At 40.5% G+C, this 990,050-nt stretch overlaps 8 protein-coding genes across 24 annotated transcripts; 3 read left to right on the plus strand and 5 right to left on the minus strand.

Moving 5' to 3' along the window:
- Positions 1-212: 212 nt before the first annotated feature.
- Positions 213-199,101, plus strand: OSBPL6 (oxysterol binding protein like 6). 3 transcript variants are annotated; one of them, XM_084642916.1, is made up of 27 exons: positions 213-402; positions 12,476-12,566; positions 49,363-49,497; positions 89,942-90,207; positions 111,339-111,434; positions 116,004-116,126; positions 120,756-120,809; positions 122,375-122,488; positions 122,619-122,789; positions 123,363-123,495; positions 124,755-124,858; positions 125,934-126,026; positions 131,834-131,908; positions 135,719-135,884; positions 150,395-150,525; positions 165,217-165,324; positions 169,560-169,697; positions 177,973-178,060; positions 178,288-178,541; positions 182,925-183,062; positions 183,428-183,491; positions 183,982-184,060; positions 185,352-185,496; positions 188,103-188,247; positions 190,402-190,528; positions 191,268-191,390; positions 192,312-199,101. In XM_084642916.1, the coding sequence occupies exons 4-27, from the start codon at positions 90,106-90,108 to the stop codon at positions 192,418-192,420; spliced, it is 2,880 nt and encodes a 959-aa protein (XP_084499042.1). In that variant the 5' UTR covers positions 213-402; positions 12,476-12,566; positions 49,363-49,497; positions 89,942-90,105; the 3' UTR covers positions 192,421-199,101. The 3 variants fall into 3 exon arrangements, with proteins under 3 accessions (XP_084499042.1, XP_084499043.1, XP_084499044.1); XM_084642917.1 differs by lacking the exon at positions 125,934-126,026; XM_084642918.1 differs by lacking the exons at positions 125,934-126,026; positions 131,834-131,908.
- A 26,072-nt stretch (positions 199,102-225,173) lies between these two features.
- Positions 225,174-249,100, minus strand: PRKRA (protein activator of interferon induced protein kinase EIF2AK2). Of its 5 annotated transcripts, none has more exons than XM_084643273.1 (8): positions 249,082-249,100; positions 243,434-243,603; positions 235,137-235,218; positions 234,209-234,287; positions 231,265-231,382; positions 229,110-229,207; positions 227,719-227,893; positions 225,174-225,996 (listed from the first exon to the last, which is right to left on the minus strand). In XM_084643273.1, the coding sequence occupies exons 2-8, from the start codon at positions 243,591-243,593 to the stop codon at positions 225,839-225,841; spliced, it is 870 nt and encodes a 289-aa protein (XP_084499399.1). In that variant the 5' UTR covers positions 243,594-243,603; positions 249,082-249,100; the 3' UTR covers positions 225,174-225,838. The 5 variants fall into 5 exon arrangements, with proteins under 5 accessions (XP_084499399.1, XP_084499397.1, XP_084499396.1 ...); XM_084643271.1 differs by lacking the exon at positions 249,082-249,100 and adding an exon at positions 248,918-249,071 and having other exon boundaries at positions 227,746-227,893; XM_084643270.1 differs by lacking the exon at positions 249,082-249,100 and adding an exon at positions 248,918-249,071.
- A 3,535-nt stretch (positions 249,101-252,635) lies between these two features.
- PJVK (pejvakin) lies at positions 252,636-270,129 on the plus strand (the record flags this gene model as incomplete). 2 transcript variants are annotated; one of them, XM_084643268.1, is made up of 6 exons in its annotated part: positions 252,636-252,846; positions 255,929-256,124; positions 258,704-258,845; positions 262,184-262,301; positions 264,266-264,361; positions 269,755-270,129. In XM_084643268.1, the coding sequence occupies 6 exons, from the start codon at positions 252,636-252,638 to the stop codon at positions 270,054-270,056; spliced, it is 1,065 nt and encodes a 354-aa protein (XP_084499394.1). In that variant the 3' UTR covers positions 270,057-270,129. The 2 variants fall into 2 exon arrangements, with proteins under 2 accessions (XP_084499394.1, XP_084499395.1); XM_084643269.1 differs by lacking the exon at positions 264,266-264,361.
- A 4,253-nt stretch (positions 270,130-274,382) lies between these two features.
- On the minus strand, positions 274,383-281,243 carry FKBP7 (FKBP prolyl isomerase 7). Its single transcript, XM_084643178.1, has 4 exons — positions 281,024-281,243; positions 279,511-279,662; positions 275,352-275,485; positions 274,383-274,662 (listed from the first exon to the last, which is right to left on the minus strand). Exons 1-4 carry the CDS (start codon positions 281,239-281,241, stop codon positions 274,501-274,503), a joined length of 666 nt encoding a protein of 221 aa, XP_084499304.1. The 5' UTR covers positions 281,242-281,243; the 3' UTR covers positions 274,383-274,500.
- Positions 281,244-281,394: 151 nt separating this feature from the next.
- On the plus strand, positions 281,395-307,043 carry PLEKHA3 (pleckstrin homology domain containing A3). Of its 3 annotated transcripts, none has more exons than XM_084643177.1 (8): positions 281,395-281,480; positions 293,890-294,006; positions 295,363-295,518; positions 297,936-298,072; positions 299,040-299,204; positions 301,376-301,419; positions 302,347-302,459; positions 305,160-305,383. In XM_084643177.1, the coding sequence occupies exons 2-8, from the start codon at positions 293,985-293,987 to the stop codon at positions 305,285-305,287; spliced, it is 765 nt and encodes a 254-aa protein (XP_084499303.1). In that variant the 5' UTR covers positions 281,395-281,480; positions 293,890-293,984; the 3' UTR covers positions 305,288-305,383. The 3 variants fall into 3 exon arrangements, with proteins under 3 accessions (XP_084499303.1, XP_084499302.1, XP_084499301.1); XM_084643176.1 differs by lacking the exon at positions 281,395-281,480 and adding an exon at positions 282,137-282,477 and having other exon boundaries at positions 302,350-302,459; positions 305,160-307,043; XM_084643175.1 differs by lacking the exon at positions 281,395-281,480 and adding an exon at positions 282,140-282,477 and having other exon boundaries at positions 305,160-305,384.
- Positions 307,044-312,257: 5,214 nt separating this feature from the next.
- TTN (titin) lies at positions 312,258-619,574 on the minus strand (the record flags this gene model as incomplete). Its single annotated transcript, XM_084642843.1, has 337 exons — positions 312,258-313,530; positions 313,662-313,949; positions 315,083-315,236; positions 315,328-321,275; positions 321,402-321,995; positions 322,086-322,391; positions 322,483-323,058; positions 323,302-323,601; positions 323,702-324,007; positions 324,137-324,718; positions 324,839-325,141; positions 325,459-325,761; positions 326,232-326,531; positions 326,655-326,942; positions 327,046-327,639; positions 327,969-328,250; positions 328,351-328,656; positions 328,930-329,235; positions 329,329-329,628; positions 329,754-330,044; positions 330,134-330,439; positions 330,526-330,828; positions 330,932-332,998; positions 333,081-333,380; positions 333,476-333,763; positions 334,850-335,146; positions 335,256-337,022; positions 337,134-337,439; positions 337,571-337,873; positions 337,978-338,277; positions 338,386-338,673; positions 339,432-339,728; positions 339,863-340,165; positions 340,254-340,841; positions 340,949-341,245; positions 341,580-358,685; positions 358,800-359,102; positions 359,197-359,784; positions 359,893-360,189; positions 360,277-360,474; positions 361,001-361,105; positions 361,195-361,785; positions 361,962-362,249; positions 362,345-362,635; positions 362,755-363,042; positions 363,888-364,193; positions 364,302-364,604; positions 364,693-364,989; positions 365,081-365,368; positions 365,499-365,798; positions 366,115-366,417; positions 366,509-366,808; positions 366,907-367,182; positions 367,964-368,266; positions 368,642-368,941; positions 369,159-369,443; positions 369,555-369,875; positions 369,982-372,948; positions 373,046-373,339; positions 373,490-373,789; positions 374,060-374,341; positions 374,428-374,736; positions 374,827-375,129; positions 375,221-375,520; positions 376,037-376,318; positions 376,424-376,726; positions 376,817-377,119; positions 377,223-377,504; positions 377,593-377,743; positions 378,824-378,972; positions 379,069-379,383; positions 379,960-380,259; positions 380,371-380,667; positions 380,780-381,097; positions 381,186-381,485; positions 381,581-381,710; positions 381,801-381,833; positions 381,949-382,097; positions 382,833-383,141; positions 383,754-384,183; positions 385,523-385,713; positions 385,807-386,115; positions 386,229-386,528; positions 387,060-387,353; positions 387,449-387,733; positions 387,837-388,133; positions 388,225-388,524; positions 389,379-389,681; positions 389,773-390,147; positions 390,258-390,560; positions 390,661-390,960; positions 393,719-393,997; positions 394,099-394,404; positions 394,508-394,704; positions 394,883-394,988; positions 395,082-395,381; positions 395,635-395,934; positions 396,030-396,145; positions 398,658-398,844; positions 398,959-399,255; positions 399,349-399,636; positions 399,735-399,856; positions 399,959-400,136; positions 400,254-400,401; positions 400,540-400,691; positions 401,011-401,295; positions 401,869-401,983; positions 403,262-403,449; positions 404,594-404,896; positions 405,011-405,313; positions 405,570-405,839; positions 406,977-407,243; positions 407,335-407,459; positions 407,576-407,984; positions 408,084-408,362; positions 408,455-408,721; positions 408,842-409,108; positions 409,204-409,372; positions 409,540-409,637; positions 409,780-410,046; positions 410,643-410,766; positions 413,475-413,617; positions 414,422-414,548; positions 415,397-415,536; positions 415,640-415,906; positions 416,549-416,815; positions 416,918-417,184; positions 417,294-417,420; positions 417,542-417,681; positions 417,777-418,040; positions 418,192-418,458; positions 418,568-418,831; positions 418,921-419,047; positions 419,555-419,694; positions 419,848-420,123; positions 420,938-421,213; positions 421,424-421,819; positions 422,639-422,689; positions 427,084-427,164; positions 427,439-427,492; positions 427,911-427,991; positions 428,583-428,687; positions 430,362-430,442; positions 432,703-432,780; positions 433,763-433,858; positions 434,280-434,423; positions 435,394-435,501; positions 435,681-435,764; positions 436,052-436,156; positions 436,440-436,544; positions 437,186-437,269; positions 438,577-438,648; positions 438,928-439,011; positions 440,058-440,141; positions 440,862-440,945; positions 441,284-441,370; positions 442,104-442,184; positions 442,442-442,519; positions 444,387-444,470; positions 445,054-445,137; positions 446,021-446,140; positions 447,898-447,996; positions 448,189-448,269; positions 449,011-449,094; positions 450,086-450,169; positions 450,387-450,488; positions 451,665-451,745; positions 452,407-452,841; positions 453,039-453,140; positions 453,344-453,427; positions 453,648-453,725; positions 455,212-455,295; positions 455,559-455,669; positions 455,961-456,044; positions 456,972-457,049; positions 459,497-459,811; positions 460,040-460,123; positions 462,568-462,639; positions 462,962-463,045; positions 463,953-464,036; positions 464,263-464,340; positions 464,697-464,771; positions 465,020-465,103; positions 465,385-465,465; positions 465,649-465,729; positions 467,508-467,591; positions 467,817-467,894; positions 468,244-468,318; positions 468,575-468,655; positions 471,140-471,265; positions 473,551-473,622; positions 473,929-474,012; positions 475,323-475,397; positions 475,963-476,049; positions 477,935-478,012; positions 478,431-478,553; positions 478,686-478,769; positions 479,322-479,405; positions 479,760-479,837; positions 480,369-480,452; positions 481,091-481,171; positions 482,120-482,197; positions 484,354-484,620; positions 486,386-486,463; positions 486,593-486,649; positions 488,339-488,386; positions 489,282-489,308; positions 489,417-489,494; positions 489,596-489,805; positions 491,419-491,679; positions 491,777-492,044; positions 492,145-492,234; positions 492,667-492,850; positions 493,209-493,494; positions 493,616-493,708; positions 495,616-495,903; positions 498,316-498,606; positions 499,182-499,469; positions 499,629-499,916; positions 500,580-500,858; positions 500,950-501,228; positions 501,317-501,595; positions 501,755-502,042; positions 502,614-502,892; positions 503,006-503,287; positions 503,386-503,664; positions 503,948-504,229; positions 504,748-505,015; positions 505,116-505,205; positions 505,637-505,820; positions 506,191-506,473; positions 506,595-506,687; positions 508,884-509,171; positions 512,772-513,062; positions 513,642-513,929; positions 514,095-514,382; positions 515,027-515,305; positions 515,401-515,679; positions 515,768-516,046; positions 516,207-516,494; positions 517,054-517,332; positions 517,446-517,727; positions 517,839-518,117; positions 518,395-518,676; positions 520,725-521,012; positions 521,153-521,440; positions 521,557-521,835; positions 521,940-522,218; positions 522,333-522,611; positions 522,793-523,080; positions 523,199-523,477; positions 525,393-525,704; positions 526,226-526,513; positions 526,679-526,966; positions 527,524-527,802; positions 527,893-528,171; positions 528,700-528,987; positions 530,451-530,729; positions 530,843-531,124; positions 531,236-531,514; positions 531,792-532,073; positions 534,169-534,456; positions 534,597-535,253; positions 535,358-535,636; positions 535,751-536,029; positions 536,211-536,498; positions 536,617-536,895; positions 537,057-537,338; positions 537,449-537,727; positions 538,755-539,036; positions 540,044-540,331; positions 540,477-540,764; positions 540,885-541,163; positions 541,262-541,540; positions 541,635-541,913; positions 542,128-542,415; positions 542,507-542,561; positions 548,811-549,043; positions 549,158-549,436; positions 549,541-549,819; positions 549,928-550,209; positions 550,372-550,650; positions 550,768-551,055; positions 551,192-551,470; positions 551,566-551,844; positions 552,324-552,602; positions 552,700-552,981; positions 553,526-554,089; positions 555,236-555,514; positions 556,301-560,206; positions 561,100-561,212; positions 566,087-574,094; positions 575,182-575,238; positions 575,825-576,148; positions 578,344-578,931; positions 579,546-579,920; positions 580,627-580,815; positions 583,838-583,963; positions 584,066-584,350; positions 585,153-585,384; positions 585,883-586,048; positions 586,138-586,279; positions 586,375-586,635; positions 587,518-587,778; positions 587,924-588,184; positions 588,282-588,545; positions 589,051-589,311; positions 589,724-589,984; positions 590,081-590,344; positions 590,463-590,735; positions 590,840-591,106; positions 591,411-591,692; positions 591,795-593,485; positions 594,079-594,247; positions 594,348-594,512; positions 594,615-594,838; positions 595,502-595,746; positions 596,344-596,574; positions 596,721-596,926; positions 598,012-598,154; positions 598,961-599,170; positions 599,288-599,348; positions 600,332-600,590; positions 601,066-601,131; positions 601,448-601,726; positions 602,771-602,896; positions 603,026-603,292; positions 605,595-605,732; positions 607,022-607,159; positions 608,768-608,884; positions 609,378-609,521; positions 609,756-610,056; positions 612,319-612,563; positions 612,642-612,730; positions 614,272-614,559; positions 615,484-615,687; positions 619,484-619,574. The coding sequence occupies 337 exons, from the start codon at positions 619,572-619,574 to the stop codon at positions 313,232-313,234; spliced, it is 118,767 nt and encodes a 39,588-aa protein (XP_084498969.1). The 3' UTR covers positions 312,258-313,231.
- Positions 619,575-629,164: 9,590 nt separating this feature from the next.
- On the minus strand, positions 629,165-781,163 carry CCDC141 (coiled-coil domain containing 141). The gene is made up of 29 exons (XM_084642594.1): positions 780,985-781,163; positions 778,716-778,838; positions 751,378-751,569; positions 748,151-748,259; positions 742,657-742,910; positions 727,638-727,757; positions 710,285-710,479; positions 698,304-698,476; positions 693,594-693,735; positions 691,560-691,679; positions 689,152-689,343; positions 687,760-687,936; positions 684,456-684,635; positions 682,323-682,448; positions 681,162-681,350; positions 680,677-680,856; positions 677,938-678,087; positions 666,573-666,713; positions 665,689-665,883; positions 662,450-662,633; positions 660,007-660,119; positions 654,162-654,287; positions 653,351-653,437; positions 647,867-648,753; positions 645,325-645,497; positions 635,183-635,337; positions 634,954-635,083; positions 634,705-634,870; positions 629,165-629,407 (listed from the first exon to the last, which is right to left on the minus strand). The coding sequence occupies exons 1-29, from the start codon at positions 781,084-781,086 to the stop codon at positions 629,278-629,280; spliced, it is 5,211 nt and encodes a 1,736-aa protein (XP_084498720.1). The 5' UTR covers positions 781,087-781,163; the 3' UTR covers positions 629,165-629,277.
- Positions 781,164-800,513: 19,350 nt separating this feature from the next.
- On the minus strand, positions 800,514-925,948 carry SESTD1 (SEC14 and spectrin domain containing 1). 8 transcript variants are annotated; one of them, XM_084644119.1, is made up of 21 exons: positions 925,338-925,578; positions 922,035-922,113; positions 921,142-921,249; positions 903,074-903,126; positions 898,376-898,455; positions 883,173-883,281; positions 875,787-875,877; positions 871,849-871,962; positions 853,623-853,736; positions 849,099-849,196; positions 847,637-847,692; positions 829,379-829,590; positions 819,398-819,520; positions 814,227-814,421; positions 813,327-813,441; positions 811,648-811,807; positions 808,783-808,864; positions 807,984-808,106; positions 807,048-807,239; positions 804,914-805,035; positions 800,515-801,223 (listed from the first exon to the last, which is right to left on the minus strand). In XM_084644119.1, the coding sequence occupies exons 5-21, from the start codon at positions 898,428-898,430 to the stop codon at positions 801,094-801,096; spliced, it is 2,091 nt and encodes a 696-aa protein (XP_084500245.1). In that variant the 5' UTR covers positions 898,431-898,455; positions 903,074-903,126; positions 921,142-921,249; positions 922,035-922,113; positions 925,338-925,578; the 3' UTR covers positions 800,515-801,093. The 8 variants fall into 8 exon arrangements, with proteins under 8 accessions (XP_084500250.1, XP_084500245.1, XP_084500249.1 ...); XM_084644124.1 differs by lacking the exon at positions 903,074-903,126 and having other exon boundaries at positions 800,514-801,223; positions 829,388-829,590; positions 925,338-925,579; XM_084644123.1 differs by lacking the exons at positions 921,142-921,249; positions 925,338-925,578 and adding an exon at positions 925,834-925,948.
- Between the last annotated feature and the right edge of the window lie 64,102 nt (positions 925,949-990,050).

Genomic DNA, 990,050 nt, shown 5'->3' on the forward strand with positions numbered 1-990,050 from the left:
AGGGCGCTGCTGCCTCCTCCATGCGCGGCCTGCGCCTCCCCCGCGGCTGGGCTGCAGGCTGGGCGGGGGCAGGGTCAGCGAATTGGCCGCGCCTCCCGCCCGCTGGGCAGGGAGAAGGGCTTGGCTCTGAATCCCGCTCCGTGGCCGCCGCACTCCAGGCGTCCGCGTCTTGGCAGAGCCCAGCCCGCCTCTCCGCTGCCCTGTGCAACGAGGCAGAGACGCCCGGCAGTCGGCGAGCACGGCCCGGCGGAGGAGCCCGCTGCAGCAGCACCCGCCCTGCACACAGCTCAAGGGCGGGGACCCCCCCGACCCCAGCCTCTCCGTGCGTGAGGGGACCCGGCCTCAGGCAGCCCGCCGCCGGCATCCCCCGGCTGCAGCGACTCCAGCGCGCCGCGCTACCAGGTGGGTGCCTGCAGTGGGCAGCGGGGGCTGCAGCCTGCACAGGCTGGGGCTCCTCGGCCAGGGGCTGGGTGTGTGCGCGCCGGGGGGCATGGCGGGCGGGCGGGCGCACATTTCAGGTGACTGCATAGCCTAGGGGGAGCAGGAGGGTGCGCCTGAGGTAAGGGGATGCTGCAGCAGCAGCAGTCCTCCTCCCCCACCCCAGTCGATGTCAGACTGGCCGGGAATTGCAGCTGGATGGAGAATAACTGATGCATGTTACCGGAAAAGCGGAAAGGAGCCGGTGAGCTTCATTGCCTGGACTTCAACAAAAAATCTACGCGGGATCCAGGTGACCGAGCCTCTGAAGTTCTGCATTGTCGCCTTCTGGCATGATGCGCACAACAGAGGGGACCATGGATGCTTTTTTTTTTATCAGCACATACTGGGACAGAGAGACACAGAGATGGGGCCCAGGCTGCATTTGCCGGCTCAGACTGGGACAGACGGGCAGACATGCGCGTGCACACATACAGGCCATGGCTGCATGTACAGGCTGGGATGTGTGTGTATGCTCGCACACACACAAATGGTTGAATTTCTCAGCTCACACTGAAGACTGAGAATGCCACACACACATCCAAGGGCATGTCTGTGTTTTCCATCAGGCATTGGTGGGGGCAAACACACAATCACTCATGTACATAGGGACAAGTCTGTTTCAAACTGGTGGGAGATAGATACATTACAATGGCTAACGTCTGACTTTCCCAGTTTCTGTTGGTGGGGTGCCTACACACACTCACGCAGGATGATATGTCTTCATTTCCCAGCTGATGCTGGAAAGGAGGAGGATGATGATGATGATAGGAATAGTGTTTGCATTGCAGTCAAGATATGTTTCCTGCATAGAGCAAGTTTTCTCACTGCATGCACTATACCACCAGCAAAGCTAGGAATGAAGAAAGATGCTATGCTTGTATCTAATAAAAGAAGCTGGATATGGATGCTTTAAAAGTTGTGATATGGTACTGTAACAATGGCTGGGATAAACCTCTAGATGAAGCTTAAACATCTGGAACTGGCTGTAGGGCATGGTATTATATAACTGACTCAGTGGAAATGGGGCAGAGCCATTTAAAATGTTTCTTCATAAATTGTGTGTGGCTTTTGTTAACATGAATTGTAAATGAAAATTTTACTCAGGAAGTTGCTACACTATTACAGACAGTAGCTTTTCATTTTTTCCCAACTGGTTCCCAAAAGTAAAAGAATGCCCTGTATTTTTAATTTGTGAGGAGTGCTACAAGAGCATAACAAGCTTCTTGAGTTTGTGCAGATTATTTAAAACTGTGTGTTTTGGAAATCATTCCCCCAACCCCCAAAGTTCTAATGCTTAACATGATCATCTGACCTGGGTTTTGTCACTGTCCCCCCTTCAGGTATATTTTATAACCACTTCAGCATTCTGGAAGTCTGCACTGTTGATATTCCTATCAAATAAAGCAGCAATGCAGATATTATGGACTAATAACCAGTGAAACAGAAGACCTTGCTGTGCTTCTCAAAGTGAATTAGGTTTCCAAGGTCGAACAACAAACTGCAGTGTAACTTGTGTATGTTAACATATTGGTTCAGAAATATTCATGAACCTCACTGGAGGACTAAAGAGAAAAGTCCTGCTTAGGCAGGCTTTTAAAAAAATAGAGAATATTCTTCTTCTGCTACTAGTGTATACTCTAAATTATTTATTACTTAGTTAAAGTGCAAGAAACTGATTAAATTTATTCCCCAAATATCCATAGCTGAGTTTTAATGGAACTAGTTTATTTCACTGCATGACTAACAGATTTTCTATTCACTAGATGAGTAACTTGCAAGATGACACTGGCTCAAAGATTAAAGTCTCATCAAATATATTGTATTTTCTTTATAATGTAGTCCTGGTTGGATTGTAATATTTATCATATATAATAACTAGCCTTTGTTCTTATATCCATACCTACCACAATTAAACTTTTAATCTTTATGTAAATAACATGACCTTGACTTTTAGAGGTTACCCAAAGGTGGCTAATATAATCTGAAACAACTGTAATATTTCAGAAATTCAATAAGATGAAATGGTGAAGTTCAATTTAGTGTTACTTGAAGAATTAATGACCAGAGTTTTTTCTTTTCATTTATTAAAGTTGACAGAGGCAGAAGACTTACTACTTCTCTCATATCCATTTTAAATAAATTACTTACATTTGTATTGATTTAAGCGTCAAGTATGAGATTTAGTATTTGCATATTTCTTTAGAATATATTTTTAATCAACATCTTTCCAATATAGATAAATGGTAAAGATATATCTGAAAAAAGAGTTTTCCCCAGGTGAATACATAATTGGGACATAATATAGTACTTGTGATTGAAAAGTACTATACAGTAGAACCTCAGTTACGAACACCTCAGGAATGGAGGTGTTTTGTAACTCTGAGCAAAACGTTATGGTAATTCTTTCAAAAGTTTACAACTGAATGTTGATTTAATACAGTTTTGAAACTTTACTATGCAGAAGGAAAATGCTACTTTTAACCATCTTAATTTAAATGAAACAAGCAGATACAGTTTCCTACCTTGTCAAATCTTTTTTAAAATTACCCTTTTTTTAATAGTTTACATTTAACAGAGTACTGTACTCTCTCTCTATCTATATATTTTTAGTCTCTGCTGCTGCCTGATTTCATAGGTCCAGTTCCAGATGAGCTGTGTGGTTGACTGGTTAACACTGGTATTCGTAACTCTGAAGATTCTACTGTAGTCGGAAAAACTCTTTCTCTCCTCTCAGTATCTCTCCAAGCTTTCACCAGTTTCCTTAGCACACTCCTGGCTCTTTATGGTGTTGGCTGCCTCATTTACCATTTGGCCCTTTGTGCTCAGTTGCCTCATGAAACTGACTTTTTTCCTCAGTCCTCTGATGCTCAAAGGTTCTGATACAACTTTTTTAGACTTCTGATTTTTATCTTGGCTCCATTCCTTTTATCTTCTTTAAGCTTAGGAATGGTTGTACCATGGCAGACCATTGGTCATCTGTTCCTGTAGAAATACATTTTAATTTTAGATGCTGATACCTGAAGGGGTCTGCTTAACAGAGTATATAATAAAACGTTTCAGAATCTTTTAAAAATACAACTTTGTCCACAGACAAATACTAGAACTTATGTAAAAGTAAACTTAATAACCCGTCACACCTAATTATAATGAATATTCCCCACCAACTAACCTCAACTAAAAAGGAAATACAATTCTTTAGTTTCTCCCTGATAATACCACAGTTCAGTGTGGCGTCCTTATTAAAGGGAAGAGCATTCTAATGTTATAGTCTGGCAACATAGGAAGCCTTGCCCCTTCTTTTCACGAGTTTTCCCCTAAAGACAGCATTGCTAATCTCCATGGCTACTTCCTTACTCCAGTGCCAGTGCTTGATGTCAGGTGAAGGGAGAATATATTCATAATGCTAATTGTACCTAATTCACTTTCCTTTAGTTTCTTAATCTTGGTGTATTTGTATAGAGAAAGTTCTATAACCACTCTTGGGAGACTGGTGATTTGCTTCAGTACCTTCAGATTTTTTGGGGAGTGAGGGCTTCTGATTCACTTCAGATTGGTTTCTAGGTTTGGGGGAGGCTTCATCTTTGGTTTCTCAGGGTGCCTTCAGCTTCAATTCTTGGGTGAGTAGAAGGTTTTCTCAAATAATTCTGTTATATATGGCTTAAGGTTTCTACGTGTCTGTGCTTTTAGCTCCACGGAACATCTTTATCTCACTAGGGATTGTTTCTCTGTGGAAGGCTAGCTGTTTGGTTCAATATTCCTGTGCTCTTCTACCATCTGTATCAGATTTGCAGTGGGTAGGGAAACTGGATGCAGCTCAACTTGCTAAAATGTTTCTACTGTTGTGTGGACTAAGCCTGCCCTGATCAGGGGACTTGCCTTATATACGGAGAAGTGGATAAATTGTTTTAGCATTCCTATCTCTCCTGAATTTTAATGTTTTCTAGACACCTTTTTCCAAAAGATCATTATGAAAGATTAGGGGTGGTATCCTGGAATTCCTGCAGAGCCCATTTTTCAAACATGTCCTGTGTACTTGTTATCTGCTAAATTTGAAGTCTGCTGCCCTCCTGGAGCGGGGAGAGATGGTTGTTCCTGGAGATGAAGTTGAGGGGGATGATATTCTGATATGGGGGATTCACCTCTTGTTCCCTAAAGGTTCTCTTGGGTATTTTCCCCTAAAGTTCCTAAGGGGTTGTGGTTCTTTATCTGAATTTGATTTGCCTCGCTTACTTAAAAAGATTACTATCCTCTGCAATAATAGAATGAGTGTACTCAACCTCTTTCTTTGGTTGAGCATATTTTGCTACAGCAAGGTTCTAGTCCACTAAGCTCGTAGCAAAGGTCCTACATCAGTGTGCAAACCTAAATACATGTGCACAGGGGCTGTAATGGTGTTGAATTATTGACATTTCAGAATGTGGGTTTGATGGTGACTATGGTTAGACAAAAATGAAAAACACTATTAGAAGTTACAGAAATCTGATTTTTTATTAACAGTTTCCTTAAGATTTGCATTTAATTGTACTATCTTCAGATTGGGATAATTTTCCAGTTTGTAAATATGAACTTGCAATGTCCAGCTACCTTCCATATAGACTTTGAGGCAGTTGTGACTCATTACTATATACTAGTTCATCAATTCTGGTTAATGGAAATTCTGTTATGTTCCTCCACTAGGGAGGTTTGTTACAGTGATGGCAGCAGCAAGGGTCTGAAGGGAATGGGTTTTGAAGTTTCTCTTTGAGGGAAGGATTAAGGGAAGGTTATCAGATGATCTCAATGTGAGTTCCCCAATAGCCAATTAAAAACAAGTCCCATATACCTTACTTTTTTTGTGCACTGTTAGATAAAATTAAAGGCAGAGGAAGCTTTCAGGAAAAAGACTGCAACAGGTCAAATACTGTTAAGGACAGGGCTTTGGAGGAAAGCTTGGGCAAAGTGGCTGTCCAGATGTAGCTGGTGAGTTTTCAGGGCCCCTCTCTTTCAGTTTCTAAAAACTTTCTTGCTTGAGATTTGATGTTTAAAGCCTTACTGCTACTAACAGAGAAAATGAGAGCAGGGAGGGAATTGGAAGTTTCAGCTTTAAAAACCACCAGAAAGTTAACCTCTTATCTTTAACGTGAAGCTCAAGTCCTGTCAGGAAATTACAATTATATTTTATTAAAGATCAGGAGGATTTGTATAACAACCTTTTAGAAGTGCCCCAATGTAGCAAATAGAATAGCTGTAGTTTTAGAAACCAAATTCAATTATTTGCCTCTTGTTTTGAATTCTCTAGAGCTAGGTTTATTTTACATTTTAAGAAATTACTATTTTTTCAACACAAAATTAATTTTGTTTCCTGAAGAAATAATATATATTTTAACTTATAGTAAGATAAAAATAAAATGTGAATTAAGTAAGACCTCTAGCCGGAGCTGGAAGACTTAAGCCTTCTTAAAGTAACTGAGGTTATACAGAATATTATTATTGGGGCTTGAATTAGGCCCTGCTAGCTAGAGGAATAAATTTAATAACCAGAGGTAGATATTGCCCTGGTGAGAAACTCAGCCCTCTTGTCATCCTCAGCTGGAGAGTGTTGGTATTCCTGCCAGAGTGCTATCCCTGGGCATTGCTTAGGGACTCCATCTCTCATAGCCTCTGGTAGTTGGTGTCTGATGAATTTGGCCTTTAGAGAGTGGGGCATGGGGAATGTGAGGAGGAAAAGATGACCTAGCAGGTGCATGAGAACTCTTTTCCCTGAGTTATTTAGGGATTACTGAATAGTTAGTTTATGAATCCCTGTGATCTCATTCACACAAACAATTCACAGTCCCTGCTTCCCCTCCTGCTCCTTCCCCAAAATACTGTAGTGAGTAAAATTTCATCTCACATGAAGGTAATGGTGCTACTTTGAGGATGATGTACTGCCTCAGGTGTGAGAGAAAAGGATTCAGATAGAGAATGGCTTGCTCTTCTTTCTCAGGAGAATGGCACTAATCAGGCTGTGCTGAGGTCTGGGTTTTCACCTGCACAATAAAAGCTTCTCCAGTTTTGAGCCCTGAGGAGGGGCACCCTAGCAAAATAGCAGGTGGAAGCTGCTTTTCCATGAGTACTAGCTATCAGATTACTGCCAGTTAGGGTGGCTAGCAGCACGGGAAACAAGAAAGCTAAAACCATGGAGATAGGGGGTATAGAAATTAACAAAAATATACTAGATACAAGAAAAGAAGGTACAACCTGCAGATCCAAAATGGTCTCCATACAATAGCAGCTGATGGGCCAGCTGCCAGAGAAGGTGACCAGTGGTGTGGTAAAGGCAATAGATAAAAGGTGGGAGTTTAGATGTAAAGCAGTTAGTTGGAATCTGACTGTCATTGAGAACACAACTCTAGCTGACATTGGTGAGGACCCAATAGTTAGGGTCAAGGTGTGATATACTAGCATCACATATCTATCCTCAAGGAGAGTAACTGTGTTTTGCTTACATCGGGTCTGTGTTTTTTGTTTGTTAATCTATGTTTTATTATGTAAACATTTTTTTCAAAAGATGCCTATGTCCTTGTTTTTGCTTTTTTACAAATATTCCAAAAGAAATTAAAATATCACAGTCAATAAAAACAGAAATAAGGGCTCAATATGAAATACAGAAACAGGTGAAATCACACAATGATTCTGATCCACAATACCATCACTGTTGGAAGACTGGTTCCATACTTTCAGAAATTCCATATGCTTAATGTAATGGTTTTCCCAGCTTGAGATCCCACTTCTTTTCATTTCTCTGTTCCTTTCAGCTAAATGAAGTCTAACTTTCCAAATTCATTTATATCTGAGACCTCTGCTTCTTTCAGACATAACTCCTGCTGATTGTAGCTTGGTATTAGCCGCCAACCTCTTTTAGTTTTCTTTGGTGCGAAGGTCATGATCAAAACCAGACTGTTCTCTGATTGAAAATTATAGCATTTCTGTAACAGTCTAAGGCTCTACACTGCATCTATCTGACTATGCAAATCGCACAGACACTTACCCTGTATGTACAGACACAAATGACAGTTTAATGTAGCCGGCTTCTCTCTGTCTCTGCTACTGTTGCTGATGTAATCCGCATGTAAAATCACTGCTCTGTTACCACATTGACTATATGCAGCATGTCATTTGCAAAAGTGGTACATAATGCAAAAAATGTATCTTTTTTTTTACCATGAGTTTTTGGAGACATAATTCAGTAGCAATTGCACATTATACAGTGGGGTTGAAGCCCAAACTCGTGACCACTACAAACAGTTGTGTAAGATTCTTCTAAAGAAAAAAGAGACTGAGGGACTTCTGTTGTATTCCTCTAATTAATACTGGTCTTGTTACATTTTCTCATTAAATGTAACTTCAGGACTACTAGGATAGACTGAAATGTAATCAAAAGATTAGGGTTAGAATCAGTCGAACTGGCTAACCCTGAGACTTTCACAAGACTTTGATAAATCTGCCTACGTATGTATTATAATTGAGTTTAGGGATATAGAAATAATTTTAAGCTGCAGCTATGATACAAGGTTAGTTATTACCAACTGATTCCTATTTCCTCCCTCCAGTGATTCAAAACCTGCTTTTGAAATTTGTAAAATGGTTGTTCGCTCTTGTCAGTTGCCAGAATGAATGAAAGGAGACAACTTGTATATGCATAATGGCTGCTGTCCATCCACCTGTGGAAAGAAAAAATATGCACTACCAGTTTTAAATGTTTATTTCTATTACTAATAGTGTACTTGCAATAGGAGGAGGCAGAATCTATGGGTTTCAAGTTCACAAATTCCACGTCATGATTTTATTTATTTTGTACTGTTTTCCTGAGTTTATCAGATTCATGGAACAGTAATATAGATGTAATTTAGGTGAAGGAGGTGGTGGATGGGATTTTGTTAATTGCTTGATCCTTTTCAAAAGCCTACAGTACCTTTTCTAATTTTGTTCACTCCAGTTTTAAAAGACCCAAATATGAATGCCACCTCTTGCTTCTCTCAAGGCTTTTCCACGGCTTGTAAGAGAACTCACTGCAAGGAACCTTCCTGATATTCAACCCTTTCTGATTTCCTCTTGTTGTTCCTAGTTGGAGCTTCCTTTACGATTCTAAATAATTACTCTCCCTACTTGTTGTTTACATTCTTCAAGAGTGTTATTCAGTGTATGAATTCAGTTTACAGAGGGACTGTTATATTCCTGCTATGTGATGTAATGCCTGTGACTGTGCAGTTCAAAATTGTCCTGGCCTTTATAGCTGCCATCTCATATTGCATATTCACTTATAATTTGCTGTCTACTGTCACTGCACATCTCTTCTGGCATAATTGTTTTCCAGGTTTCTCCCCCTTATTTAAAACTGTTTTGTCTTCCTTTGGGAGGTATGGTTTGGGGTTTGCCACTCTTCTTAATTTAATATCCTCTGAAGTTGTTAACTCCTTCTTTCAGATCATCATAAATAGAGATGCTAAATAAGATCAAATACCAATCTCTACTGCACTTCCCCCAGTTAGATATATTACCACTTTACATTACTCTTTATTGGCCTTCAGCCAATGTTCCTACTACAACCAGCTTGCATTAATTTAAAAAAAATGGATAAGATATACCAGGGGTTCTCAAACTGGACCCCTCAGGGGGTCGTGAGGTTATTACATGGGGGGTCACGGGTTGTTAGCCTCCACCCCACTTTGCCTCCAGAATTTATAATAGTGTTTAAATATAAAAAAACTTTTTTTAATTTATAAGCGGGGGTGTTGCACTCAGAGGCTTGCTGTGTGAAAGGGGTCACCGGTACAAAAGTTTGAGAACCGCTGAGGTATACTATTCTTTACTTAAATATATTAACTATTGCATTCTAATAATCCACTAGCATTATTATAATTTATTTTGTACCTACTGCATTTACATGTAATACTTAAGATTATGAAAAATGTTAGTGGGGAAATAATATTTTTCCACTCTTTTTAGTTTATTTACTTTGTACATTTGGTAGCATTTTGTTTATAATTCGGTTTCACTGTTACTCTGTATAATCATTTTCTCATTTGCTAAAAAGATCCTTATAAACATCAACAGGGGAGCAGAAAAACTCTGAACAGGATTTATAAGGAATTACTAAAAATATAATGACATCCTGTTTAAAGGTACTTTATTAGAAACTAAAATAATTGAAATGGGTCAATTTGTGGAAAAATTAAGTTTACAGAGACCCTTTAAGGAGGGATTTGAATTAAGAGAGTGGCTCTAATTGTGTAGTTACGTCAAAAAAGAAATCAAGTTGTCTAGCACGATCCATTCTCTATAAACCATACTACTTTTTAGTACACGGTCCATTATCTTCTCAATGTTGGATTTATTTTTTTCTATTTGTGAATAAAATTCCCGATGAGAATGTGCAGGCTAACTTATTTATGTGGTAGCATGAAGAATTGGTCAATGTTTTAAGCCTTTTATAAGCATGGTTGTAAAAACTTATTCTAAGATCCACTTTGGACATAAGTGGTGAAATCCTGGGACCATTGATGTGAATGGGAGCTTTGCCATTGACTTCACTGAATTTCACCAAATTAAAAACAGATTTAGTCATTTTAAGACACTAAATATAAGAAAAGGTCTTTGTATAAACAGCATCTACTAAAAATAAATATTTTTGGCAATCAATTAGGACCTGGTTTAATAAGCATTATTTATTTACTATACGTACTGATACCACACATCCTGGGTGCATAATTACATGGCAGAAATAATAAGGAAATAGGATATAAAAACTGTTTGTAAATAATAATAAGGATCTGATATAGGTCATAATGTACCCAAACTCAGAAAAATAAAATAAAAACACTTCTCAACTTATATGCCTTTTATATAATATATTACTCCTGGTGGAATTCTACGCCACTGTGCATGCACAGAATTCATGTCCCCCCACAGATTTCTTTGCTTCCCTGCAGAAAAATGACTTTCTGACAGGGAAGCAAAGGGAAGCTGCAAGAGCAGAGTCACGCACCACTCCCTAGCTGCACAGGTACATTTTTTCAGGCACCTGGAGCAGCCACTGAGAGGTAAATCATTGCTGGGCTGGGGATACCCAGCCAGTGCCTCCTACCCTGAGCCAGGATTAGCTGCGAGTCCCAGCTGGGCTGGAGGCAGGAGGGTGGGATTTCCTCTTTCCCTGCAAGGAGTGGCTGGGGCTGTGTCAGACCCACCCCCAGAAACCTCCACCAGCTGCAGCTGCTTCCTGCCCCCATCGCTCCTCATCTGCGGGGTGAGGGGTCATGGTATGGGGAGCTGCTCCCCTATCCACCCAACCCGCATGCATCTGGACCTCCCATACCCAGACACTGCCCCCCAAGACTCACCTGGTAAATCCGGAACCTCCAGCCTTCCATACCCGAACCCCACCCCATTGAACCTTAACACTTCCTCTGGAGCACCCTGCACTCCAGGCCCCCACCCCTGTACCCAGACCACCTCCCACTGAATACCCTGCACTCAACCCCTGCCCCCCAACAAGCCCTGCCCCACCCTGCGGCACCACCCTGAGCCCCCAAATCCGGACCCCCACACCACTGACCCCCAGTTAGCTGCACCCAGAACCCCACCCCACCAAGCCCCACTCCCCCAGCACTCAGATTCCTCTGCTGATCCCCAATCACTTTCACCTGGAAGCCCTGGCAGAGTCTCATTGCCCTTGCACCTGGACCCCACCCAATAAGCCTCTGTGCATCCAGATCCCCCCACACCTAGACCCCACACTGAGCTGCCTGCACCCAGGGTGTTTCTGGGGCAGGCCCAGGCCTTGTGCTGTGTCAGGGTTGGATACAGCTTCACCACTGAGTCCGTGTTTCTGGGGTGGGGAGGCTGCAGGGTGATCTCCCACCTTTGTGCAGCCAGTGGCCTGTGCTCCCCACTGCGATGCTGGAGCCTCTGCATTTATTTATTGACGAATAAAACTGGCAGAATTTTAAAATAGTGTGGATAATTTTTATTTTTTTGGCACAGAATTTTTATTTTTTGGCACAGAATGCCCCCAGGATTAATATATAGTGAGGTGAATTAAAGATGGTAGGCCAAATCTTCAGTTGTCCTAAATTGGTGTGTAGCTCCAGAAAGGCTAATAGAATTATGCTTTTTTTACAGCCGCTTTGGAGCTGGCTCGGAGTGTCTATTTAACTTTGGATTTTTTAGCATTAGTTGGTGTAACTCAGACTCTTAACACTATTGTAAAAGTCCATAGTATCTCACAGTAAAGCAAGTGCTGTTTCTTGGCATCAGAACATGTTTTCAGTGGTTGCTGTACAGTTTTTTCTTTCTTTTATTTGTTCTCCTCTCATTTCATTTGAGTTGTGGACTTTTTATAAGTTGTAAGAGATGTGAGTTTTATGCTGGGAAGTGATAATGTGTTTGTGGGTGGTATGACAGTTTTATTCCATTTCATATATTCCAATGTTTCTGGCAGCTTTACCACGTTGAAAAGTTGGCTGAAACAAATTGCCATGTATGCTGCAGGTATCTTGAATTTGCACCTCTTATTGTGTACTTCTAAAAATGATCTTGGTTAATTAGAATCTAAAAATGTGTCAAAAGGGTGTGATGAGGTATTTCAAAAACAAAACCTTAAATGAATCTGTTTATGGACTGGGGTTACTTGCTGTCTGCAAAAAAGATCTTTTAGCTGTTTGTACTTAAAGTCATTCAGATAATCTTATTTCTCATTTGCTTAAGAAATTTCCAAATATCTGCACTTGTTGACAAATTAGATAAGAAATAATGGCTAGTATTCAAAACAATTGATAAAATTCAGCTTGAAATATATGCAGTCTCTGAAAGATATTTTATTATATAGAAATCCATTATAAACAAAACTTTAATGGAATCACTGAGATGTACACATAACCAATATGAGTAACTGTGTTTATCTTTGTTATAGTTTTCCTTGTCCTCTCCACCCTTCTCCTATTATTATGCTCATTCCTACTGTCGTCTTTAAATTTAGGCCCAGATCTTGCAGTACACTGATGGATTACATACATGGTAGGAGGGACCTTAGGATCTGATCCCGCAGACACTTCAGTTGAACTACTCATGTGAGTAAAGTTAAGCAAATATGTAAATGTTTGCAGGACTGGGGCCTGAGATTATGAAATCATTGGGGCAAGGGCAAGTCTTTTTAATAGATTCAAGGATATTAAGGTCAGAAGGGACCATTATGATCATCTAATCTGACCTCCTGCACAATGTAGGCCACCAAATCTCACCCACCCACTCCTGCAATAAACCTCTCACCTATGTCTGAGCTATTGAAATCCTCATATCATGGTCTTTTATTTGTTGGGTAGTAAGCTTTTGGGTGTTGTGTACAAAAATAATCACAAACTGGATGAAGTGTTGGGGTCAATTCTGCAATCCTTGCTTAAGCAAAACATTCTTTGATTTTAATGGCAGTTTTGAAGAGTTGGTCACACATTCCTTATGTTTTTGTAAACTGACTGAAGGGAGAATGATTAAAACAACCCTCTCCAAGCAACCACAAATTCAGTACTAGAGCCGAATAAGCTATATGATAATACTTCAGAGGTACTTTTGTATGCACTTTCCCACTGAGTGGGATTGTTTAGATTGTAGTATAAAGAATTTCTTTACATTTTATAGATTATGAGGTGATTGATTAATGAATCAATTATTTGTATAAATTAGAAACTCCATATGGTAATTTATTGGATCACTGAAACATTCAAAAGTTGCATCCCGGAATATCAAAAGTTCATTAGCAAACAAGGTTAAATTGTATGTTTCCAAAATTATTCACTTAATCCTCATAAGTATATCGCCTTACCAAACAGCAGAGTTAAGTATTTGATCAGTTTAGATTAAAGTGATCATTTACTACTTAAGGAGCCTTTGTGTTTGGGCTGTAAAAGTACATTGCACCTCCCTCTCTTTCTCTTGTGTACATGCTGAGGAGACACCCGTCTTCAAAAATTGTTGTGAAAACCCTCAGGAGGGTTTACCATTAGTGTCACGTACAGGTCTTTAGGTGACCTAATCATCTAGAGTCAATGAATGTGTCACTTCTACAGAGGAGAGAGGTCTCAATGTCTTTTTGTTTTTGCATAATTTTGTTTTTCACATACTGGAGTAGCAGTTCTTCCACACACACATAGTTACAGTCTTGGCTTTCAGATCCTGTTTATTACTGAATTCTGTACAATAAAACATGATTACACACACAAGAGTTGTGTGTTTCTCAGGTTCTCTCTCTGACCATCTTCAACACCAGTGTAATGTGCTGAACTCATCTTATGCTCCTCCTCTCGGGCAGGACTTACAGATCTCAAAAGAACACTGGTGAGTCCCATATGTATAGAGCCCTGCGCAGATACAAAAATGTGGATCTGCATCCGATGAACATCCACCAGGATCAACCTGCGATCGGCTAGCTGTGTTTTACCTGCATCCGCATCTGCACCCGCAGCAGCAAGTCATCTCACAAGGGCTAGCAGGGGGAATTGGGGGAAGGGAGTGAGTGGGGAGGTGGGGTCTCGCAGAGAAGAGGCAGCGTGAGGATGGGGTCTTGAGGAGAAGGGACAGCACTGGGGAAGGCTTGGGGGAAGGGGCGTCACATTGCGTGCTGCTCCTGAGGGCTCGCGAGCGATGTCACACGGCGGCAGCAGCAGTGCGTTTTGCATCACAGTGAAGTGAAGGAGTGGGGGCGCCAGGGCCCCGCCTACTCCAATACCTGTGGCGGGGGGCGGGCCCTGCTGCCCAGGAACTGGCAAGCCCAGGACTGGGAGCACGGCCAGTGCTGCCTGGCCAGGCCGTGGTAGGGATGCTGGCGCTGCCCAAGGGGCCGAGCTGTTGGACAGGAAGTGGTGCGGTGAGTGGGTGCTGGACAGTCCCGACTCTGGCCTGCCGCCCAGCCACTGGCTGCCAGCTCCGAGCGCGCTGAGCCCCCCGGACTGCCTGAGCTGGACGCTGCGGGCCAGGCGCCTCCAGTGAGTAGAGCCCTGCGAGGTTGTATCTGTATCTGATCCACTAACTGCAAAAATGGTTCGCGGATATCCGCATCTGTGGATGTGAAGCGGATATCCGGGATTTGCAGGGCTCTACATATGTAATGCTAAAAGATGGGGAGAGAAAAGTCTTCAGCTCACAAGTAGCATAAAACTGAACAAGTAGCATAAAATTGGAGCGGGTAGCATAACGGTGAAAAATTTCATTAAAATATTTTTACTAAAATTTGAAAACCAGTTACTACTTATTCATACAGCAACGCTGGGTGGCATGGTATGGAATGCATTTTTAATAATGACTTTGGACATTTTTTAGTCTTTTATAAAATTTGGAGAGAATATTTCCAGTATTGTATTCCAAAATAATTGCTTTATGCAGTAATTGTATTTGGATTTTTACATGTAATTTTTATTAATAGTAATGGGAATTACACAGGTAATTCTTTGATAAACTATGGCAGAACACAGTTGTGCACACATCTATTCAGGGGACACCATCAGAGGGCCTGATCAACCACACTGTCAGAGGCTCATTCACCTGCACATCTACCAATGTGATATATGCCATCATGTGCCGGCAATGCCCCTCTGTACATTGGCCAAACTGGACAGTCTCTACGTAAAAGAATAAATGGACACAATCAGACGTCAAGAATTATAACATTCAAAAACCAGTCGGAGAACACTTCAATCTCTTTGGTCACTCGATTACAGACCTAAAAATTGCAATGTTGCAATAAAAAAACTTCAAATCCAGACTCCAGTGAGAGACTGCTGAATTGGAATTAATTTCCAAACTGGACACCATTAAGTTAGGCTTGAATAAAGACTGGGAGTGGATGTGTCATTATACAAAGTAAAACTATTTCCCCACGTTTATTCCCCCTTACCCCCCGTTCCTCACATATTCTTGTCAACTGCTGGAAATGGCCCATCTTGATTATCACTACAAAATTTTTTTTCCTCTCCTGCTGGTAATAGCTCACCTTAATTGATCACTCTCGTTATAGTGTGTATGGTAACACCCATTGTTTCATGTTCTCTGTGTATATAAAATCATTCTACTGTATTTTCCACTGCATGCATCCAATGAAGTGGGCTGTAGCCCACGAAAGCTTATGCTCAAATACATTTGTTAGTCTCCAAGGTGCCACAAGTACTCCTGTTCTTCTTTCAATGGTGAAAGGGTAGTGAAAAGGTGGTGTAGCTTTTCTAGCCACTGGCAAACCAGGAAGCGAGGCACCTTATTTCTGATCTCCTATAAGACGTGTTAGAGTGTTGGGAAGATGCACTTAGAAAATCATTTTTTTTATATAGTTAACTAATTTTAAACAACTACAAGCTTTCTGGTAGATCCAGCAACAAAGAATGGTCCTGTTGGATGTTTGCCATAACTTGTGGCCGAGTGTTGGTGTTAAAGTATAGCATGGTCCTTGTCTTGTGGAGGCTTGGCACAGCGGTTATAAATATACTCCCTGACCCTTTAGAAATAAAAGTCCACTAGTGGGAGCGGTTACATCCACCATATAGTGAATCTGGTGATATTGCTAAATACTTCATCACCTTTGAGAGGCTGTGCCTGCTCCATGCAATTCCTGATCATCAAAAGATGACCACTTTGGGTGCAAAATTGACTGGGAGAGCTTTGGACATATTCAATAAGATGCCAAAGGGTGATGCTTCCAATTATGGTAAATTTAAGGAATTGGTTTTGAAATAGTTTCAGATTACACCTGACACTTTTAGAGTAAAATTTAGAAGCCTTAAGAGAGGGGCTGGATTAAATAATGTGGCTTATGTGAAGCAAATGAGAGATCTACTGGATAAGTGGGTGAGGGGAAAAGGTATTATAAACTTTGAAGGAATGTGTGATTTGGTTGCTCAGGAACAGTTCCTGAATATGTCTAATGATGATGTAAAGCAGTGTTTATCGGATAAAAAGGTGGAAACAGCCAATGAACTTGCAGCTTATGCTGATAAATTTGAGCAATCCCAAGTACCTAGTAGGAATAAATCACAGGCAGAGGGGTTAAAGGTCCCCATTTTACGCCTGGGATGAAGGAAGGTGGATGGGAGGCTGGACGCTCACCTTCCCCAAGTTCATTCCTCGTCCCAAATCTCCTGTAAAAGCAGAAGAGCCTAGAAGCTGCTATCGCAATTCCACTGAGCACCTGAGGAATAAATGCCTTGTGCTGAGTGGGAACAGACAGCAGCCAACTCATGGAAATGCTGTTACCCAGAGTACAGAGGTACCTCAAGCAGTTGCCACGTACCACATAGAATTTGTAAAGGTTGCCACTGCACAGCCAGGCAGTAAGCACTTGAAGGCTGTCAGAATAAATGGCAAAAAACTCCCTGCATGGAAAGATACTGGTGCAGAAATCTCTGTGGTCAGGATAGACCTGGTTCAGGAGAAGGACATACTGCCAAGACCAGATGGCAGAGCTTTTGTTAGTAGGAGATCACAAAATCCTTGTGCCTTTGGCTAAAGTGCACTTGGAAACTGGGGATTTGCAAGCTGAATTAACTATTGCTGCAGTCCCTCAGAATCCTACACAAAATCTTTTGGGGAATGACTTTTTTAATGTGGCTAGGGCTGTCCAGGGGTCTATCAGAAGCCAGGAGGAATCTTGTGCTGAACCCCAGTGTGAAGGAGCAAAGCTACAGAAACTGCTGAGGAAAAGGGAGAGTGTCTCTTTAATTCCTCTACAGCCCTGCAAAGCAATTTGCTACCAAATGTGGAGTTCTGTAAAACTAGCTCCCGTCAGGCGGCTTTCCCCTCAGGGGATGGGAGTGTTTTGCCTGACAGTAGGGAGTCTCAGAATAGCAGCCGTGTTAGTCTGTATTTTTTCTGCAAAAAGAAAAGGAGTATTTGTGGCACCTTAGAGACTAACAAATTTATTTGAGCATAAGCTTTCGTGAGTTACAGCTCACTTCATCGGATGCATACAGTGAAGTGAGCTGTAGCTCACAAAAGCTTATGCTCAAATAAATTTGTCAGTCTCTAAGGTGCCACAAATACTCCTTTTCTTTTAGCAGGGAGTCTGTCCAGGTTGCTGGCTGCCAGGATGTGGCAGTTAAGCAAGGAACAGAACTCACTCTATAATGCATGGGAAAATGTGTCATAGCAGAAAGCCCAGAGAAAGGGGGTGGAATCCTGGGGACCGCTGCGGTGGTTAAGGATTCCGTGGACTCTGTGACTGGAGGCAAACCCAATTCGAAGGGGGAAGAGGGTACAAAGCTTACCAGTGAAGGGTCTGTTTCTGCTGTTAGCTGTGAGCCCATGGCTGAACAGGGGGCAGATTCTGCTCTAGAGAACACAAGTGTGTGCCTTAGAGGGTGGCCTGGAGAAAGATGTAAGAAGGAATGTGGGGGAGTATAGGAGTGTCTCCCCACTTATTACAGGAGAGGGTTTACCCAGGAGAAATTTGCTGGATCTGCATCTGCACTCCTAGGTGCCTCACTGGTGGCTCAGGTTTTAACAGAGAACTGTGTAACTGACCTCCCTGAGGGGAGCAGCCATACAGCTGACCTCTGGGGAGCAGAGAGAGGGGTGACCAAGGGTGCCCTAGTCCAGGTTCCACTATTGAAAAATGTTTGTACTTGAGAAAACCGACTTTGTCCTTTTAAGGTGGGGGCTGGAGGGTGGATTCTTCGCATGGGCTTAACCCTGGAGAAGAAATGCAAATCCACAGGGTGTAGGCCAGTAATGTATAAGGTCCCCATACACCCTTTCCTTCAGGGTGGATTTGATTTAAATCAAATTGATTAAAATCACTAGTCAGGAAGACTCGATTTAATCATGGATTTCTACATAAAAGTGCATTTTTGTGGCTGTTTATAACCTTAATACACACCGGTATTCTTCACAACTCAGAGATAGATGTAGGTTTCATTTTTAGAAGGTACACACTATACATTTTTAAAGTGATTTATTTTGAAAACTGTTCAGATTAGTTTTACATCTATATCAGAAAATGAATGATTGTTTGGTTATTTCATTTAGCAAAGGTAATTGAAGCAGATATTTATGAAATCGTTGGGAGGTGAACTATCTCCAATTCAGCAGATTAATCGTTAATATTTGGGGGATTTTCTTGCTATCCTGTATTAGGAGGAGAACATCACCTGACAGACATTTAAATTGTTTTATTTAACTAAAACAACAATGTTATGTATTCTGGATTTTTTTCTTCAACAGAAAACACATAATATTTTAACAAAACAAGCATATGAATTTTTTAATTTAGTTAAACATCCAAGTTTTTTAAAATCAGGTTTGTTTTTGTTAAAATTGTTTTTAACTAAAATAGTTAAATGAAATCTATTTTAAAAAACCCCAAAATTAAATAGACTGTGTCAGCGAGGTCAACATGAGAAACTTAAAATATTGGCTTCTGCAGCTAACTCGATCGTCTTCACCTTCATTTTCCTGTTTGTTCATAATCTGGAAAAGAAAAATAAGCTTTCCTGCTTTTTCAGGTCCCAAACGATTTCTTAATTTGGGATGAATTAGTCCAAAAGAAGAAAGTATTCTTTCTACACTGGCAGAAGAAGCTACTGCTGTTAAAAGTGAGATTATCACTTCAACTGTCTCTGAATCCAAGTGCTTAAGTGACTTCCACCAATTCACTGGTGTGACGTTCTTTAAAACATTATCAGCAAACATATATTTCTTGAATGGTTCACCCTTAGCTCTGAAGTTTATTATAGTTGGCATTATGGAGGGATGATTGCTGGATGTCCATGTCATAGCCAACTCCTCTTCTTCAGCAGTTAAGGTTTGACCCTGGTACTGAGTATTGAGAATTTTTGCGAGAAAATGAGCTGGAGATAGTGCTTGTCCCATTTGTTTTTTTAATGCTTGTAATTTAACTCTGTCATTGAATATTTCTCTTTTCAACATCTATCTCAGTTCCTTCCAAATTTCAACAGCATCAGCAACAAAACTGCTATTTCCCTGCATTTTGTTCAAGGCTACAGAAACTTCAGGGTTCTCAGCATGTGTTCAACATTTGTCTTCAGCCCAGTGGTGAGAACTTTGGCTGTGACAGTGCCATCTGTTTTTTCACGATTTTGTTCACAAACTGTCATCAGATTAGGCCAGTTCTTGATATCGTGTTCTAAACAGTCCACTACTGAGTTCCATCGCACGTCTTGTGGGAGAGTTCGCTTGGTTCCTCCCACTTTTTTCAGAGCAGCTGCTGCAAAGTGATTGTTATGGAAGCATTTTGCAATTTCAACAACATTTGCCTTTATTTCTGGAACACAAATGAGCACTGCAACCGTATGTTATTAGCTTGGGACTCTTTTCACTCTCTTCTAAATAATTTCTTCTCATCTTGGACACGTTTGCAGCATTGTCTGTGACCAAGCTGCGTACTAGACATTTGGATTTTTTTCCCCACAGTATGTTATAGCTTTTACTGTTACTTCTTGTTAGTATTCTGCTGTGTGTGTGCATTTCCTGATGTATCAGTTGTTTCTGTAAGGAAGACATTCCCTTCTTCTGTTGTCACACAAGCACATACAACAGGATCATTGTGGACATTGCTCCACCCATCAAGACTCAGGTTAACAATTTCACCCTCTAGACCTTTAGCACACTGCTCAATTTCTCTTTCATACACTTGATCCAGCAATTTTCCTGCAACATCTGCTCTGTTGGGTGGACTGTATCCTGGTCTTAATGACTGAACCATGTTAATGAAGTGTGGGTTCTCAAACATCTGGAAAGGAGAGTTTGTTACATAAACAAACCAGGCAATTTTTTCATCAATTACCTCTTTTTGTAATCTGCTGGTTCTTATCACAAATTTATCTATGTTTTTTTCTCGATGATGCAGATTTTTTTTTCTTTTTGCTACAGGTGATATGCTGTGGCTATGTGACATACATGATGTGACTGAAACACTATCATTGGCAGATAACTGAAACTATAGAAAATGATGGTGACCTTGCAGGTGGATTGTCTTCAGAATCCTGTATGTTGAGGATGGATTCTCCTAAACAAAATAAATCAATACAGTTATTTAATTATTGTTACCATATTGCTCATTTAGTATTACTCATTGCCAGGGCTGTCCCTAGCTATTCTGGGGCCCTATGCAGACCCCCTGTGGGGAGTGTGTTGGGGCCCCAGGCCTCTGCTGAGGGAGCAGGGCTGGCTTGGGGGAAGGGGGGGAACCACCCTCCAGCACTCACTGGCAGCGTGGCTGGGGCTAGGTTGCTGCACTTCCCGCCATGGGTGAGTGCAGGTCCAGTCCTGCCCGCACTGCTGAGAGGAGTGGGGGCAGGGCTGGGGGGGGAAGAGGTGGGGCTGGGGTAGGGTCAGGAAGAAGTGGGGCTGGGGCAGGGACCATGGGGAAGAGGCGGGGCAGGGGCTGGAGCAGCATGCGGCTGCACAGGGCACCAGGAAATTTGGCACCAAATTTCCTGGTGCCCTATGCAGCTGCGTACTTTGCGTATGGGTAAGGACGGCCCTGCTCATTGCATTCACTGATACTCAGTACTACTTTAAAGGTGAAATTGTAAATGGAAGATCTGCCTATTTCAGCTATTTATTTTTTTATCACAGCTGCATCTAAAATGATAGTACCATAGAGTAACAACTATATTTTTTGCTCAAACATGAGAATTCAAGAATAGTCCAGAAGGAAGACAGGCAGTCCTTAAGAAAGAAGTATGAAACAAAAAAGTTTACCAACCTGAAGATCCTGCATGTTCAGACATGTTCCTTTCATCATCTTCAGTGCAGCTTCCTCCTGAGAAGGAATGCTTCTCATGATGTTGTTTCATTTAGGAAACCAGGCCTTGCATTTCTTTGTTGCACTGTTTGCATTGTGCACGCATGCCTGTCTTACCCACAGGTAGAGAAACTTCCTTAAAATATTCCCAAACCGGGTCTCTTTTACGGCCTGCTGTCATTATAGGTTTTCCCGTCTAGTGAGAGAATGGTATAGTAGATCTCAAATCAATGAATTCTACACTCAGAAAGACCTCAAGACTTCTGGAATATGCTGATCAAAGTTTCACTTTTGTTTCTACTGCCTGTCCCTCCCTTCTCACATTTATTTCCAGACTTCTTCTCCTTGTCCAGATCTATTCTGCCCCCAACAATCTTCTGTTCATTGAACTTTTTGAAACTTTGCACTTTTAGAGAGAGGTAAGGGATTGACTCTGTGTACACAAATTTGCAGAGGGACAATAGGGTTGAGGGCTGTTGTTTCTCACCTCTATATATTTATTTATTTAAAAACATTTTTGCTAAGAAGCATGTTATCTCTGGAGACACAAATCCACAGTTTGAGAACTGTAAAACTAATCATCTCTGGTGGTATCTTCTAGATTGAGCACTGACTCCCATTGGGTATCATAGAATCATAGAATATCAGGATTGGAAGGGACCTCAGGAGGTCATCTAGTCCAACCCCCTGCTCAAAGCAGGACCAATCCCCAATTAAATCATCCCAGCCAGGGCTTTGTCAAGCCTGACCTTTAAAAACTTCTAAGGAAGGAGATTCTATCACCTCCCTAGGTAACGCATTCCAGTGTTTCACCACCCTCCTAGTGAAAAAGTTTTTCCTAATATCCAACCTAAACCTCCCCCACTGCAACTTGAGACCATTACTCCTTGTCCTGTCCTCTTCTACCACTGAGAATAGTCTAGAACCATCCTCTCTGGAACTACCTCTCAGGTAGTTGAAAGCAGCTATCAAATCCCCCCTCATTCTTCTCTTCCGCAGACTAAACAATCCTAGTTCCCTCAGCCTCTCCTCATAAGTCATGTATTCCAGACCCCTAATCATTTTTGTTGCCCTTCGCTGGACTCTCTCCAATTTATCCACATCCTTCTTGTAGTGTGGGGCCCAAAACTGGACACAGTACTCCAGATGAGGCCTCACCAATGTCGAATAGAGGGGGACGATCACGTCCCTCGATCTGCTCGCTATGCCCCTACTTATACATCCCAAAATGCCATTGGCCTTCTTGGCAACAAGGGCACACTGCTGACTCATATCCAGCTTCTCGTCCACTGTCACCCCTAGGTCCTTTTCCGCAGAACTGCTGCCTAGCCATTCGGCCCCTAGTCTGTAGCGGTGCATTGGGTTCTTCCGTCCTAAGTGCAGGACCCTGCACTTATCCTTATTGAACCTCATCAGATTTCTTTTGGCCCAATCCTCCAATTTGTCTAGGTCCCTCTGTGTCCTATCCCTGCCCTCCAGCGTATCTACCACTCCTCCCAGTTTAGTATCATCCGCAAATTTGCTGAGAGTGCAATCCACACCATCCTCCAGATCATTTATGAAGATATTGAACAAAACCGGTCCCAGGACCGACCCCTGGGGCACTCCACTTGACACCGTTGCCAACTAGACATGGATCACTACCTGTTGAGCCCGACAATCTAGCCAACTTTCTACTCACCTTACAGTGCATTCATCCAGCCCATACTTCTTTAACTTGCTGATAGATGATTAGAATGATTAACCAAAATAATCTATACAGAAGCCCCTGGAACCCCATAAGATTTGGTCCCTAATCCATGAACTACTAGAACTCATTTACAAAGCTTTTCTTAAACATGACATGAATATATTGTCTTACACTCTAGAATTAGAATGTATAATCCCTATTCCATGATGAGATATCTTTGAGCTATAATGTATCTGAATTAAAACTATCTTTAGGTAGGTTTTTGCTCAAAAAGCATTTTATCAACAAAATCCGATTTAAATTAAAAAAAATCTGATTTCTTTTTAAATCATTGATTTTTATCCACCCTGCTTTCCTTGCCAAACCCCAAAGACATACCTAAACTAAGAACCTTTACTGAAGGGATGAGAAATATAATAAATGCTGAACAAACTGATCTGTGTAGACAGAGGGCATGGTATGGTAATAATACTTGGAAGTGCCTCTCTGTCATGAATTTGCTGATAATTTTATGTCTCTTTCTACACTCTCTGTGGGTTAAGACAAAGAATTTGATACTGGTGGTAAATACTTCAAAGATACGTGACATGCATGATTTTTGGAAAAATCTTTGGTACAAGACTGAGTGGCAAGAAGAAAGACTTATAAGAATATTGCTTCTCAGCTAGTACCTGAAAAGAAGCTTGGAGCTTGGCACAGCAGAGAAAACATAACCAATCTAGACTGCTATGTGGAAGGGGAAACTGAGGCACACTGCCTCATGGCATTGTTGGCTAAATGCCAAGACACATACACTTTAAAATATATTGATATCTGCATTATGTTCACAGTGCTACACACCAAAATGTTTTCAGGTAACCTGGGAACAGAAACCAAGAATTTTGCAGAAGCACCTATGGATGACACTACAGCGTTTGGTAACACTTGGAGGTTGTATAACCAAGCCAAAAAGGGATTTTAGGTATACTGCCTCTGCATTGGTCAGTGACCAATCCCCTGGAGTCAGGTGGCGTAGGTGCCTGAAAAGTGTCTTGTGAGGAGTCTGCTTCAATCCACACAAAATGGCTGGAGGACAAGGTGGTGCCCACTTCATAATTTGTAGCTCAGTGGTTAGAGCATTCACCTGCAATGTGGGAGACCCAGGTTAAATTCCCCCCACTGCCTAATGGGGAGAAAGGATTTGAATGGGGGTTTCCCATATTTCTCAGGAGAGTGCACTGACTACTAAGTTATGGAATATTCTGGTGTGCGTCTCCTTCAGTTTCTCCTGTTGAAGCTGTTCCACTTTGGCTAAATAATGAAATAGTCATTAGAACAGGTGGAATGGAGCCCAGGTCTTCTACCTCCCAGGTGAGTGCCCTACCCACCAGACTACGGAGTCACTGTCACGCTTATTCTCCCTCTGACCCAATGACTCTTTCAGTAGTTATACACAGTGGAATGGCTTCAACAGGAGAGACCAAACGAGCCTCACATCAGAATATCTATAGCTCAGTGGTTAGTGCACTCTTTTGAGAGGTGAGAGAGCCCTGTTCAAATCATTTTTCCTCCTGAGGTGGAAGTGGGAATTGAACACTGGTCTCCCACATCACAAGGTGAGTGCTCGACTGGGACAAAAGTTAGAAGGTGGGCACCAGCACCATCTCCTCCTTTTGGCTAGATTTTGAATGGGACCTGATCTGGTAGGTGGCCCCTTGAGCACACCTACGGGATTGGGCCCAGTGGGCAAGATAGGCAGACAAACACGTATCGTCCCGCACTTCTGGGATTGCTCTGGGACTTAGGTACCTGAGTACCTAGAGTGGGGCAGCAGTGCATATGCTTGGAGGTAGAAACACAGTCAGCTAGAAACCTTTATTGAAAAAATGTGGGCACCAAGTGAGATTAGGTGGCTACAGGGTTAGGCAGTAGCCAAGTGGAAGTTTTGTGGGTCGCAGTGGAACCTACGACTGGGATTTAGGCACCTAAGTATCTTTGTGGATCTGGGCCTCAGATACAAATTGGGCACAGTATACAATCTGAGATGGATGATGTAACAGACAAAAGAATAAAAATAGCCATGACTTTAGAGTCTGTTTGAAACCAACAGATAGTTCTTCTTGTTGTGGTCAGGTTGGCAGGCCAAATATACAATGGGGAAATCTCTTCAAAACAAGAAAGCAAGACTGCCCTATCTGGGCTCTTCTCTGTCCCAGTTCTTCAGCTGACAGCCCAGAAGGGCCTGCTCGGTATTGCCAATCCCAAAGTGTTCAAAAACCATGACTCAGTCCTCAGTAAATTATGAGATTGGCTTAAAAATAATGGAATTTTATAAAAACAATAAAATTGGGGTTCTTTTTATTTGCCTTCTTGATTTTAAACCTTTGAAATATACTCGGGCTATATTTCCAGGCCTTTCTCTGCAACCCATGAGGTCTAGAACTCTTTAAAAAAAAATGAAAGCTGAGATTCTCACTTAGTCACATGACTCTGAGTAATGGAAAATCCTTAAATACTCCTCCCCCTTTTGGGGTGCCTTGTCAGGTGCTGAGCAACGGTTCCCAGACGCTTGCTCAGGCTGAGAGGTGTTCTAGCCCTCCTTGCACTTTGGGATTGTGTCCTTGAGCCCAAAACAGTGACAGGGTTTCTTCCTCAACTCCCAGCTGCCTTTCTGAGGCCACTTCCTCACACTGAGCCATATTCACTGTCCCACAGGTATGTTCCTTACAAAAAATCCTTGAACAGGATAGTGCTGGCCCCAGTGGCTTTCTGTGCTAGCTTTAAAGGGCCAGTACAGCCTGTTAGAGGTATTTGAAATTTTAAGCACATTTCACTATCACCTAAAAATATGATCATATTGTGAGTTCTGAAAAGTGTTCAGACTAACAGCTATGATGTATTTCTGTTTTTTTAAAAAAGCTGCAAAAAATTACATGCATTGTTACGTTCCCACAAATTGCAACGTAGGAAATCAGTTCTTGTTCAGTTGATGCCATTGAATATTTTCATTTAAAAAAAAAAAAAAAAAAAGAACATGGCGGTGTGAGTGGTCCCTATATTTACCAGCTAGAAATAACCATTCTCAGTGCAGCCAGTCTGCATTTTGTCTTTGCGTTTTGCAAACTCTGTGCTTAGATATTTATCAACTTTTTTGTTTTCAAATTTATTTTGGATTTAAAAGATGAACGCTAAAAGGATGATAGAATTGAGATGGATCTTGCAAACCTTCTCTTGCATGTTATGTTTGGAGGGGAGACAGTATTTTATTTGAGGAAAATATGACACCTGAAAATGAATGTCTTATCACATGCTAGCTTTTCTAATGCAGTGTCTGATGCTATGTTTATAGTCTTCGTAGTATAGTCTGTGTGTGCTCTCAATAAATACTAGTTCTACTGTGGCATAGTTCTTCAATCTATTTTTTCCAGATTAAAATATTACTATTTATTTATCACCAACAAGGAGGTTCTCTTCTTAATACATAGACAGCAAACCAAATGTATTTTCATTTTGTTCAGTGCTGTTTAAATCATTTCCCAAATTTCCCCCACACTTCCTTCTGAAATATCCTCTGAGTTAGTTCTATATTAGGAGTGGCTTTTAATTTTTCCGTAGTCTCTCAAGCATTGTACACCTTAGATTCCCATTTCACATACTTAACAAGAGTGATAGAGGACCAGATAATCAGTTGGTAAAATGCAGATTCAAATGTCAGACATACAGCAAAAGTCAAGTGGCTTTTCTCTCTTATTAATTTTGTTTGTGCTAGGTAGGGGATTGCTGGCATCTGAGCAGGATGCAGAAGGCAACAGGATTTGCTTCACCAGATTAAAATTAAAGAGATAAAGCATCTTAGGGCGAAGGTATTCTATCCTATGAAGAGGTAAATCTTGCAAACAGTGGCATTCAAATTGGGATAAGCTTTAGCAGACAGCACAGGATGTTCATATTTGCACATTATTGCAAAAAGTACCTGAAGAGCCTAAATGCTGGAGGGGAAAGGGCCTATGGTATGTGGCTGCATCACACTTTTGTGCATTAAGATAATGACTATTATAAAATCTCATGCTTCGGAGCTTCAGCTGGTCACCTGCAGGGGTCAGGAAGGGATTTTCCCCCAAGGCACAGTTTATTGGCTAGAGGTATATTTTTTTTCTAGTGCAATATAATTTGTATTTTTTTCCTTCTTCCTTTCTTTGAAGCATCCGAGATTAACCTCAGCTGAAGATAGGGTGACCAGGTGTCCAGTTTTTGACCAGATCGCCCGGTCGAAAAGGGACCCCGTGGGTTCCAGTCAGCACTGCCAACCAGGCTGTTAAAAGTCCAGTGGGCGGCGCTAAGGCAGGCTAGTCCCTACTTGCCATGGCTGGCAGCACGCTGTGCAGTGGAAGTGGCCAGCAGTTCAGCTCCTAGGCAGGAGGGCCACGGGGCTCCGCATGCTGCCTTCAACCCAAGCGCCAGCTTCACACTCCCATTGGCTGGAAACTGGCCAATGAGAGCTGGGGGGGCAGTGCCTGCGGGCGAGAACGGCGCATGGAGCCTCCTGGCCCCACCCCTGCCTAGGACTCGGACCTGCTGGCTGTTTCTGGGGCATGCGCAGCGCAGTGCCTGGACAGGCCGCTAGCGTACCTTGGCCTCCCTGCTGCGCCACTGACCAGGATCTGCCCGAGGTAAGCCCATGCCTCAACCGTGAGCCCAAACCCCTCATCCCTGGCCCCATGGCAAAGCCTGCACCTCCAGCCCAGAGCCCTCACCCCCCTGCACCCCAGCCCCTGCCCCAGCCCAGAGCCCACTCCCACACCCTGAACCCCTCGGCCCTGGCCTGACCCCAGAGCCCTCACCCCCTCCTGCACACCAACCCCCTCCCTCAACCCACAGCCCCATCCCACCCTCTGAATCCCTCGTCCCCACCCCCCAGCTTGTAACCCCCTCCTGTACCCCAAACCCTCATCCCTGGCCCCAGCCCAGAGCCCTCACCCCCTCCCAAAGCCAAAGCCCCTGCCTCACCTTGCAGCCCCCTCCTGCACTCAGAATCCCTCAGCCCCACCCCCGAGCCTGGAGCCCCCTCCTGCACCTCAAACCCCTCATCCCTGGCTCCATCCAAGAGCCAGCACCCCCAGCCCAGAGCCCTCAGCCCCTCCTGCACCCCAACCCATTGCTTTAAACCACAGCCCCCTCCCACACTCTAAATCCCTCGGCCTCAACCCCCCAACCTGGAGCCCCCTCCTGCACCCCAACCCCCTGCCCCAGCCCAGTGAAAGTGAGTGAGGGTGGGGGAGAGTGAACCACCGTGGGAGGGAGAATGTAGTGAGCGGGGGGCGGGGCCTTGGGGAGGGGACGGTGCTAGGGTGTTCGGTTTTGTGCAACTAGAAAGTTGGCAACCCTAACTGAAGATGGGACACCAGACAGGGTGGACCAGTGCTCTGTGGTGTTACAGAGAATCCTTTCTGGATGCTTGGCTCATGTGCCTTGCCCATTGCCAGATTTGGGGTCAGGAAGGAATTTCCCCCAGGTCAGATTGTAAGGAACCATGGCAGTTTTTTCACCTCTCTCTGTAGCACAGAGTGTGGTTTGCTTATTGGGATCATTTGTGGATGTCTCCTCTAATCAGTTCCTTACCATTGCAGGGGTCCAAGGCATTGATAGCACCTTAGTGTCTCCTGTTCTCTGCCTGTGGCAGACAGTTTAGTTTCCTGAGGACTAGAATCTTTTAGTGTCAATAAAGTGTTTGAGCTTAATATTGGGGTACCTAGGTGAAATACTATGGCCTGTGATATACACCCAGTCAGACTAGATGATCTATTTTGGCCTTAAATTCTGTGAAACATGGTAAACTCTAAATAATGCCATGCACACACACTGCAAAAAGTCTGCATAAAGAAGAATGGGGAATGTGGCACTTGGAAGATGGGAAGAGCCAGGAGAAAATTGAATTACCATAAATGTGCATTGAGCAGCCTCTGCACCTCTAGAGTTCAGAATAAAGGGCCAGCAACTTACACCACACAGTGTACATCTTCAGCTCTTGTGTTTACTAGATTGCAAGGGGCTTGGAGTAGTTTGACAGGTACATTGCACACTCTTAGTATCTTAAGCTGCAGCATACATACATGCTAGAGCACAGAGCTGTGCAGCGTCTGAAACAGAATGGGATTTGATAGCTATTGCCATTGTAATATCTTACAAAATGGTTTGACTGGGGACTTGAGGTGTGCAAGTTATTATAGTATTTTTCATAGTAATTATTTCCTTTTCACCCATTTCAGCATGTTTAGCCTCATGTTGCAGTTCCATCCACAAAACAAATCTTATTACCTTTTTATTGTTAAGCAGCTAATTAAAATGGGCATAAAAGTAAAAGAGCTAAGAAGGTGTTAAAGAAAAACACACAACTTTCGATGGAGAGGAAGAGGCTGAAAGAAAGCTAGAATTCAGGGGACCCTTTTCTAGTGGTAGTAGATAAAAGAATAAAATAAAAGACTGTTTACAAAGGTAAATAAACAATTCTAAAAGATGAAGCATAGATATCTGAAAGCTTCTTATACAAGAACAAAAAGGAATGAACCACAGACTTCAAGCTCTGGCAATAGTCATTTGTCACAGTTAGTGTTACACCTCATTGTCTTGCTAAGCTTTCAGGCTCTGATTGGAGTCCTATAGAATTTAAACACCAGTTCTGTGTATAACCAAAAAAACTTCTTCATAATAAAAAAGCAAAGTAACATTCATATTGGAATTGGCATTTCTAAACATAATAGGTGACAATTTCCTAACTCAAAAAGTGTTTCAGACAACACGAGGAATTTCTATATTAGACTGTGTCCTTGCAGATAAAGAGGAACTGATTACAGAACTAAAAATTAATGGTAGCTTAGGTACAAGTGATCATGAGTTGATCATATTGATAATATGCAAGGAGAATAAAGTCCAGACCAGTCATGTATATATACACTTGGTACTTTAATTTGCACAATTTCATAAAGCTGAAAACAATTATGAGCCAAATGAACTAGGAGGAAGACCTTAATCAGAAAAATATGAATGATAATTGGGACTAATTTAAGAACACCTTACAAGATGCCCAAAAAGCCACAATCAAAGAAGAAAAGTGTGCTGGTCTGTTTAAAATAAAAAATAATAATATAAAAAGACCTGGTTTAGAGGGGAATTGAAGGCAGCTGTAAAAAATGAAAATAAAAATACATAACAAATGGAAGAAAGTTGAAGTTGATTGTAATGATATTAATGAATATAAATCAGAAGTTAGGAATAGTAAAAAAAAATAAGGGAAGCAAAAGGATACAAGGAGAAATATATGGCTAGCAGAGTTATGTAAAACAGAGAAGGAGGTTTTAAAATATATTAGGAACAAAAGTCCAAGGAAAGATCAGCAAAATAACTCGTGCCAATCTTTTTAACTTGACCGTGCTTCCAGTGATGTTATATGGCAGTGAAACATGGTCACTGACAAAGATTGAAGAACATCAACTGTCTGTCACACAGAGGGCGATGGAACGGACATTTTTGGGCATTTCGCTCTGTGATCACATCCCCAATGAAATAATTAGGCAGCAGTCTGGAGTGCGAGATGTTGTTGTTGAAAGCAGGCTCAGCAAAATGCGGTGGGCGGGACATGTGGCCCGACTCAGCGACAACAGATGGACCGCAGCTATATCCGAGTAGTATCTGCGAGAACAGAAACGGCCACGTGGTCGGCCTCCAAAGAGGTGGGATGACTTCCTGACAAGGAGGTATGGACAAGTATGACGAAGGATGGCCAGAGCAAGAGAAGATTGGAAGACGTGTTGTGATCAGCTCACTCTCAACTGATGAAGGACCGACAGTCTACACAGGAACAAAAAGAATCCTGACTGGTATTCGTCCATTACTAGATGGAAATGGTAGAATTATCAATAATAGAAAAAAGGCAGAAGTGTTCAATAAATATTTCTGTTCTGTATTTAGGGAAAAAACAGATATGGTCTCATCACATGGTAACGATAGCACTCTTTTGTTCTGCTAGTATCTTTGGACAATGTTAAACAGAGGCTAAAGTTAGACATTTTAAAATCAGCAGGTCCAGATAACTTGCATCCAAGAGTTTTAAAAGAGCTGGCTGAAGAATGTGCTGGACCATTAATGTTGATTTTCACAAGGCTTGCAGTACTGGGGAAGTTCCAGAAGACTGGAAGGGAGCTAATGTTATGCCAGTTTATAAAATGGGAGAACAGGATAACCTGAGGAATCATTGGCTTATCAGCCTGACGTTGATCCTGGGCAAAATAATGGAGTGGCTGATATGGAACTTGATTAATAAAGAATTAAAGAAGGGTAATGTAATTAATGCAAATCAACATAGGTTTATGGAAAATAAATCTTGTCAAGCTAACTTGATATCTTTTTTGATGAGATTACAAGCTTAGTTGATAAAGATAATAGTGTTGATGTAATATACTTAAACTTCTGTAAAGCATTTGACTTGTATTGCATGACATTTTGATTTAAAAAACTAGAATGATATAAAATTATCATGGCACACATTACATATTTTAAAAACTGGTTAGCTGATAGGTCTCAATGTAACTGTAAATGGCAAATTGTCATCAGGATTGATTCTTGGCCCTACTCTTAACATTATTTAATTGTTTTTATCAATAACCAGGAAGGAAACATAAAATCATCGCTGATAAAGTTTGCAGATGACACAAAAATTAGGGGAGTGATTAATAATGAAGAGGAGAGGTCACTGATTCAGAGCGATCTGGATTGCTTGGTAAACTGGGCTCACAATATATGTTTTAATACAGCTAAATGTAAATATATACATGTAGGAACAAAAATGTAGGCCATACTTCCAGGATAGGAGAGACTATTCTGGGAAGCAATGATTTTTAAAAAGATGCATAAACAGGGGAATCTTGACTGGAGTAGAGAGGTTGTGTTACCTTTGTCTTTGGCACTGGTGTGTGACTGCTGCAGAAGTATGTGTGTCTAGTTGTGGTGTCCACAGTTCAAGAAGGATGATGATAAATTGGAGAGAGTTCAAAGAGCCATGAGAATGATTACATCACTAGAAAACATACCTAATATTGATAAACGTAAGGAGCTCAATCTGTTCAGCATAACAGAGAGAAGATTAAGAGGTGACTTGATTACAGTCTATAAATATCTACATGGGAAACAAACATTTAATAACGAGTTCCTTAATCTAGTAGAGAAAGGTATAACACAATCCAATGGCTGGAAATTAAGCTAGACAAAGTCAGACTGGAAGTAAGGCACACATTTTTAATAGTGAGAGTAATTAACCACTGGAACAATTTACCAAGGGGTTATAGTGGAGTCTCCATCACTGATAATTTTAAAATCAAGATTGGATGTTTTTCTAAAAGATCTGCTATAGGAATGATTTTGGGGAAGTTATATAGCCTGTATTATACAGGAAAGCAGAATAGATGATCATAATGCTCCCTTCTGGCCTTAGTATCTATCAGTAAGGCTACATTTTAGTCATGGGTATTTTTAGTAAAAGTCATGGGCAGTAAACAAAAATTCATGGCCTGTGACCTGTCCATGACTTGTACTATATACCCCTGACTAAAACTTGGGTGCTGTGGGTCAGGGGGCAGCCCAGGGGCGCTGGGGGTGCGGTGCGGCAGGCGGTGGTGCATGGCTGAGGACTCTCACTACTGCTGGGGGGTAGAAGAGGGCTGGGGGGGGCCCCCGCAGGCTCCCTATCCAGTTCCATGCGGCTCCAGAAAGTGGCTAGCATATTCCTGCGGCCCCTACCTAGATGGAGTCGGAGGTAAGGCCAGGGGCGGGGTCCGCACGCTGCCCCCGCCCCAAGCACCCACTCAGCAGCTCCCATTGGCCAGGAACCAGGGCCAATGGGAGCTGCGGGGGTGGCGCTTGTGGGCGGAAGCAGCGCGCAGAGCCACCTGGCCGCGCCTCCACCTAGGAGCTGAGGGAGGGTCATGTTGCTGCTTCTTCCAGGGAATCCCCCCGAGGTCAGCGCTGCCCAGAACCCTTACCGCACCCTAACCCCCTGCCGCAGCCCTGAGCCCTCTCCCACACCCAAACTCCTGCTGCTGCTGGGGGACAGGGCCACAGTGGCCTGAGACTGCCCCAGCAGCGGTCAGTGTGTCTGGCCCGGGGGCCACCTGCTCAGGTGGCCCCTGGGCCAGCCACACTGGCTGCTGCAGAAGTCATGGAGGTCCCGGAAAGACACGGAATCCATGACTTCCATGACCTCCATGACAGACTCGCAGCCTTATCTGTCAGTCTCTGAATCATCTTTTTTCTTGATGAAGATGCAGTGGTTCTCAAACTTTTGCATAGATGACCCCTTTCACACAGCAAACCTCTGAGTGTGACCCGTCCATACATTAAAAACACTTTAAAAATATTTAACACTATTAAAACTGTTGGAGGCGAAGCGATGCTTGGGTTGGAGGCTGATGGCTCACCATCCCCCACATCATAACCTTGCGACCTGAGGGGTCACGATCCCCAGTTTGAGACTCCCATCTTAGTGGATGTGTGTGAATTTGTGAACTGGTAAAGCAGGTGCAGGTTTCCTCTTTCTCAGACTGTTGTTATAGTAGGGACTTGTCAGATATTTCCTCCCACAAAATCCTTCAGACTTATATTGAATATATAAAATGTGGAGTGTTACACATTTTTTGGGAACCAGTACACACAAACCATATGTTGTAGAACTGGTGTTCTGACAAGTGAAATCATGCTATTCCTTTATTTTTTCTTCTAAATAGCTATTATTTGGGAAGCAGTTTAAAAATATAGTTATGCCAGGAGTCACCAGATGGTGCTATTACAAGGTTGTACAAATTCTTATCATGTAAGCAGTGTACAGGCTTTGAAGAAATGATGTACTGTTGTTTTATGATACTTTTGGGGAAGGTGTTGCAAATAGCAAGAGAGTTTCCTCTCAGTCTTGATATCTCTAAGTAGAGTCAGTTCTTGGGGCAGAGCTGCTGCCTTGAAACTGGTTATTGGTCTTTTGGCTGAGATTTCTGAAAGAGGAGTTTGCTTGAATGTTGTTTGACCACCTCTGTCCAAAGACTCTTGTATATAGAGTAAATAAATCAAAAGACGCCAGGAAAATATGCAGACTAGCATTACTGATTTCTCCCCTAGTGGGAAATCTGCCACTACATGGCAGAGTGGTGACAGTACTAACAAAGTATTTGATGTCAGGGGGATGTTGGTTTCTCCCAGAGGGGAGATTGGCAAGTCCATGAAGTGTGTCTTCAGAAATGGTGGGTAAATATAATACTTTAAATGTTTGTTCAATAAAAAAATATGTGATGGAAAATGTAAATAGAAAGCTATTGATTAGTGCATATCTTCTTATGAAGGGATTTCAAAGTATAGTGTTCTGCAATTCTTTATTTTTAAGAATACACATTTGTAACTTTACGTAATCTTAATATCAAAGTGACACTGTTATGAATGGGCATACATGGTACAATATGCTGATTTTATGTCAAAGTCTAAATGCTTGCTGTCAAGCTGTCTGGAGTGACTCATGATGGTTAGTGCGAACCCCAGGGCAGACTGTCAAGAAACAGTGCATGAACCCCAAACTGGTTGTGTATTCTGTACTTAGATTTCACCAACCAAGTATCAAGTGTCAACTTCTGAAGCACTATAACAGCCTTAACATGGAGTTACAGACAGCCCCTTTGGGCACTCTAGTCTATCTTGCCAACCAGGTAAGCTTGACCTTTGTGGTAGATGGTCCCTTACCCGAGTACTGATGTGATTCTTGGTGCAACTCCCACTCACTTACCCCAGGTCAAGAGCACCTTAGATCTCTCTCCAAAGACAATGCTTGTAGCCAATTCTATAATAAACTAACTCTTCCTAGTGTATGCGCAACGTGCCTCAGGTGGAGAATGAGATACAGTTTTAGGTTCCAAAGGTAATAGTAGCTGCTATAATATGCAAGCTTTATATGTTGTGTAGAACTAACCGAAGCTAAACAGCTGGGGACCCTTGAAATCTTAGTCCCTCAAGCAGAGTTCCAGCAGCACAGGGATAAAAATTGCACCTTATCAGGGATTTTTATTCCCTTCCCCAGCATTCAAGCTGGTATGGGATGAGTGCTTGTGCACATGCCCTCTGCTTCCCCCCAACCCCTGAAATCGATAAAGTGTTTTGTCCATTGATGTTCTACAGTGGCTTGTCTGGTGTCCATGGGCCTTCTTTTGTTGGGAAAGAGATAATGCCTCTTGTGGTAAACTAGTATTTAACATTGGGGCAAGTCTACACTACGGCGCTACACTGGCACAGCTGCACCTCTGTAGTTCGTCTGGTGAAGATGCACTGTGCCGACAGGAGAGCACTCTCCCGTCAGCATAATTACTCCACCTCTGTGAAAGGTGGAAGCTGTGTCGGTGAGAGAGCATTTCCTGCCGACATAGCGCTGGTGCGTACAGTGCTTAAGTCGATGTAAGCTGCATTACTCGGGGGGAGGGTGTGTCTTTTTCACACCCTGAGCGCTGTAAGTTAAATTGACTTAAGATGGTAGGGCAGACCAGCCCTGTATAATGCTTCTCCCCTGTCTGCGGGGGTTTGACAGTCTTAGCAAACATTTTTATAGTTACAGAGCAAACACTTAAACATTAACTTATAATATGCGATACATACTATAAGTAAAAGCAATACATGCAGCATTCTACAAGCATTCTATAAAGTCTAAACACTCAACACATTTGTATAACTCTAATATCTATGTTAACAATGCTAACACACAGGTGAGCCAGACTGGTTTCCAGCTCTGCATTTGTCAGTGTTCAGTGAGGCCCAGTGGCCTTGGCATGAGATGGCATCTGATCTGCCAGCGTCACTCTGGTCACTGTTTGAGGATAACCTATACAGCATATTATAGATTCACAGATTAGACAATACATGGCTCAAAGTGAATACAGCCTTGTAGTTTACTCGAGGGAAGTTGCAGATGTCAAACTGCACTCTGCATAAGTTGAGCTCATAACCTGTGAATGGGTAGCAAAGAGAAGAGAGAAATGAATTGTAGCCATGTTTTCATTTTTTACCCATTTATTGTTGTTTTTAATGTGATGGCATTTTATTATGTACATTTTAGTATTCTTTTGGATGTAATAAATTTCTCAGAACCACTGAGTGGTTCACTGTTTGCAGACATAGCTATCTAAAGTTAGGGCCCTAAATCAATGTGACCTGATTTTTCAAAAATGCTGAATGCCTACAGTCCGTATAAGTTTTGGGTGCTCAGAGCAGAAAATCAGGCCACTGTGATTTAGGTGCCTAACCTTAGGTAGCCATGTTTGACCATTTTTGGTCTTGGCCTCTAGTAATGAGAAACTCTTTTTAAATAAAGGTGCAGAAGGCTTGAAAACATTATTTCCCAAATACCTTTGGAAACTAAGCTTTTACCTGATCAGATACCTTCTCATTAATGCTACCTGGCACTTTAATGTAGCATTTCCATCTTCAAAATGTCTTATGAACATTCATTAATCATTACAATACTCCTGCAAAGTAAAGATAATTTTTTTTCATTTTACAGATAGGGAAACTGAGATGTGTTAAATATTGTGTCCATGGCAACTGAGGGTGTTGGTGAAATTAAGGTTAGACTTCAGCCATTCAGGGATGTATAGATTCTAGTGGCTTCCAACTCTATACTTAGACCACTAACTGTACCTCTCAGTGGGGATATGTTGCACTGATTATATCTGATCCATATTTACATAGCCAGTACAATTCTACTTGGGCTGAAAAATCTTCACTTTGTTGCAGAAGCTCAGCTTGGGTGTCAAATACCTAGGCCATGTCTATAATAACAGCTAAATCGGCACTGCTGCGATTGATGCAGCAGTGTTGATTTATTGGGTCTGGTGAAGACATGCTAGGTCGATGGGGAGCACCTCCCGTTGACATAGTGCGGTGTAGACACTGCTGTAAGCCAACCTAAGTTACATCGACTTCAGTTACATAACTTACATAACTGAACTAGTGTAATTTAGATCAATTTATAGCGTTAGTGTAGAGACCAGCCCATAATCTCTGAATGTCTTGATACACTCAAACTGCAAAATCCAGATTGATGGCGAAGACCCAAAATTAGAGCACAAGAAAAACAGCCATGTACATTGGGCAAACTGGACAGTCTCTACATAAAAGAATAAATGGACACAAATCAGATGTCAAGAATTATAACATTCATAAACCAGTCGGAGAACACTTCAATCTCTCTGGTCACTCGATTTCTGATCTCAAAGTGACTATCCTTCAACAAAAAAACTTCGAAAACAGACTCCAACGAGAGACTGCTGAATTGGAATTAATTTGCAAATTGGATACAATTAACTTAGGCTTGACTAGAGACTGGGAATGGTTGATTCATTATAAAAAGTAACCTATTTCCCCTTGTTTATTCCCCCCCCCCCACCTGTTCCTCAGACGTTCTTGTTAAACCCTGGATTTGTGCTGGAAATGGCCCACCTTGATTATCATACACATTGTAAGGAGAGTGATCACTTTAGTTAAGCTATTACCAGCAGGAGAGTGGGGTGGGGGGAGAGAAAACCTTTTGTAGTGATAAACACCCATTGTTTCATGTTCTCTATGTATATAAATCTCCCCACTGTATTTTCCACTGAATGCATCCGATGAAGTGAGCTGTAGCTCACAAAAGCTTATGCTCAAATAAATTGGTTAATCTCTAAGGTGCCACAAGTACTCCTTTTCTTTTTGCGAATACAGACTAACACGGTTGTTACTCTGAAAACTAGGAAAGAATCACTTGTTCTGGAAGTACTAGAGGTTATTTTGGTCTGCTTGAAAATCTACTCAAACAAAAACTTAAACTGGACCTCATGGCATGTGTCTAAATTAAACTGAATCCCCAGGGAACCACTGACCTAGACCTCTTTAAAATCACTACCGTTTGTAAGAATTGTTCTCAGATTTTGGTAAAACAAGAACAATCCCTCTGTGAAGGAATTTAAAACCTAGTAAAGAAAGCATCATATGAGAGAATCACATTGGGACAGGTTGGATGGCTTTGAAAAAGTATTTTGGTCATTCTTAAGATCTAGAGAGGTAAAATAAGTCCCTCTCTTCCCTCTCCCAGTAAAATAATATTAGCAAATAGAGAGTGCTGTACAGAAGGCTGCTATGGCATGTGTAAGTTTTGGGAGAAGCTAAGATAAAGAAGTAATACACAATATTGTGGGCTTTTTTATGTGAGTGAGTGTTGCTTTATTTATCAGGTTGATGGTTTTCTTATGACTTAAAATGTGTAAAGTGACACGCGCCCCCACACATTTATTAATTTTAAAGGAAAAATTGCTTATAAGATTTGTAATAGAGTGCACAGATAATATGACAATTTTCTTTCTGTCCTTACATGTTAATATCAATAAAGGAAAAATAAAAGGAAGAGTCTACACTCTTCAAAACTGTGAAGCGTGTGAGGAGAGGAAAAGACCTTTCCTCCTTTTCTAGTAGTTGCCACGTGTCAGGATGATGGGATGTTAATCGCTTCAAAGTATCGAAACCACAGATCACAGTTAGAGCTACGTGTTTACTAATTCTCTAGAAGCACCCACCCACCCAGTGTCTTTAAATGCTTTGAGATAAGAATAATGAAACTGTCATATGAAGGTGTGCTTTTGAGCTTTTTTTTTTTTTTTTTGGTAGGGCTGGTGGATCTGTGGGTACATGGATCCGGTGGCCATTCATGATTAGGGAACTCTGCGTGCAGTGGTCCTGGTCAATGAACAGAAAATACATGCTCGTGAATGTACACCCAGTTTTTGCATAGATGTGCACATGCTTGTTACTTGTGTCTTTCAGAGTAAAAATAGAACTACAGTCGGAGCGGTGGGTTGAACCTCTAAGTTTTGTGTGTGATGCCTGACATCTTGGGTCTGAATCAAGGAACTCCAGAACTAAACTCATGAGGCTGTATAGCTTGAACTAAAGAGCCAGACTCTTGAAGTGAGAGCTGGGGCACATCCACATCCTGTGTGGATCAGGCCTGGAAGGGGACATGCAGTGCACACACAAGAAGTTTGTTTTTTTAAGTGAAAATTATAAAACGAGTGGGAGCAACCTAATGAGTTTAAAAGACTCTCCATACTTCCGGTTTTGAAATCTAAGGGAGGTTTGTCTGGTTGATACAAGCTAGCCCTGTTTGCTTATCAGATACACCTGGGAAGGGGTCAGGTAATCCCTATAAAGGTCTGCGGGAGGAAGATGGGGCTCGTGCAGTAGGCCCTGGAAGAGGGAGATTGAAGAGAAGGATGTGTCTTCCTTTAAGCACTGAGAAAGGCAAGAGGAAAAGCCTTTGGGAGCTGTAGCCCATGGTGGATGGAGGAGCTGCTTTGATCTGATATTTTGCCTAAGGTTTACATTTAAAGAATAAAACTGCCATGAAGGAAAGGCCTGAAAAGTGTCTGGTTGTGGCATTAATCCGCCTTGGGCTGGGGAGAGACTCCAGCGGCCTAGGTCACATCTTTCTTTTCGGATGCTTCCCTGCACTCCTTGTGGTTTCTTTCCCTGGTTCATGGCAATGTAAACAGGATGTTAACCGAGTTCCCAGATCATTCTAAAGCTTTGGGAGTGGATTCAGCCGGTTTTGGAAGCAGTGTTATGGTTCCCTCCTCAGTGTTACCCGCTCAGAGTGCTGTAACCAGATCCCTTGTCTTTGTTGTATTTGTAGTGCAGATGGGTTCTTAATGGTGATGGAAATGTTATTGAGCTTTGGTCTGCCTGATGCTTTTTTGATCACCTTGCTTGCTGCTTTGTTCACCCGTACTTAATTGTCAGAGTGTCAGGGTGACCTTCAGACAGACCAGGAAAATATCTTGTTTGCCCAGCGTCCCAGGACAATTAGAGTGTTGCCCTAGCAACATAACATCCCTATCAAATACCTGAGGGACGACCAGGAAACCAATTGGAGCATTACTTCTGAAATGACAAGCTCCATGCTCAAAGCAGCAGAGGATTCAAATATTTTGTCATTTGCAATCCATTTTCACCGTGCTGGAGCTCTGTTGTCTGCTGGAATCTGATGAAGAGCTATAGAACTGGCAAGAAAATGAGAATAAGCAAGGGGAAAAAGATGCAGAAAAATAGATAAGGAAGGGAATGTAAAAAGGGAAATCAAAATAACAAGAAAAGAACAGAGTGGGAAATAAAAGCACTAGAGAAAGACTAAGCAATATGGAGATGGGAATAAACATTAAAAGAAACCAAGAACAGAGGGAAGCAGTTTAGGAAGCATGGAAAACAAATGAGAACACAATTTAATAAGGCAAAGGACGGCAAGAGAAGAAACCAAAAGAGGAAAAAGAGTGGGGAAAAAATGGAAGAAGAGTTTTAAAGAAAGTGAGCACTTGTTTCTTCTTTGTCATCCTAGTTTAACCAGCTGTGGAAAATTTAGTTCTTAGAATAAAAGCACGCATTGCTTTGTGTCATAAAATTCATTTTAACATATGTGTCTGAAGGCAGAAGTATTTACCGGCTACGCTGTAACTATGTGCAGTGCTACACTCAGCACAATCTTGATCTTTGTTTACTTTGGATTTTGTTAGACTGTCAGCATGCTTCAGGACTAAATATTTTCCCCGTTACTTTTTAAGATTAAAAATAAATAAACCTCTTGGAGCCCTGACACTTGACATTTTGTGTCCTTGTTATGAGGGGTTTTTTATTTGTTGCATGTACACAGTGCCTTCTAACTGCAAGATTGCTCACAGGCATAGGTCCTGGGCTGAGTTAAATTGTTTTTAATTTTTAAGATTAGTTAAGATTTTTTTTATGAATTAAAGTAAAAACATAATTATCTGGATTCAAACAAATAGGTTATTTTTAAAAGGAGGTTAAGTTTCAGGCCTTTAAGCCTTGATGTTAAAGGACCTTAAGAAAGGAGGGCATGTTTGTGGTTTTAAAAAAGAAAGCAAAGCAGCAACAAGAAGAGAATGAGTGGGAAATAAAAGAACTCTTGCAATTGTCTTTTTGATAGAGAATGTGTTTTTGTGTGTCTAGCTATGTACTTGTTGAGCAGTCTGTTTATTCCTGCACTTACATGTTGCTGTCTCAGTCTCTTCATGTAAATTCTTGACAGAGAACATCTGTTGTTACCCACAGCTCTTTCTAGTTTTCCTTGTCTGCTTGTCCCTCTAGAGTACATTCAGTCACATTTGTGTCATTTCTGATATCTTCTGTAAGGCTGTTTCCTCCAGTCAGATACAGTAGAACCTCAGAGTTACAAATATCAGAGTTATGAACTGACTGGTCAACCACACACCTCATTTGGAATTGGGCGTATGCAATCAGGCAGCAGCAGAGACCAAAAAAAAAAGCACAAATACAGTACAGTACTGTGTTAAACGTAAACTACTAAAAAAATAAGGTTTTAAAAAAAAGATTTGACATGGTAAGGAAACTGTTTGAGTGCTTGTTTCATTTAAATCAAGATGATTAAAAGTTGCATTTTTCTTCTGCATAGTAAAGTTTCAAAGTAGTATTAAGTCTATGTTCAGTTGTAAACTTTTGAGAGAACCACCATAACGTTTTGTTCAGAGTTATGAACAACTGCCATTCCCGAGATGTTTGTAACTGCGTGGTTTTACTGTAGTTCAGCATCATCAGAAAAATCTGTTACATTGACATCTCCTCTCCTAATCCATTAAAATCTAAAATTATTGATCCCCAGTGTGCCAGACAAAGAACAGTGATCTGTCAGCTGCTTATAATGTATCTATCTGCTGTAGTCACTATTATAAGAGAAATCACACACACATACAATTGGTTCTAGAACCCTCGTCCTTTATCTTGAAAAATCACAGGCTTCTATCTCTTCTGCCATTGGCAATAGTAATCTGCTATTCTCTATGGGTCATTCACTAGATGGCAGTATCACTTATACGTATGGTTGAGAGCTGAGTGCGGTCCACCTCTTACCATTCATACATGCTTTAATTTACATTAGGCTTTGGAGGATCCCAAGCTTGTGTTGTCACATGGTGGTGTGATGTCAAGAAGTTCTGTTTATCTATCCAGGTTCTTATGTTGGCATTCATTACCATGGTATCTGAGTATCATGAGACTATTGCCTAAATATATTTAAAGGATGTACACCAAGACTTCTCCTTCTTGTCTTTAAGAGTTGATCTACAGTTATGCAGACTTTCTCCCCTCCTCCCCTCCTCAGATTATCTGTCTATTTCTTTAGGAGATTCTGGACTTGATTTTCCCCTCACTAACGTGGTTATAAATTCAGAGTTTCTCCATTTATTTAAAGAAGTAAACCTGGTGTGAGAGGATCAAGGATCCTCTGAAAGACTCTCTGAAAGTTACAAGTATGCCCTTCCTATGCCACACGTATCTTCACTGGACAGAACTCAGTAAAGTTTAAACCGAGCCCCTGAAGTTGGTATTTAATCAGTAAAACATCTTCTCAACATTTAAATTTGAGTAGGTTCCACTCTTAGATCTTTGAAGGGCCAACTCACCAGGCAGGCTTTCTGCTTTTACAATTTTTTTTACTCACCATGTTCATTTCATAGGAAATCAGCAGCAGTATAGTGAGTGCCCCAGAAGTACTGCAGACATTGACCTCAATGTGAACTGCTGGGTGCCCAGGACTCTTGTCAATCAAGCCACTAATATACATGCCTGAACATGGATTCAGGACGATAACTTTAGGCACCCATTTCTGAAAATCTTTCCTTTAATGTTTACAAGACCCTAGTGAGGTAGGTAGGAAGAAAATGTTCTCTCTGCTTTACAGGAGGGGTAGCAAACAGAGAGATGTAGAGACTTGCCCAAGACCATAGGAGAGTGGGCATCAGAACTCGAGTTAAAACTCGAGTACAGAGCTTATTGCTTGGTGTTTTGGAAGTGGTGGGAAGGACAGGGGAACATGGTGCACATCTTATAGTTCCATTTCTTCATATTTTATGTACTTTATTGCAAAATTTAAAGGGATGATGGGGAGTTTGCTGAGGGTGGATTAGGCACTAAACTACACCTTGCTCTGATTTATGGTCAAATTCTACCAGTCACTCTTTTTTTAACTCTAATTCTAGCCTTTTTATTCAACTTGTTTCTGTCCACTTTATCATTAAAGTTTCCCGTGATGATACTTAAGAGGATTCATAGTTTGTTTATCAATTTATATGTTCTCTCCCCAGTTCTTCATTTTCAAACAGTGTCTGGGTGATTTTTTTATTTTACAATGATTTGTGTTTTACCAATGGCGTAATGAATTCTGCCTAGTACTTTGAAAGACTTGTATTTTAGCCAGTCCTTGTATGATAGTACTGAAGGAGTTACAATCATTATAATATTTGTTTAAAAAGAGAAAATGACCATTCTCTAATGGAAGATATTTTCCCCCTTCCCTCTTCCACTCATCCCATCTAGTTCCAACCTATTTAATCTTCTTAGTTCCATTTTTCTGATCCCTTATCAGATCTATTGTTTCCTAAGAGATTGTTATGTATGATATTATTAATATCAGGCTACAGTAGAATTCCTGAAGCATACTTTCCACACATCCTCTATTAATGTAATGGGAGCAGGGCTCTGTGAGCCATTGTTTTTTGATCTGTACCCATATGTTGCAGTGTGTGGTCATGAGTAATTATGCAAGCCAAGTGGGTGGTTGAATCAGTCTGTTACCTAAAATGCTGTTCTATTCAGAAAAGTGACTGTGTAAAATAGAGTGTCTTACTCAACTGTTTTTTTGTATATATTGAGTCACATCTGTGCTTACTTTACTGACCAAAATAAATTTTACTGCAGGTTAGCCCTGCAGGGGGAGGGTGAGCTGGATTGTTTTTGGGCATGCACATCAACAAAAAAAAGTGCTAATTAAATTCCAGCTGTAGAATCTTTATTGTGGTTGTGGATGATGCGTGGTACTATCTGGGCATGTTTGCAGCACCGGTACTTTCAAAAGACACATCTTTTACTTGCAAACGGAGTAAATTTAATATGGAAAATTAGTAAGAGGAAAATTAACATGGGACCCACAATGCCATTTTTACAGACATTCTTCAGAATAGGGCTCTGCTTTGAGATACAGTAAGGAATTCAGAGAATTTAAGACCAAGGGACATTTTGATTATCTGGACTGATCTACTGCATAATACAGGCTATGGAACCTCACTGAGTAATTCCTGCATCAATCCTATAATTCATGGTTTAGCTTAACCGTATCTTTTAGAAATAAATCCAGTCTTGACTTTGAAGACAAGAGATGGAGTGTCCACCACATGTGTAGGTGAGTTGTTCCAATAGATAGTTACCCTCATGTAATTTATGCTTTATTTCTAGTTTGAATTTGTCTAGCTTCAGCTTCCAGCCACTGGATCTTGCTATGCTTGTTTCTGCTGGATTAAAGAGCTGTCTATTATCAGAAATCTCTTCCCCATGTAGCTACGTATAGACTGAACAAGTCACCTTTTAACCTTCTCTTGGATGAACTAAATAGACTTAGTTTCATAAGTCTATAAGGTATGTTTTCCAGACCAGCTCTGAATCTGAATCTCTTCCAATTTTTCAACATCCTTCTTGATGATTATTATAAGAATGTACAGGTACATGTCATTCAGGCATATGTCAGGATTAAAGGTGAGTTAGTTGCAAGTGACAGTCAAATATATTGAATTTAGGAGCTGTGGCAAATGTGATCATATTTAATTTGAGAATTAAAAAAATGTTGTCGCAAGAAGGGGCCCCAGGAATTTAGTATGAGGTTCCCCTGACTTCAGACAGGGTGTGTTAGGGGGCTTATTCCTTCCCCACTTACTTCCGTGGTCCTTCTCACATGAACAGAGAGCAACAATACCCGAAGTCCAAAGGTGCAAACAATTCAATGTTTATTGGGGTGAACTTCCAGCCAGCATGATTCCAGTTTCCTTCCTTAGTGTCCCCCTTCCCAGCTCTGACACCACAGAGCCTTACCTGTGTCCCTGTTCCCATTTCTGCCCTTAGCAAAACATGATTCCAATTTCCCTACCCCCATTCCCTGTTCCCATTTCCCTCCTTAGCAAAACATGATTCCAGTTTCCCCACCCCCATTCCCTGTTCCCATTTCCCCCACCCACACACTTCCTGATTGACTGCAGATTATATAGTAAAACTTGAGTTCTGCTTAGCTATACCTTAACCAATCATTTTCCTGAAATTTAACTAACCAATCCTAACATATTGTAACATGATTATGTAACCAGTTATATCCCACCACCTTAATTAGTTTATATCCAGCAAAATTAATTATACAGCAAACAGAAACAATCACAGAACCAAACAGAGACCATGCAAATAAACAATAGAAAAGTGGGAACTATAATGACAAGACAACACAGAAGTGAGGATTTCACATCGCAGCTATTGATAAGTGAGTTCTTGCCAGACAGAATGCTATAAAACTAAATTTTCTTTTACATTTTCTAGGCACTTCCCTTTCTCTGGAGGCGATAGGCATTATCAGGACAGGATTGTATTCCTAACAGCCCAATAGCACCTTATTTCAGTGTGACTAGTTTGGAATGTGAGGATGTGACCATTCGCTTACCAGCTGCTGGCTGCCTCTGCTGCTTAGCCAAAGATCTTAGCCTAAGCACAGGGTCTCAGACTGTCACAGTAAGAGAAAGACCTTACACCGGCAGACAGTGATTTTGATTCTTTCTTTTATACCTCTATAACTAGCCAAGTGATAAGAATACACCTAAATTCTTAGAGTATAGGCCTTTACAGACAGGCCTGAATATCTATATCCTAACAGAGTGTATGCTAGAGGGGCTCTTGTCTTCCTGAATAAATTAATTATTGATCGCTGCTAGTCCGTTCTTGAATAGTGGAGCACAGTGGGAGGAACTCCAGGCAGCACCATAATTACTCAAACAATAGAAAGGTTCCATAGACTTTTATTATCAGCACATTTTCTCTGCTGGCTCCTCCTTGCCCACCTCCTCATATACAAGCTCCTGGTCCTTACTTTCTTACTTATCTATAAGGCCCTTCACATTTTAGTCCCTCCCTACTTATCCACTCTTTGTCATATCATATTGTTCCCTGTCCCTTCTGTTCCCGCAGCTATGCCAGCTGCCATCACCTGTTTATCAGTTTCTTCCACCCAGATCTCTGCGCTTTCTTGCATGCTGACCTTTATATTTGGAGGGTGAGATTTTGAAATGTACCTAGGGAGTTAGGCACTCAGCTCCCATTGAAAGTCATTAGGAGCTGGGTGCCAAGCTTCCTTTAATGCTTTTGAAAATTTCACCTGGAATGCCTTTCCACAGTGGCAGTGTAAAATCACTACCCTGTGCTTCAAATCCTTCCTCAAGATCTGCTTCTACCATGATACCTGCAGGAAACTGCCAGTAGATGTCCACAAGGGACTTCTGATGTTTACCTTATTAGGCCTGTATAAACACATGTTCTTATTTTTACTTCCCTTATTTATTATCCCCTATTCCTTCCAATTGTTTGTGTTTGTTTTATTAAACCAGTTTGTTGAGGCCTGTGCTCAGCAGTTAGCAGACAGTTTTTATTTTTGGGGAGGTAAGGGTCTCTGGAATCCTTATTTAATTCTTGACCCAAATTCAGTAGTTCTGAGTCACAATGACCGTGTTACTCTCTGGAGATGGTAGGTTATGGTTTCATCTAGAGCCTGGCAATAAACATGGTACTGAGCATTAGCCATGGGTATTTCCTCCCAAAGGGTGAATATGCCTTCACTGCTATAAAATAAATTAAAAAAAAAAAAAGCATTTTTCACCTCAGGGTAACTGATGTATATGAAAAAAGAAAAGGAGTACTTGTGGCACCTTAGAGACTGACCAATTTATTTGAGCATAAGCTCTAGCTCACGAAAGCTTATGCTCAAATAAATTGGTCAGTCTCTAAGGTGCCACAAGTACTCCTTTTCTTTTTGCGAATACAGACTAACGCGGCTGTTACTCTGAAACCTGTCATGATGTATATGAGCTATCCTGAGGTAAAAACACAGTAAAGATAAGGTGCTTTAGTTTTGCTGCCAGGTAAACTGGGTGAGGTCAACCCCAGGCAGAAGTATAGGGCTGACCCTGATGAGTTTACCTCATGGTTAAACTCAAATACTGTCATACATCAATAGAAATGGGTTTTTGAGACCAAGTGAAAGAAATAACAAAATATTTTATGTGAAAAAATATTGATTTTGGCAGGAAAAAAAGTAAATTTGTCAGAATGAAAATCATCATTGAAATCTGTCGTATCAGAATTTTTTGGTGCATGACACGTGATTTTTTTAATTCTTGGAGTTGTAAATAATTTGTATCTACATTCCATAAAAATTAAAGAAGATGTTTGCTTTTGAAAAATTGCCTTTTCTGTAGTGAAGACAAGGATTCTTTAGCATTCTTAACCCTGTTGGCTGGATATCAGTCTCTGATTTCTCACATGGCTGCAAAAGATATTCCTGGACAAAGCCCCTTGCAAGGTATAGGGCTGATAGAGATTGAGGCTTATTTGTGGACTGTTCATAGTACAGTTCAAGGATAATATTTGGAGTCCATTGTTTTGTTTTGGTGCCTAATAGGCTCAAAATGGTTGATTTCTTACCTAAATTTGACTCTTGGTGAATCTGACCCAACGGGGAGACTCGGTGGTCAGAGTAGAGGACTCACTAGATGTCAATAATCCTACAAATCAGAATGATTAAATCAATTAACAGCTTCCCTCCTTTCACTCTAGACCTGAAAAATGTGTTAAAATATCAGGAGTTTATCATCCCCCCCCTTCAAAATTTAGAACAAAGTCAAATCCAAATCTATGTAAATGAAAGTGACTAATCATATTGGCTACTGGGGACCTGTGCTGCGTGTTAAACTTTAGCTTCATGCGTATTGTTACTCATTGATAAGGAAATGATTAGATACCTTTGTCTATAATGGCACTGCCATAATAATTGTAAGCTACTAACTATTTTAATTCCAAAGCTATAAAAGGTCTTAAATATTTTACAGTATGTTGATGCTGTTATCAAATGCAGCAAATAGTGTCCTTCCTTGATTACATTTTGGTTAGGATCTTTTCCAGCATCTGATAAGCATACGCTAATGTGCAGAAAAACGTTGTTAGAACCGAGGGAAAAGCAGGGTTGCAAAACATATTAAGATGATTGATTTTGTGAAATTCATGTGGAGAGTGTGGGAGACGGATCTCAGGGTAGCTGGGATACCTGTAGAATTTGTATTGATGTGATTATTAAGCTATGGTAGCCAGAGTGCTGAAACTGAAGCCAGATCAGGTGTATATCCTATGGGAAATCTCTTAAATTTGTAAAATATTTTTGCTTAGTCTGCAAATGTTTTTCCAAATGCACCACTTGCCTATGATCTATCTGGTTTGCCAGTAGTATTGTCATAATCTCCTCTAATTATTATCTTCAAGGCTAATAGTAATTAATTAATAACAAAAATTAGGTTTAATTTTAATAGAAGGAGAAGCAAGGGCAGCATGTGCAATCATATGCATTGCAAAATGTAGTCAATTTAATTTAATCTTGCAATGATGCAACCTGCTGTAATCTGTTGTTTTGTTCTGAGGGGGTTTTTTGGGGGGGAGGGAGGGATATTAGTGCTCTTAATGTGATTTTAAAATTCTCTAAATGTTTACGCAATATTAGGACCTTTCAATTTAAATCTATGTGTATTCACCCTAATTTTTCTGTTGAAAGATTAGATTATATGATTGTTGACAGGAGATTTTCAGATTCTTAATTTCTTTGTAAACTCCAGATGAGAATGTTTGATTGGCAAAATATATCACAAAATATGATCATACTTTTAAAAATTATGACAGTGAATATAATACATTTTGATTCAAAAGTAAAATCATACTTGGATGGTGAGTCAGAAAATATTCTGATTTATATTTTAGGTAATGTTCTAGCTGATGAATACAGTAGGGACTTAGTCTCCTTAGAAGTGAAATGTAACCCTGCAGAAATAACCATATAGAACAGCCCCTAAATTTCTAATTGCATCTTTGCAGCTGATATGAAGCATCAACATATTTGACAAATATAGGGGTGCTCTTCATTGAGACTGCATCTGGATCTATCACTAGCATAGGACTTCTGAGTTATGTATTGGGATGATGTAGGGATCTATCTGGGTGGTAGAACCTAGGGCAAGAACAAAGAGGCCCTTTCTAACAGTCAAGTACCAGCTTTCACTTAATGATTGTTCAAATACATTGCTATAGCCAGTTGCCTATGGATTGCTATTATGAGATGGACGTACCTTAGATAAAAGAGCCATGTACAGATCGGTGGTTGTTTTGAAATAATTTCTCTCTGTTTTGCTGCAACTGCTAAATGAAAGGATTCTTTTAACGTTGGTTCTTCTCACTGGTTGTTGGTTCTTCTTACTGGCCACAGGTTCCCAAAGGGAGGATCAAGTAACTACCCAAACTGAGATGGGCCTGCATACTGAAGAGTGATTGGTACACGCAGGGGAGTGTACACTGGGCCTGTCCTAAGAGTGATAGAATTGCGGAATTCCCCCCAGATCAGGTAAGGGCTAGAGACCCAAGACTTGAGGAGGGTGCACTGAGAAAGATGAAACTGGGACAGTGGTGCAGCTAACCCCCAAACCAGGAAAATTGTATTGTTAAGGGGTTGTCTAGGCAGGAAAGTTTTACCAGCATATTTAAACAGATATGGTTATACCAGTATTAACCTCCATTGGGACACTCTTATTCCAATTATAAGAGTGATGCTTTTTCAGTTTTACTTAAATCTCTTCCCACATAACATAAACTAAACCAAAAAAAAGGCTGTCTTCTACCAGAATACAGTGTCCACATCAGAATTATACCAGTGTAACTACAGCAGTTTAAATTCAAGCTTAGTTTATATTGGTATAACGTGCCTGTGTAGACAAGCCCTAACTGTGAGGGGGGTGGGGGGAAGGAGAAATAAACCTAATAGGCAACTTCTATTTTCATACTCAGCAGTTGGATGATAAGGAAATCCTTTCACTTTTCCAGGAAACAGCAACATTTCAAAAAATGCCCCCCTCAGTCTGGCCTCTGTTTGGGGCTGCACCATTTTGCACATACTTTTTGAATACCAACCTTGAGGACCCTGTTGGTAGATTCACATTTCGGCAAGTGCAGGTGTTGAGTTTTGTGCATATAAAGGTATCTCCCTTGTGTGCAAATGGACATTAGTGCCAGAATGTTTGTGTTTATCACAGAAAAGTAGCACATATGCTTTCATTCACAAATCATAAGACACTATGGCCAGACTGTCATCTACAGCTGAGCAGTGCATAATGCAGCTTGGGAGGAGGCATGTAAAGGTGGCCTTTGTGCTCCCATGAGCCTGGGCTGGTGTGTGTTGGTCTGTTCCTTGGTATAACATAAAGCAAACTGAACACTGAAGGCTATTTTAAGCTATGCCAGTGTCCTCAAGGGGTCAGTGGGGGTAGTGACATAGAAGCTACTATGCAGGTTCTTAAAGCACTGACGCTTCCTTCTGGTGCTTAGTGGTTGTCCAGTGTCTTTAAGCTGATGTAGTTGCCACTTTGCACCATATTCAGGCCTATTGTCCTATTAATCTAAACTGCCTCATGGGAGACCTCTGTATGCAGCACTGGTCATGTATGCCATTGGCATGAGCTTTGTACAACCACAAAACTTCTCAAGTGTCTCACTATCCCTGTATATAATGTATAGTCAAAGCTTCTTCCAATGAGGAACCATTAAATTTGGTTTTTTTGGGGAATGGTTTTCTTCTTTAATGTATGGTAATACTTCTAGGAATGAATCAGTTTTCTCCTTTCACAGTGTATTAATATTAGTGCTCTGAGAAAAGAATTTGTGTGTCTTTCATTTATCTTTTAGAATGGGAAGTGAAGTAGTCTCATTATAATACATACTGAAATCCACACAGTCTCATATTTTGATAAAGTACAAATATTTATGCAAATAACATCATTAGGCCAATTATACAAAGTCATGGACAGCTTAGTTTATTGTTTATAACAGTTTTGCAGTATTGCAAGAAGACCTTATTTCCCAAAAGATTTTCTAAATGGATTATTGTTTTTGTAGACTTCTGTGAAGAATGTTAGGTGTTTGCAGACTTGTGGTTCTCTTGCCTTTTTTCTTTTTATATGTGAATTTGAGCTATCATACATGATTAGTTGTGATTAAACCAGTATTTTTACAATTGTCATACTGAACAATTGCATTGTATGTAGCAGAGGCCATGTAATGATGATTTCCTGTGTCCCCTTGAGACTTTATCATAGAATCATGGAAATGTGGGGCTGGAAGTTACGTCAAGAATTCATCAAGTCTAGTCTTCTGTGCTGAAGCAGGACCAAATAAACCTGGACCATCCCTGACAAGTGGTGTCCAGCCTGTTCTTAAAAACCACCAATGATGATGATTCCACAACCTCCCTTAGGAAGCCTATTCCATAGCTTAATTACCTGTATAGTTAGAAAGATTTTTCTAGTATCTAAGCTGAATCTCCTTTGCTACAGATTTAGCCTATTACTTCTTGTCCTACCTTCAGTAGATGTGGGAACAGTTGATCACCCTCATTTTTATAACAGTCTTCAAATATGTTCAGGGTTGTTATCAGGTCCCACCTCAGTCCTCTTTTCTCAAGATTAAACATGCCCAGTTTTTAAACTTTTCCTCGTAGGTCAGGTTTTATCATTTTTGTTGCTCTCCTCTGGATTCTTTCCAATTGGTCCACATCTTTCCTAAAGTATGGCACCCAGGATTGTGATCCAGTATAACCCCTACATCATTTTCAGCAGTATTACCACCTATCCAGCTAGTCCCCATTTTGTAGTTGTGCATTTGATGATTTTCCTTCCAAAGTTAAGTACGTTGTACTTATCTTTATTGAATTTCATTTTGTTGAATTGAGACCAATTCTCCAATTTGTCTGGGTTCTTTTGAATTCTAATCCTGTCCTCCAAACCCCTCCGAGCTTTGTGTCACCTGCAAAGCTTACAAGTATCAAGTCATTAATGAAAATATTGAATAGTACCTGGACCCAGGACTGACCCCATTAAATCTGACCTCCCAATCTGACAACAAACCATTGATAACTACTCTTTGAGTACAGTTGTTCAACCAGTTATGGACCTACCTTATAGGAAATTAATCTAGACCACATATCTGTAGTTGGTTATAAGATTGTAGGAAATGTAGTTTCATATGGGATGATTTGTTCCATACTATTATCCTTTTCCATACTATTATCCTCTAGCTGCTTACAATTTAATTGTTTAATAATTTGTTCCAGTATCTTTCCATGTATTGAAGTTACACTGAGTGGTCTGTAGTTTCTTTTTAAAGATAGTACTAGGTTTGCCCTTCTCCATTGCTCTGGGTCCTCACTCATCCTCCATCAGTTCTTGAAGATAATTGCTAATGGTTCTGAGATTGCTTCAGCTAGTTTCTTAAGTACCCTAGGATGAATTTCATGAGGCCCTCCCGACTTGACTTAACTTAGCTAAATATTCTTTAACCTGTTCTTTCCCTATTTTGGCTTGTGTTACTTCCTCTTTATTGTTAATATTAATTGTGTTGAGTATCTGGTTGCTGTTACCCTTTTTAGTGAAGACTTATCCAAAGTAGGTATTAAATACCTTCACCATCTTGAAGTTATTAGTTTCTCGTTCCCCACTAAGTAGAGAACCTAGACTTTCGTTTGTCTTTTTCTCACTCCTAATGTATTTAAAGAACCTCTTATTTTTCTCTTTTATGTCCCTTGCTAGGTGTATCTCATTTTGTGCCTTAGCCTTTCTGATTTTGTTCCTACATGCTTGTTGCTATTCTTTTGTACTCCTCCTTATCAATTCATCTATGTTGTAACTTTCTGTGGGTTTTCTTTTTGATTTTCAGGTCATTAAAGAGCTCCTGAAGGAGCCATATTGGCCTTTTACTATTCTTCCTGTCTTTCCTTCATGTTGGGATACTTTGCAGTTGTGCTTTTAATATTGTTTCCTTGAGAAGCCGCCTGCTCTGCTGAACTCCTTTATCCCTTAGATTTTCTTCCCATGGGACCTTATCTATCCGTTCTGTGAGTTTGTTAAAGTCTGCTTTTTTGAGGTTCATTGTCCTTATTCTGCTGCTCTCACTCCTTCGTTTCCTTCGAATCATAACACCTATCATTTCATGATCACTTTCACCCAAATTGCCTTCCTCCTTCAGATTGGCTACTAATTCCTCTCGTTTGGTCAGAATCAAATCTAAAATGGCTGTTCCCCTGATTACTTTCTCCACTTTCTGAAACAAAAAGCTGTCCCCGAAATATTCCAAGAACTTATTGGAAATTTTGAGTTTTGCTGCATTACTTTTCCAACAGATGTCTGGGTAGTTGAAGTCTGCTATTGCTACTAGGTCTTGTTTTTTTAGATATTTTTGTTGTTCATTCTAGAAATGCCTAATCCATCTCTTCTTCCTGAATTGGTGCTTTGTAGTAGATCTTTACTGTGATATGATCCCTACTTTCCCCCGTTTTTTTTCTTTATCCAGAGAGTTTAAACTTCTTGGCTTCTTACCTCCTTGTGGACCTCAGAACAAGTCTTGGCACCAAAATAGCTTGACCCTTTGAGACATGAGGTTTGGGAAAAAGTACTGATAAGTGGATGACCTGACTCTCATGAAACTCGAAAACTACTTTAGGGATGAATCTGGGATAGGGGCATAATAAGATCTATTCTTTACAGAAGGTAATACATGGCGGGTCTATGATGAGTGACCCTAACTCCCTGACTCTTCTGGCTGATGTTACAGCTATTAGAAAGGCCACCTTTATAGATAGATAGATGGGCCACAGAACATGTGGCTAGAGGCTCACAGGGTGGTTTAGTGAGAGATGATAGAATGAAACTGTGGTCCCACCGAGGTGCACATTCAACACTGGTGGAAAGGATCTGAGAAATTAATCCTCTTCAGAAATCTCGTTGTGACAGGATGAGTGAATATTGTTCAATTATCCACTAGAGGATGGAAAGTGCTGATCGCCGCTAAACGCACTTGCAGTAAGTAGATACTCCTAAGATAGGAGTGATCCTGAGAGCCTCTAGCCACATGTTCTGTGGCCCATCTGTTTTTCCTAAACCTCATACCTCAGAGGAAGAGAGAAGGGTGCATTCTCTGGATGTCTGAAGGGTTTGGCCTTTTACCTACAAAGAACGAAGGACATTAGAAAGACACCTAAACTATTTGTTCCCAAACTCCTTACGTTTGTGTATAGACATCGAAGATGTTGAGCAGATTCCCCTATTGAGTTCCCTCTTGTTGCTCCTATGACCCTACTGTAATTTTCCATATCCCCCACAAAACCTAGTTCTTGGTTAAGGTTGCCTTTTTATAATTACCTGTGGGCTTTTGTCACCTTTCCCTTTGAACCTAGTTTAGTGCCCTCCTCACTAGGCTGGTGAGTTGGTGTGCAAGGTTGCTCTTTCCCTTTTTGGTCAGATGGACCTCATCTCTTCCCAGCAGGTCACCTTCCTGGAACAGCATCCCATGGTTGAGAAAGCCATAGCCCTCATTTATTGAGTCATGTCTCCCAACTAAGGATTGAAGCCTTAAATATTTTAAAGTTACAGAGCTTAGCTGCTTTCCATAGTAAATTGAGCAAAAATATTTCCATAGTATTGCTATGGGTAAAAACTAATTCTTTTTCTCCCCACTCCATGTGGTGTTATCTGGGAAAACTGGTAATGGTTGGAAGTTCCAGGACAAAGATGATACATTTCAAAATGAGATATTCAATGTCTCTTACTACAGTTAAAGTATTCTCAAATTTGTGTGTGAATTTAGGGCTTAGGCGGGTGCCAATTAATAGCACTGGAGACTAAACTCTGTGTAGGTACAGAACAAGTGCTGTAGAGCATGGGCAGCATCAGTGTAATGTGTCCTATAAACATGCTTTTGTCCTAATGTTGGGAGTGAGGATAACCTAAGCTCCATGCATGCTCCAGCCTTGCCTTCTCTGCTGGGACTGTCGTCCAAGGCAGATTACAGACTGTTGTGGTGGCTTTTGTGGTATGCATGCTTGTGTATTGGGAACTGCACTGAGACCTCCAAACTCATTTTGCATATTGCAGAGCACCAAGTAATGTCTGATATTAATAGCTTTTGGTCAGTAATGACCTGGTGTGTTTGAACCTGCAACCTAGAGGTGAATGTCTCTGATTCCCCTGGAGTTATCAATATCAGTCCTCTGAACCAAAGCTGAAATAGTAAGAGATGTGCCAACTCAATTGTAGTAGAAAATTATTAAAACTAATTTAATAAATAGCATGGTAGTAGTGGGGATTTTTTTATATGGGAGTGCTTGAAAAAAAGCTTTAAATTTAAGAACCCTTCTGATAATTTCTGTCATCCTGTCCCCCCTTTCCTGTCCAAATATATGAAACCTAAACTTTTTACTGTATTCTTTTAGACAAAATCCGTAGGTTGAAAAGTGCTGTTGTTGGTAGAGAGAGATGCAGTCTCTTCTTCCTTTTAAGTTCCTCCATTTTCTCCAAGTGGTTGACAGTTAAACATATTTTGGATATTTACATTGTTTATAGATATACAAACAGCTGCCTTTGTTGTGGCCAAAACACAGTTGGAAGACGGTTTAATGGTTCAATATTCTCCTGTCATTAAAATGTAATAAAATAAATACAGTTTTGTAGGGAAAATGCTGTACCACTTAAGTAACACTTTTGTTTTCAGCTGCACCTTTTCTGCTTTGAAAATCTTGTTGTGAATTTAGTGGGTTTAAATTTTAATAATCTCTCATATGTTCGCTATTACTGCAATAGAGATAAATTTAATTTCATGTTATTGTTTTGTATGGAGTAATAGTTAACACTCCTGAGGTGAATTTTAAGAGAACTACTGAATGAATAATTCAGCTATGTTGAATCAGGTGGGAAGGGGTCTGATGCTAGGAAGGGGTTGGATGTTCTCATCCAGGCCAAGCTCAATTACTACAACATTCTTTTTGTTTGGCCTTGAAAAAAGCAGTCTTGCCCCACTTGTATCCATTCAGAATACTGCTGCAAAGTTCGTTTTCTTAACCCATCTGTGTCACCATATTACCCCTCGCTCTGCATGCCTCCATTTTCTCCCCTTTCTCTATTGCATCAAACATAAGCTACTTGTCTTCATTTTCAAGATCCTTTGTGACCTATCCTTCTCACCGACCATCTCAGTCACTGACAAGAGGTCAGCCCCTGCCTCTCATCAGCCCATGATGCCAGCCTCCGTCACCCATTTGTTAAATTTTCAAACAAGCAGTTTCGTGTTTTCTCCATATTGTTGCTCATGCTTGGGAGAAGCTCCTCAAAGCTACCTTATTATATTCCTTCAAATCCCTAGAGCCCTGCATAGATACGAATTTATAGCTGTGGATGCGGATATCCGTGGATATAAATCGGTATCCGCGGAACTGCAGGGCTCTCCCGGGAAGCGCAGTGGTGAAAGGAGCAGAATGTGTAGATGCTGGCTTGCTTAATGTACCTTTTATAAAATAGAAGAAGTTGTGTTTCTCTGATTTTTTTTTTAAACTAACCATTCCAGGACCAGAAATTGCAAACCAAGGAATAAAAATTCCTAAAGAAACCTACAATTTATACCCATTTTGAACAGACATAAGGTTTGTAGCTGGAAGATGGCCTTAAATAAGGCACATAAGGATTTTTTGCTTTATTCCATTTCATTGACGGTTAAAGCCTTAGTCTTCTGAACATTTCATCCAAATTGAGGTGACAAGACACTTCTGTCTCTGGCAAAAAATATAAAATGAAAATCAATCTGCAAAACAAGTTCAGCTATGAAAATGATAAAGATAACCAGGGCCTAGAAGAAAGATATCAACTTGGCTTTTTGGCTCTGACCCTCTTTCAAAGACTGTGGGTTTTTTGGTTTGTTTGGATAAAGTCCTTCCAAAAAAAAAAAATCACCAACAACCTCCTCCCCTTACCCCCCAACTTCAACTAATGGCACTTATAGCAGCTAAAAACCCTAAATCTAGATAGTGAAAAATATATGGTAACAGACACCATTTAGTTAAATGGTTTTGAAAGAATTCTTGTTATATTACAAGCCAAATTGTACTTGGCTTGATGAAATGTAGTGTACTGTAGATATCTTTCTCCCTCCCTATGATTTCATGTTGAGCAATTAACATATTCTATATATTTTGCACATTAGTAGTCCCTGATGGTTCTTGGCTACTGTGTAGGCACACAAAGGCAGTGGAGATGTAACAAGCACCCCCTCCTTTATCTGCAGCCAAACACAAACTCAGGCCTTGCGCTCCTCTGAGGGTGTGTGTACACTGCAAGGTAGCGCGGGTAGGCATACGTCTAGCTTTAATCTAGTAGCATGGATAACAGCAATGAAGATGTGGTGACATGGGCATCAGTGCAGGCTAGCTGCCCAAGTAGAAGCCAGACGGGGACCCAGAGTACATACGCAGGTTGCTAGCCTGCCCTGAAGACCATGCTGCTACATCTTCGCTTCTATTCTTAACTGCAGTAGCTAGATTAAAGTTAGCATGGGGATGTCAACCTGCTGTACAATCACATCTTTATTTGCTGGGTAAATGTGTCCTTTGTGCAAGGAATGTTCCATCTCGGAGAGCCCTGGGGCAGAAGTCACCACAAGGAATTGTGTATGTGCCAGAGAAGGAACAAGCTGTACATTCCCATTCATGCCACCCTGGGACAATAGGCCTTTACACAAGCCCCAGCATTGCATATTGCATAAGTGCTACTGTTGCGCTCTGTCATGACCGAGATGTGAGTGGTCTGGCTAGTGGGTAGGACCAGGAATCAGGCCAACTGATTGCAGCAGGAGTAGTGCCTACTGATTGAAGTGGGTGTTGGCGGAAAGGGGTCAGAGCCAAAGTCAGAAACCAAGAAACAAGCTGAAGGTTGGAACCAGAGTCAAGAATGAGGAGTCTAGTTGGAGATCATAGCTGGAGTGAGGGACTAGCAGTCAAGCCAATGGTCAGAGCCAAAGAACGGTGTTGTGGTCTGATGCAGGGAATGAGAGCAGGGTCTGTTGTAGCAGCAGGTTGGGTATTGGTGGATCGCACAAACAGGTTCCTTGAACTTCGTCCATGCTTAAGTAATATGCCTGGACCAATCAGAGGTCGCGGGGAGTGCTGCCAATTGGGTCTTCTGTCAGCGGTGCTTCCTGTGGTACTTAATCGCCCATGGTTTACAGTCATTGATGGCAGCACTGCCAGGCAGTGGTGTGGAAGCAATGGTTGCCCGGAGCTCTGCTGAGCCATGTTTTAGTTCTCTAGATCCTTGGAACCTCATTATGTGATTAGTGTGGTCACATATATGTATATACATCCTATACATGTAGTATGTTTGGTACTTTTAGCCATCACAAACACACTTTCACATCCATGAAAGTATCCTTGCTTTTTGATTTTGGGTGATATTCCAAACAATTGTAATTGGACAAAACATTCCAGAGGGAGAGAGAACAAACAAACATTATGCATAGTCCCATGTAGTTCACAGGAGATAGGCAAACATTTTCAATAAACTCCACCTATTTAATAATGTTAGTCCTCTCTTGTAGCCTTTGCTGGTCAGTAGCCTTGGTTTCACATTTTAAAGCTGAAAAAAGCAAATATTTTTCTGCTAATTGTGAATAGAGTAAATATTAAATAATAACATTTTGCTTCATGTTTCTTAGCTGGTGTAAGTATCCTCACATCTTCTTGTCAATTGACTAAATGGGCCATCTTGATTATCACCATAAAAGTTTTTTTTTCCTCCTCCTGATAATAGCTCATCTTAATTAATTAGCCTCTTACAGTTTGTATGGTAACTTCCACCTTCTCTGTATGTGTATATATAACTTCTTACTATATGTTCCATCCTATGCATCCGATGAAGTGGGCTGTAGCCCACGAAAGCTTATGCTCTAATACATTTGTTAGTCTCTAAGGTGCCACAAGTACTCCTGTTCTTTTTTAAGAAATATATGTTTACTTTCTCTGGAGCAAAACGTTGCTCACTGCTTGTGTGTGCCATATCTATTTTTTTCCAGTGCTTTTGTCTTCATACTGTATTACTGAAAAAGAAGCCAGCTGTGTCAGTAACAGCATCTCAGTAACCATAATCTGTCATGTTGGCAATTTAATCCATCTTCCAATAAAATTACATGGATTCTGTAAAGGCCTTAAAGCCATTTTGGATCTGAAGGCTGTTTCTAATCACAGACTGCTTTGCTTGAAGCAGTGAAAACCCAGGACAGTGCTGGATTCAAATTCCTGTCTGTGCAGTAGAAGGGTCTCTTATATACACTGACCCAGATGTTGAAAACCACTGGAGGTTTCCTTGAGACCTTGTACTGTGCATAAAGTAACAAAGACGGGCCCTTCCCCCAGCCCACTCACTTTAAGAGCTGTTAAACTTATTGAATTTTTTACTGTGCAGGTTTCTTTATGATGATGCTCATCTCCAAGTGCAGCTGACACCACTGAAAATGTGAAAATTACCATTTGCTGATAATTATTGTGGTATCTCTGGCATTCCTGTGTTTTGAATGAATTTAGACTGTGGAATAATAGATTACTGTAAATATTTTAGTAGTGGCACCACAAATAGCATAGTAAAGATCAAGTTGCCAGTGATGACCACTATCAATTGGAAAATGCTGTTTAAGCAAAAGATACCACAAACATATATGGTAACTTTAATTTTATAGATAAAATATATTTGCTTTTCTATAGCTTCCTTCTTAGACTTGAGCAATGAGTTAGGAACTGGCAGATCAGCAGTAAGGCAGGCAAATGCAGCATCCATTTTATGGTCTGTTTGCAACATTACAATCTATTTTTTTAATGTGTGAGACAAAATATTGGCTAAGATACCAGGATGTCCTCTTTTTCAAAAAGTGTCATGGGATCTAACTGCAAGGGACCTTGGGTTAACAGCACTTCATACAGTGCAGCATTCTTCTAGTATTCTGTTAGTGGTGTAATGTGAGGAAATGCATTTTATACAGATTACGTTGACAGCATCCATTAAATTCCTGGGCTGAAACCATGACACTTTGTTTTTAACCTTTTTGTTTAATTGCTTTTAGTGGACTAGTGATGTAAGATACAGCACCTTAAGGTCAATCAGAAATAGTTATAGGGCCACATTCTTCGCCAGTGATAAGGCTAAATGGCCATCTGGGATTCTCTTGGCAGTCTGGAGCTCTGCCCCATACCCATCCCGGGGAGTCGGGGCAGACTCGGACAGTGATGAGGAGAGGGCATGGCTGGTATCCAGTGTGCTCTGATAGGCCTGGGTGGCGGCAGTGGAGAGCTGTTGCGGGCAGATGCAAGTTGAATTAATCTATGAACCATCGTCTGTATCTTAAGTTATGATGACAGATAATAAATTGAAAAAGTTTTTTAGTCATTTACATATGATACAGTCACTTAGATGAGAAGTGTGTAGGAAGTTTCACGATTAAAAAACACAATAAAATAAAGCCCCTCTCAAAAAACTGTAACTGGAGCTATGAAAAACAGTGTGGTAGGGGAAGGATCCTAGGATGATGTAATGGTCCTCACTTGGGGTCTGGTTGGGGAGCATGGCCTAGTGGTCACGGTCACAACCCCTGACTGCCAAGGGGGTTGTGGGGAGGGGAGCCCAGGCTCTCCCACTCCACTGGGCTCCAGCCAGGGCCCTTTGGGCTAACAGTGGTCTGGCAACCAAGGCTGCTTAAGGCTGTCATCCCTCGGCCCCTTCCTCTCACCTCATCTTCCCCCGGTGTCAGCTTAGTCCAAGGCTTTCCTCTGGTAGGAATAAGTAAGGGGAGGTTACCAGTGTCCAAGGTCCACAGTATACTCCCCTCTCTGGTGTCTCTGTGGTGGGTCCTCCCTTTCTTTAGGGAGGGCCCCTTTGGGCCGCTGTATATGAGCCTTTAGGCTTCCTTCTGTTCTGTGGTGCTGGAGCTGTGGGCTGCAGGTCTGCTCACCTCCAGCTCTGCCACCCAAATGAGCTAATTCCCTGTTTTTTAATTCCTCCAGCAGATGGAGCATTTGCTGGCCAAGACCCAAATAATCCCTTAACCCCTTGTTGCCTTTGTACACTCCATCACAGATGATTTTGCCATTCATAAAGAAATATCTCTGAAATGTCTAGAGTAGTCATGCAACCTTATTTTTTGGAACCTGTCTGATATAAGAATTTTTAATAACAAATCAACCAGGCTTCAATAGCCCTTGTTTCAGTACAACTTCAGTTTACTGCTCTCCTTCACACTGTAATAAACCTGATGGCTTGTACTGGGCACCTTCCCTCTACCCCTGCTGAGCTGCAGGGAAAGAACCTAGCCCGCTCTCAAGGCCCTTGTGTTATGCAGTTCAAAATACAGCCAGTAGAGGGCTCCATTGTCACCAGGGTTCAGGACAAAGATGTAGATGGGACCAGGATCATGAGGGAGTTGGAGGTTGCAGGAGAGCAGGTGCAGCAGTCTGGCGGTTGCAGCCTGGGGGCTGGGTGTGAAGGGAAATCTGGACAGTGGGCAGCTTGAGTAGGGGGAGCGTGGAATGCTGAGAGATGGGCAGACACAGTGCAAAGGGCCACGGGTAGCAGCAGTGGGAGGATACAGAGTCCTATCCTGCAGTAAGGAGGATGGTGTAAAGGGACAGTTATCCTTATACCAACTCTAGCAAAAAGGGGAAACTGATACTGGTTCAGGCCTGTAGGCACTGCTGTGATACAATAAAAAAATCATCATAATATGTATTTTCAGTTGAGATTGAGTATGAGATGGAGAGTATATGAAGCAACTAGTCAGAGGGACACTGCTCCGGAACACAGGCAATGCAGAGTGCAAGGAAGGCTCCTACACTAACAGTTGTTACAGTTTTGTGGCAGGACCAAAACAAAGACCTCGCTAGAGGAGCAGAGGGACGGGGAAGGGGAATTGAGACAGTCTTTGAGGTAAAGTAGATTGGAGAGTTATCGTGGATTTTATGGAAACAACTAGAGGAAATTTGAAATGATTAGGGAGCCTGCATATGGAAGGGTGTGATATGATACTTCATTTTACACTTGAGAACACAAATAGTTGTGCCACTAGAACGGCACAACTGATATTGACTTCATTGGTACAGGACTTGGTCTTTGATTTTGAAATCCTACATTTATTAGCCCTGGATAAAGGCATGGACAGATTTTTTGATCTCAACATTTCAGAAGTATGGGGAGGGTCATAGTTCTTTTGCTAGCTAACCCAGATTGCAAATTCTTCATATGGATGATTCTGCACTTTAAGGTAAAACTGATTTGTTGTATCCATTTAATATCCACTGGCTGGGATGATTTAGTTGGGGATTGGTCCCGCTTTGAGCAGGGGGTTGGACTAGATGACCTCCTGAGGTCCCTTCCTACCCTGATATTCTATGATTCTAATATAGTCAGATTTAAAAATCCCAGAATAGGGTTTTTGCAAATTATAAACCAATTATTTTTGTTACATTCTATTACATTTATTGTAAAAAGCTTAATTGTTTAGTCTCCAACCTGGTAGCTGCTCAGCATCCTCAATTCGTGTTGGGAGTTGAGGGAACTCTGAACTTGTGCAATCAGGCCCGGAGGGAAAGTCTACACAGCAAAGAAAAAAACACTGCTGATCAGAAGCAGCCGACTGGGGCTTGGGCTGTTTCATTGCTGTGTAGACTTCTGGTCTCGGGCTGGAGCCTGGACTCTAGGACCCTGTGGGATGAGAAGGTCCCAGAGGTTGGGCTCCATCCTGAGCCCAGAAGTCTACACAGCAGTGAAACAGCCCTGCAGCCCAAGCCCTGAGAGCCCAAGTTGGCTAGCACAGGCCAGCCTTGAGTGTCTAGGTGCTGTGTAGACATACCCTAAGTGTTCATGGAATATAAACTGCATAGGGTGTGTATATATCTGCTGCAAACATTCTGTTGACATATTTTTAGGATGCCATGTATTTAGCAATGAGATGACTTTGGTTTTTCTAGTAGTTTAAAATTGCACATCTGTGAAACGTGTCTAAACATTTCTTTGCAATAGCCCCCCCTCCCTTAAGCAGAAACAGGCATTTTCCTCTCTGGTAGACTACCCTGAATCCAGGGGATTAGTGAGGAAAGTTAAAATACTGCAAAGTCATACTGACTTCATTGTATCTGCAACCAGCTTAGCTTGTATTTGCTCACCATGTTTAATGCAGAGGGGTAATTTTATGATATTTGTTGCTTGCTCAATCTGAGAGTTTTGCTTGTGTACTTTTTCAACAGAGAAATCAAGATGAGAAGGTATGTTGCAATCAACGGAGTATTAATAACACATTTTTGTAAATTGATTGTTGGGTTATGTTATTTTTTAAAATCACATTTTCCAAATTGCATTTTATAAATAGAGCTGCCTTATCATTTACATTTTAAGGTCAAGAACAGATAATAAGTACCAGGAAAGTCACTTATTTGTCTAGCTGTCTTACAGAAGATTTGTTGGATGATTCAATGTAATTACTTAACCAGGATGGAAATGATGAAGAACCCTTTAGAAGTATTGTAGTTGAAGGGCCAAATCCAGACTCTTGTCAGACAGGTGTATGGTTGATGTAACCGCTTGTTCTAACTTGTCTGCAGCCTTGCACAGAACACCATGTGAGGTAATCCTGTCAGAGGCTGGAGTAAATCGGTGCAAAATATGAAGTGACTAGGTCAGGGAGTGGCTGTGCTAAAATTTGATGACCATGCTTCCTAACTCCAGGCCCTACCACCGACCATTTCTCTATGGCTGTGGTAGGGGAGGACTTGTGGTGTGTGAATTCTGTGCGGGTAGGGGAACCCCAGAGCAGGGAGCAACAGAGGCATTCTGTTTAGTTATGTCTCTTCCCACTTACATATAAGTATAAGAAGTACTCTATATTTGGCAAAAAGATGGCATTTAATTAAACATAAAAAGGAGAATTTCTCTGTTGTGTGGTGCAATTTTTTTTCCTGTTAGAGAAGGTTATGTTCATAAATGTTATTCTATTTTAAGTTTTATGAAAGGAACAAGCAGTGAAGAGATTAGTAGCAAATATGCCTTAACCTACTTGTATGTAGTGAAGAGGTGCGTAGGAGTTTACACAGTAAGATATGAGGGAAAAAAAAGACTTATAATTAAAGCTGTGAGTGGCAGTATGAGAGTCTTTCATTCCACACAGGACAGAGTGCCATTCAGAAAGAATCTTGCACTGAAAGATTTGTCATTGCCATGCCATATTTTCATGGGAGTGAACTAAAATAAGAACTCCTAAGAACAAATCACCCTTGCTTCATGTGTTCTGAGTAGTTGATTCAAATATATGTGACTGGAGGAGGGCTTAGGTAATTGAACAGCCCAGATAAAGATACTGAAGGGCAGATGTCTCATTTTCAACTGTTTATAGGCTGGGGGTGGCAAAAAGGATTACAGACCCCAAGCCTGTGATCTATATCCTGCACCTGATACCTTTGTACATTCAGTGCCCTTAGATTATGTAAACCAGTGTTTCCCAAACTTGGGACGCCGCTTGTTAAGGGAAAGCCCCTGGCGGGCCAGGTCAGTTTGTTTACCTGCCGAATCCGTAGGTTCGGCCAATCGCGGCTTCCACTGGCTGCGGTTCGCCACTGCAGGCCAATGGGGGTGCGGGAAGTGGCATGGGCTGAGGGATGTTTTTGTTGTCCTTAGACATATTCAGTATGTATGTCTACATGCAATAATAATTTTTTGTTTTTTCTTAATGTGGTCAAAATTGTCTATGTACAGTAACTATTCTCTAGATTTTGTTTAGCTAAATGTAAACATACACTGTATTTCCTTTATCCACTAATCCTGGTTTTCTCAAAAGTTATTAAAAATGAAGAGAATTAAATGTAAATCAGTCTAAGAAACACTGTATGATACAGTCATGATAGCTGAATGGCACCATTCTTTTGTTGACTTTATCCTGTATTAACAATTCTAAAGTACAAAGAGAGACCTGTTTTGCTGGCCTACTTATAATTCTTAGTGAGATAACACTGGCAACTATATTACTTTCTATTCAGTAACTGAATATTCTGTTATTTAACTTTATTTGTTTTATTTTTGGATTTATTTGGATTTATACATGAATTTAAGTTCTCTACAAGTTTCAGCAATCAGATATTGAAAATACTTAGGAATGCTTTTAACCTTCAAAGAGCTTCACAAATAATAATTAAAATTACCCACTTCACTCAGATGTTTGTGAGGATTAATTTGTTATCAACCCTTTTTTACCGATGGGGAAACTAAGGCAGAGAGGGTAAGTGAAGGATTGAAGGAGTCTCTGTTACAGCTGGCATCAGAGCCTATGAGGTTTCCACTCCTCTGCTCAGACCACCAACCTCTAACGTGGTTGCTGGACTGTGTACTCTTTCAGGATCTGATTCTGTTCTCACACCTCATGAATAACTACAGTGAAGTCAATGGAGTCACACAGGTGTAACAGTGTGCACAAGAGTAAGAGCACTGTTTGAACTGAATCCAAGGCAGCATTTTTTTTGTGGGATACCTACTGCATACAGCTACTACAAGATTATAAAGTGTGAGTGATAGTTAAGTGAGCTGAGCACTTAGGATCTACAGCACTGATGGACAGAGCCGATATTTCTCTTTCAATGTGTTAACTGTAAGTATGAAAAGCCACCTTTTAGCAATCCGTGTAGATAACAAAAAGGCTGCACGTTACTGACTTGTGAATTACCATTTTATATTTGAAAAATTAAGTGGTGATTACTGGGTGATGGAGATGTAAGTATTGGGACTGCTCAGTGCTAGAGTACACCAAACCCTCAGTGTGCCAGGTGCCTCTCTACTTAGAGGCAAGCACTGTAGGTGCTTCAACAGCTAGGCTGGGTCGGCATTAACCATGGTGGGTCTCAGTAACCATTCAGACATGTAACTAAATGAAAGGGTATTTTACTAGGGCTGGCAGGACAGAGAAAGCATGCAGCTACCTTCAATACAGAGGCTTACACAGTTACAGTTCAAAGTGAGCAATAGCAGTAAGTATTTGGACCCTTGAGGGCGGTCCAGTCGAGAGTCAGGGCTCTTCAGACGTAGTTCCCGGCATGCTTGCTCCATTCCAGTCGCTGTTCAAGCAAATAGATACCTGCAGGCTTCCAGTCCAGGCTCTGTGTCTCTCATTGGGGCCCCTCTGCACTGGCTCCCTGCCCAGCCACTGCTGCTCCCTGTTAAGTCCCACTCAGACTTGCACCCAGCTGTAATATCAGGTAGTCACAGTCAGTTCCTCATGTGATTCTGTATACCATTTCTGGGGATTTTTTCCTGCTTCCAGCTTCTCTGCAGCTTAGGTGGCCACCTTGCCATGCCTGGCCACTCCCTGGTTCAGGATCTTTCCCCTTACCTAGCCAGGATGAAAAGGATGTTCAGTGGGGCTGGGACTGATGGGAGTTTTAGTTCCCTGCTTAGCAGCTCCATCACAGAGGCAGTCCAGTTCTGAAGGTGTTTTTCAGAACCTATACTTAGTACTGATTTTGTGTGAATAATTCCAGCCCAAGAGAGAAGCTGCAAGGGATGGGAGGTGAGAACATCATCTCCTCCTCTCTCCAGGGTGGTTTCTCTTGGAGGCTCTTACTTGAGCAATATTATTGTGGGTAGCCATTAGGTTTTGTTGCTATGTCCTGTGGACTTTGGTTGTTAAGGTGGTTTTGGCAAAGAAAAGCCTTCCTGGTTGAATCCTTTTTTCCTTTTTTGTTCTATTAGTTTGGTGCTTACCTATAATATTGTGTGGTGAGTCTCGGAAGGAAGACTCTTGGTTTCTTTTGTGTGACTATAGTGCACACTTTCCCCCTTTTCTCCTAACCAGCAATTTCTCCTTCTGTCATCTCCTTGAATCCTTCCAATCTTTGGAAGGGCTTTGTAAACTTGCTAGTTTCAGAAGCTAGTTATCAAAATCAGTGCAAACCCCCCTGTTTGCAAAGTGTCAGTTTTAAAATAAAAACTGTGAACAAAATCAAGTTCAGATCTGCATATCTAAAAAGTCTTTTATCTATCATTCCTAATACCCCAAAAAATAATCTATTGGGGTGGTGATTTGTTTCACTGTTCTCATCTTTTGTCATTCCAATTCTTCTGTCTGTGTGTGTGTGTGTGTTAAGAGATTTTTTTTGCTATGTTAGGTTAAAAAATATTGTGGAATTTTAATCCAGCACTGAATAATACTAATTATTTTAATCCACATGCAATGGATGTTTTAAATTTGATATGTCATCACATGAAAATCAAAGCTAGAAGTAATCTCAAGGATTTATTATTTTTAATCAGTCTTATTAAACACTTCATTAAAAAGTCTTTATATTCAAATGTATCTCTGCTCATTCACATCAGCTGAGTCAATCTGGAGTTCTGTATAGGGGGATGGCTAGCAAAACAGCACCAGTGATTTTTTTTCAATTGCTGAAGCCAATTTATATCCCTTAAAAAGATTAATATAATTTAATGTTTTCATAAAATATGCATACTCTTGGAGTACTGCTTCCCCACCTCAGAGGGCCAATAGGGGCCATCATGGCAGTGATGAACACTACACTCCAATCTGACCTTCTGCTGACCCAAGGGGAAAGACATCTAGAAACTAGGTTCAAATTTAGATTTTCTGTATGGCAGTGTATGTGCTACCTTTAGGCAGTGGTGCTAGCTCATAAAACCTGTTTAAAATGTAAACAATTGCTACTGAACTATCTTCAGTGACAGGAGACTTGGAAAGTTATCAATACCACAAAATTCTCTTTCCAAATAAAGGGGTAGTTTCAACCATGTATGCATGCTGAATAGTAGCTTTCTCCATGACTAATCATATTGAAATTAGTACAGCTACTTGTGGATTAAGATGAATCTTCAGATAAGTAATGTTGACAGAATCTAGCCCAAAGACGATTTACAGACAAAGGGTGAAGTCAAGAGAGTTTTTTGCTGTTGTCTTCAGTGGAGATAGGATTTCATCTAAAAATCAGATGCAAAAAAAGTCAATTGATATATGCAAAATAGACAGCACATAACCTGGAAACTCAGGCCCAGGCCCAGACGTTCTGTTTAACATAGTTTTAGTGTGCCCTTAGTATGATCGCTCCCACTAGTACCAAACTTATTCAACATGCGGCAATCTAGTTCACAAGTGAGTTCTCTCACCTGAGTTCCTAGGAAGAGAATAAATAATACATAGTAATTTTTACTTCCAGATTGTAATTAAATGTAAGTTGTAGAACAGCTGCTATCTATGCAAATCTCTTCACTTGCCTCAGATGTAATTTTGAGCCAGTTATGATAAAAATATATTGAGAAAGTATAAGCCTACTTATTTTTTCTAACATTCTCTGGTTAGTAAGATAAAATACTTGCTTTAACATGCATTTAGCTTTGATTATATTTAGTCTGTTGTGGTTCTAGTGTGCATGCCATGTATTTTCTGCAGTGAATTTGGGGAATTCACTGTACTTGGAGAATAGTTCATTCCCTTACATGTGTACTCTTCTACATATCTATATAGCCATATATAAATGTGTTTTATCTATATTACACCCACACACAAAAACTGAATTAAAAGAACATCAAGGTTGTAAAGTAAAGCACTCAGATGGAAGAAAATGCCAGAATTAAGGTTGTCTAGGTGACTTCAGTTTGGCCCCTTTGTGTGTATGCATTGTGATACAGTCTGTAATCCTTTTTTCTCCTATGTCCAGATGCAGGTCTTCAGATTCTTTCTTTCTCTCCTCCTTTTACCATGTCCTGCCAGTAGGCCTTGTATCAAAGCTACCGAGTCCTGGATAAAGATTGGATGGGGCCTCTCAAGGTGTGGACCATATGGACTTTACATTAAAGAAGCCTCATATCATTTCAGACTGATTCTTATGCTATTTCTGTGATCCCTCTTTTTTCATTTTTTATTTTAAAGGCTTGTGTTCACCAATTGGGAATTGATAGATTAAACACTCTGATTAGTGATTAATCTTCTTCTCCAGGAACAGAGCACACAGCCACTGCCAGATTTAGGGAACAATAGGTCAAACATCTTAACATTTTGTTTAGAGTGGTGTATGGCTAGAGCCCAGATGAGTTTGGGGTTCTAACAGCAAAGTGCAGCTCAGCTGTGGGTATTAAACAAGGCCTTATAGTGAGCCTGGAACAGCTCACAACAAATGCCCCTGGTTCTCTGGGAGACATTACATGAACAGACTCAAGAACTGAAAACTAAGGACAGTGTCTCTTGCCTTCAGTGCCATTTAAACCGTGGTTCTGTACACAGAGTCCCATCAGAATGGAGTCCGGGCATTGGGTTCATCCCTGTAGATCCCAGTCTGTAGTCTAAGCACTTACTTTTAAAGTCTGGCTTCTCTAATGAAGCCTATCTTTCAGGCCCTCTCTTCAGGACAGGCAGCTCTTATGCTCTCTTTGGGCAGAACAGGTATTTTTCCACCCCTGCAAGGAAGTTTGTATCCTTTCCTCACTTTGCTGGGATGAGGTACACACATCTTGTCACAAGTGGTCCTACATGGTCAACATGCCTTATTATTATTTTGGGCAATTTTCTACTGAATATCTTTTTAATAAAATTTGCAAAGAGCAGTGCTGTTTGGAAAGATTTGCTGTTTGGAATCCTATCAAGTTGAGAGTAAGACTTAAATTCACCCTAATTATTCAGACAGATTACTTTCAAGTTGTTCTCTTAACAATTTATACTCCTATTTTTCAAATACACAGAATACAAAATAAAGGCACTATGTAAATCTGACTTGGAAGGCTCACAAAATTAAATTAGAGTAATGTTTGAGGGTAGGTTAGTGTCTAATGTATTCATGAAATCAATTTTCTTTTCAAAAAAAGATTGAATTTCATGTATGCAGTTCAGCTGGTGAATCAAGCTTTCAAAAATCCAGAGCATGATATGAGGTGCTGTATTTATCCGATAACCTTTTTAATGAATAACAAGTACTGAATTTCTAACAATCTATACCAAGTTTTTAATATTTGATGATACCTTCCTAACCCAATAGGATGCCTTATTCAAAAGAAGCTCTAAACCTTGACTTAGATCATGAAGATAAAGAAAGGGGTTTGTTTCTGGCTGGCGAGGTTAGTGAGATATTGAGGGCTATTTAAAACATTCTGTTTAAGATAGTCAATTTGGAATTTGGTGACATTTTCATTTCACTTCTTGAGATCGGTCTGTGAATCTTGCATTTGGGCACATGTAAAAATGAGTTTAGTTTTGCCTGAGTTCTCAATACGTTTTCTCCAAAACTACAAAGCTGAACACAATTTCATAGAGTTGGTAGCTTCTCTCTGGGAAAAGACCAGTACTTGAATGGAACATTTGCTTCAAGTTAAGATGGAGAGATGGAGCTGTTTTGGCAATAGTGATAGGAACTTGCAGATTGTCTGTATGTGCTGTAACTGATTTGAGCCTGTGCTATCATAAAACTTCCTCTCTTTTTCTGAAGTGCTTTGTGATGTATAGATGAAAAGTGTAATGTAAGTGCTAATGCTGCTGTTGACATTCATTATTATTTTAAGTCCCTCATTAAAATTATATTTCAAAGATTCACAAAATAGTTTGTGATGAGTAAGTAAACAGGGTCAGTAAATTGTCAGAGCCAGACAAGGAAACAAGGAAGAACTGGGACACTGAGCGTCTTGCTGACACAGGACTACACTGGAAACAATAGATTGCAAGTTAAGTATTTATTTTTTATTTTTCTCCAACTGAAGGAAGCCATGTTTTGTTGGACCAACCTGAAGAAAGCCCTACTCCTGACTCCCCGGACCTTGGGCCAAGGCAGAGAAACCCTGTGTGGAGAGGTGCATGTGCTTTAAAGTGGCAGGGCTCAGTAGTATGTTTCTTTGTCTCGCTTTTTCCCTTTCTTCTCTAACCTGTGATCAAGGCCACACTCATACAGAGCTGTTTTCATGGGTATAGAAAATAACATTTTAAATTGCTTTAAAATGTTTACTGATGTAAGTGCAGCTGCTGCTGACTCCAGACTGTACTGCTGTCGTGGCTGGGCTGAGCAAGAGTTGCAGGGCATGTATGGAGTGAGGGGTAAGAGACTGGGGGGAAATTCAGGGGGCAAGAGTCCATGAGGAGACATGAAAGGAGCAGGCATGCAGAGGAGGAGAGGGGACTGCGAGGAATGTGTAGTGGGCATTAAGGGCCTGGGAGCATATGGAGAGATGGCATGGAGCTGTACGCCCTGGTGTCAGGGGAGAGGCAGGATGGAATGCACCGAATAAGGGACATAGAGAAGGGGCATTGATGGGGATGGGACCACGAGGCTTGGAATGCAGTGCAGGGAACGGGGTTATAAATAGAAACCTTGGGGCAAGATGTTAGGGCTGTGTTCTGACTTCTCTGGGCCTGTTCCCCATGCTTATCTGTTAGGCCTATGGCTCTTCTCTGCTGGGGAATCCATGGGTTGTTTGTGGTATTTGGGGATAGGGACATTACAGAGAGTGTCAGACCCTGCACTGGCATATAGGTTTTTTTGGCAGATCCTAAATCTGAATGTCAAATAGGGCCACAGAATTACCCTCCTCTTTAACCATATAAAATAAACAAGTTTTTCAACTGACAAACTGAATAAAGTACCCTCCCTTCACTGACACAGCAGTAATTTCTCAGTGTGTGCTTGGTTTGATTGAACACAATGTGTTTGTGCTGAAGTTGCCATCTTTGAAACCCCAATGTCATCTTGCTTTCATATCCTTATATCTTCCATTGCTAGTGACATTGTCCACACTCTGGCAATGGGACAAGGAGCACACTCTGGGCTGTCACATGCCTAAAGGAGGAAAACTAATTTAATGCCCACAAGTTGTACTAATGCAGAAGATCTTTCAATAATGATCATTACTCTAAGGTACTGGAGTGTTTAAAGGCAAATCTTCCTAAACAGAGATGGGTTTTAAGCAGGATTCTCAGCTGTGCATTACTGCCCTGGGGCTTTCTATGAAACATCAAAGGGCAACTAAACATAAATGCTCTGGCTCTAGGTATGAAGGATCAGGGATGGGACTTTCTTTGTATTAACTACAAAGGTAAAAAGTGCTGTCTGAGGGGGTCTGAGAGGAGCATGTTTCCTAACACACTAGGAAATATTTGAGTGATTCATCCCACAAAGATGACAAGGTTACTGCAGCGCTAAGTTACAGCAATGCAACCTTTAATTTTGACAGACATTTTTTAAATTATTCTGCAAATTCATGCAGCTTGATCACTCACTGTAGGTCCTCCTCCTCCTATACTTAGATTGTCACTTTTTAAAAGATTTACAAAATCCTTGCACTGCATTCTGGGAGACCATCTCTATTTGCTCCTAATAATCTATGTAGTAGAATAACAATTTTGCATAAATTTGATTTTTTTTTAACCTTTCTGTTTCTATAGTGTGTGACTACTAAACCTGTGTGAGATGCAGCTATCATAAGAATAATAGCTCATCTATGTACCTATCTATGGCACCATTAAAGCAAATCATGCTGCAAAATGACTAGTTGTTCTATAGGACTCTGTTCAGCAGAAATTGTACCACAGAGGTCACAACTTGAGCATTCCAGTATGAACTATTCTGCAGGAAACCAAACCATTTTGTGAGGGTTTCTTGTAAATAGCCGATTGAGAGTGGAGACCATTTAAACTATTCTCTCAAACTGCTGCAGACTCTCATATTGATTAATCAATGCCAAAAATTGGCTCATTGAGCCATAGAAAGATTTTTGATTTAACAAAGAAGTTTAGCTTTGAACTTTCCCAACACAACTCTGGAGCCTATTCCAAGTTGGCAAAAATTATAAGAAGTTTTTAAAATGCCTCTTTATGTGGTCATGGGTCATTCATTCTTTACTGCTTTGGAAATCTCTACTGCTACTTACCCTCTGGGACTCAGCTCACAGGGTGAACATGGGCATGCTCTCAAAGACAGCATATTATATAAGACTGTATAACAGGGGGAAAATTTCCATATGTGGCCATTGGAAAAGGTGGGTAAAAAGACTTCACCTAATGGAGAACAGAATGAAAATCTTGACATAGTCATGTGAGTGGAGAAACAAGTTCCTCCCCTCCCCTTGAGCTAGGATTAGGTGCATGTGGGTGTAGGAACAATGGAAACTCATTTTGCCTAGCACCTGTGAAAACTTAATAGCCGTTGAATAGAACTGTAGATGATTAATACTCAGTGGTAAAGAGAAAGTGAAGTCAGTAACACCTAGGTGGTGTAAAGGAGCTGTGAATTTTTCTGCTATTCTACTCAAACTTTTGACAGACTAGTGTGATGGGGAAGCCTGAAATGCCAACTGTCCTAGAGAACTCAAAGTAAAAGCTTTGTTTCTCATTTTGTTCCTTTTTAATTTGAGGTAGGAAAGGCTAGACAGAAGGCACACACACCTTTTCTAATGTTTGTGATTTTTCTCTTCAAATTTGTTCTTGCCTTCCTTGTCTTCCCACCACTCCCTTCTTTCCATGCAACCATACTTCTCTCTGCTTCCATTTGCAAGCAGAATTCAAAGTGTAGGAGCAGGCATTTATAAAATGAGACCCTCTCTTGGTGGGGTTGAGATGGTAAGAAATATTGGTGGTGGAGCCTAGTGTACTATAATACAGCTCTGGTCTTTAGAACACTCTCTATGGATTCGCTCTGGAGCTGGGAGAAGCTCAATAGGACTTGTATGCTGACTGTAGGTTGATTGAAGCCTAGACCTCTCTAGCTTCTTTCTCCTCCAAATCTAAGCCATACGAGTTGTTTTCAGAGCCAGGACTGTATATAGGGCCCTGTGGCAGGATGGATTAAGTCTGGAGGCCCCCTGCTGGAGGCCTTGCAGCCCTGCGTCACTCTGCCCCAGAATAAAGCAGAGAGTAGTCCTCCAGGCAGCCTAGAGTGGCTGCAGAGGAACAATCAATCAGAGGGGCTGATGGAGCAGCCAATCCGGGGCCAGAAGAGCTCTATATAAGCCAAGCAGCAGAGCCTTCAGTTGCTGTGTGGAGCCCGACCAGGGAGGGCCAGGTGCCTGGCTGGCTAGGTGAACAGCAGCACCACGGACAGCTCACTGCAGAGAGCTCACCAGACAGAACCAAGCCCAGGGAAGGCTGCCAAAGGCCAGGTGCCTGGCTGGCTGGATAGAATAGCAGCAGGACCATGAAAAGATCAGCGTGAGCAGGCTGAAACCGGGGGACTGAGCACAGAACCTGGCCATACCAGACAAGGGTACTGAGATGTGCCTTGCTGGTCTTGTTGCAGACAGCCCATGCAGAGCTGCTGAAAGGACACTAGCAGAGGGTACCGAGATGGGCCCTGGCTGGGTGTTGAAGAAGGCAGTGCCTCTGGGAAGAAGCCTAGGAGCTATGGCTCCATACCAGGGCCGAAAAAGAACTTGGGACTGTATACCTTGGAAGGGGAGGACAGTGTATGCGGCTCAGCCAGAGGGCTATCGCTGAAGATCTGCTGAGAAAACCATCAGCTGGCAGGTGCTCCCGAAAGGTGTGTGTCACCCGTTATAAGACCAAAAAACAAAAACAGGCTCACACCCAACCGAGAAATGGGGGGCACCCATGAGAGGTGGATGCCACCCCATGAAAAAGAACTGTGTTTGCACCCAACCAGAGAAAGGGGGCTCTAGAGAAAGGCGGGAGCTGATCCCATTATAGTCCCTTGTTCCACAGCCTGTTTGACTATATATGAACATATAAAATAAACAACTACAACAGTGTAAATACATTTTTATGAAATAACTTTCTATGTATATAATGGATACTGGACATTAGACTATACTTAAAACATATTTAAGTGTGTTTCTCTCCTTTGTACACTCAGAGAAGAGATGCCACACAGCATAATAATCTGTGAAATAGTCCTTTGAACAATGTAAGTTTTCCACAACAAGAATATCCTAGAGACGATAAGACCATTCCCATAGCGAGGGTACCTGCGGGCATTTTCATTTTAGTATGATAACATGATTAGCACTCATTAGCAAATGGGAACACAGCTCCTAATGTAGTGTAACTTCTGCTGAATTTATGAATAGGTCTAGTAGATAACCAGCTGGGTCCAATGGGAAATTTGGTTTTGGGTTTTATTTTTTTACGTTGTTCTATTGTCGATGCAAATAAACATTCATAAATTAATATATGAAGATACAGGGAAAACCAATGCCGATTTCACAATTTATGATAGATTTAGTGTTATGTACTCTGACAAACAACGTGGTAAGAAATAGTTCACATTTTCCTTTTTGAAGAATGTCAGTAGAGGTAGCCATTTGTCCAGAAAACAAGTCCAGTTTTTGTTCTTGATTTGTTCCATCAGGAAACCATTCTTAATTTTAGGATTTTACCCAGTTCTGTATCCGTCTTAATTCCTAATAGACATATTTGAGAATCCTTTAGAAATCATTTTGATTTTATTTCATATTGTAAACTATTTGGGGCAGTGCTGTGTGTTCTAAGGCTTTGGTAAAGTGCATAGCATGTTTTGAATGCTTTCTTTCCATAAGCAGTAATTTTCAGCTGTTATTGAGATATCTGGTCTCCATTACTGTCCCTGAAAGGTACAAATTTAAGATATAACCCCTAATGATTAAGTTAAGTCCTTTGCGCTCTTGTAACCAACTACACCAATTTTAAATTATTAAGTTGTGCCTATAGCTGGGCAAATACTATTAGAAGGCAAAATATTAGTAATTTGTTGCAATCAAAATGTATAACACATGACCAGAGCTTGGTACTCCTTTGTTTTGTTACATATTATGTCATAATTACTATAAAACCTGTTTTAAAGGATGTTTTCTCACTTTGAATTCACTCTTGCCAGTTCTCATATTTGTGGCGTTTATTAAAGCTTCAGCTCCTGAAATAATGCGATTATGTGAGAATCTGTTTTTAAAAGAGCCATTTTGGTGGCAGAGAAAAGATGGGACATGTGACTGGAGTTCGCCCTAGAGGCTTAAGTAACCAGAAGACACATGAAAAGAAGAACCCAAAATGTATTATTATTTTAAAAATCTCATTAGTTTAAGCCAATCTCATGATATTTTGTGGTTGACAATAACTGTGAATTAAACCATTAAAAATAACCCTGGAAAATGCAGAGTTATGGTATACCACAATAAGGAACCCCCACACTTCCCCAATAGGGTTTGGCAGCAGGATTTAAAATCCTGGACCTTCGTATTCTTAACCTAGAACTCTAACACTATAACATTATCATTCATGTGGGCCAGCCACCGGCAGGGAATGTAACATAACTTTTCCAGTGAGTTACAGAAATATTTGCTAGGCAGGAGTAGAAATATGGAAAATGGGACTCCTGGGTTCTATCCTTGGCATTGGAAAGGGAAGTGTGTCCTAGTGGCTAGAGCATTGGTTACAGCCAGTATAGGGAAGAGCATAACTGTGGCAGATTCTTGCTAGGAGCCTGAGTGGATAAGTGTCAAAAATAAAGGGAAGGGTAACCACCTTTCTGTATACAGTGCTATAAAATCCCTCCTGGCCAGAGGCAAAACCCTTTCACCTGTAAAGGGTTAAGAAGCTAGGATAACCTCTCTGGCACCTGACCCAAAATGACCAATGAGGGGACAAGATACTTTCAAATCTGGAGGGGGGGAACAAAGGGTTCGTCTGTCTGTGTGATGTTTTTCCTGGGAACAGATCAGGAATGCAGCCTTACAACTCCTGTTAAGTTAGTAAGTAATCTAGCTAGAACATACGTTAGATTTCCTTTTGTTTAATGGCTGGTAAAATAAGTTGTGCTGGATGGAATGTATATTCCTGTTTGTGTGTCTTTTTGTAACTTAAGGTTTTGCCTAGAGGGATTCTCTATGTTTTGAATCTGATTATCCTGTAAGGTATTTACCATCCTGATTTTACAGAGTTGATTCTTTTACCTTTTCTTTAATTAAAATTCTTCTTTTAAGAACCTGATTAATATTTCATTGTTCTTAAGATCCAAGGATTTGGGTCTGTGTTCACCTGTACAAATTGGTGAGGATTCTTATCAAGCCTTCCCCAGGAAAGGGGGTGTAGGGCTTGGGGGGATATTTTGGGGGAAGACGTCTCCAAGTGGGCTCTTTCCCTGTTCTTTGTTTAAAACACTTGGTGGTGGCAGCATACGGTTCAAGGACAAGGCAAAGTTTGTACCTTGGGAAGTTTTTAACCTAAGCTGGTAAGAATAAGCTTAGGGGGTCTTTCATGCAGGTCCCCACATCTGTACCCTAGAGTTCAGAGTGGGGAAGGAACCTTGACAATAAGACTGAAGTTTCTCATGTTAGAGATATGTGTTCTGTTCCCACCTCTGCTGGAAGTGACGCTGTGCAACCTGTTAGCTTGTGTGACTGATACTGGTTTGTTTGTTTTTGGTTATTGTAAACCAAAACACTTCATTTTTTGATTAAAACGTGAGAAATTATAATGGAACCAGACATTTTAATGAGAAAATTTCCATTTTGTCAAAAAGCCGGTTTTTGTCACAAAAAATGTCAATACATTTTTCAACCATGTCTAGATTGTACACTTAACTGGAAGCAGTGGAAATTTTTCCTATTATAATTTAATGGAGAACTGATGGGCTGTAGTTAAAAGCTTTAAAAACATGCTCTCACCGTGTGGTTACCTCTCTGTGCTCATCGCATGCTACGCTACCTCTATTCAGAGTGTGTACGTGAGATGCTTCTACAATATGGCACATATATCCACACAGCTGAAACCTGTGACTCAGTAATATCTTGTAATTGCAGCAGCCTGAGCGAGGAGAAACAACAAATAAATCCTAGGGTCCCTTCAGCTATCGAGTCCATCCTCAGAGAATGAAAATGAGCTGAAGGCTCATTTCCAAATGATCAGTTAAGCTGGAGGTTTGAATACACTGGAACTCCACTAATTACCATATATGCTTCAGGGATTCTGGAAGGGGAGAAAATTATCCTTAATCGTGTAGGCAAGCAGAAAATAGGAAAGACCGATGTTGTTGTACTGACCTCTCGTCAGAATCTGATTATCTGTTGTTTGACCTGCTCCATCCATTTGAGATCATGATTGATGACGTCAGTCTTCGCTATGTATTTTAAAGCAGAATTAATTTCCTTTATACGGTTTTGGAATACATCTGAACCAGGACTGAAAAACGGAGTGGTACTCACTGTTATAGAAATCATACTGAGTGTAAAGTGTTTTGGGAGTATATAGGAACTGTGAGTGAGTACCAACTTAATGAAACCTGGTTGAAGCTGATAGTCTAAGCAGAGTACGCCTCATTACTTCCCACTGATATCCTTTGAGGAGAATTGAATTTTGTGTGTTCGAGAGTGAGGAAACAAGCATACTTAAAAAAATCAACTGCATTAACAAACAATACTTTGTCAATTTATTTAGAGAAACATAAACTAACTGTAATTATTTTGATAATCTTTAATAGAATTACCAGAAAATGTACTTGGTACATCAGGCAAGGATCAAAAATATTTTTCTTACTGATTTAAGACCAATAATAAGACAAGTTTGCTGATTCTGAAAGCATTTCCTAGCTCTGTCAGGTTGTGAAATACAGGACCTGAAAGCATGACTGCTACCTAATTTAGCAGTTTTTAAAGTTATTTTGCTGTGTTATTAAATATCAACCATGCAAAACTTCAGTAGTTTCACAAAACCTAATGTTAATATTTGTAACTTTGCTGAAATTTCCCTTTCCCAGCAAAAACTGAGAGGCTGTTTAAGTGACCTCTCATCTATTGCTGACATTATAAGCAGTTCCTTTTTCCATGTTCAACAAGAACTACAGTGGCCCAAGTAAGTGGACAAAATAAGCAATTTCATCCATTTTTCTCTATGACCAATTTTTCTTCACCTGACTGGATGGTTGTAGCACTTCCTGAATGTGGGATTGGCAATGTTTTATGAAAATAGCTACGTAGTGCACACAGTAACTTAAAATTAAGTCTTGTGAAAGTGTGTTCACTCACTTAAAAGTCAGTGTATTACAGCTATTCTCTTCCTTCCCCACAGCATACACTCCTCAATTCCAGCATAATTATAAACACCTGTAGTTAGAGATGAATGTTTTATACTGTTCAAATCTTGGAAATCCAGTTTTTAAAGTAGCTGAAAGAGATGATGGTAATCAGATGAGATTGTTAATATCTTGCATCTCACAAGCCCTCAGTGCTAAAAATGATTTCCAAGCTTTCCAATGACCAATCATTTCTTGTCTGCAGAGTTCATAAGGGATATGATGTTAAATGGGTTGCTGGTCCCTTGAACCATTTTGTCACCAGTCCAGGACTTAAAATAGCAAGACCTGGACCTCAGACCAGGGTAAATTTTGATCCCTACAATAAATCTTTGCCATATAATACAGCATATATAACAATATAATAGCACTGTACTGTAAAATCTTTACTATGTGGTATGGGAAAATGAGGGTTTTTTGATGCAAATTATTGAATTTATGGATTATTAAAGAGAGGATAATTGAGGTTCTTCCATATTGTAAATATGCTACAAATAATTAGTACTTCTCCAGGACCTTCATTGTTGATGATACAGAGCCTGCTATTAAATTACATTTTTGTAATGGAAGGACTGAAAATCATTTAAACCTTGAGTAAAAATGTTGGCTATCTCCTGTAGTAATAAAAGTTATGTGGAAGGTCCTGGGGATTTTTTTTCACAGTTCCAACTGTAGTTTTATAATGTTAATGCATTGCTTGTAACAAGATGTAAGAGTACATTAAATATACGGCTCAGTGGATGTATAGGTAATGTGGGATGTCTACTTCTCATTTCATCAGAGGCAGGAACTCTTCTAGATGTGACACTTCGGTAACAATAATCTCCTGGCATTGGGGGTTGGCCCATTCTAGGGAAAAACGCTCTGTTGTGGGCAGCTTTGTATGTTTGGGGTTGGGTTCTGCATAACGTGAAGTATGTTTAGCTGAGGTGTCTGCCTCTGTTAATAGTCATAGCTTTCTCAAAGAGCAACCGTAAAGTGGAAATCGTGTAATTCTTGTTCTCTTAGCTCAAAAGATTCTGAATAAAATGAAAGTAGTGAAAACTGAGTTTTGTTTGTTTTCACTGTACTGCAGCTTTGCTAAATTGTGAATAGCAGAGACTCTGGAGTTGTCTATCTGCAGACTCAGGAAGACAGTACTGCACTGGTTTACATTTAGTTCAACATTTGACATTTTTGCAACCATATGTGAGACTTTTTTTTTTTTTCAAATGAAGACTTAGAATCATCGGAAGTTAATGGTAATTGTCCCCTTTGCATCCCTCCCTCACCATCCATACACACACACAATGGGAAGTGTACAATTTGCTGTGGTGGGCAGATGAGTGGAACTTTTAAGCCCTACAAAGCCAAATCCTATATTCCTTACACATGACTTAGTTCCCTGTGCATTTCACCTGAATAAGGACTGCATGATTTGCTCCACAGAATTTAAATAGTACATTTTAGAGTAAACCAAATTCCTAAAAGAAGAGTATCAAGGTATTTAGTCTCCCACATTGGCCTTCTTTGACCACATCTTCAATCAATGTGATGATGAAACAAGGAAGGAGATGGTAGAAGGATGAAAGATCAGTCAGAGGTGTAAGCCAAGTACTCTGTTTTGTTGGCTTTGGCAAGCAAATACTCTTGGGTATACCAACTATTTGGTGACTCAGATCTTCACTTTCTGCAAGTTAATGAAAGACCAGTCATTAATAAGGTTACCATGGCCCATAATTTGAATAGGTGTCAGAGCCATGACTTTGCATGTATAACTAAGACCTGTCTGGATGGGGCTGCAGGATCAAGCAGATGCTGGGTTCAGAATGGCTCAAAAAAGGGTAGGTGAGGAGGAGTGGCTGTGCTTTAGCATCTAGCCTCAGGGGTATGAGGTTAAATAGTCCAAAATTGGACAATGATATATTAAGGAAATCCATCCAGAGAAAAAAATCAGCTTCTAGTACCTTAAACAAACCAATAAAGACAGTGCAATGACTGAGAGACAATTAAGCTAATAGGAGTGTCCATTTAATATGTTCCAGTGTCCTCAAATATAAAATGAAACTGCTAGTTGCATATTTCAGCTATTTTAATTAGGTGCATGGGAATGTCAGACCACCTGAGTATATCTCTGCTCACTTATTTAAAGTATACGTTGTGTTTGTTTCAGGTACAAGATACTCGGTAGCTAGACCTGAAAAAAAAACAGAGGAGTTGTTTTCTCCGTTTCTGTTATTTATGAAAATAATTAAATGCAGTTTCTGAATGTAAAAACATGGGCCCCTTAAATACATATTGAGCAAGAAAGCATAGAATGTACTTAAGGGAGAGCATACCCTTTATTTCTTTTCAAATAGTTCTGTAAAGTAAGTATTACTAGCAATATGTATCCCATGTTTAGTGTTTAATGACAGCTGGAGAAGAAATTTACCTAATTTTAAATTCAAACAAGAATGGGGTCAGGATATGGGATTTGTTGTTATGTTGCACACTGATCACCTATTTGTCCATTAGTGCTGAAAGCTAATCCACGGGCTTCTCTTCTTCAGAGATCAGCCAGTATTGACCTCTGTTATTTTAGGAGGAACTCATTTGCACTTCAGAGATCTTTTAAAAAAAACATTTACAATCAAAAGATCAATAGTAATGCAGAACTCCATCAATAGTTGTTATTCTACCTGTTTCTTTTTTCAGATTCAGATGAATGACCAATACCAGTGTTAATTTACATCTTTAAAATATGTTAACATATTGCTTTTTCTTCTTTTCTGGTTTGCATAATTTAAAAGCTTCTTTAAGTTCTGTAGGGGTTCGTAGGCCACGTCTACACTACCCGCCGGATCGGGGATAGATTTATCACCTCTAGTGTAGACACGATAAATCGATCCCTGATCACTCTGCTGTCGACTCTGGAACTCCACCAGGGTGAGAGGCAGAAGCGGAGTCACGGGGGAGCAGCGACCATCGATCCCGTGCCGCGAGGACGCGAAGTAAATGATTCTAAGTCGATCTAAGATACATCGACTTCAGCTACGCTATTCTCGTAGCTGAAGTTGCGTATCTTAGATTGATCCCCCCCACCCCGCCAGTGTAGACTAGGTCTTAGACAGCTAAGGCAACACCTTGGGTTCTGATGTTGTTGTAGAAACAGGGTATATTCCAGAGATCATTTTCCAGAGGTGAACCTTAAATGCTGATGATGCTGATCCTGAGTTAGTGGGTATGAAGTGATTGATTCCCTGTTTTATAACAAAGACAAACTGCTAATTTCCTGTAAGCAGGTTATTAAATCACTGGTATTTTGCCACATTATAAAGATGTTTCTTATTTTATTTTTGTATTTGCAACATCTATAATCCATTGTTATGAGCTGCAACAAAAGCAGGATTATGATTTTACTGCATTGAAAAAGATCACCAGTGTGGGGAGAAACTTTCAATAAAATATGCAGTATGGTTTACAGAAAAAGGATTGGCCCCCCTGAATTGTGGTGTACAGATTTGGCTTTTGTTTTGTACATCCACAAAACATACAAACGTTCCTATCCATTGTCCCTCTCCAAACACAAAACTGCCCCTATTGGTAGACCAATCTGTAGAAATACTGAGGTTGAAATAATTCCAGTTTTAGAGACAGAATCCCCATTTTTTTAGTTCATTTTTGTCTAGAGACCTAATCCCACACTGTAAATTGTATACCCAAATTATTCCTGAACTGCATATAGATTCTTTGTGCTCCTCCACATAAATAGCCAGTGCGGAGGAGCACAAATTTTATCAGAGGAACATATCATTTGAGATTGGATTTTATTTGGAGCTATCCAAATAGAACTTTCAAACCCAGCCCTTTTTCTGTTGCAGATGGTAACCCTGTACCTCGTATAACACTGGGCTCTGGGCAGGTCAGACATGTATTGGTACCTTCTCATCACTATTACTAATAATTGTTTTGGCACATGAGAAATCTTGATTCTGCTGCTTCTGGGGGAGCACATGTTAGCCAGGGCTTCAGCAGCATGGCCAGGCTCCATGCCCTTGGAATACTCTCCATTTCTGAGGGTGGAGATGGCTTTTCCTTAGCAATGTCAGTGAGGTTGCTCATAGCTGCCCAGTCTAGAGTGTAAGACTCTGTCTTCAGGACCTCCCACCCCATTTCTATTTATAGCAGAGAAATTGCTGAGAGGTGCATAGCTTCCAAGAGTTAACAAAAATTAATTCAGGGGCAATGCGCCAAATAAGCAGAGGCCTGGGGACTGCCAAATGTTCTTGTTTGGATCCTAGAGAATAACACGTTCTTTTAAAAGAATATCCTAGTTCAGAGCATCAAATGGTTGCATTTTGACTGTTTCTCTGACTCTGTGGAGTCCATCCCATCCCTTGAGGTGTTTGATCGTTAGATTCTTCTCTTGGAATCCTCATTTCCCATGGCTGTTTCTACTTATGATGGTAGCTTTAAGGTGGGAGACCCGTCCAGTAGGCTGAGAGAGAGGAGAGCTGGTCTGTTCCCCTGACCTGGAGGTATCTTCAGGTGGCATCTTTCCCTCTTTCTAATCAGTGGGAAAGTCAGCATAGGGGTTCTCTACTTTCCCTTGAGGTGATACAGGCTTCTCCTTTCTTTCATTTCTATCTGGGATGAGCATGTGGCTTCTTCCTAAAATCTTTCCTTGCTTCCCCACACTGCTCCTCCTCTTGTCCCTCATATCTATCTTGTCCTTCATTTGTTTTTTCCAGTTTATATGTCCAACCTTTTCCAAATTGTGCTCCTTTGTGTATTGTCTAATATTGGCTCCCTCATTTGTCTGCTGCCATTAGTATAAACATCCTCCTGTTAATCTAAACATTATCCCAATACACCCTTCAAGCCCTTTTTTTCCTATAAAAATAGTTGACCTCTCCTGAATCTCTGTTTTGTTAAATCTCTTCAGAGCAATCGTTTGTTTCCTTTCACTTGTTTCCTTGAACCTTGTAGCTTTTAACATACAAATACCTCACATCAAGTTTTAGAGTGTATCTATAGTTGCATATGAATTTCATGTATTTTTTAAAATAAAAATTGATCAAAATAAATTGAAATAATCCCTGGCCGGTCAGTTCAAGGGATAGAGAATTTATTTATGGCAAATCAATATCTTTTTTTTATACTTCTTCATAATTGTTCTGTGTACAAGTTTCCTAAGAAATTATTTCAAGAATGTTGATTTGTGTGCATTCTTCCAATCCAGATCACAGTTGGAGATAAATCAGTAAGTAGCTCTCAGTGCTTACAGATCTTTCAGACTGTTTAATGCAATATTGACACAGAAGATAAGCCAACTGCCTCATAGCTCAGCCTGAGATTGACCAGTCACTATGACTCATCTGCTTTAATTCATGTTCTTTCAGTTAGTAGACAGCAGAAGGGAGGACTAATAGGTTAACAAAGAGGAATTTGTACTGCAGAACCATAGGGCAGAGACTTTAGAATTCTCACATGAGAAATCGAGGAAGGAGTGTTTGTGATTATATTTCCTTCATTTCCCAAAACACAACTGAAATCCTTTGAGAAATGGAATGATGGAAGTAGAAAGTGATTTAGTTTTCATCAGTGTCTAAATCCCAGTTAATATTTGATCTTAAGCACCGAGAAAAGTGTACACCAAAAGTGGAAAACTATAGCTGAGTGAGCAGATTGTAGCTAAATCTAGGGTAAACAGCACTTCCACACAGCTCCCACTCGCCTGGACTGGGAGTTTCTCCCTCTGCTGTAACTAGTGGCTAAATCTGATATATTCTCAATATTAAAGCTAAATTAGGAAGGGGATATAAATACACATGGGAAAATTCCAAATATTAGAGAAAAAGGCCAACTTGAAGTTACTGAATTCAGTTGAACATAGCGTATCTCATAGCGTATCTCTTTATATAAAATATAATTTAAATTAAATAGCAATGGCAAGGAATACCAAATTGAAACTAAACATGAAGAGGTTTTTACCCCAGAAAGAATTGTAAATGGGTGAGATTTACTGCATAAAATCAGTGAGACAGGCAAATTGGGCACAGTCAAAATGTAGATGACAGCTATAAGGAAAGTGAATGGAAGAAGAATGAACTTTAAGGTCTAATGGTCTTGTCTTGATCATGAAATATTTTTTTGTTTATATCTGCAGAAGAGATTAGGAAGTCCTCAATAAATATTTAAGAATGGACACTAGCCCAATCCATAAAAAAATTATAACTTACTTCCCATTATAATGCGTATACAGTAAGTATTGTATTTGCATGTCTGTACCTATAAGTAAAATTTACTTGCGTGAACTCAATGGGCAAGATTAAACAATAAAACAAAATAAGGAGAGGGTATATGAGGAAATGCTTCTCTCCACTGAAAAATGTGTAGTACACTACAATATATTTACATACAACAGAAGAGGAAATTTATATGCACCAAAAGGAGCTGTTGGTGCTGAGTATCCCTGGCAACCAACAACCAGACCATTTATTAAGGTGTCTTTGTATGGACTTGGATGTCTAAGTTTATGTACCCACATTTGAAAAATTTGACCTAAGTGATGTGCTTGGGTTGAGGGCTGTATGGTTTTTTGGATTAGGCACAGGACTAGGAATCAGAGGAGCTGATTGCTAGTCCTATGTATAGGGCAGAATTGGACCTAAATAATTCTGCCAAGAAACCTCCCCATAGCTAGTCATGCACGCTAGTTGTTGCCAAGAAAAAAGATTAAAACCAACTTGCAGTTATTACTAGTCAAATAAAGCTGGAAAAAATGTTCATAAAGTGAACTTCACTTTTTGAACTTTCATGTTTCCTGAATGTGTTGTCTGATTTTTCTTTTGCCTCGTGTTGGCTAAAAATATTCTACCCAGGCATATGGCTTGATTCTGCTCCCACCAAAGTCAATGGCAAAACGCAGAGTGACTGATGGAAAGGGAGCAGGCCCATCTGTGACATTGCAAGAGGATTGGTTTAATTTTGGTGAATTTAATGGGAAGATCAAAAATTAGGTTAATTTATTAATAGAACTCCAGCTTCAATTTTAGCTCTGGAGAGACTAAGATCTCATTACATTTGGAGAATTGTTTTTTATTTTAACTCTTCTAATGTGCTGTAAGGAGGATACGATGATGCTTAAATGATCAGGCAGAATTTGGGAAATAAGCCCTAATTATTGAAGAGGAATGGATCTGAATTTATTGCAACACAGGAAAGCTCAAAGCTGGTACACCATTTCTGAGATTTTTCATTACTTTCTAAAATACAGCTGTTGATCACAGTGTAGGCACTGACTCCGGGGGTACTCAGGGCTCAAGCACCTAAGGAAAAAATTAGTGGGTGTTTAGCACCCACCAGCCACAGGTGTTCAGTGGCACCGCTGATCAGCTATTCAGTGGTGCTGTTTGTTTGGCGGCTGGGGAAGGCGCTTAGGAGAGGATGGAGAGCAGCGAGTGGTGGACAGGCAGGGTCTTTGGGGGGCAGCATGGGGGCGAAAAGAGGTTGAGTGAGGGCAGGCCTTGGGGAAGGGGTAGATTGGGGGCAGGGCCTCGGGAAGAGTGGGAGTGGAGTACCCCGGGGAAAAATAAAAGTCAGCGCCTATGGATCATAGCTTGTGTTCGTAATTTCTCCTATTGTGCTTATATCTGCCTATTTTTCAGTCATGTTTCTCTAATTGATTCATTAATTCTTTGTTAAAATGTTAGTAATATTGGTGCTAGAAATATTTAATTTTGTTAACACTTGTAATATTTACTGAAGTGTCACCATTGAACAGATGCTGATGCGCATGTATGTTATAAACGTTGTTATATTGTAAAGTTCTCTTTATAAGCTATATTGTGTGTGAACCAATCTTTACATTCATGTTCAGGGGTGCAATTTTGTGAAAATATATACAACTAGGTAAGCAATATGTAAGCAATAAAACTGTCTGGATTGAGTTTGCAGTCAGTTATTTAACAAGTTTGAGTTTGGTTGTCTCAGCTCTGTCTCTTGAGGGAATTTGTGCACATCAAAAAAGCACCACTGAGTCTAGCTCAAGTGTCAAGATTTATTTATTTATGTAAAGCTTTAGACTTGACTAGAAGGCATTTCACAATAGCTCAGGACAAGAGACCATAGGTAAAGCTGTTGTTCTTGCATGCTACTTACTAGCACCGTTGGCTCTAACAACAGTGCATACTCTTCCTGAACACCTTTAAAAAGGATTGACACTCTTAAGTGTCAGATTACTGTCTTCCTCTGCCAATGCTAAATATAATTATTTCTGCATAAGTGAACTCAGTGGAGATCAGACATGTTAAAACCCATTTGATTTTCATTTACCCAAAAGCTACAATGCTAAAAAATATATTTAAAAGACCTTTATCGTTCAGCATAAATGGCTAAAAACTTGTTTTTAGCTATTACATGACTGAACTGATTGTACAGTTCTGTGAACTGGGATTATCATCTTTGCTTTCTGCTATGTTAGATCTTTCTAAAGTGCAGCAGTTTTAAACATTAACATTGATTTTTGATTTGTATTAAATTGTATAGATCTTGAAATACCAATAGTGATATAAATCTCTGCAGCACATACTTATATATCATATTTATACAGTATGAAAACATTGTAAAAATGGACCAGCAGTCCTTGCCACACTAATGTGAAAGGGGGGAGAACCCTTTTGTTGCACAAGTTTGTTAGTTTTTCAGCGTCTGGGCTGAAGAAGCCTAGGACTATCATAGAGATCTATTTGTTTCTTGTAGAAACCGTATTACAGGCTGATACACAAACGCAGTATATGTTTGTTTTTTTTAATAAAAGAGGTATTCCATTTGTTTGTCAGTACAGAGTATCTACTAACCCCTGTTCATCTGTATTGTAAGAGGGACAAGTGCATATCTGTTGCGTTCTGAAGAATTGTGTCTACTTATACCAATGTGAATTTGGCCGTATATTTGATGTTTTAAAACTCAGTATTTACCTCTCCCAAGTATTTATGTTACCAATATACTTAAAATAAGAAGGTACTATGGTCACTACAGGTATCTGGAGCATTAAATACTGTTTTTAATGGCACCCACCATATGTGTGCTTTAGCTTTAAACAAACATGAATAGGACTTTTAGTGGCAAGCCATGGGTTAGAATTATATCAGCTTGAGAAAGTATTTCACAAACAGGGTACCTTGAAGGGCCCTGCTCTATAGTGTGAAATCACTAGCATGGAAAGAGCTTGTTGAGGCAAGGGCAAAGCATTTGTAATTGAGTTCATACAGTAATGTCTTAATAACATGGGGCTAAAACCTCAGACTCTAAAATCCAAGTGGTAGATGTTTCCAGCTCACTGGAGAGAGAGCAGGCGCAGGATTTTACTCTCGTCTAGACGTAAGATTTCTAGAAGATGCCTCAACTTTTCTGCACTATTCCTCCATCTTCGGATCTAAATCTTGTACTAATCTCCCTTACTAAGCATCCTTTTTGATGGTGTGGTGAGAAACACCCTTGGATTTTCTGTCTTTTACAGGTGGTCATTCTGGTTGCAATCTCTTTGGCAAAGGAATCTTTTTGGAGTTAAGGTCTTATTGGAAAACAGCAGAACTGTATCTCTGATGAGGGCAAAGTTATGTTAAGAGTTAACACAGGCTTTATTTCCAAAATAAACCCAGTTACAAGAAATGTGTTCTGTTTTTCTTCTATCCTTTTTTTGCCCACATGCAAAACATCCTTTAAATAAATAAATAATTTAAAAAAACAAAACAAAGCCAATCAAGCAACCTACCAACCCCCTGAACACACACACCTCTGCCATACTCTTGATGTCAGCAGGGCTCTAATAATCAACACTGAACGTGGCACACAATTCAAAAAAATTCTAGCTTTGCTGATCTAACACTTATCATAAAAAATAAAACAAACAAACAAAAAAGCTGCCAAGGCTTCAGTTATTAGATGGCTAAATTGGTGCTTTTCAGAAGCTTTGAAAAATAGACACCACCTTTCCCCCTCAAACGTTTATGGTCATTTTTTCAGAGTCATGGCAGCTTCCTGGCTTGAAGGATTATTTGAAACATATAAAGAGACATGTGGAGATGGTCTCCTGGACATGTTTCTGTACCTCCTCTAAGTTTGACAAATGAGATGTGCAGGTCTCATCAGTCCCTGCCATTGGAAAGAGGGATCTGTACAATGCTCCCCCAATAAATTATATTGGGGTAGGGGGAGAGGATGCATCTGTTTCCTCATTCATCTTTTCTTTTCCCCCGGGGTGACACACATTATATATCCCATTGTAATGGATCTGCTGACTTTCCTGGCGAAGAAGAATAAGAACATTTATCTGATTGTCCCTGAACATTTCCTTTCTTCTAGTAGGAAAGTCTGCAGATTCAACCCACCTGGCACAAGGCTTATAGTTCTGAATGAGGCTTAAATTGTTGGTTTCTCCTCAATTTTCTTTATGGGCACAATGTATATATGTTTGCTTGTAGTTGGAGTTAAATTTGAAGTTTTTCTTCAGTAGCGAGTGTTTGTGTGACTATCCTGTTCTTGCTAATAACCTATGAAATAAAGTTTGAAGCAATTAGTTCTGTGAAGCAACTTTGGAAATACTTTGAACTGGCTGGGTCTTCACAGGTCGAGATTGACAGATCTAGTTCTGCATCCAAGGTGCTTCAAGCCATGGTAAAATGCATTGTAATGCATCTGTGGGCTTTCCTTCTGGAAGAAAGGAATATTTAAAATCTTCTTGTCAGAGTGAAAAGCAACATTTGTACAGATATTGGGTAATGTCAAGCAACCATAGGTAAATATTTGTGAAATCCGTTAAATGTATTGATGAAACCATATTATAGAACAATGACTACAAGTGAATCTTTTTGTTTGCTTACAGATATGTAATGAAACTTTTTTTCAGAGTGAAAGTGATTCATTCTCTCTCTTTTTCTCTCCCATTTTTGTTTTAATTAAGGTGAAGTTTGGATGCCCTTTGAGTTCATCTCCTCCTTTCCAGAAGATAAACTGTGAAACTAAATAATGTGGAAAATCCTTCCCCTCTCTTTTTGTATGTGAGTTTGAGACAAGATTGGTATGGTCTTAAGAGCACAAGATCATCTCTAGAAATTAGCTGCAACTATGAGTTCAGAGGAGAAAGGTGTATCTCCTGCTCACAAAACATCCACTCCATCACATAAAAGTGCCTCCTCTTCATTGTCATCTCAGAGGGACAGTAAGCAGGTAAGGAAAAGATCCTAGACAACTGTAACTCTCTAACTTGTAACGTTTGGTGGTTTTATTAATTCATTCTTCCTCATGGTAACAAAGCCTGATGCTCAGCAGTTAAAGTCTTTTGATAATAGAATTGTGCATTTCCAATGCAGGTAAGATATGTCAATGTTTCAGTAAGTTCCTTATTCCTTTTCTGCTGTGTCTTGGAAAAGACATGGATGTGGAAGCTATTTGGGGGAAATAAACTCCAGACCTATGACATAGATGCAGGGTGTTAGGTAAGAGGGTTAGAATTATGTGGGCATGGGTAAGGAAGAATTCTTCATAAGTCTTTCTCCTTTAGTTCTGGGAGGCATTTTCCTTAGAGGTGTTAACTTATGAATGCTTAAATGTTTTGCTTACTGTGTGTGAATATTTAACTTGAGATCTAACTACAGACATGTGTCATCTGTTCCGTATGGCTTGACTTGCCAGGCTGGGAACAAGCTTCTCTTTGAAAAGGTGCATTGTATCATAAACATTTTGTAGAAACCACAAAATTTCTGAAATTGATCTGATTTAGTAGGGATTCAGGTAGAATGCTCCACATTATATTGTACAATCCCAGTTATGCTTGGCTTCCATTGCTAATATGCTCCCCAGGATCTGTGCAGTTGGAAAACCTCACCCTGGGTCAACTCCATACATCTTTAGGGCCCTACCAAATTCATGGTCTATTTTGGTCAATTTCACGTCATAGGATTTAAAAAATAATAAATTTCATGATTTCATCTATTTAATTGTAATTGCAGGGGTCCTGACCCAAAAAGGAGTTGAAGGGAGTTGCAAGATTATTGTAGGGCGAGTTGCGGTACTGCTACCCTTACTTCGGCAGTACTGCTGGTGGTGGCGCTGTTTTCATCATGGTAACTGGTAAAGTACATAAGCCAACATTTTTTTAAGTGGGCGCTTAAGGCTAGGTTGCGAATTCCAGATTTCAGCACATAAATATATAGCATGAAGTTTAAAAATGCTGAGCACGCAGAGGCTTCACTGTACTGAACACTTCAAAAGCAGGTCACATATTTAGGTGCCTGAATATGGACTTAGCATCCTGATTTTAAACACTCATTTTTGAAAATATTGGCCATAATATTTCAAACACATTATAATGTTATAGGAGAGGAATCCATAGGAGCATGAATGGCTTGTGAGTGATTAATTTTGAAGTGATGTTGAGCTAGACCATATGATAGCCACTGAAGGTGTTAGTGTACACAAGACAATAAACACCATGAATGTTGTTCTTATTATACAAAAATGTAGAAGAGAGAATAAATCACCATATTTTTGTCCTACTGTCCCCATTACGATTGCAGTTTTAATTTATATTTCCTGCTTATTGCATTGCTTGTGTTTTTATTATCTTTCTTGAGAATTAAGAAAGAAAAAAAACTAGAAAAAGTGTATTTCTTGTTTAGCGGGGTGGTCACCCGCTCCGGCCTGGAAGGGGTTAAAACAGCCCTGGGAAAGGGCTATCCCAGGGAGCCAATAGGCTAGGCTGACTGGGGAAGCAGCCGTACCTGGGGCCACGCCCCAGTCAGGCCACAGCTGGCCCTATAAAAGGGCTGTGAGCCAGGAGCTCAGAAAATCTTTCTGTAGTGGTAGAGAGAGAAGGACGTGGCTGCCTGAGAGCTGAGGAGGGTGCCTGAGTGGAGCAGGGCTGGGGAAAGGTTAGAGGAGCTAGAGAGCTCCAGCCTGGAGAACCCCCAGGCTGCAGGCCTTGCTAAAGGCCAGGAAAGGTACTGGGGTTGCAGAGGTGCAGCCCAGGGTTAGGCAAAGGCAGCAGGTCCAAACTGCCCTTGCCGATGATGAGTGGTTTACAGACTGCAGTCTGCCCCAGTGAGTGGGGGTCAGATGAAGACTTGCAGTAGCCGCTGAGGCAAGGTGGGGATAGAGGGTTGGGGTTCCCCTGGGTGGGGAGACCCAGAGGGTGGGTGTACTGCCAGGGGGCAGCACCCCAAGGTAAAGGAGCACCCGGGTCTGGGAGGGACACGGGGGCCAGTGGCAGGCGAGACACCGGCCTGCAGAGGTCGCTCCAGGCTGGAAGAGCTAATTCCTGAGACGACCAGCAGGAGGCTGTGCCGGTGAGTCGTCGCACCGCTACGCTTGCCATGAGAGGCCTTGAAAATGTTGTGCTGCTGCCTTCTTAGACTTTTCATAAGTCATTTTGGGAGGTGGCAGTTGGGTAAATAGCGGTTTCCTCAATGGGGTAATCTGTGTGGAAATGCAGTGCGACAGGACTGGATGCAGTGTCAGTATGGATTTCATTGTCACTGTGAGGATAACATTTGATATTTCTGGTCTGTGAATGATTGAAATCCTCTTGTCATACAATCCCTATCAAAGTCAAACTAGCAATTATGGAACAGTTTTCCAGTAAATTATGGTGCAGGAAACTGAATGAGTGTGAAGACAGCTATGACAAATCATTGCAGAGAGCTGGAAAATTTCCTGCTGTGTAAGTATGCAGGCATTTTAATGTAGGTGGTTTATTTGTGCAACATACATCATCTCAGTGAAGTAGTCATCAGAAAAAAGCTCTGACATCGCCACTTTGCAGACTCCAGAACTAAATAATTGATAAAGAGAGTCTACTGCAGCCAGCAGTAAAAGAGAAGCTGGGTTCAAATTTTAATCAACATGGAGACTTACCATCATTCAGTTGTAGCTGAACATCGCTAATTCACAGTGATGACCAGGGAACCCATTACAAATTAGGGTCAAAATGTAACATTTAGCCACTCACCAGGGTAGGGTTGTTGTGAAGTCCTACCTAGCAGCCTGTGGGGAGCTCTTCAGGATGGTTCAGTGTGCTTCCCTTGGTGCAGCTCTCTATTCTGAGAGCTAGTGCTGGGCTGTGGGTGGGCCAGAGCCATGAGCCCTTGTCAACTCTGCTTCCTTTGAGGCACCAGGGCTTCCCAGCGTGCACCAGGAGAGCAGTCTCTGCAGTGTATTGAACATAAGGACTGCAATTGTGACAGGCCCTTCTCTGGGCCCCACAAGTAGGGAGAGACTCTTGTCACCACCCCACAATTAACTCCGAAAAGGCTAGTCATAATCTAATGCTCAGCAAGTAAGAAATCAGAGTTAAGAGCAAATATCACGAAGCATGTGCTGTCCATTTGTAACAGTTTTGGGTTAGTTTTAAATGTATGGTAATCATAATGTGGTGTTAAATGTACGATCACATGCTTCAAAAATAAAGATGTCTTTGTATTATATGCTCTCACTCTAACACATCGGTATTAAATCCTGACTGAGAAGGCAGGAAGAGGTTAGATTTTTTTTTTAACAAGTTATAAAGGATCTGATCTTGCAAACACTTACATATGCAAATAACCTTTCACATGTGAGTAGTTCCATTTAAGTCAATAAGACTACTCACATGAATAAAGTTAGTCTTCTATGTAATAGTTTGCATGATCAAGCCAGATATATGGATGTTCGCAGGGATCTATTGTATTATTTAGAGATAATATAAGCCAAGATTTTCAGAAGTAACTTGTGATTTTGGGTGCCTAACTTGAGATACCTTGAAGGACCTGTTTTCAGAAGGTGGGTCTCAACATTTTTTGATAAACAGGCCCCCTTGAAGTATCTCAGGTGGGTATCCAAAAACTAAGGCATGAAAAATCACTGATCACTTTTTGAGAATCATGGCGTGTATATATATTATATATATATTACATCACATACACAAAAACTATGTTAAAAGAACATTACTAATGTTGCAAAGTCAAGCACTGAAAAGTTAGGAGATGACAGAATTAAGGTTTCCTGTGCATCCTTAGTTTGTCCCTCTCCTGCGTATGCCTTATGAATAGAACTGGTCAGACAATGTATATTGAAACAGTTTTCCATCAGAATATGCCGTTTTTTCATGTAATCATACAGATTTCATTGAAATTTCCCAAGAAAATTATTTTGGAAACAAAAGATTTTTCACTGCAGAAATATTGTTTCAAAATGTTTTATTTATATATTACTTTTATTCATCATACTTTTCTTTTACATAGTAGTCAAAATATTCTATTAATTTGTTTTATTTTTATATTTTATTTTTACAGTCATTAAGGGCAGCTGCTATTTAGTACTGATTGAAACATCTTATTATCTAGATGAGTGTCTCCTATTTATATTATGATTTAATATTTTGACACTTTGAACAAGAACAGAAAATAAGCACTCACTGTTGTAATAAATGAGCAGCAGTTTTAATACCCTAGAAAAAGTAGTCCAAGCTAACATGAAAATATTAATATAAACACATTTTGAAATAATATTTTGTTTTGAAACAAAAAGTTAAAATGATTCCAAACCAAAAATTTCCAAAATGATTTATTTTTTTGAAACTTTCATTTCACAGGAAATTTTGAAAATGTTTGTTCATATTCTGATTTAGAAATGAAAACAAATTTTCAGGAAATTTTCATTTTTTGAAAGCAGAAATTCAGTTTTGACTTGCTCTAATTATGGTAGTCTTTAATTACATGAATCCATACTATTTTCCCCCCCACGAACCTCTGCTTCATTCAGTGCACAGGTGCACCTGTTCTGGGGAGGAATAAAGGTTGTGTAGTAAAAGAGACTAGTGAATGAAGCAGGGGATTGCAGGAGGAGGTTAGACTAGATGATCATAATGGTCCCTTCTGACCTTAGTATCTATGAATCTAAGAGAAAAGATGACTTAGTGCACAAGAAACACATTTCACCTCTAGTATTGCAGACTGGGAACAGTCTGCTTTGTTCAACTCCATAACAGAGATGGAAAACAGACACTAATTAAAGAGGAAGTAAGGTGGGGTGGAGCATGACTCCAACCCATATTATGCTGAGTAACTCAGTTAACCCTTTGAGGACCACTTTACTACAGATGGTCTCATGGCTAAGATAGGTGACTTCTGCCCACAGAGCAAGTACAGCACAAGCACTGGCAGGCTTCTCCACACTGTCCTGCTTATGTGCCTCAACCCTGTTCTAGGTGTCAAAGGGTATTCCAGGCTGTGTAACTGCTGAAGGCGCTGCTGAAACTGTCTGGAATGTGATTATGTGGCTGGAAATGCCACTGGGCATGGTAATTGAAATGCTGAATTTGTGGTGTCAATGCTTATCCACCACAGGCCAGCAATACAGAATTCAGTGTCCAATGTGTTCAGGCTTAGGTTTTGGTGGTGGGAGAAGTGTAGGTTTGGGATGTGCTCTGAATGAGCCCCGACTGTCCACGTGCTGGTGGCTCTTGTTTATTGATTCTCACTCATGAGTCTTTGATTGTATTCTGTATGTTTTTCTTTGCTTTTCTTGAGTTTTTCTTTCCCCTTTTCCCTGTGCTTCCAGAAAACTAACACTTTATCTAGTTCAGTGATTCCCGAACCTGTTCCGCCACTTGTGCAGGGAAAGTCCCTGGTGGGCCGGGCCAGTTTGTTTACCTGCTGCGTCCGCAGGTTTGGCCGATCGCGACTCCCACTGACCGCGGTTCGCTGCTCCAGGCCATTGGGAGCTGCTGGAAGCGGTGGCCAGTATGTCCCTTGGCCTGCGCCGCTTCCAGCAGCTCTCATTGGTCTGGAGCAGCGAACCGCGGTCAGTAGGAGCCGCGATCGGCCAAACCTGCGGACGCGGCAGGTAAACAAACCGGCCTGGCCCGCCAGGGGCTTTCCTTGCACAAATGGCGGAACAAGTTTGGGAACCACTGATCTAGTTAACAAACATCTACAAAACAAAGAATGTTTGAAAAATAAAGAGAAATGGAGGTTTTAAGGTGAGATCTACAGAAGAAGTAACTCGGTGACCTGGAGGGAGGACAGGTATATCTGACAAATGGGGTGGTACTAGTTGAGGTATGACCCCAACTGTGAAGATCTGCTATCATAGGAGGTGTTGGAGGATGGATATTGTGATGATGGTTAGAGTGTAGCTGTATTGACCAGCTCCTAAAGAATGGGTGGAGGAGTACCTGTTTTTCAAATGAGTAGCTTTTCTATTTTAATTTCTCCATTTCTCTTTTTGAGGCTGATTCCCCCATACCTGAAAACTGTTATCATGTCATCCCTCAGTCTTCTCTTCTCCAGACTGAACAAATCCATTTTTTTCGATCGTCCCTCATAGGTCGTGTTTTCTAGACCTTTAATCATTTTTGTTGTTCTTCTCTGGACTTTCTCCAGTTTGTCCACATCTTTCCTGAAATGTGGCACCCAGAACTGGACACAATACTCCAGTTCCTTCTACCCCCAGTCCCCACCTGCCTTCCCCGTTCCTCTTCAGGGACTCCTCTCATGAGAGTCTCCTCATGCAGAAGGTAAAGGGTTTACTACAGCTGGGTGCTGGGGTCTGTTCCCAGTACTTTTTAATCCCAAGGGCCAAGGGCGGTCTATGGTGCATCCTGGACCTGCGAGACCTCAGCAAGTATCTAGAGAATTTAAAGTTCCGCATGGTTTCCCTGGCTTCTGTTATCCCCTCCCTGGATCTGGGAGACTGGTATGCCGCCCTCAACTTGAAAGACGTATACTTCCACATAGCGATCTTTCAAGGGCAAAGACGCTTCCTCTGGTTTACAGTGGGGCCCCACCACTACCCGTTTGTGGTCAGCACCGAAGGCAACAACACCAAGGGTGTTTACCAAGTGCACATTGGTGGTAGCGGCTTAGTTCAGGCGCTGGGGTATTCAGATCTACCTGTACCTCAATGACTGGCTCGTCAAGGGCAGCTCCAGGTCTCAAGTCCAAAGGGATGTTGCGGTGCTTCAGGCCACGTGCCACTCTCTGGGCCTACTGATAAACGACAAAAAGTCAACGTTAGTGCTGGTGCAGAGGATAAAGTTCATCAGAGTGGTCCTCAACTTGACCTGTGCCAGAGCGTTCCTGCCGCTGGAAAGGTTCCACACATTGACGAACCTCATTGCGGAAGTCTCTGTGTTCCTCCAACTACATCTGTCTGCGTCTGCTGGGTCACATGGCAGCGTGCACTTACATAGTCCACCATGCAGGAGTCTGCAACAATGGCTGGGAATGGTCTATTCCCAGTCCCAGAGACCCCCCTGGAAAAGATCATTCCCATTCCCCAGGCGATATTTACCTTGCTGCGATGGTGGACCAGCTACAGGACAGTCCTGGAGGGAGTTCCGTTCGAAACCCCCCTCACTCCATTGAGGTAGTGTTGGACGCCTTGGCAGGGGTGCGTATCTCGGCAACCTCCAGACACAGGGGATGTGATCCCCGGAGGAGGTGAAGTTGCACATAAATATCAAAAGAACTCCGAGCAGTCTGGCTGGCATGCAGAGTCTTCCTGCCTCACCTGTCGGGCAAGGTGGTACGAGTCCTCACGGACAACGCAACCTCGATGTTCTACGTCAACAGGCAAGGGGGAGTGGGCTTGGCGGCTGTCTGTCAAGAGGCATTCAATCTGTGGGACTTCTGCATCAGCCACGAAATCTATCTGGAAGCTTGTTACCTTCCTGGTGTCAAGAATATGCTGGTAGACCAGCTCAGTAGCGGCTTCTTCTCTCACCACGAGTGATCACCTGCATGATCTTCCAAAGGTGGGGAACTCTCCCAAGTGGACCCGTTCGCTACCAGACAGAACAGCAAATGCCACCGGTTTTGCTCTCGGCAAGGTCTGAGCAAGGGCTCCCTCTCCAATGCTTTCTCCTGTAGTGGTCAGGGAGCCTGATGTATGCGTTGCCTCCGATTCCACTCATTGGCAGGCTCCTGGCAAAGGTCAAGATAGACAAGGCACAGGTTGTCGTGATCACCCCGGCGTGGCCTCACCAACATTGGTTCGGCACGCTCATGAGCTTTTCAGCGGCCCTCCCCGCTGCTCCTACCCAACCACCCAGACCTGCTGTCACAGGACCACTGCCAGCTCCTACACCCCAACCTCGAGTCTCTCCACCTCCTGGCGTGGATGCTGTGTGGCTGAACCTGGAGGAATGGACCTGTTCGGAAGGAGTCCAACAGGACCCCCTGGGGAGTAGGAAACCCTCAACCAGGCTTACTTACTTGGCCAAGTGGACGAGGTTTTCCTGCTGAGTGTCTGAGCGTGGCATCTCTCCCTTGTATTCTTCCATATAGGCTGTCCTGGACTACCTGCTCCATTTGAGGAACCAGGGCTTGGCACACTCTTCCATTAGAGTGCATCTAGTGGCCATCTCTGCTTTTCACCCGCCGATCCAAGAACAGATGGTGTTTCCCATGACATGATGGTCAGTTTCTTGAGAGGGCCCGATAGACTCTTCCTGCAGGTACGGACTCCTGTCCCGCAGTGGGATCTTAACTTGGTCCTCTCTAGGCTCGCCGGCCTGCCCTTTGAGGTGTTCCCTTTCCCATCTGTCATGAAAGGTCATGTTTCTGGTGGCGGTGACGTTAGCAAGATGGGTCTCTGAAATTAAAGCCTTGATCTCAGAACCTCTGTACACGGCCTTTTACAAAGATAAGGTTCAGTTGCAGGCTCCCCCACCACTCCCAGCCTTCCTGCCAAAGGTGGTCTCCAACTTCCATATGAACCAGGACATCTTCCTCATGGTGTTCTGTCCCAAACCGCACAAGACTGGTGAGGAGAGGCGTCTTCACGCCCTGGACATCCGGAGGGACTTGGCTTTCTACTTAGAATGTACCAAGCCTTTCCAAAAATTGACTCAATTTTTCGTCGCTACAGCAGATAGGATGAAGGGTCACCCAGTGTCCTCGCAGAGGATTTTCAATAGGATTACCTCATGCATAAGGACCCGTTATGACCTGGCTGGGGTTCCGCCGCTGCTGATTGTCAGAGCCCACTCAATGAGAGCGCAGGCGTCTTCAGCAGCCTTCCTGGCGCACATTCCTATCCAGGACATCTGTAGAGCTGCAATGTGGTCCTCTGTTCACACATTTACTGCTCATTATGCCATCACTCAGCAGGCCAGAGACGACGCTGTGTTCGGCAGAGCTGTATTGCAATCTACACGTCGGTGAATTCCTACCCACCTCCAGGGATACTGCTTTGGAGTCACCTAATATGGAAAGGACATGAGCAAGCACTTGAAGAAGAAAAGAGAGTTATCTTATCCACAGCTGGTGTTTTTCAAAATGTGTTGCTCATGTCCATTCCACAACCCGCCCTCCTTCCCCACTGTTGGAGTTTCCAGCAAGAAGGAACTAAGGGTCGGGGGGGAGCTGGTGGCACCCCTTATACTGTGCCATGCAGGCACCCCTCCACAGGGCGCCAGAGCCAGTCCCTTACAGATACTGCTGAGGGAAAAATTTCTGGCACTTGTGCATGTGGTGAGCACACACAGCTAATATGGAATGGACACGAGAAGCACATCTTGAAGACTATCAGTTACAGAAAAGGTAACTGTCTTATTTTCAGCTTTTAGCAGGCTGGGCAGAAACGCTGTCCCACCACAAGTGATTTCAGCTCTCATTTAAGCACTTAAAAGAACAAAGGCTCCTAATGGAGCCTATTTTCTCTATCTTTGAACTGTGGGGAGGAACAGATTAAACCAGGCCGGGAACACTTAGGGAGAGTTCACACCTCCTGACTGGGACACCTGTCCCCAGCCTTCTGACTTTCACAGGGGTCTGGCATTCGAGCCCCTGGCTTAACAAGATCCTCTCTGCTGAGAAAACCTGAATTCGTGCTGGAAATGGCCCACCTTGATTATCATACACATTGTAAGGAGAGTGATCACTTTAGATAAGCTATTACCAGCGGGAGAGTGGGGTGAGGGGAGAGAAAACCTTTTGTAGTGATAAACACCCATTTTTTCATGGTCTGTGTGTATAAAAACATCTTCTGTATTTTCCACAGTATGCATCCAATGAAGTGAGCTGTAGCTCATGAAAGCTTATGCTCAAATAAATTGGTTAGTCTCTAAGGTGCCACTAGTACTCCTTTTCTTTTTGCGAATACAGACTAACACGGCTGTTACTCTGAAATCTGCTGAGAGTGACCCCTCATTTGGGACAGGTTAAGCACAGTTCATACAATAAAGACAACAACATTGATAACAACATTTCACTACCCCTGCGTTCAGTACTAAAGTGATTTGTAACCCAACACCAGCCAAAGTTGATCACTTTGAGCAACACAGCTCAATCTGCTGGATATCTTGGCAGAGTAGGTGTGTTCATGTAAATATAGTTTGCTCCTGAAGTCTCTCCCCCTGACAGCTAGCTTTCAGGGGAGACCCTGCTTACACTTACAACACTCCTGCTAATACATCCCAGAATGATTTTTGTTTTTTTGCAATAGCGTTACACTGTTGATGCATGTTTAGCTAGTGATCCACTATGACCCCCAGATCCCTTTCCACAATGCTCCTTCCCATTTTGTATGTGTGCAACTGATTTTCCTTCCTGTGTGGAGTACTTTGCATTTGTCCTTAATTAATTTCATCCTTTTTACTTCAGACCATTCCTCTAGTGTGTCCAGATCATTTTGAATTAATTTAATTTGTTTTTAATTTGAATTTAATTCTATCCTCCAAAGCACTTGCAACCTCTCCGAGCTTGTTGTCATCCACAAACTTTGTAAGTGTACTCTGTATGCCATTATTGAAATCATTGATGAAGATATTGAACAGAACCAGACCCAGAACTAAACGCTCCAGGACCCCACTCGATATGCCCTTCCTGCTTGACTGTGAACCACTGGATTTCCAACCAGTTATGCACCCACCTTATAGTAGTTCCATCTAGGTTGTATTTCCCTAGTTTGTTTATGAGACGGTCATGCAAGACAATATCAAAAGTCTTACTAAAATCAAGATATACCACATTTACTGCTTCCTCCCATCCATAAGGCTTGTTACCCTGCCAAAGAAAGCTATTAGGTTGATTTGACCTGATTTGTTCTTGACAAAACCATGCTGACTGCTACTTATCACCTTATTATTGTCTAGGTGTTTGCAAATTGATTGCTTAATTATTTGCTCCATTATCTTTCTGGGTATTGAAGTTAAGTTGACTTATCTATAACTCCCTGATGTATTCTGTAGTAGGGTATTACAGTGTAGCCTAAAGCTGAGAGATGAGCAATAGAGGGTCAGTAAGTGAGATGAGGAAGACAAACTGGATATTGTCCAAGCAGAAGTGTTGTTCAGATTTGACGTTAGCAATCAAATGTCATGGAGTGAGAACATGGAAAGAGAAGACACGTCATAGTGGAACGGATGAGGGGGGAAGTATACAAGTCTTCACCAGAAATGAAAGTGATGATTAGAGTATTCAGACCAATAGAAGAGTCACAAGGACAGTGGCTTCCTGGTGGAGAATGATATAATGACTGGTATAATTGAAAGCCATACTGAGATGAGAGAAGATCTGTGGTTGGTAAGGAATTACAGTAGTTACTAACTACCTGTAGAAAGACAATCTTATTACTCTTGAAGGAGCACAGGCAGACAGAAAACTTTCAAGGAGATTTTACTGGGAGAGTTGGTTTTGAAATGAAAGGAAACAAATTTCTCTGGAATCTTGTTGAATAAAGAGGTTGGAGACAGGATGGTCATTTAGCAAGTGAGGAAGGACCAAGTGAAGTTCTTTTTTTTCCAGAAGAGAGTAATATCTAGTTTGTGTGATAGGGAGAGGTGTATTGCAGATGCGACTGACTCAGAGAGTGATGATTTAGTCCTCGATCCAGCAAAGGACTTAAACATATGCTTAACCTTAAGCATGTGAGTAATCCCACTGAACATCAAAAGGATTACTGACATGCTTTACTTTAAGCACATGCTTAAGTGCTTTGCTCACATGGGGGAAGAATAGGAAAGCAGATTGCAATTGATGTTAGAACAGGGCAGCACATCTCTGCGTAGTGAAGATGAGAGAGCTCATAGAGGCATGAGTGGGAGAGGAGAGAGTGCCCAATTATAGGAGGATTAGTGGAGAATGAGGTGTCAGGTCTGAAGGCAGGACTGGATTCACCTGTTGTTTTAATTTGTCACACTCCCCATAGCACTTGGGCTGGGGCTGGAATAAGAAATTACACATTCAGAATAGACCTTGTGAGTCATCAGTACCCTGCAAATGTGGATCAACATGTGAAAGTGTTTTTTCACAAGCCATCCAGAGGGTCGTATAGTAAACTGTGCTTTCCATATGTCCCAGTGGATAATGAGCTCCAGTTTTTCACAGATGTCTTGCGGGGTGCCACCAAATACTGTATAAATGAGTTTACATGGCTTATCCATGTACCAGGGTGATGGGAGGTGCAGAAGGAGAAACGATGCGATTAGAAGTGGAGCAAACTGGTAGAGCTAGGTAGAAAGTGGTAGGTATTGACATATGGGTTGGGGACATAGGGCAACCAATGAATGTTAGATTAGATTAGATTAGAGGTGATCAGATAAGAGAGAACTGAGTGGCCCAAATGTTTTGTGGGATGATAGTACAACAAGGAAATAAGTGGGGGATAGCTTGCAGAGAAAAAAGTAAAAACTGCTAAGAGAGTGATTGCTGCTGGCAGTGAGGGAGAAGGAAAGAGGAGTTGGCATTTGTGACCATTGGAGTGGGCAGGAGAGTTGATAGATGTGTAACAGGTGCGGAATGTTAGCTTATTTGTTACTGATTTTTCTAGTTGCCTTGATGTTCAATAAACTTTTTCTGTGTGGCTATTCTAAGATATAGTTATTGGATTCACTCTCTCTACTTTCCACATTTTCTTAGGGAACACTACCACAGATCATCTTTCCCATTAATTTGATGGTTGAGTTTCTTTTGTGATTTCTGCTACCTGTTAAGCGAGTCTTTGGCTTCTAATTTGAAATAGTATGTTCCTTGTTTTGTTTTTAAAACATTTAAAATGTACTGCATTTTAGTTCCCTTCCAGGAGACTTGGAATAAAAGTTTGGACATATACACAGTACAGTGTGATATTTTGTATTATATTGGGATTTGCAAAAATTCTTAACTTACTATTCAGTCATAAAAAGAGATGCAGGTACAGAAGACATTTTTTGTGAATTCATTATAGATTTCTGCCTCATAAGCAGTGGCAATATAAACTGTTTGGTCTACATGCTATTTACCTATTTATAAAGTGTGCCTTAAGAGCAGTGTTTATCACAGGAGATTATAAAGCAGTACAAAGTAATATTTTCTACGTGAAGAGGCGGTCTAAGGTTATTATTGACGGACATCCTTTAATAAAATGTATCCCTTTTTAAAAAAGATGAGAAGAAACGAGCATGTTCACTAATTGCTGATAGCTTTGAGAGTCTCAGATGGACAGTGCTTCTAAGTGCTACGTATTATTATTACTGTGACATATAGTTCTCTTCCATTTTGTCTTCTCTATACTGATAATAAAGCTGAAGCACTGTCAGAGACTCGGGTCTTAAAACAAATAACTTAAATAGCAATATGTCACTGAAAAAATAGTGTGTTCATTCAGGGATTTTGAGGGAACCAAAGAATGAAGTGGCTGAACTGCTAGCAAAACTGAATCTCAAAACAAAATATGAGATTTTGGCCCTCCCACATTTTTAAAATTCATTCATTAACGACTGAATTAGCACATCAAGCAATATTTTTCTTTCATGTATGGGATTTTATTTCTCTTCCCCTACCCCCTTCAATTCATCAACATTAATGGAGTGAATTTCCAGCTCAAGACTATTAAGAAAAGCACTATCCATCCTTTTATTGTAATGAGCCTGTAATCATCATCAAACTTCCTGTCATATACCATCATTTGAATTCTCATTCAGCGTTTGCCAGCTTATTTGTTTGCTTTGTTTTGAGTTAAACATATCACATCTGGACCACAGAAAAAGAAAATCGTCATCAGAGGATCAGATTCTCTCTTACCTGGAAATCATCCCAAACAAACTATTAACACCTAATAAGGGAATGTTCCTTTTGCTGAGGCTAGTTCTTTGTTGTAGCTTTTGCTTTATCTAGTTCTGCTGATATTTCTCTCTAAACCTTTATCCAGAGGTGAAAGCTCTTACTCTTATTAAAAGTTCATCTGAGAAAAGTACTTTTAAAGCCAAGTACTCTTTCTCCCTTGCACGCAGTCGCATCACTAGTAAAGTGGCACATATAATACAGAACCAGACTTCCATAAAGGGCAGATAGTTGATACTTGAACGAACATATGCTTGACATTTCTGGAATACAAGTAGTATTATAGAACATCTCCTGAGGAACAGACATAGAAACACATACCTGGATATTATTGTTGTGCTACAGAAATGTGGCTGGAGACAGATTTATCTTGTAGTGAAAAGGTGACAAGGAGAAAATGTTTACGGGTGGCAGTTTTGCTGCTCAGCACGTTACTTTACAAGACCAGCATGTGCTAACAGAAGAAGAAACGGTCTAAAGAACTTTGCATGTGTTAGCCATAAAGATATTTGGGATTGTTATTCCTTTGTGTGGTGGTTGGTGACCCAGACTGTACGCAGTGGGTATGGAGACAGAGAATACAGGGTCAGTAGAGGGGAATGGCGATATGAATGGGACAGTAATTTAATCATAACAAAAAAGGGAGATTGCCAGAGAATACAAAGGAGTAGGAGGAGGAATAAATTGATGGAGATGCACTTACATTTCTTCCTACTCAACCTTCCCCTGAAATAACTTTCAGGATTCTCTCTCTCTATTCCAACATCAGCAAAAAGAAAGCAGAGGAAAATGGGAATCAGCATAAGAACTGGGAAGCATATCTCAAGGTTGTTCTGTTTACAGATATTATTATTGCAGATGAAACAATGCAGATAAACTCAGTTTATATAATATCTCTAATTAAAAGAAAGGTTAGAGTCACTATACCTGCAATTGTATTTATTTCTTCTCATATTCTTACTGCTGTCCCTCATATGACTGCAATAATATGTGTTTTTTTAGATATCTTGAAACTGTTTAAACTCTCCCAGAGGATGAAACCCCTGGTGCTAGGAAAAATCTCCATGGATAACATCCATGGGTCACTGGATTACACCAACAGTACCAATGATCTCACCACACATGAAGCCGTGTGAGCTGTTTTCTGGCTTGTTGGAAAAGTTGTGTGCCCCTTTTAGGGGCCAGAGAGCTTCAGAGTGATTTTCTGCTGCAGCTGCAGACCAGGTCAATGTAGGGATGCTGAGCCATCCCTTCCAGGTAACCAGAAGAGAGGAGGGACTATATAGGTCCATGGCAGTGCAGGAAAAGCACTCTTTTACTTGGACCAGGCAGAGCAGCATCCACTCTCCCACCCATGGAAGTGGTGAAATACAGGTTTTGTCAAGATATGCTGTGGGTGTTGCGTGGGGGCAGAGGAACCTGGGAAGGAATTTTCCCCTCACCGCCAGATTGGCCAAGGTGAAGTGGGTTTTTTTCCACCTTCCCCACAATGAGTTTGTGGGGGAGGGCTTAGTTGGGATGAACATGAAATGGGAGTTAGCACAATGGTGTCACAACTTATTAATGTAAATGTGGAGAGGATGTCCAGTGCAGGTACTCCATAAGGAAGGGATACAGTGGTCAGATAAAGTGGATTGGTAAAGGATTTAAAGGAGATATTATTTAAAAGGAGCGGAAACAGGGATTTCAGGACTCCTTTGACTGGTATGGCAGGGAGCCAGTGTGCCCCCCCCCGCTCCAGCTTCCTCTCAACCCTCATTAAAGGGGGGGATGGTGAGGTCCCAGCAGTGGGTTGGCTGGAGACTAGGATGGATAAGGGGGAGGGCTGACAGAATCCCCTGGATATTATTGAAATGATTATGGGAAGTACCTGCACTGTACACCTTTAATGGCCGGGTTCTCCCAGACAATTAAGAAGAAAGTTTGCAACCTAATTAAACCACATCCAGGTCTCCTGACCGTCTTTCAACATAGCCGGACAATGCATCAAAGCTAGTAAAACAGGCACAAATTAATCTTCTGGAGATAAGGGAGTAAATACCTTCCTATTTCATACCTCTCGATTCAGACAATATCTTTCCCACTTCCTTGTGTGCAGCTCCCAAGGATTACAGGTTCTGTTTTATTCAGATCATTGCCACTGAAGATGGCAGTGCTGTGAAGAGACAGAAAGTGACTGTTGCCTCTGCTCCATTAATTAGCCAGCAGCTGATTCTTATGTATGTTTCTGTGCTAAATGGAGAATTCCTGAGCCTGTAGGGCAGTGTGAGTGGTAGTTGCTTTGCAGAGCTCTTTCTCCCTCCTCCACCCCCAATTACGTAAATTTAATTAAAATAATTAATTGTGTAAAATAATTAAGCAGCAAAACTGGGAAGAAAACACAATGCCAGATTTATTCTACTTTGCATTTCCTGCCTCCCTCCCCATGAAACATCACTTTGAAAATCAAATCTGTGCCTTCTGTGAATAAGATTCATTAAGTCATCTACAGTTACTTTCATTATCTAGGAGATTTCCCTCATCCCTCTGATTTGAGGCAGGTTAGCATAGGAACATGCAGGCATTCACTTTGATGGTGAGGATATTCTCAGATCATTGAACACCAACACAGAAACAAAGTTTTATAAGATTAAAGGGACCATATAAAATACATTTTTCCAGCCTTATTCTCCAGAGCAGATAAGCAGCTTTTCGCTGAATAAAGGTAGTGAAGACGCAACATAAGTAGGGCCCTACCAAATTCACGGTCCATTTTGGTCAATTTCATGGTCATAGGATTTTTAAAATAGCAAATTTCATAATTTCAGCTATTTAAATCTGAAATTTCATGGTGGTGTAATTGTAGGAGTTCTGACGCCTGCAGAGCTGAGCCCCCAATCAGCAGCTGCCCCTCTCCGGCCGCCCAGGTCTGAAGGAGGAGCTCAGAAGTAAGGTTGACATGGTATGGTATTGCCACCCTTACTTCTGCACGGCTGCTGGTGGTGGCACTGCCTTGAGAGCTGGGTGTCTGGCCAACACCTGCCGCTCTCCAGCTGCCCAGCTCTGAAGTCAGCGCAGAAGTAAGGGTGATAATACTGCGGCCCTGCCTACAACAACCTTGTGACCTCCCCTGCAACACCCTTTTGGGTCAGGACCCCCAAGTTGAGAAATGCTGCTCTCTCCCATGAAATCTGTATAGTATAGCGTAAAAGCACACAAAAGACCAGATTTCATGGGGGGAGAGCAGATTTCCTGGTCGGTGATGCGTTTTTCATGGCCGTGAATTTGATAGGGCCCTAAACATAAGGATCAGCTCTTCACTAGCCCTCATTCTCCTTAGGGACTGTGCTTGTCACAAGCTCACCTTCCTGTTGCTGCACTTTGGAATTTTGAGGGAGGGGAGGTGCAGTGATGGGGAAGGCGTAGGTTGGGTCTCATTCAGCTAGAGGTTCTGTGTGCAATGGAATGGAGTATTTTAAGCCCCCTTTGTGATCACAGATGAGGTGAGTTGTGATAGTCTCACTCTTTCCCAGCTTCATTAGAAAATTATTCCTGGGATAAAGTAGAGGGAGGGATTGCAGTTAGGGTGAAGGGTTTGGAATGGGCATTGCAGAAAGAGCTCAATTAAACTCCAGGGGTAAAATCCTGGCCCCCATCTTGCCACTGACTTCTACAGGGCCAGGATGTCACCCCAGGACTTCAAGTTAACTGAGAGAAGTTTTGTGGTGTGAGAGGAAGCCCAAGACTAAATGATGGCTAGATTAATTCTCCTCACACCCGCAAGATAAGGTGGGGATGAGAGTCCCAAGCAAACTGGTGCTCCTAGAAACACAGATTACATTTTTTTTTTTTGGTTGTATGAATGCTGTTGGTTCAAATTCCGATAACTTGGTTGTTTCCTTGTCTTGTTTGGCCTCTTCCTTCCTCATTCTTCACCTTACTTTTTAGTTTACTGTTGCTGTCTATTCCTCTAACTGTCTGTATTTTTAATATTTTAAACCAAAATTCAGTAACAACATTTAGGGCCAGAGTGATAGCAAATAAATAAATAAAGGTGTTCCCTTGTCAAATATTTCTGTCTTTCAGGACGTCAGACAATCTGCATAATTTCTAGCTGTAAATTTGAGGAAGCATAACACACAAACGTTTTCCCTTAATGAAAAGCATTCCATACTAAATAATGGCCCCATGGACTTTATCCCAGCAACACATTGCAAAGTAGAGGTAGTTGTTTTGTGTCAAGGTATAATAGTCATGACAGAAAATAACTGTAAAGAAGAGCTGTACAGAAAAGTAGAGGACAGTTTCTGAAATAATTTAAAGAAGGTAATTTTGTTTGAAAAGAGTTAATTTTCTTGTTTCCAAACAAATAATCGAGTAAATTAGTCTTCATTAGAGTGCTACTGGCTAATACATGTGCCACTCAACCCAAGTGGATCTAGAAAGATGAGGGCTGCAAAAGAGTCATTTGAGTTAAAAACAGATCATGGAAAGGGTTGCTGGAAATCTGGCAGCCAAAGTTCTGCTGGGTTTCTCCATTCTAAATATTGTACAAAAATGAAATTGCAGTTATGCAACATCCTACTACATTGGCTGTTCCAAATGAGCCCTTCTGAACATCTGTGGTGGGCAAAGTTCCATCTCAAAACGGAAGGATTCTTGCCTGCCAAACAAAACTGGCGGTTAAGAAAGTAGGAAAATCATCTTGATTATTATAGTCAAGAAAGACAGTTGCTACCTCCTTAAATGACTGGACCCATGTTTTATGGTTTATTGTTTTAAATCTGATGTCATGTAAAAGTGTACGGAATCTCAACAATCTCAGATTTTTCATTAGGGTTCTTTACTGGAGTTTGTAACTTGAAGGTGCTAAACTCCTGTGAGCACATGAGATTACTCAGCATGTGATGTGGGATTTTTCATTGAACCAGCATTACAAGTACAATGCACAAATGTTTGTCCCAGATTGGTAGCTCAGTTTGAGCACTGGCATTGGACTATATGTTGTAAAGCAGAAGTTTCCCACTTGCAGTCTGCAGAGCTTTTGCTGGTGGTCCCTGGAGAGGTGGCTGGTCACATGATGCTGCATCCCTTTCTCATTTCTAGCTGCTAAATGACATTAAGAGCAGATGAAAATACATTAACTATTATTTTTTTCATGTGATTAATTGCCTAGGGGATGTTTTGTGATTGCAAGTGGGAATGGAGGTAGTCTGTGCTATTCTGAGTGGATGGGAGGATGGTCTATACAATTGTAAAAGACAAGAGTGGAGGCCCATGAGACAATCTTTCTATCAAGCTGTGACCCACACTGTGAAAAAATTTGAGAACCCAGGTAGTAAAGAGGGGGAAAGGTGATCTTGTGCTTAAGGCTTAGACTGGGACTTAGGAAATCTGACTTCTGTTTAACTGCCACAGACTCCCTGTGTGACCATGGGAAAGTCATTTAATATTTTGGGGACTCAGTTTCCAATTTGGAAATTGGGAAGGGTAGTCCTTAAAGTCAAAGGGGTATTAGAAGAAGACATTCAGTAATTTTTGTTAGGCGCAGGGACACTGTGATGATGGGGGATGGATAAATTTCTAGATAGGAATTTGGCATGCAAGAAACATTTTTAAATTATAAATAAAGAACAGTGTTGCGCTTCTAGTAACACAGTATGCAAGAATTTGATATGTGGGCTGCTCCCACATCTGTTGGTGAGGGAAGAGGGCCAGGGATCTAAAAGATGTCAGGCCAGCCTGTCAATAAAAATATGGCAATAAATGTGAGTGCAAATGGAATCGCTAAAGGTACTGGTATTGTTCAGCTGGAAGAGGAACTGGGAGACTTTTCTTATGGTGTTCACAATAGGACTGAAGACTAAGATAAAAAGGATATACCTCAATATGATCTCTTTTCTTTGAGACTTCCAAAGAAACTACAGAGACTCCTACCCCCTTGCTGTACTCTTATGCCCAAAGATGGTCCTACCCCAATACATACTCTTTCTCCTATTTTTGGATATTATATTTTTAAAAAGTCATTTATTTAATACTTTACATATTCATATATGTTTTGGAGGAAGGGTTTTGGGTGGGTTTCTATGAACATCTGTGTGTACTTTTTTTTGGTTGTGATCATTGTGAACACAAGGTTATGCGAATAAAAATTTCATTGTACTAAAGCTTCTAGTTATGTTTAGGTTTGATCTTGTTGTATGTATTTTTCTATTCCCTAACAGCTTCTGCCCTCATTTATGTCCGTGGAATCTGAACCTTCAATGCATGTAAACAAATTTAACAGAACAAAATGTAACTCTTGTTTGAGTTTGGAGCATATCTTTCCTGGATACTTTCCCCTCTTGCAGGATTCTCTTGTAGTAGTAGTTTTTTCATGTATAAATGAGAGGTGACTACTTATACATGGTAGAAACAAGAATAGAACATTTTGTGCAAAAAAGCCAGTACTGTCATGTTCTGGTATTACCCCTACCAATTTATATTGACAGAAACAGTAAAATCCCACCCTGGAACAAATCACAAATCTAAACACATTTGATACAGGCAAAAATTGGCTATTCCCCTCCCCCTCCAGCCTCCAAGTTAAATGCTTTTTACCTGCAAATATAGGCTTTAATCTTTGCTGGAAAATAGAAAAAAGTTTGACAGAATTTCTAAATGTTTTGCTTTTCAAAAACTTTGGGCAAAATGTGATATTGGTGACATTTGTTTTGTTTTGTAGGGGATGATAATACCTACCCCACAAGGTTGTTGTGAGGACCAGATAGTTCACATGTATACAGAGCCTTAGAGGTGTGGAGTGTTACTGAAGTGCTAAATATATTAGTTAAAGTTTCCAGCTCAATTTTCTCATGCATTAGTCGGAAAATGCAATACATGTAGTCAAGAACATGTATTCCACTTTGAAGTCTCTCTAAATGAGAGCCAGCTGAGGCAGCATCTGTCCTTTCCTGGCACTTAACCATTTTCTAGGCATTGCTGGGTAAAAGTGCATCTTGTTTAGAAATCAGTAAGATTTAATTCCTTCTTGAGAGCATTTCAGAGAAACCTGCATGGTTACACTGAAAGAAAAAAGCATGTCCAGGAATTGTAATACAGCAATGGATCACTCAAAAAGATCATGTTGTGCTGTTATGCATGCAAGCGTTTGGTACTCATTTTAGCCAGTCAGGGCACTGTGCCACATATTTATGTTTCCTGTAAACTGTGTAACCCTCCATTGCTCATAATTTAATGTGTTTTTTCAGCAGACATGTTCTGTGACTGAGCACTGAGTTTTCTTTATTCTTATTTTAGAGTGCTCATGTATTAGAGCGAAATATTTCTTTTGGAAGTGCAGACTCATCTGTAAGCAAGCAATTGCTCGAAACTGAGTCCGTCTCTCTGTCTAAGGTCAGTGTGGGAAGGGAGGATCTCTGTGTGCCTACTTTGCATGTTTTTTAAAGAAATGCTTTAACTAGTAACTTTGTTGTGGCACCTTTTGTGGGTGGGCTGTCGAGTATGATGCAGTTCCAGTCCTACAGCTTCTGGTTCCCCAAATGAGACTAGGGTAAAGCATACCCTTAGCTGTCAGAGAAGAAAATTTCTAATAGGGTTCACACTAACAAAATGAAAGATTTGAATTAGTATAATGTCCTGAAGCACCTAGAAACAAGCATGTGTTGTTAATGAAAATGCAGGATGCCTAGCTCTCTTTTTCAATGGGGTGAAAGAGAGAGACATGGGCAATTTGGGGAAGAGTTGCTTTAAGTATAAGGAAGCATGTAATCTGGTGGTAGATTAATGCCATAACATGCAGGGGATAAGAGACTCACTCTGAATTCACGTTTTCCAGGGCAGTGGGGACTAAGATAGCTGTGGAAACAGCACACAGTCCCAGGGAAGGGAGAACCTTGTTTGGGTTGATTTGCCGCAGACCTCTCTGGTTGACTTTGGAGCAGCATTGCTGGGTTCTGGAAAGAGTCATATCCAGAACTCCTTTTCTGGATGGGTAGTTGGCAAAGCACAGGGGTACTAAGAGTGTGTATATGGATAAAAGGGAAAAACTGAGAGGTGGGGTGTCTCAGTGCATCTTGTGTTTCATCCATTTAGGTCTGAATCTTGAGCTCCCTGGAAGTCAACAGGGTCGATGCAGATGCAGAGCTCTGCCTGCACAAAGTTCAGTGATTATAAGATCCTTATGGTTGGGACCATATCTTCTGTTATGTTATTATGTAAAGTATCTGGCAGAAATTCTCCTCTTAACAAACAATACATATTAATTCCATAAAAAACTGCTATTTGAAGAAGTGGGGTTTTTACCCACGAAAGCTTATGCTTATGCCCAAATAAATCTGTTAGTCCTTAAGGTGCCCCCCAGACTCCTTGTTGTCTTTGTGGATACAGACTAACATGGCTACCCCTCTGGTATTTTTTTTGAAGTGTATTGTAAAGGCAGGGTGCAGTGGAGAGTAGTGATATGACCATGTTCTTAAAGATCATATGCGCACACACAGGAAAAGAGTGAAGGTTGCACAGGCAATCTTGTCTTTGCCATTTGCTGACTTTGGAATGTTTCACTTTCCAATCTTAAATGTTCTTTTAATTTTAAAATGAAATTTCCTAGGTTTTTTAAAAATAAATTTTTATCATATGCAACTGTTTACATAACACTCACCTGTGCATTCCCTAGATCCTGCTGCTGCTCTGTGCAGGGCCGGTCCATTATGTAACTTATGGTGACACTCTCAGAGGACGAAAAATGCAGCTGGGAATCAATGTTAGATGAAGGTGTCCCAGCCATATCATAGAACCATGGGACTGGAAGGCACCTCGAGAGGTCAGCTTGTCCAGCCCCCTGCACTCATGGCAGGACTAAGTATTATCTAGACCATTCCTGACAGGTGTTTGTCTAACCTGCTCTTAAAAATCTCCAATGATGGAGATTCCACAACCTCCCAAGGCAATTTATTCCAGTGCTTAACCACCCTGAGAGTGAGGAAGTTTTTCCTAATGTCCAACCTAACTCGCCCTTGCTGCAATTTAAGCCCATTCCTTCTTGTCCTATCCTCAGAGGTTAACAAGAACAATTTTTCTCCCTCCTCCTTGTAACAACCTTTTATGTACTTGAAAACTTATCCTGTCCCCTCGCAGTCTTCTCTTTTCCAGACTAAACAAACCCAATTTTTTCAATCTTCCTTCATAGGTCATGTTTTCTGGACCTTTAATCATTTTTGTTGTACTCTTCTCTGGACTTTCTCCAATTTGTCCACATCTTTCCTGAAATGTGGTACCCAGAACTGGACACAGTACTCCAGTTGAGTCCTAATCAGCGCAGAGTAGAGAGAAAGAATTACTTCTTGTGTCTTGCTTACAACACTCCTCCTAATAATACATCCTAGAATGATGTTTGCTTTTTTTTTCTTTTCTTTGCCACAGTGTTACACTGTTGACTCATATTTAGTGTGTGGTCCAATATGACCCCCAGATCCCTTTCCACAGTACTCCTTCCTAGGCAATCATTTCCCATTTTCCCCATATCGCCTTTCAATCAGCCCATGCCCCTTTGTCTTGCTCTTCTAGCAGCAGAAAGGGGGAGTGATGGAAGAATCCCTGTGTTGCGTATATATCATTGGAGAATCACACGTACACTGGCGTGACTCTCAGTGAGTCAAGATGGCTTTAGGATCAGATTATGGCATTGGTGAAGCACAAAGCAGAGCATTGCACTGGATAATCTGGCCCTTTTTATTTGCCAGTCTCTGACCATTTGTTTAAATTAATATATGTATGAGTTCTTGTTGAAAAGTATTTAATGCCAGTGCTACCTTGCAGATCAAAGACCTTTCCCTGCAGCTAAGCTTGTGAAGGAGAAATCAATGAGGTGGGGATCAGTAGACATAAAGCTATAGAGAGAGATTCTGTACTTACCTCATGGGGCTAATTAGTTTAAATTTCCCCCCCTCAGGTGTTAGTATTTTTTATTAGGGAAGACTTTTTACACATGTAATAAGCTCTTCTACACCAGGGAGAAAGAAATAATCATCTTAAAATAAGGTGAAGTCAAAATAAACCTGGTGGTCTTCAAAACCATGATACATACATGCAAGAAGAGAGAACACTGGGAAAGTGTGAGTTATGGCTTCTGGAGACAACACTAAATTGTCTATGCATTTGCATGGGCATTTGATATAGTTATTACTTTATTGTTTAGACAGGTGTTTCTAGCAACCCCTTTCCCAAATAAAAAAAATTTGTGATCCCCTTATGGTTACTATGAAAGTAAGCATCTGTGGTAAAAATAAGCTTATCTAATATAATTTTTTTTGTGTGTTTCAAGAGGTAGACCGTATACTTGATCTTGAAGGTTGAGGGTATGCAGGGGTGGCGTGGGAGGGGGAGGATGAGAGTGGGGTTTTCTTTGCTTTAAGTTGTAATACATTTTTCAGTGCCTCACAACCCCCCAGTTGCCTTTTGTGTCTCCCCCAGAGGTTGCGACATACCAATTGAGAAACGCTGATGTGAAGCCATGAGAAATAGTATTAGTGAGCACATTATTATGCAGGCACAAGTAGCATTTTAAACTAGAGCAGACTTTTGTGGACCCGAGTGGCAGCAAAGGGGTATAAATAAGGGCAAAACTGTTTTGCATAGGCACCTTATACTTTCGTTGCTCTCTTCCCCTTCAACATATTAAGCCATAATTTTGGCTTGAGTCATATAAGTCGTAATTCCTGATGGCTGCTAAGTGTGGAGAAAGTGGACTAAAGAGCCCTCACATGGGCATACAAATTATAGGGGACATAATGGAGTTATATAGAATAGTCAATCATATAGAGAAAGTAAATTGGACACTACTATTTAAATGTCTTATAATGCAATGAAGCTGAATGGGAGACGCTGTAAAAGGAAATACATTTTCCTAAAGGACAATGAGCCTGCGGAACTCTGGACCACAAGGTACCACTGAGGTCAAGCTCTTAGCATGATTCAAAAAATGATTAAACATTTCTATAAAAAACAGAGACCATCCACAGTTACAGCAGAGAGGATTTTAAAAAACCTTAAAATTTAGAAGGGATGTAAACTCTCATGCTTCAGGGCACTAACTGACAGAGGTTAGGAAGAATGTCTTCTATGATCAAGTTATTCTATAATTTGCCCACTTTTGGAGTTTCTTGTACCTTCTTCTGGAGACTTTTGGCCTTGGCCATTGTCAGAGGGAGGATATTGGACTGGATGGATCACTGGTTTGATCTATTCTATGCAAACATAGTGTTAATATGTACACATAACTTAGCTACGAGAGTGCCTTGTACGGTTCTTCACACAATCCATTGTTTCTAAGAGAAGGAATAATACCAGGTTGTAAGTAGAGACCACTGGTGAGTCAGGAAGTATAAACATTCTAACAGGAAGACTGTGCCCCTGACGACTCCACCATATCTGCTAAGCCTTTCTACATTTCCTATTGGGGAGGGCGTGTTGAACAATGTCTACAGTTTTAATAGATGGTCAGAGTTAGGACAGCCAGCTGTCATCTTGCATTTCCCCTTCTGCTTGCAAATTGGTTGGTGTGTGCCCACTGTACGCTTACCCCTTTCAGAATTTACCGGACTAATATACAATTAATAAATATGAAATGCCATTTCTTCTCTTAACACACAGTCCTGCCATACACAGGTATGAATCTGCAACACAAAGTTCTTGGCTGCTTATAGTGCCAGATTTTTAAAAGAGTGCGGCTTCAGTGTAGTTCGCTAAATAAGGTCCAGATTTCCAAAAGTGCTCAAAACTCAGTAGTTCCTACTTCTGAAAATCTGCCCATTTATTTTGGTGTCTAAATGGGTGCTGAGCAGTTTTGAAAGTCTGTCCCCGATGGTGTGTTCTGAGCACTTGAAAATCTGGGCCACATAATATGAACAGTTTTACATCATATATATATTATAAATTTAAAATACTATTTTTATACTTTTCCACCAGGAACCTGACAGCTGGGAAATCATAGAGGGGCTGAAAATAGGCCAGACTAATGTCCAGAAACCAGACAAACACGAAGGTTTCATGCTGAAGAAAAGAAAATGGCCTTTAAAAGGCTGGCACAAGGTAAATGTCTGTTGGGAGGAGCTAGTTAATATCAATTAATTGTGTGTGTTTTAATCTTTGGTTGTTAAGCCCATGCATTGTTAAATAATTGCATTGGTTGAGACAGGGCATGTGACACTCCACCATTCAGTTACAAGTCACGAGACTTTGATGATAAAAAACACTTTTGCAAGGGTACCTCTTGGCTGAGAAAGGATCATGCGAACGTCTGACTTGCACCAAAGAAGGCGTAACACAGGTTAACCCTGAATTTGCAGCACAATCTTGGGAAAGAGAGACAGACTTATTCTACAGACCATGCAGCATTTGGGCACTAGTTTGATATAGATGTCTGCCTGGTATGGCTAGTCTGACCTTTACAGTCAGAGTAAGGACATCTGCATTTCTGTATTGCAGTGAAATCTTTTAATAGCGGTGAACTCACTTTTCATTGAACTTTATTATGAGGCAAATTCTACTCCCTCCTCTGTGGATGTAGTTGGCCCCACATGAAACAGAATTGCTGTCCAGGTGGGGTACGGATTGGGGAGGCTACACGAGGAGTGTGCACACGCTAGGCAGGGAGGAACTAAGACCCAAAGGGGCATAGGAGTGCTAGGACTGTGGAGCCGACTCTGTCTCTTAGGGCTAGTCTTCTCTACAGGGAGATTGACGCTGCTGCAATTGACTCAGCAGGGATCGATTTAGCAGGTCTAGTGACGACCCACTAAATTGACAGCAGAGTGCTCTCCGGTCAACCCCGGTACTCCAGCTCTCCAAGAAGAATAAGGGAAGTCGACAGGAGAGCGTCTCACATCGACGCAGCGCAGTGAAGTTGCTGGAGTAGCGTAACTTAGGTCGACTTGCCTCTGTAGTGAAGACAAGCCGTTAGGCTGGAATAAGTAGCTCTGAGGCATGGCTGCTTCCACTCCATGGCCTCCCACCACAGGAGCCAGACTAATTACTCAGTTGAAACACAGGGGTTAGGGTTTGAGCAGAGGGCTCACTGTGGCTAACATTGCAGTTGGCACATTACCATGCATTGTAACAATTCGAGTTTTTCATCCTACTTCACTTAAGATGAATTTTTACTCTGAGTTCACCATGAGTAGTTTGTTTGCACTGTAACTTCACACTGTTTGCACTGCTTCATTTGGCTGTTCTCTTATTACTGAGATGTAAAAAACAAATAAAAAACCTCTCCTGCTTGCTCCTTCATTTTGTTGCACTGATTGCCTGCCCACTCTACCCTCTGGTGTTTTTGCTTGCTGGGCTGGTGACTGGGTTCAGCTATGAGATGGAACTATGAATGCACAAAAGCAAGGCCACCTGCCCAAAATCCATTCTTTCCTTCAATTAGTTTGGAGATATTGCTGCCCGTATTTAATTTTATTAGCTCCAAAATTGCTGTTATTCGATTTAGGTCACTATATTTATGTCAAAACAATTATCATCTTTTTGTTTGAGCAACAAGCTGTGTGCTGCAAGGACTGACCCGCCTCTCTGTGACTCAGAGTAATTTTCCAGTACAAAATACATGTTGCTGAAAGAAACAGAAAGACCTGCTTTTATGCGCAGTTTTTTCTGGAAGAGCATTAACCATGGTTTTGCTAAGCAGTGTGGGCTGTATTCATAGGTGAGTCTAAAATGGTGGGTGTAAGTAATATTTTTCTCCTCCTCCCCACACACTATATATTACACTGACTTAGTCTCATTTGTGGTTACCAAAATGTAACTTCCACACATTTGTCCCTTTGAATCCTGAACACCTGTTCTCTTTAGGTTCCCCCCCAATAGTGCCTATAAACATAATATTTAAGTGCTGAAGCATGATCCTGAATTTGACCACCTGAAAGTAAGGGAGTTTATGTTGGTGTAACTCAGACACTAAAGGACCAGAAGAGAAGAGTTTATCAAGAAAAACAACATGTAAGAATGTATAGCATAAAGCAAGGCATCTCCTACTTCAATATGCACTAACTTAGGCTCCTTCGCAACACGTTATATATTAGTAAGGGATTGTAACTGGATAACTGGCTCCTTAAATGGAATCAGGCTCAGCTCTCCTGTTCCAATCTAGTTGTGACCTAGTTTGATGTAATGAGGCAGGCCAGGCTGCCCCTTGGTGTTATAAATGGGAGATAGCACAAAGGTGAGAAAGTCCAGATCCCAGAGTTCAGAGAGGGAGTGTTGGGAGTTTGGAACCCAGAGAGGGAGCTCAGACGAAGAGCAGAACTGGGTTGAGAGCTTCAGGGCAGGTACCCCTGAAGGAAGATGAAAAGGTCAGAGTGCCTAGTTGAGCTGTGGAGCCACATCAAGCTGGTGAAAGCAGAAGGTGGAAAGGTAGCCGGGGGTGGGAGAGCAGGGGTGTGTGTGTGTGTGTGTGTGTGTATGAGTGAGAGAGAGACAGAGAGACCTACAAATTTGAATGTACTGCTTGGGCTATGCTGGGGAATTCTGGATTATGACTGTGGTATTCCTGTAATCAATTAACCTTACAAAGGGCTATTTATACTTGGAAAGCTTGCATAGAGTTACTGGGGACTCCAGAAGAAAGGGGAAACTGAGGTAGAAACACCAGTCGTGCTGCGGCCTGCCACTGGAGGACATCCCTGATGGGGCAGCCTTCTCACTGGGACTCCAAGAGAGTGAATCTAAGGGAGTCTAACCTTGTATCACTTCCAATGGCCAAATTATCAGCCCCTTGCGCATATTGGTGAACAGTTATATTGACTTAAGTGGGTCTACTCATGTGAATATCTGTTTATGAATGTGAATAAATGGGTCACAGTCTGGCCCTGGATCTTTATCCCATTTTTACAAATCATATACAAATATGATATTCTCAACTTGCATTCAAGAACTGGTTTCATTAAACTGTTTTTCAGAGTGTCTATATGATGTGTAGTCTCTAAAAAAAATACAGTGTGCTGGGAGATGGTGAAAAATTCCCTAAAGACAGTAATTGCAGCACACGGTACAGCACTAATAATACACTAGCAGCTTACATTTGCTGTATGCAGCATATTTCATCCTGAAGGGTCTCAAAATGCTTTGGTAACATAAGAGATTCCTTTGTATAATTTGTATATTAGTTTATCCAGTATCCAAATGCAGCATGCTTTGGAGTGAAATGATGTGGCTTTTTCCCTACAATATTCAAAACTGCACTACAGTTTAGAATAGGAAATGGGGGGAAAAGACTTTTATCCAGTGGAAAGTGTGGGAGAAATGTAGAAAGGCAGAATTACCTGCTACTAACATCTCTATCCTTACAAAAAATTCCAAGCAGTCTTTATTGGCCATAATTTGGTTGTACATCTCCTCCAATTAATGTCTCCAGCAACACAGTTCCCCACATACCAGGTTGAGGCATTGGTGTCACCTCCTGAGTCACTAGCATCACTTCATGCAGCACTGTCATGAGGTACTTACAGAGGTCTCTGGTTCAAGTACTGGCCCTGCCCAGGTTGTTAGATTTAACAGGATCACAACACAAGAAGTTTGTCATTCCTCTCTACTCAGTGTCCTCAGAGGGCTTGTCTAGACTAAGGTAAAAGGTGTATTTTTAAAATTTGTTTTAACATGTTAAAGGTAGAACTTGCCCTCTCTACACTAGGGTTTTTAAAAATGTGTTAGGGCTTCTCTAGATTATGATCTAAAGGGGTGATGTTAGCACACGTTAGTTAACATCTTTTAAAAGTCTAGTGAATAGAAAGCACACTGCCTTCAACACGTGCTAAGATGGTTAAAATAAAGCCCACTGCCTCGTCAATGCTACAGTTTCAGAATGTGTTAGCTAATCCATTCTAACAACACATCTTTTATCCTAGTAAAGACAAACCCTCAGAGTAGAGAATATTGTTCTCTGCCCATCCTCTGTCATGCGGGAGAGACATATGGTGGTGGAGTAGTGAGTCTCAGCATGGATCCCTTCCCAGCTGGAGATCAAAGGACCACAGAGTTAGGTGGTTCTACCTTTTGGTCTAGGAATAGCTTTGGGTTTCCTTTTTCCTGGATGAGGAAGCTAGAAAATCCATTAATGTGGAATGTGACTAATGTGGGTGGGAAGAAAGCGATGGAGAGCTTGAAGAAATCAATGACCTTCTTTTTAAAAATGACAGGTTTCAGAGTAGCAGCCGTGTTAGTCTGTATCCACAAAAAGAAAAGGCGTACTTGTGGCACCTTAGAGACTAACAAATTTATCTGAGCGTAAGCTTTTGTGAGCTACAGCTCACTTCATCGGATGCATCTGATGAAGTGAGCTGTAGCTCACGAAAGCTTATGCTCAGATAAATTTGTTAGTCTCTAAGGTGCCACAAGTACTCCTTTTCTTTTTAAAATGGTAAGCCGGAGCGTCAGCCCCATAGACTCTCTGAACTAGTCAGAGAGCAGGAAGCTATCTTGGGCTACCAACCATTCCCAGGGCAATTCCTGAGAGACCTCTCTGTTATGCCTAGAATATAGTTGCTGCCAGAACAAATGAAAGCAAATAGTCAGTTCAGTACTGCATTTACAGGCTTTTTTCTGGCTCCAGACTCTTGACTGCAAGGTGCAAAGGGATAACAAACTTGCTTTCAATAGATGCGATTTTACTTAGTTAAAATTGTATTTGATCACTAAGAAGGAACTGTATTTTTTTTCCTGCAGCGCTTTTTTGTCCTGGATAATGGAATGTTGAAGTATTCAAAGTCACCAATTGATGTAAGTAAAACTGAAGGCCATTCTTAAATTTTGATTGAAAGCTTCGCCTGCTATGTGATTAAACCTCATTGCACTATGGATTCTTAAAGCAGCACAAACTAGCAGATCATGGCTGATGGGCTCAAAATGGGTAGTGCTGCTTCCATGGAAGACTTCTGTGTGTGCTCTGCATGGATTTAGGATGGATGGAGAAGATGCAGGGCCGAGGGTGGGAGTGGGTAATGCTGGGGACCACTGCTGTTCCATAACATAGTCTCTTCACTAACTCACTGGGGCTATCCTGGTGAACTGATGTTGACTGGGTCAGCATTAATTTGCATAGCTTTCCACTTTGCTCAGTGACCTACCCCAAAAGAGCAGGTTGAGCTGGTCGCCAGGAACACCTTTGAAGAATGGCTCATGGAGGAGCGAGGGTGGTGGCTGCAGGAGGCACTGCAGAGGCTTTTGCTCAGATGAACCTAACCTCCAATGAATTCATCACGATATATGAGTTTCCAGGCCTAAAACCTCTCTCCCAAAGGGAGAGTGGCAGGGAAACTCTGCAAGTGCAAACTAGAAGTTTCCAGTACCCTACATGGGAAAGGAAGATGTTTTCCGTAGTTATCTGTATTGCTCATTTATATCTATGGTATCGGGTACCTCTGGATTTATTAAGCTACTAATGATCAAATCCAGCTCGCCTAATTCATACAAGTGTCCCCATTTAAATCAGTCATGGGCATGAAAAAAATGTGTAATTAAGGCTATCAGGATTTGGCCCTCTATCAGATATTTGCCATAGCAGAGGTATCTAATATGTTTACCATATTTTTGGGTTTACTGTTGTAGCTGATGTACAGTTACAGTATGATGGGTGAAAAAATTAGGACTACGTCTGTGACCATTATAATGAAACTATCCCCTTACTCTTGTAGCCATGTTTTATTAAGATTATGCAAGTTTATTGTATTGATAATCTTTCTGCATTTAGTCAAGACTGTGTTCTATAGCTTTTTTTAAATGTAATACACTGTGGACTCTCCCATTTCTTGTAATTTAACCAAATTTTTCAGACAAAATTCTGCCCTCAGATTCACTGTGCATTTTTGACTGACTGTTGGTTTTCCCATTGGGAAATGCACACATGGACAGAGAATAGGTTATTAGTCGAGTTCTATCCCAGAGCAGAACTCTGCCTGTCCTGACTTTTATGAAAGTACAGAATAGATTAATTAAAGAGTTATGTATTTAATGAAGGGCCTTGACTGATCAGCTGGATGTAATTTTTAACTTTTTAATTTGGTGTCTATTCTGTACAGAATCAAAATGGATCATTTAAACTTAGTTACACTGTGGTGAGTCATCAAGGCTGTTTAATGGAACTGATTCTGGAGTGAACTCTTCTTGGGGAGTAGGGTACTCTTTTTCTCAAAAGAAACCTAGTGTGCCATCTGATGGGTACTGTTTTCTCTTGTTTTACATTAAAATCTTCCCTAAAACAGGAAACAACTACATCAGTATTATTTCAGTGAGAGACAATAAAGCATTTGATGTTACCAGTCTCTTAACATGTCTTCTGATTTCAGATTCAGAAGGGCAAGGTACATGGAAGCATTGATGTTGGCTTATCAGTTATGTCAATTAAAAAGAAAGCTCGTAGAATAGACCTTGATACAGAAGAGCATATCTACCACCTGAAAGTGAGTAGTGTTGCAACAAGTTTTTCTTCTCTTTTCATTCACAAGGGAAATGCTTTCAATAGTAGCTATAAAGGATGAGGGAAACAGGATATCTTTATGAACAGATAATTGACCATGGCTCTTCTTTTAGGTGAAGTCCCAGGATTCATTTGATGCATGGGTATCAAAACTGCGCCACCACAGATTGTACCGTCAGAATGAGATTGTAAGATCACCAAGGGATGCCAGCTTTCACATATTCCCTTCAGCCTCTACTACAGAGTCTTCACCAGCTGCTAATGTTGCTGTGTTAGATGGAAAGGTATACAGCATCTCTTATGTGGAAACTCATCTTGAAGTTAGTGTAATACTTACAGCGGACTGGGTTCCCTAGTGGACAGAGGTGGTGGATTCTGGCTATAAAGCTGGTGTAATCAGCCATGGAAAAATCACCAAATTAGGTAACACTGGCCAGCAAGCATCTGTGGGTATGTAGCTGAAAGGTTCATTGATTCAGCACATCCCTACGGCAGCTTTCATCAGTGGGTTTCCTATAGAGACCCCATTAGAGCGCTAAGCTTCCCTAAAACAATTTACACTACCCTGTGCCAGCAGGGGTTAATTTAGCTCCTTATTGTTTGATAATGTTCTTCTTAGCAAACAGTTTTTCAAGCTGATGCTCAGGAAGTTTTGTTTTTTCCAGGGGACCTGTTTGGTATTCTAGTGTGCTGTTCTGAAAAGATACTTCTCAAGGACTGAAAAGTTTGTTTCAGATATATCATTTAAATTCAGATATAGAATTTAATTTCTGATTTAAAAGTTAGTGTGAAGATTAGACCTGTCAGCAAAGTATGGATCGTACCAACATATTTTAAATTTTCTTGTGTTGTTTTAGGTTACACAAAATAGCTTTCCATGGCAACCCCCCATACCATGTAGTAATAGCCTTCCTGCAACATATACTACTGGCCAAAGTAAAGTAGTAGCTTGGTTGCAGGATTCCGAGGAGATGGACAGATGTGCAGAAGGTCAGTCATTCTCTTTCATGTCTTTCTTTATAAGTGAGACTATTGATATATTATAAAAAATAGTAAACAAAAAAGGCTAAGATACTTCTGTATGTTAATATAAAATGGCGCAATTAAAATAATAAGCTGGTAACATTTAAAACTGTTCATTGTGGTGGAGTATATTCTTTGTTTTCACATTTCTGGATGTCACATTTTAAATTTTATTTTTGATTGTTAAAAAAAATAATGCCATTCCCCTTTTAGGGCCCAGTCCTGCTTCCATTGTCCTCAGTTGGAGCAGCAGGTGCTCAGTACTACTCAAAATTGGGCCACTTATTTAGGTGCCTAAATGGGAATTTAGGTACCTAACATAGTACTCAGGCTTGGAAATCTGGTCTCATTGTTTGTCTGAAAATTACAATGATCATAACTACTGGAGTAAATCTATTAAGATTCTTCATCTTTAAATACATGTACACGGCATACTGCCACTTTTTACTTGTTTCATTCACCTCCATCTCCAAAAATATGAAATATAATAAAATTTGGTAAGAAGACGGGAATTCCTCTTGTTTCATTATGGTTTATTCTGTGTCTTATTTTTTTGCCACCAAAATTATTTATTTAAACAGAATCAAATGGCTAGCAAAGTTAGCTGAGTGGAAAATCAAATGGCTGGCAGAGTTAAGTATGCAGTGAGTGAACTCAGTGGCAAATAAAGTTGATTGGCAAAATAATAGCCACTAGGGACTATTTTCCAAATGGTGAAACTGGTTATTAGACTTTGAGTAATGTATGTCAGATACCAAATGAAGATACTGGAAGAAAGCAGAATTTGGAGCGTTGTGAGAAAACATAAGCCTCAAACCCTGCAAACGCTTACACATATACTTCCTTTTATGCACATGCACTAGTGTTTGCAGGGTTGCGGTAATAGTTGCAGAAATGCCTAGTGATCCTATTAACTGCTGGGGCATAGAAGATGGTGGCTTTATGCTGATGGCAGAAGAAGAGGGTAGAGATCCAGCAAGTGGGTCTGAGGGCTAATTGCCTCCTCTGGTGCCTGTCCCCCTCCCTTTTGCAGAAAGATGAGGTTACCAATTGGTACATAATCCTTATTATAGAGTCTGGACTGCATGAAGGAGCAAATTCCAGTCTTTGATTTCTTTGTAGTGTTATAGTGTAGACAAGTGTGCTCTCTGCTGGTTTATGATACCAGAGTAAAAACTGTCTGTCAGTCAAAGTACTTAATGTATTTTCCTTTTTATATGTATTAGATCTTGCACACTGCCAATCAAACCTCGTGGAACTTAGTAAGCTTCTTCAAAATTTAGAAATACTACAGAGGACTCAATCGGCACCGAGCTTCACAGATATGCAGGTAAAATGTATTTGCAAACTGGTTTGTAGATGCTCTAGTCATTAAATGCCTCTGGGTTTGAAACATTTCCTACGTATGGCAAAGGATGTTGCATTTTAAATCAGACTACTTTATGTTCTGGAATTTTAGTACTCCTCTGGTTAACAGGATAATTTAATAATGATTGCACCACATGTGTCTACCCCTCTTCCTCCCTCCCCCTAACCCGCCACGAAAAACATCTTATTGATATAAGGTCTTTTACTAATTTGAGGTAGATGGGATTACTCCTATGTCCTTTGCCAAAAATATAACTCAATAAAAAAATATGCGGAGTGCTGTTATACTGCTGTATACAGTATGTTTAAGTAGCAGTGAAATTTAAGGGGATGGGAGACCCAAAACTGGAAGGTATCAAGCACCTCCCGAGTAATGTTGAACGTTATCAGTGCCTGAGCACTCCAGGCAAGTGGGAGTTCAGGGTGCTCAGCACATTACATGATTGACTCAGTAATGTGGACAGTCACAGACAGCTGAGAGGACTGATTCTGTTCCCACCAATCAGAGTGAGTCTGCCACTGATTTCAGTCGGAGCAGCAGCAGGCCCTAAATCATGAAGATTTCATTAATTTTTTTATTCAGTCCTTGCTCATGTAAAACTCCTGTTGACTTCAGTGGGGGTGAAATCCAGGCCCATCTAAACTCAGTGTGGGTGTTTCCTAAAGGTGTTTTGCAACTGAATTTTCTGGGGCCTGGATTTCATCCTGGGAGTTTTCTCTGAGTAATGACAGTAAAAATCAATAAGAACGCAGGATTTTGCCCTAAATAATTTGTTCTGACAAATAAAATATACTTGGTAATTTTGTTAAATATACAGTTAGTTATGGTATAATGTTTGTCTCTAGTGCTTAGTGGTCTTGTTTTAAATATCCTGTGGCTAACTTTGTAGGTAGATCAACAGAGTGACCACCAGAGTTTCTATTCTGTCCTTACTCTCCTATATATTGATGTCTAACATTATGATTCTATACTAACTGCTGTCCTATCTGTGTCAACTTATAGTGCTTTGTTGCTTTTAACTATTTGTGTAATGTAGGCTAACTGTGTAGATATTGCAAAGAAAGACAAGCGGGTCACAAGACGATGGAGAACAAAAAGTGTCAGCAAAGATGCAAAAATACAACTTCAGGTACTGAATTCGTATTGTTTGCCTTTCCATTGTACTTTCAGATTAATTTACGTATATGAAAGCAATTGATTCAATGTGCTGATTGTTTTATACCTGATGGTTTGATTTCAAGCCTGAGTTGGTTATTTAAACCCAAAATAAGATAGTGAGAAATATATTGATTTTACTCTCATTGGTATGAAGACATTGCCAGCTACAGAAAGGTGGAGGGACTGAGTGCCAGTGTCAATTAGGATACAAAGAAGGCAATTTGTGTATAATGCTCAGCATATTAAGTAGGTAGCTGCTGTGGAGGGCAATTGGACTGGAGGCACTGAGATAAAGATAGAAAACAAGAATGGAATATACAACAAATGTAGCCCTCTTAAGCCATGTCTGCAGGGAGCTTTACCAGTGGGACTTCCACCCCGAAAGTTCCCTGGTTGTAGAAAAGGCCATTCTGTGAATTCTTAGTTTCCATGACACAAATTTACAAAGAATTCATTATATGAGGGGAGAGCAGTGTCCCTTTTCTTGTAGTTGAAGCATAAGGCACTTATAAGAGATGGATTGTGTACTGAAATAAACACTTTACACTGGTGTTTTAGTCAGCTCCACTATGCCTTCCTATGTTTTGAGTGAAACAACTGTGAATTTTGGGGCCTGATCCAAAGCCTATTTGTTGTAATTCTCCAGCAACAGGTAACAAACAGTGTGTTCAGCATTATATATCCATCAAAGTAACTTCTTGTGTGTGGCTACGTAAATGACTGTTAGATATTAATTCCTTATAACAGCTTTTGCTCCATTTAAATACCCTGAAAGTAGTAAGAGCTTTGCAAATCTTTGCTGTGTCCCCTAGAGTCAGTTAAGGAGCTCACTGTGATTCATTTGAAATGGACAGCCTGAAGCATAAAGTTAAATAATAAAGTGTAAACGGTTACTGTTTCCCGGCATTAGTGATGTCTGTTCACCAGGTCTTCACTACACTACATTTTCAAAATGGGTGACAGAGCTAATTATATTAGTATTAAAAGTCTGCATGAAAGTAGGATTCTGGTTGATTTACATTTCTAATTGCCTTGTTCTCAGAAGATAATTGTCATTTGAGGCCGTATGTTCCCCTGCTGCTGCACAGCACAGAGGCAGCAAAAGTGCAGGAGAAAGGACTTAAAGGTCCCTAAAGGTGGAAGTGGAGCCAACTTCTCATTTATTACCTTACTCTTGGAGAAGCCTCTGTGCACAAAAGTCACATGGGCTCTGTGAGTTCTGGAGCATGTAGAGGAGCTATAAAGCAGCTACTGAATGTGGCATTTTCTCTTCCAAAGCTAGCGAACTCGTTTTTCAGAGGGGGTAACATATAGCCATCAGCAAGACATTTCAGTGGGCCATGCTTCCAGCGAGTGGGACATGAGGGAGCAGTGAAGATGGATGACCTTCTGTATGGAAGGCCTGAGACCTGTAGGTATAGATCCACACTTAGATCAAATATAAGATGCTGTGAGGGATTTTGTCCCCCAGTCTGGCATCACTGGATAAAGAAGCCCACAAGAGGGCAGGGGAGAATTCCCCCAGTGCAGGCTACCATAGTCCACCCTGCGCTGGCCCCCTCACAAGCACAGGGGCATGCTGGGGAACAGCCATGGTTGGAAGGGTCCATAGTGCACAACGCTGTGGTCATTCTGGCTTGTGTTGCAGTACCAGAGAGGCTGTCATAACTTGCAGCCGCCTCCCAGTCTGCTTTAGTTATGCTGAGGGCTGTTTCCATCCCAGAATCAAGAGGGCACACAAGTGATTTAAAGCACTGTTGCCTCTGTCTCCCTGAGATGTGCTTTCTGTGCTGCATCTCTTTGCAGCACAGCTCAGAATCTGACCCATCCTGTCCTGAAGGCCACACTCTTTGTTCTTAGCATAGCCACATTGTTTCACCCTGGTCTACACTATAAACTGATGTCAGTATAACTACATGGCTCAGGGGTGAGCGACGTAATTCTACCGATCTAACCCCCCTGTGTAGACAGTACTATGTCAACGGGTGGGCTTCTCCTGTCGACATAGCTACTGCATCTCAGAGAGAGAGAGTACCTACACCGATGGGAGAAGCTCTTTCGTCAGATGGATAGCGTCTTCACTAAGTGCTACAGTGGCGCAGCTACATCGGTGCAACACTATAAGTATCGACAGGCTCTTCATCTTAAGAGGTGATTGCCTCAGAAACCCAGGGTTTTTAGGATAATTTGTCCCTGTTATGTTTTGCCTTAGGGAGGGGAATAGAACACTTGTGTGGGTCTGCTAATGGGACATTGGGTCTATCCCACTGCTGTATACAGGATAGACTTTATTATTCATAAGCCTTCCCTAATAGATGGGTGTTTGATCTAGCCTTGAATATTTCCATTAAGTGGAATTCCACAGTCTCCTTTGTCAGCTTGTTTCTATTGCCTAACAATAGAAAAGGTCTTATTTTCTTTGTCGTAAAAATCAAACAACTTTTTTTTTTAAAGAAACAGTAATGCTTTTCAAAGTAGTCATATACCAGATCCATGAATTTGAGTGGCTTCGTACCTTTGGCTTTGTGTCTTATAATAGTTGCTTGAAAATGGGGATCTAGGGTATCTGCATTTAAATTGATACTGCTTCTATATAGTGTCAGTGGCAGAGTTGGAATTAGAATTGGGGTCCCAGATTTCTATTCCTGTGCTCATCCCTATAGACAATATGGACACTATCAAAATCTCTTCTAGATTTCTATGTACTGTGTTCTACATCTGTTTTTGTAAATAACATTGCTTTTGTTGTATTCCCTACTAACATATATTTCTGGAATATTCACTCTAGGTATACATTAAAACACATGTTTTTTTTCCTGGGACGCAAGTCTTGCTGCTTGCTTTAGTTTCTGCTAATACATTTTCATCAATTTATGTCCCAGTCTCTCAAAGACTTCTACACATGCTTAACTTCACTCACGCAAGTAGTCCCACTGACTACAATGGGCCTAATCTTATGAGTAAAGTTATGTATATGCATGTTTGCAGGATTGAAAACCTTTTTTGTTAAATTAGCAGCCCAAACCTGCATACATTTACTTCAGAGATTAGCACTTAATCAGTGGGTATGCTTCTTGGATAAAGGGCTACATGCCTGAGAAATGATGTTCAGAAACAGGCCATAAAGTACAAAATGTTCCAAGATTTGTCTAAATGAAATTATGTAACACAAAAGTCTGGTTGATCTACCTTTTGCCGTTCTGTTAATGGAACTTTTGTACAGGGAAGCTTGGTTTTTGTATTCTTTTTTCTGTGTTATGAGTAAAATGTAAATTTGTAATTCTCGTGATAGGCTAAGGGTTTTCAGAAGAAAAAAAGATTGTGTTTTGTAACTGGAGTTCCATTTTTAGTGTTCTTAAGTTGACTTTTTTTTTTAGCTCAAAATAATAAAATTGCAGGCTTGTTTTACTAATAAAAATTGTTTTAAAGATAGTCAAAAATATTTATCTACATTCTCTGTGCTAGGCCATCTTGGAGAGTTAGCTTGCTGTTATGAAGCTCTTAGCATAACAGTAGAACCAAAGCAAAGTGACCCTTCCATCCCCAAAGACTACTTTGACTCCCCTTCTGATTAATATTACATGTTCTGGTTCGCTACTGGGATTTCATGTGTTATCTCACTTTGTAATGTATTCTTGAGGCCATATGAAGTCCGTCATTCACATTTTAGCCTGCGTGCAAAAAACGCACATTTTCTTTATGAACCACAGTACGTGTATCTCACGTAGCTAAATTATAAGAGGCTATTTTTGGCGGGACTTAGAACAGAGGTTCTTTTTTACAGGATGGGGTTCTGCTATAGAACAAAGTCTGTGTTACAATCAGTACAATCTTTCTTACACTGAAGGAGATTTTTTCCCTAGTGCTGGTGTTATATAAAATGGTGGTTGTGGCAATTACTACTCTGTAGGAGTAAAAATTTGATTAATAGGGTTTTTCCCCTTCCCAGTGCCATCAATGCTGCAACTAGAATCAACCAGTCTGTATAAGAAGCAGCTGTCTTCCCATGCACATCACTTTATAACATACCAGCTGAACTTTACTGAGCTCAAGGAGTGGAAGATTTGAATGAATTCTCAAACAGGTTGTCCTATACATATGTATAGCAGTGTCCACAGGCCACCAATCTGGACTGTTGTTGTTCTTTTTGTTTTATTATTTCAAACAATTATTTGGTGCCCAGGCTATATTTTGAATACATAAAAGTGTATAGTTCTAAAAATACCCCAATGCCTGAAATGGGAGGAGACGTATGGAGGAACGTATGTGTATGTATTCTTTTCTTTCACATGTACAATGGGAATTGTGCATGAGGAGAAAATACATCTTTAGGCAAGAAATCAGATTTTCTAGTCTTATAAAATGTTGAGATTTCTCAAAATGGCATTACTTGCAGGTAAATATGAAAGGAGAATGTTTTGTGACAGGTATGCAGCTATACTGCATTGAAAAATTACTTCCTTGACTTTATGTCAACAGTATGAATTTTAAAAAGTCATTTAGAGTCAGTTAAAAGGTGAACCTGGGCATAAATCTTTTCAGTATCAGGGATTCAGAAGTGCAAATAAAAATATGTGACAGGGTATATACCAGGCATTTGATGTCCCTTGCCTTGCCTGCCCAAAGCCGGTGTCCTTTTGGGGAAAAAGAGAAGCACATTTAGACCTCCAGGAGCTGTTGAGAGACACCACCCAGGATCAGTTGCTTGTGGAACCACTGAGAATTGGTCCTCCAGGAGCTAAAAAGGCCGGAATGGTGTGGAAGCCAATCAGGGCCCAGCAGGCAAGATAAAAGGGCTGACTGCATCCTCCTCTGGGAAGCAGTTTGGGTAGGCTGGGACAGGGGAGAAAGAGTCTCCCCTCCCTTAACTGAAAAAAGCTTAGTATAGTCAGAGGCCTACCTATGACCAATCCTTTTATGGTTGACTCAGCGGAAGACTGTGGTGTTTTACTTTTGCGTAATTTAAAGCCTAGGTGGCCATCTTGAATTTGACATCAGTTGACTTCAGGTTGCCTTGTGAGATGCCCCAGTGGCTCAAATGAACCTGTAACAGTGTATTTGTTAGTCAAAAAAATCATTTTCATTGCTCTTGCTTCACCCTGAGGTAATTTAATTTGTTCTGAAGAACCACAATAGAACTGAAATGAACGGAAATTTTGTACGGCATCATTCATTAACATGAAGAAGGAGGAATTAGAGGTTGAGGAGCTTAGTGGCTGGATAGAGGGAAACTGAACAAATAAACGTGGAGAAAGAAATCAGAGAGAGCTAGAACTGTCCACAGAGAAATGTTTAGATTGACAAACAACCTCTCAAGTATACACTTGTACATTCCATGATTCTGCTGCATAATCTTCTAGTTTACAAACCATAGTGCACGTACACAAACAGAATTAAATGCTCTCTATAAAATTCATATAATAGATGGTCAGATGACCCAAAATATTAAGTTCTTATTTTGTGTTTTCTGCCATTCCATAGTATCATTTTGTTTTGCTATCCCATAACTGCATTATGACGATGAAAAAATGTTAATGGAATTTATTTTTCAGCATTAGTGAGTACGTATTAGTCTAACTACTCTGGAGATAATTTTAGCAAAATAACTAGCTATTTAAGCCCCAGGCATACATGCATGAGAACATGTGAAGTTAGTGAAATTAAAATCCAGTTAAAGACTTCCCCTCTCCCTTCTCTGATCATTTTTCATCTTCCTATGTCCCATCTTCCCTACCCCTCTCTTTTTCTATTCCCATCTCTTCTCCCCTTCACTGTCAGGAAGGGCCAGCGCTGAAGGGCCAGTTCAGCACAACACGACGCCGGCAGAGACTAGCAGCAGCTGTGGCTACAACAGTGAGTGGATTTAAAATCAGGGGATAGTTTTAAAGATGGGAAGCTGTACAACTTGAATATGTAATAACAATACTGAGAACATCACCTGCACTTTCTACAGGTGTCCTCATTACCCACTTTTGGGTAGGCCATTTGTGAAAGATGAAGTCAACCCTGATGCGTGAAAATAAATTTCATGAGCTTGGGTCTCATATCACTTACATCAGGTGTATATCAGTGTAACCCCATTGTCTTGAAAGGAATTACTTCTTCTTTATACCAGTGTAAGTGATATTAGAATCGGGCCCTGTTCCCTCAGTATTTATGGCATATTCTGTATACATATACAATATAAATAATAAAAAAGCAACCATAAATTTCTAGGATGTAATCCCATCAAAGAATTCTGAAAACAGCACACACCAAGAAAGCAGAAGTGAGGTGGCTTGTTATTAAGCCCAGCATGAAATTTCCTTGTGTTATGCCATTGCATATTTTAATAATATAAGGCAAGCTTTTTTCATTTGAAACACTTTTTGTTTACATTCCATAATCCCAAAAAGTCATATTACTACCACTAGTATCTCTGTTCCATTTTGTTAGTCATATGACTGCTTCACACAAAATATGGGTTTGGGAAATGGAAATGAGAGCTGCTAACTGGACAAAGTTCTGGGACCCTCCCACCCCACAGGATCCTAGAGCTCGGGCTCCAGCCTAAGCCCAGACACTTACACTGCAATTAAACAACCCTGTAGCCCAAGCGCCAAGAGTCAAAGTCAGCAGGCACGGGAAAGCCATGGGTTTTTAATTGCCGAGCAGACATACCTTAAGTGTGGCAGCTGCTCACCCCAACAGTAGTCATGACACGGAAGCTGCTGTTTGTGCAGACTGAGGAATACAGCACTGTGTCAGTTACATTCAGGTCACATGTGGAGGGTTCTCTTCCCAACTCTTTGGGCTAGGAACATCTTACCTTTGACAATAAAAGCTTAGATTCTGCGAAAGCTGACAGTACTTACCCAGGAAGGATGACTGTTCATGGTGGCTGAGTGGTTATTTCAAGCCTTGGGTTAAAGTAACTAAAGGAAATGTGGATAGATTTGAAGTTATGTTTAGCAGAGTGAGGAAAACTGTAGAGGGATAGGTGGGAGAAGGCAAAGAGAAAAAGTAGAATACATGATAAATAACAACAGAAATGACCATGAACAAATATGTGCCCAGTTATGAGGGGAATTGGAGAGTAAGGTGTAGGAAGCTAGTGATGAGAAACATAAGGAAAAGTTTAATCAGTATTTCTTCGTCTGTTGGGAGCCAAGGTGGATGAAAGATGTGGTTTAATGTGTTTTTTTTCATCTGTTGTTGAGAGTAACTTGGAAATTCTGCTGAAGGAAACAGAGTTCATGTCAATCAGCTATTTCCTTATTTCTGACTGCTGTATAGTGTTCTCTCAAGCAGTCAGCAAAGTGTCTACTTATTTTTTTCATGTAAATGGGTATTTCCTGCAAAGTGTGTGATTATAAATGCTTGTAAAAATGCAAATGCTGATTCTAGGAGACATTTTAAAATGTTATTTACCCAGGAAGCCTCATTTCAGATGTATTATCTGGTTTTCAACAGGGTCCTGTTTTTATATCTAGTTTTTCAGCCTGACCAGTTGAAGTACAAGGCTCTAGAGTTGGGGTTCTGAACTTGGGGTCATGAAGAGATCCAGTGAGATTGCTACTTTTCCTTTCTTTCTAGTAGATCGGATGGGCGCCCTGAACCTTTTATCTCCTGTAACGGGGCCACAGAATGGAAAAAATTGAGAAAAAATTACACCTGTTCTAGGGTGTAATTGCTCAGTCTATGATGGAACTTAATAGCCAATGTGTGCCTTGTACATTTTTCTAAGCTCTAGGTGGTAAAGCCTTTGAGATTAATTTACATTATTTTCTCTGTTGTGAGGATACTAGCATCTGGTGGGCTTGAGTGATTATAGGTTGACAGAATTCTTAGCAAGGAGATTCTGCAACTATGTTCTCTGACCTAAGAAATGGAAGGCTTTGTAAAAGAAGCGCGACTGTCCGACTCTCTTTGTAAAATAGGGAAGTTCTGGTTGACTGTTGAGAGAAGTGGTGTTAGCATAGTACAAAACGGAAGGTTGCTGAATGGATTGTGATAGTTCTGCAGTTTGCTGGAGAAAGGGGATTGTTTTGTGTTCCCTGTTAATAAAGAAATCGTTCATTATGTGAGCCTAAAAATAAAATCAGATGAAAAATTGTCTTTGCTTGCGTAGTTAAAAATAAGAACACGTGAAAGGAGCTTAGAGGAGAAATTAAATTTGCAGTAGACAGGTGTTACAAGACCACTATTTTGCACACAGTAGATACTTGGAAATCTGGGAAGAGTGAATAAAGGAAGATACGCTGATATAGTGTACCAAGGGGTGGAATGAAATGTGATAGTTATTTAAGGATTCCACCAGGGAGTGAGAAACATATAATGTATAGTGATTGGGCACAGTTCCCTGAAAAGATCAAAAAAGCTGTTGTCCAACCCAGTCAGCTAATCAAGTTCACGAACTAAGGATCCATTGCTAGTGTTATGGTAGTTTAACTAATCTGTTGATAAAGTCTATAGTAATATGACTTTTTATATTGCCTGCTCCTCTGTAGGAAGTTTCAGAAAACAACCTATATTTTGGGCCCATTTTTCATATTTGGATACATAAATTACACTCTGGAATGTGGGTTTTCATCTTCTGCATTTGAGGAATCTAATCAGTGCATGAACACCTAAAATAGATATTTAAGTGTTTAACTCTTATCTGAGTGCCAAAATATGATTCTAAATGCCTTAACTTTGACACTCAAGTTTGAAAATTGGGCTCCAGGAATCAGATGTTTATATATGTGTATATAATGTAATACAACATAAATAAAGTATTCTCTCTCTATATGTATATAGAGATTTTTCACATGCATTATATATGCAACTATATAATATACAAATGTTACATATCTCTACATTGTAGATAAAATACACAAACATATTATATATGCACACATTTACTATATGTGCAAAAATACAGAGGGAGAAAGAAAAGTGGAAATATATAATAAAAGAAGCATATTTGTTCTGTTTGATACAAGAGACTTAATATGACTTGGTAAAATATCTCTTTTACTGAATTTTATAGTAGATGTGCTTCAAATGAAAATGAGGGGTTTTTTGTTCGTTAAAAAGAGTATTCATACACAAAAAGAACCTACATGATTTTCTATATTGTGTGATCTGCAGATGATTTATTCAGTGAACTGAATAATAATCTCAGGGTTTACCAACACTCTTCAAAGTCTGCAAATAATATTCTCTGTGGGAATATTTAGCCACATTTCCAGGTTGATCGAGAAACTAATACATTTAAAATGTTGGCATTATGACCACCAAATCATTCTTTATAGGATACCAAAGGTCAGAATGTAAAGCAACATTAGTGGTTTAATTTTCCAGCGCTCTGCAAATCTTATGAAATGCTATGTTAGTGTAAATGCTATAGTTAGAGCTAAAGTGCATCTTTGTCTCTCACGTTAGCTATCACCCCTCCCTCTCTCTATCACTTGTCTATGTTTCAATGAAGGATTTTAAGAGACCTGGTGAATTTTGTACAGCTACTAAAACTTGAGACACTAAAAGATTTATATTCTCATAATTTTTTAAATCTCTCACAGTGAAACTATTGTGTTTTGTTCTGTGAATAAAGTGTGTAATGTTTTTATTCCGTGTATTCTGTGGAAGGTGGATACAGTCCTATACAGTAGCTATTTTTGTTGTTGAATCTCCCCATAGGTCCCTTTCAGTGCTACAATGTCACCAGTTCGCCTGCACTCATCCAACCCCAATCTTTGTGCAGACATCGAATTTCAGACTCCCCCAAGCCAGGTAGCTGACCCCTTGGAATGCTCCATGGAGTACATCAAACTTCAAGAAGAGTTTTGCCTCATGGCACAGAAAGGTAACTAAAAATGTAGAATCTGCATCTTACAAAAACTGCTATATTTACATTTACACTATTCATGGTCAGAACTTTTGTCTGGATCAAATATAAATTATATCAAAATCTTTTATCCAAATCTGGTTCAGATGAAGATCATATAGGTTTAATTTTTAAAATATTTTCTATGCATCAGGTACAGATATAGGGATGGGTGAATCCTATGTCATTGGAGATTTTGTGAACCTCCTGAACCATTACAGGGGCTTGCAAAACTTGGCTGAATTTGCACACATTTTTTCCTTTTTATAGAAACCTGTGTTCTTTCCCCTAAGATAAATGAAATTCCACTGTCTCTAATGATCTTGTACAACTTTATGAATGACACACCAATGGAAGTTAGAAAAGGTCCTGCTCGTACAAGAATGGATTTCAGAAATGTTACATTGTATCACCAATGAATGACTGGCTTGTAGGCTGAAAATTTAAGTTTTTAAAAAGGCTTTTAAAATAGTGAAATATAAAATGAAGGAGTCATACATAAGCCACACCAGCATGTGCAGGAATTGATGCCCTTCTCAGGTGGTTGAAAGATCTTGCCTCATATTTCACACCTAAGCCATTTACTAATAGCTTATTAATGCACATGCTGTTGTGGCTATTGTCATACACGCACTGTGGCCATTTCTCTGTCTTGTGTGTAATACTATATACTTTACAATATCTTTTAGTGTTATTTATTTTTTACCTCTGTCTACAGAATTCACATGCAATGCTGAATGGGTTAAGATTGAATGATATTCAAAGTGCATCAAAGAACAGTTTGTTAGAGATTCAGACAGCAACAAATATCACTGTTTTGGAGCATTCCACTTTTGGAGACATTTAATGAAAATCAGGAATAGGATGAATTAAGCTTGTTTGAAAACCAGATCTATTTATCTCTATGGAAAAATGAGCTGGATTGCATTGTGCCTTGCTCACCTTTTCCAATGTCTCTGCTTAGTTCTTATTGTAGAATCTTTATTACCGGTGATAAGGTAAAAGGTAGAAAGAATAATCTGATTTTATTATTTATATTATTGTAGCACTTAGGAGCCCCAGTCATGGACCAGGACCCTATTGTGCTATGTGCTGAACCAACATAGAACAAAAAAGTCCCTGCCCCAAACAGCTTACAATCTAAGTATAAGACAAAAGATGGATACACCCAGATTGGGGGGAAATAATGAGACAATATCGGTTAGCATGTTAGACTGTGGTTTCAGCACGTTAGCAGTCTATTGATTGGTCAAGTTTTGTAGGCTTCCTGGCAGAGGAGGATAAGGAGTTAGTTTTGTGGATGTTTACAAGGAGCTTCTCCCAAGCTCGAGGGGCAGTGTGGGAGAAAAGCACAAAGGTGCTTGTTTGAAAATTTCCCACATAGAATTTGCAGAGCTAGAGTTAGGAAAAAATAATCTCTCTTTAGTTATAAGCAGAGAAAACAACTGGAGGCTGTTGAGAAGGAAGAAATACTGAACTGCCTAAAGTCTGCTTTATACACACTTTTCTGATTATAAGTACATTTTATATTTTTGTTTTGAAATGTTCTTTTTCCGTTGTCTACACACTAAAGATTACTTTGCAAGTATTCATTGACCTCTGTACCCTCAGGGTTGCATCACTCTAGTGGTACACAGTCTGTAGTATATCTTCTAGACATATCACTTTGCTGATGTCCCATAAACAATAGATTCAGTGGGGAATTAGCTAAATAATAATCTTTCTTTAAAAGCTTAATGTAATTTGTAACATGACTAAAGATCTCAATCACCTTGTGTCTTGGTTGACTTTCTGTATCTATTGAAATTATATTTTTTTCCATTAGTGCAGTCATAAAAATGTCTATAATCATACGTGTGTGTGTGTGTGTGTGTGTGTGTGTGTAATATAAGAACACAAGTAGGTTTGAATAATCTTTTTTCCAATATTAGTTATTTCCATTTGACTAGCCTCCCTGCTGGTTCCAAGATTTAATGTATTGTATTTTAAGATTAACTTTAAACAGTCATGCATCATCATTTTTCATTAGTTTTTTAGCCTGAAAGAGTGAAAATGGCTTCCATAAATACTCCAAACTAGTGCTTCTTCAGTGGGCTCATTATGAGGTTATTGTCTTTGGTTCCTCAAGTTTCCTCTTAGGTAATAGTTAAATAAGAAATCATATTTATGCTAGAATTAACTAGGAGTAAAGAATAAAATGTTAGTCCTGTTGCTTACAATTTAATGTCTTTGAACAAGCATTTCCCCTTAAAAAGTAAGGGCTCACATGAATACATACAAAATATTAACAACTATATGACTTTAACTAAATGCATGTTAATATTCAAGTATAAATTGTTCTTATATTCCTGATTACTTTATCATTTTAAGTCACGTCAAACTTGAAATATTAATGCTTTAAAGTATTTCTCACACAACATTGTGAAACCAACAGTCTCTGTATTGATTTTCCTGATCTGTGACACAAAGTAACACCAGTAGGAAACTAAATTTAGTACCTTTTGAAATGTATTTGTCTATGAGATGGACTACAGTTATCTTAAACAACAGGTTAGGATACAAAATGAAAAAATACTGTGCCCAGTTGAAACTAGAGCAGGGATTTAGGTAAACAAAATGTAATTACCTAGTTTGAAATTTGATCAGAATACATGGGTTAACAGCTGTACTCTTGGCAACAAGTGTCATAATCACAAAAGGAGGGACTTGTGCTCTCATTGGAAAAGACTGCTGTGTGTGTATATACCAGACAACACCAATGAGGTAATAGATCGTGCAAGCCACTTAGAACAAATCCTTTTGCCGCCAGCACTATGTCCAATGCCTGATGGTTTTGGAGGGCCATCTGTCGGATTGCCCCTGTTTCTTTGGCCAGGGCTCTTAAACTTCGTCCGGTTTCATTTGCCATTATTTCAACTACTGCTTGTAACCTTAGGAGCCTTTTTGTATGGTGTATTACTCCCCCTAATGGTATTAAGGAACTGCCAATGGCCTCTTCCCAGGTTAAGGGGCTTATGTTATTTACGTGCCGTTGGGCATCTGTTAAGTCCCTTCTTTTTCACCTGAAATTGCGGAGGCGTTCTTGAGGGAAGGTTCCTAGCACTCAGAATTGTGGGAAGAGTCGGGGGGGGATAACAGATTCCTGACCAATTAGCTGTTAGTTCGGTATAAGCTCTGGTCCCACACACCCAGTGATGGCCTATTAAAGCCAGGAAGGGTCGGTTGCACCCATTTGTCATATAGGTGTTTGCAAAGGAGGAGGAGTATCCCCCAAAGCATACAGGGTAATTCTCCTTATGAGGAGTGGTGTTATTTGCATGACATTGAAAGATTGTATTGTTTTCTGTAGGTTACTGTAGGAGGAACATGAGATTGATTTCTCTGTTTGATCCCGGGTTGAGAAAAAAATTCATCTCTCTATACCCGGCCCCCACTTTTTAGTTTTGTTTGAATAATCCCATACACCATTGGCCACAATATGCTGAAGGCAACGGCTTTTCCCCAGATCCAGCCCTGTCCCATTACACACCCAACACCAATGACCTTTTCCCTCCACCACACTTATCCATTTAGTTGCATTTATTCCCACTGCTTCCCAAGTGTCATTGCTGATCCATATTTTGTTAAACGGACGAGGCCCTCCAGTGAGGTCTGGGGACTTGAGTGGGATAGCCAGACAGGAACGCCAGTTTGAGAGTGGGCTGGGATGTGGCTGCAGACCCAGCAATTAGAAATATTAAGGGTCTGAGCTATCCACACCTGCTGCTGGATAAAAGAATTGTCATGGTGGTCTCCCCAGACCATAAGATACCAGCAGCCGAGGAACAGAGTCTGCTTCTGGCAACCCTTACGAGAGCATAGATTGTAAGGTATTGCAGACTGTTCTTCTACATCTTCTTCTGGAGTCAAAATTGACTCTGCGTTGTCCTGAGGTGATGATTGGTTCTCTGGGGATGGTGCCTTTTTACACTGAAGCATGTATCCACCCAGCGATGCCAGATAGTCTAACAGCCATCTGTGTAGTGAGCAGGACCTGATGAGGACCCTTCCACTGGAGCTCCAAGGCGTGCTTTCGATGATGGCGCCATACATAGACCCAATCACCTGGCTCGAGGTTGTGGCAAGCGTTGGAGGTGGGTTCCGTGGGCCAGGCGACTCAAACCTGTGAATGGAAGCGACTTACAGCTTGCATTAGTCCCTTGCAATACTGAAGGAGCACACTGTGAGTCAAGTTCAAATCTGGAACGGGAGTCATAGCTCGCATAGGCTTAAGTACACCATTTTGTCTTTCAACTGCACCTGCACTCTGTGGGTGGTAGGGACAGTGCAACAGGTGTTTGATATGCAACATATGGTCCAGGTGTTGAACAAGTTTTCCAGTAAAATGTGTACCCTGATCAATGGACAGAGTAGCAGGAATTCCCTTGGCAGGCATAATATGATTTAAACAAACATTTGGCAACAGACAGTAAGTCAGCCTTGCAACAAGGAAAGGCTTCAATCCAACCAGAGAATAAACGTACCATAGCCAATATAAATTCATATTGTCGACACTTAGGCATTTGTGCAAGAATAGTGCTTGAGGCAGGCCCTGGAACCCCTGGGCCACTTTTACAAAACCAATATTATGGCTTTGTGGTACAGGCTGCACAGTGGCGGGCTGCAAAAGAGCTAAAATGGGGGGCCCCACCATCCTGTCTTAGTTACAGCAGAGACCATCCCCTCCTTTCCGACATGCGAAACACCGTGTAGCAGGGTGGCCGGAGACAGGTAGAGTGAAAAGGGGGCTACAAAGGCGCCAGTAGGCGAGCGCCAAAAGGAATCGGGATGTAGAGAGCAACCTTGGGCAACCCAGGATTCTTTCTTGGTTTCTGGGGCAGAGTCTTGAAGCAGGGTGAGGTCAGTGAGGGACCAGGAGGGTAAGAGGAGAGCGGAGAACAAGGGAATCAGACGTTTCGACTAGGTGCGCTGCAGCAGCCACAGCACACAGGCAGGGGGGTAAGCCAAGGGCAACAGGGTCTAAAGTGGCAGAGAAATTAGCCACTGGGCAGTTCTTTTCTCTGTGCATCTAAGTGAGAACTCCAAGCACACACCCAGATTGTTCGTGGCAGAAAAGGGTAAAAGGCTTAGAATAGTCAGGCAGCCCTACAGCAGGGGCAGAAGCCAAACCCTGTTTGAGGGAAACAAAGGCAGAATTGGCCTCAGGGGGCCACGGAATGGGGTCAGGCACAGAGAATCAAGTGAGTTCCTGGAGAGGTTTTACAAGGGAGGCATATTGGGGAATCCATTGTCTGCAAAATCCAGCCATGCCTAAAAACTTCCGGACCTGGCGTGGGGAGCGGGGTCAGGGAAAGCTAAGGATAGCTTGGACGTGGGTGGGAGAAAGTGCACAGGAACCCTGGGAGAGGAGAAAGCCAAGGTATGTGACAGAAGCTTAAAAAAGTTGTAGTTTAGAGCGAGAAGCTTTGTGAGCCTTATTTGCTAGGGCAGTAAGGAGCACTAAAGAGTCAGTTTCAGAGACAGACAATGAAGGGGAACAGAGGAGTAGATCATCTACATATTGGACTAGTGTGGACCTGGACAGAAAAACAAGGTCAACAAGGTCTCGCGCTAATGCTTGGGAAAAATATGACTGACTTTCAGTATACCCCTGGGGCAGTGTGGTCTATGTGTACTGTTGCCCCTTGTAAGAAAAGGCAAACAGGAACTGGGAGTCAGGGTGAACCGGGAGAGAAAAGAAAGCAGAGCACAAATCAACAACAGTAAAATGAGTTGCATCTGGTGGGATAGAAGCCAGAATCTTTGAGAGAGGCAAGTTTTGATTCTGTCCACTTACGATTTGCCTCTTCCCACCACTGCATGAAGCAATCACTCTCCTTTTGCCAATTTAGTTGTAGGTTGGTCGAGTTTGTCTTTTAAGACGTCTACTTGGTCTTTGTCCCAAGATCCTAACAGTGGCCACTGAATTTTAGGATTCTCCTGAGTTAGCCTTTTGCATTCCCATACACATCTCCCACCCATGTCATGAGGTTCTCTGTTCATTAAAACACAGCAATGCTAGCAACAAGACAAACACCACAAACAAACACAAAACATAGATCCATGGTATTCTGAGTTATTCTTCCGCTGGTGCCAGCTTGCTTGTAGACTCTAAAAACAAGAGAAACAATTTCCACCCCCACCCCTCCCCCCGGTGGGGACAGATTATTGCTTAATAATAATACCACTTTCTTTTACAAATTTCCTTGCTAATTGCAGGAAAAACAGAAGAATTACCTCCAGGCTCTCCTTATTTTGTTCTATAGTCAGGCTAGTGACTTACCCCACTCACTGGTCATTTATGAAATTCATGAGGTGGTGTACCTCAGTTTCCCCTCTTGTGCAACAGACCATGTTTGCAATAGTTTCTCTGCTGTACCAAGCTATAAATTTATTCTCAGATAATAGCAGAGACACAGCTTCAGATTTTAGCGCTATACACACACACACAAAATTCTCTTTTGTCTAACATCCCTTGCACTGTGATTACTCTTTTACACAACTGTACCCCGATTACACTTCCATCTTGTACAACTAGACACAACCAGGAGCAGCCAAGTTAAGTTCCAATAGAAACCCCTTACATCCTTTAGTGATTTTGATTATATTACCCAATAGTCAAATAATTTTGATCAGATTCTCTCTCTGCCTGCAGCAGTCCTTTATAGACCATTTCTGTGGGAAAAGGGCCCATTTTCCCTCAGAATAGCTGTAAAGGCTTCTGGGGACAGAAGCGTAGTGGTGGTAGTAGCCACTCTACCTGACCCCCTTAGCCTAGACCATTTTTCCAGAAATTTACAGGAGTCCGGACTCTTCCTAAAATACATAAACTGAGCCGGCGTTCCTTTAGGGAACTGTCCCAACTTAGACATCTGGTTACCCATACAGGATGACTTTACACACCAATCACACAAGAAGGAAAGTCGGGTTCGTCAGAGCGACGCCCAGTGCAACACACAAAAGGAGCCCACAGGCTACTGCCTCAATCACCCTTGCTTTCACACTAAGGGTTTTACCCAAGGCACGGTGCGGCTGCGATTGTGCAGATTTCACTCACTCAGACCGTGGGGAGAGGAACCTTTTGGTCAGCCAATCCCCGGACGGAGACGGCGCCCAGACTCAAACACACCACAGGGGGGACGGATAGACACAGAGACAAGACAGTCCTCAGTCCGGACAAAACACAGAAATAATTACCTGACCAGATTCCTCATGTCAGATCCCGGGATCCCTACCAGAACAAAGTGGGAACCAACAGGTTCGATAGTGTAGACGTCACTGTGGTCATGTACCCTTCCGTTCTGGCGGAGGACCGCTCGGGCCAAATGCCCAGGTGCCAGCTTGCCACGGCCATCCTAAGAACAGTCAGGAGTCACATGGCCCCAGTGAAGACGGTTGCCATCTCAGTGGAACCTCCAAATTGTCAAAGTCAGATTCAGGACTCATAATTTGTCAGACCACTCTATTTATTATCAAAGTGCTTTGCCAATGCACCCAGATGTGAGCCCCCCTCTGAGGCTCAAGATAACTTATTTTTACAGCTAAGCCAAAGCCAATTTAACATAAGAGACAAAAGAAAGCAGAAACTGACAAATATACATATATATCTTATTTGCATACTAACGTTTACCAATCTCCTAGCTCAGAAGGAGCTCTAAGTTAATTAGTTTGAGGACCCATTGTCTCACACTCCTTAATGTTTCTCTTCCTGACAACTATATTTCAACAAACCCTTCAAGTAGCATTTCTTTAATGAATTATAATTTCAATATAATTCATTCTACTTTCACACCTTAAAAACCTCTAAGGATGGAGATTCCACCACCTCCCTAGGTAACCCATTCCAGGGCTTCACTACCCTCCTAGTGAAATAGTGTTTTCTAATATCCAGCCTAGATCTCCCCCAGTGCAACTTGAGACCATTGCTCTTTGTTCTGTCATCTGCCATCACTGAGAACAGCCTAGCTCCATCCTCCTGGGAACCCCCCTTCAGCTAGTTGAAGGCTGCTATCAAATCCCCCCTCACTCTTCTCTTCTGCAGACTAAAGCCCAGTTCCCTCAGCCTCTCCTCATAAGTCATGTGCCCCAGCCCCCTAATCATTTTCATTGCCCTCCACTGGACTCTCTCCAATTTATTCACATGCTTTCTGTAATGAGGGCCCCAAAACTGGATGCAGTCCTCCAGATGTGGCCTCACCAGTGCCGAATACAGGGGAATAATCACATCCCTCGATCTTCTGGCAATGCTCCTACTAATGCAGCCAAATATGCAGTTAGCCTTCTTGGCAACAAGGGCACACTGTTGACTCATATCCAGCTTCTTGTCCACTGTAATCCCCAGGTCCATTTCTGCAGAACTGTCGCTTAGCCAGTTGGTCCCCAGCCTGTAGCAGTGCATGGGATTCTTCCATCCTAAGTACAGGACTCTGCACTTGTCTTTGTTGCACCTCAGATTTCTTTTGGCCCAATCCTCCAATTAGTCCAGGTCACTCTGAACCCTATCCCTACCCTCCAGCGTATCTACCTCTCCACCCAGCTTAGTGTCATCCACGAACTTGCTGAGGGTGCAATCCATCCCATCATCCAAATCATTAATGAAGATGTTGAACAAAACTGGCCCCAGAACCGACCCCTGGGGTACTCTGCTTGATATCGGCTGCCAACTAGACATGGAGCCATTGATCACTACCCATTGAGCCCGACAAGCTAGCCAGCTCTCTATCCACCTTATAGTCCATTCATCCAGCCCATACTTCTTTAACTTGCTGGCAAGAATCCTGTGAGAGACAGTGTCAAAAGCTTTGCTAAAGTCAAGGAACAACACGTCCACTGCTTTCCCCTCATCCACAGAGCCAGTTATCTCGTCATAGAAGGCAATTAGATTAGTTAGGCATGACTAGCCCTTGGTGAATCCATGCTGACTGTTCCTGATCACTTTCCTCTCCTCTAAGTGCTTCAGAATTGATTCCTTGAGGACCTGCTCCATGATTTTTCCAGGGACTGAGGTGAGGCTGACTGGTCTGTAGTTCCCCGGATTCTCCTTCTTCCTTTTTTAAAAGATGGGCACTACATTAGCCTTTTTCCAGTCGTCCGGGGCTCCCCTAATCACCCTGAGTTTTCAAAGATAACGTCTAATGGCTCTGCAATCACATTCAACCAACTCCCTCAGCACCCTCAGATGCATTAGATCCGGACCCATGGACTTGTGCATGTCCAGCTTTTCTAAATAGTCTTTAACCTGTTCTTTCACCACTGAGGGCTGCTCACCTCCTCCCCATACTGTTCTGTCCAGTGCAGCCGTCTGGGAGTTGACCTTGTATGTGAAGAGTGAGGCAAAGAAACATTAAGTTCTTCAGCATTTCCCACATCTGTCACTAGGTTGCCTCCCCCATTCAGTAAGGGGCCCACACTTTCCCTGACCGCCTTCTTGTTGCTAACATACCTGTAGAAGCCCTTCCTGTTACCCTTCATATCCCTTGCTAGCTGCAACTCCAATTGTTCTTTGGCCTTCCTGATTACACCCTTGTATGCTCAAGCACTTTTTTTTTTTTAATACTCCTCCCTAGTCATCTCTCAAAGTTTCCACTTCTTGTAAACTTCCTTTTTGTGTTTAAGCTCACTGAAGATTTCTCTGTTAAGCCAAGCTGGTTGCCTGCCATATTTGCTATTCTTTCTGCACATCAGGATGGTTTGTTCCTGCACCCTCAATAAGGCTTCTTTAAAATACAGCCAGCTCTCCTGGACTCTTTTCTGTGGTGGTTTTCAGGGTACCGAGAATTGAGAGTCACCTTGTTACCCACTGCCTCCAGCAAGAGGAAGACTTGCTTGAGCTTAATTTGGTGTCAGCTCCCTGACATCACCAGCCTGTTAGCCACCCAAACAATCTCCTCTGGACTCTGCCACTCCTATGTTTGATTTTCAGGTTAACAATAGGTATACCTTGGTCCCTCAGTCCCCTGGGAGCATCCCTCTGTAGTGGCCAGCCCCTCATCTACTGTACACTCACAGTAATATCAGATCTGCTGTCCACAAAGGAACAGTGCACACACCAGCTTGTATGATTAAACTCAGGATCAGCTCCTTGTGTAATGCTGAAGAACTCAGATATTTATAGTGAAGATTAGATTATTATCAAAGATTTGAGATTCAAGACATAATGAGTAAGGATTATGGAAAAAAAAATTACATAGAAATCAAAATCATAACAATTTCTAGACACTAAACTTAACAGGCTAACCTGCTGTCTATAGAAGTTTATCTCACCCAAATATCCTTTGCAGTGTTTCCAATCAGGGTATGTTGTGATCCCATTTTCATGAATGTAATCACATTGCCTGATTATTTCCTTGGTGCAGGCTCAAGGGATGTCATCCTTGCCTTCTCCTTATATCTCCAGAAGTTCATTGTCTGTACCTCAGAGTCAGGATGACCCCAGTAGCTTATTCTCATGTGTGCTGCCTCCCAGTTAATTTCACACTCACCCTCCCCTCACCCATTGATTTCCTTTGTAAATGACTCTCCATTGTGTTAACTTACAATGCTTAATTTACATGCCAGAGAGACAGGTGAATAACCATCTTTTGTCTGAGAGAAAACTTGCCTTGATACAGACCTTAGGAGCATGTTTCAGGTAAACGTACATAACTCCTTACATAGTATGAGTACGTACAATGATATTAATGACCAGCATGACCCTGGTTTTCACTTGAGATCTCACATGATTTCAAAATGGCCTTGGCAAACTGGAGAAATGGTCTGAAATAAAGAGGATAAAATTCAATACGGACAAATGCAAAGTACTACACTTAAGAAGGAATAATCAATTGCACAAATACAAAATGGGAAATGACTGCTGAGGAAGGAGTACTGGGGGTTATAGAGGATCACAAACTAAATATAAGTCAACAATGTAATACCGGTAAAGCAAATATCATTCTGGGATATATTAGCAGGAGTGTTGTAAGCAAGACATGAGAAGTAATTCTTCATCATTGATCAGGCCTCAGCTGGAGTTCTGTGGCTAGTTCTGGGCACTACACTTTGGGAAAGATGTGGACAGACTGGCAAAAGTCCAGAGGAGAACAAAAAAAAATATTAACGGTTTAGAAAACATGACTTATGAGGGAAGACTGAAAAAATTGGGTTTGTTTTGTCTGGAGAAGAGAAGACTGAGGGGGGACATGATAGCAGTCATCAAGTATGTAAAAGGTTGTTATAAAAATGAGGGTAATTGTAACCAGGTTGGCACCTGTCCCTTGTGAGCACCTCCTTTCTTTGGCCGATATGCCTGCCATCACAGTCTTTTTCATGGGGTGGCACCCACCTCTCGCAGGCGGCCTCCCCGTTGGTGGGGTGTGAGCCTGTTTTTGGTTTTAGTTCTTACATCGGGGTGGCACTTGCCTTTCGTGAGAACCTCCTTCCTCCAGCTGATGGTTCTCTTGGCGGGTCTTCAGTGACTCAGCCTGCAGCTGAGCCACATATACTGTCCCCCCCTTCTGGGGTATACAGTCCAAGTTCTTATCTTGGCGCTGGTGTGGGGCCGTAGTGCTAAGGCTTCTCCCAAAGGCACTGCCTTCTTCAACCACCAAGCCAGGGCCCATCTCAGTACCCACAGCCGGTGGTGTTTCAGCAGGCTTCCCTGGGCTTAGTCTTCAACCAGTCCAGCAGGGCCCATCTTGGTACCCTCGCTGGCCTGCACAGCTTCTGTGCTCAGTCCCACTGGGCTTCACCCTGCACTCAGTGACCTGCTGGTCCTGCCGCTTTGCCAGTCAGTCAGTCTTCTCTCTTCAAGCTCTGCACAGCAACTGAAGGCTCTGTTCTGCTGCTTGCCTTTTATCTGGGTCTTCTGAATCCTTATTGGTCGCTGCAGCAGCCCCTCTGATTGGCTTCTGCAGCTACTGTAGACTGCTTGGAGGACTTCTAGCTGCTCTTTTCTGGGACAGGATGATGCAGCACAGCAAGGCCTCCAGCAGGGGGCCTCTGGCCCTAGTCCACCTTGCCACAGTAATAAATTGTTCTCCTTAACTACTGAGGGCAGGAAAAGAAGTAATGGGCTTAAATTGCAGCAAGGAAGATTTATGTTAGATGTTAGGAAAAACTTCCTAATTTTAAGGGTTGCTAAGCACTAGAACAAATTACATAGGGAGGTTGTGGAATCGCCATCTAACCTGTTCTTAGAAATCTCCAATGAGGAACACCTGTCAGGAATGATTTATATAATACCTAGTCCTGCCTCAGTGCCGGGGACTGGACCAGGTGGCCTGTCAAGGTCCCTTCCAGTCCTAAATTTCTATGATTCTATGATGGTCTTTGGGGAACCAGAATGTACCTACCAGGATCAGGATATTCTTATAACCCCCTTGCCAGTTGGCATTGGGGGAGTTCTTAAGGTCACACAAGCAATTAAAGTAAGGGCTGATCCAGTATCCATTGAAATCAATGCAAAGACTCCCATTGACTTCAGTAGGCACTGGATTGGGCCCCAACATAACTGAAAACATTTTACTAGATAAATCAGTAAGTCTGGGGCTGGCTGGTTTATCATGTTAGCAAGCTCATGGGACCTGCAATAAGCAAAGGGGTGTGTGAATTATTCCCCTAAAAGAAGAGTATGTTTGAAACTCATGGGGGAGGGCGGGGAAAGGGGGGGAGACTTGAAATATGTTGAACTCATTTCACACAAAAAATATGTCCCAAGTACTGAACTTTGAATTTGCAGGGACCATAATTGATGGTGTCTGTAGCCAGGTCCACAAAATGAACTTGATGCACCTGATATAAAATGTACATTTTGAACTGAAATTACATGCATTTTTAGGCAATTCTGTTTTAATATGCAATGATTTGTGTTTAATTTGATCATGAAATGATAAATGTATTTACAAATACCAGATTAAATTTATTGCTGACGTAAGTGAGAATAATGAATTCAATGGAATTGTCTCCATTTATGAGGTGGAGAATTTGGCCTTCCATATGTAACACCCACATTTTGGGTCACATTTTTCAGAACGGTCATAAAAATTTGGGATGAATAAAGCTAAGATTTAAGATCACGAGCTTTCTATCTGAATGGGAATAAACATTTAGAAATCTGTAAGATTTATTTTAAAGAGAGATAATAATGTCAATATTTACAGAAATAGGGAGAAGTACAAGTGTTTAACGAAGGAAAACACTTCCATGAAGAGAAGGAAAGGGAGCTCTTTAAGCTCACATAGGAGCAGTTAGCATTGCATTTTATTCCGTCTTCAAGAATTTGAATGAGGAAGCAGTGAACATTTCAGTGATTCTTGTCTAATTAGTAAGGTTTCAGTAGTCACTTTGTATTTCTTGATTCTATACTTCAAATCTAGAGGGCTAAAATTAAAAAACCCTATAAAAATTGGGGAGAGGTAAGGGATGAGAGGCAGAATTTGCTTGAAAAAAGGTTTTTATTCCTTAATGTTTCGTAATTCCAAAAAAGGAACAGCATTTTAAAGAAAAACATAGCGGCATACTATGTATGGGAAAGGTCAAAGTTTATTTTCCTTCATCCTTTGTGTTTCTTTGTTGAAATTGTCAAAACTGTCATTCAGAAATGTTTCTCATATTTTAATGTTCCATTTCTGAGCACATGGGCTGATTATTTCAAGTGTTGAATATACTTAATGAAAAAGAAATTGTTTTATTTTAAAGGGTTTTTTGAAAAATACAAGGGCGTTTCTAATAGCAAGGAATGCATAGCCAAACCACATTTAGCAATGACCAGAAGTGTTATTTTTCCTATTGATGGATTTCCTTTTATATGTTTGTTTGCTTGTTTGTTTTGAACAAAGGCTTTAGATAACTGGATTTGAAATAATCACACTGTAACACCATGCAGTGATGTTTATGCAGCAGTGACCATGAGCTGCAAACAGTCTTACACAACTTACGTTGTATGGGCTCTGTGTACTGTAATGTTGGCTAATACATAAAATGGGAAAAACATACTACCCACTGCTTCCCTCCACAGTGTTAGATCATCAAAGTTTCAAGATCAAAGTAATCCTCTTTATTAATGCAGTATTAAATCACTGCAGACCATAAATGCAGAAATGACATACATACTACACTATTTGCAGAGAAAAATTAAGGAACAGACTAATTTGCTTTACAGAGAGGGGGGAAAAATAGCTTTAGGCCCAAATATTCAAAAGAACACGCACACTTTTACACATACCCAACTTGCATGTGCACAACCACCAATATGTGCACGTAAGACAAGTGTATGTGCACGTTCACATTGTGTGTGCGTGCCAAACTCAACTGATGCATGTGTGCAATCTACTTGGGCACGAACTCTTGAAAATTTGGGCCTTAGTTTCTTATTTCTGTAAATTTGGGGGGGGGGTCACGACCTTTATTATTGATTACAAGCAAGGTGTAGTACTTTGTCTCAGGAAATATTTGTTTTTTCTTTCCCCCAGTTCATTCTCTTTTGAAGTCTGCCTTTAACAGCATAGCTATTGAGAAGGAGAAGCTTAAGCAGATGGTTTCAGAACAGGACGTTGCAGGCCACAATTCACAAATAACACGTCTCAGACAATCACTTTCTCAGGTATGCCCTTGCTTTGATTTCAAGCACATGTGGAATTCTATGACTTGCCAAATGCCTGTTTTCTATACTGTATTTGTATAAGCGGCAAAGAGTCCTGTGGCACCTTATAGACTAACACAGTGGTCTCCAAACTGATGTGCACGAGATGATCCCATCAGCTCAGGATTAAACAAAGACTGTGTATGGCTAGTCAACTACAAAAGCAGTTTCTCCTCCTATGGTGTTCACACCTCAACTGCTAGAAGAGGGCCTCATCCTCCCTGATTGAACTAACTTCGTTATCCCTAGCCTGATTTTTGCTTGTATATTTATACCTGCCTCTGGAAATTTCCACTACATGCATCCGACGAAGTGGGTATTCACCCATGAAAGCTTATGCTCCAGTTTGTCTGTTATTCCATAAGGTGCCACAGGACCCTTTGCTGCTTTTACAGATCCAGACTAACGCAGCTACCCCTCTGTATTTGTATACACTTCCAGAGATGGCATGGAAAATGTCAAATCTTGCAGCCAAATATTTCCTCATTAAAAATTAAATAACAAAATGTGTTAGTGGTCAATTCAAACCTGCTTCTCTACCCTTGGCTTTTTGTTGCAAATATGTTAGAGAGCAGGAGCAATATGAATGAGTCCCAAGAAAACTAAGAAATGTAGATGTGAAAGATTAAGTGTCTCTTATTTCCTTGTGTGTGTTCATTGTGTTTAGTGTCTGAGCTAGATCTGAGGTCTGAAATATTTTATATGAAAATCTTAGATATATTTCTTAAAACCACTGACAGCACATTCAAGGGTATTTTTATACAGTTTTCCTTCATTAATTTAAAAATGATGAATGAACATTCACAGATACATTCCATAAATCCATTACTCCAATTGCAAAAATGATCATAGGCAACAAAGTGAGCATTTTACATGTATGAGCATCCAGGGATTAGATTTCTTGCTATTCCTAGCTTCCCGCAAACCAATGTTAATGAAGTTTAATTGCAGTATATTGATTGTGTAACTTTAAGGTGGGATTTCCAAAAACACTTGGTATTGGCCAAACTGTGCTCCCACTGATGTCAAAGGGAGTTTTACCAGTGACTTCAGTGGGAGCAGAGTTTGGCCATTGCTGAGTGCTTTTGAAAATCTTTCACTAAAAACCAATCAGGTTAATAGGCTCTTTACTAAGTATCTTAATTCTAAAAATGTAATCTGAAAACCAGGTTCAGTTTATGTAATACAGGAATAAGAAAGTATACATTAAATCAATTCAGTCTGACTTACTTCCTCAGCTTGCAAAATAATCCCACTTCTGGAATTCATGGGTCAAGAAGAGGTACCTAGTTTTTCAAGGGTAATCAGGGCCTATGGTATTATTCTGTTGCCTTCACTCTGAAGAAACATGGACTAGCAGGGAACACTAAGCATGTAAGAAATAGAAAAGAACATGCAAGTTTAAATGCAAACTGTAATTTACCCAGGTTTACATGTAGTTTCCTAAACTGTTATCTTTCTACTGTAAGATTTGTAGTGTTACATAGATATAAAGATAATGGGACAGGAGAAGGGTACAATTTTTTGACCACATAGTAAATCTGCCAAAAAAAGCCATTTCAGGGTTATCAAAACTATTTGTAATTTCAGGTAGAATTTGGTGAACAATTTTCGCCAAATAAAGAAATGAGGGGAATTTTTTTTAAAGTGAAAATGGTTCGTGCTGACATTTTCTAAATGAACCATTTTGTTTCGAAATGTTGTTTTGACTCAACATTTTGTTTTGAAATTTTATCTATTTTTGTTTCAGTGAGGGGAAAAAGTTCAGCTTCAGTTCTAAAAGAACCAAATTTTTTTTTCAGAATTTTTTTTTTGGTTTGGCCTTTGACCTAAAAAATCAATTATTTACTCAGCTCTAATAAGGAATGTTTCTCTTCTGGGTCTCTGATACAAATCCAACCCAGATCATTAGTGACTTATAGCTGTATGTTGTGAAATGGGTTGATGGCCTCTCATTCTAGTTCCTCTTAACAAAAGTCATTGTGACAATGGGAAATTCTGATGGATGATCTCAGTGGAGAGGAAATGGAGAGGAAATTTCCCTTTCCTATTGGTGATATTTCCAGTTCAGGTTTATGTGAGGGGGAAACTCAAACTGTGTAATGTCTGTTTTACTGATAAACGAAGGACTTCAGTCTTTAGAGCTCTCACTCTAGCAGCTGTCTCAAACACTAAATCAGGGGTTCTCAAACTGGGGGCCGGGACCCCTCAGGGGGTCACAAGGTTATTACATGGCAGGTTGTGAGCTGTCAACCTCCACCCCAAACCCCACTTTGTCTCCAGCATTTATAATGGTATTAAATGTGGTCACACACAGAGGCTTGCTTTGTGAAAGGGGTCACCAGTACAAAAGTTTGAGAACCACTGCACTAAATCCAGATACATTTTTAAAAGAAGCAGAAGAAAAAGAATTTGACGCTCATAGTTTCTCTCCCACACTTACACTTTTTTATTATCCACATCCCATGTATATTTATAAATAAAGCTCAAGAGAGCAGATTTTTTCCATGCCCAGTTCTAGTCTTAGTAATGAGTCCCTGGATATGTACAGATCAGCTCTGAGGCCACTGGTGATTCATGTTGGGGTGGGGGTGGGGGAAGATGAGAGGAAGCAGTACAGAATGTGCTTTAAACTTCTTGAGTTTACCACTGTTGTGCATGTATATTTCTATAGTTATATACAGTATGCACTTTGGCTAACCTATAGCTGGTTGAATCTTACAAACAAACCCAAAAAAGAAAAGTTAATGAATACCATGGGTTTGAGTCAATTGAATTCCTTTGTTATTAGTTTATTCATGAGGCTTTGAATGCACAGTGTCTTGAAATGAACACATGCATTCAAGTATATCAGTTTGATCTGAATAGATGTGTTTTAATGCACACGTTCATTTCAGTACTGCTGACTTGGAGGCATAGCCTCTCACATTCTGCGACTGCTTATGTTTCTCCTGTCTTTCCCTTCAGCGTGAGAGTATGAAAAGGAGGGGGGTATAGACTGTATGGTGGAGTTTGGGCATATGCTGTGCAGATACCAGGGTGAGAAAGAAAAAGGAGGCATAGTTATAGGGAAAAGGGGTGAAGAACTCCCTATGTGTATCCTATGGTCAGGAAACAGTTAAGATTGTAAAGATACCGATAACACAAATTACTGCTATTCTCTAGAGCAGGGGTTGGCAACCTTTCAGAAGTGGTGTGCCGAGTCTTCATTTATTCACTCTAATTTAAGGTTTCGCATGCCAGTAATACATTTTAACGTTTTTAGAAGGTCTCTTTCTATAAGTCTATAATATATAACTAAACTATTGTTGTATGTAAAGTAAATAAGGTTTTTGAAATGTTTAAGAAGCTTCATTTAAAATTAAATTAAAATGCAGAGCCCCCCGGAGAGGTGGCCAAGACCCGGGCAGTGTGAGTGCCACTGAAAATCAGCTCGTATGCTGCCTTTGGCACACATGCCATAGGTTGCCTACCCCTGCTCTACAGCCTTCTTACTGAGGCATCTAGCCCCCTGCAGATTCCTGTCACTATTCTTCACACAGACTCTTGAAGTGACCACTAAAGAGCATCCCAATATCTATGGGTAGGGAGTGGGTGAGCAAGATACCCCTGCCCAGGGATCCTATCCTATGGAGGATGGCATGGGGAGAGGTGGTATAGGGAAGGAGGTATAATACTGCCAGGAAGTGAGCAGAAAGAGCTATCCCCCTCACTCAGGAATCCCACTGTTTTAATTTTCTGAGAGACTTCATCTATCTGGGTGGGGATGGCTACTGATGTGTCTAGCTTAAAAAAACAAAAAACCCTTCCCACATATATACGATTTACAACAAGCCTTCTTGATTTGTCTAGCTGTATGTTTATGCAGCTGAAATCAAATTTAGCCTTCCCCTACTGAAGTCTCCAACCTTCCATCAGATACAGTATGCAGAAAAGGAAAAAGAGTTTTTTAAAGAAAGTATTAAAATTCATATTCTGCTAGACCCAATAGAATTGAATGGCTCCAAAGAGGAACTGTACTATCTTTATGCAGTTAAATGCACATTTTCCAAATAAATTATAACCCCCCATATTACTGACTTGATTGGAATATTGGTATAGAAGGGTACAGCTTGCTCAGGAAGGACAGGCAGGGAAAAAAGGGAGGAGGTGTTGCCCAGTATATCAAAAATCTGTATGTGTGGACTGAGGTTGAGATGGAAATAGGAGACAGACTTGTTGAAAGTCTTTGGGTAAGGATAAAAGGGATAAAATACAAGGGTGATGCCATGGTCAGGGTCTACTATGGATTACCTAACCAGGAAGAGGAGGTGGATGAGGCTTTTTATAAACAACTAACAAAATCAGCAGGACTTGATGGTGATGGGGGACTTCAACTACCTAGACATTTGTTGGGAAAATAACACTGCAGGGCGCAGATTATCCAACAAGTTATTGGAGTGTATTGGAGACCTTTTTTTTTTTTTCAGAAGGTGAGGAAAGCTACTAGAGGAGAGGCTGTTCTAGATTTGATTTTTACAAATAGGGAGGAACTGGTTGAGATTTTAAAAGTTGAAGGCAGCTTGGGTGAAAGTGATCATGAAATGGTAGTGTTCATGATTTTAAGGAATGGTAGGAGGGAAAACAGCACAATAAAGATAATGGATTTCAAGAAGGCAGACTTAAGCAAACTGAATGAATTGGTAGGTAAGATCCCTTGGGAAGCTAGTCTACGGGGAAAAACAGGTCAAGAGAGTTGGCAGTCTTTCAAAGAGAAATTATTAAGGGCACAAGAGCAAACTATCCCACTGCGTAGGAAAGATAGGAAGTATGGCAAGAAACCACACTGACTTAACCAGGAGATCTTCAATGATCCGAAACTCAAAAATTAGTCCTACAAAAAGTGGAAACTAGTTCAAATTACAATGGATGAATATAAACAAATAACACAAGTATGTAAGGACAAAATTAGAAAGGCCGAGGCACAAAATGAGATTAAACTAGCTAGAGACATGAAGGGTAAGAAGAAAACATTCTACAAATACATTAGAAGCAAGAAGAAGACCAAGGACAGGGTAGACCTGTTACTTAATGAAGAGGGCAAAACAATAACAGAAAATGTGGAAACGGCAGAAGTGCTAAATGACTTTTTATTTCAGTTTTCACCAAAAAGGTTAGTAGCAATTGGGCATCTAACGAAAATGCAGGGAAAATGAGGTAGGATCAGAGGTTAAAATAGGGAAAGAACAAGTTAAACATTAGTTAGACAAGTTAGATGTCTTAAAGTCACCAGGGCCTGATGAAATACTTCCTAGAATACTCAAGGAGCTGACTGAGGTGGTATCTTTGAAAAGTAATGGAAGACAGATGAGAGTCCAGAGGACTGGAAAAGGGCAAATATAGTGCCAATCTATAAAAAGGGGAAAAAGGACAACCTGGGGAATTACAGACCAGTCAGCTTAACTTCAGTACCTGGCAAGATAATGGAACAAATAATTAAGCAATCAATTTGCAAACACCTAGAAGATAATAAGGTGATAAGTAATGGCATGGATTTGTCAAGAACAAATCATGTCAAAACATCCTAGTACTTTCTTTGACAGGGTAACAAGCCTTGTGGATAGCAGGGAAGCGGTAGATGTGGTATATCTTGACTTTAGTAAAGCTATGTCTACACTACCAACCTTGCAGCGGCACAGCTGAGCCACTGTAAGGTCTCCTATGTAGACGCTCTATGCCGGCAGGAGAGAGCTTTCCCATTGGCATAATTTAACCACCCCAAATGAGTGACGGTAGCAATGTTGGCAGGAGAGCGTCTCCCGCTGACATAGCGCTGTCCACACCAGTGCTTTTGTTAGTGAAACTTATGTTGGTCAGGGTGTGTTTTGCCAACAAACGTGCTAGTGTAGACAAAGCCTAAGGTTTTTGATACTGTCTCGGATGACCCTTCTCATAAACAAACTAGGGAAATGCAACTTAAATGGAACTACTATAAGGTGGGTGAATAACTGGTTGGAAAACCATTCCCAGAGAGTAGTGGTGGTTCACATGGGAAGGGCATATCAAGTGGGGTCCTGCAGGGGTCAGTTCTGGGTCCAGTTCTGTTCAATGTCTTCATCGATGAAATAAATAATGACATAGAGAGTACACTTATAAAGTTTGCGAACGATCCCAAGTTGGGAGGAGCTGCAAGTGCTTTGGAGGATAGGATTAAAATTCAAAATGATCTGGACACACTGGAGGAATGGTCTGAAGTAAATAGGATGAAATTCAATAAGGACAAATGCAAAGTCAGGGCCGTCCTTTCCCATACGCAAAGTACGCAGCTGCATAGGGCACCAGAAAATGTGGGGCACCACATTTCCTGGTGCCCTGTTCAGCTGCGTGCTGCTCCAGCCCCTGCTCCGCCACTTCCCCATGGCCCCCACCCCGGCTCTGCCTCTGCCCCACCTCTTCCCTGCCCCAGCCCTGCCCCCACTCTCCTGAGCTCTGCAGCAGGGCCGGGCTGGGCCTGCACTCACCCCCACAGAGGCCTGCCTCCCTCCGGGGCGGGGCGCTGTGTAGGGCCCCAGAATAGCTAGGGACAGCCCTATGCAAATTACTCCACTTAGGAAGGAACAATCAGTTGCATATATACAAAATGAGAGATGACTACCAAGGAAGTAGTACTGTGGAAAAGGATATGGGGGTCATAGTGGATCAGCAGCTAAATAGGAGTCAACAGTGTAACACTGTTGCAAAAAAAGCAAACATCCTTCTGGGATGTATTTGCAGGAGTGTTGTAAGCAAGACATAAGAAGTAATTCTTCCACTCTCTTCCATGCTGATTAGGTCTCAGCTGGAGTTTTGTGTCAAGTTCTGGGCATCACATTTCAGGAAAGATGTGGACAAATTGGAGAAAGTCTAGAGAAGAGCAACAAAAATGAGTGAAGGTTTAGAAAGCATGATCTGTGAGGGAAGATTGAAAAAATTGGGCTTGTGTTTTAGTCTGGAGAAGAGAAGACTGAGGGAGGATATGATAACAGTTTTCAAGTACATGAAAGATTGTTACAAGGAGGAAGGAGAAAAATTGTTCTCTATAACCTCTGAGCATAGGACAAGAAGCAATGGGCTTAAATTGCAGCAAGGGCAGTTTAGGTTGGACATTAGGAAAAACTTCCTAACTGTCAGGGTGGCCAAGCACTGGAATAAATTGCCTAGAGAAGTTGTGGAATCTTTGTAATTGGAGATTTTAAAGAGCAGGTTAGGCTAATACCTGTGAGGGATGGTCTAGATAATACTTCCATCCCCTGCACTCGAGGCAGGACTGTCTAGAAGACCTCTTGAGGTCCCTTCCCATCCTATGATTCTGTGATACAGATTAATTGTTCCAAATGGATCAGTTTTATCAGTCTGCATTCAGCATATACTCATATGTAGACTCTAGCTTGGGCTATCTCAGTGTAAACAAATGACAGTCTGAAAAGTAGACACTGTAAATCTAGAATGTCTAATTTTCAGATATTAATTCTTTTAAAATTTTTCAGAAAAATGCCAAAAGACCTAGTTTACATAATTTAAGGACAAGGATACATTTGATTTATTTTATGTGAGACTGTTTAGGGATAAAAATGGTGAAAGATGTGAAGTGATGAAGTGAGCTGTAGCTCACGAAAGCTCATGCTCAAATAAATTGGTTAGTCTCTAAGGTGCCACAAGTACTCCTTTTCTTTTTATAAAATACTTGTTGTTTAAATCAACAGTTCTGACACTGGGTCAGAAGATGCAAATAGCTACTGTCAGAACACTCTATCATATCATTAACAGGTACTTGATTGTGATACTTATTTACAGATTCATTGCCACATTGGCAAAACTATTGTCATGAGGGCAGAGATTCTTTTCATATATACTTTTCATGTATACCCATTACACAAATTGAATCTATTTTCCTAAGTTTATATATATATATGTATATATATGTCTTCTTACTATACGTTCCATTCTATGCATCCAATGAAGTGGGCTGTAGCTCAGAAAAGCTTATGCTCTAATAAATTTGTTAGTCTCTAAGATGCCACAAATACTCCTGTTCTTTTTTCATATATAGTGGGAGGATCCTAGAATATTATTCAGCCAAAGAATCCTAGATGATAAATTCACTCCAGGGTTCTCTTTAGACAGTTTGCCAAGAGGACTGACTTTAAATGACCCATCACTCGAGTTTTTAAAATAGGACTTCATTGTGTGTGAGTAAAGGATTAACTCTGAGACAAACATGGCAGTTTCTTTGTTTGAGAGCAGTGTTTCAGAAGCAGTGTGGCAGGAGGTTTTGAATGCAGAGCTGGGCTTTGTATGAAACCCTACATGAGACTATATATTTGAAAACTTTGTTGCTGTTTTTGTTTTTTATTTCATTTTTGTTTAAGATAGTAATATATTACTGTAATGTACATATTGTAAATAAAATACTCAGAGAAACTCTTTTTGGTCTATCTCTTCAGTCGCTTCCTTCCCTACATATGAAAGCTCCTCCACCATAACCAGAATGACATTCACAACAACTACCCCTGTTCCCTGTCTTTTTATGGCCCCATCTGCCTGCTCCAAAAAAACCCCATACACAAATTCACAAACTCAAACTGAGAGTTCTATAACCTGAAAAGACAGAAGAAGTCAGAGACTCCATGAAGTCCACTAGTGACTTCGCAGTTGTGGATTTATTTAATGTGCTCAGATACTATGGTGATGAGCAGCTGTACAAAACTAAGATAGACAGAAGCAGCCCAGCCTAGATAACTGTTCTTCACTGCTGTGGAGCTTGGATAATGCACGTTTCTTCAGTGCATTTTTATTTGCCATATTTCAACATGGAGGAAATTTATATAGATTTCTAAAAGAGTCATTTTCCAGATAACTGTATCTGTAGATAGTTTCTCATGATCCGAAATTGTCACTAGAAATAATCAAAATCAGCAGTTAAAAATTCGAGAGTATCCCCCTCAGTGTTAATTTCAGTATGCATTGTCCTCTCAACTCCAAACAATGCACATATATTCCCTAGTATTGATTGCAATAGTGTTGTGAGCTACTGTTAACTCAAATTGTCATGCAGCCCACTGATCACATTTCCAAAACTGCAAGAATTATCGTTTGAAACAGATTAAATAATACAGTTGAAGAGTTAGAGAAAACCAAGGGTTTTACTTTTTCAAAAATTGTATGGGCAGTTTTAAATACTGTGGTAAAAGTAAAAATGGCAAATATTATATAAGAAGTAAACATTGAAGTTTCAACTTTCCTATGGCTGTGAATGGCTCTGAATTATTTTTGCCTGAAGGCTTCCAATTGTTTAGTAGAAAGCAAGACTTAAGAGGAAAGATAGGAAGGCGCTTGGACTGCTTTGAAATTAATGGGGAAAGTATTGAACCTTGAATGCTGTTTTTTGGGTACATTTTGATAGAATAATAACCTAGTCATGCAGGTCAGTATAGTTTTGTCAGTTTTGTGCAGAAGTTAGTTATAGGTAAATAACTGGCACCTCCCAAACTGAGAATTGCCAGGACACTCATCAGATGACTTCTCAGAGGGTAGTTGGCATCTAGAGATGAGATCTGATGGAGTGGTGGAATAAACATGGGTTCTCAACATGGGGATCATGTCTACCCTACTTTTCCCATATTGCTAAATGAGAATGGGGGTCTTGGCTAGATCCTGCTAGATGAGAGAGAGTTATGGGTGAGGGGGTGTCCCAGGAAAGATTTGAGAACCATATGAACCAAAAGAATTAGGGAAAAGGGAAAGAGGAAAGAGATGCACCATTTCTCTGGGACAGTGGTGTAGACACCTGAAATTCCTGAAAGCTAGCTGGCATTGGAATAAACAAACAAGTTAAGTTAAAATACATGGCATTTCTTTTAATAAAGTGACATGTACTTAAAAATGGTGCTCAGTCCCGAGTTTGTCCCATTGACTGCAATGCAGAATGAATTCCATCCTGTCCTAATTTCTCTCGCTCCCTGACTGTTAGTAAGAAAATTGCAGCCATCCTGGAACAAGATCAGTGGGAGCCACAGCCATAGCAGAGGCTGAAAATGTTCTCTCTTTTGTAAACGATAATGCTAGTTCAAAATAATGAATTTTATTTGACTTTGCTGCAGATCTGAGTAGTGTTCAGTTTGGGCAGGGGAAGGGACAGAGAAAGAACTGGAGTTTTCTTTTAAATAAACGTTATGGCCTGGGGAGAGAGAAAGCAAGCAGTGCTGGCAGTAGAGAAAAGATACACCATGATTTTTCATCTGAGATTAGACATGCAGGAGCTGAGGAGGATGAGCCTTGTGCAACAACACTGGAGTGTGTCAAAAGGGTTAAAGATGATGAGGTTAGAACTAGAGAAGGGAGGGAAGTGGGAGAAGAGCAGTGAGAGTCGAGGAATTTGAGGACGTTTGGAATGTGCAGTTTTGAACTGGATCCTGAAATAAATGAGTAGCCAGTGGAGATATTCAGGGGCATGGTTGTGCTTTTGGTGTATGACTGAATATGAGTGGTAGCAATGCTGTGTAGGGAGCTGGGGGTTGGGAAGGCCACGGACAAGGGAGTTTAGAGTAAAGGTGAGAGGAGATAAAGGCAGGCAGAGGGAACAGCCAGAAGTAAATGAATCTACTGTCACTGTGATACTGTGGAACAACTGCTACCGTATGAAGGGGGAAATGCATGTGGACACTTTATTCAGTGCAAGGGCTGTATTTTGGCCATCCAGCATATATTATAAATAGAACTATACAAATAATTGATTTTTTCAGTTTTCTGGCCAAACCAAAAGCTCAAAAAATAGAATAGTTTCAGGTAGACCCAAAACAACAAATTTTTGATTTTCTTGATGAAAAGAAAAACTGAATAAAACAAATCAAAAAACCTCAGTTTGGGTCAACTGAAATGTTTAGTTTGACACAAAATGTTTAATTTCATTTTTGGTTTTTAAGCAATTTACAAAAATTAAATTTAGGCAACATTTTGATTTGTTGTTTCAAAATGTTCATTTTGAAATTATAGAAATGCAGTTTTTTTGACTTTTTCTCTTGACTGAAACTCTTTGCTCAGTTTGACACAAAAAGTTTTGGTTGCCCCCTAACTGTATATTTTGGTGAATAAAATATCTGCCTGAAAAATTTCACTCAGCTCTCACTGTAAAACATTGTGATTTGAACGTGGAGATCTGTTTTTTCTAAAGTGTTGTTTAATGGAGTGCATGGGTGGCGAGTAATGGAGGCTGGGGGAGGCTAAGCCTCCCCAAAACCTCCACTAATGCTCCCCACTGCAGCCCTGGGACCAGGCCATGTCGGGCCTCAGTGCTCCTCTGGGAAGCTCGGGCTCAGGACTCTGCCCTGGCTGGCTGTGGCTGTGGGCTCCTCCAGATTGCTCCGGGTGCCAGCAGGCTGGCCAGGGTTCGGGGCTCTCTGGGCACCAGCGGGCCAGCCCAGGCTTGAGGCTGCTCTGGGTGCCAGAGGGCTGGCCAGGACTCGAGGCTGCTCTTGGCACCGGCAGGCTGGCCTGGGCTTGGGTTGCTCCTGTGGGCTGGCCTCCGAGAGCAGGGGAACAGGGGGAGCCTCGGATAGACGGGGCGGGGTAGGGGGCTAGCCTCCCCAAACTGGGGTGCACACACCTCCCATGATGCTGCGGTTCTCAAACTGGGTTGGGACCCCAAAGTGGGTTGCAACGCCATTTTAATGGGATCACTAGGCCAAAGCCTGAGCCCAGCTCCAGGGGCCGAAGTCTGAGCCACAGTGCCTGGGGCCGAAGCGTGGGCTCAGGCTTCGGTCCTCCCTCCTGGGCTCATGTAGTAATTTTTGTCATCAGAAGGAGGCTGCAGTACAATGAAGTTTAAGAACTGCTGGTTTAATGGAACAGTTTGTTAAAGATAGTTGTGTATATCACATAGAGTGGTGACATGCATTTATCATCAGGAGTTAACGGTCCATTAGCACTTCATACCAGGAGTTCTCACAGTCAGTGAAAAGTATAGTTACAGGAATTTGTAGAAACTTTTTGGTCTCCCGTTCATTTCCTCCTTTTAAATATACATATTTGCAGTGACTGATTAGCCACTGGGCCAATGGGGTCTGTGCCCTGGGGCCCTGGCTAATTGTAGGCCTCCCAGAAAAATGGGTGCCTCTGTGTCCCGACCCGCTCCACCCGCCCAGTGCTTCTGCTGAGGAGAGGGGTCAGGGTGCAGGGGATTGCCCCACTCCCCCGCCCACCCGGCACTCCTGCCGGGGCAGGGGAAGCCCCAACGCCCCAACCCTGCTCCCTGGCAGGAGCTGTGAGCAGGCGGGGGAAGCCCCCGCTCCCCAACCCCACTTCCTGGGCAGGAGCGCCGGGTGGGCGGGGGAAGCCCCTATGCCCCAACTGCACTTTCCGGCAGGAGTGCCAGGCGGGCGGGGGAGACTGCAGGTGGAAGGGGTGGGGAGGGGCCCCACTCGCTCTGGCCTAGGGCCCCACAAACACCTAATCCACCTATGCATATTTGTAATATTTTCCTTTGTCTTGAGTAGTAGCGGCTTAACAGAATGCCTCAAACAGAAAACAAAACAAGAACAGCCACACGTCAGATACAATTAATTACTTTAAAAATCAGGAATAAAAGAATTCTATTACTGCATTACCGAAATTCTATTGACCCATCTGTCACTGTGCTTATTATTGCAAAACTCTGTTGACTTTAAAAATCAGGAATAAAAGAATTCTATTACTGCATTACCGAAATTCTATTGACCCATCTGTCACTGTGCTTATTATTGCAAAACTCTGTTGACTTCTATAGGAGAAGGATTTGGACACTAGAGAGCAGAGCAGATTCCTACATCAGATGAGCTGAGATCAGACAACAAAAATAATAATATTGCCCCTTTTGCTCCACTAAAGTGTCACAACTAATCGCCCGCTTTGGGTATGTTTACACGGCAATTAAATACTCATGGCTGGCCCTTGCCAGCTGACTTGGGCTTGCAGGGCTCAGGGTAAGGGTACGGGTAAATCTATGCTGCAGTTAAAAACCTGCTGCTGGCCCATGCCAGCTGACTCAGGCTTAGGCTAAGGAAGGGGATGTTTAATCCGATGAAGTGAGCTGTAGCTCACGAAAGCTCATGCTCAAATAAATTGGTTAGTCTCTAAGGTGCCACAAGTACTCCTTTTCTTTTTGCGAATACAGACTAACACGGCTGTTACTCTGAAACCTTTAATAGCGGTGTAGACCAGTGATTTTCAATCACTTTTCATTTGCAGACCCCTAAAAAATTTTGAATGGAAGTGCTGGACCTCTTTGGAAATCTATTGCCTGTGTATATACAGTTGAATTAGTTTTCAGTCTAAGTTTTTGTGGACCCCTTAGGCATAGTGGGGGTCCGCAGACCACAGATTGAGAATTGCTAGACATTTGAGCTTGGGCTCAGGTTGAAGCCCAGATTATAGGTCACTGTGAGGTGGGAGATTCCCCGAGCCCAGATGTCTACACTGAAATCAAACAGCCCCCTGAACCCGAGTCAGCTGGCATGGGCCCGCTGTGGGTATCTAACTGCACTTTAAACCTAAGGGGCTGTTTAACTGTGGTGTAGACATTCAGGCTTGGGCTGGTGTCCAGGCTCCAGGACTGTGAGGTGGGAGGGTCCCAGAGCTTGATAGCAACTAAATAGCCCCTTACCTGGAGCCCTGTCCGCTGGCTTGGGCCAGCAACAGGTGTCTAATTGCAGTGTAGACATACCCTTTGTGATTTCTTGATCTTGTCTCCATGCCTTTTCTGTGTCATTGTCTTCTCCTGGAACATTTTACTGACCTCCCGCCCCCAGTCCCTCCTTAGAGCACACAACTACCAAAAGACCTGTACAACCTAATCCTCGCCTCAGAATGTGTTAATAAAACAGACAACAGGAAATGAAAGTAGAAAGAAAACTTGAAATAAAAATTGTGTAATTACAATATATGAACTAAGTTTATTGCTACTTCCTGTTGCATCCCATCCCCCCATCCTATGTGTATATAGAGTGTGAACCATTTGGAGCAAGAATCTTGTCTGTGTATTTATCTGTAAAGGTCTTGTTCACCTTGGGCTGTGAATAAGTTGACACTAATGTTTCTGTATATGCATTGTATGTTTCCCTTAATGTGAGTATTTTGAAAATCACGTCATGAGCCAACTGTTCTGTTTTTGCATTGGGGTTAGCTGTTTCCTTTGATTCGCTCTTCATGCTGGCAGCCCAAGCTTAGTACCTGCCTCAAAGCTGTAACACAAGTGGTGCCTCTTTTGGCCCGTGGGGGGGGGGGTATCTCCTTAGTAATCTGATGCAGCTTCATTCGTCCTTGCTCTTTTCACACCCCATTTTCAGAATGTGCATAAACCAGTGGTATATCTCCCAAACACTTTGAGCTACACAAAGAACGAAGACGGGCAGAATATCATTGCTGTGTAATGGAAGAACATCACTCTCCTTAACATGTGAAAATTACTGAAATCAAAGGAAAAAAAAACCCCGATATGAATCACATACCTGATGGCCAGAAAGGGTATAAAAATGCAGCTAAGGAGATTCTGTAATTTATTAGGACACTTCTGGGAAGTATGTAGTTCAGCTGCTGGTTTTTTTGGCTCTGTTTTATGCTTGCTTTTTCATTTGAAATTAAATGTGCAATTTTTATTTTAAGGCTCTCAACCAGAATGCTGAACTAAGGAGTCGCTTGAACAGAATACATTCTGAGTCTGTTATTTGTGATCAGGTTGTCAGTGTAAATATTATCCCTAGTCCCGATGAGGTAAGACTTTGGCCTTTAATGGAATTAGTGTACAATCGAACCTAGCTAATTCTCACTAATAACTGAGAGACCTTGTGCAAATTATTGAATTTTGCAAATTGTAAGTTGTACAAGCACATTTATATATTAAAAGCAAGGAGGATATATTCTGGAGTACCTTTCATGAAAACAGTGAAGTTTTAGCCATGTGAGATCTCACTGGAGAACTCTGCTATTAAACCTCTGCTGAGAAAGGGAGAGACTTCACTGATTTTGAGTATAAATTATTGCATATGGATTAGTGAAGTGGGAATTAGTGAGATTCTGTTGTATTTTTATGTAATCAGATGAGTACCTGAGAATGACTGTATCTTGGTTGCTTGCAGTGTATCAGGGCCCAGTCCTGCAAATGCTTATGGGGCCTGGTGCTTATTACTGTAGATGGTCATAAGAACGGTCATACTGGGTCAGACCAGTGGTCCATCTAGCCCAGTATCCTGTCTTCCAACCGTGGCCAATGTCAAGTGCTTCAGAGGGAATGAACAGAACAGGGCAATCATTGGGCGACCCACTCCCTGTCATCCACTCCCAGCTTCTGGAAATCACAAGCTACTGATACTCAGAGCATGAGGTTGCATTCCTGACCATCTTGGCTAATAGCTGTTGATGGACCCATCCTCCATGAACTTACTAGTTCTTTTTTGAACCCCCGTATAGTTACGGCCTTCGCAACCTCCTCAGGCACTGAATTCCACAGGTTGACTGTGTGAAGTAGTACTTCCTTTTGTTTGTGTTAAACCTGCTGCCTATTAATTTCATTGGGTTACCCCTAGTTCTTGTATTATGTGACGGAGTAAACAACACTTCCTTATTTACTTTCTCCACACCATTCATGATTTTATAGATCTCTATTTTATTCCGTCTTAGTCATCTCTTTTCCAAACTGAAAAGTTCCATTCTTTTTAATCTCTCCTCATACAGAAGCTGTTCCATATCCTCAGTCATTTTTGTTGCCCTTCTTTGTACCTTTTCCAATTCTAATATATCTTTTTTGAGGTGTGATGACCAGAACTGCACACAGTATTCAGTGTGTGGGTATATCATGGATTCATATGGTGGTATTATGATATTTTCAGGCTTATCATCCATCCCTTTTCTAGTGGTTCCTAACATTATTAGCTTTTTTGACTGCTGCTGCATGTTGAGCGGTTATTTGCAGAGAACTATCCATGACTCCAAGATCTCTTTCTTGAGTGGCAACAGCTAATTTAGACCCCCATCATTTTGTATGTATAGCTGGGATTGTGTTTTCCAATGTGCATTACTTTGCATTTATCACAGTGAAGTCAAGGGGATCACTGAACAAAGTAAGCACTATGCTGGCAGTAAGTGTTTGCCAGATCTGGTCCTTAATGCCTCTCTATCCTCAGTCAACAAAAAATACCCTCTATTGAGTATTTGTGTGAATGGCAGTTCAGTTTACTTCACAAGAAGAATAGATCTGAATTTGGGTATATATCAGAAATTACAAATTAATGTTGTGTGTCTATCACTGTTGTCTGTGTTGGTATTTCACCAATATGTTTTCCATCCGGCATTTCCATTCAGAAGTGTGTTTTTCAGATGTGTCAAGCCTTTTCCGTTGAGGCACCATTTGTCTCCTAATTATTTTCCCAACGAGAAAGAATAGTCTAAATCTATGTTAAGATATTTGTGTGTTTGATTTTGGAAAGTCCAAAATACAATTTGATTGGAACCCAGCATTGTGGAATCTGTAGATGGAGGATAACATGTCCGACAAAGGAAAGGCACAACGGTCTGGAGTTAAAGCTTTAACACAGACTTTTTTTTAATTCTTTTTATTTTGTTTTTGGTGGTTAACATTAATGTTACTTAGTTATTACTTTTCAATATATACACATATATTTTGGCATAAATGTGTATTGACTGTTGGAGCTCATAGAGTTGGACCTGTTTCATCAGGTCTGAATTTGACTCCTTCTCTTCATCTCTCTGCAATGTAGTCATATGTACAGTGTGGGTATATTTTTAATCAGGCTAATATGTGGCCTCCCTGTTTGCACCTGCATTTTTGTACCCCAAAATGAATTATATGCAAAAATTTGAGCAGCTGCCCCTCCAAGCTATTCAAATTATTACAGCAATTCATTGCGCAAGTGACATTTGTTCCTGCTGAAGGCAGGCTGTGTTTCTGAAAATGCACTCCACAGTATTTTTTTAAATCAAGTTTAGAAAAAAGTATTCACATTTTGGCATATTTACAAACATTTAATACTTTGTTTAATTTGATTTCTTCAGCACTTATACTTGGCTCTGGTGCATTACACTAATTAGCAAAAAAAAAAAAAAAAAGTACAGTCCGTGCAAAATTTTAAAACTTTGATGGCCTTCTTGTATAAATAACAACAATAAACTAGACCCCTCTGATGATTATGATCAGTCAAACACCATAAAGCATCAACAAGCTCACAAAAGCCCCATCACTTAAACACTCATTTTCCCAAACATCAGTGGTGAAAAAAAGGTGTTTAACTTATATTTTTTGTATTTATAATTAACTATTGTACAAATTGAGACAACTTTGTAAAATAGTGTTACAGTATTAGTAGCTTGTGTAGACTAACATGTCAACAAAAAAGTTTTCAGGGTTTCTGTGCTGAGGTTAGTAAGGAGTGCACTTGTACTCCGAACAGGAATTGTTTCACTGGGTCCCAGGTGTATTGTATCTCAGCAACTTTTGTACTGCATCAAATGTACACAATTCAGAAGTAAAGATATATTTTTCTAACTGCCAGCCCTGTAAGCTCCCCCTGGGAGTTGAGTGTCAAGTTGGCCCTTTTCTTGTTCAAGTATCATCATCATTAATTATAACTTGGAGCCAAATTGTGGGCCCCAGATCTGTTCATGTTCCTCCTTTTCCCAGATGCCATAGAGGCTGCTCTGTAGGTCTGGGAACCATCACACGAGGACAAGATGATAATTTTGTGCAGTCTCTCCACACCGTGGAAACCTCCTTTAAAGGAGTATTTTGGGGGCAGCTTGTTGTGGAGGAAGCCTGGGCTAGATGGCATCAGTGGAGCCACAATGCTAGAGAGTTGGGCAAGTGACAGGAGGAGCGGGAAGGGCTTGTGCGGAGTCACAGGGCCTCTGTATGCCGGCTATGGTCTTCTGCAGAGTCTTCACTGTCCTCATGTGTCTCAGCAAGTATCTGGGGCGTGTGGGAGAGAACCCTCTTGTTCATTCCGCAGTGGAGCAATCCTGACTCCTCTCTCCACCCCAATGGAAAGATATAGGGAAAACCTCTCTGAATTTTTTTCTCCCTCTCTCTGGGTTGTCCCATGGAAAGAGTAATGTATCCCATAGTGTACAATTATATTGATTCAAGCCATACCAGCTCATTCTCCTTAGCTGTATTGGCTCTTTGGTGCTAATATCAATAACCATTTATTGTTATCCAAAGTAATCCGAATATGACTCAGAGTACACACAGGGAACTGCTGTATGGAGTAAGAAGTTGCAGTAATCACTTTTCTGAACATCGCCATGTTTCAAGAGATTATTTTGTCACTACTGAAATTAAGAGGGGCATTAATTTGAAAATAATAATTAAAAATAACCCCTCAGCCTTTTAAGCCATTTTTTTGTTTTGATGAAGGATAGTTGCCATGTGGTTAATGAAAAATATTATGAAAGATGTCTCAATCCCAAACGTCTTTGGAGCTCATAATTGAAATGCTTTAGCACTATACAACAAAAGTCCACAAAGCTGTTCCTCTGGGTACAGAATCCAGATCCGTGATTATACACGCTACTGAAGCTTAAAGAACAAGAGGACTTGTGGCACCTTAGAGACTAACAAATTTATTTGAGCATAAGCTTTTGTGAGCTACAGCTCACTTCATTGGATGCAACAAGTGCCACAAGTCCTCCTTTTCTTTTTGCAGATACAGACTAATACAGCTGCTACTCTGAATACTGAAGCTTACTTACTTCTGCTTCTGAGTAGGACTGTATCTCATTTTGATGGATGTGTAATTATTCAGAGGACTAGATTTTTTTTTTGGTAATATTTCAAATCTCGTTTGTTAATTGTATGGAAATGTTGGCCCAAATATGTACTTCAAATAAGTGTTTCACATGGATAATTTTTCCTACGCTCCATCTCTTACCCCGTATGCACTAGTTTTGTCTATTAGAAATAGTATTTTAAGTCCTTATGTTTGTTTTGTTTACAGACTGGTGAACAAATCCATGTCAATCTCCCCTTGTCTCAGCAAGTTTCTCATGAGAGCAGGCTCTCTATGTCTGAATCTGTCTCCGAATTCTTTGATGCACAGGAAGTGCTTTTGTCCGCAAGCTCATCAGAAAATGAGGTAGGCCATAGCACTGTGTCATGTGCTGTTTGTCAATAATCTTAATAACAATGGGATCAGATAGCATAAGACAACAATTACCAAATGAACCTTTGACCCTAATTCGGAAATGTTCTGTAAGTAGCATTGACAAGTAATCCTGAGACTCTTAAGTGTTCCATGGAGAGTCACAGCAATTAGAATTATTGTGTAGAAATGCAGTGTATTTGGTATCTATCCTTGCTAGACAATGCAAATCTCCATATAAGGGTAAGATGGAAGGGATCCATAATGTGTGTCTGTGGGTGGCCACTAATCTGGATGAAACCATCTGAATTAAAAAAAAAAAAATTACACAAAGTCACTGTCTGTGACTGAAAGTATAGGTAGTATCTGGAAAACTGGGCAAGGGGATTGTTCAACTGTTGTGCAAACTACAGCAGTCAGGAATAGTTCAGGCCACAGAATAATGCTGCGATCCCTGACTCTCCTGGGTTGTTCCAGATGTTTACGTGGCATTTGGAATGGTGTGCTGAGGATTTACACTGCAGAATTCTCCCATGCTTGGATGAGTGGCATGTGGAACTTCCCTTAATTTTTTCTTCTGTTTCTGCTAGACAGTGTCTCTAAATCCCCTACTGTGGTTTTTGTGGATAATCATGTGCTTTTAACTACGACTTTTTAAAAGTGCTATTGTAGAATTTCTAAATGGAATCACTTCATCTTTCCAAATAGCATCACTGTTGAATCCTGAGCCCTTAGTGATAAAGTTTGCACGCACATTCTTTAAGAGCTGCAATAATCCTCTTCTGTCTAGCCCCTTGTTGTTACCTTGCCTGCTGTTAAATTACATTGCACTTGTACACCTTTTCAGGCTTCATTTTCCTAACCCTACACTATACCACACAAAGAAAAGTGATTTCACACTTCAGGGGGAGGGAGCAACATCCTGTTGTTACATAGCAACTGCCTGATGTGAAAGGGTTGGGAGCAAGTGGCAGATTTCTTGCCCTGAACACCCAACCTCCTTAGGAGAGCAGTAGCGTCTTTGCAGGGTGCTGATTCAGCAGATTTCTCAAGACTACAGACTAGCTCAGAGAGTGAATTCCCCAACTGGATGCTTCCATAGCTGGTACCTTGAAATTAAAATAAATAAAAAATAATTTTAATCCATTTAAAACATATAAGAACAATGTTGCTCTTTAGGATGCATAGACAAATAAGACCTTCAAATTGTTTACTGAAACCAGCAGCTCCAGGTTCTACTTCAACCTCAGTCAGAGCATCTGCTGTGAGGAGCCTTTAATGTTAACATGACGCAGACTAAAGCACCCCTGAAGAGAGACACAGGACACTTAAAACTCTTTTGTATTCTACTACCCACTGCCACATGTAAGGCTTGGAAGTAGCTGAGAGTAAAAGCATCTTTTAATAAAAGAAGAAAATAGCTAGTTTCTCTATTTAAGGCAACTTGAGAGCCAGCGAAAATAACTTCATAGGCTTCACAGTGGAGATCCCACAACTCCACCAGGTGAAACGCAGTCTAGGCCAGTGCTTCTCAAGCTATCTGATGTGGAGGACCGGCATTTTTTTTTCCAATGTGCGTGCAGACCGGCAGCCGATGGCTCGGGGACCGGCAGCCGGTCCGCGGACCACCACTTTGAGTAGCACTGGTCTAGGCTACTATCAAATTTAGCAAAGGGAACAAATCTTCAAGGATTGAAAGCATGCAAAGGCCTCCAGTGTTTTTGTTATTTATCTCAAGCGAGCTGCTGGATGCTTAGCTCTTTGGAAAATCCGCCTTTAGTTTAAAAAACAGACTCTTTTCTTTAACTGTATTATTCGACTTGCCATCAAAATAAATAGTTTATTTTAGCCCCTTTTGGAGATAGGAAAAACCATAATTTTCTTCCTTACTCCCCCTAATCTCAAGGCCCCGGATTGCGGTATTTTCAGTCCTTAAGGGCTGGAATCTATAACCTGAGCTGCTCACAGGAGGGTTCCTCCAGGAACCATTCCCCAACTAATGTAATTGTTTTCAGCACTTTGAGATCTATGGATGAAGAGCGCTACAAAAGAGCTAGGTTTTATTATTTTTACGGTTACTGTTTTAAACTGAAAATCTTTTAATTTTATAATTGGAATAAACCTCTCCAGGGAGTACAAATGACTGTGCAAGGCTTGGGAGTTCAGCTTCCTGCTTCACTGAGCACCTAGCCTGTGCTGGTGTCACCTAATACCGAACCAGCTTGTTGTTGCACTGCATCCATTGTGATGGTCGGCAGGAAAACCGCTTCTTACGTCGTTCACCCCAGTGAGCAGCTCTTTTAGTTACTATCTGCTGACCAATCGATACAGAGAGAGGAGAGAAACCAGGGAATGCCTGACAAAATCAATTCATTTATTCAAGGGGAAAATATTAATGAAATAACAAAATAACCAATTTTTTCCCTTCTCTCATTCATGTGTGTGCACATTAATTAATTTTGAGGAACAGAAAGTGACTGGGAGGATACTTAAAAAGTTTTTGCTCCTGTTCTACAATAAATACCATTCTGCATATGCTCTTGTCATAGGGCAGTGTGAGGTATTTTACAAGTTCAGGACTGGCCAGTTTATTTGGGTTTGGCAGTACCCAATAAGGGGCATCATGCCAGGGAAGACGTTGGGTCAGTGGCTAATTGGAAGTGAGACCTACCCAGGAATGGTGGGAAGAGCCAGTCCCAAACCATCCCCCTACCTCCCTTGCAAAGAACCTTTTCCCCCCAGTTCTTCTGCCTGACCTCTCTCTTTCCTGGTGGCAAGCCCTATCCCCTAACTCCTGGATGTAAGAAGCAGGGGGTGGATAGCTCTGAGTAGTTTGAGCAGATGTAGAGTGGGGGAGTTCCTGGCACAGAGCCCATAGCAGCTCCATCCCAATGATCAGGCTGGTGGGAAAGGTCAGTTCTGTGTAGAATGGAGCCTGTGCAGTCGGCACTTCCAGCACCTGTGCTAAGAGGGGAATGGCCTTTGCTAGCAGGTAACCAGGGAGGCCTTAGGAAGGTGACTGGGGACAGGGCATGGGAGAAAGAAAGAAGATGAGTTTCGTACATTCCCATCTTTTGTCTTAGAACATGACATTCATGTTAAGGGTTAAACTCCTCTCTTGTGATGTGGCATTCTGCAGCTGCCACCACTATAGTGCTCTGCTGCTATCTGCCCAAAAGGCAGGTGGGGGATGCTGCTATTACTTACAAAAGTCAAGTTCTGCCCTGGGCTGAGCCATGTGTATTTATTGGGAAGAGGGGGTATGGAGCCTATTACTTCCAATTTCCCCCTGAAGCAAGTGGACAGAATCTCTATTACAGCCACTGAGGGCTTGTCTACACTTACATTTTATAGCGCTCTAACTTGCTGGCTCAGGGGTATGAAAAATCACCCCTCTGAGCGCAGCAAGTCTGAGCACTTTAAAGCGCTAGTGTAGACCAGCTCCGAGCTAATCCCCTCATGGAGGTGGATTACCAGGAGCGCTGGGAGAGCTCTCTCCCCGCGCTTGCGCACGACCACACTCGCACTTCAAAGCACTGCTGTGGGAGCGTTCCCGCGACAGCGCTTTGACGTTTCCAGTGTAGCCATGCCCTCAGGAGCACATCACGGGTAGGACTTGGCCTCTGTCCTGGCCGTGCACCCATGGGGATATGTTCTGCTGACTAGCATGTTTAGCACCCCAGAGTATACGGGCTGCTATCTAGGATATCCAGCATGGTTAGGCCGCCTGCTGAATAGCACATATGCTGTGCCTTGCACTGGCAGGATGGCTCTTTTACAGCGACATGCTGGCACTTTCTGTTCCCCCAGCCCATGAGTCAATGAGGCAGGATTTCATAATTATCTAGTGTCAGTTTCTCTCTAGCACAATAGTCTTTTAAAACAGAGGAGGTAAAATTTTAGTCTTCATGCGGAGCTTGGTGAGTAAGGTACAGTGTGCCATATGTGCTCAGTTAAATTTGAGAAGCTAATTCCTTCCTTCCTTCCCACTTTCTCTGTGGAGCTTGTAATGTGGGGGATTACAAAGGAACACCGAACAGATGCTGAGTTAGTTCTCCTGTTTTATTCTTAACAAATCTGAATTACTGTTAAGATTTTTGACGATATTAAAAAGTTAAGTGAAGCATCATAAAATATTTTGGGTGATGAAAAATGAATGTCTTCTTAAATGACCCTTAACAAATATGGGTCCAAAAAGAATGCTTCATATCCAAGAGCATAATTTTGTTTTGGTTAGCTTGCTGTATGCCACAGAAGAAAGTAATTACTTTTTCTCTGTGTGTATTAAAGCTTTAAAAATATTGCTTGTTCAGTTTGGTAGGATTTTTTGAAACATTTCTCCCTTATCTGACATTTGGAGGGCGACGGGGGCAGTATTAAAAATACCTTGACTAATTCTTTACATTTTTTTAGTCTATTTAAAACACAGTAATGAAATGATGTTGTACAATTGCCATATTTTCCCTCCATCTTTTCGGCATTATTAGCTTACTCATGGTAGAGTGTGCCAATGTACTGTACCTTTGACCAGGAAAACTCTCAATTCTCTGGCACAGGATGCTACAAGAACAGTGTGGCCAGGGTTCTCCATCTGGAGAATAGAATTTCTTAATTCAATTTGTAGATCTACCAGGTGTACAATGTATTGTTACCATCTCCCTCTGGATCAGTTACATAGACATGAACAAATTTCAGCATATTTTATAACATTTAAGCTTTGATTATCTTAAGTCACACTAATAATATATGTCTGACAATCATTACTTTGCAGTTTTCATGCATTGTGTAGTATTTTGGAATTTTCAACTTTTTAGGAAAAGAAAATTTTGTTTGGAAAGACCAACACAGATGTTTTTTAAAAATAATAATTTGCAAAATAACCTAACACTGATATCAGCTGAATGGCAAAAGCAGCTTCAAAATCAGGAATTTCTGTTTATATAACTTTGCTGTCCCTTGAGCTGTGATTTATTTTTTGTTCTATAGGATAAAAATATGCTAATTAAAGAGAGCTTATCAGGCAGGTTAAGCCTAAAAAAAGTAAAAATAACTCTTCTTAAAAAAACCTAACGTCATTAATAAAGAATGAGTGCGAATTTGTGTGAGACAAGATGGATGGATCTTTTATTGGACCAACTTCTGTTTGTGAGAGAGACAAGCTTTTGAGCCACACAGAGCTCTTCTTCAGAGCGTATGTGTGGAACTATACATTATGTGGTATGTAGATGGAATGTAATTCTACTTGCTGTGACACTGGATCAGTCTGTTGCACACAATATGATAGATCTCAAGTGGCCTGGTCCAGGGAGCAAACCTCGATGCTCCTTTTCCACTTCACCTTTGAAAGCTGACTGGCTTTCTAATGTCTCCCTAATGGCACATGTCCTGAGCTCCCCATTGTTCAGCTAAATGTTTCAGTCCCCAGATTACAATGGCACTGGCTTCTACAGGACAGTGTACTAGACAGGAAAACTGAAAGCAGGAAATTAACCCTGGGGCTTGGTTACATATAAAGTGGAAACTCAGCCATTCTGAAGCAGTATGGGAAAAGTTGTGCTGCATCACGGCTAAGTGATCCATCATGCAATTCCGTTATCTGCCGATAACAAACACTTTCCTGCCAAGCCAGGACGGCATTTCATGAGGAAGCAAGTGGAAAGGAAAGTTTAGGAGGAGGCACTAGCCTCATATTTACAAGTGCATGCAGGGCACAGACATATTTCTACCCTGAGCCATACTTTGATTATTGTTATGACGTGCTCTGAAATACCTGCTTGCAATATAAGTTAGGAAGATTGATTGTAATCTTTAAGGACCAGAGAGCATTTTGTGATGCCTGTATGATAAACTAATGAAATTGTGAGACACGTTTTTTAGAATTGCATGTATAAAATTACTATGCAGGTTTTTTTGCATGCCCAATTACTGTGATTGCAAACTCCAGGTCATATGTCTGTACCATGCATTCATATATACGTATATGTGTGTGCCTTGTATGTATGCACAGAGATCTAATTAGCTATTTGCATATGCAGTTACCACACTTGTGCACCCAGTCTTGCCCTGTATGACTGAATAGCCATACATTTGAACGTGTCAAACTACACTGTGCTCTGTTGCCATGTACAGCTATGTATTGTACGGTGTACTGCACTGCACAGCAGAAAAAAATTCTTCAATTTTATTTTTAAAAAATGCTCAAAATCTAAATGAAATGTTATGTTTCAAGCCAAACAAAACATTTAGTTCAACCAGAACTCATTGTTTGGACTTTTCAATTCACCAAAAGCTTCAAAAAAATTTGTTTTGAGTCTGCCCAGAAGTAATTTTGGGTGGGTTTTTTTGTTTTTGTTTTTTGGAACTGCCAGGAAACCAAAATAATCAGTCATTCACATAGCTCTACTTATAACAGAAGAAAAGCATTGAGAATATATTAACCTGGCAACCTCCCTTTGTCACTACCATAGGCAGACTTCCTGCTTCAGTACAGTGGTAGTAAAACCGTTTTTTTGGTTGTGCTATGACATTTAAGTGTGAGCAGGCAATACAACAGTCTCACAGCAGCAACTTTGGTGACTTAAAATGGAAGGAAATAAAATAGGTCAAATTATGGTAAAAACTGGCTTGAACTCCTGATTTGAAATTCCTTCATCTGTTGGAGTGATGTTAGCAATAAGTCAGTTTAAAATGAGAGAAGTAATACTTGTGTTCATTTTTATTTTTCATTGTATGATACCTACCTGTGCAAAAAAACTCAGCAAATGTATTACATTTATTCATATATACACACACACACACACACACGCAAAAACCTAAGTGAACTGGTTGCTCCATAACCTGAAAGTCAACAGATTTGTACTCTGATGGATGCACAGGGAAAGCAAATTCCAGAGCTCGAGGGCTGTGTACTGTGAAAGCCATGTTTCCAAACCTGATATTTAAAAATAAGGGCCTGTTAGCAAAAGAGTCCCAGCTGACCTCAGGTATTGTGATAGAACATGGGGAGAAAGACACGTAAGTAGATGAAGATGGACTGTATTAGCATTTTCGCTCTTTTAGGGCCTGATCCAACTCCTCTTCTATGTAGGTGCTTATACCACACTCATCACTGCAGTATCTGAGCTCCTTACACTACTGCATTAAGCAATGTGACTAACATCTAATTAAGTGTTGTTTGTTCTCTTATCCTCTCCCTAGGGCAGGGGTGGGCAAACTTTGTGGCCCGCGGGCCACATCAGGGTTGCGAAACTGTATGGAGGGCCGGGTAGGGAAGGCTGTGCCTCCCCAAACAGCCTGGCCCCTGCCCCCATCCACCCCCTCCCACTTCCCGCCCCCTGACTGCCCCCCAAAGAACCCCTGACCCATCCAACCGCCCCTGCTCCCTGTCCCCTGACTGTCTCCTGGAACCTCCTACCCCTTATCCAACCTCCCCGCCCCTTTACCATGCCGCTCAGAGCAGCAGGAGCTCGCAGCCACACAGCCTGGCGAGAGCCAGCCATGCTGCCCACGTGGTGGTGTGGCTGCGGAGGAGGGAGGACAGCAAGGGAGGGGCCGGGGGCTAGCCTCCTGGTCGGGAGCTCAAGGGCTGGGCAGGACAGTCCCGCAGGCCATAGTTTGCCCACCTCTGCCCTAGGGGGAGACTTCAACAGGAGTGGGCGTGGACACACTAAGGCCATGTCTTCACTACCCGCCGGATCGGCGGGTAGTGATCGATCTATTCGGGATTGATTTATCGCATCTAGCGTAGACACGATAAATCTATCCCCGATTGCTCTGCCGTCGACTCCGGAACTCCACCAGGGCGAGAGGCAGAAGTGGAGTCGACAGGGGAGCAGCGGCCGTCGATCCCGCGCCGCGAGGATGCAAAGTAAGTGATTCTAAGTTGATCTAAGATACGTCGAATTCCGCTACGCTATTCTCGTAGGTGAAGTTGCGTATCTTAGATTGACCTCCCCCCCAGTGTAGACCAGGCCTACGGGTGAACAAAGTCTAAGATAGAGTCATAAGTGAAATAAATTTGAAGGTCTTTGTTTGGCTCCATAACACTTAATTCAGTAAAATTCAATGAGCATAAAATTTCTCTTGGTGCTATTAGGGGATTTGTTCTTTGCACATGCAAACTGAATCAAACCTGGTAGACCTAATTTTAGCTCTGCCAGGCTAAACGTGGTTCCTTTGAATGTTTGTTTTGCTTAATTTATTTGTGTTTTTACTGTATAAGTGATGTCCTGGATTTCATTCACTAATTTTTAAATTTTTTCTTCTGTAGGCTTCTGATGATGAATCCTATATCAGTGATGTGAGTGATAACATATCTGAGGACAACACCAGTGTTGCAGACAACGTTTTCCGACAAAGTATACACCATATTTTTAAAAAACTTCAGAAAATTACATTTGTTTTCAGATCATGAGCCAAATTTACTGCTGGTATAATCAGGCACAATTCAGCTGAAATCAATGGAATTGCACCTGTAGTGCAATTCCAGTGGTGAATTTGGTCCCATGAATGAATTTTGTTATGTTTTTAAAGGGGAGATTTCAATACAATTATATTTTCTTCCTCTTCTTCTCCCCCCATGCAGTTCTTAATGGTGAGCTAGCAGGAGGTGCATTCAGGAATGGACGTCGGACTTGTCTCCCAGCTCCCTGTCCTGATACCAGTAATATCAATCTGTGGAATATTTTGAGAAATAATATTGGCAAAGATCTCTCCAAAGTCTCCATGCCAGTTGAACTAAATGAACCTCTTAATACTTTACAACACCTTTGTGAAGAACTGGAATACAGTGAACTCCTGGACAAAGCTGCTGAAACTGATGATCCATACGAACGCATGGTAATAAATTTAGTACAGCACAACTTTGTATATGCAAAAGCTTAGATTTTTCTCATCTTCCCCAGGGGCTCTTGTGTGTATCCTGCACAGGGTTCCATTTTGTCATTCCCCTGGTTCATTGTATATGTGAGATTGCCCAGAGAAATTGCGAGACTTTTGGAACCGTAATTCCATCAGCATCCAGATGATGCTGATCTCATCAGAGGCGCCGTCTTTCTGAGTTGCCATAGGGTGCTCGATCCCCATTCCGCCCCAGGCCTTGCCCCCACCCCGCCCCTTCCCCAAGCCCCCACCCCACTCCCGCCTCTTCTCAGCTGTGACCCCGCCCCACCCTGTTCCGCCCCCTTCCTCCGAGCACAGCCCACCATCACTACCCTCACACCACAGTACCTCCTGCACGCCGCTGAACAGCTGGTTGGCAGTAGGCGGGAGGGGAAGGAGCTGATCGACAGGGCCCACCGGCGAGCAGGAGGCACTGGGGGGAAAGGGCAGAGCTGACTTGGGGGGGGGGCTGCTGGTGGGTGCTGAGCACTCACTATTTTTTTCTGTGGGTGCTCCAGCCCTGGAACACCCATAGGGGCAGTGCCTATTCGTCTACAGTCTCATGGCTTTCTAATTTCTGGATTAAAAGAGGTTGAAATGACAATGCACTAGTTGAGGCTCAGTCCAATGAGGTAGTGAGAGAAAACACCTGAATTAGTTGATGAGGATTGCCTGCTTCCTCTGTTTGAAAGCATATGTCTGCACAGGTGGTGTATTCCTCCGGGCCCCAGGGATGCTCCACCCCCCCGCCGCCACTCCGCCCCAGGCGTCACCCCCACCGACTCTCTTCCCCCAAGCCTCCACCCCTGCTCTGCCCCAGCCCCCATCCCCACTTCTCCCAAGCCCGCACCCCACCTCTTCTTCCCCCTGCTCCACCACTGCCCCGCCTCTTCCCGCCCAGTTCCACCCCTGAGTGCGCCCCGTCCCCGCTCCTACTCCCTCTTCCTCTGCGCCTCCTGCATGCTGCAGAACAGCTCATCGCTGCGGATGGGAGGTGCTGGGAGGAAGCGGGGGAGCTGGCTGTCAGTGGGTGCTAAGTACACACTAATTTTTTTTCCATGGGTGCTCTATCGCAGGGCTCTGTGCTCCGCTCAAAGTTCCACATCATTTCAGGATGCAATTCCAGCTATTAGTTATGATCTGATAACCCTGAATGATCTAGTACCTGGCTGGATTAGGCATTTCTCCCTACTCCAACCCCATTTCCTATAATTACAGTTCATATGGGGATTGGTTCCTAGGATTGAATAAATGGGGATTGGTGGCCATAGGATTTCATTTAAAAGTCCTTGGCTATACAGTTTTCTTCCTTGGTTTATCAGTGTCCAGTGTGTACACCATTTGTATAAGATATTTTCCTGAGTTTGAGAGTAACAACTAAGTAGTTTGCTGTTGGTACAATAGGCAATGGTGATTATATCTTTGTCTTGGTTTGCTTGCCCATTGTGGACATCGCTTACATTTATATTCTATAGAGAGTGTCTATAAGTATTATTGAGTTTATACCTCACTAAATCTCACTAATGACTGGGAAGCACATTGTGAATTTTGCAAATTAGTGAGTAAACACCCAAACACAATAAAAAGCTTGGGGATATTATATCTGCATACTTGTACATTTATTTAGTTAGTGTAGTTTCTTATTAAGGATACCCACACATAAATGTTAACTGTGAGTGAAGGTTGTTAGACTGCATAGGCCACCAAGGCAAACTGTAAAAAGCAAGGAAATAAGCAGTGATATAATTCAATACCCCATCCACACTTCCTTCGTCGGTTCGCATTCTTGCCCTCAGCAACCTCTCTTTCCTCAAGGCGCTAAAGACGATGGATCTGTGCCAGTGAGTGCTGCATCCTGCTTGGGGCTTGGTGGCAGAACTGGAGGAAAAGAGACTGCGACTGGGAGCCAGTAGGCAGGGGTAACATAGGTGTGGGAGTGATGGGAGGCCGGGGAAGGGAAGAGTCAGATTGGATGAGGAGCTGAGTGGGATTGGCTGGGCAAGCAGCCTGGTGGGGCAGGATGAGACTGGAAGAGGTTAGGATAGGGAGTACAGATGCGGGAGACTGAGACTGGAATGAGAAGCCTGAAGAATGGAGGGTGGGATTGGTTAGGAGAAGAGAATGGGACTGGGACAGTGAGCCATGGGGCGGGGGGAAGAGACACGAATAGGGCAGGGATAGGCTGGAGGGATAGGGCCAGAAAGGATCATGCTTGGGGGGAATGAGCAGATTAGAGCACATTCCCCTCCTTAGCCTAGAATGGAACCCAAGATTCCTGAGTCCTCTGTTGTCAGCAAATATCCGTGAAACCAACTGGGAAAGTGTCTCATCGCCCTCTAGTGCTAGTCCATTCAGAGGATGACAACCAGCTGCTGCTATCATTTACTCAATTAGCTCAAGTAACAGAGTGTTCTACAATGGATCTAAAGGTTCCAATCCTGCTGATGAATCATGTGGGTGTCACTACGATGCTGCATGATGGAATTTCTGTTTTTGCAGTTTGCTTTTTTAAAAACCTAGGAAATTATACCAAAAAACCTATGATGAAAGAACATTAAGATTGAAAACTCAGTTAGTTTATCCTGAATGAGGAGAATATCTTTTTATGGGCCAGATTGTCCACAGACCCTGAGCAGAGCTCAGGCACAAAAGGGAAGGGCAGTCCTGGACCAATTGCAACTCCCCAATCCTGCACCATCTGGCCCTAGCCTAAGTTACTGCTAAGGTCCCTCAGGGTATGTCTATACTTGCAATAAAACACTCACAGCTGGCCCACGTCAGCTGACTCTGGCTCACAGGGCTCGGGCTGCGGGGCTATAAAATTGCAGTGTACATGTTCAGACTGAGGGACTCTACTGCACCGTGGTGTCCCAGAGCCCAGGCTCCAACCCGAGCCCTAACGTCTACACTGCAGTTTTATAGCCTTGCAGCCTGAGCCCTGTGAACCCAAGTCAGTTGACCCGGGCCAACGGCAGGTGTTTTATTGCAGTGTAGACATACCCTAAGAGACTTCACGCCAGTAGAGAACTAGGTATACTTTGCTGCATCCCTGAGATGCCCCCTCCTCCTCTCCCTGCACTGGGGTGGGGGGACATCTGGTGAAGGAGGCAGCTCCCCACCTCTGCCAGCTTTATGCCAGCGGAGAGTGAGAGGAATTATCTTCTAGTCAGTTATGGCTAAAATACAGCCATTTTGTACTGCCTGGGTGGCCCAAAACAGCAGACATGTCTACATTGTCCCACAATTCAGATTGTGGATGTGTGAATAGCAGTGCGCCCCAGAGTGCTTCCCTGTATCTCCCTCACATGGATGCTGCAGGTGCGAACTAAAACGTTCCTACTTTGTATTAACATAGACCTTAATGTGAACCGGGAACCTTTTAGTTCATGTCTGCAGTGTCCACACAGGGGAGTTACTGCACGGCACTTTTGTGCACACTGCTGTTCGCAGCCCTGTAGTCCAATCTATAGGGCAGTGTAGACATGCCATAAGTGTAAAGTTCAAAAGTGGCCTATGTGCAATGTGACAGTTGGGTCTGTGTGTGTGTGTGAGAGAGAGAGAGAGAGAGAGAGAATTCTGAAGTTTGTGGGAACTTTGGTTGTTTAGCTAGAAGAGCCCAAACAAATGTGAGGAAGAACAGAACAAAATTTCAAAATTTTGAAAATCTGGCCACAACTGTAAAGTTATTAAATATTTTATCAAAAATATTACATAGAAAATTCAGTTGTCCTCTGAAGAATTATTGTGCCAAATTTGGAGACAAAATTTAATCTGAATTTAAAGGAAGAAACAAAGGAATCTTAATCCTTCTCTAAATGAAAATATCAGTACAACTTCAACTGTGAAGTCATCATTTCCAATGCCTCTATAATGGCACTTCAAAGCAAATAGTGAATGTTCTGTAGTATATTTCGTAAACGTAATAAATTCTTAATATTGTGAGACTTCAGCTAATACAAACTCTGCCATTAAACCTCTGCTGAGGAATGGTGAGAGATCATCAGTTTTTGTTTGTGAATTATGGGCTGTATAGATTAGCAAGATCCTATTGTATTGTTTTATGTTTTCTGTGTGCCCAGAGGCTATGGTGATGTGCCGCCCAAAAGTTTGTGTATTATTCAGACACATAAATAACCAGATGCTGCAGGCTTTCCTTTCCATTCATTACTTTGCAGGACATAGATAGTTTTCTGTTACTATGTAGCCCTTCAAATAGTGAACGAATAAAGGGGCAATTAAGTGTTTTTAAATGATACATTTATTCACATTGCTGCCCACACAAGTGACAATGATGAGAGAGCATACCGAGGAATCTTTAGCTGTTTTTCTGTGTTTTAACAGGTTCTTATAGCTGCCTTTGCAGCTTCAGGGTATGCCTCCACTTACTACAGAGCAGGAAGCAAGCCATTCAATCCAGTGCTCGGTGAGACTTATGAATGTATTAGGGAAGACAAAGGATTCCGATTTTTCTCAGAGCAGGTAAAACCTGTTTCTATGTAAATCTTCATTTCTTTGGACAGCGGAGTGACTTTAATTTCTCTTTATAGTTAAGAGCTTCTATTCCCACTAGAGTAAATAGAGTTTGACGTGAAAGTTGTTAAATCCAGAAAAAAATGTAAAAGAAACTAAAATGATTTATGTAAAATATATTCTTTAATGTAGGAGGCTGTAAAAATAAAGTCTACTTCACGTTAAACATGCTGAGGCTTTTTGTGTGTTTGTTTTCTTGTAATATACATGACTGTACAGTTTTTAACTTGAGGTAACTGTCGGGTGCACTGATTTTTAAAAATGAAAGACTTCTTTTGTGTTAAACAAGTCCTCACTGTAATTTCTTTTTCCAGGTTAGCCATCATCCACCCGTTTCTGCCTGTCACTGTGAATCAAAGAATTTTGTGTTTTGGCAAGGTATATATTTTAATTCAAAAGCCTAAAGATCAAGTTTTTAATCATATAAAAATGTTATGATCTCAAAATTATTATAATTAGGGATGTAGTTCTCTTGAATTTATTTAAGAGATTAGTAGAGTTATTATATTAAGTTATGCTGGCTGTTGCTCTAAAGTGTTTCAATTTTAAACTGTAAGGAACGAGCTGATGCAGTATTTTATCATCACTGCCAGAGTGACTTGAATTATGTTTATTTGTTCGGCTGTCTTTATTTAAAGCTTTATACAGAACACACTGTTATCTGTTAGAAGACAAGGGGTACATTAGCCTCTCTGACATAAGGTGGTCCCTCCGGAATAACCCTTTTTCTGTCTTCAAAGCAGGTTAATGTTCTGTTCAAAACAGGCAGTCTGGCATAGATCATCTGGTATGCCATTTAGTGGCATAGATCTCTGAAAGTATAATATTTTGGTCTTTCGTAATTTTCTAATATTTCACTATTATTTAGATATCAGATGGAAAAATAAGTTCTGGGGGAAATCAATGGAAATCCTGCCAATTGGAACACTGAATGTGACTTTTCCAAAGTAAGTTACTGTCTTGTTTCCTTCGGCTGTTTTTTGTTGTTGTTGTTTTGTTTTAAATCTAGGCAGTTACTCTTCCTTCTGAGGGCTGGATGGATTGTGAAGGGGGGAGTAGAGATCCTACATGATTAGCAGCTGGCAGGATGTGAGCTCCCTGCTCTGATCTCCCATTGCAGGATGAGGTGATGAAGCATTGTTGGAGGCTGAAGGCTTAGTCAGTCAGGCACTTGGAGGGAAAACCAGGGAACTCTCTAAAAGCATCTCACTGGTAGAGGAAAATAGGTGCATGTGAGGAGGCATAACTCCATACCCAGTCGTTGGAGTGCTGAGCTGCCCGGAGCAAATCCGTTCAACTCTGTCGGCAGCTGGCGCTATGTCTGCAGTAGGGCTCTCAAGGGTGCTAATGCTGGGCTCATCTGAACCAGGATTAACACAACAGGGAAATGTTTCACAATCTTCTGTAGTGTAGACAGGGCCAAATGGCTTCTTTCAAGCCCTCAGGGAGGGAAGAGGGGATTTGGTCACAGAGGTCAAGCAGTGTGTGGCCTCCCAAACCCCATCTGCAGATCTTAGATCTTGGGTGCACTCCGCCCTTTGGCAGCACAGCTTCTGTAGGGAATCTTTCTTACATTTTCCTCCATCTTGTCACAAAGTGGAAGCTAATACCAAAAGATCAACGTCGCCTTCTGCATATATCTATTGGCCTGGCTATCTGACAGTTTCAGAGGGGAGCATGCCATGTATAGCATCTGCTCTCTGGCTCCATCCTCCCAACCCCCAGGACTGGGGAAGCTCTGACTGCGTGGAGTTGCCAGAGGAATTCTCAGGAAAGGGGACAATATGCCATTGAGTTACTGCTCCCCACTTCCTCTCTATTCTTTCTATTTCAGACCTATTTTACTTTTATTAGTTCCCATTGCATCTGAGAGAAATACATGGTAACCAGGACTCTAGTCCACCACAGCATTGTAGATCATGCTGAACTTTAAATCTAATGCTAATGAAGTCGCTGATCAGGACCAAAGTGTTCAGTACTACAGGGATTGAGCCTTTAATGCAGGACTTTAGTGGTCCACAGAGCCTCTCGTGAATTTCACCCATATAGAATAATTTAGGATTAATAATGGGGAATAATAGTGTGGAATCCACACTTTTAATGAGCCAGACTACTGATTCAAATGTTTTTGAGGGATATCTTATTTTGTGTATGTGATTATCTGGCTGGATTTCACTTTTTGTCAGTAATATTGAAATGTAATTTACATTACCAATTATATACTAACATTATTCCCAGGTATGGAGATTACTACGTGTGGAACAAAGTCACCACCTGCATACACAACATCCTTAGTGGAAGGAGATGGATAGAGCATTATGGAGAAATAACTATCAGAAACACAAAAAGCAGTGTTTGTATTTGTAAACTCACATTTGTCAAGGTAATTTATGATTTGTCATGCAACGGTAATATATGACAAAAAGTAAGCAGAACTATTTTCTTAGCCGAGACCTGGCTACAGTTTCCTCTGTCTTCTCAGTCGTCTGCTGTTCCCCTAAATTCCTTCTTCCCTGTTCTGTATCGTCACTGCTATCTTATCGGGTAAGAAGCCCAATAACAAAACTTCACCTAAATTGTGATCTGAGATGTCTGCCAGTATTAACATGTCTCTGTTGTTGCTGGACCAGCCCATTTGATGTCAGTGTGTGTCTGTGCCCATTTGATGTCAGCATCATACAATACATTACTATTTTTTTAATTTTAAAATGCAAATGGCCAAATTCTGTTCTATTAGGCCAGTAAAAACCAGGAGGAACTCTGTCCTTCAGAGCAGTTACTCTGGATTTAGACTGTTCTAATTTGAATTTGATCCTAAGTTTCGTATCTATTTAGAATAATGGTGTTCTGCTTCATTGTATTTATATATCCTGGTGATAGTTCTGTATAAAAACAGTAAGATGGATCTGCTAGAGCTTAATTTTTTTGTAAAAATAATTAAAATAATGAGTTTATTATCACTGGTGTTGCTACATACACTTCAATGTCAAAAGGCCCACCTCAGTTGCTGCAGTGATGCATTGTAGCTTGTCTCAGGTCAGGACTTGGTCAGTGCTTCGGAACCAGACTGTTTAAAGGTAAAAGGGAAGGGAATAGAAATGCCTGAGAAAAGGAGGACATAGGAGAGAATGAGAGAAAGCAAATACAGGGTGCTGTGGGATGAAAGTAGTCCCCCCCCCCATTTAGGTAACAGGATCTGGGCAAAGAATTTGCCAGTCTTTAGAGTGGCAGTGGCAGCAGCTTAGGCGTCTGGGAAGAGAAAAAATATACGTCTGATTTTTTAACTTTAAGGAGCGGGTCTGTTCCTACTACAGAATGGTGTAGGAATCTGACTGGTGAAAAGACTATATATTACCAGTGTGCACAGATAATTAAATGAGCTTGAACCCTGTTACAAACAACCAGACTGCTATTTTCACCAGAAAATACTGCTATGTTCAGTAAACATATATATGTTGATGCACCTAGTATTCCGATTTTCTTTGTTTTAAATTGCAATCATTATGGGGATTGGCAGTAGATTGAGGTGGGACAAAAGATAACTTTGATGCAGAATCTGGAACCACCCATCAGTGGCAGATAAGAAGCATTTGTAATATATATAGATTCTTATGCAGAAACATTCTGTTATGTTATTAGTTAGTCCTGCCTTGAGTGCCAGGAACTGGACTAGATGACCTATTGAGGTCCCTTCTAGTTCTACACTTCTATGATTCTGTTGTTTTCCTATTGTGACAAAGCTCTGACCTTGTCTCAGTGGGTCCCGCGCTTCCTGGCGGATTATGCTAGCCTCAGAGGCTCACTGTGACCCTCCACGTAGCCCTTCTCTCTCTAGAGGCAAGGGTCACAGCCTACTGAGCCATTTTCATCATAAGCCAGCAAGGGAGGTGAGGAGAAGCTATCTTCCCTCGCACAGTCTCTGTTGTCTCCCAGTCTCAGTGATTAGTTGCGGGGGAGAGCCCAGGCCCACCCTCTACTCTGGGCTCCAGCACAGGGACCCTGATAGTAGCATCACTTGGTAGCTGACATTTTGGAAACAGGACGAGTACAGTTCCCTGGGTCATTTCCCCAAAGCAGCCCCCACTTCCTCAATATCTACATCACCCTTACCTCACGGCCTCCTTTCTTGTGCCTGATAGGGTTTGTACTGCTCCGTTTCTCCAGCAGCGTGACTTCCTCCTACAGCTCCTGACACCCCCCCACACACACACCTGACTAACTGGGAGGCTTTTAACTAGTTTCAGCCAGGTGTCCTAATCAACCAAGCTGTCTACACTGCTTTCTGGAAGGATCTTAATTGGCCCCAGGTGTCTTGATTAACCTGGAGCAACTGCCATTTGGTTACCATGGTAACAGGGATTTGTTTAGCCTGGGGCTAACACACCTGTTTCTCACTACTTTCCTATAGCCTTCTGGCCTTACCCTGTCACACTATCTATAAAATATTGTGAACCAAACATTTTTCATTGTAATCCACTTGTTTAAAAGTATGTTGAGATATACAAGGAAACTTTTCCCTAGTTAATTTTTGAGATCAACACAAAAGCTCAGCATATTATGTTGTTCCAGAATGTTCCAGGCTGCCATTTTCTGTTTTGTGTTTTAATGTAAATGATATTTAATTGGACTAAATTCTAATTCCTGAGGTGCCAACAATGTGCCGGGTACTGGAAAAAAGATACCTAATGATGGAGTCACAGCCCATTAAGACTTTATAATCTAAACAGGGTAGACGTCTGCTAGGCAAGCTAATTCTGTATAGATTTGCTGAGATAATTTTTGTAGCAGAATTGCAAAGATGTCATATCCTTATGCATGTCTTCAATTTCAAGAAATTAATAGCCTCTAATTTTCCTCTGTTGAGGATCTGGCCGCAGTTGACTTTTACGTGTCACAATTTTTAGAAGAAGTATGCAGTGGGATAGTGTGATATACAGTGTGACAAGGAAATCAACTTTGTTCACTTTTTTCACTTTGGTACATTTTCAGGTGAATTATTGGAATTCAAATGTAAATGAAGTCCAAGGGATTGTCATGGACCAAGAAGGAAAGGTGGTGCATCGCCTCTTTGGAAAGTGGCATGAAGGGCTGTACTGTGGGGTTGCACCTTCAGCAAAATGTATATGGAGACCAGGTAAGAAAATTCTGGTCAACTGAAATCCTTCAGGTGGCTTTAGTCTCGTGAAAAGCTGCTTTTAGCCTCCCTTTTTAAATACAAACGGAGAAACAGAATATACAGCTAGATAAATAATGAGGAATTGGCAGAGCAGCTATCGGTATCTTTTATTATAAATGTAAAAGTATCTAAAAAGTTTGTGTGCTCCATCTCATGAGTCATTTTTTAGATTTTACTCCAAATCTGAGGCTAAAATTTGGTCACGGGTATTTATCATGTTGGAAACATAATCTGAGGAAATAATTTGATTTTGGAGAAAGGAAAATGTAAATGTTAGCCTTATCCTCCTCTCACAGCTGTGCAGATCAGGGTATCTTCATTGGATTAAACGGAATTACATTGGTGTAAAACCAGTATAAGTGAAAGGAGAAACAGGTTCGTGTCAATCCCTTATTGCCCTAATGGTCTGGTTTTAAAAGATAGTGCGCACTTGCGGTTCCCATTGACTTAAGTTTCTTAAAAATTGCTTACTTGCTTAAAGAGACAATGAGGATTCAAACCACCATTACCATGCACCTCCTTACTCTAGAGCAAAGTGGGTGTGTAGCTGTGCCTTTGTGGGTCACAACTGAGAATAGCAAATTCAGGACAAACTGCTGAGAAATAGGGCAGATACACCCCAAAACTGGTGGTTATTTTCCCTTAAGATAAACCAGACCAGCAACAAAAGTAAACTTTTGTTTCACCACACTGGCTAACAAGAAGTCAGATTACAGCTGTTTCCTTAGGCATTCCAGCCCTTGTATCATCACCAAAAACACTAGACTTAATGATGAGTGGTTCCTTACAACCAGTTTCATCAAATGAAAGGTTCTTCTGATCCCGAAGGACCAGCCATGCACCCTGGTCAATATATAACTCATATCCTACCCAATAATCATGCTATTGCCTATCCTTTAATATCTAAAATCTAAAGGTTTGTTTATAAAAAAAAATAAAGAAAGGTGAGAGTTAAAATTGGTTAAAGGAATCAAATGCTATACAATAATTGCAAAGTTCTTGGTTTGGGCTTGTCGCAGTGATGAAATAAACTGCTGGCTTAAGTCAAGTCTCTGGTTGCTTCCAAATCCTTGTTTAGAATGCTCCCGTTAATATAAGTCCAGAGATTTGAGCAGGAAAGTGGCTGGAGCAGGAAAGAGGCCAAATGGAGATGTTTCCAGGGCCTTTTATAGCTTCTGACATGTGGAGGGAAATCCATTGTTTCAAACAAAGCTCTTAGCACAGCTAGTGGAAAATTACAGGTAAAAGATGGAGTTTGGAGTCACCTGGGCAAGTCACATGTCCCTGCATAATTTCGCTTAGTCATAGCAGGAAAGTCCATTAAGTGTAGATAGGTGTCTCCCATGGTCCATTGTGAGTTAAGTGTTCCTTGATGAGCCACTTAATTTGAATAGTCCCTTCAAGATGTGCAGGCTAAATACCTTGTGGCAGTTATCCCAGGAGCAAACATTTGAAATCCAGTTATAGAGCCAATACTCATAACTTGAAATACAAAAATGATACATGAATAAAGATAGCATAATCATATTCAGTGAATCATATCCTTTCCATAGACATCTTACATGCCACATTTTGTACAAGATTTGTAGTAATTATATAACAGTGATGGCAGCAATGATCTACATGGTCATATTTTATCAGATAACATCACAGAGTGTAAACAGTCCGTATTCTAATTTGATGGCATTTTACACCCATTTTGCACTGGTGGAGAGGAGCCGTAGGGCAATGGTGAATCACACACTATGAACCTGTTTAGGTACCAACATTTGGAGGGAGACCCAGTAAATTTGCTTTTGTGGAGACTGATTTATTTTTTAACTTGAAAGAAGAAATATTTCAGATATTTCCCAAAAGCAAAGAAAGATTTTAAAAGTCTTGATCTGTTATGTAAATAACTCTACTGTGTAATAAGTTACCATTCATATTAAATGAAAGACGTTCTACCTAGAAAATAATATTTGATACATTTTAAAATTATATCAAATAAAGGAATTAGAATGTATAAATATTTTATTGTCTATTATAGCTTTATAAATTCATTGGGCTCTGTGTATGTGTTTATAAAAATAGTAAAATAAGCATTTTTCTTTCTTAAATATGTTTATACAGGCTCCATGCCAACCCACTATGAACGTTATTATGGCTTTACAAGGTTCGCTATTGAACTCAATGAGTTAGATCCTGTATTGAAAGATATTCTTCCAACAACAGATGCACGATTCAGGCCAGATCAGAGGCAAGAAAGCTCATTTATATGTTTAATATTTATGATTGTTTTATGGCAGAGTTTGAACCCCAGCATTGAATTTTTCCCAGATCTGCACTATAATATGTGCTATGCCTTAGATTTTGCTAGAAAAGAAAATGTTAAATGTTACAGTAAAAGTCTTGGCTTATCCAGCTCAGGAAAGGGAAGCATACAGAGATCCTGGTGCTATGGGGATTCTTCTGGCAGAGGAAGAATTCCAGAAAGTTCCAGCAAATACATGCTCTGGCGTGTCCTTTCCTACTCCCATGAATAGGAGCAATGTTTGCCCATTGGTAGTACTTGCTGTTGGCAGTATCATATGATAGCTGGAGAGATGCACATGCCTCACTATAGGTCATGCATGTGTAGCTGGTGAGCCAGCATATCAGCGATTCTTGTTTCTTATTATTCTCTTGCATGCTAGGGAAGGATCCTATCCTGTTGTTTGTGCAGAGAGTAGAAGGCTTGCTCTGAGGAGCTGAAAATGTAAACAAGACTAAGAAATTATATTTCAGATTCCGAAGTATAAATTAAATAATTTTACTTTTTGAATGGCCTTAAAGCTGGTGCATAGAACTCAGTAGCTCTTTTCAAGGACAAATAGCTTTTCTAGGCTTCTGGCCTTGTTTTCTGGGATGAATGTTTTTCTGGCAATGTTGTTACACAATGTGCTTTTACAGAAGATGAGATTGTATATTTACTAAAAGATCCATTGTTATCTGTATAGACTTTTGGAAGAAGGAAATGTAGAAGCAGCAGCCACAGAAAAGCAAAGAATAGAGGAACTCCAGAGAAGTCGAAGGCGGAACATGGAGGAGAACAACATTGAATACAAACCAAAATTTTTTAAGTGAGTAAAGTGATTTCAGTAATAAGTCTATAATTTGTTTTCTGTGCAGCCACCAACATAAGAGGTCAATGCAGAGGGCATCTGCCTCTTAAATAGGCAGGCCCAGGGTAGTGTAATAAAGAAGTGAAAAGATGGAAACAATCCAATTCCAAGAAATATTTTCGGATCTCTGACCCATATCTGAAGCAATTTTAACATATTTTTAAATTAATTTAATACTGGTTAACCAAACTAGGAAGCTGACGTTCCCAGTTAGTCCACAAGAGAAGTAAGATGTGGGCAATAGCCTTAAATATTTCTTCAGATCACCCTGCCAATGTGCCTCAAACTTAATAGTGGAGAAGGAAATACCAAAGGAAATGTATCAACTCATTTTTGTCCTAAATTTAGCTGTGTAATTTAAAAAAAGAAAGTGGTGGTGGAAAGAAGGTTTAAAACAACTTGAACAGAATTTTTAAGGTCGTTTTTCAAATTGTAATTACTCTGGTTTTTGTTTTGTTTTTGCGGGGAGAGGTAGTGTGGTTTCTTTTTTTTGTTTGTTTTAATTAAAACATTCCCTTAACTGGTGAAAATGATTGGCATAATTTTATTGTAGAAAATGAGTGAAATGCAGAAAGGAAACAAACAGCACAAATGGTGGAAGTAAATCAGGCTCCCAACTTGCAATTTCGTCTACATGGTTGGACACATACAGACACACAGAGTCCATTGAAGTCTTCACATGGGTGCAGGGTTCTATGAATCAGATGGTAGAATTGGATCCTTAGATATTCTAAAATGCCTTCACTTTTAACACAGGTTATGAAATTGTTTTATTTTTAAATCTCTGATGTTTATGCTTTATCCTTTTAAAATATTAAATCAAACCTTTATTAAGACAATTTTCATCTGGGTTTGTTTTGTCTTTTTTTGCTTTTGCAGAAAAGTTATCGATGCCAATCAAAGAGAGAGCTGGGTTTCTAATGACACTTATTGGGAACTGCGAAAGGATCCTGGCTTTAGTAAAGTAGAAACCCCCATACTCTGGTAAACTGAGAATGTAGATCTAGTAAACATATCACTCTCTGAAGAAAAAATTAATAACTATGCACAATATGTTTCTTATAGCTAAATGTGGTTTGTGGGTCTACAGAAAACCTACCATTTGCTTTTATATTCATCTTTATAATGGACTTTCGAAAGTGCATTAGACCAGGTCCCTGACCACTTTTGGATCCTTTTTATTTTGCAGCAGCCATTTAAAAATAACCTTTAAAGTTTCATGTATTTAAAATGCAAAACAAAGGAAGCAGATACATTATCCAAAGTTGTTCAGAAGAGGTTGTAATACACAAAATTGCAACTGGTGCTTAAAACAGACATTGAGAGTAACAACAAACAAACAAAATGCAAGAAAAAAAAATTTTGTTTTAACTTATTTTGTTAAAAACTCTTGTGTTACAACAGTCTATCATTTCCAGCTTGAGGCTAGTCCTTTAGTGGGATGTGCTTGGACTGGCCTTGTCAAAAAGACATAATGCTTTTCTGGAAGCTCTTCCCATTCATATGCCATTGTTCATGCCTTAAACAAAACATGAAGATATCCAATCAGTCATTTTAAAATATGTATTCTTAGGCTTGTGTGAGCAGCAGATTTTATTCATATTCTAAATATTGGCGATCATGTATTATTAAAAATAAAATCCACCTAAACTGATGAGAAGGGAAAGTGACCTGCTGTACATGCTTTAGCTTTGCGAAGCTGGTTATGTAATCAGACTGAAACAGGAAAACTAGCTAACTTTGTGACAGTTTTGGTAAATGCATCTGGGTTGCTAGTCAGAAAATTCATATCCAACATGCGTAATGCTGTGATATATTTATCATATGTGCCACTGATTTGACATGGCCTCACACTTTCTCACATTTCCCCATAACTGTTTATACAATTAGAATTCACTATAGCTTTGCAACAGTGTTAGAAACACAGAAGGATTTAATAGGAGGTTTTCTGGTTTCTCTCCAGGCGCTGGATAGCACTATAAACATAGCGGGCACTTTCTATCATGCACACTATACTTTACTGGTCTGTTTGTCTGTGTCCGCTCCCAACTTGAATTTCTTAGCTGAATTTGTTTGGGGGATGGGTAGAGGCACTCATGCATACTGGGTTAATGGCTTTTTGTGTTGTCAAAATATCTTTTATGCAAAATTAATTTTTACAGTTTTTCATAAGGTGATTCTATAGTTTTTGATTGAGAAACTGGACTCTTAAATGTTTTTATGCCACAGTTCAATGTCTATGGAAGGAGGCTGGGCACTTCCTATCTGAAAAAATGACTGAAATGCATAACCACAGAGGGCAAATATTATTAAAGAAAGTTTTATTAGATAAAAAATTTTATTCCATACTATGGGATCTAGTCTTCTATTAATGCATCTGGTGTTTAAGTAAATTACATTTACCTGTATACATCTTCTGAATGTCCTGATGACACTTCTATGTGTACACATGTCTCACATCTTTTCGCATATACATGGTATATTTACTTTTTCTGCAGCTCAGCATTTCCCACAGTTCTGGACATCTGGGCTTCTCTTCTCTCTCTGCAGCTCCGTGGAGGCAGATCAGTTTTTTGGTGCCTCATGCTCTGGACAGGATCCCTCTGCTCCTTCTTACCACCAGGTTCTCTGCCTCCATGGCAGCAGATGGTGTTGGTTTCTCTTGCGCTCACCCTTACCTTTCAATTTGAGTTGTTTCTGCCCAGTTTTGGGGCAGTGGGGAGCAGTGTTCTCCTCTTCCCCTTTCCTCCTCCTTCCTGGGTCAGTTACACCTTCAGTAGTTTAACCCTCGCTGAGCATCCACTGCAGTGTTTCCCTGTTGGCTCTTCTGCTGCTATGTAAGCATGGCAGAGCAGCCAAGAAAACACAGGGTTAAAGCCAAGCAGTGCTCTGTTTGTGAGGCAGCCTTCCCAGGCTTGGCAGACAGTGAGTTGTGTTCAGCCTGCACCCAGCCAACCAACCCTAATTCCATTAGGGCCGAGGGCTGCTAATCGAAAAGGTAGGTGGGGTATTCTTCCCACCAAGGCAGCTGTGGCTTCAACCGGGGAAAAATGTACCAGAACTCCCAGTGCAGAGCAGGGAGAAGCTCTAAAAGCAAGGAGGACCCTGATCACTTGAGTCAGGGATAAGTAACAGAAACCCTTGCAGAACAAAGAGGAGAGGCTTGCGGGGCCACCAGTCCCTCCATCCAAGTCTTAAAGTGGATCCTGAGCACCCTGGGGAAAGAAGCAGGGCCTTTCCTCCCAAGCTAATCAGGAAGGGTTGGACAAGAATTCCCGCCTTCCCCTGGGAAATGGGACCCAGTGAGGGAGGATTATGAGGAAGACCTCTTCAGAGGGCTCCAGACCCTGAAGAAGGTAAGCCACAAAAGGCCACACCAAAGCTGAAGCAGAGCTTCAGCACTCCCACAGCACTCTAAAAATGTTAAAAAGGCAAAAAAAGGGAAAGAGAAAGGACAAAAAACCAGTCGATATGAGTCCTTTGACTCCTCTTCTGTTCCCCCAGCCCCTTCCCAAACAGTATGGGCAACAGTTTTTTCGCTTGAGAAATGTCAAGCTATATGTAACAAGATTCAAATCCAGCCTGTTCAGCTCACCTCAGATGACTTTGGGGTATGGATGAGGGTCAAACCCAGAGAAGAAAGAGGTGATGGAGCTTGGGAGAAGCAGCTGGAAGAGGTGTAAGAGGTAATATCAGCATAAGCATAACCAGCAAATTACAACCTTTCCATAGACACCTTACTTTACCTCCTTTGTACAAGGTTTGGTGCATCTATAGGGGACCAACAATGGTTGCAACAATGATCTATACGGTCACAGTTCATGTCAATAACATCACAAGCAGGTTATGGTGGATACCCGCTTTCTCTGGGTGAGGATATGTCACACAGGGGTGGAGCATGCTCTGTCTATCTCCAAGCTCCATCCAAAAACCAAGCTGTGGGGTGAAGATGGCCAGGTTTGGGATGTCAGAGTTGGCCCCAGTCCTGTGTGAGGAGATCAGGTAGTGTGTGGAGGTGAGGTGACATTCGGGTGGAGAGGTTCAGGAGGTCCATGAACCAAAACTGGCGGGGCCAAAACATGGCTCGATCCCGGCGAATCTTGCGTAGGATTTGCGGGAGGGGGATATGGGAAAGGCGGAGTGGAGAGAGTCCATCCAGGGAGGAAAAGGGCATCGCCCTGCGAGTCCTCCTGCACAGCTCCCCTGGAACAGTAAAGCGGAAGTTTGTGGTTCTCACGAGTGGCGTAGAGATCCCATCACAGTGTGCCCCACTTGTGGAAAAGGTACCAGAGGGTGTTGTCGTGCAGTTCCCACTCGTGATTCAGGTAGAGCATCCTACTGAGCACATTGGTGGGTGCCAGGGAGATACATAGCCTGGACTGTGACATGATGATTGATGCTCTAGTTCAAGAGATGGATGGACAGAGGGAGGGAGTTCTTGCCCCGCTCTGTTTGTTGATGTAGACCACCACTGCAGTGTTGTCAGAGAGCAATTGGATGTGTTTGGCCTGTATGTGGGGAAGAAATGTCTGGCAGGTGAGATAGACTGAACGCAGTTCTATGAGGTTTAAGTGCATCCTGGCTTCTCAAGGCATCCAGATGCTGTGCGTGGTGTGGCTGCCTAGAAAGCGCCCCCACCTGTGAGGGAGGTATCTGTTGTGAGCCTGGTTTGTGGTGAGGGTGGCTTGAAGGGAGTACTGACCAGCACGTGAGTGGATTGGTCCACCAGATGAAGGACAGCAGTGCCGGCTGGGGAATCAGGATCTTGCTGTCCAGGTGGTCACATTGTGGTCTGTTGACAGAGAGGAGCCAAGCTGCAGGCAACGCATGTGAAGACGGGCATGTGGCATAACTGAGGTGCACACTGTCAGATGTCCAAGAAGGGGGAAGCAGCAGCAGATAGTGATGCGGGGGTTGCAGCGCAGTCCTGCAATTTGATTCATGATGGTGGCGAAGTGGTCAGCCAGAAGGAAGGCCCATGCTGCGATGAAGTCAAGCCAGGCCCCAGTAAAGTCTATCGTCTAGGTAGGGATGAGGACTGACTTCTCCTTGTTGAAGCAGACCCTGAGAGATGCATGGAGGGTAGAGGATGGCGGAGAGTAGGCGGGGGTGGGAAAGTACAACAAGGAGCCATTCTTCCAAGTAAGGGAAACCAGAGTAGCTGAGACTGCACATCTGTGTTGCTACAACAGCGAAGACTTCGGTGAATATGTGTGGAGCCATCGCTGTGCCAAAGGGCAGGACTTGGAATTGACAGTGGCTGTGCCCCAGTGTGAAGAGGAAGAACTTGCAATGGGGCTGGGTGAATATCGATGTGGAAATAGGTGTCCTTCATGTTGAGAGCCAGACCACCAAGGAGTTAGGGGTGGGTGAGTAAAGAGAAACTCCACGCCTTTGGCGGGGACAAAGTACCATCTCTCTGCTCTCTTCGGGTCAGGGGCTCAGGAGGCAGAGGTCTGTCATATCATCTGAGCTGGTTGCAGGATAGCCTCGTTAATGGGGAGAATCATCCATGAGGATACTTGGGGTTGGAGGATGTCCAGCCATTGGTGCTGTGTAATAGTTCCTGATATTGGTGGCAGTCGTCTGGTGGGGACAGAGAGGTCGGAATGAGTGCCTCATCTGGGAAGGAACAGGCCACTGTGAGAACTGGCAGTCCCGGTTCCATCTCTCCTTCCTCCTTCCCATACACAGAGGGCACCGGAGGGCACACTGGGGACAGCTGGTACGAAGCTACAGACAGGACAGGGCATGCTTGGTAAGGATCTTAAGGTGCCCAGTAGTAAGGGTCTCCGAGCATGGATGGTCTGCACCAGGATCATAAGGGGGCAAGTGAGGAGGTCTGTGCCATGACTCTGAATTCTGTTGTGGGGCCGGCGAGAATGAAGCCCTCGAACTTGGAGGACAGTTCCAGCAATGGCAGTGCCATTGGTACCAGAGGATCGAGGTGGGGAAATCTGATGCACCACTCCAGCAGCAGCAATAATGGTTCATCTGCCAGGAAGGACAGAGATGTTCAGTGGTCCAGGAAGCAGAGGAAAACCAGGGTACAGGAGCAGCAGTTCTTCAGTAGACATCAGCGGGTTAAGGCGGCTAGAAGTACGAGGAGTTGCATGGGATGACCCCGAGGGTCCAGGCGGCATCGGCAGTACAGGCAGTAGGCTTGCAGGTGCCAGTGCAGTGATCGGAGCCGGCACTTGTACTGTTGGCTTCCACAGGCGCTTGTCCTTACCCTTGAGCCGGGGGAGCTTGGAGCTGGAGCAGCCAGGTCGACATGTGACTTCTCGCCTGACTTTTCACTGCTTGGAGAGGCAATGCTGCATTTTTGGACAGTCCTGGACAGGGATCTGCCCTTATGTCCGTGGCCCTGTTTCTTCTGCTCATGGCAGGCTTGTCCGGCTTTCGCGGTGCCATTGGGATCTGTGCCTGAGAGATGCTCAGCAGCGCTGACCGTCTGTGACAGCTGGTGCATCAGCAGTTTTGCCGGTCTCAGATGGGAATGCACCCATGGGCACATGGCATCTTCCATGAGGAACTCCCGAAGTCAAAGTTCTCAGGAATCCTGCGTCCGGGGCAGGAAGGATTTACAGATTGCACATTGGATGGCGATGTGGGCCATCCTGAGCATTACAGCCCTGGTGAAAATGGGTGCAGGCAGGAGGCACAATTCTGGAAGCCTGGATTCCAGGGCATTGTCCCGTTTGGGGTTCCCCCCGCCTCTGAGGGCGAAGAAAGAAAACTACACCAACTACCTGTGAACTGGAAGCTACAATCGGAGGTGGATTAAGATTTACTGGGGCCCTGGGCACAAAGAACATTTGGGTCTTCCACATCCCATTAAAAACACAAATGTATCAAAATGCATTAATACAAAGACTCCATTCAGTGTTTACACACTGCATTAATAATAAAGCAAATCATATCCCAGTTCAGTATGCCTAAATTAACTGCTCAATTTTTCTACATAGAAAATGAATATGGTTTTGGAAATATGGTTTGGCTTAGATGCATGCAATATATGTAAAATAACTCGAAATGAAATAATGTTAAAACTTTAGTGCTCTTGTAGACTCTTATTTAAGAACTATTAACACCTGTGAATATCCTCCCTGTTATCTGAGTAGCAATGAAACATTAAAACATTTTTTTTAACATCGCTCACTGTGGTAAACTACAAGAAAAACATACAGGCCAAGCCAATAGTCTCTAATACAAGTTCACCAATACCTTATCTTAATTAAATTAAGCAACACACCATCCATGTCAATTGTTTATCAGGCCTGAAACATTAAACAACAAAATACTATATTTATTTGAGTGATTATTTAAACAAACCCTCTATAATCCATTTTATTATTTCACGTTCGGATTGATTATTCTCTGATTTAGTAAGCACATCCTTAAAGTTTCACATTCCTTTTAAAGAGATTACGTGTTGTTATTATTTTGATTCTGTGATGTTTATCCCATCAAAGATCCCTTTTGCCACCATCTATTGAACTGGGAGAAGCTTAGCAAACTGATGACAGGCCGACTTTGCGTGTCATTCCCAGGAGCATCTGTACATAGCAATGGGAAAAATGTGCTACACTTAATATCCTGTAAATGTCTCTCTTTTATATACCCATTAAATTTACCTTTTAATAATACTATCACATTATGTAACCAAAAATACAAAAACATTAAACATAATAAAAAATATGTCTTACCTTTCAAATGATCGTTTTCTCCTGAGTTTTGGGGGAGGAAAAATCATGTATAATGTCACCAAAGTCTATTTGTCAAACCAGTTCTGACTCAATTGCCATTAGAGATAATGCATTCCGATGCTTTTACTGCATTGTTGATCTCAGTTCATTTTTTATCCTTGCCATCTTCGAAAACGTACATTCTCCTTCACAATTTGTAACTGGTAGGGTCAGGAAAATTCTGAGAGCAACATTCACATTAGGGAATATCGATTGAAGGTCGCTTTGCCTGAAAACTTTCATTTGTACAAAGAATTTGAACTGTATGAGTTCATTGGGAAAATTTTTGTTCCAAGTCACTGGGGTAAACTGCAGCAAGTTCAGTGGTGCACTTGTGAATGTCAGAAATGTCCAGCAAGTTGTTTTCAAATAGTACTCCAAAGTGGTCGTTCAACAACCTATATGCATCCAGCTGGCAATGAAGACAAGCTTAATAACTGGTCGATTACAACCGAAAAAGTCTCAGTGTGAAACTTTTATATTCCCTCAAATAAAACCTCAGGTTGTCCCGAGTCATCTGCTGTTTTGGTTTTTGAGAGTTGGATCACTTTGATATTTCTGTGAAAGAGTCTTGCATGTGTTTTTAGCAGCATTTTCAAAATTCTCAAATTCTTCTCATAGAGAAGCCACAAATGATTCTAGTGATTGCAGTAACTGAACTACTGCATTCAGGTTGATGTCACTTTTCTGTAACTGCAAGCTGGTCATTTTAAACCCTTTTAAGAACAGTGTCCCAAAGTTATTCCATTGTGGCAATGGAACGTGAGTCCATGCTCACTTAAGAACTTAATAACTGCTACAACATGCTTAAGGACATCTCTCCAGTACTGACATTCTGCCTGAAACTGCTGAGCTAGGCCCACACCAACTGTACCTGTTGCCTTTGCATGCCGTATCCATGCCAGCATACAATTTCAGTGGGCCAAGCTTTTCTCGTGTTCAGAAAAACATGCAGGGTGTTCCCAATCACTCAATTGTTCAATAAAGGCATATGTTTTGGTTGAAAGAAGTTTGCAGGCAAAGCAGTAAACATTTCCAGTGAGTAAATAAGCAGTCTCACATAACAGATTCACTGTTGTGCAGCTGACAAGAGAATAGGTCTTCAGACAGCCAACACTTCTTCTGTCCAGTCACCCGAGCAGAAGCAGAGAAATTTTTAACGTTTTTGTTTTGACAAGAAGCAGATGAACCCACAGCAATCCAAAAAACTCCTGAAATTTTCATCAATGTTATTCCACAAGGCACGATCGCTGCTAAATTCATCTGATTGCATTGCATTTGTCTCACCTGCATAACTCAGTCCTGGCTTGCCTGCCTCTGGCAGGTCGTGATCTATAGTTTCCTCCTCTTGAAGGCCAAGGCCACCACTGCCAGCAATAGTGGCTGTCAAACCGACCTTGTCATCTTTATCCACTGTTTCTCCTTTCTCTCTCTCTCCTTGAAGTATTGATTTATTGTCAGTATCTTTTGTAGCAAAGCAACTTCTTTAACCTCCTTTGCTTGTTTCAGCTTTCTCTTAACACTCCTTCTTAAGTGACACCAAGCTGTACTCTGGGTTTCCTAAACAAATACAGGGACGGTAAGATTCTTTTTTACTGTCTGTCAATTCTAACGGAAACTGTTGGCATCTGACCAATCATGTGGCAGGTCATTTGCATATTGCAACAGGAGTGTCTCAAAGTTTGTTGAGAAGTGACTGAAAAAGAATCATACATACTACATATTTAAAAGCAAAAACCCTGGAAAAATATTTTAGCTTATGTACTTAAAATTCAAAAACAGCTAAAAATAAACACAAGATTTTTGTAGGGGCCCCCAAATTGGCTGGGGCCCCTGGGCTTGAGCCCCATGCGCCTGTGTGTTAATCCACCACTGAGTACAACTAGATAACACTATGAACAACTGTATACAAATATCTACACGTAGCAAACAGACAAGAAATCACACTCTCACAAAGCTGAGGGTGCGAATGGACAGGGGTTCTGACTCTAGCCATGCGGCAATAAGAGGGAAGTGGAATGGTGTCGACCCTGCATGGCCTGTTGTAGCCTCAGCTGCAGATATGAGGTGGACGTACAATGCATGTGCCGGTCAATGGACGCTGCTACAGAATCTTTCGGCTCCAGTGCATGGCTCACATGTGTACACACGTTTGGAATCCATATAGGGACCAGCACTTGAAGAAGAAGGTATATTACCTTGTTTTTTCCTCAATTCATGCTTCTGCTTGACTGAAGAAATGTATGCCATAGTAACTAGCTAGAACTCCACTTACCCCCATGCTAGCAGCAGTAAAATATTGATGCATAAAGAATATGAAGTTTAAATTATGAAGAATTTCCAGTAAGAAACGCTGCTGATGAAGCCTTGATAAAAGAGTTTACATTAGGGATTGAAGGACTAGTTCCAAAGAAAATATTGAACCATCCAGAAATACTGCCTTCCTCTCTCTTCTGTCTTAACTATGCATGATTTTTTTTCTCACCTACCCATCTTTCTCCTTATCTCTCACTATTATCCTATTCTGTACTTCAGGCCATATGTCTGCCTGAGTAAATTGTTCCCCTTCTCACACACCTATTCTGCTAGCCCCACTACCTCCTCTCCATTCTTAAAATGCTCACCTAGTTGTCATGCTACTAGTCGTGCCTTCAGAGTTCTGTGATACTGTGATCTTGGGGCCCATAGTATTTGCCTGAAGTGCTTCAGAATACAATCCATGCCAAAGAAAAGCAGTGTAGAGTATAGGATCACATTAGCAGCTGACAGCAAGATTTACATCAAGGGCAAAGATAACGGGGAATTCTAAAATGGTAGAGGAAAGAGAAGCTGGTTAAGGGGAAATTGAGAATGAACGGGTCATAGAGACAATGAGAATAAGCCCTATAGGAATGTAATAGGGTTTAATGTGGTCCAGTTTGTAAAGAATACATTAAAGGTATAAGTAGGATGTTGGGTCTGGCCTGAGACTTTTTACGGCAGCTGGAGATGAGCAGAAATCTCAGTACATTCAGCTTTTCTCAAAAAGTTCAGATAAACATCCAGATATTATAGTGCTCATCCAAACCTTTCCGAATCTGAGAATCTGTTGAGGTCTTTGGGTCCCTGAGAAGGCTGTGATTTCTCCTTATTGTAAACATTAGAAATGTAAAGGAGAGTCTCAGCTTTCATTTTAAAAAGTCTGTTTCAAATGAAACTATAAAACAAGGTAAACTGATCACTAAGGTTGAAAGGATCAAACAACTAGGTTCCACTTCTGCAGCAGAAGACTAAGGGGACCAAACAAAGCACAAATACACACTTTTTAAGTCATGTAAAATGCATCCATTATATCTGAGGCATATCTCAAAGAACCACCCAGCTCACCCTATCCATAATCCAGAAACTAGCATTGTGCACAGTGGGGTGACAGTGATAGATAGGAATTCATAGTGTTGTGGTTGGAGAGGCTTAGCAAAATAAAAATTTGCAGGTGTAATCAAAAAATGCTCAGGCTGTCTCTGTCTCAGGGTTTGCTCATCACTAATTAGAATGTCAATGAGAATTTCAAAAGAGCCTTAAAGAGAGAAAATATAATTTTACCATGTAGAAAGTAAAAACAACTGGGGAAACTTGGATTCTGATCCTCGGAGGTGCTGAGCACCTGCAATGCCCATTGGCTTCAGTGGGAGTTGAAGGCACTCAACACCGCTCAGGATGGGGCTCTTTCATTTATACATCAATGTAATAGTTCCTCTTTTAGCATTTTGTTTTCCTGTGAGTGCTTGAGATATAAGCTATTTGTCTAGGAGGTTTTGACGAAGAATATTTTTTTTTATCTTGTAGTCATTCACATTATTTTTACTTTAAAAGAAAGAAGCATGGACTAATGGAGAACTGTTCATTGTTGCAAGATTGCATATTCCATCTGACCGAATGGGTAGGCAGCAGGTCTGCAGAAAAGGACCTAGGGGTTACAGTGGACAAGAAGCTGGATATGAGTCAACAGTGTGCCCTTATTGCCAAGAAGGCCAATGGCATTTTGGGATGTATAAGTAGGGGCATTGCTAGCAGATCGAGGGACGTGATCGTTCCCCTCTATTCGACATTGGTGAGGCCTCATCTGGAGTACTGTGTCCAGTTTTGGGCCCCACACTACAAGAAGGATGTGGAAAAATTGGAAAACGTCCAGCGGAGGGCAACAAAAATGATTAGGGAACTGGAACACATGACTTACGAGGAGTGGCTGAGGGAACTGGGATTGTTTAGTCTGCAGAAGAGAAGAATGAGGGGGGATTTGATAGCTGCTTTCAACTACCTGAAAGGGGGTTCCAAAGAGGATGGATCTAGACTGTTCTCAGTGGTAGCAGATGACAGAACAAGGAGTAATGGTCTCAAGTTGCAGTGGGGGAGGTTTAGGTTGGATCTTAGGAAAAACTTTTTCACTAGGAGGGTGGTGAAACACTGGAATGCGTTACCTAGGGAGGTGGTGGAATCTCCTTCCTTAGAAATTTTTAAGGTCAGGCTTGACAAAGCCCTGGCTGGGATGATTTAGTTGGGGATTGGTCCTGCTTTGAGCAGGGGTTGGACTAGATGACCTCCTGAGGTCCCTTCCAACCCTGATATTCTATGATTCTCTGATCTCTTTATATAACCTCTATTTAATCTCATTGTGCTAACATAATCCCATTCACCTCAGTAGCATTACACCATGGATGAATTTGGCCCATAATATCCAAAATAGTAATGAACCATTCTTTGCCACTTTACTTAAGTGGCATGTCTTATTAATCACATGGGCATATAATGCCCCCAGTCTGTGTATGCAGTTCCCACTGACATCAGTCTGAGTTGAGCGTGTATAACTGATACCATGATTAACAGGAACAGAAGCTTTGTGTGTTCAGTACCTTGTGACAATCAGATTTTAATTTAAGTGCATAACTTCAGACACCAAGTTTGGAAAAATGTCTCAATTTTTCATTAATGCCATTCTTCATGGGGCAAAGTTACATTTTATGAACCCTACAGGTGCTATCACTGACCTAATTTTGTTTAATTATAAGCACTATATCATTTATCAAAGGGAAAAATCATTTAAAAAAAATAGCATGAAGCCCGTGTATGGCATACTAAAATCTCTCATATTCACATTAATGATAGGGACACTCATTGCAAATTACCGAATGTTAGGAATGAGCAAGGAGATGAACACGCAATAAAAAGAGCCCCAAAGAATAATGCATCACAGAATATTCTTTTTTTAGTTTGACAGTTGTCATTGATCAGAATTCTTAATGTACTATAGAATAGTTTGTTAAAATAAGGAATTCTTAATAATACAAGACGTCTCTACAGAATCTGCTATTAAATCTTTGCTGAAGAGTGAGACTAGCACACTGTATTTTGTGTGACTACTAAAGTGTATAGACTAGCAGAGGGCAGATTTGTGAGGTGCTACTAAAACATTTTAAAATAATTTATAGCAGCCCTTTTTTTAGGAATGTACACCACAAATGTAAAGAACTTCCTTCCTGCAATTTGTTCTCTGGCACAACTCTCCTTTGATTTAGTTCATGTTGTCTGAAAAAGGACTGTAAGGTCAGTCCACAAAAACAGGCTTGCCTCATTACGTGGTCAGGACCCCAGTCCAAGGAATATACATGAGTAACTTCAGGGCTTGTATATACTGTGCCGTAGTGCAGTCTACAGGGATATGAACTGCAGCATGCACCAAAATGTTGCACTCCAACTGCCTGATGTGGATGCTGCTGGTGTGAACTAAAAGGAAGCTAGTTTGTATTTATGTAGTTCTCTTCAACAGGACTATGTTAGTGTGAACTAGGTGCCATTTAGTTTGTCCCAGCAGCATCCACATTGGGCAGCTAGAGCACAACATTCTGGTGCGCGTGGGAGTTCATGGCCTAGTAGTCCATACTGCAGTGCAGTGTAGAGATCCCCTTACCTATGTGAGCAGTACTATTGACTCTGAAGACTATTACTACGTGAATACAATATTGTCCATGTGCATGTGTGTTTGTAGGCTCAGACCCTTAGTCCTTTAGGCTGGTATGAAAAGAAAAAGTCCATAAGGTGAAATCCAGGTTTCATTGAAGTCAACAGCAAAGTTATCGTTGACTTCACTGGGGCCAGGATTTCACCCTCAAGTCTCTATTTGTGCCAGATCTGTCTGACTCTAAAATGCATCCTTCTATCCAGGAATTATGGGTATTAGGTAGCTAGTAGAAATAGCAGAATGAGAAACAAGTTTCTTTACAAAACAGGATATGTTCAAAACCATTTCCATCATAACCCAATATTAATGAATTAAAGATAGCAGACAAATCCTACCTGCTTGACTTTGTTATGAAGCATGTCTCCACACTGCAGCTGGGAGCATGCCTCCCCGCCCAGTTAGACAGACACATGCTTGCTCCGCTAGAGCTAATGCACTAAAAATAGTATAGTATGGACGTTATGGCCCAGGCTGGCCATCTGAGCTTGGAGCCAAGGGGATAGGCACACTTGTCCTCGGTCAGTTAGCCTGTGCCACTGCCCGTTATCGCAGCATTCACCCCACTATTGTTAGCACGCTAGTTCAAGCACAACTAGCGTGTATCTGTCTACGTTCCCACTTATCCGGGTATGTTCTCAGCTGCCGTTTAGACATACCCTGGCGATTTAATTAGACAATTATAAATGCTTCCTTGGTTTGTAGGTTTTATTTTTGAAATAATTGGAAAGTGATTTTAAAAATATGAAGGCATTTTATCAACTCAATAGAAATAGTTGATTTTTAAAAACATGAGGATGTTTTAAATTATTGTGGCCTGCACTACAAAGAGGTATCCATCCTGGTCACATGATATTGTTTTACATTGCATCTTAGTAAAATGCACAATCCTTGTGCTTTAATTTTCACAGTGGGACATTATACTTACATTAACATTTTGCAAATGTACCTTAATTTGTTCTGTGCTCTAATGTTGAGTATATAGGCTTTCAGTTTATGTCCCAACAGTAATTTCTCTTAAATACATAGTTTTTGCAGCATTTCTTTCTGTTGTCCCAAGATGGCAGCTTTTTCTGCATGGTAGAAATAGTTATCTTGCTGTGAGATGCAATTTGAACATGAATTGATTTGAAGATTTCTTACAATATCATTGCACTAAAAGCTAACAACCCTGCCCACCCCATTCTGGCTTTAGGCATATGTAAAACGTATGAAAAAAATAGTTAATCTATATTTGGCTTTAATCTAAAAGCAGCCTCTTTCCAGTTTCCTATCCCTTTGATCTCAAAAATAATGTTATCTATTTATTTCACTTTTGAACCCATACAATATTAGGCTCTGAATGGACAGGGATGTACTTTTAGGTCATTTTGAGGGTTTTTATTTGCGTGTGACAAATTAAGCATATGTAAAATAGGCAGTATTTATGAATGATTAATCAAGATTTAGCAGACACTGCAATGAACTTCCTACTGAATGAGGTATGTCATGGATTCAAATTATGCAGAGCTTAGTTGCACATTATCTGCTACAGCAATCTGCCAAAATCAGTAGATCCCAATTATGTATTTCTGCAGAAGTGTCTATGATGTAAATTCTCCTATGTTACATTTCCAGATTGGACAGTTCAATTCTTCTCTCCCTTGAGCCTCTTCCTTCTTCTGTGAGTCTGTATTTTGGGGAGAATCTCAAGAAGATAAAGTTTGTATAATTTATTTCCTCACAAAAATGATTTTAAAATCATTTGAAGTCATTGAGCCGTAGTGTCCCTCTCAGGATATGAGTCTGCATTCCATTTGTATCCTAAACATTCTGTGATGGGAAGGCTCTTCCTTTCCCAGATATTCCCATGAAAGTACTATAGGAGTTTCTCTTCCTCAGTCCAGCCAGGGTCTTGTGGAATCTGTAATGGGCAGAGCAGGTCAGGTTGCTAGGGGTTCTCGTAAAGGCTGCTGCCTCTGGAAGCTCCCTTCAGAGGATAGCAAAGCATGGAGAGAGAAAGCAAGTAAGGTTTAAGCATAATTTTACCCTCAGAAGTTCCCTGCATTTGGGAGACAGACAGATGTGTCCATAATGGGTTTGGTTTTTGTTGGTTTGGTTTGGTTTGGTGTTTTTTTTGGGGGGGGGTGTAGGGGGGAGATTCCCACCAGTGGTGTTGCCAGCGCAGCTCCAGTTGATAGCAATGGTGGAAGTAGACATGTAGGCAAGGTTTCCATGGGCCCTGGTTTTTAAGAACTACATTTTGTAACCCTGCTCAGAGCATTTGTAAACGTTATTTTGTTTAAAAGAGCAGCAGCTGCAGTAGTAGCTTTGTCTACGTTAGGGTTCCTACCATTGCTACCAATGGTGGACCTGCACTGGTGGTAGCAAAGGGGGTGGAAACTTTACATAAAACCTCCCTAGGATACATAGACAAAGATCAGAAATAATTAGGGAAAGGTTGTCCCACTATTTGCAAAAAATATGTACTAGATATCTTAGAAATTTGTTGTGTCTCATAAAGCTACAGTACAAATTCATTTTCTTTATCTATGAATGGCCACTAAAGAAAATAGATTAAATTCAATTTGTCTTAATTTCTCATCTTGCTGTTGAACTAGTAGTGCTGAAAAAATAATATTAGGTGTTTTCCTGTTGTCTGTCATGAAATAGTGTCACAGCTGTGCAATACTTGGATTAATTCCCTTGTGCATATTATAACGCTGGTGAAATAGTGGTGATCAGGGAAATAGTTGCTGCTGATTTATTCGTTCACCTGCTCCAATTTTGTATGTTTATGCAGCATAAAATAATTTCACCTACTGCTTTGCTGAGCCTGGTTATTGTGCTGCTTTTCCCCTACTCTGGATCAGGCAGGAGACGTAGATGTGTTTTTGGATGGGATTAGCTTTACCACCACCACCTGATGCGGGAAACCGAATATGTGGGATTTCTGCTGGTGTCAGCTGTGAAGGCTCATCAGTCTTTCATGGCTTGGCACTAGCCTCCATATATGGGTGCATGTGAGAGTGAGGAAGGGCTTTTGTCTCTTTACAACAGGTATGAAGTTAGTAATCTCTTTGTCTTTGGGTTTCCAGGCCTCCTCCTCTTCCCTTGCAGAGACACTTTAAAACCACTCACTGCCTTTGTTTGGCAACCACAATGAACACTCTTGGGTGTCCACCCAAAGGGAGAATGCTTTCTGAGTCTGTTTGAAAACAACTTTGATTCCAATCAGTCTTAGAGTGCCTCAGAGGGAAAAATAATTCAAAGCAAAGTTTAATATAGCCTGGCTGCAATGATGCCAAGTCCCCTGGAGGCAGGAGATAAAGTCGAGGGACGTGCTTTTAAGACACGAATGTGCATTCATCTGAAAATGCAGGGGCTCTGCAAAAGTTCATTCAGTCTTTAAAAATGTTCATGTTTCAAAAATAATCACGGTATCTGTGGAAGGATAGTTCTGGAGTATGTGCAGGGCAGCACAGAGGAGCAGGAGTGAAGAGAGATTCATTAACTGACGACACAAAATTTTCTTCACTTTCAATTGGCTCTTTACAAAAACTTTTCCTTCACCCACCACTGTGTTTCCAGGGCTTGCCTTGTTTCCTATTGATCCAGACAGGTGCAGAAACTCTATCTGTGACCTGCTAATACACTGTAATTTCTGGCATGGAAGATTGTGAATCTTCTGTAGTTAATATTATTCCTAGGTGAGTAGTTTCACTAAATTCTTCAGAACAGACTGGCTACTTAACTGAGAAGTAATATAAATTGTCAGAGGTTTCAGCACCTGGTAGATTCACTGTGAAGTAATTCCAGAAAGGTGTCTAATGCCTTAAGAACAACTGTGTTCAGTTCTGTTTGTATACGTGGGCATTTTAGTATACAAATGTCAGTATGTGCCATATCTTAAATATGCGCTATGGATAGTGAATTCTGGGAAGCTTTTTTACAGAAAAGCATGTAGCTAACTTGTCCTAATGAAGGTTTTAATTATACCTGAGAATGTCTTTTGTGCCACTTCAAAACAGGAATTGTGCCTCTTTAATGAATGTTGTACACAGGCATGTTACATTTGTAAGAATAAGGGCATTTCAGTAAATTCAAACAAATGACCTATTTAATGCAGTTTGATTTTTTTTTTAATTATATACTGTATTGTAAGGGATCAACTTACAAAATGAACACATCTCTTACTCTTTAAAACAGAGAACGAAAAGCAGGTTTCAATAGACGTTAGCCCTAATATAACGTATATCTTCCTGTGCGTTTCACCACGCTGCAGAACTACTGTCTGTGACCATCCTCAGAAGGACAATTTTGATATGAAGTGTAGAGAGTTTCAAAAAAGGGAGTTAAAAGTAGTTGTAAGTGCTTCATCTGCCTCTGTGCCTCTGCCAGTTTTTGAGGTTTTATAATCACATTCTCCTGTTTTTAAAAATGTTTGGGCTTCCATTTAATCTGTGACAGACCCGCTCAAAAACCAGGAGAAACTGACTAAAAAGAGGAGACAGTGAACCTGACTTTACACAGTGCTATCAATCTCATATTAAGTGGGGAAAAAAGAGGATATTTTTCTTTAATCTTTTATTATAATTAATTGAGATATTACTTACAGCAGTAGATGAACAAGTTTCATCCAGAATGTGATTAAGTTAACAGTGTTCCTTTATTTTCCATTGATCATTTCCAGCATGAAAAACTAGAGGAGTGGGTAAAATCATCTCTGGATGATGTACTTTTATTATAGGGGGAACTCTTTATTCTTTTTACAATAATAATAAAAAAAGACATGAAACAGGATTTAGCCAATTGTGTATTTGCAATGTGTGCAAAGAGTGGTTTCATTTTCCCAGGTAAGGAAACAGAGGAAGTCCTAATGTGCAGTCTGAACTATGTGGTATTCTGTCTGATCATTAAGGCTACGATTTAGTCATGGGTATTTTTAGTAAAAGTCATGGACAGGTCATGGGCAATAAACAAAAATTCATGGCCCTTGACCTGTCCATGACTTATACTAAAAATACCTGTGACTAAATCTTGGAGGGGAGGTGCCCGGGGCTAGCAGCACCAGCTGCTGGGGACCATGGCTGCTCCAGTCGGCCGCCCAGGGACTGCTGCCAGGGCCAGCAGACCGCGGCTGCTCCAGCCAGCTGCCAGGGATGGCTGACTGGGGAATGGACCGCAGATGCTCCAGGGGCTGCCCAAGCAGTGGCTGGTGTGGCTGTCCGGGGGGCTGCTCCAGCAGCGGTTGGTGTGGTCGTCTCTGGGGCCACCTGAATCAGATTACACACATGCTCAACTTTATACATTGAAATCAATGGGACTACTCACAGTGTTTAGTAAAGCATGTATGCACGTCTGTTCAGGATTGGGCCTTATATTTTTTCAGTAAATATTGTTCTTCAAAATGTAGGGACACAACATTGACATTGATAACAGTTCAAAATAAGGTAACCATAAGCTTCACAATACTTCATTTTTAATCCTCATGCACTGAAAAAAGTAACCCCTTGCATGTGTCTTCTCTTGTGCCACCTTTGATATAGCTAAAACCTTGAGCCTGCGGTTTGTTTTGTGCAGCTGGATCTCTGGCCCTGTTGGGAGCCCTATTGACTTCAGTGAGATTCCATGGCAGTGGATGTGTTTACCTGCCTGAATCAGCTTTCAGGTTTGGGGCCTAAAGTGGATATTTACTCTCCAGTTGTGCAAACAGCTATGTGCGCTTTATTTTATACACATGAGTAGTCTCAATGAAGTCAAAGGATCTACTCAGATGTATGAAGTGCAGCAAGGGTTACTCTTTGCAGTATTAGACCCTTGTGCTGTCCTCTCACCTCTGATGCTGTGTTGCATTTATGAAAATCACTCTGAAACTCGCGATGCTTTAGGAAACATTTAACTTTCCCTCACTGTAAATTTCAGTTAAGAAAGAATTTTCTTTTGGAGGGAGTTTTTGGAAAATTAGATAAATTATTGACTTTATCAGTTCAGATCTCACCTTTCCAAGCCTGACTGTAAAACCATGTACAATCCCTATTTCTACCCTCATCAACTTTTCCTGAGGACCCCACTACTACAGAGTGGTTACTAGTGCTGTATGCCGGTGAAACAAGGAGACTCCGCTTAGCATTCTCCAATAATATTTTTGAGTTGCTAACATGGGGGTGGCTTATTTCAAATCTCATTGAGAGGCATGTTCCTCACCTCAGTCAAGGAACACCTTATAAACTAGAGAAAGTGCCTGCCCTCTCTTCTTTTAGACTCTAGCATATATAGTTGTTTTTGCGGTATATACGGCTCTTTCTGGCTGACTTCAAAGACTGAAGCCAGGGAAAGAGCTGTAAGAGACAACAGACCCTAAAGTAAGGGGGTGGTGTAAGTTCTCTGCCTTACACTGGTGGAGTATATCTATGTTGGGGGTTTGCACTGGTGTAGGCACGCTGGTGCAAAAATGCCTTATGCAGACCCTGATAGGCTCTCCACATCTGCTGCAATAAATAACAGAAGCTTACAAAGTCCTAGAGGTTCAATAAGTTATCTTGACTGGCAAAAGAAACCTCTGTTGTTCAATTCCCTCTGGAGGTCAGGAGGGGGATTCTAAAACTGAGGGCATTTAAGTCTGAAATGAAGAATTTCAAAGTGGTGAGGTATATAGTATGCCCTGTATCCTTATCATCAGACCCATCTGAAGAGAGGTCTTACACCTTTTGTTAGGAAATGAAAGTGAACTTGGCTATTCTGTAGTTTACATTGTGCACTAAAATGTAACAAAAGGTACCATCTACTTCCTTCAGGCTGAGCCTGATTTACCTGCATATTTTGTTAGAAAACAAAGATGTAAGTTCTAATTTTTTGAGGAAACATGATGCTCTTTTACCTGTTGCAATGTAATTGGATAATGCATGTATAGATGACTTGTTTAGCCTGCCGATGAATGTTGCTAATGCCTTACCACACAAAAAAAAAGTGTATTTTTTGTTTTTATTTTTCCTCAGAGGCAAATCCAAACAATGCTAGATTTGGGAAACTGTTTGCTGAAAAGCATTTTCTAATAGATCTCTGAAGAAGTGCAATTGTATAATTATTGTTGTTCAGTGCACTCAGTTCATTGCCTCTTCATCACTCTGTGCACTGCTGCTATTCATGCTTGTTCTAATAAATCTCAATGTACGCTGTTTAAGCTGCTGTAACCTCTGTGGTTTGATTTGTTAGTTCAAGATCGTTTGGGTATAATTCATAAAACCAAAAATCCTACATATATCTTTACACAGTTGTGTGAATTTATTGCTGAATGCTAGCGTGCAGTTTGGAGGATACAGTGTACAGATGGTTATACACCAGTTTAAAAGATAATTCATATTTAGAGTTACGGAGTTGTGATAGGCTTAACAGCCCTTTCGCCAGGAGCACTCTCCTTGATGACTTCCGAGTCTGTGCTAACTTTTCCCACTGCATAATAACCTTCATATAGGAAGACTATCCCCAGCATGCCTTTCTGAGGCTTGCACTTTAAATCTGGCAGAGTCAAACAACTGCAGCCTAAAGTAACTGATTTCACAATTGGCAATTGCTGACTATATCTTTTTGTTACAGTTGATAAGTACCTGTTTGTGTCCGTTTCCCTCCCCCCCCCATTGTCTTTTTTATGAATAAGGGGATTCTCAGAACATGGGTCTCAAGTTTTATGGGAGGGTGTAGGAAAGTTGGCATAAAAACATATTAGCTTTTGGTTTAGATCTGCAGAGTAATCAAATGTACAGAATGGAATTCACCCATTACACTTAATTTTGGAATTGCACAATCCTTAAAAATTGATCTAATTTTTAATAATGTAATTAAAACTGAGTCATAGTTTGTAGAAAACAAAGAATTTGTTCCAGAGGAGGATTTAAGATATTTGAGCATTTCTTGGCATTGTGCAATGTACAGGAGTTCAAACAGGTTCCTGGCGTGCTGCCCAGATGGAAACACCAGAGAATGACAGCTGCTTTTCCCAAGCTTGGCAATGCTGTTGCTATGCTGCAGAGCACAGAACTAAGATCATCCAAATATATGCCTCATGCTTGTTTGTGTACGAGAGTCTGTTCTCTGTTAAATCAATTATTTCACTGGAGTTACTCAAGATGTACAGTGGTTTAGCTGAGATCCCAGAATCTGGGCCTGAACATCTTATAGCAAAATGTGACCACTATTCAGCAAAAATGTGCATTAGCTAAGTGTAAAAAGTCACCTGTCATGTAGATTTAATTGACTGGACTTGGGGATGAGATTAGGGCAAGGAAGGACCTTGAAGCACTGCCATTAAACTGCTTCTGTGCTCTTGTAACATGATACCTAATTCAGCATCAGGACCACTTCTTACCTAACCATGTAAGTTAATTTTATTTTTTAAATGTAAGGATGGCGCCTCCTTTAATCACAAACATAGGCACTCTGCTGCAATGAAGCAAGACAGGGCAGGGAAAGAATGGCAGGTTTTCATCCCAAGCCATCTGCAGTAGCTGCCCACAGGAAGCTGTTCAATGTTATAACACGGATTGCATACTTGCGATGTGGTCTGGTACACAGGAATTTTTGGATTGTTTGGGAGAGTAACCCAACACACCCAGACAAGGTTTGTACCTTAGATCCCTGTTACTGTTGTAATGTTTATTTAGTTTTATAAAATTTAAAAGTAGCCATCATAGTCATATAGTATATGTTTAACCACTCTCAGTACTATGTGCTCCTGCAAAAATATTCATCTATCGCTTTCTTTTCCTTCAAGCGAGTACACAGTATTTTTCACACTCCATTAGCTAAACATTGTCAAACATCCTAGAACCTTTAAATCTCTTAGCAATGGTAGGTCACTGGAATGCCATGCTGTGATGCTAACTCTTCAACAAATCTTAAGTTAGTTCCTTATTCCCCAGTTTCTTATTTGTGTTACCAGCTCTTTATTTGCGGTTCCCAGTTCCTTATTCAAAGGCCAAAATAATTTAAAAATACATCAATGTAAGATTTTTTTAAAAATTTCATCAAATTAATAGATTGAATGTGATAAACATGTAAATTATTAATTATTAATTAAATAATCAAATAAGGAGCTGGGATTTGATTGACTGTTTGTGACAAAATAAATTTTGGGTCACCCTAAGTGACATGGCCCCACAACCATCAGACTGTTCTGAGGGAGCTGGGACATACCACTCACTGACCCGAAGCTTCGTTCATGTGCAGTGTGCTGCCAGATACCACACTGCATCACAATTCCATATTGTACTTGGAGTTTGAAGAAGGAGGTGGACCCAGTACGTTTTGGGTCACCCCAACTGATACATCCCTGCGACCGATGAACTGTTCTGCGGGAGCTGACACATGCCATTCGCTGACTGAAAGCCTCGTTCCTGAACAGCCTACTGCCACCGGTTATGCTCCCACCACTTTTCCATGCTGTACATGGAATTTGAATAAGGAGCTGGGATTTGACAGACTGTACATGACAAAATTAGCCTTGGGTCACCTCAAGTGACACATCCCCGTGACCGCTAGACTGTTCAGAAGGAGCTGGGACATGCCACTCACTGACCCTAAGTTTTGCTCTAGAGCAATATGCTGCCACATGTCATACACCTACCCTATTTCCATATTGTACATTGGGCTTGAATAAGGAACGGTTCAGACTGTATGTGACAAAAATGTGTCTTTGGTCACCCTAAGTGAACATCCCCATGACCTCAGATTTTTCTGAGGAGCCAGGACATGCCAGTCATTGACCCAAAGCTTTGTTCCTGCTCAATATACTCTGAGATATGACACCCCTATCCCACTTCTATATTGTACATATTGCTTGAATTAGGAGCTAGGATTTGACAAAATGTAAGTGACAAAATGTCTCTGGTCACCTCATGTGATACATCCCTGTGACTGTCAGGCTGTTCTGAAGGAGCTTGAAGAAGTCATTCCCTGACCCAAAGCTTAGTTCCTGTGAAATATGCAGCCAAATATCACATTCCCACCACACTTCCGTATTGTACATGGAGTTTGATTAAGGAGCTGGGGTTTGACTGGCTGACAAAATATATATTAGGTCCCCCCAAGTGATATGTCCCTTGTCATTTTGTCATGAAGAGCTGAGGATATTCTACTCCCAGAGGTGAACCCATCTCTAGAGGAATGAAACAGAAAGTTACAGGGACCATAACTGATGGGTGTCCTTGTGGTTTCAAATAAGCAGCAGCCAGGGAGGGTTCTTTAACCATTCTAAGGAAGCAAACAGTCATAATTAGGGACTCCATATTAAGATGAATGAACAGAGAAGGGACACAAGGACAAGAGGATAGTGTGCTGTCTTCCTGAAGTGAAGATATGAGATGTAACGGCAGGACTGGCAACTCTCCACTGATAATGACACACATTGGAACCAATGATACAGCATCATGTGAAACTACATATAGAAGACCTCAGGCATCTTTGAACACAATGGAAGAAAAGGAAAATCCAAGCAATCTTCCCTGGACCTTTCTGGCCCAATGAGCAGCAGAAGACCAAACATTTTGGAGGTGAACTGTTGGCTCTACAGCTCTTGAAGATTCTGTTTTTGTGGAACACTGGGCCGCATTCCAGTGGGAGAGGGAGCTGTACAAATGGGATGGTCTGTATCTCACAGGTAAGGGAACAACCTTCTCAGTTGGAGACTAGCTGTAGCAGTTAGGAGGGCATTAAACTACCAGCACTGGGAAGGGTGTTAAGGAGGCAAATTTACTACCAAACTCAAAATGTCACAAACTAATTGAACAGATGTGGCAAAAAATGCAAAAAGAAGACATTTTTCAGTTACTTCTATACCAATGCTAGGAGTCTGAGTAACAAGTAAGAGGAAATAGAAATTCTCATTGCTAAGAACTGTTTTTATATAATTGCCATTGCTGAAACAACATGGGACAATTCATATGACTGGTTACAAACTGTTTAGGAAGAACAATGTGTGTAAAAGGTGTGAGAGTGGTGGCTCTCTACATTAAAGACACCATTATCTGTTTTAGAGTTAATGATAACTCGTGCCCACAGGAACTTGAATGCGTATGGATCAATGTGCTAACAATGCCCAGGATGGGGTCTGGTGGGAGTTGTGATATTTGGCAGCATATTGCATGGGAACAAAGCTTTCGATCTGGGAGTGACTTATTACAGCACTTTCAGAACAGTCTGATGGACACAGGAATGACCAGAGACACATTTTCTCATGTCCAGTCAGTCAAAACTCAGTTCCGTATGCAGTCACCATTTACAAAAAAGGAAATGAGATGGGGACGTGACATTTGGCAGCATAGTGTGCAGGAAGGAAGCTTTGGGTTGGTGAATACCATGTCCTGGCTCCTTCAGAACAGTCGAGTGGCACGTTCCAGCTCCTCGCAGAATAGTCACAGAGACGGCCATTTTGGGCGATCTAAAACTTACTTTGCCTTGTACAGCCAGTCAAATCCCAGTTCCTAATTCAAGTGCTACATACAATATGGAAGTGGGGTAGGGTGTCATATCTCACAGTATATTGTGCTGGAACTAAGCTTCCAGTCAGTGAGTGGCATGGCCCAGCTGCCTCAGAACAGTTTGACGGTCACAATCCGAGACACATTTTGTCATATGCAGTCAGTCAAAACCCAGTCTTTCATTCAAACTCTATGTATAATGTAGAAAATGGTGGTGGCATAACGGGTGGTAACATGCTGCTCAGGAACAAAGCTTCGGGTTGGTGAACGGCTTATGTCAGCTCCTTCAGAACTATCCATCAGTTGTTGGGACAGGTCAGTTGGGGTGACCCAAAACTTATTTTGTCATGTACAGCCAGTGAAAGTCTACCGCCTTGTTCAAACTCTATGTACAATATGGAAGTGGAGTGGGGGTGTGAATATGGCAGCATATTGTACAACAATAAAGCTTTGGGTCAGCCACTTATATGTCCCAGCTCCTTCCGAACAGTCTGTCACATTTTGTCTTGTGCCGTCAGTCAAAACCTAGCTTTACAAAATGGAAGTAGAGTGGGGGTGCAATATTGCACTAAAACAAAGCTACGGGTTGGGCGAGTGGCACGTTCCAGCTCTTCGCAGAATAGTTTGATCACTAGGACGTATCAAATGGGGTGACCCAAAACTTATTTGGTCACATACAGTCAGTTAAATCTTAGCTCCTTATTTATTTAATTAGTAAATAATCATTAAAATTTTTATCACATTCAATCAAATTAAGTGGATGAAATTTTAAAAAAAATTATCTTACACTGATGTATTTTTAAACTATTTTTTGGCCTTTCAATAAGGAACTGGGAACCATGAATAAGGAGCTGGTGCCACAAATAAGAAACTGGTAATAAGGAACCAACTTCAGCCTCGTAACTCTTCACAGGTATTTATCCACAGTGGCTGCCATTGTGCAACTGGCAGAAGACAGACTAAGCAACTGGATCCAAGCTCTAATCTTTGATTTCAAGGTAATTTGCTTGAAAGAGTGTACTTTTGGAGTTTGCATCAGGTATGTGGTTGCTTTATTTCTGCCACAGATTGTGTCTTTTTTAATTCCTAGCATGCAGATTCTGTGCACACCTATTCTAAATTAATCTTTTAAATCTTGGTTAGTGAAGAAGTACCCATATATATCAGTATTGCAAAGACACTACACAAAGCATAAAGAATTGCTTTTGGGTAACTGAAATGCCAGCTGCATGAGTTGTTTAGTATAACTTACAAGAACAGACTTGAACAAGACTTGTTGTGATAACACATACAAAATTAAGTAGTATCTTCTTCTCAAGCCCTTTCTTGATCTTAGTTACTGGATAATAAACTGGAGTTGCATCACCATTAGTAACAAGTTTCAGAGTAGCAGCCGTGTTAGTCTGTATTCGCAAAAAGAAAAGGAGTACTTGTGGCACCTGAGAGACTAACAAATTCATCTGAGCATAAGCTTTCGTGAGCTACAGCTCACTTCATCTGATGAAGTGAGCTGTAGCTCACAAAAGCTTATGCTCAAATAAATTTGTTAGTCTCTCAGGTGCCATTAGTAACAAGTATCTTTTTGACCTATTCCTACAATATGAGTCAGTTTATAAATTGAGACATTTGTCAGTATAATTGCCTGTGTCTCCAAACTGTAAAAAACTTCTGGCCAAGATGGTTGGGTATTCTGAGGTTAATGGAAACTGAGCATAAACATCACCCAAAAACTCTTTGGAAAAACTACAGTCTAGCAGGGGAAGTATCACATGGTTTATATTTTGAACTGAATGTGGACAGTGTGTTTTACTCAAAGTCTACTAAAAACCTCTACATTTTTGATCTTCAAAAATAATCTTTAATTTATACTGTGCTTTCTATCTCTGAATGCTTTAAAATGTTGATTACATAGTATTTATAGAGTGCACTAAGTGTAGTAGCAATTAACAGACAAGAAGACAAATCCCATATCCTGAGTGTTGTGCATTTATTTAAAGGGTAGATTTAGACAGTATTTATAATGGATTAATGGATGTTATAAGCATGTTACAGAGATGAATAATGTGTTATAGATAACATCTGCAGATGATCTTAAAACTACCATAGCTGTTAATTAGCCTTTGTTATTAGCAATTGTTTGGACTAGAAAACATCTATTAATTTATTAACCTGTTATAAACTAATTATAAATTATTCCTTAATATAAAGCGACCGTGTTGCATATAGGTATGTAATCACTCCTCAGCTATTCAGAGGTGTGCACTGCTGGGGTGGAAGGCAGCAGCTTTTTAGCAGAACAGCAAAACTATTTAGAACAGAAAATGATGCCTATCCTATCTGACTGAAACGACAGAGGAATTTTAAATAAGTCAAATGCAGTTATCCAAGTTAGAACTTGGTGAGGACACTGACACTAGCATCTTTATTCTTACAAAAATTGTGCTGAACCTTCCATGACCACTAGATATTAGGACATCTGGTTACATCTCATCCAAAAATCTGCACACTCAGTGCATCCCATGCACTGGTTCAGTACTTTCTGATAGGCAGGAGTGTTACTATGGGTATAGCACCACAGCTTTCCAAAGCGGTTTCCCTTCCAGTTGCAGACCAAGTCAAACCATATTATGTTACCGATATCTGAAGAACTTGCAGTCCAAGGTACGATGATGTAGACAATGCTGCAGGCACTTTTTCTGCTTCTTCAGGCCTGAATGTTACACAGTTAGTTGGTAGAGTCACTAATTCACAGCTGTATCTCGTCTTCTTCTGAGATCTTAATAATGGTCATAGCATCAAATCCCTTGTTCCAAGTGTACAAATAAAACTGTGATTACCAAGACACACTAGAAGCCATAACTCTTCAGTATGAAGATTATGGATTTGTCTACAAAGCTATTGCCTATTCCAAACTAGAAAAATCCATAATCTCAAAGGTGGGGACAAGACCCAAAACAGGTTGGAAACCAAGTTACAAATGGAGATACCTTTGATCAGAAGGAACAAAATAACTTAAAACTACACTATACAATTAAAACATACAAACTTAGACTACTAACCTCATTCAGCAAGAGAAAAAAAAATCACATCTGGAGCTAATTCCAATGAGTGATCAGAGTGAGTGTGCACCATGAGATATGAGGAATACCCCTGACCTCCCACTCCTGAGTAGTACTATAGTATCCCCGGTTGCTACAAATACAGAGGCCCTATTGAAAGATAAGTATTAAGAAATTGCACCTCTAGCTTCCTTCAAAAGAACCGATAAAAGGACTAAATTCCACTGCTTCACCAGGTTTCTTGTGTGGGATTTTAACACCAATACAAGACAGAAAAATCTTTTTAAAAATAGGATTATTATAGTAAAGCCACAAGTATTGGCAGGAGGATTCAAATGCCTGAAAATATTTATTTTTTTTAATTGATCGTATCATAGGTTCATGAGTATCCCTGTAAGTCTTTCCTGAAATAGTCAATAGAGGAGAGGCTGGCATCAATGACAGAAGTCATGTAGAACAAGGACACACTTCACTCTTCATCTCTGGCATTTAAGTGGAACCAGGTCTTGAAATAACCTGCAAACCACAGACAACAAAATGATCCAGATAGAATCACCAATATTATATTCTGTGGTTGGAACGTGCATTAGTGCCCTTACATTCCCTGCGCCTAAGCGAGAGAAGCCATGAAACTATGTAATGGGAAAACAAAGGTTTGAGCTCTAATGTAGTTATATTAGGTTCTGAATTAGCTCTTTGGATTTCCTACCACAGGAAGGTGGACACCTGATCTCAAAAGTTTTAGTCTGTGGGAGCAACTGGGAATTCAGAACAAAGATGCTCACTGGGCCAGGTCCTCAAAGGCATTTTGGTGCCTAACTCCCACTGCAATTACTGGAAGTTAAGAGCTTAATACCTTTGAGATCTGGGTCACAAGATATTTGCATTAGGGCTGTCAATTAATTGTGATTAATTGCAGTTTTAATTGCACTGTTAAACAGTAGAATACCAATTGAAATGTATTAAATGTTTTTGGATCTTTTTCTACATTTTAAAATATTTTGATTTCAATTACAACACAGAATACACAGTGTATAGTGCTCCCTTTATATTATTATTTTTATTACAAATATTTGCACTGTAAAAATGATAAACAAAATTAATAGTATTTTTCAGTTCACCTCATCCAAGTACTGTAGTGCAATCTCTTTATCGTGAAAGTGCAATTTACAAATGTAGATTTTTTTGTTACATAACTGAACTCAAAAACAAAGCAATGTAAAACTTTAGCACCTACAAGTCCACTCAGTCCTACTCCTTGTTCAGCCACGCTTAGAGAAATAAGCTTGTTTACATTTATGGGAGATAATGCTGCCTGCTTCTTATTTACAACGTCACCTGGAAGTGAGAACAGACATTCACATGGCAATTTTTTAGCCAGCATTACAAGGTATTTATGTGCCAGATATGCTAAACACTTGTATGCCCCTGCATGCTTTGGCCACCATTCCAGAGGACATTCTTCCATGATGATGATGCTTGTTAAAAAAAATGTGTTAATTAAATTAGTGACTGAACTACTTGGGGGAGAATTGTATGTCTCCTGCTCTGTTTTACCCATATTCTGCCATATATTTCATGTTATAGCAGTCTTGGATTATGACCCAGCACATGTTAATTTTAAGAATACTTTCACTGCAGATCTGACAAAATACAAAGAAGGTATCAATGTGAGATTTCTAAAGATAGCTACAGCACTCAAACCAAGTTTTAAGAATCTGAATTGCCTTCCAAAATCTGAGAAGGACGAGGTGTGAAGCATGGTTTCAATAGTCGTAAAAGAGCAACACTTGGATGCAGAAACTACAGAACCCGAACCAACAACAAAAAAAAATCAACCTTCTGCTGGTGGCATCTGACTCACATGATGAAAATGAACGTGCATCAGTCTGCACAGCTTTGGATTGTTATCAAGCAGAACCCGTCATCAGCATGGACGCATGTCCTCTGGAACGGTGGTTGAAGCATGAAGGTACATATGAATCTTTAGCGCGTCTGGCACATAAATATCTTGCGATATTGGTTGCAATAGTGCCATGTGAACACCTGTTCTTACCTTCAGGTGACATTGTAAACAAGAAGAGGGCAGCATTATCTCGTGCAAATGTAAACAAACTTGTTTGTCTAAGCGATTGGATGAACAAGAAGTAGGACTGAGTGGACTTGTAGGCTCTAAAGTTTTACATTGTTTTGTTTTTGCATGCAGTTATTTTTTTGTACATAATTCTATGTTTGTAAGTTCAACTTTCATGATATAGAGATTGCACTACAGTGCTTTATTAGGTGAACTGAAAAATACTATTTCTTGTTTTTTACAGTGCAAATATTTGTAATAAAAAATAAATATAAAGTGAGCACTGTATATTTTGTATTCTGTGTTGTAATTGAATTCAGTATTTGAAGATGTAGAAAACATCCAAACATATTTAAATAAATGGTATTCTATTATTGTTATTATTGTTCTATTGTTATTGTTATTATTATTATTACAGTGTGATTAATTGTGCAATTAATCATTAATTTTTTATTGCACGATTACTCACAATTAATTTTTCTATTTCTTGACATCCCTAATTTGAACACATAAATGGCTTATTCCTTACACAGCTATGGATATATCTAGAATTCTGCACCCTTATATATAGATTTATATTTACTGTAAATCCCATACTGCAAACAGTTGTATCTAATTTTCAAAACTGTAACTTTTCAGACCTTTATTTTCAAATATGACAACACAGTCTTAATTGAGATGTGTATATAAGTCACATTTGACTTTTTGAGGTTTCTAGCTGCTAAAAAATATTTTAGTTTCGTTTGACAGAGTGAACTGTCACATGGACGGAACAAAACCTGGTAGCTGTAGGTGTTCCAGCTGGATCCAATCAACCATAATCCTCTCAGAGGCTGCTGGGAATGGGAGGGGTCTGTGGCTTATACAAGGTAGACCCAGCTTGGGAGCACGTGTATATTGTTTGCTTCCTGAAGGATGGCTTCATTAAAGCTGGATGTGTGGAGCCTGATAAGTAGCCCAGGAAGGTTACAGCAGAGCCTTGGAGCAGAGTGGAAGAGAATACTGAAGAATGACAGACCCTTGGAAAGGAAGGTACTGTACCAAGGAAAGTTTGGGTAGTACAGTATGGGCCTGCCTCCCTTTAAAGACTTGAATGCTGTGGGAGAAGGTCTTAATTGCACTTGAGAAACATGGAACATGCAGCACTTTTGGAATCTGGGACCAAAAGTAAAACGAGTGTTAAACTCTGGTAAAAATAAGTACCAATACACCTGTGTTTTAGGTACTACTACATTCTCTGGCTTCCTTCCCCCTCCTCCACATTTCTGTGATAGTGAAGTCACCCTAGGCCAGCAGCCAATAATCTGGTGATAGGTAGCTAAATGCTTAGTTGTAACAATCTGTAAATGATTTAGTTCTTTCGTGTAGATGGGCCTTTACTGTCCTGACTTTAATCTGATGGAAACAATTTTGCTCTATAATTTTTTTAAGCATATACAGGAGGCATCAGGAATTTAAATAAAAGCATGCAATTTGTTTCAAGCCTCTCTCTTTCGGTGGCTGCTACAGCCTGTCTTACTGATAAATACTGTGTAGCCAGTGCCCTCATCTGGCCATTCAAGATACTGCACGCAAAATTAAGGCAAGTGTTGAGAAAAATGACTAGGGCCATTTCACACAATTTTGCCAGTGCCAGATCTATTAATGTAATCTTTTATCATTATAAAAACTTATACTAGGAAGCACCTCAAGCTAGTAGTATTTGCAGTTCTGTGTGGATGCCCTCTGAATAGAAAGGCTGGTCTTTGTGGGAGTGTATATAAAATTGCCACCAGAATACCTCTCTCATTGGTCTGTTTTTTTTTCTTTTTAATGTTAATGATCTGGCTGGAGGAAGCAAGTATGGAAGAAGTAGAGGGGAGCTAATGGTGCAGCTTGTTTTCCCTTCCCACAAATCCAATAGATACCCTTGTTCCACAGGTGAGAGACATGGAAGGAGGGGTGGGAGGTGATTGGGCTCTGCCAGATAACCTACACCCAGAAGCCAAAGAGCAAACCAAGCAATGAACTTGCATAGACTCCTCCATACTATGCAACGTCCCTCCCCTGAAATAGTTATAATAAAGCTATAGCTTTTAATATATGGATTGCTGTGTAACAGTCATGTTGTAACACAGGACATCTTGGTACAAGACTTACCCTCTTCAGCCTTATTATTATTACATGAGATGTTAAGCAAATGCAGGATCACAATCTGTTCTGAGACCCATGCATAACAATACGTAACAGCAAAGATGTTAGAAAAGCTCTAACAAAGTCTTGTTTCCTTGCTTTATAAGCCTAAAAAGAAGCGTATTGTATCAACAAGCATTAATTTCCAGCCAGAGTACCTGACGTAAGTGTATATATTTTTCCAATGGAATCTTTCAACCAAATTAGATTGCTGACTATTTGCTAAAAACCAGTTTATTCATAAACAGGAAAATGTTTTAAAAATGAGGCTAAAATACAAGGCATATATTCTCTCCTTGTACTGAATAGCTGCATTCTGATTGCCTGTCACTCTACTGTTACAACTGGTTACGTCTGCATTTATTGGTGTACCAAATGTATTCCCCAAATACAGGACTGTTAACATGTATCCCTAGCATTGCCAACTTTCTATTGGCACAAAACTGAACACCCTAGCCCCTCCCCCGCACACTACATTTCCCCTCCCTCAGTGGCTCTCTCCCCCACCCTCACTTTCACTGGGCTGGGGCAGGGAGTTGGGGTATGGGAGAGGGTAAGGGCTCTAACTGGGGGTGTGGGCTCTGGGGTGGGGCCAGAAATGAGGGGTGCAGGAAGGGGGCTCCGGGCTGGGGGAGGGGGTGCGGGCTCTGGCTGGGGATGAGGGGTTTGGTGTGCAGGGGGGGCTCCAGGCTGGAGCCAAAGGATTCGGAATAGGGGAGGGGGCTGCAGGTTGGGGTGTGGGCTCTGGGCTGGGGCTGAGGGGTTTAGGGTGCAGGAGGGAGCCCGAGTTTGGGGGGGCTCAGGGCTGGGGCTTGGGGTTGAGATGTGGGCTTACCTCCAGTGGCTCGTGGTCAATGGCACAGTGGGGTGGGGGGCTAAAGCAGGCTTCCTGTCTGTCCTGGGGCACTGTACGGTGCCCTGGAAGTGGCCAGCAGGTCCAGCTCCTAGGTGGTGGGGGGCAGGAGTCTCCGTAGCACATGCTTCTCTCGCCTGGAGGCACTACCCCCCAGCTCCCATGCAGAGCCAGTGCTCAGGGCAGGGTCAGCGCATGGAGCCCCATGGGCCCCTTCCCCCCCCCTCCCCCCACCTAGGAGCTGGATCTGCTGGATGCTTCTGGGGCACAGCCCAGTGTCACCTGGTCACCCTATGTATCCAACTTCTTGGAATGTGTGACTGAACTAGTAAAATAAGATGAGAAATACCAGTTACAGGAGTTAACCTTAATTTATTAAAGAACAGCTAATGACATTTATAGATATCTTTATTAAAAGAGGGCAGTAATGTTTCTGTAGCCATTACATTGCTTTCAAGTGCCAATCTCAGATAATGGGTTTAAAAGGCCACCATTCACTCAATGAAGTAAAAATAAAATGGGAACTTTCATAAAACACCATGCCCAACTTTTAAAGCATATAATCAGATACATTTCCATTGGGTTATAAATAGCAACAGAATATGCTCTTCAAAGGCCTGCCCTTGCAAGGAACAGACAATCCCCAATGCCCTTTGAAAACTATGGTGTTTGGGAGTACTCAGCACACTATAGGACTGGTCTTCCTATAGCTACCATCTTTGATGTCTGTGTTGTGTTCTCCAACTCTGGTATCAAATTTATAATTCTCCCTACAGGTTTTCCATAAGGGAGTGTTTATGCTTCAGTAAGTATGCAAGCAGTAATTTAATGTCCTCACTGCTTTACAATACTGAGAGCTAAATACTGTAAACCAATCCAAAATGAAAACCTTATGATAACTGACTCATTTCAAAGTAATGAATAATTAAAATGGTATTTGTGGAGTGACTTAAAAATAGCCCAAAATAAATTTGAACTACATATATGAGAACATCCAACTTTGGAAATATCTTTTAAGTTAAATCTTTAGCAGAAGATATTTTTCTATTTCAAGTTTATTTTCTTCCAGCCATGATCTTTAAATACTGTAATGCATTGTGAGCAGCGTCGTTGTGAGCATTGCCCCAAGAAATCCCAGTACCATGGCAAACTGTGACTGGATTGGTTGAGAGTTCAGCAAGACATTGGTACTGTCCATTCACACTCAGCTCCTCTGAAATCAAATAAGCAAACAATGATTAGCTCAACATTACGCCTTGTATAAGTTATTGCACAACTTCCCCTATTTCCCCCAAATTTTTCCAAGTGACATGTATTAAAATCACTTATACAACCACACTGACTTTTAGTCACTCATTACACAGAATTAATTTCCAAAACACTTATGGATGGAAAGTTTATGAAGGATAGGACAGAATGTCGACTATACTCTTGAATGATCCATCCACCTTTCTGTTCCTGCTGTGCAGCATGTATAGTTATTTTGCTAGTAACATTTGAAAGAATTATTGGAAATATTAACTGTGTAGGTGTCAAATATTTTGCAAAATTCTAACTTTTAGAATAGCAGCTGTGCTAGATACTTGTAAATTAGTTACTAGATATCACTAAAATGTGAGCTAAGATTTTAATCAATCTTACCCTGCATTATCAAAGCTAACACTTTTTGGTACCATCATAATTTCTTATTAATCAGGACATCTCTATTTGGAGGTTAAGAATAGTATGTACATTGCCAAGTGTCTGTCTAGTCCAGACTGCATATATGTTTTTCATCTTAATAATGCAATAAAAAAAGAGTGGTATTAGATACCACACAAGATTGTATCTACTTTTCCTAGTTACAAGGTTGTCACAACTCAAGTGGTGGTAACACAAGGGAGGAGGGAGAACATGAGATTTAAAAAGAGAAATGACAACCAGAATAACAGAAAGGAAGGGAAAATTTACAATTCCAGCTAGATTCCAAACTTCTGAAATCATAGTAAGTGGGGATGTGAAAGTCTTTGGCTCTTAAGTTCATAGCCATATATAGGGCTCAGTGTTTGTCATGGAGGTTGCGGAAGTCACAGATTCCGCTATCTCCATGATTTTTGCGGGGGCCAGTGTGGCTGACCCCAGGGCCACCCAAACATGTGGCTCCAGAGTCAGCTGGTCAGGTGGCCATGGGGACAGCTACCCCGGTCACTGCTAAAGTCACCCCGCAGCCAGACGCTGCAGCACTGGCCACTGCTCGGGCATCCCCGGGAAGCTAACCCTGGGGACTGCTTGAGAAGTGGCTGGTGCAGCTGGCTCCAGGAACTGCCTGAGCAGTGGTCCCTGGGTGGCTGGTGCAGCCGCTGCTGGCAGTCCCCAGGCAGCTGGAATAGCCACTTCCCTGGGCAGCCCCCAGCACGGAGCTCGGGCTGCCGGTGCAGCCACTACCAGAGGCAGTGCCCGGGCAGCTGGTGCAGTCACTGCCGGCAGTCCCAGCAGCTGGTGCCATGCCTGCCCTCCCCCACGCCCCAGCAGCAGTCCTGGCACCCCCCAGCAGTGACCCACTTAAGATTTAGTCATGGGTATTTTTAGTAAAATTCATGGACAGGTCACAGGCAATACACAAATTCACAGGCCCGTGACCTGTCCATGAATTTTACTAAAAATACCTGTGACTAAATCATAGCCTTAGCCATAAATAATGGAAAAATCTAGGCTTGGATGCCTCTGTAGTTATAGTAATTTAGGTTCCAATCAGACTCGTGGGCAAACCATGATTTCGGTAGAGCTGCATGTGAATTATATGCTCACATATATGAATTGCAGGCTTGGAGTCTTAGGGCAAAGTTTTCCTTTATGCTGTATGAGCAGAGCTGCCATTTAACATCACTGCATGTTTTGCTTAAGTGTGGCTCAGAGAGGAGGAATGTATCCTTCATGTATTACAATACTAACATACCTATATTCAAATATGTTATAACAAAACCTTGTTCTTCTGCAACTTCTCCAAGTAGTTGGACATAGTCTGTATTAGGAATACTGAGTGGACTTTTCTTCAGCAAGGTAATTTTTTCTTCAGATGAGTTCCTTAAGGCATCCCATGTGTATGCTAAATTATTTCCCATTTCATTTCCCTGAAAACATTTGAAGAGGGTTTAGATTTGTGTTTATATATTAATGCTGTTCAGCAACAAAAAAAAAAAAGCATGCAATATTCACTTTAATCTACAAAAACACAGAAAATGCAAACTTCCACACAGCACCTTTAGATAGTGTGTCAGTGATTCCCAGCTTTTTTGTTCAACTGCCCCAGTGATGGACTGGTGCCTGACTGCCCGCTATCCTATTCCTTATGCTATGTTTTGGCCTGATTACAACTGTCTTTCTTTTTGCCTGTGTTCTCCCTGTCTCCCATTCTTTATTTTTAATTTTTTCCCCTATATTTGCTCCTCTTCTCTCAACAAGCACACTTGGTGCCTTCTCCCTCTTTTCAGCCAACCTCAACTCTCCACTCCCTGTAAACTGGTCTGACCCTGTGTTCTATGCCTCTTGCATGGCTGCTTCCTCCACAGTGCCTGTTACAAGAAAGTGTGCAGACAATACCATTGAACGAAGTGATGTGTATTGCTGCTTGGGGAAAGCAAAGCATATGCAGCTGCCAGCAGCAGCTGCCTGATGGCCTCCTTGATACCCTAGATATGCCATGCAAATTTAGTGTGAACAAACCTAGTATATCCCAGAAGGTACACTTTAATAGGCCACCATGTCTTGTATTTTTATTATGTTTCCCAATCACTTAAGTGGGCAAATACTTATATTTCACCAGCATGCGTTGTCTGTGTCAAGGTATTATAATTTATTATTGTAGTAAACAAACAGATTCAAAAACACTACTCACTTATTTTACTTTTTGGACTTTATTTCCGCTCTCCCACTTTTTCAGATCCCTGCTCCCAGAACTCCCTTATGTTACTGGTCAAATAAAAATTATCCCTGTTTGATACCCTCATTTGACATTATGAAAAAGGATATCTACCTATAACATAGCTCTTTTTCTCCCTCCCAAAATAGCAGGATGGGTTATTTGAAGCCAATTAATAAGAGTAGCACAGAGAAAAATCCTACTTTTAACGGTGGCTGTCCTTATATAGTCTCTTCCACCAATGTCCTATTAATAATCTGATGCAAAATTTGGATGATAGCCCAGAGCTTTTGGGTCCATCTAGAAATAGGAACATGGCATAAAACTTTGTGATAATGAAAGTGTCTGACGATATTTTCTTAGTTTTGTCATTGTTTGAATTGTCTGACAGGATTTATGGCACTTACGCTGCTCTGCCCATTACTTACTAAGGAAATATTGATGCTATCTGGAGGGAACCTGTGGAATTTGGCAAGTAATTTTTCAGCAGCATTTCGCTTTGCTAGTTTCTTAGATGTCCCAGTCCCTGCATAAAGAAACAAAACCAAACAGTATTAACAAGAGAAAAATGCATGGAGGTGGACTTAGTGGCTCAGAGGACGGATAATTCATCTGTAGGTTGCTGGTTCAAATTTACCATAAACAGTAAAAAATAAATTGTTACTATCTGACTGCTGTTTGAAGGCTTATGTGAAATAAACTGACTTCAATCCTGTTGCTAGTGGACTAGCATTGGGGGCACATTGCTGCAACACTGAGTTCCTGAATTACTACAGCTTGTTGATTATCCAATCTGTAGATAAGCAGAAGTTGGTCTTTAGATGTGTTTGGGTTCCACAAATAGATTCACTATTATAAAACATTTTAAATAATATCTTGACACAAACACTCTTGCAGCTTACTCTTACTCACATTTTCCTTCTTTTGAAAGAATTGTAATACAACTGAAAGGTACTTAGTTAAGAGAACAGAAGCCTTCTATTAGTACTCAGAACAGGTAGAAGATGTGAAATTGTGCAAGTTTTCACACTGTTCTTCCAGAATAAGTCAGTTATAAACTGAAGGGATCACCTCCTGTAGTGAAAGAACACTTCAGTCTATAAGTCCAGTTAATCTGGGACACTCTGCCAATATTGGTGCTAGTTAATAATTGCAATGGTAATGGTTTTCTGATGGAGGATACCTGTTCACTAAGAACTAGACTAAAATCAACTCACTTCATGTAGACCACCAAAGAGACATCAGATAGCAACATTTTGATCATTAGCTACCTATTTAGGGGTTAAATGGGTGACCCAAATCATTGAGCAATCCACCTGACTTGAATTCAATCTGCAAGTCTCCCTGTAAATGCAATATTGTTAACCACTGATGGTTACAGGTATTCAGGTTCCTAGAGAATTTCTCTGATCTAGTCTTATGAAGTACACTAAGGAAACAGGGTTTAGAATGTATTTTATAGTAATTTAAAGAGCAGGATTCTCCCATAGACTCCATTAAAAGAAAGTAAACCTCCAATTTCTCAGCTGTAAGATAACACATTAAGCATTTAAAAACTTAGGGCCAGATACATTTATTTGCCTCTATCATTACTACTGAGCTTCAAAGCTGGAGGTTAATACCTGTTCTGAGGAGGAAGATTCAGTGTCTTGCACTAAGTATTTCAAACTGCTTCCTCTCCTCACCAACCCCTTCCCATAACTTCTCAAAGCCTAAATTCTATATCAGAATGTCACTAAGCACAACCAGGGAGTCCTCCCCTCCACCAAAAAATTACAAAACAATCTCATTTGAGGATGGGTTATTTGCAGCTAACCAAATGCTGGTCACTAGGTTGGAAAGGCTGGTCAAGAATAACTTTACAGTTACAAGTATAGAATTTGCTCAAGAGTTTACAAGGGAGTTAAGTACCAATGCAAAATGTTTGCAGGTTCTTCAACATACATAATGCATGAATGTCATTCAGCAAATACTTGTTGAAATAGAACTACTATGTATTTGCACAGTATGTTGCTAACTTCAAATGGAATATTTTACTTCAATACACTGGGAGGTATCATTCAACAATTTGTTGCATTGAGAAATGCTTTAGATGCAACATTTAAATAGCTTGATTTAAAGTCTTATGTACAAACACTATTTAGGATAACAGTGCAATGTATTCGCGCATTCTCTTGACAATTTCGAGGTAATAGGACAGAACTGTCATGCAGAATATCACTTATCCTAATATTTAAAAGCACTGCAAGTCTGTATTTTCAAAGTTAACACCATAGCTTCCAGCATTTTCAAGTTAAATAATAGAACATTTTTTTTAAAATGGTCTCTTCCTTAATGTTAGGGAACTGAAAATGTATCCTCACTGTCCAAAGGTTAATAGCAAATATTTTAAGAGTGCCAATGATGCATTTTGTATGTCATGAATTTGCTTTAAAAAAGAACCGATAGGTACAATATTAAGATTTTTAAATGGGGGGGAGGGAGGCCAACACTCACAATTCATTAGGAACTGCTATGGAAACTGACCACATTCTAAATTTGCTACGTTTTGTGTTGATTTTAAATATATATATATATATATACCAGTTTCTACAAACGTTTCTATTCTGCAAGTCATTGTAAACTCTCGCTTGTGAGGAGGCCCCGATTCATGTGCAAGTGAATATTCAGGAAGTCTCCATCCCTTCTGAACAGCCAGTTCCTAGAGAAACAGAAGTTAGACCTGACTAATAAAAAAAGATTCTGCTTTGTTCTGTCTCTAAACATCCCATTCAAACAGCTACCACCACTGCTTAGCAAAACTCATCGGTCCATATTTCAAACACATTTACTGCCATAACACTGAAAATATTTCAGTAATAGCTTGAAGAGCACAATATATTGATGTGGGAAAACACAAGGATATAAGTTACCTAAAAGGACACTTTTACCAGAAGTCAAAGTACTGTGTCCACACATCTATTCAGGGGACACCATCATAGGGCCTGATCACAATCAGCCACACTATCAGAGGCTCGTTCACCTGCACATCTACCAATGTGATATATGCCATCATGTGCCAGCAATGCCCCTCTGCCATGTACATTGGTCAGACTGAACAGTCTCTACGTAAAAGAATAAATGGACACAAATCAGATGTCAAGAATTATAACATTCAAAAACCAGTCGGAGAACACTTAGGTCTGTAATCAACTGACCAAAGAGATTGAAAAGTTGCAATTCTTCAAAAAAAACCTTTAAAAACAGACTCCAAGGAGAGACTGCTGAATTGGAATTAATTTGCAAACTGGATACAATTAAATTAGGCTTAAATAGAGACTAGGAGTGGATGGGTCATTACACAAAGTAAAACTATTTCCCCTTGCTTATTTCCACTCCCCACTGTTCCTCAGACGTTCTTGTCAACTGCTGGAAATGGCCCACCTTGATTATCACTACAAAAGGTGCCCCCCCCCACTCTCCTGCTGGTAATAGCTCACCTTAAGTGATCACTCTCTCCTTACAGTGTGTATGGTAACACCCATTGTTTCATGTTCTCTATGTATATAAATCTCCCCACTGTGTTTTCCACTGAATGCATCCGATGAAGTGAGCTGTAGCTCACGAAAGCTCATGCTCGAATAAATCTGTTAGTCTCTAAGGTGCCACAAGTACTCTGTTTCTTTTTACGAATACAGACTAACATGGCTGCTACTCTGAAACGTGTTCTGTTCTGGTATTTGCCAATACTAGCAGCACATGTAAAAAAACCCCAAAACACTAGTAAGTTACATTTTAAAGAGCTGTGTTAGCCTAAAACCCTGTCTAAAAATGAAAAGACATAGGGTGGTTTTGTAGGGTGTCTGATCCTCAGCACTCACACTTCAGGCTGGCAGGATTTAGAGTGCCATGTAAGAGAGATGGACCTGGTCCTGTTCAGAAAAGTTAAAAACCAGCTTGAATCTCAGCTGTTTAGTCAAACTTGAAACTTTAAGCCTTGACTAAGTGCCAATTCCTTCTTTAATCATTCTGAGCTATTAATTTCAATTCTTTTTATTTCATATTTTAATATGATTATCCAAATTATAGTACTGATTTGGCAAGGCCAGCCTGCTTAAAATAGAGAATCAATTAACAAAACTAGTGACTGAACATATCACATCATGCAATACTGTACCAACAGCATTAAAATAAAAACATAGCTCCAGAGTAATCATGCGGTCAGTGAGTTTTTCTTTTTGACCTGGTAGTAAGACATGCCTTTCAACTAAAGTTTCTATGTGTTATCTCTTGAAGAGCAGAATGGTACATAAACTGAATATTTTAAAGCAGGTGAAAGGGCTGTGAGTGTGTGTGAGAGAAAAACAATTTGACTACATTTATTTGTCTTTAAAAACAATGGTCAAGAAATGAGTCATCAAGGATTTATTCATTAATGAAAACTGTTGTTGTTAAGGGAAGTGCATGTCTTAAGCTAAGTTTTCTGTACCTTTCCACCTTAAATATGTCTATGGGGAAAAAATTAAACAAAAGCACCCAAATCTCATGTCCAGTAGGCGACTTTCAGGTTTTGATTCTTACTTACAACTAGTCATTGGTGAACCATGAGATTCTTCAGAGCCATGCAAGTAAACTTAGGTCAAAATACTGCAAACAGTTTCACTTAATATGAAACCCCGTCAAACTCAATGAGACTACTTATGCTTAAAGCACATGCAAAACTGTCTTCAGGGTTGGTGTCTGGGCTCAATCCCTCAAGGCATTGAGCACTCTAGCCCCAATCCAGCAAGGCATATGTGGCTGAGTACTTTGTTGGATTGGAGGCAGAGCACACAGCACTCTGTATTTAGACCTCCAGGGTTCACCCTACAGTGTTATAACTTTAGCACTTAGTATCACAGTTAATACACACATGCATTAAATGTTTCATATGAAAATGCCCAACAAAGCAGACATGAAACATTATTTAAATGGGAAGATTTTGTACATAACATTCTGTTCCCCTTCTTCCATAAACACTCTAAATTTCAGAAATACAGAACACCTTAAATTCATCAGAACACATTAAAAATAATCCTCTAAATATGTTGTCTATGGGTCTCCAATTTCAACCAGCTTTGTGAACATTTTAAAGAAAATCTTATAGGAAGCCAAATTTTCATGTCTAAATCTGTTCACACCATGTTTTTATTTTGACAGTATTAACTGGATTTAAGCATACTTATAACAGTAAAGTTAGTTACATACACATTTCATATTCTTACTACTGCTGGCTCTCTACATGCTTTCCTGCAGTGAACAAAATTAGTTGTTGCTCTTTTCTGACCTGTACTACTTGCTCTGGGCTGTCTATGCTGCTTTCTGTAACTACAAAAAAAAAAAAAAAAAAGTTCAAAAAGTAGCTAGCTGCTAGTTTAGTTTCTAAGAACCAGAATATATTTTAAATTCAGGCTTATCCAATATTCATTTCTTGTAAGGAACATTTTTATACACATACCTGAACTATATAGCATGATGGTCTTAAAATGCAAAAAAGGTTACATCTTACCTGTAATGTACCTATAGGATTGGTCTGATTTTGTGGTTGCTTTGGAGAATCTGGAACTATGGAGTCTGGCACTGAAAGACTAAAATAGTTTAACTTTTTTTTTTTTTTAAACTGAAAATTTTAAGTTAAAACTGCTTAAGAGGGACATAAATTAGGCACTAATCCATTAATAACCTATGCACCCAATCCTCTAAACACTAATGCATACACTTAATTTTACACGTGAGTAGTCCCATTGAAATCTTTGCATGATTAGTGTCCAAGGCTAAATCTCCATCTTCTCACGTGTGGAAAATACTATATCGTAATTATTTGAGATTTAAAACTTTAGAGCCAGATACACCTGATATTAATGTGTCCCCTGGCAACTTGTGGATATTTATTTTAAACATGTCATTTTCTCTCTTCCATGGCTGTGTGTGTCGGGGAGGGGAGGAGAACCACACAAATAGCGGATTGACCAGTTATTCAGAGAAAATAGTAAAAACTGAATATATATGCGGTGCCTTTTATTATTATTATTATTTATTATTATACTATAATCATGTAATTTTTTTGTTAAAGAATGTTTTTGATGTAAAAGCCACCTATATAAGTGCTTCAAATTATACAGTACACTATCATGCAACAGAAATAGCACCTGAAAAAATACATTAGCCCCACTTCATCTTAGACAGTTTCACTAGGAAAAGAATGAAATACAAGAATCCAGATTACAGAAAAGGTAACATTAGAAAGTTTGAGAGAGAGTCAGTTTTTAGACTTAAATTAGAAAAGACTTTCCTCAAAAAGAAAATGAAGTCTTCCAACTGCTGAACTGACAGTATTTTTTTATTTTATTTTTTTTGGTCTTCAGAGCTTCTTTGAATGCCATTTTTAGAGCAGCAATGAAATTTTGTGCAGTACAATACAGCAACACCTAACTCACCCAATACTTGGATTTCCTTTCAAAACATTCAAGGCAGCTTCTGCAGCTCTGTGTTTTGCAATCTTCTTGCTATGGCCTTCACCTGTATTAAAATAGACAATCTGATATCCCTAAAGCATGAGAGGCTGAGGGAATGTAGGGTGGGTTATACAGTATCAGAGGGAGACATGGGGGTGGGGGGAGAATAAGAGCAGAATTCTATATAACCAAAATAGAACACTCCTCTGGAATTGAACCCAGAAGTCCTGAGTCTGTATCCTTGGGTTGTCAGCAAATAGTTCTGAAACCCACTGGCACAGTGTTTCTCATCTCCCCCTAGTGGTAGTCCAGAGGATAACAGCATATTATTACATCAGTTGCTGCATTATCTCAAGTACTGTAGTCTGAACCCTCCTGATGAACTATGTGAAGACTATATGGTTCTATGTTACAGAATGTCTTAAGACTTTTAAAAAGAACCATCTAGTCTATGATCTTCCAAGAAACTACACTTAAACTTTACGGTTGCAAAGTCAAGTATTCAGAAGTCTGGAAACACCAGGATTAAGGTAGTTTGTGCATCCTTAATTCAGCGATCATGTGCATATGCATGGATCTGCAGCACAGAAACCCTGCCTCATTTGGTGCACTGCATGGATCTGCTCGGGGGATGAATCAGGGTTGTGTAATAATGGAGGCTGTTTGTAGCAGAAGCTGGAAAGTGTGTACCTATTGTGATTGCTGGGAAATGGCGGCCCTAACCCTGCCCTCAGTTAAAGGCCCTGCCTCTTATCTGGGAGAAACCAGTGAATCTGGGCCCCAAGTGTATACTGGGGACAACAAATGAAAAAACAGGGATGGGAGTGAAGATCAAAGGATGAAAATCCAGGAACTGGAAGGGGACACTGAACAGAGAACCCCAGACAGTGCCCACTGCTCCTCAAAGGCATCTAAGGAGTCAGTGGACACTGCCCAGAGCAGTGGCTCTCAACCTTTCCAGACTACTGTACCCCTTTCAGGAATCTGATTTGTCTTGCATATCCCAAGTTTCACCTCACTTAAACACTACTTGCTTAAAAAAATCAGACATAAAAATACACAAGTGTCACAGCACACTATTACTGAAAAATTGCTAGTGCTTTTTATGTAGCCTGTTGGAAAACTAGGCAAATATCTAGATGAGTTGATGTACCCCCTGGAAGGCCTCTGTGTACCCCTGGTTTAGAACCACTGGCCTAGAGGAACTCTGCCTGAAGACATGACTTCACAAGGAACTGGAAATAGTCCCCACAGTTGCAGAGCCCTGTCCAGATTCTTCCTCCTGATATGATGGATGGCAGTCTTGCCAGTACCAGGAAGTTCATAAGGAGGTCTTGCACCTTTGTGGGGCAATGGATGGGGTTTGCAAGGATCGGGAAGTGTGGGGACAAGTGCAGCCAGAACCTCTGTAACAGAGGAGAGGGGCTGCAATCTGACACGCCATATGTAGATGTGTGCCAGGCTCTCCCTATCACTGCAGACAGGACAGGTGTTGGGGGAGTTCATGAACTGCACCATCTACACGCCCATGCTTATGGCTTCATGGAGGAGCCACCAACTGCTATCCCTGGTAGGCCATGGACCAGAATGGAATATAGGCTGGACCACTAGGTTACCTCCTCTCCTCAGGTGGCAGCAAGTCCCACCACTTACTGTCAGGGAGGTAGGGTAGGGGTAGACATGAGGGCAATGAAATGGATAGTATGAAGCACAAGTGCATACACATATTTCCTTGGTATGGTTTGGAGGTGATACAGCTGAATGTCATTCAGCCAGCTCAGGTTGGGTGGGAGGCTCATGGGACAGGGGTCTGATGTCTAATTCTGGAGGGCCAGAGGTAAGCAGTGGGTAGGGAGCACCTACCTACAGGATCCACTCCAGGAAAGAGAGAAGTGGGAGGTAAGGCTGCCCTCACCTTCTGGAGCATATGATGGAGGACACACAGGGTAGGCAACCCCTGGCTGTCTGAGCACAATGGGGTCCACTCAGTCCCTCTGATGATAGTCCAGGAAGTCTCTCATTCTGGTGCCACCAACCTCCTGGAAATTGTGCAGTGAATGAGGCAGGGGACTGCAAGAAGAGAGATGATGATCTTCTGGTTATTCATGTTGAATGTCATCCCAGAGAACTAGATTCTATTCCTGCCTCTGCCACACTATTCCTTCAGGCTGCTGGGCAAGTCACTCAAACTAAAATTTTCCAAAGGGAGCCACTAATTGTATGCTCCTCATTTTTGAGAGCCCAACCTGAGACTCCTGGGGCCAGATCTGCAGAAGTGCCGAGCACTCACAAGTGAAGTCAATAGGGACTGTGCTTTGAATATACAAAGTGTCAAAAATGCTTAGTACTCTGAAATATCAGGCCTTAGGCATCTCAAGTTGAGCATCCAAAATTAGTGGACACTCTTGAAATCTTGACATTTTGTGCCTCAGTTCTGCCATCTGTGAAAAGAGGATAATATGACCACCTAATTTCATATGAGTGTTCTGAAGATCAATTCATTGTCTAAGAAGCATTCAGTTACCATAATGAAAGCATGATGTAAACACCCAAGAAGAAACTAACAACTTCTTATTTGGTGCATGGTTTAAATGGTATGTATTTAAGACCTGGGGTCACGTATTGACGAGGATACAGATAAATAATGAATAACTATGCTTCCACTGAAGTAGAGATCATATGGAAAGATATAACAGAGCATGTAATTTTCATAATGGCTGTGTACAAGGGGGCCAAATCAAAGATGCACAGGCAACTTTAATTCTGGAATTTCCTTGGCTTTTGAGTGCTTGACATTACAACCATAATATTCCTTTAATGTAACTATTTTGCATGTAATAAATCTATACGTAGTGTACTATCATGAAGGCAATAGATGTAGTTTAATCCAAACAGATTAATTTAACATTTATAGTTTCTTGTGGTTAGGTTTTTCAGAATCCTCAAACTAGCATGCAGCTATTGGAGCTTTTCCTTTCAGCCTGTGAACAAGGTAATATTTATCTTTGCCTTTTTACTGAACTTTCTGAAAATATCAAATCAGAATTAACAGCCTAAAACCGCACTGTTTTAATATTTTAACATGTGAAACTCAAAGTTTAAAAGCTTGCAGGGTAGATAAAAACCACTGCTTTTTAAAAAAAAAAATTAAAAAAATTGGATTTTTGATTTAAATCATAGGTTTTTGAGGAAAATACCATTTTATCAAAAAAATCTAAAGATAGATACATTAATAGCTCAAAGATATCTCATCATGGAATATGGATTATAAATTCTAATGCTATAGTATGATACAATATATTCATGTAATGTTTCAGAAAAGTTTTGTAAATGAGTTCCAGTAGTTCATGGATTAGGGACCCAATCTTATGGGGTTCCAGGGGCTTCTGTATAGATTATTTTGGTTAATCTATCTATCTACCCAATGGGACTCAGTGCTCAGTCTAAAAGATACCATCAGAGATGCTTAGTTTTGAAGTTGTCAAATTGTGGATTTGTGTCTCAAGAGATAAAATGCTTGTTAACAGCAAAAATGTTTTTAAATAAATAAAATATAGAGGTGAGAAATAACAGCCCTCAACCCTATTGTCCCTCTGCAAATTTGTGTACACAGAGTCAATCCCTTACCTCCCTCTAAAAGTGCGAAGTTTCAAAAAGTTCAATGAATAGAAGATTGTCCAGATCTATTCTGCCACCAACAAAGAGAAGAAGTCTGGAGATAAATGCAAGAAGGGAGGGACAGAGCCACTGGCCATTATCTTTGAAAACTCATGGCGATCGGGGGAAGTCCCGGACAACTGGAAAAAGGCTAATGTAGTGCCCATCTTTAAAAAAGGGAAGGAGGAGGATCCTGGGAACTACAGGCCAGTCAGCCTTATCTCAGTCCCTGGAAAAATCATGGAGCAGGTCCTCAAGGAATCAATTCTGAAGCTCTTAGAGGAGAGGAAAGTGATCAGGAACAGACAGCATGGATTCACCAAGGGCTAGTCATGCCCGACTAATCTAATTGCCTTCTATGACGAGATAACTGGCTCTGCGGATGAGGGGAAAGCAGTGGACGTGTTGTTCCTTGACTTTAGCAAAGCTTTTGACATGGTCTCCCACAGGATTCTTGCCAGCAAGTTAAAGAAGTATGGGCTGGATGAATGGACTATAAGGTGGATAGAAAGTTGTCTAGATTGTCAGGCTCAACGGGTAGTGATCAACGACTCCATGTCTAGTTGGCAGCTGGTATCAAGTGGAGTGCCCACAGGGTCGGTCCTCGGGCCGGTTTTGTTCAATATCTTCATTAATGATCGGGAGGATGGCGTGGATTTCACCCTCAGTAAGTTTGCAGATGACACTAAACTGGGAGGAGAGGTAGATACGCTGGAGGGTAGGGATAGGATACAGAGGGCCTTAGACAAATTAGAGGATTGGGCCAAAAGAAATCTGATGAGGTTCAACAAGGACAAATGCAGAGTCCTGCACTTAAGACGGAAGAATCCCATGCACCGCTACAGACTAGGGACCGAATGGCTCGGCAGCAGTTCTGCAGAAAAGGACCTAGGAGTTACAGTGGACGAGAAGCTGGATATGAGTCCAGAGTGTGCCGTTGGTTGCCAAGAAGGCCAATGGCATTTTGGGATGTATTAGTAGGGGCATTGCCAGCAGATCGAGGGACGTGATCGTTCCCCTCTATTCGACATTGGTGAGGCCTCATCTGGAGTACTGTGTCCAGTTTTGGGCCCCACACTACAAGAAGGATGTGGAAAAATTGGAAAACGTCCAGCGGAGGGCAACGAAAATGATTAGGGGACTGGAATACATGACTTATGAGAAGAGGCTGAGGGAACTGGGATTGTTTATTCTGCGGAAAAGAAGAATGAGGGGGGATTTGGTAGCTGCTTTCAACTACCTGAAAGGGGGTTCCAAAGAGGATGGATCTAGACTGCTCTCAGTGGTAGCAGATGATAGAACAAGGAGTGATGGTCTCAAGTTGCAGTGGGGGAGATTTAGGTTGGATATTAGGAAAAACTTTTTCACTAGGAGGGTGGTGAAACACTGGAATGCGTTATCTAGGGAGGTGGTGGAATCTCCTTCCTTAGAAGTTTTTAAGGTCTGGCTTGACAAAGCTCTGGCTGGGATGATTTAGTTGGGGATTGGTCCTGCTTTGAGCAGGGGGTTGGACTAGATGACCTCCTGAGGTCCATTCCAACCCTGAAATTCTATGACAGGCCGTAGAAACGAAAGTGAAACTGTTTGAGCAGCATATTCCAGAAGTTTTGAGGTCTTTCTCCGTGAAGCCTTTATTGATTTGAGATCTAGCATACTATTCTCTCACTAGAAGGGAAAACCTATAATGGCAGCAAGCCATAGAAGAGACCCAGTTTGGGGGATATTTTAATGAGTTCCTCTACCTGTGGGTAAGACAGGCATGTGTGCAAAATGCAAACAGCGCAACAAATAAATGCCTGGCCTAGTTGCCAGAATGAAACAACCTCAGAGGAAGCTGCGTTGAAGATGACGAAAGGAACATGTCTGAACATGCAGGATCTTCAGGTTGGTAAACTTTTTTTTATTTCATACTTTTTTCCTAAGGACTTCCAAAAATATAGTTGTTACTCCATGGTACTATCATTTTAGATGCAGTTGTGATAAAAAATAAATAGCTGAAATAGGCAGATCTTCCTTTTACAATTTCACCTTTAAAGTAGTATTGAGTGTCAGTGAATGCAATAAGACAAGGAGTACTTGTGGCACCTTAGAGACTAACCAATTTATTTGAGCATAAGCTTTCGTGAGCTACAGCTCACTTCATCGGAAGCTAACTCCTTTTCTTTTTGCGAATATAGACTAACACGGCTGCTACTCTGAAACCAGTGAATGCAATGAGTAATACTAAATGAGCAGTATGGTAATTAAATAACTGCACTGACTTATTTTGTTTAGGCAAATCCATCCTCAATATACAGGAATCTGAAGACTATCCACCTTCAAGATCACCATAATTTTCTATAGTTTCAGAGTTATCTGCCAATGATCGTGTTTCAGTCACCTCATGTATGTCACATAGCCACAGCATATCACCTGTAGCAAAAAGGAAAAAAAAACAACCCTCCATCACCCAGAAACAACCATAGATAAGTTTGTGATAAGACCTAGCAGATTACAAAAAGAGCTAACTGATGAAGAAAATTGCCTGGTTTGTTTATGCAACAAACTCTCCTTTCCGTATGATTGAGAACCCACACTTCATTAATGTAGTTCAGTCATTAAGACCAGGATAAAGTCCACCCGACAGAGCAGATGTCACCAGCAAATTGCTGCATAAAGGGTATGAAAGAGAAACTGAGCAGTGTGAAAAAAGGTCTAGAGGGTGAAATTGTTAACTTGAGTCTTGATGGGTGGAGCAATGTCCACAATTATCCTGTTGTATGTGCTTGTGTGACAACAGAAGAAGGGAATATCTTCCTCACAGAAATAATTGATACATCAGGAAATGCACACACACAGCAGAATACTTACAAGAAGTATCAGTAAAAGCTATAACAAACTGTGGGGAAAAAAATCCAAATGTCTAGTATGCAGCTTGGTCACAGACAATGCTGCAAATATATCCAAAATGAGAAGAAATTATTTAGAAGAGAGTGAAGAGAGTCCCAAGCTAATAACATACGGTTGCAGTGCTCATTTGATGCACCTCATTTATTTCAGTGTTCCAGAAATAAAGGCGAATGTTGTTGAAATTGCAAAATACTTCCATAACAACTACTTTGCAGCAGCTGCTCTGAAAGAAGTGGGAGGAACCAAGCTAACTCTCCCACAAGACGTGAGGGAACTCAGTAGTGGACTGTTTTGAGCACTATATCCAGAACTGGCCTAATCTGATGACAGTTTGTGAACAAAACTGTGAAAAAATCAATGACACTGTCACAGCCAAAGTTCTCAACACTGGGCTTAAGAGAAATGTTGAACACATGAGAGAGAAGGAACTGAGTGAGATCTTAAAAAGAGAAATATGCAATGACAGAGTTAAATTACAAGCATTAAAAAAACGAATGGGACAAGCACTATCTCCAGCTCATTTTCTTGCAAATATGCTCAATACTTGGTACCAGGGTCAAACTTTTAACGGCTGAAGAAGAGGAGTTGGCAATGACATGGACATCCAGCAATCATCCCTCCATAATGCCAACTATAATAAACTTCGGAGCTAAGGGTGAACCATTCAAGAAATATGTTTGCTGATGATGTTCTAAAGAAAGTCACACCAGTGAACTGGTGGAAGTCACTTAAGCACTTGGATTCAGAGACTGTTGAAGTGATAATCTCACTTTTAACAAAGGTAGCTTCTTCTGCTGGTGTAAAAAGACTATTTTCTTCTTTTGGACTAATTCATTCGAAACTGAAAAACGGTTTGGGACCTGATAAAGCAGGAAAGCTTTTTTTTTTCTTTTCCAGATTATGAACAAACAGGAAAGTGAAGGTAAAGACAACCGAGTTAGATACAGAACCAATATTTTAAGTTTCTCATGTTGACCTGGCTGACACAGTCTATTTAATTTTTTTTAAATATTTCATTTAACTATAAGTTAAATAATTTTAACAAAAACAAACCTGATTTTAAAAAACTTGAATGTTTAACTAAATTAAAAAATTCATATGCTTGTTTTGTTAAAATATTATGTTTGCTGTTTGAAGAAAAAAATCCAGAATACATAACGTTGTTGTTTTAGTTAAATAAAACAACTTAAATGTCTGTCTGGTGATGATCTCCTCCTAATACAGCATGGCAAGAAAATCCTCCAAATATTAATGATAGTTCACCTCCCAGTGTCTTACTTTTGGTAAATGAAATAACCAAACAATCATTCATTTTCTGATATAGCTGTAAAACTAATCTGAAAAGTTTTCAAAATTAATCACTTTAAAAATGTATAGTGTGTACCTTCTAAAAATGAAACATCTATCCCTGAGTTGTGAAGAATATGTATTAAGGTTATAACAACCAACAAGAATGCACTTTTATGTAGAAATCCATGATTAAATCGAGTCTTTCTGAGTAGTGATTTAAATAAAATCCACCCTGAAAGCTTGCCTTTTAGGCAAAGCTGTTAAAGTTTGGCAAGTACTGGAAGGAGCAAAAGCAAAGCATATTAACCAATTAAATAAATGAAATGGTCAAATCATAGAATTTTTTTTTTTTGTATTTTCTAATGAAAAACACATTGTAAGTACTTAAATTTTTTTTTAAACCACTGCCAACCACCATACCAAAGTGTAGTAACATTACAGACCTGTGCCCGTTATTTCACCTACTGTGACTTTAAAGGTGAAACTTGGAAGATGTACTTGTCCTTCAGCCTTCTCAAAGTTGTACTCAGGAGTGATACCAGCTTTCGTGCCATATTCATGTAACAACTGAATTGGTGTTTTCCCTGGTTTGGCAATAATCATTTCCTCCAAGCTACAAAGAAAAGAAGAAAATTTCCCGATGAATAATTTACAAAATAAAATAATTTAGAAGGGAAAACTGTATTTAGAGCTGGTCAAAAAAAATCTGAATCTTACTTAGTTTTTTCACTGAAACTTTGAGGAAATAATTGTAATACTTGGCTCTTGTGGCACTTTTCATCCACAGATCTCAAAGCACTTTACAAAAAAGGACAAGTATTGTTACATTGGGATGGGGAGACAGAGTTATAGGGAAGCAAAGTACTTGTCCAAGGTCCCATGGTAGACCAGGATAGAACCCAGTCTACTGAGTCCCAATGCAGCACCCTATTTACTAGGCCAATATTATCTCCCAAATTTCCATTTTTTTAAAATCAGTTCTAGCTCCTGTAAAAGGATAAAATTATATATTAAAAAAACCCTACCACCCACTAAAACTCAAATCTGGTTGTGGCAAAAATAGTTTAACGAATTCTCAGTTTGGTGGGCCTTGTATCCATTCATATATAGGAAGTTTGTTTTGCAGTATAGGAGGAAACAAGAACTGAGATGTAGGTAGGGGGAAAAGCTACCCAGAGGTCTGCGCTTAAACTTGTTTCAGAATGCGCAATAAGAGGCTTTAGGGATGGGTACCTGAGAACTAGAACAGCAAGAAAGGAAGAGTATTTTAGCTGCAGCAGAGAAAGGGAAAAGACTGCAGTGATTCTCAAACATTTTGGATTGGCAACCCTTTTCACACAGAAAGCTCTCTGAGTGCGACCCCTTATACTTAACGCTATTTTAAAGTGATATTTGTATGTTTGTTAATATCACTTTTCACAGCAGATTTACTAGCGCAGACTTCACAGTGAACTTGCTAGCTAGCTGGGAGGCTGTGAAAATTGATATTAATAAACATATAAATATCAGTTTTCACAGCAGACTTGCTAGCTAGCTGGGAGGCATGTACTTGCAACCCCTGAGGGGTCATGACCCCCAGTCTGAGAACTCTTGTGATTAGAGGAAAAACAAGTAGCTCAGACAGTCACAACGTGATTAAGCTAAACTAAGGTATGTCTGTATTTAGCATTTGGGAAAGACAGAAAAGTTAATTTACAAGCTGTTGTGGAGGAAAAAGCAACAGGATTTGGCAAAAGCTTTGCCTCGAACGTAGAGGGGACAGAGTTAGAGGGATATGTTGAAAACAAAAAACCCTGCAGTTTCTCAGTGTAGCCAGACAGACAGCCCCCCCCCCCCCCCCCTCAGACCAGCATTGCTGGAAACACAGGAGGAAGCAGGAACAGGGCACTTAACATATATTCCAGCACAGCCTTTGAAGCTGTGAAAGCACAGGTGTGCTGCTACACTGTGCCTCTGGGAGCAGATACGACGATTAAGCTCACAGCAGGCAGAGGCCCTGGGACAGACATGGCTCTTAGCCCCTACTAAATAGCGTGATGCACACACACCAACATCCTAGGTGGGAAAATATTTACCCTGATAAAAGAAATGTCCAGTAGTCGAAACTTATTGTTTCTCTCCTTTGCAAGTGTAAACTACTCTTGCGAAAGCTGGCGTCGCCCAGACAGACCAGCCTCAATTTGGCATAAGAAAGGAGAAAGAGAATAAAGGAGTACAGAGGTATAAGTAGGGGACCTACAGCACCATGATTTTTGAGTGCTTTTCACTATCTATCTGCTGGTCAGATAAGTGACAGCCTCCCAAGGCTTCTGCAGCTAAGAGGGTCCCTACGCCTTGTCCCTTATTCGTCTTTCCGCGGAATTGAGTGACCGATCCTGGCTTGGCACCGCTGGAATCGAGAGATGCAAGGAGGGTAAGAAGCACCCACACCTGATCGCCTACCTTTAGTGTACACATATTTTGAAATAGAGCTCCATACTTTGTTTTCTTTCTTTGGGATTGTGGCTTCAGTTTTGTAACTTGTTTGTGTGTGTAACATCTCTACATTTAAATAAGTAGGCACTAGCAATTTTGTAACCACATGATTAGAATCTAGCTTAATAAATTTTGGTAACCATTTATGCATAAGCCTGACTTGTTTTCTCTGGTTTACTGTAAAGCAGCCAACACAATTAAAGAACCTCAGCCGTTTTGGCTCTAAAGCCTGGCCATTAGGTGAGAGTACTAAGAGCCTAGCGTTGAGTTGTGCCGCCTCCACGGGGCAAACTCTTGGGGCACCTGTCAGTCAATCCTGGCTGCCCACTGCGAAGGAGCTCTGAGCTCTAGCAGTTAAAGTCACGGGTGTGGAGAGGCTCTTAGTGCTGCCATTGGGGCACCTGTCAGTCAGTATTGACTGCCCGCTGCGAAGGAGCTCTGAGCTCTAGCAGTTAAAGTCACGGGTGGTTAGGACCTTGGGGCACCCGTCAGCCTAGCCCGGGCTGCCCGCCGCGAAGGGACAGTGCGTCCTAGCGGTTAAAGTCACGGATGGTATAAACGGGCATAGCTGGCACCTCACCAAACATCCTTGGCCGTCGGCTAACACTCAGATTTACAAGACTTCCTATCTTAGTACCCAATAGACTACAAGTATTTAAAACCAAGCACATGTATGAAGTTTTTGCATCAGGAGAACCTACATGCATTTGTAGACTATTCAGAACTATCAGCTCTACATTGTAAAGCAAATTTAGTGCTCAAAGAGTACCAGATGGACAAATCAGGAGACTAGTAACAGCACTATTATAGTATGAGTAGTGACAGTGCAAAATTCTCTACAAAGTGCCATCCTATGTACCTCAGCTCTCTTCTAAAGAGGCTGCCTAAAATAAGAAGCGCACACAGACTCCGTGACGATTCAATATGCTGAAATTGCCAACAAGAATGTCATTCTGTAATACAGACCCCTATCAACAAGAAACCAGATGGACTCCAATTAGTTTACAGAGGTCTGTGAATGAATTTTGGTTGCTACTGAATTGCAGTGGATTCAAATCACTGACCACCTCGTGAAAGGCTCTTATTACCTCTGTTTCAAGACAGTTTGTCATTGTCCATTCAAGTTACAAAACATCAAATTGATCTCACTAGGTGATGAAAGAAAAGTTATTTTATGCTGAAAGCCTGCACTGACAATTGGAAGTGGTTTTCAGCTCTGATGGAAGCTGCATGCTATGAAACCAGAATACAGATTAGATAACAAACACTTCAAATATAGGATCATTCTTAAACACAGCAATAAAGAAGCATATATAATGTGATAGAAAACAATTTTTGTAGAGGATTTTTGTAGGCAACTGTTCTATTGGCTGATAGGAACAGGGGAAACAAAATATTTGCAAAGTAACATTATATTACAAGTAATTAACACTTCTGATCACCAAGACAACTGGGAATGGCTTCAGTTACAATATGGACAAGTGGTTGGATACGAAAGCACTTACTAATTCTCCACAGCAAAAAACCAATCATTGTTGAGGAGGATCTGAAGGTGACAGTTCCATAGTGGGTGCAAGCTCAATCTATCTCAAACTCACCAGGTTCAAAAGTTAACAATATCTGGATAGCTCAGGGGTGGCCAATGTGTGGCTCCAGAGCCGCATGCGGCTCTTCAGAAGTTAATATGCGGCTCCTGCTAGGAGCCAACTCTGGGGAAAAAATGGTGGGTGTTCAGGTGTACCAAAGGATAAATACCCCAACATCAGAGGTGCAGCTCTAAAATTAATCTCGATGCTGATCTCAACCTATCTTTGTGAGTCTGTTTTCTTGACGCTCAAACATGTGAAATCCAAGCACCGATCCATTTTGACAGACAGCCACTTAAGAGAACTGCTGCGTGTGAGCACAACTGCATACAAACCAAACTTCAAGGGAACTGTTGAAAGCAAGGATTGCCAGAAGTCCCACTAAATAAAAGATTAAGTTATCATTAACTATACATTATAAATGTATCCATAAATATACATTATGAACTTATATAATGATGTGTGTGTGTGTATATATACACACACACACATATATACATATATAATCGTTACATATTACTGTAGTTCTTTGGTAATGTACATTGGTAAATTCTGGCTCCTTCTCTGGCTTAGGTTGGCCATCCCGGGAAGCTTTTCTCCAACAAAAGCCTAGCTATTTCAGGAACTGGTGTTTTAGGCCAGGACTAATCACATGCCTAAAATCAAACATGTGCATTTGTAGGATCATGGTACACAAACATTGTCCTTGTCAGGCTTGGAACATGGCCTAGACTTTTTTCTCCCCCCTCCCTATATTATTTATTTTGCTACACCACTAGAATAACAGAACATTATGCTGTTGGAAGTATCATGAAACAATGTACCATGGCACTGTTTGAAAGATGGGCTGTTGGACACCTAAATACTTCTAAGGATCAGGATCTTTCTTGCTGGGGGTGGGGGTGATTACTGTCTCTCCACCTATAAGTCCACCACTTCTGGTTTGAACTGGAAAGGTCCATGAAGGTGCTGGGCCTTGTTTAGCAGCTGTCACATTCTTCCATGAAGGTTTCCGATGAAGTGAGCTGTAGCTCACGAAAGCTCATGCTCAAATAAATTGATTAGTCTCTAAGGTGCCACAAGTACTCCTTTTCTTTTTCCATGAAGGTGGCTCCTTTTCAAGGATGTGGAGTCCTGCTTACATCCGCTAACCACGCTAACTTTACAGGTTTCAGAGTAACAGCTGTGTTAGTCTGTATTCGCAAAAAGAAAAGGAGGACTTGTGGCACCTTAGAGACTAACCAAACGCTTATGCTCAAATAAATTGGTTAGTCTCTAAGGTGCCACAAGTACTCCTTTTCTTTTTGCTAACTTTACACTGACATGACTGAGAGGGATCGTCAACAGGGAGCTGAGTTTAAGGGCTATTGAGCCTGCCTCTAACGGCATCACTCTACCTCCCAGGGTAAGGGACTGAGCCTCAGGGGCTGGCGGGCGCCTCAGGAAGGCAGGCAGGCGGGCCGGCCGAGAGCGGGCTGGGGCAGCATCTACACTTGCAGCCCCCCTGGGGGGTGGGGCTAAACTCAGGCCCAGGCTGCGCTGAGAGCCGGCGGGGGTAAAGGCCCCGCGCCGGAACCAGGCCGAAGGGCGGGACGCAGCTGGCCGCTCCCTGGGGGCGACAGGGCTCACGCGGGGCAATCCGCGGCCCGCCTAAGGCTGCGGCCTCCGGCAGGGACCGCCGTTTTCCCCGCTCGCTCCGCGGTGAGGCGACGGGCTGGGTCTGCCGGGCCCCAGCGAAAATGGGGCGGGGGCACGAGCCCGGCCGGTCCCACCCCCGCAGGCAGCAGTTGGCCGCGGCCGCTCGCGCGCCTGTGGGGAGTGGGAGAGGTGTCCCTAGTTACCCACAATGCCCCACTGGGCCCTGACCTGCGGGGCTCGTCCTCCGCCTGCGGGCTCTGCTGGGTCGCGGCCGGGAAGCTCTCCTGAGACATGGCCGGGCCGCCGGCCGCCTCCGCCTCCCAGCGAAGCGCGTCCCCCTAGTCGGCGTGTTGTGAGGGCGGGGACGCGCTGGCAGGGCGGGGCGGCGCTACCTGCAGTTCCTGCTCGGCAGAGCCCCCGCTGTCTCCCGCTGCGGTGCCCGGCACCTCCCCGGAGGACGACAGTCCTTCCTGCCCGCCCCCTCCGCGGAGTGCACCCTATGGGGCCGGAGGGGATGGGCCCGGCCCTGGCGGAGCGCACCCTGTGTGGCCTGGCGAGTGATGCACAAACCCGCAGAAATCCCGGAGGGGAGAGTAATGCGCCCCCCCCCCGCAGTCCCCTACACACCCATGGGGCAGAGTGGGAAGCCCTATATTCCCCCTCCCTCAACCCTAACGTAGGCCCCTTCCCACTCGTATATATATATATATGAACACTCAAAGCATAGCAAAATCCCCTGTGCCCCTCTGTGATGTTACGCTAGGGCTGCTAATTTTGGTTGGATGTATTCTTGGAGATTTCATCACATGACATCTTTAATTCTTGGAGACTCCAGGGTAATCCTGGAGAGTGGGCAACTCAAATTTACCCCTACACGCTATTGTAGTAATCTTTATACAAAGTATACCTTGTAAGATATCACTTGGAAATTCATAACTTTCTTTTTAGTAACGTCTTGGTGAGATATGTGTGGCAACATTGTATGGGAAGTTCTAAGATTCCCCCATGTAGTTGTTATTAACCCAGGTTCCAAACCCCACCGTCCTGCCCATACAGATATTGGCAGTGGTGAGCTGCCAAAATCTTAACAGCCGGTTCCCTCTTCAACCCACAAGGGGGTCGTGCCCCCCCACGAGACTCCTGCCCTATCCAACCCCCTCCCCCATCCACCCCCCCTCTCCTGTCCCCTGACTGCCCCTAGAACCGGGCAGGAGGGTCTCGTGGGCCACCGTAGTGGGTGCCCACCCTGCCCCGTCCCTAAGAGCCAGAGGGTGAGGTGGGGAGTCCCGGCGGGGCTTACCTGGTGCGGCTCCTGGGAAGCATCCGGCAGGTCCCTTTGGCTCCTAGGGGTGGGGTAGCGAAGCTAGAGGGGGAGCAATCGACTCCGTGGGTGCTCCAGGGCTGGAGCACCCGTGGGGAAAATCTGGTGGGTGAACAGCACCCAACGGCAGCTCCCCGCTCGGCCCCAGCTCACCTCATCTCCCCTTCCTCCACTGAACGCACTGCCCCGCTCTGCTTCTCTCCCCCCACCCCCTCCGGTTTCTCGAGAATCAGCTGTTCACGCGGGAAGCCGGAAAGGGCTGAGAAGCAGGCGGCGGCTTTGTGCTCAGGCCCAGGAAGGTGGAGGCGAGCTGGGGTGGGGAGAGGTTCCCCTGTCCCCCCCCCTTGGGTTACCTGCTGCGGCATGGGCAGGCCTCCTCGTGCCCCCTGCCTCAGCTCGCCTCCGCCTCCCTGGGCCTGAGTGTGAAGCTGCCGCTTTCTTCTCAGCCCTCCCAGGCTTCCCACGCGAACAGCTGATTCACGGGAAGCCGGAGGCGGGGAGAAGCAGAGCGGGGCGGTGTGTTCAGGGGAGGAGGCAGAGTGGAGGTGAATTGGGGCCGGACATGGGGCGGGGTTAGGAGCTGCTGGTGGGTGCTGTGCACCCACCAAATTTTCCCCGTGGGTGCTCCAGCCCCGGAGCACCCACTGAGTAAGTGCCTAATGTGCCGTTTTTGGCCAGTTGCTAAATTTAGAAGCCCTTTTGAGGGACAACCAGTTCTAAAAGGGCTTCTAAATTTAAAAACCAGCTCCATTGAACTGGTGCAAACCGTCTCCAGCTCACCACTGGATACTGGCAAATAGGTCTGTCCTAAACAATGGACTGTGTGCTTGCTTTAATTTGCATTTAAGCAGTGAACAGAGTCATCAGGCAGGAAGGGAAGATGAAATTCAAACAGGTGAAAAAACTATCAGGGAATATCTTTCTAGGTAGACTCTTTATCTCCTGGGTCTCAGCTGGAAATATGTTTCAAGAGGGGAACTGAAATTATAAAAAGGAGGGTCAAACACCTGAAGACACCCCTCTCTGTCTCTTTCCCTGCCATTTGCATTCACTGCACCTGAGGAAACAAAGGCAGCAGTTATTGGATACTCTAGGGCAGGTGTCCTGACCTAAAGAGTTTAGTCAGTGTAAGACTCGTGAAAGCATGTGGTGAGAACTTTTTGCTTTGTTAAGTTAGGCACTAGTGAGCATTTTACCTTTATTTTTCTTTGTAACCATTTTTTACTTTTATGGCTCATTAGCTTTTAAGTGAGTACAAGTATTTCTATGTTAATAAACTTTTTGTATCTAATCCAGTGTGCTCAAGCTGAAATATCTGGGTAACTCCATTTATGGTAACAAGTTGTGTGTGTACTGTCTGCGGGGGGGGGGGGGGCTGTGCAATATAGGACATATGTTTCCGGAGGAAAATCTGTGATGGGGGGCATGTGGGAGTCACCCTGCAGCATAACTAAGGCTGATAAGAGCCAAAGTGTGGTTGGCTGGCTGCAGCAGCACACATACAGACATAACTGGGAGAGATTTACATGCTGTTTGTGAGCGGTCCAGGTTAAGGCTACAGCAACAAGGCATTGTAAAAGGCACCCCAGGTTACAAGGAAGGGGTGACATAGCTACTCATTAGCCTGGATCGTATCCTGGTATGTCACATCCTCCTACCAAATGCTGACACACCCCAGTAATCTTCTGTCCCCGCCCCACAGACACACACAACCATCCATAAAGGAACAAACTGTTAAATTCCTCTTCCCCCATCCCAAGCTCACAGAACAAAATCCACACATAATCATGTGGGGAGAGGCAATAAAACACAAGAATATCCTTTCTGATACAGAAAATATTACACATGTACCAAGACTCAAATGCACCAACCAGCCAGAAAAGACAGTAAACATCAGCAAAGTAGACTCTTTTAGAGGTGAGACCATACCATGCTGAGAAAAATCTCTGCTTTCCTCACCCTGGGGAGAGACTAACATCAGTAAAGTCCCCTAACTTTGGGTAAAGTCATATCTACACATCAACTAAGGAAAACGTTTAGAAAGGTTCACACAATCTGAAGTTTATTTCTTCAGGGCTGAGCTCTTTAATAGAGTTATTATGTAACCACCACTGAAAGGAATCTCCTCCAGCCCCCAATTATGTAGCTCAGCAGGCCTGCTCAGGTGAATTCCCGTTGGTAAAGCACTTTGGGATCCAGCTGGATAATAGGCACATTAAACGGCAAATATATCATTGTCTTTGCAATCACAACAAAAAAAGATGACTGCAGAATTTAGTAGTCTTTTGATTCTAAAGCAATCATCTTATTTTCAAATAATGGCATTATACTACTGAAGATTGAGCAATCATCTCTGTATCAGTTTACACAGTTAATTTATTATTCATTGTACTGGATTAGATGGCATAACAGAAGGAAGTTGGAAAACTACACTGTAGAAGCTGGGTGGTGATGACCCTACTGATTCTGTTTTCCAAGTAAAATGTAACTAGGCTTTAAACAAAGCAGCTAGACTCTAAGTTTTGCCATGTGAGAATTCAATTACTAAAATATTTTAACATGAGTATGAGGTTTGGAAGCTGCAGTTGATACAGGTTTTTTAATTATTATTATTAATGCCATACTATGTTTGCTGCTGCTACCAAAAACTTTGTTAAGCAGGTTGGTGATGGTGGGAGATTAGTCCCTGTTCCTAGCCTCAGTGAGGCTGACAAATACCAACCTCTGAGTCTTGTTATTAAGAAGAGAAAATGTTTTCTTTCAAAAAAATCTAAATTTGCTTCGACACCTTTTGCCCTAAAAGACATTCTTCAGGGAGAGAAAGAAATTTCAGCTGGTAAGTTTTTTTTGTTCTTCTTTAAGGCCTGAAAAATTAAGTTTTTGTAGTAAACATAGACCTGGTGTTATATTTTTAATTAGTATATGTAATATAATTGTGCATTAGTACAGTTAAGAGATAATTATCTTCATTAGTCATGCAATTAATGAGAAATGAAAAAATAAATTATAAACATAGTCAAACTTCTATTTTAAAAAACTGCACAAATATGTTTACTAAATGGCTAAAATTCTGGAATAATTTTCAGGAATCCATTTTATTGACAAATCTTGATGATTTTTGTGTACTAATAAATAGCAAGTACAGTTCAGCCATGTGTGTTTGAAAAAGTATTCTCACAAAAGATTCCTGGTAAATGTTAGCCTATGTTGTTTTCCAGTTATTTTAAGTTCCATTGTACTATATATATGTTTTCAAGACGCATCTCCATGAAGCGTCACTGTTGAATAGAAATCAGGCTCCAATCCTGATTCATGTGACTGACCCCTTGTACCAGCTAAATGGGGATCTGTTCAGGCACAGGGGCCCATGCAGATCTGATTGAAGAATTGGGCCATAGTAATTTGTTTTTATAATTTAGTCACATATTTCAGTAGTGTAACTACCTCTAGATATGTATAATTCCAATAAATCTTAAGGAGACTCTGTCATAAGTAGGAGGTTCAAAATTTAAATTATAGGTCCAGTTGCACAAAAGTGTTGTGATGCTGAATGTCACAGTCCCTAGCTTATAGGTGGCTAGAAAATCATTCAAACTACCTGGGATCCACATAGCCTGAATTAAGTGCCTAGGCTTCCTTTACAATGAATGTCGCAAGATAGGCACTTTGAGAATGCAATCAACTAGATGGGGAGCTGCCTAAGCTAGCCAGTAGGAAAGACTGACAAGAGCTGTGTGACTTAAGCTGTTATGAAGATTTCTAATTCCGGGCTGCAGAAAAGTGTCTATCTCTATGTGCATTCCACAATGGGGAACCCTCTCTCCTGGCATCAGGTGGCTTAGACGCCTAAGCCCTTTCTTGTAAGGGGGAGTTATGTAATTACTTCACTCCACACAGAAAGAGGTGGTGTCCACCTGATAACTTTAACCCCCTGGTTAAAGCACTCATTTGGGATAAGGGAGATCCAGATTCAGTTCCTCCTGCTGCCTGATGGGGAGAGAGGATTTGAACAGAGAAGGAGTACTTGTGGCACCTTAGAGACTAACCAATTTATTTGAGCGTAAGCTTTCGTGAGCTACAGCTCACGCTTATGCTCAAATAAATTGGTTAGTCTCTAAGGTGCCACAAGTAATCCTTTTTGCGAATACAGACTAACACGGTTGTTACTTTGAACAGAGACTCTCCCTTGTGTCAGGAGAGCACTCTAACCGCTGAACCATGGGGCTCTCTCACTCTCTTCAATTGAAGCTGTTCCACTGTGTATAAATAATTAAAGAGTCACTGGAGCATGGTGACTGGACCCTGGGTCTCCTGGGCCCAGATGGGTGCCCTAACCACCGGGCTATGGAGTCATTCTTTCTCGCTCAGGCCCAATGACTCTTTAATGCAGTGAGTGCACATGAAAGCAGAAAAATCCACTATGGAAAAAGATTTCTATTTCAAGACTACACGGAGACTTGACACACACATAACGTCAAATCCTTCTAGCCTTGCACCTATGAGAAAGTAAGATTACTTGTGTAAGTAAAAGTTGCAAAAGATTTCTTGTAAAATCTAGTTTTAAAAAGGTCAAACAAACAAAACACCTTGACAGTGCCCTTTCAATAGGGGTTACATCTCGTGAAGACAATGTGCTTTAATTTGTAATTGAATTTCTACTTTTTGGATGACAAAGGTACTGGAAAATGTGACAAGCTACTTAGCACTGTGAGTGAAATGTACAACACGCTTTATTAGAAATATAATTACAACAGAAGTGGCACTCAATAGCTTTAAAATTCACTTTTTGAAAAGTCTGTATCTTCCTTTGTTTGTTAATAAAAGACTTCAGTCGTGCTATATTATCAACCAGTATCTTCTAATTTTTTCCACAAGTAGAACAGAAATATATTGTGAATCACAAGGGAAGTATTAACTAAAAATGCCTATTAAGTTAGAATAGAGTTCAAACAAAAATGGATTCTTTAGTTCATATCAAGATCTACGTACATGCAAAATTTCAAGAAAGTCAGACTACTTACTATGTATTTTGCTACTTCTCCAGAAGAAATTATAAAAGTAGACAATGAAATCAGTGCGTGCTGATTCTTATCACATGACACGTGTATTAACCTTTTCTAACTGACTTCTTTTAGGTAATGGGGGCCAGAAAATTAAGCCAGGTATGCTACTAGTAGTCATGTGTGTCACACATGTATTACAGAAACAAAAAACTAATTCAGCTAAATTGCCACTATAAATATAACTAGAAACTCGGCACTTATTAAAATGATTTTTCTATGGAACTCTTCGTCCATGAGGATTGTGTTTAAAACAACAACAAAAAATCACAGAGGGCATAAACTACCCTTGTACCGACCAAAGGCCCTATGTACCACCACAGCCTCTCTTAATGTCATGAGAATGGCAATGTGGTCTAGTATAGGGCATCACACTGGGCGTTAAGAGTTTAAATTCTGTTCCTGAATTTGCCATTGACGTACTATGTGATCTGGGACAAGTCACTTTATTTGTGCTTCAGTTTCTCCACTAATAAATTGTAGATAACGCTTACTCACCTGTGTAAGGAGCTTTGAAATCTGTGGATGAAAGGGTACTTTATAAGAATTGCAATAAGTATGATTGTTGTCTGAGACCCTTCTGCTGCTCTGAGAATTTCACCCCAAAAGAATAAAGTTTGTGTTTGATATTTTCAGAGTGATACCCCTGTTCTTTAGTTTAAGTTTGGTCCTGTAAAATTAGTAACAGTTTTGCGCAATGCCAGACTTGGTTTGAATCACTACTACAATTCTCAGCCATTTAATGTTGGTGTATTTCAGTATTATTCTGTTTATAACCTAATGGACTTTGATTTTATTTTCTGTATATGGGCATGAGACTTTCCCCCCAAAACACAGCAAGTATACTCTTTTCCTCAGGTGTTTCATCCTATCAGCTGTTGAATTATGAAGACAAATCAGATGTTTCACTCTATGGTAGACGAGGAAATCAGATGATGAGTGATGTTGGGGTCAATATTGCTGGATCTGATTCTATTGCAGTAAAAGCTTCATTTGGTATAGTGACCAAACATGAGGTTGAAGTACCAACATTACTTAAGGAACTTACTACTAGGTTAGTACTATAATTTTTATATACTTGACCCAAGTGATTCCATGGTTAGAGTATGTGAAATTACATTGAAATCCTGGGTGATTAGTCTTTTTGTTTAGGCTTTGAGAACTGTAAATCAACGAATAAGATTTGCTGTATGATCATTTAATAAGAACATAGGAATGGCCATACTGGTCAGATCAATGATCCATCCAGCCCAGTATTCTGTCTTCCAACAGTGGCCAGTGCCAGATGCTTCAGACGGAATGAACAGAACAGGGTAATTATCGACTGATCCATCCCCTATTGTCCAGTCCCACCTACTGGCAGCCAGAGGTTTGGGGATTCCCAGAACATGGGGTTGTGTCCCTGAATACCTTGGTTAATAGCCATAGATGAGCCTGTCCTCCATGAATTTACCTAATTCTTTTTTTAATCCAGTTATATTTTTGGCCTTCACAACGTAGAGTTTCACAGGTTGACTGTGTGTTGTGTGAAGAAGTACTTCCTTTTGTTTGTTTTAAACCTGCTGCCTATTAATTTCATTGGATAACCCCTTGTTCTTGTGTTATGTGAAGGGGTAAATAACATTTCCCTCTTCACTTTTTCCATACAGTTCATGATTTTATAGACCTTTATCATATCCCCCCACTTAGTCGTCTATTTTCCAAGCTGAACAGTCCCAGTCTTTTTAATCTCTCCTATTATGAAAACTCTTCCATACCCCTAATCATTTTTGTTGCTCTTCTCTCTACCTTCTCAAATTCTATTTGATGGTGACCAGAACTGCATGTAGTACTGAAGGCATGGATGTACATTGAATTTATATAGTAGCATCATGATATTTTCTCTCTTATCTATTCCTTTCCCAGTGGTTCCTATCATTCTGTTAGCTTTTTTGACTGCTGCTTCACATTGAAAGGATGTGTTTAGAGAACTACCCACAATGACTCAAAATCACTTTCTTGAATGGTAACAGGTAATTTATGTTTTCCGATGTGCACTGCTTTGCACTTATCAACACTGAATTTCATCTGCCATTTTGTTGTTCAGTCACCCAGTTCAGTGAGATCCCTTTGTAATTTTTTGCAGTCAGCTTTGCACTTAACTGTCTTGTGTAATTTTGTTATCATCTGCAAATTTTACTACCTCACTGTTCACCACCTTTTCCAGATGACTTATGAATATATTAAATAGATGTGTAAGACCAGAAGGAACCATTGGTGATCATGTACATTGACTTCCTGCATAATGTAGGTTATGAGACTTGCATGAATTATATCCTGTTTGAACTAGAGCATATCTTTTTAGAAAAACATCTAGTCTTAATTTCAAAGTTTCCAGTGATACAGAATTCACTATATCCCTTGGTAAATTGTTCTAATGGTTAATTACCCCCAGTGTTTTTTTTTTAAAGTGCTTTATTTTGAGCCTGAATTTGTGTCTCTTCAGCTTGCAGACATTGGATCTTGCTATGTCTTTGTCTGTTAGACTGAAGAGCCCTCTTGCAAATTTCTGTTTCCCCCATGTAGGTACTTATAGTCTGTGAGCAAGTCATCCCATTCCCCCAATCTCTTCTGTCCTCTGCAAACATTTATCAGTAATGATTTTATGTTTTTTTTCCAAGTCATTGATAAAAATGTTAAATAGCATAGGACCAGGAACCCCACTAGAAACACACCTGCTTGATCCCCTGTTTACAATTACATGTTAAGATTTATCACTTAACCAGTTTTAATCCATTTAATGTATGTTATTATGAATTTGTTTTTTTCTAGTTTTCTAAACAAAATGTCCATGGTACCAAGCAGAGGTGATGTGGGGGGTGGGCAGCTTGAGTCATGTGCCCCCCCCAGATTTTTGCCAGGGTTTGGTGGCTCTGCTTGGTCACATGGTGTGGTTAGGCCCCCTCCCTGTGCAGCAGCTGCTAGAACCAGTAAGCTGGAAGCTGCTGCCGTGGGAGGAGAGGCAGCGGTAAACAGCTTGGAGCTGCAGGGAGGGGCTGCTGCGGGTAAGAGGAGGGGCAAGCCTGCGGGGGCGTGACTCAAGCTGTTTGGGGGGTGAACCTTTAAATCGTGGATGCCCCCCCCCCACTCTCAGCAGGCACAAGTCGTCTCTGGTACCAAGTGAATTGCTTTACAGAAGTCCAAGTATATTACATCAATGCTATTACCTTTATCAACCAAACTTGTACTCTCAAAAAAGATATCCAGTTAATTTGACAAGATGTGTTTTCCATAAATCCTTGTTAATTGGCACTAGTTATATTACTCTCCATTAATCCTTTATTAATCAAGTGCCATATCAGCTGTTCTTTTTAGTGCCCAGAATCCCAGGTCAGTCCATCTATAATAACCCAGGTCTTCTTGTTTACCTTTCTAAAATATTGGCACATTAGCTTTTTTCCAGTCCTTTGGAACTTCCCTACGTTCCAGGACTAATTGAAAATAAATTTTAATGGTTCCAATAGCTCTTCAGTCAACTCTTTTAAACTCTTGGATGCAAGTTAGGCAAACCTGCTGATTTTAAAAATGTCTAACTTTATTAGCTGCTGTTTAATTTGCTAATTATCTGTGGATTTTTTTCTCCTTTAACTTTAGAAAAATTAACTTTGATCACTGCCTAGTCCGACAATCAAGAGAAAGTAGGAAAGAGGTTCTGTGTGTGGTCATGGAAAGTATTAGAACAACACGGCAATGCTCGTTATCTGTGCATGCTGGTATGCGTGGGGAAACAATGAGGGTAAGTATATTTGATAGACTTCTTTAAATAATAAAATGCATAGTAGGGACTCGTATTCTTATTGTAGGGACTTGTGACCAGATTTTAATTGCATTTATACTGGTGTAAATCCAGAGCAATACCAATATAAGTCAATGGAATTGTACTGATGTAAATTAAATTAGACTCTGACCCTCTCTCTACTTTTCAGATCTAGAGAAAACTATGCCAGTAAAATCTTGGCTCCACTGATGTCAATAGCAAAACTCCTACTGACTTCATTGGGGCCAGGATTTCACCCCACTCTATTAATTTAATATTGGAATAGGCCATATACCATAATTATGCTATGTGTGTGATGCTCTCCATATTGAAATGTTTTATTTTAATAAGCTATAATTAAAAACATTACTAGGAGAACTTGCTTGTCACACTGGTACACTTTTTCAAATTCTAAAATCACCAGTCTTATGGGTAACAAGTACTGTTGTTTTGCTCACACAGGGCCTTATTTTTTTTTTAACACATGAAAAACTATTCATGTATATGAAGCTTTTGTGATATTTTATATAAGGGAGCATTTTACATTGGTTGTTTTACATAAATGCACAGATTCTACAATTAGAAAATTTGGTTGCAAGCCAGATTCTGCACGAGGCAGAAGGGGACAGATCACTTAAAAAGAACTAATTTAATTCCCCCAGTCATGCAATTTACCCTTTAATAATAGCTAATGGAAGTTAATACAGTGTTATTTATAATGATATAGGATTAGGGTGGTTAGATGGCCTTGTTTGCAGTGATTTGTCTTGGTTCTGAGGTACAGTCATGTTCTAGTTGAAATCCCAGTCAGTTCTAGTGAAATCTGATACTTGTCCCAGATTCCTTAGAACTGGCTTTGTAGCCATTCTGTAAGCTACCAGGGCATGGGAAGTGTGCCTTGTGGATGGAACAAGACCTTGCCAGGTGGTTGTGGTGGCAGTTCAGGTGATAAGTGAAGATCCAGGGATCAAGCACCAGTCCAAGGGTAAAGCTAGAGTCCGAATTGAGGGGCCAAGCTGAAGCTGAGAACTGGAGTCAGAATCCTAAAACAAAGGCTAAGCTGGAATTGTAGTCTGGGACATAGCAAAGAGTCGGAAATAGGAGTTAGAAACCAGAATGGAACAGGGAGATTGGGGATGAAGCAGGTATAGGCTGGAGCTGGAGCGAGAACAGAGTGGGAAGCAGGGCAGGGCTTGGAGCAAGGACTGGAGCTGGAAGCATAAGTGAGAGCAGGGTAAGGAGGGCTGTGGGTGTGGTATGCATTGAGCAGCCACCATGTGGTGGCTGCAAGGTTCAAGTAGCAGACTGTTGGCTCCTCTGCTCAATCAGGAAGTACAACTGTTTGGAAGGGGCTCATTGGGCCTATCTGAACTTGCTGGGTTGCCTTGCGACCAGGCTGGGAGCCAGCTGCGTCCCTGAAACATCCATCATAATAACAGTAATAATAATACAGATATCCTCTACCTGCCCAGTCCCTGCTGTTGGGTTAATTGAGTCTGAATGTACTGCTTCTAAAAGCTGCTAATTCCTCATTTAAAAATGGACCAGCTACAGTGCTATAGATGAGAAGGTGCAATCTGGAATGAAATTACAAGGCAAACTCCATAAGAAAACATCTAGCAGACAGAAAGGTGGAAGATTAGTGCTCAGGGCCAGCACTACTAAGTTTGAGAGCTGATTTTGATAGTGTTTGAATAGTGTAATATTTACAGTTATTTCTGTAAATTTGATTTGAAGACATTTTGATGTTAGTCTTACCTACTCACTTTCAGTCGGCACCAGCTGCACTCTTCTTCACTCCCATACAAAGAAAATCATAGCCTATGTGAAAAATATGATCAAAATTTCCTCCTGACTCCTGAAAGGGAGAACAGGGAAAAGAAGAGGGGTGAAAAGAAAAACAAGGTGGAAAAATAGAAAGCAAAACAAGAAAAAATACACAGAGAAGAAAAGAGATGAGAAGTGAAAAACAAAATGAACAAAAGACATAGGTCAGGGTGAACATATAGAAAACAGATGAGATAAATCAAAGGTGGAATGGGATGTGGTGTGTATGTGTAGAGGAGGGGTGGCCAGGCATTGGCCAAGACATAGCTCTTGCTAAAAAACTTTAGGAACCACTCCCTTTTATTATCACTATGAACTTCCAATAATTATCCACCCTATATTCCTTCTTTTATGCCTATCTTCTGCAACTCTCACTTCAGTGGCATTATTGCAAGGTTCAACACCTCTTGCATCTTGTTTGCTGGGCCCTGATACTGTTGAATTAAGATTTTATATGCTTTGTGGCATATAGTTCCAGACCATATAATATTTGAATTCCATTGGAGAATGCACTGAAGAATGGCAACACAAGATATTGGCCCTGTCATTGCTGTTTCATCCAAACAGGAGAGAGGCCCACTGTGACTCCTCCAAAGAGGAGCTGCTATTGAGAGGACAGAAGCAGGCCTCTTAGATCCTCAGGGCCAGCTCTACACTTTTTGCAGCCCCAAGCAGCGCGCCGAATTGCCACCTGAAGAAGGGAGCTGCTGCCAAATTGCTGCGGCGGGACTGTGAAGATACAAACTGACGCTGAATTGCCACGGCAGCAAAAAAAACCCATGTCGCCCTAACGACGCACGGACTGCCGCCCCTTTAAATTGCCGCCCCAGGCATCTGCTTGGAATGCTGGTGCCTGGAGCCAGCCCTGCAGATCCTTATCCAAAATCCAGTGAAGTCTATGGGACTCTTTCCATTAACTTCAGTGGTCTTTGGATTGGACTCTTAGCTTCACCTCAAGTAGAAACTGTGACTGACTTGTCAAAGTAGGAGATATGATGATTGGACCTGGTTGCAGGAAGTCAGAAAGCTAAGGCTTGTTGGGAGTCTGGGTGACTAGAAGGATAAAGCTATGATATTGTCAGTGATATGCATAGAGAAGGAATCTCAGAAAGTTTGGATAATAAGGTTTGCATATCATTAGGTTTGGATAATTAGGTTTGCATAATCCTACAAGTCCTTTGAGTTATGCTTATCACTAATTTTATGTATCAGATATAAATGCCTAATTTTCCATGGCAAGTTGATAGTTTCTCTGTATCAAACATTACTGAAGTGCAGAAAAGAAAGGATGACATTAGTATACTGATTAGAACTGAGAAAATTTCTTTGGAGGTGGAGTTTTATCTTTAACTTCAAAAGAGTCTTTCCATTGCTGAAATTTTCATACTGTATTTTAAAGCTATTACTCTTAATTTTCATTTCTGTTCAACACATTTTCTTGTAAATATTTTTTTCTTAATGCAATACGTTTTTCCTTTTTAAAATCATAGTTTCATATTATTGAGGACCAAAATCACAAAGGACGAGAGAAAGCTATTGTTTTTCCAGCTCACACAACTATTGCATTTAGTGTATTTGAACTTTATATTCACTTGGATGGTAATTTTGGTAAGTGATTTATTTGTGCTATTATTATAATTGCTAATATAGTAATTTGATTCTTTAAAACATTGTTCTTGAACTGAGACTTGACATGTGTCAGCTCCAATCCTATAAATATTTATGCTCATACTTAATTTTATACATGTCAGTTGTCTGACCTCATCAGAGCCTTAATCCACTTTTAATTCTTAGCTTTAATTCACAATTAATTCTTGCTAGGATAAATATAAAAGGCATTAAAGGGTCTGATTTATCCTGGAAATGCTTTCACAGAATTAACTATTTAAATGTAAGTTTTTGAAAAATGAAAATCACACTGTTAACAATGAAACATTAAAAAATGCATCTGCATATCAGTGTATGCCTTTGCTGGTTTGTAAGAAACTGAATATCTTAGGGCCATCTGATCCATTTCTCCATAAAAGAGGAATGTGGCATGGCAGCCCCGCCCCGCCCCCCCCCCCAAAAGGCACGTCTGTGAAATTGATAAAAACATTTTCCCTGCCTGGAACTTCTATTTCAGTTTGCCACAAACCAATGAAACACAGTCAGAGACTAGTCAGACACGGTCACCTCCAAATCTTTACAAAGTTTAAAAAAAACGAACAGTTACACAGAACAAAGTGATTGACCTGCCTATACTCTCCCTGTCTGTGGAAAGGATGTGGTTTATAAATTCTCCTAATTTCCCAGTGTGCTTTATCCCAGCCCAGGACTTCAATTAGATAGGAACCTTCAGTCAGTCAAAGTATGGGGGTAATAATAACCCATAATATAGTTTTAGGGCTTGATCCTGCACTCATTAAAGTTAATGGCAAAACTCCCATTGACCTCAGAAGTGCAGGATCAGGACTTTAGTGACATATAATTTAGATTGTATTTAAAAAATATAACCAAAAAGATAGATAATACTCCATGAGGTAATTCTTACCTCCATATATGCAAATAACACTACTCACTTGTTAGAGACTCTGATTGGGGCCCCACATGCTTTGCAACACATTGGAGATACATTTTATGACAGGGGCACTCTGAATTTTGAAGCATAGTGACACATTTACATTTCTGTGACAACCTTATGTGCATTTAAAAAAAACAGTAGTTATTGAATTAACTTTGAAAAACGATAATACAAGCAGTACAGAATCCCTCTGATATTCATTTTAATATTAAATTGAACATATAAATCCTAATTTTGGAATTATTTTCCATTTTACTTTGTCACTGCACAGTTGGGGATAGGTGCACTAGTTAGATGTTTTTACTAAGATGACCAATGAAATAGCAATATTGATATTTAAATTTTTATCATTAAGGTGCAGAGGTAATCCCCAATACAGATGAATGAGAGCTGTTAGGATATCTCTTTAACGTTCTTTGTAAATTTATTAAGATGATATACTTACTTCAAAGCCTTTTCTTTACAATATTAGAGGCTAAAAAATTAAGAATTTTATTTGTTTAATTTAAAAGTTTTACAGCTAATTATGTGGTGAATAACATGGTTGGGAATCACGGAAAATCAGTCACAATTTCAGATTTTCCATTTTTGGTTTCAAATGGGTTTGTGACTCTGCTTTTACTCCAAACGTGAGGCAGTCTGTTAATGGAATGCTGACTGCCTTAGACATTTAACCTGGCCAGGAAACCGTAAGGAAATGCCTCTTGTGAAAGTCACTATAAACCATCTAAATTAATAAATTAAGTAGTTACTACTTCATCTCATCTTCTTTCTCTGCTTCATCTCATTTTTTGTGCTAACACTGTGTGCATGTGGTTTTACACCATCTTTCCTAGGAATTAAAGACCCAGTAGAATGACTAATAGAAAAGCTGAATTTAATTTTAAGCATTCTCTTAGTTTTATAATACGTGTTATATAACAAAACATTTTGTACTAAGCTGTGTTTTGAAATTGTGTAGCTTTTGAATTTCATCATTCCAAAGGTTCTACTTTTTTCTTTAATACAGAGTTCTGTGTCACTCCAGTTTCAAAAGGAGGATTTGAAAAAGAGCAATCTGGATCATTTTCATTGAACAAATTAAGGAGGAATCTGTTCCACCAAAGTATGATGTTTGATATTTATGTCCAAATACACTAATCAAATGGATTAAGTACATGGTATTTTTTTCTTTGACTTAGTAGGCAAGGTCAGAAGTTCAAAAGCATCTAATCAAAATAGAATTTCACTTTAAAATTTGCACCAAGATAATAGCTATTTTGGCGGTGATCAGATCTATTCAAAATAATTGTAAAGATTTTAAGATATTAATGGAAGAGTCTGGCTTTAAATAATTATATTTTTAATTTATGTGAATATATTATTTTGTTTATCATGAAAACTTCTAATTGTTTTCTTAAAATAAATTATATTGGTGATCATAAATACTAATTGTACAACTACAATATTTTAGCATGTAAATCTGTTCTATATTTTTACAATTTAGAAAGTATTGCATAGTCAATCTCAAAGGATAATACATAAAGATAAGATAAAGTTGAGGTTGTAAATGTTATTAATGTATTAATTTAAAATACCAGAAAATGCTCAGTAGGGCATAATCTTCAATTGACAGGGAATTGGCCTTTATCTAGTTACAGGTTTTCTTTCTTATCTTCAAATAACATGAAAACATTCTAACAATGTTATATGTTGAGTACAATTAAAAACTGGATATTTACTGTCCCTGGTAGTTAAATTTACTATAGTATGAGCCTGATCCTGAACCACTGAAGTCAAGTGGAGTTTTCAGAGTAGCAGCCGTGTTAGTCCGTATCCGCAAAAAGAAAAGGAGTACTTCTGGCACCTTAGAGACTAACAAATTTATTTGAGCGTAAGCTTTCATGAGCTACAGCTCACTTCATCGAATGCATGCAGGGGAAAATACAGTAGGGGGATTTTATGTACACAGAGAACATGAAACAATGGGTGTTACCATACACACTGTAACGAGAGTGATCAGGTAAGGTGAGCTATTACCAGCAGGAGAGGAAAAAAACCCTTTTGTAGTGATAATCAAGGTGGGCCATTTCCAGCAGTTGACAAGACCATATGAGGAACAGTTTGGGGGGGGAGGAAATAAACATGGGGAAATAGTTTTACTTTGTGTAATGACCCATCCACTCCCAGTCTTTATTCAAGCCTAAGTTAATTGTAATCCAGTTTGCAAATTAATTCCAATTCAGCAGTCTCTTGTTGGAGTCTGTTTTTGAAGTTTTTTTGTTGTAGTATTGCCACTTTTAGGTCTGTAATCGAGTGACCAGAGAGACTGAAGTGTTCTCCGACTGGTTTTTGAATGTTATAATTCTTGACGTCTAATTTGTGTCCATTTATTCTTTTACGTAGAGACTGTCTGGTTTGGCCAATGTACATTGTAGAGGGGCATTGCTGGCACTTGATGGCATATATCACATTGGTAGATGTGCAGGTGAATGAGCCTCTGATAGTGTGGCTGATGTGATTAGGCCCTGTGATGGTGTCCCCTGAATAGATATGTGGACACAGTTGGCAGCAGGCTTTGTTGCAAGGATAGGTTCCTGGGTTAGTGTTTTTGTTGTGTGGTGTGTGGTTGCTGGTGAGTATTTGCTTCAGGTTGGGGGGCTGTGTGTAAGCAAGGACTGGCCTGTCTCCCAAGATCTGTGAGAGTGATGGGTTGTCCTTCAGGATAGGTTGTAGATCCTTGATGATGTGCTGGAGAGGTTTTAGTTGGGGGCTGAAGGTGATAGCTAGTGGCATTCTGTTATTTCCTTTGTTGGGCCTGTCCTGTAGTAGGTGACTTCTGGGTACTCTTCTGGATTTGTCAGTCTGTTTCTTCACTTCAGCAGGTGGGTATTGTAGTTGTAAGAATGCTTGATAGAAATTTTGTAGGTGTTTGTCTCAGTCTGAGGGGTTGGAGCAAATGCGGTTGTATCAAAGAGCTTGGCTGTAGACAATGAATCGAGTGGTGTGGTCTGGATGAAAGCTGGAGGCATGTAGGTAAGTATAGTAGTCAGTAGGTTTCCGGTATAGGGTGGTGTTTATGTGACCATCGCTAATTAGCACCGTAGTGTCCAGGAAGTGGATCTCTTGTGTGGACTGGTCCAGGCTGAGGTTGATGGTGGGATGGAAATTGTTGAAATCATGGTGGAATTCCTCAAGGGCTGCTTTTCCATGGGTCCAGATGATGAAGATGTCATCAGTGTAGCGCAAGTAGAGTAGGGGCATTAGGGGACAAGAGCTGAGGAAGCGTTGTTCAAAGTCAGCCATAAAAATGTTGGCATACTGTGGGGCCATGCCGGTATCCATAGCAGTGCCGCTGATTTGAAGGTATACATTGTCCCCAAATGTGAAATAGTTGTGGGTGAGGACAAAGTCCAGCCACCAGGTTTGTCGTGACATTATCGTGGATACTGTTCCTGACGACTTGTAGTCCATCTTTGTGTGGAATGTTGGTGTAGAGGGCTTCTACATCCATAGTGGCTAGGATGGTGTTTTCAGGAAGATCACCGATGGATTGTAGTTTCCTCAGGAAGTCAGTGGTGTGTCGAAGATAGCTAGGAGTGCTGGTAGCGTAGGGCCTCAGGAGGGAGTCTACATAGCCAGACAATCCTGCTGTCAAGGTGCCAATGCCTGAGATGATGGGGCGTCCAGGATTTCCAGGTTTATGGATTTTGTGTAGCAGATAGAATACCCCTGCTCGGGGTTCTAGGGGTATGTCTGTGTGGATTTGCTCTTGTGCTTTTTCAGGGAGTTTCTTGAGCAGATGGTGTAGTTTCTTGTGGTAACCCTCAGTGGGATCAGAGGGTAATGGCTTGTAGAGTGTGGTGTTGGAGAGCTGCCTAGCAGCCTCTTGTTCCCATTTTCAGTATTTCTTATTCTAAGAATGGGGAAAAACACAAAGACAAAAATAAAGATAAATGTGGTGGTGCAGTAAACATCTGCTTCTAATGGTGCCCTTTGTGTAGGAGACTTTACTCCACTTTTACCTCTCCCCAGTGGTGCAAGTACGGTGGTACGGTCTGGTATGCCATACCACTAAGATATTTATAGCTGGAACGGCAGCCTGGAAAGACAGAGGAGGAGCCCGTCCCCAGCCCTTCCACGCAGCTGCATCTCCTGAGTCCCCCTGCCTGGGGTCTGTACAGCAGCCCCGTCGGCGGACAGGACTGGGGGCCGTACAGCAGCCGCGCCGGAGGAGCTGCTGGTGTGGGGCTGCCCAGTTCCTGGGAACCGCAGCGGGGAAAGGAGTAGAATGTGGGGCCTCTGGGCAGCCCCACGCCGGCAGCTCCTCTGGCACGGCTGCTGCACCGCCCCCCCGCCCCCCACCCTGTCCTCCAGTGGGGCTGCTGTACAGACCCCAGGCAGCAGGACTCAGGAGAGGTAGCTGCATAGAAGGGCTGGGGGTCGGGCTGCGGGCGGTACAGCAGCCGCGCCGGAGGAGCTGCTGGAGTGGTGCTGCCCGGCGGCCCCACGTTATTCTGCTGCTTTCGCCGCTGTGGTTCTGGAGAGCCCTTATCTCCCGGGAACTACAGTGGCAAAAGGAGCAGAACATGGGGCTGCTGGGTGGCTCCATGTCAGCAGCTCCTCCGGTGTGGCTGTACCGCCCCCAGCCTGGCTCCCAGCCCTTCCACGCAGCTGCATCTCTTGAGTCCTCCTGCTTGGGGGCTGTACAGCAGAAGTCTCTGGCACAGCGGGAGGAGGGCAGAGCTCCCCCCCACCCCCGGTAGTGTGGGATGGATGTGGATCATGGGGAGGGGATGGGGAGAGTGCGGGGGCCCCGGGCTGGAGGTGGGGTGGGGAGGGGAGTAGTCATTTGGGGGGGGTCATGTGGGGAGGTCACGTGCCCCCTCCCCCACTTTGTGTCCCTCCCATGAGTGCAGGGTACCTGTAATAAATGATTTCTACTTGCACCACTGCCCCTCCCTGATCCTAGGGGGCTGCTGGAGGCCAAACCAACCAGTAGTGCAAGTTCAAGTAGCCTCAGTGCTGCCCTAACCTGCACCAATGGATAAAAGTCTCCAAAGAATCACTCTGCTGGTCAAGTTGTTTGGAGTGCTTCATACTCTTGGCCTGGAACATCACCTCTGCATAGGGAGACAGGAATAGTTGGTGTAGGGGATGGCCCTGCCCTCCTTATGACAACACAGAATTTCTCTGCTCTAGGGGAGTCCTTTCCTGCTCTCTTAAGACAGTTTTCAGTCCAGTTTGCCCCACATTGGTGCAAAGGGGATTTAAGAGAGGCTGAAGATCAGGCTCATGGTATGAAAGTTAGGAAATTAGCACTTTAAACTCATATTTCAAAAAGTATAAACATCAGTCTGGAAATACTAAGTTGAGATTTCAGTACTCTAACTTTCTGTTTCTTCATTGCTTATACACTGCTTATTGATGTAACAACTCCATTATTGTAAAATGGCGAGTCCCGTGTTGGATATATTTATTAAAAGTGTATAGGCCAATACTTTCAATCTTAGGTGCCTAAAATTAGGTTACTAAAATCTTATTTATACATCTAAATAAAAATGGCTTGATTTGCAAAGGTGCTGAGTTCCTGCAGCTCCCATTCATAATGGAAATTACTTCACTTCTTTTTAGATACTGATGACCAATTTAGATTTGAGAATGTGGTAATAATCTTTTTTGTTGTACTATAATATAATCTGCATTCACCTTTCTGGCCTGTATCAGGTACAAGAGTTATCTCAAACCTGTCTTGTGAAGGTGTTTAGATTATTCAAGATCTGAGGCATGTATGCTCATGTTGAAAGTGGAAGAAAATGATCCCTGCTCTGTTGGAGTGTGCTGTCTGATCACTATTGGGAGGATAGAGTGATTGCAGTCCCATTCCTATGGAGATTCTAAATCCTGCAGATGTACACAAACACTTCTTTTGCGTGCTGGAATATTTATAAAATCCAAAGGCTACTGGGATCTGATGGGAGGTCTCTGCTCTTGCAGAGTTTATCAGTGAGTCTACATACCATTGTAAATAGTGTCCTGAATTCCATAAACAGCTCAGAAATATACCTACCAAATTTTCCAAAACTAATTAGGTGCTGGCCTTCCTGGATGACACCAGAATTAAACTATATTTGGAGTGTTTGATGTCCATTTCTTTTTCCTACCCTCCTTTCTTCCTCCACCCCGCCCCAACAAAAAGTTAGAGAAACATTTCAAATGTGAATTATCACCAACTTTTCAAATGCTCAAAATGTTCATGAGATGTAGGGTTGTTATTTCACCAGTAACAACATTGTCCTCTGGCGAAGATATCTGTAAGAAATTTCTGCCACCCTTTGAAGTAAAAGTGTCAATATTAAGGTTTCAATGGAAAACCTAGTTACAACCATAAAATGGTGTCTCCAATATGGCTTCATAACTCAGTACTTATTTCCGTCAGTGGATTAACTGTATGATGTGTCATGGTGTGTTCATAATGTGATGACAAATCATTGCTATTTTGTGTGCATTCTTTTTCAGATAAAAGGGTAATGGATATCATTGCTAATTCAGATGCTTACTTGGAGGACCTTTTCACAGACTATTATGAAAAAGCTGCAAGCATGACTGATATCTCTACAAGCTATCTCAGAGAAGGGTCTCATATCCGGGTTAATTTACTTAATAACAACATCCCAAAAGGTCCTTGTGCCCTTTGTGGAATGGGAAAGTCTAAAAGAGAGACAGTCTATGGATGCCTAGAGTGTTCTTTTAATGGACAAAAGTATGTACGACTACATGCTGTGCCCTGCTTTGATGTCTGGCACAAGAGAGTGAGATAAATGATCTATGAGCGTGACTATTGTTATAGACTTCAGTGTAACTGTGCCACAAAATTTCCAAAATTGTTGAATATTAAGTGCAACAGACATTAAAAGTGCAAAATATTTGGTTATGCTATTTTCTTTTTTATTGTAAAGTGATTCTTTTATTTTACAATAAAGATAATTCTATTACTGAGTGCAGAAATGCCCCATATACAGCCCCTTCAAAAAATTTGCTACTTTTTTTCTTTGTGGCACTTTCTCATTTTATCATTCATGATAAATAATATATACATGTTGAAATTGAATTCCAGAGTAGCAATCAGAATATAGTTTGAAATTTACTATAAAAGCGGCTTGTTCACATTTGGTCTGTCAAGATGTTATATATTGCCTTAAGTACACCAGAGTATGATGATAAAATGAGAACGTGTAATAATTTAGTGCTATCATGAATGTTTAATTGAAATATCAGATTAAAAGCACATTTAAAAACTAGATCAGTTTAAGGTTTCATTTACAAGAGGGAAAAGTTAAAAGGATTGCAACTGGTGATTATGGATTCCATTTTAGGCTGTGAATTCACCATATGTCTATTCTGATTATATTTGTAGGGACCACAAACAAGTCTACGGTTTGCACTTGGGTAACTCAAATCTGACTTTTTTTTTTTTAAAGCCTTCAGACTTGCTGCTGACTTTAGTGGCTTTGACATAGTTGAAAAAAATAAAAGAAACAAAATTATATTGCATTGCAAAACTAGTGTAATGAATCCCGCTATTACATCTCAGGTCTAGTAGCTGTATAGCCCAATATCACAAATTAAAAAGTTGTATGCAGTCAAGTTGTAGCTGTTGCAATCCCAGGATATTGGATAGACAAGGTGGGTAAGGAAATATCTTTCATTGGACGAACATCTGTGATCCTGGGAGTTCCCTTCCAAGATTTGAAGAAGAGCTCCGTGTGGCTCAAAAGCTTGTGTCTCTCTCTCATCTACAGAAGTTGGTCCAAATAAATAAAAAGTTTTCATAGTGGGGAATGCATGCAGCAGAGGGCACTGCAGTGTAGAATATTGAAATTTGGCAGTGCTAGGCCCTGCTAGAATGTCTGCCTGACCTGCTTGGTGCTCTCTTGATGCTGCAGTTTATAAGTGAGGAAGATTAAAATTCTAACTCCCTCTATCATAAGTAGAAGCTGTGTATATGTGGCAGCCTTTCTGCTTCATTCTGGTGCTGCTAGTTTCAGCATGCACATGCTTTAGTGGAAGCTTACAATTAATGTGTAGTCTAATTATTACACATTCAAATAAAACACAGTGGTGCTTGTCTCTTTAGAACTTAAATGCTGTCAAATTGACGTTTTTGCATTTCTGTGTATGGCTGACTGTCTATAAGGTGGTAACTTTTGAATGACACAGCTACTCAATTCCAAAATTCCAGGAATTGGTCTAGGCAGCAGTGATTGGAATCCTACAGCTTTGGGGAGAATCAGAAACCAAAAGGGGGGAAAGTAGGGACCCAAGGATCCAGTGCTGTCGATTTAGGATAGTTATAAGAAACTCTGCAGTTGTCTACAGATCAAGCAACTGGTTGATGGCATCTATTAATGCGTTCCAGCATAACAGTACTGCCCCATCTCCCCTCTGCCTAAAGAGTTTAACATGTTGACACACTGAGTGACTTATCTCCTAGACAAATAATAATGATAGGGGGAATGGGGTGTGTGCACACCGCAGCTGGCATAAGGGCAGGGAGTGCTCAGAATCCCTGGTGTGGGGGCAAAATTGGGGATGCTGGTAGGAGGAAAGGGGGCATACACATCCCCTAGCATGTGGTGACTAGGAGCAACCAGTGCTGTTGGCAATGAGGGGGTGGGGGAGGCAGGAAGGAATGCTCCCAGAGCCTCTGATATGTGGCACCTGCCATAGAGGATGCACACACAACCCCTGGCAGAGGAGAAATTGGGGAAAGCTGCAGGGAGTCCCTCAACTAGAGGATGGGATGGTGGCATGCATGGGATAGAATGGAGGAATGCAGTGAGCCCCTGGGGTGCACAAGAAGCTTGTCCTACAGAAGCTATGAATGGTGCGACTAATAAATTAATGCTACAACGCATTAACTTGCATCTCTATGCTGGCTTGTCCAGAAGTGCTTGAGCAATTCTGACACAGACTCCTCTTGCCCAGGGCCAGTGTAACCACTAGGGTGCCAAGATTCGGTGGCCGCCTAGGGCGAAGATTTGGGGGTGCCAAAAAGCGGTGCCCCCCTATTTTTTTTACACTATTGCTTAGGGGCAGGCACCTGTCAGACTCCAGCGCTCAGGCTGCGCCAGGGCCAGCAGCCTCTTCACCTTGGAGTTGCCCCCCCTTGCCTGGGGGCCACTCCTCCTCTCAGGCTCCCCAGCCGCTGCCGCCGCCTGGGAGGACATGGGCAGGGGGCGCCGCCGCGGAGGAGATGCAAGGGGCCAGGCTCGCTTGGGGCCCCGCACCTGCTGGCTGAGAGCAGCAGGAAACAGGCGCTGCTCATGGGGAGCCGGGCGGCCCAAGCCCAGGGCGGCAGCAGCAGCAGGGGCAGGCGGGGAGCGTAGGCGCCCTGGGCTCCATCTGCCTAGCTCCTCCCGAGCGGCGCCCGGTTCCTGCTGCTCTCGTTCCTTGCTTCTCCTCCATGGCGGCGCCCTCCCCCCCCGCCCGCATCCTCCCTGGGCGGCTGCCGCACCTGAGACAAGGAGTGGCCCCCAGGCAAGTGCTGGAGACTGACATGTACCAGCCCCATCCCGGCACCGCCTGCCCCCCACCCCAGTGAGTGTTACCTGCCCCATACTGTCAGCCACCCCAAGCTCACTATGACACCAGCACCCCTTGGCAAAGGGCCCCCTGATCTTCACAAACAGATGTCACCGCAGGCCTGACAAACTCACTGCACCCCACACGTGTCTTACAGGGCACTTGCCCACAAAGAGGAACGTGGAAGGGATCTACAGAAGGCTGGTAACTTGTCAAGAGTGAGAATCTTTGTGAGATGTGTGCATGGGTAATGAAGGAATAATGTATTTACCTTAAAAGTCTGCTTTACAGACTTGGCATAGAAATTAGTCACCAGGGGATAATGGCCCTTTGGGGCAAGAGGGATTTGTCACCCTGCCTAACCTGGCTGGTGATGCAATGCAAGGCTCAATTGTTTAGCTTTGCACAATAGTAAGAGTTTGAATGGGACACCATCAGAGGCAATGGCAAACAACTGAAATGCCTTAAAGGTCAAAAAGAAACATTACAACAGCCATTATCCGTTCTGTCAAGCTGTTTATAATGTTAAGTTTACTAGTTTTTGGAGGTTGGGGGGGGGCAGAAGGGGGGGGAGAGTGCAAGGTGGATGTTTCACCTAGGGCGCAAAATATCCTTGCACCGGCCCTGCTCTTGCCAGCAGCATGATTAAACATGACTGGACAATTTTCATTTAAACAACATTTTGACCAAAAAATGTGACATCATTACAAAAAATCTCAGCATAAGTATTTCAAGTAGGACAGTGGGTGTAACGAAGGCATAGATTAGTTTGGTATGTCTGAACCACATGGTTCACACCTGTTAAGACTATCTGTGTATCTGGCATTACAGATTTTTTTTTCATAGCATTTATATAGTTATAGCAAGTACATTTCAGCTCACAATTGGTTAATTCTATCACCAAGCTGTTGAATCTAACAGGCTTTTTGGGGGAGGGGTGGGTGAAGGGGCTAAGAACCATATTAAAATAATTTATAAGACTATGGACTAGGCTAATACTTTTGTTGCAAAGGTCTCTAAAATACCTTTCCACGCTACTAGAGGAAATTGAGCTAGAAGTCTGCAGAGAATAACCATGTTTAAATACCACGGTTGGTCTCACCTTAGTGTGGTCAGAGCCTAACTTCCCCAACAAACACTATTCAACTCTCATGGGAACAGAGCTCATAATTTTGTCTAATTTTCTTTATTGTATGTTTTCATGATCTTTCTCAACCTTAATGGGGGTTCTGTGTTCCAAGAAATCCTGTTTTCCACTTCCTTCTTTTGCTCTTTTGTTTCAGCGGTGACATTGAAACCACACCTTTATTCTGTGCGCGCTAATATATGGATTCTAATTGTATCTGACACAAGAAGAGTCACCTAATTAGTGCTCTGCTTTAGTCAAGCAGAGATGCTAATTTCAGCTAAATCAGGTCCAACAAAATCACAAAATTTTATATCTGAAATAAGGATTGTGTAAAACAGACTATGCCTTTTTATAATTTTATTTCTTTTGTAAAATATATCATAGTCTATTACTGAAATGTTACTGGTAAGATTTTTAACACTCATCTTAAAAGGTATAAAAATTTACCATAAAAAAAATGTAAAGCATCATGTGACAAAATGAAAGTTCGTTTTAGAGATTCTTTAAATCTAGGGTAAAGAAAGCAGCCAGGAGATTTTAGAAATAATTTGCTATAGTTCATCATGCTGATAGACATTGTACTCCCTTGCAGATATGAAGCCATCTCCATCATGGTCATTATTCTTAAATATATCGGCTAAAATAGAATCGTGAACTGATGCATCACGTTTTTTACCATCTCTTTCAAATTCCTCCTTCAAATAATGGCTTATCTAAAAGAAAAAAAATGAAAACATTATACTAAACATAGCTCAGAGTTCATTTTTGTGAGCTCATCATGGTAAATACTTGCATATAGGCATTCATATCACAAATATAAAATGAAATCAGCTAAAAGCTCTGACACTTGAAACTCCAGAGCAAAAGTACACTAAAAGGAGAAAAACATTAGGAACCATAACCATTTCAGTACATAATTTTTGTTATCTCCCTGACTATCTTCTCAATATAAAGTAACAGTGCATAGTAAAACTCTTCAATGAATAGACACCTTCGAAGATATTTTCAATAGAAAACTGAGCTTGAGTGAAATGAGTTGATGTCTGACTAGTTCGTAGTTGGCAAATATCTCTATCATGAAACCATAGTTGATACTCTTGTTGGCTGTTGCAGCAGACAGGACAAGAATTTAGTGGGTGTAGAGTCTGAATTAACCTCTTAAATGTACTAATCGACCATACACATTTCAGTACACTCATTCCTCAAAAGTGGAGACTTTAGACACTGCCCGAGAGTGAAACAAATGTTGCATCCTTGTAAATCTGGGATGTAGCCCTGTACATAGCAAAGTGAGAAGTAAAAGATGGAATCAGAGGCAGCTCATATAGGGATAATGCATGCTTTGGTTTACTGGTAGTGGTATATATATGTGATCTATTCCAAGTCAGTTGACTCAAGTTACCTCATCTCGAGAGAGTTTCTTGTCACTGTCCATGTCTATTTGAGTAAATGCTTCAACACTGCGTGGTCCTTTATTCACTGCATACAGTTCAATCTCAAATATCAATGTTGCATTAGGTGGAATCTTGCCTTGTGCTAAGAATATTAAAAAAAACATTGTAGCAGTCACATTGGTCAAAGCTCATGCTACTGGTACATACATTCATACAGAAGTATTTCTATTATCTATTAGGAATAGGTTAACAGTGTAATTTTCCAACTTGTGTGATACCCAAATAATATTCTGACCCCTGGCTTTAAATATTACACTATTAAGCCCTTCTGTGGGACTCCTTCCTACCTCATTCTTGACCCAGAGCAATCCTTTCCCTCACTGAACCCAGGACAACTTTCCTTACCTTTGTCTTCAGGGAGATATTGCCTAGTGGCCCATTCTTTGGGTTTTGCAGCGACATGGGTCCTTATTCATCAGGTGTGCCCAAACCCAATACTGCAGCCAGAGCAAATGCTCTTGGACACTGCTGTGCAAGCAGTATAAAGCTGAGGGAGAGTCACCTTAGGATTTTTTTAGCTCCCAAGGTCTCTAAGCTCATCTCACTATTGGAAGGTATGGGTGTGGGATAGGAGTGTTTCATGTTTTTCCTCTTTCCACACAATTGGAGGAGGCAGCCTCCAGCTCTCTTAGAAGACGTTAATGGATTTGGGGGAAGGCAGCAGGCAGACCCCCATAAACACTGAAATGCATGATGAGAGAGAAGGCCAGCTAGCCCACAGCAGAATGCAGGAGAAATAGGGGGATCTTAGCCACCAGGAAGCTCACAGAAAACATCAAAGGTAATGTATTCAGGGGTCTTTTTCAGAGAAGGAGGTTGCTAGCAAAAGGGAAATGAGAGGGGGTTGCACTGGCAATCCTGATATTCAGAGACAAATGTTTTCAGGCACTATTTATAACATTCTATTTCTCTGAAACAAAATTAATATGTGGACAGATATTATTCACATTGTTCATCCCAAGTGTCCAGACATTTAAGTAAAAATTTGAAAATATACCTCAAACTATTAAAAATCCTCCTTAGGAAGCCTTGCATTAAGAGAAGTTTTGGAACACAATAGCATGTACAAATGCTCCTTACAAGACTTCTTTTGAAGTCCTGACAATTCCACATGCCAGGCTAAAGTAATGTGTTTTTACTTTGTAATTTAAAAGCAACAGTCGGGTTTGAAAGGATTGTAGAAATGATGCAATGTTTACACACAGTCCTTCTTTGTTTGAAATGGAGACAAACCGGCAATAAAAGCAGCCAAGTTCTGCTAAAACATTTTGATATAACTGCATCAACTGTTAAGGAATTTACAAATAATAAAATATAATTTGAAATATTCACCTAATTAGGAGAGAGGCTATAGACACAGGCTCAAGAATTCAAAATTCACGCCATCTGATCAACACAGGAAAAATGGGCTATAGGAATAATCTGCTCAGTCTCTGAAGACAGACTGAAGGTAGGTTCTAATATTCCTGTGTCAAAGCATCTTCTAATATCAAAGTTGTAGAGGAAATATTAAATGCAAAGATGGGTTACTGTTTCATGCTTTCTAAAAGCAAGATACTGAAATGGTAGACAAATAACAAGAGTGGATCAATGAGGTCTAAAAAGTCAGCCAAAAACATGCATTTGACAAACCATGCAACATGCAGTTAATGTTTAAACACACAACTGGATCCTAATTATATGCTGGCTCACCTAAAGCTAGTATGTAGGCTAGTCTATCATCAGAATTTATTTTTGAGTTTCTACATATCCTATTATATCTGAAGATTAAAAATGTAAATCGGCTTTCTTTAACGGGTGGGCAAACAAACTGGTATTACTGGTAGTTGTTATTTGAGATCTCTATAATGAATAAAACGGTATTGAGAGGCTTCAGTTTTGACTACAAAACATGTTTTGTTAAACTGTTTCAATTCTGTAAATGTCTGAAATATATTCCATATATTTGCAACAAGTTTATCTAACATTTATTAATATAAGCTAACTAGGCAGACTTTGGTGCAAGTAATTTTAAGAATTATACATACCAGAGAAAAAGACACGTAAAGACCTAAAGAGCCACATGCAGCCTGACTAAGTCAAGGTTAGACAGTCATCTTCCCCAGCATGCAGGAATATGCTAAGACAGAGGACAACCATGTTGTAGGAAAAAGTCTTTCTTCAAGCACTGCCTAGAACAAACAGTTACATTTAAGGTTAGATTTTAATAATGCACTTTTTATTTTATATCAATGATTTTTCTTGTTGCTACAAGGCAAGATTTGTTCATTTCTTGTTGTAAAATTCATTCCTGGTGTAACTCTACCGCCTTCAATAGAATTACATCAAGGATGAAGTTGGCTCATGGAATTTTGACATGAATAAATGATCAAACTATGATCACAGAACAGCAGCAGCAAGTTTAGTCAATGTCCCATGTTCCCAGACAAACCTGGATTACAAAGAACTAAAATATGATATTGTCCATTCAGCTGAAATGTTTCATGATAAGATTTTAAGACTCGAGTCAGCCCATTAGTCTCATATATTGCATACCTAAATATCATGCATTCAGATTAGGTTTCCTGTGCTCCATTCAGTGGGGTAGTGGTGACTGCAACAATTATTATGCTGAGCTATTAAACTTCTCATTCAGTTAGTCCCAAGACAGTTGTTCAAACAAACAATGTTTCATCAAATTAATTCAGTGGTGTGTTGTGAATCTCACATTGTTTTGATTGGGTGAAAATAAAAACGATTATATTAAAAGGCTAATCTGGCAGTACCCAAATCTTAGAAATTAAACATAGAATCATAGAATATCAGGGTTGGAAGGGACCTCAGGAGGTCATCTAGTCCAACCCCCTGCTCAAAGCAGGACCAATCCCCAATTTTTGCCCCAGATCCCTAAATGGCCCCCTCAAGGATTGAACTCACAACCCTGGGTTTAGCAGGCCAATGCTCAAACCACTGAGCTATCCCTCCCCCCATGAATGTAATGCAAAAGGAATAAGGATTTACATAAATAGGAGGAAATAATAATTAGTATAATATTTAATAATTTGTACTGAACTCAAAAGGCCTTTCTCGTAACCACAAAAACAGATATCTAAATCCCTGAAATTCCTATACAACGATAGCTTTCTGAAAATCTTATTTTTTTCCTCTGGCTGTCAGTGAACCATATTTATTTTCTCCCACAAAAGAAAGTTCTCCTCATAAAGTTGTATCTAAAGACCACTTAAAAATAACTATCAATTTACCCTTCCTGTTTGTCTGTTCCAATCCTAAATGAACTTTTGCAAAAATTCTTATATTTGGCTCTTCTGACTGCAAAAAGAGCTATTAGAGGCTCTGGAAATCAAACAGGAGTATAATCATAAGCACTGAAGTTATGACCTCTCCTTGCTGTTAGCATAGAACTCCTCATTCATGTGAAATAAGCCATCCATGAAAGCAGCACTGCAGTTGCTTGTGGAATTAATGTAAGTGATGTCACTGCACTTGGTGGAGGGTGAGACTAACTGTATTGTGGTGCTGGAAATTAAAGAGCTGTAAGCATGTTGTGTCTGGAGTGGTGGGTTGAAGATCTGATTCCTTTTGATAGGTTTTCAATTGTGGTTTCTCTTTTCAAAAAATAAGTCATGTATTAGATTAGATTGTAAGCAAACTGGATCAGGGACTGGCAGCACAATGGAGCCTCAATCCTAAGAGGGTACTCTGGATGCTACAAATAATACAAATAATAGCAACGAAAGGATGATCTCTCTATGTCCCATGGTAGGCGCTGTTCGTAGTTGTGGTGCTCCTATCAGAGAAATTCCTTGCTAGCAAAAGGGAGAGCTTATTAGCTGCGATTACAGGTTCAATTCTGCCAATACTTACTCCTGTGAGTTGGCCTTATTCACATGAGCAACCCCATTACATTCCTTGGGACTATGTTCATGGGTAAGAACTCGTATGACTAAGAGTTTGCAGGATCAGGCCCTGTAATTGCAGCCATCAAATAAACCCTCAATCAAAAAAGCTTGGATGATCAATCCTCAAGTAAATTTTTGACAACACTGTTTTCTGTCATTTATCTGAAAACATAAAGAGAGAAGAAAAAACAGATATGAATTTTTTTACCATAGCCTTGCTTTCCATATGCTAATGATGGTGGAATTGTCACTTTCCGTTTTTCTCCAGGACACATATCCGTCATAGCAATATCTAATCCTTTTATGACTTGTCCAACACCCAGAACAAACCACTTTGGGTGACCTTCATTTTGTGTCCGACTACAAAAACAATAATAAGCTTTTAGCGAGTAGACAGCAAAAAAGTCAGTGTTCAAATGTATTTAAATGTTAAAGTGATTTTAAAAAAATACAATACCATCTCTGGAAAGTGTGACATTATTTAGATTACATTTTTTAAAAAGTCACAGTGAAGTGTATATTAAAAAGTAAATAACTGCCCTTTTTTATTTATATTGAAGTATTAACAGTTTTTTCTGGTATAACTGGTTAAAAATCCTAAATTGCATACACAGGAAAGCTCCCATTGACTTGTTAAAGAACAAGTAAAAATTGAGTGCTAAAATTGCACCTTTCTGCAGAACGTAAAAGAGGGGCACTGGGTGAGGAAAACTCTATTAATTTCCCTTAGCAGAAGTTTTCCAAATCACACAACTGGGAGGAGAATGTCTTCTCTCCCTTCTTCTCCTCCCCCTGAAAACAAATACACAGAATGAGCTGCAAAAGAGTGGATTAGAGAGGATATGCAGGATGACAGGCCATCCATCTGGTGGTTTTGTTCCTCAACACTAGAGCTGACCAATCCTTCAGCTCCTAGACAGTATGTCTCCATTGGAGCCACACTGCCAAGTGTTCCCCTAGCATGCAATGCCTCTCCTCTCACCTATTAAATCAAAAAACCAATGTGAAAAGAACATCGTTAAAACTGCAAAAACAAGCACTCAAACAAGCACTGCCAATAACTTGCAGTTTCAAGAATTACTTAGATCTCCACCAAAACCTGTCAACACTACCCTATTTCAACCAGTAGCGGGCTTCCACGGGCGTCATATTTTGTCCTTAACTGAGCATGCTGCTTCCACACTGAAGACACATTTAACTGAAGACACACTTAACTGAGCATGCTGCTTCCACACTTTCACACATTTATTGAAGAATAAAAACTAACGCATTGATCCGGCAAAGACTTATATGCATGTGTGTACCTTGACACGCTATGAGCAAAGTTGCTCACGTGCATTGTGCCTCCTCTACACAAGAAAACTACACTATTTATGGCACTCTTAAATTGAAACCCACGTAAGAGGGTGCCACTGATTTAGCTAAATCAATTTCTAACAATACAATGCAGAATTGGGGCTTAATTTGGCCTAAATATTATGTAATGATATCTACAGCATTTGTGGTTTGAAAGTATAGCTCTAGATATACATTTATATCATTCTAAACCACACTGTAATTTTGGGCACTGCATACAAGTTGCTCTCCTGAACAGATTCAATATTATCAGATCTGCTTTAACACAGATTTAAAAAGAAACAAAAGGCTAAATGTTTGCCTATTTTTTATTTGCAGAGGAGAGGCAAATCTGGTGAAGAATGGTATAAATAGCAGCTATTTACCTGCAATAAAACTTGGATCCATCACTGGCCAGGTAGCCATCATAATGTGCATTAAGCAGATCCCCCTTCTTGCTCTTTGGCTTGCATTCTTTGGGCACATGTAAGACTTCGATTTTAACTTCCTCTGCAGTGGCATCCTCTTTCTTTTGTCCGTGCGTGTGGATCGTAAGAAGACAAAAAGCGTGTAAGAAAAAAACTAATTTGACTCCGAAAGCCATGCTTGCTAAACGCTCCCTCGCAGCCTTGTTCTGACTCAGGTTCTTAGTGCAGCCCCGGAGTAAGAGACGCCCGCCCCCCACCCTGGCTGCGTGGCATTGTTCGACGTCAGGCTGACACTAACTGGGGCGTGTCCATCGTAACCTCCAAGACGCGGCACTGCTGCGCTTTGTGGGCTGTGCCAGGGCGCTGCGGCCCGCCCACTTGCTCCTCCCCCATTGACAGCTTTCGATTGCTTGAGGTCTGCAAAGTCTGCGCGCGGTGCGGAGCTGTCGGTCTCGCGGGCTTCCCGGGAATTCTGTCCAGGACCGACTCCTTTGCCGGAGCCGCTTCCCTCCCAGGCAGAATTTCAAGTGTCCCCTGGGGGAGCGGGATGCATCGCCACCTCCGGGGGGCGGTGGGGGCTTTGCAGGGCGGGCGTGTTACCGTTTCTCCGCTGGTGCTGGGGGGATTTCGCGGGCTGTATCACAAAAGGTCTCGCAGGCCCTTGGGGCGGGGTGTTTGTCGTGTGCGCCCCCCAGGAGTTGGTGGCGTCTGCACCGTCTCTCCCGGAGGGCGGGCAGGGGTTGGGGAGGGGGGCGCGTTTCCGCGTCTGCTGCCGCAGCATTTTCCTTCATGTGCATCGGCTCCGTTTCGTTTGCACTCCGCTCAGCCGCAGCGGGCAGAAGCTTTAAGCGCTGCCACCAGTCTCACAGCGGAGGGGGAGGCTTCGGCTGAGAACTTGGCTGCCCCGCCGCGGGGCGCGTGTGTCTGGCCGAGGCAGGGCAGGCTCGCCCGCAGACACGGCGCGGGTACGCTGGCTGCCTTAGCCAGCCCCTTTCCGGCAGGAAGTAAATGAAACGTCCGGGTCAATGGCAGCAAACGCGACGGCGGGGGGAGCGGGGAGCCAGAGGCGGCCGAGGAGCGGGGCGGGCAGAGCCTGCGGGGAGCTGGACACCGGCCGTCCCCCCTCCCCGGACTGCCATGTGCGTAGGACATGAGGCGCTCTGCCGCGCCTGCTGCCCCTGTGCATAGCCCGCTGCGGGCAGCATCTGCAGGGCCAGCCGGATACTGGGGCTGCGGTTGCTCTCGGCCCCCGAGCGGCGCGGCTCAGCCGTCAATGTCCATAGGCGGCTGCTGAGCGGGAGGGAAGGGGGAGTCTCTGCCCGCGCTGCCGCCCGTTCCCAGGAGGAGGATGCACGGAGCCTGGCCCTGAGCTATGGAAGGAGTCCTGTACAAGTGGACCAATTACCTGACAGGTACGGGCAGGGCGGGGCTGCTCCTGGCGCGCAGCATCGCTCTTGCGGGCTGTGCCCGGGAGTCAGCGGGCAGCGCGCCTCTGGCACGGCGGGGAGGATGGAGATGCCGGTGCAGGGGGATCTAGGTGAGGGTTACGAAACCAGCTGGCCTGTGGAGCTGTTCGCCGCTGTTTGAATCTAGCCTGCTTGGGCAGAAACGGACAGTTTTAGCCTCTGATGGCTGTTGGGGAGGCCTACCGGAGGGCGGATTGCTGGTCTCCGTTCAGGAGGAGCCTGTTGCTCCTGGGCTCGGGGAATCCCGCTGTGGTGCCGCAATGGGCGATGTCCGATTCTGTGAGTGAGTGGAAGGCAAAGTTACCCTCCAGAGCTGCTGATCTGCACCTTTCACAAGAACTGTATTCACCCGCGCCCACGTTTTCAACTCTTTCTTGGAGATTACTCGAGATTTGGGAGGTGTTGGGGTCTTTTTAAAATACAGTAGTTACTAAATCGCATGCTATTTTAATTGAAGATATGTTGCATTCTTACTCAGTATTTTGGAATGTACTTATATGGTCCCCCCTGCTGAATATAGCCCCCTGGTCAGTGTGTGCTAGTTGTCACTCTGTGTCTAAACTACAGAGGATATGGTTTTGTTACAGCTCTTAGCTTGAAAGCCTGGCTCTTAAACTGTAGAGGCTCAAGTTTAAAGCTCTGGGGGCCCTAGGTTCAGTCAGTGGAGGATTTGTATTGAATTTGGGCAATGGGCCTGTGTCCACACTAGTGCCTGGTAGTGAGCTCTCTCTGTGTTATGTGAAATAAAAGAGTATTGCTTGTTGGGTTAAACTTTTGAGGACCACAAGTATGTGAACAAAATGGCACGTGCTTTGTCAGTGCTGTGAACTTCTGGCAATCCACACATCTTAGCCAATTAAACTTTTTTGCACTTTTCACCTTCTCCGAGTCCAGGTAACCCTGTTCTGGGTGTGTTGGAAGCTAAAGGTGTTGCTGGAAAACTTTCTTTTGGTCTTCTTGCTGTGATCCAGAAATAACGCACAACCAATCAGGGCATGAAATGAGAGCAGAGTTTTCAGAACATTGGATCCATAGTGTAGTTTCTCACAAATGGCATGAATCATAGAATCATAGAATATCAGGGTTGGAAGGGACCTCAGGAGGTCATCTAGTCCAACCTCCTGCTCAAAGCAGGACCAATCCCCAACTAAATCATCCCCGCCAGGGCTTTGTCAACCCTGACCTTAAAAACTTCTAAGGAAGGAGATTCCACCACCTCCCTAGGTAATGCATTCCACTGTTTCACCACTCTCCTAGTGAAAAAGTTTTTCCTAATATCCAACCTAAATCTCCCCCACTGCAACTTGAGACCATTACTCCTTGTTCTGTCATCTACTACCACTGAGAACAGTCTATATCCATCCTCTTTGGAACTCCCTTTCAGGTAGTTGAAAGCAGCTATCAAATCCCCCCTCATTCTTCTCTTCCGCAGACTAAACATTCCCAGTTCCCTCAGCCTCTCCTCATAAGTCATATGTTTTCTTGTCCCCTAATCATTTTTGTTGCCCTCCACTGGACTCTTCCCAATTTTTCCACATCCTTCTTGTAGTGTGGGGCCCAAAACTGGACACAGTACTCCAGATGAGGCCTCACCAATGTCGAATAGAGGGGAACGATCACGTACTTCGATCTGCTGGCAATGCCCCTACTTATACATCCCAAAATGCCATTGGCCTTCTTGGCAACAAGGGCACGCTGTTGACTCATATCCAGCTTCTCGTCCACTGTAACCCCTAGGTCCTTTTCTGCAGAACTGCTGCCTAGCCATTTGGTCCCTAGTCTTCCGTCCTAAGTGCAGGACTCTGCACTTGTCCTTGTTGAACCTCATCAGATTTCTTTTGGTCCAATCCTCCAATTTGTCTAGGGCCCTCTGTATCCTATCCCTACCCTCCAGCATATCTGCCTCTCCTCCCACTTTAGTGTGATCTGCAAACTTGCTGAGGGTGCAATCCACACCATCCTCCAGATCATTTATGAAGATATTGAACAAAACCGGCCCGAGGACCGACCCTTGGGGCACTCCACTTGATACTGGCTGCCAACTAGACATGGAGCCATTAATCACTACCTGTTGAGTCCGACAATCTAGCCAACTTTCTATCCACCTTATAGTCCATTCATCCAGCCCATACTTCTTTAACTTGCTGGTAAGACTCCTGTGGGAGACCATGTCAAAAGCTTTGCTAAAGTCAAGGAACAACAAGTCCACTGCTTTCCCCTCATCCACAGAGCCAGTTATCTCGTCATAGAAGGCAATTAGATTAGTCGGGCATGACTAGCCCTCTCCTCTAAGAGCTTCAGAATTGATTCCTTGAGGACCTACTCCATGATTTTTCCAGGGACTGAGGTGAGGCTGACTGGCCTGTAGTTCCCAGGATCCTCCTTCTTCCCTTTTTTAAAGATGGGCACTACATTAGCCTTTTTCCAGTCGTCCGGGACTTCCCCCGATCGCCATGAGTTTTCAAAGATAATGGCCAATGGCTCTGCAATCACATCCGTCAACTCCTTTAGCACCCTCGGATGCAGTGCATCCGGCCCCATGGACTTGTGCTTGTCCAGCTTTTCTAAATAGTCCCGAACCACTTCTTTCTCCACAGAGGGCTGGTCACCTCCTCCCCATGCTGTGCTGCCCAGTGCAGCAGTCTGGGAGCTGACCTTGTTTGTGAAGACGGAGGCAAAAAAAGCATTGAGTACATTAGCTTTTTCCACATCCTCTGTCACTAGGTTGCATCCCTCATTCAGTAAGGGGCTCACACTTTCCTTGACTTTCTTCTTGTTGCTAACATACCTGAAGAAACCCTTCTTGTTACTCTTAACATCTCTAGCTAGCTACAACTCCAGGTGTGGTTTGGCCTTCCTGATTTCACTCCTGCATGCCCGAGCAATATTTTTATACTCTTCCCTGGTCATTTGTCCAATTTTCCACTTCTTGTAAGCTTCTTTTTTGTGTTTAAGATCAGCAAGGATTTCACTGTTAAGCCAAGCTGGTCGTCTGCCATATTTACTATTCTTTCTACACATTGGGATGGTTTGTCTCTGTAACCTCAGTAAGGATTCTTTAAAATACAGCCAACTCTCCTGGACTCCTTTCCCCCTCATGTTGTTCTCCCAGGGGATCCTGCCCATCAGTTCCCTGAGGGAGTCAAAATCTGCTTTTCTGAAGTTCAGGGTCCGTATTCTGCTGCTCTCCTTTCTTCCCTTAGGAACATACTTTGGTTCCTTTGATGTGTGAGCTTTCATCCAAAGCTGTCTACATGTCATTTAGCTATAGTGAGCCAGTGAAAGAATAAGCACACCAGAGTTCCTGGTTGCATCAACCACACTGATGGCATCACTGTGGACACACAGTAAAATTATTCTTGTGTCAGCTTCTTTTTGATGAGCTCATAGGTGTCAAGTGTTGTTGTTGAGCACCATACTTCAGCCTTATTATGAAACCTAACAGCCAGAATAATAATTTTATCATGTGGTGTTTGTGTCAGTTGCTCAGATAAAAATATTGCAAGAATCTTCTTATTTTCTGAAAGCGCAGTGAGATTAATCCAGTTACTTGGAAGAGGCACGTCTGCCTTCTGCCGTTCTTCAGATGGGTCTTGTATCTCTTGAACATTTTTTGCCTTGTACCACCTTAACAGATTCCTTATAGCAGTGGTTCTCAACCTTTCCAAACTACCATAACCCTTTCAGCAATCTGATTTGTCTTGAATGCCCCAAGTTTCTCCACAATTAAAAACTATTTGTTTACAAAATGAGACCTAAAAACCCAAAAGTGTCACAGCACACTATTACTGAAAAATTGCTTATTTTCTTATTTTTACAATATAATTATAAAATCAAATGAAATATTAATATTGTACTTACATTTCAGTGTATAGTATATAGATCAGTATAAACAAGTCATTGTCTATATGAAATTGTAGTTTGTACTGACTTTGCTAGTGCTTTTTATGTAGCCTGTTGTAAAACTAGGCAAATGTCTAGATGAGTTGATGTACCCCCGAAAGACCTCTGTGTACCCCCTTGGGTCTGCGTACCACTGGTTGAGACCACTGCTTTATAGTACTTATCCACACAATGTCTATTCTGTGGAAGACCTAAGTACTGATTTTACAAATGTATCTGCAAGGCCTCCAAATGTTTTGGCTTCACATGGTTTTCCTATGGTTTGTACCAGAGCTTGTGCATCTGGCACGAGACTGCTTCTCCCAACAAGAGTAACTGTTGGACAGTGGACATGAGCTGTCAGTCTGTCACGCAGTGTTGTTTTTGTCCCTGTTCTTAGACTGCCATTTGTCTGTGCTAGTGCCAAAGGGACGGGCGTTAACTCATGTTTAAAAATCTATTGCAAATTCACAGTCCTGCTAACTTCATAAGCTGTGACTAGTCGCTGAAGAATATTTCTGTCTGCCTTCATGGTTGAGGCCTTTTCTTTTATTTCTTTCGTCATTTCATATAGCATGGAAAAAGTAGGGAGCATTATTTTTTGGCAGTGGATCCTAAATGTGTACACATCGAGTCTCCCCCTCTTGTGTCATAAGCCACTTCTCCACAAAACTGTCCAGTTGCACTTGTCCTAGGATCTTTGCATTCAACAGTGCATCTTGTATGCCTTCAGTAGCCAGATCTTTTGTTGCAATATTTTTGCAATGAAGTGGGTGTTCCCCCCCCAGGAGAAAATCTTTAACCTTTGAATTGTTTGTAAGAGTACATCCTCCTCTTCACTGTCACATTGCTTCCCGGCCTTTCTTGACTCATAGTGAATAAATTGGTCTCCACGCCAACATGGAACATGGCTCTAGTGTTCATTGTGTATGGGCTTTCAAACTGTAAGACAAGGCCCATCTGCCAAGGTCTGAGCAAGTCTTGGTGAAGCCTACAGTTCCTCCACCTTTCTTTCCTATGCCATTGAACCACTCTTGGCTCTGATCAGGTCCGTGTGGTTGAGTTTCTGACATGATCACTTGACAGCTATGTTCCCTCACAGAAACTCCTTGAACACGCAGTTATCTCCAGTCCTTAGGTTTCACAGAACTGGACTGTCTTATATTATGGATGCTGGTATCTTTATTGGGATCACTACAGCTTGCCACTCATGATACATCAGTTGCAGATGCTCTTGTTTTCTGTGATTTCTGGATTTGGGTTTGCGACACAACTGATGCTGTCTATCCTGACTGAAAGGTGAAATGAGTTCTGTCAGTAGCCTCTCTGTCTATGACATCTTGCAGTTTCTTTCTAATGGCTGTTGGCTCCCTTATTCTATGCAATCCTTGTTCACCTGCCTCACACATTTCTTTACTTAACTGTTGGCAAATAATATAGAGACTGTAGAAGACTGTAGACTATAGAATTTTTTGAAGACTTACTACCAGTTCCATGGTTTGCCCACAACTGTAATCAAACCACCATCTCAGCTAACTACTGTTACTCTTTCTATTTGTAAAAAATACCATCATGTCTATGTTAATTCTAGTCTAACTATAAAGCATTATGCACTATTAAACAAATACAAAGCATGCAAGAAAATGATTTCACATATTACAAGAAAAATACATTCTGTATTATGATTAACATATTTCTAATTTAAGATCTGTGGATGACTAAATGCTATAAAAGGTTGATTATTCAAGTGCAGTAGGAGTTAAAATAATGATTGTGTCTTCTCATTTCTGTTCTTAATAGACTGAAAAGGAATTATGCCTCACTTAAATTTTGTTGACAAGTTCATGCACACATTTCTGGTGAAATTTTTGCTGCCATATTTATTTGCAAGTTTGAGGGTCTAAACATCGGAATTCAACTTGGTAACAACCATTTTTGAAATCAGCAGGTTCAAATTATGTTAGAAAAAGTTGTTATCAACTTTAAACAAAAAAATGCATCTAGATCCCCTATGGAGGATTGATTCAGAGATTTCTGTCTAGTCTGTAATGTTGCCAAACCATTGCAAACTATTTTTCAGTCTACTGGGTATTATTATCCAACCCTCCTTTTTAAATGAAACCAAAAACAAATACAGCTTGTTTTTCTAGTTTAAATATTGTATGTGCATCCAGCAATATATAAGGCGCAATCTGTCTCATATTTTTTCACACACAGGGTACACTCTATATCACCCAGTTTACTATAAGAGAAAACATTTTCTTGTTTTGCTTGTTACTATCATAAATTTATAGTCATATTCAGCCCTGGTTTACTTATTTGCATTGCCAGTGACATCAAGGATCAGATATGGCCAGAATAATAATCATCTGTTACAAGGTCCCTTCTTATCAACACAAGTCCATGCAGCAGATCATGGCTTTGTCTGCATTTCACATAGTTAAGAGATAAATACAATGTTAGTCTCAAAAGCAGTTGCAGAAAATGTGTTATGGGGGTAAACTAGAAAGATTTTTTTTTAACTGCATATTTCAATGTATATTAAACTGCAAACTGTTGAATTGCAACTGATCTAGATAACCACAAGTGTCATTATTTATGTATGTATGTGTGTGCATGTATTATTTTTTTTTGTTTGACAGAGGTAATTACTTAGTTCTTTTTGGATATTCTTACAGATTAAAAGGACCGATCAAACATTCACTACAGTCAAATGCTGTTATATAATATGAAGAGACCATAGGAGTATGTCCTATCTGCTGCCTTTTCTCCTGCTTTAAATGTTTGAAGTTCAGGGTGATGGGTTTCATTTGTGAGTCATAAAATCATGATCTCTAGTCTCTCTTCCAATTCACCCTCTTTATCTTACTTTACATAGAAGGAGTAGTGTGACTGAATACACCCCTGCATTCGCACATACGCATTATTGTAATAATCTTTGTACCAAATATGCTTTGTGAAGTATCATCTGAAAACTAATAATCATTGAATAATAATGTCATGGTGAAATGTATGTAGTAACATTTTATGTAAAGTTATGAGTTCCCCTTGTATGGTGGTGATGGCATGTGTTCAAACCCATATAGCCCTGTCTAGGCAGAAGCTGTTAAACATGTCTATCCTAAACAAAGACATTTTATTTTTACCTCAATTTACATATATGTAGTAAACAGGGTCCTTGGGACAGGAAGAGGGGGTAAACTCATTTCTCAAAGACAAAGGACAAGCTGACACCTCTAATGAAGTATCATTAACAGAGCCGTCCCTTGAGTACAGCGAATCGGTGCCACCACCCTGAGCCCCGTGCTTTGGGGGGTCCCGCAGGCAGGGAGGTGAGGCGGGTGGGCGAGTGGGGTGAGGAGGCAAACGGGGAGGCGAGCAGCAGGTGGGCGGGAGAGGGTGAGGAGGAGCCCTCCTACCAGAACCTCCCCCTCCCTGCTGGCGGGCCCTGCCGATCAGCACCTCCCTCTCCCTCCCAGCGCCTACCTCGGATCAGATGTTTCGTGGTGTTAGGAGGCGCTGGGGGGCAAGGAGGGTGCAGCATGCTTGGGGAAGGGGATGGACCTGGGCGGGGGCGAGAAGAAGCAGGGTGGGGTGGGGCCTGGAGGGGCTGAGTTTCTAATGTCCTGGGCCCCACACCCCCCTAGGGATGGCCCTGGTCATCAAAGTTGATTGGCAATCACTGGTCAAATGGCCCCTCTTTGGCAGCGAAGGGGAGCAGGAACAGATTGTTTTTCATTTTAGCAAGCAACAACATGGAATCTCTTTCACCATGAGATCCCCTGCCTCCGTTCTCACAGCTGGAAGGAACTTTATCTAGAGGTAACCCTCAGGAAAATGCTTTTTGAAGGGTGAATGGACTATAAAAATGAGGGGCAAAACGATCCGAGGTTATCTCCATCTCTCTGTCCCTCTTTCTTTCACCTAAAAAGACAAAGAAACTGACCCTTTGACTTTGGGGGAGTTCCTGACCTGAGAATTTTGGCAGCAATGTTTCTGGGAACCTGCGGTAAGGATTTAACTTGAACCAAGTCGAGCTTGTTAAGTTCAGTTACTAGAAAGTGTTTTATCTCTTTTTCTCTAGTAACCATTTCTGACTTTAATACCTTATCCATGTACTCACTTAAAATCTATCTCTTTATAGTTAAATTAACTTTTTTTTTTTCTAATCCAAACTAATCCAGTGTTATGTTTAAATTGAGCTGTTTGGTAATTCCATTTAAAGTAGCAGGCTGTTAGATATTTGACCCCTTATAGGGGCTAGGGTGACCAGGTGTCTGGTTTTTGACCTGAACACCCGGTTGAAAAGGGACCCTGGTGGCTCCGGTCACCACCACTGACTGGGCTGTTAAAAGTCCTGTCGGCAGTGCTGTGGAGCTAGGCAGGCTAGTCCCTACCTGTCCTGATACCACACTGCACCCTGGAATTGGCCAGCAGGTCCAGCTGCTAGGTGGGGGGGCACGGGGCTCCGTGCGCTGTCTCCGCGTAGAGCACCGGCTCCGCACTCCCATTGGCCGGGGACCGTGGCCAATGGGAGCTACGGGGGCAGTGCCTGTGGGCAAGAACAGCACATAGAGCTGCCTGCCACACCTCCGCCTAGAAGCCGGACCTGCTGCTGGCTGCTTCCGGGGCGCAGCGGAGAGTCAGGACAGGCAGGAAGCCTGCATTAGACCCTGCACTGTGCTGCTGACTGGGAGCTGCCGGAGGTAAGCCCGGGGCCCCAACCCCTTGCCCCAGCCCTGAGCACCCCCGCAAACCCAGAGACTCCTTCTGCACCCCAAACTCCTCAATCCTGGCCCCACTTCTGAGCCCGCACCCCCAGCCAGGGACTGCACCCGAACCCCCAGCCCCCTCCCACATCTTGAACCGCTCATTTCTGGCCTCACTAGAGGGGACCGAACCAGGCCCCAAATGGTCCCTGAACCGTCCCACTATGAAGCAGACATCAAGATGGGGTAACTTTATCTTTGCGCCTCCCCACTATCATTCCTGTGCTAAGCACCAAAATGGAGTAACACAGATCTGGGACCATCGTTTCTTCATGCTATCTCTTGCTGTTATCTATGAGGATACGTGCATTTCATCTGCGAGTTGGGGTGGTCTCACGTTTGTCAAGCACACTCCCACTATGCTACAGTGCATCAAATAGACATACCACAGATTGGCCAGGCTATAATGAGTCTAATTGTTGTTCTTCCACCTGATTATTTGGGCTGTTGTCCTGAATCCCTTCTGCTACTGTTAATTGCAAGCCTTGACCCCGGAGTCCTGGGATAATCTGTACACCAAAATGTCCTGTACCTGTGCAGCAAGTCAGGGAGAGAATAAGATGATGTTTTTAAAGATGCAAATAATGTAGGTAATTTTAAAAGTTAAATTTTAATAGAAGTCTCTTAAATCCAGCACTTAGCCAAGCTATCCATATTTAGCTCTTTCAGTCTTTGTTCAGGTCAATTCCTTTGAGCCCCCAAACCATTCTTTCCCTGTCCAGAAGATGTGGCACCCAGCACTGGGGCCTGCTTCTGCTCCCATTGAATCAATGATAAAACTCATAATGACTTTAATGAGAGCAGGATCGGTAGAGCCCTGCAAATCCATGGGTATCCGCTTTATATCCACGGACCATTTCTGCGGATAGCAGCGTGGGTGCAGATACAAATTTTGTATCCACGCTGGGTTCTGACTGTAAGAGCCGGGTGGGCAGCTATGAGGAACTGCAGCACAGACCCTCCACCTGCCCATGGTGCGAGGGATGTGTGTTTGAGAGCAGTCGCTGGTCCTGGCCCTGCTCCCCAGGCTCCCCACCCGGCTGAGGACAGGTGGAGGGTCCTCATGGGGGTGCCTCGGAGCCTCAGCCCTGCCACGGTAAATAGAGCCCTGCAAATCTGCAGACAATTTTTGCGGATCAGATGCGGATACATATTTTTGTATCTGTGCAGGGCTCTAAGGATCAGACCCCCTAGCTGAAGCTTGTCACAATCCAGTATATGATTCAGCTTCCTCCCTTCAAAGCCACTGCTATTGGATTGCTTCAGTTTGCTCTGTGGAATAATGCAGCCATCCATGCTATGCACTGCGCTGTCCTTTAGGTCAGTAGGTTCATGCACCACAGGCAGTGCCATTCTAATTCATAGATTACCAGAAAGTGGCTATTTAGTAGACTGGTAAGATGGTGCTAGCATTGTGAGACCGAGTGCATCACCTTTTCCTACTACCTGGTTCCCCAGTCCCAGTCCTCTGTTGAACTGGTGTTCTTGTTGTGCTACACTGACTTATTATTTTGTTTTCGGTTATTTACAAAATATCTGCTGTTTTTGACATAGTTTGAAATGGGCCAATGTAGTAGGGTGAGTTATGCTAATTAGCACTAATGACTGGGGTATCTATTGTGAAGTACAGAGTTTTATGAGTTGGCAAGTTAGCCTATAAAAAGAGCTTTAATAAAATCAAGTATGCTGTATCTGCATATAATTTATTTATTTGATAACTCTAATTTAGCCCGAAATATTAGGATAACACCTCATAATGTACTAGTGCGTATAAGTACTGTAATGTATTTTGCAGAAGTAGTGAAGTTAGAGACCTAGTCTACATGTAAAAGTTTTGCAAGCATACCTATGTTGGTTAGTAGCCTGAAAAAAGTAACCCCCTAATCAAGGTCATTGTGCTGGCAAAAGCCTTAGTGTAAATGCAGTTATGCCAGCAAAAAAGCCCCTCTGCCAGTGTGTCTTTTTCATTCATGGAACTGGTCTAAGCTATGCCAACAAAATAACTCTTTTTTGGGGGGCGGGGGGGCTAATATAAGCTGCGTCTCCACTAGGAAGGCTTGCTAGTATAGCTATGCTGGCAAACCCTGTCTAGTGTAGATAAGGTCTTAGTGTGTTCTCCATTACAGTGTTCTGATATTAAATCATTTTTGAGCAATGAGGTAGAAACCACCTTTCTTTGTGTTTTGTGCATGAGAGTGTGTGTGTAAGAGAGAGAGAGAGTGTGCCGGATCTGTAGATTAGGAAGTGTGAAATAGAGTGTGTAGTACTGTAGGGAGCAGAGACTGTAGCCTAATGGTTCGGTATTTAGTTGATCTTAATCTTATTGAGGACCACTTGAAAGATGATGGTCCGCAAGAGGTCTGCGATTTACAAGACTTCAAAATAGGATACTTTTGGCAGCTAAATTTTAAAAAATCATTATTCTGTAGACTGGGAGATAATGTAAATGGGAATATTATTGCTAATGAAATATTGCCAAAAGAGTTAGTGTAAAATGCTGTTATAACAGTTTGTGTATACAGCACATCTGATCTTCAAAACAAAGATGCTTCTTTATTTCCTGTGAACATCACAGTATTATTTGCATCTGTTTAAATCCTGTTTCTCTTAATGGTTTAACTGACAAACAACTTTACTTTTGACTGAACTTGCATTTGCAGTTAAACAGTAGTATAACGCTTTTCTCTCATATTTATGGTCTTCCTAGGTTGGCAGCCTCGCTGGTTTGTTTTAGACAATGGAATATTGTCCTACTATGATTCACAGGATGATGTTTGCAAAGGCAGTAAAGGAAGTATAAAGATGGCAGTATGTGAAATTAAAGGTAAGATTTAAATAAGTGTTTATAAGAGGAAATTTAATTGGCAAGGGAATGAACAAGATGACCTAATACCACTTTTGCATCACTAATTTCTATGATGCTTAAAAAAAGGTAAGGGGAAAAATCACACATCTAGATGTGTTTAGTCAGACATGCTTGCTACATCAACCACAATTACTGTAGTTACTGAACATGAACTCTGAAGCAAAATAATAATGAAAAAGGTTATGACATTTACTGCTCCTTTATGAGGTTTAAAAACAGCCATATGAACCCTTGGGTATTAAAACCCTTGGGTATTTCTGTTTATGTCTTGCCTTCACGTATGATATTTGAAATGTATCTGAAGCTGTTACCATAGCTACAGCTCTTCTCCCTCCCAAACTGAGAGGGAAGGAATGCTGAATGTTAGGAATTGTTTGCTGGGAGAGCCACAGCAGTGATCTGGTGGGTGCCACATTTAGGCTCAAAAGGGTAGTTTATCTTCCATTACTTTCTGCCTTTGGCTTTTTTTTCTGATGCACCTTTGTGGAGGTATTTGTGGTGTGGGTACCTGATCACTAGAAAATGGACCGAGTCCATCTACTTCTCTTACATAGGCTAGCAAGCAGTTATCGGATGGCAACAACTTTTGGTTACTACTCCCAGTGCCTAGATTGAAACCAGTGACCTAGAAGTGAAAGGCTTATGTCTCATTACTAATCTCTTGAAACATTCAGTCCCCTTTCTTGTCGTCTTGTTCATTTTCTATAATATGGATGCAAGTAATTTGGGATTAATTCCATCTCTCATGTACCCAGGGCTGTCCAGTGCTAGGCCTGGGAGTACTGTGGTTGAGAAATATGCCTGGTACTCTGTGACACCCGGGGCTAATTAAAGATGTAGTATTGAATAAGATGGCTCTAAGTGGAATACTGCTCCGTTCTCATGCTTGAGAGGATGGTGACTTTGACACAGAACCCAGAAGGTTGCATCAGAAAGGAAAGTGAGATTGATTTTAGCCTAGTCCCTCACAGATATTTGCCCACATCACAAAAATCTTCAGGTTGGCATGATTGAATCAGGACTAGACTAACAGTGGTGTTTCAGGTGAAGAATGTTTTGGCAGTGTTTTGAAGGAATTTTGCACAGTATCTGTCCACACTGTGTCTGGCTCTAGCCATTACTTAGTCAATTATGTTCATGAATGTCAAATTCATACAGTGTTTAAAATTGTTTTGAATAGCTTCCGTTTCTTACCAAATACAATCTGTAATATGTAAATAACTTGAAACAATATGGTCTGAATTTGATAAGTAGTATCCTTACTGGTTTAGTTATCTTTTGCAAAATTAGTCTTTTTTCCCTCTTTATCATTAGTTCATCCAACAGACAACACAAGAATGGAGTTAATAATCCCAGGGGAACAGCATTTCTATATGAAAGCAGTTAATGCAGCTGAGAGGCAGAGATGGCTGGTAGCACTGGGTAGTTCTAAAGCCTGTTTGACAGACACCAGAACAAAAAAAGAAAAAGGTATTTATACCATTAAAGTGTATGAAATCTAATAACATTGTTTTTGATTAAGATCGTTCTTAATTTGTCCCATTCTAGTGGTTGAATTTAGTATTATTTATGTAAGATGTAAATCTAATTTACATATTGATCAATCTTAATTATGGTTGTAATCCCTGCTGTGTGCATATAATAACTTCCGGTTTATATTTAAATTGGAATTTCCAAGGGGAACAGGAAAAGAACTGATCAGCCTTCGCTAAAGTTAGCAGAAAGGAAGAATTATTGTTACTGTATTTCTCCGAGTAGTTCAATTCCCTTTACGTGTGTGTGTGTATAAATATGAGCTTATTTTAATTAAATATAGTACTTCGATTGAAAGGTATCACTAAGCATGGTGAAATGGATGAGCTTAAAAATCTCCTAGCTGGCATTGCTCCTCAGAATTATGAATTTTGCCAGTCTAATTAGCCCAGTGAGTGTCTCTGCAATACGCTGGCAGCTTCTAACTGGAAGATGTTTGACTGGCTATGCAAAGATATATCTGAGCAAGGAAAAAATATTTAAAATATTGCAAATGTATGGCATCAGGTAGGTCAAATCACTTTTTTTATTGTTCATATGCAACTGGCTTGTGACTTCACTTTACTACTCCTGAGTTTTATTACACTACTGGTTGTCAGAGTTTCTTCCTGTTTTGGGTTTCCATGTTATTTTCAGCTTTGTCTTGTTCCAGATATTGGCCCTACCAGCATCATAGAAATGTTGGTATTTAAAAACTAAGGGTCACATACACAGCTGGTGTAAGTCAGCATTAACTCCATTGACTTCAAGAAACTATGTCAGTTTGCACCAGATGAGGATCTGCCCCCTTATCGACAATTATCTGACTTGCAGACGCGTTGGCTGGGATTTTGAACTGAAGTCTCTGGGCTACCTCCTTTAGGCCCCTTTGAAAAGCCAGGCCATAAACTTGGGCAATAGCACGTGCTTACATACATTGTAGTAATGGTATTCCAAATCTCAAACCTGCCCAAGACAATGGTGAACCATCTGTGTATGAATCATATTCTTATCTCATGAAAAATATAGAAATCAGTCAGATGCTTCTCTGCCCTGTGCTGCAGTTCTGTGAGTATTCAGCACTTGCCCATGTGACAGCCTGAATGGACAACCAAAGTTGTGGGGCAGTCACCCAGCCTCCTCTAGGAATGACACAAAGGTTTCCTTATGTCCTGTGTCTAAGCTTAAAAAATACTGGACCAAATCAGACTCGCTGCAAGAGCACAGGGAAATTACACAAGTTTTAGCTTTCATTGTCCTGCCTTCCACTTCTAAAAGCAAAGGGTGTGATTCAGCCCAGTCTGGTCTGCCCACCGAATGTGATCAGAACAGCTCTGTTCTTAATGGCTATACGCCTTTAATTTTGCGTCATTTAGATTGTGTCTGTGCTACAGAATTTTTTGAATATATTTCATTCAGCTGGACCAGCACAAGTGGGAGCCCTAGTTTAGACAAGGCTCTGGTGGTTTCCAGCATTTTTACCACTGTTAGTTACAACTTCTGAGCAGCAGATTTAACTGTCATGGTGAAAAACATAAAACCAGAAGCCACTGGAGGCTTGTATACACTAAACCTCCCATCAGCAATACCAAAAATTCAGCTCCAGTGAGAATGTTATCCTGTAATTCTGTAGTGCAGAAAAGGCCTGTAAAGACAGAACAGGCACATCTTTAAATAGGCAGTCAGGGAGAACTGTTACAGCATTTATTAACACTGTTTACAATGCTAGGTTATACAGCATAGGAAATATGAAATTAACACAAAACCTGCAGCAAGCACGATGGGGAAAAAAGTATTTTGTTCTTGCTGCTGGAGAGCTCTTAGTTAAATAAAAGGCTAAAACTTAAAAAATCTAGAGCTGCCATCCTCAAAATGCTGGTTGTAGCTGTTCTGGAGTCATTTAGTTGCTGTTGTTCTGATTTCTCTCCATAATCCCCATTTCTGCCTCCCTAGTTTTTCTTGGTAAAGACTGGTAATCCTCTGTAGCCAGTCTGACAGATTTATAATTTGCAAGGTTCCCTGAGTGAGCAACCACTCTCCTCAGGTGCTTGTGGATATAGAGAAGCAGACCTTCTTCACCTGTTGAGGCCACAGACTTTGTCCATTGTGTTTTTCCCTGGGCTGGCACGGTAAATAAGAAAATATTTAACCTCTTGTTTGCTGGTTATATACCTTTCTCCATGGCCCCTTCCAAATTTATGTGTACTTTGTGAAGCTATTCCCAACTCATTTAAGAATCCCTTCCTAGTCTTGAAAGGAATTTCAATCTGTGTAGAGCCCTTATATGGAAAAAAATAAAATTTGTTTGTAAAAATTGTGTCGATAAATCTTATGCCGTGATTGGTGGGGTTTTTTATTATTTTTTTTTCTTGTAGAAATTAGTGAAACCAATGAATCTCTCAAAACCAAAATGTCCGAACTTCGCCTCTACTGTGATCTCTTAATGCAGCAAGTTCACACAATACAAGAATTTGTTCACCATGATCAGGCAAGCTCATCTCCCAGCATTGAGGTATCAGATTTCTAAAATTATACTGGAGAACCTGATTATTTAAATCATCTTAAGTTATTGTTGTCACCTTATGCACCTTATCAGCAACTTAATGTTGGAAAATATTTACATCAGGTCAGTTTAATAGATGTTTAAAACTTGTCTATATTCAGATATACTGGGTTCAGGAGTAGGGTAATACAGTCCACAATAAAAAATATTATGTAGATACAATGCAGGATGACATCAGAGTCATTTTAACAAGGAAATATGTTGGTGAGTCATTCAGTTAAAAGATAGAAGCAAAGCTGGCTGGGTTGGTTGCACGTGAATTCTCTTTGTCTAAGAACTCTACAATAGACAATAATTGAAACATCCTGTTTCTTTATGCTTTGCTAGAACCTCCCTTATCTTTGCAAACTAGAATCCCAGGTCTTGAAAACTGCTGCAAGTGCCCACTGCATTTGGGCATTCATAGGAAATCTGTTTGCTCTTCTAATCCTACTTCATGACCAAATTCAGCCCTGGAATAGGTGGGCCACTTCACTGATGAGTGTAGGATTGTGCCCAGTTACAGCAGGGTTGAATTTGACCCAGAGACTCCTTTCATTAGGAAAGATAATAGATCTAATGGATGGGCCCCACTCTAATTAACTTATTTCACTAAATAGAAAATAAACTGATGACTCCAGTAGAAGTGATGGTTGCTCAGTCCTTCTGAAAGTTCAGCCCCGTGTATTTAGGAAGCAGGAAAAACATTTCAGTGTTTTGCTGTATTACCCCAACCTCCCAAAATAGTCTTCTGCTATTATATGTGTGTGTTCATTTTTCAATAAGGTTGATTCTAGCTACCATTAAAAAGAATAGTCACCAAACTTGTATTTTTTGAGAGTTTTTGGCCAGTTAACTGGGAAATCAGTTGATTCTAAAGTAACATTTTCTGTCTTTTTACATTCTTGCTGATGTTTGTGCTGTCATTCGTTTTCAGAACATGAACGAAGCCTCCTCCTTGCTGAGTGCCACATGTAACACATTTATTACAACACTTGAAGAATGTGTGAAGATAGCTAATGCCAAGTTTAAGCCAGAGATGTTTCAACTGCCTCATCCTGATCCCTTAGTTTCTCCTGTGTCACCTTCACCTATTCAAATGGTCTGGATGTTTTATAAGTGTAACATTTTAAAGTGTTATTATGTTGATTGGAAGGGTAGAAGAATATATGCTATGTAGTCACGTGTAATCCTGACTCAACTGAAGTCAACAGTTTTAGCCTTAAATGTAAATCACTACTGGCATGTTCCCTAGTCTGTTTGCTTGCCAGCCTTCACATAAATTGTTCATCGTAGGAGTAATTCTCCTGTGGATGATGACAGTGCTAATCGTACTCAAGTACTGGATTAACGCTCAGTACTTTTCAGCATTCATACGAAAATTAAATTATCCTGTTACCTATACTGCAGGGTTATTTTTTTAAAACGTTAAATACAGTAACTCCTCACTTAAAGTCATCCGGTTAGCATTGTTTCATTAGTACGTTGCTGATCAATTAGAAAACATGCTCATTTAAAGTTGTGCAATGCTCCCTTATAATGTTGTTTGGCAGCCACCTGCTTTGTCCACTGCTTGCACAAAGAGCAGCCCGTTGGAGCTAGCTGATGGGGGCTTGGAACCAGGGTAGACCGGCAGCCCCTCTATCAGCTCCCCACACCCCTAAGTTCCCTGTGCAGCAGCCTCCCAGCAGGGAGTTCAGCTGTCCCTCCCCTCACTGCCATGTGCTGCTCCTGCCCTCTGCCTTGGAGCTGCTCCCAGGAGCCTCCTGCTTGCTGTATAAGGGGGGCGGGGAAAGAAGGGGGCTAATGTCAGGGTGTCCTCCTCCCCCCTGCTCCTGCCCCCCTCTTATCCCATCTCCATAGAGCAGGGGGGAGACAGGACAGGGCTCAGGATGGAGGGAGCTTGCTGGCAGCAGGGGCTGTCTCAACTTGCTGATCTACTTAAAAAGGCAATGTACTTAGAGTGGGAGTCAACGTACTTAAAGGGGCAATGTGCATCTCTCTCTCTCACTCACACACACGCACACAGGTGAGAGTCTTTGTCTCTGTCTGCCATGCTGTCTCCCCTCCCTCCATTTGTGTTGCCTTGTGAGGCTACATTAGCAACAACGTGTTAACCCTTGAGGGCTCAGCTATTCTAGTTCATCATTTAGCAGTAAGGCATTCCCTGGGAAATATCCCACCCTCTTCCACCCTCTGACTTCACCACCTCAACCAAGCATCACAGTCATCATTGCTGTGTATAATATAGTCTTTTGTCTGGTGAAAAAAAATTTCCTGGAACCTATGTACATTAATTCTTATGGGGAAATTGGGTTCGCTTAACATTGTTTCGCTTAAAGTCCCATTTTTCAGGAACATAACTAAAACGTTAAGTGAGGAGTTACTGTATTCATTGTTCTCTTTTAATACTGTAACCTGGCTGCTCATCAAAACAGAGAACTTCTTTGTGGCTTAACTCTCAGCAAGTGCATTTCAGATTCCCAGTGTTAATATGTCTCTTTTTAAACAATGTCCTGGTTGATCAAATATGCCTTTAGCTGACAAGTTTGTTTTTGTTAAATAATGTATAAGATTAAAATACTTTATGGAATTCTTAATTTTTTATTTATTTGCCTGTTGAGGGTTGGGATAAGTGAGGCTCTGTCAAACTTTACTTCATGTATGTGGATTCTCAGATCTACACTGTTCTAGGTCTACCCCCCCCCCACTTCTTTCCCTTTCATTTATTTGTATCTGATAATCTCCTCCCTTTCCTCCCATCCACTCAAACGACTCTTATTGATCAATCTTTGGGTCAAATGATTCTCTTGGGCACATTTAGAGAGTTCCCATTAAAATCAGAGGGCACCCTGTGTGCATACCAAATGGCAAAATTTAGCTCTTGGATTAATCCTTTTGTATAATGTAGTCCTGAACCTGACATTAGTTAAAAACGTTTTGAGGTTTCTGTGGATTCTACCAATGATCCAGTAGAAATTTTGAGTAATTTTTGAGGCTAGAGAGAATGAGATGTATAGATCCCAGGTAATATTTTTGGGTAGTAAACTAGTTCTCTTTTATTAGTGCTTTAAAAATTCCTGCATTACTGGCAATCTATCCTCTTTCAAATAGCTAAATAAGATTCCTTAATTGTGGTTGACTTTTGTTTTAAATAATAATTTTAAAAAATCACCTTCTCTCTCTGAGAAGTGTAAATAGAGTATATGGCCGTGTATAAGAATTTTATAAATCCTGATAAAGAGATTACAACTTGTTTCTTTCATTTTCTAGATGAAACGCTCCATTAGCCATCCTGGTGCATATAGTTCAGAGAGGTAAGAATACAGATTGCTGTTAAGTAGGCTAATTCACTTTCTGAAAGCACCTCACTGGACCAATTTAGCAAGCCCCTCAGTAGGGAAATATCAGCTGACGTCACTATTGCAGAGGATTTGCATGGTTGGCAAATGCTTTAAAATTTAGGAAGTGACAATCTAATATCAATAGTTTTGCAAATCCAATTTTAAGACACAGATGTTGCAACTTACATACAAGTCAAAGATATACTAGTTAAGTTTAAGTTTCCATTTTTATTCTGAGTAATATTCCAAATTTCATATATTTTTAGTTTAGTTTTAAAAAGAAATATAAAAATATCATCAAGGAGAGACTTCAACATTGGCAAAATAAATAAGTAAAGCCCACTGTTGTTTGTTACAGATTTTTTTAAATCATTATAATAGAAATATGTACATAATCTTTCTATGGTTTTTGGTAGGATTGTATAATTTAAAATGACCATTATAACTTATCCAAGTTGTTTAATCAAGTCTTATGGCAAATAATGGAAGTATTATCTAAGGCCTTCATCCTGCAAATGCTTATGCATGTGAGTACCTTTATGCGAATAAGTAGTTTCAGTGGGACAACTGTACTTGCATAAAATTATTCATACACATTAGAGTTTGCAGGATTGGAGCCTGAAACACTAAGATTTTTGATGATTCATTCTTGTACAATTTGAATTATATTTCTTTTTGCAAGAATTATATTCTTACCACATTTTTCAGATTTCAAAATCTGTGCAGGCTAACCGTGTTCTGTTCACATGGAGTTCCTTTCAGTTTACTCCTCAGTATTGCTCTTTACTATCTTTAAGAGCACTATAAATACCAAAAGATATATCTTAAAATAAAAGCTAATAGACTGGCTAGATGTTTTGTTATAAGTTTTTAAAACTAATAAATCCTATTTAATTTCAGTAGTCACGCCACAAAAGAACCAATTTCTTCACTCCACCGGTTATCCCAACGACGCAGAAGAACATACTCCGATACAGAATCCTATAATGATAATCCTCTTGAAGATACAGAGAGTAAGTTGGGAGAGAGACAGAGTGTGTGCGTCTGTTGAATTCGTTACCATACTTAGCATAATTGTTGTACTGCTAACACCAATGCAAAGAGAATACTTAAAATTACAATCTTTGTATGTAATCAAAGCCATTGCATGAAACAATAAAGTTGCTTGTAGGATTCCTATGTAATGAATTAAAAGTGCTGATGTATTCACTATGGCCCTGACTTTGCCACCCTTTACTCACCTCGACTGGTATCTTAGATCTGGTGTAGTCCCACTGAAATCCAGGGTACCATTTGTAAAGTAAGGTACTACCCCAGGTGAGTAAATCTGACAGAACTGGGCTCTACATAGGGATTACATGAACAACAAACATTTGAACTACACATTTTCATATATAAACTAACATTCGGAAACCTGTGCAAATGTTGAACAGTTCTTTCCGATCTGACCATTATAGTGAGTCAGATTCTTGTTTCAGTTACACCAGGGCAGTCCCATCGAGTGGAGCTAATTTCCACTGCATGGAGTTACACTGGTAGAACTGAGAGGAGAATGTGATAACCCAGTGTATTAATAAAGAACAGTTTATACCAGTGGCCTACCCCCCCCCCCCCATATACAGAGCAACACTCTTCTGAAACAACCCAGCATGGTCAGGTTTCAGAGTAGCAGCCGTGTTAGTCTGTATTTGCAAAAAGAAAAGGAGGACTTGTGGCACCTTAGAGACTAACACATTTATTTGAGCATAAGCTTTTGTGAGCTACAGCTCACTTCATCGGATGCATTCAGTGGAAAATACAATGGGGAGATTTATATACATAGAGAACATGAAACAATGGGTGTTACCATACACACTGTAACGAGAGTGATCACTTAAGGTGAGCTATTACCAGCAGGAGAGCGAGGGAAAAAAAACCCTTTTGTAGTGATAATCAAGGTGGGCCATTTCCAGCAGTTGACAAGAACGTCTGAGGATGGTCAATACATCAAAACAACAATCTAGGACTATTATACTCTATTTCAATGATCCCATGATAAGTAGATCCCGTTGCGTAAATATGCTGAGGTAAGGTCTCTTTATGGTATTCCCATGAAACTCCCAATTGTTTTTACTCATTTCTGACTTTATTTGGAAGGCTGTGACCTGCTTTCTTCTTGATTAACTCTGGTTTGGCTTGGAACCTTTCAAGAGTGACCCAGTTCTGGGCCAGCCTCTCCTCTCTTGGACTGTAACTTACCCCTTGTGCAGAAGGTCAACACAAGGCCTATGCACTGCTCATGTCCCACTTAACTCCTAATTGGTGTTACACCTTGTGTTGTCTTTTTGAACAAAGGGGAATTCCACCCTTTATGACCATGGTCTGGTTCCTCTTCCCATGCATGACCCAGTCTGTCTTCTCTCATGACAGCTGTGGTCGGATCAGTCCTGTTATTTTGGGTAATCCCAGTCTCTTCTTGTTCCTTGTAGAACTGCTCCAATTTCTAGCTTTTTCACTAATGTAGTTTTTGTCTTTTGCCATGTTAGACAGAAGAGTCCCTTTTCTGTCTTCCACTTTAAGGGCTCCAACTTCCCAGAGTTGATTCAGTTCCTTCTTTTATCCCAGTAGGTGGCACCGAAAATAACAAACTTTCAGTAGGGGATTCTGTATCCCATCCATTTTATTAATGAACTGTTTACACACTTTCAAGACCAGTTCTTGTTTGAAAAATGACTGGAAAAGGGCACTGTGGAGTTCCATGTTTATTCCGGCTCACTGATTCTGTATCTGATTTGCGCAGTTTAAAAGATAAAATGTACTTTCTTACTGCCAACTACTGGGTAAGATTTAAGCTACCACGAAGGATGGGGCTGGGGAAGACCAAGCAAAGAATGCTCCTGACGTTTTTCCAAACAGTGCATCTATATATAGAAATAAAAAGACCTGTTAGCAGCCCACTTTTCCGTGATAGACCACCTCTGACACCTCTCCAGGTGCTACATAAATGCCAAAGTGGAACAGATGTTTCATTTGAAGTGGAGAACTTTCCAGAGGCTCTGTGATGTCTTCCAGTAACCTAAATATGCGTTAGTTATCTGGCATAACCTTGTTAAGTAGAGTGACATTTGAATAGTGTACTATTATTACCCTGTATTCTGACTGACATGGAGAACAGCACTCTTTGTGCTCATCGGCTGCTTGAATATCTGATGGAAAAAGTGTCATTTTTCAAATGCAGAAACTAGTCTCTGACTGATTTGCCAAGTGTTTAAATCTATCATTAATGAGCCATCTACTGATCAGCCAGACAAACATCCTTTCTGGTATAATGTGCAGTAGACTGGGTTCTTTTAACAGAGCAAACACCTTTATTAATGTCTGACGTGTCCCAGTGGAGTTTTTCAGTGAAAGGGTTATTGCTGCACTAATTCTTAACACACGCTCTTTGTTGGCTCCTTTGACTGAATTTCCCTGTGCACCCCAGAGATTCTTCTCTTATAATATTTGTGTATTGCATAGTATGATTATCTGTAGTTCTCAGTAGCTTTTAACATTACTCATCCATTACCCCAGGCGTTGATGTAGACTAGAATAATTCAATGCAGTCCATAGGGAGCATGCAAATATTACGTCCCATAATTTAAAAAAATGTTGTCTATGTGAAATATTAGCAAGCAGAATGATTAATAAATTGAATTGGAGCACAGTTTAAATACGAATCAATATCTTAATAGGACATGCCCACTGTTCCAGAAGTGCTCTCAATGGACACTTGGCACCATCTACCATTGCTGAAGAAAACAGATTGGTTTCAAAGAAAAGATCTGAACTGGAAGAGACTCTTCCATCCTCTTCTTCCTGAAGAAACTGCAGTATTCAACTTCCTATAAGTAGTGCTATGCAAAAGCTGCTATAATTATATTATTGTTATAGGGAGTAGTTATTTCCCTTTTAGAAGGATTTTTCTGCACTTTATAGAATAATGTAAAAACTAACTTTGAATTGTATTTTATCTTTATATAGTTTATTTGCAAGAGTATTTTCCTAATAACTTTACAGTTTGAATGTGCATTTTTTTTGAACAAATGATAGCTTAACAGATAGGCATTTGCATTTGTAAAAGTGTAGCTCTTTTCTAAAAAGTGTGCTGGTTTGATAGTTTAATAAACCTGCAGATTTTAAATCTTGAAGGTTTCAGATTTAGGGTGGCGAGTGGGGGGGAATGTCACTTGTGCCATGGACCAATTGGTCATTTGTACAAAGTTAGGACCCGGTCTTGCAGTCCTTGTGCAGTCACTGTTCTCCTTGAATGGGAATTTTGCTTGTGTAAGAAGTAAGGGATTGAATCCCTAATGGGTTAATATAGCAGCTTGATGGTAATTTTAATATTGCCTTCCTTTAAAAGTACAAGGATATACATAATCTGGTCCTTATTTTTAGCCAATGGAAAGTAGAAATATCTAGTGTATTTTTCTAAACAAATGTATAAAAATTAACTTATCTGCATATGAAGCATTTGTACCAAACATTGGGTATTTAACAATGTTTATTTATTTTTTTTGCACAAAAAAAATTGCTACTTACTTTCATTACTAAAGGTCTAAAGGCTTCAACATGTACACAAATTGTTGCTGAGGTGTGTAGCATCACTGAATAGCTAATGCAGCACTGTAAATTTACTCTGCTCATTTCAACTGAGACATATTTTTAACAAAGTATTATTTTAGTGTTTGCTTCTAAAATAGACTGTTAAGCTATTGTTGTAAGGTATGAATATTTGTATCTCTACATACTTTATTTATGACGTATTTATACAAAAGGGGACTTCTGTTTATTATGACTCCTATATATCACTTCACTGTGGCATAAATGTAGAGCTAGAATCTGATCTCAATTACACTTGTGTAAACGTGCATTAGCTGTAAATTAGATCAGAATCTGCCCCTCTAATGACTGAATTAATAATATAGTATAGCAGTGCCTGCCATAACCTCTCTCTCATATAAGGTTGTTAGTGTTTGCTTTTTGTGTCTTGGTTTTTGTGTTCACTTTGAGACAAACTTGGTCTATAAGTCTTAGCCATAGAGTACTTTTTTAAAAAAAAAGTCGCTGTTTTTAATTTACACAGTTCGTTAATAAATATACTGGTTTTTGCATTCAATCATGCATCAAATTTTGTCTTATAATCGAACCTCCTTTTAATTTGACATTTATTGCCTAACTAGTCTGGTACATGTTAATAACATCTTGAACTTGTGTAGGCACAAGAAGGTGAATTAACAATCAAATGGAAGCTCTCCTTTTAAATTTCCTTGATTTTTGTTTGTTTAAATTTTCACAAATATGACGAATAATTACATACCTAAGTCCTCAATCCTGCAAATGCTTAGGCACAACCCACTGAATTACACATGTGGGTAGTTTAAAGTTATGTGTGGGTATAAGGGTTTGCAGGATTAGAGCCTTAATTTGTGCTCAAATTACCAATTGAATGTAACTAGTCATTTCCACACACAAATTAGGCACATAAATGATAGTGCATTTTTCTGAAAATTTGGGCTTTAATGTATGTTGTTATACCGCCACACTCTTGTCAATTGTAAAAATAAGTATTAAAAAATATGACTGAAGTTACTCAGTAATTCGCGTATTGTTGCCACAATCTATCATGTTGATGGGAGCTAGTATATTTAACCTGAAATGCAGAGTTTTTCTAAACATACATGCAAATCCACTGTTTTTTTTAAATCCTTAATATTTGAGCATTTTTCTTCTATTTCATTGGGTTTTTTAATTGTACTCAAAATTGTCCACGTTATAGGTATAAAAATGAAATCTGAAGCCCAAAGGGTCTTTGAGTTAAGATTGCAATAGAGAAAAAACCCTCTAATAGTACACTACTTCTATAGCTCTCATTTCTTTAATTTTGAATGAATGCCAAAAATTAAAGTAGAATTTGTTGTAATTTATGTTGCCCTGAATCTGAGACCAGGCACTTTCAAATGAAGTTTGTGGCAGTTGTATGAGTCCTTGTTTAAGAAAATATCCATAGGTGTTTCAATATTTTGGTTGTTATCTTCTCCCATTAAGACTCTGGTGTTGGTTAGTGTGTTTTGTTTCCAGGAGTGAATGTCAAATCAGGGTAATCATGTTTCTGGGATTTTTTTTTTTAAAAACGCCTATTCTGAAACCTCATTGAATTATTAGCCTAGCTTTCATTTTACCCGTACATGTGCACATATTAAGCACATAACCTGTTAGTTTCTGACCATCATGTAGTGCATAAAAACAATTATTTGGACTCCATCATTGTACAAGCGGTGCAGCAAACATAGGCTGACCTACAAGACCTGTAAAGTCAATTGACTCCCCTGGGACTTCTGCCACAGATGAGAGGGCACTTTAATTGTAGAACTGCATAGCTCCTAAATGACTGGACAGGTACCTTATTTAATCACACTGGTACTCACCATCCCATGGGACTTCTCGTGTCATGAAAGCTGGAGGGACAGTTCAGTATAGACCCAATCCAACTCCCATTAAAATTGAGTCTTTTATCATTAATCATGGGAGTAGCTCTGTTGACATCACTGAAAATGCCCACGTACTTAAAGCAGGGGTGAAAGTAACTTAAAGGACTTACCTGTAGGCTGGAGTCCTGAGCAGGAGGCGGGGCCTCAATGGGAACGGGGAGGGCTTTAAATCCCCAGGTCCTGTAAATCAAGATTTAAAGGACCTGGGGCTCCAGCTGCGGTAGTGGTGGCTGGGAGCCCGGGGCCCTTTAAATCTCTGTTGGAGCTACCAGCTGCGAAGGCGGCTGGGCGCCCCGGAGCATGGGGGCAATTTAAAGGGCCCAGGGCTCTAGTTGCTGCAGCAGTGTCTTGAGCCCTTTAAATTTCCACAGGACCCCCCCCCAGCCACCACCACTACCCCAGGGCTCTGGCAGCAGGGCTCCAGCGGTGATTTAAAGGTCCCAGGGCTCCCAGCAGCAGCCAGATCCCTGCGCCCTTTAAATCGCCACCCGAGCCCTCCTCCTGGAGCCCCGAGAGAAGCAGCGGTGGCCTGGGACAGCGATGTAAAGGGCCCGGGGCTCTGGCCACTGCTACTGCCCCAGGCCCTTTACATCGCTGTCTGAGCCCTGCTGCTGGAACCCCCAGGCTAGTGGTGGCAGCTGGGGACTCCAGCAGTGATTTTAAAGAGCCCCGGGCTCCCAGCCACCACTACCGCACCGGAATCCCAGACCCTTTAAATCGCTGCCCAAGCCCTGGGCTCCCGACTGCCTCTGCTACCTGGGGGCTCCAGAAGCGGGGCTCCAGCTGCTGCCGGGAGCCCCAGGCCCTTTAAATTGGCGGCTTGAGGAAGCACAGAATGTGTGATGTCCAGAAACCTTAGTGACACTGGGGCACTATAGCAGCCCAGCCCCCACTGGCAGTGGAGGATCCTTCCACAGCAGTCAAGCCTCTGCAGGCGTTGGGGGGAGCATTCCAGCAACCACGGGCAGAAGGGTCTGCAGCTCCCAGCCAGGGGAAGATGGAGCTGTGGCAGAGAGAGTATATTCCCCTGCCCTCCCCGGGGCAAAGCTAGGTGAGCAGGTGCCTGAGCTCCTCTCCCTTCCCTCCCACGCTGTTGGCAGCTGGTCTGAGCCCCTCTCCCTTTTCCTTGCCTGTCCCTCCACATGGAACTGGCCAAAGCGCGCCACCCCCACCCCAGCACCGAGCTGTCCCAAATGCTGTCTCCCCTCCAACGGTGCAAAGCTGCCCCAAGCCCCCTCCTCCTCTATTTGGCAAAACTGAGCATATGTCCCGTTTGCTCTTGCCACCTGGCGATCAGTTGACACGAACAAATGCACAGAAATCAGGAGGTCGGGCCCCTGCCCTGACCAGCCCTGGCCCCACTGCAGTCTCCCGTGCTGCCCCTAGGGGGTATATGCTACAGTTTGGGGACCACTGCCCTCTCCAGCGGTTGATTAGAGCTGCCCAGGGCCCCCCCATCTTCCCTGGGTGTTGGGGGAAAGGGTGCACTACCCGGGGGGTCCAAGGTTCCCTACAACAGCCCCAGCTCCCTGGGAAGCTCTTACACTGCCTGACTTCTGGCCGGCTCGGGGGTGGGGTGGGGGGCTTTGGGAGAAGGGGAGGCATGGGGGGGGAAATGTTCTTTGTGCCCATGGCCCCTAAAAAGACACTTCTGCTTGCTCCGCCCTCAAATGTAGACATCAAACTATGCCTATGCTGCTTCTCCTGAGTCATCAGCTGCTCGCGGCCTAAAGGGTGAGGGCTAGGTCTGCTGACAATGAGTAGAAAATATGCAGGACAAATTCGGAGCCTAGGGCTAGGTTTTCTGAGTTGGGCTGGTGTGTGCGTTTAAATTGGGGTGGGGGGGGGGAGGGGAGACGAACCAGCCCTGCAGAGGGTAGGCCTGAGCTGTGGTTAGGGAGACAGAATAAACAGCTTTAGTGGGGTATATAAGGCTTTAGATGGAGGACACAGAGATGGTGGGGGAAGCTGTGATCTGCGTTGAGTACAGGGAGGCTGGACTCAAATGAGGGTTTTTGCTGGATTGCGATTGGATGAATGAAACCAATAGGGCAAAACGCGACTTTAATGATGGGACGAGGCGCATGAAAAAAAGGCGTTTTATATAAAGTTTCTCCCACCCTTCTGTTTACTGTATTGTTCTTCAGTCTGAAAGTTTCTCTCTTCACGCAGCAAAACACTTCCGTGTGACCCCCCCCTTCTCCCCCCCCCCCGGGCCCGGTCCTTCACAGTTTGCTTACTGAAAATAGGGCCACCTTGCAAAATGGGAGGTGGGCATAGTATGTCAGCCCACGCCCCCCCCCCCCAATGTGATGGACAGCTCGCTAAGAGGCCTAATTTTCAATTGATGCCAGGTCTTTAGCCTCGCCCACTGCTTGTTAAATTAGTGGCCCCAGAGCCAGCTAGCACAGCTCTCAGGGCACCTCATGGAAAGCAAGCACTAGAGGAGGGTCCTATGGAGCCCTAGCTGTAACTCTCCATTTTGGGGGGGTGTTTGTGAGTGCTTCTACCAGCAGGTAGCACTTTGTCTGGTAGCTGGGGCGAAGCGCTTTACATGTCAAGACAGAGCTCTGGCAACGTAGCACTGCAGGGGTCGGGGTTTGGTTGGATTTTTCACACCCTGTGTGACCTACTTGGGTTGCCTTAGTATGGCCCGTTCTATATTTTAGTTGCTGTAGGGATGACGGGGTGGCCAACCTGCGGCTCTTCCGAAGTGACTATGCGGTATAGGCTCCGGGGCTGGAGCTACAGGCGACAACTTTCCAATGGGGGGGTGCTCACACCTTTGCCACAGGCCCTGTCCCCAACTCTGCCTCCTACCCTGAGCCTCCTGCACGCCATGAAACTGCTGGTGGGTGGGAGACACTGGGAGCAGAGGGGTGGAGGAGTATTTGACCATTGGTAAAGTCTGGCTCAGAGTGACCACCCCTGGGCTAAATGAACATGCGATGCTGCGAGCCACCAGGTGGCATTGTTGCCCAGTTTTTACTTAGTTTATGAGCAACATATCTTCTTTGACACACGGGGAGGCTGTTGCAAACAGACGGTGCATTTGCTCTCTACCTTCATGCGGCTAACTAGCGTCAATGCTGGAGGCTTAGGTGTTCCCTGGGAACCAGGCATTGGTGTTGTGGCTGAGAGTCCTGAAAGACAGGAATGCCTGTGTGAATACCACTGTTCAAGTTATATTAAGGAACCCCTCCTCCCCCATTCCTGCAGCCGTAATCTTTTTCCTCCCCAAAATAAGACGGTTGCAAGGCCCTGAAAGCTGCTACTGTGACAGTGTAAGATGTGGCTTCTCCTGGTCTCTGTCATAATCATATAATTGGCTAAATAAATTTGGAAACCAAATGCACTGAAGAAAGCCCTTCCCGCCTGTAGCGGTTTACCTCATCCTACCCTAGCAGATAAACAAGGTGTGTTTAGAGAGGAACAAAGCAGGCCGGCCACACTGGGGGACTCTGTCCTGGGAAGCAATGATTGAAAAAGATTTAGGAGGGGCATGGTGGATAATCAGCTGAACATGAGCGCCCACTGTGGCCAAAAGCACTAATGTGATCCTAGAGAGGCATAAACGGGAATCTGGACTAAAAGCAGAGCAGTTATTTTACCTCTGTGTGCCTTAAGTGCCTATAAGGCATGTTTTTTTAATCCTTTAATTATTCCCTAGTTCTCCTCTGAACTTCCTTTATCAACATCCCCCTTGAATTGTGGACACCAGCACAGGCCACATTAGTCGAGCAGTTGCACCAGTAGCAAATATAATTTATTTATCTTAATAAAGAGAAGGGTGACTTGAGGAAAATGTATTTAATAAGGGGCTCTTCAATTTAGCAGAGAAAGGAATAACATGATCCAGTGGCTAGAACCTGAAGGTAGACAAATTCAGTCTGGAAATAAGGTGTAAATTTCTAGCAGTGAGAGTAATTAACCACTGGAATAATTTACCAAAGGTCATGGTGGATATTTTTTTTATGAAGATACGCTCTAGGAATTATTTTGGGGAAGTTCTGTAGCCTGTGTTATAAAGGAGGTCAGACTTGTTGATCACAATGGTCCCTTCTGGCCTTGGAATCTGCAGCCTTGATCTCACCAATCTCCCCTCCTCCATCTCTGTTAAAAGATGTGTGTGTGCTGGGAGGGGATGGGTATAATAATGAAGGAAAGTGGGCTATGATCAGAAAGAGAGAAGAATCTGAATTGTTTGTTTCCTCTCCTTTAAATCTGTTTCTGGGGTTTAACTGTAAAGACCAAATGACAAGAAATCACACATTGTAAAGTGCAGGTAGCATGCTTTATTTCAAATGAACAATACTATCTCAAGGAGGTTCAACAAATACAGCTAACAATAAAATTGACTACTATGTTAAGAGAACTAAATCAAATTGAAGGTGAGGGCACTATTGTGGTCTTAGCAACAGTTCTTTGGATTTTTTTTAAAACTGTGGTTCAGTGCTTAGTTGCTTGGCAATTACAATACGTAATAGATTTCTAATACTACCACACAAGCTCACAATCATTGCACCTCGGAACCTCCGAGAGGCTGTACTGCTGCTGCACTTGAGTACCTAAACAACTTCGTTGAAGGAGGGAATGGCCAGGTGATGTTACTTCTTAAAAGCTATTCAGGTAGTCAATATGCCAGAAACAGCACTCAAACAGTGAGTGAACAAAGTGCTGGCCGCTTGCACTTTGCTCAAAATATTGTAAGTCAGTCCGGAAATAAAAATTAGCGTGACAATCAGAGTCAATGTAAAACATTAAAGTGCTGATTACAGGAGGGTAGATGCAAACATCACCAATGCCTTACACTTCTGATTCAACATATATATTCGTGCACGTATAAGTACAATGCACAGTATCATTTCTTAGGTGTATGCAGTCTTCAACAGGGAGCCTCTCTACCTGTTGAGGCATTCTTAGACATCAACACTGTGTTGAGGCACAAAAATTAGTTAAATGTTGAGCAGGGTATTCGTTTCCTTAGAAACTTTCTCCTACCAACCGTTAGTTCCAAAAATTACATTTTAAAAGTCGTAAAATAAATGGTACAAAACTCCATAACCGTTAACTTCGGCTATATACAGTATGTACATGTCATTGAAAAATGTTTAAAATTCATAGGTCAAATAATAACTATAAGTCAATGTATATCTTTGAACTTTGTCTCATTCAGGTAGGTACAAAAATATGTTTTTCCTATTTACAGATCAGATATTTTAGTCTATATGACACTTGTAAAAAGTCAAGTGTAAATAAAACAGATAAGCCCTCTAAACTGATCGAATATTAATATTCACAGTGGCAGAATCAGTACCGAATTCATTTCCTAAATTCAGTGTATAAAGTCCGCCATCATTCTTCTGGACATCCATGATGATAAGAGTGGTTAGATCTTCACTAGTTTCAATATGAAATCTGCCTTGCTGTTCCTGACTAGTAATTTTTTCCCCTTTGCAGTACCATGTTACTTCAGGAGCCGGTTCACCCGAAAAGGCACAGGATACTGTGAGAACCTTTCCTTCATCAATGCTGATATCAGATGGAAGAGCTTCAATTTTGGGTGGTACTCCTTTGCAAAATGGGAAAGTAAGTTTCAAGTTAGTTATTTTCATTAAGAACTATCTCCCTGCAGCAGAGGTATTCTAAGTAGTACTCCCGGGTATTTGATATTCTAATTCTACCAGTAATTCTATTGCTCACCTCTCAAACCGGATTGAATCATTCTACTAGCTGAACTCTCCAGTTGTGTCAGACTAGATTTTCCCATAATACGGCTGGAGCTCATCTCTACAAAGGATTCTTTCATGGAAGAGGCCATGCTTTGGGCAGACATGCTTGCGAATTTCATTTCGGTCATGCTACTACTGCTGAATGAAGCCTCTTGTTTAGAAGCAGACATTTGAAATGACTGAGAAGAGAAACTTTCCTGCATGCTTGCATCACCACTTGTCCTCAATACTACCTCTTTTGGAGGTTCTTCAATTAGAGCTGTGGAGCAGAGCAAACATAAAAGGAAAAAGCTATGTCATCTCCTTAACTGGTCAAGTAATGTGATCCTATGTTGACTTCACAGAAGGGAGAAAAGAGTAAGGGAGAAAGGAAAACTTCAATGGACCATAAAAATGTTGCCAACTACTTGATCAAATCATGGCTAAATCACTAATAATAATTTATATAATGAAACAGGAAGCAGACATTTTATTAGCCTATGACATGTATGAAGAAAGGAAAATTACAGCTGCGGCCAGAGATATAATTCTGCTGCTTTTTAAAGAAGTTTAGTATTTTTTTCTGGCAGTGGGTATTTTGATTTGGTTTTTGATTCCTTTTCAGACTAACCAGAAAACGCCACCCAAAATGTACCTAAGAAGAGCTATGGGAACTCCTTGCTATTCCTTCAGTCTCTAGCTGCAGCTCTTACTTGCCAATTTTAAGACATATCATCCGAAAGCGTTTCTTGTCAGATTTATCACTAGAATCATAGAGCAAGAGATTATGCATTTGCCTAGTTCATATCAGTAGAAATTCTGAAACATTTTCAGGTACTTTTAAATACTGTTTTATAATTTCTCTTTGTTTGACCTACATATTCTGGTTAAGTGAATTGTTCTGTAGTCATCTAACAAGTAGTAAATATCACAGCTGCTTTCTCTTTAACATAAGCACAAACATACATCAGCAGCAAAAATACAATAACCCCTTGATTCCAGGAATCAAGATATTCTTGAATTGCTAATACTTGAACTAAATTCTTTTGCTGGCAGTTCAATACATTTTTAATGGTAGAGTAATACACTTTTTTAAAATGAACTACTTTGATGTTCGATGAAACAGTGATCACAGGCACCCAGAGGGTAATGGCAAGATCACAGTTAAGAATGTTCACTGCTTGCTATTGACACTCATCTGGTAGGAAACTGAACACACTTAAATAGGTATTCAAATAGCATAAAAGATCCCTCATATTTGTAAAATATAAATTATATTGTACTTTGTATAACAAAAATAGAAATGTGTTACAATGTGTAAGTCAGCACCACTCTACAGATTTTGTTGCATCTAATTCTACCAGGCGAGAGTTCTAGTCATTCAAAACAATAAGAATTAAACAACAAACTTACTGAGTACAGTCAGGGATGCTGTAGCAGAGCATTGTCCATGGTAATTTTTAGCTTTGACTGTGTATTTTCCACTGTCACTCACTGCAGCATTTCGAATATTAAGAGAATATATGGTATTGGAGCGACTTACATTGATTTTGGATGACATAGCAATCTGAGGGGGAAAAAAAGATTTTTGATTATGATCAACTTTAACAAGAATTTTTAATGCAATTTTTAAAGCTAATATGTAAGCGATTACTTACAGGTTGGTTATTCTTAAACCACTCAATTTCAGGAGAAGGATCCCCAGAGATTTCACAAGTCAACAATACATCTTGTCCTTCATCAACGTTTTGAGATTTGGGCTGTGTGATGAAGGCTGGTGCATTTGAGCGCTCAGGAGAAAAGGTCATATCAAACTGGCATCTGACAAGGCCTTCGTCAGTTTTACCTTCACACGTAAGTATTCCTTCATCTTTATGACTAGCTTTTTTGATGGTTAGAGTGTGATCACTTCCAGATACACCATATCTGTAATCTTCTGAGTTAGGTAGCTCTATTCCATTCAGCACCCATTTCACTTCAGTTGCACCATCAATGTTAGCTTTCACAGTAACTTTCTGACCATCAGACACAGTCATTTTAGTGGAGGAAGCTTTAATTTCTGCATGTGATCTTTTGGCTTCTTCAGAAACTGCTGACTTTTTAACAATTTCTTCTTGGACCACTGCTTTTTCTTGAGTTGTCACTGCTGATTTCTTCTGGGTAGAAATTTTAAGTGCCTCAGCCTCTTTCTCAACTGATTTAGACTTTTCAGTCATGCTTGACACTTGGGAATGGATACTTTTAAAAACTTGGCCAACAAATTGGAAGTTAGTTTTAGATACACCACCTTCCCCAGTGATTTCACAGGTATATGCACCTTGATCAGACTCTGTAAGGTTATGGATTTTGAGTTCATAGGTGCCATCTGCTGAATAATGAAACATGAAATGGCTGTCTTCTTTCAGTTTGTTGCCATCTTTATACCAGGATACTTCTCTGACACTTAAGATACTGCTTTCAGCTGCACAGGAAAACCTTACCTTATCTCCACAAGCTTCCACTTTCAGCTGCTGAGTTATCCTGGGAGGAGCAACAGTTGGTAACTGCACTTTCTCCACTGGAGTTGTCCTGCCTTCTGCTGCTGATTTAGCTTTTGCATGAGCAGTAGGTGGTTCAGGGGATTTTACACGTTTAGGTGATTTAACTGGCTCTGGAGACTTCACACGAAGCTCAGGAGATTTGACTTTTGGGGGCGATGTAATTGCTTTTTCAGGAACCCTTGCACTTTGTACAGTCAAAGTAAAGTGTGCTTCCTGTCTTCCTTCAGAGTTTTCTACCACCAAAATGTAACTTCCTTCATCTGATGTCTGGACAGAAGAAATCTCAAAAGTAGATTTGTATTGTGTTCGTGTAACTTGGAAGCGCCTGGAAGAAACAATGGCTTGACCTGCACGTAACCACGTTACTGTTGGTGTTGGTTCACCATCAATATCACAAGAAAATCTTGCAGTTTCCCCTTCAGAGACAGTGATGGATCGTGGTTTTGTTAATATTGTTGCTGGAAGAGTGGTCTTAAACTTCTTGAGTGAAGCCCTTTCCTCCAATGATTTTTCTTCAGCTGCAGTGATTTTCTTTTCAGCAGAAGCATAGCGTTCGTATGACGAGAGTGATTCTCTAGTCTCTGTCATTTCTGATTTGACCTCTCTTACTGAAGAACTAGCCTCTATTGCAGATGTTTTCTTAAAAGAGGAAACAGCATAAGCCTCTGTCTTTGTCAAGTCAGGAAAAACTGGTCTTGGTACTTCCTCATCTCTGCGCTGGGAAGAGTAGGTAGTATAATCTCCTCCCGTAACATCTAATGTCGCATAGTCAGAACATTCTCCTTTGTAGTTTGTGCATACAACACGATATGTTCCACTGTCATCAATATGGCAGTCAAGAATCTCCAAGGTTAACACACCACTGGTATTAGTGAAATGTATCTTACTGCTCTCTTGGATTTCAATACCATTATGGTACCATTTCACTTCAGCTGTTGGTTTCGACTGGACGTTCAGAATGAACCTGGTATTATGATTGCATGGCACACGATGAGAGCGCATTCTCAGAGTGATGCGAGGGGTGTGGTCCAAAGTGAAAGGCTGCTGAGTCAGAACTTCGTATTTCCTTTCCATTGTTTTCTGAGTTTTCAAAGCAGCTTTCATGGAGTCATACCTGGAGAAGATATCAAATCTGGCCATCCTTTCGAATCGAGAGAGTGATCTTTCACTAGTCACCGGGCTTGGTGAGCGTGGCCGAGTTCTCTCTGGGGTAGGGGATCTCCTTTCAGTTTCTTCTGCAGGCCGTGAATGGGGCCGAATTAATTCAGATACTGGGCGCATTAATTCAATATAAGTTGGAGAAAGAGATCTTCTCCTCCTTAATAGCCTTGAGGGTGGTGAAAATTCCCTGTGAACACGTTCCACCATTTTTATTTCTTCTTCTTCTTCTGATGTAATCTCCGTTATTTCTCTCTGTCTCCTCCTCACTCTGCTCTCTTCCTCCTGTGCCATACGCTCAAGCTCGCTCTTGTATTCGGAGAGTCGCTGAGTTGTGATAACTGGACGAAGCAATTCTTCATCCTCTCTTTCATCCATTATTCTCTGTCTTTGCTTTGGTGGCCTATAGACAGCCCTGTCATGGCGTTGACGAAGTTCTGCATAACTTGCTCCAGTTTCAGCTTTAGATGGGATGTGATAGGTTGAGTACCTCAGCTCTCTTTTTCTGGCTTCCTCTGTACTGATCTGCTCCCCTGCTGAAGAATAACGAAGGGCAGACAGCTCAAAACGTGGAGGGCTTCTGCTTGGTGGTGAAGCAGAAAAGCCTAACTCAAGTTCTTCTTCAAGACGCAGTCTTTCCTCTTCAATTCTCTTCATGGCTAAATAGTCATCAATAGGTAGGAGTAATTCCTCATCTGATAGGTCACTGAGTGATCGCCTTCTTGGTCTGTAATAAAGCTCATAATCAGGAGATGGTGTTCGACGGCGTGCTGGTCTCACAGTTTCAAGGTCATCTTGTGACAGCTTTGGTATGCGCCATTTAGGTTTATACTGATCAGAAATGCGTGGGAGTGGCATCACATAGAACTGTTCCCATCTAGACAGGCGAATGCGCTTTGGCCGTTTCTGAACAATTCTGTCCAGTTTTCCTGGCATTTCATACTGGTCTCGCAGCTTCTTGTACCACTTCATATCTGACATAGGCACAAACTGTTTAATGGTCTGATCTTCTTCAAGAGCAGTGCGTACATGCCTGCGAGGCTCTGGTATCTCGTACGGCATGCGAAGTCTCCTTTCTTCCTTTATTTCTTCCTTCTGAATTTCATATACACCTTTAACAGTCTTAGTACTCACCGCTGGCTTATACAGCGTGGCAGCTTCTCTTAGAGCTTCCTGTGCAGCTTGTGTTAGTGGAACAGTTTCAGTCCCAGAAAGGATTTCTGCCATTCTTAGTGTCTTGTCAATTTGTTTTTGTACATGCTTTTCCCGTTCTTCTTCTGTCTTGTACTCGTGCTTGACATATGTCAAGCGTTCTACTTTCAGGTAAGCCTGACAACTTGCAGATCCAGCACTGTTTGTAGCAGTAACTCTATAATAACCACTGTCTTCTGGTAAAGTATCTCTGATGTGCAAAGCATAATAGTCCAAGCCTTCATAAACAACTTCAATGTTGGGACCACATGACAGAGGTTGACCATCTTTCTCCCATTTCAATGTTGGTTTTGGTACACCAGATATTCTTATCTCAAAGCACACACTTTGGCCTTCTTGGCACTCTGCATTTGCTAATAGTCTTTTGAACATCGGTCTTAATGTGGTGTCTGCTGGAGGTGGGTGTGGAATTACAGTCAGCTTAGCTTTGCAACTGTCTTCACCATATTTGTTGCGTGCCAAAACACTATACTCAGCATCATCGTCCTCAGTAAGTTTATGGATGGTAAGTTGATAAAGACCTTTGTCTGATTCAAAAGTATACTTCCTATCGTCATCACCTGGTTTGATTTTCTGACCTGATTTGAACCATGTTACTCGAGGTTCTGGGTGGACAGTTATAGTTACTCCAAACCTGACATTTTCATCAACATAGGCAGTGTGGTTATACAGAGGCAGAGTAAATTCTGGTGGCCTCTCTAGAAGTCTCATAGTATCCACTCGGCGTTTCACTTTCTTAACTGTTCTGTATCTATAATACTCAGAAACTTCTCTCACACCTTTCACAAATAGTTCTGCATAGGAACTATCTTCACCATAGTCATTTACTACCTTGCATCTATAGGTACCATCATCTGATTTAGTAATGTCTTTGACATACATGGTTGCCACTCCTTCCTGGTAGCTGATTTCATACTTCCCATTGTTCTCCAGTTGCCTGATACCAAAGTACCAAGTCACTTGTGTGGACTGATCGTAATTTTCAATCTTACATGTGTATTTGGCATGCCCTCCTTCTTCTACAACAGCATGCATTATCTGCCCAGAAATGGGGCCAATGTCAATTGATGCAACTTTTACTTTGGCAACTGTAACCCCTTTCTGAGATCTAATTGCACCACCACAGGAAATGCGAGCTACTGACACAACCATATTCCATTCTTTCTTCACCAGGGTCTGGTAGTACCGCCTATGTCTTAATGTTTTGATGACTTTAGTGCTTATCTTTTCCGTCCTCTGTTTCAGCCACGGATGACTAAGTGCTTCTGCTGCAGTCATACGACCTTTCCTTTCCTTTACTAGTAGGCGATCAACAAAGTCCATGGCCTCAATGCTTATATCTTTGAATGCTTCATCATCAAAGTTGTATTCAGCACTGATGATATTTTCAATAGTCTGTTGGTTTGTTTCAGCAATGAAAGGATTAATACCACTTAGAAGTATATATACCAGGGCACCAAGTGACCACATATCAGTAGCTGTGCTGACCACATCATGTTGATGTACTTCAGGTCCATAATATTCAGGAGAAGTAAACTGAAGTCTGAAGTTGTCACCAGGCTTCAGCTGTCTAGCCTGACCAAACTCAATAATTTTAATTGTGGAGCTTCTTCTTGTGAAGTAAATGATATTCTCTAGCCTGATATCAAAATGTCCAATGTTTTGACTGTGTAAGAATTCAAGTGCTTCACAGACCTGATGTACATAGTTTACTATTTCTCTTTCACTCAGTTCAAATGAGGTTGTACTAATTCTTTCAAAGATGTCAACTCCAGATATGAACTCAAAGATCATGACTAATTCTTCTAGGCTTTCAAATGATTCGTGAAGATACAAGATATTTCTATGCCTAGCAATGTTTAGGATGGAAATCTCTTTCTTTACTGAAACTTGGTCAGCTCCCTTTACTTTAACAAATTTGGCCAGGAAGGTCTTCTTGGAAACTGTTTCAACACAGCGGTGAACAATTCCAAAATGCCCACGCCCAAGCTCTTCAGCAATCATATATTTGTCATAGAGTTCCTTTGTGGAAGAGTGAGATGCTTTAACTGTGGTGACTTCTCTGGTCTCATCAACTTCTTCATCATAGTTCAGCATTCTTGTCTTATCTTCCTGTGTTATAATTGGCTCTGTAGGTTCAGAAGGCTGACTTTGCCCAAATTTATTTTCTGCAATTACACGGAACTGGTAGCTTGTCTTGCCAAATAGGTTTACCACAGTGTATCGGGTATCACGAGCTTGTGCAACACGAATCCATCTCTCTGCTGTAGTAGCACGTTTCTCAATGATGTAGTTTGTGACTCTGCTTCCACCATCAGCTGCTGGAGCAGTCCAGATCAAGTTAACTGAATCCCTTGAAATGTCACTTACTTTCAGACCCCTTGGTGGATCAGGTACATCAGCCACATCTAATTCAACTGTTTTTTGATCAATGCCAAATCTATTTTTAGCACAAACAATGTAGAAACCTGCATCTTTTCTGTCCACACCATTTGGAAAAACTAGAGAGGTGAATGATCTTGTAACAATAACTTGGTAGTGTCCATTGTTATCAATGAGATCTTGTCCTTTCTGCCATGTGATCACTGGATCCGGCTTGCCACTGAATGGAATCTTGATGCTGACCACTTCACCTCGGAGAGCGTGAACAGCTCCCATACCTTCAAGATTTTTGGGCAAGTGAATCTTAGCAGGAACTGTAGCAGAAAGAAAGAAAGATCCCATCAGTACAAACAATATTTTAACTAAAACACAGCAGGAGAATTCTAAACTTTGGAAAGTTAAATAAGAATTTGACTAAAGCATCAAAACACTTTATTCACCTTCAACATCCAAAGAGGCAGTGCCAGAGACAGATCCTCCCTGATTGGTAGCTCTAACTTGGTAGACAGTGGCATCATCGTCTGTTGCATTTGTAATGACCAGCTGGTGATATCCACCTTTAAATTCTTGTATCTTAACCTTTTCACCATCTGGCAAGATCTCTTTACCCTGTCTAAACCATTTAACAATAGGCTTAGGTTGACCGGTGACTTTGCAAACAAATGTGGCAGTGGCTCTGAATTTCACATTCAAGTTTCTTAGTTCTTCCTTGAAATGTGGTGCTTGAATTGGTACATCAGATTTTGGAATGACTGGTTGTGATACTTCACTCCATTCACTTTCACCTCCTAGATTTTCACATTTTACACGGAATTCATATTCAAGGCCTTCAACAAGACTTTTCACAGAGTAGACTGTTTCACGAATTTCTTCTGTTGTTACTGCAATCCATTTGTTTTGTTTCTTTTCACGTTTCTCGAGGTAGTAATTTCTGATCTTTGCACCTCCATCACTAGCTGGTGGTTTCCAGGACACAACACAAGAGTCCTTTGTAACAGCAGTTACTACAGGTTGACTAGGTTGCCCTGGTTTTTCTGTAAAGAATAAAAAGATTCAAAACGTTAAATGAAGTTAGCTTAGTAATTCGCAGATATATGTAAACTCGTATTTTGGTGCACACTTACCAAATGGACTTTTGATAACAACAACTGATGAAACCTCTAGTGCTTTGCTAATGCCATACGTATTCTGAGCAGACACACGGAAATAATATCCTGCATTTTCAGTTAGGTTAACAATTCTGCACGTCGTGCTTGAAATGCTTGAAGATACCAGTTGCCACTCTGTGCCTTCCTTAGCTTCACGTTTCTCTACCACATAGTTTGTTATCAAAGCACCTCCATCATCCTCAGGTGGCTTCCAGCTGATTACCACAGAATTCTTCAGTAGGGCTTCCACAACAATTGGCCCTGTTGGTTGATCTGGTTTATCTATAAAAGGAAAACATAGTATTTTAGTTATCTGCCAGTAAATATTTTAGAGAATATTATTCAGCAGAATTATTGGAAATAGATTAAATACCTTGTATTTCCACATTAAGTACAGTGTCAACTGTTCCAAATATGTTGCTTAGTTGCACTTTATACTTCCCAGCATGGGTCTTATGCTGGACATTCTTAATGACAAGATGAGTATAATGCTCTGTGTTCTCAATAGTAACATTTTCTGAGTCTCTCAAAGGTTTCTTATCATGGAACCAAGTGATAGCAGGTACTGGGCGACCAATGTATACAATATGGAGGCGAAGGGTGCCACCCACACCTGCATAATATTTCTCTTTCAGTGGGAAGCCAGAGTGGAACTGAGGAGGAGCCTGCAGGAGTAGCTTGCCACTAGTTTCAGTCTCTCCAACATCATTGGTAGCCATGCAAGTGTAAACACCTTCATCTTCTTGTTCTTCTGTTATTACAGTCAGTGTATGGGTGCGTCCATCTGATGACATTCTGTATTTTCGGCTTTGTACCAGTTCTTTGCCAAAACGATACCATTTAATGTCAGGAAGAGGTCTCCCAACAATCTGGCATGTCAACTGAGCTGCTTCCCCCAGTTTAGTTGTAACATCCTTCATTGCTTGTCTTATGCCTGGTGCTTCTCCAGCTATAACATTGAAAGGTTAAAGATAAGAAAATTATTAAATGTTCCTCCACTATTACTTTATCTATACACATCCTTCACGTATACCTGTCACCAATTTACATTTAAACTTGCAGGCTTATTCTTTAAGACTATATAGCCAATATATAATGTTCATGAGCACAACATCATAGTTTACCAGGATATAAAATACCATTTAATCTGTCACATAAATTATAGTGACTAGGATAGTACATTTAAACTTACATGTTAATTTAGTCTTTACTGTCATAGCTGTTCTTCGAGGTCTGCTGACTCCAGTCTCATTTTCTGCAAAAACCCTGAATTCATATTCTGTTGCCTCCAGTAAACCTCCCACTGTGAATTGTCTGTCTTTGATACGTTCTTTATTGCACTTTTTCCATGCACTGTCTCCAGACTGACGATATTCAATCCAGTATCCCAGGATATCTTTTCCACCATCACATTCAGGCCGTTCCCATTCTAAAGTAATGCTATCCTTAGATGTAGAAGTGATCTCAATTTCTCCAGGTTGACTTGGTTTGTCTATAAATTACAGAGTATTTACAAAAGTTAAATTTCACTTCTCTAAGAACTTCACTAAATTGCTTTCCAAAATGTCAACTAATTCAAAGAGTTTTCTTACCAAATGGATCTTTGCACACCACTGGTTCAGAAGCAGGGCTTGGTTCACTCTCACCAATGTCATTTTGGGCAATGATGCGGAACTGATATTCAGCATCTGGAACAAGTCCTGTGACTGTGAACATTGTAGTTGTGATTTGAGTCTTGTTATGCCTGACCCATTTCTCTGTAGATGTCTCTTTACGGTCAACATAGTAGCCAGTGACACGAGAACCACCATCATCTTTAGGTCTGGACCAGAATAAGCTAACAGAGCTCTTTGTGACATCAAGCACTTCTGGTGGATTGTTTGGAGGCTCTGGAGGATCTGTTAAAAATAACATAATAACCATGTATTTTTAAAGCTCGTGTGTGTGTGTGTGTGTGTGATTGTACTTTTACAAACGTAAGAGATGATAATTAAAACAGGAAGTTGATTGTACAAAAATCTACTCACTCAAAGGTGTCTTTGGTACAACTGGTTCTTCAGATTTCAGGGACTTGCTAATACCAAACTGGTTTTCAGCAGAAACACGGAAGTGATACTCCACATTTTCTTTGAGTCCTTTCACGACTAATGATGTTCCCCTCACTCTGGAGTCAACAGTGTACCAGGCAGTCTTAGGTACTTCTCGCCTCTCAATGATGTAACCAATAATATCCGCCCCACCATCGTCAGTAGGAGGTCTCCAGCTTACTCTGACTGAGCGAGTCTGTATGTCATCATACTCAAGTGGCCCTTCAGGTGGATTTGGAATTCCAATCACTCTGACCTGTATATAAACAGCCTTCTTTGCACATTTGTTTTCAAGTGCCAAATCATAGGTACCAGAATCTTCTCTTTCTGCATCTTTGATCACAAGTTCAGTGTGTGTCTCAGAAGTTGCTATCATTGCTCTCTTGCTGATGTCATGGCCTTCTTTAGTCCATTTGCATATCGGTATGGGTTTACCCTTAATTGGTACTGTAAGCCTGATAACTCCACCTTGTCTCACAAACAGACCTTCCTGGTATTTTTCAAGTTCACAATCAGGATATTCTGAAAATAAACCCAACATGTTATGTTACATCTATTTTACAGATATTCTGTCATATCTGTTTTATGCAAAACAATTGCTTATGTCTATTTCAGCAAGAACTAAGACCTAAAACGTCTTACCAAGCATTTCTGTTACTTTGATTGTTCCCGGCACATCAGCAGGTTCTCCAGGCCCACCAGCATTACAGGCCATCACACGGAATCTATACTCTGCGCCTTGTGGTAGATGTGTCAAGGTGTATTCATGTATCTTGGTTGGAGTGGTGTTACATTTGGTCCATTCAAACTGATCAACCTTTTGCATTTCAAGCAGGTAGCCAGTGACTTTAGAACCTCCTTCTTCTTCCGGTGGACTCCAGGCCAGGGACACTGATGTTCTTGTAGTATCAGTAACTCTTGGGTTCTGAGGTTTACCTGGGGGAGCTGGAATAGAAGATCAGATAGCAGGTAAATATATTTTAAGATAGTTCTATGTTTAGTTTGAATATGTAAAAGTAAAGCAAAATGTTAACATGCACCATTTGATAAGTATTTAGTAATAGTGATGTTTACACAGGAAATTAATGAAGAAAAAAGATTTTTAAAATATTATTTGTATATTAATTTAATTAAAATATCTGCTGCAGTACATTAAGCTATCCAGATGAAAAATTTTAGTTTGTTAAACATAACAGCAGGTCTCAACAGTGACATTCCCCTCTGCCTCAAATGTTCTTTTCTCCATGTAGGAAATTATTTACCAATTGGATCCATAGCAACAGCAGATTTGGAAGGACGGCTTGGTTTGCCTGTGCCTCTGGCATTGATAGCTGTGACACGGTGTTCATATTCTAGTCCTTCAATCAGTCCAGTGGAGCGATAACGTGTCATAGTCACTGGAATTTTATTTACACGGACCCATCTATCTGCTCTGACTTCTTTGCGTTCCACAATATAACCAGAGATCTGTGAGCCACCATCATCTTCTGGCGGATGCCAGATAAGTGTCATGCCTTCGCGAGAGACATCTGACACTTGTAGAGTGTCAGGAGGACCAGGAAGACCTGAAACAAAAAGACACAGAATTAAGAAAGAAAATATGAGAATGCATTTACAAATGTAGCTTCTGGGGACTAATCCATAATACATGCTACCTACCACCTGTAGTGCTTTTCATCACCAGATCACAAAGGAGAAAGCTGAGGCTGAGAGAGGTGAAGAGATTTCCCTAAGCTCACCCAGCAGGCCAGTGCGTACACCTGGGAGTAGAACCTAGGTCTCCAGAGTCATAGTCCAATACTCTATCCAGAGCATGTATATTATGCATATACAGGGCAACATATTAGTTTTAGATGTGGCATTTTTCTCCACAAGTATAACATGATTAGTATACATGAAAGTATAGCGTATTATTTGGGCAAAGAAAATAATAGGATATATTCTAGGGGATCTAGCCCTGTTGTATCAATACATAGGCCCATGTAAACTGTTCTCCATTTTTAAATGTAGAGAACTGGAGAAAATGTAGACTTACTGATTCTACTCTTGCATTCTATAATGTCAGACTGAAGGTATGATCCAATTCCAAAGCGGTTTGTAGCAGCCACACGGAACACATATTCAGAACTTTCAATGAGTCTAGTGAACTTAAAGGTTGTCCTTGTTACAGATTCAGAAACTGGTAGCCATCCAGGACGGTGTGCATCACGCTGCTCCACCACATAACCACTTAGTGCAGCTCCACCATCCAGCTCAGGTTGTTCCCAGGAGATAGTAACAGAAGTTGAATCAATATCATCAATTCTGATAGGTCCAGTAGGTGGTCCAGGTTTGTCTAGAAAAATTAAAAAGGACATAAGTTACTGTTTTAAAAAAGAAGCTGGGTTGCCATTGTGATAAATTTCATGATGAAGGAGGAAGGATTGTGGACAATCATGTCTTAATAATAAATCCTTACCAAGAATGATAACTTTTATAGTCTCAACAGCAGTTCCAGTTGTGTTCTTCAGTTCAAGTGTGTACTCCCCAGTGTCATGTATTGTGGTCTCACGCACACTTAATTTAGCTACTTTGGCTTCAGTTTCAATCTTGGTGCGTTCTGATTCTCTTAGCTTAGAACCAGCGAAGAACCAAGATACAGCTGGAGGTGGTCGGCCACCAATTGGAATAGCTAACTCTATGGGTCTGCCAGCTGGCACATGAACTGTCTTTTGAGTTATTCCAGCAAGATCAATTGTGGGTAACACTATTAAAAAAACAAAACAAAACCTTTTTAATATCCATTTTATAAATAAAATGTCACATATTTTGAGTAGTCCTCAACCTGTCCTTTTAACTATTATACCTACCTTTTTGGTCTTGTACAGTTACTGCTGTGACAATCTCTCTTGGTTCCGACACACCCTTCTGATTTTGTGCTCTGACTCTGAACAAATACTGTTCACCTTCATTTAGTGAGATGATTATGTGCTCATAGACTGTAGGCTTCAGTGTCACAACCTTCATCCACTTCTCTGTTCCAGCTTTGCTGGCCTCAATAACATAGCCAGTCAGTCTGCTGCCCCCATCATGTTGTGGTTTCTCCCATGCAAGAGTTACAGTTGATTTAGTGATGTCAACTACCTCCAGTTTCTGAGGTACCATAGGAACATCCGACACCAGTACTGCATCAGATGTTTCACAAGGTTCACCAATACCATAAATATTTTCTGGCAGCACTCTGAAATAGTACATAGCTCCTTCTATAAGTCCTGTAAGTCTATAAAATGTTTTGCTGCATTTGGTAGTTACTGTCTTGTATGCTCTCATGGTAGCCTCACGTTTCTCAATTATATAATTGTTAACTGGTGCTCCACCATCAATAGTAGGAATTTCCCAAGAAATTGTCACGGAATCTTTCGACACCTCTTTAACCCTCACTGTGGCAGATGGGCCAGGTGTATCTAAACGCAAAATCAAAATGGATTATTTCCTATTTGCTCTGTTCCTGATTTGAGTAATTACTGAATTTTGGCTAAGTAAAGACATCAGGATTTGAACTTCATAGATGAACTCATCCTTTAGAAACATATTTCTCTTTGATTTCTACTGTATCTCTTCCTTCCTCCTCCTCCCCTCCTCTCCCACCTCACCCACCATGGTCTTTTATCATTATTTTCTGGGTTCTACTTAAATTGTAAACTCCTTTCAGCAAACACCGTTTTCCTTCTGTCTGTAAAACACCATGTTTAAGTACAGTGCAATATCAATATGTAATAGTAACAATACTCACCATATACTTTAACAACGACTGTTGCGGATTTCTTGCCTGATTGATTTTCAGCCTCAACCACATATTTGCCAGCATCATACCGATTAACTTTATCCACAATAAGCAGAGTGTAGCTCTCTGTAGTGTCTATAATAGACCGATTTACAAGGTCAACACCCTCTTTGCTCCATGTAATTTCTGGAGGTGGTCTGCCAGATACAGACACCATTAGGCGCAAAGAACCACCAGCTCTGACAGTGACAGTCTTCTTTAGATCATCAGCAAGTTCAAGGTTTGGTATTTCTGATGGGGAGAGGAGAGAAATACAGAATGAATTCATCTTTGAATAGTTTTAAAGAAAAATATAACCTCTCCATAAAAAAAATGTGGGTTTTCAAATTACCTATTCTTTCTACAGGTTCGATTTCAGCTGATGATTCACTGAATTCACTCATACCATTCACATTTGTGGCAGCAACTCTGAAACTGTATTTCTGGCTTGTTTTAAGAGCAGTCACTGTGAATTCAGCATTCCTTAAGGTGGTGGTAGTGTGTGGTCTGTACCACTGTTCAGTGCCTTCTTCTTTCATTTCAAGAACATAGCCTAAGAGGTCAGCACCACCATCATACATGGGCTTTGTCCATGCCAAGCTTATGCTGTGCCTAGTAGTATCCACAACTCTTGGAGCTGAAGGAGGTGCAGGAGTGTCTTTGGAATAGAGGAACACACATTTCATGTTATTGCAGGGAACATTTTACAGTTTAAAAGACCTTATTTAGTAACAATATTCTAAATAATTAGTGATTAGAAATTTATCTGAAATTAACTATAATCACTTTTATTTTAAATTCATTGCAATGCTGGTGATCATAATGAATTCAAATATTCTTTTGGATCCCTTATTTGGAATGTCATTGTGGTTAATTATGAGGCACTATGTTTAATAAGTATTAAAAATATATTTTGAATTTAACTACTTACATGATGGCTCCTTGCACAGGATAGATTGAGAAGCGTCACTCGGCTCACTGTTCCCAGCAGCATTCACTGCAGTGACACGGAACTGATATTCATTATGTTCCATTAGACCTGTAACTTTCAGTCTGGTATCATAAACAGTGTAATCTCTGTTGACTCGTGTCCAGCGTAGACTTCTCTTTTCACGTTTGTCTACAAGATAGTTGCTAATCTCACTGCCACCATCTGATTCTGGTTGCAGCCACTGAATAATGATGTGTTCCTTGCCAATACCCACTGCTTCAGGTGCACCGGGTTGTGATGGAATAGCTGTTGGTGTTCAAAAATATGAAAAAAATCAGATTTTTTTTCAAATATGAGAAAACTCCATAAATGCTGGAGCTAAAAGATGAAAGCACTTACTGAAAGAGTTTCTAGCAACAATGGCTTCTGTTTCAAGTGGAACACCTGACCCATACTTATTGACAGCTCTCACACGGAAGATGTATTCATTATTTTTAATAAGTCTTGTCACCACGCATGATAATGTTTGGCATTCAGCCTCAATAATAACCCAGTTGAGCCTGCTGGTTTCACGTCTTTCTACAATGTAGTGGGTGATTTCTGCACCTCCATCTTCATGTGGAACATTCCATGCCAGAGTGCACTTCTCTTCGGTTACTCTGCTAATAGTGATTTTGCCTGCACATGGACCAGGTGAATCTGAGCAGGGATGAACAAAGGTGTAATTATAGTAGTCAGTGAAAAGCTTCTCTCTCTTTTTTTGTAACTATAATTATGAAATCTAATGAATGTTCACAGCAAACCATTATCTATGAAATACATACCAAGCACTTTGACAAGGACTGAAACTTTCTTTGTTCCACTGGCATTTTTAACTGTTAGTGTGTATTTTCCGCTATCACTTCTGTCACAATACTTGATAACTGCAATGGCCCGTTTGCTGGTGTACTGCAGAGAGATCTTTTCACACAGGTCCAATTCTTTGTCACCTTTGGACCAGAAGACCTTTGGTTCTGGTTTCCCACCAATGGCTGCATCAAGAACAAGATCAGACCCAGCCCTTATGGTCACAATTTCTCCTTGCAATCTGGCATCCAGCTCAGCCTTTGGTGGTGCTATCATAAAGAGATAAAAACATTAATATTATAGTATTAAAACTGCAAGCTATACAATATTTTAAATGACCCAGGAGAATGTTTCTTACAATATTCATCTTTGCAAGTGACAGCACCAGTAGATTCAGATCCTCTGCTGATTACACCAGCTGCATTCTTGGCTAATATACGGAATTCATATTCTTCTCCTTCACTAAGAGCTGTCACAGTAAAGCAGTTTTCTGAGACAATGGTATAGTTGCATTTCAGCCAGCGTCCATCTCCAGCTTCGTTATATGGTTTGCGTTCTATAATATACCCAATAATTTTGCTGCCGCCATCATAAAGTGGCGGAGACCAGCTCAATGACACTGTAGACCTTGTGACATCTGTTACTTCTGGTCTGCCTGGTGGATCTGAAAGAGACAATGTAAAATGAAAAATCTAATTCCGTTGTTGCTTAAATAGTAAAGAACAAATATACTCTAAAAGATACACTTACCAACTGGGTTTTGAGCCACTACTGGTCTGGAAGCTTCACTAGCTTTGCTCACACCAGCAGCATTTAGGGCATAAACTCTGAATTGATATTCCAGACCTTCCACTAGTGCTGTGACTTTGTAGTTGCATTCAAAGGATGGCACGTTGTTTTCCTTCACCCAAAGAATGGTATTGCGCTCTTTCTTTTCAATCCAGTATCCAGTGATTTTGCTGCCACCATCATGATATGGTTCCTCCCAGCGAATGGCCATGGCATTGGCAGACACAGAATAGACCTCTGGCCTGGTAGGTGGACTTGGTGGGACTGATTGCAAAAACCAAGAGAAAAAAGTTAGATATTGCCACTAATTACATAAACCAGAAAAAATAATTTCTTAAAATATGTATGTGTGTATGTTTGTTTTTACCGAATGGATGCTCAGCAACTATTGGTGTGGATTCCACGGGCTTGCTGACACCAAATCTGTTTTCTGAACTGACCCGGAAAGCATATTCCATGTATTTAGTGAGATGAGTGACTTTGATCTGTGTACGTTTGACACTGGAATTTATCAGCTGCCATGCTGTTGTACCAGATTCCCGTTTCTCAACTATGTAGTTTGTAATATCAGTGCCACCATCATCTTCAGGTTCTTTCCATGACAATACACAGGATTCAGCAGAAATGGATGATATTTCAATAGGGCCAGTAACTGCACCTGGCCTTCCGATGACAACCACTGTGACAGCAAATGTTTTCACACCGGCTGTGTTCTCAAGTGTCAAATAATATTTGCCAGAGTCACCTCTCATGCTGTCCTTCACAATCAATGTAGTTCTATCCTTTGTTATCTTGATGGTCACTCTATCAGTTTCCTTGAGTCTCATTTCTTCAAGTTTCCATGTTACTTTTGGAGTTGGTCGCCCACTAATTGGTATATCAATAGCAAAGGTGCTTCCAGCTTTGCAAGTTATAAGTTGTCCAGTTATTCCACTAAGATCTGCTGTTGGTTCAATCTGTGGCTCTTTAATAATAACAGAAGAGAAAGCTTCTCTTGGCTCACTGTAGCCTGCATCATTCCTTGCCCTGACCCGGAACTCATATTCATTGTTCTCTAGAAGACCTTCAACTGTGAAAGTAAGTTGTTTAGTTTGACCAGCTTCAACCCAATAGTCAGATCCCTTTTGTTTCATCTCAAGAAGATATCCAGTGACACGGCTTCCACCATCATGGTCAGGTTTCAGCCAAGCTAATACTGCAGAAGATTTGGTAGTATCAATAATATCTAGTCTCTTTGGTGGAGCAGGCTCCTCGGTGGCTACAACTGGATCTGTTAATTCACATGGTTCGCCTACACCATATTCATTTTCTGCTGAAACACGGTAGTAGAATGGCACACCTTCTGAAAGATCAGTGACCTTAAAGATTTGACGGGTACATTTTGAACTCACTACCTGCCAACTACGACGGCTTGCTTCCCGCTTTTCCACAATGTAGTGATGGATGCGGGCACCTCCATCCAAAACAGGAGCATCCCACATTAAAGTAATAGAACCCCTGGTCACATCCTTAAAGGTAATAGGACCTGGTGGGCCAGGAGTGTCCAGTACCTTGACAGTAAATGTAATAGATTTGCTACCACTGATGTTTTCTACAGTAAAGATGTATTTGCCAGCATCATTTCTATTGCAGTTCTCCACAGTCAACGTGCTGAATGAGTCAGTTATGTGAATGTCAGCACGCAGGCTAAGGTCTGAGTCTGCTTTAGACCATGTAGCAGTAGGAACAGGTTTGCCTAAAAAGGCAATAAACAGCCGAATAGTTGCACCTGCTCTGACAATGTGAGTCTGCTTGAAGTTTGCATCAATATCAATTTCAGGTGAAGACAGTCTGTCAGTTGTTTGGATTGTAGCAGGGACTTCACAGCTTTCTCCCTTGCCTGCACCATTGACAGCACTCACTCGAAATTTATAATGTTCACCTGCCTCTAAGTCGGTGACAGTATATTTGGTAGCAATACAAGTCTCTGCATTGACTTTATGCCACTCTCCTAAGTCAGCTTTACACATTTCAATGATGTAGCCAATTATTTCCATGCCGCCGTCAAAAACTGGCTTGGTCCATTCCAAGCTTACACTTGTCTTTGATGTATCTGTCACTTTTACAACAGTAGGCGCACTTGGTGGGTTTACTGGCTCTCTACATTTAATCAGCCTTGAGACAGCACTTGGAGGTCCTACTCCTGCAGCGTTTTCAGCCATAACTTGGAATTCATATTCATTGCCTTCAGTCAGGCCAGTTACTCTGTATCTTGTCTCAGCAATGGCTCTCTTACTGGATACTTTGACCCAGCGGACACTCTTTTTTTCTCTTCTTTCCAGGATATACTGGTTGATCTCATTTCCACCATCGGATTTTGGCCTAGCCCATGTGAGTGTGATACTGTCTCCTGTTACATGGGTAGGCTCTGGCATACCTGGTGCATCAGGAACAGCTGCAAAATGAAAAACAGCTTAGAAAACATGCAACAAAAGTTGGTATTTGCGTAATTTGTTAAAGACATAAAGGAAACTTACTGTATGGTATTTGTGCTATAATTGGATCAGATTCTAGTGGCCTGCCAACACCAAACTTGTTAACTGCAGAGACACGGAACTGGTATTCATTGCCCTTTATTAATTTAAGTGCTGTGTAACTGGAGGCTTCACAGTTATCTTCAACTAATGCCCAGGCAATCCTACTGGTTTCACGTTTTTCAATCACATAGTGGGTAATGGCAGCACAGCCATCATTAGCTGGAGGCTCCCACCATAATGTCATCTTCTCTCCAGTAACATTTGTGAATCGTATTGGTCCACCAACTTTTCCTGGGGTATCTGTGATAATAAAGCATCAGAGTTATAATTTACTTGTGCTGCCACTTACAATGTAAATATTTAAGAATAGCTTACTAAAAATATCTACAAAGTACCTTGTACTCTGATTGTAATGTCTGCTTTTTTGGTGCCTGATGCATTCTTGGCTTCTACGGTGTATATACCACGATGGTCCCGAGTGGCATCTCTAACAAAGATAGTGCTATATCCAATAATGTTTGTTATTTCAATATTCATCTTCTTTTCAATCTCCTTTCCATCCTTAAACCAAGTCACTTGAGGTACTGGACGGCCTTTGATAAGAACCTTAAGTCTAATGCTCTCTCTAGCTTTAACAGTAAGGCCTTCAAAGTGCTCAGCACCGAATTCAATTGTTGGAGGAACTAAGAAGAAAGATAAAATAAAGTATATACATTCAGTCATATTTATCAAGGTATTCATTCCTACTAAACAAACAATAATAAAGGCATATATAGACTCTCTCTTCTGATTAGAAAATTCAGAATTTTTAAAATGTAGGGATCAATATTATATTGTAAGCTGTCCTATCTGAAATTTTATATCCTAAGAATTATTTTTTCTATGTTAATCCACTCGCCATCATATTAAACCATAGGTTAAAATATTAATTGAAATGTGTTGGTGCAACATGCTGAGCTATTTTAGCAATTTGCATTTCTAAATTCTGCATAGCAACAAAACCATTACCTAACCTAAGACAGACATATCTTTGCAGCTGCCACTTGTAAACCACAGAACCTCAAATTAAGGCCTTTGGCTCTATTTTAAAGTTATCTTTAGTCCCTGTAATCAGGCTTAATTACTGTGAACACCTGTAAGGCACCACAGCTGTTAGAAGCTCCTGCCTGACTCAAAAGGGAAGAGGAATTGCAAACCCCTATCCACAGTGGCTCAGTCAAACCTCTGAGGTTACTCAAACTCACCCCGTGAGTGATCTAATCCCGTCCTACACCCATTCTCAAATGTGTCAAAATGTTTTGGAGCAATGGCTAAAACAACACAATATTTCTGCAATAGACTACTGCCAAAGTTGCAACAAAGAAAAATAGCGAAACCATAACTAAATGTTAATACAGTAGCATAGACAGAGCAGGACCCCACTGTGAATTCCAAGATGCATTCAATAGCAGAGGAAGGCAAACAACTCCTCATAAAATGCTTAAGGAAAAACTCCTGTGTGGCCCCAAATGTAGCAACTGGTTAAATCCTATGGATCCCTGCTGGATGCTGGTCTTGCGTCTAACTCTGCTCTACCTCTGCGTGGAGTGGGAGGGAGAGGTGGGGAAAGCCTGTTGCTCCTGGGAGGAGTGGAATACACTCCCTCTCCAGTCAGCAGCTCATATACCAATATAAGCTAAAAGGTGCCAGCCAGGTGCTTAGCTGGATTTAGAACCTACCATATAAAAATGCAAGTGTAACATACTAAACTATTAATAAATAATGCTTACCACATTCATCTCTGGTCATGATATAGCCTGAAGATTGTGATGGTGGGCTGACTGTTCCGACAGCATTTCTTGCAATCACTCTGAACTCATATCGGTCACCTGGGCTAAGTCCTGTAACTGTATATTGACATTCACTGATATCAATAAAATTGCATCTGAGCCAGCGGTCATCACTTCCTTGCCGTTTCTCGATGCTGTAGGCCACAATCTTACTGCCTCCATCATGCAGTGGTGCAGTCCATTTAAGGGTGACAGTTTCTCTGGTGATATCAATATAATCAGGAGTGCCAGGTGGGTCTGAAAGGAAAATAATTGCATACAGGATTATTTTTATTATAAACCTTCATGATGGCTAACAATATATGACAATATATACATTGTCTTAGTGAAGTGCTTGTTTACTCACCTACTGGAGACACAGCCAAGGTAAATTTGCTTGGCTCGCTAACTGGGCTTACGCCAGCAGAATTTTCAGCATATGCACGGAATTGGTAATCCAGGCCCTCAATCAATCCAGTAATTCTGTATTCTTTACCAGATATTGGTGAAACATTAACTTTCTGCCATAAGATGCTATTTCTTTCTTTCTTTTCAACATGGTATCCAGTAATTTCTGAACCTCCATCATAAACTGGAGCATCCCAAGATATTGTCATTCCATCAGCCGTTACATTGTACACAATAGGTTTGCCTGGTGGGCCTGGTGGTCTGAACTGGTGTTTTGCTACAACGTCTGTTGAGACAAGTGGTGGGCTTACTCCATATCTGTTTTCAGCACGAACTCTAAACTGATATTCAGTGTCTTTAACTAGGTTAGGAACTTTGAAAGTTGTCCTAGCAACACTAGAACACACCATTTTCCAATTGGTTTGTGAAGTTTCTCTCTTCTCAATGCTGTATGAAGTGATTTCTCCTCCTCCATTGTCTTCAGGAGCCTCCCATGACATAACAACACTGTCTGCTTTGATTTCATCTAGTCTTATGGGTCCTTTGGGTTTTGATGGAGGACCAAGAGTTATGACTGTGATGGTAAATGACTTTCTGCAAACTGAATTATCAAGAATTAAGGTGTATTTGCCACCATTGTCTTTTTTCACATTCTTGATACTTAAACTTATTTTGTTTTCAGTTTTCTTGAAGCGAACTTGTTCACTTTCTTTAAGAGGGATGCTGTCCTTGAGCCAGCTCATAGTTGGTCTGGGTTTACCTTTATATGGCAATTCAATGTGCATATTATGGCCAATTCTTACAGCAATTTGTCCTCCAAAGATATCAGAAAGGTCAGCTTCAGGTGTTATTACAAAGTCTTTTACTGTAATGGGTCCAACAGTAACAGCATCGCTCAATCCTTTTTCGTTTTTAGCAGATACTCTGAATTCCATGACAGAAAGCTCCTTAAGTTTTTCAACTTCAAATTCACATGTCTTACTTATGCCTGCATGTGACCATTCTTTTTCTTCAATCATTTTCTTTTCAATAACATAGTCTGATATAATGCTACCACCATCGAAGTCAGGTTTGCTCCACTGTAAGGTAACAGAAGTCTTTGTAGAATCTTTCATGGCCAGATCCTTTACAGGTCCAGGTACTTCCGCAGGTTTAACTGGTTCTGAAGTCTCACAAGGTTCTCCCAATCCATTTTCATTTTCTGCAAGAACTCGAAAGAAGAATGCAGTCTTCTCTGATAGGTTAGTTACCTTAAATGTTGTATGAGAACACTTTGTTGTAATAGTAGACCAGGCTCTTTTGGTGGCATCTCTTTTTTCAATGACATAATTTGTTATTTCAGAACCACCATTAATGAGCGGTGGCTCCCATATAAGTGTAACAGTGCCACGAGAAACATGTTTAAGCTGCAGTTTCTGGCAGGCTGATGGTGTATCAAGTACTTTAACATTCACAAATGAAGATTTTGGTTCACCAACTCCATTCTCGATTGTGAGAATGTATTTTCCTGTGTCATTCCGAGTAACTTGAGGAATAGTAAGTAATGTGGATGATTCTGTGTTCTGAATGTTGTATCTTTCATCAGTTCCAAGATTCTTTTCACCCTTTCTCCATATGACAGTTGGAGGAGGTCTCCCTTTGAATGGAATCATTATCTGTACATCTTCACCTGCTTTAGCTACAATGGAGGTTCTGAGAGCAACATCCAGGTCAATCTCTGGCTCCTCTGCAGAAATAAATAATAATAAAATATGAATAATCTGGAAAACAAAATATAAAATTATTTGAAATACCAAAACCCTAAAAAATGATAATTAAATCAATTAAAGGTACATACCAAGTATATCTTTAGCTTGTACATATTCTGTCATTTCAATAGGCTCTCCTTGCCCAGCACAATTTATAGCAGACACACGGAAATAATAATTGACTGCAGGTTGAAGCTGGGATACAACATACTCAGTTGTTCTCACTTCTCCTCTAGCACTGACTACAGACCATTCTTCCTGCTCTCCTTCTCTCTTTTCCACTGCATAGCTGGTAATTGCACTTCCTCCATCATAGGCAGGCTTAGTCCAGCCCAGGGTGACAGATGTCTTAGTAGTATCCACAACCTTTAGCTTAACTGGTGGCCCTGGTTTGTCTGTAAAAGATATTAAAATTCAATCATAACATTTATCCTCAGTTATTCCCAGACAATCCCATGAAAGTCTGCCCATTATAACTTACTTGGCCCTTAAACAATGAGATGTGTGTGTCTAAGTTATTTCTTACCAATAGGATCTGCAGCTTTGTAGAAGTCAGAAGCTTCAGAGAATGGACCTTGTCCAGCTGCATTGACAGCACAAACTCGGAAATGATATTCACTGTTTTCAGTTAGTCCTGTTACTTTCTGTCTGGTGTCACGGATAGTTTCTTTAATAACCTTGAACCAACTTAGACTCTTCTTGTCACGTTTCTCAAGGTAATATCCACTTATTTCACTACCTCCATCTACAGTTGGCCTGTTCCAGACAACTGTCATTGAATGCTTGGTTATCATAGTGACCTCTGGTACACTAGGTGGTCCAGGTGTAACTGAAAAAAAAAAAAAGAGAGAAAAAATGACAGTAGTTCAATACCATTAAAACTAAAACATTCAGTACTATTCAGTTGTATTAGTTAATATACATGTTTCTCACCAAATGTATTTTTAGCTATAACTGGTTCAGATTCCAGTGGATCACCAACTCCAAACTTGTTCACACCTCGCACACGGAACACATACTCATTTCCTTTGATGAGTTTTGTGGTAGTGATGACACATTCCTCTAGTTTTTCAGAAATTAAAGACCATACTACCCGACTTGTCTCACGTTTTTCAACAATGTAGTGTGTTACAGTTGCACCACCATCATCTACTGGAGGTTCCCACATTATGGTAATTTTTTCAGCAGTGACTGTCTTGAACTGTATAGGCCCACCTGGAGGTCCTGGCTTGTCTGTTGAGGACAGGAGAAATGAGTCATATACATACATACATACATACATACATATAAATTACATTTTAGTTTAATACAATAATACTATTATTCTAATTCAGTACATACCAAGTATTTGCACTCTAATGTGAGCTGATGCTGAACCCATGGCATTCTTTAATTTTAATTCATAGTTTCCGCTGTTAAAACGAATTGCATCTTTGATGAGTATAGATGCAAAGTCTGTTGTGTTTTCAATAGACACTTGTGCACTGGTTTGTATCTCTTTGCCATTTTTGAACCATTCAATTGTAGGTATAGGCTTTCCTGAGATGCCAAGTTTCAGCTTAACTGCAGTACCTGCTTTGTATTTCACCACATCTGTGTATTCTGGTTGTACATCAATTTCAGGTGCACCTTAAAAGAGGAACAAAAAAAATCAAAATGGTATAAAGATTTCAAACCACTCAGAGGACTCAAAACCATACCAATATTTTTATTAAGCAATAATAATAGTGGTAATTAATATAAGGCATTGTGTAATATACACTATGCAAAACTTGGCAGTGCCTAGATACTATGGTCATAGGTGTTTTAGATATGCAGATAGGAAAAAAAAAGACAGGTCATAGCTATATGTCACATTTCAGTCCAAAAAATTCTCAAACTCTTTGCAAGTTAAATAATACATTAATTACATCACTACTAAAAATCATCCACATCTCTGGGGGAGGACTGCAGGTAGGAGGACAAATGGTGCAGCAAACACTGCACAACATTTGGGGGAAAGGACATTTTAGCCAAGGACACTGGGGCAAACCTCTGCTCCTATGAAAAGTGTCACGATCTTTAATGTCCACACACAGCAAAAACAATCTCAATTTCTCAGGTCTTGTCCAAGTGGCCCAAACACAGTCAATTGTATGGAACTCAAGTTATCTACATTGGGAAGATGAAGGGCTCAATCAGCTCTGTTCAGATTGAATCTTTGTCCAGAGAGGCTAGATAATGCAAACCCAGTGCTTAGAGCATTATGCTAGCCCTCCAGTTTTTAAACTCAGCTTCTTACAATTGTTTTCTAAAGACTAGGATTCAAGCACTAGTTATATGAAACAATTCTGACTTTAAGCCCTGAAGTATCACAAAATATTATTATGTAATTGCAAAACTCTTACCATATGTATCAACACACGTGATAGGACCTAAAACATCTGATGGATTGCTAATGGAACCAACAGCATTCTTAGAACAGACACGGAATTCATACTGAGAATTTTGCGTTAGTCCAGATACAGTAAACTGAGTCTCAATGACATTGGTGAAACTGCCCTTTGTCCATCTGCCATTTGGAAGATCACGTTTCTCGACAATATAACCAGTGATCTTACTACCGCCATCATAGGATGGTTTTGTCCAAGAAAGACTGACAGAAGTCTTGGAAATATCTGTGACACGAACATTTCTTGGGGGTTCTACAGTAAGAAAAAACAACAGTATTAATAATTAAAAGCAGTACTAGCATTGTCTGTTGGCTTACTGTATAGGAAAGAACATTAAGTGAAAACATTACTGAAAATGTTGATTTCCCCCCCTACAAAGTACACACCACAAGCATCAATTGCAAGAACTGGATCAGAAGGATGGCTTGCTTTTCCAATGCCAGCTGCATTTTCTGCATAAACCCTGAATTCATAGATAAGTCCAGCGCTGATGGTGGTGACTTTAAAGTGAGTTGTGCGAATAAGGGTCTTGTTCGCCTTCTGCCATAAAATACTGTTCCTATCTTTCATTTCCAAATGGTATCCAATGACTGCACTGCCTCCATTAGTGACTGGTTCATGCCATCCAACAGTGATGCTCTCTCGGGTGACATTGGTGACCCATGGTGTGGAAGGTTGTCCAGGTGTTGCTAGAGACATTAAAAGAAGCAGTTAATATATCATTTCAAAAAAATTAAAAGCAACAACAAAATGTTATGTGAGAAACTGATGACTTACTGTATGGGAGCTTAACAGTTACACATTGTGAATCAATGTGGTCACTGATTCCAAAGCGGTTTTCAGCTTTGATACGGAATTGGTATTCTTCTCCTGTTGTTAGCTTCATGACTTTAATAATGCTTCTAGCAACTGTTGCAGACACCTCAGACCAAGCAGCAGTACTTGTTTCTCTTTTCAGAACAATATAGTTGGTAACTTGACTTCCACCATCATTATGCGGTGGCTGCCATTTGAGAGTTACGCTTTCTTCAGTGATATCACTAACAACAACAGGACCAACAGGAGGACCTGGTCTGTCTAGCACTACAATGTTAATGAATGATTTAGTGGTTCCACTGGAGTTGGCAGCAGTGATGTCATATCTACCAGCATCACCAGCCATACTTTCTTTAAGGTTAATGATGATACTTTCTGCTGTGGTTTCTGTATTAAACCTCATGGTTGCTTTCAATGGAACACCATCTCTGGCTAATGTCATCTTTGGCAATGGTTTTCCAGAAATTGGAATTTCAACCTTTAGGTTCGATCCCGCTCTAATGTACACAGTGTTATGTGGGAAGCCCTTCATATCAATCTCAGGAGATTCTGAAAAACAAAACGTTTCCAAAACATTACAAATGTGAGGTTTTAAAATTGATTTTTTTTAATGTGTGCAAACATTTCATCATGTGTTTTAATGTCAGCAGACTTACCCAGTTGTTCTCTCACTGTAATAGGGAGCAGGAGTTCTTTAGGATCACTTAGACCAGCTTGATTTTCTGCAGACACTCTGAAGAAATAGTCAACATTCTCTTTGAGACCGTGGACAACATGATGAGTTGTCTTTACAACTGCACATTTAACCCATTTTTGCTGTCCTTTCTCAAGAGCTTCAATGAGGTAGCTCACAATTCTGCTTCCACCATCATGTTCTGGTTTCAGCCATGACAGAGAAATGCTGTCTTTAGTGACACCAGTTACTCCAAGCTTTTCTGGTGGGCTTGGTTTTTCTAAGATAAAAAAGATTCAACATAACAGGATAATTAATACAACACACATTTTCTTTTTTACTTTGGCAAGAATATCATTTGAATTGAGAAAAGTATATATTTTACTTGGAATCTATATGAATAGATTTTTTAATACTTAGATAATTGCAATATTTAAAGTATAAATTATTAATGGTTTTCTCTTATATTTGTAAAACCCTTAAGAACATCTTTGGTGCTGTATAAACATTAACAACTTCAAAGTAATTATTACAACTAATAATTATTTTATGTTAAATATTTTAAGCATATATATGTAATTTATGCTATAAGTATTTTTATTGTTGAAACAAACCTGTTATTTTAACTCCTTCTTTGGTCTCAGTGGGTACTCCAACACCAAATTCATTTTCTCCAGAGACTCTGAAGTAGTAAACAGCACCTTCTTGAAGACTGGTAACTTTGTAGGAAAGGCGATGGCAATTGTTGGTTATAGTGACCCAAGCCTTCTTGCTAGCCTCTCGTTTTTCAATGTAATAGTTCTTCACAAGAGCACCGCCATCATTCTCAGGAACATCCCAGGATAACACTGCAGATTCTTTTGTTACATCTTTTACAGCAATATTAGATGGAGGTCCAGGGGAATCAAGAACTTTGACAACTAAGGTCAAGGTAGCTGTGCTCAGGATATTTTGTAATGTTAATGCATATTTTCCAGAATCATTTCTTGTTGCTTTCTCAATGGTCAGTGAGGTACAATAATCTGAAGAATCAATAGACGCTCGTGTACGGAGATCTGTCTCTGGTTTATTCCACATTACATTTGGGACTGGTTTTCCCCTGAAAGGTACGGTCATTGTAAAAGATTCACCAGCCTTTACAATTAAAGTCTTTCGCATTTCACTATCAATATCAAAGGCAGGTTCTTCCTCTCTTTCCTTTGCTACCTGAGGTTCTGAGACATCACTTGGATCACTAGCACCAACTTTGTTGATAGATCTTACTCTGAAGACATATTCAGACCCTGATGTTAGCCCAATTACAGTGTACTCTGTGCCTCTTAAATTTTGAATAGCTATTGACCAGTCAGTTTCATCAGTTTTCTTGTATTCCACTGTGTACCCAGTAACTGGGGCACCTCCATCAAATAATGGCTTTGTCCATCCAATTGTTATATTTGCTCTTGTTGAGTCCAGAATCTTAGGTTTAGATGGAGGAGATGGTATGAAAACTGGATCTTCTGCCCGAATCAATGGTGAAGTGTCACTTGGAAGACTGAGACCAGCAGCATTTTCTGCATAAACCCGATATTCATATTCACATCCATCTCGAAGACCTAATGACTTAACTCTTAGATCATAAACTGTTTTTTTGTTTACACGGATCCATCGTAGGCTATTTTTCTCACGTCTTTCAATTATGTATCCAGAGATCTCATTTCCTCCATCACTGTCGGGCCTTGCCCAGCACAGGGTCATGGAATCCTTTGTCACACTGGTTATCTCTAAAGATTTAGGTGGATTTGGAACTGTAAATGGATCTAGGGCCTTGACTGCATAGCTCTCCAAAGCTTCACCAACACCATATTTGTTAACTCCCATCACTCTGAAGATGTATTCGTTTCCTTTAAGTAGTTTTGTTACTTTACAGGATGTTGTTCTAAGCTCTCCTTCACAAAGTGTCCATGCAATTCTACTGGTCTCACGTTTTTCTACAATATAATAATCAATATCTGCACCTCCATTTTCTTGGGGTGGTCCCCATGACAGGTGACACTTTTCAGCAGTAAGGCCAGTTATTTCTAATGGGCCTGCAGGTGGGCCGGGTCTATCAAGTACTTTGCAGTTAACAGCCAAAGATCTTGTTCCTGCAACATTTTGTAGTGTTAATACATACTGACCCGAATCCCGTCGAATGCAATCCTTCACAGTTATCGCAGTAGTGTGATCTGTTGAGACTATTTCAACTCTTGCTTTTTCCTCAATCTCTTTGCCATCCTTTGTCCATGAAATCACAGGTGAAGGTCGTCCTGCAATATCAGCATTGATTTTAAGGACCTCTCCAGCTTTAACAACAACAACGTCCCTAAATTTGACATCCATCATGATTCTTGGAGCATCAACATCATCTTTTACAGTCACAGGTCCAGTTGATTCAGATGGCTCACTAAAGAGTCCAGCAGCGTTCTTTGCAATAACATGGAATTCATATCGCTGATCTTCTGTAAGTCCAGTCACATCAAAGAAAGTTTCTTGTATGTTTGTGAAATTGCATTTTAGCCAACGGCCATCTGGTAGCTCTCTGCGCTCAATAATATATCCTGTAATCTTAGCTCCACCATCATATTCTGGTTTGGACCATGACAATGAGACACATGTTCTTGTAATATTAGTAACTTCTGGCTGACCAGGAGGATCACATGGATCTCTTGCAGCAGCTGGTTCACATGATTTACTGCATTTGCCTATTCCTGCAATATTTTCAGCATACACACGATATTCATACATTAGTCCTTCTTCAAGGCCAGTGACCTTCATTTGTGTATCACTTATGAGGCTTTTGTTTACTTTTGTCCAAAGAATGCTGCTTCTTTCTTTCCTTTCAAGATGATATCCAATTACTTTGCTACCTCCGTCATTGACTGGTTCCTGCCAACTTACAGTCATGAAAGTTTTAGTTGCATGTACTACTTGAGGAGTTCCAGGTGGACCAGGTGGCTTAAATGGATACTCTGCAACAACAAAGGGAGACTCAACATAGGTGCTCCTACCATAGCGGTTTTCTGCACACACACGGAACTGATATTCAGATCCTGTGGTTAGACGGACTACTTTAATCGATGTTCTTGCAACTGCTGCAGACACTACATCCCATATTGTTGTGGTAGTTTCTCGCTTCTCCACAATGTAATTGCTAATATGGCAGCCACCATCATACACTGGAGGTTTCCAAGATAAAGTTACATTATCTGCGCTAACACTGTCAATATGTACATCAGATGGAGGTCCTGGTCTGTCAAGAACAATTACAGTGATAGAAAATGTTGTAGATCCAGCACTGTTGGAAATACATAATTCATAATTTCCAACATCGTCCTTTGAAGCTTCCTTGAAGGTCAGCAAAGTTGAAGTCTTTGATGTTTGAACATTTACTCTAGTTGTCTCTTTTAAGGTCTGTCCATCTTTCCTCCAGCTAGCTGTTGGTGGAGGCCTACCTCTGATCGGCACATCAATCTTAAGATCATCTCCAGCTTTAACACTGAAAGTATTGAAAAGAAGTTCAGCAGAAGGCTGGATTTCAATATCTTTTGCAACTACTGGAACTCCAAGTTGTCTTGGATCACTCTTCCCTTTTTCATTAACAGCAATCACTCTGAAAGTGTATTCCTCTCCCTTACTTAAGCCTGTTATTGTTGCTTCTAGTGTCTTAACTTGGGTACAAGTGCTCCATTTTTCACTTCCTTTAGTTTGCATTTCCACTATATAACCAGTAATTTTACTGCCACCATCACTCTCTGGTTTCTCCCATGTAATCGTAGCAGTGTTGCGAGTCACATCTACAAGAGTTACTTTTCCAGGTGGATACGGTGGTTCAGAAACCTTAACTGGTTCAGCTGTTTCTGCTGGCAAACCAACCCCATATTCATTTGCTGCCAAGACACGGAAGTAGTAAATGCATCCTTCCTGTAGTTGATCAATTTTGAAAGTATTTTTAGTGCAGTTATTTGTAACAGTGGCATATGCCTTTCTAGTAGATTCTCGCTTTTCAATGATGTAGTTTGTAATTTTAGCTCCACCATCAATAAGTGGTGGTTCCCAGGCTAATGCTACTGAATCTCTCTTAACTTCTCTGATTGTCAAGTTAACAGGTGCACTGGGGGAATCAAGGACTCTGACATTAACAAAAGCTGATTTTTTGCCACTATTATTTTCTAAAGTCAGGTTGTATCTACCACTGTCAAATCTGTTTACATTATCAATGACCAGCATTGTATATGAACTGGTAACCTCAATCTGAGCTCGGTCACTAATGGTGCCTTCTGCTTTTTCCCATTTGACTTCAGGTTCTGGTCTTCCTTTGATGGTAACAAACAGACGTAATGTACCACTCGCACGTACAGTGACTACTTTTCTGAGATCCGCATCTAGTTCGATTTCAGGAGGTTCTATTTTGTCAGCTGCAATGACTGTACCAGGTATAGTTGCAGGTTCCCCGACTCCTTCAGAGTTAATGGCACAGATGCGGAAATTGTATTGATGGTTTTCTTTAAGTTTTGTTACAGTGAACTGTTTTCCTTGTAGTCCTGTTGGTGGTGTGCAAGTAATCCATTCATCAGCAGTATCTTCTTTTACTTCCACAACATATCCCTTAATGGGAGCACCACCATCATAAATAGGCTTGTTCCATGCAAGTGACACTGATGATCTGGAAGTGTCTGTCACCTTTGGATTACTTGGTGGGCCTGGTGGATACAGTGCATCACATGCACGATAGAAAATGGATGGCTCACTAGACTCACCTACACCAGCTGCATTTTCAGCAGAAACCCTGAATTCATAGAAATGCCCATCTGTAAGTCCAGTTACTCTGAACCGCAAGTCTGTTAGCCTTTTCTTATGGCACTTGGTCCATCGAATACCATCTTTGTCTCGCTTTTCAAGTATGTAACCTTCAATTTCAGCTCCGCCATTGTCTGTTGGACGACCCCATGTTACAATCATAGAATCTTTTGTGATTGCTGAAACTTCTGGCACTGAAGGAGGACCCGGAGGTTTGTATGGATTACAAGCCACAACAGGCTCAGATTCCAGTGGTTCTCCAATTCCAAATTTGTTCACAGCCATTACACGGAAAATATATTCATTGCCTGGAAGGAGTTTGGTTACTTTGTGGCTAAGAGCTTGCACATCAGATGCCACTAGTGTCCAGGAAAGTCTGCTTGTCTCTCTCTTCTCAATGATGTAATGTGAGATGCTAGAACCGCCATCATGTAAAGGTGGGGCCCATGCCAAGTAACATTTTTCTGCAGTGACACCTGTAATCTTCAAAGGACCCTCTGGAGGTCCTGGCCTGTCAAGCACTTTTACTGTGATTGGTATAGATTTTGTACCCCCAACATTGCTGAGTTTAAGTGAGTAGTGACCTCCATCAATTCTTACACAGTCTTTGACCGTGAGAGTTGTTCTCTGAAGTGTAGATTTAATTTCCATTCTTGCAGTTGTTTCTTCAAGCTCTTTTCCATCTTTTGACCATGTAATGTCAGGAATAGGTTTACCATGGATGTCAGCCTCAAGAACAAAGGTTTCTCCGGCATGAACAACAATGACATCTTTGTATTTTGGATCCAATGACGCTCTTGGTGCTTCAATTTCGTCTCTAGCAGTAATTGGCCCTGTGCTTTCAGATGGTTCACTCAAGCTACCAGCTGCATTTCTTGCAATTACTCTAAATTCATATATTTGGTTTTCAACAAGACCAGTTACTGTAAATTCTGTTTCCAGTACATTTGTAAAGCTGGCTTTCATCCAACGACCTTCAGGTAGTTCTTTCTTTTCTACAATATATCCAGTTATTTTGCTACCACCATCATACTCAGGTTTTTTCCAGTTCATTGTGACATAATTTCTTGTAATAACAACGGGATCTGGGCGGCCAGGTGGATCACATGGATCATGGGCAGCATACAGTTCAGATACTTTGCTAACTTTACCAATGCCAACAATGTTTTCAGCAGAAACTCTGAACTCATATTCAAGACCTTCTTCAAGGCCATCTGTTTTATATTTGGTGTCTGGAATGAGGGCCTTGTTCAACTTTGTCCAAAGAATGCTGTTTTTATCTTTACGCTCAAGATGGTAGCCAAGAACCTTGCTTCCTCCATCATTAACTGGTTCGTTCCACTGTACAATCATATGGTCTTTGGAAGCTGATGTAACAAATGGCGTTCCAGGTGCCCCAGGTTCTTTATATGGGTATTGCACAACAACTGCCTTAGAATCCAGTGGAGGGCTCTTTCCATATCTGTTTTCAGCACAAATTCTAAACTGGTATTCAGAACTTGTTTTAAGATTTGCCACTTTGATTGTTGTTCTTGCAACTGTTGCTGATACCATCTGCCAGGTGGTGGTGGTTGTGTCACGTTTCTCTACTATGTAGTTGGTTATCTGGCAGCCTCCATTATAATCTGGTGCGTCCCATGATAAGACAACAAAGTTTGCGCTAACTTCATCAAAGCGAACAGGTCCTCGTGGAGAGCCTGGCTTGTCAAGTACAATTATGCTCAGGTGCTCTGTAGCCGTGCCTGCTGTGTTTGATGCTGTTACTGTATATTTGCCAAAGTCATCCTTATTGCTTTCTTTAATATGTAAGATAGTGGATGTTGGTGTGTCATGGACATTTAACCTGGTTGTCTGTTTAAGTGACTGCTCATCTTTTGTCCAAGTAATCTTAGGGGTGGGTCGGCCTATAAATGGTACTTCTATCTTAAGATCTTCTCCAGCCTGGACACTGTAAGTATTAAACATCAGCTTGAAACTTGGCTCAATTGTCAAATCTTTAGCTATCACAGGAATTGCAAGTGCTCTGGGATCACTTTTGCCTTTTTCATTGTAGGCTATCACACGGAACTGATATTCTTGATCTGAACTCAAACCGGGTACAACTACACTGCACACTTTGGTCTCAGTGACAGCACTCCATTTTTCTATTCCTTTAGGCTGCATTTCAACTATGTACCCCAAAATTCTGCTACCTCCATCATGTTCAGGTTTCTCCCACATAAGTGATGCACTTGTGTGAGTCACATCAGTGAGACTGACTTTCCCAGGAGGCAAAGGTGGCTCTGAGGCTTTCATAGCATCTATAGTTTCAGCTGGAATACCAATTCCAAATTCATTTTCAGCCATAACTCTGAAATAATAAGTTGCTCCTTCTGTAAGGTTTTCAACTTTAAAGCTTGTTTTGCCACATTTAGCACTCACATTTGCATATGCCTTTCTGGTTGACTCACGTTTGTCAATCACGTAATTCTTTATTTTTGCACCACCATCATTAGCGGGTAGTTCCCAGGATAGTACTGCATGATTTTTCTTAACATCTTTTACTACTAAATTTTGTGGTGGTCCTGGTGTGTCAAGGACTTTTACTGTAACAAATGCAGACTTCGATCCACTGCTGTTCTCTAACTTAAGAATGTACTTTCCAGTATCATTTCTATCACAGTTATCGATGGATAGTTGTGTGTAGTTTATGCTTTTTTCAATTTGAACCTTATCTGTAAATTCACCTTCTTCCCGAGACCATGTGATTTCAGGTGTTGGTCGTCCTCTGAATGGTATGTGAATCCTAGCAGATCCACCAGCTCTAACCAATATTCCTTTCCTTAGTTCTGAATCAATATCAAGTTCAGGAGCTTCAAGCTTGTCTTCTGGTTTAATAGTTCCAGGAACTGATGCAGCCTCTCCTACACCAACTTTATTGAGGGCACACACTCGTACTTTATATTCCTGATGTTCAATAAGTTTTCTAATCTCAAATCGAGTGACACGCAGCCCAGTCTGTGGAGTAGCTACTGTCCATTCTTCTTCCTCTGCTTTACAGAGCTCCACAATGTATCCTTGGATTTCACTACCACCATCATAAATAGGTTTACCCCAACCAAGTGTAATTGAATTTTTGGTGGTATCTACAACATGAGCATTAGTGGGTGGACCAGGTTTGAACACAGGGTCACAAGCTTTAAAATAAGGAGAAGCTTGGCTCGGTTCACCAGTTCCAGCAGCATTTTCAGCAGATACTCTGAATTCATACTCATGATCTTCTGTTAGTCCAGTGACTCTTAATCGCAAATCCGTAATTCTGCGTTTATTACATTTTGTCCATCTGATGCCAGCTCTGTCTCTCTTTTCTACAATGTAACCAATAATTTCACTGCCTCCATCACTATCTGGCCTGCTCCAGCAGACAGTCATGGAATCCTTTGTGATGTTAGTAATTTCCAGTGCCTTTGGTGGACCAGGAACCACAAATGGATTTTTCATAAGTACTGGAATAGACTCCAGAGGCTCACCAACACCATATTTGTTAACTGCCATTATACGGAAAATATACTCATTACCTTCCAAAAGTTTTGTTACTTTCAGCATTGTGGCTACAGCATCTGAAGCAACAACAGTCCAGGCAAGGCGGCTAGTTTCTCTCTTCTCAACAATGTAATGAGAAATGTCACTACCACCGTCATGGAGTGGTGGATTCCATGACAATGAACATTTTTCAGAAGTAATTCCAGTAACCTGAACTGGGCCTTCTGGCGGACCTGGTCTGTCCAATACTTTTACATTTATGGGTACTGACTTTGTTCCTGCAATGTTAGAGGCTTGTAAAATGTACTGTCCACCATCAACTCTAATGGCATCTTTTACAATAACTAATGCCTTGAAATCAGTGTTCTTTATCTCACATCTAGCAGTTTCTTCAAGTTCCTTATCGCCTTTGAACCACTTAATGGTAGGTAGTGGCTTTCCATGGACATCAGCCTCAAGTTTGAACATTTCTCCAGCATTTACAACAACTGTATCTTTGTATTGTGGATCCATTGAGATTCTTGGAAGCTCAACTTCATCCTTTGCTGTTATTGGTCCTGTACTATCAGAGGGTTTGCTTATTGCACCTGCAGCATTCTTTGCAATGACTCTAAATTCATATCTTTGATCTTCAGTAAGCCCTGTTACGGTGAACTGAGTTTCAATGACATTTGTGAAGCTAGCTTTCATCCAGCGACCATCAGGCAAGTCACGTTTTTCTACAATATAACCAGTAATCTTGCTACCTCCATCATATTCTGGTTTGATCCATTGTAGAGTAATTGAGCTTCTTTTAACAATTATGGCTTCTGGGCATCCTGGAGGATCACAGGGGTCTCGGGCTACATAGCACTCTGAAACTTTGCTTGCTTTTCCTACACCAACAATATTTTCTGCAGAAACCCTAAATTCATATTCAATGCTTTCTTCAAGGTTAGTTGTTTTATAATGCGTGTCTTGGATAATGGTCTTATTTATTTTTGTCCATAAAATGCTGTTTCTTTCCTTTCTCTCAAGATGGTAACCCAAAACTTTACTTCCACCATCATTAATTGGTTCATGCCACTGTACAACCATAGAGTCTTTTGTTACTGTTGTCACAAATGGTGTGCCAGGAGGACCGGGTTCTTTATAGGGGTACTGAGCTACAACTGGTTCAGATTCCAAGGCAAAGCTCTGTCCATACCTGTTTTCAGCAAATATTCTAAACTGATATTCTGAGCCAGTTTTCAGTTTAGTCACTTTTAGGGTAGTTCTTGCAACAGCAGCTGAAACCGTTTCCCATACAGTGGTTGTTGTATCTCTCTTATGAACAATGTAGTTGGTGATTTGGCAGCCACCTGTATACAGCGGAGGATTCCATGATACTGTAATGCTTTCAGCACTAATATCATCAAACTTTACAGGCCCTCTTGGAGGATCAGGCTTGTCTAGTGTTATAATCTCAACAGATGCAGACTTTTGTCCAATAACATTAGCAACTGTGATTCCGTACATGCCACTGTCCTCTTTGTGTGTTTCTTTAATATTCAGTACAGTGAGATTAGGCAAATCATTAATATTAACTCTTGTTGTCTGCTTTAACAGTTGGCCATCTTTTGTCCAAGTAACAGTTGGTGTAGGTCGACCAGAAATTGGTATTTCTACTTTTAGATCTTGTCCCACCTGGATACTGTAACTGTGGAATGCAGGTCTTACATCTGGTTCAATAACAAGGTCTTTGGCGACCACTGGAACCGCAAGAGATCGTGGATCACTCTTGCCTTTTTCATTTACAGCTATTACTCTAAATAGATATTCTTCTCCTTGAGTTAGGTTAGTAATCAGTGCTTCAAGTGCTTTTACACATGCACATTCTGACCATTTGTCACTGCCCTTAACTTGCATCTCAACAATATATTGTAAGATTTTGCTACCGCCATCATGTTCCGGCTTTGACCAGTTTAGCGATACACTATTTCTTGTGACATCATCAACTGTTATTTTCCCTGGAGGTTGAGGAACTTCAGCAACCTTAATTGGGTCAATGGTTTCTGCAGGAAGGCCAATTCCAAATTCATTCTCAGCAGTGACTCTGAAGTAGTAATTGCTGCCCTCCTGAAGTTGGTCTACTTTCCATGAGGTCTTGTGGCAATTTGTTGCAACAGCTGCATAGGCCTTTCTTGTTGCTTCACGCTTTTCAACAATATAATTTTTTATTTTTGCGCCACCATCCAGTAAAGGAGGTTCCCATGAAAGTGAAACAGAGTCTTTGGTGATCTCCTTAATTTTTAGGTTAACAGGTGGACTTGGGGTATCCAGTACCCTTACACTGACAAAGGCAGACTTCATTCCACTACTGTTTTCTAAAGTAAGAATGTATTTTCCAGTATCAAATCTGTTAACATTGTCAAGAACAAGGGAAGTGAAGCTGCTAGTAATGTCAATAATAGCTGCCTCTCTGATCTCACCATCCATTTTACCCCATTTTACTTCAGGGGTTGGACGCCCTCTAATAGGAACAAATAATCTTAAGGAACCACCTGCCCTTACATTTACAATTTTCCTTAAGTCTAGGTCAAGATCAAGGTCTGGAGCTTCCAATTTTTCTTCAACAATAACAGAACCAGGAACATCAGCATGCTCTCCAACTCCAGCTTTATTAACAGCACAGATACGGAATTTATATTCATGTTTTTCTAATAAATTTTCTACTTCCATATTTGTTTTCTTGATTCCAGTTGGTGGGGTACAAATTGTCCAGTCACCAACACTTACATCACATTTTTCAACAATGTATCCCTGGATTTCACTGCCACCATCATAGATTGGTTTGCCCCATGAAAGGAAAACTGAAGATCTTGTCACATCTATAGCTTTGGGATTATTAGGCGGACCTGGCTTGTAAATAGGATCACAAGCCTTATAGTAAGTGGAAGGTAGGCTTGGTTCACTAAGACCAGCAGCATTTTCAGCTGATACTCTGTACTCATAGTCATGGTTCTCTATAAGTCCAGTCACCCTGTATCTCAGTTCACTAACCAAACGCTTGTTGCATCTTGTCCAGCGAATGCCTTCTTTATCTCGTTTTTCAAGAACATAGCCCAGAATTTCACTACCACCATCTGAGGCTGGCCTTTCCCATACAACAATCATTGAATCTTTGGTAACGGCTGAGACTTCTGGGGCATTTGGTGGAAGTGGGACAACAAATGGGTTCTTTGCAATTACTGGTTCAGATTCAAGAGGTTCACCAACACCATATTTGTTTACAGCCATGATACGGAAGACATATTCATTTCCTTCCAAAAGTTTTGTAATTTTGCAACTAAGGGCTTGCACACTGGAGTCCACTACAGTCCAAACTAAGCGGCTGGTTTCTCTTCTTTCAACAATGTAGTGTGAAATGTTACTACCACCATCCTGTAGTGGGGGTTTCCAAGCTAACACACATTTTTCAGCAGTAACTCCTGTTATATCAACAGGCCCTTCAGGTGGCCCAGGTCTATCAAGAACTTTGACATGAACAGAAGCTGTTTTTTCACCTGCAACATTCTTTGCCAGCAATACATAATGACCACTATCAACACGAATGGCTTCTTTTACACTGAGGCTTGTTGCAAAATCTGTGCTTTTTATTTCCAAATGAACCGTGTTTGCTAATTCGTGATCACCTTTTAGCCAGTGAATGGAAGGTAATGGTTTGCCATAAACATCAGCATCAATCTTGAATGACTCACCAGCATTTACTATAATTGTTTCTTTATATTTTGGATCCATACTTATACGAGGTGGCTCTACTTCGTCTTTGACTGTGATTGCCCCTGAGCTTTCAGATGGTTCACTGAAAACACCTGCAGCATTTCTTGCTATGACACGGAACTCATACCTCTGATTTTCTGCTAGGCCAGTTACTGCAAACTGAGTCTCAATGACATTTGTAAAGCTTGCTTTCATCCAGCGACCATCTGGTAACTCCTTCTTTTCAACAATGTAGCCTGTGATTTTGCTTCCACCATCATATTCAGGTTTCTTCCACTGAAGGGTTACTGAGTTCCTTGTGACAATTACTGGTTCTGGACGACCTGGAGGATCACATGGGTCATGTGCTGTATAACATTCAGATACTTTACTTGCCTTTCCAATACCCACTATATTTTCTGCATAAACTCTGAACTCATATTCAAGTCCCTCTTCAAGGCCAGTTGTCTTAAATTTAGTGTCAGGAATAGATGTTTTGTTTAGTTTAACCCAGAGGATGCTATTTCGTTCTTTGCGTTCCAAATGGTACCCAATGATCTTGCTACCTCCATCATTGACTGGTTCATGCCACTGTACCACCATGCTATCTTTTGAGTGAACCGATACAAAAGGTGTTCCAGGTGGACCAGGAACTTTGAATGGATATTGGGCTACAACAGACTCTGATGTGAGATATGTACTCTTTCCATATCTGTTCTCAGCTGCAATTCTGAACTGATATTCACTCCCAGTCTTTAATCTACAGGCTTTTATTGTTGTTCTGGCAACAGTAGCTGACACAATGTGCCAGACAGTAGTAGAAGTGTCCCGTTTTTCTACAATATAATTGTTGATAGAGCTGCCACCATCATATATTGGTGGTTCCCAGGAAATGGTGATACTATCTGCTGTTACTTCATCTACCTTTACTGGTCCAGTTGGAGGCCCTGGTTTATCAAGGACAACAATATTAAGAGTTTCAGTAACTTCACCTGCAGAATTTGTAAGTTTGACTAAATATAGTCCAACGTCATCTTTGCAGGCTTCTTTTATTGTTAGCAATGTGCTGTTTTCTGAACTTTCTGCATTTACTCTAGTAGTCTGTTTCAGTGGCACATTGTCTTTATGCCATAATACAGCTGGTTTGGGTCGACCAACAAATGGGACGTCAACCTTTAAGTCCTCTCCTGCTAGGACACTGAAAGTGGTGAACAACAATTTGAAAGCTGGTGGAATCACAAGATCTTTTGCAACCACAGGTATGCCCAGTTGTCGAGGATCGCTGATACCTTTTTCATTCTGAGCTGAAACACGGAAGGAATATTCCTCCCCTTGTATCAGTCCAGTTATAGTGGCTTCAGTAACTTTTACCGTAGCACAAATTGCCCACTTTTCACTGCCTTTGCTTTGCATTTCTACAATATAACCCAGAATTCTGCTACCTCCATCATGTTCAGGTTTTTCCCATGACAAGGATACACTATTTCTTGTCACATCTAGCAAAGTTATCTTTCCTGGTGGCAGTGGTCTTTCTGACACTTTCACCGATTCTGGAGTTTCAACTGGAAGGCCTATTCCATACTCATTTTCAGCTAGGACTCTGAAATAATAGTTGCAACCTTCCTGCAGGTTGTCTACTTTCCAGCTGGTCTTGTGGCAATTGGCAATAACAGTTGAATAAGCTTTTCTTGTTGATTCACGCTTTTCAACGATATAATTTTTTATTTTTGAACCTCCATCTATGAGAGGAGGCTCCCATGTGAGTGTAACAGATGATTTCGTTACTTCTTTTATTTTTAAATCTTGTGGTGCTCCAGGTGTATCAAGAACCCTGACATTTACAAATGCTGATTTACTGCCTGAACTATTTTCTATTGTCAATATATACTTGCCACTATCAAATCTGTTTACATTTCCAACAGTAAGTAGAGTATAAGAGCTTGTTGATTCAATGGTAGCTTTATCTAAAGACTCTCCATGTTCTCTTGTCCATTTCACTTCAGGTGCTGGTCTTCCTTTGATTGGGACAAAAAGTCTTAAAGTACAGCAGGCTCTGATATTGACAACTTTACGTAGTTCTGCATCCAGTTCAATCTCTGGAGGTAGCATTCTTTCTTCAGCCTTTGGTGATCCAGGAACAAGGGCAGGTTCTCCAATGCCTTCAGAGTTCATGGCATATATTCGGATTTTATACTCCTGGTTTTCTTTGAGATCCGTGATGGTAAAGGAAGTAGCCTTCAGTCCTGCTGATGGAGTTACAATTTTCCATTCATCTTCTTCAGGTAGTGCTATCTCAACCATATAACCCGTGATTTCTGAGCCACCATCATAAATTGGTTTATTCCAAGCTATTGTAATTGAGGACTTGCTAGTGTCTAAAACACGAGGATTACCTGGTGGACCGGGCTTGAACACAGTATCACAAGCTTTATAGAATTGACTGGTTGGACTTGGTTCACTAATTCCAGCAGCATTTTCAGCCATTATTCTATATTCATACTCATGACCCTCTGTCAGTCCAGATACTTTATAGCGTAAGTCCGTAACAACCCGTTTGTTACATTTCACCCAGCGTAGTCCAGCTCTGTCACGGCGTTCTACAATGTAATTGGTTATTGGGCTTCCACCATCAGAATCAGGACGTCCCCAACAGACAATCATAGAATCTTTTGTAATTGCTGTAACTTCAGGTGTTTTGGGTGGATCAGGTGGCACATATGGATTTACTGCAAGAATAGGCTCTGATTCCAGGACCTCGCCAACCCCATATTTGTTAACAGCCATGACACGGAACACATATTCGTTGCCTTTTAATAGGTTAGTGACCTTCTGTTTAGTTACTGGAACTTCTGAGGCCACGTTTGTCCATGCTAGTCTGCTGGTTTCTCGTTTTTCAACCACATAGTGGTCAATCTTTGCTCCTCCATCATCCAGTGGTGGTAACCATGAGAGTAGGCATTTTTCACTTGTAACCTCAGACACAGCCAAAGGCCCTTCGGGTGGACCAGGTCTATCAAGAACTTTAACATTGAAGATATGCTTTGCAAAGCCACCAGGATTAGAAGCAGTAAGTGTATATGCACCGCCATCTCTTCTGGCAGAATCTTTGTTGATCACAACAGTAGAGAAATCTGCCTTTTTTATTTCTAATTTTGCTGTGTCTTCTAGCTCTTTTTCATCTTTTGTCCATGTCAGGGTTGGTGGAGGTCGACCTGCAACATCAGCCTCAAGTCTGAAAACTTCACCTGCTTTCAGTACTAAAGTGTCCTTGTATTTGGCATCCACCATTATCCTTGGTGCTTCAATGTCATCTCTGCATGTTATTGCATCTGATGGCTCAGATGGCTGGCTAACTGCACCAGCAGCATTTCTGGCAATCACACGGAATTCATAAGCAGCATCTTCTGTCAGACCACTGACAGTGAAATCTGTCTCTAGTATATTGCTAAAGTTAGCCTTTAGCCAGCGACCATTAGGAAGGTCTCTCTTTTCAACAGTGTAACCAGTTATCTTAAAACCTCCATCATATTCTGGTTTAGTCCACTTAAGTGTTACTGCATGTCTTGTAATGTTGAGAGGTATTGGTTTACCAGGTGGATCTATAGGGTCCAGAGCAAACACTGGATCAGATGGTTTGCTTGGTTTACTTTTGCCAGCCATATTTTCTGCTATAACACGGAATTCATATGCAATGCCATCAGTAAGTCCACTTGATTTAAAGATATTGCCTACCACCAATGCTTTACTTACAGTCTGCCAAAGAATGCTATTTCGTTCTTTTCTTTCAACATGATATCCCAAAATTGGACTTCCACCATCAGTAATAGGCTCATTCCAGCTAATGGTCATTGACTCTTTTGTGACTGCAATCACCTGAGGAGTACCTGGAGGCCCAGGAACCTTAAATGGATAGTTGGCAATTACAGGCTCTGAAGAAATGGCTGGTCCCGTTCCATATCTGTTTTGAGCTTTAACACGGAACTGATACTCAACTCCAGTAGTAAGATGAGTAGCTTTAAACATGGTACGTATAACAGTGGTTGCTAACTCAGTCCATGTGGTACTGTCAGTCTGACGCATTTCTACAACATAATTACTTATTGGTACCCCTCCATCATTCTGAGGAGGTTCCCATGAGAAAATTACAAAGTCAGATGAAACTTCATCAAATTTGATTGGTCCCATAGGAGGGCCAGGAATATCATGAACCTGGACAGTGATCACATCACTAACTTCTCCAACAATATTTTTAGCTGATAGGGGATAGCGGCCACTGTCATTTCTTGTGCATTCATTGATGGTTAGTATGGTCGCAGTTGCAGTGTTTTCAAAGTTTACCCTTTGTGTCTGCTTAAGCAGCTGGTCTTCTTTTTTCCATGTCACAATTGGTCTTGGACGACCAAGCACAGGGATCTCAATTTTGATGTTGTCACCAGCTCTGGCAATTACTGATTTCTGGTAAATTCCACGGAGGTCAAATTCAGGAAGCATCATCTGCTCTTTAACAACAACTGGTCTGCTTTCTCTTGGATCACTTCTTCCAGCACTATTAACTGCCATAACCTGGAAAGTATATTCCTCATTTTCAGTTAGATTCTTCACGACATAGTCTAATGTTTTCACAGTTGTGATGTGTGTCCACTGAGTGGAACCTTTTTTCTGTGCTTCAATTATATAACCAGTGATCTTGCTACCACCATCATGTTCTGGCTTTGGCCAAGCCAGGCTAACTGTGCTCTTTGTTATATCCATAATATTGAGGCTCTCAGGTGGTGATGGTGCTTCAGAGGCTCTTACAGGTTCTGCAGTTTCAGCTGGTTCACCAATCCCGAACTCATTTTCAGCCAGCACTCTGAAGTAATATTCACATCCTTCAACCAAATTAGGAATCCTAAGGGAACATTTCTGGCAGTTGGTGGTGACGGTTGAATATGACTTTCGTGTTGCTTCCCGTTTTTCAACAATATAATTTGTTATACGTGAGCCACCATCTAATAGAGGCATATCCCAGTGCAGGATGATGCTGTCTTTAGTTATTTCCCTAGGCTTAAGATTTATTGGTGGTCCTGGTGTATCCAAGACTTTTACATTTACAAAGCCAGTTTTCTTACCAGCAGCATTTTCAAGGGTCATTACATATTTTCCAGCATCATATCTATTACATTCTGTCATAATAAGTAGAGTAAAAGAGTCTGTATTTTCAATGTTGGCACGTGCTTTAAGTGGGATATCATCTTTCGTCCATGTAACTTCAGGAGTTGGGCGACCTTTAATTGGCACAAATATCCGAATACTCAATCCAGCTCTAACAACAAGTGTTCTTCTCAGCTCAGCATCTAATTCAAAATCAGGAACCATTTCCCGATCTTTGATTTCAACGCTTGGAATCTGTGCTGGTTCACCAGCACCCACAGCATTGATGGCAATGATTCTAAAATTGTATTTGGCTCCTGGCTGGAGATTAGCAACAACAAATTCAGTGATTCTTAAAGCAGTTCCTGTTGTGTCTTTTACCCATTCTTCTTCTCCTTCCTTTTGATGCTCTACTGTGTAGCCAATGATGTCAAGTCCACCATCATAATGAGGCTTGCCCCATGTTAAAGAAGCACTGGTCTTTGTAGTATCAATCACTCGTGGGTTTGAAGGTGGACCTGGTGGATCTGTAGTAATGAAAAAAAGACAAAATCCCCACATTATATTAGACATGAGTTTTTATAGGTAACCAAAATATTAATACTTTATGGTGAACTCTGCAGTAAAGACATGATACTAACATGCAGCATCTTTAATTAGTACTGGGTTTGAAGCATCACTTGGTGGTCCAACCCCTGCTCTATTTTCTGCACTGACGCGGAATTCATATTCATTTCCTTCTTGGAGTCCAGTCACTTTGCATCTAAGGTCTGAAACTGGTTTCTTCGTTACTCTGACCCATCTCAAACCTTTCTTTTCTTTCCTTTCCACGTAGTAGCCTGTGATCTCACTACCACCGTCATCAATTGGCCTTTTCCAGGTAACAGCTGCACTATTTTTAGTTACATTTGTTACTTCTGGTTTTCCAGGAGGACCTGGGGGACCTAATAGGGAAAAAATACAGAGTTTTTGAAACATACATGAGCCTTGAAATACTATAATGAGCACTTGGTTAAAATGTTAACCTTTTCTACTTACCAAATCTATCCACCATTTTAACTGGTTCTGACTGTACTGGTTCACCCTTGCCGTACTGGTTCACAGCTGAGACACGGAAGATGTATTCATTTCCTTGAATGAGCTTGCTAACAACATGCCTGCAAGTTTCAATATTTTCAGCAATTAAAGTCCACAGGAGTCGGCTAGTTTCTCTCTTTTCAAGTACATAAGACTTGATGGGTGATCCACCATCTTCTGCAGGAGCTGACCACGTAAGAGTAGCTTTTTCAGCTGAGACGTTGCTGACCTCAATAGGCCCAGGGGGTCCAGGTACATCTAAAACTTTCACATGCACATGCTCCTGTTTAGTTCCAAAAGGATTGCTTGCAGTGATTGTGTATTCACCAGAATCTTTCCTGGCTGCATATTTGACATTAAGTGTGGAGGAAGTTGGAGTTGTTTCAATGTGTACAATATCTGAAGGCTTATAGTCTTTTCCTGCTTTGGACCATGCTGAAGTTGGAAGTGGTTTGCCACGGATGCTAATAGCAGACATTGTAATGGTATCTCCTGCTTTGACAATCAAGCCTTCTTTCAAAGTAGGATCAATAACAATAGTTGGTGCCTCTGTAAAAGAAAAGCACGTTTGTCAGAAAAGAGAGCAAGAGAGTAGGTTTTAAACAATAATTTAACAAACCAATCGACTCCCCTATATTTTTGATAGGGTCTACGCACCATACTCATCCTTGCATATTATGGTTCCTGTAGGTTCTGATGGAGGACTGATAGCACCAGCAGTGTTCTTTGCTCTAATTCTGAACTCATACTTCCCACCTTCAAAAAGGTCAGTTACAGTAAATGCACAGTCTGGAACATTCACATGATTAGCTTTTGTCCAAGACTTTGAAGGCAAGTCACGTTTTTCAACTATGTAGCCAATTAACTTATGTCCACCATCATACTTCGGTTCTGTCCAAATGAGAGTTACTGAGTTCCTAGTTATAGTGATAACTTCAGGTTTCCCAGGAGGATCTTAAAAAAAATCAAAATAAAACAATAGTAAAACAAACGCCAATTTTTTCAACCCGCAGAATTTTCTTTTTTCTTCTGATGACTTACCAATGGGATCAAGTGCCACGATTGGTTCAGATGGCAGGCTTGGTTTACCTACTCCTGCCAGGTTGATTGCCATCACTCTGAATTCGTATTCCAGACCTTCAGTTAACCCTGTTACTCTGAAGTCTTTCATCCTTAATGGAGTCTTGTTAGCTCTCTTCCACAGAAGGCTATTTCTTTCTTTAAATTCAAGGTGATAACCTACAAAGATGAATAGTAAAATGTAAAATAGCAGGTAATATTACAAAAATTTTCATTTTCACAGTCAACTGCCCACCATACTATGCTGTATCTGTATGAAAGATTGGATCAGCTACTGTTGCAAGAACATTTAAAGGTAGATTAAGGAATAGATATGAATGTAAATTATATATATATGCAGTTACATGATTTGTGAATGCAAATGCTAATTTATGCATGCAAATATGAATTTATATAGGTGCACCTATTGTCCCTTCCTTACAAGATTTGGCCATATGCGCATGAAACAGCTATAATGTCACAAGTCCTCTTTTTTTTTTTTTCTAACTTTCACTGAATCTTAATTTTTTTATTATTATTTTAAAAACAAGCATATATACTAAAAGAATGAAAAAGAAGTATAATTCTAAAAATATATAAGTAAGGGGTACATTAAAACAAATAAAGTAATAGTTTTATTTTACTTTTCAGTAAGAAGAAAGAAGAGCGAGAGGGAAAAATGGTGAGAAGGTTTTAAGGCAAATACCTGTGATTGGTGAGCCGCCAGTTTTCTTTGGGTCAGTCCAAGTTAGAGATGCAGAATCATGCCTAACATCAACAATTTTGGGTGGTGGAGGAGCATCTGGCACATCTAGAAAATATGTTAAAAATAAATTAGCATAAAAAGGAAATATCAAGATTATATCATTTTTAATGAAAAAGATTATAATTTATGATTACCAAATGGATGTCTTGCAACCACAGGGTCAGATTTAAGGCCTTCACCTACTCCATATTTATTTTCAGCACTGATCCTGAAAGTATATTCATTTCCCTCATGAAGTCTTGAAACTCTAAATGTAGTTTTCTGGACAGCAGAAGCACATGTCACCCATTTATTGTTTATATTATCTCTCTTCTCTATGATATAATTAGTGATTTCTGAGCCACCATCATCTTTGGGAGGTCCCCATTTTAAGGTTATAGCATCAGCTGTGACTTCTTCAAATTTCACAGGTCCTGTTGGGATGCCAGGTTTGCCAACAACTTTTATGGAAATAGTGCCTTCCTTACTGCCAGCACTGTTCTTCAGAGTGATTGTGTATTTTCCAGCATCACCTTTCTGGCAGTCACGTACCAAAAGACTGGTGTTAACTGCTGTAGACTCAAAGGCAACTCTTCCAGTCTCAGTGAGTACCTGGTCTTCACCTTTCTTCCATGTTACAGTTGGGGCAGGTTTTCCTTTAATTGGGATTTTAAGATGGAAACTACTACCTTCTTTAGCTAAATAGCACAAATCAGGTAGAGCTCTTAAATCAAGATCGGGTGCCACTGCAAAATAAAAAGGTATCAGTTATTCTTTTGAGCATAAAAACCTTTATTTTAAAATGTTAATTCAGTTCTAAACTAAACTGATATGTATACATGCATGATGGGCACTATGTATAAAACATCATATAATTTGGATAAATGAAAGAGAGTAGTCATGAATTTGGAGAAATACTTACCAACATCATCTCTTGCCACAACTGTAATCTCACTTGGAGTTCCATATCCAGCATCATTCTGTGCTCTTACTCTGAAAGTATACTCCTTCCCTTCCGTCAAGTCTTTCGTTGAAAACTGGAGGTTCTTTGACCTCATAACTTCTTGCCATGAATCATCAGAAGTCATAATCTCAACACTGTATGCAATGATACGGCTTCCACCATCACTGATAGGCTTTTTCCAGGCTAGACTGCAGGATGACTTTGTTACAGCCAAAGCTTTTAGGTCAACAACTGGGCCGGGTGTTTCTAGAAGGAATAAAAACATTGGTAAGTCTCAATTACACATTAAAAACAAGCTCATTTTAAAAGTAAAGTAGGAAAACAATATTCAGTTTTCTCACCAGAAGCTTTAATAGCATCCCGAGTTTCACAGGGGTCACCAATGCCGTATTCATTTTCAGCGAGCACCCTGAAAAAGTATGATTTCCCTTCTTCTAAATTAGTTATCCTGAAACTTGTCTTTGGGCATTCCGTTGAAACTGTGGACCATGATTTTCTCTCCGCATCTCGTTTTTCAACAATATAGTTTGTGACTGGACTGCCACCATCAATTAAAGGAGGCTCCCAGGAAATAAAGGCAGAGTCCTTAGATGCTTCTTTTACAATCAGATTAATTGGAGGTCCGGGAGTATCTATATGAATGCAAAATAAATATTTGATTTAATAATCAAAATACAGAAAATATTAACTGGTATTACATTAATTTTAAAAATAACTAATACTTAAGATTAGTAATAATTCTGGCACTTACCAAGTACTTTCACAACCATGGTGTATGATTTTTTGCCACTGCTGTTCTCTAGACTCAAGACATATTTTCCAGCATCATATTTGTTTACATTTTCACAGCGTAGGAAAGTGTCAAAATCAGTTGACTTGATATCTAGCCCTTTCCTGTCTCTTATGTTGGCATTCACTTTAGACCAACTAATCTTTGGAGGTGGACGTCCTCTTACTGGCACATAAATCCTCATTGTGACTCCAGCACGTAATATAAGTACTTTCCTCAGTTCTGCATCAAGATCTCCCTCAGGAGGAACTGCATTGGTAATTAAAGATGCATACATTATAAATTCAGTATTTAAATGTAGCACTAAAATTGCTGTGAGCAGAAGTCCCAGTTTACTGGCATTGTACTTGATTGGAAGGCCTGTTCCTGTGTCTCAGCTGGTGTTATTTAAACGGTGGTTTTGACCTAGATTCAAGATAATTGATAGACTGAACTCCTTCTGCAGTGCTTCCTCCTCCTCTCATCAACTACATCTCTTTTTCCCCCCACCCATCATGTGAATCAGTCCCTCTTCCTCCTTATCTTGAAAGAACTTGTAACTCAGCTGCCTGTCCTGTACTTTTTTACCCTGCACAAGCGTAACTATTACTGGGTGGTGCTACGTTTTTGCTTCATTTAGTTGTGTATGATGAAGTAGCCTGAATGTCAACGGGGGACAACAGCCCCATACAATTAAATCAGGCAAGATGCCCCAGAAAACCACAAGGTCTTAGTATAGGCAGCTGGGCTCCAAATTCCTTGAAAGGTAGGAGATACTGAAGGCCTGAGGAAGAGGAGAGAGAGATCTGGATAGTCTGAATGAGGGCTGGGTGGAAAAGGGAAAAATCTTGAAGACCCAAGAAGGTGGCAGAATTACTGGTGAGGAGACAGGAAGAGCAGGCACTACCTGCCCTAAAAAATGACTCCAATCTCATTCCTCTTCTGTTGCCAATCTTCCCACACTCTGTAAAACAAGCTCTCTCAGGCTCCCAGCTACCAGACCGTCCTGTGTTCTCTTGCTACAAGCTGTGACAAGCCCCTCCTTTAAGCTTCTAAATCTACTTCATAAATCTTCACTGAAAGCAGCAAGTTCATTTATTTTCCAGAATACTTACTTAAAATGTCTTTGGCAAGGTGTTTGTCAGGTACATCACTTGGGTCACTGTATCCAATCTTATTGACAGCATAAATACGGAACTGATATTCTGTATTTTCTGACAGTCCAGTTACCATGTAATGGGTATCCTGTAGGTTTTTCGGCAGATTGCATCTGACCCAGTTATCTGTGTCAGCTCTTTTTACTTCAACTAGATAACCAATAATGGGGCTTCCGCCATCATATGCTGGTTTACTCCAAGACAGGCTTATAGAATTGCGGGTTGTGTCAACCACTTTTGGGAAGGCCGGAGGGCCAGGAGGATCTGAGAATGAAAACAATAGGAAGTTACATAGAATATATTAAACAATAATACTGAGGAAAAGCATTTGGACATTTCAGAAGAAAATCAAAATAAATGTTTTTAACTTACACTGAGGATCACGAGCATATGCTGCCTTAGATGGTCCACTAGGTTTGCCTGGTCCAGCCTTATTCAGTGCTGTCACTCTGTACTCATACTCCGTTCCTTCTTGGAGTCCAGTGGCCTTTACAGTTCTTTCTATGACAGGCTTCCTGTTTACCTTTGTCCAGTTAACAGTCTTAGTTTCACGTTTTTCAAGTATGTATCCAGTCACAGGGGACCCACCATCATCAGCTGGTGGCTTCCAGCTAACAGTCATAAAATCCTTTGTTATATTACTAATTACAGGTGGATCGCAAGGCCCAGGTACATCTGTAAAGATTTATTGAAAATTATTTTCATATTCTTAAATGTGCATAAAAACAATTAATCACAAAACCATGCTAAGCAACAAGCTTACCATATGGATTTTTAGCAACTGTTGGCTCAGTGAAGATGGGATCTCCCACACCGTATTTGTTTTCAGCACAAATGCGGAACTGATATTCATGTCCTTCTATCAGTTTTTCTACACTGCAGCTCGTAATTGGTACATTGGCAGTGACTTGGGCCCAATTTGGTCTGCTTGTTTCACGCTTGTCAACAATATAGTTAGTAATTTCTGAACCTCCATCTTCAAGAGGAGGCTCCCAAGAAAGCATTGCACGATCTGCCCACATATTGGTGATTTTAACTGAGGCAGGAGGACCAGGCTTATCTGGAAAAATTAATGATCAATAGTTATATCTCTAGCTTTTGCTATATTATCCAAGTTATAAATATGGACTAATAAATAATCTTTAACCTACCAAGTACTTTAAGCTTAATGGTTGCTGATCTGGAACCACTTGCATTTTCAGCGGTAATAGTATAGTCTCCTGTCTGCTTCCTGTTAACACTGAACAACTCCACAGTGGACAGATTTCTTTTAGTGGTGATCTTAATGCCTTCAGCTGGTTTTAAAACTTCTCCTTCTTTCTTCCAAGTAATTATTGGCATAGGTTTGCCATACACATTAGCTTCAAGACAAACATTAGTTCCAGCTTTTACTGTAAGCAATGATTTCATAGATACATCTAGTTCTATTCTGGGAGGAACTGAAAAGAAACAAAAAGAAGACAGCTTACCAACCTAAAAGATTTAAACATATCATATGAATACCAGGTAAAAAAGCATGATTGAACATTATCAGAGTTTGCAAATACTTCACAAGTATACATTCCTTACCATTTTCTGCCTGAATGGTCACTGGGTCAGAAGGCTCAGAAGGCCAGCTAATGTTAATTGCTGTCTTGGCAATTGCTCTAAATTGATATTGAGCATTTTCTTCCAAATCAGTAGCAGTGTATTCTTCTTGAGGAATTTGATGCGGAGTAGAATTGCATCGTACCCACTTATCACCAGGCAGTTTGCAGGCTTCAACAAAGTAGCCAATAATTTTGCTTCCACCATCATGCTTTGGTCTTGTCCATACAAGTGACACAGTACTCTTAGTGACATCAATAACTTCAGGTTTACCAGGAGGATCTAAAAACAAAGAAGACCATCATAAGTTTACCCTCATAAAAACATTTGTACATTTCAGAAAAATATTTTACAGTGGTGGATGGTATTCATAGCACATCCCTCTAAAAAACCACAAAAATGCTAGATTACACAATATGTAGATACAGTGTATTCATATTGCATATAAAACATTAAAGAAATGGGAAAAGTGATGATTATAAAGTTGCAATTATTATTAAAGTAAATGTATTACTACTAGTTGTAAGTAAAATTAAATAACGTAAATTGACCATAAATATTAATGACATATAACAAATCATTTAAATGTTTTGCTTACCAACTGGGGATCTTGCCGTAACAAAATCAGTTGGCTTGCTAGGTTTGCTTGCTCCAGCTTTGTTCAGGGCATAAATTCTGAAAGTATACTCGAGACCTTCAATTAGTCCTGCACAAGGATACTCTGTAGAACGCACAAGTGTATCATTAGCCTTCACCCACAGCAAACTATTTCTTTCTTTACGCTCTATGAGGTAACCAGTAATTGGACTGCCTCCATCACTGTCTGGTTTGTCCCAAGCCACAAAAATACAGTCCTTGTTGACCTTGGTAACACGCGCATTCTTTGGTTGACTTGGAACATCTGTGGAAAAACAAATCAGATAACATTACCGGTTCTTTTACTGTTAGAAGAATTAAAATCAGAGAAATGCCATCATTTAAAACTGACATACCAAATGGGAACCTTGCAACCATCTTGTCAGATGTGAGTGGCTCAGAAATGCCAAAACGATTTTCAGCACGAACACGGAACATATACTCTTGTCCAGGGATCAGTTTTCCAACTCTGCAGCTTGTCTTTGTGACAGAAGCTACAGCTGTTATCCAGTCTCCCCGACTTACATCACACTTTTCAACCACATAGTTTGTAATGTTACTGCCACCATCTTCGAGAGGCATATGCCATGCAAGTGTGCAAGCATCCGCATCTATATCAGAAATGTCAAATGGAGGCTGTGGTGGACCCGGGGCATCTGCATAAAGATGTAAGGTGAAAAATTTAAGAAAATAGTAGAGCATGAAATATCTTGTATCTAGCTGTGTAGAAAGTTAGGTTAAAAATGAAAGTTACCCATGACTACCACTCTGATTCTTTGAGTGGCAATACCCGAGCTGTTTTCTGCAGTAAGGGTATAGTAATCACTGTCTTTCCTAGTCACATCCTTAATGATGAGAACAGAAGAGTTTTCTGCTTTATGCACAGCCAGACGACTGGATGTAAATACATCTTGTTCTCCTTTCATCCATTTACAGATTGGCTGAGGTTTCCCATAGACATATGCTTCAATTCTGAGTTTCTGCCCAGCTTTAATATTAACATGATCTGGCATCAGGATCTTAGGTGGCACTAAAAAAGACAAACAAACACAAATATTTGTAACTCCCTGTGAAAAATTATTTTATTTTGTCATGCAAGTGTCCTCTGCATGTCTGCTGGAGCCCTGAGGATTTTATAGATAGTATCCTTAGTCTCAGTTCAGTAGGGATATTTTAATAGTCTGCACTACAGATCTGAATGATGTAAACACCCCTGAAACCAGATGCTCCATAGCTGTCAGTGTAAACGCTGACTTTCTATCTTTATATTCTGATTTAGAATGTAAGTGAATGTTTTTGTGTTCAGATTGTCTTCTCATATATTTGAACAGTGCCTAAGACACTAGCAGCACTTAAAAACCATTATCATCCTTTTAGCCAAGGGTAACTGGATGGCAATCTTTGGAGCATAGCTATGCCACTTAATCATCAGGAAGGGTCACTGTGAAGTGACATGACACACACTCTCTGACAGGGGGTTGAGTGTGCTGCTTTCCTGATGCCATCTTCAAATCATAGAAATTTGAGAGCTGGAAAGGACCTCAAGAGAACACCTAGTCTATCCCTCCATGCTGAGGCAAGACTAAGTATACCTAGTCCACCCCAACAGATGTTTGTGTAACTTGTTCTTAAAAACAGCTTAGACTTCCTGGGATTCAGGAGACTGGTGACTTAAAGTGTGATCTTCTACAGAAGTGCAGAAGAGATCATTTAAAAATTGATTTCCTAGGACTCCATCAACCAAAAACCTTGTTCATTTCATTATTAAAATAGATTTTAAATGGTATATATAGTAATAATTAGTTACTTACTGAGTTGTTCTTTAATTTCAAACATTCCTTCAGTTTCTCTTGGCAAACTTACTCCCACAGCATTTCTAGCTGCCACTCTAAATTGGTATTTCTTTCCTTCTTTCAGGCCAGCTACAACAATGTTCAGATCTTTGACAACGGAATATTGTGTCCAGCGATCCTCAGGTTGTTCTTCTTCTTTGTAGCTAATAATGTATCCATCAATTTTAGAGCCTCCATCACGCAGTGGTGGCAACCAGCCTAAAGTTGCACTGTTCTTTGTAATTTCAGTAACTTCAAGTTTTCTTGGTGGATCAGGCTCACCTTAAGAAAAAACAAAGCAGATATATTACAACATCATCACTTTAACTGGGCATGCTTTGGTAGAATTACTAAGAATTCTGATTGCTTAATTCAAAAAGGACTTTATTTAAAAGAGACATTTTTTTGATTTGGAAAACATGTCACATTAGAAACTACCAGAGTGATTAAATTAATATAGAGTTACAATAAGTATTCAGGGTTTTAATTTTTATTCAGCAAACATATCTGCACAGGAATATTTATTCCACTGTCATTGAGAGGTTAGCAGCAATACAGAATTTAGACACATCCACATTCATGAAAAATCAGAAGCTTACTGGAGATTAAAGCAAATAAAGATGCAAGAATAAAAGATCTACATTAAAAAATACTTACTTAGTGGATCTGATGCCAAGATTGGTTTTGGTGCTTCTGTTGGAACACCTGGACCATATTCATTGACAGCAGTTACTCTAAAGTAGTATTCATTTCCAGGTACAAGGTTAGCTACTTTGAAACTAGTTTTCTTTACATCTGCAATGATTGTTGACCAGGTCTTTCTGTCAGCCTCACGTTTCTCCAGGATGTAGTGAGTTACTGGACTACCACCATCATTCTCAGGTGGTACCCATGAAAGCTGACATGACATTTTTGTGACATCTGAAACACTGAACTTGGCCACAGGTCCAGGAGTATCTATAATGAAACATTAATTCATATATCAGTCCTCTCTTAAAAATCCTTATTAAATTACAATGAAAGTTTGGTTAATGACTTCCTATACATGTGGAATTAATATTAGCCATGTACAGTGATACTCAAATGATATTGTGAAAGGAGCCTTAAAAATCCCTGTAATAAATAATTAAATAATAAAACTGATGTGTTTACAAAATTGTTTGTGGCGACTCACCAAGGACTCTGACATTCACAAATACGGCCTTTTCTCCAGCTGGGTTAACAACTGTCAAAGAATATTTTCCTGAATCATCACGTGTAGAATTGGGGATGACAAGGAAGGCCATAGTGTCAACCAGATCAACCTGTCCTTTTCTGACCACATTATCAATACCCACTCTCCTCCAGGTGACTTTAGGTGCTGGTCGCCCTCTAACAATGCCAAATAGTCTAATGGGACATCCTGCTCTGACTGTGACTAATTTTCTTAGGCTTGCATCCAAATCAATCTCAGGAGGTTCTGAAACAAACGTTAAAGAAAAACAACAACAAAAGTTCAGAATGTGAAATAAAATCTAAATATAGCAAATAAATGATGCATGAATTCATAGATAAGATAGAAAAAAATCACCAAGTATTTCTTTAGGAGACACTGCTTCCTTCAGTTCAGCTGGTCGGCCAATGCCAACCTGGTTTTGGGCACAAACCCGGAACTCATATAGTTGTTTCTCATCCAGGCTGGTAACTGTAAATTCTGTATGAATAACTTGTGCAGTAACATTACATCGTTTCCATCCTACATCAGGAGCTGCACTTTCAACTTTTGGTCTCATTTCCACAACATATCCAATAATTGGTGCACCACCATCATAGACTGGTTTTCCCCATCCGAGAGTGATGGAACTCTTTGTGCTGTCAACCACCTTCAGATTAATTGGAGGACCAGGAGGTTCTGAAAGACACGATAAAGGGCAGGAAGAAGAATACATCTAAGCAACTAAGCAACCTGTTAATTAAATGTTTTATTTTAATAACAGTAAAATATATCACTACAGTACCTATTGGGTCTTTTGCCACTACCGGTCTCGATGGCAAGCTTGGTTCTCCAAGACCAATTTCATTTTCAGCCTTAACACGGAATTGATATTCATGTCCTGGAATGAGATCTGTAACCTTCTTGCGTCTCTCTGGGATTGCACTCTTAGTAACAGGAACCCATCTTAATGCTCGTTTCTCTTTCTTCTCTAATATATATCCTGTAATTGATTTGCCACCATCATATTCTGGTGGGTTCCAAACTACAGTCATCTCATTTTTACTGACTTTAGTGACTTCGGGGGGATCAGGACGGCCAGGTCTGTCATACTTTGTTTTTGCAATAATTGGTTTTGTTTCTGTTGGAGGGCCAGTGCCCATCTTATTCTCTGCTCGAACCCTGAAGATATACTCATTGCCTTCTATGAGGCGTGTCACATTTGCATGACTTGTTAGAACAGCAGCAGAGTATGTAGACCAAACCATACGCTTGCTCTCACATTTTTCTAAGATGTAGTTTTGTATTTCACAACCGCCATCATCTTCAGGTGGGTCCCAGTTGACAGTACACCTATCACTTGAAATGTCAGAGATCTTCAAATTTCTTACAGGACCAGGTTTATCCAAAACATTAACAGTAGCATAAGCTACAAAACTACCAGCTGCATTAGTTGCAGTAATCACATATTTACCACCATCACTACGCTTAGATTTTGTGAGAACAAATTTAGATGAATTAGAAGTTGTTTCAATTGTGACTCTTGGAGATTTGGTTAAATCTGTGGCATCTCTGTCCTTTGTCCATACCACTTCTGGTTGTGGCTTGCCTTTAAGTCCGGCCTCAAGTCTAATAGAGTCACCTGCTTTTACAGTTAGCACACCACTTAACTTCAGATCAAGGACTGGTTTCTGCAGTTCTTCCTTCACAACAACTTCACTTGTCTTCACCCAGTCACTTTCACCTCCCTCATTCTTGGTCTGAACTCTGAATTGATATATTTTATTTTCAATGCATTTATCAACCATGTAGTGTGTTTCCTTAATACTGCCCTTGTGCACCCTTTCCCATTCATCTGAATCCTTCAGTTTTCTTTCAACATGGTAAGATAAATTGGGGCTTCCACCATCATAATCTGGTCTTCTCCATTTCAGATACACAAATGTCTTTCCTGTTTCTGCAATGTGAAGGTTTTCTGGTGGACCAGGCCTATCGACAGGATTAATGGCAAGGATAGGAGTCTTGGTCTCAATGACAGGGCCTGGCCCTACTTTGTTTTCTGCACAAACTCTGAAGAAGTATTCATGGTTTTCTATGAGACTTGCCTTTACTAATCGTTTGGTAACATTAGAAGAGAGAATTGACCATCCTTTCTGGTTTGGCTCACGATACTCTACTATGTAATTTGTAATTTCTGAGCCACCGTTATCTACTGGGTTTTCCCAAGTGAGCATACAAGAATCTTTTGTAACGTAGCTTATCTTCAAGTTCTGGCATGGTCCAGGTCTGTCAAGTACATTAACAAGGGCAAATGCTTGAGCATGTCCACTGCTGTTCTTTGCTGAAATGATGTATTTTCCATGATCGTCTCTTGTGGCTTCTTTCACCTGCAGTTCAATGCGAGGGAATTCATGAACCATCTCAACACGCTTATCTTGGACTAATACTTTGCCATCCTTAGACCATGTTATGTCAGGGTCTGGTCTGCCTTTTACTCTACCAGTAATATGGATTGTTTGGCCTACTCTGATGGTGATTAAGTCACGACAGGTCAGATCTAGATCTATTTCTGGAGGAGAATGAATATCCTTTACAAGAACAGTTTCTGGCAGTTCTCTGGGCTCTCCTTCTCCAACGATGTTAGCAGCTTTTATACGGAATCTATATTCATTTCCTTCAATTAGCCCAGGTACCCTGAAGGCACACTGTTGAATGAGTTCATCTTTATTAATCCTATTCCACTGTGTAGTTCCAGTTTTCTGACATTCCACAACATATCCCAAAATAGGGCTGCCACCATCTTTGAGAGGCTTTGTCCACACCAGGTCAGCTGTTTCTCTGGTCTTGTCTTTTAGTTTTGGATTAATGGGAGGTCCAGGTGGTCTAATAGGGCGTGAAACTTTTACTGGGTCAGAAACTGGGGATGGTTGGCTTATGCCAACCATGTTTTCTGCAAAAACTCGGAATTCGTATGTGTTGCCCTCAAAAAGACCGGTGGCTCTGAACTTCAGTTGAAGCACTGGTGTCTTGTTGACACGTACCCATTTGCCAGATATTTCCCGACGCTCAAGAATGTATCCAGTTATTGGACTTCCGCCATCGGATTTTGGTAGGGTCCAAGACACTGTTGCAGCATTTTCTGTAATATCTGAAACCACTGGTTTACCAGGTGGGGATGGTGGATCAAACATATGTTTAGCAACTGTTGGTGTTGAATCGAGGGGTGCACCAATGCCTATCTTATTCTCTGCACGGACACGGAAAATATATTCACAACCTTTCTGTAGACGTGGAACCTTAAGTTTTGTTTGATTGATTCCTGAACAGACCACTCCCCAAGATTCTTTCTTGGATTCTCGCTTCTCAACAATGTAGTTCAGCACAGGGCTTCCACCATCATCTTTAGGAGGACGCCAGGAAATAATCATGTGTTCCGGTGTGACTTCAAGAATATTAATGGGGCCAGTGGGTGGACCAGGAACATCCAAAACAGTAAGATGAAGACCAACAGTTTTGCTGCCAGCTGCATTAGACGCTGTGAGAAGATATTCTCCAGTATCTTTTCTTACACAGTCTTTAATGGTAAGTACTGTTGAATAATTGTCAGTATCAATTTTGTAGTTGCCTTCTGTTTTAATTTCATTGCCATCAGTTACCCATTTTGCAGTGGGCACAGGTACACCTCTCATGATTGCAGGAAGTCTGACTGTGCTACCAGCTTTAACAACAAGACCTTCCATTAACTTCACATCTAGTTCCACATATGGAGGTACTGGAATTAGAAAAAAATATAGAAATTACAATATGATTTTTTCATGGTGAACACTAAAAGTAAGAAATGAAAGAAATCATACAAATTAAAAAGGTACCTAGTTTTTCTTGACACTCTATTGGTATAGTTGTATCTGGAAGACTAAGACCCGCGATATTCTGTGCTTTCACACGGAATTTGTAAGTCTTTCCTTGCTGTAGACCAGTTACAACACACTCTAGCATGGGTACAGTCTTGAACTTAATCCATTCCTCTGCACCTTCTTCTTGATACTCCACCAAATATCCATTGATTTCAGCACCACCATCACGATCTGGCCTATTCCAAACAAGGGAAATTTCTGTTTTGTCAACATCTACATGGTGCAGATTCTTTGGTGGCCCTGGAGGATCTTTTAAGAGCAAAAAACAAGAAGTGTAATAGGGTGAACAACCTACGCCCAATCAACACACATACACTATATTGTATTTGTACTAACAAGATCAGTTAATCAAAGTTCAAAAAAGACTCAAAATAAAACTCATCAATGAAAAATACTTACATAGTGGGTCCATAGCCTTGATTGGCTTGAGACAGTCAACATATGGACCTCGCCCATACTGGTTCTCAGCAGCAACACGGAAGAGATACTGAGTGCCTTCCATAAGATGTTTAGCCAGATGACTGTGTTTCTTGGAAGATGATGAGATGGGTACCCACTGGGCAGCAGCTACATCTTTCTTTTCCACCACATAGTTGGTAATGACAGAACCACCATTGTCCTCTGGTTCCTTCCAAGTGAGATAGCAAGAATCTTTTCTAACTTCACTTACTTGCAGATTTCTAGGTGGGCCGGGTTTATCTAATATTTTTTTTAAAAGTAAAGAATATTTATTTAATAAACAAAACTAATTTTACAAAATTTAGCACATTTCAATAGAAAGGAAATTTTTACTAAAAGTACTGCTTATCATTTACAGTCCTTTTCTCATACAGCTCTTATATTATGTTTCTTTATTATTGATAATTTCTGCATTGAAATTATTCATTTGTTCTCTGCAGATCCAATTTCTTTGATCGCCAATAAAATTATAAAAAGCATACAGTATAAACAAAGTCAAAAAATAATTACCTAGTACAATGACTTTTACTGAAACAGTCTTTGAACCAACGGGATTCTCAACAGTCAAAGAGTAAATTCCACCATCTTCATGGACAGTGTTACGAATTTCCAGCTTACTGCCAACTCCCGTAACCTCAATATCTGCTTTGGGTGAAACCTCTTGTCCTTCTTTTTTCCATGACACTTTTGGGAATGGAATTCCTTTAATTACAGCACTAAGTCTTAGTGTATTTCCAGCTTTTATGTGTTGCTCCCGTGCCATATTAGCATCAAGTATCAGCTCTGGAGGTTCTGGGAGAAAGATTCCAGTTTTAGTAAACAAGCACATTTTGACAATATGTTTTATTCATAAACTTATCTGAGTTTATTTCACTTACCAAGCCTGTCCTTTACTTCTATTGGATCAGGAACATAAGCTGGTTCTGATTCACCTGCTGCATTGACTGCCATGACTCTGAACTTATAGGTCATACCCTCAGTAAGACCAGTGACTTTGTATTTTGTTTCAGGGCAGGAGTCTGCTGTAAGATTGGCCTTCTTCCAATCTTCATCTCCAACTTTCTGATACTCAACGAGATAGCCAATGATCTTGCCTTTGCCATCATGCCGTGGTGGTTGCCAAGACAAATCAACTGAGTTTTTTGTTTTATCCACTGCTTCAGGGTTAATAGGTGGACTTGGTTTGACTATTAAAAAAATCAGAAACCATTAAAACCTATCTGAAAAAGATTTTCAGGAACACACAGAATATGAATGGATTTTGTTTTATACTTTACCAATTGGATCTTTAGCGAAGACTGGCTTTGAAGGTGGGCTAGGATCACCAACACCAATTTCATTTGCTGCTGATACACGGAATTCATATTCACAGCCTTCAAGGAGATCAGGTACCCTGAACTGAGTTTCTGGGAAAATCGGATCTTTGGTGACTCTGGCCCATCGATTAGACATTGTTTCCTTCTTTTCCAAAATATAAGTAGTTATTGGCTTGCCTCCATCATGTGGTCTGTTCCAAATTACTAAGGCAGAATTTTTGGTAACATCTTTAATGATGGGTTGCTCCGGTGCAGAAGGAACACCTGAAGAAATAATATTTTTAAATGAATTTATAGTATAACAAGCATTCTGATGGTTAAATTATTAAAATAAAGTAGCAGATAAATAACATACTGAAACGATCCTTGGCCTTCATTTCATCAGATACTAGGGGATCACTTATGCCATAAAGATTTTCAGCATAAATTCGTACAACATACTCTTTTCCCTCAAGCAGTTTAGGAATTTTGCATGTTGTCTTGACATTGGCAGATGTTACTGGCATCCAGAGATCCCTGTGTGCATCTTTCTTCTCAATAATATAATTTGTAATTTCACTACCACCATCATCTAATGGAGGTTTCCAGGAGACGATCATATGATCTTTATGAACTTCATCAAAAATAACTGGACCTACTGGAGGCTGAGGGCGATCTGTTAAAAGAAACAATGAACAGAAAAACCCGACAATACACAGATTGAACAGTGTCACTATTCTACTGTAAATATAACTTGGAATAACCTAATTGTTAGAACAAAGAACTGGGAATCAGGACACCAACGTTCTATTCTTGGCTCTTCTGTTCTCTCACTATGTGATATTGAGCAAATCACTTTCCTTTAGTTTACCCATCTGTAAAATGAGACTAATACCTATCTTATTGGGCTTAATTAATTAATGCTTACAAAGTGCTTTATCATATTGCATTGAAATTTGCTAAAATAGTGCAAAATATTATTATTAGAGCGTGTCAAATTATTCATTGTAAATAAACTTAAACCAGCAATTAATTGAATACTCAAAATCAATGAATAACATATCACAAATAATAAAGGAGTGAATTCACAGTATTTCTATAAATAACTCATTTTAATATTCACTCTTTCTTCTATTTGATCAGTTCTAATTATTATTAAAAGCAAGCATTCTTATGGCTCCGTTACACTTACCAACAACAGTGACTTGACAAAGACCTTTTCTTGATCCGGCGCTGTTCTCTATGATCACACAATATTTGCCTGAATCTTCTCGGATAGATTTTAATATCCCCAAGCAAAGGGTTGTTGGAGTGGTCTGAATCTTTGTGCGCTTATCTTCTTTAACTGTAATTTCATCCTTTAACCAAGTCACCTTTGGTGCAGGCTTCCCTGAGTAACGTCCGGTGAGGCTGAAAGCTTCACCAACCCGAACAATTAGCTTGTCTCTACAATCAAGTTCAAGTGTTGGAGGAGCTAAAAGATATCATTGGGGAAAAAAAAGGTAAGTAGCAATATTAATAAAAAAATTATATACCCAAAAATTGTTTTCAAACTGAATTATGAAAAATAGACCCATACCAATTTCATCCTTGCATGTGATTGGTTTTGTGCAGAAAGATGGTTTTCCTTGTCCCACAATATTGCAAGCACTCACACGATATTCGTAAGTGTCACCTTCTTTCAGTCCTTCAACAGTGTATTTCCGATCAAGCATTTTCTCCTTTGTAACCCTGTGGAATTTCTCTTTTCCAATGAGACGGCTTTCTAGGACATACATAGTTATGTCGGAACCTCCATTATATTTAGGTGGGTTCCAAGTCAATGTAACAGAATCCTTGGTAATGGCTTTTACCTCCAGATCTTCTGGACGCTCAGGTACAGCTGTAAATAAACATAAACAATGTGGTGAATACATTTTTTTTGCCAATCTCCCTTCTATTACAATAATCTATAAAACAAAAATGTACTTACATATTGGTTCTCTGATGACCAGCTCTTTTGTTGTCTCAACGAATGGGCCCATGCCAATAATATTCTCAGGTGCAATTCGGAAAAAGTATGCCTTGCCTTCAATCAGCCCTTGAACAGTAGCATTCTGTCTTGTGACTGTATAGGTTACTGGGGTCCAAGCTTTACGGTCAGCTTCACGCTTTTCAATAATATAGTTGGTGATAGGAGAACCACCATCATCCTCTGGAGAAAACCATGTCAGTTTGCAAGAGTCATTGGTTAGGTTCTCAGTAAGGAATGGAACACCAACTGGCCCTGGTACATCTAAGATGGAAAGAAAAAGTATACATTTAGTTTTATGTACTGGATTTTATGAAACCATATTTTTAGAACAAAATTGTATGCAAATTCTGAACTTCTGATTTACCTAACACATCAACAATAATAGTCTTCTTCCGTTCTCCACCTGCATTTTTGGCAAAAAGAGTGTAGAGGCCTTGGTAACTTCTCTTGCAGTTCTTAATAACCAGAGAAGAGCTGATGGCTGTTTCTTCAATTTTAGCTTCTTCTGGTAAAGCTCTTTCATCCCTGCTCCATGTGACTGTTGGAGGTGGCTTTCCTGAGACGTAAGCTATGATCCGGATCACTCCCCCAGCATGAACAACAATTCTGTCTCTGACACTAGCATCCAAGTGAAGATCAGGGGGGACTGTAAGAAATAAACAAAATGATTCAATATATTTTCTGTTTGTTCACTTTGATTGGTAAAAATGTTAAAAATAAAAATTGTAAAATACCAATTCTATCCTTCAGTTCAATAACTTCTGTAACTTCGCCAGGCTCTCCGATACCAGCAGCATTTATTGCTCTAACTCTAAATCTGTAGAAACTTCCTTCTTTTAATCCTGTCACAACAAACTTGGTTCCTCTTATTTCTCTATCTTTTACCTGGAAAAAGATTATAACATCAGTCAATATCAGAAAATCACAAACACCACAAAGGAATTGGCTATTGGTGGCACTCATGCATCCGAAACAACTGTTATGGTATAACTGTCCAACATCCACAAGTACAGCAGGCTCTAAATGCAGTGACACCAGCACTGTTCAAATACAAGGAATGGGCATTCCACAGAGAAGGCATTCAGGACATCCTGGTGCATATGAATGATATGCGGATTGAAGGGAACATTGTGAGGGGAATATAGGGTAATGGAAATGCAGGAGAGTGACTTGGAGATGTACTATCATGCAGATTCATCAGTTTGAACAATTCCTCTAACTAGGGAGTCATAAAGGAGCCATAGCAGTTACAACAGAGTCCATGATCTGAGGCAGATGAATGGCTGCATAGGGTTCCTGTACACCAAAATGCCAGTTTGGAGGTGAAAGGAGGAAAAGTGGGAAAAAATCCCTTTCTCATGAGCCTTTCTGGATCTCTTGTGCATAGCCTGTTTACATGGATTTTATGCACAGGTTGGGGCAGCATTTGGCTTATAGCAAATATGTGAAGAGGTGCAAAAGTAGGCATACTGGACAAGTGGCATGTATTTATGACCAAATTGCTGGTTGGGAAACATTAACTTCTGTTCTATATGCACCAGTGAGATTTTCAGTAATGTATTATTGAAGAGCAGTAGGAAAACGTGGAGGCATTGTTTGCAAAGTAACTAGGAATAATTTGACATTCCATTGGCTCCTTTACTTATGTACCTAATATCCACTTTCACATGAACCTTCTGCTCCTTTATTGATAACTATAAACATACTTTGCTGCACAGAACTGTGATGTTTAGAGAACCTGAGTTTAGGAAAATACTGAGGTATCTTAGACACCACAGTGTGGCAAATATTAACTTTTGAATTTGGCCATATATTTTAAAACTACGAAGATAATTATTGTACAAAGAAGACATGATAATTTGTCCCATATAGTTGGTGTAATGAGAATATGTACAAATATACATTAGCGAAAAATATTGTTTAAAGATAGAGGAAACCCAAATCCTATAATAGTATTTCACCTACCTTTTCCCATTCTTCCTTTCCTTCCTCTTTATATTCAACTATGTAACCAGTGATCTTAGAACCACCATCCTTTAATGGTGGAGCCCATTCCAGATCAACAGATGACTTTGTCCAGTCAGTAACTTTTGGAATTGGTGGACCAGGAGGGGCTGGAAAATAATATGATATCATTACATTATAACAATACATTTTTTCTTCTCAATGGAACATTTTCAATGTGAAAAATATAAATTTAACATATTTACCAATAGGGTCTCTAGCAATTGCTGGGTCAGATGGCATGCTTGGTGGACCAACACCAGCTGCATTAATAGCCAATACACGGAACTGATATTCTGAACCTTCAATAAGACCAGTAACTTTGTAAGAAATGCCTAGGGTCATAGGTTTGATAGGATCACGGTTAACCCTTGTCCATCTCTTTCCAGTGGTCTCTTTACGCTCTAGCCAGTAACCTGTTACAGGAGAGCCTCCATCATATTCTGGTTCCTCCCAGTTGACAATCATGGAGTCATATGTTATGCTGCTAACCGTTGGCTTGTCGCATGGTCCAGGAACACCTGGAAAAAAAGTTACACAAATTTTGTAACAAAATGTTAAAATATAAAATGTCTGTGTCTCATTTAACTGTCAAGGTTAACATTCACTTGCCCTCTGTGTACCTTTCTGTGGCCAGTGTGTGTAGGAAAAGTTTGTAATATAGTCTTCTTTTCTCAGACCTAGCATTCCCTTTCTGTTAGACCAGCAACTAAGAAGCTAACTCCCTTATTCTTTATTGTCTTTTTCCATAACTCAAGTTAAGGAAATAACTCTTCCATAATGGTAAGGTCAGTATTATCCCAAATATAACTGTATGATCCAGTCCAGTTTCAATAAAACCAAATATAGTTGTATTTTAAGATATAGCAAAGAAAAGAGACAAAACATTAACATTTTAAACGTTAACTACCTAACAGGATATCTATGGTAAAAATCTTTCAAACTATTCTAGAAATTTCAGATATGTGGTAGACATAAAAGCAATTGGTAATTTACAGCTTTGCCATAATAGATGAGCTGATTCTTTAGACTCTGCATTGTCAAAGTCACTACAAAGCATGAGAACAACTAACATTTGAACACAATATCATACTTACTGAAAAGGTTTCTTGCTGTTTGTGGTTCACTATCAAGAGGCTCCCCAATGCCAAATTTATTTTGTGCCATGATGCGGAACATATATTCATGGCCTTCCAGCAATTTGGGCACAGTGAAGATGCATTCCTTTGGCTCGTTGGTAACAGGTACCCATGTTCTTCTATTAGCTTCCCTTTTTTCAATAACATAGTTTGTAATCTTAGAACCACCATCATCTTTAGGAGGAAGCCAAGACAAGGTCATCTGATCAGTTGAAATGGATTCAAATTTAATGGGTCCCTCTGGTGGTCCAGGACGTCCTGAAAGTTAAATTTTAAGAATTATGAATGCATAATTAAAATACATTTAAAATAAAGTATCATATTCACAGAATCAACACATGCAATTGTACAAAACCCCTTGATATTTACCAAGAACATTCAGCCTCATCTCCTTTGAAGCAGTTCCCAGATTATTTACAGCAGTTAAAGTGTACAAGCCTGTATCTCTTCTGCGAGACTGTTGGATTAGTAAGGTGCAAGTATCTTCGCTCACAACCTTATTGACATGTTGATCATACAGTACTGGTGTTTTGTCATCAGGTTTCTTTGGAGTAGCTTTAAACCACGTTAATGTGGGGAATGGCACACCCTTTATCTTGGCTATAATGTTAATATCTGTTCCCTCCTCAACCTCCATAAATTCTTTGAGTTCAATTGATGGTGGACCTAGTATGAAACACAAAAAACATAAATTGCCATTAAAAGGGATACAAAAGCAAATATACTTTTAAAGTTGTATAATGAAATGTTCTGTTTTCCAGCATTGTTCAGTACTTACATGTTTGGTCTTTGACAACAATTGGGCCAACTGTAGCAGATGGTCTGCTGGGACCCGCTTCATTTACAGCTTTGACCCTGAATTCATATTCTTCACCTTCTTTCAGGTCCTCAACAGTAAACTTTGTTTCCTCTACATCACGTCTATTGCACTGTTTCCAAGACTCTTTCCCTTCCCCAGTACGATCCCAGTGAAGACACTCAATATTATAATGTGTAACAGGGGCACCACCATCATTCTTTGGAGGTTTCCATGTCAAGCTAACAGTGTTTTTAGTTACAAGACCAATCTTGAGTTTGATAGGTGGATCAGGAGGATCTTTAAAAATCAAATAAAAATTGGAATCAACCGACATTATAGTAGCATTTGGTTATCAAAGGAGATGTTCCATTTTGATTTAACTTACGGATTGGATCCCTGGCTGTGGTCCGTTGGATTGTGTCTGCAGGCGGCCCAATACCAAAGCGGTTTTCTGCACGTACACGGAAGAAATATTGTTGCCCGGCTATGAGATCAGGTACAATGAAGGAAGTGCTTCCACAGTCTGGATTGACTTTTGTCCAGGCCTTCCCTTCAACAGTCCTCTTCTCTATAACATAGCCTTTGATTCTGTCTCCACCGTCATTGTCTGGCATCTTCCATGAAAGTTTGCAACTACATCTTGCTATATCACTCACTTTCAGGTCTTTTGGTGGCCCTGGCACATCTGTTAGCATAAAAGCACAACAGAAGCAGTTTTAGATAAATACCTAGAAAACATGAAAAATTCTATATGAATACTCCAACATGTATATGGCGTACCAAGGACGTTAACTCTAACGTTTACAGTTTTCTGTCCTGCTTTATTCTTTGCTGTAATACTGTATCTTCCAGAATGGCCTCTGTTACATTCTGGGATAGTAATTATTGAAGTAGTATTGGTTACTTCCAGCTGCAAATAAAAAGAAATATATATTGATTATAAATAATTACAAAATGAAAAATTTAGCAATATAGAAACAATTTAATTTTTTTACATTACCTGAGCATCTTCAGGTATATTATTGACTCCATCCTATAAATAAAGAAGAAAAAGTAAACGTAACAGAGATTTCTTTAAATAGTTAGCAACAGATTAAAAGAACAGAAAGAACAGAAAAGAACAGAAAGTAATCAGTTCTTTTAATAACCTTTATTGCCTTCTTGGCTTCTCCTTCAAATTCCCAAGATGTTTTTGGAACTGGACGCCCCTTTATAATGGCTGGGATTTTAATTGTTGTACCAGAACGAACAGAGAGAAAATCTTGTGCTCCAATATCAATAAAAACTTCTGGTTCCTCTGCAAAAAGATTTAGAAATATAATTGTTAGATGAGTTATTGAAATTAAAATTCAGCCAGCTATGCATGAAAACCTCATGATACATTCCAAAGCATGCACAGTATACATCAGGACAGTGGCTCTTAACCTGGGGTGCGAGATGCCCTTTCTGGGGGTGCGAGACATGCCGGATTTTTTTAGAAGGTAAATCATCGAAAACACAAATTAAGCACAGGCATGTAGGTACAACTACTTTGTTTAATCAAATCTATGTATTTATTAACATTAGACATTTTTTAGCTATTACTGTAATATACAAACAAAAATATATCTAGGTTTGAAGAACTGACCTACTTCAATGATTTTTGATAACGGCTGCAAGAATATATTTTGAGAACCAAAGGGGCACAGGCTGCAGTAAAGATTAAGAACCACTGCATCAGGAGGACCCCAATGCTCTGTGGGGCACTTGTTGCTGTTGCTTTTTCATTGGGCACAATGTAACCTTTATGTCTAGTTATAACGCTTGTCAGATTTCTGGTTGGTGATATCCTATTCAAGGTCACCAGGTCACTTTCTTAGATTTCCAGCTTCTTTGTTGATGTTCTTGAATAATTCTGTGTACTGGGCTAGGTCTACCATGGTGGGCCCTGCTGTTTGAACTTGGTCTTTACCCCTCTTTGTCTCCTAATGCACATGCACAGCAAATGGTAGGATTTATCTCTAAATATCTAAATTAATTCCAAGACTCTTACCTAGAATTTCCTTGACAGGTATTTCTGATGTTGGAAGACTTGGTTCAGATTCCCCAGCAGCATTTACAGCTTTCACTCTAAATCTGTACTTTGTAAGTTCTTTCAAGCTGGGTACAACACATTCGCAAGTAGGGAATAGTTTGTCTAGTTCATTCACCTTCTTCCAGTCAGTACTACCTTCTTCTTGCATTTCAACAATGTATCCTTTTATAGGACTGCCACCATCTTTTTGTGGGGGTTTCCATTTAAGAGATATAGTGGATTTGGTTCTATCTGTAACCTCTGGGCATGATGGTGCACCAGGTACAACTTGTAAGAAAATGCAAAAAGTTTTGGCTGGGAGTTAGTGTCTATGTATTTTCAATTTTACATTTTAAAATGCTGTAATGTCAGCAAAAGAAGTATTTTTCTATACATTTGTCAAAAAGAATGGTAGTAAAAATTGAGAATACTGCAAATATGTATATTTACAAACATGTTATGTATATGACATATACGATATGTGAAATTGTTATACGTTTTTTATATTTACAACACATATAACAATTATACATACACTTAAAGCAAAAAATATAAACATTATTCTACTGTAATAATATTTAACAACAAAGAAGAATAAATCACTGATTCTGAACTCGCTTACACCAGCTTAAACAGGAGTAGTCCATTGAAATCATTGGAGTTAAACTGATGTAAAAGTATGGCACGTGAGATCAGAATTAATTATCTGAACTAAAATAAAAATAATTAATAGTTAATCAGAAAATCATTACACTGAAAACAGAATGGCATTATGTAGGCCCCAGTCCTGCAAACATTTCATCAGTCTAGTCCCACTGAATTCAACATCAATAAGGGTTACAGAATGTAGTTTTTATGTATTATAACCTTTAAAGCAACTCATAAAAACTGTATACTTACATATAGGATCTGCTGCTAACGCAGGATCTGATGGTTCACTGGGAGGGCCAATTCCAGCAATATTTACAGCCATTGCTCTAAACTGGTATTCAACGCCTTCAATCAACCGCAAGACATTAAATTCCAGCCCTTTCATTACTGGTTTTGTTACTGGAGCTCTGTTAACACGTGACCAATAGACACCTCCGACTTCTCTCTTCTCCAACCAATACCCAGTGATTGGGGCTCCACCATTGTCCAAAGGAGGCTCCCAAGTCACCAGCATTGATGACCTAGTGTGATCTAAAACTTTTGGTTTTCCAGGAGGTCCAGGAAGGCCATATGGATCCTTAATGACCACTTTCTCTGAGAGGCACTCATCACTTGTCCCATATTTGTTTACTGCCCTGACTCTAAACTGGTATTCACCATTTGTTGCAAGTTTCCACACCTGAAAAACAAGATTTAAATGAATAAATAACTGTTTCCAAAATAAGTATATGTTAAATTTTCCCTCTTTTGATGCTGTTTAATTAAACTCTTCCTTAGTTATCCCAGTGAATGGCTACAAGTACCTCTATATGCTGCACCATAGAAACTTGTATATCATGCACACAGAGCCAAGATTCAGAGTAACAGCCGTGTTAGTCTGTATTCGCAAAAAGAAAAGGAGTACTTGTGGCACCTTAGAGACTAACCAATTTATTTGAGCATGAGCTTTCGTGAGCTACAGCTCACTTCATCGGATGCATACCGTGGAAACTGCAGCAGACTTTATATACACACAGAGAATATGAAACAATACCTCCTCCCACCCCACTGTCCTGCTGGTAATAGCTTATCTAAAGTGATCATCAAGTTGGGCCATTTCCAGCACAAATCCAGGTTTTCTCACCCTCCGCCCCCCTACCCCAACACAAACTCACTCTCCTGCTGGTAATAGCCCATCCAAAGTGACCACTCTCTTCACAATGTGTATGATAATCAAGTTGGGCCATTTCCTGCACAAATCCAGGTTCTCTCACCCCCAAATTTGTTTGTTCCTACCATTTGGGCTGTTTGCCCTTTCAGCAAGAGGGCAATATACTGGAGGGAAGCTGGAGGCTAGTGCTACTAAGAGATACAGCAGCAGGTCAGAACAGCAGGGTAAGCAAAAAACCTAACAAAATTGACCAAATTGCCAAGTGGTCACATACTTTTGTCAGTGTCTTAAGTTAGTGAGAATTACTCTGACATGTATCAGTATGATTAAGTTTTAAAGGAGGGTGAGAATGAATCCTCACTGAGATGCTTATAACAATTCAAAAGCAAAACTGGAAAAACAATTAATAAAAAAACCACTGGATTTAAAATGTCTGTATAGTGATTTTTTCAAAATGAGAGAACTTGTCAGCTACTGTACCTTTACTGGGTCATATGAAATTGTGATCACCCTTACTCTCTAAATACAAAATTATATTTCTGATATAAATTAACCTAGACGACACAAAAGGGATACATCTCCTTAATTCAGATATTAACTTCTTTATAAAATAAATGACATAACTGAATATATTATTTTCTTTTTGGGATTTAAGGAAAATACACAATGGCAATAGCGATTATCTAGAAATTCTGGTCATGGTCAGTGTACCACCTACTCAGATAACTATGTGTTCTGTAATTTTTCATTGTATTGATAATTCATTTTATTTCAGTATTGTACGTGTGTTATTTTTGCTATTTAAGCATGTTGAATTACATCATAAAGACACTTTGTAAAGTACAGAAAAGTTTTCAGATAACTTTACCCCAAATCGTCTGTCAACTACTGTGCTGGAGACCTCCTCCCATTCAGATTTCTTCCTACTGGCATCACGTTTTTCAATAATGTAATGAGTAATTTCACTGCCACCATTATCAAGGGGGACATCCCAGGTCAAATAGCATGATTCTGCTTTAATGTCAGAAACGGCAAGATTTCTTGGTGGAGAAGGACGATCTAAATAAAAACAATACAATATAATATTATGTTATGGAAAAGGCAAAAACATATTTGCTTTTGTCATTTCATTAAAATAAATCAGATCCTTACCATACACTTCAACATAAGCATTGCGATACGCTGTGCCGAGACGATTGGTAGCTGTGACTGTGTAAGTGCCTTTATCGTCCCTAAGTGCAGCAGGCATACTAAGTTCAGTTTTTGCTTCAGATCTAGATATTTCTTGTTTGGTTATCTTAAGTGCATCTGATGGTTTGTCAATTAAAACTTCATTTTTGGCCCATTCAATCTTTGGTATTGGTAGACCTGTGACATCAGCTGGAATATTAACTGGCTCTCCTGCCCTCACTTTGATAGTATCTCCTCTGACAGCCAGACGTAATGTGACAGTTGGAGGTACTGTAAAACAAAACAAAACAAAAATAAAAGAATGAAGGCGGTAACAAAAAGCAAAGAAACAAGCTAACAGAGTTTTGAAAGCCGTTGTACGTGTTTCTAATAAACAGGTGTACCTTCATCATCTTGTATAACTACGTTAAGTGGTAGTGATGGTTCACTTTCACCAATAGCATTGACTGCTTTGACACGGAATTCATACATATGAAGCTCAGCAAGATTGTTTACAAGAAGAGATGTAGTTGGACAGAGTTGCTGGTTAACTCTTTCAAACACATTTGAGTCATGTCTTCTCTTATCAACGATGTATCCTATGACAGGACTGCCACCATCATTACGGGGAGGCTTCCAGTCAAGTGTAATGGTTGACTTTGTCCTCTCTGTGTACATGAACCTCTCAGGTGCTGTTGGAGGACCTATTATCACAAGTAATTCACAATGAAAAATATAAGTCATACATATACTTAAAGTTTTGTTTCATTTCTTATCCTATTAAATAAAATAGATTTGGCATTTTTAAAGCAGCATCTTTCATATGCAAGGTATCCAAATTATTATAATGTAGTGTGAAGTTTCTCTGATAGTGAAGTGACTATGTTGGCAACAGGGCAACAATTAGTGTCTCAACAATAGTTTAAACACAGACTTTGTCAATGGAAGCTGCCTGATTGAAAGAAGGAGAGACAAAGTGGTTATCTCCTACTCCTTTTCAGAAATGGTCATGGTAATTTTACATAAGTGAGAGATCTAACTTCAACAGTTACTCTGCTGAAGGTCTGAAGCCTTAACTCTGTAGCAGGTAAGTATGAAAACTAAAAAACCCCATTAATATGTCTATGTACATTGAATATACAGTGTGCCATCTCAGCATTAATTAAATAACTGTGCAGTGATCTAGATCTCCCTATATTTAATAATTGACATAAGCAAACAAATAGTTATTTTACCTAATGGGTCAACTGCAAGAATTGGTCCGATGTCAACAGGTGGACCACAGCCAAACTTATTCTTGGCAATAACACGAAACATATATTCCTGTCCTTCAACGAGACCTGTAATATCACACTTAGATCTCTCAGTATCTATACACTGTCTCCAAGTATGCATTTTGGCATCTTTGCGTTCAACAAGGAAGCCAGTGATATCACTTCCTCCATCATCTTCAGGATCAGACCAGTTAAGCAGACACATCTTTCTGTTCACAACCACAGGTTTTAGGTCAAGCACTGGCCCAGGAACATCTGAAAAAGAGAACATGTTGTATAAGAAAAAAACAAAGATTTCTTGTATCTAGGTATACTTGACAATTGGTTTCACAGCATGTAATATTTCTTACCAAAAACTTCTACTCTGGTTGCTGCAAATTTGGAACCACTCTGATTGGTTGCAGTAATCACATATCTTCCGTGGTCTTTTCTCAATGCATTCTGAATAGTTAGTTCTGATCTGGTGCCAACATTTTCAATAACAACCCGCTCTTTGTCTAATTCACCTTCCTCCACAGTCCACACAATTGTAGGTGTAGGGCGCCCAGTTACAGTAGCAGGAATTTTAAGAGTTTTCCCAGCCATTATCTGAATGCCTGCTTTGACAGAAACATCCAATTCAACATGAGGAGGCTCTGCAGAAAAATAGAAATTGTGCCTTAGTTTAAGGGAGATAAAAGAGTCTAACATGCCATACTGGCTACTATATGTTAAATGACATTTGCACAACAACAGTACCTTGAGGTTCTGAAACTGTTATAGGTTCAGTTTCACCAGGTGGTCCTTCCCCGGCTGCATTAACAGCGGTAACACGGAGTTTATAGTCAGCACCTTCTCTAATTTCTTTAACAGTGTATTTTCTAATCTTAATGGATTTCTCTGTGCAGCGTGACCATTCATTTATGCCCACCAGTTGTTTGTAAATGAAATAACCGATGATATCACCACCACCATTGAATGCTGGAGGTTCCCATTCTAGCTCAATAGCAGTTGAGCTTGTATCAACAACTCTTGGAATTGGTGGACCAGGTGGCACTAAAGAAATAAAAAAGTGTAAATCAAAATTCATGGATACTTAACCTACTCTTGTCAGCCTCCAACCATTATCTTCTATTAAAATACTTACATATTGGGTCCTGAGCAGTTTTTGGATCTGAAGGTGGACTAAATTTGCCAGGGCCAGCTGCATTTTCAGCACACACTCTAAAGATATAGTTAAGTCCTTCCAAAAGTCCATCGGCTCTTATTTCTAGGGTGTTCAGGAGGCTTCTGTTGACACGAGCCCAGTGAGTACTATTGATTTCACGTTTTTCAATCCAATAACCCAAGATGGGGCTACCGTTGTCTTTTGGTTCTTTCCATTTAACCAACATACTATTACTGGTAACATCCTCCACTTCAGGTTTATCAGGTGCATCCGGTGGAGCTAAAAAAATTAAAAAGAAAGAGAAAAATGAAATTTTGGCATCTATGATTTCTTATCCAGATCTCAAATTTAATTTTATGTATGTAGTGAGGCATTATGGCCTAGTGGACTAAGCATGGGGAAATAACCTGTTCTAACTGCAGCTCTATCATTTTCTTACTGTGTGATTTTGGACAAGTCGGTTAAACTTACTGTGATTTAGTTTACTAATCTGTAAAACAGAGATAATAATGTGGAACTCCTTCACATGGGCCATGATTAATTTGTTAATATTTTAATGCGAAAAGTACTATATAAAAGAGTGCATTGTAATACATTTGGCCTTTGTTGCTATCTTCAAGGTACTCAGTGGGTTGGGCCCAGGATATCTAAAAACTGGGATAAAGACTGTGGTCAGCAACTCCTCTGGCACAATGGGACTTTCCAACATAAGGATAAAGCTTGTCTGTGCTGGAGACAGAGCTCTCTGAGGGACTAATCCGAGACTGTAGTATGAACCCCTACAGGAACTAAGGACCAATACAAACCTCACCGCCTTCTGCTCCAAGCAGAAGGTGCAATTCTTCAACCTTGCATTTTCTTACATAAACATACAGTCGCATGTACATTAAAAAAAAAACCCGAACCCCAAACAACACCCTGCCAAAACAAAACACGATACTCCACATACAATTTCTCCCCTAACAGGGGGACAAGATAAAAAAAAATGAACCACATTTGATAGCTGCTAGTTACATTGCTTAATGCACTTCTGGAATGCATTCAGATACTAGTGATGCGGATAGTATAAAAAACCCCATATAGAATAGAATTTCTCCAAAAGTATTGTGTTTAAATATCAACATAAGACTTACTGAATGGATCTTTGGCTACCAGTGGTTTGGAAACACATGGTGGTCCAGGTCCTAACCGATTTTCAGCTGATACACGGAAAAGGTATTCCTTTCCTTCAATCAATTTTAGCACGTGGTATTTGCAATGCCTGAGTGTTGAAGTGACAGTAACCCAGCCTATTTCAGCTTTTGAGTTGTCTTTCTTTTCCAGGACATAGTTCAGGATTTCACTTCCACCATCATCAAGAGGAGGCTCCCACTTGCAAACAACAGAATGTTTTCTAACATCTTCAAATGTAAAGTTGATAGGAGGTCCAGGTGTATCTATTTTTTAAAACACCAGTAAAAAATTATTAGTGTCTTCTGGTGAGCATCTGCTCTGACATTTTAAACAATAAGCTGTTTAAGCACATACCTAATACGTTTACTTCACATGAGGCTTTTGCAACACCATGATCATTTTCAACTCTGATTGTAAATGTGCCATGGTCAGGTCTAAGTGAGTCACGAACGGCTAACAAGGACTCTCCAGGTGTGTGGTTGTCAATATTCAAACGTTCTGGCAGTGAAAGGTAGAATGGCTCCTCTTCTTCAACTTCACCCTTCCTTCTCCTAGTAAACTTTGTTACTCTCTTTTTTATTTCCTGTGGCCTAATAGTTTCATCATTCCTTAACCATGTAATAGATGGGTACGGTGCTCCTGAAATATGTGCTTCCAGTGCAATTTCATCACCGCGCCTCACCTCAAGGCCAGCCTGCAGATTAGCACTAAGGAAGACTTTTGGAGCCTCTGTAATAACAAGAAATGTATTTTTAAGCTGCATTTAGAAATGAAGTTAAAAGTAGTATTTTCTGGTAGGTTTAAGAATTGATGGTAGTAAGAAAAATAAGCAATCATACCAATGGGATCAACAGCTTTCACTAATGGAGTGATACGAGAAGGTTCACTGACACCTGCAGCATTCTCTGCACGAGCACGGAATTGGTATTCCTTGCCCTCCTCAAGACCTTTTACTGTGTAAGTCAAAACAGGTATCAAAAATTCATTGCACCTTTCCCACTCGTCTTGACCCTTAGCAATCTTTTCTAAGATATAGCCCATAATCTTGCATCCTCCGTCATATAAAGGTGGCTTCCATGTAAGTGTTACTGACTTGGATGTTGTATTAGAAATCTCAAGATCAACAGGTGGATCTGGACGCTCTGTAGAATAATAACAAAAATAGAATTTAAACAAATAGAAGATATAGAGAAATTATTTTAAAATCTATCTAGTCGATTATCCATTGATATAAGAACTTACGCTTTGGATCTTCAGCAATGACTGGGTTCCTTAGTTCAATGTATTCACCTCCTCCAATTTTATTGACAGCCTTAACACGGAAGTAATATTCACCATTTGGTATAAGATCCTTGACATTCCACGAGAGTTTGTTCTCACCAGACATCACTGGAATATATGTTCTCCGACCAGCTTCTCTACGTTCCAGGACATAATGTAAGATGGGAGTGCCACCATCATACTCTGGAGGTTCCCACGATATCTTACATGAATTTTTAGTCACTTCACTTGCTTTAATGTTTTTGCATTGTCCAGGCAGACCTGTTTCAAATAATAATTTTTATATAATTACCCTAACAACAACAAGAAACTAGGAAACTGCTTTAGTACAAATGTGAAATTACATTGTATTTTTTACTTCTGTTTTGCACAAAGCAGACCAAAAGGACAAATATTGGTTGCACAACATAGACATGAATTTACATTTCCTTATGGCAGTAGACATGAAAGATTCATATAACCTGTTGACTTAGTTTATTTGTTTTATTCTCCATACTAATTGGCTTATTAAGGGATTACAGATCTATTAAAGTGTCAAAATTGATCTTTCTTTGAGATTTTATGCTTAATTAATATTTTAAATATAAATAGTTGGCAATACTGTACAGGTTTCAGAGTAACAGCCGTGTTAGTTTGTATTCACAAAAAGAAAAGGAGTACTTGTGGCACCTTAGAGACTAACCAATTTATTTGAGCATGAGCTTTCGTGAGCTACAGCTCACTTCATCGGATGCATACCGTGGAAACTGCAGCAGACTTTATATACAATGGTCACATAAACACCACCATATACCGGAAACCTACTGACCGCTATTCCTACCTACATGCCTCCAGCTTTCACCCTGACCACACCACACGATCCATCATCTACAGCCAAGCTCTGCGATACAACCGCATTTGCTCCAACCCCTCAGACAGAGACAAACACCTACAAGATCTCTGTCAAGCTTTCTTACAACTACAATACCCACCTGCGGAAGTGAAGAAACAGATTGATAGAGCCAGAAGAGTTCCCAGAAGTTACCTACTACAGGACAGGCCTAACAAAGAAAATAACAGAACGCCACTAGCCGTCACCTTCAGCCCCCAACTAAAACCCCTCCAACGCATTATTAAGGATCTACAACCTATCCTAAAGGATGACCCAACACTCTCGCAAATCTTGGGAGACAGGCCAGTGCTTGCCTACAGACAGCCCCGCAACCTGAAGCAAATACTCACCAACAACCACATACCACACAACAGAACCACTAACCCAGGAACTTATCCTTGCAACAAAGCCCGTTGCCAACTGTGCCCACATATCTATTCAGGGGACACCATCACAGGGACTAATAACATCAGCCACACTATCAGAGGCTTGTCCACCTGCACATCCACCAATGTGATATATGCCATCATGTGCCAGCAGTGTCCCTCTGCCATTTACATTGGTCAAACTGGACAGTCTCTACTTAAAGAATAAATGGACACAAATCAGATGTCAAGAATTATAACATTCATAAACCAGTCGGAGAACACTTCAATCTCTCTGGTCATGCAATCACAGACATGAAGGTCGCTATCTTAAAACAAAAAAACTTCAAATCCAGACTCCAGCGAGAAACTGCTGAATTGGAATTCATTTGCAAATTGGATACTATTAATTTAGGCTTAAATAGAGACTGGGAGTGGCTAAGTCATTATGCAAGATAGCCTATTTCCCCTTGTTTTTTCCTACCCCACCCCCCAGACGTTCTGGTTAAACTTGGATTTAAACTTGGAGAGTGGTCAGTTTAGATGAGCTATTGCCAGCAGGAGAGTGAGTTTGTGTGTGTGTGTGTGTGTGTTCCCGGGAAAAAAAAGAAAAAGGGGGGGTGGGGTGAGAAAGCCTGGATTTGTGCTGGACATGGCCCACTTTGATTACCATGCACATTGTAGGGAGAGTGGTCACTTTGAATGAGCTATTACCAGCAGGAGAGTGAGTTTGTGTGTGTATGGGGGTGGGGGGGGTGAGAAAACCTGGATTTGTGCTGCTGGAAATGGCCCACCTTGATTATCATGCACATTGTAGGGAGAGTGGTCACTTTGGATGAGCTATTACCAGCAGGATAGTGAGTTTGTATGTGTGTTTTTTGGAGTGGGGTGAGGGGGTGAGAGAACCTGGATTTGTGCAGGAAATGGCCCACCTTGATTATCATGCACATTGTGTAGAGAGTTGTCACTTTGGATGGGCTATTACCAGCAGGAGAGTGAGTTTGTGTGTGGGGGGGAGGAGGGTGAGAAAACTTGGATTTGTGCTGGAAATGGCCCAACTTGATGATCACTTTAGATAAGCTATTACCAGCAGGACAGTGGGGTGGGAGGAGGTATTGTTTTATGATCTCTGTGTGTATATAAAGTCTGCTGCAGTTTCCACGGTATGCATCCGATGAAGTGAGCTGTAGCTCACGAAAGCTCATGCTCAAATAAATTGGTTAGTCTCTAAGGTGCCACAAGTACTCCTTTTCTTTTTGCCAATACTGTACAGTTATAGTGCATATTTATATTATTTTAGAATGGGTATAAAGGGTAAGATTCTGTGCTATGCCTCTGACAGACACAGCATGCAACTTGTAGCCCAGGGGAAAGGGGGCTATGATGGCTTTAAGTCACCTTTGTATCCTCCAGCTCCAGGGCTATTCTGGGGAGTGGGAGGCCTCCAGTGCAAGTCAACAGCCTTGAGGGCTTGATTACGTTTTGGCAATCTCAGTGAGTTTCCTTGGGGGCCACAGTGCCACCTAGAGTCTCTGAAGTGTTGTGTGCTAGGGCCCTAACATATACCTCCCTCCACCAAATCCTTCCCCTGGGATGCCTCCTATATCATGGCTCACAATGGGTCCTTGAGATGTAACCTTATATCTGTCTCCTGAGTGCCTGCACCAGGGGAATCCTCCTTGGCCAGATATGGGACTTTCATTGTGATTTTATGCCATCAATGGCCCAAAACAGGGGTAAGCATCTCACCCAAAGAGTTTACCATCAAAAAAAGTTTTGTTACCTATGACTTTGACGTTGACTGAGCCAGTTGTTGAGCCCAGTTTGTTCTCCAGGGTGATAGTGTAAACACCTGCATCAGCATGAACACTGTTTGTGACTTCAAGCAATGCAGATGTGTAATCGCTCTTCATTGTTGTTCTGTCCCCTGCTTTAACCTCCTTGCCACCTTTATGCCATGTAATGGTTGGTGATGGAACAGCTCGAAAGGGTACAGGGATACTTAACTTCTTTCCTTCAATAACAACAATGTCTTGAGTCTTTAGGTCAATAGTAGGATTGCCTGTAAAAGTATCAGTATGTTATTATTAAAAAGCTTCAAAATGCCCAAATCCTTTTGCATTTATAAATTACAAATAGTTTTTAAAAGAAATATATTCTTACAGTCTGGATCTTTAACAACAACATTTTCTGATATTTCTGATGGATCACTAGCTCCAATAGCATTGACAGCTCTGACTCTCAGCACATACTCCTTGTCAGGAACAATTCCCTCTTCCACTTTGTATTTCAAGTCTTTTACTGCACGAGAATTGATTCGCATCCATTTTTCTGTTCCTGCTTCACACAGCTCAACATTGTATCCAATAATAGGGCTACCACCATTTTTCTCTGGTGGTTTCCATGCAATGGAAATGTGCTTTCTGCTTGCATCTGTCACATGTAAATCAAGAGGAGGTGATGGAGGGCCTGCAAAAATGCAAAAGTATTACAGTACTTTTTGCAATATCAGTCCATCAATATAGTATTTTGACTGCATATTTCATACTTTAATTATTATATTATGACTTACTTGTTGGGTCTTCAATAGCAAGGAGGTCAGTTGGTTCACTTGGATGACCACAACCAGCTTCATTTTCTGCACGGACCTGGAACTGTACCTCTGTACCTTCAATAACATCAGTCACTCTGAAATGACAGTCAGGTCCAGCTGTCTTTCCAGCTTTCACCCAGCGTGTGCCTAATTTTTCTTTCTTTTCAATAACATATCTATGTAAACAAGAAAACATACCATTAGAAATATGGAATCATAGGACATTCACAATTTCATACTAACTGAAAATAGGTAAAGAGATATTAAAACAAAAACAAATAAAAACAGCATATCTGTATATCTACACATCACCTAGCATGCAGCTAGTGCTATACAAATCTGTAATCATCTTACCTTTGAATTGGTCTGCCACCGTCATTCTTAGGTGGTTCCCATTTTAGGTCAACATGTCTCTTTGTCACTTCAACCACTGCAAGAGCATATGGTGGTCCAGGAGTAGCTAAAAACAAAATATCCGTATTAGGAGAAAAAGAGTTCAAAAACTATGTCTTTGTGTATACTAACTTCTAAACATGCAAATGTGAAAACTTACTGAAGGTATCTTTAGCAAGAACTGAATCTTCAATTTCACAATAGTCACTTTGTCCAACTGCATTTTCGGCAGCCACACGGAACACATAGAGAGAGCCTTCAGTGAGTGGGGTCACTGTGTATTTAGTGTCTTTTACTGTTGTATCAACTGTTTGCCAGCCTTTCCGTCTCACATCTCTCTTTTCAACAATGTAGTTGGTAATTGGAGAGCCCCCATCTTTTTCTGGTACCGTCCATTTAAGATCCGCAGTGTTCTTAGTAATGTTAATAACCTCAAGCCATCGAGGTGGTGAAGGAGGGTCTGTAAAAATAGTAAAACAAAGAAAAAACAGTTTTATCTGTTTATCCTCTCAGATGCATAGAAGACAGAGAATAACATGGGGCTTATTAAAAGGTTACATTTTTACAGTGAATGCGGGATAGATTTCTATGTTTTATAACCTTACAAAAGTTTACTTGTTGGCTAAACATACAGGCATGGTTTAGACTGTTTTAGTTTATATTTTAAAATTGTAAAATATGTATTTTAGTAATATATTTTAAATGCTACTCACGCAGTCTCTCTTTGCATAGCACAGGGTCACTGGGCTCACTAGGCTCGCTCTCCCCAGCCTTGTTCACAGCTCTTATGCGGAATGAGTATTCTTGTTTCTCCATAAGCCCCTTGAGGAAATGTTCAGTCAAGGGAATGCCCTCAGCCACTCTTACCCACTCATCTGTTCCGGTTTTTAGTAACTCAATGACATAAGACTCAATCTTTGCACCTCCATCATGTTCTGGCTTTGTCCACTGCAGGAATAATGATGTTTTGGCAACATCTTTCACAGTTGGCTTGCCAGGGGGCCATGGAGGATCTAGACACAAATTAAATAACAATTTAGATTTTAGAACAAATTATTTCCTTGGTTTTATTTTAAATTAAATTGTGAAAGAAATGTATTCATAATACCAATAGGATCCTTCACTAGGATTGGCTCTGTCTCCTTGCTTGGTTTTCCAGGTCCTGCAAGATTCTCTGCCAAGACACGGAACTTGTACTTCTTCTTGTTGGTAAGACCTTTAACTCTGTTAATTGGGAATAAAATATTTAGTAATAAAGCCAAACCCACACATTTATGCATGCTTAGCATTGTGTTTTTTAAGTCATTATACTGCTACATATGCAAAAAACCCCCCAAATTCCTAGCTACTGATAAATATGTTATATTAAATGGGATTGATTTAAGATACTAAATGGTATACGGGCAATAGCATCATAGATATGTAGGACTGAAAGGGACCTTGAGAGGCATCAAGTCTAGTCCCCTGTGCTGAGGGAGGACCAAGTAAACCTAGACCATCCCTGACAGGTGTTTGTCCAGCCTGCTCTTATAAACCTCCAATGATGGGGATTCCACAACCTCCCTTGGAAGCCTATTCCAGAGTTTAACTATCCTTACAGTTAGAAAGTTTTTCCTAATATCCAACCTAAATCTTTCTTGCTGCAGATTAAGCCCATTACTACTTTTCCTACCTTAAATGGACACAGAGAACAATTGATCCTGGTCATATTTATAGTAGCCCTTAACATATTTAAAGATGGTCAGGTTTCCCCCACCTTCCCAGTCTTCTTTTCTCTGGACTAAAAATACCCAGTTTTTTTAACCTTTCCTCATAGGTCAGGTTTTCTAAAACTTTTTTTTTTATTTTTGCTGCTCTCCTCTGGACTCTTTCCAATTTGTCTACATCTTTCCTAAAATGTGGCACCCAGAACTGGTCACAGTACTCTGGCTGAGGCCTCACTAGGGCAGAGTAGAGTGGGACAATAACCTCCTGTGTCTTAGATATGACATTCCTTTTAATACCCCCAGTATGATATTAGCCTCTTTCGCAGCTGCATCATACCGTTGAGTCATATTCAATTTGTGATCCACTATAATCCCCAGATCCTTTTCAGCAGTGCTACCACCTAGCCAGTTATTCCCCATTTTGTAGTTGTGCATTTGATTTTTCCTTCCTAAGTGTGGTACTGTACACAGTCTTTATTAAACTTCATCTTGTTGAATTCAGACCATTTCTCCAATTTGTCAAGGTCATTTTGAATTCTAATCCTGTCCTTCAAAGTAAACCCCCCAGCTTTGTGTCACCTGCAAATTTTATAAGCATACTTTCCACTTCATTATCCAAGTTACTAATGAAAATATTGAATAATACCGGAACCAGGACTGACCCCTGCAGAACCCCACTAGATACACCCTCTCAATTTGATGGTGAACTATTGATAACTACTCTTTGAGTACAGTCTTTAAACCAGTTGTACATCTACCTTATCGTAATTTAATCTAGTCCCCATTTCCCAAGTTTACTTACGAGAATGTCATGTATGACTGTGTCAAAACACTTACTAAAATCAAGATATATTACATCTACTGCTTCACTCCACCCCTCCTATCCACTAGCCCAGTAACCCTGTCAAAGAAGGAAATTAGGTTGGCTTGGGAGGATTTGCTCTTGCCAAATCCATGCTGGGTATTCCTTATAACCCTATTATTCTCTGTGTGTTTACAAATTGATCATTAATAATTTGTTCCAGTATCTTTCCAGGTATCAAAGTTAGGCTTATTCATTTATAATTCCTTGGGTTCTCTGTTTCCCTTTTTCAACATAAGTACTACCTTTGCCCTTCTCCAGTCCCCTCGAACTGGCATGAGTTTTCAAAGATAATTGGTAATGGTTCTGAGATTGCTTCAGCTAGTTCCTTAAATACCCTAGGATGAATTTTGTCAAGTCCTGCCAACTTGAATACATCCAACTTTGCTAAATATTCTTTAACTTGTTCTTTCCCTATTTTGACTTACATTCTTTCCCCCTCAGTGTTTATTAATTGTATCGATTATCTGGTAACCATTAACCTTTTAAATGAAGACTCAAGCAAAATAGGTATTGAATACTTCAGCCTTCTTGAGTTAATATCTCTGCTTCCCTGCTAAGTACAGAATCTACACTTTCCTTTGTCTTTCTCTTGCTTCTAATATATTTAAAGACCTGCTTCTTGTTGCCTTTTATGTTCTTTGCTGGGTGTAACTGATTTTGTGCATTAGCCTTTCTAATTTTGTCCCTACATGCTTGTGCTATTCTTCTGTACTCCTCCTTAGCAACAGCAGAATGTTATACTATCATACAGAAGACTAATGTTGGAGATCTGCCGAATGCTTTTGCTACCTGGATTGGAAGATTGTTATCTACATACAAGTGTTGACAAAATGCCTGTGTCGTGACCTAATGCATGGAATGGCAATGGCACCAACTTTGAGAATACTCATTGGCAATCACAGAGAGTGTCCAGGGATGCAGCAGAGAAAGTCACTATTCTATTCAGGGGGGAAAGGAAAAAGAATATAAGACTCTTAGTCTTCCATAAAGAAATTCTTGATTAAAATTAGGTATTGAAAGAGAAAGCATGCCATCAGACATTAGTTTGTTCTACATTTAGAACAGCAAAAAAGAGAACAAGAAAATGATATATGTTGAAAAGGTCAGTGCTACATTTATCTGTATTTATAGCCCCATTTACAAGCTAAATTGATAGTAGTCATACTTGAATACTGTATCTGTCACTGGTATCTTATTGCATCTTATCCATTTATCGTGATCAGGATCATATCTCTCAACCCAATAACCAGTGATTGGACTGCCACCATCTTCATCTGGTTCAGACCATGTTAAGGTCACAGAATCTTTCGTGACTTCAGAAGGTGTGACACCTGTCGGAGGCCCTGGTGGATCTGTACAAATTTATAATTATAAATTTAAATATATATACACACACTCACATTTGTATATTTATACATTTTCTGTAAAAGTACACAGTAAACTGAGCATCAAATTAATTAGCTTACCAAAGGAATATTTAGCAATGATGGGGCTGTGTTGAACTGGCTCCCCAACACCATACATGTTTTCAGCACTGACTCGGAAGATGTATTCTTTATGAGGGGTTAAGTTCGTCGCTTTGAAGTTTGTTCCCTTAATAGTCGATGACATCTTGTGCCATACTTCACTGTCTGTAGCTCTTCTCTCAACAACATAGTTTGTGATTTTAGATCCACCATCATCTCGAGGAGGATTCCATGTCAGGAAGCAGGATTCATTTGTAATATCCGATATATCAAATGCAGCTGGGGGACCTGGCTTATCTATTGATGACATAGATGAATATTAATTTCTGACACTTATATGGTTGGCTACATTTATGTTGATTTAAAATAAATATAATAAACCTAATATACCTAAAACATTAACTTCAACAACAGCAGTAGCACGCCCACTGGAATTTACAGCTTCAATAATATAGCTACCGCTGTCACTTCTCTTGCTGTCTGTAATCGTGACTCTGGAATGCTTAGGTTTGGTTTCAATTGTAATTCTGTCGTCAGGTTTCAGGACTTTATCAGCCTTGGTCCAAGTAATCCGAGGCTCAGGCCTTCCTTTTATTGTAGCTGGTAGCTCTATTTTAGTTCCAGCTTTTACAGTCAGTCCAGCAAGAAGTTTCACATCTAGGAAAATTTCTGGGGCCTCTGATTTATGAAAAAATTAAAACATTGTTACAAAAACAGTGTTATGAAGAATGTCAGAAAGAATATAATGGACTTAATTAATTCATTTAAATAATTACCCTTTGTATCCACGGCCTGGATCTCGTCCGTTGGCTTGCTTGGTTTGCTTGCTCCATGTTTATTCAAAGCCTTAACCCGGTATGAGTACCATTCACCTTCTTTAAGTTTTGGTACTTCCATTCTGTTAATTATAACACAATTCAGATATTTAAAATGGCAAGAATCGAATATTTTATTTAATTAAAATGACAGTCCTTCTGATTTTCGTGCTTAAAATGCTTACTTTGTTTCAGCAACAGGTTCGCCACAGGGCTCCCACTTATCAGTACCACGTTGGCATTTTTCTACCAGATAACCCTTGATGCGTGAACCACCATCAGACTTAGGTGGATCCCATGTTAGGAAGATGCTTTTAGATGTTGGATCTCTCCATTTCACATTCTCTGGTGGATCAGGCACCGCTGTAAAAACAAGAGATATAGAGGATCTTAGAAACCAATCGGAGAGACAGATTTTTTTCAAAAATTATATAAAAGCAAAAGCAGTAAAATAATACAAACATAAAGATAAGTACTTACTTGTTGGTGCTGACATATTTACAGGTTCATCAATATATGCAGGCTCTCCTGGTCCACATTTGTTGCGTGCTGAAACTCTAAACAAATATTCTTTTCCTTGGATGAGGTCAGGTACAGTGAACTCTTGGTCAACAACATAATCCAGAACCTGAGAAAAAGAAATGTTCTAATTTATTTCTAGAATTCCTTCCCAAAGCAGCAAGTGACCAAACTTCTGCGGTACAAACGGAAACAATATAGAAAGTGACAACAAACTGTAATCACAAAAACAAAACAAAAAACTTACTTTGGTCCATGTTTTCCGGCTTATATCACGTTTTTCAATAAGATAGCCAGTCACTGGACTTCCTCCATCATTTTCTGGTGCTTCCCAAGTCAATTGCACTGTGTTCCTGCTCATGTCTATCACTTTTAGTTCTCTTGGTGCACTTGGGCGAGCTGGAAGTGACACATATTGCATTAATTTGTCTTTCCATCAATAGTTTGCCATATTTTCTATTCCATCTATTTATTAAAAGACTGGGGCTACTTAGACCCTCTCCCCTAAATTATGAACTGTAGGATACTGAAAACTGTAAGACCACCGCAGATGGACTTCAGTAAAGTTATTTTTGTTAGAATTATTGTTAAATATACCTCATTTGCTGAATGTTATATGGTTTCTCATAGTATAATGATCTAAAGATTTTTTGCAAGATATTGGTTAGAAGTTATTGCTATAATTTAAATACCCAAAAGAAGGTTTGTGCCTGCTTACCAATGACATTAACATCAATTTCTCCTGAAACAGATGACACAGGGTTTTCTAATTTCAAGGTATAAATGCCCTTGTCTGGACGTTCACTTGGAGTAATAACAAGCTCTGCAAAGGCTGCAGTAGTCACTATTTTCACACGATCACCCTTTTCTAAGATTTTATCACCAACAGACCACGTTGCAGTTGGCACAGGGTAGCCCGTGATAGGAACACGGATCTTGAGTGGCTCTGGGACAATAACTTCCAGTCCATCTTTAAATGCACTTAAGTCCATTGTCGGTCCAACTGAAAAAGGGGAAAAATTGATTCCATTAAATACTTTCAGACTTTTTGATTTTTGTATTGTTGTTAATAATACCGCAATTGGCAGACTGCTACTTGACTCCACTTCCACCAGCAGCAGCCAGTTGGGAGCCACCTGGGCCTGGCTGCAGCAGCTCACTCCTGCCCTCTCTCTACCAGTGTGCTCTTTAGAAACCCTTAAGATATCTAGTTAGCTAAACAATAACAGGTGGGACGTTTAACTTCCATCGATAGTAAATGTTTAAATGTATTTTTAAAAGTTTTGGGCCCCATTCTGTAGGTGGCTAGTTAAAAGACCATCCTCCCTCTTCAACAAAACTGCTTATGCTGTTGTTCAATGGGTCTCCCAACAGTAGAGCTAGCCCACCTGCAGAGATGGTTGTAGTAAAGAATTTATCTGGGTTAGAGGCCCTGGCTGTTGGCACTCAGTGCTGATATCATAGGTCTGATGGAGCCATGCACAGTAGCACTGACAGCTAGTACTGTCATGAAAGCCTGAACAGATGCAGCTTTATGTCTTACCTGATTAACTAAACTAAAAAGAAAACTGCTTACCGTGAGTGTCATCTGCAGTCAGTGGCCCAATAGCCTCAGCTGGATCTGATACACCAGCTGCATTTTCTGCAGAGACTCTGTAGTAGTAACTGGCTCCTGGTTTCAATCCAGTTACCTAAAAAGGAACAAATAACCATTTGCAAATTAAAAATCATGTTAAAAATTGTAAACACAGTGACATTGCACTCCATATGTTTTATGGAAATATGCTAATGAGCGTGAATATAATGTAACTGGAATATGCTTCATGCAAAAGATCTCTTGTCAGGTATCACTACAAAACTTATAATCTACTGATTATAATCTACATCCTATTTGTATGTATGTATTATTCTTGTATCTAAAACTAGAAATATGATGTATTACTCTGAAGTCCAATTGTAATTATGAGAAGTGTGGGCCATTAATGGTGGTTTAGAATCTTGATGACTCCCATTGACTAGGACAATTGGTTGTAAATAGCTCTGTTTACTTGCAAACCTTCCTGCATTTCTGTGAGTCAGGCCCAGATGAATGGAGGCTTGGGGTCTCACAGGACATGTGACCATGTCACCTGGTATTGGAATCCATCTTAAACTTGGTGCTTTTCTATTTAGAAGGAGGGGTGGGGACCCAGAGAGACAAAAGATTCCCGCCTTGTGCCAAAGCTATAAAAGGGGGTGGAACAGAACAACGGGGGCTGCCAGTCATGAGAAATCCCCTAGTTACCACCTGACCTGGAACTAACAAGGACTGTACCAGGGGAAAGGATTGGGCCCAGACTGGGAAGGAGTCTAGTCTGTGAAAGAAGCTTATTGGAACATTTCTTAGGGTGAGATTTACCTGTAAACGGTTTCTTAATGTATTAGGCTTAGACTTGTGTGTTTTGTTTTATTTTGCTAGGTAACTTACTTTGTTTTGTCTGTTATTACTTGGAAACCACTTCAATCCTACTTTTTATACTTCTTAAAATCACTTTTGTTTATTAATTAACCCAGAGTAAGTGATTAATACCTGTGGGAGCAAACAGCTGTGCATATCTCTCTATCAGTGTTATAGAGGGCAGACAATTTATGCGTTTACCCTATATAAGCTTTATACAGAATAAAACGGATTTATTTGGGGTTTGGATCCCATGGGGAGCTGGGTGTCTGGGTGCTAGAGACAGGAGTACTTCTTGAGCAGTTTTCAGTTAAGTCTGCAGCTTTGGGGGCATGGTTCAGACCCTGGGTCTGTGTTGCAGCAGGCTAGCATGTCTGGCTCAACAAGGCAGGGTTCTGGAGTCCCAAGCTGGCAAAGAAAATGGGCTCAGAGGTAGTTTCAGCACATTGGGTGACAGTCCCGGGGGGGTCTCTGTGACCGAACCTTTCACAAACACATACTGAATATTTCATTTAAGAATGAACCACCTTACCTTATAAGTAAGATTAGGGACAAGTCTTGGATTACAACGGATCCAGTTATCTGTTCCCTCTTCACGTCTTTCAATAATATAACCCATTATTGGACTTCCTCCATCTTTCAGAGGAGGCTCCCATGTAAGCTGCACGGATAACTTAGTTTGGTCTGAATGACTGAGGTTAATGGGAGGACTTGGTTTTTCTGAAAAGAATTTGAAGAACTTAGACATTATCAACTGGAAAAGGAGATTTGGTTTTACTATATGTAAGTTGAACTATATCATCCATTGATACCTTAAATATTATTTAATTTATTTTCCGGTAGTCCGACTAAACAATTTTTTTTAAAAAAGAGATTGGTTCCTGTAGCAGGGTGGTCACCTGCTCCTGCCTCAAAAGGCTTAAAATAGCCCAGGGAGAGGGCTGTGGCAGGGAAGGAAAAGAGGCGCTGACTGGGAGAAGCAGCCTCAGCTGGGGGCCATGCCCCAATCGGGCCGCAGCTGGCTTAATCAGGGCCCAGCTGGCCCTTATAAGAGGGCAGTGGGCCAGAGCACAGAGAGTCTCCTTTAGCTGTGGAGGGAGATGGGCCTGGTTGCTGGGGACTGTACCAGGGCACCTGAGGTGAAGCAGGGCTGGGGAAGGCCAGAGGACCTGGGAGGCTCCAGACTGGAAATGCCCCAGGCTGCAGGCCTGGCAAACGGCCTAAGACAGGGTACTGGGGTTGCAACAGGGCAGCCCAAGGGTAGGCGGAGGCAGCAGATCCAAACCCCCCTTGCTTATGATGACTGGCTTATACAGACTGCAGTCGGCCCCAGTGAAAGGGGGCTAAATCATGACTGTCAGTAGCCCATAGGCTGAAGCAAGGTGGGGATGGGGGGGGTCCCCCGGGGAGGGCAGACCCAGATCTGTGGTGTATTGCCTGGAGGGGCAGCACCCCAAGTAAAAGGGCACCAGGGTCCAGGAGGGACACTGGGTCCAGGGACGGTGAGATACCAGCAGAAGGCACTCCGGAGCTGGTAAAAAGAGCTAATTCCCAGACAGCCAGCAGGAGGCGCAGCTGGGTGAGTCTGCGCCTCATTACAATTCCCAATTTCAGAGCAGAATTATTTGGAAGAAGCTCTGTCATTGTTCTTAAGAGTGACTAATTTACCGAATGATCGCAAAATATTGCTGATGAATTCAAAGAAGAAAAGTAGGAAAAGCTAACTTGGCTTACACTACTTTCTCCCCACACATCTCACCCCTCTCTACTCCACTCCTGGTCTTTTCTGTACATATGCTGTACGAATGATCACGATTTCCTTATATTATAAAACAATCAACACTGCTAAAACTTTCATACTCACCAATTGGGTCCATAATTTTAACAGCTCGAGTAGCAGCACTTGGTTTGCCAACTCCAATCTGGTTTTGTGCTCTGACTCTGAAGTAGTATTCTTTGTTTTCCACAACATCAGTCATGGTAGCAGCTAATTCATGTGCTCCGGTGGTCATGGCTGGCTCCCACCTGATTGAACCTTTGTCACGCAATTCAACAATGTAGCCAGTAATTGGAGAACCTCCATCGTACTCTGGTGGCTCCCAGGTAAGTGAGGCACCAAATCTGTTCACATCAATAACTTCTACATTCAGAGGAGGACCAGGAACATCTGCATTTTATTTTTTGTGGGGCGGGGAGAGAACAATAATGTATGTTGGGAGAAAAAAATGCAAAAACTAACTAAAAACATTATTTTGAAATATTTTTCAAAATTGTGGCTTACCAAATTTGCTCTTTGCTTCAACAGGGGTGTCCGTTTCCACTGGTTCCCCAGTGCCCACTCTGTTTTTAGCACTCACTCGGAAGAGGTACTCAACTCCTCCCCTCTGAAGTCCAGTAACGGTATATTCACAACTGTCAGCATGGTCAGTGGCCAAAATCCAGGTTTTACGTTTGATATCACGTCGTTCAACGACATAGCCAATGATTTTACTTCCACCATCACTTTCTGGTTCCTCCCAGGCAAGGCTAACTTCACCATCATATGTTTCAGTGACTTCTAAGTTTCTAACTGGACCTGGAACATCTGAAATTTATGTGAAAAGTATTTTTAGTATACCTCATCTTTGTTTTTACTTTGACCTACAAACAAAGAGTAAGCTGCAATAGGTTACGAATTGCACTGAGGTAGCTTATTCCTGCTTGATATGAGGGTAAAACTCCACCATTGCAAATGATGGCATTTTCTTTCCTCATGTTCCATATAGCTAAACTGCTATATTATAGCAATAGCTGTAAACAGAGCAAAATGTAGACAAGGCCTTAATAAATGAAGAGCTTACCAATAACATCTACATTGATGTGTGCTTCAGCTTTGCCATGTTTGTTTTGGAGTATAATCTTGTATCTTCCTTTATCGGATTTCTTTGCTTCCAAAATTTTGAAGGTGGTGCTGTCAGCTGTTGTATCAATTGTGTGTGTTGGCAGGCTTTCATCCTCTTTTAACCAATCGGCTTCTGCTTTTGGGTAGGCATCATATGGAACAACCATGGTCAAAGGCTTCCCAACATCAACCACAAGGTTCTGGTCAGCAGTCTTGATTCTTGGGGCAGCTAAAGACGACCAGTGAGGCAAATAAGCATTTAATGTTTTCAAAACTATTTGATATACTTGCATATTCAATACATATTCTAACTTGGAAAAAGTAATGGGAGTGGTATATGAATCTGAAACAAACTATTAATGTATTCATGGGGTTGCCCCAAAGGGACAAATTCACGCTGGCCAGTGTACATTGAGCACCTGATCCTGCACTCAAGTCAATATGAGATTTACCACTGATTTCAATGGGCACAGGACCAAGACCTGGCTGAGTATAAGGGAGAAACTGTCCTGCATATATCTGGCTCACCCAAAACACAAAGAGGTCACTGCAGAGGCCTCCCCAGTAACAACCACAGAAGTATATTACAAGAGGGGACTAAAGGCCCCAAGGCAAAATTCATGTATTTTTGCATGGTACCCTGAAATGCACAAAGTAATAACAACAGCTAGTTCTCATATGGATGTTTATTTAGTAGATCTCAAAACACTTTACAAAGGAGGTCAATATTATTATCCCCATTTTACATCTGGGGAAACTGAAGTACAGCTGTGAAATGACTTGCTCAAAGTCACCCAGCAGACCAGTGACAGAGCCTAAAATAGAACCAGGGCTCCTGAGTCCCAATAGTCCCAACAGTTCTCTATCCATTTGGCCATACTGATGTGTGTGTTTGTGTGTGTGTGTATGTATATAAAAGTAGGGAGAAGGGGGCTGCTGTTGGGCATTAACTCAATGCACTTTCATGGTCTGATGCTGCAAACTGGCAAATGAGCAACTTTACTCAAGTAAGTAACCCCACTGAAATGACGACTTTTTTTTTTTTTTAAGAGAACTGCAGCAGCACACTATGTATGTTCCAGGTGGTCTTTACGGCATAATTCTTTCTTTTCTTTGGAAAAAACTATGTACGTTTTTCATAAACAAATAGAAACTTCAGTTTGGCAATTTTATTTTTTGATTGAATTACAATCCCAGTGGTCATGGAAAAATCGTTTATTGAGATTCCAGATTGCCTCCACTTTACTACACATTCTAATCCAACCTTCTGAAAAGGTATATGAAATGTTACATAACTAGTGACAATATCTTTATTAACCCTAATCTCAGATTTTATAAAATATATACAATAAAGTAGATGACTTACCAGCCAATTCAAGTTTAGCTCTAGCTTCTTTATCTTTGGCAATAAATCTGTATTCGCCTTGGTCACGAGGCCTTATCTCGCATACCTGCAGCCTATGGACTTTTCCTTCACTCATCATCTGATGTTTGTCACCCTGGACTACAATCATGTTATTTCTTAACCACTTGACTTCCACTCCATCTTTATTCAACTCAGCCATGAAGATGACATCAGAGCCTGGAGCTTCATAAATATCTTGTGGCGGTCGGATGATCTCAATAGGGATTTCTGAAATAAATACCCATTAATTTGAAGAGTGTTTAATCTTTCTTCTGATAACGAAGAACTGGCAGAAACTCCTTTTTAATTTTACATTTACCTTCAACAAAAAGTCTTGCCCTTGATTTCCTGTCATCTACTCCACAGGAATATTCACATTCGTCCTCTAGTCTACAGTCTTTTATAATTAACCTGTGCAAATTTCCATCCTTCTCAAACAGATACCTTATGGGGATAAAGGATGGTGAGAGAAATAAGTGAATTAAAACACAGAACAAACACCAAAACATGACAAACACATTTTGAAGCTTAACAAGAGAAGTGTGATAAAATGTGCATACTTTTTGCCTTCTCTGATTTCTCGTCCATTTTTGTACCATTTTACACTTGCTTTCTCTTTGGAAAGCTGGCAGGTAAAAACAGCATCATCAAATTCAGTGACAGTCTGGTCCTGTAGATGCTCAATGAAATCTGCAGGTGCTTCTGTGATAAGGAGTTCTGCAACAGATTTGTCTTGTCCAGCAGTGACTGTGTATTCACCTTCATCTATAAACCCGCAGTCTTTAATGATAAGTGAGTGTTTGTATTTGTCAACTTTGTACAAAATGCGTCTGTCAAATGTAACTTCCTCGCCATTCTTTGTCCACTGAAGGGTTACATTGAGACGATTGACTTTGCACCAGAATGTGACAGATTTCTTCTCCATTGTCTCAATATCTTCAAGAGGGACAACAATTCTGAGATCCTCCTCTGTTAAAATGAAAAATAAAATATGGTTCATTTACATCCTTATTTAAATCAGCAGTTGACATGATTAAACGTCTAACTTTTAAAATGCAAGTTACTTACCCAGTACTGTTAAGGCAGCAGAGCTCTTGACGTGTTCCCCTCTGGCATTTGATAGTGAGACAGTGTAGGTGGCTTGATCTGCAAAGTGTGCATCTCTGATTCTGAGAGTGTAAACTAAATCCTTGTGGACCATGATGGATTTTGCACTATCGAATATTGGCTCCTCATTTTTGTACCATTTAGCTTTGGCACCTTCTGTATTGACCTCACAGTTAAAGACAAGTTCTTCTCCCTCTTTAACTACTTGATCCTTAAGTGGAGTTATAATCCTGAGTTTTTCTGAAATTGTGAAAAAATATTGCATCTTTCATACTATAAAAGAATAAAATAAAATGTGCACACACACCTTACTAAAATAAACAGAAGCTTACCAATCACTTTTAAGTGTGCTGTTGCTTTGATTCCACCAACCATGATGGAATACTTTCCTTCATCTCCCAAAATAGAGTCCTTAATGACAAGTAATCTCTTTTTGCCATCTGAAATGATGTCATACTTATCACCAGCCTCAAGTACCTTATTACCCCTCAGCCACTGTACTTCAAAGCCATCTTTGGATATTGAGCAGACAAATTCAGCTTTTTGTCCTTCTAGTACTTCAACATTTTGTGGTCGGGTAATAAATTCTGCTGCAATTTCTGTAAAAATAAATGTTAAACATATATTATTTTTTTCTGTATAAACAGAGCAAAAGAAAATTGCATACCTTTGTCTACCTGATTTTTCTATGAAAAAATATACCAGAGTAATTCTCTTACCATGTACTTTGAGGTTGCCAGTTGTACGAGTACTTGGAAGCCTACAGCTGTATTCGCTAGCGTCGTCAAGGCGAGCATTATGAATGACAAGAATTCTCTTACGGCCATCACCAATTTGTTCATATCTACCACCTTCAGGTAATTCCTTATCTCCTTTAAACCAAGTTACTTCAGCCCCAGGCTTAGAGACTTCACAAATGAATTTCACAGTGTCAGTTTCATTTACTTCGATATTGGGAAGATTTTTGGTGAAAACAGCTTCCTCCTCTATAATAAGAAATTTAGAAGCATTCGATTAAAACAAAATGATCAAGCAATTCTTTTTTCACATGAAGTATATTTAAGAGTAGATTTAGTTTTACCTATAACTGTTAGGATGCCCGAGGTTCTAGCTGTTTTTGCTTCACATGCATATTCTGCTTCATCTTCAAATAGACATTTGTTGACCACAAGAATACGCTGGGCACCTTTGGAAATTATGTCATACTTTTTGCCCTTTCTTATTTCAATGCCATCCTTAAACCACCGTACCTGTTTTTAAAGCAAATTGACATTGTAGTACTGTTAGTTATGTTAATGCATTGCATCATTAATCTTAGCATTGTGTTACTTAACAATAACATAAGATTGAGATTTAAAAAAAACAACAACCTCACATTAAAGTGTTATTTAGATAATAAGAACATGATATTACAGACCGTGACATTTGGGCGCGAAATTTCACATTCAAACCGAGCAATCTCTTTTTCTTTCACTTCAAGATCAGTAAGGGGCTTTGTAAAGTCAACACGAAGAGCTATAAGAAAAAAATATACATACATGTAAATATCTCAAAGTTTTTAGAATAACCATAGTTATGCAAGAATAAATCATTACAGATGATAGCATTATTAATAATCATATTAATATCAACAAAGAGGTTAAATTACACGACTTACGTTCCACATTCAAGAAGCAAGAGGTCTTGAAATCCTTAGCATCACAGGTATATGTTCTAGCATCATCTAATGTGCAGCCACGTATGATCAGTTTTCTGACCCTGCCCTCAGCTATGATATTGTGCTTTTTTGTTTTGTGAATTTCATGTCCATTCTTGAACCATTTCACCTCTGCATTCTCTCTGGATACTTCACATTCCAGTACTGCAGTGGCTTCCTCCTCTACTGTCTGGTCCTCAAGTGGTTTAGTAAATTCAACTGGGGGTTCTAAAAGAATCATAGAAATTACAGATGCAGAACACCATAATTTTAGCCATCCAGCAATCAATACAGGATTATTCCCTACAATACATTCCTGAGTGCTATGTCTAATCTAGTTTTAAATTACTCTCAAGTGATGTGACTGCGACAATAATCCACAAGGATAAAAGATTATGCTATTGGAAAATTCTTCACTATATTCAGTTTATTTGTTCATTTTTTCAGTTTTAGCCTATTACAGTTGTAAGAACATAAATGAGGATAAACAATTTCCTTGTCTCCTTGGTGCTTACAGTTTTAGATACTTGTAAATCATTATCACAAGCCCCTGTACCTTAATTAGTTTAGCCAAGCTGTATATATGTATTGTAGTTTTCATCTTTTCTTATAAGTAATTCCCTGCAATCATTGCAATTGTTTTTGTGTCTTTTCTCTGAATTTACTCCAGTTTATCAACTCCTTTCCAGTACTGAGATAACTAGAAGTGTATGCAGTATTTTAGGTATGATCTAACCAGTTTAATATAAAGAGTGTCCATAGACTTCCTAATCCATGATGGAATAATAATCACCAGACAGATGTAATTATGCTAATCAGTTTACCTTTTACAAAAAGATTTGCTTGTGTTCTGAAATCCTTTGCAGTCAGTGAGACTTCTCCAGCATCTGTTAACTTGACATCTCTGAGAGTAAGTGAGTGTACTCTTCCTTCAGCACGTGTGACAACCTAATTAAACAAAAAAGCATTTTGTAAGTATCTACATGTGAACTATATGAAGACTCTTCAATTCAATGTCATCTATTCTTTATTATTTTTATTGGGTACATATTTTGGACAATTTCCTCCTACATATGCATAGTGGATCAAGGACACTTTCAAGATTTTTGAGATATATATATATTTCCCCCTCTTATCTACATAGGCGCTGGTATTTAAGTACTCCCACATGTTTCAATGGGAGGAAGTATATGTCAAAATCTAAAGAAATTACATCATATATATAATAATAACTTAAAAATATATGTTTCAGAGTGGTAGCCATGTTAGTCTGTTTCAGCAAAAACAATGAGGAGTCCTTGTGGCACCTTAGAGACTAACACATTTATTTTGGCATAAGCTTTCATGGGCTAAAACCCACTTCATCAGATGCATGGAGTGGAAAATACAGTAGGCAGGTATAAATACACAGCATATGAAAAGATGGGAGTTGCCTTACCAAGTGGTGGGTCAGTGCTAACGAGCCAATTCAATTAAGGTGGAAGTGGCCTGTTCTCAACACTTGACAAGAAGGGTGAATACCAAGGGAGGGAAAAAATCACTTTTGTAGTGCTAATGAGGCCAATGTGATCAAGGTGGCCCATTTCAAACAGTTGATAAGAAGGTGTGTGTATCAACAGAAGGAAATTAGTTTTTGTAGTGACCCATCCACTCCCAGTCTTTATTCAGGCCTAATTTGATGGTGTCCATTTGCAAATTAATTCCAGTTCTGCAGTTTCTCATTGGAGTCTGTTTTTGAAGCTTTTTGTCGAATTGCCACTTTTAAGTCTGTTATTGAGTGTCCAGGGAGATTGAAGTGTTCTCCTACTGGTTTTTGAATGTTGTAATTCTTGATATCTGATTTGTGTCCATTTATTCTTTTGTGTAGAGACTGTCTGGTTTGGCAATGTACATGGCATATATATGCCACCATGTGCCAGCAATGCCCCTCTGCCATGTACAGTGGCCAAACCGGACAGTCTCTACTCAAAATAATAAATGGACACAAAGTGTCTCCTAAAGAATTATTTTTAATTATTTGTAGGAAAGTACAAAGTCAAGCAATAGAAGTAGTTCTGGTAAGGTGAAGGCAAATGGGAAGTCTAAAGTGAGAAGAAAAATAGAGGAGATGAAGTTGTTTCTGAGCATACTCATTATGCCCAAAATAAATATTTATGTCCTTGAAACATTTCGTTGAAAGAAGTTCAGATGAAGTAATAAATTTGGTTTGCCAAGATAGTTTAAGGTAAAGAATAGTCAAACCTCAAATCCCATTTTCTTGTAGAGTCAGTTTGACTCTTAGAAACAATGATAACAGCGTTTAAAGAGGTTATTTTAGAGGAAGTGATGAATCAATTAAACTTGGAGCACCTGAACATGTATTCCTGTGCAACCAAATATTTTGCTGAAGCCAATAGGAGCTGTGAGTGTGTAGGGGAAATCAAAATTAAGGTATAAAACCTCATTAAGAAGTTGAAATGAGTCAAAGTGGCCCAAATGGACAAGAATAAGATGATATCCCTTAATGTTTAATACTGAAGTTTCAATATCTCTTACTATATTTTGCAAGTCAGTAATCATGATAATCCACTTCATTGACTCAAATCCTTGCACATTTTTATTTCAAAATATGAAAGTGAATTTTACCTTGGTTTATTAAACCTCTAATTGGCAGAATTTCAATTCTATTTACAGATCTTTATGAAAAGCAATATGGATGACAATTCTGAGTTTGGTTAAACTGAGTAAAACTCAGAAAGGTCTCACTGAAAACAAGAATCCTCTTAATAATATATGAAAAAGCTATAGTAAAAATTAAACTAAACTTCAATTTGAATTAAAGAAACATCTACCAGCATTATTACAAATTTTGAAATTTCATTAACTTGTGTAATTCCTTAGACATTTACTTGCGTTTCCCTACAAGGCAGCTCTATTTCGCTAGAGATCTGAAGGCATTACACTCAAAATGAGTACCTAATAAAGAATGCATCCGAATAACTGCATCTTAAAAATTGTAACATACATTTTATATTATTTATAATATATTCCCTACTGTTGGCAAACTTCAAATATTCAATTAACCACATTCCAGGCAGCTCAAATCTCAGCGCTAAGAGCCAGCACTTGAAGAAGGGTTAAAAATAGCTAGTGAGAAATGCTTGGCAAGCAAACCTGCCTAGAAAGTTATCTGGAAAGCCTGATCAAATGCCTGAAATGGAATTTCAATCTTCTTAATCCCCATATATGCAGAACTGGACGGCAGCTCTGCATTCAGTGGAAAGAATCAGGAACTTCATTTATTCATAAAACTCACTCAAACTGCAACACACCTTAGCAGGAACCATTTCATATCCCTTGTGGCTGCGATTGCCAACAATTCAGGCACAAAAAGCTTTACTCTTGTGGCCAGTGTTTTGAGACCTTTTAACTTTTCTTTGTGTGATAAATACACATGCTATTTCAGATCCACTTTATTTACAGAAAAATACAAATTTATGTTTAAGTGAGAACACTTTATAACTTAAAATAGAAGCAGCGCATTCTTGTGTCTTAGTGCTTCTGCTGCTGGAAGGAGGGAGGTAAGACATAAAGGAGAGGGGGGAGAAAGTGGGGAGGAAAGGAAGAAAGGGGGAAATGAGGAGTGGAAGAAAGCAGGTGGCAAGAAGTCTCTTTACCTTGTCACTCGGTTCCAGTTTCTGTCCATGCAAGAACCACTCCACCACGATTCCCTCATAGGAGAGCTCACAGTCAAAGGTGGCTGATTCACCAGCTGTCACTGTTACATCCTTGAGCGGTCTGAGCAGGCCAATTACTCGTGCTTGGCGAGGGGGAGAAATCATCTTCACATTAGTCACTTCACTCAAGAGAGGGCTTCTGCCCTACCCACTAATCTTTACGGTGGCTTCTCCCAAGAGAGAGAGACATGGTAATGCAAAGCTATTTAAATTCCCTAACTAGAAGGGGGCCACTTGGGTTTCTTAGGGGAAGGGTTGGGCACTGGAGAGTCCCTGTTTGCAGAGCCTGTTTCTTTAAAATGAACAAGGTCAGCAGGAAAGTTGCAGTGCATCTGTCTCCCTGCCAAGCCCTGCGTGCCTCTTGCTAGATAAGGCATGTGCCTTCCAAAATAGCGAGTGCTAGGATTGGAGGGAGAGACAAGTGGTCTCCAACCATGTGCTCTGTCCCTGTCCATCAAGAGCTTAGTTCTTTCCCCAAATGTTAGTGTGGTGGCATCCCAGCAACTGAAAGCAGAAATGTCAGCACAACAAAGCTTTTGCTTGTAATACTTCAGTTGCATAACAACTGATGATGCAAGACCACCCAGAAGCCTGAAAGTCAATGTCCTTTTTCTCGTGCTCTAATAAAAAGAAACTATAAAAATTATATTTAAAAAAAATTCTTAAACTAACAGGGATCAAGGTCATCGGTGTCACCGATACTTCAGAATCACTGTCCCTTCAAGGAGTGACCATGGGCTTGGTGCAGTTTAGTGATTTAGCCACTCATTCCAAACAATCAGCTGTGTGATGTAATGATTCAGTTAATTTCATTTTAATTCATTTCTTCTAGTTTTAAAGACACGGCATTAACTATCTATTCATTCGTATACTAATAAGTCACTTACGTTTCACTCGAAGGTGAGCACTGGATTTGGCATTTGCTGCTTGGAAGTCGACTCCACCAGCTTGGTCCAAACGTACATTGTACAATACGAGGAAGTGCTTTTTGCCTTCCTCCTTAATTTCACACTCCTTCAAGAAGGAAAACAACAAAGTATAGAAGTAGTGAGCTGCATTTATAGAATTTCTGCAGACACACAAAGGATATACTGTGTGTAAAACACCACTCGTGCAGAATATTTTTTAGAGATATATGTAGCCTTGTTAACACCTTTCTCTCTATATTATTTCTAAAATATCCATAATGTCTAGGCAATAGATACTTTTGAAATCTGAACTGCTACTAAATTGCCTAGTACAGCCAACAATTCAAATGATGTGCTTGCTCATAAATCCACTTAAGGACTATTTCCATTAGCTCTGCTGAAGATATAAATTTATTCATGAACAATGCACTGACAAAGTGGGATGTTGGGAAGAACTTAGATATATTGAAGACACTGGCTTGTAAGCACTAGCAATAGCAGGTGTCTGGCAATGCTAATGAACATATCAGCGGTCTCTCATTACAAAAGATGGTCCTCATTTTAGATCCACATTTCTTTCTCTCTCTCTCTTGCAGACACACAGACTTACAACTATCTCACTTTTCCTATTGTTTATTTATTTCCATCAGGACTGCTGAATTCAGAGTTGCCTACTCTTAGGTTTTTATAGTTAGTCTCTCAATATTTGGTGGGTTTTTTTAAATCACCAAGAGCCATGCAAATATGTAAGACTTTCAGCCTCAGTTTTGTTTTTAAAAAGTAAGTTTCTAGCCTTCCTGGTTGTGGAGAAAAACTAAAAAATCAGAATCAAGTGCACCTAAAATCTCAAAAGTTAGAAGATAAGTTAAGAGTATAAAATGTATTTTTTTATCTCATAGTTGTTATGAATCTCTATCCACACAGAAGTCTGGGCTTGATCAGCATTATGCTTACAGGTGATTGGTTCAGGGTTTCTCCTTTTAGTTTCCAGCTGGCGTGGACATCTTCCTCAGAGATTTCAGTATCAAAGCGGGCAGTCTCTGTCTCAATTACCTCCACACTGTACAGGTGGCGCACGATCTTAATATCCCGCTCTGAGAGGTGAGAAAAACAAAGGAACATTTGATGCCATCAGCCTTCAACAGAAACTCACAAGAAGAGCTTTACAACAGAGAGGCACTGACAAAACTACAGTACCTTCAATGTTGAGTTTGGCAGAGGTTTGGTCAGTGCCACAATCACAGGTGTATGTTCCAATGTCTTTCTTCAAAGCTTTCTTGAGGATTAGGATTCTCTTTTTGCCATCAGCCTTGATAACAACATTTTTTGATGGAGTTATTTCTTTGCCATCTTTCATCCATTTCACAGGAGCATCTGCTTTGCTAATTTCACATTGTAAAATCACTTCATCTCTCTCTACAGCAGTATAATCTTGAAGCTTTGAAGTAAAGTAAGGATCACCCTCTGCAAATACAATTTGAGATAAGCATATGACAGTTTTAATTGTTTTAAAAGCACAAAAAGCACAGGTCTTTTTATAAAGTTTGTACCATCTTAGGCCATGCACAATACATAAGGCATATTCTTAAAGCTTTTCATTCCTGTGAAGTGTCTGAACAGAGGAATAACAACAATAAAAAGTATAACTGTTATTTTTCTGAGTGTCCCAACATTTTGCTATATATTAATATTGGATGTGGTGGTTTGATTACAAAAACCAGCAAAAACCTATTAGCATAGCTATTCAAAAATAGCACAGGAAGAAGTACATTCAGAGTAATAATTGCTAACTTCACTGGAAAATATTGTGTTGGCTCTCCAAAGAATATAAAATGCTTAACAGCTACAAAGCACTGTACACATATTAATCAACGAATCCTCACAACAGTTCTGAGAAGTTTTTAAATAATTAGTATTATCTTTGTAAACATAGAAATGGAGACACAAAGAGATTCAGGTGATTTGTCAAGAGCACACAGTGAGTTTGTGGCAGAGCAGGGATTTGTAAACAAGACTTTCTGATTCCCAATAGTGTGTTCTTTTTTTAGGAATATATAAAATATCCAACATGTGAATTCATACTGAATAAAAGTAAGATACACTTACCAATAACTGTGAGTTTAGCTTCAGAAGATTTGCTCATAGCTTCTGCTCTGATCTGAGAAGTGTCATCAATAGAGAGATCTTTAAAGGTGAGTGTATGGAATTTGCCATCGTCTTTCATTGAAACCACCTTACTGGTATGCAGTCGTTGGTCATTCTTGAACCAAGCAACAGGGATATTGTCATGAGACAGTTCTACAGTAAACTCTGCAGTCTCACGCTCCTTTGCTGTTACATCTTTGAGAGGAGTAATGAATTTCAGACGAATGCCTAAACAAACAATGTGTCTCATTAATGATTACATTTATGTAAAAAACAATTGAAAGACAATTATCAAGTGCATTATCCATAGAAGCATCAAGTCAAACAAACCTTCAATGATCAGCTTGGCACTTGTTCTTTTATCTTCAGCTTCAAACATATATTTAGCTTCATCCTCAAATGCAACTGTCTTAATTACCAGGGCATGTCTTGTGCCCTCTGAGATAATTTCAAACTTCTCATCACCCATGATCTCTTGTGTTCCTTTCAACCAACGGAAAGTCTTGGGTTCCCTAGACACCTCACATTCAAACTTTGCCTCATCCTTCTCAAAGACCTTGACATCACTGAGTGGAGTGATAAAGATGAGAGGTAATTCTGAAATCAGAGCAGATCATTACAAGTTCAGAGATGCATTTATGCTGGCTTTTTTATTGGTAGATTTAATAAGAAAGTTTTGTATGCACGGAGAATGTTGCCACTATACCTTTCACTTTCAGATTAGCTGCACTTTTAGCATTTGCAGCCTGGAAGGACACTTCTCCAGTCATATCCAGTTTGCAATTATAAAGGATAAGAACATGCTTCTTCCCATCTTCAATTATTTCACAGTTCTGGTTTGAAGGGGGAAATAAATATAATTTTTCTAAGCCATCATCCATCACAGGTTACGCTGGGGAATTTTTATTTTTAAAATTATACATTGTGATTTTAAAAATAATGAAAGAGCCTTACAGGTGAAGGTGTTAAAGTTTCTCCCTTTAACTTCCATAGGGGGTGGACATCGGGCTCAGAGATTTCAACCTCAAAACGAGCTGTTTCACCAACAAATACCTCCACTCCATACAGGGGGCGCTCCACTTTTATTATACGAGCTGGAAGCACAGAAACACAGGTCAACTTTGCTGTATTAAGCTATATGTTACAAGGTTTTCAGCTGGGGTCCAGTTGGGAAGGCGTGGCCACTTACGCTCAATGTGAACATTAGCTTTTGTCTTGTCAGTTCCACAGTCACACTCATAGTTGCCCTTATCACCATCTTCAATCTTCTTGATTTTTAGGATACGGCGCGTGCCCTCAGCCTTTATAGAGATTCTCTTGGAAGCTGTAAGCTCTTGGCCATCTTTGTACCATTTCACTGGTACATCTTTGCTAAGTTCGCACTCCAGAATGACATCATCTTTCTCTATAGCAGAGTAGTCTTGTAATTTCACGGTGAAGTATGGATCGGCCTCTACAAACGGCATGTTGGTTGTGAAACAGTTAGTAAACTTGAAATCAATATATAATTAAAGGCATATTGAAATGTAAAAAGTTATTAAAACAAATGTTTTGTCACTGTTCCTTTAAGAAATTGTTTATATTAAGTGGTGGTAATACTTTACCTAAGACTTGGAGCTTAGCACGAGTGTGCAAGCCCTTGACTTCAGCCTTTATCTCAGAGATATCATCAAGTGTTACTTCTCTCATTTCTAATTTGTGAGTCTTGCCTTCTGCATGAATCAGAACCGTTCTGCTTGTGTGGAGTTTTTTGTCATTTTTGAACCAGGTCACTAGCATATCTTCATGAGAAAGCTCGAACTCAAAGTGAGCCGTTTCCCCTTCTTTCACTGTTTGGTCTTTTAGAGGTGTGATGAACTTCAACCTGACACCTATAATGAAACATTGCTCATCAGTACCTTAACATTACGCTAGTGAAGTTCTAGAAGATGTGCTCTTTAATAATCTTCACATAGTCTCTGCTCATAATGAGATACTTACCTTCCACAAACAATCTTGCTGTACTCTTCTTCCCTTCCACTTCAGCAGTGTATTCTCCTTCATCATCAAACTCTGAATCATTGATTACAAGGATATGTTTCTTTCCATCTGCAATTATATCGAATTTGTCTCCAACTTTGATGATGTCAGTGCCCTTAGACCATATAACATTGGCTTCCCGGGTGAGAACACATTCAAATCGAGCCTGACGCTTCTCAGGAACAGTGACATCTTTCAGAGGCACAGCAAAGTCAAGTTCAATTTCTAGAAACAAAACAGAATTAATTTTTTTCAAGCACTCAATGTGAACTTGGACTAAGTGATACTATTCTCTATTTGCTAGTATAGTGTACCTTTCACTGTCAGGATGGCTGTAGTAAGCGCATTGAGTGCTTGGTAGAGGATTTCACCAGCCTGTTCCAACTTGACTTTGTGTAAAGTTAGGAAGCGTTTTCCTCCTTCAGCTTTGATTTCACAAGTCTGGAAAAATTACGTTTTTAGTAAGGAAACTGGTATTCTAAATACACAATATTGGACTCTGTTCATAAAAAAGAAACACTCCAAATCTTGTTTTACACACACAGGGAATAGTTGCCTGTTAGAGAACAGTATTGCTACCAAATCAAAATGATTTTACTCTAAAGGAAATCTTAAAGTAAAATAAAATACATTTCCTTAACGCTCAACTCCTATTTTTAACTTAGGCGCCACTCTAGCAATTTACATGGGCCTGGATATTTTTGTTGTGATATGAAGCCTTGCAAATTATTTTATGTTATTTGCTGTGAAACGTAGTTCCTTGAGGAGGACCACATTTTCAATCATCATAAAACTTAACCTCTCTAATTTCTGTGCCGGAGCACTGGATGACTGCAGAGATAAACAGACCAGCAAAAATTTTACAGTGTGACTAACATAAGTTTGTAGAACTTGCTCACAGTATTCTCATTTTAAATGAACTGCATTTTTAAATGGGAGGATGCTTACAGGTGAGGGCCTCAGGATTTCTCCTTTCAGTTTCCATTCTCCAGGAACATCTTCCTCAGAAATTTCTGTGTCGAAGTTTGCTGTTTGTTTCTCATAAACTGTAACATCCTCCAGCGGTTTAAGCAGCTCAACCTCACGCTCTGGAGATGCACAAACAAACATGTGTAACATAGTCAATGAAAGTTTTGATACAACTTTACAGCAGTTCAAGTTTTGAATATTCTTGTTTTGAAAGGGTTGAAAATACTGGCATATACAATAATTACATATAATGTTCAGAAAACCTTCCTTACCTCCAAGGGTCAGTTTAGCTGCATATCTGCGACCTTCAACTTCCACTGCATATTCACCAATATCTTCAGGTGCAGCATTCTTAATTTTGAGGTAAATGAGATTTCCTTCTTTCAAGATTTCTGTCTTTTCAGTTGGTTTAGCTGGAATTTCTTCATCTCCCTTGTACCATTTAAAATTTGGCGTCTCCTTGGCAAGATTGCAAACGAAAGTAGCTGTACCCTTTGGTTTCACATGCTGGTCTCTTATAGGTTTCACCAACCAGTCTCTTATCACTTCTGCATGAGAAAAAGTTAAATAAAAATTAGGGTTCGTAGGTTATTAATACATATAAGTGGGTTCATAAATGAGAGAAATAAGGGCTTCTGAAATTTAGTTTATTCCACTCTTTGAAAAGACAAAGCCTATAAAAAAAACGACTTGCCAGTTTATATTGGTTTATAACTTGCAATGAGCACACATGATTCACAGGAATCACTGCAATAATAGAAGTTGTCATATGCAACCAGAGTAGAACATTTCCCAAAGACTTGTTTGCAATTTATGGAGGGCAGATGGCTAGGAGTTTCTATATCAGGATTGCCAAAAAAACAAAGGCCCTCCAATAAATCATAGCAACTTAGCAGGGAGCTGAGAGCAATCCATACATTTGCCAAAATTATCTACTAATATTCAGCAGATAAAATCCCCCAAATGGGAGTCTACTTCTAACAATATTGATGAAATCTGGTTAATTCTGGCATAGTATTTTGAGCACTACTCCCCACTGATCCTGACTGGGAGTTCCACATGAGGATCAATATGACCCTAATCCTATAAATGGTAATTCTGATTCATCCCCCTTTGAGTAGCAGCTTTTCCTATAACTTCAGTGGGAGTTAGGCCCTAAAATACCAAGAGTGTACATTTCAAAATGTGTTAAACAAAGGTGAAGAATAATGAACCCATTACCTAAGGAATAAAAACACGGTGACCACCCTTTTGTGCTCCTTTTCAGGTACCAATCAAGTCAAACTTTCCTTATTTTAAAGCACCCCAAACATGCACACAAATTCAAAGGAGAGAAATTAGAGTTTTATTCTGATTGCTTACCTATTACTTGAACAACAGAGTCACATTTGAGGTCAGTATCTTCCACTGTCACAGCATAAGTGCCAGCATCAGTGTCATCTGCATTCATGATGGTGAGGGCTCGTTGCAAACCAATAATATTCAGAGCGTACTTTCCAGGCTTGTCTTTTATGATCTTTCCATCCTTCCTCCACACCACATCTCTCTCTTTGTTCAGCTCACAGCTCAGATAAAATGGCTGCCCTTTGACCACTGTGACTTGTTCCTCAAGAGTTTTCACAAAACGCACTGGTATTTCTGGGGGAAGAGGGAACCATATTTTGATGCATTTTATTTTTTATACAGCATAGAGACGCACTGCATACAGAATGAAAATATGAAATGATCAATGGAAATTACGACAATTACTGAAAACTCGCAATATACAAACATATTTAACGCTGTAAATTATAGCTATTCTTTAAGTTGCTGAAGAATCTAAAGCATATTCAGGGTGCAAGGAAATACCTTCAACAATGAGTTTAGCTGTCGAGGTCTTTTCTTTGTTTCCCAGACGTAGCACACAAGTGTACTCGCCGGAGTCTGAAAGCTGGACATCAATAATATGCAGCTTCCTGTCTTTGCCATCTGCAATAAACCTGTGCTTTGGGCTCTCTCGGATGTTATTTCCGTCTTTCATCCAGCTGGTACTTGCAGTAGAGGGAGAGATAAGAACCTCAAAGATTGCAGAAGAGCCAATAGATTCAGCTTCTTTCAGCACTATGTCCTTCATTTCTTTAACAAACTTGAGTGGCACAGCTTTAAGTTGGTAGGTGAATGGTGGCTCTTCAGGAGGTTTTTCACCACCACTGCCTGGCCTTAGTTTCCTCCTCTCCAGTTCTGCAGGGGATGGTGTCTTCTTGGCTATAAGTCAGATGTAGAGATGAATAAACTCATCCCAATTTAGAGTTTTGCTTGTTTGCATGCTGTAGCAACTGGGCTGAATGAGGTTCATGAGCCAGACGCTTAGTTGCCAATTTGACAAAATTTACAGTGATGCAATTAGAGCACAAAAACTGCACAATCAAGCCTAGATTAAAGAATTAGTCCACAATTCTACCTGGACCATGTTAAAAGCTGGGGTGCCGTGCAGTTTTTCATGCTCAAAGTCTCAACTGGGTTAAAGCATCCATTCACTTTTGTTATGTCTAAAACACCCATACTGAGATTTGATATGCCCTCCTTTACAGTTTTCCTCTTTGATTACAATGTATTCATAGTAAATCTTAATTTGCTTTGTCCAGAATGAGTCAGAACATAATCAGAATCGTAAGTCTATTTATTTAATCTGAATGGCAACATTTTAGAGATATTTTATTTAAAGTTTAATATTAATCTCTATTCTAAATTTGTCCATTGTTTGAGTCAAATATGATAATATAAGCAAGGTTAAGTTTCATATCTTGTGTTAGTGGCTGAATCAGATGGATTTTTAAAGATGATTTCATTAAAAATGTAACTTCAGAAATAGGAACAGCCATTCCTTTTAACAAATATTGTCTTGGCAAAAAAAAAAAAAGGCAGTTTAGATTAAACTTTAGCTAATCCTTGTCATTCTAAGTCATATTTGGGAAGTCTGCTGTCCAATAATTTACACCACAGAAAGCTGAAAGCATTCATTATAATTAGGATTTTACACATGCAAACTTTGCACTGTTTGTATTTTATGATCATTTCTCTTACCTTTAATAGGAGTTTTAACCTTGCCAGGTTCCTCTTTTGATGCTTTTGGCTCTGCAGTAAAACAGCAATAGTATTAGCAATGTATTAAGTCTCGGTAAGTAGATGTATGTATTAACATTAAGATAAAAATCTTTCTAATAGTGACATTTTCTCTTTCTTCTGTCTCCATACATACATATACTCATACAGCAAGGAGAAGGGTGTAAGCATATACATTTTTATACAACATATACTGTCAATAGTTAGATTGACATTGAATATTTTGAAATATAGCATCTAAAACTGCATATCCTGTGGTAGATATTAAAAAGTGGAGCTTAGGAACCCTCCCTTTATCAATATTTTGTTCTGCCAAAACTCTGTTATTTTTTAAGACTCGCTGTGAAGTAGCCATTCACTAACCCTAAGCTCCCAGTTATGGGTTTTTTAATTAAATATAATCAAAAAAGCTGTAAATGATAATAAAAATGATAATCATCAGTTTTGGGCAAAACAATGAAACTTTGTAAAATGATGATTTCTCAAAGGACAGTAGTGGAAGAAACTGCCACTTAGCATGCTAGAACCTGTCTTTCCTGTTCTAGTGAGGCACTACACAGAAGTGTAAGTCTAAATACCACTTAACAAGAGACATACATAAACTACTGCATGACTACCCAACCACCAATTGAAACGAAGGCCATGTCAAAAAAATCACAGCCCACACAAATGTCACTGCCTCCAAAGAACACTGATACCTTGACTATTGAGTACCAATAATAAAAAGCCATGTATGACCTACCCACCAGTAAATTGGGGTAGCAAAGCTCTCTTTTTCTACCTGTTTTGACAGCTTTTAAAAGGTAACACACATACTGTAAAAACCAAACCAAGAAATATATTAATCTATTCATGAAATACATGTTCAAAGGCAGAGGGCTATGCTCAAGAGTTAGGGATTATTTATCATAATTCATATGTGTTTCTGCTTCACTCTGCCATTCATGAACTATTGTTTGCAGTGTTGTTGTAGCCATGCTGGTCCCAGGATATGAGAGAGACAAGGCGGGTGAGGTAATATCTTTTATTAGACAGAAGTTGGTCTCCCCCACCTTGTCTCATTCATAAATTATGAGAGGTCGCCCCTCACTTTTCAAAATATTTCCCACATCACACTTCCTATTATCCTGCATTCTGTATATGTGTGTACAAAGACTGTTTTATATAGTTGAGCGATATGAAATGCAGGACACAGAATGCAAGAAATGATAAAAAAGAGGTGTACATATGAAAAATCTGTGTGAACCGCTCTGCAATTTTACAGTAACAACATATAGATGATTTAAACTACCATTTAAAAATAATGTAAAAATAATACAATGAACACAAAAGTATGTTCAGATGATACACACACAGGAAGACAAACTAGTGACAGATGTTTGAATGCCTATTCAGAGAATTGATGCATTAGATGGAGATACAAATAGTACTGAAGGATACAAGCAGACTGACAAATAAACACAAGCAGATAATGATGAGAAATGGTGTTTTCTTCCAAAGCTTATATGATGAGCTCTCTGAGGAGGAGTTTGGCAGCAGCCTTCTCACCTTTCCACCAGACATTCCACAGCTTCTTTCAGCTCCTCAAATTAATCCAATTGCCAGTCATCTTCTGAAACTCTACCATGCTCGTCGAGATCCAGTCCCCAGACTTCTTTCTCTTCTGTAATGGAGTGATAACTTTACCTAGGCTTTTGGAGACTGGGACATCTTCTTTGCTGGGCATTCTATTGCAAGACAGCTTTTGGTTCAAAGGCTTTGTTTTCTTCTCTGTTTTCTTGGTGACAGGAGTAAATTTTTTACTGCCACATTATGCTGCTATTTTATCTGACGTCTTCTACAACAGAGAATTCTCTTCCAGAAAGCTTGAGTTCCTCTATATTTAAAGGAGATTTATGTCTTTCAGTTTAAGATTTGCTCACTGTTTTTAAGAGCTAGGGTTTCTCTTTTGGGAGATAACTTTTTAATATCGTTTTTTGCCCTCATTCTTTGACATCTAACAGGACTTTCCTTTACTGATTCAGTTCCATCACTTTTTTCAAATTGGGCTATTTTGTCAAGGTCTCCTAAGGAAATCTCAGTGTCTCTGCCATTTCCCGGAATCACCATTTCGAATTCTTTTCCTACAGACAGCTTTTCAGGGGTTTTAGTCTGTATCTTTGTCTTTATCTAAGAAGGTCCTAGAAGGCGTTTTAACTTTCTTAACTGGCATAATCCTTTTTCCTGCTTGCCATTTAAAGTTATCTGTTCCATCACTGATACTTCTGAATCTCTCTCCTCATATGGGTTTCAGTGGACTCTCTTTAGCCTGCAAAATTTTTTCCTTCTATTTTCATTTCTGCATCCTGTGGCTTGAGAACTGAATCTGTAAAGAACTGCCTTTTTGTGGGAATCACCTCATCTTCAATGAATTTTCCAATGCCCCCATCATTTCTCACTACTACCCCAGTATCCTCAGAGGATTCCTGGGAACCTTATTCTGCCATTTTACAGTCAAGATTTTTGTTAATCTCTTCTTTTTGAAAGATATCTATTTTCTTTACTTGTTTGGTGGGAACCATGATTTCTTCAGCAGTAGGATAAATTCAGCTTTCTTGAAACTGAATTTCCCCACTTTCTGAGTTTTCTTGTTTATGTCATGAATTTACCCAAAGGGACTTTTTCAGACCTCTTCAGAGTAACATCTTTCTTCTCTCCCTCACTTGTTATCAGAGGTATTTCAGGTACTACTTCTTCAGTGGCTTCTGTAGTATCCATCACATAATCTTTTATGGCAATTTCTTCAGTTTGCAAACTTATTTTATCTTTTTGGAACATCTCTCTTCTTCTGAATCAAGATATCAGACTTTCTTGGGGCATCTTCAAGGAGAAAAATTAATGCACTTCCCTTTTTCTTTTTCATATGTAGGAATCTTTCCCCTTCTTTGGATGGAATGCTAGACTCTTCAGGGAATCTCTCATTTTCATCCATCCTATGAACCTCTAATTTAATTGTATTCTTCTTTTCTTCTCTGGTACTTCTTTCAATGTGTTCAGATGCTATATAAATGGGCTTTGGTTCCTCATGGGGTGTTCTTATTTTTAGCCTTTTCAAAGGCAACCTGACCTATTGCAGGCTCTCTCTCCTCATCTTTAACCGTAGGATTCTTCCTTGAAACTACAGTTATTACTTTTGGTTCAGCTTCTTGGGCAACCATCCCAAATTGTTTAAGAACCTCTGTCTCTTGTTTATCTTCCTCTGGTTTTAATATTCTATCAACTGTTTCATCTGAGATGTTTAGCTCAAATGCTTCTTCTGCTCAAATGTCCCTGCAGCTGCCTTGTGGCTCATACTATCTTTTACATGCATGTGTTTCTCATCGGTAGCAGACACTTTAAACACAGGGGATTTAATCTTGCCTTTTTCCACAGGTGGCATTTGACCTTTACAACACAGGGTCCTAGTTATCTCAAGATGGTGATGGGCAATGGAGTCTTTTGCCTTTAGGTTGCCAGTTCAAATCCAACCCACACTAGCAGTAGCTGAAAATTGTTATTCTGTGATGATGCCTGGCAACCTACGTGGAGTTTTTGAATAGCTGTCCACATCACCAAACCAATATCACAATGGACACTGATTGCATGCTTCACAAGTGTTCGAGGATTGAATAAAGAGAATTAACTGCACTCTCATTTTAGAATGGGTCCCCTCTGGGTCATGGTTGGGACACAAAGTGATGGGGAAGATTGTGCTGCTGCTGCTGCTTGTGCTATAGCCGTTCCATGGATGAAGCTCCTAACCTGTAAGGATGTCAGAAAGGGACAGACTATTCCGATGTGGCTGTACACAATGGGTCCCTGACTCTGGCTGAAGCCGCTGGATGCCACCCTATATGAATACTAAACAACAACAGTAGTGCCAGAGAGCTTCAGTGCTCTTGGCACCTTTGCCAGCACTCAGCAGATAGAAAACAAACTCCAAAACAGCGAACAAAACAACACCGTCATCCCTTCCCAATATGTACAACATAAATATATTTTTTGCAATACATATAACAGGCATACAACATATACAGATGAATGTCTGAACATACAGAACAAATATCAAGAAATTAACAGAATACATACATTTAATTAGACATGTTAAGTACGTCTCATCTCCCACACTGAAGAGCATAGACTAAACCCCAATTGTATAGCTTTGGGGCAGGAATTATCTTATTATGTGTGTGCGTCAGTGCCTAGTACAATGCGAGCCTGATCCCCCCCATGAGGCGGGGGAGGCTTTAAGTATCTGGGAAATAATAAATGATAAGATCCCACAGCCCTTAGGTGTCATGTTGTCTTCAGTGTGTATAGTCACGTGAGAAATGGCTGCAGGATGGTACTGCAAATTAGCAAACACTCTACAGAATCAATGTTAATACCTGCTTTCTTTCCAACCACTGGAGTTGTCACTGGAGCAGCAACAGGGGCTGGTTCTGCTGGTGGTTTGGGAGATTTTAGAGCTGTAGAAAGAATTAAAATGTATTAATTAATTGATTTTTTGTACATGTTTATTAAAACTTATTATGCAGCACTTTCTCAAGTGCCCTATAAAGCATACATTTACTAGATCCTCACTCACAACAAATATTCAGAAAATATCCTTCACTCCTGGTAGCATGAAAAGTTAGCTGAGATATTTGCTTAACACGCTTTTAACCGGAACCCACTCAATGGTAAAAGGCAAGATGTACAGGGAAATGTGTGTACAGTTATTCATGTTGAGAGGTCTCTTACCTACTGCGGGTTTTGGTTCAGGAAGTGGGATAGCTGCTGGCTTAGGTTCTGGCACTTTAAACACACAATAACCAATAGGTTAGTATAAATATTTTATAACCTTATTTAAAAATAGAGAAAAATCATAAAGGAGAAGTGCAAAATGTTAGTGAAACTTTAAAACACAGACAATTAATAGAAGACCGGCTTTTTAATTTTATTTTTTTAACTTGCAAAATACACTGATGAAAGACAGCAGGGGCAAACACATATACAGCAAGATGCAGAGATCTCAATGGAAGAGAGTTGAATTCTTTAAGCACTGAAGAACTAAAGAGGAAATAAGACCCAGAAGAATGCAAAGAGGCTAAAAAAGGACACTTTTTATGGCTGAATGATATTAATGAATTAGTTTAGCCTACATAAAACGGTGTTTACTTATGGATGCAGTTTAGTTGCAGGAATAAGGAAAAGAGAACCACACATTTGGTACCTTTCTCTGGTTCAGGCTCAGGTTTCTCCTCTTTTTTTGTGACAGGTGGTATCTCAATTTTCTTCTTGGGAACTTCTGGCTCTTTAAAAATATTATTTTTATTTTGGAATATATGTTTAAATTCCTTGACTACCCAGATACATTAACTGAAGTAATTTTAATATAACTAGAGTGGTTTAATATGACATTAGAAATTTAGTCAAGTTCTGTATATGTGATTAAGATTTTCAGTTGACCTTAGGTTTAAGGTACATATATATTGTTAGCAATCACACTTAGATAAAACTAGAAACAGAAAACAGACAGTAGGACATGCAGTTACAAGACCATAACTGAAAGGATAAGTGGATCAACCATGGTTTATGCTTTGTTACTTTTTAGTTTACATTATAAAACATTTTAAAAGTTCTCTTTTACATAAAATGAAGACTCAGAAAGAGAAATAGCCACCAAGGTTCACAATTCCAATCTGGACCTAGATTTTCCCAAAATTTGGGTATATTTTTAGTAGAAACTTAAACTCAGCATATTACAGGCGTGGAGGACATTTACACAATTCTGATCTTGAATCCAGGTTTAGATACTAAGCCGAATAAATTGCTAATCAGAAGTAGGATTTCGGTTTGGGTCTCTCCATAATCAGAAGCAAATGAATGTGATCTTGACTTGTACCTTCAGGTTTCTTTTTCTTTTCTACTGGTTTAGGTTCTGGTTTAGTTTCTACTTTTGGTTCTTTCTCTGGTTTCGGTTTTTCCTCTTCAGGTGTTTTTCTAGGAACTTTGAAAGAGAAATAATTTCAGTTTTTAAAGCCCTATCTGGATGAAGATGATGGTAATTAAGATAAAGATTTAATAATTATCTGAACAGAGAATATATATATGAAACACCCAGCATATTGTACAGGAATATAGCTTTTATGTCATTATTATGGTTATTATCATAAAGGCAATTTTACATTGTCACTTGGAGCAAAAAAAATGCTTTAATTTAAAGTGGTCCATCTGCTGGAAAATGTATATTTTAACATTCAGACTTAGAATAAAATTAGTTATTTAGATCATTTGAATTAAAAAGCCACTGAATTTACACAGAACTATAATCCAAGAATATTTTAGAACTCAATATAATAATGACGACTTGTAAGATCTTCAGTTTGAATAAATCTATACATCAAGTAAAACATCTGTTAATAATGAAATTACATATCAAGATAATTTTAGTCTTTCCCATAACAATGACATATTGGATCACAAATGTTTTATCAGTAACAGATAATTTATTTTTGGAGACATAAGAGAGAAGCTTTTAGGAATCCTTCATGACATTTCTGGTATTCTGAATATATAATAGATTCACCAACTGAAAGCCACACTACCAGTTAATTTTCAACATTTTTTGGTGAAGTACCTAAACTACCCTGTAAATGCTTACTGTACTTGATAATTTGAATTACGGTATTAATGCCAACATTTCTTGTGAGCACAAAAATGATGTATTATGAGTTATTTTTAAATGATGAATTAGAGTGGATAATTATGCACTAACACCTGAAATTACAAATGAATTTCAGGGCCAAAATGGTAGATTCTGGACCAAACTCCAATTTACTTCAAAAAGAGCAGGTTTGAGCTATTTTGTTGTTACCTTTTGCAAGGTAAATTGTATATCTTATAGATCATTTTTAGTCTACTCGTTTTTAGTCTACCATAAGTAAAAATATCTCTTATAATCATTACCTAAAGAGCTAGAGACTTTTAAAAAAGAATTATACATCTGAAATTCCACTTTGATTTCAGTTAATATAAAACAGCAGGAAAGATAATTCAGTGGAGCTATTGGTTCCCCTCTGTATAGCATGCTAAAAAGCAAATGAGTGCATTGGGAAAGCTCCAGTCTTTGCATGAAAGGAGTGGCCAGTGCTGCCTGCCCTTCTGAGACCATGGAATGACCCCAATATGAACTCTGCATGGTCAGATATTCACAGGACTGGAAAAGAGTGCCAGACTGGAATAGGAAATAATTGATCAGGCCAGCTTCCCTCCAACACAGTGGATATCCAAGCAGAAGTCCCATTGGGGAAGGCCAATCAGTCATTGGTTGCTAGGTAGCCACCCACAACATGGCTCCTGAATTAGTGCTACTGTCAAGATGGAGGGAATGGGGTCCAGAGAACAGCATGAAGAGGAAGAGTCTCCCAGGGGATGTCCTGATATTCTCAGTGTTTTGCTCTGCTTTCCCTGTAGATCCTTTGGATCTACTGGATTTTCAACCTCTTCCTCCTGCATGCACCCACAAACTCCTTCACCAGGAAATGAGCCTCAGGCAGCATTTAGCTCATGTAATTTCTCATATAAGTTTCTCTGGGAGGGCATAATGCAGTCCTAGCGCAGTGTTCCTTTGGAATACTTAGGGAATGGATTTGTGTGCTTATATCATGACCAATTACTGTACCTTTTTTAAGAACAACTTCTTCCTTTGGTGGAGGGGTAACTTCAGGAAGTATTCTGCGGCCTTTCTTTTCAACTCCGGGCACTTAAAAGAACATCATTTCAAAATAAGTTCATAGCAGTAATAGCAGCCATCCAAATACACAAACCAAATGCTGCTTTACAATAGAACATTCAAAACAGAAGATAAAACAACTGAAATGGATGCAGATTGTTTTACTTAATCTTTTTTCCTGGAATATCTGTATATGCTTGTTTTACGGATCCAAGACTAGTAAGAGATTTTCACAAAAATAACAAAATAAATGTACGAGTCTGAGAAACCCACAAAAGCTAAGAAATTCAAAGTTAAGGGTTAAAGGTAAAATTCTTCTCTCTGTCAACACCGTGGATCTCATCCCTGATATTCTACACTCCCTACAATTGCAGGTCCTACTTACCTATCTACCTGGACTGTCTGTCTATGGTATTTTTATAAGATGCCTGCCACCTTAATTTCTAAGCTCTGAATAAATTTAGGAGGAAGAAAAAGAGCCCAATTTTTTTTTCTCTCACGCTCTCTTGCAGAGATTTCACTTTTGGCACTGTACCTTTTAATTTCTGTTTCACTAACTTCTTCATTTTTGTGTAGTCCCCCTTTCTGAAATTAAATGCTATGGTGTTGGGCAGCTGTATGGTTTTCCCTGCCACAAGGATGTCAAATTTAATTATATTATGGTCACTATTACCAAGTGGTCCAGCTATATTCAGATCTTGGACCAGATCCTGTGCTCCACTTAGGACTAAGTCAAGAATTGCCTCTTCTCTTGTGGATTACAGGACTAGCTGCTCCAAGCAGCAGTCATTTAAGGTGTCAAGAAACTTTATCTCTGCATCCTGCACTGAGGTGACATGTACCCAGCCAATATAGGGATGTTGAAATCCCCCATTATTATTGATTTTTTTATTTTTATATCCTCTTTAATCTCCTTAAGCATTTCACAGTCATCATCATCATCCTGGTCAGTAATATATCACTATTTTTATTACCAGAGCATGGAATCACTATCCATAGAGATTCTATGGTACAGTTCGGTTCATTTAAGATTTTACTTCATTTGATTCTAACTTTATTTCCCATATAGTGCCACTCCCCCACCAGCACGACATGTTCAGTCCTTCTGATATATTTGTACCCTGGTATTACTGTGTTCCATTGATTATCTTCATTTCACCAAGTTTGTGTGATGCCTATTATCTCAATATTCTCATTTAATATGAGGCACTCTAGTTCATCCATCTTATTACTTAGACTTCTAGCATTTATATATAAGCACTTTAAAAACGTGTCACTTTTTAGCTGTCTGCCATTACATGACGTAATTTAATGGGACTCTTTTTCATTTGACTGTTTCTCATCAGAGCCTACCCGCATTTTATCATCTTCCACCCTCTCCTCCTTACTAGGACATCTTCATTAAAAGATCCTCCCCTAAGGGATGTCTGTGTCTGAAACACATGCTCCTCTGCACCTGTTGGCTTTCCCCCAGCCCTTAGTTTAAAAACTGTTCTACGACCTTTTTAATTTTAAGTGCCAGCAATCTGGTTCCATTTTGGCTTAGGTGGAACCCATCCTTCCTGTATAGGCTCCCCCTTTCCCAAAAGTTTCCCCAGTTCCTAATAAATCTAAACCCTTCCTCCCTACCATTGTCTCATCCACGCATTGAGAACCTGCAGTTCTGCCTGTCTAACTGGCCCTGCGTGTGGAACTGGAAGCATTTCAGAGAATGCTACCATGGAGATCCTAGACTTCAATCTCTTACATAGTAGCCTAAATTTGGCCTCCAGAACCTCTCTCTTACCCTTCCCTATGTCGTTGTACCATGACCACCGGCTCCTCCCCAGCACTACACATAAGTCTATCTAGAAGTCTCAAGAGATCTGCAACCTTCACACCAGGCAGGCAAGTCATTGTACGGTTCTCCTGGTCATCGCAAACACAGCTATCTATGTTTCTTATTTATTTCAACTGCAGTAGAGCTTTATACCTCAAATAGAGTAGTGTGGATCCCCATAATTAATCCCACTTTAATATCCTTCCCTAACACAGCTATCTAGCACATCCACCAGCTCCTGAATTTCAGAGTGGGAAAGGAAGGTGCAATTAAATCTAGCAAAACGAAAGACATTGAACACAGAACAACAAAGACAGATGACATCTGGACAACATCTTCCAAACATTTAAAAGAGAAGTTCTTAGGAGCGTACTACAGAAGATGAATTTCAAGAACTACAATCTAGTGCCCACCAGAGACAGGAATGAGAAAATATGATTCCCCTCCCTCTCCGACCCGTATACTAGATACCTTTAGCAGGGGTGAGCTCCACTTTCTCTGGAGCCTCAACAGGTTTTTCAGGCACAACTTTCTTCCTTGGTGTGGGAGCTTTAAAGAAGATGACAGTTTGATTTTTACTACCTACATCCTTAGAATGAAACTAATTTAAAATGAGAAAAAGAAAAAATCCTTGTGCTAAAACCCACCAAACACCCCACCACCAAATAACTGATTAACACTAGCAACATAACAAAAGAAAACAATGGACACAAACTACAGAGTTCTTTCTAAGCAGCTGTTCCAAAGGTGTAATGGGATCTTTAATGACCACATTTGTATAACAGCTCCAGCAACATACTACCCTCGAGAACCATGGTGGGGATAAGAACATAAGAACAGCTATACTGGGTCAGACCAAAGGTCCGTCTAGCCCAGTATCCTGTCTTCTCACAGCAGCCAATGCCAGGTGCCCCAGAGGGAATGAACAGGACAGGTAATCACCAAGTGTCGCCCATTCCCAGCTTCTGGCAAACAGAGGCTAGGGACACCATCCCTGCCCATCCTGGCAAATAGCCATGGATGGACCTATTCTCCATGAATTTATCTAATTCTTTTTTGAATCCTGTTAGTGTCTTGGCCTTCACAACATCCTATGGCAGAGTTCCAGAGGTTGACTGTGTGTTCTGTGAAAAAATACTTCCTTTTGTTTGTTTTAAACCTGCTGCCTACTAATTTCCTTTGGTGACCCCTTTTTTTCAGTGTGAAATAATGTACAAATATGTTATCATATTGTGCTAAGATCTTTTTCAAAGATTAGAACAATTTAAAATAAAGCAACTTTTTCATAAATTTCTTCATTTTAACTGAAAACCACACAAACTGACTGGACAGATATTTCTGAAAGCTAATAACAGATAAACAATTAGTAAGGAACATCATTAGACTGAAAACAACAGAAACAAGCCCTGAGTTAGGCTAAAAGTAATATATTAAAAAGCCCACTTTTCAAGAGGAGCAAATTATAATTAAAATGCGTTATATTGAAGCATTCAGTAAAACTGTTAATACTGATTTCAGTAGCTTCTTATACCTTTCAGTTGAACTTTTTCCATCTTAAATTCCTCTTTTGGTGGAATAGGTACCCGTGGCTTTGGTTTTTCAGGAATCTTCTTTTCAGGTTCTGGCTCTTGAAATAATATTGTGGCAGATTTAGAATACGTCTACTATCATAAAGTCATATGAAGAACATATAATGTACCAAAACCTCCATTCTGCTTCCATGGCAAAACTCTCATTGATTTAAATGGAAGCATAAAAAGCCCTAAATAAATGTTTGTTGCTTGCACATAACGTGAATGTCCAGTATGAATTATAAAAGCACACTACTAACACGGGAACAAAAATACATGAGGAAAACTGAATAACGGGAAGACTATTATAATTAAATTACAATGAATTGAGAATTTAGAACATATTCACACATACAACAACACAAGGAGAAAAACTGGGACTTAATACAAATACAACATGGTTGTGGAGAACTATGAAGCAAGATGTGCACAATTTTGAAACGAAGGTGTGCATTTGACTATGGCTACTGTATATACCTTTGGATGGTAAAACCTCTTCTACTACAGAGAGCTCTTCTTCTGCTGGAGAGAGCTCTTCTTCTGCTGGAGAGAGCTCTTCTATTTCTGAAATAGAAGCAGGTTCTGGTTCTTCAGGTTCAATCTTCATGGTGACTTCAGGGACTTTAGAGAATATTGACAACTAGTATAAGACTACCGTTTAAGACTCGGTCATATGAAGAATTATACAAATATCACAAAGATACATACGGCAGGAAAACTACTTCAACATACGCATTCACAGAGATACAGACACACGCACTTCAAACTAAGTACATGTACAATATTTGTTCCATGGTTAATTTGGCTGTTTATACATTTCTTTTTAAATTACTGGTGCATTCATGTCTTAGTGAATGATCTGTGTGGGAGGGAAGATTTTGATCTCTAAATAATCTGGGATGAGTTATGGCTCTCAGAAGAATTTTGGTGCACATTTCTGCTTCTGAGTAGCAGCCGTGTTAGTCTGTATCCACAAAAAGAAAAGGAGTACTTGTGGCACCTTAGAGACTAACAAATTTTAAATTTGTTAGTCTCTAAGGTGCCACAAGTACTCCTTTTCTTATTTCTGCTTCTGTATAGTGACAGTTTTATGTAACATTACATTGGCAGGTGATTTGTTGTTGTCGTCACTGGAAAAAAATGAAGAATTCTGAACTAGATAGGACACAAGAGCAAGAAATAACGTCATGTTTGCAAGACAAAGAAATAACAAAAATGAGAATTGGAATGCTGCCAGCATACAATGTTGTTAATGATAGTTTTTATGAATGGATAGATTGCATCTTTATTGGGGGGGACCTTCTTTCTTAGCCATCATTAAGAATGCTATTTCTTCAACAACAACTTCCTTAGGTACATTTGCCACTTGAAAAATATTTAGTAATTTTTATTATGACTGATATTTCACTGTGACAAATGCAACTATCACAGCTGATACAGAAAATGCACAGAACATGTTTACTTCAAATTGCACAGAGTACAATTTACAAATCTCATAACATATTTTGTTCTATCCTTTTTCTGTTAAATGCACTGCTCAAGAGAACAAGACAGATTCCTCTTCATGATGATGTCGATTATTACCATGTACCTGTAGATGGTGCAGGCTCTGGCATTTTAAGTACAGCAACAGATATTTTCTCTTCTGGGGCAGATTCCTTTGGCACATCAGGCACTTTAAAGGTATTAGTATCTTTTACTTGCATGAATATTAAGGATATGAACAAAACATTAAAAATATATGAATGAAACATAGGACACTGGGATATCAAACATTCAGATATTATAGTCTCTCTCTCTCTCTGTAACTAACACACACACACGTATAATTTACATGACAAAGATTCTTCTTTATGAAGATGTCAGTGATGACAGTACCTTTAGCAGGTGCAGGTTCTGTTTTTTTAGGCACAGCAACAGGTACTTTCTCTTCTGGGACAGCTTTCTTGGGCACCTCAGGCACTTTAAAGATATTAGTTCTGTTTACTTTTATGATTGTTAAAGATGTGTATGAAACATTAAGGAGAAATATTACACAAAAGTCATGGATATCAAAATGCATTTACGATGTAACATTCAAACACTGATTAGCTACTTACACAACAAACTTTCATACACACTACAGTTCACATGAAGATGACACTTTACATACCTCAGACAGCTGATAACAGACAGGAAAAAGTATGTTAAAATGCTGTTTGAGAAGAAGATGAAGAAGAAGAAGAAAAGGTTCTATTACTGATCTGTACCTTTTGCTGGCGGAGGTGCTGGTTTCTTCGGCACAGCAGTAGGTTTTGGTTTTTTAGGCACAGGTACTTTCTCTTCTGGGACAGCTTTCTTGGGCACCTCAGGCACTTTAAAGATATTGGGTCTGTTTACTTACATGACTATCAAGAATATGTACAAAACATGAAAGAGAATGATGAAACAGAGGACACTGAGACATTAATGATGGCCTCAATGTTCAGATACTATAGAGCCTCTCTCTCTCTCTCACACACACACACATTCTGTATCAATTACACAATGAGTACAAAGTCCATAACTGAAAAAAGGACAGGACACAATATATTAAAGAATGTTCAAGAAAAGAGGACAAAGATTCTTCCTCATGATGACGTCGACGATGACATGTACCTTTAGCTGGCAGAGGTGCTGGTTTCTTCCGCACACCGATAGGTTCTGTTTTTTTAGGCACAGGCACTTTTTCTTCTGGGACAGTTTCCCTGGGCGTCTCAGGCACTTTAAAGACAATATTTCTGTTTACTTTTATAATTGTTAAAGATGTGTACAAAACAGTAAGAAGAACAAATAAACAAAAGTCATGAATATCAAAATGTATTTAAGAAGCAACATTCAAATACTGATTAGTCACTTAACATAACACACACTTACACACAGTACAGTTCACATGATGAATACACTTTACATATCTCAGATAGCTGATCACAGAAAGGAAAAAAGGTGTTAAAATACTGTTCAAGAAGAAAAAAGTAGTAATACTGATCTATCTGTACTTTTAGCTGGTGGAGGTTCTGTTTTATTAGGCGCAGTAATCAGTTCTCTCTCTTCTGGGGCAGCTCTTTCCAGTATCTCAGGTATTTTAAAGATATTAGTTTGCTTTGTATTAGAGTATTCAACATATGTACAAAACATTAAGAACAATGAAACATAGAAGATGAGATATCAAAAACATTAGAGATTCAATATTCAAACTTTGATTAGTCACTCACACTCTGACACTCAGTACGATCTACTCAATGAGTACAATTTCCAAATCTCAGATAGGAGAAAATGTCAGTGTTAAAATTAATATGTTAACATAATGCTCAAGAAAATAAGACTAAGATTTTCTTCATGATGACATTGAGGATGACATGTACCTTTAGCTGGGGAAGGTTCTGGTTTTTTAGGCACAGCAATAGGCATTTTCTCTTCTGGGACAGTTTTCTTGGACACCTCAGGCACTTTAAAGATATGAGGATCTTTTACTTTTATGAATGTTAAAGTTGTGTATTTTGCAGAGAAGACAAACAATGAAACATAAAATATGGACATATCCAATACATTAATGAGGTCATGTTCAAACAAGGAGTCTCTCTTTCTTTCTCTCTCTCTCTGTCTCACACACATGGTACAACAAGGGTGTCAAAGGCATTTTGTGAAAAAGCTGAACTGCATTTTTAATTATGATACCTCTGTCTGGGTATGAATTAAGGTACATCTACCCAGTCTATGCACAGCAGTACTCAGATTGGAAGGGACTGCTCAAATATCAATCGTGAAATCTGACCTTTATGCTGTAAATAAACTTTAGTTATCAGCATTCACTGCGCACTAATCTGTCTACACATTCCACATGGGAGTGGGGGAATAGAGGACATTCTACACTCCCTTATTTCTGCCCTTTCTTTCTATTCCTTCTATATCTATCTCTGTCTCATTCTTTTCTTGTCTTTGGATGTCTCCTCTTTTCTTCCCACTGCATTTCCTTCCCTGTATAAACTTCCAGTTTCATTGCTATCTGTTAGACTTCACTATCACCCTTTCCTCATTACATCCATTAAAATGAAAATTGCTACATTAATGTGTCATCATTATGCTTTAGAATTAATGCCGAGAGACTTCAACTGTGTATGTGTGTGTGCAGAGGGAGCAGGAGAGGAGAAGGAGTTAATACCTCTCAGATACATTGCTTCAGGCTATCAGCAGACTCACAAAGAGAGCACAGCAGAAGTTAAGGGCATGTCTACATTTCCCTGCAGTTTGGACTAGGGGGAGTGGGTCGCAGTGCAGACCAAAGTGCTGCACTGTAACTCCCCTGTGTGGACACTGCAGACGTGGACTTAAAAGTCTTGAGTTCACATAGTGCAAACTCAGGACCTTTAAGTTTGCGCCTGCAGCTTCAATACCGGGGAGTTACAGCTCAGAACTTTGGTACATACTTCTACTCTTATCCCCTAGTCTGAACTGTGGGGCAGTGTAGACACACCCTTAAACTGAGTTCAAATTTGGCAAGTTTTTCTCATAACAATATTTTCACTTTTTAAAAACACAAAATCTTAGATTCTGGGCAATCTGAATACGTGAAGCAGACCAGAAAAATATTTCCTGTGACCAGATACAGTAAATGGAGCATGTATTTGACACCCCAGCCGTACAATTCAAACAAGTAGAATTTTCAAATCTCCGGTGGCAGAAAATGGACAGGAAAAAGTATGTGAAAAGTAATGATGGTCAAGAAAATGAGACAAAGATTTTTGATGACCTGTACCTTTCGCTGGCGGAAGTTCTGTTTTTAGAGGGACTTCCTCTTCTGGGACAGTTGTCTCAGGCATCTCAGGTACTTTAAAGATATTAGTTTGTTTCATTTTACAGTTATCAAAATGTGTGCAAAACATTAAGAAGAATGAAACACAGAAGACAGAGATATTAAAAACATTGATGATGCAATATTCAGGCTTTGATTACTCATTCACACTCTTATACTAAACACTGTTTGTTCAGTGAGTACACTTTACAGATCTCAGATAGGAAAAAGTGGACTAGACAAAAATGTTAAGATAAAGCTAAAGAAAATAAGACAAAGATTCTTCTTTAAGATGATATCCATGATAACATGTACCTCTAGCTGGTGGAGGTTCTGGTATTTTTGGTACAGCAACAGGTACTTTCTCTTCTGGGACAGCTTTCTTGGGCACCTCAGGCACTTTAAAGATATTAGTAACTTTTACTTTTATGAACGTCAAAGTTGTTTATAAAACAATAAGATGAATAATGAAACAAAACAAGGATGTATTCAAGACATTAACAAGTTCATATTCAAACCACATTTAGTCTCTCTCTCTCTTTCTCTCTCTCTCGCATACACACACACGCACACAGAGCATAGCAAGGGTATCAAACACATTGTGTGAGGAAGCTAAATTCCATTTTTATTTCTGATCCCTATGTCAAGGTACAAATGTAAGAATTTAGGCCTCTCTCTACACAATGGGTAACTCCCAAATGGAGGATGAACACAGATCAGTCATGGAATCTGACCTTTATGTCGTAACTAAATTCTTAATTATAATTATTCAGAGTTTTTTCAGTACTCTGTATTTACATTCAGAATCACATGGGGGAAAATAAACTCCCCTTTAGGATTATCACTATTTCTACCCTTTGTTTCTATTCTGTTCATGTCCCTCTACCATTGTTTTGGTGAGACTCCTCTTTTCTTCCACCTGTAATTCCTTTCCTGCATTGCCTTCCCTATTCATTGGGCTTCCCTCTCACCCCATTCCTCATTTCATCTGCTACAATGACCCCTGATTAAATAATTAATTATTTTATTAAATAGCTACCATTGGGTTTTGGTCTTAATGCTCAAGTCAATGGAGGATAGGGAGGACAGAGTTGTTTACATCTCTCTGATCTATTACTTTAGACTGCCAGCAGACTCAGAAAGACAGCACTGCATTAGTTTACATTGGGTTCAGATTTAGAAAGTTTTCTGCACAATCATAAGGTTTTTTAAAAATATCAGGCCTTGAGTGTTTTGAATATGTAAACAATCGTGACAAAAAATATCAAATGGCTAGATATATTCAGTGGACTGGATGTTTGACACCCCTGGATTACATCTCACACACTGAGTAGAATCAACAAATCTCAGATATTAGAAAATGGACTGGACAGTCAGCTAAAAATTAGGTTTACGAGGACAAGACTAATGCTCTTCCTTATGACGATATCGCTGAGCACTTGTACCTTTGGCTGGTGGAGGTTCTGTTTTTTTAGGTACAGCAACTGGTACTTTCTCTTCTGGGACCCCTTTCCTGGGCACCTCAGGCACTTTAAAGATATTAGTGTCTATTATTTGTATGAATTTCAAAGATATGTTTGAAATTTTAAGAACATTAAGGAAACATAAAACTCAGGGACATCAAAAACATCGATGATGTCAGATCTAAGCATCAATTTCTCTTTCATTTCCTCCATGAAATTTCCCCTGTGCATTGGTCTTCTTCTGGAGCTCTGTGCGTGGCTGAATTTCATCCTCTTTCTATTCCCACCCCCAACACATACCACAGCTTACACAACAAGAACAATTTACATATCTCATAGCAGAAAGAGAACTGTATGTTCAAACAGTACTCCAGAAAATAAGAAAGATTATTTATGATTTCATCAGTGATGACATGTACCTTTAGCTGGTGGAGGTTCCGGTTTCTCAGGCTCTTCAACTGGTACTTTGTCTTCAATAACAACTTCCTTTGGCACCTCAGGCACTTTAAAATATTAATATTAATACCTTTCACTATGAGAAATTTCACAAATACGTTCAAAGTATTAAGAACAGAAAAACATAAAACACAGAGAGCTCAACAATGTTAAAGAACCTACCATATTCCACAATCAGTTTGTCTCACTTACATATAATAAGTAGGTTTTACAAATCTCAGCCAACAGCAAGAGACCAGAGAAAGGTCTTTGCTGTTGTCTTTAAATAATGTTCAGAAGAAAAAGACTATGATTTCCTGCTATTGTTTTTTTTTCCCATAATGACAGTACCTTTAGCTGGTGGAGGTTCTGGTTTTTTAGGCACTGCAACTGGTATTTTCTCCTCTGGAACCACTTTCTTTGGTACCTCAGGCACTTTAAAAATATTAATTTATTTTTCTGTTAAGAATGTCAAGTATACATACAAAGAGTTAAGAACAGAAAAGCTGCAATAAGAACACGAAACAGCATCAATGATGCCTGGCTTAAAAGTCTGATCTTACAGTACACATAGTACATGTTACACTACTTTACTCCACTGTTGAATGAGAATGATTTAAGTATAAAGAGGAGATGAGAATTCCCCCAAAACAAAAGGTAGAAAATTGCAGATTACAGTGGGGAAAAAGATGGCTCAAAATTAATATTTAAAAAGTTACAACAGAAGGAACAAGATAAATTCTTTCCATGATTTTATCATTGACAACGTGTACCTTTAGCTGGTGGAGCTTCTGGTTTTTTAGGCACAGCAACTGGTACTTTTTTCTCTTCGGGGACAGCTTTCTTGGGCACCTCAGGCACTTTAAAGAAAGAATATTTGTTTTGGTTATTATAAGGAATTTTACAGATACATATAAAATGTTAAAATTAAGAAGAAAACACAAATTATGGAGATCATCAACGAAGCCATCAGTTTGACACACATTTATTGGCATTATCCTCCCTTCCACTAATATAAGCATTTTTCACTGTTATACCCTGTACTCTTCAGTACTTGCTGGATTGTCTTCTCTTTCTTGGTTAAATTATTCTGTCATTTTAGATTGCCATTTGGCTATGGCTGACATTGTCCATTCCACATATCTGCCCTTTCCCCCTAACATTTCTTATCTCCACAACTTCTTTCCATCCACACATTGTGGGCCTCATCCTACCCCGACTGAAGCCACTTGGGCCTCGGTCATTCAGCATGTGCCTTGAGATTCTTTAAATCCTCTTTTGATCTGACCCTCTACTTAACATCAGAATTTCAGAAACAGTCGTCAGAGTCTTCCTGGAAACTTCTAATGTTTCTAATGCCTCAAGTTCCACCCTCTTGCCTATTTTGTTCAGCAAATATCCTTAACAACCATTAACACTGATGAGAGGTTTTTTTAAACAACAAAGAGATTAGAGCCCTCAAATGAATAGGTTTCTCACAATAAAAAATAAATAAGGCATGGTGATGCTTACTTAACATATAACATTTGCAAGAACATGGCAAAGGTCATTTTCTTCCCCACCCCCTGTTGTTTTAGCTGTGATGAGATGTACCTTTGGCTGGCGGAGCTTCTGGTTTTTTAGGCACAGCAATGGGTACTTTCTCTTTTGGGACTTCCTTGGGCATCTCAGGCACTTTAAAGAAACAGCATTACTTTCTGTTACATTTCAAAATTTCCAGGGTATGCAAATTATTACGAACAAAAAGAGCAATCATAAAAGCATATCAGGAACATTAGCAGTGTCAAAGAGTGATTTGTTATACACATATGCAGCGTGTTACTTCTATTTAAGAAATCTTTAAATGAGAAAGAAAAAAAAACCCAGCAACCATTAATTTCCAAGAGAAGAAGATATTTTTTCTTTATAACATCCCCACTGTTAATATGTACCTTTAGCTGGTGGAGGTTCTGGCTTTTTAGCAACTGGTATTTTCTCTTCTGGGACAGCTTTCTTGGGCACCTCAGGCACTTTAAAGATATTAGTGTCTTTTACTTTTACGAATTCCAAAGATACATATAAAATATTGTGAACAGAAAAGTAACAAAAAACAAGTGGACATGAAAGAACATTAAAGATGCTAAATATAAATACCAGTTGTTAACACAAACATTCTGTACAAATTACAAAGAGATGTTTTCATCACAAAATTTTCATTGGCCCATCATTCTTCTCGCCAAGGCCTGGTTGCCAGAGCTATTCACAGGAACTTCAGTTGTTCTTAGTTAGCCAGTTCGTGGCACACCATCCAAATTGGCAACTCCAGAGACTCTCAATTGACTGGAGGAATCATAGCAACTGGCCCAAGGGTCTTCTGTTGCTCCCATGCAAATCAATAACCAAATATCCACTAATATCAATATGAGCATTATCAAATGGGAACTTTGCAATATTATGATCTGCTGGTTGTGGATGGATTTGATGGACCTTGTGAAGGTATTTACAATGACTGTTGTTGGGGTACCATTAAAAACAACTAAATAGCAAATCCGTAAAATTGAGGCACCCCTTGAAATACAACACAGGAAAATTTGTAATGAAGTTTTTGAGTTATGAGTCACAAACAAAACTGGACTCTAGATGAAAAAGGCCTTTGAAAATACATGTTTAAAAAAAGATAAGAAATGCTGACATTAAAGAATCATTGTGTTTTCCATAACTCCCCCGACTTAATAGATTAAGTTCAGGGGACGATAACATACATGTTCTGACATGATACTGAAATATAAAAATGAAGAATTGTTAAATGGTAAGATTAAAAGATTTATTTGCTATATTAGAATGATTTGTAATTAAGGATAGTGAATGAGTATAGATAAGATGACAAACACTTAGCACAACACCTTGCTTGTCATAAATGGGGTTTTGCCAATTACTGTTTTACATAGAATTTCTGATTTGTTTAAAATGATATTATTGCTGGCACAATAAATAATATGTTTTGTTGGAAGATATAAATCAGAGGTACACAAACATGCAATGATAAATAAAAACATCCTTCTTCTGGTAAGGCTAGGAACAGGGTGACACAGAACCACATGACCTAGAAATTACAAAACCAGCAGAAAAAATGCAGAAGTTGGGTAATTGAAGCTTGGGCATGAGTAACATATGATTTACATAAAAAAATAAAGGGTTTATGTGGTAAAAGCCAATTGGATAAAGGTTAAATAATCTGGAATGTGGAAATGTATAAAAAAAACTCAAGGGAACAAGCCTGAAATTGGAGAAACACTGGACCAGAAACTGAAAAACAGGAATGAATGACGAGACCAGGAGATCAGCGGAGGTGACAACCATGATGGAAGGGGAAGAACTTCCTAGTGCTCCGGAATGTGGTAACTTGGGCCACTACTAATTCTGTCTTGTCTGTTATTGTCTGGCATAAACATATGTTCAGACACTATAAGTGACAATAATTCTATCTAAAATTGTACAAATAAAGGAAAAAAATTGATTAAGCCTAAACTGACTTGTGACTCAGTTTCCCTATTTAAGCCCCAGTAGCTGTGATATTCATTTGGTGGGAGTATTTGCACTGTAAGGATTGCCTAGGTGTGGGCTTAGCTTATTTTTTATTGTTTATTGTTAATTTAATACAATTTCATCCCTTTCTTTTTCAGCCAGTTGTCTGACATCCTTTTTTATGTCTTGGGAATGGGAGTTATGCTTGCATATCTAGGGGAGAAGAAACTGGCAAATGAAAAGACTTTAATGACTATATGATGAGAAAAAAAAGAAAGAACAGGACAGGACAAACTTCAGGAAAAAATAATGATTACAGGAGAAAAAGAAAAGGTTATTTTTCTTCATGATTTCATTTATGATGCTTTATACCTTTAGCTGGTGGAGCTTCTGGCTTTTTTGGTACAGCAACAGGCACTTTCTCTTCTGGGACAGCTTTCTTGGGCACCTCAGGCACTTTAAAGATATTCATTTATTTTAATTTAGGAATTTAGAAATTCCAAAGACATATGCAAACAATTAAGAATAGTAAAGAAACATAAGAAAGGGACATACATAACATGAATGATGCCAAATCCTGACGACAGTTTGACACACAGAATTTACAAATTACCAAATGATTACAATTTATGAATAAAGTCCTAGACAAAGAAGATTTTTTTTCTCAGCAAAACAAGACTCTTTATAAAAACTGCAATTTTATCAGTTAACATATACCTTTGGCTGGTGGAGGTTCTGGTTTTTTAGGCACAGCAAGGGGTTCTGGTTTTTTAGGCACAGCAATTTGCACTTTTTCTTCTGGGACATCTTTCTTAGACACCTCAGGCATTTTAAAGATATTAGGTGGTTTTAAGAATTTATAACATATAAGGAACAGAGATGCAACATAAAACAAAGAGACAAACTGGTAAAACAAGCAAGGAGCAATTAGAACCAACACAATGACTGAACATATTGAACATGAATTAAACCATGTGCATTAATAATTGTATTTTTCTGGAATTCATTCCTTTGTAAATTCCTTGAAGAGGTGATGTACCTTTGGCTGGTGGAGATTCCTCTTTTCTAGGAATAGCAGCAGAAACTTTTTCTTCTGGGGGAATTTCCTCATAAACCTCAGGTACTTTAAAGATATTAGTTTTCTTTTAGAAGTTTCATAATTACTTACAACATCTTAGAACAAAAAGACAACATGACAAACAACAAATGTAAGGCCCTATCTTGCAGTGGGATTCACAGAGCTGCTCTCTACTGCTTTGCAGAAGTAGGCCAATTGCCAGTAGGTTACCCCATGAAACAAAGTCTACTGTCTGGCTATACCAAAAGAAGGACAGGAGACACCTGATATGGATTAAATCAGGCTTTACTATACTGTACTATACATTACTATATAGATTTCTGGGACTACCTGGCAGATAAAGGGAACAGTGCAGGTAAATCCATGTTTATTCCAAATAACTACCTGGGGCTTATTTTCCATCCAGGTCCCACAGCCAACCCATGCCTTGCACCTTACCATCCACCCTCCCTTGTAGGAGGGTTAAGGTGGCCTATAAGAAAGAGGGCTTGGCTCCCTGCCATACCAATCATAGGAGTCCCCAACTCCCCTCCCCCTTTCTGATCCTTTATCCAGCACCTCCTTTTAAGTCCTTTACCAGGCCATTTATTTGGTTACTGGATGCCTTCCCTATGGAGTACCTGCACTGGACATCTGCCCCACACTTACAAAATAAGTGGTGACATATAGCCTACCACTTTTTCTCCTCACCAGAAAAGGTCCTCATTGACACCCGCTGTGGAAAAGGCAAAAAAACCTCCCTCCACCACAGCCAACATAGTGGTGAGGGAAAAAATCCTTCCCCCTCCCCCCAAAAAGGAGCTACTAGTGCAATGGCCACAGCAGGGTTTATATCAGACAGAACATTAATTACACATTAAAGGAGGTTAGAAAACAATAAATGAAGAGATTTTTCTGTCCTGGAAATTCCAGTCAAAGGTTCATGTACCTTTAAAAGGTGGAGCTTCTTCTCTGGGTGCAGCAATATGTACTTTCTTTTTGGGGACAGCTTTCTTTGGCATCTCAGGCACTTTAAAGATATTAGTTTGTTTAGGAATTTTAAAAATATCTATATAGAGAATTAAGAAACAAAATACACAGCTTTTATAAAATAACAAAAAGCTAATAGAACAAAAACCTAAATGAATGATATTAAACTATGAAGAATAGTGACTCAAATTTTCTGGAATTCACTGCTTTATAAATTCCAATGAAGAGTTGATGTACCCTTAGTTGGCAGAGCTTCTCCTTTCCTTGGGACAACTCTAGGTACTTTTTCTTGGGGGACAGTTCTTTCAGGAACCTCAGGCACTTAAAGATATTAGTTTTCCTTTAGACAATTCAAAATTCTTACAAAATCCTTAGACAAAAGCCAAACACAAACTACAAACTATGAACAAAAACAATACTAACAAAACACAATATTATCCAAGGTTCCTAGTATTCTGTAATACTGGAATTTTATTGTTGCAGAATCATAGAACCATAGGACAGGAGGGGACCTCGAGAGGTCATCTAGTCCAGTTCTCTGCACTCATGGCAGGACTAAATATTATCTAGACCATCCCTGAGAGGTGTTTGTCTAACCTGCTCTTAAAAAACTCCAGTGATAGATTCCACAACCTCCCTAGGCGATTTATTCCAGTGCTTAATCACCCTGACAGTTAGGAAGTTTTTCCTAATGTCCAACCTAAACTGCCCTTGCTGCAATTTAAGCCAATTGCTTCTTGTCCTGTCCTCTGACATTAAGGGGAACAATTTTTCTCCCTCCTCCTTGTCACAATCTTTTATGTACTTGAAAACTGTTATCATGTCTCCTCTCAGTCTTCTCTTCTCCAGACTAAACAAACCCAGTTTTTTCAATCTTTCCTCATAGGTCATGTTTTCTAGACCTTTAATCATTTTTGTTGCTCTTCTCTGGACTTTCTCCAATTTATCCACATCCTTCCTGAAATGTGGTGCCCAGAATTGGACACAATACTCCAACTGAGGCCTAATCAGTGTGGAGTAGAGCAGAAGAATTACTTCTTGTGTTTTGCTTACAACACTCCTGCTAATACATACCAGAATGATGTTCACTTTTTTTTTACAGCCGTGTTACATTGTTGACTCATATTTAGCTTGTCATGCTCTATAACCCCCAGATCCCTTTCCGCAGTCCTCCTTCCTAGGCATTCATTTCCCATTTTGTATGTGTGCAACTGATTGTTCTTTCCTAAGTGGAGTACTTTGCATTTGTCCTTATTGAATTTCATCCTTTTTTTTTTCCAGACCATCTCTCCAGTTTGTCCACATCATTTTGAATTATAGTCCTATCCTCCAAAGCACTTGGAACCCCTCACAGCTTGGTATTGTCCTCAAACTTTATAAGTGTACCTACTCTCTCTGCCATTATTCAAGTCATTGATGAAGGTATTGAATAGAGTCGGACCCAGCACAGATCCTAGGATACCACTCAATATGCCCTTCCAGCTTGACTGTGAATACTGATAACTACTCTCTAGGAACAGTTTTCCAACCAGTTATGCACCCACTTTCAAATATGTTACGATTACAGAATTTGTTTTTTTAGGTCTGACCCTGTATTACTCATTCATACAAAGCATAAGGGTTTGCGGCAAAAATCAATTATACCAGAGAATGAACTTGTTGCAGTAGCTTGTACCTCAGAATTGTATCACTATAGAGTCTACCTCTAAGCCAGTGCAGTAAACTGGGGCCTGGGATATCTCACACTGAACATTAAATCAACTTTAAAAGAGGCTAAAACAGAATATGGTGAAGATATCTTTTCTTTCATTAAAATTTCAGTCTGAGCTCATGTACCTGTAATTGGTGGAGCTTCTTCTTTAGGTATGGCAGCAGGTATTTTCTTTTGCTGAACAGCTTTCTTTGGCACTGCAGGCACTTTAAAGATATTAGTTTCTTTTAAGAATTTATAAAATACAAAATGTAAAGAACAGAAGGGCAATGGAAGACACAGATGGACAAGACAATCAAGGAGAAGTTAGAACGAACACATGAATTATTTGCATGAAACCTGATACGGATCATGAGGATGAGTAACAAAGGTACTGGAGCTCTTTGCTTTATGAATTGCTTGAAGATGTGATATACCTTTAGTTGGTGGAACTTCCTGTTTTGTAGGAGCAACAGGAACTTTTTCTTCAGGGAGAATGTCTTCATAAACTTCAGGCTCTTTAAAGATATTAGTTCATTTTAGACATTTCAAAAATATTTGCAAAACAAAGATTAGAAAGACAATTTATAATGCAAACTTACAGACTTGTAAAGCAACATAATTCTCTGAACACATGCATAAATTAAGGAGACATCGTCAATTTAAATGGCACACTTCTATCTGAATTTTTTTTACCTACTGTTGCTGCAATACCTATTAAGATTACTAAAAAAAGTGTGTGTGAGTGTGTGTTTGTGTGTGTGTGTGTGTGTATATAAGGTTATAGGGTGTATATATATTCCTCTGCTTTTCCAGTTATTTTAGTTTTTATATTGGACAGCACTCTTGTATAGTCAATTTCACAGTTTCTCCTGTGTATTCAGTTATGCCCAATAAAGCACAGAGCACTACTCAAGACAGCATTTAAGCTGCACCTACTCAAGTCCCATCAAAGTTAAAAATTGCATAAATGCTTTCCTGAATCAGAACCTGAGCCTATTTCTTTGTGGGTCTTTCCCAGAAAGTAACATGGCAGAGAAGAAGATTTTAAAAATAGAAAAATATGATTGGAAACAAAACGGCATAGAGACTCAAGAGTGGTGATGGGGATGTATTGAAAATAATTGTAAATCATTTTTCTTTAAATTTAAATTTGACAATGTCCTTCTAATTATATTGAAAATAGACTGCACTATGAAGCTGATTGACTAATTCTCTGTATTTCATTGCTTTATAACTTTAGTGAAGAGTTGATGTACCTTCATATGGAGGAGCTTCCTCTTTTCTAGGAATAACAGTAGGTACTTTTTCTTCAGGGACAACTCTTTCAGGAACCTCAGGCACTTTAAAGATATTAGCTTTCTTTTAAAACTCTCAAAATTATTTGCAAATAATTTTGAAATAAAAACCCAACATAAACAAAGACAACAAAGAATAACTAATAAAAAAAGTACTGCCAAAGTCTCCAGTACGCTGCAGTTCTGTAGGAACTGATATTATTCAATTACAGAATTAATACCACAGATTTAAATGACTTGAAGATTTTTAAAATATTTGCTTTCATTTTGTGCGGTCCCATATGGAATAGATTCCATTCACTCTTTTCCATTTGCCCTCCTTTCTTCCCAAGATACAAGGGACTACCTTGAATTATTTCACCTTGATATCTGTGGCACAACCAGTTTTAAATAAATATTGAAATGCCTTCTTTACAAATATTGTGTATAAGTTATTCTCTAACATTTTCAATTTAAACAAAATTCACTTATATATTTCTAGAACTAAAAAGTTGGGGGCCTAATATACTTCTAGCACTAAAAAGTTGGGGACCCCTTCCCCCTTAATTTTAAGAGAGTAAAGTTCAGTTACTTTCCAGTTCACTTGCGTCATGTAAGTGAAGTGTTTTGACTCAGAATTTCTTACTCCTCATTACAGAATCTAAGGTGCTGCAGGATACTAGGGACCTTGGCTATATCACAAAGAACATGAATTGCACTTTAAAGGATGTTAGTTAGGAGTGAGATAAAGATGAAGTCTTTCCATAAAATTCCAGTCAAAGGTTCCTCTACCTTTCATTGGTGGAACTTGTATTTCAGGAGTAGGAGTGGGTAGTTTTTCTTCAGGGACAGCTCTCTTGGGTACAGCAGGCACTTTAAAGACATTTTTTAACTTTTAGAACTTTTAAAGTTACTTAGAGGAAGTCAGAAAAAAGAAGAACAAAACCCAGAAAGACACGCTTGTAAAACAAGCGAGAATTAAATGCTTCTTGCAGGACATTCATGCTAATGAAGATATGAGAGAACCATAGGTCTGTTAACTATAGTTTTCATGTACCTTTAGCTGGTGGAGGCTCCTTCCTTTTAGGAACAGCCACAGTTACTTTCTCTTCCTGTACAGCTCTCTTATGTACTTCAGGCACTTTAAAGATATAGCATTTTTTTAGGAATCTTACATATACAACTTCATAAATCATTACAAACAGAAAAGCAACGTGAGACACAGGATCATACTTAATTAGGACAAACAAAGAATCACTGAGACAAAGTATATTTCTGTCTTACGCAACAAACAATGGAAGATCAAAGACTTAAGTAAGAGTTCATTGTTCCCTAATGACAACAAAGAATAGATATACCTTTAACTGGGGGAGCCACTTCTTTTTTAGGAACAACGACAGGTACTTTTTCTTCTGGGACTGGTTTCTTACGCAGTGCAGGAACTTTAAAGACATTGCTTTCTTTTAGGAATTTTGAAATATTTATATTATTTAAGAATAAAGGTGACACAAGAAACCAAACATAAAACTTTAATTCAACAGAAAAATCATAGAAATTAAAAGAACATGAGCACAGAGCATCCTACATCACATTTATTAACTTGTGACCTGGCTGGCCATGCTTCTGCTTCCTGATTCTTGGTGTTCAATCTCCTTTCAATACACATGACCAACTCCTTATTGAATTAATTTCAAATTGGGATGGACTTTTAAATAGTCCTTTTAGATAGATTATGAAATATTGCATGAACTAAGAAGTTGTACCCTCCTATTTATATGCAAGCAAAACTCCCATTCAACTTTAGGAGGCAAATCCTACACTCTTAGTTTTGGCCTCAATTTGGCCCCATTAAAGTTAATTGAGAGACTCTGAGTGACTTCAATGAAAGCTGGATTCAAGCCCTAAATCCTTATCCAAAAATGCCTCTCACTGACTTCAATAGGATAATTTGTATGAATAAAGACTAGCAGATTTGGCACAGAGGGTGTTTTGTACAAATACGGCCCTATAGTGAGAACAATATAGAGCTCTGGTCTACAGCAGAAAGTATGCTACCCTGACAATGGCAGTACTATCCATGACCTTCTACTGTATTAGTAAAGCATGATATAGGGAATAGAATAGAAGTGAAATCCTGTTCCCATTGACTTCAATGGGGCCAGGTTTCCCCCCTAGAATTATAGCTATAGTTGAGAAAGATCATCACTGTTTTTGAAGATATGGGTAGAAACTGTTCATTCATTTGACATGAAGACGGGAGGGGAAAAAAGAGGCTTAACAGATTGGAGGTTATTCATCGGCAAGAAATAGCTGAGTGGACCCTTGTTTCAATAAATTCCCTACCATTTTCAATAGGTTATGTTTATAAATCTCAATAAATAAATAAAAGTAATTCCATTCCTTATATGTCATACAAGGATCCAGAGGAAAATTGCCTTTTGAGAAAGGAGATGCAGGGCTTTGTGTTTTAAAAGAAATATTGTTGATTTGGTATCTTAATCCTAATTGTTACTCAATTGGCAAATAAAAACTCCAGTCTTAATGGTCAAATAATAGGAAGGACCTTCATTACTGGAAGCTGGGATTCTGGGGAGATAGAGGGCTTCAGTTTTAAATGTATCCAGTAGCTGATGTACCTTTAGCTGGCGGAGCTTCTTTTTTAGGAACAGCAACAGGTACTTTTTCTTCTGGCACAGCTCTCTTAGGCACTTCAGGCACTTTAAAGACATTTTATTAGGGATTTTTTAAGTTACTTGCAAAGAAATAGGATCAATATAAGACATGAAGAGCAAAGATCACATATTTGTAGAACTTATCACACACACAAAGATAGACGAGAACAATTACTGTGCTCAAAGTTATGTAAGCAACTGAAAGCTGAGGAAGATCCTTTTTCAGCAGGGTGGGGAATGATCATTGTCAAAGCACCATCTGCCTGGTATGGAGAATTTCAAATGATAATGATGGGAAGAAAGGTCCTAACTAAGTTTTAACTGCTCTGTTGTTGAAAATTATCGCGGGGCAAAATGTTTCTTAAAAGGAAATAATGCTGCCACCCATAATTATACTGGATGTAGACCATAGTTGAATTGCATCAGAAGGCTGCCATTTATGCAATGTGAAAATTGCTCTAGTTACAGTGAAACAAAGTTGTCTTTGCTTTTGAAGGCTCAGTGGGAGTCTTCTCATCCTACCCCCAAATAGGTTTTCTGAGGGAGGGGAAATGGTTCTCAAGTTGATTATCACCATCAATTACAGACGCAGAAAGGAGGACTGAAGACAGGAAAAACACAGACTTGAGCACTGAAAGGAGGACTGAGCATGAGGGGGAAACTTGACACACATAGTTAAGAATGAAAAAATCATGAGCTGGTGTACCTATAGCTGGTGTGACCTCATAAGCCTCCTCATAGATCTCTTCAGCCTTCTTAACCTCCTCATGCTTCTCATAGACCTCTTCAATCACCTGCACCTCCTCATATTTCTCATAGACCTCTTCAGGCTCCGGAACCTCCTCATACTCCTCAATCTCTTCAGGCTCCAGAACCTCCTCATAGATCTCTTCAGGCTCCGGAACCTCCTCATAGATTTCTTCAGGCTCTGGAACCTCCTCATACTCAATCTCTTCATGCTCTGGAACCTCAAACTCTTCTATAGCCTCATAGGTCTCATACTTCTCATACTCCTCATACTCATATTCATACTCCTTCACTGCAGGAACAGGGGGAGCAGCAGGAACAGGCACTCTCTCTTCCCGGGTGGGTTTCTTAGGTACCTCAGGAACTTGGAAGATAGTATTATTACTGTTACTACCTTTAAAGTATTGGAAATGACTTGTACAGAGTAAGACAAAAAGAGTCAACAGAAAACTACATCTTATAAATACAACAGCAAGAAGTTTTTATAAAAAGGAAGAGAGATTCTATGAAAAGTGATCACATTCCAAAATATTTTAGGAACAAGTAAGAGGAATAGATATTTTGAAGAAATTCAGTAAGGCATGTCTCTACCTTTGGCTGGAGGAACTTCCTTTGGTTTAGGAACAGCAGCTGGCACTTTTTCTTCAGGAACAGATCTCTTACGTACCTCAGGGACTTTAAAGATATGGCTTTCTTTTAGGGATTTTAAATGGTTTAACAAAGCAATACAAATAAGAAAGCAATACAAAACACAGTCTCACGATTTTATAGTGCAACAATTAATCTTTGAGACAAGAATACACAGAAATTTGACAGAACAGTCAGAAAACGCTGGTATTAGAAAGAATAAGATCAACTATTTTAACATATATGATAGCTGTCAAGAATGCATGTACCTTTCACAGCTGGAGGCTCCACTTTTTTAGGAGGAGCAACAGGTATCTTCTCTTCAGGAATAGCTTTCTTAGACGCCTTAGGCACTTTAAAGACATTATCTGGTTTTAGTATTTTTGTTACACAATATCAAAACCAACGTCCAAGTACATAAATTTACAGACAACAGAAATATAAACCCACAAACAAATATCAAAACACAGAAGTAACACAAGGCACATATATTAAAATACTTTGTACTAAGAAGTTGAACAATTCACATTAATTAGTGTCAGTGTTCATATTTTCATTATTAAACTATTGTACCTTTAACTGTTGGAGCCTCAACCTTTTTAGGAACAGGTACTTTCTCTTCAGGGACAGGTTTCTTAGGCACTTCTTGCACTTTAAAAGACATTTGATTTTTAAAATTTCATTTTCAAGCAACATCAGAAAAAGAAAGAGGACATAAAATGCCAGGACACAGTGAAAGCAAGAACTGAACTAAAGAACATACTGTAAGTGTTTTTAAGCTGGAATCAGGTTACAAACAACAGACACTTTCTCTACAGGCACAGATTTTTCAGGCAACTCAAACACTTTGCAGATGTTATCTTATGTTAGCAATTTGAGAAATTGTATACATCAGAAACAGAAGGGCAACACAGACAAAAGAATACAAATGCATAGGACAAAATTATAACTGTATCTTGTAAGGCCTACTCCCAGTGAAGTCAATTTCAAAACTTCAGTGGATTCAGGCTCAGCCTCAGATTGGATGTTAGTGCGGTTATTGAAAATGTAAGGGAATAATAACACTGTTTATTCGCCTTGCAGTTAATTCATGTACCTTTCGCTGGCGGAGGCTCCATTTTTTTAGGAATGTCTACAGATTTTTTTTCTTCTGGGACAGGTTTCTTTGGCACCTCGGGCACTTTAAAGATATTATTTCATTTTAAGAATTTCATTTTCAAGCAACATCAGAAAGAAAAACACAACATAAAACACAAGGACACAAACTTGCACAACAATAACCACTGATATAAAGAATATTCTGTATGTGTATTTCATGGTAACGTTACAGTGGAATTGGGATGTAAGGATCAGCTTGGGCAACTTTCCTGCTGATGGTTATCTACGACACATCATTACCAATCAAACACTATTTGCAACACATATTCACATATTACAAAAAGGGAGTACATAGAAACCCCTTTGGCATCTTATTTTGCATACTAAGAGCTACCAGTGTGTTTGCTTTCTAGTTCAGTTGTAAACCACTCTGCTGAATGGGCATAAAGTTCAGCATCATCGGGTGCTGTCTGTACTCAGTTGCCTTCATTTCTGTTTCTACACAGTTAGGATTTGAGTTCTTGTCACCCAGTCAGATGTGTTTGTACCTTTTTCTGTAGTAGATTTAGCAGTGCATGCTGTGAGATATTAGAATGTACTGCAGATCTCTCAGGCTAAGTATCGGAGATTCTTCAGGGCACAGATCATACCACATCCTTGCCCAAGGGAAAATCAAAGAGAATTCTACCAGACATTTTGTTTAAAAGACACTTTATGCCACACAAACACTATGTGCAGGACACTGCTGCTTTGATTAGCATACAAAAAGCCTCTTAGTTTTGTTCTTGGCAGATCATTATAATTGGAAACCAGTTAATCATTAAAGGTCTGATTCTGAGCCCATTGAAGTCAGTGCCAAAGCTCCCATTGATTTCAATGCTGCAGGATCAAGCCCTGTCTGAGCCCTACTATTCCTTAATAATGAACACTGGGGTATGGAAATGAGGATCTAAATTGTGATCGCCACAACCAAATTCCACTGAAATGTCAACGTCCAAATGACAGAACACTCACTTCCATATACCCCAAAATGATGTACCTTTAGCTGGCGGAGCTTTCTTTACTTTAGGAACAGCAACAGGTACTTTCTCTTCTGGGACAGCTTTCTTGGGCACCTCAGGCACTTTAAAGATATTTTGTTTGAACAAATTTAATTTTTGTACAACATCAGAAACAGAAAACAGAAGATAGCAAACACTTAAAACAACACATAAGAAGGGAATTACACAAATTTATCTGGGTGTGAAAGATTCAATGGAACAAAAAGCTGTATATTATACAAACCCATGCACACACACATATATACACATGTAAACAGTAAGTGTATACACACACACGCACACACTTTGAATATGTATAATTACTCTCAATTTGAAGGTGATATACCTTTAGGTGGTGGAGGTTCTGGTTTTTTAGGTGCAGGGATGGGTTCTGTTTTTTTAGGCCCAGCAACAGGAACTTTCTCTTCGGGAACAGCTTTTTTCGGGACAGCAGGCACTTTAAGAAATATTATTTTGATTTATGAATCATTGTTATCCTTTCCACGGCTCCAAAATAGAAAGACAACTTAAAACATAAGGTACAAATGTGTAAAGCAAAAACCAGTTTTCTAAACGCTGCATTATAAGAAACATTCACAGTGTGGGGCTTGATCCTGAACCCAGTGAAATCAATGAGCGGTTTTGCTATTGAGTTCTTTTGGAACAGGATCAGACCCCCTTACTTGTAATGTTCCATTTGTGAGCAAGCAATGACAGAATTGCGTGGATGCGTCGCAAACTGATGTACCTTTAGCTGGCGGAGCCTCCACTTTTTTAGGCACTGGAATGGGCACTTCCTCTTCTGGGACAGCTTTCTTGGGCACCTCAGGCACTTTAAAGATATTATTGTACATTGAGAATTTCACTTTTGAACCATAAGATACAGAACAGTGACATGAAGCATAAGACCACAGAATAACAATTCGCAAGAACAGAAATATGTTTCTCCTCATGATGCCCTGAATGATGAAAAGGCGAGTGAAGGGTGAAAGATCAGGATGCACACATTGAATCACACACGGTTGTACCTTTGGCTGGTGGAGCTTCCTTTCTTTCGGGCATGGGAACAGGCACTTTTTCTTCTGGCACAGGTTTCTGTGGCACCTCTGGCACTTTAAAACATGATTTTGGTTGAGATTACCTCCCACATGCCATTCCAAACAGAAAAGCAAAAAGACATGCTCACAAAGATTTCAAATGAAGATATGCCTCCCGAAGAACAAGATAATAAATGTTTATATCAAACATACAACAAAAACACCCTATCACTCCTGGGCAAACACTTTTCAAATCACTTCATATCTTCATGAGCTTGGGAGATTAAATTCATAACTTTACTAGATACTAAAAATCATGGACTCAATAAAGACACTGGATTTATGGCTCATTACAACAATTTGTAACCCGCTAACCCTCCTTTGTCCTACAACTCCAGAGATGCTAATTGCTCATATCACCTTGAATGGTCTCCTCCAACATGTGTTAACTCCTTATGCTCAACTCCTTATGTTCTACCTTATATTTAGCTGTGACACACTGAGTACCTTTTCCAGACTTGAAGAAGAGTTCTGTGTAAGCAAAAAAGCTTGTCTCTTTCACCAACAGAAGTTGGTCAAATAAAGGATATTACCTCACCCACCCCATATCTCTAATATCCTAGGACCAACATGGCTACAACTACGCAGCAAATATACAAGAAGTAGTAAAGTTAATTAAATATTAAACAAAGTTTGATAACTTCAGAGAAGAGGTGATGTACCTTTCACTGGAGGAACTTCTTTTCTCTTGGGAACAGGTACTTTTTCCTCTGGGATAGGTCTCTTAGGCACCTCAGGCACTTTAAAAATACCATTTTTGTTTTAGGAATTTACTTACAAAACAACAGGAACATAAAGTACAAGAACTCAATTGTAATGCAAGAAAGTTATTCCAGCACAAACAGGTAACACTCAACATCAATTTAATATTAAAAAGACAGGAAACAGCACAATAAAGGGATGTGTTTATTTGTAATGAGCAAAATCCTGCAGTTCTTACTCAGCCATTGATCTGGCAAGGCAAATTTATCTTAATGTCAATGTGGTTTTGCCTTATCCAAGTCTGAGTAAAGACTACATGGTCTGGCCCTTAAAACTAGGTTATTACAGCTGGTCAGAAATGGCGGTGGTAATGAGGAAATTTGGGGAAAAAATCAATTTTTGGTCAAAATTTAAAAAATTGATGAAAAATTTAGCACCAATTACTATATCAAGTATCTTTCAGTTGTGATTCTTCTTTTCCTGGTACTAGTATTTTTTTCCTGAGACTACTTTCTTACACTTATTAGGCACTTAATACATTAAATTTAAGATGCTGAATGGCCAGATTTAGAATATATATTAAAGGTTCCATTCTTTTTTCAGAAATTTTGAGTATATTGCTAGTACTCTCTACATGACAAGAAAACATAGGATTTTATCAACTACCTTGCTCACAAACTGGAACTCTTAGCTAATTAGAAGCATCTACAAATTTAATGGTGAACAGCAGAATGTACCAAGACCATTTTCTTCAACGACAAAGGATAAAATTCTGGCGCTATTGAAGGTCAGTGACAGTTTTCTCTTTGAAGCAAAGATTTCACCCAAAGAGTTTCTTTAAAAAAATTGTATTCAACAAATTGGATGATGGGATACTTGGTAGACTGGAAGAAATCACTGACCACCTCCCTGGGTAGGGTAACTGGCCTTGTCATACATTGATTTTCACACATGCTTAACTTTAAGCAAGAGAATAATCCCATTGGCTTGGTCTAGATTAGGAAAAGAGGTCAAAATAACATGGAAGTTAACTCCAACATAACAATTTTTTCATGAGTAAAGGCAAGCAGCAACTTTTAGCTTCGTTTAGATGGTCCAGGTAGATATTAAGTAACCTCAGTCTCTTTTCCTAATCTATACAAACCATATATTTATTTTCAGAGAGCATAGGCTGACCTAGTTTTCACAAGGAAAAAGGCATATTTGTAAAATGTGTTTACTAATGTGTTGAAATCCTTGTGTAGACAATTCAAAGTGTAGTTTTGATATGTATTAGCTGATCAAAGTAAACCCTAAATTCACCTTTAGGGTGGAGCCACTATTGGTAAAATATAAAACAAGAATTTTGATAAGTCCTTAACTTCCTTTTGAAATTCGGATTTCTCCTAAATCACACAGGCAGTTCTGGATTTTACCCTTTGTCTTTGTGTTATGATGTGAGGTGCTGGACATAGAGTTGGATGGGGAAAGGTTTTTCTGTCCTATGAGAAATGTTGAGAGTTTGAAAAATTTCCCGTCCTCAAATTAGGGCAAAATGTTGAAATCTCAAAAATGTTGATGAACCAACCATTTTAAACAGATGGATTAAGTTGATTACAATGTTTAATGTCAATTTCAACCTTTTAAAATAAAATTTTTAGTATAAATTAACTAACATCTTTTAAAAAGTTGTTTCAAACCAAACATTGAAAATTTTTTGTTTTGAAAGTGTCAAAACAGGACAGTTTGATACTTTTTTTTTTAATATTAGGATTGGGAGATTAGTGGAAGCCTAACATTTCCTGTGAACGGTTTCAGAATCAACAAATAGGTATATTCTTACAATACAATGTTTTGTTGAGAAGTTATGACCTGATTACCCTGTCAGTGGAGATTAATATGTGAGGGTGATGGAGACTTCCAAGCATCCTCACCAACTGTTCTCCCTATGAAAATATTTAAACACTCTGAGAGATGGACTGGATAATCTAATCAGCCCTTTCCATTTCTGGCTTCTGTGATGTTAAAAAAATCCCACAGATGATTTACGATTTTCCAAAATGCCAAAGTGAAAGTCAATAGGATTTGTGTTCCTAAATCACTTAGGTGCTTTTCGCCACTTAGGCTACCCATCATCAGGATACAAATGCCTTTTCTTGTGATTGTGGAACTTGCACTAAGTCAACGGGAATTTAAAATATGGACTGATAACAAGATAAGGCCCCAAACCAGCATGAGATAAAACTGACTGGAACGTTCATTGCCTTATCTGATTACACAGACTCCTTATGCTGCCAATTGCTTATTTACAACATGGAACACTGATTATAGTTACAAAAAATTTTAATGAACAGTAAGCATTCAAACATGCAACACACTTTGAAACACACACCAATAATTAATTATCATAACAAAGGAAAAATAATGTACTGGAGTAATTAAAAGAAAATCATATTTGCAAAACAGAAGAGTTCTATTCTGATTTTATCCCAAAATTTCATTATACCTTTCACTGGTGGGGGAGCCTCTTCTTCATACTGGGGAACTTCCTCCTCCTCCTCTTCCTCGTATTGAGGAACTTCCTCTTCATATTGGGTAACATCCTCCTCCTCATAGTGGGTGACTTCCTCTTCATAGTGGGTAACTTCCTCTTCCTCCTCATAGTGGGTGACTTCCTCTTCATAGTGGGTAACTTCCTCTTCCTCCTCATAGTGGGTGACCTCTTCTTCATAGTGGGTGACCTCTTCTTCTTCCTCTTCATACTGGGGAACTTCAACATATATTTTTTCTTTTTGGACAACTGTCTTACGTTCTTCAGGCACTTTGAAAAGATATCAATTTAAAGAATTTTAAAAGCCATCACAAAAATACTCATGAACAGAACTATAAAGCTATGAAGCATTGTAATGTAAGAACTAAATCAAATCAAGAATGTTCAGTAAAAATACAAGGCAGAATTCACGGCACATTTACAACACTGACATGCAAAGAACATATGTTTTAATACTACAGAACTATACTACAGTATCTAATGCTATATCCAATGTACCTTTAGCTGGTGGCCTCTTCACTTTTTTAGTAATAGAAATCGGTAATTTTTCTTCTATGACTACTTTCTCAGGAACATCAGCCACTTTAACGATACAGAATATTTACATTTAAAAACTTCAAAAAACACAAACACTAGAGGCAAGAAGCACAAACACTAGAGGCAAGAAGAAAGATATATAAAAAGGGTATCTAACATAAACATGGCTCACATATCGCCAAGGCAACTGTGCAGCCTGACAATGGAAACATTAAACCATAGTTTTATACAACAACAACAAAAAAGACAAATCATGTCTCAACAAATACATATAAGCAGATGCTCTTTGCTGTACCCACTTCTGCCAACAGTGCATTTATACACATTCTAGGTCAGAGCTCTGGTACAAAATCCAATCAAATCCTGAGAAAATTCAGCCCCTATGTGACCTCAGTGACTGTCTCCTTCCATATGAGGAGAGCAGGGTCCTTCACACAAATGTGGCTCTCTTTGAACTTCTCCAGTAAAATCCAGCAAGAGCCCTCTGACAGCCGCTTGAAACAAAGAATTTGTACAGAACAGATAAACATTCCAACCTCATCGTCCTCGTGTAAGATGGGAGAGAGGGTACAAACAAGCCACTTGCACAGATGGAAGTAGACAGTGATCTTGTGCTTGCAGTAAATTAGAAGTAACTCATGTCCACATTTAGAAAATGACAAGATTTTAACTGAAAAGACTCCAAGAAGCTTATTATGTAAATTATGTTCAGTTTTGCAGATTCATCCAGGAGAGAGTGCACACTTTGTTGGTGGAGTTTCTTCTCTTTTTGAAACAGTACTGGGTATTTTTTTCCTTCTGACTCTGAAATTGCTGGTTATTAGTGTGTGAAGTCATCCAGGAAAAACTACAGTGTGCCCTGGCATTTGGATGACCTTTTAGGATCTCTGAAATAGCAAAGAAGTTGGGAATTTTCTTCTTGGTAGATGGAATCTACTTGGCAGTAATAGGTCTAAGTATTTCTACCTGCATTCTGCAAGGAACAACCTAATCTTTGCTTGTCGCAGCAATTTGCTGTGAGGGTCTAGTTCAAGCAAGTGGATGCTTTTTTTAGATGCCTGAAGCCACAGCCTGAGAAACTCCCACTTCTGGTAACAAGTGTTCTTTTTAGGGCTGTGTGAAATATGCCTACTATCTTTGTAACTTTCTGGCAGGGCTGGTGCATAAATTTTCAGTGCCTCAAACTTTAATCTTAAGTGTCAGGTAAGTTCAGGTAAATTCTGAACCCATAAACTCAAGATGAAATTGATTGAGCCTGGCAACTTTCATTGGTTTGATTACAAAACCAGCCACATTTGGCCCAAATTGCCCCAGCCAGGAGACTCTGCTGCCCAAGAAAGCTCTGTCCCACTTACTGCACTTCTACTTGCCTTCTCGGGGAGGCCTGTAGACCTTGACCTCCTCTTCCTTTGGGGACAGCTGGCTCACTCTTCCTTCACAGGCTTTTCTCCGAACGGCAGGCTGGTCTTCTCCCCCATCCTGTTATTTGGGAGGCCAGCAAGGAGCCTCTCCTGCAGTTCTCCCCTTCTCACAGCTCCAAGTGCAGGTGTCCTGTCCATCCTACCAGTTATACTGCTGCACTGAGGCCAAGTCTCACTGCTGTGGCTCTACAAGCCTCTTAATTCACCCAGGGCTGAAACACCCAGAGTGCTCAACAATGGGGTTTCTCAATAGCTTGGAGCACTCTGGGTTCTCTCAGCCCCAGAGTGAGTTCAAGTACTCACAGGGCAGGAGAGGAAGGGCCAGAGGAGCCTTTCCTGTATCACTACTTCCGAATGTGCTGGCTTCCCATAGAGAGGCAGAAAGGAGGACAGACAGCACAGAAGAGGAGAGCACTTGCGTTTTTAGTAGGGAGTTGGCCAGGAAGTTTCCCCTCAGAGGGCAGAGAAAGACAGGCAGCACACTGGTTGCATCCAAGAGAGGAGCTAATTAAATAGCCGAGGCCACGTCTATGCTTACTGGGGATCGACACTGCTGCAATCGATGTAGTGGGGATTAATTTAGTGAATCTAGTGAAGACCCACTAAATTGACAGCAGAGCACTCTCTGGTCGACTCCAGTACTCCAGCTCCCCAAGAAGAGTAAGGTAAGTCGACGGGAGAGCATCTCCTGTTGATGCAGTGTGGTGTAGACACCCGGGTAAGCTGACCTAAGTGATGTTGACTCCAGGTACGTTATTGACATAGCTGGAGTAGCATAATTTAGGTCAAATTATCCTAGTAGTGTAGACATGGCCAAAGCTTCCCCCAGGAAAACAAAAGAAGTCAGGAATCTCAGGATGGAAGATTTAAGCCTCTTGAGAGCAGAGAAATTCAAAGGGCTTCACTTTCAGGAAAAACATTGGCCTGCCCCAGGTGTAATACAAACTTTTAATCTACACTCATCTTGAAATCCTGAGTTTTGCTTGCAAAACAAAATAGATTTAAAAAAATGGTGGCAAAACTAAAAGATTTCATTCAGGCCTGAAACTCTTTTAGTTTAGTTCATACCTGTGTATGAAACCTCCTCCTCTGTGTGAAGAGAGATGGACATTTCCTCTGACAAAGCCCAATGCTCTTCCACTGTTGGTACATTAAAGATAGAGTCTAGTTTTAGTATTGTTCCTCTGAAACAATATTTGGGGTAGAGGTTATACATTCCCTATCCACTCAATGTGGTTGTTACAGAAATATGACATTTTAATTGCTTTCCTGCCACCTCTGACACCAGATAAAATGGAGGGAAATGCACCCCTACGGCTGCCACTGTATCCCTTAAGGTTCCTAGGATTTTGGTGGAATGTCAGAATTCAAGAGAAGTTACTGTGGCAATATAGTAGTCAGACTGGAGGACCAAGAGCCAGGCAATTATTTCTTTTATAATTTATTCTATGGATGTGGGTACCTTTTGCTGGTGGAGCTGCTTTTCTTTTTGGAACAGCAATGGACACTCTTTCTTCTGTGATAACTGTCTTTGGAACTTCTGGTACTTTAAAAATAATAATTGTAAGAATACTAAATTGCAAAATTCAGATGCTCTCTGTTAATTTATGCTCATGTTAAAGAATTATGGATGAACAAGTACAAAATAAATGCACATTTACAACGTAAGCTTGTGTGTTTAAAAATAGACATGGACTTGAAACCAAACAACAAGCAAACAAGAATTTAAGTTCACAAAGACAACAGGATATGCATTTGGCTTGTGGAATATATATTTTCTGAAGAATAATACCAGATTTTTTTCTTCATGGTAAGCTCCTTATGAATTTCAGACATTTTAAATTATTGTGCTGTTTTAGTAACAGCAATAATATTAATAAAAGCATGAAAAGAAAAACAGAAAGAGACATATGCACATAAAAAAGAATGACTAAAAGATATTTACATGACACATTAAGGGCTCTAGAATTTAATTGTTCAGTGTTGCTGGCACCTTCCAGTACATGTAATTTAACTACAAAATTTCACACACCGAAAAAAGATAAGAGTTTTTTAAGCCCAAAAGAAAATGAAAGAAGTTAAGGACACAAAGGCATCTTTGAAATAAAAATGCTGATGATGTGAAAAGTCATTGACACTTTTTTAAAGAGAAGACACAGTGAGCTTCTGCATATGAATGATGCTCAATTTATCAAAATTAGTGTGCACCCAAAACAATGATTGCAATTAATAACAGTTTTGAATACACAAGAAATGCAGGGGATCAGCTGTTTTACATAATTTTCTAAATTTTTTGCAGGGCAGAAACCGAAATTCCTTTTAATTTATAACCAAATTAGTATAAACCGTTTGTTTTATTTTAATTAAACCATTCCCAGGTTCAAGGCCTTCTGGTTCCCACTGATTTCTGATATGTAGCAGCCTCCTGTATCACCAGAAAAGAGCTGATTTACCTTTAGCTGGTGGAGCCACCACTTTTTTGTGGACCGGAACGGGTACTTTCTCTTCTGGCACAGCTTTCTTGGGAACTTCTGGCACTTTAAAGAGATTTTTTACTTTTAGGAGATTTGAATTACACACAAACAGTAAAAACAATCAGGCAACAAAAATACAAGCACAGAGACCTGACATTTTTGTAAGTTAAATAAGGAAACAAAAGCATACACCAGAATCTACATTTTATGTAATGGAACTAAACTATTCTAGATACAAGACATTAATAACAGACAAGCATCTATTGCATAGTTTGAAAAGGCAATGTACCTCTTTTTCGTGGAGCCTCCTCCTTTTCAGAGATGGCTACTTTTTCTTCGGTGATAATTTTCCTGTGCACTTCAGTCACTTTAAAAATATCAAACGTAGGAATATTTAATTGCAATATTTGGAAGGTGCTTTAATAATAAGCAGCTAGAAATAAATCTTTTTAATCTTAATTGATTTTTGATGAAAGAAAATATACATGAAATTTCACTGAATACAAAAATGAGACAGTAAAAGAAGAAGGAACAATTTACAAAAACAGTATAAAGGACACAAGTGATAGTTTATACATAGTGAAGATCTAGACAGAGGTTACTGTCACTAAAACACAAAATATCTACATGAAAAACATTTGAAACGAACAAACAAACAAACATAAGGTGTAAGATAAAGCCACAGATAAAGACATCTAGAGAATATTATTTTCATTAGTTTACCTTTGGTGAATTGAGGTTCTTCTATTTCAACAGCAACAGGAGGTATCCATTCTTCTGGTGGTTTTTTCTTAAGTACTTTAAAAATATTGTGTAATTTTAGAAAATTGGAATGATTTCAATACTAAACTAAAAAGAAAAAAAGCAACATAGAAATCTCACTATGAATACAACTGGCAATGGACACAGACAGGCACATGTACTTGTGTAATGCTAAAAAATTAAAAGCATCTAAACTACATTTTACTCAACAAGGTAAGAAGTTAAAGACTGAAATTGAAAGAAAGACATTTTTCCAAGTTATAGGAAGCAAAAAACTGATGTACCTCTAGCTGGCGGGGCCTCTGCCTTTTTAGGAACAGGGACAGGCACTTTCTCCTCAGGAACAGCTTTCTTACGAACTTCAGGCACTTTAGAAAGAAGAGTTTTAAGAATATTGATCTCTAGTATTCTGAATATATTTTGTATGTAACATTAGTGTTTCCTTCGTTTAATAATAACCAAAGTGTTTATGTAAGGAAAAACAAATAATAGTATACAGAACACACCGCTGTAATGCAAACAGTCAGACTGTGATTTATAAGAAACTCACATTTTTATTAACAGACACTAAAACCAAGAACATGAGAAGAGAAGACCTGTGTCATGTCTTTCAAGGTAAGGAAGAATCATTTTAATTAGTAACTTATACCTTTCACTGGTGGAGCTTCCTCAATTTTAGGAGCAGCAGGAACTTTTGGTGGTGGGACAACTTTCTTAGGCTTCTCAGGCACTTAAAAATATTACAGTGTATAGTTTAAGAAATAGGAAAAGTATCAAAACAGTAAGGAAACACTTGGTTAGTCAAAAGAGAAGTTTGTAACACACATGTAATAGGGACATACATCAAAAACAACAAAATCAGAAACAGTGAGATGTAGAACAATTGACATTTGATATTTAAGAGTTGATGTACCTTTAGCAGGTGGGACTTCCACTTTTTTGGGAACAGGGACAGGTACTTCCTCCTCTACATAGAAAGGCTCTTCTTCAGTCACTTTAAAGATATTAATGTTAAAGATACAGAATTGATGTATTTGGCATGTTTGATCTAGTCCTTGGTTAGTGTATCTATGGGATGCTCGATTTAGGAAATCTAATTCACCCAGTCTCACCTGCACTAGGAGTACTGCCTATCCCCAAAATAGTAGCAAGATCCAAACTGTGTAGCAATTTACTGATATCTGGGAACCAGGACATACAATAATCACAGCGGGTGTGGCTCTGTGAGTGTAAAATGGAGTCTTAGATGGAGAGACCAGTTCGTAGATTTGGGTTTGGGATGTAGACATTTATGTCAAGCAGTAGTCTTTTGTGGTGAGCCAAATCCTTTCTTATATTATAGTCTCTGTTGAATTTGTTTTAGAGAAACATTAGGTGGATGAAGGAAAGGTAGCTAATTTACTGAAAGGTTTGGCTCAGATTTCAAAACATGGTTTTCATTTGCCATATATTTTAAAGTCAGTGCTGTCATTTTCTAGGAACTCTGAACAAAAAGATTGGGAAGAAAATCACATCAGGCTAACGTTAGCTTCTTTTTCATGATGCCTTCTCCTTTTGGACACAATCCTGCAAAGGGCTGAGCTACTGTAGGTATGAAGTGCCCTCAAAGACTGATCCAACTCCCCCAGAAGTCAATGGAGTCACTGTCAATGACTTAAGTGGGAGATGGACCAGGCCTGAACACTCAATACTGCTAGGAGATGCTCAGTGCTTTGCAGGGCTAGATCTAATGCCCACTGAAGCAAGTTGAAAGTCTCCCATTGACCTGAGTGAGACACTAGGAATACATAAATCTCACTGGAATTTGTCATCTTGAGAATTCAGCTGGATACAGACAGATTCAACATGTCACGTGCAGAGGGAATTCAGGCAATGGTTTTGTGTGCTTTGCTCTATGCAGTGTGAAGTTACCTGTGTTACAGATCCACCAGTATATTTTTAAAGGGTACAGGTGTCTCCATAAGTTTGCTCATTCTCACAAAACAACAAACAAACAAGAATTTAAGTTAACAGAGCCAACAGAGCAACTTAAATTTTAATGCACCAACAGCGGGATGTATATTTGGCTTGCAGAATTTATACTTTTTGGAGAGTAGTAGCATGTTTCCTTTTCTTTTGGGTAAGCTCCCTAGGCACTTCACTTTATATTATTGTGCAGTTTTAGTAATAGCAAAGATATTTATAAAAGCATGAAAAGAAAAACAGAAAGAGACATATGCACACACAAAAAAAGAATGTCTAAAGCATATATACATGACACAGTAAGGACTCTAGAATTTGAATGTAAGATTTTTCAGCATTCCTGGTATTTTCCATTACATGTAATTTAATTAAAAAATTTTACACACAGAAAAAACATAAGAGACAGCATATTAAACCCACAAGAAAATGACAGATGTTAAGGACACAAGACCATCTTTCAAAAAAATGCTGATGATCTGAAAAGACGTTGATACTTTCTTTTCAGAAGAGACAATGAGCTTCTTCATATGATTGATGCTCAGTTTATGAAAATTAGCGTGTACCCAAAACAACTACGCATTCATAGCAGTTTTGAATGCACAAGAAATGCAGGAGACTGACCGTTTTATATAATTTTCTGCATTTTTTTGCAGGGCAGAAACAATCAAAATTCTATTTAATTTATGATCAAGAAAGTATAAGCTTTTTTTTTAAAAAAAAATCAAACAATTCCCAGGTTCAAGGCCTGCCGGTTCCCACTGATTTCTGATATGTAGAAGCCTCTTATTTCACCAGAAACAGCTTATGTACCTTTAGTTGGTGGAGCCACCACTTTTTTGTGGACCGGAACAGGCACTTTCTCTTCTGGCACAGCTTTCTTGGGAACTTCTGGCACTTTAAAGATATTGTTCATTTTTAGGTGTTTTGAATTACTCACAAATGGCAAAAATAATAGGCAACAAAAATACAAACACAGAGGCCTGACACTTGTGTAAGTCAAATAAGGAAATTAAAGCATAAACCAGAATCTATATTTTATGCAACATAATTAGGCAGTTCAGGACACAAGACAATATTAAGAGAGAAACATCTGCTGCATGGCTTCAAAAGGCAATGTACCTCTCTTTGGTGGAGCTTCCTCCTTTTCAGTGACAGCTACTTTTTCTTGGGTGATAATTTTCCTGTGCATTTCAGTCACTTTAAAAATATCAAACGTAGGAATAGTTAATTGTAATATGTGGAATGCACTTTAATAATAGGCAGCTAGAAATAAGTCTTTCTAATCTTGACTGATTTTTGTTGAAAGAAAATATACATGAAATTTCACTGAATACAAAAATGAGACAGAAGAAGAAGGAACAATTTAGAAAAACAGTACAAAGGACACAAGTGATAGTCTATATACAATGAAGATCCAAACAGAAGTTACTGTCACTAAAACACAAAATATCTACATGAAAAACATTTGAAACAAATAAACAACAAAATGTGTAAGATAAAGAAAAAGATTAAGACATCTAGAGAATATCAATTTTCATTAGTTTACCTTTGGTGAATTGAGGTTCTTCTATTTCAATAGCAACCGGGGGTATCCATTCTTCCGGTGGTTTTTTCTTAAGTACTTTAAAAATATTGTGTAATTTTAGAAAATTGGAATGATTTCAATACCAAAGAAACCAAAAGAAAAAGGAACACACAAATCTCAGTATAAATACACTGGCAATTGACACAAACAGGCACATGTACTTGTTTAATGCTAAAAAAATTAAAAGTATCTAAGCTATATTTTACTGATCAAGATAAGATTGAAAAGATTAAAGATTGAAATTGAAAGAAAGACATTTTTCTATGTTATAGGACGCAAAGAAAGAATATACCTTTAGCTGGTGGGGCTTCCACTTTTTTAGGAGCAGGTACAAGTACTTCCTCCTCTATGTAGTAAGGCTCTTCTTCACACACTTTAAAGATATTAATGTTAAGAATACAGAAGTGACCTATTCGGTATATTTGGTCTATTATTGCATATATTACCTTCACAAGTAATGAAATGATTAAAAAAGAATAACCAACAAAGAGTACTGACACCCATAACACATATATTTGCTGCTTCGTTTTCCAGATTGTTTCCTTGATAACACTTGTAAACTTTCAGAAAAACTATGGTGTGAAAAAGACAAATAGAGTCCGTGGTTAGTGTATCTATGGAATGCTTGATTTAGAAAATTTAATTCACCCAGTCTTCACTTGCACTAGGAGTACTGCCTATCCCCCAAATAGTAGCAAGATCCAAACTGTGTAGCAATTTACTGATATCTGAGAACCAGGACATACAATAAACTCTAAGGGTGTGGCTGCTTAAATGTGAAATGGAGTCTTAAGGTATATTTACAGTGCAAAACCCAAACAAACAAAACCCGTAGGAAGGAGTCTCAAGGCTTGGTTACACTTGCGAGTTAGAGTGCATTAAAGCAGCCCCAGGCGCCCAAGCTCACTACCCTTCCACACTGGCAAAGCACGTAGAGCGCTCTGACTCCACGGCTAGAGCTAGACACACGGCTCCACCTCGGTGAGAAGATTAACACTATTGCGCCTTGGCTGAAATGCCCGGGCGTCAGTGTGAAAGAGGTGTTGCATTACTGTGCTCTGATCAGCCTCTGGAAACGTACCATAATCCCCTTAAGTCAAGTGACCACTCTTCCCAATGTTTTGAACTCACTGTAGAAATGCGGATATGCCGTCTGAAAGCTCCATTTCTGACAGCCGGCTGCTTATCTGCTCCGAGACAAAGCAACCATTAGTGTGGAATGTTGTGTGTGAGAGAGAGAGGCGGGGGGGGTCTGCTGCTGTCTGAACTTACAAGACAGCATGCTGACATGCTCTCAGCTCCCCCCAAAACCCACTCTCTCTCCCCCCACATACACACAACACACTCCCTGTCACACTCAACCCCTCCCCCGCCCATTTGAAAAGAACGTTGCAGCCACTTGCCTGCTGGGATAGCTACCACAATGCACTGCTCTCTGTGGCCATTGCAAAAGCTGCTAATGTGGCCACACCAGTGTGATTGTAGCTGTCAGGGTAGACAGACTGCAGTGCTTTCCTTACTGCGCTCTCCGAAGGCTGGTTTAACTCAAAGCACTCTACATCTGCAAGTGTAGCCATGCCTTCAGAGTCAGGGTCAACATACGTGGATTCTCACTACAGGGATTTAAAATAGCAGTTCAGATGTTTTCTTAGTTTAGATGTTCCTGCTTGGGCTGGAGCTCAGAAACCAGTGATGGGAGGGGTCTCAAAGCCTGGGCTCCAACCTGAGCAGAATGTTTACACTTGCATTTTTAGTGCTGTAGCCTGACCCTCACAAACCAGAGTTAGTTGACCCAGACTTTGAAACTCACTTTTTTTTTTTTTTGCAGTGTTGATGTACAACAAGATAGTTTCTAGCTGCAACAGGGAAATGGGCAGACCACCTGGTAGAGTTAGGTTGGGGATATATGCATTTAATTCAAGCGGAAATAGTTGTGCTGAGCCAAGTCCTTTCTTTTATTACAGCCTCTGCTGAATTTGTTTTAGAGAAATACTGGCTGGACAAAGGAAAGGTGGCTAATTTACTGGACGGTTTTAGCTCAGATTTCAAAATATAATTTTCATTTGTCATATAACTTAAGATTAGTGCTACCATTTTCTGCAAAGTCTTAACAAAAAGACTAGGAAGGAAATCACATCACAATAATGTAAGATACTTTTTTTAAGGTGCCTCCTGCCTCTGGACATGATCCTGCAACACGCTGAGCTACTGTAGGTATGAAGGGCCCTCAGAAACTGATTTAACTTCCCCAGTGTCAATCTCAATGACTTATTTGGTAATTGGGTCAGTCCAGAACACTCAGTACCTCCAGGAGTTGCTCAGCACTTTGCAGGGCTAGATATAATGCCCCCTCAAATCAATTGAAGGTTTCCCATTGACCTCAGTGAGACCCTAGGAACACATAGATCTCACTGGAATTTGTCATCTTGAGAATTCAGCTGGATACAGGCAGACTCAACATGTCACATGCAGAGGGAATTCAGGCAATGGTTTTGTACTTGCTGCTCTTTGTTACCTGTGTTACCTGTGGTTCAGATCCACCAGTATATTTTTAAAGGTTACAGGTGTCTCCATAAGTTTGCTCATTCTCACAAAACAACAAGCAAACATGAATTTAAGTTAACAGAGACAGCAGAGCAACTTAAATTTTAATGCACCAATAGCTGGACATATATTTGTTTTGCAGAATTTATACTTTTGGAGAGTAGTAGCATGTTTCCTTTTCTTTTGGGTAAACTTGCTAGGCACTTCAGACATTTTAAATTATTGTGTAGGTTTAGTAACAGCAACATGAAATCAAGAACATTCAGTAAAAACACAAGGCAGAATTCATGGCACATTTACAGCACAGACATACAAAGAACATTATATGTTGGATCAAATGCTATATCCAATGTACCTTTAGCTGGTGGCTTCTTCACTTTTTTAGTAATAGAAATTGGTAATATTTCTTCTATGACTACTCTCTCGGGAACATCAGGCACTTTAAAGATACAGAATATTTACATTTAAAAACTTTAAAAAACAATGTACAGAAGCATAAATGCTAGAGGCAAGATGTAGAACACAAATACACAATGGTGTAATTCAATAATACAGAAGAAAAATATATAAAAAAGGGTAACATAATTATATGTGGCTCACAGATCACCAAGGCAACTGCAGATTGGCGAGGTATTATGGAAGCATTAGACCATAATTTAATACAACAACAAAAAGACATATCATGTCTCAACATATTCATATAAGCAGATGCTCTTTGCTGTACCCACTTCTCCCAACACTGCATTTATACACATTCCAGGTCAGAGTTCTGGTACAAAATCCAATCAAATCCTGAAAAAATGCAGGCCCTCTGTGACTTCAGTGACTGCCCCTTTCCGTATGAGGAGAGCAGGGTCCTTCATACAAATGTGCCTCTGTGGCTTCTCCAGTAAATACAGCAAGAGCCCTCTGACAGCCACTTGAGACAAAGAATTTGTACAGAACAGATAAACATTCCAATCCCATCGTTCTAGCGTAAGATGGGAGAGTGGGTACAAACAAGCCACTTGCACAGATGGAAGTAGACAGTGATCTTGTGCTTGCAGTAAATTAGAAGTAACCCATGTCTACATGTAGAAAATGACAAGATTTTAACTGAAAAGACTCCAAAAAGCTTATTATGTAGATTATGTTCAGTTTTGCAGATTCATCCAGGAGAGAGTGCACACTTTGTTGGTGGAGTTTCTTCTCTTTTTGAAACAGTACTGGGTATTTTTTTCCTTCTGACTCTGAAATTGCTGGTTATTAGTGTGTGAAGTCATCCAGGAAAAACTACAGTGTGCCCTGGCATTTGGATGACCTTTTAGGATCTCTGAAATAGCAAAGAAGTTGGGAATTTTCTTCTTGGTAGATGGAATCTACTTGGCAATAATAGGTCTAAGTATTTCTACCTACATTCTGCAAGGAACAACCTAATCTTTGCTTGTCGCAGCAATTTGCTGTGAAGGTCTAGTTCAATCAGGTGGATGCTTTTTTTAGATGCCTGAAGCCACAGCCTGCAAATCTCCCTCTTCTGGTAACAAGTGTTCTTTTTAGGCTGTGTGAAATAAGCCCAGTTTCTTTGTAACTTTCTGGCAGGGCTGGTGCATAAATTTTCAGCGCCACACCTTTAATCTTAAGTGTCAGGTAAGTCTGAACCAATAAACTCAAGATGAAATTGATTGAGCCTGGCAACTTTCATTGGTTTGATTACAAAACCAGCCACATTTGGCCCAAATTGCCCCAGCCAGGAGACTCTGCTGCCCAAGAAAGCTCTGTCCCACTCGCTGCACTTCTACTTGCCTTCTCAGGGAGGCCTGTAGACCTTGACCTCCTCTCCCTTTGGGGACAGCTAGCTCACTCTTCCTTCACAGGCTCTTCTCCGAACTGCTGAAACACCCAGAGTGCTCAACAATGGGGTTTCTCAATAGCTTGGAGCACTCTGGGTTCTCTCAGCCCCAGAGTGAGTTCAAGTACTCACAGGGCAGGAGAGGAAGGGCCAGAGGAGCCTTTCCTGTATCACTACTTCCGAATGTGCTGGCTTCCCATAGAGAGGCAGAAAGGAGGACAGACAGCACAGAAGAGGAAAGCACTTGCGTTTTTAGTAGGGAGTTGGCCAGGAAGTTTCCCCTCAGAGGGCAGAGAAAGACAGGCAGCACACTGGTTGCATCCAAGAGAGAAGCTAATTAAATAACCGAGGCCACGTCTGTGCTTACTGGGGATCGACACTGCTGCAATCGATGTAGTGGGGATTAATTTAGTGAATCTAGTGAAGACCCACTAAATTGACAGCAGAGCACTCTCTGGTCGACTCCAGTACTCCAGCTCCCCAAGAAGAGTAAGGTAAGTCGACGGGAGAGCATCTCCTGTTGATGCAGTGTGGTGTAGACACCCGGGTAAGCTGACCTAAGTGATGTTGACTCCAGGTACGTTATTGACATAGCTGGAGTAGCATAATTTAGGTCAAATTATCCTGGTAGTGTAGACATGGCCAAAGCTTCCCCCAGGAAAACAAAAGAAGTCAGGAATCTCAGGATGGAAGATTTAAGCCTCTTGAGAGCAGAGAAATTCAAAGGGCTTCACTTTCAGGAAAAACATTGGCCTGCCCCAGGTGTAATACAAACTTTTAATCTACACTCATCTTGAAATCCTGAGTTTTGCTTGCAAAACAAAATAGATTTAAAAAATGGTGGCAAAACTAAAAGATTTCATTCAGGCCTGAAACTCTTTTAGTTTAGTTCATACCTGTGTATGAAACCTCCTCCTCTGTGTGAAGAGAGATGGACATTTCCTCTGACAAAGCCCAATGCTCTTCCACTGTTGGTACATTAAAGATAGAGTCTAGTTTTAGTATTGTTCCTCTGAAACAATATTTGGGGTAGAGGTTATACATTCCCTATCCACTCAATGTGGTTGTTACAGAAATATGACATTTTAATTGCTTTCCTGCCACCTCTGACACCAGATAAAATGGAGGGCTGCCACTGTATCCCTTAAGGTTCCTAGAATTTTGGTGGAATGTCAGAATTCGAGAGAAGTTACTGTGGCAATATAGTAGTCAGACTGGAGGACCAAGAGCCAGGCAATTATTTCTTTTATAATTTATTCTATGGATGTGGGTACCTTTTGCTGGTGGAGCTGCTTTTCTTTTTGGAACAGCAATGGACACTCTTTCTTCTGTGATAACTGTCTTTGGAACTTCTGGTACTTTAAAAATAGCAATTGCAAGAATAGAAAGAGACATATGTACATTAAAAAGAATGACTAAAGCATATGTACATGACACAGTAATAGAATTTGAATGTAAGATTCTTCAGCATTGCTGGCACTTTCCATTACATGTAATTTAACTACAAAATTTCATAAACAATAAAAACATAAAAGATAACATTTTAAACACACAAAAAAATGACAGATGTTAAGGACACAAAAGCATCTTTGAAAAGAATGCTAATGATCTGAAAAGACTGATACTTTTTATTGTTAAGAAGAGACAGTGAGCTTCTGCATATCAGTGATACTCAGTTTATGAAAATTAGTGTGCACCCAAAACAACTATGCAATTCATAGCAGTTTTGAATACACAAGAAATGCAGGAGTGTGACTGTTTTACCTGATTCTCTGTATTTTTTTAGAGGGCAGAATCAAAATTCCTTTTAATTCATAACAAAAAGTGAATATAAACTGTTTTTAAAAATCAAATAATTCACAGGTTCAAGGCCTGCTGCGTTCCACTGATTTCTGATATGCAGAAACCTCCTGTATCCCCAGAAAGAGCGGAAGTAATTTTAGCCAGTGGAGCCACCACTTTTTGGTGGACTGGAACAGGCACTTTCTCTTCCGGCACAGCTTTTTGGGGCCCTTCTGGTACTTTAAAGATATTGTTCATTTTTAGGAGTTTTGAATTACTCACAAATGGCAAAAATAATAGGCAACAAAAATACAAACACAGAGGCCTGACATTTGTGTAAGTCAAATAAGGAAATGAAAGCACACACCAGAATCTATATTTTATGCAACATAATTAGACAGAGATACAAGACAAGATATAAATATCTGTTGCGTAGCTTCAAAAGGCAATGTACCTCTTTTTGGTGGAGCCTCCCCCTTTTCAGAGATGGCTACTTTTTCTTCGGTGATAATTTTCCTGTGCACTTCAGTCACTTTAAAGGTATTAAGTGTAGGAATAGTTAATTTTAATATTTGGAATGAACTTTAATAATAAGCAGCTAGAAATAAATATTTTTAATCTTGACTGATTTTTGTTGAAAGAAAATATACATGAAATTTCATTGAATCCAAAAGTTAGACAGTAAAAGAAGAAGGAACAATTAACAAAAACAATACAAAAAACACAAGTAATAGTTAATACATGGTGAAGTATCAGACAGAGGTTACTGTCACTAAAACACAAAATATCTACATGAAAAGTATTCGAAACAAACACAAACAAACAAAATGTGTGAAATAAAGGAACAGATAAAGACATCTAGAGAATATCATTTTCATTAATTTACCTTTGGTGAATTGAGGTTCTTCTATTTCAATAGCAACCGGGGGTATCCATTCTTCTAATGGTTCTTTCTTAAGCACTTTAAAAATATTGTGTGATTTTAGGAAATTTCAAAACCAGAGAAACCAAAAGAAAAAGCAACACACAATCTCACTATGAATTCACTGACAATAGATAGGTGTTTCTGTGGGTTTGCTTGTTCTCATACGTAATGGAATTGTCTAAGGAAGTCCACAGAATGTCATTATTGATCTCTGAGTTGGTCAGTCAAACAACAGGAAAGGAGGAATAATACTCTCAGAAACAAAATCTGCATAAACACTGAGGGACAGAGGATCCTCTTGATATTTAAGATTAGATTGATGCTTTTCACATGTTTTCTGTAAGCAACCAACTATGCTGTTTTGTAGTGGGTTGGGCTGAAGACTGATCGTAAGAAGTGGCAGAGCTGTTTAGTAGTGGCAAAATGTCATAATATATGAAACTTTACCAGCATTTAAACAAATGGTGTAATGAAAAATGTTCATCTACACACTGAGGAAAAACTTGATTTTTTTTTATAAAAACCAAAAAATTATTTCAAAAATAGGAAGATTCCGAGATAGTTTTTATTTTAGTCTACACTCCTTGAATTGTGGTTGTACCTGTAACTGATGAAATCTCCTCTTCTCTGTGAACAGAAATGATTGCTTCCTCTTCCTCTTCTTCTATCCATTCTTCCAGTGTTGGTTCTTTAAAGACAGGTTCAGTTTTAATGTTTTTTGTGGAACAATGGTTATGGCAGAGGTATAACAATTCTGATAAAATCAATGCGACAACTACAGCCATAGACAGGAAACATAAAATGCTTTGTACGTGTATGTTTGCCGTGCATTAAATTCTGTTCCTTGCCCATGTGCTAGGGACAGGGGTCAAATTACATCTATGGTAACTCTCAGAGTTCAACTGTATTTTCAGTGGAGTGCCACAGCTTCCCAAACATCCCATCACAGCAGCTACAATGGAGGGCCAGCAATAAAGTTGTTAAATAATTCTTTTTACTCTTTTGGTGGGTGGTAAAGAAAGACTAGTACAAAATAAGAGGGCAGGTTATGTGCTGGACAAATAAACTGAGAAACCAGCATATTCTTTAGAACTGTGTCAGGGAAAACTCAGCTTGTGATGGGGCAAGAGGCCAATTTGCCTAGGTACAAGCAGAAAGGAACATGTTTACATGAACAAATACCTTTCCACATATTCATATTTCATAGGGGTAACTTAGGTGTTGACTTTAGGAATTTTGGCCCTTTTGTTGTTATCTTAACAAATATGTGTTAACTATCCCAGTCTGACTGACTATTCATTAATGGATTACACAAGTGGGGAATCTTGGCTTGGAACACTATGGGGGAGATCCTTAACTGGCATAAATTGTTATAACTCCATTGAAGTCAGTCTCCATTCAAGCTGAGAATCTGCCCCAGAATGGTAATAAGTTATAGTGCAAAAGCAAGTCAGTGTTTCTCATCTGTAGCACAATGAATAGTTCTTTTGTATGTGGGGAAGGAAGTGATGGATACAACCCTCATGTGTGTACCCATACCTCATGGGCCAGATCCCTCAAGGTGCTTACTATCCAATTATCCTTAACTTTCATTGTGTCTTCATTAGGAGTCTGATCGAAAGCCCACTGCAATCAATGAGAATCTTTCCATCCACTTCAATGGGTTTTGTATCAGGGATTAAAAGTACAAGGGCTGGGCACCCACCCCACAGAAAGCTCTGAGCAACTGGGAAGTTATGGGCTCTACATGTAAAAAGTTGTAATGCAAAACCTCACATATTACAACCAAGGCACATTTCTGTATTAGGAATTATGCCTTTAAACAACAGATTTGCACTCTAAAACAACAAGAACAATCTACAGAATTGATGTTTCTCACATGTATCACTACTTGCAATATATTTTCAGGTGGTGGGACATCACTCCTTTAGAGATTATAGCAGATACTCTTTCTTCTGTAATATAGACTTTTTCTCCTAAAACTGCTTTCTGATATACCTCAGGCACTTTGAAAGGTACTAATATAAAATTTATGAATTTCTAATTGCAATGTGTAGATAATATCCCATATTGCTATGACTAAGTTTTTGAAGATTTAAGAACACTGATGCTATATAACAAGAGCACAAATAGTAGATGACAGAGTACTACACAATACACACAAAATAAACTCATGATCCTCTGTCAATAACACAGTACACTAACAGATAACTCCCAACAGCAACACAAATCTTACAAATACAGTAAGAGGCCAATAACAAAACAGAAGATAAGAACAGATGCTATTTAAGAATCAGCATGATCTGTCACTCCATCGGGAAGTGTACCTTTAGCTGGGGGAGCCTCCACTCTTTTAGGAACAGCAACAGGTGATTTTTCTTCAGGGACAACTCTCTTAGGCACTGCAGGCACTTTGAAGATATTATTTCATTTTAGGACTTACAAAATGGAAAAAGCAACACATACACAAATGGAGACTTTAAAGAGGAGATTACATCCAGACACACATTTCCACAACACAATCAAAACACTAAAGAACAGTCTTTTACACAGTAAACTACAAGGTAATGTACCTTTTGCTGGTGGAGCTTCTTCTCTTTTAGGAGCAGCAACTTCTTCTTTTGGGACAGGTCTTTTAGGCACCTCAGGCACTTCAAAAATATCAAATAGAATACTGAATGCTAGTTTTGAAAAGGATTACTGGGTACGTTACTATAGAAGTGCATTCATCCATTCATCCAAGGAAGATAAGCCATTTAACACACAAACTGTACACCTTAACGTACAGAGATGGGTTACCGAAAGAAAAGGCGTCTTTGAAGAAATCAGACCCGAACTCTGACATTTGGAATATGCACACAAGTATTTTAAGACTGCATTCTTTAAGTCAAGAAACTAGAATTGTTGCTAGTTAGCATTAAGTGGTGTTATATAAAACATACAGTTATGATGCACAAATAATCATTGTCATTGAAACACAAATCTATTTACATATACACTGCATGAAAGACATTTAAAACAGCAGCATTAAAGAGGTGCATATAGAATGCAATCTACTATTTGATATACTTCTAGCAGATGGAGGTACGACTTTATTGGGAATGGGAACTTGAACAGGTTTTGTAGGCACTTCAAGAACTTTGAGGATATTAAAAACAGATTTAAATAATCTTTCTAAAAAGATTTTGAGAACTACATAGACAAAGAACAGACAAACAATAGACTGCATATAAAAGTATATATAACATATTGTTAGATTTAGAAGTAATCAAAAATTATTAAGACAAACATATTGTTAATGTTCACACTCGAAAGGTGATGTACCTTTAGCTGGAGGAGTTACTTCTTTCTTGGGAACAGCAACAGGTACTTTCTTCTCTGGCACAGGTTTCTTAGGCATTTCAGGCACTTTAAAGACATCATTGTCAAAACGGTGGTGTTTTAGTTTTTGGAACACTTATTCAGAGTACAGTGCTCGAAGAGTCCTTTATAGAACCCATACAGTTATCCAGTACAGCTAAGGATGTGAGCACTGCAGCACGTCACAACGTGTAGCTATATAATATTAAGATATGTAGATAACTATTTATAAATTACTGACAGGTAAGCACAGTGCATTGTTATATTATTAATATAGCACTATACATTTCCATGGTAATTCACAGAAGTAAAAAAAAAAAAAAAAAGGCCAGCCCCTTTTCGCCAAAGAACATACAATTTAAATACAGATAGAAAAAGGAAAGGCTAAGAAAAGGAAGGACGAAGTTTAAAACAAATAAAGTGATTATGGGCTGTGTTCCAGCAAAAATGATCCTTGAATAAATCAACGTAGTATGTAGCAGATAAAGATAACACAAAAACAAAGCTGTATAGTTAATCCACAAATGTATTTAAGACAACAACAAAAATAAGATAACAAAAAACAAAAAGATCTTGCTTTTTTCATGATAGCTGGAGTACCTTTAGCTGGTGGAGCTTCTACTTTTTTAGGGACAGGAACCGGTTCCTTCTTTTCTGGGACAGTTTTCTTTGGCACCTCAGGCACTTTAAAGATACAGAGTTGTGAACATTTAGGAGGTCACTAAATTATTTAGTAAAACACTGAAGACAAGTTTCAACATGTACATATACAAATACTAAGGAATCAAAAAAGTTTATCTATGTTATTAAACATACATTATATATTTTGTGCATATCAAAGAACATACGAACTACTTATCATTTAAATAGTTAAGAATATGGCTTAGCTTGAGAGAGAAACTCATGTTTGTGTACTTGTATGAGAGCACATAACTTCTGAGGATGTAGCCATTAGTTGAAGAAATCTGAGCAAGTCTGGCATTCTAACCTGTGGTGAGAGGATAGACACCTGAACACCGGGGCACAGATTTTATTTACCTTTAACTGGAGGAGCCTCCACCTTTTGGGGAACAGCAACAGGTATTTTTTCTTCTTTTCTCTTACGTGTCTCAGGAACTTTAAAGATATTAAATGTAGGGATATTAAATGGTAATGTTCATAGTAGTTCTGAAGTTATTTTAAGAATACGTATGTGTATGCAAACTGTCTAAAATACATATATAAGCACATTCAGAAATTTGGAGCATAATCTGAAGAGGTGAAGAGTACTCATAATGAATAGGATTATATTTTTAATAATTAAGAATTAAAGGTTAATAAATATGTAAGATTTTAAAAATCTACCTTTAGCTGGGGGAGCCTCAGGAATTTCAACATGTACTCTTTCTTCTATGACAGTTTTCTCATGTACTTTTGGCTCTTTAAATAAAATCATTTTAATAATGTTGTCATGTCGTATTCAAAGTTTGTCTCTCAAAGAATATCAAAGCAATGGAACACAACAACAACAAAGAAGCAATGTAATATGAAACATAAATGTACAATGTGTTTAAAATACATAATTTGTCAAAAAAAAGTCTATAAAAAGAAACTAGTAAGATTGAAATGTTTTCATTTGGGTTTACAACTTTTTCATTTTGTACATACCTGTAACATAAGAATATTCTTCTTCTGCTTGAACAGAAACAGACATCTTTTCTTCTGAAATAGTCCACATTTCTACTGTCGGTACTTTAAAAATAGGATTTCATTTTAGCAGTGTTTTTCTGAACCCATATTTGTGGTAGACAATGTATCAGTCTTTATCAAATCAGTAAGTCTATTGTACATTTAAGTCTTAAAGCACAGAATTAGAGACTTAGTATGTATGTGCTAAAATAGTAAACATGAAAGTAATAAACATGAATTTAGTATCTATTAGAGGTCAACGAGATAGACAGTGCAAAAAGCTCTTTAAAACAAAAGAGCATGTAGCCTTTTAAAAATATTACACAGAAGGAGCACATAGAATTTGCCTTCCCAAAGAAATTGCAGGATGCTAAGACCATTCATCTTTAGATATAAGCCAGCAAGCAGAATACATGAAGGAAGAGCCACATCACACTGCAATACCATGAACAGAATTTAAACATTTGAAAGCTACCCACAGAAACCATTCAACACAAAACCAAATTCTATGCTACTCTGTAACAGAACAAATTAAACGTGAAAGTATGCATGTTACATACTACTAATTAAACAATGAGAGCGGTCACTGCTGGGCAATGTGAAATTGACACAAATACTAGACACATATATATCCACACGCAGCACAATGATACATGCGCTGGAAAGAGTGGAATAAGTAATTGAGAGGTCAAGATCTGTACCTTTCTTTCTCATAACTTTCTCCTCCTCGACTGGCACCCGGGTAGGTTTTGGTGGCGGAACCTTCTTGGGAACTGCTGGCACTTTAGAAATATGAATTGTGAGTCCCGTATGTAGTGAGAATACCAAATTAATATTACAGTTAGTTAATGTTTGCAGCACACTTTGAAAATGTAACAGACAAGACAAATGTACTATGATCCAGTCCTGCAGCTGTGCTAAGCTTGCATGGGATAGCACAAAATGATATAAGGACAGTGGATGTTTCTTTAGATCCCCTACCACAGTCCATATCTTATTAGGGGGTTATGAAATTTGTGACCACTGCTGCATGGATGTTCATGACCTCCTCATTCTGTTGAGTTTTAGAATCCAGGTGAAAACAACAAGGAGTCCTTGTGACACCTTAGAGACTAAAATTTATTTGGGCATAAGCTTTTGTGGGCTAGAACCCACTTCATCATCCACAAAAGTTTATGCCCAAATAAATTTGTTAGTCTCTAAGGTGCCAGAAGGATGCCTAGTTGTTTTTTCTGATATAGACTAACATGGCTACCACTCAGAATCCAGGCGAGTCACTCCCATTATAGAATAGAAAATGCTGAACTGGAGGGCCCCAATCAGCATAAATTTTAAGCATAAATAAAAGGAGCTGGGATGCATATGTATCCACAAGCCTAAACAATGGTGAAGATACCCTGGTTGATAAACCAGTATGGAGAATTGGAGGTCAGACATGAGTGGGTAAGGGTGAAGGAGATACTCCTCTCCAAATGTAGTTTATCAGCACTCCCTACCCTCAAGTATTAGGTGTTAGCTCTACAGGCTCATGTATTTCTCAGAAACTGCTGCTTTTATCTTCCTTTCACTACAGCTGGGCAATGGTTGTTACCATCATTGTCTCAAAGATTGAAAATTGGTCAGATCTATGTTAAATGTAGTACATTTGTTTCTGAAAACACATAAAGTGGCAATATTCAAACTACTTTCATGTCATAGTGGCGTTAAAATCATGCAGTAGGTAGCAGTACCTTTAGGCAGTCTGACTTCTTCCTCCTCAAGCCTTTGAGTGGTTACCTCAACTTCTTCAGCTACAGGTTTCCTAACAACTGCAGGTGATTAAAAGACATTTCACAACATTTAGACAACCTGGCAAATGATCACTCAGATAAAAATTGGTCAGAGCTGGGAGCTGTAGCATTTAATGCAACTTTGATATGTTTTAATCTTTGCCAGGATTCCCTCTTGCACATCCACTCATATGGTTCACTGGTGATGGTGACCCCTGTGGAATGAGCCATACAGCTTGCACCCAAACCTGGTGGATCTCCAGGGGCCCACTGAGAGCCAGGGAGATCCTTATGAAGGACCTGGTGACTACCACTTCCTAGTAGTGCAGCTCCATTGCTCTACCAAGGACTTCACCTGGTCACAGCTGTTTGAGGACTGCTGCATGGTGGGGGAAGGAAGATAACAAAACCTTTGCCTGAATGATGTTTGCCCAAGAATCTCTGCAGTATCCCTCAACCCTCCCAGTCTCTATTTTATTGCATAGGGAAGACCCCAGTCTTCCTGAGCACCCTGACCTTATGCATTCTGCCGGAGTGGGAAGATAGGCATGCAGTGATCTGGGGGAGGATCCCACTGTCTAGATTTACATCAGCATGAGAGAGATCTGAAACTTGCTCAGTGTAACCATGACTCTAGTTATACAGATATGTCTCAGTCCTGTACTTTTATGTATGGTCACTTCTTTCTTTTCAGCTGTAATTGCTGGTGTTATATGCTCAGGCATGGGCTTCTGAGGAACTCCAATCACTTTGATAAAAACAGCATCTCATTTAATGAAGAGGAAATACACACCCTGAAGAAGTACACCTTACCTCAGGGTGGGACAGGCCAACATTAGGTGATGATATAATATTTCACAAATAAAACACACAATTGTGAACATTCAACAGTTGTCATGGGGGATTCTGTTCATTTCCGGTTTTGTTGCTAACCCATTGACTTTAGGACAAAATTCTGTCTTGGCTACATACGCACTTCTCCCACTGAAATAAATGGGAGGCATGCTCTTGACATATATGACTCTTAACGCTCCAGAAAGATTTGTGGAACATTCCACCCAAATCAGCCTTGTCTGGGGGAAATGCAGGGGAAATCCTCTCAAATAATTAAAAACATGCAACTGTCTAAACTATGGCTAGTTCATGGTGCATTTGAAAAGCTCCCAAACTTCAAACTCCACAAATTAATAATCACACTATAATGTGTCACTTTGAGCTGTGTCCATAATATCCTAGCCCTGCTCGATGATGGGCCATGATTTGCCACTGATTTGCAATCATAACTCCCCTGTACTTTATTTGGGAAGTTCTACGTACAGATTGATAGCACAATATTTCCCAAAGTACTGTAATAGAAAATCTCAACATGTACCAATTGGGGAGAAAATAAAGAGAGACCAGGGCTTACTTCTGAACACAGAGGAAAAATACATAAAGAAACAATATAGATTAAATAAGGAATAACTGCTACTGTCAAACTCAAAATCCTGAAAAGCTACTCTAAACCTTATACTACAAGACTAGTTGGGATAGGTCTCACAGACTGCAGCTGTAATGCACCTGGATAAATGGAAATTTATTACATTACAGCTGACTTTAGATCCCTGACAAAGATAAATGTGGATGTACAGTGAGTGGGCTTGAGTCTTCCTTCCCTATATGCTCATTTCTCCTTTTATACAGGCAGCCACAAGCTGCTTGGTGCCTGATCTTGCTTTCATTGAAGTCAATAGCAAAACTTCCATTAAATCAGCAGTGCAAGTTCAGTTCCATAGAGAGTAGAAGTGGGGATGAAGAAGACCTGCCCCACCCCACTGCAGCATGTGAAGCTATATACACACTGTATACACATGTATACACACTGGAAACCCCATGTATCCTTGTTATGAAAGGGTCCCAAAATGAAAAAAAAGTTTTGTTTGTCCTTAGAAAATCCTGGTGGCTGTGGAAATGTTAGCTCTTGTACATCACGGCCTCTTTAATAGGTAATTAGAAGATAACAGGTCAAGAAAATGGCACAAAATACTAATTGTAATTTCAATATTTATATTCCATTGTATTCGGCAGTAACATTTTTATACATCCCAAACCAAATGGATTATACTGAGCATGGCCAAGAGAGTAGAGAGATGGAGAAAGTGAAGGGGGAAAAAAGAGGGAAAAAAGATTAATAAAATCAAGAAATTCTAATATACCTTCTTCATGATAAACATGTTTTTCTTCATAAGTTTCCCATTCCTCTTCCCCTTCTTCATAACCTTCTTCCCTTTCATAATATTCCTGTTCTCCTCCATAATCTTCTTCCCATTCTTCATAAGGTTCTTTTTGTTCTTCATAAATTTCTTCTTTTTGTTCATAAACCTCTTCTCTTTCTTCATATATTTCCTCCTTTTCATGAACTTCTTCCCTTCTAGCTACAGAAGTCACTTCGATCTCTTGTGGCTTCCTTGGCACTTTGGGAACTTTAAAAGATTGCTCATATTAAAATATAGAGTTTGCAAGGCATAATGGATATATATAATTTAAGAAATATACCTATTTATGGAATTCAAGTAGCATATTAAACATTTTACACAGTAGTATTAGATTGCTGTTTTATTGTTTTTTGATACTCTTGATATTGTCCAAACTTGGTTTGTCTCATGCAGACACAGTTATTCAATTTACCAATAGATTAGTTAGGTCAGAGCTATCACCTCAATATATAACTATGATATTATTATTTTCGGTTATAGGACCCATATTTCAATGGCAATTTTATCATATTTGTTCACTGGAAGACCACCACATTGAGTTCATTATATATCAACAGCAAGAGAAAGTTGGAAAAGAAAAAAAAATTCAAATTAGTATCATCAGCACATGCTGGTACCAGGGTGAAATCTGTCTAATGAAGTTAAGATGAATGAAAGAAAAATTAAGAATGAATCTGTATTCTTCTGATGCAGATTACCACAGGGTAGGAAAACTGAGTGGCCTATTCCTCCACAATGGATTATTTTTTCAGTATACATGTTTTATACAACTTCTTTTGTTGAAATAATATCCTGTTATTTTGGGGGCTGGGGCCAGGATGCTGGTTTCTTTACAACCTCTGAAACTTTAGAAACGTTATGTTTAGCATTCTAATCTCTCCTTGATATGCACACATAGTCACACTATAAAGGCAGTTATAGATCCATATTGAAGCAGTATATATCCTTGACCAACCTCTAGATGGTAGGCACACTGTCCCAGATTTTCTCACCCATTGAAGTCAAGTGCAAAACTCTCATTAATTTAAAACATCACAGAATCAGTTCTAATATTACCCTCAGAAAAAGGAGAAATGGAGCATGAAGAAATTAGCACCTTTCCTAAATTCTGCATTTAAGGCCCAGTCCAACCCCCACTGAAGTCCTTAGTGCATTGTCGTAAGCCCACTGATGTCAAAGGATGGAATCCCATTGGGAGGTTTTTTCCAGGTTGCATACTGTCTACATACTCATTTTTTCTAGATAGAAATAAATAACTAGCATCTTGAAAATATGTTATTTTACCCAAGATGTTTTTATTCCTGACAAAGTTTAACAAAATAAAATAAAATGAAATAAAATAAAGTAAAATAAAGTAATAATAATATTCACATAAAATTAATTTAAAGAGAGGTTTTTACATATGCCTCATCAAAGCTGCTGAAAGCAATGTTTTTTAGATATATGCTAGCATGATGAGAAAAACACTGAAAAGACTACTGATTCTAACTGATATAATCTACAAGATCAAGGCCTTTGGGTTGACTAAGCAAGAAGCTACAGTGTTCTCTACATCTTTTTAAAGCTGCATCCCACAATTTCATAAAATGACACTATAAGAGAACAGTCACATGTTTACAGAGTAGCTTTTGTCTTTGTTTTGCTTGTCTTTTCACTATGTTTTTATTATTTTTATCTTCAGAACTTAGATTCTTGTATGCTAGTTAATGCTCATTTTTTCAATCTTTATCTTGTATCACTAGGTTACAACCTTTAACTAGGATCACGTGAGAAATTACTTCTGCCTCGATAATCAGTGTTCCAGAACATATTTTTGAAATATCCTAATGAATGAGAATTTGGGCTTTAAATATGCATATTTATAACTTTAAAATAAAAAAGTCAAACACAAAAACCTCTCATCATTCCACATTAAATAAAATTACTTTCTTAAAAATACCTCTTAAAAAAATAATGTAAAAATCCATTTTACCTTTAGGTGGAGCAATTTCTTCAGGAGCTTTTGAAACCACCTTTTTGGAGACTTTCTTTACAAGAACTTTCTTGGTCTCTGAAAAAAAAAAAAAAAAATATATATATATATATATATTTGCATTTAACAGCTACAGGAAAAAAGTTGGATTTAACATAGTGCATTCTGTTTGACAACATTTTCAGTTTTAAATCTATAAGCTTTTACCTTTCTTCTCTTCTGGTGGTGGAACAGCAAAAGGCAGCAAAACAGGAATAGGAATATCTTAGAAAAATAATGAATATATTTTATTACAAATATTTCAATGCTACATTCTTAATAATATGTAAAAAAAAAAATTCCTAATATGCTTTGCATACAGGCATATAAAATGACTGTATTACAATTAAAAAATCAAAAGTAACTTGTGGTTGGGGTTGGAGCAGTCAAGATCAGTCATAGTACTTTTCATGGGTGGGAACTGCAAATCCATCCTAATGTAAGGGGGCTGTTGGCCTCCTTCTGAAAATTAGTGCGGGTTTTTTTTTTGTTGGCCCTCTCCCAATATCAGGAAAAGGGGGAAGGGCCAAAGAGAAATCAGGATCCTGAGACTGACAGTTCCCAAGGCCAATGCTCTAAGTCTGTGAATTGACAGGGTAGGCAGGTCAATGAGGGAGTCTAGAGCATGGGGCTCATCTTCCATGTGAGCTGGAGCTGCCTGAGTTAAAGTAGGGCAGGGGCAGAGCTAAGGAGAAAGCAGCAGCCAGAGTGGAGCTGGGGAAAGAGCAGGAGTCCAGAGACAGAGAAGGCAGAGCTAGGCTGGAAGAGGAGCAGCAGCCAGAGCTGGTCTGGGAGGTAGAGCAGCAGCACTGAGACAGAGTAGCCAGAGTTGGGGAACTGGAGCAGCCCAGAGCTGGGGAGCTGGAGCAGTGGAGACCAGCCACGCCGACAGTGAGCCAGGCCTGAGCTACTTCAGGGAGCTGCAGGGCCAGAGCCGGGGTGTGGATGCCTTCTGTGCTACAAGTAATACTGCAGCCAAGAGTGGTGAGCAGCTGGGGAGAGGGAGGTGGGGACCCTAGGCAGCGAAGGCCCAGTGGAGGGAGACGTCACCAGGCAAGAGGGCCTTGGAGGCTGGACTCAAGGGGTGAGGGAAACGGGGCCCTGAACCACAGGAGGGCCAATGCTGTGGAGAAGGATCCTGCCACCTATAGTTAGAGAGCATGTAGCTTCCATCTGAGTAGGTGTTTTACCCACTGTATCACCATAGCACAGCCAGATCCTGGGCAGGAGGACTGGGGCATGTGAAGAATAGGCTGTGAACTTTTCTTAAGTAGCTGAAACTGCTGTTTGTGGTATTCCCTATCCCCAAAGGGGGGGCCCCTTGTTCCTTTAACCTTTTCCACACACACACCCATTTTTTTTAACGTTGCTGTTTAATAAGTTGTATTTGGTTTAAGCTTAAAGTAGCGATCAGTGGGTCAGGGAAGTGGCCAGTGTAGAGAGAGTACCCTGGAGTGGGGACACCCAGATTCCTGTCCTAAGTGACCCTGCCTTATTGGGGTTATGAGGACTGCTGCACAGGAGAGTGGAAGAGGAGTCCTTGAGGTCAGGCAGGCATCTGGGCAAAGGGAGTTAGAGCAAGGACACATCTTTTCTCTGCCTGATTCCCCCAGGGTAGTGCAAAAGCCAGGAAAGTTCCCCATGATGGTGGGACCATTCCCTCGCTCATACTTATTTGACCAGTCTACCCTGACAATCAGTGGGTGCTATTGGACACCCAGCACCAGAACCAACAGTGCCACTGCCTCCCCCAGAAAACCCTGATCATTCAAGCTTTGCACAGAGAGGGGTGAATTTGAACACTGCTCAGTCCTAGATTTTTTCTGAGGTTCCCAAATCTCCAAAATTCCCGCTGCACCTTTGCCTAGAATCTAAAGAGAAATCCCATTATAAAAATCTGGTTATTCATCTTACCTTCAGTTGGTGCTTCAATTGGAACTGCAACTCTGGCATCAGGAACATCTGGAAAGTCAAAATATATAGAAATGTATAAAGTAGAAATTCTGATGAACTTGTCCAATCCCTAGGACTGGGTGACAGTATTTTCTAAGGAATAATTTTAAACTACTCAAGAGATGGGACCTTCACCTCTTCCCATAGGAAACTGTTCTACAGGCTGCTACTCCTCAGCATTGGGAAACATTCAGACTATATCTCCTCTCTTCAGTTTCACCCATTACACCTGTTTAAATCCTCTTGGACCACCTTGTGCAATTTTTCCTTCTCTTTTGATTTAACATCATAGAAATACATATGGATCATTATCATGTCCTCCTCCTGAGTCATAGTTTAGCCAAGTTACACACACCTAATTCTATTACCATTTTAATTGCATCAAACCCTAAATCCTTATATTCTGGTGTGTGTCTTTTTAATTAGATTCTAGTATTTAGACGGTTCTCTCTCTCTGATATATCCCCCCCCACACACAGAAAGGAAGATTATTAAGTATAATTAGAATGATCACTTTCCTTGTCTATGATATGTTGTTTGTCTATTTGATTGGTTGTTTTTTTACCTCTTCCCTAATCTTCACTATATTGCATTGGAAGTCCATGCCCAATTAACTGTCCACTCTCAGCCCCAAGGAAAGAGGGGAAGTTGGCTTCCCTTAATGTGCAAGAGGACCCCAGGCCCAGAAATTCCTCACTAATTGTGGAATCGTCACAACATTCACAATTGCTGCCTATGGGAATAATCTTCCTTTATAGATCTGGAAATTCCTTCTCAGCATATTAGCCTTGGTGTACTAAAACCAAATCCAGAAATAAGGGTTTCAAAAGCAAAAAATAAAGGAGGACACAAAATTAAATCAGTGCCAGATGATTCATAAATATGTTCTCAATTTTTTCTTTACCTGGTGGCTTCACTTCCAGTTTCATTTCTGCAAAAAAACAATAGATTTGTATTTAGAATGTTTTCACTCTCCAGCACACAATTTCAGCTCTTATACATAGCTACACTCTCAAACCTGTTTACTACATGCACTAACCTTTGGTTGTCAGATAGAGCTCTGCAGTGCTTCTTGCTTCACCTCTTGGTTCAAGACGAGCAATTACAGAATACACACCTGGAATATGAAAGCATTTTGATATATACCTCATGTTGATCATTAAAAAACACAAACAATGAGAAAAAACAGTGACAATGGAAACATCCCATTAAGGTTACCTTCATCTTGTGCAGTGACATTGTGGATAGTCATATAATGACAGCGACCTTCACTTCTAAAGCTGTATTTACGACTCTCCCTCAGTTCAATGGAGCCTTTGTACCATGTCACAACTGCGTCATCAAATGAAACCTCACACTCAAAGGTTGCAGACTGGTGTTCACTCACCACTATATTCTGTATGCTCTTTGTGAACTGAATGGGCTCAGCTGGTTTGGAAACAAAACAAAAATATATTAGTTAGCCTTGTTGTAATAGACCTTTGTTTGTACAGTAACTCCTCGCTTAATTTTGTAGTTATGTTCCTGAAAAATGCGACTTTAAGCAAAACGATGTTAAGAGAACCCAGTTTCCCCATAAGAATTAATATAAATGTGGGGGTTAGGTTCCAGGGAATTTTTTTCCACCAGACAAAAGACTCTCTCTCTCTCTATATATATATACATACACGCGCGCGTGCACACACACACACACACACACACACAGTATAAGTTTTAAACAAACAATTTAAATACTGTACACAGCAATGATGATTGTGAAGCTTGGTTGAGATGGTGAAGTCAGAGGGTGGAAGAGGGTGGGATATTTCCCAGGGAATGCCTTACTGCTAAATGATGAACAAGGAGTTGGCTGAACCCTCAAGGGTTAACACATTGTTGTTAATGTAGCCTCACACTCTACAAGGCAGCACAATTGGAGGGAGGGAAGACAGCATGTCAGACAGAGACAGAGACACAGACGCACACCCTTGTGTGTGAGAGAGAGATGTGCATTGCCCCTTTAAGTACTCTGACCGCACTCTAAGTACATTGCCTTTTTAAGTAGATCAACAAGCTGAGACAGCAGCTGCTGCTAGCAAGCTCCCTCCCTCCTGAGCCCTGTCGTGTTTCCCACTGCTGTATGGAGATGGGGTAAGTGGGAGGCAGGAGCAGGGGGGAGGGGGACACCCTCATCCCCCCCCTGCATAGCAAGTAGGAGGCTCCCGGGAGCAGCTCCAAGGCAGAGTGCAGGAGCAGCACAGGGCAGTGGTGGGAGGGACAGCTGAACTGCCTGCAATTGATAGTCTGCTGGGCGGCTGCTGCACAGGGAATTTAGGGGAGTCGGGAGCTGATGGGGGGCTGCCGGTCCACCCTGGTTCCAAGCCCCCACCAGCTAGCTCCAACAGGCTGCTCTTTCTGCAAGCAGTGGACAAAGCAGGTGGCTGCCAAACAACATTATAAGGGAGCATTGCATAACTTTAAATGAGCATGTTCCCTAATTGATCAGCAATGTAACAACGAAATAACATTAATGGGGTGACTATAAGTGAGGAGTTAATGTATATAATATTCTGTAAAACTAACAACAGACACCTACTAGGATACTGAAAAAGGAAATGAAGAAAAAAGAAATACAAAGAAATGTGTATTCATCATTCTATCTCCTGTGAAGTGCTCCATTTAGGAGTGAAGTTAAGAAGACACAAGAGTATTGCCACAACACGATTATTGTGAGAAGTATTCAAGAGAAGTCATTAAAGCAATTAAGAAAAGATAAAGAATGCTTGGTGTATAGGCATATTGGAAGTTTGAAATCTCAGGAAAATATGAACATCTCAGAAAGAGGAGACTAAAGAGGATAAACATAACTCAGATCTAAGTGTTTCAGAGTAATGGGTCATATTAATTACACAGATAAAATATTATTAGGTTATCCTGGCAGTGGTATCTCCTTCAAAGGAATGGATCAGCAGAATTTCCCATCAGGTCCATCTTCTGTTAACTGAGCATCCAGAAACTCTTTCAAGAAACCATAAAATAGAGATTTCCATCTCTTTACAAACCTTCAATGGTTAGATCTGCAGTTGTTTCTATATTGTGAAGCTTGCAGGTATACTGTCCTTGGTCTTCTGTTCTAACATCCTTGATGATTAGTTTGTGGATTTTCTCTGAGACTTGTGTTGAGTATCTTCCTCCTATCTTAATGGCTTTTCCATTTCTATACCACTGAGATTTGGCATTTGGGATAGAGAACTGACAAATCAGGGTGCATGTGCGTCCTTCCTTGAAAGCAGTATCATGAAGATTCCGTTCAACTGCAGGTGCTGTTAGCATGTTAAAATACATATTTTAGCAGATATCTGAGTGTTAAATTAAAGAGGATAAAATACTTTCAAATAGAAACTTTAAATGTACACTTACCAATCACAGTTAGCTTTGCATTAGCAATATGTGGACCACAGACAACTCTGAAATTCCCCTGATCTGCAGGTTGGCAGTTCCTGATTCTGAGTGTGTGCCGATCACCTTTAATTTTTATTTCATACTTGTTACTAGAATCCAATTTTTGAGTTCCTTTGTACCAGGAGAGTTTGATTTCTGGATAATTAATCTTAATTTCACATTCAAAGACAGCGTCCTCATCTGCTAAAATGGTCTGGTTTTCAATATCCCTGATGAGTGTGATAGGCTGAAAAATATGAATTTAAAAGGTTAAGTCGTCATTCCAAGATCACACTTCCTATTATGTGATTAAATACTTGACTATCAAGTCAAAGCCATCATGTCACCTCTGTCTGTGTGACTCTTTGATGAATAAACGATACAAGTTCGTCAAATTCCTGGTCTCCTTTTCGAACTCTCTCTGTGATTTCAGTTTCCTGTGGAAAGACATGACATGATTTAACATGAAGTAACACTATTGGGAAATAGTTAGGATCCATGTGTTTATATCTGTCCCTCCCTCCCTGATAACAAATCTGGAGAGTCGTGTGACTCTTTAACTGAACCTTCTGCAAACCCATAGCTCACTTTAACCTCCTCACCAGCCCATCTTACAGGTTCCATGTCACCAAGATCCTCTGGGCAAAGAGATGGGGACAGGACTTACTTGGACAGAAGATGTCACTGTTGGTAGCAATACTGCCTCACCCAGTGCTTGAGCATGCTGGGAGTTCGGAGAGTGAGACAAGATAGAATTGGAATCTGAATCTCTTATGCATACAGCAATGTCACAGCTAGGATATCAAGCCTGTTGCCAGAAACCATGTTACTCTTAACATTCCCAATGCCACAGTGTGACTAGGTCTTACCAATCTATGACTTTCTTCCTCTTGGCTTTGCTTTAGCAGCTCAAAGGCTTGCAGGAGGCCACGGAAATCTGTAATTCCATACATGCGAGCATACTTCTCATATTCTTTGGGATCAACATTTTTGAGAAGTTCCATGATATTGATGGGCTTCTCTTCCTCCTCTTCTTTCTTTTTGGTTGGAGTACTATTTAAGTAAGGAGAATAATTAGAAAACATGCACAATATTTCTTCTTTCTCGGAGAATCCCTTGGGTAACCAAGTCTGCTTAAAATCGTTTGAGCCTTCAGGTTAGCGCTGGAGGGGCTTTATCCGACAAACTATTAGGCACATAAGTGCTCGCTACTCATGACTTCAAAGGGATTCTTAGTGACTGAAAGACTACTGATATGAATAAGTCTTGGTAGGATCAAGGCCTATATATAAATGGTGTCAATCTGTTCAATATGTTGTAAATATTAATTAATTGCCTCTAGATCAGAGATACAATTGCATCCCCTACTGTAGAGACTACAGAGTGATTGAGAAAAGGTTCTTATGCCTACCTCTTCAGTTTTGCTCTCAGATCTCCTTCAATTACTTCTTCCTTTCTTCGTTCTTCAACTTGAAGTTCAACGCTGGTCTCAATTTCACCATGTTCATTAAAAGCTACACATCTGTACATTCCAGAATCAGTTTTTGTTGCATCCTTTATTTCTAGTTTGGCTTCGTCTCCTCTCTGCTGGATGAAAATACGACCTCCCTGGTTGAGTTGTCTCCACTTTCCCTTAGTCCATTTAACATTTGGGACTGGATCACCTCCAACTTTAGCAAGAAATGTTGCAACACTCTCTATAGAAAAATACAAAATCAAGCAGCTCATCTTTCACATGTGTAAGACAGCAGGAGATATCGTCATACAACTAATACAACAAATAGAGAAGATGACATATTTTTGGAAGAACAAGCTTACTTTCCATAACTTTGAGATTCTGAGGCTCTGAGATAAAGTACAGCTTTCCATCCACTGGTGCTTTCTTAGCTGCTGGTGCAGCTGCTGGTTTTTCTGGAAAATAGGTTTAAGGAATTAAGATTTTTCAGTCCCCTGAATGGGAATATTTTTTATTGTAGCTGAATCCATTTACTAAAGCAGCATATGCAGTGCATGTATGAAAGAAAAAATGCCAAGTACTTTCTGTTGACTTTCAATAAGTTATCATCTGATTTCCTAAGATGGAAGCAGACACTGTAAGGCTTATTCTTATCTCTGTCACACCGTGTAAAATTTATATGGAAGTAAACATAATCAGAATCAGATTTTAAGATTTTCAAAAATGGATGACTTTAATTTAGGCTCTTAAATCCACAGCTGGACACATAAATAAGTGGCCTGATTCTCAAAAGTTCTCATCAGCTATTATCCAGCAGCTTCCACACAGGACAGTAACAAGGGGCTTCTCTTTGGTGTTCATTTCTTCAAGGCCTGGTCTACAAGGTGTCTTAGTTTTATCATCAGCCTACAGCTAGAAGATTAAAGTGTCTGAGCGACTTCTAGGCCCACTGCTGCCTCTGTTCCAGGGGTGGTGCTACCTTAATATGTTAATTACTGTGAAGAGCTCAGATGCAATAGTGATGGGGGTATAAATATTTGAGAGAGAGAGTCTCATCCCCAAACTGTATTAATTTCAATTGAGTGAGGGGGCAGTGTGGGTTGAAGCTGAGATAGCCCAGCCCAACTAATTGCACTGCTGCCTCTGAGCTGGGCAAATAATTTGTTCTTAATGCGCTCCCCAGCCTTCTTCCTTACTGTACCATCTTTCTGGCTGGCTCACTCCAGACTTTGCTGTATCTTATGGTGACACATAGACCTGGAGCACTCTCCCTGACAATATACCAAATTCCCTTAGTAATGTCCTACAAGACATACCTAAACCCCCATCTTCCTCATGGAGCATGCATGGTCTAGGGACTGTGGCCCACTCTTTCAGATTGGTCTTGCCTCAAAGGCTGTGTTTTGTCTGCAAGGTGTGACAGGGTCGGGCCAGATGGCTATAAGAGAGTGATAGAAGGCCGATATATCAGCCGCAGGTTGAGTAGGTCCCTTATCCCTGGGTACGGTAACAGGGAAGGTTCCAGAACTAGTAGGAACTTTTTGGAAACCATTAAGACAGACAGGCTGATTAGAACACCTGCAGCCAATCAAGAAGCTGCTAGAATCAATTAAGGCTGGCTAATCAGGGCACCTGAGTTTAAAAAGGAGCTCACTTCAGTTTGTGGTGCGCATGCTCTGGGAGCAAGAGGCACTAGGAGCTGAGAGTGAGAAGGCGTACTGCTGGAGAACTGAGGAGTACAAGCATTATCAGACACCAGAAGGAAGGTCCTATGGTGAGGATAAAGAAGGTGTTGGGAGGAGGCCGTGGGGAAGTAGCTCAGGGAGTTGTAGCTGTCGCAGAGCTGTTCCAGGAGGCACTCTAGACAGCTGCATTCCACAGGGCCCTGGGCTGGAACCCAGAGTAGAGGGTGGGCCCAGGTTCCCCCCAAACCTCCCAACTACTGATCAGACACAGGAGGATTTGACCTGGACTGTGGGTTCACAAAAACGGCCAAACTGAGGGCTGCTGTGAATCTCTGAGGTGAGCAAATCCGCCAATAAGCGCAAGACCCCCCCAAGGTAGAAGAGGAACTTTGTCACAAAGGTTAAATTCTAAATCCTCAGGGTGGGGATCTACTGTTCATTTGACACAGGCCCCCTAATGTATACATTGTATATTTGTGGTGTTATATTAATTATCATTAAATATAATGCTACAATTAGGCCAGTATTTCAGATTATGTAATATTTTATGAAGTAACAAAGACACTGGTTATTTTCTATTTGATTATGAACCACTTAATTCACAGAAAACAAAGGTGTGATCATTGTAGTTTTGGTTTAAATTGCCATCACAAGCTGATTTTTCTCTTTTACTATACCTTTCACTGTCACTTTTGACTTGCAAGAGTCACTTCCAGCTACATTTGTAGCTTTGCACACATATTCGCCTGCATCAGTTTTAGTAACTGCTGTGAGTTCCAAAAGAGCTGTTCCATTAGCAAAGCTAAAGATGCATTTATCTGAAGCTCTTATTTCTCTCCCAGCCTTCAGCCACTGAATCCTGATTGGCTGTGATCCCTGGACGTGGCAGCTGAGCTGCAAAATATCTCCTTCCGCTATTGTCGTGGGTCTAAGAGGTTGGTCAAACACTGGTGGCTTTTTTGGTTCTGGAATTGGAAAATATTTTAGTAAATATTCAAGAAAGAAATGTGTGTTATGAACATGAGAGAGAAACACAAGAAATAAATGAAATTTTGACTTTAACAAGTCAGTTATATGTACAAGTAAGAGAATGATAATCTATGTGTGTTGATACATACAAGTCTGGTTTCTGAGAATACTAATACTACATAGTATTAGAAAAAATAGTATGGAAAATGTACTTTTTCACAAGCATGCAAGAAGAGGGTTTTTCTGTATTCCATCTTCTTTCAAAGCAGTAGTTTAAATTTGTACTCCTTCTTTAAAGGATACTAAAGCAACTAAAGCACCACTGCTATTCTTCAAATATTGCTTAAGCACTTTTTATAAGACCAAACAATGCAATATACTACAAAAGTAATGATTGCTCAACTCATTTTACCACAGCAAACTGCCCTGGCTGTACAAATTTAGATATAGATTCATTTGTTCTGAACCTTCCAACAATGAAGGAAAAGCTGCACATCTTGCATAGCAAAACTGCCATAACATGAAAAGAAAATGAGTAGAGATTTGACGGATATTACGGGACCTCACATTTTTATATCACTAAATGTTCAGGCTGATCTGTTTTTACAATCTGAATTCATAGTTCACACCAGATATAACTAGTTACCTCATCATCGTCATAAATCTTAAAGCAACATTAATCTGACTTTAACCTAGAAAGTCAAATTAATTACTTGCTTTTGTGGTTTAACTCAATCCCATCCTGGATGCCCTCAACAGCAAGAGTGTGGACCAGTGACGATGCATTTGGTGGAAAAGATACGAGAGCAAATTTATTGACATTAATGTAGGCAAAAAGAAACCAGTATTACAGGTTTTAAATTTCTACTGTCTGTTAAATGTATGTCTTGGGTGACATCACATAATATCTCACAATATTGTTTGACATAATATAAAAGGCAAAATAATGGGAAGAGTAGAAGATCAATCCATCCTGATCTTATACATTAACAGATGAGTTTGGAAAATCAGGATTGCAAATACAGGAAGATAAAATGGCCTGAGGTATTTTTGGCCCCAACTAGAGATCAGCCACATGTAACTTGGCTACTCCTCAGTTTGGTTGTCCTATCTGTCAGGGACAGAAGGTTTATCCCTATGGCTCCTGATGTGTGGAGGAGCTGAGCACCCACGATTCCATATGAAATCACCAGGCAATGCAGGTTCTCAGCACCTTTGAAAACCAAGCCAGGGTGTTGGACCCACTAAAATATTTCTTTGCTTAGGGGTAGGCAATCATGCATTTGCAGAGCATGTGTGTCACAACTCTGCCCTCAGGTAGGCATGAACAAAATAGTTAGTTTTAGTGAGAGTTGCACAGGTGTAAATATGGGCCAAAACAAAACCATCTCATGCACATTTTACTTTGCTCATTCCATGCAGCTCCCTGCAAAACCCCAATGGAGATTCAAATGAAGTGTCAGCATAGGCTCATTTTTATGAGTAATCTAGATATTACTATTTAAAGTATGACACACATCATATTGCATGAGGGAAAAGAGGAAAAAAACAAAAGTACAAGAAAAAGACATACAATGGAGTAGACAGTGTGTTTGCACGACACTTGTTAAGAGCTAGATAAATAATTCACAACATGCTTTCTAAACACATTATGTACTATGCTCAGAATGCATATTAAGGGTATGGACTTCCAAAGATATATGATAAATCAGGATTATGTATGCAAAATAGGTCCCAAAGGACAGTATGCAAAAAGTAAAAAACAACAAAAAAACCCCAAAAGGTTCTGGCTCTTGCATTAATAACTAAATATTTTCAGCTATTTTTGAGAAGTGTTGACATTGTCCCCAAAAAAAATCTGTCACACTTTAGTGAACAAATATTCCAGGTGTGGTCTGGAATTTGTTTAATTACCAGGAATTATGTAAAAACGTAAAAAAAATTATGTTAAAAAAAGGTAAAAAATGGCATATTGCAAACCTCTAACCATTCATAGCATGCACAGTGTTGGGTTATTATTTGCAACAAATATGTATTGATAGCAGCAAGGTTTGTGTAATACCATTCTCTAAATAAAATATAGAAAGCTACAGGAAAGCAGTCACTATTTTGTTGTATACTATTTGTGCTGTATTCTAAGGTGAAAGGAATAGAAACACTGTGCCCAAATTCTATCCTGAAATACAGAGCTCAGAGTTGTGCTTGTGTATCTAAAGCAGGAATTGGGGCCATTATATCATTGTGTAAACTGTACTGAATTAATATTGTTCAAACACAATTATATATGGCCTAAAGATAAGACTCCTAGAGAGAATTATCTGATTAGCTACAGAAGGCATATTTTGACAGCTAACATGTTGATAAAGAAAACTAACACCACAGTGAGGCAAAATATGAAATTAACTAACCTTTAATAACAACGGAAGATGTACACAATACACTTCCTGCTTCATTGGACACTTTGCAGGTATATAAGCCAGCATCTGCCTGCCGTGTGCTCTTAATTTGCAGAAGTATGGTGTTGTTTAGGAATGATATTTCACAATTAGGACTCTGATAGATCTCTTGATTGTTTTTATACCAAGCAACGGTCAGAGGCTGAGAACCAGAAACACGGCCCTCAAGTTTAAGGATGTTCCCTTCTGTTTCTTCTACTATTTCAGATAGCTTCTTTGTAAAACTAGGTGGAATTTTTCGTTCTGCAAGAAATGAACATACTCCTTAAATTAAAAAAAATAAATTTTAAGATCAAATATTCAGTAGAAGACTTTTCAAGAAATACCTTTAATTGCTATATGTTGTTAAAAAAAAACCAGTTTGCATACACAAACAGTGCTTTTTTTTTAAACAAAAAATATGCAGAGAACACCATTCTTGGAACAGGAAAATACCACACTGTGTAAATGGATGTAGAGTTTTACTATTTAAAAAGTTATAAAAAATATACTTGTACTGCTTTTAAGAAAAATGCCTTTTTTAAACAAAATCAGGACCCTATATATAAGTTACAAGGAGCAAAGCAGATTTTGTACAAACCATTTAAAATGAAAAAGTCTGTAAACTTTCAAAGAAAAGTAGACTAAAGAAAACATTATCTCCTCTCCACAATTCTCCCCACACTTTCTTTCAAAGACCTTTCAATTCCTCCAAATAGATACTTCAATATACATTTTCTAATCCATATATTGAAAAGATGGTCTCAAACTTATCTAGCAACAAGATGACTTATTTATTTTAGATATAAAGGAATTCATACACATGGATCAGGCAATACCTTTAATACTAAGTTGAGCTGCGCAAGAGTCCTTTCCAACTTCATTGCTAGCATGGCATGTATAGGTTCCAGAATCTGCACTGTCAATGTTCAGAACTGTCAAATAAGCTATGTTGTCTACATAACTAATCTGGTACTTTCGTCCGGTCCGTATCTCTTGGTTATTTTTTGCCCAAGTGACCTTAATTGGTTGTGTTCCTGATACGTGGCACTCAAAGTCAACACTTTCCCCAGCAAAAGCATCCACTGGTGCAATTGGGATGTCAAACAATGGAGGATTCTTCCCCTCTAAGGATGAAAGAAACACAAAAACATGTATAGCTTTTAAAAGCTCAATTAGTTTAAACCATATTGTTAAACAAATGTTGCACTTATTGTTTCAAGTTAAGATGGAAATTTTAAATGACCTGGTGACATTAAAGGGAAATTATTTCATAACCAACCAACCTGTAAGCACGAGCCTGGCACTGGAAGAAACAGTTCCAATAGCATTGGAAGCTGTACAAGTGTATTGCCCGGCAAGGCTCTTGTCAGTCTGCAAAAACTGGAGAGTTGCTACATTATTTAAGAAGGAGGTTTGCACATTGTAGCCATCTCGGATATGTACACCATCTTTAGACCAGGATACTTCAATAGGTTCTGAGCCAGTTATGCCGCAATCAAATGTAACCGGTAAGCCAATAGTTTCATGAATGTCTCTCAATGTTCGAGTAAACGAAGGAGGAAATTTACGCTCTGCAAGGAAAGAAGTATTACACAATGAAAGCTTTGGGAAGTTATCTAGCTTTGGTGAACACTCCAGTAAGCACTGCCTAAGAAGATACTCTATTGTGATTTAGTTTGGGTAGATTTGCAAGACGACACTGGACCATCCAGTTATTGTTTTTAACCAACTTGCCTAATATAAAACAGTAAGAGGCCCACAAAAGATCAAAGAGATTATATGCTAGACCATTTAGTTTGGGGATTGGTGTGAAGAGAGGATTCTGCCCAGGGATGCTAGTAAGAGTACAACCACTTGCACCCTTCCTGTCTCATTGAAGTCCATGTTCCGAAGTTGTAAATGAAGGCAGAACTTAGGCTTAATGTTTGAACAATGGTCTCACATTTTCTACATTGTAAAGAGCTAGAAGAATAACTCGGGACATGCCCTAAACTGAAAGGGAAGACACAGACGCCTCTATGTCTTAGAGAGAGCTCAGGATAATTTCATGGGAATTTCTTCCCAGCCAGTCCTTTGCTACTGAAAGCTAATAAATGCTGCAGGGCCTCTTGACATGGGTAGTTTCTAACTGGCCGTGTAAAGGCACTGGGTGTTTCTGAAAAAAGACTTTTCTTTCCTGAAATACCACACCCAAAGAAAGTAAACTTTTATACTTGATAACATGAAATATTCACCTTGAACAGAAAGCAAAGCTGATGAAGAAGCCTCTCCAACACTATTTTCTGCTTTGCAGGTATACTTCCCGCTATCACCACTATCCACCTGGCTGAAAACCAAAGTGGCAACGTTGTTCTTAAAGTACATTTTAGAGGTAGGAGTTGCTCTTAGTTTTGTATCGCCTTTGTACCATGATACAATAATTTCTGGTGTGCCAGCAACTTGGCATTGTAATGATGCAGAATCCCCAACTGTCACCTGAACAGGTTCCAAGCATGTAACAAAATAAGGTTGTTCTAAAGAACAAAGACACATCATTAGTAACAAAATTTAAATACCACAATGACCATTAGTATAAAAAAGATTCTTTGTGGAATGAGGACACACCTAATACTGAGACTGCAGCATGACAATTATCTTGCCCAGAATCATTCTCAATGTGGCAAGTGTACTGCCCCTGATCTTCTATTTTACTATTGGGAACTTCCAGAATGGCAGATGTTTCTGTGGTGGTGATGCTGCATTTTGCAGAATGAACTACTTTGTATCCATTTTTCTTCCATAAGACTGCAATCGGAGGGGTACCAGAGTATGTGCATTCCAGAATTAATGGTTTTCCTTTCTCCACATTGAGATTATTCATTTTTTTCACAAATTTGGCTGGTTCTATAGTGAATGATATGAAGATAAATGTTAAAAGATGACACCAAGAGATTTTTTTAGAGGAATGTGTGAAATTTCCAGCCTGACAAACCTTTTACAAAGAGCTGTGTTGTGCAAGAAATTTTGCCAGCCTCGTTAGTAACCAGACAGGTGTAGTCTCCACTTTGGAGTGGCTGTACATCAAACAGCTCCAGTTCTGCAACCAAATTTTCCAAGGAGATGTTGCATCTATGTCCTGGTACTAGCTCAATGCTACCTTTGAACCATTTAACCTCTAGTGGAGGGGTGCCTTTTAGGATACTGGTAAAAGTTATATTTGCTCCAGATAAAACTTGCAGGGGATCAGGTTTCTTCACGAAAGAAGGAGGTTCTAAAGACAAACATAAAAGAGAAGTGCACTTTGATGAAGCGTAAAATATTCCTGTACAAAATATTGGTGGTTAGAATCATGTGACAGAGCCAAAAACGTAAATTGCCAGCAAAGAAAGTATTTTATATCTTAAACCTCCATCTTGTCCTGGATACTAACCTCTAACAGTCAAATATGCACTGCATTCATCAGATCCAGCTATATTAGTAGCTGTGCATGAATAAGTTCCCATATCGGATTCCTCTAATGTGTTCACTTTCAAAGAGCAAGCATTGTCTGTAAGGGTCGTCTGATACTTGTCTCCACTAGCAATCTCATGTCCGTCATGGAACCAGGAAACAGAAATGGGTGGTGACCCAGACACTTTGCAATCCAGCACAACAGAAGAACCAGAGAGACCATTAACTTCTTTCAGTTTTCTTGTGAAAGAAGGCGGTATAATGCGATCTGTGTAGGATAAAACACAGCTATAAATATTACAGCATTATAACTTAAAAAGAAGATGGTTTCCAGGCATCTAGCAGAAACACCACAGTTTCCTTTCACACATCTGAATTGGTGTCAGCGAATACTAAGAAGCGTATAGTCCACACCCCGCTCCCCCCTCCCCCCAAGACCTGAGGTACTGAGAGAAGATAAGAACGGGTTGGAGGATACTCTCTAAAGCTGTTGCTTACCCCTTTTGAGGGTCACCTCTCTCCTTTTAATTTTTTCAATACTTCCTCATAAGGAGAAGAACAGTACTGCACCATCTGGGACAGGCAGACTCAGTTGATGAGACTGAGCCCAAGCCACAGCCTCCTCTTCGTGACGGGTGAAAAATGGTTCAACCGACTCCCTGCCTCCATGATCTCCACAACATTAGCGGGCCCACATAGGGTGCCTAAGGTCATATTAGCAGTGAGTCTTCCCAGAGTGGCAGCAGCATGACGTGACACTGAAGGAGGCAGCGTGCTGTGTAATACGTTTTAAAGAAATTGTAAGAATCGAAGATAATTCACAAATTTAATCAACTAACCTGAAACACGCACTGAAGCTGTGCACCTGCTTTGACCAACACTGTTTTTCACCTCAAAAGTATACTCCCCACTGTCTTCTACTCTTGCATTGAGGATCTTAAGCCCAGACACTTTGTTGAAGAAGCTAATTTTGTATTTCTGATTAGTAGACAGCTCTTTCCCATTCTTAAACCACCTAGTAGTAAGCTCCGGTGTGCCGTCCACTGTGCATTCTAGAGTACAAGAGTCTCCAGAGGTGACTTTCATTGCACCGGGCTTCTCTACAATGATTGCAGGTTCTGAAATGAGATGCAAATCACAGTCATGTTTGATGACAGGACAGGAGATGCAATCAGTTTGTTAAGTGAGGTTAAAATATCATTCTGTATTGTTTTGTTTCCTTGTTACCAACCTAGAACTGATAGAGTGGCAAAGCACTCCTGAACTCCAGCGTCATTTTTGATCTGACAGATGTATATTCCAGCACTGGCTGGTTCCACATTTCCAATCTGTAGAGTTGCAATGTTTTCTGAATAGGAAATCCAAAGATTTTCGCTTTCTCTAATGATTTCCCCTTTGTCTTTCAGCCACAGAACAGAAATGGGCTGGGATCCTTCTAATGTGGCCTGCAGCTCAACTGGGTCTCCAACTACAGCAGTGAAATCACTGAGCTTCTTCACAAAAATGGGTGGTGCTGGTGAAGAGAAGATACGTCATGTTAAAACCACAAGGAGAGTGCGGAGAATGAGAGGATGCTAGGAATATAACTGATGTGTAAATCATTATACCAACCTTTTAGAGTTATAAAGCCAATGCAAGTGTCACTTCCCACATCATTTTCAGCCTTACACTGATATTCGCCTACATCTGTGGCATCCACGCTAAGGATGTGAATACTAGCAAGGTAGTTCTCAGACATGATTTTGTACTTCTTGCTACTTTTAATTTCTCTTTTGTCCTTATACCAGGAAATCTGGAACGGAGGAGTGCCCCGAAGTTCACACTCAAGATGGACATCTGAACCTTTCAAAGTCTCAACTGGATGGGGTTTCTTGCTGAAAGCAGGGGGTGCTATGAAAACAGAAATTTGGGTTTCTGTTAATTCAGTTCAGGACATAATAGAGAAAAGAACATTTAAACAGTAAATTGTATCACTATGTTGGACTGATAATGGAAGAGTAAAGATATGAGTCACAATAAGAGATGGCTTTCATGTCATAGCACACTGCTAAGATATGTTTCCTGCATTCCGAGATGTTTGTATTCACCTATCTGACTAAAGATAATACTTTTACTCTGTAACCGCAAGTAAAGTGGAGAAATCATAGACAGAAAGACAGACAGAGGTTCTGACCTTTCACTTTTAATGAGGTACTGGTGCTTGCACTACCCGCTGCATTGCGAGCTTCACAAATGTAGTCACCACTGTCTTCTACATGGAGATTGTGCATTTCAATGACTGCCACGGAATCAATGAAGGACATTCTGTATTTTTCACCATCATGGATTTCAGTTTCATCTTTGTACCAGGTGACTTTGATTTCTGGAGAGCCGCCTATTTTGCATTCATATCTAGAGGAATCATGCTGTTTCACAACTCTAGAGGAGTCTAGCTTTGTTATAATGCTTGGTGGTTCTATAAAACCAAAGAAAAGGGTAAACATGATACATAAAATTGCACTGATCCATTAAAATGCTTAAATGAATGAACTATCTAATCAAAAGCACAGACTTTGGGGTGTGGCGAGTGGTAGAAATATCTACAAAATGTGAATTTACAGTAGCCAGTGATGTATGTGGTAGCAGCATGACAAAAATGAAAACATAGCTTGAAAAAGAGAGTATTTTAGAAAACAATCAAGAAAGAAAATTGTGTTGTGAATGCAAACAAAGAAGATAAGAAATCTGAGACTTGTATTGAGTATCTCCCTCCTATCTTAATGGCTTTTCCATTTCTATACCACTGAGATTTGGCATTTGGGATAGAGAACTGACAAATCAGGGTGCATGTGCGTCCTTCCTTGAAAGCAGAATCATGAAGATTCCGTTCAACTACAGGGTCTATTAGCAGGTTAAAATATATATTTTAGTAGGCATCAGATTAAACTAAGAGTGTAAATTACTTTCAAATAGAAACTTTAAATGTACACTTACCAATCACAGTTAGCTTGGCACTTGCAATATGTGGACCACAGACAACTCTGAAATTCCCCTGATCTGCAGGTTGGCAGTTCCTGATTCTGAGTATGTGCCGATCACCTTTAATTTTTATTTCATACTTGTTACTAGAATCCAATTTTTGAGTTCCTTTGTACCAGGAGAGTTTGATTTCTGGATAATTAATCTTAATTTCACATTCAAAGACAGCGTCCTCATCTGCTAAAATGGTCTGGTTTTCAATATCCCTGATGAGTGTGATAGGCTGAAAAATATGAATTTAAAAGGTTAAGTCGTCATTCCAAGATCACACTTCCTATTATGTGATTAAATACTTGACTATCAAGTCAAAGCCATCATGTCACCTCTGTCTGTGTGAGTCTTTGTTGAATAAATGATACAAGTTCATCAAATTCCTGTTCTTCTTTGCGAGCTCTCTCTGTGACCTCAATTTCCTGTGGAAAGACATGACATGATTTAACATGAAGTAACACTATTGGGAAATAGCTAGTATCCATGTGTTTATATCTGTCCCTCCCTCCCTGATAACAAATCTGGAGAGTCGTGTGACTCTTTAACTGAACCTTCTGCAAACCCATAGCTCACTTTAACCTCCTCACCAGCCCATCTTACAGGTTCCATGTCACCAAGATCCTCTGGGCAAAGAGATGGGGACAGGACTTACTTGGACAGAAGGGTCAATGTTGGTAGCAACGCTGCCTCACCCAGTGCTTGAGCATGCTGGGAGTTCGGAGAGTGAGACAAGATAGAATTGGAATCTGAATCTCTTATGCATACAGCAATGTCACAGCTAGGATATCAAGCCTGTTGCCAGAAACCATGTTACTCTTAACATTCCCAATGCCACAGTGTGACTAGGTCTTACCAATCTATGACTTTCTTCCTCTTGGCTTTGCTTTAGCAGCTCAAAGGCTTGCAGGAGGCCACGGAAATCTGTAATTCCATACATGCGAGCATACTTCTCATATTCTTTGGGATCAACATTTTTGAGAAGTTCCATGATATCAATAGGCTTCTCTTCCTCCTCTTCTTTCTTTTTGGTTGGAGTACTATTTAAGTAAGGAGAATAATTAGAAAACATGCACAATATTTCTTCTTTCTAGGAGAATCCTTTGGGTAACCAAGTCTGCTTAAAATTGTTTGGTATAGAGCGAGCCTTCAGGTTAGCGCTGGAGGGGCTTTGTCTGACAAACTATTAGGCACATAAGTGCTCGCTACTCATGACTCAAGGGGATTTTTAGCTAACTGGAAGACTACTGATAAGAGTAAGTCTTGGTGGGATTAAGGCCTATACATAATTGGTGTCAACCTGTTCAATATATTATGAATACTAATAATTACATCTGGATCAGAGATATAATTAAAGTATCCCCCACTGCAGAGACTACAGAGTGATCTAGAAAAGATTCTTATGCCTACCTCTTCAGTTTTGCTCTCAGATCTCCTTCAATTACTTCTTGCCTTCGTTCTTCAACTTGTAGGTTGGCACTGCTTTCAATTTCACCATGTTCATTAAAAGCTACACATCTGTACATTCCAGAATCAGTTTTTGTTGCATCCTTTATTTCTAGTTTGGCTTCGTCTCCTCTCTGCTGGATGAAAATACGACCTCCCTGGTTGAGTTGTCTCCACTTTCCCTTAGTCCATTTAACATTTGGGATTGGATCACCTCCAACTTTAGCAAGAAACGTTGCAACACTCTCTATAGAAAAATACAAAATCAAGCAGCTCATCTTTCACATGTGTAAGACAGCAGGAGATATCGTCATACAACTAATACAACAAATAGAGAAGATGACATATTTTTAGAAGAACAAGCTTACTTTCCATAACTTTGAGATTCTGAGGCTCTGAGATAAAGTACAGCTTTCCATCCACTGGTGCTTTCTTAGCTGCTGGTGCAGCTGCTGGTTTTTCTGGAAAATAGGTTTAAGGAATTAAGATTTTTCAGTCCCCTGAATGGGAATATTTTTTATTGTAGCTGAATCCATTTACTAAAGCAGCATATGCAGTGCATGTATGAAAGAAAAAATGCCAAGTACTTTCTGTTGACTTTCAATAAGTTATCATCTGATTTCCTAAGATGGAAGCAGACACTGTAAGGCTTATTCTTATCTCTGTCACACCGTGTAAAATTTATATGGAAGTAAACATAATCAGAATCAGATTTTAAGATTTTCAAAAATGGATGACTTTAATTTAGGCTCTTAAATCCACAGCTGGACACATAAATAAGTGGCCTGATTCTCAAAAGTTCTCATCAGCTATTATCCAGCAGCTTCCACACAGGACAGTAACAAGGGGCTTCTCTTTGGTGTTCATTTCTTCAAGGCCTGGTCTACAAGGTGTCTTAGTTTTATCATCAGCCTACAGCTAGAAGATTAAAGTGTCTGAGCGACTTCTAGGCCCACTGCTGCCTCTGTTCCAGGGGTGGTGCTATCTTAATATGTTAATTACTGTGAAGAGCTCAGATGCAATAGTGATGGGGGTATAAATATTTGAGAGAGAGTGTGTCATCCCCAAACTGTATTAATTTCAATTGAGTGAGAGGGCAGTGTGGGTTGAAGCTGAGATAGCCCAGCCCAACTAATTGCACTGCTGCCTCTGAGCTGGGCAAATAATTTGTTCTTAATGCGCTCCCCAGCCTTCTTCCTTACTGTACCATCTTTCTGGCTGGCTCACTCCAGACTTTGCTGTATCTTATGGTGACACATAGACCTGGAGCACTCTCCCTGACAATATACCAAATTCCCTTAGTAATGTCCTACAAGACATGCCTAGACCCCCATTTTCCCCATGGAGCATGCATGCTCTGGAGACTGGAGCCTACTCTGTCAGCTTGGTCTTGCCTCAAAGGCTTTGTTTTGTCTGCAAGGTTAAATTCTAAACCCTCAGGGTGGGGTTCATTTGACACAGGCTGTTAGGATATAGATATTCGGGCCTGTCTGTAAAGGCCTATACTCTAAGAATTTAGGTGTATTCTTATCACTTAGTTATAGAGGTATAAAAGAAAGAATCAAAATCACTGTCTGACTGTATAAGGCCTTTTCTTACTGTGACAGTCTGAGGCCCTGTTCTTAGGCTAAGATCTCTGGCTAAGCAGCAGAGGCAGCCATAAGCTGGGAACCGTATGGTCACATCCTCACATTCCAAAGTAGTCACATTGAAATAAGGCCATCTGGGGCTGTTAGAAAGGTGATCTGATCTATCACCTCCAGAGAAAGGGAAGAGCCTAGAGGATGTTTAGTTTGATAGTTTTCTGTTCGCTAAGAACTCACTTATCAATAGACACAGCAGGGAAACCCATATGTCTTTATAGATGTAGTTGTGAAATCCTCACTTCTGTATTGTTTTGTCATTATAGTTCCCCCTTTGCTATTGTTTATTTGCATGGTCTCTGTCTGGTTCTGTGATTGTTTCTGTCTGCTGTATAATTAATTTTGCTGGGTGTAAACTAATTAAGGTGGTGGGATATAATTGGTTAAATAATCATGTTACAATATGTTAGGATTGGTTAGTTAAATTTCAGGAAAGTGATTGGTTAAGGTATAGCTAAACAGAACTCAAGTTTTACTATATAGTCTGCAGTCAATCAGGAAGTAAGGAGGGTGGGAATGGGAAAGGGCAGTGGGAGTGGGGAAATTGGAATCATGTTTTGCTAAGCTGGGGGGGGGGGAATGGGAACAGGGACACAGGTAAGGCTCTGTGGTGTCAGAGCTGGGAAGGGGGACACTAAGGAAGGAAACTGGAATCATGCTTGCTGGAAGTTCACCCCAATAAACATAGAATTGTTTGCACCTTTGGACTTCGGGTATTGTTGCTCTCTGTTCATGCGAGAAGGACCAGGGAAATGAGAGGATGAAGGAATAAGCCCTCTAACACAGGCCCCCTAATGTATACATTGTATATTTATGGTGTTATATTAATTATCATTAAATATAATGATACAATTAGGCCAGTATTTCAGATTATGTAATATTTTATGAAGTAACATAGACACTGGTTATTTTCTATTTGATTATGAACCACTTAATTCACAGAAACCAAAGGTGTGATCATTGTAGTTTTGGTTTAAATTGCCATCACAAGCTGATTTTTCTCTTTTACTATACCTTTCACTGTCACTTTTGACTTGCAAGAGTCACTTCCAGCTACATTTGTAGCTTTGCACACATATTCGCCTGCATCAGTTTTAGTAACTGCTGTGAGTTCCAAAAGAGCTGTTCCATTAGCAAAGCTAAAGGTGCATTTATCTGAAGCTTTTATTTCTCTCCCAGCCTTCAGCCACTGAATCCTGATTGGCTGTGATCCCTGGACGTGGCAGCTGAGCTGCAAAATATCTCCTTCCGCTATTGTCACAGGTCTAAGAGGTTGGTCAAATACTGGTGGCTTTTTTGGTTCTGGAATTGGAAAATATTTTAGTAAATATTCAAGAAAGAAATGTGTGTTATGAACATGAGAGAGAAACACAAGAAATAAATGAAATCTTGACTCTAACAAGTCAGTCATATGTACAAATAAGAGAATGATAATCTATGTGTGTTGATACATACAAGTCTGGTTTCAGAGAATACTAATGCTGCATAGTATTAGAAAATAAAATAGTATGAAGAAAGTACTTTTTCACAAGCATGCAAGAAAAGAGCTTTATGTATTCCATCTTCTATCAATGCAGTAATTATTTGGCACTCGTTCTTGAAGAATATTAAAATAACTAAAGCACAGGAGCTAAGACTTCAATAAAAGCAGACTTCAACAAAAAACTTAGAGTACTGGTCGGTATGGTCTTATGGGAAGAATATCCAGGGGAAAAAAGAGTTGAGGAGAAATGGCAGTTTCTCAGGGAGACAATATTGAAGGCACAACTTCAAACTATCCTGATGCGAAGGAAATATAGGAAGAATAGTAAGAGGCCAGTATGGCTCCATTCAGAGCTCTTTAATGATCTGAAAATCAAAAAGGAAACATACAAAAAGTAGAAACCTGGACAAATTGCTAAAAGAATAGCAGAAACATATAGGAACAAAATCAGAAAGGCTACGTCAAAAAATGAGTTACACCTAGGAAGAGATATCAGTTCTATAAGAGGAGAATAATTAATAATTTAGGATCAAGAGAAAGAAAAAGGAAAGTGTGAGTCTTTGAGAACTCCTGGAGGATTTGTGAGGTCCTAGAAGACTAGAGAAAGGCAAACATACTCCTTATCTTTAAAAAGGGAATAATGAGAACCTGGGGTATTATAGACCTGTCAGCCTAACTTTGATACCTGGAAAGATAATAGAACAATTATTAAACAATCAATTTGTAAGCCCTTGGAAAATAATAGGGTTATAAGGAATGGATTTTTTAAGAACAAATCATGCCAATACCAGCCTAATTTCCTTCTTTGACAGAGTTACTGGGCTAGTGGATGGGGAGAAGCAGTAGATGTGATACATCTTGATTTTAATAAGTCTTTTGATACAGTCACACATGATATTCTCCTAATCAAACCAGGGAAATGTGGTCTAGATGCACTTACAATAAGGTGGGAGCACACCTTACTCAAGACCAAACTCAAGAAGTAGTTATCAGTGGTTCACTGTCAAATGGGGAAGGCGTATCTAGTGGGGCCTGCAGGGGTCAATCCTGGGCCCAGTACTATTAAATATTTTCATTTATGACTTGGATAAAGGAGTGGAGAATATGCTTATAAAATTTTCAGATGACACCTGGGGAGGAGTTGCAAACACTTTGAAGGACAGGATAAGAATTCAAAACAACCTTGACAATTTGGAGGAATGGTCTGAATTCAGCAAGATAACATTCAATAAAGACAAGTGCAAAGCACTTCAATTAAGAATGAAAAATCTAATATGCAACTACAAAATGGGAATTAACTGAGTAGATGATACTACTGCTAAAAGGGATCTGAGGATTATAGGGGATCACACATTAAATATGAGTCAACAATCTGGTGCAGCTGCAAAAAAGACTAATATTCTGGGGTTTATTAACAGGAGTGTCCTATGTAAAACCTGGGACCTAATTGTCCCATTCTATGGGACACTGGTGAGGCCTCAGCTAGAGTAGCGTGTCCAGTTCTGGGCATCAGACTTTAGGAAAGATGTGGGCAAATTGGAGAGAGTGGGATGAGAGCAACAAAAATAATAAAAGGTTTAGAAAACCTGACCTATGAGGAAATTTTTTTAAAAAATGGGCAAGTTTAGTCTTGAAAAAGAATACTGAGGAAGAACCTGATAGTAGTCTTCAAATATGCTCAGAGCTGTTATAAAGAGGACAGTGATCAATTGTTCTCCATGTCCACTGAGGGTAGAACAAGAAGTAATGGGCTTAAGTTGCAGCAATGAATATTTAGGGTAGAGAAACTATTAGGAGAAACTTTGTAGCTATAAAAGTAGGTAAGCTGTGGACTAGGCTTCCAAGGGAGGTTGTGGAATCTCCATCACTGGAGAGTTTTAAGAACAGACTGAACAAGTACCGGTCATGGATGGTCAAGATTTACCTGTTCCTGCCACAGCACAGGGTGCTGGAATTGATGACGTCTCAAGGTTCCTTCCAGCCCTAAATTGCTATGATTCTGTACTACAACAACAATTACTGCCCAATCCCAAACTACCACAGCAAACTTCTCTCACTGTACAAATTTAGATATAGATAGATTTGTTCTGATCCTTCTAACAATAAAAGAAAAAGCTGCACTCTTTGCATAGCAAAACTGCCACAACTTGAAAAGACGAGTAAATATTTGATGAATATAATGGAACATCATATATTTATACCACTAAAGATTTGGCCAGAACACTTTTTCATTGTTAAAAACTTTAATTCTCATTTTTATGAGTAATCTAGTCATTACTATTACTTTAACATAGGACACACATCAAATTACAGTGTGGAAAAGAGAAAAGAAACACAAACACAGAGAAACACATGCAATGGAGTAGGGAATGTATTTGCACTAGGTTTGCTAAAAGCTAAATAAATTATTCAAAAAAATACATTTTAAGCAGTAAAATGCTAGGAATGCATATTAAGGATATGGACTTCCACAGACATCTAATTAATCAGAATTAGGCATACAAGATAAGCAAGAAAAGATCCCAAAGGACAGTAAAGAGAAACTCTTGCATTAGTAGCTAAATGTTTTCAGCTATTTTTGAAAAATGCTGACATTGTCCTGGAAAAATCTGTCACACTTTAGTAAACAAATATTCTGAGTATGGTCTCAAATTTATATAATTGCCATAGCATGTACAGCCTCGGGTTATTATTTGCTACTAATATGTATTGATAGCAACAAATTTTGTGTACTACTGTTCTAAAGGAAATGTAGATGTCTGCAGGAAATCATCACTATTTTGTATTATATTATTAGTTTTAAGTTGAAAGCAATAGACTTATTGGGCTCAATTCTGTCCTGAGATACAAAACTCACATTTCAGAGTAGCAGCCGTGTTATTCTGTACCCGCAAAAAGAAAAGGAGTACTTGTGGCACCTTAGAGACTAAGAAATTTATTGAGCATAAACTTTCTTGAGCTACACCTCACTTCATCGGATGCATGTAGTGGAAAATACAGTGGGGAGATTTTATATACATAGAGAACATGAAACAATGGGTGTTACCATACACACTGTAACAAGAGTGATCAGATAAGGTGAGCTACTACCAGCAGGAGAGACGGGTGGGGGGCGGGGGAATCTTTTGTAGTGATAATCAAGGTGGGCCATTACCAGCAGTTGACAAGAACGTGTGAGGAATAGTAGCTCACACTGAAACTCATGAGAGTTCTGCCTGAGTATCTAAAGGAGAAGTAGCTGCCATTATCTCGTGTAGGCTGTACAGAATTTAATATTGTTTCAACACAATTACCCATGGCCTAAACATAAGACTCCTAGAATGAATTATTTGATTAGCTGTGGAAGACATATATTGCCAGCTAACATGCTGATAAAGAAAACTAACACCACAGTGAGGCAAAACATTAAATTAGCTAACCTTTAATAACAACGGAAGACGTACACAATACACTTCCTGCTTCATTGGACACTTTGCAGGTATATAAGCCAGCATCTGCCTGCCCTGCTCTCTTAATTTGCAGAAGTATGGTGTTGTTTAGGAATGATATTTCGCAATTAGGACTCTGATAGATCTCTTGATTGTTTTTATACCAAGCAACGTTCAGAGGCTGAGAACCAGAAACACGGCCCTCAAGTTTAAGGATGTTCCCTTCTGTTTCTTCTACTATTTCAGATAGTTTCTTTGTAAAACCAGGTGGAGTTTTTCGTTCTGCAAGAAATGAACATACTCTTTAAATTGTAAAATTAAATTTTAAGATCAAATATTCAGTAGAAGACTTTTCAAGAAATACCTTATATGACTATATGTTGTTAAAAAACTGTTTGCGTACCTTGAAACAAGATTCTATTTTTTACAAAAAGTACACAGAGGGTAGCACTCTTAGAACAGCAAAACATGACACTTTAAATGGATGTAGAGTTTTACTAGTTACAAAGTAATTAAAATATCACTTATCTTATACTGCTTGTAAGAAAAATGCCTTTAACAAATGAACAATTTATGTATAAACAAGGAACAAACTAGAATTTTCTGTAAACCATTTAAGATGACAAAGTCTGTAAAGTTTTAAAGAAAAGAAGATTGAAGGAAACATTATCTTCACTCCTTAAATCTCCCCTCACATTCCTTCTAATAGCTTTAGATATTTCCTGACAGAGATTTCAATACACATTTTCTAATCCATATATTAAAAAGACGGTCTCCAATTTATATAGCAACAAGATGACTTATTTCTTTCAGATATAAAGGAATTCAGTGTGCACATCATACACCAGAATCAGGCAATACCTTTAATAATAAGCTGAGCTGCACAAGAGTCCTTTCCAACTTCATTGCTAGCATGGCACGTATACATTCCAGAGTCTGCATTGTCAGCACTCAGAATTGTCAAATGGGCTATGTTTTCTACATAACTGATCTGGTATTTTCCTCCAGTCCGTATCTCTTGTTTATTTTTCGCCCAAGTGATCTTAATTGGTTGTGTTCCAGATATGTGGCATTCGAAGTCAGCACTATCCCCAGCAAAAGCATCCACGGGTACAATTGGGATGTCAAACAATGGAGGATTCTTCCCTTCTACAGAGTGAAAGAAACAGAAAAACGCGTATAGCTTTTAAGAGCTCCATTAGTTTAAAGCATATTGTTAAATAAATAAATGTTGCACCTATAGTTTTAAGTTGAGATGGAAATGAAAAAATGACCTGGTGACGTTAAAGGGAAATTATTTCATAACCAACCAACCTGTAAGCACGAGCCTGGCAGTGGAAGAAGCAGTTCCAATAGCATTGGAAGCTGTACAAGTGTATTGCCCAGCAAGGCTCTTGTCAGTCTGCAAAAACTGGAGAGTTGCTACATTATTTAAGAAGGAGGTCTGCACATTGTAGCCATCTCGGATAGGTACGCCATCTTTAGACCAGGATACTTCAATAGGTTCTGAGCCAGTTATGCCGCAATCAAATGTAACTGGTAAACCAATAGTTTCATGAATGTCTCTCAAAGTTCGTGTGAATGAAGGTGGAAGTTTACGCTCTGCAAGAAAAGTATTGAACAACGAAAGTTTTGGGAAGTTATCTAGCTTTGGTGAATTCTCCAATAAGCACTGACTAAGAGGACACTGTATTGTGGTATAGATCGGGCAGATTTACAAGAAGATACGCTGGAAGATCCAGTCATTATTTTCAACCAACTTGCACAATAAAAAACAGTAAGAGGCCCACAAAGAATCAAGGAGATTATTTGTTAGATCATTTAGCTTGGGGGCTGTGTGAAGGGAGAGCTCTGCCAAGAGGTGGACTACCAGTCAATGTGGCTACAAAGTTATACAAGAGGGCTGAAATTTGCCCTAACATTTGATTTATAATCTCACTTTTTCTGCACTGGGAAGAGCTGGAAGAATAACCATATTCATGACTGCCCTATTCTGAAGGGAAAGAATCAGAAGCCTGTCTCCCTTAGAGAGCGTGCTGGTTAACTAAAGATTGGCATTAGGAATGAATTTCCAGCCAGACTTTTACTGGTGGAAGGTAATTAATGATTAAGGGATTCTAGACAGGGGTGATCTCTAACTGGTCAGTTAGAAGAACAGAATGTTCCTAAGAAAATACTTTTCTTTACTGAAAAAAACAACCCTTTAGTTATGAAACCTTTTAAATGTGTTAACATGAATTATTCACCTTGAGCAGAAAGCAAAGCTGATGAAGAAGCCTTTCCAACACTGTTTTCTGCTTTGCAGATATACTCCCCACTATCACCACTATCCACCTGGCTGAAAACCAAAGTGGCAACGTTGTTCTTAAAGTACATTTTAGATGTAGGAGTTGCTCTTAGTTTTGTATCGCCTTTGTACCATGATACAATAATTTCTGGTGTGCCAGCAACTTGGCATTGTAATGATGCAGAATCCCCAACTGTCACCTGAACAGGTTCCAAGCGTGTAACAAAATAAGGTTGTTCTAAAGAACAAAGACACATCATTAGCAACAAAATTTAAATACCATACCAAATGACCATTAGTATAAAAAAGATTCTTTGTGGAATGAGGACACACCTAATACTGAGACTGCAGCATGACAATTATCTTGCCCAGAATCATTCTCAATGTGGCAAGTGTACTGCCCCTGATCTTCTATTTTACTACTGGGAAATTCCAGTATGGCAGAGGTTTCTGTGGTGGTGATGCTGCATTTGGCAGAATGAGCTACTTCAACTCCATTTTTCTTCCACAAGACTGCAATTGGCGGGGTACCAGAGTATGTGCATTCCAGAATTAATGGTTTTCCTTTCTCCACATTGAGATTATTCATTTTTTTCACAAATTTGGCTGGTTCTATAGTGAATGATATGAAGATAAATGTTAAAAGATGACACCAAGAGATTTTTTTAGAGGAACGTGTGAAATTTCCAGCCTGACAAACCTTTTACAAAGAGCTGTGTTGTGCAAGAAATTTTGCCAGCCTCATTAGTGACCAGACAGGTGTAGTCTCCACTTTGGAGTGGCTGTACATCAAACAACTCCAGTTCTGCAACCGAATTTTCCAAGGAGATGTTGCATCTATGTCCTGGTACTAGTTCAATGCTACCTCTGAACCATTTAACATCTAGTGGAGGGGTGCCTTTTAGGATACTGGTAAAAGTTATATTTGCCCCAGATAAAACTTGCAGGGGATCAGGTTTCTTCACGAAAGAAGGAGGTTCTAAAGACAAACATAAAAGAGAAGTGCACTTTGATGAAGCGTAAAATATTCCCATACGAAACAAAGGCGATTAGACTCTCATAAACAGACCCAAAAATGTAAGCAACCCACAAAGAAAGTAGTTTATATCTGGAAGCCCTGCCTTGTCCTAGATACTAACCTCTAACAGTCAAATATGCACTGCATTCATCAGATCCAGCTATATTAGTAGCTGTGCATGAATAATTTCCCATATCGGATTCCTCTAATGTGTTCACTTTCAAAGTGCAAGTATTGTCTGTGAGAGTCGTCTGATACTTGTCTCCACTAGTGACCTCAAGTCCGTCATGGAACCAGGAAACAGAAATAGGTGGTGACCCAGACACTTTGCAATCCAGGACAACATGCGAACCCAAGAGACCACTGGCTTCTTTCAGTTTTCTCGTGAAAGAAGGAGGTAAAATGCGATCTGTATAGGATAAAACACAGCTATTTACAACTCTATAACTTAAAAGAGAGATGGTTCCCAGGCATTTAGCAGAAACATGGCACTTTCCTCTGGCACACCTGTGTTTGCATGGGAGAATCCAAAGCAAGCCTGCAGTTCAAAACATTGAAGCCTGAGGTACTGAGAGAATATAAAAAGGATTGTAGGATACTCTCAAAATCTGTCAGCTCACCCCTTCTGAGGATCACCTTTCTCCTTTTATTTTTTCAATAATTCCTCATAAGGAGAACATCAGTACTGCACCAGCTGGGACATGCAGACTAAGTTGATGAGACTGACCCCAAGAAACAGCCTCATCTTTCTGATGGCTGTAAAATGTGATGCAGGCTTCAACCTATGCACCCCGTCCATATCTCCGCAACACTAGTGGGCCCACATAGGGTGCCTAAGGTCACATTAGTAGTGAGTCTTCCCAGAGTGGCAGCAGCATGATGTGACACCAAAGGAAGCGGCGTGTCCTGTAACACGTTTTAAAGAAATTGTAAGAATCGAAGATAATTCACAAATTTAATCAACTAACCTGAAACACGCACTGAAGCTGTGCACCTGCTTTGACCAACACTGTTTTTCACCTCAAAAGTATACTCCCCACTGTCTTCTACTCTTGCATTGAGGATCTTAAGCCCAGACACTTTGTTGAAGAAGCTAATTTTGTATTTCTGATTAGTAGACAGCTCTTTCCCATTCTTAAACCACCTAGTAGTAAGCTCCGGTGTGCCGTCCACTGTGCATTCTAGAGTACAAGAGTCTCCAGAGGTGACTTTCATTGCGCCGGGCTTCTCTACAATGACTGCAGGTTCTGAAATGAGATGCAAATCACAGCCATGTTTGATGACAGGACAGGAGATGCAATCAGTTTGTTAAGTGAGGTTAAAATATCATTCTATATTGTTTTGTTTCCTTGTTACCAACCTAGAACTGACAGAGTGGCAAAGCACTCCTGAACTCCAGCGTCATTTTTGATCTGACAGATGTATTTTCCAGCACAGGCTGGTTCTGCTTTTCCAATCCGTAGAGTTGCAACGTTTTCTGAATAGGAAATCCAAAGATTTTCACTTTCTCTAACGATTTCTCCTTTGTCTTTCAGCCACAGAACAGAAATGGGCTGGGATCCTCCTACTGTGGCCTGCAGTTCAACTGGGTCTCCAACCACAGCAGTGAAATCACTGAGCTTCTTCACAAAAATGGGTGGTGCTGATGAAGAGAAGATACGTCATGTTAAAACCGCAAGGAGAGTGCACGAGGAGTGTGACGAGGATGACACCATGCTGGGAATATAGATGATGTGTAAATCATTAAACAAACCTCTTAGCGTTATAGAGGAAATGCAAGTGTCACTTCCTACATCATTCACGGCCTTACAGTGATATTCGCCGACATCTGAGTCACCCAGGCTAAGGATGTGAATGCTAGCAAGGTAGTTCTCAGACATGATTTTGTACTTCTTGCTACTTTTAATTTCTCTTTTGTCCTTATACCAGGAAATTTGGAACGGAGGAGTGCCGCAAAGCTCACACTCAAGATGGACATCAGAACCTTTCAAAGTCTCAACTGGATGGGGTTTCTTGCTGAAAACAGGGGGTTCTATGAAAAGAAGAAGTTTGAGTTTCTGTTAATTCAGTTGGGAACATAACAGAGAAACGAACATTTAAACAGTAAACTTTATCACTATGTTGGACTGATAATGGAAGAGTAAAGACACAAGTCACAATAAGAGCCATGTCATAGAACTCTGGTAAAATCCATAGTCTGCGTTCTCAGAAGGCAGCACTCGCCTATCTGACTGAAGAGAAGATTTATTAACCTTCCACGGCAGATTAAAAGAAGGAACCGACAAAAACGGGAGGAGCAGGGTTCTGACCTTTCACTTTCAACGAAGTACTGGTGTTTGCAGCCCCTGCTGCATTGCGAGCTTCACAAGTGTAGTCTCCACTGTCTTCCACACTGAGATTGTGCATTTCAATGACTGCCATGGACTCAATGAAGGACATTCTGTATTTTTCGCTGTCATGGATTTCAGCTTCATCTTTGTACCAGGTGACTTTGATTTCTGGAGAGCCGCCTATTTTGCATTCATATCTAGTGGAATCATGCTGTTTCACAACTCTAGAGGAGTCTAGCTTCTTAATAACCCGTGGTGGTTCTATGAAACCAAAGGACAAGAGTAAACAAGATTATTCACTAAACTGCAGATTCATTAAAGTGATGAAATCAGTGAAATATCTAACCGACAGCGTATACTTTTTTGCGTGGTGGGGGAAGAGTACAAACATCTACAGAAAGTGAATTTGCACTAGCCGGTGATATGTCTGGTAACAGCATGACAAAAACGAACACATAGCATACATAACAAACAAAAGCAGGGGAGTTTCTTTGAACGCCTTTGCCAGTGGTCTGTGTTATATGTAGAATGATTTCCTGAGTTCCTTGCAAAGATTCGGACATATTTATTTTGCAGGAATATTATTGCTTACTAAATTGCCATATATATAACTTACAAGAGCATTTAGATATAAGAATTACCCTCAGCTACAATTCAGTAATTTATATATCATGTACCGAGACTTTCAAACAGCTACTGCAGACAAAACTAGATATATATTGACTGGATTCACTGAAATATTCAACTCTTACTGTGCAAGACAGCATCTTAAAATGCCAAATTTACATCGGAAATTTGCTCTTTGGAAGTTCCATACTAGATTTCAGCTGATCTGTGACCTTGACTATGATAGAAATTTATATTGAATTCTGTCCATGTTATATGTATGGAAGAGAATTTATATATTTGCTATATTTAGTGCATAGATCCCTGGTGTGTATGTGTATGCTGTGTAGCTTAGTCCTAGCATATATATATATAGCTAAAGTCTGTTCCCTGATTGACCTTTTGGGCAAAAGTGTATGTATAAAGTATTTATGTTTAAAAATCTATGTTTAAGCTTTTTACATTTACCAGTGTTTAGCACATGTGGCATGTAAATACCTTGCAATGCCGGCTACAACCGTGCCATGTGAACACGTGTTCTCACTTTCGTGTGACATTGTGAATAAGAAGCAGGCAGCATTAGCTCCCTTAACTGTAAACAAACTTGTTTGTCTTAGTGATTGGCCAAACAAGACGCAGGACTGAGTGGACTTGTAGGCTCTGAAGTTTTACATTGTTTTGTTTTTGAGTGCAGTTATGTGAAAAAAATAATTCTACATTTGTAAGGTGGACTTTCACAATAAAGAGATAGCACTACATTATTCCTAAGAGGTGATACTATTTATTTTATCTTTTTTTACAGTGTAAATATTTGTAATAAAAATAATATACAGTGAGCACTGCACACTCTGTATTCTGTGTTGTAATTGAAATCAATATATTTGAAAACAGAGAAAAACATCCAAAATATTTATAATAAATTTAAATTGGTATTCTATTATTGTTTAACAGTGCGGTTAAAACTGCAATTAATCAGGTCTATTTTTAAAAAAAACAAGTTAATTTCTTATGTGTTAATCACTTGAATTAACTGCAATTAATTAAGAGCCCTAAGAAATAAGCACATGTTAATACGATCTACAATTATATTTAAGGGAAAAAGGCACACACTTTTAAGAGGCTTATCCTACACTCATCCTGTTTAAGGATCAATGGGAATTACAGAGCCATAACAACTGTTATAAACACAAAGGCCCTGCCCACATAAAGGAAATCGCAGTGGTGAAAATCCCTAATGTACCAGTGTAGTTTACACCAGGGTAGATTATTCTGATCATAAAATGTGGAGATACATAGGTTGAAGAATCCACATACTATACTATGAGCAGAGTGCTGGTGGGGAAAAAATGTGTGTGCCCCAGGCTACCGTCAGCTGCTCAAATTTCATATTCTAATAGACTCTCGGTGTGGGAGAGGAGAATTTGCCTTTAGGAGGTAAACGAATTTTGTTCAGCCATCGCGTCAGCGATCAAGATGCAATATGATTAAGTCATAAAATAACCATCAAGGTGAAAATTACTGCTGTCAAAATCCTGGACAACGAGTTTGCTCTACCAAATCACATTGGGAAAACAAAAGGGTCTCATTTTAAGTCGATTGAATGCCTTCAGTTTAGATAGAAGAAAAAGCTTGGCATGTTTTGTTTCTTTAACATGGTAAAACGCTCTGCAGGAAGACGACAAAGCATTGCATTTCTTAAATACCTTTCACACTTAGCTGGGCGGCGCAAGAATCCTTTCCAGCATTGTTGCTCGCAGAACAAGTGTATAGTCCAGAGTCTCCTTTGCCTACTTTTAGAACCGTCAAGCTGGCTGTATTTTCCACCAAGGTGATCTTGTAGTTGCCCCCAGGACGGATATCTCTGTTCTCTTTTGCCCAAGTGACTTTTAGTGGCGCCGATCCGGTGACGTGGCATTTAAAGGAACCACTTGCTCCAAGAGCCACCTCAATAGGTTCAGGTTTCACATCAAAGACAGGAGGTCTCAGACGCTCTAAAATGGAAAGAAACAACATAACTCTCACAGCTGCTGCTTCACCGCCACGGAATCCTATCGTTTGGCATTACGCAACAACGCAGGGTCTTCTGCTTCTTTAAAGCCAATGGCCAGGACAAGATTTAGCAGCTACCAACCTGTGAGAAGGAGCTTGGCACCGGAAGAAGCAGTGCCAAGAGCATTGTGAGCTGAGCACGAGTATTGGCCGCAGTGAGCCATGTCGGTCTGCAAGATCTGAAGAGTCGCTACGTTATTTAAGAAAGTTGCTTGCACGTTAGCATCATCGTGTAATAGCACCCCATCCTTATGCCATGACACCTGAATAGGTTCCGAGCCATTTATGCGACAATCAAAGGTAACGGGGGAACCAACAGTTTCCTGAATGTCTTTTAGTTTTCTTGCAAAGGTCGGTGGAAACTTACGGTCTGCAAGAAAATAAGTAGGAGATAAGGCATCCTGCCAACCTGGAAACAATTTGCATTTACCATAAGCTTGTTACTATAAAGAGTCATTACAGAAATATCTGAAATGAACCCATCACCTTTAACAGTGAGCAGAGCTGTGGAAGAAGCAAAGCCAACACTGTTTTCTGCTTTGCAGACGTATTCTCCAAGGTCACTGCTCTCCACCCGGCTGAAAACTAGCGTGGCCACATTATTTTTGAAGTACATTTTATAAGTAGGAGTCGATTTTAGTTTTGTATCTTCCTTGTACCAGGAGACTTTGATTTCCGGGGTCCCAGCAATTTGGCACTGAAAAGATGCGGGCTTCCCGACTGTCACCTCCACACGTTCCAAGTGTGTAACAAAATAAGGCGGTTCTAAAGCACAAATGATCGCAATCAGCATCACAGAAAAGAGAGCAAGTCTTATAATGACCATTATTAATACAAGAGTGGTTATGGAATCTGAGATAGCAACACACCTAGGATTGATATTTGTCCCTGGCAAATATCTGCTCCAGCATCATTGGCAACCTCGCATGTGTATTGCCCTTCATCATCTTTTGTGCTGTTAGGAATTTCCAGTATGCCCGATTTTTCGGTAGTAGTTATACTACATCTCGGGGACTGTGTTATGTGGAAGCCATTCTTCTTCCATGTCACTGAAATAGGAGGAGTTCCTTTGTACGTGCTTTCCAGAAGTATGGATTTCCCTTGCTCTACACTGAAATCGCTTAATTTCTTCACAAAGGTCGCTGGCTCTACAAAATGGAAGGCAAAAAGTCAAATAGAAGAGGGGGGAAATATTCACAAATCTTTGCGCGCGCGCACACAAATACATAAGAATAAGACCAATAGCAGCAATCGAGACAAACCTTTTACAAAAAGATGAGTGGTACAAGACACACTGCCAGCATCATTAGTGACTCGACAGGTGTAATCTCCACTGTGGAGTGGTTCTACTTCATACAATTCCAGTTCTGCAACTGTATCCTCCAAAGAAATGTTGCAGGTACTATCTGACACAAGTTCCCTGATGCCTCTAAACCAGTTAACTTTGAACGGAGCCGTTCCTTTTATGAGACTTGTGAATGTTACACTCGTCCCAGGTAGAACTTCCACGGGATCGGGTGTCTTCGCAAATGAGGGTGGTTCTACATATACATAAAGAAGTTAAGACACAGAGACAAATTAGTATGCCCGTTACGTTTGAAGATGAAAACCAAATCAGCGTTTGGCTGAAGATTTATAGGCGGCCCGAAAATTGCGAAGGAAGAAATAGCAGCAAATGGAGGAAGCATTTTGCCTACGGCACCTTGGCCATCTTTTACTGACCTTGTACGATCAAAAAGGCACTGCATTCATCAGATCCAGCGGCATTTGCCGCGGCACAGGTGTAAGGTCCGGTATCTGATGAGTCCAGTGCATTCAGTTTCAAACCACAGACGTCGTCTGAAAAGGAGACTTCATATTTGTCTCCACTAACAATCTCATTTCCATCTTGGAACCAGGCAACTGAAATGGGTGGTGAGCCAGAAACTTTGCACTCCAGCAGCGCTGAGGAACCCAGCACCCCGCATGTTTCCTTTAACTTCCTTGTGAAAAAAGGAGGGACAATGCGATCTGCGTAGAAAAAGGCGACAAAACCACGGGTTGGTTGGTTGGTTTTTAATTAAAAAGGGAAAGGTCTATTAAAAGAGAAGACAGCACTAAGTGACAACGAAGGTAGTAGCCAGCTAACCTGAAACATCAACCGAAGAGGTACAGCTACTTTCACCAACTTCGTTTTTCACTTCAAATGTATACAGTCCCCTGTCTCCCGCGTCCGCAGAAGGAACTTTCAGTGTAGCTACTTTGTTGGAAAAGGTGATTTGATATTTGCGGCCGCTCTGTAGTTCTCGTCCATCCTTAAACCACTTTGTAATGAGTTCCGGTGTTCCACCCACTGTGCACTCTAATGTAAAAGAATCCCCAGCCGTAACTGACATCGGTTCTGGCTTCTCTAAAATTACTGCTGGTTCTGAAAGAAAAAAAAAACCGTCTAATCGGTTAAATCTAATTGTAAAGTCGAGAGAACAGAACAGGAAAATATTTAGTAAATAGTCAGGAAAGAAACGTGTATCATGAATATAAGAGAAAGGCAATAGATTAATAAATTCTTAACTCTAACAAGGAAGTTAAATCTACAAGCAAACAATGATCAACAATTTTTGTTAATACATACAGGTCTGGTTTCCGGGAATACCAATTGCACACAGTTTGGGGAAATAAAAATAGTACTAAAAGAATACTTTTTCACAAGCATGCGCGAAGAAATCTAGACGTATGCTATCTTCTCCCAATGCACTAGTTATATTTGCACTCCTTCTTAAAGAGAATTAAAATTAAAGCACAACTGCCATTCTGCAAAAATGGTTTAAGTAGCTTTTAAAAGATCTAATATGCAATACACTACCAAAGCAATTAACCGCTAAACCCAGTGCTACCACAGCACATTGCGCCAGCTGTGCAAATTTAGATGGAGATAGATTTGTTCTGATCCTTCCAAAAGTGAAGGAAAAGCTGCACATCTTGCATAGCAAAACTGCGACTCCATGAAAAGAAACTTAGTAGAGATTTGATGGATATTATGGGAAGTCACATTTTTATATCTCTAAAGATATAAAACCTGTTCTGTTTTTACAACCTTAATTCATAGATCAAACCAGATGCCACTGTTTACATTATCATCACAAATCTTAAAGCAACTTTTAGTCTGACTTGAACCCATATGAAATGAATTTCTTGCTTCTGTGTTTCAGCTCGAGTCTTGATCCCATCCTGGTTGCCCACAGACAGCAAGGATGAGGGACAGAGAGGATGCGATTGGTGGAAAAGGCAAAAGAGCAAAGTTATTGACATTAATGTAGGTAAAAAAATACAAGCGTTAAATGTTTCAAATCCCTGCTGTGTTTTAAATGCAAGTCTGGGGTCAAGAAGAGCACACCATAGGCATAATATAAAAGATAAAATAACGTGGAGTGCAGGGACTCAATCCATTTTTATTAAAAATGTAGTCTTTACTATTACTTTAACGTATGACACACGTCATATTACAGTAGGCGAAAGAGGAGAGAAAAACAAATGCTAAAGAAAGAGAAAGATATGCAATGAAGTAGACAATGTGTTTGCACTAGGCGTGATAACAGCTAGATTATGATAAATAATTAACAAACTATGTTCTAAGCATATTATATAATATGCTAGGAATGCCTATTAAGGGTATCGACTTTCACAGACATATGGTTACACAGAATAATGTATGCAATATAAGCAAGAATAGATCCCAAAGGACAATATGCAAAAAGTAATAAAATAATATAAAATAAAATAAAAATAGATTATGTGACTCTTGCATTAGTAGCTAAAGAGTTTTCAGCTGGTTTTGAAAAATGCTGACGTTGTCCTGGAAAAATCTGTCACGCTTTAGTAAGCAAATATTACCGGTGCTGTCCTGAAATTGTTAAATTGGCAGGAAAATTAATGGCTTATTGTCGAGATCTAGCCACTCATGACATGCACAGCTTCGGGTTATTATTTGCTATGAATACGTATTGAAAGCAGCAAGATTTGTATAAAACCATTCGATAAACGAAATGTAGAATTCTGCAGGAAATATTAGTACGGCGTTCTAATTAGTAGAAAGGAATAGACATATTGTGCTCAATTCTCTGCTGAGATACAGAAGTCCCTGAGTATCTAAAGGAGAAATAGCTGCCGTTATCTCACTGTGTGTGCTGTACTGAATTTAATATTGTTCACACACAATTATATATGGCCTAAAATAAGATTGACTGTGAGAAATATTTTATTAGCTATGAAAGGCGTATATTGACAACTAACACGCTGATAAAAAAGCTAACACCACAGATAGGCAAAACATGAAATTAACTAACCTTTAATAACAACGGAAGAAGTACACAATACAGTTCCTGCTTCATTGGACACTTTGCAGGTATATAAGCCAGCATCAGCCTGCCCTGCGCCCTTAATTTGCAGAAGTATGGTGTTGTTCAGGAAAGATATTTCACAATTAGGACTCTGATAGATCTCTTGATTGTTTTTATACCAAGCAACTGTCAGAGGCTGAGAACCAGAAACACGGCCCTCAAGTTTAAGGGTGTTCCCTTCCGTTTCTTCTACCGTTTCAGAAAGTTTCCTTGTAAAACTAGGTGGAATTTTTCGTTCTGCAAGAAATGAACGTAATCCTTAAATTGTAAAAATAAATTTTAAAATAAAAAATTAAAAGACTTCTCAAGAAATACATTTATGACGATATGTTGTTTACAAAACTGCTTACATTTTAAAAAGGGCTCTATTGTTTATAAAAAGTACACAGAGGACACCACTCTTAGAACAGCAAAACACCACACTGTGTAAATGGATGTGGAGTTTCACTAGTTAAGAAAAATGTCCTTTTTTAAAGAAATCAGGACTTTAGGTATAAGCAACAAGAAACAAACTGGAATTTTGTATTAATCATTTAGGATGGCAAAGTCTGCAAAGTTGCAAAGAAAATAAGATTGAAGAAAACATTATGTCCGCTCATCAATTCTCCCTACACTATCCTTCAAAAAACTTTCGGTTTCGACCAATCTTTTAAAATGCATATATTCCTAATCCACAGATGGAAAAGACGGTCTCCAATTTATATAGTAACAAGATGACTTATTTCTTTCAGATATAAAGGAATTCAATGTGCACATCATACACCAGAATCAGGCAATACCTTTAATACTAAGCTGAGCTGCGCAAGAGTCCTTTCCAACTTCATTGCTAGCATGGCACGTATACATTCCAGAGTCTGCATTGTCAGCACTCAGAATTGTCAAATGGGCTATGTTTTCTACATAACTGATCTGGTATTTTCCTCCAGTCCGTATCTCTTGTTTATTTTTCGCCCAAGTGATCTTAATTGGTTGTGTTCCAGATATGTGGCATTCGAAGTCAGCACTATCCCCAGCAAAAGCATCCACGGGTACAATTGGGATGTCAAACAATGGAGGATTCTTCCCTTCTACAGAGTGAAAGAAACAGAAAAACGCATATAGCTTTTAAGAGCTCCATTAGTTTAAAGCATATTGTTAAATAAATAAATGTTGCACCTATAGTTTTAAGTTGAGATGGAAATGAAAAAATGACCTGGTGACGTTAAAGGGAAATTATTTCATAACCAACCAACCTGTAAGCACGAGCCTGGCAGTGGAAGAAGCAGTTCCAATAGCATTGGAAGCTGTACAAGTGTATTGCCCAGCAAGGCTCTTGTCAGTCTGCAAAAACTGGAGAGTTGCTACGTTATTTAAGAAGGAGGTCTGCACATTGTAGCCATCTCGGATAGGTACGCCATCTTTAGACCAGGATACTTCAATAGGATCTGAGCCAGTTATGCCGCAATCAAATGTAACTGGTAAACCAATAGTTTCATGAATGTCTCTCAAAGTTCGTGTGAATGAAGGAGGAAGTTTACGCTCTGCAAGGAAAGAAGTATTGCACAATGAAAGTTTTGGGAAGTTATCCAGCTTTGGTGAATTCTCCAGTTGGCACTGCCTAAGAAGATACTGTATTGTGGTATAGATTGGGCAGATTTACAGGAGGATAATGATAGATTCAGTCATTGTTTTCAACCATGTTACCTAATATCAAACAGTAAAAGGCCCACAAAGAATCAAGGAGACTATTTGTTAGATCATTTCGCTTGGGGGTTGGAGTCAAGAGAGAGCTCTGGACGACCGGTCAATCTGGTTTTAAAGTTTTGATTAATAGTCTCACATTTTCTACATTGGAAAGGTCTGGAAGAATGCCCTGTTCTGAAGGGGAAGAATCAGAAGCCTGTATCTGTTAGAGAGCGCGCTGGTTAAAGCTGGTTAACTAAAGATTGGTATTGAGAATGACTTTCCAGCCAGACTTTCACAAGTGGCAGATAATCAATGCTGAGGGAATTTTAGACAAAAGTGATCTCTAGCTGGTCAGGTAGAGGTACAGAATGTCCCTAAGAACCTTTTAAATGTGTTAACATGAATTATTCACCTTGAACAGAAAGCAAAGCTGATGAAGAAGCTTCTCCAACACTGTTTTCTGCTTTGCAGATATACTCCCCACTATCACCGCTATCCACCTGGCCGAAAACCAAAGTGGCAACGTTGTTCTTAAAGTGCATTTTAGAGGTAGGAGTTGCTCTTAGTTTTGTATCGCCTTTGTACCATGATACAATAATTTCCGGTGTGCCAGCAACTTGGCATTGTAATGACGCAGAATCCCCAACTGTCACCTGAGCAGGTTCCAAGGGTGTAACAAAATAAGGTTGTTCTAAAGAACAAAGACACTTGATTAATTCCAAAATTTAAACGTCACAATGACTAGTAGAATAAAAAGGACCTTTTGGGAATGAGGACACACCTAATACTGAGACCTCAGCTTGACAAAGATCTCGTCCAGAATCATTCTCAATGTGGCAAGTGTACTGCCCCTGATCTTCTATTTTACTACTGGGAGCTTCCAGTAGGGCGGATGTTTCCGTGGTGGTGATGATGCATTTTTCAGAATGAGCTACTTCGAATCCGTTTTTCTTCCACCAGACTGCAATCGGAGGGGTACCAGAGTACGTGCATTCCAGAATTATTGGCTTTCCTTTCTCTACACTGAGATTATTCATTTTTTTCACAAATTTGGCTGGTTCTATAGTGAACATTATGAAGATAAAAGTTAAAAGTTGACACCAAGAGATTTTTTTTTAAGAAATGTATGTAATTGCAAGCCGGACAAACCTTTTACAAAGAGTTGTGTTGTACAAGAAACTTTGCCAGCCTCATTAGTGACCAGACAGGTGTAGTCTCCACTTTGGAGTGACTGTACGTCAAACAGCTCCAGCTGTGCAACTGAATTTTCTAAGGAGATGTTGCATCTATGTCCCGGTACTAGCTCAACGCTACCTTTGAACCATTTAACATCCAGCGGAGGGGTGCCCTTTAGGATGCTGGTAAAAGTTATATTTGCCCCAGATAAAACTTGCAGGGGATCAGGTTTCTTCACGAAAGAAGGAGGTTCTGAAGACACACATAAAAGAGAAGTGCACTTTGAGGGAGAGTAAAATATTCCCATAGGAAACACAGGCTATTAGACTCTCATAAACAGACCCAAAAATGTAAGCAACCCACAAAGAAAGTAGTTTATATCTGGAAGACCTGCCTTGTCCTAGATACTAACCTCTAACAGTCAAATATGCACTGCATTCATCGGATCCGGCTATATTAGTAGCTGTGCATGAATAAGTTCCCATATCAGATTCCTTTAGTGCATTCACTTTCAAAGAGCAAGCATTGTCTGTAAGGGTCGTCTGATACTTGTCTCCACTGGTGAGCTCATATCCGTCATGGAACCAGGAAACAGAAATGGGTGGTGACCCATATACTTTGCACTCCAGAACGACAGAGGAACCTAACAGACCATTGGTTTCTTTCAGTTTTCTTGTGAAAGAAGGCGGTATAATGCGATCTGTATAGGATAAAACACAGCTATTTATAATTCTATAACTTAAAAGGGAGATGGTTTCCAGGCATCTAGCAGAAACACCGCACTTTCCTCTGGCACACCTACGTTGGCTTGGGAGAATCCAAAACAGGCCTACAATTCAACCCACTGGGGCCTGAGGTACTGAGAGAAGATAAGAACGTGTTGGAGGCTACTTTCTTATGCTGTCGCTCACGCGCTCTGAGGGTCGCCTCTCTGCTTTTATTTTTTCAATACTTCCTCATAAGGAGAAGAACAGTACTGCACCATCTGGGACAGGAAGACTCAGTTGACCAGACTGAGCCCAAGCCACAGCCTCATCTTCGTGACGGGTGAAAAATGGTTCAACCGACTCCCTGCCTCCATGATCTCCACAACACTAGCGGGCCCACCTGGGGTGCCTAAGGTCACATTAGCCATGAGTCTTCCCAGAGTGGCAGCAGCCTGACGTAACACCGAAGGAAGCAGCGTGTTGTGTAAGGCATTGTGATAAATAAAGGGGGGGGGGGGCAGCTTCCTTTTATGGACACCCAGCTAGCCAATTAGCTATAAAATCCCTGTTAGTAGCTGTTCTCCCTTTACCTGTAAAGGGATAACAAGTCCACAGGTAAAAGGAAGAGAGTGGGCACCTGACCAAAAGAGCCAATGGGAGGACTAGAACTTTTTACAATTGGAAAAACTTTCCCTTTGTCTATCTGTGGTTGTTCTCTGGAGAGAGGAGCAGCAATGCTATAGCAAGCTTTAAGCTAGGTATGAAAAATCATCAGCTCATACCTAGAACTACTTATTTGAAACCGCAGATATGTAAGTAGATCAGGAAATGTTTAGGAAACATGATTAGGTTTATTTCTTTTATTTTGTAAGGCTCCTGGGCTCCCCTGAGCTAACCCCAGGTGCTTTTGTTTTGCTTGTAACCTTTAAGTTGGACCTCAAGAAAGTTATTTTGATGCTTAATCTTTATAAGTGGTTCTATTCAAATCTAGCAAAAAGCCTAAATTCCAAATGTATTTTCTTCTTTTTTGTTTTTAATAAAATGTACCTTTTAAAGAAATGGATTGAATTTTTATGTACTAAGAGGTGTGCCTAAGTTCTTTAATTAGCTGGTGGCAACAGCTGATTTCCTTTGTTTTCTTTCTCAGTTCTTCCTGGGGTGGGGGAGGGGAAGGACTTGAGGGTACCCCACAGGGAGGAATTTCCAAGTGGGCCTTTCTGGATCCCAAGGGGTTTTTTTGCACTTGAGTGGTGGCAGCATCTACCTATCCAAAGTCAGAGAGAAGCTGTAACCTTGGGAGTTTAATACAAGCCTGGAGTAGCCAGTATTAATTTTTAAAATCCTTGGGGGTCACCCACCTTCTGCATTCCAAATGCCAGAGTGGGGAATGATCAGCCTTGACGCCTTCTAAAGAAATTGTAAGAATCAAAGACAATTCACACATTAATCAACTAACCTGAAACACGCACTGAAGCTGTGCACCTGCTTTGACCAACACTGTTTTTCACCTCAAAAGTATACTCCCCACTGTCTTCTACTACTGCATTCAGGATCTTAAGCCCAGACACTTTGTTGAAGAAGCTAATTTTGTATTTGTGATCAGTAGACAGCTCATTCCCATCCTTAAACCACCTAGTAGTAAGCTCCGGTGTGCCGTCCACTGTGCATTCTAGAGTACAAGAGTCTCCAGAGGTGACTTTCATTGCGCCGGGCTTCTCTACAATGACTGCAGGTTCTGAAATGAGATGCAAATCACAGCCATGTTTGATGACAGGACAGGAGATGCAATCAGTTTGTTAAGTGAGGTTAAAATATCATTCTATATTGTTTTGTTTCCTTGTTACCAACCTAGAACTGACAGAGTGGCAAAGCACTCCTGAACTCCAGCGTCATTTTTGATCTGACAGATGTATTTTCCAGCACTGGCTGGTTCCGCATTTCCAATCTGTAGAGTTGCAACGTTTTCTGAATAGGAAATCCAAAGATTTTCACTTTCTCTAACGATTTCCCCTTTGTCTTTCAGCCACAGAACAGAAATGGGCTGGGCACCTTCTACTGTGGCCTGCAGTTCAACTGGGTCTCCAACTACAGCAGTGAAATCACTGAGCTTCTTCACAAAAATGGGTGGTGCTGGTGAAGAGAAGATACGTCATGTTAAAACCGCAAGGAGAGTGCACGAGGAGTGTGACGAGGATGACACCATGCTGGGAATATAGATGATGTGTAAATCATTAAACAAACCTCTTAGCGTTATAGAGGAAATGCAAGTGTCACTTCCTACATCATTCACGGCCTTACAGTGACATTCGCCGACATCTGAGTCACCCAGGCTAAGGATGTGAATGCTAGCAAGGTAGTTCTCAGACATGATTTTGTACTTCTTGCTACTTTTAATTTCTCTTTTGTCCTTATACCAGGAAATTTGGAACGGAGGAGTGCCGCAAAGCTCACACTCAAGATGGACATCAGAACCTTTCAAAGTCTCAACTGGATGGGGTTTCTTGCTGAAAACAGGGGGTTCTATGAAAAGAAGAAGTTTGAGTTTCTGTTAATTCAGTTGGGGACATAACAGAGAAACGAACATTTAAACAGTAAACTTTATCACTATGTTGGACTGATAATGGAAGAGTAAAGACACAAGTCACAATAAGAGCCATGTCATAGAACTCTGGTAAAATCCATAGTCTGCGTTCTCAGAAGGCAGCACTCGCCTATCTGACTGAAGAGAAGATTTATTAACCTTCCACGGCAGATTAAAAGAAGGAACCGACAAAAACGGGAGGAGCAGGGTTCTGACCTTTCACTTTCAACGAAGTACTGGTGTTTGCAGCCCCTGCTGCATTGCGAGCTTCACAAGTGTAGTCTCCACTGTCTTCCACACTGAGATTGTGCATTTCAATGACTGCCATGGACTCAATGAAGGACATTCTGTATTTTTCGCTGTCGTGGATTTCAGTTTCATCTTTGTACCAGATGACTTTGATTTCTGGAGAGCCGCCTATTTTGCACTCATATCTAGTGGAATCATGCTGTTTCACAACTCTAGAGGAGTCTAGCTTCTTAATAAACCGTGGTGGTTCTATGAAACCAAAGGACAACAAGATGTTTCACTAAACTGCACTGATCCATTAAAATATTCCCTCAGTGAAATATCTAACCAACAGCGTACACTATTTTGGGTTGTGGGGGAAGAGTAGAAATATCTACAGAATTTGAATTTACACTAGCCTGTGATATATCTGGTATCACCAGGACAAAAATCAACACATGGCATACATAGCAAACAAAAGCAGGGAAGTTTCTTTGTGCGTCTTTGCCAATGGTTTGTGTACATAGAATGATGTCCCGAGTTCCTTGGAGAGATTACTACATATTTATTTTACACAAAAATTATTGTTTATTGAATTGCCATATATGTAACTTACAATAGGTTATATATCACATAACCAGACTTTCAAACAGCTACTGCAGGAAAACTACATGTATATTGACGTGATTCACTGAAATATTCAACTCTTACTGTGGGTGACAGCGTCTTAAAATGCCAAATTTGCAGCTAAATCTGCTCTTCGGAAGTTCCAAACTAGATTTCAGTTGATTTGTGACCTTGACCATGGCAGAAATTTATATCGAATTCTGTCTACGTTATATGTATGGAAGGGAATTCTATATCCGTTTCTGCTATATTATTTAGTATATCGATACCTGGCGTGTATGTGTATGCTGTGTAGCTTAGTCCTAGCGTATATGTATATGGCTAACCTCGGTTTCTTGATCTGCCTTTCGGGCAAAAGTACATTAATTCTGTATAAAGCCTCTGTTTAAGCTTTCACATTTAGTTTATCTGATTTTACTTTTCTGCTATCGGTCTCTTTCTGCCGCTTTTGTACAAAACTGATTTGTAAGTAATGATTAGAGCTATGAGGGCAAGAAAATAAATGTGCAAGAGACGCAACGTGTTCGAAACAACTAAGCTAACACCTATTATTAAGACAGGTGTTTGCACTAAATGGCAATTGACCAAGATATTTATATCTTATTAATTCTGATGCCATCGCTATATTGTGTAGGGAATTCAGCATGTATATCAAAGACGTGTCTATTAATATAAATACATTTCAGCAATACATGTATTTAACCAATCTTTATTGCAAAATTTAGAGGGTGGTAATGTTTCTGTTCATGGTAGCCGTCTCGGCAAATGGAAATAAATAATGCGCTTTGTCTGCAGAGTGTTTAACACTTGGTGTAAAAGAAGAACACTATCAGTATTAAGGACCTGAGTCAACAAAGGTCTAGCAAAGGTCAAGAATGTGAGTTTCACTGAATGCGCCTGTTTAAATTTAGACATTCTCTTTCGCTCCTGGTTGAAATGGGGCTTATATTTGCCATATAACAATGCATTTTCCTGTATGATTGTTATTCATTCCTTGAAAATTATAAATCAAAATAATGTCATTGTGTGGTTGTTTTGATCACAGAGGAGTTTCAGTTACTCATTCTGCAACCAGATGTAAATTCACTAAAGTGCCTTCCAGATACACATTTTTAAGGCAGAAGATTAGAACTAATTACTTGTTAATACTATCTAAAATTATCTTTAAGGAAAAAAATACAACGTCCTTATGAAGACACAAGAGAATCTAAACTCATCAAGTCTAAGGATCAATGGGAATTACAGATCCAGAACATAAACCCAAAGGCCCTGCCCACATGAAGGAAATCGTAGCGGTAAAAATCCCTAATGTACCGGTGTAGTTTACACCAGGGTAGATTATTCTGATAATAAATGTAGAGATATGTAGCTTGAAGAAACCACATACTATACAGGTGAGCAGAGTGCTGGTGGGGAAAAATGTTTCTACCCCAGGCTACTGTCAGCTGCTCAATTTTTCATATTGAGACTCTCGGTGTGGGAGAGGAGAATTTGCCTTTAGGAAGTAAAGGGATTTTGCTCAGCCATCGGCGTCAGTGATCAAGATGCAATATGATTCAATCCTAAAAAAATATCAAGGTGAAAATTAGGAAAACAAAGGGTCTCATTTTAAGTCGATTGAATGCCTTCAGTTTTGCACAGTTTCAAAGATAGAAGAAGAAGCTTGGCATTGTTTTGTTTCTTTAACATGGTAAAACGCTTGGCAGGAAGACGACAAAGCATTGCATTTCTTAAATACCTTTCACACTTAGCTGGGCGGCGCAAGAATCCTTTCCAGCATTGTTGCTCGCAGAACAAGTGTATAGTCCAGAGTCTCCTTTGCCTACTTTTAGAACCGTCAAGCTGGCTGTATTTTCCACCAGGGTGATCTTGTAGTTGCCCCCAGGACGGATATCTCTGTTCTCTTTTGCCCAAGTGACTTTTAATGGCGCCGATCCGGTGACGTGGCATTTAAAGGAACCACTTGCTCCAAGAGCCACCTCAATAGGTTCAGGTTTCACATCAAAGACAGGAGGTCTCAGATGCTCTAAAAATGGAAAGAAACAACATAACTCTCACAGCTGCTGCTTCACCGCCACGGAATCCTATCGTTTGGCATTAGCAACAACGCAGGGTCTTCTGCTTCTTTAAAGCCAATGGCCAGGACAAGATTAAGCAGCTACCAACCTGTGAGAAGGAGCTTGGCACTGGAAGAAGCAGTGCCAAGAGCATTGTGAGCTGAGCACGAGTATTGGCCGCAGTGAGCCATGTCGGTCTGCAAGATCTGAAGAGTCGCTACGTTATTTAAGAATGTTGCTTGCACGTTAGCATCATCGTGTAATAGCACCCCATCCTTATGCCATGACACCTGAATAGGTTCCGAGCCATTTATGCGACAATCAAAGGTAACGGGGGAACCAACAGTTTCCTGAATGTCTTTTAGTTTTCTTGCAAAGGTCGGTGGAAACTTACGGTCTGCAAGAAAATAAGTAGGAGATAAGGCATCCTGCCAACCTGGAAACAATTTGCATTTACCATAAGCTTGTAATGAAATGAACCCATCACCTTTAACAGTGAGCAGAGCTGTGGAAGAAGCAAAGCCAACACTGTTTTCTGCTTTGCAGACGTATTCTCCAAGGTCACTGCTCTCCACCCGGCTGAAAACTAGCGTGGCCACATTATTTTTGAAGTACATTTTATAAGCAGGGGTCGATCTTAATTTAGTATCTTCTTTGTACCAGGAGACTTTGATTTCCGGGGTCCCAGCAATTTGGCACTGAAAAGATGCGGACTCCCCGACTGTCACCTCCACACGTTCCAAGTGTGTAACAAAATAAGGCGGTTCTAAAGCACAAATGATCGCAATCAGCATCACAGAAAAGAGAGCAAGTCTTATAATGACCATTATTAATACAAGAGTGGTTATGGAATCTGAGATAGCAACACACCTAGGATTGATATTTGTCCCTGGCAAATGTCTGCTCCAGCATCATTGGCAACCTCGCATGTGTATTGCCCTTCATCATCTTTTGTGCTGTTAGGAATTTCCAGTATGCCCGATTTTTCGGTAGTAGTTATACTACATCTCGGGGACTGTGTTATGTGGAAGCCATTCTTCTTCCATGTCACTGAAATAGGAGGAGTTCCTTTGTACGTGCTTTCCAGAAGTATGGATTTCCCTTGCTCTACACTGAAATCGCTTAATTTCTTCACAAAGGTCGCTGGCTCTACAAAATGGAAGGCAAAAAGTCAAATAGAAGAGGGGGGAAATATTCACAAATCTTTGCGCGCGCACACACAAATACATAAGAATAAGACCAATAGCAGCAAACGAGACAAACCTTTTACAAAAAGATGAGTGGTACAAGACACACTGCCAGCATCATTAGTGACTCGACAGGTGTAATCTCCACTGTGGAGTGGTTCTACTTCATACAATTCCAGTTCTGCAACTGTATCCTCCAAAGAGATGTTGCAGGTACTATCTGACACAAGTTCCCTGATGCCTCTAAACCAGTTAACTTTGAACGGAGCCGTTCCTTTTATGAGACTTGTGAATGTTACACTCGTCCCAGGTAGAACTTCCACGGGATCGGGTGTCTTCGCAAATGAGGGTGGTTCTACATATACATAAAGAAGTTAAGACACAGAGACAAATTAGTATGCCCGTTACGTTTGAAGATGAAAACCAAATCAGCGTTTGGCTGAAGATTTATAGGCGGCCCGAAAATTGCGAAGGAAGAAATAGCAGCAAATGGAGGAAGCATTTTGCCTACGGCACCTTGGCCATCTTTTACTGACCTTGTACGATCAAAAAGGCACTGCATTCATCAGATCCAGCGGCATTTGCCGCGGCACAGGTGTAAGGTCCAGTATCTGATGAGTCCAGTGCATTCAGTTTCAAACCACAGACGTCGTCTGAAAAGGAGACTTCATATTTGTCTCCACTAACAATCTCATTTCCATCTTGGAACCAGGCAACTGAAATGGGTGGTGAGCCAGAAACTTTGCACTCCAGCAGCGCTGAGGAACCCAGCACCCCGCATGTTTCCTTTAACTTCCTTGTGAAAAAAGGAGGGACAATGCGATCTGCGTAGAAAAAGGCGACAAAACCACGGGTTGGTTGGTTGGTTTTTAATTAAAAAGGGAAAGGTCTATTAAAAGAGAAGACAGCACTAAGTGACAACGAAGGTAGTAGCCAGCTAACCTGAAACATCAACCGAAGAGGTACAGCTACTTTCACCAACTTCGTTTTTCACTTCAAATGTATACAGTCCCCTGTCTCCCGCGTCCGCAGAAGGAACTTTCAGTGTAGCTACTTTGTTGGAAAAGGTGATTTGATATTTGCGGCCGCTCTGTAGTTCTCGTCCATCCTTAAACCACTTTGTAATGAGTTCCGGTGTTCCACCCACTGTGCACTCTAATGTAAAAGAATTCCCAGCCGTAACTGACATCGGTTCTGGCTTCTCTAAAATTACTGCTGGTTCTGAAAGAAGAAAAAGCCGTCTAATCGGTAAAATCTCATGGTAAAGGCGAAAATTCATAATGAAATAGCAAATTATCGAAAGCTGCTTTTATGTCCGGGAAGTATGATTACACGGAGCACACCATTTTATTTTTTATTGTGGGCTAGAAGCTTTTACCAACCTAATACTTGTAAAAATGCCGAGCACTCCCTCATCCCTGCGTCATTTTTGATCTGGCAGATGTACTTTCCAACATTGGCTCCCTCCGTGGTTGCGAGCTCTAGGGTAGCAATATTATCCATAAAGGAAATCTGGACATTTTCGCTTTCTCTGATGATTTCGCCTTTATCCTTAAGCCACAGAACCGAAATAGGTTGAGAGCCTTCCACCATAGCCTGCAGGGCGGTCGGTTCCCCCACAAAGGCTACAGTATCACTTAACTTCTGAACAAATCTCGGAGGTTCTAATGATGGGAAGAGAGTCATAGTAAATATGTCAGTCAGCTTGAGAGAGAAATAGCTACAATGCCAAGAAAAGAAAACGTGAATGCTGCGTCTGCTCCTTTATACAAACCTTTGAATTTCACAGCGCAAACACAAGTGTCACTTCCCACCTCATTCATGGCTTTGCATTGGTACTCCCCAGTGTCTGAAGCTTCAAGGTTAAGAATGTGAACGCTGGCTGTGAAGTCTTTAGATGTAACTTTGAACTTCTTACTGCTTCTGACTTGCCTCCTGTCTTTGAACCAGGCTACTTCAAATGGTGGGGTTCCAGAAATTTCACACTGAATGACAACATCCGAACCTTTAAGTGTGTCTACTGGGGTAGGTTTTTTGCTAAAAACAGGAGGTTCTATAAAAAAAGAATAACATCAGAGCCTATAGTGTGTCTGGATAGGTTTCTCGTTAACAACAGGAGCAAAGATTTTCAGAAATAGGAGCCTAAAAGGTTATGCTCGTAAAGTCATATTTAAACCTCTAAAAGTGGCCTAGCTTTCCAAAGTGCTGAGCGGCTAACAGTTCACATTGAGGTCATATCTATTTCTGCATCTGTAAATTCCTAGTATAGAAATTTGATACCTATGCAAATACTTTGAATTCAGAAATCCTATTCAGTTTCCCAAACAGAGGATGTTAATAAGGATGGGCTTGTCTTAGCCTGACCTTCAAAACACTTCACATCAGCCCGCCCTACGATCGGATCTATTAACTTTGTTCACTGCAGCTTCCTCTCTTCTAGAATTTCTGGACCTTGCTGCCAGTCCGCCTCTCCCAGCCACGCCTACGTTCTTTCCCATACTGCCCTGATGCATGACACAGCTCCCCAAAATTGATAAATCCGCTACCCCGTGAATGCCTATTCACATTCCATTTCTGCCACGATACTCTCACAACTCTGACCGCTTACAGAGAGTAGGTAGAGAACTGGCTACGAGGAATACCCAACTACTTTACACCAAAACAACGTGGTGGTCCTACTCCTGTTTTTTTCTCCTCCTTGTCCTATCATCTCATCTATCTGTTCGTTCCATTCACCTGTTGCATCTTGTCATTAGCCAAGGATCGAAGGTCTTTATGGAAGAGACTGTCTTCTTACTGAGTGTTTATACAGCCCCTTGCACTATGTGCCCCCGACTGGGTTCTCTAAATACTGCAGCTACTAATACCACCAATGTGTGATACACACAGTCATTTGGGTTAGGATGGGATCTTGCTCCAAGTGTTTTGCTATTTACTGCGATGGAAGCAGGACTGAGCAATCTTTTGAAGCCGTTCTTTAGATTGATTTTACTATTACAGGGTGCACAGTAGGTTAGGTAAAGGAGCTGCGTAAGAATGGAAGGAAATAAGAAAAGAAAAGTGAAATAAAGGCTTCTAACCTTTTACTGTGACGACAGTACTGCAGCTTGCAGTACCAGCAGAATTGTGGGCTTCACAAATGTAATCGCCACTGTCTTCAACGTTCGCATCAGTAATGGTGAGAACTGCCACAGAGTCACTGAATGACATCCTGTATTTCTCACTAGCGTGGATCCGAGTGTCATTCCTGTACCACACAACTTTGATTTCAGGGGAGCCACTTATTTTACATTCAAGTTGAACTGAATCCCCCTGTTTCACGAATCTTGAAGCTTCTAGTTTCTTAACAAACTTTGGCGCTTCTATAAACGAAATCAATAAATATAAATAAACAACAACGTTCAACATTCAGTTTTTCTCATTTGTCAAAAGGATTGTGCAGAATAAGCGCCCTGGAGAGGATAAGAATTTTGTAACTTGCTAGAATACCATAGGGACAAAAGTAAATTAGGCTTGCCTTCCAATGATTAAAGGAAGGGAGAAGAAGATAGAAACAATATCTAGAGCTAAATTATGTTCCCAGCTACACAGGTGGAAATGCGGAAACACTCCACTGAGCCCAAAGGAGATGCTCCAAAGCATGAACGACATCTGAGGTGAAAATCCAGGCCCCAATGAAGTCAATGGGAATTTTGTCATTGGCTTCAGCGGGGCCAAAATTTATGTGAATATAAACGTGCAGGCTCTCCCTCTGTATACATATCTACACAATTTTAAACCTAAAAATAATTCCATGCAGGTTTTGGGGTGAAGAGCCTGGATGGTTCATACTCCAGTGTAGTTCACCCATCCATAAAAGGTAAGTGAAATATCCATTAAAGTTGAAAACTTAACTGGCGACCATTTACTGCCCTAAAATATAAAATAAAAATGACACTACCTTTTTTAATTTCTATGTTTTATCAGTTTGCTATTTTATCTACAAAAATATTCCAAACATCGCTACATAAAAGTGTCACCATATTCTAGATTAAAAATGAAATCAATAATCAAAGAACTCCATCAAACTTAGAAAAAGAACACGGAAGATAATAGGTAAACCTACATATAACATGTATAATATCAAGAGGAATTAAGGGAGAAATTAACGCGTTTGCATATATACAAAATTTACGCTCTCACACATTGCAGCATGAAGAACAAGATGAAGACTTAAAATCTATGATAGCCACAGTTTAACGTTTGTAGTTTGAAAAGATCCTCTCAGTTTACCTCCAACATCTGAAGACTCAGAAGGTATAAAAATAAAAAAATCAACCACTTTTCTCCCAAGAAAACCACACTAATAAGGCCTACTTGATACCAGTACCTTTGACGCTAAGTTGGGCCGAGCAAAAGTTTTTTCCCACTTCGTTGCTAGCTTGGCAGGTATACTGGCCAGAGTCTCCTTTGCCTGCTCTCAGAATTCTCAGGTGAGCTGTGTTTGCTATAAAGGTAATATTATAGTTTCCTCCTGTTCGGATCTCTCTGCCATCTTTTGCCCAGGTGACATTGATTGGTTGGGCTCCAGTAACATGACATTCAAAATCAGCACTTTCTCCAATAGGAACTTCCATGGATGCAGGTGTTATATCAAAGAAGGGAGGTTGCTTGGGTTCTAGAAATTAAAAGTAACAATAGAATACGGATTGCTTTGTATTCCAACGGAAAGAGTCATCAAACATTGTCGATATCAGTTCACGTACAAAGAACAAAAAATTAGACCGTGCTTTAAATATTAAAAGATTCAAGAGCAAACGAACCTGAGATTGTGAGCCTAGCGCTAGAGGTAGCAGTTCCAACGGCATTGGTAGCTGTGCAAGAGTATTGTGCCGTGTGGCTCATCTCAGTCTGAGACAGCTGGAGAATCGCTACATTATCTACGAATGAGCTTTGCACATTATGGTCATCTCTTAAAGGTACACCATTTTTATACCAAGTCACGCTAATAGGTTCTGAGCCATTTAGACGACAGGTAAATTTAACTGGTAAGCCAACCGTTTGTTCAATGTCCTTTAATTTCCTTGCAAAGGAAGGCGGAAGTTTGCGCGCTGTAAAAAAACCCAAGTATGTTATAAATATGCTTTGTGTGATATTTTTCTATACTTAAAGTTTTGCAAGAAAGAGCTAAAAAAGAGTAGTTTTGAACAAGCTAACATAATAATCATCACCTTGAACTGTTAAGACAGACTTTGTAGTTGCAGTTCCTACACTGTTTTCTGCTTTGCAGATATATTCTCCACTGTCATTGTTATCCACTTTGTTAAAAACTAGAGTAGCAACATTGTCTTTAAAGAACATTTTATACTCAGGAGTAGATCTTAGTTTTGTATCTCCTTTGTACCAAGACACTGTAATTTCGGGTGTTCCAGCAACTTGGCAATGTAAAGTTGTATAATCTCCAACTGACACTTCCAGAGGTCCCAAGTGTGTAACAAAATAAGGAGGTTCTAAAAAAACCAAATAGAATGAGTAAGGAACATTTATACCTTAGAAGCGACGCTCTGTTAAGAATGATGAAGAAAATTTAAATAACGTGGTAACACACCTAATGTAGACACTAGTGCTTCACAAACATCCCCTCCCGCCTCGTTCTCAACATGGCAAGTGTATTCTCCTTCGTCATCTTTTGTACTATTGAGAATTTCCAGAATGCAAGATTTCTCCGTTGTGATGATGCTGCATTTTTCAGACTGAGTTATAGTTTTGCCATTCTTCTTCCATACAACCGAGATTGGGAGGCTACCAGTGTATGTGCTTTCCAGAACTATGGACTTTCCTGGCTCAACACAGTGATCGCTCAATTTCTTCACAAACACTGCGGGTTCTAATGAGCAATAAGAAGTCGAAAATATTGAGTGTAACTGCACGAAGATGTATATATTTTAGAGGAAAAAAGAGAATTTTCAATCTGTACAAACCTTTTACAGAAAGATGTGCTGTACAGGATGCTTTTCCAGCATCGTTAGTCACTAGGCAAGTATAATCTCCGCTTTGAAGAGGACCAATATCAAACAACTCCAGTTCTGCAACCGAATCCTCCAAATACATGTTACATTTATCCCCCAGCACCAGTTCATTGACCCCTCTAAACCAGTTCACCTTCAATGGAGGGGTTCCTCTGATAACGCTTGTGAAAGTTACGCTTGTGCCTGGTAAAACATCCAAGGGTTCGGGCTTCTTCACAAAAGAGGGTGGTTCTAAATAAATATATTTTTTTAAAAAAAAATCAAGTTAATATCAAATAAACTTCATATTTACATGTACAATTTGAAGATGGAGAGCAAAACATTTTATGGTCGAATGAAAATTTTCCCCCAAAATATGCTCAGAAAAGAAGAGGCATTTCCAAGAAAGAAGGACTGTTATATAGAAGATTTACGGCAAAGTGCTAATTGGCCATCACATACTGACCTTGTACGTTTAATACGGCTCTGCATTCATCAGACCCGGCTACATTAGTAGCTTTACAGGTGTAACTTCCCGTATCTGATGAGTTCAGTGAATTCAGTTGCAAAACACAGAGGTTATCCGAAAACGTGGTTTGATGTTTTTCTCCACTAACTATCTTATTTCCATCTTGAAACCAAGCGACTGAAATAGGTGGCGATCCAGACACTTTGCACTCCAGAAGCACCGAAGAACCCAGCACACCATTTGTTTCTTTTAATTTTCTTGTGAAAGAAGGCGGAATGATTCGATCTGTGTAAGAAAACGTAACAAATCCACAACGGTTTAAAAGGCAGGAACATTTCCTAAAGAAAAGCTTGGCGAAATGCAGAAGAAAAACTACCGAACCAACCTAATACATCAACTGAGGCTGTGCAGCTGCTTTTCCCAACATCGTTCTGCACGGCAAAAGTGTATAATCCGCTGTCTCCCTTTTCCGAATCGAGAATTTTAAGCGTAGATACTTTGTTGTGGACGGTAATTTTGTATTTGTGGCTGCTTGTCAGTTCTTTCCCATCCTTAAACCAGCCAACTGAAAGTTCGGGAGTGCCCGCCACTTTGCACTCTAAAGTGCAAACATCTCCCACCGTCACTCTCATTGGTTCTGCCTTCTCTACAATGATTGCCGGCTCTGGAAGGAGATGTGAGCAACCGTCATTGTAAACAACTCATTTTACTCTCTAGCTTTCTATACATTGTACCACCGCATTAGTACAAATAACTGTTTTGACTGCATTTAATACAAATTGAACTGCAACCTATTGAGTCAGGGGAGTTTATGAAACTTTTTTTCTCCCACCGTTTGTCTGTCTTACACTGTAAGTTTGGGGGCAAGGACTATTTCTTACTATGCGTCTGTGCAGCGCCCAACCCAATGAGGATCTTGGTTCAGGACTTTAGGTGCTGTCCTAATATAAATAAAATAAATAAATACAGAGGAAAAGAATAGTATGGACTCCACATCTAACCATATGTGTAAAGCAAAGCGGTGACATTTTCTCCCCTCGTTTTCAGCAGTGTCTCTCTCTCTCTCAGCTGGAATGAGCAGAGGATAAAAGTTCAGAATGGTGCCAAATTATGAAGTGGTTTCCTGACCAATAATAGTTGGGGACAAAGAGGAGGTCACTTTCATTTCAGTTTTAAAAATCACACTCAGAAAGGTGTGTTGACCCCACATGTCACCTAGCACCTTGAACTTTATAAAGAGGGGCAGGGGATGCATAATTTGAGGATTACCTGTTCTGTTCATTCCCTCTGAAGCACTTGGCATTGGCCACTGTCAGAAGACAGGATACTGAGCTAGATGGACCTTTGGTCTGACCCCCTATGGCACTTCTTATGTTCTTAAAAGGATGCAGGTATCCTCCCAACCCCCACGCTCCCCACCATCACCTTTGTTACCAACCTAGAACTGTTAAGGTAGCCATGCACTCCCGAGTTCCTGCATCATTGCTGATCTGACAGATATACTTTCCAGCGCTGCCTGGTTCTGCATTTGCCAGCTGTAGAGTTGCAACGTTGACCGCAAATGTAATCCTCGTGTTTTCACTTTCTCTAACTACATCTTCCCTGTCTTTAAGCCACTGGACAGAAATTGGCTGAGAGCCTTCCACTGTTGCTTGTAATTCTACTGGTTCACCAACCACAACGGAGATACTGTTTATTTTCGTCACGAATTTTGGTGGTTCTGAACAAGAAACATGTGATTGTAGTAAAGATCTCCAGCATTCGCGTAAGAAAGCATCAATAAGCGTCTTCTATGCGGGACCTGTCACAGATTCTACGCAAATAAACTCACCTTTCAGTTTTACAGTGCAAATGCAAGAGTCACTCCCGACCTCGTTCTGTGCTTTGCATTGGTATTCGCCAATGTCTGAGGCGTCGACATTAAGAATGTGAATACTCGCATGGTAATTTTTGGATGTCACTTTATACTTTTTACTGCTGCGGATTTGTCGCTTATCTTTGTACCATGTGATTTCGAATGGGGGTGTTCCAGAAATTTCACATTCAAGACTCACATCAGTACCTTTGAGCATGTCTACTGGGGAAGGCTTCCTGCTAAAAACAGGAGGTTCTACAAAAAGAAAAGCAGTTGGCAGTTACAAAGTTATTTGGCTATACGTAAGAAACATTAAAAGGATTCTTACAAAGCTACCACAGTAGCAGCAAGATTATGGTTTATGGGGAAAATCCGTGTAGTGGATTTGTATTCTCCGGATTTTCTGGGCACATACTGTAATGAGTTCTGTCTATTTTGGAGGCTGATAAGCAGACAGATACTTGCTTTTATAGCAACTCTTTTAGCGAATGTAAACAAAGGAAACAACAGAATTACAGAGTAGGAGCTACTTCCATATGGCTGAACGCAGAAACACCAAATACTGTCGTGTAAAATTAAAAATAATCAGATTTCTATTTCTCGTCCTGAAAATTTCTGCGCCATGAGGCAGCAAATTTTAGGATTCTGAGAGCCAGGTTGCAACTGAAGGAGTAACTTGGGAATAGCCTCCACATCCGTGAAGGATGAAGCAAGGGATACATCTTTAAAAAGTCTTGCCCATGCCCCGATGAAATACGGTAGAACATGGGGAAAACCGGACAGGAAGAAAAAGGCTGCCCCACAAAAAGAAACAAGCAACGTTCACTTGTGAATGTCTGAGTGGAGAATCACAGAAAATGAAGTACAAACTAGTACGGGGAAGAGTGATTTCTAACCTTTCACTATAACCTTAGTACTGCAGCTCGCCCTGCCAGCAGGATTGTAAGCTTCACATATGTAATCCCCACTGTCTTCAGTACTGAGATGGTTCATTTCAATCACCGCCACAGAATCACTGAAAGACATCCTGAATTTTTCACTGGCAATGATTTCATTGTCATTTCTGTACCATACCACTCGGATTTCTGGAGAGCCACTTATTTTGCATTCAAATCGTGCTGCGTCGCCGCGTTTTACTACTTTTGATGCTTCTAGCTTCTTAACAAACTTTGGAGGTTCTATGAAACAAAAAGAAAAAGAAAAAAGAAAAAGAAAGTGGAATAAATAGGGCAGAAAAAAGAGTGATTTCAGAATATTGAAAAATAAAGAGAGAGAGAGAGAAAAAGAACAAATGAAAGAAATCCGATACTAAACATGAGTTAAGAGTTTCTAAAATCAAGAAAGCACAAAAAGAATGAACTTGGAACTATTTATAAGAACAATACTTGGGATCGACAAAAGACAGACGAGAAGAGAGCAGCACAAAACAAGTAAATGTGCACACCTGTTACCAGCAAGGTTGCAGTACAAGAATCGCTACCAACGTCATTGGAAACTTGGCAAGTATAGTGTCCACTCTTTGAAATATCCACCGAATAGAGAGTTAAGAAACCTGTTGATCCTTCTATCCCAATAAAACAATTAGCTCCAGATACAAGTTCCAAATCTTCTTTAAACCACTTTATTGCAAAAGGAGGCGTTCCTTTCAACACAGCCTTAAACTCCACCATAGAATTCGGGACGGCTTGCTGGTTTTCAGGTTTTACTAGGAAGCTTGCTGGCTCTACAGTTTTCAAGGGAAAGAAATATGTAGTTAAATCCTTGGAAGAAAGAATGTTTGAAAACCAAAGTGAACAACCAAGAACACTAAGAATTCTAAGTACTCAAAGAAAATGATGGGTCACATAAAGAGCAAAAAAATACATGGTAACTTTTCGCAATATTATTCAAAGACGTAAGATGGCAATTATTTTTTAAAAGATGTATTTTTCAATATCTACTACAGTTAAGAGAAGACGTAAAGAGTTCCAAACCTTTCACTGTTAAGACGGCGCTGCAAGAGTCACTCCCAGCAACGTTAGTCACGCTACATGTGTAATTTGCAGTATCTGTCAACTCTAGATTAGAAACCTCCATTGATACGGTATTTTCATGGCATAGGCTCCTGTATTTTGCACTATCATATATTTCTTTTCCATCCTTGTACCATTTAGCAGTAATGGGGAGTGAGCCAGAAACCTTACACTCCATATGAATAGATGATCCCAGAACTTGATCTAGTTTCGTTAACTTTTTGGTAAATGATGGAGGGATTGTTTGATCTGCCCAACAAAATGGCAAAAACATAACAGTTAACGTCGTGCACCTCCAATTGCCTCCCGGAATTTGTGAAGCTATTCCCCCCCGCCCCGCACAAAGAAAGCAAAATGCAATGAAACAAAATACAAACCTAAAACTGTCAAAACAGCTTCACAGGTGCTGCTTCCAAAATCATTTTCAACCTTAAAAGCATATGTACCACTGTCCTCCTTCATTACCGATTCAATCCTGAAACTGGCCACGTTACTGTCAAAGCTCATGGTGTAATATCTACTGGGCAGAAGCTGTTTGCCATCTTTAAACCATTTCATTTTGAGTTCTGGTGTTCCAGCCACAGTACATTCCAAGGTCACTGGGTCTTTTTCAGTCACTTTAACTGATTTAGTCTTTTCAATTATCTGAGCGGGTTCTGCAGTAAGAATTAAAGTGTAGATTCGTTATAGTTCTCTCTACCGGTGGGCACGTGTCTTTTAAACTACTTCTACGAAATAGGCTTGAAAGTGCATAGCTCACAAACCTTGTACTAAGAGCAAGGCAAAGCATTTTTCAACTCCTGACTCATTCTTTGCCTGGCAGGTGTACCTCCCCCTGTGACCGATATCGATACGTTTTATTTTCAGTGTGGCCACATTGTCCTCGAAGGTGATATGGAAGTTCTCATCTTCCTCGATAATTTTTTCATCTTTTATCCATGACACTGATAAAGGGTGAGCACCCGCTACCGTGCATTGAAAAACAGCGGGACTTTTCAAAACGGTAGCGACGTTTTCTATCTTCTTTATGAAGGAAGGTGGCTCTGGGTTTTACAAAAAGAAGCCATGACAAAATATATTGTTTTATCCTTGTTAAGCTACTAAAAAGTAGTTAAGAAACTGAATGTTTGGAGTTTCCCCCCCTATCTTGGTAACTGAACTGACCTTTCAAACTGACTCTTGTGCTGCAAGAACAACTACCCCCATCATTGGATATAATGCACTGGTATTCCCCAGCATCTGAAAAATCGCAGTTGGTTATGACAAGGGTGAATACCGATTCCCTGTCGCTCATGGCGTATTTTTTGCTGCTGCGAATCTCCTTGTTATTCTTCAGCCATGTCACTTCAAATGGAGGAGTACCGGAGACTTCACATTCCAGCATGGCATCAAAACCCTTCACTACTTCAGCAGGTTTCAACTCCCTTATGAATGTGGGAGGTTCTATTAAAAAAAAATCAGGAGGAAAAAACATAGCGGCTTAGTAAAACACAAAAAGAAAAAAACCGCGCATGACTGTGCGGGGAAAAAAAATAAGAGGTGGGTGGGAAGACTAATAACTAACCTTTCACTTTCAGTTCAATGCTGCAGCTCTCACTACCTGCGTCGTTGTGAGCTTCACAAACATAAATCCCACTATCCTCTATTTTCGCACTGGCTACTTTGAAAGTGGCAAAACCGTCTACGAACGCAATGCCATATTTAGAGGGGTCAGTGACTTCATTCCCATCCATGTACCATGTAACTTGGATTGCGGGCGTGCCTACTACTTGGCATTCGAAACTGGTGGATTGTCCTTTTCTCAAAACTACTACGGGGCTAGGCTTCTGAATAAACCTGGGTGGTTCTAAATATGAACAAAAAGGCAAGACTTTATTTACTCAGTTTACATTCGAGAAATATTTTTTCTAATAAAAAAGAAACAGAATCCAAGAGATTAAGGGCATAAAAATGCACACCTTTCACAAACAGGTTTGCTTTGCAAGTTGCTGTCCCAACATCGTTGCTTATTTGACAGGTATAGTTCCCTGAATCAGAAGTCTTTGCTGAAAACAGCTCTAGCACACTTGACGTATCATCCTTCCAGACAGAGCGAGTGGCTCCTGTGAGAAGTTCTTTGCTGTCCTTAAACCACTTTATCTGCATAGGAGTGGTACCATTCACAAGAGCTTTGAACAGAACTCTAGCATTGGGTATAACATCTTGTGACTGTGGTTTTTCAACAAAATACGGGGGTTCTACAAAGAGTAAAAGAGAGGAGGAAAGAGAAGGGTAGGAGAAGAATCATTTTATGATCAAAAAGTCCAAAATAATAAATTGAAGGTCTTGTTCTCGGGAAGGAATAAGAAGCTCAAACCTTTGACTGTTAAATATCCACTGCACTGGTTACTTCCTGCTTTATTTGTTGCCTCACAAGTATAAGATCCACTGTCTGAACCTTCCAGCTGGTTGATTTCCAGGAATGCAGTGTTATCATGGAAAGAATATTTGTATTTTTCACTAGCCGGTATCTCTTGGTCATCCTTGTGCCACTGGATACTTATGGGATGTGAACCAGACACTATGCACTCTAAGTGAATGAAAGAGCCCTTAATGCTGTCCATTTTCTTTAGCTTTTTTGTGAACTTGGGCGGTATGATAAGATCTATCCAACACAGTAAAAACAAAGTGTCAGCTCATTTGGCCATACTGCTAGTTCTGGTATCAAAAAGTAAAGCACAAATATATTTTAACCTCCCCCCCGCCGGAAGAGAGAGACAATACAAACCTAGCACATTAATGCTAGCGGTACAGCTGCTGCGTCCAACATCATTTTGAACCTCAAAAGTGTATTCTCCACTATCTTTCTTTTCCGTATGAACTATCTTTAAGACGGAGACTTGATCCGTAATGCTGATTTTATATTTCGGGCCCAAAGTCAACGCCTTTCCATCTTTGAACCATTTGGCTGCAATGTCTTTGGTGCCTGAAAATCTACACTGCAAGGTTGCTGGGTCTCCCTCAGTGACGTCAATTGACACGGCCTTGTCAGTTATTGTTGCGGGTTCTGTGATAAATAAAGGCATACATACGTGTATGTCAAGTGTATTTTAAAATATTCACCGTACACATTAAAATGAGATTGTTCGCATTCTCTGAAAACATTCAGTGCTGGACCAACCTTTCACTGTTAGTAAAGCAGAGCATCTTTGAAGTCCCGCATCATTTTTAGCCTGACAGAAATATTTCCCGTCATGCTTCACTTCAATAGACCTGACAAGGAGCGTTGCCATGTTGTTCACAAATGTCATTTTGATATTGTTATCTTCAATGACGTCATCGTTATCTTTCAACCAAGACACTGTGATCGGCCAAGAACCCTTCAAGGCGGCCTGAAACACAGCGCTGCCTCCTCTTAGAGAGCTAATGTTTTCGATCTTCTTCACAAATTGCGGGGGTTCTATCGGGAAAAAAAAACAAACTCTTGGTAAGTTTCAGCTGGAGGGCAGAACGGTGTAAGGTAGAAGAACATACTTCAGCTCTATTTCCCCCACTGATACCAACCTTTTAGGGTCACCCCAGCGCTGCAGACGCAGCTTCCTACCGCGTTTGTTACTCTGCACTGGTATTCACCAACATCTGAGGCATCAAACCTGAAAACGTGGAGGCTAATCAATGAATCCTCAATGCTTATTCTGTGCCTCCTACTGCTTCTCACGGGCTTGTTGTCCTTCAACCAAAATACTTCAAATGGAGGCGTACCCAACACCTCGCACTCCAACGCAACATCAGAATCCTTCAGTACTTCCATGGGTTCAAACTCCTTGCTAAAATAAGGTGACTCTACAGCGCAAGAGAGAGATTGTGGTTTGTATTAATTAAGCTTTGGAACCTTTTAATGATGCAACTAAATTGGAGCGGGAATTGGGGCTGGGGAAATTCGACACAAACCTTGGACTGTGACAACACTACTGCAAATATCTTTGCCGGCATCATTTTTTGCCTCACAGATATATTCCCCACTGTCTTCAATCGCCACACCCATAAGTGTGAGAGTCACCTTGGAACCCACGAAGGACATCTTGTATTTGGCACTTTCCTGAATTTCCCGGTCCCCTTTGAACCAGGTGATTTTTATTTGAGGGGTGCCAGTTACTTGGCAATCTAATTGCGCGTAATCTCCTTTCTTTAACAGTTGTGATGGCTCTGGCTTCTGGACGAAGGTAGCAGGTTCTAAGGATTTAAGAGAGGCATTAAGAATACAGAAAGAGGTGAAGAGTTTAAAAGGCAACAATGGGCCAACTTCTCAGTTCACCGGCACCTTGAAGGCTGCGCCAGTGTGACTGAGAGCAGCCCAATAACTCAAAGATGTCAATAAAGAAAGGGAATGCAAACCTTTCACAAACAAGTTTGCACTGCACGCAACTGAACCAGCCACGTTGCTGACTTTGCAAATGTAGTCCCCTGAGTCAGACGGCTTTACTGCGAAGAGTTCCAAGTAACTCGCTAAAGCTTCAGTCATAATATAGCAGGCTCCGCCGGTTTCCAGCTCACTGGCACCCTTAAACCACTGTATTGTGAGTGGCGGTGTTCCTTTTAAGGAACTCTTCAAACGCACCGTCGATCCGGGTGCCACTTCTTGGGACTCTGGTTCTACAACGAAGCTGGGTGGCTCTAAATGGGCGTTTAAAAGAAATAATTGCAAAGAGTAAAAAGTGTGACCTGCGTGGTGGGGAAGAATGAATCATTAAATGACACGTCAAGAAGAAAATACAAAACGATCCGCCAAACCTTTTACAACCAAAGTGCTACTGCTCTCTTTACTGCCCGCAGAGTTTGTGGCCCTGCAAGTGTAAATGCCAGAATCGTTCGTGTCTAGATGTTTTATTGCCAAAGACGCAGAACCTTCCGCAAATACTACTGTGTATTTGGCACTGGTGGTTAGCTCGCCGTCATGCTTAAACCAGGAAACACTCATTGGAAGGGAGCCAGAGATTTTGCAGTCCAGGAGGCAGGAGGCGCTAACTACGCTGTCAACATTCCTCAATGGTTTAACAAAGAACGGAGCAATGGCTCGGTCTGTTCAGTACACAAAAAAGAAAAAAAACAAACAAACAATACGTGCAATGAGCATTTCAAGGTGCAGCCTGATTTCTGCCCTATCTGGGCTTTAAATCTGAACAGTGTTGTCCTTTGCAAAGAGCAAGATACCAACCTAACACAGTGAACGTGGTGGAGCACGAACTGCGGCCAACATCGTTCGCAATCTCGAACGTGTACTCTCCACTGTCCTGCATTTCGGCGCTATAAAACTTTAACTGGGCAACGTTATTCTTAAAACTGAATCTGTACTTTTTACTGGAAGCCAGAGGTCTGCCATCTTTGAACCATTTCGTTTTTAACTCTGGAGTGCCTGCAACAGTATATTCCAAAACGGCTGGGTCTCCTGCAGTCACCTCAATCAACTCAGGTTTCTCAGTAATTTGGGCAGGTTCTATAACAGAATTACACAGTGGTTATTAGGGTCAGAATGGAATCGCTTTCCTTTATGTGTGGAACGCTGCGAAGGTAAAGTGTTTCTACACGGACCTTTGACTGCTAATTCTCCAAAACACGTCTGACTTCCGGCATCGTTCTCCGCCACACATGTATACTTGCCACCAGAACTGATCTGGAGACCCGTGATCTGCAGCGTTGCAAGACCATTTTCAAAGGTCACTTTGACTTTGTTATCTTCTTTAATAATGTCTTTTCCCTTCATCCACGTTATAGAAATAGGAGCGGACCCTTTCACAACGGACTGTAAGGTGACTGTGTCTCCAACAAGTGCAGTAACATTTTCGACTTTCTTAATAAAAGATGGTGGTTCTAATTCGAAAGAAAAAAACCTTACTTTACTACATCTTTCCCATATTCATTGTTATTTTAAAAATCAACTTGCCTAGTATACAGTATCAATGCACTGGTTAATTAGCTACAGCAGAAGGGCCATTTTGGGATGGGTGGGGGAAATGTATTTCCAAGCTGGATAAGCGAAGGTTTGAACACATCACTGGCCATAACGTGTTCAGCCACCATGTTGGTGAGGGTGAATGGTAACTGAATTTCTGTCACTTCTTGCAGCCTAGTATAAGAGTTTGCACTGGTAGCAATTCTAGTAAAAATTTGCCTTCTGCTTTCCCTTCCAAATTCAGAAGCACGATGGCAGATACACACAAGATATAATGGTACATTAAAGAGAATAAGAAAATAGAGGGGAAAACAATTAAGAAGCAGGTTTTTAAGAGACAAGATTTCTTCTACCTCTACAGTATGTTAGGAGAGAGAGTTTTCCTTTGCTCACTGACCTTTCAGTATGAACGTTGCACCGCAGAAGCATTTACCAACTTCGTTAGCTACAACGCACTCATATTCACCAACATCTGCACTATTAAAGGAAGAGATCTCCAGAAAAACAAGAGATTTCTGAGAGATCAATCTGTATTTTTTACTGCTGCGAATCTGCTTCTTGTCTTTAAACCAGCTAATTTCGAATGGTCCAGTACCAGCAACCTCACACTGAAGTATAGCGTTTGTTCCTTTCACTATCTCTGCCGGTTCAAGTGTTTTGATGAAAGAAGGAGGTTCTATAAAAGTATTAAAGCACCAATAAAAAATTAGTTACTGACACCAAAACAGAAAGTCATTTCTCAAATAAAATTGCCAGAGAGTGTCAGAACAAACCTTTGACAACTATTTCAGAGCTGCAGCTATCACTGCCAGCATCATTAACTGCTTCACAAGAGTAACTTCCACTGTCTTCAACTTTCGCGTCGGAAATATCTAGCACAGCTACAGAGCTGACAAATGACATTCTGTACGTGTTACTCTCTCTAATTTCTTTGTTATTCTTGAACCAAGTAACTTGGATTTCAGGAGACCCTTTGATTTTGCACTGAAGGTGTGCTGACTCTCCCGGTGTCAGTAAATAAGATGGATCCACCTTCTTCAAAAATGATGGTGGCTCTAAAGAAAGATTTCAAAAAGAAAGAAACCTGAAATCTGAAGCTCTGAAAGATTGATTAAACACATTAACATTTAGAGGTGCTAAGAGGAATCTCAACCAAGCCACAGTACTAGTGATTCCTGTAAAATAAATAAATAAATGCTTATGTAAACAAATTGAGATTACTTGTTCCCCACCCCGGAATAAACTAAATAACTTCTTGGTGAATATACATGTTTATTTAAACAAACAAACAAAGAAAGATTAAAAAACCCAGGAATAAACTTAAGAATTTCTTGGTAAAAAGAAATATTAGGCGACACGGAATACACTGAGAGCTAAAAAAGGAACATTCATTAATAACAGTCACAATAGGTTCAATAGAGACAGGAACGCGGAGTACATACAGTGTACTCTAAACAGAATCCTGAGAGCAAGACTGAGGAAGAACAGTCTACCTGTCATCCTATGCATGCTATCTCCTGTATTTCTAGCCTGCGTAGATTTAATAGCTATTTCAAGAATTATAACGTTCAAAGTACAGTAGATGAACAACTTTCTTACCTCTGATTGTGACAGTTGCAGAAGAGGAGCTGCTTCCAGCCTCATTCGAAACAGTGCACACATAATTTCCTGAATCTTTAAGTTTAGCCAGGGGGATTTCAAGTGATGCTATTTTGTCTTCAAAATAAATTTTATAATCTTTTCCTGGGGGTATTTTCTTCCCATCTTTATTCCACGCTACGATTACTTTCCTATCTTCATCTACTTGGCACTCCAGACGTATCTTCTTGTTGACAGCAGACTGCACGGACTGTAACTCCTTAATGAAATGTGGCTTATCAATAATTACCATTTCCCCCTGGCAGGTGTCAGCTCCAAACTTGTTTGAGGCTTTGCAAGTGTAAACTCCTCGGTCGTTTACTGTAACATGTTTAATCTCTAAAATATGCTTATTATCAACGGTTGAAATCTTGTGGTGTTCTGAAGAAGAGATGGCAGCGCCGTCTCTCTGCCATACCGTGTCGATCACCGGAGTGCCTGACACTGTACATAGGAACCTGGCACTTTTACCCACAAAAGTAGTGATCGATTCGGGTCTGGTTAGAAAGGTTGGAGGAAACGCTTCTGCAAAAAGAAATGATTTCATGGTTATATTGGGCTGGCACCAAAGCCACTCTTGTCTCTATGTCTGCCAAGGGCAGAGAAAAGGAGAAGCATAGTTGGTCTTCGGACACACGTTTCAAAATTGTTTAAGCTAAGGGTTGAACAATAAAGAAACTGGAAAGTGGGAAAAGAATGAAAACATTTTGACCGTCTGAACCGATATACAGCAATGATCATTGTAGAGCCAAAAACCAGTATTTCATTTAGCAAGACTGGCCAGAATGCCAAATGCTTGTGATTCTGTTATTAATTTATGCTGCGTTCATAATTTAACCAGTAATGACTGATCCAATAAGGAAAGGAAACCGAAAACCAAAAACCCGGTACATTTAAACCACAGCAAAATATAGGGGGGAAACACAGAAGATTATATATATGTTGTTTTTAACATGTTCATAAAATCGCGTGTATTGAGATATGCCTGTAAACAGCTTTTATTCACGACACGATCACTCTACCCAACCATTCAGTAATTACTGTCCAAGCACGGTGCTTGAAAGTTAAATAAAGCAGAGTACAACTAGAAAATGAATGAAGGTAAGTATATACTGAGCACTACATCGAAGAAGCTGGATCCGATACAAATCTTCAAGAGGACTGTTGTCATATATTAAAAATAATTTGAAATTCTTCTCCCAGGGCTGAAGAAACTGAATTCTTGCTCGACAGCTCAGAGACCACAGTGACTAAACAAATTAATTGGCATTTTAAAAAAAAAATGTATATCCACATATAATTATTTTCTGGAGGTTAAATTATGTCATCAAATAATATTATCGGTTTAAAGTGGATTTGTTTCTCCTTCCCCACCCCATGACGTCTCGAAATCCTTTGAATCGATTACCAACTGGTAGATGGTTTTTCCTTCGCTTGATGCAGAAAACAAGGGGGGAAAAAACAAAACAAAAATCCCTGACACTGGTGTTGCCAACATTCACTTCTTTGCCGTCTTCAGGCCTGTCAGATGAAAAGACTAGCTATCTGGGCCCGTGTGCAATATAACAACAACTCGTCATCCTAAAATAAGGATTTTAAAATGATAAAACAGTGAAACAATCGGAGGATGTTAATGCAAAAATAAAATGAGCATTAAGATGCCGTACTTACCAGTCACCGTTAAAACAGCTGTAGAGCTTACACTACCATACTGGTTGGAAGCTTTGCAACTGTATTCTCCACAGTCAACTACTTGAGGTCTTGGGATTTCCAGCGTGGACACGTATTTAGTGGTGCGTATGGAGTACTTGTCGCTGTCATATATTTCTCGGCCAGCTCTGTACCACTGGAATCTTACATTAGGAGCAGTCTCAATCTCACAGCTAAACTTGGCCAGGTGGTTCACAGCTACTTCCTGCGACTCGAGTCTCCTCCTCAGTATGGGCGCAACTAGAATTGGAAGCATAAATTAATTCGAACAGCCGCTCCTCAGTATAGGTACCCCAAATAACTGTTAATGAAGTGACCAACTGAAATTAGGTGGGTGATTTACTAGCAATCCAAGGAAAGTGACTGTAAAGAAAACAAAATGACTGTCAAAAATGGAAGCAGACGATAAGCAGTGCTAAACCTAGTGAATGGACTACATTGCAGTGCGTAATGAAATCAGAAAAAGTGCTAAGAGGTGATACTACTAGACATGCGTAACAATGTGATATAGAAATATACCACGTTGTACTGGAAGAGTGGAAAACGAAAAAGTGTGTGCTAAAAATGGTGCAATGATTATAAAGACCTGTTGCAATGATGAGAAGGATAAAAACAAGAAAACCGATCGCCGCTTTGTGGATAAGGGGATGAAAGTGTCGATGCATGCGCTGTTAAGAAATTCTGATGCAAGCAGAAGTGTAGTCGACACTATTACACGGGATTGGGTTTTTATCATTTATGAGACGAAATCAAAAAGGCAACTAACTGTATTACAGAAAAGTGACAAAGTGCGAATCACTTTAGGGAAAAAAGTGGGAAGGAAAAACGAATAATTGACAGAATGTCAAAAAGGACATGGGAAGTGGAAAAAGAATAGGGGAAAACTATGGTTAGTTCTGTGATTACATTCATGAAGTCTAATTACTTTTCATATCCGTATCGATATGGAGATACAGATATATATGTTCTATTTAATTAGAAAATTAGTGAATATTAGGAGGCAATATTTTATCCCCATAATCCAACCTCTTTTTACAACTGTGAGTTTCGCTGATGTTGTTGTTTTTCCACCTTCATTCAGTGCCTCACAGGCATACTCTCCTTGATGCACTTCCTTGTGTACTTTGTTGATTACTAGTGTGTATGTGTCATGATCTTGTAAACACTTGAACTGTTTGCCTGAAGACACCAGTTTACCCTCAAAATACCAATTCACCTTTTTGACGTTTGTTATAATTGATATAAGACTTAAGCTATCACCTTCCTCGACAACAGTGTCTACAAGGTTTCTGTGAATGACGGGATAATCTTCTCTAACTAGCCTGTCCTCTGGCTTCCCTGCCTGAGTTATGAGACCCTCTCCACCATCTTCCTCAGGTATTTCTTCCTTTTTCTGTTTCATTGTCAGTGTCTGCACTGGTTTCTCCAATGGCACAGCTGCTAACGCAACGTCGGCAGTGACTGCGGTTGCACCGACATCTCTGATCTGACTTTTGACAGCAACGGTGCTGACTGCTGGAGCAGGCAAAAGCCGATCCAGCTGCGCTTCGGATTCTGTGGTTATTTCAGCCTGCTGAGGCTCCAGCGCATCAGAAATAGGACTCGCGGATTCCCGCTGCACTGGCTTATCAGCTACAGTAGCAGATGAGATTTCTGCGAAAGGTGCATGAGTGATAAACAACTTCTGAGGCTCAGTTACTGACATAGCTCTGGGTTGTTCTGCGATCAAAATATGTTTTTCTTCGTAAATAATCGAATACAAAGCAGCTTTTAGTTCAGTTTTCAAACCAGCTGTCTGAGGGTATATTTTTTCTAGAGAGACCGTTATTTCTATGGGACTGGAACTCCCTGTGGTTATAAGGTAGGTGCACATTGTATATTTAGGTTCCTTGTTGACTTTCACTGTCTTTACTTCAATATTTTTTATATCACCCAACCGTTCGGAAGACAAGAGATGTTGTTCACTCGTCATTGCAGCTTTCAGGGCACTTCTGATCTGAGTCTTTATGTCTAAGCTACAGCCCTTGGGAACTTGAACAACAAACTGGTTTTCTTTGGAAAGGACTTCTCTTTCTTGGATTTCATGTACGCTCAGTGTCTCCTTTGGTTGCTTCTCTACCTTTACAGTTCCAGTTTCTGGCCTCGTTAGTTCGACTGCATATTCTTCCTTGAGAGGCAGCTTTTCTTCCAGTATTAATGGAAGCCTCACTGACTGTCCTTCTTGAATTCTTGCAGCAAAATCGTGTTCTGCGGCTTCTAACACATTTGCACTCTCTAGTGGAACACTTCCTTCCTCGGTGCAAACAGATTCTGAAAGGAATCTGGGTTCAGATTTCACCTCACTGCTCACAGTCTGAATCTCCTCAAATGTTTCAACGTGACCCAGGTCTAAGGCCCTGCTCTCAGTCACGCTCGATAGCTGCATAACTGTTTGAGAGTCTTCTTTTCTCAGGGCAGCTTTCTGCTCCTTTTCTGCCGCACTGATAATTTGTTCTTTTGGCAGAGGTATATCCTCAGCCACAGCGGTAAGACAGGTCGGTAGCTGAGGTTCAACTGTAGCTGTGGAGTGTAATCCTTCGGTACTGCTCCGAAAAGCTTCCAGTTGTTCTGCAAATAACCTGCTCTTCTCTTCTGTTGTTGCTGCCCGATTAAACATTTTTTCTTCTCTCTGGAAAGCCACGTGGGATACAGGTTTTTGAAAAGCCAGCATGTCTTCCTTAGGCAACACATGCTCTGACTGGGTTGTCTGGAGATGGAGGGCGGAAGGGGGCTCTTTGACAGGCTGAATGCTAACCGCCCCATCCAGGGCAGGAAACTGACTAGTGCTTTCATAAGAGAGGGGGGTTTGTTCTTCTGAGACTAAAGCGTGAAGCAACATTGGGGTTTTCCTAGAGACTGCTTGATCCTCGGGCAGCGCCACAAAACTAAAATGTTCTTCTCTAGGGAGTGTTGTTTGCCCATGTACCACCGGCAAATTCAATAGCTTTGCGCCTTCCTTTTGGGTTTCTACAGTTACTGTCCTGTCTGGTCCGGGGACTTGCTGCGCGTGCTCACCCGCGAGCTGCTGCTTTTCTTCTGTAACGAGAGCAGCTTTTACAGCTCTCTCCTGCACCAATGCACCCTTTTGCTGAGCTGCTGAGGGGACATCAAAGGCGCCCTCTTTTGGAAGCATCCTTTGGGAATCAGTTATAGGCATGTGTAATTCCGCTGGCAATTCCAGTACTGGTTTCGCTTCCGCAGGTAAATCCAGGGCGTCTAGCTCCTTGGCATGAGCTTCGCCTATTTGCTGCTGTTCTACAGCTAAGGCCAGTTGAAATACCTTCTTCTCGCCTTCCAGCATCTGGAGACCCTTCTGGCGCGTCGGCGTTTCTAGCGCGAAGGAAGTTTCTTTAGGCAGCTCCTGGATATCTTCAACTCTGGGGGTGTGTAACACCTGCGGGGGTTCGCGGACTGAGGTCCCTGCCTCAGTCTCTGCGCGCGGAAGAGGCACAGCTGTGCTAGCGGTCACTGCAAGCTGCTCTTCAGCCAGGGCAGAGAGAAAGGTAGATTTCTCTTCTCGGGCCGCCTGCAGAGCTATACTCTCCGGAGGGTGAATCTGCAGTTCTTTTTCTTTGTCCTCTTGGCTGCTTTCTTCTATTAGTGGCAAACAAACAGTGGGGCCCACGTGGAGTTCAGGACCAGGCAACTCAGCTACTGGAGGGCTTTTAATTGGCTCAACACATTGCTCCAGCAGGCTCGGGTGCTCCCGAACCTCATTCGTAGTGAAAGCTGCTAGAGGAAGCAGCTTTGCTGATGACACCCCCGCTTCTGCAGCATGAGGAGCAACATCGAGGCTCTCCGAAGCCGCATGAGACTCCAGTACGGCCGCTTGCTGAGTAAGAACCGGCTCCGTCTGCATGCTAGCGGCTGAGTGAGAAACCTCAAGCAACGAGTCCACCTCTTCGCTATGTACCGATGGCCTGCCCTCTGTCCCGATTGTATACAACGCTTGCGGGTCCCGCTGTCCACCCTCGCCTGGCAATTTACCAGCATATAAACGAGACTCGGTAGTCTGCTCACTGACGGTTTCTTTGTCCGATTTCGTAAGATGTTTCTGAACGACTTTCTGTTCCTGATACCGAAACACAGCAGCTGTGTCCAGCGCAAGCAGTTCTGCAGAGCAAGTGGCTTCCCCCAGGGGATTTATGGCTTTACAGGTATATAACCCACCATCATCTCTCTGACATTGATGGAGCGTTAATGAACCCGACCCGTCAGGATTATGAACCGTAGTGTAGTCTACATTAGAGAAAATCTGGTGATTTCCCTTAAACCATTGCACCTCGGGTACAGGTTCTCCAAGCACTGTATACTCAAATACAACAGGGAGACCTCTAACACCCTGAACAGGTTCCAGTTTCTTCAGAAAGCAAGGGGGGTAGGGGTTTATTTTCTTTTCTAAGGGTTTCTCCACCTCTAGTTCTACAACCGATTTTTTGTAGACTTCTCCAGTCTCGTTTGGCTTCACCTTTAGATAGGCACTACATGCAGTCTCTCCATACTTATTACTGGCGATGCATGTGTACTCACCGTCATCTTCAGATTTTGTATAGAGAATGATAAGACTATAATCACTACCATCAAATACAAATTTGTGATCCGTGGAAGAGGTTAACTTTACTCCATTAAAAAACCACTGGATTTTAGGTTTTGGACTGCCAGTAACAGTAACTGAGAGCCTAGCTACATCTCCTAGACTTATTTCAACATTTGAAACGTGTTTGAGGAAAACTGGGACGCTGCCCTCCTCCGTTTTCATCTCTAATTTGCTGGAGTAAACTGAATTTTCAGGCATAAATTCAAGTGTTTTATCTCTGTCAGACAATTGAAGGCCGCTGCTGTAACTTTCGGTTCTTTCTTCCTCAGTAGACACAACAACAGAACTAGAAAAGTCTGTATGGGAAAAAATTAATTATTTAGATTTACTAAAACGTTTTGCTGAAAACTTCCATTTAGTAATCACTAGAGAACATGAATAAACCAGGTCTGTTAGTGTAGTTATTTTTTGTATACCTTCTAGCATTCTCAATACCATACAACAGCTAAACAATGAACCTGAACTCCTTTTTCTGTCATAACTCAAACTATATAATTCCACTAAATTGAGAGCCATATCATGCTATTAATTTTTATGGGGAGAATTGTTAAAAAGCTGATGGAACCATATGGCCCAAATATTTTTGTACAATTCATTTAATTTAGAAAATATTAATATGAATATTTCAGTTATTTATGCATTTTAACAAGTAGAATCAAAGTTGTGCATGTTTATGCATATTTTGCATATTACAGATTAATAAACAATTACATAACATTTATGAAAAGAGTCTAATTAATCCACCCACTAAGAAACCTTATACTCTGGTCTCAATACATTGGCTTAACTGGGAGCCATATGGGACACTGCCTTTGATTGTTTCCTGTTAGGCCTAGATACTTCCGGGGATACAATAACTCTATGATGCTAAGTGTCACAGTTCCTTCAATATCTGGAGAGAAAGCTAACTCTGTTTCCTGGGTTTTGTGGATTAAAGAAGATCCCTCGTGTTAATTTAATGTCTATGTTATGTTGTACTTTGTTTTAGTGGTGGTTTAAAAAACCAGAGGAAGAAGATCTTCAGAGAAACCTCTGTTGCTCTTTGTGGACACAAAAGACAGTAATGGAACCTTTGTTACAGCGAGGTTGTTTATCGGAAATATTTCCCTTCCCCCCAGCAGAATTTTCAAGCTAGTCAGAAACAGTGCAACATCTAGAGAGTTTGGAAACCAAATCCTGCAGTCCTTACCAGGCAAAACTTCCACTGAATTCTGAGTAAGATCTGCAGTATTTGGCCCTAGAAAAACTTGGGATGTTTCAACAAAATCAAAAGCAGTTAGTAGAAAAATATCTCCTGGTTGTCTAATAATTAATTAGATGTTCACAGTTATATGAGTTAAGTAAAAAAAATCTGAGAAAATACTGCATTCCAACCACAAAGCAAAAAAGCAGCAATAAAATGCTCCTTCAGATTCATTCATATCCCTAGAAGATACTAATCTTCTCCCAAATCAAAAATGAAATAACATTTTAAAAATCGCAGAAGGAGATGGGTAGACTAAAAAGTATTACAAGCATTAGAAAAACATTCATGCCGTTATTTAAATATTTTCATCTTTTAAAAAGGAGCATATACTGTACAATTTGTGAGTTTTTCTGTAAGAAGGGTGCTATAGTTCTGATGTACCATAAACTGCTATGGCCAGTACCTTGAAGGGGACCGATTTTGCCACCTTTACTATCGTTGAAAATTACCTTAAATCCCATAGAAATCAAAGGGACTGCTCCCTTAGTAAGGTACTAGTCAATGTGAGTACAGGTGGCCCTTAGACTCTGTGAAGACTACAGTAGAATTTCAATCCACAGGATCAGCTACAGTGATAATCACAGGAAAGCTACAAATATATTTTGTCTGCTTACTTCCAAAGTGTATTCCTTTGGGAAAAAAGGAAAAGTTATATTATAAATATCTGAGAAGGCTTTGCACCTTGGCTTTGAGACTCTGTGTGTGTGTGTGTGTGTGTTGAAAACCACCGAACAAAATTGTAAACCCTGTAGATGATGGAAACTTCAAGCCAGGGGGTGCTGCCAGACCCTCAGCACTCCTAGTTCCAGCACTCCTAGCTTTGCATAAAGGAATACAATAGAATTCATGCAGTTTTGTGTGTTTCAGGATCGTAAATTTTACAGGAAATCCACAAAAACCGTGTTTAAAATACTTTACCAACACACAAATAGCAAATTACTAGAAACAACAAATGTAAATATTTACATGTTTATTTCACAAATATCATCTACATTAATATTTAAAATATAATATTGATTACAAGTAAACATCAATTACCCTCTTTTTAAAATACCTTGTCTTTATGAATGAAAAAAGACATTTCACTTGACAATGAAATTACTATTTTTCTTAATTTCTATTTAAGATCTACCTTTAAAGGATATAGGGTCAAATACTGATTATAGTTACACCAGTAATTCCGGAATAACTTTACTGAAATCAAGAATAGCTCCGGATTTATGTTAGTGTAACTTAAGTCATACCCTGCCACATAATATTTTTATTTTAGTGTCTCTAGCCAAAGTCATACAGTGCATGAAACTGACATTTTAAATAACACTTTTTATTTTATATTTATTTTACTGCTTGTATATATAAGCAGTAAAAGTAGAGAGAGACTCTGAGCTATAAAGTTCAGATCTGGATTTGAACTTTCCCAGAGTTTGGATGGTTTGAATCTAAGGTTTCAATTTGAGCCAATTTCTACCAGAAGAAGTATGCCAGATTAGCATATTTAATACCTAGGATAATTGTTTAGGTTCCTATATAAAGTTTATTAAAGTCAACGGGGCCCATTCCTTTCAATGGGCTTTGGATCAGGCCTTTAACATCCTATTTAATCAATATATTTCATGCAAACTTCTCTAGGGACCTCTGCTGTCAAATAAATCAGTAAATGCTATGCATCTGTACAGGGAATGAATATGGGCACAGCACAAAACCATTCCTAGCCAGCTCAATGTTGGAACAAACACTCTCATTTCTCTTATCCTCCAGCATTTTCAACAGAAACTGGTTTAATGACAATGACACTTACTACTTAAATACATATGTACTTTAATGTGTACTCATATTTATTTTGTGGTCATCAGTGGTAATAATAAAAATAATTTTACATAATACTTAGCAGGGTTTAGCTAAGGAAAGTGACACCGTAATGGACTTCATCCACTCGGTTTCATTTCTGAAGGTGCCAACTCATCACTACTTGGCATCTGCACTGTGTAATGGTAAGTAAGGCTTTCCAAACTGCAGCACAGTCAGGGATATAATTTGTCGATAATAATATCAAATATTTTATTGAATATATTCCGAATTTGTAATGCGTGACTCTCAAAAGGTTTGTAAATTTGGTTCAGCTAAGCACCAAAAGGTCTAATTCCCTTATGGACACCATCTAAGCAAACCGAGTCTATAAAATGAGTTTGGAAACAACACAAAAATAGTTTGACTTGTGAGATTTCCAATACTTCCTGTTTCGTGTTGTACAGGAAATACCATGAGAATAACTAATCTCTCTCTTCAAGTATTTTGCCACTTCTGTTTCTGGTCTAAACAGAATAAGGAAGCGCAGTTATTAGTGCAATGGAGAATTTTTTAAAAAATTAGTCAACATTTTCCAAACCTCAAAAAAATTGATTTTTTTCTTTAAATCCAAGTCCTTTGTCCTATTCCCATTTAAAATCTGCATTAATAGCAGTGCTGATGGGAGAACTTTCCAAGGACGATTGTCCTTGTCTTTCTGTGAGAGAAGAGCCACACAGAATCACTGCCACAAACAGGCAAGCTTTAAAAATGGAAATATTTTATAAACACTTCAGTAAATCCTCATGTGTGGCACTCTGCCGATTTTCTTTACCATCTTTGAGGGCATCACCAAAATATTGAAGGATTTCAGTCGAAGCATGCCCACCTATTAGGAGATGTGTCTATTGAAACATCCTCATGTCTTCAATAATATTTGCAGAGCAAATACTGCTGTTTGATTTAATGGAGATTTAATAAAAATGGATTTTTAAGTTTTCCCATATGCGCTATAGGTTTTTAAGACGAGTACCACTGGACCCAATTTTCTTGGGTACATTAGGATTCTCTGAGAATGCTGAGTTCAGAATGAATCCCTACTAATGCAGTGACACTGAATAGCTTCTGTGGTGCCTACAACAACATTTTGAGACGTACAGAAACCATACAAGAATACATGTCAATCACAGAAATAAGAACGTGCGTGAAAACAATTGACTACACAAAAGCATTATTTCGTTTAAGTTTAAAATAATCATGCCTCTTAAAACATTTTGAAAGTCGAGTGACAAAAATTAATAAGTAGCCTTAGCATTGTGTAAAGAGGAAGCAAAATAATAATTATTCATCTTCAAAACAACAGTCCAGGGTTGCTGAATTTAGGGTTTCATCTAAATTCACATGTATATATTTGTGTAACCAGAAAGCACTCACATACATTATAGGGTTTTCCCTCTTTTTCTACAAATGAATTATTAAATGTAGTAAAATTTAAAAATAATTGTTTTGTTTTTATCAGTGCCGTACATTTTTGTGTAAGCTAGATAAGCTTAGGTCTGAACTGATCACTTCACCCTGAATTGACTCTTCCATCTAAATATTTTTTTATCTTTCTTAGTTCAGACCCTAAAATATTTGATTGCATAAAAAACAATTAATCTAAAGGACAATAGCTGTGCTTATACTGAAAAAAAAAAAGCTTCATATCGAGTCTGAATCCATTTGTTTCTGTCAGTTCAGTATTTAACATTATATGTTGCTGGTAGAACGATGACTGACAGAAGAAAAACGAATCCCTGGAGACTTAGTTCTAATCTTAAAATGAAAATGTTCAGTGAAAGTCTCCTGCTTTCTTACTGCTGTGTATTTTTTTATTCACAGCACAAAAGTACAGGGAAGGAGAGCTTTTATTCTTATCGTTTTATAGTTACATTCTGTCTATTGATTTATTGAATGCCTCATCTTTTCCTCTAACTCTTAAAGGTACAGTACACAATATATTTATATCCATGCTTATTACAAATCCTGAAGTCCCTACTCAGTCTTTACTGCGGGAAAACTTTAACTGGGTCTGTCTGATTCTGATCTCACTTGCATTGCTTTTGCAACAGAGTAACCCCATCGACTTCAGTGAAGTTATTCTTGGTTTACCATCAAGCTCAGTCAATGGCCATTTTTCTGGAATAAGTACTGTATAAAATAGAGATAAGGTGCATGAGGTAATATCTTTTACTGAACCAACTTCTGTTGGTAAAAGAAACAAGCTTTCCATCTACACAGATCTCTTTTTCAGGTCTAGGATAGGTGGAAAGGTTAAAAATTTGTAAGCACTTTAGGATTTGACTGAAAAGTGTACTGTGTTCAGACTAAAAGAAAAGGAGTACTTGTGGCACTTTAGAGACTAACACATTTATTTGAGCATTTATTTGTAGCTCAGGAAAGCTTATGCTCAAATAAATTGGTTAGTCTCTAAGATGCCACAAGTACTCCTTTTCTTTTTGCGGATACAGACTAACACGGCTGCTACTCTGATACCTGTGTTCAGACTGAAACGTGTGTCTAAAGTAGTACTCCATACACTTAAGTTACAAGAGCACCGCGGATTTCATATTTCAAGATGGTTGCTAGGCCCTTTTAACACAAAGATGATTGCACTTTTAAATAACACAAGTATATATACGCGCATAGGAAACGGACAAATGAGTTCTACATACGTGAATAACAGCGATAAAAAGGATGTGCAGAATGTACAAGGAATGAAATTCCACCCCGTGCACAACGCCTGCACAAGCCTTCTGCACCGCTTAACTCTCTCGCGTTCCTAAAATAGGGCATGTGGGACTGGAGGGGTGTCTGCCCCTTGTGAATTTCACTTCTCAATGAGCATTAAAGTATAGGAAGCACCTAAAGTGAATGATACATGTTTACAAACAGAATTTAGGGACAATGCAAACCTATTGTGTGTTTAATCCAAACATGTATTTGGAACTCAAACTTGGAAATTTAACATATGTTTAACACAGCGCTTGTATCAGCAGTTCCTGCTCTGTTTGCAGCTACACATCTGTATTCCCCTTCATCGCTTTGGATTAAATTTCCAATAATTAGATTATGATAGCCCATCTGCCTTTCCTCCATACAGTACCTATCCCCTTCAAGCAGTATCCCATCTTTGTACCAACTGATACTCGGGTTTGGAGCGCCAACTACAAGGCACTGGAAACACGCAGAAGCACCTACTGACGAAGTGCAGTCAAAAATATGTTTGATAAACTTTGGGGGGGCTTCTGTGACTTGGAATTCAAAGGAACAACTATCTGAGCTCTCCGCTTTAAATTCTATCTCCTCTTCTTTGGATGGCTCAGCGAATACATCAAAATTAATATTGACACATTTCTCCCCTTCCTCTTCACACTCTTGTTCTGTGACAGCTACCAACTTGACAGCTTTCTGAGAATCATCAGTGTCGCGCTCAAATTCAAACTCCAGCTCTATTTCGGTCTGGTTGCCATTTGGAAGAGTACTGTCTACAAGCAAATCAAACTTCTGTGGCCTACCCGTAGCGCTGCCTAGAACTAGACCAGTCATTCCATCCCCACTCCTGCTAGAAAGGGCTCTCTGTGAATCTAGCACAATTAGAGAACTTTTGCATATAGCTTCTCCGACACTATTCGCTGCTTTGCACTGATATGTGCCACTATCAGAATGACCTACATTCTGAATTTTAAGACTATGACTTCCTTTCTCAGCAGTCACAATGTAGCTCCCGACATCTGCGGTAATGCAGGTATGTTCTTTAAACCACTGTACTTGGGGAGTAGGGGAACCTGTCACTGTACATTCAAACACTGCCTCTGAATTTTCTAGAATTTCCAAATCAAAAAGGGGAGTGGTAAAGCGCGGGGGCATTTCAGTGACTTCAAAGTCAATTTTCACATCTTCATCTCCTTTTGCCGTCAAGCCAGTGGTTTGCTCCACCAGAGCGAAAGGGAGGACATCAAGAAAAACAATCATACATTTGTTGTCAGGTGTAAATTCCGGAATTGTGACTATTTTGACCTGCTTCTCGAATTCCTTAACCTCATTTTCGTCCAACTCTACTTCCAGAAGTATTTCTTGAGGAGAAGGCGAGCTCGAATTTTTATTTTGTTCCAAGTCAAACTCTATAACATGCTGATGTGTTACTGGAGGAGGTAAGGCCAAAGACCTTCCATCTTGAGGCAAAACTTCTACTTGGGTGATACTTTTAGCTTCCCCTATGATGTTTACTGCGTGGCATATATATTCTCCTTCTTCCGATTTCAGAACATTATGGATTTCCAAAATACATTTATCACCCTCTTTTTCTATTCTGACTCTTTGATCCGGTTCAAGCAACGACTTATTTCGATACCATTTCACACCAGGAACAGGGAGGCCTATAACTTCAGCAATTAAACCCAATGAACTGTTTTCATAGATCTTCCTCTTGGGCAAGGGTTTGATAAATGCGGGAGGCATTTCATTTCCCTTTGGTTCCACTGCTTCACAAGGTGTGCCAAACATCTCTGAGCGCTGCTCTTCGTAAGGCGACCTCCTTTCTTGGAAAGGAGAAGGTAATGTTCCGGGTTTAGGATATTCACTGGTGGGGGTTGTGTAGCGCTCTCCTGGTGTGCCGTCCCTTACCAAATCGGAAGGGGACTTTCTGTTGAAGGATGGTTCCTCGGAAGGTGTTGAGTATCGTTCAGGTGTGCCAGCTGGAGTGTGGTAAGATTCAAAAGACATGGGAGATTCAAAATTCTCAACTGACGATGGAGGTGTATAGAATCGCTCAGATTCTGCCAATTCATCCCCGCTTGTGCTTGTGATTTCTATTGACATTTCTGATTCAGGAGAAAGTGGACGGGTCAGCAGCTCCTGCTGCTGGTTATAATAGTCGTAAACGGTGCTGAAAGTGACGTCTTCAACTTCCAAAGAAGTGATACATTCCTTCTGGTCAAAGGCCTGGAAAATGGTATCTTTGAAATCTGGAACCTCCTGCTGTCCGGCTGAGAGTAAATACTTTGAGAGAGACACACCTGGCTCAGGTTCTGAAACTTGAGCAGCGTTCAGCTCTTGAAATTGCAAAACATTTTGTGATAGGCCCCTTTCATCCAGATTTCCTTCAGCAGCATTTACAATGTCTTTAGTCTGAAATGAAATTTCATTTTCAAGCTGATCTTCTAAATTACACTTTTGTTTCTTCAAGGCAATTAATTCTTCTCTTGATTGCCTTTCCTGGACTATGGATTCTTCATTTCTTAACGAACGAAGGAACTGTGCAAAAGAAATGTCCCTGTCCTGTGTATCTGATTCCCGCTGAATAGCATGATGGTCTTCAGGAATTACTTTGGTATAACACATAGTTTCAGTTTTACTTCCATTAAAAGTAGACCTGCTTATTTCTTTCATTGTGGCTTGCTCTACCTGAAGAACGTGTGTTTGTTCTTGCTCCAGTTTACATGCAGTGGGTTCTTTCTCCTTTGCAGCTTTTTTCAAGTCTGTTATGAAGTTGTCTGTTTTGGAGTCTATTCTCTCTAGCGATTCCACACCCTCAGAAACATCTGTTTCTTGCACTACATTTTGAAAATATTGACTTACAGACATTTTGGATTCTGCAGAAGGCCTACGCTCAGTCTGCCCCAATATCAAGTCTTTAATTTGTTCCTTAAATGATTCTTCCACACAAACATTTTTCTCAAATTCATCAATTCCTTTTGCAGGTGATCGCTGTTCACTAGAAAGAGGAATGTCAGCTAGGTCCCTTTTAAATATTTGCATTTCAGCCACTCCAGTTTCTGTTGACAGAGTCCGTTCTTGAACATAAACTCCCTCCAGTTGCACCTTGTAATTATGACGAAGTTCTTCACTTAAAGAAATTTCTTCTACAAGTGCGTCATTTCTTTGTAGATGGTTTATGGAGCTTTCGGTTTCTGTTTCCATGATCTCGGGAGATAACACTTGGTTTAAGGAACATATTTCTTCCGGTGATATGCTGCCAGTCTCTTTGGAAACGAATTCTTCTGAGAAAATCACTGCATGCTGTTTTAGATTAAATGCTAATCCCTGGATTTGGGGTTCTACTTTTTCTAGAGATAATTCTTGAGAATTATCATCTTTGTCCTTTATAGCTTCACTCTCTTTGGAAAACTCTTGACAGGAATAAATTCCTTGTCCTGTAGGTGATGTAGTTTTCTGTACATTTTCTTCCATGTGGCCTGTATCAGGTTCCATTCGTTCAGAAGCAGAATGTTGATCTTTGAAATACATTTCATTCTGCAGCAGCCTCTCTTGTTCTTGATCAAGATTTTGTATAGCAGAGTAAACTTGTTTCAAATCAAATACAATATTGGCTGTATCAGGTTCAGAGGCCGGATATTGGCCTTTTAAATGTGTTTCTTCTTGTTGCCTCCTAATTTGTTCTTGAAAATTCTGATCTACATTTTCTATTACAGAAGGAGCTTGTTTTAAATCAAATAAAATGTTGTACGTTTCAGGTTCTATTTTTCCTAATGTTTGTTCATTCTGATAGGTTTCCTTCTGTTCTCTCTCTCCAAAGTCAGATAATTTTTTATCATGAAGAAAGACATTTTCCTCTATGCCATGCGCAAAGCTTCTGTAATTTTGTTCATTTCCTTCTATGCTTTTTTCTTGTTGCTCTAGGTGTTGTTCTTGCTGAATTGCTTTATTTGGATCATAAAACCCAAGTTGTTCTAATTCAGGTGTACCTTTGAATTCATCACTTATCGCATGCGAATAGGGCGCATCTTTCTCTTCTATGGCAGTTGAATCTCGAAATGTCCTATTTAAGTTGGTGTCACATATGTCCTTGTCAGACAGATCTCTATCTTCTTGTACCATCGTGGATATAGGACTGAAAAAACTATGATCCTCAGATTCTTTCCTCTTTGCACTCAGCTCCTGCCCGAAGACATGGATCTGATAATTTACATTTCTAAATGGTGTATCTAAATTGTCAGTGAAAGAACATGCCAGAGGTGGTGTTCCAAGAGTTCGCTCAAGAGCAGGACTCTCTTGCTCGGGCTCTAATTTCCCTGAAAAATGCCCTGCGCCCTTGATTTCCATTTCATTACCGTTACTAAACGATTTGCTTGGCGTGCTTCCCCTGTCAAGATGGGGCAGATCAGTAACACCATTGCTAAAGTTATATTCTTCTCGACCTGTTTTTTTCAAGTACTGCTTCTTCTCAAAAGCAAAATCTTTATCCTTCACACTCTCTACTTCACCATCTGTGTCCTGACCTGCAGGAATTTCTATATTAATACATGTAGCTTTCTCAGTATGGCTTTCAATGATCTTTTCAAGTTGGTTCCTAGATGTAAACTCTGTGGTTGTAATTTCTGTTTTTATTTCATCTGTTTTGTCAGGCTGATCGCTTAGCTCTTCAGAGAGTGGAACCTGGTTGAGATCTCTAAGAGAAGCGAGTACTTCAGCTTCTTTTATCTTTGACTCTACTTGTTCACCCACGTTTATTTTCTCTTCTACTTCACTGGGGAGCTGGAAATCTGGGCTTTCAATTATAGACTCATTCTCAGGGCGTGGAACCTGGTTTAAATTGCGAACGAAAGCAAATACTTCGGCTTCTATCTTTGACTCTACTTGTTCGTTCACTTTTATCATCTCTTCTTTTTCAATCTGGTGCCGAAAATCTGGGCTTTCCAGTATTAACGGTTCTTCAGGGAGTGGAACCTGACTTAAATCACCAACAGAAGCAGGTACATCAGCTTCTTCTATCTTTGACTTCACTTGTTCACTCACATGTATTTTCTCTTCCTTTAGAATCGAGAGCTGGAAATCTGGGTTTTCAGATATTGATGGTTCTTCAGGGTGTGAAACCTGTCTTAAATCACTAACAAAAGTGAATAATTTGGCTTCGTCTATCTTTGACTCTACTTGTTCATTCACGTTTATTTTATTTTCTACCTCACTCGGGAGCTGGAAATCTGGGCTTTCAATTATTGGCTCATCCTCAGTTTGTGGAACCTGGCTTGAAGCACCAACAGAAACAGGTACATTAGCTTCTATCTTTGGCTTCACTTGTTCGCTCACATTTATTTTCTCTTCTGTTAGAATCGAGAGCTGGAAATCTGGGTTTTCAGATATTGGTGGTTCTTCAGGGTGTGAAAACTGGCTTAAATCGCTAACAAAAGTGAATGTCTTAGGTTCTTCCATCTTTGACTCCACTTGTTCACTAACATTTACCGTCTCTTCTTTTTCAATCTGCTGCTGGAAATCTGGGGTTTCAGTTATTGGATGATCCTCAGTAACTATGGACTTTCTAACGTCACACATAAATCTTGGGAGTTTGGATTCTGTTTCTTTGGAGGATGTATTTTGTTCCTTTTCCGTGAGCGCTACCTGCCTCAGGGTATTGAGGTTATGAAAATATTGACTTACGGAATATTCTCTATCATTAAGCTTGCCAGCAACTGAGGATTCATAAAGATTGTGCAACGGTTCCTTTGCAACTTCTTTCTGGATTTGTACACTCTGACCTTGAACAGTTTCTTCTTCAACATCACTAATTTGTTCTACGTGGCTATAAAAGCTCTGCACACCAGACTCTACTGTAAGATTGGAAACAGTTTCTATTACTCCTACTGTGTTCTCAGCAACACATTTGTATGTGCCAGCATCTGACACAGAAACTTCATCAATATGTAACCTGTAGCTACCATCCTCTTCCTCCTCAAATTGAAACTTCTCAGTAGGAGTTAAGATTTTGCCATTTCGAAACCAAGTTACAATCGGTTGAGGTTCACCAGATATTGAGCACTCCAGCACGACAGAATTCCCTTCTCTACAATTAATATATTTTTGTGTTTCTTTCACAATTTTTGGTGGTTCATTTACCGCAAAGGAAAATTTAAATTTATGTTTTATTGCCTCAGAAACTTGGTCCTGAGGTGGTGGCTCAGGTACAAATTCAGCAGGTTGAACTGTTTCCTTCAGTTCTTCATCTTGTTCTAGAGTCGGAGTAGGAGCAGTTACTTTGATTTCTACAGGAAATGAAAGCCGGTCTGAGTCAGAAACACAGGGTACGGGCAGTTTACTCTGAGGAAGGCGAAGGGTGGCTCTACTTTCACTACTGAAAGCTGGTTGATTTTCTTTCATTTTGTCAAACAGAAAACTAAGTTCTTCTTCCTCTTCTGTGTTATTCTTTAACAGTTCAACTTCATCGGTGGTGAATGGTTCAGCCTCAATCCTCTCTTTAATCTTCGCTTTGAGCATGCCTGATGTTGTGGCAGTTCCGTATTCATTAAATATCACGCAGGTGATGGAGCCTTCGTGCTGAGGGAGAACAGAGCGGAAAGTTAGGGTGGACCGGCTCCCTGTCGTGTGAATGGCATAGTCCTCCTGGTTACGAGATATGGGTTTGTCATTGTTATACCAAGTGACAATAGGTTGCGGATGGCCACGGAAATGACAGCCAAATATGCAACTCTCTCCTTCCTTTGCTTCCTGAGATTCAATTTCATGAACAAACAAAGGGGGGCCCGGTTCCAGAAGCTTTAGAATAGGGCTCTCAGACCTGGCAGGCTTTTCCTTTATTTCACAGACTTCTACCAATACAGACTCTCTGATTTCTGCCGAGTCTTCTAGTCCTAACATTGCATTTTCTTCACCCTTTTCTGTTTGGGTGCCTTCATAAGTATCAACAGGCTCATTGATGTTTATTGTGATTGTCTCGGACAACACATTCTCCAATTTCCTAGTTTCGCTTAATCCGTCGCAGAGAAGCACATATATTATAGATTCAGGGCTTTTCTTCTTGGCTGTCATTGCTTGGAACTCCTCCAGCTGTTCGTTTGGCTGTGTATCTATTCTTGATTCCTGTGGTTCCTTGTGTATATAACTATGGCCGATGTAGGTAGCTTTGGCAATTGGCTCTGGCTGCGCTACTGGAGGGTCTCGCAGAAACTGCTCTCTCGTTGGTTCTTCTAGTGTTATTACTGATTTTGTTTGGAATGTTTCTGCCTCGATGCTTCCTTCAGGAAACTCCCGAGGACTCCGGGAGGGTTTGGAAAGCCCCAGGATTCGTTCCATTCGCAGGTGAAAGTCCGCCGGCATCTTAACAGGCTCTGGTTTAGGATGATGCGGGGCACCCTCCTCACCGCTTGGCATTTTGGGTGAAGAGGTGCATGTATGGATTGGCTTTATTATCTGGAAGTCAGAGCGTATCGCCTCACTCTCAATTGCCCAATGGACTGGAGAGGTCCCTAGGTCTTTACCACCTCTAAAGTCTGTGGTTCGCACCGATTCAAGGAGTGATTCAGTCTCTCTCTGTGACGGGCGCAGTTTCTTCTTTTCCAGCATGGTTCTTTTGGCCTCCCGCAGTCGTTGCAGCTTAATTTTTATTTCCTCATCAAGCAAAGCATCACTGCCATGATCCCTGTCCCTTGCGGGGCGTTTGCTACCTACCTGGTCTTTATCGTACGCGAACTCCGGTCTCCTTAGGAGTTTTGGAAAGCTTATGGTTCGCACCATCCCCTTTGCAGGGGGCAAGTCTCTTAACATCTTTTCAGTCTCCTGCCTTTTATCGAAAGGAGAGCCAGTGCACCGCAGGTAAACCTTCAGCCTATCTTCTTTCCTCTTCTGAACCAGACATTCAACACTCTCATGGGTTCGTTTGGACTTTCTCAGGAAATCTAAATATTTTGCATTTTGCTCCTCTCGCTGTGCAACTAGCAGCGAAGCGGTTGACTCAGCTGAACCCTCACTATTAATGGCAAACACTTTATAGCTCCCAGAATCCCTCTCCCGAACATCTCTTACCTCTAGGCTGGAGCTGTGAATATGCATACCACTCTCTGTCTTTATTATTCTACGCAGATCTTTAGGGATAGGCCTATTATTATGAAACCATGTCATTGCGGGGGTTGGACAGGCAACGAGTTTACACTGGAAAACTGCGGGATCCCCCTCTAAAACAGATTTAAATTTCAGCTTTTGAGTGAAAGAAGGTTTAAGAGTCTCAGACCAAGACGAGGTTCTACTTGCACATCTCTGCGCAGACACAAATCCATGGTCTAAGTAGTCTTCAGAATCGGAGAAAGCGTCTCGCGTCTCGCTTTGCTTTTCAGGACACCCAGGCTCTTCACTGAAGAACAGTTCTGTAAGAGAACAACATTACATTACAGCGTACTCTGTTGCTTCTCTCATACGTTTGAAAAATGAAAAGAAATGAAATGGCAAGATATTAAATTAAATTGGGGGCATGCTACAGATTTCATCACAAATCCAGAAAAAAAATTCACTCACCATATTTGTTCGAATAAACGCAATGCCTTGCTCTGTTTTAAAGATTCTGACACGAAAATCGTTCGTTGTCTGTTCTTTCTTCAAACTGTGGACATTTCTTCTTGAACAAGCAAAAATGAATTTCAAAATAACATGTTCCTGGGGGTGTATGGTTTTGCTGCCCGAAAAGCTTTGTGTCTTTTGTTGGCAAAGAAGAAAATCTTACCTGACTTGCAGACAGTAGAATAAACGCCCTTTCTGATCCCTTTGATTATGGTAAAATGTTCAAACAATTGAGAAAAAATATTTTGAAAAATATATAAAAAGGTAGCTGTAAGTAATTAGCTAAAATGAAATGAGAAGGCGTTTATTCGAACTAATACAGCCACTAACTTCACAACGTTATGCAAAAAAAGCAAGCAACATGGACCACATATGCTATCTGCAAGCCAGTGTAAGAAATGTATAGTGACGAATTAATGTATGTACATGAAGTGCGAGGATACAATGGGAATATGTAGCTTTCACATGTCCTAAATAACATTCATTTTCTATTATATTCCATTCTTTGAATGATTGTTAGGTTGCTTACTAGTTTAAAAATAATTTCATTAAGATTTTTATATCTTCGTTTTGATTTAAACCATCGCATGCACTAACAAGAGAGTTTAACAAATAAAAGCTCACGCAGTAAACAGCTGCATAGCATGAAGTAGAAGTTAAAAGTACAGCTGCATAATTATAAATGTAAAGTTTTAAACTGATTTTAAAACTTAAACCTTGTAATGTGGGTAACCCTTAGCATATTAAAACAAAACATGCAGCATATTCAAATATGCTCCAAAGTGTGTTTTACTTTTGCTGTCATAGGCTGTATGTAAGCAAATAAAAGTTTCTAACGATTTACTAATTTTTTATGATAAATCAGTGCTTCAGCGTAACATCCATTTGTGACTGTACCTTTCACTTCCATTTCAATCTGTTTTTTTATCTTCTCTTGAAGAACTTTTTCTGGAGCTAGAATAAAATAGAGATTATTGTGATCAATTAACGCATCAATTAATGGGTTGTGAGGTTGAAACTATGAATATCTGTTGCAAAAAATACGCACACACATACATGAGTACATGCCACAACAACTCAAACACCTGATAAATTTGTCGAAACAGTGATCAGATGCTTCAAAACCTATTTGTATTGTATACGTGTCTACAACTTTTTATGATTTTTGCCTGTAATTTACCATGCCTTTAACATGCCTGGAACACCGGGAGGCAAACATTCAACAATCCACAGACAAATGACATTTTTCTTTCTTTACTGTTTCCCATGGGCTGAATGTACTTGAATGCAATGATGGTATGCAGGAGGAATTTAGGTTTGGAAAGAACATGCAGTTGCCAACCTGTCACTCTCAGATGAGTGCTGCACTCGGCTTGTCCTGCAGAGTTAACTATTCTGCACTTGTATATACCCCTCTGATTCTGAACAACTTTGAGTAATTTTAAACTGCACAGTGGCCCATTGTGTTTTAAGGAACATAATGCAGACTCCTCAACTATTAGCTGATTGTACAGCCAAATCACACAAGGAGTAGGCACACCCTTTATTAGACAAAAGAGTGACACATCATCTCCTTCTTTTACAATAGTTTCTGGGAGCAGCGTTTCAAGAAATACTGGTACTTTGGCACCAGTTTCTATGCTCTCTTCGCATGGCACAACATCAGGGTAGTAGTCTCCGTTCCTTTGTTTTTCAGTTCCTTGTGATCTTTGAGCTGAAGTGATTAACATTCTTGATGTTTCCTTTGAAGACTCTTCCTTAACTTCGGAGGTTGTTTGAATCTGAGACTCTTTGACTGTTTTAGTGCTTTTAGTGTCTGAGTCAAGCGTAATTTTTGTTACTGCTTTGGCGTGTGCTTCTTTAGCTAGGTAAGAATAAAGTTAGGAAAAGCATTAGATTAGATGGTTGGCAGGAATAAAACACCCTTATACGTAGAGAAATAAAAATAAAGGGTTTAGTATGGAAAAGGAATGTTCAGCATGTTAGTGCTCAAACTAAAAATATACTATGAAATATATGGGTTATGACACATTTTAGGGCTCTATTCATGCTAGGCTAAAAGAAGGTCCCAATTAAGTCAGTAGGCTGTTTACCATTGACTTAAGTGGGACTAAGACTTGGTCTATAATGACTAACACAAGCAAGCACATCTTTAATTTTAATTAGGGCTGTCAAATGATTAAAAATAATCACAATCACAAGATTAAAAAAATAGTTGCAATTAATCTCAGTTTTAATCTTGCTATTTAAATTGGTATTCTATTGTTTCTGTAAAAATTTTGGATGTTTTTCTACATTTTCAAATATATTGATTTCAATTACAACACAGAATACAAAGAGTACAGTGCTCAAGTCTAAGCATGAAGGGACATATGAATTTTTAGCATATCTGGCACATAAATACCTTGCAACACAGTCTACAACAATGCCATGAAAACACCTATTCTCACTTTCAGGTGACATTGTAAATAAGAAGCCGGCAGCATCATCTCCCATAAATGTAAACAAACTGTCTTAGCGATTGGCTGAACAAGAAGTAGGACTGAGTGGACTTGTAAACTCTAATGTTTTACATTGTTTGAGTGCAGTTATACGAAAAAAAAATTCTACATTTGTAAATTGCACTTTCACGATACAGAGATTGCACTACACTACTTGCATGAGGTGAATTGAAAAATACTATTAATTTTGTTTACGTTTTTCACAGTGCAAATATTTGTAATAAAATAATAATATAAAGTGAGCACTGTACACATTGTATTCTGTGTTGTAATTGAAATCAATATTTGAAAATGTAGAAAAAACATCAAAATATTTATAATAAATTTAAATTGGTATTCAATTATTTAACAGTGCAATTGAAACTGTGATTAATCGTGACTTTTAAAAATCTAGTTAATTTATTTTTGCATTAATTGCTTATGATTGACAGCCCTAATTTAAATCAAAGCTATTTCCCTTTAATGTTGAAGGTAACTGCAGAAGATCATGTAGAGACAACACTTAACATAGATCGACAGCAAAGAAAGGACTTAACTCGTGTGTAAGAGCCTGATAAATGGTGCATAGCAAATTACTTCATGGAAGAGCATGAGACAGTTTTATCTTATGTTCATGCTGCTATTGCTCCTGCGTCATCTGAGTTAATAAAAGCAGCTATCACATCATCTAAGGTGAGCAGTGCCAAAAGAACAAGAGGCCCATTCTGGGTCTACAGGAGTCAAGGATATCAATGTCTATACGCCAAAGATGTTATTACATGTGCAGAAACTGCTGATATTTTAATGCACTGGAATAATGGCAAGGGGGAAAGGAATTCTACAAATAAAAAACAATCCACAAGTATGGAGGAAGACTGTGTAGGTCATTAATATAGTCTTGGAAAAGAGAGGCTCCTAAATCCAATAGACAAGTTAGGATTTTATAGCACTGAACGAATAGACGTGTTCAGGAGTAAAAAACGGACTTGTATTTAGGGTGTTTGAAGAAAACATGCAAATAAACTGCTTAAAATATTAACCCTTGCAAATATGTAGCACCTTTTGTGTCACTCAAGATGTAGTCAGATTGAGTTATTGACAGCATGTGGCCCTGTGCAAGCTGGGATGGCCTAGACTCTGGGTTAATTTGCTCATCTAATGTTACCCCCTTTCCTTTATTTAAAAATAACTCTTTCAAATTCCAACTTCAGAATTCTGCATAAATTGCAAAATTAAATTGGTTCATTTTGTCCTGTTCTTTGTTTTGTTCCAAGTGGACACTTCCCACCAAGTCAGTGTCTCACTGCATATCAGTGGCTTAAATTGATAAATTGATGAGTACAAATTCCATTTGGCTGCAACTTGCTGGGAAGAGCCATGATACACTTCTCAAGCAAGCTATAAAACTCCCTGCCTGGTGCTGCAAAAGTCATTTATGAATAGAGTCCTAAATGTGAAAAAGAACTTAAAATATAGCTTTCTAAATTAAATACCAGTGTTAGGAAATGTGAGTGAGCTATACACAGAGATGATTAGGTTGAAATGAGGTAAGTCATAATGTTAAAAATCAAATAACCACCTTCTACTGTTAGTACAGCAGCAGTTGTCGTCTTTCCATGATCATTACGCACAGTGCATCTGTATAGTCCTTGATCTAATAGTTGGACGTTTATAATTGTGAGTAATAGGACAGTTCCATTTTGTGATAGCTTCACTCGTTTTGACTCTTTTATCCTTTCACCTTCATGGGTCCACAGAACCTCTAAAAAGTGTTCGCTTTCTAAAGCACAAATGAACTGTGCAGTATCTCCACATTTCAGAGTTTGGTCACGGAGTTCCAGGAGAATATTTGGGGAAGCCTTTCTCATTTTCTGAACAGAAGCAGCGGATACTTTCATTGTGCTTTGTGATGTTTGTGAAAGGACTGTTGTATGGAAGGTTTCTGTTTCTTTCACTGATGTAGCTTTCATGGTTAAACTTTCTGATAGAGTTTCCAAAACCTGCACACCCAGTTGGTACGATGGTTCTTGCACTGTTTTAATTTCTTTTTTATAAGCCTGGGTCTCCTTCTTTGCGAAAGGGGAAGCAACATGAACTTCTGATATTGCCTGTGACTGGATAGACTCTTTTACATCTTTCCCAGAACTTTGCCTATCTATGGCTTGCACTGTGTAATCAAGTAACAAAAAAATAACAATATTAACAAATAATGTACTTTAATGGGCCAACTTAAGAACAAAATAAAATGGTAGGGATAATGAGAATGAAAGATATCTTCATGGGAAAACTGAGCATGCCAGATGCATTATGCTCTTGACACAAAAGAAAATTCATTCATGTAGATGAATGGAAAATGACTTGTACTCATGCAGTTGATACACAGCTGATGTTCGTCTCTTCTTTTCACCGAAGCTGTCCATTCCAATATCAAATAATCTGTTATGATACTGTTTAAGGATGTATTTTCTGTTAGCTTTTACAGCCCAGTGTTGAGTATATGAGACAATGGTGTGACTATCACCAGCTCTCTGGTTTAAAGCGTGTACTTGCTTAGTGTAGTAAAATGTCTATATTTTCTATATATAGGACACAGTTTTGTGAGATTTGAAATTATATGACATTTTAAAGTAAAGGAAATGACAGTGGTTTATTGGTTACAACTAATACTACCAACATTAGTGAACTAGCTGCTAACTAAAAGGTGTGAAAAGAGGAAAGGAGGTAATTAGTAACAGTGGTATACAACAAACTGAATCCCTTTGAACAAAAATGGGGCTTTACCTTCGGCTGTCACTGTAAGTGTAGCTGTGCAAGTTGCTTCTCCAGCACTATTTCCTGCTTTGCAAGAGTATTGGCCAGCGTGCTCTAAAAAAGCATCTACTATTATCAGCATAGCTGTGCCTGTAGACTCATCAAAATGGAAAACTATATCTTTTGTTGGCAACATTAGCTGTTGGTTATGAAACCATTGGATTTCTGGTTTTGGCATGCCAGAGACCCTGGCTTGAAATCTGACTGATTCCCCGCTGCATACCCTGCAGCTTGAAATAGGCTGGATAAAGGTGGGCCTTTGGCCAACAGGCTCCTTCTTAAGTGAAACTGATGAAGAAACATGCCATTGGGACTTTGATGTAACTTCTTCAACCTTTTTAAATCCTGAAAAGAAGCATGCCAACTTTTAATTTCTTACCCTATGCTACAATCAAAGTTCTCTCTCCTCATTTTTTTTTCTTTTTGGCCTGGCAATTTTACAATATGAATCACTAATTCCATAGTTTATAAATTATGTTGCAAAAATAAAAAATAAATATATTTCTGGTTAAACAACACTAAGAACCGCAAGATTAAAATAACAAACCCTCTAGACCATTTTCTGTTCTGAAATTTGTGATCAATATTTTCAGAATGCATAATAGTGCAAATTTATTTTCTCATTTGCACAAATCTGGGGCATGCCCTTGTTTAAGATTTTCTAATGTTTCTTAAATGAAAACATTTTATCAATACCAAAACTCTTTAGAGATCTTTACAAGGCAAAGGCTTGTTAACGGAATAAAAATCTGTTTAATAGACTTAGGTTAGGGACAAGGAGTCTACCTTGTTTGAGGCATGCCGGATGCTGCTAATGAAAAGAATTGAAAGGTGAAGTGCATGGAACGTTGAAAAACTGTGAAAGAAACTTCACTGTGCATAACCTATGTCTTGGAGATGCAAGTGGATGTTGTGGACATTGTAAGATGATACTGATTAATTGAATTAAAGACATGACATGACAGTGACTCACATATATTTATTAATGAATATTAGTATGGGCACACAACTGGTTTTAAAACATCATTTATTTTTTAATTGCACATTGTACCTTCCAACTTCAAGTTAGCAGTACTTGTCACTTGGCCTATAGAATTACTAGCAACAAAGGTATAAATTCCTTCATCTTCTGGATAGGCTTCTGAAATCTCCAACTGGCAAGTGTCTTCAAAATGAGTCATTCTAAAGAAACGGGATGGCTTGATCTCCTTATCTTTGCAATACCAAGAGATTTTCAGATCTGATCAAATAAAATAAAAAAAGAAATGTAAGATTAAGATACATTTGTAGGTAAATACTTTAAAAATACATAAAGTACAAATCACTTATATCACAGCTTTTTGAAGTTGAATATTCCTTGATAATGTACAATAAGGCTAGTTTAAAGACCTGTAGTTTATTGGTTATTTTATAGTTCCGGCTGGGTAGTACGTATGAGGGAAAACTTATTTTGTGACTGCGACATTCAGTGATTAACTGGAAATCTCGCTCTCTCTTTCTCCCTCTGGATACCTTTGAAATAGCAGAGGCAGAGTAGGCTTTCAATGTTGTCAGTGAGTATGAAAAATGAAAGATCCTAGCAACTATATCTTGGCATCACATTTTAAGTAGAACTCTCCATTGAGAATTCATCTGTGAGGATAGGTGAAGAAATATGGAAGGATCAGCTCAGGTGCAGGAGCTTAGCTGATGGCTGTAGGAGCATGAGGGACAGCAGAGGTGCTGTACATAAGAGGAGGGTAGCTTCGAGTCCGTGCCTGGGAGCGGGGTGAAGAGGTCTGGTGGCTGCTGGAGGTGACTGAGGAGGGGGATGAGTTAGATACTGGCATAGGGAAGGAGCAGAGGAAGTTGTAGGGAGTCCATTTCCCTTTCATTTCCAAGCATGCCCCATTTTGCAGAATTCGATGCACGCTAAGGCACATGAATATAGGTGGCTTTTTAGGGCTGCATCCACAGTATCCTGGATAATTTCACTGTATTTTGTTTTTTTAAAAAGTGCCGCAGCTATTAATTATTATTATTAATGGAGAACTGATTTTATTTTATATTTATCTTAAATCTCAAATTCCCATTTAAAACTGATCATCTAGTAGGCTACAAAATGACTCAGCTGATCCAAACAAATGACCATAGTAATCTGTTTTCTGAGGAGGGGAGTGCATGGCTTATTTTTCTACCCGAGTTCTGAGAAGCCTCCAGTTTTTTATATCCCTAAATATCTAGACCATTGGTTCTCAAACTTTTGTACTGGTGACCCCTTTCACACAGCAAGCCTCTGAGTGCGACCCCCCGCTTATAAATTAAAAACACTTTTAAATATATTTAACACCATTATAAATGCTGGAAGGAAAGCAGGGTTTGGGGTGAAGGCTCACAGCTCGCGACCCTCCAAGTAATAACCTCGCAACCCCCTCAGGGGTCCCGCCCCCCAGTTTGAGAACCCCTGCTCTAGACCTTAAGGCCAGATCCTTAGATGGTGGAAATCATCATAGCTAAGGATCTGTTTTAGTTGTACTGGCCTGTGTGACGCTTATTAATGCCCGTCCTTAACTGACAAGAAAGGTCACTGTTGAGTCCAGTGAGACACTTTCTTGTCTCATGCATGAAGCCTGCTGTTCTTTCCAGATATCATACACCTTGCCAGCTTGGGGAAGAAGAGGTCAGCGCCAGTCATCAAACCTGGCAGTGAACTACATCACTAACCACACTGATCTGGCATATATAAATTATTTTAATTGTTTTTGCTGCTGTCGTAATAAAGATACAATGTTTTCAGGAAACAGTAATGTAGTGTAAAGAATTTGAAAATATATTTTCAATGCTAGTATATTAGCTAAGCTAGTATAAAATATTTTCATGCTGTATTTTAGAAATATCCAAATTCATTCATATACAATACGAAAAGAACAGGAACTGCAAGGATAACGCCCCATGTGCTGTGCTGCAAAGGTACCTCACAGTGATCAACATGAACATAGAGATAATGTATGCACACTCACACACAAAACTGTGTCATGCTTTGCATAGCTGTAATTAAGATGTCGATAGTTCCAGTATAAACTCCCATGTGTATTTTCTGAGTCTTACCACAATTTTTATCATGGAAGCAGATTTGTTTTCTAATCTTTTTCCAATTCAAGAATTTCTCTTTTAAGTGACAGGAATGCAAAAGAGTAGATGCTACTCATTTCATGCACACTTTTGCATTTCTATAACCCTAAAATGATTTAAATCTGGACTTTGGTCTGCCTATAATCCAGGGGTTCTCAACCCTTTTCTTTCTGAGCCCCTCCCCCAGCATGCTATAAAAACTCCACGACCCACCAGTGCTACAATAACTGGTTTTCTGCATATAAAAGCCAGGGCTGGCATTTGGGGGTAGCAAGCAGAGCAGTTGCATGGGGCCCCATGCCACAGGGGTCCCTGCAAAGCTAGGCACTAGGTATCTCTACAGTAATATGTGAATATTTTTTATTATTAATAGTTCCCAAGACTATGTGGGGTAATAATAATAATACTATAGTTTAATTTATCAAACGAATTACTATGGTGTCATGGGCAAAAAATTTTAGTTATAAGATGGTATTTATTTAATTAAAACATGGTAAATTTATATAAGGAAAGTCTATTTCAAATAAGTATAAATTAAAAAAATCTCTGATACTGGGATAAAACAAAAATGCTAATTTTGATATAATATTTTTAGTTTAATGTTTCCATGAATGGCATTGAAAATGGTACATTCTGGGGATATTAAGGGCTTTGAGGTGAAAGTCAGGGCAGATTTTTGACCTGTATCTTTAAAATGGTGTGTCAGTAGGTGGCACCAGAAGCTTTGTTCATTGTTCATGCTCATTTATAGGACAATGCTTTCTCCAGCATTGCAGTTAGGGCTTCAAAGCTCTGCCATATCACTGCACTGACAGTTTTAAACTTCATGTAGTAGTCAGTACTCTGAAAAGCATTATAAAGGTTCACATCTGATTAAAAATGTAAGAACTACTGAGCCCATGACCACCTATTAAAAAATTGCTTAGCATTAGGGGACTCCTAAATTTCATGTCTGCTGGCAGCTATGAGATAGTTTTTAAAATTGCTAGCTGCCAGTCAATTATACAGCCAACACTACTTCGTACATATATCTGATAGTTACACAATCCTCAGAAAGACTGATTTCAGCTCATGTGCTATTAGATTTGCTTTGAGTATCAGCTGAACAATTCTGATATAACAAAAATTGTATATAATTTCATTAAACTAACCTGTCCCTGTAACTCTGCACTGAAAACAAGCAGATTGTCCCTCAGAAGTAACAACATCTTGAAGTGGTGTTACAAGAGTAGGTGGATAAACTGGCACTTCTAGATCAGGAGAAACAACTTCTGGGACTAAAGAAAGAGACCAAAAGGTTAGACCACATGGAAGAGCGCACATCACAAAATACTGACAATACCATTTCAAATACACTTTAAGGAACTTGGGAAACTTACCTTCCACTGAAAGCGAAGCTGAAGTAGTGGCAACTCCATAGTCATTCTTCGCTTCACACGTATAAACTGCTGCATCTTCAGGGAAAGTCTCAATCAACAATAGAGTGTATTCTTGTGCATCATGAAGAAACTTGCATTTAAAGCCTGCAGAAAGCTGCTGCTCATCTTTATACCAGGAAATTTTGGGCTGGGGTCTACCTGATATTACAGCACAAAAGCGGGCGGGTTTACCAGATTCCACGGTGGTGGGCTGAAGCTCCTGAATAATATGGGGTGGCTCTGGAGCTGCAGATTTAAAAAAAAGGATCTAAGTATGTGTTGCTTATTGAAATTATTAAAAATTTAGTAAGATCTCTTACTCTGCCAAACAAAAATACTATTGCCAAAAGTGGTCAGAATCCACAGTCCTTATTCATGCAAAGTTCCCAGTGACTGAAGATCCAGTTCAGTATTTCTCACACACAACTTGACTGGGGGATTTTCTTGGTCAAGGAATACTGAATTGGGGCTGGAATAAAGACGGCTCAAGAAAAATTGTTTTCGAACAAATAGCTGTTTTAGTGTATAAGATTTTTTGAAAGATGAAATTGTAAAAAACATCTCTGAAAACTGTTAGGTTGATCCCTCCGATACTAAATATTTGAGATATCAAAGTTAAGGGACTACTGCTTTATTTACTTTACTTAGAAGTAAGAGGGTTGACTGGCTTAGGTAGATGTAGATATAAAAAGTGCTATAACATTTTAATCAGTTATCCGTTTCAATGGAAAGAGTGGACAGGAAGCAGTGATGTAGAACAAGCAGCCCCAACTGTTCCAGGGTTCTCTCTCTGAAGTTATGCCAAATTTACAGTATTATAATGCCAAGAAGTTTTCACAGAGATACAGAAAACACAGGATAGGAAATGCAATAATGAGCAAAATGAGTGTCCACGCATACCATTAGAGGCGCAAAGTGGGTGAGGTAATATTTTTGTCTCTGTCTCACCAACAGAATTTGGTCCAATAAAAGATATTGCCTCATCTACCTTCTCTCTCTAATATCCTGGGACCAAACACGGCTACACCAATATTGCAAACATACGTACCGTTAACATAGAGAATAATAGAGCTTCTGTTTCTTCCTGCTACAAAGGTGTATTCGCCAGCATCGTTATATCTTGTTTCAGTGATGCTCATCTGGTGGATTCTTCTTTCCACGACATATTGATATCTTTCCTCAATCTGGAAATTGATCTCAATGCCATCCTTATACCAGTGAGCATCAACATCATCTTCATTGACTTCAAATTCAACGACAGCTCGTTGTCTTTCAATGACCTTTTGCCAAGTAGAATAAATATTACAAATAGCACCTGCTTTTACAGCTGCCCTCCTGCTTTACTAAACCTTAAGGGGGAAAACTCAGGACGCTCTGAATTCTGTCTCTGCAGCAGGACACAGGATGGCCTACCACTTAGTGCACTGACTCAAAGTAACTATATAGGCCTGAGAGCTGCAGATGTGGTCTCCTCCTCCCACTTATTAACGTCCTATTTGGAGCAATGAGAAGAAAGTTAACTGTCTGGTGAGAAGTATGTGTCTTTGGAATCCCTAAGGCCTATACCATGGTGATGGGGTTGGCCCATCAGAACATGGTGGGAGGCCCTGACTGCACGACTATTGCTGGGGTTTTTGGGGGGCGGGGCAGGGATTATCTCAAATAGTTTAGGTATGCTCTTACCCCTGGCTCAATATATCCCATTCATAAGCTATTGCTCCTTCGAATGGTAAAACAACAGAACTATCAAGAATTTATTCCCTATGTATATACTGTACCTGAACATCTTTATGGACGCTTCTAATACGAATATCACGACCTTCCACAACTAAGTTAGCACTGGACACGTTTCCTCCTGCTACTACAGTGTACTGTCCAGCATCAGACATCTTTGTGGAAGGAATGAGGAGGCGATGGACAAATCTCTCCCTCTGAACTTTCATTCTAAAGACAACAGAAAGACAATGAACAGAGCTACTTTTCTGAAAAAAATATAAGGAATACTAGCGTCTTGTTCTGGAGAAAAAGATTACCTGTCACCAAGCTGGAGTTCCTGGCCATCCTTCATCCACTGCACTGAAATGTCAGGTTCTGAGATTTCACATTCAAAAATGGCTCGTTTCTTCTCTACAACCTTAATGTCTTTAATGTGCTTCCTAAATTCAATGTGACGAGCTGGGGAAATACCATGGATATACGATGAGCACTGTAAACATATATCAGGAGGGCCATTAACATTCCTTAAATATACAGACTATGACAACAAATACCTTCCACATATAAAGTGGCTGAAGAAACAGCTTTCCCAGCAACAAAACTGTATTCTGCAGCATCACCAAAGTGGACATTCCTTATGGCAAGAGAATGTGTAAGCTTTTTAGTTCTTATCTGGCACCTGTCAGTTGATTTTATCTCCACCCCATTCTTTAACCACTTGTATGTGATGCCTTCGTAGTTGACAGTTACTTCAAATGTTATTGTATCTTTCTCTTCAGCATTGATGTCTTTCAACATGGATGTAATCAAGATAGCTAAAAGAAAAGAAATAGCGATATGATTTAAGAATGTGTCTTAACAGGAACCTGAATTGCTTCACAATCCTTTAATCAGATTGCATTTAAACTAAGGTCCTTCCCTCATTGCTTTTTGCAAAATATTATAAAATAAGCCATTAATTGAAAACTGGACTTCTTGCATTTAGCACAAAAATTACCAAAAAGAGAGTGGCCTTTTCAGCATTTTATTTGGAAGTTACCACTTTTTAATAAGAAGTGTCTTTGTTTTTATTACATATTGTTGTGAAATCAGTAAGGAAAAATAGATACAAAGTGACCTGAATAACCTTATTTTCTGGAACAAAAAAAAAGTTTAAAACTCAAAAACCAAACGCCAAAAACAAACCATATCATTCTGTAGTTGTATAGGATTCAAGGATTTCATTCAAGGATCTCAAAATAATTTAGAAAAGGGAATATTCCCATTTTATAGATGGTGAAACTGAGACACAGAGCAGCTAAATGACTTGTGCAATGTCAATGAGGCATTCTGTGTCAGAGTCAAGATTCGAGAATCGAATCTAGGAATAACATTTTCAAATGTTTCTAAATAATTTAAGAGACTAAGTCCCATTTTCAAAATGTGATCTAGCCACTTAGAAGCCTAAGCCTTAATAAAAATCAAAGGGACTTTGAGCTCATAAGTGCCTCAATCTCTTTTGAAAATGGGATTTAGGCTCCTTAGGTACTTCTTTTGAGAATTTTACCCCATGTCTCCTGATTCCCATATTCCCACTCTAACCAGTAGATGGGGTGTGTTTCAGTTTATACTGAACACAAAGAAGCTTTAATCATATATTAATATCATAACTATTTTGGTAATAGAAAACACTTTGGTTAATTTTTATTTTCACTTACGGTTTACTGTCAGAGTTGCACTGACTCTGTCATTCCCACAGACAAATGTATATTCTGCAGAATCTTCACTGCTTGTGTTAATGATATTGAGCTGATGGAGTTTCCCCTGAACCACTATTTTAAACTTTTGACTCATTTCAATTTCCACCCCATTTTTTAGCCATACAGCAGGTACATTGAAATGAGATACTTCACACTGAAAGGAGGCAGTTTTGGTCTCAGGAACCTCAATACTTTTCATGGTCTTTGTAATATGTACGGCTATGAAAAAGCAAGAGAATGAAAAAAAATCAGATAGTATTGTCTTTTAAATTCTGTTTATAAAATTGGAAATGCAAAGAGTAACAGATCATCCTGTGTAAGGACTAGTTATAATACATGAGCTAGTGTGGCATGAAATACTTACTTTCCACAAACAGCTTTGCTTTGCACTCCAGTTGTCCTACTACAGCTGTGTATTCTCCAGCATCAGAGGGAGATATATTCTGCAGCATCAGCTTGTGAACTTTCCTTTGAGAGATCATACTGTACTTGTCACTTGACTTAATCTCAACATTTTTGTGGAACCATTTGATCGGTACGGTATCATGGGAAACACTCAATTCAAAGGAAACAGTGGCATTTTCCAAAGCAGTCACATCCTTTGGCTTTTTGATTATCTTAACAGCTTAAGGAAGAGAATCACAACAGTTTATTCATACTTGTGATTTAAATTCTAAATCAGTCATTAGACTAATTGCTGAAATGATCACAAATTGACTTACTTTCAACGTGGAGTCTGGCATTGGCACCTAACCTTCCAAGCTTAAAACTGTAAACGGACTCATCAGTGATAACACAATTTTTCACTTTCAGTGTGTAAACAGTTCCCTTCACTGTAATTTCATATTTGTCATCTGATTTAAGTTCAACGCCATTTTTGATCCACTGAACTCCTTTAACATCAGAATGGGTAAGTTCCACAGAAAAAACTGCATCTTGTGTTTCTGTTACAGTTAAGTTCTTTAGTGTCTTCTTTATTTTAACAGCTAGAAAAACAATGACCAATAAAGCTGAAAAAGCAAACTGAAACTCAAAGAAAGTTAAACATGGTCATTTTACAAAACATGTTATGATCCTCTTTTATTTTAAGATCCAAAGACATACACTTTACACACATCTCATGGTCACCAATGCCTCCGTCTCCACTAACCCCACCCCCCAAAACAAAACAGCATTTCCCAGCAGCTATCAGTATCTAAGATCAACATAGTTTTTCTATATTTAAAATGCTACTACACAATTGGCAAATGTTGACTTTTTAATGGCTTACAGCATACACCAAATATGTTTTTATCAAAATATTACCGTTATGTTAAATTCTAACATGGAACATCCAAAAATTGTATCCATTTATCGCCTCAATTTTAAATACAAAAGACAGTTTGTAATAATGATGACGTATATCATACTTAGTTTTATTTTATGTCTTAGGGCCTGAGCAAAAGGTGAATCAAGCCCTTAAACATATCAAATCAGGACAGAATTACTGACCTTCAACGTTCAATTTGGCCGATGTTTTTGAGGATGCCACTTTGTAGGTATATTCACCCATATCATCTAGCTTGGTGACTGGAATATTAAGTCTCCTCTTTAAACCATCTGATTCGCTTTGGAGGTGATCGGTCATAGATAATGGTTTACCATTCTTCAACCACTGACCATCAGAATCAGGATTTGCCACTTCGCATTCAAAAACAGCTTCTTGGGATTCAGCCACTGTTAGATCGGTGAGAGGCTTTGCAATGGCACCACCTGTTGGGAAGCAAAAGCACGAGTTATTTGTTCAGTGTTTCAGCTCTCTCATTAGATTATTTTTTCCCCTATCCTGAAATGCAGCTTTGCTGAAATCCACCAGCTACGCAGATTCTGAGGACAACATACTGCCTTCATTTCTGCATCATTCTACATTATGGTCCCGATTTAACAAAGCATTTAAACACCCACCTAAGAGCTGCTGAATCAAAGCCAAAAAGAAGACAGAAAAAATAAGATCGAGAAGGAGAGACAAACCTCAGGAAAAAGGAGAGAAAAGAAAAGAGTGGAGAAAGGTATAGCAAGAGCAAAATTGCCAGGTGCTGCTTCGAAATATGTAAATTGCTTATTATATTGGGCACATTTTTTTAAAATCAAAGTCAGACTCTTTTTGGGATTTAAGCCTACTAACCTGCTACTATAAGCTTCCCAGATGTTTTCTTTTCTCCGGCGTAAAATGTGTATTCACCTTCATCATCTTTCATCATGGTGACCACTGTCAATTTATATATTTTGCCACGTGCTTCGATTTTGTATTTAGGACTAGGCTTGAGCTCTTGGTCTTTGAAGTGCCATAAAACATCAATACCTGCATGAGATAGCTCAACCTCAAAGGACACATTCTGAGTTTCAGTGCATGTGATGTCATGAAGGCCTCTAATAATCTGAATTTCTGTAAAACAAGTTCATTAGAAATATTAGTCATGACCACTTGTTATATTAGCAAGAAGTGTTTTAAGAAGTACTGTGCATCTTAACGAATACCTACTTTCAACTGTAAGATTGCAACTGGTTTCAACTTTGCCAACCATCAGTTTGTATTGTCCTTCATCTGATGCATGGGTCCTAGTAAGCACTAGCCTTTGTTTAGTGCCTTTGCAGACAGCTTGCATACGGTCATCAGGCTTTATCTGTTGATCGTTTAGGTACCATTTGGACGAAGACACATCAGGGACTGAAACTTTGCATTCAAAGACAGCTTTTGTTCCTTCAATAGTGTGAACATCTTTTAGTGGCACCACTATGTCCACACCTGGCAAGTCACAAAAATATTAATGTAAAAACCCCCTTAAATTAACAAGAAATAAAGCAAACAAATGACCACCCATGCCTTTGAAAAAACATTGGACTGGCTAACAATAGTCACTTACTATAAACAGAGACTCGTCCAGTGGTTGAAAGAAGAAGACTGGGAATATTAAAGGAATAATTGCCACTATCTTCCTTTGTTACATCTTCAACTAACAACATATGTGACTGCTTGTCCAGCACAATGTGCACACGGTCATTTGGCTGAATTTCGATACCATCCTTCATCCAGACACCTTCAACATTTTCTAGGGAGACTTTAACTTCAAGTTGCACAATATCACCCTCGCAGACTTTCTGATCAGTAAGTCCTTGAAGAATGGTCACAGGACGAGCTATGAAATAAGAAAGAAAAACAAATTAATCCTCACAACAGATAAACAAAATAATTATTATTAAAGCTGTAGGAAAGAAGGGGTATGTGATTAAAAAGGCTTACGCTTCATCTTCAGTTTGCAACTGGTCTTTTTGCCATCTACAACAAAGCTGTACTCTCCTTGGTCTTCCTTACTAACATCTTTAACAGTGAGAATTTGGCGACCACGCCGGGACGTAATCATGTATTTACTATTGGATGTGAGCTCCACGTCGCCACAATACCATTTCCCCTCCACATCTTCAGGGGAAATCTCACATTCAAGCTCGCCTGAGAACGACTCTGGGACTTCAATATCCTCAAGTTCTTTAACAAACTCAATAACAGCACCTGCATTAGAACATATATACATTCACAAATGATTTTTTAAAGAGTTTTATGAAACATTTCTTATAAAAATATTTGGTTTTAAAGAAACAAACTTGCATCTAAATTAAATATTATTTTCAAACCCTGAACATAAAATAATTTTCAGGCTTTCATGTTGCATTAAAAAATATAAACATAGTGTAAACATTTCTGCAATGTTCTATACAGCAAAATGCAGGCTGCTATGTTCATTGGTGATAGCTGATTTCTTCCTGGAAGATTTTACTATAAAAACATTGAGTGATAATAAAGCTTGCATTCCTACCTTCAACAATAAGCTTAGCAGTTGTTTTTACAGTTTCATCTTCTACCAATGCACAGCTGTAGTCCTCAGCATCTAACATGTCAATCATTAGCACAGAAAGAAAGTGACCTTTTCTGTCAGAGTGCATCCTGTATTTGTCTCCGGAAAAAATTTCTATTCCATTTTTATACCATTTCACTTTGATAAACGGTTCTGAGGTTTCACATTCAAAGGTTGCCATGGAATCTCTCTCTTTAGCAACAACATCTTGTAAATTTTGCGTGAAATTTATCAATTGTTTGGCTGCAAAATAAAAAAAAATATTGAGAGTTGATAACCTGTGGACTACAAAGACAAACACATTTTGTTAATGAACAGGATACATTAAAGGGATTTACACATTACCTTGTACTAGCAAGAAAGCATGGCTTGAAGTTTCACCAGCTATATTGATTGCTTTCACCATGATGCTGGCAGAGTCCTCAGCTGTTACATCCCTGATGACCAATTCACAAACATTATCTTCAGGCCAGTACCAATATATCCGATCAGACCGGTCAATCTGTATACCATTTCTGAACCATTGGCATTCAGGGTCTGGTTTCCCTACTACTCTAACACGGAAATGTGCATCACTACCTTGGGCTACTGTCCGGCTTTGAATTCGTTCAAGTATCTTAGGAGCCTCCATACTTGGACTAAGCTCAAGCCTCTCTGGTTTGATAGCTGGAATGGTGAGTTCGCCTTCAGCAAGAAGCACTTTCTTCTCTTCCTCAGTTAAGTCTTTGGTCCAGTGAAGAAGTTCCTCTTTTGTCTTTTTAAGCATTTCTTCATATGATTCATCTTTTTTACGAGACTTAAGCTCCACAGCAGTAATGGCTTCATAATAGCCCTCCTCTGTCCTACGCTTGAATTTACTACGCAGCTCTTCAGTCTCTTCCGTTAGCTTCTCGTGAGTAATTCTTTCAGCCCTTTTTAGCTTCACCACCTCTTTGGTAGTTGTCTCAGCAGGCTTGTCTACCTTTTGTACTGAAAAGAGAAGTTTGCCAGGCTCTGTTGCTGCTGGCTCGTGCCTGGGTTCGGGTGCCCGGCGAAGGACAGACCTGAAATCTTCCCTCTGCTGGATCTCAAGTTTCACTTTGTGTTCCGTTACTCCCTCTGGATTTTCTGCCATAACCTTCACTTCACCTGTATCGTATGATTTGCAGTCCACGATGTCCAGGTAGTAGATACCATCATAGCGGAGTCTAAATCTTTTGCTTTTACGAATGAGCTGCCCGTTGAGATACCAATTGACTTTGGGCTGTGGATAGCCAGTGACACGGCAGCGGAACCGCGCAGTTTCACCCTCCAGAACTCTTGCAGGCTCAGGGACCAAAACAATTTCTGGCGTTTGCTTCTCTTTTTGATCCTCTGTTACTCCAGCAAGGGCTCCCTCATAGGCCATTCTTTCCATCTCTTCAATTCGCTGTAGTCCCTTCCTGCCTTCTGGCAACTGAGTTTCTTCCACAAGGCTTTTCTCATCTTTTACTATAAGGGTAGCCGATGTGTGGTCAGTACCGTATTTGTTACTTGCCCTGCAAGTGATCACTCCACTGTCTCTAGGATAGGCTACTCCATAATCCAGACTGCAGTATCCAAATTCATTAATCATACGTAGTCTATTGGCTGCCTCCAGGGGCTTGCCATCATGTAGCCAGTCGACCACCATAGTGGGGTCACCAATTGGTGTCAGTCTGCAGTCAAAATGAGCTGGTCCAAAGCGCTTGAGCCTTAATGAAGTGAGTTTCTTCTTAAAGAATGGCTTTTGTTGTTTTTCTTTGTCATAAAGGTCTCCCTCCTCCCATTGCTCTTGACCATAACGCAAATGGAGAGGCTCAAGCTCAGGTGCTGCAATCTCCTTTGCTCTGTATGTTCCCCTTGGAATGATTAATTTCCTTTCTGGTTCAGGTTCTGCAAACTCCACTTCAACATTTACCTTGCACCGTGTAGTGTCGCGCCCCGCTTTATTGATGGCAGTAGCGGTATACCATGCAGCATCATGCTTGACAGTGGACTCAATTTTAAGTGCAGCTTCTCCTTTAGTTCCCTCAATTCTGAAATATTAAAAAAAAATATACATTATTTTCTCACATATCTCCTTCACAATTAGGTCCCATCCCTATAACCTTTAAGCAGGCAAACTTCTGGTGGAATCAAAAATAATACTTAAAAATGGTAGTGCCTAACGACCAACCAAGAATGTGGCCTCATTGTGCAAGGCACTGTATAAACACAAAGTAGCAATCTTTAGTGGTCTTGAAATCAGTACAAATTTCATCTACTAGAGGACTGCAGATACAGAAAGCTAATGGAGGTTCTTTTACAATTTGGTTTTAAGTTTTATTGAAACTTACATAATAAACATGTACAGAAACATGCAAAAGGCAGGCCTGAGCCTGTAAGTTATTGCACACTTTTAGGGCCAGATCCAATCCCCATTGAAGTCAGTGGAAAAACTCCCATAGTCTTCAAAGGCCATGGGATCAGGCCCCTAGTTCCCATTGTTCCCACTCTCAATTCTCATCTACTACATTTTTGAGGAGTTGGAGACACTCAGCAAATACTAGGAGGCACTTAGTACCTTGCAGGACCAGGCTTATTGAAATCTTTACTGTTTTTACCCATTATCTTTTTAGGAAGCACTTACTTGATCTTTGGGTATTTATGAGGTACAATGATATCACTGTTCTTCAACCATACAATATCAGGATTAGGGTTACCAGTAGCTTTCACTGACATTTTCAGTTTAGTACCCTCCTTGACACTAACATTCTTCAGCCTTTCTACAAAATGTGGTTTCACTAGATGTTCTTGAGCTGAAAGAGCAAGAAAAAAGTGGTCCGACACAGAAATTGAAATAACTGTTTCTATACATAATAATGATGGAGTTTTTTCCAAAATGTGCAGAGTAAATACCTTCCACTGTCAAGGTCATAGAGATCGTAGTTTTGCCTGCCCTGTTCTGAGCAACGACAGTCCATTCACCAGAATCATCAGGACTAGCATGGACAATGATCATTGACTGTGTGCCATCTTCTTTAACTACTATTTTATGAGTATAGTCATTAACAACTTGTTGACCTGCAGAAATAGACAATTTTGTTTACACCCAGTACTGTTTCCTAACATGGAAAATACTATATTTTTTCTAAATAATTATATTATGAAAATAAATTGAGATACCATTATGAAACCAGTATGTTTCTGGCATGGGTCTGCCAACTACTTTTAGGTCAAATCTCGCTGTCTGCCCCTCTGCACATTTAAAGGAACTAGGTTTCAACACAAAAACTGGCTTATACAATCTCTCCAGTTGTCCTTCATCAGTTTCATCTAGTCTGCGAGCAGGAGAACGAGATGGAGAACTACGGGCTGGAGAACGACTTGGGGAACGGGGAGAAAGAGACCTGAGGGAGGGACAAAAAAGCTGTGCTGTAGCAATGACTCCTAGAACCAGGCTAAAGCAATACGTAATTCATCTCCTGTGCCTAGTATTTTAAAACAGGTTAAAATCAATTTACCTAGGGGAAAAGGTGAGGTAAAATTATTATTTGTAGTTTGTTTCCTGTTGTCTAATCAATATGAAGAATCTGTGCAATGTCAAATAATATTACAGTTCTCTATACTTACAGAAATATGTATTTTTCACATACACACAGAGTATCTATCTATAACTGGATGAGTTCTCTGACCACTGAAATGTAGCAATCTCTGTGGTGGAAAGCAAAAGCTGTTTAACAGTGCAGCGCACAATAGGTAAAATCCCAAGTGAGGAGCAATACATTCTCTAAATTGAGAGGACTAAACCAATACCTTGTTTACACCTATCATCTAGAAAGTGATACCTTCAGAATCACATTGCCCTGTAGCAATGGGGATTTGGTTCATAGTGAGCCACAGAACAGAGTGCCACTTACTGAATCAACATCAGTACTTCCAACAGCATGGAGGTATGCCAGGACTGATGGTCTAAACTTGTTTAGCTTGGATTACATGATGGGATCACTGGACACTGTTTATTTGTAGTGGACTGGAACGAACACAAGACTTGCATATTACTCTGTACTTACCGATATCTTTTCATAACATCTGGTGCTGGCATATAACCTGGAGCTCCAACTGGTGCAACAGGTTCAATGTATAGCTTTGCAGAGCAAATAGCATTTCCTTTAACATTGCTGGCAAAGACTGTATAAATTCCTTCATCTTCAGGCAACACAACAGGTAAATGTAGACTAGCGCTGCCATCTTGCAGAACTTCCATGTGGTAGCGCTCTCCATGCTTAATGCGTTTACCATCCTTGTACCACGCAATCTGCACAAATAGTAAAAAGTAGAGTGAACCCTCATGGAGATTTGAATACAGTATTGTGTACCCATGTATGTTACTTAAAACTCTGCTAGGTCTTTCCCACTACTTTTCAACTATTGCATGGCCATAACCAACATGTAGTTGGCAAACAATTTTACTTGAAATAAGTAAGAGTAAAAAACAGCTTTTTGCAGATATGAAAATCAGTATCCAATATAAAATTCAGCATTATGATACATAAAGAATGAAACAGAAACAAGCCAGATTCACTACTATATGACCGCTTCTCTGTGACGCATGAGTAGTGCAATACTTTGCCATAGCGTATTGGTGAATCTAGCACATTTCCTTATCCAGGACTATTGTACAAATCTACAAAATGGAAACTCAGCTTGATGGGAGAACAAAGGACTGAAAAATGTACATTGTTTTTGGAATTTGTGGTTTTCTAGCTGAGTAGGATAAAGAAGGGGTTCTCTGGCAGTGAGCTACCACATCCAGTAAGTTTCCACATATAGAAGCAGGCCTGTTTCATAGGTAGATATAATTAAAAACAATATCTGTATGGTTTATATTATACATTTATAGATGTTGGTTTACCTTGGGTAATGGATATCCAGTCATTTTACAATGGAAAGTAACAGCCATTCCCTCAAAGATTCTATAATTCTTTAATCTTAAATCAAATCCTGCTTCAACTGTTTCAGATTCAGGAATATCAACCACCATCTCTTCTCTGTCTTCCTCCAAGAGTTCTTCTAGGGTGGTCTTAATAATTCTGTATTCAATTTCTTTGATAAGTCTTTCTTCAAAGGAAGAAATGTGGAATTCCTATACAAAAAGAAAACAGCTTTGTGATAGATTTTGTAGAACAGACTTTACAGAGTTTGTAGAATAACTGACTTCTTACATTTGTGAAAATAAATAAAAAGACTTGAACTGCTTCCATCACAATTTAAAATGACTGAAATACTTACGTGTTCATCTACAAAAGTCCGGATCTGCACAGTGTCTTTTGCCATTTTCTTCCTAATTAGAGCTTGTTCTTTTTCATATTCTTTTTCATAGTCAGCATATAAAATAGCTGGGGCTATCTCAGCCACTTTAGGTTCTTGTACATATGCAGTCACCTGAGTTTGGTACATCATTTCTTGTTGCGATTTTATGTAGACCTCATAATCAGCTAGGAGTTAAGCACACATTAATTCTGATAAGTCACTGTCCATTTTTACTGGCATAAATATAGAAATAAGCTGCAGAAGTTATCAGTTAGTAGGTATTATTTTAAACAGCGTTTCAGATGGTTGTGGAACAGGTGCATATCCTGATGCTCTGTGAGAATCATTACAACAGATAGACACTCCGCCCAGTCTTGATTAAAATGTCATAATTTATATGTTCTAGAACAGGTTTTCTTAAGTACGGACCACTTCTAAAGAGAGAGCTCATCAGCTCTCAGCCTCCTAACCATACCTTCACACCTTCTCTCTGGGAACTATTGTACTTGATGAATATCTACGTGGATGAATATCTAGTCTAAATTAGTTTCTTTTTCTAAAGCACATATCCCAGCTCCTTAGTTAGTTTCCTTTCCCCAGAACCCCAATGCCAAACTTCAAAGGTCATATACTGTGCAGAGCATTAAGAGCTCTCCAAGAGGAGAGGCTCCTGTAGCTACGCTGAATAGGAGATTCTAAACTCTGCATGAGCCTAAGGTTAAATATTCTCTCCCTCCTGCAGAAATCCTCAGTGCCACAGAAAAGTAGCTGTAGGCACTCTTCCTCCTGCAGAGCTCCCAGTACCTTCTCTTTCTCTGGGGTAAGGAGAGGAGTGTGGAAGGGAGCTAGGCCTTTGTACCATTCCTTACCATGTGCTTCTATAGAAGTGAACACTCTGGGTGAAATCCTGGCCCCACTGCAATCAAAGGGAAGCCAGGATTTCACCCTGTGACCTGCAAGTGGTTCTGTACATCATCGTGGTTTGACAACTGCTATGAAAATGCCCACAGATTCACGACCTCCTTTAAGAGACTCACTTAAAAGAAGAATGCTTCCATTTTGAAACTAGTTAATGGCTCAAAGAAAAAGAAGCTACTGCAATACCTCATCGACCATTGTGACCAGTCGGTTTTTATTATATCAAACAGAGTGGCACCAATTTGCTAATCTTAAAGCAAGTTAAAGAAACTCCAGTCTTATTCTTCCATATTTTTATCACTGACTTTTTTGTTAATCCCTCCTCCCCCATTATCCATGCACCTACATATACCTTCTTCCAGTAAAGAGGCTGATGCAGAAGCTTCTCCATGCTTATTGCGAATAACAATAGTGTATTCTCCGGCGTCATCAGCAAAGGTCATCGAAATTTCAAGTCTGCATTCCCCAGTCTCTTTTTTGTAACTCAGTTTGTGTCTTTAAGAACATAGAAAACACAAATTCTCCATAATTCTGATCAGCAGAACTCTTCACTTATTTACTTTTTGAAAGATCTATGACTATTACTCCTTGAAAAAGCCAATGCTTTGATAATTTTTTAGGCCAATATCAACTCAGTGGAATAGTAGAACAGCATAAGAGAAATAACAATACTGCAACCAGAGCTCAATTATTCCCTATATCTATAATAATAATTGAACTCAGAGACAAAAGGCAGTACTGAAGTCTTGAGGATTCCATTATCATATACAATGTAACCTTCCCAATATCAGAATTTTTATATTCAGGGAGCTTTATGCCTGGAAACATCATTTCCATCATTTTCTATACGTGATTATATCATGATACATTTCAAGAATGCCAGAAACGTACTCAGATGGCTCCTTCACTAAATATTTCCTCAATTCTACAGAACACTGCAGAGAAAATTCAAACCAAAGTCTCTCTCTCTCTATATATATATAAATTAATGTGTATGTCGATTTTTAGTTCAACCTTGTATTTATAATTGCTTTTCTAGCCTTTTAAAATATACATTTTATAACCCACCAGAGCAAACATTGCATCCCATAACAGAGAAGAACAGCCGGATGGGTTCAAATACCTATATGTTCAGAAACTTCGGGCCATATTAATTCCTGATGACACCCCACTGAAATCAGTGGGGTTACACTAGGGATAGATTTAGTCCAAAGCAGATAACTGAATTCTAATGTGTGTCAAATCTATGGAAGTATCATTTGCACATCAGAGAAAGAACAATGTTTAAGTAACTTATATACCTGTAGCCAGTAGTAAGAGGTACCCCAGCTTTTTTCCAGTAGATGTGTGGCTTTGGGTTGCCCCCAATTTGGCACTCAAAAATTACACTTCCACCTTCAACTAACTTCTGAATTATAGGTTTGGTTATAAAAAAAGGAGCTGCAGCTTCTCCAAACACTTCTTCTGCAATAGTGGTATCTACCATTACCACATCTTTTGACTCCATATAGCTGGAAGAAGATTTCAAAGAAGGCAAATGAGCTGATGCAGAAGGAAATCACAAATAAATAAAATGGAAGTAACTAATAATCACAGTACGAGCAGTCTGCTTAGAAAAGTAACATTACCGTTTCTCTTCTGTGACAGCCTTCACAGAAACGGCTTCTCGGCTTTCAATCTCCTCAGAAACTGTAAGAAAAGTATGATAATGTTGATGCCAAAATATTTTAAAAGTGGACAAAGCACCTAAGAGGGAGGGTAGTTTTGCTGGCTGAATTTAAGGGTCAGGTACTTGCACTGGGACAGTGAATCAGGAATCTTAGCTTGCTCATAACTGGCACCCAGGTGACGTGGGATGTCTCCTTCCTGGCCTCTTCAAACCAGCCTAGCTGTATTAGTCATAATCAAATGTTCCTGAGCTATTTAGTACCCTTCACCTTTAATGTTTTTCTCTCTTGCATATTATTGGGCTGTGCCGTTGTTGTTTCTGTGGTATTTGCCAATCTGATAGGACCTATATGGCCACTTGCACTAGTGGGGCACGGGATGTTGGGTGTGCCGTAATGTTCCTTTGGTATGTGGGTTTTGAATAGTCTTGAATATAGCTCAGTAACAAAGCAAAGTCTCTCTCCCCCTCTCAGATACTTGTGATGATCCTTGAGTATGTTCATAGGGGCCCTTGCCATTTATTCCTTCCATGTAGGATTGCATTTTTAGGACACTTACTAGCGCATGATGGTCTTGACACTGGAGGCTGAAATATTTGTCACTGATAGGAGTAGGGGGACCCCAGAATAGTAGGGAGATGGGGAACATGTCCATATCTTCCTCAAAATAGGCATCAACTGAGCCATTATCTGTACTGATAGGACTAATGTGAAGGGTGGAAAGCCCACGTATCTCTGAGTGAAAACAGGGATGGGGGATGTTGCAGGTAGTGTACAATACTAATGGATAGTCTTTGATTTTTGCCCTAGGCAACACAAATCTTTTATTAGGTGAAGAGACTAGGTGGCAGTTGCTGGCAGGTTTAGCAGCCCTGGAGGCTGCCATGGGTAAATCAAGACACCTGCAGCTGCCAGAAATACTAGCTCTTGGGTATAGAGAAGTTGTAATGAAGCCATTTTGACTAAGCAAACTGTTCGTATTCTTGTTGTGAGAAATCTACTTGCCCTGCACATGTAAGTGGCATGAAGTGCTAACAGTTCCAGCTGCATTGGTAGCAGTGCAAGTAAATCTTCCACTGTCTTCTGCAAAGGCTTCACGAATCACAAGGCGAGCAACTCCTGCTTTGAAGGTAATCTGGAAGTCTATGGAACTCTCAATCTGATAGTCTTCTCTGTACCATGACACAGTCGGGGCTGGATGGCCAGAGATGTAGCACTCCAAAGTGACAGATTCGCCTTCAATAACAGTCATGTTTTTTAGACCCTGTATCACACAAAAGTATTTATACAATGAATATGACTCTTCACTAGTAAATAAATCATTTCAACCGTACAATAAAACAGTCCTGAAACTTACAATTCAGCATCTGTATCAAAATGAGGCACTGATGTGCAGTGCCCCAAATAAATCAGAGAGAAGAGACATTTTCAAACTACAGCTTTTGAAGCTGGAGTTGGGCTGTCTGAATATGTTACTCTTCACAGGGAAAATCTAGAGGGAATTTGATCTTTGTGAGATACTTGTGAGAATTCACTTGTTCAGTTCAGCAAAGATCATTCTGATAGGTCACACAGCTACAGAGACTGGCAACTGACAACAGACATGAGAGATGGTGTCAGAGCTCCAGAGAGCAACTGAATGTATTAAATACATGACAAAAAGGGGGTGAAACAAAGCGTATCTTAAAAGGAATGAAAGGCAAAACAATGTAACCTTTATCTATATTTTCACTACTTACAGAGACTAAGGTTGGTGGGGTAGCAGGGACTTCTGCTGGCTCAGGAACTCTAGCCATTTCTGTTACCTATGACATTTAAAGCAGAGTTACTAAACATCCCACAAAGTGAAGGAAATAAATGGCAGACACACCATAATTGATGTAGGAAAATGTTTCCTTGCAGACAGTGACTGCTGCTTGCTGTGACAAAGTGATGTTAGGATCTTAGAAATGCTTGTGCTACTTGTTTTGCACAACCTACGACAGACAAAGCTCAGCAGGGATATTTTAAAAGAATAAGCTTGTAATGGGGGGGAAGAACTGTAAACACATTGGGTTACTCTCTATTGTTTCTAAGATGTAAGTCAATCAAGATGATTTTGGAATTCACTTAATGACAAACCTTTGCTTCACCTTCTTGCATTAATTCAATGTGTTCTTCCCGTACCACACCACCTGTAATGCTCACACTTATGTCTCTTTTGGTCTCAACATCATAACGGCTCTTATAGGCATCTGCTGCCTCTCCAAAGGGAAATTGTGGAGAGATAACCTTCTCTGCCATCACTCTGGTTTCAGGTGGCTTTACTTGTGGTGATTTCACGGGTCTCGTGATCTTTTGAACAGAAGTTGCTGATAACTCTTTTTCCAGGGTAGCCATAGCAGATCCTGCTATTGAAACCTAACCAATCCAAGAGAAAGAAAGTTACAGTTGTGTTACTCTTATTTTCAAAAGATGCACTATGTATTTCCCAAGCAAGTCAGTATGACAAATTACATAATAGTCTGTTACTTCCTTATTCGCATATTAGATAAGCTACATAAAGACACTTTCAACCCTCCTATGCTGTAAAATAACATAGTTTTTAAAATATATATACTTGTATGCAGACTTAAAGTTGTATATAGCATTTGAAAGTGTTCTATTATATTGTGTTAGAATTATGGTCTTTAAATAGCAACATAGCTCTTAAAGGGAATGTGCTCTGTTGCTTTCTAGGCTTGAACTTAGATTTTCACTAAGGCATCACAGAACTAATTATATGCCAGGAAGTGATTAAAATACCTGAAGAGATTTCAAAGTGCAACCTTTATGCATAATTAAGTTGGATTGTGTCCCTAATTTAAAAAAAAAAAAAGATGAAAAAAACTCCTCAAACAGTAGAAAGGAAAAAATAACATGAAATGAATACAAACACACATGGTTCTTTATGAGGCCATAAAATATAGTTTGGATTAGGGATGTAGAGCATGTTCATTCCTGAACTGGTTTAGTATGCAGTAAAACAACGGCAAAGAAAGAAAAAAAAGTACTGCTACTGAAGTATTTCTTTAATGCGAGAAGTTGAGCACGAATCAGGATTTTTTCCTACCCTTTAAACAGGGTGAAGGTGTATGCCAGGCATGTAGCATTTTATTGTAAATACCACATGTTTTAGCTGCATTCCAAATATATGAAATGGTTGGGGTTTTAAAAAAACCCCAACAAAATCACTTTTTGGCAGGATTTCACAAATAAAGGGCATACATTTATCTGCACTATTATATTTTATTTACTAGGGAATAGGGCAACACAAATCAAAGATAGCACAACATCTTCCCCCACTTGGGAGTAACACAGTATTGTATGGGGAGGGGGAAAGAGGGGCATCAATATAGAAAAAATGAGGTATCAGTTATTTTGACTGAGCTTGCTGTTTGCCCAGCACCCTTCCTCCGCTCTTACCTCATAAGTATGATCTGGTTTAGGAACAGTAATTTTTGAAACTGTAAAATGAGGACTTGCTGTCCGGGGACGTGTGTGTTCCACAAGGGCTGCTTTTTCAGTTCTGGTTTCTTCTGTTCTTTTAATCTACATTAACCAAGAAAATGTTTGGTGAGTATGTTGTGCTAGTCACCAAACTGCAAAATAAAAAGTTTCATTTAAAAAAAAACAAAACAAGACAGCCAGAGAAAGAGTGCAATGTAAACCAAGTCTAACCTGTGTTGATATATGCATTCCCATTTTTTCAGTGGTAGAAACTTTTGTTTCAGAAGGAACATGTACTGGTTTGGTGACAACATGACGTTCGGCTGGCACCTCAACAATGTGACCTGTCATAGTACGCTCTTTATATCCATATTCCAAAGCTGTCTGCTCAGCATAGCCTTCTTCATCATGCTCTAGCTCCCAGGGCTCTCTAACACGTGCCTGATCAACTGCAGCAACAACTGTAGCTACAGCTTCCGCCTTTTTGTAAGCTCCAATCTAAAGATAACATTTACAGAATTCATACAAATACCCATGGTGATGACAAAGATTTGTCTATCTGGCAAATACAGAGTACATACAAGTTAGAGAGAGACAGAAAATGTACATACATTATATAGTATGGAAAATATGCAGACTGTATTTATCCACATGTGCATTTCATAGTCACTCGCTGTAAATATATATTTATACTGAATAGATATGTATACACATTGTGCACATGCATATTTCTACATACAGTACACAATGTGTATTAAATACTTTGCTGGCACATTTGTGACTATGATACGGTATGTATAATATTTAAAAAGCTGTAATTTCTGACAGCTGCACATAATTCTATATCAGACATTACTAAGAGAAATGGTCAAAGTATGTATATGATGTTTGACGTGCAAACACTGCATGGTCCATTTGCACACAATGAGCCTTAGTAAATATACAGCTGTAACTTCAATGCAAGGAAAAGTTGTGCTAATGTATTTTACAAGTTCTTAATAGGGAAGGATAACTGAAAGAGTGTTTTGGTAAAAAGGAAGTGGTGCTTTTGTGCCAGGATGTAATTTGTTTTTAACTTCCTGATCCATAATTGGTTTCACATTTGATGTCAGTACAGTTTGTCCATTATCAAGCTCTGGCTTTGTCAGGAGCAGATATTTGAGTAGTGACTGCTGCTGTTTTTTCAGTATTATAATTTACCTGGATACAGTATATAGTAAAAGAGCATGTGAAAAAATTAACACTTTTAAATAATAAATTGCCTTCTTCACTCAGTTTACATACAGCTTTAAAAATAGTTCACCACGTGAAGTAATATCTCTAAGCTAGGTCAGACAGATTGTCTGCAAAAGTTTGTTTTACTATTGATAAGGCTTTGCACTCTAAGGACTATATTATTCAATGCTAGTGCTAACTTCAAAGGAAGTGCTTATGGCCATAAATTCACACACCAAAGAACTGTGAACTCTGTACACACTGAACCCTTGGTGTGTATTTTATCTGATTTTGCTTTTTCCATTGAAAATTAATCAAAACATTGTGTAAACATACCAGTGATGTTTTCAATTAATTAATTACATTAAGAAAAAAGTGGACCATATCCTGTAGTTCACAATTATGTTACTCTCTCACTGATAATAGGACTCAGCCCTATTACATTAGAATCCTCTTAACTGGCATAGATACCAGTGGAAACAGAAACAAACAATGTTCCCCTTTATCAGTGGCTTATAAGAATATACTGGGTGGAACTGAATTGTTTTAAACGTATGCATTGTACGAAGAACAAAAACAATACAAATCCTGATAAAGTGAGATCAGCTGGTCAATTAACCATAAAATTAAAGGGGAAATAGCCTATATACTAAATGATTTCAGATACAGAAATTTATATAAGCAAACACCAGTTCAGCGTTATCTACTGAGACCAGGCTTTCAAAGACAATCATAGGTGGCTCCAGTTAAAGTGATTTTTTATAAATGGATGGGCCATTAGTTAATTTTCTAGAATTATTGAGATTCATTACACTGAATCTGTTCCTTGTCAAATCACCTCAAGCAAGCAAGCACATTAAGGGGAATGCAGTTGAGTGGATTCTAGTGTACACAAGTAGCTCTTAACTGATGGTGAAGCATAAGGAGGCTCGCAGAGAAAGTTAAGGTGGAACAGTGTATTTCATATCTGCAACAGCTGTATTCACCTGATCACGAATTAGATGCATTTGTTCTTGTTTGGTAGTAATTCCTTCTCTGGTTCTTGGTATTGTTACTGGTTCCTTGGATTTATCAGTGGCAATTACTGTCGGAACTACAGTAATTTTTTCAGCTTCCTTTCTTATCTGATTATTATGGTAGAAACAAAAAAAGTTTCAATTACATATGGTCTTATGAAAAAAAAAAAGCATTGGAATGGGGGAAAGGGTTAAGGTTTTAGATCCCTGTACACTGCAGTCTCCGAGTGACTCTGTATTAGCTAGCTATTGATAGGCATTAGGATGTAACAATACTCATTTAAATAAAATATATTATTTAAAAAAAGTTAAAATGCTCTTTACTGCAAAGAAATCAAAGTCAGTCAAAAGAGAGTTATGGATATCTTATTAATGCCAACTATTAGGAGTGAAGGACAAAGTGGGAAGAACTAGATACTAATTCATAGTTGATACAAGTTTCTAGTTGGAGTAAGTTTTAGAAAAAAAAAACCCTGGAAATATATAGTTAGTATTTGTAGGAGAAGTATTAGTGTGCAAAGGGAGTATCACAGGAGAGTGAATATCACATTTATAACAGTTCTATTCACCTTTTCATCAGTTACTCGTACTTGTTCTTGTTTGGTAGCAACTTCTTCTCTAGTTCTCGATACTCTGACTGGTACTTTAGGTTTATCGGTGGTAATTACTACCTTAGGCACAGAAGGTTTCACAGTTTCCTTTCTTATCTGTTTTTTATGATAAAAAAAGTTTCAATTATATTTGTTCTCAAACCAAATTACATGGCTTTTCAGGACAGTGGGACAGGTTGATGGAATGTTATGTAGACAAGACAGTGGCAGAGCTAGGAGTGGAAATTTGGGAGGGTCCCAACTTTTGGGTGGACAGGCAATGACAGACTGTGCTAGCTCAGCTTCTCCCCGACGCCATGCCCTCTTCTTAGTCCTGGTGCCCCCAGACATAGGGCTTCACCTGCCGAGCTGAGCATGTGCATGGGGCGGCTCAGAAAATGGGAAGGCAGAGCTGCCAGAGCGTAGCTTTCTGAAGAGTGGGTGCATCACTCCGTTCTGGATTTCAGGTGTCTGAGTGATGTTCCGGGCTGCTGTGGCAGCACTACACCCCTGCTTAGATTTGAGTGGGCCTGGATGCTAAGTGGGGGACGCTAAGTAGGGTCTGGATGCTAAGCTGAGGCCCACTCAAGCCCACCCATGGCTACACCCCTGTGACAAGGGGAAAGAAAGGAAGATGAAATGCCACTTATAGAGTGGAATGACCATTGTATGTAAGCGAACTTCCATTCCATTTTACACACTTTGCAACTCAGTTAAATTCAGTAGAGTTACACTGTGTGAGAAAGAATCAGGGAAGAATTTGGTCCCCTATTGGTTACATTTAAATGATCATCATTGTATCCTCTGGATATAAACTCCTTTTAGCAGCTGCGTAGAAATGAGTATTACTATGACCTAACATTTACTCTCATTAGTCAGTGGGGATACTCAGTTAAATAAGGGCTACTCAGTGTGAGTAAGGGCTCCAAAATCATCTGATATTAGCTGTGAGACCAATCAGACAGTTTGTGATCCAGCAAAACTTCAGCAAACCTCATTGGCTCAAACCCTTTATGGAAGTCATTATTATTCTGATGGCTAACTGAATAAAAACTCTTTAAAAGGTTCTCTTAAAATCCACCTTCATACATCCAGTAAAGGTCACTAATCATCAAATGAGAATTATGAGCATGTTAGTAATGACAACCACAATACTTAAATAACTGATGTTAAGAGCTCAGTCTTGCAGTTCCTGACTAGTCAGAACTCCTATTAAAGTCAGTGGGAGTTTTGCCTGGAACTGTAACACCGGGCCTCTTTATGGAACAGTTACTTTATAAATGTTTCTATTGTTGGAGCCTGCAGCTCATAAAAAACCAAAGTCAAAGAACATAAGGAGCATTCGATAGAGATTGTTAATGAAAAAGGGTGTATTGGTGAGCTACATCTATAACAGCTGTATTCACCTTTTCATGAGTGATGTGAATTTGCTCTCGTTTTGTAGAAATTTCTTCTCTAGCTCTTGATACTTTTTCTTGTTCTTTGGCTTTATCAGCAGCAATTATTACCTTGGGTATAGGAGCTTTCTCTGGTTCCTTTCTTATCTGATTTTTACAGTAAAAAAGTCTCAATTACATATAATCTCAAATACAAATTACATGACTTTTATATAACATTGGAGAAGAGGCTGGTCTAGTGAAGGGAAAGGAGGTTAAATTTCACTGGAGGTCTTTGTAGAAGGAAGTGATTGTGAGTCATTCTGTTTGTACCCTGCAGTCACTGTATACAGGTGAATATCATTGTTTCATGATGCCTACTCTTAGGAAAACTCCAGTGTTTTATATAGATTTTAAAAATTGATTAGACTGGCAACAGCAGCATCTGAACTTCTTTTATGAAATATACAGTGAGAAGAAAAATAAAATAACTTACTCCATAGACTCTGTCATTTTCCTACTAAAAGGCAGTATGTAACAGATACTGGAACAGGAAGAAATTTATCTGCATTACTATCAATGGGGGAAAAGCCATGATTTTGAATGCATATTTTTTGGTAAATTTCACTCTATCCAGGAGGTTTAGATGAAAATACAGAACATGCTCCTCCCCGTGTAATGGCAGTTTTCTGATTTCCATCCCTCAGTATGGTAAAGTTAAATTACTCCTCCCCTTGCCCAGACTATTTCTCACCTTGAACCTTGATATTTCACTCTAGATTCCATCGTCAGGATTAGACTCAACCTTAACTTGGATTTAGACCCACCTACCCTCACAACTAGATTCCTTTTTACCCTCTCAATTTGAAACCTGACCTCAGCACTTGACTGATCTACTTTCTGGAGGAGTAGTTTGGTCTGGATAAGCTGTAAAGGGTGGTGGACTGCAGAAATGTACCATTTCTACGGGAGGGAGGCATAAATTACTCTAACTTGGTATGAAACTCCTGGGGACCATCCAGAAATAGAATGAAGAAAAACCAACAGGCCCTGATCCCGCAAACACTTGCGCATTTGGTTAACTTCGCTCATTTGAATAACCCCACTGACTGTAATAGATCTACTTATGAGTAAGGTTAAGCATATGCGTATTTGCCTGAAGAATCAGGGCTTAAGTTAAAATAAATGTATCTGAAAATTAAAAACAAAACATATGCTGAAAGTTATCTGAAATTCAGTCACCACTATTTTGTTTCACATTGTTTTCAGTGCAGAATGTTCTTCTTAATGTATCTTGCCTCCTATTTGTTAACAGGAAAATGCCACGTGTATGGAATAAGCTCAGAAACAGCCACAGAAAAATGGAAAATCCAAGAAGAGGCGTGTGGGTGGTTTTTTGTTTGTTTGTTTGTTTTTTTTAAACAAACACGTTTGGGCTATTATCTAGCTATACAACAAATGGTAGGAAAACAATGGCATTTTTCCTGGAAGTCATTTTTTCAAAAATTTCACTTTAATCTATCTATAATATTCATAGACTACTAGCCACAGTAGTATCTAAGTATCTTATGCAAAACGGTCAGTCATCAAGAGAGAATTATGAAAATGCTAGTATTGAAAACCCTGGTGAGCAAGTGAGTTATATAGTGACACTTTGTATTGCTGGGCTTTTCAGTTCATAAGTTACAAAAAGAAAAGGAAAGAAAAATATATACATAGTTTGTCTTTAAAGTAGAGTTCAACTGTGAATATTACATCCGTAACAACTGTATTCACCTTCTCATGAGCGATGTGTACTTCTTGTTTGGTAGCAATTCCTTCTCTAGTTCTTGATATTATTGCCTGTTCTTTGGATTTATCAGTAGTAACTACTACCATAGCTTCCTTTCTTATCTGATTTTTATAGGAGGGGAAAAAAAAACAACCTTAAAATACATCTCAACACATAGTAAAGATCAGTTACCAAAAGAAAGTAGTATAAATTAAGGGGAAAATGCTGGGGAATAGTTATTTTAAGCTCAGCTGGGAACATTCAAGTTAAATATTAGGAAATTTTTTGTCAGTATAAGAACAACAATAGGTAATGGAATAAGCTGCCAAGGGACATTATGGGATCACTTTCACTGGAGTTAATAAAAACAAGACATGATACCCATTCCTCAGGAATGGTGTAAGAATAATTAAGTCAATTCAGTCATGATGTGAGGTGATTGATGAGATGACCACGAGCAGTCTCTTACAGTCCAGATGCTTCTGCACCAATAACGCATGCTTATATGAAGCACTTAGTATCTTGTTAATTTTGCACTATGAAATACATGCTTTGTTTGCATGTAGGATCAGGGGGTAAGGAGGAAATTATATAAAAGCTGTGTTTTACTTCTACCTGCTCCTGAACAGGTTGAATGTGTACCGCAGTCATTGCTGTCCTTTTAGAAATCTGCTCTACAGGGCTTGGAACTGGTTCTCTCACTCTAGCCAGGTCAACTGCAGCCACTACAGTAGCAACAGCTGCTGTTTTATCAGCATCCTGTAGGACCAAAATTAGTCACATCAGAAGATATTGTTTTATAGGGTGCATACACAGAATAAGCATATGACAAATACATGCACAGAATATTGCTGTCAAAGGTCAATTTAAACATTTCCAGGGGAACTCCCTAAATAGCTGTTGTAAGCAAGTGTTTACATGCAAACTCTCAAATTACATTTAGCGGCTCTCTCAGCATAAGCAATGTTCTTTCCAAATTTAAAGACTCTTTACCTCTTTAGCACCAGCAGCTATACCAGCAACAGCAACACCAGCAGCAGCACCACTGATGGTCACCTGGTCTTGGACACCATATCTTCCTTCCCATCTTTCTTCTGTCCTTATCTGGGTACCGCTTGTAGTTACTCTAGTTTCCTGCATCCGTGCCTCGGCTGCAGAGACATAACCTTCCAGTTTCCAAGGAGGAACAACCTCAGCAGCAGTGGCTACCGTTGCCTGTGCTTTACGGATCAGCACTGGAGATTTCACAGGCCTAATAGGTGAAGTGGAGAGTCTTCCAGCAGGAGATACTGACCTAATGAATAAACATAATATTACTGGTATTAAATTTAGCATCACCTAATAAAATAACCACACAAGTAACTTCACACAGGATTGACATTCATTTCCTGTTTACGGTACGATCAGTACCTGGACACTGAGCTAAATGAAAAACCAACAAAAACCAAAACAAACCAACTATCCCCTTTCTTGTCCCTCTCCCCCCAGTTGGAAAATTTTGAATTTTTTTGACCAAACTTTACTTATAAACTCCAGGGCTACAAGAAACCAACCTACTAATAGCGATAGGCAGCATGGCAGTTGGGAACACTGGATTTATTTATTTAGAAAAGGAAAGCAAAAGTTCTAGTTGATTTGTTACCTTAAAATTGTGTAAATGGTTAGATTGTATGATCTGCTTACCATTCCTCTATTCTCTTCCTTCCTTCCTATTGTTTGTTACACTCACTTGTTCTCTCATTTGAAATTATGCTCCTCAAACAGTCTTTCTATGTGTTTGTACAGCTCCCAATACAGTGGGGCCCTGATCCTGACTGGGTCTTTTGGATGCTATCACAATGTAAATAATAAATAGGAAAGGAGATCTCATTGTTTTATTATTTATTTACTGAACGCCATCAATGTGCTTGACACTGCAAGAAGGAAAGGACTTGAGGAGCTTTCCTCCTCTTGTAGGTTTGTCCGATCCTTAAATTATTGAAGGATTTTTAATGACTTAATTAGCTTTACAATGAAGACATTAAAGAGAACACCACAATGTATTTCATTCAAGAATGTACATTTAATATAAAAGTACCAGCAATGGTAAGTTCACATTGGGTCAGAGACTATATTCTTTACTCAGATAATGGGAGTTTTGAGAAAGGACTATTGGATCAGGGTCATTGTGTATTAAATTAGGCCCCAATTCTGCAATGAGCCCCACTGAATTCAGTGCAGTGTCATGTGGGGGCACAGAAGTCTGCCTTTGATCCGTTCATTTCAGGATTGGGGCCTAATTTCCTTTTACCAATTACAGTAGCATTAATTGGTGTCTGCTGTTACAGTGATAAACAGACCTTTTAGAAAGACTGACATTTTAAAAATTAATTGAGAGTATTAATATGTAGTTTTAAAGCACTTTCCAAGTTGCTACAACACCACGACTAAATACATCTTTTCCCCCAAGATGAGTTCTGGTATATCAAATTTCTAGCACCATGCAAATGTTTTAACATTGCCACATTCTGAACCATTGCAGCATTAGTGGTGGTCACCAGCAATATACTTTTATTTTTTACATTTATTTTCACATCTAATTTAGATGTAAATGTTATTTTTGAGTCAATAATGTATTTCACGCAGGTCTACCTAGAGGATAACATTTTTAGCGCATTATGCCCTCTAGATGGCACTATTGTATTATCCTTGCATTTACGCAAGTGCTCATAGATTAATTATCCTTGTAAATTATTACATTACTACCAATCCATTGCTCCTTCTTGTATATACAGCAATAGCTTTTTTCACTGTGATGAAATTCACCACAAAGCAGAGCTGCCACAAAGGTTTAAATGGGGCCTCATTCAGCTCAGAGACATTTCGCTTTTCTGGCCCAGTGCTTGGTGCAGTCGGGAGCAGAGGCAGCAGAGCCAGCAGAGCCTAATAACTCTTCATCAGTGCCTCAGTGCAAATGAATTTAGCTCTGCCACACCACAGCTGTGGACCCTGCACTTGAAATCACTCCCTTTCCCTCCTGAGGCCCTACACATATCAGAGCTAAACCCTCATTTCCCCATAACCATGCTCATTTTTCTTGCCTCCACAGCCTTAACTCTGGAATCATTACCCACATGTCCAAATATACCCATGTCCACAGATATATGCAGTCATTTTTCTATTGATCCTTCCATTCTGCATGCAACTCACCAAATGCTCTTTTCTTTTCCCATACAGTAATTACCAAAGGCCAGATTCTGATTGAAATTAATCACGTATAGCTGGAGCAAAAAAAGTGTTACTCCAGCTTTGTGTGGCGGAACACAGTGCAGAATCTGACCCTACACATTTTCTAACAATTTCCTAAACCTATCTCAGAGGATGGAGCATTTGCAGACGGCTGCCAAAAACCTCCTCCTGAACTTTGACAACTATACACAACCAACAGTCAGAACAAGTCCACGTTCTTCCATTCTATGTTGTGCTTTCAGTTCACATCATCACCATTTCATTTTCTCATTTTACTGGTGGGAATGACTCAAAATTCAATATTTCCTTGATAGTTAATATGATTTACCTGACTGGTGATGGTGTTGGTGCTCTAACATGTCTTACAGGTGACAGTGACTGTCTAATGGGAGATGGTGACTGCTGTCGTGCCATTTGTACTTTTGCTGCACTTATTGGTGGAGTTGGTGATTTTGATGTAGGTTTAGGAGGCATTCTTGGAGGTGCCTTGTGTGGGAGCTGTTGTCCTGTGGCACTCTCTATGGACATTTCAATAGTTGTAAGTGATTTGGCATCAAAGTGGGCTTCTATTTTCTATAATGAAAGAAAGAACAATGGTGAGACACTGCAATATCTAAAGTTTTTAACACCATTAGCTTTGAAAAAATGTACCTTTTCAATTCTGGCTTGTCTTGTTTGCGAAATCTGAGCAGTCGAAACAATCGTCTTTGTCTTTTTAGCGGGTACTACTTCTTCCTCGCCTATCAGAAGGTATAAAATGAATAGTCAGGAGAATTATATGTGGTAAAAAACAATAATAGCTTTTTAGAAGGAACTAAACATGCAATGCCAATTGTATATCAGCATGTGTAAACACCAGAGAAAGAATTAATCAGCCATCTGTTTTTCTTGCAGTATCTATAGGCAAATAATTGTGGAACCAGTTGATATAAGATTAGCCTTTTTGTGTAACTATGTAATTAGGCCAAAAAATTTAAAAGCATATTAATTATACAAGACTTTGAATGCCTGCTTCAGAATCATTCCAATCTGGTGAGCCAAGAAAGATTGTCTTGGCTATAATGGCATTATGAGTATGATTGAAAGGGCTCCATTCAACCCGAAACTGCCTTCATAGCTACTGGGCTCATTCTCATCTGCACTCTCAACAAGAAGTCTACCCTCTCTTGTGAGGGGGTATTGCTTCCAAGAAATGGCTGCATAATGCCAATTACAGCCTTATACAGATGACCAAACTTCTATTAATCCTTTCCCCATGATTAAAGTCTGTGACCTTACTTCAGCCGTGTATGGCTTGCACAGACTAGAAGGGCTCATATATTTTAGTCTGGTCAGGGCCCTAAGTATATAATGTTGTTGTAGCAGGAATAGTAAAAGCCCTTTATTGTCTTTATTTATTATTTGAATTTTAAACTTTAATGTCTGGGTAGTTTTCAATTTAAAAATATACAGTAAATGAAGTCCAGACTCCTCTACATATGTGTATGTGAGGAATAAGCTGATCAAAAAGGGCAATTCTGCTGTGCCTCATTCTGGGCTACTCCCATATTCTTGGAGTTCACACTCTGCAGATGCGTTGTGAGAACAGAGGCCTGAAGTTAGTGAGCACTGATTTGTGAATGTCAACATGAACATTCTGCCATTCGTTTGCTGTGTGTGTCTCACAAATTCCTCTAGTGAGAGAAAGTTCTGATGGGGCACAGAAATGGGGCCACGTTAATGTTGTTCTTGCAGTATTAGCATATACCCATCTTACTGCAAAAATCAAATTGTGCCTTAATCTGATTTTGCAATGACAAATAATCATTTAGCAAATTAAAAACAGTCCTGTTCCTACTACAGTCAATAAGAGTTTTGCTCACTTAAGAACTGCAGAATGTGGCCCAACAGCAGTAGATAAAAGGCCTTGGATTTAAAATTTAATTTTTAAAAATTCTGCAAGAGCAAAACAAAACAACCTCTCACAAAAAAACAAAACAAAACCAACCAAACAAAAACAAAAAAAATTACCCTTTTGTAATGCCTATACTGTACTTAGATAATTCAAAGAAGTCCAACTGAGGGAATTGTTTTATGTTGAAAATGTACTTTTTGTTACCAGCCTGGAGCCTTTTATGACATGTTTCAGCTTGGAACGCATTTTTACAACCAGTTTACAAACGCTTGAGAAATGGGTTATTAATGAAATTGCTGATCAACATTAATTGCAGCAGTGCCCTTTATACCACAACAAGAATGTACATGTTCTTATTTTCATGGCTTACAACCTCAACTCCATTACCTTGAACCAGCAATTCGGCTGTTGAAGTAGCTCGTCCCACGCTATTTGTGGCATTTACTGAATAGGTTCCGGAGTCTTCAGGATAAGCTTCTGCAATTATTAAACTGTAGAGGTCTCCTTCTTGTGAAATTTGAAAATCGAGGGAGCTTTGAATTTCTGCTCCATCCCGATAGAACTTCACCACAGGTGTAGGGATTCCAGTCACTCTAACATCAAGTCGAACTTGCTTTCCTTGCCTTATAGTTATGCTCTGTAGACGTTGTGTAAAGTTTGGTGGTGCTGTTTCAGCTACAATTTAATTAGAAAAATTAAAGTTAACTCAGTAAAGACAACTTCATAAGTCCTAAATATTTCCAATTCTAGAAGCATTCACAGCCTTTAAAGTCTTTACAAATACTCTTTATAAATAAACTACGATCTCCTTATTTATCTCCCAGTTGCTATTGATTTAGAAGAGGGCCACCTTGTCTAACATTAAAATAAATTAAGGCCTCCTTCCTGCAAACACATATACATGTTGTTAACTTTACCCACATGAGTAAAGCCCTGATCCAGCAAATGCTTACACTTCATGTGAGTATTTCCATTGCTGTCAATGGGACTACTCACATGAACAAAGTTGAACATGTGCATAAGAGTTCGCAGAGTCAGGGCCTATATTGGTAAGAAAGGGCCAGATCCATTCTATATTCATGTGAGTACAGTGCTACTGAAGTTAATAAGGACCCTATCCTTCAAACCCTTATTCACAGGAATAATCTTTACTTACATGACTAATTCCATTGAAGTTGGTGGTGCTACTTGTGTGAGTAAAGATTACTCTTGAATAAAGGCTTGTAGTGTTAGGACAGGCATCTGGAAGGACTATACTCGTAAGTGTTTGTACAGTCTGGTTCATAGTTTATACTGCTGAAGACTGTTGTAATAGTAATACTTGAAAATTCACCATGAAGCGATGAAGAATCCTATCTACATCTATAAGGAATCTAAGTATATATTGGAGTTTTTTTGGGGAAAAAAATCTAGCTCGCTTTACTAGTCAGGAATTTAATTTGTTGTTGCTATCTTGTATGGTGTTTCCATCTCATATTTTTGTGTTATTTTTATCCAAGTTTGGAATATATATATGTATAATTTTTATTTTAGCTCCCTCACCTCTGGTGACAAGGGGAAGTGCCAATAGTTTGCTGTCCCTCCTTAACAATACTGTACCTGTGACAAGTAGCTCAACAGTACTAGTTGCTTGCCCAGATCTATTGGTGGCTTGTATGCTGTATCTTCCACTGTTGTCTGCTGTCACGGCGGGGATCACGAGTTTAGCGCGGCCATCGCTAAATGAGATCTGCACGCCGGGCAGAGTTGCAGCGGAGATAACCTGGCCATCCCGAAACCAGCTCACCTCAGGAACTGGGGAACCTACAGAAAGCGGTAGATAAAGAAAGCAATTTCAGCATCACTATAGACCAGGAGCCCCAAAATACTTCTGCTAATTAAAAAATACGTATGGCAGTTTTCAACCATCTGAGGGAATTGCGGCGTGTGCACAGGTCTGCAATTACACCAGTAGCATAAAATCACAACATTCAAGGTATTTCCCTGATGCAGATGTCTTGACAATACATAGGGTTTTAGTGTAATTCACAGGCTGCTAGATTAAGAAATTCCTCAAACAGTGTCCTGTGCCATTTGAAAGCCCTGTTAAGGGAGTTGACGTTAGTCTCATTTAAGAATTATATGAAAGATTGAGAAATTCATGGTGGTCAGCCTTTGATTCATTCACTAGTATAAAAAAAATAAAGTACAGTTTCCTTGTAATGAAATTATATAATCCAAGCATTAGGCAACAAGAAGTAAATTGAAAATGCAGCCTGAATTACAGTATTTCCGCTAATAATGAATTTATTAAATAAGCTACCACTGAAAGTGATTGTAGCAAAAAGTAAAATCAAGAGTTATCTTTATATCTTTCTGGAGAGGATGATGGCAAAGCCTCACAGAAGTGAATGAATGAGGGATTCGTATAAATTAGCAGAGAGCAGCCACATTGGATCAGATATTTTACTGTTCAAATATATTATGTTCTTAGGAGCCAATCCCTCAGGCAAAAACTCCCACTTTCAGTATAGACTCCATGTATAGTCATAATTGGCCTTCAACTTCAAATGGTAATTTAAACATGACAGGGAAAATCCTCTTCCAGTACTCAGACGGCCAAGAGGAATCCTTGTGAAGGGAGAAGAATCCTACTACCCATGTCACAGAGCAGGAGACAAGTGGCTCTGTGGGGCCTATTCCAGCAGAGAGGATTCTTTGTGGTCCCAGGAGACCCCTTTTCTAAGATGGAGGGACCCAACTATCTGTTAAGTGGTGGATCTCCATCCTCACCCATGTCTCTCCATCCACCCCTCCATTTCCCCGAATCCCTTTTATGAACAGCCATGCAGAAGCCCCATAATGTTGGGTTCTATGCATGGCAAGGTTGTGAAGTTATGTATGACCTCTTCCAATAATGCCCAACTGCAGAAGTGGACCAGTTCCATTGTGAAAAGGCCCTTTATAGCCTCAGGAGGCAGCCCTGAGGCTGCACTAGTAGAGTTGCCCTACAGCTGCTACTACAGTCTCAAAAGTCTCTACCTTTGTGTGTGCCAAAGACCCTAAGGCTGCAGAATTCTGCCCCCTAACACTTTCAAATTCTCCCTAAAGAACCCAGTTACTTATTTGAACTCTATATGAGGCCAAGAATATGATGGTATGAGAATACAGGCTGTGAGGGAGAATGCAATCACTCTAGACTTGTTTCAAAAAGTTGCAGATTTTGCTATTTTTCGTGGCCAAAAAAATAAGCTGGAGTTATTTTGTTTTATATTTATATATAAAAATCAAATAATTCAGACATTATATATAAAAGTATGTGACCAGTCTGGGAAAGAGAGAGACTTTTCAAACCAAAAATAGAAACACCACATTTAGGTGCTTATAGTTTCATAGGTGTAGCTAAGCAAATACCAAGGATTAGGGGGTTGCTCAGTTTTCAAGGGACCAGTTTGAGACGCTTTGGGTCTGAGTTTCACAAGCATAGAGCATACCAAGAGTGAAGCCTGTAAATGCAGGCTTGCTGTTGCTCCGTATTTGGAAGGGAATAACCCAAATAAACTAACAGGAGTGCAAGCTAAATCTTTATTAATGAATGCAAAATCCAGATAATACTGTGGAAACAGACACACACACACACAAGCAATTCACAGTATGGTTCACATGTATAATTTAGTTTATTTACTCTAATGTTATAGGCTGCATCCTGTAGTGTTTATTAAGCACACTTTTAGTGCTCTCAGATTAATTGTGCTCTTCTTATTCAATCTAGAATTATATATAATATTTGACTTGTATATAAAATGGCTTTATTCAAAGGTAAAAACAAGGATTGAATTTAATATGCACAATGATTGATAAAAGAGACCACTATCCAGTGACAAAAATAAAGTTACACTGTCCATGATTGAGAAGGTCAGATTCCAGGAAATAAAATCTTCACAATTTGTTGTACGTTAGAAAAACAGAATACTGAATCACTGCCAGAATTGTCAGACCTGATGAGTGGCTTTGGGGAGGGAGGGATGTTCCAGTATCCCACAACATGAATAAGAGCTAAGAAAATATTGGTTCACATAAGGTTTGGGCCTAAAATAAAAGAATGGTACATGCAGTTATAAAACTGATGTGTCTCTTATCAGTATTAAATTAAGTCGCACTCACAAATATTACAGGCTATTATAAATGAAAAGAAAATAGCTGAAATCATCCATTCATCAAGAACTTCAGCATCATAACTGGTTTTAATGATACATTTATCTATTTTACTTTTATGGTTAATGGATTTATTACAAGGATGATTTTCCCTCAGCATATCTATATAACTTCATATGAAACCTACATCAAACAAAAATTCCTCCCTGTTACAGAAGGCTGGGATGGCTAACACTGGAGTAGTGGATCAAACCCTGAAAAGTGGGTACAAAATAATCCACAGATGTAAATGGGCATATGGAGGTGTTCATATCATCCTATGTTAATCAAAGGGTCCAAAATGTTGGTATAGGTCTGGGTGCAAAAGTATGATTATCAGCCACACTTTGGACCAGGGCAATGATCATCAGCCACAGCAAATGTCAAAGGTGGCTACGGTGCTGGACAGACAACATATCTGCCAGGGGGTAATTGTACAACTTCAGTTCATGTATGCTTTGTTTTATAGTATGTGGTAGTCACAGTGCTAACACCAACACCCTAATACACTCCCTTAACCATGTCATTCTGTGCCACTTCTCCTTAGTACTGAGCATGTGTTAAAGCTACTCCTGGAACAAGGCATTGGTTGCTCTGACACTTATTTTGATTGACTAATAGGGTTTGAGTTGGGCTTTGTACATTCTCTGTGTTCATGCTGACTCATTCACTATTTTTGTCATATGTTAAGATTTGATAATATGGCACTTCATTTAAAAATGAAGGTGCTTCTTTAAGTTGCCCCATGATCTTAGTTATGTTTGGACAATCTTACACTACCTCTAAACAGACGTTCCTACCATTCTGAGTGGGCACAGAAACCCAAATTCGGTGCTTACAACCCATATGACTCCACCAAAATCATAGAGTCAAGGGGGTTGAATGGGGCGTAAGTCAACAGAAAATGAGCCAGTGTGCCCAGCACAAAAAAAATGGTCCCCTTTTGCTTTGGATCAGCAATGAACCTTCTGCTGCTTGGCCCTCACTCTGTCATGTCATCACAGACTCTGTGCATACATCCCTAGATCTCTCACTAGCTCAGTTTGCACTTTTATCCCTATTTCTTCCTTTGATTTGTAAACTGGGGCCCAAGTCTGCTCCTATTGAAGTCAATGAGAATTTGACCACAGACTTAGGTGGTAGCACAATTGGGCCTGTCCTTTGATCCATCATAATTCTGCACAGTATGTCTGCTGGAATCCGATAACACTTTCTGAAGTAGGCTAATCCATTGAAGAAATGGCATTATATTACTTGACCTTTTCAGGGCTGTCAGATTTGGATATATTCATGTACTGACAATCTTCACTCCATCACATTACAGGATTATCTAAAGCACCAGCAATTGTATGTTTGCCTTACATTTCCACAACATAAATAATTCAGGACCAAGAAATGAAGGTAGTCAGAAAGAAATAAGTCTTACCACTAATGTGAGCCTCAAAGGTTGCGGCACTACCCTCCAGTGCCACAACACTTTGTAACGGCTGCGTAAACGTTGGTGCTTTTGTCGTCATCTTTACAGGCACTCTGAAAGAAAGAGGAAAACATAATTGGATGTCAAATGCCAAGCTCTTTAAAGTTCTTACTGTACATATTTCCTCTCCTTTCTTACTGTACTGCCACTTTTTTTTTTTGTACATGGTATGGAATGATTTATCCTTCTCAGCCTTAAACCATATTGGCCTGACTATGCTTTAATATTGGAATTGTTGGAATATAATAATTTCACTTGTAGGGCCTGCTCCTGCTCCCTCTGAAGACAATAATACAACTCCTATTGACTTCAATGGAGTGAGCTGTGTTCTAGTGGATTAAGCATGGCACCAGGAGACTGGGTCCTACTGTTGATTCTGCCCCGACTCATTGTCTGACCTTGTGTAGGTCACTTAGCCTCTTTGCTTCCATCGCCCTATCTGTCATAAAGGGAAAATAATCCTTATTCATACAGGTCCAAAGCGTTCTGGGATGAATTGAAAGTGTTCTGTAAAACATCATTAGATTCACTGGGAACAGAATTAGGCTTTAAATAGCAGCTTAAAAGGAATGTGGTTGTCTGCAATCTAGTTGGCCTTTAATAATTAAAGGACGGCTGGGAGGCTTCCCTTTTTTAAGGTATACTGTAAGAAGTGAATAATCTTATGCAGAAGCATATTGGCATTAAAGATGCAGACAAAATTCAACTATTTCTCAGACAGTAGCTCAGTGCAATCTGGAATACTGAGAAACAGCTACCTTTGAAACATGAGTTAGGGTATAAGGTAGCCACTGACACGGATGACTTGAACAACTGCAGGAAGGTGTGAAATCTGAAGGAAAAAAAAGTGTGTCCTCTCTTCCTATGCATAATAATTCTTTGCATAAAAGAAACACACTGAAAGCCATGGAAAAGAATACATATTAGAGATATTTTGAACTTTATTTTAAAAGGGCTTATTTTAATTGTATGTTGAATTTAAATGAATTAAGTTTGAATATTTCTAATGCTTAAGGTCACACTGTTTTAAACTGAAGTTATAATTTCCTTGATTAAAAAAACACCATGTGAATATAATGTTATCATCATGATTTACCAGATAAGAGATATCTTGATAATCTTTTTTTCGGTGTCTCGACTTTGTAGTGATACATTCCTGTATACTCTGAGTTGTGCATTTACTTTTGATTCTGCATCTGATATTGCCACAGTACCAGACATAATTATAAATATATAAAAAAATAAACCTTTATTCAAATCTAACTATGGGCCAGCTCCTGCCATCCTTAACTGGGTTGAAAAATATCTTACGCTGAGGAGCAGACCCATTGAAATCAGTGCCTGACTCTTCAAAGGAGCCCAGATTTGTTTGGAGCCTGACTCCCATTCACTTTCAATGACATAAGGGCACCTAACTCCTGTAGGCTCCTTTGAAAATCCTACACAGCGTGACTAAATGTGCAGTAATGTACTATTCAAGGTGAAAGGGCAGCATCTGATGCTCTATTGGGTTGTGTGAAACTTTACATGAAAGGCACTATGTGTATTGTCTTCATGAGTTGTACTGACACTTTTTGTAACTTGGTGTATGGGGTGATTTTTTTGTTTCTGAAATTTTTCAATTTGTGAAATAGTTTAAACAAATTAGGTATAACTGACATTTAATCTCCTGATGACACCAATTTCCAAAAATGTGCAAAAGCAAGACAGTACAAATTACTTTAATGTATACTTATTCTTCTCATATCCACTTCAATTGTGGATTAATGATTTGACAGTCATTTGAAAGAGAAATAATTTAGTATTTTAAATAAACAGTATAAAAACTATACAGATTATTTCCAAACTCCAGAATATGTTGGGTATTATTTAATTAAGTATAATTGATGATGAATTCATTGAAAGTTTAAATCTCTCATTGGATAGGCAAATTGCAATGATTAAGATTTTGAGCTTATAAGGCTTTTGTATAATTATGATTAAAAGGTATGCATCTGAAATATCAGGCTCCAAAAATAACTTCCCCAGCTATGACTGACAGCAGACAAGTGTTCCAGAGCTGCTGTGTAATTGATACCTTCGCAGTTGATTCCCTTAAAAAGTCATCGGTGCTTAGCTGATACCATATGCATTTTATCAGAGCTATTCTTGGAGCTTCTTGGTTTATCTGTGAGTAACATAACCTTGAACACTCCCAGCATACATAAAAAAGTTTGTAAGTTAACTGACATTTCCATATACATTTCAAAGCCTAATTTAAATGTTTCTTTAATATCAAATGTACTTAAAGAACTATTAATTTAATTTTATCAAAACTCACATTCAGAAACATAAGACGACATTCTTGACAAAGAACTTTAAGGTTCAGTGTTTATAGACTATATTTTTATTACATACACCATATACCCATAAATATATATTTATATTGATGTGTTCTATCAAAACGATTAATGACTGACAAAGAAATATAGTTTTACTATAAAAAAATGCCACTAACCTGATTTCTCAAGAGTGCCTAAAAGGAGTGGGCAAAGCCCAGCGAAAGTTTCGTAAACGACGTCCTTATCCAGAGCAAGATTTTAGACAATCCCAATATGAGAATCGTTGAGCCTCTAATCATTGAAAACAAAACTACACAGTCTTGACAGTGTAGTTTTGCTTTTCTTTGCAATCCCTACACCCGAGGCGAGGCTGGGAATGCACGACTGCTCAGAAGTGCTCACATAGTTGTTTTACTTTATATACCCCTGATCTGCTGACAGCTCTGCATCATCATGTCAGTGCCACTTCTGATTGGTTTTCTAAAAAAAAGCATCATGGGAGATGCAATCATACACCACCTGTTGGTCTGATGGACAGTGCTAATTTTGGCAGCACAAAAGGGATTCACTGAGAAAATGAACCAGTATATTCAGAGTTTATTGTGCTTTAAAGTCCAATCATTTTATTTGCAGTTGCTAATTAGTTACATCACAAATTTAAGAAGAAATTATGAGGAAGGATTTTTATTAAATAGCATAGAACACAGTCAAATCAATACTGGTCCTGCCCGTCAGATCCAACCTTACAGTCTCTTCCCCTACAATGACTAAGTAGCTACCAAATGCATCTGTCAATCATCAGGTCACATAAGTAAGTGGACCTAATACATGAGCCTTATATTGGTTATTTATATGTATATTTTTAAATTACAAGTTGAAAGTTTGTGTTTGAAACCAGGTAAATATGACTTTTTTTGTTACAGTTAAAAATCTTTTTACAGCTAACTAATTATTTCTTTCAGTAGGACTTGTCAAAAGGAATGTCTGAAATGCAGGAACATGAATGTCAAGAAGGCGCGTACATAGCAGCAACTTTTGCAATGGTTTAAAACCCAGTCTTTAGCCCTCCCTCCTGACTGCCCTTATTAGGGGCCTGTGTAGGACTCATGCAGCCCCTGCACCAATGAGCTATGCCTTTCCCATATTGCTTGCTGAGAGGTCTTTGGCTGAGCCAGGCCCAGCTTTACCAGGCTGTGGGGCTAGCTGTGTCACCAGCTGCATTTGCCTCAAAACCAGAAGTCAGAGACAGAAGGGGCCTTTGTGCTGTCTTCTGCAACTGGGACAGCCACTGTTCTAAGATACCTGTGTGCACCTGTCTGTCAGGGTGCTAGTGCTTCCTTATGCAACCTTCATTTTCCTGTCTGACAATATGGTACCTAACTAAGCTCCTATTTAGCAAACCACTTAAGCACGTGCTTAACTGGCTCCCTGAGACTTCTCAGTCTTAAAGTTACATGTCTGCTTCAGTGCTTTATTAGACAGGGGGTGTAGGGCTGGCTTATGCCCCAAGGTACACAGTAAAAAGAGGTCATCTGTGCACAGATGCTCTTGCAAAAGGGCTGGGGAAGGGGGGCAGGCGGGAACCTCTTCTGTGGTACCATCCCCACCTCCTTAGACTCTACAGAAGAATCTCTGCAGGCACAAAAACTCAAATGCGAGGAAGAGAGGCTGATGTGGAAGGCAGGGCAGGAAAAGAAGGTAAACAAAGTTCCACCATGAACCTCACATGGAATACTTAGGAGAGCAAATACAAACAAGTTTTTCTATGCCAGCCCACTTCATGCTCAAGAAGCCCTCCTCCTCCCATGGCAGCCCCATAACTGTGGAGTGCAGGGCGCTGAAGGAAAGGAAGCTTCTGAGGCACAATGTCTCTCCATGGATGGAGCACCCTGCAATGTGCTGTTTTGAAGGGAGCAGGGGAGAGTACGTCACTTCCCCTTCATAGACTGACCTGAAGAAAACTCTGTGAGGAGAATCTTAGAGTTTTACACCCTCTAACCCATTCCTGGGGTGGTTTCCATAGAAGGGATTGATCTAACCTTTAGTTTACTTTTCTGGTTAAAAAGGTCATCTTTAAGGGCATTTTTGCTGCACAAGGGTCAGGGGAAAGGAGCAGCAGCAATTATTGTAATCTCCCACATTGGTGCAGTGTCCACTTGACAGTGTTGGAAGACCGGTATCATACCCCATTCGTTAGTCTATGGTCTGGACGGGGTTAGTCTGAGAGAAAAGCTAGTCTATCCGCATCAATTTACTGTCATAACATGAGGCAGGCCTTGACTGCAGCTAGGATTTACATTTACATTTTTCATAGTGAAAGAAATTTACTCTACAACAACAACATTAGCAGGCAGTAAAATTTTCTCCAAAGTAGTGCAAGTGGTAAAACTGGTGAAAAATCATGTCTGCAACAGCATATTGACTTCAAATTTCTCTTTCAAAAAAAAAAAGTAAAAGTCACTTTTTGGTGACTTGGTGAAATGGTGTTATGGAGACATAAGTAAAATGAAGAGAGTAGCATAAAAATCATAGGATTAAATTAATCATTTTTAAAATCTCAAAAAAGCTGACATTTTATTACCTTTCCAATATGTGTATTTTGGTTAGGAGGTCAAATGTTACTATTTCTTCTAGAAAAGGGGGATGAAAATCCCACAAATGGCAACATTCCTTTAAACCAAGTCATGAAGTATCACAGAAAACTAAGGTTTTGTATCCAAACATGAAGCAAAAACGGAAAATGTTCTGTAAGTGCTAAACATCACTACATGTTTAAAGCTGCATTCACCAACTCCAACCTTTTTGCATATACATTGTGGTTTGTAACACAGGCACGGGATTCCACCTGCACAAAGTTCATTGCAGGATAAGGGTGTTGGGGCAGATCCTCAGCTAGTACAAATTGGCTTAGCTCCATTGTCCTTAAAAGATAACTCTTATCCAGTGCTTTGCATCTTTAGATCACAAAGAGCTTTACAAAAGGTCAGTATCTTCATCCCCATTTTCCAGATGAGGAAACTGAAGCACAGGGAGGGAAGTGACTTGTCCAAGTTCACCCAGCAGGCCAATGGCAAAACTGGGACTTGAAACCAGGTTTTCCTTGTCCACTAAGCTACATTGGCTCATAATATATCATATCATATATACAAGTTTCACCTCCCACAAAACCCTTAGACACATTAGCCCTTGGAGAAATGGGTACTACAATGCACATACTATTTCTCAAAATATACACTATGTCAGATATAGAATATGCTCTTTAGTGTAATAAAATATTATAGGCCTGATACTACAAATACTTCTATATGTGAGTAACTTTACTCATGCAAGTAGTCCTTTTGACTACAATGAGTGAAGGTGCATAAGAGAAACAATTACTTCAATGCGCCTGCATATGGAAGTGTTGCAGGATCAAATCTTTAGTCATAAGAGCGTGGAACATTAACTTCACTGTTTCCTGACTTTTGAATGCTTCACCATACAGCTTTAACAGGCTCTTTTAAAATGGGGTTTCCCTAGTTTATTAAAAAAATTAAAAATCAATAATATGCACCTATTTGCTTAACAGCAGTAGAGTGCACTGTACTGCAAAATATATGCAGTCGATAGGACAGGAGCCCTGTGTTCTTTCCTGCTCCCCTTCCCGCTACACATTCATTCACTAAGGCTTTGTCTACAATATGGAGACTATACTGGCATATCTATGCCAGCAGAGCCATGGAGTATAGACTCAGCCTACACCCAACAGAGGAGCTTTTCTTTTGGTGTAAGACCACTACCTCCTTGAATCACATTAGTTACATCAATGGAAGTTGTATCTACGCTGGGGTTTTTGTTCACATAGCTATGTCAGTCAGGGGTATGTTTTTTCATACTTCTGACAGATGTAGCTATTCCAATATAACTTTTCAGTGTAGGTCAAGCCTAAGTGTATGGAGAGAGGTAGAGCCCCACCTCCTCTCCTACGTGCCTTTGTTTTCTTTACACACCTTCTCTCAGTGTGAAAGAGTAGGTTGTGTATGAACTTTCTCTAACGCGCACACCCTTTGCAGAGCCAACAGAACTTGACAAGCAAGCAGTTACTGGATCACAGTCAACAAATCAAAGCACATGTACAAAGTGTTTTTCTAAACCCTTATAAAACTGACAAACCAAAAATCAATTTTCACCGACATGACCTAGAGCATAAATCCCTGTTGAGTTGCTAGTTTTCTAAACTCTTCAAAACAAAACATTTTTATAATTCCCCTGCTTCAGCCTGGAAAATGGCTGAACTGCTCCTCTCCTCCCCCACAAACTTTCCAAAAATATTTTCTCCTGGACTGAAAACAAACATGCCAAGTTTCAACCTGAAAGACAAAAATGTTATAAGCAACAGAAAACATTTGCAATGACATCTGTGCAACCATATCCACATAATACCTCTAATGAAACAGTAAGTATGTTTGGCCAGACTGATGGCTTGGGATGCTTGCACTCCATTACACAACCATGTGAGAAAGCCAAGTTCCACACTAACCAACCTCAGGGCCCTTAATGGAACCTGGAAATATGACAAAGATAATGATAGGAACCTGGAGAGAATACACATACTACGCTGATCTTCTCCACTCATAGCACCTCCTAGGGGTCAGCTATTGAGTGATAGGGTCTGTTGGAGGATGCCTACATTTACAGCTGAAAAGTTGATGCTGCTGTCAGGTGCTGGTGCTTTCTGAGATGGTGGGATAAGATAAACAAGAACTGAGGCTTTGAATGAAGAAGATACCAACTAGGAATGAACCTTCCCATCTCTCTCCTGAAAACAGTCTTAGCTGTAGTGCTCTATGTGTGCCAGTGTCATAAAATAGCAGGCAGATGGTCTCCATAATGTATTACATCTTTTCCATTTTTAATTTCTAGGATTCTATGAGTGATTTAGGTGTGCTTATTGTCAGAAAAATGAGTATGTAAACAAAAGACACCTTAACAGATCTGTTCCCTGTATGCATTCACAGTTATATCTAGTTGCCTTGCTGACAACGACAAATCATAGCAGTGTCACAAAACTATGGGAGAGTATATTGAATTCTGTTTCATATATTACCTAACATTGTTAATAAAAAATCCACAGCTGGAACTTAATCAACAGTCAGGACGGTAAGCCAGATAAGGAGTAGGAGGGAAACAAAACAAAACAAAACAAAAACACCCAAAAAGCAAAAACCGAGCTTGACTTTCAAATCCCAAGCCGTGTCTGAAGGTCTGGGAATTAAAAACAAACCAACAAAAAAACCCACTGTTTTTTCAATGAGCAAATTGGCTATGGAATCAGGGACAATAGACATAAAACCCCACAATTTCATGTTCACAGAATCACTTTTTCAGAGATTTAGTTATCCTGCAATTTCTAACACTACTTCTATAAACAGTCCAGCTGAAAAGAGATATTACAGATGGGCTATCACCAGCAGGAGAGTGAATTTGTGTGGGGGGGTGGAGGGTGAGAAAACCTGGATTTGTGCTGGAAATGGCCCACCTGATGATCACTTTAGATAAGCTATTACCAGCAGGACAGTGGGGTGAGAGTAGGTATTGTTTCATATTCTCTGTGTATATATAAAGCCTGCTGCAGTTTCCACGATATGCATCTGAGGAAGTGAGCTGTAGCTCACGAAAGCTTATGCTCTAATAAATTGGTTAGTCTCTAAGGTGCCACAAGTACTCCTTTTCTTTTTGCGAATACAGACTAACACGGCTGTTACTCTGAAACCTGTCATTACAGAACTAATGTGTTTATCAATTTTAATTTTACAGTCTATGTGTGAGACATGTAATTAAATAGCCCATACTCCAATTCCCTGGGTTTAAAGGCTATTAAAAATGAAATATTTAACACTGGCCTTTAACCCACTGTCAATACCTGTGTGAATAAGATGTACAAGTGAAGTATTTATTGACTGAAGATGATTATAGGGGCCACACAGCATATAGGTTTTGTCTTTGTTGATTTTTATGTTCATGGTTTTAGACTGAGAGTCAGCTGCTAATGTGTTATTTGGGTCCCCATTTGCAAGGGTGAAGTTCACCCCCATGCGTAGAGGGCCAGAGCAAAGTCTTAAACTTCCAAAACAGGGCTACAGTGGGATTTAAGTGGTGCATAAGCCTAGTACTCACCTGGGCACACAGGACATTCACTTAAAGTATCAATTTTCCAAACCTTTGCACCACAGACATGCTTTACAAAATGCACATGGCATCAGCTATGTTGGCCAAATAACACACAGTAGTATAGGAATAGGAGGCTGTGTTGCATGAACTGCCTGCTGCATGGGGCTTTGAAAATTTGGATCCGAATGACCATTGAGGAACAGCTATTTTAGAGTCTGAAAGTCCTGCTGGTTCAACTCCTTCTCAAATTGATAACCAAAATATGGCTTTTACTATTCCTCTTCCTCCAATACTTCCACTGCAGGTGTGAAGTGGCTTCTAGAATGTCTGCTGCTGATCTGGTGGTAGTCTTGGAACTCTTTAAGGACAACTGTAGGAGCGTCTGCAATCCAAAGGAAGAAACCCAGTTTTCCAACATAAGTGAAAGTGGCAGGTGGCCTATCACCAGGCACTATAATCCAAGTCTTGCAAACAACATGCATATATGTATTAAGCTGCCTTAAAAAGTTTCATCTGCTCAGAGACCATCTTTGTAGCAATCCTGAGTAGGCCCCGCCTTCCAGTTGCCAGAAATGTTTCCTTGTCCATGCACAGGCTCCCTAGGAGCATTGCCAGAGACCCTGGGAACTAATCAGCCCCCCACTCCAGGTTTTAAATACATAGGATTAGCCAGCCACAGAGACAAAAATTTATTTCTATCATTTCCTGATTATAGAAGCCATTAACTCTTGCCTGTATCAATGAAAATTGAAGAACTGAAGTCCTCCATTAGCTACTTAAGAGGAAAAGGGGGAAAACTTGCTCTTCTCTCCTTCAGTTGCTTGTGTACCACACTTGATATTTGTTCTCAGTCTTGCTGACAGAATGGGTACAAGAAAACTGACCTACCAACAAGGATCACTGTGGTCTTGAGAGGCCTATGAGAAGGTACTTAAAAAAGTAGAGGGGAATTTATTAATATCACTTATAAACACACCTCAAAAGAAGGTGTGTTTTCTAATTTGTCTTACAAGCCAGGATAAAACAACTGAAGTCGAAACCACAACATTTACATCAAGTAGATTCTGCTATGCATGTGACTTTATTAATGAAATATAGAGAAACAAATTACAAATTCTAATTACTAGCATGTTCTTAATGGGTATTAATTAAGCAGTACTCAGAGATTCCCTTCCCCCCTCCCCCCACAATGTCAAATCTCCATGAAGATTCACAGCAAGCAATTAGTCCACTCATAAATTGGGCATCCTGAAGTTCAACCCATCTTCTTAATTAGATTTCCCCTATAATATCCTCTGGAGTATCCAAGAGAAGTATGGGATCATGCTTCAAATTGATGTTAACCTCTTGCGACTCCACATTTGAAAAACAGGTACTCTGCAGGCAGTGTTTATGTTTTAACCTGTGCAAGCAAACACATTTAAATGAATATCAGCTACATTTTAATCTGGTGTAAATTACAGCACTCTTCATTCACCATTCTATGGGGTTTGACAAAACTGCTCCTAAAATATCCAAGATCATGGACAGAAATATGGAGTAATCACATCCCTAACAGATTACAACACTGGCCTAAAATTTATATTACTGGTGAAGAGTAAGAAGTAGCAGTGTTATGTACAAGCAGAGGAGTCACAACAACAAAACAAAATTTCACCTGCTGCTTCTCCTTAACAAAAATTAAGGTAGTCTTCAGGTTTTTGTTTTTTCTTTGGAACAGATGACATTTCAACATGATGCACAAAGCATGGACCTTTGCCTTCTCAGCTGGATTTGAATAGGAGCACCAAGGGAGAAAGGATTTTTGAAGAAATATAAGAGTAGTTTTTGCAACCAATGTGCTGCCTATGGCATATGTTCTAGTTCTCTTTCCTGTGTTATGAGCTTTGATTCAGATCAACACATATCTCACAGGAGATGGGAAGAGATTCCAAGAATGCTGGTTCTTCACTCTCATCAACATAGCACAGCAGATCTTTTAGAGGATGTGAAGATTACAGAGAAAACTCAGATATTTATTCCTTCAAGAGAGATCATCAGTCCAAATGAAGGAGCAAGAATACCACAATAATAATGAAAGTTCTGGCAGCAAATACACAATGATCTGACCAATATAAAGGTAAGATCTTAGGTAGAGTGTTGAAGGCTATTTAGTGGCATGTTGGCTGTCCTACAGACTCTCAACCACTTTCACAGGGAACAGGAACAGTCATTCGCTTCTTGCTAGCAAGATTCATGGAGATGTTTTTCTATTGAATAATCCTAAATGGAAATAATCGTAAATCCCTTAGCCTCTCACTTTAGGTTCTCAGGGCATTTTAAGACAAAAAGATGTCCAAACAATCTACCTTTCACAGAGTTGTAACATGCTTCATTAGAAGAACTGTTCAGGAATTTTCCATTGTTTTTGGTTTTGACAGAAAATGTGGTTTGAGGAAAAAATAAAGATTTTCCACAGGGAAATTTTTATTTCGGAAAATTTAATAAAAATTTTTTGGCATCAGGAAATAAAATCAAAATAAAATATTTAATTTCAGGTCAAGTTGATCCAAATCATATAATTTTGGTTTGTTGAACTGCGCCAAAATGTTTTGTTTTGCATCATTAATCTGTGTCCACTTTAGCTTCCCCTGCGCCTCACATTTTTATTTTTCCCCTTATGGGCTTGGCTCCACAGCCAAGTGACATCTCCCATAATGCACCATGGTCTCACCTGAGACTGAACCCCAATGTTGCATTAAGAGAGCCCCACACCCCTACAAAATGTTTCCTTTTGATACATTTCAAAAAATATTTTAATGTCTTTTCTTTTAGAACATGTTCCATTAAAGTTTTGATATTTTGACTTTTCATTCTGATTTGGGCTGAAAACAAACATCAACATACCAAAGTTTCCCATTGGATGGAAATTCCAAGTTTCTCTCAGCTCTCCTTGTTCGATACATCATCTTGAAATCATAATATTCATTAGCATGAATTCTGCCTTCTAATTAGTGTAGTCATCCTTCAGCAGCCTATTCTCCCCCTGCCTCCACCAGCTTCTAGGCCCAGTCTCCTTGCCCAACCAGTCCCAGTCCTCCTCCAACCCCCCATCTCCTTGTCTGATCTGTCATCACAACTTCACCCCCAGGTTTTTCATCCAGTCTCAGTCTCCTCCCCTTGTTTATGTTTCTAAACAAAGTAACAGTGAACTGATACTAGGGAGAAGTCAGTTAACATAGACCTAGAACAGTGGTTCCCAAACTTGTTCCAGCAGCTCCCATTGGCCTGGAGCAGCGAACCGCAGCCAGTGGGAGCCGCGATCGGCTGAACCTGCGGATGTGGCAGGTAAACAAACCGGCCCGGCAGGGGCTTTCCCTGCACAAGTGGTGGAACAAGTTCGGGAACCACTGACCTAGAATATAAAATGATTAGGGAGAAAAATACTTACCCCATAGCACTTTGCACAAGAAAGTAGAATGTAAATCAGAGGGTGAAATTTAGCCTTGTGTAGGAAGACATTTCAAGGGTTATGCACCACATATGTCCCACATACTTAAGTTCTCAAAACTGATCCTAAGTAGGACAAAAGCTGTGCATAGGCCCTGCACTGGGCCATTGAACAGTTGTGAATTTATCCCAAATCAATCTGAAGAAGTTGATGACACCTCTTTTTCTCAATGTGCAGGTTAGTTCAATTAAAAAGTAGCATCTTTTGTCTACAGTTCGACTATGACAGATAGAGATGCTTTCCTAAGAAAAGGTATAATCAAAGTTCTCTTATTGCAACAAACTTCCCCTTCTAGTAGTGCTTTTCTTCACTCTCAAGTGAAGTCCACTCTCTTTTATAAGAATATTCCATTTGTTTTATGCAGCATTCAAAATACTGTAAAATACCTGCCAAATTCTCCTTGATGTGAGCGGTCAAGTATTTCCTGTACCTTGGAAACCTCTGTACCTTATCCCGAAGATCCAAGTGTCATTTCAGTTATTGATCTGTTTTAATGGTCATAATTCTGTCACTTTTGCTTTTTTGAGGATTGTAAAAAGAGGGTCAATGGAGCAAATTTACTGATGTAGCCACTATCAACTTTAGCTTAATTCTTCCTTCAGAAATACAACGCACACAAATTGCATTAACTTCACTGGGGTTGGTGCACATATCCAAAAGTATGGTCTGACTCCTAACCACAGCAGCGAATGCTATACAGCCAGTGAAAATGCATTGGATCACTATAATGTGGAATGAAGTCTTCTGTGAGAGCTTTCAATTTTTTTACAGAACTTTTGGGATGAATTTGCTAAGCATTTCTTAAAACCCACATTCCAAACCCTGTAACTTGAACACGTTTATACTCCTAGCAGCAGTCACTGTGAACCCAACATTATTTTTCAGGATAGCACTAAACTGATCTTGTGTGTCAGCCAGATATGATTAGCAAAGATTTCAACATATGCGAGTGATAGTCATCACTTATGGATCTAATATTTTGATAAAATACTGACCTTTCTGGCGTAAGACATTGGCTTATAAGTAGGAAATTATTTTTGTCCATTTTAGTGTCACAGTAAGTGCTTATGCCCCAGTGAGAATATGACCACTGTCTCCTCAGAATCTAGTGACGTCATTGATGACACTGAAGAATTCTATCACTCCTCTCTCCCGCCTTCATGTCACAGTTTTATTCTGGTGAAAACTTGGTAACTAAATGTGTAGACATAGGACTTAAAGAAACTGAATAAGGTACCTGGATGGTAAAGGAGGTGTCATGCGTGGCATCCTTTGCTATGCTTAAAAAACCCTTGTGCTCCTGCTAAGTTAACTTGGGACTTTTTGCAGAACACACCACTGATTTTATTTTCCAGCTGTTGAGTAAAGAGATCATGTATAGATAGCACCTTCTCTCTCTTCAAATGAGAGTGCAGGATGTACTACTGTTCACCTAATATGCCCAATTCATGAATGAAATAATTTCCTTGGGAGAGACTTTTAGAATGAGGAATGATAAAATGTATGTAACAAATTGCCAAGCCTGTGACCATTTCACTTACAAAATCCTATGCCTGCTTGGCACCGGTTAGTAGTGCATCCTTTTGCAGCAATAGTGTTGATACCTTGTTTCAGCTATACCAGCATGTAATAGAAGCTTAGTTGAATTTTTACAACACTCTTTATTCCAAAGTGCCTTTGCGCAATTCAGTCTAAGAGGTTGTTATACACAACATAAGAATAGCCATACTGGGTGAGACCAATAGGTGTTCTAGCCCAGTATCCTGTCTTCTGACAGTGGCCAGCGCCAGATGCTTCATAGGGAGCAATTTATCTAGTGATCCATTCCCTATTATCCAGTCCCAGCTTTACTGACGTCCAAAACATGCGCTTATGTCCTTGCCCATCCTGCCTAATAGTTGTTGAAAGACCTATCCTCCATAAACTTAACTAATTCTTTTTTGAACCCATTTATACTTTTGGCCTTCACAACATCCCCTGGAAATGAGTTCTACAGAATAAATGTGCATTGTAGGAAGAAGTACTTCCTTTTTATTTTTTAAATCTGCTGACTATTAATTTGATTGGGTGACCCCTAGTTCTTGTGTTCTGTGAAGGGGAAAATAACACTTCCTTATTCACTTTCTCCACACCATTCATGATTTTATAGACCTCTATCATATCCTTCCTCAGTCATCTCCTTTCTAAGAGGAACTTTCCCAGTCTTTCTAAGCTCTCCTCATATGGAAACTGTTACATACCAGTAATCATTTTTGTTGCCCTTCTCTGTACCTTTTCCAATTCTAATATCTCTTTTTTGAGATAGAATGACCAGAACTGCATGCAGAATTCAAGGTGTAGGCATACCAATGGATTTGATAGTGGGATTATGATATTTTCTGTCATATTATCTATCCATTTCCTAATGGTTCATAACACAACTTTTTTGACTGCGGCTGAATATTGAGCAATGTTTTCAGAGAACTATCCACAATGACTGTAGGATATTTCTTGAGTGCTAACAACTAATTTAGATCCCATCATGTTGTATGAATAGTTGAGATTATGTATTCCAGTGTGCATTACTTTGCATTTATCAACACGGAATTTCATCTGGCATTTTGTTGCCCAGTCACCCAGTTTTGCGAGATCCCTTTGTAACACTTCAGTCTGCTTTGGACTTAACTATCTTGGGTGATTTTGTATCATCTGCAAACTTTGACAACTCATTGTTTACCCCTTTCCCCAGCTCATTTATGAATATTTTATATATTCATAAATGATAAGTTACATTTACAGAGACAAGGTGGATGAGGTAATAGCTTTTACTGGATTAAGTGAGACAAGCTTTCGAGCCACACAGACCTGAAGAAGAGCTCTGTGTAGCTCGAAACCTTGTTTATCTCACCAACGGAAGTGAGTTCAATAAAGATATCACCTCACCCACCTTGTCTCTAATATCCTGGAACTGACAAGGCTAGGGTGACACTACATACAAGTTACACTTATGTTCTACTGTATAGTTAGGTATTGTAAGATTTTATAAATTGTATATGGATCTATATCTTCTGATGGAAATCTAAATGCAGATGATAGTCATGTTATGATTTACAATACACAAAAGTGAGTAAGTGAGACAACAGAGTCCTGTGCATGCTTCATAAATGAAACTCAGTACAGCCACTACAGTACATTACAAGACACAGTACTCAGAGTAAATCTGAATTTACCTCACTGACAGATGTTTAGCCATTGGCCTTTGACCTTTCATACAATATGTGTTCTGACCTTGTCCCACTTCAGTTGTAGGGACACTCATTTTTTCTGAAAAATATCCTTGTTCCTGTTTTGATTTTGTCTCAGTTACAGAGAGAATTTCTGGTTTTTCATTTTTCTCTGAAACAAAACATATATGTCAGTGAGAGTGGTAACAAAATTCTCTTTAATTATATAATGTGCATTGGATGAGGGGCATTCACCTGTAACTCTTATGAAAGCTGAACAGTATGCTTCCCCAACTTCATTGCTGGCAACACAAATATATTTCCCAGTATCAGCAAGGACTACATTTCTTTTTAAAAGGTAATAGGAGTCACCTAATTTCTCAATCTGTAAAATAATAAAGTATGTGCAGACAACAATTAGTAGCACACAGCAAGATATACTACGTCCCTCCCCAAGGAACACTTTAAAAAAGTTAAATCATACACTGATGTTTCCAGCTACCAGTCTGATATCATCTTTAGTCCAAACAACATTTGGTCTGGGTATTCCATGTATAGTGCAATGCAGCACTAAATCTTCTCCTTCTTGTAGAGTTGTATGTCCAAATTTCTGTATGAAGTTTGGTTGTTTTCCTTGTACTGCAAAAAAGTGTACACTGTACTTGAAATGGCACAAGCAAAAAAACTATTCTGCTTTCATAATTTTTTGATTATTGTATGGAGAAAAGAATCCATGATTATGGTTGAATCTCAAAAGTACTAGTTTACACAGCAGTGGAGGACAGACATTTGAAATTATATTCCTTTTATTTAGCATGGATATGGAGTGGGAATGGTGAAACTCTCCTTTGCACACAGGGTGGCGAGCATCATGATCTCCATGCATCAGGAGAGTGATATTAATTTCAAGGTAGCATTAGATAATCACATTCTTTATGTGAGTAATAGATAAATATATGGTGGATTACCTTACTACAGTGAATAGTAAAACACATTTCCTACTGAAGTTTAAGGAACAATGTCAAGACTGGCAAACTTTTGGGCTAGGCTTACTGTTGCATATCATGCTTTTCTTTGCTTTTCTAGTCTGTTCCATCCTTCCAGGTTAGCAGCTTAGTGAAGCACACAAGAATCCTATTCTATAAAAGGGTCAAATTCACACTAATGCTGAAGGACAGAACAGAATTTATGCACTCTTAAGTTACCACTTAAGCCCCACATGAAAAACTAAGGTAGATTGCTACAAAGTATAGGATTTTTAGAGCAGCCCAGACACTTAAATCACATCTTGCTTCCCCTCCACATCAGAAATATATATTCTCTTTTTCTCCTTCATTATTTCATAATGTACCATAGCATACAGATTTATTAAGAACAATACAAAGCAAACCCCACTGTATGCATGCTAGCTATCTTATTGTGAGGGTAAATCCTTTAGGCACATACAAGACCCTCATATAATAGAGCTATTAGGGTTTAGTAACCTTATTCAAAATATTTCACTGATTTAAATTTCACAGACTCTAGGGTGTGATTCTGCTCTCACTTATACCGGGGTAATTCTGTTCAACAGAGTGATTCCTGCAATACACAGAAGTGAGAGCAAAATCAGTATATCCCTCAAGAGTGTGCAACAATACTAACAGCAAATGATCGTTAGTCCCCCATACAAAAGTCTCTGGCAGAGGTGCATGTCAGGGGCCAACAGGGAGTGAGAGCAAGCATGGCTGGGACAGTCCTGAGCCCTTGCTATCTCCCCTGGCTACCACAAAGTCTATAATTAACCAGTGCCAGAGGCCAAAACTATGTCAACTCCTCAGGCCACCCCCATTACAAACTGTTGGCCTGAGAGAGGCATATCTTTAGGTGCTCCCATTGAAATGAAGCAACTCCACATACACCCCTTATTGCAGGCCAGGGCTTTAAGCTACAAATAAGAGGTATTTGATGTGGCTGGCATAGAAGAAGCAGCAGATCTGGGGAGAGGGAGTTTATATCCTCAAACAGTGCTCTTATATTAATGACTATGAAGTTAGATCCTATCCAATGTTGCTGTGTAGCTGGAAGCAGAGATAGTTTTGGAATGAAAAGCTCTTTACAATCACCTACTAAATATATTCAATGGGAGTGCTAAGGAGAGAGGGTTATTGGAAACTATTTAGACTCCAAACTGCCATCCACCAGCAAAGGGCAAGTTAAACTATAGGCAGACACAGGCAACACAATTTAACAAATGCTGACTCACTGCTGAGGTGCTGCTCAGCCAATATTCAGTCATGGGGGAAATCCCACCCCAGGATGCGTTTTTGGCTAGTAACAGAAGCTTTATTCCAGGAACTATACAAAGGAACGCTAAAACTGCTATGGCCACCTGTTCTGGAGCACTCTTAAAACTCAGACAGGCTCTGGCACTCAGGATAACAAGGGTCAGCCCTGCATGCAATGGTGGAACTTTTTAGTGCTCAATGACACATGACTAGAACTCCTGCCCCTTGTCTATAGCCAAGCTCTACGATATAACCGCATTTGCTCCAACCCCTCAGACAGAGACAAACACCTACAAGATCTCTATCAAGCATTCTTACAACTACAATACCCACCTGCTGAAGTGAACAAACAGACTGACAGAGCCAGAAGAGTACCCAGAAGTCATCTACTACAGGACAGGCCTAACAAAGAAAATAACAGCACACCACTAGCCATCACCTTCAGCCCCCAACTAAAACCTCCCCAACGCACCATCAAGGATCTACAACCTATCCTGAAGGACGACCCATCACTCTCACAGATCTTGGAAAACAGGCCAATCCTTGCTTACAGACAGCCCCCCCAACCTGAAGCAAATACTCACCAGCAACCACACACCACACAACAGAACCACTAACCCAGGAACCTATCCTTGCAACAAAGCCCGTTGCCAACTGTGTCCACATATCTATTCAGGGGACACCATCATAGAGCCTAATCACATCAGCCACGATATCAGAGGCTCGTTCACCTGCACATCTACCAATGTGATCTATGCCATCATGTGCCAGCCCCTCTGCCATGTACGTGGATCAAACTGGACAGTCTCGATGTAAAAGAATAAATGGACACAAATCAGATGTCAAGAATTATAACATTCAAAAACCAGTTGTAGAACACTTCAATCTCTTTGGTCACTCGACTACAGACCTAAAAGTTGCAATTCTTCAACAAAAAAACTTCAAAAACAGACTCCAATGAGAGACTGCTGAACTGGAATTAATTTGCAAACTGGATACAGTTAACTTAGGCTTGAATAGAGACTGGGAGTGGATGGGTCTTTATACAAAGTAGAGCTATTTCCCCTTGTTTATTTCCCCCAACCCCACCGTTCCCTCAGACATTCTTGTCAACTGCTAGCAATGGCCCTCCTTGATTTTCACTACAAAAGTTTTTTTCCCCTGCTCTCCTGTTGGTAATAGCTCACCTTAAGTGATCACTCTCCTTACAGTGTGTATAGTAACACCCATTATTTCATGTTCTCTATGTATATAAATCTCCCCACTGTATTTCCCACTGAATGCATCCCGTGAAGTGAGCTGTAGCTCACGAAAGCTTATGCTCAAATAAATGTGTTAGCCGCTAAGGTGCCACAAGTCCTCCTTTTCTTTTTGGGACTAACAGGGCTGCTACTCTGAAACCTGCCCCTTTAAAAGCAACCTGCCTTCCTTCCGCCAAACGCCAGAGCCCGGTTACAAGCAGAGCCCCGCTGATAAGCGCGGGATGAGCCATACCTTTAGCAGCTTCCGCCCTGAGAGGAAAACACACCCCCCCCGCCCCAGCCCCAGCCCCAGCCCCCCCTGTCTCTGCCCCCGCGCCAAGGAGAGCCCTGAGCCTTCCCCAGCGCTACTCCCGCGCTGCCTCGCCCCGCACCCACACCTGGTCCCGCTGACGGCCGAGAGCCGCGGGGCGCCTTCTGGAGACATTAACCCTTCCCTCCCGCCCTCTGGCCACGGCCTGACCGACCTGTTTCAACCCCACAAGATGCCACACAGCCGGGCAGTCTCTTTCACTCGCTCTTTTAATGAGCAGAGGGTTTGGGTGATCGCTACGTTTCGTAATTATAACATTGCTGGCTCAAACCCACTTTTCAGGGGGCAGGTCTAGCGTTACACGGGGGTCAGGTTTAAAACAGTCGCTCCCCCAGCGTCCGACCCTTCTGCGTGCCTGTCAGTGGTCCCAGAGCGGGGGCGGGGGGCCATGCAGCCTGCCCAAAACCCAGTTCCCGAGGGAAAGGGCGGAAAGCAAAATGGTGGGTTTGAAATGCTGGCTGGGATGTTTGACGCGGCCAGAGTAAACCCTTCTGCGACTAGGAGGGGGAACAAGCAATCAGAGCCTGGAGCCCTCACGCTGTTTGTCCTGAACAGACGCTAGCTGCGGTTTCCAGCAGATAGTTTTCAGAGCTCATTAGGCTCAGTGAACAGAGAGTCTCCACAAGGTCTGTTTGCCATCAGGACATTTGGCAACAATCAGCACGTATGACACCTTTGCTTGGCAATCCCAGTATTAACAGTTGGAAGAGGCCCTTCAGCGTCCCGCAAAATGCGGTCTCTGTTCATTGGCAAACAGCCACAGAGAGCCTGAGTACCAGGCAGCGATTAAAAGACTCCTATCTGTCAAATTAATTGTGATTTAAATATCTTCACTAAAATAAAAGTATTTTCAAAATTTTTCTTCATCTAAGTTGCACTTCAGTCTGCCCCCATGCAGCAATACTGTAACTACCATATCGCCCAGCCCATCTATTGTGTACTCCTAAAAAATAATCATGTATTTCAGGTTTCAGAGTAGCAGCCATGTTAGTCTGTATCCGCAATAAGAAAAGGAGTACTTGTGGCACCTTAGAGACTAATAAATTTATTTGAGCGTAAGCTTTTGTGAGCTACAGCTCTCTAAGGTGCCACAAGTATTCCTTTTCTTTTCATGTATTTCAGTTACTAAAGCTGGCTTATTTCTCTCTGACTTTTCTTTTTCTGGGCCAAAATTTGAAGTATTTATTTAGGCAAAAATCTCATGGAAAGCTGTGTGAATTTTGGGTGAGAGATGACCAAATAAGGACTCCACAAGTTAGTTCCATATCTAGAATTATTTTTATTAGGGCTGTCAAACTATTTAAAAAATTAATCACAATCACATCCTTAATCACTTTTTTTAATTACACTGTTAAACAATAAAATATTTAAATATTTCTGATGTTTTCTATATTTTCAAATATATTGATTTCAATTACAACATAGAATACAAAGTGTACAGTACTCACTTTATATTTATTTTTGATTACAAATATTTGCACTCTAAACAAAAGAAATAACATTTTTCAATTCACCTAATACAAGTACTGTAGTGCAATATTTTTATCATGAAAGTTGAACTTACAAATGTAGAATTATGTACAAAAAATAACACAATGTAATAAATAAAACAATGTAAAACTTTAGAGCCTACAAGGCCACTCAGTCCTACTTCAGCCAATCACTCAGATAAATAAGTTTGGTTACAATTTGCAGCAGATAATGGTGCCTGCTTCTTGTTTACGACACCTGAAAGTAAGAACAGGTGTTCGCATGGCACTGTTGTAGCCATGCTGATGACGGGTTCTGCTCAATGACTATCCAAAGCAGAGCGCACCAGTGCATGTTCATTTTCATTATCTGAGTCAGATGCCACTAGCAGAAGGTTGATTTTATTTTTCGGTGGTTCGGGTTCTGTAGTTTCTGCACCCGAGTATTGCTCTTTTAAGAATTCTGAAAGCATGCTCCACACCTTGTCCCTCTCAGATTTTGGATGGCACGTCAGATTCTTAAACCTTGAGCTGAGTGCTGTAGCTATTTTTAGAAATCTCACCTTGGTACTTTCTTTGCCTTTTGTCAAATCTGCTTTTGAAAGTTTTCTTAAAATGAACATGTGCTGGGTCATCATCTGAGACTGCTATAACATGAAATATATGGCAGAACGCGGGTAAAAAACAAAACGGGAGACATAGAATTCTCCCCCATGGAATTCAATCACAAATTTAATTAACGCATTTTATTTTAACAAGCATCATCAGCATGGAGGCATGTCCTCTGAAATGGTGGCTGAAGCATGAAGGGGCATATGAATGTTTAGCATATCTGGCAGGTAAATACCTTGCAAGGCCAGCTACAAAAGTGCCATGTGAATGCCTGTTCTCACTTTCAGGTGACATTGTAAATAAGAAGCAAGCAGCAGTATCTCTTATAAATGTAAACAAACTTGTTTGTCTTAAAAAGAAAAGGAGTACTTGTGGCACCTTAGAGACTAACCAATTTATTTGAGCATGAGTTTTCGTGAGCTACAGCTCACTTCATCGGATGCATACCGTGGAAACTGCAGCAGACATTATATACACACAGAGATCATGAAACAATACCTCCTCCCACCCCACTGTCCTGCTGGTAATAGCTTATCTAAAGTGATCATCAAGTTGGGCCATTTCCAGCACAAATCCAGGTTTTCTCACCCTCCACCCCCCCCACACACACAAACTCACTCTCCTGCTGGTAATAGCCCATCCAAAGTCTCACTTTGGATGGGCTATTACCAGCAGGATTTGTGCTGGAAATGGCCCAACCTGATGATCACTTTAGATAAGCTATTACCAGCAGGACAGTGGGGTGGGAGGAGGTATTGTTTCATGATCTCTGTGTGTATATAATGTCTGCTGCAGTTTCCACGGTATGCATCCGATGAAGTGAGCTGTAGCTCACGAAAGCTCATGCTCAAATAAATTGGTTAGTCTCTAAAGTGCCACAAGTACTCCTTTTCTTTTTGCGAATACAGACTAACACGGCTGTTACTCTGAAACTTGTTTGTCTTAGTGATTGGCTGAACAAGAAGTTGTACTGAGTGGACTTGTAGGCTCTAAAGTTTTACATTGTTTTGTTTTTGAGTGCAGTTATGTAACAAATTACATTTGTAAGTTACACTTTCATGATAAAGAGATTGTACTACGGTACTTGTATGATATGAATTGAGAAATACTATTTCTTTTATAATTTTTACAGTGCAAATATTTGTGATAAAAAATAATATAAAGTGAGCACTGTATACTTTGTATTCTGTGTTGTAATAGAAATCAATGTATTTTAAAATGTAAAAAAATTCCAAAATATTTAATACATTTAAATTGGTATTCTATTAACAGTGCAATTAATCACGATTAATTTTTTTAATCATGATTAATTTTTTTGAGTTAATCATGTGAGTTAACTGCGATTAATCAACAGCCCTAATTTTTATTTTATTTTATTTTTTGGTAGAAAGAAACATAAGAAGGGCCATATTGGGTCAGACCAATGGTCCATCTAGCCCAATATCCTGTCTTCCGACAGTGGCCAATGCCAGGTGCTTTAGAGGGAATGAACAGAACAGGGCAATTAGAGAGTGATCCATCCCCTGTCATCGAGTCCCAGTTTCCAGCAGGTGGATATGCAGGGACACCCACAGCATGGTGTTGCATCCCTGACCGATTTGCATGTGTTTGATTAAAAAGGAAAGCTGATCTTTTGACAAGGAAAGCAAGCATCCTGGGCCCAATCTTGCTGCCTTTAAAGCCACTGGCAAGACTTCAGGGGCTGCTGGACAGGCGGCCAGCTCGTCCCTTGGCCCACAGCGCTTTCTGTAGCCCCCATTGGCCAGTGGGAGCCACGATCGGCTGAACCTGCGGACGCGGCAGGTAAACAAACCGGCCTGGCCCGCCAGGAGCTTTCCCTGAACAAGCGGTGGACCAGAGTTGAGAACCACTGATCTAGATCCAAGTATCTAAACATAAATCTACCTCAAATTTATTTTCTATCCCATAGTAGTGGCAGAAGAACTTAACTGCAAGCCCAGGTCTCCCATCTGCATGCACCTTCCTTTCCGCAAGGGGTTTGCACTTTGGCTGGGATCCCATACCAGCCAGGGCTGGTCTCCTAAAGCAGTGTTTTTTAACCTTTTTAATACCAGGGACCAGCTTGCTGCCTTCCTAAACTGTGTCTCAAGAGATCTCAAGGACTGGTGCCATACATTCTTGGGCAGTTAGCCTGCCTCCCTCCTCCCCCACCACCCACTGCAGCTATGCTGCTATTTTTAGCATGCTAGCTAGATCAAAACTAACATGTGTACATCCATCCGAGCTGGAAATTACAGTTCCAGCTGCAGTGTAGACATGCTCTAGGAGACTCAACATGTTTGCCCATATCTGCACAGAAAATGGGCTGGTACAAAAATAAGCCCATGGGTTTCAGTCTGTGGGGAAAATTCATGGTGAAAGTCAAATTACCCTCTTGGTGGGGTTTTGACTTTAGAATCCACTCAGCAATGCAATAATTCAATCTAAACCAGTATGATAAAAAGTGCTAAAAGAACTGGCGCTGAATGAGACACAGCACCTTTTCATGTAGTGATTGCAAAACTGCTGGCTTTCTGCTGGCCTCCAGAATTCTGTTTATTGTAAATGGAGATCAAGCAGTCAGGCACTGATATTTCAACAACAGGCAAAATGTGAAATGCATTACATCATGTTGGAGGGACACTTTGGTTTGTTTTATCTCAGTGCTTATTATAATGCACATGCAAGTTGGATTCTCAACATGGTTGTTTTTTAGCAATGAACATGGATATAATCACATGGAAACAAATACAAAACTGATTTTTTCTTTTGTAAAAATTCAAACATTCAAGAGGTTAGTAATTATTAAATTAGTTTATTATAAAATGAAAGCTACATTTCCTGAAAAGTACTAAAGGGTATGGCTTGTTTACTTAGAAGAATCTTTATGAAACAACATTTACATGAGATGGCTGGACTTAGGGGTAATATAAATTCTATTCATAGTATGTTGTCTTCCCAACATAGTATGTTGTCATAGTATGCCAGCTCCCCCTTTCCCTGCTGCTAGGGTATGTTGTCTTGAGGACATCTCCTGTTTCAAAGTTACAAGATTTTAATAGAATTGCAGCCACTGGGCCAAAAATCCAAATGTTTATCTCTGGCTTCATTGGCCCCCTGGTATTTGAAATATAGATTCTGTTCAGATTATGTTGTACAGTCAAGAATGTAAATTTTGTAAGAGATTGTAAGTCTCCCTCCACCCCTTATAAATTTCCCACACAAGCAAATTTATTATGTGAAAGCAGTAAATTAAGGATAAAAGAAAAACATTCAAATGTTCACCTACTGCTTTTAGTGTGTGGATAGATGTGCCTGAGTTTCATAAGAAATAGCAGGAATTAATAAATTGAATATCTCACCCATTAAGTAGGCTAATAAATTATGGGCAAAGTCTTCCAGTGGCATAATTATTTTTCTTGCCTTTGTCAAAAACCTTAAATAAATTATTCTTTGAATCAAAGCTATTACACTGACACAACTATGTTTATAATAAAACAATATTTTGCTTGTCGTTATCAGAAGTGAAATGTAACATATGCAAGCAAATTCCGCTTTTGAATGTTACAGCTTTAAAGTTGCAGCTCATTTCTCATTGCAGTAGTTAAGTGAAAACTCACAGAAAAATCCTTCCTTTTCGTTTTATTGTTTATCCTACTGCACACACTAGCCAACCCTTTGAGTATATCCCTTGATCTCTTTGAAAACAATTAAAAAGGAATTAAAAATGAGCTCAAGGTCCAATGCATAGAAGATTATGTGTCCCTTTTCATGTTAACAGGTGGAAGTATAAAACATCTATATCTTTTATTTAACATTTTATAAGAGAAAAAAGAATCATAAGAATTATGCCATATATGGAGGCAGTGGGTATATAGGATAGCTAAGTATATTGAAAAAGTCTTACTTTGAAAAGATCTGGTTGTCATGGGAATATTGTAAAAACAGGGGCTACTTCTCTTACTTAACCATCACTGACAACAAGGGGACAGAGCCTCAGCTGGAGAAGGTTAGCAAAGCTTCACTGACTTCAGTGGAACTATGAGAATTTACAGTAGCTGAGGCTCCATCCCCTTGCTTTAAAGTCACTCAAACAAGGCACATTTTATTAAGCAGAGCCCTTGTATTTAAAACAAAAGGTAGCCATCTGGTATATGCCAGTGCAGCTATGAATATTACAATGATGTACTGTATGGGTTTGAGTAGCTACACCATATCAAGAGACATTTAAAGTGTACATGAGAAAAATGTCACCAGAAACAACACATTTTGATATAATAAGCATCATGCTATATGCATTGATTTGAGCACCATGTTCCTGGATGTGCTTTGACACATGATCTCTACAAACAGCACAATTTGTAAGATTTTTTATTAAGTCTAAGACATCTTGTTTTAGAGTGCAAAACTGTGTCCATCATCCCAACTAAATTTTAAACTAAACATTAATATGCTAAAGGAAGATGAACATCTGATGTAGCAGTGGCATTAACAAAACATCCAATGTGACACAGAAGCAGATTGGTACAGTTTGTGAAAGGTGCAGTGGAAGATAACTGATTTATTGTTGCCTCAGTCTGTGAGAATTAAGTCCCGGTGCTGTCAGTATCACATTTACTATGTGAATAGCCAGTACATTAGTGATACACTAATATAGATAACACACAGCATTGTCCAGTCTATTCTTGTGATAGGTGGCTTGTTACCTTTCACATGGAGGATGGCACTTGATGAGATAGTGCTGCTAGAATTTTTAGCCCGAACAACATAGAGGCCAGCATCTGCATCACACACCTTCTGAATGAACAAAGCATGCTTTGTCTCCTTTTGTAAAAGCTTTAAGTGCTCATCTGCAGTCAATTTCTGGCCCTTCTTGTACCTGAAGCAGAGAGTCAGTTTTCAGGTCAGATTTACATCAGTGTTTGCTGAAGCAGAATTTGCTGATTTCAAACAACCTCTATAATAATGTTAGCAGTAACAGTAATTGCTAGTGGCCACTCCCCAATTCCCCCCATTTATACCAGTTATATTTAAATGAGAGACACAAAAGAGCTATCATGTTGTGTAATGTTAGAAAAGATACAAATGGGAGCCCTGATCCTGTGACCTGCGCTTTTACAGGCTGACACTACTATGCTGCCTTATTGGCGGCAATGGGGTTCTGCAGAGACCAGCTTGCAGGATTGGGTGCTAGGTTTCCTGTTTGAGAATTTTTGGTTTTATTTTTAAATAAAACCTTGCTAAAAAAGGGTTAAATTCACCTATGTCTAAAGGGCCTGTAGAAGATCCTATGCATCATGAAAGCCTTGTAAAAGCTGAAGTGAGTCTTAAATGATGCCCAAAGCGTCACGCAAGTCCTCCAAGGAAGGATGGTTTGGTGGCTAAGCCACTGGATAAGGACTTGGGAGACCCAGGTTAAATTCCCTGCTGAGATTCCTGCGTGAACTTGGGCAAGTCACTTAGGCCCACCTCCTCAGAAGCATTTAAATACCTAGTCCAAAGAAATCAATGGAAGTCAGGCACCTTTGAGGATCTGGGCTTTAGTCTCTGTGTGTCTCAGTTCCCCTCCTGTAAAATTGGGATAAGAATATTAAAGACAGTGAGGCACCCAGATAACTATGGTGAGGATGTAAGTACCTTAGATAGATAAGACAGAGACACATACATAGAAATTTCAGCCAGAGAAAACAGAAAGAACATATGAGGCTGGTGTTCCTCTCACTTATACCAGTGTAAAGCTGGTGTAATTCAATTGGGCCAGGTTCTGAGCTAGTGAAAATTAGTGTAGCTTCACTGACTTCAGGGACCTATGCCAATTTACACCACCAGAAGATCTGGCCCACTGATTTCAATGGTGGTACTGCTGATTTACTTTCTGTAAGTTAGGCCCTAATTGTCTGATTCTGTAGTTTCTACATATACTACATTTAACATTGCAACATGCAAAACTGCCATTCCTGTTATATGTCTGTTAAAATATATAAATCTGCGCAATCAAAATTGGATACAATGATTCTGGACTGACATTTTATTGTAAAAAAATCCACTTTCACTATTTTCATAAAATTGTGGCTTAAGAAATGTTCAACTTAAAGTTTATTTTGAAAAACAAGTAAAAACCCCAGCAACATATTCTTTTGTGTGTGAATCAATGTTTAAAAACTGAATTGTAAAGACATCAGCAATACCTTTTCAAAGTGTAGGAGACAGGGATTAAAAACTGATGACTGTGTTACCGATATAGGCAGAATGTACTGAGTGTTTCAGTATTTGATGTGTTTTGCAATTCTTCAGGGAAAAATTCAGATTATTAAGACTTCCAAAAATAAATTGTACTTGGTATGTGATAGTTTATGGTACGTGGTAAACACTCTCTCTCTTTGCAAATGGAAAAATGTTTCTCTATCGGTCTCTGCTTTCCATTGTAGTGCTAGGTATTGCAAAAACTTAGACTAAAATAGCTCCAGGTGCATGGACCCCCATTAGCAAATTAAAACAGAGGTTCTCTATGGGAATGGAGAAAATAAGTGGATGATATAGCAAGGGAAATTAGAGTTAGGTTTTATTAAAATAAACCAGCACATAAAGTTCTAAAGATTACTTTATTGTGAAATCTTCTGGACCCTCCATCACTCTCTTACAATCTTTAGTAAAGGATTTATCAAAAGATTTTTTTACTCTGAAGACATATTTATATTTCTCACTGATAAAAGTTCTTACAAATGTAATAAAAACAACCTACTTTTGATTGTTAAAAATTGTGCATAGGAAATGTGCAGCAGACAGAGCGAATATTCAGTGAAAAACTGGACTTCCTAGTGTATAGGCTTATTTGCATTCAGTCTCTCCATTTTTTGGGAAGAGGGGATGCTTGCAAGTAGCAGGCACACTGATAAGGAATTCACCTACAGTAAGTTGGCTCTGAAGGGGGAATTTTCTTTCATAATCATTTTAAAAAGTGGAATGTTATACTGAAAAATAATATAACAGAAAAAAGTGTTTGATGTGTTTGCATTTGAAAATAAATGTTTTCTGCTCTGATTATTCATAGAGTTGACAGCAGCGATATTATTTCAAGTGGGTTAATTGAAAACAAAATTTTCTTTGCAAATGGAACCATGCAGAAGTGTGGAGTGATATGGATAACAAGCAATGCTCTCTAATTTTCAGATTAGTACACACAGTTATACATAGTGCAATGTGTATTTCAATAGGTATATTTAGTTTTTCTCATTATAAGCTACCCACCATGTCAGTGAAGGCTCGGGAAATCCTGCTACTTCTACTTCCAAAGTCACCGGAGAACCTTCCATGACAGTTACATTGGACAGCAGTTTGGAGAAGTTAGGCGCCTGTCCAGATAGGCTGACCATGCTTTTCTTTTCTGATGCACTTTTAATCTCTTCTTGGGGGACCATCTGCCTTTGACAGCTTCTGGTGGCGTCTGATTGAAACATGAGACCCGAGAATGCAACAGGCAAAGCATGCAGCCTGTCTTGGGTTTTAGTAAAGTTATTAATGTCATGCAATTGTTCTTGTGTTTCTGTCATGCTTCGGTGAGCTTCATTGTGTTGTATATGTGTCTCACACACGTCACTCATCATGCTATATGCAGGCTTTGCATGTATTGTGCAGGAAGCAGTAATGTTTTCAGGTATTTCTGGTGAACTACAAGTCAAAGGAGATTCCACTCCAAATTTTGCATAGTGATCTATGGTAGATGGGAAAAATCTCTCTAACTCATCTGATGTGGTTTCCCTTCTATGATTTGAAGTGTCAGCATAAGCAACAGGTGTTAAGAGATCAGACTTATCAATCATTCTTTTACTGCCAGTGTTTATCTGCATTTGCAAGCTATAGGAGCTGACATGCAGACTATGAGAACTACAGCAGGGTTGCTCTTCCAGATCAGCTTCAGAATGTAGGAGGTAGGATTCAGGCATCTCAGAAAGCAAGGGCAAAGAGATATCATAAGGTGATATACATTTATATTCTTCCCTGGAGGGCATTTCTTCTGCCAGGAGCTCAGTCTGTAAATTATCCTCTTTGGCAGAAGGAGACAGCGCCATATCCTGTGAAACAAAATCCTCACCAGCTGGGCAGACAACTGAAATATCAGCCAGTCTCGTCTCTTCCTTAAAAATAGAACAAAAAGAGAGAACAAGTTACTGTAGCGCACATCCATATTTTCATACACAAGTTAGTAAAAATATTTGGAATATTACTTCTTATTAAACTTAATCCACTCTGGGAAGCAGGAAGAAATTCGTGTGGCAGAGAATCACTAGCAGAAAATTTGCAGTTAGGTAACAGGAGCTCCAAACAGCATGCATACAGTCTGAAAGGAAATACAATCTGAACACTTTATATTTTTATTGATATAGCACCTAATATCAATGTACAGGCTTTTGTGTGAACAGGTGTCAGCCAGTAGATTCCCTGTGCCCCGTGTTTACATGGGTGTTTGTTAATCTGCTACTGCTTTGTGAGTGGTCGCCATAGTAACATAGTATAGTATCTATTTCCTGCATGAGTTTGACTGTACCATTCCTTCTTTATTATAGTAAAGTTACTGGGGCCTTTGATTCTCTTGGGAAGAAAGTGGCTGGTTGCAGTTTGTGGGTTTAGGAGCTAGAACAGCAGGTTTAAGGAATTTTTAGAACATTTTAAATCTTTTTGTTTTCTGGTCAGTTGACTCAGACCTTGCCTGAATCATTACTGGGAGCAAAAACATTACTATTATTTTAATATTATAAGCTCAGGTCCAAATATAGATGAATTTTCTCTAATCATATTCACATAAAGTAGTTGCACATGGCACATGATTGCACAATTGCAGCTGCAAACCAGCATGGATGTAGGCCTGGTCTACACTTGAAAATTAGGTCGGATTAGAAAATCCACACCCTTGAGTGACATAGTTAAGCTGACCTTAGTCCCTGTGTAGACAGCACTAGGTTGACAGAAGAACTCTTCCGTTGACCTAGCTGCTGCCTCTCGGGGAGGTGGATTACCCATGCCAATGGAAGGAGAGCTCCTGTTGGTGTAGGTAGGTGTTTACAATGAAACTGTGCCACTGTAGCGTTTCAAGTGTAGGTAAGCCCCTAGTCTGGTTTATTTAATTGCTTCTGTGCCTGGATCTGGCCAGGACTTTGTACAATGGCAACTGTGAAAGGTGCAATCACATACCCATCCATCCCAATAAAGTACATTTGAACCAAAGCTCCGGGAAGGTATTTTGAGAGCACAATCCCTTTCTTGTTGTCCAGTGCTGCTGTTAAGCTCCGTACAAAATATTTCATCAATCAGCCAAGTGTATTAATTGAATGTATAGGTCTCCAATTTTCTGTCACCTATCTCCATCCACCACACATATTGTCACTAACAAAGGAGCACATGAAGTTGAAGGCTGTGGTGATTCACTACACAGACACATCAGTCTCTTTTGGTGAACTGACTGGAAAAAGCAGGAGTTCTACTGCTTTTATTCTGCCTGAAATGATTAATTTGGTCATGAAATGAAGTGGGCTTAGAATTCATTTTCTATAAACATCCACCATTTGATGAACTCTCACCTCACAAATATCATTTAAAAGAGAATAGAAAATGGGTGTGAACATGGCAAATAAAAATTTCAGTTCTTAATTTGCTGAAAAGTATGTGAATGGATTGCCCCTGCTATTCACTCAGATCTAATCAAGACTACTACATCAAGCCAAGATGTTAGGGTTGGAGATATTGTCAATTGTTTATTAGAGTGGTGATTAATTGCTAACTGGACATATCAAACTCATTTGACCTTCTGATATTGTCACATATACCTGTTTCAGCTTCAGTCCTGCCCAGGCTTGCACATCATTAAGCCCTGAGGCTGTATCTGGGGTTCCAGAGACCAAGATCAGATTCTATGTACTCTATGTAGTACTTCAATAACAAAGTTAGACTAACTGTATTTATTAGACCAGAGTGAGAACCTCCTGGAAGAATATTAAAGCCTGAGCAGGCATATTTTAAAATGATAGGGCTAAGTAATTTCTAAACAGCTAGTCTCCAAGCTCTGAATGAAATCAATGGCCCAGGTCCTTCACCATAGTAAGGCTGCTTTGTTCCACTCCATCTATATGAAGTGACCCCTAAGTAGATATAGCCTACCATGGAAAGGCCACACCAACAAAGAGAATCTTCCAGTGGCATACAGCAGTTAGCCTAAAAGGCTGTGTAGCATCAGAAAAGAGGGTGTATATTGGGCTTTCCTGAACCCCAGCAATCTCCAGCTGCTGTAATGGCTGGTAGATGGGTTGACTGGCAACTGGAGTAAATTTGAGCATCCTTGAGGCTGCTCTAATTTATAGCGGCGATTTGGGCCTGGTGTGCAACAGATCCAGGATTGAGGAAGTACGAAGGTGTGTATGCCACAGCTAAGGACCAAGAGCATTATTTGGAAGGCTGAATACTAATACTGAAATAACTGAATGGAACTGAGTCCCAAAACTTTAGGTGAAATCCTAGCTCTATTGATGTCTATAGCAAAACCTCCCACCGATTTCAATTGAGTCCCTATTTCACCCTGTAATTAAAAAAGGGAGCCCAGGCAACACTTGGTATTGGAAGGGGAGTAACACACAGTATGTTAATTAAGCTTATTTCCAGTTCATCAGCAGAAAGGAAGCCTTTTGTTTTTAAACAAACAGAGCTTATTGTTAGCTGTGTTGCACCAAGACTTCACACAAGTTAGCTTGTAGCATTCTTCATCCATATTGTCAGATTGCCAAACAGAAATTTTAAACATTATCCATTATCAGCTATCCTGGTTTTCTTCTTCTTTTTTTTTTAAATTTTACTTGAATTTACCACCTCCCACCCTGAGGAATATTTCACATTATTATGGTGCTTTATTTACATGTACTTAGATGAATCAGGATCCTGAGGTTCCAATCTGTTCTTTATAGTAAAGAAATTAATACCAGTAATTTAAATATTTCTCTTGTATTGCTTGTCCCACTAAGTCCCATATTTAGGCACTAACAATTTGGGAGTTTTCGTATGCAATTTCTGTATGTCCACTGAGTAAAAACAATTTAGCCCATTAAGATGCGTGAGCATGTATTGTAATTCTTTGAGTCAGTCCCACTTAGTTCCATCATGCATTATCATCAGCATGCACAGTATTATTTGGTTATTTATTTCTGATCTCTACGGCATGTAACTCAGACAATAAAAAGGTGACTGAACTGTTTTCAGGTGAGCATGAAGAGCAGGCTGATTTAGTGTTGTTGCATATTTGATATAGAGCCTTGTACCAATTGCACCACAGATTATGTATGACTTGTCACCATGCTGAACTGCTGACAGCTGTAATTGTGTTTCATCACATTTTCATTAGAAGCCTGCTCTGCTATCATTTACACTGACACAAATCTGGAGTAACTCCTCTGACTTACTGGAATTACTCTGGACTTACATCAATGTAACAGAGCAGAAACTGATCCTAAAGATCAGTCTGTCAGCGTTTCAGCATCCTCTGTTAATTACTCAATTGTAGGGCAAAAGTCCTACTAGGACTTTTGAGACTAGGGCAGTGTGACAGGCTGTACCTCGGGGGAAAACCCTACACCCCCATGTTCATCTTTATAAAATGATTGTGTGGTATCCAATGCAAAGTTTGTCATGTTGGGTGTCTTTGGAAGGCTCATAATGCACTGAGCATGGTTGTTATAGTGATGTTATAGTAATTGTTACAGTAATGTTATGGTAAGGTTATAATTTCATGTATATAGTTATGAGGCTGAAAATGTAACCTCATGGCTTAAAGCAAGCCCATGCAAAAACTCTCCAAGAACAAAGAGGCAGTTCACACCTCGGCAGGGCATGGATGCGACAAACCCAGCCCAGCCTCACAGGAACAATGGACACTTGCTCAGGCAGCAACAAAAGAATCTGTTAGATCCTGGAGGGAGTCACCCCCTCCCTTGGACAGTTTGGGATTGCAATGAGGTAATGCTCACCTGACTCTGAAGGGGCGGAAGGAGGGAGCCAAGAGGAAAGAAAGGACATGATAAAAGGGAGAGACATTTTGCCATGCTCGCTCTCTTCCGCCTACATCTACAGACATCACTACAACCAAGCGACTGAACCACTGATCAAAGGGGAGAGCCTGGCTGAAGAGCCAGCCTCTGGTGAGAAGCATCTAAGTTTGTAAGGACACTGAAATATTAAGATCAGCTTAGAATGCATTTTGCTTTTATTTCATTTGACCAAATCTGACTTGCTATGCGTTGACTTATAATCACTTAAATCTACATTTATAGTTAATAAACCTGTTTGTTTATTCTACCTGAAGCAGTGCATTCAGTTTGCAGTGTGTCAGAGACTCCCCCTGAGTACATGGCTGGTACATATAAATTTCTTTGTTAAATTAAGCTTGCAGCGGCCAGTGGGCATAACTGGACACTGCAAGACGGAGGTTCCTAGGGTTGTTTCTGAGACTGGAGATATTGGCTAGTATCATTCGCTTGCAAGTAGGTGGGAGCAGCTTACATGCCAGAGGCTGTGCGTGAACAGCCTAGGAGTGGGGGTTCTCACAGCAGAGGAAGGTAAGGCTGGCTCCAGAGTCAAGGATTGGAGTGGCCTAGCAGATCAGTGGTCCAGACAACACCAGAGGGGAACGTCACAGGGAGAATTTGCTTACGTTTTGATTTTTAAAAATTAAATGTCAGAATGAACCACAGATACCTTTTTAAGATGGGCAGTGAGCAACATACTGTTATTTTCCGTTTTAATTCTGATTTCTGGACTTTCAGTGAGTGTATCTGACTCCACCTACAAGGAAAAAAAAATTAAAGCAACATAAATCATTTAGGTCTCCAGTACCCAAACATTTTGATAGATAAAAGCACTAGTCTTTCAACTTTCAATTTGGTTCAAATCTAGCCTGAGTTATGAGTGAAATATTTATATCTGCAATAATTTATTACATTGTCTGTTAGGAGAAATAAGAATGTGAGGATATCGGGGAATATTAAGAGTAGGGAACTAAAAGAGTACCTTTAGTATCATAATAAGAGGAACCCCCCTAATATTATTGCCATGAGCCTTACGGTATTGTAAACAGACAGGGCAGAGTGAGACTCTACTCATGGGAAGGTAGAATCCTGCAGATACAGTCCCATGGAAAATAGGGAGAGGAGTAAGAAGAAACAGATGGGGATGGGAGTGGCAAGGAATAGAAATGGAGAAGAGGGATCAGCTGACTAAAATTGGATATTACAATTCCACTGAAGAGGATGTGACAGTCTCACTACTACACAGTGGTTGAGAAGAGAAGAGGAACAAAGGAAAGGAAGAAGGGAGCAGAGCGAGTTGGACAGCAGGTAAGGGGAGGAAGAGGAGAAAATGGAAAGTGAAGGGATGGGGAAGAACTACACTGATCATGCCCATGTTGAGGGAGGCTTCCAGCCATTCAAAGCGATAAAGTACAGACCTTTTAGCAATGCACCAAAAATTTTAGTTTACACAAAGTTCCAGTGCAGAAAACTTTACTAACCTCTCGCTTTGCTTTGGTAACTTCCTTATATGTCTCCTGCCTGTTTCTTTCTTGTTTTCTTGGTATAGTGACTGACTCCTCAACAAAACCAGCTGTATCAGGTGTTTTTTCTTTTAATGCATCTTCCTGTTATATAAAGAGAAACTTCAGGGACAGAGCACTACAAGGTAATAGTTGACTGTGTGTTACACTAACATCCTGTACATGGTGGTAAAGTAAACATTTGAAATATATACTACAATCTGTTACCAGTACAGTATAAATTGGTTATAGCAGACCTATTATGCAAAGTCTGATTTGTCCATCTTACACAATATCCAGGATATGTATGGACCAAAGGTGATAGAAGCTTTTCTAGGGTAGGGAAACTGAAAACAGTATATGGAACTGTCTGGAGAGCTGACCTGTTTGGCAAGGAAGCTGGGAAACTTCAAGGAGACCGTTCCCAGAAACAGGGGCAGCAAAGGGAACATAAAATATTATAGAAGTGGAACCTTTAGAAAGAGTGGATAACTAAAACGTGGGTATAGACTTTGGGGAGCTTGTTCTGGAAAGGAAGGTGCCATTAGAGAATCTCCAAGAAGTGCAATATGATTCTAAAAGTCTAGAGGATGGAGAGGAGAAAGTTCTCTCTTTCTCTAAAGCAACAGCCACATAGATGATCTGTTTGGCTTGGGAAACTAACTTTCTCCCTACTGTCTGGGCCCATATTACACGGAAATTTTACATTGATGATGTATCATTTTATTTTGGCTGACTGATTTGCATTTCTAGAATATTTTGTCATCTGAATACCTCTTGGAAGACTGCACAAACTCTTATAAATAGGCATGTGCATAGCATAAATTCAACCTACCATACTGTATTTTCTTAAGGCAGCATAAATTCTTTAGGAATTGGTAAGACAGAAATCTAGACTTTAGCTTCAAAGGACACCAACATGCTGCAAACCAAGGAAAGCCAGAAACTCTATAGTTACAGTTTTATACTTATCACTTCAGCTGAGTGGAGTAAAGTTACAGTCCTGAATAAGTCTCTCTAGCAAAAATGCTGCCTTATCATTTTTCCATTCAACTAAGAATATCATCACATGTAGAGAACTGCTCTAGAGTGCATTGCAGTGCTCTTCCTAGAAGCCAGTTCATTTTTCCAGAAACAATCTTTTATATTTCCCTTGAAAAAAACCCAAAGTGATTTTTCTTTTAATATTCGACAGCCATGTCAGATTACCTTTGACAGTGTAAGGTGACCTTGGTGTGTGTGTGTGTGTGTGTGTGTGTGATTTTATTGCTTTTTAAAAAAAAGATTAAAAAGGAATCAATCCTTTTGGCTGAGAACACTGTGTATATATTCAGACACTTTACTGAATGACTTATTCATTAAAAGATGCAGGTGAAAGCCAGTCAGACATATTGTGAATGGACTATACAAGTATTAGTTTAATCTTTGAGAACACAACACATCTCAGGAAAGGAATATCTTCCATTTGGTGAAGAGTACAGGTTGAGGAATAATCCTCTCTCTCTCTCTCTTTCAAAGAAATTTCACCTCTGGTACTATTCCTTTTGACTGGTTAGAACTTATTTCTCTGAACATTCTAAGAGTGTTATCAAAATAAAAGGTTACAATGATCAGTTAAGAGCATTTGATGGTCCCTAGCTGAGCATCTGACTTGATGTGCATTTGTTATGGTCATAAATATAAAGGGAAGGGTAAACCCCTTTAAAATCCCTCCTGGCCAGAGGAAAAATCCTCTCACCTGTAAAGGGTTAAGAAGCTAAAGGTAACCTCGCTGGCACCTGACCAAAATGACCAATAAGGAAACAAGATACTCTCAAAAGCTGGGAGGAGGGAGAGAAACAAAGGGTCTGTGTCTGTCTGTATGCTGCTTTTGCCAGGGACAGAACAGGAATGGAGTCTTAGAACTTTTAGTAAGTAATCTAGCTAGGTATGTGTTAGATTATGATTTTTTTTAAATGGCTGAGAAAAGAACTGTGCTGAATAGAATGACTATCCCTATCTGTGTGTCTTTTTTGTAACTTAAGGTTTTGCGTAGAGGGATTCTCTATATTTTGAATTTAATTACCCTGTAAGATATCTACCATCCTGATTTTACAGAGGTGATTCCTTTACTTCTATTAAAAGTCTTCTTGAAGGAAAACTGAATGCTTTTTCATTGTTCTAAGTTCCAAGGGTTTGGGTCTGTGGTCACCTATGCAAATTGGTGAGGATTTTTACCAAACCTTCCCCAGGAAGTGGGGTGCAAGGGCTAGGAGGATTTTGGGGGGAAAGACGTGTCCAAACTACGTTTCCCAGTAAACCCAGTTAAAGTTTGGTGGTGGCAGTGGAAATTCCAAGGGCAAAGGGTAAAATTAATTTGTACCTTGGGGAAGTTTAAACCTAAGCTGGTAAAAGTGAGCTTAGGAGGTTTTCATGCAGGTCCCCACATCTGTACCCTAGAGTTCAGAGTGGGGAAGGAACCTTGACAGTTATTATTTTATTAATGTATTCATTTTTAGAAAACAAAGTGCCTACAGGTAATAGGTTCTCGTCCTATGCACTGGGTGCCTAGTTTTTACATGAAAACACATAAGAAAACAAAAAGGACTGCCCATCAAATAATCACTCCAACTCTCAGTCCATGTCCTCCATAATAGTGTGAGAAAAGAGAAAATATAAATAATTTATAAATGCATTAAAAAGTTAGGACTGTGTTTAAAAGCAATAGACTAAGTTCACAAAGCAGTCGAAACAAAGAAATTTCATGTGGTGAAGACACTATTATCATCTAATGAGTTTCATCCTAAAATGGATGTTTGCTCAAACATCGCCAAGGCACATTTTGAAAGATATCCAGATACAAAGGAGGGATACCTAGGAGGAATTAACTGTCTTTTGAAATATATACAGAGAAGGCAAGTTACTTGTACATTACACTTCTCCTTATCCATGATCAAAATAGTTATTTGAAATAGCCCAACTCCCTTTGAAATGCCCATATGCAAATTAGGAGGAAAACTAAAAGACTTCCTTGTCAAGAGACAAGGAATAATGAGCTGAGGCAAATATGCTTTAACTTGGAAAATTATTAACTCACTAATAATACACAATCACAACAATGTCCAAACATCATAATTAAAAGGTTTAGACATCTGAACACAACCTCAGAGGGAATATTAAGTTATAGGAGGAGTAGAGGGGACAGGCAGCTATCTGGCCCACTGCCCTAGCTCTGGGAAAAAACCCAAAGAAAAGCCAAAGATAAATATGCCAGGGAAACAAGCAGTCAGCATGGGAAGTGAGTGAATTACTCAGATATAAAATGTATTTGCCAAAAAACTCTTTGTTAAAAAGAGCTATGCTAGAAGCTTCATGTCATTTGGGTCAAGCTAACACTAAGAAACAATATTACACTTTCTTTTACAACCATTCTATACCTTTCAAAAGCACAACTGTCAGAACATCTGGAAAGGAATAGTTACAGGATCCAGCTGGTTTCCCACTGCCACATAATCTTTTCACCACTCTTGGTCACCCACACAACCTCAATATTGTCCCCTAAAATTTGCAAAAATAGATGCAAGAAATAAAAAAAAAATTGCTAGGATTTTAAAATCCCATTTCTCATTCAAAGGATCCAATTTAAATTGAGTTGACACTTACAATCTTCAGGAATGGAGAACTGCTCTGACAGATCCTATAAGGCCCATTAAAGTGAGTTCCTGTCCTAAAGACAAGGAGTACTTGTGGCACCTTAGAGACTAACCAATTTATTTGAGCATGAGCTTTCGGGCCATCACAGAAGGCTTTAGAGGGGAAGACTTATCTACATTGACAGATCTAAATCTCATTTACATTCCTTTATACTGCAAAAAGGTGTTAGTGTAAATGAGAACTAGGGCCTTAAATCTTTAAGAACTTAAAGTCCTAGATCAATAGCTTGGCGTTTACATGGATTAAAGCTTCTGCCTTTTTATGTCCCCTGTCCTCTGTGCCTCCTCTAATTCCCTGCACCTCTTTCCCTTACCCTCATTTTCCCCCTTCATCCTTTATGCCATGACAGTTTCTTGCCCACCTTCTCCATCTGCCTCCTCCACAGATCCCAACTCCATGCCTTGGCAGAGCTCAACCATCCCCTACACTTCCTGTCCCCCTGACCCCGCTCTCCTTGACTCTTGTTCCTCCATGTTCCCCCACTTCCACAGCCATGACTGAAGTCTATAGCAGACCAATTAATAATTATGAAAATTGTAACATATCTTTAATCGTTCCTCTGTTTACATATGGAAATAGCTCTGCATAAGTAAGGCTTAAGTTGTAGCCCAGGTAATGGGATAGGGTGAGAAGACAAGGAAACATGAAACAAGATTTAGGATACATGCAAATTTGAACAGAACAGAGCATTTTACCACCCAGCTACATTTATAAGAAATCAGAGCTGGGGCTCTCTTCAGCCTGATTAAAAAAAGACAAAATATAAGTTTCTCATTTGCTCTTAATTTGTGGTCTGGATCTGGGGAAGGAAAATGCTGTTTCTTTCCCTCAGGGCCTCTGTCCGTACTTTGTATGCCTCTTCTTTATACATTGGCTAACAAATTTCTAGTTAATCCCAACTCTGCCTACCTCAGTGCGCTTGTCTTCACTACTGGGGTAAGTCAACCTAATTTACTCTACTCCAAATATGTGAATAATGCAGCGGGAATCAACGTAACTTAAGTTGACTTACTGCGGTGTCTTCACTGCACTGCATCAACGGGAGACGCTCTCCCGTCGACTTACCTTAATTTTCTTGGAGAACTGGAGTACCAGGGTCGACTGGAGAGCGCTCTGCCATTGATTTAGCAGGTCTTCACTAGACCAGCTAAATCAACCCCTGCTGCATCGATTGCAGCAGTGTTGATCTCCCCGTAGTGACGACCAGCCCGAGGTGATACCCCATCATAAGCACATTTATATGATGTATCTTTTAAATTCAGGGGGCCAGGATCAGTAAGGGGAATTACAAAGACTCTTCAGCAAGGCCAACAAAGCAAAACAAATCTGGAAGCAAAGGTATGAAATTTTAAAAGTTAAGAAATTGCTCAAAAAGTCAATAACAGGGAAATGTTTTAAGTGCCTTAACTTCAAACTTCTCTAAACTTCCAAGAAAATTTTCATCATGAGATATGATTTAATATGTGCAATTTTTGAGGGTTTAGTTTCTTTGGGGGAAAATTGGGCTTTTAATAGGAATCTAGCTTCATTCTTAACTATGGAGCGGCTACTGCAATTCCATAATTCCTGCTTAATCAATATATTGTAACTAAATGGTTATGCATAAATATATATGTTTATCAGAGTGTTAGGTTAGAAATACTATTATTCTGCTTTAGCATTTATTTTATGATTCTGTTTTCTAAACTGAAATTACTCCTTTTAACACAATTTGACAGCAATTTTTCGTGGCGAGTGGAGAGAAGCCAAGACTGGCTGTTTGATATTCCCAGAAGTAAGGCACCAAAGTCTTGTGACATCAAAGGAAGTGGAAACAGGAGAAGAAGTACTTGAACTGTGAATTTCCTCCTCAAAAGGTTGCTGGAGGGCTCTACTTGCAGTGAGAAGGGAGTACGAGGAGTGTTTAAAAGGCCAGGAGGATTAGACACGGCATTATGTCTGTGCTGTAATGGAAGAATAACTGGTAAGAAAGAGCCTGTTTTGCTGTAAAAGTCTATGTCTTTAAGAAGTACACTGTCTTCCTCAAATTGTCTCACTACAGTTTCTTAACACAAAATATTTATCAAAATACTAGCATTATATAAGCTATTTTAAATCTGTCATGATATATTCCCAAATAAAATGAAATTACCGCAATCTGTTCTTCAAGTTCTCTTAAAGAGATACACAATTCATCAACAGAATCAAGAACTTCTTTGTGTCTTGTTATTGTTCTCTCAATATATTTCCTTCCTTCTTCAAAACCTGCAGACAGAAAACAAACAGCACAACAATGAAATCAATACAATATTATATCAGACAAATAATTGCACTTTTCTGTAGGTTCTGTTTTGTTCCATTAGTTTTACAGTATAGGGTGAAGTCCCTCCTAACTTAAAGCTTTCTGGTTACTGACCCTCACAATCTATCCAAGTCTTTTGGGTCAGTTCCTCCCTGACTAAACAATGTCACTGACCAGCTGACAAATGATTTTAAAGGGAAAGTGGACCCTACAAGTCTCTCTAGGGCTAACAGCTCTTTTATTTAGCCAGGGGAGATTTAAAAGGGGTTTTTCAGTCCAAAAATTATGCTGACCTCCCAGGCAGGGGGGGAAAAACAGTTAAGGGGATGAGGAGGCATTTCCCAATATAAGGGTGTACAGAATGTGAAGGAACCCCCACCAGCATTTCTGGCTCAAGAGGAGTCTGTCCCCACACCGTATTCTACAGTAGTTAGGCTTAAAATGGTGAGCATGGCAGACAGACAGCGGCTACTGGCCCCTCCACACATAATTTTCAACACTGAAAAGAGTGTAAGTTAGGGAGTATCTAAGTGTACATTAAAATTGTAATCTCACCATTTGGCTTATCAGTTTTCACTAAGCAGCCCAGGACTGGGAATGCCTCTTTTCCCAGGAGGGGTGACACAGCATGAGCTCCCTCTAGTGACAGGGCTTTAACACTAACCCACAGGCTACATGGCAGATGATTAGGTGGCTTAACTAAGCAAGGACTGGAGAAATGAATGACATCATTAGTCGTTGTTCTCCATACATAAACCTGCCCCAGTGTTTATTTTGTTGGGTTCAGGGCTTGTACCCTGGGCTGTCCTTTTCTTCTGGGTATGTTGGCCAATTATGCAGTTAGGTTCCCCAGCCTTCTTGGAGATACTACACTAAAGATATTTTCTGACAAATTGGGTTGTAAGTTAATAGCACTGAATTTATAAGGAACTCAGCACCTAATTTTAAATGACCTTCTGATTCTGTGCACTCAGTTCGTACGTGTGCAGCCATTTGCATACGCACAACCTGCACTTCTACATGCAGCTGTGCAAATACAGGTTTCATTTGCATAAACTGGTATGTATACACAATTTGTACTCTGAAAAATGTGGCCCTCAGTTCTGTGACTACCAAAATTAGTTATGAATTTCTTGAGCTTTCATGGGCACTTAATCAAGTTTTATAAATTATGTAAATAATTGAGCACAGGTGTGATATGTTCTATCTAGCCCACAACATTAAGCAGAGGGCAGCTGTATTCTGTACTAGCCAGATTTTCTGAGGGGCTTTCACAGTTTCCTCCAGTTAGAGACTGTTAGATAAAGTAAATAGAAAGTCACTGGGAGAGACAGGAAGAGAATTCAGATCTTCTGACATCAGGTCTGTGGTTAAACCACAATCTTCCCTTCTGTCAATATAACACCTACAGAGCAATCTGCCAGCTACTACATCAGAGAGAGAAGATGGGTGTGGTAAATATCTTTTACTGGACCAATTTCTGTTGGTGAAAGAGTCAAGCTTCTCTCTCTAATATCCTAGGATGGACATGGCTATACCAACACTGCATACAGTTATGTACATGACATTTATAAGGCAATAATCAAATACCCCTAGTTATAAAGAGTGTTAATGTAAAATATGCATTCAGCTCAAAGATCTATAGCTATGAAATACTTCATAGATTTTCCAGTTACAAAACACAGTTAACCATAAAGTCTTAATTCTAATCTCATAAAAACTTCAAGGACATTTAATTTAGACTTCAGGGTAACTCAGAGTGCAGATGGAAAAGCAAATGCCCAATGAACTTTTCAGAACTTAAATTCTGATTTATGTTTTTTAACCCTTAGTTCTGCAACATCTCATATTTCTCAGCCTCAGAACATTGTGTTCTGCACTACCTTAAAGGTGGGGGGCTTTCTCTAGCCAGTGTGAGGAACAGCAGTTTTGGCTACTTTAAGGCTCCCCATCTCCTTTGGGTTAAGTGGGGAAGGACAAGAAGGGCAATTGCTTGAGCAAAGGGCTGAACGGAAGGGGCTCATGTGGTCCACTGGCCCATGCACACCTCAGAGTATTTATACTTTGTTCCCTCCAGGGCATCAGCATTGGTGGCTTCTAGATAATTGGATACTTCTAGAAACAAGTGCCCAGTCAATACTTAAAAAAGCATTTGATTTTAATCTTGTGGGATTTTCTTTTAAAAATAAATAAATGTAGGAATTAAACAGTCCCTTGCTTTCTCCTGTCCCAAACTATTCAATTTGCATTTGGTTAACAGCACAATCGCTAGGCAGCTTAAAGGAGTCCTTACCATATATGTGTTTAGCAAGGTCAGTAATCTGCTGAATTCTTTCCTCTTGTTGAAGCACCATAGGCTTGATAAATTTATAGAACTGCTTATAGAGAATTGCCACTGCTTCCTTCGTTTTACACTCTGCAGAATACTTTCCAACTCTAACGACTGTAGCATTTGCTTCTTCATACCAAAACTGACACTGGCATGTATTAGAGAGGGAAAAACCATGGCATTTAAGTAATGGATACAACAAAACTTTATAAAAACTAAACAAATATTAACAATAAGAGCTTTTGGTGCAGTAGGTTTGTCCTATTCTTATGTGTCTTTGAATAACAGCAGTAAAGATGAGAAGTGACACAAATAATGTTCAGAAAATATGTGGTGATAGCATAACCTGATGAATGATAACTCATTTGCAATATTATTCCTACAATCAAGAGTTGATGAATTTTCTGTTAAGTTGCATTGGACTCCATACAAATGCACTCTCTTTACAAGCAAAATGATATTATTTTTTAGTTACTACCTTTCGAACCTCAGTTTGGGCTGGGAACCAAGTCTGTGCTCTTATGCATCAATAGAGATTCTGCAGGACAAATCAAACCCTCAGTTACACCTGTTATAACTCAATGGACTTCAAACTATGACTTCAGTTACATCTGTGAAACCCAATGTCTTCTATGAGGTTGCATAGATTTAACTCACTGGAAATTACAACTTGATCTAACGACCACGGAAATCTTTGAGGGTCTTTCTATTGGGCTCAGTGGGCTTTAGAGCACATCCTCAGTGAACAATTTAGAGTGATGCACAAAGTGGAACAGAATCTGGTGCTCACTCAGTCTTAGCTACGTTGGCTCTGCAAGGCTAGTAGGAGTAAAGTTCACTCATTTTTTTTGTCATTAAGATCAGAACTGATGACTCTGCATACATGAGTCAAAAATCTGTTGTGTGAGATGGTGCTATTTTTACAGTTCAGTAAAACAGAATAGTTACAAAACAGTTTTTCAGAATAAAATCATTCTTCAAAGTTTAGCATTGGGAAATCCCATCTTTTTCCAGGGGGTGGGGGGATTAAACAAATGTAATTGCACAATTGCTGCCAAATTATTCACCTCCTCAGGGATGAACTGGATTTTGGGAGTGTTTATTGGCAGTGGGGAAATTGTTTTGTCCAAGGATTAACATTTTGATCTGTCATGAAGGAAATCTATTAGTCATGTATTTAGATTAGAATGAAGAACTGAAACAGCTTTATTGCTAAAAATAAATGACCATGATGATAGGAATGTGCTTGATTCACAGCAGAAGCACCTACACAAGAGAGTGTGGATGGGGGGAGGAAATCATATTTAGCTGATTTAGAAATTTAAAGTATTCTGTTTTAACCACAACAGATTTGAATCTTTAAACAAGATTTCATTTTGCAGCTGTACAAACCACAGACAGTACACAGTGACCGGCAGGTAAAGGTCATGTTGATTTGGGGAACATAGAATCATAGAATATCAGGGTTGGAAGGGACCTCAGGAGGTCATCTTGTCCAACCCCCTGCTCAAAAGCAGGACCGATCCCCAATTAAATCATCCCAGCCAGGGCTTTGTCAAGCCTGACCTTAAAAACTTCTAAGGAAGGAGATTCCACCACCTCCCTAGGCAACGCATTCCAGTGTTTCACCACCCTCCTAGTGAAAAAGTTTTTCCTAATATCCAACATGCATCGCTTTTTGTTGTGCACTGGAATACATTGTGGAAAACATAATCAAATGTATGTTTCAGAATAGTCCGAGTCACTGTGATTAACACTTATTGATGGAAACCTTGTTCTTACATGAAGCAGGGAGTGGACAAATAGCATTAACGAAACTGAGATACATAGGACACACTGACAATTTACTGTTTTCCATCAGAACAAGACAAGTCAATTTATTAAGTGACAGATGTAATACTGCTGGAAGTCACTGGATGGTGCTACTGGAGATGGCCTTACTAATTCTGTTTATCTGAACGTTTAGGAGATCGATCTTGGGGAAATTCTGATTTTCAGCTGAGGTACAGCTCTTTTTAGATGCTAAACATATCAGCAGTGAAGTCTGTTTTGCTCTTTCTAACTAAAATATTTTTCTTAGGTTGCAGTTGCTGCTTACAGGCTATACACATGAAAACAAGCCAACCAATACATTAATGGCCAAACTCAATCAATCCAGGGCCCAAAGCACAACCCACAGGGACTCCCCAATGGTCCCAAACCCATGCCGTGGTCCTGTACAGGAATCATGGCCCCTCCTCTTCTTGGGTTGCCAGCAAGTTTCAGAGGTAAGACAAATGAAGCATCTCAGAGCTCTTGGAGCTAATGTTTCAGGCTCTCTGCAAACTTAGACAGGCATCAGTTACAAACCAGTCACAATTTCAAGCTTTTCTTTCCATCCATGATGCCTACAAGCAAGGTTTTTTTTTTTAAATGAAGGTTGAGTTCTGATTTTGTGACTCCAGGAGCTGGTTCTAGGAATGGACTTACAGTGCCCATGCAGAGGCCACTCAAGACACTCTGCCGCCCTACACAACACTTTAATGTGCCATCCCCCCTCACCACTCAAATTTGGCCTGACTGCCCCTCAGTCATGACGGATGGGTGGTGGGTGAAATTTGAGCACATGGCATTACGACTTGGCACATGGGGTCGCAACTGCCCAGAAATCTGCTGTCCTTGCAGCTGCCTACCTTGCCTATAGCTAGAGCAGCCTCAGTGCCTATGTTTTAATTCCATCCTGATTCTGTGGCATCAACATATTACAAAAGGGACAATTGCATATGAGCAATATCACTACCTTGAGTAACCTCTCCATTGTCTCTCTGAATAGGATATAGAGAGATCTGTCGCTCTGAGCCAATCAGAACAGTGCTACATACCTTGAAATGATGGGAAATAGTATCACAAAGAAATCACCCTACTTTATGCAGATCCAGTGTTCAAGGAGCCCAGGGTAGGATGTATGGAACTGAAGCTGTAAATCCAGCTTGTTGGTTGGAACAGCAGCCACAGAAGGGCTGTGTTGCGGCCCCAGAGGCAAAGGTGGGTGAGTTAAATGTATCCCCCCAAAAACTCCAGGGTGTCTTCACAAAGGCAGTGTAGGGACTTATGGGTCCAAGAGGATTAATGGCACAAAGTCGAACTATAGAGGAGTATGCTTTTATCTCCCTTTGCAGGCCCCATATCAGAGCTACAGAGTGGATTTCAGGTTTTATTAATACCTCTTCCATCATCTGCTGCAGATACTCAATCAGATCCAAATTTTGCTTGTAATCCTCCACAACTCTGCCAAATTTGCTCAGCTGTTTCTGTAACTCGTTGACTGACTCCAAGAGGACACCAGCTTTACCATCAGGATGATTTATTACACAGCCAGTAACTTTCTTCTCTAAATTATCCATCTTCTTTCTCAGAATCTATTTTGAAAGGTGCACTCTTGTTAACAATGATGACAGAAAGGTCATGGATGTTTTTAGAAATTGAATAGTAGGGAAAATTTGCAAACCTCCCTTCATAGCCTGTTGTCTAAAAACTACAGTTAAGAATACTATACATTTTCAAAAGCAAAGGCAGAAGGCTCTACCCTTAGATGGGCATGGACAACTCCTATTGCAGTCAATGGAAAAAGCACACATCTCCCTAAAGGTAAATTGAGTTAAACATTTACAACTTTTTAACTTTAAAAGAAATAGATCTTTCTATAAAATATAGGCTCTTATTATATACCCTTGAATAGAATGATCTAGATGGTATCTAGAAAAAGAGCAAAGGAAGAATTTTAGCATCTCATTTTGGCTAAAAACAAATTAATTTCTTTAAAGCATATTCTGTTAACTTCTACAGAATTAATTTCAACATACAGGTCAAGAATCTGATGTCAGTAATATCAGTGCAAATCTGGAGTGATTCCACTGATTTGAAGAAATAGGAGTAACTCTATATTTACACCAGTATAAATGATGTCAGAAACTGGTGTACACATTGTATGTTGTTATTCATAGATTGGAAGGCCAAAATCATGTAGTCCGATCTCCTGCTTAACAGAAGCCATACGATTTCACCTCAGTAACATCTACGTCAAGCCCATAACTTCTAATGTTATTACCTGCATTTTTTCAGCATACACTTCAACCTGCTGAATCTGTATCTTAAGAACTTTCAAATTTCGAGCTTTTTCTGTTTTCTTGGTATAGTTAAATTTTAGGTTGTTGAATTTCTTTTTCAGATCTTTAAATGACTCTCTGAGCTGTAAGAAAATTAGCATATTTTTCAATAAGAAACACTGGATCACATTTTAAAATTGTTAAATGGCTGCTAAGACAAACTAACTACAACAGGAACATTTAGAGCTTCTCCTGGGGATTAAAAACACTATAGATCATAAAGGAATCTTTGTGCCCTCCGTTCCTCAGCAGGTAAAACTATAAGTCAATGTTTCTTTTCAGTAGTGGAAAAATCTTGCTGAATGAACATGAAACAATATTACACATAAATCCTTGAAAATATACCTGTAATATAAGCATTCTTGTAATGAGAAAAATTTGCTTAATTGCCTAAGGCCAGCATAAAGCCCTACATACCACTTAAGCCATGTGGGCATAGAGGGAATAAGGAGAACGATTGTATAAGGGATGCTTTGCACTTCCTGCATGTTGAAGGGGATCTATGAGTCAGCTAGCACAGAAAGGGATGTTTTGGTCAAGGTAGGAGCCAGTGGATACTTGCTTAGGGTTAAATCCTGGCCCCAAAACTTTCATTGACTTCAGCGGGGCCAGAATTTCACCCATATGAAGTATGCAGAGGAATTTTGTCTGATATTCCAATTCAAAGGCTGAAGTAGTGGCCATGGAGGTGCTGTAAATCCCATGACCTGCCCATATGTTGAGGGACATGAGTTTCATACAGTTCCTGGATAAATAGTCTACCAAGGCTTGGATGAATTTCACCCATTGTGACTTTCCCCTACAAAATTTGATTTAGTTTGTATCACCCTAGTTTTTTAAAGGTAGGACATTATCATTATACTCAGAACTAGTCTTTGGCAACCACTCATGGGAGAGACAAAAATTAGTTACTTAACAGGAAAGGTACTTTAATAAATGTGGAACAACCTCTTAATCCATTTGTTTGGGGATACTTGGGGAGATTTTCTCCAGACAGCAGGTTCCCTAATAAGAATAATTTTTTGTATAAAGTTCATTCTAGAGAAAACAAACATTATGTGTTACATAATCAGAATATTATTGCAGCTGCAGGCAGTGTATTAGTTGTATAATAAGGAAGGTAACATTTAAGGCCCTAATACTGCGAAGAGCTACACAAGTGCTTAATTTTATACACAGTGAGTGGTCTGATTGTCTTCAATGGGACTAACAGTGTGTAAAGATGTTCATAACTCTTTGAAGGATTGAGGCTTAATGTTGTGTCAGTGCTGGAATTTTGGTGAAATTTTTCAGATCCATAGTTTATTTGCCAAAAAAAAATGCAGTTTCAGGGTGACCAAAACAATCTGAGAAGTCGGCAAATAGTTTTAACCATATCCAAAATGGGGGGTGGAGGAATTGAAATAGTTGAAATGGTTCATTTCAACATTTTCTAAATGATACATTTTGACTTTGTTTTAAAGCAATGTTTCATTTTGAAACTTAGCTAGATTAATTTTTTAAAGGATAAACCACACCTGAAAAACAAAATAAAATGAAAAAAAATTAATTTCAACTCAAACAAAATGATTTGTTTTACCCAAAATATTTTTGTTTAAGTGAGAAAAACAAAAAATATTCAGTTTTGGTTCAACCAGAAACAATTTATGTTAATATAATTTAAATATGCACAAAAATCATGCATACTATATTATAATATCAATTTATTTTGTAAATAGTGCTCAGTACCATGGCATCTAATTGTCTAGGCCTGTTATGGTTTTATTTATATATTTATTTTTACTTTTTCAGTGTTGCTTTGGGTTCATTTTAAATGCTCTGTTATAAAACATATTTGGAGCTTTGTACAATCCTGTTTGGTTCCCTATATAACAACTTGCCCTATATATTCAGTGAGATTAGCACATCGAATATTTTGTTGAATTCCACTACTATTTTTTTATTGTTTCAGAGTTATTTTTCCTTGAATCTTATATAATTCTCTGATTTATTTACAACTGCTAAAATGTTTTTTGCCTATTTACTAAACTATATAACTTTAAAATTTTTTAAGGGATAGCCCACAAGAGACATGAATGAACCATTTCTGTTTATGATGTGCTATTATAATTATAATAAGACTGCTTAAAATATATTTATGATACCTTATAAAAGACATTATTAGAACTAAAATTTAATTTTGAAATAAAAAATTCTAACAATGTATAAGTAATACAAAAAATCTAAAATGGAAGAACATAACAGAATTTAAATGCTTTTTTAAAATGGGGGATCCTCCCACAAACTTCATGTACCTTCACAGATTAAAGACTTCTGCTTTTATAAGATCTTGTACACTATGGCTGTATGAAATAAACTGTTATAAAATGATTTTTATCTAGACCAAGCGACACAAAGTAGATGTATAAAATTCATTTACCAGTCTTAATGATCTAGTTCCTGATCTTCGTCGTACAAACACTTATACTGGACAGTCACTTTATTCACTTATGTAGTAACAGTGGGCTCAGGATCAGGCCCCCAATTTGGTATTTAACATGTTTGAGTTTTTGAGTATTTAAGAGTCAGTCAGACATATACTCAAAATCCAAAGAGTAACGAATGCATGTTTTGTAGTTACTGTAAGCACAGTGGCTACTCATACATTATTATTATTACTTACTAATGTTAATCCACCAAGGGACATATTTTTCATTTGCATTTTATCTAGTAGGAGAACATTCCCAGCTAGCACATGATATCAGCAATGCACAGACAGATGGCATTGACTCAGTCTGAGAGAAAGGAAGGGAATTCTATCATCGAGTGTGAGCTCCAATTAGTTAAGCTGTTCATCCCTCCTAATTACAAAGAATAATACATCTACGGTAAAGCACCATTTCAATAAAGGCAGGTGTACGGAACGACATTTTGTCTTCAAAATATAAAATCTTCATTTTAAATCTAATTTGGAGGAAAATCTGCAGGACTGACATACAGATGAGTAAGAGTGTATTTTGGTTTACTTTCAGAGCTTATACCCATACACTACTAATCATTTATAAGGACAGAGGCTCTCCTCATAGCACTATGGGTATGTGAAATGCGATCGCCTTGTTTCAGATAAGATGGTTCATGTGTCAAAGGTCTGCAGCTGCTGTCACTCTTCTCTCTCAGCCTCAGTGGAAAACCAGCTCAAACTCAGGACCATACACTGCTCCCTATCGATACATGCAAACAACTACTATTGACATCAGCAACTGCATGCTCTCATTGAGGGCAGTATACAGCTCTGAATATTTAGAAGCAGAGAAATCTAACCTTATCTCAGTTCTTCACCCATTTACTGCAAAATGTAATGTGAAATTGCTAAAAGAACTTTTCCTCCAAATACCTACATGATTTCAGCCTGCTGGTTTAATGGAACTTTATCACTTAGTGATCTGACCATAGTCTCATAGTCCTTATTCATGCAGCTGTTCCTAACTATAGTCTCCTGTGTCATAGGTGGAGAATGATGGTGGAGGAGGGGGATGGCTGCTACCACTTGCTAAGACTTATCACACAAGAAGCACAAAACAAACAAACACTAAAAGCAGGACATAAAGCTGCTTTAAAAATGTTTTTGTTAACTGTAAAGTTTAAGAAAAACATTTTCATCCATGTCCAAGATTCTTCCGGAGGCACTTCAATGAGGCATTCTCCTCTCCTTTTTCACTCCTGTAGTCTGGGTATGAAAATAGGCAAGAGGGGAAGGTGGTTGAAAAGAGATTTTCAAAGGGATAGAGACAAAGGAATAAACAGAAGCAAAGCTGGCTAGAAGGTGGGGAGAGGAAAAAGATACCGTTCAATTTATCATTGGAATCTTGTCAAGTAGGCAAGGTGCTGAGAACCCTCAGCTCCTACTGACTTCAGGAGGAATTGAGGGTGCTCAGTACCCCTCAGGAGTGCTAAGCACCTTGTAGGATGAGCCCCAAGCACCAAAGTATACCTTCCTATAAATTTGAGGAATATAACAAAATGGGGGCTTGGGGAGGGTGAGGCTCAGTTCAAGGTACATTACAGTACAGATTATCTGCAAGGTGGTTTGCAAAATTATTCCCTGCTGAGAAAGGTCTTTTTGTTGCAAAGGTCAATTTGAAAAAGAATTAAGTCATTTTTAATTTCATGTGCATTAGCTAAACACAGGGCTACATCCTGGAGTTATCACAAGGTCTGAGTAAGGGCAGCACATAGTTGCACTATCCTAGAAGCATATCAGTGAGTCACAATTCGATCCTGGCTCTCCTTTGTTGAGGGTAGCCCTATATCTAGCACAACTTACTTCCCTGGCTGGACTGGCTCAACTATACTGGCTGATGCACTTGGGAAGTGTGGAGGGGTGCGGATGGGAGACAAGGCAAAGCTCTGCCTGTATCCTTTCTCTGCCCCCCATGTAGACAGAAGAGCAGTAGCCCTGTAGGGGCTGTGCCCCCTTCTTGTGCACGGTAGCCCAAGTAGGCAGGTAAGGGGGATAAAAGACCTTGACACCTGCTTCAGACATTACAAAAGCATACAGGGCATGAGCTCTTGTTTTTGCCTTTGCAAGCGCTCTTTAAAAAGAAACAAAAAAGAAACAAATGTCTTTGTTTTGTCTGCAAGACTGTTGCATATTTTACACATCTGAACATAAAATTGTTTCCCTGCGTTTTAAAGGAGCATTGGTCCTTTACTAGTAGACCAGAGTCTAGCTTTACACACATGGTTAAACTTGTCACACTAAAATTAAGCATGTGCATAAGTGTTTACAGTAGGGTCTAAAACTGCTGATCACAAACTGTTTTGAATTTACATTTGAAATGTGATGTTGCCGGTTGGTAAACTGCAAATAATTAGGTTAGGTGGTTGCTGTTACTGTTCTGTTTGACAGGCACTAACAACTGCTTCCTGCTACTGACAGATTAAGTGAAATGTTTACTGACTTACATGTGGTAGATAGCAAAGGAACTAGTATTTGTTCATGTGTGCTTGTTGTTAAGAATAATATCAGCCTAACTACTGATGTTTAATAAATACATTTTAAAATAATAAATTGCACTATTTTAAAACTCTTAAGAAAAAACTCACAACTTTTACCCTCTTGAACTAATTCAGTGCCATTCATTTACTTGGTATCTATGTAGATTTAGTTTTAAATGTTTAATGAAGAAAATTGGCAATGGATTAACATGTATTCAGGTACAATTATCTAAGCATTTGTACAGGAAACATCCTCTGAGCTAAGTAATAACGGAAATGGAAACTGATTAAAGACAAAGGCATCAAAGGGGCTATTTAGCATTATTTCAGTTATATTAAAATCAACATTCAGTTAGGCCATTGGGTGATTGACTGAGTGGGTTAATGCCTATCTACTTTCCCAGCTACTTTTATGCCTTAATTGAAAATATACCGTGTAATTATTTTTACAGGGGGTTTCCATTAGGTTTGAGAACCTAATAGGTTGACTGTATTTTGCAAAGCAGCTGCTCAAGAGTACTGGTGAGTAACAAAATGAAAAGGAGTACTTGTGGCACCTTAGAGACTAACCAATTTATTTGAGCATAAGCTTTTGTGAGCTACAGCTCACTTCATTGGATGCATACTGTGGAAAATACAGAAGATGTTTGTTTTTATACACACAAATCATGAAAAAATGGGTGTTTATCACTACAAAAGGTTTTCTCTCCCCTCAAGTATGCATCCGATGAAGTGAGCTGTAGCTCACGAAAGCTTATGCTCAAATAAATTGGTTAGTCTCTAAGGTGCCACAAGTACTCCTTTTCTTTTTGCGAATACAGACTAACATGGCTGTTACTCTGAAACCTGTCATTATGCAAGGTACTGCATTTAGCTGTATGGAGTGGAAATCTATCAACTGCATGAAAAAACTTGTACAGACAGACATCATCTTCCTTTCCCAATGCAAACATATGGACATTGTACCAAAAGGACTGAAGGTAAAAAATCCATTACAATCTACATACCACACAGACTATGCTGACAGCTTGTGCCACACGCTCTCAAAGAAACTGCAGAACCACCTGATCAACATCCTCTACAGCAAACAGGGAAAGATAAAGAATGAGTTCTCAAAAATGGATACTCTCATAAAAAAACAACCTTCCACACAAAATTCCTCATGGCTGGACTTTACTAAAACTAGACAAGCCATTTACAACACACACTTTGCTTCTCTACAAAAGAAAAAGTACACTAAACTTTCTAAACTACTACATGCCACAAGGGGCCACAGCAATGGTTCCCTCAACCCACCCAGCAATATTGTTAACCTATCCAACTATACTCTTAGCCCATCAGAAGCAGCTGTCCTATCTCGGGGCCTCTCCTTCTGCCCCTCCACCCCCACGAACATGATACAGTTCTGTGGTGACCTAGAATCCTATTTTCGACATCTCCAACTCAAGGAGTATTTCCAACACACCTCTGAACAACATACTAATCCACAGAGACCTCCCTACCAACACTACAAAAAGAAGGATTCTAGGTGGACTCCTCCTGAAGGTCGAGATAGCAGACTGGACTTCTACATAGAGTGCTTCCGCCGACGTGCACGGGCTGAAATTGTGGAAAAGCAGCATCACTTGCCCCGTAACCTCAGCCGTGCAGAATGCCATCCACAGCCTCAGAAACAACTCTGACATCATAATCAAAAAGCTGACAAAGGAGGTGCTGTTGTCATCATGAATAGGTCGGAATATGAACAAGAGGCTGCTCGGCAGCTCTCCAACACCACTTTCTACAAGCCATTACCCTCTGATGCCACTGAGAGTTACCAAAAGAAACTACAGCATATGCTCAAGAAACTCCCTGAAAAAGCACAAGATCAAATCCGCACAGACACACCCCTGGAACCCCGACCTGGGATATTCTATCTACTACCCAAGATCCATAAACCTGGAAATCCTGGGCGCCCCATCATCTCAGGCATTGGCACCCTGACAGCAGGATTGTCTGGCTATGTAGACTCCCTCCTCAGACCTTACGCTACCAGCACTCCCAGCTACCTTCGAGACACCACTGACTTCCTGAGGAAACTACAATCCATCGGTGATCTTCCTGATAACATCATCCTGGCCACTATGGATGTAGAAGCCCTCTACACCAACATTCCACACAAAGATGGACTACAAGCCGTCAAGAACACTATCCCTGATAATGTCACGGCTAACCTGGTGGCTGAACTCTGTGACTTTGTCCTTACCCATAACTATTTTACATTTGGGGACAATGTATACCTTCAAATCAGCGGCACTGCTATGGGTACCGGCATGGCCCCACAGTATGCCAACATTTTTATGGCTGACTTAGAACAACACTTCCTCAGCTCTCGTCCCCTAATGCCCCTACTCTACTTGCGCTATATTGATGACATCTTCATCATCCGAACCCATGGAAAAGAAGCCCTTGAGGAATTCTACCATGTTTTCAACAATTTCCATCCCACCATCAATCTCAGCCTGGTCCAGTCCACACAAGAGATCCACTTCCTGGACACAACAGTGCTAATCAACGATGGTCACATAAACACCACCCTATACCGGAAACCTACTGACCGCTATTCCTACCTACATGCCTCCAGCTTTCACTTGACCACACCACACGATCCACTGTCTACAGCCAAGCTCTGCTATACAACCGCATTTGCTCCAACCCCTCAGACAGAGACAAACACCTACAAGATCTCTATCAAGCATTCTTACAACTACAATACCCACCTGCGGAAGTGAAGAAACAGATTGATAGAGCCAGAAGAGTTCCCAGAAGTCACCTACTACAGGACAGGCCTAACAAAGAAAATAACAGAACGCCGTCACCTTCAGCCCCCAACTAAAACCCCTCCAACGCATTATCAAGGATCTACAACCTATCCTGAAGGATGACCCAACACTCTCACAAATCTTGGGAGACAGGCCAGTCCTTGCCTACAGATAGCCCCCCAACCTGAAGCGAATGCTCACCACCAACCACATACCACACAACAGAACCACTAACCCAGGAACCTATCCTTGCAACAAAGCCCGTTGCCAACTGTGCCCACATATCTATTCAGGGGACACCATCACAGGGCCTAATAACATCAGCCACACTATCAGAGGCTCGTTCACCTGCACATTTACCAATGTGATATATACCATCATATGCCAGCAATGCCCCTCTGCCATGTACATTGGTCAAACTGGACAGTCTCTACATAAAAGAATAAATGGACACAAATCAGATGTCAAGAATTATAATATTCATAAACCAGTCGGAGAACACTTCAATCTCTCTGGTCACATGATTACAGACATGAAAGTTGCGATATTACAACAGAAAAACTTCAAATCCAGACTCCAGCGAGAGACTGCTGAATTGGAATTCATTTGCAAATTGGATACAATTAACTTAGGCTTGAATAGAGACTGGGAGTGGCTAAGTCATTATGCAAGGTAACCTTTTTCCCCTTGTTTTCCTACCCCCCCCTCCTCAGACGTTCTTGTTAAACCCTGGATTTGTGCTGGAAATGGCCCACCTTGATTATCATACACATTGTAAGGAGAGTGATCACTTTACATAAGCTATTACCAGCAGGAGAGTGGGGTGGGGGGAGAGAAAACCTTTTGTAGTGAAACCTTTTTTTCATGATTTGTGTGTATAAAAACAAACATCTTCTGTATTTTCCACAGTATGCATCTGATGAAGTGAGCTGTAGCTCACAAAAGCTTATGCTCAAATAAATTGGTTAGTCTCTAAGGTGCCACAAGTACTCCTTTTCTTTTTGCGAATACAGACTAACACGGCTGTTACTCTGAAACCGGTGAGTAACAAGTGCACCAACATTTATTTCATTTAGGTTTTGGGGACAGAGGAGCATGAAAGTAATTTCTCTTGCTCATGCTCTCTTTGGGTAATCCAAGAGAGTAAATAAATAGAAATATCATTTTACTTAGCAGGGAATCACATCCCCTCTGCCATTACTATGATCACTGCAGAATCCTAGGAACATAAGAATGAAACCAGACATCCATCTAGTCCAACAACCTCTCTCTGGCTGGTCTTAGATGCAGAGCTGTTTAGAAAATGTTTTTTTTCCCCCTGCAGATAATCTTCAGTTTTCAGTCGAAAACTGAAATCAGAAAAATTTTGGCTGAAACCTAGAATATTTTGTTTGTGAAATGCTGCTGCGATGCTTTGTGCTCCCATTCTCCTCTCTAGAATGGGCTCCCTGGTCAGACTACATCTCCCATGAGGTACCCCAGTTTCCCCTGCCCCACAATGAAGAGAGGTGGTTCATACTGGCAGTTGACTGCAGTGGATCATGGGGGATGAAGTCCAGGGGGAGAACCTGACCCACAGAAGAGACTGGGAGCATGAGGCATCCAAACTACGACTATTATGAGGCACCACAGTGTTACTTCAGAATCAAAATATTTCAGTTTGGGGGCATTCCGTTTTTCAACAACACCACTGAAATTCTCCCTGAAAAGTAGGCATTTTAAATAAAAAACCCCTGTTTAATCAAAAACCCAATTTTCTGCTGAAAAAACAGTTCAATGGAAAATTTTCAACCAGCCCTTCTGAGAAATGTACACGATTCCCTTAAATGGACAATTATGGATTAACCTATTTCAATTAACCTATTTCAACCTATGTCAATTTCTTCCTAATTTTGATTTTTGCTCTGACTGCTACCCAACGAACTGTGGATGTTCTCATTATCTACATTAAGTGGCTGACCCATTTTTAAAATCCTAACCTTCTTGACCTCTATAACGTGTAGTGTCAAAGAGGTTTTTCATTCATTGGTTTTAAATGTTACCATGTTCCTGTTTGATGAGAACAGGGTAAATATGAGTGCCCCGTTTATCTTTTCTATACCATTAATTAGTATGCATACTCTTTCTTGTCCCCTCTTATTCATTCTCAGTTTAAACTAAACAGTCCTTTCAATCTATCTATCAAACCTCTATTCATTTTTGTTGTTTATAATTGAACCACTATTTCTGCTAAATAGGCAAGGATATTTTATTGTTATTATTTATTAGTGGTATTTGTATTACCATAGTGTCTAGGAGCCCGAACCATGGAATAGTACCCTATTGTGCTAGGTGCTGTACAAACATAACAAAGAGCTGGGCCCCTGCCACAAGGAGCTTCCAATCTAAGTAGGGTGCCCAGAACTGAACACAGCATAAAAGTTTTCAAAGCAGCATGTATGTTATTTTAAAAGAGCTAACTGTAATACAGCACATTGGAAATGTGAACCTTAAATTTGTTTTGTTGACTCTGTTAAAGGTGACCTGCCAGGGGAAAATACATGGATCTTATGTCCCTTTAGTTTCTTTGTGGTGTATAAAGAAAGCCTGAAAGGTTTTGTTAAAAATAAAATGAAATAATGAAAATTTGCTTTTTATGTTCAAAATCCAAGATATTTCTACCCTGGAAGATGCTATGGTGACTGGCAAAATAATGACATTCTGCTATCACAAGAGATAAAGATTAAAAATGGATCAATTGATAGGCTAAGTGACTTTTAGTCAGACTGGTTAATGGTTTTTTTTTTTTCCTCCTTTCTATGTTTTGATTTTACTTCAGTGCCTAATGAACACTTGGCTGAAAGGATGTCCTGTTAAATTCTCAACACTGCTGCAATTTAAGGTGTCAAACCACATAGCCGAGGCCCCCAAAATTCCTCCAAGACCCAGGGAAGATCAGATGTGACATTCTGATATTTCTAAAGTAAAAAATGACTAAGTGTTTTGTTTTGTCTTTTTTTAATGAATACCTTCTGGTCTTGTTTATGCATAATTAAAAAAGGAGGGGTTGGTAAAAAATCATTTAAAAAATCCTTTGCAGATCACATTTAAACCTCTAATTAGAATGCCGATAATTCTTTTTAACGTGAGGAACAACAGTAAAGCTACATGATACATAAAATACTGCATTTGCTTGAGGCTTTACTTTAAAGACATTTATAAACCCAAGCAACTGAACTGAACCAGATTTAGATAAGAGCTATGCTGCACATCTGTACCTGAGAAAGTGCAGATGCTATATTTGCATCCCTCTTTTTTTGTGTGAAAGCCATTAATGTCAGCATGGTAGCTTCACGTAGATTTGAACACAGGCTTGGATTTTAAACATAGGCCATAGATTTTACTGCTTGTATGTGGATCAAGGGCTGCTGGTAAGATGAAAATCTACTTTACTGTATATGTATATGGTATTTGTGGGAATACCTAAGCCGTAACACACATTATAGCACACAACAGCTTTTAGTAATTTAATCTGTTCTTTTCACCAGACCTCATTTATCTCTTCTCTACTTGTGCAGTACTGGAAGTTGTGTGACAGTTCCTCCTCATACTTATCTGCTTTGGTTCTCCAGTTAATGCTGTCACACTCCAGAGTAGCAAGCTCCTGCTGTAGAGTCTTTACAGAAATATTAAAGCAGTTCTAAAAAAAAAAGAGAGTAGAAAATGAAATAATTATGAGCTGGATGTGCTGCCTACACAACATAGCAAATGTCTAACTCTTATGACATTGCTTAGGGTTTAAAATACGGAAAATGTTTCTGCTTTATCTTAGACTTAGTCAATTGAAGTGGGAAAGTTTTCTGAGTTGATTTAATAGGGTGTCGTGGAGGGAGGAACGGTTATTACAAAGGGGGTTAAAAATCCACTCGGATGTGGCAAGGGGCGCAGGTTTTGGGGTGTTTTATCAAGGCAAACAGTGTGCACAAAAATGGTCCACTGCCTGGACACAAAATGGGGTTGGGTGACATTATCTTCTTCGAATTTTCCCCCATTTTAGTTGCAGAGGTGATCTGGGGATTGGAGCTGGCTAATTAAAGGGTGTGTTTCTGGTGCAACATCATGGCAGTGGTACAGGTTATCAATCGCCAAACTTCCAGATCACACAGGGTTATGAAGTTGGTAAGGGCATTTGTTCTACAATGCTTAACCTTCAACTTCTGTTTTTCTTCAAAGCACATGCCGGGCATGGATAACGGCATAGCAGACGCCTTGTCTTGTTTCCAGTTTGACAGATTTTGTGAGCTTGCACCAGACACTAGCAGTGAACCCGAGCAGATGCCACTGGCTCTCTGGAACCTCGGAATGTGATGTGGTCAGCGAAATGGAGATTTTTGGCTCCAGCTTACAAGTTGTTTATTTTGTTTTCTTTTCAGGAGTTTTGTCAATTCAAGGATCCAGAGAAGGGGTTGCCTATGCAGCCCTCCGTGGAGGGTGGTTGTTGCAGTACTGGGTCAAGGCCAAAGCAGCTGCTGGTGCCCCTTGATGATCATACATAGGACAATGGGTTCTTTCTCCCCAGTAGGGCTTCTAGGCAGGAGGCCCTTTGGAGGTGTCTGGGAGCCCGGCGGGGCTTGGGGTGAGGCAGCCAAGCAAATTGCTGGTGTCTCCTTTTGGCAGATGTTCAGTGCAGTTACTCCATAGGGAGGACAGCCAGTGACCAGATAAATGGCCTGGTAAAGGACTTAAAGGGAGGTACTGGATAAAGGAATAGAGCAGGGGAGGGGGTTGGGGACTCCCCTGATTGGTACGGCAGGTAGCCAAACCCCCCCCCCCCCGTTTTCATAGCCCTCCTTAACCTTCTTATGAGGGTGATGGATGGTAAGGTCCAAGCCATGGGTCGGCTGGGGGACCTGGATGGAAACAAAGGGGGGCTGGTGGAAGCCCCGGAGAATTGATTTGAATAAGCATGGATTTGCCTTCACCGTACACTTTATCTGCCAGGTAGTCCCAGACATCTATATATAATAAAGTTGTGGCCTGATTAAAACCCATAAAAAGTCTCCTGTCCTTCTTGCGGTGTACCCAGACAATAGAAAATGAAATAAATTATGAGCTGGATCTGCTGCCTACACAACATAGCAAACGCCTAACTCTTATGACATTGCTTAGGGTTTAAAATACGGAAAATGTTTCTGCTTTATCTTAGACTTGGTCAATTAAAAAGATACTCTTTCTCTGAAATAATTTTATATCCCAGTGTGGGTAACATTAACCATTAAGGGCTAGATTAAGACATTGCTCCTAGCCTATAGAAAGGGGAAATATGGTTGCACCACCCCATAAACAGTCTAGGACAGGAACTGTGGTTCAGAGTTGCAATTCCTGCCCTGGTGCCCCCAGGTTCTGGCCAGTCCCCTCTCCTCTGTTTATGGGGAGTAGTGGTGCCTTAGAGCCTGCTCCCTCCCTCCCATGTGCAGACTGGTAACGTGGACAATGTGTGGAGGGGGAGCATGGGAGTGCTTTGTGCTCCCTTTCTTCCCTTGCACAAATATATAGGGCACGTGACAATCTTGCTAGGAAGGAATAATGCTTTCCTAAAACAATACCCAATTTCACTGGGAAAATGAGTCTCTGGAGGAAGGCTAGAATCCAGTAATAGGATGACATTTTTATTATAGTTCCCTGTTTGTTCTTTCACCATAATTTGTTTATAAAAGAATACGGATGCAAAACCACCTCTAAGAAGTAGCAGGAGTCTAAAACTTACATACTTTAGCAGCTGTCAAGAAATCAGCTATTAGGACCAGATCTGCACAAAGAATATCAGGGAGCAGGAAAGCAGATTTTCCGTCTCCTCCCTCCAACATTGACTGTATTCACAGAACTCATAATTTAAAAACAAACCAAAAGCCAAAAACAAAATAGTGAGATTTCTGAAAAACTAAACATGTTTTCTCTGCACCACAATGATTCATAAAGTTAGTGGGACTGCTGAACAGTAAGCTCCACTGTTGAAGACTTCTTTTAGTTTGATGCAAAAGAAAAATCTGCAGACAAATCAGAGTCACTACATTAAAAATACATTTTAAAAACATAAGTGTGAAAATGCTTCACCATTTTGCTTTCTATTTTTTCTGCCCTCTTTTAGAAGAGTTATTAATGCTATGAATTAGTTTTTTCCCAGGGCATTAATGAGTTGTATGCACATCAAGAAGTCAGTCAGATAGCTCTAATGCTTCAGGCTATAATATGCAATGCTAAATTTACTGATCATTCAGATATTACTTACAGAATGCTGCACTGCAGAAAGGCTGTCCACTCCTAGGGTAAGAGCCAGTTTATATAGATGTCCAATATGCGCATGTTTTTCCTGAGTATTAGCAAGGTGGGCTTTAGCTTGGTGTGCATCATCAGGGATCTCACTTGTTTCAGGAATCTCCAGTTCTCCTGATTTTACGAGCCATTCCAGCTGGAATATGTTTGAAATAATTTGTTAAAGGAAGTTACACGATTCCCTTCCTCATCATCATATGTTGACATAATAAAATGTGTAGGGATAGGTCCGAGGCACAGAATTTGTGATTTAGATCCAGAGTTTGAGCTCACCAGGTTTCAGAGGATTTCAGATCCAGAGTTTCAGTTCAGTCCCACAGGTGAGTAAATGTTTTTAGTTTGGGGCAAAACAAAGATGACAGGTAGTACCAGAAACAAAAAGAAATTAGTTGCAATAGGAAAAAGGTATATATTTTTAAGGATAAAGATTATTATACTTACTTGTTCTTTGACATGATGGAATTTGACTGACTTGTTGAAAATTTCATCATATTCTGTCAACCTTTCTTTTATCCTCTGCTGAAGATGAGTAAGCTCATTTACCTTCTCAGAATTTTCTTTAACAGGAACTCCTTTTAGGCTCAGCAATTCTGATAATTTTACTGTGTATTCAACCTCAGCAGTTAGTTGCTAGCAAATAAATGCAATAAATTACTCAGATTTGCAGGAATTACTTTTCATGTATTATTTCATCAAATGTAAATTAGGGATGGGGAAACTGTCTTAGAAAAAAAATGCCATCCTCTTCTCCATGCTTTTCTGAATCTTTCCTCATTTCTAGAAGTGAACCTGAACTTTTTAGAAATGGATCTGAACCAAAGCCTCAGATCCATAAACCCCTACAGTTAGGAAAGTCTGGACCAGATCTGCATTTTGAGCTGTGGACAATCAAGTTTTTTGTTCCCCACATTTTCAATTTCCCCTGTACTTCAGGATTCTAGCAAGATCAAGAACTGTAGCGAACAATATACAATGAAAAGGGATCTTCCTGTAGTATCGACACTCCTTTCTCATTGTCAGATTGATATTAACTCGTTGGATACAAGAGACTTCACAGATGAATGTCACCTAGGATCTGGAGTTTAGAGGTGGCAAATAGGGGTGCTGTGCTAGGAAGCATGGAGGTCTTCTGGATGCTGGAAGGCATGACAGGTGGGACTCAAGCCTGCAGAGCATGAATGAGAGGAATGGGAGACAGAGAGACTTTCCTGGAATCAGGAGCTGTAATGTGGAGGAAGTAAGAAGCTCATGTACAGAAACACCCCAGCCCCCAAGCAGTTCTGCTACTCCCCAAGCACGGAGCTGGGATGTCCTTTTTTTGCCCTTGTGCACTGGACTAGTTTTTCTTCTGTATATCCAGCCTTTCCTTGTGCATCATTCCCAATTTGCAGCTAAAATTGTAGGTGACATTCTGAGGAGTTAACGCACCACAAAAGACAGTTTGCATACACAACCCTACATAGAGTATAAAATGTAAAGCCTAATCCTGCAAAGACTTTTTCCTGTGCGCAGCCCCACTGAACTCAATGTAAATGTAACTCTTTGTAGGATCAGGGATTTGCAAAGAACTTTCTTTCACTTTGGATCTCACCAATTTCTCACCTGAAACTGCTGTTTCATTTGGTTAAATTTTTGTTGTAGTTCTAAGAGAATCTGAAAGTTACTCCCAAGGTCAACTGCTGCAGCAGGTCTGAGACCCTCCTCAAGAATCATTAAGTTATGAGCAGTCTAAAAGAAACAGTGACACAACACACGAGTACCTTTTTATCTGCATTAAACAATTTACATTCCATTGAAAAGCTCATTTTTGTAAATAAAGTAAAAAAAAATTCATCTAAATTCTGTCAGTAGAATTCCATAGAGTGATAGTACACCTGTAAAATGGTAGATCCTAAAGATAATGTAAAGGAAGCTTCAGAGTAACAGCCGTGTTAGTCTGTATTCGCAAAAAGAAAAGGAGGACTTGTGGCACCTTAGAGACTAACCAATTTATTAGAGCATAAGCTTTCGTGAGCTACAGCTCACTTCCTCAGATGCATATCGTGGAAACTGCAGCAGGCTTTATATATACACAGAGAATATGAAACAATACCTATTCCCACCCCACTGTCCTGCTGGTAATAGCTTATCTAAAGTGATTTCCAGCACAAATCCAGGTTTTCTCACCCTCCACCCCCCCACACAAATTCACTCTCCTGCTGGTGATAGCCCATCCAAAGTGACAACTCTTTACACAATGTGCATGACAATCAAGCTGGGCTATTTCCTGCATAAATCCAGGTTCTCACATCCCCCCCACCCCCATACACACACAAACTCACTCTCCTGCTGGTAATAGCTCATCCAAACTGACCACTCTTCAAGTTAAAATCCAAGTTAAACCAGAACATCTGGGGGGGGGGTAGGAAAAAACAAGAGGAAACAGGCTACCTTGCATAATGACTTAGCCACTCCAAGTCTCTATTAGAGCTTATGCTCTAATAAATTGGTTAGTCTCTAAGGTGCCACAAGTCCTCCTTTTCTTTTTGTAAAGGAAGCTGCCGCCTGTCCTAAATTTGTTTTAAAATGATAAATCTCAATCTGGTGCAAATCCTCTGACATTCTGAAGGGCTACTGAAGACTCTAAGCACAGTGTAGCTGGAGAGATTCACATGCACTGTGGTGAAGGGAGGCTGGAAAAGCAACGCACAATGGAACCCATAGTGCTTTCTCTGCAAGAGCTTGTAGAGTGGTTTAGCAATAACTAGGTTGGGGGTATCAGTGGATAAACAATTAGTCAGATGAACTGAATGCATCTGATCAAGGGAGCTATAGCTCACGAAAGCTTATGCTCAAATAAATTGGTTAGTCTCTAAGGTGCCACAAGTCCTCCTTTTCTTTTTCCGGATACAGACTAACATGGCTGCTACTCTGAAACCTGGCTAAAACATATGATACTGGTTGCATAGTGGACTGCAGCCATCACTGCAGCTGCTGAAGTAATCTGCAATCTGCCCCTGGGCTAGAGAAAATCCTTTTCTCATTAACCACTCCATAGCCCATTTACTCTGGCTTTATTCACAGAACTAGGATTTGGTTTACTGGAAGTAATTAATACAGCTGAAGTAACTATTCAGCCACAATCATGCCAGAGAAATAAATGTGTGCTGTCTGGGAAGGTACATTTAAACGCTCTTCTTTTCAGTACAAATACATGATTAGAAAATTGTAATGTGCTTGTAAAAAACTAAGAAGAAACCCATAACATTTATAAGCATTCTACTTTTTTTCCCTAACACTGGCTCTTTCAACAAAATATTTGTAAGCTTAAAATTCGGTAGCGGTGTCAGAGTCCTTCCCCACACCCAAAGTTAATGCTATGCAGTATATAAAGCAGTGGTTCTCAAAATGTTGTCTTCAGCAGCATTTTATGGTGTGCATGACACAAAAATGTTAGAAAAATCAAGCAGTTTAATGCAGCAAACAGAACTGGCTGAAACTGTTTCAAAATTTGAAATTACGACCAATTAAATATTGCAAAACAATGAAAAAACAGGAAGAGTTTTCGGCATGTTTCATTCAACAGTAGCAGAAAATAAAGTTGGGGATATTAAAGGACCTATTCCATAGGGTGATTTCTCTTTCATAATCTGCAGAATTACATGGTGAGAGAACCACTGACAGGTGATAATTTCAGACTATTAATGATGCAGAAATGTTTGCCAAAGCCGTCTTCTTCAAATATGTTTCACTTACTTTTTTAAATTGCTCTTTAAATTTCCAACATTTTTGTTTGATGGACTTTACTTGATTGATATGGAGTTTCCATGTTGTCCACAGGTGCGTCAGCTCTTCCTTTTTTTTATTTAGTTTGTCAATAGTATCTTCAGTTACTTGCACAACGTTTTCCAACTTTAATATAAGATTCTTATTCACCTGGTAAATAAATGATAAATGCATTTTCATTTTCCCCAAAGAGAATAACACATTTTTTTACAAGAATACAAAACAAATTTAGAGTTTTTCCCTCAACAAAATTTAAAAGAGAGCAGAAAACAATCAGTATAATCCAGCATAATCATTTTGGAAATTCTTGGTTGTTTGTGTGTTTATAAATGCAGTGGTTATAGAGGACTGGGAGTGGACATTGGAGGCTGGTTCTTTGGTTCAGCAGTGACCAAGAATTATCACCTTTTGATGACTGCTTGATGGCCATGCAAAAATCAGGTGGAGTCTTCAAGCCAATGCTTAATGGACAGTGTTCAACAACAGAAAAACTACCAGCTGTGACAAAGTTCCTCCTCTACCTTGGTGGGTCCTGCGCTTATTGGCGGATTTTGCTCGCTTCAGAGATTCACAGTAGCCCTCAATTTGGCCACTTTCGTGGCTCAAATCTGCTGTTCACTCAGATAACCTCATCATTGGCCAGCATGGGGAAAAGGAAGGAGAACAATCCCCACAGTCTCTGCTGGCCTACCTAGTGGATCGGGGAACAGACCAGAGACCTTCCCCTCTGGTGGAACTCACAGTCCAGTTCGACTCCTCCAGTATCAAGGAGGGATGGGGGGAACCCGGGCCCACCCTCTACTCCGGGTTCCAGCCCAGGGCCCTGTGGATTGCAGCTGTCTACAGTGGCTCTTGTAACAGCTGCGTGACAGCTACAACTCCCTGGGCTACTTCCCCATAGCCTCCTCCCAATACCTTCTTTATTCTCACCACATGACTTTCCTCCTGATGTCTGATAATGCTTGTACTTTTCAGTCTTCCAGTAGTACACCTTCTCACTTTCAGCTTCTTGCACCTCTTGCTCCCAGCTCCTCGTACACACCTCACTAACTGGAGTGAGAGCCTTTTTAAGCCAGATGTCCTGATTAGCCTTAATTAATTCTAGCAGCTTCCCAATTTGCTACAGGTGTCCTAATTAGCCTGCCTGCCTTAATTAGTTCTAGAAAGTTCCTGAGTGTTCTGGAACCTTCCCTCCTACCTTACCCAGGGAAAAGGGACCTACTTAACCTGGGGCTAATATATCTGCCTTTTATAACTCTCCTGTAGCCATCTGGCCTGACCCTGTCACACAACATTGGCATTAATTCACACAGTTGTTGGAACTTTCAGCAAATAATTGAATGGGACTGAAGGAGGAACTACTTACTTATCCTTAGATGTGGTTCCCTTTGCACAAGGCTGAAACACTTGTGGGATAACATGAGGCAAACATATTCAGTACTTTTGGGTTTTTTGTCTTTGAGGGTTTTTTTTGGAGGACTCACCTCAGTGACATCATAGAAAACTTGATAATTCTCTTTACTCTTTTCCCAACTCTAGCACAGAATTTTTCCTCTGAGGAAGGCGGTGTGTGTAAATTATATCCAGACACGGATAAAGATTTATAATACACCCCCCAAGAATATACTAGGACCACATTAGCAGAAGACATGTTGGCAGCAATAGCTAAGCCTTGGAAGAGGCAATATCTGAGAGAACATCAGCAAGGATAAACTGTGTGGAGACAGTTCTATCATCCATTTTTCTAAAAAGTCCTTTTATATTTTCCAGACTAGTACAGACTGCCTCTTAGTGGATGCAGAGTAAACTGTATATTGCACAAATAGAAATATGTGAGTCTAATGGGATCTACAGAAGGCCAGGGTTATCTGCATGGAGACCCTGTGCTTCCATAACCCCAGATGGCACAGCTCCATTAAAATCATGCTAACAGGGATCCTGACTGTGGTGGCCCCTGGGACCCTCAGAAGGCACCTCAGTAAAAGAAATAATACCATCCCTAGCTATATAATTATTTCTGCTTAAACTCCATCAGGCTGGCCTCCTTGCTCCTGCTCCTGGCTTCCAAGTGTCCAGACTACTCATGCAGATCCCAGATATGCTGACTGCCCTCCACAAGGTGCAGAAGCGGAGTGAGTGGTGCAGAGCTAGCTTTCCTCACTCACATTCTGCATGGGATGGGAGTGATCCATGAATGGAGACTATGGGAAGGATGATCTCGCCTTTAAATGGTCTACAAATGCATTTTATCCTTATATGCAGCTGGATCAGCTGGTCACTTGCTAGCAATTCCTGCATGGCCTGAAGAGGGTTATATATCCAGGCATGCCCTACTGCACTGTAATGGAAGGTTTTCATAGGTTTTAAAATTCTGCAAGCTCAATCGACAAGAAATAGAAGGTGATAAAATGTTTAAGCTGCCTTAACTTCCTTTGAAATATCAAGTTAAAAAATAATGTCACCTAAGAATTTCCTCCCAATTTAACCACATTACTGTGATTTTTCTGATGAGAAAATCAGCATGAAATATTTTGTTTTGGGTCAGCTCAGTCTGAATCAAGATATTTTGTTATATTGAGTTGACCCAAAACATTTAGTTTCAAATCGGTTAAAAAAAATAAAGGGCATTTTACTAGCATTGCCTTATGGCAAGTGTGGTTTGGGTCCCCTACTGTCTCCTTTGAGCCAGTCTCCCTGAAGGAGTTCATCCTCCACAATGCAGCATGGACACACAGATAGTCCTCCAAGGAGACTGGCTCATAGGAGACAATGGAGACCCAAACTATGCCTCTCCTAAGGCAATATGCTAGGGAAATGCTGTGTAATGTTGAGGAGCCTTTGGAATGAATTCAACAAAACAAAATGAAACATTTACATTTCAGAAATGTCAAAATGTTTTCTTTCTATTGCAAATGTCAAAATGAAATGTTTTGCCATTTCCAAATCAAAATTTTTTTACAATTTCTTTGCTGCCAAAAAAAAAAGAAAAGAAAAGAAAAAGAAAAACATTTTGAAATGAAAAAAAAAAAAGTCAACATTTCCCACAGGTGGAAATTCCAAATTTTGCTCAGCTCTAATTATGCCCCCTCCCCATCCCGAAACACAATAGAAATACTGTGCCCTGGGCAAGCTCCTCGGGGCATGGGAGTAGGATCCATAGATCTACTCTTAATTTGTCAGTAGTTATTGTAGTTTAGTGCATATTTGAAGTTATGATTATGAATTTAACAATTAATCCTTGCTACAGTGATAACTCAGTGAACTACAGTCTCACCATATTTAATGAATTAATAAAATCATGCCCCATATCTTGAGTAGAAAGAATCTTCTTTAAAACCATCAGCCACTGAGTATCAGCTGACTCCATCACAGTCTTGTTTTCAGCTTCACTCTCTGTTTGCACAGGTTCAAATTTATAGAATTCCTTCAGACTTTGAGCCTGGTCATTTACCTGCAGAAAAATGCAAGAATAAAAATACAGGCCTAAATCTCTCAAATCAGACATGGTGGTAGATTTGAGTAATACATTAATGAACGTTTTCCATGTTTTAAACCGCATCCTCCTCTACAGAAAACTGGACAATCATAAAACAAGCAGAAGTGTGTTAAGTAACCTGGAAACCTATTTTAACAGCTGGCAAATAGGCTCGGGACTGAAGTGAAAAGTTTATTATGCAACGAGAGCTTCTAAGCACACAGCAATACGTTTTTAAGTCGGTAGCAATGTGTTCCATGTCCGTCATCTATTATACAAATATTATAAGTTGTTTAGCTCCATTTAATGTGAAGTAACAAAAATTAGCATTAGACAAATACAACATGTGACAAACATAAAAAAACACTGAAAGTCAAACATTAGGATATGAACAAGTAAATGTGATATTGTTCTTAATTAGCGTCACTAGAATTGAGAGCTTAATTGCTATGGCCAAATTTATATGAAATATCCTCTGTTCTCATTTTAGTTTAAAGCGTACAAGGAAAATATTAGTGAATAGTCTTTAAGTATTTAAAAACAAGGATCCAAAACATCTAGTTCTATTACTAGCCCAGGTTTATCGGTTACCAAAAGCATGTTAGAAATGAAGGGACTGATTATGGTCTCAGCTGGGGTGGTTTACGCTTGCATCATTTTAATTCAATTTTTGCACCAATTTAACTAAACTGTTTTTTTTTCTACCAATTTAATTACATTGGTAGAAAAACCAGACCCTAGTGTGGACAAAATTATACTAATCTAAAGAAATTATATCAGTATAGCTTGGTTTTGGTTAATTTACTAAGGCAAGCTGTACCAATGTTAGCACTTTTAATAAGATATTCACGTGAGGGGGGTTGCACTGATTTAACTACATTGGTGTCTTAAACCAATGTAGTTAAATCAGTGCAAGAACTGCATGCATGCAAATCCTTATGCTTGTGTAAATTAACTGATGAGGGCTGGACTACACACAGTTCTTGCACTGATTTAACTGAGGCCCTTTCTGAGGAAAATTACCTCATTTGGAATAGACTGCAGCCTATAGGCTGTGTAGCTAGGAGGCCTGCACAGCCTTCCCTGGGATAGCAGCCCTAGATGCTATTTTAGGCTAGGCAAAACCCTTGTTCTCTCTCCATCTTGTAAAATTACAGAGTGAAGTCCGGTAATTCAGTAGGGAATCTGTACCTCCTTCGCTGACTTTAAAAATGCAACATAAGCTTTTAGAACGTCTAGTTTTGAACTAATATTTTTGTTAAGTGTTGCCAGTTCTTCATTTAGAAGGTCAGCTTTGCTAGAGAAAGCTGCCACCTCTGCAGGTTCAAATTCTTCCACTTCATTAATAATTCTCACAGCTGCTTCCAGTTCATGTGACGTTTCCTATGAGGACATAAACATAGAACACAGTATATGGTGATTGGAAAGGGCTCGTGAAAATTCACATCCTAATGTTAATTTCTGGCAGTATTGGCTCTGTTTAACCCACCCACCTACATAGCAAAGGAACAACTCAAAATGTACATTAAATGCCAAAGCTAAACATCCCCCTCCTGTGACAGTTTTGAAACCAAACACAGAGCCTGAACATAATAAAATTTGCTAATTTTAAATGGAAAAAATGTGTGTCTGAATATTTAAAATCAGTGTAGCCACTTGACAAAAAAGCAAGGGAAATTCTCCACCTGGGAATGCTGATAGAGGAAAGGGATGTGCCATCCACAACAAAGAGCATGGTCAGTAAGTTCCCATGCAGTGCAAATCTGCAATCCCCCAAAATCAGAATAGGGGCCAAACAGCATATCCTGTCTGCTTACTGTCTCCACTCCCCAAACCCAGTAGTATTTTACTCTGGGTTGGTTGTGCAGATTTCCTGGACATTACCACCACACTGGTAGAATCAGCCAGGATTCTGTTTTTCAACTCTACTGTGTTAGCTCACAACTCTGGGCAAGCACAGATGTTTTACTCAAGCGTTACACCTACTTGTTCTAGTGGGCCCTATAAAATCGGAAACACCTCTTCCTGAAATTAGATGTTGCTTTGATTTCACATGGAACCTAGTGAATAAATTGCCAGAAGGGACTTTGACAGCAACACTTTGTTCTCAAAAACACATAAGAACAGTCATGAATAAAATCCAACCCTAGTGAAAAGCCTAGCTACCATTTACTGCCCTAGTATTGAAAGGATCCAGGGTTTCATTTAAATATGAAAAGTCTGGTAAATATGATGGTAAATCATTTCAGGAAACAAGACAGAGGTTTTGCTTATGTGTTTTTCAAATGACTTCTGGATCCCAAATTTTCTCAAAAAATACATAAATACTTTAAGAAGTGAATTTATGGAATTATTGTCCTGCATGCATAATGTTCTCATCCAAAACTGCACCTGTGAGGATGGCATCAGAACTAGGAAAAGTATTTGATGTATATATTTCTATATCTAGAGGCCTAAGATAGCTTTGGATACTTTAGTCCATCTTTTGGATTCATAGCACATGGTATATTTATCTCTGACACTCAGCCAGAATGCAAGCTATATACCCTACGAAATTCCATAGAAGGAAAGGGTACGTGGCGAGGATACTGTAGTCAAAGCACATTATACGGTTTCTGGAGAAAGATCACAACAGGCAAAGGAAATATCCGCGTCAGAATAGTGTTACACAAATTGAGCAGAAATGTTGACAAAAATTATTTCATGCTCATTTGCCACAAAGAATGACTCTTACAAAGCTTCTGTTATTTTTATATTCTTGCTGAGTGTTCTTCAGAATTGCTTGTACGTGAATTTAGTTTCAGTGCTACTGCACAAACCAAATGATTGGATTATATAAACTGGTATAAGACAACACGGAAAAAGAACAACAAAGATACTGAGTTTTCAGATATATGCTCAAATTGGGACTAGTTCCGAAGAGAATACATATAGCTGCATTTTTAAAGAGCTCCCAGCTTAGCCTTGAAATATGAAGCTGGGGTGAGATTTCAACAGATTAGCAGAAAGTGGGCAGGTGGGGGGTGGGAGAGCTAAAGTAGCTTTAAGGCCCTTTTGCATGTTGTGGGGCCTATCTGGGTACAGCAGCCTCCCTGCAATGATTCATGCTGTGGTGTTCTTAGAAGGCAGTCTTACGGCTGTCTCTACAATACCTGTGCATGGACCTGGGCTTTTACACCTTTCCAGCCCTTTTACCCAGCATGAAGGAACCTGAGTGGGAGAGAATCTCACAACTGGAATTTTGATGACCACATTCTTGAACATGTAATTTTTGACATCCCAAAAGTTGGTGGATCAGTGATATACATCAAGAACATGAGGCTTCCAAGGGTATTAAAATCTGACTGTGTTTGGGTCTTGAGATACTAACAGAGGATAGGATGATACTAAAAAAAGGTAGGGCTGAGATGAGAATGGAGAGTACCCTAACTGTAAGAATTACCTGCTTGCAGTTTTAGTTATATTATTGTTGATGGACTATAAGAATTAATAAAAATGAAGACCTATTTTCCTTCTAAGGAAACATGCCCATCCCCAGCTATTACTTAGGGTAATAGCATATGAAAAGGTTTTTTTTTTGTTTTTTTGTTTTTTTTTACCTTAGCTTGATTAGACAGTTCTAGGTATTCACTCAAGACTTTCTCCGACTCAGTCAAACAAGAACCAGGATCCATACTGATTGCAAGTATCGGACTGATTTTTTTTATTGACAATGATACCTTTAGTTAAAAATATAATATATACATAATTATATTAATTTACATCGTTAGGCATAATAAAAACATAAACTTGCATAGAACAAAGTGAGGGAACAGACATAGCTCTTGGCATTGTACCACTTTGATTTCAGGAAATACAGAGGATGCCAAAAACAAAAAAGCCAACCAACCAACCAAATTATTCTATTTCAAATCTAATTAAAAGGTCTGGTTTGCACTTGGGACAAAGGTTCATGCCTGCTCTCTCTCATTTTATCTAAATTGTTTTTTCTCACCCTAATTAGTCCAGCATTGTTATTTTAATAAGTTTGGAGCTTCACAATGTTATAATCTAGAATTTACTACCTTTAACTGAATACTTTCAAGATACCTCATGTTTTAAAAAAGTTTGTTTTATAGACTGGGCCATTTAAAAAAAAATAAAGCATCTTTAAAACTTCTCTAGCAATCTAAAAGGTCTTTTTTCTGCAGATACGTGCACATAACTTCTCTTAATGACAACAAGAGTTGTGCATGTATGCTGGCAATAGGATAGGTCATGAAGAGCAGCTTCAGATGACTCTATATGTGGTATACATAGCCACCGCTAGGAATGTGAATTCATGTTTCCCATCCATTTTAAAATGGGGCTTCTGAATTTGGTCCAGGAACTGTATGATTCAAAGGGAGCCTAATTTAGCACCAGATCTTTCAGAATGCTTGGCTTTAATGGGAGGTTGCAATGGGAAGTGTTTTACTTGGGAGGGTGAGACACTGGGAAGCATTCTGTGAAGAAAGCTGAGACCTTTTGGCTCAAATGTTCAAAATGTCCTCCAATTCTGGGTGTCTGGGTGGGGGTGCCCAAAACTGAGGCACCCAGAATCAGAGACCACATATGAAAATGTGGGGCTAAAAATGATGAAGTTGAAAATAGTTACATTTAGAGAATTCATTTGGTTTAGATTCACATTTTCCTAGTGAGGCCTTTTGTGCAGGACCAACAGAAGGTACCAGTGAATCTTTCTTCTCGACTATTTAAACTATGCAGTATGTTCATCACGCTCCAATATCCTGAAACCTCATTTATAGAAAGTGTGTGTAAAGGGATCCATGGATAGCAAATTGACTTCTTCCCATTTGATTCAGAATAGTTACCTGTAAGCATCACATGTACATTATGAAATGTCAAATTGCATATTGAATAATTATTGAATCATTAAATATTATTTAATAGTTTTGGTCTGCACTTGGGGATGTCTTTGCTACGAACCTTGCGACAAATATTATATTGCATTAGAGGTAGAACAGGCACATAGGCTCAAAGGGAAGCCCTAAACGCCTATTTTAGCTCTAATGCAAAATAACAGAGGTCAGAGAGAGCTGAAGACACACAGAAGGCTTTCAGTACCTTTCAGGATCAGTTCCTTAATGAGTAAAAGGAGCTGTTATTGTGAATGTGATACACTTTCCTTTGGCAGCACAGAGAAATCACATCACCTGTGCTGTGGTTCACAATCCCCATTCCTGTTGTCCCCCGAGTTTCCTTCATCTCCTTTCTCATTGTCGACAAAACAAAATATGGAAAAAAATATAAAGAATGCAGGAAACTTACTTGCAAGTCACAGTCCAGGATTGCTTGCTCATCTTTGCCAAAACAAAGGGCTCATTATCAAAGCAAATTCATGATTTATTATTTAATAGGTATAATGTGTTTGTAGAATCAGCTTCATTTTCAGAGCAAGGCATTTAAATATACTGGTGCCTACGGCTGCACTCAGCATTTCATAGGTATAATTCACCTATCCTCTCTACCAGCTAAGTACATTATTTGGCATTATTCAACCAGAAGCGAAGTCTAATGTTCTAACAGCTATAGTACAGAAATTCAATGCAGTGTGCATGAATACATTAATGAGGATGCCTTTTATAATATACCTTCTTTAGATAATCTTCCAGTGAGGCAGTGAGCCCTTGTTTCTTTAAAGCAAGTTCTTTGTAATCAGGACACTGTCTGATTAGTTGATCCACTCTTTTCTGAACATATTCTAGCATTTCCTGAATTCCAGTCATCCAAGAGCTAAATTGGAACAATACAGCTGTTAATACTTCTCCTGGCTTGTGCACCAGCAAGACGACAGTAGGTGAATAAAAATAGCTCTTCAGTTTCATATCAGAAATGATTTAGCAAGATTTTAAAAACTCAAGTCTTAAAAAAACATAACAGTAATAATGCAGATAAAATTCTTAAGGAGCAGGGCAGAGCAGAGAAATGACATTTCCTGACAAATTATTTCACATTCAATGCACTGTTAATTCCAATGACTTTAGTTGCACTACCAATGGAGTAAGGTACTACTCAATGCAAGTAAGGGTATTCGATTCTGGCCCTAGAGGAACTAAGCAGAAGGGAGAGAAATGAAACATGAACAATTGAAAATATCTGACATACCAAGTGGCTTAGATTTCTATTTTTAAAGGATATTTCACTTTACCTCCAAAAGTTTCAAATTTTCTTACAGTAAATGCACAAAACTTGTCATCTCATTCCCTCCATGCTCTAAGATAACATTTGTTTAAAGATGCTGTTTGAACAGAAGTGCAGAATTAATCAATTGAGAAAGCACTGATCGTTTCATAATCTGAAACATTTAAGCACCAGGGTGCCAATTCGCAATAATATGAATGCTTGAGGTAGTTCTCTCCAAATTGTAAACAAGTCATCACATAGTATTAGGATTTGAAGATGGTGCATAAAAAAGAATTAATGCTCATATTAATTAATTATTGAAGTTGTCTCTGACAAAGATAAATAAATACATAAATAAATCCAAAAATTAGAAGATGAATTCTTCTAAAGTCTGAACTTTGTCAATTTAATCTCTGCTGACTTATCTTGATTCAAATATTTATAAACAGCCAGTTCCAGTGATTCAGAAGACCAAGATCAGCCATCCTGACTGAATTTGAGCAATGCCTGATCAACCATGCCTATCTAATGCCATAGAATATGGCATTAGACTGAATCTGGTGAGAAAATGTGGCCCGTAGAAAAATCCAAGATCACAAAAAGGACGTTATTTATGGAATAAGTTGTTCAGAATTTTGAGAATTAATTTGTCATCATACCTGTAACCCTTATTTTTCAGTGCAACCTTAAATTTATAAAAAGTTGTCCCTCTGTTTCAACATTTCTTAAAGAAGAGATATTCCTTTTAATTTATCAGTGCACCTCCTTCAAACACTAATAAAGATTAAGGTTATACCTTTTGTAGATGGTTATTTAGAGCTTAATAAAATCTACTGATTCTGCATACCTTTAATACAAATAATTAATTTATGACATGGTGAAAATGAGTTTAATCAGCAATGAAATGAGTGCAAATCTTAAACTACCGATAGGCAAGCAGACTGGCCAGAATGATAATGAGGGTTTTCTTAATAGACAAAAATCAATTGATTGAAGAAATTCTGAGTTAATATAAAATGCATTTTCTACAGCGCAACTGTATCTTCAACAGGCTTTAATTTCAAAAATGGAAACTCACATGAAATCAGTAATTATGTTCGTCCAATAGTCTCATTTGAAACAAAAATCTGAATTGGATTTTTTAATCTATTTGAGTATAGTAGTAGTGAGAATATAATGAAGAACTGCCCACCATGGTCTCTTCAAAATCTACACATCTTCTAATATGAATCTTTTTGCACTCATTCATTTATTCTGATCAACTTTTAGCAGATTAGGAATATTATGTGCTATCAACAGCTTTAAGAACTAGTTAGCACTAACCCGGTTACCTGACTAAAGTCCCAGTCCTACAAATCCGGTGTGACGGGTTCTTACTCACACAGATAGATCCAGTGAAATCAATAGCACTTCTCTTGAAATAAACTGCTAATCTGCATAAGGGTGGCAGAATTGGGCTCTATTTTGTAAACTATTCAAGGCAGGAAACCACCCTACACATACGTATGTTAAGTGCCTAGCACATTTTTGGCTTTTCTATAAATAATGATAATGAAACTATGAGGATGACGCTATTCAGTGGTTTCAGAGTAGCAGCCGTGTTTATCTGTGTCCGCAAAAAGAAGAGGAGTCCTTGTGGCACCTTAGAGACTATTTTAGTTCTTCCCCTAATTTTCCCTGCCTTCGTCTACCACATACATAAATTTAGACCATTTCAACTATCAGTAGCCAGTCACAGCCTTTTGGATATCACATTTCTGGGCCAACATCTGATAACTTTACTCATGCTGAATAGTACTTTGGAGCAAAGCAACATTTTTCAGACGAATAGTTTGTTCACTGAAAGATGCAATATTGGGTTGGCTGAAACTATTTGAGTTTGACACAAATTTACCAAATAGTTTCAGAAAAGAAAAAAATCTTATGAACTCAATTCACCAGGGGATTACACACCATTCACAAAACTAGAGGTGTACCCCAAAACCTGGCATTTAGGGCACTCACCTGCAGCATGGAAGACCTGAGTTCAAATGCCTGCTCTGACTCAGGCAAAGTGGGGCTTAGAACCTGGCTTTATCACCTTCCAGCTAAGTGCTCTGGATTTGATCACTTTGGTCTCAGATAATGGACGATGATAGAACATAAATAAAGGCTGACTCGTTGCAGGGGAAGGTTAAAACTAGGCAGTGAGTGAACTTGTCAGGATTGAAGGGAAATCAGCAGGGGAAGGAGGAAAACCAGAAGACGTGTGTGTTTTGTTTTCTTTCTTGGAGAAGTGGGAGGTGTCTGTTTTTGTTTAAAAGCTAGGGTATGGGAAATTTCAATATTCAAAATGTACATATTTAGTTAAACTATTAAGACGTGTATAATTATGGAATGACCTTGTGACTCTGTTGCTTTAATCTTCACTACACACATTGTTTGTTACTCTCAGTTGTTGCGTTTTATCATATTTAAATCATAAGGTCTTCTAGGCAGGAACCATACCTTTCTTATTTGTTTGCAAAATGTCTAGCACAACTTTGGATACTCAAAAACTAAAGTATTAATCCTGTAAAGGATAGTTAACTTGGGTATGAGAAGTTTTAACTAGAGGTCACTGGAAAAGAGTTTTTCTTCTTTCCGCAAGGGTACATGCCTACAGCAAACAGCAGAACATATTAGCACTGCTGCTGTCAGTGTTGCCTAAACAGGGGGATTTTTATTTAATTTCACCACAAACCTCTAACACAATTACTTCATGTCAATTTGTCACTTTCCTTCTTGACCTGCCCTGGGGTTTCAATATCCCAGCACTGCGACATAGGCTTCTAGTCTGAAGCAGAGTACTCAAACACAGCGAGTATGGTTAAAAAAGAGAGAGAAAGTTAAAGGCTGCAGTGATTTTATGGATCCATTCTCACAAGGTCTGCAGACTCCATACCATCGATCAATGCTGTGTTAGACAGCCATGCAACGTGGAATACAGTTTGCATTGTATCTGCTGCCACTGTGGTCTGTGATTGCTGCTGGCTTAAGGAAACCAATTAAATGAAAGCAAGCCGAGGAAAATTCTCTCTCCTATTCTGCTTATCTGTTTAAATACCAGTAGGTGTTAAAGAACAATACAACCAGCTGCGTGTGTTATGGGTAAAGTCACTGAACTTATTATAGGCCCTCTTGGCCTGGCTCAAAGCTTTAAATAACTCCAGTGGGAGCTACGCATAGAATGCAGTAGGACTAGAGGGCCCCCTTTGGGTGAAAGTCACTGCATGCATCTGATGAAGTGAGCTGTAGCTCACAAAAGCTTATGCTCAGATAAATTAGTTAGTCTCTAAGGTGCCACGAGTACTCCTTTTCTTTTTGCAGATACAGACTAACACGGCTGCTGCTCTGAAACAGTGCATGCAATGTTGCTAGGGTTTTTTGTTTGTTTGTAAGTGATAGCACAGGATCCTGAAGAGAAGAGAGTTCCTAAACAGATTTTGAAGTCCCCCACTGAAGCAAAGCTTTCTACAGCCCTGGAATGACTAATTACCATTTCATCAATCTCCTACCGAGCTGTGAAGAATAGGAGACAATCAGCCTGATTTTGATCCAAGTTACACTGGTGTAAATCAGGATCAGGTCCATAGAGTTACACCATTCTTGCTATTAATAATAGATATGGAAAAAGAAAGGCTATTTTATTAATAAATCAAGGTCACTAAGAAGCATATTCTTACATTTAGCTTAATATGTATTATGTTAATCTGTTATATTAAGTTATTAATTATTAAATTTAATATACAGGTAGGCTTTAAAAGGTCTTAAAATGTGCATTCGGGGTTGTAAAAATGACCATCTGTTGACATTTTATTTTATTTTATCTTGACCAGACTGTCTTTTCCTAAATATTTCCCTAACATAACTGCAGCCACGTGCACTAATATAGCATTTGATGTATATAATTTATGTTATAATGTACACAGTTCTAAAAAAAAACTTGTGACAGGAGACAGAGCAATCTATTCAAATGGTATTAGTGAAAAATAATAATGACAAATTTTGCAGACTCAGTCATGTCACTGAGGCCTAGCCCCATACACAAAGAGTTACTGGGCACAGACTGGTCCTCAATGAGTTTTTATCCTCGATCAGGTTAATGGAAGATCTGAAACAGCTGGAAAATACAGAGAAATAGAGCACTCTTTACTCACCTGTGGGAATCTCCTTTACTAACTAAGGCTTTTCCCTTCTGCAAAGCATCAACTGCGCAGTCTTTAATTTCGTCCTGTAATTCCTCATGCTTCGCTGCTAAGATAGGCAAACTTAAACCCTCCGAGTTAAGGAGCTTAAGGTAAGCTTCAGTACCTCCAAGAACGTCAAATGCCTGCCAAATGAAACACAACCTTTTTCAGTATTTCTATGTATAATATCCATTTATTTGGTACAAAGCAAATATATTAGATGGACACAATATTTTCTCAAAAATGATCATCACTAACTTAATTTAGGGCCTGATTCTGATCTCATTTAGAGTATACAAAGGAATACACAGGTGTAACCCTGCTGAAGTCTACAGAGTTATGTGGGAGTACATGAGAGCAGCATCAGATTTTGAGTTTAAAAGCAGAATTCGTTTTCTAGAAATAATCAGACCAGTGTGATTCTAAGCCTCAGCCAAAGTGGCTTGAGCAATACAGATGAAAATATTTTAGAACCCCAGGTATTACTGGACCTTTGGCACACTCATCAAAAAGTGTATGAAACATAGACCCAAATTTATTACAAATCCTATGGTTTTTGTGTTTAAAATTCATCCAGGGTATAGACAAGAGTTAAGTCCAACTAAACTCTTATTTTGAGAAACAAGGGAAACATACATTTTCCATATCAGGAAGTTGGTATTATTATTCATATTCTCTATTTTCCCATTACACAAGTAGATGTTTCTATTCCACAAACAAGGAGCAAATGGGGCACAATGACTTAAAGACAGCAGACACAGGCAAGAAAAGATTACGTTAATGCCCAAATATTATTAGATAAATAGAAATGTGCCAAGTCCAAAATGCCCATAATTGGCTTTAGTGTACCAGGGAAATAGTCTCTGCTAGTAGATATTTTATAGTTGCGCAACCTCAGAAGAAACTCAGTTAACAAAGCAGAAAAAAGTGTAATTGCTCTAACACTAGGACCGAGGACATGATCCCAGGATTAGGTTGTAGTGACCATTATGAAGAAAACGCTTAGTGCAGTACTACAGAAAGTGATCCAAGAGACCTTATGTTTACCCAAGAGATGTTATTGCATTGTGTATTGAGTCATAAGCTGCCTTTAGTAGCAAAACTAAGTTTTTACTACTTTTTACTTATGTTAGCACTGCAGAATCAATGCAAGTATCAGTCTAAGATCTAAACTCTGTTCTAGCAAATTCATTAGCAACAGAATCGTTAACTAAGTTCCACATGTAAAGACCAAATTTAAAGCTGGGTGGGAAACACTTTTTCCATCCTGTGAAAATATTTGAGATTTCAAACATTTTCCTGTTCCACAATGGGATAAAAGCAAGACATTTCTTCTTTTTAATGTTAAAAATGAGAGCGTGCACCCATCCCTAGAATAACCAATAGCTGAGATGTCAGACACCCAGGTTCCAGTCCCTGGTCTGAAACAGGCCTAGTCTCCTACATGAGTGCCTAAACACTGGGCTATTTACTCAGTCTCTTTCTCTGGTGTGATGAATGTTTCATTATTTATATAAAGTGAACAACTCCAACAACAGACAGTGAGAGACAATAGCTGGTGTTTAGGACATTCATCTGGCATGTGGGAGGCCTGGGGTTCAAATCCCTACTCTGTCATCCTCCCACATACCAGTTCAGTGCCCTAACCACCAGATTCTAGTCAGTCTCAGTCTCCTCTGTTGGTGCCCTTTGCATAATTAAATATGCATTGGGCTAGTGAGAAAAAGACTTACGCTATAGCCCAGTGGTGAGGGGCAATCACTAATGGGATCTGGGTGATGCAGCTTCAAGTCCATGCTCCAGTGAACATTGAATTAGCTATACAAAGCAGAACAGCTTCAAAAGGATAGATTGAGAGAGACCCACTGCCTGATTCAGGCTATAGGCTCAAACCTCTATCCCCCAGGTGAGGGCCCTAACCACTGGGCTATTGGTTATTCTTAGCTGGGTCTCTCTCTTTTTGGTTTTGATCAGAAATTCCATCCTCAATCTGAGAAAATTTTCCTGATGAAAGTTTTGTTGAAACTGGTATATTCCCCGCAAATACCATTTTGCCAGAAAATTCCTGACCAGCTCTAACCAAATCCTGTCCCCTTTTATCTGAAATAATGATTCTGAAAACTGACTATAAATAGTGTTGCAGCATTCCATGCTGTTTTCCTTTTTATAGGCTTTTATATCTAATGTATCAAGCAGAGAGATCTGATTTTTTTCTCCAAGTCCTGTAAATTTAGACTGGGATCTTAACGTTCTTTCAGTTCATCCATTATAATCAATAATACAGACTATACAGGTCAAATTCTGTTCTCAGTTACTACATTATGTTCCCAGACTAATACAGTGAGTATTCCCACTGTTCTCAATTTTTGCTGGCAAATTTTGTTTACTGTGCAATACCATTATGTTCAAAATATTCAAAAACAGTGCATTAGGTCTATTATGATCTCTTCTATTGTGTTTCTCAGGTGGTGAACTTCCAACAGAATTAATTTCCCATTTAACATGTGCACAAAAGGAAAAAGAATAATATAATGGGAATGGAGAGGTGTATATTTGTTAAAAGGAAAATTAACTAACTAAATTGCATGTTTATACAATGCTCACCAAACTAAGGCCCTGATCCTGCAAACACACACATACTTAGCTTTATACAGGGGAACAGTCCCATTGGCTTTAACTGGCTGAAGAATGCTGCTGATTCAAGGTTTTAGAAAGAAGCAAGACAATTCCTGAAGGATTGTTTAATAAAAGAAACTACTTTTAAAAACATTATTTTAAAATATGTAGACTTCAAAGTGCAATATCTTAAAGCAAATAGACTTTGATACAGGCTAACGTTTTACTTGTTTGAAAGAGCTCTGCAAAGATTCTTAAAACATTTATGGAAGTGGAATGACATAAAAACAATGTACTGAATAAAATTTTTAAAAATAAAACTTCACAGAGATTTCTAAGAGCTATCTCAGCCAGACTGCTACAGCATATTATGCATGAACTAAAGAAGCAACTGAGACCAGTTCATAAGGTGCTGAGTCAATGGAGAAATGACAAGCCCTGATACTTGAATTCACCCAAACACCTAAGAGATAAGCTCTCCACCATCACTGAAGTTGAGGAAAATAGTGGACAAAAAGTTCTTGAAACTGAGGCAGTCTTGGAAAGACAAATGAGAGGGAACAAAAAAAGCAGCTCATTCCATAATGAAGAATGGAAAACACTAAATGCAAAACAGAAGATAAATTCACAGCATCAGAAGAAACCCACAGTAACAGAAGCAGCTTAGGCACAAAGCAAGCACCAACAAGGTGGTCGGAAACAGTCCTTCATCCTCAGCACTGCTGTGCAAGGAGATGCCATAATCAATCCTTAAGCTTCAGTTGGTGAGATAAAATTTTGTATCGGCACTGCCATGAAATTGAGTTAATTTTCTTACTGAAAATTATTTTAATGCAGTATTGAGATATTATAATAAACCTTAAGAGATTTATTAACAGTTTATCTTGTTTAACTCTGATTAGCAGGACCATGTATACCTGGAGATGTCATGCAAACTGACTGAGGTGAAGGAATACAGAGCTACAGGAAGTGGGACTCACTCTTATAGACGGTTGGAACCTTCATCAAAAGGAGCGCAACAGAAAAGATTGCAATTGAACAAATACTGTTTTACTGCCTCTTTTCGACAATGTTCTTTGCAGAATGAACCATTCAACACTAATCAGTTGAAGTTACCATGATTTAATTAAGAAAACTCGCTATGAATAAACAATTCAATAACCTCTTGCCCCATCTGAAGGAAGTGAGAGTAGGTACTCAGGAGGCCCCTTGTCCTAAAATGTGAAACCCTTTTCACCTGTGCTTCACTACAAAGAAGTTCATTTGCCACTAGCTCAAAGCAATAATTAAGCACAGTTTGGGCACTCTAAAGACATATTCAAGATTCTTCTGCAGAACTGAGCACCTGGTATGGGCCCAGGAATCAATGGGATTTGCTTAGTGTTTGTAACAGGCTTTACATAAGGAATTTTATTCTTGAAGACCGTATTAAAGAGATTACATTTAGAGACCAAAAGGAAAGGTATACAGCACTCCAGAACAAACATAGGTAGTTAAAAAGGCAGAAGGAAAAGGCCCCTCAACATCAGATTTTATGTAAGTATTGAGACCCTGTATAACTAATCAGCTGATATATTTGTTTCTTGGTAAAGATCAATGGGGGGAAATATAAAGTAAAGAATATATATTATCACTATCATGTTATATTTCTCAAGTCGGAATTTGAACAGAATGGCAGTGGGGTGGGTGACTTTTTTGAAAGAGGACCAGCTGAAAAATCAGTGGTCTCTGCAGCTCCCTTACTAGCCAGATTTGAGTGCTGTAAGGGTCCCTCAGTCTGACTCATCCAGGCTGTCAGAGAATCCCACAGGGTTGCGCTGTCTGCATTGCCAACTCCATCTCATTAACTAGATCAAGTTATGGCTGCTATATAGAGATTCATATTTATCCCATGTTCAGTGTCAGTCACAAGTGGGAAGCCATGGTTCACTCACATTATCTGGGCTGATTGTTCCTATTGTTCCTATACCCTTCCTATTCTGCTGTGGTTTCAAGAGCTTTGCAAATCCTTTAAATTAACTGCGCAAAAGCAACCTCTTGTGTCCATTGCAGTCTCTTTTCAAACATTAGCATTAACTTTAAACAGTTAGATTAGTAATAATTCACATATTCCTCTAGCTCCTTTAATCAAAGGACTTCATAGAGCTTAACAAACATTAATTAACCCTTGCAAGCCCCTAGGAGATGTGTAACATTTTATCCCTATTTTTGAGATAGGAAGAATGAGGCACGGACTGTTTAAGTGACTCCCATAAATGTTAGTGGCAAAGCTAAGAATAAAAACCCGGGTCCCATGATGCTTTGTGCTCAAGAGAAGATACAGAAGCTGTTTTGGTTAGTGAGAACTGCTGTATTACTTTTTATCCTCTTCCCACCTCAGCTGGTGGATGCAAATGTATTGTGCTATACAGGCCTGGAGAAGTGCAGAGGAAAAATACAAACATGAAATATCCAGAGTCTAAATGCATATGACAACCTTCAGGTAATTTGCAGTTGTTGTAGCCATGTTGGTCCCAGGATACTAGAGAGACATGGTGGTGAGGCAATATTTTTTATTGGACCAACTTCTGTTGGTGAAACTGACAAACTTTCAAGCTACATAGAGCTCTTCTTCAGGTCCATGTGGACATTTGAAATGTGGACCTAAATATGATTCCCTAGAGTATGCTCAGATCAGTTGTATAACAGAAATCTGTCTACCCGACAGTTTTGTTCTGAATGTTGTCAGAGATTTGCACAAATATTTTACACTTGGGGAACTGAGACACAGAGAGATTAAAGCCAAATGTTTCCTCTAATTTGGAGCGCCCAATGAGAAACATGTCGGGCCTGATTTCTCAGAGTACTTATCATTTCTGTAGCATTTCAAGAAATGTAGCTGTTATAATCTAAAATGTTTTGACTGAGCATGTGTAAAGTGTGATTTTTCAACAGCTTATAAATTGGCAAAACTTGTGTAGATTTTCACAAATAGAAAGGGAAATCCTTGCCACAAAGGCCACCCCCCTGCCCAAACTGAAATCCCTGCTCCAGCGCATGGGGTCACTCGAACTTTTCGAATACAATAGGTTTTTAATCTGGGCAAAACAACTTATTCTTCCCTAGCATTTTTATTCTTGGAAATGGTGGAACTGTTTGGATGAAATAATAATTACAAAAAAAAGCAGATACCTGGCACCTAAAATTTCAGCCCAAACAGGTGTTATAAGCAACTGAAAAGAGCATCCTATAATGGGAAGTGTCCAGTAACCTTAATAATAGGTGACACTACCAGCCGTGCCTATAATACACATGCCCACACAAACAGAAAAAGAAAAGAGGGAGAAAAACTAAATATGGTCTATTATCTCTGTCACACAGTAAAAACTGAGATCTCCCAAACTAGTGTTTGTAGAACCAGAGACAATCATCCAAAGGACAAATGTTTCACTTTCCTGGATTTTAACTAAAAGAGACAGAGTTAATAATAGCCTGCTGTATGGCAGAATCAGAGACAATATCAGCCGTGAAAATGTATAACCACTTAGGAAAACCATTCAAGATCTGTTTATACCGCCCTTTGTTACTGGAGTAATTCCAATGCTTATTTTACCTGCAAGCAACATAGATGGAGAGAAAATAATCAGCTTACACCACTGTAGACACAATGACTGCATTGACTATGATGACTAAAAATAAATTAAAGGGAGCTGTCATACAGTAGTCTATCATCAAACAAACCAACCATCCATGCACTTGAAGTAACTAGTAGAAAGATATGCATGTAAAAAAATCCAAAATAAGTTCCCAATCTTGCTTCAGGACCCGCTAGTGCAAGCCAGTCTGCCTGGGAAGAGCCCAGGTGAAGTGTGGGACTTTACAGGAATCCTAATGAACAGATCCTTATGCAAAATTGAGTCCTAAATTGCTAACTGTATATAATCCTCTCAAAATACCCAGAATGGAATAATCCAATCTATGAACAACCTTTGCTTAGTTTTAGAAGTTCTTGAGTACCACATAGTGCCACAGGTTGCTAGTGGTGAAGGTTTCTGAAAGATTCTATAAGCAGCCAAAAGGCGTTCAGGTGGGGTTTTCGGGGTGGACAGTTCTCATTTGTGGAACTTGCTCATTCTGACAGGTTTATGCACAGCACAAGATTTCTCAGCAAAGCTCAGCTATAACTTGGTCCAAGCCTTTGGAGGTTTTTATCCTATACGGTAAGCAGCAATTATTGACAAGGTTAGGACTAAATAAGCAGATGGAGTTTCCACCCTGCCTTTGAAGAGGGTATACGCACACTATACATAGTTGTAACTTATCCCCTTCCTAAGGTTAGGCTTTATTATTAACAACAAAAGCAGAGTATAAACCTCAGCCTGAGCTTTCTCCTCAAAGCTTGGCTGTTCCTAAGGCTTTCTCGGCAGGATCTCCTCTGTCTCACCAGTATACTTCAGTATACTCTGCTTGGATCCAGTGAGATCCATCTGCTAGTATGACTCAAGCGTAATTTCACTGCTCCATCATGCTGAGTTCAAGCACCTGACATCAAGGATACGTCAAAACTGAAGAACTGTCATCCTGTGACACACTTTTCTCCCTGGAGCAATGCCCAGGATTTACTCTCCGGTTTAATTTCTTCTGAGCAACCCATTCATGACCCAGTAACCAAAGTCTCATGTTACTACCAAATGATCTGACCTCTTCATTACCTCCAGCAATCATTTTTTTCATGGCCATGGGCAAGTTCAATGCACCTCATACTTCTGTGGAGCCCATGGGGGAACAATTTTTTTTTCTATCTCACGCCAAGACAGAGGTAGGTGGGAGTCAGCCAATCTGAATCCTACTCCTCAGGGAATTAAAAACAAGCAGTATTGTCTAGGTGTCCCCATTGATGTAGGTGACCTGAATGGGTTCGATTCTGTCTAAGCCCTCCTGCAATGAAGTCTGGATACATCCTGAGCCCCATTAGCCAGATACTGTTGCCACCTCTAGCCTGCCTGGAGCCCTGGACCTCAGGATCTCTGCAGTAGCACACATTTCACCGTAACTACACTCCATGGAATGACAGAATTGTTGCATGTACTCCTGTTGACCAGTGAAACAGAGAATGAGATAGGTACATATCTTTTCTTTTTAGTTAAGAATAGTTGCATGGAAAAGTTGCATGGAAAAATTGCATAACACAATGCACATTATGAATACAGCTCTATCACTGTTAACTCTTGCAGCATCATTTACTTTTCACAAAGGCAGGCCATTCTCCCAACCACTGCACATATGACAAGCCACACACCCATCCCCAACCTTCTGTTCATTCACTATATTCATTCATTTCAATGTGAAAGATTAATGTGGAAAAACAACAACAAAATTAGCAAAAATGACAAGAGATTTACAAAATGTAATTAAAATCAATGTCTGCAAACAACAACATGGGCAAGATATCTGTGAGCATGGATAACACTCCTGTCTCTAGAGCCATTTTTGGCTTTTTGGAAAACAAATATGAAAAAATCCAAATGTCGTACAGAAGGGAATCCAAATGTGAGGACCTGTGTATGTCTTTACACCCCCGAACCTCTCCACTTCATGGTCACTGTTCATTTAAGTATCTGGTGCTTCAGATTCACTTTGAGTCACTCATATTAAAAACTGTATTTTATTTTTTTAAATTCTTTGATCCGTCTTAGTTCTTCCCTGATCCTGCCTCTGTCTTTCCTAGCTGCCCTCCCTGCGTCAAGATCTTTTGACTATAAAGGAAGATATTCCCTGGACACATCCTCTGCCTCCGTCTACTGCCATCTGGCTCTTCCCAGTCTTTTTGCTCTCAGGAAAGCTCTAGGGCTTGTTCCAATTGTTTCTCTGTATCTGTTTAGTCACGACTAATTACAATACTGAAATAGGAGCGGGGATTTCATTAACTATGTTTTTTTAAATAAAGCAACATGTACATCTATTTGTTTATTTTTAATTACATCCATTAGAGTCTCTGGGAGTGTGTACAATCAATACTAAATCATAACTTACAACATGCACAAACCTGACAAAAACGTCAACTAAAATACAAAAATAAAATTCCTCTCATTCAAGCTGCCATCCTCAGATAAAAAGCTGAACTGGAATAGCTAAGTTTTGCAACACATCCTGAAGGATAACAAAACTGGGCTTCACTGGACCACAAGAAGGAGTGAATTCCAGAACAGCCTCCACAACTGAGAGCACCTTGCCTCCAATCCCCTCCCAGATATCAAATCGGGAGACTTGTAGCTAGAATGACCTAGATGATTTTAAATGTTGGGATGATACATAGGAAAAGAGATGTTCTCCAGAACCATACTAGCTAGAACCATACTATGTATGGCTTTATATATAATGATATATATGATTTGCACTAGAAAACAAACCGGTAGCCCAAAATCTATAAAGTGCAAGTGTAAAATGGTCCATACCAGAAGTACAGCTAAAGAAGAGTATGATCCTTCAAACATTTACTTATTTAACTCAATGGGACTAGTATGGTTTGTAAAGATACTCATGTAAGTAAATGTTTGTAGGATTTCCCCCTACATGAGCAGCCTCATTGTGCCTTACTTGTCCTCTCCTGGGGTCTTCAGAGGGTAGCCCAACATAAAAACCATTGCAGAAATTCAAACTGGAAGTGACCAAAGAACAAACAACTGGGGAAGGGTAGACATGTATGAGAAAAGGCAGCAAGACACACATAGGCAACTGTGTCTTTGCTTGTGTTTGTGAAGTACCTAGCACAGTCAAAAAATACAAAATAATAATAATAGTTCAAGCCAATCCAGGTTTAGATTTGATCACACAAGGTCACAAAGGCCAAGGGTTGTGATGCATGTGAATATTTTCTGAACTAGGGTCTGGTCCTACAGTTACTTGTGCAAGTAGCCTTTACTCATGTGAATAATCTCATTGGTTTAAATGAAACTATGCATGAGCAAGGATTACTTACATGAGTAACGGTTTGCAGGATCAGGTCCTCTACATACTGGGTCCCAATCCTGCTTCTACTGAAGTCAATGGGACATTTACCTTTTACTTCAGTGACAGCAGGATCAGGCCCATTGTGTGCAAGAAGAGATAGCAGTTTTGGAGGTTTTTAATAATTTTAATTCTAATTTTAATTCAATGCATTTTATATATATATATGAAAACCAAGAGAATGGGTTATAGGTTAAAATACAGATGTGATAATAGCACCCCCTGGTGTTCAAAATATAAATAACCATGGACAAAAGTCCTTTTTTAGTTCACTGTGCATTTATATGGATTTTTTTTTAACAGGGTGGATATAAATGTTATTGGAAATAGCCATCTTCTAAGGCTTCTGTAAACAATTTGTGGAAAAAATACAAAACTATGTTATCAAAAGGTTGCATCTATGGGCACCTTAAAATAAACACATTTGTGTGTGTATACACACACACACACACACTCTCTCTTAAATGACATTTTGTATTTAGATAGTGCCTTTTAACCAAGAATGTTAAGCAAGAACAAGTATCAATGGATGAAGACCCAATGCCACTGTGAAGGTACTCTTTTCTCCATCTGTGAAATGGGGCCACAGAGAGAGACTGTATGTTTTCAAAAGTGGCACCAAAAATTGCCAATGATGGAGAATCCATCACAGCACTTGCTAAGTGGTTAATGAACTCTGTTAAAAAAATTGCACCTCATTTCCAGCTTGTACCTCATGTCTAGCTTCAGCTTCCAGTGACTGGATCTTATTATACATTTGTCTGTGAGACTGAAGAGCCCTCTATTATCAAATTTCAGTTCCCCATGCAGATACTGTACTAATAGACTGTGATCAAGTGACCCCTTAATCTTCTCTTTGTTAAAATAAACAAACTGAGTTCCTTTAACCCAGGGCCAGCCAAAGGGTAGGTGATCAGGGCAGTCCCAGTGGATGCTAAATCAGCATCTGAGAGGGTGACACATTGCTCAGCTGCTTATTTATGTACTTATTTACCTATTTTATTTATGTGCTTGGCCAAACTGCACTCCAGCCTTCTTTTTATCCTCAGCTGGTGAATGTGCACGCATGTGTGGGCGTCTAACGTGGCTGGCAGAACAGCGAGGGCCAGCCATGCATAAGCCTTTTGCTAGAAGGCATCAATCAATCATTATCATAACTCTTCTCGGAACCCTCTCCAATTTATCAACATCCTTCTTAAACTATGGACACAAGAAGTAGACATAGCATCCAGCAGTGGTCGCACTGCTGCCAAACACAGAGCAATGTAACCTCCCTACTTCTACTTGATATTCCCGTTTATTCATCCAAAGATCACATTAGCCTTTCTGGCCAAAGAATTACACTGGGGACTCATGTTCAGCTGATTATCCACCATGTCCCCCAAGTCTTTTTCAGAGTCAAGGTGTAGTGATTAGGGCACGAATCTTGGAATTGATGATGATGGATTCCCTTCACTTCCTCAGACTTCCTGTGTGACTAACCTTGGCAAGTCACTTAGCCTCTCTTTGTCTTAGTTCGCCTCTGTAAAATGGAGACAAATTACTTCCCTGTCTCACAGGATGCTGTACAGATATACATTCAAGACTGTGAAGTGCTTTGAGATCTACTGATGCAGTGCGCTATACAAGAACCTGGTGGTCCTGGTTCCCAGGATGGATTCCCCCATCCTGTAAATATGGCCGGTATTCTTTGTTCCTAAATGTGTGACTTTACATTTGGCCATAATAAAACATATATTTGTCTGCTTGCACCCAGCTTACCAAGCAACCCGAATCACTCTGTATCCATGACCTGTCCTTTTCATTATTTACCTCTCTCCCAATCTTTGTGTAATCTGCAAACTTTATCAGTAGTGATTTAATATTTTCTCCCAGTTTATTGATAAAAGTATTAAATACAGCAGGGCCAAAACTTGATCCCTGTGGAACATACCTTTTCAGTGGTGATTCCCCACTTACAATTACATTTTGAGACTTATCAGTTAGCCAGTCTTTAATCAATTCAATCTGTGCCATCCTGATTTTCCACCATTCTAGTTTCTTAATCAGAATGTCATGTGGTACCAAGTCAAATTCTCTACAGATATCTCTGTATATTACAACAACATTACCTTCATCAACCAAATCTCATTAAAAAAAATCAAGTCAGTTTGTCAAGATCTATTTTCTATAAACCCATGATGATTGGCACTAATTATATTTTCCTCCTTTAATTCTTAATTGAGTCCCATATCAGCTATTCCATTATTGTGTCCATTAATTTGCACACTCCCTTGCATACCAGACTTCAAGAACAAAGTAGCAGTCATATGATCAGATTATAATTATAGACTTGGCCTCTAACTAACCATGTTAGCAGCATTAAAGAAGTCATTGGCCTCTTGTAACAAGGTTTTCCTTTCTTCCATACGATGGCACAACTCTTCTTGCAACAGATTTATTTTCTGATTTGAAAGCTTCAGATGTTCCTTTTCTGCGTAGTCATCTGAAAACAGAATCTTGAGTGCTTCTGCTTTTAATTTTTCCACAGTGGAATTCCATTCCTAGAAGGAAAAGTACTGATTTAATTAACTCCATGTATCTAAAATGATCCAAAGGAAACTGTTGCATAGTAACATATTACAGTTATTGGCAAATATACTGATTTAATTTTATATGAGTGAAGGTTATAGCCAACTAAAACAGAATTTCTCTCCAATGATTTCTGAGCAAAATGACTGCTTTAATGAATACGAGTCTAGTGGCAAAAGTGCCAGAGGATGGTCCCACAAGCAAAAGAAGTATAGACTACCTACAGCATGCCCACTGGGCAAATTGGTCTGGATAAAATAAAAAGCAGTCCCAACCACACAGAAACCTGACTTGTTTTGATAATGAACACTTCTAATCGCTGCTAAGGGCCAGTTCAGACCACACTGCCATTGCAGGCTATTTGGGGGCCTCATCCCGCCAAAGACAAACTGAAATGTTGCCATAATGCTCGGTGTTCGTGCTTCAGTGCCACATGGTAGGGTGTATATTAACTATTTTTGCTGAGAGCTCTGTGATGAATGATCATTTGAGTCAGGATGCTACCCCATTTATCATGGCCTGGAAGGGACACATCACAGGTTCCTCTCCAATGGCCTCCGTCAACTATTGCCTCATTCCAACTCCACAAACACACATGCCAGTTTTATTCTTTAAACATAAAACTTAGGCAAAACATCCAAACAAAGAAGCTCCTCCACCCATCGTGGGTTACCGATCCCATGGCACAACCTTCCTTTCAATCCCCCTGCTGCAGGGCCTGCTGCCAAAGCCCATCTCTCCCCTGCCACTCCTGTATGAACTGGGCCACTTTCTGGGTTTTATAATCACATTGAGCTCTTCTCCAGCTCTTCCTGAGAAGTAAACAGGGCTGGCAGGCTCCAGGCCGTCAAAGGGGCAGACCATCCTGTTACAAGCACTTTTCATCCATAGATCTCAAAGCACTTTGCAGAGTGAAGTAAGCACTCTCCCCATTTCACAGACAGGAAATCTTATTCTGAGGCACAGAGTTGTTAAGTGCCTTTCCCAAAGATGCACAGAAAGTCCATAGCAGAGCCAGGAATAGATGCTTGTTTGTTTACAGACATATCTATAGCACTCATTACTATAGTATCAGAACACTAGAACTGGGTTCTGACTAAACATTTTTCATTGGTGAATGCAGATGTATCAAAACTGTTGGACCAATGCAAGTTTGTGTGGACACTGCCTACATGCAGAAGTTCCACTGATTTAATAACAGCGGGCTGCCAGATCGACTATAGTTTAGGGCTAAACCAGCTTTCTATTTAAAGCTTGACTCTAAGTGCTTTGAAATCTATGTAGTTACTTGGATTGCCTTGAAATGTAAATCAGTTTAAAAAACAATTTAGTTAATCCAGTGCAAACCCATATCAACATCTTATATCTATTTTAAAATGATTACATTGGCCTAGCTTGTGCTGTGAAGTTACTGATGCACGATATACACCAGATTTAAAGCATTATAGAAGTGCCCCCACAGGGTTTAAACTTATTCAACTTTCTCATTTAGACAAGTTCTTCACTTGAATTTTTCTACCTATGGTAAATTCCCTCATTTCCATCTTAATCCTAACTGACATTTTTAATTTTAAAAGGGGCATTTTGGTTTTCATATGCAATGTAAATTGAAAGCAATATCTTATTTTAAAAGGGTAAAGGAAAAAAAATGTCCCACCATTCTTGATTTCAATAGTACTTCCTGTTTCAGTACTAATGTTTTGTGGTTTGTTTTTGTTTGTTTTTGAATGGACAATCTATTAAAAAAAATCAATAAAAACATTTATTTCATCTACTGTTGTTCCTGTCAACATTTGACATTAGAAACCTATTGTGTTATTCAAAACAAAATCAATATCTATTATTATGCTGCAAACCCTCCTGCCTTAATTAGCATCTTTCTGCTACTTTTTCTGCGAATGAATTAAATACATTTTGAAACAAGAAAAGAGAGTTTTTCTGTTGCAGTTTCTCCCACTACAAGGAGAAAGAAAGAAAGAAAGAAAGAAAGAAAGAAAGAAAGAAAGAAAGAAAGAAAGAAAGAAAGAAAGAAAGAAGACGTTTGTGTAGACTGACAAATATTCTAAAGTGAGATATGACAAAGGAAAATGGGTTTTTCAGAAAATGCTGTGGTGTATACACATGGCACAATAATGGCATTTGGCTCTGTTTTTTCCAAGGGTGCTCAAAAAATGCTGGGAATTTGGCTCTCTTTCTAATCTGTATTTTATTTTTTAGTGAAATAAGTGTTAGTGAAAGATGCTGTGTTGATAGGCTGTCAGAAATAATCTGATAATTTACAGAACAGTTATAATATAAGCAGCCCTAGCGTAAGCTTCTTCACACTATCCCATTCCACTGCCTTAAACTTGTCCTTAAGGTACAGGGATGAGGAGTTTAGCCTGCGTACTTCCATTCATTCCTTGACCTCTTTTCTGAGACTGTCCATTGTTGTGGCAATGGCTTTGTGATAGAAACTTGTTCAAAGAGATCAGCAGCTAATTTTACATAGGCCATCGAATAGTGATGAAGGTAGTAACTTTCACTCACTACTGACTTGGGCTGGATTTGGACCAGCAACTAAGTGAAAGGCTTCCTCCAATCCCCTGACATATCCAGACCTCTTCTTACTTGTTTATAAAACGTCAAGCCTACTTAAGATAGATCGGTGTTGATAAATGCAAGGTAATTCACACTGAAAGGAGTATCTGAACTACTCATACACCTTACTGGATTCTAAATTCACTGGAACAACTTGGGAAACAGACCTGGGCGTCATTGTGGACAGCTCAATAATGCTCAATATGCAGCTGCAGCCAAAGATGCAAACAAAAAGGTTCAGAGGCATAAAGAATAGGATGGAAAATATGAATGAAATTTTATCATGTCACTGTATCCTCTCTCTTCGAATACTATATTTTGTTCTGCTCACCCTATCTCAATAAAAGCAGAGGGGGTTCAGAGATGGGTAACAAAAATAATTAGAAAAATATGGAGGGAAAATCCAGATAAAGAGAGAATGAAAAGATTGTGATAGTTTCGTTTACAGAAGGGACTAATATGAGGGGGCACAACAAGTATATATAAAATAATCAATGGTAGAGAGGAAGCAAATTGGGTTCTCCTATTTACACTTTCTTATAAAACAAGAACAAGGTGACATTCAATGATAAATGGAATATTTTTACTTGGACAATTAGCTTGTTGTTCTCACTGCCACACGATATTATTGAGACCAAGAGTTTAGTGGGATTCAAAAAAAGACCACACATTTAAATGGCTACAGAGTTACAAGGGATTTGGAAGGGGAAAAAATCTTGGCAAAAATGAGAATTTCAAGACTGCCTACATTCTATTGTTCTTTGTACATTTCCTTTTTTATTGAAAGGAATTGTTTTTGTTTTACAAAACAGAAGGCACAGTCCCTGTGCAGATAGAGGGCACAGACCCTTACATATATTGCACTCTAATGGGTCTACTTGTATGAATAAATGCTGCAGGATTTGCTTCATAGGGCCACTCCTGTGAGATACTCAATTCCACCAGCTCCCATCAACTGCAGGTACTGACTGCATTTTATGATGAGATCCTACATGACCTTTCATTTATATTTCAACATACTGATATCGGAATAGATAGTGTGAATTAATTTAGAAAACAACAATGAAATACATTCCTATGAAGCTAGCATCCGTTAACAGGGCCTGCCCTAGTGGCATTAGTAAGGGTAAAGTGCCAAGAAAGTTCAGCAGCAGATGTTTTTGCTGATTTTGTAATGGAAGAAATAGTTAGATCTCAAAATAAAAATAAAATATTACTTTTGCAAGAACAAATGATATTTTCCTAATGCAATAGCACGGACTCTGCTTATGATTAGCTCAGATATGATAAACTCTACTTACAGAGAGCTGCAATGAATGTTCTAAATTGTTTCAGTGCATTGTGATGAGTAAGTTACAACTCCAGCTAGTGAGGCTGTGATTATAAGGAAATGACTCCACTTACAGTGAAATGACTGCACTGTAGCTGGCTTTCGCTAGAATAACATTCATACCTTTGCCTTCATTGTTGGTTGCCCAATATTCACCTTCTAGATGATTTTTAGGCAACAGTTGATTTATTTGAAGAACCACATTAAACATGTGCCTCTTTTACACCTAAAACAGTTTATGCTTTAACCTTTCAGTCAAACTGAAAATGGCAATTTATTGCAATTGTTAAACATTTTAAAAGAATTCCATACATATTACATCCCTGGACACTTTCTAAAGACATTAAATGTAGCTAGATCCATTTGATAGCCTATATGATTTTGTGATGATCAGGTTCCAGCTCATGCCAAGGTCTCCATCTCTCAACTGAACAATATATATGACAAATTGACAAATATATGGCTGGAATCAGTCTAGCTCTTATCTGTGTTAGTATTGTTAAAATATATATTAGAATTATAAAAATGAGTTTAGTGCTTAGATTTTCCTGAAGGCTTGTGAGTTGCTGTATGCATTAATCTCACTTATAACAACACATGTATCCCACATTGTAAGGTAATATTTGAGCAGTTGTATTGTGAGCCTCTGATTGTGTGTAAATCACCGGACACAAGAGAGACATTATTTAAAGTGAAGGGAGGATCTTCAATAGAAGAACATAAGAATGACCATACTGGGTCAGACCAAAGGTCCATCTAGCCCAGTATCCTGTCTTCCGACAGTGGCCAATGCCAGGTGCCCCGGAGGGAATGAACAGAACAGGTAATGTTAGATGAGGTGGGATCTGAGTTACTACAAAGAATTCTTTCCTGGGTATCTGGCTGGTGAATCTTGCCCATATGGTCAGGGTTCAGCTGATCACCATATTTGGGGTCGGGAAGGAATTTTCCTCCAGGGCAGATTGGAAAAGGCCCTGGAAGTTTTTCGCCTTCCTCTGTAGCATGGGGCACGGGTCACTTGATGGAGGATTCTCTGCTCCTTGAAGTCTTTAAACCATGATTTGAGGACTTCAATAGCTCAGACATAGGTGAGAGGTTTATCGCAGGAATGGGTGGGAGAGATTCTGTGGCCTGCATTGTGCAGGAGGTCAGACTAGATGATCATAATGGTCCCTTCTGACCTTAATATCTATGAATCTAGGTAATCATCAAGTGATCCAGGTGTTATGCCTGTCCCAAAAGAAAAGGTCCACTGATACCAGACAGACTGTTGTGGAATGTTGCAACTGGAATTTCCCTATGTACTGTCAACAAGAGGACAAAAGACTTTTGTTATTTTGCATTCTTCCCAATGAAGATGAGTCATGCAAGTGTACTTCTCCTATCAGCTGAGCTTGCAGCTCAGAGCACATGATAGGAGGGGAAATAAAACAATAAAGAACTAATTATCTCTCTTGGGCTGGACTCTGGGAGGCAAAGTGTTTCTAGGTATAAGCAAGAGATCCCCAGCAGCTGAGCCTGGGTTAGCCCTAAAGGACACATATAGCTTGCTATAGAAGCATATATTATCTTTCAAAACTTAAGACTGTGATTCATGTATGTATCTATGTTTACCTGCTTTAACCTTGTAAATAACTCTCTGGTTTCCTTTAAATAGTTTATGATAGGATTGGCTACAAGCATTGTCCTTGGTGTGAGGTTTAAAGTACAACTGACTGGGGGTAACTGCCTGGTCCTTTGGGACTTGAAGTAACCTGAAGACTGCTGTGATTCTTGGTGTAAGGGATCATCTATCACAAAGACACACTCACCTGGGTGGTGAGTTAGATCAGAGTACCCAAGAGACTGTCTGTGACTCCATGTTAAGGCTCTTATAGTGCCTGAGGAGTTTACACTTGATATTTGGTTGGTGAAATCTAAGTATAGCACTCACAACTCATTTGGCGTTTGTGCCCTGGTTCCTAACAGTCTGCCCTGAGGTTGGTACTCATGGTCTTGAGTCACTACAGGCAGCAGTACAGATCTCAACTAAAAATTCACTGCGTTTTCTTTACAGTCCCTACAGTGAGTTTCTGAAGCATTTATATACTATTTTTAGTATGCAATTTTATAATTTTCTTTTTTATAAGGAAAAGTTTATCAAGGGCATGGAAACTCAGTGGAGAAAATCCTGGTCAGTTCTGTCTGTTCTTCAGCCTTCTAAGTGTTAACGCTATAAAAGTCTGTCACTTGGCAATAAAATATTTCTGTTACTTGTCACCACCAGAAAGAACACAAAGCTTGCCATTATCTTGACTTTTCAGTTTGACAGAGATATGTGAATATCTCTGACCCATTAAAGACACATGGCACTGTATACACCTGTGCACAGTGTGTCTCCACAGGTCATGCCATTATTCTCATTTTTCTTCTCACAGTAGTAGCCTTTTAAACTGTAGCTTTCACTCTTCCATTTGGAAAGGAAATTGAGCTCCTTCTGGATCCCTTGATTGATTTTGTTCTTTTAAGAGGATTAGAGCTGATAGACAAGAACGTGAAATTATTTTGTTATTTTTAAGATAAAAGCCTCAAACTTTTTCTTCACAAAATGCTGTGGGTTTTCAAAACCATCTCACGTAATTGCCCGAAGTAAGTAGATACACCTACTGCTTCAACTGAAGGAAAATATAAAAATCCCTAATGCCATGTCTATACGTACAGAGCTGCAGCTGTACCGATGCAGCGTGTCTGGCGAAGATGTTCTCCTGTCAGCATAATAAAACCACCTCTCTGCGTCTCCATCTGTGTACCACAGCAGCTCCTCTGGCAGCTGTACTGCTCCCGGCCTGCCCCCCCCCCCAGCTGTGTCTTAGTCACAGCAGGAGGAGGACAGAGCCCCCCCGCCCCTCCAGGTAACATGGGATGGATTTGGGGAGGGGACAGGGAGAGTGTGGGAGCCCCGGGCTTGGGGGTGAGGAGTCACGTGAGAAGGTCATGTGCCCCTCCCTTAGCTGGTGGCTCCCGCACCTACTGGTAAGACATGGATTTTACTTGCACCTCTGGTCCTGCCCAAACAGAAGTTGGCAAATAGGTCTGTCCTAAACAAAGGACGGTGTGCTTGCCTTAATTTGCATTTAAGCAGTGAACAGAATCATCAAGCAAGAAGGGAAAGCAAAGAAAGTTCAAACAGGTTAAAAAATTCAGCAGGGAATATCCTTCCACATGGACTCTTGGTTCCCTGGATCTTAGCTGGAAATGCTTTTCAAGAGGGAGGACTGAAACTAAAAAGGAGAGACAAACACTCCCAGGCACCCCTCTCTCTCCCTTTCCCTGCCCATTACATTCACTGCACCTGAGGAAACAAAGGCAGCAGCTGTTGGATGCTCTGTGGAAGGTGTCCTGACCTAAAGAGTTTGGTCAGTGTAAGTCTGTTGAAAGCATGTGGTGAGAAAGCTTTTTGCTTTGAATTTAATGTAGTTTGTTGAAGTTAGGCACTAGTAACCATTTTACCTTTATTTTTCTTGTAACCATTTTTTTACTTTTATGGCTCATTACTTGTACTCACTTAAAATCTCTCTCTTTGCCGTTAATAAACTTCATTTATTGCTTTATCTAATCCAGTGTGTTCACGCTGAAGTGTCTGAGTAACTCCATTTGGTATAACAAGTTGTGTGCATGTTATTCCCTTAAAGGAATAATGGCCTCAGTATATTTGTACAGTCTAGGAGAGGGCTGGGCAGTACAAGACATATGTTTCTGGGGTGTGTTGGTAATATTGGTGATCATCCTGCAGTATAACCAAAGCTGGTAAGAGCCAGAGCATGGCTGATAGGCTGCAACACACAGAGAGACATAGCTGGGAGTGACTTACATGCTGGTGGCTGCCTGTGAGTAGCCCAGGCTGGAGGCTACAGCAGCAGAGCATTCTAAAGGGCAGCCCAGGATACAGGGCAAGGGTGACCCAGCTACTCATTAGTCTGGATTGTACCCTGGTTTGTCACAGACAGTGACAGAGTCTTGTCAACCTCTTTGGGCCTGTAAATATAATCTAAATACAACTGTGCTAAGGTGCGTCAGAGAGTTTTTTTAAGAGCAAATGAACTCTACACCACTCTTGCAGTGCTCCAGGATGGGCCTACGCATAGTACTACTACGTATAAATCATGCTTGCATAGCTGGGGAGCTGAGGGACTGAAAACCCTTCCAAGAACTAAGGTCTCTACCACTAGAGCCAAAGGAGAAGTACTGATGTATGTATTTTCAATAAGTACCATTATCTTCTCTGTAGGCCCACACAACATCACATACTTGTAAAGAGCCCAATCCTGCAAATACTTATTAGATAGCCCATGCATAACTCTCTCTTCCCCACCCACTGTAGGGGACCCTTTAAAGGGGCAATGCCCCTTTTCTTCCAGCTAGCTGGACAAAGACCTGCTGTATGGAAGGATGCAGTGAGCACATTTTATTCTTGAGTTGATGGAATGCTATGATTTTTTCCAGGACGGTAACTAAGACAGTCTAAGTTATTGGTGCCTTTTAAAGGACTATTCAGACATTCTCCAGTTAACCACAAAGCTACAGAAAGTACACTTCTGGGTCTGATGCAACGTCCCCCTTACAGTATTTCTCCAATATGAACTGAAAGGATCTTCCTGCACCTTCCCCATATTATCTGACAGGAACTGGCATTTATGACAGTTCATACACTGACTTCTGAGGTGATAGAAACTACATTCTGAAGTTAATGCAGAACATTGACCATTTTTTAATTAGAACACAAGTTGGACACTAAAGAGAGTTCCAGAGGGGGAAGTAATTCTAACTATAGTTATAATGATTCCAGAAAAATTCAATTTTATTTTTTTTCCTATTAGTAATGAGACTGCTTCCAGTTTATGTGCTGCAAAAACTGGTGCCGGCTTTTAACTGTGTAGAACATTAAAGAATCAGACACATAAAACAATCTGTTCATTAAAAGAAAGTAGAAGAATTTTGAAAAATTAATATAGTTGTTTTACTATTTGGAGACTTAAATAATTTCTGCTTTGAGAATTTTCAGCTTCAGAAATCATCTTTTTGTTTAAATTAGATGATATGCAGCAGTGCCTTAGTCTTATATAGTATTTTATAGCTTTCTTGGTTCATCTAGTTATCATCCCAGACAATGTGAGCTTGATTTACGAAAGCAATACTTTCTATGGGTGTTTTACAATTTCATTACGTATCACTGGTAATGCAGTCATGATACATAATAAATGTTCAGTTCAAGCAACAGACTGGTCAGAGACTAGGAAAAGAATTGCACGTAGCAATAATTTTATCAGTTTGAAAACAACCCAGGTAACTTCAAAATACAAGGTGCCCAGCAAAGATAGCACATTTTTAATATAGTTTTTAAGCACGTGCTCCCAGCTGGAATTTACAACAATACAAGGTTCAATTCTGCCATTCAAAAAAGCAAACTAATCTCTCTGAGCATCTTGTAGCAGGCTGTGCTCCAAAATAGTTCTCCTCAGGGATACTGCCATCCTCTCAAAAGTGTATTAGGCTGGATAGTTGTAGCACTTGAAAGTGTTGATATACATTCATATTCTTTCATTGTGAATGTAGACTTAATTCCTTTAGAGAAAAATATTTGTTCTACAGAAAGCAGTGTGAAATTCTAGTGTTCTATTTTTCCACTACTCTATTTTTTGGCTCAATGCTATTCAATATCTATATCAATGATTTGGAAGGAAATGCAAAAAAATTGCTTGATCAAGTTCACAGACGATACAAAAATTAGTGGACTGGTAAATGATGACAGGTCAATTAGAGACTGATATGGATCTCTGCACAAGCTGAACTCATTTGAATAACATGTATTTCAGTATAGCCAATTGCAAGTTCATACATCTAGGAACAAAGAATGTAGATCACATTTAGAAGGTGGAGGACTGCATCCAGTGAAGCAGTGACTCTGGACTTAGGGGTCATAATGGATATTATTTACGTCTATGCACTGGTGAGACCATTAATGGAATAAAGTGTCCAGTTCTGGAATTCACACTTTGAAAAGGATGTTGAAAAATTGGAAAGGGTTCAGAAAAGAGAGGCAAGAATTATTTGAAATAAGGAAAAGCTGCCTTAAAAAGCAAATGAGTTTCCTAAGTCTATCTAGCTTATCAAACATCAGGGTAAAAGGGATCTTGATCATGGTGTATAAGACACACATTGGGAAATTTCTGACAGTCGAGGGCTCCTCAGTCTAGCAGAAAAAGGCATTACCAAGATCTAATGGGCTGGAAGATGAAGCTGAACAAACTCAGACAAGAAATAGGGCAAAAAAATGTAAGGGGAACGCTGATGGTAATTAGCCATTACAATAACTCAAAGATATGATGGACTCTCCATTGCTTGACGTTTTAAAATCAAGATTGGGTATCTTTTTGAGAAATAAACTGTAGCTCAACCACGAGATAAGGGACTGATGCAGGAATTACTTGGTGAAATTCTTTAGTATGTTGTCAAGGTTCCTCCCCCACTCTGAACTCTAGGGTACAGATGTGGGGACTTGCATGAAAACCTCCTAAGCTTACTTTTACCAGCTTAGGTTAAAACTTCCCCAAGGTACAAATTAATTTTATCCTTTGTCCTTGGAATAACCACTGCCACCACCAAACTCTAACTGGGTTTACTGGGAAACGTAGTTTGGACACGTCTTTCCCCCCAAAATCCTCCCAACCCTTGCACCCCACTTCCTGGGAAAGGTTTGGTAAAAATCCTCACCAATTTGCATAGGTGACCACAGACCCAAACCCTTGGATCTGAGAACAATGAAAAAGCATTCAGTTTTCTTACAAGAAGACTTTTAATAGAAATAGAAGTAGATAGAAGTAAAGGAATCACCCCTGTAAAATCAGGATGGTAGATATCTTACAGGGTAATTAGATTCAAAACATAGAGAATCCCTCTAGGCAAAACCTTAAGTTACAAAAAAGACACACAGACAGAAATAGTCATTCTATTCAGCACAGTTCTTTTCCCAGCCATTTAAAGAAATCATAATCTAACGCATAGCTGGCTAGATTACTTACTAAAAGTTCTAAGACTCCATTCCTGTTCTATCCCCGGCAAAAGCAGCGAACCGACAGACACAGATCCTTTGTTTCTCTCCCTCCTCCCAGCTTTTGAAAGTATCTTGTCTCCTCATTGGTCATTTTGGTCAGGTGCCAGCGAGGTTACCTTTAGCTTCTTAACCCTTTACAGGTGAGAGGATTTTTCTTCTGGCCAGGAGGGATTTTAAAGGGGTTTACCCTTCCCTTTATATTTATGACATATGTACTATGCAGCATGTCAGCAGACTAGAGGATCAGAATGATCCTTTCTGGTCTAAAAATCTATGAATATATGTAATTTTGCTTCTAGCTAAGTTCCGGGAAGTAAGGCATGTTTTTCTGCAGAGATTTGAGCTTCCTGTAACACTTTCATAGAGAGGTTTTATAAACATACATATTTTAAATTTGTAAAAGTACTAATAAAGGATACTTGATGGGGCAATCCCCTGAATCTGCGAGTGTAACAGCTGGCAAACCAGGCAGGAGAGCCCGAACTGTAATGATGATGGAACCTAGCACAGCATTTGCTGTGAACTATACCAGAAATGATGATCAGACGTACATCTGGAGCTGTTACAATGTAATGACCACCAAAATGTGATTTAGCATGAAGAAAGCTTTCTCCAGTAACAAACGTAATCAGAACAGGATTGCATATACAGTGCAGAAATTTAAAATGTGGTGATCTCATCTGGGGAGAGCATCAGATTTTGGAGGCTGTCCTAAAAGCTGCAAAATATTGCAGATTCAAAATCCTGCAATTCAAGGTTGAGGCAATAGCTCTTTGGGGACATTTAAATAAGGGTTTAAAAGGTGGTAAAAAGGCTCATATTTAGGGTGACCATATTTCCCCGTCCCGCCCCCTCCCCGACTGTCACTGGTCACTTGAACCCTGCAAGCCCTCCACTTGAGGCTGTCGCTGGAACCCTGCCTGCCCCTCCTTCAACCCAGCCTCCCCACTGCATGGGGCTGACATCTCCACTTTCCCCCCTGCACATTCCTCCACACCACACCACACTTTTTTTTTTCTTCTCCAAAAGTGGGTATTTGTCCCATTTGCTCTTGCCAACTTGATTGGTTGGCAAGAGCAAATGGGACAAATGCCCTCTTTTGCCAAAAAAGTCGTGATGGCTGGAACAGGGCTTAAAAAAGGGACTGTCCCGGCCAAAACGGGATGCAGGGTCACCCTATACAGATTCATATATACGTGGGAGAGATGAAAGGGGAGGGCAGGAGCACATTTCAGAGACTTTCCTGACAGAGAGAGAGAGAACGAACGAAAATTGTTTTTGAGAAGTCCATTGGAGCTAGCTTTCATCAAACTGAGTTATGGTGTGACTAGTGGATCCTGAGATACAGAAATGAGGCTGCTACATCACTAAAGGGACATCACTGCAGTTTGGAGACAAGAGATGATAACCTTATATAAGATGGAAGGTTTCACAGAAGACTAGGGACTGGGGACTTACATATGCAAGGACATGTTCCACTGTGGAGTCACCAACAGGGAGGTGTTGTAGAAGAAATTGGTCTGCTGAATATCTTTTTGCTGATATTACTTAGTCTGAACAGGGAGCACCTCTGAACTTGGTATCAGCTTATGTTTCAGTGTGCTTCTGCCATCAAGGCAAAACACCAGTATGTCTAGTGATGACATTTACTATGAGCCTCTACCATTCTAGCAAATTTTACAGAAACACTCATTTGAATACTCAAGCTGGAAATAAAATGTAGCAAAGTGTCAAATTTCTCTTTCCCACTGCTTGTAATATTATCAGCTTAGTACAATGAAAATGTAACAGATACACAGATCTGTAGCTCATCTTTCTGCAGTACATTTGTTGTGTGCAGCTTAAGCTAGCTTCTGTGTCTACATTTCACATCAGAAGCATGGCATATATTCCACAAGATCTACTCAGTGAACTTGATTTCCCTGAGCGAGAACATGCTGCTAACAATAACAACAGAAGGATAAAGGTAAGCTGCACCAAGTTATGACTCTGTACGGAAAGCTTCCAATGCTAATTGGCACTCTAAAACAACATTATATGAAGAATGAGATACTGTGGGATGATTCAAACAACCTGATTAGCTAATATATAGGGGAACCGTTATTTAGATAAGCAATAAATAAAATTATTTTATTGTGATAGTTCCTTGAGGCCCCAGCCATGGATCAGGGTTCACTGCTGTACAGACTGAAAATTCATACTTTATTATTTTTTAAAACATGGGTTATGGTATTTCTTCAACTGATATAGTAAATTGCAATAACAACTTCAGTGCATTAATGACTAGCTGGGTTTAGTGAGCCTTGATGGCACTCCAAACCATCAACTTCTCCCAGCAGGTTATAATATTCCTTTGGAAAGGCCTTGTGACTCAATCATTATTGTTTAACCCCATCACTCCTAGTATTCACAGCACTGTGCATCCTGCAGCAGAATGTGGTGATATGCCATTAAGAACCAACGTTTTCGAGACAAAAAACCTGTGACTTCAAATAGGATATATGAGGCACTTGGGATGGCATTAGGAGTGCATTTTTCCCTGCTTACCTGGTAGCACTGAAGCAGTTAACTATAAATTATGGAAACAAATTGATGGTCTATTACCCATCAAGCTTAAAGAAGATATAACTCCAGCCATTCAGAAACCTGGTCAGTCTTCAATCACCCTGACATCTGCTGGGAGAGCAATATAGCAGTGCACAGAGAATCCAGAAAGTTTTTGGAGAGTGTTGAGGACAATTTCCTGGTACAAGTGCTGGAGGAACCAACTAGGGGCCATGCTCCTATTGACCTGCTGCTTACAAACAGGGAAGAATTGGTAGGGGAAGTAGAAGTGGGTGGCAACCTAGGCAGCAGTGACCATGAAATGGTTCAGGATCCTCACAAAAGGAAAAAAGGAGAGTAGCAAAATATGGACCCTGGACTTCAGAAAAGCAGACTTTGATTCCCTTAGGGAACTGATGGGCAGGATCCCCTGGGAGGCTAATATGAGGGGGAAAGGAGTCCAGAAGAGCTGGCTGTATTTTAAAGAAGCCTTACTGAGGGTGCAGGAACAAACCATCCCGATGTGCAGAAAGAATAGCAAATATGTCAGGCAACCAGCTTGGCTTAACAGTGAAATCTTCTGTGAGCTTAAACTCAAAAAGGAAGCTTACAAGAAGTGGAAATTTGAACAGATGACTAGGGAGGAGTATAAAAATATTGCTAGAGCATGCAGGGGAAGGCCAAGTCACAATTGGAGTTGCAGCTAGCAAGGGATGTGAAGGGTAACAAGAAGGGTTTCTACAGGTATGTTAGCAACAAGGAGGTGGTCAGGAAAAGTGTCGGGACCCTTACTGAATGGGGGAGACAAACTAGTGACACATGATGTGAAAAAAGCTGAAGTACTCAATGCTTTTTTTGCCTCGGTCTTCACAGACAAGGTCAGCTCCCAGACTGCTGCACTGGGACACACAGTATAGGGAGGAGGTGAGCATCCGTAAGTGGTGAAAGAACAGGTTAAGGACTATTTAGAAAAGCTGGACGTGCACACGTCCATGGGTCCAGATCTAATGCACCCAAGGGTTCTGAGAGAGTTGGCTGATGTGATTGCAGAGCCATTGGCCATTATCTCTGAAAACTCATGGCGATTGGGGGAGGTCCTGGACAATTGGAAAAAAGCAAATATAGTACCCATATTTTTAAAAGGGAAGAAAGAGAATCTGGGGAACTACAGACCAGTCAGCCTCACTTCAGTCCCCAGCAAAATCATGGAGCATGTCCTCAAGGAATCCATTTTGAAGCACTTGGAGGAGAGGAAGGTGATCAGGAACAGTCAACATGGATTCACCAAGGGCAAGTCATGCCTGACCAACCTGATTGTCTTCTATGATGAGATAACTGGCTCTGTGGATACGGGGAAAGTGGTGGATGTGATATATCTTGACTTTAGCAAAGCTTTTGATACGGTCTCCCACAGGATTCTTGCCAGCAAATTAAAGAAGCATGGATTGGATGAATGAACTATAAGGTGGATAGAAAGCTGGCTAGATTGTCGGGCTCAGTGGGAACTGATCAACAACTATGTCTAGTTGGCAGCCAGTATCAAGGGGAGTGCCCCAGGGGTTGGTCCTGGAACTGGTTTTGTTCAACATCTTTATTAATGGACTGCACCCTCAGCAAGTTTGCAAATGACACTAAGCTGGGGCGAGAGGTAGATACACTGGAGGGCAGGGATAGGGTCCAGAGGGACCTAGACAAATTGGAGGATTGGGCCAAAAGAAATCTGATGAGGTTCAACAAAGACAAGTGCGGAGTCCTGCACTTAGGAAGGAAGTATCCTATGCACCACTACAGGCTGGGGACCGACTGGCTAAGCAGCAGTTCTGCAGAAAAGGACCTGGGGATTACAGTGGATGAGAAAGCTGGATATGAGTCAGCAGTGTGCCCTCGCTGCCAATGCCGACAGCATATTGGGCTGTATTAGTAGGAGCATTGCCAGCAGATGGAGGGAAGTGATTATTCCCCTCTATTCAGCACTGGTGAGGCCACACCTGGAGTATTGCGTCCAGTTTTGGTCCCCCCACTACAAAAAGGATGAGGACAAATTGGAGAGAGTCTAGCGGAGGACAACAAAAATTATTAGGGGGCTGGGGCACATGACTTATGAGGAGAGGCTGAGGGAAATGGGGTTATTTAGTCTGCAGAAGAGAAGAGTGAGGGGAGATTTGATAGCAGCCTTCATCTATGTGAAGGGGGGTTCCAAAGAGGATGGAGATCAGCTGTTCTCAGTGGTGGCAGATGACAGAACAAGAAGAAGTGGTCTCAAGTTGAATTGTGGGAGGTCTAGGTTGGATATTAGAATCATAGAATATCAGGGTTGGAAGGGACCTCAGGAGGTCATCTAGTCCAACCCCCTGCTCAAAGCAGGACCAATCCCTAACTAAATCATCCCAGCCAGGGCTTTGTCAAGCCTGACCTTAAAAACCTCTAAGGAAGGAGATTCCACCACCTCCCTAGGTAACTCATTCCGGTGTTTCACCACCCTCCCAGTGAAAAAGTTTTTCCTAATTTCCAACCTAAACCTCCCCCACTGCAACTTGAGACCATTACTCCTTGTTCTGTCATCTGTTACCACTGAACAGTCTAAATAGTCTATTAGGAAACACTATTTCACTAGCAGGGTGGTGAAGCATTGGAATGGGTTACCTAGGGAGGTGGTGGAATCTCCATTCTTAGAGGTTTTTAAGGCCCAGCTTCACAACGCCCTGGCTAGGATGATTTAATTGGTATTGGTCCTGCTTTGAGCAGGGGATTGGACTAGATGACCTCCCGAGGTCTCTTTCAACCCTAATATTCTATGATCCTAAGTTCAGTCACCTTTCAAAAACTTACATTTTTATATGAACAAAGGTCTTGAGCACAAAACAGGCCTGCCCCGTGAGACAAGTTCTCTGAATGCAACCAGTCTAAAATGGCACACCGAGCAATTTTCACTATATTGTACCAACACTTTAGAGAACTATTACATTTATATCAAAATTAAGTAACTGCAAGAGAGTTCTAATATTTATGCGCTCTTTCTTTACATTTCTACACATTTCTTTTTCATATCAACATAATCTTTAACCCTACCCTCATCATTTATGCAGCAGAGGAATAAAATTGTCCCATCATGTTATTTCAGACATATTGCTACAAATTCCTGTTGAAACCTACGTTATACCCACTTTGTTGCCAAGTGATCTGCAGATTTCAGTGACAAAGCGTTACAGTAATAGTGACTGGCCACCTATGTTTACCATTATCAAAACTCTCCCAAATTGTTTAACTACTTCCCTCAAGCCCTTGCAATGTTGTTTTTATTTCTAAATGACTCATCTATTTATTTGGCAACTATATTGAAGGGTGGTAGATAAACAAAATGTACAATTACTTTATATTATCATGAATATAGGAAAAAGCTATGGTGAGAAAAACGGTACCAAGAACATTGTGTGTGTAATACTAGCTGTATTTAAAATAAAACTTTTCTTTCTCATATACACAAACATATAGACTGTACACATATATTCTGTGTGTGTGTGTGTGTATATATATATATAAAAATATAAATGTTAGTTTTTTCGTTTAATATTTTCATATTTCTTACCTTAGCTTTGAATTCCATTTCCTTGTGCTCATGAAGTAGCTCTTCATTTTCTGTTAAAGATGAGCCTAGATTTTGCTTATGTAGATAATCACTGATATCTTTCCTGTACCAAGATGTTACCTAGATAAAAAACAAAAATGAGATTTCCAAGAGTTGAGAAGAGTTTTAAAGGTTGAGAAATAATTGTCCAACCTTTTAGGTGTATTAAGTGAACCAATTTAGTCTTTCAAACAAGCCCCAATTTTAGATACATAGCACTGTGTTTTCATGTTTTAATTCAGAAGTTCATATACCTATATGAAATAGACCATGGGTCAAAGTGCACATATATGGGAATATATGTAACAAAACAAGACTTGTTTTCCATAAAGTATGTCAAATGATTTATCAATCCGTACAGTGGGTGAGACTGAAGGAAAAGAAAAATCAGGTAGTAGTAACATGTGGAAGAAGACATACATAGTCTAAAATGGTAAAGAAATCATACATTTTTCCTAGGAAAAATGCTTTCATGTATAGCAGGTGACTATAAATTTGAGCATATTTACAATGACGCATAAAAAGCAATGACTAGATGACCTGATAGATCTTTTCTAACTATAACTTCAATAATTCAATGAAGCTACTGTACTGCATTATAGAGTAATCTTTTGTATTCCAAAAAATAATTACAGCTTGCTGGATTGACTGTAACAAGAATATTCAGCAAACAAATGCAGTAGTTAATGTATCTCATAAATTGCCCAGAATGACTTGCATCTACTTCTTCTGGATTCACAGTAGGTACTTTATACATTCCTTGTAAACAACACATGGGAAAGATCCCTGAGTGAAGCTTTGCATTTTAAAATAGTACTGGGAATCAGTTAGTACCTACGAGACTTGCTCCAATCTTTTCCAAGTCTTGCAAAGCCACCACCATATTCTATCTATCACATTTAAAACTCCTTTGTACAATAGGAAGAATGTAGACTTGAGAGCATGTCTCTAAGAATTTCCTGAGATCTGCTTCGGCAGAGGCCTTTTTAAAATTTTATTTTATTCTGTATTTTTCTAAAAACCAAAAGAACTTTTATAACAAAAAATGCTTTCAACACATCTGAAATAATACAGTGGGCAAATTACCTAAGGAATTCAATGGAGCTAGGAAAGTAAACAGATTATTAATGTAATTAAATTTTAATTTGATGGCAGAGTCTCAAAACTGTTTTCTAAAGTGCCTCTAAGTTATTTATTTATTTATTGACATACAGGGGTCCTCGTTTTTTTGAACACTATGCTGGTGATACAAGTTACAAACAAAAGCACATGGGAGTTTTGTACGTGCACTGCTTCAAAAAAATACAATTCATAAAATAATTCTCTTTTAATTATTTGAACAAAAACCAAGGCAGTGTAAAGTGAGAATGACTGTCACAAAAGCCATTCACATTTGGGAACGCACATGATATTTTCAATTTCAAGGGAGGATGAGCTTTCACAAGCTCTCATTCTCAGTGCAAGGTTTGTGGTAGAGGTGGACCCAAGTCACAAAGTTCAGATTGACACTTTGATCAGCATTAGAGGCATTTGGACCAGGCCCATCTCTGGAATACAGCATGACACTGGTTAGTTTGTCCTCCCAAAAATGGGGTTAGAGTTGTACAAGTCACCCTTTGATGAAGACAGACCTATAAGGAGGAAAGTTGATTATGTAGAACGAAGAGATGAGTGGAAGCCCAATGGAGTCTTGGAGTAACGTTGACATATCTGATCGAATCAAATCAAATTTAAAACGTAGGGATCAGACCAAAATTTTGAACCATGAAGCCTTTCCTTTCCTTATCCCCCCAAACATACACTTCCCAATGCAAAATTATGAAAACATTTATACTGGAATAAGACGTACAAAACATGTACTTCGCATCTATGGAAATGAAATTGAAAGTGTATGCTACAGGGGAAAGAAGAATTTCCCTGTCAATTGAGGCAATTTTCTTTTCTATGGAAAATACTGGCTGTTTGCCAAAACAAACTCATGCTTCTATAGACTTGAGCAGAGGAGTAATAAAACCTTTACCTCTGTTACAGTAAGAAGCTCACCCCTTAGCCACTTGGCAATATCTATTTTAATTATCAAGAGTATAAGCAGTTGGGGTTTAAGTACTGCAGATGTCAATGAGTGATATTAGCAGTGTAAGATCAACTCTTATGCAAGAGCTATCTTTGGTGTTTTTTAAGACAGAAGCCCACAGAATTCTACTTTTTCAGAAATTTCTTTTTGGTAAGCTTTTATTTTTTGTGCACAAGCTACAGGGCATGTTGATTGCCTGATAAACAAAACCACTAATTTTTTTTAAACCCTGAGTGCATGACTGCCTTACAGCATGCTATTGACCACAATATTTGCTGTAAATTACCCATGAAAGTAAGAATTAAAGGCATTCCTGTCGGTACCTGGAAACTGTTATAAGTTAAAATATGGTAATTGCAGAGTTATCTTAAGCACTTCCATGAGCGTTATCCCTAACCTTCGCCCATCCACCCACAAAAACATCTCATCCAAGTTTAGTGGTGCTTTAAACCCAGGATAGCTGGCTTGGCTGGGGCCATAGGCTAAAATCCAAATGGGGCTTTCACTTGGGATGGAAATCTGCCCACTTTGCAATGAGGACACAGACCAAACCACTCAAGTGTAGACAGTCCTCCAAGTACCTCCCCACAATTCCCTCCTTGTGCCCAGGGCAGACAAATGCTCCCACGAGTCACTGGGAAAGCATCACAGAGTGGCTCAGTTTGCTACAGGGTAAAGAACCATGGGACATGCCCCCAGAAGTCTTAGTGACACAGATGAGCACAGCACTAGTAAGGATATAATATCAGGTAAGGCTTTGCCATGTGGCTGCTCACACCTGGGCTAGGCTAATCCAGCTGTTCAGACTTAGGTACCAATCACCTGAGTTAACCCTGTAGTGAAGATAAAGATTGGAGACAAATAGAAAATATGTGAACAGGGAGGAGATTAGCTAGTTTTCTGTAACTGTCTAAAGAAAAACATGAAAGAGTGCTTTTGTTGAACAATATGAGCTTTATACGCTGGGACACCAACAAAAATATACTGTTAGAATAATACCACTGTAGTTATACCAGTATAACTGTAGCGATGTAATTATAGCGGTACAGTTCTGCCAGACAATTTCCCCATGTAGATAAGCCCTAAAATAGTGCCAGCTAGAACAGGCGTTGTCAAACTGTGTCCAAAAAGGGCTTTTAGGAAGATCACACGGTGCCTGGACTTTCCCTGATACAAGTGTAAATGCACTGGGGGTCCATGATGTTTTCAACAATTAGAGAAGGGGTTCATGGCATCAGACAATTTGAAAGCCAGTGAACTAGAACAGTACTGATTTTCACTTCATTGGAGTTTTGCAACAGGACAATTTTGCCAATACTGACCATAAATAAATAAATGTGATTGATTTTGTTCCATTATTCCACTTCTGCAAAACATCCTCTCTCTCCTATAACATAAAGAGCTGACTTGTTAAAATGAAAAGAAAAACTATTTTCAGGTGGGTCCTACCTGTTTGATTTCAAATAGAATAAGGAATCCAGCAGAGGGACACACAAGACCTAGAGCTCTTAGCTAAGAAGTTCTGAGCTTCACTCCTGGTTCTGATACTGACTCTTCTGTCATCCCCAAGTCTGCCTGTATTTCCCCTTCTCTAACGGGAAGACAACCTGTCTTGCTGTCTCTCACAGGAGTGTTGGCAGGGTTTATTAGTTAATGTTTGAAGATGAAAAGTCCTGTGTATTATTACTACTGATCCCAGTCAGATGATGATATGCAAAAAATAAAAATTGGTCTAGAATACAAGCTTCATTTTCATCAGTGATGGATCCATGAAAGGGGTGTTCTTGCATGAAACGTTTGCGTATGCATGAGTATGATCTCCTACAATTTAGTGCACTTCTTGGGAATCTGTCATTATACTCAAGGAACTGAGGCACAGAGAGTTTAAGTGACTTTCCGAGGTCACACATGTCTGATGAAGCAGGGAATTTACCCCAGGTCTAATTCCTAAGCTATCACCTTTACCTTGGGACCAGCCTTCCCCTCTGAATTTGGACGGGGTATCTAATAATTGTCTGGCTGTTCGGCTTTGCAGCTGCAAACCAACAGTAGCTATTTTTTCCATATAAATGTAAATTGATTTTTGGTACAGGTGCCAAAGGAAGACACTTGCTCTGATCCTGCTCTGATTTGAGTCCATGGGAGCTTTGCCATTCACTTCAGTGGAGGTGGGAGGAAGTCTGTTGTTGCCAAATCACATGTTTAATGCAAATGTATGGTACAGACATGCAGTAGTGACATTTAATCAGAATTTAAATAAGAAAAAACAAAGACGGGACAGGGCAGAAGCATAAAGGGGTTCTGCTCGGATTTTATCAACAAAAGGGATTTTTTTTAAAAAGATGCTTAATTTTAAGATGAAATTATTTGATGTCACCATTCTTCTTTGTTACTCTGCGGCACTTCAGAAAAGTAATATTGTTAAGGAATTTCATTCCACGTTTGTGGGGTTTCTTTTGTTTGGATGGCAGAGACACTAAACCTCAATGCTGCAGTGCACTGTGGCTGCTAGTGGCTTGTCACATAACTGTTGCGAAGGACCATAAAAAGATTGCAGCAATCAAAACCTAAAATCTGATCAACACACTAGTTGCTAAAAGTAATTCAAGTTATATATATTATAAAGGTCCTGTTGTTTCCTGAACAGTGTGTGGAATCTTCATTTGACTCTGCAGGCAAAAGTTCAATGTGTTTTTCTGACCAAGAAAATGTTGCACATTTTAGTGCACAGTTTGATATTCTAAATTCAGAAGTTAACTATCAGCTAATGAGAAGAGCCTTTGACATTCTGAAGTGAACATTTCCAAACTTTTGTGTAAATTTTATAAATATTGGCTCAAGTAGCCTACCTAGTCTCATGGTGCTGCTCTTACAAGAATATGATAATTCTCAAGAAGATCTATGCGTGTATGCAGAGCTCTGGGGTTACTCTGAAAAGGTCTCAGAGTTTGGTTTGGATTCAAACCCTTCCTATGCAAAGGACTGAGATCTGGAGTTAGTATTGCATAGATCCATGTTGCAGTCACAGTAAGGGGGACTAAACCACCAGTAGAAGAACAAATGACATCACAGGAGATGAGACAATTATAAATACACCAGTGTGTGTGTGTGTGTGTGTGTGTGTGTGTGTGTGTGTGTGAGAGAAATCCTGGCCCCAATTAAGTCAATCAGAAAACTCCTATTAACTTCAATCGGGCCAAGATTTCACCCCAGGTAGCTCACAAAGGATCATTTTAAACAAATCTGACTAAACAGATTTTAATAATTTAATTATGTTCAGGTCTATATATTCCTGCACTCAGGGTAAAAAGTAATCAATTTTTCATTTTTATGAAAACCATTTACAGAAGGCGCAGGGAGCACATCTGAAGACATATGAAGGTCCACTCAGGAATTTTATGCACATTTTTAATTGCTTATGAATGAGGTGAAAATGTCTAGGTTTGTCTCCAACCTGCCAATGTTGAAACTCAGTGTTTTTCCTTCACTCTAGTGGGCAGCAGCAGCAGAGAGCATAGGGGAGACAGCTTTCGGAAAATCAGAAAAGAGCCTATCAGGAGCACACAGATTGTTTAGACAGTTCTTCCATAAATCCAAGCAGTTCTGGTGCATTAGTCACCGTTGGAGATTCCCAGTTGTACTTGTGCATGCTGACATTCAGGGTTTGCTCAGCTTGTACTCTGCCTGATACTAAAAATGGAAACCCCTGTGCCTATATTTGAAATCAGCTTCCAAACACAGCTATGGCCCCAAACTGTATCGTGAGGACAGTAATGGTGAAATCGCTCCCCCAGTCTTGCATGCTGAACATCTTTCAGTAAAAAAGAACATACAGCTATTAGCCCAGCCCACTGTGTAAAGATCAGCAGGAGAAAACATTCATTCAGGTAAAGATCCCACAACAGAACCTTTAAACGACTGCACTACTCTCCCTATTTTTACATCAATTAAATTGCTAGTAAATGAAATCCAGAACCAAGGGGTGACAGGGCTGTTAGTCCTACCTTCTTAATGACACAAGAACCAAAAACTACCGGTGGTTAATGTTTTTCCTTTAAAAAGAAGGATCATTTCATGATTTTCTGTGTGTCTGCATGGACTTCAGATGAGGGTGTGCTATACAGTCCCACAAATCTGACGTAGCTCTTATCTCTGCCCTTGACGCAACCTTTTACCCAGGGACCATGAATAGCTTAAGTTTAATTTATTTGTTTGTCTCATATATGCATGATTGGCACAATTGAGAAAAATTACATTCCTAAATCTTCTCGCCGAGAAAATTAATTATGCACAAAATAGCCCAATCTGCCTCTGATTTTCATTAATGAAGGAGATTATCAGCAAAATAAGATGCTGCTGTTTCTGAAAGGAAGGTCAGCTCTTTAAATGTAAAACAAGGTACATTTTTACATATTGAAAATACTGATAAAGAAAAATATGTTATGATTATGCTTATCAGACCATCGCATTCCAATTAGAGGCAGAACGAAGGTGCTGCATTTTTAGTTCTTTGGGGCAATATATTGTGATCTTTACATTTGCTTAGTTTCTCTTTCAAAAACCAGATCAGGGAGACTTCTGTGCTTTATACTTATCCTTTGAAAAACACAGGCAGTATTAATGGTAAAAATCTACTCTCACATCTTCACAGCAGAGCTTGACTCCAATATGCTGCTCTCCCTAAGTCTCCCAAACTTCCATTAGCGTCAATGAGAGTTCAATAGGCTGCTCTCCTTAGATGTGTAGAACTCCACTTGACACTAATGGGAGTTCAGCACACACAGGGAGAGCAAAATATTAGGCTTCAGATTTGCCGTTAGGCTATGAGAACCAGTACTTAAAAATGCATATGTATAAGTCTAAAAAAAGATACTTTGTCACAAAGTTTCTACTAGTTCATTTTCCAGAGTATTTATTGTTCCATAATTGTGCATGAATGTTATGTAAAGTGCCTGACTGACACCTGTCAGGTCCATAGTTAGAACCGTATTGCAAGGACTTGACTCTGCCAGCTAGTCTGCATCAACCTTGGACCACAGCTGGGCATGAGAAGGCAGGTCAGCAATCAGATTAAAATGACCCGATGTCCTGATATTATTGGGATCATTCCAATATTATCAGGATCATCCCAATATTAGGGGCTTTGTCTGACATAGGCACCTCTTGTAGCCTATTACCCCCTCTCCTGTACCATTTTTTCACACTTGTTATCTGGTCACCCTAAACCAGGTAGTAAAGATTTTCCAGATGTTCCCAAACTGGGCTGGATTCAACTTGGCACCCTGTAAGTGAAACATAATTGTCCTTTAATGTTTAGGGCAACTAGAAATCTGTGTTAAGTTTTACCAAATTTTCATTCTCCCCCACCCCCGAGGTCTTGGGGAGATTCTGTAGTACGGTTTTAAATCAAATTCATTCAAAGTATTTCCCCCTTCCTTACCCAACCTAAGATAGCAAAGTATTTTGCAGAGATTCTTCTGTTTTGCACTCCTCTCCCTACTTGTAAGTTATTGAAATAGCTGGATAAAGCTGGGATGACCACGTAGTTGATGAAAGCATCACAGCTAGGAGTACTAACTCCTGGTACTTCCAAGCTTTGAAGGAGGATTTAGAGAAGGACCCTTCTTCTTGGAAAGTGAACTTTGTGATAAGATACATTTCCAACCGACTTGGCTAAATTTGTTTTGAAACTTCAGTTGTAGCCACTGAGAATTTATCACAGACACTGAGAATTGAAATAACATTACTTTTTAAGGTATGTTCTTTTGCTGGACAGATCCTGGTGATATAGACAAAGCAGCAGCCAAAGCAGAATTGAATAGCATCATGCCTCTCAAGTGTTAGACGATATTTCATGATTTTCATAGTAAAGGCTGTGGCCTCTTATTTAGCAGTTTCTCTTTTTACAGTATCTTGGTTAAAAAAGGGGATTTGTTCCAAGCGATCACTCTATAGCCACAGGCTGGGAAGATAACACTTCCATAGGAACACAGGATTTTTCATAGAGGATAGTTATCCATCTAGCCATGATGATACCAATAAATCCAGTTTTGCCTCTGGCAATTACTAATACTTGATGCTTCAGAATAAGATTAGCAGCTCCCTAGAGTACCTAGTCAGCTGTAAAATGTTTTACTTGGGGGATCATATACAGACTATGCAAAAAAAGGTAGAGCTGGTTTTGATGTATAAGGTACATAGCCCTGCAGAATCAATATTATAGGCAGAGCTGGAGTGCATAGCACTGCCTACAATTAAGGTTGCCCAACACCTTCCATTAACTTTAAACATTTAGACTGAAATTCTGATGAGTGCCTGGCTCGGCTGAATTTTTAGGAAATTTTCAGTTTAAAGGGCTTAGCTATTTCTGAGAGTTTGTCTACATGGTTTTTTTGTTTTGTTTCGGTGGATTAGGTCTGGGTGCACTAATAGTTGCAGAATAACGATTTCAAGATAATTGCATCCATATGGCTGCTTTTACCTACTTCCCACTGAATCAGAGTGTATACCTGGAACCGACTTCTTTTGGAATATGCACTAAGCATTCTTGGCTGGGATCCCATGGTGTTTTGTCCCACTATTGGGCTCTGTGCATTCTAGGATTATTATTATTTTTCTTTTTGGTGGTGGTGTACTGTAAGATACCTACTGTAAGCTCCCAGAATTCTGGGACTTGGGGGTCACAGTAGCAAATTCTCATGATTCCTCTCCTGTGATCTTATAATTCATTTGTATTTTGCAAGCAGGGCCAACTACAAAACTGCTGTCAGCCAGCCTGGAGGGAATTCTGCTTTGTGCCATGGTCCAGGCACTCGTTAATACACAGAGGCAGCTGCACATGTATATGCGATCACATACCTGGGTCCTTTTGGAAGCCAGCCACTGCACTGTCAACCTAATTTCATTAAAGGAGGAGGAAGAAATCAAGCAGCTAATTGTAGAAAAACTTTGCCTGGAGCAGCTTCACTTGACTGAGTGCCATTTCTGGACTCACGAAAGCAGCATTGACTGGTGGAAATGGATAGGGATGTAGTCCTGGGATGACCTGCAGTTGAGGAAAAATTTCTGGGTGACAAAGGGCACTTTCCTAGAGTTCTACGCTGAACTTATCCTCAGGGTACCAACGTGCAAGCTTCCTTCAGAGTGGAGAAGCATGTGGCCATCACCATTTGGAAACTTGCCAACTCAGATTGCTACCAGTCAGTAAGCAAGCAATTAGGTGTTGGTAGATCAACTGTCCGGGCTGTTGTCATGGAGCAGTGTGCTGCTACAAAGATGCTGCTAGCATGGGTCAATGTTTGGCAAAGCACAGGAGGCTATTGGTGGATTTGCATGGCTGGAATTTCCAAATTGTATAGGAGGCATTGATGAAACCCATGTGCCTATTCTTTACCCCCACCTCAGGCCTCAGAGTTCATGAGCAGAAAGGGGTGCATCTCCAGGGAGCTCCAAGGCTTAGAACAGAGGTTCTCAAACTGTGGCTCGTGAACCATGAGCTCCATTCAGGTGGTGCGGGGATAGTTCCCTCTAAAGAGTGCACTTGGGCTGCACCCTAGCAGGTGTGGCTCCACTAATTAGGTGCCTGGACTCTGGAGAAGATGCACGGTGAGGTGGTGGCCTTGGGGGTGGGGGGATAGGGAGTAGGTGGGGGCAGGCAGTAGTGTGAGAAGAGGGGGTGGTGGGAATTTGGGATGTGCAGGGCTGTGGCAGCCAGAGAAAGAAGTGACTTTCCCCAGCTCCAGGGCTAGGGCTGCAGCTGCTGGGGAGAGATGGCCCTCCTTCCCAGCCTCAGCTGTGTGGCTGCTGTGGCTGGGGAGAGATCCCCCTCTTTCCTAGCCCAAGCTTGGGGGCTGCGGTGTGGGGGGAGAGAGGAAGAGACAGCCCAGCTCGGGGCTGCTGTGGCGGGGGAAAGAGGGCACATCCATCGCATTCGAAAGGTAAGACTAAAGATATTAAAATATGAGTTGTGTGCTTTTATTTGTAGAACAAAAACACATTAATTATTAAGGTTTTTTTAATCTAGCGCTTTTATCCAAAGTGCTTTACAATAGGTAGCTAACAGTACAAACAACGTTTGGAAAGATCATTAAGTGGTCCACCGAGACCCTCAGCAATTTTCAAGCGGTCCATGAATAAAAAGTTTAAGAACCACTGGCCTAGAAAATTCATCAGTGTTAATGTGGGGTGGTCTTGAAAAGGTCCAAGTTTCTAGGATCTTTTGAAACTCACATCTGTTGTCTTTAATAAAATATGGAAATTTTGCTCCCATGGCTACTATGGATATAAATGGTAGTGTCATTCTTCCGGTCATTCTAGGAGACCCAGCTTACTGTCTGCTTCCCTGGCTTATGAAGCCATTTACTTGACACTTGGACAAGAGGAGGACCTGTTCAACTACATACCCTGAGAAGCTGTAGAATGACAGTGGAGTATGCACTTGTAAGGGACAGGAGTTACCTCATGATGAGGCTGGAGGCTGCTGAGAAATATCTACCTCATGGGATAACTTCTTGTTGTATTTTGCACAACTTCTGTGAGCACCTCATCAGTGGGTAGAGGGCAGAAGTGAAGAGACTTTCTGAATGCTGTGATCAGCCAAAAAGGCTTCCTCTGAAAACTGCAGCAAATCTTCAGGGCCATAGGATCAGGATCCCCCATGCTCCTACTTTGAAGCTAAAGGCTGAAATGTGTCAATGTAATTTGATTACACATTGTAACAGAGTTTCTTTACTCTATGTGTATGAATTTAGTGAAACAGAAGTGTATTTTGCTTTTTAAAAATGCTTTGTGCAATGATTTTTTGGAGAGGACATTTTATTTGGTCTCTGGGACATGTATTTTATGAAACTCTGGTGAGTCTTGTCAAAAATAACCTGTATTGATCAAATCAGTCCAATATAAAAATCATGGATTGAACAAAACTGTGCAAATTTTTATTCACTGTTACATAAACTAGTGCAAATGTCAGATGAGATTACAATGAAGATTTGGGCCCATGCCATATAGCGTGGAGTACACATATATGTGCTGTACTAGTCACAAGCATGTGTACATGCAAGATTTCTGACGGTTGCCTCTGTACGGAGATGTAGAATAGTGCCAGAAGAAACTATAGTTTGTATTGTATTGTATTATTGTAGGGATGAAGGAGGGATCCCAGAATTCACTGTCTTCAGAGAACTACCCGTAGCAGGAGCATTAAGAATGTACTGCTGCTCCCAGTATCCATTGTTCTCCATGGGCTACAGGACATGGCTTGAGTGGACATACTATGTCAAAACAACAGTCCATCGAGCCCACTATCCTATCTACTGACAGTGGTCGGTGCCAGATGCTTCAGGGAGAATGAACAGAACAGGGCACTCGGGGTTGTGGTGCTGTGGCAGAACATTGTCCCAAAATGTTCTCCATCAAGACAGTCTGGTTTTGCATCGGCTTCAGGGGCGGTTTCTGCATGTCCATGTCTGTGTTCTTCCGTCTCTCCACAAAGAGAATTTCCCTCCACTCCTCTCTCTTTTTATCCCTCTTCTGGATGCTGTCACAAGGTCCCCAAACATTTCATCTTTGGTCTTCCTTTTCCTGCCCTGGAGATTAGTCAAGTGCTCTGCAGTTAAAGGTTCTGTTCTTGGTGGCTGCAGGTTGTCACGTAAAGAAGCCGGGGTAGCTGACAAACAGAAAAGGCAGTTATTGAAGTAATTCAGGTCTCGAGGGCAGCAATGATGAAATTACTCTTTCCTCAGTTTTGAAATTCCATTCCTATAATCTCTTCCCAGTCTGGGGGCAACTTGCAAATGTTAAGACGTTTCCACATTACTTCCCCTTTGCCTAGGAACCCTGTTCTAATCCAAGGCTGCTGACATGGTGCATGGCTGGTGACTGGCAGCAGGGTTTGGAGGTTTAGGCTTGGGCTTCACCTGAGTTAGGGGTAGGCAGCAGGATTTGGGGGGTTGGATGGGCTGGAGGGTTTGAGAGGTAGGTGGGTGGGTAAGGGTTTGCTGGGGGGCAGGTTAGTAATTGCATGGACAATTACTGCAGGCAGTCCTTACATTGGAAGATGTTCCTCTGATCTGAGTCACCAAGAGGCAGTCAAATGGCTTATTCAAAAGGGCAACGGACAGATGGAAGATATGCAGTGATGTTATTCACCAGAATGGTCCCTCCAGAAGTGCTGCAGGACGGGAAGGGTCACTCTACTTATAAAGGTAGCCCTGAGAAGGCTGCTATGTCTTGCAGTGTTTGTGCCAAAATAAAGCATTATCTTTGCCTTAAATTCTGTTTTCTGTTACCTGCACTCGATACACAAAATGCACAGCTAAATAAGTACCGCTCTCCTGTATATTTTCTGAACCTGAGGGCTTCATGTTGTTGCGACTCTGATTACAACTAGCTGAGTGCCTTACAATCTCTGTGATTTAGTGTCTCTGTCTTTGGGAAATATACCTCATAAAATGCTAAGACAGAGGAAAGCTCAGGGCATTGTGAAGCGAAGTATTTTTTATATTGTATTATTTTTTCTGTAGCTGGTGTTTCAGTAAACATGGCTACATTACAAGGTTGTTTTACAAAACCATTGTGGCACAACTGCTTTCATCAAGGCAATGGAGGTGAAATGTCCTATCCCCCACCCATGGTGGTCGATGGGGAAAAGAAGGGAGAGGGAGGTTGGAGGGTAGATGCCGGCATGCTGGAGGGCTGTGGGAAATGAAAATATCAGGGAACCAACCCCTGCAGAGCTGGAATCCCCCATGTGGCCACCATCTTGAGCATGCTGGGAGCCAGGGTAAAGCTGAGCAGGCTCGGAAAGGCTCCTAGCTCACATTTGCCCAAAATGCCCATGTCCATCAGGCACTTGGACCAAGCATCTGGTAAAATCACTTATACAGTTTTATAGTAATGTAGCACATAATACTTACTGGCAGAGGTCCCCTTCTCAGCACTATCATGCTGGGAATCCATCTGGGTTTCAGGTGCTGTTTGTTTCTCTGGGTCTGGCTTCAGCTCTTAGATTTCCCCTGGCCTTCACGGGAAATCTCCTCCTCAGAGTCCTGGTCGGGGTCCTCCTTGAGGCTTTCAGCACTTTCCACAACATACGGGGGCTCGGTGGTGGCCTTCCTGGCAAAAATCCAACCCAGCTCCTCAAAGTCGTGGAGCCCTGCCAGAGGTCCTGTTTCTGCCCTTGGTCTTTTTTGTAAGCCTGCCAAAGGTCCTTTCCTTGGCAATGGCATTGAGCTGTACCCTGAGAGTGATACAGCCATACACTTTGCTATATGCTCATGTACTTGTGCATTTTGGCAGCTGCTGTTAAGACAGGAGTGGACCATCTACTCTCCCTAGATAGCAAGGAAACCCATGACCTCTGCGCCGCAGCACCACCAGGCATGGCTGCTACAATGCTGATTACACAGAAAAGGATATACAGCTCCAGTACCGTGTAATTGCAAATAGGGATCTCCTAGTTGTGAGCCAGCATTTAAACAGGGCGGTAACGTCTGGCCAACATGACCCCAGAGCACTAGAGGGCACACAGGTAAACAGACAGGGCAGTCCTAGCGTGAAGCAATGCAGTTTGGGATACAAGTGGGAGGACTGAAAAGTTAATCCGAAATACAGATGCTTCCTTTTTCTGTACAAACTCATTCTGAAATGAACCTAATCCATTTTCAAAGTGGATTATCCAATTCGCACTAATTGGCCACTTGATTCAGAAAAAGAGTCACACTGTGTGAATGCGAGCCCATTTTAACTGGAAAAAGATGCAGTTAGTGTGAGATAAACCCCACTGTGTAGACAAGCCCAGGAAACTTTTTTTGCCCATGTTTAAAAAAATGTCGTATAACTGTTTTATTGAGAAGCTCTATCACCTCTGTACTTTGGAGAAAGGGTTTGAAATTTGGCAGGGAGCTTGCTCTGGTATCAAGGATGTGTTGTTTGCTTTTCCTATGAAAATTCACCCAAATTTGATCAAGTTCAGAGCCTTTAAAAAACTCAACTTGCACATATTAAGTAGAGACTTGTTAGAATTTGGCAGCCACATTGCCCAAAGATTCCATCCTCACTGAGCACACTCCACCCCAGCGATGCAGGAGTTGAGCAGGACTTGCCCCTGCCTGATTTGAATGCAAAGGGGTGGGAGGATAGAAACAGAAGTGGGGAGGAAGCCGAGGAGGCAGGTTGAGCAGAAAGGGGGGGCTTGGGTATATATAGACACAGAGGGGGAGGAGGGCAAGAACTGGTGTGTGTGTGTGGCGGGGAAGTTGGATAGGAGCAGAGGGGGATGGAAATAGGAGCTGGGGGTGGGTTGACTGCAAGAGAAGGGAAAGGGACAGGCAGCGTGCACAGAGGCAGAAGAGTACCACTAGAACACATTCCCCTCCAGAAGCTGGCACTGAACTGAGGAGTCCTGAGTCTCTGTATTCCTCTGCTTTTAGCAAATAGCTGTGAAACCACTGGCAAAGTATCTCTTTCTCCTTCTATTGACTGGTCCACAAAGAAGATGATAGTCTACTGCAGCCACCAGTTGCTCCATTAACTCATGTGACAAAGGTAAGTGCAGTGAAGCTAATGGTCTGAACCCTGCAGATAACCCATGTGTGTAGGGGTCAATATGATTCCATATGATAGGATTTCTGTGGGAGAGTTCAGGTTTTTTTAACTTAGAAAATTACATTAAAAAAAAAACTACATTAAAAGAACAGAAAGGTTGCAAAATCAAGCTGCCAAAAGTTAGGGAAAGGCCAGAAATAAGGTTGTGTAGGGAGACATGCTTAAAATTTAAATCAAAGTAAACAAATCAGTGTACCAAACTATCATCCAAATACACTGTAACCCCTTCTCCTGTAACTCTCCCCACCACATATAACAGTTTCCTGATTTTACTGTGGCTGGCCTAAGTGTTGGATATCATACCTGGTTTTCTTGGTGATGCCAATGACAAATTTGCAGAACCTGCTCTAGTCCTTGGCATTGCTGCTTCAGATATTTGTCCAGTTGCCTTCTCCTGTCTTGTAGCAGTTCAAGGAGACTGTCAATTTTCAAGCAGCTGCTGTGTGCTCCTTGAATCAACTCAGGGTTTACATTAGGCCCATCAGATTTGAATTCTTCTATGAATTCAGTCAGCTCGTGGCTTTTGTTTAAAAGAGCCAGTGACTTTTCCAAGAGCTCTGTAAGAATAAGATTACTCATGAAAAAACATGCTAATTTTTATTAATATACTCAATCTATAACTCATCTTTTAGCATATTTAAATATATGTATTTAAATACTGGAAAAATGGTAAGTGATCAATATGGCTTCATCAAGCGCTCTTTAACTGAAAATCAGAAAGGAATCCTACAAAAAGTGGAATCATGGACAAATTGCTGACAATAAGTACAAAAGAATAGCATAAGCATATACAGACAAAATCAGAAAGGTGAAGGCAAAAATGAGTTACACCTAGCCAGCAACATAAAAGGCAATAATAGGAGGTTCTATAAATACTTCAGGAACTGGAGAAAGATGAAGGAAAGTGTACTCTACTTCACAGGGAAGGAGAGCTAATAACATATGATATCAATAAGGGTGAGGCATTTAATGCCTGTTTTGCTTCAGTCTTCACTAAAAAAGTAAACTGTGACCAGATGACCAACACAATTAATATTAATAATAAGGAGGAAAGAATAAAAGCCACAATAGGGAAAGGATGTTTAGATAAGTTAGATGTATTCAAGTCAGCAGGGCCTGATAAAATTCACTGTAGGGTACCTAAGAAACTAGCTGAAGCAACCTTGGAACCACTAGCGATTATCTTTGATAACTCATGAAGGACAGGTGAGTTCCAGGGGACTGGAGAAGGGCCAACATTTAAAAAGGAGGAAAAGGCAGACCCAGGGAATATTAGACTAGTTAGAGTAACTTTAATTGTGGAAAGATACTGGAACAAGCAATTTGTAAGCACCTAGAGGATAGTAGGGTGGTAAGTAACCGTCAACATGGATTTGTCAAGAACAAATCATGCCAAACCAATCTAATTTCCTCTTTGACCGGGTTACTGAGCTAATGGATAGCAGCAGATTTGATGTATCTTGATTTTAGGAAAGCTTTCAATATAGTCCTGCATGACATCCTCATAAGCAAACTAAGGAAATGTGATCTAGATTAAATTAGATTGAAAAACCATACATTAAGAATAGTTATCAATGGTTCGCTGTCCAACGGGAGTGTGTATCTGTCCTGGGTCTGGAACTACTAAATATTTTCAGTAATGATTTGGATAATGGAGTGGAGAATATTCTTATAAAATTTGTGGATGACACCGGGCTGGGAGGGGTTGCTACCGATTTGGAGGATAGGATTAAAATGCAAAGTGACCTTGGCAAATTGGAGAATTGGTCTGAAATCAACAAGATTAAATTAAATAAAGATAAGTGAAAAATACTACACTCAAGAAGGAAAAAAATGTACAACTACAAAATGGGGAATAACTAGTTAGGCTGAAAAGGATTTGGGGGTTAACAATGTGATGCAATTGCAAAAAAGGCTAATATTCTGAGATGTATATACAGGCATGTCATATGTAAGACAAGGGAGGTAATTGTCCCACTCTACTCAGCACAGGGATCATCTAGGTATACTTGGTCCTGCCTCAGCTCAGAGAGCTGAGCTAGATGACCTCTTGAGGTCCATTCTAACCCTACATCTCCATCTCTCTCAGCACCTTCTGGAAGTCACCGTCTTTTATTGCTTTCATAGGGGCTGGGGGGGGGCGCGGAACGTACATTCGTATTTTTCTCTCTGTGTGTGTATTAGAATAAGAATGAGAGGGAATATATATGTGTGTGTATGTATATGTGAATACACCCCCCATATTAATGCAATAAAAGGTGGTGACTTCCAGAAAGTGCAATGTGCAAAGAAATACTCTTCCAAGGAACGTGAGGGAGGCCTCATAAGTAGATTAGACAAAGTGCTAGCAAACATATCATGAGGAACAATAAGTTATTAATTCCATAGGTGACATTCTCTGTACTGATTGATGATATGAAAGCTGACCTGCAAACTCAACAGTGGCACAGTTTTCTCGAGGTTTAGTTCCTTTTATTTCATTTGCACTAAGAGGTTTCTGCAGACCACTGCAAAGCAGAACAGTAACTGCCTACCTTGCTTTCTCTGTGGACCAGAAGCCTCTAGATGTTCTGGTCTTCTGTACAAAACCCAAGTAAAGGGCTTTGTATGCAATAACGATACAGATGTTTGGGAAGGACAGAATCCTTCCTGTGATTGGGAGCACCTCTACTACCTAGCTCCAACTGCTATTCTAGTCCATATGGACTATACGTAGCTGGAGTTGCTGCTCATCGATGCCCTCCACCAACACACATGGCAGGTTGGATCAACATACTTCACTGACTCACAAGCTGCATTTCTGCTATTGTCCAGTAGCACGAGATCCCTTAGCAGATGTTTCAATGAGGAGAGGACTAGGGCTTTAGGTTTTTTTGGAATAAAGGTATTTCCAGGAGGGATTTGAAGGAGATAGTGATGTGGTGACTGAGGAAAGGAGTCTTAAGCATGCAATAAGGTGTGTAGATGAGAATTGCAAAAGTACCTGCAGGGGGTAGTTATGCATAGAGCTTGTGAAAAACAGAAAGTGAGAGTTCAGAGCATGAATGGAGACAAGAGCAGAGATGGACAGAAGTCGGACTATGCAGGGCCTCGCAGTCAAGGACAGGAAGCTTGAATTTGATGTAGTGCATATGGGGAAGCCAGCACATGGGTTTGGAATGTGTCTGAACAAAGTGACAGGCTAAGTATTATGGAAATGATTTTGTTCTCACTAATATGGGTGTATTTGAGGGGGACTCAGTGAGAGTCCAGTTCCTCAGGGTAGAGGTGGTGAGAGAAATACTCAGGCATTTCCAAGGCCAATCATAGTTAGCTATGAAGAAGCTCCACTCTCTAGCTGAGCCCAAAGAACCTTCAGTATAAGCACTAGAACTGTCTGGAAACAAATTCCCAATCCAATGGAAAACTCTAAAAAAAAAATATCAGAATTCTCCATTGAATGTAAATTCCAAAATTTTATTTTGAAAACAGGTGAAATGACACTTTGTTTTGACCTTTTCAAAATCTTTCTGAGGCTCCCTGAGCTGTCTGGAGCCCCAGGAGTCCACTAGAAGGATTGCCCCAGTGTCTGGGAGTCTGGAAATTCTGGCAGGCCACCTGAGAGGCCTCCAAGGGTCTGGGAGCCTGTAAATTCGGGCTGCCAAGCCATCAGGAAACCTGCCTTGTTTCTATCTGTATTTCACTGAAATCATCACATACCTGTGGAGGGTTTTGATTTAGGCCAATTAGCATTTTCCAACAGAAAGATGTTCCATCAGAAAATTTCCAACCAGCCCTAATAAGCATCTGAACAAGTCTGAAACAATCCATCTAGCAGAGGACAGTAGTACACAAAACGTTTATTACAAGATGACATCCTGCACAAGCTGTCCTAGGTCTGCTACTACTTTTGGATGAAGTGACCAACCCTTTGTTTCTTAGGTTTCTCCATAAACGTTAGAATAAAAACTTGGAATTTAACAGGGATAATTCTAAAGCAAAGTCGCTCATTTCCCCACCCCCAATCAGGTGCACTCCCAGCACACAGCTAAGTTTCCTTTTTAAACTTAAAGACACTTGTCACCATAGCCTGGTAGTTCCAACACTTTGTAAAGAAGGTCATTCTTTCCAGCAACTTTACTGCTGAGTAAGTAGGCTGTGCCTTTCTCATAGAGACAAATCTAAACATGATTTTCATTAATTATATGACCATTTATCCTCCAAATTCTTAGCACTTTGGAAAGATATAAACAAAGAAGAAAGGGAGCATTTGCTACCTCTTCTATCCCTCTAGGTAAGAGTCATGCTTCTCAAGCCTATCTTTCCTCTGGCAAACAATTTCATTTGATTGTTTCAATTATGGACTCTCTTGTCAGCAATGACAATCAATCACTGTCAGGTATTCCAAGCTAAAATTGCTGTGTGATGAGCACTTCAGCCCAATAAAGATTGAATTGGGACCACCAAGCCCATATTAAAGTTACCTGAGCTCCATTCACTACAGTCTCTTGAGTAGAATTGCATCTGATTCAGAGTGCCAGCATTTGAAGCAGCTAGATTTCTTATATGATGCAAAAATGTTCAAGTTGCTACTCTACTACTGAACAATCAACTACAGTTTATATTTTCTGCCAGTTGTTAGGTTTCCTATAACAGGTTTCCATTAACATTTAGTTAAAATTACACGGCTGGAGTGTATGGATTTGTGAAAAAAAAAACAGATTTATGAGGGATTACAGTCTTTTACAATAGATTGCAATTGTACTTAGTTGTGCAAAGAGATTGCTTCTGAGATGGTGGGAAGGCACCTGCCCCCCACTTTTAAAAGATTAGTGTGTTGGCATGGCAGAAAATGCTTCATACAAAGACCTTGATTTTAACATTAATGACCCATCTGCTGCATTTCTTGTAAAAATTTGTCTAGTATCGAGAAGAAAACATAGATGTGCAACTGAGAGATACATGTGGTATTGTGGGAGGTGAAGTGGGTGGAAGACTTTATTTCCTGGCTGCGATCTGACTGCCTGCAACTTCACTTTAGGCTGTTAATGGAACCTCCCTGCACATGGTGACAAGACAATTCAGCAGGGGAGTTATACAGAGGGCAGCTCTACAAAGCCAGAAGCAGACATCAGGGAAGCCAGTACAGACAGCTGGAGTCTGAGGTTGTCTCGAGGCCAGCAGTAGCTCATTTCCCCGCCCACTCCACTCCTCTTACCCCATACACTTCCAAAAAGCTCAACTGTTATGTAGGAGCCTGCATATGTCACACACTGTTCCACCGTGTGCACGCCCAAGAGGCTGTGGGAGTGCTATGAGAGATTGGCACCAATGCAATACCCCTGCCCCAAGCTTCTAGAATAGCTCAACCCTGGGGCACAGGATTATAGCAGGCCAGCTGGTAGCCACCGAGAATGCTCCCACCTCCACTTTCACCCCACAGGAAAAGGCAGCTGGACGAAGTAGTAGTGTGGGGAAGCCAGGAGGGGGAAGAGTTAGAGGAGCCAGGAGAAGTAATGGAAACAATAGGGAGGCAGCAGAGGGGAGAAGAGAGAGAGCTGGAACAGTTGTTTAGGGAACCATTATTAATTAACAGTGCTTGGCAGATCAGTATTTAGCAGGTATGACGTTGCCGAGCACTGAGCAATACTCTCCCTCTGAGCTCTCTTTGCAATTAAAGAAACTGCCATAGCAAACATGATTTCATAAAAGAAGAATTTATTTGGGGAAACCAAAAATATGCTTCAAAGCCTAGAAATTCAACCGACTAACCATGTGACTGTGAGCTATTGGCCAAAGAAAGGAACCCGTGCCTTACCTTTCGTGTGCTGCTCATGCTGATGAAGGAGCTTTTCCAAAGACTCAGTGTTCTCAAACTCCTGGGCATTCTGAAGGAAATCCTCCACTTGGTCAATTTTAATAGCAAACTGCATTAGGAATACAAAGAGAGAAAAAGCATAATACAACAATCCTTAAAGCCCAGTATGTTACAGTACACCTAACCTATGCCTCTGGGGACAACTTCTCAGACTAGCAAAGAACGGTATCAAATATTTCTGATGACTTTCAATTACAACTTCCCAGTATAAATTTTTGGGAGCAGCTGTTTGTCCTCTGTTTTCATGAGGTTCTGATTTGAATCGATCCCTTGTCTTGTTGGATATTTTCTGATGGGATTGTGATTACAGTTTGTCTTTTTATGAGGCTTTGCTTCTCTCCTATGGTCTCTTGGCCTCCAAGTCCATTGATAAAGTGCTCTTAAAGGCCCGCGTGAATTTTAAAGATTTTTTTTAAAAATCCTCCTAATCAAATATTGAATGAAGCTTTCCCCGTCACAATCAATTTTTATCCAAGGCTCCCCTCCAGATCCTCTCTGGCATATTAAAATCCAAATTCCAGCCATCTTTGGGGAAAACTTTGGAGGCAGAAACAATCTTCAATCTGATTTTTTGAAGATAAAAATTGGTAGTCAATTTAAACCCACTAATGTTATTGTAAAACATTAATAAGCAAATTACAGTGAGGTCATAGCACCATGATTGTTAAGGTTGAGACTAGCTTACTGCTTAACAGCTGGTTTTTCTAAGTGCTCTAAAATCCAAATACTTTCTCAGATTGTCCTGAAAATTGCTGGGTCTCCTGGGGCTGCAGGGTAGAGTTAATGGTCCAAATCTGAGGTTATTTGATCTAGGGGTTCTGGAGATAGAGCCACCTATTATGATGTCAACATTTTACAGTTCTTATAACTTTTTGTACACAGTTGGGACTCAAACTATAGCTCTGAACTTCTCTAAACTGGAATCACCTGCTTAGGACTGATCTCAGCTATAGGAAGCCATATTTATTTAGAGTAAAAGTTGGAATGACAATGTGGCTCAAGCCAAGCTGACAAGGCATAGAAACTGATGATGTTTGCTTTAAGTCTGTATTTTTTGGGTTTTGTATAGGTGCCTTTGATGTTCTGGAAGGGTATGAGGCACTGCTGGTCAACCTTAACTGTGCATTAGCAAAGATCTGTGACAGTGAATTAATATTACAGCTTACATCAAGTTATTCTTTTGGCTAATTGTATCCTCTATTTCTGGTGTCATACTGTTCCTTCGGTGGGATAAATGCTTAGTTGTAATTATTAGAGCCATTACTAGACCCTGACTCGGAACACCCCTGAACTTTGGATCAGCATCCAAACCCAGACCAGAATCTGAATTCTGCAGATGACTTCTATCCTTATAAGTGTGACCAGCACCCCAGACCTGAGCACATCAAACACTGGGTTGTTCAAAATCTAGACTTGAATTTTGCAGCTTTGTGCCATCTCTAGTAACTGGATTGCTAAATTAAGGAAGACCAAATCATTAAAGTTCGCACTTGGACTTCAGTATTATCAAGAATATGATGAAATTAGAAAAGAAGGTGAAAATTAAACTCCCTGCTTTGCTTGCCTATTCTCACATTCTACCCTTTTACTCATGATCTTTATGCTACACAACAAATCCATTATGCTTCAACATTTGGGATCTGAATTTGATTTTCATTAAAGAATATCCTTGATATAATGTTTGTGCTTTATCATAATAAAGCAAAGATTTCACAGAATTGCATGTTGTCAAGAAAAACATTTCAAAAATAGGTTTCAGAGTAACAGCCGTGTTAGTCTGTATTTGCAAAAAGAAAAGGAGTACTTGTGGCACTTTAGAGACTAACCAATTTATTTGAGCATAAGCTGTAGCTCACAAAAGCTCATGCTCAAATAAATTGGTTAGTCTCTAAGGTGCCACAAGTCCTCCTTTTCCGATTTCAAAAATAAAAGTCTAGTATTGTCATTTAAGTCTATAAGACAATTGATATTTGTGTCTAACTTAGGCATGACTAAACATAATGGGCCAGACTTTGGCACTGCTCCAGTTGCTTTATATTGTTCCCATGGCACAGAGCAGCCTAAAAGGCAGCTCAACCAGTCCGTTAAGGATTTCCCCTGCATTGGGGAACACTATAGAGGCAGTAAGTTACCATAGTGGCTCCTATACCAATCTCTTCCTGGCTCCTTGATGTTAGGACTTGACCTGGGCATCTCTGCATCTGGCTGATCCCTGGCTGCTGGAATAGCTTGTGGATACTACTGGGAATCAGCAGAGTTTGCCTCAGCCCTGCTGCTGTTCTAATTTCTACCAGGCATCAGGACAGTACAGAATCAGCCTCAGGATCTGGGGTCCAAGAAGGCGGATTAAAACAACCCTTGGTCTCCCACTCTTGGTCTTGTGCCACATGTAAACTTTTTGAAACAAAGGCTTGAAAGTCCTATGTAATTGTGCACTCAACTTTTGGAGCAAATCCAGCCCACTCCTCTGCAAATGCAAAGGCAAGGGATAGTTGAATTCAGTGGGCTGTGCAGGGAGTGTGTATAACCCTGGGTTTGGAGTCCCACCCTGCATGAGCTGCCTGTGCAGAAGTGAGTAGGGGTGGGATGTACAGGGGCATGGGCAGGCTGGGAGAGGGATAAGACTGGGAAAATTGTTGCTAATCTCCTATCTTCCAGGAGTTGGATGCTGGTTTTGTGCGGCTGTGCATGCTTTTTGCATGCTTGTGCATGTGGTTCTTATATTTGTCTGTGCTCAGATGGCTAGACAGTCAACTGTCTTATTTGCAAGCACAACTATGATAACTACACACACATTTTAATACACAGCCTTGAGTCCTGGGTTTAAGAATTTGGCCCCCAAAGAGTCAAATAATTTGAATCTTAGATCTATTGGGTTATGTCCATGCCCAGTGCAGTATATAGGTACAGCCTAATTTTGAATGATTTTTCATTATTACAACTTCTTTTTTAAATAAAACATTAGTAAGAGATATCACATTTTTACAGATATTCCTTCTAAATGTTCTGCTCATTTTCATCCTGGAATACCCAAAAACAGGAATGCAGCTGAGGACTTTTTAAAAAAATTAATTGGCCCTTTGCATCAGTAGAAATAGAATGTAACAAACTCTTGGAGGAATTGGGATTTGTTTCAAATTAAGTGGCATTTCATTTTAAATACAAACCTCCAAAGCATTTTCAAAAAATACTGCAGTAAGTTTCAGAAGTGCTCTTCGCTTTTCTAGCATAATGATGAGGGCATCCCAGGCATCCCCCAGAGTCTGTGCCATGGCATCATACACCCGGCTTTGCTCTTTGTTTTCCTCTGCACTCTTGTCTGCTTCACGTAACAGGTCCCATACTTGATCTTCCAAACACTGTATGCAGGGGTGGGGGAAAGAGATATAGACAAATTTGTTTTTTCTAAGCAGAATTCCAAATAGCACAATGATATTACTTTGGGATACATTTTCAATATGATATCTTTTCAGTTATCCACAACTCTCCTATTATTGGCATATTTTCAACATAAAGTATTAATAATAATGGAAGTGTGGCTATTCCTAGATAGTGTATCAAAAATTTACCCTTTGAATTCAGTTCTGTACTTTGACACTCTCTCATAAAATCCTGGTGAGAAACAGTTCTAAGGGGATCCATCATTCCACATTTAAAATTTACATTCAAATATGCTTAGCTACTTGAATGTAAATCTCTACTGAAACTAGTACATGCTCATGTAATTTGGATATTCATTTGTTAGAACATTATACAGCTAATCAACGCATCCTCCTGCAATGTTGGAGGCAAGTAAAACAAACAAACAAACCAACCCAAATTAAAGCCCTAAAGATATAGCATACAACTCAAATGTAATTACTTCACAACACACCTAGAATCCAGGGGCTAATTAGATTAAACTACATATGTATTGTCTAAGAAAGGCCATAGATTGCATGCAGTATTTCCAGCTCTGCCTGCCACAGTGTTCAAAATGAAACACAAAATTACAATGTTCGGGTTATCACAAGAACGAGTCTAGAGTGTTTCATGCCCTTTACCACAAGAAAGGTTAACTATTATGCCCTTTCTTGTTCATGTTAAAATCTTCAGAGTGTCTAGAGAGTTGATTGTTTGTACTATACGTGTTTTTCATCTTGGGTCTTTATCATGAGAATAGATTAATAAAGTGCCAATTTTTGCTGTTATTACAGGTATTATCACAAGAATGTATAATGAGAAGAGGAATCTATATAAGGCAAATTAAAATCTATAACAACTCATTCTCATGACACAGACTAATAAGAACAGAAGATAGGAAACCTTAACATTCTCATGACAGAGATCGAACTGAGAATTGGAAATAACAGAAAACTAATTCATTATTGTGCTAAGCGCAGGATCATAATCTCAAAAACCTCCCTAGATGCTTCCCACACATTCTCTGTGAATGTGATAGTCTGACTCTGAATCAGGTGTTAGTCTCTCCTGACTGAAACAGGGCTTTGGGAAACACTTCAATACACAATGGAACCATTATTCCTGACTCAAAAATTTTTAAACAAAAACAAGCATTTTAATCTATCTCAGCACAAGACAGACTAAAGAAAAGATCAGTAATTTTTACTCAGTATTCAAAATAGGAACTATGTATAATCTGATACTGCAAAAAAAATTATTAGACACGGGAATAGATCCAACAAACCCATTATTTGAAACAAATATTGCGCAATACATAGACAAAGTGTGGTAATTAGCTTTATGTTCTCAGCAGTTTCTGCGCTAGCCTTATAGTGACAAACCCATCTCAAAGGACACACAAAAAGTCAATCTTTTTAAACAACTATTTACATTCCCGATTTTATCTCCTGAATGATAGCACAGTACTGGGAACTGCATTCTAATCTTGACTCTGAAAATGACTCCTTCTGTGCCACTGCGCAAATCCCCATCTTTTTCTCCTTAGTTTCCCCATCTAATTATAATAAAAGACGAAACCCTGAAGCTCACACTACTCTTTATTTAAGCAGAAGCCCCACTGATTTCAATAGAGTCTTGCCTGAGTAAGAACAAAGATCCTGATTCTGATGTCAATTACACCAATTTTACACATGTAATGCTGTTGAAATCAAAGGAGTGGTTCCTTAAATGACACAGATGAGAGATCAGAATCAGGCCTGGAGTAAAAACTGAGTAAGGCCTTGAGGATTTAACTTCATCATAATAATACTTCCTTTCTCTTCATTTCATTAATGCTTAGTTATCTACCTCACTGGGGTGCTGTGGGGACTAATTAGCTAACATTTGTGAAGTTCTATATTCAGTAAGTGTTAAGTACCATTATTATTAGTCGTAAAAAGAGAAGTACTGGCTCATGATAACTTTTACACCACAGATTTTAAGGCTATATGATTAAATGAAATTTAGAAACCAGCTTTATCAAACTAATGTTAATGGTTAGGCTTAACGAGCCATTACCAAGCTCATGCAAATTTTAAAAGAAAATTCATCTTGCAAGACAATCTTCAGTGTGTGTTTTTTTAAAACTGCTTTCTTTGTTTTCCTTTTATGGGCTTGCATCATTATTTCCTACATTATCTTTTTATAGTGGCATAGCTATATAAATAATGTTGTCTATGTATTCAATTTGCCTAGGCATATGCACAATCTGTACAAAGTCAAGGAGACACTCTAATGCCTAAGTGTTCTATTTAGTCTAAAATATAAGCTATCTTCTGAGTGTTAACTCCAGATTGCCACAGATGCTGGACAAGTGCTAGGCCAATAAGTCTCGGAGAGAAGTTAGCTTGGTTCTTCAAGTCAAAAGGAAGAAGAGTAACTCCATGCCAGAAACTTGTGGAACTGAGAGGCCAGAGTAGGAGAGAAGATAACATATGTGAATGGTGGGAGTTGCAACTCCATATCCTTTCTTCACTGCTGAGGCTACTCAACCCTCAAGCTTGTGCTGTGACATCTTTAATTATCTGGGAACAAAGTGATTACTTTCTGCCCTCCCACTGGAGTTTGGGTGCTGTGGAGAGCATCCTCCCATCAGGTCTGCTGCTATGCAGGGAACCATCCCATCTGCTCCTACTGATGAGGCTTTGAGAGTTCTCATGACCGAGGTCTGGAGAGAAACATCCTGCTCTCATCCTCCACCCCATGACACCAGCACTTGGAAGGGCAGAGTCAGAGAAGAGATTTATATCAGAGTATATGTAGGGTGGGTTGAACATTTCTGTCAAAACATTTTGATGGAAAATTGGGTTTTTGACAAAATGAAATTTTTATGAGATGTGTCAGCTTGCTGCAGAAAGTTTTGACTTTTTGTTGAAAAACTGAACTCCCAAAATCAAAAATATTTTGATTTGAAAATGCTGCCATGGTGCCTCCTGAGACTTGTAGCTTAGGAACCTCTTGAATTCTCTCTCCTCTATTGATAAGCCCCTTCGTTTTCAGTTTAAACTGATTTTTACTGAACAAATCCCGTGTTTACAAACAGTATTATTCCTTCCCCCCGGCCTCTCCCTCCGCCCCGATATTCACCCTACTTTTCTCCAGAGAGTCAAAATTTTCTGCAGGAAAAATAACTATTTTCTGACCAACTATAGTACATGGCCCTTCTGCATCTCCCCGGTGACAGCTGCAAAGTGTCATTGGGAGTCATGATCACTTTAAAATTCTCTCACTGTTAAGTAGAGAAATGTGTCAGGCAATGCATTGAACAGGCCTGTAAAGCCAGAAGAGGTAGTTTGAGAGGCCAGTTACCCCACTCAAGGTGTCCAGAATAATCAAAATGGACACTGGGTGAGAGGAAGATGGTCCCTGGGAACAGTTAGTGTTTGGGAGGGGGAAGATCTAGGAAAAAGCCAGGCTATTGTTCCTTTGAGGGCCTGGACCCAGGAGCCTTGGAGAGTGGGAGGGGCAAGGCTCCTCTCTCTCCCAGCTGCCCCAACAGGTGTTTGTTTTTCGGCTCACCTGGGAAGAGGACTGGGTGTGTGAATCAAAAAGGAGGCTCCAAGACCAACGAGGGAGAGCTCACTGAGAGGAGAACTCTGCCAGGACACACACAAAGGGCTGTGGAAACCCTGAACTAATGGGGCAGGCCTGCAGGCTGTGGAGGCCAGGCCTTGAACCAAGCAATCCCAGAAAGGAGGGCTGTGGAAACCCCAAACCTAGGGGTGAACAAAAAGGGGGCTCTTTTGGGAGCTGGACTATGCTGAATAAATTGGATCCCAAGAAAGGTGGAATCTTCTTTTCAAGACATGTGGCTGTGAGTAGATTATTTCCAGCAAGCTGCAGGGACACGAAGGACGCCATGGCAGCGGCACACCATGCGGCAAGAGGGCACGCTTAGAGACGGAACCCCTCTAAAAGGCCACATTTGACAGCTGGGCTGGAAATAGTTATGACTTCAGCATGCTTCCAAGTGGTGGTGAAGGAGTCCCTTGGAATAAGTAGGTAGCAGGCTCTATGGCTGCACAACCCTGTTCCACATGTAATTAAGTTGGCCCCTACAAGGCACCTCATGCAGCCATCCATGGTACTGCTGGCTGGTCCCACCTCCCTCTCTGGCTTTAAAGCTCCTGAACGGAGACTCCATAACTCTCTTATGACAATTTTCAGAGTAGCAACCGTGCTAGTCTGTATTCGCAAAAAAAAGGAGTACTTGTGGCACCTTAGAGACAAACCAATTGGTTAGTCTCTAAGGTACCACAAATACTCCTTTTCTCTTATGACAACAACACCCTTCTGGGCTTGTTTCACTGGCACAATAGCATCCTGAAGGTCCAATCCAATAGTGTCCAACAAATTAAGAATAATGAACACAAAATCTTCTGCCCCACCTGGGCTCCTCTTCAAACTCGGGCTCCAAAATCTAAAGTAACCCTCTGCAAAGGATTCACCCCTACTTGGGCCCTGTGGCGTCCCTTTCCCACTCTTACAGAGTGGTGCCTTTCAGGGCTTTCTCCTCTGGAGACCTCCCCAAGCTGTTAATCCTGAGGGTTTTTTCCTCCCTTTTGGCTGCCTGCCCGCCTGCCCTGCCTTTTCAGGGCTAGCCAAAGGAGACACCACTTCCCCTCCCCCAGCAGTTTTCTTCAACCAGATTAGCCTGCCTCCTCATCTCCAGGGGATTCTGAAAACCTTTCCCAGGGAACTCCCTCCCTGCTTTCTCTTCTTCCTGTCTCTTTATCGGACCCTGGTGTCCTCTATCCAACCCCACTGGGACGCACTTAACTGATCACTGATCCAAGTCCCCCTTACAGACCATGTTCAGTTCTACACGGAGCACTGCAGTGGATCACAGGAAAATTTCCACTTGTCATAACTATATATACACACAAGAGGAGTGCTGCTCTTATCCAGCCCCTCACATACCAGCCAAGTTACCAATGTAGGTCCTTGGTTAGGTTAATTTCAGGCATCCCTGGTATTCCTAGTAAAAGATTAAGCATACTGAAGGCAAGCTTGCATTATTAATGTAGTCACTTTGCCAGTGTTGTTATATAATGCTGGTAAAATCGGTGGTTAAATGCATTTTGTGTTTATTTCTTTCTAATGATGCTAATTATTCTAATACATTTGTTTCTTAGCTTTTGCATGCTGAATACTAATGGACAATTTTTTTTAATTGAAACCATTTGCCAATAGGTAAATGAGCACACTTGACTATTATACGCTTCTCTCTTTAGATAGAACAGTTTATGCATTCAATAATATATTTTAGTCTGCCAATTAGTTTCTAATGCCAGCTGTTCCAGTTATCATTCATTACATTTCACAGACAGAGTAAAGATAGAATCTGGCATTTATGTTCCTTCAAAAACAAACCTAGATATTGATTCTTAAAAACTATCTTGAAACCACAGCTGGCCTGTTCTCACAGTGATTTTACAAGGCCATCCCAGTAAAAGTATAATATAAATTTTGGAGCCTTTCGTTACCATGAATACATATGCCAGGAAAATTCATTCCTATTTCAGACTAGCACAAATGAAAGAGAAAGTTGCAAGTACTTATACATGTCATGCTGCTGTTCTGTGTAGTGCTAAATTTCACCTAAATAATAGACACTTAGTCCCAGATCCCCAAAAGTATTTAAGTTCCTAATTTCTTAATGGGGCCAAAATACCTGTGAGGATTTGGGCCTAAACTAACTATACAGGGTAACGTAACATTAAATGCCCAGAGACTGATGTGCCTATGGTCACACAGTTTAAATACTGTCTTCCTCTTTCAGCTAACTCAACAAATTCAAAGCAATAACAGACTACAGTTTAACACTCAAGCTATTTTATTCTTGGGGGGGAAATGGATCCAGGGAGGGTCACGAGCCAAGAAATAAGACATGAATAAGAAAACAATTAACCTGGGGAATGGTTTATGGTTTTTACTCATACTTTCCATAGGCTCAGTTATTGCTAAGTGACGGAATGTGAGGAGGACACAGGAGGGGAAAACTGGCCAAAAGAGACATTTCATTTAAAGATTGGATTGGTGTCCATCCCTCCCTTCTTATCATTTCAAACCCAGCCACCAGAAAATAACTGCCACATCCTACAAATAGATTACTTAGGTACAGTAATTGCATTGTCCATGTGTAGCACCTCCGGTTTAACGATAATTAAGTCAAAGTCTCTCTGCTAATATCAACTTGCCCTTGCCCTTGTAAAATGTTTAAACAGATAATCTGAGAGTGCTACAGAATTTGATTCTAGTTAACTGTGTGTTTCCCCCTCCCCCAAAGATTCCTGCTTCTTTAAGCAGTAACAGAGCCATGTACAGGACAGCACCTTAAGCAGTGGGTAAATCAATCACAGGACTGTAATATTTAGGGTTTGATACCAAGGGTGAGATCCTCACACTCCTCTCTTTACACCAGAAAAAGGGCTGGAGTGGCATAAAGGGTCCCTGAGAACCCCATATCCAACCAAGGGAGCATTCCCCCAGTGCAGGAATGAAGACAAAAAACCTTAAGGCTGCTTCATGAGGATGCCCTTCAAGCCCTGGCCTATGGAGCATGCTGAGGGTGAGAGAGGGGGTAACAAGGGGTCAGGGCCATCGCATGAAGCACGGTGAAGATTCTGGGCAGCTCTGTAGCTTGTAGAGCAGCCCTGGGACACTGATGTAACTTGAGACCCAGGGCTATCCAAGTTACTCAGGGGGAGGGTGTCTCTCCAGCCCCCAGCTTGGCCAGGGATCAGGAAGGTGCAAAAATGGCTTAAATCCACCATAGCCCTCCTTCCTCTTGGCTGTGAGTTCTGGGCTGCATCTTAAAGACGCACCACAGGTTCTCACCCCCAACATTTTTTTTTACTACGCCAAAGATTGTATGAAAGGTTGTGTGATTTCTTGCTACTTCTATAAACTAGATTTCATATTGCAAAATAGTTTCTCCCCTATTTCTAAGCAGGCATTATGTGATGGGTCCTGTAGTCTCCAAGGATACATCTCTCTATTAAAGATGCCATTAAGCTTGTTGAGATTTTTACATAAGGTTTTTTCTGGCATAAAACGATTCCTGATTTCAGCAAAATTACACATAAAATAGAGTCATATTTTTGTAGCAAACAGTGGCTTTAGTGACATGTTTTATTCTCCTTTCTCCTGCATTTAAAGAATGCATATACACAGACCTGTACATTTGTGGCAAAATTTTGGAGGAGACAAGGTTACAGTATCACAGTTCAGGAAACTATTAAAAAATGAAAGAAAAAATGTGTACAATAAGTACCAAACTACCTGTGCAGAACAAGATCTCTGAAAGTTCCCTCATGACCTCTTGGATAGTTAACAACTACTCCTTTACCCAATTCATGCTGATTGTCCTGTAGTTTCAGGCTTCTTCCAGCTTTGTTTTTTCTATCCATATCTTACAGCTTGGGCGGGAACAGGGCTTGCTGCTTACTATTTCTCTTTGCCTCATTGAACTACACTAAACAGATGTTCTGGAGACCCCCACTGCAAGATTATCTGTCTGAACCTTTGTTTCCTTGAAGTTTTGTCACAGATCTCCTCCTTTACCAATCTCCTATAAACTCCATCTGCTGTCAGGTCTCAGAAGTCCTGGTCTTGCAAACAGTGGATTCAACTGAAAAGGAGTACTTGTGGCACCTTAGAGACTAACCAATTTATTTGAGCATAAGCTTTCATTTGCTACAGCTCACTTCATCGGATGCATACTGTGGAAATTGTAGAAGATCTTTTTATACACACAAAGCATGAAAAAATACCTCCTCCCACCCCACTCTCCTGCTGGTAATAGCTTATCTAAACTGATCACTCTCCTTACGTGTATGATAATCAAGTTGGGCCATTTCCAGCACAAATCCAGGTTTTCTCTCCCCCTCCCCCGCCCCCGACACACACAAACACACTCTCCTGCTGGTAATAGCTTATCTAAAGTGACCACTCTCCTTACAATGTGTATGATAATCAAGGTGGGCCATTTCCAGCACAAATCCAGGGTTTAACAAAAACATCTGAGGGGGGGCGGCGGTAGGAAAAAACAAGGGGAAATAGGTTACCTTGCATAATGACTTAGCCACTTCCAGTCTCTATTCAAGCCTAAGGTAATTGTATCCAATTTGCAAATGAATTCCAATTCAGCAGTCTCTCGCTGGAGTCTGGATTTGAAGTTTTTTTGTTGTAATATCGCAATTTTCATGTCTGTAATCGCGTGACCAGAGAGATTGAAGTGTTCTCTGACTGGTTTATGAATGTTATAATTCTTGACATCTGATTTGTGTCCATTTATTCTTTTACATAGAGACCTGGATTTGTGCTGGAAATGGCCCAACTTGATTATCATACACGTTGTAAGGAGAGTGATCACTTTAGATAAGCTATTACCAGCAGGAGAGTGAGGTGGGGGGAGGTATTTTTTCATGCTTTGTGTGTATAAAAAGATCTTCTACACTTTCCACAGAATGCATCCAATACAGTGAGCTGTAGCTCACGAAAGCTTATGCTCAAATAAATTGGTTAGTCTCTAAGGTGCCACAAGTACTCCTTTTCTTTTTGCGAATACAGACTAACACAGCTGTTACTCTGAAACCTGGATTCAATTGGAGATTTTTGCATCAATTTCAGTTTGCAAAAAAGTGTTCATCTGGGTCCCTTCACTTGCATGCACACAGCCAAGAATATCACAAGTGATTTACATAATTTAAAAAAAAAACAACATAATTAAGATCCACAACTGGCATGATTAATGTGCTCATTATGGCCCAATCCTGCTCCAGTCAAAGTCAATAGGACTTTTTGTTGCTTAATTCAATGGGAGTAGGATTGGGCTGTTATTCTTCTACTGTTAAAGAGGCACGCTTTCTGCCTGGGTGAAAGGGCCTCACACTGTAGCTGACAACAACTCTGCTTCTTTTCAGAGCTGATGAGATATTTGTCAGATAATATATACTACTAATAGAAGTGAAGACAAGTTCCTTCCTGGCTCCACAGCCAAGGGAGCTGCTTTGCTTTAACCTTTCTACAGCATATTTGAGAAATCATTCCAATATATCAAAGCAGCACTGGAGTGAAAAGCTAATTTTAAATGCATTTTTAAAGGTACATTTGTGTTGCTTTAGAACCAAGAGGTTGTTTAGATCCAAGAGGAACTGAATTACTTTTACTATGTCAGAATAGCCAGTTCAAGCTGCCTAAACAACCTACCCACAAGACCAGGAGTTCTCAATTCTCATGTGTGCCTGTGTGTGTGTTAGAGCTACACAATTCAGAAATATTTTGCAATTTCACCCAAACCTATAAAGGCACAGTAAAGAAAAAAAAAGTGTTAATACATTGCATTTCACTCATCTTGGATAACAAAAATAGCCTAGTGAGTTTTGCTTTCCTTGTGGTGGCAAAACTTCACTCTGGAGCTAATTAGTAGTAGCCTTAGCACAGGGACCAAAGATGGAATGGGCAAGAGAACAAACCACCTGTTCCCTCTAAAACTGGTCACAAGAGTATAGTGTTGAGGACAGAGTGGAGGAGCAATGTGGGAGAGGGTACACATTGCTGCTGCCTATGCCATACCTGTTCTGTGGATAGAGGATTATTATTTGTTTACAATAGTATCCACTTTCCAAACACTAAGGAGGATTGTCTCTGTACTGCAAAGTTTATAATCCAAGTATGGCATAAAGGATGTTAAGTCTCCAGGACTTTCAGTCCAACATCTTTCATGAGCACTAAATTTACTACAATAATATTAAAGAATTAAAAGAAAAGGAAGAACCCTTCTGAATTCTTGTGATCACGCACAGAAACCTCCATTTTGCTATGTGGCCATTAGTCAGGTGAAATTTAATGATTGCACAGACATTTCCTGTTTGTGTGTTGTGAATAAGGCTGAAAAAAACCCTATATTTTTACTTTGCAGAATTTAGCCAAAATTAATGTTTAGCAGCTCATGCAAATCCCTCCCCCAGTATTTAACAAGACAGCATGCAGCCCAAGCCCAGGCAAACATCTCGTCAAAAAGCTTCTCAAGTGGAAGAGTAGCTACTCCTCCTGTGCCTCCATTGTCTGATCTGTATGTCTCTGACTTCCAGGTATGGTAGAGCACTGTAATACCCTGAAGCATTTAGCCAGCTGGTGATCTGCCACAAATGGAGATGCCTAGGACAATGCTTTACTGCTCCCAGAAGTTGTAAATGACTTCATTTAAAGCCATGGGATTATTCATATTTCCTTCCGTAAAACATCTGTCAGCAATCTTTCCACCCCACTACAAAAGTTTTGATTGCTGGCTGCCCACCAAATATAAGCTGCTGCCACAGGGAGGAGGAGCAGTTTAAAATTATGGCTAGGCTTCATAAAATCCCAGTTGGTGGAGCCTGCTGACAGGGAATATGATGAGTCAGCACAGCACCATCTGCCCTGGGTAAAGAGAGAAGGTAGTCGCGACTTTGTACCACTACAGCCTTCCCCTGTCAGGCTTCCTGCTTCTGGGGACCTCTGTCTGAGCTTACTCTGGAAGAAACTGGAAAAACCCTAGGCCGAACCTGGTCCTGGTGCTTTTCCACCTTCATGTTAGTGGAGTAGCTTTGAATAGCGATTAATCAAAATCCTAGGTACAGCGTCAAGTAGACATTTTGGGGGAGGGATCCAGCGCCTGAGGTGGGGAATGGATGACATTAAAATATCTTTGCCTATGTGTGTACCCCTACATATATCACCGGAGTACCCTGTTCTCACTTACCAGGTTTACCTACTGATTCCAAAGCCAATCGGGTATACTAATATTTACTCACCAGCCTCTGTATTACAAGGTTAAACGTCTTTAAATAAAATAGAGCAAAGCAACTAGTTAGGTAAACACAGCTTGGATGTGAAGAAAGAGTGTAGCTTGAGGCAACAATGCCCATTATCATGCATCATCAATCATTTAGATAGTTCCTAGTATTTTTGTTAAACAAGCTGTAGTGCAGTAATGAGCATTTTGTCTCCACTATGAGTAGCATTAGCAATGCTGCGTGTTTGGGAAAGGCTGGAGGAGGAGAAGGTGAATGCAGGCAAAGTGTGGAGAGCTGTTATTAAATACTTGTATATATAACAAGTACATTCTGCTTTCGTAACAGTAGTTTCAATATTACTCGTTTTAAAAGTTTATGGGAAGATAATTAGTAACAGAAGGGAATATTATATATTTCCTTTTTATCCGGACATAAAATGGTCTCCTGCACAGCAATTTTCTAGGAATGGTAGCATTTATTATCCAGCATGAGGTTTTGCTAACATTCTGGATCAGCTCTCTAACTAATGTAGTGTAAAAAAATTAAATGAACATTTGCTATTCATGGTTTTTGTACTAATTTAACATCTTGCAGTACAAAAGTACTAGTTGAAAGAGCAGGCATGATTTAAAACTACAGGTAAAATATTACTTTCAAAACTTCTATATATGCGATAAACCCATGCATATACATTGCTTTGACATTAAAGTCAGAATTTGCAACAAACCCTACACAATTGCCATAGTTACATCTCATTCTTAATACTTCATTGGGAAAATACTGTGGAGATTGAGATACACACGGCAGAAACTGTTGGCAAATGCTGATGTTTTAAAAGTGCTGACTGCTGCATTTTATGTTTTGGAATAAAACAAGAAAAGCTGAAATAAGGGTAGAGGGGCAAGGGAAGGCCTCTCTTTCGGAAGTTTCCTTTATGGTTTTCTCCCTCCCAGTCACATAAATCGTGTCACCCAGTGGGATTAGAATCAATAGGTATGACTAAGCCAATTATTTGTAATCAGCCGCAAGGAAGATTTAGGTTAGATATTAGGAAACACTTTCTAACCATGAGGATAATTAAGCATCAGAATAGGCTTCCAAGTAGGTGGAATCCCCATCAGCAAAGGTTTTTAAGAATAGGTTAGACAAACACCTGTCAGGGATGGTCTAGATATACTTTGTCCTGCCTCCATGCAGGGGGCTGGACTAGATGACCTCTCGAGGTCCATTCCAGTCCTAAATTTCTATGATTCTGTGTGTAGTCATCTTGATTTTATATCAGCCTCAACATGAGGACTTCAATAGCACAGATATAGGTGTGATGTTTTTTGCAGGAGTGGTGGGTGAAATTCTGTGGCCTGCGGTGTGCAGGTCAGACTAGATGATCATAATGGTCCCTTCTGACCTAAAGAAATATCTATGTTAAAGGGAAGCTCCAAATACTAACAACTTTTCTGATGACTTTAGACAGACAAGTTGAATATTTAGTGTAGGCCCCTTTCTTCTAAAAAGGCTTTTCACAAATCTAATTGGCTCAGTAGTTTAAAATATGTAATTAATAAGCAAGAGGTGACTGCATGCCAAATTTGTTTCATTGTCAGAGTAAAATATGAAAATGTTTGAAAGAGTATAAATGGTTAAAAGTAAACGAAAGAATTTTTTTAAAAACTATCTCTGATGTTTAAATAACCCAAGGTGGTATTAGTAACAGAGAAAAAAGTTTTGAAATATATGGTATTGTAATACTCACTTATAAAAATCACAGAGATTTATTGGGACACTGCAAGTACCAACTCCAGCACACACAGGCAGGACTGAACTTTCTGCTAACCTCCCTCTTCCCCACTCCCAGGTCAGAACAACAACATACAAGACAACAACTTAACACTAAGATATAGCATATCAACTGGTGGAGTTGCTGTCTATATTAAACATTATAGCCTCCCCCAGTTACATAAGAATCTAAACAATAACTCCCAGGAATCCAAGTAGTCTGTCATCCACACAGGTTTCCTATATTCAGTCATGGACACTTCACTCATAGTTGGATCTAGATTATCAGAGAGGCTGATTATCATAGAGGACATGAACGCTGTACTCTCTGTTGAAGATGGCAGTGTGTTGAAATCCTGAAATACCATGGCAATTCCTCCTCCACAGGCAATCTCCCATTACAATCCATGGTAACTTGTTGTGGTACTTCCAAATCCTCTTCTGCATCCCTCTGGAATACTTGCAGAGCTTCCTCAGTGTTTGCCTCCCCTTTCTTTAAGTGAATCTGTGCCTTAGTTCTCAATGCACTACAAAGGGGGGGACTTCTTGCTTTTTATATCATATTATTTTTGCGTATTACCTTAGTGGGGGATGTAAACATTACAAGTAGGTTTAATGCATGCAGCAACTTACAATCATTTTATAGAACCTAAAAACATCCTTACAAGTTTAACACCTATCTTGAACGACACTAACAGAGGTGAGCTGGTCTGGTTTCCAGCTATGAATTTGTCCATTCTCAGCTGATGCCTACAGCCTTGGAAAGAGCTGGCACCTGGTCTCCAGCTTCACGCACCCGATCATATTTCCCAAATTCGTCATTATAACTGGAGAATACACTGCCAGGTAGTCCAATAGTTTCTTTTCGTTGCCTTCTGTGGCTGCTTCTGTCAAGTCAATCCCTAGCTCTTTTACTCATTGGGCTGCTTCACAGCTATTGATCTCTGCAGTACAAATTTTCTTTCTTTTTCAGCACTGGATTGTTCTCCATGGATCAAACTTATTTCAGATCCTGGGTCCAACAGCATTGTGGTTTTCCAGCTGTCAATGTCTCCAGACAAACGACAACAGGCAACTGAGCAGCTCTTCACAGGGGCCGTTTTAATAACTGCAGATGGTGGCCTTATTTCATTAGCAGCTTCTAGTTTGGCTTGGTGTGGCTTTCTTCTGCTTGTGCAAGTCCAACTCCAGTGACCTTTTCCTCCACATTGCTTGGGACCCACTTGAGAAACAGTCTCCCTCGTATAACCCAGAAGACATCTGTGAATAGCTTACACCCGTGCCTTGAAATTTTTTAGCCACTTCCCTAGCAATAATTGCTTGAAGTGCTGCATATAAAGGAATCACCCTGAGGCTGGGAATTAACAGCTGACACCTTTAAGGAAACCCCAATTTCTGCTTCCACATTTTGAATTCTGTGTAGAATGTGGTCCATAGGTTTATCCAGTATGGTATCTTCTTTCACCAGAAGGTTATGACGTTCCCTTGCTAAACCATTTATAAACTGACTTTTCACATAGGATTCTCTCATAACTTGTCATTGGCCAGAGGCCCCTCCCTGTACTGCTAGTTCCAGATTTGGCACAACAAATTCTGCTTCACTTGAGCCACCTCCTGACATGCTGGCTCAGGGAAAGACTTACTGAACAGTCTCCTTGGTGTACACAAATAATTATGCAGGGCTTCCCCATCCTGCCTATTCCTGGCTTAACATTCCTTCTAGTATTTCAAAAGGGCCAATCCCCCTTCCTAACGGTCATTTAACTATTAGCACAACTGTTTAGATGATGGATGATCTGCACAGGGAAGCTGCTGGTAACATGCTTTGGCATTACCATCCAAAAACACTGTGCTGCTTATTCATCAGTCCACTCGTTCACAGACAGCAACAGCTCAAAGTCTGTCAAGTACTCACCGATTTCAGTCTCATCTGCTTGACCAGCAAATTTCTTCTCAGGCGAATTGCTTTTGCCATCTTGAAGCTGCTGCCAGCAGTTGTAATACTAACTTATAGAATCACAGAGATTTACTGGGACACTACAAGTACCAACTCCGGTACACACAGGCAGGACTGAACTTCCTGCTAGCCCCCGAAGACAGATCAACAATCTAACAACATACTAGACAACAACTGATACCGGTCAAGGTGCTGTCTGCACTAAACATTATAGACTTTATCTTGACAGTTTCTTTTTCAACTTTCTCCTTTAAATATGTACCACTTCTATGAAGCAGCTAAAGATTAGCTCATTTCTATTTTCATTTTTTTGAATTGTGTCTTCTGTACAATTACAGACACCTGATGTATCTCCAAAATATGTTTGACATTGTCCATTTCCCGAGGAACAGAGTACAGTAGTATTTTCAAAGGCTAAACTAGATATAGTACTTAAAGGAACCATTTGCAGGATATTTTACCCAGAGAGGAAGAGTGGAAATACATGATAGTCTTGTGTGTATTATGGTTTTATTGACATGAGTTTGAGATGACCCTATTACTCATTATTGGCAAAGCTATGAATTAGTCATCCCATATCACACCACTGTATTCTGTATATGCCAAAATTATTCAACAGAAAAAATATTTTAGGAATAGTTTCACTGGGGGACTGCTATTGTTCATATCTGATACTATTTTTCATATCTTTCCAACTGTGAATCCAAGCTCCCTTTGTGCCATGAGTCCAACTGTTCAGGCCTCATAGGAAGAGAAAAGTTATAACAAATTTTGGAAACTTCTAAAATTATCTAAAATCACTTCATATAAATCATATCATCTGATTTTAAGGTCTGAAACCTTGTGATTCACCCAGGCTACAAACAAATACCTTTGGAAAGGGGGGACATATTGTGTTCTCCAGTGACCCTGTATAAAGCAGCCATTTCTAATCCTGACAATTCATGAGATAACAGACCTTCAACTTGTCCTTGATCCAAGACCAGATGCTAGCAATCTTGGGCCCCAGACCAGTGTAATTTGGGGGAGGAAGTGGGGCAAAGTGCGAAATTCTATTTTGAGGGGAAAAAGAAAAATATTTTATGGCATCTTGTTTTATTCCTTTGCCATCTAGCGAATAGCTATGAAACCCATGGGCAAAGTCTATGGCTCCATCCCTCTTGAGTGGCACTGTCCACAGAAAAGATAAGCACCTTCAGCTACCAGTTACTACATTAGCTCATGTGGCTAATGATGGTGCTGTAGATCTAAAGTTCCCAACCCTGCTGATGATCCATATGGGGGTTACAATGGTTCCACATAATGAAAAATTTATTTTTTCCATTTTGGAAAATTACATATAAAAATCTCTACATTAAAAGAACATTAATGTTGTTAAGTCAAGCACTCAGAAGTCAGGAAATTGCAGATTAAGGTTGTCTCTGCAACTTTAATTTGGCCCTTATGGGTGCCTGCATTATGATACAGTCTTCAATTACATACTTTTTTTCCCACAGGACTCCTGCCTTATTCAGTGCACAGGGTGGACATGCTCTGGAGAAGAATCAGGGGTGAGGAGTGAATGGGGATGTTGGGTATAGGACCCCAACTTCATTTATTGCAGAATTTGAAAGGTGTGTAGTGAATGAGGCAGGGGATTGCAGGAAGAGAAAGGATGGTCTCCTAATTAAGGCAGATGGTTGCCACCCTGAAGAACTGAACTGAGTCTCTGCCTCTGCCACAGAGCTCCTGTGTGATGGTGGACAAGTTACATAAACCGAAACTTCCACAGGTGGGCACTGGGTGTTTCAAGTTCTGGGTGCCCAACCTCAGACACTTGAAGTTGGATTTGCGGAAGTGCTGAGCACTCAGAACTGCAACTGAGATCAATAGGAGCTCTGTTCTGAGCATATGAAGTACTATAAGATACAGGTGCTCTGAAACATCGGGTGTTAGGCTTTGCAAATTGGGAACACAAAATTAACTGATGCTATTGACAATTTTGGCTTTTAATTCTGTACCTCAGTTCCCCAGATGTAATACGGGGATAATACATGCTATCTCATCTCACAGGGCTGTTGTGAAGATAAATTGATTGGTGTTTGAAAAGCACTAAGATCCTATGATTAGAGCACCATAGAAAAGCCAATGAGCAAATTAATAGTGCTGTTAATGTACAGTAAATAATGATGGCCACACATTAAATTATTAAGATAAAAAGATATATTAAATAGTTACTCATTCAGTGAGCACCATCAATCTGTGCACCAAAGGAGGCAAGGGTCCTGTGGAAAAAATAGTATGTGATCATGTAATTAAAGACTGTATCATCTTTAAGGGGGCCAAATTAAGGTTACATGGGTATCCTTACTTTTGACATTTCCTAATTTTGTAATTGACTTTGCGACCTTAACATTCTTTTTAACATAGTAAAAGATGTACTATGAATGTAATATGCATATAAACTGATACGCAGATTACACTCTTGTTTAATTACTGTTGAGATAAAACGTGCTGTGACAACCATATCCGGATACATAGTTTAATACATGCTGTGCTCAAGCCATAACTAAAATTAGGTCCTTCAGATGTAGCATACTGTGTACTTATAACAAATATTTACACTGATTACATGATAGAATAGGAACAAGAAAGATTGTGTGTGTTCTATGGGCCAGATTCTGCCACTTATTCTTGAGAAGTCTGTGATACCACCTGCGCCCCCGCTAAAGGGCATATCCTGGTCCATGTCTCCAGCCTGAGTAAAGTGTTGTACTCGAGTACTGGGAGCAGAATTCTGTCTCCAGCTCCAGAGCATCAGCAGAACCATTCGACAGGGGCTACCGTAATCTCAGAAGTACAGAGACTTTAGGTCTGCTGCATCGCAAACACACACAGGAAACCGTTATGTTGATGTATATAGTCACTGCTCACTCTGCTTTCCCCAACACCCAAACCTGCCCTGTCCGCTACACAAATGAAGACCCTTTAGAGGCCCTTACTTAGTCCGAATATTTAGCCCACAGGAGCCTGTATTCCATTTATCTGCGTACTAGGGACAGGGCCCCCTGTGACAGATATTACAACACGATGCAGTATATTTAGGGACCACTGTATTACAGTTATGAATGGTTTCTCTAGGATTGTGTTCTGATCCATGAAAGATGATTACCACAGCTCTTCCTGGAACTAAAAACATGTGTCTGTGTGATTACCCCTAGGATGGTAAACACCGCCAGAGAGGTTCAACACCCTGGGGATGGTTTGCATAGATTGCTTCAGGCTGGCTGTTCCAGAGACAGAGAGCTAGTCTACCCTAGAACCGCTACAGCTGCGGTGCTGCAGTGCTGCTCGTGCAGACTCTCCGTGCTGGCGGGATAGAGCTCTCCCATCGGCATAGTTACTCCACCTCCCCAAGCAGCAACAGCTATATTGGCGGGACAGCTTCTCCCTCCAACATAGCACTGTCCACACCGGTGCTTAGATCAGTGTAACTTACGTCTCTCAGGGGGGGCGGGAGGGGGGCGCCTAGCTTTTCCACACCCCTGAACAACTTAAGTTATACCAAAGTAAGCACTAATGTGTACAAGCCCTAAGGGACAAAGAAAGGTCTTCTGGGTGAGCTTGAACTGACATAGGGCCTCCATTTTGATTCTGCAGGCAGGACTTTTTGTCTGGGCGGGGAGAACAATCCTTGAGGAAGGCTTGGACGAGATGTTGGCCTACTAGGGCCCCGTAAGGAAGGTGGGCAATTCCTGGTATGTTTATTAGTAAGCATGTAGGAACTATTATTGGTTTATATATGTTTTACCCTAAGAATAAATGTATTCTGCCAAGAAAGAGCTGTGTGGTAACTGTAACTGCTGTTCTTAGCCCTAAGAGGGAAGGCAACACACAGGGGCTGGCCTTTAGGCAGACTGGCTTGTTGGGACAATACGATGTATGGCAGAAGGGCTGTGAAGCCTTAAAACCCCCAATCAGAAGGGAGTGAGACAAGGGCCCTGCCCAGAGACAGGTGACAACTGGTGAGAGGCATTATAATATATATATATTATAATAATTACAGAGGCATTATGGTTCTCTTTCCTCACTTCTCAGTTCCCCCAGATTCTTCGCAGGCAAATGAACCACAAATACATTCTTCAAAGACGGACTTGCAAATAATTCACCAGTCTCGTATTTCACATAATACCTCAATAGTCTCAGATTTCACCAGGTTTAGATGCTGTGTCTTAGAAGTCTACAGTGGAGACTTGTGGCCCAACATTTTTGAGTGGTTATCTACACTCTTCACTGGTTGACAGGTGACAAGCCTGAGACCTGCCTGGGCTCTCCTGGAGTGCACCACAGAGGAAGGATGCAAGTTTAGTTACCCTGAAACCCAGAATAGTCCAAAGGAGTTTTCATTGTATTTATCAGTGTAAGAGCTATTCGGGTTAGGGACCACCACTTACTATGTGCTTCCACAGCACCTAGCACAATGGGGTCCTGATATGACTGGAGCTCTCAAGGCACTACTACAAATTATAAAATAATAATGACAAACTTCCAGCAGAAATGGGCTTAGCACAGCTCCCCATATCCTGGCCAAAAGGCAACCTTCTTTCAGCTACCCTGGGAAGACTGGTGTTGACCCCAAAAGTACCAAGTTTGAGCCTCTGCTCTCGTAGTGTGCAGAACATGTATTCTGAGTTCAGGCCCTGAATAGGGGACATCAGTTAATTAGATTGTTTGCTCTATGGTCCCATAAGTATTTTGCAGCCCCCACAGCCGACATTCCTTGTGCTTCCTCACGGATTTGCCTCTCTAAGTCTGTAACATCGTATATCTAAAAAACTAGAGAACATTACTATTGATGTCCTTTCCCCCTGTTCTGCTTGCTGAATTACCAAATGATGCAACAGGGAGATCATAAACCACCTTCACTCCCTGAAGTGCTATCTCACTCCTCTGACTCCACTCCTGACTCTTAATTCTATATAACATACTGCACAGAAAAATAAATGAAACAATACACGTCTAATTTAAGCCTGTCAGAAGCAAAAGATACAGAATTAAATTATTGAACATTATTGTTGAGCCCTCAGAACAGTGGGTGACCTTGTATAGAATATATGTCCTTTAATTTTATTCTCAGTTAAGGTAAGATTGAAAACTCTGAATTTCCTTAATGTTATTTTAGCACATTTTTAATTTAATTTCCTCAATTTTATCAATAAAAACATATATATATATACACACACACACACACACCACAACACACTTACAAATCTAAATGTTCTAAATTGTTTGTGCCAAAGGGCACTTACCCTGCTTGCACATATGCAAACTCTTTTGTTACACGCAAACTCCAAGACATGGAAACCCATATATGCCCGTCAGAGTCTGCACTTTTATATATGCCCAAAAGTGTGCCTACAATTTAACATGTAGTTGAAAGTATAGTCCAAAATTCCTTCCACTGGAAGCTCTATTCACTGGAAAAAACTGTAGTCAACCCATTAGGTCGACAGATCAGGAGAGCAGCAAAATGATTTCCTCAAGGCAGGTGGGCTTTGTCTGGACTGGCAGGAAAAAAAGACAGTGGCTCCTTTAAGGGTCCCCCCCTCAGGATATGGGAGGGGAGAAAGCATCACCTGAGCTGGTGTCAGGCCAGTGGGACTCAAGTAAGCCTTTGGCCCCTGCACACCTGGGGCAGGGCATATAAACCCTGTCCCTCTGGCCTGAGTCATCTCTCTTGCCTGGTGAGCAGCTATAAGGAGGCAACAAAGGGGCCTGCCATGGTTACACATGGCCAGGGACAACCCGCCCACCACCATGTGGGGCTAGGAGTCCCCAGGAGCCTCAGGGTGACCAGCAAGGTCCCAGTGAGGACAGATTGGAATCACCCCAAGATCACAATAGAGGCAGCGAGAGAAGCAGCAAGGCGCAGAGCAAACCAAGAGCGTAGGTGTTTTCCCCCCAGTGGGAGTCAGTCAAGCTTATTGCTGGTGATCCAGTGCAGGTGCTTGGTCCATAGGGGAGTCTAGTTATGTGATAAACCAGAATCGGAAGTAGACTTAGGGAAAGGCATCCCCTGAAGAAACTGGAGAATGGGCTTGGGCATGCAAATGTCTGGTAAAATGAGGATATCAGCCACTTTATCCAGCCCCTTAACCATCATATGAGGAAAGGGCAGAGGGTCCCGCCAACAAGCTAGCACCAACTGTGTAGAGTGCGGGGAGAGGGGGCTGCTGCTGGCAGCCCTTCACCAGGTAGAAACAATTAAGGAAGGAATCTTGACCTGCACTGTATGAATTATTGCCAGACAGTTGAAAGATGAGTTAAATAATAAAACTGAGGCCTAATTAAACCACATACCTTGCACCTTCCCCCCACCCCCTGCCCCCATGTGTCCTCAGCAATGTACTGGACAATTGTATCGAGTAATTAGATTCTTTAAATGCAACTGAATAATTACAGAGGCATTATGGTTCTCTTTCCTCATTTCTCAGTTCCCCCAGATTCTTTGCAGGCAAATGAACCACAAATACATTCTTCAAAGACGGACTTGCAAATAATTCACCAGTCTCGTATTTCACGTAATACCTCAATAGTCTCAGATTTTACCAGGTTTAGATGCTGTGTCTTAGAAGCCTACAGTGGAGACTTGTGGCCCAACATTTTTGAGTGGTTATCTACACTCTTCACTGGTACTTTTCAGATTAATCAGTGTTTACATATCGGTTTTGAAATGGTCAAGTGCTAATAAAGCTGTTCCCTGGAAGCCCAAAATATAGTAATAATGCATTATTTTGGTGCTCAAATATTATTTCAGTGGGAATTTGGGGTACGCAAGTGTGAGGGCTGGCTGGTGAACTGAGCCTAAAGTTATCTGAGGAAACCACTGAAAGAGAATATAGAACCTCACAATGTCACTTTTACATTCGCTTTTCTGACTACAACTGTACTTTCAACCCGAGAAAACAATTTTATAATGGAAAACAACTGATCTTTTCTTTTAATGGCATTGCTGAGCATCTCTGTAATTAAATGTAAATAACTCAGAAAACAGAGATTAACAGATAATTTGCCCCATATCTAATTTACTGAAAAATAAGCATTATATGAAAATATTTATTTTGTATGAAACAAATAAAAGGCTCATTTTAAAAAATTTCAAATGCAAAAGATGAACATATTACTTTTTGAGAAATATATTTTTCCAATTTGCTCCTCTTAGATATTTGCATATAAATGACTACTTTGCACTTTATGCTCTGTGAATTGGAGTAAATACAGTAATTAGGAGCAATCTACAGGTAAGTGGACCAAATTATTAATGGTGCTTTTGTTTTAATGAAAGTTAAATTTGCAGAATGGATTTATTTATATTTTTCAGTCTCTCTGCTCCAGCGCACTGTGGTCTTTAGCATGACAAAGAACAGAGCTTTGGAGACAAATCAAGAATGCCAGTGTTTGTCTTACTGGGGGCTGTAACACTGTCATAATCCAAAGATTGGCAACACACTCTAAACCAAAGCACTAGTGTTGTGAAATCTAAGATCAAAGGCAATATTTTCTCCAGACAGGATTTCTGATTAAGTGATTGGATTAGGAACCTGTAGTGGAGGGAGGATGGCAGAGCTGCGTTGCAATAAGTGCAATTTTGTCCCTTGGAAGCCTTGGCTGAACTTTCCCCTCCATTTTAGAAACTAGAGTGTGAGTAAAGCTTGAAAAAAATTTCAGCCCAGAAAAAAAACAAACCCTTGCCGAAGCAGGTCAGCCTAAAGCTGAGGTGTAGCAAACCATGAGGAGGAGAGGCCTATGATATCACAGAAGGAGAGGTGGAGTTTTCAGCAAGACTTTCTGGCCATTGCTGGTTCTGGCTAGTTTAATGAATCAGCAGCAGGCCTGTAATTCTTGATTATTGACAAGTCATATCCCAGAAAGAGAGAGTTAAGGCCCCGATCTGGAAAACACTGATGCATGGGCTTAACTCTGCTCATAAGAGAAGTTCGGTCAAAGTTAATGGGACTATTCATGTGCTTGGGGTCAGGTATGTACATGAGTGTTTGCAGGATCAGGGCCAAATGTTTTAAAATGAATCTACCAATAGAAAATGTGCAATGGCTTCGCATTTCCAGACACTGAATATATGTCCCACTGAATGCAAAACAGATCCACGCCCTGGTATATATATTCATAACACAAGTGACAAATATATACAAGCTTTCATGATCAATTAGCTATCATTAGACAAAATTAAGTAACTGCACTATATCCTAATCTCTTAAATCATTGTTTCCCCACAAATTGCATTAATCTTTTCATGTTGTTATTAGACTCTATGACCATGCTATAAATACAAAATACAAGCAGTAAATATTTCATCTATAAACAACTATGTTACAGATATGAATGAAATGTACAGCAATATTAGAAGGAAGTTTAACTAGAAGATTTAATATCATATGCATGTTCATATTTTCTGTTTAGTCTAATGTTTATCATTTTCTGTTTAGTCTTTCAGCCTGGTTAACAAAATGTTCCTCTTCAGAATCCATTAATGTTTAAAGCGGGGGTCTTTTTAACATTACTGTACTCAAGTTTTTCAGTATAACATAATAATGGGCCACATTCTCCGCTTCAGTGGAGCTGTGCCAATTTATACCAGCTGTGAATATGGCCCAATATGGTCTATCAAAGGAAACATATTTGGATATTTTTTGTCTAATACATTTTAAAATATACAAATGATTATTTTTACTGTATGATTCATAATTAGAAAAATGACTCTGCTGGTTAAAGTTAGAAAAGTGGCTATATATATATATATCTAAAAAATCCAAATCTTCATGCTCAAGACATCTGCTTCCTCAGTGTCTTGAGTCTTATCTGTTTATATTCGCAACAAATAGGTTGGCATTATTTTTTTAACTCCTGTTAGCACTGCAGAGCCAGTAGCTCTCTGGAACAGCAAACTGGATTTAAAAACTGTTCACGCATCATCAGAAGTATTGTAAACTGAGTTTCAGTGGCAATGCCAAATTCTGTCCTCATTTACACCTATGAAATCCCACTACACATGTAACTGAGGGAAGAATATGGCTTGCAGTATCTTTGATAAGACTAACAATGCACAAACCAGGGGGAGGAGAAAGAGACTAAAATCAAACAGCTTGATGTTCAAATCTCAGGCTGAGATTTCAGCACAGTTAGATATAAAAAACACACCAGCATAGTCACATACATATTCAAAAATCTATCTGAAATACTGCACAGATTGTTAGATCCCAATCCTGCAAAGACTTAAGCAGGTGGGGTGGCTCAGGTGCTTAACATTAAGCAGGTGCTTAAATCTTTGCCAGATTGGGGCGTTGGACACCATCCTGCACTCACTTACACATGCACTTAACTTTCATTTCAATGGGACTACTCATGAAGCACATGCTTAAGTCTTTGTAGGATCAGGGCCTTTAACTTAGGGTGTGGAAGTGTGATTTTTATTGTAAAGTTTTAAAATATCCAATTTAGTAGAACAGCAGTAATAATAGAGAAAATGGCAAATTAAACCACATTTATAATTAACATGAACAAAGTCCTATTAGAACCTTAAAACTAGTGAAACAAAAATTCTTTAAGAATGTAATGCAAAGACAATTCAAAACAATCTCACAGTGTTACATAAAATTGAAAGTAGATTTGGTCAAAAATAGGAAAAAATTTCACAAAAAATTCAAAATGTCAAAGTTATTTTCATTTCATGGAGTATAAAAGGATTTTTTAAAAAAAATTTCATAAAATGTTTTAAAAAAAAGTCAAAATTTTGACTCATTTTCCCCTTTTTATCTTTTTTCTTGTTGACACTGAGTGCAGTAAAATATTATCTGGTTTCTTTCCCTGCTTTTTCATTTTTCCTTTTGCTACTCTGTAACTTTCAAAAACTAATACAAGTTGACAGTTTGAACCACAGTTCATCTGTAGAACCTGATATAACCTCACATAACCTCAACATAATATATGATAAAATGCAGAGTGTTTTGAATTATGAGAACTTTTGCTAAGTATCCTTCAAGTGCCTGTGTTTTCATAAATTTTAGGATTATTATTGATTTACTATAAATGTACTTTTATTACATTATTTTCCATTTTATTTCTACTGTTATGTACGAAACACAAATCTGAAATACAATGGCAGAATGCTGCCATGATTTAAACAAGGTTCAGGCTCAAATGGTTTGAACTGTAGGGCACATCAGGCCTTAGCTTTGCCATTATCTTGTTCAGTGTATTTATAGTGCATTCCAGACTACAAGATCTATCAAACTTCAAAAATATATGTGAGTATGGGCTATAGTGAACTTTCTTTATATCAACAAATTGGAGTCGGTAGGAAGTAGAGAACCAATGGGGTTGTCAATTTTATAGTTCATGAGAGAACAGCTAAAACACCATATTGCAAGAAAAAAAACTGAGCAGGGGTATATTATTGCGTTAATGTGTTTGCATAACCCTCGTTTCCAAAACTGATGGTGTAAACTGTGATCATGGAGAGGAAAAAGAACAGGGAACTGACTAAGAACTACAAGGAGTTTGGTGGCACCTTAAAGACTAACAGATTTATTTAGGCATAAGCCACGCATCACTCCATGCATCTGAAGAAGTGTTTTTTTACCCACGAAAGCTTATGCCCAAATAAATCTGTTAGTCTTTAAGGTGCCACCAGACTCCTTGTTGTTTTTGTGGATACAGACTAACACAGCTACCCCCTGATACTTGACTAAGAACTGTGTATACAAGATTTTACAAAGATAAGTACAATCTAACAACTGTAATTGTGTGACTTTCTTTGGACTTCTGTCTTTACAGTTCCACATTTCTAATTTTCCATTTTTTAATCTTAATGGAAATAAACTTTGGAATTAAATGTTAAAGTCTGTGAAACATTACTGGCTCTTTGACTTTATCTATCTTCACAGAGTAAAGGTATAATTCATAAACAAATAAGTGCCAAAGATTATTGTAATAAGTACTTCAAAGGTTGAGAATCATTGTCTTATACAAACCTTTGATGACAGGGTCTGGTAATTTATAAATAAATATCTTCCTAAGATAAGTGTTATCAGCTCACTACAGGCAGAAAGTTTCACATCTGTTAAGGAATGAAGAGTCATTCAGAATTATGACATTTGTGGCCATGTAATAGAGCTGGCTAAATTATTAATGGGAAATAATATCTATTTTGAGTTTACTCTTTTCCTGTGGATTGTTCACTATTCAATGTTGATTTCGGCAACAATATTTGTTACTCAAAATATTCATCAAGAGTTTACACAAAAAGTCACCGTGTGTGGATCAATTGACTGTTCACTATTCATTATTAGTGGTATATGATTGGTCACTTAAGTCATATGATACTGTTTCTGCTTCCTGACTGGATGACAGACTTTTTAAACAGGAGACTATAATGCATATTGAATGACAAACAACAAATTGCCCACTTACAATATCAATTTTCAAATGTATAAGCATATCAAATATCAATTTTCAGATGTATAAGCATTTGTGAACTTTTGAACAAATTCCACTGCATACACCATATTAGATTACAACTCTGCATATACCTTAATTTATTACTTCACATATGGTTGAGACAGACCTTAATATGAGCGGTGCAGCACCTGAAAACAAATATTAAAAGGAGGAAACATCTTTTCCAGTTCATATGTGCTCTGTCTTAAAATATGAACAAAATCTGAATTTAATAAAAATACATAATAACATCAAGAAACTTGAATGGAACCTGACAAAGTACAATGTCACAATGGTCTTGGGCACCCACAAGAATCTAGAGAAATTCATTTACTTAAGCCTATATGCAAGATGTATCCATCCCTTCAGATCAGGAAAGTGAATGCTCATCTCATGTCAGCAAAATAGGAATAATTTAATGTGACAGTATATTACTGTACTACCTTCTTGTCTCTGAAATATCCTTGAATAATATTCTGCTCCTAAGAATGACCTTTATTTCCTAACACTGGTTGTAGTTCTATGATTGAGCTATTATCTTCCTACCTCAAGCCAATCACTTGCTTAATGTTATCACCTTATTCCTACCTTAATATACATTGATCACAACAGCAAAAAAGTGACTGGAATGTTAATTTCACATTTACAAAACACTTGATTGTTTTTGTAGTTGTTACCATAGTTATGAACCAGTCTAACATCTCACAGCCCAGCAAAACAAATGAAAATCTTGAAATTCCTCTGTCTCTAGCAGGTACGGCTAGTTTTTATTTTATTTGACAATAATGCATAAAGTTGGAAAATATGATATTTTTACTGGTTCTGCCAGAGAAACAATTACTACTGAACTTAGTTTTCCATTGCAGAACTATGGGGCTAGGGAGGGGTGTGTCTTATTTTCATTCTTTACATCAGTAAAGGTTGGACATGTTTTTTCATTCTGGCCTTTTGCTGACAAACTGATCACAACAGAAGCCCTGTGAACCTAGAGGCTGATTGTCTATATCAGAGCTATAAGGAGACCAGGGACATCTGCGTGCGTCCATATCACACACCTTACCTTAAGTTTAGCCAGAAGGAGTTCATGATCCTGTAGTAGTTTTTTGGTCTCATCTTGATTGCTTCCAATTTCTAATACATTTGGAATTGACTCAGTCAGCTGAAGTTGCACCCATTTCCCACACTAAAATGCAAACACAGGCAAACACCCAGTGTGTGTCATCCTGAAAACACAAGGGCTCTTTATATCCCTTCCCCAAAACATACCAGTTAAGGCCCAAATGGATCTTTGTAGGCAGACCTCTGTATCCAATGGGCACGGGGATCTACTTACATGTATTCAATTGCACAATCAGGCCCCAAAGTAAACAAAATCTAGTGAATACAAACTTCAATAAAGGGATGCCATTAAAAAAAAAAAAAGGTAAATCAAGTATTATTTGAGGCGACATACCCAGGCCCCAAATTCTTGCTTCATCCAATTTCTACCCAAACAGTTGTCAAGATGGTATTTAAAAAGGAAAGAAAATCATACCAGGGACTAAAAATAACATTTTCCCCTTCTCTGTCCTGGGAATTGATAACATATTTTTAGCTGCAGTTTTCATAGATCTCTCAGAGCTAAGGGGCGTGGTGAACTTATTTCCTAACCTTCTCACAGCAGAAACAAATTAAGGCAGACATGAGGGCTGTCATTGTTACATAACCCAGCTGTCCTCAGCACCCAGAGTTCTTTTAGTACTAGGTAATCCATCACAGCATTTTCTCTAACAGGTGGTTTTTGGGGTTTTTTGTTTGTTTGTTTGTTTTGTTTTTTAAAGGAACAACCAAAAGGCCTTTACATAGCTGGGGGAGAAAATGACAAAAGGAACATAAACATTAGAAAGTGATGGACCCAATCCTGCAAATCCTTACTCCTGCAAGTATGGCTCATTATGTTTCTTACTGAAATGAGAGATTTCCAACCCTATATGAAGATACTAGCAACACTCATTTGTTCAAGATTTGTTTAATGCAGCTGATATAAATATATAATGTTACTAAGCACTTAACCCACAATCATGTCTGCAGCAGATAGATCATGAGCCAGGCTGTGTGTTGGAGTGAGCCTCCACAAGGAGGAGCCAGGAATCTTGCACAACAGGCTGGGCTGCCACTGCATAACAGCTACTTCAGCCTCAGGGTTGGAATAGACTCCAAGGTACCTGTGCCTCCATCTCTATGCTGGGAGAAATGCCAGGTGGATTAGCATGGTAGCAAACCCACTAGCTTGTTCCCACCAGCACTTCCAAATCCCCACTAAACTGCAGAGCCACTCATGAACAGATGTTGCATGGTGCACAGGGGAGCAGTACGTGGCCTCTCCAAAGTCCTGCCCTTCCTTGCAGCATTTCTGCCGCAGATGGGTCTTTCTACATCTGCTAAGGAGGGGGAGAAATTTTCTCCTGGGAGGAAAAAGCCCTCTGCTATTCTAAATGCAAAATCTGACCCCCACTGATGTCAGTTCACACATAGTCACTGTCTTTAATCTGCTTTACAGTTATCAAACTCTAAAAAAAGTCCTAGCCTGAGAGGTTAGAGGTATCTAAGGGAGTGAGATGCCCTACTTCCATTGCATTCCAACTGGTGGCTGGTGTTTAACTCCCTTAGGCAGCTTTGAAAATCCCAGCCTTATTTAGTATCCCAAACTGCATGCAGGTTGTGTGAGCTGGAACTAGTCACTGTAATGGTCCTTCAGGTCTTTATAAACAAGAGGACACACATAAGAGCTACTACTAAAAATATATGACAAAGGCAATTAACTTTTGGTTTTTAAAGGATGACTACAATTTTAACTGGTATTTTTTTCAGTTAACACTCTGAACAAGACGTGGCTAACTGAAATGGTTCTTTGTGCATTTGTGACGAATGAAAATTGTACAGTGAACAGAGGTGATAAATACATTTATAAAAAAAAAAAGACTAAACTCCCCAGAGAGATGATGTTCACATATATTATGATGATAAACATTTTTATAGCATCCTAAATTTACACTGCCACGTTTTAGAATCAGACATATTATTGGCCCCTAAGAACTTACATAGTTCAGCTGAATAGTTTTGGTTCATGTAAAAAAAGAAAAAAAAAAGTGATATACTGTAGTAACATGAACTTCTTAGGATGTTTTCTACATATTAACTTAAGCAATAAAATAAATGTACTTGCCTGGTCAACATTATATGCTGAATAGATGCTAATATGACTAGAATTTGGAATAGACTGTTACTAAATACTATGCAGACCAAAGCCACAGAGCTAAGAGCAAAACTGTTAGCAAATGTTGTCTTACCTTAAGTATAGCGATAACAATCCTGGACTCTCCAGCCTGAACAGCAACTGAACTGACTGTTGTTGTAGAAAGGGGCTCACCGGAGCTGCTTTCGTTGGACATGGTGTTTCAGAACTGGACTTCATACAGTACCACAGCCTCAATACACTCGTGTGCACTGGTCATTTCAGAAGGCAACAAACAGGGTTACTTGGATTCATTCAGCAAAAGAGCTCAGCTAACACTGATTACTCTGCCAAAAGGAAAGAACAGGAGGTTAAAAATAGACAACCCCATTGAGTTTATCATTCTTGAGAGAGAGATTTGACACACCCCTAGTTTGATAGCATTAAGCTGTCTGTTCTTTTTTGTCATTATCTGAAGTGTAAAGGGCTGCCTCTGTGAACATCATCTGACTCTGGATAAGCAAATGGAAAAAAGACAAATCAAAATAGATGGACTCAATTTCAAAACTAATGCTGTATGGATAGATCCAAATATTATAAGGCTTTAAAACAAGCAAATAGCAGATCTAAATATTCAACTTGTACAACTTCTTGTTATTCTCCCCATTTATTAGTTAATGAGCTGCATAAATTTGTTTAATATAATTTTTTCTCCGAGTCAGTGTACACATTATGAAGTACTATTTCATTATATATATATATATAAATGAACAGTATGACATACAGAACAAAGCCCTGTGAATGGAACCAGACAATGGATTTCTTACTAAAAACATTAAAATGTATAGCGACCCTATTAATTAAAAAAGGACTCCAAATATCCTGTGTAGGCTTTTGATAGGCATTTTATCACTCGGTATTCCACTTCATAGCAAATTGTTCCTATATTCTGTTTAATTTTAAGTAATCCTTCTTTAGTAATATGCTTGTAAGAGGCACACCTCCCAACTCATTAAAATGCTGCACTGTACATTAGCTTTTATTCAGTGCAGGGAAATCACAGACAGTTTTAAATTGTGGCACAGGGTCAGAACATTAATTCTATTGCTAGAAACTCAGAGCATGCTGCAAGTAGACTGTGGTATTAGACAGCTGCTATTTGATTCCCTGTGACAGAACAGCTGAGAAAGTGACACTGGAGTGTACACAGGTTGCTCAGATGACACAAGTACATTGGAGAAACCTCAGACTTAACAGGCTTAAAAGCATCTGCTTGCTTTATTTCTTTAAAATTGCATAACAGTTTAGATCAATTTAGAAGAAAATCCAGGCTCAAAACTTGATAGCATTAGAGAACTAGGAGTATTAAGTTATCCATGTAGTCAAGTATTCAAAGATAAAAATCAAAAGAAAAAATTACTTTTGTATTCAGCAAAAATTCTGGCTACTCTAGTACTCTGCAAAAAAGCTCTGCAATTCTCCGACCAGGAAGTGTCTCTTCCAGTTTCTCCTCACATGGAAGCTTCCTGTTGATGTGTGAACTGATGCCAATGGACATTGTGAAACGTGTCTCGGAAGTTCCAGCAGTACAGACAGATAGGAGCAGAGTACAATGCTGACTCCACTTTTGACTGGCTGAATTTTATTTATGAGATTATTAATTATTATCACAAACAATTCAGACAGCAGTGAAGCTAAAATCTGAAAGAAAATGATAAAATATTTCGTATTGAAGGAAGAGGAGGGCAGAGCTACAGTGGAAAAGCTGATGTGGTGACTGGTGGCCCTCTGTGCTAAAGCACTTGAACATTGAGCCCACTTGTAACATGGATAGCAAGCAGTCTTAAGCTAACTGGGCTGAGGAGGGCATAGATGACCATTCTTTTAAAAGAATACCCAGGCCCAAAGCCAAAAACAAATCACGAAGCAGCAACTCTTCAGCTATGTGCTGCAGAGAGCCCAAAAGAGCATATATCACATCCTTTCACTCATTCCCAACACCCCTTGACGTACCTTGCAGAGACTCTCCTCAGTAAAACAAACACTTTATACAGAAACTCATGAGGCTCATAGAAGAGGAAAAGTCAACAAAACTTTAGATTAAATGGGTACTTGTGTAACAGGTGTGGCCAAGTAAAATGTTTGGAATGAAGAGATTGAAATGCAACAATGAACTGTACAAATAAAACTTTGTTCCTAAACAAAGTTGGACCAACTAGAGGATTGAAATATTGTCTATCTGGCAGAATTAGTATGTTTGACTAATATCCCAGAAGATAGGGATTTAGTGCAGCTTCCTGAACCTGGGCAGGTCCAAGTGCAGGATATAGCTTGTATTGGGGACTCTGACTTTTAGAAAATGTGATTTCTGAATTACTGAAAGGGGCATGATCAACTTGACTTCTAGTCAGTCTCCTCAAAAGGTGTTTCAAGTAGTTTCAACTACTCTGCCTGAGTCTCCTTGCCAATATTAATTGTTTCACCATCACATTTTTCTACTTTTAAAAATATGGTTAAAAGTATTGTCCTGCTGGGGATGGACAATCACACTAACTAGTTGAAGCTGTTGTGTGTGACAGAAACTTTGCATTAAGGCTAAGCAAGGGAACAATTAAATGTCCCTTTTTTTCATGATAGCTGAAACAATGAAAAACCAGCACTCGAGGACTAGATCACATTAAAACCTGGACAGTGGCTGGGCCATTCAGTTGAAGGGGTTCCTGGGATTTGATAACAAATGCAGAAGTGGGGGAATGATTTGATTGCAGCTGTGTGTGAAAGAGAAGTAGGAGACATACCACAGAAAACACATCAAGGAAACCTCAGATACTGCCAAAAAAGCCCTTGTAGCATGGTCTGGAGAAAATGCTCACTCTGAATTGTGATCTAAGACATTTTCTTCTGCTGTTTGAGTCCTGCTGTGTTTTGGGAAATGAAATTTATATACATTTGCTATAAATAAATAGGATTGTATCAAAGATATACCAGACTCCATCACCAATATCTCCTCCTAACAGAAGCAACCCACAAGATCCTGAATATTTGCTAACTGCTTGCATCAAAAAGAGTAGTAATATTTTCCTCACTTGTTGCTGTGTGAAAGAACTCCCCACAAACAGGGGAAACTGAGGTACTCACTGACTATACAAGGGAAACAGTGAAACTAAACAAAGAGCACTCTCAAATCCATAAGGTAAGCAAACTGAATGAAACAGAGCAAATTAGTATAAAATATTAGTTTCAGTAATCTCAGGTATTAATTATAACTACAGTAGGTAACAAGTTTTCAGAGAGAAGTGTGATTAAGTGCCTTTATATTTAAGACAAAGTTTATTTTTATTTCTTTCATTTTCAACATGTAAACATAAAAATGGCCACATAGCCCAGACAGATAATTAAAAGTACAGTACAAGACAAAAACTGCAGTAACAAATCAAAGGCATCTCTGAACAAAACCTTCATCGTCCCTCAGAAAAATCCACACTTCAGCCTGAGCCTTTAAAATCTAGACCTTCCCTCAGCACCCGCCCAAATAGACAGACTATCATCACTTTTTTGTCTAGGACAGCGGCACCAAGGAACTCCTGTTAAAGATCAGGGTTCCATTGTTCTAGGTGTTCAGAGGTCCTCATGGAGAAAAACCTATTAGATGTTCCGTCTCTTGTGTACCAAGGGACTTCCAAGTTCTAGGCCTCCAATGAGTTCAGTTTTGACCATATCACATTGAAGGGTTCATGTAGCGTTCATGCACCTGGAAACAGTCAGGGCCCACCCTGACTGCTGCGTAGGAGCAATGCACACATTGCTCTGTTCTATCCAAGGACATGGACCATGGAAATATGGACCATCTGGGAAGTCAAAATAAGGACATCAACCGTGGGAAGCTTCCTCGGCCTAAGCTCAAGGCCTGAGAGCAAAGATTGTAGCAGATAGAGGCTAGAAAATAGGAATATTAATCAAAGTCATATTATTTCCTTTGTTGATGCCTTTTGCGGTTGGTTGGGGTATGGAATGTGCAGGGGGGAGAGAAATAAAAGAGAGGTGGAAAAGCTGACAGGGGCAATCCCGTCAGCAGACCAGCCTGCTTGCTTGCCTAAAGCCGTGTCCTGTCTTGTATTGAACCGCCACAACTGGTGCCCAAACGTGGGGCCCTCAGCACTCACCTCACCCGGCAAGGGTTTCAGACGCGTCACTCACCCGCTTCGTGGATCCCGGTGAGTATTTTTCATTGTGGTAAGTATGGGAAGCTCCCTCTCTGCTTTGCAAGTGCAACACCGCTGTGAGCTACAGTATTTGCTGCGTAAGGCTCGGCATGACTGTCCCACTCGAGAGCTCACTCTCCTGCTACAGGAGGTGAGTGCCCAGTGCCCGTGGTACCCTGAAGCTGGAACCCTTAAGCTAGAGGACTGGGAGTGGTTGGGCCAGACATTGCACAAGGAGCCTCGGGCGCCCGTGCAGGCTTTACATGCCTGGCACCTCTGCCGCGATGCGATACAGCGTGTCGCTTCGGACAGGCCCCCCCACCCCCCGCACCAACAGAGGGGCTGCCGATCTCGCCACCCCTGTCCGCTCCTGCAACCATCCCTCCCCCTGCTTCGCCCTCAGGGCCTCTATTACCACTGCCTCCCTGGCCTTCCCCACCGGAGCTGGTGTGCGATCACCCTCCTCCCATGGGGCCCCATGCTTCGGGGCCCCCCGGAGGATCATCCGCGTCTGCTCAGGGGCTTTCGCTGGTGCAACAAATGGTTCACGCAGCGAAGACTCGCTCAGATCTTACAGCAGAGGAGCTGGCTGAGCTGGTCTCAGTTTGTCCGGTGACCTGGCAGGATGATGGCCAGGGCAACCAGGTTACAAACTGGGTCAGTTTGCCCTACTTGGTGATCAGAGACGTAAAGAAAGCGATCCACGAGTTCGGCCTGACTAGCACGTATGTGCGTGGTCTCATTGAAGGGCTAGGTTCTGGGTACACCCTGATCCCTGAAGATTGGAAGGCGCTGTTGCGCATGATGCTGACACCTAGTCAGTATGTTATTTGGCTTAGTGAATTTCGGCAGATGGCAGAACGCCAAGCCCAGGTATATAGAGAGCAAGGTATCATTTATGAGCAGTTGGCAGGGGAGGGCCAGTTTGCTACTGTTCAGATGCAGTCTCAACTCCCTCAGGCTGTCTTCCCCATTATTTCCACCTGCGCCCAGCATGCTTTCCGGAAGGTCCCGGATTCAGGCAAGCCTACCAAAAGCTTTGCCAGTATCCGTCAGGGTGCATCAGAGTCCTTTATGGATTTTACCAACAGATTGCAGGAGGCTATCCTCCGGCAGGTGGATAGCCCTGCAGCAGCTCAGGAGATCCTGTTAAAAATGGCAGTTGAGAATGCGAACGAGGATTGCCGCCGTGCTCTCCAGACAGCACAAGCCTCTGGGATTCTAGAGCTGTCAGACATGCTGCGGGCGTGCCAAAACATCGGCACCCAAGCCCATAAGGCTGGAGTTCTGGCTGCCGCCCTGCGGAAAAGCGGGAAGGAGGGGAAGCGTTGTTACCGCTGTGGTAAGGAGGGTCACTTTCAGCGGGAATGCCGCTCCTCGGCGGCGCCCGCTTGCCCCTGAAAGAAGTGTCCCAAGTGTAGGAAGGGCTATCACTGGGCTAATCAGTGTCGTAGCGGGTCGGGAAACCGCACAACGGGTCCCCCCCGAACCCAGGGCCAAATGGGGGTGTTTCCCACTCAGACAACGGTTCCTCTGCTTCAAAACCCATAGACTCCATGAAGGCGGCGACTGCCGGAAGTGCAGGGCTTGATTTGATTATGCAGGAGGATGCTAACTTTCGGCTGCCGGGGGAGGTTTGCGCCATACCTACCCAGGTGATGGGACCTCTCCCTGCCGGATTTGTGGGCCTGGTTCTCCCTCGCTCACACGCTGGGAAACAGGGTTTGTTTTTTTCCAGGGGTCATTGACGCCGACTACACTGGCGTTATTAAGGTTCAGGTGTGGACCCATCTTCCACAGTCGCTCCCGCGTGGACGGTCAATTGCGCAATTGATTTTAGTCCCCTATCAGGTGCCAGCTGCGGAGGATCGAGCCCGGGCCGTAGGCGGCTTTGGATCGACGCTGGCTCAGTCGCCATCTCACAACACGTCCTCTCCACTTGTTGCTCTAACAATGTCGGTCCGCCCCTCGAAACCTCAGTTAACACTTCTCTTAAACAATGTTCCTTTTACAGGGCTGGTGGACACTGGAGCTGACGTTACGGTGATTCGCGATCCGGAGTGGCCGGTCAGTTGGCCAACAGTTCCTTCTAAAGAGTTGTGGGGGATTGGGGGTAGTAAACCCGGGAGCCAAAGTTTGTCTTGGGTCACAGTCTCTAAACCGGGAGGCCGTGCCCTTGCTACAATCCGCCCTTTTGTGCTCCCTGTCCACCTCAATATTTGGGGCCGTGACTTGCTTACAAAGCTGGACACCACCCTCGATATTAATATCTAATGGCCCAAAACCCTCCCGCACCCGCCATGCCTTCAGCATTACCCTTGGTGTGGCAATCCTTAGAGCCTGTATGGATTGACCCGTGGCCCCTCCCTCTAGAGAAGCTAAGAGCACTTCAGTCGCTGGTGCAGCAGCATTTGCATGCGCAGTGCTTGGAACGCTCCACTAGTCCCTGGAACACCCCGGTGCTCGTTATTAAGAAAAAATCGGGTGCATGGCGGCTGTTACATGATCCAAGGGAAATAAATAAACGCATCCAACCCATGGGCCCCTTACAATTTGGCTTACCAAACCCGAATTTAATTCCTCAAACCGATCAGCTTTGTGTGTTAGATTTAAAGGATTGTTTTTTCACCATTCCCCTTTGCCCACAAGACCGCGAAAAATTCGCGTTTACGGTGCCACAATATAATAATCAGCGACCCTCTCATAGGTATCAGTGGAAAGTCTTGCCCCAGGGAATGCAAAATAGTCCGACCTTGTGTCAGCTTTTTGTGGATCGGGCCCTTGCCCCTTTTCGTGCCCGATATCCCACACTAAAGGTCTACCATTATATGGATGACATTTTGCTTAGTGGTCCCCAGGTTACGGCAGAACAGCTTGAATCTCTGTCCCAGATTCTCGGCCAAAATGGCCTATTAGTGGCACCAGAAAAAATCCAACGCTCTTATCCCTACCACTACCTCGGGCATAAGGTTTTACAAACCTATGCGGCCCCTGTTCGCCCCGAACTGGTTCTACCTCAACCCCTAATCCTTGTTAAATTACAACAGGTTTTGGGTCATTTAAATTGGATTCGACCCTACTTCCGTCTCCCCACATCAATGCTGCGGCCGTTGTTCGAGCTCCTACGTGGAGCTCGGGCACCGGGCGCAGTTATTGCCATCACTGAAGAGTACCTTGCCTGCATTCAGCAGATCAATGCAGTGTTGAGTCAGCAGTTTGTGGATAGACTCACTGAGATCCGTCCCCTACAGTTGGTTCTCCTTGCCACCCCTCATACGCCTACTGCGGCTCTGTTTGTCCCTCGTACGGACACAGCCGTCTCTATCATAGAGTGGATATATTTGTCATCCACTCCTCCTCGAAACATTTATCCTTATTTAGGTGCCTTGTCCGATCTTGTTCATAAAGCCCGCCACCGTGCAGTGCAACTCACGGGTACCGATGTAGTTGCCATTGTGTTCCCCTTGTCCCGTAGTGAATTTGATTCCTCGTGCCATACCTCCTTGGCCTGGCAGGTTGCTCTTTGTGATTATGTGGGAGAGATCTCTTATAACCCCAAAAGATCCCCGATTGGTAATTACCCAACAGGTGCCCCTAGTTGTCCATCGTCTTAGCTGCTCTCAACCCATTGTTTCAGCCGTCACTCTTTTTACTGATGGCTCTCCACGTCGAGGTGTTGTCACCTACCAATTAGGTGACCCCCCTCATTGGCATTCTCGTTTTACGCTGCCTCAGCGTTCTGCACAGTGCTCAGACTTGGCTGCTGTTGTTTTGGCCTTTCAACTTTTTGTTGATTGTCCCTTTAATTTGATTGTGGACACCATTATGTTTATCAAGTAATTGATCATTTACCCCTTGCCCTCATTACCCCTCAGGTCGATGCAGACCTCCTTCACCTGTTTTTGTCTTTACAGTATCTCATCACCACTCATAATTTCCCTTACTTTGTTGCTCATATTCGCAGTCATACCCCTCTGCCTGGGCTACTTACTGAGGGCAATGCGCGTGCCGACCGCGCGTTACGTGGTGAGGTAAATTCCCTTTTTTCTGACCCCATTGAAAGCCATTCCTTTTTTCCTCAGTCTGCCTCTGTTTTAGCCCGCCCATTTCACATTCCTGCTGATCACGCACGTTCTATTGTTCGTTCCTGCCCCCACTGTGCCGCTGCTGCCCCTACCTTTTCTTATGCCATTAACCCCAGAGGCACCGCAGCAAATTAGCTGTGGCAAATGGATGTCACTCACGTGCCACAATTCCGCCCCTATTCGTTTTTACACTGATACCTATTCAGGATTCCTTTGGGCAACCCCACAGCGTGGGGAAGCCACTCCTAAAGTTATTCACCATTTGCTAGCCTGTTTTGCTGTTATGGGTCGCCCGAGCCAAATAAAAACAGATATTGTATTGAACCGCCACCTCACATGGTGAAAGAAACTGTCTTTTAGGGAGGTTCCACACCATACAGGGTTTTAGAGGTCAAAACCATCTGTTCCCCGGTTGCTACTAGGCACTGTGCCAGACGCTCAATTGCATTCTATGGATTAGACAAAAGGATAGAACTGTGTGTCATCAGCATATTGGAAACACTTCAACACGTGCCCCTTCACTAACCCTCCATATACACACTGAAGTCTCCATATACACATTGAGCAGAAGGAGCAATGAGAACGCCCACTGGGCAGAGAATACTATTACTTAGAACTTCCCTCTGAGATTACATCAAAAGGCAGGTCTATTCACATTGCTTGAATCCTTTACCAGAGAGCAAAGCTATGAGTCTAAAGCACCAGTTGTGGAACTAAATTCTTCCTGTACATCCAGAACCTCAGTGAAGACCTCCACTGTGTGGAAAGCAGCTGTACAATCTAAGAGAGAAGCAAAATCAAAGAAAAATAAATCTGCTAACTGCTAATACCCACTATTCTGATGGCACCCAGCATATGATATAGGAAATGCGTATGAAATTCAGCAAAAACCTTTCAGCAGATCACTTCCAAAGATCGGAAAATTGATCTGGCAAGTAGCCCCTATATCTTCAGGTATTCAGTGTACTAACTCAAATGGAGTCTACTGTTTGTTTGCTTCCAAGGACAACCACAGCATAAAAGCCACATATAGTAAACATACTTGGATCCCAAAGCAAAGGCAACTGAGGCTTTTCCAGTCCAATGGCCATCATTTTTTCTGTTCTGTACCTTCTCCACTCACCCCTTCCTTTGATCCTGAAGAATTGCAGGGACCAAATGTAATCTTAGTATCTGGCTTGTGCCCAGAAGTGCCTGGGTCTCTAAAATTTCCAAAATTATGGAAGAGGTCCAACCAACAAACAGCTTCTAATCCGGGACTCACAATTAGACTTATTTTATATCACCGCAGGGTCTAACTCTGATTTTAAGGAGGCTTTTCTAGCCTCCTTTTAAATGCAGAGCTTCAATTTCTCTTCTTGATATCCCATAAGGAAAAGGCTGTTATTTATGTAGCTCCAAATTTTGTTCCTGATGTTACGTGGAAAAGGTTTGTTCCTGATGTTACCTGGCCCATTAATGAGGTACTATAAAATGACAATCTTGCCCAGTATTATTAATTATAGTGTTCAACATATATTTTAAAAGTAGATAGCCATATGAAGGGGTTGTTCCCATGTAATTATTTTTAATATTTATGAACAGCACCCAGATCTCTATACTCAACTTGTGCTACAATAAAAAGAAAGATTAAAAATCATATGGACCGTGCACAGATACATTATTGCTTAAACCCTGGCCACAGGACATGATTAAAGATTAATGTTTAACCTGATGAAAGCAATCAGTCAGCACTGACACAAAAATACAGTATGAATCAGTTAACCAGGGATAATAGCTCATATAGGTATAACCACATTAGCCTCACTAAACAATGAAGCCATGTTGTTTTTATAGTTAAAAGGCTGTTGAAGAGAAAGGGATAGCTGTCTTCATGGACCTGAATTTCAGAGGCTAAATTTAGAACTTATTAGATAAGCAGATGGCACCACTGAACTCTTTAACAGCACATCATTTCACATATGTAACAGCAACAGCTACTTTATCCAATGAGTGGAGTTCAGCAGGAGGAGCTAAAGACTGCAGCTCCTAATTAAAACACTGTTAAAATACCCAAGGACTACAGAATTCCCTTTAAAAAGCTTACTGCCCACTTACTTTATCATTTACCATGGGAAACTGAAAAAGATTTATATATATATAAAACTAAATCCATCTTGTTCAGCATGACTGTTGAAAAGCTGATACCAGTGAGAGGTACCTCAGTGTCTGTTTTATGCATGTTTTCCTTTCTTTCTTTCCCTCTCCCCATATCCTTGGATCTCAAGCAATAACCAACTGCAAATCCCTGCTCCACCCCCTTCCCTGAGGTCAGTCATCAAGTTGCATGACATAATTTGAAGAGATGAAAGTGCATCAAATATTAATATCTCTTTTTCCTCTGCCCACTGAGTCTGTTCCTGTAAGTTACAGTCATCAATGAGCTGTGCTGTACTTGTTCTCATGAAATCTAATGCAAAGCCTATCTCCCAAGGATAAAAAGATCTGCTGTGACACTTCCAAACACATAGGGAAGAACCCTCATACCATAAAAATGTCGGCTGAAGACATGTACACTTGTATTTCTTTCACACATGCGCACATTTCTATGTTGGTGTACAAATGTTAGGATTGGAGCTGTAAACCTCCTGAGAATTTTGTTTAATATGTTTTTTAAAAAAGAGAACACTGTTAGCAGTAACACACTGTTTACAGAGGAATAGATTCTTAGACTTAATTTCCTTCTTTGTAAATGTAATGGTTTGGGAATAGTACTCTGCCACTATCTCTACTGGCAAAGCCCATTGAGCAACAATAATATTCTGTTGCAGCACTGAGGCAAGTGTCACATACTGCAAAAACTTAAAAGTCACGGTTTTGTCTGCTCTGTGTTGACATTAAAAACTCCCTGACATTTCACATAAGTTTGCCCTCATGTCTTTGGCCTAAATTTCCTCTCCTCCTCCCTCCCCACCTCCAAAGCTGTGCAGTATTCTGCCTGCCAGGTGGTTGCTACCCTCCGCTGCAGAGGTGGCTGCAGGTCAGTGGTGTTGTATATATATCATTTATAAAGTGCCTCAGGAGCCTCCAGCAGAAAGGTGTTATATTTAAGTAAAATAATAATAAGCCCTTTAGAAAGTGTGGGGAGGTTTACAAAATACACCTAAAAGACTTAGAAGCCCAAGTCAATGAGACTTAAATTCCAGCACATTATGCATACATTAGATTTTGCTTCATTACAGTATTCATAACACGTTACCTTAGCATAACCATGAAAAGTCTGATGAGAAAATCGGAACTGCTTCACACTTTCTCTTTTTTGTCTTGGGTCTTTTATTTCAGCCAGTTGCTTTATGGCACTTTACTATCCTGAATTTAAAAAAAAAAAAAGGCCAGTCAATTATCCACATAAAAAAAAAAAAGAAATTTGAGAGAGAAAATCAGCTAGAGGCAGATTTATTTTTCCCCACTTGCACTGGCTCTGCAGGCTTTTCTGTTCCTATAACCAAATCAGATTTACAGCTGTAACACACAGCTATTATTTCACCATCTCAGCTGCAACTCTTCTATCTAGTATCATAGGAGCATGGTCCATCATAAGCTAGCGACAGAGACTATGAAAGGGTACAGATATGCTCTTCAGTGAAGAGCGCCAAAGTTTGTCCAAACTAATAGAAACTCTAGTGGAGTCCCACTTCGACACCTCACCTTTATGGTAGGGGCACCCTTCATCAAATGTAAAGTTGGATAATATGGAGGGTTGGAAGGAATATATTTTGTTTAAATCAGTAAATGTTGTTAAATGTTGATTTCACCATACACACAGACAAACCAACGAAAAAATATTTCCATCGATGATCATCAAAATTTACAGCTCGGCAAAGTAACAAAAATGCTGCTTTATAACTTATGCGTATGATTTAAGGATATTGCCAATTAGTGTTTAATGGTTATAAAGCTTTAACTTTTTGAATCTCAACATCTATTGTCATTGAACCCTGTTGTTGGACACATCTCCACAACTTAGAAATCAGTAAATATTGGAACAAAGTTCTTAAAAGCCATAACTTTGTGCAACTGTGAACATTTACTGATAAAGAGAAACATTGATATTATCCATCAAAATTATAAAAAGAAAATCATATTCTGCCAAGCCAACCAATATGCATTAAACCACCTAGTTTATCCTCCTGCTAATGCAGTATTGTTCCCTCTGACAGATCATCTAATAATATGCCCAGTCTAATTTTAAGTATCCCAAGCAATGGCACTTCCATGAATTCCTGTGTAAGACTATTTCACAGGTTAATAGCTGTTTAAACATTTTACCTGCTGTTTAATAAATATATTGCTTCATTCATTAATTATTCTCAGTTATATCATCCTAAACTATGATAAATATTTCCTTGTGTATTTATTTACCCTTTGGAAATATTTATGATCAGTTATATCTTTCCAAACTTTCACGCCAGTCCATACAGTCATCACTAAAGCCAGGCTATAAATATTTTAGTTTTTCATCATAAATTAAACCCTTCCAGACCATTAACTAGTTTTGTTGTTCTTCCTTGTTTTCCTTCAAGTTTGACTTTGCCCAGATCTAAGTGTGATATTCCAATTACAGTCTCATCAGTCATACAGCAAGAATCCAGCATCTCCATACTCTGTGTTGATGCCTGTTTATGCAGCTCAAAAGGACATTGGTTTTTTCCCTTCTTACAACATGGTCTCCATCACCATGGCATCAGACTGCCTCCCAAACAGTAATGAGTTTACCCTCACAACCACCTTGTGAAACAGGAATTTTTGTCTGCCATCCTTTCCCTTTCCCCCTAATGTCCCTAGCAGCAGCAATCACAGGAGCATTCTGAAAGCAAAAACTTTTTTGTGGAATGATCCAAGCTATATCTTTAAAATATATATCAGATAATTTGTACCGTCTTGCCACAAAATTGTCAGCTGGGGAGGAGAGCAGTCATGGGAAAGAGGAAATTCCTCTTATGAGGAAAACAAAGTGGAAAGGCCAGAAAACAAAATTTGCAAAGTCAAGAGCTCAAATAGCGATTAGACAAGAGAATGGATCCCAGTCATCCTGGTTATTCACATACTTTGTATCACTCAGAGTGAAAATCCTGTCTTCTTTATGAATGCTATTAGCGGTAACATGCCATGAAATGGTGCCTATACATGGCAACTACCTAGCAAATTGACCATTTATATTGGATGGAAATAAAAACATTACTACATTCTTCAAGTATGTGGCTTAATATTGCCTTTTAATACAGTTTCTAGCAATGCATTAATACAAATAATGGGTACAGCTGACCTGGTTGCTATATTTCTCTATATGCATTTGATTTGGAAAAAAAGGCTATGTCCTGAGAAGCAGGGAGTGATATAAGGCAGGCTGCTAGGCCTCATGTTCAGATCACCACAGATATGTGGAGTAGAGGTCACATTGCATAATTCTTCACCCTGCCAAGCCCTGCTCCAAGCTATCCGTCGTCCAAATGGAGGCCTGCCAAGCTACCCATAAAGGTTTAGAGAGAGAGAGCAGATGTCACCCAATCAGTACTAGTTTACCATGTGACTCATTCCCAAGTCGCTGAAGGCTGGACTCACTGCATCACAGTGTGAAGTACCAAATCCTTACACTGTTGTTTGTGTATGAAAAGATGGTGGATAAATACACTGAACACACCGCTTAAACTTGGTAAGAAAGGCTCTCTTCCAGGAACAGCAAAATACCTCAGGAGTAGAATGGGATATTTATGGACACTGAATATTTGGCCCAGGGTCTGAAAAATCCTGTTGTAGCATTAAAAGACTCTTGCTGAGGCTGGAGCACATTAGAGCTCTGCAAATTATATAATCCAGTGAGACACCGGGATTCACAGCCATCCACGCGTGCCTGGAAAGCCAGCAATGATACTGTCACTTAACCAGTTCACAACACTTGCTAAGAAAATGAAAAGTGATTATGAAAAATTAAAGGACAAAAACTCCATATGACAATCCAGGGATTGCAAATACACTAAAAATCAGTTTTATCTGAAATATGTCACTTAAAATAATGGGAACATTTTTACTTCTTCAGGAATGAAACAGATAAAAGTAGGGTATAGCAGTAGAGTACAGAATCATGGATAGAGGTAAACAATCTTTTTAGATCAACTGGGCCTGTTCCAAATGGGCCTGCAATGTTATTTTCTAGTGCTTTGTTCTGGTGTATATTTGAAGTGTCTCAAACAATGGGCCTTCCACCACTACCTATGGGAGGCTGTTCCTACTACTAAAAGGGCACTACAAAACTTCCGGCCTAGATTATTTTCTCAGATTTTCATCCCCAGTATTAATCTCTTTTTGAATAAAACAGCTGAGACATCTTTCTCTGGCCTCCACCTCACTAAAGTATTCTATATTCAGGAATTATTAATAAATGTTTAAGAGATCCTTGGGATTCAGGTTACCTGAGTAATGGTTTAGATCAATATGGAAGAAAATGACTGAGTAAAGTATTTTAGTCCTAAAACATGCCAAACTCCTATTGACTTACATGCAGTTGAAGCTCATGTGCTCCTCAGCATCTTACTGTAATGAGCCATTATAGCCGACTCTGTACTAAATACATGACAGCTGCTTATGAGGATGTGTGTTCTAATCTAAGAGCCATTGTCGGAGCTCTTCAAGTTACATTCTCATTTACTCAGTGTACCTATGTGGCAGTCACGTCTGATTATAGCATGGAAGACTCAGATACAAGTCTCAAGTCAGTGTATGCCTGTGTTCTTGGATGTCGTTTAAAAAAAAAAGAAAAAGACTGTACTGCCATAAGAAAAAACAAAGTTTTTGCTAACTGTGTAAAGCAGTTGTCAAGGGCACTCAATATCCCTACTGTTTATGTTTTGTAACTGAAACTTCATGGAAATCTCTTCCCAGCTCAACCTCAAAAAGGAAGATCATCATACACTGACTGTTGGAAACTAAGAACATTTACCTTGAGTCTGCTCAGAGTTCTTAAGCACAGATGTCTGATTATAAGAAGTCAGAAGGAGCTGTGGTATTCAGAGTCACTCGTATATGTACCGCACCAATAGTGTTAGGTGTTCCCACAGGTATGATCTAATATTAATAGTAGACTATATGACATAAATTGCCTACAAAACTGTTGAAGTATATCAAAGTTTTTTTCTTTATATAGAAAGATAGAAATATAGGAAACCTATTTAGCAATTAAAAAAAAATGGTTCCACAAGTCTGCACGATTTTGAAGATACCTGCACAATATACTTTAATATATTTTCAATATGATACACAGGTGATTCCATAGGAGCAGATGAAAAATTTTAAGAGCAAGGGACATGGTGACAGTTGGGTCATCAAAGCATCAGGCCCATCATATACCTTGTACATCCAACATTTTGTTGATGCCTTTGCACTGGAAACAAAACGGTACCGTATATTACCAGAAATGCTTTATTACACATGCAGTGAGGAATAATGCCTTACAGTGCCTCAGTTCAGAGTTGCAGTAAATTACCTGAGTACTTTTTTTTTCTTATGTAGTGCCCTACTTCCCCCCAACCCCACACACACACCCAAAGAACCTCATTCCCAGCATCCAAACTTAAGACTTATTAAAATGCCCTTTGCTTTTCTATATGCAATGGAACTTTGGAGTATTTCAGTGCTGTCTCCCCCCTTCCTTACCCTGTGAAATGAAAAGTAACATTAACAGAGAAAAGATAGACAAGATAAATGAGGCAATACCTTTTATTGGGTCAAATTCCGTGGGTGGAAGAGACAAGCTTTCAAGTTTCAGAGCTCTTCTTCAGGTCTGGAAAAGGTAACTAGAGAGTCACAGCTAAATACAAGATGGAACAGATTGACAGAAAGGCATCTGGTACTATGGAGATGGGGCTAATTAAGTATCAATAGCAAAGATATAGGAAGTTAGAGAGACATATAGCATAATGGTTCAAATGATGGATCAGTTAAATTTTTAAACACCAGATTTAGGTTCCAGGGTGAAGTCACACCAGAATGTTACCCACCGGAGAGTGATGTTTTAAGAACCTATGCTAGCAACGTAACAATGAGGAAAATCGATCTGATAGGATTCACAGTACTTGTGAAGAAGTGGAACGGCTGTGACATCTTAACTCTTCGCCTTTCTATTTGTGTATTTTCTGTTCCAGGATTTGCCTCTTTTACAAGGGACAACAAGTGTTTTCCCGGAGACATCATAAACCAGTTAAATGATTGGAGGGATTTATTTTAACTCTGGGAGACTTGATCATCTAAAAAAAGAGGTCACTCACTCTTGGTAGCCCTGGAGTTCACATCTGTTGGCTGTTGCAGTTGTTGTGTGCATGGATTGAGACCTTGTCTGCTCCCCTCTGGCTTGTTCTTTGAATGAGAGTAAGGAGATCTAACTACTTTGTTAACCCTTTCTTATTGTGGCCGAAAAGCTTCCAGTAACAGACAAGTTACAACACAGATTGTTTAAACACAGTTGTATCCTTCAAGATTCCCATGTATAAGGTCCCATCCTCTTGGGTAGTGCTAAGGGCTATACATTTGTAGAGTCCAGTAGCACAATATCACCAGAAATAGATATAATTAATACCAAGCCATCATGAAAATGTTTCCAATTAGCTAAATTCAATAAAAGCTTTAAAAAAATTATATTAAATTAAACCTTTAGATGTAACAGTTGAGCTCAAGAGCATTGATAGGAAGGAAGGATTTGTAGAGACAACTGGCACTTATGCAATTGGAACTGAGAAACTAGCTGTAGCTCACGAAAGCTCATGCTCAAATAAATTGGTTAGTCTCTAAGGTGCCACAAGTACTCCTTTTCTTTTTGAGAAACTATAGCCATTTCTTCTTACAAAAGATACAGGGGCAGATTCCCACCTTTCCCCATTCTAGATGTTCTATGCTATAGAACTAAAGAGGGATTTCCCTCTGTGACACAGAGCTAGCATAGCACAGAGGCCATGTCAGGGACTGGACCAAAGGAAAGGGGGTGTGGTCAGAGCGCCAATGTGCTTTGGCAATCCTTGGCTTGTGTCCTGTTGCAGCTGGGCACAACTTAATCTTCATTCCTGTAGCCATGACAGTCTTCATAGCAGAAGCCAAAAGCTACATGTGCAGAGGCTATGGGGCAGGGAACACGTCTTAGTTATTATGTATGTATCTCATATGAACAGCATTGCAGTCAGCTGGATGCACCACATGGTTACAAACTGCCCTGTATTAGAGTATGTAATTGAGCCACCAAGTAGAACACAAATATGCAAATAGCCTTAGTTTATAACAAGCAAATCTACTGTTTTGAACACTAGCATTCTCCCAGGATTTTATGCTGCAGCCCCTTATTTATTGTCTTCAACAAATAAGATTTTATAAACAACTTTTGTGAAAGTGGAGACTTTGCGCTTATTAATGGCTTGATTTAATTTCATGTTTGTGTCTTGTGTTAAATACCGTTCATTCTGTTTGCTCTTCCCAAGTAAAGTTCTCTCATCCCAAAAATTAACCAGAACATAACAACCACATTCTCATTGCTTAGAATCAAACAATTCAACCTTACTTAAAATTGGTTATTGTAATATTAAAGAAACCTTTAAAATGAGCATTTATACTGTAAAGTTCTGTAAACCTTATTTTAAAATAACATTACATAAATATACTGTAAAAATAAGTTAGATGCAGTAGTATATTATATATTCATACACTTGTAAAAGATTCTTATTTCTTGCCAAAGTACTTTGAGACATGATTTGCCATTTGCTGTAATGAGAAATCACTATTTATATATTCACAATTTGAACTAGATGTAAACAGTTCACTTTGAATACAGTAATTTAAAAAAGCCCCAATTTTTAGATAATTACCTTCACTCCATGAAGAAGTTATTTGCCAAAGTTGAAAGTGACAAATAATTAGTAAACAAGTTACATTGAGGATCAGTTTCTTTTAAAGAATATAAGGGGGGGTTTTAAAAGCTTTTTAAAGAAATATATATTTACTATTTAGAAACCCCTCAAAATTTGAAATTTAAATTGGTTTCCTTCTTGACAAGCTGCTCTTTATCATTAACTCACATTTGATATGGAGCTAAATGAAGTTTAGAGAATTACATGGAAAAAGTGAACCATCTCCTCAAAGGCAGACAAGATAGATTTAGCTTGAAGCTTCTAGCCAGGACCATTATTAACATGAGAAAGCATGGGCCTTAGTCTAGAAGGAAGGCAGAGAGCTCACTGAGTAGGGTTTAAGTAATGATGAACTTAAACAACTACTGTGTGAATATACCTAACTTTCAAGGAACTTTTTAAGTTATGAAAGATTTATGGAACCCCCTCCCTCCCAGGTGTAGCCAACTGTGTAGCCAACTGATGGTATAGCCAATCCAACCATTACAATGATAAATTTATTTGGAGAAAAAGCCATAAGAGACAGCCGAATGCTCCTCTTTCTGCAGACACACACTTTGAAATCAAGCACATCAAAGAAATCCAAAAAAGTACAGCAGTACTATGAGTCAAGTAAGTGGGAAACATGACACAGGAAACCTAAAGCAGCAAGCTGACTTTTTGACATGCTGGTTTCAAAAAGGATCAGATGGGAGAAAGGATGCATACTCTGGAAATGTGAGACTTCACTTTCCTGTATGGACATGAATGGTATGTATCTGGATTAGTTTTTGCAGGGTGAAAGGCTAGCCAAATTATGCATAGAGTTTATTTTCTTTTAATCTGATTTCCTATTCTTAATAAATCTTGTTTTTAATGGTTTTAAACTGTTTGGGAATTTCATATTGACCACTTCTAATGAAATGAAAGTCTTCAACCACCGAGAAGCAATAGTGAAGGTGTCTAGAGTCCACACGGCTCAACATCTTCAATCCAAAGGGCATAGACCATCCTCTCCCATTATAGGTGTCAAAAGATCATAAATGAAACACAGAAAACACCTACCAACCATGAACAACAACAGAGTTTATAGGGCCATCCTTGTTAATGTTTTGTCCTCTGTCTTGTGCACGTAACAGTTTGCTATTGTGCACTGCTGACTTTTCCTGGTTTAAAAACAAATAAAAAAACCCAGTTATTGAGGGCCAGATTGTAATACCCTCCTAGCTTGCGCCAGGCGTAGTTCCACTGACATCAATGGAACTACTCCTAAAGAAAGGCACTACTCAGCTATGAAGGGTACCATAATGTGACCCTTAAGAAGAATGATACGGACTTCGTAAAAATGTGGTTTTACCAACTTTGAGTATGTAATGAACATAGTATTCGCATTTGGGAAGATAAATCAGAACCACCAATTTGTATCAGATTTTTAAAAGATGGTTTTTATTAAGCACAATCAGCTTTTAATACATATCAATACAAATAGGAAAACATCTGTTTAATGAATCTGATATATCAAAGATTTGATGGGCAGGTTGCATATTGGCACAACAGAAATGGTCATTTTTAAAGTATTACAAATTAAAATGATAGGGTCACCACTGTCTACGCAAACAGGTAGCTTACCTACAGCCTAAAAATACTACATCACTGGGGGGGGGGGGGTAAAGAGAGCTACTGTTTCATAGGTGGAATTTCTACATTCTGATTAGCACCATTCAAAGCTTATGTCAGCTGTTTAACTAAGAAGCAACTGACAGGTCAGGGTAAAGCTTTACAGCAATTTTTCAGTGCAAGGTTTACAGTTCCTTTTGATAAGATACTTGAAATCTATGGTTTCATAGCATGTTAAATAATTATGGCTTGGCAGATGTACAGTGTTATGATGTTGAGGAGCAATGTTTACTTTGAAAAAGATGAGGCTTTTATAATGGCTATGAAATGCATTATGTTAAATGCTGTAATATTCAGACGACATGCTGGGTTACAAACTGAAATCTTATTCTGAGCTGGTAGATAAGGGTCCAGTCTATTAGCTCTCTGGGGTAGTCGCTTCTGGTTGTCTCAGCTGCTGCTTTTTCAGGCTAAGTAGCTTCATCTTCTCTCTAATGTGTTCTGCTGTGGAAGCCATGTCACTTGGGCTCCCAAAGTACTGCTCAGTACTAAAAAACAAACACAAACAAACACAGAAAGGTAAAACTGTACTAGAATTCTCATGTGAATACAAATAAAATCCTGAAAACTTCAAACAGCATAGAAATAGAGGTTCTTTTCTGCTTGTAATTTTAAACACCAACTTCAGTGGGCCTTAGAGCAGATCCTAAATTGTTATTTTGCTATGACTGATCAGAAAATAAACCCAGGACAGAATGAATAGGGAGACTGAGCCATCCACTCATTCACCAAAGCAGTCCCTTCAGAACAGCTCTGAAGCATGTTAGCAGGTCAACGTAAGTTTGCTTTCCCACTCCCTGTGCTACATTTGCTCTGTTCTGTAGCTGCAGGATGGCCAATCTGGCACTTCTGAGGACCAAATCCATTTTTTAAAAATGTGTAATTGTTATTGGCGTTTTTACCTTAATGTCCAAATAGTCAGCAAGGCAAATGTTTGTTTAATAAATGTTACAACACAGTAAAAAGGTTATTTGTATTGCAGTAACACCCAAAATGTGCTATGCAAATTCATAATATATCAACAACTTACACAAATACATTACATATCTCCTTATAGCTACAAGAAAAGAAAACTGTCCATTTAATTAATTTAGTTTATGCTAAAAGAATATGAAGTTTTTCTTATGTAAATGCTACTTCTTGGATTGACAAAGTCATTGTCTTAGTAATGGGATTTTGATTTCATCATATAGCAACAGACACAAGTGATCAATGACATTGCAGCACCACTACTGGCTGTCCTGAGACTGCTGTTACCTTCCCTAACCATGAAAGCTGAACTTGCAGGAACAAACAGACGGTACTTACAGGCTAGGAGGTAGAGGAAGTTAGAGTGAAACTGGTTAAAGAAAGGGATGGCACACTCAATCATATAGAGACACTGTCAACTTCAAATCTAATCACCTTTAAAAAATGAGTTAAAAGCGGTTTCAGGTAGTACACTTGCCCGAGTCCATCTGTCAATTCTTGTGGTTTTTCAACCATAGTCCCTTGCTCTCAAAAAAAAAAAAAAAAAGATTTTTCTCCATTCTTGCCATGGAAAAGACCTATAGAAGAAATACTTTACTGACAACTATACCAGGAACAGAGAAGCTGACTATACCAAAAATGTCAAATGCACAAAGTAAACTGAAAAAAATTGAGAAAAATATTTTTTCCTCTCATCTCTTTTAACTACAGCAATCAGTTGTGTTGCAAGTAAGAAGAGAAGATAAAAACTGTTCAGACAGAAGTACGATTTGTAAGTTGACAAATGTCCCTTACAGTAATTTATCCAGAAAAGTGCAAAGCACAATAAAAAACCTGACTGTCCTTAAAAAGAGGTGACATTTCAGAGAAGGGACTATTAAAAAAATACTAGCACCACTATAACCCCTCAAAATAGCAACTACATGTGAGGCATTACAGATGGACCCAGTTTATCAGAAAAACACCATTTCCATGTAAGAAAGATATTCCATTCCCAGAAATGGACAAAGTCTCATTAACAAGATACAAACTAAAACAGCAATTGCTCGAACCAAAGGTAAGATTGCTTCTCAGGAACAGAAATCAGAGCAGTTCTTCAAAAAGCATACTTGTCTACTCTATAATGCAGGGGTGTCCAAACTTTTTGACCTGAGGGCCACATCTGGGTGGGGAAATTGAATGCAGGGCCATGAATGTAGGGCTGGGGCAGGGGGTTGGGGTGCGGGAGGTGCGGAGTGTGGGAGGGCGTGCGGTGTGCAGGAAGGGGCTCAGGACAGGGGGTTGGGGTGTAGGAGGGATTCAGGGTGTGGACTCCGGCCAGGCACCACTTACCTGGAGTGGCTCCAGGATGGCAGCGGCGCGCAGTGGGGCTAAGACAGGCTCCCTGCCTGCCCTGGCCCTGCACTGCTCCCACAAGCAGCCGGCACCACGTCCCTGTGGCCCCTCGGGGAGGGGGAGGCAGAGAGCTCCGTGTGCTGCCCTCCCCTGCGGGTACCTCCCCCAAAGCTCCCATTGGCCCATTGTTTTGATTTCTGGTTACAATCATCCCTGGAGGAAAACCCTGACTGACCAGCAACTGGGTCTTGTTTCAGATAACTCATTTCACCAGTTTTCAGTATGTGAAATGGAAATTTCACGGACAAAGAAATTAAGACATGTTTAAAAAATAATTAAATTGGTGAATTTTAAGCGTTCACAAAAGATAAACAGTGAGCTCACTGGGAAGAGCCAGGCCTTACGTAAGCAAGAACCATGCATGCTTTTCTGTATTTCTATTGCAGCAGTGTCTAATTGGAGCTGCACCTGAAGACAATTTGAAAACTTTGGTTGGTGCAGAATGTGGCTACCTGCTTACTCAGCAGCACTATTCAGAAGGAGAACATCTCACTCAAGCTCCAAAGCCTGTAGTTCAAAGTATGAGTGCCTTGTGTTGATGGAGTGCATGAAAATAAATAATACGGTTGAAAGCAATGGGCAGATTATTTCTATTGCTTTTTTTCCCCCCCATCGGCTAGCTATGGAGTGGAACTGCCCCCTTTTCTACTCCTGAGAAAAAAATCCTGATAGCAGTTCATTACATTGGTATTTAAGCACGTAAGAACAGCCATACTGGGTCATACCAATGGTCCATTTAGCCAGTATCCTGTCTTCTGACAGTGGCTGGTGCCAGATACTTCAAAGGGAATGAACAAACCAGTGAGTGATCCACCAGCTGTCATCCAGTCCCAGCTTTTGGCAGTTGGAAGTTTAGGGACACCCAGAACATGGCAGGGTGTCCCTGACCATCTTGGCTAATATCCATTGATGGACCTATCCTCCAAGAACATATCTAATTCTTTTTTGAACCCAGTTATACTTTTGGCGGTGAGCAACATCCCATGGCAATGAATTTCACAGGTTGACAGTGCATTGTGTGAAGGAGTACTTCCTTTTGTTTGCTTTAAACCTCCTGCCTATTAATTTCATCGGGAGACCCATAGTTTTTGTGTTCCATAGATGGGTTACCAACACTTCCCTATTCACTTTTTCCATAATATTCATGATTTTATAGACCTCTACCATATACACCTTAATCCCTTTTCTGAGATGAACGGTCCCAGACTTTTTAATCTCTCTTCATATGGAAGCTGTTTCACACCCCAGTCATTTTTGTTGCTCTTTGCTGTACTTTTTCCAATCCTTATACATCTTTTTTGAGATGGAGCAACCAGAACTGCACAGTGTTCAAGGCATGGGCGTCTTATGGATTTATACAGTGGCATTATGGTATTTTCTGTCTTATCTATCCATGTCATAATGGTTCCTTACATTCCGTTAGCTACTGCTCCACATTGAACAGATGTTTATAGATATCTATTTGTGATGACTCCAAGATGCCTTTCTTGAGTAATAATAGCTAATTGAAACCCCATAATTTTTTATCTATAGTTGCAATTACCTTACATTACTTTGCACTGAATTTCATCTGCCATTTTTTTGCCCAGTCACCCAGTTCATTGAGATCCCTTTGTAACACTTTGTAATCAGCTTTGGACACAACTGTTTTGCGTAATTTTGTATCCTCTGCAAATTTTGCCACCTCACTGTACACTCTGCTTTTCAGACAATTTATAAATATGAACAATTTAAACACTAAATGTTCTAATCATACCACTGCCAAACTGTCACAAAAGCATATTGAGAAAGTATTACAATAACATGTTCCATACCCATCAGGATACACTACAGGCACTGTTAATCTGTCCAACAGTGATTTCCCAACTGCTTCAATTTCATCCAATTGCTCCATTTCATGAATGGCTTCAGGCTGCTCTGGAAATTCTTGCAAAATCTGTAACAAACACCACGAAAATGTAAAACAAAAGAGAGAGTGGACAGTATCAAGCTTCTGCAGAGACATTCACCAGCACAGTTAATGCATCTTCATGTACACATTTATGTAAGACCAATTTGTAACAATCCAAGTACACTCAGAAAAATCTAACACAAATGACTAACCCACCTTGACAAGATAGTCTGTGCTGCTGCACTGTGTGCCAATACATTTTACATTTTATATTACTGTTAAGAAGTTCCAAATACATAAATGAATAAATAAAAAAAATTTAACCACAACTCACCACCAGGTATTCCAACAACTAATTCAAATGCATACAAAAATAACTCATATCAGCCAACAAGCCAAGCAGCAATTTGAAATACAAGCACATGAATAATAAAGGAGCCACTCAAATTATTCCTGAGAACTCCAACCAGTTTTTCAGACTCTACACACTAGTGCAAAGTTCAACAGGTGTGAAAGGGTTAAAACACAGGACCACACAAATTGCTACACTGGATCTGGACCTAATGTCAGTACTTAACTATATTTTCACCTAAATCCAAAGTCATCCTTTTCCTCTTTTGGTAAAGTTTGAGCAAAAGGGGTGCTTGTAAAAGGTCTGCCACCAGACTGGCAATGTTGAAGTCCTGATTTATCAATTGAATTGGTGAAGCATATGGGCAGTAGCAGTGCAGGGTTCTTCACACTGTCCCACCAATATACCACAACATAGTTGTAGGAAGACTACCTACCTTTATGGGTGAGAAGCTAATTCTCTGCATATCCATTCACTTCTTTCTACTTAGACTGCCTACACATGTGTCAGTGAATTATTTCCAATTATGAAAGAGTTTTTGTGATATGGACAACTCTCCATTAAGAGCTGGACTGAGACAGTCACAACATTTACCAACTCTTACCATTTATCATCAGATTTGAATAGCTTTCAGACACTACTGACCTAGATTTGATCTGAATTGATAGCATAGCCACAAGACTTGGTAGCCCATTACCAATCTCCTGAGCTTCCCAATACCCTTAAATCCAAAATGTTTTCTAACTAAGAAAAAAATTATTGGAAGTCAGGAATATATGGATTAACTCTACAACAAGACTGTGCTTCAATATCAATTTGAATTTATGCATTCACTGTGTCCTATATTGACTACCATATACCATGATGATGTGTGCACTGTAGATAAATAGATTTTAAGATCCTCGCCATAAATTTTTTTTCTAAAAACAGTGGTATAAAAGCGATAATGTACATTCATGCATTTGCTGTATGATACAGCACCAACAACCCATATTCCCCAAATCATCATAACCTGTATGTTCTGAAGAATTAATTTGCCTTTTCCTTAATCACAAACTAACATTTTCTGGAACTCATGCATTTGAGTGCCCCCAGCTAGTCCTGCAGTAGCTAATGCAAGGGCCGTTATTCCTCACAACTTTATGGTAGGCTACACACGCTCTTCTCTGTGACCACAACTAATACCCCATAGGGGACAGTCGTGGGACACTTACTTTTATGATAAAGACAATACCAACACAGAGTACTCCTAACAATAACCCCCTTCTGTCCCCTGCCTGTCCAAAAAGTCAGCATCAGAGCCAGGAAGTGAGCCAAGTTGTTCTGGCTCCTAGTCCAGTGCCTTAACCACAAAGACTGTCTTTTCTCTCTTAGGTATTATTGTTGATTATACAGCCCTCTCGTGTCAATATGTTCCAATCGTAAGTAATTTAAAGCTAAGTGACTAGGATAATCAAATGGAAGAGACAATGATTTACATTTTTGACAGTTTTATGGGATTTATTTTACATTTCAAACAGCTGAACTATAAAATATATTTTCAATGTAGAAAATGCTATTTAATTTTGTTCTAAAAATGGAGAAAGCAAAATAAGCAGAATTCGATTGTAGTCCAATAAATACACAGCAGGATTTAATTTACATGTTTATTTTTCATTTTACTTCAACTAAAAGAGAACTAGTTTTTCTTCCTAAAACAACTCACCTTTTCAGCATTTGAATGAAATGCAATAGCCATTTCCAACCTGTGTACTCTCTCTTCAGAAGTTATTGTAAACTGTTTCCATACTCTGTTTAGTCTCGGAAGTGTGTCTCCTGAGGACCTAGAAGTGCATCGCAGAGACTGGCACAGTACAACTGTAGCCTGTAGTAACTGTCTCCCATAATCATAAGTACTCTGCAAAGAAAAAACAGAGTACATATAAAATTCTAATTTCAGCTTCAGAATAGACAATATGTAACAATACAGACAAACCTGCAAGAGATGAATTCTCTTAGATGTAATTCCACAAAGCACGCTTGAACTGATCTAGTCTAGTGAAATACATCATCTACAAATTGTGTGAATAATTAGTTCACCAAGTAGATAGCTATATTTCTGGGTTTTTTGGTTGTTGTTTTTTAATGCCCATCAGGAGTCTCTGCATCTATGTGAGAGTTGCTTTTGAGATACAATGTAGTGCCTCAATCTCCATTTACCTATATCCTGGAAACAAACATGAAACCCACATCTCTTGCACCGTAATGCACAGCTTTACCAAAATGCCAGATGGCTGGCCCATATTTTTGCTACATTCGTTGCAATCACTTCAGAATTCATTAGGAAAACTGTCTCAGACATCTCCCATTTTTATCAACATCAAACTTCTTTTATGCTCTGCATTTCCTGTGCCCATCAGAACCGACAAAGGTCATAAGACTGTCAGCATCAATATGGGTACTGCAGCTTTAAAATCTTTCTAAATCTAATCACTGATTTTGGCTATCAGTATTTCCCTATGCAAGCATGGATGCAAACTACAAAAACAGTTAACAGTGGAAACTCTACTATTGTCCCCCAAATTTACACCAAGTACAGCTAAAAGCTGCCTGTAGCTATGCAAAAAGTGAGTTTCTAGAATGAAGATAATCCACCACTCACCTGTGCAACATCAAAAAACTTTCGATGCTTTTCCAACAAAACTCTGGTTTCTTGAGCATCATCTCCCAATCTGATGTGGGTCTTAAGCAGAGCATCCAACAGTTCACTTAACCATTCTACTGCCTTAAAAAGAGAAGTAAATTAAACGAATAGAAACTGGCTTTAAAGCGGATTAAAAAGAAAATCATCAAGTACACCGAGCCAAATTTAAATCGCTCTGCATTTAAAAAATCAGAAAAGGTCTCAACTAAATCACTATTCTGTATATAACCCCAATTTCCAAACTGTTATTTTTATTCATTGCCATAACCTTTTACTCTTTGTGAATACTCTGAAGTAATTAAAAACAAAAGACTTAAATTTAAAAGAATTAAAAGAGAAAAATATACTTTAAAATTGAAAAAAGCATTTGTCAGCATAATATTTGCAGAAGTGGTTTGATGGTTCCTGTATGGCTCTAGAAAAAGAGAGTTGTAATTCAGGCATTTTAATTTAGATTAAGATAAAACCTGACGTATGATTACATAAATCATACAACAGTCAGAAATGTCATAATCAAGACTGCCAATTAAATTAGATTCATCATAGAGAAAAGTTTGCATTTAGTACCAAGACACAGCCTGGGTGAAGAGCTATATGGTAGCCACATTATACGAGCCCTCAATATCTGGAAGCATCATGCCATCACAAAAGCACAATCACGTTTATTCCATACACATTTAAGGACTATTTCACACAGTTCAACCAACAAACATCTCTGAAAATAGCAGAACTGTGAAGTTCTATAGTCAGTCCTTACCTGAGCAGCATCTTCTTCACATTTAAATAACTGTACCATTTGAAGCATCTTTAGCCGTCGCACATCTACCATGTCCTCACACCTGAGGAAACCCAAACATTTAGGGATAACTGAAATAACATCACAGAAAGAGTAACCATTCAGCACACTAAATATACCCTGGGAATAAGAGCTATGGTATCTCAATTTATGCATTTTTAAACCTATGCATCAAGAAGTCAGTTTTCATGAAAGAGGTAATTACGCATCATTGTGCCACTAGCCTGGCTCACACATTACTGGATTTTGCAATGCATTCCAAAGAAACGTGCAGTAAATGGCAGCTGAACACTAAAAAACACTGATGTGTCAACAGCCATTGCCTTCAAGACAACTGGAGAATGTCTAAAATTCATCTGCATTTCCCCACTCCACCATTTTTAGCCAACTATTATTTAAAAGGTTACAAGATAAATTAATCATCATAAACAAGAACCATAAAGACTTAAGATTAGTTTGGATGATTTTCTTTGCTATAACTCGTCGGAATCCATTCAAAATGTAACTTATATAAAATGAATGCAGAAAGAGGATAGCTAAAACTAAACTCATGACATAATTAATTCATTTTCTACAGTCATGATATGAAAATATTGGAAGCACTTTCCTGTCAACCTTCAGAGCTCAATATTATAATACATTAATCTAAATAATGACTTTTCGCTCTCTGAATTTAAAAGATATTTACTTGAATATAGAGGGAGAATCAGAATGCTACACAGCTCAGTAACAAATTCAGATAATCATGATAGCAACTGTTAGCTTTGTAAGTGACAGGATATGCACATGCACAAGCAGATTTTTCAAACAGGCTTTGTAATTTGGATGAGCCCTGCAATGTATTAAAATTTTGAGCTTTGTTAAGTGTGCCTTGCAGTGCCGTAACACTTACACTGAGCAGCAGCTACTGTGAGAGAAAACATGACTTTTAGATTCCAAGAATTTTAGTGATCTAGCCAAAATATCCCTAGAAACAAACATTCAAAAACTGTATGAAACATTGGATAGGTTTAGTAGCCAATATTTTACAATTCTTATTGTGTTACTCACGCATGGTTTGGACCTACCAGGAATCTTAAAACTATTTACAATTAACTACTGCAAGCAAATCTTGCAATTCAAGTGGGAAAATAAATTAAAAATTAATGCCTTGTCTGATTTTACTTTGAACGTGATTTGTATTCGGGCTAACTAAAGGACTTATAGTCATACAAATTCCTTTGTGCATATCTATCAGAGGGGAGAAAATTCACATTCAGCTCCTAACTATATTGTTCTTTCTCTGGAAAAAAAATGTCAGTAATATTACAGATGAGGCTTTCTTGTTATGGAAGCTGATGTACTTGAGCTAGAAAAATGCGCTTTTGTGGTGAGATGAATATTTTCCAAGATCAGTCCTTGGACATTTCTTTTTATCTAGTATAACTTGTGCAAATTAGGTAGAATTCTAACTGTCCAAACTTCTTTTCTGTGTCTGGTAGAAACCACAATAGTAATGGTAAGGAAAAGTGTGGATTTTATTTAGTTCTGATGGTCCAAGTTTCAATTATTTTAACAAAAACACGTGCCATATTAGTATACAAAGGATGTCATTTGTCAACATGAATTCAAAACAAACAAAAATCTTCAAAGATTTCTTTGGCTAGAGCAGCTATAAAGACACCTAGGGCTTCTTGATAAGATGAGAAAATGTTAAGGGGCTACATTTAAGTCACTTTCAAAACACATTTCTATAAAAGGTAACGAAAAAGTTTTGCACTTGAGAACAGCTGCTGTCCCTTCAACAGAGCTACAAAGCTGAATGGATTTATCAGGTGGAAGGATCCTTCCTGGAGAAAGGTTTAGGACAGGTGGTCTTCAAACTATTTTATCAATGGGGCTCACACCTTAACAGAGAGGTTCTCTCATGGACCAACACCTCTTCATCTCACACACCTGCGATCACACAGACCCCCTCCTCTCCAACTGAGGATCATGCAACACCCCTGTGGCAACTACAACAACTGTATTGGTGGAAAAGAAATATTGGGAAAATAATGGTCTTTAACACAATAAGGCCCCAATTCAGGAAGATACTTAAGCACATCTTATGCAGGACAGCTTTTAAGCACTTGCTTACTTTTAAATTTAAATCAGTGGGATTTAGGCATATGCCTAAAATTAAACAACTCGTTAAGTGAACTCCCAAACAGGGATACTCTAGTGAATTGAGGCCTCCCCTCAGAAATTTAAATCTGGGAGGAAGAGGTAACGATTAAATGACTGCATGAGTTATGGTGTGCTTTTGTAAGGGCACACCACAGGTCTGCTGCTCCCTAGCTTCAACCCCATTGGGGCTCCCCAGCCCCCTCCCCCGCAACTGCATATGTTCTAAGTGGAGAATATGTTATTGCCTCAGAGTGTCTGGTAGTGCCTACAAGAGGAGATCATACACTGTCCCCATATCTTTATTTTTGAGTAATCTACGTTTCTCACATCTAAGTATAAGAACAGAAGGGAGCACATGGCTTCATGGACCACCCTTTCACCTCCCACCTACACCCACCATCCAGCCCTGAAATGTAGCCATCTTTGGGTTGGAGTGTGCCACGACAACAGTTCTAAGGGAAGAAGAAAATAAAACATCTCACATTCTATTTAAACAAGAGAGATTTAAGTCACCCAGACTGCAGCTGCATAAATTAGGATTTCACCATCATCACATGGCTGAGACCCATATAAATGAGGGTCTGGTGCAAAATAGCATCAGGTGTGTTTTTTTTTTTTTTTAAAGTGAGTTCTTAATATGTAAAAATCATCATAACCACTAGAAGTGCTATTAATTACCGTTGCTTTCTAAGCTGCATATCTTCCATCACTCCCTGGATGTGGTCCACATTTTCTTTGTTTTCTATGGTTACATCTTTTCCATAGGCCCAGGATGCCTGGTTAGATATCTGATCAAGAAGACCTTGGCCTTTTTCACGCAAACCTTGCAAGCCTAAGTCTAAAACCAAAATAAATGAAAATATTTTGTTTGTTAAATCCGATTAGTTTTCCTCATTCTTTGAACCCTCTCCAATTTTTCAACATCCTTCTTGAAGCGTGGACACCGGTACTGGACACAGTATTCCAGGAGTAGTAGCACCAGTGCCAATTACAGAGGTAATATAACCTTTGTACGCCTACTCGATATTCCCCTCTTAATACATCCAAGGATCACATTAGCCCTTTGGCCACAGTGTGACAATGGGAGCTCATGTTCAGCTGATTATCCACCATGATCCCCAAGACTTTTTCAGCATCACTGCTCCCAGGATGGAATCCTGCGTATTTGTATGTATGGCTGGCATTCTTTGATCCTAGATGTACAAACTTTACATTTTGTTGTATTGAAACATATTGATCTGAGAGCATCAATTAGATGCAGCATTCTATAATATTTACAGAACGCTAGGGGAAATGGATGTGTTATTTTTTTTACTTGCTGGACCATTAAATAAATAAATAAATGAATAGTGTTTCAAGGAAATGTCAGATTTGATAGTCAGCTATAATTGCTTCACCATATATATAAGTAATAAGTGCATACAATCTTAAGCACACATTTATTTCTAAATCATTATCAGAGACAGTGAATGTCTATCATGCAAAGAACATGCAGGCTATGATTTTAAAATTCATTTTACATGGTTAACAAACTTTTGGATACCGTAGTATGAAGAATCCTTCAGTGCTTGCCCTTAAAGTCTGCTGTTAAATGTACAGCCCAGCATATTTATTGTATGCCATATTAATATAGTTTATGGTTTGAGGTATACACAAAATAAATTACTGCACACGTGCAATAACTTTTAAAATTTAATTACTTCAGCTATTTCAATTTTATTACATCTTTTCATTCCACAATCTCTCTTCCTACCTACTGCCCTTTCCCTTATAATAAAGCTAACATATGGCATTTAGAGTTTGTAAAAAAAATTAATTACAAGTCTTATCATTGCAAGCATCCTAACTAGGGCTAGGTAGGCAGAACATAACTCCCTTCAGAGTTTAGATAATTCATAAAAGATATACTGTTTGGGAACAGGAGGTTCATCTTCCTCCAGGGAGATCAGGATATAATTTTTGCAGTATATTCCTATGCTCCGGCCAGGCTTGGGGAAAGAGAGGTGCAGTCCAAGGATCAAACTCTAGGTTTGTTGCTAAATGTAAACACTGTAACAATATATTTCATTTGTGTGCATATTACTTTTATCATTTTTCATATAAACTAGTCACAGAATATGGCACAACCAAATATGGGATAAACATGCAGTAGAGAATGCAGGTTTTACTGCTAGGGGAGAGGTGATCTTACTATATATAAGAAAGAAGTGAAAGAGTGTAAAGGAAGAATTGAGCAAGGGGAAAATTAGTTTAATATATTAAATAAAAATGGAAAAAATTGTCCCCCGCATTTGTCCCTTTCAAGTACTTGATCCAGTATAATTTATAATTCTGTATTTCAGTGATTTTCTGCTTACCAACACTTTTCAGCTTCTCTTCAAGCAGTTTTAAAGTTTGCTGAATTGATGCTCCATCAGTTGGTGCTACATCTACACACAACATCCCTAATAAGCCATCTAACTGCTGAGACAACTGAAATAGAGAGGGATAAAGACAAACCTTTTACCTGATATGTAACCATTCCTTGTAATGAAATCATTACAGTTGCAATTAATATTTAAAAGACATATGAGCACTCTCAGTCTTGCCAAGCCCAAGTGTTCGAGAATCATGAGTCAGGCTCCCCAAAATCATGAGATTAGTTTAAAAATAATGAGATTAAAACAAACAAATAAATTTTGGATTCTTTTCCTTTGCCTTCTGGTTTCTGAGCCTTTAGGGTCACTTACATCAAGTTTTCAAGCTTTTCTCCACATCCATAAAGGCTAGAAACTTATTTTTTAAATGAAAGCTGAAATTATCACCTAATACATGGTTCCAGCAACTGGGCTTTAAAGAAAAAAAACACCAAGTTGTGTGATAAAATCCACTTCAGACAAATAAGAGCTTGAAAAATATCTTACAGAGAAACTCTGAAGAACAGTCTACCCCTTGCAATAGAACCAGCCAGTCAAAAAATATAAGTAAAGAGAAGTTAGCTGAATCTCTTATGATTTATGTTACAATTTATATATCACAGAAATGTAAAGCCATGCCAGAATGTCAAGTGTTACAGTACACATTCCTCTTACAGAACAGAAGACCTCAGCCTTAATGACAGTATTTCAATCAGGCTACCAATAAATGAAGACTTTTGCATTTTTCACAGAAGTGACTTTGTTTTTTCAATACACCTTGTACAAGATACTGAACTTCAATAATACTATGTCAACAGTGTATTGGCAAGTAAGCCTGTAAACACTTAAAACCAAGCTTACATCTTGGGCAACACCATGGAATTCAAGCGCTGCTTGTAACAGATTTTGCCTAAATTCCAGCTGACTGGCCTGCCGATAACAGACATCGCTCAACTGTTGCTGTAGTGCTTTCAGCTCTACCAGGTCCTCCTCATCCCCAGCATTTAGCAGTGCTGCAATTTGCTGATTAAGCTCCACATATACAGCGAACCACTCCTACAAAAAGAGAGCAAGAACCACATGATTAAAGCTTTAAAGTAACACCAAAATAAATCTATTTCTTTTTAAATGACGCGCATTTGAATGTATCGAGTATTTTATTATATTTTTCTTTATGGGACCTCAGTGGAATCTTTCAGCTACAAGAGCAGTAAGTGTAGGTTTACGCAGCATTTTGAAAATGTACATGCCAAGAAGCATTTTGCATTCTGTATCAGGGTGGATAAAAATCGATGATTCGAAAATGGACAAATAAATAATCTGATTTTTTTAAAATTTAGATACAGGTATACTTTTAAAAAATAAATATATGTAAAATTAAATATGAAATTGACAACCTATTTTAAGATTTAAACTACTTAAAATCTATTAAAATCATATAAGTAAATACAAAAAATAATATTAAGCTGTACTCGGTTGTTAGCAAGAAAGTCAAACTGAATTGGTAGAAGTCACTTGCTAAGCACCTAGAACCAGAGTTTGTTGCCGTGATAAACCAGCTTTTATCCAGTATTGTTGCAGCCATGTCAGTCCTAGCATATTAGAGAGACCAGATAGGTGAGGTAATATCTTTTTGGGCCAACCTCTGTTGGTGAGAGAGAAGCTTTTGAGCTACACAGAACTCTTCTTCAGGTTTTCTTGAGCTCTGGAAAAGGTATTGAGTGTGTCACAGCTAAATAAATAGACAGTTTCACATAAGTAGTACCTTAAAATATGTGCTAACTACATATTCAACAATGATCTGTTTGACCTTGTATTTTGCTGTAACTCTCTCAGAATCTTTCCCAGGACCCAAGAGCAGCTCTGTGTATTTTGAAAGCTTGTCTCAAACCAGGTTCTGACAGCAGCAGCCTCTTCTGCAGGTACAGAGAGAATACTTCCTTAATTTCTGTTTATTTCAAGTTAAGAAAACAATTGGGATTTGAAAAAGCAGGAAGAGCTTGTTTTCCTCTTCCAATCTATGGCTACGTCCAAACTTGGACCTAGAGATGCGACCCCCAGCTCAAGTAGACATACATATGTGAACTTTCATCGAACTAGCATGTTAAAAATAGTAATCACCACAGTAGCACTGACAAAGGAAAGTGACGGCATAGGCTAGTTGTTCCAACTTCAAACCCACTTAGATACCGTGGGTATGTACTTGGGATAGCTAACATGTGCCATCACTCGCCACTGCCCAGGCTACTACAACTAGCATGCTAAAAGAAGTAGGGTATCTCCATGAGAGCTAGCATGATTATGTCTACGTGAATCATAACCCTAGCTTCTAGTGTTGAGGTACCCTAGAAATAAAAACTACATGTGAGAGGGCAAGATCTGTTAGTTCTAAAATCTTGAAGTAACCAAAAACAAACAGTTCAGTCAATTAACTACCAATAACACTTCCTTTAATACATCAATTAGCTTGAAATGCAAAACATGTTTGGATAGACTTTTTTTCTCCTTATGTATCCATCACTTTTAAGGTAGTTCTATTTAATAAAAAAAAATATAAAATACTGGTTGTGTGCATCTGTAATTGAATTAGCACCCAAACAGATTTCAGAGTAGCAGCAGTGTTCGTCTGTATCCACAAAAAAAAAGGAGTACTTGTAGCACCTTAGAGACTAAAATTTATTTGAGCATAAGCTTTCGTGAGCTACAGAAACAGAATTTCACCCAAACAGAAGTACACAAAAAATCACAAGCAAAACAATTCACCATCATCTAGTAAATAAGAAATGCCTCTTTCGCCATTTTCCAACAAAATTAAAAATGTAAAAGTTATGCCTGAATAAATTTAAGTAAATAACTGCTTAAATAAATGTGCATAGATAGCATATCCTCCCTGTTAGCAAAAAGGAGCACCAAAATGTAGTGTAAAGGATACATTTAGCTGTGAATCACCATGTTTTAATGGTTAGCAACTAACGAGAATCAACCTCTCTTTAGAAAAGACAACTCAAAGTATAAAGGCAAAACACAATTGAAATCAATTATGTAAATCAAGGTTTCCTCTTGTTGATTTAAATTATGATTAAAATTGGTGATTTAAAATCAATCCACTCTGCCCTATATCAGTTCAAATATAGCTGCAAGTTTTACAAAAAAAAGTATGTATTTCTGATCCTACTGATACTACCTGAAGATAGGGGGGAGGTCCATTGTCTCCAGCTTTAAACCCATCCTACCTATTGGCATATACTGCAAACACATTCCCATTAATAGCTGCTTGCACAGCACAAAAATTCCACTCTCTAAACATAAACCATTATTTAATTATAATTTAAGGTATTCATGGTATGCTACAGAAACGATGATAAGGCTCTAGCACGATGTTAAACCATTATTAAAAGACTGCTTTTGAATCAAATGATATTGCTTTCAGCAATATTACTACTGCTAGCAATAAACTTAGAAATGACATTAGAAAAATATTTTAGGCAGAGTGAAGTAAATATCTTGCAAATAAAATGGGGCAGCAAAATATAGAAACAGGTTATTTTAAAGTTTCTTCATTTTTGAGAGAAGGTGTCGCCAAAGTGTTGCCGTATATACCTTTATATTGTTGAAACCATAATATATAGCTTTAGATATGAAAAACATTTTAAATGATGGAGAATTCACGGAGAATGAAAGCCTACTTCATATATCAAGATAAGAAATCCAGTGTTCATCTGATGTTGCTGTAAACTTAGAATACCAAATATGGCTGCTAGACATCTTTGTTATTTTGGTCGACTGACAAGATGACCTTCAAACGTCCTACTTAGTTCGAACATAAGAGAATAGTGCCACCTATTGGTTGTATTAATGAAATACCTGATTTAGTGATTAATGCTTTATCTTGTCATTTCCCAATAAACAAGGCAAAAATGGTCAATTGTAGCAAAAGCTGCCAATATCTAACAGAATTAAAACTACAAGTACACTATTGAATATTTCAATAACAAGACCTGCAAAGCCCTTAATCAAGACTGTTTAAGTCAAAAGACCAGCTCTAAAGCCAAACTGACCAGACTCACACAGGTCATGACCATGAAGAAAAGGCAGAAATTTGACTAGAGACAATGAGCTCAAGTAAATTAGACATGCAGAGAAACTATGAAATAGGTCACAAATTGCTTATTATCAAGAAATCTAAAGCAGTTCTTTTTCAAGACTGAATTCACATAGAATATTAAAAACAAATAGAAGCATTTCAGAAACTAAAGCAGCATGAGAGCAATACAGTCAATAATAAATAGAAGATGTTTCCAAAGTAATGCAGGGGGAGTTGGGGAGGGGAAGAGCAGTTGAGAAGAGATAAGATCAGATACGCACGCCGTTTGATTTTAGGAATGAGGGAAGAAATATCTAGAGAGACTGTAGAAAATTAGGAAAATGATAAAGGAGGAAGAGAAGACGACAGATAGCAAATGCTTAATTCCAGATCAATTATAGGAGATGCTCTCAGATTAGAGGGAAAAAACAAGCACACACACTCAAGTACAGAACTACTTTGAAAAGTGACTTTGTAAATGGGGTTCCATGTTTAATACATCAATGATTTCCAGATCAAATTTGCTTAATCGATAAGTCTAAAGATTTTTTTTAAAACTGCCAGTGCTGCAAAATCATACTAGGACTGAAAACCAGGATGTGTTCTTTCCTGATTATGCATTATCAAGAGTGATAAGTATTCTGTAGGCCAAATTCAAACCTCAGTCACACCTCTGCACCCCGTGGTCTTTGGTGGGATTGCAAGAACCTGAGGACAAAAGTTGGTCCTCCAATAGAATTTAGCTCATTTTGTTAATGATGCGCAACCATGAATGGAATTCAGCTCAGTCTTTCTTATCTATGTCACTCTACAATACTAACATGAATAAAACATTACAATTATTTTGTTATTAGAGCAAGCAGATGTTACTCTTATACCAGGGGTTGGGAACCTTCGGCACGCAGTCCATCAGGATAGTCTGCTGGCGGGCCATGAAACATTTTGTTTAAATTGACTGTCCGCAGGCACAGCCCCCGCCCCCCGCAGCTCCCAGTGGCTGCGGTTCGCCGTTCCCAGCCAATGGGAGCTGCGGGCCGTGTCACTTCCCACAGCTCCCATTGGCCGGGAACAGTGAACCGCGGCCACTGGGAGCTGTGGGGTGGCCATGCCTGCGGACAGTCAACATAAACAAGATGTTTCATGGCCCGCCAGCGGACTATCCTGATGGACTGTGTGATGGACCCCTGCTCTATACACATAAGGATCCAAGAATGCCTTTGGGTACGAAAATGCCATTTACATTCTTCAGAGTAGGTGACTTAGGGAGTTCAGGGAGTGACTTAGTTCAGCAGAGAAACGACAAAACAGTAGGCAGCCTCCCCTTGCTGAATGCTGAGTAATCAAATCTCAGTAACAAATCAGTTAGTATAGAGATATTTCTATTGCACTTTAAAGGTCTGCAAAAGGTATCCGTAAACAGATTTACAGTAAAAAGTAGTATTTGGTCATCAAAATTAGAAATAAGCTGTCAAATTTTATTTTAAGCTAAATTATATTTCAAATCTTGTTAACTGAAATCTACATTCAGTGATAACTGACAGTGGTAGGTTCTAGCCAAATAAGCTCCAAATTTAAACATCTCATTTACCAGAGCAGCACAGATAACAAACATTTTCAAAAATGTTTTTTTTTTCAGGCTTACTCTCCCTGTTTTTATTTCACTTTTACTGAAAGTACAAATTATCATGGTGTCTTTTAAAACATCAACATGAATTACACACAGACAAAAAGCATATAGTTAGATTTTATTATCTACACTGGAAACCATAAAAACCTGTATCTAATGGACATAGGGGGTAATTAAAACAGTGCAGATACTCCTCTTTATACCCGATAAACCACGGCCTGCTCAAAATTCCTAAGAATCTGTCACTGGAATACATTGTTCACAATTAACTATGTTTACTCATAATCATGTTGTAATTTGGGGAAGGGGAGAATATCTCACACTGTGTTGACTCTCAATCTCTTCATGTTTCTGTTGCAAAGCTTGTGAGGCTCTAATTGAATCACCTATCCCCCACTGGGTTCGTAGTTGTTCTGATCCAGGTCCTTCAAGCCAATTCACTACCTGTTAATAAAATAATAGTTTAGATGACAACAAATAAATCAAATATTCTCAACAGCTTGTAAAATAATTCTACTCATGCTATTAAAAAGTCTTTGTACTTTTCATTTCAAATTAATATAACCACAAATTCAGTAAAAAGTTGGATACTTTGAGTAACTTTGGAAGAGACTATTTCATGTGTCTTTGGTAAAATGTACTTTTCATTAACCTTAGGCTCTCAGATCATGCTAGACGCTGATAGCTCACAAAAGATTTGGCACACTCATATTTGCCATTTTACATCTGTGTCAATAAAGTGGATTTTTCTCGATAAGAAAAAATTATTTCATTTTCAGACAAATTAAATGAGCCTAGATCAATGAATTGCCATGCAAGTGTCAGCATTGCTGAAATGTTGGACACATCTGTATGCTCACGAGAGAGAAGTGTTTTCTCCCTGCTTTGTTGAACAATTATGTTAATGGACAAACAGGTGAAAAGCACATTTTCAGTACAAAAATATTAGAAATACACAAAATGCTTTAAAAAATAGGCCTTCATCCTGTAAAGTGACCCAAGCCAGGGAAGCTAATGAGCCGACCCGTGGACCAAATTCTGTGATGATTCCTGGTCACATGCCACCTGAAGAAGAGAAGGGGAGGAAAGCAGAAAATGGAGACTTGGGAGTAAACACAATCAGAAATGGCAACCAATATTGCCAAAAAAATAAAAAAGGAAGGAGAGAGAAAGCGAGAAAACAGGTGGAATGAATCAGCAATACTAGGGTCATCCAAGAGGGGAATCACCAACTGAAGCCTTGCCCTAGGTGCAGTCAGGACTGCATAGGAGGCAGGTATCTTATTGTGGCAGCTTGCAATGTCCATTTATTTGGGACAGTTAATTCAGTTTTTTGGGGGCTCTTCTCTGCGACAGTCTGCATCCCTACGTTCACCCCTTTTTTACAGTACTATAACGGATTTTGTACAAAGTATGCCTTGTGAGGGATCATTTGAAAACTCATAATTTGCTGATCATTATTCTCCTGGTAAAATATGCATGGCCACCCTGTATGTAAAGTTATAAGATTCGACTCTAACATTACTGAGACATGTTGCAACCTTAGAAAAGCAGGCACAAATCAATTCCTCAAAGACAAAATTCAACTTGATGCCTTATCCAGGTCAACAATATCAAATGAACCTTCACCTGATTAAGTGACCATTCATTAGCAGGAAAAAGGATGCGAGCAAGAAATTTATATTTTGGCAAAGAAACAGCTGGAAGTTCCCGACCCCCCAAGACCTTCTGCCTCCTGAACTTCAGCTGGAGCTGATTTTCATAGAAAAAGAGAGCTATAAGGAAGGGGGACAGATGCCCCAAGATAGCTCTCCCTTCATTTCTATTCACAGTATTGACAATACTTGAAGGACAAAGGAAGCATAACTGGACTGGGGAGAGATCCTGGCTGAAAGGATTTAGAATCATAGAATATCAGGGTTGGAAGGGACCTCAGGAGGGCATCTAGTCCAACTCCCTGCTCAAAGCAGGACCGATCCCCAATTAAATCATCCCAGCCAGGGCTTTGTCAAGCCTGACCTTAAAAACCTCTAAGGAAGGAGATTCCACCACCTTCCTAGGTAACGCATTCCAGTGTTTCACCACCCTCCTAGTGAAAAAGTTTTTCCTAATATCCAACCTAAATCTCCCCCACTGCAGCTTGAGACCATTACTCCTTGTCCTGTGATCCGCTACCACTGAGAATAGTCTAGATCCATCCTCTTTGGAACCACCTTTCAGGTAGTTGAAAGCAGTTATCAAATCTCCCCTCATTCTTCTCTTCTGTATTTCAGCCAGTAAGACTGCTAAACATGTGGTGAGATTTTTGTTTTGAAATCACTTAGCTTAAGTTGGATATTAATTGTGTTTTATCTTTTATTTTCTTGTAACCAACTCTTTTATGCCTCATTACTTGTAATCACTGAAAACCTATCTTTTTGTAGTTAATAAACTTGTTTTATTGTTTAATCTAAACCAGTGTGTTTGGATTGAAATGTTTGGGAAACTTCATTTAGAATAACAAGATTTGTGCATATCATTTTCTATTAATGAAATGACGGACTTTATATGAGCTTGTACTGTCCAGGAGGCTGCTGGGCAGTGCAAGATGCACATTTCTGGGAGATAGTCTGGGACTGGGAATTTGCTGGTGTTGCTCTGCAGTGTAATTCATGGGTGGCTGGCTACAACACTCATACAATATAGCTGGGAGTGATTTACATGCTGGAGGCTGTGTGAGCAGACCAGGAGTGGTTGCTCTCACAGTGAAGCAGTGTAAAAGACACTCCAGGTTGGAGAATTGAGGGGACACAGCTGTCCATCAGTCCAGATTGTACCCTGAGGAATGTCACACTCTCCCCTTGTCTTTTTTCTTTTCTTTAATTAGGCTGCCCCCATCATCTGCTTCCCATTTTTATTCCTCACCCCCATTCTTTGTACCAATGGAGCGCAGACTCCTCCTGTTGGTGGGCAGCTTACCCACTGTGGCTCTTGCCCTTACATACAGCGTGTATATTTCTGGCTGTGAATCTAGGGAGGTGGCGTTATCTTTTAAATTTAGGCAACATCTTATTGCAGTTTTGTATAGTACTTGATGCCTTCGACAATCATTTTAAAACTGGTCAAACAAAATAGCAGAACACATAGCTTCATCGTGTGCTAAGATTCTGTTCACTTATTATGCAGCGTCAGTAACGTAGACAGAGCAAATGGATGATTATTTCTAATCAAAATGATGCAAATTGAGGTTGATGCCCCAGTAAACAAGTCTATTTAAATGCATTAATGAAGGCAGTTTGCCAAGCTAGGTTATAAACTTTATTTCAATCAGCAATTCTTGCTCAGCCAATTTGAATATTATCCAACTACAGGAAAAAAGTCCCATGCCCTGCTTATGTCATTTGTGAGCTACGCAGTAGTGTTATCTTATACACTACATCTTGTTGGTTTTTCGTTTTCAACTGAAAACATCAATAAGAAGAGTTTGGTTTTTTCTTTTCTTTTGAAGATTTCAGTGACTACACAAATGAAAATAGTTTCTTGTTGGATTTACATTTTCAGTGGTAAAATGTCTCCTTTCTTCATCAGAAGCATGAAGTTTTGGGAAGAAAATTTAGATTGACTTATGTGAAATTGAGAAATGACTTTAGAGATGAATTTCCAGTGAAGGCAAAGGGAAATGTTTTCCTTATGAAAAACAGCGTACTGAGGGTCAGCCATGAGTGCTCCCAGTCCATTCATCCTTCCAGATGAGATGACGGCAACTAAAAAGGTGACCTTCATAGAAAGGTGAGACACAGAACATGTGGTCAGTGGTGGATGGCATCAACAGATATAGGCAGCTCTTGAACATCCCATCAAAAATAACCTCTGGATGGTGGATGGGGTTGAGTAGTTGTGGTTGTCACAGGGATAGCTGTATATCTAGGTTTGTATGCTCTGGTGTTTGCACAGTGGTTGAAATGAGCTCTGGTGGTAGAACAGCTAGGGAGGTGGTCATGGCTTGTACATCTGTTTATGGTGGTGTGTCTTTGGAGCCAGGGTAACAATGCCAAGGGAGCAGAGAGTTATTCCAAAGTTTTTCAATGAGCGCAGAGACTCGTCAGTCTGCTTGATAAATAAACTTATCAAAACTTGTCTAATATATTTTGAACCTCCCTGGGGAACCCTGTGGAATGCAGTGAAAACTCACGCCTCATGACTGTATCTGTGGCTCTCCTTCTGGATGCAGTGTCAGCTGCATCGACTTCAGCTTGAAGGGATATTTTGGCCACCAGTGGGAAACTAGGTTATACTAACTGTACTAAGACTAAAAACTCTAACTATACTCAATAGTGTGTGTGTGTTCATTAAGAAGCAAGAAGCACAGAGAAATCTGTGGACACAGAGGATTCCAACTCCAGCCATGCGGCAGTAAGAAGAAACTGGAGAGGCATCGGTTTACAATACACCTTATGCCCTTGGTTTGTAGCATGAGGAAAGCAACTGCACAGGCACGGATGAACAGACATTACTTGCTAGAAATCTACAGTCTCAGGTGGATGGTTCGCATGCACATTCACATGTCAAATACATAAAGGGACTAGCACTCAAAGAAGAACTTTAAGATAAAAGCAAAACTACCATCATAATATTTTTTTCTTGAATGCTTATTTGATAATGATCTAGGTGCTTAGCCCTGTGGCAGTGCAAGGAAGGCTTAAAGCTGGCATAAGTGACTAAATGAATGAGGATTCATTAGGTGTAGGAGAATCCCCAGCATAGGGGGCTTGGAAAAGAAAGCTTGTCTGGAAATTACTGCATTCTAGTGACCTCTACTTGTCAAAAAGACCCTTTGAAAACCATTACAGGAAGTCAAATTCGATCATCAGGCAAAATCAGCACCTAGAAGCCTCTGAATCAAAGGAAGCACAAAAGCCTGAGTAAAGCAACTTTCTCTCCAACTCCCTTAGCCCTGGTCTACACTAGGACTTTAGGTCGAATTTAGCAGCGTTAAATCGATGTAAACCTGCACCCATCCACACGATGAAGCCCTTTATTTTGACTTAAATGGCTCTTAAAATCGATTTCCTTACTCCATCCCTGACAAGTGGATTAGCACTTAAATCGGCCTTGCCAGCTCGAATTTGGGGTACTGTGGACACAATTCGATGGTATTGGCCTACGGGAGCTATCCCAGAGTGCTCCATTGTGACCGCTCTGGACAGCACTCTCAACTCAGATGCACTGGCCAGGTAGACAGGAAAAGAACCGCGAACTTTTGAATCTCATTTCCTGTTTGGCCAGCATGGCAAGCTGCAGGTGACCATGCAGAGCTCATCAGCAGAAGTGACCATGATGGAGTCCCAGAATCGCAAAAGAGCTCCAGCATGGACCGAACGGGAGGTACGGGATCTGATCGCTGTTTGGGGAGAGGAATCCGTGCTATCAGAATCCGTTCCAGTTTTCGAAATGCCAAAACCTTTTTCAAGATCTCCCAGAGCATGAAGGACAGAAGCCATAACAGGGACCCGAAGCAGTGCCGCGTGAAACTTAAGGAGCTGAGGCAAGCCTACCAGAAAACCAGAGAGGCGAACGGCCGCTCCGGGTCAGAGCCCCAAACATGCCGCTTCTATGATGAGCTGCATGCCATTTTAGGGAGTTCAGCCACCACTACCCCAGCCGTGTTATTTGACTGCTTCAATGGAGATGGAGGCAACACAGAAGCAGGTTTTGGGGACGAAGAAGAAGAAGATGATGATGATGAGATTGTAGATAGCTCACAGCAAGCAAGCGGAGAAACCGGTTTTCCCGACAGCCAGGAACTGTTTCTCACCCTGGACCTGGAGCCAGTACCCCCTGAACCCACCCAAGGCTGCTTCCTGGACCCAGCAGGTGGAGAAGGGACCTCCGGTGAGTGTACCTTTTAAAATACTATACATGGTTTAAAAGCAAGCATGTGAAAGGATTACTTTGCCCTGGCATTCGCGGCTCTCCTGGATGTACTCCCAAAGCCTTTGCAAAAGGTTTCTGGGGAGGGCAGCCTTATTGCGTCCTTCATGGTAGGACACTTTACCACTCCAGGCCAGTATTGCGTACTCAGGAATCATTGTACAACAAAGCATTGCAGTGTATGTTTGCTGGCGTTCAAACAACATCCGTTCTTTATCTCTCTGTGTTATCCTCAGGAGAGTGAGATATAATTCATGGTCACCTGATTGAAATAGAGAGCTTTTCTTCAGGGGACACTCAGAGGAGCCCGTTTCTGCTGGGCTGTTTGCCTGTGGCTAAACAGAAATGTTCCCCGCTGTTAGCCACGGGGAGGGGGGAGGTTTGAGGGGGTAGCCACGCGGTGAGGGAGGCAAAATGCGACCTTGTAACGAAAGCACATGTGCTATGTATGTAATGTTAACAGCAAGGTTTACCCTGAAAGAGTGTAGCCACTGTTTTATAAAATGTGTCTTTTTAAATTCCGCTGTCCCTTTTTTTTTCTCCACCAGCTGCATGTGTTTCAATGACCACAGGATCTTCTCCTTCCCAGAGGCTAGTGAAGATTAGAAAGAAAAAAAACGCACTCGAGATGTTCTCCGAGCTCATGCTGTCCTCCCACACTGACAGAGCACAGACGAATACGTGGAGGCAAATAATGTCAGAGTGCAGGAAAGCACAAAATGACCGGGAGGAGAGGTGGTGGGCTGAAGAGAGTAAGTGGCGGGCTGAAGACAGGGCTGAAGCTCAAATGTGGTGGCAGCATGATGAGAGGAGGCAGGATTCAATGCTGAGGCTGCTGGAGGACCAAACCAGTATGCTCCAGTGTATGGTTGAGCTGCAGCAAAGGCAGCTGGAACACAGACTGTCACTACAGCCCCTGTGTAACCAACTGTCCTCCTCCCCAAGTTCCATAGCCTCCACACCCAGACGCCCAAGAATGCGGTGGGGGGGCCACCGGCCAACCAGCCACTCCGCCACAGAGGATTGCCCAAAAAAAAGAAGGCTGGCATTCAATAAATTTTAAAGTTGTAAACTTTTAAAGTGCTGCATGGCATTTTCCTTCCCTCCTCCACCACCCCTCCTGGGCTACCTTGGTAGTCATCCCCCTATTTGTGTGATGAATGAATAAAGAATGCATGAATGTGAAGCAACAATGACTTTATTGCCTCTGCAAGTGGTGATCGAAGGGAGGAGGGGAGGGTGGTTAGCTTACAGGGAAGTAGAGTGAACCAAGGGGCGGGGGGTTTCATCAAGGAGAAACAAACAGAACTTTCACACTGTAGCCTGGCCAGTCATGAAACTGGTTTTCAAAGCTTCTCTGATGCGTACCGCGCCCTCCTGTGCTCTTCTAACCACCCTGGTGTCTGGCTGCGCGTAACCAGCAGCCAGGCGATTTGCCTCAACCTCCCACCCCGCCATAAACGTCTCCCCCTTCCTCTCACAGATATTGTGGAGCACACAGCAAGCAGTAATAACAGTTTAATAACAGTAATAACATGCTCAAATAAATTGGTTAGTCTCTAAGGTGCCACAAGTACTCCTTTTCTTTTTGCGAATACAGACTAACACGGCTGTTACTCTGAAACGTGGGAATATTGGTTTTGCTGAGGTCTAAGCGAGTCAGTAAACTGCGCCAGCGTGCCTTTAAACGTCCAAATGCACATTCTACCACCATTCTGCACTTGCTCAGCCTGTAGTTGAACAGCTCCTGTCTACTGTCCAGGCTGCCTGTGTACGGCTTTATGAGCCATGGCATTAAGGGGTAGGCTGGGTCCCCAAGGATACGTATAGCCATTTCAACATCCCCAACAGTTATTTTCTGGTCTGGGAATAAAGTCCCTTCCTGCAGCTTTTGAAACAGACCAGAGTTCCTGAAGATGCGAGCGTCGTGTACCTTTCCCGGCCATCCCATGTTGATGTTGGTGAAACGTCCCTTGTGATCCACCAGAGCTTGCAGCACTATTGAAAAGTACCCCTTGTGGTTTATGTATTCGGCGGCTTGGTGCTCCGGTGCCAAGATAGGGATATGGGTTCCGTCTATGGGCCCACCACAGTTAGGGAATCCCATTGCAGCAAAGCCATCTGCTATGACCTGCACATTTCCCAGGGTCACTACCCTTGATATCAGCAGATCTTTGATTGCGTGGGCTACTTGCATCACAGCAGCCCCAACAGTAGATTTCCCCACTCCAAATTGATTCCCAACTGACCGGTAGCTGTCTGGCGTTGCAAGCTTCCACAGGGCTATCGCCACTCGCTTCTCAACTGTGAGGGCTGCTCTCATCTTGGTATTCATGCGCTTCAGGGCAGGGGAAAGCAAGTCACCAAGTTCCATGAAAGTGCCCTTACGCATGCGAAAGTTTCGCAGCCACTGGGAATCGTCCCAGACCTGCAACACTATGCGGTCCCACCAGTCTGTGCTTGTTTCCCGAGCCCAGAATCAGCGTTCCACAGCATGAACCTGCCCCATTAGCACCATGATGCATGTATTGGCAGGGCCCGTGCTTTCAGAGAAATCTGTGTCCATGTCCTGATCACTCACGTGACCGCGCTGACATCGCCTCCTCGTCCGGTATCGCTTTGCCAGGTTCTGGTGCTGCATATACTGCTAGATAATGCGTATGGTGTTGAATGTGCTCCTAATTGCCAAAGTGAATTGAGCAGCCTCCATGCTTGCCTTGGTATGGCGTCCGCACAGAAAAAAGGCGCGGAACGATTGTCTGCCGTTGCTCTGACGGAGGGAGGGGCGACTGACAACACGGCTTACAGGGTTGGCTTCAGGGAGCTAAAATCAACAAAGGGGGTGGCTTTACATCAAGGAGTATTTCAGGCAGGACTTCACGGAGGGTTCCAATAAGAAATGGTGCACCTAAGTTATTGTTCTTATTGGAACAAGGAGGTTAGTCTGGCCTCTGATTGATACATGGCTAGATTTACCTCGCTGCACCTTCCCTGTGAGTGACTGCAGTGTGACATAGAGGAATGAGTCCCCTAGATGGGGGAGGAGGCAAATGAGTACAAAACAAATCTGGTCTATTTCTTGTTTTGATCCACTCCACCTATCTTTTACATCTTTGGCTGGCAGCAGATGGTGCAGAAGGACTGCATGACATCCACATCTCATGGCTGCTCGGCAGAAGATGGTGCAATAGGACTGCTAGCAATCCATATTGCCTGCCTGCTCACCATAAGACGATTCAATAGGACTGACTGCAGGACTGAAGAGAATGACCTGGTCAAGTCACTCCAAATTTAGTCCCTGCGCCCATGTCTGCCCAGGTGCTCGTGGCCGACGTGGCCAGGAGCACCTCGGACATGACGATGACAGCTACCAGTCGTACTGTACCGTCTGGTGCCACAAGGCAAGGGGTTGCTGCTACTGTGTAGCAATGCAGTACCACATCTGCCAGCACCCAGGAGACATACGGTGACGGTTACCTGAGCGGGCTCCATGCTTGCCGTGGTATGGCATCTGCACAGGTAACTCAGGAAAAAAGGCGCGAAACGATTGTCTGCCCTTGCTTTCACGGAGGGAGGGAGGGAACGGGGGCCTGACGATATGTACCCAGAACCACCCGCGACAATGTTTTAGCCCCATCAGGCATTGGGATCTCAACCCAGAATTCCAATGGGCAGCGGAGACTGTGGGAACTGTGGGATAGCTACCCACAGTGCAACGCTCCGGAAGTCGACTATAGCCTTGGTACTGTGGAAGCACTCCGCCGAGTTAATGCACTTAATGCACTTAGAGCATTTTCTGTGGGGACACATACACTCGAATATCTAAAACCGATTTCTAAAAAACCGACTTCTATAAATTCGACCTTATTCCGTAGTGTAGACATACCCTTAGTCTTACATGAACTGCAGCTTACCCAGACCTAAAAGTCAGAGCGTAAGACTCAATTTCAATATAAACAAAAAATGTAACAGAATTGTCTGTTGTATTCAATCCAGACAGAGGTCTAACAGAGAACTCAACATTACTACAAAGCTGTGAAACACTGTAATATTTAGCTTGAATCTAGTTTAAAAATATATCACTTTAAGCTATTTATGACTGACTTCTCAGATATTTAGAATTAAGCAGTAAAGAATTATATGGCATATGCTTCCTAAATTACACACAGGCACACACCGTAGGAATACACTGAGGGCAGGTAACGATTTTTAACAGTCCTAGACATTGCAAAACAAACCCACCGCCCCACAGATGTTTTTAATAGCACATATTACAGACAATACTAAACAGATTAAAGCCAGGTTTGTTTTAGATGGATTTTTGTTAACCCTGCAAAATCAAAAGGTTACATGATAAAAAAAATATGGTACCAAGAGAATCTTGGTGCTTACCTGCATTACCTTCTGTTGAATCTCCTCTAGCTGTGTGCGCTTGCTACGTTGTCTACAAACTTCCTGGTAACGCGTATACTGTTCTCGGAGTGAATCTAATAGCTTCATGACCTGTGGCTGAGCAAGCAGCTCATCGTCCATGGGAGACCATGAGACCCCTCCATCTGAACCATTAAACCGACGCTGCTGTAACTCTGATAATAGCTCATGACCTTTAAAGATAAATAGAGCAATACAATCATAATTAATAACCACAGATGCAGTGAAAATCATTAGGAAGCAGAAATTAGTTTTTAAGGTTACCAGACATTATATTCTTACATCTAATGAACTGAAGTATACTGGTACATTTAATGATGTTTCTTTGTAGACAACAGGCAAAATACTGTCCGTCAATGGGACTGTACTGGCTGCAAATTAGGACAGAATCTGGCCCAGTATATTTTAGGGGAAGGGGAACAACAAAAAAGTATGCACACACAAAGCGAATAGTATGTAAAATCTAAACTGAAGTAAGATTCCTTCTCAAATTCATGGTAGTTTCCAACAGATTTTCAAAATGTGTTTCAGGGTCCCTTTATTGACTCCAAGAAGTTCTATTTTGGGAGTAACTGATCTAAAACACTTTAAGGTCTTTGAATAACTTAACTGAGAGTAAATCAGACCTTCAATTCTACTGGTTCTAACTAAACTAAACTCAATTATAAAAAGTTTTCTTCTATTTATATGCCTTGTTAGTGGCTTTGAAAATGTGGAGAGAGAGTATTTAAGTAGTAGATATAGGAAAAGGAAGTTAAGGGGACTTTTTCACCAAAATCACCATCTGAAAGCAAACCGTCTTCCTTAAATTTGACCAATATTCTAAAAGATAACCAATTTATATTTTCTAGTAGTTTTCAAGCATGAAAATTCTTTGACTTCCTATAGCCCAACGTACAACTAACATCGAGAAGGCTTACCTCCATAAATAAACTATTCTGTTTCTTTAAATCATTAAATTTTATTAAGAAAAATATATACACTGATTGCAACGTGGATTTAAATAATAAAAAGAAATAATTGCTAAGCACAATTTTGACCCTCTCATTTCTACAATACAGGCTGGCTCACTCCAAGCCACTGTGTACACACACAAAAAAGCATTCACACTTCCACTTCCTCTCCATCCTCATTTTTAGATATAATGGATGAGCTGAAAGCACCGATGAATTCAGCTATAACTGAGGTTCTCTGTATTTCTTCTCTTTCTGTCACCTTTGGTGATTTTATAATATTTAATGAAAAATATTCATACAAAAGCACAGTTCTGAATCCAAAACATTTTTACCAGGAGTCTTCCTTACAGCTTCTTAGCCTATTCCTTTGCTTAACCAGGCCCAGTCTATGAGAATCTTAGGCCTGGTCTACACTAAAAAGTTAGCTTGAAGGAAGCCGCCTTAAGTCGACCTGTTAACATATGTGTCTACACTACCAGGTCCTGTAATGTAGACTTTTGTAATCCACCTCTGTGAGAAGCGTAGCACTTAATTTGATTTTCATGGGTCAACTGCAAGTTAGTGCAGACTCAGCGTTGTGTAATTCAACTTAAAGGGACTCCAGATGGTGTCCCACAATGCTCATCTGTGACCATGCTGGAGATCATTTTCAGTTCTGCTGCATGGCAGCTAGGTACACAGGAAACAGCCCCTCCCCTTCTAAAGCCCTGGGAATTTTTGATTTCCCATTTCTTGTTTAATCAACACTGGGAGCATGGCAGCTTGAGCACAGCTGATCATTGAGGCTACACACCCCAAATGCGCTCCAGCGTGGTCTGCACAGGAAGTGATGGATCTCATCGCTGTGTGGGGAGAAGTTTGTGCAGGCAGAGTTCCGATCAAGCAGAAGAAACACTGACATCTATGCAAAGATTGTTCATGGAATGGGGGAGAAGGGCTACACGAGGGGGACACAGCAGTGCTGTGTGAAAATAAAAGAACTTCGCCAAGCGTACCAGAAGGCAAGGGAGGCGAACAGTCGTTCTGGTGCTGAACCCCACGCATGCCGGTTCCACAATGAGCTGCATGCAATTCTCGGGGTGACCCTACCAGCACCCCCACAAGCAACGTGGGCACCTCACAGGTGTGAGAGTCTAGGGACAATGAAGACGATATGGTGGATGAAGAATAGGAGGAGGAGGAGGAGAATGGGAGACAGGTGAGTGGTGGATCCATTCTCCCCAAGAGTCAGGAAATATTTTTAACCCTGGAGCCCTGTGGGTCGCAGGACATCATGGTGGCCGACCATGATGCCGGGGAAGGCACCTCTGGTGAGTATACAGTTACAATCAAAGTCCGGTTAAACTTTAGCAGGCACACACATTCGGTGGTTGGCATGTTTACTGTGAAGAAAAAAGCGAGGTGCTGTGGTTCTCGGCTTACAAGAGGCCGCTCCAGCTATGCAGAGGGTGGTCCCTGGAAAAGACAGTTTATGTGGACTTGGATAGCCCGGGAATGCTCCATGGATATCTCTAGGCAACTTTCATGGAGGTACTCTGTTTGCAGAAGGTTTCTGGGCAGGGCAGTCTTATTTCTTCCACCATGGTAGGACACTTTCCCATGCAAGTCCTGAATTAATTCTGTTGGCATCATTGTGGTACACAGCATAGCAGCATAAGGACCGGGTCTATACCCAGACGCATGCAACATCTCTTTCCTTTCCGCCTCTATTACCCTCTGTCAAGGTTCCTCCCCCACTCTGAACTCTAGGGTACAGATGTGGGGACCTGCATGAAAAAACCTCCTAAGCTTATCTTTACCAGCTTAGGTCAAAACTTCCCCAAGGTACAAAATATTCCCCCCGTTGTCCTTGGACTGGCCGCTACCACCACCAAACTAATACTGGTTACTGAGGAAGAGCTGTTTGGACGCGTCTTTCCCCCCCAAATACTTCCCAAAACCCTGCACCCCACTTCCTGGACAAGGTTTGGTAAAAAGCCTCACCAATTTGCCTAGGTGACTACAGACCCAGACCCTTGGATCTTAAGAACAATGAACAATCCTCCCAACACTTGCACCCCCCCTTTCCTGGGAAATGTTGGATAAAAAGCCTCACCAATTTGCATAGGTGACCACAGACCCAAACCCTTGGATCTGAGAACAATGAAAAAGCATTCAGTTTTCTTACAAGAAGACTTTTAATAAAAATAGAAGTAAATAGAAATAAAGAAATCCCCCCTGTAAAATCAGGATGGTAGATATCTTACAGGGTAATTAGATTCAGAAACATAGAGAACCCCTCTAGGCAAAACCTTAAGTTACAAAAAAGATACACAGACAGAAATAGTTATTCTATTCAGCACAATTCTTTTCTCAGCCATTTAAAGAAATCATAATCTAACACATACCTAGCTAGATTACTTACTAAAAGTTCTAAGACTCCATTCCTGGTCTATCCCCGACAAAGAAGACTACAGACAGACACACAGACCCTTTGTTTCTCTCCCTCCTCCCAGCTTTTGAAAGTATTTTGTCTCCTCATTGGTCATTTTGGTCAGGTGCCAGCGAGGTTACCTTTAGCTTCTTAACCCTTTACAAGTGAGAGGAGCTTTCCCCTGGCCAGGAGGGATTTCAAAGGGGTTTACCCTTCCCTTTATATTTATGACACCCTCAGAAGACTGATATCACATAGGGTTGCCTAGGGGAAACGGGGGAAGTTCTCATTAAAAGTGCTCTTATGGGGGGGGGGGGGAGAGGGCATGTAGACCCACCCAACCCCCCACATTCCGGATTGCCAAACCACATGGCCGCTAATGTGCCTTTACTGTGCTTGGCACGCATCGGCAAGTAGTTTAAAGTGGCTGATAGGGGACTGGGACCCCACATGAGAGATTCCGCAATTTGGGAGTGAAAACTTTCCCTCCTACCCCATTCGTAAACAGTTTCCCCGTGGTGCAATGGGGAAGGGCCATTGTTCCACTATCTACCTCTGCTCCCGACATGAGCCTGCCATAAACTTCATTAAAAGTGTGGTCACCCGTGACCTGGCGGGGCCTATTCACCATGGCTAGAGCAGCATAGTGAACGGTTACGGATTCTGATTATGTTATGGCTTACATCTTGTGTAATAAGAGGGTTTTTTTATGAAAATGGCCTTTTGCTGGAAACGTTTTATTCATGTACAATGGCTTCTTTATTTTTTCCCATGACTGACAGCTGGAAATGTGTCCTTCGGTGTGTCATCAACACCTGAAAGCAGACTTTCACTGATTAGAAGGAGGAGAAAGAGAAAGAGGGAGGACATGTTCACTGAGATAATGAATGCCTCTGGGACAGCTGACACAGAGCTGAAAGCATGGGGGATTTCACTGTCTGAGAAGTTAGACATGGACATTGAGAGCAGGAAAGCTTCCAATGAGCAAGAGCATGCAGCGCAGGATGAGATGCTTCGGATTATGAGGGACCAAGCAGACACGTTGAGGCGTCTGATTGAACTGCAGGAACAGAAGCAGGAGGGTAGAGTCCCTCTGCAGACCTTGATGGACAGCCAGCCAGCATCGCCTGGCACAGAATCACCCTCCCCCAAGCGTTCCATGAGGCGTGGGTGAAAAGTCCATTACCCCATTCACTTAACTCAGGGAGAGGGTACAAGGAACAGAGAAGGCGCAGATTCACAGACCTTTGATGGTCTGGAATACAGTGTTACATTACACAGCTGAAAATGTTTCTCCTGTTCCAACTTTACAACCCCTTTTCCCCTAGGTTACCTTTTTTCCCCCCCATTTTCCCTCTTTACTTATGTTTGTTAAAGTAAATGGATTAGACAAAATAACCGTTACTTACCTTCTCGTAACTGTTGTTCTTTGAGCTGTGTCTTCACATCCATTCCACATTAGGTGTGTGTGCGTTGCGTGTGCAAGCGTCGGAACCTTTTTCCCCTAGTGGCTCCCGTTGGGCGGACGGGCCCCCTGAGTGGTGCCACTGAGCCATGCATATATACCCCTGCCACCCGACCCCCTCCAGTTCCTTCTTGCCGGTGACTCGACAGAAGAGTAGGAGAGTGGGTGGTGGAATGGACGTTGTAGGGAGCCAGGGTGGTTCCCCTCCAAACCAGAGGGGAAAGAGCCACCCTTGCAGCCTGAGTGGGCGGGGCCAGGCCAAGCTTCCGCCAATCCCCGGAAGGGGAAGGGTGGGACAGGAAGTACAAAGGGCGGGGCCCTCTGCCCAGTGAGGAGAGCACCAGGGAGGGAGGCAGACACAGGCTGCTGGCTGCTCCCTCGCGATCCTGCTGCTGACCCAGGCGAAGCCCTGGTCAAGGAGGAGCCTGACCAGGAGGAAGGCCTGTGGCAACCAGGGCTGCCAGCCGCTGAATACCCAGAGGACCTGGAGGGGTCTGACGGCAGCCCGGGCCAGCATGAGTCCAATACCGAGGGGGAGCGGGAGTGGCCCGCAGCGGAATACCCGGATGAGATGGAGGGACCGGAGCTGCCCACAGCAGAATACCCGGAGGAGATGGAGGGACCGCAGCGACCTGCCTGAGACACGGGGTAGGAAGTAGCCATGGGCCGAACTACACTGTGGGGTGGGTGTGTTCGGACGGCCCCGCTGACCCAGCGGCGGGACTTTCGCCTCCCGCCACTGCCAGGGCCCTGGGCTGGAATGCAGTGGAGTTGGGTGGGCCTGCGTTCCCCTACCCCAGCGCTCCCCTGCCTGAGCGGCGCACTACTGACTCTTGCCGGCACTCCCCTGCCCGAGGGGCGCGCTACTGACTCCGGCCGGCACACCTTCCCCGCTAATTCCCCAACACCCAGAAGGTGTGGCTGAGGCCTGCCACAGAGACCATAGCTCTCCATCGCCCCTAGGGGCTCGGAGGACTGACACCTGTCACAAGTGGTGTAGAATGCGGGCAGGAGATCCCAACCCCTGCTGAAAGGGGTTAGTGCGAGGGCGCCTCTGAAGCTCCCCTACTGGAAAGATGCAGATGGAAAGGCTTATCAAGTTCCTGGCTGAAAGCCAGCAACAGCAGCAGCACCAACTCGTGCAGCAGCAGTTGCTTCAAACCCTGGGGGCCCAGCACCAGGAACAACAAACCCAATGCTTCCAGCAGCTTGCAACCCTGTGGTCGGGCCATGGTGGTGCTCAACCGGAGCGGGCAGCCACCCCGACCCCTCCCACCCCACTGATCCGTCTGGCCAAGATGGGGCCGGAGGATGACCCGGAAGCCTACCTAGTGACCTTCAAGCGGGTTGCCTCAGTCGCTGGTTGGGTGCCTGACCAATGGGCGACACTCCTTGCCCCATATCTGACGGGGCTAGCCCAGAAGGCTTACCGTGGGCTCCCAGATGATGAGGCCCGCCTTTATGCTCGAGTGAAAGCGGCTATCTTGGATGCCTTCCACATTACCCCGGAAACCTTTCGGCGACGGTTTCGGGAAAAGGTCTACCCACTGGGCGCCAGACCCCGGGCGGTGGCCCAGGAACTGAAGGACGCGGGTACCCGATGGCTCCAACCCGAGCGTCAAACCGCAACTGAGGTGACGGAACAGGTCATCCTCGAACAATTCGTGCACATCCTCCCACCCCAGGGGAGGGCTTGGGTGTTACGGCACCGGCCACAAAGTCTGAGCTCAGCCGTCGCGCTTATGGAGGACTTTCTCGAGGCTGAGGCCCCAATAGGACCGGCCACCCGCACCCCAAACCCGGGACCCAATGCACAGAAACTTGAACGGAGGGGGCTCACCTCCCAAACCAACGCACCCCACCGTACCCAACGACCAGAAGGCAGCAGGACCGAGTTTTCCCGACAGCCCGAGTCAACACCACTCTCCGGCCCTGGACGCTTAACCCGACCACGGCCCACTCTGCGGCCCCACTGGTGCCTCCACGCGGCCGGCGCGCCCAGAGGTAGGACCTTGTTTCCGATGTGGCGAGTATGGGCATCTGCAACGGGGCTGTTCTGCAATGGACTGCAACTTTGACCTGGTGTGCACCGGGGAGCGACGGGCCCGTCTGCCCTCCATGGCCAAACTGACAGCTCCCATGGAAGTCGCCAGGGTCCCCGTGGTAGGTCTAGTCGATTTGGGCTGTGGGCAGACCCTTGTCCGCCGGGCACTCTTCTCGGACACCAAGCGGACCATTGGGGAAGTACGGATTCAGTGCATCCACGGAGATGTAAAATCGTACCCCACGGTGCAGGTCCCCATCACGGTGCACGGAGTGACTCAGTTGATGAATGTGGCGGTGGCATCATCCCTCGCCTATCCAGTTATCCTGGGCCGTGACTGGCCAGACTTTGTCGAGGTGCTCCAATCCCTACCCACCAAAGAGGCGTTCGAGGGAGCCCCGCCTGAGAAGAAGACAGGACCTGACTCGAGCTCCGACCCTGGAGCTGAACCAGGCCCCACCCCCGGGCAGGCCCCACCCTCCTGACCTGGTGGACTTTAGCCGAGATCAAAGGGAGGATCCTACGCTCCGGTTTGCCTATGAGCAGCTGGCCCCGGTGGATGGTGAGGTCGTGGAGGCGCAGCGCACCACCCATTGGCCCAGGTTTGAACTCAACCACGAGCGGCTCTACCGCCTTGACCGAGACCCCCAGACCCAAGAGGTCTGGACCCAGCTCGTGGTCCCCCGCATCCATCGTCGGGCTGTCCTGAAGCTTGCACATGACATCCCGGCTGCCGGCCATTTAGGGCAGGAAAAAACTGCGGCCAGGGTCCTGGCCAGGTTCTTCTGGCCCGGTGTCCACCGTGAGGTGAAGGAGTATTGTGCGTCATGCCTGGACTGCCAACATGCAGCCCCGGCCGGGGTACGGAAGGCCCCCCTGGTCCCGTTACCAGTCGTAGGTGTGCCATTTGAGCGGATAGCAATGGACCTGGTCGGGCCGTTCCCAAAAAGCAAGGCGGGCCATCAATACATCCTCGTCCTGATGGACTACGCCACCCACTTCCCGGAGGCCATCCCCTTGAGAAGCATCACCGCCCGCACTATCGCTGCGGAGCTCGTGAAGATCTTCACAAGGGTGGGCCTCCCATGGGAGATACTCACTGATCAAGGGACCAACTTCACATCTAAGCTGTTCCACCAGGTATGTGCCCTATTGGGGATTAAGAAATTGCAGACCTCGGTCTACCATCCCCAGACTGACGGGTTGGTCGAGCGGTTCAACCGGACCCTGAAGGGGATGTTGTGGCGTTTCCCCACCCAGAACCTCCGCCAGTGGGACCAGCTGCTCCCTTCTTTACTACTGGTGATTCGAGAAGTCCCACAGGCGTCCACGAAGTTCTCCCCGTTCAAGCTCCTCTATGGGTGGCGACCCCGCGGGGTGTTGGACCTCTTGAGAGAGACTTGGGAACACAACCCGTCCGCAACACAGGGTCTCTTGCGATATGTCTTACAACTGCAGGGGGGCTGGCGCGGGCGGGCGAGCTCGCGAGGGAGAACTTAAACACCACCCAAAGAGCCCAGGAGCAACACTACAATTGGGGCGCCCAGGCTCGATCATTCGGGCCAGGGGACCGAGTACTCCTCCTGCTCCCCTCGGAGGAATCAAAGCTTTTTGCCTGCTGGCAGGGTCCGTATGAGGTCCTCCGCCAGGTCGGGTCGGTAACTTATGAGATTCGGCAACCTGGTCGCCATAAGAAAAAGCAGATTTATCCTGTAAACCTCTTAAAACCTTGGCGGGACCGGGAAGGACTCCTAGTGGCTCCATATCCCCCCAAACTGGAACTGGGGTCCCAACCATTATCCGAGGAGTTGGATAATGGCGAACCCCAGCTAGCAGAGACACTCACCGTCGAGCAGCGAGAACAGGCACTCTGCTTAGTGAGGGCATTCCCCAAGACGTTCACCATGAAACCCGGGTGGACTACGCTCACCTACCATGTGATCCAGATGGAACCCGGGGTGGTGGTCCGAGAGACAACCCGGCCATTGTCTAGGCGAATGCGGGAGGCCATAGAGGAGGAAGTCCAGGCGATGTTGGAGCTGGGTGTTATTGAGCCCTCCCAGAGCGAGTGGCGGAGCCCCGTCGTCCTCGTACGGAGGCCCGATGGGAGCCCGCGGTTTTGCATTGACTTCCGGAGGGTCAACGCCATCTCAAAATTTGATGCCTATCCGATGCCCTGCGTCAATGAGCTCCTCGACCGGCTTGGGGAGGGCTGTTATATCACCACTTTAGATCTCACCAAAGGGTACTGGCAGATCCCCTTGGATCCCAGGTCCAAGGAGAAGACCGCGTTTGCCACCCCTTCAGGGTTATACCATTTCACCCGGATGCCTTTCGGCCTACATGGGACCCTGGCAACCTTCCAGCGTTTGATGGACCGGGTGTTGCAACCACACACGAAATACGCGGCGGCCTATCTGGACGATGAGGTCATCTATGGCAATAACTGGGAGGAACACCTTAACCAAGTAGCAGCAGTCCTCCGGGACCTCGGTGCAGCCGGGCTGATGGCCAACCCGAAAAAATGCTGAATTGGGTGGGAGGAAACCACTTACCTGGGGTACACCATGGGCCAGGGACAGGTCCGCCCCCTCATCAGGAAGGTCCAAGCACTCCAGGAATGTCCGGTGCTGACCACGAAGAGGCAAGTACGTCAATTTTTGGGCTTAGCTGGTTATTACCGGTGGTTTGTACCCCACTTTGCAAGCATTACGGCCCCGCTAATGGAGCTCTTGACCAAGGACAGTCCCCGCCAGGTGCATTGGTCCAACGAGTGCGAGATGGCCTTTCGAACTATCAAAGACCGGCTGTGTAGCGATCCAATACTCTTCAGCCCCGACTTTCATCGTGACTTTATTGTCCAGACAGATGCCTCAGGCCTTGGGCTTGGGGCGGTCCTCTCGCAGGAGGTAGACGGGGAGGAACACCCGATTGTTTACCTCAGTCGAAAGCTGTTCCCCAGAGAACGGAACTACTCCGTCGTGGAGAAAGAGGCCCTAGCCATTAAGTGGGCAGTCGATGCTCTCTGCTATTACCTCCTCGGGGCCCCCTTCATACTGGTTACAGACCACGCACCCCTGAAGTGGCTTAATAAGATGAAGGACAATAATGCCAGGCTGATGCGATGGTATCTCGCTCTGCAGCCCTATGCCTTCACGATTCACCATCGGGCGGGACGAGACAACGCCAATGCGGATTTCCTATCCCGCCTCGGAGAAGGTGAGGACGCCAGCTCCAAAGAGCGGGAGCTGGATTTGAGGGTGGGGTATGTAGGGAGCCAGGGTGGCTCCCCTCCAAACCAGAGGGGAAAGAGCCACCCTTGCAGCCTGAGTGGGCGGGGCCAGGCCAAGTTTCTGCCAATCCCCGGAAGGGGAAGGGTGGGACAGGAAGTACAAAGGGCGGAGCCCTCTGCCCAGTGAGGAGAGCACCAGGGAGGGAGGCAGACACAGGTTGCTGGCTGCTCCCTCGCGATCCTGCTGCTGACCCAGGCGAAGCCCTGGTCAAGGAGGAGCCTGACCGGAAGGAAGGCCTGTGGCAACCAGGGCTGCCAGCCGCTGAATACCCAGAGGACCTGGAGGGGCTGATGGCAGACCGGGCCAGCGTGAGTCCGATACCAAGGGGGAGCGGGAGTGGCCCGCAGCAGAATACTCGGACGAGATGGAGGGACCGGAGCGACCCGCCTGAGACACCGGGTAGGAAGTAGCCCAAGGGCCGAACTACACTGTGGGGTGGGTGTGTTTGGTCAGCGGCCGCGGACGGCCCCGCTGACCCAGCGGTGGGACTTTTGCCTCCCGCCACTGCCAGGGCCCTGAGCTGGAATGCAGTGGAGTTGGGTGGGCCTGCGTTCCCCTACCCCGGCGCTCCCCTGCCTGAGGGGCGCGCTACTGACTCTTGCCGGCGCTCCCCTGCCCGAGGGGCGCGCTACTGACTCCGTCCGGCACACCTTCCCCGCTAATTCCCCAACGCCCGGAAGGTGTGGCTGAGGCCTGCCACAGAGACCATAGCTCTCCATCGCCCCTAGGGGCTCGGAGGACCGACACCTGTCACAGACGTGAACACCACATCTCGAAGAACATTTACAAGAAGGTAAGTAACTGTTTTTTTCTTCGAGTGCTTGTTCATGTCCATTCCACATTAGGTGAATCACAAGCTTACCTCTGGAAGAGGGTAGGAATCACGGAACAACTGCTCGGAGGACCACTCTGCCAACTGCCGCGTCCTCTCTGGCCTGCTGGGTGACCACGTAGTGGGTCGTGAAGGTGTGCACCGAGTACCAGGTGGCTGTTCTGCAGATCTCCTGGATCGGGACCTGTGCCAGGAAAGCCGTGGAAGTCGCTTGCACCCTGATCGAGTGGGCCATGACCGCCGGGGCCAGAACACCTGCGAGCTCATAGCACGCCCGGATGCAGCTTGTAATCCAAGACGAGATCCATTGCGCCGACACCAGGAGGCCTTTCATCCTCTCTGCTATGGCCATGAACAACTGCGCGGATTTATGAAAGGGCTTGGTGCGCTCCAAATAGAAAGCCAGCGCTTGACAGACATCCAGGGTGTGTCGGCTGCGGTGATTCGTGTCCGTATGGGGTTTTGGAAAAAACACCGGCAGACAAATGTCCTGGCCCAAATGCAATTGCGAGACTACCTTAGGGAGGAACTTGGGGTGTGGTTGGAGCTGCACCTTATCCTTGTGAAACACTGTATACGGTGGCTCAGAGGTGAAAGCCCTCAGCTCAGACACCCTTCTGGCCGAGGTAATGGCCACCAGAAATGCCACCTTCCGGGAAATGTGGAGGAGGGAGCAGGTAGCGAGGGGCTCAAATGGGGATCCCATGAGCTTAGAGTGGACCAAGTTAAGGTTCCGAGGAGGAAGTGGGGGGCATGAGTACGGAAACATCCTTTCCAATCCTTTAAGGAACCGTCCCACCACTGGGTAGGAAAACACCAAGCCCTGAAATCCCTGGATAGAAGGCGGAGATGGCCGCCAGGTGCACTCTGAGTGAGGACGGGGCCAGCCCCTGCTGCTTGAGGTGCAGGGGGTACTCGAGGATGGCTTGCATCGGGGCTTGGCACGGCCGCACCTCTCGGGGCTCATACCAACACGAGAACCTTTTCCACTTGATCAAATAGGTAGCCCTGGTAGAGGACTTCCTACTGCCAAGCAGAATCTGCTGCACAGGAAGGGAGCACTGGCTCTCCAAGGCGTTTAGCCATGGAGCTTCTACGTCATCAGGTGTAGTGATTGCAGGTCAGGGTGGAGAAGCCGCCTGCTGTCCTGCGCGATGAGGTCCCGGTGTAGGGGCAGGACTACCGGGGCCTCCAACAGCTCTAGGAGCGTTGTGTACCAGTCCTGGCGGGGCCACGCCGTGGCGATGAGGAACACAGCTGCCCTGTCCCTGCGTACCTTGAGCAGGACCTTGTGTACCAAGTGGAGAGGGGGAAAGCATACATCAAGCCCCCTCCCCAAAGGATCGCAAACGCATCTGCGACTGAGTCCGGGCTGTGGCCCTGGAACAAGCAGAACCGCGGACACTGGGTATTGGCCCTGGGGGCAAACAGGTCTACCCAGGGAAACCCCCACCTGCGGAAGAGCGAAAGCACGACGTCCGCTCTGAATGTCCACTCGTGCATGTGATACGACCTGCTGAGGTAGGCCGCCAGCTCGTTTTGCACCCCCGGGAGATATGACACCTCGAGGTGAATGGCGTGGGCTATACAAAAGTCCCAGAGGAGGAGACCCTCGCGACAGAGTGGTGAGGAACGGGTCCCATCCTGCTTGTTTATACAGAACATGGCAGTAGCGTTGTCTGTCAGAACTGTCATGCTGTGACCACTCAGAGTGGCGTGAAATGTCTGGCAGGCTAGACGAACTGCCCTGAGCGCCTTCACATTGATATGGAGCGACCGATCTGCTGCGGACCACAAATCCTGAGGTCCCCAACAAAGATATGCTAACTAACTGATAACAGCTGATAACAGAGAGGGACTACTCTCATCCAAGAGAGACAGGTTGTTCCAACGCCGCCATGGACGGTAAGAAGGAACAGGAGGGGGTCGGGCGGCAGGGGTATATATGCACAATGCAGTCGCACCACTCAGGGGGCCCCGCCGGCCCCACGGGAGCCGCTAAGAGAAAAAGTTTCCTACCTTCATGCATGCAACGCGCGCACATCTAATGTGGAATGCACGTGAACACACATCTAGAAGAAGACTAAATGTTCTTTATTGAGTAGAAGCCATGGGCTTGGGCAGGGGGGTTGGCTTTACAGGGGCAGTGATACATTCCAGGTGAAGGTTTGGGAGAGCACAATGCAGACAAGCAGCTCACATTACTGTGACTCATTATTGAAACAGCTTTTCAAAGCCTCGTGGATACACACCACCCCTTGCTGTGCTCTTCTTATTGCCCTGGTGTCTGGCTGCTCAAAAATGGCTGCCATGCAATCTGTCTCAACTGCCTACCCCTGCCGAAAATTTTCACCCTTCCCCCGCCCCCCCAGATATTAGGGAGCACATAGCAGGCAGCTATAATCATGGGGATGTTCTCTTCAATAAGGTCCAACCTTGTTAATAAACTTCTCCAGTGCCCTTTCAAATGACCAAAGGCACATTCAACCACCATTCTGCACTTGCTGAGCCTACAGTTGAACCTGGAAGCAAGGGATAGGCTGGGTTCCCCAGGATAAGTATAGGCATCTCAGTGTTCATTTTGTGGTCTGGAAAGAAAGTCCCAGGTTGCAGCTTTTTGAACGGACCCGAGTTCCTAAACATGAGCGTGTCATGCACCTTTCCCACCCATCCGATGTTGAGGTCACTGAAACATCTCCTGTGATCCAACAGCGCTTGTAACACCATTGAAAAGTATCCCTTTTGGTTTATGTACTCTTTGGCAAGGTGGTTTGGTGCCAAGATGTGGATATGCGTGTCATCTATCGCTCCATGGCAATTAGGGAACCCTATTGTGGCATAACCATCCACTATGTCCTCCACATTTCCCAGACTCACCACCCTTCATAGCAGAAGTCGATAAATGGAGCTACACACTTGGAGCACAGAAGCTCCCACGGTTGATTTACCTACTCCAAATTGATTCCCCACTGACCGGTAACTGTCTGCCATTGCAAACTTCCAAATAGCAATCGCCACTCACTTCTCCACTGTCAGAGCAGCTCTCATTTTTGTGTTGCTGAACTGCAGGGCAAGGGAAAACTCTGCACAAAGTTCCTGGAAGGTGACCTTCCGCATTCAAAAGTTCTGCGGCCACTGCTCGTCATCCCGTACCTGCAAAACGATGCGGTCCCACCAGTCAGTGCTTGCTTCACGGGACCAGAAATGGCGCTTAGCAGAGTGCAACTACTCTGTGAATTGTTGTTTTCAATGGCTTGCAGCAGGGCTGCTTGCAGGACATTGCTACGTTCCACGCGGCAGACCCTTCTTTGGCTCTGGAAATACTATAGGCGAAGGCGCGAGGTGTTTGAGATGCTCACAGCAAGGGTGTACAATTGAGCAGGCTCCATGCTTCTGGGGTTATGGCATATGCATGGCAATTTTAAGGCCTGAAAACCACTTGGTTGTTTGCCACTGATATGAGGGAGGGAGCACAGTGCATCGGGGGTGCCAACGCAATGTTCCCATTCTCTCCTGTGACAATGTTTTGGTCCCATAATGCATTGCACAAGCTTCCCAAAACACACTGCGGCAAGTTGCACTTTGGGATAGTGACCCATGATGCACTGCTTTGTGCATCAATGCAGGCACTGCTAGGGAGGACGCACTCCATCGAGACAATGAGCATGGCGTGGCCACGCACAATCGACTTAATTAATTCGGAGGCTCGAGGTCAAATTAGATAAAGTCGACTTAATTTTGTAGTGTAGACAAGCCCTTACTCAGACCAAGTAGTACCTTAATCCACAAGTACTTCCAGGGAATTTTATGAAATTATTTGTGGTGCGAAGTGGATCTGGCCATCACTGACTAACTATTTAACTAGCTTTTTGGGGGGTTAATAATTAAAATAATAATGAAAGCCACTTACAAATAATAAACTAAAAAATCTGATACAAGAAGGAAGGAAAAAAACTATTTTACCATTACCCTTCTGTTCCAATTAGTTAAAAGAAACTACGAGGGCAACATATAAAACAATAAAATTATAGGCTTTAAATATTACAAAAGGTAAGCTTAACATAATAGGCTCTCAATAACTGTTTACTGGGAATATCTGGGTTTTATTCTTTAAACCACAGAGCGAGCCTTCTTATAAATCCAGAAGTGGGGGGAGAGAAAAAAAATCCCACTACACTGTGAAGCCTAAACAAAAATGGTGCCAGTACCCCCACATTGCCCCAACAATATTCTTCAGCTACAATGGGAGGACCCAACTCCAGGAGTTAAGTAGGTATTTTAGTTTCCCAAGGCTCGGGTGACCACATTTCCTAAAAGGAAAGTGGGACACCGGGTTGCGCTAGCCCGAGCCCCCCAGCCTGGGGCTGGCTGCAGCAACTTGCCCCCCCCCACCAACGGAGAGCTGGACCAAGCAGCTTCCCCGAGCCCCTTTCCCCCTCATGCTGGGCTGGCCTGAGCCCCTCCCTCTCCCATGCAGGGCTGACCCAAGCCGCTTGCCCAAGTCCCCCTCCCTGCTCAAGGCTGGGGCTGGCATTGCTGCTCACTTGAGCCCTGCCTGCCTGCTCCCCTGCCTGAGCCCTGCCTCCCTGCCCTGCCTCCCCCCCCCCCCCCGGGCAGGGCTGACATCGCCACTTGCTTCCCTGCATGTTCTTCCACACCCTATTTTTTTTTTTTTGACAAAAGCGAGCATTGATCCTGCTTGCTCTTGCCAACTGATCAGGTTGGCAAAAGCAAACAGGACAAATGCCCTCTTTTGCCAAAAAAGTTGGGACAGCCAGGACAGGACTTTAAAAAAGGGACTGTTCTGGCCAAAATGGGATGTATGGTCTCCCTACCCAAGGCCCATTCAGTTTGTGGTTTAGCTTTTAACACGGCCAGCAAAGTGTTGGTGGTGCAGCATGGTTTCCTGCCCACTATGAAAAGGGGGAAAAAATCATCAACAGGTTTCACAGAGGACACCAACCATATAGGGAAATTGATCCAGCATGACATCTACAAGCCACAGGGATCCAAAAAACCTGCTTTAACAAAAAACTGATTTAAAAAAAAATAGTTAAGTAAAAAAAAAAAAAAGAAAGAAAAAGTAAATAGCTATTTGCAGAGAAAAGTAAACATTGCAATATTACATACATCTGCTTTAAAGTAAAATCAACTAAGCAAATGTTAAAGTTTGGATATTAGCAACAGTGGGTAGGCAACTATCATGGTCTCCATATGTATGCAATCCTTTGCTGTGACTGTCAACAAGGCGGCCAGTTATTGCCAAATGTGATAGCGTTTTGTGATTTGGGGGCTTGTCTATGGGGAACTGGGCTGAGACCACCACACATTTCATGTAAGCCAATGAACAGTCATTTTTGGTTATTATTGCCTTAAAAACAAAAAGCTCCATGGTCTACCACAAGCTACATACATCTGAATTTTCTAATGAAGTCGCATTCTATTGTTCTGACAATGGAACAATTAAGGATGTTATTAAAGTACTAATAAATATAAAAATTTTATGTGAAATGAATAAGGCTTTGGAAGCATCCAAGTGATTTTTTTAAAATCTAACACTACAATTTTTTTATTTCACTAGCTAATAAAAATATTATTTTTAGATTATGTTTATCATCCATGTGGTTTTTTATATAAAACTTATGACAAGGCAAAGAAGGATGGATCCAAGGCAAACAAATTAACCTGGGAGTTTTCCGAATCTATAGTTTGGACAAAAGCTTGAATTTCAATTGACTTGTAACTCACTTTTCAGTAATAAAATATTTTAAATTTTCATATGAAAAATATATTTTTTTTAAGTTCATAGTGGAACTCTTAAAATAGAGAATTTAAGTGTGAATTTGGAGTCTGTGAAAGATGCTGAATGTATAGCTCTGGGCAACTGAAATCCTTTATTTAACCCCAGAAGAGGTACAACACAGACCTCAACAGTGTAAGCTTCCCCATCTCTGCCCCAATCTATTTGCCTCATTTCTGACCTGGAAGGAAGATTTTAATTTGTGTAGACAATTCAAAACTATGGCTTATTAAAGACCGTTAATAAGGTAGCCAATTATGCTGGGTTTTGTGAAGTGGACTGCTGTCTTGTAGAAACTGAACAGAGATCACCAATTCTTTTCACACTGGAGCCACCCATGTTAAGAACTTTCACGCACTAATTATCTGGGCTTGATTTCAACAGAATAAGAAATGGAAGGCTTTGTAATCCATTACCAACCACAGGAACCATCTACTGGCTTAACACAGGCATTCAAATATCGCATCCAGAAAGCTAACTACAATTGGAGATAAACAAAAAGCAAAATTAGTCTCTGAAGTTCTACTGGTATGATCTGAATACATATACTCAGTATATGTTAAGAGCTTTTCAGATTACAGCAGAGGACCTTAATACTGCATCAATGTCTTACTCTCCCATACCTTGTTTCTATTATGGGAGATCTAAGGCATGCAGGCAGAGGATGTGAGACACAGTAGATCTCCGTGGCAAATATTAATATGACTCACAGATTAGCTAGTGGGGTGCTGAGGTAATGTTCCCAATATTTTTATCCTCGAGACTAAGACCAGGATCTCTGTATCAGGTCTTATTTCCTTTTATCCAATGAAGCAGGATTTTTAAGCAGTTTTTAGTTAATATCTACTACTGCCGTTATCCTTAACTGGTTTATTTTGTAATAGGAAAAAAATTATCTTATGTAATTTTTAATTGCTTTGATGACACTCAAGAGAGAAGGTAAGCATTGAACTGACATGGGAACATTTCACTTGTACAAATGGTGCTCAGAACTAGGCTGAGGCAAATTGTCAGAACCATGTGGGGAAAATGCAGTCTGTGTTGTAACCATTTGGTGGCTAATGACAGTAACTCATTCTTCAGTGGTGACAACTTGCGTATTTCAGAGGCAATGTATTCAATTTGTATAATAATGTATTTAATTTATATAATAAAAGAATTAGGTCTGGTGCTGCTGTAAAGGATATTAAATTGAGAAGACAAGGTGATTTTTTTTCAGAGAAGAAACATGTAGAGTTTTTTCCATTTACCAACGAATTTTTAAAGTTTTTTTTAAATTCAAACGTTAATACATTTGTTAATAAGTTTATTCTACTACGTAGTTATAAGCATCCTTTCTGCTTTCACGGAAGATTTAAAAACAATAAATAAAACTACAGTAGTAATCAAAAAATGATCATTTTCAACTGACTGTACCTGTCTGTAGTACTGTCTCTGGATCAACAGACGGAAGAAAGTTTAAATCCATAGACCTTGTAATAAAAAAAGTAAACATATTATTAAGTAGTTGTATTACAATAGCACCAAGAAGCCTCAGCTGAGATTGTGGCTACCTTTTATCAACACAAAGTCAGAGACAGTCCCTGCCTCAAAAAGCTAGCCATCTATAGAAGACAAGACAGATAAAGGGTGGGAGAAAAAGTGTAATTATCCCTATTTACAGGTGGGGAATGGGGAGACAGAAGCCTTGCTCCTGCACTGTGACCTGCCAGCATCGATGACAATGCAGGATCAGGACCTCAGCAACTTGCCCAGAGTCATATGAGGAGTTTCTGGCAGAGCCTAGACCTGAGCTCAGACTTGCTGAGTTCTAGCCCACTATCTTATCCATCCTTGGTCTCCGTGGCTCTTTGTAAACATATACATAGTAATTTTTTATAGCAAAGTAATAATAGAAAAGATAAAAATGAAAGAAAACACTTTTGGTACATTAATATGGCAACACATGTAACTTAAAACAAAATTAAACCTGGCAAGCAATTGCAAGCAATATTAAACCTGGCAAGCAATATTAACATGGTCTAGTTTGGTATTTAAAGACAAGAAAGACAGATATATTAATAACGTGGATATTTATAAATCAATTAACATTGTATAATAATTTTCAAAGAAGTTTTATTGCACTAGGAAACATCCTGCATTTCTATTTACACAACAGATTTCACTACCCCACATAAATACCAAAAATTCAAATACCTGTGCCCTTTAGAACTTTTATACACAACTTCTCAATTCTCTCTCTTCTCCCTATTTCCAAACATCTGACTAAATACATACAGTTGCAGTGACCTCCTCTTTGGAGCCCTTTCTCTCTGGCAGTTTGTGACTGTCATTAGCGGTTTTTAAACCTTAGCAGGTATACTGTGCTTAAAATAACGGGAAGAATCCAACTACAAACAACTAGAGTCAGTAAACTGAAACTTGAGGCTTATGCTTCAGTGCTGACTCATCCCATTTTGTCTCCTTTCACTTAAAACTCAGAAACACACAAGCTAGGGATGGAAGGGTCAGTGAAAAACTTGTTAATCAAAGCTCCTTGTGGCATCAATCATATAACAGACTATCACATTAACAGTTTGGGCTTCACTTCATTGGTCATTCCCAAATTGAGAATGCGAAGGGACATCACCGGGATCAAGTACATCTTGCTTACTTAGTTGCGAAGGCCTGAACCTGCAATTGACTGTGCACAGGAACAGGAGTGTGACCACATACAGTCAGTTGCAGGATCTGGACCTTAATGCCTGCCAGAAAACGAATTACTGAAAAATACTTGTGTTGTCCACCAGTCCCTTCACATTAGACTTTCATATTGCAGCTGAACTGGTAGTTAAGACTTATGCTGAAACATGTCTATTTTAAAAAGCAGTACACATACCTCTCTTTCTCCTGTTGGTTTCCTTTATCACTTCCATTGTTAATTAAAGCAAGCTCATCTAGTAATGATGTAGACTCTTTTGTAAACTTTTCAAATACCTAAATAAAAATACTTTTAATTAAAAGAGCATTTACTTTTTTTTTTTTAAAGAGTGAAAAGAAATTCATTTTGTGCTTGTGAAAGACGCAGTTTGACACTACCAGTCCAAATGTATCTATATTGCTCTGTTAATATGCTTCACACTTGTCAAAGTAATTACCTCCTAGACTCAGACGGTATAGGAAAAAGGTTAGAAAATATAATTTCCCTACAATGACAGAGGCCTGCAGTGTCAGATTCTCCAGGGAATTAAGCAACTCTATATTAGAATACATTCGAGTTAGGACTGAATTTCAAAATGCTTACAAGACCCTGAAGAATCTTTCAAAACTTAAGTCTTCATTGCCATAGTTACTCATCCAGTCCATTTAATTCTTTGCTTTTTTACGACTACCTCTTAAAGACTGTGGTGGGGATTTTTGTTATCTGTCCACTAAAAAATGGATTAAGTACATCAACTGTTATCTGAATTTCCAGCTTTGGTCTGTACTGTAACCAATAACTTTTAAAAACAAAGGAGCACATGGCTATAAGTAAAAAATACTTTGGTCAAGGTTCCTTGAAATTTATTGGTTTCTGATCTCAGAGGGCAAAACCTATAAAATCAATGACTGCGTGTACTTGTTCAGTTTCTTTGTGTTTTGAGTTCTTTATGAAAACTGAGCATCAATTCGTTCTAGTAGTGATAATGTTGTGCAGTCTGCATTCTTGTGCACTAGGAACTGGATTGAAACCAGTCACTCATTTCACTAGAGATGGATATCAACTTTCACCTGCTACTCACCGCATCAACTCCTAATCTTTGGCCTGGAGGTGAAGTTTCTGTACCCCATCCAGTCCATTCAGGCATCAATAAAGAGCCCTCTCGACATGAAATTGGACAGCCCTCTCAATACAATATAACTTTACAGCATGTTTCATACACTGTAGTATAAAACACTTTACAGTGCTAAATACGGTAATGAAACAGAAATTAGGCAATGAAAACATTTTTCAGCGGAGATCTGAAACTACACAGAATCAGAAAGGCTGTTCCAGATGGCAGAAGCAGCAAAGGAGAAAGCCTTGGCACCAACATTATGGAGGGTATATGAAGGAAGAGAAAGGAGTCTAGTGCTAGGTAACAAGAAGAGACAGACACATCTGTAAGACAGCATCAGTAGAAAGAATGAGGAGTACTTGTGGCACCTTAGACACTAACAAATTTATTTGGGCATAAGCTTTCGTGGGCTAAAACCCCACTTCATCGGATGCATGCAGTGGAAAACACAGTAGGAAGATTATATATATACATACATACATACATACATACATATACACACACACACTGTGACAGGGTCGGGCCAGATGGCTACAGGAGAGTGATAGAAGGCAGATTATATTAGCCCCAGGTTAAGTAGGTCCTTTACCCTGGGTAAGGTAACAGGGAAGGTTCCAGAACAATCAGGAACCTTCTGAAGACAATTAAGACAGACAGGCTGATTAGAACTCCTGCAGCCAATCAAGAAGCTGCTAGAATCAATTAAGGCAGGCTAATCAGGGCACCTGAGTTTAAAAAGGAGCTCACTTGAGTTTGTGGCGCACGTGTGAGGTGCTGGGAGCAAGAGGCGCTAGGAGTTGAGAGTGAGAACGCGGACTGCTGGAGGACTGAGGAGTACAAGCATTATCAGACACCAGGGGGAAGGTCCTATGGTGAGGATAAAGAAGGTGTTGAGAGGAGGCCATGGGGAAGTAGCCCAGGGAGTTGTAGCTGTTGCACAGCTGTTCCAGTAGGCACTCTAGATAGCTGCATTCCACAGGGCCCTGGGCTGGAACCCAGTGTAGGGGGCAGGTCCGGGTTCCCCCCAAACCTCCCAACTCCTGGTCAGACACAGGAGAAGTTCACAAAAATGGCCAAACTGAGGGCTGCCATGAATCTCCGAGACGAGCAAATCCGCCAATAAGCGCAAGACCCACCAAGGTAGAGGAGGAACTTTGTTACAACACACAGAGAACGTGAAAAAATGGGTGTTGCCATACCAGCTATAACGAGACTAATTAATTAAGGTGGGGTATTATCAGCAGAAGAAAAAAAACTTTTGTAGTGATAATCAGGATGGCCCATTTCCAACAGTTGACAAGAGGGTGTGAGTTAAATAGGAAGACGGAGGCCAGTCACTGAGAATGGGGGTGACATGTTTGTAAGCTTATTGCAAATGTGTAGAAGAAGTCTGCAGCAAGATTTCACACTAATATGTGCTGGACTTGGGGGAGATATCAGAGAAAGGAGTGGCAATTTTCAAGGTAAAAGAAGGTGAAGCCATGGATGGGGATTTCAACAGAAGCAGAATTAAGGTAGTGACACAAAACAGGTGGTATTTCAGAGGTAAAAAGACTTTTACAGATGTGTGAGAAGGTAAGTTCAGGGTCCAGGATCATACAGACAGTGGAAGCAAATTGGAAGTCTGAGTCAAGGATGGAAATAGAGAGCATAAAGCTGTGTTTAAGGATGCTCCTCTTGTCTAAGAAAAGCACTTGAGACATTTAGCTGAAGAAAACAGAAAATGATAGGTTTCTCTCACCTCTTAGAGATCATCCATTTACCACAGAGCAGTGGTTTTCAACCTTTTTTCATTTGCGGTCCCATAAAAAATTTTAAATGGAGGTGCGGACCCCTTTGGAAATCTTAGACATAGTCTGCAGACCCCCGGGGCCCACAGACCACAAGTTGAAAACCACTGTTTTATGATAAACTTTCGCAGTCCTCGTAGTCAAGTTCTGGGGCAACATGTCATTACCACAGTCAACCATTTTGTGTCCAGCCACAACTAGCTATAATCTTAGGGCTCGAAAGGCAAGGCCAAACAGCAGCATGATGGCAGTTTTGCTAATCAGAATGGGAGGACAGAACAGAGAGTTAGTGTACCATGAAAATGGAAGGAATGTTTGGACAGCCGACCTTGGTTTTAAGTGCCCCCGACATATAAGTTTTATTGTTGTTATAATTACAAATACTAGGAAAGCTTTAAGAAGAAAAAATAGTAAGTAGTTTGCTAAAATTTAAAGAATTGGTGACGTAGGGGTTACTATGGTGACCCACTATGAGTTATGTGCTTTGTTATTAAAAAACTAAGCAAAAAAATACACTTGGGAGCAGTCTGAAGAAGCTTTTCTTCAGGCAAGGAGCTGACACCTTCAGTCCCTAGGAGCTGCTGGGTGAAAGAAGGGCCCCCAGAAACCTGGCTGTTAATTACTCGAATGCATCTCAGACTTTGGATAACTATAAATGCTTGAGGTGCTCTGAGACTACTGCTATAGCATATGTGTATATGTGTGTGTGAGCGCACGCTTCAGACCTAATAAAAGAGTAATTTTAGGTAAAAGCACTCTTGTTTGTACCAATCGTTTATCAGATGGAGGAGCTGAGTCCCCATTGATTTATTCCTGACACTGCCTGAAGAGAAACAGTTAAGTTACCACTGCTTTGGGTTCTGAAAACCCTGGGTAACAGACACAGTCTGATGACCCCCAGAGGTCTGCGGACAACAGGTTGAAAACCACTGCCACTGAGTAAAGACATACTAATGTGCTACTATAATAAGGAAAGTTGCAAAACTGCTGTTTATGTTATACCAGTTTTGCAGCTAGCTGGAAAGACTTCGATTTCCAGGATTGAAAACATATTCAGACCAAAGCAGTCGGTCTGCTTTTAAAATTATATTATACAAAAAAAAAAAGAGGGAAGAAATTATTCCACTTTCAAGATTAGGTATTGTTTTAAAAATGCATTTTTAAAGTAAATTCTGATCTTCAAACCAATTTCAATTAATAACAGAATTAAAATATACTGAAATGTGTATATACCAAATGATCCCCTAAATAATTTGAATCTATTAACAATTTAGGGGCAGATCTACCCCTAGGTATAAATTGCACGCCTGCATCTACCTGGGCAACTGCACTGCAGGGGGATTCACCATGATGGAGGACAGCTTTTAACTCTGGTTATGGCTCCATAGGAGCCCTATCTTAAAAGACTGTCTAGGAAACATGAAGAAACAGAGCATTTTTTGCTTGGCCTGGGCCTTCCCTCTCTATGGCCAAACTCAGCTGACTCCAGGCCCCCCCAGCATTCCTTGCTCCTGTACCCCGCACTCCTGGGGGATTTTTCAACACTGAGAATATGCAGCAGAATCTAAAGAGTAAATCTGCTCCTTAAACAACATAATTACATCTGCTTTGCCCCCTCTAGAATAAATTCAATTTCTACTAGAATAATAAGACTCTTTAAATATATAAAGTGCATTTTTCTCATTCTACTACATTATAATGTATTCTAAACATTGAGGTAGCAACCAAAACGTGGTAAGACACACACACACAGAAATACAGTCCATGCCCCACAGACCTTAAAGTTTTAAAGAAAAAAAACAAACAAAAACCAACCAGCCTCTTATTCAACCAGTCCATGTGATCATAGGAAAGGCTCCCTCCAAAATCTTCTGTCAGTTGGCATGGTTCTATGTATCGAGTCAACTTGTTGGCAGATACTAAAATAACCTGTAACAAATTAAGAAAGTAAGTTTTGGTAACATGGTTTTGTGAAACCTATGCTACAAAATTTAATATATTTTATTAAGCTTGTTACTTTGAACAACAGGAGGACAGACGGAATAAACAGAATATATTTTTCAAGTACTTTACAAAAAAAGTGACAAGTCTTTCCATAAGTAGCTGTAAGACTTGGTTTGAACTGGTGCACAGCAGTTTACTCAATATGTTTTTGAAACAAACAAACAACTATATTTTCCAGCCTTGAAGCCTGTAATCCATTCCTTTATTCCACACGTTGGACACCAACCTCCTCTCAAACTACTGTCTTACCCAAGAATTCCCTGAATCTAGGTTAGGGGGTTCTCAAACAGGGGGCCACAAGGTTATTACATGGGGGGTTGCGAGCTGCCAGCCTCTACCCCAAGCCCCACTTTGCTTCCAGAATTTATAATGGCGTTAAATATATAAAAAAAAGGATTTTTAATTTATGGGGGGGGGGTCGCACTCAGAGGCTTGCTATGTGAAAGGGGTCACCAGTACAAAAGTTTGCCTAGATCTGTGGTTCTCAAACTGCCTCTACCCAAGACAAATTCCAGTCGCACAATGGCCTTACTAGTCCAGGATCCAAAATAAAAGATGTGTTTTGTCATGCTGTTATTACTTGTTACTAGTTGCAATTTGCCAGTTCTCTTCCATTCGTCATTAAACTTTAGGATACCACTTTAATAATAGGTTTCAGAGTAACAGCCGTGTTAGTCCGTATTCGCAAAAAGAAAAGGAGTACTTGTGGCACCTTAGAGACTAACCAATTATCTAACTCACTTCATCACATGTAGCTGCAGCTCACGAAAACTTATGCTCAAATAAACTGGTTAGTCTCTAAGGTGCCACAAGTACTCCTTTTCTTTTTACTTTAATAATATAATCTTAATTTTTGGAAACCACTTTCCTGCCTATATTTGTATGTGAAGGAACAGAAATGCTGAGGAACTGTCTCAAAAATACGGACAAGGAGTTCATCTAAGCTGAAAAGTTTTGCATAATTTGGTATGTTAGTTAAAAAACACCATACTCACTGAGACAATTTGCCCGTAATAATGCATGATTATGTGTTGACCGGGTTATTGTGATATTTACTGTATGCACATACTGAGGTAATACAATAGCTGGACTGTCAGGAAATGCACTCAGGAAGAGGGACGTGGATCCTGATTAACACTTCTCAGCAAACATTTAAGAGACAGTGTAAGAGCCTTTCACTTTGAAGGCCTGGTCTGGCAGAATTGTTTGGGAGGAAGAGATCAAGGGCCAGACTCCCAGAGGTAAGGCATCTGGGGCAAGAGAGGTCCGCCGAGGACTCTAGGTAAGATACACGCGTGTATAGACTTTCTGTTTTAAAATCCTTTTACTCTTATGTTATGCTTTGTTCTGGCAGTTAAGGTATTTGGTTTTAAGAAGGCTCTCTGGTCATTATACATCACTGATCACAGACTTCCCCCACAGGGAAGACTCGCAGGTGCCAAACTCTGTTATACCTGTTGGGTAGGCATGGTTGACGCACAAGATACTGTGGCCCAAGACCCATTCTAAGAGTGGGAGAACTGCAGGATTCCACCCCAGGAAAGGTAAAGGCATGAGAGCGGGTGGGTGAACTCCCAAAGAATCAGAGGTGCAGTTAGCTCAGCAACTGCGACACTCATACTAAATCTCTATGTATTATTTTTAAAGATAATTTATCTGAAAGAGAGAGAGAGAGAGAGAGAGAGAGAGAGAGAGAGAGATGATGATGGATTGGCATTCTCTCAGTTTTCATCAGCAGAGAATCTCATTTGATAAACAAATTCATGGTGTGTGACACCTTCTGAAATTTGATATATCTAAGAATTTTCTCTAGCACCAGCCAACATAATACAGAAGCATTTCTATGAGTTACATTTCTATATAACTTGTACTGGAAGCAGAGGTGGCATACAATCTACTCAATAAAGATGCCATTAGCATTGTGTACTGCTATAATCAGAGTGAATCAGAAGACAGCATAATGGGGCTGCTTCCAGACCATCATGATACTGTCGTAAGATGACAACTTCAAGAAAGTGTATATCACAAGGACCCCACTCACAGTTCAAATATTTTGTGGGGGGTCAGGATTAAAATATGAGTGAATTACTCACCAAGCATGCTATGGGGGTAGTGCAACCCGCCTGGAAGGTTAATTTATTAAAATTAGCCCCTTCTCCCCAAATATTCTCACTGCTAATACTAGTTGAGCTCCAAGAGTAGTAGAAACAGTCAGAGTGCCACTGACAAAAAATATGGTTTACCATGATGTCATGCAGACCTGCTCTGACCAAGTTTATGCATCAAAACAGTTAAAATGTTGGTGGCCAAACTGCCTAAACTAGTACTTTGCCTAGACCCTGCCTATCCTAATGGTCCCACTGCAGCTGTCCTGGTATTTGAGTAATGTAGACACAGCCTCTCTTGCGTACAAAGTGTACTGTGTGAATGACATATAAAACTTATTTCAGGAAGAGAACATGAGCTAGATAGGACAACTAAGGCAGAAAACAAAGCAAGGACAGGTCCGATCACAGAATATACAAATGTTTCACTCACACCTTCACTAGCAACATAAGAACAAAAACAAACTGCCACATTTCTGCCTGAACAGCAAGTTTTGATGTAATGTGAGCCTCAAATAGGAAGCTTCGAAAATTGCTTTATTTTCACTAATTCTCTATTTTCTCTGTTGAATAAACTGTTTTATTTGAATTACATTGGAGTTATCGACAGTTCTCTAGGATTACTGCTGTGAGTGTTCCTGAGGAAATATAAACAATTCTTTGAACTCTAAAGAGAAGCTGAATGTGTGTTGAAGGCACATGGACTGAGGCTAAGTGCAGCTCAGGATCTTAATCCAAGACATAGACCAGTAATGCAGTACTCTAAAATGATGCTGATAATCTGGATGAAGTCATCCTTCATCTTGGGAAAAGGCTAAGGATTATGGATCAGCATTGAAGGAGACATCCCCACCCCCACCAGCATGCCTCTCTTTAAAATAATGGCTCAGAATTTGACTCAATTTCTGTGGACAAATAGCTTAAGCAACTATGGCCAGGTGTGCAATACTGAACGAGTGGAGAGAGGAATTCTGCTTGAGATCACATTGTGTCCTGAAGTATGAGATGTAATTATTTTAAACTTGCATACCTACAAATGTTATTGCTGTCCAAGTTTCCTATAGCTTTTGAAAATCCAGTAATAGTAACTGTCTCACCTCCTGTGGCAGTGAACGTCATAGGCAGACTATATGTTCTATAAAAAAAAAAGTTTTTTTTTTTTGTTTTTTTTTTTTTTAGAGTTCCTTTAAAACTCCTATGTTTCAATTTCCTGACATTTATTCAAGTTAAATTTCATCTTCCATTATGCTAGTTGGCCCTTTTCATTGTCCTTCATGCTTCCCAAAGCATTTAAAGACATACACCTCTACCCCGATCTAACGCAATCCTTGGGAGCCAAAAAATCTTACTGTGTTATATGTGAAACTGCGTTTTATCGAACTTGCTATGGAGGGCCGGGTAGGGAAGGCTGTGCCTCCCCAAACAGCCTGGCCCCACCCACATCTGACCCCTACCTACTTCCCGCCCCCGGCTGACCCCTCAGAACCACCAACCCATCCAACCCCCCCTGCTCCCGTTCCCCTGACCGCCCCCCAAGACCCTCTGCCCCTTATCCAACCCCCTGGCCCCAGCCCAGCCCCCTTAACACGCCACTCAGAGTAGCATGTCGGAGCCAGACACACTGCCATCCTAGGCGCCGACTCCACGGGTGCTCTGGGGCTGGAGCACCTATGGAGAAAAATTGGTGGGTGCGGAGCGCCCACCAGCAGCTCCCCGCCCCGCCCCAGCTCACCTCCACTCTGCCTCCTCCCCCAAGCATGCCGCCGCTCCCCTTCTCCCCCTCCCTCCCAGGCTTGCAGCGAATCATCTGTTTGGCGTAGCAAGCCTTGGAGGAAGGGGGAGAAGTGGAGCGGTGGTGCGCTGGGGGGGGGGGGAGAAGCGGAGTGGAGGTGAGCTGGAGCGAGGAGCTGTTCCTCTGCGCCTCCCGTTACTTGCTGCGGCCCTCCCTGGACCCCCCCCCACACACACCCCGCCCCAACTCACCTCCACTCCGCCTCCTCCCCTGAGCATGCCGCCGCTCCACTTCCCCCCACCCTCCCAGGCTTGCGCAAGCCTGGGAGGGAGGGGGGAGGAGGGGAAATGCTTTACCGTGTTATATCCAAATTCGTGTTTGTCAGGGTTCCCTCCCCACTCTGAACTCTAGGGTACAGATGTGGGGACCCACATGAAAGACCCCAAAGCTTATTTCTACCAGCTTAGGTTAAAAACTCCCCAAGGCACAAATTCTCCCTTGTACCTTGGATTAGGTAATGCTGCCACCACCAAGTGATTTAGACAAACTCAGGGAAAGGACCACTTGGAGTTCCTATTCCCTCCTAATATCCCCCCAAAGCCTCGCACCTCCTTTCCTGGGGAGGCTTGAGAATAAACACGATGACCACAGACCAACCTTGGGTGTTTTTAGGACACACACAAAAAACCCCAATCGGATTCTAAAAGAAACAGAACTTTAGTAAAAAGAAAAATGGTAAAAGAAGCACCTCTGTAAAATGAGAAAGGAAGATAATCTTACAGGGCAATCAGATTCAAAAAGACAGAGGATTTCCCTCTGGGCCAAACTTCAAAGTTACAAAAAGAAAACCAGGAATGCACCTTCCTTTCAGCACAGAGAAAATCACAAGCCAAAACAAAAATAAGCTAATGCATTCCCTTGATAATACTTACTGATTCTAATGGAGTTGGATTGCTTGCTTCCTTGATCTGTGTCTGGCAAGCACACAGAACAGACAGACCAAAACCTTCCCCGCCCCCCCGGATTTGAAAGTATCTTGTCCCCTTACTGGTCCTTTTGGTCAGGTGCCAGCCAGGTTACCTGAGCTTCTTAACCCTTTACAGGTAAAAAGATTTTGTGCCATTGGCCAGGAGGGATTTTATAGTACTGTATACAGGAAGGTTGTTACCCTTCCCTTTATATTTATGACAGTGTTATATCAGATCGCTTTATATCAGGGTAGAGGTGTACGAGTTTCTCACAATCCACTGTAGCTTACAGTAACAAACAACATTCGTTCACTGGCACACTTTAATTAGCTATCTGCTTTCCCCTCCAAAACCATTAATACTAAATTACACTAGTCTTAACACCAACCTTAGAGTATATTATTAATCTTCTCTCCCCTTTTGGGGGAAGCCATTAGGTATGACAGTTTTCTATTGATTAACCAGTATTCAGTCCACATGGATGAGATGTGTGTGCAAATAAGCCTTTGTTATGATAAAAAGGAAAGAAAAACCCATTGTTTGCTTGCAATTTATCTAAGTCTTTTTAATGCTCACTATGTTGACTTTATGGAAAAAACAGGTCTTCTCTGAAACCAGATTAAATGTTTTTGGATAGTGGATTGTCTGATATAAAAATTAATGTTAAAAGATTAAATTTCCTGAGAGAAAAAAGGACAGATCAGAACAGATGGTAGCTGGGGCCTTCCAAGGGCAGAAGAAAGTGTTAATGCAAGGGTTCTCAAACTGGGGGTCATGAAGTTATTACATAGGGGGTTGCGAGCTGTCAGCCTCCACCCCAAACCCCGCCTTGCAGCCAGCATTTATAATGGTGTTAAATATGTAAAAAAGTGTTTTTAATTTATGGGGGGGGGTCTCATGCAGAGGCTTACTATGTGAAAGGAGTCACCAGTACAAAAGTTTGAGAACGACTGCGTTAATGGCTGGAGTCCCCACTTTCCTTCCATCTTGGCCTTCCTCCGCACAACTCTTCTGGCTATAGCAATGGGTATCAAGAAGGCAATCATATAACTCAGAGAAATGGTAATGGGTTTGGAGCTGGCCCTGGTTAATATCCAGTTTTTCCTTATCACAAGACTAGCCTCATGGAATATTTGACAACTGTAATATTGCTCGCATTAACAAAATGCTGCTCTTGCAGTAACCATTTATCCTTGACAGCAATGTGACTTCAAGGGAATAGTAAAAGGAAAAAAATCAGGGATTTTTTTTTAGGACTGCAAAATACTCTCTCAAAAGAGAAAAGAAATACACTTAAAAAAAGTGTTTGTGATGCTATGGCCTATTGCTGAGGCAACGATACATATGTGTGCCCTAGGAGTGCAAGATTTCTTTTAGAAATGTATTATTCTGAATGAGTATATTGTGTCATTTTAACTTTCACTGAGTAAAAACAGCTCTGAAAACAATGGCCAGAGCGAACAATACAGCAATATGTTATGAACAAACAAACATTTTGTTGATGAAATAAAAAAGCCAGGATATTTAAGCATCCTAAAAAATTCACAGGTCACTGACATCTGTGATGGGGCAAGGCCAGATGGCTATGGAAAAGTAGTGGGAGATAGATATATTAGCTCCAGGCTAAACAAATCCCTGGTACCAGGATAAGGGAAATGGCAGCTGCTCCAGGTCAATTAAGATACCTGGGGCCAATTAAGAACTTTCCAGAAGGCAGGGAGAAGGCTAGGTTGATTGGGACACCTGAAGCCAATCAGGGGCTGGCTGAAACTAGTTAAAAGCCTCCCAGTTAGTCAGGTGGGTGTGCATGTCAGGAGCTGTGGGAGGAAGTTGTGCTGTTGGAGAGGCTGAGTAGTACATACCATATCAGGCACAAGGAAGGAGGCCCTGAGGTAAGGGTGAAGTGGAGCTTGAGGAAGTGAGGGCTGCTGTGGGGGGAGTAGCCCAGAGAATTGTACATGTTATGTTTCTAAAATGTCAGCTACCATAGCTGATACTATTAGGGTCCCTGGGCTGGAGCCCGGAGTAGAGGGTGGGCCCGGGCTCCCCCCCCCCCCCCACACACACACCTTTTCCCCTGATTAATCACTGAGACTGGGAGACAACAGAGACTGTGCAAGGAAGGATAACTTCTCCTCACCTCCCTCGCTGGCTTATGATGAAAATGGCTCAGTAGAAAATGGCTAGAGAGAGAAGGGTTACATGGAGGGTCACAGTGAGCCTCTGAGGCTAGCGAAATCCGCAAGGAAACGCGGGACCCACGGAGGCAAGGACAGAGCTTTGTCACACATCATATTAAAAAAAACAGGAATGGCCCCAGTAAAACTGGGACCAATGGTCTCTTTAGGGAAGAAAAACTGTATGAACTTTATTGCTGAAGAATCCATATCCACAAGCCCTGTATCCTAACTTTGGAGTAATTTAAGATCTTTAATTCAGCTAATGCAAATTGGAGTGTGATCATCTATGGTTTACTAATAGACCTAAATCCTCCAGTTCTGTATGTTATCTATATTAAGGGATTATCCTAGGAAACTGGATTTTCATCTCTTCTAGCAGTAGAAAAGGTACATTTAAAAAGGAGTTATTTTATAAACATACCAAGGACAGCTGGCCTTCATTTCCAAAAAAGGAGACTGATATTCTACTTTATTATTAATGGATATTTATGTAGTACTGTAAACGCACAGGGAACTTTACAGAATGTATAAAATGGAATTTATAAATATACAAAGTAAAACAGTATCTGCATCCATACTGGATACTAGTTATTAGTCTATTTCTAAATATCTAAACAAATACTGAAACACTTATCTATTGTATTAAGATATCATCTTTACTAGGAAGCACACAAATATCCAGTGTTCAAAACCTGATGAAGGCCATAGGTCAAAAAAAATGCGTGTTTGTAGTTTTATACATAAAGACTTCTGAAACAGCACAGCAACTACTGAGAGATTCATCCGGACTAGAAGTACACTAAAGTTAATTTTAAAAGCCCTACTGATTCTCAGTGGTTATAAGGGGCTTCCCCCAGTGTTATGGGGCATCAGAATGTTGTTGCACACATTATTGTAACAATCTTTAAAAATCTCAAAAAGGTAATACTGGAGGATTAGAATGTATAGTTTTGTTTAACCAGCTAGTTCCATTCTTTAATTCAACTTAATCTTGGCTATAGAACAATACAACATCTGTCAAACAAAATATAATCAAATGTATTGGGTCAACTTAAGTAGCGCACAACTTTGCTGTACACTTCATTGTTTTGTCAGTGTATTTATTACACTGAAATATGTAGTATTGCTTAAAATTTAAATACATGAGCCTATCATTCTTAAAATTAATACATAGTTGGGTAAAACAGAGTGGCAATATTATAGAAGTCTGTCAAACAAAACTATCAGTACAATTATATTATTGCATTAGCAGTAAATAACCAATTAGATTAACAAGAAAGTGTTAATTTTCCATACTTATCATATGAGCTGGACCATTTTATCCCCTTGATATCAACTGATTTGTCCTGTATACATCCAATGCTCCAGGTTGACATCTAAAGCTAAATATTTTTTGTAAGTAATCACAATGCTCTCATCGTTAACAGAAGAAACCCCACTTATCCTGATATCAGCTGAAGCAGGTGGCTTTTAATGAGCAACCAAGAAAGAAAATAGGACAAGAAATCATGAAAAAATGAGAGAGAAATCTGACAATCACAGTAAATACATAAGTATTTAAAATATTCAGAAGCAATTTATTTAAACTTTTGCTATAAGGCACTTGATCTACCCAACTATTTAAATTGTTCCTTTAATTATAAAGGGAATCAATATCCCTTTCCTAGTCCAAATTTGTTAAAACATGTTCAACAGATTGTGAGCTAATAAGATGGGCAAACTTCTGCATCTAGCCATCTTGTCTCCCATGACAGCACTTCCACAATTTCCCCACCATTTTAATGAACTTAACTGCAAAGGTTAAGAGTAGAAATTTGGAACTTTAAACACTAGAAGAGAAGAAATGAACTCAGGATTACATTCCATTTGCCGTATTTCAGCCTATTCTAATTGTTTTGGGATCAACCTCTGTATGACCTTTGTATTTGGGATCAATCATATTTGCTAAATAATGAAAAGATACAACAGTTTCTCTGAATAGATTTTTTAAATTTGTCCTTCGGTGCTTGAAGTACTTTGTTGTTAATGACACAGAACCAGGTTTCTGGGACTGCAAGAGCAGCCCAGATGTCCAGTTGGTCGGATCCTACAAAGACCTCTTTCAATTCCTTTTTAAAAATGTATTGCTTTCTTCCAGAGTTCCTTGTTTTATAAAGTGCATGCCAAGTTTTGATTAGTTTCATTACTCAGCGGTAATTTTAAATACACAGAGTATGTAAACAAAGAATTTTTTCTCAGCATTCCAACAAGTGCCATTGGGAAGTGTCATTTTTCAGCCAACCAACCACAAGGTTCCCCCCCCAAAAGATGGTCTGAACTTCCACAAGGTGCTTTACAACTGGGCTAGATGTTACTAATACTTTCTCAGCAAGGTTAGCATCCGAAGTTTAGGATGATTCTGATCTTTTCCCATTTTATTTTCATTAACTGAACAAACAGGAAAGAATTCTGCCAACAGTAGCATGAAGGTTTCAAAAAGCCTCTGAGAGTTTAAATGGACCGGGATGGGGGTGGTGAGGAAGTATGTGAGAGCCAATCATCCAAACCCGTCCAGTCCAGCCCCTACCCACTCCTCCAGCCAACAGGAGATGAAGGACCAAATAAGGACGACAGGCCAGCTCCCATTCTGCCAAGCATGCTTTCTTGCAGCCTCCACCCATTTCTGGGCATTTTGCCACATTCGTATTGTCCAGTCAACATCTCCTCCCATTGATGTGGTGAAAAGGGGTGTTCTTTAAAATTTTTTCTCAATTTCTTCATTTAAGGCATCTTCTGGTAGACCTTCGAGTTTAAATCTGTGGAGGAAGTACATCCAGGCCAAAGTGTTTGTTTCATTTATTTCAGTTGCTCATTTCAGACTACACTGAAAGCAACGGTAGCACGAAAGAGGAAGCAATTTTTCCTCTGAAGTTCAAGTCTCGCTTTCAGTTGTTTTTAAAAGCACAATCACCAATTGATCTTTGGCATCTGTGTGCTGAAGACTAAAACTACTCCTTCAGTGAAGCCAATACTGAAGAGTGCCTGGAAAGACTGAATCAGGGACTTCAATTATCCTCATGGCTATGTTTCAGTGATAATTGGCATTAAAAACATCTCACTTGCATGGGCAGGACTGTATAATTTTTGGTGGTGCCCAGAATGGGTCCAAGTCCCACCCCTGCCCCCACACCTGCCTACGGCTCTGGAAGGGAGTCTGGGTGTGGGAGGACTTGGGCTCTGGGAGGGAGTTTGGCTGGGGGAGGGGATTGGGATGTAGGAGCGGGTGCGGGCTCTGGGAGGGAGTTTGGGTGTGGGGTGCAGGCTCTGGGCTGGGGCAGGGAGTTGGGGTGAGGGAGGGGGTGCAGGGGACAGGCTCTGGGAGGGAGTTTGGGTGTGGGATGTGGCACTTACCTCAGGCGGCTCCCAAAAGCAACCGGCATGCTCCTCTGGGAGTAGCTCCTAGGTGGCACGCTGGAGGGGTCTCCGTGCATTGCTGCCCACAGGCACTGCCCCTGCAGCTCCCATTGGCTGCAGCTGGCAGAGTTGGTGCTTGGGGCGGGGGCAGCACGCAGAGACACCCTCCCCCCCAGGGGCTGCTGGGACGTGCCGGCCACTTCCGGAAGTGGAGCAGGCAGGCAGGAAGCTGCCTAGCCCCGTTGCACTGCCGGTGGTGGTGGCGCCATGTCCTTTTAAATTGCCCGGGGGCAGCAGAAAGGACGGGGGGAAGAGACCTGGCCCTGAAATTTGGTGGAGCACAGGTACCACAGGCTCATACAATTCGCCACCCCTGCTCACTTGCAGGGTTAAAACTCAATTTTCCAATTCAATAGACAAAGTTTGATTCAATGGCAAGTGGGGTGAAGATTCGGAAGAACCAGATTTCTTGCACTTTATGAGTTGATCACAAATTCTAGCTTTTGACCATTTCTTTAAAACAATCACCTATTTTCATCACGTCAGTCATTTGTTTATAAACATTTCCTTTAATTTTCCTTTAATATTAAATCACTGAACACTAATCACCCATCAAGCACTGATCAGATACTTTCATATTTACAATACTTGGAATAAGAAACTGCTACCTAGTGAATTTAGCATTAAAACCAGAAAATTTAGATTAGTCCAGCATTATACAGAATAGTTATTAGGCATCTTACCTACTATAAGAAATTTCTAGAATCTAGCCAACTATGACCTCAATAGTTCACAAGTTCACTCAGTTGATTTTACTCACTACTTAGACTCTCCTCTTTAATTCACCAATGATTTCACCCATCCATTCACTTTCCTCTATAGGCTTTCACAGAGTGGTATAACTTCCTCATTGTTTCCTAACAAGTCTAAAGCATTATAAGAACCTTGATGTTCATACTGATTCCCTCTGAAGGCTCAGAAAAAAATATAAGAATTCTTCAGAAACTCTTACTGAACAGGGATGCTTCCCTGATTCAGCCTGAATTTTTAGAATAGTTTCCATTTGGAAGAAGGGGCCTAATTTTTCCAGAGTTAAAAAACAAAAACCCAACAACCCACAAACATACTATATTCATATAAATACTTGATGTACAAGCTCGTGATTAAAAAATATTCATGGGGGGGGTAGGAATTGGGCTTTTCACAGTCCTCAGATAAAATATAGGAGGGATAAAAGGTGGGCAAAGAGTATGCTCTAATTAAAAAAAAATCTAGTGAATTTTAAACAACATTTTTGTGCAAACTGAAATTTTCAGTGGCTAGATAGCACTGATGTGCATTAAAAATATCTACAAACTTCACATAAGGATCTCCTAATTGTAATTTTTAGCAAAAAAGATTATGGTAAGATAATTATCTTTTTGCAATTTCATTATTCTTCAAACTATTGGGGATAAATGTGCTATGAAAAAATATTAATAGCTGTGATATATGGATACCTGTTCAATGACAGAATTTAATTTCAGAATATAAAGACAGCCTATCAAAAGTTAAGCACATGACTAAGTATTGGCAAGACTGAGGCCAAAGCATTTTCAAATGCACAAAAAGTGAGCAAAGATATTTTTCTGTCAGTTTTCAGTTATAGCAATCATAGGTATTTCAACTAACACATGTTTAGTCATTTTCAGAATGAACACCATAATTCAACAAAATACTTCAGCATGTGCTTATGTCTCAATAAAATCAGTGGGACATAAATACTTGCGTTAAGTGCTTGGCAGAATTGGGGTCTAAATGCACAACAAATTAGTTTTCCTTCAACATTTTTTTTAAACACACACATGGCCCCTCAAACACAAAACAAAATTCTATAAGCTATTCAAGGGGCAGAAGGAAAAAGGGGCAGAAGAAAAATGGCAAGAGATAGAATATTGCTATTTGCATATTCTGAGGAAGATATTCCAGTAATGCCGATTATATAAATATGTAAGGCAGGTAGATAAGAAAGCACAATATTTTCAGTCAGAATTGTGAGTTGGAGTTTATGGGAACTAACACAAATAGCCACCAATATTTAATGTGTTAAAAATGTATTTTCAGATTTTGCAGTGTGGTTCTGTTTATTTCTGTCACAAGAAATCTTTAAAGGAGCAGTTAAGAATTTACAATGGTCTAACTGCTGCAGTGAAAGCCTTACAGTACTTACCATTCAGTCTTAGGACACAAAAGAATATTCTTTTATTGACTACGCTAAGTACTGATCTTGCAACGATTTCCAGATAGTTACATTTTTGCTGCTTTTACCTCCTAGCTTTTGATTACCTATCGCCCTAATCCTAAATTTGGAAAGTCTTTTAAAACTTGTTCCAAAACTTCCACAAGGATAAAAGAGCAAATGGGTCATTTCTCCTCTCTTCACACTGATTGTTGATTTTCAAAAAGCTAATCTGACAGCCTTGTATCTGAATCAATGTCAAAGAAGATTTTTTTTTTTAAAATGAATGCCATATGCAGAGAAAATAGTCTGAGGGCAGTTTTGAGCTGCATGCAAATTGCAAACCATCAAGAAATTCAATGATTCTGGGTTTAAGGTATGTTCAGGTTTTCCAGTGATCCTAGTTATTACATATGAATTTCTAATAACCGTGAGTGTAATAATAATAAAAAAGGGATTTGGAAATTCTATAAGGATCCTAGTCTTTGCATTTGTTAATGCAAAAAACCTGAACAGATTTAAAGGATGCCTGGAATAAGCAACTCCATGTTCCAGACAAATGAGATTCCTGGGGAGTAACACGACAATCTACAGCCCATTTGGGAACGCCCTGATTTGGAGTGGCCAACTACTAGTCAATGAGGGCATGGCCAGCAGCAAACTCCTGGGGCAATACTGGCTGCTTGTTTACATGGGTTCTCTCTACTTTTGGCTTTAGAAGAGGGTGGGAGTGAGAAAAGGAGCCTCTCCAAGGGAGGCTTCGGTCATAGGACTAGGAAAGCTTTGCTGGGAACCAAGTGGGAGCTGTACTGGGGAGGGCACAGAGTACTGATGCCAGGAGGTCAAATGGCATGAAGACAAGTGTGTCCTGCAGCACCACAGTTGAGTCAAGTCACCTGTCCCTAATGGTCTCACAGTAGCCTTTAGAAAAGATGCCAACAAGGATTCTTCATTCACTCTCAGTGCCAATCCTGATGCTACCCCCCATTCATTCCCATTTTCCTCCTACTTAGGAGTAGAGATTTTCTGTTGTAGAGCCATGGAAGGAAGAGAGCACCCTGGCACTCCAAATGGCAGGACTGGGAGGGCATTACAAAGACAGTGACTGGCTTAACTATGCAGAAGGATGGGGGTGGGGGGGGCAGAATGGGAGAGAATTCATGGATGCCAGTGCCAACCAGCTGGCCTGACCTGGCTGCCTGAGCATCAGGATTCCTCCTATGCCCTCCCAAATACAGCTTCACTGCACTATTCTCAACAAAATTCCCAAGCTTCCTCTTCTATTTTAGGGGTTTATTTGTTTCTCCCCATCTCTTTGGGAGAGGCTTTTGCATTAGTGCTGTCCTGCAGGGGGCCCAGCCGACTAGTACAGAACAGGAGCAGCCTCTGAGAATGTCACATGGGCTAAGTTATGTTTTTTAAAAAAAACTGGAAGACAGACTAAGTTCTCTTATATTCCTTAGGCAATGGATATTATTTAATTCCATATTTTATGAAAAATTCTCTGCGGTTTAAGTAAAAGTTGTTACAACACTAGAAGTATTGTTCACTCTCTCATACCTACCAACTTCCTCTTACAATCTACTGCTTTTTAGTCACTTGGTATAAATTCAGGCCCAAGCATCAGAAGGGAATGCCTTCCATTTTAAAGTAATGTTCTAACAAACCTCAAATGGAGAGGTACAATGTTGGATAGATTCTGTATGTTACAATGACCAGGAAAACAAATACCTACACAGAAGCATAGAAATGTAGGGCTGGAAGGATTGTGGAGAGGTCATCTAGTCCAACCCCCTGCTTTGGGGCAGGACCAAGTACATCTAGACCACCCCTTACAGGTGTTTGTCTAACCGGTTCTTAAAAATTTCCCATGACAGGGACTGCACAACCTCCTTTGGTAAGCTATTCCAGCTATCCTTATAGTTAAAAATTTTCTTGTAATATCTAACCTAAATCTCCCCAGCTGCAGGTTAAGCCCACTACTACTTCTAACTTCAGTAGACATGGAGAACAATTAATCCCTGTCCTTAGACCTTAACACACTTATAACGGCCCTTACCACACTGAAGACTATCAGGTTCCCACCAGTCTTCTTTTTTCAAGACTAAATATGACCATTTTTTTTTAAACCTCCTCGCCTTATAACCTATACTCCTAGTGGAATTCTGCGCCACTGCACATGCTCAAAATTCATGTGCCACGCTGAATTTTGTTTTCATCGCAGAAAATACATTCTGCTGGAAAGGTGCTGCAGTTACTCTGTTTGCCAACTAGGGGCTGCTGTGGAGAAAGAACAGAGAGCAGCCACAACCATGCGGGAGCAGACCCAGTAGCAGATAGGGAAGAGAAAAAGATTGCTTTCCTCACAGCGCCCTGACAGTGCGGCCAGGTCAGGAGGCACAGAAATATGAGGGGGGTGGACAGCATGGGACACATGGGGCGGGCTGCTGGGAGGGGTCACAGTCTGAGGTTCAGAAGGGCTAGTGGAGAGAACAGACTGGGGCAGCAGCTGAATGGGAGTGGGGGTGAAAGGACACATGGGGATGGGGAGGCGTGCAGGGACACATGGGGACAGGGGCAGATGTGCCTGACTGAATAAAGGGACTAGGGGTCAGCCATGGTATGCATGGTGGAGGCTCCCTAACAATCCCTCCCCACTCCAAAAAAACCTGTTCCATACTTCTCCACCCACACCATCAACCCTCAAAGTTCATACCCAGGCTCTTTCCCAGCAACTACATCCCTCTCCCTCAACTCCTCCGTTACCCCGACTCTCCCAAGCCTTTGCACTGTTTCTGAGAGATGCGGGAAATGTGTTTCTGTATTGTAGTTTAAATGAATTGTTACTCAGAGTTCTGTATTAATATGCCTAGTAAGAAATATATTTGTCAAAAAACATTTCCTGAATCTTTTTTTTCGTCCGTATTGTTACAGACATAGTTGCTGAGAGGTATTTTGCAATAAATTATCAAAAAAATTGACCCAAATTCTGAATTCCTGAATTGCTGAATTCCCCCAGGAGTAATCTATGAACCTATGACATGTCTAGCCTCTCTCACAACTGTATCACATTGTTCTCTTATATTTCACTTGTGAGCCACTTAACCCCCAGATTCTTTTCAGCATTACAACCACTATGCCATTTATTCACCATTTTGTAGTTGTAGCTTTTATTTTTCCATCCTAAGTGTAGTATTTTGCACTTATCTTTATTGAATTTCATCTTTTTGATTTCAGACCAACTCTCCAATTTGGAGAGATGGTGGAAAAAGTTGCTCACTTACAGCTAGGGGCTACTCTCACCAATTGCTCCTATTCTCCCATGTTTCACTCTCCCCATTGCCTAATCTGCATTTTACTGCACAGTGGAACAGAGAAAATGAAGCAGGGGAAAATAACAGATCAAGTGAGATAATGCCACAAAATGACAAAACTGGAGCATCAGGCCAAAGGCTATCTCCTGCCAAGAAAGTGAAGGCTGCATAAGTTCTCCCACACCCTTGAACTGGGGGCGGGAGGGGGGGGGAGAGAGAAGGTGCCCACTGTGCTCCCTTTTCCTTGATTCTTATTCAAATTTAAAAAAAAACAAAACAACCAAATCTGAAAATATTTTACAAAACAGGCCTTAATAGCGGACAACTGTACGTTGAATTTAGACATTTCATTCAAATTGGATTTTTTAAAACAACAGTACATCATGTTTCTGTTCACTGATATCTGAACTGTATATCCTGGAGTGCATACCCACCAAGCCACAGTACGAGTCATTAGGAAAGATTGGTTGAAAAAGCTTTCCACTTGACCAGAAAAGAACAGAACGTCAGCATTTCAGCACTTGGACTTCTTCTGTGCTTTCCCCCTCGAAATAACTCACTATGGACTACTCACTTGCCACATATTTATTGTATTTTAAAACACAGAGGTTTAATTTCAGCAGTACAAATGACCTACACCAGCACCACAAATGTAGAACATTCTTCATTAAATGGTTATCCTTATTGTATTTAATTACAAGTAACTATAACTTAATGACTGATGTTGAACAAACCCTTGAGGTCAAATAAAATCTTCCCTTCCAACCTCCCACCCCACCATACTACTGTTTAACGTTAACTTTGCCTTATTATCATATCAGATTTTTACTTTAGGTATTCTGCTTATTTGTCTAGAAAGATATTCTAGCTAAGTCACAAGAAAAGCCTTAAGGAAAGGGATGTCGAAAAGAAGTATATATGAGATTAATTTCAAACCACTGAGCCTGTAACATTTACAACTAATAAGGATGAAAAAAACAAAAAGAGGAATGGCTTACAGGATGACATGGGAAGAAACTTTCTTTACACTACAACTTCAAATGCTTCCTGAACTTCCCTAAATTCCATATGAATTATTTAGAGTGCTCTCTTTCTTCTTATTGGTGAAATCTTTAGGGACATCTTACACTTTACATATTAAGTAGACAGTTATTTATCCCCAGTCACAGAAGACAACATTGTGTCTATATTTGGGCTGCTACGTTCCCATCCCCTTTCTTCCTTAAATTGCATTTCTATAGGAATATTTGGAAACTGAGAACATATTATAATCCTGGCAACAGGAAGAAACATTTGTCTATCATCAGAGAGAAAGAGAGAGTGTTTTCTTTCTGATCCTTTTTAAAGGGAAGGAGGTTCCCCCTCAAGTCACTTTGATTTACCTGTGCAGAACAATGGATGACCAGACATTAGATCTACGGATGTGCACAGGAGACCAAATTTCAGTTTGGACAAGACTCATTCACAATGATAGTATGAAGGGTCAATCCACACTCAGAACACTACTTGTCACAATGCAGTTTTATTTTTCACTAGCCTTGTAAAAGATAAAAGGATGCAACTATCCTTGTTTGCAATCCCTTATATATACACATACACACCATTTTATGTAAGTCGGAACATAATCAATCTTAGAAAAACATAGGGTGTCTATAACCTTGGCAACTAATACCAAAAATTAAGAGGTATAAGGAGGAGATGAATTTAGCAAGGCCAAGGACTGTACCTTCAAAATGTTTGCTCTTGCCTGAGTGACAGCAGAAGAGGAGCATCCGAATAGTCCACAGTGGTGGTGCCATGTACAGAATATATACTACAGCATTATACAACAATTTTTGTAGTCAAAAGCACGGAAAGTGGTTTGAAACAGCTTTATCATCATAAGCAAACCACCATAAAAGCAGCAAAGCTCCATTTCCAAAACTTCATTTAATAGTCTGCCTAAGTCTTTTTGCAGCTAAAGAATATTTTAAAAGCAATAGGTCACCGTAGTTTTTCAGAGGTATCTACAAAGCAATCTGGAACACTGATAAGCATTCTTTAAGAAATATCCATTTCAATCAGGTATGCATCATTCTAACAGGCTTAGAGTCGACATTCCTGATAGGAAAAAAAAATTATACATACCTCAAAGCCAAGTCTATCTTTCTCTTTCCAAAAACAAAAATGTGTAACCTTCTTGTCCCAAAATTCATCAGGTTTTACTACACAAACAAGTGATACCTCAGCTGGAACAACATTCTGCAAAACAAATGAAAACAGATAAAACATTCAAGATTAAATTCTCATTTATGACAAAATCAACTTGCATTTAGACAGCACTGTTTATCCAGGATCTTAATACTCTCTACAAATATGAATTAAACAAGGCTTACACCATCCAGGTGACATAGGTGGCTGTACACTAATTCTACATAGAGAAATTATACAGCAATTAAGTAATTTGCACTAAATCACACAGTGAGTCAGAAGAGAGCTGGGGAAAGAATCAGGTCTCTTGATTCCCAAAAGTGTACTCTAACCACTAGCCACCCTCCATCAGTAATGGAAAACAGAAAAAACAACCCTATTTACCTGAATGAATATTACTTGCAATACTGTGGTAACAAAACCATGTACTATGGAAAAGAAATTAAATTGCAAGCTTTATACAAGCTAACTGATACTATATTTCAAGTCAGAACTCCAAAGCTAGGTCAACACAATAAAGAAGTAAGTCAAGTTAGATGAGAAATATATACTTTACTATTAAATCAGGATTTAAGATCAATGGATCTGCTATTATAATGTAAATATTATGTTTACTGTTCCCAGAATAGAAACGCTCTGTATCATTAAATTGATTAAATATTTTTAATGATGCATTAAGTTGACAAACCAATATTTTCCTTACAAAACCTGAGTTCAAATATATTTTGCCTATTTATATATTGTCCTCACATCACAGGACAGGCAGCTACACACATTACTCTTCTGTGAGGTCATCAGTTGTAATATAGGACAAAGATATATGAATACAGTACTGAGGACTGAAAAGCACTGTGAGTAGAACTGATTTTAAATGATCTTGTTGAAAAACAATTAATATAGGACAATTAATTAAAATTGACCCAAAATTTAGATTTAAAAAACAAGGTTTGCAAAACCTAAATCTAATAGGGGAAAAAACAAAAACAAACAAAAAAACAACTTGTCTTCATGGGTTTCTCTCCACACTCACAGAAACGGTTGTTTTTAAACACACATTCCCCTACAGCGTTTCCAACCCAAATACTGCGTCACTAAAAAAGTAAAGTGACTTAATTGATTTTCTTTGTCCAACCAGAGAAATATGAGAAGTGATCAGCATAAATAAGTGATTTAGATTTTCTAAATGATAATTTGAGAGAGATGATTACTTGCAGGAGCAAGAAAATGTATTTGAAATATCATTCTTCATAACAGAAACAATGAGACACATTACATGTACAGACAGAAGCCCGGAATCAAGTGCTTCTAAACATCATTATTATTCTAGAACATGTGAACCACATCCTGTTGAAGAGCACGCATACAGACTTAAGGAAAGAGGCAACAGGCACTTGACAAAAGAGAAAAGGTTGGGGGTCCAAATGTCAAATCTCATTAAGTTACCAGTCAGTAGCTCTTAAAGTTACTCTTAAGGCGAAAAGGAAAGAGTTACTCTTCCTGAAAAATCAAAATGCAGGAAACTAACACTCACGAAAAACTGACAAAGGATAAGTAATCAGTCAGCCAAGCAGAGAAGAATTAGCAGCCTATCGGTGTAAGTGATGGATCTATGAAGCAGCACCTCCCACTTCTATTAGGTATTATTTTTAAATCCACCCGAGAGAAGTTTTATTTTTGCAGATAGAATTTGAACCTCTCAAATTTGTAAAAATATTTATAAAAAAACATCACTGTCACAGAGAGACCTGTAACTTCAGTGGACATGGAAAGCTTGGTCCCTTGATACAGTATGAAGTAGCACTAATGCTCACTATGGAAGCTGGGTGTAGCTCAATATTTTGAAAGCTTGATAAAGTTTTACCCTAATAATTGAACAAACAACATTCCAAGGTCCAGATTGTCAGCCCAGCGTCTAAATTTGTGCAAGACAAGGCATTCTGGGAACCCTAAAAATTCAAATGTCCATGTTAAAATTGAATAAACTCCTAGTTTCCCTTTCTGAGTGCACAAGTAAAGTACAAATTTTGAAATGCCCAAATGTGAACACCTATAAAGTTACATGTGCAATGCAGGGCATGCAAATATAGAGGATGCTTTTGAAAATGTGGCCCTAAAGTCTATTCTTTCAGTTTCAATTTAATGTATTAATTCAAATTATTTGTCTTTACCAGATTCATTACAAATTGAAACTGCAAGATTATAGTTATTGTGCTTATTCAACTAAGCTCTTTCCCTCTACCCCTTATTTAAAAATGAATAGTTTTGTGCTTCCTTACTTTCTGAGTACTCGCTCATAAGAATGATCCTGCATTCCACATCTTCTCTCTTATTTCTTAGAAATCGAAATTAGAGGCAAATGCATTTAGTCTTTCCCCACATGCTACAATTAGATTTCTGTAGCTGGTACTAACAACACAGCAACATACCTGTATTCTGTACTAGCTGGAGCTCCTGGAATGGCTTCATAAATAACCAAAAGCAGAGTGCCCAACCAGCAGTCTAGATTGGAAATGACAAAGGCTGGAAAACCACTGCCATGCCTATATTGAAGAGGGAAGGCCACAGCCTCCCGATTAGCCATAGATTACGAAAGGTCACAGAAACACCAAAGAATCTAGGAGCATCAATGATCCATATGCCCCAGACATTGTAAACTATTCACATTTAACATGATAATACACTTGTAGAAGTTTTATCTATATCTGAACTGAAGGCTGCTCAGATCAAAACTAGGTTCTGTCATTTCCCATAGTTGCACCTCGGCAGTAAAAAGAAGAAGGACTGTGTAATGCATTTTAGAGTTCCATAGCTCAATGGGGTCCTGATCCAGGAGCTCCTAAGAACTACTCGAACACACATTAATAGTAGTAGTATCAGCTAGTTTTTTTCTCACTTTTTTTTATTTACAGATTTTGTATTCATTGAAGTGTTATTTTCAATATTCCGCTTTTTCACCACTCCCAACATGTAAGTGAGGCTCCTAGCAGAGATGCAGTCACAATATGATCTGCTTCACCATCAATAACCTGATAATAGTCTACTCTACATTTTCTTTTCATCAAACCCAGATTCTATTACACCTTACTTTTGCTAAGCCTGATCAGAGGGGGGGATATTGATAAAAGCAAACCCAGCAGAGAGACATTACTCCTCTTTTAGATAGGCTATTTGGGTTAAGTGGGAAGAAAGGAGGGAGTGAGGATGGAAATCTCTGCCTGCGCTATCTGAAGTGGACATATGCCTGGCTTCCACCAAAACAGTTTGCAATCTCAGGTTCTATCCACCTCTTTTCCTTGATTCGGGGAGTTTCAGTGCCCCAGGATCATCAATCATGAAAGGCTGGCTAGCAGATACAACAATTCCTCTTTAATATGGGCTTGAAAGTCAGACACAAGCACCTCTTCTAGGCTAGATACTGCAATGTGCTATATTTAGGACTTCCCTTGAAGTCTACTCAGAAGCTCCAGTTACCACAAAATTCAGTGGGCCCCCTCAGGTGCTCACAGCACTGAACAGCTGTACTCAAGTTTTGCTCCTAGAAATGACAAGGAAGCCCATCACCATATTAAAAAGAAGGCAGCCTCCAATCTGCTCCATTTTACACAAAATAAAACAATCCTACGATCTTAGTAAATAGCTTAGGTGACCCTCAGTTGGAAAAAATTTGAATAACTCTCTATAGAAGTATATAAATCCCTTTTCACATTAATTGCTTCTACTTACAAAATTCTGTGCAACATAGCATATATTCTGTAATTAAATTACAAATGGATTGTTTCCCAATAAAGAAATTTCAGCTGTTACAGTAACGCAGCATTTTGACTTCCATCTATAAAACTAATCTGCTGACTGTGAATACATAAAAATTGATTTACCTGGAGCATTAAAACAACCGTCTTTACCACATTCCATTGAGATTTTCTGCCATCCACTATCACAGTAAATCCTCTAGCTTTACACTTTTCACTAAAACAAAAAAGAGATACTTTTAGAAAACAGTAAAACTCAAGAACAAAATGTCAGATATCACCGTGATTAGCTTGGCTTGACTTTCATCACAACCATTTTAAAACTAGGACACTGCTAGGAAATTTTGCCATTTTACTTACTAAAAATCTTCCCTTAAAAATTGAAGTATGTTCACTTACAAAATATGTTTCCCTTGTATTGCTCAGGCATTCTTGTTTGTTATTGTACCATACTAGCAATTTTTAAACAGCACTAATACATTTTCTGGAATATCAAATATTTATTATATTTTTGTGTTTATATTGCAGTTCCTCTTATCAATGATCATACAGTACCCTATAAACATTACACAAATAAATATCACAAAATCCCTGTGAGGTAGTACAGTATTTTATAGATAGGTAACAGATGCATAGAGGGGTTAATTTTCCTAAGGTCACCCAGGAAGTCTGTTGTAGAGGGAACAATATAACTTCCATATCCTGTTCCTAAATCACTTGATCTAGCTCACAATCGAGGAAAACATTTAGGCTCATGCTTAATTTCAAACATGCATTTAAGTGTTCTTCAAATCAGGGCCCTTACTACAACATACAAAAAGCAAGCCAGAAGAATACAGACTTTGCAAGCAGATATAAAAGGGGAAAATGTAGTTCAAATTGACAGTACTTATTTACTCCCTTTTTAAATTAACAACTTTAAGTACAAAATATATAATTTTTAAAGAAGTATATAGTCATACCAAAAAAATGTTGAAAGAACATTAAGGTTACAAAGTCAAGAGCTCAAAGGTTAGAAAATGCCAGCACTAAGGTTGTCTGTGCCCAGCGTCTGCATCCTCCTCCTTCTTGCCTAGGTGTCAGCAAGGGGAACATACAGAACACAGAAAATCTCTCTCCATACTGTCAGTTCCAGTGCCAGGCACCACAGCATCTAGCAACATGAAGAGTCCTGCTCAGTGCCTGTAGTTCTAGGCTAGGGCATGTTTGTCCAGATGGAACATTCAGAGAATTTAGCTGTTGGTGTCCAATGAACCTTCACTGAGCCCATGAATATAGCAATTTTCAGAGGCTTATAACTTGGTCAAATTTTGGTGGACTCAGGGTAACATACTTGCCAAATTTTAAGTCTCTGCTTTAAATCTGAAGGCTCTAGAGCAATGGTTCCCAAACTACGGTTTGCGAACCGCTGGGGGTTTGCAGAAACAATTTTGTAATGGCAGACACAGCCGTCCCTGGGGACTCCAGGCATGGCGGGGGCAGCAGCCAGGACCCAGGTGCGGGGGGCCAGCAGCCGGAGACCCACGGAGCATGGGGCCAGCAGCTGGGGACCCTGGGCACGCAGGCAGCAGCTAGGGACCCTGTCCCTGGCAGACAGGAACTTGGGCAGCATGAGGGACAGAGTGGGAGGGGGAGCTGCGCTGCACCTGGGGGGCCATCCAAGCTCATTTGTCCCTGGCCCCGCAACCCCCTGATGGTGGAAGAAAAAGTATTCGCGTGCCAAATCAGCCGGAACCAAGGTCATTGTAGCCAATGTGGTGGTAACAATCCCCAGTCAGTCCGTACTCAGTCATTCTCTGTAGCATGGCATTTTACTCTAATGAGACTTGAGTGAATCTTCTCATTTACTAGTTTGTTCGTTTGTTAGCATTCTTAGTGTGTTATTTTTATTTGAACTGTTGTACACCCAATATGGACACATGGCTGAAAACAGACAGTGTAAAGACACAAGAAAACAAACGTTCAACATCAGCAGCTGTTTCGTCAAGTCCGAAGTGTGGAAAATCTCAGTCAAATGATTGTGATGGTCCTGGAAAGTCGCTTATGAAGAAAAGGAAATATGACAACTGTTATATAAAATATGGCTTTACATGCATTGGTGATCAAGAATATCCAAAACCAGAGTGCGTAATTTGTGGTGATATGCTAGCAAACAGCAGCCTCAAACCTTCTCTACTTCAGTGCCACTTAAAAACTAGGCACCCCACACAAGTCAACAAGCCTGTTGATTTTTTCAAGAGAAAATTAGCCAAGTAGAAAAGTGACATTACCAGTTTTGTATCCAAAGCAAGTACTGATAAAGAAAATGCACTTAGTAGCTCACTCGGTATGACGCTTCGAGTAACAAAAGGATCAGAAGCCAATACCATAGCAGAGAGCTTGATTGGTCCAAGTATAAAAGACATAGTTCATTGCACGCTCAGAGAAAAGGCTGCAAAAAGGATTGACGTAGTACTTTTGTCCAATAATATGTTGTCGAGAAAAATTAATGACGTCAAGTAATGTAGAGACCACAACTGTACATGGAGTGAAAAATAGTCCATATCATGCTATACGTTTGGATGAATCAACTGATGTTGCTAATCTATCTATATTGCTAGTGTTTGTACATTATGTGAATGAAGGTATGGTTGAAGACTACTTGTTTTGCCGACCATGGAAAGACCATACAAGATATCTTCAATCTGACTAATGCATATTTTCAAGAAAAGGAAATAGATTGCCTAGACATTTACACTGATGGGGCCACATCAATGATGGGGAAGCATACAGGATTTGTAGCTCGAACAAAAAAGGCTGCATCAAACATCTCTTGGACTTCTTGCAATATCTATAGACAAGCCCTTGCAGCAAAACGCATGCCTGAGGGACTGAAGGAAGTGCTGGACAATGCAGTGAAAACGGTGAATTTCATAAAATTATGACCAACAAATTCCAGAACATTTCACATACTTTGTGAAGAAATGGGTAGTGTACACAATTGTCTGTTGTCCCATACCAAAGTTAGATGGCTCTCACGTGGCAAAATCCCTGTGCGTTTGTTTGAGCTTAGAACAGAATTCCTTGTTTTTTCCACCTCGCTAGCTGTATGGAAAATCATGTCTGACTCCAGAGCCTAGCTTATTTAGCAGACATTTTCTCGAGGATTAATGACCTAAATTTATCTCTTCAAGGCCTCAATATAACAGTTTTCAATGCGCAAGACCGAGCTGAATCCATGATAAAGAAGTCGCAGTTCTGGGAAAGGTGTTTGGAAAACAATCAAACTGAGTGTTTCCGTACTCTTCGTGACTTCCTGGCATAACAAACTTTGGTTGGATCAGTGCACTAAAACCAATATAACTGCACACCTAAAAGGACTTTGCACAATGTTCAGGGAATACTTTCCAGTCAAGCGATAATGACTGGATTCGCAACGCCTTTGATGATACCACTCCCTCAACGGAGATATTGAGCACTGAGGAAAAAGAGAAATAGATTGAGATCTCCTGTGATTACGTACTGAAAAGGAGTTTCAGAAGTCGGTCACTGATCAACTTTTGGCTGAGTTTAAGAAACTAGTACCCCCTGCTGGCAGAAAAAGCTACTATCGTTTTGTTACTGTTTTCAACAACATACTTATGCGAGAAAGCATTTTCCTCGTATGCACATCTGAAAACCAAACACAGAAGCAGACTCAATGTCAAACCAGACCTTTCTCCAGTGGTTCTGGACTTCCAAGAGCTATGCAGATCAAAGCAAGTGCATTCATCACACTACGGAGATTTAAACTTCAAGACTCCTTATGAGAAATGGAAAGGGAGGAGGATATTTTTTGCTGTTTCTAAAATTAAATAGGCTGCTAGTGTTGTTTTTAAAAATTATTACCAAGAACAAGTTTAAGCTTTGCTATAGTCATGCATTGTTTGCCTGGACTGCTCAAGATCCAAATGCTGGTGGGAGGAAGGAACTCTTTATTTGAGTTGGCTTCTTAAATACCTTCATGCTGGTTCATGTCTGGTACTCCTTGATGAAACATTAGGAGCCTTGTCTTATAACAGACTTAATTGAAGTGATATGAGCTACAAAAGTGGAATCTTGGAAGAATATTGCCATTTTCGTAATGTAATAAAATAAATAATGTAATGATAAATAATTATTACACACTATTTATTATTACATTAACATGTCATTAAAAAACTAAATTATTTCCAAGATCCCTGCTTCTCTAATTTATGCTCAGGTAAGGCAGAAAATCTCTGGAAATACTCATTTTTAGGAGGAGGTTCACAAGATTTGGTATTTTCGTGAAAGGGGTTCGCAGGTTGTTAAAGTTTGGGAACCACTGCTCTAGAGCTTCTCAGTGAAATGACTCAGCATGGGAAGTTTCAGTCTCAACAGTTAAAAGTTCAGCAAGTGATAAGCAACTGAGAACATTGGAAAGCATTAACTAACCATGCACACTAGTACCAGCTCTGACTATAAATTGTTAAGTAAGACAGACATTCTAGTCATTGTTCAAATACATACAATATTACTACACATGTATATATTTTTCATTCACTATAATTGTACCATTATGGGACTAAGATGGATTTACTATCACTTACGAGCTGTCAAGTGTACTTAAAGAAAAAACGGTGTGCATATACTATGTTGTTTTTTTAAATCAATATACCCTTGCCTATTTTAATTTATTTTTTAATGACAAAAAAGTTTAGCTCCTGAAAATGTACAGACAGAGCATAATGCCTATTACTACAATAATCCCATTGATTTCCAATACAGTTACTCATAGCAGCAAGCATTATGCTTGGTAGTAAGCATTTGCAGGATCAGAACTTTAGCCTACAGTATGGATAAGAACCAACTAAACAATAGGAGGGGAAAAAATCAATTGGAGTGGTAGAAAAATATTCATAAGCATATTTCACTTTCTTTTTAGAACAAAAACAATTAGTCAGTTTTTAGTTTAGGACTAAACTAATTTCCAACATGGTTGCCATTGTGTACCTGGATTTTACTTTATTTATTTTTCAATGGCACTTCTTGAAGACATGCGTAAGATTTTCCAGGGACCCTACAGAAAATTAGACTCATTGTTTGCAGTGTCACAGCCAGAGCAAGTTCTGAAAGCCAAATTATAACTAGAAGATTTATATAGGAACTGACACAATCTAACCTTGAATACAGCAAACACAAATGGTGTGTCTATCATATTCCTTTGAAATATTGTTTTCTTAAGGTTAATGGAAACAAACAACAGCACTTGTATATTCCCACAAAAAAACAACCCTCAAAAAACAACAAATTATCCAATTCTGAAAGGTTAAATAAAATGTTTAACACAATGCATTTAAGCTTTAAAAAAAACTGGTAAAATTGATTTGTGCATAAGAACGGTGAAGCCTGCCAACTCCATTGACAGGGCATTGAAGGGCATGAAATATTGCTGCATTTATCTTTTCTTCCACTTGAAAAAAGTTTTTATATTTTAAACCATATCCTATCATAACAAAGACACATCTACTCAATAGTTATGAATTTGTTTTAAAAAAGAAAACACACTAGTATTTCATGGATATTGTACAAATCAAAGACATTTCACCTCAACACTATAAAAGTCTGGCCTGCCACAAAACATTTCACATTCATAAAAGAAAAATTTGGAGTTACAACACTAGGTACTGAAGTTAGTGAGACATAATTTTGAGACACTGTATGTTAAACAATGTATAACTTCAGGTCCAGTTCTGCAAACCATCCACTGATGGAACTCCCATACAAGTCAACAGGACTACTCTCACAAGACAGACCACTCGTGTAAAGCTTTAAAGAATTAGGCTTGATATTTGTTGAAAACGCAAAAGTCTGGTTTGGGGACAAAATGCTAACTCACAAGCGTTTTAAAGCCTTCCAGAAGAGCACAGAGAATCTTTAATATTTAAGGAAAACGCTTTTTTAAAAAGCAAATTCTTTCTACTATTAAACCAACATTAAAGCAGGATGGTCTCCCATATTATTATTCTGCATGACTGTCAACACCGACGGTGGGAATGTCAACCTTTATTTTACACGTGATATGAGCAATGCTTAGTGTGAATTTTCAGATAGCTTTAAGCAAAATAAACGCAATATATATCACAGCTAGATAGTAAAACAACAAATTTTGGTAGAATACTTACATTTATTCAACAAACAGGACCAAACCCTGAAGTCAATTAGACTACTTGCATGAATAAGATGAGCACAATTTTCACCCATAATTTTGTAAAAGTTCCAACTTCTTTTTTTTAAAACGAAACACAAATGTATAAACAACAAGCATGTAACTAATTAAGAGTACAAGTAAATTATCAATCAAGCTTTACAGAAGTGACCGGAGTGTCTCAGGTTTCTTTTAGTAATATTCATTTTTCTTCTCTTTGGGGCCAGATCATTAGTCTACACATTTGAAAAGATCTGATACTCCCATTAGCAAAATAAAATGCATAAAGCATTTTTTATTTAATTATGCTAACATCTCTTTCTCCCGGTCTCTTACAGTTGGTCTTTTAACCATGTTGGAAACATGAGCATTCACTTGGGGAGAGGAAAAAAAAATCAAACACAAAATGATAAAACTAAGATTTGAGGATGACTTACCAGTTCTGTTAGATAATTTCTGCCCCCATCATCAGATCCAACCAAATAAATTAATAATATATGGCCAAATATAGATCTGAACCTGCAGTTTTTCCATAAGCAAATCTCCCACAGAAGTTGTTAATTTTACAGTCAAACCCATAATTAATGATAGAATCCATTGAACTCTGGCCCAAATTCAGCAAAACAATTATAGCTTTTTTTTTTTAAGCATGTAAGTAATCCCACTAACTTCAATGAGACTTCATACATGCTTAAACTTAAGCACAATTTAAGTGCTTCAGTGAATCTGGGCCTGTATGAATAGAAGGGCTGCAAAAACAAAAACAAACAAAAGGAACAAACGATTTTCTGCCTGAAAAGTCCCACCAATTCCAATGATTAGCCTTTTTTAACGTTGCTTTTTAATGTAAATTATAGTCGCTAGTTAGTTTACACCAGAATTATCAGAAAGAAAAGTTACTGCACATATTCCAACAATGCAATGGTGAAATACACCAGACAGAAAAAAACAAGCAGGATAATTAAAAGAAACTATCACATACCTTTTAATTTACTATGTTATTTGTGTTTTAAGTTGTTCTAATAAAATCAAATGAGATCACATTATGGTATAATCCAGGGCTAGTCAACAGGCAGACCATGGGCCAAATCCAGATCAGCACACACTTGAACGGACCATGAAATCTTTTTATCATCATCATTAATGTTACTGAAGTGTGAAAAATGTTTCACTGGAGTCTGGACCTTGACTATATGTTGACCAAGAAAAGTGGACATTGACAAAAAATAATTGACTATTCCTGATTACTAAGTAAAATATGTTTTGTATCGGAAGATAAAAATATGTAGTGCTTTTAAGAAACACCTTTAGAGTCACTTAGTCACCTTGGAATGCTTAGGAGATAGTCTAGGGTAACACTCAGCTCATCCATGTTTGTCTGTTCAAGGCATAATGGAATTGTCAGAATGAGGCCACTTCGTCTGTCCTTCCCTCCTATTAAAAAAAAAGGCATTACAAAGATTTAATGTAGTTTTAAGATAAAAATACACATTTTCAGCTACATAGTCTCAAACTACATGTTACTTGTGAAACTGCTATAAAGATTACAAGTGAACAAAAGTGCTGTGAGTTGTGGACAGTGCTGTAATTAAAGAACATTTTGTGAAGCATATCTTGGACGTTAAAACAAAGTTACATAATAGACTAAATGAATTTGTAACCTACCGGTTAATGACATGCCCAAAACACAGGGTTTGGTCATGAGGTGACCTTAATGCAAAACACGGTTTATAATATATATTAACAACTTTGAACACTTAAAAAAATCTCAATGTCTTTTCAATAAGACTATACATTTACATTAAGGTCTCCAATCTAGGAAGGTACTTTAGCATATACTTGCCCTCAATAGAACTATTAATGCGCTTTAAGTTAGGCACATGCTTACATACCTTGCTGAATCAAGGCCCAAAAGGTGGAAACGTAGAGCATTTGATCAAGATTATTTTTTAAAGGGTGCCTGAAGTTAGGCTCCTAAAGCCATATGAATGGCCATATTTTCAGTTACTAAATACGCAAGAACCCACAATGGCCTGTGTATCTAGATCGGAACAACAGTAAGTACATTGTACAGCTTCTGTTAGCACACAGCAGATTTTCATCCAAATATAAAGAAACAATGAATATGTCAGAATCAAAACATACAAGATTTAAGGCCTATTTTCATAGGCATAGATCATCCAGAACTCTCACCGAAGCGTTGAGAGCTATGAGTGATCTGAAAATCAGGTCCTTGATGTTTTATTCATAACACTTTTTAGTATGTAGGGAAAGGAATTCATAGTCATTTCACTAGATCTCATGAAGTGATGAGCTTTCAGTACTGAAGGGGTCGACTCTTGACTCCATCGCCCACTTTTTAGATTCTCAAAAAAACACCATCATTCTTTCTCCCATGCTTTCCCCGCCGACTTGGGACGAGTTCCCTGTAAACATTCCCGAAGTCATTTCTTTGTTCTCTTTCAAATCCTGTGTTTGTACAGTGCCTAGCACAATAGGGTCCTTGTCCAGAACTAGGACTCCTAGGTACTACAATAATTCTAAGGAATACAGCAGAACCCTGTTTATCTGATCTAACTGGGACAGGGGACAGATCAGATAATCAAAAAACTAAATAAAAAGTGGAAAATGGGAAAGTGCAATGCTATACCGCCATCTGGTGGTCACAGGAGAGATCTCCCCCTTCTGGACGGGTGTGCGCTGGTTGTTCAGTTAACACAGAAAACCAGATAATGACGGATCAGATCAAAGGGGTTCTATTGTAATAACACCACCACCAACTTAAGAAAAAGGCACTTCCAAGTTTGCTCGCAATAAAGATGAGGTACTGAAATTAAAGTATACTTTACATTTGATATCACACCACAAATTATATGTAAACCATTGACCAAACAAATGCTTTTAATCTCATTTGAAATGGCTGTTTAAACCATGTGGTAGATGCCCACAATACTAGATACTAACAATATATGGCTAGGGCCTGGCCTATGCCATGTCCCCGTTTTGCCTCTCCGATTCTCTTCGGAAACCTGTGTTGTGAGACTAAGAAAAATCACATCAGCTCTGCCCTATGGCTGCTTGGGGAGAGTTATGAGCAACAGAAGAGAGGCATACTGGAATTATTCGCTAGTGAGAAGGGCAAAACACAAAGGCAGAAGAAGGGCAGAGTAGCAGACATACATCCATTACAGCAAAATAGAATGAAGGACAGGTAAAGAAACAGAAGTGTCCCTACCATACACTACAATCACAGGTGCCAGGAGGCTGAGAGCAAGTTTGGGGAAAATCAAAAGGTATGCTCATTATTAGACCTACTAGCCATAGGCTGATAGGGAATATGGAGCCACCAAAACAGGTGCAGCATTTAGGTAGGAATCGCTGCATCCTCCTCCTTCTCAGTTGCTGAGTGGGATAATAGCTCTCACCTGACTGTTGTCCCTGGACATATCCCTCTCATGTCCCTGCCATCACGTATCAGTTCTACCACTCACATTCCCACAGTATAACACTGCAAGGTATCAGTTTGACATGGAAATTCTAATGGATGCCCTGTTTCCAGTGCTAGTTACTGATTCACCGATGTAGCATAAGCAAAGCTGCAAGGATTGAACAGAATGTTATATCTTTGCACTTGGATCTTTTCAGCAACCACCTTCCTGAGAAATTGTATTTCAGGCGAAAAACATGCTGCTTATCTAATTTTTTAGAATGAAATAAAGTACATGGAAATGAACAGATATAAACTGCAGCATGATTTACAAGTTAGTCCAATAGCTTTTTAAGCCACCACTTTGGCCTTATAATATAATCTTTTTCTATCCGTCAGCCTTTTTTCTTCCAAATCTTCCACATCTGCATTAATAAACCAGTTTCAAAGTAAACTGTAAATCTCAGTAGCTTTGAAGGTGCTCCGATTTTCTTTGCCATTGCTTATTGGGATAAAAGATTTCTTAAATGTATTAACCTTTTTGTAAAATCCTGCAGGATCGTCTAATATAACAAGGAGTTACTTATAGACAGTAAGGGGACAGTATCCTAACCACTTCAACCAGATCTGGAAAGCTGGAGTTTGTATGATAGATAATAATTTCAGTTTTATTATTGATGGAAATGGAGGTGGGGGAGGAGAATTGTTTTCAGAGATGCTAAAAAGGCAAGTTTTTCCTAAGTGATTTTAAATACCTTGAATATTAAGTTAAGAAAGGCATTAAATCATCATGTTCTTGCTTCATGACAGCAGCTGATCTAAATGGAATTTGAATTATGACCACTCAGTCCACAAAGCCACTTAAAGAGAGTCCTATCTGTGCAGAATTATATATGAGATAAGCCACACACACACAAAATCTGAACACGAGTATCAAGTGTCGAAGCTACAAACTGGTATACACGCAGAGGAGCTCTTTCCCAAGATAAGCCTAGATGCAGGGTGACATAACTTGGCCATTTATACAATCAGTGTTGGAATTATAACTACAATAATAGTTAAAAATCTGTTCTTTTTCAAAGCCATTAAAAGCCCAAACCTGGAATTAAAAATCCAGTGATGATACCAGGAATATAAAACAACTAGGCATATTTCCATCCCTCACAAAGGGCCAGATTCTGTACACCTTATTTATACAAGTAGCCCCCTTAGGTTCAGACTACTTGAAGCAAGAAAGGATTTTTTTTTTTTTTGGCCCCCTGGAAGTCATCCAGGAAGTTTATAGCAGTTTTCTATCTATCTTTCTAACCATGATGGCCCAAGAGAATGCCAACATAGATTGTTGATAACCAGCTATAGGGGGGTTCAGCAGTCTGAGCAGTGTAAATGTTAATTTTATCACCCTTGTTGCCACCTCCTTTCCCAGGAACAGACAGAGAAGGGAACTGAGGGGCTCTTGAGTATGGGTTGGCCCCTCCCCCAGAAACCAGTAAGCTGCTGTAGGACAGTTCCTGCTAGAGTTGTCTCCATTCTGTAGTTCACTGTTTTGAGCAGCAGAAGCTGCAGACAGCTGCCTTTGCCTCTTCTCTTCCTGAACAGCAGAGGCTACTGAAAGCCCAACCAGTAGCAAAGGAGGGATCTTAAATGAGAAAAAAACAAAAGGAAGGAGGGGAATTGGATCAATATTGTTCAAAAGTTGAAGGGTTGCCTTTACCTTTTAGCTTGAGTCTGAGTGCACTTTAAAAAAAGCAGTTTCTCTCCTCCAGTTATATTGCTTACAAATATATTAAATTAAACAAATAAGAATAAAATAGTATTTGTCTTAGGATCTGAAACCATTGTAAGTCAAGTGTAAGTCAAAAGCCATGCTTCTCCACTGATAGTTTGTCTTCACAAAGTTCTCAAAAACAAGAACAAAACACTAAATAAGGATAGGAGTGCTACTAAAAACATCAACCAAAATATGGTCTTCCACCATCAAAAACCAAACCACATTTCTCCTAAGAGGCAGGAGGATATATCCCTCTCCAATACTGAGTTTAGCTCTGAGCAAGCAGACAGCAGAAAAAAAAAACAGACAAGCATGGCCCATCCACAAATGTTGACATCAAAGAAACTGTTTTGGAGCTGAGCTCCATGAAGGCTAAATTCAAGCAGTAGTTACAGATCTTAAAAATGGATGCACGATGGAAGAAGTAGTAGACCAAATGAATGAGCAAAGTACCACTGTCACATAGGTAGCTGACATCATCTTCCTTTCCAAATGCAAACAGATGGACATCGTAACAAAACACTTTAGATAAGCTATTACCAGCAGGAGAGTGGGGTGGGGGGAGAGAAAACCTTTTATAGTGGTAAACACCCATTTTTTCCATGGTTTGTATGTATAAGAACATCTTCTGTATCTTCCACAGTATGCATCCAATGAAGTGAGCTGTAGCTCACGAAAGCTTATGCTCAAATAAATTGGTTAGTCTCTAAGGTGCCACAAGTACTCCTTTTCTTTTTGCGAATACAGACTAACACGGCTGTTACTCTGAAACCAGGATTAAAACAAAACAAACAGAAGATGAAGGGACTTGGAGCTGAAACTCAAAGACCTACATAAAAAAACAACACAAACAGCAAATGAAAAATAAAGATGTCCCTGAAGCGACCCTACTGTACTTGTAGAGGTTCTATTTAAATAAATTCTAGTCAGAGAAGAAAAAAATCTATATTCAAGCCTATTGTGCTTTCTTCCACCAGACCACATCAGGAGTCTGCCCCACAGAGAATCAAACATCTGTCTCCATTAGTATGCCAACAAGAATCAAACCATAAGAAAAACCAAGGAATAAAGGATCCTTTAATGGTCCAAGGGTACAGAATTGCAAGAAACTGGTCCATCAAATTTAACCTTTAAAATAAGGCAAGTTCTCTGCTGCATTGTGTCACACACCAGTGAGATTTTCCTTGAAATTGTGCTTCTCACATAAACCACATCTATTTGAGCAAAAATATTGCTTCTCTTTCCCTCAGGGCAAATACTTCTTCAATAACAGTTGACTGTTTTAATACAGGTAATGATTCCCTCCACTACTACTAACACAGAGCTAGTATCAAAGAGTTGAATACAGACTATTTCCAGTGCCTTCTTTTCCTTTTGTCACAGATAATGAAACCTTTATGAGCTCAGCTGCTTGCTTATGCGTTGAGCAACACCAGAGCTCGCGTGACATGGAGGCAGGATAGCAATAAAATAAATTGGCTACGCTCATAGTACAAAATTAGGAGTGATGCGACATTTTCTGTAGAAATAACATCACTGCTTCAGCTCGGAAAACTACCACTTGACCATCATTCACATGCAAGCTGAACTGACTTGTAAAACAAAAAATGGTTCCCACTTTTCAAATAAAAAAAGTCACCCGATATAGCTGAGTTTTAAAACTAACAAAACTGGTTAGTTGGATACCACCAAAGAAAATGAGGGGAAATGGCTATAAATTTCACCCTTCTGCCAGATTAAGGGATTATAGTATAGTATTGTTATTTTGCATAACAAACCTGACTTTTGTTGACAGAACTGCGTAGTGTAGACAAGGCCTTACAGAAAATCTTACCTCAGTTTATTCAGCAAATAGTTGGAATCACTTAATATGTTGCAAATGTGTGAAAAATTGTGAATGAAAATACATCTTTTAATTGAAATTGTCATTTTTTTTAAAGCCTGCTTATGGGGGTCAGTCACTTCAGCAAGCAGTCAGTCACCAGGTAGATTAGCAATCTTGTCAAAAAGATTGCAAATCCAGTGCTCATTTTGCTTTGAATGTGTATTTTACAGTCATAAGAACTATTTTGTAAATACTAGAATTGGTTAAAAATTTTGTTCAAATTTTCCCAAACACCGTCTGCAGAAAAATTTCATTTTTTCAAAACTGGCAGTTATTCTACAAAAAAAGTCTAAATGTTTTGGGTTATTGGTTGTTTAGTCATTCTGCCTTTCCTCCTTTTTAATGGAAAAAAGACAGGGGGACTCAAACATTGGAAAACAATTTGTTTTTCAGGGTCCTGATTCTTTGTTTTGTTTTTAAGTGGAAAATTTTCACATTTTCCATGAAACATACTTATTTTCCAACCAGAGAATCATGTTACAAGGAGGGCTGCAGTACAAAGTTTGCAGTTGCCATGCTTCCTTTTGACTCTCTCAGGGTATATCTACACTGCAATAAAACACTTGTGGCTATGTCGACATAATAAAACTATCTTGATGAGCGGCATAGAGCTTTATGTGACAAAGTTAGAGAGAGGCAGCTTCAGTGTAGACAGTGCGCTTACTTATGTAGCCTTAAGTGGCCTTCAGGACGTGTCCCACAGTGCTCATCATGACCGCTCTGGTAAGCTGTTTCTACTCCTTTGCCCTGCAGCCAGGTACACAGGCATGCGCCCCTCCCCCTTTAAAGCCCCAGGAATTTTGGAAATTCCACTTCCTGTATGCTCAGCGTGGACAGCTCACATCGTATCTTCCCAGCTAACCATGCCAGCTTTCTGCACCAAATGTGCTCCCACCTGGAGTACACCAAAGTTGCTGGATTGGTTGGATCTGCAGGGAGAGGAGGCTGTGTAGTCACAGCTCCAATCCAGTCATAGGAACTTTGACACATACAAGCAGATTGCTCCTGGTATTGATGAGAAGGGGGCATGAAAGGGACACACAGAAGTGCCGTGCTAAGATCAAGGAGCTGAGACAGGCATACCAGAAGACAAGGGAGGCCAACGGTCACTCTGGTGTGGCACTGAAACCATGCTGCTTCTACAAGGACATGTTTTGAGAAGGGATGCAATCGTCTGATCAGGCCAATAGCGAGCACAGACCATGGAGAGAGACAATAAATGAAAAACTAGAAATGGATAGCCAGGAGAGGAGACAGGGAAGAAGCGGATAATAGAGGGTCAGGAGCGGATGATAAAGCTCACGGAGGACCAATCATAGATGCTCAGGTCCCTGATAGCACTGCAGTTGGAACACATGCATGCTTGACTCTCCTGCAGCCCATAAAGAACGGCATTCCATGCCCTCCCCAAACTTCCCACACACATTCCTTGCACATTTCTGGCCCATCACAGTACCCCTTGTACTCCAAGCCTAGGGACATTTTCGGTAACAACAGCTGGACTTACACACAGCTGTGAGATCCTTATTTCAGAGAGTGTTGCTCACGGTCATGAACCCTGTAAGAAATGTTAATATGTGTATTACTGTTTAATAAAAATTTAGTCTTACAAAGACAGTGAAGATTTATTTGGGACCTACATGGGGGTGTGGGCAGAAATTCATACACAGTGGCAATCAGCACATTTGCAGACTACAATTAATTTTCAAGCAGGAATCGTTATTCTAGGTGGCAAGTAAATAATGCCTGTCTGAATGCATTACAGAAAGACACATGACTGGGGCTCATTGCCAAAATGCTGCTTCAGAGACTCCCTGATTCGAATAGCCCCCTGTTGAGACCCTCTAATAGCCCTGATATCTGGCTGCTCAAAATCAGCTGCCAGGCAATCCACCTCAGTGCTCCACTCCTCTGGAAACTTTTCCTCCTTGGCTTCACAAATGTTATGCAGAGCACAGCAGGCTGCTATGACCATGGGAATATTTTCCTCATTGAGGTTCAGTCTGCCAAAAAGGCAGCGCCAGAGACCACTTAAAGCGCCAAACACATATTCTATGGTCATTCTGTTGCTGCTGAAGCGCTTCTTGCTGCCGTCAAGGTTTCCGATGTAAGGCTTCATGAACCACAGAAGTAACGGGTATGCTAGGTCTCCCAGGATCACTATGGGCATTTCCACATTCCCTATTGGAATCTTCTGCTCCAGAAAGAAAGTCCCTGCATGCAGCTTTCCATACAGGCCAGCGTTATTGAAGATGGATGCATCACGCATCTTCCCTGACCACCCCGCATTGTAGTCAGTGAAATGACCCTGGTGTAGCCAGACAGCCAGCCCCCCCCCCCCCTCCCTCAGACCAGCATTGCTGGAAACACAGGAGGAAGCAGGAACAGGGCTCTTAACATATATTCCAGCACAGCCTTTGAAGCTGTGAAAGCACAGGTGTGCTGCTACAATGTGCCTCTGGGAACAGATACAACGATTAAGCTCACAGCAGGCAGAGGCCCTGTGACAGACATGGCTCTTAGCCCCTACTAAATAGCGTGATGCACACACACCAACATCCTAGGTGGGAAAATATTTACCCTGATAAAAGAAATGTCCAGTAGTCGAAACTTATTGTTTCTCTCCCTTGCAAGTGTAAACTACTCTTGCGAAAGCTGGCGTCACCCCGACAGACCAGCCTCAATTTGGCATAAGAAAGGAGAAAGAGAATAAAGGAGTACAGAGGTATAAGTAGGGGACCTACAGCACCATGATTTTTGAGTGCTTTTCACTATCTATCTGCTGGTCAGATAAGTGACAGCCTCCCAAGGCTTCTGCAGCTAAGAGGGTCCCTAAGCCTTGTCCCTTATTCGTCTTTCCGCGGAATTGAGTGACCGATCCTGGCTTGGCACCGCTGGAATCGAGAGATGCAAGGAGGGTAAGAAGCACCCACACCTGATCTCCTATCTTTAGTGTACACATATTTTGAAATAGAGCTCTATACTTTGTTTTCTTTCTTTGGGATTGTGGCTTCAGTTTTGTAACTTGTTTGTGTGTGTAACATCTCTACATTTAAATAAGTAGGCACTAGCAATTTTGTAACCACATGATTAGAATCTAGCTTAATAAATTTTGGTAACCATTTATGCATAAGCCTGACTTGTTTTCTCTGGTTTACTGTAAAGCAGCCAACACAATTAAAGAACCTCAGCCGTTTTGGCTCTAAAGCCTGGCCATTAGGTGAGAGTACTAAGAGCCTAGCGTTGAGTTGTGCCGCCTCCACGGGGCAAACTCTTGGGGCACCTGTCAGTCAATCCTGGCTGCCCGCTGCGAAGGAGCTCTGAGCTCTAGCAGTTAAAGTCACGGGTGGTTAGGACCTTGGGGCATCCATCAGCCTAGCCCGGGCTGCCTGCCGCGAAGGGACAGTGCGTCCTAGCGGTTAAAGTCACGGATGGTATAAACGGGCATAGCTGGCACCTCACCGAACATCCTTGGCCGTCGGCTAACACCTGGTAATCCACCAGCACCTGCAATACCATAGAGAAGTAGCCCTTTCACAAGATGGTCTGGGGCCAAAATTGGGATATGCATGCCATCTATCACCCTGCCGCAGTTAGGGAATCCCATTGCCGCAACACCATCCAGTATTTCCCCAAAATTGCCCAGAGTCACAGTCCTTTGTAGCAGGAGACGATTAATGACCCTGCACACTTGCATCATCACAACACTTTCAGTGGGTTTCCGATCTTCAAACTGATTCACGACTAACCAATAGCAGACTGAAGTTGCCAGCAATCACCACATGCTTTTCCACTACTATGGCAGCTCTCATTTTGGTGTCCTGGCGCTGCAGGGCGGGGACAAGCTCTGCACGCTGTTCAAGGAAGGTGGCTTTGTGCATATAGAAGTTGTGCAGCACTGCTCGACATCCCACAGCCTGCATCACAATCTGATCCCACCACCCAGTGCTTGTTTCCTGAGCCCAATAGCGACAGTCCACCATGTGCAGCTGCTCCATGAATGTCAACATCAATCTTGAATTTTTTTCTTTCCATGGCACACAGCAGGGCAGGCAGTACGGATTCCTGTTCAGATTTGCAGCTCATGAAATTGTACCGAGTCAGCCACATTGTGTTCTTAACGCTCATCACAAGACTGGTGAGCAGTGCAGGATCTATACTTTCAGGCAGAGATGGTGGACGCAAGTTTACAGGGACAGTTGAAAAACAGCACAAAACGTAGTCAGAAGCCCATGGAATCATGGGACAGAGAAAATTGCATCATGGGGCAGTAATCCCACTCCCATGATACATTTTGATCCATTCCCACAACTCTTAGCAGAAGAAGGTGGTGATTTGCACAGTGGGATAGCTACCCATGGTATACTGCTCTCTCTGTTCGTACTAGAGCACCAACTGTGAATAAGCTCCGCTGACACAAGAAATATTGTGTGAACATGCACAAGCAATGTAATTACAGTGGTTTATGATCATCAACGTAACTTAAGTCGAATTAACTCTGTAGTGTAGACATGGCCATAAGTCTCTCTCATGGAGTTTCCCTTTACCCTTCTCCATCACAAAGCAACCACACCATAAATTAGTTGTAAAAATTCGCTTATATTGATTACACAAGAGAATCTAAAATTTAAGATGCACTCAACATTTCATATGCAAGTTTAGATTTGACACTTGAAATCTACTCACATCTGCAGTAGGTGTTTGATCTCTAAGATGACTTTTTATTGAATAATTACCTGGATTTAAACAGCACTCATGGTATGGATTTAAACTGCTCTTTATTTGTTGACATTTTCACCAAAGATTGCAATAAATTACATATGTTATTGAGTTTCATGACATTTCACAGCATGCTCAAACTGAGTTATTTTTACTAAGGAGATAAGATTAAAAAAACCTTTATTCTACCTGCATAATAATTTTAGTACAGGTTTATCAAACAACTAAGACTTGTTCAGGTCAGACAAATATTCTGTCATTGAAAGTCTTCGAACAGTTTCTTCAGTTAAACCACTCAAAATGATGGCAAAACAAGGATTATCTACTTCCCACATACGCCCTCCAATGAATGACACTACTCTACAATGTCAATAAAGGTACTGAGCAATTCAATGTACCTTTCTAAACTAGAATTATTTTAATTCACAACCAATCAATTTTAAAGATATTTATAAAAGTGTTTGGCATAAATTGCTTAACAATCATATCCAGATTGTCAGTTAGGAAATTTCAGCAACCTTCCCTGAACATACCCAAAGCATTCAATATCATCAATACAAGAAAACCAAAACATATTACACAATGGAAGTTACACCAATGATAGGGTGACCCAGATTATTTTTTTCATTTTTGTCTCAGCTTCTTAGGCCTGGTCTACACTGGGAGGGGGGGGGGGGGGAAGGGAATCGATCTAAGTTATGTAACTTCAGCTACGTGAATAATGTAGCTGAAGTCAACATACTTAGATCTACTCACTGCAGTGTCTTCACTGTGGTCAGTTGACTGCTGCCACTCCCCCGGCGACTCTGCCTGCACCTCTCGTGCCAATGGAGTACAGGAGTCAAAGGGAGAGTGCTCAGGGGTCGATTTATCGCGTCTAGACTAGACACAATAAATTGACCACCACTAGATCGATTGCTGCCTGCCAATCTGGGGGTTAGTATAGACATATCCTTAGTTATATTGCGATAATTAGATTTAGCAGAAGTCATTCATTTCTCCTTCCTTTTTAAAAAATTCTCTTGTGTGATTGTTCATCACTGCATCATTATTTCTACCTCAGACACATTCCCCACTACCTTCACAATACTATATGTAGGAGTGGCAATCCCAAATCTGATTGTGACTCTAGATATACTAAACTGGAAGCCATAAATAAATAAAAAGGTCATCTGACAAAGAAGCCATAATTTGAGCTATTATGTGGGGATTCTAAGGTTTAGAACCAATCTTAAAATAGGACAAATTCATGTGAAGTACGTTACAGATCAGCATAAACTGATCTAATTTACATGCTGAAAGAGTGGAAGAGCAGAACTTTACCACAAAAAGCAACCAAGGACAGGTATAAGAAATAAAACCAAAGGAACTGCTCTCTTACACCGTCCTGTTGGTTGCATTTTCTGCTTCTACAGAACCTCACATTTCTCCCTCCTCAGTCATTTGCACTAATTTACCAATGCGTAATTTGCAAAGTCATTTATATAGCCTCTGAATTTGGCCCAAGGTTTCCAAGTCTGTGGAAACACTGTTCCAGTAGAAACTGCTGTGTTTTCCCTCTGATAAGTGAAGTGGTGAGAGCAAATAATGGATGTACCAACTGAGGTAATTAATCAAGCATTATTGCCAATAGCTTCTAGAAGGAACCACTTAGCCTCCTATCTCAAGAAGCTTAGCCTCCTATCTCAAGCGAACAAGTCCTGAAAAGCACTGTGTAGTTGAGGGAGGGAAAATGATGTAAAGTTAGACAAGGACTAATAAAGCAGGTCAAAACATACTAGTTTTAAGGTGTTTTCTAGCAGATTATAATTCTCATGTCTGGGGAGCTCAGCATCCAAAAATCTACCACATATTTTCACAGCATAACTTTCTTCTGATGATGATTATATTTTATATTCCTTGAAACTAAATGATATAAACAGATTTGACAAATTGGTTGCCCACCAGTTTTCTTTATTCACATCTGAGAAAGCTAAAACATCTGTTGTATAAGTCTAAACCATTAATTAAATTAAAATGTCTGTCAATACTATGTAATTCCAAAGAATCAAGCCTACTCAGCAATATAGTAAGTTCCAAAAAATTTTCAGCATTTAAAATGCCTGTCATTAAATTGCTTTTCACTAAGAGTATCTGTATTTCCCAGAATACTACAGGACAGGCCCAACAAGGAAAGTAACAGAACACCACTAACCATCACCTTCAGCCCCCAACTAAAACCTCTCCAACGCATCATCAAGGATCTACAACTTATCCTGAAGGACGACCCATCACCCTCACAGATCTTGGAAGACAGGCCAGTCCTTGCTTACAGACAGCCCCCCAACCTGAAGCAAATATTCAGCAGCAACTACTCACCACACAACAAAAACACTAACCCAGGAACCTATCCTTGCAACAAAGCCCATTGCCAACTTGGTCCGCATATCTATTCAAGGGACACCATCATAGGACCTAATCACATCAGCCACACCATCAAGGGCTCGTTCACCTGCACATCTACCAATGTGATATATGCCATCATGTGCCAGCAATGCCCCTCTGCCATGTACATTGGCCAAACTGGACAGTCTCTACGCAAAAGAATAAATGGACACAAATCAGACGTCAAGAATTATAACATTCAAAAACCAGTCGAAGAACACTTCAACCTCCCTAGTCACTCAATTACAGACCTAAAAGTCACAATTATTCAACAAAAAAACTTCAAAAAAAAAAAAAAAAAAGACAGACTCCAAAGAGAAACTACAGAACTGAAATTAATTTGCAAACTGGACACCATTAAATTAGGCTTGAATAAAGACTGGGAGTGGATGAGTCATCAGACAAACTAAAAACTATTCCCCCATGCTAATTTCTTCCCCCACTGTCACTCACACCTTCTTGTCAACAGTCTGAAATGGGCCACCCGGATTATCATTACAAAAGGTTTTTTTTCCTCCTGCTGTTAATAGCCCACCTTAATTGATTAGTCTTGTTAGAGTTGGTATGGCAACACCCATTTTTCCATGTTCTCTGTATATATATGTATGTGTGTATATATCTTCCTACTGTATTTTCCACTGAATGTATCAATGAAGTGGGCTTTAGCCCACGAAAGCTTATGCCCAAATAAATGTGTTAGTCTCTAAGTTACCGCAAGTACTCCTCGTTGTTTTTGCTGATACAGACTAAGAAGGCTACCACTCTGAAACCTGTATTTCACAGTGAATCAGGTAGCTTTACTTGCCAAATTGCAAATGCACTTTAGCTGATCAGAATCTCCTTGAGGTACATGCTAATCAAACAATTGTACTATAAGTGCTGAAACTACTCCCCGAGGAGCAGCTAAGGAAATTGCTGACTATTGCAGGCTGTCAGAAGAAGCTGCTGGGGAGGGGTGTTAAGGCAAGGGAAGAGACTCTAAATCAGTGGTTCTCAATGGGGGGCGAGGGGGGAGGTTACATCAACTCATCTAGATATTCACCTAGTTTTACAATTGGCTACATAAAAAGCATTAGTGAAGTCAGTACAAACCAAAATTTCATGCAATGACCCGTTTATATTGCTCTATATACTATACAATAATTTCAATTGATTTATAATTGTATGGTAAAAATTAGAAAGTTATCCATTTTTCACTATTAGTGTGCTGTGACACTTTCGTATTTTTATGTCTGATTTTGTAAGCAAGTAGTTTTTAAGTGAGGTGAAACTTGGGGTACACAATACAAATCAGACTCCTAAAAGGGATACAGTAGCCTGGAAAGGTTGAGAACCACAACTCTAAATACATTAGCTCTGAGTTAAACATGGGAGTTTAATTTTTTAGACATTCAAGCAAGACATACACTTGCTTGATTTGGCTAAGAACTAGCCATTAGCTGAAATACAGTAATTTTTTTTTTAGCTAAAGTAATGCGTCCTGATTTGTATGATTGCAAAAATGTACCTATCTCCAACTCATCTTTCTTAAATTCTGGAGTTAAACTAGCAAGAACTAAAAGCTACGTGAACATCTAAAACAGCACCTTAGTCAGCAAAATCTCAAGTCACTTAAAACATACATCTCTTAAGGGCAAGTCTTCATTCTTTTGTAAATGATAGATTTCAACCTAAACTGCAAATGTTTTTGAGCAAAATAATAAAAATTAATATTCCAGCTCCACCCCTGCCAGACTAAATCATTATTTTTACTACTTGATAAGATTTCATCTTATTATTAATTATTTGAATGCCCAAGAGACCCAGTCTGGACCAGAACCCCATTGTGCTAGGGGCTGTACACACAGAACAAAAAGATGGTCCCTATCCTTTGTGGAGTAAAGATTGGAAAGAAAGGAGGAGAAAGAACTTTCTATAAGAAATCCTGAAAACGAACTGTCCTAAAATTCAGAATCAATTGCTTTCGTGCCAGTTAGTAGTTAATTTAATAAGGGTGCAAAACGATCACATTTTATTTTATAAGAAGTGAAACATGACACCAACCTTGGGTAGGTCATTTCAATCAAGTTACAGACCAGAATAAAAATTGGCTTACCAAGAACCACTAGTGACAAACTATGTTTGAATTTAGTTTTGCTATCCAGATTAAAAGATATTTTAGAGCTGTGTTTGAAATAAGCTTTAGTGAAAATCTGAGATACACTTCTGTCAAATACATCTGGCAAAGATCAAACAACCATACAAGTCAGATCCAAATTATACACCAGGCAACTGATTGAAGAAAAAAAATCAGAAACTGTACCTGAAAGGAAGGCTAATTTTTTCTTCAGAATAGGTAATATTACGGTAGCTTCCATTCTACTTCAGTTAACTTTCACAGCTCTGAAACACAAGAAATTAAGAGTGTCAACTTTGGGAAATCAATTACTGTGCTACACTAGAACAAGAGTTGGCTTGTGCCAGCACGGTTTTGTACTTACTTTTCAGAGAGCAGCACAGAACACTTTATAACCAAAATTGTGATGTAACATTTGAATTGCATTATGTTGCAAAACTGAAGAAAAACCCCAGATCAATGTCAATCATTTTTCCATTGTAAATCTTTTAAGTCACTATTATTTCTCTTTATTATCTGAAAGCGATTTAGGTTTTGTTATTATTTTAGCCTTAAATTTCATAGGCCCTACAAAGTTAAATTCATTTTATTTTCAACACACTAAAGACAAAACACAAACCCGAAGACATACATAGCTTAAATGCCCTTATTCAAGATGGGGAAAAAACATTAAAATAGAAGCAGTTTGTAAGTAGAACCCCTCTTATAATTTGTCATTCTTGTGTAACAGAATCGGTGTGACTAAACCTAGTGCTCCTGTTCACATTTTATAGGGTTTCTCTCAAAGAGCCAGGATTACGATAAAAAGAGTAATTATCTTCATATTGCATGTATGTTAATGCGTTACCAAATTAAGATCTCAATGCAGTTATCACCAAACTCAGACTGAAGAGACACATTTTGCAAACAATCTAATTAATCCTTTCTGTTGCTTCATCATCTTTTAATCTATTGTTTAATGTATAGGTGGAGATGTTTCTGCTTTTCTCCCCTACTTTCATGAATTCAGCCCAAATTCACAAAGCATATCAATGACAAAAACACATATTGCAGGGGAGAATTCACTCAGTTCTGCAGCATAGCAAACCTCTCACAATCCTAATAATTTACACATGCTGTTTCTGCTGGGCCATGGGAGATGATGCAATGTGATGGTTTAACCATCCAGTATACCTGACGGATTTTCTTCTTAATAATTTGAATGGACATTTCATAATAAACTGAAATTAGGAAATAATAATAATAATAATAATAATAATAATAAACAAACTGAAATGTATCTGGCAACAGCAAACAAATAGATACTTCTGTAGAGACCTTTCACATCTGCAAGAACATTTTGACAATACATGTTGCTTACTAAGGAGTCTGTTATACACACAGACCATTTTCCCCTCCCTACCATGCAGACTGACATAAAAACCAAACGGAACTGCCTTAAATGTACCAAGTTCATTAGTAGCTAAAATCCATTACGAGAAATAAATATCCACCATTGGGATAGATTATGGATACGTGAAGTCAGTGTTCTCTTCTTCTCAATTAAAAATAAAAAGCCAAAGCTAACTGAAATACCTCTTCATTGAGGCAGTATGTATTGGGAAATTGCCTAATAACTAAAAGTCCGTTTTAACATAATGACAACTTTTCTCTGTTGCTGTAAGAAATCACCAAAACTTTCAGTCTACAGCTAACAAGAAGAAAAGTGACATCCTGAGAAGAATTTAGAACAAATTACATTCCAAAAACCAGGTAAAATGTAGTAATATATACAAAGATAAGCAAGTGAAGACAAATGACACAAATAAAAGTTCAAAGTGCGTAAAAGAAAGACAATGGACTTCAATCACTGTAATGTTGAGTCACCTAAACACTGGAAGGCAACAAACAAGAGTAACTCACTCTGGAACTATACTAATCCCACCAAACGCCACAAACACACACAGATCAAATAAAAAGAAAGAATGAATTTGGATTTAAGATAAACAGTCCAAGCTCTGCCAAAAGGAACTCAAGTTGACAATTAAAGAGTAAAAAATGTGTAGCATAACCATTATATTAAAAGTTGTACAAGAGAGTATTGGGTCTGCATCTAAATCTAAGCAAGTATCTTCTAAAAAGGCAACACTCATGGGAAAGATGACCGTTAAACACCAAGATGGCATGTGAGAAAGTGATAAAAATGTAGATTTCTGCAGGTTCCTAAAAAGGTGAAGAGGCATAGGAAAATTAGTCAACAAGACCAGAACTCTGTGTGCTGGGAAGCTTGAAGAAAAACTGAGTGACAAAGGGGTGTCAAACTTTGCTTCTCACTCAGTGACAATGATCAGTGTGAGACTACAAAGAGCTTTCAGCCCACAGAAAAGCTTTACAACAAGTATCTGCCAGGGCAAAACAACTTGAATCTTTTCTGGCATCAGGATAAAGGAATTATGCAAACAACAGCCCTTTCCACACCCTCAAATACTGAACACGCACTAAGTCTTTGTCTACGCTACACAGTGGTTAGCAACACAGCCGTATCGCTAAAAGTCGGGCAGTGTAAACGTGTTTGTCAGCACTTTTGTGGACAAAATACTTCCACCCCCTAGGAGTGGGGTTCACGTTGCTGACAGGAGCGTGGTTAGTCTCTAAGGTGCCACAAGTTCTCCTTTTCTTTTTTTTTCCTCCTGCCAACAACTAGCCGTTTACACTGCCACTTGCTGTGGCAAGTTTGTTTTTCAGCAGGGGGCTTTTTTAAGCACCTGTGAATGACAAAAGTTTTTTCCTTCAATTGGCAGTGCAAACAAAGCCCAAGTCATGAAGAACAGCAAAAGAAAGTAGGCATTTGAGACCAGATCATAGCTTCCATTATTTTTCACACAGAAGAGAGAAAAACTACAGAGAACTCTCTGAAATGGCCCAAATTTCAATAGAAGAAGAGGGATTGAGCCAATATAACATTGTCCCATGTCCTAAAGTTCAAAGGAAACACCTACATACTATTTCAACATGATTGGGCTTCACAATATTGGGGACATGGCTCAGGAAGGAGAAATAGAAGGCAGGGCAAGGGTAAAGCTCCAAACCACCATCAACTTCCATATGCATAGGGATTCTCCTGCTAAGACAACATTATCTTATGCCAACTTCCACTCTGTAACTCAAGACCTTATTTCCACCAAGGGTGGGGTTTTTTGGTTTATGCATTTTCAAGGAACCAGAAAGAGCACAGCTCAAGCATGTGCTAAAAACTAGTTACTTAAAATCTCAACTTTTAAAAATTAATATGTTAATTTTCTTCTGATTTGAGTTTTAATCTTCAAGGAAAGCAACCCATCAAGTTTGAATTTTCTAGCGTCATTCATTTTTAAGTTATCCAAGAGTGAAATATCTGATTGGAACATAAGAGGAAATTTTTTTCCATGCATGTGTAACTCAAAAAATGACGGAAATGATTTGACTCAGACTTTTTTTTAAAAGTTATCTTTGGGCTAAGAGAAATTTCAGCATAAAAAGATCTTGTTCGAAAAAGCTAGGAATGCATGAAAGACTTAACAGAAATAAGAAAATCAGCACCAGTGATAGCATGCACCACTTGAACACATTTTATACATAGATCTGTCACACCCACCCACCTCTATACAAATCTCTGTGTGGGGGGGTGGGTGCGCGCGCGCATACAAAACCAATCGTAGCCACTTCCCATCGTCAGTGGGGATTGAATCCGTAGCCTCAAACAGCACCAACAGTATCTGAGCTACCACCACCCACGCTAAAGGAGAACCTATTTAGTTGTGACAATACAAAGTTGTATAGTAAGCAGTGCCTGCCAGCAGGGGGAGCCATGATCACACCCACATCACTAGGTCAGTGCATTGTTTGTGTGTGCCTACAGGAAGGAAGAGGGGAAGAGAGAAAACATGATGGTACGGTGGGGGATTATAAAGGTTTTGCCAGCATGAATTTGGTACGGGTGTGTTACGAGTGATAAACCCACACAAGTAAAGCAGATTATCCTGAACAAGTGACAATCAATTTTTACTACCACACTACCATATGTTCGGTACATGCCACATTTTACAGAAAATATTTTAGAAATCTTTTCAAAAACTTTTTAATCCTCAGTCCAAAATACTTTGGCTTATAGATCTTATGCTTTATCAAATGGCCACTCTGATCTGGACACCATTTTTAAATTCACATGTAGATGCAAAACATGATGCTACAGTATATGTGACATACAGTGAGCAGGGGAAGCGGAGAAGAGCTAAATTTCCTTGTGCAAAATTACAAACTCTCCCTTTCATTACAGCAAAAATACTTCTTACTGCCAAATTAATTCAGTCATCAGGAACAAATGATCACACACCCAACAGAGGGTGGGGTGGTTTGATCACACCAGCAAGGAAAACCAACTCCTGGAGTCCCGAGAGGAGAAGGGAGGGGCAGGCTTGACTGCTCTGTGATCTTCCCCTCTCCCACTATCCAGAATGCAACTCACAAGTAGAGATCATAGTGGGGGGGATGGAAAACTACTGAATTCTCCACCTCTCCCTTCTGCTGTTGGGAGGCTGGGGGAAAGAAGGGAGAGTTGATTGTCTCACACCCTTCCCCTTCCTGTGTATGAAGCCCCTGGGGCCATGCAGCAACCATTTTGCTCTGGTTGCTGCTGCAGAAACAGCAGCTGCCTGAAAGAAGCCATATTGACAACACCTCTTTATATTCAAGCCTTTATACTCATTTGCAAACAATACGACCATGGTTAAGGTATGAAGCTGAGGGCCCCAGTTTCCTACAGTGCAGGAGTGGACAGTTACTAAGTAAATTAACTTACACCAATTGGTTCACTATCTGGAGAACTCTCTTTTGGCAGGAAGATGTGATTTGGGTGAACTCACTCACCTATTAGGAAGGTTTCCATAGATGGCAGAATGCCTGGGGAGTCCTGCTCACCCCTGAAAAAAAGAGACACAACCCAGAGGATGACATACCTGGAAATCAAATTGGTAGGTGTATCACGCCTAAGGAAAAACTGGACAAATTAGGTGTATTAATACAAGTGATTAAAGGGTTTTGGCAAAGTTACTCCAACACAGTTGCATGTAATTATGGGCTCTTTAAATTTTACCTCTAACCATGGTGGTCCTGGTAAGGGCTTTTGTGTACACTTAGTAGCAACCACCTTGGCAATTAAGGAGCCTCATTATTTTGACAAAGAAAAAAAGAGGGAATACTTGAGTGTAGGAGGCATTTTTTAAATAGTTTAAGGGAGTGATCTGAGTGGATGCCAGATTGAGATTTACAGGTACAACTGGATGCCACAGTGGGTGTTGGATCAGTAGAGGCTTTGGCCCCAGAGCAAGTTTTTGCAGGGCAGAGGCAATGCTGTTTAAGGCAGAATTTGCTGTGGCTTTTCAGCTCTTCTGGGGTTAGTGAAGTCCCTTCTGGAGCATCAACAGGCCGCTCCAAGCACACATTGGAACTGGAAGAGGTGCAGGTTAAATAATGGTCGATAAGCAGAAGCTGGGGGCCAGAACAGAGCTAAGAGAATGCCTAGATGAACAGTTATGCCCGACTAAATCCAGAGGAACATTTTCTGACTTGGTGTACGTAAGAGCCAGCCTTTTATTACATTATACTGGGATGCCAGCTACTTGACCAGAGATCCATTTGCTACAGTATTAAGAAAGGTGTTAGCCTGCTTGGGGTGCAATACAGCAAGATTTGGTAAGAATTCCTTCAGGAATGACGTGGCAACATCTGCAGCTTTGAATACATTTGATTCACAGAGGGGTCCAGGTGACTGGGCTCTGGATAATATAATGTTATATAACCAATGCCCACTCTTCAGTGGGGACTAGCAAGGCAGAGGGATAATACAAGCAAACCCTCTGTCTGCTTGCAATTTTCAGGAGACATTGGAAACAAGATGGATTTGCTGCACTTGATGATAGTGCACTGAGCCCACAAGAGGGCAGGAGAACAGCAGGTGGATCACAGGTGAGCTTCAGGCTGCAACAGTCAGCTTTGGATGGTTTCAGGGGAGGGGCATGTTGTGGCACAAGCTAATGCCTTTCCTGCACTCCCTGATGGTAGAATCACATTCATCTAATGTCTTGATTATTTATTTAATAGAGAACGATCTTGGGGTTTATACTGGGGTGAATTTGAGTGTCAGAATTTAACAGGAACATGGGCTGGATTATCCACTAGTGGCTGGGCACCAAACGAGGTTTGGTTAGAGATGTTTGCAAAACAGGTATTTCAACTCTGCTAGTGTGAATCAGGCCTGGACCAATTGGTCACCTGTCTCTTTTGGTGAGATGACAACTACACACAGAAAAATCAAGTACGATCTTTCTCAGCTCTACAAGGAAGATGAGCACGTTGAACAGACACAAGGACCCACATATGACTGTGATAACTTAGACTGCACAAATGGATGGCAGACACCAGAAAGCTACTTACTGGTGCCCCCTGTGTGCAAATTAATCAAAGTCAGTCATTTTACAGCAACTAAAGCAGTGCTTAACTTGTACCATAGCTTGCCAAGGCTGAGCCCCGGCACTTCTAGGCTTGGCAGTTCATAGCCCCGGTACGTCTGGGCTTGCCATGTCAGTTACAAAAGTAAAACAAAAACAAAAACTGCTTGAGCCCCAGCATCTCTTTCATTACAAATTAAGCACTGAACTAAAGGCATCGGTTTTTTGACTGACTTTTTGGAAGGCATCTCTGTAGACACCTTTATGTAGATACACACACGGCTTTTTCTGACCAAAAAGATTTTGACTCCCCTCATTTTTAGGTTTCAAAGAAACAGTACATTTAAATAAGTGAACAATTAAGCGTTTGAGAGAAGAAATTGCATTTCATGCCTTGCCAGAGTTTGCAGAGTCTATTTGAGCTTTGTTGTGAAGAAATATTGTAGTGGCTATTTTTTTTTTAACCAAACTTTCTCCTCTCCGTTCCCCAAAGGACAATGTGTTTATCGATGCCCTTCTTTTGATGAACAAACCAACCTACATGCCAACAGCACTTTTTAGCAAAAGTGAACATGCACATTATTTTGCATTACTGCATATTATATTTAAATGTATTAGACAAATTAGGATTACCAAAACAGTATACACCTTAAATGCTGATTAGTCAATTCAGCAACATCACACTACTGTATGCTTCAGACAAGTTTCTTTTAAACAGAGCTCAGATCTTCACTCTTGTCTCTCCATTATAATTCATCTCATCCATTCCAATGCTAACTAGCGGACCTTAGTAAAAATCTTGTTTACAGCACATGTGCAAAGTTTCAAAAACGTTTTACCTCTCTCCTGATCAAGCAAGTTTCTCAAGAAAGGTTACTGTGATATATACTAAACAGCCATTTATTCTGTAAACAAAGAGGAGAACCTTTTATCATTTTGCCATACACTTCAATATTTGCAGAGAGAGAGAGAGAGAGAGTTTGAATCAGTGTTTGTTTGTTTATATGTATACATAACTAACAAACACCGATTCAAACTCTCTCTCTCTCTGCAAATAGGCAATATTTATTCTTTTGAGGCTGCAAAACCTCTATTATTAAAATACTTACTGGCTTTCAGAGATATAGTGGTATATTACTGTCCATAAGTTAAAATAGCTCCTTTGTTCAATACTTTCTGAAGCCAAAGGAAGTATTTCAGTTTATGAGAAAAACCTTTTCATCATTATTATTGACAATGCAAACCAGCCATTCTTTGTTTGAAATGCTATTGAAACGTTCAGTTACCTGTTTAATAAAGGCTTTAGGGTGCTCTCTATCTAATAGGAATAGTCTTAAGGACAGCTTATCAGGCTATTTCTTCCTTGCTCCCACCCCAGCAGGAATGGTTATAGCATCTTCCACCAAACCTTCACAGCATTAGGAGATTCTTGGGGAGGAATGAAGCTAAAAGTCCTTCCCTAACCCCAACCAGAAAAATATTTTGGGGGAGAGCAGGAGAGAGTCACTCTGCTCCCCACTGGGAGCTACAGCGACAGATGGCACCACACACTCCACTTATAGAAGGCCTAGCAGCTGCCATGACGACAACTATGGAGCACTACATGTACCATTGCCTTGGCAGCTCCCATTTAAGGGCAGTTGTACACTAGGGAAATGCTAAAATATTTTGCCATGTGATAGGTTTTTTAAAAAGCTATATTAAATGCAAAGGAGCAAATATATTACTATAAATAAAAGTTACATTAGAATGAAGATTTAGCTACTGTAATACCCAAGTGGTTTAAGATATCAATCTTGTTTTTTTCTGAACTTTCCTATTTCAGATTTGTTTTCTTCCCACTCTGGTTGATTGTCATTTTTCCATCTATACTAGAGCAAATACAAGTCCAATCACTTGTTAAGGAGGGAGATTAAGTTCAGTAATTCTTCTAAAATGGCTGACCTATTGAAAAAAATTAAAAAAACTTGTTCCCTATGTTGTAATAAATTGGGCCTACAAATTTACTCTAGTGGTGAGTTCAACTGTAAGAAGTATGTAAAGATTCATAAGATATCACAATAACCCATAACAACCTATAACACAAGTTGCTGTGAAAAGATATGAAAGGGAGATAGAAATACTGAATTAGTCCAAACAAAAAAGCCTCCTAATAGAAGCCAAGGACTATATTCAGATCCTGCATGGTAAACAAGAGAAGTGTGGAATCGTAAATCAGTTAGGCCTACTTTCTGACGCACCAGTTTGGATGCACTGGTGGACAAAATAGTGAGGGGATGGGCTATTCCACCCCCCACCATTCCCTTTGGGGGTCCTTAAAGAAAGAGACTTTTTGGGGGGGTGAAATTAGCTACTGGAGCAAACTTCAAAATCATAGGTACCACCCCCACAATCTCCTTCGATCCTGGGCCTTTTGTCACACTGATCCTGAGAAATGTCCTGACCAGACTGGGACCTAGATGACACCACCAGCTCCTGCTGAATCCCAAATACCACCTGAGATGAAACAGGATCCAACTTAAACAGCAGCTCCAGCTCATCTCAGCTAACTTCTCTTTTCCCTAAATGGACAATTACTATCTGTGATGCCATCTAAGAGACTGTCAAACAAGGTAGGCGGCAGAAAGGGTTTCCTTCTAAAACATCTCTCCAGTTAAAGGGAAAGGGAACACAGGATGGTGTTAAAATGAAAGCCTTATTTAATACTTTACATTGCAAATGCTTCAATTGTTTTTCCCTCTTTTCTTTATCTTTAATAAAAGGTTAAAAACAATTTGTAATGGTGTGTTTGCCATGGTAATAAGCAAGCTGAGGTCTCTGTACACCAGACTCCAGTATTAAACAGTTACTTAACACTATTTAATACTGGACAATAACTGGGTTATGTTAACACCATTAGCCTCATACTCCATCTAAATTAATACAACATTCAATAAACAAAAAAATAAGATGGATAATTTAAAAGTGCATCAATAGAGCTTTTAAATTAAAATCAGAAAAGGGAATACTTTAAGCACAGAATACTTTACACATGCACACGCGCGTCAGTAGTTCTGGATAACATTTATCCCAGAATCTTAAAGGAATTAGCTCTGACATGCTGACAAATATTTCATAAGTGTTATGGAAAATTATAAAGAAACCATAGGACTGAGGAAATTCATCTATATCACTAACATTGGGGGTGGGGGAAGAACAATTCTGGCAATGACTGATCAGTAAAACTAAATTTTAGTTCCTAATAAAATAAAGAAATTTGGATTGGAGAGAAGGGACGGGATTAAAGACCTAAATGACAGTAGAACAATACATTATATTTATTTCATAAACCAGTTCTTGTCAATGTAACACTTTTCATCCAAGGATCCCAAAGTGCTTTACAAATTTGTCACAACACTTCTGGAATAGAGGCAAATATCATACCCCATTTTACAGATGGTGAAACTGAGGCACAGATTAGTTAAAGGGACCTGCCCAAGGTCATACACCATGTCAAATGACATGACCAGGAGCAGAACCTAGATCTCTGTACTCCCAACCTCTGATCTCCTCACCAGACCACATTCCCACATATCAGATGGCAAAATTGGGGGACGAAGGACATACGGTATAGCTAAAGAGCATCACAAAACTAATTCAAAATTACTTGGATAGGAATCATATGAGCATTGTCATATTGCCAAAAAACGGGCTGACTGACCATAAATAAGAGTGCTATCAAAAAGCAACATACTAAATTGTTTGGCGGTTCCCAGAGAGATGTGACACAGGTCTGCATTAGGCCCAGATTTCGCGTTTTCATTTAAAACACAAAAATGTTAACTGGGAAATATTGCAAATACCTTAAAAAAAAACAAAACAGGACAGAAAGTTTAGAAAACAACTACTAAATAAAATTCAACCTGGAAAAAACCACAAGCTTATACCTCTGGTGAAAATGTCTATTAAACAGAGACAATTCATGAGAGGGAGATATTTGCGCAACAGTGCTGAAAGAAGACTAGAGGAGACAGTGAACAAATTAGATACAAGCTGACAGTGTGATAAAGTGATTTTGGGCTGCAGATGAAAGAGACTTCAATCACAGACCCAGAGGAAACAGTCTATTTCCATACTATTTCTAGGCTCTGGTGAGATTGCACTTAGAACGCTACATACTGTCCAGGGCAATTCAGTCCTAAAAAGACATTTAAAAGTTGTAGAAAAGATAAGAAGCTGCAGAATTTGGCTTATGAAGAAATCCTATTCCATTATCTAAAATGTCCACTACAACTATCTTGAGCACTGTGCAATATTACAATAATAAAATAAAACAAGCATCCAAAAAGCCAGCAACTCTTCAAAACAAAAGAGAACTAGTTTAAAAAACAGTCCTAAAAAGAAGAGGGAGAACCCAGAAGAAACACCCTCCCTCCAAAACTGGCATCAATCAGCTGACCAGAAGTGAAATGTCCTGAAGACAGCTGCAGTCAGGTTCTCTTTAACACTATTATACTCTTGTTCCTAACCCACCCAATAGAAATTTCTGCACAGAAGGAACAACAACCTGAGCAAACTCAGCTTAGAAGAGAATTAAGATAGGATCACACAAATGCTTCAGGTCTAAATCATTAAGTGCATTATAAATTAAACAGTAATGTCTTGATCTTTCAGAAAATTAAATATTCCCTCATCCCATTCCAAGAGAGGAAATATTACAGCAGGGCAACAGCCGAGCTATAGTTAAGGTTTAGACCAGGTTTCTGTTTAAAGCTTGACTCTTCCAAGTGCATCAAAATCTGGGAATAATTTATACCTTCAAGTCAGTGGGACTGCTATGGGTACCCACATGGCCCACAGTATGCCAACGTTTTTATGACTGACTTAGAACAATGCTTCCTCAGCTCTCATCCCCTAGCGCCCCTACTCTACTTGCACTACATTGATGACATCTTCATCATCTGGACCCATGGGAAGGAGGCCCTTGAGGAATTCCACCAGGATTTCAAAAATTTCCATCCCACCATTAACCTCAGTCTGGACCAGTCCATACAAGAGGTCCACTTCCTGGACACTAGAGTGCAAATAAGCGATGGTCACATAAACACCACCCTATACCGGAATCTTACTGACCACTATACTTACCTACATGCCTCCAGCTTTCATTCAGACCACATCTGACGATCCATTGTCTACAGCCAAGCTCTAAGATACCACTGCATTTCCTCCAGTCCCTCCGACAGAGACAAACACCTACAAGATCTCTATCAAGTGTTCTTAAAACTACAATACCCACCTGCTGAAGTGAAGAAACATATTGACAGAGCCAGAAGGGTACCCAGAAGTCACCTACTACAGGACTGGCCCAAAAAAGAAAGTAACAGAACGCCACTAGCCATCGCCTACAGCCCCCAAATAAAACCACTCCAGCGCATCATCTGCAACCTATCCTGAAGGACGATCCGTCACTCTCACAGATCTTGGGAGATTGTAAGCGAGGACTGGCCTGACAGCCCCGCAACCTAAAGCAAATATTCACCAGCAACTACACACCACACAACAAAAACACTAACCCAGGAACCAATCCCTGCAACAAACCCCGTTGCCAACTCTGTCCACATATCTATTCAAGGGACACCATCATAGGACCTAATCAGATCAGCCACACCACCAGGGGCTCATTCACCTGCACATCTACCAATGTGATATGTGCCAGCAATGCCCCCCTGCCATGTACATTGGCCAAACCGGACAGCCTCTACGCAAAAGAATAAATGGACACAAATCAGACGTCAAGAATTGTAACATTCAAAAACCAGTAGGAGAACACTTCAATCTCCCTGGACACTCAATAACATATTGAAGAGTGGCAATTCTTCAACAAAAACTTCAAAAACAGACTTCAACGAGAAACTAGAACTGGAACTAATTTGAAAACTGGACACCATCAAATTAGGCCTGAATAAAGACTGGGAGTGGATTGGTCACTACAAAAAGTAATTTTCCTTCCCTTGATATTCACCCCTTCTTGTCAACTGTTGAGAATAAGCCACGTCCACCTTAATTTAATTGGCCTCATTAGCACTGACCCCCCACTTGGCAAGGTAACTCCCATCTTTTCATGTGCTGTAATATTTATACTGCTTACTGTATTTTTCACTCCATGCATCTGATGAAGTGGGTTTTAGCCCATGAAAGCCTATGCCCAAATAAATTTGTTAGTCTCTAAGGTGCCACAAGGACTCCTCGTTGTTTTTGCTAAAATCTATACAGTTACTCGGATTGCCTTGAAATCTTGTGTGTCTCATGGGTATGCAGAGTTCTCTTAATGATCCAACTTAGGGGCCATTTGACCAGGATGTTCCTGAGATACAGCCTCTGGAAAAAAAATAGCTTTTCTTAAAGTTGAGAGATTCTGGCAACCTATTTTTGGTCACAGAGCTCAAACAAGGGCTCAGAACATTGCACCAAGGTGCCCAATACTCAAGGGTTACCCCAATAGAGTGCATGCCACTCACTAGTTCTTTGGGGGAAATCAAATTAGAAGATTATTTCAAAAATATTTTTCTTTTCCAGTTTGGCTTGTTGCAAGACTCATTCACTAATTCTCATGTCAAATTTATTATATTGAACATGCATGAACAGAAGAGTTAACAGGACTGATAGCCTTCCAATTTTCACACCAGCTGGAGAGCCAAGGGAATAAGCAGGAGTCCTATGAACCTGACCCACTCAGTCAGTGTCAGTCTGAGTCCCACCTGGGGCAGAAATCTGGAAATGGCTGGGACATTTTTGCTAAAACCTCTCTCTATTGGGGGAAAGTAATCACAGGGTTTTTGTTGGTTTTTTTTAAACTGATATGTGAATGCTTGTTGGCAGGATAGGGGCATTTTATGTGATGGAGGAGTAGAGGGAATGGGGATGGATGGTAGGGGAGGTGAGTGGGGCTGGTGGGCTCAGGTGACGGGTGCTGGGAAAGGGACATGGGGGTGAGTGGCAGGACAGGGGGAAGAATAGGAGCAGGGTCACCTGTCGGCCCCTCTGTGTGTGCGCGCGCATGCGCCAACATATGAGGTGTCTGAGGTCCCTCTCCTTACCCCTCCCACGTGAGCTGGGAGGCTTTGCCCGCCCCCAGGATGTAAGAGTCCAGCTCTCTACCCTCATGTGTGCACCAGGGTCTGGGGAGCCCCTGCCCAACCATGGTGATCTGATTCTCCCTTCCCATGTAAGCCAGTTTCTGAGGAGCTTGCTTTTCAGGGGGTGTCTGAGCCCTGCTCCCTGTTGTTCCCCCCACCACCCCTCCCAGGGTCTGCCAGAATCTGGGAGGCCCTGACCATCTATGAGGATCTGACCCCTCCATCTCTGTCTCCCTCATATGAGCCATGTTTGCGGGGGGGGGGGGGGGGGGTTGCTGTTTGGGGATTGTCTGAGCCCCTTTCCTTACCTCTCCCATCTGAGCCAGGATCTGGGGAATACCTGACTCTCCAGGTGGGAATCTTAAAACACATATGCTCAGTGTATACACTAAGAACACACTGCTGACACTGAGTGAGTAGCTGAGAGCAAGTATGCTTGGCACATATCAGTTGTGAGTTTCCATCACTGTGCGGGGGGTGGGAGGGGGAAGGGAGAGGAGACCCACTGACATGAAGTGAGCTGTAGCTCACGAAAGCTTATGCTCAAATAAATTGGTTAGTCTCAAAGGTGCCACAAGTACTCCTTTTCTTTTTGACATGAAGAGAGACATTCACATGCCTCAGAGGCATTGTTTCAGTCTGTATTCATCACCATTCAGGTATTCTTCTTCATCAGATTTCAGAGTAACAGCCCTGTTAGTCAGTATTCGCAAAAAGAAAAGGAGTACTTGTGGCACCTTAGAGACTAACCAATTTATTTGAGCATGAGCTTTCGTGAGCTACAGCTCACTTCATCGGATGCATACCGTGGAAACTGCAGAAGACATTATATACACACAGAGACCATGAAACAATACCTCCTCCCACCCCACTGTCCTGCTGGTAATAGCTTATCTAAAGTGATCATCGAGTTGGGCCATTTCCAGCACAAATCCAGGTTTTCTCACTCTTCCCCCCCCACACACACACACAAACTCACTCTCCTGCTGGTAATAGCCCATCCAAAGTGACCACTCTCTTCACAATGTGTATGATAATCAAGGTGGGCCATTTCCTGCACAAATCCAGGTTCTCTCACTCCCTCACCCCCCTCCAAAAACCACACACACAAACTCAGAGAATATCACATTGGGGTGAATGGGCCACTTAACATCTCTTAGCCTGCAACTTTGAAGTCTGAAATCAACTCTGGGTAGAAATCTGAGGCTGAACTGTAAACATCTGGGAACAATCCACCGCTCTCAAGGTTTTGAGGCTGGAGAAATTCAATCTGAGTACAGCAGAATATTCAGAACATGCTGAACCTGTTTTTTGGTTTTTTTTTAAACAAGAAAATAAGTTACACATGCAAATGCTCACTGGAAGGGGACAGGTGATTACAGGTGCAAAAGTAGGTGGTAATAGGGGAGGAGGGATTTGGGTCTGCTGCCAGCGATAGGGGTATTATGGGGAGGGGGATGAATGGGTAATAGGAGAGGGAAGAGGGGCTGGGAGACTCAGGGGAGGGGAGAATACAGGAGGGGTTGGAAAGCAAGTTAGGGTTTAGGGAGGAGGGCTGTCAGCCCTGAATTCTCCCCTTCCATGTGTGTGGTGGGATCTGGGCAACACCTTTTCAGGGCTCTGAGCCCCTCTCCCTGCCCATGCAACTTTAACTCTGCCCTCTTTGGGCAATGCCCCACAATGCCAACACACACGCCCATGCACTCTGTTCCCCCAGTCATGGACAGGCGCTACATGCACTTGCCCTGCACTCAAAACACTGAGCCGACTCCCTTGACAGAACACCACAGTTGTAAAATTTAACCACTTCATAGCCTTGTACAACCCTTTCACACAGGATAGCACCTAACCCTATCCCGTTCCCTACCCACTGTTATATCCACAGACTGCTTGCGTAGTCCAGCTTACCACTGACAATATGCATGGCAAGACCACCCCAGTGCCCTGATACTGATACAACCTATACAATTCTGTATTGAAGTGATGCAGACTGAAATCTCAAAAAGGTACACATATACCTGGTTCCTTTGATAACACACATGTGATAGGGATCTCCTCCTATCACAATCACAGCTTTTCCAAACTACTCCCAACTTATTCCTCCACCTGCACAGAACAAGAAAAGGAGGACTTGTGGCATCTTAGAGATGAACACATTTATTTGAGCATAAGTCTTTAAGGTGCCACAAGTCCTCCTTTTCTATTTGCGGATACAGACTAACACAGCTGTGCTACTCTGAAACCTACACATAATACAGCTACACATAACACAGGTTTCAGAGTAGCAGCCATGTTAGTCTGTATCCGCAAAAAGAAAAGGAGTACTAGTGGCACCTTAGAGACTAACCAATTTATTTGAGCATAAGCTTTCGTGAGCTACAGCTCACTTCATCGGATGCACTCAGTGGAAAATACTGTGAGGAGATTTATATACACACAGAACATGAAAAAATGGGTGTTATCATACACACTGTAAGGAGAGTGATCACTTAAGATGAGCTATTACCAGCAGGAGAGCGGGGAGGGGAGGGGGGGAGAAAATCTTTTGTAGTGATAATCAAGGTGGGCCATTTCCAGCAGTTAATAGGAACGTCTCAGGAACAGTGGGGGGTGGGGGTGGGGGAATAAACATGGGGAAATAGTTTTACTTTGTGTAATGACCCATCCACTCCCAGTCTCTATTCAAGCCTAAGTTAATTGTATCCAGTTTGCAAATTAATTCCAATTCAGCAGTTGGAATTATATTATTTATTATTATCAATTATCAGTTAATTGGAATTAATTTGCAAACTGGATACAATTAACTTAGGCTTGAATAGAGACTGGGAGTGGATGGGTCATTACACAAAGTAAAACTATTTCTCTGAATGCCAGAAGTATATAAACCACCATTAAAGTTCCTCAAGATGCTATCCTCAACTCAGAAGGCATTACTTCAGTCTTACCCTGGATCAGCTTAAATCAGCAATCCCCGATCCAAATGGAAACATCTGCCATAAAATCAAACAGCTGGAGACTGTGCACACACACACAGAAGCAGTGAGCCAAGTATCAGCAGCATACTGGAGGTACCTTAGTCCACACCCTCCAAAACAATTGGGAGGGAGGCAGATGACACCCCAATAGTGATTTTTATCAGTGTGTAGACTAAGAGCAGCAGTAGAACCCCCACTGCTTCAGTCACTTAACTTGATTCAAAGTACTCAAGAATATACAGCTTTGGAGTGGGGATAAGCAGGCTAACATAAGAAGGTCTGATGTATATGATTGGGGACATGCTTCTCGAGTTATAACATGTATAGGAACAAAAATAAAGAAAATGCAAGTGTAAGAGCAGTTAAATCAGCCCCTTTTCTCATCATTTATAACCTGAGAGCAAACAAAAACTGATTTAATAGATTTTTTTTTAAAAGAAGGAACAAAAATTCAAAGTAAGATGAACATAAATGTTAGCGGGCAAACGAAGATGCTCAAAATTAATATTTTTTACTATCGACATTTTTGTGGGGCAGGGGAGAACAGAGTCTTCATCATTTAAAACCAATTGTTCAAAGGTTTTAATTCCACATATTTAATCATGGTTTATCTTGTTTAAACTGCTTTGTTCAGTTCTAAACTGATTATATATTCTTGAGGAAAAAAACTAATTAAAAAAGAGAGCACACTCAAGTTTTACATCATACCTGATTTTCAAGCAGTCCATAAAGAAAATGTTTTTAGTCTTTCACCGCCGTTTTAATTCTTACCAAAGAATTCAAAAAGGAAAAATCATAGACCTTGTAAATTTCAGCAGTGTGCAAGATTATTTGAGTTTAAACCAAATGCAACATAACATATATCCATTCTGTTGTGTACACACTAATATAACAACTCCTCACTAGAGCCAGTTGGGCAATTTTAAATGAATTTGGGGGAACATACCAGTTGCAATTAAACTTTCATCCAGAAAGGTTTCTCATGTCCAGGATGGAACTTCTGGTCAAAACTAAGAGAGCACACACCAGCCCAGAACAGCCAAGAGCTGTTCAATAATTTAATAATTTAGGATGGACTTACTGTCCTGTTCAAGCGGCAAAGAGTCCTGTGGCACCTTATAGACTAACAGACGTATTGGAGATTAAGCTTTTGTGGGTGAATACATGTACATGCATCCGACGAAGTGGGGATTCACCCACAAAAGCTTATGCTCCAATACGTCTGTTAGTCTATAAGGTGCCACAGGACTCTCTGCCGATTTTACAGATCCAGACTAACACGGCTACCCTTCTGATACCATCCTGTTCAGGCAATGCTAAGGGAGGAGAAACCATTTGCAATTCCCCTAACGGAGATTCCCCCAGCCCAGCAGGAATAGCTCATTTCTACACTTCTCTCCCACAACCCAGGTCATAGGTGACATACGGTCCCTTGGCCACAGCGTTGCCAGCTGGTGTAAATGACAGCAGCCTTCAGGCTGTTCTAGTCAGGGTTGAGAATCTAGCAGTGAAATCAGAATCCTAATTTGTTTTTGGTTCTCAGCATCTCCTTCTTTCCTCTACTCCCCAACCTGCTATCATGGGTGTCTGCATAGATAAGTAGATCCCACAAGCTCAAGCAGAGCTAATTTAGCTCCTGTGCTGTTTTCTCGGGGGTTCCCACAAACCAGCAGACAACAGAACAGCCAGAGCTTCCTCTCTTTCATCCCTTGTAATGCAACAGGCAGCCAGAAGGGGAGTAGCCTCATTAGGGAAGAGACAGCAGCTGCCCAGAGCACTCTCAACTCACATTAGAGCTGCTCGTAGGCCAGCATAGTCAGCAATGGGGGCCAGTTGAAGAGGTGGTGCCCCCATCCCTGTGGCGATTGGGCTAATGAAAATTTTTCTGTTTAAAGCTTATTGGGGATGACCTAGGGAGCACATTTTCAGTTGATAATCAAATGCATATTTTCTTCCCAACACCATCATCCTTGCGGACTGCAGATTGGACACCCCTTGACTAATATAATAATCAAATTATAAAGTGACCCAAGACCCAACTGCCACTATAAGAGACCCAAGTGGTACAGGACAATTCACTCTTGCCCTCACTTTATTTAAGATGATCAATATCCAGAAAGCAGGATGGGTGGAAAGCCATTGTTCTGAGCAAATAGCCTTGAACAAAAAAAAGGGACTATGCAAAGAACAGACAAGTAAATAAAAGGTGGATGGTGGTACATGCCAAGAATACCTCAGTGTTCAAACACTCCCCCCAAATCTCCCTCCCAAAAAAAGATTTTGTAGGGGAAAAAAAACCTTAAAAAACAAGAACTGATAACAAGTATATCTATATTGTTTTCAGTATTCTTAATTTCACTTTCTTCAACACTTGTCTGCCTTGAAATAGGATCTTTAGGTATTTTGATAAAGAGACAGATTGGACGTTTGTCTAGTTTTTCTATATTCTTTATTGACAAACTGCATTGTAATTTCTTACATGAATACTCTTGAATCAAGACATGCCTCCATCTCTCAAATATATGTCGACCTTTAATATCTAGGGAGATCTCTCTAACAAAGGAATTAGCATATCATAAATATCTGATATTAAACTAGAAAGATGCAACATTACAATGAAAGCTCATTGTCCTCTCTCCCCTTCCTCTACTTCAGTGGTTCTCAACTAGGGGTATATGTGCCCCTGGGGGTACACAGAGGACTTCCAGGGGGTACATCAACTCATCTAGATATTTACCTAATTTTACAACAGGCTACATAAAAAGCACTAGCAAAGACAGTACAAACGAAAATTTCATACAGATAATGACAGCTTTATTACTGCTCTATAAATGATACACTGAAATGTAAGTATAATATTTATATTCCAATCTATTTATTTTATAATTATATGGTAAAAAAGTAAGCAATTTTTCACTACTATGTGATGTGACTTTTCGTATTTTTATGTCTGATTTTGTAATTTTTTTAAGTGAGGTGAAACTTGGGGGTACAAGATAAATCAGACTCCTGAAAAGGGTACAGTAGTCCAGAAAGGTTGAGAGCCACTGCTATACCTGATAAAGGCAGAAGTTGGGGTTCCCCTATCTATATATCTCCCTCTGCTGGATGAGACCCCTATACAACTATTCCTCCTCATTTGAAGTCCAGTAGCTTCTTTTCCTCTCTATCCTCTTCACCAGGGGAGGAACTCTATGGCTACTGTTCCATTGGTCTGTTTTTCCAACATCCCTCCTACTATCCAATATACAAGCCCCAAAGCAGTATGAATACTGCTATTATGATTGGTATTCCCCTTGCCTTGTTGGAGAATCAGCTAGAGGACCACAGCACAGGCCACATGTACAGAGCTTTCCAGACCCACATGGAGTTCCAGAGTCATGGGAGGAATATCCATCAACGGTAGAATAAGAGGCTATGTTCTCCTTCTAAGTATTTCTTCACACAACGCACAGTCAACCTGTGAAACTCCTTGCCAGGGAATGTTGTGAAGGCCAACACCATAACAGGGTTCAAAAAGAACTAGATAAATTCATGGAGGATACGTCCATCAATGGCTATTAGCCAGGATGGGCAGGAATGGTGTCCCTAGCCTCTGTTTGCCAGGAGCTGGGAATGAGCGACAGGGGATGGATCACTTGATGATTACCTGTTATGTTCATTCCCTCTGGGGCACCTGGCACTGGCCACTGTCAGTAGACAGGATTCTGGGCTAGATGGACCTTTGCTCTGAGCCAGTAGGGCCATTCTTATGTTCTCCCCACCAATCTACCAATCACAAAAGTGTGCTAAGTTATGGCACTGGGTCTCTAAATCCTTCAAGAGCAGATCTAAAACAAAGGCTATGATGAAAGAGAACAGACTATGAAGAAGAGATAGTACATAAACCTTTAATTTCCCTTCTTTTATGGCTGAGGGTGGTCAGGAAGTATTTTGTGAAGCTGCTGAACAACAATAGGCAGTTTGAGAGGAGAGAGGGAGTAGATTACTCCAAACCATAAGCAGCTGGGGAAAAAAATACATCAAGAGAAACAGCTGTACTGATGGAGTACAACTGCTGGCAGTGTGGAGAAACTTAAGTATAAACACTCTCTAGGGTTTGAGATTAGAACTTGGCGTTCGTTTTGTGACAGTGACAGAGGAAAACAAGCTAGCTTTAAGACCGCATGATAATATACAAGACTGACTTAGTTTATAGTGAAAATTAGAATGTTGGTCTCAACCAAGGCCCTGGAACATTTCAATATGATCCGTATGGCCCAGAATACCATAGTGACACTATTGAAAGTTATATGATTTTGTTCCCATATATTCTGCAGTGATACTAGAGAAGGGTGTGTGTATATGTATATATATTTTCTAAACCAAAACTTATATATTTTGGTTCCTATTGTAACCAGGATGTCCACATCAGAAATGCTTAACATTTAAGATAATGAAGCTGAGCAGAAGCTGGAGATGAGACAAAGAATGAAATTCTGCTTCCTTTGACTAACAAAAAAAATCTCTTATCTAGACAACTGTATTTCTGATACCCTATGAACAATCTTTCAACATGCATAATTCAAGAGTAAGCTTTCATCTGAGCCTTGTAATACCCTCAAGGACCTTCTGTACTTTTAAAATCTTTTTCTGGGAGTAGTCTGCTTTTGATTCATGAGATGGAAGATATGCACAATAATCCTCTACACACAAGAGAGCAAAACTCTGTTAATTATAAACACAGGAAGGATGGACTAGTGATTAGGCCATTAGCCTAGGAACTAGAAGACAAGGATTCAAGTCCCTGCTCTGCCAAAGGCTTCCTGTGTGATCTTGGGCAAGTCAGTTAGCCTCTGTGCCTTAGTTCCCCACCTGTAAACTGGTAATAAGTAGTACTGCCCTTCCTCACAGAGGTGTTGAAAGCATAAATATATTGATGCTTGTGAGGAGCTCAGATACTGTGGTGATGGGGACCATAGAAGTACCTTAGATCGATCTATTGACCTGGTTGATGTGCAGTTTGTCCACACTAAACATGCAAATGACATGAATCTTACAGTGTTTATGTACCAATGGCTTACACATCAGATATATTTGTAACTGAAATGTTTTTGAAAACAGAATGAAGTTCACTAGATCTTATGTTGCCATACACAATAAGTATTTGAGCAGTTACTTAAAAAAAAAAACTTAAAAGATATGTCACTTCTACAAACTGCATGATGTACTTGTTTTCTTTAATTTTCTGTACCCTTCCTATGCCTCTGATCACACAACCAATCAATAAGCAGCAACAAACCGGCCAGAATAGATAACACAAACCACACCCACCCTGTACAACCTGAACAGTCACCGCAGTAACGATCCTGTATCAAAAAATATTTGACCAAAAATTATGTGCCTTGCTGCATGCTTTGGAAGTTAGTAAATTCAGGCTAAGAGGACTGCTATATTGAGCAAGTTCTACAGAGATAACACATCTACTTTCCACTGATAACATCCTGCCTCAAGCCCTGGTACATCTGAGAACTGTCAGCAAAATCATGTCAGGTGACCTTAGCCATCAAGATGATGCATATGAAAAGAGGTTGTCTCTAATATAGCCATGCCTCACAGCATAGGGCTCCGCTGATTAAAAATCAACATTTTCAAGAAAACCAGAAAACAGAGAGAAAGCAGTGCATATCATCTAACATGTGTGATGTGTTCATGCCAATTCATTCCACTAAGGAGGACCACTTCTTTCCCAAATTCAACCCTGCATATCACTACTATGCCAAGAATACCCTAATCTATTGAGAGAAAATCCAACCACTCACTTCATTCCCCAAACATTTTCTCATTTTTTGCCTTATTTTCTCTGTTCAACCCTGAGCTCCACCAAGCCTTCAACTCAATACATTCAAAACAGATCTCCAACTCCACATTCACCCTACTGTCATGAACCGAAGAGTTTAACTCAGTGGTGGGCAACCTGTGGCCCATCAGAGTAATCTGCTAGCGAGCCGCCAGACAGTTTGTTTACATTTGCACAGCCACCCTCAGGTCCCAATGGCCGCAGTTCACCGTTCCCAGCCAATAGGAGCTGGGGGAAGCGGCACGGGCCATAGAGACGTGCTGGCCGCCACTTCCCACAGCTCCCATTGGACAGGAACAGCGAACCGCAGCCACCGGGAACTGCGGGTGGCCATGCAAATGTAAACAAGCTGTCCGGTGGCCCGCCAGCAGGTTACCCTGATGGGCCGTATGCCGCCCACAGGCCGCAAGTTGCCCACCACTGGTTTAATTGACTCTGAATTCTCATTTGCCTCCTACCTCTCCTATAAATCCTATAAATAGGTCTATAAATCCATCTATCGCTTCTACAGCACTCTTACATCAAGCACTATTTCAGCCACTCATCTTCCAATTCATACCTTCATCTCCTCTTGTCTTAACTACTGTTATTTCCTTCTTTATGGATTCCTTATGTCGCAATGTTCCAAACGTCAACTTGTCCACAATGCAGAAGCTCATCTTCTCACCTAGAAACAGGAAAACAGCACCCCATATTCATCTGCTCTTGCTTCCTTGTCCATTTTAGAATCCAGTATAAGTTTCTCCTCACTTCAAAAGTCTTCCATTAATTTAGTCTACAGAGAGGACAGTTTCAACACCAGATTCTTCTATTTGTAGCTCCCCATCTCCATGTCTACGCACAGGTTAACCCACACCTTTCCCTTCTGAAACAGTCTTCCTGCTTCTCTCCATGCATCTCCCTGATGCTTTTCAAATTCTCTCCCCTACTCTCCCCATATCAACTTCCTCTCTCTAGTAAAATTCACAAACCTCCCATCCTATTTTCTCTGTATTCGTTCACCCTCAGTCCTAAAATATTTTAAGATACTTCAGTACCAGGATTAGATACTGTAACCATCATTGTATTCACATGTACTGTGGAGACTAATCACTAACAGCACTTTTCTATGGGAAACTTTTCTATGAAGGTCACTATACAAATCAAATGAACTAAGATGTTAAAACTGAACTATACAACATACGCTACATATCTGAAGTTTGGTTTTTAAAAATGCCACTGTTTGAAAATATGTTCCACAAAACTCAAGAACATGTAGACTCAATAAAACCTCCATAAGGAAGTTCTGAATTGCAGCTGAGATACCTTTCTTAACTCTCCAGCTACATCCATTGCCTGGATATGTTCTGATGCCCTGTATTCTAACATGGGTGGGAACTACACAACTTTTGAATGAACATTTTAATTATCAAATTTCTGAATCAAACAAACGGATATTACATTAGTACTTACCATAGGTGCTGCAGTATCCAGATACAATGGGATGTGTTAATGATGTAGTTTTGAGCTTTTACTCAGAGCTTCCTGGGTTCTGTGGATTTAAATGAAAGTTTAATTTGAACATACTTTTCAGTAGCTTTTGATATACAGTATCATTTAGAAACCTTGTTACGAGGATTTATATAATGTCACACTTTCACAATGGGAGGGGGCAAAGTTTCTATTATATATTCATACATGTTTAAGTCAGGGATTTAAGTTGACTATGGAATTGCAGGAATCACATGGTTTGTACCAAAACATATGGTAGAGATCAGCATTGCTTACAGTTAGCAGGCTATGCTCCTGAGGCAGTACCGGAAGCAGTGGAAAAGCAATGAGAACCACTGTTCTCATAGTATATTTTCAGCTAGAGGTGATCCTCAGAGAGCATGAAATTTGATCGCCCCAAAGAAAGAACATAGCAAAGCAAAGACGGAACAGTGTGGGGAAGAAAAGAGAAGAGATGTGACTATAAACTGGACCAGTCATTGCCTTAAAATAAACTTGATTATTACAAATTCCACTCAACATTTATGTTAGGACACAAGGCATCAGAAGATCCTGCTTTCAAATAAAAAAATAAAGCTTTGACAAATACTGCAATATTATAGGCAATGTCTTATGGTGGTGGTGGAGTACCACCACATGCACAGAAAGAAAGAAGAAGCATGGATTTTTATTTGCCATACCTAGACACAAGGCCAGTGATTAATCTAAATAAGCTCCTTAGATTTCTCATACATCCAAATGCAACATCAACTTCTCTCATAGCAAGGCTTGAAAAAAAAAATTTACTTGACACATTCTAGTCAGATGACTAAGGCAGATGCAGGGAATGCAAGTACACACTTCTACAGATCCAGGGGCAGCAGTAATGCCCCCCCCCCCCCCACCTAAGCTGCTCAAAAAAGGGTAGATGGTGGGATTCCTAGGACAGTGCTGGTTTTTGTCCCCGCTCAGAGGCTCTACCTGTTCTATATGAAGCATAGGTTTCCCCAGCCTACTTTTTGCAGCTGGAGGGGGAAAGTTTTCCTCCCTACCCTGAAGGCTCCTGACTGTTGTGTGAGGATTGTGTTGGGGTTCTCTACCACTGTTTTTTTGGCTCCCCTTTCCAAAGAATATCTCCAGTGCCCCCCCCCCCGCCCTGCTCATAGCTTTCCCAAGCAGTAGACAACTGAAATTGACCTGCTTCTTGTCTATTTCACAGAAGCTGCCAAGAACTGAACTACAATGAAATTAGCCTTTCACTCTATTTCCCCTGTTTAGGAAAGTTTTGCACCACAACAAAGGCAGGTGCTGGAACACCCTGTCTACAAACTCAGGAAGGCAGCACTACCTTAGTTCATGCAATGAAGGTTATCTTCACAACTATTTGGAATCAAAAGCTTCATTTTCTTAAATGAAACTTTTGATTCAGCAAGAAATGACGACTTAGGCCACCCCAGTCTTCAGGGAAAGTTTCCTACTCCTAATGTAACACAAACAGACAGGATGTTTGTATTTCCAAGACTGTGATCAATAATGTTTTTGCAAGCCAGCTGGCAAGGGCTGTTTTTATGTGATTCTGCAGGAGGCAGTACATTGCAATGCAGATTCCCCTCATTCTCTGCAGGATTCTGCAGACTCTGCACATCCATCACTGCAGAGAAATTTTATATTCCAGCTGTCTACAGTTCTTTTTTTCTCTCTCATGGTTGGCACCTCCACTCCTGAATTAGGCCTCTCCAACCAAACTTTTGTCCGTTTCACTCTGAGGTCACCCTTCCCCCCTCCCTTTTTCTTCTCACAATAATGACTGCTCAGGGTTGACAATGCCAGCTGGGAGCTAGAAAATAAATTATTCAGTTTAAAAGGAGAGTCCTCACTAGAGTGTAAGAAGAGCAATATGGCTTTGCCTGTGGAGTTGCTCCTCTCCTACACAATAATGGTGTATGGCAAACAGTGTATACCTTAAATGTAATGCGACAAGGAGGGGGAAAAGGGAAATAAATATTCATTAAATCATAACACATTTTAATGTGAACCAAGTCAACATTTCACCTTTTCAGATATCATTAGAACACTTGCATTTTTGGGAGTGCAATGACCAGCTGTATTTTCTTAAGGGTTGGGGAGGAGAGATCACAAAAGAGCTGACAAAATTGCCCACTGACTCAGTCTTGTGCCATTTCGTGGGTCCACATGAGCAACACCAAATTTTTGCTCATTTAAAAAAAGAGAGGGTTGTGTTTCAGTGATTGTCTCCATTCATAAGATTGCCACCAGAGAGCTTCCTCCGGGCACACACAATACTCGGAAGAGAGTGCTTTAGAATATGTCCTTCCCACACATTTCTGGCTCACCACCTCTCTGTAAACCTCTCAATGGGCAGCACAATGCAGTACAATCAGAAGGGGGGAAAGGCAGAATTGCAAGACAATGGACCTGTCAAAATCAAAGAAACGGCAACCATAGCTCCTGGTTTAGCTTCCAGAAGCCAGCAGGATGGGATGCCAAGGCACTGGCCCCACAGTGATTGTTTCAAGACCAGCAGACCTCCTCATTACACTTATACCAAGAGCTGTACACAACAGGCACAGTGGGGAAAAAAAAAACCCATAATAAACCAAACATCTCTGCACCCAGGGATGCTGGCTCCTTCCCTCCGGAGCCTTGTCTCTTCCCAAAGAGCCTTCCCTCTGCCAAAACCACCATCTTTTCTCCCATGCAAAGTCTACCCGGCAGTGGCAGGGTACAGAGCCGTGCAGCGCACACAGCAAGGCGGGCCGGGGAGGAGAACGGCGCCGGGTGCTCGGGCAAAGCAGCGGGAAGGGCCCCGGGGTCCCTCCACCGCCGCCGCCTCGGCGCTTGACAACACAAAGGGCAGCCGCAGCAGCAGCGCCGGGGGAGCCCGCGCAGCGCCGGGCGCTTCCCCCAGCCCCACGGCCCGGCGCACCCCCCCACAGTCCTCGAACCTGTGGCGGGGGTTGAACGGACCCTGAGGCTGCGCTGGGGGCGCTGAGGGGGCTCGTCCCGTCCCGGCGGGGAGCCTGGGGCGGGGACCCCGGACTCGCTGCTCCCGCCCCTAGGGAGCCGGGCTGCTCTGCTGGTGGAGCACGATCCCTCCCCCGCGGCGGGAGTTGGGAGCCCAGCCCCGCCGCCTCAGCCCGGGGAACAAAGCCCAGTCAGGCCGCAGGGCCTGCTCTCCACGCCGCTCCACCCCCGCCCGCCGGCGGCGAGCCCGCGGCCGCAGCCCGCGCAGCCAGGGGACGAGTCCCCAGCCCGGCGACTCACCTGGGCGGGCGGCGGCCCCCCTGACCCCCTTCCCAGCGACTCGCTCCCCCGGGCCTGGCGGCAGAGCCCCACGAGCAGGCAGCGCCGAGCGATCGCGGCAGGAGGGCAGCCGGCGAGCCCAGCCCGGCTCTGCTGCGGCAGCCCGAGGACCCGGCGTGCAGGGAAGGGGAGCAGGAGCTACATTATTTCCCCCTCCCCTTAGCCGGTGCTGCAGCTGGTTTGGGGCAGGGTCAGCAGAGAGCCGGCAACAACAAGCCCCACCCAGAAGGGAAACAATGCCCTAGCCAAGCCCCCCCCCCCCACTCAACCTTAGCGGGTAGGAGCAGCAGGCACCCCCCCGCCCCCCATATCACCCTATTGCCCCCAGCTGGTAGCATCAGGCACTCACCCAAATGGCCACATTAGCCGCCCCTACTAGGTAGCATCAGGCACTTACCCAGATTTTCTTCTCTTCCCTCCCCCAGCCTACCCCCACCGGGTAGGATCAAGCACTCACCAGATTTCCCCCACTTGGTACCATCAGGCACTCATCCACACTGAACCCTCCCTTCTGCCCTCACGGTGTAGGATCAGCATCAGATACAGTATTCATCTAATTCTGAAAAGAGAGTGGCCTCCCCTGGGTGCTCTTACTGCCTTCTTCCTGTCTTTAACCTCTTAATCACCGGAGAAAGAAGAACAATGCCTGACCCTGCTGTTAAGGATAAAACAGTACTAGTATTTTATGTATTAAGTGCCCACCCCTGGCAATCTGCACAGTTACATGTATAATAACAAACAATTCAGTGTGACATCTATGAAGATGGACACTTTAGACTTCCTCAGAGAGAAAAAACAAAAACAAAATGAAAATCCCAAACACAATACTAGGCCAACAAGAGGCCCTATCCTGTATTCCTTGCCTAGACAACAGTAAAGAGATACATAAAACACAGGATACTGGGCCCCAAGAACATTTCTACCTGGTCCTGCCACAGCACAAGGGGCTGGACTTGATTACCTCTGGAGGTCCCTTCCAGTCCTACATTTCTATGATTCTGCTTTGGTGTGGGAAAGTATCACTGACACCCTTGAAATAAAACCCAGACTCCACCCCCAAAAGCATTGTGTTTGTTACCTTGCAAGCTTCCTTCAGTGAGGACAGGTTATGATTTAAAGTATTCACCAACAAAGCCCAGAGTACAAAAAGTCACAATAATAAATATCACTGTTTCCTAATGATTAAGATGGGGCCATTGTACATTTCCAGCATATGGATGGACTGGAGGCAGAACAGACAATGGGTTAGCTAGTGGTGCTGTTCATACTGTGTCAGCACTTCTGTTGTTTTCCCTGTTTTTTGAGAGCTTTATATTTTATATTATAAAAATTAACAAGGCTGAAACTTGTCATACAGAATATTACAGTTGAAGCAATTGTTCTTATTTACAAACATTTTTAAATATTCTCTCAGCCACTTTTTAAGATGTAAGGCATGAGCTTCAGGACCCCTCAATCTGCAAAAATTTAAACATATGCTCACTTTATGCACGAGTCGTCCCATTGGCTCAGATCCTGCAACTGACTGCTTGAGTGGACCTCTGAGTTTGTTCAGAGTCAGTTGCAGGATTGGGGCCACTAAATTCAATTCGACTATTCACATAAAGTTTATCATGTTTGTAAATGTTTGCAGGATCACGGCCTATGTCTGATCATCAGTTTTTTCAACCAAAATGTCAGATTTTTAAGCAAGGGGACACCTGTATTTTAATTCACTATTTACATTTACTTCTTCCATATTACATACAAATTTAGGGCATGGATCTGCATCAGTAACTGCACAGGCAGATCCCTGCACCCATGTGGAGCCCCATTGATGCACAACATGAATGGAGTCAATTGCAGGATTGAGGTTTTAGGGCTCAAATGGGCACATAGTACTTTTTAGTTACTACCTATTCCAATCCACAGAGCAGAAAGAAAAAAGAGTCTGTGCTAAAAAGGGGTCCTGAGATCTGGAGAAAATACAGCTGGAATGGTCACCTTCTTCCCCCACCTAAGCCACTCTGAGACCACCAGTTGCAGAGCCAGGGAGCAGGGGGGATTTCAAGAAACTCCAAATGTAGACCCTCACCAAAAACCAATACTCTCCCAGCAGAAAAGTCAGAGAAATACCCAAAGAGGGAGTGAGCAGTAGCTCAGTGTCTCCAGCCGCCTTATAGTGGTGAACCATTGTTTCCTCTTTGCCACCCTTTCACCAGCAACAATAGCAGAACCTCAGCAGTATGTGCGGAGTGTGGCACCTTCACAGCTTTTTGTGGTAGGTTTTTCTTTGCTTTGCTTTTTTGTCTCATTCTCTTTGTGCAGCCTCAAATGCAGTCTTGTCAAATTATGGAGTCGGGGGCAGCTAGAGGCACCTAACTTGGATTATAATGCTTCGCAGCCCAAAGTACACATCATGCACCTGTTCTTAAGCTTACTTTCATTTTACTTGAAAAGGGGAAATAATTACTTGTCAAACGATATCCTACAATTGATATTGCCCTCCAACTATGGGGATATCTGGTCACTACTTTAAGAAAAAGATGCAAAAACATACCAAAGCTGTGTAGCACCTATAAGAAGAGTTAACAGAAGAGAAGGATCATTCAAGAAGCTTCAGTGGTTAAAAGTTTTTATTTTGCAGCAATTAAATAAAATGACCATAAAATGACATCTGTCATTTTCTCTGCCTGCCATTTTAAGATTACCATTTTCTTATCTGTGGACAAGATAGCAGGAAATCCTAATGAATGAGTGGAGGAAGTGGAGTGACCAGAGGAAAGGTTTGCTAACACACAGGATGGAGACCATATCTTCAGGGCCTGTAATAGCACCAGGCAGAAATAGTAAACAAATACATACATACATAAAAAGGAAAGTGCCTGCACAACAAAACTGAAAGAACAACTTTTGCAGCCTGGTTCTCCAGGAGGGAGTTAAAGGCCTTTTCCTTCCACAAACTTGTTTGTAATATGGCTTTCAGAGACGTTAAATCAGGACTGCATACAGAATCCCATTAAGAACTACCATGACCACGGCACTCACACCTTTCCTTTTTACCTCCAGGTAACAAAACAACAAGAGCTGTTATGCTTTTGATCCACTTCACTGAGAGAATCTGCAAAAATCTTAGCAGTACTGCAGATGCAAGAGCAGATGCAATACGGAGGGAAAAGATTTGTTGTATATTTCAAGTTTCTTCTGTTCTTTCACAGTAAGGATAGTATAGGTTGAAGCCAAGGCCTTCCCAAGAGTTAAAGGTTTTATGTATGCCTCCCTGTGAAGAAGTTCAAAAAGATCTCACAAAACTAAGTGATTGGGCAACAAAATGGCAAATTAAATTTAATGTGGATAAATGTAAAGTAATGCACACTGGAAAAAATAACCCCCACTTTACATACAATATGATCGGGGCTAAGTTAGCTACAACTAATCAGGAGAAAGATCTTGGAGTCATCATGGATAGTTCTCTGAAGACGTCCATGCAGTGTGCAGCGGCAGTCAAAAAAGCGAACGGGATGTTAGGAATCATTAAAAAAGGGATAGAGAATAAGACGGAGAATATCTTATTGCCCTTACATAAATCCATGGTACGCCCACATCTTGAATAATGCGTACAGATGTGGTCCCGTCATCTCAAAAAAGATATACTGGTGTTAGAAAAGGTTCAGAAAAGGCAACTAAAATGATTAGGGGTTTCGAACGGGTCCCATATGAGAAGAGATTAAAGAGGCTAGGACTTTTCAGCGTGGAAAAGAGGAGACTAAGGGGAGATATGATAGAGGTATATAAAATCATGAGTGGTGTGGAGAAAGTGAATAAGGAAAAGTTATTTACTTGTTTCCAAAATATAAGAACTAGGGGCCACCAAATGAAATTAATGGGCAGCAGGTTTAAAACAAATAAAAGGAAGTTCTTCTTCACTTGGCGAAGGCTAGGACTATAATAGGGTTTAAAAGAGAACGGGATAAATTCATGGAGGTTAAGTCCATTAATGGCTATTAGCCAGGATGGGTAGGGAATGGTATCCCTAGCCTCAGTTTGTCAGAGGGTGGAGATGGATGGCAGGAGAGAGATCACTTGATCATTACCTGTTAGGTTCACTCCCTCTGGGGCACCTGGCATTGGCCACTGTCGGTAGACAGGATGCTGGGCTGGATGGACCTTTGGTCTGACCCAGTATGGCCATTCTGATGTTCTTATGTATCCAGCAGTGCTAAGGGTTCTTAAAGGTGACATGTTGCACACATTCTGCAAACCCTGTGAAGCAGCAGCCATCATCTGACAGAAAAGATGATATGGTCTGAAGATGAGAAGAAGCCTGCCATTCATAAAATAGAAAGGGTCACTCCAATATTTGTATCAAAGAATGGTTGCCAAGTTTATTCTGGTTTCCGGTTTAAAACTAGAATTCATGTTATGTAAGCTTTCTTGTTCTTATTTAATTAACATGGGTGGGGGGTGTATTGTGTTCCTTCCCCTTTCGTAATCTTTTTTTTTTTTAATTACATAGATGGCAAAGAACTCCTCTGACTCCACCTGCTCCTTTCCAACAGGACTCAGAGTGGTGGATGATATCTGTTACTGTTCCCTGCATGCCCTCCTTGCCAGTGTCCTGTAGGCATCTATTCTGTCTCTCCTCTTCTTCATATATCTACAAAAGACAACTTGGAGGCTCCACTGGCAACAGTACCACTGATGACACTCAGGTAGGTATCTCATTTTCCACAGATTCCTCCAGTGCCACTATAAGGTTGTTACAGTGTCTACAAGAGTTCAGTTCCTGAAAGCACAGGTGGCTTTAAATGCCATTGGGTCAAGGCTGAGGCAATATTTGTCAGAAGGGGAGCTGGGGAGAAACGCTTTCAGGAAAACTCGCCAGGACATTGTCCTCTCCTTAAAGACAGCTGCCCTTTGTCAAGGTAATGACGCTTTTAAGGCTCATTTCTGAGGCTACATAATCAGGTAACTTTCATGGCAAAAAAAATGCCTTCTTCCACCTCCAGCTTGCCACAAAATGTCCCCATTCCACCCAAATGAGTACCTGGCAAATGGTACCAAATTTATCACTTCCAGACTGGATTAATGTAATGCACTATATCTCACGCTGACTGTGAAACCCATATATTGTGCAGAATGTAGCAACCTGGCTCCTCATCAGGAAGGACTGCTGTACAGTCTCTGTGATCCAGTCCTTACACCAACCAGCTGCCACTCTATTTCTATTTCTGCTGTTAGAATCAAAATCATTAACAAATCAGGTCCCAGCTATGTCACTGACTGCATCTCTAGCCATAATCTACTAAAAAAGCAACACACCTCTGAGACACTGAAGCTAGAGAAAAACAATTCTTATTCAAAAGGATCTTCTGTGGACAAACTTTCAGAGGAGATTAAACTAATCCAGAGGCTAACCACCTTTAGGACATGTTGCAAGATGTTCCTCTTTGTGAAAGCTTTCCCCCATAACTGGATGGATGTTTACAACCACCATATTAACAACAAAACATTAAACAAAAAAAGTCTCCTAACAGCCTGCTATAAATGGTGAAGGGAGAAGAGCCATCTATTTCTATCAATTTCAAATTGAAATTACTTGAATATGCAGGACCAGATATAGCCATTTTATAGTTAATAAAAAACAAGTATTTTAATAACGCTGTATTTTTAATACTCTCCAAACCCAGCCTTCATTAACTTTTCAAAGTGTATGTACAGTCTATATATCATACCTTCAGGGTTAGAAGGGAGGAGCAGAGAGGTTTATTTGACTGGCTAATATTTACTCAAAATTCCAAGTCCTACTGGACTTTGCTTTGTAGATTTAAGGATCACTTTAGAAGGCTGGGTGGAAGAGGCAATGCCATCAGAAACTGGGATGGGAAATCAGTGCAAAGGCAGTGGAAATAACGTATACTGATACTTATAATCCTGGAAAGCAACAAAACTATCAATTAAAGAGAAAAAATACCAATGACTTCAGTAATGACTTATTTATTAATTCAAATTCATTAAAAGCCCTATAGGTGTCCACATTATTTATAGGATAGGTGTCAAGAGCACAAAGCTACACATTACTACACATGTATTTTTCTTTTCTTTAAAATAAGACTTTGCTCATTTATGGTACTTTCCAACTGAGGATCTCTAAGCTATTTAGAAATATTAATGAATTAAGCTTAACAAAAACCCTTCCACGTAGGTAGGTGTGCATCATTGGTTAATAATGAAATTTAGGCAGAGAAAGCTTATAGGCCAAATTCTCTTCCTCTTTGCCTCAGTCATGGTGCTGGAGCTGGAACTGTTCTTCAATGGCCAGCAAAGAATTCCCCTAGCATAGGCATAAAATGGTAAGGCCAGCACTTCCACTAACTGCCTCTTTGCCCAGGACATGTTGAGGTTGAAGTGTGCTTATGCTGTGCCAATTTTCAGCTTGTGTATGGTCCCTTGGAGCCATACCGAGGTGGTGTAAGTTACAGCAAACTAGGGACTACTCCAACTTTATACTGGGGCCACAACTGAGAAATCTTGAGTACGAGGGAGTCAACACTGACTCCCTAATTGATCTTCTCCACATGTCCTGTGCTGGGTAGATCTTGGCAGAAGAGAGAATCTGAGCCTAAGTATTTTGCTCAAGGTCTCACAGGCAGTCTGTGTCAACGCCAGGAGTGCTGGCTCATGCTTTAACCACAGACATTTCTAGTAGGAATCTATTTATAATTCCATCTGGTCATAATATATTTTTCTATCAGTGATGCTATTGATAATTTCTGTTAAAATAGTTTTTATTTTCTAAAAGTGATGCTAGAGCTACTAAATGTGAATTATAGAAAATAAGGAAAAACTCTCATGAGCTTTGTTAACTGTGCTGTGTGAAGACACAAAAGAGCCTTTGTTATAGTCACAGCAACACTCATACTATGGCAATAACCTACATATTGCTTCCTTCCTCTCTTGATGTTCTTCCAAAAATTTAGTCTGTGCAACATTTGAACTATTTTAACTTATGTCATCATGCAGTCATGAGTCTGGTCTCATCTTTACTTTTTAGATGCCTTGTGTTGTAATAAAAGTCTTCTTTTGCTGCACTCCTCAGATTATCCATATCTGTTACTAACATTCACATAGCAGCAACTCTTGAAGATGGAGGGTACTTTAGAAATTTTCTCTGGCTCCACCTACTGCTGAATAAAGGAACTGTGAATAGAGATACGGCCTTTTGGACTCTTCTCATGCATTCCTTTCCTGAGATTATTAATTTTATTTATTATTTGTTTGCTCAGATCTATGAAAGATGCAAAAGATGGGTGGCCATATTAATCAGTACTCTAAAATTAGTGTAGATGATTACATTATTGTAAGTTAAGACTCATGTTATTAGGCTAGAAGATATAATTTGCATGCTATTGTAATTCATTGGTTGTGTATATCTTAAATCTATCGAGTCACTGAAGTGTGGCAGGATTAGAGCAGGCAGAAAATGGGGAGTGGTAATTGAAAATAGGGGCATGTATTTGTACATGAAGAACTGTAGTCATGACAAGGCAATATCACCATGTTTATGGGTAACTAGCCCCATAAGCCTGGTGTTTTAGTGTCTAAACTTCTGGTAGCAACCAAATTAGTGCTGGCAAAACAATGGAAAAAGAAAGCCACTCCTATGTTAATAAATGATATTAAAAGGCATGGAAAATTGTAATAATGGAAAAATTAATACACCAGGTACATACCTGATAAAAGCAGCAGAAATAAAACCAATATTTAGAAATTTTGCTATTACAATTGAATTCTCAAGTAAGCTACATTCACCTACCATTTGCCAAAAATATCTGCAACTTCCTTGTGATTTTTGGTAAAGGTGGTACAAAAAGTGAACTAGCGGAGAGAAATATTAACAGCATAAAATCTTGGTAACTGAAAGAGAGAAAAAAGATAGTAAAAATACTTAGCTAGATTGTCAAATGCTATAAAACCATGTAACTCCATTTATTTTAATGTAGCTATGTTGGTTAACACTGGCTGAAGAACTGGCATGCAAGGTAGAAAGTAAGTTTTGTTACATTGGTATGTATCAAATATGTACTCCAAATAATAACATATATATATCTCAAATGTTGATAATGTTTATATGTGTTTTTATAATTCATGATGAAAAAAATGTGGCCCTCCTCCTGCAAAGGGTTTTGCATGAGTGACCCCATCACCCATGTTGTGTCTGAGAGAAGTAAATGGCAATCTCTTTAAGTAAAAGGGACCCTTCTAGGAGACTAAAAGGTGTGTACTTTTTTGTTAATGTTTCTTACTATTCAGGTGCAAGCAATGAGAGTGCTCCACTTTTATCAGTTCCTTCCACATGCTAGTGGCTGTTGGATTATATATCATGCATCAGACTCTGCTATGATCCTGGTAAAGGTTTGGTTTAATCGGTTTTTACTTTCTGTAAAATGCAACTTCCGCAAACTTCCGCTTTTATGTTGAGGAAACCAGGAAACTTAAATACAAAAATAAAGGCACTAAAAGCATCATGACTGCACAGCAGGTAGGTTGAGGACTTAAAAAATGTCTGCTGTGTTCCATAAGAATTGAGGCTGTTTGAAGGACAGAATGCTCCATTCTTTCTGGTGCCATTAAACCGTCCTCCTTGCTTGGAGATGAAAGAGGTGGGCAGCGAAACCACCAAGAATTGCAGGTGGTTTGTTCTCAAAAGGCAAAGGGGAACAGGCAAGGAAGCAGCAGATGCCTTTTGCCATCCACACAGACACACCTTCCACACAACCTATTTTCAGCTTGGAGTTAGTGTGGTCTGGTGGTTAGAGCAGTGGCAACTAAGCTCTTGTATCAGAGGGGGGACAGCATGTTCATGAAGAAGAACTAAGAAGAAGAACTAAGCTCAGAAGTCTTGCCTCTCTGTCCTGGTGCTCTAACAAGAGCTGGGCAAGGCCGCACAGGGGCTTTTGGGGACCCAGGGCAAATTCTGAGATGGGCCCTCCACCCTTCCAGACAAATTACCACTGAGGGGATGCTCCTGGGAAGGGGCTGAAAAGCGAGCCTGCCCTGCACTCACCCTATAGCAGCAGCTCCTGTGCTTCAGGACTGTGTCCCACATACTCCTTTCTATAAGACACAGCATGGAGCACAACCTGACCCTTTGCTGGAAGGGATTTAAAGAGTTAATATTGTAGGTCTCACTACACCCAAAAGTAGTGCTGGCTATTGATGGCATTTCTGGGTTATTACTAATAAAACACTTGCCTCCCTGTGCTGCTTTCGCCTGCGGCACCACAACACAAAAGAACCAAACACCGTTTTTCCTCTTGAAGCTTGATTACTTATTGAGTCCCTGGAATATGCCCTTATATATCTGCTCAGTCCTTGGTCACCTATCTTCCCATGTTATGCACTAAGAACTAGGCTGTGAAGGAGACTACACTGAGGCTTGGTCTACACTGCATGGCTAGGTTGATGTAAGCTGCCTTGCGTCCACCTAGCTGTGGAAGTGTCCTCACTTAAATTTGGCTCCCAATGACTTAAGTGCCTCTCTAGGCCAAATTTAGTAACACCACCTCCCTGAGCAGCATAGAATCACGGTCCATGTCATTTGGTCGATGCAGTGACAGTGTAGACACTGCGTTGCTTACATAGACTGTTTCTGGCCACCAGGAGCCATCCCACAATGCCCCACACTGACAATACAATCAATACAAGCTCTCCAGATGAGGGTGCACACCTCTGACACAAGGAGCGAAGTGTGCATGCGCACAAGCAATTTAATAACTGCAGTGGCTGCTTGCTGACATTAGTTAGGTTGACATCATTTTGTAGGGTAGAGATGGCTTGAGTGGCTGTATGTATGCAAATTGAGTACCACCTCCTCTTGGCTTACACTAGATCTGCACCTAATAAATACCGTAAAAGCAAACATTACCTCTCAAGAGCCACACTCTCTCTGGAGTCTAATTTAGAGAGTGTGGCAAAGGAGGGACTGGGAGGAAGGTGCCCAACTCTGTGCTGCACCTCTTAGGAGGCACAGATGAAGAAAAGGGGGTGGGGGTCACAAAGAGGGTCTTATATTACCTTTGTATCTCCCCAACTCCAGGCTATTCCAGAAGCTAGAGTGGCCCTGGCTTGGAGACATTCTAACTTGTGACAGCATTCCCCAGGCTGCCTCTGGGTTGCAGTCGCTCCCCCTTCATGGGAGCTATGATGGGGACTGTGTAGGGCTACCTACACTGGTTATATATTGCTTCTGTGCCAGAGGAATTCACTCAGGAATTTCTGTGACCCTTTCATACTGCTTGAGTAGTATAAAGTGGCTGCAATCAGGGTCCAGAATCTAAGCCAAAGGAGTTGGGGTGGGATGGGGGGAGGGTTACCTTTTTCTTATTTGCTTCAAGTTGTCTTCTCTGTTTGGGGGGGGGGGGAGGGAGGCAGGGGGCTGGTTGTGGGAGTTGTTTGCAGAGGAGTAAGAGTGACAGAGGAGTCTCAATGACATTTTCTCAGGGGCCTCTAAATCCCAAGACTTCTTCTGTCATCTTGAACTTTTCAAAGCATTTAGTCATGGATCTTAAATGTATGGTGAATGTAGATTTATTTCCTTCTGGCTTGGATTTTCGACTTGACAGGGACTGGCTCCTGGGGTGTACACAAACTAATCACAGTCACCAATAGCTACACTAAATTGAAAGAGGATAAGAAACATGAGCTATTTTTAGTGGTAATAAGCAGAAGTGCCTCACTCCTGGAGAAAAGCCATCTTTAGGAATAAGTGACTGATCCAGTCAAAATTCACCACTGTGCCTGCTAGGCCAGGGATGTTCTGAAAGCTGCTTGACTCTACAGTTTGTTAAGTTTCTTTACCATTCTGAAGCCTTAAATTTACACTTGTATTGCAAGAAAAGAGAGCATCCTTATTTTATAGAAACTCAGGATTATTCAGTGGAATTGACCCTGCAGAGCAAGAAATCCTCTGCAGGAAAGATGGAATTTTAAAGCTTCAAGAAATAACTTTTATTAATTTACCTGTGAAAAGAATTACAGTTGATTAGCACCACCGTGGCTGCAGTCAGGGTCCAAAATCTAAGCCAAACGAGTAGGGGTGGGATGGGGGAGGGTTACCCTTTTCTTATTTGCTTCAAGTTGTCTTTTCTGGTATTCAGGAGTAGAGCTGAGAAGAGCAATTTAGGATTAAAAAAAACCCATTGCTTGGCAAACTGGAGACTTTCCTTCTGGGCAGAGTTCTACACTCAATATTGTGATGAACCAGTGGTTGTAACCTGCAACAGATGTGTCATATTCCCTTTCTTGTCTGAAGCCAAAGGGGCTTCCTATGTATGAAGTGCAAGTTGCTGGCCGTGCTGCAAGAAGAGTCTTGGTTTAGAAGGGCAAGTACTGATGCTATGGAGTATCAGAGAAGCTGAGGAGATTTGGGAAGCATCACTACACCAGATTCAAGGAAGAAAGGAATTGGCCCCCCAAGAAATCAGAGAAGTGGAAATCAGATAGGAGGCTTGGCAGTTCTTAGCCACCAAAGCCAATAGAACAAGGCTGTATTCTGCACAGCTGGAGGCAGATGCAGGTGGGCAGGCTGTGACCACCAGACAATAGGAACAGGAAGAATTCAACACAGCCTGAAATTTCCAGTAAATACCAGGTCCTCAGTATCAGGCCAGGATTAACAAATGTGCACTCAGTGTATTTGCCCCAACCACCAGAACCCCTCCCCACCCCCACAAAAAATTGAGTGGCTCTGTGACCCTGTGCACCAGGTTCCAAAGCCACTCACTCTCTCATGACAGAGGGGTGGCTAGGCCAAACTTGAGTGAGTGGTGCTAAGACCTGGCAGTTGGTCCTGCCCCACTTCTATCATAACCACTAAACCATTAGAAGGCTCGTCATACCCCGCCCCCAGAAATTCCACCCACCTGTCCAGCAGGTGCACCCCCTGGTTGAGAACCTCTGATCTAGGGGGAGGTATGAAAGGGACTGAAGTTTTGCTGTGGACAGCAATTGTCTTGTATACATATCACATGCTCTGTCTAGTTTAAGAAAACAATTTCCATAGTGTATAGAGTCCCAAAACTCTTTAGTCTGGGCCTGATCAGTATGGAAACTGAGGAAGATATCACTGAAAATCCAGTTGGTCAAATGGTGTACAGGTGAGGTGTACAAGACTCACCTGTAGATGGATGCTCAGGCAAACTCATAAGAAAATCAAGCTTGCTCATAAAGACCTCTTCAACCATCCAAGGAAGACTGAAACTCCTTGCTGGAAATTTTACACTAAAAAGAATGGAAAGAATGCAAGGGATAAGCAGACCCTGGTGTGCTCTCTTTGAGAGCCAAGACACAAGACATCACTAAGATTGGATAGGCTTCTGAAGTTGATGGGCAAGGATCCACTGATGATGGTGTATATCAGCACTAATGACACTGTATCTCAGAGTCTCTCACGGATGACTTCTGGGAACTCAAAACGGTGCTGAACGACAAGAATGTCCAAATGATCTTCTTGGAGGCCCTTCCTGTCCCACGAGCAAAGGAAGGCAGAAGATTCTGGAAGTGAACCACTGGCTAGGTAAGTGGTGTAAAGTTTAGGGTTTGGGTTTTGTGGAACATTGGTTCATCTTCTGTGGGGAGAGGGGGCTGTACAGTTTGGATGGCCTCAATTTTAGTGAGAGGGGAACTAGTCTTCTAGGGTCAGGAGGCTGATATTAAGCAAATATCATTATCATTGGGGATCCCTCAATTCAAGAATTATCTCTACTACAGATTTACATATGAGTCCTGAAATGACTCAGGAGTCCGATCCTGGAACCACAGATTCGCCCGCAGTAGGTACAGACATTTCATGGCGAGTCAGTTGCCTGCTGGGAGAAAGTTCTTTCTTTTTCCTTCCTTCTCTCTCTTTTTTCAGCTTCGAGGGCAAGGTGCTTCTCCTTGAAGTAGGCCACTGCCTGATGGAGGATGTGGCACCATTGCACCTTACACTCTAGGCAAAATTTGTAAGTGCCCCACAATCAGGGAGTGCCTCCACCTCTGTCTTTGGTGGATTCCAAAGGTTGACAGTTTGTTTAAAATATGTTTTCCTGTGTTTAAAAGTAATCATTTAATGAGACTCTGGAGCAAAACAAAGGAACAAAGGATCTAAAACAGAAAAGAGCTTTCAGGACAAGTTAGGAAATATTTTGGTCATAAATATCTTGACATTTCCTCTTCATTCATATTTTTGTGCTTTACAAAAAAAAATAAACAGTTTGTTTATGAGAAATGCAGACTAGGATATTAAACAAAAAAACTCTTTATAACTTTGCTCCTACTCCTGCAAACCCTCATGCATATGAATAGTCCCCTTGTATTTATAATTCAAGGGTACTATTCACATGCATGACATTACTCACTTGTGTAAGTGTTTGTATATTTAGGGCCTTAGTTTGCATTATTTTTTAAATGCAAATCAGAAAGAACCCACTTAATATAACTGAAAATCTTGAGTAATTTTACTTATGAATTCAAAACTACGAGTTGTGAATTGGAACCCCAATCCTGCAATCAGATCTGCATGTGTAAGCGGGGTAATAGTCCCACTATTGTGGGGAACTTTCCTGGCTTCTGCACTACCCCGGTGAAGTGGGCTAGCGAAAGGATCTGAGTCCTCGCTCCCACTTCCTTTACCCAGTGGCCTCCCGGCCCTTGAGGACTCCCCTTCCACTCTCCTGTCTGGCAGAGTCCTCGTAACCCCAACAAGGCTGGGCCCAGGATTCCTGTGGGGCTTGACCTCCAACCCTGCTGTGGTCACCTAGGACAGGGGCTAGGGTGTCCCCACTCTGGGGTACTCTCTCTGCACAGGGCACTTCTCTGACCCACTGACCATTACATACAAGTTAAAGTAAATGCAAGTTATTTAATCAACAATTTTAAAAAAATAAGGAAAAATGGGAAAGGTTAAAGGAAACACATCACTCCGCTCTGTGGCAGGGAACATCACAAACAGTGTCTCTGGAATGTCAGGGCAGTTCAGAGTCTGTTCCTTGTAAGTCCCAGGCCTTCTTCTCAGGCCCTGGCTGTGCTGCAAGGATGCTGTGGGTTGGACACACAACTTCTTCTCAGGCCCTTGCTGTGGGTTGCTCTGGTGGTGGCCACAAGCTCTCCGGCTCCAAGTGGTAGGACCCTTCTTCCCAGTATCGCCCCTGTCGGGGTTATGATCCAAGCCTGGCCTGCAGAGCCCCTTAGCTGAAGCATCTCCCTGTGCTGGGCCTGCTGCCCAGGGTCCCCCTCGCTCTCCCCAGCTGCTCACCGCACCCAGCTCCGGGCTGCTCCAGCCCCAGCTCCACCACTGTCTCAGCACTGCTGCTGCTGCTCTGCCTCCAGCTCCCTGGGCTGCTTCTTTGGCCCCTCTGCCTCTGGTTGCTGCAGCTCTGCTCCCAGGACAGGTCTGCTCTGCAGGCTGCTTCTGTGACTCTGCTCCCAGCACTGACCTGCTTCCTGGGCTGCTTTTCTGGCCCCTCTGGCTCTGGTTGCTGCAGCTCTGCTCCCAGGGCAAGTCTGCTCTCTCTGGGCTGTGCCTCTGGCTTTGGGGCTGCAGCTCTGCTCCCAGGACAGGGTCTGCTCTCTCTGGGCTGCTTTTCTGGTCCCTCTGGATCTGACACAGCTCTGCTCCGCTGCTCAGCTGTGGCCCCTGCTTTCTCCTTAGCTCGGCCCCACTCTGTCTGACCCAGGCAAATCCAGTTCACACGAGGATGGGACCTCCCTGGCCTCCTGACTCCCTGATTAGCCTGCCCGCCCTGACATTCAGGCTGACCTGGAGCACTGGCCTCTCCACATTGTTCCTGGGGACTATCAGTCTTAGGGTCCTGATTTCCCATAGACCCTTCCCCTTTTAGTACTGGGAGCTAGCAACTAAAACACCCCCACTGAATGTTAGTAAGGGGCAACAGTCCCCTTACACATGCAACAAATATTTGCACTGGCAAGGAGATCCATTGATTTCAATGGCTGCTGTGCTGATCTACTAGTAAGACTGTGGTCAGAGAGAAAAAGGTTGAGAACCCCAGTTCTAGATCATATTTATGAGCCATACAGGTGATTCTAAGGACTTTCAGTCAGGTTCCTACTCCCCTTTGGACCTATACAAATTGGCCTTTCAGCTTCACGAAGCCTATTGAATCCAAATGGACAAAAATACCATAGGATTGCTCTGTTCTATAGTACTCTGGAAAGCAGGTATTATAGGCCAGATTTAATAATAATAATAAGTATTTATTTTATAAAATAATAGTGCACTAAGCACCTCCCAGATCATGTCTCAAATGCATGGCACTTCACATCTTGCAGAGCAGTAGCAGATTTTTTTAAGGTATATTGCACACAATGTACATTGCCACGCATCTGGAAAGAGGGAAAACACCCCCAAACTGAACCCAACCAAATAAAACCCTGGTCCCTTGTCTGTTAAATCAAACCTTGGATTTTCGTTCAACCCAGATTAGGTCTCAAGTTTTCTAGCCAGCCTTTCCTTCTGTAAATGATTTGAATCCTTATTTTACCTTTGGCCCCATGCTGCTTAAAGATATATTTTTCAATTATGCTTTTAGCCTTCCCTAGCAGAGCATGCTTCCAGAAATTATTAATAAAATGAAATCTCCTATGAGGTAGTCAATTTATTACACAGTCTTTAAAAATACTGTATCAAGCCACATTTGTAATTTCAGCAAAAGGCAAAAAAAACAAACAAAAAAACCCAAAGCTTTATCTTTCCATGTAAAAGAAAAATAATAAAGTTGATAGAATGTATGTTTGTTGTTCAGTGTAGCACATTGTACTTAGTTAATGATTATATCCCAATTTTGTTATACTATTTTCTCAGTAATAGACATCAGAAATACTCGATTTTATATACAGTAGTTAGATATAATAAGATTGCATCAAATCAGGAAATTCAGAAAACATAATTAAATCAAATGATTATTTTTACATTATTATAAGGATAAATAAACCTTCCCATCAGTAATGGAGACAGGTCTTTGTACAATTATTTTACTAGCAATTGCAATTTAAGAATCATACTTTATTTTTAGTTCTATTTACACATTTTCAAAGATAACAGAGCAAAGCATAATGAGTACTAGCTTGCCAAAGAATTTCATGTCTAGTTTTACTGAGAAAATGATTTTTTGTTTAATGTGAGAGGGTTTCACTGTTTATTGAGGCTTTGTGATCCTGTTAATAAGATGTTCCAATAAAATTTTCTTACATACAGATCTAATGATTTTCAATTGCTCAAAAAAAAAAAAAAAAAAAGGGCGGGGGCAGAAGGCTACAAAAGCAGTTTGCAAAGGAAGGAAAGGGAAACAGAAGCAGCTACACAGTCACAATGTAACTAAACTCTGTAAAAGAACTAGATTGCTGTTGGCTCCACCTTGATTTGAGCATCTCTTAAAAATAATTATAAGTGACAACAGTGCAGAAGCACCATGTGGGATGGTCTTTAAGACAGAAATAGTCATTTAAAGCAAATGTAATAAATAAAATAAATGTAAGATTTTCAGGGATACTATAAAGACTGAAAAATGGCAGCAAGCCTTCACACAATGGAACCTTTTGCACTGGAAACAGCAAAACAAGATGCAGCTTTAGGCTGCACACACAGCCATCACAGAGCCAATAATTCTTTTCAATACAGTTCAGGGGATATTACTTTCAGTTCTGGGCACCTCACTATTGGCAAGATAATGACAATTCAGATGATGGCAGTGACAATTAGGGAGCTAGTGGGATTGATTTATGGGGAAAGATTAATGATAAAATTTTGCACTTACAACACCTACCATACAAGGATCACAAATGCAACAGCAACATTAAGGCCAACATCAAAAGCAGCCACTGACACAAATAACCAGTTGTTCATTCTAACAGGGGCTTGGAGCACATTTGGGTACTCAGGATTTTCAGAACAGGTATTTAGTCATGCCAAAGTCCCCTGAGCACACTGGGCACTGAACACTATATGAAGACAAGACAGGATGTGGTTAAAGGAGCAGACACTGTTTTCATTTGCAAAAGCACTCAAAAAACCCCTCCACCCGCCAACTGTCTCCCCAGGCATCCAGACAGATGCTCGAGATTTAACCATGTCAGAGGCACAAATAAGGTGGTGGAAATTCAGCCACTCAGATGCCAGACATGTATTTGTGCCTCAGCACAGAAAACACCCGGGAACCCTACTCTAAACTGATTTTAAAAAGGAAAAAGCAGCCCTGGCAGAAAATAGCATGGGTGAGAGAGAGACCACATCAGACCAGTCAAAGAGAGAAAGCAGTTGCTAAAGGGCTTCAGCAAGGCTGGAGCAGTGCAGGAGGGTTCATATAGGGAATTGCAATTCAAGGGGTGGAATTGCATCACCACAATGGAACCATACTAATGATAGTATATCATGAGGCAACAGGAGCAAAATACTAAGAGGATGAGGGCATTGCTAGCCCTGGCTCAGAGATAAAATAAGTGTCCAGATCCTTCAAAACAGAAAGTCTATGAGCCAAAAAGGCCTTACCTTGACCTCACCAGGGTGCAGATTATCCAGCTGTCCTGTGTGATGAAATTGAAGAGGAGCTGGTGAAGAGAACCAACCAGATCCAGGTTTCATTAGGCCCAGTTAGGGTCACCATAGTACTGCACATACTAGCCACTAGGACATTTCATAGTCCACTTTCCCACAATTACAGGGAAAATAGATGGGGCACAAGTATCTCCAAGGGCCCTTACAGTGGACAACGCTGCCGTCAGAAACACAGAATCTAGCAACATGGTGTGTTTGAGACCTAAAGATATTTGCAGCTATGGTAACAAGATTCCCTAGACTATGTCACGATTCATGTCCTGAGCAAATCAGCCCAGTCAGCACAGCTCTAGAGTGTCACGGGGTTATCCCCGTGACTTATTTCAGGCCTTAATCACAGACCACAGCCATTCGAGGTTGTGGTGTGTTTTATTGTCTTATATATTTAGTGAGCTGCCAGCTTCCCCATTTGCTTAGGAGGTGGCAGCCACAGTGCCCCTACTTACTTTTGTCTTTCTTCAGGCTCCCAATGCTTCCAGCCCTTCCTTCTGTCAGTTTATATAATCCCACCTGTGGTGGTTGCTTCCCCTTCAAAGAGCCCTTTCACTGTAGCTCTATTCAGTTAATTGACATGCTCTGTTAACGATCTGTCTTCCAATTAGGTCCCAATTAGCATATAGTGTGGGCATTAGAGGGACAGAGTACTGAGTTAGCTCCTGACTCAGCACATACTGTTACAGGAGCCTTCAACTCTGGATTCATCTTGGGCACGTAGGGACAGAATCAAAGGTTTTGTCTACACTTGCAGTGCTGAAGTGATGCAGCAGCGCTGCTGTAGCACTTAGTGAAGAGGTCGTAGCTATGTTGACGGGAGAAGCCCTCCCCTCGACATAGCGCTGGCTACACTGCAGATTAGGTCAGTATAACTACGTTACTCAGGGGTATGGAAAATCCCTGAGTGATGTAGTTATACCGACATAAGTTGGTAGTGCAGCCCAACCCCCATATGCACACTATACAGATGCTCGCAGGACCACTTGCTTGTTTTGATGGGGGACGGGAGGGCACACACTGGTGAATCATTTTTCTATTTCCTTTTCTCAGGACACCCTCAACCAATGGCACAACAGAAATACAACAGCGTCCTCAGACCCACCAAAACAATTGTTGAAAGGGTATTTTGGCTTCTCAAAATAAACGCAGGTGTCCACATCAGGAGGCTCATACTCCCCGAAGAGTTAACAGAATATCCCTGATACACATTATGCAGCACATTGTTTGCATGAGATGCGGCATGCCCTGGTTTGAGAGGCAGACAGTGATGAAGTCATCAACCTGGAAAATGGGGATGCAGAGGAGAGGGCTGAAGAGGCCCAGAAGCAAGAAGAGGAGCGGGAATTTGATGGCAAAGCCTGAACCCCATAAGTAGTAAAGATATAGTTGTGACATTCCCCAGGGTACAATCTGGACTGATGGACAGCTGTGTCCCCTCAGTTCTCCAGCCTGGGGTGCCTTTTAACCTGCTTTGCTGTGAGAGCAACCACTCCTGGTTTGCTCATACAGCCTCCAGCATGTAAATCACTCCCAGTTATACTGTATGAGTGCTATAGCCGCCACTCGCAAAGTACACTGCAGGGCAACACCAGCAAACTCCAGTCCCAGAGTGTGCATCTTGTACAGCCTGTTACCCTCAAAACAGAATTTAGGTACCTCCAGAATAGCCTACCTATTGCCCCCTCCTGGGTTTACCAAGGTTTTCCTCAAAACAGCCCACCTGTTCACTTCAATCTACTCTCCTCAGGTATGGGTCTCCTGGGTGGCTAAGGAATTCCCTGGAGGACACAGATACAGCCTTCCGATAAATGATTGACACGAGCAGTGTTCTTTCCAAAACAAAGCACCCTTTATTGGTGCAAACACAAATCCCACATAACAAGCTAACGAGCACCCCAGACCACATAGCATCACTTCAAACTGTAAGGCAAAGTGGCAGCATCCTGCTTCAGATGGCCAGTCCTCCACGGGTTGATGACAGCTGCCAGTGACAGTTCTTAAATGTTCATTAGATCAGGTCCCATCTCCCTCTGGTGTCAGGTTTTGGTCTTTTCTCCTTCTGCTCCAGGTAAATACAGAACAGGGCTCCCTCTCGTGCTGTTCTTCAGAGTGTGCTTGGAGAGTGACTGACAAGTGCATTTCTGACACTCTTATATATGCTAGGCTTCATTAACAGTTATTTTGCTTACATTTGCTAGTATTTTCCTGTCAGAGCTCTGCAGAGCCCATGCCACATCTCAACATTGTTGAACATGAGGTTGGGTACATAAGAGACAATTACCTCATTGCTTGACATTTTGCAACATATTTTTTCATGTACCCAGTCTCATGATCAACAACTGCTTCTCCCCTGCCAATTTCTTCTCAGAAATTTTAGTGCTACGTGACCAGACAGCCATCAGCTAATGATGTACTTGCCAAATACAAGATGGAGTCAAGAAAACTAATTGGAGTCACTCAAGATCTCCTGTATTATGCCTAGCATCCTCCTGAACAACATATAAAGTCCATCATTTATTAATAGAAAATGACAGGCACAAATCTTATCCCAAATGGAGTTTCCCAAATACTTCACTAAAAACACATTGGTTTAGATAAAACAAAACAAATTGATTAACTACAGAAAGACTTTCAGTGACTACAAGTAATGAGGCATATGAGTCAGAATTGGTTACAAAGAAATAAAAGGTAAAACACAACTAACACGTAGCTTAACAAGCAGCCTTACTGGGTGAACCTCCTTCAGTCAGGATCTCCCCCTTAGTCTAATGCTGCTTCCTTTGTTCTTCAGGGGTTGTTGATGCCATGGGTAGAGAGCAAGGGACACATGATTTGGGATGTCTGCCCTCTCCTCTTACAGCCCTTTCTCTTGTTCAAGAATCAACTACCAGCTGATGTTCAGGAGACAGAAAGGAATTTCAAGATGATTCTTTGTCAAAATGTAAATCTTTTGCCCACATCCTCTCTGCTGAGGAACAGTGGCCACTTAATCAGGTGATGGTCCATTTGATCTTGTTGACACCTGGCTGAGGTATTGGTTAGCCTTTTGTCTCAGGAACTTCTTTTGACTGGCCTCCAGAATACGTCTTGGTAATTGTAATGGCATGGCACTCACCTCTCACAAGCGCCCCTGGTTGAGTGTGGGTGCACCTGCAGTGTTCTCAATTTCCTCCACACTCACTGTACTCATCAGGTGGGTCTTCGGTGACTCAGTCCTCCAGCTCAGTGACACTTTGTCCATGTATGAAACAGAACAAAACAAACCCTTTCCAGGATATACTATCCAACTGGGCCTATCTCAATGCCAGCCCTTCCCAGGCTCAGTCCTTTAACAGTCCAACAGGGTCCATCAGTTGGTCATGTCCCTACAGCCCTCCCCAAGCTCAATCCTAAGGCCGTTGGTCAAGACTATCTCAATACTGTAGTTGACCTGCTTACATGAGAAAGTTCCTGCTCTGGGATGGAGCAGCACCCCCCAAGGCTTCCTCTCTGGAAGCTCTTTGCCAGCCCTTTAGTCCTCTGACCCTAGTATTCCAGATGGGTCAGTCTCAGTTCAGCACCCTTCTGGGGGAAGGGGGGAATAGTTCCACATACAGTCCCTTCTCTGGGCCTGTGTAAACTCCCTTCTCTCAGGGCACAGCCACTCTCCTACTGGCTGTTGTGGGGGATGACCCAGGCCCACCCACTACTCCAGGCTCCAACCCAGGAACCCTTTAAGTAGCAGCCACATGCCATATCCCTTTAACTACTGTGTTTCCCTGGGCCACTTCCCTGGGGCCCTTATCTTTGTTGAGTCCCAGCAGCCAGCCAGGAGCACGTTCCTTGATCCCTCAGTCCCTGCTAGCAACTACCTGCCTTGGCCCTTGCAGCTGCTGCAGCCAACCAGGAGCCCCTTCCTTGCTCCCCTGGTCCCTGCCATCAACTGCTCTGTCCAGCCTTTCAGCCCCTGCAGCCAGCCAAGAACACCTCTTGCTCCCCTGGTCCCTGCCAGCAGACTAAGCTCATTCTGGCCCTGCAGCTCCTTTTATATGAGCCTGCTGGGCCCTGATTGGCTGCATCCCATGCAGCCATTCTAGGGAGCTTGAAGGACACTCTCCCCTGCCCTTTTCTGGAATGGGGTGTGGCGGGGCCACAAGGCCTCCAGCAGGGGGCCTCCAGGCCTAGTCCATCCATTACAGTAATATTATACAGTGGAATCGTATATCTTTACATACAATGTAGCCACACATTTTACCAGGACGATAATGATTGGCAAATCATGACTTTTCAAATGATACCTTACATAGTATGCTTTGTACAAAATTTAACTTAGTCTTATAAAAGGGTGAACCACAGGGCTACACAGACTGTCACAATAGTGATAGCCAACAACTTTGCAGAACAAAACATGGAGAATAATTGAATTTTTATTTTATTTTTTGAAGTAGTCAACCAACCAGTCGTACGAAAAACCCAGAAAAATGTGGGAAAATAATGGAAGTTTAGGACCAAATTCTTCAAAATGAGTTGTCAGTACTCAGCACATCATAGGATTGGGCCCTTAAAGGAGGTTGGACTCTTGTGGATGGTTAAGAGACAGCTAGCCATTTTATTATGCATTGCATTCAGCTCCACTGCTTCTACTCTGAAGAAAATCGGTGCTTGTAGGTATTGCCTGCTTATTGACATCATACTGTAGTACTTGCAAAGGAAGTGTGACCTTGAATCAGTGTCCTCTGCTAACCCTTATGGCATAGGTAACTTGGGATAGTGGACATGGAGGCAATGCAGGACACTATAAAAGGATCTTTGAGGTGAAGTGGAGTGAGAGGAGCACACACAAGCAGATCCCTGAGAGGAGTCCCCTAGCAAACTGCAGTAAGAAGCTTGTACTTGGAAAAGTGCTGTGCACTTGGTCTCGCCCATACATAGGTACACAGACTGGCATGAACAATTAAGGAATGTCTTTGATCTTCACATACAAGCGGGTGGCTATAACTGAAAGAAATGGTGTACTGGAAATAGGTGCAAATGCTTTTGAATACACAATTTTTATTTTGAAAGACATTCATAAATGCAGGATATATAGGTCACCACTTCAGTCAAATGTGTTATGTACTTTAATAATAATTTTCAAATGTCTCAGGTAGTAATCACTTTATCATTGTTAATTATTTGCCAATTATGCTGATGAAAGGTTAGAAATGATCACAGAGCAAGTATAAGGAGGGATGGGCTAAAATTAAATAATTTCATTTGGTGCTTGATGGTAATGACATACTATTTTTAAATTATCTGAAATAACAGACTATCACTTAGTCAGAAAATGGGCTGGAAAAGGGTGACAAGCGGACTGACATGCATTCTCTACTGTGAAATTAGTACATGGGAAAAGCCATTGCAGAAATACAATTTTGAGTTAGGTCCTGGTGAACACAATGCCACCCTGAGGTTTGGATTTCCTCCACTGTCAGTGTCTGGAAGCAGAGCAGACATAGGCTTTGATAGCAGCAGTACAAAGATCCTTGTCATTTAGGAAGAAGATTTTTTTCCACATATTACTATGCCAGATACAGATGAGTTAATTTTTGGATATTTTTAAATTCAACATATATGTAAGTTGGCCCCCTGCTACTACCAATCAAAAGCATGCTCAAATAATGACAACAACTTGGGTTCACTCATATTTTCTGCCCCTATGTTTTTTATTTTATTTTTATTTAGAATAAAGCCTGCTCAGCTACAGAGCCTGAGCACTGTGCCAGTTATTTAACATCACAAAAACAGTAATGTAGTCAGTTCAACCCCTCTACCAAGCAGCAGCTCAAAATCAAACAGTAATAGCCCCACACATCACCCTACACTTCAGTCCCACCACTCTGTACAAGGCAAGGTGAAAAAAATGGGCCCTGTTGAATGCCTAAAAATATTTTAAAATGCAGGCTATTTCAAACCAGGAGCCAAAGGGCATTCCAGAGGCCCTGGATCCCCCTGGGGATAATGCCTTGCCACCCTCCCATCTCTATTATATCGAAGGGGCTCTGACACCTCGGCCAGTCACACTGGGACAGTGTATCATGGGGAGTGAAGCAGTCTCTCAGTAGGCTGTCAGGCCATTTGTAGCTTTTATTGTCTGTGTGTTGCATCATGTTAGAAACTAAAACGTAAGCTCTTAAGGGCAGAACCTTATATTTTATATGTCATAGAGGCACACTATTGGATGCTGCAAACAAGTACTAAGAGTCAGCCCTGACATTTTTGTTTAATAGAAACAGCCAGGAGACTCACTCAAGCCATACTAGAAAGAAAAGCCCTGCCACTACACTGTGAACTTGATGAAGATTCTGCATGTTGCCTTGGCAATAACAAGCTTTAAGTCCTTATGCTTTTTGTGTATTTACAGAGGCTTAATCACCCAAACATCACATCTAATATATTTTAGTAGATATAGAGACATTCATGGCTAAAATGTAGGAAAGTGGTAGCTTATATTTTGGCTTTTTTTCTTTGAAGAAGCAAAATACCTGGTAAATTAAGTCTGATTTGAATGAAATTTTACATGTATATTATAATTTATGTTCAGCAGGGAATCAGTGTTGTTGGAATTTTAATCAGAGTTTATCATTATGCTTTCTCTCTTGTAATACGCAATGTTGCATTTGTGGAAACTATAGAGGAGCTCTTCTTTAGCTAGTTTATAAATGTAAATTCCTCTGTGGTTCCAGAGCGCCCTGTCTTCAATGGGGATGCAGCATTTTGTGGCAAGCATGACTCTGAATGAAATGCATGCCATGCACTTCCTTTTCTACCCTTTGTTTCTGTCATGACCAAACCATGACATATCGCTGCTAGCCTGCTTTAAAGAAGTGTGACATGCCTTTTCACCTCCCAAGACGTACATTTCAGATGCTATGAAATTCTACAATCACTTCTCAGATCTTCAGGTTCTGCTTTACAGTCTCATACACAGTAGTCGTAAGCTGTTTGAAGAAAATGGTATCCCTTTCTCTCATCCCTAATAACAGTCAGAAGATTCTGGCCTGTTCTACACTACACAGTTAGGTCAATGTAAGCTGCCTTGCGTCAAAACTAGCTTTGAAGTGTCTTCACTTAAATTTGGCTCCCACCAATGTAAGTGCTTCTCTATGCTGACTTAATAGCACCACCTCCCCAAGCGGCGTAGCCTCGTGGTCGATGTAATTAGGTCGATTCAGTGTCAGTATTGTTGCCGGCACCCAGTGCCAGAGGCAAGCAGCAGCAGGGGTTCGTTGCCCGGTGTGCGGCACCCAATAATCACAACGGGGTGTTGAAGCAGAAGAGTTTATTTGAAGCTTCAAAGAAGGTCCAGGGAGAATAGAATCTCAAATCCTGCACGCAGAGCAGGAAGTTACACAGGCTTTTATACATCCTTTCTTCAGCATACTTATCCAATAGCAAGCTGCCCTAAGTATCCATATAGCCAGCCAATCCAGTTACCAGCTACTTCCCTTGTTCTCTGTACTATCTATTAAACTATGGATATAAAGCTGCTTTGTTCAGCATTGTTCTGCCATATCTGCCCTGTTTGGCCTTGTTAGTTTCAGGCAGTCTGACTTTGCAACATATTGTTGCAAAATCCCCAGCATGACTGCTTCCAGTGCCTCCGGGCAGGGGGGCCAAGGACACTTGGGCCTAGTGCGAGGGGGCTTCATCAACACTCATGGTCTTCCATCCCCTCGAGTTACCTAGTGGCCATGCCCAGTGTCCCCAACAGTATAGACACTGTGTTGCTTAGATGGACCATTACTGGCTTTCAGGAGCCGTGCCACAGTGCCCCAGACTGACAATACAATCAATATAAGTGCTCTTGGTGAGGACCCGCACCACCGACACAAGGAGCCAAGTGGGCACACAAGCAATTTAATAACTATGGTGGCTGTATGCTGACGAAAGTTAAGTTGACATAATTTTGACATGGCCTAAGTCCATATATACTTTGGAATTTATTCATGCTGAGGACTAATGTTTCTTATCTTTTGAGTTTTCACCGTGCTGGTTGAAGGTGAACAGGTACAGTTTCCCTTTACTAAGTATGAAACGTGTTGCATGTCTTACAAATGTGTGTATATATGCACGTTCTTATGTAACATATTTCCTCCAGGATCATCCAAAACACATGAGGGCCAGGACCCCAGCCTTCCACGACCCCTGAGCTTGAAAGGTGGAGAAATATGCTCCTCTGGCTGAAACTTGAGAGCTAAGGGTTGCCAAGTTCAGACACGCGCTGATCGTCGGAGCCTTGGCCGCATGGGACCCCAGTAATGAGCGAGTGTTGAGAGAATGCAGAATTGGTCAGCGCTACACTTGGCTGATACAGCAACTCATGGTGTCAGATGCCATCAGGTGGTCAAGGGACATCTACATAGAACACATCACCGGACATTGGCATTACCAGGAGGGATGAGCTGGAGAGCTGATGAGAAGCGCAGTCGGGAAAGTAACTTAAATACTTCCCTGATGGATTGTATTTTCTAAAGGGACAACCTACACTAAATTCTCAATTACTGAGGGACAATCTTTACTCATTGATATATTTTGCTTTCCACGACCAACTCTCCATACAACGTTTTATGAGTGATATATCTGAATACTTGGATGCTAATATCTAAACTGTATTGTTAAATTTATTCATCTAAATTTGGGTTATTGCTGATTATGTACTATATGTATCTTATGACTTTTAAAACAAACTTTGTATTTGTGGATAATCTAAGCACTATACCCAGATGTACAGACACTCTTTTCTTAACCTATATATTATATCATTTTTTTTTAACATTAGCTTTAATAAAATTTCACCCAACACTGTTGTCAAACCCACAAATTGCTGGTCAGCAGTTTGAAAAAGGTGCTTTGCATTGAAAGTAGCCTTTTAATCTATTCCCCCACCCCCACTCCACCCATTCAAACATTTTCCACTTCTCTTCTGACTTCTAAAGCTTGACAGCCTTCAGATCACAGAGCATCTCAAGTATTTGGAATGCCTATGGGACGTCAATTATTCTCCTTGCTCTTCCACAATGATTAACGTTTTGAAAACAAGCAGAGGCACATTGATTCTGCTGAAAGCTGGCCTGTACATACTCAGCGTGTCTGCAGACAGCTGTAACTGCAGTCACGGCAGGATCACCAGTGCTGCCCTGACCACAGTGTCCAATCAATAAATCCATGACAGAAGTATCACAGGCTATACAGTATATCAAGGAATTTGACAGCTGGCAAGTAGTGTTTTATTGACAGCGTGCCTCAATGTAATCCTGCCTTTAGATAATTTTTCACATGATTTTATTCTTTTAAAGGACATATTCTGTATCCTTGTGATGGATAATAGAAGGAGGAATCATTAGGTGCAATCATTTAAACTAATCAAAATCTCTATTAAAATCTTACTTTCCTAAATGCCGTAGTTGTTGAAATTAAACTGAGAAGGGGAGGTAATATCTTTTATTGGACCAACTTCTGTTGGTGAGGGAGAGACAAGCTTTCAAGGTGCACAGAGCTCTTCTTCAGGTCTAGGAAAGGTACTCCCGGCATCACAGGTAAATGCAAGATGGAACAGATTGTTTAGAATACATAGTTAGCACATATTGTGATCCTACATTCACCAGTGGGTGAACACTTCAGAAAGCGATCATTCTATATCTGACCTATCAGTCCTTATCCTCAAAAGAGACCTGCAAAAGGAGACTTACAAAAGACGAGTTTGGGAGCTTACATTTGTTACTGTTGGACACTGAAAATCATAGATTGAACAGACACACTGGATTTATGGCTTATTACAACAATCTCTAACCCACTAACTCTCTTTTTGTCCCATGACTGCAGAGGTGTTAATGGACCATACTACCTTGAATGATCCGTTAGAATATGTTCCACCTTGTATTTTGCTGTGACGCTGAGAGAACCTTTTTTCCAGACCCAAAGAAGAGCTCTGTGTGGCTTGAAAGCTTGTCTCTCTCACCAGCAGAAGTTGGTCCAATATAAGATATTACCTCAGCCGACTTGTTGCTCTAAACAAATTGTGAACAGCAACAGTGAGATACTGGAACAGGTAGCAGAGTAGCATTTATTTATTTTTAAAAGGGTGTTTGGAAATTCATACTTTTCTCAGATGCCCACTGACTTATTTTTAGGCAAAGGTGGAAATCAGAGATAGCAGAGAAAGTTTCTCCTGCAAACTAGAAAGATAATTTTGGGGGCCCTCGAATTGCATCCTAGCTTTGCAACACACCATCATTATTTTCACATCACTGTGCGGTGATGGAATGTGAGGACATTTTGATGTTGTGCTGATGATGTAACATTATAAGAAAAAAATAAAAGCGTACACAGAAATATAACATTTACTGAGCTGAAAGTTAAGTGTTGTCTTTGCTCCTTTTCACATTTTGATTCTCAGTTTTATTCCTCGCTCCCTTTTATTATTCATCCTCTTCTGCCAAATCTTTCTCCATTTCCTCTCCCCACATTTATTTCCACCTCTCTGCTGCCACATCTTTTCTTCTCTCTGACTATTCCCTCCCAACCTGCCTTTTTTCCTCCCCTCTGTGTCAATCCCCATTCTCTCTTCATCCCTGTTTTTAAGTATCTACTCTTTCCTTTTGACTCCCGCCCACACACACACACACTATGTCCCTCCATTCAACTTCCCCATCTCTTTATTCTTCTCAGAACTCACATTTTCCATTCACCTGTTTCCCATTTTTCCCAATTGTTTCCCTTTCTTCAGGGCCTTCAAACTATATGCTTACTCTGATGGCTGCCTCTCTATTGCCCCCTACAGCCTTGGAAATGAGCTCCCGCCATCTTCAATTGCTAACTGGCTCTTAGGGATGGATTCCTGATGTGTGCAGGGGTATTCCGGGAGACCACCACCATCGCTCACTGCTTGCTCAAACAGATGGGCCATCTCAGAGCCTAGCTGCCTATACTGGGCTCTATGTGTTAACTGACTGCAACTGAGCTGCTTCTCTGCCAAGATGTATCACCACCCTTTGTGGTCAGATGGCATACTGGCATTTCAGCAAAGAAGTTTAATTGTAGAAAAACAACCAAGCAGCGAGCACCTGAAGAGAATGCTCAATTAGCATGAGACTCTCAATGCCAACCCTGCTTCCTTTCTTTTAAACATTCAATAATTTCCAGGCCAGGGAATTTATTTTTCCCTCCTATACATTTCTGTGATTTGCATTTGCCAAATGAATTATAAAGCCCTATTTATCTTGGACTGCAGCTTCAAGATCTTTGTGTGCCTTCTCCCTCTAGGAATTTCCTAAACAAATCCCTGCATAGCTGCAGTATCAAATATTTCTCCACTATACCTATTCGTTAAACAAAGATAAATGATTTCTTTCATGTAAGAAAAAAAGCAGAGACTGTGGTCAGAGAGAGCCACAATTCTTCTGAAGAATAATTCATTCTTTGCATTCAGTTCTCAGCAGAATGCAAACACATGCATGAGGCATGCACTAGAAAGGAATAAAAGCATCAGATTATATAACAGTTACCCTTCTGCCAGGTGGCTAGCTGCAGCAAAAAAAAAAAGGGCCAGATTCAATATATCTAAAGATTGCTTTTAAAACTAACAACACCATCAGCTTATGCTCCCACCCAGAATTTCTGGGATCACTAAATACCTTCCCTGGTGCCCTTAATAGGCAATACTTTTCTACTCCTAAGAACTAAGTCTGTGTATGAAACAATGAAACCTCTATTAGGGTAAAAGGGAACACTGCCTCAAGCTTGGGGAAACACAGCACCAAAATATCTGTATGAATGTTAAATAAAACACTTCCCCATGGTAACTTTGGCAGTAGTCCTTTAACTTATTCTGCACCCGCTGATGTGAATGTTCAATAGGCAAATGGCCCCAAACCACACTTCAGAATCCACTACATCAGAGCTTGTCAGTGGGTAGCCTAATCCCAGAGTCCAAGAGTACACTTGGTAAACCTTTTCCAGTCCCGGGGAAGTGCTGTCCTGAGGCTCCACCTCTAATTCAGCTCCAGTGATTTCAGCTTCATTTAGAGGTTGGATTGGACAGGCCTCACCAGAGTTTGCACAGCTCTTTTGCTGTCCTCTGTAGCTTCAACAAAGAACCCTCTCTGCATTGCACCATTGACCAACCAACTCTGCATCATCTCCCATTGAAGAGCCCTCCCAACAGAGAGGATCTTCAGTGGAAGGGAACAAGTCATATCCTGGAGTAGAGTCCTTGCCACAAAATAGGAACTCTTTTCTCCTCTTTTCTCTCTCAGTTCAGTTCCACACTATCCACTCAATTCTGAGTTTGTGTACTGTTATGGTGGTTCCCAAAGTGTCACTGGGCAGAAAGATTATACAGTTGAAGGTGTTCTATGACCATTCTTCCCCCTCTTCACCAACAGATGGGAGCAGAGAGCTCCTTACCCTCTAAACTTTCAAGCCACAGGGCTTATGTAATGCTTTTTTGAAATAATTAATGTTTCTCTATTTATAAAATTGAGTTAATAATATCTATCAGTGGCAAAATCCAAAACCACACAGGTGTTAAGATGGCTACAGCCACATGTAGTTAGCTTATTAAGTCTTACTATCCCTGTGATGGGTTGGGTCACAGAAACCCCCTTGGGACTGCCACCTTATGTGCTGGGACTACCTCTGAGCCCATTTTCCCTGGCAGCTTGGGACTTCAGTACCTTGCCTGGTTGTGCCAGACACGCTAGCCTGCTACAAACACAGACTCAGGCCTGAATCACATCCCCCAAAAGCTGCAGGCTTAACTGAAAACAGCTTAAGTGCTCCTGTCTCCAACACCCAGATACCTAGTTCCCAGTGGGATCCAACCCCCAAATAAATCGGTTTTACTCTGTGTAGCAGGGTGGTCACCCTGCTCTGGCCCTGAAGGGGTTAAAGCAGCCCTAGAGAGGGCTGTGGCTGGGAACAGCTACGCTGATTGGGGGAAGCAGCCACTGCTGGGGTCATGCCTCAATCAAGCCACAGCTGGCCCTTATAAGAGGGCTGTGGGCCAGAAGCTGGGGAGATTCACTCTAGCCCTGGAGTGGGAAGGTCAAGCTACCTGAGAAGAAGATACCTGAAGCGGAGCAGTGCTGGGGAAGGGTAAAGGGAACTCCAGCCTGGTAAACTCCCAGGCTGCAGACCTTGGTAAAGGCCCAGAAAGGTACTGAGGCTGCAGAGGGGCAGGTTGGGAATAGGCAGAGGCAGCTGGTCCTAACCCCTTGCCAATGATGAGTGGCCATTACACTGCTGTCTTCCCCAGTGAGTGGGGCCTAGCTGATGACTGGCAATAGCCACTGAGATGAGGTGGGTTTAGAGGGTTGGGGGTTCCCCTGGGAGGGGAGACCCAGAGTGTGGGGGTACTTTTGGGGCAGAATCCCAGGGCAAACGGCACTGGGGTCTAGCAGGGACATGGATGCCAGTGGCAGATGAGACACCAGCCTGCAGAGGGTGCTCCAAAGGCTGGAAAGAGCTAATTCCTGAGATGACCAGCAGGAGGTGCCGTGCCGGTGAGTCTTCGCTTTGCTACACTCTATATAAAGCTTATGCAGGTAAACTCATAAATTGTTTGCCCTTTATAATGTGGATAGAGACATGCACAGCTGTTTGTCCCCCAGGAATTAGTACTTGCTCTAGGTTAATTAATAAGTAAAGTGATTTTATTAAATATAAGAAGTAGGATTTAAGTGGTTCCAAGTAATAACAGACTTGCATATTTTGCTTGGTAATTTACTTTATTCTAAGCCTAATACAGTAAGAAACTAAATGCAGGTAAATATCACCCTCTGAGATGTTCCAATAAGCTTCTTTTAAAGACTAGACTTGCTCCTAGTCTGGGTCTAGCAATCACTCTCACTCCTGTAGTTACTGTCCTTCCAGTTTCTTTCAGGCATCTCTTTGGGGTGGAGAAGCTATCTTTTGTGCCAGTTGAAGATAAAATGGAGGGGTTTCCCAGGGCCTTATATAGTCTCTCTTGTGGGTGGAAACCCCTTGTGTTTTCCTATGCAGCATTACAGCTACAAGATGGAGTTTTGGAGTCACATGTCCTTGCATGACTCAGTTCTTTACAGACTGATGTCATTGCTTACATGTTAGTTTGAACATTCCCAGGAAACTCAGATGTGGATTGGCATCTCTCAAAGTCCACTGTCAGCTTAAGTGTTTCTTGATTTGGCACTTACTGAGAATAGTCTTTTCTCAAGAAGCTGACCAAATGTTTCCCTGAGGCTACTTAAAATCAAAGAAGTACATAGCCAATAGTCATAACTTGGACTATAAAAATGATACACACCTACAGACAGTATAATTATAACCAGCAAACTACAACCTTTCCATAGACACCCACTTGGCCTCCTCTGTATAAGACCAGATGCAACAATGATCTATAAGGTCACAGTTCCTGTCACAATCCCCTGTAAACTTACCATGATATCCAGGATATTGTATAGGGATGCAGGGCTCATCTGTCCAATCATTCTATTGTCCGATGCCAGGACTTTCCATAAAGGGAGAGAATTTCTATAAAAAGCAAGTCATTAGCTTGCAAGTTTCCTGGCTAGGATCGGCCCAGGGTGTGTCTCAGTGGAGTCTCTCTGCACCATCTACCTGCTGCTGTGGCAGAACATCCTGCACAGCTCCCAAATGGGGGCTGCTTCAGTTGGCCGAATGGCCCCTCACAGTTCCTGGCTGTAGATGGTGGTTCTTTACAAGGACAGTAGACCTCTTCTTAGGTCCAACCCCAGGCATAACACACTGACTGCTTCCCAGGTCAATCCCCAGTGTCTAGAGCATTTTATCTGCAGCAGCTGTCTTCAGGCCCTGTCCCTTTGAAAGCCTGAGCCAGCCTCTGGCTCTGTGTCCATGAGAGTTCTCCTCGGTGCTCAGCCTTTTGGCTGCAGGGCCCATGCCCAGTTTCTGCTTTCCCACAGGTTCTGCATAGACCTCAATCTGCTTGCAGTGTCAGCTTGTCACTGCCTCCTCCAAATGTGACTCTCCCACTCCTGCTGTTCTTCCTGCTAGCCATACAGCTCCTTAATAGACTTCCCAGGAGTCAGCTTCCCAACTCTAGTCCCAGATCACCATGAGGCTGCTGCTGATTTTCCCCAGCAAAAGGTTATCAGCTGGTTCAGGGTAACCTTTCAAAGAGCTTCCCCCACCTTCCCTATTTGCCAGGACTCCACCGTTGCCAACTGATCACCATTTTTCATGAGTGATGGGATTTTGACAAGGGTTGGATCCTGCCTGGTGGTGATAGGAGAAACTCCAGTTTTCTAGCCAATTTCAGCCCTGCCTGGGGAACACCCCCTCTGCTTAGCTGCCTGCCCCACTTGCCACCTTGGGATAAACCAGCCAATCAGAGCTGCTGCCAGAAGCAGACAGAGCTCTCCCATCAGGAAAAGACACCATTCTGACAGGAAGGAAGCCAGGAGAAAGGAGCAGAAAGAGCCTTGCCGCTCAGGTCGGCTCCACTTTAGTACTACTGGAGGCCAGCTGCACTCAGTAGGTTGCCTGCAGGCTCCTGACAACGCCAAAAAATACAGTATAAACTTAAAAAAAACCACCCCCAAATCTAATGATTTGGGGGACAGTGTTTGAGTCATGATTTTTTAAACCTTTAAATCCTGAGAGATGCTTGCGCATCAAACCTAGAGGGTTGTAGCTCAGCAAGAAGGGGTTTTGTGGGAATGATAGTTTCCTGTTGAGCAGATTTATCACAATAGGAACAATTTTAAACCTGTACAGAGCTGGGGTGAATTTAAAGCAGTGACGTGTGCAAAATGCTCTGTAGCTAATTATCAATGCTTTGTGGAGCCTAGTCCCTCAATCAGTATTAATTTTACACTTTCAACAATGAGGCTTATGTTTCTGAAAAATCCATTTAGTAAGTCAAGTTTTCACCTTTTTGGAATTTAGAGTCAACATTCCCTCAATAAGCTAAACCTTCCGCGCACTGCTCTCAATCTCCAGCAAACATTCTCTACAATCAAATGCCACATCCTGTACTTAAAGGGACATCTCCCATTAAATAAAACAAACAAAATCCCCACCATCACCACAACATAAATATTAACACAATACCCAAATTCACTTCTACATACAATGTACAAGAATAATGTACAATGTCAACAATTACTATTATTCCATTGCTCTTGCACTAACTGAAGAGGGGATGCAAAGTTCATGCACTCAAGTTACAAAATACTAGAATTATGGTTATCAGTTCAACCTTAATTCTACACCCAGTACGCATTCTGTAAAGTCCTTCTTTAGTTACATGATCAGTCATTAATAGGGTTGAAAAGTGGACCATGTGAACCAGCTCCTAAAAGGACACGCCACATCCACTTTGCCAATAAACTACACACCTATTTGCGTGACAACAGTTTAATGTTAAGTGATATGATACCCTGGTTCTGATGAGCGGGGTGTGGGCTAGTGTTTACAGCACTGGTTACAGACAGGATAGCCAAGCATGTGCATAAACTTGACTCATTCATTCTGAAAGGCAGTATGACTGAGTCAATGAGACTCTGGATTGTCCTATTAAAGACCTGGGTTATAGTTCCAGCTCTCCCAAAAGAGACATTGGGGAAACCTGTCAGTTACCTTATTTGTACAAACAGGGGGAGTACTGTGATACTTGCCTGCCTCCTGGGGTAGGGATATGAGATTTTGGTCAACAATAGTGTTGTGAGCTACACAGAAATATTAACAGCAATCAGTAGAAGAGGACAAACTGCAACCCATTCTCCCAGCCCTGTATATGTTCCCTAGTATAAATGGTATTCTGTGGGAGAAGTCTCTCTCCATCTGAGAAGGAGACAGGTATGACAGGGCTGCCACATGCATCATACTTTGCAGGTCTGCCGTTTTCTGGAGGGAGGTTGTCCTATGTTAAATGATGGCTGATGTTCCCCTATCTTGTTCTATAATGATAGTTGTAAAAAGATCTAGAGTTTGCATAATATTTGCTGAAGGGTGGATGGGTAGAGACACTGGGGGTAACAAAGTATCTTGTTTCAGGCCATAATTTTCAAAATGTATTTTAATTTTAAAAAATTAAATAAAAACATGATAAGCACATATGCCTATTCCATATCCATAGCAATACTTCTACAGTTACTTAGCAACCAGTAGGGTTGGGTTGTTTTTTTAATAGAATCAAAAAAGGATTCTTTAGGTGAGATACTGTAAGCAGACTGTACCAAATAAAAGAAAGCAAAGTACTGTATTAATACTCAATTTATATAATGATATTGGCATGATAAAAAGTAATTAGCATGTTTTCCAGGATGCACTATTATCTCACAGCATGAGCGCAGCCTCCCCTTAAAAGCAAAAGCAATTAAAAATATAACCAACTCAGTCAAAATTAACCTACAATAAAACTCTTCCTCCCCTCCTCCACCATCATAGGTCGATACCCTATTCTCTCTGTTCACGTAACAAAGAGTAGATGCAGCAAGAAGAAAAACAGACTCTCTTGGGTTAGATTGTTGTAGCTGTACTGTTTTCTAAACTGAAAAGGCAAAGCAGTAGAAATCTGAATTGTTCATCAGAGTCCAAATTCTGCTCCCTGCACACAGCATGAATAATAGCCTGTCTGTATGGTACCTCAGCAAGAACAGAATTTCAGCTTCTTTGGCTATGGAGACACTTTGTAGGTACTGTGCCTCTCTATCCTCCCTGCATGGGAGAAGAGGGGTTGGTCAGTGGATGCCAATAGTCTCTGTTGCCATCCACTAGCAGTGTTTCTGCTCTCTTGGGTTAGATCTCCTCTCTTGCCTCTCATCCCCTACCCCTAGTAGCCAAGATGGAACTTAAAAATTACTTTGATTCACTTAAGATTAAGGCTTAACATACATTCACACATGCAGTGCAGATAATGATTTATACCCACTGAACTGTAATATTTAGGCCTTGTTTTTAACACTTAGGAAGGAAGGAATCCTATTCTACAGGAAGTTATAAACTTAACTACTAAGAGTAATGATGTCATGAATAAACATTTAGATTCTCAGCAGGAGGTAATTACATCTATTAATGATAAAGTTGAAAATGTAGCTCCCAAGCTTTGTATCTTAGACGACAGGGTTTCAGTATTAGAATTGGCTTCAGAGTGTCGTGATGATCTGTTACCTTCCAAGGTAGCACTAGTTTGAAATGTAAAATATCACAGAGCAATATCTGTCTCCATGTTTAATTTTTATATAGTTTGTGTTAAACCTCTGTCTAGTTGGAAAGTGTTAAGTATTTTCTATGAATTTTTGAAAAATGAAAAATATTGGTTTTTCTCCCTAAATTTTGACCAAACTTTTCCGTTTTTTCAACAATCTGAAAACTTTATTTTTTTTAGTTTTTTTTGTTGGAAAACCAGAAAATAATCCACAAGCCTTTTAGTTTATAAAAGGCTATTTTTCATTTTAAAAAGTGCATGAAAATTTTAAACTAGCTCTGCTGAAAATGTTTCATATGGCACAATTCTGCAACCCCAACATTTTGCTTTCTTTAAAAATTGTCATTTTTGCAGCAAATGTTTTTTTTAAAATACAAAACTACCTTTTCTCAGAAAGGGATTGACAACTGGCATTATAAGAATGTGATTCCAAGTAAGCATCAGTTTATTATTAAACCATTTTACAAGGGGAAAAAAGTCCCTGGAGAAAGATCATAGTTCTGTATTGTTGCATCAAATGCCATGTGTGTTTACTGAGACCTGCTTTCCCTTTGTCTATTGTCCACTCATATTCTCTTATTTATACAGCCTAGGGTATTTTATTTTTGATTTTTTTCTTTTTACAACTTTTGATCTTTCTGAAGGGACCTAATTCCTTTGTAAAGCACTGTAATAATAATTTAATACTTATTATCTCAAATACTGGAAATATAAATCACTTCCCAAACTGATTAGGGTAGAAGCCCCAAAGAGGTAGTAATTCAGGTCTCAGGAAACCTACAAAAATCCTAGGCCCTGTAATGGGTGTGAAGGTGTTGTTGAAAGGGAATGAAATAATTGGACCCACTTCCTTATTCCAAATGATGAATGAATGGCTCTAAAGTTCCTGAAGGGAACTATAACTAAGATTCAAATTGAATCAGGGTCAATGATTTGTATAGTTTTGGGGAAAGTGTTTATTTGCTAGATTTGTTAAGGCAGAGCTGGGGAGGGAATGTGCAGGAGAGCTGTAGTTCTGCTTGTCATTGCTTATGGAGCAAGACTAGGTCACTCAAACCTGCAATACTGTTAGGAAGGAATATCCTAGAACTAGCTAGATTCGGGCAGATCCCTTCACTGGCATTAATCATATAACTGAGGGTCGTGTCCCTCATTTGGACTCTCTAAGATGGAAAGGCATGTGCACACTTACTCCGGCAGAGGCCCACTGAAATCAAGATCTTACTAAAGTTAGACTGCAGAAGGTGACTGGTTTTTTCATGCGAGATGGTGATTTGGAAAGGGACAGGGGTCCAGAAAAATCATTTTTATTTAAAAGCTTTATTAAATCAATAAAAGAAAAGGCTGGGGCCTGAAATGTAAACCTTTGGGAATGTTATCTATCTAGGTACTTGTATGGCCTTCTTTATTGTAGAATCTGAGCAAAAGGTTTGAAAGGATACTAGGTTTACTTGAGAAGCATTTGATCTCGAAAGGTTTCCTGACTTAAATACTTGCTGCGTGAGAGAGTGATTTCAACCTGATTAAATACAGGCTACAAGGAAGTTTGATTTCATCGTAAGAAAGATATGGCTGTATAAAGGACTTTTTTCATAACATAAAATATTTAATTCAAAAACATTTACTTTGCAATATACAATAGCTACTATAAATGCCCATAGTATTTTCTATAGCAATCAGATTTCCATTTTTAGAAAACTGTTACACTGTGGTTTAAGGTGTTCATAGATTCAGACTCCAAGGCCAGAAGGGACTGCTCTGAACATCCAGTCTAACTTAAAATTTTATTCTCACAAAAGCCCGTAATTTTATCACACTGATGTATGGTCAAGATCAGTGGTCCCAAATTGTTAAACATGCAAGTCAAGTCATGACCAGTTTTATTGTAGAAGAAGCCTGAACAGATTTACATAACTAACATACAATTTTAGCTCCCCAACAATTCATTAACAAAAATATAACCTATCGCTTCTGCGGAATAGCAGCTTGTCACTCCTGACAACACTTACATTCCTGAGATTTATGAGCACCATAATATACAAACCATTATAAACTATGGTTATTGATTTCTGTAGTGCCAGGATTTTACCAAATCTAGTTGTAAAAAAACCCCAGACTAAAACAAATATTTTACAAAGTCTGGCAAAAAGGTCTATAAGAACTCTTGGTTAAGCTCTCTTTTTGCAACCAGTCTGATTTGCATGATTGTCACATTTGCATTTGGGATAAAGAGTCACCAGCATAAAGATGTTACTGCTATTGTCCCAGTCTCGCACACTGCTCCTTGGCAAGCAAAGCAATCACTGCCTCTGAACTTTAATTATTTAAATATAACCCCCTTTCTCTACACAGATAGTTTTGAAAGGTAGGAAATTCTCATGTTGTAAACATTACAGTTAAATGGGGAGTTTTGTTTTACAGTAATCATAGGTATAGCCCAAAAGAGCAGAAGTTCAGATGCAGATATAAACATTTCCAAGGTTTAGAAAGATCTAGATCAAGGATTTGAATTTAGGGTCATTCTATATTACGACATCAGAACCTTTTGAACACCTAAGAGTTGCCTGTGTTACAGTATAGAGCTGAAAAGCTATTTGTTCATTCTGTACAATTGGTAAATACAAAAGTACACCTGTCAATCTGCACAAAACAGATCAACCTTTTCAAAACAGAAGAATTACACAGACTGAAGACCAATGGTGAACCTAGTCCCTAAAAAGATGCATGTCTCAAATGAATAAAGATCTAATGATCATGTATGCTGGTAGTAAAGAAATTTTGCAATTCTTCCCTACATAATCATATGAATTTATTTTTTATGGGGTTGTCCCTTGTTTAACTGGATTAATATGCTGTATAAATCCTACATAGTCTAGAATTCAATAAAAAAATGCTCTTCAGGGAAAAAATATTCCTAAACATTTTACAGTCTGTTCTTTGGTACCCTACAGAATGAGAATAGGAGCTGGTATTGCATATGCTTTTGCTTAATTATGTACTATAAGAAAATAAAACATTGTAATACTGGCATCATTTAAACTTCAGGATAAAGCTGTAGATTAGATAGTCTTCAAGCATCTTAGAGACAAAGGCTAACACAAGTTAGCTTAGATGTCATAGCTGTGCATTACACAGCAGTATACAAAGTATAAGCAAGCAAACTGGGTGCCAGAATACCAATGGGGAGCAGGTTTTCTCCAGAGACTTATAAAGCACATGGCATGGTGTATTACTTTTCCAAGGAGGGATGTTGCTAGCCAGGATTTTTTACATGCAAGAATTTCTTGACCTCCTCCTTTCCTCTACACCCTTTACTCCAGACCATTCACCCAGGAAAAGAATATGGATAGTCTTGAAACTCCTTTGTTTATCCATCCTACTTCTGATTTGCTCTCCTCAACCAGCCTCTTCCACTCCAGGGGTTCATCGCCTTAGGAAGACATTCTCATGCAGCAAAGGACACAAACTGCTGCTTTAGTACTGTGTTAACTAGGCAGATTGACCTCTGCCACCAAGTGACTTTCTGCCCAGGCACCCTGTAGATAGCAGCTGACTGCTGTGTCCCTTTAACTATGTCACACAACTTTTCTGATTCCCTGGGCCACTTCCCCATAGCCCAGTGCCATCTTCACTCTTACCTCAGGGCCTTGTCCTAATGGATCCCAGCAACCAGCTCAGGGCTCCTTCTCGCTCTCCCCAGCTTCTGGCAGCACTGCCATGTCTGTCTGGGGTTCTGCAGCTCCATCAACCAACCATACACCATCCATTCTCCTACAGCTCCAGCAAGGAACTGAACTCCCTCAGACCCTGCAGCTCTTCTTATACTAGGCTGCTGGGCATTGATTGGCTGTGTCCCACACAGGCAGTTTAGAGGACCCTTTCCACTGACCATTTTTGGGGTGGGGTGTGGCAGGGCCACAAGTCCTCCAGCAGGGGGCCTCAAAGGTCCGGTATATCCCATCACAGTGCACGAGGGCATTCTGGAAGCTGGACTGAGCCAAAGTGGGGCCTGTGCCCCAGCACTTTCCTACTGTCACAAATCCCATAAGGGCCATGGCATTGGGGAGTGCAAGTCAGGGCTGCTGTAGCTCACTCCTGTAGACCTGAGATAGGAGAAATGCAAGCCACTTCCCCTCCACCCCTGTATACCCCCTACTGCTAGAATAGGGATCAACCTTCCCCTTTATTTATAAACGTGACGGCAATGGTAAAGAGGGAAACTTATGATGTGGGAGGAAAGGCAAATTGGTCAATTAACCAGTCAGGCTGGAACAATGCACCCTTTGAGTTTGGAAAGTACTTATTTGCCCCTCCCCCAGCAAAAAAACCTTCTTTGTTGACCACAGAAGGTGGGGACTATATATCATGCCTATCACCTGGACAAACATCTGCCATACAAGTGCCATCAAAAGCTAATATCTAGCTTGGCACTAAAACAAACATTGTTCCTCTCTCATGTCAATTTGTATTCTATTTGGTTCCGAAACCAAAAAAACCAACATCAGCTCCTGCTAACAAGTGCTATTTACCACCTAAATGTATGGAAATCAAAGACTTTGCTCCACTGGAAATTGACATACTTAACATCAACAAAACAATGTCATCTTAGAAGCCTTTGAAACAAATTATTATAATTAAATATCCTGTGAATTAACCTGATGGAGAGACCTAAATGAAACTAGAGATGGGTGCAAAACAAGCTTCTGCATCCAAACACCTTGCTCTTTGGGGAAGGGTGGATTTGGATCCGGATGCAAATTTGTGGACTGGGACACTAACTGAAATGGCACTGCTCTCCACCAGTCAAACAGCAGAACACATTGAATATCCAGTTATTAAACTCCGGCTATCAAATGCTTTGTTTTCCTTCTAATTAGGGCCCTGACTCTTGAAAGCAAACCCCTCAGCCAGCACAAAGTCTCACTGTAGTCAATGAAGGGGCCTGCCTATGTGACTCTCAGGGCCTTAGACTGTATGCTTTGAATTTCTTACTCACACGAGGTATCAGACTGAAAGCCCTGGTCTTGGAGACTGAAGTTGTCTCCTTAACCAAAGAATGGGAAAACCAGATGATTAATGTATCTCAAGGTTAACCTGTGGGCAACACCACTTCTAAGGCTGAGAGGATACTTCAGTCTCTCAAGACCTGGTGATTACTGCCCTACAGCAGCACAGTGAACAAACAATCAATATCCTAGCAGGGTAACACCCAGGTTTTCACAACAGCAACCAAAAGGAATTGAAGTTGTAACCCACAGCCTGTATGTCACAATAAATACATATTTCCAAATAGGATGCCTGAGAGAGCAAAATGATATAATTTCACTGTCAATTTTTGCAGGGGGAGGGACAAGAGCAGGGGAATAAGATTTTTGCCCTGTATACCATCCAGGTTAGAGAGGTGCTCAGCAGGCAATACCCATGATTCTGATTTTTCTTTTAAGCATGAGGAATAACCATTCTTGCTGCTGTGACTTGCCATTAAAAGAGGTCACAGTTTGCAGACCATTATTCTGCTGTACGCATTGTGCACGGTCAAATGCGGCAGGTTTTTAAGTCAGTTCAATGCAACAGAACTTCTCACTTAGCTTCTGATCAAATATGCATTGCATCAAAAGCAATAATTATAGGATTTCTATGTGGCTTAGATCCTGGTCCTAAATTAGATCTTTTACTGTCCAAATCCTGAACATGATGCCTCATCACTCAGGTTGGCAATGCTGTGGAAGCAGTGCACTCAGCCTCTGGAGAGGAGCAGATAGCCCATATTTTGAGTGACCTCTTCTCAGGCACCGAACTAAAGGTAGACGTGCCACCGAGGGAACTCTGTCCAGCTCTAGTCACTAGAAGGAAAAGCATCTCAATATGGAGGCATAGCAAGGGCATTCTAGAGAATCCCCACAGTCCAAAGAATCAATGATTGTGAGCCATTAACATTATCCTAGAGCTTAATCCTAGTTTTAGAAGGAGAAAGAGCCACTGTAGTAGTGAAAATGAAGGAAACTTTTGGGAGGGCAACATGTACATTTCAAACGGAGGAAGGCACATCCCTTTGAGTTCTGAGTTACCATTCATAAATTAAAATATTGGATGGAGAGAAAGGGAGATTCTGGTTTTGTATTTTCAAAGTATGATGCTGCAAAGTTTCATACAGGAGGGTCTGTAAATCACCTGGCACTAGGTGAGATATTGGATCAGATAGCTAACATACCCAGACCAGGGGGTGTTCATGTTTTATAGTAAGGTAAACTGAGCAAACAGAAAACACCAAAACTGAGCAACAATCATGAAGAGACAACACTTTCAACAAAGTGATATCAAATCAAGTGATGAGGGAAGGAAGAGCACTCATCCCCCACAAACTGGGTCAGGCTGTACGGGGAGACTTTGGCAAACCAGTAAAGTAACTGAAACCACTATGGCTTATTGCTAAAAGCAGTCAAGTCAGCAGGCTATAAATTAGCCAAGTCAGCAGGCTTAGCTTAACCAAGGCAGGATGGGAGGGTGGGGTTTGGGTGCCACAGAACAGGCAGCTTGACCCTGCATCATAGAATCATAGAATATCAGGGTTGGAAGGGACCTCAGGAGGTCATCTAGTCCAACCCCCTGCTCAAAGCAGGACCAATCCCCAATTTTTGCCCCAGATCCCTAAATGGCCCCCTCAAGGATTGAACTCACAACCCTGGGTTTAGCAGGCCAACGCTCAAACCACTGAGCTATCCCTCCCCCCCATCCTTCCTGATAAGAATTGTGTTTGATACATGCAGATTTATACATGTGTTTGATGCTGATACATGCATCTTAGAAGAGCAGGATGTGCCCCAGGAATGTCTATTGGGGCCTCAAGGCTGCAAATTCTGGAAAAACCCACACCTGGTTAATCAATAATCAGAAGGAGCCTCTTGCTTGCCCATTGGAACTGCTTGCTTAACAAGTTTTCTTTAAGGGCCATGTCATTCTATTACCAATGTATAAATAAGGGGGAAAGTTTGAGGTGGTGGGCCTCTTCAGGACTGGACTCTCCCTCTGGATGCATCTTGTGTTCCCCACTAGCAGACGGGCTGCCGCTGTGCCACTCAAGAGCCACACTCAGCTTTGGTAATTATCAAGGGTTAGGGGTGTTTTACCAACCTGTTGCAGATGTGTATAAGTGCTTGAGACTAAGTAAAGTTTAGCTTTAAGTGAAAGCACTCTTGTGTTGTCCTGTTTGTGCCAGCCATCTATCGGTCGGACGGCCATGTCTCCCCTGATTTATTTCCTGACACCACCTCGCACAGAATAAAAGTTACCAAGAGCTTTGGGTTGAAAGAACCCCAGGTAACAAGGCAAAGTAGACTGAGGAGCCCCCAGTGAGGGAGGATGTAGTCATATTACAGTGGATACCAGGGATGGATCAGGCTACTAGAAAAATGCTGATTGTATTAAACTTCTTTCTGTTACCTTGTGGTGTTTCACCCCCACCCAGTCAGTTTTTTGTATCCACTTGTCTCATTACATAACTAAATTATAAGTTCTTTGGGGGCAAGGGCCATCTTTTCACTGGCTGTGTGTACATCACCTACCAAATGAGGTCATGATCGGCATTACCCGTAATACAAAATAATAAATAATAGTGTTGGGAAATGGAGAGAATAAGTGGCTGAACTGGGCCTGTAAGAGCTTTGAAACATCTACTTAAAACTTTACCTAACAAGTTTCGTAGTAAAATATGTTTCTATGTTAGAGGAAAAAAATCTATCTTGGGCAATGTTGCACTGTGTGACAGATCTACTAAGCAGGGGAATACAACTCCCATCAACCCCACTCAGAGAAAGTCCTGAACCAGGAAGTAGCCGGGCTCTGTGGGGAAGCGGAGACTTCATGGCAAGCAGGGAAGCCAGATACAGACAAGAATACCCAGAACCATGTGCAGAGGCATTCGTGGAACAGGCTGTGATGCTGGATGTTACAGCTAGATACACGTCTGTGTGGGGCTTAGGGGAGAGCAGCAGTGACTGGGGAGGGAGTTGCTGCAGACAGATCCCAATGAGAGACATGAACTAAGGCTGGCCTGGGAAGCAGAAACCTCCTATTTGTTTGAATAGAGACTGGAATGGAGAAGGCACTGCAGGCATTCAGTCTAAAGAGCCTTGACTCTCAGTTAGGCTGCTCCAGGGCCAGAGGTGAAAGTGGGCCAGTACAGGCCGGTACGGTGTACCGGTAAGTGGCAGCCGCTAGTACAGGCCCATACACAGCTGACATTGAAGCGCTGCTGCGGCCGGGCCGCTGAGAATGGGGAGGCAGCAGCGGCCGGAGCCCTGGGCATTTTAAATCGCTGCCAGAGCCCCGAGTGGCGTGGGCCGGGCAGCGCTGAAGGGCTGGTTGCAGGAGGCTGACCCCCCATTCCGGCCCCAGGCCCAGCCCCTTCTGCGGGCCTGGAGCCAGGCCCCTCTACCAGTAAGACTTAAGTTTCTTTCACACCCTGTCCAGGGCCCAAACATTTACTGCTATTGCTCACTTGGAACTGTAACTAGCCTCTGTACTCGGGTATCTGCAACCTTTCCCTTTCCTGCCAGCTCTAGTAAAATATTCTTTCACTTAGCCCTATGTGTGAGTGGTCATTGGGACCCAGCAGTGCTAGCATCTGTAACACCTAGCTGTTGAAACGCCTAGAATGCTTGTCTCCAAGTCGCGGTATACCTGGCACAGTACTGGCCCCATAGGGGCTTGGTGTATACCAGCACGGCTCAACCCCAGTAATTACAACTGAATGAAAAATGCCTCTGGGACTTCAAATCACAGAAAGATGATGTGACTGGAATAGGATTTTTTTTAAATTGATTGCCAATTCTTCCTCTATATTTGCTTAGCAACTTTGCAACTCAACCCTCATTCCCTGCATCTGTGACACACTTCACATTATGCAAGGCACAAATGACCTTTGGTAACATTTCAGTAAATAGCTAGAAGAGCTGGGACAGCTGGTAAATCATATTTTCTTCTTGGAAAAGTGTCCAAGCCAGTATTTTACCTTCCAAAATTCATCTATTTTGAGTCATTGTTGGAGTTCAAGATGTAATTAATAATCTGACAGCATCCAAGACAACCTTCCCCACAGTTTGGTACTAAGCAAAAAATGCATAAATTCCTGTTTTTGCAAGATTGACATTTGTAAACACCACATGATTTAGCTAAGAAACATTCCATTTAGTAGAAATTACCCCTAGTAATTTAAATCTCCACTGCAGAAGAATCATAAATGCTGAAATCTACACAGAATTTCAGTTTTCTTGTTGTGGTACAAATCTGCATTGAATGAACAATAAAAAAAAGAACACGAGTGACTACAAGTTATAAATATTTATTCTCTCATTCATGTTTCTATGTCGGTCACACAGGCCTGCGACTGTAGCTAAAATATGTATTTGTGACAAGACCTTCTATCAGCTGTATGATGAGCAGTGGAGGCATCTTGGGGGGCTTTATTAATTTACAGGAGGTAGGGAAGAGGGACAGCTTTTCTGAAAATTGTGCCCCAATGGCTGACACATTTCACAACATGAACTAGACAGCTGTTCCCATCTTCTCAGAAGACAAAATTAAGGTGATTTTTGGTATTAATGTAACTTTTGAGAGTGACTGCTGGTTTATGTACAATTGTTTCCCATGCTGACAAGCTGTCCTCCTAAACCAAGAGCTACTGTAGATAGCCACAATGACTGGGCTTATGTCAGTGACACACCATCAGTAGGTGGCAGAGTAAGTTACAGAAAGCTTGCAGGGAAGCTAGCTGCCCTGGCAGAATCCCAGACAGTGTGTCTGGGGGAAAACTCTTCACAGCGGTCAATAGTGCTTAGGCACTTTGAAGGCTTCAACAACTTAGATTTTCTTGAAAAAGTAAATGAATCTTACTTGGAAATGTGGCGATCCATCAGCAAGGCTTCACGTAGCTTTTACCTCTGCTCTTCTGGAACCTCTCAAGGAAGAGCTGCAGCAGGAATGCTATTCCTGGCCCTGTCTTTTTTTGTGACTGTAGCTACAGTGTATTTTAACGTGGTTTTTAACTCTTGTTTAGTTATCCTTTGTAGACTATGATCTGCTTGGGTCCAGAGCTATATCTTCTCTGTGCTTTCCTGCTTGACACACTGTTGGCACTCACTAAATAATAATAAAATAAAAACAGCCAATTGATATAAAGGCTTGGAAGGTTTCTGAATACATCTGTATAAAATTAAATAGAGTTAAATTGTAACTATTGAAACTTTGCTATTGATTGGTGCAGGACAGATTTAATTTTGTCAAAGAAAGAAAAGGGGGTCAAATGATCACACACAGCCAGAACTCAAAGACAATCCAATGGCAAATGTATACAGTTACAATAGGAATATTATATGCTCCTTGTGGCCTAGTGGTTTAATCAGGGGACTGGATTCCACAGCTCTGAGAGGACCATTGCTATGTGATCTTAGGCAAGTCACTTACCTGTTGCATCTTGATTTTTCTCATCTGTAAAATGGGTACAGAAATGCCCAGTGTACTTCACTGAGGGGTTGTGAATCTTAGTTAATCCTCTGGTGAAAGTCGCTATAAAGGTGGACACTATTATGTTTAGTAAATAGCCATTTTCAATAGATGACACTATGCCCTGGTCTACACTAGGACTTTAGGTCGAATTTAGCAGCATTAAATCGATGTAAACCTGCGCCCGTCCACACGATGAAGCTCTTTATTTTGACTTAAAGGGCTCTTAATCGATTTCCTTACTCCACCCCTGACAAGTGGATTAGCACTTAAATCGGCCTTGCCAGGTCAAATTTGGAGTACTGTGGACACAATTCGACAGTATTGGCCTCCGGGAGCTATCCCAGAGTGCTCCATTGTGACTGCTCTAGACAGCACTCTCAACTCAGATGCACGATTGTTTGCGTTGCTCTGACACAGGGAGGGGCGACTGACGACACGGCTTACAGGGTTGGCTTACAGGGAGTTAAAATCAACAAAGGGGGTGGCTTTACATCAAGGAGTATTTCAGGCAGGACTTCACGGAGGGTTCCAATAAGAAATGGTGCACCTAAGTTATTGTTCTTATTGGAACAAGGAGGTTAGTCTGGCCTCTGATACATGGCTAGCTTTACCTCGCTGCACCTTCTCTGAGTGACTGCAGTGTGACCTAGAGGAATGAGTCCCCTAGACGGGGGCAGGAGGGGTTTGCAAATGAGTACAGAACAAATCTGGTCTATTTCTTGTTTTGATATACTCCATCTATCTTTTACATCTTTGGCTGGCAGCAGACGGTGCAGAAGGACTGCATGCCATCCACATCTCATGGCTGCTTGGCAGAAGATGGTACAATAGGACTGCTAGCCATCCTCATCTCTTGCCTGCCCGGCAGAAGATGATGCAATAGGACTGCTAGCAAGCCGTATCACCTGCCTGCTCACCATAAGATGGTTCAATAGGACTGACTGCAGGACTAAAGAGTGACTTGATCAAGTCACTCCAAATTTAGTCCCTGTGCCCATGTCTGCCCAGGCGCTCCTGATCACATAGGCGACCAGGAGCACCTCGGACATGACGATGACGGCTACCAGTCATACTGTACCGTCTGCTGCCACAAGGCAATGGGTTGCTGCTGCTGTGTAGCAATGCAGTACCGCGTCTGCCAGCACCCAGGAGACATACAGTGACAGTGAGCTGAGCGGGCTCCATGCTTGCCGTGGTATGGCATCTGCACAGGTAACTCAGGAAAAAAGGCGCGAAATGATTGTCTGCCCTTGCTTTCATGGAGGGAGGGAGGGAAGGGGGGCCTGACGATATGTACCCAGAACCACCCGCGACAATGTTTTAGCCCCATCAGGCATTGGGATCTCAACCCAGAATTCCAATGGGCAGCAGAGAGTGCGGGAACTGTGTGGGATAGCTACCCGCAGTGCAACACTCCGGAAGTCGACTCTCGCCTCGGTACTGTGGAAGCACTCCGCCGAGTTAATGCACTTAATGCACTTAGAGCATTTTCTGTGGGGACACACACACTCGAATATATAAAACCGATTTCTAAAAAAACGACTTCTATAAATTCGACCTAATTTTGTAGTGTAGACATAGCCTATGAATGGCAGGGGAGGAGCATTCTTCCCTAACACTGACATGTAGGGAATGGTTGCAAATAGGATCTTCAACATTAACACTTATGCAGACACATGCACAAGGTAGGAATAGGGTGCAAGAGGCCAAACTGGTCATACAAGAAGCAGCAAAGCTGCTGTCATGGCAGATGACAGTGCACGAGCAGAGTACCTTGTTAGTAGCAGTAAGTGCTGTTGCTTAGGTACCAACCATTAACATACACAGACACAATCTTATTATCTAGAAAAGGTCTGATGGACTTATTCCCCTTTCTAACCAGGGCAGAAATAACTTTTGCTATGATCAGATCAATATAATTCCATTCCAACTTTCTAATTCACTCTTTATTATATATACTTGACTAGTTTTAATACTTGTTGCAGTAGAATTAATTTGCTGTTCAACATTTTGAAGTCTGGCCTGTTTTGATCATACAAGTTATAAAATGTCTGTGGTAGAGGCAGGATTTGTCTGCATTTCTATTGAGGAACAAGTAATAGTAAAAAAGCAGCAATGGTTTTGGGATCTGCTGTTCTGACAGGAAGACCTATACTTGGAGATGGTTTGGAAAATATCATTCTTTTTCCTTTTCCTTGCCAAAATTTTGAATTCTGTCTATGATACTTTAAAGTGAAAACTTTGATTCCAAAAATGGAGATGTGTGCAGATCTTCTTAGAAGGAAAACATTTTCCTCAAGATGTAAAAGTCTCAGATCAGACAAAAAAAACGTTGTTTGTGGGAACATATAGAACCCAAAGGCCTAAGAAATGGCACACCCGACATATTATGATAGCAGAAAAAATGGAGTGTGGGGAAAAAGAGGACTTGATTAGTTATTGCAGAGAACTTCAAAGGAATGGAAACAGCAGAAATTACACAAACGGACTCTTACTTGCACCACCTCCTAACTTATTACACTTTTAAAGTGAAGGATCAGTTAACTGAGGAATCTCAAATTAAGGGCCGAATTGCATCCAGTTATACCCATGCAACCTATTAGTTGACTTGGTGTAAGTGCGGGCAGAAGTTAGGCCTAAAACAGTGTATATTGTAAAACAGATCTGCATAACCACACTCAGCACAGTACTTCAGCTAAGAAAAGAAGTTAATTAGCAGCAACCCTTTAAACTAAAAAAACCCCAACCCTGTTATGTGTGGTAGTGGAGAAATCTCTAGAGGCATTTACCAGACAGGTAACAGTGGAAGTAGGTCTGTTCCATGATCTCATTCTTAAGATACACAAAGAATATTTTAAAATAACAAAACAGGAAATCAAAGTCTTACCACATTTAGCTCAAACATAAATATTAAACTTTGTGGATAAAGGTGTATCTGCAGAGATTATGCACTAGAATTAATTCATCAGACAAGGAGATGATGGCATATAGCTTTAAATACAGATCCAGCTTGACAGTACAAGAAAGAAAGAGAGGACATTCTTAATCAACAAGATAACAAGGGTTGGCTTAGTCTAGATGCAGAGGCATATGAATTCCTTACACAAGAATATCCCACTAGACTATCTGAGTTACCCAAAATACACCTAGCCCTAATCAGAATGCTGGGCGAGCCCTCTCTCATCTGACCTTTCCCCCATGCATTTCAATGTAGTTAAGAACTCTAACTTCACAACTTCACTCAGAGTTGAGAGTTTCCTCATAAAACTAACTTGATAGATGACCACCTTAGATGGCATACACATTATCTTGAAGATTATATTCCCAGACTAGTAGATGAAATGACTTGAATGATATCCAAGTAAACAATCTTATTGAGACAAACAGCCTGCTGAGCATATCTTGTTGCTGTTTACCATTATGCTTCAATGGAAGACAGATGATGCTTTAGGATCTAATAGGGCTCCTTCATGTGGGAATCTTTTAATATAATTGCCAGAGATGGTTCTGCAGGCACCATCATTTAAGTCATGTTCAGTTAAGCTCGTCTATTCCATTCTTAACAAATCGGTATTTCCCACTTCTCACTGCCAGTCTTTAGCTTTCACTACATTATCTTTGATCCCGTTTGCCTTTTCTTCAATATCACCACACACTTCTATTCATGTTCTCTTCCTGTATTATCTTATGCTTGCTCAGCTTTAGCCACTAGGGCAGGGGTGGGCAAACTTTTTTTTGGCCTGAGGGCCACATTGGGGTGCGAAACTGTATGGAGGGCCAGATGGGGAAGGCTGTGCACATGTCCTCAACAGCCTGGCCCCCGCCCCCTATCCGACCCCTCCCACTTCCCCCCCCCCCCCGGAAAAGAAGCCATTTCTCCGCAATGGCTCAACGTCTTTACAGTTTCTTGCTAGTCCCACAAGCCAGCATAGATGTGAAATACATCTCCCAATCCCACTACTGCTAAATTGTAACAGTTTGATGATGGAACACAGATTGACGACACAACGGATGGGGCATTTCAACTTGTTCCAACAATGCAATTGCAAATTCCAGCGTTTTACTTTTCAAAACATAAATTTGACTTTGTAATGACAGGGAGGAACAAAACCAAACCAAACCCAGAAACTGACTGTGTGTTTCAGCCAACTTTTTTTTAGCTACCCTTTTAAAAAAAAAAAACAAAAAAAACCCCGGAAAAGGCTGTCTCTCCCCATCAAGCCACTATTACTAAATTTAAAATCAATTTTCTAATGCAATAATATGTTCAGTTCTCCAGTTCAAAGTTAAATTCACAGTATAGAGGGTATCTTCATCATCATCTGGACCAAAGCTTGATTAAGTTATCATAGTTCCTTTGTGTTATTAATCAGATCCTTGATACAATTAAGTTATCTGTCATGTACAGAGAGAAACTTGGCCTGGATTCATAGCTATGGCTGATGACTGTAGGAGTTTAGGGAAGGGGAGGAATGGATATTCACTGATTCTGAGTCAGTTACATGTCAGGGCAGTTCCCTGGCATAAATTAGAGCTGTCTGAAGGCAGACAGGTGGGGATTGCTGGGAAGACTTGGCCATGCCCCCTACTGTGGCCACAAGGAATGTGGGGCAGCATAAAAATCATTATGCTGGCTCTGTGCTTCTGAAGGATCCCCCTAGTGGAGTGATCATGCATGGTTGTCTGTGCTGGGTTTCAGGATGCCTTGCACTGGTGGTGTAACTCAAGGAGTGCAGATGCAGAGGAAGATTTGGGCCTTTATTTTCCTAGCTATGAAGCTATTTATAACAAATTATAAAGCACACGGTACTAAAAAAATTGGTGAAAACAGTTTGACCGAAGCATCTAGTTTCCTCCAGAAATCATATTAAAAAAGAGAGAGAGCGCGTGCGTGCAAGTGTCATACGCATGAAAGTGAAAGACCCAGAACACTACCATGGCTTGAATATAGCACTGTGGGCGGGCTTTAAAGATAAAACGAACTGAAATTTGCATGGCTGTGTCAGCTCAGCCAGCCCCAAACACCTGCACCAAGTCACCAATCCTGCAAGCCCGGGACACCTGTCTTACCTTCTAACATTGGCTGGTGGGAGGAGATGAGGCACGACAACTTTTTCCCCAACTACCCCCTTCAGTTTTTTCAGCAGGGTTGGCCTTCTTGCCTCTGGATCTTCAGGGACAGCCAATCAAACCTCTTCATTTACACATCCTTTACTGGAGGGCCAGTCAGTAGGGCCTGTCTACCCCCACACTTACTAGTATTTTCTGTAGGGAGCCAGGAGAATTGCCTTTTCTCTCACCTCTCTGTGCCACAGAGAGTCTGGAAGGGGCTCCACTGGTCCCAGGGCTGCCACTCTACAGGCCCTTTACCTCTCAGTGAGGCTAAGACATCCCAGCATGCCCCATGTCCATAAGCAGCCAAGACCTGTAGCGAGAAAGGAAGAAAGCCAGGAAAGTTTCATCCATATACAAAAAGTGTGTGTAACTTTGGGTTGTGGCTTTGAATGAGCTCAATGCTCTCATGAAACTTAAGGGTTTCAGGACTGTGTAAAATCAACTTGCGTTTCTATGAAAGCAGTAGCTTTCGCACAGCACGGGCAGGTGTTAATATTCTGTTTGACCTTCATTCACTAGGCTGCAGGGAGCTACTTTTAAATTTAACTTTTAAAGTAAATATAATTGATTTCTCAAATTTAATCAGCTGGTAATTTCAAATTCATGTCAGTTAGGGCCAGATTGTGGCTGCCCCAGAGCATGTAAGTTACAGCAGTTTAAATTCTCTTACTCAGTGGACAAAGGTCGGAAGTGATGTATAATTGGCTCTTCCAACAATGCAGCGCTGTCTACACGGGTGCTTAAGTCGGCATAAGTTATGTCACTGGGGGGGAGGTGAGAGGGTGGCTAATTCGCACCCCTGAGTGACGTGACTTATGTTGACTGAAGATGTAGTGTAGCCATAGCCTCAGAGTTCCCATCCATTTTTGGAAGTGCAATAGGTGAGTTCAGCACAGAACATTTTCAGTGTTTAATATAATATGCATCGAGCTATATTTGTGCTCTACTGTGAGCTCAGCTGGATCCAGCAATTACTACACCTTTGTTCCTACTAGAGTTGAGCCCAGCTGTAAAGTTTGTATCCAGATTCCTTGTTAAGTCCTGTGGTAAATAACTTCATTTACCTAGAACAGTAAATGCTAAAGTAATGTAACAATATCCTTTTTCCTTGGTGATAGAAACTTTCTTTGCCCTGCAATTAAGTAATCATGGTAAACAAAACTGGAATTTTGATGGTGCACAGAGCATTTATAAAGGTTGCATGCATTTTCCCTAGAAAAGATGGTGATGTGTTTTGTTGAAACTAGCTATATGCGACATGCTCCTTTAAATAAGATTTGAAGACAATTGTTTTTGCAGTTGCATTGAAGGGACTTCTGCGGCTGAAAAGCTGTGTTATTCCCTGCTCTTAGAGAGTTTGAATGTGCACATCCAACATGAGAGCGGATCACAAAATGGTCATCAGCAAGCCTTGTCTAAAGATCTTCCTTTATTGGACACTACTGTGTAAATGAAATGTAGGACTAAGTTCACCCTTGTTGTATTTCCACTGATGTCAGCTGGAGTTACATCAGGGATCAGTATGGTCCCTAAAATTTTACAGCTGGAAAATATAGGCAGTGCTGAAAAGAATCAGTCAACTAGCAGAGATGATCTTTAATTATATATCAAACCAAATTTTATTGGGCAGCATGGACTATATTTCTCCAGGCTATGGGAGAGGCATAGAAAGTAGGAAAACTGAGGTTCAGCTCATGGAGCTTTCTACAAGACTTCCCCTCAAAGGGATTTAGGGGCCTGAGATTTTAGAGGGTTGAATTCTCCCATTAGCATAGATGTCTCCATCCTCTGTACTGTTTTGCTGGATTCCCCTCTCTCCTGGGTCCAGCAGGAAATATGCAGCCATTGGCTGGGGTCCCTGTGCTAGCCATGTAGGGAAAAATGTGAACTTGGCCTCTTTAACATCTTTCAAAGAAGATCGAGTACAATGAGCCCTAGTGCCACTTTTCCTCTGGTCTGTAGGAGGGTAGAAGAGGGGATTGCTCTGGGTGAACTCCCTCACTCAAAGAAACATAGCTCCCTATCTTCCTGCGCTTCCCCCAAATCCCACCTGCCTTTGCTTCCCTGCGTCAGTGCAAATCGAGATCATCATCAGGGCATAGAGCCTCAGTCGCTGCAAATCTGTCTAGCTCCACTGCTAGGCTGATTTAGACCAGCTGAGGATCTGTCTCTAGCCCAGACATTTGGAAATGTTATTAAGAGAAAGGGTGGACTCTTTGGAAATGATAAAAATGTGAATTCGAATGGATTTTAAAACCTAATGGGCTGTTCTAACTGAGCTGGAGAGTGTGAGTATTAAAGATTACTCTCAGTGCCTTCCAACAAATTTTACAAAATAAGGGGGAAATATCAAGCTTGGTCAATGTAAACTTTTCAGCTAATGGCAAATAGTTTATTTTATCAGCTTGAAAACTTCTCTTCAGAATTAAGCTATTTTACTGTAAAGCTGGCAAGGTTACAGTCAGCTGCTGCAGGCCTGTTGAATTCCACTAAGCCCTGGCTGGAGTCTGATGTTGTCTTTGTGGTATGAACATTCTGTAGCAACGTGAGAAATTCTTGGCAGCAGATATCAATTCCTGTACAATGACTAATGAGCTATTTCTTTAGGTACACATAACTAACCTCCATATTTTAAACTGGTGCCAAAGTGAACTACATTTCTACTTTGTCAGGTGTTTGGGTTTTTTACCCTGTCTGAGATCCTGGGTCCACAGACCCTATCAGACCAAGTTTGATCCAAATTTTAAGTTTTATAAAAAAAAATAGAAATGTTTCAGGTTTCTAAAATTCCAGTGGACATGGTATTTTTCTCACAAATAGAAAAAATTCTCCTGGAAGGTTTGTAACCCAAAGTTTGCACCATTGTACCAGTGCAGGAGAACTTGAAGATGAAACCGGCGAGCCTATCATCATCCAAGGCCACAGGCGGGCAATATACAGCAGAAATAATGAAAAGTAAATTAGGTTTCTGAAATACCTTCATTTTAAATAGTCTAAGGCAGTGGTTCATAAATAGTGTGCAGTCACCCTCAGGGGTAGCCAAGTTGACTTTCTAGATTGGCTGCAGCATCACAAATTGCATTTTAGCTCCCACAGCTCAGATTAGCCAGGCCCCAGGAGTTTTCCAAATGACATTTCCAGTATGCTGTGCTGATGGAAGAGAAACTAGTTCCTCTCCTTCCTTCTCATCATTATAAAGTGAAGGACAGTGTCATGGTGTGATCTCAGTTTTGCCTGATCTTCTCTTCCTTTCAACAAGGGGTAAAGGAGTTAATGCTGGGGTCTGGCCAATTTCACAGCCATCTTTACGGGCTACCAAGTCTGCACTTAGCTCAGCCCTTACAATGCTGCTCATGCTGTTCCCCTTTTAAGGAATTTCTACTTACCTGGAAGGACATGAGCTGTCCTTTCATAGGCTGACTATCAAAAGCCTCTCGTCTCAATTACATGCAGATTGGAGACACCTGGGGTCTAAAATGTCCCACATTTTATTTACAGAATAGAAAACAAGTGGGTGACCTGTTGAAATGCATCACTGTTAACTTGCTCCTGAGAAATCTGCAGACAGTCTCTGGAGGAAGGGGGGATAATTGTATGCTCTCTGTACTGGAAATACCAAGCAAAAAGAGTTTGATCATTTTAATCTGCTCACTTTGTCATGATAAGAAAAGAACATACAGACGACTCCTTTGACAATGCTGTGAAATATATTTCTGTCATGAAATGGCACTCTCTTCATTTTCTGCTTTATGTTTCCTTAAAAGAAATTTTACTTGCTTTCTGTGCCCTGCTTTTATTGACCTCTCCTGAAGTCCTTTTTAAAAAAGTCTATGTATATTTTGGAGGAGTCAGATAATTTAAAAGGTGGTCAGGCAGAGATAAATTTCCCATATGGGATGCTCTAAAGGACATCTGGTCTGTTGATAAAAGTCTTGAGAGGACTTTAGTATCTGAAGTGCATATACAGTATTTAAATTGTACTTTTCAACCTCAAATGTCATTTCACTTTAATGCTACATGTCTCTGATGCCACAAGTGAGACCACATGCAAAATAAAGGATTCCAAGATTTAAAAGGATTTCCTCCTCTTTCCATTGAAAATATTTGCAGTTACCCCCATTCAAAAGCTGTAGTCTGGCCCCTACATATTTACATTGGCCATTGTCAGTGATGGATGGTAGTACAGTGGAGTTTGGCTCCTGTCTCAGTTCCAGGAAGGGGTGTCAAACCAAATGAAGACCATGAGGCTAAGGGCCAGAATCCCCATTAGATAGTAAGGAAATGTGTTAAGAAGCAACGATGATGTCGGGGGGGGGGTTACTAGTACTACAGTTTTGGAGTCAGTGGTATTGACAAAAAGGTGTAGCCAGTCGTTTGACTACACTTGTGGTTCATTCTTTAAAATGTTCAAGAGACCAAATAACTGAACTTAGCATCTAAAGACAAAGCACTACATAACCTCCTTCCCGGAAGCAATTCTTATTTTGTAGCAAATATACCCATATCAGCTAATAGTATTTATAGTAAAATTTTACAAGCTATAAAACATTACATGTCACTAAAATCCAACACACCAGTTCATAACCACTTCTTAACTTGTTATTTTGTGCTGTACCTTTCATATTCCCCCCCCTCAACCCCCGGATATATATTCCAAAACAGTTGGGCGTGGAGGTCCATCCCAACCTGTGCTAGGAGGATACAGCATTCATGTATCTTGACTTTGACAGGCTTCCTATTTGTAATGCCAAAGCTCAGCTCAGCTTTGCAAAGCATTGTGGGATCCTTGACATGGCTGAACACAATTGTGGGGAGAGCATAATATATTCAGTTAACATAACTTCTCAACTTTATATATATATATATATATACACACACACACATATATTAATGCAGTGTATGCTATGCTTATCATGTATCAGAGGGGTAGCTGTGTTAGTCTGGATCTGTAAAAACAGCAAAGAGTCCTGTAGCACCTTATAGACTAACAGATGTAGTGGAGCATAAGCTTTCGTGGGTGACTACCCACTCTGTCAGCTGCGTGTCATCCGATGAAATGGGTATTCACTCACGAAAGCTTATGCTCCAATATGTCTGTTAGTCTATAAGGTGCCCCAGGACTCTTTTATGCTTATCATGTATGTATTGGCTAACAGTGGACACTGACCTCCACCTTGTGACAGGAAATTAATCTGTGGCAAACCTAACACACTAACTAACGGGAAAGGAAATAAAAACCCAATCCCTTCCTATTACTCCTGCTTGTCACACATTTATTACACAGGGTCAGAAGTAATCTAAATTTCTGGCAAAAAATGAAGCCACCTCACTGTCGCAGGGAGCTTGGCAGAAAACACAAGTTAGCCTCAGTATTCCCAAATTTGCCTAGAAGCAAGAGGTATTGAAGGGCAATGGGAGAGAGGGAAAGCCTTCTCACTGTTGCCTGTGGCAGGTATAGAGACATTATATGTCTACAGTACATTCCAGTGCAGGGCATATGGGGACTGTAAACTGCTAGACAAAGTCATTCAAAAATTTCAAAAGTACTTTGAATCTGACAAGAATCTCTTGAGAAAGGCACAATTTTCTTTACAAGGAACAAGGTGCTAGGTTTGACCACTGCCCATTATGTTCCTGTCACATGAATTTGAACTAGACTTTTTAAAGACTGAATTATTTGTAGTACAACTGCGAACCTGGTCCAAGCAAGGTTAGAGTGAGAAATTGATGTGGCTTTGCAAAGAGCAGTAGCTGCTTGCAGGGCTAGTGAAAACCATGCTCCCCAAATGAAGTATTTGTAAGAAGTGAAAGAATTGAAGTGCATCTACTTTAAAAGAGGCAAAAAGACAGAATACAAGAGTAAACAAACCCCACAGACCAGATCAGAAATAAACACGGAGGCAGTCACAACACAAAACTGCCCATCACAGGGATGAAGTATCATGCATTCAATAAAAGCACCCATTTTGCAAGAGTGACTTTCAGCACAAATTGCCAAGAAACATGAAACCAAAGTACATTCTGAACATGCAGCTGAAAGAGAAACAATGCGCTGTGCTGGATCTCTTAATTTAATTTACAATCAATAAAGTTACACCTGTGCAAAAGTAGTGTAACAGGAAATTCAGGACACACGGGTTTGCTTTGTACTTGGATAAACACCATCTGGTTCCTGCTTTGTTATTGTTCCAATAGTGACTTAAGTTCCTCCCATGCAGAAATAGAAAGAGCTCCTCCTCAGACACCATGATATATAGTATATTGTTACTATAATTAGGAGACCAGATCTGCACTACACTTCCATCAGATAGTGACGTTGGATGATTGGGCTGTTCAGTCTACCAGCCCCATGTCAGCTGACTGGCATGCAAATCTAATTTTACACTATCTATAACAAGGCTGCAGCCCACCTTCTCCTGGCGCAGGGAAAGTGCTTCAGACATCTGTATATGCCTGAGTGAGAAATGGATCTGTCAGACTCTGTGTTTAGCATAGTGAAGGGTGGCAGAGCTCAGATCAATGGCCACCTGAGGGAATGTTTTCGCCCATTCTTAAAGCTACCTTGCACTGTTTTAAAATCTCTCACCACAGAAACTCCTCCTGCCGTTACTCAGTCACACTGCAGGTGCCATATCGTGCTGAAATGACCTCTAGGAGGTGGCCTGTCCATCAGTGAAGCTAGGGCCAGCTCAGCATACTGTGGGACTGGCAGAGTGACTAGAGATAGCAGCAACTCTGACAGTTACAAGATTTTAAATCTGCTTTAAACTGACATGAAAGTAAAGAGGTAGGAAAAGAGAGTGAGGGTGAGACAATGGAAGAAGGCCTGGGTAGCAGAGGGAAAAGCAAATTATTATTTATTTGAAGTGTGGCAACTGCTGGGGCTCCCAGCAGGGGTCAGGGCCCCACTGTGCTAGACACTGTACAAACGCAAGTCAGATGGTCCCTGCTCCAAAGAGCTTACAATCAAAGTTTAAGATGAGAGCGAACAGACGGATACAAAGGGAACAAATGTTACTGATGTTGATTATAATCAGCCTGAGAAGCAGTGACCCCAGCACACCAGTTGTCTGACTACTGTCGAGGTTTTGTGGGTATCATGGCAGAAGGGAGTTTTAAGGAGGGATTGGGAGGAGGAGGAGATGGTGACGTTGTAGCTGTTTATGGTGAGCTCCTTCCATGCATAAGGGGGCGAGGGCACAGGTACTTTGTTGGAAAATCTGACAACCGGGCAATGAAGACTGACATCAGTGGGGGAGCAGAGGCAGGCGCTGACATCTTCATAGCATATGAGAGATAAGCGAAGTGGGGGTATGCCATGAAAGGCCTTAAAAATGAAGGCAAATAGTTTATGCTCGAGGTGGTGGTAACAGGAAGCCAGTGAAGGGACTCAAAGAGAGATGGCATGCTTGAAGTGTCAAGCCAGGAAAATGATCATTGCAGCAACATTGTGAATGGATATCAGCAGGGCAAGATGGCACGGGGACAAGAGCAGAGAGGAGGAGGAGGTTGCCATAGTCAAGTCATGAGATGAGAGACTGGATGGGAGGTGTAGCTTGTGGGTGAAGAAGAAAGGCTGGATCTTAGTGCAGGAAAGTGCCAAGATTTAGACACCGCCTGGATATATAGTTGTAGGGAGAAGGCTGAGTCAAAGATGACACCCAGGTTCTGGGCCTAAGTGACAGTGAGGGAAAGAGGAAATCCTGATGAAAAGAGACAGGAATTTCTCAAGCTAGTTAAGGACTATACTCAGATCCCAGGTTAGATGCAAGGTGCCCATTATCTTACATCCGCTGACAATCAAGGGAGGGGTTTAGCACTAAATTGTTACAGTCTGAGCTTTGGCGATGAGCGACAGGCTGCTGACATTTATACCTACCAGGATTCCATGCTATATGTGAGGTTACAAGAAACAGCCTGTGAAGGAGAAGCCCTTCTGATGATTGTAACCATGGTCCTGTCTAGCCTTGGAAAAATGGACATGTTTAAAACCTTTTTAATTAACACATTCTAAACGCTCACATAAGCAGAGTTTAACACCCTTTAGGTGAGGAGTCTAGGGGTCACCACAACCAGCAAACATGTTTTTAAATACAACGTACTTTCCTAGGCCAGACGTGGCCATTGTTTGCATGTTAAGAGGCGAGGTCTGCAGAGAGCTGTAGCTCACGAAAGCTCATGCTCAAATAAATTGGTTAGTCTCTAAGGTGCCACAAGTCCTCCTTTTCTTTTTGCAAATACAGACTAACACGGCTGTTACTCTGAAACCAGGAACACACAGTTTGCCTTAATTTCACAGCCGTTACAAGTCCAGTTCTGCCTGTCCCTTCCTTGGTGCACTGCGGTGGGAAAGGCCACCCCACGCTCTTCCTGCAGCCATAGAAGATGAAGCCATAAAGTGGCTGTAAGCACTCCCTCGGCAGAAAGGAAAAACTGCATACACCTAACCCCGACTGGCTGGGCCCTGTCTCCACATATGCCACTTAACACACTAAACCGTTTGTGCAGGAAGTGCCACGTCTCCCCTCTCCCAGCACCTCTAAAGGGACCATCCCTTGAAGATGCATTGTGCTTCCGACCGCCCCCTGGGAGCTACAGTTCCTGCATCCCCCGCCTTTCGCACTCAGAACTTAGCCATAGACACGACAGGTGTGTGCACATTTTAAAGCAATAATTGAAAAGTGACTCGTTACTATTATGTGAGCCAGCTTTGTTTGTCTGTTTGAACTGGTAATGACAACCAGGCAGTAACTGCTGAATGATTTGTCTGAATTTATTTGAGAGAGAAGCCAGGAGCTATTCCTGTTTGGAGAGATGCATAGATCTGGGTTTGTTCTCAGCGGGAGATGTTCTGTCAAGCAGATATAAGCATGACAGCAGATCTATATTAAGTAGATTTTTCCATCCTGTTCCTTGTTCCAGTTCTCTGGAGAGACAAATCTCAGTGCCTAGTGTAGCGTATGCAAATCTGCTACTGAATTAGCAGGCACAAATATCTGTAAATTGTTTCGTTTTACTTTCCACAGAGCCGTCAGTCACACAACCGTGTTACTCAATATGCTTTCTTGCTCCCAGTTAGGCTGCAGTTAGTACCTCTGCACACGCTAGGTTGCGCTCTCCCTCTGTTTCCTTTTACAGCCAAGACATTTGAGATATCCCTCAAATAGTCAGTCAGCACTGGTCTGAGCATATCATTACCCTTTTCAGTCTGATGGTGCATAGTGTGTGGAAGAAATATGTACACAAATTCCCAAACTAGACGGTCTGCTGCATATATTCCTCTCCCGGGAGAGAGCAGGAGAAAACAAATGTGACAGAAGTTGGTCACATTGCTTAATGCACTGCTGGAAGGCATTTAGATATTACCGTGATGAGTGTGGTAAGAAAGCCACTAGCGGGCCTACAAACTGTTGAAAGGGGTAAGGTAGAACCTCAGAGTTACGAACACCTCCGGAATGGCGATTGTTTGTAATTCTGAAATGTTTGTAACAGAACAAAACATTATGGTTGTTCTTTCAAAAGTTTATAACTGAACATCGACTTAATACTGCTTTGAAACTTTATGATGAAGAAGAAAAATGCTGCTTTTAACCAGCTTAATTTAAATGAAACAAGCACGGAAACAGGTTCCTACCTTGTCAAATTTTTTTTTAAGCTTTCTCATTTTTAAAGTTTATGTTTAACACAGTACAGTATTGTACTGTATTTGCTTTTTTTTTTGGTCTCTGCTGCTGCCGGATTTGGTACTTCCAGTTCCAAATCGGGGGTGTGAGACTGGTCAGTTCAAAACTGAAAAGGAGGACTAGTGGCACCTTAGAGACTAACCAATTTATTTGAGCGTGAGCTTTCGTGAGCTACAGCTCACTTCATCGGATGCACTCAGTGGAAAATACACTGAGGAGATTTATATACACACAGAACATGAAAAAATGGGTGTTACCATACACACTGTAAGGAGTGAAGTGAGCTGTAGCTCATGAAAGCTTATGCTCAAATAAATTGGTTAGACTCTAAGGTGCCACAAGTCCTCCTTTTCTTTTTGCGAATACAGACTAACAGGGCTGCTACTCTGAAAACTGTAAGGAGAGTGATCACTTAAGATGAGCTATTACCAGCAGGAGAGTGTGTGGGGGGAAACCTTTTGTTGTGGTAATCAAGGTGGGCCATTTCCAGCAGTTAACGGGAACGTCTGAGGAACCGTGGGGGGTGGGGGTAAGGTAGTAAAGTTCAAAACTGGTGTTTGTAACTCTGAGAGGTTCTACTGTATTATCAAATTCTTATACTTTACATTGTGAGATTATTTGTACTTGGAAATTCTTTGCTTGTCTGTCCTTTAATGTTATGTTCTTCAGTGATCGGTTTACTCTTGAACCATCTTTCCCTTCCTAGCTATAAGTTTTGGTATGGGTTTAATTCACTTGTAGGGTCTTGTATAGCTCTACTGGCTGAATGATAGGAAAAGTGCTGATACTGTATTTGCAAACTTATAAAAAATCATCATGGATTAAATGGTTTGAAGTTACCATAGGCTACTGTGTACATTTTTCATAGTATGCTGCTTATTACTGGGTAGATAAATATGGTGAAATGATCTCTAGAGAGCATACTCCACCCACAGCCTAAAACAGTCGTGGTCTCTCTTTTGGCAGTGTGATGGGACTTCCTTTTGCAAAAACTTTGCTGCTCCAGGCTTGTAACATATTACTCAAGAGGATGGCAGGTCACAAAAAAGGGAATAAAGTAAACCACATGCCATCTGGTAGCTTTTGTGTGTCCCTTTTCCTTATTTATTTTTATGAGAGAATTAATCTCTCTCTCATGGCAAATGTCTAATGATCTTTAGTTTATCAGACAATAGACTGATTCCCAGCATAATATTATCTGATAGGAACTGCAGTGGATAAAATTAATATTAGAATATACTCCTCCACCTTACTAAAATCAGAAGAAAAAATTCTAATAATTCCCATCTGTAGTAAGGGAAGACAAACCCGCTCCCTCTAGTGGTCAGAAAGGATCACATTTCTATCATTTGTTTGCTGAAAAACTATGGATCAGATCCTCTAGCTAAGCTATGGCCCCATTATGCCACTCAGATGACATTAAGAGACTGTAATCTGGACACAAATGTCCAGTAAAGAATTCCTGCTAGTATATCTGTGCCAGATCTAGGCTCTGTATCCCTTCAGATATAGAAGGGTGATGGAGCTCTGGTACAATTCTCTCTTGGTATAGGATCCATTAAACATCTTATATTAGTGGCACAATTGAAAGCTGTTTCACACAACTCTAAGCAGCACTGGGCTGGGACCTCAGAATTGGTACCTAGACACCCCTTCCCATCTCCTGCATTGAAGAGAGTCCCAGCATAGGAAAGAATGTGGCTTTATTACTTTAAAAATAATCTGGTTGTTCAAACATTCAACATTCCCATTTAAAACACTAATGGCATGGCCAATTTTAAAAGCTGTGTTTCAATTCTAATACTTTGTTTTAGTGAATCCATGAACTTTATAGCCAGCTGTCTGTAATGAATTTACATCCCAGGAGAGATGATCCTGGAAAATCCAAGTCAGCCGATAAAATACAATGTTGTTCCGGGTGGATACATCAGATCCCTGTTATTGAGAGCTTGGGTATAAAATGCAAAATACTACCAGCCTTAATGGGAGTGCTTACTATTTATCATGCAAATATTACCTCAAACATTCAGTCCCATGTGTGCCATGGATTTGACTTTAGTTGAAAGTGGAGCACACAGTGTACATAAACAGAGAAAAGCACACAATGAGTTCCGACATGAATTTGAATGGGAGAGTTAGTGTCTTGGCTCAGAGCCTGTTTGTTTGAGCCCTTTGGGCTCTATGGGTTAAGTGATTTCACTCATTCATGGATGCAATTACATATTCTTTCACTGTGCCTGACGTATCATATACAATATTTCTTCTACCTAGGATGCTTTTGGAAAAATCTCATCTTAAAACAGTCAATTGTCTATGAAATCTATTATTTAATAGCACCTCCTACGGTTAAGGGTTATATGCACCTCATATAGGTGTACCTTTGTGGTTCTGGGAAACTGCATTAATCTGAAGCTATTTAATTTGAGCCCTATTCACACAATTGTACCTGAACAGTAAATAACACCCCCTACCCCAAAGTAGTGCTTTCGGGCGACAGCAAAAAGTTGAGTGTTTTACTCCACGGAACACTGCTATTTCCCATACAACCAGCTAAAGCTCTGAGTCAGCAGAACTAACTCATGTTGAGTAACATTTCTTCATGCAATTACTCCACTGAGATTACTTGGGTGAGTAAACCTTACTCAAAAGGAGTAAAAGTTACAGCATCAGGCCCAAATCAGTGTGCATGAAAGCATACCGGTCTGTACACTGTAACCCGTATTCTCAATAGCATTCTTACATAGTATGTAGAAATTCATATATGTATAGTACACATACATACAGTGAGAGAGAGCTCGCACATGTAGACCACAGACCATGTTCCACAACCTTAACTCCACCCCCTTAGGGCCATCAGACTTCTATTATTCCCTTTAACTGCTCATCTGCAGACAATGCTTTACCAAACTATCCTCCCACAACACAACCAACCATTACACCAAATATCCAAAACCAGTGTTGGGTGGAGTGGGGGCAGTAGAAATAATAAAGGATGTGAGCAGAAGGATGCAAAGGGTCAGAGGTAAGGTAATGGTACATGGCCTGTGGTGTATGGTAGTTGTAGTAGTAAGGTGTATGCTTGGGGATAGAGGAGTACAGAGTATGTACTCATAGGTGGCTTAAGTTTTCATTTCCTTGCTTTTATGGATTTGCGTTAGACATGTTTTGTGCGTGTAGTAACCCTAACTGCTTCACAATGATTTTTTTGTATTAATATTGCATAAATGTTTTCAAAATATCCTGCTTCCAGTCTAAACCACAATCAATTTTGTTTTTAATGATAATCCCGTACATGGCCATTTGGTAACATAGTGGAGTGGTGTTTCATTTTCCTCGAGGTTGCCAAAAGGTTGAATATTTTAAGATGAGCTACAAAAACCACCAATAAAAAGCCTTATTCAAAATGTAGGGGAGAAATGTTGACAGTTTTTAGGAAATTAGTACGGGTACCATAATTATACTCTGGGATATTGCTGTCTACTGGACTAGAGATTCCCTTAGTTCAGTGGTTCTCAACCAGAGGTACACATACCCCTGAGAGTACACAGAGGTATTTCAGAGGGTACATCAACTCATCTAGATATTTGCCTACTTTT

The sequence above is a fragment of the Lepidochelys olivacea genome (genome assembly GCF_965140295.1).
Source record: "Lepidochelys olivacea isolate rLepOli2 genome assembly, chromosome: 11".
Classification (NCBI taxonomy): Eukaryota; Metazoa; Chordata; order Testudines; family Cheloniidae; genus Lepidochelys; species Lepidochelys olivacea.

What these genes read in the sequence shown, in the direction of transcription:
- OSBPL6 (XM_084642916.1), top strand. Translation starts at nt 90,106, where the DNA reads ATGAGTTCAGAGGAGAAAGGTGTATCTCCTGCTCACAAAACATCCACT. An exon ending in TTGCCTCATGGCACAGAAAG is followed by an intron (nt 135,885 to 150,394) that starts GTAACTAAAAAT and finishes TCTTTCCCCCAG; the next exon opens with TTCATTCTCTTTTGAAGTCT. An exon ending in TCCGATTTTTCTCAGAGCAG is followed by an intron (nt 183,063 to 183,427) that starts GTAAAACCTGTT and finishes TTCTTTTTCCAG; the next exon opens with GTTAGCCATCATCCACCCGT.
- PRKRA (XM_084643270.1), bottom strand. Translation starts at nt 248,982, where the DNA reads ATGTCTCAGGAGAGCTTCCCGGCCGCGACCCAGCAGAGCCCGCAGGCG. An exon ending in AAAGGAAATCCAAGTATTGG is followed by an intron (nt 234,288 to 235,136) that starts GTGAGTTAGGTG and finishes AAACTATTTTAG; the next exon opens with TCTTTCAGTGCCAGACTCCA. An exon ending in ATCCTATAGGTACATTACAG is followed by an intron (nt 231,383 to 234,208) that starts GTAAGATGTAAC and finishes CTGTTTCTCTAG; the next exon opens with GAACTGGCTGTTCAGAAGGG.
- FKBP7 (XM_084643178.1), bottom strand. Translation starts at nt 281,241, where the DNA reads ATGGCTTTCGGAGTCAAATTAGTTTTTTTCTTACACGCTTTTTGTCTT. An exon ending in GGATCCAAGTTTTATTGCAG is followed by an intron (nt 279,663 to 281,023) that starts GTAAATAGCTGC and finishes TTGTTTTTGTAG; the next exon opens with TCGGACACAAAATGAAGGTC. An exon ending in ATATGGAAAGCAAGGCTATG is followed by an intron (nt 275,486 to 279,510) that starts GTAAAAAAATTC and finishes TAATATTCTTAG; the next exon opens with CACAAGGCAAGATTCCACCT.
- PLEKHA3 (XM_084643175.1), top strand. Translation starts at nt 282,438, where the DNA reads ATGGAAGGAGTCCTGTACAAGTGGACCAATTACCTGACAG. An exon ending in CAGAACAAAAAAAGAAAAAG is followed by an intron (nt 295,519 to 297,935) that starts GTATTTATACCA and finishes TTTTTCTTGTAG; the next exon opens with AAATTAGTGAAACCAATGAA. An exon ending in CACCTTCACCTATTCAAATG is followed by an intron (nt 299,205 to 301,375) that starts GTCTGGATGTTT and finishes TTCATTTTCTAG; the next exon opens with ATGAAACGCTCCATTAGCCA.
- CCDC141 (XM_084642594.1), bottom strand. Translation starts at nt 781,086, where the DNA reads ATGTCCAACGAAAGCAGCTCCGGTGAGCCCCTTTCTACAACAACAGTC. An exon ending in AGTAAAGGAGATTCCCACAG is followed by an intron (nt 693,736 to 698,303) that starts GTGAGTAAAGAG and finishes GTTCCAATTTAG; the next exon opens with CTCTTGGATGACTGGAATTC. An exon ending in TTACCAAAGCAAAGCGAGAG is followed by an intron (nt 653,438 to 654,161) that starts GTTAGTAAAGTT and finishes TTTTCCTTGTAG; the next exon opens with GTGGAGTCAGATACACTCAC.
- SESTD1 (XM_084644121.1), bottom strand. Translation starts at nt 898,430, where the DNA reads ATGGAAGCTACCGTAATATTACCTATTCTGAAGAAAAAATTAGCCTTC. An exon ending in AAAATTAGCCTTCCTTTCAG is followed by an intron (nt 883,282 to 898,375) that starts GTACAGTTTCTG and finishes TTTTTTTAATAG; the next exon opens with GAGGGAAGGACAGACGAAGT. An exon ending in AGTTTTTTGATGTTGCACAG is followed by an intron (nt 807,240 to 807,983) that starts GTGAGTGGTGGA and finishes TTTTCTTTGCAG; the next exon opens with AGTACTTATGATTATGGGAG.